The 1,096,974-nt window shown below is 40.3% G+C and overlaps 1 protein-coding gene and 3 pseudogenes across 3 annotated transcripts; 2 read left to right on the top strand and 2 right to left on the bottom strand.

Moving 5' to 3' along the window:
• Positions 1–2,662: 2,662 nt before the first annotated feature.
• LOC109454877 (large ribosomal subunit protein P1) lies at positions 2,663–3,006 on the bottom strand (annotated as a pseudogene).
• A 150,776-nt stretch (positions 3,007–153,782) lies between these two features.
• Positions 153,783–980,230, bottom strand: CTNND2 (catenin delta 2). 3 transcript variants are annotated; one of them, XM_074329071.1, is made up of 23 exons: positions 979,990–980,168; positions 846,871–847,007; positions 680,957–681,069; positions 545,103–545,137; positions 544,603–544,719; positions 528,961–529,133; positions 515,064–515,625; positions 494,587–494,781; positions 484,110–484,365; positions 392,062–392,194; positions 356,595–356,808; positions 317,380–317,563; positions 283,236–283,353; positions 277,634–277,819; positions 264,571–264,744; positions 254,859–254,933; positions 253,631–253,781; positions 200,987–201,197; positions 195,897–195,981; positions 170,406–170,532; positions 166,577–166,708; positions 160,644–160,717; positions 153,783–154,949 (listed from the first exon to the last, which is right to left on the bottom strand). In XM_074329071.1, the coding sequence occupies exons 1-23, from the start codon at positions 980,024–980,026 to the stop codon at positions 154,689–154,691; spliced, it is 3,750 nt and encodes a 1,249-aa protein (XP_074185172.1). In that variant the 5' UTR covers positions 980,027–980,168; the 3' UTR covers positions 153,783–154,688. The 3 variants fall into 3 exon arrangements, with proteins under 3 accessions (XP_074185172.1, XP_074185173.1, XP_074185174.1); XM_074329072.1 differs by lacking the exon at positions 254,859–254,933 and having other exon boundaries at positions 979,990–980,230; XM_074329073.1 differs by lacking the exons at positions 846,871–847,007; positions 979,990–980,168 and adding an exon at positions 707,607–707,627.
• On the top strand, positions 686,770–688,402 carry LOC109454875 (pre-mRNA-splicing factor SLU7; annotated as a pseudogene).
• A 76,594-nt stretch (positions 980,231–1,056,824) lies between the features above and the next one.
• Positions 1,056,825–1,058,434, top strand: LOC109435514 (uncharacterized; annotated as a pseudogene).
• The last annotated feature ends 38,540 nt before the right edge of the window (positions 1,058,435–1,096,974 follow it).

Below are 1,096,974 nucleotides of genomic sequence, written 5' to 3'. Positions count from 1 at the left end.
TATTTCTTTCTCTTGCCTGATTATTCTGGCTAGAACTTCCAATACTATGTTGAATACAGTGGTGAGAGGGGACATTCTTGTCTTGTTGCTGATCTTAGAGGAAAACTTTCCAGTTTTTCACCATTAAGTATGATATTAGCTGAGGGATTGTCATGAATGGCCTGTATTATGTTGAGGTATTTTCCTTCTATACCCATTTTATTGAGTGTTATAATAATAAATGGATAGTGTATCTTGTCAAATGCTTTTCCTGCATCTATTGATATGATCATATGATTTTTATCCTTTATTTTGTTTATGTGGTGTATCACATTGATGGATTTATATATGTTGAACAATCCTTGTGCCCCTGGAATGAACCCCACCTGATTATGATGTATAATTTTTTTAATGTATTATTGCATTCGATTTGCTAGTATTTTGTTTAGGATTTTTGCATCTGTATTCATCAGAGATATTGGTCTGCAGTTTTTTTCAGGTGTGTGTGTGTGTGTGTGTGTGTGTGTGTGTGTGTGTGTGTTATCCTTTCTGGGTTTTGATATCAGGTTAATGTTGGCCTCATAAAGTGAGTTAGGGAGTATTGTCTCTTCTTCAATCTTTTGGAAGAGTTTGAGAAGGATAGGTATTAAATCGTCTTTGAATGTTTGGTAGAATTCACTAGTGAAGCCATCTGGTTCCGGACTTTTACTTTTTGGAAAGTTTTTGATAATTGTTTCAATTTCCTTACTGTTGATTGGTCTAATTAGATTTTCTAATTCTTCTTGATTCAGCCTAGGAAGGTTGTATATTTCTAAGAACTTGTCCATTTTTCTAGGTTATTGAATTTGGTGGCATATATTCTTTCATAATATTCTTGCATAATCCTTTGTATTTCTGTGGTATCATCATAACTTCTCTTCTTTCACTTCTGATTTTGTTTGAGTCTTTTCTCTGTTTTCCTTAGTGAGTCTAGCCAAGGATTTGTCAATTTTATTAATCTTTTCAAAGAACCAGCTCTATGTTGCATTAATTTTTTTCTATTGTATTTTTGTTCTCTATTCCATTTAATTCCCTGCAGCAGTTTTCGAATTCCTGATATCTCCTTATTTTTTTCACATGATCACTTAGAAAATGATGTTGTGTGTTGGATGCATTGGCTGACGCATTTTAAGAGACGCTGTACATAATGGCATGAATGATTAAAAATTGTGTTCACTGCAGAAAGGATCATTAGCTGATTTTATAACACTATGAGGGCTAATATTTAGCTCATTGATTTATGAACAGCACATCAATGTCCCTTTTAAAAATTTAATCTTTGAAAATTAATTTTTGATTACAGTTGAGGGGGAGACATTGACTGATTATGTGTGTTCATGTGCTGTGATCACAGATAACTCCCTGTATGGTCTCAGGAGACCAGGCAGGAGCCTGAATAAGACTCACGCGCAAGGCGTGAGAAAGGCCTGGAGACGGCTGTGCCTCGTCCCTGGGGCCAGTTGCAGTTCTCCTAGGGCTGCGGACCTTGCCCACTATAGCCTTCCTCTGAAAAGGAAGGAAATCTGCATTTGGGGCACAGTGGGTTTAAATGTTTGGATTTCTGAAATATAGTGTTAATAATGCAATAAAAGGTAAGCTCTAAGAGCCTTCAGCCCATTGTTTGGAATAATATGTTTCCCTGGTTATGTGGATAAATTATGAGTGAAAAAAATCCCATCATACTTCTTCTTTTCTGGTTTTAGTGACATATAATTGACATACAGTGCTGTATACGTTTAATGTGTATGGCATCGCGATTTGACTTACAGAGATCGTAAAGTGATGACCACAATGTTTAGTTAACATCCGTCGTCTCATATAGATTAAAAAAAAAAAGTTTGCCTTGTAATAAGATCTCTAGAATCTACTCTCTCAACAACTTTCAGATATATCATAGAGCAGTGTTAAGTATCGTCTCCAGAGTGGAATGTCTGTCAAACTTCTTTGTGACTTGCCTGACTCTGTCCAGGCACCCAGACTTGAAAAATCTTCTTGACCAAACCTCTTCCTCTACCTTCACTTCAGGGTTAGTAGTTATCATTATGAGCTTTTTCTTTCATTCGTTTACCTGTGTCTCCCAAGCAGATGGAGTTTTCATGGTCAGCCCAATATTCTTTTGTTGTGTCATTAACCAAAAGTAATGAATGGCACCTCTGTTCTAGGTGATTAGGTAGAAATTCATCATTAAGTTGGCAAAGGAAAGATTTCAGGGAATTTCAGATCTTACTGCCTTCATCCCATTGATTCAATAGTCATGGAATTTATAATACGATTACCGGCCACAGGAGAATTCACAATCATACATTCCCTACTTGGATAGTGATTGTTAATGTGGACTCAATATAATTCACACATATTTCTGATAAAGCATTTTATACATGTGTCACCTGAATGCCTTTGTCAGAAATAGTATCATACTAGCTCACCTGTATCTTTTTTGCTAATTTTGGTTTTATTCTGAAACAGAACATAGACAATTCTCTACTGCTGGTTTGGCAAGCTACAACCTGTGAGCCAGATCTTGCTCAGTGTCTGTTTGTGTAAATAAAGTTTTATTGGAACTCGGCTATGCCCATTTGTTCACGTATGATGTATTTATTTGTTTCAGAGTTCAGCTTTTTATTGAACATGTTACAAAAGAGGTTTAGTCAAAAAAATCAAAGCCCATGTCATCCTCAGACTCCTCAGATTCTTCTTAGTTTGCTTCCCCTTCTTCTCCTCAGCTGGGGCAGCAGTGGTGGAAGGAGCAGGACTTCCTGCTGGGGCAGCGCTAGCTGCTGGGGTAGGTCCACCAGCCCCCACATTGCAGAGGAGGCTCCCGAGGTTGACATTGGCCAGAGCCCTTGCAAACAAGCCTGTCCCGAAAGGTTCAACATTTACACCGGCTGCTTTAATGAGGGCATTGATCTTATCCTCCGTGACCAACACCTCATCGTCATGTAGGACGAGGGCTGAGTAGATGCAGGCGAGCTCTCAGATGGAGGCCATGGTGCAGGCGAGTGCTGGGCGAGCGCTGCTGGGTGCTGGTCGCCCAATGCGGCCTTGGCTTCTTCGGAAGGACCAAGCACTTTACCGGCAGCTAAGGAAAACTGTGCACATATTACTTAGTGCTGCTTTTCTGCTACAATAGCCAGGCTGAGTCATGGTGAAAGGGGTCGTATGGACTTCAAAACCCAAACTGCCTGGTCCTTGGCAGCAAGTTTGCTGACCCCTGTTGACTACGTCACTTAATGTCATCAGCAGAAGCAGCACCTCAGGGTTGGGCATAGCCGTCTTTATGATGCTAAATCTGGTGGAGGATGTGTTCTTTCGCAGTTCAGCTTTGCTGGAGATGTATGTCAGGAAAGAAGTGGAAGCAGAGCGCCTTGTATTCAGAGACTGTTTCACCTAATGGACCACTTTAGGATTCTCTAGGGTTTGTTTTTAACCCTTTATTTTCTTATGTGCATACAAACATGATATAGATGGGTGCTTCCAGAGAGTGCCATCTTTCCTATTGGTGACATGAGCTGTGAACAGTTTGTAGTAGAATGTCCTAGGGAGACACGGCCATGTTGAAACTTTACTTTGATTCAGAATATGGGAGGCAGCCTTGCAGAGAACACCTCCACACCCCATCTTCTTTGTCATCATGTCCTTGTAGACTCCCCCACTCTTGGGTGTGGACTAGATCTAGTGACTGGCTCCTTATGGACAGAATATGGCAAATGTGATGGATGTCACTCCTGAGAACAGGTTGTAAAAAGCCTGTGACTTCTGTCTCCGGTGGTCTCTCCCTCTCTCTTGCTGTCTTGTTTGCCACTGGCTGCAAATGTGAAACTCCCCTGTGAAGAGACCCACATGGTGAGAGAGAGCCCTGCCAACAGCCATGTGAGTGAACTTGGAAGCTGATCCACACCCCAAACCCTCAAGTGGAGCTTTCAGTTCCCAGCCCTGCCAAACAGCTTGAGTGTAACATCTTGACAGCCTTTGGGCCAGAGGCACCCAGCTATACCAACCCTGGATTCCTAACTCACAGAGACTGTGAGATCATAAATATGTGTGGTTTTAAGCCGTGACATTTTGGGGGGTAATTTGTTATGCAGCTGTAGGTAACTATTACACAGGAACAAAAGCCAGAGCTGAATTAGGAAATGATATGGCTTTCAGGTTGATATAACTTGTTCACTTTGCTTTATTTAAGTTAAATGAAATTGGAACTTATTACACAGGTAAATTAGTGCTCTTTTGAAGTATACTGTTATTTTATGTGAGTTCAAATGTCCCCACTTATTTTCAAACATGAACAGGGCCTCTCTGTCCTCTCACAGGTTAGCATACTGCTATGGGGCTGGGCAGGATGTCTCAGGTGGGTCTCCACCTACCTTTATACCTTTATGCATAGACATAATATCACAGCATCATATGGGGCATTCTATATCTATATCTATATCTACATCTACATCTACATCTACATCTACATCTACATCTACACCTACACCTACACCTACACCTACATCTACATCTACATCTACATCTATATCTATACCGGGGGTGCCAAAAAAAATGTATACAAGTGGACACTTTGGTTGATGTTGCTCAAGCAGTAGTTCACCGTAATCAGAAGTGTCTGGACGCTGATGGTCACCACTCTGAGCACCTCTTGTAGTTGCAGAAGTCACACATTACTTGTATTCATCCTTCGTTATCGGTATATATTGAGTATTTACAATTTTAATATAGTTTTCCTTTCTTAAAATGTGTATACATTTTTTTTTGGCACCCCCTGTGTATACACACATGCACATGAGGTCGGGTAATTAAGTTCGGGAACTCAATTATCACAACCCCTCTCCCATCCTAGAAAAAGTGCAACATACCTCATGGCTGAATATCACTATGGTCACCTTCGAAGTACTCCCCTTGGGAAGCTATGCTCCAATGCCAACACCTAGTCTACCCTTCAAAGCAATTTTGGAACTCTTTTTCTGGAACGGCTATCAGAGCTGTTGTCGTATTACCCTTGATGTCCTGAATGTCATCAAAATGTCTTCCTTTCAATATTTCCTTTATCTTCAGGTAAAGTCATTGGGGGCCAAATCAGGTGAGTAGGGAGGATGTTCTAATTCAGTTATTTGTTTACTGGCTAAAAATTCCCTCACAGACAGTGCTGTGTGAGCTGGTGCATTATTGTGATGCAAGAGCCATGAATTGTTGGCAAAAAGTTCAGGTTGTCTAACTTTTTCATGCAGCCTTTTCAGCACTTCCAAATAGTAAACTTGGTTAACTGTTTGTCCAGTTGGTACAAATTCATAATGAATAATCCTTCTGATATAAAAAAAGGTTAGCAACATTGTTGCAACATGTTCGTGAACTTAATTTGTGTGTGTGTGTTTTGCCTTCTATGGCATATTTTATAATTTAAAAACCACAGAAAAGTACAAAAATAATATAACAAACACCCACACACCCAGGATTCTCAATTGTTAACAATTTATCCACCGACCTTGAATTTGTGTTTTTAAAAGTGATAAAAGCAATTAAGTCAAAGTACCCTTTGTCCACCCATCCTCAATCCTGTTCCCCTCCTTACCACCCAGACGTCAACACTGTTATGAATTTAGTATTCATGTTTTACTACAATTTACATACATTTATGTCTTTGTAAGCAATAAAGTATTGCATTGTACACTTGTAAATTTTACAGATGCAGGTTCAGACTGTACATACATAATATACATATATGTTTAGAATATATATTATTTTGCAACTTGCTTTCTTCTTTCAAATACTCATGGCACATAGATCCAGTTCATTTCCTTCAGCTGCTGTGTAGGATTTGATTGTAGGGCTGCAGCTCCTTTTATTTATCTGTTCACAATTGAAGGACCTTCCCACGTTACCTAATTTCACATTATGACAATACTGCAGTGAATACCTTAGTGCATTCTCCTTGTGCACATGTGGGAGGATTTCCGTAGGGAAATAACTGGAAGCAAAATTACTGGGTAATATTATAAATACAGCTTTGATATTATGAAGTAGTGCCAAAACGTTCTCCAAGGTGGCTGTGTCACTTTACACTTTCGCCAGTGGTGCATGAGGGTATCTGCTGTCCATATGTCCTGTATCAGGAGACTTAACATGTTTGCTGATGTTATGGATGTGTAATGGTTTTTTATTGTTATATTTTCTTGATATTTAGCGAGGCTGAATATCTTTTCATTTAATTTTCCTTTTCTGTAATAGTCCATTCACATACTTGGCTTTTTTCTCTGTTGAGTTTTGTTTGTTATTTTCTTTCTTTCCTTTTTTTTTTTTTGACATTCAATATTATTTTATATTCATTTCAGGTGTACAGATAGTGATTAAACATTTATATAATTTAAGAAGTGATCCTCTGACTAGCCTAGTACCCACCAGGAACTATGCATAGTTATTACCATATTATTGACTGTATTCCTTATGCTTTACTTTACATCCCCATGACTATTTTGTAACTACTACTTTGTACTTCTTAATCCCTTCACCTTGTTCACCCTGCTTCCCAAACCCCCTCCCACCTATCACCCCAACAAGTCTAGTGCCCACCCTGACACTATACGTAGTTATTACAATATTATTGACTATATTCCCTATGCTATACTTTACATCCTGATGACTACTTTATAACAACCAATTTAACCAATTTGTACTTCTTAATCCCTTCCCATTTTTCACTCACCCACTACCCCTCTCCCATCTGGCAACCATCAAAATATTCTTTGTATCTGCGATTTTGTTTCTGTTTTGTTTGTTTGTTTATTTTGTTCTTTAGATTCCACATATAAGCGAAATCATATTACATCTGTCTTTCTCTGTCTGACATACTCCACTGAACACAGCGCCCTCCAGGTCCATCCATGCTGCTGCAGTAGCAAGAACACATTTTCTTTCCTGGCTGAGCAATATTTCACTGTATATACATGTATGTACCATCCACTCTTTATCCATCCTTCCATCAACGGACACCCAGGCTGCCTCCACATCTTGGCCATTGTAAACAATGTTGCAATGAACATATGGATGCACATGTCCCCTTGAAGCAGCATTTTGGGTTTCTTCAGGTAAATAGGTTTCTTCGGAAATGGGATTACTGGGTCCTTCTTTGTCTCTTGTTATAGACTTTGTTTTAGTCTATTTTGTCTGATATAAGTATTGCTACTCCAGAATTTTTTTTGTTTGTTTCCATTTTCATGAGATAACATTTTCCATCCCTTTACTTTCAATAGTGTGTGTCTTTCAACCTGAAGTGAGTCTCTCGTAAGAGTACATAGGGTTTTGTTTTCTTATCTATTCAGCCACCCTATGTTTTTGACTGGAGCATTTAATCCACTTACAGTGAAAGTAATTATTGATAGATATGTAGTCATTGCCATTTTATTATTTAGATTTTTGATCTTTTTTCTTTTTCCATCTTAAAGAGTCCCTCTAACATTCCTTGTAACACTGGTTTGGTGGTGATGAACTCCATTAGCTTTTTCTTGTCTGGGAAACTCTTTATTTGTCCTTTGATTTTAAGTAATAGCTTTGCTGGGTACAGTACCCTAGATTGTGGGTCCTTGTTATTCATCACTTTGAATATTTCCTGCCAATCGCTTCTGGCCTGCAAAGTTTCTGTTGATAAATCAGCTGATAGTCTTATGGGAGTTCCCTTGTTAGGTAACTAACTGCTTTTCTCTTGCTGGTTTTTTGATTCTCTCTTTGTCTTTAACCTTTGCCATTTCAATTATAATGTGTCTTGGTATGGGCCTGTTTAGGTTCATCCGTTTTGGGGCTCTCTGCACTTCCTGGGCTTGTATATTTATTTCCTTCACCACCTTAGGAAAGTTTTCAGTCATTATTTCTTCAAATAGGTTCTCAATCCCTTGCTTTCTCTCTTCTCCATCTGGTACCCCTATGATGTGAAGGTTGTTATGCTTGATGGCCTAGAGGTCTCTTAAATTAGCCTCATTTTGGGGGCATTCTTTTTTTTGTGTGTTCTGATTCAGTGTATACTGCTACCTTGTCTTCTAAATCACTGATTCGATCCTCTGCTTCATGTAGTCTGATGGGGATTCCTTCTAGTGCATTCTTCATTTCAGTTATTGTATGCTTCACTTCTAATTGGCTCATTTTTATGGTTTCTATGTCCTTTTTAAGGCTTGCTATCTCTTTCTTGAAGTTTTCACTAAGTTCCTTGAGCACGCTTATAATCAATTATTTTAAACTCTGTCTCTGGTAGGCTGCTTGCCTCCATTTTGTTTAGTTCTTTTTCTGCATTTTCTCCCATTCTTTCATTTGGGATGCCTTTCTTTGTTTCCTCATTTTGGCTGCCTCTCTGTGTTTGTTTCTATGTATTAGGTAGGGCTGCTATGTCTCCCAGTCTTGGCTGGGTGGCCTTATGTAATAGGGGTCCTGTGGGGCCCAGTGGCACAGTCTTCTTGGTCACCTGCTCCAGGTGCTCCAGGAGTGTTCCTTGTGTGGGTTGTGTGTGCCTTCCTCTTATAGTTGAGACTTGGTTGCTGTGGTCAGTGGGTGGTACTGACAGTCAGGCTGACAGGCTGTGGGATTTGGCCATGTCCGCAGCTTCAGCTTATGAGCTTCTGTGTGGTGGGGTGGGGGAGTTCTACAACATGGAGCGAGATTCACCCCTGTGGGCTCTGGTAGCTGTTGAGACTGCCATTTGTGTGTGCTGCTTGTGAGGCTAATTGGGTGGTGCTCTGCTGTGATCTGAAGCCAACCTCCAAACATGTCAGTTCTGGGACCTCTTGGGAGGGGCTCTGGTGCAGGCCCAGGTCAGCCATTGCCTGTGACTGGCTAGGGAGTACCTGAGTGATCCATGGTTGGTCGCTGCCTGTGCTGTACTTGGAGGTGCATGAGAGAGGCCATACTGCAAACTGAGGATGGCTGACACCAGTATTGGGTCTGGGGTATAACTCCACAAAAAGTCAGGATACTCCAAGGCCAGCTGCCACCTGCTGGCTTCCTTAAGTTTCAGCCACTGATAAAGCCTCCTGCTGTATGCAATTTAGCTGAGGTAGGCTCTCAGTGAGTCAATAGGGTGGAGCGAGCGTAGCTCACCAGACCAATCAGATTCAGATTTAACCTGTGGTGGTGGGCTCAACACAGGAAAGACGGCCCCTGCCTGTCAGCTGCATGGAGGGAGGACTCCACACAGGGAGAATGGGGACTGTCCCTCCAGTTCTCACCCTGAAGTTATACAACTGAGTCTCTCCCCATATGTCTGAGAATCCCCAGAGTCACCGTTCTTCTGCCTGAGCCCAGGGTGAGTACCTGCCATTTAAGAGGATGTCTGGGTTTCCTGTAGCCTTCCATCCCACCCTGATGGTCAGAATCCCCAGTATTTTTCACAGTAAGTAGTTGTTGGTGCTCCTCCTCCTGGCACCAGTAGTCTGGGCTCGGGAGCTTGGTGTGGGGGGCTGGGGTCCTTCACTCCTTTGTGGGGAACTTCTGTGGCTAAGATAGCTCTCCTGAATTTCAACTGCCACATGTGGGTGTGGGAACAGACCATTTTGTGTCTCTGCCCCTTCTACCAATCTCAACATGGCTTCTTCTTTGTATCCTTAGTTATAAAACTTCTGTTCACCTAGACTTCAGGTAGTTCCCCAGCCTGATTTTTCTATAATTTAGTGGTAATTTTGATGTGTTCATGAGATGAGGCAATCACAGTGTTTATCTACTCTGCCATCTTGAATCTTCCCTAACTGTTTTTCTTTCGCTGCTTTTAAGATTCTTTCTTTGTCTTTAACCTTTGGCATTTAAATTATGATTTGTTTTGGTGTGGGCCTCTTTGGGTTCATCTTGTTTGGGACTCTATACTTCCTGGACTTGTATGTTTATTTCCTTTGCCATGTTAGGAAAGTTTTCAGTCATTATTTCTTCAAATAGGTTTTCAAGTCCTTGTTCTCTCTCTTCTCCTTCTGGTACCCCTATGTAAATGTTGGTATGTTTGATGTTGTCCCAGAGACCCCTTAAACTATGCTCATTTTTTTGGATTCTTCTTTCTTTTTGCTGTATTGATTCGGTATTTTATGTTACTTTATCTTTTAAATTGATGATTTGATCCCCTTCTTCATCTAATCTACTGTTGATTCCCTCTAATGTATTCTTCATTTCAGTTATTGTAGTCTTTATTTCTTACTGGTTCTTTTTCATGTCTTCTATCTCCATTTTAATGTTTCCTATCTCTTTGTTGAAATTCTCGCTGAGATCACTGAGCATCCTATAACCAGTGTTTGGAACTCTGCATCTGGTATTTTGCTTATCTCCATTTTGTTCAGTTCTTTCTCTGGAGGTTTATTCTGTGCTTTTGTTTGGGACATGTTTCTTTGTCCCCCCTTTTTGGCTGCCTCCCTGTGTTTGTTTCTATGTATTAGGTAGGGCTGCTATGCCTCTCGGTCTTAGTAGAGTGGCCTTATGTAGTAGGTGTCTTGTGGGTCCTAGTGGTGCAGACTCCCTGGTCACCTGCTCCAGGTGCTCCAGGTGTGTCTTGTGTGGGTTGTGTGTGCCCTCCTGTTGTAGTTGAGCCTTGATTGCTATTTTCACATCAGTGGGAGAGATTGACCCTCAGGATGATTGGTTGTGAGGGCTGGTAGTGACTACAGTGGAGGGGCTGCTGTGCAAGGGCTGACCTTACAGAGTAGAGCTCACTTTGGCAGGGCTCTGGTGCCTGCCCAATCTGCCCTTTGGGTGTATTATCCTTGGAGGCATATAGTTGATGCTCCAGCTTGGTCCAAAGCTGGTCACCATGCGTGCCAGCCCTGGGGCCTTTGAGGAGAAGCCCCAACACAGGCCAAGTTTAGCTACAGTCTGTGCCCTGCCCAGGGCCATCTGGTATGAACCACAAAGCAATCCACAAGATGGCTGTCATCCACATTGGGCTTGGAGGTGCCTTGAGAAGCCAATCTGTGAACCAAGGTTGGCTGTCACTGGTGCCAGGCTTAGGGCTGCTCAGCCAGAGGTATGGGACATGCAGAAGCCAGATGCTGCTTGTTTGGGTTTTATGAACCTTTCAGAGATTTTAGTCCACAGCATGAGCTAAAACAGGTTGTTTATACAGAAAAGTAACTGGAAGCAGCTTGAGTGCCACCAAAAGTTGGTGGGGTGGGGTCTGAGGGAATAACTAGGGTGAGGCAGATGAAAAGTGATAACCAATCTGATGGAGACTCAGATATGGCATGGAGGGCGGGGAAGGGCTCAACAAAGAAACAATAGCTTCCACCAGCACCTCCCTCTGGGAGAAAGCTGCCCTTCCTGCCCTCGTTCTCCAGCCAGACAATTCAGTTCCTCCCCACATGTTCCTGGTGTCTTTTGAGCTGCTGCCCCAGCGTTGGAATTCAGAGCCGGCGAGTCAGTCAGCAAATAAGTTCATATGTGTATGTGGGCTCTTTAAGAGGAGCTCCCAGGAGTGCAGACACCCTCTGTCTCACTCAGCCACAATCTCTGCTGGTCATCACAGCCAGAAGTTACATGGACTTCTCTCCCTGGCACTGAAACCCCGGGCTGGGGAGCCTACTGTGGGGCTGGGAACCCTCACTCCTCCAAGGAGGACCTCCACAGCCAAGATATCCCTCCCTATTTTTAGTGGTCACACATGGGTGTTGGGTCATGCTCTGCCTACAAGTCGCCAGGTGGCTTCTTCTGTATGTCCTTAGTTGTAGGGCTTCAGTTCAGCTAGACTTCAGGCGATTCTCAGTGATGGTTGTTCTGTAGTTTAGTTTTAATTGATGTGGTCCTGAGAGGAAGTGAGCACAGCATTTAGCTACTCCACCATCTTGACCGGAAATACTGTTTGCTTTTTTCTTATTGCGTTGTGGAAATTTTTTATATCAGTGGTTTTTTTGGTCTGTTATATGTCTTGTAAATATCTTTTCTCAGACTGCTACCTATCATAAATTTGTGTATGACGCTTTTATTTTATAGAAGTTTTAAGTTTAATAAAGTCAAACAAATTTTTTATGATTTGGGCTTTTTGTAATTGAGCTGTTGTTTCTTTATGTGGACTTCTCTCCCTGGCACTGAAAATGAAAAGATGTCATATCACAAGTATAAGTCTGGAGTTGTAATAATTCACACTCATGCTATAGCTGCTCCCAGGACCGGCATCAGCCTGGCAGAGGGGCTGTGAGCAGTGGGTACTAAAAGGCTGCAGGTGCCCCAGCATTACCCCAGCCAGATCCTGTTCAGCCCTGCTGCCCTTCAGGCCCCAGCAGCTACTCAGGTGGCCAGCTGAGTCAGGTGAAGCTTCATGGCCATCAGATGAAAGCTGTGAGGGCAGCACGAAGCAGGGCTCTGCTGCCACTGTGCTGCTGCGGCTTCCTGGGTCTAGATGGAGGACAATTTTGATAAAGCCATATCAATTCAACTTGTATTCTTTATCTTTCTTCTCTCATGTACATTTGTGGAGTCTTGACATGAAGATACTCTCTAAATAAGGATATATGCTTAGAATGACACAGACATGGACACAAAAAGACACAGATACACACCTTTTTTTTCTCATGTGCTGCTTCATGTGGACAGTAAAGCACTGGAAAATACTTTGAAGCTTGTCCATCTGGTGCCTCTACACCAACCATCCACTTGGTGTAACTTGGGGCAGTTTTTAAATGCAAATTTGGGATCCTGTCCTGAACTAATTGAATCAGTCTCTGGCAGTGGGACCCAAGAGCCTGTATTTATAACAGATGATAGTTTGGTGATGACCGGCTTCACACCCAACAAGTGGCCACCATGTGTTTGTCGAGAGGGGAGCTGTATTAGTCTGGTAGGACCATCGTAACAAAGTACCACAGACTGGGTGGCTTCAACCACAGAAATTTATTCTCTCACAGTTCTGGAGGCCAGAAGTCCAAGGTTAAGGAGTTGCAGGATAGGTTTCTTCTGAGAGATCTTAGGGAGGGAATCTGTTCCAGGCCTCTCTCCTTGGTTTGTAGATAGATGGCTATATTCTGTGTTATTCACATCGTCTTTCCTACAAGTGTGTCTGTGTCCAAATTTCTCCTTTTTCTAAGGACACTAGTCATTTTGGATTGGAGCCCACCTGAATGACCTAATTTTAACTTGATTAGCTCTATATAGACTCTGTCTCTAAATAAGGCCACATTCTGAGGTACTGGGGGTTGGGATTCCAACATATCTGTTTTAGGGGACACAATTTAACCCATAACAGAAACCTTTAGGTGACAATGTCATGAGAATTCTGTACTAATAAAATGATCATAGCTGTTTATTGAGTACTCACTGTCTGTGCTCAGTGCTTCAGATGTATTATTTAGTTGTAACCGTCACAGCAACCTTTGAAGAAGTTATTATTATGCTCTCCAATTTTGACATGATAATAAAACTGAGGTTTAAAAAGTTAGGTAACTTTCCCAAGACCTCACAACTACTAGATGGCAGGGAAGGGCTTCAGTCCAGGTTGGAATGATTCCAGACGCCATACTTTCCCCCATTGCACATTCAATTATCAGAGGGTTCTAATTGTTGCAAAAGCCCCTTTTATGAGTATAGTCAGTGTTTGCCTCCCTATCTCATTGGTCTAACGTTTTTGTCCTTGTGTAGCCAGAGTGACTGTGTTCCTTTCTCATGTGAGATGCTTGTAGAAGGCCCTTTCAAGCTTTCCCTTTTCCAGGGTACACACCCCTGTTCTTTCCTGGAGTGACAGAACCCGAGTGCTCTGGCCACAGTGGCGCCATCTTCTTAGAGGATCTGTTTGCTGATGAGCACAATAAGGTGTCTTCCCCAGTGCAGACTGGGACTGGGTTTGGACACCATCCTGCTCCAAATGTGCGGACTTATGATGCTCATAGGAAACAAAAATCTCCCAGCTACCTGAACACGGGTCTCATCGACCCATAGCACAGTTTCTGCTCTTTCCACATATATGTATATTGGAACATAAGCTAAATGCTGTATGTCAGAATTCTACTAATACTTGATTTCAACCTAAAAAACATATTCCTACTACCTACACCAGGGTAAAGTTATAAGCGGAAGCATGTAAGCCCTAGCATTCCAGGGAGTGTGAGGGACCTACTGTTGGGACCCTTTCCAGGATTTCCAGCTCACTGGGCTGTGTTAACCCCAAACTCTCCTCTTATTTAGGTGAGCTAGCCAGCAGCTGGGGTTTGTCATTGATGTGTGTTTGTTTTTCCCCATCCCCTGAGTGACAGCGAGGCTCCAGTGTATCTGAAACCTGGAAGGACTTGCCTTGTCTCTACTTTACTATCTTACTTTAGTTTATGCAGTTGCCCTTTAGGTCACTTTAGAATTCCAGAAATGATTATTCTCCAAAATCCGTGGTTTCGCGTTTGGCCTGATGACCTATTAAAGTTACTGACATCACCAAAAGGTGCATGGTCACATAGCCTTGCTGGTTTCAGCATCTGTTATGGGACAAGTGTCCAGCTGCTAAGCCCTCCATCCTTCCCATTCTCCCTCCCTCTCTTCCTCCTTCCCAAACAGTCATGAGCTCTGGCTCCAGGCATTATTCTAGTTCCTGGGGACCCTGGATTTTGAACAAGGTAGACAAGTTTCCTGCTTTTGGACATTCTAATGCTTGATCGACAGTACAAGTAAATCATTGAAGTATGTTCAGGTTGTAATAACTGCAATAATGGAAATAAAACAAGCTAAAGAGGTGTGTGTGTGTGTGTTTTGTATGTGTATCTCCTCCCCCCAACACTGTTAAACTTTCCAGTTTCTAATTCATACTTCCTTAGCAGAGCTACATTCTTTTGGCACACTTGACATTAGTACGAGGTCACCTGTATCACCCCCCCTTCATTTGTTAGGTGAGGTTCTGCAAAGTGAATTTTGAATGTACCCCAACTGTGGAGTTAAAATGATTAACTATTCACTTAGCCAACTTAAGCTTACAAGTGGTTCTTGCCAGTGTTCTCACTGTGCCGCACATGACTGTGGACATCAGATGTGAAACGACCTTGTGAACCACCTCCATTTTGAGTCGATGGAAGCAAAGCAGAACCCAGGAGAAATTGTAGAGTCGAGCAAGATGATCTTTGTTTCCTGTTCCTTGGCCCTTTCATCTCCTCAGCAATACCTCTTCCTCTTTTCAGCCCTCTTCCTCTTGGATCTTCTCCAAATAGCAATCCAAGAGAAGAGGGGCTATCATTTTTTTGTGGTTAGATGGACAGCTGGATGACGGTACTAGGCCTGGGACCTGTACCCAGGAGTAGAGATAGTACATTTTTCTGGTGCCCTGGCAGCCAGGGATGGGATCCATATCAGAATATACACTGTCTTTCTGGAGGGGGTGGGCAGAGGGCCTGCAAACCCAGGGAAGGGCCCCTTGCTTTCCCGAGGCTCAGCAGGATAGAGCTGATGGCCACATTGAATGTCCCAGACCCCCTACAATGAGCTATAATTCCCGCAGGGTGTGCTTCTTTTTGTTGTTGTTGTTGTTTTGTTTTCAACATTTTAGGCAATCAGTCTCATATTTTGAGTGGAAGGCCCTGGTCTCCTTAAACAGTATTTCAGATATCAGCACACTAAACTGCCTGTCTCCTGGGCCGTGGGGTGCAGGTCTGGTGCTGCTCTGAGCTCAGCCTCCGTCCCGTACACTCTGAAATCCTTCTCTGGGTTGGAGCTGTCCTCAAGGCCACTTTCCCACCTGTACCCGAGCGCCCCCTGGATGGGGAATCAGGCTACCTTGCCACCATCGCTGCTGCTTCCAGGCTGCTGACCGCGTGGCCCTAAGCATGGGCTGGGTCAGCTGGGCTCCCCCTGCTACAGCCCCAGAATGGAAGTCCACCACTTCCTTGCAGGTCTGTTCTGTGAGGTGGCCGCCTCCTTCCTGTCTTTCCCCATTGGCTCTCTCCCTTTGTTGCTTTCACAGAATCTGGGGCTTCCTGCCCTCACCCTTTCCCTTCCTTTAGCCTCTCTTGTCCCCTCCCTCTGTGCTAAGGTTTCCAACTCTGCTGAGCTCATTCCTATGAACTTCTGACCAGGCCTCTGCCTGGTTCTTCCATCTACCCTGCGGCAGAGGCACCAGGAGCCCATCATTCCTGCTGCTTTGGACTTTTGGCCAAAACCAGAAGCAGAAAGCAGGAAGCAGGAAGCAGGAAGCGGGAAGCAGGAAGCAGTTGTTAGTGTTGCTTCAGGTGACCTTCCTGGGGCCCAGGTAACTTCAGCCTGGCCTTGGCCAGTGAGATTAGGCATGCAGAGAATCTGCCCTTGAGGCTAATGGTAGAGAACACGATGCTGATTTCAGCTACTAGAGAAATAGCAATGTGAGATAAGAAAAATATTGGGAGCTATTGTAGAAATAATTCCGATAATGGTTATTTGAATGAGCTACTTTTCATACATGCCTACTTGTCATGGGGTAAATAAACACTTAGGCACATTAAAAAAAATGTCTACTTAACTTTGAGGCAAGTTTTCTTCAATTACAAAGTCAAATCTGGCTTACTTCTCCCACTTTGCTGGTATGTTGCTTAGTGGCATGGTATAAAAAGCAAATAGAAAGACATCAGCCGGTAATGAACACGGAGTGAGCACCCCATCGTGGACATTTTATCAAATAGGCTACTTGTGTTTCCTCTTTTCCATAATTGATGCGTCATGAAAAAATTGAATGCAAATTAAAATGTCCCATCATATAGTATTTCAAATGCACTTCAAGATCGATCTCTAAAGCATGCATTCCCAAAGGGGATGATATTGTACTCAAGGGGGTGAAAAAATCATACTCTTTTATACATCATTCATACAGCTTTTTATGTATAAAGCACAGCTATCGCATAACACATAAATAGATATACAGTTTGTCTTTGACATTAAAATTTCATTGGGGAGTGATTGGGACATAAATGTCTAGAAAGGCTCACTGGTGGGGGGCAATGATGAAAAAAAAGGTCGAGAAACACCACTCTAAATGGATACTTGGTGAAGATCCTCTATTTTAAAGTATTACCTCCTAATTAAATTTTAAAATAGGAATCTAGATTTTTATATCTCAAGATTGCTTAAAGTAAGATGGATCTATATGAAGTCCATTACTGCTAGAAGGCAACATTCATCCATCTTAGCCGTTGCACGGAGGCCCCCAAGAGAATCTTCCAGTCGGGAAATCTGTTTCGTGCTGTTTTATAATAATAAGGCTGCTTATTGTCCACAGCTCGTGGAAGCAGTCTCATGATTATTTTATGGTCAGATCTCTTTGGAAACAATAGTACCAATAATTACCACACCATATTTCAAAAAACCAAGACTCCATTGATTGTAAGATGTGCCATTAAAATTTGACAAAATGCTCGGATGCCATAGACTATCAGATGCTGTGAAGACGTGTTAAAATGTGGGAAAATGTGCATCTTAGGATCAACGAAATGTGGAAATAATAACCAGACAACCATTGAGCCTTGACCACGTGGCTGGTTTATCTTATTGAATACTTTCAAATGTGATGCCGTGTTACATACGGTGACACTTACTATTTCCATTTTCAAATGAGGACAACTGAAAGGAGGAGAGGTTAAGTAACTTGCCAAAGATTGCACAGCTCCAAAATGGCGGCGGAAGGAGTCAGCTGGAGGAGCCCGGGATCGTCACGTCTCAGCCTGCTAGTGAATATGAAGCTGTATCTTTTTCTACTCCTGTCCTAACCCCTGGTTACCTGGAAAAGCAGATTCCCCTCAGCTCGTTAAACATACGAGTTTCTAGAAAGTGAACCAAATGGAGTGCTTGTATCTTCCAGATTCATGAGAAGGAAGTTATTTTTTTAAAGGAATGCTTTGGAAAGAATGCCCTCCTGACCTGGTGAAAAGATAATTGGTCTTGGAGCCAGAGGATTTGGGTTTGGTCCTGACCCCTCCACATTCCTGTGGTGAGAATGTAGCCAGAAGTTCACTTTTCTGAGTCCAGGTGTCTGTGTGAGTCCTGAAGCCTGTGCCATATAAATCCATGTCCTCATAGTCACACAGCTTCATTAATAAACTCCTGCAGGAGAAGATCTTAAACCCACACTTCTGACAGCTTTATAGCTTTCTGCTTGGAGGCTACTGTCAGGGGAGGGTGCTCTCTTTTTATCTCTTTCTTGCCTTGGTTCCTGTTGCTGTTCTGTAAAGGATCTTTCCTATCCTGAGCATAGTTCATTGGGCTGGGATACTCTCTTAATGGTGTGGAGATAACCAAGTGTAGAGTTTATATTGGAATTGAAGATTTTGCCTCCCTCAAGAATATTATAATCTTAACTTATTGTTTGAGGCTCCATTGCCTTTGGATAAATACAAAAATGTGCTTTCTCTTCCCTTATTCCAGTGGGCACTTTTTCAAATGGACTGTAACGACACTTTCTCTGTTTGTGTTGGGAGTCATCTCAGGTTTACATTCAGAAAACCTAATAAAATGTGAGCTGCAAACAACTGGGCGAAAGCACAGGAATGAAAAGCAGTTGTTTGATGAGGATTTTGCAGAACAGTCGTACCAGGCTGTGGCTTGCAGAGGACTTAGAGGAAGGGAAGTTTCTTCCGCCTGCCCCAGCCGTCATTCCCAAGGGTTCAATGACTCTTCATCCCTCGCGCAAAACGATCACACACACACACACACACACACACACACACACACACACACACACAGCAGAAAAATCCTTCCCCACTGACCTCACTTAGATTGGTGTGTGTTTTTAGTAAGTTCTCCTTCTTTTCTGACTTAGTGGGACATAAAGCTGTTCAAAATTATTTTAAACCAAACTCAACCAAAACGAACAAAAATTTTATGAGATGATGTCTCCCAGTAATATTTATTCTGTCAATTTCTGGACAAAAAAATTCTACATTTGTTAACTACCCATTTTGCCAAAAGTCAGAAGGAAGTTTCTTCTTCCTAAGGTTTCTCCTGGTTTTAGTTTACTTGTGTAAATACCGTCAACTGAACACATCAGCTTTGACCAGGACCAGGGATGGATGGTGTTCCGTTCTGTTTCTTGTTGGGGTTTGGAGTCATGGTGTTTTGACCAGGAAAGCCATCCTGTGAGTCACACGGCTTGTGACTCCTCAGGCCCGAGCCGCTGGGGCTCTCAGCAGAGTTGATCATTGGCATCTCTTCCCAACTTCTCATTCAGTGACATCATATTGGTGGCCTGACATCGGCTTGAAATGAGGACGTAGTAGTATTTGCACCACAGAAGTTAGTAAATCCTACAAATCAGGGCCTCTGCACCAACTCTAACCTGGAGAGCTCGTTGTTAAACATTTACAGCCCTCCAGTGCCACGGTCAAATCTCAAACCCTATAAGTGATGCAAACCCTATAAGACGCATAGTAAATGTTGGGTAGAAAGTCACCATCCAGGCACTGGGGCTGGGGCTTCACCAACAGATGAGTAAATGGGACATTCCCACCGCCACCGTCACTGCCATCACTCAGCTGGGCGTTGTAGCTCTACCTGTGTGTGTGTGTGTGTGTGTGTACCTCTGTATGCGTGCACGTGTGTGTGTGCACTGTGTGTGCACAGACGCCCTGAAGCTCCCGCTGCAAGTGCCCACAGCAGCCCCTGCCCTCCCGCACAGCTTCTCTTTTCTGCTCATATGTCTTTGCCTCTCACTGAGCCCGCCACATGCAGCTGGGCATTTGTTAGCTGGGGCAAATGGCCCAACAGCTGCTCAGAGCCGTGCGTGGTTGGGTGAGAGCGGGGAATGGCTCTCCAGCAGAATACAAAGATCAGAACTGTCGCATCCCTCCCTGCCTCTTGTCCCCTGCCTCTTCCTGTCCATTAAACCTAACATTTGGGAACTTTCAAGAGGAAAAGATGCCCCGACTCAGAGGCTTTCGGGGACTGAGGATGGAGGGTGAGCTGACGTTGCCTGTCCGCCTGGCAGTGGGGGGAGTTTGTGAACTGGTCGCATGTTACGGACTCAGGGCCTCTCCAATCCTCCTGGAGGGCCTCCTCTTCCTCACCAGTGAAAACTTGGACCGCCCGCAGGGACCTGAACTCTCAGTTTTTGTCTGGCCTCTGTGGCTACTGCTTAGGCTATTGGGGTGCAGGCCCGAGTCACCACCCCGAGTGAGAGAAGTGGGCAGGAGCCTGGCCTCTTCCTTTGCCCTGAGGCTGGGCTGCTCCAGCCTCACCTGTGTTGACTCCCATTGCCTACAATCTTATACATGATGCCGCTTTAAACCTCACCAGGATCCACCGGGGCAGGCCCCTCATAGTCCCTTCTCACTGCTGGGGACATTGAGGTCCCCATGACATGAAGTAACTTGCCCCAAATCTCACAGCCAGCAAGTGGCAGAATCAGAAGCCAAAGTTCCAGGTTCTCTGCCACACCTGTATTCTGTTGAGGGACTCGAGCAACTTTTTAGTTTACTTGCCAGTTTCTGTGATCCAGAACCTGACTCTTTCCTTGACTAATTTTGTATCTCCAGTGTAACCAGAGGTATGCTACCTGGCCAGGCCAGGGGAGGATCTTGCTGCAGAACCTATTGTTGCAGGGCTGCTGGGCTGTGGGGCCTTTACTGTCGCTGCACTGTCTGCCCCCAACTTTGCTGGATCTGGGAGATGGCCCCTGTTCAGACTCAGCCGGCAAAGCTGGAGGTTGGTGTTCACCTTGGACCCAGCTCCTTGTTCTCCTTGAGGGGTAACTAAAGCCAAGAGAGAGTGCAGGTTTGTAGAGCGTGGACTTCAGGCTCAATCGGGCCAGCTCAGGTCTGTCCTGTGTCCCCTCCTCCACCTGAGGGTGCAGACTGTGTTCTGCTGGGGATGGTGGGTGCATGAGAACCCCTGAAAGGTGACAGGAGATCATTGCCTGGGGTCACCAGGAGGAGCTGCAGAAGAAGCAGAGGGCACGCCTGAGGAGAGATGTGAAAATGTCCTGGGTACACAGTGGGCCCCGTGGGACCATACTAAGTGTGGGCATCGATGCAGTGACTGGAAAACCCGTGACTGCTGAAGCTGGGGTCTCTCATCCTCCCCACAGACCCCAGACCTCACAGAACTATCTCAGGTCTAGCGGGAGGTTTTCCTCTCTGAGGTAAATGCCCTGGGCAGGGCAGGTGCTCAAGCTGTGTGATAACGAATGGGCAAAGCAGAGAGGCCTAAACAAGGGCATCACGGGCGACTCATGAGAGGCTGTCTTTGCTGTCTTCCTTCTCAGCGCTGGCTTCTTCGATGAGTTGAACCTCAGCAATGATCAGATAGGCCTCAGTTATATTCCTTTTCTTAATGGGAACTGCTTGTTTGTCTGAGCATGACTGTTGTTTTGCTGCCTGCCAGTAAAAGGGAATATGCTCGAAGTTTACAAGTTGATGAATTTCATAAATTTTTGATTTTTACCAGGGGTCCTGGGCTGACTCCACGTCTCCCTCCTAGAGGTAGTTGTTCTAATGGTAGCAGTTCTGCTTAATCATAAAAATATTCTTCATATTAGAACAAGGGCCTTGATGTGATTGGACTCACTGAGAGATGTCTGTTTTGGTCCCACTTCTTTAGTTAGAGCAAGTCTGGTCTTTAGCGCTCTGTAAAAAAAATTTGACGATTAGTATTTAGATAATTACAAAAATGTTTTCAGAGTAATATATTTCAGATATTGTATTTTTCTTTTTCTTTTTTAAATTTATTTTTAAAATTTATTGGGGTTACAATTGTTAGTAAAATTACATAGATTTCAGGGTGTACAATTCTGTATTACATCATCTATAAATCCCATTGTGTGTTCACCACCCAGAGTCAGTAGATATTGTATTTTTCTAACAGTTCATTTTAGTTTTGAATAGAAGGATGGCAAGCCTTAAAATATTCTCCAGCTCAGAAGGGCCTGGTTGGAATTACTGATGTTCCCTTTGTGTAACAGAAATTATAGAAGAACAATTTTTTCTTTGCTTCTGCAGGAGAGGTGTTCTTGTGCAATACAACTCAGATGAACCTGGCATCTGCTCTCTCAATCAGTGTTCTCAGAAGTATGCTGAATAAAACCCAATAACAAATCTCAGGATTTTCCTTAGGTGTTGTGGGGTCCCCCACAACAAAGTGGGTAAAGCCCTCTTCACATGGTGAGTATGAGCTACATCTGAATGTGGAGAGTGTTCCAACCTCCTCAAATGGCATTGTCCCATGTGGTGCTAACAGCCTTGACCTTGATGGAAGCCATTGACCAAAACCATTGTTCTTGGTCTGCTCTTTCATTTTTTCAGGTGTTTGGACTGCTATCCTCTCTCATGCAAAAATATCCCCTTGATCTCATAATCATCAAAGAAGTCTCAAATGATGCTTTTCTAGTGGTCCTACTCAGTGAGCATTCACAAGTCGTAGGACCAACCTGTAATTATTTTCCACGTGGTAGGACTAAGACAATCTTACTAATTGTTTTCTCTCAGTCCTCAAAATTCAACACATTTAAGGGGCCCCCATTCTCCATCCCTCCTTCTTTCCAAGTCCTTTATGACATGACATTGCAGGTCTGCTTACCAAGAGGTGACACCTATTTCCCCACCCCTTGGTGTGGGCTGCCCTTGTGACTTGCATTGGCCCAAAGAATGCCACAGAGGTGAGAGTGTGGCACGTCTGAATCTAGGCCTCCAGAAATCTCATGCATTTCTGCTGTCTCTCATGTTTCTCTGCTTTGCCATGAGAACATGCTTAGGCTAGCCTGTTTGAGGATGAAAGACCATAGGCATTATAGTCAAGTTGTCCCAGCTAAGGCAATCCTATCCCAGCTAAGATGGCAATCGCAGCCACCCTGCCCGCTGATCGCAGACACACGAGAATGACAGGCCGAGAATACCCAAGCCCAGTCCCGATCATCTCAGCTTACTCAGATATGATAAATCGTTGTGGTTTTAAAGCATTTTGGGGCGTTTTGTCACTCATCAATAGCTAACTGATACACTTGGAGCATGATAAGTGGTAAACGTAGCTAGTACTTTTAGTTTTCTGTTCAGTTCATCAAATAAGTCCTGTTTGCACCATCATGAGCCCCCCTTTCTGTGTGTCTCCCCTCTCCAGTCCCCACCTGCCTCTGCTCTCTGAACTAAGCATATGCTTCATAGGTAATGAACTTCCTCCACTCTTTGCCTTTTATCCCTCCCATTATAGAGTTCAAGAAAAAACAAACCAAAGGGGTTCTTCCTAGTGGAAGAAAGAGCAGAGGGTATCAAATATTTGAAACCACATTAAATGTACACAACGAATACAGAGAAAGAGGCGACTCAATTCCAGGCACTGCTGTTTGGCATCGATTTGACCTCCTTCTACTTCTTTTAAGCAGAGACGTGCACATCCATCCTCATCGCACAGAAAGTGCCGAGCACAGAGCAAGACTGTGTAAGTGTGTGTGAGATAAAATTGAATCAGATGGAGAGAAACTCTGTTTAACTCTGGATTTGATTTCTACTTGAGCTGACTATCTGATGTTTGACCTTGGCCCAACCAGTCGTCTTCTCTAAATGTGTTTCTTCTTCTGTAACATAGGAATAATATTGTCTGCTCTACTTATCTCCTACATCATTGCAAGGACAAAATTAGATGGCATGTGTGGAAATGCTTTGTAAACTATGCAGAGCTATGCAGTGCAATGGAAGGCATTGTTACGACTATTTCAAGTCTAGGGGGAGATTGGATCTGGGGAGAATGGCAGATGGCTCAGGGTGGCGAGGTGGGGAGGCTGACTTGTTTCTTTACCAGCAGATAAAGTAGGAACAGCATTGTGACTCATATCAGAAAAGAAACCTGACAAATGCAAAGAAAATAGTCTGGAGAAAGCTGATGAGCCCACAGTTGGAATTCTGCACTGGGGTTTAGAAACACAAGTGCCAGGATGCTGAAAACATTGGAAGGCATCCAGGGAAAAGCGATACGTGTCACTCCAAAACAGAAGGCCCAGCTTGGGAAAGAGTCCATGTGAAATGTGCGGGCTTTGGCTACCAGGAAATTGTACTTGTTCTCCCAGGGTCTTCCAAGGGGAAGATACTTCAGCGATAAGTAACATGTTCTGGTGTGGAGAGTGCTGGGGTACAGGGTTTTGCACAGGGACCTCGAAACTTTACCCTGTTTCTGGGTGAAGAAAATAGTGAGAGATTCACCAGAGGAGCTAAACTTTTCAGAACCAGAAAGAGTTTATACCGATTAGGATGCTTTTGGCTGCAAATAACAGATAAGCTAACAAGGTTAAGGTCATTCATCACCCCCTTAGCAAGAAGGCCTGAGGTGGGCCAGTTCCAGGATTGGTTAAATCAGTAGCTTAGACCGATCAAGATTCATCTTGGGACTAGAGAGAGAGCCTGGTCCCCAGAAGCACAAGGCCTTCCAACCCCTGAACACAGTTGGAATTCTGTTGTCAACTAAGGACTGGAAGAGCTGTCAAAGCATCAACCAAGAGCAGCTGCATCACTGTGGTCCATGTGACTCATAGCCCCAGGCTCCTCGAAATGTGATATATAAAAGATAGGATGTTGTCAGTGCCCTGATAATAGCTAGCATGTATCGGGCAGGGACTCTGCACTAGATAGGGTGCCAAGCACTTTCTAGGTATCATCTAATTCAATCATCTCAGCAGCCTGAAGCCCCCTTGTAATGAGCTATTTGGGGTAAAGAGAGAGAGACCTTTAGTAATTGAATCTTCTTGGAAGAGTCCAAGGTTAATCCTTCTTATATCAAATTGCTCTCTCTAAATAACTGTTTTGCCATGGTTCTGGTGAATTTCAGCTTCTTCTTTTTCTAGTGGTTGACCTCACCTTTGGCCGCTGTGATTTCTTCCCTGGGTTGTTTTCTCAGGTGGTGTCCTCAACATATATGCCCAGAGGTAAGAGAGATAGAGAGAGAAAGAGAGAGAGAGAGAGAGAGAGAGAGAGAGAGAGAGAGAGAGTCCAAAAAATATGAAAGCCAGCCCAGAAAGGAAAGCCTTTGAAATTTCATAATTATTTATTATTGTTTTTGATTTTTTGAATTGGCACACATGTTTTTAAAAATACAAGCAATACAAAAGTACTATTAACAAGAAATTTTCCCTCCATCTTAGTCCATTTCCAAATCATCTCTCCCACAATTCCATTCCATTCTTTTCCTTCCTTCCTTCCTTCCTTCCTTCCTTCCTTCCTTCCTTCCTTCCTTCCTTCCTTCCTATTAATTGGTGAGCTATTATATGCATTATTTTTAAAATTTATTTATTATGTTTTTTATTGGGGGAAGGGGAACAGGACTTTATTGGGGAACAGTGTGTACTTCCAGGACTTTTTTTTCAAGTCAAGTTGTTGTCCTTTCAATCTTAGTTTTGGAGGGTGCCATTCAGCTTCAAGTTGTTGTCCTTTCAGTCTTAGTTGTGGAGGGTGCAGCTCAGCTCCAGGTCCAGTTGCCATTGCTAGTTGCAGGGAGTGCAGCCCACCATCCCTTGTGGGAGTCGAACAGGCAACCTTGTGGTTGAGAGCCCACTGGCCCATGTAGGAATTGAACCGGCAGCCTTCGGAGTTAGGAGCATGGAGCTCTAACCGCCTGAGCCACCAGGCCGGCCCTATTATATGCATTCTTGATTGTCATGCTCTCCAACTGTAAAATTCTTCAGACGGGGCTACAGCTCATTCATCTTTCAATCTTCAATAGAGGATGGGTAGACAAGCGGCCTATTTTCAACATGATGGGAGTGGAATTAAAATGACAGGCTAGGTTGAAAAATGGGATAAAAAATAGGGCAAAAATGAAAACAATGTCCATAAAAAAATAAGAAACAGGAGAGATAGATTAAAATAGTGTCAGTTCTGGGATGACCCAGAGGAAGATGTGAAACCCTGGCCGAGTGAAACCCTGAATAGAAGACTTAACTACTTCCTCTGCTATTACAGCTATATTTTAAACTATACAAGGTCTGACAATTAAGTTCATGAACTTGTTGCAATGATGTTGCTAACCTTTCTTGATATCAGAGGAATTATTCATGAATTTGTACCAACTGGACAAACAGTTAACCAAGTTTACTATTTGGAAGTGCTGAAAAGGCTGCGTGAAAAAGTTAGACCTGAACTTTTTGTCAACAATTTGTGGCTCTTACATCATGACAATGCACTAGCTCACATGGCACGGTCTGTAAGGGAGTTTTTAGCCAGTAAACAAATAATTGTATTGGAACACCCTCCCTACTCACCTGATCAGGCCCCAATAACTTCTTTCTTTACCTGAAGACAAAGGAAATATTGAAAGGAAGACATTGTGATGACATTCAGGACATCAAGGATAAACAACCACAGCTCTGATGGCCATTCCAGAAAAAGAGTTACAAAATTGCTTTGAAGTGTGGACTAGGTGCTGGCATTGGTGCATAGCTTCCCAAGGGGAATACTTCAAAGGTGACCGTAGTGATATTCAGCAATGAGGTATGTAGCACTTTTTCTAGGACGAGTTTGTGAACATAATTGCCAGACCTGGTAGGCTACTTAAGATAGAATATTGGATGAATATTCTGGAACGTTTTCTGGAAGGAAAACATTTCATCCCTGGAGATGACGCCACAGAAGCTTTGCCTTGGAATTGCTGGCCAACCAGGGGCTTCTGACGTCCTTTTACTTTTCAATTTAGTTGCCTTTGTGATGCTTTGGTAGAGGGTAAGCAGCAGAGTTCAGCAGGGAGCAAGCTTCCAGGCACAAATATATACCTTTAAAACAATCTGCTGTGCAAACATGTGGAAATCATTAATAAATTGTCCATGTGGATTTGCCTGGATGTGCTGAAACATGATAAAAGACAAAGTGATTTTTATAATCTCTCCCTTTCCATCTACCCTCTGGGCTGTCATCAGGGTGAACCCAATCAGAGGTAAAAAATAGAAAACCCCGAAACACAAAAATGCTATCTCTCCCCTCAACTGCCTGCAAAAAAAAAAAAAAAAAAAAAACCAACCAAACAAACAAAAAAACCGAAAACACCCCTGCCTTTCTTCTCATTACTGCAAGAGAGAACTGAGAGATTTCACATTAGCCACATGAAATTGTGAAATCGAGTGGTGAATCAGGGATTTTCCCTCTAGTGAATTAAGGTGGTAAGGTTTTCTTCTCCCTTTCATTCTTTCCCCCTTCATCTGTCACATTAGGGAGGTTCTCTGACAAGGACTTGAATAGGTTCTGCTTTGTTCCCCAGTCATCCTCAGGGCACTGGCCCATTAACAGGCATAGAGAAGCTGTATAAAAGGGGAAGGAGCCATCAGCAGTATAAACATTCACTGGGGACTAAAACATGTGGTGTCTCTGGGGCTCCACCTTGCCGCACAGTGGACAGGAGGGGACTTCATGTCCCTGGAGCCTGCCTGATGGTGTTGCATGTCTGGGGTGCTCCAGTGTCCCAGCTGTCAAAGCTATGAGCTCTCAGGGAAGAGGTACAGCAGGAGACATAGGGATGGGGCTGGAGTCAGGCCCTGCCTCTGTGCTGTGAAGGGGTGGTGGGGACCCAAAAGGTCTCTAGGCGCCCAGAGACTCTCTTACTCAGGTGTGGACTGTCTTAAGTTGAGATCCCCAGAAGCAGAGCCTAAGAGGGCTCCCTTGTGCAAGGGCTTTATTGAAGAAGTGCTCTCAGGACGAGGGAGGGAGGGGTCAGGAGAGGTTGGGGCAGGGGTGTTTGTGGTGGGGAGTTAGCAGGGATTGGGCTCTGCTGGAGACCAGCTTCAGTCCCATCTCTCTGAGAGCTCTGGAGCATGAGTCATACCACACAGTTGGTCCCTTTTGAATCAAGAAGGCTGGCCTTTTGTATTTCCATGTTTGGTCATTGATCACTGGCCCTGGGGGTGCAGTAGGGATGGGGAAACTCCCATTAGGACACGAAGAATGCTCAGGAGAAGGGGGCAGTAGTGAGTTACCAGCTTTACATTACCCCGCCTTATCCGAGGCGGAGATGGTCGAAGATCCACAGTGGATGTCTGAAACCATGGAACGTGCCAAACCCTATATATACTGTATATATGGATACCTGTATATATATACATACCATATATACATACCTGTATATATGGATATATGATAAAGTCTAACTGATGCACAGTAAGAAGGTAACAACAATAACTAGTAACAAAATAGAACAATTATAACAATATTCTGTAATAAAAATTCCGTGAATGTGGTCTCTCTTTCTCTCTCTGATAGCTGATCTGATAACCAAGGGCTAGTAAGTGACCAGCTGGCAGGGAGCTCAGACATCATGGATACACCGGACAAACAGATGAGTCACATCCCAGGTGCGATAGAGCAAAATGGCACGAGATTTCATCATGCTACTCAGAACATCACACCATTTAAAACTTATGAATGATTTATTTCTGGAATTTTCCATTTAATATTTTCAGACTGAGATTGACCGTGGGTAACTGAAACTGAGGAAAGTGAAACTGTGGATAAGGGGGGGACCACTGTATTAAGTGCTCAAGCCGTCGTAATAAAGTACCACAGACTAGGGGCTTAAACAACAGAAATTTATCGTCTCACAGTTCTGGTGGCCAGAAGTCCAAGATCAAGGTGACAGCGGGTCAGTTCCTTCAGAGGGTGTGAGGAGGGATGTGTTCCAGGCCTCTCTCCCTGGCTTGTAGGTGGTCGTCTTTGCCGTGTGTCCTCACTGCCTTCCCTCTGTGTGTGTCTGCGTCCACATTTCCCCTTTTTGTAAGGACAGCAGTCATGTTGGATTAGGGCCACCCTGATGACCTTATTTTAACTTGATTAGCTCTGTAAAGACCCTATTTCCAATAAAGTTACAGTATCAGTCACTGGGGTTAGGATTTCAACATATACATTTTGGGGGGTGAGGGGAAGCACAGTTCAACCCACTACACCAGCAGACATTTTTTCAGCAGCTGGGGGATGAGTGCCCCCCAGCAGGTGAAGAGGTGGCAGGCAGCAAGCACCAGCCTTCACTCTACATAGAACCAGAACAGCAAGCACCGGAGTTGGGTCATTTTAGTGGTAACCATTGGTTTTCTCTGGCATCTTTTTTTCAAATGCAGCAGCCTCTTGGGTGGACAATTTGAAAAAAGCGCTACGAATGCCTGTTAAACACTAAACCTTAGCACAGATTAGTTTTGGGAAAAGCACGTCTCTCCACAAAGACACCGTATGACTGAGAAGAAGAATGGAAAAACTGGGGAGAAGGCGAACGTGAGAGGAAAGGGAAAGCTTTTCTGACTTCCCCAAGGCTGCCTCAAGCTCGTTCAGGGAGAAGGGGCGGGTGGGGGAGAGAGGCAGCCCAGGGCTCCCTGGGACAAACGGCAGGGTGCGCTCCCACTTGGATCAGAAGGAAGCATAAACATTGAGGTTTAGGGAGAAGCAATGTCGCTGTGGAAATGAAAAGGTGGAAAATTTAGCAGCAACGTGAGCCGCGGAAATGGAAACGGTACCCCTCTACCGGGGTCTGAGGAATGAAGCACTGGGGTTCTCCCTCCATTTCATGTTCGAATGGAGGGGAACTGAAGCCCTCTCCTGGATTCTACCTGTTCTTCTCCGCCTCCCCTCCCCTCGCTCAGCCTACTGGCCTCTGTCCAGGAATCTCAGCCCCTGGGGTACGTGACTACTGAAGATTTAGAGACTCACTCAAAGCCAGTCACATGTTCTGGAAGGATTTGCACAGGAGAAAGTTTGTAAAAGTGGGACCCCGGGAACTGAAGCGATTTCTGAGGTTCTCAGGGAAGTCCTTGGGACAAATAGGTTTTTCACAAACCCTTGTTTCACCCTGAGGAGGGAGAAACTGTTTCCCTCTTCATTAAGAATAAAATGAAACAGTGATTGTGTGGGGACAGAGTCCCAGAGAGCAGTTTCCAGGGTGTTGGCCTCACGGGGAAAGGTGCTGGCTCGGGTATTAGATGGCCATCAGCTGTGACTCGTTGGCCATCAGCTGTTACTGGTTAGCCATTGGCCACTGATATAACTGCCATGGCTACGTTGGTGGGTGGGTGGGTTGGTGGGCAGAGAAGCGGATGGTGGATTGTGCATCCTGTGGAGCCTGCTTCCTGTGTCTCCAACGCAGCCGCCAGCGAGAATATAGTGGTATGAACCCCCCCCCCCCATGGCTCCGTGGGTGTTCCTTTTTGGCTTCACCATGTCCTGCGTTCTTACGCGGGGAGCGGGAGCTGAGATCCTGCATGACAGATTGTTTCTGATTGATGACACTTTAGTCTTGGGGTTTTCATTCTTGCAGAGTAAAGACACCCTTCGGGGGCAGCTTTATCTGTTCCTATTTTGTGAAAAGGAGGCCTCAGTGGTTGGGGAATACGGGCTCAGGAGGCTGGAAAGGCAAGCTAAGAATGAATGGAAAAGGAATGATGTAATATATTGCTTTAGTTTATTGCTTTAGAAAGCTGACTTTAGAGCAACTCTAATTACTGGCTACCAGTGGGTATTTAAAATAGATAAAAACATAGGCTGTGTATTATATATTATACATCATCACAGCTGAACAGAAATACCAGAAATGGCTTAACAGGGTCAAACACCCAGTGAGCGCTCCTTTCCCCTGATTGTCTTATACATGTTATATTTTGTGGAGTTTTTGTTCCTCTCTGTTTGTTTGCATCAGAATGCAAACAAAACCCCTGCAGGGGCATTGGGTGACATCTCTCTTATGTCTGCCTTGATCCCCTGGTTTGCCCTGCAATTGTTTGCTGACTGGGTGTTTATCCTGTAGAGTTTCTAGCAGCCTGGCTTTTGCTGATTATTCTTCGTTGGGACATTTAACCTGTCCCTCTGTCTGCTGTCCTTTCTATAAGTGATAGGTAGATGGATGATCAGATCCAGATTTGTTTTATTTGGGAAGGCTGCTCCTTGTGTGCTGGGGTAAGCTTTCTTCCACCAGAAGTATACACAGGTCGCCTGGCTCTCTTTGTGGTATAAAACGTTACGAATGAGCATGTTTTTCTTTGTTTGGTTTTCTTTTATAACTCTTTATAAACATAAAAACACTTCAAAGTTTGAGGGCTGTACAAAAACAATCCCCAATTGACTAAATACATTAATTCATTAGAGATTGAAAAATTTATTAGCTGTATTATTTCTATAAAGACAGTTTCCCCTTATCACCTATTTAATTACCCTGAGGGACAGTTCATTTAGAAAAGGCAAGATAAGTGTTTGAATTTTTCTCTTTACCAACTGATTTTAATAATAGAGTTGGTTCCCAGACATTCACCAAAGATAATCAAGATACTTTTTCTTTTCAGTATCATTATGAATTTATGGATTTAACCATATTTGACATGTTTCAATCCAACGCATTTATCATTTGTATTGAGGGTTGATTTGCCATCTTTGACCAGGCTGGTCTCTGAAGTTTTTAAAGAAGTTTTATTGCTATATGTGATTCACATACCATAAAATTCACCCATTTTCCATGGGTGAATTTCCATACAAGTCACTCCCAATTTTCCTCCACCTACCTCCTTCCTCCCCACATCCCCCTCCCCCCAGACCTAGGTGACTCCTAGTTGATTTTCTGTCTCCATAGATAAGCCTATTCTGGACAATCCTTATAAATGGAATTGTGCAATATGTGGTCTTTTGTGTCTGCCTTGCTTCAGTTAGCTAAATGTTTTCAAAGGTCATCCACGTTGTAGTAGGTATCAGTACTTCGTTTCTTTTTATTGTCAAATGATATCCTATTCTATAGGTATAACACATTTTATTTATCCATCAGTTGATGGACATTTGGGTTGTTTCCACTTGGATCTCAAGTTATTTTGATGGAACCCTAGCGATCTTTGATAGCTTTCTCGCTCTCTGGTATGATAAGATGTTCAGAATCATTGCATACATTTCTGCCTCAGACCAGTAAGAGCTTGTTTTCCTAGCAATGACTCCCTTTAGAGAAAAAAGGATGTCAAGACCACAATTTGGGTGCTAGGGATTCTCATTGCTACTGGGCTAGTCATTGACTCTAGGAGTTGGAGTTGACAGCTCAGATATTTTCTGTTGTTTATTTGTTCATTTATTTGCTGTTTAAGATAAACTCTACCCAGAGTTCATCCTGAAACTTCCAATTCAAAATTAGGGCTGTAGTATTTTTTTAAAAGATTTTTATTAAACTATAGCTAACACACAATATTATATTAGTTTCAGGGGTACACCATAGTTATTCAACATTTATGTACCTAAAGCAGTGATCACCATGATAAGTCCAGCAACCATCTGACACTGTATCCTGCTATCACAAGATTATTGACTGTGTTCCCTATGCTGTACATTACATTCCCATGACTTATTTGTTTTATACCTGGGAATTTGGACCTCTTATTCTCCTTCACCTTCCTCCCGTGTTTTAATTTTTCAATTACAGTTGACATTCAATATTATTTTATATTAATTTCAGGTCTGTAGCATAGTGGTTCGATGCTTATATAATTTAAGAAGTGAGCCCCCTGACATTTTAATTATGATGTGTCTTGGTGTTGGCCTCTTTGGGTTCATCTTATTGGAGATTCTCTTTGCTTTCTGGTTTTGTGCATCTATTTTCTTTGCCAGGTTAGGGAAGTTTTCAGTCATTATTTCTTCAAATAAGTTATTAATTCCTTGTTCTCTCTCTTCTCCTTCTGATACCCCTATATTGCGAATATTGGTACACTTGATATTATCCCAGAAGCCCTTTAAACTCTCCTCAGTTTTTGGATTCTTTTTTCTTTTTGCTGTTCTGACCTGGGGTTTTCTGCTGCCTTATCTTGTAAATCGATGATTCAATCCCCTGTTTCATCTAATCCATTGTTGATTCCCGCTAATGTATTCTTCATTTCCATTATTGTATTCTTTATTTCTGACCAGTTCTTTTTATGTTTTTTATCTCCATTTTTATGTTTGCTATCTCTTTGTTGAAGTTCTCCCTGAGATCATTGAGCATCCTTACAACCTGTGTTTGGAACTTTGCATCTGGTAGATTGCTTGTCTCCATTTCGTTTAGTTCTTTTTCTGGAGCTTTGTTCTGTTCTTTTATTTGGGACATGTTTCTTTGTCTCCCCATTTTAGCTGCCTCCCTGTATTTGTTTCTATGTATTAGATAGAGCTGCTATGTCTCTCAATCTTAGTAGAGTGACCTTATGTAGCAGGTGTCCTGTGGGACCCAGTGGTGCATGCAGGAACAGGGAGGGCGCAACAAGAAACAGTGGCTTCCGCCAGCTCCTTCGTTCAGGAGATAGCTGCCCCCCCCACCAGCCCTCACCCTGATGCTAGACAACTCAGTTCCTGCCCATAAGTCCCTGGAAACTTTTGAGCTGCTGCCCCAGCGCTGGAGTTCAGAATGAGTGAATAAGTCCATGTGCCAGCCCTATAAGAGGAGCAAGTGGGAGTGCAGCCATTCTGGCTCATTCAGCCACAATCTGCTGATTTTCACAGCCAGAAATTATGTGGACTCTTCTCCCTGTCACTGGAACCCTGGGCTGGGGAGCCTGGTTTGGGGCTGGGACCTCTTGCTCCTTGGGGGTGAGAGTTAACCTCTGCAGCTGAGCTATCCCTCCTGACTTTTAATGGCCACACACAGGTGTGGGATCAGCCATTCTGAGTCTCTGCCCCCACCAGTCTCCAGGTGGCTTCTTCTGTATATCCTTAGTTGTAGGGCTTAGTTCAGCTAGACTTCAGATGATTCTCAATAATGGTTGTTCTGTGGTTTAGGTGTAATTAATGTGATCCTGAGAAGAGGTGAGCACTGTGTTTACCTAGTCTGCCAACTTGATGAAAAATCAGGGCCATAGTGTTTTTACGTAGGCTCATCAGTCTTACATTTGTATTTTTTCTTCTATGCTAAAATTCCAGGTTCTCAGTGACACCAACACAATTACTCATTTGCATTATCCCATCAAACACACACACTTACAAGTTTTAAATCACAATATCAACTTTGGCAGAAGGAATATATTTACTGAAAACAATTTAAGATTTGCTTAAAGTTATAATATTTTTACCTTAGAGAGTTGTCACTAGAAGTGTATAGTCAGAAATGTGTTAGTTCCTTTATGTGAAGTTATCAACTGGATACCATTTTAAGTCCATTTAGTTCACTTTATTTTTGACTTTTAGGAATTATTTATTTAAATTAATTTTGTTTTATAACTATGTTCTAAGATTAATTGTACAAAATAAGATTTATTCAAAGAAGTCTAGCTTCTATCTATATCCCCTCTCTTCCATTCCTTCTTTCTATAGGCAACCAATTAAAAATTAAAACTTTTTTCTATTTTTAAAAAAATTTAAGCAAATTTCCATATATTTTTACCCCCACCCCCCTTTTTTAGCCTACCATATTTACTATTCTTTACCTTGCTTTTTCCATTTGGCCATAAATCCTAGCAATCATTTCGTAATGGAAGTCTTCCTCATTTTTTTTCATAGCTGCTCAGTAACTGAGTACTTTGTAGATGTACCTAAGTTAATTAATCTTGTACCTAATTGATGGACATTTGGGTTGTCCCAAGTTTTGTGTAACCTTACAAATAGTGCTGTAATAAACAGCCTTTTTGATACAGGTGTTCACATTTTTTTGCCAGTGTATCATTGGCTTAGGTCCTAGAGGTGGGATAGGTAGGCTAAAGGAAAAACACATATTGTCAAATTTTGGATTTTTTGACAATTCATTAATTCATTAGGGGTTGCAAAATGATGATAATTAAATTATATCATTCTTTATTTATTAACTAGAACAGTTCTGTAAAGACAAAGTTCCCTTTATTACCTCTTTGATTATACTGAAGGATGGTCCATTTAAGAAAGGCAGGATAAATGCTTGATTCCATCTTTTTACTAACTGATATTCATAATCATGAATTAGTTCTTAGGAATCTTTCAGGGGTGACTAATGGAGACTTTTTTTTTTTTTTTGCCTGTATCATTATGAACATATATATATATATATATATATATATATTTTGACTTTTTTTTTAATTAGTTTCAGGTGCACAAGACAAAGTACTACTTAGACGTTTATCTTTTATATCCCTCACATTGTGTGAACCCCCCTCCCCCCCATTATGAACATATTGATTTAACCATATTTGATGTGTTTCAATTGAGTGATATCTTAGTGTAATTTTAATTTTAATTTGTGTTTCCCTTATTATGAACGAGCTTGAGCATGTTTTCATTTGTTCAGGAGTCAGTCAGCCACCCCCCCCCAATATACTATCTACTATTATGTCTAGATTACTTTTTTGGTAGAGTTGTTGACTTTTTTCTTCTTTATATTTAGAACCTCTTTATAATTAGGCTCATCAACTGTCTGATGCATGCATTTTTTTCTTAGTGTGTTGTCTTTTTACTTTGCTTACACTTTTTTTTTGAAATAAAAATGTATTTTTGTAATCAAATTAATTAATCTTTTCATTTATTGCTTTGAGATTTCAAGTCATAATTAGGAACGCTTTATTCAGTCTGAGGTTAAAAAGGAATTCACTCATATTTTCTTCTAGCACTTATGTTTGTTTTGTTTTTAACATTTAATTATATACCATTTGCATTTATCCTGGTATGCAGAATGGGTAAAGATTCAATTTTATTGTTTTATGGTTAAGCGATTATCTCAACACCACCTATGAAAAAGTCAATCTTCTTCCCACTGACTTAAGATGTTGTTTATTGTGCACCAAATTTTCATATCCATGTGAGCTTGTTTCTGGATTTTCTATTCTTCATCATCTTCATCTACTCAAGCATCAGTATAAAAACTTCTAAATCATAGAAGCTTCATGATGTGTTTTAACATCTGGTCGATCCAACCACTTTCCTCTCCTCCAGTCCTGCTTTTTTTTTTTTTCCCCCAAGGTGTTTTTCTTGCTTGTTTCTTATGGTAAATGAGCTGTATAATCAACCTCTCTGGCCTAGAGGACAAAACCTGACAAGTTTTAAAATTTAGATCACATTGAATTTATATATTAGCTTTATGAGAACTGATACATTTTTGATATCCAAGAATGTGGAATACCTTCCCATTTGTTCAAGTCTACCGTTACATTTTTCAGGAGTGTTTTATCATTTTTTTCATATGGTTTTCAGACACTCCTTTGTAAGACTTATGCCTAAGTGTTTTCTTCTCTTTCATCTTGCTATCACACATGTGATCGTCTTTTATATCTTCTTACTAGTTTGTGTTTATAATATGTAATGGGCATTTATTTTTCTTTGTTAATTAAAAAAATTGCTACAGAGCCTCTGGGAATGCTCGTCCGGCATAGATCCCTCCTACATCTTTCTACCATTTTGGGCTTCTTTTGTAGCTGCTCTTTACTCTGTGGCCTGTGTCTCCTTTTTCTTTTACTGCTTCTTTTTCTTTCCTTTTCTTTTTTATAGAGGGGGAGTTTATACTTTTTTCCCTTTTTAAATTTCATTGGTAAGAAAATTAGAGTATGCTTAGAACTAAGGAAAAAAACCAATACAGGAAATGGAATCTTAAAAATATGAAAACATTTCATTATACATGTTTATGGTTTTGTTCCTAGAAAACTGATTTTTGTGTATAATGTGAAGCACAAAGTACCTCGCTTAGCTTATCCTGATAATCTTAGGTAATAAGAATAATTGTGAAAAATCCCCATGTAGTGGGCAGCTTCGATGTGCCAGTACTGTGCTAGAAACTCAACCATTCATTCAACAAATATTTATTGAGCTCCAGGTACCACTGAAAGTGCTGTGGATAAAGCCTATGAATTCTCAGTTTTTCACTGAGCTTGCATTCTAGGAGGAAGGCAGAACATAAATGAAGTAAATCAACAAAATGTAAAGGATATATCTCAGCTCTACTTCTCTAGAAAGTAGAGGGTGGGGCCAGAGTTGGGAGAGTGTTCTTGTATGGACATTGGCTTTTACTTGGCATGAGATGGGAAATCATTGGAGGGAGGTGTTGGAACAGAAGAGCAACATAACCTATGTTGTCACAGGATCATGACAGCCCTGCAAAGTCAGTAATTCAGGCTCCAGAAATGGAGTGATTTCCCAGTGGTCACACAAAGAGAAGGTGGTGGAGCCAGAAGTTGAAGCCAGGTCCTGTTACTCTAAAGTCCTTGCTCTGTCTACTAGGGGTATTTCCTACCAAATATTGGCCAAGTTTCTATTCTATGTGTTTCTTTTATGCTTCCTTTCAGGCCTGTACATTTCTGCTTGATGGGTAGTTATGCTGTGTTAGGTCTGTATTATTTCACTCATTTCAAAAATATTTATTCACTCCTTGCTGTGTGCACGGCACCAGAAATTGTACTGTGTGAGGGGTTTGAAGTGGAAAACGGGGTCTCTACTCTCAAGAAATTTGTAGACAATCTGTAAAGAGAAGACAGGATTTGTGTTTAAATTATTTAAATCTGAGGAAATTTACTTTTGGGGCAGGGGTTCTTACTTGTTTCTTTAACCACCTAAAAGAAAATTGCTACTTCTTTTTAAAGAACAGCCCCATCTGAGAACTGGAAGCAGACGAAATGGGATTTCCTCTTCCATTTTATGGATTTTGACTTCCAGATTGACTATTCAGTTAGCACGTTAAAAGATGACTCCCTCCCTCCCCAACCTTAAGCCTTGCTAACCCAACCTGTGATCAGAAAATCCAGCTGTGCACTCGCTATTTCTTGCCTCATTGCCAGGAATAAAGAATCAGCAATCTCTGCTCAACTGACTGTTGCCAGGGACACCTGAGGCAAAGTAAAAACCAGCTCAGCAGTTTTGTTGCAGCTGAGCTGCTGTGACAAAGTGTTAGTAAAAACAAGCCAATTCCTGGGCTTCCTCTACCTCATATCCATGATTGGGGGTGGGAGGCTTCTGGGGTACTGGACAGAAATGTTCAGTATTAGAATCTGCCCTCTCGCTTTGATTAGGAGATGTGACAAGACTAAATGGAGAGTGTTGAATCAAATGACTGTTGTGTTTACCTTCGGCCACTGCATCAGGTATTTTCAGGACTTGAGTCCATCCGTTGTACCCTTGGCCTTCCAGCTGGAGACTCAGAAAGACATCACATTCTAGTAGGAGAACCGCTCTGGTTGTAAACTGAAAACACAAGGCTTTGGGGTCTACCTCTGCTGCAATCTGTTTATGCACTGTGTGATCTCCAAGAAATGATTCATGAAGTCGTCTTTCATTTTCTAAATAACCCACACAAGCTTTATGATGTGTTTTAACATCTGGTCGATCCAACCACTTTCCTCTCCTCCATTCCTGCTTTTTTTTTTTTTCCCCCCCAAGGTGTTTTTCTTGCTTGTTTCTTATGGTAAATGAACTATATAATCAACCTCTCTGGCCTAGAGGACAAAACCTGACAAGTTTTAAAATTTAGATCACATTGAATTTATATATTAGCTTTATGAGAACTGATACATTTTTGATATCCAAGAATGTGGAATATCTTCCCATTTGTTCAAGTCTACCGTTACATTTTTCAGGAGTGTTTTATCATTTTTTTCATATGGTTTTCAGACACTCCTTTGTAAGACTTATGCCTAAGTGTTTTCTTCTCTTTCTTCTTGCTATCACAAATGTGATCGTCTTTTATATCTTCTTACTAGTTTGTGTTTATAATATGTAATGGGCATTTATTTTTCTTTGTTAATTAAAAAAGTTGCTACAGAGCCTCTGGGAATGCTCGTCCGGCATAGATCCCTCCTACATCTTTCTGCCATTTTGGGCTTCTTTTGTAGCTGCTCTTTACTCTGTGGCCTGTCTCCTTTTTCTTTTACTGCTTCTTCTTCTTTCCTTTTCTTTTTTATAGAGGGGGAGTTTATACTTTTCTCCCTTTTTAAATTTCATTGGTAAGAAAATTAGAGTATGCTTAGAACTAAGGAAAAAAAACCAATCCAGGAAATGGAATCTTAAAAATGTGAAAACATTTCATTATACATGTTTATGGTTTTGTTCCTAGAAAACTGATTTTTGTGTATAACGTGAAGCACAAAGTACCTCGCTTAGCTTATCCTGATAATCTTAGGTAATAAGAATAATTGTGAAAAATCCCCATGTAGTGGGCAGCTTCGATGTGCCAGTACTGTGCTAGAAACTCAACCATTCATTCAACAAATATTTATTGAGCTCCAGGTACCATTGAAAGTGCTGTGGATACAGCCTATGAATTCTCAGTTTTTCACTGAGCTTGCATTCTAGGAGGAAGGCAGAACATAAATGAAGTAAATCAGCAAAATATAAAGGATATGTCTCAGCTCTACTTCTCTAGAAAGTAGAGGGTGGAGCCAGAGTTGGGAGAGTGTTCTTGTATGGACATTGGCTTTTACTTGGCATGAGATGGGAAATCATTGGAGGGAGGTGTTGGAACAGAAGAGCAACATAACCTATGTTGTCACAGGATCATGACAGCCCTGCAAAGTCAGTAATTCAGGCTCCAGAAATGGAGTAATTTCCCAATGGTCACCCAAAGAGAAAGTGATGGAGCCAGCATTTGAAACCAGGTCCTCTTACTCTAATGTCCTTGCTCTGTCTACTAGGGGTATTTCCTACCAAATATTTGCCAAGTTTCTATTCTATGTGTTTCTTTTATGCTTCCTTTCAGGCCTGTACATTTCTGCTTGATGGGTAGTTATGCTGTGTTAGGTCTGTATTATTTCACTCATTTCAAAAATATTTATTCACTCCTTGCTGTGTGCACGGCACCAGAAATTGTACTGTGTGGGGGGTTTGAAGTGGAAAATGGGGTCTCTACTCTCAAGAAGTTTGTAGACAATCTGTAAAGAGAAGACAGGCTTTGTGTTTAAATTATTTAAATCTGAGGAAATTTACTTTTGGGGCAGGGGTTCTTACTTGTTTCTTTAACCACCTAAAAGAAAATTGCTACTTCTTTTTAAAGAACAGCCCCATTTGAGAACTGGAAGCAGACGAAATGGGATTTCCTCTTCCATTTTATGGATTTTGACTTCCAGATTGACTATTCAGTTAGCATGTTAAAAGATGACTCCCTCCCTCCCCAACCTTAAGCCTTGCTAACCCAACCTGTGATCAGAAAATCCAGCTGTGCACTCGCTATTTCTTGCCTCATTGCCAGGAATAAAGAATCAGCAATCTCTGCTCAACTGACTGTTGCCAGGGACACCTGAGGCAAAGTAAAAACCAGCTCAGCAGTTTTGTTGCAGCTGAGCTGCTGTGACAAAGTGTTAGTAAAAACAAGCCAATTCCTGGGCTTCCTCTACCTCATATCCATGATTGGGGGTGGGAGGCTTCTGGGGTACTGGACAGAAACGTTCAGTATTAGAATCTGCCCTCTCGCTTTGATTAGGAGATGTGACAAAGCTAAATGGAGAGTGTTGAATCAAATGATTGTTGTGTTTACCTTCGGCCACTGCATCAGGTATTTTCAGGACTTGAGTCCATCCGTTGTACCCTTGGCCTTCCGGCTAGAGACTCAGAAAGACATCACATTCTAGTAGGAGAACCGCTCTGGTTGTAAACTGAAAACACAAGGCTTTGGGGTCTACCTCTGCTGCAATGATTCATGAAGTCATCTTTCGTTTTCTAAATAACCCACACAAGCTTTATTTGGATCTTGTAGGGTTTACCATGGGAAGCCAACAGAGCAGTACCTGGGCTTTGTAGCTCTTAAAATATCCCAATTTAGAAAGCTCATCTATAGTCTGCTTGAGTTTGCCTCCCTGCGCTATGTGAACATGCACAATCTCTCTGGCTTTACAAATTAGAATAAATGCATGACCCATACCAGAAATAAACAATAGCCTCCATTTTAGCTAACTTGTTCTCAGATAATTCATCCTGTTAAGACAGTGGGTCTCCACACTGGTACAGGGAGAGTTTGAAATATCATGTTTTGCATTCTACCATCTCTAAAATCAGATGTGTCTTATAATTGTGTCTTAGATTTCAAGAAATAGAGTGACCATTGGGCTGGAATGCAGGAGTCTTAGTGCTGAACAGTTGGCCCGCCATGGCCACGTCTGTTTCAGCTGGCAGTTCCCACTCTTCCTGGTCTCGTGCCTTACACACACAAAGTAAACTCTCAAGTATTTGTTATTAAAGACAAATATTGACGAAATAGAGCTGAAGAATACTGAATGACCAATAACTTTAGTGATAGTGTTAGCTAATTTAATCAGTTAAGATGGAGGGCCCTCTTCAGATTAGATTTCTAGTCTCATTTGAATAATTTTACTCATATGCAGTTATTCATGTACTATCCACTTAAGGTCTCTGCATTGAACAGTGAATAAGATATATCCATGAAAATGTTTCCAAGTTCCCTTAATTCTGAAAGTTTTGGAGTTATCATCATGGAGCTTTCAGGGATTCCCAGGTGTGATGACCCCTGAGAAGTCGGTGGGTTTCCAGGACCACGCAATAGTGAGAAGGTACATTAGTCTCTATCAAACCCAAGGATGGAGATGACTTCTAGGGTCTTTAGGTGGTCTCCCCAAACAGATATTTTGTTGAGTGCCTCCCATGGGTACTCATAATACAGTGGTGAGCAAGACAGATGAAGTCTCTGCTCTGATGGAAGTGAAGTTCTAGAATGCTGGCATAATGCATGTAGAAACATCAGTGCAATGCCCAGCATTTAGTAGGTGTGCCATCAACGTTAGTTTCCTTTCTTTTCTGGTAGAGTTCACAAACGAGACATGGCGGTGAGACCCTGTATCTTCCCCACCACAGTCTTCGCTAGCCTTTCAATCCCCTGGTATTGTTTGCTTGCAGCAAGACTTTTGCCTTAGTATATTAGAAAAGGACATGTGGGAACCTGGCTGAAAGAAGCTGCAGCAGGCGTCCTTATATATTAGAGTCCAAGAAAGTGTTCCCAATCCTTTAAAAAAGCCATTACTTGGCTCACTGCAAGCTAATTGCATTTGTTCAGTCATTGTGAGAATGGATGCAGATGGCATGAGGAAGCTAAGAAATACCCTACTGTTCAATCAGAAATAAAGCCACTTGCTCAAGATACACTCTTGCCCAGGAAGAGGTTTTACCAAGAAGTGGGAAATTGCTCGGTAAATTTCTCTGTTCTGCTGAAGTAACTTTTTAAATTAATTTTACTGACCTACTCCTCCTTTAACACCAAAGGTGTGAAGCTGAAGCTGTAGAGAATTGGGCTTGTTGACAGTACCTTCCAGAGTCACAAAGTAAAGATGAGTGAGGTTAATGTGTTCCGTCTTTCAGTCTGGGACAAAACTTTGTTGTGTTAGAATCTGCGACATTGATAGTGAGCTGCAGTGACGCAATTCTGTTTTATTAACTTATTATTTCTATGTTGGTGTGATAAGAGCTTATTTTTTAAATAAAATGTCATGATGGGATTAATAACCAAAAGATGAGAATCAAATTTTAATGGGAAGAAGCATACAACATTATGATAAAATATCTGAGATCTCTCTATTTAAAGGAGAGGGATTATAACTCTAGCATAAAGCCATCCTATCTATTGGTTTGATTAAATGATGCCATATTGTTCTCTTTTCATTAGTAATTACATGTAGAGGTGTAGTGTCATTTAGTAACTTTCTTCCAAGTGGCAGAACTTCTAATTGGTTTCAGAGTTTAGGGAGAGATGTTAATGCTGATTATTAGAGGAGTAAATGTTCTAGAAAACTGTTGTCCACTAACCTTGCCGTACCTACGGAAACTTATCAGTAGCCTAAAGAAAAATGTCCTAATATTATCGCCTCATCTTGCCCAATATCTGAGACATACAGGCTTATGAAGCTTATCAGGGAGGGTGGGGTTAACACCATGCATTTGGGAAGGGATAATACAGAGTGGTTTTTCTTTCCGCAAAGAAAAACTCAGCCCAACCCACCAGTTGGCTGGTCAACCACAGCTCCGACTAGCTGTGTAACATTGAGTCAACCCATGTGGTTGACCAGTCAGCCAACTGGTTGACCAGCCAGCACTGCTTCTACCTCTTTGAGAGAATATTATAGTCACTCCTCTTAAATATCCTGCAGGACGTGTGAGGAAACAACACTTGGATATCTTATTAACTCCTAAGTTTGTTTGTGAGACAGGTTTTATGAACTACTTATTTCATCACCAATGGTTTGGTTTCCAGTTCCAAATGGAAAGTAAGGCAGATGTCAGCTTCTCTGTTAGAATCAGGGGATACATTAGTTCTCACAGCTTCTTTAAGGTGCCAAGGTCTTCAATTAACAACAAAATGCTCTACTGGGAATAATGCTGTGATAAAGATGGGAGTGCAGGTGTGTCTTCAGTATACTGTTTTCATTTCCTTTTATATATCAATATATACCCAGAAGTGGGATTACTGGACCATTAGTACTTCTGCTCTTAATTTTTTGAGGGCAACATGCATGGTCTTAGAGGATATTATGCTAAGCGAAATAAGTCAGTCAGAGAAAGAGAAATACTCTATGGTATCACTTATATGTGGAATCTGAAAAAGCCAAACTCATAGAAACAGAGAGTAGATTGGTGTTTACCAGGGGCTGGAGGGCGGGGAAATGGGGAATTGTTAGTCAAAAAGTACAAACTTCCAGTTAGAAGATGAATGTTCTGGGGATCAAATGCATAGCATGGGAGTTATAGATAGCGATACTGTACTGTATACTTGAAAGTTGCTAAGAGAGTAAGTAGAGCTTAAAAGTTCTCACCACGAAAAAGAAGTGATAATTATGTGACATCATAGAAGTGTTAGGTAAGGCTCCAGTCGTCATCATACTGCAATATATACGTGTATCAAATCAACACATTGCTTACCTTAAACTTACACAACATTATGTGTCAATTATAGCTCAGTAAAGTTGGAAAAGGAAAGGAAAAAAGACTACTACAACTTATTGCAGCATCCGAAAGCATCGCGGCTAAGGCTTCTGTGGCTTGGATAAGTAACTGTTCTGGTTTGCCTAGGATTGAGGAAACCGGAACTTTCCAGTGCTAAACCTGGAAAGTTCTGGACATACTGGAACAAGTTCCTCACCCATCTGTGGCAGGAAGGAAGTCTATACGTTGCATAGCTGAAATCACTCACACGCACACACACACACAAACGCACACACAATATCTGATTCGTTGGTCTGACCTTTGATAGCCACCTTACTAGCATCCGGGATACTTGGTCACAAAGAGATAAAAAGATTATAAAATACTTTGGCTAAAATCTTATTTAAAGTTTGCAAATATATAAATATGTGCTCTCTGCCTCATAATTTGAAAATGGTTTTATACTGTTGACCACACAAGACATACAGCACCGAAGGTTCTGAAGTAAAAGGGAGATTTTATCATAATTTATCCTTTTTAGAGTTTTAATGATTCAGGAAAGGGCAATGACAGACTCCAAATCACAGCGCGTCGAAAAATCCTTTCTTCCCGGGTAGCATAATCCACCTGTTTTTAAACTGCAAGAGAGCAGCTGACACTTTATTAAGCTATCGTTTGACTTAAATTACAGTTATCTAAAGTGACAGCTCCCCTCCACTCCTGCTTTGCGAAGTGCACTAACCATAGCTGCTTATCTGGGAGATGGCACGCGGCTGTCCCTCCCCTTGATTAATACATGGAGTCAATATTTTTGCTTTATTTTAATGCATCACAGCGTGTGGCTGCATCTCTTGGACATTCACTTTCTCGTTCTCTCTCTTTTCACTTTTTTCCTGCTATAGGGTGGATACACTGAACTTCTACTTCTAGAGGGAGGAAGAAACCCATGTTTGGAGGAAGTTCCGCTTGCTGGTTATTTGAAAATGACTGTTAATCATAGCCTGTCGACATATTTGTCGTTGCAGATCTCAAAATGGTAAGGGCAAGGAAATCTAGATTTGATTATTTCACTCTTTAGTGAAGGTTGCACTCTTTAGTAAAGAAAATTTCTTCCTGAAATTTCAGCTCCATTCTTTTTTCTGACTTTTTGGTTTTGCTGTACATTAATCAACCTAGATCTGGGCCATGAACTTGTATGCCCCTTCTCTCCTGCCTATGTGGATGACCATTTCACACACAGTGAGAGGTGCTTTAAATGTGGTGGTGTGGCTGAGCCGCTGCATCTAAAAGGAACGTCTGTTAGGAACAGTTTTCATCAGATTCTAGAGTTGGGGGTCTCCATTCCATGCTCTTGGTACTTACTTGAGTGTTTTATTTTATGGATCTTATATTTTCTCAGTTTACCTTCAGCCATTGTATTCAGAAAAAAAAAAAAAAAAAAAGAGAGAGACATAAAATAAAGTGGAGTGGCCTTGGGAGAATCCTAGACAATTAGCATTCTGCATCTCTAAATGTTTGGGGTCTTCTCTTTCTCTCGTGACTCATGATCCATGTGGTTTAGGAACCCTAAGCCACGAGATTAGCTTGAAACAGATCGCTGGACAGTGAGCCTTTGGGATACTCAGCGGAAGCAAATGCTAACCCACTGTGTAGGGACATTTCCACCACCCAGTGAACATGAGCACACAATGAAGTGAAATGCAAAACACAGGGAAACGATCTACACTGGTACGTGCACTTGGCCTTACCCTGCTTGGGACTTGGAGAGCTGATTTTATCTGAACAGCATGTATTTCTTTAAAAATACAAAGTTTTTAACCCATATTTTAAAAAGTATTGCATCTCTCCTATTTTCTCTTTCTCCTTCTGAAACTATTTTTCAGTCACACGTCGGACCTTCTCCTTTTATCCTACATGATTCCTCATGTGCTTTCATCTGTGTGTGTATATATACACGGACACATATGCGTGCACAGACACATATGTGCATACATGTAGTTTTAAATTTATTCTCATCAAAGTAATACATACGCAAAGTTTGTCAGCCATGTGTTTGGAGAAGACTTTTGACAAGCTAGAATAGTCCTTGTCTCACACTACGTTCCAACTCCTAAACGTGCCATTTTGACTCTTTCATTTGTTTCTTCTAATATTTACCTCTGTTTTTCTACAATATGCTGATACTATTATTGGATTTTCAGGTTTCGATGTCATCAACTGATTTCTTACTATAGCAGATGAGGATTTAGCTCTTTTATACCTTCTTTGATATGCTCTCCTTCCTTCCATTATCTTTCAACCTTGTCATGGAAGTTTTTGTTTCTACTTTCTTATTTTTATTTTCTAAAAGATTATTTTTGTTCCCCAGTTGTTTCTTTATTAATTGTCTTCTGCTTTTGTATAGTGTACCATGTTTCCCTGAAAATAAGAGCTAGCCAGACAATCAGCTCTAATGCATCTTTTGGAGCAAAAATTAATATAAGACCAGGTATAATATAATATAATATAGTATAATAACATAATATAATATAATATAATATAATATAATATAATATAATATAATATAATATGATATAATATCAGGTCTTATATTAATTTTTTCTTCAAAAGATGCATTAGAGGTGATTGTCTGGCTAGCTCTTATTTTCGGGAAAACACGGTATGTGCTGTCTTCTCTTATAACTTGCTTCTTTTTCTGTTTCTTTTGCTTCTATGTGTTGCTTCTGTTTCCTCAGAGTTTCTTCTCTTTTCTGTTTTCTTTTCTTTTTGACACACAAGTTTCCAATCAACTTTTTAATCGCCACTCTTCACAATGAACCTAGCCAAAAATTGCTAACAGTGGAGGGAAATATTTTATATAAAAAGAATAGAAGTTTTCTCCTGAGTTGCCCATTTTTCCGAGGGGACAGCTGAGAGGGAAACTTTGGCTGCCAATATTCTTAATCAAATACAGGAGGGGGACAGGAGCTCATCCTGCAGTGTGTATTATTTCACTTATTCCCTCAGTTTTTAGCATGGTCCTTGCCCCAAGCTTAGCAGGGTTTTGCTGAATCCAGAGTCCATCTGGTTCAACTTCTCCAGAGCATTTTCTGCTAGGAATGAGAGGGGAACTGATCCAAGCTTTACTCATTTATTATTTCAGCCAGTTCTGTTTTGAATTCTACATGTACCCCTGCTCTCAGATGTACCAGTGTAAATCAGCTTGCTGAAGGTTTTGCCTTGTTGACTTAGTTTTGAGCTTCCTCTGGGTGAAACATTTGTTACTAACATTTTATTCCCACATCTCCTCTCCCATTCTGGTTGTTCTTTTGGATTTCTGCCTTCTTTTTACCCCTATCCTTTTGACGGAATTTTCAGGAAGAAGGGGTGATAAATATTTATGCTAAAGCTGCCATATTGACTAGAACCCCCCACCCCCTCTTTTTAAAATACTTCTTTATCTCTCTGTGTTCCATTCTGGATAATTTGTTCAGATCTATTCCCTCACTTGGCTAATTTTCTCTTCAATTTTTCTAATCTGTTGTTTATCTCAGTTTTGAATTTTATTGGACACATTTTTCTCTTTTAGATGTTCTATTTCACCTGTTAGAAAAATCTTCCTCTTTTCCCCATGTTTTCTTGTTCTTTCGTTATGATTATTTTCTTTTATCTCTATGTTATCATTTTGAACAGATGTACTTTGTAGACTGTTCCAGACTTTTCTAGTCTCTCAAGTCCTAGACTATGCTCCTTCTGTTTTCTTTCTTTTCCTCTGTTTTTCTGATCCCTGAATCACCATTATGGTGAGTCATTTCCTCTTCTGTGTTTTGATTTTTGAAAATAAGCTCATCTTTAGTGGAGATTTCTTTCTTTCTGTGGGAGGCCCATGTGACCTGAGTTATTAGAAGGGCTCTGACTGAGGGTTTTTGCATTTGCTCCTGCTGGTAACCCCAGGGAGTTACTTGTTTGGAATTCTGTTGCTGTTTTTGAGATTTATTTTTTTTTCTCTCTCTCTGCATATATTTCTTTAATTCCCCTTCACCTTTTCCCCACTTTTTAAATTTTTCAATTACTTCAATATTATTTTACACTAATTTCAGGTGTACAGCATATTGGTTAGACATTTATATAATTTAAGAAGTGATCCCTGACTAGTCTAGTACTCACCTGCCACTATGCATAGTTTTCACCATATCACTGACTGTATTCCACATATAAGTGAAATCACGTTGTATCTGTCTTTCTCTGTCTGATATACTCCACTCAGCACAACACCCTCCAGATCCATCTATGCCACCGCAGATGGCAAGAACCCATTCCCTTCTATGGCTGAGTAATATTCCATTGTATATATGTACCACCTCCTCTTTACCCATTCATCTATCGATGAACACCCAGGCTGCCTCTACATCTTGGCCATTGTAAACAGTGCTGCAATGAACATATGGATGCACATGTCCCCTTGAAGTAGAGTTTTGGGTTTCTTCGGATAAATACCCTGAATTGGGATTACTGGGTCCTTCTTTGTCTCTTGTTATAGCCTTTGTTTTAAAGTCTATTTTGTATGGTATAAATATTGCTACCTAAGATTTTTGTTTCTTTGTTTCCATTTTCATAAAATATCTTTTTCCATCCCTTTACTTTCAGTTTGTGTGTCTTTCAGTCTAAAGTAAGTCTTTTGTAGTCAGTATATATAAGGGTTTTGTTTTATCTATTTAGCCCTCCTATGTCTTTTGATTGGAGCATGTAATCCATTTATATTGAAAATAATTGTTGATAGGTATGTATCTATTGCAATTTTATTACTCATAATTTTGATTTCCCTGTCCCGGCTCCCCCACCCCCACACCTTAAAGAAGTCTCTGTAACATTCCTTGTAATACTGGTTTGGTGGTGATGAACTCTTTAGCTTTTTCTTATCTGGGAAACTCTTTATCTGTCCTTCAATTTTAAATGATGGCCTGGCTGGGTAGAGTACCCTTGGTTATAGGTTCTTGCTTTTCATCACATTGAATATTTTGTTTGCCAGTCCTTCTGGCCTCAAAGTTTTTGTTGAAAAATCAGCTGACAATCTTATGGGGCTTCCAAAAAAGTTACTAGTTGCCTTTCTTTTGTTACTTTTAGGTTTCTCTCTTTGTCTTTAACCTTTGCCATTTAAATTATAATGTGTCTTGGTGTGGGCCTGTTTGGGTTCATCCTGTTTGGGACTCTGCACTTCCTGGACTTTATGTCTATTTTCTTTGCCAGGTTAGCAAATTTTTCAGTCATTATTTCTTCGAATGGTTCTCAGTCTCTTGCTTTCTCTCTTCCCCTTTCGATACCACTATGATGCAAATGCTGTTATGCTTGATGTTGTCCCAGAGGTCTCTAAAACTATCCTCATTTTTAAAAATTATTTTCTTTTTGCTGTTCTGATTGGGTGGTTTTTGCTATCTTGTTTTCCAAATCACTGATTCGATCCTCTGCTTCATCTAGTCTGCTGGTGATTCCTTTTAGTGCAGTCTTCATTTAAGTTGTACTCTTTACTTATGACTGGTTCTTTTTTATAGTTTTTATGTCCTTCTTTATGCTTGCTATGTCTCTGTTGAAGTTCTCACTAAGTTCCTTGAGCATCCTTATAACCTTTGTTTTATTTTTTCCCCAGTTTTTGTAAGAGTTTATTTGAGCCAAACAGAGGATATACCTGGAAGCAAGATCTCAACAGATGAGAAAAATGGTTCCCATAACCGTTGTTTTGAACTATGTCTCTGGTAGGTTGCTTGCCTTCATTTTGTTTAGTTCTTTTTCTGGAGTGTTCTCCTGTGCTTTCATTTGGGATGTGTTTCTTTGTTTCCTCATTTTGGCTGCCTTTCTATGTTTGTTTCTATGTATTAGGTAGATCTGCTATGTCTCTCAGTCTTATGCAGTAGTCTTATGTAGTAGGTGCCCTGTGGGGCCCTGGCACAGTCTCTCTGGTCACCTGCTCCAGGTGCTTCAGGAGTGTCTTTTTTGTGAGTTTTGTGTGCCCTCCTCCTGTTTTAGTTGAACTTTGATTGCTATTAGCACATCAGTGGATGGGATTGACCCTCAGGCTAATTGGCTGTGGGGTTTGGCCATACCCACAGCTTACGGGCTGCTGTGCAGGGTGCTTACCCCACGGAGCCGCACTTGCCTCAGCAGGCTCTGGTGCCTATTGGGACCACTCTTTGTGTGGCTGCTTGTGGGGCTAATTGGTGTCTGCTGTGTTCTGAGTCCAGTTTCCAAGTATGTTGGTTCTGGAGCCTTTTGGGCAGGGCTCTGGTGTAGACCCAGGTCACCCACTGCCTGTGACCAGTAAGGGACTACCTGCTGGGATCTACAAAGAGCTTCACAGTTGTTTACTGCCTGTGGTAAACCTGAAGGAACATAGGAGAGGCCATTCTGTGAACTGAGGGTGCCTGCTACCAGTACCGGGTCTGGGGAAGCTCTGCAAATTGCCAGGATACCCTGAGCCCTTCTGCCACCTGCCATCTCCCTTAAGGATCAGCCACTGATAAAGCCTCATGCAATATGGAGTTGGGTGAGGCATGGTCTCAAGGGGTTACTAGAGTGGGAAGAGGTGTGGTCACCAAGATAATGTAGAATCTGGTTTGGTGCCAATGCTGAGCCTGGAGCTACTCAGCAAAATCTTACAGCACACTGAGGCCAGTCACTTCTTGCTTGGGGCCCGTGGACTCTGATAGTTTTCCAAGAAATAGTGCAATGTGGGTGAGGCTGGCTGCTCACTGAGAAAGTGCCTCCAGTGTTGGGGTAACTGAATAGGGTGGGGTCCCAGGGAATCAGCAGGGTGAAGCAACGGAGCTCACCAGACCAATGAGATTCAGATTTGTTCATGTGAGGGAGGGCTCAACATAGGAAAGATGGCACCTGCCTGCCAGCTGCACAGGAGAAGGACCCCACATGGGTAAAATGACAACTGTCCTCCAGCCCTCACTCTGAAGCCACCACCTCAGTCTGTCCCCTGTATGCCTCTGATGCCCCCCCCCCCCACATCACTGTCCCTCCACCAGAGCCCAGGGTGAGTTCCTGCAAGTGAGTTTGTGCATGGATGCTTTAAGAGGATATCTGGGTTTCCTGTAGACTTCCATCCCACCCAGATGGTTAGAATCCCCACTGGTTTTCACAGACAGATGTAGTGGGGGCTCCTCTTCCCAGAACCAGTACTCCGGGCTGGGGAGCCTGGTGTGGGGCTGAGGTCCCTCACTCCTCTGGGAGGCCTCCATGGCCGAGATATCCTCCTGGTTCTCAACCACCACACAGAGGTTTGGGGCCTGCCCGTTTCACATCTTCACCCCTCCTATCAGTGTTGATGTGGCTTTTTCTTTATATCCTTAGTTATGAAACATCTGTTCAGCTAGACTTCTGATGGTTTTCCAGGTTGATTGTTCTATAATTTAGTTGCAATCTTAATGTGTTCACAGAAGGAGGCAGGCACAGTGTTTACCTATGCTTCCATCTTGAACTTCTCTTAAGATTTCTATATTTTTGACAGTATAAATTTAGACTCCACATCTATGCTAATACAAAATTACTGTTTTGACTTCTCATTGGAGAATAATATTATTTTTCACCCAGATCTCCAGGCAGAGCTAAGCCTTTTTTTCCGCTTTCTCTGGCCAGTAAGAAGATATTTCTTATTGCTCGTTGTGCTGGGTTTTCAGCTATGGGCTTTTAGCTTTAACTCTCCACTTTGTACACTCTGTTTTCTGATGTCAGGGCTGGTGTTCTGCCTACCACATTTCCCCTGTGCCACCTGGCTCTCTTTCAGCATTTGCCAATAGGGGGCTCAGAGTGACAATGGAAAGCAGCTGGAGAGTGAAGAGACTTACCACTTCCTGTTTGCTCACTATTCCTGAGGCATCACCTTGGCGATTGTTTGTCATACCAGTGATGGCAATGGTTCTAGTTTCCAGCTTCTTTTTACACCACCAGTGACAGCCTCACCCCCAGATACCAATATAAGCTGGGAAGTGCTCATTCCTTAGAGCTCTGTGTCTTTGGTCTGCAAAGATCCACTCCCCTAAGGTTCTATGTCCCAATAACCCTATTCCTGGGCAAAAACATATGGGTCCAGACCAAAACCATGTATTAAGAGGCTTTTAAGATGGCTCCCAATCATTTTTGTCACCTGGTAGTCATGCCCTTGTGTCATTCCCACCCCTTGGGTATGAGCTAAACCTCACAAACAAACAGAATGCAGCAAAAACGATGTGAGGCCCCTTCTGAGATTGGTTACAGAAAGATTCTGGCTTCCATCTTTCTTGCCCTCTTTCACTCTCATGCTTTGTTGGAAGCTGGCTGCTATGTTGTGAATTGTCCTATGGGGTGATCCAATGGTGAGGAGCTGAGAGAGACCTCTGGTCAATACTCAACAATGAACTAATGTCCTTAGGCTAACAACTCATGTGGAATTGAATCCTTTCAGCAGCCACATGGGCGAGCTTGGAAGCAGATCCACCCCCACTTGACACGTTGATTGCAGCCTTGTGAGGTACCTTGAGTTAGAGGGCTCAGCTAAGTCACACACAGATGCTTGACCCACAGAGATTGTGAGATACTAAATATTTGTTGTTTTAAGCTGAGAAGTGTGGGGGCAATTTGTTATACCACAATAGGTAACTAATACTACTATACTTCTAATGACAGAATACCTTTTTGATGGGGCAGAAGATTTCCAAAGAGGCTGCCTTGATGTGGAGCTAGCAGGGTCCAAGATCTCTGTCTCTAGTTCCCAAGGGTCTAATACTTCACCGCCTTTCCAACATGGGCATTAAAACCGTGGCCCTGAGCTGTTAGGGCTCATGTCCATTTCATGGCATCATCTCCTTGTGAGATGGCTTCATCTCCTCTTAGTTTCCAGCTGCATCAGAAAATTCCCCTTACTTTTGAACTTGACTATGTACTTTTAATCTTTCTGTAAATATTTACCCAGGATTTCTCTGCATTTGAGGAAGAAGCAGACATCTCCATCAGGCCAGATCTCCTCACTGCCAGAAATCTGAAGTTAAGCAGAAGACTCTGGATGTTCATCCATAACATCAGTGAGTCTCTGTATTTTAATTCTCAATATTTAGACAGACTGATCTTTACTAGTTGTTAAAACACAAATTCTAGTTCATAATATGAATGATCTCCCAGAAAAAATGCCATTAGGACAATCTGGTGGCTTAATTGCTTCCTCCCTGATGACTTATGAGTTGGAACAGCTGGGAAAGTACGGTAACAAAACAAATACTTGAAGGCCAGTGATAAAAAATGTTAGTAATTAGTAACAGCTAGAAGCAAAGTTAATTCTCAGTGGGCCCATAATGTCAGCTATTTAATGCAAATTAACAAATGGCATTTTAATGTAAAGGAATTGAAAGCTAATATTCCAATTTTCCAAGTAAGATCAACATTTCAAGAAATAATAATGTGTTGGAGGAAGGAATTCAGAACTAGAGAGATCACTTTATTTCAGAGATAAGTGAAATGCTATGTGAAGCTTTTATTTGTGGATCCAAAATTAGACCAAATTAGAGTTAGGTGCCACATAAAAATGAAAGTTGCAAGCAATAGGTGATCACAAAATGATAAAATTGGTCTTCTAACAGCAGATAATGAGGCAATCTCTTATTTATTAAAAGGATTATGAAGGATAATTCTGAATTAAAATGGTGTTGTGTTATTGGATCTTGTGCTTTAGGTAAAAGTTTAACAAATGAATAATGAAATAGCATTTCAATTTCTGGCACTGGGTTGCTCTAGATAAATAATTTTTCCCTTGAAATATTAAAAAACACACCCCTGTAATTAGATTGTAGCCTCGCTGTGACCAGGAGTGACATTACTTTTGTGGCTGGTTTATATAAGATGTTGAGAAGAAAACCATTCAAGCTGATAACTTCCATTTGTGAAGTACCCTGCTGTTGACAAACACATTCCCACACTTTCTGCCATTTGATCCTTAAAACAAGCCTGTGTGGTGGGTATTATTAGCCTCATTTGATAGATGAGGGAATTGGGAAATTATAACTTGCCTGGGGTCATATAATTTGTGAGTACAGAATTCCTCTCTGGACCTCAAGTGGATTACCACATACGAGTACAGAGTGATTTCAGGTGTCCCATTCATTCCATTCCTTCAGGTGTGTCTATGCGTTTTGATCTTTGTAATGGCTGGAAAAGTCAAGTGAGTGCTCTCTCGTAGTCATTCTTCAATGTTTGCAAGTGTGTTGGATTCTCCAGCTGTTCTAGAATTTGTTTACAGTTTTTTATTTGAGTTTGTTCTTTATCATACCAAATTCTAATGCAACTTAAGTGGCAGTGGACTGTAAACACCTTCTTCTGTGGCAAGTTCTATACTGTTCTTGTCTGCATATTATTTTGTCACTCCAATTAAGAGAAGAAAAAAAATTTCTTGAAGTATACTGTAGGGACAGAGTCCCAGAGAGCAGTTTCCAGGCTCTCATGTGGAAAGGTGCTGGCTCAGGTAGTAGATGGCCATCAGCTATAACCAGTTAGCCATTAGCCACTAATATAACTGCCATGGCTACAATGGCAAGGGGGTTGGTCGGTTGGCAGAGAAGTGGACGGCGGATTGCGGATCGTGTGGCTCCTGCTTCCTGTGTATCCAACCCAGCCGCCAGAGAGAATATAGTGGTATTGACTCTATGTCCATGACTCCCCTATCCATGGCTCCGTGGGTGTTCCTTTTTGGCCTCACCATATCCTGCGTTCTTGTGTGGGAAGCGGGACCAGAGACCCGGCATTACATATACTTTGCATACAGAAAAAATCCATGCAATAAATTTTCAACAATGGAATACGCCAATGTATACAGGGCCCTGGGAAAGAAACAGGAAATTTCCAGTACTCTCCAGAAGCCCCCTCATGTCCCCTGTCAGTTACCAATCTTCCAAAAAGTGGTCGCTGGCCTGACTTCTAATGGCATAGGTTGGCTCTGCCTGTTTTCATACTTTATATAAATGAAATCTCTGTGTCTGGCTTCTCTTCCTCAACAGTATGTTTGGGAGGCTCATCTATGTTGTAGAATGTTCGTTTTCAATGCTGCATAGTATTCCATGGTATAGACTTTATTATCTTATTACAATATTATTATATATAAAATAATATATTGTAATGGAGTCAACAACTAATAGAATACAAAAATATTCTAGAATATCTGTATTTATCTATTCTATAGTTAACAGGCATTTGGGTGGTTTCCAGTTTTTTAGCTATAGTAACAGTCCTCATCTGAACATTCTAGAACAGGTCTTTTGATGAACATAAGCACAGCTTTTTGGGTAAATGTGGCCCAATTTTTGGATCCTGACATTCTTCCACTGGCAGAAATAAAAACACATAAAGAGTATAAATTTTCATTTATATATTTTATGTTAATAATATAAATCTTAATTTTTAGAAAATCAAGATCTCTGATAGCAAACATACCTTATTCATTTGGACTTTATCAGTTTAACATTTGTTATCTTTCAGACTGGAACTCAACTGATATTTCTTTCATTTAGCAAACATTTTCTTCAAAGGTAATGTCAATTAATATTTCAATATGAGGGGTACATTTCTTTTTTTCCCCCTCTTTCTTCCACCTCCCCCCCACTCCGGTTCAAGCTGCTGTTTCTGTCTAGTTGTGTAGGACACAACTCCCTGGCCCATGCTGGTATTATATGCCTTGCACTTCCACTGGCTGAGGCAGTCGGCTGCCAGTCCTTGGTTGGCCGCTCATGGCAGCTCACTGGCAGCTCTTGCTGGCTGCCGGCCACTCATGCTGGCCACCGGCCGCTCTTGGCAGCACACGGTAACCCATGGAAGCTTAAGCCAACCTCTGGCTGCTCACAGCAGCCCAGCTCCAGGGAGAGCCATTGTTCACAATCTTACCTGTAGAGAGCACAGCTCACTGGCCCATGTGGAAATCGAACAGGCGACGTCTGTGTTAGGAGCTCGGCGCTCCAATCACCTGAGCTACAGGTCTGGCCCTGAGGGGTACATTTCAAATTTAAGATTTAGCCATCAAACATTTTAGAAACAACATTTATATGTATAACTCAGAAGGTAATTGTAAATAGATCTTATCTAGAAATAAAAACAAGATATCCCAGGAAATTTCCTATACTAATAAACCTTGTTAGCAGATCTGAGTTGCTAATACTTTAATATAATGAACTTCTTCTATAAGTGATTCTACACTCTGTCATTTCAAATAATTTGACTTAGATGTGGCACTGGATTAATAAATCTAGTTTGCATGTAAGCCCAGGACACTTACCAGCACAGAGACATTCCCTCTCCCCCACCCCCCTTTAATCAAGAAGGACACAGGTAACAAAGTCCTTGGCGTATTTACACACTCATGGAGCAATTTGTGCATGGAAGCCCCAGTATAAGCTGTAAAATGCTCCGTCAGGAGTAGTTGTTACGTGATCACGACATTCAGATCCTCTCCCCTCCTCCCACCTCATTCTTTTCTAAATGTTTCTTCTGCAGAGTTACAAACGTGGAGTTTGATCATTTCCAACCTTTTCTCCCTACACGCTCTACTTCCATTTTATTTTCCCCCCTTCTTTAGTGTCCAGCCCCTTGGCTCACCAGAGTTCTTTTTTGACTAAGCTAGCCAGGCTTTCTTCAAAGGAATTCTGTCACCTCTTCAGAACAAAGCTTCTGTCCATCTGCTAAGCAATGAATCCGGAGGAGTGCTAATTGTGGAAAGTATTTGCTGCCCTGGGAAGGAGAAAAGGAGCATCAAAGCTGCTCTCAGAGGTGGAGGGTGTGGCTGGGGGCAGAGGACATCAGGGAAGGTATTTCTAGATGAAGTGATCTTTAGACTAAACCTGAAGGGTGGGGTTTGTGTGCGGTGGTGATGGGCATGTGTGTGGTGATGGGTATGTGTGTGGTGGTGATGGGTATGTGTGTGGTGATGGGTATGTGTGTGGTGATGGGTATGTGTGTGGTGATGGGTATGTGTGCGGTGATGGGTATGTGTGGTGATGGGTATGTGTGTGGTGATGGGTATGTGTGTGGTGATGGGTATGTGTGTGGTGATGGGCATGTGTGTGGTGATGGGTATGTGTGTGGTGATGGGTATGTGTGCGGTGGTGATGGGTATGTGTGTGGTGATGGGTATGTGTGCGGTGATAGGTATGTGTGTGGTGGTGATGGGCATGTGTGTGGTGATGGGTATGTGTGTGGTGGTGATGGGTATGTGTGTGGTGATGGGCATGTGTGTGGTGATGGGTATGTGTGTGGTGATGGGTATGTGTGTGGTGATGGGTATGTGTGGTGGTGATGGGTATGTGTGTGGTGATGGGCATGTGTGTGGTGATGGGTATGTGTGTGGTGATGGGTATGTGTGTGGTGATGGGTATGTGTGTGGTGATGGGTATGTGTGTGGTGATGGGTATGTGTGTGGTGATGGGTATGTGTGTGGTGATGGGTATGTGTGTGGTGATGGGTATGTGTGTGTGGTGATGGGTATGTGTGTGTGGTGATGGGTATGTGTGCGGTGGTGATGGGTATGTGTGTGGTGATGGGTATGTGTGCGGTGGTGATGGGTATGTGTGTGGTGATGGGTATGTGTGTGGTGATGGGTATGTGTGTGGTGATGGGTATGTGTGTGTGGTGATGGGTATGTGTGTGTGGTGATGGGTATGTGTGTGGTGATGGGTATGTGTGTGGTGATGGGTATGTGTGTGGTGATGGGTATGTGTGTGTGGTGATGGGTATGTGTGTGGTGATGGGTATGTGTGTGGTGATGGGTATGTGTGTGGTGATGAGTATGTGTGTGTGGTGATGCGTATGTGTGTGTGGTGGTGGGTATGTTGTGGTGATGGGTATGTGTGTGGTGATGGGTATGTGTGTGGTGATGGGTATGTGTGTGGTGATGGGTATGTGTGTGGTGATGGGTATGTGTGTGTGGTGATGGGTATGTGTGTGGTGATGGGTATGTGTGTGGTGATGGGTATGTGTGTGTGGTGATGGGTATGTGTGTGGTGATGGGTATGTGTGTGTGGTGATGGGTATGTGTGTGGTGATGGGTATGTGTGTGGTGATGGGTATGTGTGTGTGGTGATGGGTATGTGTGTGGTGATGGGTATGTGTGTGGTGATGGGTATGTGTGTGGTGATGCGTATGTGTGTGGTGGTGATGGGTATGTGTGTGGTGGTGATGGGTATGTGTGTGGTGATGGGTATGTGTGTGGTGATGGGTATGTGTGCGGTGGTGATGGGTATGTGTGGTGGTGATGGGTATGTGTGTGGTGGTGATGGGTGTGTGTGTGGTGATGGGTATGTGTGTGGTGATGGGTATGTGTGTGGTGGTGATGGGTATGTGTGTGGTGGTGATGGGTATGTGTGTGGTGATGGGTATGTGTGTGGTGATGGGTATGTGTGTGGTGGTGATGGGTATGTGTGTGGTGGTGATGGGTATGTGTGTGGTGATGGGTATGTGTGTGGTGTGTGTGTGTGGTGATGGGTATGTGTGTGTGGTGATGGGTATGTGTGTGTGGTGTGTGTGTGGTGGTGATGGTGTGTGTGGTGATGGGTATGTGTGTGGTGATGGGTATGTGTGTGGTGATGGGTATGTGTGTGGTGATGGGTATGTGTGTGGTGGTGATGGGTATGTGTGTGTGGTGATGGTGTGTGTGTGGTGATGGGTGTGTGTGTGGTGATGGGTATGTGTGTGGTGATGGGTGTGTGTGGTGATGGGTATGTGTGTGGTGATGGGTATGTGTGTGGTGATGGGTATGTGTGTGGTGATGGGTATGTGTGTGGTGATGGGTATGTGTGTGGTGGTGATGTGTGTGTGGTGATGGGTATGTGTGTGTGGTGATGGGTATGTGTGTGGTGATGGGTGTGTGTGTGTGTGTGGTGATGGGTATGTGTGTGTGGTGATGGGTATGTGTGTGGTGATGGGTATGTGTGTGGTGATGGGTATGTGTGTGGTGGTGATGGGTATGTGTGTGGTGTGTGTGTGTGGTGATGGGTATGTGTGTGGTGATGGGTATGTGTGTGGTGATGGGTATGTGTGTGGTGATGGGTATGTGTGTGTGGTGATGGGTATGTGTGTGGTGATGGGTATGTGTGTGGTGATGGGTATGTGTGTGGTGATGGGTATGTGTGCGGTGGTGATGGGTATGTGTGTGGTGATGGGTATGTGTGTGGTGATGGGTATGTGTGTGGTGGTGATGGGTATGTGTGTGGTGATGGGTATGTGTGTGGTGATGGGTATGTGTGCGGTGGTGATGGGTATGTGTGTGGTGATGGGTATGTGTGTGGTGGTGGGTATGTGTGTGGTGGTGATGGTTATGTGTGTGGTGGTGGGTATGTGTGTGGTGGTGATGGTTATGTGTGTGGTGGTGGGTATGTGTGTGGTGGTGATGGGTATGTGTGTGGTGGTGGGTATGTGTGTGGTGGTGGGGTATGACTTAGCCAGTGTGTTTGAGGCATAAAGAGATGTGTTCAGGACACTTCAGATGAACCCAAAGCAGTGATTCTCCCTTTGGCTGCATATTGGAAGGACCTGGTACTGCAATGATCTCTTGCCACAGTAACAATGTATAACAAATAACCACGCAGCTACACCGGTGCAGAGCAATGAGTGTCTGTTGCCATGCATCTAAGGTGGTTGGAGAGGTGATTCTGTGAGATACAGATTTGGTAAAATTAGTCGTATTCTCATAAGCCCATGTTCCCGACCAGGGAACACAAACCTTAGAGGAGGCCCAGCAGCGGAGAAGGCTGGACTCCTATACATCTCAGAGCAAAGCCTGACTCCCCACATCCGAGATGCATGGTCCTGGGCAGGGTTGTTATATACTTCTTCATCTGTAAAATGCAAATAATAATAACACCCACCTCATAGAGTTGTTTTGAAGGTAAAATTGAGGTAGTACATGAAAAAGCTGGGCATAGTGCCTGGTACATAGTTAGCTTTCAGCCGGTGGAGGCTGGTTCTATATCCCGAGTTGGACAGTGAAATTCTTAATGACTCTTTATTATGTGTATATCTTACATTCTTTAAATAATTGGTCATTTAGAACAATACCAATAACATTTATATAGTGCATTAAAATTCATAAAATGCTATCACATACCTTCTTTGATCAACACAATAATCTGGGTATTAAATAAGGATGAGAAAATTGAGGTTCAGAAATATTAAAAATTTTACATAAGGTTATCCAGCTAATATAACTCACAGATGGGCTTCATCTCCTGGCTGGGTTATAATCATCACGCTCCAGATGTTCACACTGGAAGTTTAGAAAGTGAGGGCCCAGAAATGCACACACCCAAAATTCCCCACAGAAGAGTGTGGGGTGTAGGATCAGACAAGCTGGAGTGTCGGCCCTGGCTGCCCCATCAGAGTCTGGGAGACTCAAGGGGAATAATAGATGGAAAATCCTTTTCTACATTGCAATGTGCCCGGTATATTAGTTATAAGAATCCTATTTTGTTCAGGAGAGTCTTGGCCTACTGTGATGACATGGCTTACATAGCAACTTTTAACTCAAAGTTTTGCAAAGGAGTTTTAAAATTTCATGTGTAGGGGCTGGCCCGGTGGCTCAGGCGGTTAGAGCTCCATGCTCCTAACTCCGAAGGCTGCCGGTTTGATTCCCACATGGGCCAGTGGGCTCTCAACCACAAGGTTGCCAGTTCAATTTCTCAAGGTGCGCAAGGGATGGTGGGCAGCGCCCCCTGCAACTAACAACGGCAACTGGACCCGGAGCTGAGCTGTGCCCTCCACAACTAAGACTGAAAGGACAACAACTTGAAGCTGAACGGCACAACTAAGATTGAAAAGACAACAACTTAACTTGGAAAAAAGTCCTGGAAGTACACACTGTTTCCCAATAAAGTCCTGTTTCCCTTCCCCAATAAAATCTTAAAAAAAAATTTCATGTGTAAAGAAAGGTAGATGTTATTAACGGCAGAAGTGAACAAACATTTGGAATGAGTACTTTTTCTGGCTCAAGTATTTGCCACAGTGATTGTACTTCATGCCTCTTTAGGTTGGGGTCAGGGTAGGCCAATTAAAGACTTGCATTTTGATAGATTTACTTTCTTTCCTGGATTCCCGATAGAAATGGAGTGTGTGTGTGTGTGTGTGTGTGTACACACGTGCACACACATGCACATGTGTTTTTTCCACATCTCTGAAGTCTAACCTCCCTGTCACTAAAGCTCCAGTGTTTCCTGATCTCTCACGTCCCCATTTACCAGCACCAGTCTTCTGTTTCTACCAATGGCTGTAATTTCCTAGTAGAATGCCACTTGTGGCAGTTAAGTTGCAGCACCAGGCAATCTATATGCACTGGGTTTTTGCGTGACAGTCACAACAGCCAACTTTTATTGGGCACTTTGTGCCAAGCGCCGTCCTACACACCTTACACAGAAGAACTCATTTAACCCCCAGAACACTCCATTAGGTAGACAATAATTTGTAAATGGACATGTTCTCACTTCCTGACAATATTTTAAAGGGTGTGCAGCCTTACTATGTTCTTTTGGGGTGGTGGATGGGGAAGCAATGAGTTGAACCTTGGATTTGGTAGGCACAGGATAAGCAGTAAGTGACAAACTTACCAATGGAGAAAACTTTCCCAATTTCACCATCCCTTTTCCTCTACAACTCTTTATTATAAAAATGTTCAAATATACAGAAAAATGGGAAGAATAATATAAGGTCTAAATTCTAAGCTCAAGAATTACATGTATATATGTTTTTGCTGAATCACTTGAAAGTAAGATGATGATACGTTGACATTTCATCCCTAAGATGCAACAAACATCTCCTTAAAATAATGGAAATCTCTTCCATAACCATAACACTGTTGTCACAGCTAAGAAAATTAGCAATAAAATGGAATAGGGCTTATCTTTTCTCTCCATCACTATTTGACCAATCAAAAGGCAATAGAGAAAAACATTTTGAATTTGAATTCTAACAATCTAGTACTCCATATTCTTTGGTTATCTGTAAACGTTATAATTAGTCTTTCTTCTTGCTTGGAAAGCCTTTCTCCTTTGATGGGGAGAGAGACAAGCTTCTAATACTCTGAAGGTTGGAACTTACTCTCTTAATAAGGTAAGTAGGAACATACCAATGGCAGGACTGGGGAAACTAAAACTGAGAGTTATAGGTAAATAGTTTCAGCCTTTGTGGATTAGAACTCTAGATTTCCCCAAAAATCTCCAGTTAAATTTAGGGCTCATTAATAATTCACAGATGCAAACTCCAACCACAGGATTTAACAGTTTAATGAAAAGGAGACTATACCCAGGTCCAGATGTAACAGTTAATAGATGGGACTTCAACCTTCGTTTTCAGGAGTGTGCACTAGCTAAGGTTCCAGTTATAGCTATTAGCTAGTGACAGATTATGGCTTTTTTTTTCCATTCATGAAAGAAATCACCCTGTTTGCTGGCCACAGAAAACTGTAACTTTAAATATCTTGAAAAAAATAATGTGTAAACTTTGCTTCATATTTATTTCCTTCAAGCAGACTAGTGCTTTGAGACTTTTCATGTTAGGTTTGGAATTATGTTTGATCATTCCTGGTTCTTGTGCATAGAGGAACATGTTATGTAACGTCTTACATGAGAATATCTGAATAACCAAGAACATTTTAATAATCAGATTGTGTTAACATTGGAGGCAGTATCCGTTTTTGCTTTCATGGAGAGACTGAAATGTTAATGTGAGAAAGAGGGGTTCCAGAAAGAAATAATGCCAAAAAGCTTCCGTTCAATATAAACTTTAGAGAGCAGCAGCTAGATTTTAAGTGCAGTTCAAATATCCGATGTGAAACCAGGCAGCTATGGATTGAATTGTGTCTCCCTAAAATGATATCTACAAGTCCTAAGCCCCAGTAACTCAGAATGTGATCTTTTTGGGAAAGAGGGTGTTTACAGAGGTAATCAAGTTAAAATGACATTATTAGGGTTGATCCTAATAAAATGGAATTGGTGTCCTTGTAAAAAAGAGGGAATGTGGACACACAGACACATGCACAAGCAGAATACCATGTGAAGATTCAGGCAGAGACCCAGATGATGCATCGACAAGCCAAGAAACACCAAAGATTGCCAGGAAACCACCAGAAGCTCAGAGAGAGGCCTGGAACAGATTCTCTCTCACAGTCTCTCACAGAAGGAACCAGGCCGGCTGACAGACTTTTGGCTCCAGAACTGTGAGGTAATCAACATCAGTTGTCTAAGCTGCCCCGTCTGTGGTCCTCTGTTACTGCAGCCTTAGTTGGCTAATATCACAGGCTAAGTTCTTGAGCTGATGCGTGTGTGTGTGTGATGTCTCCTCAGTGACTAGGTTACAACTAATGTTATTATAAAATTTCCTTCGGAGAACTAAATAGTGTTCCATATATTTACTTAGGAGCCTTTTCCCTTGAGTTCCTTTGGAGTTAAACTGATTGATCATTTTACTTTAAAGTGAATCATGTGGATGTCCAATGAAAATTTAATTAGAGAATACAAGTGATTAGCTATTGACCACTGAAATATCAGCAGTCATGACATTTGTCTCCTTTGGGTGGTGAAATGGAATAGTTTTGGTCTGTTGCACATCGCATCATCTCAGAAACATTCTTGAACCCCAGTATAATCTCTGTGGTGTGGATAAAGCTGACTGTGAACTCCAGAAAACCACAGAGATAGCCAATAAGAGTTCTCCATTTCTCTGGTCATTGTGATTGGCTCAGCAATGAGCATAGGACCCAAGCTAGACCAATCAGAGCATTCCCTAGGAACTTGCCAGCAGGATCAGGAAAAACGTTATTTTTATCAGGCATTAGAAGTCCTAACGTCAGTGCAGACTTCTGTTTTGGGATGGAAGCTTCACTGAAAATGATGGAGCCAAGCTAGGGCAGGAGATGCAGGGTCAGTCAGACTTCTTACTGCCTGATCAAACTCTACCTGATATCAGGTATTCTTTGAACTTTCCACTTACGTGAGCCAAAAACTTCTCTTTTGCGCTTTAAGCCAGTTTGAGTTGGGTATTTGACATTTGTAATAAAGTGTGTCTAATACATCTGCAAAATGTTGTCTTTACTCAGTTTTTGCCCCTTCATGGCCTCTGGAAGTCTTGGGCTATTCCTGTGCTAGACCTTTCTGGAGCATGGTGAGCCCTCAATAAAAGTTGATTGAATTTTTTATCTTTGGTTTATGCTCCAACCAGAAAAAATGGCAGAACTTGTTCTGTGTGATTTCCGAGGCTAGGTCATAAAAAGGATGTGGCTTTCACCTGGCACCATCTCGGATGTTTGCCCTTGGAACCCAGTTACCATTCTGTGAAGAAGACCAAAAAAGAAATGCCTACATGGAGAGGAGATTGGCCTTCAGCTTCCAACCAGCATCACCCACCAGACATGTGAGTGAACAAGTCTTCAGATTGTCTCAACCCCCAGCCTTTGAGATCTCAGACATTGTGGAGCAGAGATGAGTCGTGACCGCTGTGCCTCATCTGACTCACTAAATACATGAGCATAACAAATGGTTGTTTTACACCACTAAGTTTTAGCATAATTTATTACACAGCCATGGTGAGTTCATTTGCAATGTGTCAGAATTCCCTTCCCTGTATGTTTCCAGTCAGGGTGGAAACAAGAGAGATTCTCCTGGGAAGTTCGGAGGGTGGAAATGAAGCGGCAGCCATTTGTATCTGACATGCATTGTTGCTGATCTGTTGGTTCTTTGGCCTGAGGCAGCTCCAGGGCCTGCATCTGCTGTTTTGGACAAGTGTGTTTAGCTCTGTGATGAAGAGCCAGACTTCTTCAGGATACCACTGTCATTAAGGTTAGAGGCAACAAGGACTGACACATGGTGGGATCCAGTTTGTGTTGTGGGTATCAGCTTGTCCTTGCCGCTTTCCAGTTTATAAACATCTTCTCTCCTGACTGCCTGCCCTGTAGACTTCAAGTCCCAGCATCAGACTGTGGGACAACAGCCTTACAGAATTTGCTTACCAAGCTCCCACAATTGCATAAAGTCAAATCCTTGTTGATACTATAAAATGTATTATCCATAATGCACAATATTTAATATTTAATCATATAATAGTATATAAACAATGTAAAAGGTATCATTATATGATACATGACATGATATATAGCATAAGATAAATGGCATATAATATATATTATATATACTCACTGATATATAAATCATATGTGTCTATCTCTTATCTCTCTCTCTCTGTCTTTCCTAGGTTTTGTTTCTTCAATTGAACCTTGACTGATACACCCAGGACTCAATAGACAGGCTTTCTTCTTCTGCTTGCATTTCATCTCCCTCCCATTTGTCACTCAGTGTTGTGTAGCCACTTGCTTCTGGCTGTCATTGCTCACAGCATCTCGCACCTGTTCCCTGTTTACATTTGTGCTGCTGCAGTCCTCACTGATTTGAAAATCTGAATACATTATGATGATGTAAATAACCTTTGAATGCAAGCTGTATCTGAGAAAAACTTTCCTAAGTCTATAAGAATAGACTTATATGCACATTAGACCCGTCATATATTCACATTAAGAAAAAGCTTGCTTCTTTCTCCCCATTCCTTGGATGACTCTTCATCTAACTTTTTAGGCCAAGATGTCTTATGCCATTCAGGCTGCTATAACAAAATACTGTAGACTCTGTGGCTTAAACAATAGATGTTTACTCCTCACAATTCTGAAGCTGGAAAGTCCGAGATCAGGGTGCCAGCGTGGTCACTTCTGGGTGAGGACCCTCTTCCTGACTTGCGGATGGCCGCCTTCTTGCTGTGTCCTCACATGATGGTGAGAGAGGGCTCTGGTCTCTTCCTCTTTGTATAAGGACACTGAGCCCATCATGGGGGCTCCATGACCTCATCTACGTCTAATCACCTCCAAATACCATCACTCTGGGGTTAGGGCTTCACCATGTGAGTGGACACAAACATTCAGGCCACAACACAAGATAAGAAATAAATCCAATTAACCTATGAGGACTTCTGCTGAACGATTTGCAAGTTTACTCACGGTTGAGTGTGTTTAGAATTTGGCAATTGAAAAATGCACTCGGCACACTGGACGTGTCCCGGGAGGAGCAGACTTGAGGGGGACCATCTACAGTTCCCCCACAGTCCCTGGGGCTAGTGGAAGTGGCCCCTCCACCAGTAGTATTTACTTGCACATGGTAGGGATTCTAGTGTGCTAACTGAGAAGCTTCCCCACCAAGAAGGAGGCCAAGGCAGCCAAGGACACTGGTGGGCGATGCTCGTTACTCAGAGTAAGACGTGGCACCCCTTCTGAGAATGATGGCCATGTTCTCGGCTTGGGGAGGTGCCCTCAAAGACAGATGTCTTTCCACAACCAGTACGTTGCAGTCTTAGTCCCAGATGTAGCAAGGTTCCTCAGCGCACTGAGAACATAAAGCAGGTGGAATTAGCCTTTTTACCCGAGGTGCAGGAAAAGCCAGGGAAGGCATCATTGACACATTGGGGTGAATCGCATATGGCATAAATCTGTCTGGCTTTCAGTGCTGCTCCCACACCCTTCTGCTGGACCTGCCCACACCCATGATGGCATTGCAAAAGCCTCTGGAAACAGTTGGATGGACTGTGTATGGACAGATGCCCCAAGCTGGGCCAATAAGATTCTTTTTCCTGGGAGTTTAGATTTCCACTATGTGTGGAAATCTATGTGTGTTACTGGATCAGTGTTATGGACTGAATTGTACCCCCACCCCCACCAAATTCATGTTGAAGCCCCAACCCCAATGTGACTATATTTAGAGATAGGGCCTTTAAGAAGGTGATGAAGGTTAAATGAGGTCATAAGGGTGCGGCCTTAACCCAAGAGTCTTGGTGTCTAATAGGAAGAAGAAAGGACACCAGAGATCTCTGTGCATAAATGCACAGAGAAAAGGCCATGTGAGGACACAGCGAGAAGGTGCTGTCTGTGAGGAAGAAGATCCTTACCAGACACCAGATCTGCTGACGCCTTGATCTTGCAATTCCCAGCTTCCAGAGCTGTGAAAATAAATGTTGTTTATACGCCACCCAATCTATGGGATTTTGTTATAACAGCCCAATCGGACTAACACAGATTAGTTTATACTACTTCTATTGACCACATGAACTAATCCAAAGATTAACTAATCTTTGGAAAACAAATGGAACGCCTTCCAGCCTCAGGAACAGTCTGTCTGCCTTGGAAGGAAAAGCAACTAAACTGTAAACTGTGTACCATAATCAGAGACAGAATACTGGACATGTGTTTTTTCTGCCCCAGCATCTTCTTGCCCTGTGGAAGCACTGCCCCATCATTCTCCCATGATGCATTTTGGAATGTCAAGAAATGCTGAGTAGGCCAATGAGCATCTTCCATCCTTGACCAGAGTGATTGGCTTCCTGATGGTCACAGGGCACAGATACTGCCCATCACAGCTAAGGACATTCAATCCTCAGGCTTTTGTTCTTATCAGGGAAGCATACTTCCTTTTCCTGTTGGCACGTATGTGAAAAGATAACGGAGCTGGAATTTTGGCAGACAATCTGTGAGCACATAGGTCCTGAGCAAGGACTGAACAGCAACGAAACAGAATTGAGAAATCCAGAGACAGAAGCGCCATGCTAATGAAATCAGGTTGAACCTGGATCAAACCATAACTGAAGCCAGGACTCATTCTGGACACTTCAGTTTTGTGAGCAAACAAATTCCTTGTCCTTTTCTTAAGCTGGTTGGAGTTAGGGTTTTTGTCACTTGCAGCAGCAAAAATCAGAACTAATATAATTTCTGGAAGTTGTGTTTGAGGAAAGGTGTCAGGTAATCTATAAGGTGGAGAAGCTGAGTTACAAACAGAGACAGGTTCTAAAACTGCAGTGAACATGCTTTCTCCTTTCTTTGAAATCATTAAACATTTTGCTTCTACAATTGATATGGCATGTATCACGTATTGCCTTGAATTGCAATTACAGTTCTTGTATGGTGGGTACAAATTTCACAACCATAAAACTCTGGTGTGCAGAAATGTAACTTTCTTTATTGTTTTATAATTGAGCTTAATTTAGCTCACAAGCCTTTATTTCTGCTAATGGTGGAGAACTTAATCTTGCTGGTTGCAGGCAGTTCTGTCAGTTCTGGTTTAAAGCTGGGGGAATTTTGAGGAAAAGTACTTAATTAATTCAGGATTCCTAATCCCCTCACCCCTATCTTTTCTGTGTTCTAGTGAGTGTGGCCAGGAAGCAAAATGTCTGGTCTGGGAGCCAACCTCTGACTATGGTGGGACATCTGTTGTTGGTCTCCTGGAGCTGGGCAGTCATTACTGCAGGCTCTGTCTGCACACCCAGCTCTTAGCACAGCTTCTGGAAACTAAGTCATACCCTGTGTCTAGTCCTCAGCTTGGGCTGCCCACAGAGACCCTGATCTCATAGCAGTTGTCTTCCTGGCCAGGTGCACCAGCTCTCAACTCTCAACTTTTGGTGACATCTCACTGCAGCGTCTGGGGACCCTTGAGTCCTCCACATCCTGCAGGAGTGAGGGACACCAGGGAATGGGAACATCTCAGCATCTGGTGTCCCTAAACCAGCTGTGCTCCCCTTTCTGTGTGGCTCAGGATACTTGGGAAGTCAGTTTCCCCCCCAGACTCTCAGACAATCCCCTGTGCTCTGGAGCTGCAAACCTAATGGGGCAGGGGAGTTTGATCTCAAGAGTGGGTTCAGAGCCTCACCCCCCCCACACACCTCCACTACCCGTTGCCCCCACCCCGGAAGGGCTCTTGGTCCTCATGTATGCTGTGGGCCGAGCTCTTTGCTCTGGGTGCCCCAGGCTGGCTCTTGATATTAATTGGAATAATAGCGAAAATCCTGTCCTTTCTCACCAGTCTGGCTCTTAAAACAGAGAATTGTGGTTTCTAAGCCCACACCTCCATTCCTGATTCCTGGAAGTTCAACCCAGAGCCTCGGACGGAGAGCCTGGGACTTGTTCTGGCTGCCTTTTTGGGATCAGATCGTCCCTGAGGCCTGGCCATGTGGTTTTAGTGGAGGAGGTGCTGCAGGGCAAAAAGGAAAACTACAAAGCAGAATTGCTGGAGAGGAAAAGCACTGTGGCCTGTTTCACAGCGGGATCTGGCTGCTCTCCAGCACTGGTGCCGGTCTGGCTCCCTCTGTGGCTGCTGCCTTTGCTGGCCTTTTCACACACTCCCGAGGGCCAAACTCCATCCATGGAGCTGAGAAGCACAACCAGCAAAGGAACTTTCCGGGCTGTGCGAATGCTGTTTTTCATTTGGCCAGCTGGCTCCTGGGTGATCCCTGTGCTTTCAGCCTCCGAGGGTTGGCCTTGGTATTTTCTACCAGCAGCTTCTTTCTCCAGGAACCGACACGGAGCTCCCAGGAGAGTGAGCGTGGAGCGTGGTGATCTCCGTGGTGCTCTGTCCCTCAGTGCTGTGGGTTAAATGGTGTCCCTAGAAGCTCTGTGGATGTCCCAGCCCTTGGTACCTGTGAAGGTGGCTTTGTTTAGAAATAGAGTCCTTGCTGATCTGAGTACTTAAGGATCAGATGGAGGAGCGCCCTGGATTCAATGACCAGTGTCCTTGTAGGAAACAGAGGGGGCATTCGCAGACACAGACGCACGGGGAGGCCGTGTGACAGTGGTGGCAGAGATTGCAGTGATGTGTCTATAAGGCAGGGAATGACAAGGGTTGCTGGGAGCTACCAGAAACGAGGAAGAGGCAGGAAGCATCCTTCCCTAGAGCCTTCACGGGGAACACAGCCCTGTAGACACCTGCATCACGGACTTCTCACCTCCAGAACTGGGAAAGAACGAGTTTCTGTCATTCAAACGACCCAGTTTATGCCACGTGGTTACAGCAGCCCTAGGAAGGGATAGGCCCAGGAACCTCACTCCTGCCCCATTTCCCTCTCCTCAGTCCTCGGGACAGACGTTCCGAGGGCCATGACATGCAGGTATCCAGTGTAGGCTCAGTAGAGGGTGTTCCGGCTCGGCCCCTGCACGGACCTGGTTCCCAGGCTGCTCTGAGTCTGGGCTGCTGATGGCCCAGAGCCACTCACCTCTGAGAATTGCCCTCCTTGGAATGGCAGCTGCTGCACCCAGGTGGCCAGGCAGCACCCTGGTGGGGAGGGCAGCCCACAGCTGCCTGACCGACCTGCTCCCCTGGCCTTGCTGGGACTGGTGCTGTGGTGCTGTTCATCCTCCCGAGCTCCCTGTAGGTCAGGTCCAGGGGCTCGGGTGGGGGACCATGTCCCTGTTTGCTTCTTCACAGGTGCTGCTTCCTCTCTGTCCCCTCCTTTGTGGCTCCCTCTCTGGCTCAGGCTTAGTTTCCCCGGAAGTGGACCGAGACAGCAGATCATGACTCTTCTCCCCGACTCTATCCATCGTCCTGGGTAAGGCGTGGCCTAGGCAGGGATTCCCAACCTTCAGCATGCAGAGGGGCCATCTAGAGAGCTCATTTAAACACAGCCTCCTGGGCCGGACTCCGGAGCTTCTGAGTCAGTGAGTCTGGGTGCAGCTCGAGAATTGGCATTTCCAACAAGCTCACAGGTGCAACTGCTGCTGATCCAAGGACCACACTGTGAGACTCGCTGGCCTAAGTTGTGTGGACTGATGGGATCTTGTGGCGTCTGGCAAGACTGATGGACTGAGAGGACAAGTGTGCCAGGAGAGGTTTGCAGAAATTAATTTCATGCAGGATTTTTGAGGTTAGGCCAAGGGTGGAAAGAGTCTGTGTGATGGGTTGAGGTTTGAAGAAGCCAGACTAGCGTGTCTGCAAAGGTTGGTTCCTGGGCCCAGCCCCTTGGCCTGTGTCTAAGCCAGGAGGGGTGAAGAGCTGGGGGCACAAGCCCCAGGAGCTCTTTACCCAGAGGTCTCTAAGAGGCAGAGGGGTCTCCAAAGCCCTTCTCTTGGGCGCAGGAGACAAAGCCTGACTTAGAAAAGGAGTGAGACATTCTTGTGTGTCTGTGTGTGCCCATGTACATGTGTGCACATATGTGTGTGTGCATGCCTGTATGTGTGTGCACACTTATGCAGGCACAGGTTTGTTGAGTGCTTTTGCTTTATCTGTGCAAAACAGAGCCAGCAGCAATAGCAGCTTCCAACACAAAGGCTGAGATAGCCCCACCCCGACACACACACACACACACACACACACACACACACACTTGTTTCTGTTTGAATTCTTCACTCTCCTGTGCAGCCATCTATTTGTATGAGAGCCCTTGCGTCCTCACTTGCGGTTCCTGGCACTTGGGGGTTTGCTATTTCTAACCTTGCTTCCCTTCCAGCAAAACCCAGTGTTTCACCTTGCTCTGCCTCTGCCGTGTCAATTACACAGACGGAATTTGAATCTCCTCTCTTCTGTTGTTCTCTTCACCTGGGATCATGTTTTGTGGCTATAGATTCCACTTCGCAGAGAGGGCATCAGAATGCTTCTGACTGTGCACAGGCAAACCTGGGCGGGAGCCACCCCCTCCCTGCAGCTGGCAGACACTCTGCGCTGTGCCGTTTGCCAGCAGGTGGCAGGGTGTCCGTCCTTCTCTGTTTTCTAGGGATGCGCCAAGCACCGATCTCGCCCCGTGTGTGGCTTCCTCTCTTATACAAGTTACAGAGAAGGGGCTTTCGGCTCACAGCTGAGTTAATCACGTCCCTATTTCTGGCACATTCTCGTCACTCTGTCTGAGATGCTGCTCCTTCTCCTCCCCGTCTCCCTCTCGTCGTCCTCCATAGGTTGCTACTCTAACCTGTTCAGTAGGTGTTTGTATCTGCAGCAGATGCTAATGCCATACCTGGGCCCATTCTCAGGGCGTGTGCCTGACCCCTACCACTGGTGGTTGCTGACAGCTCCAGCTGCCCCAGCTCTGGGTGGTGACAGTCACATTCCCTGCAGTGAGCCTCCTGGCTGAGAGTTATATGCCCTTGAGGTGGCGGGAGCCCAGCCAATGACTGGCTGATGAAGGGTACAAGAGGCCAACCCCTTGCCTCGAAGTGGGGTCAATCTGGAGGGTGTGCCTTATCCCCCAGAGCCCCCTGGGGATCTTTCTAGACTTTCTCCAAGCACACATCCTTGCTGAGCACCTGCCCTGCCCTGCCCCACTTCCTCACCCCCTTTCTCCTGAAAGCCCTCTCTCAAAGCATCATGTTGTACATCTGAATCTTGTCTCAACCTCTGCTTCTAGAGACCCAAATTAAGATGGTGTTGCATAGAATGTGTGGTGGTGTTTTGGGGTGTGTGTGGTGTGTGTGTATTTTAGCCAACTTGAAGCGTGTTACTCTATGAACTCGCAGCCTTCTCCTCTTTCCATGTAGATCTGTCCATCCAAGATCTGTCCCTCATCTTACCCATCCCTTCACCCGTCTGCTGCTTCTTTGTGCCTTGAGCGTGTTCTGGACTGTGTGCAACCACATTTAACGAGCCACTGCCCTAGTGAGACTTTGATTGCCTCTTCTTCGGCATGGCCACAGGCAAGACCTTAACGGACGTCATGTCCCGTACAAGGCTCCTGTGACTTGTGGTGATTTCTCTGGATGGACAGCCGGGAGTGGCTCCTGAGCCACGTGCAGACTTAGCTTCACGGAGTCCTTCCTCCTTTCTCGCACGAGCTGCGCACACCCAGCAATGTTCCGTCTCCCCACGTCCTCTCCAACTCAGGGAGGGTCTTCCTTTCCACTTTTTGCCATTTTCTGATGTTGGCTTTTCCATCATGGTTTTGTGTTCTTTTCCATTGCTAGTGACTCAATGTTTCTGCATGTACTTGGTTATTGATGTCTCTCCCTTTACCATGGCTGTCTTTTTATTTTTATTTTTTAAAGAACTTCTTTGTTTATTCTAGACATGAATCCCCTTATTTTGTACAGTGAATTATTTTTTTGAGTGGGCCATCTGTCTCTTTTCCTTGTTCATGGCATCCTTCACTGAGCAGAAATCCTTAAGAGCTGCCACCTTACACTCTCATTGTTGTACAGAAATATTGATGAAATAGCTCGTTTATATTTCACTTGCTCTTTATTGCAGTTCTCCAACCAGGATGCAGGCGTGAGTCCATAGGGACCTGGGTTAAGGGACACTAAGAGTTACAGAGACCATTTTCACACAAAATCACACTCACTTTTCATATGAACCCATAAATGCAGCTTTTACACCCTGGCTCTCTATTCCGTGAGCTTGAGTTCCTATTCTGGAGCTTTTGAGTCCCTCATGCATGGAGTCCCCTGGTGGGCCACCCTCCTGGACCCCAGAAGTGCCTTGACTTTACTGAGCTGCATAAAAAATGCATGTTAACATGCCATGCTGGTCCCCGAACTACAACGTAAACATGAGTTTAATTCCTCAGCAGACCCTCCTGAGAGTAACTTTTCATCTTTGTGAGTCTCAATAGGTCCCCAGTCATACACTGTTGCTCTTACAGTAAGCAAAGAATATTATAGCAAATGCCCAGGTGGATACACTGCTGAGCGGCGTGACCTGTATTCCGAGGGCTGGGAAGGAAGCTCTTTCTATTTAGCCCTTTGGGAACTCCTGGTGGGGCCTCAAAAGATGATTGGGTGCATTGGTTGGCTGACGCTCTGAGGAAAGAGAATTGAGAGGATGACCACGGTTTTCTACATGAATGATTGTGAGGGGCCCTCATAGTAGATTCTCAGGATAGTGGAAACAGATACTGGGATCTCTTTTTCTTTGAGCATGTAGTTCTTCTAAGGCTTAAACCTTAGAAGATCCCCAAATGACCCTGAACTCTGTACACCTGAGTTACAGGTTGTAAGGAAAGTCTCTATAACTAGGGTAAGTGGGGTCATGGAGAGGACCCTCCTGCACTTAGTCTTGACAGAAATGGCCAATGAAATGTGATGACTACAACCTATTGATGTGACAGTAGGGCTGCCTTCTCTTTAGTACCATTTCTCTTCCACTTAGCGTGGTGTCTCTGGTTCCATGTTGCCAGCCTCCAACTAATTCGTGTTCCAGCATCTCCTCTTTGCAGTTTGCTGCCCTTGCCTTGTCGTGTACTGATTACTGTGGTGAATCCAAGTAGGTGTCAGCTCTTGTCTTCATACAGTCAAAGTGTGTTTGTTTGATTGAAGTCAGTAGTTTGATTACCCAGATCAGAGTAAGATTCAAGTGCTGCTTGCTAAGGAAGGTCTACACACCCTGGGATGCCCCTTTGGTGCTCAAGGTACATCAGAATGTTCAGTCTCCTTGATTCAAGGTGGAAAGGTGGTAATTGTGTACCAGAATGATAGTCCAAATACTTGGGTACCAGCCTATTCAGTTATGTGGGCATGTTTTATGAGTTTCCTTTCTAAAAATTTTTAAAATTAGTTTCAGGTGTACAAAACAACATAATGATTAGACATTTACACCTCTCACAAAGTGGTAATCCCAACAAGCCTACTACCCATCTGACATTGTACATAGCTATTCCAATACCACTGACCATTATTTCCTATGCTGTATTTTATATCTCATGACTACACACACACACACACAGTTATAGTTGACATTCAGTATTATTTTATATTAGTTTCGGTATATAGCACAGTTGTTAGGCACTGATATAATTTATGAAGTGATCGCCTGATAGCTCTAGTACCAATCTGACACCATACATGGTTTTTACAACATTATTGACTATATTCTCCATACTGTATTTCACATCCCTGTGACTATTTTGTGACTCCCCATTTGTACTTCATAATTCCTTCACCTTTCTCAGCCATCCATCCGACACCCTTCCCATCTAGCAACCATCAGTTTGTTCTCTTTATCTATGAGTCTATATCTGTTTTTGTTTTTTGTTTTTTAAGGATACAGCAGTTTATTTTTTTTTAACATTCAATATTATTTTATATTAATTTCAGGTGTATAGCATAGTGGTTAGATAGACATTTATATAATTTAAGAAGTGACCCACCTGGCACTCTACATAGTTATTACAATATCATTGACTATATTCCCTATGCTTTACTTTATATCCCCATGACTATTTTGTAATTACCAATTTGTACTTCTTAATCCCTTTACCTTTTCTACCCTGCCCCCAGCCCCCTCCCATCTATCACTCCAACAAATCTAGTACACATCTGCCACTGTACATAGTTATTACAATATTATTGACAATGTTCCTTATGCTATACCCTACATCCGTATAATTACTTTTTTTCTTTTTCTTTTTTAATTTATTTTTTAAATTTATTGGGGTGACAATTGTTAGTAAAATTACATAGATTTCAGGGTACAATTCTGTATTACATCATCTATAAATCCCATTGTGTGTTCACCACCCAGAGTCAGTTCTCCTATAATTACTTTTTAACAACAAATTTGTACTTCTTAATCCCTTCCCCCTTTTTTACCCACACCCCCAACCACCCTCTCATCTGGCAACCAACAAAATGTTCTCTGTATCTATGAGTTTGTTTCTGCTTTGTTTGTTCATTTTGTTCTTTAGATTCCACATATAAGTGAAATCACATTGTATCTATCTTTCTCTGACTGATATACTTCACTCAGCACAATACCCTCCAGGTCCATCCATGTCACTGCAGATGGAAAGAACCCATTCCCTTCATGGCCAAGCAATATTCCATTGTATATATGTACTACCTCCTCTTTATATATTCTTCGATAGACACCCAGGCTGCCTCCACATCTTGGCCATTGTAAATAATGCTGCATTGAACATATGGATGCACAGGTTCTCTAGAAGTAGCTTTTTGGGTTTCTTTGCATAAATACCCCAAAATGGGATTACTGGGTCCTTCTTTGTCCCTTGTTATAGCCTTTGTTTTAAAGCCTCTTTTGTATGGTATAAGTATTGCTACTCCAGGTTTTTTGTTTCCATTTTCATGAAATAACTTTTTCCCATCCCTTTATGACTGTGTATGTCTTTCAATCTGACTTTCAATCTGAAGTGAGTCTCTTATAGGCAGCATATATAAGGGTTTTGTTTTCTTATCCATTCAGCCCTCTTATATCTTTTCATTGGAGCATTTAATCCATTTACACTGAAAGTAATTGTTTATAGATATGTAGCTATTGCCATTTTATTATTAATAATTTTGATTTTTCTTTTCATCTTGAAGTCCTTCTAACATTCCTTGTTATAATAGTTTGGTGGTGATGAAGTCCTTTAGCTTTTGCTTGTCTGGGAAACTCTTTATCTGTCCTTCAATTTTAAATGATAACCTTGCTGGGTAGAGTAATCTTGTTTGTAGGTCCTTGCTTCTCATCACGTTGAATATTTGGTGCCAATAATCCCTTCTGGCCTGCAAAGTTTCTGTTGAGAAATCAGCTGACAGTCTTATGGGAGCTCCCTTGTAAGTTACTAGTTGCCTTTCTCCTGCTGCCTTTAGGATCGTCTCTTTGTCTTTAACCTTTGCCATTTTGATTATAACGTGTCTTGGTGTGGGCCTGTTTGGGTTCATCTTGTTTGGGACTCTCTGTACTTCCTGGACTTGTATGTCTATTTCCTTCTTCAGCTTAGGATTTTTCAGTCATTATTTCTTCAAACAGGTTCTCAATCCCTTGCTTTTTTTCTTCTCCTTCAAGTACCCCCATGATGCAAATGTTGTTATGCTAGATATTGTCCAGAGGTCTCTTAAACTATGCTCATTTTTTGTGGATTCCTGTCTTCCAAATCACTGATTCGATCCTCTGTTTCATTTAGTCTGCTGGTGGTTCCTTCTAGTGCATTCTTCATTTCAGTCATTGTACTCTTTACTTCTAACTGGTTATTTTTTATGGTTTCTATGCCCTTTTTTATGCTTGCTATATCTCTATTGAAGTCCTCACTAAGTTCCTTGAGCATCCTTATAACCAGTGTTTTGAATTCTGTACCTGGTAGGTTGCTTGCCTCCATTTCATTTAGTTCTTTTTCCGGAGTTTTCTCCTGGTCTTTCATTTGAGATGTATTTCTTTGTTTCCTCATTTTGGCTGCCTTTCTGTGTTTGTTGCTATGTATTAGGTAGATCTGTTATGGCTCCCAGTTTTGGCTGGGTGGGCTTATGTAGTAGGTGCCCTGGCACAGTTTCCCTGGTCACCTGCTCTGGGTGCTCCAGGAGTATACCTTATGTGGGTTGTCTGTGCCCTCCTGTTATAGTAGAGCCTTGATTGCTATTGGCAAGAGAATGGGTGGGATTGGCCCTTAGGCTGACTGGCTGTGTAGTTTGACCACATCCACAACTTATGGGCTGCTGTGCGGCAGGCTTACCACACTGACTGGGATTTACCTCAGTGGACTCTGGTGTCTATTGAGACTGCCCTTTGTGTGTGTCACATGTGGGGCTAATTGAGCGGTGCTCTGCTGTGTTTTGAAGTCAACCTCCAAGTATGTTGTTTCTGGGGCCTCTTGGGAGGGGCTCCAGTGCAGGGCCAGGTAGCCTACTGCCTGTGATGGCAGGGTACTACCTGGTAGGAGCTACGAAGCAATTCAGTTATTTGCTTCCTGTTCTAAAGTTGGAGGCACGTGGAAAGTCCATGCTGCAAACCAAGGTTGGCTGCCACCAATATCAAGCCTGGGATAGCTCCAGAAAAGCCAGGGCACCCCAAGGCCTGCTGCCACCTGCTTGCTCCCTTAAGGTCCAGCCCCTGATAAAGCCTCTTGCAGTTTGTGAGATGGGTGAGGTAGGGTCTCAGGGAGTCACTAGAGTGGGAAGAGTTGTGGTCACCAGGTTAATGTAGACTCTGGTTTGATGCCAGCACTAAGCCTGCATCAATATTCTCAGAGCACATTGAGGCTAGTTGCTGTCTTCCTGGGGCCCCTGGACTTTGATAGTTTTCCAAAAAAGTGCAACATAGGCAGGACTAGCTGCTCATGGGAAAGTGCCTCCAGTGTTGGGGGAGTTGGTTAGGGCAGTGTCTCAGAGAGTCAGCAGGGTGGGTGGAGCAGTGGTCCTCACCAGGACAATCAGATTCATATTTGTTCATATGGGGGAAGGTCCAGCACAGGAAAGGTGGTGCCCACCTGCTGGCCACGTAGGAGCAGGACTCCACACAGGGAAAATGGCAACTGTCCTCCAGCCATCAGTCCAAAGCCACACACCTCAGACTGTCCCCCACATGCCTCTGACACCCCTGTGTCACTGTCCCTTCACTGGTCCAGGGTGAGTGCCTGCGACTGAGTGAGTCTGTGCACAGGCTGTTTAAGAGGAGGTCTGGGTTTCCTGCAGCCTTCTGTCCCACCTAGATGGTTGGAATCCCACTGTTTTATACAGCTTGATGTGGGGCTCCTCTTCCCAGTACCAGTATTCTGGGCTGGGAAGCCTGGTTGTGGGGCTGGGATCCCTTGCTTCTCTGGTGGGGGGAACCCCAAGGCTGAGGTATCCATCCTGATTCCCAACCACCACATGGATGTTTGAGGTTTGTTCTGTGTCTCTCCCCCTACTCCCAGTCTCGACATGGCTTCTTCTTTATATCTTTAGTTATACAACTTCTGTTTAGCTAGACTTCAGATATTCTATACTCTAGTTGTTCTATAGTCTAGGTTGATTATTCTATAATTTAGTTGTAATTTTAATGTGTTCATGGAAGGAAGTGTTTATGTACAGTGTTTATTCTGCCATCTTGGATCTTTAACGAGTTTCTTAATGAGAATGAGAATTTTTACCCAATTACACTACACACCTCATTTGCTAATCTCAGGAATTTTAATTTACCTTTAGTTTAAATGCATGAAGATTGATAAGAAATAATAGCCTGACAGAACTCTTTTTTTGTTTTACAAAGTCATTCTCATTTTCACTTTTACTCTTATATGTTGTTGTCAACTGACTTGATTCTCCTGCCAGAGTCATGCTAAACAAAGTAAATAAATTTACAGCTGTAACAATCTGGGCTACTGCATGCCTGGCAGTGATGACCATGGGGAAAGGCAAGAACCTAGGGCTTCTTACAGTGGGGTCCTGTACAAAACCCAGGGTTTTGCTAAAATGCAGACTCTTAGGTCCTGGGTCTCCTGAGTTGAGGGTGATGTGGAGATATGCCTTTTAACAAGCATCCCAGGTATAATTTGAGTATAATTAGATTAAAATGCATTACTTATCTACTCTGTTCCAGGTGCTTTCATGTATTATCTCATTTAATTCCATAAACTCCCTGTGTGGGAGGTATTGCTAATCTTAATTTATAGGTCTGGCAATTAAGGTTTATCATCATGAGCTGTCTTAAATCCTAGGTGATTTTACCTTGAAAGAGGTAAAACAGATTTTCAAGTTTATATCTGTCCACCTACAAAGCCCTCAGCCTTAAGAATAAAATCTATAGGAAAGTTGGGAGGAGAAAAGACGCAGTTTGCTCTTTCAAGTCAAGAAGGAGTTTTAGCTGTAATACCAGATGTTAGAGACAGCTTTGTTTCTCTCAGCTGAAAAACTGAGGATTCCCATAGTGAGAATATTTATAGTCTGTATCAGTCAGGACAGGCTCGATTAGTTGCTGTAACAAACACCCTCCAGAATCTTGAAATCATAAAGGTTTATCCCTCACTCATGTTACATATCCACTGTGGGTTTTAGGGGATTCTGCTCAACGTAGTCATCCAGGGACCCAGTCAACACCGCGTTGCTGGTCTGGAAAGTTGTCAGTTGTTGTAAGTGAAAGGAAGAGCACTCAGGAGGGTCTGGAACTGGCAGTCACGTGCTCCTACCCAGAGGTGGCACTTGTCACTTTTCTTCAGAACCTATTAATCTGAACTTACCCAAGTCCACGAGGGGGCCAGGAAGCACAATGAGTACTGAGTTTTTTGGCCTGTGATAAATTGTATAGCAGGTTCCATCTTTGCTACAAATAGAGAGGGGGATAAAAAATATCAGAGCATTGACTGATACTTTGTTTTCATGTTAGGGCCTTTGAGAAAAGCAATATTTAGAGAGAGGTAAGGATACAGCTAACATCTATGTAAATGTTGACAGAAGAAGCAAGTAGTGAATAACACACTGTACGAGGAAAGAGAAAACATGAAGCAGGTCAATTTGAGATTGAGCTTTCTGAGGTGCATGCTGCCCAGAAGCCTTTTTGTGTCAGCATTGTATAGAAAACGTTTTGTGTTCAATTTCCCCAGTGACCTTCCAAGTACATTATCAAGACAATTAAAACCCATATCCCAGAACCACAAAGTTTTCCGTAATTGGGCTAAGGTTAATCAGTGTGAATTGAATGAAACAGCTTGTTCCGGTAAAATCGATTGAAATCTTGATGAGCAAAAATGGAAATTCTGGCCACCAATCTTTACTTCCTTTCCTCTCTGAGATTAAAAAAAAAAAAATACTACTAGAATTCCTGGCAGCTTCCATAAGATGTCAAAGAAATTGATTTGGGTAAAGACCTAGTATTTTTTCCATTTGTTGAACTGTAAACAGATAGCATTTTAACTTATTTTGATACTTGGTATGATTTTCCTTTTAACCAGTCTCTCCCCAAATTTGTACCTATGTGGATTTCATGTGAGAGTGAATCTATAAAATTGACCCAGATTCTCTCTCAGCAGGAGAATTGATCTCTTTTTTCCCCCTACGTGCCTCGTAAAACACATCTGTGAACCTGCTTGATGTAATTGAAAAGAAATTCTTCAAAGACCTGAATTATTTGCTAAATGTGTTTCTCTTTGAACATCAGTGCACTGTACATGTGGGGTGAAAGTGAGAGAATCTTCATGGCCATGACTTTGCTTTAATCTTCGATGTTTTATATTCTTTAGAAAACCCAACATTCTAGAGCATCCCCTCAAATGGATATGATTATGACACAATTATTGTGAAAATAAGAAAAGCCCAGGGTTTTTTCAGAAACTTTTCTTATAAGCTTCTTGATACACAATGTGTTATTCTCTGAATAATGCTCTTTGTTATTTGAAATCAAGTTTTCTTAGGAACTTATTCATAGGGTTCCCTCTGTATCTTCAAAAGAATGACTTGGCAAGCAAGCTTTACTACAGCTGGGAGTCATTTAGTGCCACATTAGTAAATCACAGCTGGTGGGCTAGCTTTCCCCATTGCCTCCCTGGGGATAATTAGGGTCTTGGAGAGATGTATTAATATTGGTTCCCTGGGGTCAAATTTACTAATAGGGAGCCCTGTTGGCTCTTGGGGAAATAATCACTTAATTGTAATGACAACTGCTACTCTAGAAGGATATTCCAGGTAAAGGAAGAGCATAAAAGAAGAGGTTCCCTACTTGGGTTGCCGGTTATTAGAGAATGTGTCACTAACACCTGGGAAGGGTTTTGAAGGATGAGCAGGAGTTCTTCAGGGGGGAGGACCTTTTCCCTGCTCAGTGAGCCCATTGTCAACAATCTGGTACTTCACAGCTATGGCTTATCAGTGAACTTCAGGTGATTGTCCCCTGTCCTCCCTTGTATATAAACAAAGATGGAAGTGCCTGAATGTTTAAGCCACCCTTACCTCCCACAAGAATGGCCCCTAGTACAAAAGCCAATCTTTGCTGAAAGGTGGAGCAAACCCTGAGGTACAGTGTGTACTCCAGAGCCCCCCTTGGAATCAGGCTGCGTCTGATTTTGCACCTGAAATTGCCCCTTTGCTTGGATTCTGCTCCCCTCCCTCTACCCCCCCGCCAATGGGCCCTGCCACCCAGTGATGGGTTTCTGTGGCAGCAAACCTCAGTGAACCACTGTGCCCAAATCCTTGGCTCAGGGCTTATGGGGAGAACCCCGCCTCACAGTGTACATCAGGACAGGCACTCTGGGAGGTGCCGCAGCAGCTGCGTGCTTCAGAAATTGCATATCCTAGGTCAAATGAATTGATACTGCACGTGAAAATACTTTCTAAGGTGTTGTCTTATGTTAGCAATTGTATTATGTTTTCACTTTATAATCGTCTTTCAGGACAGGCCTTGAGAAAACTTTCTCAGCATCACTTTATATCCTCCTCCTGCTCATCGGCTCCCTTAATGACGTTCTCTGTGGCCCCAGTGAGTGGGAAACTGGGGTGGTGCCAATGGAAACAGGTTGCTTAAATCTACATGGCAAATTATGCCTTGACTTGCTTTGATTCGTAGTTTTCATTTGTCCTATTGGAGCTTTTCTGGAGCTTGTATCTTAGTACCTTGTGTTCTATCACAGAGTGCTTTGTTTTATAATCCCACCTCTTAAACCCAGTGAAAAACAATTTCCTCAAAGAAGCTTTTTTCGTTCTGTGAAGATAACAAAAAAGGTGGTAGATAAAAAACTTTTCCTCTCAGACACTTTATCTTTTTGCACTGGTCCTTGGAGATCAGGGGCCAGAATCAGATAGAGCGCCTTTGCTCCTTCTGGAACCTTCCACCACTTATGTAACATCCTGGCTGCTATCGAATGTGGTTGGAGGCTGGCCACTGGCTGGATTTAATGCTTTCCTTCACGGTGGTGCCTTTGCCCAGGCTTAATACGCCATAAAAAATAGATCCGCTGCCAGTGTGACAGCCTCTGCTTCAGAGACGTAAAGTCACTGAGAAAACCTACAACAGACAATTCTCCTTTTATTCCTTGTATTTGGAGGAATGCTCGTCAGAATCAGTGATCCATTTTAGGGGAAAGTGGGTAGACACTTGGGCCCTTTACAGAATTTCCCTGGGTTTAAAATAACAATTGCTCTAAACTTTCCCTCCCTCCCTCTTTCCCTCCCTCCCTTCCTCCTTTCTCTTTTCCTTCTTTTCTCCGTCCCTCCCTCTCTTGAATTTGACTATAGCTTTATCATTTGTTGGAAGTTTAGTGTGAATTCAGAAGTGAACTTACACAAATTCTATAAAAAAAAAATAAAAAATCAATTGGCAGCACAATGTATCAGCTCTTCCATAAAAGCCATTCTGGTCCACTGCTGTGAAAGGCCCACGTTTTCAGGAGAGAACAAGTACTGGCCCTTCACTTGCAAGCTGTCTGACTTTAGGCAAATTTGATCCTACGAGACTCAATTTTCTCAGAGGTGAAAAGGAGATAATCATGCCTCTCGTGCTAGGTGGTGGAAAGGAGAGAGATCAAGCTCTAGCATGGTAACTAGTACATAACAGGGCTTTAATAAATGACAGGCATTATCATCAGACAAAACCTGCATGAACAAAGGTGTTAGGGCTGGGAAGAGGAAAGGAAAGGAAATCTTTTGGAAAAACAGGATTAAAAAATGTAGTCTTGGAAGTGACATTGAAATGGTTTCTTTGAGTCTGTGGCAGAGAGAGAACTGCATGTGTGGATGTGGCTGGGTGGGTGGGAGGGGTGACGCTGACCACAAGAGCCAGGTCAAAGGGTCATGGTTATTCAGATAGACTCTACTATGAAGTGTCAAGAGTTAACAGTTCAGGGGTGTTGGGGAAACACTCCCCCCAATATACATTAGATATCCCATTAGCAATGCCCAGCTGAATTGGACCAGAAGATGGGAGTCAACATTCACAACAACTATGTTTATCTCAACAGCTTTCTCCCCAGGTCAGTTCCTTCTCCTCCTCCTCTTTCTTCTTTATATAAGCCTCTAGTTTGGGGAACTATTAAAAAATAGTTCTCCCTGTCAGAAACAGAGTCAACAAGTGCTCATCAGGGCATGCTAGGCAGACAGTCTTCCAAAGGCCAGGATACGAGTTTTGGAGTTGTTTTATGATCCCGTTCCGTTCTGTCTGCAGTCAGAGACTGTATGTGAAAATGCAGATGATGTCAGCTGGCCGAGTATGGGGACTTAGCGTGAGTCTAAATGTCTTGAGCAAGAGCCATGAAGAGCTGGGGTGATGGAAGGATTCAGGAGGAGGAGCTTTGTTTCACGTGCGGAAGCTGCATTAAAATTAAAACTCTTGCACAAACATTATTGACGCACCTACCTTCTGATCTTCATGGTGGGTGTCATAAGTGAATTACTGGTGGAGTGAGTTTCTTGGCAAGTTTCTCCCTCTTTAACCCTACCTTACATACACACCTTGCTTCCCTTTTATAAAACTCAGCCTTTCCAGAAGGGGATGTCCTGGAAACTCACATGTGCTCATTCCTTAGGGAGGAATTTCAAAATACGAGCGAGAGAGCGAGAGAGCGAGAGAGCGAGAGAGAGAGAGAGAGAGAGAGAGAATACTGAATAACTAATCACAGAGAAAATGGTAAAAATTCACCCCTAGAAAGTCAGCTTTTTAAGCCTCTCTTTTTCCTAAATTCAACTTTTTTAAGAAAAGAGGTTAAAACATGGTACTTTAAAAGGAGAATCTACAAACAAAATTGGGAGAGAAATCCTAGTGTGTTTATGCATGCCCCTCATTGCCCCTGAGAAAATGCTTCGAATAAATGTATGTATTTTGCATCTCTGGATTACTTTACGTAAGGGTCAGTATCACAAACTGGACAGTTATTAGTACTCCTCAAATTGATCTATTCTATAAAATTAAGAGTAATTTTAGGTATGTACAACTGCTTAATTCACACGTATTTGAAGATTTTGCTGGTTACTTCTTGTTGTTACAGCAGAAATGGTAATATTAGGTTGGTGCAAAAGTGATTGCGGTTTTTGCGATTATTTTTAACCTTTTAAACCGCAATTACTTTTGCACCAACCTAATAAAACAAGAAGATCTCAGTTTGAACACAGAGATGATTTTAGTTGGTAGTAAAAAAATAGCCTCATTAAGACCCACATTTGTTAAAGATCTAACCCATCACAGACACTGGCCAAAGTCTGACCTTGAGTCACAGCATGTGTATATTGATTTATGACCCTGTGTTGGATTGTTTCCGGAGCAGAGAAATTCTCTTCAGCAGCAGAATTCAATCTTTGAATCCCAAAACTTTTCCATCCAGAGTCCAGTAAATGTCAGTGGTGAAGGTAATAGGCCTTACAAATATAGTTGCCGTCGTGGCAAATGGGCAGAGTTACCTGGGGAGGTGGGGCCTTGTGAGTTCTCTTTTCATGAGATGCTTGGATTCTTCCCATTGCAAGGCTCGCCGCCATAGCACGTCTAGGAAGGGAGGGTGTTTTTCCTTCCAGCATTTGAAAAGCTTATCTGATGCATTACTTTCTTATGAATAATGGAACAAATGACCACAAGCTTGGTGGCTTACAATGACGCACATTTATTCTCTTAGAGTTCTAGAGGCCAGAGGTCTGAAATGGGTTTCAGCAGGTTGAAATCAACGGTGCGAGGACCACACCCTCTCTGAAGGGGAGAATCTGCTTCTTGGTGTTTTCCAGTGTTTCGGGGCCACCTCTGTCTCCTGTGCCTGTGCCTCCTGGCTCCTTCCTTCATCTTCAAAGTGCATCACACTCCAGCCTGCTTCCGTCGTTACATCGCCTTTTCCTGGACTGTCAGATTTCCCTCTGCCTTCCTCTTACAAAGATACTGGCACTACCTTGAGAGCCCACTCAGCTAATGCAAATAATATCCCCACCTCAAAGTTCTTAGTTTAATCCCATCGGCAAAGTCACTTTTTCCACGGAAGAGGACATTCCAGGTGCTAGGAATTGCGTAACTTTGGGGCCATTTTTCAGCTTATCACATCTTAGAGGCAAATTATTAAATTTGACCAGGGTCACCACCATGTCCTTTTTTAAAAAAAAGTTATTACAGAGCATTTTGCTTTTCATTTAATTAAATCTTTTAAACTAAGAAAATAATACGTTTGTGATAAAAAATTCAAGTACTACAAAAGGTGGGCAAGGAAAAGGGATGAAGCCTTCACTCCAACTGGTTACCTAACGCCAGCCCAGACCCTTCCCCAGAGCTAACCATAGTTAGCTAAGTGTCTTTCCAGAAAATTTCCACACATGAAATACATATTTTTAACATAAATGGAAAACGCTCCACATGTTGTTCCAGTTACTTTGTCTTAGCACTCTTTCCTTATCAACACATCCAATTTTATCTTATTTCTTTTAACTGTTGTGTGGTATTCCATTGAATAGATGTATTATAATTTATTTAAACATTCCTTTTTTAAAACTATAAACATTTAGATCATTTCCAGAATTCTCTTTGCCATTACAATATAATCTACATCTTCATATGTGTATTTCTTTCCTTACATATATCAGTAGTTAGTTTATTGCTAAGTAACATTCCATTGTATCAATATACCACAACTGGCTTATTTTTGCCTCCAGTTGAGAGACGTTTGATTGTTTCCAGTTTTTGGCTATTACGCCTAAAGCTGCTATAAGAATGTGAACATACGTTTTTGCGTGAACATAGTTCGCATAAAAAAGAGAAATCTGTTTTGTAACTACTGGGATTAATTGGAATTGGGGGTCGTGGAGTTTGTGTATGGTCAACTTTAGTAGATCTTGTCCAATGGTTTTAAAAGTCAGTTGCATAAATTTACTCACCCACCAGCACTGTGTGAGAGAGTCCAGTTTTTCCACATTCTTGACAACACAAGACATCACATCTTTTCCCTATTAGCCATGCTGATTGATATGTAACAATATTTCATTGTACTTTCAATGAGCATTTCCCTGATCACTAACGAGTTTGAGTGACTTTGTATTTTCATTGGCCATTTGGTTCTCCTTGTAATGGATGAGTTGCCCGTTCATACCTTTTTCTATTGTTCTGCTGATTTGTCTGTTTTGCTCTTATGGATGTGAAGGAGTTCTTTACATATTCTGGATACGATTTCTTTATTACATGCATTGAACATTATCTTCCTCTCTGTGAGTTCATATTCATTCTCTTACTGGTGCCTTTTAATTAACTAAAGTTGTTAATTTTAATCTATCCCAGTTTATCAAAACTTTTCTTCATGGTCAGTGTGTTTTGTATTATTTTATGAAATCTTTGCCTGTCCCAAAGTCAGACTGATATAGTCTTCTGTGATCTCCTTGACACATAACCATCTGGAATTGGTTTTTGTGTATGATATGAGAGGCTAAGATTCAGTTTTTGAAAATGTAACAATTCTATCGACCCTGAACAATTTATGAAAAGGAACAACTTTTCCTCATGACTCTGTAGTGTCGCCTCTGTCATAAATCAACTGAATGCAAATCTGTAGGTCTGTTTCTGGACCCTCTCTTCTGTTTCGCTAGACGTAATTTGATTTAGAAAAACTAAAGAATTGTGACCTTTCTTTCATCTGAGTGCCTCGGAGCACGTTTGTACCATTAGGATAATTCTGTTTGGGTCAGAACGTGCCCAAAGAGTTATTTTGAGCGCTTGCTTGTTCCGCTCAGTAAGATTAAGTGCTTAAGTTAATCCTAATTAGATTCCCTTATTCTTTTTCTAGGTTGTCAGAGGAAATAAGCCAGTAACAGCTTTGGGGTAGAATGTCCTGTGGGAGGTTCTGCTGGAGAGAAATGAGGGGTGGGCCTCTGTAAGTGATGTAGGATATTTTCTTTGTGCTGGGATCATGTCTCGCGAAACTGAAGAATGGGAGCATGGACCAAGGAGAGGCGAGGAGTTTTAAAAGGGTATTGTTTATTAAAAGTAAAGAGTACAGAGTCGCAGCTCTCGGAAGGAGAGGGGGTCCCGACCAATTTCCTAACATGGGGCAAAGGCTCTGGTTTTTATACCTTCCCTTGCCTGCTTGGGGCTGGGGCCTTCTAATGACATTCTCTCTCAGGTTTGTCCTGTTTGCCCACCTAAAGGGATAGCAAACCCACCCCTATCCCTCAGATCTGTTCCTTTGTCTGGCCAAAAGGGATTTATGAGATAATTTATTAACCTCAAGGTGCATTCTCATGTCTTTGTCCTGGAGTGAAGGAGACATTCCAGAACCTGGAGTTTCAGGATATGGCTGCCTTTTGTTGATTCCACCAGGGACCTTCCTGTCTACCTAATGACATGCTAACCTGTCTCAATCCCCTCTCTGAAGATGAAACCCTAACTGCCGTTAGGGGATATGGGCAACAACCACTCTGGCTACTTCAGGCTGAGGAGGGGCATAGAGAGATAGACTGGCAGCCAGGGCTTGTTCAGAGGTCTGTCTAAGTGTTCCTGGTAGATGGGCAAGTCTTGCCAGTTCATACGTGGCTCCATGTTGAGTACCATTTGTAGCTTAATGGCTTCTAGGTGAGAAGAAATAAACTGAGTGAGTAGGTTTAGGATGCAGGCCCCGAATGAGAGTAGAAGGAGGATTCTTAGAGGGGCTATGAGGGGCCACAGCCATTGTAGGAGTCTGGCTTTAAGGGACGCCCACCTAAAAGGATGCTATTGATGGACGCTATTAATGCATTAGCAGTGTCTAAATGGGTAACTATGGACCCAGTATGATTTATATAAGAGCAGTATTCTTCTTTAAGATAGACACAGGTCCCTCCTGCATAGGAAGTTAACCAATCTAGGGCCCATCTGTTTTGAAGAGCTACCCCTGCTAATGAGTCTACTTGTTGGGCAAGCTGTCGCATTCCGGCAGTGGTTTCTTTTAATGTCTTTGTTAGTTGACAGATAGATGAACAGAAGTTCCACCTAAGGCTGCACCAGATGCTCCCAAAACTCTGGTTAGGAGCAGGATTAAAACCGGCATTACTATAGCCTTTCTCATCCTAGGACGTGATTTTGTTTTAAAGCATGTGGCATATAGCTGGTGCCAGGAGCATCGTCTGCCATAGGAGCTATGAAAACAAGGCTATAGTGGCCTGTCCAGCCAGGGGGTAAAGTAATATAGGCCTTAGTACTGCAGAAAAAAAAAAGACCTTCTTCAGGTATTAAATTAAGATTAAACCCATAGGTGTAAAAGATCTTGGATCTGGCTGACCAAGAGGAGTACGTCCCAGTTAATTTTTGCCAGATTATATCCCAATCTGCCTTGGCTCTTATGGAGAGTGTGGGGAGTAAATTACTGGAAGGGTAGATTTTTAGGGAGAACTGGTGTGCGGAAAGGAGCAGTCCTGAGGCTAGATTGAGCTGAGAGGTATTGCAGAATATATGTGACCATCCTGCCGAACAGGATTGGTTTGAGGTTGTATAAAGGATGCCCTCCCTGGGGTGGGGGATAGAGTGTTCTAAGGAACGTGTGATATCTAGTGCGGTCCCTGTATGCTCTTAGGGTGTGCTGTCGTGAGGAATTCCAACGTTCTTCTATAGAAGTTGGGATGACCTTAAATGTGAACTTACATTGGGAAGGGGGAAGTTGTCCAAGGAATAATTCCAGATGTATGGTCGGGGGAATGTTTTCAAAGCAAAGTGGGAAGGGGGTGGAGGTGTTAAGGCCTAGCCTATCTAGCCAGGCAAAAGCCTGGGTTTCACTGGAACAGGGAGTCTGTTGTTTTTACTTTCCATGTCTTCTTCCCAGGTGGCCAGGAACAGTTTCTCTACATACTCTTTGGGGAAGGGGTGAGTATAAGAGATTGAGGGAGTAACGGTATAATTAGCCTGTAACCAGGTGAGCGTAGAAGCAGGGATAACAGTCCCTAGAGACTCCTTCCCACAGATCCAGCAGTCAGTTAGGTTAAAGGCAGTTTCCATTTGCTGTACCCATTCTAAGACTCCCTCTGTTTGGAGAGTATGTGCTGCCTAGAAGGAGTTAAGGAGATGAGTCATGTAGCCATCTTAAATCTCGGGGGAAATGTGTAGGACTATCAGGGTGAGTCCCAGGAACACAATACAGAATAGCCCCAAGCCGAAGCCTGTCCACAGAGCCCCTGGAAGCAGAGGAGGGGAGTGGGATTTAGAGCCCCACAGAAGAGGGAGGCAGCTAGAAAAAGGAGGAAGGCCAGTAATAGAAAAACTTAACCTCCAATTATTGCCTTCTTGGAGTTAAGCTCCACCATCTGAACACTTACCTGAGCGACACAGAATCAGTTTTAGGTCTCCCAGGGGATGGCTGGAGTATCCAGGGCTCTGATCTGGGGGTGTCCAAGGCTTGACTCGAGAGTGGTGGATCCAGCAGTTGAATTCTGGTACTTTAATTGCAATGAGAGTGGAGAGGATTACCGTGCAGAGGCCTTTCCACGCTGGGTCTAGTGTTGGAGACAAAGAAGGAAGAGATTTAATAAGAACTTCATACCCTGGGTTAAACAGGGGTTTCGATCTGTTTGGGGCTGAGCTTCTGACAATTGTTGGATGGCCTGTTGAAATTGTGATATGTTGGATTAATTCCATAGCTTCATGATTGACTAGGAGGTCATTGGTCAAGAAAGATCTACCATACAGCATTTCAAAAGGGCTCAGGCCACGCTTAATTGGAGTATTTTGAATGCGAAGGAGAGCTATGGGAAGTAAAGTTATCCAATCTTCACTGATTTCTTGTGACAGCTTTCGAAGATGTCTCTTGATGATGTCATTGGTCTTTTCTACCTTGCCTGAGGATTGTGGCCTCCAAGCACAATGGAGGTGATACTTTATTCCCAGGGCTTTGGATACACCCTCAGGGACTGAAGATTTGAAAGAAGACCCTTTGTCACTTTGAAGAGACTTGGGGAGGCCAAATCCAGGTATAATTTCCATAATTAAGGCTTTGACTACTTCTATTGTCTTTTCTGTTCTTCAAGGAAAGGCTTCAACCCAGTGGGTGAAGGTGTCCACTCATACTAGGAGATACTCACATCCTTTGGCCTTAGGCATGTGGGTGAGGTCTAATTGCCAATCTTCTCCTGGGTATTTGCCTTGTCTTTGCACTCCTACGGGTATCTGAGGATGTGGTAGAGGGTTATGCTCATGGAGACTTCACAGGATGTGAGAATATGTTGTATAGTCTTTTGAAGGTCTTTTCCTGTGAATAATTTTTGAGCCATTTGTAAAGTTTTGTCCCTTCTTAAGTGGAAGGTTTTGTGGAAGGTTTTAAGAATTTTCCATTTATTGGCAGCTGGCAAGTGTAAATGACCATCCTCCCCTTGTAACCAACCCATGGGTTGGGCAGTGTAGCCCCTTGTTTTGGCCCAATCTTGTTCTTTTTGAGTTTATTGGGGCTTAATTTGAGTTACAGACTCATCCCAAACTAGAGGAGCTAGTATGGGGTTAAGACCCACTTTGGCAGTGTTTTTAGCTGCTTTGTCTGCTAATCTATCGCCTTCAGAAATGCCATCACTTCCTTTTTGGCGTCCCTTGCAGTGTATGACTGCCGTTTCTTTAGGAGAATGTACTGTCTGTAAGTCGGTTGATCTCCTGGTGATATTTGATGGGTGACCCACTGGTAGTTAGGAAGCATCTTTCTTTCCAAACGCTTCCATGTGCATGTAATACTAACAAGGAGTATTTTGAATCAGTATCTATATTGGCTCTTTTTCCTTTACCCGGCTCTAGTGCTCAGGGGAAAGCTATTAAGTCAACCAGTTGTGCGCTGGCCCCCGAGGGAAGACTTGCATTTTCCAAGATATTATGTAAAGTAACCACAGCATATCCAGCGTATCGTATGCCGTTTTCTATAAAAGAGCTCTCATTAGTGAAGAGCGTCCGAACTGAGTTGTCTAGCAGTGTTTCTTGTAAATCAATTCTAGTAGCATAGGTTTGTATTAAAACTTGTTTGCAGTCATGAGTTAATTCTTTTCCCATCTCTGGGAGGAAGGTGGCAGGATTCAGGGTGGAGCAAGTTTGTATTTGGATTACAGGACCTTCTAGAAGGGGGCCTGATACTGCAGGAGGTGGCCATCAGTGAGCCAGTGACTATTATTAGCATTTAAAAGCTCTTGACTGTGGTGTGGGGCGAAAACGATTAAGTCTTGCCCCATTGTGAGCTTGGTGGCTTTGGGAACTAGGAGGGCAGCTGTAGCCATGGCCCGGAAGCAAGCTGGCCAGCCGCATGCCACAAGTCCAGTTCCTTACTTGGATAGCCCACTGGTGGCTGTGAGGGTTCCCTGGGCTGCGTTAGGACTCCTAAAGCCATTCCTTTCCTTTCTGTTACATATAAATGAAAGGATTTTCCTGTGGGCAGGCTTAAAGCTGGGGCACTTAAAAGAGCCTGTTTTAAAAGGTGAAAAACCTGTTCTGTCTCTGGGCTCCAAAGTGACAGGTGGGTATTTGCAGCCTGAGTGTCTTTGATTAGTTGGTAGAGAGGGCAGGCCATTTCTCCATATCCCGGATTCCATAGGCAACAGTAGGCAGTGATGCTGTGGGAGCCCCTTAGTTGTTTAAGGGTCTTAGGTAGGAGATACTTGGAGATGGGACGGATCCTGTCCTGTCCCAGGGCCCTGGTCCCTTTAGAAATAATTAGCCCAAGGTATTTGACAGAAATCTGACACATCTGGGCCTTGGCCTTGGAAACTTCGTAACCGTTAGAGACTAGAAAATTTAAAAGGGCAGTAGTGCCTTGGCTGATGAGGTCTTCAGATGGAGCACACGATAAAAGATCATCAACATACTGTAAAAGAGTACAGCTGTTATAGGAAAACTCTGACAGGCCCTTAGAGATGGCCTGTCCAAAGAGGTGTGGATTATCTCTAAACCCCTGAGGGAGGACGGTCCAAGTGAGCTGTGAAATCTGGCTTTCAGGGTCCTCAAAGACAAAGAGATACTGTGAGTCAGGTGCATGGGTATACAGAAAAAGCATCCTTTAAATCTAACACTGTGAACCATCTGGCACTTTCAGGTATTTGGGCTAAGAGAGTGTAAGGATTTGGAACTATAGGGTGTAGAGGAATAACTGCCTCGTTGATGGCCCGGAGGTCTTGAACTAATCTCCATTCTCCATTGGGTTTGGGAACCCCTAAGATGGGGGTGTTGCAGGGCTGTTGCATTCTCTGAGGAGCCCTTGCCCTTTGAGACAGTTAATGATAGGGATTAGTCCTTTCCGTGCCTTAGGTTTCAGAGGGTATTGTTACCAGCAAGGAAATAAAGTGGGTCCTTAAGATGGATGTGGACTGGAGCTGCCATTAAGACACAACCAGTTGTCCCTTGTGATGCCCAAACATCAGGATTGATGTTGGTTTCTAGTACTGGGAGGCAGCTAGGAGTACTTCCAGGAGCTAGGAGAATAATAGTTCCCATTTCAGTCATAATGTCTCTTCCTAATAGTGGGGTAGGGCTTTCTGGCATGATTAAGAATGAATGGCAGAACATTAGGTCACCCCATATGCAGCCTAAGGGCTGGGAAAAATGTTTAGTAGTTGGCTTGCCCGTGACTCCGCAGATGGTAACATGTCGATTGGAGAGGTCCTTGGATTGGAGAGGAGGACAGAGAATGTGGCTCCCGTGTCTAGAAGGAAATCAACAGGTTTTCCTTCCACTTCTAGGGTTACCCGGGGCTCAGGAATGCCAGTGTCCAGGTGGGACAGGGGAGACACTGGTAGAAGCCCTGAGTCCCATCAGTCCCGAGTGGGAGTCTGACTGGACGAGGCTGGCTTCGGGGGTGGAGGCTTCAGGGACAGTTTGACTTCCAGTGATCCCCTTCACAGATGGGACAGGGCCGCGGAGGTCTCCGGGTTGGCTCTGGTGTCGTGGGCATCCCCTTCACCTGTGCCCGGACTGGACTGTCCACGTCAGTGGCAGTCAGACTTTCCCCGGGCACCCTGTAAGGCAGCTCCTTTTCCTCTCCTTAACCTGGGCTTCCTTTGGACCTGATGGTAAAAGACGGAGTTGGCCACCTTGAGTAACTGGTCCAAGGTGACGTCAGGACCAATAGCCAATTTTTGCAATTTCCTGTGGATGTCTGGGGCAGCCTGGGTTATGAATTTGTCCTTCAAAAGAATTTTCCTTGCAGGGGAGTTTGGCCCTGGGGAGGGCGGGTATTTGATTAGGCCCTTCTGGAGCCCTTCTAAAAAGGCTGAGGGATTTTCTTCTGAATTTTGGCTAATAGTAGATAGCTTTGAATAAGTGATGGGTTTAGCCCTAGTTCTCCTCAATCCCTCTAAAATGCATGCCAGAAAGTGTTTTCTTTGCCAGTTTCCCATGGCTGTATCAGGATCCCACTGTGGGTCTGCAGCGGATGCTGCTTGTCCCGTAGGGAAAGGCTCTTGAGCGGGGTCCTTTCCTGCCTGCCTCTCATGATATACGAAGAACTGTTCATCTTCAAACTTTTTGGCAGCTTGCAAGGCTGCTTGTTTTTCAGAACTCATGAGAGTCTGATTTAAAATTAACATGACATCTCTCCAAGAGAAGTCAAAGATCGGGCTCAGGTTCTGGAAGGCTTCTATATATTTATCAGGGTCATCTGAAATCTTCCCTAGATCTCCCTTTATTTGTCTGAGGTCCTGTAGGGAGAAAGGGACTTGAACTCTGGCAGGCCCAAATTCTCCTGGCATTTCCTGTAAGGGTAGGAGGCGTACTCCAAGCTGGGGACGCTTTTGTACAGGAGTTCATGGATATGGAGGACAATAAGGACTATAAGGAGCCGGGGCAGGAACCGGTTCCAGAGGAAGAGCAGGATATAAAGTTCTGGGATGATCTCTTGACTGGGTGTCTGTTCAAGAGACCTCCTCAGGGGAGGAGGATCCCATTGGAGTCTCCTTAGGAGTTTCCTTAGAAGGGGTCTCCTTAGGAGAAGTCTCCTTAGGAGGAGGAGGACAAGAGACTACAGCCACAAGGGCTGGGTCTATCTTACTCTATTGGCAAAGATCTGTGTTCTCTCTTAGAGCAAAGAAAGCTTATACATAAGGAACTTCTGACCATTTGCCTTTCTGCCTGCAAAATAAATCTAATTGCATGATAGTATTATAGTTAGTACTTCCCTCAGAAGGCCACGTCTCCCCATCTTCCAACTTGCATTGAAACCAAACCTTGGAGCAAAAGAAAACCAGGCGTTGCTTCTTCAAAGCCTGAGGATCAAATTTGTCCCAATGTGTCAAGATGCCATTCAGGAGGGTGAAGGCATGTGAGGGCTGATTGCCCGTCTGAAAGGGAGGAAGAACAGAAAGGCGTCCCTTTGCAATTCATCTCCCACAACTTGGTCTAGGGCGTCCCCAGAAAACTTGGGCCATGGGAACAGCACAACCGGTTCCGGGGAGAGTAGGGAGACATGGTGTGCAGGGGTTAGTCGTGCTTACCTGGGCTGCCCGCCCAGCCCACGCCTCTGGTGGGCACCTACCCAAATCTGTGTGTCCCCACCTGAATGTCCGGGGCTGGCCCACAGGCCGATAAGAGCAGTGGCCAATAATGAGATGCTTTAAAGTCGAGGGGTGTATGACCCGACTCTGGGCGTCTGGAAAATTGATGGTGCGATTGATATAACAGTGGCCTTCTGAATAAACGTGTTTAAGGAGAGAGTATATACTCAAAGCCTGTAAAGAAGGCATATGGCTTAGGCGAGAGGGAGTGGAAGGAGGCCCTGAAGCCCAATATATGAGGGGGGACAAAAAGAGCTAATGGAAGCCCCAAAAAGCTTCTGACAAGGCTGCTTCCTTAAAGGAAAGCAAGCCCAGAATATGCCGGTGCTCCTAAAAAACGTTGCCTGGCTGTGGCTGAGGTGGCCTGGCGGGCAGTGCTCCCGGGAGCTGCTGCGCTCTTGGGTCCCCTCCTCCGGCTGTTGCTGCAGCTGAGCTGAGCTGGGGGCGGAGCCAGGCAGCAGAGAAGCCCTGCGGTCCCCAGAGGAGTACAGTGAGATTGTGGAAGAACAGAGGGGATGAAAAATCAAGTCTCTAGAGAGGCATTATGCCGTACAAACACAGATCTTACTGGTGCTTGGATTTGTCATGAGCCCAGCAGGTCCTAAATGACCTGTTCCAAGACTGGGTTATCCTGCCATGGGAGTTTTCAAGCGGCGGACACCATAATGGCCATTTAACTGTCTGACCCATGCCCGCAAAGGATGGCAAACAAAAGAGGTTTAGGAAAGTGCATGAGAGATTTTTGGGTCCCCTAAAAGTGGCTTACCTCCTGGCTGGCTTGTCAAAATATGTTACTGGAGAGTGTTGAGGAGGTCTCACAGGGAAGGGACCCCCGAGCAACGTCTCAAGAGCTGAGGAGAGATAGTGACAGGATGAAAAGAGCAGCATGGTTGGAGGAGACATCCCACTGGCACCCTGTGGGCAGTCAGGCTGGGAAGGGTCCAGAGAGAACTTTGGGGTCCACTGCAGAGTAGCTATGGCCAGGGTCCCTCAGTTGTCTGCAAAGGCCCACAGTCCTGGCCACGTGCCAGCATTCAGCCTCCTCGCAGAAAGGAAAAAGGCAGCAGAGGAATAGGAGAAAGAAGCAGAGAAGGGAAGGGAGAGCCTCCAAATGGCACCCTTCTGGGCAATTGGGCTGGGGAAAGACCCAGGGAGCCTTTGGAAAATTGCCGTAGAGTAGCTACAGCCAAAATTCTTCAGTTGCTACCGAGGATCGTTCATGCCAACCTTGTGCCATTCTCGGGCTCCCCTCCTTATGAGAGAAAGTGGTTGGACTGTAGCCAACATTTCCCCAGCTCAGTGCCAGAGGGGATTGACCAGAGTCTTTCAGCAAAGCCTTTACCTCCATGGCTTAAGGTTGGCAGCCCCGCTAGTTGCTTTTGAATGGAGGCCCGATATTTGTGTGACAGGAGGAAGAGACAAAAAAAAAATTGATGAAGCCCATAAGCGGGCAAGTAGGAAGGCACAGATAGTATTTACCTCTCCTTCAATCCCGCGACGAGCCCCCAAATGATGTAGGATGTTTTTTTTGTGGCGGGATCGTGTCTGTGAAACCGAAGAATAGAAGCACGGACCAAGGAGAGGCGAGCAGTTTTAAAAGAGGATAGTTTATTAAAAGTAAAGAGTAAAGAGTCACAGCTCTCAGAATGAGAGGGGGTCCCAAACAGGTTGCCCAGTGACTGAGGCAAAAGTTCTTACTTTTATACTTTCCCTTGCCTGCTTGGAAAAGGGGGCTGGCACCTTCTCATGGAATTCTCTGTCAGGTTTGTCCTGTTTGCCCACCTAAAGGGATTAACGAACCCACCCCTATCCCTCAAATCTGCTCCTTTGTCCGGACAAAAGGGATTTATGAGATAATTTATTAACCTCAAGGTGCATTCTCATATCTTTGTCCTGGAGTGAAGGAGGCATTCCAGAACCTGGAGTTTCAGGATATGGCTGCCTTTGTTCATTCCACCAGGGACCTTTCTGTCTACCTAATGACATGCTAACTAACCTGTCTCATAAGTAGCAGTGGCTCCTCCAGGGGGTTTTGGCAAGTTTCCACAGTGTTCTTCTTCCTATCATGTCCTGGCATATTTCTCCCTGGATCAAGAGAATCTGGATGTTTCTCCAATCCATTTTCAAAACACTATCAGCTCATTTTCACCTTGGTTCATTCTGGGTGCTTCTCCCTTGAAAGCCTCTCCTGCTTCTGGTGTCTGCAAGGTTTCCCCCTGGTCTGATATCTGCTAGAATCCTCACCTAATCCTGTCAGCCCTATTGATCTGCTTCCTCTCGGAACCAACCACTGCTGTTATTTTTGAATCACTGTTTTAGCCTTTGTATCATTACTAAATATTTCAAATGTGCTCGTCTTGTCTCTCAAGCTGGAGGCCCACCTCTGCAGGAGGTCAAAGCCCCTCTCTTACTCAGAGCAGTTGCTTGATAAATATTTCATCCTCGATGGAAGGGAGAGTGGGCGTGGAGGCAGCGTAGTGGAGGCAACTGGGAGCGATCTTCTTTGGGACATGAGAAGCAGAGGAAGGCCAGGATCAGAAGCCCTGAACCCATGTTGGGTGCCTGGTGGTCCTATACCCCTAACATTGGAGTCAGATTACTGAGAATTGCCCTAAATCCTCACTTCCTGTTTCTAAGTGTTTGACTCAGAAAAGACCCCAGCTCTCAGATGGCGCAGAGTGGGGCATGAACAGGGTGATGAGAGGGTGACTCGGGTCTGAGTCAGAAGTTCTTTTCGTGTTTTAGTTGAAAATGGAAGCAATGCTGATATTCTCCTCCGATTTGAGAACAAGCTTGCAACCAGGGGACCTGTCAGATAGTGAGGGACAGGCCGACACCACCATCTCCAGGCTGCTCAAAGTTCTGACGTCTGAATAGACGAACCCACATACCTGCTGGACAGGACAGCCTTTAAATAGACATTAAACAGGATCGGTGTCATGTGCCTTCAGTGTAATGTCATGAATGACTGCATGTGCGGCTGATGTGCTAGAAAAAGCTGTTGAGTTTCAGGTAAAGTGAGACAAATATGGAAAGACATTCTGGTTGTTTGGGGATTTTTGTCACTGTTCTTGACAGATGGTTTCCACTTAACTTCCCGAGGTTTCTGGCAGAATGGAAGGAGTGATCTGAGCCTTGAAAAGTTGAGAAAATAACTAGTGCCATCCCAGTCTCCTCTTATTTGGTACTTTCTAACAAGTATAAAAATAAAACCCCTGGGCTGGTTTTCAGGAGCAACTGGAATCATTTGTAGTCACTGGTCTGCTGATGGTGGGTTTGCTGTTTGCTGTGGGGACAGTCCAAAGAACCCATTAATTGTCCCTGTCGCGTATCTTTAGGTCCCAAACAGAAAGGAATGGAAGTGAAGTTATATGGCATAATGCAGTTCTGATAACAAAAACCTCGTCTGAACCTTAAGTTCTCCCAGCATTCTCTGGGTGGAGGGGCATTTCACCCCACAAGGATCCCAGGCTATGCATGGCTTCTTGACCTTTACAGGCCTTGTCAGAACCTTCCATACTTTCCCACTGATGCTGTAAACTCCTTTCCCATCCTGCGCCCCATTAGAAGGCTTATAAATCCTTATCCCTGGCTGTTCAGGGAGCCACTCCTTGGAGAGTGCTCCCACATGCATGGGAAATAAACGTTCTGTTAATCTATGTGTTGTGAATTAATTTGCAGGCCCCTGACAACTTGAATATTAGTTGATAAAAGAAAAGATTTACTCTCAACAGAAGAGAAACCCAATGGGACAGTATTACAATGACAATATGGTAGTGCCCAGGGGTAAAAAAAGCCACAGAATTCATTTGAGTAGTAATGGGAGTGTTTGGCAAATCATCCTTTCTTGTACAAACCCTCATCTCCCATCATCCTTATCCTTTGTTGCAATGGAGCATTCATCACTCTAATTACACCTCCAGCCCTGCTGTTTCTCATATTGGTCCCTCTTCTTCAAAAGGTCCAAAACTTTCTCTCTGCTAAGAGATCTCCTTCTGATAACATTTAAAAGTTGCATCTTGAAGTTTTCTGCATCTGTGTTGCCATCTGCCAGATAGAATTAAGCACTATTGTCTGTGTTCCTTTAACAGTGTAACCATGTAATTGTCCCATCTCTGTGTCCCTACCCACGGCCGTCCATCCATTTAGCCATCTCCCCATTCTTTCATGTATCTGTTCGCCCATCCATTAGCTTACTTTTTTTCATTCATCCAACACTTCTTCTATCTACCCATGGAAGAAATATTTATTTAAAACCCTGTATGTGTCAAATCCTGGATTTGACCTTCATAGGCATCAGATTGATTTCATTCTGGTCCAAGGCCACAGGACAGACAATAAATTCCAGCAAACACCTCGGGAGCATGGCCCCTCATCCCATGTCAGGTTTTACGTGGGACTGAGGGAACCTCTCTTCAGTACCAGCTCTGGTCACGTGTCCTCTTGCCCAGGGGGAAGCTGAGAGAGAAATGTTCAGTTTGAATTTCAGATTAAGAACCTAGGAATTCTGGGTCCCATGAATTCTGGCCTAGAGAATAAGTGCAGTGCAGCCAGGACAAAGCAACCAAAGCGATGGCCATGATATCCACTGATTTCAGCTTCAGGATGGTTATAAATGTGTAGAATCATGTATATCTTACCACTGAAAGATATTCAATTACTTCTTTTAACATCAGAATTGGGGTTTTTATTTTTAAGATTACATTTTTCATAAATAATATGCGACACATAGTAATTTTAAAGATGATAAATCAGCTTCAAATAAAAGATAGTAAACAGGCAATTATAAAGTCCCAAGGAAATGAAAATAAAACGCACAGTGAAAGCTGTCCACGATGAACATAAACCTTTTACTTAAGCTATTATAACTTCTCTTCTTGTATTTGTATTTTAAAGGGGTGTTTTCATTTTCAAGTATCGGCACAGTGAGTATTGATCCTGAGAAGTTCATTATTTACAAAAGACATATTTTGGTCTGCTGGTTGTCATGTGTGCAAAGGAATTGCTGAATTGTCACAACGGCCTGTCAGTGTTCCTTTTTCAAAACAAGTTCATTCCAAGCAGAATTTTTTTTCTTAATCTCACCTTCATTTGATATTGATGTTTTATTTCTTAAACCCAGACCATTTCTGAAAGGATTTGGGCATGGAGAAATTTTCACAAAATTCACAGTGCTAATTTTACAGAAGTTGTTGAGTAAATTTACATGTTGAGAATAAATTGCTGGCTGCATAAGGGCGGACAGGTGTAGTAGAGTTCTCCTGAGAAACAGAAGCCATAGGAGATATAGAGATAGGGTGGGGTGTAGGGGAGGGTCAGGCCTTCATTTGATTGGATGAGGCCCACCCACATGATGGAGGGCAGTGTCCTTTACTCAGTTTACTGATTTAAGTATTAACCTCATCCAAAAACACCCTCACTGAAACATTCAGCATAATGTTTGATCAAATATTTGCACAACCCATGGCCCAGTCAAATTAACAGATAAATTGCCATCATAATGGGGAAGAAAGCCTTCCTGGACCTTACTGAGGTTTGACTTGCGTTCCCTTAGAATGGGAACCTTTAAGAGTACACGACAAGATTTATGTACAGATGAGTGATTGCAGCTCTGTTTTCTAACAGCAGACATTGTTTCCTTCTGTGAGGGAAGAATCTGTTCCAAACCTGCCTCCTTGACTTGTAGATCTCTTTCTTCTTCCTATGTGTCTTCCCGTCATCTTCCCTCTAGATGCATCCATATTTCTCTGTGTCCATATTTCCCTTTTTGTAAGGACATCAGCTAGATTGGATCTCAATTACTTTTTTTTTTTTTTTAGTCTCATGAGCAAATGGACTCTGGTAAGATGGAAGGAGAACAAAAAACTTTAGAAAGTGACACCAAGCTCTGGGACAAGAAAAAAACAAACAAACTCCCAGTTGTTTCTAACTTGCAGTTGTTTCTTGGGTGCCTTCCGCCATGGAGATAAAAAGAGCATGAAATAGTTTTCGACTCTGCTTTAAAGTGCCCTTTATAGGAAGGGGCTCCTGCTGTAACTCAAATTGTGACACTTTAACAACCGGGCTCCTTGTAAAACATTCGCTGGCTCCTGTTAAAACTTGTCAAACCGGAAGTGTCCTGCCTGAAAATAGATCTGTGTGTCTTCCCCAGAATTTCCAAGCCCCCAAGGCAGTTGGATGTCATGGTTGTTATGAATTAAAGGTCCCGTTTTCATCGCAGCAGTTTAAGCCTATATTAACAGACATCAACATTTTCTCTAAAAGGCAGGAATTTTTATTTGTTGAGGAATCAAAGTCTTTTTCTCTGACTCGGGCACCCATTACTTACAGCCCACAAATCAAGTGATGTACAACTCATTTTTCCCTCCTCAATGGAGGTTGAGTCTGACTATTCCATTCATTAAATGTGGAGTGAGAGAAATGCACACTTTATTTTCTTTGTGGCCACAACCTTATTTTCCCTCTTTTGGTCTGAAGAGAACCAATAAAACTTCTATCTTCAAATTTTCAGAGGAGTGCTTTCCATCTAGCTGATTCTTGAATGCTTTCAAATGGAAAAAAGAACTGAAAACAGACTGCTGTTGGGGTGATTTGCAAGCTCTCTGAAATTACTGTTTTTCTGCTTCACAGACTCAGTGATTGGCAGTGCTTCCCCCAGACAGTCGAACAGCTGGCATTGGCCAGAATGATGCTGTGCAGAATTGCTTGAATCTATTCTTTTTCTTAATGTCAGTTACCACTGAATGCAAACTAGAATTAATTTTTCATGGGCTAATGGTCTTGCACAACTACAGGGTACCTGTTGAGTTTGTGGACTTTGCAAATAACATTTACTCTCCTTTTCTTTGCTTTCTTTTTTTTCCTTTTTTTTTTTTTCCTGCCATCCTTGGTCTCTCTCTGGAATTTGAGTTTTTCAGGCTTTTAATCCTTCTTCATATCTGGCTTATTTTGTTAAGAGCAGATCAACTAACCAACTTAGGATACAAGAAAACTTTGTAGATGGGGTCCGGTGGTCATAGTGAGTGACTGGTGCATTGGACTAGAGCCTAAGGCTTTAGCGTAATCCTCTCTGCCCCCTAGCTTTGTCCAGGGTGAGCAGCCCTTGGCCTAAAGCCACTGCATCCCACTGTCCCTCCCTGTAGAACAAGGTTTCTCAACCTCGGCACTATTACTGTTTTGACCTGGATAATTCTTTGTTGTGAAAGGGAACTGTCTGGTTCATTGTAGTATGTTTAGCTGCATCCCTGGCTTTTACCCCTGCTTCTCCATGGTTGACAACAAAAAACGCCTCCAGAAATTGCCAAATGTCCCCTGAATGGGGAGGTGATTGTCCCCCGTTGAGAACCCTGATAGTAGATATTCTACCCCGGTGCTCCTTGAGTGGAAGTTTCCAGAGGAAGTTGGGATGAATGGGGGAAGAGGAAGAGAATGGGGGAGGAAATCAGGAATAAGATGGACTTTGGGGTATTGTAGCCTCTGCTGAGAACCCAGACTAATGAACTCACTGGTTACCAACCCTGGATACATGTTAAAATCACTTGGAGAACTTTAAAAAATATCCACTGCCTGATCCCAGCCCCAAGATCCTGAATTAACTGGTTTGAGGAAAGCACCCTGTGTGATGGTGCCTGCATCGAACAAAGCAGATGCTCAGATATTTCTCAGGCTGAAAAGCTGAATATATTAGATGACTCGGTCACCTAAAGTGTAAATCCCCAAATTCTGGGAATCTAATGTACTTTATGGTAGAGCTAGAGAATTGTAAGGATCAGGAAACCTGAGACAACGAGGATGACAGGGAACCAGGGATGACATTTATGGTCATAAAAATACAAAGAGTACTACTAAGTATTCAATTATACCAGAAAAAAAAAAAAAAGAGGAAAGAAGGAACAGAAGAATCTAAACAGATGGGATAAGCAGAAAGCAGATAGTAAATTGGTAGACCTGAATTCCATCATATCAAAAAGTATACTAAATGTAAATGGACTAAACACTCCAGTTAAGAGACAGAAGTTGTCAGAATGGAAAAAAAAAAATCAAAATCTAACCCCCAAAAAGCAAGATGTACTTTAAATGTAAATATACGAGTATGGATAGGTTGAATGTAAATGGATGTTAGACGTACGGTATAAAACAATATAAGAATACTGGGGCACCTATGTTAATATCAGATAATAGACATCACAACAAAAAGTATTACTAGAGTTAAAGAGGGACATTTTGTAAAGATAAAGGGTCAACTAATTAGGAATGCATATGGCGTAAATCACAGATCTTCAAAATAAAAATGTACATGACTAAATAAAAGCAAAAAATATATCATGGTATTGTAAGATTTATAATGTATGTAAATATAATACATACGACAACTCTAGCATATATGTTGGGGGACAGGGATCATCTCTTTAGACTAGCAGTTTGGATGTATCTTTTTTTAATTGGATAATTGAGTCATTAATCTTGAAAAAATAAATGATTCAGAGTTCATATTTTTAAAAAATATCAGCATAATTTTTATAACACCAAATGCACTGAAATCTCAGTAGTAACTAAACATACCAAGGCTTATTGGAATACCGGAACACCAAATGCCCACTAACTAGCTGTGTGGTTAGGGTAAGGCACTCTGAATTTCTCTGAAATCCACTTTTCTGTGCTATGAGACGATGCACGTATTGCAGGCTTATGACCAGATAAACAACAACGTATGTAAAATATTGGGCAAAGCTCCTGGCTTAAGGGGTACGTTGGGTACTTACATGGCCACTGCTACCGTCTTGAGACAGCGTAGGCTGAAGTGTTCTTCTGGGATGCCGGATGCACAGGGGCCATCGAGGCTGAAAAATTGCAGGCTGGGTAGCATTCTGGGAGGGCTTTGTCACAGAGGCAGGGAAGCAGAACTGAGGTTGGCTGAAGCCGCCTCTGGCAACTCTGGGCTCGTCTTCCCAGAGCTGCTGTGATCAGCGCCATTTCCTGTGCTATAATTTGGTTTGTCAGGGAACCAGCAGCCAAGAACCCAGCCATCTACAATTAAAAGTGAAAAGCAATGTTGACACAGAGGAAGGTCCCCAAATCTTGTACACTAAGGCAATGCTTGCGCTAATATGTTTTGTCATTGTGGATGGGTTTCCTTCTGCTCTGACTTCATCTGCTCAAGAAATGACAGCAGGGTGGCTGGGACAGGGCCCCTCTGAGGTGGTCTGGGAGGCGAGTTGGGGTGCCCTGCTCACGGACTAGCACTGGCTTGTGATTGGCCTATGGCAGACACAGGGATGCTGGGAGGAAAATATTACTGCTGTGGTGGCCAGACTGCCCACAGGCAGGGCTGTAAAGAAGGTGTTGTCTTAGTTGGAACCTACTTTCTTCCTTATTTTGGTGCCCAAGAACCCAAATATCTTCCTTGGTGTCCCTAGACCTCTTCAATGGTTGTCCTGTCACTTATTGGAGCTTCTATTGGGTCTTTCCACCAACTCCTATGGGTGGCACTGTCTTATTCTCCTTTCTTCCATTAAACCTGCACTTAGGACAATTATTCCCTCAGCACAACTCTCCCTCTGTCGTCAATGGTCCCCAATGCTGATGACATAAGGAATGGCCTGGAGAGCTTATTTAAAATACCAGTGCCTGAACCCCAACCCAAAGGGACCTGTTCCCGCAGGCCTGGGAGGTGGCGCTTGGGAGCCAGCGCACTGGCCTGTCTGATTTGTTGTCAGATTTGGGGACCACAACTCTAGCAGCCTGGGAGGTAATCAGCTCTCTGTAGGCAAACCAATCATAGAGAATACACTAGCTAACTCATCAACAACCTTCCTAGAAAACAAAGTCTCCTTGTGCCAGAGAACAAGCTAGAGGACCTTGAGCAGAGGAGCAGATTGGGCCCAGCGACTGTCGTGGCACGTGGAGGGATGTGTGACAGGACAGAAGAACTCCGCTCTCTCACAAGCCATGCCAGTTAGGGGTGTATCTGTGGGGTGTAGATGGTCACGTCGTGGGGACATCACGACCATTTCTGGACGTGATTCTGTGTGCCTGTGTCCACCCTGCTTCCTGTGTGTCCCAGTGCCCTAAGGCAGCAGGAAGTAGAAACTCAGGGGATTTGGGTACCTGCTGGCTATGGCATAGGATGAAGCTCTGCTAATACTTGAGCTGTCCATTTATTTTGGATGGAAATGAGAGTTGAGAGAAACCCCTTTAGGAATAAGTGGGGAAATTCCCATTACTAATATCAATAATGAGTAATAATAGTAAAATCATAATAAAAAACTTAGTGTTTTTTTCACTTCACTTTCTGTACTGAAAATACAATCCACAATGAGGCAGTGAAGTATGATTCTGTTGATCCTAGCAGCCTCCCCAACTCTAAAACCTCGGCCCATCTAGCCAAACACCACCCCAGAAACGCTGTTACTAAACAGTGAATACTGTTGTTGACGTTGCCCATGTGTTCACTTAAACACTGTGTGATTCAGGGCGGCCAGGCCCTATGCTGGTGGCAAAGCCTCGATTACTCATGTCTGCAGCCCAATTCATCTCCATAAACCACAGAAGTGCCTGGGGCTCCACCTCATCGCTCAGGCTGCTCCTGGCACCTGCAAACAAACCACGAGCCCTTTCTTGATTCTATTTTGAAATCCATGTTTACCACAAAATGACACAGAACAGAATATATATTTCTAGACTTCACCTCCTATCACAAAATGAGTAGTTGGAAAAGTGTTTCTGAAGCTGTGGTGTCTGTGACAGGGCAGAGGTGGCATTCAGGCTCGGCAGCAGCCTTATTTCCTTTCCAGGAGGCCATGTAACATACATGACTCTCTCCCTTCCTCAACCAATTTGCCACACTTCCCACACACTGTCTTTTTATTTATTTATTTTAGCCCAAAAGAATACTGTGTTCCCTGCTCTCCTTGTATTCACGTTCAAGGGACAACGTCACGTTGCTGGACAGAAGTGGCTATTAATAAATTCTGCATAACAAGTGCACAGCTCAACCCAAGGCTCCCTCAGGGAAATAGCAGGGATGGAAGAAACAATGCCGTGCTGTGGAGGTTGGGGCAGGGACAGCTCTGCTAACCCACCACATAAACATTAAAAATAAAATTAGAATAGACATCCCATGATTCCTCAGCTGGGCAGAAGCACAATAAATGGAAACTATTATCCCTAAGCTCTAATGGCTTATCTCCAAAGAACGGCCTCCTTCCTCCCATCTGATCGCAACATCCTTCCCAAAGGTTGCCCTGCCCTTGTAGGTGTGGAGGACTGTGACCTGGAGGGCCTCCATTCCTGTCCCTCAGGCCAAGGTGGGCGGTTGGTTGGCCTCCCACTGTTAGGATCAATGATGAGGGTCAGTTCTCAGGGCTCATCCTGGGAACCAGTGCTGGGGAATTCTGGAATAAGCAGGACTGACTGAACTTCCAGCTGGGGTATCTAGCCCCAATTAGTGATGAAGGTTCTGTGATGTTCAGAGCCCAGACCCGGGAGCCAACATATGTAGTTTCAAAGTCCAGCCTACCACTTATGAGCACCTCTAAGCTGCGTAACCCTTGGTGCCTCAATTTGCTCATCTGTAGAATGGGGGTAATGTAGAATCTGCTGCATAGATCTGTTGGGAGGCTTATGGGATTTCACACACATGAAGTCTTAGAACAGTGCTGAGCACAGAGATGTTATGATTGTTAGTTGCTATTATTGTGTTTATCTTTTAGAGACCCTGTACCCATTTCATTAAGAAGCAGTGTGATTTAGCAGAAAGAACTTTGGGGCAGGACACTGGGGTTCCCAACCTTCTGGATCTCACATTGTCCATCTGTAAGCTAGGAGTGATGATGTGTTGTTTTATGATGTGTGGATTACTTTGGATTGCTGGGAAGGTAACATTTGATGTAAGAGGCCCATGGCCTAAGTAGACCTAACAAGGCGTAATTTTTCTACTCTCAGTTTCTGATTCAGCTTTCTTCTTCCTGCCAAGTGCGTCAAATCCAATTCAGGCATCGAACTGGATTGTGAAAGGTCACAGAGGTGTTAACTCATGGGCCTGCACCATCATCCAGCTCACAGGGGCAGCCTGTTTTGGATTATTAGCAATCTCATGAGTTGGTTACAGAATCTCATTTTAAATTTATGTGTTTGACTTGGCATCTCTGCTGTGATATATGTCAAACATCAATTATGTCACGCGTCACCATCTCACAGTGTGCAGTTACCTGCTATTTGTCCATGTATGACAACACACCTCTCCTGTTTGCTGTGGCTGGAAACTTCATCGATTCCAGGAATTTGTAGGGTGTAGGAGAGGCTGGGCTGGGGATGAGACTTGCCCCTTTCCTGGATAAGGGGATGGGTACCATATTTACAGCAGGACCGTTGGCTGAGCTGAGCAACAGGAGAAAGAGAAAAAGGTAACATGCGCTCAGACCTGAGTTTACACGGTGTGTGCACAGGGAAGGAAAGCATGTGAAACTGCTGACCAGCCCAAAGCACACCGCGCCAGCCGTGGGGAGTCGCATTTATTGAGAGGTGGGTTGGTTCAAATTCATCTGGTGAGGATTCCATCCCCCATGAGGGCTGGCATTGTGCCTTCTATCTCTCGTTCAACTGCTGATTCCCTACACGCACTGTGCCCTGGGCTTGTTTTGTTCAAAACACATCTTCCTTTACCCATCAGCAAAATAGAGCAGAGTTGACAAGAAGTTCTGATAATTGCTCCCTAAACAATAAATCGCTCTGCAGCTGAGCTGTGGTAACTCTATGTGTGGCACATGTGTGTTTCAAGGGAACCCTCTCAAGACAAATGCCAAGTGCTATGATCACAGCTAAACAGACACGTGGACAGGCTGTGTCGACCGGTGCCGACTGCCAGGCTGCGGGAACTTTCCCAAATAGCCCCTGGGAGGTTGCTGGAGAGAGAGGGGCCCGGCTCCTCGCTTTGCTGCTGTTGGCCCTTGAGAGAAATGGAAAGAATAAGCACAGGAGAGAGGGTTTTCAGTTTTTACTCATTCATTCATTCACAGATTCATCAGGCCCAGGCTGACATTCGGCCAGCACATGTCTGTATAGGTGGCCAGTGTTTACAGCCAGTGTGTAACTGACTGTTGCTGCCTTTGCTTTACTTGATGTTAATTATTATGAATTTTGCCCCATTAATCAAGTTTAGTTGAGCACCTGCTATTCTCTAAGTACACTGAAAAATATGGAAATAGAAAAATGAATGGCCTTGGTTTTGTCTTCAAGGAATATACAAACTAGAGGGTGAAACATAGCTGCTTAAAGGACAAAACACCACCTAAATTTGATCTAAGTAGAAGTAGCACCAGGGTCCAGTGTTTGAAGAACTGAATGAAGCTTGTAGAGCGGGACACAGTGAGTGGGACATTGAGGAAGGAGAAGGAGACGCAGAATCAGGACAGAGCACGGTCCACTTGGGAAACGGCAGTTGTTGCGTGGATTAGTGTAGGGGGTACCGGAGTGGCGTGAGCTGTGCCTGGGGACCTGGCAGACAACATAACAGAGCTTGAATTGGTTCTTGCAGCTCCCTTGCTAAAAATTTTAAGCATGAGAGTGATGAGATTATATTTACAACATAGATAGTCCTCTCCTGCTCAAGAACAAAATAACACATGGCAAGAGAGGGAAACCAGTTAGAAAACACCATTCATTCATTACACAAATATTGTTTGAATGTCTAACACATGCCATGTGACAGGCTAGGTGCTGGGCATATAGTAGTGACTGAAATAGATTATAATGTGTTATGAGAGTTGGGTTTAAATACATAGACACCAAAGTAAATATATATTTACAAACGGAGGTCAGGGTTATTAATGGAACGCCATGATGCTATATACAAGTATGGGGGGGGGGGCTTCATTTCAGTGGGTGGGCAAGGGAAGCACTCCCTAAGTAGTGCCATTTATTCTGAGACCCAAAGGATGAGTAGGATTCATCCTGGCTCCTCTGCAAAGAAAGACTGGGAGTGGGGAAACCTGCTAGACAGCTGGTTCAGTTGTCCCTGGCAGGGACGAGACGGTGGCCCTGGAAACATGGGGAAGAGAGCTGATTTGAGATGTATTTTGGAGATAAAGTTGGAAGGACTGCTGCAGTCTGGTGAGAAGAGATGAGGCTATGGATCAATTCGGGGGGAGGCTGCATGGATTTGAAAGAAGTTCAGAAAGGAAAACCCATTGGGCTTGGTGATGAATGGTGTGGGGAGTGGGTCAGGCAGGGTAGAGCTTAGGACGATTCCTGCTTTTCTGGCTCAGTAACTGGGATAGACAGGGACACAATGAACCATAAGTGGGGAGGTGAGCAGGGAGCGGATGTTTGCTTCAGTGTCAAGATGTGTCTGAAAGGCTGATAGCACCTTCCAAGAGATATGTCTACCCAATAGGCAGGCAAGGCCTGGGCTGGGAATTGTAGCATCTGGGAACCAAAGTATGAGGGTGAATGAGTTCAACCCGCATATGTGTAAGATTTGGGCAAAACCACTGCTTAGCCAGGCGCCTGAAGTGTGACCTGATCCTATGGTGCTAAGCACTACCCTTTCATCAAGTGTGAAGGGAAGAGCAAGCTAAGAATGGTGGTGAATTAATAACTGCATCGTGATGTCTTTCTTTACTCCACAAGTGACCCAAAGTTAGGGGACAGTCACAATTCAATGCAATTTTATTCTTTTCATGAACAGCCCTCCACTAATTAGCAATGGTTATCTCTGGGGAATGGGATTAGGAACAGATGATTGAAGGAAGAATTTTACTTCTTAGGTAATAAAATTCTGTGTTTTTTAAAAAATTTTTTTGCAGCAACAAAATATTACACATTTCTTATATAAATAGAAAATAAATAGACTGCTTCCAAATGCTTGATTACAATAAGATTGGGCTTCCCTTCATATGTTACATAAAACCTATCTTCCACAAAACTTAAAAGTGTACACTGTCTCAAGATTTTTCATGTAACTAAATCCTTAAGGAAGAACAAAAATGACTGCCCACCACATCAGAGTTTCAGTTCCTGAATTGGCAACTGTAGGTGAGTTCCGGTGAACTGGAGGTGACAGAGAAGAAAGGACCGGGACACAAACATTGCACAGCAGCATTCCAGAGTCTTTTCGCACAGCCAAAGGCTTGTTCAAGGTCATCTGTTCATCCCAGAAACAGACTGAAACATGTTCTCAACACACAGCGGGGGTTCTCGGAAGCCACAGATTGTGAAATTCTCTGGGTGACAATGGATTGAGTAGAAGTAGAGAGGGATAGGAACCTTGCAAAAACTGACCATTGCTGAGGTGCCACCTGGCCTTGGACCCATGATGTCAACTGCACATGGAGGGTGTCTTTGCAAATTGCATTCCCCTGGCTGGCTGTCTCTATGTGCTGAAGTGGCCCATTGAAAAACAAGAAGAGGGCTTATGTCTGTGCGTGCAATGGTTTCTTTCTTAATGAAATGTGGAGACCAGCCAGATCTTTTCATCTTTAATGGAGGATCATTCACTTGTTTATGACGCAGGGAAGCTTACCCACAAGACTCACTTCTCTAACTGCGCTCAAGCTGCTTGTCGGTTTTTTCCTGGGGTCAAGGATTGTTTTGATGATCTCATTCCTTCTACAAACTAAGAGAGACTATTGAAAGATTGTGGCTTATTACAGAGTTCCTTTTGCTAGGGCTGACACTCAGTAACATTCTTAGAGGAAGACAAAATGTGCTAATGAGGTTCTCTAAAGAAGTAAGATAAAAGGAGTTTTTGTAGAAAGGAACTTAAAGAGTTGGGTTTACCATTGAATAAAAGAGAGAAGAGCTGCAGGTGGCGATGAGCCCTGGATTCAACTGGAGTCCAGGATTCTCAGACGTGACTGGTAATTGTGCTCTGTTTTAGTTCAATTGCATATTTTATACCTAAACAAAGAAAAATGAAAGAAGCCACTTTAAAAGTATATCAAGGTAAGAAAAAGGTATTCATTCTAATGAAAGCTGACTTTTCTCTTTGTGACGTCTGGTTGCTCTATGCCATCTTGCTGTATGGGGCCCCACCTACTGGCCTTGTAGGTTCACAGTGGAAGGAGCAATCGATGAATTAAATCTGGCAAAAGAAAGCCCAGGCAATTGGTTAACTAATTTTTCATGCATCTGTGCCTTAGCCATTTGATTGGTCATACCTTAGATGTACACTGGAAAGTTAGCAAATCCCTGCCATCTGTGTGATACTGTGCTGGAAAACCGAAGGAAGAGAGGAAAAATAAATCAAAGAAAATGTCCTCTCCTTCATCTAATACAGAGATAAATTCACTCGAAATGACTTTCAGAGTTTTGTGAAACTATTACAACTGAAAGTGAGCTGCTTAGGAAATGAAGGAGACAAATTTAGAAGACCAGAAAGGGAGTTAATTTGGACGCTGTTTATTTTCTAATTGCTCCAAGCGGTCAAGGGTGGTGTCCTCACTCCTGAGACATGGGCGGGTTGATTGAATCAGGTCAACCAAATGGGTAAGGCATAAATTCCCTTTTTCTCATGATCCTGAATTAGGGCCACCTTGCATGAATGACCTGGAGTCCACAAAAGCTTGCTCAACCACATAGCCTGGTCATAGCCTCAGGGCGAGGTCTTATGTAATGACTAGGTCTCAAGTCACCAGCCTGGGGAAGTACAGGCCCATGTACTGCTGCAAACGCTTACTAGACGTCTCCTGTCTGGCAAGCAATCTATTGGATGCTACAGACTCAGAGCTTCCTGCAGGTACAGGTCTCACTAGACAACATGCTTGAAACCTCACCTGAACCTTCATCCTGTTCAGTTACATGAAAATCCATTTTTCCCCCCAAGAATATCTGGGCAGCCTCAGGAATTTCTTTGATGTTTCCCAGTCTCTCTTGGTTGCCAGGCCAGCCACCACCTAGCTCGGGATTGTCATGCAGTCTGCTCTGTCTATGGTCTACACCGGCTCTTCTGTAAGTTGCCTCCTATAATCCCTGAGAGCTTCCCTCTGGCTGCTTCTGCTTTCCCCTTTTCCTTAGTTTCTCCCACATTGTGATTTTAACCAGCCTTTGCCAAGTTGTGGGTGCCTGGTCACCACACACACACACATACCCTAATAGGTGCACCACTCAACTTTTATTTCCTGCCCCCAGGACCTCTGTCTTCCCAGGTTGGTTCACAGCAGCAACTTCTGCTCCCTTCAAAGGAATCCCCTAGCCCCCAAACCCCCTTACCTGATGGTGCCCTAAAAGAAATTTCATTGAAATGTTATAATTCAGAAATCAGTTGCGTTTGTATATGCCAATAATAAAACATCAGAAGGAGAAATTTAAAAAACAATCCCATTTATCATTGCTCCAAAGACTATAAAATACCTGGGAATAAATTTAACCAAAGAAGTAAAAGATCTGTACTCAGAAAATTATAAGACACTGAAGAAAGAAATGAAAGAAGATACAAATAGATGGAAACACATACCATGCTCATGGATAGGAAGAATTAATATAGTTAAAATGTCCATACTGCCTGAGGCAATATACATATTCAACACAATTCCTATCAAACTACCAATGATGTTTTTCACAAAAATAGAACATATAATCCTAAAATTTATATGGAACCATAAAAGACCCTGGATAGCCTCAGCAATCTTGAGAAATAAGAACAAAGTGGGAGGTATAATAATACCTGACATCAAATTATACTACAAGGCTACAGTAATCAAAGCAGCATGGTGCTGGCATAAAAACAGACACATAGATCAATGGAACAGAATAGAGAGTCCAGAAATAAATCCAGGCCTACATGGTCATGTAATCTATGACAATGGAAGCAAGAATGTACGGTGGGGTAAAGACAGTCTATTCAATAAATGGTGCTGGGAAACCTGGACAGACACATGCAAAAAAATGAAGCTGGACCACCTCCTTATACCACATACAAAAATAAATTCAAAATGGCTTAAAGACTTAAATATAAGATCTGAAACCATAAAATTCCTGGAAGAACATATAGGAAGAAACTTCACAGACATTACCCGGAGTAAGATTTTTACTGATGTATCCCCTTGCATGAGGGAAGAAAGAGAAAAAATAAACATGTGGGATTACATCAAACTAAAAAGTTTTTTCACAGCAAAGGAAACCATCAATAAAACAAAAAGGGATCCTACTGAATGGGAAAAGATATTTGCCAATAATATATCTGATAAGGGATTAATATCACAAATTTATAAAAAACTCACTCAACTCAACTCCAAAAAAACAAACAACCCAATTAAAAAATGGGCAGAGGACATGAAGAGACATTTTTCTAAAAAGGACATACAGATGGCAAACAGACATATGAAGAAATGCTCAACCTCACTAACCATCAGAGAAATGCAAATAAAAACCACAATGAGATACCACCTCACCCCAGTCAAAATGGCTATCATCAATAAATCAACAAACAACAAGTGCTGGCGAGGATGTGGAGAAAAGGGAACCTTCGTACACTGTTGGTGGGATTGCAGATTGGTGCAGCCACTATGGAAAACAGTATGGAGGTATCTCAAAAATCTGAAAATGGAACTACCTCATAATCCAGCAATTCCACTCCTAGGTGTCTATCCAGAGAAATCCAAAATTCTAATTCAAAAACATTTATGCACTCCTATGTTTATTGCAGCACTATACACAATAGCCAAGACATGGAAACAATCGAAATGCCCATCGGTAGATGACTGGATTAAGAAACTGTGGTGCATTTATACAATGGAGTATTACGCAGCCATAAAGAAGAAAGAAATCTTACCATTTGCAACCACATGGATGGACCTAGAGAACATTATGTTAGGTGAAATAAGTCAGACAGAGAAAGACAAATAACATATGATCTCACTTATATGTGGAATCTAAAGAAAAGAATAAGTGAATGAACTAATCAGAAACAGTTTTGGAGACAGAGGAAAAACTGAGGATTGCTAGATGGGAGGGGGGATAACAGGAAAGGTGAGGGGATTAGAAAACAGTCAGTAACCACAAGATGGCCATGGGGTTTTGAAAATTAATTTGGGGAATGTAATCAATAATGTTGTAAAGCTTTTGTAGGATATCCAATGGACACTTGTCCCATTAGGGCGACCACCTCAGGGATGATGTAGATGCCTGATCACTGCACTGTACACCTGAAGCTGAAGCTGAACAATAATGAATATCAACTACAATTTTATGTATATATATAGTTACAAGAAGTGGAGTCAGCATTAGGAATAGAGACAGTGGAAATGTAATGACTCTGTGCGATGTCAGTGGGATAGTGGATGGGGGAGGGGGGTTCACACAGTGTGAGGGATACAAATGATAAACGTCTAAGTATTACTTTGTCTTGTGTACCTGAAACTAATAAAAAAAATAGAATTACAAAAAAAACCCCAAAACACAACAACAAAAACCAAACGATGTATATAAAGCACTTAGAAGAGTGTAGTACATCGTACAAAGCAAGTGCATTATGAATGTCAATTATGGTTTTTAAATGCTCCCTTTTAATTATGATCTCATTTACAATCAATGCATTATCTTGATAAGACAATGAATGTAAAACGGGCCGTCAAATATAATTATGAAAAGTAAAAATGTCATCTAATGAAAAAAACCGCCATTGCATAATTGCCACTATGCTCGTTGGCCGTGAATTGTCCCAAGACAGTGGACCTGACCTGCTGTGGCCTGAATGTGGGACTCACTCCCGCATTCATGAGGTGGTGGGTTTGGCTGCCTGGTGCTCCCGGATGCTGGGTGACAACTCAGTTCTCTCCCCATGTTTCTCTGTTTAAACTACCGTGAAATCTCCGAGCCGTCTGCTGTCGGTGGGGTTTGACCTTCACCCAGCACAGACATAAACACAAGAACAGTTCACAGCCTCACAGCGAGTGGTCCTACATCATCATCATCCAGATACTGATCATATTACTTTTTAAATGATGATAAGCATTTCAGGAACATTCTTGTCCATGGTTACAGGAATTCAGAAAAAAAGCGGGTAATGTTATTTGGAATAACTAGTCAATGCCTTTGAAACACAGCCTAAGAACCAGGCAAAATGCTGGCACCATGCTAAGCCCTTTATAAATAGTATTTCAAAAATGTTCAGAGCCTGCCTATGTGAGGGACATCTTTATGATGTGGAAGCTGAGGGTTAGAGGTTAATTTGCTGAGTTTCAGTGAAGTCATTGGGAGAATCCAGATTCTCTAGGGGCCTGCAAAGCCAGTTGTCACCCTCATTTTAATGCCTCCCCTGGGAAGGACAGGTGGAAGAGTAACACCTCAGGTGGGAACTGAGATGATTCTGGCTTTAAAGACCACGGTTAGTCAGTGCTTCTGCTATTGTTGGTCTTTGCCCACTGGCAGGCAAGTCACTGTGTGACCCGATGTGCTGGTCAGACGAAAAGGTAAGCTCCCCAATTTTAATTCAAACAAAGAGAGAAGAGAAGCTGACGATCTCCTTGCAATTATGAGCACATCCAATATTAATTCAGGCTTAAAGAGGCTCACAGTCAGCATTCCAGAAATACGTGTGGAAAAGTGACGACAATCCTCCTGTTACGTGATGCTGGGGTCCTATTATCATTTCTCGGAATTACTCAAACAACAGGAGAAAGATTTTTGGTGACTATTGACTGGGAACCTTTACAAAATAAGAACAACCATTGCAATGACTGTTTATGTAATTGTTTGAAATGGCAAATTGCATAAGTAAAGGCTTATGTTGTAAAACCATGTGAAGTTGCTTTAAAAAGTTCAGAATTAGTTACAACAATATTTGTCTGCTGTGGCACAGAAAGCCTTCGTTTAGAATTTTCCACAGCTTGACTTTGACCCTCTTGCTAGGAGTGAGATATTGGATTTTATACTTCTCTGCCCCAAACTTTTCCAACCAATAATCTCACTTGACCTCTACTGTCTACTCATGGCAGGAACAAATTCAACATTGCGGGAGAAATATGAGATTTCTTACGGTTACTCTCTTAACATGGTACTGTAGAAAAGATGATTTTTACTTTATCTTTCTCCCCCCCTGAAATCTCTTTGCTACTTCTCCTTTCTTAGCAAGAAGGTAGCTAGTCACTGTAAGGCTCGGTGACTGGCTGAAAATGTCCTATTGAGGTTATCGTAACTCAGATAAAAGACTGGCAATTTCTCCCCACTCTGCTATTTTTAACTTGGGTAATCATAACAGGGAGACTGAAGGAGATCCTTTTGTTTTATTTGGAAAGGGACATCTGAAAAAAAAATCCTCAAATATAATAAAATACACATTGTGTAGGTAGTGGCTGCACATGTCTTCAGTTTACGCAAGAATTATCTTACCTGCAGAGGGAGGAAGAAATGTGCGTGGAAGCTTGTAACTGTGGTGGTTGGAACACAAAACTGCCTTTCGATTTCTTTTCATAAAGATGAAAAGAAAATCAGAGAAAAGGGTAAATTAATAAAAGTGTCGAAGAAGGGACCTCACACCCCACCTCAAAACTCCGTGCTTTCATATCATCAAGGAATTGATAACGCACAGGCTCTATTCTAGAGCAGAAAGAACAAAGCTCTTCTTTCCTGTCTGTTACCACTCTGTCAGTTCCATCCTGTTACCAATGCGGAGCACAAATCAGGAAACTGCACAACTAATGCACTTCCAACGTAGAAGCAAACGTCCTCGGTCACAGTGTCGGCAGGTAAAACATGGCCGTGTGTTTAAAAAAAATATTTCCCACAGATCAGTCTATGTGTCTCTGGGAATGAGAGTGGTTTAATGTGAGAGAATCCCCTAATATAGTGGACCCTTCATAGATTAAATGAGAAAAATTATATGCAGAAAAAAAGATAATTAACACATGTATGAGGCTTCAAATTTTTATTAACATGGACAGCAATATACCTTGTTGTAAGATTCTACAGATGTCCTCTGAAGGTCACTTTTAGTTTTGTGGATCTGTAAAATGTTAGCACTCTTTCCTTACACTCAAAAGGAGTGTTTCCTAAAAGGATTTTATACCGTGATTTGTAATCTAAACTTTAAGTTTAGACCAAGGGTACTTCAAGAGCCCAATATGAATACAAGTTTTAAAATGTTGGCAAGTTCAGTCAGAGGGAAATAAATGGATTTTTTTGGATTCGTTTTCAGTGTAACCTATTTTTCCAGTCTCTAGTGTACAGTGTGATTCATTTCAAAGGGACTCTATTTCAGGCAATGTGGCTTTAAGTAGGACCTACGTAAAATGAAGCTGCTGCATCTAATTCATCATCCAGGAACCCAAACTTTGTAATTATGCAGCCAACCATTTGCAATCAAGACTCAGTTGTGAATCTAAATCGAATGGCTCACTTTCTGCAATTACGTATAACCCTCTCATTGGACAGATCCTAACGGATTTCGGCAGTCCCCATCATGGGCTGTCCTTCAACTTGTGGAGGACACTTCTCTTTGAGATGTGCAGCTGTACCCCCAGTCTCTGCAGTGTGCTTGCTAACTACATCCTGGATAGGGTGGGCCACCCTAGAACTGGAATCATGCTGGGCCTTCTCATCAAGGAGTGAGGATGAGCTCCAACTGGCCCCCCACCATGGGACTTGCAGTACAGACATTATCCAGCTGCTGCTCTTTACGAAGTGCATTCTCAAGAGACCCAGTGTCCTGTGTGGACTGTATTGGAATTGCATACGAGTTGGGTATGAGCAGCGCGGTCGTTGTGGATTGCAGGTTCCTGTTTTCTTTTTTAGTCCATGTTTGGAACTTCAAAAGTAATACATGCTCCTAGTAAAAATTCAAGCAGTGCAGAAGAAAGAGCCTAAAGTCAAATTAAAAAGTGTTCCCGTAGCTCCTTCTAACTCTACCCCGGATGTCATCATCATGAACAATTCAATGAGTTTTTTCCCCATAATCTTTTCTTTCCTTATGAAATATGTACACATTCTTTTTATGTTTACCATATCGTACTAAACACAGTATTCATTAATTTGTTTTCTTCCTTTGACCGTGTCATAGGCGTCTCCTGTGGATTGAGTGGTCGTGTCCTCCTAAAAATCATATGTTGAAGCCCCAACCCCCAGTGTGCTGGTATTTGGACATGAAGTCTTTGGGAGATAATTAGGTTTAGATGAAGTCATGAGGGTGGAGTCCCCAGGATAGGATTGGTGTCTTTATAAGGAAATGGAGGGACCATAGCTTTCTGTTTTCACCATGTGAGGGCACTGAAGGTGGCCGTGTGTGAACCAGAAAGAGGACCTTTACCAAAAGTTGACCCTGCTGGCACCCTGATCTCAGACCTCCAGCCTCCAGAACGATGAGCAATAAGTGTCTGTCGCTCAGCCGCCCTGTCTGCAGTCTCCTGCAGCAGCCTGAGCTGAGCAGACGGCATCCTGGAAATGTGTCGTGCCTTGCTGACAGCATTCCTAACAGTTGCAGAGAAGTCCCTGCCGGAGGTTCCACAGTGGCCTCAGTCACCCAAATTTTGAGGGATATCTTAGCAACTTTCCATTTCAGACAAAGTTGTAACAATTACCTATTTGCTACATTTCTATACAGTGGCTTTTATTTCTAACAGAAAATGTCCAGAAGTGGTAATGCTAGCTCAAAGATATGTGTCTTTTTTTACTTTAAAAACACTTTCATGATCATTTTGAACTTATTTTCTTTTTTGGCAAATATTGTGGACTTGACATGCGCAAAGATGGAAAACTTGAGGACATTTGTGGGACTAGAATCTCTCTCAGCCCAAGCGAATGGATAAACATTTCCATTGGTTTAGAAAATACAAAGCTCTGTAAAGCACGAGTGCCCCTCACATACTTCATAATTTTCTTACCAGATAGTAATTTAGCTGCTAAACTACAGGGGAGTTTCCTGGGAGTTTAGAAAAATAAAGAGAAGTGATGGATTGGTCTGTACTGATAGTGATGATGAAGGTGGCGATGATATTAACAGTCTGGGCTGACTTCATCTGGAAAGCATTGCTACAACCATTTAAGGTTCTTTATGGCTGGCGTTCATGCTGCCTGGTTAGTACCTGTGCTAATCTGGTTGTCAAATATTTTTACTATCATTCCTAAAAAGAATACCTTCCATTTATTTTCATGGAGCACAACTGTCTCCTTTTAAGCTCACAACCCCAGAGGGAAGGTACTGTGACATTTCATAGATAAGGAAACTGAGGCTAGGAGATTGCATAATTGCCTGAGTAAATAATGGGGCAGCCCAGGCTGGCTGAGAACAGGCCGTTGCTTGTTACAGGGGAGCTCCTGGTGGGGCAGTTAGAAAAGACTGCACGGTACAAAGTCAGCAGCAGGAGAGGGAGGGCATCCTGGCTGGGTCTGTGCAAAGCCTCTGAACTGGGGAAGGAGAGTGCTGTCTGGCTTCCATTAGAAGACAAGCATGGGGCTCTTTGGGACTTGGCCTCAAGCTGCTTCCTTAAATTTGTCCCTCACCACTGAGCTGCACATTCTCCATTCCGCCCAGTTGGACAGTAGATTTCATTACTGTACATATACTCTTATACTTTAATGTTATTGGCCACACTGGTCCTCTTTTCAAATTCTTGTCTGCCCATGTCTTAGCGACCCTTCAAAGCACATTTCACAGAGCCCACCCCCATCCTCAGAACCAGAAATGTGAACTCCCTCTAGGAGCCCTGTTGGTCCCGCTCCTAAAGCAGAGTTGCTCTATCTTTATCTTAGACCAGAGTTATCTGTATGGGTGTATTATGGTGTTATTTTATTGTAAGCTCCTGTCTTATTCATCTTTGTTTCACTCGTGGCACGTAGCCCCTGGCACATACTGCATTGTTCACAATATTGACCAATCTGAATATTTCAGAGTAAAAATAATATGTTTTGAGAGGAAATCTTGGACATAAAATAAAGGGGTCAGTCCAGAAAACTTTGGACTTATGCAAATTCCCGATTACCGGGAGTCAGTGATTTTTTATCAAGGTTGATAAATACAAATGTTAGTAAGATAATTACTCTGGTCGTGGTGCTCAGAGTAAATGCAAAAGGAAAATTCTACTGCCTAGAAGGAATGGACTAACCGGGAGACTCACTGTCTTGGAAAGTATTTAGAATAGATACAGCTCAGGCACAGAAATGAGTAGGACTCGGCAGAGGGAGCCTTCGGGGAAGGAGGCTGAGACGCAGAAGTGGGCTGGAAAGAAGAGAGAAGAGGCAACGAGGGCGTGAAGTTATAGCAGACGAAACTGTCCTGGAGAAATTGGGACTGGAGAAAAGAGGGAGCTAGAGAAGTGAACGTCTTCCTAGGTTACTGAAGCCAGTAACCCAGGAAGTAAAATGTTTCTCTGAGTTCTGTGAGCAGCTCTAGCAAGTTACTCAAACCCTAAGAGGGATCGTGGGAACTTCTGAACTGCAGCTGGTTGGTCAGAAGCACAGGTGACAACCAAGACTTGAAATTGGCCTCTGAGGTGCGGAAAGGGGCAATCTTGTGGAGCTGAGCCTTTAACCTGTGGGATCCGATGCTGTCTCCAGGGAGATGGTGTTAGAATTGAGTTACTGTCTTGGTGGTATTGGAAAAACACACATTGGAGTGGGTCAAAAGAGACTTCCCCTAACAAATCCTTGCATGGTACGCCTGTCTGGGCATCAGCTGCTCAGAGGACCTGAGTGTACCGTTCCTTTATTGAGTTTCCCAAGTCTGCATTAACCAGAATGAGCAGGCCTAGTTCCTTCTGCAATTCCTCACATTTATTTCTTATGCATCAGTCATTAATATTTATTTAATCCCCAGCATGCCAGGCATGGTCTGAATGACCTCATTGATTCTTTTCTCCAAGTGTCTTGTATCTTGTCCATATTGCTCCTGAAAGGTACACTTAAAAGTGACCCCAGTTCTCAGGTATCATTTGGACAAGTCGTATCAGGAAAGAATGCTCTCTTTCCTTGACCAGGACACATGGCTTCCATTCAGGCAGGCTGATGCTGTGTTAGTTCTCAAGGAGCTGCCTCTTACCAGGATTTCACTGTGGACTTGAACGTCAGATGTTTCCCGCTACTTAAGTCCCATGGATTCCTGTCTTCTTATTCTGTTTGAATCAGTTGTTCTTTTGGAGCATTGGAGCTCATATTGGCCCAGGTGACAACTCATCCTGTCAGCCCGGCCAGTGGTCTTACCCGGATGTGGTCCCTTTAGCTCTTGTTTTGGATATGGACACGTTTGCTCACAGCCATGGCAAGATAAGTGGGCTTTGTACTTCTGTATCTCTGGGCAGGAAGAGTGAAAAGTAGCTGGTAAGTGGACCTGGAAACACAGTAGAGTTACATCTTTCTCCTGAGTTTTAATTTTCCATGCGAAACTTTGCTTTTTGGTGAACGTAGAGCACATTTAATATGAGCAATTTCTGTGAATTCCACCAGTGACAAAGGGAAGACATGAAGAGAGCCTGCTGACATTTTTTTTAGAGGTAGATGCAACACTGATGAAATGTGTCATTTCACAGATGACAGTCTAACCATGATTGCATGGTTATTTTTAATTCAATACAAATTTAAATTAACTTTTTATCTGCATTAAAAATTCTTATCCATTGCTAAAAACAGTTTCAGGCACCTTAGTTTCAGGTAAAACCAAAGAAAGCTCTCAGATGTAGTAATTTATAGACCTATTCTGTCTCTGGTCCTGGACCTTCAGCAGGATATTAAGAAACAGCAACCGACAAATGGTCAGACAATTCTTCCTTATGACATCGGGAGACGGCACAGCAGGAAGGGCACCAGGCAGCCACGTGATCCTGATCCTGGACAAACCTCCCTGGGCCTCAGTTTCTCCAGGGATTCCCTTGTCTATTTCACTGGGTTATGGTGAGAATCAAGTAACATATTGGGTGTGAAAGTACTTGAGAAACTGCAACCTGCTATTCAAATGTCAAGGATTATTATTTAGAAGTTCCAGGAATATCTAACTTATGCAGAGACTGAACTCCCTCACATGTGATTGAGTGACACTTGAGTTTACAAAAGAGCATTTTAAATGGATGACATGTTCAGCCTCAGTATACGGAAGAAGAAAATTCAAATTGAAGACACAGAAGAGACTAGCAATTAGAAAGAAAAAATTATAAGAATGAGCACTCAGAAACACTTGGCTTACTCAGCTTAGGGTGTCAGAAATCTGAATGTTGGAAAGTGTCTGTGATGATATTTCACTGAGACAGAGGAAGACAATTGGTAGTAGGGACAATGACCAGGCTTGATGTTTCTCTTCCTGATGCTCAAATAGACTTCTATTTTCCCTTCCCTTTGAATTTGGTTGGTTTATCCTCCTCAAAGCTCACTAATTTAGCTTGCTCACTCACTGCTTGTCATTGAAACACCTACACCAACCTTTAACAACTAAAGTACTTGCAAAGGAAAGGACCTGGATGAGAGAGTATAAGACATAGGGTCAACATAAATGAGGAGCTGAAGCCAACCTGGAGAAAATGATCAGAGTGAGATGAGTGATTTGTCCATAGGCCTTTGTTTGTCCACATGGCATGAAGTGATTGAGCATATGTCCCCATACCTTATTCTCTTCAACGAGAGAGACCCCGAGGGTCCACAAGGAGAGAACAGGAAAAGTGTATATCAATCCAAACTGCGAGAGCTGTAATTTAAGTGTGTTTCTCCTCTTTCTTTAACTTCCGGGAGGATGAAAGAAAAGTGGGTCAGGTTGAACAGTAAATATTCTTACAAAGCAAATGTCTTCATCACAACACATATCATATTTTGACAGGTTTTGTAGGCCCCAAGCTATGAGATGGTGCAAGGGCCCCATTTTTTATTCTGTTGACTTTAATTAGTCTCACAAGTTTGACAATTTATTGCTAATATCAGTATTATTTTTTAATGCCAGTATGCTTAGCAGTTAAGAGCCCCCAAACTCACCCAGCTCAACTTCAGAAATTTTAAGAGAAGATACAAACATATATTTTTGTGACAGTTTCTAGTATCTAGTCAGCACTGTGTCCATAATATGATAGACTGGAGCAATAACGTATAAATGGTCCTTTATAAAATGGCTCTTTCAGAAATTCATAAAACATCTGAAAATGAGACAAAAGGCTCAGGCTTTGGAGAAAACGAAAGATGGCTCCAAAGGACGCATTTCAGCATAAGGTGGTGGATTGAAATGAGTGGACCAGAAATTTCTGATCACCTATCCTATTTGTCTGCTAGTTATTTTAATGAATGTTCTTATTTATTTAGATTTCCGGTTTCCTCCCCAATCTGTGTGCTAAAGATCACATTTTGAAAGCAAAGGCCCATGTACAGAGGGTGCAGTGGCAAATGTGGGATCAAGCCACTCTAGTCTTCCCAGCCTTTCTTTTTCCTCAGAGCTCTAGGTCCTAGAGATTTCATGTGACTCACCAATGGCACCCAGACCCCTACCAAATTTGTAGACACATTTGAAGGGTTTTACTTGCCAGAAAGATACTTGATCTTCTAGGCAGCTATTTGGAATCCCAAAAATACACATCCAGAGTCGGCATCAAAGAGCATGGTTGGGTCTGAGAAGACATCATTACAATGTTTGAAATAGCCCTTCCCAAATGTCCCACCCATCTGATGGGGCCAGGGAATTTATGGCTTCAGTATTTTAGTTCTATTTCAGTTCTTGGCTGGCTCCTTTCTTGGGGAAAACTCTGGGGGAGGCAGTCAGTCATTGGCTGATTTTTGTTCTCTCTGTTTTTGAAATACTCTGGCTTTTTTTTTTTTTTCTGCAATCTTCTTTATGTTTTCTCTCCTACCTCTCCGCTCCGCCCCCCCCCCCGCCCCGCCCTGTGAGAGCATTTTTTGTTCTTAATGTTTACCCATGGAACCTTTTTAGACACATGGACTCAATCCATGATTACTTAATACCCACTGTATTTTCCGAAGTGGGGCCGGAGTGTGTGTTCACCTGCCACAACTGTGGTCTGCGGTGTCACCAATACTGCCAATTTATGCTGATCCAGAATGGCATGTAATTCCTACTTAGAACAGGCACCAGTATGGGACACAAATAATATCATTAGGAGGAAAATCCAAAGCAATCAATTTCTTCAGATTGTGTGAAAAAGAATTCATCTTTATCATGTTTTACGTTCATACGTTGTGATGGTAGGGCTGCCATACACAGTGGAAAGAAAGTTTCATAGGCATCTCCTGTTTAGGAAGTAATCTGATTATTGACAAAGATGGCAGCTTGCTGAATGTGGGGTGAGTCTACTAACTTACGTTTGTAAATGTCCACTGGAATCAAATATCCGGGAAGTTCCACTTCCTTTTCCTCTCCTGTGTTTCTTGTTATGTTGTTAATATGCTGCTTTCTGAGTTTACCATTGAGACCTTTTATTTTCTTTTACTCTTTGGTTTCTTTTACTCTGAACAGGGTCTGTCTTTGTGCCCATTTCTGGAAGAAGAGGGATAAACAAACAAAAACATTTGTGACTTGCTTCTTTTGGGACCTCAGAAGATGGAGGGGTCTGTGCTCCTCTGAGGACGAGAGAAGGAATGGGAGAGATAGGATCCTTAGGAAGGGCCATGTCATGGTGTCGGCCATACTTCTGTCACCTGAAAGCTCTTGGTTGGGGCAGCTGGTCAGAGAAAGAGAATTTCTGCACTGCTGTTTGATTTTCCCTCATGAGATGAAACCTGTAGGAAACTGCGTCTATCAATAAACAACAAGGACAGAAACAGGTCTTTTGGATGACGTAATCAGTTGTCAACAGGGTGAGACTGGAGGCCTCTCCCGCTCCCAAGTCTCCTATCTGACTCACCACAGGGCCTGCAAGTATTCTAGTTCTCCCTCTTTTGGGGATAAGTAGTGATTTCCAACCTCTGGCCTGACATTCAAGTCATGTGGCGAGGATTTAAAAACAATACTCATATCTGGGTCTCACCCTGCACCTCTTAAATCAGAATATCTACAGATAGGCAAAATTCTTTAGAGTGCTTCAAATGATTCTAATGTGCAGTCAGGGCTGAGAACTATTGATCTCTTCTGTGAAACAGAAACGTTTTCTGACATGATGTCACTAGAAGTCATGTAGGTTAACAAATTGTACCAAGTTGGAAATGAAGGAATTTTGCAGTTTATGCTAAATTTCCCTAAACCCTGCGAGACTATAACTTACTGTCAATGATAGGTTTTGCCAGTAGATGGACAGTAATTAATTAAAACACTCCAAATCTTGCTATGTTACTTATTGAAAGTCGGATTCAGGAAAAGTTTGCAGTGGCTTATAGTTTCCAGAATAAATGGGCAATTGGATGCACTGCCCATTGTCTCTGAAAGTTAAAAACTATAGGTGGAAAGGAGCTGAAATGGAGATTATGAAAAAGAACTAGTCATGGAAGTGGAGATCTATTTGTGGTCACAACCTGCTAAGACAGTGCTGGAATTAGAGGTGCACATGCCTATATGTGGAATATTCTTTCATATACAATACGAGGCTGCAAAGACCATTCAAGGAGTCATTTATCAGCATCTGGATTTCAGAACTGGATGTGCCTGCATCATCTTCAATGATTTTTTCCCTCAGTTCTAATATCTGTTTGGACTCGGGGCAGCAATGACCAATGAAAAGTCTCTTGGAATTGAGGATCATGAAGTCTGGGGATCAGGTGAAACTTTCCTTATGCTGATGCCGTGTCCACAACCTCTCACTATTTCATTTCCCCTGTTTTTTCTTTGGAGCATAACTCTTTCTGTACTTTATTTAGTAAGAGGAGATGATGAAATGGGTGAACAATATTCTTCCTGCACTTTCATAACCTGATGCTTCATAAATATAATGTAAAGCAAACGTAATAAAAAATATACAAATCAAAGAACAAATAATATATAATATATAATACATAAAACAAAATATTTAAAAATAAAATAAAATTGCTAAATAATAACATATTAGTCCTTTCTTAACTAGTCACTTGTGTTCCAAGGCAGATTTTCTACGGAATTCTTCCTCAGGCCAAGATTCTAATGTACCCAAAGGAGCTAACGTGTTGGTTGTCCTCAAGAGAAAGTGCTTACTGGGAGTACCAGTGAGCCATCCACCTCCAAACATACTTTCTCACCCACATTTGCTGCTCCCTATGCCCAGGCCTTCAGCAGAAGTTGTCTGGAGGGGAACAGAGGCTGTGTGTGTCAAAGTCAGATATTTCAGCTGGAGCTTCTTTTACACATCAAGATTTTTGAGCAAATGCTCTATGCTCTTTTCCCTGGAGAGTGTGAGGACATGACAAAATGTAGAGCAAGTTTATTGGGGTGTTCATTTTGACAGAGGAATATATAATTTTTCTTTTCTAAGCAGCCCTTTGAACTTTCAAGCTTCTGATTACATAAACACAGAAGTACATTATTTCACGTGTTAGGTAAGATGTTTGGTCAAGTCCAAACAAAAACTACCCATATGCAATTTATATATATATTTGTGTGTATGTGTGTGTGTGTGTGTGTGTGTGTGTACACATACAGAGGGTGCCAAAAAAAGTATACACATTTTAAGAAAGGAAAAAACTGTGTTAAAATTACACTGATGGTAACCACTTTGAGCACCTCTTGTAATTGCAGAAGTCAAACGTGACTTGTGTTCATCTTTTGTTATCAGTATATATTGAGTATTACAGTTTTAATAGTTTTTTTCCTTCTTAAAATGTGTATACATATTTTTGGCACTGTGTGTGTGTGTGTATGTGTGTGTGTATTTGAAATTACATATATATATATATATATATATATATATATATATGTATCAGGGGTAATCAATCAAGATTTGAATCAAGAAAAACAGTTTTACTGTTCAGTATTTAGGGGAAAATATACATGCAAGTTTTCCCCAATCTTGGTTGAAATTTGTCTCGATGAGATCACTATAAGAATTCAAGAGTTAGAGTGTTAGATTGTGCTCAATGGAGGCTCCAAGCTCCTACTTTTCAAAGCTTATGAGTAATCACCAAAAAATCATGTTTAAAATATTGGTACCTTACATATTTGATGAGAAACAAGCCTGTTTATGAGAACTAATGGGGGCCGGGTGTATGCATACCGTGACAAGGAGACTCAGTAAGAGCATAGATTAGAGAACCCCATTCCCTGCTTCTCCTGAACCTTTACTAAAGGAGGCCTGCTTCTCTTTGTGGTGGGCATATCTTTAGATTCAAGCACAGAGACAACCCCTAACAATATAAAATTGTCATTCTGAGTTACTTACCCATTCCATCTCCATCTAGTTAATGATCCATTATGAACGTTATAATATAATTTCAGTCATTTCATGTTCTCATATGGTGTGTCTGGTTATACTGGGCCAGTGGCTAACAGTTCTTAATCAGTTCTTACTCACACCTTTTAGCCAAAGATAGGTTTTGATTTTCACCTTGCTTTAGGCTAACATCCTTTTTACTTGTTCAGTTTCCTCTGGTGCTATTAGTTAGTCTAGGTGAGGCTAGGCTGCAGTAACAAATTAACCCGTGAAATCTCACTGCCTGAACAACATCAAGGTTTGTTTCTTGCTCAGGTCAAAGCCATTGGTGATCAAGTGACTCTCTGGGACAGCTTTTCTCTGGATCCTCAGTGACCCAGCTGCTTCCATCTTACAGCTCTGGCCTCCTTGATTGCTGCAGCAGGAGAGGAGCTGGCTGGAGGGTAACCATCCGGCTCTTACATGTGTCCACCCAAAAGTGGAGTTTTTGCTCATAGCCCACCAACCAGATCCAGACACCTGAAGGGCACACGAATGTCCAGTGAGTCACAAGGGTCTCTGCCTGGGTCCCATTCACATTTTGTCATGATCTACTTTAACCCTGGTTTTATATTTTCCCCAACAAGCTAAGCTCATTTTTCTTGTCTTCCTCCCTTCCTCTCTCCTTTTTCTTCCATTCCTTCACTTCCCTTTCTCAGACTTTGCTTGATGCCATTACAGCTCCCTGTTCACAAGGCAGCCTCTACTTTTACGAGGAAAGGCAGCACGGTCAGTTAAGTCCACACTGTTTGACCAGCCTCAACAGGTGAGTCCAGAACAAGTCACATCACCTTTTAAAAATCTGTAGACTTAAACACATTGTTCTCACAGTTGAATTTGCATCAGAATCACCGAGGACGCTTATTCAAGCACAGAATTCTGATTCAGTATGTTTGAGGTGGGGCTGGAGAATTTATTTATTTATTTGTTTGTTTGTTTGTTTAAACTAATTTTTATTTTTCAATTACAGTTGACATACAATATTATATTAATTTCAGGTGTAAAACATAGTGATTAGACATTTATATAATTATGAATTGACCACTCTGATAAATCTAGTACGCATCTGATAACATACACAGTTATTGAAATATTTTTGCCTATATTGCCTATGCTATAGTTTACATCCCCGTGACTATTTTAGCCTCTTACTGCCTTGACATTTTTCACCTCAAGCCTCCCAACCTCCCTTCCATCTAGCAACCAAAATGGTTGTATCTATGAGCGTTTTTCTGTTTTGTTTGTTCATTTATTTTGTTCTTTAGATTTCACATATATGTGAAGTCATATGGCATTTATCTTTTTCTGTCTGACTTACTCTCCTCAGCACAATACCCTCTAGGTCTATCCATGTTGTTGAAGATGGCAAGATTTCATTCTTTTTTATGATTGAGTAGTTTTCCATTGCATATACGTACCATCTCATCATTATCCATTCACCCATTGATGGACACCCAGGCTGCCTCCATATCTTGGCTATTGTAAACAGTGCTGCAATGAACATATGGATGCACATGTCCCTTTGAAGTATTGTTTTAGGTTCCTTTGGATGACTATTCAGAAGTGGGATTCCACGGTCCTTCTTTGTCTTTTGTTAAAGCTGTTGTTTTAAAGTCTATTTTGTCTGATACGAGTATTGTTACCCCAGCTTTTTTTCCCATTTCCATTTGCATGAAATATCTCTCCCCATCTCTTTAATTTCAGTCTGTGTGTGTCTTTCAATTTGAAGTGGGTCTCTTGTAGGCAGCATATGTATGGGTCTTGTTTTCTTATCCACCCTTTGTCTTTTGATTGGAGAATTTAATCCATTTACCTTTAAAATAATTGCTGACAGGTATGTAACTATTGACATTTTATTATTCATATTTTTATGTTTTTTCTTCTTCTTCTTAAAGCAGTTTGTTTAAAATTTATTTATTGTAATACTGATTTGGTGGTGATGAACTCCTTTAGCATTTTCTTGTCTGGGAAGCTCTTTATTTGTCCTTCAATTCTAAATGATCGCTTTGCTGGGTCGAGTAGTCTTGGTTGTAGGTCTTTGGTTTTCATCACTTTGAATATTTCATGCCATTCCCTTCTGGTCTGCAAAGTTTCTGTTAGGACATCAGCTAACAGTCTTATGGGAGCGCCTTTGTAGGTAACTAACTGCTTTTCTCTTGCTGCTGTTAAGATTTTTTTTTTTTCGTCTTTAACCTTTACATTTTAATTATGATGCATCTTGTTATGGGTGTTTTGGGGTTCATCTTGTTTGGGATTCTCTGCATTTCCTGGGGTTGTCTATTTCCTTCACCAGGTTAGGAAAGTTTTCTGTCATTATTTCTTCAAATAGGTTTTCAGTTCCTTGCTATCTCTCTTCTCTTTTTGGTATCCCTATGATGCAAATGTGGTATGTTTGATGTTGTCCCTGAGGCCCCTTAAACTATCCTCTTTTGTTGTTTTTTTTTTGGATTCTTCTTTCTTTTTGTTGTTTTGATTGGGTGTTTTATGCTACCTTATCTTCTAAATCACTGATTCAATACTCTTTTTCATTTAATCTACTGTTGACTCTCTCTAATGGATTCTTTATTTCAATCATTGTATTATTCATTTCTGAGTGATTCTTTGTGTTTTCTATCTCCATTTTTATGCTTTTTAACTCTTTGTTGAAGTTCTTACTGAGATCGTTGAGCATCCATATAACCAGTGTTTTCAACTCTGTATTTGGTAGTTTGCTTGTCTCCATTTTGTTTAGTTCTTTTTCTGGAGCTTTGTTCTGTTCTTTCATTTGGAACATGTTTCTTTGTCTCCCCATTTTGGCTGCTTCCCTGTTTTTGTTTCTTTGTATTAGTTAGAGCTGTTATGGCTCCTGTTCTTAGTAGAGTGGTTTTATGTAGTAGATGTCCTGTGGGGCCCAGTGGTGCAGTCTCCCTTGTCACCTGAGCTTGTGCTCCAGGTGTGTCTCTTATATGGATTGTGTGTGGCCTCCTATTGTAGTTGAACCTTGGTTGCTATTTGCACATCAATGGGAGGAATTGGCCCTCTGGCTGATTGGTTGTGAGGACTGGCTGTGACTACAGTGGAGGAGCTGATGTGCAGGGGCTGACCCTATGGAGCAGGATTCGCTGTAGCAGGGCTCTGGTGCCTGCTGAGTCTGCCCTTTGAGTGTGTCATTTGTGGAGGTGGTTTGGTGGTACTCTGGTATGGTCTGAAGCTGGCCGCTAGGAGTGTTGGTTCTGGGTCCTCTTGGGAGAGGGTCTGTTGCAGGCCAAGATCAGCTGCTTACTGTGTCCTGCTTGGGGCCAGCTGGTATCAGCTACAAAATGATCTGCAGATGGCTGCCACCTGTGCTGGGCTTGGAGGTGCCTGGGAGAGGCTAAGCTGTGAACCGAGGCTGGCTGCCACTAGTTCCAGGCTTGGGGTTGCTTAGCAAGAGGTATGGGGCATGCCAAGACCAGATGCTACTTGTTTGAGGTTTGTGAACCTTTGAGTGATGTTAGGGAATTCCATAACATAAGCCAAGACAGGCCATTTGTATGGAAAAGCCACTGGAAGCAGCTTGGGTGGGCCCATAATTTGGGTGCGGCGGGGTCTCAGAGAATCACCAAGGCAGGGAAAACGGTATTAGTTAGGTTGCTGGAGACTCAGATATGGTGGCTGTTTGTGTCTGCATGCCAGGAGGGTGGAGGGCTCAACAAAGAAACAATGGCTTCTGCCAGTACTTCTTTGTTGTACGAAGCTGCCCTTCCACCCCTCACCCTAAAGCCAGACAACACAGTTCTTCCCCGTATGTCCCTGGCAACTTTCCAGCCCTTTCCCCAATGCTGGAGCTCAGAGTGAGTGAGTGAGTCAGTGAGTAAGTCCGTGTGTGGGCCCTTTAAGAGGAACACCTGGGACTCCAGCCACCATCTGTTTCACCCCACCACAATCTCCACTGGTTTTCACAGCCAGAAGTTGTGGAGACTTTTCTTTCCAGCACTGGGACCCTGGGCTGGGGAGCCTGGTGTGGGTTTGGGAACCCTCTCTTCTCAAGGGAAATCTTCACAGCAAAGGTGTCCCTTCCAATTTTTAACCTCCACACATTGGTGTGAAACCAGCCTAGTTTGCGTCTCTGACCCTCCTGCCAGTCTCAATATGACTTCTGTATGTTCTTAGTTGTAGGACTTCTGTTCAGTTAGACTTCAGGTGATTCTTAATGGTGGTTGTTCTGTAGTTTAGTTGTAATTTTGATGTGGTCATGGGAGGAGGTGAGCACAGCGTTTACCTACTCTGCCATTTTGACCTTAAGATGGAGAATTTATTTTTAAAATAAGTTCCCAGATGGTGTTGATTCTGCTGGTTTGAGGACCACCTTTTGAGAACCACTGACTTAAAGTTCAACCCGCATTTGACAAGCAGGTTGTTTCCATTAACCTGGACTAATTAGTTTTAGAAACCCACATTTTCTCCATGCTATTATAGCACAGTTGGCATAGTGTGGTAGAGAGAGGAAATAAAATTATATTTTGGTGGGAAATATGAGAATGGAGCTATTTATTGTTTGGTCTGTGATGGGATATGTCTTTTCTGGTCCTCGTTTCTCTCCTTACCTCTTTTTCTCTGTCCCAAACTTGGAAAACCCTCTCTTTGATAAGCATCTCCAGTGTGACCACATTTTAGTCTCTGATGGCAGTGTTGAATCAATAGCAAGAGGATTCCTGACAGGAGCAGCAGGGGTGGAGACCGGCATCTGCTGGGGTGGGAGAGAGGGATGAGCTCTCTCTGTCAGTGTGTGATGTGATGTCCTCAGGCTCCCTGCAGACTTTTCAGTACAATCTCTTTGTTCACTAATGCCTCATGCAGTCAATATTCTTTTTGAGGATTGCAAGCACTGATACAGCTCTAGGTAGTCACCAGATGACTCTGAGTGACTCTGGTTCGTGGGGACTTGTCCTGCCTCAGGTGCCCACTTCAGCCAACACTGTAGGCTCAGCAACGTTGGCACCATGGGAGATTCTATATATTGGATTAAATGTCATTCTCATAAAATATTTCCCTTTGTTTATTTCCTATTTGTCCACATTTAAGTTCATTTAACAGACATTTATTGAGAATTTGCTATGCATTGGGTGCTGAAGGAATGATAAAGGTAGCTAAAGCTTGTATTCTTTAGAGCTAAAATGCTGTTGTGTATATTAATCTTTTGGATACAACATAAGATCTGCTTTCAATAAATTATGATGACACAATAAAAATGCCTGACATAATAAAAAGGGGTTTGAGCAAAATGAAAGTACTGAGAGGTGTAGGTGTTAACCTTACCATTAAAGCAGGCTTTTAAATGAACAAAAGATAGTCTTTCAAAATGGCAACATGGATTAGACCTAATACCTCTCATTAATGAGAGGATTCAGAATGAGTGGCTATGTGTTTTTTAATAGACCAGGGAAAATATTCTATTCAGAAAAATGAAGAATTAAAATGACTGACAGCTTGTTTGCCTACTTTTGTCCTTTCCTAAATTTACTTTGTTAAAGAGAAGAGAGTGGTGACGACAACCCACGGAAGTGATGAGTGCAGAGGTCATGAGTTTGCCTTGCGGCTGCCAGGAAAGCTTATGTTTGCATTTGCTGCCATGACCCACAGAAAAGAAAGTGTGTAATTTTATCTTAAAATAGTGTTCAGTTTAAGGTAAGTAAAAAAATTTTTTAAGCATCTCTCTCTTCTGAATACGTTCTGTTTTTGACAAACTCTTCTCAATTTTGTTGTTCAGATGTGCATAGATTACACGGAGCTCCATAAAGTTCCTTGATATTAACTCTTAAACTGAGCCACTCAGGAAAAATAATTCCATGATGAAATGAGGGTAGTGTAGTAAGGATATCTATTCAGTGATATTTAGGATACAAAGACATTTTTTTGGCAATACAAATGCGACAGAACATACCATGGCAACATATTATGATGCTATTTCTGTGTAATTATGATGATGCTGTATTTCGCTTATGCAATCTGCATGAGATGTTGGCTGCAGGCTTGCAGACAGGACCCAGTGAAATGGATATGCCAGGGAGGGCTCTGGAATTGTTTTATTGGCTGGTATTCCCAGAAAAATCTTCATCATAACCAGCTCTGGCAATTTAAGATTCTTTAAGTTCAGAGAAGTCAACTCTGTTGAATATTAAAAAAAGGGGGAACAGAATCAACTCCTTTGTAGAGTGTCTGACTCTCTTATTTACAATGTAGAGGAAGTGCCATTTAGGCATTCTCTGTTGACCTTTAGAATTCTTCCAGCTCCGATAGAGCAGCAAAGAGAATAATTTGTTTGTAGCCAATAAAGAAGGCAATCGGCCACAAGGTTTGCTTTGCTATGTTGTCCCTCGTGTCACATATACCTGCAGTTACACATCAGTGCAGAGGGACAGTAACAGGTTTCTTGTTAGTGTTTGTTTATACCAGCAAAGCAGTCGACACCCCCTGAGAGCCAATGATGTACTAGACGCTGTGCTGGGGTGATTGTGGTGCCAACAAAGACCTCAGCCCTTGCCTTCACGGAATCGACAGAATGATACCACTTATCTTACCTGTTGTGGATTATTAAACAACTTCATGTTGTGATCAGTACCAAGACACCGATCTCTCCTCCTTTGGAGCGGCTGGGTTGGGCATGGAGTGACCAACAGGCAGAGTCTGATCTCTCTAGGCAGAGAAACTTCTGGTAGCCTCTCCTTTCACCTGAATCCATTTATTGCTTGGTGCCATTCAAGTATTATAATTTCTCTGGGTGTCATGACACGATGTTAGGAGACTATGGTGGAGGGTGAATCCCTAGAGAAGATGATGGTTAATCTGAGGTTTCAAGTTCAAGAAAGAGAATTCCAGGTAGAGGCTACAGCATATGAAAAGGATCTGAGACTATGGTGATGCCTAAGGCAACAGTTAGTATTTGGTACAGCTGGAGAGAAGGAGCAGAGGAGAGGAGTGGATGATGGGAAAGTTGCCAGCAAGGGAATTAAGAGCCTTATAAGGTGATTCAACTTCCTCCCAAAGTCTGGGCAGAACCACTGAAGGATCATACCCTGGGCAGCCACTTGGTCTGGTCTGTTACAAGGAGGAGATGGACGATGGGAATAGGCCAGCAAGTGAGCTGAATGAGAGCAATGTGGGAGGGTTGTGCGGGTCAGGGGAGATGTGATACAGGCCTCAACCAAGGCAAAAACCATTGTTAGCTAAAACATCTTTGACAAAGTGCACAGTGAGCTGTCAAAGCCAACTTTCAAATATGTCGGAGGACAATAAATACTATTACAAGACTATCCAAAAAAAAAAAATGCCAGAGGAGATCGCCTGTATGAATTGAAGATAAGATCTGTGACTACCAATTAGGGCAATGGAATGTATTGTTGATTCTTTAATTTCAGGCCGTAAATCATGACATGAAGTTGAGAGTTTAGGCTAAATTTAAAGACATCTTCTTTGTATATAGTGTACATTTTAACAACATAGAATTGGCTCACCTCGGGAGAATGCTTCTGTAGAGCTACTTAGGAACGTCTTCCATAGACATCGCCAGAGGTGGTTAGGACAGTAAAACTCAAAGTACAAAGGAACAGGTGACCTCCCCGTGGCTTGTTTCTGTCTTCAGGGGCTTTATTCTTAGAGTGTGATGGTTAATCTTATAGCTGGGGATTTATTCATCAGCCACCAGCCTCCATGCTGCTTCCCTTTACTCTTTGGTAACCAGTGAGCCTAGTGCGGCAGATTGAAGTTGATAAATCCCCACTGAAATCCTGGACATCGCCGATGTGCGGATGTGTGTAGTGATTTTACATTAAGGCTATTCTAGAACTTTTATGTTTCAGAAGCTAAGGCTTGGGCTGTAATCTATCTGATTCTGAACCACATTACAGTGGAATTTTATTGTGTCCTAGTGAATGTCCCAGATACACAAGAGTGATTGTCCCTAGTTTAGTAGCATTTGGAATTTTTGTGACCAATTATGGTGCCTGAACCAAAGAGGGCTGCACAAGTGGAAATGGTTGGGCTTGACGTTGATCTGAGGAATACTGTTCTATCTGTAAGAATGTTGGAAGGGAGTGTTGGCATGTTCTGCTCTCAAGGTCTTTGGATTCACCTGGAGTCAATTCCTGCCTGCACAGAGGCTAAAATAGGTCTTACTTGAAGAAAAGAGGATGGACTTCATGACTTCTTAGATATTTTCCATTATTCCGTTTCTTCTGAGCCTTTTGTTCAGCCTAACACAGCATCCAATAAAATTAGGTTTTTGAGAATGAGCTTTTGAAATTAATATGTTGGGATATTGCTAGGAGCTTTCAGAATAATGAGATTTTTAAATTCAAGAACAGGAGTGAAACAGTCACCAAGATATTACTTCCAGGTGAAGCCACAGCTCTGGGACAGTTGTTACTCTTCCAGTAACTTGAAGGCAGTTTTAATTATTAACTAATTAGGGGGTGGGAATGGAGACTCGTCATTTACGTTATTCTCCTGGCATATATTGTTCATTATTTTTGGCTTTTGGTGTAGTGATAAAAGATACTTCAGTCATGGTTTAAAGAGGGGGGCTCAGATGTCCTTCTACACCTGTTGTCTCCTTCCCCTTCGTGGCATCAGTTTTCACCTGTGGCCAAAGCTGTCCTGGACCGTCCCTCAAGTGGAGCCAGGACTGGACTGCTGTGCTTTAGAACCCTCAGTCTAGTCTTTGCAGGCTCTTCTTACGTCACTGATCACCCACTAAGGGCATGAGCCAGCAGGCAGTTCTCACTCCTGGGGAGACAAGACGAGATCTGGAGCATCCTTCTCCTCCCCTTCCTCAACTCCTGCCCCCAAGATGAACAGAGGAGAGCAACTGTGTTCTGCAGCTGAAGACTGAGGCCTCCCCTGCCCACCTGTGAGGAGCCAAGGGGTGCTTTGAATTGAAATTAGGTTGGATGTAGAAAAACTATCACAGCTCTTGAACGCCCCTACTTAGGACAAGGTCATCCATCTCTAAGTACTTAGTGGTCTGGTGTGCTGGCTTTGAGATTTCACTAGACCATGGAAGGGCAGACCTTTTGGACTACACTGTCTTTCTAGGTTCTGGAAGAGGCAATGGGATAGGAGGGTGTGGGTGCCTTAGGAGGTTGCAACACAGACTCCTGAGCCCCATGCAGGGGAGACGGGGAGGTCTGGAGGAGGCCCAGAGGCTATGGAGAGAAGATCAAGGCTTCTACAGCAGCCCCCAGGTCGTACAGGGATCATGTATTCTCCTAGAACGGAAGCTCGCCCTATGCCTAACTCAGTGAAAGCCACACAGATGCATCTTGTAAATGAGGATCCAAGAGGATTTGACACAATAGTCAAATGTCTTTGGAACTGTTTTGCTACATCCAACCTCATTTCAATTCAAAGTACAATTTACTTCAAGTGTACTAAGACAGAATTGCTCCTATGAGAATGTTGGCTCACTTACTATTCCTCTCAAGGTAACATTAATGTGGGAAAATTCACAATAATTTACTTCTTCACCCCATCTCCCAACTTTCCAATTTGTATCCAGTGGAAGATGAAATGGAATGAAGACTGAATTAAAGGATAGGTGAGGACAAAAGCCGAGGTTAGAAAGCAGATGGAATGGAAGAGAAGGCAGGTCTTTCTGGGACTGTGGGAGACTGAAGAAGAAGGCTACTGGTTTAAGAGGAACTAAATCGTGGTCTCTTCTGGTCTGTCTTAAAAGAGGTTCAATTTTCATCATAAGTCCTTTTCCTGGTCACCTCTTTAACCCGAAACTCATTTTCGTAGGGTGATATTCTTTTCTTTCTCTTCCTTCCTTCCTTCCTTCCTTCCTTCCTTCCTTCCTTCCTTCCTTCCTTCCTTCCTTCCTTCCTTCCTTCTTGCTTTGTTGCTTTCTTTTTTAAGAGACGCACATAACTCTCCTGTAATGGTTGATACTACAGGAAGGAAACAGGATTGCTAAAGAGCTTTGACTGTTTAATTATCAGGCCACTTCAGGTATTTCAGTGTTTCTATATCAGCAATTCTGAGTACATGTTGCTTTTCTCAACAGAAGCTATTTTTAATTAAGTTAAATTGTCCTCTGTCTCACTGTTGATTTTCAGTTTTTTAATCGTGCAAGACCTTCCTGTAAGCAACTTCAGAATATCCTCTTTTCACATATAAGGTGGCAGTAATTAGGCCCAGATTTGCTGAGCCTGTGGGAATCTTACAACCAAATGATCTTAATGGCATTTTTATGTCTGAACTCTTCCATTCTCATACGTAAGGTTACCAACGGGATAAAAGAAATGGCTTTGACACCCCAGTGGTTATTGGCATTTGGAAAATGCCCCTGAAGGGTGGAAGGTTTGTGAGTTTTTCTTTACTAAATGGGAAACAGTTACACCACTGAACCTGTATCGGTACCCACAGTGCATTAGGGTGTTTTTTTTTTTTTTCCTGTCTTTTCATACTGTAAATACATTGAGATATTCTTGGGTAAATACTTATGTCAGAACAAATAAAGATCTTATGGATGAAAATACCATGTGGATCAGGAAAAAGTAAACAACAAAAAAGGAAAATTTCAATATGGGAGATATTGAAAATATCTCTCCATAATAGGAGAGATGTTGTGTCTTCAGAAAGAGGTCTGTATCCTCCAACTAGTGGCATAGTAGTATTAAGGTTTATTTGAGAAAATTTCACATAGATTTACTTATTACTTTATAGTCTCATAAAACACTCAGTTCATATAATACAGGTTACCATGATTGGTATTACCTCCACATATGATTTCTGATCAATGGTGTGAGTAAAATGGAGAATGAGCCCAAAGCAATTAACCGAAGTATTTAATCATCATTTTTTCAGACCTTTACCCCACTTAAAATCTCTCCTATTTTAGGGGCCCAAGAACTGTCACCTGGCCAATTTCTTTGTCAGATGCGAATCCTATTCCCCCAAGCCTACAAACTTCACTTTGAATTACGTGATAATAACATTCCTTGCTGTTTGGTTCCTTTAATATGTCCAAGTCTTTTCCAAGTGTGAGACAATTTCTCAGCAGAGATACACCTCATAATTTCTGTGTAACCAATACATGATCTCAATAACATTCCCCCACCCCCCAGGAATTACATGCACATTTTTGTGTTGCCACATTTACTGAGCACCCATTCTGTGCCAGGCATTGGGCCGGGTGTAGAATGACTCCCATTACAGCACGGTGGTAGGGCCACCCTCAGTGCTGGGGGTTGCAGAGAAGGGGAGGTTTATAGGGGTTTGGCGGGAACTGAGTCCTTGTGTGCATGGAAGGGATTCATGGCAGAATTTATGGACAGCAGATTCATAGTTGAGTCTGGATCTTGGGGCACAGGTCTTGACTGGAGATCTGGATTTGTGTGTACTCAGCAAACAGTTGATGGTTGAAATCATTGATTTACATGAAAGGAGGACACAGAGGAGGAAGAGGAGAGGTTTGAGAATGATCAGCATTTAGGGGCTGAGTGGAGGAAGAAGAACCCAAGGCAGAACCAGGAAAGGAGTTGTCAGGGAGATGGAGAGAGGACCAGGATAGTTTCCGAATCTTCATATCCCGGATGGATCCCTAAGGAGCTGACGTGTCTCTCCCACTGCTGCCAGTTCCATTTCCTTTCCTCTTGTGAGTCCCTCAAGAACAATGGAACTATTTCCTTTCACTGTACAGAATCCTCAGATTTGGCTGGCATCCTCCGTAGTGACAGACCCTGTCTCTCAGTGACTTAATGAATATGAGGCATCACACATCATTCCGTCTTTTTGTTCTATGCCCTGAAAAAGGGCTACTTTTTAGCCTTGGAATATAATTAAAATTCGCTTCTACTGGAACAAGCTAGTCATACACATTTCTGATCACCAATAAATATTTTTAAAGAATGGAACACAGTTTAGAGAAAATTTGAACATGTAAAAAGACTTGGGTACAGTTAAATATCTTTCCTTGACATATAACTTTTCTCAATCACTGCTCAACAAGATACTGCTTTTCACAGAAGTTTATGAAGAATTAATTTACTCAGATATGATTTTATTCCTTAACACTTGTCTTTTATTGAATGACACTAAGTCAGTTTTTCCAGTTGTCACCTCCCCTGTAAACTTTCTTTTGCACCAATTTTTATCACTTCAGGGGAACTCTGATTACATTGTATTGCAAACTCCTTGAGAAGAGGCACCATTTTTTTTTTTTTTTTAATTTCTTTGTACTTGCCTAACCCTACCTATGGGGAAAAAAATCAATGAAAATATATTAATAAATTGGTAAGTTGATTGGCAACTTATTAGGCAAATGACCAGTTGTCCTCCCAAGATTCCAACTTTTTCTCTGCTAGTTGGTTCATTTTTGAACCCAGCAGAAATATATTAACAAAATTATATGCTAAAATACACTGGTTTATAGGAGAATCTCTTTCCAATAAGAAAGGAGCCTCACACAACTTTTGCTAATTGTTAGAAGGTTTTTCTCTCTCATTGGGTATTTTAAAAAACTGTGTAATGTTGACCTTCATCTTTGAAAGTCACCGTTTTTGGATACGTAGAGGATTAACTGATTGGGAGCTGTCTTATTTCAAAAATAGTTTCATTGTTTTCAGAAAAGTTACCCTCTAAATATATTTAACCTGAACAGAGTGTGAAATAAAATTTGAAACAGATAAAAAAATATTTCCCACTGTTACTTAGTAGTTCAACATCCTCTAGGTAAATTGTTAATTAAAACGGGCATGCAGGGGAGGAGGTCTTGTGGGCCCGATGGGGTGGAGTCTGTATTAGTCTGCTGTTCCTGCTATAACAAATGATCACAAACGTAGTGGCTGAAAACCACAAATTTATGATCTTATAGTTCTGGAGATCGGAAGCCTGTGGTGAGTCTTACAGGGGAGGGACGAAGTGTGTCAGCAGGATTGCGTTGCTTCTGGAGGCTTTAGGGGAGAATGCGTTTCCTTCCCTTTTCTAGCTTGTAGAGGCCAAGTCTATTCTCCATGTTTCTCCTCTTCTGTCTTCTACCCTGCACACGTCCTATTCTTAGTCACTTGAAAAGGATGGATGCAGGAGTAATGATTATATACCTTTAATATATCAAGGGGAATATACAGCCTGTACATGATAACATGAGCTCTCGATTCTGGATGAGCTATGAGACAAGATAGGGGAATATACAAAGGATCCTGGCAGCCTGAAAAATGCCCCGTGGTGCGCTTAGCAGCAGACGTGATAAGTAGCACAGCACCGCATGGGTCTCCACTGCAGTCCCAGAGCAAGTGCATTTTATTGATTTTTATGTTTAAAAGTCTCATCTGTTCAAGTAGCATATTTAGTGTTAAAAGTACAACCGAAATAAGTTAAAACTCCAACAGACCCAAATGAGTCCTGCAACATACTGAAAAAGCTGTAGCAAATGGTGTAAGTGCAAGTTTATTTATAAATTGGTTGACTTCTCAGTTGTCCTTATTTCTCCCATCTTTTAGTAAACAGTGTTAAGTGCTCTGTCCACTTTAAGGACATTCACCACTAAAATTGACAGAAGCTTGAAGCTGGAGAAATTTCTTTCTACAGTGATTATTTACTCATACAATTCATTTAAAAGAATTTCTATTGGAATGCGAAAGACCTCTGTTAATAGACTCCTTTTTAAAAAAGTCATTTAAATCCAAATTGAGAGCTGCTTGTCTCATCGCCAATAAATGTTTAGAGAGCAAGAAAAGCCGCATTCATCTGTTATTCAGATGACGGAACAAAGATTGCTCTGAAGACAGTGTGAAGAGTTTCCCCACTAACCCTTTTCTGCTCTTCCTGACTCTTTGCTCGTCCTAATTCCCACTCTTTTGGTATCTAGTATTATTATGCAGGTCCCAGGCTCTCCAAAGCCCTCTAAGGCAGGGCCTCACCTGGGCTTTCCCTCCCCACCCCTCTACTCCCTTCCAGCATCTTCCATGAAGCTTTGAAGATTTTTTGTTCAGAGCAATGTCATCAAGTTTCTTGAGACTCTGCAGGTCGCCCCGCACGACAATCACTCATCTGAATGCCCGGTTCTTATGAAGGAATTTAACTCTGTTATTCTCTCTGGATGGCTGGAAAGACAATACTTTAACTAGAATTCCTTAGAACACAAGTTTCCTAGCGTGTTGCCACCTGAAACGTACGTTCAGTACCCAAACAAACCTTGGAAATTCATAATGCATGTTGGCATGTGTGCAAACAATACACCCCAAATAACTTACCTGATGTCTGTCGTCAGTATTTCCCATCAGATTGTCCACAGAACCAGGGATGAACTGAGACCCCCCCACCCCCAAAAAGGAATCTTTAAAAATGAGCTGTCTTCCTCGGTGATGAGCAGACTACTAGTAAAACATTTTGGGGAGAATCAGCACAAATGAAGCAGAGAAGTTACTCAGCTGCTATATCAGCTAGGAGGACTTTAATAGCAAATACTGGGAAATGCAACTCAAACTTTGGCAGAAAGCAAATTACAGGTTCATTTACTGAAAAACATAAGAGTAGATCTGCTTCAGGTGGGGCTTGGCCCTTCAATTACAAGTGATAGGAAAGTCAACTCAAACTTAAGCAGAGAAAGGAAAGAAGATGTTCCGAGGATGTGGAGGGAAGGCGACCCTCTGCACATCTGACCATCCACTTTCCACCTCAGAGTGTGGGTCAGAGCTGTCCCTTTCTAGGCTGATTTCCTTAAGGGTTAAGGACATTATCTCAATCTCTCCACAATTTAGCGTAATGCTTGGTGTGGAAAGGCAGGTTAGAAGACCGTTATAGACTGAATTAATTAGTGGGAGGGTAAATCCGGCCGCTGTTCCTCCATCTTGGCCCTCGACACTTACAGTGAGTCCTTTGCATCTGGCTGGGCATGAGGTCGGAACTAAGGAGGCACGTGGAATTGACAGAAGCAGCAGGAGAATCTGATTGGCTACCGAGTTCTGGTTGCTGGATGTCTTCCTCACAGTTTCTCCTGGTTCTCTGATGAAAGGCGATGGGTAAACATAATCTTCATCCCCGAGGAGGTCTTAGTGGGTATTTGTGGTATTGTTAGGACGGTGTTGCTTGGACTTAGTCTCAGCCCAGCCTCCAAGACAGAGCCTGGAACCTTCGGACCCTGACCTGTCTTTGGCGCATCTGTGTGGATACGTGACCTGGGTCCAACCCACCAGGTTCCAAGGATATTTCCTTGGAGGAGGTGAGTGATTTGAGGAGGGAGGTTCTGGGCAGAATTCAATCTCCCAGAGCAGATGGTTGCACAGACCCTCCCGGGTGCAGAAGTGGCATAGGTGGTGACATTGGGCTGTTTCTCTGTGCCCAGAGGCCACGACAGAGCATGAGTTCCTGGTCAGGCTGCCCTGTGGCTGGGATTCAGGCATCGCGCACCCAGCCTTCACCTCAACTCTGCCTCAGTGGCCTCCCTGTAAAGGCGCCTCCTTCTTCCTTATCAGCTGCTCTCACTTGGAAAACTCATGGTCTTGGTTATGTTGTTATGATTGAGCAGCACATTATCATCAAAGATGCACATGAAAAACTGAATCACTTTATGTAACAAAGAAAAGCTAAATTCCAATAGCCTCTTCCAATAGATCAGAGTCCTTGAGTACTGCCATCTGTGTAAGTCATGGACTCATGCCCAAGACCAGAAAGAAGGCACGGCTCATTCCACGTTTTGTCTCCTGCTCTTGGATTAGTTTTTCTGTTTGAAATAAAATCTCCTCTCAGACCACCGGTGTTCCGATAATAAACACTTATTCAAAAAAAAAAAAAGAAAGAAAGAAAGAAAGAAAGAAAGAAAGAAAGAAAGAAAGAAAGAAAGAAAGAAAGAAAGAAAGAAAGAAAGAAAGAAAGAAAGAAAGAAAGAAAGAAAGAAAGAAAGAAAGAAAATCTCCTCTTAGTCCAGTGATTGTTATAGGATATTTTAATGACCTGGGTCAGTGCTATAAGTCATATACTTTCTGAACCAGTTTCCAGGCGTCATCAACATTTGCATGGACAGACATTTGTAACCAAGGCATGGATGTATTCAGCTGACAAATGGCTCGCTCTATTAGGAGATTTAGAAATAGCATCTGGTTTCATTGATTTTATAACTTGTTGTTCCTTTACATTCATAAGCTAAACATGTACCTACCACATTATTCATTCTTTTTTTTTTTTTTTAGAAGATGAGCATACTTGGCACAGTGCAGAGATGAAGGCAATTTTCATGGACAAATGCTCATGCGTTTAGTGTAGTGTGAGTCGTGGTGGCTTCTAGTGGAAATCCGGATAGACGCTTCATTGTGTCACTGAGCCAGGATGCTGGGGGAGAGCCACTTCCAGGAGTCAGCCAGACAAGATGTGGTCACGGAAGATAGGAAATTCTTTTTTAATAAAGTGCCATTAACTTTTTGTCTTTTTAAGAGAAAATAACCTACTACTGGCCTGTAATCGAAAACATATCACTTGGGTTTCTGGTGGGAATTGCTTAGAGTGGAGGTCATACTATCAACGTCTGAATAGTACACTTCACTCATCACCAGGAATTACCCGCTGAGATTTTTATGGACAGCCGAGAAGCTACTTTGTTGCACAAACCTTTGAAAAGGGATGAGAGAAAATGAAAAAATCAACAAGCAAATAAATGGATGGGCTAGGAACATAAGAGTTGAGACATTGAACTAGCTGTTATTTATCCATGCAGGAAATTGAGGGTGTTTTAAAGAGTGTCTAAATTCAAAACCAAGCCACTATAACAAAAAGTGAAAGCTTTGTTGAGCTTTTTGTTGTGTGAGAAGCAAAACTGTAGATATCAGAGAATAAATGCGCTGGAAGGGACCTTAGATGTTCGTCTAGTACAATACCTTCTGTTGCCAGTAGGGGAAACTGGGGTCCTGACAAGAAAGTGGCCTCCTCAAGGCCACTTCTTAGTGAGAGAGTGCAAGGTTAGCAAGCCACCTCATGAAGGACAGAGAACTGTGACAACATTAAGACTGAGACGCTAATACCTGTGATGAGGAAGAATCTGGGAGACATTTGCAAGTCAAGAAGCACCTGGCCCCTCCAGGCTGCAAACAGCAAGTGGAACAGTATTCTCAGCTGGTCAAATTGTTTGACTCTGAAAAGTTGCCTGGGTTTCCATACCCATGAACAGGCGCTCTCCTATTAAACATGGGACCTGATTGAAGCCCTGCAACGTCAGGCTTATTGCATTGACGGGTGCTTCAGTGCTGAATCAAGATTTAAAAAGGCAGAGTGGAAACAGACAAGAGGAAATGCACGTGCAATTGAGAAGGTCGCATGGACACATGCGAGAAGAGAGGACCCTGATAACAGTAACTCATACCTGTGAAAACAAAAACAAACAATCCCCTCACCCCCCAAACAAAAACAACTTAGAGTTTTAGGATTCACAAGAGTGTGATATGACTGTTGGCTAATCCAAAAGAAAACTTAGGCTGAATTAATCAGGCTCGGGGTTCAAGAGACCTAGAGAGAGGAATGCACAGGGTGAATAGATACAAGTTCAATACGAGTGGGAACTTTCTTGCTACTGACTGTATTAGATTGGCGTGTCTTCACTGGAAGTGTGTTTCTGGGACATCTCAGTGAACATCTGTTGGGGATGCTGTAACCTTGATTCTGTAACCTTGATTCTGTTTGGGTCCAGCTCCAGCCCCACTATCACTCAAGTGATAAGTCCAAAGGCCAGGATAACTCTCCAATTCCCATCACATACTGTGTGACCTTGGACGAGTTCTTTAACCTCTCTGAGCCTCTCTTTCCTTGGCTGTAAGAACAAATAATCTAAAATATTTTTTAATATCAGGATTTAAAACAATCAATTTAAGAAATGTGCAGCAAAGCCCCTTGTGTGGTGCTTGGTACATGCTAATTTTTAAAAAGCTTCTGTCTTCAGAACTTTCCATTCCTCCACATGTAATAACTTCTTCAAGGGTGAACATGTGACCCCATAACGACTACCTGAGATGCCCTGAGACTTTTGCTGATGTTTCTTGGAGTTATTCTTGCTTAATGGACTTAAAGCTGGGAAGACAAACTCCCTGGAGACTTGATTACCTCTGAACCTGGATATTAAAGCCAGGACAGCTGGAGACAGAGTTGAGAGAGACGGAGAGAAACAGACCCAGGAGGACTTCATCTGGCCCCGGAATCTAGCCATGCCTGCTGGCTTCTGGACTTTTCATTTACAAGTAAATGAATTCCATTTTGCTAAGTGTAGTCTGGGTTGGGTTTTCAGTCTCATGCAACAAAAGAACTATGACAGATACAGTCCTCGAGACAGACGTTCTCACATCTTTATGGATTTATTATTACTGTTTGATGTGAAGACTCAAGCTAGCAGCCACCGTACTCCTTCCATCTGTGCATCGAGCTATGGAGCCACTAACAACTCTGCTTTCCTGGGCCAGCTCTGCCTGGAGCTCTGTCGTGCTGGGAGGCCTGCAGGGTCTCTTCTCCCGCTCCCCATACAAGAACGCAGGACATGGTGAGGCCAAAAAGGAACACCCACGGAGCCATAGGTAGGGGAGTCATACCACTTTATTCTCTCTGGCGGCACTATACTCTCACTGGAGGCTGGATACACACTGTCCGCAAACCGCCATCCACACTTGCCAACCCAGCCGCCATCTTCTTGCTAGCCCCATTCTTTTTTCTCCTTCTCCTCCTCTCTCTCCCTCGTAGCCACAGCAGTTATATTGTGGCCAATGGCTCACTGGTTACAGCTGACGGCCAACTAGCCACAGCTGATGGCCATGCAATCACAGTTGGCCATTTACTACCTGAGCCAGCACCTGTCTATGTGAGGCCGAGAGCCTGGAAACTACTCTCTGGGGCTCCGCCCCCACACTCCACCCCTACAGGCTCTCGCCTCACAATGAATGCAATATCCTGGACACAGCCAGGCTCTCTGGGCACAGCCAGGGTTTCTCAGGGCACCACCAGTGCTTCTGGGCACAGCCAGACTTCCTGGACTTCTTAGGGTACCACCTGTCTTCCCGGACACAGCCAGGGTTTCTCAGGGCACCACCAGTACTCCTGGGCACTGCCAGACTTCCTGGACTTCTTAGGGTACCACCTGTCTTCCCGGACACAGCCAGGGTTTCTCAGGGCACCACCAGTACTCCTGGGCACAGCCAGACTTCCTGGACTTCTTAGGGTACCACCTGTCTTCCCGGACACAGCCAGGGTTTCTCAGGGCACCACCAGTACTCCTGGGCACTGCCAGACTTCCTGGACTTCTTAGGGTACCACCTGTCTTCCCGGACACAGCCAGGGTTTCTCAGGGCACCACCAGTACTCCTGGGCACTGCCAGACTTCCTGGACTTCTTAGGGTACCACCTGTCTTCCCGGACACAGCCAGGGTTTCTCAGGGCACCACCAGTACTCCTGGGCACAGCCAGACTTCCTGGACTTCTTAGGGTACCACTAGTTTCCCCGGGCACAGCTAGGATTTCTCAGGGCACTGCCACTTTCTCTGGGAACAGCCACACTTCCTGGACACAGCCAGGGCTTCTCAGGGCACCACCACTCTCTGTGGGCACAGCCACACTTCCTGGACACAGCCAGGGCTTCTCAGGGCACCGCCACTCTCTGTGGGCACAGCCACACTTCCTGGACACAGCCAGGGCTCTCAGGGCACCGCCACTCTCTCTGGGAACAGCCCGACTTCCTGGGCACAGCCAGGGTACCTTCAGGGCTCTACTACTCTCTCTGGGAACAGCCCGACTTCCTGGGCACAGCCAGGGTACCTTCAGGGCTCTACTACTCTCTCTGGGAACAGCCCGACTTCCTGGGCACAGCCAGGGTATCTTCAGGGCTCAGCCAGACCTCTCAGCGCACTGCCACTCTCTCTGTGCCTCTCAGGGTACCCTGCTGGAACAACAGCGACTCACAATCAAGGTGCTTACATATTCTCAATGGCGGCCAGTCAAGAGACAAAAGCAAATATCCCCCAGTTCCACTAACAACAGTTCCCAAACAAACAGTCAAGCGGTCCATTAAATTAGGGATGGAAGGCAATTCCCCATAGTCCATAGTCATTCACCAGGGCTGTCCTGGGATGAGGGACGACCTTGACCTCACCCTCATCTCCCACGGAGGACTCAGCAAGCGTTACCTCCTGGGACTATAAGTCCTGCATCCGGGCTGCCTGAGCAGGAACTTCCCCGGCCCACAGGGCTGCAACGACCTTCGCTTTCTCCGGCCTGTGCTGGTTGGGGAACCGTCCACATCTTTCCACCTCTCCACGGGCTCCATCTCTGCAGCAGCTGCATGGCTTTTCCTGTGCTGGTGGGAGAACCGTCCATGTCCTCCCACCCCTCCACAGCGGTCCAGCTCTCCGGCAGCTGCTCCTCCTGGTCTTCCTCAGACTGGGTGTTCACACACCATGTGTCATGCGGGAGACCCTGCTCGCTGCGCCATTTGTCGTGCTGGGAGGCCTGCAGGGTCTCTGCTCCCGCTCCCCATACAAGAACGCAGGATATGGTGAGGCCAAAAAGGAACACCCACGGAGCCATAGGTAGGGGAGTCATACCACTTTATTCTCTCTGGCGGCACTATACTCTCACTGGAGGCTGGATACACACTGTCCGCAAACCGCCATCCACACTTGCCAACCCAGCCGCCATCTTCTTGCTAGCCCCATTCTTTTTTCTCCTTCTCCTCCTCTCTCTCCCTCGTAGCCACAGCAGTTATATTGTGGCCAATGGCTCACTGGTTACAGCTGACGGCCAACTAGCCACAGCTGATGGCCATGCAATCACAGTTGGCCATTTACTACCTGAGCCAGCACCTGTCTATGTGAGGCCGAGAGCCTGGAAACTACTCTCTGGGGCTCCGCCCCCACAAGCTCCGGGCAGCCAACTTTGATATTTGATACATCAAGGGTGTGTTGACTTGAAAAGTTTACTTATTTTTGGCGACTCCCAGCTTAGAGACAGTTCCTTTAAAATCACAGCTGCTTCTTCTTTAGGTCTCCCTCCAGGCGCCAAAAGCCTGATCAGCAATGGATACCTAGAAGGTCTTCAAACTTAATTTAGCATCTGGCCTGAGGAGGTAAATGCCAAATCTGGGTCTCATGAAAAGCAAAAGTTGGAACCCAAACAGAAATGCTGAGAAATGGTTAGTCACAATGTAGATTCATAGGAATATTTCTTTCCTCCTTTACGTTACCTTGCTGCCCTCATCTACTTGCCAATTACATTAACCTTGTCAAAACCTGTGGAAAAACTGGATTAAGGCTGAAGCAATCTGTGGTGCTGTCATTGGAAGAGCTTGTCAAAGTCACTGTCCCATCTGTTTCTGATGACAGCTTGTCTTAAAGACCTCTGGAATTCTTCTCGTGAACTCCGAGGAAAGACACGGTTCTGCTAATTGACTTGAATCTGAAGGTTGGCCCGTCAGAGCTGGAGCAAGAACTTCAGGGTCCAATTGGTTTCTGAGACGTCAGTCATTCAACGCTAGTGTCTCTCCCAGAGTAGCGTCTTCCCTCTGGCAGTGTTGCAGAGTCCCTCTGTAGAAGCAGCAAGCACCACCGTCCAACATTTGGTTCAGATATTGAGGCTGATGACTCTCCATGCACCGGAGAATTAGAGAGAAGGCTTATTACTCACTCAGAGGAAGAGCTGAGCGGGCACAAACAGGGCACAGACAGGTCCAGGTTGACTTGGACAGAGCAGAGGGGGTGGGTTTGGGCCTTTATAAGTGGCTATTGGATGGGACTGCGGAAATCTTCCCAAGCATGGGAGGTTTAAATTTCCACCCTTATCAAACGGGACATGAGCTCAGGGTTCTTCTTATCCATCTGCTCACATGTAGGGCCACAGGGGAGGGGAGGGCGGGACTTAAAAGAAGTCATCAGTGAAAGATCACGAATGAGGTCAGACTCGATTACAATTACATGTACTCTCACGCAAACAAAGGGTATTAGTTTCTCAGGGCTGCTGTAACAAATTACCACAAACTGAGTGCCTTGAAACAATACAGATGTGTTCTGTTGTGCTTCTGGAGGCTAGAAGGCAGACATCCAAGCCTCAGCAGGCTTGGTTCCTTCTGGACCCTCCGAAGGAGAATTTGTTCCATCTCCTCCTGACTTCTGGCAATCGCTTATGGCTGCATCACTCCAGCTTCTGCCTACATCTTCACATGGCCTCTTCTCTGAGTCTCGTTTAAAGGGACATGCTCATTGGGTTTAGGCCGCAGCCTACTTCTGTATGACCTCATCTCAATCCTTTGTTTACATCTACAAAGACGCTATTTCCAAATAAGGTCACATTCTGAGCTTCCAGGTGGCCATGAATTTGGGAGATGCTAGTCAACTCAGTACACAAAGTTAAGGCATTTTTGTTATCATATTAAAAAAAAAAAATCACACTCTTTTTATCCTGTTTATCAGATTGCTGAATTGGTGCACCCCAAGTGGGACTGGAGAGAAACTTCAGTCTCATGGGGTCCCCAGGAAAGGCATGCTCCTTAAAGAGGGCTGAGACCCAGGGGCAGGGTTGGCACAGAGGGGGAGTGGGGAAGGGACAACATAGGGATACCAGGTGCTCAGCCCTTATGTGGGCAGGCAGTGGACATCAGTGACCTCGCTGGCTTGTTTGCTCAATAGAGACATGGGCTGAGTCAGAAAATGCGGTGATGATTGGGGAAGCGTATTGAAGCCCTGCAAGGAAGCTATTGTCTCCTGAACAGCCTTGGGATGAGTGGTCATCAGTGCTTTAAACACAGCTCTCAAGGCAAGTACCCCATCAAGACTACGATTTGATGTTCACTCAATTTTACATTTTTCCAGCTGATTGGCTGCAGTGGTGCCAGTCTTAGATCCCTGTGTTAGTCAGCATGGGCAGTGTAATGAAACCACACAGGCTGGTGGCTTGAACAACAGAAATATATTTGCTCCTAGTTATGGAGGCTGGGATTTCAAGATCCAGGGGCCAGCAGAGCTGGTTTCTTCTGATGCTTCTTTCCTTGGCTTGCAATGACCATCTTCTCCCTGTGTCTTCACATGCTCTGCCCTCTGCGCATGTCTGTGTCCCAGTGTCCTCTTGTTTCAAGGACACCAATCCTACCAGATTGGGGTCCACCCTAATGACCTGATTTAACTTAGTTATCTTATTAACAATCATCTTTAAAACCGGGGTTCAATACGTGAATTTGGGGTGAGGGGATATATTTAACCTCCAAACAATCCATTCCACACTTTGGTGCTGAGTGTACAAAGCGCGTGCTTGTCTCTGTTGACACATTTCTCTCTCTGCAACTTATGACTGTGTTTCAAGGAAGGGCTTAGACGTGAGATGGCAGGGTCATGAAGCAAAGCCAGAATGAGACCTCAAACTCATGGCTCAATGCAGAAGGCCCAAGGCAGGCCCGTGTTCTAGATCTATCCGTGCTCTGGTCTGGGTCGGGCAGGGAGATGTGCGAGGGCATCCCTTGCCCTCTGTTTTCGGAATCCCTCTTCTCCACATCTCCTTTCCCCATTTCTTTCTCACCTGGCTCAACTTGGAGGCAGTCCCCTCCTCTGTCCCCGACGTAGCCTGCAATCCTGTTGCTGTTCTTCCTGCCTCAGATCTCTTGAGCCTCAGGCCCCAAGTCCATCTCTCCTTCCAGGGCCGGTGTGGCTCCTGTCCCCACGGCCAGCACTGCCCTCCACCCCCAGAAAGTACAGTCTCCTTCCCATGGACCTGCCACCTTAGAAAGCTACCAGTGTTTATTAATGGCACTGTTTTCCTTGTTATGTCTGTTTTCCAAGAATTTTTGTATTGTGCCTTTTACAGGGTAACTTCCGCAAATGCTGGTTGAATGAGTGACTGTTAGTGACGTGCATTTGTACATTTATGATGTCATAAGCAGCAGTGTGCTGGTGCAGGCCTTTCTTGCTGGCCTTTGCAAGCGCTGATTATTCCATTTTCAGGAATTTGTAAGCTGGTTGTTAAATGCAGCCATTATCAAGTATGAAATTATATAAACTTACAATTAAATGAATTACAGTGAAAATAAAGGGAATACGTACTCAGAACCCATCACAATCTAATTACTTCACTATGTTTACTATTACTTATGCTCTTGGAGTTACTTGTTTATGTCTATTTTATCTGGAAATAATGTGTTGGTCTGTTACTTCCAACTCTGAATTGGTGATGTGACTTGAAAATGGTATGTACATTAGCAGCACAGAAACTGGCAAATGCAATAAATCAAGAACTTTTTTTCCTTCAGAGTCAGTTAAACATTCACCAGCACATGACTGATCATAAACCTAACCTGATCTTCACAAAAACTGCAAGATAGACCAGAACAGGTATTATTACCCCCAATTTGCCAACAGGGAAAGAGAGATCCAGAAGATACTTAGCTGACCCAGACAGGGCTTCTGAGTCCTACCCCCATGTTTTTTCACCGTTACACATTATTTATTTTGGTCACATCTATGATAATTGAGTTGCTTCTCAATCTTTTGGCTAAGATCAAGTGTAGTCTGATAACTGAGATTAATCAACTAATGAATTCTTGATTTTATTTTTACTTTTTCTACAAAGCATCACTCTTTAGAAAAACAATGACAGAAATACAGGTTAAATTGGGGTTACCAGATAAAATACAGGATGCCCAGTTAAAATTGAATTTCAGAAAACAATGAGAAAAGTTTCTAGCATGAAAATGTTTTAAATAGTGCATGGGACAAATTTATATTTTAAAAAAATATTGGCTGTTTCACTGAAATTTAATTTTAACTGGATGTCTTGCTTTTTTTTAAAATTGAAGTTTATTGGGGTGACAATTATTAGTCAAGTTACATAGGTTTCATGTGTACAATTCTGTAATACATCATCTATAAATCACATTGTGTGTTCACCACCCAGAGTAAATTCTCCTTCCATCACCATATATTTGATCCCCTTTACCCTCATCTATCACCTTCCTCTCCCCTTACCCTCTAGTCTTGCATTTTTATTTGCTGAATCTGGTGACCTTAATTAAATACTATCTATGTTTACATATTAACAAATGGGAAGATTTCTTGCTATAGCCCTATTATATTTTGAAATAGCTGATCTTCTTTATCACTTATTCTAATCAGCTCTATTTTTCAAATTTTACTAGTCAAAGTTATTAATAATTGCAAAAATTGCTTATGATAACCTAGTAACTGGGCTTGTGACTTTGAACTTATGAATGTCTACCTAAACGGGACTCCCAGTGTCCTGACTGTTCAGTTATCTCTAGAACAGTCTAAAACAAAATAGAACCATTTAAAAACATAGTTTTCCTTGTCTGCTGCGCTTGTTTTATAAAATAGTGTAGCTGTGACTTTCTCCTAACAATATGCTCTCAATGCTATGAGCACACTCCGGTAGCAGTTCTGTTATTATTATTATTTTTTGGTAAAGGGTTAAGAATTCTTGGGAAAGTCATCTTCAGAATCTTAGGTCCTGAGTGAACAGAAAATCTGGTTCAGGTGTTTCCTATTTCCTACTCATGAATGTACCTGGATGGGTCAAACAGTCGTTGGCGAACCCATTGTAGCACCTGTCCCTGGATGTCTGGCAATTGGAAGCTGGAGCTATTCATCTGTAGTAATGTTTCATTTGTTACAAATGTTCTTAGATGCTCTTTATCTTCAACAGGAGCCAGGAACCTATGTTGATTAGCTCACCTCAGAAGGTGTGGGGCTAGGGATTGTGGAAATAGAGAAGGCGGTAATTACATAATTTTGTTTCTCCTATGTCTATGTCTGATGCCACAGGCTCCTGGCTGAGTTAGTTCACCCCAGCCTGGCACACTGTGCTCTCAGAGACTCACAGGCAGCAGAGACATCCTTGGTCTTCAAGGGTTGCAAATGTAAGTCATGCATAGACACAAAATCTTGAAGGAAACGTGGAATTCCTGATAGGAGAAGGAATTTTTTTAACACATGCATGAATTTCCCCCTGCACAACTCAAACAAGGGAATGTGTCCTATTGTTTGCTTTTGGAAAAGTTAAAGCAGCTATTGGACAAGACATGTCTATACCACAGTCTCTACCTGGTTGAACTTGACTCTCTCATTCTATGACACTGATGAAATGGAAACATTATGCTTGATGTTACATATTTCTCTCTCTCTATAGGAACTGGAACACTCCTGGGAAGGAACCCAGAAATGTGGAGTCCTATAGTAAACAGTGCAACAGGGTCCAACGTGTAGGTGATTTGTAGGCTGATTCATACGGAAATGTCTGTCTACTGCTGTGTTCTGGAAATTAGCTTGTCATTCATAAAAATATGCATGAACAACAACAAAAAATCTTTTGATTGTTTTTAAATTTGGAGAAGGTAACAGTGATTTTAGACTTTGAGCTGAATTATACTACGTAGAGTGAAGGGGAGCAAGTTTTAAAGGAAGATGGCAGCCAAATTCTTTTGTTATTTAATTTTTTATTTTTTTCCAAGAACAGTTAACATTTACTAGGCACCTATTGGCCTCAGTCACTTGCATCTAAAGAGCAAAGCTAATTTAACCACAGCCCGTGTTCTTTGAAATGGTTAGCCTTATTTCTTAGCTCTGTTAGCCACTATTCTAACATTCGCTTCAAGTTCAATTTTAATAATCTAATCTGTCACTGTCTACTGCTCCCTGCCACATGAACAAAAAAGTTTGGGGAGGAATAAGGCGAGCAGTTTACATTTTCTGTGGATACTTCAAGTAATTGGCCCCAAAGTGAAATTATTGAGTTGGCCATGGTTTATCATGTTCTGAGGGCATAAAAGATGGAGGGAAATGGACCTGTAGAAAGAGTTGGCATTCGAGAATGACTGAATGTGTGGAAAATCCTATAACTTCACTTCAACTGGCCTAATATCCTGAGTCACTAGATGGTCAGAAGAGTAGATAGGGAACGAAGGGAACAAACTGATGTACATTTATACTGAAAACCGAAAACAAAGCTTGTACAGGATGAACAGCAAATGAAACAGCTTCTGTCAAAATAAAATCTCGCACAGGTCATTTTTATACATACATGGACATACGCACACCCACACACACAGACACACGAGCAGGAATGTGTGTTTTGTAAGATAGGTCCTTGGAAATAGACATTCTTAGCAAATATGGATGACAGATCAATTGTAATTTATTTTCTTTTAACACTGTATCATCATAAAGAAAACTGGTATAAATGAAAAAATCTATTTCAAATATCTACATCTAAAATTTTAGGCAGTGAAAAAGCACTTTGTTGACAAGGAGTGTGGAATGATGTATGTTAACTGTCAGAAACTGCTGAATGCCTCGCTTAGTTGCCACAAACAAGTTCACATATCAGAACGAACAATACTGCTAAATATTCCTTTTTATCCCATTTTTTTTGTTTTTGTTAAAACATACTGGGAGAAAGAAAAGAAAAGAAAAACTGGAAATCCATACATCTTTCAAAAGTTTGAGATTGAAGCAATATTTAGAACCATAGATGAGGAAACACTGTGGCATTGGTGTAATATACACAATGCGCTTCTCTTCTTTAATCTGTAATGTACATCAAATACTTTACAACAATGCATTAACAAAAGGCAAGAAACATCTTGCTGTACAGAGGAACCCCAATGCAACCTGAAGCCTAGAATCACAACGGATGAAGAGAGTAAACAAAGCGTGAGAAGCCGTCCCTCTGAAGTGTGTGCCTTTGCTGCCTCTGTGCTTCGAACCTTCGCAACCCACCACCCCAACGGCCGCCTCTGCGGCTTCCAGCCACATTCGATACACACCACACTCAATACTCTACCGCTCGAACTAGAAAGGTGTCACATGTGTCGTATTTAGGATCGCTTTAGCTTTCTATGGACGTCCAAGTTAGCTTTCGATTCATTTAGCTTTCTAAAAGAGCTCTTAATATTTCCGTACATAGCCTTGCTATGGAACAGGCTTTAACAAACTAAAATTTGCAGGGGAGAAAATAAAAAAGCAATGTCTGTGGTATGCATGCACATGCACTGTTCCCGGAGCGCCTCGTGCCACCCGCCCCTCACACCCAGGAGTCGGGGGAGGCGGGGTAGTGGCTGGTTTCATAGTTCAGTTCACTGTAGGGACGGGCAGCCGAGTAGAAGTCGACATAGTTGCCGGTGGACTTGAGTCCCAGGTGCATGGTGTACTCGCTGGCGGGAGGGCGATGGTGGACCTGGTCCTCAAAGAAGGACTCGTCGTAATTTCTCGTGGAATTCTGAAACGGCTGGTAGGTCTCGTAATCTTTTCTGCTGGGCTCCTGTGGGACTGGCTGTGCTGAAACCTGCACAGAGAAGAGGGTCCACCTGGGTTAGTTCGTTTCCCCTGAGTCCAACCTCCTCTGTTGCCAAGGCGCTCAACCCTCCTTCAAAGTCAAGGCTATGAACGTCAGCCTGACGCTTGTCCGAAGGCTGCTAACTGCTGATGGTCATTCGTTCTAAAAACTGGCTTCTGCACCCACATGCTACTATTCTAGATAATTGTTTTTGAAAAATTATTATTGTGGTAAAATATATACAACATAAAATTCACCATTTTAACCGTTTTTAAGTGTATAATTCAGTGGCATTAAGTACATTCACAGTGTTGTGTAATCATCACTGTCCATTTCCACACCCTTCTCATCATCCCAAACAGACACTGTCCCCAATAAGCATAGACTCCCCCTTCCCCCTGCCCCCATGGTACTGCCTGTCTCTATGAATTTGAATATTCTAGGTACCTCACATAAGTGGAGTCATACAGTATTTGTCCTTCTGTGACTGGCTTCTTTCACTTAGCAGAATGTCCTTAAAATTCATCCATGTGACAGGATTTTTTTCTTTTGTCTTTAAGGCTGAATAATATTCCATCGAATGGAGAAACCACATTTTGCTTCTCTATCATCTGTCAGTGAACACTTGGGTTGTTTCCACCTTTTGACTACTGTGAATAATGCTGCAATGCACAGGGGGGTACCAGTATCTGCTTGAGTCCTTGCTTTCAATTTTGTGGGGTTCCTACAAGTGGAAATGCTGGATCTTGTGGTCATTCTATGTTTAACTTCAAGGAATCGTCAAACCGACGGAGCAGCTGCACTGTTTTACTGGATAACTCTTTCAGGAGGTGTACACACCAGAAGCTACGGAACACAAGCAGTTCATGTTCATCTTCCCAGCATTTTCTCTATTCCATCTAGGTGTTGCCATCCCAGACAAAGGGATAGTGAAGATCTATAAGGTCTAACGGTCAGTCAGGCATCTTCCTGCCCGGGGGTGGGCTGTGATCACTACCTGCCTGGAGGAAGGGGCTTCCTGGCAGTAGGGCCATTCCGTTACACCTGCCTAAGTGACCAGGCACCACAGCCTTAGAGAGATACACAGAGAAGCACGTGATGAAAAGGGAACGCACTCCAAATATACTCTGGAGAACCAACACGTTTCTAACTTGATTATGACTTGATGGAACTCAAGAATGCTAGGGTGGGATGATGAAACCTTTGGTTAGTAGGGAGAGGTCGCCAGAAGTGCCGGTCCCCCAGCCCACCTCATCGCGCCCTGTTTGCTGTCTGGTCCTCTGCAGGTTACTGTCTGACGTAGGGGACCTTGAAGGTTAAAGGGATCACAGAAGCCTTGGAGAAATGTGAAGTCAAGAATGGCTCCCTCAGCTTGGCTATAAAGACAGTAAGACAGAGTGTTCATGGACTGACAATTAGCATTTGTGTGTGTGTGGGGCCTACCTATCCTGTTCCCGTCGGGGATCCCTTTCCAAGCACCATGCCCCTGAAATGAGTAGACTTTCTCAAGGAGCGGCGTGAGGACCACAGCTAGTGCACACAGGTACATACAAAGCTCAGCTCAAATGCAATAACCAAGGTGTGAGGTCTGGTGTGAATGATAAAACAGCCTTAAAGAAACAGTTTGATCAGTTTTGAGCCGATTCAGTAATTTCCTATTAATTTAACTAAGGTTCAGCATGGAAACATCCTCCAGAAATTGGTCTTAGTTAATAGATAATGATTTGTAATTAGCACGTTGTGTGTAAATGAATGCTTGTAATGGCCTGTAATTCTCTGAAGTTCGTGAAACTCCCTCTTATATATGTAATTGATTTATATTAGTAATCAACCTGCTCTTCAAAGAAGTGAGCTTAAACACAGCTACCATCCAGGATGTGTCACACGTCTGGTGAGTGGTGGCTGAATGAATGACGTTTCTGTCTACCTGATCCGTAGAGCATAGATGTTTATCAGCCTGAGAGCCTGGCCATCAGAGGGACATTTGGAACGAATCTGCAGCATCTACAATTAAACGTTGCTAAGCCCAGGTCTGCCATGTTACTTGGGCAAACTAAGGGGCCCTTTGCTGTTCTTTGAAGAGCTACACTGAACTTCTCCACTGCAACACCATGCTGTCAACCAAGCATAGAGCGTACAAGGGGTTAGAGTTGGGAGGCTGCGAAAAATTACACAGGGAGGGAACCAGAATGTACTGTGTTTCTATTTCGGTGGGCACTGCATCCAACACTTAACACATTCTTTTTTGTTTAATCTTCCAATACGCATGAACATGTATGTACCATGTTTCCCTGAAAATAAGACCTAGCTGGACAATCAGCTCTAATGCGTCTTTTGGAGCAAAAATTTATATAAGACCCGGTCTTATTTTACTATAATATAAGACCGTGTGTTATATAATTATAATATAATATAATATAATATAATATAATGTTAATATAATATAATTATATAATACTGTGTCTTATATTAATTTTTGCTCCAAAAGATGCATTAGAGCTGATGGTCTGGCTAGGTCTTATTTTTGGAGAAACATAGTATACAGTTAACTATGCTATATTTCTTTGTAAATATGGAATGGACTGGTAGGAACTCAATAGGAATTTTGGGAGTTTAAGTAGTTAAACTTAATGATATCTGTGACCTGTTGACCCCAGACATAAAAACCCAGGGTCACAAACCTTATTTCACACTAACAGGTGTTTCTGCTAGGTGGCCTTAATCTTGGAATTCACTGAAAATGAGAATGGAGTCCCAGGTAGTCACATGGGGAGCGCCATAGCTGAGCAGATGCCCGGCTCCTTTTCCGCTGAGTCATGGAAAGCCTGGTGTGCAGCTTTTGCCCAGGCCCCGACCTCGTTTTGTCATGCATTGGGGCTATTGTCTCCTTCTCAGCTTGCACTGTCCTTTGCCTTATCTCAGAGATCCATCTGAAATCATTTCTTTCAGTGAATCACTTCTTTAAGCTGAGGTGTTGTCCGTCCCGTGTGGTGAAGCTCATGAGGCCCAGCTAGTGACTAAGGACACCAGGAGACTAGAGCGTCCAGCAGAAGACCAGTTTTGACAATGAAACTGAATGGACCCAGAGCACCTCTCCTGGGTAAACTATTCAAGTTGGCTTTTTACCAGCTGAGAGGTTGTGAGGTCACTTTTGGCCAGGAAAGTTCCAAAAATGAAAGCATTCGATCTAGAATGGCTAGTCATGCCCACATGGCCAGAGAATCTGAATCGTGGAGATTCAGATTACAAGGTCATCTCAGAATCATCCAACTGGAAGAGAACCAAATTGTCTCCTCTTTCCAAAGGTTAGGATGGTCATCCTTTATTCAGTTCTCAAGAGGGAAAGCTGCAAGAGCCAACGTTTATTCTAATAACAGTCCAAAATAAGTAGAACACTTTATTCTCTTCCCCCCAAGTTCACTGGGGTGTCATAATGATTTCCTTGGCAATATTTTAAGGGAAAAAACAACTCTCTTTGGTTTACATTTAAAAATGTTTCTTGATATTAGAATGGAGTTAACAATCTAATTGCCTACTTCCCTTTGCTGGACCTGCCAAGGGAATGACGATGGCACTAAACGGTGCCATAGAACTCAGCTCTGCGGTGGCCTGCTGGCAACGTCTCCCTGTGCTGACAAGGGGTGCAGAGCTCGGTACCCATCCCAACTGGGTTCCAGCTGCATTTTCGTGAGACGCTGTGGCCTTGACATTCACACTAAGGCTGAGTCGAGTACCTCCTGGGGTACCATGGGAAAAGGCTACAGCAGGCTGAGCTCACTATCACAGCAGAGATGCCATCTTAGCACATTAAGTCTAATTTGCTTAAATGCTCAGAATGGACTTAGGTGAAAAGAACGTGCCCCGAGAACATTACGGACTGCCCTCTAAATCCAGACTGCAGGCAGTCCTTTGGAATCTCCTGCAGCCAGCCACGCTGTGAGATGCCCAGGACCCCTGGGCCACACCAGGGCGTTTCTTCATTGCCAACAATAGTGGAATTCCATGGGGAGAAAGGCTGGTGTAGAACAAGCTGATTCTGGTCATGAACTTTTCTCGACTTACCTAAACTAAAGACTAATCTTACATTTCTGGGTGCAAATCTGGGTCCTATCACATCTTGATAAGTATCTTTCAGAGCTGGAGATGGTTCACTCATTATAACCGCTACTTGCTAAAAAGGGTTAAATTTCATAAACAGAATTGGCATTTCCAACATATTTTGCTTCTATTTTCCGTTATGTTTGGGCAGGCATGTTGACAATGTGGATAGTTGGAGGCCACCCGTGGTGATTTCTCGTCTAGAGCCCATGCCCCAATTTATTTATTCATTGGCCTCTTTGCTTTTAGCAACAACCAGAACTGAGGGAGGCTGAGTAGATGTGAGCGATATGTCAGGCAGGCTGGAGGGTACAGGCATTGACCAGGGGGTCGCCAGCAACACCAGATGTCTTCAGGAGCAGCTGGATATGGACTGAAAAATCGAGGGCAAAAGGATATCTCCTCTACTCACTCTCACTTCTCCTGTTGATGGTGGACTAAAGAAAACCATAATGTAAGGTCGAGGAGATCGTTTTTGTCTCCTTTACCTTCTTCCCTTGGAAATGGCCCTGCAGGGGACATTCTACCTGCGAGAAGAGGGTCCCTTTCCTTTTCGAAGATGCTGCCCCGCTGGATGTTTAGAAATTTTCAAAAACAAGCCATTGCTCTTCCATGATAATTTCATCTGGATAGTGTGACCAAGCAACAGGTTTCAGGTTTCTCTTTCAGCCTGACTTTCCCGACCTATGGCAGGAATCCAGGCCATCAGCGGGAAGCCAGTCCTGGCAACTGTCACTGGTAGTCAACAGGTATGAGAAATATCAGTCCTTCTGTGATGACCACCAAAGTAGGAAAAAAAATATGAAGCTGTCCATCAAGGAAGGAGCAGAGGCTGTGCCTTTTGGCTTTTAAAGAACCCACAGAACCACGGACAAAATGAGCCTTGGATGAATGTTGGCCGATTAAAACACACACACACACAAACTTAGACTGGTTCTTTAAGTACCTACCATTCCAGCGCGCCTCAAACTTGAACGTGAACAAAAATCACCTAGACACCTTGATAAAATGTGAGTGTGATGCAGAAGACCTCGGAAGGGTTAGGGTTAGGGCCAGAGGAGAATCTCTTCTGCATTTCTAGCAAACTCCTGGTGATGCTGGTGGTTCCCCAACTAGACTTCGAATAGTAAAGCAGTTTAAACTGCATCCTATTTAGTCATTCATATGGAAGTTGATGTATCTATTTTATTTGTAATTACCACACATAATGAATGCTTTCTTCCGAATAAGAGTTGGCTGGGTTACAGGAGGTACTTAAACCTGGTCTAGTACTCAGATAATTTGTCTCGTAACCAGCATCTTCCGCTTGTATAAGCGGGGCTTGCTTTCCTTCTTTAAGTTTTGCATCATCGGAGAAAACTTGCTGTCTACCACAAGACAAGGCGTGTGGTTGTAATAAGTCTGAGAGTGGTGTCAATTTGAGGCCGTTCCGACGACGGCCGCCACCCACATGGATTCCGTGTGACGTGTGAGAGAAGAGCAGCATTCTTTTCTTTTTCAGTTCTGTATGCATGTCCCATTGAAGTTAACTTATTTTTACAATGCCCGGATAATTCCCATGAGTCAGAGGGGAAAATACATACAAACGTTCTGCAGCTCATTTACCTGGTTATGTTTGATGTCTTCTGCGGGCGCACCATATGAATTCCTATACAAAGTTGAAATTCCAGTATTTTGAGCTGAAAGCAAAAGGGAAACACAAGTATTAGCAAAGAAAGCAAGATGTCAAATGGGGACTAACGGTTATTGAGGCAAGTTCTTGCCCTAACAACCTTTCTCGTGGACCATTCCAGGTGGAAGAACTCCTTTGGCCCCGGACACTTAATTTTTGCATATAGATATTAAGAAAGAAGAACAGTCCTTCTCTAAAATTCCCATGGCATGTCAGCCTCTTGCAATAATGTTCAGATTCTAGACAGGGTCAGGGCAGGTGTGACAAACAGATGGTCATTTTGCAAGTTTTATTGCCTTCCTTTCGGGTGAAAACTGGCGGATAATAAAAGCTTGTCACCTGCACTGAAGCATGAAGGAATCTGTATCAGCAGCTTAGTTTTTAGCTGGAGAATGACAAGAATGAAATTTCGAATTCAAGCTCACAGAAGTGCTTGATCATCTTTCAGACAGGTCATTTCTCAATGGCCCGAAGGACAGGCAGGAAGCACCACCTGCTTGCAGCCTGCGCGGCTGGGGTCTGGGTGTCTGTGGCCGTGGAATCCCTTTAGGCACAGAGATAAGAGGCATCCCCCCCCCACACACACACCCCAGTCTAGTGAGCAGCCTGAGGTCTAGTTGAAAGGAAGGAAGGTCTTCTCCAGTTACTTCCACAGGCCTGGGGGGCGGGGGGGGGCCTTTTTGCCCACCTCCTCGGCTGGAACCCTCCAGGCTCGAGCCACAGACCCAGAGGAAGGGCCCAGGGTACCACTCCCCTCATAGCAACTCGAAGATAATGATTAAAGAAAGCTTTGAAAATGTTTGCTGAGTGTCACTGGGGTACAAAACACTCTAGAAATAAAGAAGGGCTTATTTTTTGCTTCCAGTGTCTATGGGATAATGAAATAGGATGACACACTGTCTTTTCTCTCATAGATACAGGCCTCTACAGACACAAAGTCAGGGTAACCTACCATTTCACCCATGATTATTACTAAGAGCCCATAATAGCTGTGCAATAAAACTCCTTTTGGAAATTTTACTTGGGAAGTAAGGGCCGAGAGCCCATTTTCAATTTTAAAGACTACTCAGACTTTCTGGTTGAATACACATCACTCTTGTCTCTATAGTACTGTGAAAACTACCATCTCTTGCCTGGATCACTCCTACAGAATCCTCTCCGACTGCCCAGCTTCCGCTCTGCCCAACCCTGCTCCTTCGTCCATCCTCTTCCCAACAGCTGAGCGAGCATCTTGTTAGACATACTGGATGAGGTCACTCCCGCTGCTTATAGTGCTCAGTGCCCTGTCTGGGATTATGCTCGAAGCCAAGCTCCCCATTATGGTCTACGAGGCTCCAAATGAACCGGCCTCTGCCTAACCTCTGCAGCTTCTGCCCTTCGGGGAGCCACAGCTATGCTGGCCCATGTTCCTTGCTCGAGTTTGCCAGGTTTGTTTTGCTTCAAGGATGTTGCACGGCTGATCCTGCTGCCTGGAACTCGTTATTCCCCGGGACTCTGGGCTGCCTGCTTCTCCTCGCTGGAGGATAGGATTCGGCTCACATGTCTGCACCCTGCCCATGTCAGTTAAAGTAACCCTGCCCACCTGGCACCTTCTATCTCGTGACCTTTCTTTTCTCCGTGATACTCAGCCATGTGTCATTACCTTGTTGGTGAGCTTGTTTATTGTTTACCTTGTGTGTTGCCTACCTTCACCTATGAGAGCAGAAGCTCCATGAGGACAGAGATCGGTCTGTCCTGACACCTTTGCAGGTATCCTGGCATCTGGGACAATGCCTGGCCTCAGTAGATGTTCACAGAATGAGTGTTTTGTTTGCTGAGTGAACGAACGAATGAGTAAACCTTAGAAAATCTTCCTTCAGAGCTATAATGTGCTGAGAGGAAATGTCACTTCATGAACAAGGTGAATTTTTTTTCTGTTAGAATAAAACTCATTTTTATTTGATAGACCAAGCACTGCTATAGCCTTGCCTCCCTCCCTGTCGTGTTTGTGGCTTCTGAGCTAAAGGTGTTTCTACTGGAAGTGCTTTTCTCCTGCTCTTTGGCCACTTCACCTGTTTAGAGGAGTCTGTGTAGCTGAGATTGAACTTCTGGCCTTTGCAGACACACGAAGCAGGTGTCTTTACAGATGCTCTGTCCCTGTATGTCTGAGCTCAGAGCAGACTCACAGCAAAATGCCTTTCTTTTTAAAAGATTTTATTGGTGAAGGGGAACAGTGTGTACTTCCAGGACTTCTTTTTCCAAGTCAAGTTGTCCTTTCGATCTTAGTTGTGGAGGGTGCTGTTCAACTTCAAGTTTTGTCCTTTCAGTCTTAGTTGTGGAGGGCGCAGCTCAGCTCCAGGTCCAGTTGCCGTTGCTAGTTTTAAGGGGCTCAGCCCACCATCCCTTGCGGGAGTTGAATTGGCAACCTTGTGGTTGAGAGGATGCGCTCCAACCAACTGAGCCATCAGGGAGCTCAGTGGCAGCTCAGCTCAAGGTGCCCTGTTCAATCTTAGTGGCAGGGGCGGAGCCCACCATCCCTTGCGGGACTCGAGGAGTTGAAATGGCAACCTTGTGGTTGAGAGCCCACTGACCCATGTGGGAATTGAACCAGCAGCCTTCGGAGTTAGGAGCATGGAGCTCTAACCACCTGAGCCACCGGGCCGGCCCTCTTTTTTTTTATTTTTTTTATAGGCTTCAATTTCCAACTGAATCAACATATTGAAGATTAGAATGGCTTCAAAAGGCATAAGAGAGACACTGACGAAAACAGAACAGACCACTTGATGTAAAGGCATTTGGGAAGCTCAGATGGGAGAACAAAACCCCCAGGTGAATTTTAAAGTCAGGCCGTGTAGGTGCTGGGATCACACAGCTCTCCTGTGATGCGTGCTTCTGAACACGTAATGTTCCTAGGGAATCATGACCGCAAGAAAAAGCTAAAACAATCCTGCATGCCTGAGTGAACAGCTGACTTTGGTTTTCTGAGGGCTCCTCAGTGGCAGGAAACACTAAAGAGAGAAGACATTTTAAGAGACTCCATCTAAGCTAGAAAATGAATCCAGAAAAGGTGGGTGGAGGGAAGCCTGGATTAAAAACCTAAGTGGATCTGAATTTCTAAGATCTAGCAGGTGAGATTATAACCAAGGCAAAGAACTGCTTTCACTTCAAATTTTCCCATATTGCATTTCGAGGATGAAGCTTCCCATGGTTTTCTCACAGCAGAGGGAATGTTTCCTTTGGGGAAAATGGTAGGACATCCTCTGATGCCTTTAGAAACAAAGCAGTGGCAGTTTTTCAGATATTTTTCAATGCACAGAACTTTAAGTGTCCCTGGATTTATTGGTGAATGAGAAAAAGTACTGCTCTTGATGTGGAGGTCATAAGAAATGTGATCTGCAAGTAAGTGATGGGCACTTGATGAAGCGCTGCAGAGCAGAGGTTGGCAATCCATCCTTTCCATTCCTCTGTGAAATGCTGGCTCCCACCCGCTTGGCGGGGGACTTATTCATGCCACCACGGGTCTCACCACCGACACTAACACCCTTATCTCCACCACCTGCACCACCAATACTCCTGCTATCACCACTTCCTCCGTCACCACCACCATCACCACTACCTCCCCCACCACCACCACCTCTACGACCATCACCACCACCTCCTCCATCACCGTCACCATCGTCACCATCACTACCTCCCCCGTCACCACCAGCAATGTGATAATAACAGCTACCTTTTACATAGTCTGTGTTGGCTTAAAGGGAGCCTTCCTGTCTAAACATATTATTCAGTAAAGACCTTACTGTTCTTCTAGGCTTGCCACATGACCGATAGTGTAGTACTGAATGGCATTTTTAAGTAAATAAGAGCAGAGTTGTTTAAGCCTCTAAAGAAGTTTGAAAATTTGCATATATCTCAATACTGGTGTAGTCAGGATCCCTGATATTTTCTAGGGAAACTAAACATCAGAAACATAATAGATTTTATTTTTTACTTTATTATGTGTGCCGGACATGAACATGTACCGTTGGAGCTACTTCAACATAAACACCCCCACATTTCAAAGCTTTCTGGATAGTTCATTCCACTGGGCAAGAAAGGTAAAGTTAAACTTAAATAATAACGTGGTCAATTTCACAATTATTCTTGTAATTATAATCTCAGTTTGTCATCAGACTGCCAGTGATGTACGTACCTAGAGCAATAATAATCACAAAGTGACTGGGTCAGGTGACTTTGGTGTCACTACTACTCTGGAGTAATCAGTACAAATTAGATTGTCCTCTGAATGTACTGACTCTAGGGAACCAGCATCTAAATTCATAATCCCTTTGTTCATGCTTATCTACGACAGGGGCAACACTGATGGGGAAAAAGCAGTGCATGAGAATAATACGTTCTATATAATGAGCTCAGTTCCCCCATTCTTAGTTGTAATTTGTTTTTTTTAAAAAAAATTTATTGGGGTGACAATTGTTAGTAAGTTCCCCCATTCTTGAAACAGTCCAGGAGTAAGGGTGAGACATCCCCTTGTAGGGTCATAGAGGCAGAGTACTAATGTGGGGGTGGGGATCCAAGAGCGTCTGTTTACTATGCTTCTCTTTATGCAGCCATGCAGAGTTAGCACGGAAAACACTGCCTCTGGGGTAAATACATTTACCATTAGAAAAAAGTTTCTCAGGCATCCTGGTCTGGAAGACACCTCAATAAATCATCCAATTTGTCTGTTCTGCCTCTCTGCATGTCTACACCTAAGTAATATTAGAGAAATGTCCCCATGCTTTTCAGGTTCTTCTGCTGAGAGGGTCTCAGTGTCTGTTTAGGGTTGTGTTGTTCACATTCCAGTTTTATGAACGGCGCCATCTGGCCCTGTGCTATCACAGCCCTATTCCTCATGGCCTGTTTTCAGGAAAGACCCATCTCTACACCCATGTGGCAAAGAAGGATGTGGAGTCCCTCATTAGAGATCCTGATGGCTCTGGCAGCTCTCCTTTCCAGGCATAACTCCCAGACTTTCCTTCAGCACCCCCAAGTTCTGCTTCTCGTAGGAGGGGCTAACCGGACAGGGGGAGGTCTGTGGAAAGTCTGAAGGGGACGCCAAGAATGTGAATGACAAGGAGAGTTGTACAGAGTGAAAGGAGAGTTAAGGCCAAGTCTGATTATTAGGCTGGGCAGGGCATGCTGTAGGAATGGTGACTGGAACCAATTTTGGCCTCCAAATAGTCTCAGCTGATGAGAAAGGAGAGACAATGGGTATGATTGGGGTAGTGAAGGAGGAAGAGCATAAAAGATCAATGCCTCCCTAGGGAAGTGTGGTCATGGATTCTAATGTATCTTCTTGGGAGTTTGGTTTCAAGGCCAAAGGAGAAATGCCTCAACAGAAGTTCTGTGGGTTTCCCTTAAATCTTCTTCCTTTGCTCCCCTTCTATCTCTCCTCCTCTCTTTCTATCTCCCCTCCTCCCCTTCTTTTCTTATCCTCTTTCTCGTCCCTCCATTCTAATGGGCAAAGCTTGGCTATACCGCAAACCATCTTGGGTTATGCCAACTAAGAAGAAATTTACAGTGACTTCTCTCTCTAATGTGATAGAATATTATGAGCTGGGCAAGTGAGAGGGAAAGGAGTAGTAAAGAAAAGACTGAGGATAATGTGTGTAGCAGACATCGTCTCTGAGCTATTTTCAGGGATAAGATGCTCAGTTTTTACACCTCCAGCTGAATCTCCTCATCTCCAATTCCTGGGGATCTTCACTGTCAAGCTTTCAAGTTACCTGCTAGCGGCTAAGCCCTGCTGAGCTGTCTAGCATGGCTTGAAGTCTGATATCCCAGCCCTCTGCCCTGTCCCAGGTTAAGTCACCAGTTCCGAGGAGGAAATGCACAAAGCTGAGCTCACCTGTCATGGTGTCTTTCCTGGAAGTGTGTTCTCCTTTAGTTCCGTGGTAAGTGGCATTGCTGCCAGTGGACTCATAGTCTGTTTTCCTTTCTTTGAGGCTGATCATTTCCCGAGGTGAAGCTGGGGCACTTGCTACATAAAGAAATCAAAAGGATGACTTTTTGTGTCTCATTCCAGAACAGGGTTAGCTTTTCACACAAGCAGTTGAGGTCGTAAATACACCTGGCTCAACATATGTCAATATGTGTGCACGGGTCTGTTGATTTTCTTGTTCTTCGGACTCTTGTCTTTACCTAGTCCCTTACCCTGTATCATTTGGTGCTTTGCAGTTAAGGGGACACATAAGTTGGAGGCACGTAATTAAGGACTATTTCGTGGGGCCGTCTTCCTTAGAGAGACATCCTAGAGGGAACATGATTCTCCCCAGGTGTTGAGGACAGTTTTAAGAATGAGATCTGTCTTGGTTTCTTTATTTCTCTTTTCCTTATACTTTCCTTCCTCCCTCTCTCCCTCCCTCTTTCTTCCTTCCTTTTATTAATTAGATGTGTTTTAGAGGAGCTATTACTGATATTGAGGAATCCCTGATGAAAATAAGTGCAGTTTTATTTAAATACCAAGTTATCCAGAAACTGCTTAAAGGAAAGCAGAGGAAACAACTCCCCACACAGGATGATGGGTGGGACAGAAACAATCCAACCTGCAAAGATCGGCCTGCTGGGGTGGGCTGGGGGCAGGCTGGGAGGACAGCACCTTCTTCCTAATGGAGCTTGCGCCAAGCTTTTTTGATGAATGTCCCCAATAATTGCCCTCCCTCACCTCGCACCTCCACCCCTCACTGCCTGTCAGACTGGGGAATGAGCCCTGTCACCCCTTTGTGTCTCCATTTCTACAACGATAGGTTGTGATTATAGGATTTCCTGGGAATTCCATGTTTCTTTAACAAACGGGTCCCAGAACACAGGAAAAGCTGAACTTGGAGGGATAAGAAAGTAAACAAAAAGAGGTTTAGTTTTCTTGAAAGATCAGATGGGTCGGGAAGAACTAAACAGCCCTGTCAATGCAGAGACGTGTTGCAGGAAGTGGAGTAAGACCTGTGTGTGCGGGCAGTGAGGCATCCAGACGGGCACTGCCCCCCACCCTCCGCCCCATGGTTGTCCTTACATTGGTCTCCATACTCAAGATGCCACTCATATCCAGAGCTCAGTTAATTGTATCTAACTCAATATGAGCTCAGCAAAGCACTCTTCTGCCTCAAAGCCTCCCCTAGCTGCTTGTGCTCGAGCTTCAGAAACTCATTGAACCTTGGGACTCACCTGAGAACTTAGGGATTCAGGACCTGACCCTAGATCTTTTGAGTCTGAATCTTCAGGGGATGGGCCTAGGAATCCATATTTAATAAGCAGACGTGGTGATTATTAAGGCTAGGGGAACCCTGGGTTTTAGGACAAAGCCCTCTTTCCTTGCCTAGTGTCTAAGACTTTCCCCAATCAAGCCTCAGTTTACCCTGCAGCTTATTGTACACACTGTCCCTGGGCTCCCTCAGCTCTAGCCCCCTCGGTAAGCCTGAACATACCTCTCTTTTCACTCTCTGAGCCATTTGACTCATTTCATCTAACTTAATATCTTCTATGTGCAAATCTCTACGTTAGGCACTGGGGGACAGAAACATGAATCACTTCACACTTTCTGAACTAGAGGTGTTCACAATCAGGTGAGGAAGTGGACATGAGAATAAACCAGAATAAAAGGCAGGGTGCTCAGTAGACGTCACAGACAAATGCTAGGAAGGGGACTTTGTTCATCTTGTCCTGACATCTGAAACGCCTCCCATCCACTTCTCAAACCTATCAAAATAAAATTGAGGCACACTGCTCAGCTCTTGAAAATCCTCAGAGGTTGCCAATCCTGGTTGCCCATTAGAATTACTTGGAATAGTTTAAAAAATACAAATGCTTGAATCCCACCCAAAATCAGTTGGACCAAAAATCTCTGGGTGTAAATCCAATGGGAAGACAGAGAAACAAAGTCAGCCAGACTCCGTCCAGTTCCTGCGTGTTCTCAGGCCACGCTCTGCTGCGTCCGCTCACCTCCTCGTCCCTCTGCCCTCCTCTTCTGTCTTCTGCGCTCCCTCCTTCTCTCCGGGAGAGTCCCTTTCCTGCCTTTGCTCCTTGGCTCCTAGGTCTTTCTGCATCAAGGCTAGCCTTTTATTAGTCACTGCCAGGCAATCACGAAGGAATGATATTTTAGAGCCCCTTGACCAAAGCTTTTAAAATTAGAATCTACTACTGCACAGATGGTGGGGTTCATTAAACCACATCAAGTGTGTAATTATCTCCTGAGACCTCATGCACCGTGGTCTCTGGTAAACAGGGTGATACTCTGGGGAAAAATCAAATCATGCAAACAAGTGTTTATTAGGTGTCTTGGATGTACGTCGCCTAGGAAATACCAGGCAGCACCTTCCCTAAATGGCGAGAATGCTCACAGCCTGCTAGGGGCTGCTGCTCCTTCTGGCACCATTCCATCTTCCTTACGCTGACTGGTTCTTAGCAATTAGAGCTTTTAAAAAGATACTATCCTTGTGCTTCCCAGACTCAGTGGTCTTTATCTTTTTAAGAATTACAGAAGTCTGATCATAAAAAGCCACATCCGTGCTTCTCAGACAGGTGGAAGTTTCTACAGTCTGCCGGGGTGGGGGTCCTATTCTCTCGTCTAGTGTGGAACTAAACGTTAGAGCGGTGACACCACACTAAAAGCTTTCAAAGGGCAGAGACAGGCTCCTTTATTTCAGTCAAATATTCCCCGTTCATTTCTGAGTTTCCTCATTATCCTGACAGTCAAGTGCGGTGTCAAGTTTTAGGACAAATATCCTTGAGGGCAGAGGGGCCTCTGCTGGGGAATGCTTTCTGCTATGCCCTCTGAGTTCAAGTTTCAGGAAATGTTACTTCCTCAGCAGGGGGAGAACAGCAAAAAGCAAAGAGAAACTTTTCCTAAATAAAACCCAAATAGGGGTGTGTGTGTGTGTGTGTGTGTGCACGCACATTGTTTATCCATCCTTTCTCACAATAAAAACCAAAATGCAGAAATCAAAAGAAGAGTTTTAAAAACTTACACTTTGACTAAAATCACAATAAAACACATGCCAGGTATATACTAAACGATATGCTCATATTTCGCCCTTAATTTTTTCTAATCGTTGGTATCATATGATGTGATTGAAAAGGTGTATAACAATAAAGCATCTTTTCAAGTAAAGAAGAAAAGTTAGTTCAAAATTTAAGCAATGTGACGAAATTAGAAAAAAACAAACTAAACGACTTAAAAGTTATCGTTGGCTGTAATAAGAATTTATCAGTGATTTATCTGCTGGTTTAAAGGCAATAATAAAAAGCTAATCAGATATGGAATGGTAACGACACCCTCAATGACGTAGTTTGAATGTATGTCATCCTAAAGGAAGAAATAGCACATTCTCTCCTCTCCTCTGTTGTCCCAATGAAAATCAATAAAATGCAACTCAAACTATTTTAAGTTGGAAAAACGTCCACGGAAAACCCTGATGTGCGAACACTTGACAGTTTTCTTTATCCTTGTTCCTCCCTGAATGCCCGTCACATGCATTTCGTGTACATGACACCTGTTAGAAACCTGTTAGAGAGATTTGCTCTGAGTCTGTGTGTACGTAACACAAAGTCACCGTTGTTACAAAAAGGAAGCAGATTTATTTGATATTTCTGCAAACGTCGGGATGGGGACCGCTCTCTCTGCGGGGTCAGCTCTGGGGCTGGAGGGAGGGAATCAGGCCTGGTTGGCTCTGGGTGTCTCTTACCTGAGCGGTTGTTGGGAGACACGCGTACAGGGGAGATGGAGGGCGTGCGGGAGGAGGAGTAGGGCCTTTGCCGATCCCTCTCGATGGTTGAAGATGAGGCTACAAAGTGATACTGTGACCATCCATCCTGCAAAGACAGCACGCTCCTATTAAGTGGGGAAGGCAGAGTGATTCGTCGCCTCCTGACATTTCCACGTTCCAAGCATCTGAATTTGCAAAACATTTCAGCAGTCTGTCAAAAGAGATCACGGAGCTGTGTGCCATCGTCAAGGTTAACAGAGATGTGCGTGACTGGAGACCCATCTCCTCTGTCCTCCAGGCAGCCTGACACGGCAGGGCCTGCTTTTAATGCTTGCTCTCCTTCCCAAATGTGGTCTCTTGGCAAACCCGCGTCGGCCAGAAGCTTTTATTTAAATGAAAATATCATGCTCAGAATGTTGGATGACCCTGAAACTGTCTATTCTTTGCCTACCTGGTTCCCACTGTGTCTGGCTCTGGCCCTCTTTTCAACCATCTTCCAAATGTGTTTCCTCTTTTGTTCCCAGGAGCAATGTGTTAGGGATCAGAATACAGAGCTGCGTCCTGCCTTCTGGTTTCTGTCTCTACATTGTTTCCAGCCTCCGCTTGGCCACAATGTCCCATCCCCACCGGCTCAAAGCCTTCAGCACAACTGTGCCTGAGTATTCAGTCTAGACTGGTATGGTCTGTGCTTTGCCCCAGGAATTATAGTTTCCAATTTAGAGCATACTCAAAATTCATGAATCCTCCATTTATTCCTTGCAATATCCAGTTAATACAGGAAAAGCGTATGTGATATTTTTCACTATAAAAACCATATAAATACATTAAGGATCATTTTATGAATTTAGAAGAAGAAAACAAAAATAGCCAATAATCCACCAACCCACCCCCTCCCGCCCCCTCAGAGATCTCCTGATAAGATGTCATAGTATTTCCTTCCACTCCTTTTTCTCTTTTAATTCAAGTTTATTTCTATCAAAGTAATATGTTAAATAGCACAGATAGTAGAACAAAGAAAAGCAGACCCCTACCCCACCCCCACTTCTGTTTCACAGAGCCAATCATTTTCAACTCTTTCAGCTTTTTCTTTTTCTGATAATATTTACACTTTTAAGTGACTCAATGCTCCATAAAGAATCTTCGCAAATATAAATAGAAAAGAGTTAATGAAGAATAAATCTCATACTCATTTCAATATTTGTGTCGTTGTTTATCTATTTCTCATGCCTCCCACTCAATTTGACAGGCAGGATAACCCAGACTAGAAGTACGGCATTTTAAAAGCTATGAACTAGCACATATTGAGTACTTACCACAGGGCAAGATAGTCTCAACAATCCCGTGGGCTGGACACTGTTATTATGTCCGTCTTACACAGGAGGAACCTGAGTCTTAGGCATTTAATAGGCCACCCAGTGCCGAACAGTAACCAAGTAAAGAAACATTAATACTAAGACGTGGCAGACTGGTAAGTGCTTGAAAGGGAACAGGTTTAGGGCTGTGAGGAATGCAGGTGGGAGTGTGAGGTGGCAAGTTTATGGAGTGTGGTTGGCCAAACATTCTGGGAACAGTGAACATGGCAGCAGCGTCCTGGAGAATGCCAAGGAACCAGACACTGAAGCCAGGCTGGGGTTTCCAAGCCAAGAGAAGAGGAGATGAGAAGGCCCTGGGGTGGGGCAGGGCCTGGCTCGTGAGAGCTGTGACTAAAGAGGAGTGAGCAATGGGGGACCAGGAAAACAAGAAGCCTTCTGAATATCTAGGACAGTTTTGAGGGGGAGAAAAGAAACAGGGAGACTGGTGAAGAAGCTATTCCCCTGGAGAGAGGGAGAGATGACCCTGGCTGGGGTGGGGGCTGGTGATGAGCAATGGGCTGATTTGGCATCTGTGGGGAGGATTTGCTGAGGACTTGGCTCCTGGGTGTGGGAGCCCTACCCTGATGCTTCCGATGTAGGTGGCATTTACCGAACCAGGAACACTGGGAGAGACGTGGCTTTAGGAGGTGAAAGCGATACTGCTGTGTGCGACGTGGAGTTAGAGATGCCTGTTGGAAATGGAAGAGACGACGGAGGACAAAACAGAATCTGCAAATCGGGACTTCAGGAGTGATGTCGGGGCTTGAGATAAGATTCTAGAGTTCAGCACGTAGGTATTCTGTAAAGCAAAGAGAACAGATGGCGACCTTGCCCACGAGTGCAAACAGATGACAGCAGAGGACACAGCAGAAAGTGAGCCCTGGGACACTCCGATACTTATTCAGAGGGTTCAAGGAGTAGGAGAAGATTCAAAGGCTACTGAGAAGGAACAGGTGAGGTGGGAAAGAACCAGGGGTGTGTGAGGTCAGGTGAGACGAGGAAAGCCGGTGCATAAAGGGAGGAGGAGAGCAACTGAATAATAAGGACCAAGAACCGACCATTGGGCTCGGGAAGATGGCAGTCGGCACGACCGGAACAAAAGTACTTTCTTTGGTCAGGTTGGTGAATGTCTAGCTCAGACGGGCTCAAAAGATAACGAGACTGGATGACGGGAAATGGTCTGTACATCCTGTGGCATGCAGCATTTTGTGCGGTGATGGGCATGACGTAACACGGCGATAACACTGGTGATTCAGGAGAGGAAGAGAAAAACCGCAGGAGAAAGTTTCTTAAGAAAGAAGGGGTGATAGAGTTCACTGAACAGTGGGGTCATCAAGAGGAAAGAGGAAGAGAAGGAAGAGGAAGGAAAGAAGAGAAGATGTGAAATAATTCTGGAGGTAAATGGAGAGTACGTTGACTCTGGCCAGTTGTCCAGTGGCCAGGAGCCGAGAGGCGAGTTGAGGCAATGAATTCAAAGTGAGAAGACGAATCCAGCCACATTCAGCTGCCCTGGGGCCGGTGTGGAGTAGATGGTATTGGATGGGGGTGATCAGGAAAGTAACTGGAAGGAGACAGGGACAAGGGAGTGTAAAGGAAACATCACGGAGGCCCACGGATTGGAATCGGGCAGAGAGGAAAGTGAAGATATGGGGGAGGAGATGGAGAATGAAAACTAGTCAGTGGATTGGAGCCTTTTAGGATTAAAAGGCTCATAGGCTGTTGGAGTGGGGGGTACTTCACAGACGCCAGGGATTTTCTTGAGGGAAGCGAGAAGAGTAATTTCTAGAAAGAGCTATGAGGCGCAAAGAGGATACCTACCCCCTCCTCCGAGCCTAGGGATGTGGGGTGAGGGGGATGAGGTTGCAGGGGAATGGGCGGGAGTCATGTCCTCAGGGACAGCCTGGTATCAGAGCAAGACAGTAAAACAAAGAAGGGCAGGTAATCATGACAAGAGATCGGGATTTGCTGAAAGCAGACCATGGGCTCCAGGGGGAAAGGAAAGGGAGCTGGGCAGGAGGAAGGCAAAGTTTTGGGGCAGATCACTGCTATTCATAGCCTTCGAATGCCGAGCCCAGAAACAATGGATGCCCAGGAGCTTGGGCATTTGGTGGTTGTAAGGGTGAAATCAATAATGCAGTTAGACTGAGCTAGTTTGCAGCTTGGCTCACCACGTAGCTCACTATCTAGCGACCTGTAATCAGACTTGGTTTGTTTGCAGTTAGACCCATCCTGATATTCAGCTGTGTTCTCTTTGTTTCTGCCCTCACTGATTAACTGAAGAACTCTGTTTGTTCCCTTTCTCAAGGCCACCCATACCCTATTAATGAACAAATCCTAACCTGGAAAAGAGCAGTTTCTTAACTCTTAGGCGCCCGGACACAGGAATGCAATTTACAACTCCCTTGCAGTTTGTACTGGTGACGCACAGTCCCAGGCCTCGATGGCTGAGTCCGGAGAGAACACCGCCTTCAGACAGACCAGACCCCAGGGAGGAGGTCAGCCCTCAGACCTGCCTGACCGGCACCCCCTTCCCTATATAAGAAAAAGGTAACCTGAAGTTAAGTGCAGCTGCGTGTCAGGCTCTGCCCTGGCAAAGGAGTCTGCCAGTAATTCTCTCTTCCTAACTTGAGTAAAACCTTTTCCTTGCCCTCCCACTTTATAGAGTCTGTGAATGCTTTCACCGTTTGTGAACGACCGGGGTTAATTCCACGCCACGACAGTGGTGACTGAGGTGACAGGTAGGAAGGGCGTAAGGTGAAAATACTCCTTAAGGAAAGGTGGGAGCGAGCTACCGTGAGGGGTGGGCGTCAGGGCAGCAGGAGAAAGTGTCTCCACGGGAATCCTGTGTATCTCCCTTAACTCCTCAGAGGGTGGTGGCTGGAGGGAGCAGTCTGACAAAAGCATGTGCAGGATGGAAAGATTTCAAGTGTGTAAACTCACGATGTGGAGTAAAAAATTTGTTTAAAAAAGATATTCCTTCGTTTGGAAGAGAATGCTTTGTTGTTGACAGCACAAATCCTTAAATACGACCAAACAGAGGAAGATCATTTTATGTTTGTCTCACTTGCAACTGAGAAGATGTACTTTGGGGTCCCCAAATAATGTCTCAGGAAATTGCTTTAATCAAAACCTTGGCTTGGTCATGAATAAATAATAATACGCCATATGTCATGAAAGGTGAGCAAGGTACTTCACATGAAGAGTATCGGCTAACATTTGATATATTCTAAGACCAAAGGAGACACTAGACAAAAATAAAGTCCAGGCTTGGTTTTACTTGGTGAGATGGCACTGGATTACTCAGTACCTCTGTCTTATGCAGGTGACTGAAGGTATGTTTTGCTCAGAAGTTCAGATCTCATGCTACTTAGATTACTTTGGGACCATGTAAGTATTTACACCTCTGGAAATGGTAGGGAAGTGCATGTAATAATAAAACTACTTATGAAGCAAAGCACTCTTCTAAGGACACACCAAAAAAGCTTTGAAATCCTTCATAAGACCCCCTCCTGAGAATGCTACCACGACAGAAACATGATCTCGCAGGTAAGTTGTCTATGGGTAACAGGATTGGCAGGTACCAGAGGATGATGACAAGTGTGTCAGAGGCACAGAGAACACCACTCCTGAGTCAGACGCCTCTGCACATGGCCACCGATGGTCTGCATGGGGGCACAGAAGATTTGAAAGGAGGTCAGCGGGGTGTGGGGGAGCTTAGGGAACAAGGCAGAGTGGAAATCCAACTGAGGCTCTTAGTCAGAGCAGTTTCTGGGGCCACAGCTTGGGAGCCCCTGGAGGGTCAAGAAGAGGAGATCTGGTTACTTCTCCATCTCCATCTTCCCTCTCATTCACAGAAGCAGAGGGAAAGGTGGGATGCCCAAAACGAAGAATGTCAACATTGCCTAGAAGAGACCTGCAGTTTCAAGTGGGATGGTATATACTTCCAAACATCATGGAAAACATGTAACACTGGATGCTAGAGGTCAGGGGACAGATCAATCAACCCTCATTTCAGTTATGCTGAATGATTACCTTGAGGATGAATTTCCTGCCCCTCCACATCTTTTATTGCATGAAACTTTTCATCATTCAATTTAAAAAAAAATGTTTTGCTTTCTAAAGAAGAAGGGAAATCAAGATACATTTTCTTCAAGAAAGTTATTGCTAAGCAAACACTTCTTTTATCCACATAGCCATGAAATACTTATCTAGACAGCTTGCAATCAATTTATTATTCATTTACTTCCCACTGTCACTCAGAAAGCCTTGACAGTGGTTTACATAAATGCATACAGGTTGGGCATGTGGCTTTTAAATCGCTATTTGTCTCCTTGATCACTACTTTTTTTTTCTTCGAGTTTTAACTCACTGTAGACCAGAGGCTATGCCTTCAATTCTATTCTTTTGGGTGCTTAACCATAGTTACGCTTTGCATCAGCCCTTTGGCCTCTAGAGATGAGATGAGACAGCTCAGAAGAAAAACAGAATGAAGTGTGGCCATAGTAACTGGGGAAGGGCTCTTAATCCTTAACATTGATGATAAGGAAACTCTTTTAATATCTGTCATTCACCTTCAGCAGAACGACCTAGAAGTTGTGCCCTTCAGCTCAAGACCCAGCCAAGCTGTCAAACATGTGATATGATATCTGTGCCTCAAATTGGTTTTTATTTTTAACACATTAAACTTAAAACTGGAGGTTGTTAAATTGTTCCAAATATATAGAGATAGAAATACAAAAGAGTTCAAAGTCACTGAACTTTAAATTGCCACGAGGAATAATCTGATTTTCTTTATCTTACCCTTTCACTGTCCTTCCGCTGGTTTCAGCTTCTGTGTTAAAGTCCCCGTGTGGTTCTTTATGGCACTGTATTATTCCCCAGAGCCACTCTCATCTGGATTGGTACTTTCAATGGCCCAGAATGCACGAGAATCAAGGTGCTGTTCTTTACAGCCTTAGAGCCTCGGGTCTTCACAGTATGTCTACATGGCCGTCACTCTATTTAGTTCCTACAGATCTTTCCCTTAAGTATTTTGAGGTCCCTGAATTTGTAAGAATCTCCATTGTGCATTTTTGACCATCCTGCAAACAGCTCCAAGAAAACTAGGTTACGGAAGACACGTCTACTAACAGAGTTCAGATGACGGACTAAGAGGATCTCAGGCTGGTCTCCATGAGGTCGGTACAACACACTCGTCCCACAGCTTCTCATTCTGGAAGTTGTGCAAGACCTTCCATTAAGATCAGCACATACACTTGTCAGGTTTCTGTGCAAAGGATGAGCTAGAGCTTGGTGTCAAGGCTGAAAACCACGTACCCCTTGAGGCCCCCTCTCTGCTGAGAGGTGCAATTACAAAGCCGTCGCACTCAGCCCTTATTTCCAGTATACGTTAGTATCGTAATGGTGGGTGAGCTCTGTGAAAGATGCTTTCCCATAAATAAAGGTCAAAATGACTCAATCAGCCTGGGGACTTTTGAAAATAGTAATGCCTGGGCCTCAGGCCCTAAGATTCTGTTTAAACTGTTCTGAGTCGGCCTGGTCATTGGTATTTTTTAAAGTCCCCAGGTGACATTAATAAATGGTAGGTTTGGAACCACTGGCTTGGAGTTTCTATGCAAGGGTGGCAGTCAGTGACTGACAGGGATACAGAATACATTTTAAAGTGCTGCATTCTATGAGGCCCTAAAGCTTTTGACGCCATTTAGGAATGCCAGATAAGACATTCTCAAGGTTGACATCCACATGGACAAAAATAGGTCCTAGCCCTCAGAGCAGAGAGGTGCCCCACACACGCTGAGCCCGGGTCACACCCGATTACCCAGCATTCAGTGGCTATGTGATTCAATTTCACACGTCTACACCTTTGATCAGGCAGCTCTGCGGCCTGGCCTGACACAGCACCTTCCGTTTTCCTACCTGTCCCATCTAACTTATCCTTCCCAGCTTTGTGCTAGGTAAACAGGATGCAAGTAATACGTGTTCATTAAATCACTGTCACTAAAAATACCCCCGAGGTTTGGGGGGAGCTTTTAGCAATGCTCCTCAGCATTGTTTCCTTCCCCCGCTGCAGGCAAAATGCTGTGACATCACACTACAGCTTGCTGCAATCCTGTCTGTCTCCCAAGCTGTGAGGGAGGGCTGCGGCCTTGTGTAATTCTGAAGCCCTGGTCCCTAGCACAGACCTTGCAACAGAGGTGCCTTATATATGCTAGTGGGATTCAATGATTTCATATGACTGCATTCATTATTGTAAAATGAAACGACAATCCGTGTGATGGGCTTTATAGCTAGGTTTTAAGTTCTTATATTTTATTGTTCTATGACAAATGAAGGTTTTCAGAGCCCAGAGCTTTATGTTGGCTTTTATTTTTATTTTTATTTTTTTTTTAAGCTTAGAGCAACCTCATCAGTATTGTCCTCTGCTGTTTGTATATCTGTCTTTTATGATATACTTGCAGGTAGGCTGAGGGCAGTGTTAGTTGAGATAAAATGGTACCAAAAAGAAAAAAAGTGGCCGATGGCTACCTGCTCCATTTTAAATGGTAATTTCTCTCAGCTGCCCATGTTTCAACGTGAGGTATAGAAAATCGCCTCCTCTTTGACCAATCTTGTAATCCTGAAGTATTGTTCAACTTGCAGCGTCTGACCCTGGACTGCTGCTGATTTCATGCACAGCTCTCAGAGCTGCCCGCGCCCCCGTCCCATTGCACTGTTCCTTGCATCCTGCAGTTCAGGAAACATATTGTCATGTGGGGTGACAGGCGGGGTCTCTGCTCCCGCTCCCCACATAAGAATGCAGGACATGGTGAGTCCAAAAAGAAACACCCACGGAGCCATAGGTAGGGAAGTCATACCACTATAGTCTTGCTGGTGGCTGGGTTGGAGACACAGGAAGCAGGAGCCACATGATCCACAACCCGCCGCCTGCTTCTCTGCCAACAAACCAACCCCACTTGCTAGCTGCAACCCGCCCTGCTAACTGCAACCCGCCCTGCTAACTGCAATCCGCCCTGCTAACTGCAATCCGCTCTTACTAGCTCAGCCACCATCTTCTTGCTAGCCCCCATCTACTGCTAGCGTAGCCACGGCAGTTATATTAGTGGCCAATGGCTCACTGGTTACAGCTGACGGCCAACTAGCCACAGCTGACGGCCATCCAATCACAGTTGATGGCCATTTCCTACCTGAGCCAGCACCTTTCCACGTGAGGTTGAGAGCCTGGAAACTGCACTCCTGGCTCTGTCTCCACAACCAGATTAACAGGGAGTGTTGTGATTTCTGACCTCTGGAAGAAGGCACCCCTGAGAGACTAGGCAACAATGGGGTTGAGGGTGACAGAGTTAGTGAAGCTCCACAGCTCTGATGGTAAGTTAAATGGTGATGCTCCTATTTGCAGATCTGTTTCCAAAGCACATTTTAGAAGCTTTATCTTCCGAAATTTGAATTTAGATTTCGCAAATCTTTTCTTAATGACAAGTGGCGTTTCTGACTCAGATGAAAGCTTGAAAAAATAATTAACCTTGAAAATGGAGACCAGTTATTTATTTCTGCTGGGCATATCAGTTAGAACCCAAAATGTATACTAAGACACTGTTGGCCAGTGTATAGTCACTGGCAGTTTCCTCCCTTTCTAAAACAGTTCTGGAACTTCTTTAATCTGATAAGATTTATTCGGCCTCTAAACAAGGATTTCTCAGTAGGCATACAGAGACTATTTGGTTCTGAAGTAACAAATGCATGGTTTTTTGCATTAGCTGTACTTGAAGGCTCTCAGCCCATAAAGGTTGTCAATTCTAATTTGCTTTGAGTGACCTGAGATATAAAGAAAGTGAGGTGAAAATCCTTTGGGCTTTTAGCAACCCAAGTCCATCCACTTCAACTTAGAACACTTATATCTTGTTACTTGCGTTCACTAACAGGACTTACCAGGAACCTATTTTGCAAATGGAAGTTAAGACATGAATTGTTGCCATTCCCTGAAAATGGTACCTGGCTCAGATGTTACTGCTCACTTATGAAAAGCTCGATTGCTCCAAAATTATGCCAGTTTTCCACTCATTTTTAAGTGGAATAAACTTATTAATGTAATCACATGGAGCAGAGAAAGAAAAGATTGCAAATTAGTGATAGTTGTAGGTACATCCTCCTCCTTTCAATAAATGTATTCTATTGTGAACAAAGAAAGGGCCCTGTAATAAATACGACAAGGTCAAGTAACCTCACAGGGTGATCTGATCATAAATTCCTAACTGGGCAGGTCATGGTGGGGAGTCACACCCCAGCCATATAACTTCTTTAGTGAAAGTTTTATCTTTGCCTTAAGCCAGCCCTGTCCATTGTTTCTGTGCATCTAGGTGAACACATCTTTGAAATGCCAGAATAATCCTCTTTTCTAGATCCCTCAGAGGCGTAACCACCCTCAAGGGAGCACAGGATCTTGTTGCCCTTATTCCATCCCTATATACTGTAAATGTCAAACATTTACCATCCTGTAACCCAATCAAAGATCTCCTCACCTTGCTTTCTCTGCCTCCTTAATCGACCACCAATAGGATTTCATGTAACCTTTCTTATGTTCCCTCCCTTTGATTCCAAACGTATTAAAAGAACTGCAAAACTGCCATTCTCTGGAGCATTTTCTCAGTCCGTTGAGATCTTGCTTCTGGGCATGTCCTCAGTTTGGCTCAAATAAACTCTAATAAAATTTTCTATAGGTTTGGATGTTCCTATGTTAACAATATAGAAGAAAACAGTTGTAGAATATTTATAGTCGGTGTGATTGAAGACCAAGCCAAATTTTGCATGTCAATGAAACCTCAGCTCCTCTTGGCTATAACAAAACAAGCTTCCATCTATTTTTAAGACAAACTGTTAAAGATTCATTAAAACTAATTCCATCAACAATTCCAAAAGCTATCAGAGTTAAATATTTAAACTAAATCTGTAAGGGCCAAAAGGGAGTATTTGCAGTTTAATGCAGAAATAAATACCACCTGACATACCAGTTGCTTTTATTAGTTTGTTTCAGCTTTGTGCTTCTAATCAAATTTAATTAAATTGTTCTGGATACTTAAAGTTACAATATATATGAGGATAAGAATCTTCTGCAGTTCCATCTTTTAAAATACTGAGTAAATCCATTTCAGGAATTCAATTTACTACCACTGGCCTAATTCTAAAGAACCAATATTACCGAGAAGATTTGACAAGTTGGACAGAACTTACATAATTTGGTCAAAGAAAGTACCCCATTGTTAATCACCAGTAGTTAATTGGTAGCAGTGCAATGCAGAAAACCTGCTCAGGGAAACTGAAATAAGACCAGATTAGGTCTCTTGTTTTCCCGGCATCACTTTTGAGGGCTTAAAACAAAGATCTGACGTGGATGATCTTTAACAATTTCCTTTTTGTTCCAAGTGGTGCTGCAAAGTTAAATTTGGGGGTGACACTGAGCACAGTCCAGTCTTTAGGTTTACTGATCCGAATGCCTGACTTGCAGTATGAAGTCATTCCAACATTTGAAAAGGCAGCTATTTTACATATATACTCAACAGTGGTCAGTAGGTTCAAAGCGCCGCCTGGATGCTAACTTCAGAGTCTCCATATTCCACCCTGGTTCAAAATGTTTCAGACCATGGAAATGGAAGCAGAGTCAGTGAATGCACCCTCTGCTGAGCCTGAAGTCAGGGGCAGCACTGTGCTAGACACAGGGGGAGAACAGGGAAGGAGATAGGCATGGCTCCTGAGTGGGAGATGAACATTTAAAAATGATCATGTCACATCGCATTTGTAGTAAGAGCCATGAAAGAAGAGCACGGGTTGTCACGAGAGACCTTGACTAGCCCTGGAGAGTTGGAGAGTCAGGGAGGTTTCCTTGAGGAAGTGACAGTTACGCTGAGATGGAAGTAGGCAGGCTTGGTGGGAGTGGAGGGAAGGCGTTCTTGGCTATGGAATCGACCTGCGCCCATGCAGTGCAAAGGCTCTGTGGCTGGCACAGCCTTGTGCCTGTGTGAAAGAGCAAGGATGACCCAGGAGGCCAGAGTGGCTGAGACAACATGATGGGGGGGGGGAGGGTACAGGGAGGTGAGCTTGGAGAGATGGGTAGGGCTTTATCGTGAGAAAAACTGAAGAGTTTCAATCAGGGGACTGACAAAGTGAGATCGGGATTGATAAAAGTGTACTCTGAATACTTAAGGGAAAAGAGCCTGAAGGTGGTAAAGCAGATTCCACAAAGCCAATCAGGCAGCAACTGCACCAGGACTAGGGACAGTTGGGGGTGGTAGATGGATTTGAGAGGTATTTAGAACATAGAACCCAGAGGACTTGGTGCTGAATAGAGTTGAGATAAGGAAGAAGGAGGTATTAATTGGGTACTTCCTGGATTTCGGGGAAGAACAGCTAGGTAGTTGGACGCTCTTCCCGGAGATGGGCAGCAATGGAAGAAGAATAGAGGTGGGGATGATTTCAGGAGCTGCATATTGGACGTGTGAACTCTTAGAGCTTGTGCGCTTAGATGGAGACGGCATGTAGGTCGCAGTGCATGTAAACTGGGAGCTCAGGAGTGAAGACCACATGGAGAATAACTGTGGGAGCCACTGGCTTTCAAGTGCACTTAAAAATCTTGGGAGCAGATGAGATCATCTACACTAGTACAAGGTGTAGGTAAAAAGCAAAGATGCCTCAGGGAAGACCAGGCATCTACAAAAAAAGACTCAGCTGGAGCTATTTGCAAGGTCAGAAAAAAACAAAATAAAAAACAAAAAACCAGAAGAGAGTGGTGCAGAGAATGGGGGGGGGGGGGCAATGTGAGGGAGGAAGAAGTGGCCAGGACTGCTAATTGGCCTCCCAAATCGTTTCCTTTTCTTCCTGGACACGCACCTGGACCACATGTGCAGCCTCCCTTGCAGTTTTATATGGCCATGTGACAAGATCTCACCAAGGGAATGTGAGGTGAAGGGGGTGTGCCAGGTCTTACTGCATGGGGGAGCCACAGGTGGAAGGAATCAGTACCTGAATGCCCACTGGGAGAAGAGCTGACCTGCCCACCAGAACACCTGTACAGGTTGGTTACATGAGCAGAAAAATAGACTCCTACTGAGTTGGATCATAATTGGTTTAGGTTGGCTTGTTACAATTGGGAGCCTTCCCGGACTAGTATGGATAATTCAACTAGTTAAACACTGCAATTAGGAGCGATTTCAATGAAGGTGGAAGGACAGGTGCCCTGTCTCACAGCAGGGGCTCGAAGCTTAAAATGGAAAGTGAGAAAGCAGGCACTTGCACAAACTGCCAACTTTCTAGAAAGTTAACTGTGAAACTTAACTACGAAGTGTGGGAAATGTGAGGGCAGAAAGAAAGGTAGAGGATGGAGGAGGATGGTCGGGAGAGGACATTTCTTTTAAGCTAGAAGCACAAAGAATGTATTTACAGAGGGAGAATGATGGGGGGTGGGGTGGGGAGAGGCTGAAGAAACAAGAGGAAAACCGACACCGTAAAGTTCTGACGCAAAGAAAAAGACTTAACAAGAAACCTGGGTGATAAACAGGGAAAAACATGTATTTCTATTTTAGAATAGAACCCAATAAATATAAGCATAACCTAAAACAACCAAGACATAATGGTTTAAGTGTCATTTTTAAGATGGAGCAAGGGAATCCAATCCGTAGGTAACATTCGCTTCTGTATTCCCAGTGCCTAAAATGAAGCCTAGGATATAGTAGTTACTCAGTAAACAGGAGTTGAATGAATGAATGAATGAAGTAACTAGGCATTTGCTAATAGGCTTAAGGGGATGGTTCTAAGAGGAATCATGTGCTATTACACACAGAGAATGAAAAAATGGGCACATTGTAGTACATACTGGCATAGAGGAAAAGCCAGATTGATGTGTATTATAGTTTACATTTTTGTTGCTACGTATTGTACCAGCGGGTAAATCTGTCACCTGGTGAAATGGTGACTTCCGGTGAGCAGAGCATGACTGGTTCTCAGGGGAGTGCACGGGCACTGTGAGTTCCTCAGGCTTCATCGCGGCATGTGACAGGGCAACAAGGAACGTGCACTGTCCCCACATTCTATGCCGTCCTCACTTCTTCCCTCGGGTTCTGCTAATGCTCGTTATAATTGCTCAGGCTGCAGAAAAGAGTCTGAAACCGTAGAATCCTTCCTCTTTCCCCACTGAGCTGGCCTCCCTGCAAAGGACTAAAGGAGTCGCCAACTTGGGATGGTTTTCAAAATTGAAGCCAACTGGCAATTACTGTAGGAGCATGTTTCAATTACATGGAAGCACCGTGGGCTCTCCCAAGAAAATGGTTCTAAAAACTGGGCACAGCGGTCAAAAGGAGTGCTGGCGTTGGTGCGTATGTAACATGAATGTTGTGGGCATAAGCATCTTGGTAGCCTCTCCCTTCACTCTTCCACTTTGTAATGGAAACTCTGCTTTTAAGGTGGGCCCATTTCTCCGCCTCCCTTACAGGGAGATTTGGCCACATGACTAAGATCTGGAAGTACATCCAAAGGCATACTCCTAAAAGAAAAAGCATGCCCTCGTCTGCCCTTTTCCCTTCCAGTTGTCTGGAATGAAGACAGATGGAGGGCCAATGTGGGGAGTGCAGATGAGGGCAACACTCTAGAGGTGGGAGCACTGAGTGAGTGAGAAGGAGCCAAAACCATGGCCTGGGAAGCGCGGTATCAGACCAGGACACGCAGACTCATGAGGTAGGGTGTGGCTAGCTGAATAACGGCCCCCAAAGATGTCTGTGTCCTAATGCCCAGACCCCGTGAATGCATTACCTTCATAGTAAAAGGGACTTGGCAAATGCCATTAAGTTAAAGATCTCGAAAGGGGGAGATGATTCTGAGTGTCTGAGTGGGTCCAATGTAATCACAAGGGTCCTTACACGGGAGATGCTGGAGGGTTGCGGTCAGAGAAGGTGATGTGCCCGTGCAAGCAGAGAGATTCAAAGATGCTATGCTGCTGGCTTAGAGATGGAGAAAGGAGCCACTGGCCACGGAGAGTGGTACCTTCTAGAAGCTGAAAAAGGCAAGGACATGGATTCTCCAGAGCACTTCTGAAGAGAGCACATGCGTGCCGAGACTTTCCAGTCCAGTGAAACCCATTTTGGACTTCTGATTTGTAGAACTGTAAGATGACAAATTTGTGTTTCTTTTTAAGCGACTACGTTTGTTGTAATTTGTTAATGCAGCAATAAGAAACGAATGCAGAGGGCAATACATTTCTAACCTTTTTTAAACCATGTTTATTTTGGGTTTACTAGACACAGTGGATTCGAACTGTGGACAACTTGTAGGTGCTTAAATACCTGTGATGAGGTACTGCAACTGGGTGTTCATGTGATTTTTCCTTAAATTGTCTCCATTTTGACTAAGGAATAAGGCAGGGAATAAGAGAAGCCCCCTTGTTGCACATTCTCTAAGTAAACTGTTAGACCGTCCCTTCAGAGTTGTGAAGGTGGTGGATAAAACGGAGTTCTGGAGTATTAGCACCCGATCCATCTCCAGAGTCTATAAGATTAGGTTGAGAATTCACTGGAGGGTGCAAGGGGCTGCTGGTGAAAGCCTCCTTGGAAGTGGTCAGTGGGCTGGGCCTTCCCCATCTTCCTGCTCCAGAAGCCAGGGAATGGACAGTTTACTCAGCTTGACTAGACTTTGGGGATTGCAGGACTCGTGTCTTCAGTGACATTAGCAGGATGACACACAGACTCAGTGCCAGATGGAGACTGACCGTGGAACTCAAGAAGCTTAAGCTTCAGGTCTGTCCACTGTATGGGCCCCTACCAAGGCCTGTACTGAATTTTATATTCCTAAAGTGTACTCTTCTTAAACAGGGATTTCAAAATTACCTAAGCTACAGGAGCACAAAATCTGTATGCGCCTGGTCTCCATGCAGTGTACGTAGTAGCAGAAGCTCTGAGTTCAGAGCAGCCAGCTGGAGGAGGCCAGGTTTTGGCCAGGAGTCCTCAGGAGCAAACACATCACTGCCCTCGCTAGAGAAGGTGCTAGCATGAGGGCATCTCCCATAGGCAGAGTGGACCAAATCCAGGCCACAATCCCACTGGCTCTGTTCTCCTCTCCTCTCATCCCCCTTCCCTGCCAGAGCCTGGTGGATGGGGGACACAGGAAGGAACAGCTTCTGAGAGGGGGAAGAGATGGAGATGGGAAGAAACTGACCACGCTCTTTTCTGCCCAAGCCAATGAAGACTTGTAGACGTAACACCATCCCATCTACTGGGATCCACCGAAAAAGGAGGGCTGAGTTTGAGTGAAGGAATAGGGATGGTGGGAGACTTACATTAAATGCAGGGAGTTTTCTAGTTCTTGATCAAACCTGTTCCCCTGCCTTTTGTCTCTGGGGTCTTTTTGTAGGTTTTGATTTAAAACATTATGGGTAAAGCCTAGTGAAAGAGTGAAGGCGCAGAGGAAACGTCTGGTTTGGGCACTGCTCTGTAGGATTTCCCCTGACTTGGGGATCCGTTCCAGTGAGAGCCATAACTTAGTCAGTTCTTATTTAGCAGCTGCCATGTGCATCGATTTCCACTTTTGCCCAATTGATTTTTGCTTCTTTTCCCATTTGTGCCTTTGTTTTTGGACAGATGTCATATGATGGGTGTCTGAGAATTGTCTCCGAGAGGTCAGGGGACCTCATGAAGGAAGACCTTATTTGTCAATACAAATATCAACGAGCAGATGCCTAGATTTATGGAGTCTAGTGTCATAGCTGTGTTTACCCTCAGCCGTTTCGGTTTCTCCCCCAATCTGACATTAAGTGATTTAGAAAAGAAAAAACTTGAGAAGCTGCAATGTAAGTCTTGAGGACACTAGCCTTTGGATTGTTTTCGAATCTGGCCACAAGTCCGATGTTCTTCCAGTTCATTTCTTGGTGAAGAATTTTCTAGCATAGTAGACAGATGAATAAATTCCTGATAAGCAATTTCCTTGATAGAACAACAGCTCTACAGTGAGTAGTTTCGTTTATTTCTACAGAGGATTTACTGCTTTTCTATCACCGTCTTAGACACTCGCAAAGTAAAAATCTATTAATTCCCAAAGTGGCCGCATGCTAAAGCGAGTATTAAAGAATTTCTTGCCCTTCTTACTGTAAGACTTAAAGATCAAAATTTTGAATTTTGACCATGCTGCGCTTTTTATCTCTTGACTACATGTCAAAATATCTTTCCAGTCCTCCTTGGGATTCAGTATTGATGACTAAATGTCCAGCAAGGAAGGGTGATGAAAGGACGTTAAGCACGGGCCCAGGACTTCACTGTGCAGGGAGCAGAACGACAGCCTCGCCAACAAACAAATAGTGGCCGGTCTCCTGAAAGCAGTGAAAGGCAACTCGAAGCCTATGTCCACTCTCTCACCCACTATGATTTGGACATTTGAGAAAGTCTGCAGGCGTCCCTTACCTATCCATAATTACTTATTGATTTCTTGTTTTGTGAGTGCAACGGTGGCAAGAGCGAACGAAATGAATACAATGGCAGTGAGAAGAGAAAGGCCTGTGTGAGACAGGCCGTGAAGGGCACGACTCCACTCCTATCAAAGCTCATTACTCACTGGCTGAATGGTACACGCAACCTGAGAGCCTGTTTCCTGAGAACAAAAGGAAAGACATTGAAAGATTAGTTTTATGCTTGCTTTCTCTCATCCAAACGGCAGCAGTGAATACACTGTCTCTATCTAGAGAAACATGACCTTATTCAGTTTCCAGCACAGGCAGTCTGGCATTGTCAGAGGCACCAGGTCACCGTGTAACATACAGCTATTTCGTGTGGGGGGTGAAGGATGGGGGACCCTGTAGGGATGCAACTGAAAATACACCGGGCCCAGAACATTTGTGTGGGGGAATAAGTCTGGTTCCTAACCCCATTGACTGTCAACAAGAGTTTGACTCTGACATTTGATTTGTCTTTGATTTGATCCCTGCATTTATGAACCAAGATTTTAATTAGTCACAGAGAGGTTGAGTCCATATTCTCTCTGAAGCCCTTTGAAATACTTAGAGCAAAATAATGAGCCTCAATAGCTTAAGTTAAGCAGTGGAAAAACTGTCTTCTCCTACTTGACAATAGGGATTGCCCTGTCCCTTGTGTTAAAAAGTCCCACAGTAACTTTGCAGGGTCTGTTTTAAGGGCCTGGCATGTTTTCTTGGCAAGCAGCCATGGAGAAGCGAATGGCAGGACAGAGGTGGCATCCCTCAGTTTGCACAGCTTCCTTTCAGTACCCAAGGCAGGCTCAGAGGCAGTTTCACCGAGGTGACTTGAGGCTTCCTGTTCCCTCTGTCCATCCCAGGACATATCGGCCTCACAGTGCAAACCAGGTTCATTGTACCTGGAGATCCATGATTTCCTGTGGATCAATTACCCTGAGAACTGCCACAGATCAACTGCCATGATCCCACGGCAGCACACCGATGGCCTGGCATGCCTACTGTGGCTTTCTAAGAACCCCCGGGGTAGCCTGGAGTTGCCAAAGGGCTTTGCTGGAGCTGACGGAAGCTGGGGAATAACACTGAGAGGCTGTGTTGAGCTGGTGTGTTCACTCCAGGAATCTAGAAATGAATCCCACACAAGAGAGATGTCATGGGAGCTGACAGGGAATCTCCTGGCTGGCAACTTGACTTAGGGGTCAACCACAACTGGGCAGGAATTAATCACCAGCCTGTGGAACACTCAGGCGATGCTGCTTGTACTTCTTTAATAAGAGGCTATTTTGTTCCAACATGAGAGCAGACATGAAGATTTTGTTGGCATTTTTAATGATTAAACATCAACATAGTATTGTTAGGCTATAACTGAAGAAAGATTTTGATCCAAAGCCTAAAAATTATGTGCCAAATCTTGTTCAACTCTTGAGTCCAAGTGATAAACAAGCTTACAATTTAAGTCGCTGCTATGTAAACAACACGTGAAAGCCAAATGGGCCCCATAAATTTTAGAATCAAAGCCTGTTACTGAATTTGTGTTCAGGAAGCCCCCCTAAATTGGTCTTGGACCTAACACCTCGTGAAGACCAACAAAACAGTGATCTGTACCAGCTGGGAATGAGATAAACTTCAATTTTCCATGTCATTAAGCTGAGGGTTGTATCTGAAGCCTTCACAGACACTGGGAGTCAAAAAGAGAATTTAGAAGTTTGGGAAACAGAATAATTCAAGTCAACCGAGAACTGCAATTTAAGGAAAAGTAGACCATCTATTGTACATTTGCCAAAGATGTAGGTATGACTTATTTCACTGATTTCATTTCCTTCATTGCTATTTTCTAGCCCATAGTAACGCAGCCTCTTTCAGGCAGTATCTGTGCATTTTATATGATACACCTTTACGGTATCCCTTAAATCCAAATCCTGTTCGCTAGGAGCTGATATTAACTTTAGTCGGAGGCAAGTGTCCCTGCAATTTCTATGAAGAAATGACTTTTCATGTAACTTCATAATGGAAATCCTCCCACAATTAATATTTGAACCAAGAGAGAAGGTGATTTTCTATAAAAATACAAATGAATCTTATCTGGATATTAAATATTATAGCACCTTACACTGCAACATTTTCAGTAATGGGTTCAAGCTATTGATGTTGCTTAAAAGTCATTCTTTAAAAGTTTGAATTAAATTTTGTTTTTATCCATTCCAGGTAATTTGCCCAGCAATTATTTCAGATTTAATAAGGAATGACCTTGATTCAGACCTGGGGGAAAGGGCTAAGAGAGGCTTTTCAGGGGACGTTATATAAAAAATGTGGGAAAAATGAAGAAGATTTAAATGAGCAAGTGGGGTGGAGGGTGGAGTGTAGACTTGTGGAAAGGCTTTGGAGGGTGGGGGGAGAGGCAGGGAGAGGGAGCTGGGAACACAGGAGTTAGATACAGCTGGTGGCCAGTTGTGGGCAGAGAGCACGCTGCTCCTGAGAGGTCTGTCTCAAGGGCGAAGATGTGCTAAGATGTTTGGACTCTGTACTGAGGGCAATGGCAGCCACTGAAAGTGTGGCTCTGCGGAATAATTGAATCAGATTTGCTTTTTAGAAAGTTAACTCTTGCTGCCCTCTGGAGAACAGACTGACAGGAGAAAGCTTAAAGTGGGGGAGCCCAGTTAGGAGTCCATGGCAAGAATTCAGCAGATGGATGACAGCTGTCCATGGCCACGGAAAAAAGTGGATGCAGGCAGAAGTCTGGGGTTGTGTGGTGGATTGGATGCAGATGTGTGAAGGAGAGGAAAGAGCTAGGATGGTTCCTGGATACTGGTGTGGGTGATGGGGGGAGAGCTGTGCTAGTCACAGATCAGAGGATGCAGGAAGAGGGACCCAACCAGGAGAAGTTGGCCTGTTTCAGATCTGATTTGGTTTGAGATGCTGTGGGAATTTGAGTAGGTTATCGAGCAGGTGGTTAGATATATGAAGAGAGGTTGGGGCTACAGAAACAGATTTGGGAAATCACCAAATGCGGTTGGTCACTGAATCCAGGGAAGAGTTATGGACACCCAGGAAGAGGCCATGTGTGAGATGAGAAAGATGTAAACACAGAACCTCGGAACATCAACATTTAAAGAATAAATAAGAAGAGGAGCCTAGAAAGGATGGAGGAGCAGTAACCAGAGAGCCTGAGGGACGGTGATGTCATGGGGGTCACGAGAAGACGATTTTTGTGGGTGATGCTGTTTTATCACAACATTTTCAAGCTAGAGACACATGGCCATGGCAGGCCCTCTACTTGGGGAAACTTGGCAGGCTATTCACTGAGCCAGGGCTTGAACTCACGCCTTCTTCGTCCAACCCCAGAACTCTCCATGGTCCTCCACCCACCATTAGTCTTCAGCATATCTGACCTGCCACACACACAAGATTCAGCACTGAAATGGAATCAAAGCATTCCAACCACTTCTAAAACCATGGCGCTCTCATCGTCATTAACAGCCTTCCTACAAAACCCTAATGTTTGTAATTTGTTTTATTTAAATGCTACTATGCAAGAGTCTTCCCTCTGGGACACTGCTTACAACGCAAACATCCTCAGCAAGCACAGCAGCTGAGGAGAAAGGCACTGTGGGAAGGGGACACTGAGTTAGGCATCTAGGAGCTGGGAGGAGAGAGGGTAGAAAAACCAAGAGGAAAGGGAGCTGTGACGATGTACGTGGAAGCAAATGATGACATGATGGTAATGATGGTGATGATGACAAGGAGAAAATGACATTCTTGGGTCCAAATGTCCAGCTGCCTGTGGACAGGATGGCAAAGAGTGTCCATCAGATAAATGGCGTGAAAAATGTTTTAGAAGAAACAGCAGTAACTCTCATTGGTATATGACTCTCCAGTTTACAAAGCTCTTTGATGATCGTTGTTGAAGACAATCAGCCATCAGGTGAGACAGGTGTTATATGGTTTACTTCATGGGTGAGAAACCCAAGGGACTGAGACACAGAGATGCCATAAAGATATGTGACGGTTATTTGATGCAAGCGTTGAGGAAAGCTCCAGACTCTGGGACACAAAATAGAAGGTATCACAGGGCTGTCCTCCTAAACCTTTAGGGCCCTGCGGGCATGTCCTCCTGTCTGGAAAGGACATTGTGCCAGTGGGAGAACTGCTCTAGGCCATTCCATGAGGTTATTTACTCTTCTGGAGACTGTCAGGAGTGGCTGTTCAGCAGGTTCACGTAACTGGACACAGAACTACCCCAGACATCTCTAAGTGTTGACTGTGAGGCCTGGTGAACCACAGGTCTCCTCACTGCCCACCAGCAGGAGTGGGCCACAGGGCTGCCCAAGATCAATTCTTACAATGGTGGGCAAGGGGGCTCAAGAAACTTGTCCAAGGTCACGCCGCTGGTAAGTGGCAGGCTGTGCCTTTAATCCTAGCCACTTAATTCTAAGTGGTCTGCTCGTCTGTACATCACCAAATAGTATAATGAGCCTCTCAGGCACTAATTTGCTTCCAAGCTTTATTAGTAGTTGGGTGCTCAGCACCAGAGAAGCATAATCTCACTCTCTTTCTTCTGCATCCAGTAAACATGGAGGACTAGATTCATTGTGGGGAGCTACATTGCAGAAGGGATGCTGACGAACTAGCAGGCACGTGGAAAAAAGTGGCAGTAATGGTGAAGCCATGGAAATGCTGATGTATTAAAACTGAGCAGGTCTGGCCTGGCCTGGGAAGGGACAACTTCAGGGAGACAGGATGGCTAGTTTCAAAAACGGGAAGGCTATCAGAGAGGAGAAATTAGACTTTCCAGGTGGTATTGGAGAGCAACATTTGCAGATAAAGAGACTTTTGCTTAATGCAAGTAAGAAGGTCTGAATAATCACAGCCACCATAAAATGGAATAATATGCCTCATTAGGTAGCAATTGCAACTGATATTAAAGGTATTTGAACAAAATGAAATGATGACCAGAGCCGATACTGCCTTTCTTCTTTTAATTAAATAACTCCTGTCCTTCTGCCACTAGGTTTTAGCAGGGATCCTCGTGGCCCATCCTTCGTCACAGCTGGGTCTGGCCATGTGAATGAGTTCTTGATCCTGGGATGTGACCAGCCATTTGGCAACTTTTTTTTATCACTTCCTTAAAAGGACATCACTTGCCCTCTCTTCCCCTCTCTTCCCCTGGGCTGGAATGAGACAGGGAAGGGCCAGGGAGCTTTGGCCACACAGGCAAGGATGGCACCATGGTGCCAGGAAAAGCAACAGGACGGATCCCAGGGACACCCACTGGTCCCTGGCCACCTGCTTAACCAGGTACAGTATCATGAGAGGGAAAGAGACACCTGTGTAGCCTGAGCTTGTTTTTTGAGTTTCTCTACTACAGCGGCTTAGCCTGTGTCCCAACCAATACAATTATTTCTTGGAGAGGTACAGATTATTAAGGCATTACACAAGGGTTTGTAAGCAATGACTTCTATATTCTTTTAATTCTGTCCACTCCCCCACAAATGTACCTGCTTTCTTCCCAAATCAGATGTCCAACAGTCCTCATCAGTCAAACATAAGCACTCCATCATGTCAGTGACCTCATTTTTTTTTGTTTTGTCAAAGTACCAAGTTTCAAAAAAGTCAAAAAATACTTTTGATCTTCTGATTCTCTTTTATCCTCATATCAAGTCTGTTTCTAGGGCTCCTCTTATTTCCCTTTAGGAAACGTCTTCTGCAATGGTATAGATGATAAAGAAGTTTTACAGCTCTATTTGTGGTCAGTGCAACTTAAGGACTGGTTTTAAAAAATGAAGTGGTGTTATTATTTAGCCGGCGTGTGATAATGTACTTTTGTGCTTATGTTCCCTTATGGGAGAAAACCAGAAGTCCAGGCCTCACTAAACTTGAAGGTTTGGATAATGCAAATATGTTTTGGCTCAAAGCGTATCAGGAATCAAACATAATTTTGTATTGGTCAAAACACCCAGCCAGAAGAATATTCTGATTTAGTAAATGTATCTCTAAGTAAAATACAGGAATTGAGGTAGTGAAATGAGATTCTGGCCTCTGTGCCTGGGTTCCAGGAGGACATAAGCCAGTGACAGATGGGCCTTTAATTCTGTACCACAGATATGGCATTTTTATTTCAAATTTCATCTCTCTGAACTTATGATTTTCCTCTTATTCTTAATGCCCTTCCCCCTTTGCTCCTCATTTACACAAACTCATAACTTCTTTAAGACTTTGCTCTATAATTTTCCTACCCTTAATTCATCCCTTAAAATCTGTAGTCTATCATTCCAAACCTAATAAAGCTGCCAATAATTGTTCCATATTTCATTTTTACCTACAGTAGCTGCTTCCTAGGTCTTATGTTTTCTCTGGAACACTCCCTTTTCCAAGGCTACAATAGATGTTTAATAAACAGACTTGAAGCATGGATAATTAAAAGATATGGATCAGTTATTTTTTCCAATGATATGAAAATTATCAATAAAGGACAAAATAGAAATCCATTCCCCGCTGATTAAAAACAATTCACGAGTATGAATGAATTTAGTTTTCTTAGAAATGGACTCTTCAAAAAGAAAAGCTTTTGTGAATTTCAAGCTCTGCCATTAGTAGCACTCATGGTATTGAGCATAAAAGTCCTCATTTTCTTTCACAACTGCCTAATCTGGAAATTATTAAGATCAACTCTTTATCAATCCTTTTTAATCATGGGTCAATTAAAAACATCACCATCAGTTTCTGCAGCGCGTGCTTCTCGAATCTCCTCATATGAAACACAATTTTAAACCATCTTTAGCTTTTAAGTTTTAGCTCTATTAAATTCCTGTCAGCGCATCCTTTTCTTTCCATAGAAGCAGAAAGGCAATTACACTTTTTGAAGTCTACCACCAACATCAAAAAACAAAAAAACAAAAAACAAAAAAAAACTGAGATGGAAAACGCTTACAATTATTCAACAAATGACTTGTAGAGTCTCTCAAAAACGGTTTCCCTTCAAGGCACAGCAGTATGAGAAGGTGTATTTCAGCAAAGAAATGTTCAGGATCCGAGCGAAAGCGGAGTTTATTTGAGGCACTAGTATTTATTTTATGGAGCTTCTGGAGCCACTGATTCAGAATGACCAACTCCTTTCTAATTTATATCGTGTTCCTCTTGTCCCATTGCATGTTTAGTGGAAGGACCCTGCCCTGGGAGCGAGTTCACATGGCTGCTGGAAGGGTCCAAGAAGGAACTAAGTAGGGATGCTGGGATACAAAACATTTCAGATGAAAGGCTTATCTTAACATGCAGAATACTTAGGAGAGGATATAGTTAATCTAGAACTAGAATGCTCTTCTAACACTGAATTTTGCAATCTCTGCTTCAACTTAAACATACATTCTCTTAGTAGGGGATAAGAAAATTTTGCAAGAGAAATATATAGACTAAACTTTATTAACTTGAAGCGCAAAGTAATGAATGCTTAAGGGAAATAAGAAGGCCTTGGGGAAATCTAGAAATAGACCATAACTTAGTGGAACCAATGATTAAATATTTACATTTTCCCATAGGATTAGAAAAGACAGTTTCCCTCTGGCAAGATGGGTTTTGCTTCTTCTGATGTGAGCCTTTTGTTGTTGCCCAACATCTGCACCCCCAGACTGGTAGGCGGGGAGAAAGGCAGCACAGGCTTCAGCTCCCTCTCCTCCTCCAGGCAGGCGGCCCAGGGGCTGCAAGGAGGCAGTTCCGGGCAGTAGCCCATGGAAACCCATGCCTCTCCCCAGCCCTCTGTATGCTTTCTGCATCCTTACAGAGATCACTGATGCTCGCTAACTCAGACCCACCGTGGGCGTACCAATCGCTCGTAGTACCCACATTGGCCGGTCTGGTAACAGCCAAACAACTTCTGGCAAACGCTGTTAGAGAATTCTCCCCTCCTAACCCCAAAAAAAGAATTACACATCCTTTACTTAGCAGCATTTGGGAAGGAGGTGCAGAATCTGTTTCCAGATGGGACATTTTTGTGTTAAGCCTTCATTTTTAAACCATTTTGGGGAGGAAGATGCCTTTGAAATGGCTGCTATAAACTCCTGCCTGTCTGGGGAGGGTGCCCAGCTTCTTGCTCCTGACCTAAGGCCCTGTGAGCAGGAGCATCGCCCTTTCACACCGTCTGCAGTAACCTGGTGGGGCTGGGGCTGGGCACGGGGTCAGGCTGCTGGGGCTCCACTCAGTGTTCCGGGGATGTAACACTTTCCACGTTCCTGAATTGCTTTTTGTATTTCTTTCTGTCTTCTCTCACCACAACTACTTCAATTACTTGTAGACGTTTGTTGGCACTCTTTTTTTTTTTTTGGGGGGGGGTGGCAAAATCCCTCAGTTCATGAATTTTTCGTCTATTGTACAATATGGAAGACCAGGAAAACAACCTTATTTTCTTTCCTGTAAGATGACCTAGGGTAAGGCCCTATGAGTATGGATCTGTCCAACCCAGAAAGTTCATGGGTCTTAGTGTATGTTCAGGGGACACTTAGTGACCCCTTTCTTCTGCTTCTTCGTCAGTTCTCATATGTCAGATGTTTCAATTACTCAGCCTGTTGGACGAGTGCCCTCCACAGCCAAGACACACCTTGTTATGACCACACATTGTATCTTTTGGCCGAGGGCCTGTGAATCGCTCATGGGCCAAGACTGTAAAGCAAACCTTACCTTTTTGTAGAGACCCCTCAGATCTCGGTACTGCCACATGCTGTTTAGGACCTGAGATGCGGCCTTGACCACTTTTGGAGAATGTCTGGTAAAGAAAAGACAGGACATGTAAGATGGTGAGCGGGCAGCTGGCTTCACATTGACATGACATGTCAGCAAACGGCAACAATAAACCTCCTTGTGGCTTTCCAGCTCTGTTCCTGCCAGTCCGGGGAGCACCAGGCAGGGCTCTACCTCACTCTCATTAACACACATTGGGGGGGGTGGTGTGGAGCGACAGGACCGCACCACAGCTGGGCAACGGTGTGCACAATGCAAACAGAACAGCAGTGCATTGAGTCAGAATGCAAATTTAGCATTTGACTCCAAAATGGGACAGAAAGAGGAGAAAAAGAGTGATTAGGAAGAGCCTGATTCAGGGGCTTTCATGGCAGTTGTGCAACCTCTGTGTAATAAGAGGAAAAAGGAGAGTCACTTTCTCAGCTGAAGCACGCGAGCACATACCGTGTTGGCGCTCTGGGCCCGTCTGACTTCACCTGCTACTGACTGGCACTGCAGGCAGACGTGCACACACAGGCTCGTACGTTTACACAAAGGATAGAAAAACTTCTCTTAGTAAAACCCTTCATACAGTTATAGTTCCATCCTTCGGACCATAGTGAGAAAGTAAGGTCACACAAACCTTTGGACTACTCGCTGGTTCTCACCTTTCTTTTGAGTCACGGCTTTGAAATCCCTGTGACACTAGAGCTAAGTATTTCACTTTTGGTTCAGTGTCAATCTGCATCTCAAAACAGACACTAGATCAATAAATCTGTGTTGATGTGATTCCATCAAACTCTTGGAAGTCACTTTGACCAATGTTGAGGGAAACTATTAGCTACCTGCGTAGTCTTTGTCCTAATGGGCTGGTTCCACGAGGCCAGCTGCACAAGTCTAGTGGCTGCCACTGACACTATGCCTACGTTAGGGGCTGGCACACTTTTTCTATCGAGATAAATATTCTTTGCTTTGGGGGGCATACAATCTCGGTCCAGCTGCTCAACTCTGCCAACGTAGCACGAGAGGAGTCATATATAATACATCAATGAATGGATGTGGCTGTGTTCCAATCAAATATTATTTACAAAAGTAGGTGGTGGGCGGGATTTAGCTCACGGGTCATGGGTCATCAACCCTAGTCTATCTAAATGGTGATTCCTAGAGTAGAACAGGACATAACCATTTGTGCAGACTCCAGTATGAAGGCCATCCCTGAAGCTGATCTGTCATGCAGTAGCTCAGAGATGTCCTGAAGAGAATATCTGAATTGAAACCAAAAACGCCTTTGAAATAAAATGGCCTTTGAAATAGACAGTGAACAGATGGTTAGATGGGATCAGGTTGAAGTTCGATTTGATAGCCAGTGTAAATGGATGGTGTGAGGACAGGCCTTTTGTAGTGGACGTATGGGATGCTAATACCTGGTCAAATAAATGTCTACTGTTTTCCTGGGTTGGTCACATGTGCAAATCAGACCAACAAAGTTTAAGGTTTTTTTCCATCCATTTACTCACACTCTTATTATTTACTGGTACAGTAACACTCAATCTTACTATTATTATTACTAAGAAGCAATTCAACTTAGCTGTGTTAGAAAATCTATTAGTTATATCAAGCACTCTTAAAAGAAAAAAATATAGAGTTCTTATAAATTCCAAAATATTTTTCTCTATGAAAGATGAATTATATTTAAGTAACATATGTATTTTCTTTTTAAGAAAATAGACGGTTGCTAAATGATTTCATAATTTATGCTAGTATCTGCTCTAAATGTAATATTAAATTCTTTTGACTTCAAGGGAGAGAATTTTTGATCTTTTTACAGACACAGATACAGGTACCTTTTAGTCTTATATAATCAATGATGAACAAAGATTAAATGCTATGTTTTGCTATATTTTATCATTGTTAGCTATATATTTGTCCATGACAATAGCTGAACCACTCTAGAGGTTCAGGCAGTGATAATGTAGTTGAAACATATTTAGTATGCAAAAATTCCTCTGACAGTGTAAGTTTTTGTTTCTACTTCTTGCTTGGTTACAAAATAGAGTGTAAATATGTGATGACTAGCAGGTTTTAACTTCTCAATTAACATGCCAAATACATTTCAGTGTTATAATAACATGTGAAGGTCAAAGAAACATTGCTTTCTTTTTAGACTTTAATTTCGATCCAACCACTAGATCGGTTCTATAGCAGTGTTTACTTGGAAACTATAACTATTGACTGGGCTTGAACAATTAGGTGTTTCTAATGTGACAAGTGATTATAACCTCAGCCACAATACACAGTTCCCTACTGACAAGTAAGAGTTGAGACTGTTAATGGCTTTTCTGTCTTATGACAAAAGACAGTGACACATTCAATACTAGTTTCTATATGACTGTTAAAATTAGAAAAACAAAAAACCAAAAACAAATGCACTTCTGAAACAGATGGATGCAATGGAATGTCCATAGGGAGTGTTAAAAGAGATGTGAACAGAATAATATAAGTTATCAAGCCTTCAAAATAGTAAATATAAGACTCCTGTAAGTCATTGATGATGGTACAATGTCTGATCTTCACTGGAGTTGTCAGTTAGGGCTGGCTGAAGATTTCAGTTGGTGAAATCACTGTGAGTGTTTAACACGGCCTTTCTAGCAGCAGGACCCCAAAATATCAGGCCCAGTGGCTGTGTTAACAAGACACGGTGCCCTGTGCAGTTCATACAAACTGTGATTGGCACCTGATGGACTGACTTACTAATATCACGACGTGTGTAAGCCTGTGAACATTTAGAAATAACACATATAGATACACAAAATGGAGAATCATACCTAGGCCAAGTTTTTCATCGGTGTTTTCCAAAATTTAAAAATCAGGATTGAACTAATTTCTGTAAATAATTTTTTAAGGACAATTTAAGGAGGACAGATTTGTAAGCATTTTATAAATGAACGAGAGTAAATTGATATCCCTCCCCTTTTCCAATTATAAAATCATCCCAATTCCAAAAATTCTATTTTCAATAAAGAATTTCTATTTTTTTAAAACATGTCTAGAAAGCCATGGGGATCTCACTAACTTACTGTCATAATAGAATTGAATGATAAATGGTGAGTTTTGTGCTAAGATTCAAAGCAATTCTTCTGGATACAATTTAAGAGCGGTGAGAAGTAATAACCAAATTGAAATGTAGGTGGGAGATGAGGATATCTGCAATTATAAAAACATTGTTTTGATCCTCAAATTAGTCACTATATAAAAAAGAGATAAACTAAATGAAAGAATGGATGAAACCGACTAAGCAGGAGAACTATAACTGGGAAGATGCTTGACTCCACTCTGTTCAATACTTCTTATTAAACTCGTAAATTTAGACTGTTAACATTGAAAAAAAAAAAAAAGGAATGATGAAACGGAACAAGTGACTATGCCATAATGAAATTTTCAGTTAATTAAAGGAAATTGATGAGAACACCTGTAGTGAAAGAAACTGCTCACTGACAATAATCAAGAGTGGACCAGACCTAACAAGACCCTTTCCTGGAGTGGCAATGTGGATTTATACCCTTTCATAAATGGTTTTCGCTAATGATTTTTTAATTGGTTTCACCAAATAATTTTCTTTAACCATAGGACTGATAAAAGCATCTTGTTTCTTTAAGGCCCATCTAGTGACGCTGACTACAGAAAAAATACTCACACAGTTGGAAGGAATTAATATATGCTGCCCCCGACCCCCTACCCCCACCAAACTCTCTAGTCTCACAATTCAGAGAGAATACTTTAATATATAAATGTCTTATGATTACAGACAAACATGTCAGGGTGTTTTTTGTGGACTGTGGTTTTCCTGTGTATGTGTTTGCTTACAAAAGCATGAACAGGGTAAGTTCTTAATGCTCACGACACACAAGCATTTCAATGAGAGATGCCTGAGAGATGCTGAAGGTCCACTGAACCTATATATACAAAAGAAAACCACGTGGCTTCCTGCGTATGTAGAGTAGCTTATTGTAAGTACAGCATCATCAGGTATAATTCAAGCCAACCATCTATCTCTTACCATTATTACCTATGTTTAACGGGGCTACTTGATGTAGAAAAGTACTTAAATTCTAATACTGAAATATTGAGTGAACCTATTTGGAGGTCTCAGGGCACTTAAACAGGAGCCCTGAAACTTTGTTTAGAATACAATGGTGATATCCTGAATTAAATGCAATAATCAAAGAATTTCCAGAAAGTCTCAAAGTGCATCCCTCACAGCCTTTGATAACAAAAGAAAGAACATTAGCATTTAGATGTAAAGGAATGGGGGTGGGGAGGGAGTTAACGATGTAAAATCAAGAAATAGACTCTTGATAACAAAAGGTTTACCCTTTTCATCTTATTTGATCCCACGGAGGGACTTTCAGGAGGCGAAATTTAATTAAGGTTAGTGAATGTTCTTGTAAAATTGACAGCTCGCTGATACACTGCCACTCTGGCTCATGAAGATCTTTTTCGCTTGCATACAATAAGGTCCCACAGTTTCTTAAATCCAATTGGGGACATGGCTGTTTGTGGTGGGGAGTCCCTTTTACACGGAGCCTTCACTCTCTTTATTCCATTCGTGTGACAGTCCTCCCTCCTCACCGCCAGCCCCTCTACCTGCAAAATTTCTATTCATCCTTTTAAGATGATCATTTCTTCCAGGATACATATTATGACAGCTTTCCCTCAGTTTTCGATTGGACAGTAGTGTAGGCATAGTGACATGTTAAATTGAATCATGTGCCCCAAATGCACAGCTACTAAGAGAAGGTGCTGCTCTCTCACTATCATGGAGCTCTCTCTGATGCCCTCCCCCTCCCCCGACCTGCCCTACGTGATGACCTGCCATACACTCTGTAAGAAGAGCCAAAGAGCAGCAGGATGTGGGTCCACCATCAACACTGCGACCTGCAACCACAGAGGGACACGCAGTGGTGTGCCCCATAGCTGGGGCCCTCAGGCACACTGAGAACCCATTCTGCCAACATGAGTTCTACGGTGATAGGATGTCACCATCTACTTACTTATCTCCTTTGCTTTTAGAGATGCCGACCAACTTCTCGATGCCACCCGCATCCCGTAAGGCCTTGGCGTTCTCCATGTTCTTGGTGATCACTTCGTGCAGGGTGCAGCAGACGGCTGTCACCGTGTCATCCGACATGGCCTTGCTCGCTGCATTGTTGCTGTTGTTCCCGCCTGGAAGCCTGTGGACCAGGTCTCGCATGGCGTATTTGCCTTGGGGAAAAAAGAAATAAAGGGAAGAGTTGAAACGAGCCCAAAATGGAAGAAGAGGGCAGAGAGAGAGGTGAGGACAGGGGAGAAAAAGAGGCCCCAAGGGGCATATGAATGCAATATTGTCTGTTTCCCATCCCTGAATATTCTCCATTGGGTAACTGTGGACACAGAGAGAAGGCAGTTATTTCCTCACGGTGAACGCATGGGCTTGGGTGCTAGATGGACGCGGGACTGAATCTTTGGGCAACTTGTTTCATTGCCTTTAAACCTCAACTTTTTAAATCTGTAAAGCAAGAACAATCATGGTATATATTTCATGAGGTTGCTGAAAAGATTAAATGAGTGCACGTGCAGAAAGCATTTACCACACAGGGATGACTGAGAACGCAGGACTCAACAGATGCTGACGATCAGTAGGTTCCTTCTGGATATTCACAGCCGTCAAGAGAATATGGTAACACTAACAACCTCAAAAAGGCTCTGATGGGAGTCATGTTGGGACTTGTATTATTTAACAAGCAAGAGTCAAACCACAGATCTATGGAGAGCATCATCATATACGTGACTTCAGAGTTCTGGCCCCTACGAAGCACAGAGAAACATTTACACCGAGGGAGAGAAGCTTTACAAAGAATATATAATTAGGAGTCCTTTGAACTAGAATGACTGGATAATCCACTTGTCTCAATGATGGGATTTTAGCGTAGGGCTCTACCATATCACATTTACTAGTCTGATGTTTTTCTTCGTGTGAAAATCAAATCAAATCCAACCTTGCTTCCTTAATTCACTTTATCATTATTAATCTGGCGACTCCCAATGATAAAGGTCCTGATAGTGACATCTTTATGGAGTACTTTTCGTTTACAAAGCACTTTAGGCATTACTGACAATGAATTCATCCCGCCTGCAGCTTCCAATTATGTTCCATTAATTTACTTCTGGAACTAAGTAAATGAGTGGCTGTGGCAAAGTTGGCTGTTCTTAAATTTTTTCAGGTGGAATTGGCACATATCCAAAGTTAAATCGCTTCTTTGTCTCCCCTCCCGCATTAGACCTATTGAGCTAGCGCCTAAAAACTGAAATATTTTCCCTCCATACATGTCTCCAGAGTATGGCCTTTTCCTTGCTGTTTAACTCTCTGGTTGCTTGGTGCCTGGGGGCAGGAAAAGGAGCCGCTTGGGAGGAGGCAATGACATCTTAATAAACTAAACCCAAGCCCTTGTAACGTGGTATCTGCTCTCATCCTGTGTATAGATGGCTTATTTTAGCCTGGACAAAAAATGCTGATGTCTAAATCACTGAAATAGCAAAGTGTCTTCATTCACTTTGTGACAGCTGAGAAGTGTGTGACAAAAATGGTTTTCCTGAAAACCCCTAAATGTAGCATATTTATTTCCTAATGACAGCACTTCGAATAGTTTGGAAAGATCCTTTGTCTGTGGGCAGCCCTCTGAGCAACTTGCTTTATCTATTGATCATTAAATCGCACTCAGCTCTGGCTCTGGCTCACAGTTTCCTTTGTTGAGCTCAGCCTGCTGGCAACTTGATCAGTCCATTAACCCTCACACGCCCTTGTGGGACAAACCGGGGTTCGTAGATGCTAGAAGATGGATGGGTTCTTTTTGCTTTTTTTAAATAAGGGAAGTGAGGGAGGAAGGAATCAAAAAACGATTTCAATTATTGTGCATACAGGGGCATTCACACTCCTGACGGAGTATGGGAGACTGGTTTGTGACCTTGGACATTGTCAAGGTTGATAGCAAAAACAAGGAGAGAGAGAGAAGATTCCGCTGCAGCGGTTTCTCGTGTTTGTTGTTACTGTCATTTTTTCAAATTACGGCAGATGAATTTGAAGATATAGTTTCATCCTGCACAGCTTTCCAACCAGTGAGCCCTTAACGACATACAAGGCGTCCCTGTAATGTTCAGGGGACAGGGACCACCATGTCCCCCCAGAACAGCCCCGGTGTGCTATACAAACACTATCATTTTCCACGTGCACCACAGCGTGGAAAACAGCAGGAGTCACTGCCATAAACAACCAACCACGACCTGTCAAGGAAACCCATTGGAAAGATTTTATTTCTATTATTTCTAATATAGTTCACTGACATTTTACTAGGCAATTGGAGATTTTTCATTTAGTCTACTTATTAGCTTATTTGGAGGGATACATTTTAGTGTATATTTTGATCAGCTAGTGGAGAAACAAATCAAGTAAAATTATACCAAAGGGGAGAAGACCTCTGTGCAAAATCTGTGAATTCTTTTAAGGGTATACAATTGTTTTAGCCTTTGATTGTGCTGCCGAGAAAAGCTGTCTTCTCACACTGGAACTTGAATCCTATCTTTGTGTAAAATTTGGGGAGCAAGAATAGCTTTTTAGCTTTTTCTTGTGTTTAGCAACTTTGAGGGTAATGGGGGCAGGGAGAAAATAAGGAATATAGAATAATTACAGCCACAAGTGACCTTGTGTGGTATGCTAGTAACAGGGGTTCAGAGAAGGGAGAAATTAGATTCGACATGGGTTGTCATGTCGCTTCCTTGATATAGGAAGTAGACGCCTAGGATTTATTCTATAGGTCAGGGGAGCCATAGAGTATTTTACAAAGGGGATTCTTGTGCAACAAGAAGGAAGTTTTCAGAACAATAAGACTGAAGGTGGGAGAAACAAGTAGTCTTTTTCTTCACAATCAAGCACTCTCTGCGCTTCTATTGAAACCATAAGCATTGCAACCAAGGTAGATTGTGCCTATAATTGTTCTCTGTGCTATATTTTCTTTGTCTCCTAAGTTTATAAACAGAAGAGTGAAAAAGCCACTTTTGTTGCCTAATAAGAGGAATCTTGATGCCCTCCCCTCCCCCATCCCTCACTCAGGCTTTTGGTCTGAGATTTGAGGTCTGAGACTTCTTTGGAGGTGAAAGGAGCCAATTCTCTTCCTATGTCCCATGGATGATGAAGAAAAGTTGCAAGGTGTGTGAGCCAAAGTTGAATGTTCACAGCCAAAGACTATCACACTGGTTTGGTTTTTTTTTTTTTTTTTTTCGGTTTGTTTGGTTCGGTTTCAGACAGAGGAATGGATGGACACAGGTTCTTCTTGGGCCAAGGACGGGAGTGGCTACACCACCAGGTGGATGCTGTCTCTCTAGGAAGCTGGTGGAGGAACTAGTTGGAGCTTCTGTACCAGCCCATCAAGGGCACCTGGAGCTCAGCAGTGCCCCTGAGGTGCTCTGGGACCTGTGTGGATGCGGAGGTCATAAGAGCACAGCCCTCACCCTGCTGTTGAGCCCGCCATGTGGCACAGGAGCTTCCTGTGTTAGAATGAACTGCTGAGGCTCTCAACCACCGCAGACTGAAGACCACGGCCCCTTCCTCTGCACTGAATTTGGTTTAAAAATAAGTAAATGACACAACACAGATCAAAGGTCAAACAGTGATTCATGTTGATGATAACACTGAACAGGTGACTGTAATATTTCAGGAAAAAGACACGTAGCTCAAAGATCTGGCTGTGGGGGGATCGGGGACAGCAGGGCAGCCATGATGAAGACCCCTAAGATGCAACTGACAAGGCTTGGAGTCCAGTAAAATGTTGGGGTTCATGCAGACAAAGAGCATTCAGAAATTTCCAGCTGGGGCAGTGAGATGGATAGTGAAAAACAGGTGAATTCTAAGATTTAATAATAATGGACAAATTGGATTTCTATTTAATTTTTTTCACACAAAGAAGAACATGCACAATTATTACATCATATGGGAGAACTACACAGCAAAATCCCATCGGAGGGAAAAACAAGATATTGAGTTCAAAGACACCTAGGTTTGTGAAAACAAAGTGGATACCTGGCCCTGCCTCTGTTAGGAATCAGTTTGCTTCCCATTATCCACTATCATAGAATCACATGTAACAAAAGAAAAGCACATTTTTCCTGAGATCAAAACAAAACACAAATCCACCACCACCACCAACAAACAGGTCACTCTGTTTTGCTCAAGTTCCCAATAGAAATGAATCCTTGGGCCATTTCTTCTAAGTTATTAGTCTCTAAAGAAAATAACTTCATTCTGACTTGTGCAATACTGATATGAGGGGACTAGTGGACATATCACAATTGTGTTAAAAATAATTACTGTTTGCATCAATGACAGACTAACTGTAACCCTGTAACTTTTGCCGCTGCTTCCTGTGTGTGTGCATGTGCGTGTGTGTGTAAATTGCAAGTAAAAATGATTTTCTCTTTATATGCTTGCTTCTTTCTGGAAGTCTTCTGTTTAGAGTTGGGCACATGAGATGTCTGGATGGACTCAGGAGACCTAACAAGTTGTGTCACCCAAGATGGGCACTCTTTGCTGAGCTCTTGTAGAGACAAGAGCTGGTGGAACTTTCATGATGGGCAAAGGAGTTTCGATCTTGCTGACTGCTTCTGTTTCTGTGTTGTTTGTTTGTTTGTGACCCTGTTTCAATTTCTGTGTCAGAACTAAGCCTGTTTCTGGTATTGATTTGTGCACCGCCAGGAAGTTCCCCCACTGGTGGCAGCAATATTGAGTAGTGGTTTCATGGTCTAACCACATGCGCTCTGTAAGGTGGCAGACAACAGAGAAGTCCCGTGAGCCCTTCCTACACTGATTACGTATTCGAATCTCTTTGGATCACTGATAGAGTCCTCTGTAGAGCTGGTCTTTGTGCTGCACCATTATAAAGTCAAATGTCTCAAACCAACTTTACAGAAAGTATATTTAAAAAAAATGTCAGCAGCCCTGGATCAGAAACACCACTGCTCCTGAATCTCTGAGGTCTTAGTCTCTCTTTAGCTTCCCTGTTTCTGGAGCTGCTAAAAGCGACCTGTGAGTTTTTGCTGAGATACTCTAAATTTACTTTTATCCCTTCAGTTTTTTATTGTGTTAAAATATACTCTATGTAAAATTTACCCTTTATTCATTTTAAGTGTACAATTCAGTGATATTAAGTAAATTCATTTTGTTGTGCAACCATCACCCTATCCATCTCCAGAACTCTTTTCATCTTGCAAAACTGAACTCTAGACCATTAAACATTAGCTCTCCACCTCCTATCCCCTAATAACCAACATTCAGCTTTCTATCTCTATGATTTTGACTACTCTCAGTGCCTCTTCGAAGTGGAATCATACAGTACATGTCTTGATGTGACTTACTTCATTTAGCACAATGTCCGCAAGCTTCATCCATATTGTAACATCAGAATTTGTTTTCTTTTTAAGTCTAAACAATATTCGATTGTGTGCATACACCACACTTTGCTTATCCATTCATCTGCTGGTGGACACTTGGGTTGCCTCCTCATTTTAGCTATTGTAAATAATCCTACTATAAACGTGTGTACAAATGTCCTTTCACTTTCAAACTATATGTCTCTCGCTATAAAGTAAGTCTCCTGAAGAGAGCGTATAGTTGGATCATTTTTTAAAAATTCATTCTGCCAACCTCTGTCATTTGATTGGCGAGTTTAATCCATTTATGTATATTTTAAAATTGGTCTTTTATTAAAGTATAGTTGACATACGTTATTATATTAGTTTCAGGTACACGGCCTAGTGATTTGACGTTTATATATCTTACCATGTGATCGCCACAATAAGGCTAGTAACTACCTGCCACCTTACAAAGCTATTACGACATCATTAACTACATTCCCTGTGCCGTACATTATATCCCCATGACTTTAGTTATAACTGGAAGTTTGTAGCTCTTATCCCCTCTACCTTTGTCATTGCAGTATGATTTATGATAGCCAAGACATGGACACGCCTAGGTGTTCACTGAGAGATGATGGATAAAGAAGATAGGGTATATTACTCAGCGATAAAAAAGAATGAAATCTTGCCATTCACAACAACATGGATGGACCTAGAGGATAAACTGATACGTGAAACAAGTCAGACAGAGAAAGACAAATACTGTGTGAGTTCAGTTATATGTGGAATCTAAAGAAAAAGAACAAAACAACAAAAAAGAAACAGACTCATAGATACAGAGAACAATCCATTTACACTTAAAATAATTACTGATAAGGAAGGACTTACCTGTATTATTTTGCTATTTGTTTTCTATATATACCTTGTAGCTTTTTGTCCCTCATTTCCTGCATTACTGTATCTTTTGTGTTTATTTGATTTTGTAGTGAAATGTTTTAATTCCTTTTTCATTTCCTTTGGTGTGTATTCTATAGCTATTTTCTTTGTGGTTTCCATGGGGATTACATTTAATATTCTAAAGTTATAACACTAATTTAAATTGATCCCAATTTAACTTCAATAACATACAAAAACTGCTCATTATAACTCCATCTCCATCTCTTTCAGTTATGGATGTCACAAAGTTACATGTCTGTATGTTGTGTGTCCAAAAACATAAAACAGTAAATTTTTGTGTGTCCAAAAACATAAAATAATAATTTTTTAAATGCATCAGTCTCTTAAATCATGTAGGAAACAAAAAGTGGAGTTACAAACTGTTCTTAGACTAATATCAGCTCTTATAATTACCCATGTAGTTACTTCTACTGAGATACATATTTCCTTATATGGCTTCTAGTTACTGTCCTTTATTTCAAGCTGCAGGATTCCCTTTACTTGCAGGGACCGTCTAGTGATAACAAACTCTCTTAGCTTTTGTTTGCCTGGGATTGTCTTAATTTCTATTCACTTTTGACAGACAGTTTGGCCCAATATAGGATTCTTTTTCTTTTAGAACTTTGAAACTATTGTCTCCTGGCTTAAAAGTTTCTGATGAGGAATCTTATTGTATGTGATGAGTCACTACTCTTTTGCTGCTTTCAAGATTCATTGTGTTTATCTCTTAGGACAGTTTGATTATCTGTTTTATTGTGGGTCTCTTTGGCTTATTCAACTTGGGGTTTGTTGAGCTTCTTGATTACACTCATATCTCTCATTAAATTAGGGACATATTCAGGCATTATTTCTTCAAGTAATCTCTATGGCCCTTTCTCTCTTCTCCTTCTGGGGCTTTCACTATGTTCATGTTGGTTCGTCTAATAGGGACCCACAGCTCCCTTAGGCTCTGTTCACTTTTCCTCAGTCTTTTTCCTTTCTATTCCTTGGACTTGATCATTTCAGTTGTCCTGTTTTCAAGTTCACTGATTCTTTTGTTCACTCAAATCTGCCTTTGAATCCCTCTATGAATTTTTCATTTCAATCATTGTAATTTTCAGTTCTAGAATTTCTTTTTTGTTTCCTTTTAGGTTTTCTATCTCTTTAGTGATATTTCCATTTTATTCATACATCAATTTTTTGATTTTCTCCATGTTGTCTTTTAGTTCTTTAAGCATCTATAAGAGAATTGTTTTAAATTCTTTGTATAGTAGTTCTGCCATTTAGTCTTTATTTATTTATTTATTTATTTATTTATTTATTTATTTTTGACTTTTTTTTTTTTAAATTTATTGAGGTGACAATTGTTAGTAAAATTACATAGATTTCAGGTGTACAATTCTGTATTACATCATCTATAAATCCCATTTTGTGTTCATCACCCAGAGTCAGTTCTCCTTCCATCACCATATATTCGATCCCCCTTACCCTCATCTCCCACCCCCCACCCCCTGCCCCCCTTACCCTCTGGCAACCACTAAACTATTGTCTGTGTCTATGAGTTTCTGTTTCTCATTTGTTTGTCTTGTTCTTTTGTTGTTTTTGGTTTATATACCACATATCAGTGAAATCACATGGTTCTCTGCTTTTTCTGTCTGACTTATTTCGCTCAGCATTACACTCTCAGGATCCATCCATGTTGTCACGAATGTTCCTATATCATCTTTTCTTACCGCCGAATAGTATTCCATTGTGTATATATACCACAACTTCTTTATCCATTCATCTATCGAAGGACATTTTGGTTGTTTCCATGTCTTGGCCACCGTAAACAAAGCTGCAATGAACCATTTAGTCTTTCTTAGAGACAGTTACTGTTGGTTTAGTTTTTCCTTTGAATGGACCATACTTCCCTGTTTCTTAGTATGCCTTGTAATTTGTTGTTGTTGTTGTTGAAAACTGGACATGGGAATCTAACAATGTAGGAAGTCTGGAAAACAGATTCTTCCCCTTCCCCAGCTTCATGGGTTTTTTTGTTTTTGATTGTTATAGGATGTCTCTGGGCTTAGGACCAGCCTGAGGTGTAAACTTAAGGTCTTCCTGGGTATTTTCTGAACCTGTGCTTTTTTCCTGGGCATGCATGGTGACTTTCTAATTTCCCCAACATATGCATTTGCTTTTGAATGTCCTAGTCTTTAATGTCTGGCTCCCAAAATGGGAAAAAGAGAAAAATGAAGGAAAAGAAGAGCACCAACTCTTGAAGTCCTCTGGAAGTCACTTCAGCTGAAGGGAGAGGGGCTTGCAACAATGGGGGGGGGGGTTATAACAATGGCTGCCTCTGTGTCTGCAACTCCATGGTCAGCAGCAGCAATCAGAATACAGAGCCCCAATATTTGAAGGACAGAGTCCTTATTGCTCACCCTGGTTCCCGTCAGCTGTATGCAAGCTGCTCCATGAACACATAAACACCTGCCTGTCAAAGACTGGGGGTGAGGGATGGGTAGCTGCTACTATGCTAAGAGCCAAAAATGACCGAAAATAACCATAATTGACTGCCAACTTTTCCCCTGAAAGTCGCAAGCCTTCATTAGACCCCAGCATTATAAAATAGTTACATCAGACAGATTCTGCCAATGTGATTGCTATCTGTGTGGGGGGACAGATTCCGGTTTTTTTTCCTCACCTACCATCTTCTCAGATTCCTTTCCCCATGCTAAATTTATTTGTCAAAGATGTAAAAGTGAGGCACAGATTTCCTTGTGATTGTGTGTCTATAGGTAAATGTGAAAGGAACCTTTCCCTCTTCTGCCAAAGAAAGACCGTTGGCCTTTGCAATGTTCTTCTAGTCACTATTGCTCTTTCTACAATGTGGCTAGCACCTTTTCTCACTCCTTTCTCTTTTGGGAAATGTTTGGAAGTTAATGTATCATAAAAATCCGTCACTGTGTACACTTTAAGGACACTGAATGTAAGCAGACAGTTTATCACGGAAGGGCAGAAAACAAACAAACAAAAATCTATATTTTAAAACTAGTGTATGTGTCTTATAGACCAAAGAGGTAAAGCGTTCAGGGTGGCATCGTTTGGTTACTGACAGAGTGAATGCTTGTTTACATGGGACAGCTCTGAAGGAATTATACTCATATCTTGCATCCCCTAATCATTCTTTTTGAAATTGCCTTTCCCAAATCTACACCCCATAGTCAAACTAATAAAACTTTCAAAAGTGTCTTTACATCTAAACCATCTTTGGGGTTTCCCAGCGTGCTAGTGGGTAACATCAAAGAGTTTCCTTCCTCACCTTAGGAAATAAGGAATGCTAGAACTAATGAGGTATGCTTGGCATTCTGCAGGTTTTTATTTGGTTTAATACTAGTGTGATAGCTGTCCTGTCTATCAAGCCCCCAACATAAAAAGACCTGGCAAATGAAAAAAGAGAAGTTCAATCTCCACTTAATTATGACAACTTATGTGACTGTGCTTCAGCAGTTATGAACCTTTCATTTTGCTTAGAAGCACGTTTCCTTTCATGTTAAAGGATGGCACAATCACAGCCAAGTTTTTGTAGAAAAGATTCCATCTCTAGGTCAAAAAGAGCCTTTTCACTTGGTAGTAATCCTAACACGCTCTTTATGGAATAAATTAAAAGACCCTGGAGACTTTTCAGTGACCTCACTGTCCATAATGGGTCATGGTGGTCACCAGCTAACTCCTTGTAAAACTAAACTTGTCTCAATTTTGATATTATTGCTTGTGAGGAGTAAATAATCAGAGCTATTCAGCCTTATCCTCAATAGGTGGTTTCTGATTTTCGCTCATGCTCACATAAATACCCTTGCCAGAGCCACAGATCAGTAATTGGGTCTGTGGAAGAAACTCAAAATAGCCCGATTAAAGAACTCCAACAGGCACTCAAAACTCGATACTACAGAAAATAAGCTCTTGGTTACAGGCATTCCTGTGAAGCTGATATCTTAGATGACCGAGGGGCAGAGTCAGGATTTCCAGAACTCATTCACTTTGAGAAACTGGACTGCTAACTAACCCAAGATCAACAGAATGAGGATGAATTATCTAGACAAAATGAAACAAACTTAATTGTGGTTAACCTTCTCTTTTGAGTTGGGAGTGTTATAAAAGCCTTCTTGCTTCTATTTCCTCTGTCTTTAATGCTTGATTTAATAGGTTATGTTTATAAACATTACTCTTTGGAGTTAACTTGTGTTGGTGTAGCTCCTAGGATTATAATGTTGGTCCTTTGTCCCCTTTCATTTTGTCTTCTGGGATCAGTGACCCAAAACTGTCGGAGTCCCTTTTACCAGGCTTCACCTTCATTACCTGTGACTCAGGAGTTATCCCATCTCTCTTGAGTTCAGGTTTTCAGTGCTCCTGACCATGCTACCTGGAGAGCTGGGGTTCCTTAAGTCACACAGCACAAGCCAACCCAGTGACCTGGGAGGATGCTGTAGATATCTATTGTAACTATGAAATGCACTCGCTTTTTAATGGGCTCGAAAGGCCTAATTAAATTGTATTTGTCTTTACATGTGATATCGATGGCATGGTTATGGATAAAGATATGACTTTTTTCAATTAAGTTCTAATAAAAAGGACATATTGTATTTCGGTCTATGAAAATCTATGGTCAAAGAAAGTAAACAGATTAGTCAAGGCATTTTTTAATATTATTTAACTATTGTCTTAAGTTGTATAGACAAGACCAATCAACATATGTTGCTATATTTACAGGCTTATTATTATGTTAATAATATTAAGATTAATATTATTAATTAAAGATTAATATCATATAGCTCTAGTTTTGATCACCATGCGAAGAGGCCTTTGTGAATCAATCCACACTGCTTGCTGTACCTATGTCTGTACAACTGGTCAAATCAGGTAAACCCTCAAATTAATGGTCACAAATAAGGAAACTGCTAAACCAATATCGGTGGTTACATGTGCATCTGACAGGCCGAGCGTCAGCATCAGGAGGAATCACGAAGGAGACCGTGTCCCTCGTTCTGCCTCTATCACGACTGTGTGCACATCATGTGCTCGTGTCACAGCCCAGAGTCAGGAAAGCAGAACAAAACATAAGATCACCCCAGGAAACACATCAAAGAAAGTAAAAAGCAAAAGAAACACACGATTGTCCTTCCAGCCCTTGTCCCACATAATGAATCTCTGAATCATTCCCTAGGTCATTGCTAACTTGTGAATTGACTTTTCCTCTGACATTTGCGACACTGTTATGTGACGGACAGTATGACTATCTTATGAGAAAACTGCTGTTTGTTGATTTCTTAAGCCTGGGTCCCTTGCAACAATGTGTAAGTAAAAAACCCCTTTCTCTTGATGCTTTCGTCTGCTTGTCTTCCTTTCACAGACTGGAAAATGGGTGTGGTGACCAGTCCCCTGGTCTGATCATGTCAGTCCCTTCTTCCCAGAATGGGACCTGTTCATCTCCACATCTGTCCCTTTGCTCCTGCTGGAGTAGAATAACTATTTAGTGAGACGCACTGATTTTTACAAAATGAACCCTCTTTTATGTATCTGCCAGTGGCTTTAACTGATTAAAGATCTATCTAAATAGAGAGAGAAAGAGAAAAAAAAGGCATAGTAAGAAGGGATGAGCTGGGACCAAGGAATCAGTAGTTGCTGTTGGCAGAGGTTAAGTCAAATTCTAGAAGAAACACTGAATTCCTTATGATTTTTCCTAATTAACTCTGATTAAACAACAACAACAAAAAACAACAAAAAAACAAGTACAGCCTTATAACACGCATAAGAATCTATTTCACACACCAACTTGATAAGCAGTGGGTCTGAGAAAAAGATCCAAACAATAATCAACTCTCCAAACAGAAATAACACAAAGCAGAATCTTACAGGTTTGCAGTAAACAGTAGGCAGTTCTTTGAAGAGTTATTACCTCCAAATAAATAACCTATTCCATCTGCTTGGAAGACAAAAGGAATTGTATTTTTTGGCACCTTGAGATCTTATTCTGAATATATTTCACTGAATTAGATTCTGAGAAATTCTCACACTATTGAAGTTTCAAAACCTAAGGTAATGAGTAGAAATACAGACAAAAAGGTGGCTAAAATATGCATATTTAATTTGTATAAGAATCACTAAAAATAAAAATGGCAGTTAATTAACAGGTTTGCTGAAGCACCTTTGTGAAATAGAAATAAATTGGTTTTGGAGAAGTATTGAAAATGAGGCAACTGATACGATACATTTTAATAGCATTTACATAATTTGATTAAATATTAAGCATGATAGCCAAAAAAAAAAAAAAAAAAATCCCTCAATTCATTGCCTAATTTTAGCAGACATGAAGTAAAGGTGAAAACATAAGCACTGATCCTAGCTTCAGGGGAGAAACTTAGGAAGGTTTTTTTATTTGTAGGTCAAGATTGTTGTCTAACAAAGACCCAAGAACTCTGCTAAGACAAAAATTACAGGAGACAAGCGTGTATCTGAGACAAGACGAGATCAGTATCTAAGTAAAAAGTTTGTTTTCAGGGATAGAACCTGAACTTCGTCCTGATCTGACATTAGCACATTAGGATAACAGTAATAGACTGCTTAATGCAAGTAGCCTAACGATGAATTATAACACTGCGTCCCCTTGTTCTTGCTTTCTCAAATTGATGGGCCTCTCTGCCAAAACAAAAATTAGTCTCAATAAAGGGCACAAAGAGAGAGAATCCGCTATAAGTTTTCGTCACATGCTGCTTGCATAGATTACATGATAGAGTGGTTTAACTTTTTCAAGAGAAGTTACATCTGTTGTTTCAGTTTCTGCGTAGCATCTCCCTATAAAAAAGGCAGGTACAATTGCTGATCTGCATAGAAGACAAATGCAGTCCAAAGAGTTCAATGATGTGTTTAGCTTGCAGAGCTCCCTGGTTCCTGGCTTTGGTACCTTTCTGTGAGTCTCTTGGCCAGAAATAACTCTCTCCAACCCAGCCCCCCTCACTCCCTCCTCTGAGCTCTTTTCACAGGTATAATCTTTACCACGTGTATGACACCTACCCTGTCACTCATTTATTCAGTCATGCTATAGACATTCATTGAAGTTGTGTCTAATTAGCTTATGTATGTAATTGATCTTTCTAACAATAATGTAAACTGAGGACACAATGACATCTGATAACCTTGTGCTTACTGATAAATCAATAAGCAATTTACACGGGCTCTTTGACTACACAATGTAAGAAGATGCAACAATAGCTCTTGTTACCCACCTCTATGACAGACCCCAGGGTGAAACCACTCGGTGAACTTAGTTTAACCTAGACTTTCTCAAATTTATCTGCACAGAGAAACCTTTCTGTGCATGACCCACATTCCCTCCCCAGAGAACTCGGATTCTGAGGGACTTACTCTGGGTAGCTCCGCTGAATAAGGGCAGCTGTGTTCTTGTTATTATGCTCACAGATTGTTTACTGTGTTTCCCTGAAAATAAGACCGAGCTGGACTGTCAGCTCTAATGCGTCTTTTGGAGCAAAAATTAATATAAGACCCAGTATTATATTATATTATACCCGTCTTATATTATATTAAAATAAGACTGGGTCTTAGATTAATTTTTGCTCCAAAAGACGCAACCATTACAACTGATGGTCTGGCTAGGTCTTATTTTTGGGGAAACAGGATATATCATCAAGTACCCACAGAAGTTTAACACCAAATAAGTCTTAATTTCAAAACAGCTTGATTGCGTGTTGATAAAATCAGCACCAAAAGAATTACTCTGATTATGCACAACTAATGGCCAGAGAGAGTGTATGTGCTAAGTGTTGACCGAGGGGAGCAGCTCACTGTAAATACACCGTATTCCTAACGCATCTGTCTTGTTCTCACTTCACACCCCCCACTCCAATACGTTGTTCAGAGGGAACTTCGTAAACCACAGAGAGAAATCTCACAGAAGAAGGATGTATAGTTACTTGCCTGCAATTCCACCTTCTCCTTGTTAACCAGTGAGCTATCTGCACATGGAGGAATTTCCAGCGCTGGCTCTCAAATACAGGAAGTTCACTGATTGAAATTCACTTAATTTTGTGTCCAAGTTAAGTTTCTTCCTAGCACCTACCAGCCGATACAAGCACTGGTTTCTACTAGGCAATTTGAACACTAACTTAAATGACTGACCTGAGTTCTGGATACCAGTGGGTCTTACCTGGCTTCGGGTGACTGGTTCCCCAGGGTCCGAGTTTTGGGTGACTGGCTCCCCAGGAATGTCTGATTTTGCTTATATAAAACCTGTTCGAGGAAGATCTACTTTCACAGCAGGCATAAACCTCAGATGGCAGATAAGTGGAGGCAGCTGGGGGCGGTCTTGACCATCCCTCAATCTATCCTAACACACATCATGGGGCCCTAAGTGACATGCCACAGGGCCTGACCTTGTTCCACGTCTTGTAATGTCCCTGCGTCCCTTATGCTGAGGAGATAATCTTCCCCAGACACAAGAGGATTTAAAGTATTCCTTACTAACAAAAGCAACAATTTGTTTTCTTTTAAAAACAAATCTCATCATTTGTCCTCACTTTGAGATTGATTTTTAATAGTGTTAGTTTTTAAAACTTGATGTCTAGGTCAGAGCTTGCTTTTCAGTTTCTGCCCATAGATTTCCTGATTTTTCCAGAATAAAGAAACATGACATCTTTTGTATTTTTATAGTACACAGAATTCCAGTTTCAAGAGAAAGAACATCAGAACCCAAAGATATGACCAATTATTTTAATAAAAATTGGTTTGTATTTTAGGTATGCTTTTAAATTACCTTGCTAGAGAAAACATGCCTGCTATGAACTGTAAAGCTATCTGGAGCTACATAATATTGCCTGTTGTCTATTAATTAATCAGAGCGGACAGTTCATGTGAAATTGTTGGCATTATTAATCTATCCAAAATTCCAGGGTTTATACTGTAGAGTATGCTGTGAGTGTAAAAGTAAAACTTACATAGTTTATAATTTGATGAGTTTAGGACGGTGAGTGTGCTTGTGCTATACTGAAAAAATAAATAACTATTGTAATTACAGTACTTTTATACAACTGGCAGTGTGGTAGGCTTTTTTACGCCAGAGTCACCACAAACATGAGGCGATAGAAATTGTTCAGCTCCATTATAATCTTATGGGCCCACCGTTGTCTATATGCAGTCCCTCATTGACTGAAAAGTCATTATGCAGTAAATTACTGTATACGGACCATTCACAAGGTGATAGACAGAAAAAGATAAGGCATGAAGATAGAGAAAAAGAGACCAAGTAGTTGTAAAGTCAGAAACGAAAAATGAGCCTAGAAGACCAAAAACAGACCAAAGTTTATTTCTGCTAATCCCACTCAATCAGAATGACTAAATATTAGATTTGACCCCAGATGATGACATATTCATTACAAGCCACAGTTGATACTGCAACATTCTAGGAAAAGAAAAAAAGCTAGATAGTCCTTTGGCAATTTCTTTGTTGTAATGGGATTTTACTTGTGGCAAAGGAGGAAGATGTGAGGCACAGAAGAGATTGCATAGAATATTTAAAAAGCAGGAAAACATATCCACTGAGTTTCTGTACATCAGTTGTTTAAAACCCAAAACCAAGTGGCTGGTGTTTGAGGTTTCTTACCTAAACAGTCACAGTTTTTGAAAACTCTAAGTATCTATTCAGGTCACTTACTATGGAATCCAGGCAGGGGAGAGAGGCCGTCCAGCATACTTGTCTGAGAGTAAAGGGCACATGGGCACCAGCCCTGAGCATTCCAGAAGGCTGTATGGTGGGGGGTCGGGGGGCAGCCTCTGCCCTGCAGGAATCTGATTTTCCTGGTTCTCACTGCAGTGAGGGTTGGCGATGGAAGGTTCATACTCTTGGTAAGGATGACTTCTTAGCAGTGTCACCTTCTAAAACGGAGACACCAAGCGTGCACGGCAAGTCTGCCCTGGCTGTCTGTGGAGGCTGATTCACCGTGATCTAAGAGTGTCACCCAAAAGCATACACGCTGGTCTACGAAGTTTAGTTATTATTATGCGATGATTGTGGTCAGCACCATCAAACCGAAACCCAAACAACCCAAACCATGCATATCCAAACCCAGCATCAAGCAAAAACAATTAAGAATTTTTGTATCAGAGAAATGCTTTCTACATACATCTCATAATCCAGTATGAGCTGTCTCTGCTACTAATTTTCAAAGTCGAAAGAATCTTTGAGTTTGTTTCCAAGAATGTTTGGGCTGTAAGCTTGTTTGAAAGCATGAAGATTCAGTGTTGGTTTGGCCTAACATGATTCTGTTAGCTACACAGAGGTCTCCAGCAACTACTTTCCTTTCTGGGACAAAACACAAAGGTTAAGGTTAAGTACAGGAGCAGAGAGGTGGGCAGGGACTGGAATAAACGGCTATGTTCAAGGCAGGGAAACCATGGCTTGGGAAGGGGCACAGAATCATGTGGCGGTTCTGCTCCTTCCTCAAGGACATCAGACCAGAGAAGAGCTGGGGGTAATCTGGGATGTCAACATGGTGCCCCCACAGCCACCACTGGTGATACTCAGGGTCCCTGCAAGTGGCACTTCTTTCCTTCCTTCTGTGTTAGTTTCCTGTGACTATTGTTAAAAATGACCACAAATCGGGGGGTTTTAAACATGAGGAATTGCCTGTCTCACAGTTCTTGAAGCCAGAGGTCTGAAAGCAAGGTGCCAGCCTCCTTCTGAGGACTCTACGAGAGAAGCCTCTTCCTCTTCTGGTGGCTCCTGGCATTTATTTACTTGTGGCTGCGTCATTCCAATCTCTGCCTTTATCTTCACATGGCCTTGCCCTCTGCGTGTCTGTGTCATCTCATCTTGTCTCCTTGAGGGACACCTGTCATTGGGTTTATGGCGCACCTGGGTAATCTGGGATGGTCTCTTCTCAAGATTCTTAATTACATCTCCAAAGAACCCTTTTGCAAATAAGGCCATGTTCACACATTCCCGGGATTTGAATGTAGACATAGATTGTGCAGGTCCACCATTCAGCTCACTACACTGCCTTCTCTTCTCCCTGTTATTCATTTCCCTTACACAGTGTTCCTCTCCTTTTCTGTCATCTCTCCTTTCCTTCCTCTCCAGTTGGAGACTCAGGACTGTCATCTGTGCAGGTTGTGACTAGAACAATCAAGTGGCTGAGCCCCAACCTATAGTGAGGGGCAGAGTGGCTCCTTGCTTAGCAGTGGATGGGGCTACCTGGGGTGGAATGGGGTGAAAACGGAAATGCTGCTGTTTAATAGGGAGAACTGTGTCCCCAACCTATACCTCCCCAATTCATATGTTGAAGTCCTGGGTCCCATTACCCCACACTGTGGCCTTATTTAGAAACAGGGTCACACTAGAGTAGGGTAGATCCCTAACTCAGTCTGACTGCTGTCCTTACAAAAAGGAGAAATTTGGAAACGGATACACACACAAGGAGAACACCATGTGAAGATGAAGGCAGAGATCAAGGTGATGCTTCTCAGGCCATGGAACAAGTAGCAACAAACCCCCAGAAGCCAGGGAGGAGCCTGGAACAGAAGCTCCCTCACGGCCCTTAGAAGGAACCAACCCTGCCAGCACCTGCTTAGCCTCCAACACTACGAGATAACAAATACCTACAGTTTAATCCAACCAGTTAGTGGTCCTTTCTTATGGCAGCCTTAGCAAACTAATACACTGTAACATTTGGGTTTAGGTCCATGTTTAAAGCAGCTCCTTTGAAGAGGCGACCACAAATACCAGTTAACCATGTTTTGCTTTATTTGACATATTCCCATGTCATCAGTCATATGTAATTACGCGTTATTTGCGGTTTCCCTTTGAGCACACTTGGAAATCTCCTTGAATGACATCTCCACCCTCTAGGTCTTTAACATTTAAGATTAGTGTTGATAATAAAATAAGCCAAAGCAAATAAACGTTACTTAAATAAAAAAATGATGGTTTCCAGATCATAGCATCAGCTGGAATCATCAGTGTCATCACCACAGGAATCGGCTTTGTCCTAGTCTGTTAGAAAGAAAGCTCGCTTTGCAGTCCCTGGAGGCACCTGAGCACAGACCCAGCACTGACGCACGCACGGGAAGCTCAAGGCCAATTTCTAGAAAGTTTTCAACAGCAACATAAAGCCCAGGTGATTTTATGGGGATAATCTCCAACATTACCGAGAATAGAAAGTAAAGTTGAAAGTTTTGTCATAAGGACTTCCTCTCAACCGGGTCTCCTCACAGATTTCAGGAGGGTTCACTCACAGGTCTCACTACTGCTAACACCTCCACGATCACGGACGCGAGTGTGGCACGGGCTGCCTACCTCGGAAATGAAAGGTTACCTGCATGCAGCAGTCTGCATGTTTCAGAGAAGCAGGGAAACTGCCAGGACACACCTCTACCTGTCCAGGAAGATGACGTCACAACCAGGGGCCTGAAGGACTACAGGATATACGTGATCTCACACACTCTACCAAAAAAAGGCTTTTTCGTGTTTCCCAGGTGAAAGGAAGGCATTGTGCTGAGCTCCGGGTTTACAACATGGCAAGCAATGATCCCAGAGAGGGACAGAAAACGTGCATATTCAGGTGTCTGAAGAGCATGGAAAGCATACATAAATACTACGACTTTATTCATGGGGAGGGCAATACAACCAGAGAAATCAATCCATTTCACTGCCTGATTCTGTCGTATAGGTCTGAAGACGCTGTCACAAAGACAAATCAGTTATGTTTACATCCTTGCACAATTAAACTGGGATCATGCACTTGGGTGTGTCCCTCTTCTGCTGACACATCCGTGCCCTCTCCCCCTGCGCCCCATCAGTTAGTTACCAGATAAAACACATGCTCTTTGGGGCCAGACAGGACCCTGCAGGTCTTGTCTAGAGAGCCTGTCTCTTCTCACCCAGTGGCCTTGCTTGGAGTTTTGTGTATATAGCACAGGAACTGGGGCGCTGGGGTTTATCTCTTGTTGTTCTGGCTTCCTCTGTTCACTCCTCTGTCTGGTTAACTCTGACTTCTCCAGGCTCAGCTCAGGGGTCACAGCATTTAGGAAGGAGGTCCTACATGCCGTCCTCCAGAAGCTGCTTTAGCAGCCCCTCTCCACCCAAATCCAGGCATCCCTCCAGCAGCAGGTAACTCCCGTGAGGCAAGAGACACTGGTGCTGAGCACCTGAGCTTCTAGCACCTGGCTAGGACTGGCCTGGATCAAGGTATGCATTCCATAAACACTGCACTAAATGATGCCTCCTCCAATCTCTACATCTAAAAAGTAACCATGAATAAACAAACCAGAACCCCATCCAAACCCAACCACTACAAACACGTCAGCATCCCAAGATAGTATTTAAAACTGAAGCATAAGCTATATTCCCCAAGTGGAGGTAGTTGTTTTCAGAGGTTTGAATGATCTCTAATGCTAGTCAGTCTTAAATTTAATGTTATGTTGTTTTATTTTCACCATAAAAATCTTGCATGCATATATATCTTTCAGAAATGCATTTGGTTGCCTGGGAAACCAGAGGGTCTGTGTGGAGAGAGAGAAATCGTTCAGGGAGAACTGGCCTCAGAAGGCATAGTTACTCAAGCATGGATGAGGGGACACAGTGTGGTCATTTGTAGAGGGGTGGGTCACACCTGAGCTGTTTCCAGCTAATTTCATCGGCTGCCAAGAGCAGTGCTTTGATGGGTTTCCTAGATGTGATGATTTTTCAGAATTATCAGAAAAAGATAGGAAAGAATACAGCTGTTGGGAAGAGATGGGATTTGTCATATTTCCTGGGCTTTCTGGCGAGATGTCTGTACAGGATTTGGAGGAGGTTTCCTCCACTCTGGCACTATCGGCATTTTGGGCTGGATCCTGCTTTGTTGTGGGAGGCTGTCCTGGACACTGTGGGGTGGTTTGCAGCATCCCGGCCTCTACACACCACTCACCAGGAGCAGACCCACCACTCACACCAGGTGTGACGAGGAAAATGGTCTCCACACATTGCCAAATATCCCTGGGGGGCAAAGTGCCCCTTGTTGAAAGCCACTGCCTTAGACATTCACAGACGGGAGAGAGCAGCTGTGTCAGCTCAGGCCGCTATAACAAAATACCACAGCCTAGGTGGCTTAACCAGCAGACATTTGTTTCTTACAGTTCTAGAGGCTGGAAGTCCAAGACCAAAGTGCTGCTATACGAGGTTCCTGGTGTTCCAGGCTCGTAGAGAGTGTGCTCGCCTGGCATTTCCTCAGTGCATGTGTGTGGAGAGAGAACGCTTTCCCTCTTCTTGTTATGAGGGCACTAAAACTGTAACAGCCTCTCACCTCTCACCCGCGTGACACAATCTAAACATAATCACCTCCCAAAGGCCCCACCTCTAAATACCATCACTTTGGGGGTTAGGGCTTCACCAAATGAATATAGGGGGAGGACACAAACATTCACCTCATAACCCCGGGTAACTGTTAGAAATGGGTGAAGGTAAGTCACGTTTTGAAAGTCATGGGATGGTCATATAGAGGAGCTGGAGGGAAGATTCTTTTTACTAAAGTTTCCTCACGTCTACTGTGTCTCCCTTAGCCTTAATAACCTCCGAAGCTTCTGGAACTTCATACCTCTTGGGCTTTGGGAGGCTTTTGTGTGATTAGAGGGGCAGACGAGGGATGTGATTTGGTGTTAACTGACATAATACAAATTGCTTGTCAAATTTCCTCTCTCACTTGTCTGCAGAGTGAAATGGTGGGAACACGCACTCAGAGAAAAATAAATGTCTAAACACGCATTGGCATGGACGGTGTGCTAACGTTCAACCCGACAAATGAAAATGTAAGACTTGTAAAATGTGTTGTGATAACTCCCTTGCTCACCAGTGGCAAGGAAATAGCACCCTCCCCAAGGGGACCCTGGTGGGTCCTTGAATTTATACCACTCAGGTGGCGTGTTTACCATTTACCAATGCATCACAGAGGTATGTGTGTATCCCTTATCTAAAATGCTTCCTGAAATTCCTTCAGGTCTGGAAATCCTTTTTGTTTTCCAGACACCAACTCAGTCCCTTGTGTGTGTTATATGTTCAGTAAAAAAAAAAATTGTTTTCAATACCACTCATGCAAAAGTAACTTAAAGAGTGTTTTTTCCATAAGGAGGAAATAGCTCATCATTTACGTCTCCTGGTAGTCATTTTACTTAAGCACTAAATTTGTAAGCCACAGCTATTTACTCTCTTAGTGAAGATATATACTGTTTTCCACCATGTGGTTACAGGCAACTGTTAACAAAGAATAATGGAGATGTTTCCAGCCCCAGGATCGTAGTAGGGTCTAACAAATGTTCAATGAAAGAGTCTATTTAGCTGAATAAAAGGCCACTTCCATAATCTAGTCTTAGCAATTTGTTATTTAAACAGTTTAGAGTATAGATTCTGAGTGTATTATTTAGTCTATGGAATTTTAATTGGATGCTCTTTGTTCCTTACTCCTTACCAGTCTCTGATATATTTACCTCCTCTTTGAAGCCACACTCAGTTTTCTCCACTCAAGTCTGTTGGTGCACAGACCTTTAGGCCAAGAGTTTATGAACACTTCCTCGAAAGAAACACACCCAGGGTCCAATGGAAAATAGATCAGTGAGACACCAAGTCATGTTGTATCTTTTCCATTGGCCAACTCCCTGCTCTTTACATTTCCACAATGCTTCCCTTACATTTAGTGCCCATTGCTATGGACTGGCATATATATATATATATATATATATATATATATATATATATATATATATATATATATATAATATATATTTTTTAAGTTTATTGGGGTGACAATTGTTAGTAAAATTACATAGATTTCAGGTGTACAATTCTGTAATACATCATCTATAAATCTCATTGTGTGTTCACCACCCAGAGTCAGTTCTCCTTCCATCACCATATATTTGTTCCCCCTTACCCTCATCTACCACCTCCCTCCCCCCTTACCCTCTGGTAACCCTGGCTTACATATTTATCACCAAAGGGAAAAATGTCTACAGTAGATAATCACTACAAAGTCCTTGGTTATGTTTAGTTTTATTACATCTGTAACTAAAAACTAATTTAAAATGAAGTATACATTAGAATCAGAGAGCTGTGTCACAACTTTCACATATGTCTCCATCAGGGGACAATATACAAATGGCCAGATCCTGTATAAAAACAGAACTTTGATCCACAACCTGCAGCAACCTGCCCAGCAAAGCAGTCCTCTATCTACGGTAACCCCAGAAAGCTGGTATGAGTCAGACTTGCAGGAAGCCAAACTGCTCTCTCTTGTGACAATCCATGAAGCTAAACAATAACTTTTGTAACAATTGGCCCCAAGTGGCCAGGACTTGATTAATAACTGGCAGCTTCCCAAATTTAGGCACCAATTTAGGACCAACCAGAGAAAGTCAAATGTATACCCCTACCAATCACACAGGATACCCTGCTTTTAGTTAGCCCTCTGCTGGCCTCCCTAGGCCAAAAGCCTCCAGTCAGGGCCCCCCTGAGCCTTCCCTGTGCCCCACTATGAAGCTTTCCTGCTCCTCTGGCTGCCTACGAGTCTCTGCCAAATACAGGTGATGGTGGCCAACTTCCTTGTTACAGCAAGCTCAGAATATCTTTTGTTTTTCTCATTCAGTTGGTCTTTATTTCTACTCCACTCACCCACCAGCATGAGCGTATGTGTATCTTAATTGCCCAGATTGGCTAGTGGCTTTCCTTGTCAAGGGTCTCAAGGAGGCTCTTTATTAAAAAATGTTGCCATCTCTAGGATGGAGCACATCTGCCCTGTGGCTAAGAGCAGCAGTGGGCACCCATGAGAATTAGAATATGCAGAGAGATATAAGAGCTAATTGAAACTGAAGAGAATTCTGTATGGGGGACAAGCAAGCAGCCAGACTGCGATTTGGTCAGGGCAATGAGCATGTGAAAAATGGAGCGGTGACTCCCTGGTTAATTTCACTAATCTTGGTAGGGAGTGGAGATAAAGTGACAAGGACCTTGGTTCTGACTGACTGGAGTTTTAAGTACACTGTGAACCACTGATCTGATTCAATCTGACATGCATTTGGAACTTTTCTTGGCATGTATCCCTCTAGTAAAAAAGAGGAAATAGAAAAATACAGATACTTGACACTAATAAATAAGTCTGTAGCATATATGAAAATGTTCTAATAACTGAGAAATCAGAATCACAAAAATTCTTTTTATGAGAATTGAGACATTTTCCACCCCTTTTTTAGAATTAGACTTTTTTTAAATATATTTTTTTAGCTATAAAGGTCCTGCAATGTCTGTTCTCTACGAACTTAAAGCATAAAAAGCATTTGCTTGTTCTTTTAACAAATATTTACTGATAGTTTGAGATTTTGTTTACCTTGGACTTATTTAAAAGGCAAATGGGAGTGACTTATGTCCCAAAGCGACTGAGAATAAACTTCAAAATGAATTTTACTTTAAAAATACTCAATTTTTGCTTGTTTCTTCACAACTTAAAGCAGTGTATTTAATAAGCATTGCCACCCCATTGTGTTTATCTTCTGTGAACTCTCATAGCACTTACAGGAAGGGCAGGGACACAAATGTCCGTGACAACGTAAGTGTGGTTTCAAAAGGGCTGGTGCGCTTCTCCAGCGGAATGACCCACTCGCTGAGAACAGAGATCCCTCGTCAGACTTTTCACGGCAATTTGGGAGGGAGTAATTGAGTGTGGGTGGAGAGTGGGGACACTAGAGCCAAAATGCTGCTTGAGTTCAATGAAAATGAATTTTCAGCGATGGATCGCTTTGTATCACCAGGGCCTCTATGTCCTCTCAATGTCATCTGTCTACCTGTCCATGATGAAAAAGAACAATTCTTGAGGTGCAATTCCTTTCAGGCCATGAAGAATTGAAACTGTCCACCCCTACTCCTCACTCTCCACCATCCCTTCAGGGCTTGGACAATAAGGACACAAGACAGCTTCTGTCTTCATTAATGTCACTTCATTATCTCATTGTCCTTATGAACAGCACTTCCTACCCCAAGAGATTCTTGCCGAGTCAAATAACTTGACTGTTCAATACAGAAATTTGTGGAAGACCCATCAAGTCTTCAACAGAAAGCATCAACAGACTGTGTGTGCCCTGTGACTCTCTGAATTCCCATTTCTATCAATTCTGAACTGTGGCAAGTCAGCCCTGAAAGACCCACCTTAACCCACACTTCAAATTCTCAACAAAATCTTATATCACCTCACCCTGTGGCGTGGTACTGTTCATCACCGTGGTGACCAATAAACTCAGCTTTGTTTTAACAACAGGCTGTGTTGAAGATATCTGGGGAGCCAGCATTAGACACCATCAAGGACCATTGATTTTCCACTACAAAATCAAGTATTGATTCAAAATTGTCGGGCAGGAATAATTTTTCCTCTACCCTTCTAGGTTCTTCTGGCTGGTCTAACAATTAAATTAACATAAGAAAGATTAACAGGAGAAAAAAAATTAATTACATACGTACAGGGGCCCCATAAGAATATGAGAAGCACAACCAGCCAGGCAGTTGAGGCTTCCATGTTACCCTTAGATAAAGGAGAAGGGATTAGCAACCTGGGACTTCAAAGAGGAGGAAGACAATTTACAGGAAGATAGAAAAAGTAAATGTTTGGTAAACAAGTGTTTGTCATGCGGTGTAGAGACAAGGGGACACAGAGGACCTGCAGAGCTCCCCCTGGCCCACCATCTCTGACCCATGCTCTTTGTACAATAGTTCTTTCTGGCAATAGCTCTCTTCCTGGACCAGGCCCTCTATCTAAATTCTTTCAGGCGGTAAGGAGGAAGTAAAAGCTCTTCCTGAGTCCTTTGGGCTTCAGTTGTCTTTAGCTCAAAACAATCCATATATCAAAGTGGTACTTTCTGGGGAGACTAGTTCTGAATCCCTTCAAGGGCACATGAGGCAAGAAGCCTTTTGTGCTTGTCTTTCATTAGATATGCTATAAAAATTATTGCTTAATATTTAAGCTTTGTATATTTTAATTAATAAGGCATTCTTTTTGGTCTGGGCCTATAACACTCTTTTTCCATGTGTTGGTTCATTTCTTATTACTTAGACTAAATAAGACTCAAATAGGGTGACGGCTAATTTTAGATTGAGTCAGCAATTTTTAAAGATATGACTGAATGCAGGCAGTTTATTGAAAGTTTCAAAGAGAAATTCGAATAAGAAAAGTATGATAGACGTGACTTGCTGTAAGCTTATTGCCAACCTAATCTGAGGTGACTAATCAATTTGGTCTCATTTGAAGCTTAAACCAAAGGTGCTTTTCTTTTTCCTTTTCTAATAATATCTTTCCAGGCTTTGATGTGTTTGTAAGTGGAGGCAAGCTTATCAGAGAAGTTCTGGGGGGGAGGGGGGGAGGGGGGAATAAAAGCTTAAATAGTGCCATGAGTGAAACAGATGAATTTCAATGTCAGGAAGAGGCTGAGCGCTTTGGTATAAAGCAGAGCATATTCAATACCAAAGAAGGAATTCAACTACACTGGATAATGCACTCAAATCCTTCCCAAAAATCCTCATCTCAAAGGATTTGCCTAAAAATATACTTTTTACCTGAGATTTTTTTACAGTTCACTGGAGACACTGTGCAATGGCCTTTTTCTGGGTGCACCATTTAGACAGTGCAGTGTTTGTGGCACATCAAAGAGAGACACGGTTACCTGGAATGACAGAACCCCATGGAGAGTGGACATGTACCAGGTCACAAATTGTGACCCATATTCATGCATCTGAATTGGTTCCAGGAGAGCTTGTTTTGGTAATTAAAGCCTAGAGTTACCAGCAGTTTTTTCCCCTTAAAATTAAGGAAGAACAAAACAAGCTCTCTCTCTCTCTCTCATCAAACTCTTCAAGTGTGCCGAATACAAAGGTAGGTACTTGGGATCCCAGCTACTCGGGTCATTTGTAGAGAGCTCTTCATTCCCAGTACTTTCCCTCACTGTTCCAGTATTTACCAGTAGGTTTCTTGGAAGAACAGAGGCATGATGCCCAAATATAAAATCATCGTGAAAGGAGTATGTTTCTTACTGGGAAAAATTAGATGTCTGCATAAAAAAAGATTTGTGCCTGCAATAAAGCAAAACATGTGCTTTGGAAAAAAGGTCTCATTACAGTAAGTTTGAGAAAACTTTAAATACTATATTGAAAATTTTTAATCTCTTTCTCACAGAACAGAAGCACTGAATAACCTTTGCCTGGAAACCTCCACTGAACCAAGACACACCTAGGAAGGAGCATAAGCAAGTAAGAAACTTCTAGAATGAGTGTTGCTCCTATTGCTATGATGCACTAGAGCAATGAGAGCAGTGAACATTAACTCAGCGCCTGCCATGTTCCAAGTCCTGTCCTAAGTACTCTCTGTATGTCTTCATTTGTTTCTCAGGGCAGCCCTACGAGGTCAAAACTATTATTCTCTCTATTCCAGACGTGAAAGGAAGGGAAGTAATTTGCTTGAGGGATCCGAGCTAGAAAATGCACACCACCACCCATCACCGAGCCAGAAATAAAAGGCAGCCAAGAGGAAGGATGCTAATAGGAGTATCAGAGATACCAAGGGTGGGGTAAGAAACACCTTTCCTGTTCCCTTTGTCAGTGGTTCCCGCAAACCCGACCTCAGAGTTCAGGTCCGCCAGTATCAACTTTCAGCCCCCAACCCTACAGCTCACCCCTGTCCTTGCATCCCACCCTGTGAATCACATCTCCAGCTTTTCCTCAGAAAGAGCAGTAGCCTTTTGCTGGCACTGTTGCCAGGGCAGGCTTCGAGCATTTTTTCTGTAAAAGTTGAAGGTTTGCTGTACAGTAAACATACTTTAACACCTTCTGGATGACTCAGGGCCTTTGCTGGGGTACCATTTATTTTTCTGTATTATGAAAATGGTCCCATGAAGCCCTGTGTGCCCCACACTACGTGGTCCCAGACAGTTCTATGTTCATATATCTACAAAGAGCAGTTACATTTACATCCTCTAATATTGCCTGTTTATTTCTGGTTTCTTACTTTCAATATACTCTCTAATATTAATTAGTAGACTAGGAATCTTGACACGCTTTCTGAGAACAGTGTGCAGGCTTCATGACAGCTATTTGTCTGGCTGAAGCTTAGTGCTGAGAAGGGTCAGATTTTCCACCTGTGACGTGAATGCTTTTATACTGCAGGCTCAAGGTATAAAAGCACTTTTTTTGTACCACAGGCTTGAGGGATGAAAAAAGTAAAAGGCTCTGAGAATAGGGTTCCAGACATAGGAACTGTGGTCGTAATAAGGCTAATCAAGTCCTCCTGAGATCTCGAAGGCACTCAACAGTATGACATAAAGACAGCTTTAAACTGGGGACGCTGGAGTGTACGTACGGCAGATGCAGAAAAAGCCTTTTCTGAGGTTCCCTTCTCTGACTAAAGCCAGAACTCTCTGAGAAGGAAGATGCCATAAATACTCATTATGGGGAAATGCCAACCAAAAAGGAGCCTGACCATTAGCACTGGGACAGAAACGACATGAATAAACTTTACAGAAGTTGCCATAGCCTCCATTTGTGTCTCCGAGAAGCACTATCCCTCACACTTTACCCTATTAAGCTGGTATATAAACCATTACTCCTAGCTGTTCAGTGAATTACTCGGCTTACTGAGCAACTCATTTACATGTGAATGAACTTTTTCTTCCCTGTTCGTTTGTCTATTTTCAATTAATTGGCACCACCCACTCCCATCACTCCACAACCAGCATCTAAGATGGTAGAGAAAAGTTTTCCTCTCAACAGTATGAAGCCCTGGTGTGCCAAGGCCTGCCCAGCTCAAGGAAGGGAGCGCTGGGTTGTCTGAGAAGTAAGCTGTGCTTGGTGGCATTGGACTAAGTCATCTTTGGCCTTAGGGAGAGAAAAAACATGTAGGGAAGACCAAAGGATAGATTACACTGCGATTGGCCTACACTTGAGATTGTTGGGGATGGTAACGTGTGACAGAAACCAGAGTTGGGGGGTGCTACCATCACATGGCCAGACAGGATGGGCGCAGGGAGGTACCTGTGTGTGCTGAAGACAGGGAAGGTTAACCTACAATACCAAGTGGAGTTTGAGCTGGTTTCCTGGCTGCAGGGAGAAGTGGAGTCCCATGTTCACAGCCCACATGGTAGTATGGAGTCTCAGATACACCAGCTCATGAGGGTTTAGCTCCACGCTGGGACCCTGGACCACCAAGGAAGAGTAGGGGTGTCTCCCACCATTGGGCCTTTCCTAGGTCCACGTTTGAATCAAAATTAAATGTTTGAACAACAGCTTTCATTTCTGAGAATAAGTCCTTCACATCTCCATACTGTTTGTGAATCTTCTTTTGAGAATCTAAAGAAACCCCTGCCATTGAATCACTTGGCATGCCTTAGATACTGTAACCACTCAGTTAATGTTCACTGGCGGAATTCACTGAGAGCATTACTAAAGAAATATTGACAAATAAGATGTAGACTAAATACATTTAAATAAATCTGGGGAAAATTTTTAGTTTTATTCCTATTTTAGTGTATAATACAACCTGATAGAGTTCATATAACTTATTTCCAAATAATGACATCATTTCCCCTCCAAATTGCTTATGTATTTTAAATTCATGGGTTCATTGCACAATCTTAATGGCACTGGACTTGAGTGTTTTGAAGGTGTTAACACCCTTTGTAAATAGTAATATAGAGCTCAGTGAAAAGGGCAGTATGTGTTCATAAAAGGAAATGGCTGACCTCGTAAGAACTAGCACAACACAATGTACTGAGTGTTCAACGTTGACTGTGCATCTGAGTTACCTGCAAAGCTTGGAGACATACAGATGCTCAGGTCCCATGCCAGAGACCCAGACTCAGGAGGCATGGGGTCAGGCCGGGACATGTGTCATTCTGAATAGTTCTGAATAGCATGTTTCACTTCATTGCTGTGTCTGGACTTCCTGTCTTGTGCTATACTGCTGTTGTTTTTTGTCTAGCTACGTAATTATGGCTGTCTTTTAATCTGCATTACAGAAAGTCACATGCCTTTGTCACATCCCTCCTCTACCTCATGCCTCTAAGAACAGGACAGCTGTCCCAGGACTGACTTCTGGGCTATCAATACCAGATAGAGAAGCTAAGAAACTAGAGAAAACAGGCAGCTTACAGGGGGTATATTGATTGTTTAATGGGGTGGGTTGTGTGGATCATCAATACTACAGAGCTGGTCTCAGTTATGACCAAAAACATAAAAAATAAAGTGGGAATTTGAAAGCAGAACCACCATGATTTTCTATTTCATATGAGTCACATAAATCTCAAACAACATCTTGGGACAAAAATCACGTTGCTTATAAAAACTCTGGTGGCATACAAAGAACCAGTTATATATATAAGATTAAGAAAATTCTTTACCCATAGCCAACTAAAATTCAAATGAATGAAGAAAAGTATTCAATTCATAAGAAAAAGTATTACAGAAACTCTTTTTTCAATGTCTGTATCTATATTTATATCTATATCTATATCCATACCTATAAATAGAAATAGAATTATAATTTTGTTGAGCCTTACCTAAGATGGAAATAGGAGAAGGAAGCAAAATATTGTTTCCTGCAAAATAAGGAGAGGTTGACTATAAGATGTCCCTAATGGTCTTCTATCAATTAGATTTATATCTCCTGGAAGCATTTGCCTCACCGCAGGCTATTCTCACTTCTAAATGTTTGACAAAATCTCCTGCCAAGACCTGCACACAGCTGAAAAATAGAAGACAGGTTCACTACTAGAGCAACTGCAAGAATGGTGTCAAGGGGAGGTAGCTACCCCCGCTGTGTTTATAAATGTACTAGCAAAGAAGCATTTCCATTCATTTTCATTATAATAAATCCCACGAATAAATAACCCAGCACTTCATGTACCAACCCCTAAAACAATTTCTGCTGCATAGAAATCTGAACAAGACTAGGTATGCTGTCCTGCTCCCAGGGATTCATCTATTCCCAGAGTCACTATAAGAAGGGATGACTACACACAAACACAAATTACTTGACAGATGAAAATTTCAGTAGTAAAATGTGACCGTGCCAAATAATGAGCCTTAGGAAATAAAAACAAAACAAACAATACCCAACAAAAGTGTCTAGACCAGTGGATAGAAATCCAGACGGCTCATCAGTCTCAATGGACCGACCTTCTCCCCCCAGCCCATATTTCTTTTTTGGGGGGGATCAACAGGTATGATGACGATTCAACTGTACTGTATGAATAAGCTGCTGCTTGCTATACTTAAACAAGTAAGACAAACTTAAAAGTGATTCACAGGGTGACCTAGAGCTAGTCCTAAAATTATTTGAACTTGAGTGGTCTTATGTTTTTCAGTGGCACTCACACAAAGAAACAACATTATCTCTCGTCTGCTTTACTCAAAATGAAAACATAGTAAGAAAATTATGTAACGAACCTATCTTTGGTTAATGAGCCCAGAAATGCTTGTCTACCTGTGGATAGGCATTTTATTTTAAGATGAGGCTTCTGTAGCTGTTTCTGTATTTAGAGAATTAAAATAATTGGACCGTAAGTTTAAGTATCTTTTCTTTCCCCCCCACCAATGAAGCACCGATTAATGCAGTCCTGAGCTTCAAACCAGTATTTCCAACTTCCTACTGGGCATTTCCCCTTTCCTGTCTCATAGACATTTCAAACTTTTAGTCCCAAACCAAACTCTTGATTCTAGCAGCCCATCTCTTCCGTCCTTTTCCTATTTACGGCGTTTTGCAGTCCATCCATCAGCAAGTCCCGCTGGCTGCATCTTCAATACTTCCCTCACTCCTCTGCTACAGCACAGTATGATCTCCTCCCCAGACTCCTGAAAGCAAACCCTCATTGGCCTTTCTGCTCCCTTCCCTACAGTCTAGTCTCCGACCATGAGCCAGAGAGGACTTTAAGTAAACCTCCATCATGCTGCCCCCAGCCAAAGCCTTCAGATTCCTATCCAGGCTTAAAGGCGTCTCTCCAACAGGCTCTCCAACCTTTCCTGTCTCCTTAACTGGCCCTGACACTGACCTTATCACTGTTTCTGCCACATGCCAAGCTCCCTCCTGCCCCGGGGTTTTTGCTCTTGCTTCTCCTTTTCCCCAGAAAGCTCTCTCTCCAGATGGCTTCATGTCTGGCTCTTGTCCATCACTCAGGATGTGCTAGGATGTCATCTCCTCAGAGAGGGCTTTCCCAGCCACCACATTCAATGTTCCCCTCCCCTCATCACTTTCTAAACCCTTCAGCTATTTTATTCATTTCCAAAGCAGAAACTAACTATTGTTTGCTTCCTTTTTGAAACTGTTTCCACCACTAGACCATTACCTCCAGGAAGCAGAAACTTGGATGCTCTCCTGAGATTGGCACATAGTAGGCACTCAGTAAATACAGGTCAAATGAGTAAATGCATGAATGAGATAAATTAATTTCACACCTTGCAAGTTGATAGAAAATTATGCTAAATCCTTAAAATATCAGTTATTTCTTATTACAATATATTGGCAAATGTATTAAACAATCGCATTAGACTTTTATGGCGTGAAAACTGAATAGTGGTGCTTCCAGTCTGAAAGCTGGACTTCTTTATATTTAATTAGTCCCCAGAGAGTTTTAAATACTCGACTCATTGTCCCAATAATGATACTTTATATGTAGATAAGAAATTATGATCTAGTATAAAATTCATACTCTAGTCTTAATTAGCTTCAAATGTAATCCTTAAATTTTGCCTGGTGTTTCTCACTGCGCAGTTGGCTGCTTTGCTCTATGTGGTAATCTCCCTCTGGGGGACTGCCGCTCAAACACGGTACCGGCAGAAATGACTTGTGAGAGCAGAGCTAATCCATCAGAGAAGCGCATTCTTCCTCCATCAGCCCCTGGCATGTGGGAACAACGTGGAGATCATGGCGACAGTCCCTCATGGTCAGGCGACCCTGGGGCAGAGGTCTCCAAACTGGGCTCCCTGGGCTCTGGGGCTACATGTAGACTTTCCAAGGGGATGCAGGGTGTGGGATTTCAGGGGAATCCATTTTCAGATGCACAGTTTCCCTATGTACCCTGACAGTAAAACTGATCTGCTTGAAAACACGTCCACGTGCATGTCCACGGCCTCCCTGCTCGGACAGTACAAGCCAAGCCAAGTCCCTCCCTGCTCCTGCATGGACATGACACTCTGAGTCCAGTCGGAGGGGCCTGCAGACAGTCAGTGTCTGCGCTGAGATGGAAACGAGCCCGAGGATGGGCAGCTCACCTGTTTTTTCCAATAAGGTGGTTTCTAGTACTTTACCTTCTCGAAAGCTGAAGGAGAGCCTAATAAAGGTGTCATTTGGTAGATAATTAAACATAACTCCTGATAATGGATCCCAATGAGATTTGGAAATAAAATGCATAAGAAGTTTAATCAAGCGCCACTGCTAAAGGAAGGAACTTCTGTTCCCTTCACCTTGTATATGTGACTGATGCTTCTCACTATTTAAATCTATAAAACCAAAAAACTGAGGACTGATACAGAGTCCTGCTCAGGCAAGCAATAAGTAATATTCATTTTTGACCATATGAATTGATTGGGATAAAAGGGCTCATCCATCTAAGGAATATATTTCCAATACAATTTTACTGTTTATATTTAAAGTTTTAATCAAGATGGATGACACATATGTTGTTTTGATCAACTGCATCCTACTATTAATTATAGCAATAACTTAATCCATAAGGCAATTTTAAGTTAAAGCCTAATACCATAAAAATATTTAAAAATAAGTTTTTATTAGTATATATCTTGTTTGCAGAAACAATAATCAACAAGAGACGTTTAAGCATAAACTGCATCAATCAGGGTAAAATTCTTGAGGAATGTGGAATGTTCATATATTCAAGAAGTAAAGGAATGATATTACAATTTTGAACATTAATGAAGGACCTGCTCACGTATTATTAAAAATGATGATGGTGGATATTAAACCACCATGGGATTCATATTTCTTAGATATTTTTAAGAGAGGGATGTGCCTGTTTTATTTTTAAAATATCATGCAGGAAACTATGTCCTCGGCAACGATTTAAAAGTATAAGAGGGGGCAAATAGTTGTCCACAACTTTTTTAGAAAGTTCACAAGCAAAGTTAAATAGCAGACCCCTGCTGTCAATAATTCTGGTAATGATTCCCAATCTGATTCTACCAATGAGCCGAGAGAGACCTCCTTCAGGCCCTGCATGGTCAAGGAGATTAGCAGGCAGGGCACAGAGACCAGACCCAGGAAATGCCAGCGGCAGTAAGAAGCAGAACACAATGACTTCAGAACTTCAGGGAACCTTGGGGAAAGAGAAATGGGAGAGCTCTTAGGCTTTCTTTTTTCCCTTTCTTTAAAAATTAGTTTCAGGTGTACAAAACAATGCGTTAGACCAGGGGTGTCCAAACTGTGGCCTGCTGGCCAACTGCAGCCCATGATCCATTGTTAATTGGCCCGTAGCAAATTCCAAAAATATATTTAGTTTACTTAAATAAACCAGGTGAGGCAATACGTACTTCACCTCGAGTGAGTGGCCCAGCTGTTTGTGTATTTTACCGCATATGGCCGTTGGTGAAAAACGTTGAAAAAAGTTTGGACACCCCTGCGTTAGACATTTCAGCTCTTAGGCTTTTATAGGAAGGTCTAAAGGGAAGGCAGGGTGGGTTCAGGCCCCTTTCATTCTCTTTTTTTTCTAAGTAAAGATACCAGCTTATTCTTATGCATATATCTAAGTCTTCTCTTTTCTGCATTTTAAATAACGAATCTCACACGTCTGCAAATTTAAAAAGAACACTGAGCAGAGACTAAGAATTTAGTCACCAGCTAAGTGAGCAGAGAGATTAGATAATACACGTAGTCTGTGAAAGGCCCTGAACCTGGAGATTTTCAAACAAAACGAGGCTGGCTCCTGTCATTCATGGGTGGGAAGTGAGAACAGGAAAACAGGAAAGATGAGAAAAGTCAGCCTTGACCGGAAGCATGGAAATCACCAAAAGATGCGCCTTCATGACAGAAAAGTGCATTCCACACACCACCTCTTCCTCTCTCCAGCTTTCTTCTCTCTAGCATTCCTGGAACTATTAATCTGCTCTCACTGAGGACAAGCCCACAGCTGGCAGCAGCGGACTGACTGCCCCACCTGGTCTACCTGGCTGTCAGGTCCATGAGCTAAAGCCATTCCTCTCTCTCATCAAAGCAAAACAGAAATACAGAACTTCTTCCGAAAAGTTCAGCAGAATACTTAGACAAAATCAGCGAATTAATCCATTTTGGTAAAGGTTGGATACATTTCAATCCCACTGTTCCTTGTTGGACTGGCAGATTTGTCAGTCTAGTTAGACTAACTGGGATTCTAGGCAGCTAATGTTCATTTATTCTGCAGCCAGTTTCAGCCAGACCCTCAGTTTCCTTCCAGTGCCCCTGCGAGCCTATGGTTTACAGATTCACCAGTGGGGACAGTGGTTGTCCTTGGTACTGTCATTGCCACTTCCTCAGCACTACTGTTCCCATCTCAACAGCCCAAATCTACTCTGTTGTTGCCTACAGCCACTAGGAGGGTGTGGGGTGGCCCCTGCAGCCCACTGAGAAACTGAAAACAGGGCTGTTGGAAGTGCTGCCTAAAACCAGTGTGGGAAGAAGACAAAGCATGACTCAGTCAGTCTTCCCTTCCCACTGGCGCCTAATTACCCCAGATGCAATCATGTTTCCACACGTCAGGTCATTCACCCACTTCAGATGGGCTTTGCTGCAAATTGTACTTGATTACCGAATGCTCCCTACTCATTGTTTGTTGCTCACAGATCGTTACTATCCAGTCACACAGTCCCGAGCTCCCCACTTCAAGTATTGATCTAGGGGAGGCCCTCTACTTTGAAACTCATATATCTCCAGGTACTTCTAGTCCTTTGCCTGATGGAAAGTAGGTAACTGAATAATTCCTCTATTTTCCAGTGTAAAGATGCTTTAGAAACCATACTCCTGTTTCTTAATTCAATAACTATCCTTGCCAATACCCTGCCTCTTTTTATCCACTACCTCTTCTTCCCCAGCCTGGACCAATAGAGAGAATAAGTAGAAATGGACTACAATTCCAGTTCTGCTCTTCTGGGTAAGTGAGGTGTCATCGAGAAAGGTGACACTTACACTAGGATATACAGTATCATGTCAACTGAGGAATGTTCGATGCAGCCCAAAGAAGTACTACTTGGGTCTCCCCAGTGTCTGCCATTCCTTGGTTCAGTAGATTAGCATCCTGCCAAAAAGCAAAGTCAAGGTTTGATCCTCCAGGGGACCCATTAGCTTCTCCCAGTAGCTGATGCAGCCTCCAAAGTAAACCCCAGCGACACCTGCACACAACATACACTGTTGGTCAGGGGGTGGCGAGGGGACAGATGGAGGGGCAGCTGAAAAATCCTTCAGACACACACTGCCTAACATCACCTCTGCATATGAAAGAGAACACATTTTAAAAACCATTCAGGCATAAAATATGAGGTAGCAACAAAAAATAGTATAATTAAGAAGTGGTAAGTAGGTTTAGATAAAAAAAGTAGCTCTTGGAAAGGGAATGCTAATACCCTAGTGTTTTCGAAGGATGGTTTAGAGGCAGCAGTACATCTCAAAGCATGAATTTGTATATTTCCTGTTTATTTTCCTTCTCCTTTGCTTGCTCACTAGTACACTGAATTTGTTTCCGTCCTTAACCCAACAGAGACACAATCTCAAAAACGCTATGGGCCTAAGCAGGAGAGGAAACCCCTGGATGTCCCCTGATGAATCCGAGCTTCAGGTTCCAAAGATTCGCTAAGACTGGAGCCCAGGAAAGGCGGTAGTAGGCAGGAGAGCAGCACCTCCAGGCCTCCCATCTCCCTGTGCTGGAAACGTGCGGGCTTCCCGAATGGGGGGGAACTCAAACCCCTGAATGGGAAGGACGGCGTCAGGGGGAGACCCTGTTCCCGTCTGAAGATTTGAGACATTCCCTGCAGCCCTGTCAGCTCTGAGCTTGACTGTCAGTCTTACACTTGCGTTTGATGTTCTCAACAAGCTCTTCTCACTCATCCTTTTGATTAGTCTTTAAACATAACAAAAGGTAAAGTTAGAATCCTTTGCCAAACCGAAGAGGCTCGTGATAGTTAAGTGTGTGTTATGAAAGCTTATACTAAAGCAAGGGACTAATATCCACTTGATAGCCCTACTTTATATACACTTGCAACAATCTATGCTTTGATTTGACTCTAGATATCAATACCATGAGTGGCCATGTCAACTGAAATCGACTATTTCAAAGCAATTACCTATTATGTACAATAATGTAAGGAGGAAGTTTGGGTCAGAATAATTTCTCGAGGAAATTTTTGCATTTGTTCCCATCAAAGAATGGAATGCCTCAGAGAAAAGTACCTAGGTTTAGACTGTAGTCATTATAAAATATTTCCAAATTGGAAGAAAACAGTTTTCTAGGAGGTTAGCAGGCTGTTTTTATTTACAATGGGTCTTAGGAATTCGAAAACAGTCGTTAGGAACTTTGGCTGCGTACATATCACAATTCCTCAGGAAGTCTCCAAACAAATGCTAATACCCGAACGTTGGGGATGGGCTCAGGTAACTCCAGGGTGCCAGCAAGATCAAGAATCACGTTCTAAAAAAGTGCTTTTCACCTGCTTTGGTTTGCATAATACAAATAAGGCACAACATTTTATTTTTAGAGGTGTGGTGGTTGTGGTGTGCTCCAGGTGAGGAGGGAGTGTACGGATCGTTTTCAATTGTCCTAGGTGCCGTGGATAGGTTATAACCAATGCTGAATAATTAGTGAACTCTCTGTATGATGATGGGAATTTGGTTTATGAAACCACAATAGTATGACTTCACCCTATTGCACATTCAAGTAAAACTTAATAAATTTCTACTACCATGTTTTCCCGAAAGTAAGATCTAACCGGAAAATAAGCCCTAGCATGATGACATCCCCTGAATATAAGCCCTAATGCGTCTTTTGGAGCAAAAATAAATGTAAGACCCAGTCTTATTTTTGGGGAAACATGGTAGAAGCCAAAGCAGCTTTGTTCTGGGGGTTCTAGCAGCAAACAAGGAAGATACTTGCCCTGCTCCTGTGGAGCTCAGATTCTAGTAGAACGGTGGCCACGCACACCTACTGTGGCTGTCATCATACTCACACAATGCTAGGCATGGCCATGGCTTTCAAAAGAAACATCAAAAAAGGAAGAAAGATATTCTTGTTTCTAAAGGGCCATCAGCTTGGTGAGGGAGATGACACCACTCCATCAGAAGCCTTAGGGACCAATATGGGTCTGGCTCACAGCGTTCCTTGCGTGCTAAATTTGGAGAGCACATAGATAAAGAAGATGGGTAATGAGAGGGTAGGAAAGGAGGTGAAAGAATAATTGGCGGGGGAGTGGGCAGAATAGCTGAAGTGATCATGTTGGAAAGAGAATGGTAAGAACAGAAACAGTAGGGAGAGTGCCCAATTGGAAGGAAGGCTATGAACTTAGGAATAATAAGTACTGAGGATGGACAGAGAAAGTGAGAGTAAAATTGTCTGGACAATGTAGTGCAGTGATCCAAAGAGGAGGCGGGTGAACGTCCAGCAGAGGGAGAGGGAGAAAGAGAGAGAGGGAGGGAGAGGGAGAGGGAGAGGGAGAGAGAGAGACAGGGAGAGGGAGAGGGAGAGGGAGAGGGAGAGAGTGAGGGAGAGGGAGAGGGAGAGGGAGAGGGAGAGGGAGAGAGTGAGGGAGAGGGAGAGCTCTTAGGATTCAGAAAACTGATGCCTGAGCTGTAATGCACAGAGAAATCTCTGAAATCTGTAGGTGCTCAGCCTCCAAGCCCAACTGTAGGTTAAATACTGATCACAGTCTTGAAACATTTGAATTCAGTGGTAAAACACAAATTTAACTAAAGCTGCTACTAAGCTGAATTTAACTAAAACCCAGTTATAGCTAAAATATGCATTAGATGAACTCAGCTCTCCTCCACCTCAGCAACCAGATAGAATAAATGGGGAGTGTTTTTGGAGGCATGTATTAGCTACTGCAGTCAGTGCTGATGTTTTAATACACAATGTCTGGCATAAATAACAAATCACAAGACATGTAAAGAAGCAGGAAAATGTAACGAAAAATTAAGAGAAAAGATAGTCATATAAGCAAATCTACAAAAAACCCAAATGTTAGAATATACAGATGTGGTTGTTATCTGTGATACACACTAAACTATCTAATGGGAAAATGGACAAGATTCATGAAAAAGAAAGGGGGGACGGACAAATTCAGTAGAGAAATGGAAACTATAAGGAAGAACCAAATAGGAATTCTAGAATTGGAAAATACAAGATCAGAAAGAGGGAGCCTTGAGACAGTGGAGGAGCAAAAGTCAAAGGGAGAAAAGAAGGAAGAAAATCAGGAAAGTTTTATCTTAGAAACCAAGACACATGAAAATGTCAAATGCTGGGTTCGAACAAGGTCGGAAGAGAGACGTGCCTGTTCTAGGAAGCATGGATACTCGTGGGGCCTTAATACACTGTTTTATTGAAAGCAAAGCAGGCAGCAGAGTTTCCGTTGTGTCATTCCCCCCGTGGAAGTGCTACAGGGTCCTTAATGGGAGCCCTGCACAAAGGTCAGGGTGCAACAGTGATGTGGCCATCGGGTGGGGATGCAGAAAGGGTGAGAGGGGCAAAGGGACGCCGGCAGGAAGCTCTGGGTGTGCCCTGCACCTGCCACACTATAGGCTGGAGCTGAAGGTAAAATGCACGTGGATGGAAAAGAGAACTGAAGAACTTCCCTCAACAAGTATCAACAAGACATCATGATGGATTTACTGCATAAGGATAAAGAAAAAGGAAGAAAAGAAAAATCCCAAAGTTTCTTAACTATTTCTATCGTTGAAGAATGAGGGCAAGTAAACACCTAGGGTTTGGGTGAGGATGCGAGGAATAAAGATGATGACTTGCAAGTCCAACCTTTTGAGTCCCAGAGAAAGTGACAGAGTGAAGAGGTCACGTACCGGGGCATGTAGGTGGGGGAGCCCAGGGCAGAGCTTCCAAACTGTTTCGCCAGCATGGCACATATGGAAAACGGTAATATCTGGGAGGTATCTTGGGGTAATCGCCTGATGGGGGCCATGGATCCAGGTGTTTGCACAGACTCACATGGTCCCAGACCTTCCTGAGGGCTGCGGGTATTAGAATTTCAGCACACTGGGGAGTTTCATGGCGCACTGTGTGGGGAACTCTGGTCCAGTGGGGTGAGCTGACGGTCGTCCACTACAGAATCCCCAGTGGTCCAGGCCCTCGGTGGCCCTCCCGAACTGTGGGCCATCTCTCTCACACACTTATATTCCAACATTTTAAGAGTAACTTTTAAGGTCCCTCTTAGAAGAGACCTGCCTTTCACACAGACACTAGGTGGTATCACTCTGTGCAGTTAATATTCAATTAAAAAGTTTAACACCACCATTTCGCATTTCATAGCTATAACGTTCCTTCCTGATGAGTCAGTTAGACTTTCCCAGTCTCAAGGTGAGGCCCACGGGCATATTTTATTTTCTGAGATCTGTCTTTCACGTTGAACATCCTCTAATGTTGACTTGGAATATCAGTGACTGCAATTTGAAAGCAACACACCGTCCATCACTCTGCCCATATCGGCCTGGTTTGCACTGTCTCATGGATCAGCTGCCTATATTAAATAATAAGAATAAAACTTGGGATCCAAAGGATATTATGTGCTTTAGGAAACAAGCTCCTGGTCTTTGATCGTTCCATTCCAAAGCCATTTATTTTATCTGACATTGCTCAAAGACACTAAAACACACAAAACTGAATGGGGAAATCTGATTTTAAACCTGAAAAACAGGCTTTCCTGCTAGTAACTTTTCATGAACTGTCTTGGTTATAAGAGGAGATATCTCTGAGTTTCAACTGTTTCCTGAAAGAACTTTTAGGACATTTTGATGGGGCGCCATCAGGAACTGCCTGATTCTATGCTTCTCTCTCCTTCTACCAAATAGCCCTTTGACCCCAGTCTGGCCACATGAACAGATGGGCTTCTTCCTTTTCTTCTCAAGGCATCTCAAGAAGCAGCTTGCTTCTTCTCCAGGAGCACGGTCTGCTTTTGCTACTCTGCCATTTCATAGACCTGCCTGTGGGTCCCGGCCTCTGGTTGCCCTGAGGTGAGGGGGACGCACCTCCAGGCCTCCGTCCACCTCCTGGGTCCTGGCCTCTGGCTGCCCTGACGTGAGGGGGCCGCACCTCCAGGCCTCCGTCCACCTCCTGGGTCCTGGCCTCTGGCTGCCCTGACGTGAGGGGGCCATACCTCCAGGCCTCCGTCCACTGCCTGGGTCCCGGCCTCTGGTTGCCCTGACGTGAGGGGGCCGCACCTCCAGGCCTCCGTCCACCTCCTGGGTCCTGGCCTCTGGCTGCCCTGATGTAAGGGGGCCACACCTCCAGGTCTCTGTCCACCTCCTGGGTCCTGGCCTGTTGCCTGGGGTTTGCCATGTCCTTCTTCCTGGGATGGCTGCCTCACCTCTCTGCAGTGTCTGTCCTCTTTTCCTCTTACTGCCTCAGGCTCCTCCAAGGACGAACCACAGACCCATTCAATTTATGGTGCCAGCACACACCTCGCCTTTTTTTTTTTTTAGCAGAACCCCTAATTATAGCTGTCCTTGCCTGCTCTATAATTCCTCAAGATCCAGCATAATAAGTACAACCAAACGTAAGCCTAAATAGCTAAAAGGGTATTTATCTTTAAACCTTCAAACTATTTTCTAATCCATTATTTCTAGTATTAGTAAAAAGAGTTTCCTTCCACATGATTCAAACTTGTTTGTTTGGCAAGGGAAGAAAGTAGCAGTCGGCATGTAGAAGGAATACAATTTAAAAACATTATCCTGCTAAAACCCTCTCTACTATTTTTAGTTTCTCAAGATTTGGGGTATTTGGGGACAGCCATTTCATTTCTCATGTGTTCTCTTCTCTAAAGCTTTCCTTTTAAAACTGTTTGGCCAGGCATAAAATGAATGCCTAAACAGTCATATTGAAGTAAGTGGGGTTTTTTATTCTCTCTGTTTTCTTTGAGGTCTTTAAGCAGAGGTCCTGGATTTGAATCAACTGGAAATCTCTCTGTTTTGCCTTTTCCCCACATGGAGTACTCCAATGGGTGAATCATTGTCTCATTTAATAAAATAATTATCGGCTCTTCGATTTATTGGCAATTCCCCTTTCCCAAGGAATTCTTATCTGCCAGACCCAGCCGCCAAAACACCCCAACAGGTGTCTGAATGTAATTAACGAACCCATGGACCCACCGGAAAGGGAGATTAGGTTCTTGGGTTTGGGACACGAGAGCTCCAACACAGGCACTTAATCTGAAGATACTAAGTTTCAGCCAAAGCACACAGCTTTCCCACTGCCTAGGAGTTGGCTTGTGAGATTCAGTTGTTAAGGTGAGCCAGCAAAGAGCACTCTAATAATCCCCTTGTCTGGGAAACCAGGCTTCTTTTTAAAACACTAATTGAAACTGCACGTGCTTGAATTAAAACAACATCTGCCAGGGTTTGAAGAAACATGTTTTGAGAAGCAGAGAAGGCATGTCACTCAAATGCCCTAAACTGATTTCATAAAATGCAGGTTATACGTTGCCAGGAATAAAAGTAACACAGTGCATCCCCAGGTTGTACTGAGGTTTCCAGGGCAGCCATCTTTCCCTGGGCACAGGTGGGGCTGCTTCCCCAGGGTCAAGAAATAGGTATAGAAGGTGCCCACAGTGTGATGAGTGGCCTGGTGGAGATCTGCCCTTCAGGGTGGGGTGCCCTCACGTCAGAGGGCTCTGCCACATACCAGCCACTGGCATGACACGGAAATAATAAAACACATACATGTGTATACTTTAGCGAGTGAGTGTGCCATACGTTTTTAGAGCCCTCTGTTCCCCAGTTTTGCTAGGAGACACTGGGTGCAAAGCGATATTCTGAGTGACCAGAGGATGACCAGGATGTGTTTCCATCCCAGGTGGAGAATGTAGACAAACGCTGAGGCGTGGTTTCCTGAGGAACATATGAAATGCTGCTTCATGGAGATGGAGGCCCAGCTATAGGTATCGGTTTATTCCCCAGAGAACACGCGCTCAGGATTAGACACTGGGTAAAAAGGTATCTCAACGTTTAATGACATCAGTATTTCCGGGTCTAGAATTTCACGGATACATATCTCAAAAACTCAGCTGTGAGATCACTACATAGAAGAGAATGCTTACAAAGCACCATAACATCCAGGATAGTGTGGATATAATGAAGGTTCCCCCTCCAGTCCTTCAAGTGAAAATACATTTCCCATTAAGTGAAGATCTGGCATGGGGTGGGGGGCAGGGAGGAGAGGCGACTATCATTCTGTGGACATTACCTTTTTCTTTATTCAGTCTTCATTTTCACTTAAGGACGGAATGTTTTTAGTTATTTAAGAACATTTTAATTGATGTATTAAACAACATTGCCCTTTAAATATAACCAGCAATCATTGTCTATGAACAGTCTTTAGAGTGACTAGATAAAACCTTTCATCTGAATATTTAAAACAGATTGTGGCAAGAAAGAAAAAGCTGGGGCAGCTGGATGGCTCAGTTGGTTAGAGCGCAAGCTCTGAACAACAGGGTTGTTGGTTCGATTCCCACATGGGCCAGTGAGCTGCGCCCTCCACAATTAGATTGAAGACAATGAGCTGCCACTGAGCTGTTGGAGGGGCGGCTGGATGGCTCAGTTGGTTAGAGTGCAAGCTCTCAACAACAAGGTTGCCGGTTCAGTTCCCACCTGGCATGGTGAGCTGCGCCCCCTGCAACTGAAGATTGAAAACGGTGACTGAATTGGGAGCTGAGCTGTGCCCTCCACAACTAGATTGAAGGACAATGACTTGGAGCTGATGGGCCCTGGAGAAACACACTGTGCCTTAATATTTCCTAACAAAAAAAAAAAAAAAAAGGAAAAGTTGGGAATGCCCTTTACCTGCTCTGGGCTCCTAATTTCCAGAATGAATGAAAGGGATGATATGAAAACCTAGTGAGGGGAGAGGAATACCAATAGATCTACTGCTTAAATAAATCATAGCCAATTCCCAGGTAAGAAACTGCCCTAATTTTGTTCATGATTTCACCAACGTGGGAAAGCTTGAGATGTGCCCTGCTAGGTACACCTGGAAATTTGAGACCACTTTCTCTTCTGTCTCCCCTGGGGGATAGCTATGTTTGGGAGCCAGGGAGGGGTGTGGGGGCAGGGAGGATGCTTCCAGCATCCCAGCCTTGGCTCACCTGCCAGAAAGTGTGGCAAGCCGCCACCACCCAGGGAAGCAAAGGGTGGGGTGGGGGGAGTACTCAGTTAGCTTGCCAACACTACCTGCGCGATGTAACAGCTTGGCCAACCTTTGGCAAAGATCAAGGCACATTCAGAAAGAAAGTGTTACTATTTCCTACGCCACCTCAAACCTCTTCCAAAGCAGCAGCAGAATCAGTGAATGTGACTAGGGGTCACGGATTTCAGGGAACATCTAAGCTGTCTGTCTCTCCTTGACTCCCTGGATAGCAGTGTGATGAGGCTGAAACAGATCTTTACGCCTTCCCGTCTCTAATTGCCAAACCTCCGCTAGATCTGCGAATTAGTTCAGCAAACATGTACTGAGTGCTGTTACAGGCTTAGCAAAATGCTAGGCATCATAGGACTGAAAATAAAGAGGGTACAGTGTCCCTGCTTATTATTTCATTGGGAGAAGGTGAGGTGCGTGCATAAAAGACAATACAAATATAAAACTACACAATGGAAATAGAAGACAAATTAAAAGATTTCTAATCAAGCAGTGCCACCCACCTCCGTTCTGAACTCAGAGAGTAGCCTCATCAGGAAGGCCACCCTGAGTTGGGCTTTGAAGGATGGTTGGAGGTCAGGAAGCACACAGCGATGAAACAGCGTGCCTGGGAGGAAACACTGGGGTGAAGGGGTGTGAAGTGGGAATGGCGGTGCAGACACTGGTGTGGTTCAAGAATTCATGAATAAGCGTCATTGCAGATAAGATGCAGTTTGGGGTGAGCGTGGGCAGGGCCCCTAATGTGACACCACAGTATTCCTTGAACAGATAATCTCAGGTGTTGGGAAACTGACTGCAGTGCCCACATTCTTCTTAGTAACTGTTTTGACAGCCTTTTGATTTTCCATGCTGTCTGCAAATACAACAAAATAAAACAGCACCTATGATACAATTACTCTCTTTAGGATTATTTTGCATGGGTGGGTAGCCATGGGTTGGTGACCACTGCTTGCCAAGTGATAGTTGTCACCTTCCCTTGTCTAGTGTTTACATGTTTTTTAAAAGTATTTAAAAAATTTTGTTGGAGTTTTACTTGTTTGTTGGCAGAGAGGATGGGGATTTGGCTAAAATAAATATCTGCCGTCTTCATCAGGAACAGTCAACCTCCTGAAATGGATGGCATTTTGCTAAACTTATTAAAGGCACACAGTACTGCTTGCTCTTTTCACTGAAGCTAATTATTTCCATTTTTAAAAACCTTCCTGAATGATGAGCTGATACTTTGCTCAGAAGGATAATTAACATTTTTGGAAGGTTGCAAAGCCATGTATGAATGTGCATTAACCTGGACTACGGCGCCACAGCGCTCAGGATACAAAGCTCACTGCCCAGTGGCAGAGACACACACAGGACCAAGGGAAGAGCCCAGATGGGAAGACAGCAGAGGCAGAGTATATGACACTTCTTTTAGTGCTACTATACGATCCTCACTAGAGCTGATGGGGTAGCGTGACTGTTGTTCAGTAGCTCATCTGGAGTTTTCCTGATAATGGAGTCCAAGGGAGATAAACCATTCCTTAACCAGAGTGGGGAAGCCGCTTCTCCCCCACCCCAAAGTAAAGAATGATTTAAAAAGAGATGTAAATTACAGTGAAACCCCAGAACAATGACAGGAAGCACTGCATTCCTTCTGAAATGCTGAGTGACTGCATACATCTGATGAATCTCAGAAGGAAACCAAACTGGCTTTTTGCTGATTGTCTTTCTTAGTATAAAATCCTTTTCTTTAGTTAATGTTTTATTTAACTTGCTTGCTGAATGTTTTGCTGATTTGGAATTCATTTTAGGATGATGGTCAAACAGGAAGAAATTGGTTCAGTTATTCATTTAGCAAATAGTAGGGGGTGCCAAAAAATGTGTACAAGTGGACACTTGGGTCAACGTTGCTCAAGCAGGAGTTTGCCGTCATCAGAAGTGTCTGGATGCTGATGGGAACCACTTTGAGCACCTCTTGAAATTGCAGAAGTCAAACGTGATTTTTGTTATTGGTATATATTGAGTATTACAATTTTCACAGTTTTTTTCCTTTCTTAAAACGTGTATAATTTTTTTGGTACCCTCTGTATTTGTAAAGTCCCTACTATGGGTTAGCTGCTGTTCTACATACATGGGCTCCACAGGGGAACAAAAGAGACAGAATTTCTTGCCTGTAATGAGCTTACATTACAGTGCGGAGAGATGGACAAGAAACAAGATACGTAGTATATTGTATAGTACAAGGTGATCAGCGCTGGGGAGAAAAACAAAGCAGGGGAAGAAAGGACCTGGGGTAGAATTTCAAGAATGGAGGCAAGAAGAGGTTCTAGATAGGAATGGCGGCAGCGAGGTGGTCTTCTTGAGTTCTCCTCCGGAATTTTCCACAAATTCAACATCTATAACCCATCAAAGGACTCTCTGCTCAGCACACAGAACAGGTAAGAGACTCATACAAGGATTACTTGAAGGTGGGCAAATCAGGTAAGCAGGGGAAGAAGGAAGGGTGCAGTGTGGAGACACGGCTTACACCCTGGGCTGCGGAGACGCAGGGGCCCCAGGACGGAACAGAGACCACAAGAGCCAGGAGGTGGGCTCTTTCCCTGCACTCCACAGCTGATGTCTCCTGCCAGAGACAGCAGCACATCTAGCATTTGAGGCAGTAACCTCAGGTGAGACCTCCAGCTGGGCCCTAGGTCAGACAAAGGAAGTAAACACCATACCTGGGCCCCTCCTCCCCACTCTCTCAATCCTACCCCCACCCTTCCAGAGACTTAAACTGGCCCCTGAACTGAGTAGTGTCAGATTACAGAGAAGCAGTAATGCTAAGGATCTGGGAGGACCGCTTTTACAGCTATGACCCAGGGAAGAGGCTGGGAAGATTCCTCCATCCCCAGCCCCCTCCTTTTCTGGCCTGCCTAGGGCAGGGCAATCACAATTGTGGAGACACTCCCAGGGGTCAGCAGTAGGCAGCAGAAGCAGCTCCGGGCTTTCAGCAGCTCAGAAATCTCCTGCCGGCCACACACACACACACACACACACACACACACACACACACACAGAAGTGCCCTAAGACTCAGGAGAACTGGACACAGGGCTGGTGGTGCTACTCTCAGTGCACATATGTGCAGGCAAGGGCAGAAACTGCACTGACTTTGTAGAAACTACCGTCCAGACCCCTCAGCCCCACGCATCTAAATCTGCGTTTCCAACGTCACTCTGGGCACCAGGTGACCGGCTCTGTCTGCACAATACACAAAGGACTCTTTTGTACAGCAGAGGACAACCTGGAGATTACTTGGTGGGCTTAAGCCAAGACTGGCGCTGCTTTTTTTTAATTTGTTTTGTTTTTGTATTCTTGATATTTTTGCTTGTGTTGAGTGTGAGTTATCAGTTGTTTTTACATGTGAGTGTATTTGGTTTTTTCTTTGTTGTTGTTGTTGTGCTTGGTGATTTGCTTTGTTCTGAAATTGCCCTACACCAGGGCCCAGCCCAAAAGGCACAAGATTCAACACACCCAGAGGCCAAATCCAGACCAAACCAGAGTATTACCAGGTTTGACCTACAAGTGACGCACCCAGAGGGAATTCTCTACAGACACAAGAGCGCATAGAGGCCAAGCCTCATGTGAGCAGTCAACCCTCACGCAGCAGATCATCCACTGTGGGCAGAGCCAGGCCTCACAACTAGTCAGCCTAGGAGTCAATCCCACTTACTGACAAGCCAAAAGCAATTAAAGCTCAACTTCAACAACACAATATACACAACACAAAGGTCACCTTTGGAGCACACACACAGGAGCAGAGAAGTGGTACAAGTCAAATATAAAGGACACATACTACATAAGATAACCCAGCAAAAACCAAGAACCCTAGGGGATCTATCTAATACATCGAAACAAACACAGAGAGTCAACCAGAATGGGGAAACAAAGAAACACGTCCCAAATATAAGAACAAAACAAACCTCCAGAATTTGAACCAAATGAAGTAGAGGTAACCAACCTATCAGAGACAGAGTTCAGAACACTGATAATAAGAATGTTTAAGGAGCTTAGAGATGACATAAAGAAGGATGTAGAAATCATGATAAACAACCAGTTAGAACTAAAGAACACAATAACTGAAATAAAGAAACCACTTGAAGGAATTATCAGCAGGTTAGATGAAGCAGAGAATCAAATTAGTGACTTAGAAAACAAGTTAGCGGAGATCACCCGAACAGAACAACAGAAAGAAAAAAGAATAAAAAACAATGAAGATGGTTTAAGAGACCTCTGAGATAACATCAAGAGCAACAACATGCGCATCATAGGAATACCAGAAGGTGAAGAGAGGAAGCAAGGGATTGAGAACATATTTGAAGTAATAATGTCTGAAAACTTCCCTAACCTGATGAAGGAAATCAATACACAAGCCCAGGAAGTGCAGAGAGTTCCAACCAGGATAAACCCAAACAGGCCCACACCAAGACACATTGTAGTTAAAATGGCAAAGGTTAAAGACAAAGAGAGAATCCTAAAAGCAGCAAGAGAAAGACAGCGGGTTACACACAAGGGAAATCCTATGACTATCATATGACTTTTCTACAGAAACTTTGCAGGCCAGAAGAGAATGTAAGAGTAAGATTTTTACTGCTATATCCCCTCGTGCAAGGGAAGTAAGAGAAAAAATAAACATGTGGGGTTACGTAAAACTAAAAAGTTTTTTTCACAGCAAAGGAAACTATCAATAAAACAAAAAGAGAGCCTACTGAATGGGAGAAGATATTTGCCAATGATATATCTGGTAAGGGGTTAATATCCAAAATTTATAAAAAACTCACTCAACTCCAAAAAAACAAACAACCCAATTAAAAACTGGGCAGAGGACATGAAGAGACATTTTTCTAAAAGAGACATACAGATGGCAAACAGACATATGAAAAAATGTTCAACCTCACTAATCATTAGAGAAATGCAAATAAAAACCACAATGAGATACCACCTCACCCTAGTCAAAATGGCTATCACCAATAAATCAATAAACAACAAGTGCTGGCGAGGATGTGGAGAAAAGGGAACCCTAGTGCCCTGTTGGTGGGATTGCAGATTGGTGTAGCCACTATGGAAATCAGTATGGCGGTATCTCAAAAAACTGAAAATGGAACTACCTTATGGCCCAGCAATTCCACTCCTAGGTATCTATCCAGAAAAATCCAAAATTCTAATTCAAAAACAGCATTAGGAATAGAGACAGTGGAAATGTAATGGCTGCATGTGATGTCAGAGGGGTAGTAGATTGGGGGAGGGCTGTTATCACTTTGTGAGGGATATAAATGATAAATGTCTAACTATTACATTGATTTGTACATCTGAAACGAATAGAAAAAAAAGACATTCAAGCCAGAATTCGGGGTTTGGAGAGTTATGACAATGTTCCAGAATAAGATGACAGGACTGTATTTGAATAAATGTAGATTTTTGTACATGAATAAATGAATAAATGTAAAAAAAACAACAAAAAACAAAAGAAAGAAGAGGTTCTACTGGGAAAGTAGCACTTGAGTGAGGACCTGAGTGGAGTGACGGCTGAAGTGCACAGACACTTGGAGGAAGAGGATTCTAGGTAGATAGAGCAGCAAGTTCAAAGGCCCTGAGGCAGGATTGTGGCTCAGGTGATAAGGGAACCAAAGGGACCCTGTGGCCTCAGCAAAGTTAGTGGCAGCAACGGGAGAAAGTGAGGTTGGAGAGGGAACAGAGAGTTATACTGTATAAAGTTGTGTCTGCTTTAGAAGCCTTTGCTTTACCCTGAAAGAGATGAGGTGCTGTCGGAGAGCTTTGAGTGGAGATGTGACATGCTCTAAGGTTTTAACAGGACCACTCTGGCTTCTGCGTCGAGAGTAGACTGTAGGGGGCAAGGGTAGAAGCTGAGAGACCAGGTCTCTGGCCATGAATAACCCAGGTGAGAGATGAGGGGAGTTTAGGGACAAAGTGTCAGATGAGAAGTGTCCGATTCTGGGAAAATACAGAAGGAAGATACATTTGTTGATGGATTGGATATGAAGGGTGTGGAGTCAAAGGGGACTGCAAGGTGGCCGCCTTGGACCACTGCAAGGACAAATTGTCATTTGCTCTTATGGGGAAGACTGGGGAAGGACTGGGTTTAGGGAGAAGATAAGAAACTCAGGGCTGGAGAGGTTATATTTGAATTGTCTGTTAGACATCCACTGGAGATGCTGGACAGACAGCTGGACACAGAAATGTGGGATTCATGACAGAGATATCTACTCGGGAGTTGTCAGAACACCATATTTCTCCACGAAACTATCTGAGGCCAGCAAAGTTTTGAATGAGAGTCAATAGATAAGAAAAGACATAGAAGTTTATTGTATTTTTCATTCTTGGTTCAAAGTCATTGCAACTTTCTTTTCAAGATGTAAAATTCTATACAGCTTTTCCTACAAAAATCACTACTTTGACACAATATTTAATGTAAAAGAGTTAGCAAAGGTCACATTTCCTTTCTCCTAGATAGATTATAATGGTGCATTTTTTTTGTTAAATTCTGCTGTTCTCATTCAAGAAAAAAATTATTGATCCCACAAAGCCTGTGACTTCGATATTTTCACTTCTACTTTTAAATGATTGGCTCCCTCTCTTGTCTGGTGACATGTGGACATAAAGGCTTAATTTAATGGGCAATATGGCGCTCCAAATGTTCCTGCCTCAGACTGAGTACTAGATAACTGGCTTCTGAGAAAGAAGAGAGGCCTGGAAGCTAGAAGACCAATCAATAGTTCCCTATTTTGTTATATTTTAATCCACCCAAAGAAATAAAACATGCAAACTCACAATACCGAGTAGTAAGTATTCAGGCAGTAGACAATTAGTTATTGATTTTTTCCTCCATTTTCTAGAGGAGCAATGGGATTTTTATCAGAAGTCTCAGCTCTGTCCTGTCTGAAACAACTATGTCAGGAAAAGGAAAGAGAACAAGGAGAGTGTATCCTGACCTTTTGAGCTAATGGCCTAGTTTAAATACAACAATCCACACACAACATTTACATTAAATTCAAACTTCATCTAAATATCAAATTCTATTTCTTTCATGCCTTATAGTGTACTGTATGTATAACAAATAGTTGCATTTATCAGACCCAGATTGGAAAGCTGGTTTCCCTGGGAATGAATACGTGGCTGCAGACCTGCGAAAACTTCAGTTTTTATTAGAGGATATTATGGGTACTATGAAATGGCAGGAGGAAAAATGGCTGCTTCCCAGATCACAAAGGGTTTAGTCCACCACGCTCAGGAATCGGAATAGCAAACATGGACCCACGTAGCTATGTAAAATTTGTGTATGATATTTGGGTCCACACCTGGTAGTCCAACTGCCTCAGGAATGGAAATCTCTTGCCCCTTTGTCCACTCTCACCTGCTTTCCCCAGATCCCCAGAGGCCATATAACCTGAACATTTGCCATGGGGGTGGTCCAGCTCCCTGCTGTCTGGCCTCCATTGACATCTATTACCTGCCGGCAGGCTTGCCAGGCTTCTTGCTGCACTGACTGACCAACGACCCTTCTGGAATGATCGCTTGCATCCCAGATGCCTACAGTAGCCGATGGTCTGTGGGGAGGCTTGTGCCTCTCCCCAGGCAGGTTCCTGCGGCTCATCCGTTCTCCAGGCCTCCATCAGCCTTGGCCTGGGCATCTTGCTACATACAGAAGGAGGAACCAGGAGGCCTCTGGGCGGGGTTCCCACCACTGACTCTGCCCCAGGCACTGAGGCCCCTTGACGACCTTGAACCCACTGGCTGCCTTCCAGCTCCCCGTCCAGGGGACTATCTGCAGAGGCTGCTCCATTGACTTGGATGTTCTTCCCCCAGGTATTCACATGGCCCACTCTCACCTCCTTTGGGTCGATGCTCAAATGCTACCTTCCCAACAACTCCTATCTTGACCTTGACCTCCACTGACAATCACAATGCCTTATGCTAAGTGAGAGAGGCCAGACACAAAAGCTCACATATTATGATTTCGTGTATATGAAACTTCCTGAACAGGAAAATCCATAGAAACAGAACACACACTGGTAGCTGCCAGAGGCTGGGAGGAGGGAGAAAAGGGGTGACTCTGTAATGGTACAGGATTTCCCTTCCGGTGATGAAAAGGTTTTGGAACTCTATATAGGTGGTGGTTGTACAATATTGTGAAAATACTAAATGCCACTGAAATAATACACTTGGTTAATTTTATGTTACGTGAATTTCACCTCAATTAAAAAAAATGGGCAACCTCACCAATTACAGTTGCCTTTACCCAGGGCCATTTCTCCCCATGGAACGTTTCTAACACACAATGGGATTCATGTGTGCATTTTCTTTATTGTACTCTCCCCTCTCCCAAGTATTAACTCTGTAATGGCAAGCCTCCCTGCCTGCTTTGCTCCTGGATGTAATCTTTGGGCCTGGAACAGGCCTAGAACAAGGTAGGTCATAGATACATATCTGTTAAATAAATAGATGAATGTGTGACCTCTTTAATATTCATCGATATAAGGTCCTCCCTCTTTCTTGAACACCAAATTAAAGGGAGACAATTCTCTAAAAAACAGGATGCAACAGCCAGTATAGTCTCATCTAAAATAAATCTAAACATTGAGAGGGAGGAGAAGTGGGGTGCATCCCATTACAATCCCAGTGCTCCAGTGCTGAGCACCACGGTCATCTTTAATTTGCAAGGATTAGAAATGGCAACAAACATTGCATTTTTCTCTGAATTCTACAAGACAAATCAGGACCTTGGATTTAAACTAGGAGAACTGGAGAAAATGGGGCCTCTGATAAGTGCACTATTGCTGCATGCACCTCTGTTCTGCGAGTCCATTCCAAAACACGCACCCCGCCGGGAAACATTCGCATGTAACAACGGGGACGCTGTGACTCAGGGAGCACATACCTATGAGCTCCTTATTCCGGACGTCCAGGGCCATGTTGCGGAGCGCGGTGGCCACGGCGCACACCACGCGGTCGTTGTCTATTCGGAGCAGCTCCACGAGGATGGGCAGACCTTTCTCCTTTCGGACGGCCGCTCGGATGTACACTGACCACTGCGAAAGGCCAAAGGCACAGACATTAGAAACGGAGGCGGAAAACCCTATACGCAAGCAGCACGTGCAGGTTTTCAGATGGCTGTTGGCAGGTGCCCAAAAGGTTGAATTATCAAGACCTAGTTGGAGAATGGGTTGAGTAGGTTAGACATGTATTTGCATGTTTTAACGGTTTTTGTTTGTTTGTTTTTTGCTTTCAACATATGATAAAGGTGTAGGGTTAATCAGTCAACCGATCTTTGCTTCTCTGATGCCAGCATTTTCAGCCCTTGAATGGGGAAGCATTTCGTAGCCGTTTGCATGATGTGCATACTGGATGTTTTAAGAGGGGAAGGTTTGGGACAGGAAGGGCTGGCTACTGACATTAAGAGGAATAAAAAAATGAACCCTGGAAAATATAGAGAATGATACAAAGTTGAGTGTGGGTGATGTTTTTTTTTTTTTTAAAGATTGGAATTTGGAGGTGGGGCATAGAGATGCGTTGCTACACATACTGTCCAGCAAGTTGTTTGCTGAATAATAAAGAAGAAATAATTCTTTATTTATCAGAAAAAGGTAGGGGTGAGGAGAGGTAAATATGACATTGAAAATCAAGAGTAAAAATTGTAAATAAAAAAACCTGTTAAGATCAAAATGTATTGTGTCTAGGACCATTATTCAATGTCTGACGTGTAAAATAAGATATAGAATTTGTTTTGGGTGGTTGGTGGCCTTAATGGAACACACCTAATCTTACAATTGAAATATACCTGCAAAATCAGAATGATAAAGCATTCCAATTCATTTAATAGAATGCAGGTAGGCCCAGATTCTTCAGACATTTGCATATATACTTCATACTCTCGTACGGTGTTCCAGAGAAGAGCGTGTGCTATAAAAATCAACCAATATAAGGGTTTAATCTGTTGCAATTTCATTTACAATCTAAGAAAATGACATTGAGGACAGGAAGTTTTGGATTCTGTGACAGAGTTCTCCTGGGGACCACCAAAAGTGGAGCAAAGTCCCCACCCCTCCCCCGCCAGGCCCCTCCATCCCCCTCCCCATTGGGGCAGACACCCCAGAGCTGGCTCTCACCTGTGGCAGGCAGGGAGCCCCCTCTGGCAGTGAACGTAGGGCATACGCCATGCCTGCCACATCCTCAGCCCAGCCCTGCATGAAATATGAGATTAAAAAAACACACAACTTCATCCCATCCTACGTTAGAAGTCACATTCACATAGTTTCTTATCACCATCAGCTCATACTATAAGCTCTTCTCCTGCCCTCACTCTGTGCCCCCAGCTCCAAGAAGTCTGATGTGGTGGGGGGCAGACAGAACTCACTAACGCATCTCTTGACTGCAATGAACTGTTGCACAGCCTTGCTCTCAGGGAGCAAAGGAATGGATGTCCAGGAAGTCTTAGACATGGAACAACATGGGGTTTGGATGCTGCTTTTTGGAACGTGGACGTGTGGATGTGGTGTCCCTTCCCAGGGAGGGAAGTACTCTGTGAAAACAATACAAAACCTCCTTCGTATCCACTGGAAATCGCGTTTGCAATTTGACATGCTGAAACACGATTTTTATCTACCTCCTCCACTATTTATAAACCTCTGGTCTCCAGGGCCCAGAAAAGATGGGAAACCAGAGCTCATGCAGCCCCTTCTGTGTTGGGGGCTTCCGTAAACTAAGGAGGGAAGCTAGAGAAAAGAACTGAAATCAGAGGGTGGGGTCAATGTGTAAAAGTTGTGAGATGAACATCAACAATCGATGTTTGCACGGGGAGATATTCTGGACCTTTTGAGACCATAGGGAATGTTCTTGGGAACGCAGGCAGGCTGATGCATGGGCTCTAATGATGACCTCTGTCCCAGTACCACCTCATTCCAGTCCAGGGTGTAGGTTTGTACATTAGTGATCTCTTCTAATTCCTCAAACCCCTGGGAGGTGGTGTTAATATTCTTATTTTGTAGATGAGGGAATTTAGACACAAAATTGTTAAGTAACCTGCCCACAGGGGTCAGCTGTGCCCCTGAACCCCTGGTCCTGTTATTCAAAGTCCGTTTCTCTTTATGATGCTGACAGCATCCCTTCCTCTGCCATCATTTCATTCTCTCTCCCCTAATCCTTTGAGCTCAGTCTCCCAGCCATTGCTTTTCCCTCCCTTGCATTCTTCCAAATGTCGACAGAGGAGAAGCCTGGCCATATCTGAGGTGAGCCAAGAAGGGATGGCTATGACTTTATCTTCTCAGAAGTCCAGCTGTTATACCCCTCCCATGTTGGATGGAAGGGTGATTTGGTATTTGGAAAACAATGAGAGTCCTTCAGCTTTGCTGGGAAGTGGTTTGAGAGTAAGTAAAAAATGGCAATATATGGCCCAAATGCATATGCATTATAGATACACCTTTTTCATATGAGAAAATGGTCAACAGTGGTATGTTCTGTCTATGTGAAAAGGGATAACAGACTACAAATTTGATCCGATATTACTGATATTGCTGCATGGAAAATAACTTTCATTTTGAAACTTAGTTGTGTATGTGTTTGTACGTGTATGGAAAATTCCCAATCTTAGCTTAGTGTACGACAACTCAGAATAAATTATTTACATTTCACTCAAAAGCTTTTGCCCATTTCCATAAGTTTTCTTGACGTGCAAAGGATATGTGATTGTGATGCTTTTTAAGGAGCAGCCGACCAGTCAACCAGTCTTGGAGTAGGTCATGTGTATCCAATGTGTAATCCAACAAGAAGGAGGAAAAGCCAGCGTAGAGGTGGAAAGGAGAAAGGCATCGTAGAGAGACAGTCACTTGGATGATGATGACAGATGTTGCCCAGGTGTGCTCAACACAGAAACATGAGACTCCTACCGTTTTCCCGAAAGAGACATGCATTGCCTTGGAAGCACAGCAGCCTGTGGTGGTTGGAGAGGTGTGTGGGTTGCCAAGAGTTTTGTAATCAGAAGTGGGAGTGTCACTGGCATCAAAACAGAGGAACACGAGAGAAAAGTATGCCATAACTCACTGAGGTTGAGGTGGAAATCTTAGGGTGGAACTTGACATCTGCAAACAGAATGAGAGCACTGCACCGAGCATGCCAGACTGCAGTGAAGGCACAAATCGGGCAAGGACCAGATGCCTTTGAGAAGAACGGTCCATGTGCCCCACAGAGGATGCCTGATGGTTCAAGAGGAGGAGAAGGAAGAGAAAGAAGAGGAGCAGAAAGGGGCGGGGGAGGATGACAGAGAGGGAGGCGGAGGAGCTGGTCCAGGAGGAAATAGCACAGTCATATGCTATTTCCCTAGTCATATCTCTCCAAATTGTTCCTGGGGAGATGCTGTCCCATTGCAGGTCTTGGAAGACTGATGAGCATTCAATCAAAATGATCTCAGCTGACAGAAACCGAACACTTAAGCCAAGTGCCAGGCCCAGTTCTATTTTTTGATATGTAGTAACTAATTTAATCCTCATCTCAACCCTATGCATAAATACTAGTGTCACTAGTGTCACTCCCGTTTTACAGATGAGAAGAGGGAGGCACAGCAAGGTCCCATGGCCTACACATGCTTGCCCAGACCTTGAATCTAGGGAGCACTGCCCCAGAGTTGGTGTGCTCGACCCTCAATTCTCTTCCGCATCTAAGAGAGACAGTATAAGATATACCTATCTGCAAGCATAGTGATATAATCCCTTATAGTCACCAATTAACCTTGGCCTAATAATTCACATTATTATGTTAGTGTTCCAGTTACCCATCTGGCTTACCTCTAAATGCCTGAGTTAAAGACCCTTTGTGTACTGTCAGTGGAGCTCCTGGACATTTCCATCTAGCCTGGAGAACAACTTGCCCGGGTTTAGCCAACCTGACAAGATAAGGAAAGGATCGCTTTTACTCGTATTTGCATGTGAAGGGACAGCAATTCAAAATAGTGAATGCTGTTCCTTCTCCTCCTCCTGACCCATGGCTCTTCCTGGGAAGTGGCTCCACTGTTATCTAGTCCAACAAGGCGTTGTCGGAATGGGACAGAGAACAAAGCTGCAAACATTTAGTGTTTAAGGCTGGAGAGCGCAGATGCAGGTGAAAGATGGGATATGTTTGAAAGGAGATGAGAATGGCAGAAAATCTGCCTTCTTCCCAGAGTCAACAGAGAGCTTCTGAGCTGGAGAGAGAAAGGATCCGGTTTGGAGAGGAAACACGAGGTGTGAGCATCACGGGAGACTGCCACCGGAAGTGTCCGTGGACAAGATCTCCTCTGTGTGAGGCTGCTGATGAAATCTCCCTTGAAGGTGGAAGAGCGGAGAGTCAGCAGAAGCTCTGCTGTCCGTCCTGGACCTCAGCAGTGTACACCACGCCCCTACCCCATCATGGAGTGAGGACGGCACAGGAGGAATGGCAATATGCTTGCAGGGTGGGCGAGGGCTCCTGCAGCCCCCGTGTGGCACAGGGGAGCCCCTGAGCATTTCTGTGATCTTGAGTGGGTGGGCTAAGTTGGCTGGGGAGGGAAGGCTAAGGACTCATGGCTGCAGAGGGGTTAGCTGGCCAGGAGGCGGGGGATGTATCGGAATGGCGGGCGTGGACAGTGCCTGCCTGAGTTAAGGAGAGGACATGGCAGCATCTCAGGGGAGATCGATTGTGGGGAGAAGCAGGTGTGGGCCTGGAGGGTACCTTGGACCAGAGACAGTCCAGTCACCAATCGTCACACTCCAGCTGATAACCCAACAGGACAAGGAGGCCAGAGAAGATTCCATGGATGCCCAATCCTATCCCCTGCAGGGATATGCCTGGAGACTCCCCAAGTTTAGTATCAACTGCAGGGGGCAGGAGAGGATGAAAACTGACAAACATAAATGCAGCCAAGGTTTAAGCCTGAGGGACTGGGAAATAGCTGAATTTGATTGAGTTTACCTAGAGATGTCTAGATTAAATGTTTTTTTCTTTTCTTTTTTGCATGAGGCAAATTGCGATGAAACTAAATTGCATTACACCAAACAAAGTTACTTGCATAAGAGCTGGTTCCAATAATGTTCCTTGTTCCTTGATGGTTTGGTGATAAAGTGAAGTCAGTAACTTTTTAACCCTTTGAACCCAGCTACCTCATTCTAATGTGGATTCCCAGGAGCTTGACTTTTAAAAATCCCGGCACAGCCTTATATGGGATTAATAGCTATACTATTTCCAAAAATTTCTCCCCTTCTTAAACTAAGGTGACTCTGTTAAGACTGATTTATGTTCCTAAAAGATTAACACTGTAATTTAACTAGCTTTTCCTTCTTGAAATCCTAACGATTTGCTAAATAACTAAGACAGTTACGTACCCCCCAACTCTCAGGCTGTGTCAAGGTTAAGTAATTTTTGATGAAAAAACATGCCTTTAAACACGAACCTTTCTGAACACAGACCATGTTTTTACAAATGTTGTAATACAGGTGCCACCCTTGCTATCAGCACTGACGGTGGTCTTAGGACAAGAAATCGCTACCACGTGTGATTAGGGCCAATGAGTGGGTTTGGCCCCAGATCTTCTCCTGCTTCTTCTCCCTGGGTCGGGCCCTGTGTCAAGCTGGTCATCACGTCCAGCTGAGCGTAGTGTCTCCAAGAGCGTTCTGAGTGGGCAGAGGCCTCAGACAACCTCTGTGTTTATTCTGGCCCAATAGCTAACCCACTCGGCATCACGCTTCATGCCCCGTTTTTATCATAGTCTGTCCGCATTCTGTCTCTTTGTATTTATACCTCATGCTTTGCATCACACCATTAATTAGGACAGAGACAATTCTCTTTGTCTTAGATGTCCCATCATGATTTTTGCTGTCATTGGTTGCAGTCCACTAATCGGCCCTCATCCCTTTGTACATGACACACTGACTGCTAAGCTACGCCAAACTCAGTGTCCTTCTCAAGGCTATTGATCCTGTCGCTAGAGACAAGTCTCAAATTTCCCAGTTCTCTTATGTTTTATTCATTTGGGCCACATGGCAGGAGATTCTGTTTCCGTCTTCACATCTATGTTGCTATCATGTTAGCTCATTAAATATTAAGTATCTCTTTAGTCTATCTTATTTTAAAAATAAATGGGGAAATAATAGAGTCTTTGAGGATAGTCATATTTTAAGGGGGAAATTGATGAATCAAAGATATCTAAAATGTTTGGCTTCATAGCAAGTCCAGATATATTTCTATTGTTCAAACCTTGGGTTTTCACAAAGTTCAATTACAATGGAAATAATCCATAAATGGGAGTTGAAAGAACATTCATTCACATTTTGGAGATCTCCAACCTACTATATCTAATTGTTTTAATATTCTATGACAAAAAAAAAAATCATTGTACTGTAAGTGAGAAAAAGGTAACGGAAATCTAGGCTGGCAATGAAAATCATCTATCACTTTGCTTCTGTGACAATGCTATTATGTTTTTCTGATGCTCATACACCAAGTAATAAGTGTTTTAAAGTTTAAGAAGTATTTAGGGCCGTTACGAAGATTTAGTTTGCTAGTCAATTTGTCACACAGAAAAAGAGTGTGCACGATCTCTCCATAAAGAGAAGTTATTGTTTCAGATGATGAGGTTTATAAAAAGCTGTCTCTATGCAAAATTCTGGTGTTTTACCTTCACATTTCTGCTTTTGTTTGGGTCATAAAAAGTTAAGGACACTAGAAAAAAGCCACTAAATTTCAATAGTTGCTATAAAAACACATCCTGGGAACTCTAGATTTCAGATGGTGACACTGCCCTTATGGAACCCGATGCTGTTGTGTATCCTACATCAGTTTTTTCATTATTCAAGGTTTTTTCCTTGTCCTTTTAAAGTAAGGATTTCTTTGTTTGGTTTTTGTACAAGTTATAAATCCGTTAAAAATTATAACAATTTATCAATGTTCAGCTTAATGAAGATCTTCTCAGATCATCCCTGTGGGTTGTCTGTCTTCCCTTCCCATATATTCCCTTACCATTTAATATGGTAAATTAACAAATTATACAAGACATGACGATAATGTGATTGGCTTTCATGCATGCTTGTGTACTTGTATTTCGATAAGGACATTCATATTTAAATATATGTATTTATAACGACACACAATTATTCCTTTGTGTCCCTTGCTCTGCCTGAAGACCCTCCCATGTATTTAGAGTTACTAGGAAGGCCAGTGCTTCTTGTAATAAGGTTGACATTCTGGGAGTCAAAATTCTACTTTAACCACTGGGATGGAAATCTTTCTAAAATGCTTTCTGTTATTAGAATATATGGAACAGCCAAGACATTGGATGGGCTCTGACAGTTTTTCTTTCTTACAGCCTCCTATGTACTTTGTCTAATTCTTCTGTCTTCTCTCTTTGCCATCACAGGATTTCATCTCCTTTCTTACGGCAGATCTGTATGCCTGCTTATAAGAAGCACTCCTTACATTTTAAAATATATTGCTTGAAATCTGATATGGACTGGGAAATCCAATGGTCATAATTGTTAAACTGTCCAAAATACAGTTTTTGTGATATTGACTTCATCTGCTCCAGACCCTTCTGCCTCTTTTTTAGTAGACTCTATTAGTAACTGAAAAAACTACCAAGTACGTGTCCTCTGAATATGTGGGAATAAGTCTCACACTGCAGATAACTGTGCTGAACTAATGGGCAGGTTTATGCACTGAAATCAGTCAGTAAGATGTTACTGCCAGGAGATATTGATAATTTTTATTATACTTTTATCATTCTTATTTTATAATCAAAAGTAGGAGAGAATTTTTAAATATCAAAATAGTATAAAAAGTTTAATTTTATCATGTTCTCACTCCAGACACCTAAAGACCTGGACATACCTTGGCAGCTCTCCCAGCTGACCTGGTTACGTCTGAGACAGAGCCTGGTAATTTAAACAGGAAGTTCAACACTGCAGGAACTGTGGGAATGGGCAATGCTATCAAAATCTGCAGCCTGGAAAGCACTGATGAGTCTGGAAACTGAAAAGAAAACAATTCTCCCACAACTCCTTTCTATCAATTTTATATCATATTGATTACATGTTGACCTCTGAATCAAACAGCCAAATAAAGAATCATAAAACGTGACCGTCTGAAGATGGCCTGGTCATTATATGTGTTATTAACTGCTTAGTGACTGATAGATGTTCATAAATATGAAAGACTGGTTTTCACAAGAAAGACACGTAGATATAGATGCTAGTTGTAAATGCTTCTGTTTGAGCACTTTTGCTCAGCCAAGCACAGGACTGAACAACGGGGCACAAAGACATAAGTGGGACTTGGCTTCTACCGTTAAAGGGTTTACAGACCAGATTCGTTTCTAGAAGACATTCTTAGTAGCTCACTGAGGACTCGTATAAATAAATGAATAATTGATTTAAATTTACACTGACACTGATTTACAGTGTCATTTACAGTGACACTGATTTTAAATTTTGGCGTTTAGATGTGATGGCACAGTTCTTAGTACATGTCTTTTTACCCCCCATGACTGTTTTTAAGATTTTCTCTTTACCACTGACTTTGAGAAATTTGATTATGATGTACCTTGGTATAGTTTCTTCATGTTTCTTGTGCTTGGGGTCCCTTGAGCTGCTTGGATCTGTGAGTTTAAATTTTTCAACCTTTATTTTTTCAACATTTTTTTTCTGTTTTCTTCCTCCTTTCTTTCTCCTTTGGTTTGGGGTCAGTAATTACACATATATCAGGCCACTGAGCATTTGTTTTCTTTTTTATCTGTGTTTCACTTTATAATTTCCACTGCTATCTTCCAGTTCACTAATCTTTGCTTCTGCAATGTCCAATACTCTGTTAATCCCATTTTTCCATGTATTTTGTTTTGCTTTAAATGTTGTACTTTAACTCTAGAAGCTTTATTTGGATCTTTAATATGTTTTCCATGGTTCTAATTAACTTTGTGAATATGTGGAATATAGAGTTTCACTTGTAAAGCCAAGGTTGTAGTCTTACATTTAAAACCCTCTACAGCTCAAAGATATGTCTCCATTTTGAAATGGTTGTAAGAACCTAAGTATTTCTCAAAGAAAATAATAATTCACTAAAAGTAATATTTTAAGAGGGCACACTTGATTCGCTACCATCTAGATGCTTTGTGCCTCAGGTCAGGCTAAGGCCTGCAGGCCAGAGCCCACCTTCCTATGTCCATCTAGTCAGTCCTCCGAGGCAGGGGAGCTGGGTGGGGACTTGCAGTGTCTAAGTGTTCTTGGCTGTGTATAATGACAACCCTTGGCCAATGACATTCCATCTTTGCATCCAGTGTTGTGACTGATCTCCATGAGGTGACAGGAAGCAGCCACCATCTTCTCTGTTAAAGACGAGACATCTGAGACGTAATGAGGTGCTCTAATTTGCCCAGGGTCACAAAGCTCAAAAGAGGCAGAGGCTAGGTTTGAATTGTGATTTGCGTCAAAGCCGCCTACATTTAGAGGGAGAGAAGATCTAAGGGTTAGTGCAAGGAAGTGATTTCCATTATTATCTCTTTCCTACTCATGCGAGGCTGTACTCTAGAGTTCTGCCTGGCATGACTCTGCTCTCCCTAGTTGGAAGCAAGCGGCAACTTCCCTTCAAGCTTCGCCCAACCTGAATTCTTTCAGTATAGCATTAAGGTGCCTACGAGCCGGGGAGAAAAGGGGCAATACGCACATTCTTAAGACTCTCAAAAGAAGGGGTGGGCCTTCCATGCGTCAATAGGCAGCTCCTGGGAAGTATTGCCAGGGACTGGGCCCCAAGAGCTGGGGTGTCACATCAGAGAAAGAAGGCAGTGCTGCAGCTGAGACTGTCTCAATGGAAACAAAGGATGGAAGAGAGGGGTGGGGAGGGAGGGAGAGAGAGAGAGAGAGAGAGAGAGAGAGAGAACAAGAAGGCCCATGCTGGCAGGTATAATAGGGAGGGAGGGTGCAGTTGCATGACAATGCTGAGGCCTGTTGGTGTGACACCGATGGTATTGAGCTTCTGAGAATTATCTGTAGCCATGTGCCTATATTAACATCGTTTTATAGAAATGAATATTAAAGGAAAGAGTGATTATGTCTATCCCAAGGCTTTGATAGTAAATAAACAGGAAATGGATGGCAGAGGTCCAACTTCCTCCGGTGATGTTTTCCCCATATGCTCTCCATCATCTAAGAGGTTACACTTTTTATGCCATAAGGCAAGTTAGCTTAATGACCAGAGTCAAGAATTCTTTCGGACGGTGAATCCCTTTCTACCCAAAATGAGGGTCATGAAGGTTTCCATGAAAACCAATCAGGAACAGCATGTGTTTATAAGGACTCAGACAAAAATACCTTCTGATCTCCTTCTCAATCATGTATTTGCTTTACTTATTTAGTTTTGCCACAGACAACTAGCAATACTAGTCTCTGTAGGGCCATAATTTAAAAATGCAAGAAATTCTCTTCCTCTGGGGACAGAACCAGCTACAACACTGTAAGGATTCACATGAGTTTTTATTCAAGGTGTTGGGTGTTAGCTCCCTGAGTAGCCAATGGCAGTGCTTTGGAAAGCATCAGCATGTCCCAGTCTCCCCTGAAAACAAAGTAACTCAGCTACACGACTGGAATGGAAAGCACATCACAGTGCCTATACTTACATCTACCCAACTGTGTTTTGTAGGGATCCTCAAGGACCCCTGAACCCTTAAAACAATTGTAAAGGAATACCTAAGTCCAACAGTTCAAGGTAACTGCTATTTCTCTGTGTCCTCAAACACTTCATTAGAACTGCATTTCTCAAAGCTGGACTTCTGTTACTCTCTAACGTCGTGCTTGTCATTCCCGATTTCTTATTGTAACGAACTAGTCATACCTTCCAGCTCCCTGCAGCCAAGTTCTGCAGGGCACCTGCCGCCCCTTCCAGCGTGTCTGCATTTGAGCACTCAGAGAGCAGTGTGAGGTAGGGTTTGACTATTGATGGGTGCCACAGCATCTGGATCCCTTTGGGTGGTTCTGCACAGTCTGGAAGAGGTCCTACTCCATCCCACTGGTGGAAGAAAAAGGAGAGTACACATCTTTAACATCATTACATTTCCCAATAGTGCCGTCTGTAAACATGACAGATGAAAACAAAAGCAGGGTGTCCTGATTTCTGGCGAACATCTACTGCATGGAGGGCACGTCCTAAAGTAGGAGAGCCATTCCCGCCCCCGAGAGCTTGTGCTGGTGGGTGGCGGGGGCGGGAGCATGTACTTAAGTGTACACAAGTGGCAGGAGATTGGATGAGCCCTCTGAGAACGATTCTAGCACAGTGCTACAGGAAGAAAGAAGAGGTGAGGTACTTTTGCTTGGGCAAGATGGAAGAAGCCTCCAGACCAAGGCAGCGTATCTTACAGATAGCACGCTATCATTACTGACATAACTGAGTGGTAACAACCAAATGCCAGGACTTCTTATGCATAGGCGGTAACTGCAGTAAATTCCCATATAACTTGTAAACACATTTGTTTGATTTTGAGTACTATCATTGCATCTATGGGCACCAACCCAATGACAGGAGGGACAAAAGAGAAAATTGCTCTGTTTTATTAGATGCATTCACATAGCTATCGGCACATCTAGATTTTAGAGCAATTCTGATAGTTAAGTTTGCTTTAAATTGAATCTAATGAATAACAGGAGCATGTAGAATTAAAAATTAATTACAAATAATTTTAAAATTATGGGTTATTGCACAAAGGAGTATCAGTGGACCTTTAAAAATGATAGATTTGAAGACCGTGTAGCAACTTGAGCAAACAATTTACAACAAAAGTTAAATGAACAATGCAGGATACAAAGTGGTATGGGTTTGTACTTTATACCATGTAAAATGCATCATAGAAACCATGTAGTGGTAATAAAAACTTACTCATAAAATGTTTATGTCTTTCCTTTTTTCTATATTTCAAATTTTCTGTTCTATTACTCTTATAATTTTAAAAATATTAAAAATTGTAATAATGATTCTGACCTTTGATCATACACAGCCTTTGTCATTTGTGAAAAATAAAGCAATGAGTATAATGAGGGTAGAAATAAAGTACACTATATGTATAGAAAACTATCCCCATATTCACTTCTGAGAAAAATCACAGTAAAACAAAATAATCCATAATATTAGAGTGGGGTACTGAATTATTTAACTGCTTTATTTGTGTTTATTAATGATTTCTTAAAATATACTCTAGATGTCATACTATGCTTTCTCACAGATATTTCATGTACATATATATGTACACATATGTATACATGTATGTATAAATACAAAAACACAACTATGTTTCAGAATATGTGTGAGTTCCTTAGTTTTGAAAATTTTGCTGGAAGAAAATATAGACTTACTTCATATCCGTGTAACATAAAAATGGAAGTGTTGATAGTGAAAATATAAAGTTATTTAACTGTCACAAATCACTTCAAGAATTTCATCATTTATTTTCCAAGAAAAAACTGAAAACTCATGCCTTCTTTGTCTCAGTTAGGACATAGCTTAGTTTAAGTCAAGGCTAAAGCTCAGAGATGAATGACATCCCACGGGTGGATGTTGGGCATCTTATTAAAGGTCATTTTCAACGAGAGCGTCACTCAATTTCAACTTTCTAATGAGAACACTCAAGGTGGGAATGTTCTTTGTTTTTTTTTTTTTAACAAAAGCCACTTCTCAACCATTCAAAGAAGACTTTTCACCTGTACACCCATATCAATGAAACCAACACATTTCCTTTAAATAAATAAAAAAAAGTAAAAGTGAACCAGCCTTGTCATATTGCCCCTGGTTCATTATTTGAGACTGACTCATTCCACTGGATAGAAAGAACACTGTCACCCTGTAGGTTTGTTGACGTCAGTGATGAAACAGGAATAATACTGGCTTCTCAAAGGAAACCAGCTTGGGGTTAGTGTAATGGAAAATGGAAAATTATTACATTAGTTTTTCTTTTTCTTGTTTTCATTTTTTATTTTGTCATCTCCTTAAAACTTTCCAGCTATCATTTTCATATAAAGATGTAATGATATTCAGGAAAATCAGACTATGGAATTTAAAACTCAACCTGGATGAAATTTCCCTCTCATGTAAGAGCTACCATAACACCAGGAGGTGAACAGAAGTTGCATTTGTAGGCTCATTACAAGATGTGACAGCCAAACCATACAAAGAGCAAAAGGCAGCTGTGTTATCGTTTGCTGGGCTTCATCTGTTCTCCTTTTCTAAATTCTGTGCAATAAAACAGGATAAATGGCTACGTCAGTAGACAATTTTATTCTGCGCTGACATGGATCTATGCAGCTCTTAAATACCTTTTATTACAATTCTTTCTTAATGGTTACATACAGAGTCTGAAGGAAATAAAAGGAAAGCTGATGTGATATGGATAATCTTTGATCACAGCTTGAGATGGAGTTCAAAGGGTATTCTCTGCCATTTCAGAACGTTGATGGCAGTCTGGCATGTCAACACCGAAGAAAAAGAACTGCTTAAATCAGTCAATGCATCTAGCCTTTATCTGGGTATTTTATTCAAACTTATACTGAGTTAATAGGGAAAGAAGTGTCAGCTGTCCATTCAAAAATAGATTTTCATCAGCCATAGAAAGAACAGAAGTCTTCAGAGCTGTGCTAACATACTTGATATTATGTTGCCCAGAGTCAACATCCACAGGCATACAAAGCAATGTGACATCAGGATAAGACCGAAGCTGTGAACCGTTTCTGCACATGTAACCTTTACTGCTAACCTTCTAGAACGAGGATCCATGAGAAATTGTGGGATAGGCAATTCTTTTACCAAAGTGGAAATATGTCATTTATAAATTTAAACACAAGACATATCTACCCTAACATTTCTACAAAACCGGCATGTGTGGATGGAAGGCAAGGAGTGGCTAAATGTTTGACACAGTCAAAACACTGGTCATCCAGCTATGGAATTCTCAGAGCACAGGACTAAATTCACGAGCCTTATGCAAACTGTGCTTATTTTGGATGCATCCTGATGGCATATTACCACGATTCTTTAATAGCTTGAAATATGAAAATAACATAAAGAAGCCAAAATCTCAGGAGGGACAACGTTCTATGTAATAAAGACAGGGCGTAACCAAAGAGACAAAGTAATTTTAGGAAACCCACAGGGGCAATGATAGCAGAGTATTTTTTGACTATGTTGTCTACATTATTGGTAAGTTGTGGCAAGATTTACACACACACTCACACATAAACATATAAGTGTGTGTGTGTGTTTATATATCTTCATATATCAGGTTTAAGTTTAAAATCAAGCAGAGATTAGATAAAGGGAAAACAAAAGGAAAAGGAGAAAAGCATTTGTGATCTTAGAAAGTTTTATTCCAGCTTGGGGGACATTTTTAGTGAAACTACCCCTTTCTTCTCCTAGTTTTACTCCTCACACTTAATAGTTAAATAAATGTTCCTCAATTTTGTGCACACTTTTATTTTCATCTGTTATATTTTAACAAATAAAACATGCAAGCATTCTAGAAACTAGCTCGTGATTCTTAAGTTATTACCTAAATGTTTAAATTGTATTTTGTGCAAGTCATTCCTAGGTTATTAGAAAAAAATCAGAGAATATATTTTTCGCTTTAAAGTCCCTCCTATCCATTGTCTTGTTTATATTTAGAATTTTACACATATATTTAGAGGTCATGAAGCTAAGGATTGAGTGGGTTATACCAGAGGTTTTGAGCTTTTTTCTTTTTTCTATGTTAAAGCTCTAATCCCCAATATGATGGTTTTCAGAGGTGATGCTTTTGGGAGGTGATTAGGTTTATGAGACCATAACGGTAGAACCTCCATGAGGGGATTAGTATCCTTGTAAGGAGATGAAGGGGCCAGAGTTTTCAATTTCTGCCATAAAGGAACAGCAAGAAGACGGCCATCTGTAAACCAGGAAGGGGCCCTCACCGGATACCAAATCTGCTGGTCCCTTGATGTTAGACTCCCAGGCTCCAGAACTGTGAGAAACAAATGTCTGCTGTTTGAGCCACCCAGTCTGTGGTATTTTGTTACAGCAGCTTGAGCAGACTAAGGCAGTAATCATTACTAGGGCTAAGAAAACTCGGTGTTAGGATGGCCCTCTAGTTACACCATTGATGTTTTGTCATGGAGCAATCTTGGGGACAGTCTGGGAGCAAAGCAAGGCAAGTGTGTGGCAGGATTATGTTGACAGTAGATCACAGATTGATTTGTCATCCCAAAGAGTGCCACAGTCATCACATAATAGCAATACTTTTCTTTACTGGCTTTAAATGTCTGACTGTATGACTAGTGTAATAAAACAAATCAGTAAACAGTTTATATCACTCACTTTCTAAACTTGTATCAAATTGAAAATATACATGATCTCTCCAAGAAAGTCATGCTCAAACCTTTTTTGGGAATGAAGAGAAAAACATGCTCCCAATTTAGATGCCAAGGGGCTGCTGGAACGTAGACACAATGCTTTGTGATATGGTCCTAGGCTGGCAAGGAGACACGTGCTGGTCTCTGCAAGAAAGTCTGCTTAGGAGGGAAATCACATAGGTGTGGGAATATGCTCAATGTGTTAAAAAAAAAAAAAAAAAAAAGGAAAGATCCTTACTTTGGAATTGCTTTTAATACTTTTGCTTCCCCGTAGGGCTTAAATTCTATTTAAAAGATATCTATCTTAGTCGGTTTGAGGATGGAAGGGTGGAAGCCATTTGCTGCTTCTATGAGGAGAAAGATGTGACTTAGGGATAAAAATCGGAAAGTTTAAAAACCAGAAAGTAAAGATGTCCACACACTTTATAAGACTTTGTAAACGTGGAGTTCTTTCAAGGGTGGCAGCTCAAAAGACAACTCGAAAGATACATTCCTAAAATCCCCTATTGGGTGAGAGGAATTAATAATGAACTTCTATTCCCCCCCTCCGAAGGCAGTTACACCTGCCCCAGTCTCCAGCACACTGGGCTGGGCACCATGGAGATGCCAACAGGACGGGTACACCTAATCGGGAAAAGGCTTGTCCTCTCCCAGATGTCACAGCCATTCACGTCTACGTAAAGAAAAGAGCCTGTTCTGCTGAGCTGTATCCTTGAAACAGAAACAGAAAAGGCCTCCTCCCCAGTGGAAGGCGTCTGTATTGTCTAGATTTCTCTACCGAGGAGGAGGCATTACAGTCATGACACGTGTGCAGCCTTTTATTTGGAAGGGATTTCAGTGACATTAAACAAGAGTCCTGTGATTTTGCAAGATCAAGGGAGTGGATCTGCAGTGACAGGAAACATTCTGATTTTAAAATCCTCCCTCCCAGGTTGAAGTCACACATCACAACATGTCGGAAGAGAAGATGGTTCTAAGAAGGTAAACTGTCAGGAATTTTCTCACGCAGGGCGTAGCTTAATCCCACTGCAGCCAGTACTAAGTACTTGAAAAAGCAATGACCTAAACATGAGTCCATCCGCTATCTGCCATTTTTGCTTGACTTGGCTTGAGCAGCAGAGTTACTAATTAATTTTGTCTTGACAGTGTTTCATTATCACTTCCAGCTTTTTTTTTGGAGGGGGGGAAGGGTGCAGGGGAGGACGATGGGGAATAGAAGTGATGGTTATTAAAAAACTCCAAGCAACTGTAAAAAGCCAGAAGAAAAATGATTCTTGTGTTGATTCTTAGGGATTTTGAAGAAAAGGGCAGTTTGGGTGTCTGAGTTCCCCAGAGAACTATTTAGAAGACATCAGCTAAGGGGGGGCTAAGAGTAGCAAAGGATGCAGGTGAGAGGAGATGGCAAAGGAGCTGCATTTATGTGGCACACATTGTCTCCTGGCTCTCCTTGTAGGAGATAGGAGGGGGTTTGCATTGGCAAGATCAGAAACCTGTATTAAAGCAGAGGCAGGGTATGGCGTTTTCTGAACAAAGCGTCAGAAGCAAAGAGACTCAGCGATACAGGCTGCTGTGCTGTGGACCACAAGACTGTCACTGAGGCCGGTCCATGGCACTGGGCTCAACTGTCCCTTCTCCAAGTCATCAAGATGGAACTGAAATACCACTAATGCTCACCTAGAATTCCATCTGCTCCTAGCTTCCCATCCACCGGGGCCATGACCCCCATTACCTGCCTTTTAAAGGGGGCTTTGTCCTTGGCACGCCAACCCCCTTCAGAGAATCCTGGAGTCTAGTTTGTTTATATCTTTGGTGATATGTCCCTCAAAGACAGTCTAGTACAGTGGACCTTAACTGGAGTGATTTTACCACTCAAGGGACACTTGGCAATATCTGGAGACATTTTTGGTTGTCATAACAGGAAGAGGGGGTGCTACCGGCATCAACTGGGGAGAGGCCAGGGAGGCTGATCAATATCCTGCAATGGCCAGGATAGGCCACACCTCAGAGAATTACCCAGCTCAAAATGTGAGCAGTGCCGATGTTGAGAGCCCTGGTCGAGCAGTACATGACAGAGTGTTTATTAACGGCGTGGAGTCCTGCATGGCAAAACGTAAGTAAAGAAATTACATGAGACACCGAAATAGAGTTTTAAGTCTGTAAACTCATTCTAAGTAGAACAGTAGAAATTTTAGGTGAGGGGACATATTTCATATGAGAAGTGCAGAATAAACAGCGGAATCTCATTCATTCCGTCGCTGTGTAAAAATGTGCAGCCGTGATCTGTGCAGGCTCACACGATCTGTTGTTTTGAGGACATGAAATCCTGTGTCTTGAGTCACCAAGCTCCTGGCATATGGGAAGGTGAAAGCAGAGTGCGACTACATGGCAGCAGGCCGTGAGGAATGAGCAGCCGCTGAAATAAGCAGATGGTGAGAAAGGAAACGGTATTAAGCAGCAAAAGAGAAAGGATGGTTAGTAATAAGAAAATGAAAAATGCCTGGAAGAAAGAAAAACAACTACCCAGTGATATGAGGAAAGACATCAAGAATGTCATGAAAGGCAGAGCCATCAAGTGATAATAAATCAAATCAAAATGTTCTTCCATTCTTGCTGGTGTGAAGCGTGATTGAGATCAATGTTGGCTTATGTATCCAAAGCCTTAGGAACATTCATTTGGTTTGGATCGTCAATTTAAGAATTTATCCTGGAGACGTGATTAAGGATGTAGGTGAGATTTAACTACACAGACGGTTAGTACAGTTTCATCAGTTAGAATATGGAAGCAACCTGACTTTCTGATAATCGGGGCCTGTTCACACATCACAGTAGAGCCTTATTGTGGAATTCGTGGTAGCCCTTCCACATTCTGTTTTGAACAACTATTTGTTGACAAGGAAAGAGGTCATGCTGAGTCCAGGGGTGAACTGTCAGACAACAGTGTGCAGAGTGAGGCAGGGTGGCCACTGCGCCCCTACCTGTCGTCACCTTCAGTGATGTGTCAAGGTGGGCAGCGGGTGGGGGGTATGATGTTTTCTTTCTGTAGCTCATTCATTTATCTTACTCATATGGCATTTATATGTTATGTGCATGTATATACCGGGGGTGGCAAAAAACGTATACAAGTGGACACTTTGATCACCATTACTCAAGCAGTAGTTCGCCATAAGCAGAAGTGTCTGGACACTGATGGGAACCACTCTGAGCTCCTCTTGTAATTGCAGAAGTCAAACGTGACTTGTGTTCATCTTTTGTTATTGGTATATATTGAGTATTATATTTTAAATACAGTTTTCCTTGCTTAAAATGTGTATACATTTTTTGGCACCCTCTGTATATATTTATAATTAACATCAATTTTGTCTGAAATAAAGAGAAACGTTTAAAATTTAAGTAAGTTTAAAATTCTAATCTCCAATGTGGTCATGTGCAATAAAATTCATTTTTGTGCTTTGGGACAATAATCGCTATTTAGTCTCAGTCTCATTTCTAGGCCAGTGGCACCCATCTGACACAGTGGGCCTATGGGAATCTCCTGAAGAAGTGACACCCAATACACAGTCCTGAAAATCCAAGGAAACCTTTTAGGTGATGGGATGTCGTGACGTCAAATCCATCTACATGTGTCATGTGTTAATACCTGCAGAACAAAGCAATGTTTAGCCTGACATGATCAAAAGCACTGCTTCTCCAGGGGCCCTTTGGGACTCACACATATGCAGCTGTTGACGTAAATCGTAAGTTCTTGGATGATGATGAGATAGCATGCTCCTTAGGCCAGTGGTGACTGCAGATCAGAATGTTGACTAATCATGTAATAAATGCAGCACTGGCGTAGGTAGCTGAACAGTTTGCACCATAAATGGAAAGAGAAGGTCTACAGAATACTCTTGACTCACAGCGGCCCTTGGAGGAGAAGTGTCACCACAAAGGAAATGGATGAGGCTGGGACAAGTCACAGCTATGAACATCTATTCATAGCAACAGCAAGAGCTAGAGGCCACAATAAGTCCCAGATTGACTGTCATTCATTCAGCATAGCTGGTGGTGGGCATTGAGCTAGAAGTCAAAGACAGAAAGAAAACCCCCACTCCCATCCTTCTCTTCAGAAAATTCACTCTCTGTGGGGATCGACTGCTGTCATACCTCATAATGTGATGAGCGCTAGAGAAGTTTAAATAAAACCATGTGGGAGAAGGCTAGAGAGTGATTACCTTTTTACTTGAGGGAAGTCTTGAAAGAGTGGAGACGATATTTTGCTTGGTTTTAAAGGATAATTCCCCAAGTAGTGGAAGAAAGAAGTGGGAATTCGAGCCAGAGGAACAGCATGAGCAAAAGCTTGGAGCCTGGCCTGTGGGACGTTAGGATGGACCAGGAAAGTGCTCAGGCAAAAGGCCTTGGAGGTTCTGCCAAGACGTGTCTGCTGTTATCGTGGAAAAAGGAAGGGGGCGTTGAAGATGTAAACAATAGTATAAACAGAACCACTTTACAAAGGAGCCAAAGCTGCCAGGCCAGAGGAACTGCCTTACGTGTCTTATACCTCAAGCCTTGGAAAGTTAAAACAGGGCACAATAACACTTGGACTGGGCCTCGGATAACACTGTGTACCAAAGAACTGTTTGCAAAGATAACAAGAAAGCAGTTATTAGGACTACTGGACTGATGACTGCTGGGCTGAAAATTAAACACATTGTTTAGAATTAACATCATTATGTCATGTTATTTGTACCAGCAGAAATGTCTTCCTCCTACTGATGTAACTGTTCCCCCACCTTTCTCATAAATACCCATTGCCTTGGTCTCCTAATTGGAACATTTGGGCTTCGGCCTGAATCAGTATGTCCCAAATAGCTGTTCTCAAATAAATGCTTGCTGCCTCTCACATTGAAAGGCCTTTATTTTTCAGTTAAATGTTTTACACAGAAGCACTATTGCTTTTGCGTATAAAATATCATGGTGATACAAGTGCAACCTCCTGCTAGTTATGCATTTGGCATCTACAACGTGAGAATGAGTGAAAAGGAGCAACGACACTTAACTCTTAAATGGACCCCATCTCAGTGAACTGTGAAACAAAGATTATCAGGAGAGGCCATCTACCATATAAAAATACTAGACCAGATTCATCCTTGAGTCCTGAAAGGTTTATGTCTTTATCCATGTGGAGATATATATCTATGTATATCCATATGAATTAACAAATTCACAAGGGATATTCAAGCAGAAAAGAGAGGCTTTGAGGTCTCGGGCATCTTCCTTGCTTTTGTTTTTTCTCAGTGGGTATTCTATACCCTGTCAAGTTAAAGCTGTAAACCTAGAACTCTCTAGAAGTTTCTAGGTGAGTTAGAATACTTTGTAGGCTCTGAAGGTGACCTGATATTCTGGTTTTTAACAAAGATGGGGATATCCTAGAGAGAGACCTGGGACACATCCATTTCTTGCTTGCTGCAACCTGTTACTAGGTTGGCCCCTCGTCTCACTTGAGGCAGCCAACCTTTAATTCCTTTTGACTCCTTGGCCCCTTTGCTGAAATGGCAGCATGCTTTCCCGTCGTGCAAACCACTGGAGGAAATCCTCAGGTGAAGCACTTTTTTTCTGTTGAGACCTCAGGTTGTCTCAAATGTCAATCTTCCCGAGCAGGTGGCACCACCTTGACTCAGTTCTCTCCCTAGGACTGGCCACCATGCCAGTAGGCCCAGTGGATTTGACTGTGACCTCCCAACCCTCTCCTTCCTCCTGTCACCTTCTGTCCAGCCTTTACTCTCTTGTGCCCAGGACTTTCAGCTTTGTTTCCCTTCCATCAGTCTTTAAACACCAAAGAGTTTTTACTTTCGACTGTTTATAGATATACTGAACTTGACAATACATATTCACATGGATTTTCAAACAAGCATGATGGCTGTTATCTGTTACACCCTCATAAAGCTTCATGCTTAATTTTCAGGCATTTCAAAATATTTTTATGTTACATAGAGCCCAGTTAAAAGGCCTTTTAAAAAACTATCACTTGGTTGAATCCATAACTTTGAAACTTCTTTGCAGACAATGATATTCTACTATATTTTAACTTACAGTCGCTTCAGCAAAACTTTCTTGAAGAAATCCTTTTTTATTCCTTAATGGATATTGTAAGGAAAAAAAAAATGGGACAAACGAATCTTATACATTTGCATTTAGACTTTGCAAAAATCATAAAATTCTATTAATCACTTGAGCTTACCTATCTCAGGAAAAAGCTAATTGATGCCATAAAATCTGCTTCAAAGGACAGCGTTCTAGGCCTGGAGAATTGCTCACCATAAGGTTTCATGGAGGCAGCAACCCCCTTTCCAGACGGGCTCTATCTTGGGGTAAAGTCCATGGACATTCTCTTCTGATCCCTGACTTCTCTGGACCCAAATAACTCCTAATCTCATCTGCCACTTCACATACTTCAAGCCACATGAGTGCACCTTGGCACAGAGGTGGAGAAAGGGTTCAGGGTTCAGGACAGAATCTTGCTAAATGAGACACCAGTGACAGGTACAGGGGCCACCAGAAAGATGCACTTCAGAATCTGAGCAACAGACAGGACAGAAAACCTTGAAATCAGACTGAATTCGATCTCCATTTAAAGTTTAGTTTAGTCAAAGTGAAAAATCATAAGAAGTCCACGTCCCAAATCTGCCTTCCAAAGTTGCCTGGGCCCATCTGGAGGTTTGGAGTGCTCAGGGGGTGGGTGAGACCCATAGGATGGTGGTCGCCACGCAGGCTGGGAAGGACCGTACTCCTGCCCATATGCTGTTCTTCCTTTCAACCCTTACTGCGCTTGCTCACTTTCCATAATAAAGCAGTGTCAGGACTGGGCCCCATGGCATGTATCATAGTACCGCAAAAGCAAACCGCGAGAAGAACCCATTACACCTTTGTTAGACCACATTTACTTTATTTGATATTGGAAACGTTCATAACCCATAGTGGCCTGGCTTCCTTAAGTACTGGGTAGGAAAACTGAGGCACGTGACATCACTTTGTACAATGCCTGACACATAGTAGATGCTCACTAAACACCTGGTGGCTGACCTCTGCATTCCCCGGGTGGGGCGGCGTTAAGTGGCTGGATTAAGAACCACGGCTTGATCATCTTAAAAGGCCCCTATGATTCAGAGCGAGGACAGATGACACAGAGCACTGACCCATGACAGGGGAAAATGTGGCTGGGAATTTAGTTCTCAGAGTGGAAGGTCATCATCAAAGAGGCAACGCACATGTATCTCCTACACTACAGGCTTGTTTAAGCTGGACCATATAGATCTAGCTGCAAAGTACCCAGAGCAGCCCTCAGGGCCCACAAACAGCTAGAGAACTGGGGCCTACAAAGATGCAAACACTAGTGCATTCAAGTCAAATGTAGGAATTATACTCAAGAATGCATTCCTATTAATCCTTCCTCTTGATAAAATATTCCCTTAGCCCTTACTGTAAGTGACACGATTTCTAAAATAGTTTAAAAATGGTGTGCTGTGATCTATACAGATACTGTGCACATTTATTTTGCATTAAAACCTGGCAGGAGAGTGTGATGTGGGTTCTGTTCCCAGTTATCCAAGCCTGAGGATGGCCAGATCTTGGGTCTGTACAACCCTCAGCAGCTTGGATGGACAGCGTAGTGACCAGGGAAAAGCTGGATGAATGACCATGTCCAGGGGAAGACTGGACCTGTGGCCACAGTGTCCAGGGGAGATGGGAAAACCTGGTGGCAGGGGCCTGTGGCCAGTAGCAAGATGGGTGTTTCTTCATCCTACTCACTTACCTGGGGGGCCTGGTGGGTGAGGGGTTCAGTGTCCCAGAGATGGGGGGGGCGGCTGTTCTGATTCTGCCAGGCTGAGAGTCCCTGCCTATCGGCCTTTATTTCACTACAGAGCACCCTACTTACAGCTACTCGAAGTAAAGACCGTCCTGTTTTGCAGAGGCCTCTCCAGCTGGACAGCTTTCTGAATTCATCAGAATTGCCCCCCCCAAAGCCAAGCCCCTAGTGTCATTCTGTGGGAAGGACTGTCACTCTCAGACTGCCACTCCCATTTCCCACAGTAAGTGCCAAGTCACATGTCCAAGAATTTCAAAATGCGCTATAAACACCCGTGCTGGATTTTCGTGCATGTCTCCTCAGCTTCCTTCCTTAGACCACACCTATCCTGTGTACGTGCACCACCTGGGAGGCACTGTGCCTGGCCTCCACAAGGACCTCAATGGGCGAACAAACACACGGAAGGAGCAACACCTGGCTATGAATCTGTGCGCTGGTACCTTCGCACCTGCCTGGGACCCCAGTGGCTCCTCCTCTTTTTGAAATTTCTTATCTTGGCTCAGCAGGACATGGGGGAGTCATTTAACGTCCCCCTGTCTGAGCTGTGACATTCCCACAGGAAAATGGTACAGACGCATTAGTGATGTTAGTGCACGCTACAAACCCTGTACCTATACTTGCAGATGACATATTCATGTTGCAATGAGGGAAGGGGATAATCGCATGCAACTGCGAGTCGCCACATCACCTGGTCTTGGGATTTCTTTTTCTTCTTCTTCTTGCCCCAGCACCCGGAGCTCTCCGTGTCTTTGCCATTGGCCTCCCCACAGAGCAGCCCGTCCAACTCATCCGTGCCCATGTGCTGTCCCTGAGACGTTTCTGCCGCCAGCCGGTACGAGAGGTTTCTTAAAATGCACACACAGTTTTCAACGGTCTGCAGAACCCCAAAGAAAGGAAACAGAGGAGGAATGAGTAAAAACTAACCAGCACTCCACCCAGAAAAGCAATCAGTTTCCACACACACATTTCTCTTCTGATGCATTTCGCTGTGGGTTCCAAAAAACTCCCTTGGAAGGAATTTAGAGAAGCCTGGAAAGATCTTAAGACCTTTTCTCCCCCAAAGAAACGACTTGACAATAGTTACATCTATAAACAGCTGTCATTGTTGACTGAAATTCGCTTGTGAGTAGGGCAGAACGTACAACCGCATGAGGTCCCAGATGTTGTCCACTTACAGACATCTCCTGCCTGGGGACTGGGGCACAGAATCACCAAGAGCATGGATAAGCAGGTTTCTGTCAGCTCTGGGAATGTGACACTAATATTTACCATCCACCAGGGTACTTTCTGGAAGTAATGGAGCCAGAGGTGGAAACCATGGTTGTCGCAGGTAAGTGAGGTCTGTGGTCGCCTCGGGCCACAAACGTTTCCAAGCTACTGATTTTCTTTGAGCTGGCTGGTGCTCCTATTTTCTTAGCACAGGGGTTCAAAAGCGGTTAAGGACACATGCTGTAGAGCTGGACACCAGTAGACCCCTAGGTCTCTGACTATTGGTTGTGTGACTTGGACAAGGCACCCAACCTGCTCTGTGAGATGGTCATAATTGTACCCATGTTTTAGTTTGCTGTGTGGGTTAGGTGAGCTAGAGTTTGTATGTGTGGTTAGCAGAAAAATGTCCCCCAAGATGTGCACATCTTACTCTCTGGAGCCTGCGAACAAGTTAGGTTAAGTGGTGGGGAGACGGAGGGTGCAGATGGAACTGAGGTCACCTATCAGATGACCTTCAGATGGGGAGGTGATACTGGGTTGTCCAGGTGGGCCCATGTAATCATGAGGCTCCTGTAAGTGGAAGAGGGAGGCAGATGAGCTAGAGAGGAGTTACGTGAGAAGGACGTGACCTGCCATTGATGGCCGTAAAGATAGAGGGCGGGGCCACAAGCCAAAGAATGCAGGCAGCCTCCCGAAGGTGTAAAAGGCAAAGAAACAGCTTCTCCCCTAGAGCCTCCAGAAGGAATGCAACCCTGTTGACATGCTGATTTTAGCCCAATGAGACCCATTTTGGACTTAATAAATTTGTGTTTTTAAGCCATTATGTTGTGGCAATTTCAACAGCAGAAACAGGGAACTAACCTGTTATGTACATACTGGGAAGAGAGCCTGGCACACATTAAAGTCTGCATCAGGGCTCATATCATGAACAGCGGAGGGCAAAGCACCACGTGGATGTCTAGGGCATGTGACCTAGGGCTGGTTGCACTGTGTTTGAGTCCTGCCTCCATTTAATGAGCTGTGACGGTGCTGTGTGCAAAGGTCTAAATCTCCCTGTGACTCTATTTTCTCCCACAGGCCCCACCACCAAATACCATCACACCGGAGATTAGGTTCAATAGATGAAATTTGGGGGCACACATTCAGTCAAGGGCACCAAACTTTTGACTTTTGTTCTGGATTTGAGGAACTGTGGGATGAGAGAAAAAAATACCCATCTAAAAAAAGGATAAAATAATGGTGGAAAACAAACTGAACGGAGGTCAGTTTTATTTTTAAAAGCATGCCAATCATTTTTTCAGGCACCTACTGTGTGGGAGCCACCATTCAAGAACATTGCTCCATTTAACAGATGAAGGAAACGAGATCCGAAGCTGTTGGTAACTCACACCAGATCGTGCCACTAGTCCTGGGTGGGGGCTGCCAGAGTCCAATCCTGCACTGCTTCCTCCCGCCTAAGACTGGAATCAGGTAAAAGGCAGCATATGTCTTTCACTTGACTACAGAGGCAGGAAAATCAACTACAGAAACCCATTTTCAGGATTGATCGCTGAAGCTTTTGCCATTTGAGACCTTTCTTGTCAGCTTTTCAAGGTTTCATGGCTGCTAGTCCCACAGGCTTTGAGTTAACTTGATTTTCTATTTCAAGCATCCTCTCAGCGTCCAAAAAGGCACTAGCATGAAAGCAGGTAAACACAGCACAGTGATGAAAGAGAAAAACCTCCCTCCCAGAAAGGAAGATGCTAGGGTATGAGTCAGAATGATTTTTAGATCAGCGCAAACAAGTTTTTCTTACATCAAAGACTTGGGAGAATAACCTTCTTTCTCATCCTGCTGTTCATCTTCCCCAGGGGCATCTCCATGCCTCTGTTTAATGAACAACACCTGGGGAATACAGCCCCACTTTCGGGAAATGCTTTATAATGTACCTGTGGCTGGGGGATGACTGGGAAGAGGCTGGATAGTGAGAGAGAATGTGGGGATCAGGATGATGAGGAGGGGCAGGAGGAGGTGGTGTTAAGAGAAGACTGGGGGCGAGAGGTCACTGGAAATCTCTCTCTGTTTCTCCCTTTCTCTCTCTCTCCCTCTCTCGTTAAGTTTGGTTTGGGAGAGTTACAAATTCAAGCAAGACAGCCACTAGCCTTCTTTGAGGTGCCAGCAGAAGGCGTGTGGCAGCTGGTGGTGTTGACGTCCACTACTGTTAACAATGCTTTTAGCAGTTCTTGGTCACCAGGGTCACTTTGACTCCTTATTTTCTATTAGAAAGGCCTAATTTGGAAGTGGTCTGGAGACTGCTCTACTGTATGTTATCAAACAAACTATCCCAATTCTAGGCGCCGAGCTGAGAGCTTGCATGAAATACAGGCTCTTTTATTCATTAACTTTGCTGGCCTTAAAGAGGATGTGTACTCATTTTTTTCCCCCTTCTAACTTGTCGCTGTGAAAGCTCAGAAGTGGCAAAATTATGGGACAATAATAATGCGTTAAAACTCAATAGCACATTCTGGCCAGCGAAGCACTGCCGAGCAATTGATCACATCTGGTCTTTTCAACAACTGTGATGATCGTCCTTGTCACAAAGTTGAGGTCCCTCAGGTGTGGTCCTCTAGGGGTGGTGATGGCACATCCACCAGCACATCCTGATGCCAAGTTTGGTGCTCTTGCTACTCGATCAGGAATATCTGTTTATTCAAATCTCAGGTAGTTTAATTGTCCCAATGATTCCAATTTCCTCTTTGGGGCAAAGTGTGGAATTTAAAACAGAGGATCTCAAAGGTCTTCCAAGAGTTTCAGGAGTCCGGTCATCTGATCTACCCGAAAAAAGATGTGTGTGCCTCACGGCACTCTGGTTTCTGGTTGTTTGTTTGTTTTTCAAATTGGGGAATATTGGGGAACATTGTGTTTTCCCAGGATGTCAACTCGTTGTTTTTCAATCTAGTTGTGGAGGGCGCAGCTTAGCTCCAAGCTCAAGTCATTGCTTCTCACTGGCCCATGTGGGAATCGAACCAGTGACCCTGGTATTATGAGCACCACGCTCCAAACACTGAGCCCACCGGCCGCCCACCAGCAGCTCAGCTCCACGCTCAAACTATTGTCTTCAATCCAGCTGTGGAGGGCACAGCTCACTGGCCTGTGTGGGAATCGAACCGGCAACCTTGTTGTTCAGAGCTCACACTGTTACCAACTGAGCCATCCGGCCGCCCCCGGCACTCTGGTTTTGAACCAGGCTCCCGAAGGTGGCCACCCCCACCAGCAACGAGGGCATGGGCCACTTGACCAAGGTGAGAGGCTGTTGGCTTGTGTCCGGCTGTAAGGCTCAGACAGTATTAAAGCTCTTTTAGTCTCCATTACAGGTAGAGGCTCAGTGTCCCTCCCAGTGCCTTAGTCTTTACTGCTCTGAATATGAAGATCTTGGGCATCATGGCTTCAGTGAGTTAGCTCTGGTAGCTCTTTTTAAAAATCACATGTCTATCATGTTGATAGGCACCTGTAAATACTCAAGACGTCTTGACTGGTCATTTCTTTAGGGACTAAATTTTCTTGTCAATAATATTAAAAGGTCTCACATGGCCATTCACGGCAGTTAGAAGAGGGGACAATTAAATCTTTATTACATCATATTTTGTCTTGGAAATTGGTAATGCATACATAGCAAATGGATGGATGCCAACGTAACTGAGGGGCAGTGATAAGAGGACAGTGTTCACAACTGGAGTCAACTAGTACTCAAAGCGTTGGAGTCCCAGAAGGTATCACTGATCCAAAGCTTAGGGAGAAGGGCTCAGGCACCAGCAACTTCCTAAATGTCTCAGTCACTCTCACATGTGGTTAAGTTGAGAAGCGCTAAGCTAAATCACCCCCATCCCCATGCCAGTTAGTACTACATGGATAAAATCCCTCTTCTCCGTTCTTTATCTGACTTTACTTACAACTGAATTACATTATGCCGTATTCGCGGTTAGAGTCCATTTAAAGCTATGTCTACTAAGGTGGGCTTCCAAGCCAAGATGCACATCCAATCACCTGGTGAGTTTTTAAATGTACAAAACTCGGAGACCAGAGTTAGACATTTATATTCAGAGGGTGGTGATGGGGTCCAGGTACATCCGTTTATTAAATGCTCCAGAGGCAAATCTGATGAAGAGACAGTGTTGTAAACCATGGGATTAAGGCTTGTGATTCTCAACCAGGGCCAGTGTTGCTCCCATGAGACCAAATGTTACTGTCCGGAGACATTTCTGTTTGTAACTACTAGTGGGGACGGGGGGAGGAGAGGCCAGGGACACTGCTTAACATGCGACTGCACAGGACAGCCCCCCTCGACACAGGATTGATCAGCCCAAAATATCAATGGTGCGGCTCTTGAGAAACTCTAATTAAGGTATTGCATTTATTACATATATTACTTTCAAAGCATCAGTAAAGTCTGTGTTTATATTAGGATATTATGGAATTACTTTACAAATTTGTATTTAGATTGAATCAAAACAAATCGAAAGACAAAACAAAATAGCTCAAACAGCGGAAAAGCCCACCCAATTCTATTTTGGTTTGTGACTAAAACATTGCGTAGACCTTGCTGATCAGCTGGACAACCTCATTTATTCAGCATTTGGACAGCATTTACTCAGACTTCATCCAGCATTTCTAAAATCGCATTTGATACAATTAACGGTGGTTAAAAAGCTAATCTGTAGGAATACAGGATTATTCAAATCTCGGGTAGTTTTAATGTTTCTTTTTCTTTTGAAAGTGGATTTCATAAAATACAACTAGAAGTTTTTGGATACTGTGGTGTGTAAAAGTGTATGCACCCATCTGCTTTGTTTTGGAACTCCTGTGGTTTGAGTAACTTAAAACAATCTAAATGTTTACTCATTGCTAATCCAGAGTGAAGTGTCTAGTTCTAGGCTAGGATTAGCAGTTCTGTCTAGGAAATGCTGCATTCCTACAAGGAGACCAAGACAGATTTCAGAGTGAGAGGATGAAACACAGCATCAGCTCCCACAGCTGCCAGCCCCTACTGAGCCCCTCAGGCATCTTAAATTCCCTAAAATGTAATCTACGTGAGTACAACAAACCTTGCTATCGATGTCACTGCTCCCCAGTGCAGACTGAATCACGAAGAGCAGGGCATCCGTGAGCCCCTCACATTCCCGCATGCGCCTGCGGGCCTCCTCTCCGGCAGAACTCACATTCCTGCAAGGCAAAAGGACCCGTTAGCAACCTTCAGGCGTTCACAAAAGGAACCTTCTTCCACGCACACCTCCTCTCCTGGTTTTAAGGGAAACACTTTGCGTGCCTTTCCAGAAGGTTTACCAAAAGGATAGTTTTAATGAGTAGGGAGGGCTTCCACAAAGTCAGCGAATTCATCAAACGCATCCTAGAATTGGGAAAGTTACAGATATCTGTAATGCCACTTGGGAAATGGAGGACGCAGAATTCTGGACAGGGGATCAGAGAGGAGCGGAGACTTTCAGAAAGTCTTCAAAGTTTACGTCCTTTTTGATTGACGGAGGAATCAGAAGTTTTTGATTCAAAGGATTCTTTTTCTTTGAGAAGGGTGAAACATTGATCAAAGACAGAGCTTCCAACTTACTGAAATATTTTAGAGATCTAATTTCATCTGCCTCAAAAATGTGCCTTCTATGGTCCCACCACAAATACTGTTCTAGAAATTTATTCTAAGAATGTAGTGAGGGGTTTCAGTGAAAATGCCGCCATGGGGACGTCCAGGGCACCTTTTACAGGTAGGAGTGAACCACACTCCTTCCTTTGCTGGTACCTGCTGAGCTCGCACTCACAGGAGGGGGGCTGTACCATGATGCACAGCTGGGAAGCAGAGAGACCTTCCAGACCTACAAAAAGCACGAGGTATTCTTGGGTGAGGGTGAACCTTTGGGGTGATTTCAGTTACTTCACCACCTGAAAGTATGTTCTTCGTCTCCTAACCACGGCTAGGATTTGGTTCCAGCTGAGAACTTCTGCAGTGACTGACTCACTGACACCACAGCCTATAGGAGGCATGCTGTAGGAGGTGAGTTTATGAGAGAAAGGTACAAAGGGACTGAAAGAATTTAGAAACTGTGGGCAAAGGTGATGGAAAGAGAGAACGGTCTATGTTGGGCAATGGCTCTCAGACTTTGGCTAGCATCAGAATCACCTGTTCATGCAGATTGCTGGGGCCTACCCTGGGGGCTTTGGTGGAGGGGGATAATTTGCATGTTTGAGGTACTGACATTGAGAATTACCTTCTGCGCTGGCTCTAGGGGAGGTTTGATTGGGGAGGGTAGAACTCTTGGCTGACTGCCAGGGCAGCCACCGGAAAGATCCCAAGAACCTGTGGCCTTGGGCACAGCCCGCGGGAGAAATGGCATCTCCATGCCCATGTAATTGACACATCTATTCTTACACGTTCACAACATTCTTCACTGTTACACTTTATTCCATTTTACAGATGAGAAAACTGAGGCTCAGAAAGGTTGTCCAAGGCCACATAGGCAGCAAATGGAGAAGCTGGAACAAACCCAGGTCTGTGAAGGAGAGGAAAGCAAGGGGTTGATGTACAGTATGGATGGACTATATTTTTTTTTTAGGAATTAAAATAAAATAAAAAAGGCCTAATGCTAAAATGTTACTGAACATAAATGTTTTCTTAGAGATCTAAAAAGTTCTGTGTACCATGTTTAAATAGCATCTATCAGCGTTTTAACGTAACACTGGGAAAGGTTATTCAATTCAATTTAGTAATTTTGGCATTTGCTGATCTTAAAATATAAACCAAATTCCTCAGTTCCTTAGATAATAAAACTGGGCAAATATCGACAGCATCTTTATATAAAATGTTATAGATTCCGTCTTGGTGTGGCCAACCACGTCTCTGATAGGATCCTGGGAAGGGGGAAGAACTGAATTTCTGCCAGGGACAGAGTGGACAGAGGCGTACTGGTGTGACTGTGGGCGAGAAGGATGGCTTTCGTAAGAGGGCTCTTTCACATCATTCCTCCTTGAAATGACTTTCACCAGGTTGAGCATTGAGGCTGTCAGAGTAATAGGTCTGTCAAAAAGCCAATCAGATGTCTTTGGCCAGAAGAATCCTAGATGGCAGTGTGTGATTTTGTGTCTTAAGTCTGGTCTCCAAAGAAGTCTGGTCTCCAAAGAGAGAATGATGCGATTTAGACCTGAGCTAGCCCTACGGGTAGCTCGCATGCACCCTGGTCTGAAACCCCAACATTCTTCCCTTACCGATTAATGCTCAGCCTTTCCAAGCTTCCTCAGGGGGGCAGGCTGCCTCCTGACTTACAAATAAACTTTAGAATGATCAGCTTATTCAATGACGGCAAGGCTAACCAATGGGAAAGATCAGCAATTAACAATTTTGTCAACATTTTAAGTCAACATTATAAGTTGTCAACATTATAAGTTGTCAATATTAATATGAGTGTATTTCATTATTCTAGTTTCTGTTCAATTCCAGTCTAGTCTCTTCCCAAATTAAAAAAGTTATTAACTGGTTGCTATATTAAAACGTGTAAGATATTGAAAGATGAGAATGACTAATAAGACAGGGTCCCTGCATGGAAGGAAATGACCAGGACACACACACACACACACACACACACACACACCCTATGATACAGAGGGGAGGAAGGAGTTACCACAGAGTCTGCAGGTAGGATGAAGACCAATACATATTTTTAAGCAGACTGAGATATGCATGTATCTCTTTATTAATGGGTACAGTGCCCAGGAGACTTTGGGGTTGGATTTCCACTTTTAATCAACTATTCCTGAACAAGTGAAACATGTCATGAGTCTCTTTGGTTTTTCACTCTGTAGGAGAGACAGGCTTTCTTTTTCTCCCTTTCCCCCCAAACATAAGAGCTACTATACCATGCATGTTTCACTGTTTAAAACTAGAAAACCCAATAACCTTGTGCGTTGGTGACTGAACAGTCAGTTGTGATTATGGTCCCAAGAAAGTGTTTGACAATGGGCCAATGCCCATCCTGTAAAGTTCTCCCTCCGGCTGTACTTATACCACGTTCTTCCCATTTTAAGAGAGGTGATTTCCATGTCTGGCGAGAAACTGGTGCAGCAAAATTCTATGCATTAACATAACATTAAAACAAATCCTTGTAGGTTATTTATAAAAAGCACAAGGATGGTAAAATATTTATTCCTTAGAAGTAATCTTTATAATCTAGATTGAATTGTCAGTTGATACATAATTTGGGAATTTCTGTTTAAAGAAGATTCTATCTTTTTATCTAATACAGAAAAAAACAGAAAATTTACTTTTATATTTTACGATGAAAAGATAGAATACCTCTGACAATCCCTTTTATTCAAACATAACTAGTTAAACTGCTTTGTTTCCTTTATCACATTCTGTGCTGGTTGACATCTCATTTCTCTAAGCTTCCATCACTCACTGTGCTTATTTAAAATCAATTCAATATTACAGTGAGCTCCAAAGTGGAACTCATACTCTATGTTCAAATGAATGGCTATAGCATTTTACTCGAAAGACTTCATTTTACATGCTTCTACTTCAGACATGGCCAGGATACGGGGGATCAAACCACAGAGAGAACCAAGGGAAGAGATGTTTAGCAATTAATCTATTTGAAATTAGCCTCTCCCTTCTCCACATTCCCATAGCTCTTTGAATCTCCCTTACTGATCACCACTGATTTTGTATTGGAATTATTTAGGCTGTGACCCTATTGCTGCATCGGGACCTTCTGGCAGGCAGAAAGCATGCCCTTGTTATCTGCATACCTGGCATGCACCTGGTTGCCCACCACATCGCAGGTGCTCAGTGCGAGTTGGCTGTTACATGTGCCTCCGGCTCTTCAGCAGACAGGAGTTCACGTGTATGCGGGTCATCACCCATTTACCTCTGTGCTCCACGCTCATTGGATCAGTGTCAGAGGCCTGTTACACCGTTTGAATGCAGGCTTTTTATGCTGTGGTGTATGCTCTGACACTAGAACCCCCAACCTGGATTACCCAAGGCAATCTCAATTTGCAAAGAAAAAAAAAGCAATTGCATACAGCATATAACATGGGGTGTAAACTTGTTTATTATGAGATGTGACTTCCCTATGACTGTTGCTAACAGTAATCACACAGGCTGAGCGCTGGAGAGAAATGCACGATGCTGCCGCCTGGAGCCACCCACGCACAACGTCACGCCCCCCTCAGCCCCAGGCTTGCGGGAAGAGTTTTCTGGTTTAAGGCTGGTTAGCCTTCCTGTGCTGTCACTTACCTCCTCTCCTCCGCCACCTCAGTTCCTTGGCCTTTATGCTGTGACCTCCATGGCGGTCATCTCGTACCAAGCCCACCAGTCCTCTTCAGCAGGGTTCCAGCCCTGCTAAAATTCCTTATGCTCCTTCCTGTTGGCTCAGCCCTGCACATCTCTGGCTGGGGTTCAATGGACCCCTTCATCTCATCTCCCAGTTTATAATCAGCATAGCCAATGTGAGTCTACAGGACCCGGGACTGGTTCCTGAGACTATATACCGGTGTGTGAAGTAGGGTGGGGAGGCCAAAGGGCTTCAAAGAGCAGAGCTGAGACTGTTCCGAGAACGACAGATAGTCCCGAGGCAAAGCTGAGAAATGAAGCCTCAGGCTCAGGAAGGCCCTGATACCAACCCAGCAGGACAGGCGGCGGGGGTGGGGGCGGTAGAATCCACGGAAGATGGCAGCACAGAGCCGGCCAGGAGTGCCAGATCCAGGAGTGCTAGAGTCACAAACCTCCGTACTCCATATAAGAAAAGGCTGTCTGGGGCTCTGAAGATACCCCTCCACCTGGAATACTCTTCCTCTACCTGTAGGCCCACCGACTCTGAGCAGTCATGGCAGCCGAGGGTAACTCGGAGCTCTGGCTCACCCCTTGTCTCCCCTTTGTGGCTCCAGCACAAGCTCCTTTTAGGACATCTGCAACCCCTGATGTCCGCGGCTGGTCCCTCCATGACATCAGGGAGGGGTGGGGAGTAGCATCCTATTTTTCGTCTGTCCCTTGCTCCCCAGTGGACAGCACTTAGTAGGAGCTCAGTGAATTACTGAATGAAACGGCACAATTGTTTTCAGACCTGTCTCCTTCCAGAGCAATGTTCTTAACTGGGATGATTTTGCCAATGTCTGGTGTCTGGGGACATTATGGCTGTCACAACTGTGGAGGGAAGGGGGTATCACCGGCATCTAGTGGATAGAGGCACCCAGGGCTACTGCTTAACAGCCTACAATGCTCAGGACCAGCCCCCCAACAATGAATGGCAGCAGTGTGGAGACTGAGATGCCTGTTCTGCATAGCTGGGCTCCTTGAGGGCTGATTTTGGGGTGTACGCTCCCCCAACATGTGTAGCCCAATGTTTCTGAAGCCTCCGCTGCTCCGAATCATCTTTGGAACTTGGTAGAAATGCAAAGGCCTGGGTCCGCCCCTACTCCTATGAGCCTGGGCCTCGGTTTGCTCAATGAGCTCTCCAGGCAAGGCTGACCCACGCCAGTCGAGAACCACTGTCTCAGCCACGGCAGGAAACTGAAGTGTTTATTGAATGACCATGTAATTGTCCACTGTGAGCTAATGACATAAAGACTCTTCACAATTCTCGTCGTCATCTCTTCCCAACAGGGCAGGGGTCTCGTGGCCTCATACCCCACAGCGAGGCCTTCAGACCCATTGCCAAAGGCTCCTAATAATAGGCTACCTGAGAATGTCTGAAGACAACACTACGTTTGCGACGGGACATCTCAGTAGAATACAAATGTGGGCTGTCTTCATTTCTTGACCATGTGATTCCCTCCTTCGAAACCAATGAAATGAGTAGCTTCTCATAAATTAAATGATCTAAGCATGGAAGTGGGAAATGACGCAATCATGAACAACCCTTTCTCCCATGAAGTATGCTTGGTTTTGCTTTAAACACAGTGAATTTTACAGAGGTCATTCTATCCATGAATATCTAAGTCAGAGGTCAGGAACTTTCTGTAAAGGGCCAGAGAGTAAATATTAATATTTAGGTTTCTGGGGGCCACGTGGAGTCTCTGTCACTGCTCTTCCTCCTTCTTTTAAGGACTTTAAAAAACATAAAACCCACTCTTATCCACGGATGTATAAACACGGGTCACTGGGGGGATTTGGTCTTGGGCCATAGCTTGCCAATCCTTCACCTCCATGCTCATCTGAAGCTGGTTATAAAATTCAGGAGGGGTCACTGAGCCCCTGATGTTTTCCTCAAAGTTTTGTACATTTTAATAGTCCCCCCCCCCCATAGTAAAGGTACAGAACTTTTCTCATATTCTGAGGCCAGGACTCAAAAAAGTCTAAGAATCTCCAATAATATCAGCGCTGTCCTTGGTTTGAGCAGAACATTGCTTCTCTAAATTGGGCTTTGGGAATCAGATGTATTTGTTCCCATGGGCAAACCACAGCTATACCTAAGGAGAGCTGCTTGTCTGTTGGTCCCCACACTGTCCAAAAACCCCGGATCCTTTTCCCCGATGTGGGAAGGTCCTCCTGCTTGGCTTAGTGTGCGTGGTCAGGGGAAAGGGGTCATCTGCCCGGCCAGCTGGGTCAACACAATGACAGCTGTGCAGCCAGGTCCCCTCATTCCAGGTGCAGGAGTCCTGGGGTCCAGGAAGCAGCACGAGCCCTGCCAAGTCTGCCGGCCAAGTCTGCTGACCCTTTCTTCTTCACTCAGATGAGCTGCCACCACAGAAACCACCATGGCTCTTTTTTTTTTTTTTTTTTTTGAAGATTTTAATGGGGAAGGGGAACAGGACTTTATTGGGGAACAGTGTGTACTTCCAGGACTTTTTTCCAAGTCAAGTTGTTGTCCTTTCAATCTTTGTTGTGGAGGGCACAGCTCAGCTCCAGGTCCAATTGTCATTGCCAGTTACAGGGGGGCGCAGCCCACCATCCCTTGCAGGAGTAGAACCAGGCAACCTTGTGGTTGAGAGGACACGCTCCAACCAACTGAGCCATCCGGGAGGCAGCTCAGCTCAAGGTGCCGTGTTCAATCTTAGTTGCAGGGGGTGCTGCCCACCATCCCTGCGGGAGTCGAGGAATTGAACTGGCAACCTTGTGGTTGAGAGGGTGCACTCCAACCGAGCCATCAGCAGCTCAGCTCAAGGAGCTCAGCAGCAGCTCAGCTCAAGGTGCTGTGTTAATCTTAGTTGCAGGGGGCAATGCCCACCATCCATTGCGGGATTCGGGGAGTTGAACCGGCAACCTTGTGGTTGAGAGCCCACTGGCCCATGTGGGAATCGAATCAGCAGCCTTCGGAGTTAGGGGCACGGAGGTCCAACCGCCTGAGCCACCAGGCCGGCCCCAAGGCTCATTTTTTTTATTTGTACCTTTTCTCTGCAGAAAGGGAGCATCTTGTTTCTGTCTGGTCATTCACCAAAGGCGGGTTCCCTTGTGTGGCTGGCAGGGTGCGAGCAGCTGCGGCTGCCTAACTGTGAAGGCACGTGTCTTGTTAGGTCTCTTCGTCTTTAGCGATGGGGATGGTTTGATGTTATGGGATTGTGTGCTAACACAGCCAGGTGCTCGGGGCCTGGCACGGAGTCTCGGCAGTAAAAGTTAACTGCTCCAGCTGCTTCCTGCCCAGAGACGCCCGTCCAAGAGGGAGACAGCCACCCCATGTCATGTGGGGACTCAAGAGTGCGGACAGGAAAAGGGGTGCACACAGGAAAGAATGAAAGGGTTCACAGCAGCACTGACCACTTCTTTTCCTAATCTTCATCGATTTTTAAAAAAAATCCAAAACAAATGTACAAGTATTAAAACAATGGAGGAAATGTTTAAGTAAAAGTGAACATCCTTGCCCTTTCCTTCTCCACTGTCCAAGGAAATCACCGAGACCATCTGGTGTTCAGGATTGTTTTCTACTCATATAAATTGACCATGTAGCTATGTTTTTGGTTTTGACCACAGTGGTCCCTCAGGTAACTTGCTTTTATCCTCCAAAAGTGTATCCCTCTTTTCATGATAGTACCTACAGATCTACCTTACTCATTGAATGACCCTGGGTACTCAAAGTATAAATATATCCTAATTCATAATTTTAAAATTATTATCTTATGAATGGACATCCACTAAGTTTTTTACTGTAAGAAGTAATGTTGAGCTAAAATTTGGAGGAGCTATGGGTTTTGCCAGATGGGCCCCGAGGAACCATTCTAGGAAGAAAGGGTAACAGAGAGAAATCAGTTCCAACCAATACACCAACATCTTATCTGGGCACCTGCTGTGCCCCACACCCAATGCGAAGTCTTGGGATACAATGATAATACCTGGCCCTCGACCCAGGAACTCACAGTAGCAAAGTAAGCAGACATATATTTGATGGGCCTAAATCTGATATCATCAGCAGAAAACTGGCAGTCTGAAAAATCTGGGAATCAATCTCCCTTGGAAGGATGCGTAGATGTGCCTAGAAGAGAAACACGGGCTGAAATGGATGGAAGTTTTACTATTCACCTGCTTTGGTAAAATCTGTGCTTAAGATGTAATTCTGTAAATTTGGACATCAACTATTTTCCTTAACATTAAAAGCACCAAATCGTAAGTTGTGACTTAAGACATATGAACTCAGAGTACAATAACTGTGTTCTTTGCAAGGGAGCATTTCATGGGAATTCAGTGGAAAGTACCCTTGAATTTGAAGGGCAAGGCTTAAACCACACACACAGGCTTGGGGACAGTTCCAAGCGAACAGCCCGTGTAAATACCAACCAGACACACCCATGCAGAGGTGGGGTCTCCAGGCCCTCTGGGCGTTAACAGAGGATAGGATCTGGCAGGGAGAGGCTGCATTCTGCAGCATGGACCAATTCTGGCACACACTTCTCCCTTTTGACTCAGGCCGGCATGCTAAGCCAGCCCCTGGTGTTTGCTAAAACCATGGCGGGCTCATGATTCACCAGGGCAAACCTGGTTGAGGCTCTTTTACCAAAACCGCATTACCTGCGCTAAGTCCTTGACACCTGCTATCTGCCAGGGCCCCAGGTGGGTTGTTCTGAATGCCAGGTGGTGCAGCTGTGCAGGAACGGAGAGATGCACCCTGGTGACATTTGCTCAATAACCAAAAGGGACCAAAGCAAGTCTCCCTCACCTGCCTGTTGAATTAAAGTCATTCAAGAGGCGTTTCCAGTGTCATCCTTTTCTGGTGTCTTACCCAGAGGGCACAGCCAAGATGACAGAGGATAAGGCCCTGGCCTTGAAATGAAAGCAGCGTGCTGAGCTGGATTTCCGAGCTTCCTGGACCAGTGACTGGCTCCCTTTTATTGTCCATTTCTCCCCCTCTGGTACTGGAATGTCTGTAACTGCCATCCTCTGCCTGTCCCACCACCGCATGTTGGGAGCAGTACCTTGTCTCCTTAGTGCCACAGGTCCACAGGTGGAGAAGAATTGTTCCCCGGAGCTGTACTTCATGGATGACATGGCATTTCGTGATAGCCAAGTCAGAACAGTTTCCAGAGGAATAAATTTCCCTACTTCTTTTCTTTTGCTTCTTCCTTTTTTTTTTTTTTAAAGATTAGCACAGTCTTGCTGTTTGGATTCCTGCTGTACAACTTACTGTCTTCTCCCAAGGAAGGTGATTTCTTATAAATCAGGACAGTGATGGTTTGGCAATTACCCTGCTGAGCTGCAGGGACAGAATGCTTCCGTGGCCTGCAGACCGGCTTCCTCGTCGGGCTGCCGAGCTGGCCTCAGAGGGGCGGCCTCTCCGTGGACATCCCCACCCCCACTCATAAACCAGCGGAGAGACACGGATGAGTCCTCTTCCGCTGATTGGTCAGCACTGGCCATTTAAGACGCCTAGACCCGTGCCCTGTGGAGTTACCTCTGCAGCTGCGCCAGAGCAGCCCAGCGTGGAAGCAGACATCCTTGAGTTAAAAGACACTCCATCACTGTCAAAGTACTACCTAGGGTTTTGGCTACACGATTGCAATTAGAATTGATGGACGCCACAGAGTTAACTGCTCTGTGAAATGTCTGCTGAAAGTTTCCCATTGGATTAAATTACAAGGAAATCGCAGGGAAGAAAAGGGTGAATCCTGCGTGGCTAAAACTGTTAGCTGGGAACATAATTGTGCCGCTGGCTCTTTGTGCTCTGCGAACATCCACAGGTGTCCTCTCCTGACTGTAGTACTTGGGAGTAAGCCGTGCTCACAGCATCTCGAGCGCTTAGCTACCAGACCACATCTCCACTCGGCAGTGCCATGGGCCCAACCCCCCGGCCGAGGCCCACCCAGCCTGTATTCCACTAAGAACAATTCTCTCTGCCACATGTGTGCTGGGCTCGTCACTCACTGTGCTGACTCAGAATCAGGGTGCATCTCACACTGGAAACCCCCACATCCAACTTCAGTCCTGCCATCAAGGGGGGGGGGCACCCACCCACTACCGCCACCCCGGCAGCCAGCGCTAACACAGAATAAAACCATTTGCCAGCTACGGCCCCATTACAAATGCAACAGCAGGTAAAAAGAAAAGGTCATGGGTCAAAATGCAAACGAAGTTAAAAAATGAATAAAAACCAGTGTTTTCTTCCTTCTTGGCTAAACCCTAGTATTTCTTATCATCCAGACACATGTTAATGTAAGTCACAAAACCTGAGATGTAAAATACATATAATAAATTAATATGCTAGGAAACACTGCAAAATAGAAATATAATAGTCACTTTACCAGCTTCCAAGAAAATAGGCAACTTCCAAGAAAACAAGCATCATGACTAAATAAAAAAAATGAGCAACCCAGTGCCTTGTATTCTGAGTCCTCTATCTTCTAAGAAGTGGGAGGACAAACCTGACTAATAAAGGGATTACAGGTAATTGACTACTTGTCTAAATGTCAGATTGTGGGTTTGAAGAATTTCAAGATTTGGCCTTATGTCTTGGATTATTAATAGCTATTATTTATTTATTTCATTTATTTAATTTGTCTATCTATATCTATCTATCTATCATTTCTGGGTAACTGAAAATTAATAGCTATTATTAAAACAATACTTCTAACTCTCATTTCAATCCATCACCTAATTCTCCACATGCAGCCACGTAATCTACAATTTATTTACTTGCCGGGACTGTTAACAAACCATACTTTACAGACTTATTAAAGCTAGGAATCAACGTGTTTTTAAAAAAACTCACTTATCTAGGTGATAAGTTTCCTCCAGGTACATTTCTTGTTTTCCTGATTGCTTCGATCACTCAGGGATACCTTACTGGACACCAATGAGAGCGACCAAGAAAGTGTCTTCAGAGGAAAGAACTGCATTTGTGCTGGTGTCCTGTCCCCTCTCCCTCCTTCTACCCCGTTACGCTCTGTGCAATTCCCCAGCCACTCCCAGATGGTTCTGTTCTGGGTGTTCAGTGTAACACTGCTGCCATCAGCACTTCTCCAAGCTGCCTGCTCACAGACCTTGCCCAGCACGAAAGTCTTAAGTGACTAGAATAGGTAGCCACCAGGTGGGGACGAAGAAGAGAAAACCCCTGTCACTCTGCCGCTGGCCCGGCCATCTGCTAGTGATCATCCTACCCTGCTTATGCTTTTTTAAAAAAAAAAAATTGTGGCCAAAGTACTGATAAAAATAGCCCCTGGATCAAAACAGTTTAAGTCTCATGTCCAAATGAGAACTAATGGTGATGGAAGGAGAACTGACTCTGGGTGATGAACACACAATGGGATTTATAGATGATGTAATACAGAATTGTACACCTGAAATCTATGTAATTTTACTAACAATTGTCACCCCAATAAATTTAATAAAATAAAATAAATAAATAAAAAAAAGAAAACACTAAAAAAAAAAAAAAATAAAAAAAAAAAATAAAACCACCTTTCCTATAATCTCTTAGATTACCTCTCTCGCCTAATCTCTTTCTCATGAACTTAGAAATTTTGTTGACTCAATTAGTAGTCTCTTACTTTGGCCGAAGAACATGATAAATGATTAAAACAAAATCCAGATTCCAGTTAATTTGTCCAGAGATTACTGTGTAGTTCTAGCTAGCTGAAACAAAGAAAGCCAATCTTTGGCCAATGATTAATTAAAATGGCCCAGGTGTCTGTGGACTACCCTCCTTTCCTCTTGTTTTAGAATGAAAATATCTAGTGAAGGGGTAGTGAGTGGTGGGTGGGAAGGAGGAGAAACTGTAAGAATATAAATATACTTCGTATACGAAAAAATATACAGAAACCTCAGGAAAATTAAGATCACTTGGCCCTTAAATGTTTTTTTCTGAAAGGGAGAAGAGTACACATGTAATCTTAATTATTAATATATAATTTTACGCTTCTGGTAGAACTTTCTGAAGACTTATTAGAAGAAAGCAGGTCTTGGCTTCTGTGAGAGAAGTGCCAGTGTGGTCTTTGAAGTTTATGCACTGGTCTTAATTGGAATTTGGGCATAATGCTGGAAAAGTCAGCATCAGAGCAGTTTAAAGAGTGTTTTCGCCTTTTAAAATCGAGGTTGCTATAGTACCTAGATTGTTTTACTGGTTGCCTCCATTATTGTTGTAACTGGACTTTTTCTTCTTCACGTGGCAAGGCATAGAGAATTCGAAAGCTGTCCCTTCAAAATTGCTGCCCCCTGGTCATTCGATGAAAGACTAATCTAGGCACTGCTGTGAAGGCGCTTTGCAGACAGGATTACGATAGAGTGAAGATCCTGGATTTTTCTGCTGGGCCCAATGTCATCACATGAGTACAAGAGGAAGGCAGACGTGTCAGTCTAAAAGGCGTGGCTGAAGAGGGAGCAGGGGAGATGAGGAAAGAGGAAGAGAGCCTGATGTTGTTGGCTTTGAGGAGGATGGCCAGGAAACAGCGCGTGGGGGAAGCTTTAATGCCGAGGGCAACGCCAGGCAACAGCCAGCAAGGAAACGAGGCCCTCAGTCTACAACTGCTGGGAACAGAATTTGGCCGACAACCTGAACGAGCCAGGAAGTAGATTCTTCCCAGATCTTCCTGATCAAAGCCCATCGGTAGACACCTTGATTTTGGACTTGCGAAACTTTAAACCAAGACATCAGACCGGACCCCTGGACTTCTAATGTACACGATTCTGAGATACAGAATTTGAATTGTTCAAACCCACGAGGTTTGCGGTCATTTGTTACAGCAGCAGTGAAAACCTACTACATTCACCCAATCCACATAAGACAGAAAAAAGCTTACCATGACATTTTCCATAAAAGTTCACTTTAACATTTCTGCGAAAGTATTTCAAAACTTTCCGCATCTTCATATGGAGGCATTTTAGATGTTCTGACTGGCACGATGTCATTACTAGGACTTTTGGTGCCTTCTGTTGCAGGAATGTTTCTTACCAACTCTAGGTGGCCTAAGAGTGGCTTTTCTTGGTTTACTAGTACGAGATGGCTGGTACTCAACATGAGTATAGGATAAGGGCACCACTGGATGTACAGTTTCCTTTTGCTGCTTTTATTGTGAGTGTAGCAAAGCTTCAAAAATCCAAGAATTATAATGTGCATAGAAAGGTCACATTGCAAAGACACTTGGAGGGGCAACAGAGCCTCACTAAAAACAGGTCACAAGGTGACCGGGAAGAGCTGAGTTTCATGGTTTCTCCTTGTCACGCTAAGTAACTGCTGCAATCAGAGGGATTATCACCTATTATGGGACTTGTGTCACTGTCCTGAGGTTGAGCGAGGGTTAAGGTTTTATTTAAACACTGTACACTTATCCATCTCACTGGCCACTCTGAGAATAACTAGAAAACAAATGAGGAGACGTGCCCTCCACCATGGCCCAGGCCACATATGCCTTTTGGCTTCACTGCTCTTTGTAATGATAATGATTCTCAAAATTCTGGCACAAACTACATAAAATGACTTCATGGCAAAAGTGTCAAGGCACCAATGCACCATAAGAATAATCTAGAAAATATAATCTAGAAATGCAAGGTTTTTCTAACACTCATCTCAATACAATTATGCGTATGTTCAATCCTTTTATATGTGCTAGTAAGCAAAAGTTTTAGAGATCTGTTAACCAGAATAGAAGGAACAATTACAGAAAAGAGAGAGTGGAATGATTCCATTTTTGTACCAAAGGGAAGCAGGAAGAGGATCCTTATATATTATATAAATATACCAGTTAGTAGACCAGTAGATTCAGGGGTCAATGGCTTCATTTAAGTCCAATATTTCCCTAAAATTCTCCAAGAAACACAATATACTATTTTAATTTTAATCACAAATACCATCACAGCATCTGCTAAAAATCAAATGTATAGTGTTAGTTTATTCTAACGCCTAAGAAATGTAGAATTAGTGCAACGTTAGAACAAGTGCCCTGTCCTTTTCTACACAAACAGCTCAGGGATGGTATGACTGACACTCTCCCATCAGCACTGCCCACGCACGGTGAGGAGACGTGTGGTGGGCTGTGGGGTACAAGCAGTTACGAGCCAGGCAGCCACAGCCTCACCCCCACTTTCCATCTGGTCCACCTCACAGTGGGCAGTTGGAGACACTACCTTTAAATTAATGTTGGTTAGCTTTTTTTGTTTGGTTTTAGTTCTGAATTTCCCTCACCATGGAGACCTTAAATTACATTGGGGATGAAAAGAAAGGGAAGAATGAGGATGATCAAGAGACGTGAATAAGGAGGAAATTAAGCGAGCCAAACCAAAAACAAAAAGAGAGAAATAAAAGGGAAATGGAGAAAAAGAAAAGTAGTGCTCATGGAACCTGCAATGGGCTTTCCCCAAAGGCTAACTTGAAACACGTGGGTTAACTTGACGGATGAAGACACCGTCCCTTGCCCTTGACTCGTGCATTTTTCCGCACACAGACATCCAATAGTCAACTCTGAGTCAGCTTCAACTTCAAGGGTGTCCAAACCCTCCTGCCTGGGCACTGCCAGGTCAGTGCTACCCCCATCTCCTGTCTCTAGATGGGTCTGTCTGCTTCTACCCTCGTTCCTCTCACCCCTCACGAAAGCTCCATGATTCTTCTCAAATGCCCATCAGGGCCAGAGTCCTCCATTCCAAGACCTTCCATTTCTCTCAAACTCAATGTCTGGCTCATGGCACATGCCTGGGACATTTTTCCTTCTTTTTCCCTTGACGGACTCCTACTCATCTTTCATGTCTTTTTCACAGAAAGGCTTTCCCTGACCCCCTGAGCAGGTTACATCCCTTTGTTCTATGACCATTCAAGGCTCCTTTCCATAATTCTCACCCCACCTAGGATCCTTCCTGTTTCCTTTCCACCAGCATTCTGCGTGCAGGTCAGAGAGCATCATGCTGCTTTGGGAAGGAGCTAAAGGGGGGGGCAGCTGGCCTGCAAGAGAGTAAGCTGTGGGAAGGCCGGGCAGTCATACAAGCTGACCAAGTGAGGACAAACTCTAATTAGGCTTAGCAGAAACCAGACAGGTGCCCTGCCTGGCCAGCTGTGTCTACACGCAGGAGCCCAGGCTGGCAGCAAGCAGCAGGCAGCCTGTAGTGGTTCCATCTCCATCCAGGGCCAATTTCGGTCTGTGACTAAATACGCATGGCTGCTTGTAATTGATTTCTCTGCCTGTCAAATAGATGATAACTTGCGAGACTGGAAAGCAAGCACAAGGACTAAGCAACGCCAATACTAATGTACTCTGGCCACAGGAAGGAAACAAAATCGAAAGCCAGCAATTGTCCAGCCTCTTACAGCTTTCTCCTTCCCTAACCCTATTCCATAGAAAGTTCAGAGACAGACCGGATAACAGTCTTATCTCAAGCATGTTAAAGGAATTTCATGCAAGAGGCTCTGCAGTTGAAGGCAATGGGGGTTTGTGAAGAGCTGGGACAAAGATATGACCAGTGAGAAGAACACACTAGGAATACTGACGCACCCCTACCTTGGCAGGTTCTGATTTGTGTAATATAATGTTTATGAATATTGACATTCATTTGTAAAGAATAGAAATGTTTTATACTCCAAGACAGTTTAGGGGAGTAGTAAAGCTTTTGTGTCAAATTTCAACTCTGTTATTATCTGCCCGGCCTTGGGCAACACAGTTAACTTCTCTGACCCTCAGTTTTTCCATCTGTAAAGTGGGCTAATGTTTTGGTAGGATAAAATGAGGCAAAGTCTGTGAAGTCTACCAGAGCCAGACCCACAGTCACCTCACTCCTTCTTTCCCCCCTGACATCTTCTCACTTAGGCATAGACGCCTGAGCAAAGGACAGAGGATCTATTTTAACAAAGAGGAAATAAGAACAATACATGGAACGAACCTAGTGCAGTACGTAGAAAGCTATTATACGAATTCATCTAATGCTCCAATAGCTTTTGGGGAAGGTGAAGCTCTTTTCCTCGCTTCCTTTTTCAGGGAAACTTTCCAGAGCATCCCTTCCCCTTCCTAAATGCTTTGTCCCCTGTAACTGTCTGCTCAGGCTGTTGTAAGAGAGTACCACAAACTGAGTGGCTTGAACACAGAAATTTATTCTTTCACAGTTCTGGAGGGCAGAAATCCAAGATCAAGGTGTCGGTAGGGTTGGTTTCCCCTGAGGCTGCGAGGAAGAATCCGTTCTATGCTCTCCCTTAGTTTCTGGTGGTTTGCCACCAGTCTTTGGTGTTCCTTGGCTTGTAGAAGCCTCACCCACCTCTGTCTATTTTCATGTGGCGTTCTCCCTGTGTGTGTCTGTGTCCAAATTTCCACTTTTAATAGGGATACCAGTCGTCTTGAATTAGAGTCCGCCCTAAAGACTTCATGTAAACTAAGTACATCAGCAGTGAATCTATTTCCAAATAAGGTGGCATTCTGAGGTACTGTGGGTTAGGACTTCAATATATAAATTTGGGGGCATGCAGTTTAACCCATAATAGCCCCCAAGAGGCAGAGTGAAGTGTCTGACTGGCAGGTGACAAAACTCTGCCACCTATTGGTTGAAATTTCTCATTTGGTGGACCTAATCCATCAACAGGCCACCCTAGGGCTGTGGGAGGCAGTGATGTTGGGTGGGTTTGTCAGCGCTTCAGATCCTGACTTTTCTCTGGGGCAGTCCCAAGGTCTACACTGGCAAGACAGTGCCATGAAATCCTTAGCCTGCCTTTTGGCTGCAGGTAAGAAGCCATGATCGCCACTTGGTGTTCTCAGCAGTAAATGATCTGGCTTCTGTCCACTGGTTTTCTTTGTCTAATTGTCCAATAGGTTATGAAATTGGGGAAAAAAGGGTTATGTTTATTGGGACCTCACATCCTAACATAAGCCTGCAAGGAGACATCAACAATGGAGGCTCGAGGAGGCTTGTCAAGATTTGAGAAGGTTCGGGAAGTGGCCAGGGGTCCCATTGCCTCTCATCTGCTGCTAGATGGAGACCTGGTTCTCTCTACTCGGATATGTAGGCTGCATCTTCCTCTCGGTGCCCATCTGGTGCCCTCCTGTGTCTGAGGCAAGAGGGGTTGAGTCAGGGTAAAGGTTACTGCAGGCTACCAACTTATGAGATGTCACAACCTTGGGGCTCATCTTTTTGGGCCAAAGAATTAGAAGCAGAGGATGAGGTCTTAGAGAACTGCAGGTATCTTTCAAGTGGCGCAAAGAAGCTATGCTTCTCTCAGGGGACTGCCTCCCCACTCTTTCCCGGAGAGGAGGGCCTCCACCCAAACTAAAATGGCCAAGGTCACCAACAGGTTGTTTCACTGGGATACCTAGCTCATGATGGGGGTCAGATTTTCCCTAGAACAGAGATGTGTGTAGGATCCTACGCCCGAGATGCAGAAGGGGAGCCAGTGCTTGTCCCTAACTCTCCCGTGATCATTCCCAGCAGCTCCCGAGACCTTCATTACAATTGCATGATGGCCGCCTCGGCAGAAAGGCAGTGGTCCAGAGTCAGCAGCCATTAGTTAAAGGGAGCTTCCTGTGGGCCAGGCCCTGTGTCAATCAATTTATGTACATGACCACAGGGTCGACATGAGGGTGACGTAAGCGAGAACTTCGCTCAGTATAAAATTTAAGGGGGTGACAAAAAACTCATTAGTCATTATACATAATACATATTTTTAAGTTGTGTTAAAATACATATAACATACACTTTGCCATCTTTGCCATTTTCAGGGTATAGTTGTTCAGTAGTGTTAAGAACCTTTAATTGTGCTAAATAAAATTTTCATGAAATACTCTTTTCATCAAAGTTAATGGAAGAGTCCATTATGCACAAAATAGCCAAATTTTATATAAAGGCAGTTTCTGGCTCCGCACAGCTCAGTCTCACGTCCTTCACCCTCATCCCAGCCGTGCATCATCATTACCATCACGATGACGCTACCTTAGTCACCCAAGGTCACACAGCTAGTGGGTTTCCAGGCAGATCTGGATTTGAATGTCAGCTCCTGGTGGTTTGGATTTGACACTCACCATGACATCCCATGACAGCATCACACTCAATGACTGTGTGTCTGAAGCTCCTGGTGCGAAGCCTGGGACACAGTCTGGCTCAGCAAACAGACCAGTGCTGTCACAGGTCCCAGCTGCCCCTCTGCCAGCATTCCCTCCTTCTTGTCCCTTCCCTGCCCCTTGAATCCAGCCTGTGACCTGCGGGCACGGCTGTGTCTCTATGGCACTAGGAACATCACGTCTCAGCCTGCTCACCAAGCTTCCACGGTGGCGTACAAAGATAGAGAAACCTCCTCGAAATAACCCTCCCTCCCCCGCACTCGCAGCAATATGCTCCAGTAGACCTTTCCCTCGCAGGGACCACTCAGGTCCCTCCCCACCAGCCATGCCTGGGCCAGCCACACTACGGTGTGGACCAAATCCTTCTGCGTAGACCACACATCTCCTCTGCCCTCCCCTGCAAATGCTCCCTCACCCCAGTGCAGTCTTCTGGGGGCCCTTCAGGTGGGGTCGTGACTCCCTCACTTGGGAGGCCTTCCAGCAATTCTAAGTAGCCTTTTTCTCTGGCACTCAGTACATACATTGTGCCCCAGGGCTCAGACTCCCGTCTACCTTTTAGGCTGTACGTGTCCTATCTTACTCATTGCTGTTTCTCTGGTACCTGGCAGAGTCCTGAGCACATCCTAGAAATTCAATATATGTTTGTGTGGAGTAAGAGTCATCACCCGTTTTATCTAAGCTGTTGATTTAGCACTTTGCCACAGAGGAGACGATGAGATGGTTATGACTGTTCCAATTATTTACAAGCACTGTGTAGTGCTTACAGGCTGAACTCCAGGCAGGAAGGTCATGGGAAAGCATTCTATTTGGATTCTGAGAGCACAGGTTTGAATCCTGGTTCAGTTTCTGCCGTGAGACATAGGACAAACTGCTCAACGTCTCCAAGCTGCAGTTTTTTCTTATTTAAAGCTGGAAAACACGTAATAGCCTGTCCTTTATAAAGGTGTCATGAGAATTAAGTGGTGACTAGAGGTATTCAAGAGTTTCTTGTACACAAAGCACCACAGTGATTTTATTTTTGATTATTTCACTGTGCTGATAAGCCGGCAGCCCAACAGCTTCCCTCCCTTGAGGTGGACGAGGAATTCAGGGTCATAAAAATCAGGGCGGTAGGAGCAAACCCCAAAGACAAAATGTATCAACCAGGCCAGCGAAGACGATGCAACAGAAAGATATTCTGCTGTTTGGTAAAAGCTGACTGATGTGTTGGTTTTACTTCGCAGAAATACCACAAACACCCACGCGGGACAACAAATAGGTGTGTGGCTCTAACCGGGAAATTAACCTCATGCAAAAGCTAGTGATTATACACATAAAGTTACCTCTGCACCTGGGAAGACTTTATGAGTAACCGGCAGAATTAATAATATTTTGGTGAAAACTAGGACAGGACACTTGTTAGCCAGGCAGCAGAGCAGCAAGAGAAGGGCCGTTCACTCACTGATTCACTTAAGAGCTATTTATCAGGGGTCTACCAGATGTAGGGCGGGGAAATCTGTGATGATAAAAGACATGATCCTCGTATAGATAAGAATGCAGCTCCTGGAGCAGCCGGCCTTAAACACACAAGCGCACAGGCAACAACATAAATCCCAATTGTCAGAAGGTCCAGTCAAAAGCCCAGAATGGTTTGAAAGGCATTGGGAAAGGCCTAATTTATAGGGGAAAGGAGGGTGTCCATCCTGGAAGGTCTCCCTGATTGGAGACATTTAAGCTGAGATATAAAAAGGGGAGAAGAAAGTCGTTCAGGCGCTGGGAGTCATTCAAGAAGGTCCTGAGCTAGAAAAGATCTCCGTGTACAGAGCAACAAAAAAGAAGCCAGTACTGCAAACATAGTGAGGCCAGAGGGGCCAGCATCGGGCTGGAGACTCAGAGGGTCCGGCCAGCTTTGTCCACATCGTCCCCGTGAGTTGATCTCAGTCCTCAGAGTTTTAAAATAAAAGCAATTAACGTTCACGTCGTCCCTTTCTTCTAAGGACTCATGCAGAGTGATGTAAAGACAAATGGCCTTCATAATCCAGCAGTTGGAGAGAAAACGTCTCCAAAAAGAAAAGGCAAATATGTGAGTCAAGAGAACAGCCTGGACCAGAAAATGTAATGGAGTTGGACACACATAAAATGGGTAGGGATGGATGGAGGAGAACAATTTCAGAGTTCGGCACAAAGTTATACATAGAGGTACCATATGACCCCGCAGTTCTACTCCTAAGTGTGTAGCCAAAAGAACTGAAAACAGGTATTCAAACTCATACGTGCATGCATGTCAATAGCAGCTTAGTCACAGTAGCCAAAGGACGGAGACAGCCCAAATGTCCATCGATGGATGAATGGATAAACAACGTGTGGTCTATCCACACAGTGGAATGTTATTCCTCTGTAAAAAGGAATGCAGTATTCATCTGTGCTACAACATGAAGCTTGAAAACACTATGCTACATGAAGGAAGCCGGTTACCAAATCCATGAGGACAGAACACAGACTGGTGCTTGCTAGAGTCTGCAGGATGGAGAATGGGGAGTGACTGCCTCACGGGTACGAAGTTGCCTTTGGGGGTGATGAAAATATTTTCTAACTGGGTAGAGGTGGCTGCACTATGCTGTGAATGTAGCACACGCCACTAAATTGGTCACTTTTAAATGGTTAATTTCATGTTTTGTACATTACATCTGAATGTTTTCTAATGAAAGAAAAAAGGGGGTAGAGAAGGAAATGCTGAGGAACTGGGCGATCATGCTGGCGTCCAAATTCAAGGTGCCCACTGGGTAGAGGGATGCGTTTTTGCTGCTGTCAGACCGACCCTCGGGCCAGGTTAATCCGATGTCCCTGGTTCTTGGTGCTTTTCTGCCTTTGGCGACACTTGAATTAAAGCCTTCGGAGTGTAAATATTGTAAAGAAAGAGGAGGAAGCTTAGGCGTCCTGAGACATGAGAGGTTAGAGGCTCTCTTTATGCAACAGTCTTCCTGTCCTGGTGGCCACAGGGGTGCGTGGGACCCCCAGCTTTGCCTTTCTGAGTGGCTGTTCCCTGCAGGCCTCTGTGGGAAGATGCTGTCCCCCCAAGGGGCCTTCTAAGCTCTCAGCGGATCCTGCCTGGGTGCTTGGAGGAAACAGTACTATAATTTGTCTCAACCATCTCCTCTCACATAGGGATGAGCCCTGGAAAATTGTAATAAGCCCCAGTATCAGTTCCTTTGTGAACCTATTACCACAGCTCCTGGCTGTGGACACTGCTCCATCTGACTCAAGAAGCACCGGCCTCTTAATCTATTTCAGCTGCTTAGGAGTGACAGGGGTCAAGGACAAGTGACATTTAATCACGTTTGCTAGCTGGGATGATAGGGCTGCCTGCAGAGGAGAAAAGAGTAAAGTTCCTTTATGTTCCAGGAGGAAAGTTATCAGCACTGCTTTCAACTGTGCTAAGGAGAATCGCTGCCCTTCAGGTCCTGCCAAGATTCGAAGCAAAGGCCTGAAACCAGTTTCCTCCAAAACCTGAGCATTCACGCCATGCGACAGACTATAACCCACGCTTCCTGGCAAACCTTCAAGGGACCTGATGCTTTTTCTTACTTGAAATAATTATTTTTTGCAGTGAGCTTTACTGGCTCCAACCACTTGACCCAAACTTGTACAAAACAGAGAGCTCTTAGAGCAGTAAGTACCAATCATGGTGACAGAGCCTTCATTTAGCAGGACCCTTGTTTGTTTATATAAATTAGTCTGCAATTACCAACTGCATTGTTCATCCAAAATAAGGTCGGGCCAGACGTAATCCCAGGAAGAACAATGGTCTGGACACAAAAGTCCAGACAGGACTATTACAGAGAATAATGGAGGGTGACTCATCAGCTAGCCTCTCCCTGGGTATCGCCACTCACATGCAAGCTTTCCGCTAACATAGCCACTCTCTGGTACTAAGTTACCTTAAGAGACGTGTAATTAGTTGTTAGGATTCATTAGGTCCAGTTAGTACATCCACGGCACAGCATCTTCTTTCCTGGTTGAGTGCTTGGTAATGGGGGATAATGACGTATTTTACCTCTACGGGACAATAGACAATAACGAAGGACACAGGGTTAATTTGAAGTCCTGGCATGTCTGTCCTTTTACTTAGCAGACTGAAAAGCTGAAAATGAATTTATGACACAGGCAGAAAAGCACAGTGTCCTGAAGATCCAGTGTTGAAGGTTGTCAATCCATTAGCACCTGCTATTATTATTGCTGCTTCTTTTGCTTAAACCTTTCAAGAGGCAAGGAAATGTAGACCATGCATGAAATCTGGGCAAGGCTGCTCTCTCTTTGGCTCTTCTCTGCTTAAGGAAAACATGTTACTTGGTATTTCCAGAAGCTTCTGCCAACTTAGTACAAGAACTTTCTAACAAGATCTAAAATAATGACTTTTTTTTTTTACTTTCAGTAGCACCCCCAATTCTGTGTTTTCAGAATGAGCAACTTTCTGAGCTGATGAAGATCTGGTCACCGAGGCCACCAGGAGCTCCAGGATGCAGGGCAGGAAACCAAGGACATTCTCCACTTATCGCACCTACACCTCCTCTTCCTACGACTTTTATGCCACCATAGCTTTCTGTGTTCAAAGACTCCATTTCTCACTCCTCCCTACCATGGCTCCAAAGGGCAATGGAGAGAAACCCAGGGAACCAGACTCCCAGACTGCTCTCACCCACAGCGGTCTGTCGAGTGTCCTGAAGCAAACAGTCGTGGCCATCTCTGCACGCCAGCACGGCAACACGAGGAAGGCACTGACCCAGGAAAGGGGACCCGTGAGACCAGAATGACAAATCGAACCTTTGCCACTCTCTTATTTCAAATATTTGTGGTCAACTAAGGGAGAAATGAAACTTATTTCAAATACTCTTGGTTAATTAAGAACAATTAGACTCAAGGAAAAGGGGGCGGGGGAAACAAGAGAATGAAGACCTGGGCTCTGCACAGTTGGCACCCAGCTCTTCACTCTGCGATCACAAGATGGCAGCCGGAGGCGTGATTTCTGTAATGGTGCCTCTGGAGAACGTGATGCGTGGCTCTCATTGGTTATGTTTGTTTCTCTTTCCTCCAAGAGCAACCATAACTGCAAGTTGGAAGTCTTCATTTAATGTTAATGAATGGGGGCTGGTTTCCACACATACTCGCTTGTTCTTTCATAAGCTATAGTCATCTCCTTGGTTGTTTTGTCCTAACTCTGGTAAATGCTGGCTTTATTTATTTTAGAATAAGTGCTGCTTTGAAAAGGGAAAGGAGAAATGGTGTGGAAATAGATGCGTTAAAATATTGGGGCAGCTTAGTATGTAAGAAATAATTGAAACTGCTTGGCAGGCTCTTTCTTCTTCAATTTGTGATTAACAGACTTGTTTCTTTGCTTTTCCTCCCGGGAAGCTACTTCTGATGCATTGTAAAATAATTTGGGAGGCAACAGAAGGAAAAATTATATTTTTAATATCATGAAGTTATGAAGATTTTAAGAATAAACCATTTCTGACAATTTGCTTTTTATTTATCAGAGAGTTAACACCCTACAAGCCAATGTTTTACAGGGATAAATATTAAACACCACTGTCTACCAATTGGGAATTAGCTTTTTATTTAATCTTTTTTTCAAAGGAAGTAATTTGTTCATACTAACGGACATATTTGAATATTCATATACTAATAGGAAGAATGACTACTATACTGAAAGATAAAATTTAATATTTGCTTGTCTGTTTAAAAGAAGCCCATATTTGCAACCACACTATGGGGTATAGTTTAATACAGATTTTAGTTAGGTCCTGCACAGTTTCACGACTAAGTAGATCAAATTTTGCAAAAAAAAAAAAGATGAAAATGTAAGAAGGAATAGCATGGTAAGGTCTTTTATATTAATCATTTATACTTCAGGTGAATCATTATATTCTCACTTTTTTTTTCTTTTTTTGCTCAGGGAAACAAAATAATGTTTGGAGAGAAATGATCCCAACTACTATTTCGTGGAACATAAATGCCAGGAAGAACTTTGCAAAATTATAGTTAGTTCTCCTGGGGGATAGAAAGGTCTTCCGAAAAAAACTGAAAAATAAGTTTTCTTCTGACTATGCCTAGTAGAATAGAAAAAATGTAAAATCCTGTAGAGATAGAAAGCTTCAGAGCTACAAGATGAAACAGTAAACCAAGTAAAGGTAAAAAGATTGTTATATGTACAGAAAGGATGTATCAGTAAGAGGGAGGTTGGTCAGCCACGAAAATGTTGAATAAAAGAATATTTCCTTCCGAGGCATTATTTGAAAAACACCCTCTGGCTGGTCCTGGCCAGGGGCAGCCTAATGCGACTCAGATGCATCCAGGTGTCTTAACGACATTACGTGGTACTTTCGACCACAAACTCCATGGACTGTGCCTGTTTGCTCTGTATTACGAACTTCATGCCCATCACAGGGCCAAGCACATAATAAGTCATCAAAATAATAGATGTTGAGAGGATGAAACTGTCAGTCAACTAACTTCTTGTTGTTTAGATATCACCAGGCAACTTTCTGATTACAATGTGACTTTTTAGGGGCTAGCCTATAGAGAATGAAAGCGCGGGTGGAAGATTAGGAATGCCCATGAAAATGCACCGAACTCGAGTCTCTCACTGCAGGAGTGTCCCTGCTGACGGTCCCGTTGCTTGTGGTGCACTGAAATCCCTCCCTGTGTTTGCCTTCTTGCTAAGGCCTCATTTCCTACGGAGGCTCCCAGGCGGTGACTGAGCTCAGCAGTGACAAGGCAAGCCCGTTCCTGGGAGATGAGGACGCCTTAGAAGGATCACTTGGCTTCAAGAACTCTCCAATGGTCTTGCTGAACTCCTTTGGAATCTAAGACATTTCCCTCCCTCCCTGTTTCCCTCCCTTCCTTTCTTCCCTTGGGGTCAGACCCACATCATGGTTTGATGGGTCTCCCAGTTCCTCTGGTTTCTTTTCATGTTTCCTCTCAAGTGTTGCCCCTAATTAAATATCTCGCATGGATTGCTAATTCTGTCTTGGTGTCTGTTTCTCACAGGATCTGGACTGAGCCAGCACCCTGTCCTCAGTGTAAATATACACGCGTGTTCTTGGGCTGCTCCTTGTCTCTGTCGAATGAAACATGGAGGAGTGGGAGGAACCCAGCGGTGGCACCATGCACCGTGGCATTTATATCACTCTTCCTTCTCTTACTTGCTGTGTGACTTGGGGCAAGTTACTCTTACTCTTACGAGCATCAGTTTCTTCATCTGTAAAATGGGATGGGAAGTCCTACCTCACTAGATTATTGGAACAATTGCATTAAATAGCATCCATATTAAAGAAGCATAGTATTATAACGCTAAACCAAATGCTAATTTCCTCCTGACAGTACTGTAGTGTATGAGCAGGTAAGGTCAAAGGCTGGGCCATACAACCTGTGGTATTCAAAGGAGGCCTCATTTGGGAATCTCAACTTAGAAAACACGGGCTCAGCTAGCAAACACGCTTACCATTTTCTATATTTTCTTTTGATCTAATCAAAGACATCTAGGCCAAACCTCTCATTTATAGCTGTGAACCTTGAGGCCAAGATAATGCAGCCTCATTTCCCCTCCAGAGGTATCAAAGTTGGGGCTCAAATGCAGATCTCCTGATTCCAAATGAAGGTCGTTTTATATACATTCAATATTTAGGTTTTAAGATGAATATGTGTAGAGATTTTCTAAGAGCCCTCTTTTATCGGTAAATAGTTAGTGCTTTCATCAACGTACAAGACTTTAACATAGTTAACTATGTAAACCGAAATTAAGGAACAAATTTATTGATTTGCCTTCATAATTCTTATGCTGCTATATAGAGAATTTCTTGAAGTTCCTTTGGTGACTACCTTTCCTTGGAGGTAAGAAAAGGAAAGTATCAGCTTATAGAATATTTTTATGATCACTTCCACTGGGAAATAGAGACTGCAAATTAACATTAGCTGAAATTAGGGAATAAGTATCATTTTGGTTTCTATTACGCAACAAATCGAAACATGCTTCATACTGGTCAAACAGGATCTCACAAGAATGTTTGAATGTATTAACATTTATTTCCCAAAGTGAAAATGAACAGTGAAAGCCAACTATTATAGTATTGTTATGGGCTGAAATTATGTCCTTGCCCCGAAGTCGTATGTTGAGGTCTTAAACCCCAGGACCTCAGAACATGACTGTATTTGGAGACAGGGCCTTTAAAAAGGTAATCAAGATAAATGAGGTCTTCAGCATGGGCCCTAACCCAATAGGACTGGTGTCTTTATAAGAAGATGAGATTGGGAAATAGATGCACAGAGGGAAGACCATGCGAGGACGTGGTGAGATGATGGCTGTCTGCAAGCCAATGAGAGAGGACTCTGAGAACCAGCCCTACTGACATCTTGTTCTCAGACATCTGACCACTGGAACTGTGAGACAATACATTTCTGTCTGTGGTACTTTGTTATAACAACCCTAGCAAACGAACACAGTATAAACCACCACCTCCTTCTGACTGGGTGGCAGGAAGTGGGAGAGCAGTGCACCATGGGAAGCTGGAGGCCTTATCCATAGTGGAGCTGCTGAGGTGGGCAGTCCAACCATCTTCTCTGGTAGGTCCTAAGACCCCGTTTCTTCTGCCCACCCTTCCTCCCAGAACTCTGTTTCCTTCCTTTAAAGAGGACCTGCATCGATGAATCATGAGCCCCCAAAACCATTCACTTTGCATCTTATTCGTAGGCACACTGATCAGGAGTGGAGAACTGCTCGGGTGAGAAGCATCCTCTGCTTTAGGACCAGGTGTGGGAAATTGGGGTACGAGTGGGGTGCGTGGGGGGTCTTGTCTGTTCACAGCATCCACGTAGAGGAGGTCAGTCCCTCTGTGGGTGCCTGGGTAAGAGTGTGCCATTCAGCTGCCACACCCAGAGCGCATTATACAAGACTTAACAAACACTATTTGAAAAAGATTCTTCTTAAATGGATAATATTGGCAACCACTGAATGTAACATAGAGATACTAATAATTCCTCTTCTTTCCTGTGGCTCAATGCACAAGAGGACCACATAAACTACATGTCCTTGGGAGCTTTCCAGCCAGAGTGTGATTATCACTAGGGTGACTTTGTGGCAGGGTTTTCTCAAGGTCACTCCAGAATCGGTGGCTCCCGGTGGACAAGCGCTCATCCATTATATGGGTTAAAATGACTAATTGAGGGTGTGAGTTTAATTATACTCATAAGCAGAGGTACAGTGCAGCTGCTGTGACAGGGCTTAATAACATTCTCATGTACACAGAGATAGAAAGTAAATTAGGGTTCTATATTGTTGTCCTCCAGAACAAGATGCTGAAGTGGGAACAGAATAATAGAAATAAATGACTCGATGGCACCAGGAAATGGGCTGGGGAAGTTAGCAAGCCAGCCCTGTGCAAATACTTCAGCTGGAGATGACGGCTGCAGCACGCGTGACTAAATGCAACCCGGCTGTCCGGTAGAGTAGACTGGAGCTGTCTTATGGAGCTGGCAGATTAAAAAGTAGAAAGGATACTCCGTGAGGGCTTCACCTATAGTTCACTCTGAAATGATAATGGCCACGACAGGGATCTTTACAGTATTGATTTGTGGTACTGTAAGTGGGAAACACGGTCATGCTTTACAGGAAACTGAGAAAGCATCCATTCTGGACCCAGCTGCTGGGGCCAGCTTCCTTAAGAGATATATTGTGTCACGTGCTCTGCTTGAGACCTTACAATGACTGCTAGCTGCTGTAGCATCAGACAAATCCATGCTAGTTCAAAGTCAGGAGCAGAAAGTACAAACCGGGTCCACATGTGGGGAGACGCTTGTTTCACAGCCATCAGCCCAGAAGTTGGATTTGAACCCCTTCTGGCTGGGGCAGCCACATCTGGGTTGCAGAGCCCAATCCCGTTATAGGTGATGCTTAGCTTTGCACCTGAGCCACGGAGGGGAACGGCCTTGTGCATAGAGAAAAACAGGCCCCTATCTCGGTCGTCTGTTCCAGTGTGTGGGCACCGTTTGGGGACAGGCAGCTTCTCTGAAGTATTTTTCCCCTTTTTCTCCCTGTGTTGTGCTCTTCCGTGGCTCCTTGGCCCCCTCTGGGGGACTATTTACTAGGGGGACTACATTAGGTTTCTAGGGCTGCCAGAACAAAGTACCACAAACTGGTTGGCTGAAAACAACAGAACTTGATTTCCTCACAGTCCGGAGGCTAGAAGTCAAAATCAAGGTCACCAGGGCCATGTTCCCTCCGACGGCCCAAGGGAAGAATCTGACTTTGCCGAGTTCCTAGAGGTTTTCAACAATCCTGTGTGCTCCTCGGCTCATGGCTGCATCCCTCCAGTCTCAGCCTCTGTCTTCGCGCCCTGCTCTTCTGTGTACCAGTGTACACGTCCTCTTCTTAGAAGGACACCACTCATTAGATTCAGGGCCACCCTACGGCAGCACGACCCCATCTACTTAAATAAATACACCTGCAAACACTTTCAAATAGGGTCATGTTCAGAGGTTCCTGGTGCACATGAATTTGGGGGATACTAGTCAACCCACTACAGTGACCTCAGCTGGTCTATTGGCCAGTGTTCAGGACGTGGTTGGTAAACAAACATTTTGCTTGAAGGTGAGGATTGTTCTGGCCAAAGGTTAGGAAAGTCTCTGGTTACACCTTGTGCAATGAAACAATCATGAGTACAACACTCAGTCTATTTCCATGTCTGAACCACCTGACTTAGGCCACAGGAAAGCAGTTTTCCAGGACACGCCTTCATCACAATGTGAAGAAGAAAAGACAAACCCAGCTTCACGCATGCTCACACCTGATGCTTTTCTAACATTCACCACATTGATTTTTAGGCCACATTTTGAAATGGTTTTTATTAAACATTAAAGCTTCAATCAGGCAGAATTGGAGCAAAAGACAAAACTTAGAAAAGGGGAAGAAATGAGGAAGCTCGAACGCCCACTGTCCCCCCGGCACTGCCTCCTGGAATCCCACTATCCAGCTGCCATCACTTTTATCAACGTGGTCCTCCGACCAAATTTACAAGATTTCTTTTTTACTTTTCTATCCTCTTTCCTCAGTGACAGATAGATATGTTAGGAACAAACACATAGATCTCCTTTTGAAAAATTCCATTTCCTACCTCAAAATGAATTTTAAATGGAAAAGGGCTGGGGCATTAACTTTTTATTTTATATTCCGTATGTGCCTTAATTTTTGCCATGTCAACATGTGACATATCCCCATGAAGATTTACCGTGCCTTTTTAGAGAAGGCGAAGGAAGAGGCTCTTCCCTTTAGAACGTCCCCATGAGTCAGCCCCGTGCTTGAGGTTCCTGGGGGTGGGGTACAACCATGGGTGTTAGTACAACATCTACTGTCAAATGGAAGGCTTGAGAAACTCGACAGAGTCTATTAAGATGCACAAAATTGTGCAAAGATTGCAGTGTTAGTGTCCCAGATTTTAGCTTACTAAGTAAGGCTCAGGTCTTTTTTCTAACTTAAATTTCATTCTGATAAGCTATGGGGCATTTAAAAGTGGAAAAATTTGCATTTATAATATGTTTTTTCATTCTGAAAAGTAAAAAGTTGATCTTCGTGAGAATAGTAATTGCTTAAATTCTTAACCTCAGCTTCCCACCCTGAAACAACACAAACAAGTTTGAATCCTGCAAGGCACAAAAATCATGGGTAATGATGTTTGATAATAATCTGGTAAATTTATTTTTACCTCCCATAAGCTCTTTCTACTGGAGTTGTAAAATATACTGGATTAGGAAATACTGTCCTAGGAAAAGAGTATAATATTCTTTTACATATTATTTTCCTTATATATTCTTGAAACTATAGTTACACAAACAAGTCAAAAATATTAACTCATTTTAAGTCATCAGTAAAAGAATGAAAGAGTCTGAGTGCTGGAAAAATGTTAACTCTATAATTTGGATATGCCTTAAAATATAGTCTTATCTTTAAAAAACAAACAAAAAAAGGCACCCCCTGCTCTGACTGTCTAAATTTAGATTTAAGATGTTGGTAGAGAGACGGGGCAACGTGGTGCCATGACTAACTGTCTAGGCCACCTGTCCACTCCGTACGTGAAGCCTTAGGAGAGAGAGGAGAAGGGAAAGTAAGTGAGGAGGAGGGGGAGGAGGAAGAAGGCAACTAAAGGAAACTAAAGAAAAAGGGATGTCGGGTAAGAGGGTGCTGCTCAGTAAATATCCAGAACCAAATGAAAGGAACCAACACAAAGAAAGTGCTGTCCACTCGTCGGTCAGTTGGTTGTGCTGTTCTATTCATCTCATCTCATGTAACTTTATACTTCCTCTCTGTGGGGTCCAGAGGGAATGGTCTGGATCAGGAGTCAGGATGTGGGTGTAACAATGAGCTTCGTGATTTGCTAACCATGAGCTACTGAATTTATAATAAATACGAGAATAAACAACATACAGATGGTCCTGACTTCTGATGGTTTGATTTTTGACTTTATGATGGTGCAAAAGCTACACGCATGCAGTAGAAATCATACTTCGCATTTTGAATTTTGACCTTTTCCTGGGCTAGCGACAGGCGGTCCAGATACCCTCCCATGATGCTGGGCGGCGGCCACGAGGCACAGCTCCTATACACGCGATCAAGAGGATAAACAACGGATACGCTACAGAGTACTATGCTGCTGGTGGTTTTGGACATTGTGTTTTGTGTGTTTGCATCCCGTAATACCTACAACATGCCATCTGTGTCTCTCGATTCTGGTGCTAGAGAAGGACATCGACTCTTGAGATGAACTCAGAATAACGGCCCAACTGTAGGCAAAGGTAAGTGTTCCGAGCACATTTAAAGTGGGCCAAGCAAGCTATGATGTTTGGTAGGTTCGGCGTATTAAATGGAGAGAGCTATGATTAATTGTTCACAAAACTATAAATCAGTGACACTTAATTGATTGGAACAAAACATCGATATTCACTGTTATCCATAGGAGGTATCTTAAAAGCGAGGCAAACCGGGCGTTCCACGGTAAATTCACAGCTCCACTCTTATTATCACTTCTCCCCACCTGACCCTTCTCTCATCTGCATATTTGCTCCCAGACAGAGCCGACCAGTGTGTTCTCTTGGTCAAAGATTCGCCATAGCTCTCCACTCCTCACAGACTTGGGTCTATTCTCTTTAGCTCTGCTTTGAAGGTCATCCATCACCTGGGATGGAACAACTATGCCAGCTGCATTTCCGGAAGTCTCCTAGGGTTGTAGACTACCTGCAGATCCCGGAATTCCCCCACGGCTGTGTCAGAGCATCCCTGCCACTCATCTGGCCATAACGCTCTCCCACTGTGTTGACTGATGAAGTCCTTTCTCTGCTCAGCCCCAACCTCACCTGATTCTTAGATATTACATGAGGACTTATTGGATGGGTGCCATTTCCTTGCAGTAGATTGAGCTACTGAACGGCAGGGGCTGCCCCGTTAACTTCTACCTCCATGGTTCCTCCCTGGCACACAGCAGGCACTTAGCATATGCTCACAGACAGGACTGCTGAAAGGCAGGGGTAGCATACGAAGTCACTGCTTTAATGTAAATCAAGATGTAGGCTTTGTTGGAGAAATGAAGAACTGAAGAATGTAAATACCTCAATACTAAAATCTAGAATCTTCCATGGTATAAACATTTATGACTATTTTGCTGTGTTGCCAACATTGGTTCTAAGTAAGTGGCAAATAACAGTAGGAATTTATCAAAGCCTTTCAACTGCTGAGTCTTTACTTGATAAATTAATTTTAGCCCCTTCCCAGGGGCTGTTTTCTTCCTCTTTTAGTCCAAGCTGCTCATCAATGTGGAATGATTCATAAACACATTCAAATAAGAGATGAGAATTATATTTCTTTCTGTAGAAGGGCAGAACTTAAATTAAGGTGGCAGTGAAATTTTGCTCTGTCACATGATGAAGTCAGAAAGTGGGAAAAACCCTAAACCTGGTTGGATCTGGACTAATGAAAGTCAATTCAGTTACATGAAACTCTTCCTAAATCAGAAGCCCTCATTTTTTTTTTTTTTTTTTTTTTGGCTTCCTACGATGTGGTTACTCCTCACCAGCAGCAGAGGTCAACCCTCTGTGTGTGCTCTGACCCAACTTTGTTCTACATCACATCCCAGACCCTAAACTCAGCCATGTGACTTACAAAGGGGACCCATGAACCTACACTTGTCTGGCTTCTTCATCTGACTTTTCACCTAATGATGTTGAATGCATGCTCACAATGGCGGTGGTTTATATCCTTATGTCAAACATCATGAATACATAATTATGTTACTGTATTATTCAGAGAGGATTTTAACTGGTGGAGCTCAACAGGTCCTTGTTGACTATATTTCTACAATTGATTCTGAGACACTTCCTTCCATGACCTTTGTTAAGGATCTATGACACTACAAGTCAAGGATGGTAAGCAGGGAAAAACTATTTATAATAGTTGCAAATAACAGAAATAGAAAAATCAGGTATAAAGCGTCCAAAGTGGCTACAGTTTTAGCTTTGGGAAAGTTCTATTTCTGTTGATGGGGCAGGAGGTTTCTGAAAGATAATAGAATTTAAAGGGTTATAAAATGAACAGCTCAATAGGGGGCTTTTGGAGAACTGTACATTTGCCTTATGGTGGAGCCTATCCAGAAAAATCATGTCAAAAGATCAACATTTTGTGACCTTGAGGGAAAGCAAAATCATTAGAGGATTTCCTATTCCTGCCTGTGAATGCACGTCGATATTTATGGAGGCAGGCTCTCTTTACCTCCCTCTACGTACACATATTTCACACAAACACACACTCCCCTCTCAAGGCTGGAGGCAGAGAGCATTGTTATAAATATTCATGAGATAATTATTATTAATATCACTGGGGTGATTTTGTTCCTTCTTAGTAGTGACTGGTGTTTGCACCTAGAAACCAACCAACCGTTGGAGAAATGGCAGCTTTGAGGCAGTCCAGCTGAAACAATGCTCTACACATTTTACTTTTGAAATACAGATTATTTGACTAGATATTTTAAATCACCTTTTGCCCCTGTACCATCATTATGTTTACCCAGCACAGATTTCTCACTCCGGTACACAATACAACAGCCTTGGGAGCACAGTTTCTAGAGTTTGGAAGAACTTGATTATTATGTTCTTTTCTAAGAGCAAAAATTTAAACAAAACAGAAGGGTGATTCTAATACATCTCAAGAGATTTCTAGGAAATGATTTTTGTAAAAAAGCATTGGGAAAGAATTACAAAACATTTGCTACTTTTATTATTAAAAAAACATTTCTTACAATAAGTCTTATTAAAGAGCTATTCTAAGAATTATAGTTATTGCAGTCACACAGCAAATTAAAAAAAAAATAAAAATGCCTACTGGTGTCAATTACCTAGATCCTTATGTATCTGTCGTGGACTCTGCCCCAATCAGTTGGACTGCCTGGTTATTCTGTGTGCATGATATATCATAACATGGGGTATTACTGCGAACTATTGTTTTTAATTATGGAAAACTAATTATTTTTGGTTGAAATGAAAATATTTATTTGCCCAAGACCTAAGAAAACATGTTAAATGAGTTGAAAACTGGTGTAGGTACAAGACAGTGGAAGATGCCTATACTTCTTCAGTACCTCATGAGAAATGTGCTTTGCTAGCTTCTCATACTCCATTGCCATATCAACATTCCTCTTTCCGGAACACTCTGATCCTTCATAAAACAGCAATTAAAGTTACAGAAACAGAGGAAGCTCGTATGACGAAAGCAGGTGGCAATGACAGACGACCCACCTTAGGCATCCCGTGGCATTTCGCAGCACCTGTGAGGAATGCAGCTGTATTTTCCGATCGTCCTGAAGAGGTGAATTTTCCCAGCCCGAGTGGGGGATAATCACTGCGTTGGTCAACACCGCCAAGGTGTCCTGGATGATTGGCATTTTGAGAGCATCACAAGATGAGAGGTTCCAAAGGACTCCTGTAAGAGAGACAAGAGAGCTTTGGGTGGCCATTGTTTTTCCTCATCTCAGAACTACTTTCCCTAATCAGGTTAACAGCATGGGCAGGAGGGATTGAGATAACATCCTAGAGCACCCCCTTAATCTTAGACTATCTCTGTGAACCCATTAAAAGAGTGCTGTGGATATCTGACAAGGGGGCAGAGAGCTGTGACATGATTATCTTTGTTCCACCATGGAGACTAACAAAGGCTGAGAGATCTGACTGAGTTGAGGAAACCAACCAGGCTTCCACTCACTATTAAGACAATGGACCCAAGTACCCAGATTCCAACCAAGACCAAAGAACAGTGAAAGTTATCTGAAATGGACTACGGCATGTTTGTTTCATCCAAGACCTCCATAGGCACATGTGGTCTATCTGATTCACTCAACCTCCACAGCCTCCATAGAGACCCAGCCACCATCACATGTAACCTTATGATAATCCAGCATCAGGTCTGATGTCAAAGGCCTCAAGAAGAAATTTAAATTTACTGTCACTGATGACAGTGTTGTCAGTTTTTCTCTGAAAGTAATGCTCACAGAGCACCTATGGAATGTTCTTCCTTCTATAACAACAAAGAGCAGTAGAAAATGGAGGGCATGTCTGCAAAGGACAGAATGTAACAGTAATTGACGTAGGCAGAGCAAAAGCAAAATTTTTAAGATGGATGTAATATTTTAGGCTTTTAAATATTTTTGAAGAGACTTTACAATAGGATTGATTTTAGAAAAGGTCAGAAGTACTGCATATATGTTATATCACTTGAAAATGCTTTTAAAATAATTATTCTTTTAGTTGTTCAAAACAGGACACATAAAGGTAAAAGAAACAGAATAATATTCTATTTTACTATGAAAGAAAGATTGTATTTTCCTTCAAGACTAACCTAAACAGACATTATCACTGAAGATACAGGGAATAAAATATCATGTATTTTTTTTTTTAGAAACACAATTTCCAATTTACTTGTCTAAAAAGTTTTCATTAACTTTTAAGATGAAATTGTATTTATCTATTGTGTTATGACTAGAATGAACAGAACACACTTATCTCTGAAATTTGTTTTGCTAGTTTCTTGCATTGCCCATATTGAACATATTAATCCAAGTATATTAATAATACTAATCTGAAAGTCGATATTGTTAGATGGCTAATAATTAAAGTAGCTAACAATTTTAAATTAGTTCTATAAATATGTGACTTTAGAGACAAACTCTTCCAACTATTTTTCAAAGTAACATGTACTGGGAATTTTATTTAAGTACATGCAAAGGAAACAAAATATTTTTTGTGCCCTGTATCTACAAATCAATCCTTCAGTACAGGGGTTCGGCTTGTGGGCAATTCCTGCCTGCCTGGTTTTTTGTAAATAAAGTTTTATTGGAACACAGCCATGCTCATTTACATATTGCCTATGGCTTTTGTCCTACAAAGGAAGAGTTGAATAGTCGTGTTAGAGATTGTATGGCCCACAAAGCCTAAAGAATTTATCATCTGGTTCTTTATAGAAAAATTTTGCCCACCTCTGCTCTAGTGCATCAACCATTTCCTACACTTCGGTATTGCATGTTTGCATTGAAATCAGTGTCCTAAATTGACTATACAAAAAATGCTCAATGGTACACAGAAGGTACTCAAAAATACATTCTAGTTTGAACTGATTTCACATACTAGAAATATTACCATACACGTTTATTTTGTTTTAAATGATGTATGAACCTATTTCTTTACTCACCCCATTAAGATACAGTTTACTAAATTTTGGATAATCTATAAATAAATAATCAAAATGATTACCTTCATTTGTGGTCTCACAAAAATATTCTTTTTTTCTAGTAAAATAATTAGTTTTTCCAGTTTTAAAAAGCACATTAAAATGAATTTAATATCTACCCTAGAATTTGAGGATAACTTTGTGAAATGTGACATTAAAGAGTTTGTATCTGTTTTTTTCTAAGTATACAATGCAAACATATAGAAACAAAACATGTTTTTTTCATTCCCAAATCCTGATGTGAAAGTACATGGAAATGACATTTGTAAATGTTCTAAAATATGGTTGACATGTTTTGCCCTAAAATACATTTCCTCTAAAAACTAAACAGTAAAAGAGAGGATTTGCATTTTTTACATGCAACAAATTTAAAAGAATCTAAAGGCATTCTTTGACATCAAAGCAATTTTTACTGTTTTCTAACACACAGAAAAGAGCTTGGAAGAGGGGAAAATCTAAGAAAATGTGAAGGCCTACTCTAATATCTGACAAGAAGTGTGAAGGGAAAGAAGATGTGATCCAAGATAACTTTTTACTGGGCTCTTCTGTCCTTTCCTTTCTCATTAATTCATTAATTAGGACAACCTAATTCAGCATCCTGCATGGACAGACGTTTCTGAGTTCACATTCATTCCACCTTTCGAGGCTGGCTCCATCTGTGCTTCACATTCCAGTGAATTTATCAGCGTACTGACCCATATCTCTGAACTTTCTATCTTAATTTCTATCTGCAGCCCACAGTGCTTCCTGAACTTACGAGAACTACAGTTTGGATGAGGACTTGGCAAAGTGGCTGCAATGTGGCAGAGTTTCATTTGGGGGAATTCAGCAAACCAATGGCAGGAGGCCCTCACAAATGTGAGTTTTGGTTAGATTATCTAGACATGGAGACCAGCCTGAATGGAGAATCAGCAGTCTCTGGGGATATTTGAGATCATATCCTTTCTATCATGTGCTCACTGTTCTTCCCCACAAGGTCCCAGCCATGGAATGCAGATGGGGACGCCATCCGAGTGTTCACAGCATACATGCAACATGCTCTGACACGTGGCAGGTGCTTACCACATGGGTGCTAAATAAATACTGAGTTAGTTACGGGAGGATGTGACCCTTATCTGAGGCTGTGTGCTCCAAGCATCGAACATTCTTTAAGTCTTATAGTGCTAGCAAAACGAAGTAACAATTTCAAAAATTAAAATAGCAGGCACAAGATGTAATGTTACAAATAATAAACCCAAATGAGAATACAAAAATGCCATTTGACTGGGATTATAACCCTGGACTCTACAGAAATTCTACTTTTAGCTAGTAGGGAAAAATTTATATCACTAGAAAACATTAATCAGTTTAGCATTAGAAGGCTTATCTCTAGTGCTTCATTTGGGTAATTTTCCTATATTAATGCCCTCATAACTCTAAATTAGGCAAGGCAATACTGACATTTCAATTCATAGAAAAACTGTGGAATAAATTGAATTCATAGTAGTATTTAGCAGCTATAAAAAGCTACCTCATTTATTCTTACCTGAAAGTGACATAAAAATGTTTTAGTATTTTGGTTGATGGTCACTAGCAACTTTTAATTTACATGATGAAAATACGATAATTCCTTCCAGATTATAATCTCTACTAAAATTGTTTTATAGCATCTTTCCTTTAATTGTATGTATTCAGCAGCTTTCCTTTATCAGTATAAAATTGTATTACTGCTTCCAAATATAATTTTGACAGTAGGTTTAATTGAGAAGATATTTAAATCATTAATTATGTATACTAAATATATTTAAAATATAGTTTTTTTTGTGTTTTTTTTTTAATTTCAGGCACAGGGTGGCTCTTTTCCTTGAGATTATCCATATTCATGAGCAGTAATTGGTTTATTAAAATTTCTTTAATAAAATCTTAATTATTTTCATTGGCTCCTTTACGTTGTTTTAATAGAGGGTGACTGTGAGCTTTTTTTTTTCCTGAAAGAGATGAAGACCTCATAGAAAAATAAATTTAGATTGACAAAAAAAAGTATTTTAATAACTGCAAGTCTTAAATCGTGACAAAATTAACCATTGCCTGTGGCTATGCAACACTTTCCTAGACCTTCTCAGTTGCTTTTCATCCTTAGACCTAACACTAACACTACACCCCTGAACGTGGGTGGGACTCAAAACAAAGAGTTGAATTCATTTTAAGCGAATGCTTTTAAAATTTATTTTAAATGAAATATTAACAATGCATATATGAGGGTTTATTTTAATCAAATCTATCATTTATCTTATTGTGAGAGTGGAAATTTATATACGTGGGGAAGGGAGAGAAAAAGAGAGAAGAATGGGGGCAAATAAGTTTATTTTACAAAAAAAAAGTCAAGGTCAGCCCTGGTTGGGGATGGGAATGGCCTGGGGCCTGAGAGATGCCCATGACCTTCTCCATCCCCTCCATTCACTCCTTGAGTCATGGGTGGGTAGAGGGTGGCTGATCAAAAACTGGAGGCCCACACACCCTGAACTCATGCTCTGCAGGTGTGAGCAGTGTGTGCATGTGTGTACACGTGTAGGAGAATGCACGTAAGCATATGCATGTAAGTGCATGAGTGTGCACACATGGCTATGTGCAAGTATACGTGTGAGTATGTGCGTATGCCAACGTGTACCTGTGTCCACATGCCTGTGTGCATGTGTGTGCATGTGCGTATGCATGAGTACGTGCACTAGTATTGGGGTACATCATATAAACACTCACAACTTGGCCTTGAGAAGCCACATCCTCTAGGCACGACTGTGAATTAGCATTGTTTTGAGAGTCCTTCCAGATGGTATATGCGATAGCCTCAAAAAGATTCATATACCATACTCATTCAATGCTTTGGAAAATAAAAGCATGGATCTTGATTTGATGATAAAGTTTACCAAAATGCTTGCATAAAAATGGGTATTTCAAAGCACATATGAACAAGTGGAACCACACAAAAAGAATTCAAAAGCTTCTGCACAGCAAAAGAAACAATCAACAAAATGAAAAGGTAACATATGGAATGGGAGAAAATATATGCAAACCATAGACTGGATAAAGGGTTAACATCCAAAAGTATAAGGAATTCATACAACTCAACGAAAAAAAAAGAATCCAATTAAAAATGGGCAGAGGATCAGAATAGACAATTTTCCAAAGAAGACATTCACATGGCCAACAGGTACATGTAAAGATGCTCAACATCACTAAACAGGGAAATGCAAATCAAAGCCACGAGATGTCACCTTACACCTGTTAGAATGGCTGTCATCAAGACGAGATAACAAGTGTTGGTGAGGATGTGGAGAAAAAGGGACTGTCAGTAGGAATGTAAATTGGTGCAGCCACTGTGGAAAGCAGTATAGAGATTCCTCAACAATTAAAAATAGAACTACTATATGATCTAGCAAGCCCACTTCTGGGTATACATCCAAAAGAAATTAAAACAGGATATAAAAACGATATCTGCTCTGCTATGTTCATTGCAGCCTTATTTACAACCGCCAAGATATGGAAACAACCTAAATGTCCATCATTGGATGAATGGATAACAAAGATGTGGTCTACGAGTACATTAGAAGTTTAGACCAAGCTGGTATAGATTCGTAGAAGCAAGAGGCCCATGTTCACTTACATTGCTGATTAGTAGTTTAAAAAATGATCTTCACTGTTGTTTTTAGGGGCTGATTAATTTAACTTAAAACGAGGTAATTTTATAGACAAAAGATAACTAACTTTTATTGAAGAATCAAAACTCAGGCATGTCTCTGATCTTTCTTTCCATTCTAAGTTGGAGTCTGCAGATTCTAATTTCTTTAGAATTCTTCTATTAAATGTTTACAATAATGAGATAATAGGCCAGATTCCAGTCATGGGAAACAAGGTTTGTCTCCAATCTGGGCAAGGCAATGAAAGGCAGCTCCCATCTCAGAATGAGGAAGCTCTTCCCATGGTAAATTTTTTTTTTAAAGGTAATTGTACTTAAAAATAATTTGCACACGCAGGGTACCAGAATATGCCACCTGAAAATATGCCTCTGACACATGGATAATGTTAAGCTACAGGCCCAAGCACCAAAGGAGGCAGGACAAACTCTAAAAATAGGGTGCAAGTTGTGCTTTGGTAAAGGAAACTTACATTTGTAGGAGTCTCCCTCTCCTGACTTAAATCTGCACAACCTTGTTTACCATACTTTTTCCAGGTCACCTTCCTACAACTTGCCTCAGATGGTATATAGTGACCAATTCCAGCCACCTCTTTGGGGTACCATTCTTCACTGGGTGCTCCCCTGTGTCGAGGTCTGACAATTAAGTTTGCGAACTTGTTGCAATGATCTTGCTAACCTTTTTTGATATCAGAGGGATTAGTCATTATGAATTTGTACCAACTGGACAAACAGTTAACCAAGTTTACTATTTGGAAGTGCTGAAAAGGTTGCATGAAAAAATTAGACAACCAGAACTTTTCATCAACGATTCATGGCTCTTGCATCACGACAATGCACCAGCTCACATGGCACTGTCTGTGAGGGAGTTTTTAGCCAGTAAACAAATAACTGCATTGAATCACCCTCTCTACTCACCTGATCTGGCCCCCAATGACTTCTTTCTTTACCTGAAGATAAAGGAAATATTGACAGGAAGACATTTTGATGACATTCGGGACATCAAGGGTTAATACAACAGCTCTGATGGCCATTCCAGAAAAAGAGTTCCAAAATTGCTTTGAAGGGTGGACTAGGCACTGGCATCCATGCATAGCTTCCCAAGGGGAGTACTTTGAAGGTGACCATAGAGATATTCAGCGATGAGGAATGTAGTACTTTTTCTAGGATGAGTTCGCAAACTTAATTGTCCAACCTTATATGCGCAATGCACACATGAACAAACTTTTGTTTTTCTCTTGTTAATTTGTCTTTGCCTGACAAATTACAGGACCCAAGCTGGAGAACCTAAGATGGGTGAAGAAAAAGATTTTTTTCCCTCCCCTACAAGATGTCAATGTCTGATAGTAACCATCTGTGAAAGTCATGGGTTCATGTTTGATCACAGCATTTTATAAATGAACCATAGAATTCCGTAGTTCTCAATTCCCAAGAGATCAACAGTTAGGAATATAAAATTGAGTTTGCATAAAACTATTACAACCTTCCTCAATGACCTTAAATGTTCCAGAACTTTGAAAAAATGTCACCAAAGCAATCAGGTTGAGTTTTATAATTTCTGGACACTAGTCTTAGGCCTATTTTCCTAAAAGTGACTGCAGTTAAAGATGATTCCTTTTATCTGACATTGTCATATTCTTATATGTGCTCATAAAAATGATTTCTTATACTTTGGTTGTGTTTCTTGGTAGCTTTGTGCCTCCCAAATTATATGTATTAAATAAAGTAACTTAAGTTTGCCCCTTTCATAAATGATGGGCAGGGGTGGGCCAGCGAGACGGAGAGAGAGAGAGAGAGAGAGAGAGAGAGAGAGAGAGAGAGAGAGAGCGTTAGTTTCAAAGACCAACAGCCCCATTATCTGATAATTTAAAAAAAAGCATGGGAGGTGAAAGTACCATAATTTTTGGCCCTGGACGAAATGATAGTGGGACAGACTAATCTAGCTGCTTGCTCCAAAAAACAACTGCCTCTGAAGTTCAGGCTGTTATTTAATCAGCTTGCTTACCAAAAGTAACAGTTTGCTCATCAAAATGCATTTCAAGAGCACTGCTTCACTGTGCCACCAGTCCAAAGCTAGTTTATCATAAACTCTGTCTCATCCCAATTGTTTCCCAGGTTTTAATACCCACCTTAAAATCACCCAGCCAAGGACCTATGGCCTTATAAATACCCTGCCCACTTTTCCCTTCTGACACTATTAAGACTCTTTCAAGGTAGCGTTCTCCATATTTCCGTAAGTCAAAACCTAGCTTTGCTTGATCAACAGGCTTTTCTGGTGGTTTCTGGGGGAGCTGACAGTTGACAAACCATGAGAATTACTGAAAATGAGTCCACAGTTAACGTCACCTTTGGTAGACACAGAACCTGGCAAGTGTCTGAATCCACAGGGATCCATTAACCATAACCATGACTTTGTGTGAACAATATTGGCTTTTAAGCTGTCTGCAGCTCTAGTGAGTACTAAAACCCAGAAGTTACACAGCCCACAAACTTCTTGAACGGCTCAGGTTGCCACTCCAAACTCTCTGAGGCTAGGGTGAGGGGGCAAATATGAAACTGTGTAACGTTGTAGGAGGCCAGCAATGGCTGTCACCTTGGGGACTTCTTTTCTATACTACAGGTCACACAGCCTCCTCAGTCCTCCTTTGGGAGTCAACATAAGGACCCACACTGAATTTGTGGGAGCATCCTTAGCTAAGAATCCCCGCAAAACTGGGGACACTCTTCTATCCTGGGGCCATTTTAAAGTACAGCCTTGGCTCCCACAGCTCTCAAAGAAAAGCAGCGATGATGAAGACGTGGTGGCAGCTGGGACTCGGAGCCTGAGTTTAATTCAGCGCTCACATAATGAGGATTCAAAAGAGTTTAGCTTTTAGTAGCCCCTCACGCGGTGCTTACTGAGTGGATAAATAACTGAGTGAATAAATCAGTACATGAATGACGTCATTGGGTCACGATGATGCTCAACGACAAAGACCTCAAATTTCCCAGGGCGTGGCTGAGTTGGGCATCTGCAACGTCACCTTGGAAAAAAACAAAAATTGTCCAACATTCGTAATATTGCGGAGTTTCTGTACGATAGGTTCTCTGCTAATTACCTTGCATGTCACGTTCTAACTCATGTAAACCTTCCACCAATTCCATTTTACAGATGAGAAAACTGAGCCACTCATGCAATGGCATTACCCTTATAGGTGAAAAACGAAGGTCAGCCAAGAGTCTGACCATCAGGCATATGGACCGTCAAACAAATGTCAGGCACATAAATTTGCTACTTGAAATTGGAGAGAGGTGATGGGGTGGCAGAGCTTTGAAGCCGAACTGATGAACACAGAGAGTGTTCTGCTTTTCATCTTTTGCCAGTTCCTTTTTAGCCTCAGGTCAGGTACCTTGAAAAATTTCAAGAAGTTATTTGAGTCCATAGAATGAAGAACATTCAATTTTGAAACAACTTTTACAAACGATTTTTCTTGCGAACACTTAATTCTGCTGACCTCTATTAAAAATATACAGCCATCCTCTTGCATGGAAAATACTGAACAAAAAACAGATTGAGATGAAGGGTAATTTTAAAACTAAAACCTTCCTCAATCCACCACACTAATTTTAAAACTAGGTCTTATTTTCAGTTAAATCAAAACCATCTGCTACTGTCGCCCCACCATAGCAATACCAGCGGTAATCATAACCCTCATTTATTGAGCCATTACCATGTCATATACACTGTTTTATTAAATCTCTACCCCAACCCTGGAGAAAGGTACTGCTATTGATTTCATTTTACAGATTCATAACTAAAGATTTAAGAGGTTACAATAGTCTCCCAAGGACAGGTAACAGACAAGAGAGACACGACTGGGCTATAAATACAGGCTCTCACTCTCCAAATTATCTTGCCTCTTAGAGACACTCTATTCAGAGGTTATTTTTCATGGAAAATATGATGACAGCTGGTAAGAACATGAAGACTCAACTATAATTTCTGCTGATCATTCTCAAATTTATATTTCTGAGGTTCGTTTCCATAACTGCAAATTTGAACATTTGTTATTGCAGATATTCCTCCAAACATGATCTTCTCACCCCTCATATTTCCCAAGCTAATCTGCTCTGATTTGGGGAAACTGCCCCTTCCTTGTGCCATTTCCATGGTTTTAATTTTTCAGCCGACATTTTGTGAGTGCCTATGAAAACAAAGAATTGCTAGGCACTCTAGGTAACGCATAGTAAATTAAGCAGGGTCTACTTGGGGACAGAAAGCATGCACTTGTGCAATGAAAAATGAACTTTACACTGTAGGGCTGTATATGATCAAATCCATTAACTGTCAGAGACAGCGTGCCGTAGCAATTCAGGTAACAAAAGGTCACCAGGGGAGGGGATCACAGAAGGCTACATGGGAGAAAGGGGGGCTTTGGTCGGCCCTTGTGGGATGAGAAGAATGGGAATGGGAGTGAGAGAGACAGGCTCACAGATACGAATGGGTAACAGGTGACAGTCTTACTATCCATGGGCCCAGCTGTGTAGTAGAGGCCCACTAAAACGCTAATTGAATAAAAAAAAAATTCTCAATAGTTCAGAGGATACTTATCATTTGGACAATCATCATCTTATACTGGAATGGTAGTTATCCTATCCACCATGGGGACATTAAGAAAAATACCACTGCACTGGCTGCATCTAACGTAATTCTAATGTAATGTAAGTGGTCGAGGGTGGGCCCTGCCACTAGTGTTTGTTTCGTTTTGTTTTGTTTTGAGAGTAGCCAGAGTGAAGAACAAGCAGCAGTTATATCTTAGCCCTGGTGAATTTAACTGACTTCATCATTGTCTGCTTCTACCACTGTTCTTTCTGATGAACACGGAGAAACGATCTGTTCTGACGACAGGAAAGTGATTGGTCAGCTTCATAATTGGAGATCTTTGTCCTTGTATATCATCATGACCCAACAACTTCACTCAATCCTTTATGTGATCATTTATTTGATTAGTCATCCATCCATTAGACAGAATGTTCGTTGTCTGGTGGTACTATTTCAAGCCTTAGAGCGAGTGAGCAACCTATGAGTTCAATTCCAGAAACGTCGGCAATTTTGGTGCAGTTCTCCACAGAGCTGGGGAGACTGCGGTGAGGAAAAACAGCAGAGGTCTCAAATCCCAAGGAGCTTTAGGGGGTCTGATGAGATCAGGATGTCAAAAGCTCCTGTAAAAGTCAAATCTGGAAGAGAGAATGTCCTATTTACTGTGTTTCCCTGAAAATAAGACATAAGCGGAAAATAAGCCCTAGCATGATTTTTCAGGATGCTCATAATATAAAATAAGCCCTACTGTATTTCCCCCAAAATAAGACCGGGTCTTCTATTAAGTTTTGCTCCAAAAGACACATTAGGGCATACATTCAGTGGATGTTATCCTGAAAAATCATACTAGTCCTTATTTTCTGGTTAGGTCTTATTTTTGGGGAAACACGGTAGGCACTGCAAGGAAGGTCTGTATGGCTAGCCTGTGCTTGGGGTGGGGTAATGGGCACTTCTTTCCCACTTAGCTGGATTTTTAGCAAGGACTGTACAGATGAAGTTAGGGCTTCAGGAAGACAGTAGGTTGTACATGTTCTTGTATGCACTAGACTCAAGGGAAACCTTTGTGCTTTTGTTTCAGGGTGTCTAGATAGGAAAACGGATGTTCAGTTATAAACTCAAGGCATTTGGTTTTCAGTTTCCTATCAACCCTGTATCCACCCCACTATAATGTCTACCACCATCTGCAGTCAGGACTCCTGCTGCTTTTCTAAAACAATCAACTGGGCCCTTGTGCTGAATCTTCCGGGCACTCAAGCCCTCCAGCTTGCTGTTGGGTTCAGCCAATGGAGGACTCTGTGGGAGACGAGAGGGCAGGAGGAAAGAGAGCTGGGAGGTTTCTGCTGCCCTCCTCAGTCACGCCCAGAGGGCTGAGACCCTCTGGGGTTAAAGCGCCCCCTCTCCAAGGCTCCTGGGCTCTGGAAATACCGCTTCCTCCCACTGCTTGCACTGATGATAGTCACTAGCTAGCTGCCTGACCACTGGGCTCTGTCCCTTACTCATGTCCACACCTTGGGAAAGAGGCCCTTCATTAGAGTCTCTCCAGAATCTTAGCTGAGTGTGCCTTGTGTCCTGCTGAAACCCTGAGTAGGGTGGGGAAGCAGGGGGCACAGGCTAGAAAGGGCTTCAGAAGCCATGGTTAGAAGCTTCTGTTTTATCCATAGGGCAGTGGGACATCATTAAGCAGGCAACTGTCACAACATGCTTTATAATGTTCCGTCCCTTCCTATGCATCCACAGCACTAAAAAGCCAAGTACAAGAGAAATTCCTCACCCAGCTACAAGGGTAACTTAAAAAAAAAATTTTTTTAATTAAGATGAAATTTACATAACATGCAATTAACCATTTTAAAGTGTACAGATCAGTGGCATCTCGTACGTCCACGAGGAAGTGACCCGTGACCTTTATCTAGTGCCAAAACATTTCCATCACCCCAAAAGGATGGCTAGTGTTTCAAGATGGCATTCTGGAAGCTTTCCACAGAGAATGGGCTGAACTGAGGTAAGAAGGGAACAGAACAGTTAGAAGCCTACTTCAGAATTCCAGGGGAGAAGGTCAGCAGAGATGGAAGGGGTCAAGTCTGATCTACAACGGCTGGCCTGGCAGATGGACTGGATGTAAGGATGGGGTGAAACGAAGACGTTCTGGCCTCGAACAACAGAGGTGAGGAGGACTGGAGGAGAAAGAGGTGTGGAGGGGAATCGTGGGCTGCAGTTTTGGGTATGTTAACTTTGAGATGCCAATCAGACAGCCAGCGGAGATGTCAAGAGGCAGCTGGATGCCCAGCATGAGAGAATAAATTTAGAGTCCTCTGCATTTAGGTGGAATGTAGAGCTGCAGGACAAAATGAAGTCACAGAAACAGAGTTTAAATAAGGATCTGAAAGCCCAGGGCTGGTCTTAAGCACGCCTACATCTAGAGTCTGGTGGTGAAGGCAGTTTAGCATAAATAAAAAAGAAAAGCACTATAAAAAATTTAGCTGCACAAACTGTTAACCTTGGGAAACGTTACTTCTCTGAGCTGATGCCTTCTGTGTTAGTTGCTGAGGGTTTTTGTGGTTTTTTTTCTTTTTCTTTTTTTGAAATATCATAGGTTATCTGAATGTTCAAGCTCTCCTTGCATTATGGGCATTCATGAAAAGCCGAGACGCAACTCTCATCTGTTTTAGGCCCATCAGTGGGTTGATTGAGGACAAATGAAAACGAGTTATTCAGTTGATCATGATGGCATGTATTCAGTGACTACAAGCAGAACAAACGACATGAGGGTATAAAATCACTTCTTTTAGGTATTTCCTGAATCAAGGCAGTAGCGACATAACCAGAGAGTGGCGAAGCATGCATAATGACAAAGCCTCTATTATGATCGGAATGTAAAGTGTAATAGGATTTTCAGAAAACAATTTAGGAAAAGTGACAATCTTGCTTATTAAACGCTATGTGACATTTGGCATTACTCCTTCAGGTAAAATTACAAAATTGATAAAATGACTTTTAGAAATACTGTTGAATAAGCTGAACACATGTAATGCATTTATCTGTTGACTAACCCTTAGGTTAGTATAAAAACTATATTGTTTCCTGAGAATTGAAGGTGACTTTTACTGAGTCTTTATGCCAACACTCTGCAGTCTCAATGCTTTGTCTATTTCAAACCAAATTTTAGAATGCATGTGTTTTCTGACATTAGCAATTTCTCTGTATGAATATATAGAGTATAAAATAAATTCCCTTTTACATTATAGTTCATTTTTATCACATTTTAAGTTCCCCCAAAACACATGTTTTGAATATTTTAAGGTTTTCTAAGATAATAATAGCATTATTTTTTCGGATTATAGAATTAACACATGATAACCTTAAAATTATCAGTCTATTAAAAAGGGACAAAGGATAAAGTGAAAAAAAACACCAAACACCCAGAAATAATCAGATTTGGAGGAAACGCACTTTAGTACATGTCTCTATGCTTATCATCCACTCACACGTGTCACTTGACAGAAATAGAACCACAGCACACACGCTGGCTAACTTGCTTTTTGCATTCAACAGAAGCCGTGGATATATTCTGATAGCAACAAACATCTAGCCGCATCTTCATTTTTAATACCTGGTAGTATTCTACTTGAGGGACTGTTTTCATTCATTCGTGTACTGATGGACATTTAGGTTGTTTCTGTTCCCGCCCCCCCCGACATTGGCTTTTAATGTGTGTCAGAGAATGTTTTAAATGCCTTCCATACACTAATTCGTTTGCTCTTGAAGATTTTTATTAATAGCTCCTCAATTTCAATTCCTCACCATGAATTGCTCGGTAAAGAGTCTGCACATTTTAAATATTGAGGCACATTGCCCAAATGCTTTCCAGGAAGACTGTATTCCTGACACTTTACCAACAGTGCCTGTTCTGCTGCCCCACCCAGGGCAACAAGCCGACAACCATTTCCATCTGTAGAGACCTAATACCAAACACAGTGTCTCCTTCCCACACTGGCATTTCTTGTAGTTAAATTTCTAATGAGTGTATCAGTTGCCTGCATGTTGTTTTCTGAAATGCCAGTTCATTCTTTTTGCTGTTTTATTTCCCAGTTGGGCCATGCATGTGACTAAGCACATAATTAAAGCTACTCAAAGTGGCAATGTTGTGAAGAGCCTGAAGAATTTAGAAAGTATCAGGACTAGTACCGATGTCTACAACCATTATTTATTTTTCCTGTTTCTAATCTTTATTTTTTGTAACCCTTAGTGTACTGACTTCTGCATTTCACTTTTAATCATATCCTTTGATTCATTTGTTTTCTATGACTGATCCTTCTTTTTGAAATCCAGGCAATATTTGTCTGTGCTGTTTCCCACTGACATGATTCTTCCACCTGGTGTCCCGGAAGGAACAAGCTTAAACAATTATAAACAGAACGTGAAGAACGTGCAAAAAGGCTTTGGGAACCTCCTGTAGGCAACAGAAATATACACTGTTGACAGTGGCTGTTAACATTTACCGACTGTTTCAAAGGCAAACTCTTCTCTCTGCTGCCGGAACCTAAGGCCATAGAGCTCCACCCATCCACCTGGGTAATATATCCATTGTATTGGGTTGGCAGGTTGAGGGTGGCTGCGCTGATATGGTTTAAGGGCAGGACGAACATACTCATGGAATGAATGTCTACTTATCTATCTAGTAATTTCTACCCCTTTCTCCACACCACGCTGCTCTGTGAAGCCCAACTTGCAATAATGGGGACTCAGGATCCAGTGGCATCCTAATTGAAATCTATTGCCACGATTATGATTCATTACCTCTAGCTTAAAATACTACATCATTTCTAACTTGAAATACCACAATAACCTAACTGCTCTCACCACCTCTTTTTATGCCAAACCAGGCTATTTATTCCAATCCATCATGTCACTGCTGTCAGATAAATGTTCCCACCCTGCAGTAGAGATTCACGTCACTGCCCTCCTCAACAACCATCTATTTGTCCCCATCACCAACTGATTTAAGAACAAATGACATAATGGAGAACAAATGACATAATAAAAGACCAAGGTAGTAAGATATACTGATATGTTTTCCATACACGTTCCTTATATAAACTCTTAATAAGAGTAAGAATAATGACATTAAAATACAGCCTTTCTGGGGTCTGAGCTAATGAGGGCCAGGTACATATAAACACCTGCAAAGATGGATGGGTATTATATCCATTAGCCAACCTCAACAAATCCCAAAGCACTTAGCTTTTCAGCGAGGACTGTATATGTCGAAGTTAGCGTTTCAAGAAGAGAGTGTGTTTTAGACATTCTGTGCCTTACACTCAAGGGAAATCCTTGTGATTTTGTTTCTAGGTGTCTAGATAGGAAAACTGCTGTTCAATTACAAAATTCATGGTATTTGATTCTGTTTCCTACCAACTCTGTGTCTACAATATGGTGATGTTTAACAAACTCTCTGTAGTCAGGACTCACATTGCTATTTAAAAAAAAACAACAGCAAACAAACAAACAAAAAACCCCCTCAAAACTCTTGGTCTACTCAAGAATCTAAGACATGATTTACTTGAGACTCCAGAGTTTTTAAACATACTATACATACACATATATGTACAAAATACGTGCACTGCAAATGATGAACAATAGCTTTCATGTATCATCTCCTGGAACTGAGATTTTGAGGGGCATCATTTCTTTTGGTGTTGCTCAGAGCTATTAGAGACACAATATGCCTCATAAAACTACATGAAATTTACTATTAAATGGAAATACCTGTATCATCCATTTAAGTTCTGAAAAATACCTTGCAGAAACAACCTTTGTGATTTTTGATACTGAACTGTTCTTTACGGCAATAATTATGCAGCACTGTCAATGATTTCTTTGGGTGAATTATGGTTTGTGATGATATAATCATATCATTAGATAGAAAGCATCCTCGATTCCATGACAGGAAAATATGTATCAATTATTTTAAAAACTATGTTAAGTTGTTTATACCAGATAAATGTATATAAGGTAACACACTAATGTGTGGTAACTACTGGTCTAGTGGTGGTGGTGGTGGTGGCGATGATGATGGTGGTGGTGGAGGTGATGAAGGCAATAAAGTAAAAAAGGAAGAGCTGAAAAAAGACAGAAGGTTGGCCTAGCATTCAAGCTGGGCTTATATTGTTTGAGATGGAAATGAGATCTCTCATTGCCCATTCTAGTCCTTGCTAATGTTCTGGTGTTCTCTATAGAGGCGTTAACATGCTGTCACCAGGAGAACTCAGACACCAAGCTCTCACTAGGAAACCTGAGATGGATGAGCAGTGTGTAATAGCAGCCAGTCTGCCACTGCTCTAGTCCTCCTCCCAGCAAGCTAAACAGAGATCAGAACAGCGGTCCTTAGCTGAGGAGTACATTTGAGGCCTAGGTACCCGGTAGGTAGCGCCATGCTGGGGAACTGGCCAGAGTTTCCAACAGATCCATCCAGGAGGGATTTATTGACACTGGGCTGAGCATCGGGGATACAAAGATGACTACCACACGGTCCCTGCCCTCAAGGAAGATTATGGGTTGGTTAACGTTGACAACAGAGGGAGATAATGCCAAGTATCTGCTTTATAACATGAATGGAAACTCTGTCATATCAACACTGGTGGGGGGAGTACGATTAGTAATGCCTCAGGGCAGAAGACGGTACCGATAAAATGAAGGGAAGGACACATGAGGAAACCCGGAATATATGGGATAAGTCAGTAGAGCCTAGTAGAATTTTACTGTTTTTAAAAGTATGTAAAAACAGTAAAATTAGAAATTTAAAGTATATAGACTTTTGTCATTAAAATTAATTAGACCCAGAGGAATCACAACATTTAATCATTTCAACCTAGAAAAGAATATAATGATTGTTATCACTTCATTGTATATGGAAGACAAACACAACATATAGTGGATCTTGTATTTAAATTTAGCCTTTTGAAAGACGCAAGTCTTAAAAAATAATAAGAGAAAGAAACACTTATGTCTACTGGTCCTTTTGAGACTACATAAGTACAATAGTTCACAGCTCAAAAATTCTTATTTAAAATTATCCCACAGAGACAACTTTACAGTTATTTATTAATTACAAAGTTGGTATGTTGAGTAATAAACAATGGTTCATAGCTTGATTAAATTTGCTCAATTTCAGATGGCCACATTTTCCTGGATGGAAATATTTCCAGATAAATCACATGGACATTTCTCTTTAAAGATAAATGCAGAGCACTGTCCTATATTTCCTAAAGCATAAGTATCATTTAAAAATATGAACTATACCTTTAAATATATGTATTTACATATACATAACACTGATATTCTATAATATGGCCAATTCTTTTCACAAAGGGGTGCTTTGTTATAGGAAATGTGGTTTTAAAAAAATGATATTCTGACCTCTACTTCTGAAAGTTAATAAGTTTCAGGTTTGAGGACATTTCATCTAATTTACACCTTTCCATTAAGGGCCTAAATTATTCCCAGAATAGGAAATATGGATAATGTCTGTCTGTCTGTCTGTCTGTCTGTCTGTCTATCTATCTATCTATCTATCTATCTATCTATCTATCTATCTATCTATCTAATCTATCCATCTATGTAATTGTGTAATTGGCATGGAGAAAGCATGCATTTGTATTCTAAATCGATTCTGTTTAAACAAGGAAGAACTTTGGGTTGAGACATATGAGGCCATCCTTTTAATGTTTCTTTCTTATCCCAACGTGGAGATAATGACAATGACTCACTTTCACTTGCTCTGAATGATGAACTAAGGACGCTGCTCTTTGAGGAAATGACTTACCGCATTGACCTTCATGGAAAGAAGGCTGAGCATAGGGCACTGATTCTGTAACTAGCATAGAAAGTAGGATAATGTGGGCTTAAAATGTAACACATTTATTATGAAGGCGAAATTCTAAATTCATATTTAAAGCATCCGAAGACAAAAGATAACTGTGATTGGTTGAGAACTCACGTTCAAATCTGACACACTGAAGCATAACTGATGTTTGTATGCCTCACATATTGTAGCACCTTTGTATCACGATGCCTGCAAGGAGGTGGCCTGATCTGTGCATGGCCCTCACCCCGAGGCAGGTACCACCAGCCCCTTCCCCATTTCTGCCCCAGGACTCAGCTGGGTAGGACTTTCTTGGTCCTGGCACTCCAGAGCAAACATGGAAATGTGAGCTGGCTCCTCAGAGAACTAAACGGAAATGTGCACACTTGTAAGGATGCAGACTGGCAACTGCCAGAAAGGATTCGTGTGAAGCAGGAGTGCCGGCTCGAAGCCGAGCTGACACTTCTGTCCATGGCTGAGTGCAGAAAAGACCAAACTCCTGGCAGGCTGGACATAGGAGGCGGGCGGAGTCTGTTGGTATGTGGGCCCAGGAGGGTCTAGGGAAGAACTCAAGCCCTGTGCACTGTGGGGACACGGCCTCATCTGGGGAGGTCAGGCGAGCTGGGTGGTGACTGACAGGTGGGGTGGTAAAGCCTCCAAGGAGAGAGCTGTTTTGAGTGAAAACCAGCCATCGCCTACCATGACCAGGATGCAGTGATGGGGAGCGTGGCCTCAGGGACCAGAGTGGGAGCCATTACTTGAATCTGCCCCCAGCCCTGCAAGCAGAAAGGCACCAGGTCAAGATGGAAAAAAGCTATTTTTGTAATGCCAGAGGCATGCACAGCGGTGTGGAGGGAACGCAAAACAAACTGCAATGCAAAGGGCAGCGGGCTGCTCCTCCTATCTGGGCTACAGCTTTGTGGGGGCTTAGGGGGCACTTTGTGCAGGGAGCAGGAGGTGAGACCACGACAACCAGCAGAGCAGAGCACACCATGCCCAGAGGAGCCGGGGTGACCAGCAAGGGGAAACTGCAGAGCCTTGTGGGAGCACTATGGTGGTTACTGCTAAGCCCACTACAGAAAACAGATACACAGAGGAAGCCGGGAAATGCAGATCTAATGCAGAACTGTGCCTGGTAGTGTCAGATAGGACCGTGAGGGCCACAGATATGTGACATACCTGGGGCTCCTCGCATGCGCGTGTGTAAGCATGCCTCTGTATTTCTGTGTGCATGCCTGCATGCACGTCTTTGTGGGCACACCTGCATTGCACGGGCATGTGTGTGTGCGCCTGAGTGTGTGCCTATGTAAGTATGTGCATTCCTGTGTGTGTGTGCACATGCTTGTGTGTGCATGCTAGTGCCTTGTATTTTTTGGAGGAGAGAGATGAATGGGAGACAGCTGGCATTTTAAGTAGATTTTCATTAACTTCAGCCTCTGCCTTCCTCCATCCAAGTCTAGGTAACTTTATTCTTCCACAACCCATAGGTGTTGTCAAAACTCTTACTGTAGATAACTGCCCTCAACTTACCACCTTCAACTCTTGCTGTTGCTGATCTCTCCCAAGGACTCAATAGTACTTGCATAAAACAGATACAGCAAAAGGTACTGCGAAGGGCCGGCCTGGTGGCTCAGGCGGTTGGAGCTCCGTGTTCCTAACTCCGAAGGCTGCTGGTTCGATTCCCACATGGGCCAGTGGGGTCTCAACCACAAGGTTGCCAGTTCAACTCCTCGAGTCCCGCAAGGGATCGTGGGCTCCACCCCCTGCAACTAAGATTGAACACGGCACCTTGAGCTGAGCTGCCTCCCGGATGGCTCAGTTGGTTGGAGCGTGTCCTCTCAACCACAAAGTTGCCGGTTCGACTCCCGCAAGGGATGGTGGGCTGTGCCCCCTGCAACTAGAAACGGCAACTGGACCTGGAGATGAGCTGCGCCCTCCACAACTAAGACTGAAAGGACAACAACTTGACTTGGAAAAAAGTCCTGGAAGTACACACTGTTACCCAATAAAGTTCTGTTCCCCTTCCCCAATAAAATCTTTAAAAGGAAAAAAAAAAAGATACTGCGAACAGTTAGAGGGGGAGACGCAATGCCAAGAGTAGCTATAGGCTGGAGTCCTTGAAAATTTCATGTCAGACAGACTTTCTGTGGCCCAATGATTTTTAAAGATGTAATCTGCATAGATATAGCTGTTTCCATAGCAACTCAAAGAGTGTTATATTACATCACAGCCCTAATGGAAGCTTTAGCTATGCTACCTACAGAGGGTGAGGGGACTCCCTGGAGCTAAAAGCACTTTTAATAAGACCCTGGTGTTTTGGGGGTTCATTAGCAAACTATAACGAGGTATTCCTTTCCTCACTGATTGTGTGGCTTATTTAATCAGGTTTAGGGCTTGCTTTTGGCAGAGTGCTCATCTTGGGATCACGTGATCATTTCTCTCTTTTCAATCCCGTTTTCATCAGGTTCAAGTTCAAAACTACTAGTCATGCTCACTGTGAAGTTTATACATGACAATGAAATTTCACATCTGTGTTTACACACTCCAACAACCAAGTTAGTAATTTGTAGAAAATTATTAAACTGACAAACTGCCTGAAAATTCTAAACAATCCATGGTCATCTCATAACCACAGCTGTCTGTTAAACACAAATTTTCTACTTCCTATTAATTTAACAATGCATTAGGAAGTCTCCTCAAAACGGCATTGAAGGTAAAGCAAATTAACACCATCCTGTGTATAAATGTCCTTAATGCAGGATGCATGTGATTTCGTATGTACCTGTGATTACGCCTATCAGAAGATGCCTCTAGGGCAAAAGCACAGAGGTAAGCATCTCCGTCCACTCTCTGTTTGGGAAAGGTACACCAACGCTGAGGCCCCGCTGCCAAAGCAAAGCAACTATCTTTAGTTTTCTTCTCTCTCTCTCTTTTAACTCTTTTTTTCATTGCTCTGAGCACGCTTAGAACCAATATAAAATTAAACGTCTGCTCCATCGAGACTATAAAACCACTTAAAAAGCCAATAAAGGACTAACACAAAGCAAAAACTCCTGCAGTTAACACCCAACACCTCTTTATATTAATAAAAAATGTTTTCCAACTGTTTGGAATCTGTATTTCTCAGCCTCAGATTTTGTGTATTACTACCACTGGCTAAATTTAGAGGGAAAGAATTTTGAATGGAGAATAATAAAAAGATGGAGGACAATGTTTTTTAATCTGAAAATATAATTCGGGACCAGTTGATTAGCTCAGCTGGTTAGAGTGTGATGCTCGTAACACAAGGGTTGCTGGTTCGATCCCCACATGGGCCTGTGTGCGCTGCACCCTCCACAGAGACACTGGAAACAACTACTTGACTTGGAGCTGATGGGTCCTGGAAAAACACACTTAAAATAAATAAAAGTATATATATATATATATATATATATATATATATATATATATATATATATATATATATATATATAAATAAATAAATACTTAAAATAAATAAAAGTATATATATATATATATATGAAAATAAATAAAAGTATATATATATATATATATATATATATATTCATATATATATATGAAAAACAACGTAAAATGTGAGGCATAGAAGTAGCCTTTTTACTACTGATACTTATGAATGTAAAATATGGTTAAATAGATGGTCATTAACTTAGAATGGGTTTAAGTCCTGATAAACCCCATCCTAAGTTGAAAATATTATAAGTTGAAAGTGCATGTAATACACCTAACCTACCAAACATCACAGCTCAGCCTAGTCTATCTTAAAAGTGCTCAGAACACAATATCCAACAAAACTCTGGCAATACAGTCCACTGTACAGCACCAGTGGCTTACCCTACTGATTGAGTGGCTGCCTGGAGCTGGGGCTCCCTACTGCTGCCCAGCTTCACAAGAGAGTACGGTACCACACATATCACCAGCTCGGGAAAAGATCAAATTCAAACTGTGAAGAACGGTCTCTACTGAATATGTATAGCTTTCATACCATCTTCAAGTCGAAAAATCGTAAGTTGAACACATTGTAAGTTGGGGACCACCTGTATCTGGAAACCAGTCTAGAGCACATGTCCATGTTTCCTTTTAATTATAACTGCAAACTTCTAATAAGTTTCAGAAACTATATTTGTGAACAGAGCAGGTATGCCACTTGCAAATGGAACGGAGATTCTGAATGAAAGTCCACTTTCTCAAAAAACATCTAACGTGCACGAAAGCCAAGTGAAATAAGGCAAGTGGCCTTTTGAGCTAATGTGTATCACTGTGTTACGTTCCAACGGTGTTTGTTGTGGGACAGCTGTACGTGAAGTGCTGAATACTTTTCTGCTCAAGTTTCCATGCTTTAAAAATTGCTATTGGAAAAAGTTTCTAAACTTTTAAGTTAGGCAGCATTTACACAGTAAATTAAGTCTTGCTCTATACTGTGAATTAAGAGAATATGCAAGTATTTTTCTCATCAAAGAGAAGAGTGCTGACCCTGGGAGTGAATCCAGCAATATTTGTGTGAAGCAAATCAAGTTACGTAGAGAACTATAAGCACAATCCTCATGATTCTCTCCTCCCAAAAGGCACTTGGGTTCTAGGCGGATCGTGTTTAGAAAAGGAAAATATGGATGGAGAGAGAAGAGCAGAGTTGTTTTAAGCAGGCAGTGTTAGGCTGTGATGCAAGAAGGTGGAAACAGCAGCTACAGAAAGGCCCTCCTTTGTGGGAAGTGTGTGTCCACGTGTGCACACGCTCAGACATGCGTACACAGGAACGACACAATGAAATTCATTCTTATTAAAGGAGCAGTGATTCTATGAGTATGTGTGGGGACTTTCCACCCACTACTTTCTTGACTCATGTTTTATTTTCTTGCTACCATTATCTGAAAGCCAAACTCATGCCCATCTTTAAAACCCATTGCAAACATTACTTTCTTCATTAAGTCTTTCTTGATCTCCTCGATCGAGAATTCCCTTTTGCCTTCTAAGTTCCTCTGGCTTTTTCTCAGTACTACATTGTAGGACAGTTATCCAGGTAAGGAGGAGCAGAGCTCGCCATCCCTTTGGGGATATCGACTATTTTAAGCTGGTTATTTTTAAGAAAGAAAAGACTCAGAGAGAAACTTTGACCTTCTCCTTAACTGCTAAAAGAATTTACACAGAGGACCTGATCCAGGGAGGGAGCTGTCATCACAGATAACTAGAGTCTAATATGACCTAGTGTGTGACAGACAGGGAGGAACCTAGCAAGACCCCTTTGAGCAAAGTCCCGTCTGCGTCCCTTTGTCAAAGATGGACAAGCAAACATTTATTTACCAAACATTTGCTTTTCCATCTCCATGTGAATTGTGTTCCTGCGCTTTGAAGGCCCAAATCAACCCCTCAACCCCTTCTCCTGAGCTCCAGATGACATATAAGCCTTAACTGCCCAATGCGTCCTCAGGTCTCATATTCTTATGGAACCCCGGCATGTACATCCATATTAAACTTGGTTATTTTCTCCTGTTAATGTCTCATGTTAACTTGATTATTAGCCCAGCCAGAAGAACTTGGAAAGATGGGAGGAAAATGAGTCTTTCCACTCCTACACAGGTGTACCCTCTCCCATACTTGATTGACGACTCCTTGGGGACAGAGCGCATGTCTACCTCAGTTTTATGTTTTATATTGTCCACTCCACCTTGCACATAGTCGTGCTTAGACACATATTGGAGAACATAGGAAAGAAGTGAAGGTGGACAGAAAAGCCAGCTGTAAGCACCGTGTCCTTGTTCCTCTGGGATTACAGGTCTCTATGATACAGGTTCCTGTGTTAAGAAATCATTTCAGAGATTCTTCCTGTGGGCATTGCCCTGGGAGGACACCCAGTTGTTGGCACACAGTTGCTGTGATGGCCAATATACTGTCAATCAGGATGGACAGCCCAGTGGACAAGCAAGTATTAGGTGACAACAGAGTAGCACACACGAAACAAAGCTGAAGCTCTTCCCCCGCCAGGTTGAACTTCATTCTCTATGCGACAACCAGGAAGGAAGTTTGTTTTGAACATTTCATCAGGAATAACAAATAAAAACATCTGTTGGAAAGGAAACCAGGTGTTGGGCAGGAGATGGAGACATTCTTTAATTCTCCCCTCTCCTCCAGCAGCCAGTGGGGATTTCCATGTTGTGTTCGTTAACACTAATGTAATTTTTGTGATAATTGTAGAGCAAATAGAGCAGACTATCAAATATAATTAGAGAAAAGTGTTTCTAATTAACTTGTAACTTGTGAGTCACACAGTAGAGCCACAAATCAGTTATGCATTGTCAGACCTAACAAGTAAAATGCACCATACGTTTCCATCAGGCAAATCAACAAAACAGAACAAAATGCTCTTGGTAATACTGCCCTCTGAACCTTTACAACATCTAGGTATGCGCTGAAACTTAGTTGTAGGTAAGCACAGGTGTGTTTCATGTCACTAGCACCAGTGACCAAGGAGAGGAAGAATGAGGGTGCCCTCACACAGTCAAGGGACATCCGATGACATTCATGCAGGAAGCTCGGATGGGTGCACAGAGGTTCAGATGAAACCCCCAGAGGTTTTGTAGGGAAGCAGAGGTCTGTGGTCGTTGCAAGCCCCACCCCAGTTGACAGCGCCATCATTACCAGTTGCTTACTGCTGGCTGCAAGTGAGGGGATTGTTATGGGCAATTTCTGCTACACTTGTTAAAAGTCAGTCCACTTTTTCTCTCTCACATGAGGAAGTACACTGGGATAAGAGGCAATCACAAATTAAATCTAATTTGCAAAAATTATCCATGTGCCACTTCTCCTTTTTTTAAAATAATTTAGCTACTATTTGCAACAAATTATGTTGGCATCTCTCAAAACACGTCCATGCCTCCTAACCAGCACCACTCGGCTTCTCATCGTGGTCATGTCATCCTGGAGAGAGAGGAGAGTGACGTTCCTCAAACCTGCATGATCATGAGAAATGCCCGAGGGTCTCGGTAAAAACGTGGACTCCCAGGCCATTTCCATAGAGCTGTGGGGCCCAGGACTCTGGATTTGATTGGGAGAATTGGGAAATCGTTGTGTAAAGTGGACAGGCTGTGGGAACAGGACTATGGAATGTACCACACAACAGGTGTGACACTGAGCACCCTCCTTTGATACTGGCCTCGGGGGACCACGGGGCATATTGAGGGCACCCAGCACAACGATGGGTAAGGGGTGGATGTTCAGCAATGGTGGTTAGTCCTTCTTGGGAAACAAGAATACCTTGGTTCTCAGGTTAGGCATGTTGGGGAGCAATATGAAAGTAAAAGACAGGAAATAATGTGACATATCAGCGCTAGAAACACTCGCTGGTGTCCTACTCTGTGGCACATGTAATAAAGATGGGTTACAAGACTCATAAACACAGTCAACAGGCCTGTATCTTACCGTAACATACACTAGCATAAACTACAACTCCTTTAAAAACACTTTATAGCAAATGTCTTGCTCACTGGAACACAGCTGCCACCCTCTTGGTTATTACGAAAAGAGTCATATCCTCGGGAAGAACGATCTGTGACTGGAAGGAGGCTGGCTTTCTGGACACAATGGGACAGAGTGGCATTATGACCCTTAGCACCATGAATGCGTAACCTCCAGACTTCACTTACGGGGGAGAGAAAGAAACTTCCATCGAAGTTAACACACCGTTATTGGGGTCTTTTCATTTCTTTGAGCTGAACTTTCTAATTTCCTTAGTCTGCTTCATTTTTTTGTCATTGCACTTGCCATTCCCTGAAATGACAGGTTTATTGTCTGTCTTGTCCACCATAACACACGCTCCATGATGCAAGGTCTCTGAGTTTTGAGCTTGAAACATTCCATAATGGTTCTGATAATGGATACTGAAATCACACCTAACATGTTGATATCGTTCACTTCTTTTTATATAAATCAACTGAAATCCAAGACCCCTCCCAACTGTGCCCTTTCTTTCTCCGTTCGGCCATCGGGCTTCCTGGAACACAGGCATCCCGTCCTGACCCTTAGGAAGGGTGCTGGACCCTCGGGGTGGGCTATTGCTAGAAGGAACCTGGGCCTTCACCCTGTACCCCAAGCACCTAAACCTCACTGTCACACAGTAGACACTCAACAAACATTTGTTTAATAAATGAATGAATTTGCTCCTCAGCCTACAGCGCTCCTTCAAGCTCTAGGACTAAGAGGTGAGCAAGAAGAATTTAATGGTGTGAATTTCCTAATTTGATTAGACTTGGTCTTGTTGGGAGGAAGTTAGGAATCAGAACCAGTGCTGAGGGTTGTAAGTTTTTGCCCTTTGCATTTGGATATATCTGGACTATCTGCTATAGAGAGAGAACCCTAAAATGGGTAAAATGACAGGAGATAAGAGCAGACAACTCTACACAGAATGTGCGAGATACAAAGCTGGTTAGGAGATGAGTTGGGAATAAGAAGCTGACCAAACACAAACACTTCTCTCTCCTCTCCTTCTGAGATCCATTAGAGTTAACAGCAGTGGGCTGATGGGCCTACTGTTTCCTTCCCGCAAATGGAGCACAATTAATGTAACACAGGCCTCGCCTATCCCCTCACTCATTCTTCCCCTGGGAGGGGTGGGATTTATCTAAGTAATCAGTGGGTACGCATGGCTTGGCTGAGCTCTGTCCTTGCTCTTCTTGGGAATGAGTGGCCCCAGGCAATTGGTCCCCCTGGTCGCTGTGGGAGGAAGGCTGTCCCTGACCCTATTGCCAGTGCATTGGTGGACAAGTCTGCCTATTTCTAGGCAAACTGGCCTCCAACCTGACCTCTACCAACAATGAGTTGCTAATGAGGCTTCCCTCTTTATTTTGTCCAAAACTTGGCTGTGGAAGAGAGGGTACACTAGAGGGTTCTATAAACAATGGCCGGAGGGCCAGCAACTTGCTTTTACGCATAAAGTTTAATTGAAATACAGGCACGCCCATTTGTTTATGTATCGTCGACTACTGCTTTCACCCAACGTAGGTAGAATTGAGTCGTAACAGAGACCTGTGTCCTTCAAGCTAAAGTAGTTACCATCTGACTCATTACAGAAAAATTTTGCCAATTCCTGGTCTGGAATCTGGAGGAATGTTAGAAAAGCATGTTGCTGCGAGAGCAATGCTTTCAGGTTGGAGAGCAAAGGAAAAGGAGAGGGAAGGCAGCTCTCCATTCCAGCAAATACTGCTATCACTACACACGCCAAAAAGCAGAGTGTCCAACTGAAGAAGTAGGTTCAACACATGTAAACTCAGCTGAGCCTTCCCGCAAATTGCGGGGGACCAGTAGAGAGAAATGAAGCACAGCAGCACATCCCATCAGAGCAGTCAGAAGAGATGACAGGAAGATGAGGATCTCAGGGCACTGGCACCACGAAGCAGACATGGTGACCAAAGGAGCACAGAGCAGGGGTGCTCCTGGATGCACGTGTTTCAGCGACCTCAGGAGAGAAGCTTCAGTTCAGGAATCTGCTGAGGTGATTCTGCAGCCTTTGGAGGGATGGTGACCTCATGAATCCATAGTACAAAGCAGAGGCATAGCTGCTGTGGCAGGATGGGTGGTTGTCTGTGTGGGGACAGAGCCCCAGAGAGCAGTTTCCAGGCTCTCGGCCTCACGTGGAAAGGTGCTGGCTCGGGTAGTAGATGGCTGTCGGCTGTGGCTAGTTGACTGTCAATTGTAGCCGGTTAGCCAATTGGCCACTGGGGAGGGGAGTCAGTCGGTTGGCAGAAAAGCGGACAGCAGGTCGCACGTCATGTGAACCCAGCCTCCAGTGAGACTGTAGTGGTATGACTCCCCTATCTATGGCTCCGTGGGTGTTCCTTTCTGGCCTCACCATATCCTGCATTCTTATGTGGGGAGCGGGAGCAGAGACCCCGCAGCCCACCTCACATGACAAATGGCGCAGCGAGCAGGGTATGGTGTCGGCTGAAACTCTCTGGAATGTACTGGAGCAGTTTACACATATAAAAGCTCAGTTTCGTAAGCAGGGTACGGTGCCGGCCAAAACCTACCAAAGCATAGTGGAGCGGTTTGTTCGTGTGAGAGCCCAGCTTCAGGAGGCCCATGAAGAGCAACACCAGGAACGGGAGGCGCGGTCTTCCTGGGAGACTCAAGCCTCCAGCTGGCACATCACCCTCTTGGCCATGGATGGCGTTGCCTTCCTTTTGTTGATCTGCTGCGGCCTTAGGCTCCGAGGGTTGTGGACATCTTCCGCGGAGGCCTCTACCCACTCAGACACCTGGCACAGTGAGCAAGATTCCGACCAGGTAGGAATGGCGTCTGATTCTGGGCAGGAGGATGTGTGGCCCCCACACAGTGTGTGGTGCCCAGTGGCCACTGTTCTCAGGAGTTGGACCCCCAAGGAGAGGTGGGAGGACATGGACGGCTCTCCGGCCAGTGTGGAGAGGGCCCTGCAGGCTCTGGCTGAGCGGTTGCAGGAGGAGGAGAAGACTACAGCCGGTCACGTGGGCTGGATGTTCCTCACGGCTTTGAGTCTCAACTGGAAAATGTGCCTAGTGAAAGCCCAGGTGCCGGACCAGGTGTCCCGGTTGGAGGCGCTGGAAGTTCAGTCCGCCTTTTAGAAGAGGGGCCCCACAGTGGAGACTCTGAGGCAGAGGAGGAGGAAGCGAGTGGAGACAATGTAGCGCCCAACCCTCAAGCCCGGCCAATCTTGAAGCAAAGGGTAAAACGTGAGCAACCTTTGGGCCCCGGGGGCATTGCTGCAGGCAACCCAGCTGTGACTGAGTTCACAACCTACACCTCTTACACTCCCACTGAGTTGCAGGAGCTGAGACCCCGCAGGCTGCCCTGCATGACAGTCTGTTAACAAGCCATAGTGAAAGACCTGTCATCATCACACACACCCTCCATGTGGCACTGTAGAACCAGAAACCCGACTGCCAAAGAGGAAATTAAAACCAAAGGTTTCAAATATGCAAGAAGGGAAGGAAGTCACCTCCAATGAGACCTGGTATAGGGGACAGGTCTGTGCTGTGGCAGTTTAGCTGTACTAGAACTACAACTCCCAGAATTCCATTCCCTGCTGGGTTCCTGGTTAAGGATGTCCTGGGAAAAATCTGCAGGCAACCAGGCAGGGGCCAGGGAAACAGCTGGCCGTGAGCTCTGAAGAACCGGACCTGGGACATCAGGGGTGTGGCAGCGTATGTGCACTTTCGCTGGTTGGCTGCTTCACCTCTGGGTGTGGGACAGCAGTGGGTGCAGCTCCGCCAGCTGCCACCTGTTCTCTTTCAGCTTCCCCAGGACCTGGGTCAGGCACATGCGGAGTGCTGTTGCAAAAGGCGCCAGCTTTTATGTGTCTCTCATGTGGCCAATATGCAGCCAATGAGGGGTAGAAGAAGGTGCCAGGCTGTCCTCATGGGGGCTCCCCCTGCTTCATAGCAGGCTTCTTTTCTTGATCTCTGCCTGCTGACCTACCTCACCTCCAGGCCCAGCACCAGACACAGAGGCAAACCTTCCTCAGACTTCTTCAGCAGCTCCCACTGTGGTGTCAGGTCTCATCCTGATAATAAATCCCCTTTTTCCCTATCGCTCATACTGCTCACACTTCTCAGGTCAAACCCCGGCTGATGCCTGCTGATGGGGTTGCCTCCACTGCCAGCATTGCAAGATGGCAGCAATGTTTACAATTTCACTTTCCCAAAGAGCAGACAATCGGCATGGATGGATTCATTTACCCTTCAACAGGTGAACGCGTAATACCAAAATTCACCTTTTGCTGGGAATTTTTCTCCTGCTTTAATTTAAGTTCACAGATTGTGGACTATGGAAGCCAGGCATCAAATTGATCTCAGCTCACTGGCTAAATCCAAGATCTCCATTTCCTCATCTTCCCTCCAATACTGTGGTTGGCAGAATAATGGTCCTCTATACCAGGTCTCATTGGAGGTGACTTCTTTCCCTTCCTGCATATTTGAAACCTTTGGTTTTAATTTCCTCCACATCCTAATCCCCTGAACCTGTGAATATGTTACCTTATAGGGCAAAAGGGACTTTGAAGATGTGATTAATTTAAGGATCTTGAGATGGGTAGATTATTCTGGAGATTCTCCTGGTTATCCAGGTGGGCCCAATCTAATCATATGGGTCCTTAAGTGCTGAGAACCATTCCTGGCAGCAGTCGGAGGGAAATACAACTATGGAAGACTTATCAGAGATGCAAGGCTGCTGGCTTTGAAGGCAGTGGAAGTGGGTACCAGTGAAGGAATGTGGACAGCCTGTAGAAGCTGAAAAAGGCAAGGATTGCCCCTAAAGCCTCCAGCATGGAGTACAGCTCCGTTCACATCTTAATTTTAGCTCAGTGAGACTTGTATTAGAATTCTAACCTCCACAAATGGAAGACACATTTGTATTGTTTGAAGCAGTTAAATTTGTGGAAATTTGTTGTAGCAGCAACAGGTAACCCATACAGCCTTCACTGAGTGGCTGCCACGGCCTCGGCTAGGACTGGTCTCTGGTACACACCTGTGTTTGGGAAAACTGCTCTTACGGCTTGGGATGGCTTCTTAAGATGATGGGCATGGGCCAGGGTTCACAACCTTGAACAGTGAGAGGAGTGGGAGTTGACAGTGAAATAATGCATCTTCTGAGGCTCTGAAAGTATGGCACCAATTTTAGTGAGGCAACCCCAGTTTTTGAAGAAATCAGGCCTCAAAGAAGTACAGAGAACCCTTCTGGCAGAGACTATGCAGAATAAAAAGTAGGGGAGGATGGCTTTTACACTTCAGTGAACTTAAGAATTGTGGACTTTGAACTTAAACACACAATGGCAAGAAATATTGATTTTCAGACTTTAATTCCTTTGCATTTTAATGTCTTTGGACTTCAACATGAAAGCGGATTTAAACTTTGATTTTTAATTTCTCCTTGGAAGTTTTATATTTGGTGGGGTTTACATTAAAATTCAAAGCATTTCTACATTGCTGGCATTTCATTACTGGTGTGTCTCTATTCATTTGTATCTTTATGATGCTGTTTAATTTTACTGCAGAACCTCTGATATGCTATGCTGGCCAACATGGCTGGACATTGTTTGAGATAAGAAATATATTTGGGATTTCATTTTACATCTTGGGAACACAGTGACCAAGGAGTTGATTTAAATCATGTGCTGTTCTGACCCATTTCAGCACCTCTTGCTTTGAGTTATAAAATGCCCACCAGGACTGCCAGGTCATCACCAAAATGCTCGATGAAAACGGAGGAAAGGCGATCTTTACAAAAAGCTTACTTAGCTCTTGCTTTGGAGAGATGAGCCAGGCCTCTGGATGATATTAATAAATAGGATAAGAGAAAAAAAAAAAAAAACAGGCTGGAAGATGTTAGTGGGGAAAAACGCTACCCCCTCGGTCCAATGTCTCCTTCCATGCAGGGTGTTTAATTAATGTTACACCCCAGACTTGTTTTGAAATAGTAAGCCTATTCTTGGCTAACAGACCTAAAGTAATGCCTTCAACCTGGCTTCTACCAGCAACACAGATAATATTTAGTAATATTTACACTTCGTCTCATCTCTCAAACTGTTCAGCACTCATGCAGGGAAGAAGATGTTCTTTATTAGGGACACAACAGAATAAAGAAGAAAATGGAAGGAGTAATTCAACAGATAAGAAATTTCATCACATTTCTGCAAGATGTAGAACAGATGGAGGTGAGTTGGCGGGTGAAGCTGTGGGGAAACCAGCACAGCACAGGCTATGCACAGAGGGGACCCCACTGTGATGACCCAGTTAGGTGGCTGACTGTCTTGGTGGAACCCCAGGAAAGACTCATGCTCAGAGAAGGCAGGCATATGGGAATAGAGATGAGAAGGGAGGCTACAAAAGGGTGACTGACGGAAGGAAACAGTCGCCTGCCCTCTCATTGTCTATTCCTATCTGGGTGGAGGGAACACCCAGCTGCCAGAGAATTACTGACCCCTCCCCTCCAGGCCAAGCAAATAAACAAAACAAACAACTCAGAAGAATATTCTCCAAAGAAGTTGATTGCACTGGGGGAGAACTACTAAAATGTTACTGTGGATATCTGAGCCTTAGAGCAAAGCCCTCCTCAATGGACTGCCCACCACACAGCTCACTCCTACTTGCTCCCCTGATGTCAAGCTCACAGCTAACCAGTGTCATCAATGTGCACAGAGCTCAGACAGATGCTCTACTTCTGTCTTAAAGGTGAGCAGAGAACTGAGGATCTCTACACATTTAAAGTAAATCTGCAAAATCAATGAGAAAGACTCCTATAAATAAATAGAAAAAGAATGACAATAGCGAAAAGTGAGATGATTCATGATAAAGAGAAAAAAACAACCCTTAGTTCTAAAAAATATCCTTAGAGAAATTCAAGAATAGTTTATATTCAATAAATAAGAATAGAGGTTATTAAAAAGAACACAGAATTCTTAGAATTAAAATCATAATAATAATATTTTCTTCGATCCATGCCCCTAAAAATGCCTCATGGATAGGTTGAAGAAAATGTTGGATATTGGAAAAATCTCTCTAAATGTATGATAAAAAAGCAAATGGGTTCAAATTATATATGAAAATATGAGAGAAAAAAATCCAAGAGATTCAAAATCTGACTGATAATAATTCCAGAAAGAGGACAGAGAAAAATGAATACATTTTAAACAAAATAAGATAATTTTCTGACAACAAAGGTCATGATTCTTTAAATTGGAAGTGTCCAATGCCAAAACATTTTTTAAAAAAGGCACAGACAGACCTACCTATCTCATCACAGGCTTTATAGTATAAAGGATAAAGTTCGATTATAGAAAACAGTCATCAGAACAATAATTTTCTATTCATCCATAGCCAGTAATTATCAAACATGTATGAAGATTTAACATGGACATTTTCAGAATTTTATCTTCTAAGCATCTGTTTCTTTTTTAGGAACTTATATAAGACTAAAGCAAGAAAGAGGAGGGCATTGAATCTAGGTGACAGAAGCTCCAAACCAGAAGAGCTGTTTAGCAGGTATTGAGAGCCATCATTCAAATGTACCCCAAAGAGAGAGGATTCTGATAGTGAGATTTGGAAAACCATGGAATTAATGATGATTGAAATCATGGATAAAGTTGAGTTGGTTACATTGTAGCTGATGGAGGATCCATTCAGATACGATGCTAAAAATGTACCCCTTGGACAAGAACCACCGCATTGGACCCATGGGGGTGTGACTGTAGGTACCACATGGATCTGCTCCTCCATCATAATGTGAAGGCTGGTCTCTGGCTTTCAACTTCCTTTTTTTAAAAAATGGATCTATTTTTTGTTCTCAGTTTCAGGTGTACAAAAACAACATAATGACTAGACGTTTACACCCCTCACAAAGTGATAACCCCAACAAGTCTGCTACTCCCCTGACATCTTACATAGCTATTACCAAACCATTGACTATGTTCCCTAAGCTGTACTCTATATCCCGTGACCATATATATATATATATTTATTTAATTATAGTTGACATTCAACACTATTTTTTATTAGTTTCGGGTGCACAGCACAGGCATCCATACAAGCCATGAAGTGATTCCCCCACGTCCAGCACCACCTGACACAGGTTTACAGCATTACTGACTATATTCCCGCACTACACTTCACGTCCCGGTGACTATCCTGTAACCACCAATTTGTGCCTTCTAATCCTTCCACCTTTCTCACCCATCCCTCAACCTCCCATCCAGCTAGCGGCCGTCAGTCTGCTTTCTGCACATGAAGTCAACCCTGAGAGTGTCAAAGTCAAGTATGATGACACAGGCTGTGAATGAGAAAGGTGAAGACACAGGAGCCCTAAAATATCCTTATCTTACGAAAGGGGTGATAAGACTTAATGTCTGTGTTAGATGGGAGACACAGAGGCTTAACTTTAAAGTTACTGATTAAATTTGCAGATGGACCGATGATAATGAACCCACCATTTTGGTAAGAAGGAGAAGAGACCGGAGTGATGAAAAGGAGAAAACCCTCCTCCATCATAACGGCAAGTCAGTATGAAAAGCTTATGATAACTAATTTAGAGTAAAATAAGCATATTATTTAAAGACATGGAATAACCATGAGAAAACGAAAATAAAAATACACAACAGAAGTTAAAGCTGAATGTCTCTGGGGAATCTGGAAGGACAGATGAGGCAAGAGACTGTTGTTTATAAGCACTTTTATACTACTTTGTTTTTGACCATGTATAGCTATTACTTTGATTGAAAAAATTAAGAGACAATACTTTAAATTATCATCCTTGCTGCTTCCAATCCTTCACAAGTAGTTGCTTTAAGAAGATGCATCAAGAAATCAGGTCAATAGGGTCCTATTTATTTTAAACACAGCAACACTATTAAAACCCTCCTGCGTCCATCTTTATTAGCATTGCTTTCTTTCCCTGACCAACAAATGTGTTTGCTCACCTCTGGGAAAAGGTGAACGCCAGTCTGGATTGGGGTCTGTATTAGTTTCCTGGGGCTGTTACAACGAAGGACCCCAGACTGAGTGATGTAAACAACAGAAACTCAGACACTTATTGTCTCATGCTTCTGGAGGCTAGAAGTCCAAGATCACGGTGTCACCAGGGTTGGATCCTTCCAAGAGCTGGGAGGAGAACCTGTTCCATGCCTCTCTTGAGCTTCTGATAGTTTGCTGGGTCTCTGAGATGCCTTCCTTGCCTTGTAGGACATCACCTTGACCTCTGCCTTCATCTTCACATGGTGTCCCCCGGTGTGCATCTGTGTTCAAATCTCCCCCGTCCATAAGGACACCAGCCTTATCTGATTAAGGGTCCACCCTACCCTAATATCCTAACTTAACTAATTATATATGAGTCACATTTTGAGGGACTACGGGTTAGGACCTCAACATCTGGATTCTGGGGGGCATAGTTCAACTTACAACAGAGCCCTTTGGAGACGAGGCATTAAATCAACTGACCTAATATTTCTAAGTAAAATAGTGAAACTGGGGCCTATCTTCTTAATTAAAAGAAAAGACTCTTTGGGTCTGTGAAGTTTAAGGTCAAAGAATATACTGCTCTTGGAGAAGTAGAACTCTTACAGTTGCTTTCAACTGAAATAAAACTTACTAAGTTTTATAGTTCAATAAAACCTGTTTTATTACAATGTATAAAGCATTCTGAAATCTTTAGTTGAGAATTTCAAAATTTAGGTTGATTATTTCCATATTTACAGAGAGAAAAACTATATTAGTCAAGCCCAAAGGACATGCAGCATTTCTAATCAAAGTTTATTTGCTTTGCAGCATTTCAAATAATGGCTAACAATATAATGGCTTTAACTGGATTTAAATAAAATTCTGATCATCGTCTCACAGTAATTATTGCATAGGAAGAAAATTATTTATTTCAAGGCCTAATGGGCAGTGGCAAAATATATTCTGCTGTGAACAGATACTGCACTGCAAACAGGCAGCTGTGATTTTAAGCATGCATGTTTGTTGAATAAATGCATGTAAATACCTCAAATTTTAACATTTTATAATTGTTTGCCAAGGAATACACAGTAAATAATTTAAAGCTCTGCAAGATCATTTCTTTCTTTTAGTCTTTTATTGCTTACAAGTTGGTACTCTACATCCTTTTGGGTATATAACTTACGTCTAATCTCAAGTAAAAATACAAACACATGTTGTATTTTTAAAAAAATAACTAAAATGGTTCCTTTGAGTATTTGTTTACAAACTATCCTCATTTGTAAATATCTACAGAGGAATTCAAAGGGTATAATGCCCTATAATTTTTTTCAACACACACGTGTGTTCATGCATTTGCTAAGAAGCAGGAAGGAGAAAGTAGCAGAAAAACCCAGGTACGAGGGTGGCTCCTCTAATGTCCTGAGTTGTTATTCCTTGCTGAACTCTGTATAAGTTCCATTGAAGAGTTAGAAGGGAAGTAAAAGCTGTATTTGTTACTTTGAAGTCATTGTTTTATTTAATTCATGCATGAATATCTAACCCATTTCTAAAGATGTCTTGAGGAGGGGCCTTGTGACAACAGAAGTGAAGTGAGCCTTTTTACTTTTACTCTGTTCCACCCTCCAGAGCCATCCACTCCCTTGCTGCTCATCTAGTTAAGTTTCCAAAACGTGGACACGTTTGTCAGGGATATCCCTGTTAATAGTTAGCTGCCAGGAATGCATGAGTGCCACAGCTCAGAGCAGGAACCCGGCCAATCACAGCGGGTGCTGGTGTGGTCGAACAAATGCCAAGCCTGCACAAGCAGATGTCGAAGGCTTAGAACACACCTGGCCCCCTAGAAATTCAAAAACACCTAAGAAATAACAACTGAGGAATGAACTTAGAATGTGGCTGTACACAGAAAGGCTTACTGTAGTAAAAAGAGTTCATCAGACTTGGGCAGAGACAAGAGTCTCCGAGGAGGAGTGGAAAGATAACAACGGATAAAAGAAACGGAGGGTTTGATGACCTTGAGGTTAAATTAGATTACTTGTACTTACATAGTGGATTCCCAAAGCTCTGTAGGAGCCCTAAGATTCCAAACGTTCATAGGTCACTTTGGCAGATGACCATGGGCTGGTGCTGAAGGTGAACAAGACTCTCTAAGGCTCTTTGAGGGGAATACACTTGCTGCATTTTACTTTTGCATCAGGCAGTGGTGTCAGCTCGGGCTAGATCTGCATCACTGAAGCGATGTCTAAACAGAAGGCAGCAGAGCCCTGCGGATTGTCAGGCGCCCTCAGATTTCTGCCAGCACGGATATTTAGAAGGCTTTGTTACTCTGGACTGGGAATGTTCTCGTAGATGCTCACTTCCGACTTCCTTTACTAGAGTGGTAGCTGGACCTACGGGCTTGTTGTTTTTCAATAGTATCCATCATGGCGACTCCAGAAACCATGAGCTTCAGCCCATCAAAACCGTATTACAACATGTTTTTCTTTGAAACAGGTGAAATTTGTGCCTGAAGTTCAGCCAAGCACAGTAAGACTCCATCTCTGGAAAGGCAGAAAACATGCTGAAGTAGCGCCCATTGTCACTCTGAATAGATTTGCCTGCAATGGCTTGGGTGGCATTATGGCAGAAGACAGCACAGCTTCTAAGAGAGGAAGAGGACAGAGTCTCGGCCACCAGCACATGCTGATGAAGAAACAGAGGGTCGGGACATGACAATGGCTACAAACCTTCATTCTTCTCCAAAGGAGCCAAATAAGAGTCATACGTACTCTCTAAGTACTAGCATCAAAGTTTCCCCAGGAAAGAAAGCTCCTGATATTCAGAAGTGACATTCTGCCTCGGATGTTTCCAAAGGAGGCTCACACAGAGATTTCTGATGTCACCCAGCTGCACAGAATGGGTGACACCCAGCCTCTGTCAGAAGCGGCACCAAGTGATAGAGTAACCATCAGTTCCTCGACAGTGGCTTCAAATATCGGAAGCCACCAGGCCTGCTGCAGCAGGTAGTGTCATGGGACAGGGGCAGTGCCGTCATCTCTTTTCTGGTTTCAAGCTATCAATCATCTCAACCCTTTGCATGTGATAAGATGCAATGGAGCTCTGTGCTTCCAGGCAAAGGTTTTTTGTGTTGGAGCAAATCCCAATTTTAGTAAAATCCAATTCTTTCCAGATCATGAAATGAATGCAGAGGTAAACAGCAGAAGGTGTTCCTTTATTTCTGTTGGCCTCATGCATCCATTGGCAAGGTCTTAATGCACAGAAGGCCCACGAGGTTTGTTTTAGATCACACACTGTAGAAATGCCTTTCTCTTGCAGGCATTTCCAATTGAAACACAATCTATGAAAATAAGGATGGGTGTTCATAACCATAAAGGCAGGGTATATTTTCAGTTATTGAATTCACCCCCAAATTATCCTACACATTATAATATGTGCAGAATAATAGTTTTATCTTCCCTGACCCAGGTAACTCTATGTTATTTTAGTGTAAAACATTAATCGAACAACACTGTAACCCTTCACGATGATTGTTTTCCACAAGGACAATTAAAAAACACACACACAATGGGATCTAGTTCTAATTCAGCTAAGAGTGTGACGGAGACATGACAATAACCTTAAAGGGTGTGAACTGATGCTGGGAATCTCGACCCATGATTGAACAAATATTTATGACTCCAGCTTGAGTAATTTATATCCTTAAACAAACAAACTCACAGAGACGCCACTAGCATAGCTACAAGGAAATGTCAGAGTCAAGTCAGGAGGTCAGTGCAATCCTGGGTAATTAAAAGATCATTTTTTGAGATTCAATCTTGCAATCCGCTTGCCAAATACTTGCTTGAATGGGGTGCTGTGATGAACTCTAAATATCACCTAGAACAGCAACGTGTATAATCAAGAAGACTAATCTGAAATCCCACACTGAGGCCACCAACTTTGTTAGCAGTCCAACCAGTAACACCACACATTGAAAAAGTGGGGGGCGAGAGAGAATGGCTCATGTTCACTGTGCCAATGTGTGTTCTAAGAAAGATGCGTGTCAAATGCTTTACGTGCTGTCATTCACTCATCCTTACGGCCTGTGAGGGGTTATTCATCATCATCTCCATTTAAAAAACTCACAAGCTCTGTGCTCGTGGAAAGGCTTTCTCTCATGTTCCCTTTTGGAAAGTTCCTTAGTACATGATACCATTACGTAATACCAACACCATAAATGTTTCATTCGAGAAATTGACTGTTCAGAAAGATAAGCTGTCTGTTGTTAACCACAGTATAACCCAGAATATACACTTTATCGACAGTAACTCAGATAACTTGTCCTTCGATCAGTGATTGTTAACGCCATTCTAACGACGGCCCATGGGTGCTGTAGGGTGCTCAAGTCCTCCTAAATCAAATGACCAAGACCGCAATGCCGTCGTAGGATTTCAGTGAGGGTTATGTTGATTGGATTCTAATGATTTAATTTGTTCAATCCATGTGTGTTACACTCGATATGCTCTTGTTTTGTCATTTGCAACCCCCCGCACCCCGAATTGCCTGGCTTATTGGCCCTCTGAGAGGACTGGACCATCACACTTAGTTAGCACACCTGCTACCATGCCAGAAAGTGGACGGGGATCTTGGGTGTCAGTCATGCTGTTAATAAGGGCTCTAACCTGTGACCAGCTCCCGGATCTCCAGGTCGGTGGTTTTGCGGAGCAACCTCACCAGCGCTGGGATGCCGCCACAGTTTTTCAGGGCGATTTTGTTGTCGTCATTGGCCTTCCCATACACCAAGTTTCTCAACGCCCCACAGGCACTACGGTGGACTTCGGTCATCCGATGGTCCAGCAGGTCCACCAGGAGCTGGATGCCGCCTTGTCTCCTTATCTGAAAGAGCAAAGGACACGCCCTGTGCCTTAAAGAGGAAGCTTTCACTACTTACACCAAAACAGGGTTTCTCACATGAAGCAGCTGCTACAATTAACTGCACCGAACTGCATTAAGGCATAGGCAGGGAAAAAGCACATGGGTGTTCGCCTTGAGATTTTGTTAGCTTTACGGCTTTTCCTATCTCACTGATAAAAACCCAAATGCATTTCCTTTTAAGCTACGGAATTTTGGAGAGGTGCTGTTAACTTCCTAAGGAGTGTCTCAGACATTTCTCTCTATAAAAGTATGCCACACACTCATGGCAGGAAGCAGCTGGAAAGGCAAAAGAATGCTTTTCAGTCCTAAGACTTATTCAGTTTAACAACAAAATCACATTAAATTTCAGTGTTTATTTTACTCAAAGAAAATTTTGGTTTTTCGGTAAGTGAATGAAAAAAACCAAAAACACCTTGCAATATGTTTCTACATGTGTGCTCTTCCTGTCACCCTTTACTTTCTAGATCAACTCCACACAGACATCATTTCATGGAATTTTCACCAGTAAAGCTGTATTTGAATATTTCTGCATTTATATGGAAAAATAACACGATTCTGTCAGTAATATTCTTTTTTTTTTTTTTTTTTTTTTAACTTCAACATCCCTCAGGGATTGAGGAATTATAATTTGGCATGAAAGAATATAATTTGGCACCATCCCTACTTAATTTTCTTATTAAAGAAAACTCATTCATCCCACAGGTGTGCCTGGGCACATGGCTAAGTCCCCTAAATCTTTCAAACATGCTCATACGCCACTTGCTCGATGAGGCTGCTCCAAACACACTATTTAAAAGTGCAACCTGAACCACACCACATCCCCAATCCAGCGCTCTTGTTTTACCTTCACCTGCGATAGAATTCCTCATAGCCCTTGTCGTGGTCTAACTTTATTACGTTTACTGCTATCGTCTGTCTTTCTGCTAGAATGCATGTTCTTGGAGGACAAGTCTCTTTGTTTTATTCACTGATAGACTCCGATCCCCATACTAAGTGCAAAGCTGGGCATGGAGTTCAATGAGCATTTGCTGAGTGAATGGGGAGGGAAGGTGTGTTACTTGTTACAGTACTGTTCCTCAGAGTAGCGAACGTTCACTTTTCAAAACTGAGTAATAGCCTTCTTTAAAAAGAATAAAAGAACTTGTGAGCAGCTAAGACTATCTCTGGGGGTGCAGGGAAGGGCTACAGCAGCTTTCCCCAACCAGTTTACAAATAAAATACGGGCATGCGTCATTCATAGAAGGTGGGCCATGTCACGATTCAGAATACACCTGGAGAAATTAGTTTCATTCAATGACAAAATGAAAACAGAAAAAGCTGAAATCCTCAGAGAACTCATGGACTTTAAGTCCCTAATTTGGAAAATGTGAAATGTGGTGTTTCCCATAGTTTCCCTCCTGTGGGCACAGGATCCCAGAAGGACACTGGTGGGACACGAGGTTAAGCGTATTACCTTCCCCCAGGTACCTGAGTAGCCTGCAGTGGGGAGAGTGCCTGGGGAAGGCAGCTGAAGGGATTACTGGGTCAATTTGAAAAAGCCAGAAAGGACCAGAAACAACTGTTTCCCAACTTACAATTTTACCTAGGACCTGCTTGGCACCTACTCAAGAAAGATGACGTGTGTACCACTACATACATGTGTCTCATACACACATCTGGGTCCTAACCACATTATTATAATACTTCAGAAGGGATATTCCACCTGTATGAACAGGTTAAACAATGAAGATAATTTTCTCTATGTGTGTGTATTTGCATGTGTGTACTTTAAAACTCTCTGGCTTTAATTATTTTAATAATGATGAAACCATTAGGAAAGAAGAAAGCCATTACATTTAACCAATTGGTTATATAGTAAAAGCAGATGGTATAGTAAATCTATCTATTTCATCTATATACCTATATATATTACCTATACTGTATATTATAGTGAGTATTCCGAACTTATGATAATATATTTCCCATTCCTACAACTTAATGAATTATGCTATTAAAGGATTATTTCAAAGCACCGAAAGAGAAAATGAATTCCAAACAAATGCAATATCAATTCTTAGTGGTATAACGAGAACACAATGCTTTCAGTGTGACTCTAAGAAATGCCATCTATCCACGTTTATAATAAAATCTTAAGTTCTATTTCAATCTATTTAGAGAAACACAAATAAGATTTGAAACTTTTTCTTCCGCTCTTATTTTTTGGAGTCACTGGATCACCAGTATTAAAAACTTCTGTTTTCTGGGGATTGAATTTCTTCTAGGAATGTGACAATCCCACTTCAGTCTTCTGAAGCCAAACGTTCATCGGAGCTGATATTTAAACATCTGCAGATGTGAAATGTGACTGTCGGGTCTTAGGTTCTTCCTCCCCCTCCTACCACCTCGCCTCTCCCAACAGGACCAGAGGGCAGCTGTGAGGGGGGCCTGCAATTCTATTGCAGGGTCTTTACAATTGCAGGGCTTCTGTTCTGGGTGGATGTGAAGGGGTCCGAATGCAGTCTTCTTCTCTCCCCCTCCACTTTTCTTCAGGATCCTCCTTCCCTTCAGCTTGTCCTTACACCCATTCATCCCGTTTCTTCTTACATCCAACCTCAAACTCTTATAAGACTCCAAACATACCTAATTTAAACATCAATAACGTACAACTTCTCTTTAACAAACTACCAGGGAAAATTTTATTCTTTGAAATGGCACCTTTTCTTCCTCTCCCACTAAACGGCAAGCAATCCATCTTCCATTTGTCCTTCCAATTGGTCATGTCACACCCAGTAGGCGGGTCCTTGTTTTAGCCACAGCCCCCCTGCCCCCAGGACCATTTCAGACCAGTTTAACCCTCTCCCCTTACTCCCCTGAGGGCCTGGGCTCTGGCTGTTCATGGCAGTTAACTACCCACTGTATTAGTTTGTTAAAGGACATTCTTAATTGACTTATTATCTGGTCAACATGTGGTCAACTTAGCAATAAGTTGATATAACATCTATAGAGTCAGTGAAAGGCATTTAACTCAGAGTTAGGACTTCATAAATTTTATTTAGTAGGTAAACTATATATTATTTAACAGATCATGAGTTCATTCTGGTATATAACTAATGAGAATATACAAAGGATATATTTATTCTAGAATGAACTGTATTGGTCACTTAAAAATAATATCAAAGTGTGCTGCATCAATATTGAACCCATGAGATATTTTGCTAGATCTATTCCCAAGCAAATTTAGTGAATTACTTAATCTATATTTTAAAAACAACAGGAATGCAATGGTTTTTCTTCTAATGGCAACTGAACCACATGCACGCACATACACACACACAAAAATTGAAAAATAATTTTTAAGTGATACTAGTTCTTGGAGAGAAAAAAATATATATATATTTCTGAATATTGAGGGAATTATTAGGCAAAAAAGAGAAAAGGACCATATTTTGATTTTATTAACCAATTAGTTTCTAATAAACAGATGAAAAATGCAACCATTAGCAAAAGCTATAACCAGTAACAAGTTAAATGACACAGAAGGTTCTAGTTGCATGTAGATTTTCCCAGATGCTACTCATGTGACACGATGTAGGATGTGTAGGTGCCATGTCTAGCAGAAATCTTTGGTTTTTGAAACTCATATGGAAAGACAAAGAAGTTTACAAATACATTATTATTGGTACTTGATTTTCCTTATTTTTCCAATCCAGACGTCCCCATGTTCCTAGAATTTCGGCCACCCTGTACAGATTTCCAAATCCAGCTCCCATCCCGTTGAGCAAGCCCTCAGTGGCACCGAAGACCTTCACAGAGGTCACAGAGGTGACTGCATGAGCAGATAACAAAATGAACAGCTGAAAGGGGAGAATCTGAACTTTTTCCTTTTACCATCCTCAACTTAAGAGAAATAGCTTATATTGTACTAGTTATGTATTAGTAATAGCTTCCTGTCCATAACTCTGGTTAAAGAAAACTATTTCCCATGAAATTCTCTGAAATGACCTATTTTACAGCCATTGAAACTTTCAAGTTCTCATCACCCTCACGATCCCATCATCTAAAGAGATAAAAGAGGGGGAAAGTCCTTCATTTTGGTCTGAATGTGAATCATTATTCTCCCCAGTGATGTGTTTTACAAGACGCTTCAAAAGGAACAAAGCCCCTGAAACATGGCACACGACTTACATATTGATAGGTCAGCCGGTAAAGGAACGCGCACTGTCAGGCAAGTTCAGAAAGGTTTATTAAAAGTCCATGGGGCTGCACAAGAGCCGCCACAGCCCCCGAGGGAAGGGTAAAAAGGGTTTTATAGGGGGCGATGTTAATAGGGAAGCATTGTTTGCCTGTGTCTGCAGGTGCAGGCTAACAGACATTTTGTTGTTTTCTTGCAGACATGGCTCTGTCTGCAAGTCAAGATCTCTGAGTCTTCATATTGAGAGACCTATCATTAAGTCAAGGTCTCTACCATTCAGAGACCTAACATATATGGCACAGTCCTTGGCCCTTTCCACTCCCCTCTTGCTAATAGCGATCATGGGCAGTGAAGTTTGAATGGATGAATAGCAGGATTCTCTACAGATAATCTTGCTGTCCATCAGTGAGGCCTGCACAGAGGTCAAAGGGGTCTGAGAGCGTCCATCTGGGGGCCGGGAGCCGACACCCCACAAACCCTGAGCACTCAGAACAGCTACACGCCAAACGTGACATTCATTACTCTGTAAGAGCGCCCAGGAAAGGCTCCTCTTTCCTTTTGGAATAAGAAGAATTTAGAGTGATTCCACAAACCCGTTTCTAAAGACACCCCTCAGACATACTCAAGGTGTTCCAAATAAGTCTAATAGTGTCCATTACCCAGCATTAGGTTTGGACAAGTCCTTGTAGATACAGAATACAAAATCATGAAGTAGGAAGAGAACAAAGAATGGCTCCAATAAAAGCCTCCCTTTCTGTGTTGCAAACTGAACCAAAAGTTTGCTTTCTGTTTCTATACTTAGATATTGAGTGATACTAAAATCCCGTGATTTTCTCTAAGTTACAAACTGTTGTTGGAATCAGACTCGTAAGTATACCTAAGTCATTCCAAGGTCGCATTCAGCTGAAACAGCCCCACACTGCTTTCCTTGAGTTATCTAGAGGCAAACGTCGTGTGTGAGTGCAGGTGGATGCTTCCTGCCAAGACCACGCTCCCAGGTTCAAAGGCTATCTTTAATTTCTCTCTCCCCCTCTCCTACTATCCTTATCTCCTGAAGGTTTGAACACACAGTCTCAAGCAGACACACACTCTATTTGACAGTAGGGAATTTATTCTATTTGACATTTCATGAAAACACATGCAAGGCCTCATTATACTGAGTTATTTACAGCAATAACGTACACTGAGTACTATCGCCTAAAACAATTACCTACTGTCTGCAAAGATGGAGAGTGTTTAAAATATTTAAAGACTTCTCTGGATGTCAGCGCTGACACATTCTCTCTCTCCCACTTCCCCAGACTCTGATCCTTTGTTTTCCAGTGTGACTGACTGGACCGCTGACCAAGGAGGGGCCTTTCTGTGGGACCGGACTACATTGTTTGTCTGGACTCCATCCCACAGTGCCTTTGTTTCTGGTTGTGAGGTCTTGTTCTACAGCTAAGCAGACGATTTGAACGTGTCCTTGAACTTGGTCATTGGAAATCTGTAACTACTACCGTGTTTCCCTGAAAATAAGACATAGCCGGACCATTAGCTCTAGTGCATCTTTTGGAGCAAAAATTAATATAAAACCTGGTCTTATTTTACTATAATATAGGACCGGGTCTTTATAATATAATATAATATAATATAATATAATATAATATAATATAATATAATATAATATAATATATATAATATAATACAATACCAGGTCTTATATAAGACTGGGTCTTTAATATAATATAATATAATATAATATAATATAATATAATATAATATAATATAATATAATATAATATAATATAATATAATATAATATAATACCAGGTATAATAATATAATATAATATAGTATAATATGGTATAATACCAAGTATAATATAATATAATTATATTATATTATAATACAATATTATATACAATTATACAATATAATATACATAATATATACAATTATATAATATTACAATACAATATAATATGATAATACTGGGTCTTATATAAGACCAGGTATAATAGACTATAAAATAAAAAATACCAGGTATAATATAATATAATATAATACCAGGTATAGTATAATACAATATAATATAATATAATATAATATAATATAATATAATATAATATAATACTGGGTCTTATATTAGTTTTTGCTCCAAAAGACGCATTAGAGCTAATGGTCCAGCTAGGTCTTATTTTCAGGGAAACATGGTATGGCACTCAAGCAATTTAACATTAAAATGATCCTCAGTGAAATCCAAAATGAAATGAGGACCAGTTATTATCCTTATTGTTTAACTTTGCTGCGCATGTATCAATACAGTACAACCTAGAACCAAACGAAGGAGCTGTATCTACTGGAAAAAAGACGTATTTATCAAAATCAATTGAAAATCTTTCAGAATTAATAATAATGCAGTAAAATACAAGCTAAAAATTTAAAAAATGAAAAGCTTTCATATAAATATAAATAAATCCATAATTTACTTAGGTAGTAAAAAAGTCAGAATTTTAATAGAAAAATATCTCATTTAAAACAACTTGGTACAAAATACTATGGAAATAAACATTACAAGAATGGAGTAGTTTCTGTGTGATGAAAGTTGCATAAATTTACTGAGGTACATAAAAGCAGACGTGAATAGCTGAGGAGATGTACCACATTCCTGTATGAGAAAACACAGTAATGAAAAGATTTCTGTTGTCCCCTGATTGATTTAAAGATGGAAGCAGTTCTAATTTAAAACCCAACATATTTTAAAATTGTTTATGGACATACTGACTCTAAAGTTCATCTAGGAGAATAAACATGGGGGAAAAATCACAGAAAAAAAATGAAGTATGGAAGGCTCAGGAGATCCTAAAACACCAATAAAAAGAACAATATAACAATGGCTCAAGAATCAACACACAACAATGAAAGAGAATTAAAAACCAGAGAAGATCCCGATATCTACAAGACTGTAGGATATGGTTGTGAAGCAGTGGGAATTAAGTATCTAGAATTAATGAAAACAGGCTCACCATTTGGCAGGGGTGCGGTGGGGGGTGGGGTGGGGTCGCAGGGGATGACATTTGATTTCTTTACATTTCCACAAAATAAATTCCAGATGGATTAGGAACCTAAATGTGAACTAAAACAGACAAACAAAAAAAGTTCTAGGAGAATGAAGTCCTGAATATTTATGTATTACTGGGATAGAAAGACCTACGGTTGATAACAGAGCCAGAAGCCATAATGAAAAAGACTGATTCATACACACATGAGAAACAAATGTTAAGTAGTGAGTAATGAACTGGGGAAATTATTGGCAGTGAACGTGATAGACAAAGAGTTTATGTCCCTACTGAGGAAAGTGAGACACAGACAGATGAGAGGACTGCCAATGTCATAGAGCAGTAGGTGGCAGCGTCAAGACTGAAACCCAGGCTCAGAGTCTGTGCCCTGAACCCCTTCACCACAGTGCCTCATTCTGTAGGTGTTTATCCACAAACAGTACAGACGATGGCTTGCATTTTTAGACACTAGGTAAGTGGTATCACGCTGCCTGTACTTGGCCTCACTTGCTTTCATCACACAACATTACGTTTGTGGTATTTTATCCAAGTCAACAGACAACAACTTTTGTTCATTAGCTTTTACCACTGGGAGGTATTCCTCTGTCGGAATTCTATACCACCATTTCTTTTTCCAGTCTCATCATGTTGATAGATATTTGCTTGTTTCTGGTATTCTGCTTATATGAGCAATGGTGCCATGCACATTTGTGTGCACAGTGGAAGAGTTTCTCTAGGATAGACACTTAGGACTGGTGGGCTCTAGATTTTTGTATATTCAACTACATCATATGGCCCAAAAAGATCGTACTAATTTACTCCCCACTGGAAGAGAGTAAGAGTCTCCTTGACCATACTTAGCATTGTTGATTTCTTCTTTTATTTTTAACCAATCAATTGAATGCAAGACTATGTCTCTTTTTAGTTTTAATTTGCATTTTCCTTGTTACAAGTGAGGTTGAGTCTTTGAGTGAACTCGGTACCAAAGAGATGCATAATCTACTCGAATAAAAGTAGTCTCTCCTGAGCAATATAAACAAAATGAGTCATAAATATAATGAGACAGCTTGTTCATGAATGAAGAGTGGATATTGAAAAGGCTAGGAATTCTCCAAAATATTTATAAATTTCAACATGATTTTAATCAAAATGCAAGAGACTTTTTTTGTCAAACAAGACAAAATGATTCTAATTTCATCTGGAATCTTAAGCAAGCAATATACACTAAGAATATTTTGATAAAGAAAAATACGAGCAGAGAATTACTGCATCCCATATGCAAGTATTACCTAAAGCCTCGATAATTAAAATATTGTGGTAGTGAGGCAGGAGTTGAGATGGCTCAGTGGAAGCCTAGTGTATTTAGGACTTAATGTGTGATAAAAAGAATTACAAACCAATGAGGAAGGGCTGAATTATATGAAAAGCTCTTAAGAAATGACTTTACAGCATGAACATTCCAAGAACTTAGAACCAAAGACAAAGATAATTCAGTGAATATTTGATTTCAAGGATGAGCAGGGAGTCCTGCACACAAACAAGAATAGAAATATTTCTAAAAATAATCACTGTATACAGAGAGAAGGTATTGTTTCAGCTTTAACATCCTAGGTACACTGATTTTAGAAGTTTAAACCTTAAGTATAATACATCTTCGCGGGGATCACTCTGACATACTGAAGTTAGGATAAATCTTCATCTAACACAGGGATCAGACTTTCACTTCCTTTTCTATCTTTCTCTTATCTCCTCCCCACCACCCCCAAACACACACTGAACTCAGCATTCGACACTGAATAGTTTTATACAGAGAATTTCAATCAGGATATAAGATCTACTAAAAACAAATACTCTTCAAATTCTGGTCTTGTTTTTAAAAACAGTCACTCAGTCATCTCCTTTTCGATGAAACCTACTTTTAGATTAATGATTACTAATCTAATGTGTGGGTGGCAAAGCTAAGTGCATATATTGTTCAACATCTCAAAGAAAAATTTAGATGAGCACAGTAAACTTTGAAAACTCAACCCCATAAGGTAGATACATAAGTTAACTATTTGAAAATTATGAAAGCATCTCAGAATGAATACAAGAAGCCCACAGAGACTACCCCAAAGCTCTCATTTTTGTATGGATTGGATGGTCCCTTATTAGACCAGTGTTTGCGGACTGCCTGGTCTGCCCAGGTACTGGGCTCAGAAGTGAGTGAGATGGACTAAGCCCCTGTATCTAGGGAAGAATCAGAAACTAAGACACCAGAAAATAAGCCAACGGACCATTTCAATAGTGAAAAACAGAGGCAGCTTTATTGGGAGGAGGAACTAGCAATTTTCTAGGCATAATTTTGTATTCTGCTCCTTAAACAGAACCTTGCTAAGTTGTATAAACTTAAGCCTGTCAAAACCCGGGCCCTCCCCTGTGATAAGAACCATACAGTAGATACAGCAGGAGAAAAGCATAGCAGGGTGTGGGCAGGTGTTTGGTCAGAGGGCATTTGAACAGAGACCAAATGACATGAAAGGGTGGTAGCAGGTTTCAAGGAAGAGCACGGAAGCTAGTATGGCTGGAGCAGAAGGAAAGAATGATGAGATGAGAGCGGCTGGGAGGCAGGGCAGGGCTGGACCTGGGGGCTGCCAGCCACTGTGAGGGCATCGCGTTTAGTCTGAGGACCGTGGGTCCTTGTTTAAAGACTGCTGAGTGCGCCATGTGGAGGACACACTGTAGGGGCCCAAAGGCAGAAGCAGGGACACCAGTTAGGGGTCACTGAGTCTGTCCAGGTGCCAGAATGTCGGTAGCTTCAGGTCTGACTGATGGGAGTCCCTGTGCTAAGAAATGGTCGAATTCTAAATCTGTGGACTGCAAGAAAGGAATCACGAGTGACTAAGATTTTGGGCCTTTCATTTTTAATAAACAAGTGTGTTGATAATCAACACAATAGTTTTTGGTGGACTGACGGACGGCAAAGTGTTTATGAAAGACATAGCCCCTCATTTAAACTTTTATTTCGTTGGCATTACAAAAACACACATTTAAAAATTGCTCTTCTTCTGTTATTGTAAAACGGAAAACAACATCTTTTTACAATATCAAATTATACTAAATACATACAGAAATAATAGAGATTTTTTTTTATCTTACATAGCTTATGGTTATAACAACTAATGAATATTAAAGTGAACATAATAGATTTCACCAAAAGGAGTATGATTGATATGGATAGGAAACTTTCCTATGCATTTATTTTATTTTTAATTTAAATATCTAAAATTTTAAAACTTAATTGATATCAAATAAGATTTCTATTACACCTACAAAAGCGTGCAGGATCTAAAATTTTCTTAAGTACTTTCTTCTTATACATATATCATTTTTCTTTTTTTCTTTTTTTTAACTTTAGGTTATAAAGTCACCTAAGTGTCCTAAAGATATATATGCTCATACAGCCTTTTGGGGTAGTAATAGTTAGTACTTACTGGACTAAAAACTGGCTGACAAAAGACTTTCAGTTTTGTTCAGTTTGACCGACATTTATTAAGCATTGTTCTCTGTTCCTTGAGGATCTCATGGACTAATAAAGGAGAAACTCACAGGAACTAATAAGATGCTCTGAGGCCCACAGGAAGGTCATAAAACCAACTTCCTTGGGAAGTGGTGTGGGGTAATTATTTCTGGAAAAAATAACAGGGGAACTGATTTTAAGAAGAAAACTGGTGAACCACACAATGTAGAACACGATTAAATACTCAAATGTTTGGGGCATAGTAGGTCCATACTTTTTAATGTGTGTGTGGGGAAAGAGGGGGCATCCGTGTGTCAGACGGTGGTACGTTTTCTTGGCCTTTAAATTTATCCAAAGATTGTGGGAGAGGCATTATTATTATAACCAGATGTGGACACTTCAAGGAGTAGACTGTAAGATTTGTAGGATTTTAAAGAAAAAAACACAGAATTTAAGGGTGTGGTGTTCTGGTAGAAAGCTTCCTTGGCCAACAGCCCCCAATTCCTGCAGCTCCCCTGGATGATGGCTCTGAGAGACGTCAGCAGTGGGAAGTTGGTGAGACTGGGGGGCGAGTGGGGAAAAGAGCCTATCTGCATAGAGCGCCTCCCCGAGGCAGAATGTAGGGAGTGCTGTGGGATGCCAGGAAGAGACTAGATCGGGGCAGGCACTGAACACCACATTGGCAAGGAACTACGTGAGGTGTTAGGACATGGGGACCCATCCATACTTTCTGAGCAGAGGAATGACATGGCAAGTTGTGGCAGTAAGCAAGAGAATTAATCTGAGAGACAGTACCAAAGAAGGCATTATGGGTCATGAAAAGCATACCTTAGATATGAAATATTCTCAACCATTTACCTGGCATGGGAGTTTACAAACAGTATGACATGCATTGTGGGGTTTCCCACCCCTCTCGATAGTTTGTTTAAATTAACTTTGATTGTCTTATTCTGATAGGTCGGTGTTCTGAGACTCAACAAGGTGACTGGAGAAGCCCACTTGGTTTTCCACTTTGTCCATCCACTTAGCTTTGCCTCTAGAATCAGTGGAGGCTGCAGGGCCCCTCAGAAGCTGAACAAAAGGAAAAGCCATAAGTCCCCCCACTCAGGGCTCCCTGGAGCACCCCCAGCACAAGGGTTGAATCCAACTACTGTGACCAGCTCTTTTGGGAATCCACAAACTGGAACATGGCAACCTTACCTTCTCACATGTTTCTTGTGAACACAAAGAAAGCTGTTACCAGTGAAATTGGTGTGCAACACGGCATCTTGAAATATGAGTCATTCACTGATACTACGCAACTGACTAAATATTATGTATTCTTCATTTTTTCCATCAGCCCAAGCAGAGCATTTATATGACACTTGGAACTTCGTATAATAAGAAAACATATTTGTTGGGTACATCTGTGACCTTTGAGATTTAAAAAAATTATGTTCTAAGAATTCCCATCTTTGCTGGTGGGAACGTAAATTGGTGCAGCCACTATGAAAGGCAGTATGGAGGTTCCTCAAAAAGTTAAGAATAGAATTACCATATGACCCAGCAAGTCCTCTTCTGGGTATCTACCCAAAAAATCTGAAAATATTTATCTGTAAAGATAATATGTACCCCTATGTTCACTGCAGCATTATTCATGGTGGCCAAGACATGGAAACAACCGAAGTGTCCTTTGATAGATGATTGGATAAAGAGCAACTGGTACATATACAGAGGGTGCCAAAAATATGTATACACATTTTAAGAAAAGAAAAAACTATTTTTGTAATAATATATACCGATAACAAAAGATGAATACAAGTCATGTTTGACTTCTGCAATTACAAGAGGTACTCAGAGTGGTTACCATTGGCATCCAGACACTTCTGATTATGGCGACCTACTGCTTGAGCATAGATAACATCTCCAAAAATGTGTACACATTTTTTTGGCACCACCAGTGCCATTATTACTCAGCCTTAAGAGAAGATGAAATACTGCCATTTGTGCCAACGTGGATGGATCTTGACAATATTATGCTAAGCGAAATAAGTCAGATGGAAAAAGTCAAGAACCATATGATTTTACTCAAAAGTGGTATATAAAACTGAAAGCAACAAACAAACAAGCCAAACAAAAGCTCACACAGATAACAGTATAGTGGCTACCAGAGGGAAAAGGGGAGGTTGGAGAGGGTAAAGGGACTCAAATATATGGTGATGGAAATAGAGCTGACTTTGGGTGGTAAACACGTAACGCAATACACAGATGATATATTATAAAAGTGCACACTTGAAGCTTATATAATTTTATTACCCAAAGTTACTCCAATAAAGTTAATTAAGATTTAAAAAAGGGAGTTCCATCAATTGCAATGCAGTGCATCCTAAACCTACGTGTTATCTCAACTGAGAAGGAGACTTTATTCTAGACTTTCTCATCATGTGGAGAGCTATCTCAGAAATTCTGACGGCATGACAACGCTCCTAGTAATTTTAGCAAGTTGGTGGTACTAGACCACACCCGTCTATAAAGTTATATACATATACATTATAATATCATACATATGTAGTAATATATAGTAAATATATGTATAAATATAAATTAATTATTTAAAAAAGGCAATTCAGACATGTTTCTTTTTCCTCCCCCTCCCCCCACGAACATGGGATTCATACAGTTCTTTCAATTATTTTATTCCAATTTAAATTTTGTAGCATTAATTTTCTTTTTTCTTGTAACCCATCACTCATGGGTTCAATGGACATGCCCTGTAGGTATTCTACCTCCCAATAAATAAAATAGCCACAGAAACCGAAAAGATTATTTCTTTAAATTAGTAACTTCTCTTTAAAGATTCTTCAGTCCTTGAGTGTAACAGACTGAATGGATGGAACCCCAATTACAAATCATAAAATGCTCTGCTTTTACTCTACTGTCAGATGTCAGCTGTCAGCATTGTTTATCAATAAACTCATTTTAAAAATCTTCAATGTATAAAATCCCAGGTTAAAAAAAAATCAAGTTTCTTATTTTCTGTCTTATTTATTGATTTCTTAATTATGCATTTAAAAGAATACCTGACACATACGTGCCTTGGTTTGCCTTTTTAATTCTTAAGAGTTTTCAGATAAGTTCTTGTCTTGCTGCATAAACCTTTTTCCAGGTCATAAGGACGGTGATGGTTACTCTCAGTGTTTAGGAGACTGACTAATGCAGAAGACTGATACGAAAGCAGGGAGTTAGGGAAGGATTTGTTTTGTGTTTAAGTCCTTCACACAGCGCAGTCAGAATCCTTTTTTTTTAAAATCATACATAATCAGATCATGTGACTCCTGCTCAAAATTCTCAAATGATCCCCATGAGCTTCAGAAGATCATCAACCTTGGCCTTCCATCTCGTGTGACCTGCCCCTGTCTCCTCTTTGCCTCCATCACTCATCATTCTCTCTTTTCCCCTTTTGGCTCCAGTTCCTCTGGGCTTCTGGAAGGTCGTGAGCAGCCCGATGTGTTGTCCTGGATGCCTCAGAGTGGCTTCCTTTCCGTCACTCGGGTGTCCCCTCGACCTGATTAACCATCAGAAATGGCATGCCCACCCAGCATGCTTCCCTTCTCCAGGTTCCTCCTTCGCTCCCATTTACCAGCTGGTGTATTTCAGCTACTTATTGGATGATCCTCTGCCTCACTCCCACCCAGCAGGATGTTAAGTGCTGTGAGGACAGGGATCTTGCCAGATTTGTCCAATGCTGAATCCCCAGCACCGACAGGAGTATCTGGCACACAGCAGGTATTTTGTATTATTTTTTGACAGAATGCCATTTTGATTAAGAACTTTGAAAATTTTAAATCAAGCCAATATTCACATCTACTCTTCAGGGAAAAATGTCATATTCTAAACAAATTAATACTTAAGAACAAAGACTTCTGGTGCCCAAGAAGAGATCTTAGAATATTTAAAACCGTGACTACAATGACACTTGCCCAGCAAACATTATGCACATATTAAAAATGTTCTTCTCATAGCTTTATCTTTTCATGCCATGAAGGGAGATTAATTTTCCCCACAAGTAAAAGCCAACACTATGTAGAAAATCCTTCTGCACTACACACACCTGCATCTTGTTTATAGGAGCCAATGCTGAATATATTAGCTAAGTATAGATATGCAGATGTCTTGTTTTCCTTAATGCAAAAAATATATAAAATCATGTGAACTAGTGTAATAGTCAGGCCCATGGTTGAACATCCCATTTTCATTAGAAGAACTTGGGCTAAATGATGAAGAGACAGACAAAAGTCAGAACAATAAAGAAAGATTATTCACAATTCAAAATCTTCATATTTTGGAATCTAAAGAAAAGAACAAATGAACGAACTAATCAGAAATAGTCTCAGAGACATAGAGGAAAAACTGGCGGTAGCTAGATGGGGGGTGGGGATAAGGGGGAAGGTGGGGGGATTAGAACACAGAGTCGGCAACCACAAGATGGCCATGGGGATACGGAAATCAATTTGGGGAATGTAATCAATAATGTTGTAAAGATTTTGTAGGGTATCTGATGGACAGTTGTCTCCTTAGGGAGACCACCTCAGGGAAGATGTAGATGCCTGATCACTGCACTGTACACCTGAAGCTGAAGCTGAAAAATAATGAATGTCAACTACAATTTTATATACATGTACATATACATATGTATATATATAGTTACAAGAAGTGGAGTACAATGTTAGGAATTGAGACAGTGGAAATGTAATGGCTGTGTGCGGTGTCAGAGGGATAGTGGATGGGCGAGAGGGGTTGTCACTGTGTGAGGGATACAAACGATAAATGTGTATTTTAAAAAAAAAGTAGCAGAAGCTATTTTCATTATAACCTACGTGGAATCATATATCCTTCAATAGCTTTGCTATAAATAAATAATAAATAATAAAACCTAGGACTTGCTATAAAAAAAAAATCTTCACATTTTGCTGTCGTTCTTCCGAGTTTAAGACATGAAAATGGAAAAATCTGAATTGTAAAACATTATCACTGATTGATTCATTTTTTTTTGGAGGGTGTTTATTACAGAAAAGTTAAATCTAGAGACTAGAAGACTAGCAAAAATGGGGGAAACGTTAGCTTTGGAAGCTCTGAGAGATAATATGAAAAATTGTGGGGTATTTATTTATAGAGATATCCATGCTTACAGAGGTGAGGAAACGGCAAATTTGGAAGACAGAATTAGGGAACATATGATTTACTTTGAAAGTTTCCAAGGGGATTTTCATAACTAGAGTTGGCCCTTCCTAGCACATGATCGATGAACTTGATTTCTAAACCATGAGGTCATCAGGATGGAACAAGCTGACCAACCTAGTCCAAGGGAACATGCTGTCTGCAGGCAGACAGAGCCACAGAGCAGGTGGTACATAGCATCCTTCCGTCAAAGGTGCGGCTTCCCAGGGTTCTAAGGGCTAAGAGAGAATTTTCCTTCCTCATACAGGCTGTGTAGGCAGATGAATACCCCCCAAAACCCCGAGGAGGTCCATGTCCTAAACCCAAAACCTGTCGCTATGTATGTTACATGGCAAGGGGGGATTAAGGTTGCTGCTGGAATTAAAGAGGCTAATCAGCTGACCTTAAAATTCAGAGTTGATCCTGGGTGATCTGGGTGGGCCCAAGTGTCACCATAAAGTTCTTTGAAAGATGAAAGAGGAAGAGCAAAAAAATTAGAATCAGAAAGATGGCAATGTGATGACAACTCACCAGCTATCACTGGCTTTGAAGACTGAAGGGGCCGTGAATCAAGGCATGTGGGAAGCCGAGAGACATTGGAAAAGGTGAGGAAACATTCTACCCAGAGCCTCCAGAAAGGAAGTCCTGGATTTCAGCTCAATGAGGCCCGTTTTGGATGGCTGAGCTCCAGAATGATAAGAAAATAACTGAATGTTGTAAGAAGCCACTAAGTTTGTGGTAATGCGTTACAGCTGCAAGGGGAAACTCATACATATGTAGACTCAGTTGATCTATTATCAAGTTACGTGTTCATACTAAATAGCACTCCAAGCTTTGTTGGATAACAAGGCAGCCGCTTGGGTGGGCCCCTCATGGAGCTCAGAGGGCTGCCGTGCCTGCTCATTTCCAGGGCCCACGTTACTGCCTCCATAGTCAGGACCAGCAGATGACCTCCTGCTTTAACCATCAGCTTATTCTTTGGCTGCTGGCTGAGGTGCGTCTACATCGTCTGACCAAACTGAAGTCTGGCTAGGACCAAGGAAGTCTCATTTCACTATCTACTCTGCATAAACAAGTACCAAGGACAGGGCATCACTCTTGGCCTATTTTTTGGCCTCAATGGCTAACCCTTTGGATAATGTCCACCAGTCAGTGTTACAACAATTCTCTTTTCAGATAACTTCAATGAGGAAAGACAGAAAAAGTCTTCCAAATGGGGGAGGTTGCACACTGGATGGTTGACCCTATTTACATGAGTGATGAATGACTCACTGTAACTATTATCTTTTCAAATGATCGTTCAAAAGAATACAACCAGGCCAACTGGCAAGCTACCATGATTCCCTGAAAATAAGACCTAGCTGGACAATCAGCTCTAATGCATCTTTTGGAGCAAAAATTAATATGATCCGGTATTATATTACTGGATCTTATATTAATTTTTGCTCCAAAAGACTCATTAGAACTGATTGTCCAACTAGGTCTTATTTTCAGGGCAACATGGTATGTGCTGGTGCTTTGGGTTTTGTCCTGTTAACATTAACTTTTCTATACACTAGGTTGGAGGGAGGCAGGCAGGCCCCCCTAAAGTGATCCTTCTCCATGGTTTCCATGCTGTTGTCTCCAAGTCATGTTGTTGTCAGAGTTGTTCTGATAAGGATTCATAGGTTGGGCCCATGATTACTCTATAGCAGAGGATGAAGCATCAGAGGAAATACAGCAGGGAACCCACGTTCTGAGACATCATGGATCTAGTGCATACATCTACTATAATCAAACTTAGGGCACGCTTGAGCAAATCGCTGCACTAAATCAGGGAATTTTGAGGTGGATGCTTTCTTATGTCAGTGTTTTCTGACATTCTTCAAGTTATAACAGGAATTTCAGGCCTGAAATGTCCCTCAGGGGAGCAAGCAATCTCTGCGCCTACCCAGGAGCAAGCCACCAATTGCCTTTCCAAAAGAAGTATCTAATGGAATGTGGCAGTCGGCATTAAGGTGGGTGGTCTCTGCTGCCCCTACTAGCTCTTTTCATGAACTCCAGTCTCTTTGGGTGTTTGTCACTTTGGGGAAAGCAGCTTGAGGATCTTGGGCACCCAAGATTATAGTCCATACTCTTATACACTGAAGACTTTAAGAGCTTTTTGCTGTTTGAGACCATCTTCAAAGTGACTTCCTTTCTTTTTCTGTCTTTTTTCCTTTTTCTTTTTCTAATGGAACTTAATATCCCCAAATATGAGATATGATTTCTCTAGGACCTAAGCCAAGGAGTTGTACCAAATATTATGTTTACTACTCATTTTAGGGTAGTATCAGGGAAAAAAATTTCATCAATTGAGACATAACCCTGATTCTTCAAAATTTCCATGTTGGGTCACCCTTTATAATTCTGCAGAATTTACAAGCCAACCCCACCTTGTCATGAGTCACACTAGTTCCAATTCTACCATTGTGTTCTTTTGCAAGCCCATTAATCGTTAATCATCAAAGTTGCATATCAGAGTACCTTTTATCATCAGTACATTTGAGTCCCTTCATAGGAATTTTGGACATGGGTAAGGGAATTAACATGTCTTTATGTAAGCATTGTTAAAATAGATTTTACGGTCTCTCAGGTAAAGACAAACCGAGATTGACTTATTTTCAGAAATTGGGATTGGAAATAAAAGAAACTTTCCCAATCAATCACAGCCCTGAAATTCTTGGTGCCTATCAAGCTTCCTTATTATTTTGAATTATACTGGATAGTGTCAAAGCCATAGGGAGAATTACTCTATTCCAGGGGTGTCCAAACTTTTTTCAACGTTTTTCACCAAGGGCCATAAGCGGTAAAATACACAAACAGCAGGGCCACTCACTCGAGTTGAAGTATGTATTGCCTGACCTGGTTTATTTAAGTAAACTAAATATATTTTTGGAATTTGCTGCAGGCCAATAAAAAATGGATCGCGGGCCGCAGTTGGCCTGTGGGCCGCAGTTTTGATACCCCTGCTCTATTCAGACCACGATAATCTAGAAAGTCAACCTAGAAAAGCTGATAACTTTGGTCAAATGAGTATTTTGAATAAGGAGGTGTTGTGAGCCAGGTGACCAGGCTCTACTGCCTCCTTTGTTCACATAGAGATTACCAGTACCTTCCCAGGAAATTTACTTTGCAGTTTTTTGACAATGTTGGGTCTTGTCTGGCAAGGAGCTCTCACTTAGTTCACACAATCACAACTGGCTTAGGCCACCATTTCCACATGTTCCCCTCATGTGTTATGGGAGCATACACTCACTGTAGTCTGCCCATGTGCTATGTCTGGTCCAGTGGATATGAAAAGTTACCTTCTGTTTTTGGACAGCTACATTTCCATTCTCTCTCTAAACAACCTCAAATTTCTATTATTAGGTTGGTGCAAAAGTACTTGCGGTTTGAAAGGTTAAAAATAATTGCAAAAATCGCAATTACTTTTGTACCAACCTAATAGTACAATGGCCAGGTAAAATTACACTGAGCAAGCCCAGAATTATGGTTTCCCAGCCTCTTGCCAATCAAACAAGCCTCAGCATGTGGCCTCAGCTCTCTGCTGGGAGAGTTCCAAGAGTAACCCAGCCATCCCCACGTGCAGTGGGGTTGTCTGGCTGCTCTTCTTCACCCTGTCACACCATGATTCCTCCTACCTCTCTCTGCTCCTTCCGCCACGGCATGAGTTGAAGCAAAATCTTTTTCCAAGATCACTGCACCTCATTTCTTTCTGAGCACCCTTTAAGGTCTTTTTCAAATCAGTGAAGTTATGCATAAATATGTGAAATTTTCTAGAACCCTGTAGGGGAGGGGAAAACATCAATTTTGATTTTTTAAAATTCCAAGGTATTAAAATATTTCTTACCAGTGGACAAGGACGTATGTGGTAGGCTGAATAGTTCCCCTCCCCCAATGATATCTACATCCAAATCCCTGACACAGCAAAAGGGCCTTCAGTACTGCGATTAGATTAGGAACGAGACGCAAGGTTGTTCTGGATTATCTGGCTGGGCCCAATGTAATCCCAAGGGTTCTTATAAGAGGGAGGCAGGAGGGTTAGAGTCAGAGAAGGAGATCTGGTGATGGAAGCAGAAGCTGGAGTGATGAACTTGGATGATAGAGGAAGACGTCAAGAGCCAAGGAACATGGGAGTATTCTAGAAGCTAGAAAAGGTCAGGAAACAGATTCTCCCCTGGAGCACAGCCTTGCTGACACCGTGACTTTAGCCCAGTGAAACTGCTTTCAGATTTCTGACCTTCATAATGAACTTATGTTGTATTGAGCCACTAAGTTTGTAGTAATTTGTTACAGCAGCAAGAGGAAACTAATATAACCTATATTCAGTTTTCTGACCAACCGTTTTCCATTTCTTTCTTTAATGACCATATAAACACCTCCCTAATCTAATCTGTCCCTGGTGGCCCTGCCCCATCTTCATCCAGCTTTTCCATGGCCTGTGAGTCCTCATTTTCTCATGCCTGTTTGCAACAAAGAATCCACAAGCCCTTTTTATGGTAAGTTAGGCAAGAGTGCCCTAACTTCCTTTGGACATCTTCAATTAATTATAAAATTAAGAAATATGGGGGTTGTCTGAGAGAGGGCTCCCCAAATCATCATACCATCCATTGTTTGAATCCAAAAGAAATTTGGTACAATTTGATTTGGGGTATGGTCACAGATCAATCTAAGTTGGCTTCTGCTCTTGATATTGCCACCCTTCATAGGCAATGATGGGGTTGGAAGTGGGATAGATAATTCTACTCTTTGGGGTAAGCCGTACACACCAAGGTTTTTACCCAGGCCAGAGGGACATAGCTTTGGATTAGAGGCAAAGCATTAGGCTGCATAGTTAACTATCTGCGATGAATTTTTATTCTACAGAAACCCTGATGTCACTATTCTTCACTGGAAACTACCTGGTAATAATTTTTACCATAATCCTTGCCTACATTCATTAGAAAAGCTGTCCAGTTTTTTGTCCTCAAACCTCTTGAGTTCTGTTTCCACAGCCCTCTGGACATACCTAGTAATGACAGATCAGACTAAAGGAAGACAGATCACTCTTTGAAGTACCAAGAGGCAAGTTCACTAATCACATCTCTGCCCCACCTGTTTGCAACATAGAAATTCATCGGCCAAGTTGTTTTCATATTTTTTATAAATCAGATTTTGTTTCCTTGTTAAAAGCTTCAGACAGCTCTGCTTATTTGGTAAGAGTCAATGAATGTAAGCTTTCTCTTTGAATTATAGTTTCTACACAACATATTGGTGCAAGTGATCCAGAATCAAGAGGATAATGGACATATTACACTGAAACAGTTCCTTTCCTTTACTGAGGCAAAATCGGACGATCTCATACTAACAGCCGTCTGGCCACCCAGATGGCATTACAGAATCACCTCCATCCCTTTCAGTTTCCATATGTTTGCTGCAAACCATCTTAACACACAGAGTCTGGGGTCTGTGTATCAGTCCCACTTTGGACACTTATCTGCATGGTTGACATGAACAGTGCTGTGTGTTCCCATGAGACCAAGAGGCTGGGAGCTTAAAACAATCACAGCCTACCCGAGATGAGACATAGCCGGTTTCTCTAAATTGAAGTAGACAGCCAGGGGTTTGAGCCCCGATGGTGCAACTGCTGTTCCTTAGACCTACTTGGGCATGCCAACGGAACTTTGGGGGTGAGAGTTCAGAAATTAGTCTGTAGGGGGACTCAGAGAAAAAAGAGGTTTGGCATTTAGATCTAGTAGCCAAGCCTTAAGGTTTAGGAGGAGGGATAACTCTGGGTAGAGCATGCTTTTGAACTCTTGAGTCTATTAGTCTTCCTTGGAGTCCTATATGGACCCTACAAAATGTGGAGGCCATAAGTAAAATAGGGGATAGCTGCTTTATGCTGTTGTTTTTTTCAATCCATATGAAAAAGAGAAATACTAAATCAGGAGTGGTACAGAGGCATTTTCACATTTTTAAAGTTCTGAAAGATCTATCACATGTGTGGTAAGAGAGATGGTTAATGCAAGGAGATAGCGGTACTCATTAGAGGGGCAAGGGTGCCTGGTAAGGGTGGCAGAGTTTGGTGAAATACAGTAATGGAAAGTGTCAGATGCGCTTGGCAGGCCAAGCTAGGAGGAAGCAATTGGAATAATGGTACCAGCCAAGGTTGGCTCGCTTGTGGTCACCGCCATTGCCTCCTGTGGGCATCAGACACCCTCTCTGGGCAGCCATCAGCAGCGAGACAGGAAGGAAATGGTGCCTCCCATGCCAGTTCTGACAAGCATGTTTCCGAACAGAGACGCCTTCCAGGTGACCACTGGAAATAACGGGGTATGTGGTGAGGAGAAGGGTGACTCTGGAGTATCTTTAACAGCAGAAAGAGGAAATAGCCAGTGAAACATGAATTCAGATACATCTTTTGCTAGAACAATTTTGATGACATTTCAGAGTCTCTGTGGATAGAGAGTTCTTTCTCCTGTGATCTAATTGCAGTGTTTTTAGAATAGGGTAGGATTAGTCTAGCCTGGAAATAAGGGCCCAGTTCTCACTCTCCTTTCCCAGCTCCACCCTGCTTCTCACCAGGAGTCCCCAAAGAGTTCCATCCTGAAAGGAGAATTCTACAAGACAATATGAGGGAAGCTTTCTGTTCAAATGTATAAGCCACAATTTTACCATTTATAGGTGCCATTATTTGTGTCTTCAAGACGTAAGAGAAAAATAGAGGGGTGATATTTATGAGGTATTTTGTTCCTGGCGTGCTCCTTCATGACCTGTGAAGGCTGTAAAAATCTATATAAAACATGAAAATTGAGTATATTTGCATTTATATAAAAAAATAGGGGACAGCCGGGAAGATAGCCCTCTTTTTCCTTAGTGGACAAGGAAAGAGAGACTCTGGCTTAAAGGTTATAGGTGGTGGCAATAGAAAGGACAGTAGTTAAAGCAGAATTAAATGAAGTATCGGGGAGTTGGTGAGGTCTGCAGAGTTTCCTTGGGGTTAAGGGTAATGCAGATAGGAGCTGCCATTCCTCACATCTTTTTATTTTCCATCCTCCTACAATCCAGTTTCGACCTTTATCTCCATGCCTCCTTCATTCAGTCCACACAGTGGAGCCTCAAAACTTACTCACCCCTCCCGAAAATGACACTGTCATTGTCTCCTTGCTCCCTTTCATGTCTCTATTTTCCTTTAGCCTCTGCCCCAGATAGCAGATACCATTTCATTACCTGGGGTTTGTGGTGAGGATGGTCTTTCCTCCCACCCCAAAGCCCACAGGCAAGCGAGGGGGAACACTGCCTTCTAGGCAGGAGAATGCTGGGGACGAGCTCCCAGCATTCTCACTGGGACACTCTTTGTTGTTCCTCATGAATACAAAGAGATTGGATATTATAATATTATTCACCCACTGCTATAGTTTCACCACTGCTATAGTTCAGGGATGTTTTGGTTTAATGAAGCTTTTGTGAGCTGTCCTAGGGAGCCTGGTCTCTTTATATATCACTGTTTCCAGGGAAAATACATTTTAAATCATAAGATTCTCTCTTTCAAATAATCTTTGGAAACTGAAGATAGCCTCTATAGATCCAAAGAAAATACAGAAATCATTCCACACATAAAATTAAATACAAATAAAATAATTAATGCCTACTCAATGTTTTACTTTTTATTCAAGAGGTAAATTAATTAGGAAGGATTATAAATGCAGAAGAGCAATTTGAATTTTGAAGGGCTCTAACAAAATAGATTTTTTATTTCTTTCACTTATATTAGAGGTTTGGTTAAAAAGTGCACTGGAGCCACCAAACAAGAATAGGCATATTCCTATAATGATCACCTACAACGTTTCATGAAACATTGAAAAAACATTTGTAATGATGAAGTGCACCTAATCGGGAAGAGATGTGTCAAAACATCTAAGGGATAGTTTTGGAATAAAGACACATTTCTTCCAATAAGTACGTGATTTTGAATGACAGAAATGTGGCTGAGTTAAGAATCTGCGTACAGTTAAATAAGTCAATTGAGGCTCCAGTGCAAGTCGCAGAGGCGCTGGTCCTCCATGGTATCTGGCTCCCGCGGTGTTAAACATTTCCAAGATGGCGCACGCAAGTACAGAGAGCAAGGTCGCTAACATTTTCGAGTGCCATCAGGCTGAGGAGGTACAAAACTTTGGATTGAGAATAAAATGGGGCAGAAACACTGGAGAAGTTGGGAAAATGGTCAGAGGCTCAAAATGGGTGAGTGCAAGATTATTTACTCAGAGTGGATTAATGAATGAGCCTGCAGACATATGGGAAAGTACAGAACTGCAAGAGAAGTGTACATTATAATTTATGTATGAATGGAACATGAAATGAAGGTTTCCTGGTTGTTTCTATCAGTATTTTGACAGAATGTTCTCTTTAATCTTTGTGCCAGGAAAACATGAAGGCTGTTTGGAAGGGAAAAACCAAAAGGATGATAGATAAACAAGATGCCTCTTCTTTAACTGAACAATTTAGAGATTTCTCACTTGGTCTAATGGTGGTGAGTCAGCGGCAATAAGAAGCCAAGTGTTAGCAAGAGGCCAGGGATCTCTGCCGTCTCTCCTGAAGACTAGAGAACAGGAGGTAACCGGAAATGCTAGCTAAAGAAGCTTAGTTTGGATATGAACTTAGACTATGCCCCTGAAGGAGGGATTAGTTCCTCAGGTATAGCTCTTTTCAGAAATATGACCCAGGCGATCTCATTCAGAAATGTGCCAAGAAAACAGAGCATGGAGGGACTTCACTAGGTTAGACCTGGCTCTCTACCTGTGTGACAAGTGAGATAGGATTGACATTTAGATAGGTCACTTGTATATTTTGTTAATTTTTGGAAAGGATACAAACCATTTCTAGGTTGAGCAGATAAGAAGATAACCCATTAAAACAGAAAGAGAGCATGGCCCAAAGAAGAAATAAAGTTAAAATAACCCAACATGAATTTTAGCAAACCTAGCAAGGAAACATCAAAGAGTTTAGAAAAATGCCTGCCACGTCACTGTTCCCAAGTCAGGACCCTGGTTTTGGGGGCTACTCTCTGACTCATCACTGCTGTGCAAAGAGCCTTTCTGTAGCTGGTCGCCTTAACCAGGCTGGCTACATTTCAACACAACATCAGTCTACTTGCTTAGTTTTCATCCAATTTTGGTTATTAAAATGGTCTCATTCTAGTTACAAAGAACAAAGACTCTCCATCTACAACCTTGGTCCTCACCCCCTTTGTGCATCTGCCAACACCTTACCCTCCTGGAGCTGAGTTCCAGCCCCCTGGCATGCTCTTCCCACCTTCCTCCTTCCTCCTTGTTCTTTCCCCTTTGTTGTGGGAGGGAGAAGAAGAGATGTCTCCTCACACAGAGTAAGGTCCCAAGGCTGTCTCTGTCTGTTGGTTTTGTAGGGGAGCAAGATTTTGCCACCCCAAAATATTCTTATTTTGAATGATTTTGAATTAAAATTACTTGAGCTACAGCTGGTACAAGGACACTCTGACCCTCTCTGTGTCTCCCCAGAGACAGAGGATTCAGGACTGAGAAGGCTGTGTAAAGAAGCTCTGCTTAGTTTCTTCACTAATCAGCACCCAAGCCCAAGTCTCTTTGTCTTGTGAGTTCTTCACAAATGTATTGTTTCTTTATCTAAAATGTATAAAAGCTGCCTGCTTTGATCATTTCTTTTAGGTGCCCCATCTAGGAGACTTCCATACACCCCAAATTAACCTTGATTTTCATCTGGTACTCTGTCTCATGTCAATTTAATTCTTAAGCCAGCCAGAAGAATCTAGAAGGGTAGAAGGAAATTTTTTCCCTCCTTGACAGTTTACCCCACCGTGTGGCCCATGGCTGTAGAAGTGGTGCCACCAGGTGGCTATGGCTCTCTGCTGCCCCCAGCGGGCAGCCTCACTCTGCAGCTCCTGATGCCCTCACCTTGCTTTAGCCTGTGGCCCTGCAGTCCTGCAGGAACATCTCTAAATCCCCTGCACCACCAGTCTCTTCTTTCCTGCCATGGCCCATCTTCCTTGAAGGGACCTCAAACTTGAGGGAATACAACACTTGCTCATTAGGTCTGACTGTAACTCCATGATATCTCTGCCTTGTACTCTGGGAGCACAGGACAAGTCACCAGCTCAGAAGCTGAGCTGTCAGCCAGTCTGGGAAGGAGATGCCAGTCTTCCTTTTTGGCTGTCACCTACAAACTCTGGGGGTCTCCTATTCTTATGACCAGTTTGCCCAGCATGATTTCTTTCTCTCTCCTGGTTCTCTTGTTCAACTTGTCAATGCAAGAGGCCATCAAGTCAGGTCTCCACAGCCTCCAGGGACACTTGAGTCTTCTACCAAGAACTGGGCCCTCTTTAAACTGGATCTTAGTAATGATCAACTTATTTCCTCATGGGGGAGCTATACCTGCTAAAGTCTCTATTCAGTGACACCGGGGAAAGGACAAGGTGCTTACGTGGTGCACCACACAGACCTGTCACGCTGACCTGACCCTCCCAACACTAGGGAGGAGAGGCCTTTCCACAGGAGCCCTCTGTCTCTTTAGCTCCAAACCAGGACTAGCCTCTGGAAGGCTAATGGAGGCTATGATAGGCCCAGGTTTAGGAAGGAGAGAGAAGAGGTAAAGGGGGCAGGAGATGGAGACAGAAGAGCAGAGAGATGTACAAGCAAAATGTGAAGGAAAGGGGTGACAGAGTGTCACCAAGCACCAGGCATCGCTGCTGTTTCATCAGTCCTATTTACTTTAAAGTACAAAGGCCATCATTTGGTGTCTCTGGATGCCTTTATCTTTGCTTCTTTCTCCATATTCGAAAAGACCGTGGTTCTGATTATCCTCCCACAGCACGGGAACAGGGCCACCAAGTTGAAATACACTGCGGTGGAATCATCTTGCCCTCTTTGGTTGTAATTTTTTCCCAGCCTATTAGCAATATTGCCTACTTCTTATCTCCTCCACGGAGGATGACCATGACTCAGGCCCCTGGAAGCACTGCTCCAATAACCCTCAATGCCACCTCTTCCATCACCTTTCATGTCTGAAGGACCAAGCCTTCGCGAAAGTGAAAAAAGAACAAAATGATAGACCCATTTTCTTCATTCATTTAGTTTTGGCTTCCAGCATTGAAGGACCACCTATGACATCTGCCCTGTGTTCATGAAGGTGGCCGTCCCCAGAAGCCTTAACTTCCCCATGGAGCCAACTCCTCCCCAGACCCCCACCCAGACGCGGTCTCCCGACTCCCACCAGCACTGCCGGCCCCTTATTACTCCTCTTCCTTCCGTCCTGATGGAACTTAAACATGACGAGATAACATATTTGGAAACAGATCTCACAGCTCTGTTAGCTAAAGTCACCACCTTCCTTCCTTTTCTTTATGCAGCCCTGTAACTTGTCACCCAGCTGCTTCCTGTGGCACAGACACTACTCCTCTCCCAGTCGCCGACCTCAGAGGAGCCTCGTCAGTCTCCCTCATCTGCCTCCTGGCTCCTGGCCCCTTCTCCACAGTGTTGTTCTGGAAGTTTCTCAGTCAAACCCCCTCCCACTTACTGCGATGCTCTCATTTCCAAGTCTTCCTTACATCAGAGTCATTCCAAATGCTTCCAGGAAATCTCAGAAACTACACACGTTACCCTCAGTTCCCCACACGTTCCCCTCAGAGCCATCGGCCACTTTGTTTTTATCACACTTCCTCCATCACTTCGAGATCACCACAAGAGGCTACCTGAGGTCACCTTCCTGCCTTTTTTGGCTTCTTCCAAGGAGGACACCCTTTCACATTTTCTCAGGCAATCCTACCCACTTCACTTATCCGTTCACTTTCTCCTTCTTGGTGTCTCCTCACTTCCTTCCATACCACCAGTGACCCTCCCTTCTGACCGTTTAATGGATTCCAAAATCTCTCTAAATATTCTTTCTTACAATGTGCTTCTTTCCAAACCACCCTGCCACAAGCAGGCTCCAGACTTCTCTTCTCTGAAGATAAGGCCTTTGGCCTGAAAAGCCTACACGACCCAGCCCTGGACACTTACCTCTCTGATCTCACCTTCGACACCTTTCCCCTCACTTGCCAGGTCCCAGTCACACTCATGGTTACTCCTTGTTATGAGCTGAATTGTGCCCTCCCAGGAGATATACTGAAATTCCAACCTCAAGGCACCTGTGAAGGTGAACTTATTTGGAAACAGGGTCTTCTCAGATGTTCTTAAATTAAGATCAGGTCACTAGGGTGGGCCGTGATCTAAAATGACTGAAGTCCTTATAAGAAGAGGAGAGACACAGACAGGGACGCATGGGCAGGAGCAGGCCATGTGACGTCAGACGCAGACACTGGAGTGACACACCTATAAGCCAAGGATTGAGGGCCACACCAGAAGCTAGGAAGAGGCAAGGTGCATTCTACTAGAGTCTCAGGGGCAGCCTGACCCTGCTGACACCTTGGTCTTGGACTTCCAGCCTCCAGACTTGAGGAAGAGTAAATTTCTATTGTTCCAAAACTCCCAGTCCGATACTTAGTTACTGCAGCCCTAGAAAACTAACACACTCCTGGTGCACAGACAAGCTCAGCCTGGCTTCAGGCTAGTCTGCTCTACGCGTGGGAACAGCCCTCCTCAGAGAGCTAACTCTAAGGTTCTCTCTCACTGCCTTTGGGCTCTGCTCAAACATGGTTTCTCAGAGATGACTTTCCTGACCAACCTTATGTGAAGAGCATTTGGTCCCCAACCCCTACACACTCATCACTCTCTGTCCCCATTACTGTGCTGTGTTTCCGGCATGGCCAGTATCATCACCTGACATATGACAGATGTGTGTCATTCATTCGTTTAGTGTTGCCTCTTCTGTACACAACTGGGTCTAGTTGGTTCACTGCTGTATCATCAGCACCAAGAACAGAGCCTGGGATGTTATGCCTGCTCAATGGATATCTGTGCAATGAATATACTCATTAATTCCACTTGCCCATAATATTAGCATATTAAGCATTTGGGCATGTTTATGTGTGTTTCTATGTTGCACCCATGGGATGGCTCTTTGATTCCAGCGTCCTAGAAGCTTTCATTGAATGTGCTTATTTCAACAGCAGCTCAGCAGAGTCACACACAACACGCTTCCAGTGTGTACTATAGTGATAATAGATTTCGAAACGCGAGTGGTGAGTAAGTAAAGCAGAATACGTACCAACATTCTGTCCCTAACACTATGAGACTGGTTTTACATTTAACTGTTAGGAAGAGATATCCTTAATTTATATTTGGGACAGATGCTGACAATAACCCACATTTCTTAACCAGTCACTCTGGCTGGCAGTCTATGTCTGTTGTCTCTGCGGTGATGTGGATTCTCCTGCTATTTTGTAGTCTAGGAAACTGAGGCTCAGAGGTAAAGAAACTTGCCCAAGATCACGGAGCTAGAAAGTAGTAGAACCAGCCAGGGTTCAAAAGCAGGCAGTCTGGTTGCAGAGCCCGTACTGTAAGCCCCACGGTTTACTGTCTACTGACATCTAGCAACTAATATAGGCTCTTTTTCAAAGACTGATGAACAATTTATGGTGAAGGAAAGAGAAGAAATGGTTCAAAGATAATTAGTTGGAAAGATGGATAGATAGCACCTTCTCTTAAACTATATGAGGTGGAAATAACAAAGAATAGAATAGAAATTACAAAGCACTTTAAGTATAGCAGACAGAACAAGTCTGATTTTTTTTTTTTTAAACATACGAAATGCTCTAAGTCAGTTTGAATACAAATTGTGGGGGACGGGGAAGGTATGCATTTTTTTATACACAGAAGTCAATTTCTATGTTCTAGTTAACACCACCAAAGAAAGATAATGCCAATTTAGAAAAAAATAAATAGGGTAAATGGTACAAATATATTGAAACTATATGGCTATGCATGCACACACACACACACAGACACACACACACACCACACACCACACACACGCACACACACACACAGCGAAACTCTAAAACTGATATCCTTACATCTGATCTCACTTCCGTTAATTCTAAGTGAGTATGGCTTCAGCTATATTTTTCTGGCAACTTCTAATTTAAAATTCTGTGTTGTCATCACAGTAGGAAGCAGGAAGCTTCTGCTGAGTCCACCGGCTGGATTTTAAGCTTCTGTAAGTGCTCTCCCAGGCTGGGGCTCTGTCCTTCCATGGTTCTTAACAAACGGCGTCATACTGCCCTGTTTCCGTACTGTGTCCAGGAGGTTGTGGATTCCTTACAGGGAGGATCTATACGTTATGAATATTTGATTCCCCTACTAACACAAAACAGGTTGTCGATAAACTTGTTTTCCCACTAGGACTGAAAATGCCATTTCTTTAAAAACAAAAAAGGCTTTATTGGATTTGGGATGGGAAGGCAGTTGAGAAGAGGTTTGTTAGGAGTTAGGAAAATAAAATTAGTGTTGGTTTCCTAGAGAAATTGTTCTTATCTTCAAACTGCATAAGTATACTGCATAAGATCTTCAAACACTTTGAACACTTTGGTTGCATATTTGAGAGCTGAAGCTAAGTTTTCATATAAAAATAGGAAATCAGGCCAAAACTTAAGTTAAATCTTCGTTATTGGTGGTCACCAGCCATTTCCATCATAGAGGAGTAAATACAAGTCAGTCCTTCCCACAGGTAACAGCATGCCATGTTACCCCAAAAATAAGATCTAGCCGGACCATCAGCTCTAATGTGTCTTTTGGAGCAAAAATTAATATAAGACCCAGTCTTATTTTACTATAATACCAGGTATAATATAATATAATATAATATGCACCATAATACCGGGTATAATATAATATAATATAATATAATATAATATAATATAATATAATATAATACTGGGTCTAATATAATATAACATAATACTGGGTCTTATATTAAGTTTTGCTCCAAAAGACGCATTAGAACTGATGGTCTGCTAGGTCTTATTTTCGGAGAAACACGGTATAATAAAGTTTGAGTTTTTAAAAAAGGCACGTTATTTTAGTGAATGGCCTTATGTTTGAAAAAACATATTTTAATATTATTTTAAAATTTTAAATTTATAATTTTCATTACATTATTTTAAAACTTTCGTTAAATGTAATTTAGTAATTTATAATGAAATAAATTAAAATATTAAAACATTTTTAGTTTTTAAAAGGAATCCACTCTTGTCATTTGAAAATAGGCAAATACTTTTTAAAATCTAAGTGACATATTATCTTGAATGCCACCAGGTTGCGTACACATGCATATACAGGCTCCAGTTTGTGTATGACTGTCCAGGTGTCACCATGGGGTATCCAGCTGCATGCCTTCTCTAATGTGGGCATTTGAAGAAATGGGGGGAAATGCAGGAGGGAGGAGCATATATAAAATAAAATCACTGCAACCCATGATAGGCAGTTAGGATTACCACCAAATCCACGGAATGTTCTTAATATTCTTAACTGAGGAAGAGTTCCCAGAAAGAGTGAAGAAAGGATATGAAAAATACTAAAAAGTTATCAATATTACGATCTCCTAAAAAATGCCGGTGGTACATACACATGAACAGGTTTTTATGTCTAATAGCTCTAAATTATCGAAAGCTCAATTTATTGTGACAGTGCCACAATTCAGGAGACAGCATAGATGGCAGACGTAGTTCCAATATTACTGACATCCATCCCTGCCAATCACAGCTCTGCCTTTAAAAGTAGGAGGAGCTACCTACATATCAGATGTTCATTAGCTCATAAAAATGAGCTGCACAAACTTGTTGGGCTTGCGACAATGACCCAGACCGCCTTACGTTTCCTCCTTCAACCACACATTTTAATTTTTCCTCACCTGCTTTTCTTCTGATCTTACTCAGTCTGGCTCTTAACTCTTGTCTGTATGATACCTTCCTATCCCAATTTTTGGACACTTGCTGGTCTTCAGAGTATTAACTGAATGGCCTACCCTGGGTCAGGGCACCCAGTGGACGGCACTCTGCCTTAGTCACTTGTGGTTGTCCAGATGACTACATTGGGTCCTCTCCCCTGAGTTCCACCTCCCTGGTGGGAGGGGAACCAAAAGACTGCCTGACTTCCAAGTTCACTAGCCCGGAAATAGGAGTTACAGACAGGGCTTTCCTCTACTGATTTATGGAAGTGAATTCTCAGCTTTGTTCCTGTAAGATCTGGCAGGTATCATTTTGAACTGAATTTCTTGGTTTCATTATATGAAAAGTATACAAAGAGCTATAATAAGGAATAAGAAAGTCATGATTTATGACCCTCCACATATAGGGCATTTAATACTGCCTTTTGCTCAGTGGCCTAGCCATTGTGTGAGCAAAGTCAATACCAATAATGAAATGTAAAAATCAATTGAATAAAATGCAATAGAAAGACTAGGAGACTGAGTAAATTTGGAAAGGCCAGTGCCTGCAAGATTAGTATGTGGCCAACAGGTAATTACAAAAATCAATACCTGGATATGAAAACATGACAGGCAGCCATCTGTCACAAAGAGAGAACTCATTACTAATGATTTGGCTTCTGAGTAAGGATGAGAGAACAAAATAGGTCTAAGCAAAATCCCTATCAGAGGTCACATGTCTGTGTGTATGTGTGGGTATGTATTGTGTGTGTGTGTGTGTGCACACGTGTGTGCTCCCCATGTGACTGAGGAGAGAGAAAGGGAAACTCCAGATGGCTCACGTTGTATTTTATTTAGGCATTTTGCACTTTCTCTACTCCTTTGGCTTTTACTAACTGCGACTTCATTTTGCTAACTTGGTGTCAGGCTGCACCCTACCTTACATCACCCTTTCCTCCTTCTCATCCCAGCCTCCCAGACACCAAGGGGACATTATCTTGAAGTCCTGGCAGTGTTTGGAGCCTGTAGGAGTGAGGCTGAGGACTGACACCCATAATCTGAGCTGGTGCTCTAAGTGCCAACTGTTGGAAGAATTTCTAAGCAGCACCAGGTAATATAGGAAGCCTTGAAAGCACCCACAGCCAAATAAAAAAGTAAACACACGACACACAGACGTACACAGACACACATCAGATAAAATAGTAACGTAAGTTCCTGGCCAAAAAAGAATATGAGTGAATGAATATGTCACTACCAAGCAGTTTGCATACATTAAGTCATTTACTCCCTGCAAAGACTCTACCATGGAGGTATCAGCATCGCTCTTTTCAAAAGGGAAGAGGCTTGCGAGGACAGTCAGCTTGTTCAAGGAGACACAGCTAGTGAGCAGGGAAGTGATGGGAAGATGCATCTGTCTGACACTGATGTGTGTGCCTGTCACCATTTCACTGCATCGCCTCTTGTCTACCCCAGGGCACTGGGGGTGCTTCTGATATGGCCACACACACGTCTATAGCCCGTTGTCAGGCCTCAGTGCTAGGGAGAGGCTTTAAGGCAAGTCCACGGATCACGGAGCAGAGCCAGTCAGACCATGACTTTAAACTTCCTCAGGCATGATGTCTGTACTGCCTCACGGCATGAGTCCCTGTAATAAAGAGTCTGACTCCATCTTTTGAAGTTTGGCTTCTAACAGCTTTTAAGCCTCACCCTCCCTCTGCCCACATCTCAGCAAGCTGATAAGCAAGCTTGGGTGTTTCCTCCCGTGGCATCAGCAGGGAGGTCAAACCCCATAAGTCCCTATCTGCATGTGGGACCTCACTCAGGTCCTACCCCGTAACCACCATGAAATCCAGAAACAGTCTCTTTTCCTGCTGTCTCAAGCCATGTTTGGTCCAGCTTGGGAGCCACCCTGCTGACCCCTCCCTTTCAGGCCCTCTGGTATGTGTGGGAATGGTGTCGTCTTCACATCAGAACCAAATTTTGGGTTGGAGTGCACCCCACCTTTGTAGGGGTAACACCACACTCCTGAACCAACTTTATGCCAATAACACCATGAAATGCTTTTGTGACTTTTGGAGAAACCCTCAAAGTTGTACTCTTCAAATGATGGTATGTAATCCCCTAAGCAGAAATCTGTCCTTCATTTTGAATAGACATTTTGTTTTCCTATTAAAAACAGTGTAATTAAGATAATTTCCATTTGGAACAGGAGCTACTTTAATATATTTTTGGGTCATTTTAAATTTATCTTCAATGGACAGTATTTTTCTATATCTCAACGTTGGTACTGCTGACATTTGGGGCTGGGTAATTCTTTATGGTGGGGCTGCCCTGTGCAGGATAGGACGTCTTCTAGCATTCCTGACCACTACCCACCACAACCCTCTCTAACTGTGACAATTAAAAAAAATCTCCAGATGTGTCAAATGTCCCTTGGGGGCAAAATCACACCTGGTTGAGAACCACTGCTCTATATTTATTACACACACACACACACACACACACACACACACACAAATAATGACTTTTCTGGTAAGAATGATCATGGATCAAGGCCTTTGAGTCCCAGTGGAAGACATAGAAAAAAATGACGAAAATCTGCTAAGCTATATACATCCCAATGCAAGCAAGCAAAGTCTATAATAAATTCCAATTATATCTTCAAATCTCTCCACTCTTAAACTAAATTAGACTTATCCTCAAAGCTGCTTATACGCTATGGCGATGACTCTTTATAGCTTATAAAATCTTAAAAAAAAAAAAGTACGGTTACTCAGCTGCTTATATCCCTTTTAAAAAAATTGGAGTTAGCTATACTGACCACTGTGGTTGTCCAGAAATATCACTCACACAATGCATGCACCTTAAAGTATTCCCAAAACACAAAGCATGTTAACATTCGTTCACAAGAGGGTCACAGACAATAGTCTCTTTAATGGATCACATTCTCCTATATCTATATGATACCCATTGGTACTTCTGTGAATGGCTCAAAATTCTTGGTTATAACACAAAGTTGGTTTATTGCCTAAAGTTTCCATCCTATCAATGAAGGACAGATGACACCATAGATTGACTGCAGTAATCTCGTTGTAACCTGAGGAGACGACATAAGATGCTCTGTTTTCCTCAGGATTTTGAGGCAGAGACAACTCCAGAGATGGAATTGGGAAGACAAAAAGGCAAACACTCAAAGGGCAGCAGCTGACAATCTCGCCTCTGTGACCACTACCACGTATCCTTGGTCCTCTATTCCACAGTATTCAATTATTAAAGGAAAAGAATGTATGGTAAGCACACCGAGTAGTTAGATGGAAAGTGCTATGTTTCAGTCTTAAATATGGATCTCAGTTTTGAAACTTTAGTTTTCTCATGTCTTTCCCCTTGTAACATTACTCTAGAAACCTCAGTGATAACGCATCGGATACTGGTCCTTTGAGAATCGGTGCAGCGCTTACCTCAGCTTTAATTTTATTGTCTCCAAAGCAGAGGTGTTGTAAGTAGGCGGCAGCGTTGGACTGGACCGAAGGGAACTGATGCTGCAGCATCTGAATCACTTCAGGAAGTTCCGGGTCTCTCCATCCAAATTCTCTGAACAAAAGGAAGGCGGGAGAACATGAGAGGCAATCCTGCCACACGGTCAGCGTACCGTTAACTCATTTAGGAAATGCACTCGACAGTTTACATGGGAATATTTCACAAACGATTGTTCTGGTTTTCTTACATGTATCCATTTAGCAAAGGATTTGCAAAGACTCCCTTGAGTAAATGGTTTGTAAGTATATACCATGTGTGCATATGAAGGTCTGACAATTAAGTTCTCGACTTGTTGCAACGCTGTTGCTAATCTTTTTTGGTATCAGAGGGATTATTCATTATGAATTTGTACCAACTGGACAAAGAGTCAACCAAGTTTACTATTTGGAAGTGCTGAAAAGGCTGTGTGAAAAGGTTAGACGACCTGAACTTTTCGCCAACAATTCATGGCTCTTGCATCACGACAATGCACCAGCTCACACGGCACTGCCTGTGAGGGACTTTTGAGTCAGTAAACAAATAAGTGTATTGGAACATCCTCCCTACTCACCTTATCTGGCCCCCAGTGACTTCTTTTCTTACCTGAAGACAAAGGAAATATTGAAAGGAACACATTTTGATGACATTCAGGACCTCAAGGGTAATGTGACGACAGCTCTGATGGCCATTCCAGAAAAAGTTCCAAAATTGCTTTGAAGGGTGGACCAGGTGCTGGCACTGGTGCATAGCTTGCCAAGTGGAGCACTTTGAAGGTGACCTAAGTGATATTCAGCAATGAGGTATGTAGCACTTTTTCTAGGATGAGATCGCGAACTTAATTGTCAGACCTCATATACATATACGAGTATGCATGTGTACATATATAATCTTAAATGCATTAACTAAAGTTATCTGTCTATGAAGATTATGAAACAATGATTGAAAATAACACCTGATTTTATTAATATATGCATTTTTCATTTGGCCTTAAAAGGATAATTTATAAGGTCACATTTATTTTCTCACATTTTGTTTCAACAGTCTGACTCAGGTACAGTATTTAGCTAAATTATCATATAAGAGAAAATAAAGCTGGATGGATCCAACCCAAAATGTCACAATAGCAGTTGATGTCATCATCTTTATTATTTTTATCATTATAATCTCTTCTTTAATAATAGACAGAATCCTTAGATGATTCTCTGGGGATAAAAGCATAGCAACGAGAAGACTCTATAAAGGAAATTAGGTATTTAAAGAGTTAAGATTATCCATACAATGTTAATAAGTGTAATGCCTTCTACATTCTTTTCTTGTATCTTCCTTTTTCCATCTAAGCTACTCCAACAAGCTGGTTGTTTATTTAATTTTAAGAAATACACTTTAAGATATTTAAATCCATTCTAAAACATAAGGTTGATTGTACCATGATGCATATAAATATTCTTTTATGAAGTCAATCAGCTCAAGCAATTACAATCGAGCTGAAAGGACCAACTGCATGGATTCTATTCCTGTAGTGGGAAGCCAATTTTTAACAGAGAAATAAAAAAGCAACAACCTCTGAGACCACAGATAAAAACTTGACCCTACGAGCCATAAGAGCGCACTATTTATCTGAAGGATGGGGAGGAAGAGAAACGCGATGGCTTTGCAACAACCACTCTACTCCTGGAGAAAGAACTCACAAGCATATATCCTATTGACACCAGGTCAGGGCTGTCATCTGAGAAGAAGAGTCATGAAAAATGGGAGAGAGAAAGGAACAGACAAAGGTTAAAAGTTTCCTCGTAGATTCTAACCTGTTCTCTTTATCTTTCCTTTATCACAACTGGTAGCGGTTGTCAAGCAAACCTTGGAGCACGTTGGTGCTTTCTTTAGAGCTACAATATGAAGTAGGATTCCTTTTGAATTGGCTCAGTTTTTATCGGAGAGCTAAAGAATTCAGTTGAATATTCATTGTTTAATAAGTTTACCTAAAATCTTAGGCAGACACAAATTTTCAAAAGGACATATATAATACAGTAACACATTTATTATAAAACATAATTAAGTGATTGCTGATAATAAACAAACTATTGACTTTTTCTTGGCTATGTGATCTAGAAAACAATTATGGATTAAAACACAGGAAGCCAGTTTTTTTTAAATTTAATTTCCTTTTGCTGCATGATTTTAAATCACCTCTACAACATCAAGATAGCACTCACTGTCCCTCTTCTTTTAATAGCAGCCCCCTAAAATTATATTCTTCATACAAATTAAATGGAAATCTACAGAACACCTGTAAATTAAAATGGGAAGTAATATGCAAAGACACTGGATGGCTAAGAGGAATTCAGGTGAGCTTGTGTTATTGGAAAGTGTTCAGTAAAGAATTCATTTCAGCCTGTTTTAGTAACCAGATGTTAACTGTGCCATTAGGCTCATATGGCATATATCAAGAACACCTTTAGAACAAGAGCTCTAGGGGGAAGTCTTACGGACTGTCAGCACACCTGTATGCAAATGCACTTGTGTGGACACACACACACACACACACACACACACACTCCATGCTTTCTATGCATCAATCGGGTAACCCCATGGATTAAACCCTCCAGTGGTGTCCCACTGAGCTTAGAAAAATGCCCAGCTGCCCAGTTTTACTCGGGAGGCCCCACAGCCATGAGTCTTGCCTGCCTCTGAAGGCATCTACTACCAAACTGCCCTGGGCCTCTTACACCAACCTCCCTGACCTGCCTCCTTCCTGTTCCCACCTCAAGATCCTGTACTTCCGGGGAGCCTCACCCCTCAGGTCTTTGCATGGTACTGTCTTGTCTTTGCTAGGTCTCAGTTCCAACATCTCCAAGGGGTCTCCTGCAGCTTCTGGCCAAAGAAGCCCCAGCCCGCAAGTCATTTCTACTTTACTATCCTAGTTTATACACAATACTTATGATTATCTGAAAGTCTCTTCTATTGTTTTTATTATGACTATTTATTGTCTCCCCCACCCCAAGCTCCAGGGGGCAAGGACCTTGCCCACACCAGGAAAGAATGATACCTGGAGCCTCCATGTCCCCCCAATCCTCATTGGATTGCTGGGGCTGGGGGAGGGGAATTATTCTGGGACCAAGTGAAAGAGGGTGAGAGCTCAGAAAGCCAGAAAACAAAAGTGACTCAGCGGTTAACATGACAACTGTCTCCCAGCCTAAACCAGCTCTCCAGGATGGGGTTGGGGGGGATTGTGTGTCTGGGTGCTTTACTTCCGGCTTATTCTAACTGCTGTCCTCCAGGACTCGGCCAAGGCAGCAGCTGCCCTCTGAGGGAATACGCATAGATAGATGCTAGAGGAGCACCTGGCAGAAAGTTTGGGGGAATGGAAATACACAAGTCTCTTTCTCTAGAACCGTTTTACTTCACTTAGGTGAGATTCTGTTTGGGGTTTTGGCTGCTCATGGAGATGGATTCCATAGAAGGAGCTGGGGGCCTAGACGCAATAAAATGTCCGTGTCCTTCAGGACAGAATTCAGTCTATGGTATGGTTTCTTCACATAAGGTCTTCATCCTTACGGACACAGTGGCTTATAAGACAAAAATGTTCTGGAAGAGACAAATATGAGCGCTGACAAGTAAGTTTATGAACTTGTTGCAACGATGTTGCTCACCTTTTTTTTGGTATCAGAGGGATTATTCATCATGACTTTGTACCAACTGGACACACAGTTAACCAAGTTTACTATTTGGAAGTGCTGAAAAGGCTGCATGAAAAAGTCAGATGACCTGAACTTTTGCCAACAATTCATGGCTCTTGCATCACGACAATGCACCAGTTCACAGGGCACTGTCTGTGAGGGAGTTTTTAGCCAGTAAACAAATAACTGTATTGGTACACCCTCCTTACTCACCTGATCTGGCCCCCAATGACTTCTTTCTTTAGCCTAAGATAAAGGAAATATTGAAAGGAAGACATTTAGATGACATTCAGGACATTAATGGTTAATACGACAACAGCTCTGATGGCCATTCCAGAAAAAGAGTTCCAAAATTGCTTTGAAGGGTGGACTAGGTGCTGGCATTGGTGCATAGCTTCCCAAGGGGAGTACTTTGAAGGTGACCATAGTGATATTCAGCAATGAGGTGTGTAGCGCTTTTTCTAGGATGACTTTGCGAACTTAATTGTCAGAGCTCGTACAAGCGAGGGAACAGGAGGTAGGAAGGTATGGGGCTACACGGACGGGTTAACTATTTAGGAAAGGTACGGAAATCAGCTTGGGGTGGTAATCTGTGAAACAGGGAGCTGCGAGGAGGAGCAGTTCCCTGCCTGGGAAAGGGGGACGGGACAGGCGATGGGGCTGGGAACAAGTCTGGGGTAAGATAATGCAGAGCTTTTCATTCAAATACAAAAAGTCTTGGTCTGGTCTGTGGTCAGGGTTGTGCAAAAGAAATCTATGGAAATTTAGATTTGTTTAGGCTTACAAAACAGACAGAAAAAATGAACTTAAGTAAGAGTGAGAGTGCGTCCTCAAAGTCAGTTGTTAAGATTCCCTGATCACACGCTTTTACTCGTTAATCCTTAACTAGCCTCGTGTAGTTTAGTTTTATGCGAAAGAAGAAGGAAACCAGACTCGAGATGTTCGTGAATTTAAGTGGTGGGGCTGAAATTAAACTGTCTGCTTTCGAACAGATAAATTTAACCACATAACTATGCTGCCTGCTGTGCTCATGGTCTTGAAACAATCTCTAAACAGTGATTTGGGGGGACAATGTTTAAAAACTAAATATGTTTCAAACAGTGCTCCTGGGGCCACTTGACAATGCCTGAAGACATTTTTGGTTGTCACAACTGGAAGATGCTATTGGCATCCAGTGGGTAGAGGCCAGGGATGCCGTGATCAACATCTTACAGTGCACGGGACAGTCCTCTACAACACAGAATGACTTGTCCCCAAAATGTCATCAGAGCCGGGGTGCAGAAACCTGGGTCTAAACATGCACCGTATTGGATCACGTTTGTTGAGCAAGCATGTTATGTCTTTTGCTCCTTAATTACTGTAGTGGAAGGGGCACAGATTTGGCATCAGAGTAACTGGGAAAGAATTCAGAACTTGAACATCTGACTTTCTCCCTTTTAGCCAATAATACAGGATAGTCCCTTAGTGTTTGCTGGTCTTGCTTTCCATGGGTCAAATACAGAGAATGACACATATTTTTCATGGGATTCCTTTTTAAATGACACCATAATGTACATGGAAGTCCTTGGTAAACTATTAAGAGCTAGATTTATACTAGTAATTATTATTCTAAGGCTGCTTTAAGGGGTACACACACACACACGTTGTATATATAATGCCATTTAAAAAAATAACCTTTTACTTATTTGTATTCAATTAGACATTATACTGACTCGAAGGAGAGACACTGCTTTAGCTTGCAGTAAAAACTGTGCATTAAAATCTGCCCTTATGACAAGCTTTCCTGTTCCCCATCCCCCTTCAAAGGCCCAGTGGTATCTATGGTGGGCAACGTTCTCTACATGCAGCCAGAATCGGTTCAGATCCTGCCCCACCATGAACTCTCTTGCAGCGTTGGGCTCCTCCTGTCTGTGTTTCGTCTGCTGTAGGATCTCCACTGGCTGGCATGCGAGGTGTTCTCAGAATATACTTTCATTGAGTCCATCTGTCATACTGAGATAATAATTCCTACCTTGGAGTAATATTGGGATGATTAGAAATAATATATATGAACCCCTTAGAGCAATGTCTGGCACGTAGTGGGTATGCTCAAGAAACGTCTGGTATTATATGTCACTAGATGAAGAAGAGGAGAAGAAGAAATGAGAACCATCTATGATCTCCCACAGATGCCAAACTCATAACTCTCATTGGTTACTGGGCTTCACTTTTAAAATGTTAATGGAGCTGGAGAGTATGCAAATGTAACCTTTTCTGCATGAAAACGTGTCAGGAAGACCAACAATATTGTGACTAAATCCTCACTCTTCCACGGACTATCTGAGCTGTTAAAACGACGGTGCTCGGCATAGCGCTAACTAGCAAGCACTTTGAAATGCCTTCCTATGTTATGCTGGCATTGGCACAAAAGAGTTGATGTACTGTCACAACATTTGATCACACTTACTTCTGCACTGCAAAGAGCCCTGGGACAACCAGAGCCTCCAGGAATTCAAAATTTGGTTTTCGGCAAAGCTTTATGTCAGAGGGACAGTGTCACTCTGACGGCTGCATCGGTAATTTCCATTGGGGCACGGCTGTAAGGGTATTTTTAAACCAATTATTTCTAAACTTTTGAACTCTAACAAAAAGTTTTAAAGACCATTTTGATTTTAATTTTAATACCCAGAGCCACGCGGTGGTCTGTTTTGTCTCTGATTTGGTTTTGTTGATAATGCTGGGGAGTGGGGGCTGGGTACAGAGGTGGTGGACTTAAGAAAGTTAGAGAGAGGATTCTTTTTTAAATGACAAAATTGAGATACTTTAATTCTCGTTGATCAATAAGAACTTATTCAGTGATAAACACGTGGATGCGTTAGTGTCTTAATCCTCATTCCTAGAGAGTTTGTAACCAAAACAAAAAGCTGCCCGATATGGTTAACCACATTTGAAAGCATTCTTTGCTATTAGCATATAAACAGTCACACTAGAACTGTGGCTGTCTAGAAAGCAAGCTCAATTGTTTTGGTGTTTAGAAAAAAATGGCTTTCTCCCAGCTTAACATTTTGAGGAGATGGAATTCTCAGAAATGTATCGTGAGCATTAATTCCCTTGCCCAGGACCTGTGGGCCTGTCTCCTTATGGAGCAGCCAGAGTGTCTGTTCCCTGGAGCCAGGCTCAGCGCTCAGGGGGTGGAGGGGCTCTGGGACCACCCATCCAGCAGCTGCTCCCGACTATCCACGAGCCTTTTCTCATCTGAATTCTGGGTTATATGTAAATTATATCTTCTCTCTTTACAAAAGATTGGGGAAACACACAAACCACCTATGATGACAAGATAGAACAGAAATGAAAAATCAAGTACACAAAAGGAAAATTCAAGTATTATGAGCACAAGGTCAGCAGACTTGCTTAATTTGTCTCCAATCTGTGTCTCTCCTTACAAGCAGCCCTGCCAACATAGGAGAAATTAATACAGGAGCGAAGTGGCCATTCCTGTTAGTTAAGGAAAGACAGAATGGCTACTGCTTTGTGTACTGGGAGGTCAGGAAGGGAGAACCTGGGGCTCTCTACACCTGTCCCAATATTCATGGCACGTTTCTGCTTAGGATGTGATGGTAAATTGAATAAGCACCCTCAGAGGGTAGCCAGGTCATAATTTCTGAGACCTGTGAGTGTGACTTCATATGGCAAAATGGACTTTGCACAGAATAAGAAGGCCACATAACACTGAATGTGAGATGCTATGCAGCCATCTTTGAGGGTGGATAAAGGGGCCACAAGCCAATGAATGCAAGGATGCAGCTCTAGAAGCTGGAGAAGATAAGAAGAAGGACTTTTCCCCTAGAACCTCTGCAGTCAGCATGGCCCTATTGACACTGTGATTGTGGTCCAGCGAGCCTGATTTCACACGTCTGGCCTCAGAACTGTAAGATAATGTGTGTTGTTTCAAATCATCAACTTTGTGTTCATTTATTATAAGGAAACAAATGCAGAGGCCCATCTGACCCCAGGATATGGAAGAGACCACCCCACTGGGGCAAGGAGGTGGAAAGACCTGCTTAAGCTATTCCAAGAGGCACCACCTCTAATTCCTGTCTCTGGAAGTCCTCTCAGTGATTTCTGGTAATCTGGTAGACTCCTCGATTATTTATTGACATTTTGCTCATCTCTTTATCTGTTTATTTGTTTGGATTGCAGGTTGTCTGACCTTCAGATTATTTCATGAAGGCCCCATAGCCTTCCCTTCTCACCATGTCCCTGCAGGCTGCCTGGCTGCCTGCTTCACCTTAGGATTCAGCCGCGAACCACTGATGCCTCCAGCTGACGTCCACTGAGTGACCACTGAGCTTCCGGCCACTGAGGCACAGCAATGAACACAGCAAAGGTCCTGTCCTCGGGAAATCAGTTTCTAATGGTAACTGTCAATTCATTATTAAAAGAGCAAAACGTATTATTTGTCAGATAGTGGTAATTGGATATTGGGTTGAATTGTGTCCTCCAAAAATTCATGTCCACAGAGAACCACAGAATGTAACCTTATTTGAAATAAGGTCACTGCAGATGTAATTTAGGATCAAGACAAGATCTTAGTGGATGAAGGTGGGGTGAAACCCAATAAGTGTGTTCTCAGAAGAGACAGAAAATGACATGGAGACACAGAAACAAAGAGGCCACATGTAGATGCAGGTAGACATTGGGGTGATAGGGCCGCAAGTCAAGGAGTGCCAAGAACTGCTGGCTACCAGCAGAAGCAAGGAGATTGGCATGGATGGTCTCTCCTTCAGAACCTTCGGAAGGAATCAACTCCCGATTCCTGGATTTTGGTGTTCCGGTCTCCTGAACTCTTAGAGAATAACACTAGTGTTGTTTAAGCTACTTAGTTTGTGGTACTTTGTTACGGCAGCCACAGGAAACAAATACAAGAGTGATGGGAAAACATAAAGCAGGCAGATATAGGCAATACCAGAGAGTGTGTGTGCATGCACGTGTACGTGTGTGCATGTGTGTGCATGTGTGCACGCGTGTGCAGAGGGTGGGGGTGGGTGGGGAGGTTGCTATTGCAAATGCAGTGGCTGAGGAGGACCTCCCTGAGAAAGTGACCCTGGAGGAGAGAACTAAAGTGGTGCTAAGTAGAGGAAAGTCCCAGAAAGGGAGAACAGTGTCAAGACCCCAAGGCAGGCATGTGCTTGGCATCTCAGACAAGAGGTGAGAAAGCCGGTGGGTGAAGGGGAGTGAGTCCCGAGCACCATGTTGAGAGAGGCAACAGGGGCCCAGGTTATACAGGAGTTGCCAGCCACGGCAGGCTTTTAGCTTCTGCACCGAGAGATACGGGAATCATTGGAATGCCGTGATCTGATTCAGTTTTAAAAAATACATTGATGGTGGCTACATGGATGTATACATCTGTCAAAAGTCAAAAACTGCAGGCCTCAAAAGGTGCATTTATTGTATATAAATTATACCTTAATAAAACTGAGTTTACCAAAAGCTCCCTCTGGCTGCAGTGTTGAGAACAGATGCTAGCGGACAGGATGGAGGCAGGGGACTGGTTCGGAGGCTTCTGCAGGGATTCTGGTGAGAACAGTGGTGGCCCAGCAGAGGGCGCTGAGAAGCAGAGGGAGTTGGGATGAGTTTTGAAGCAGAGCCAGCAAGGACTTCCTGACCTGGTGCTTATGAAGTGTGAGGGAGACAGATGCTCAGTGAATCGCTCTGACAGGCCCCTCTACTGCTCCTCTCCCAGCGCACCCGTTAACTGGTGACTCCTACTGCCTCATCTCTCAGGCCCATCCTGGGGTCAGGGCGTGGGTTGGTCAGACTAGCACCCTCTTTGGGGACTGGCGTCTATTATTTCAGAGTAAGAAGGAACAATTTCAGCTAGCAAGTTTTCTACTGGCTGCTGAACTGGAGAGAAAACAGTCAAATAACGAGAAATTGGTTATTTCTGAACTATTACAGGTACTGGTTGCCTTATATTAATCTCAGCCAAACAATGGACTTCTCTGACTTCAATTTATTAGGAGCTGAGGAGAAAGCTAATGCTAAGTGGGGTGCCAAAATTTATGCTATGATTTATCATTTTTAATTGCATGTACTTTAAGTATCAGTGCATTTCTGCTTCTTTTGAAGGCCCAAGTAGTCTAAAAGGCCATTAGACTACAAAGACTTATCAATTCTATTTAATAATCTATTTGGTATTATTAACTTTAAAATATTATTTGTTTATTAATGCAAGCAGACTTTTTCAATAACAACATACTCCACAATGAAAAATTAATTTCATTCACGTAAGAATTTTGCTGACCTGGAAATTGTAACAGGCTCTGTTTGCTGATAATAGCCCAAGGGAAGAAAAAGACAAGTTATCACCCATCAATTTTAACTTATCAGCTGTAATGACTTCATGGAAAATGTTTATATTGTGTGACTATGTATCCATTTTACAATTAACAGCCATAATGCTTATCACCTAGATCTGCGAACATTGAGTGGGAACAAGAAGGAAGGGATTTGGTGGTGAATATCCAAGATAGGAGTGCGTGGTTCAAGTATGTTTAAGCAAGTTTTTACTTCGTTTATATCAGAATAAGATCAGGATTTTGCCTCAGGAGTAGATTAAAAATTTGAGAAAAAGCCCTGATCACCCTCAAAAGGTTTTAGTTTGTGTGTGTGTATGTGTGTATGTGTGTGTGAATACACACACAAACACAAAAGGGAAAGTAATACTATAATGTTAAATAATGGACTAGAAACATACTGTGTATAAATAATAGAATAGAGCACATTTTCTTATGAATTAGGTATTTTCTTATAAATTTGACAGTTTTCTGTTAAAAACTAAAAATAGTGCTTTTAATGATTCTGTTTCTGAAAACAACTAAACTTCCAGAGAAACCACAATTATATAGGTTGATGCATTCTACACGCAAGAACACTGTCCCTTAAGACGCATGCCAGACTCTGTGTTTCTGGATGTGAGAACATGTCCCACAGTAACTGTCAGGGTAGGGTGTCTTTACAACGTAAGCTGTGAGGGTAGGTTGCTAACCAGAGTCCAGTCTTGGTGACAGCAATTACTTAACAACATCCATGGTTGACATTTTAGTCCTATAAATGTTTTGGAGCATGTTTCAGATACAGGACTTCATCTTTGTCACCGTAGGTCTCCAAAGAATCACAACTCAATTGATTTCAGATAATGATGAATGGAGACACTTCCTTTAAAGAAAGTCTTAATAAAATCTAACAAAATTTGGTGTAGAAAGGTACCAAGGGGGAAAGGTGTTTGGAGTCTTAAAAATGAAGCAATAAATTGTGTGAAAACAGCACCCATGCATTGCTTCCTTCCAGGAGTATTTGAGAGGCCTTTTTATGAATCAGGAAAGTTCTAGGTCCTAGGGATAGGAATACTGATTTCTGACTTCAAACTGCTTATTCTTTAGTGGGGAGAAGACAGACTATATAACTAGGCAGTGGCCATACACTGAGTATGACACATTATTCAAAAAATTGCTAGAGCCGCATATGAAGCTGTGTAATGAGGTTCTTTCCTTCTGGATAATGCTGGATTCAAATCAATATAAAAGATGGCAGAAGTAATTATAACTGTAATAAATAATTATGCCATCATGAATACCCATGACAATGGCTTATAATTTCCAGAATGTTTAATGTATGTATTTTTATTTGATTTTCTTTATATTATAGAGCGGGAAGTCACCTTCCCCAGAATTTCCCATGGTTATTATGTAGACTGGGAAACTCAGGTCAGACACTTTAGTGACCTGACCAAGGTCATAAGTAAATGAGTGCACGGAACCTGGTGGCTAATTGTCAAGGTTCGAAGCTTCTTCAAAGTTACACTTAACCAAGATGTCTCATCCATGTAGCTCTGTAATGCACCCAGTCTCCAGTTCCAAACACTGGATCTTGGCCTTGGATTGAGTGGGCATTAAAGGGGGAGCAGAATTATCTAACAGAAAATGCATGTTATTTAAGAAGAGAACACTTATGGTTTTGTGGATTAATGTCCTGATGGAAATAGGGTCATGTGGTAAAAGAGGGTGATATTCAGGAAGAACAAACTTAAAATAGTAAGTTGCTAGCCGTGCCAATGCAATCAGCCAAGATCACCAGGATCCCATTTGTGGTTGAAGAAAGTTGGGCTCACTGCTCCCAACAAGAAGGAAGAACCCACCTCGTGGGGCCTGGGGTATAGATGACATTAGTAAGATGATATTAGAGTAGATTGGGACTGGGCTGTTAGGTGTTCTGGGGCAGATTCACGGGAGCAGGGCTTCATTTTGGATTGGTTGCTACCAGGATGGGGGGAAAATTCTGTGACTTAGTATCTTCAAGATTTTTATCTGGAAGGAGGGAAGAACAGAGAGAGGTTCAAACCGTGATTGGTGAAGAAATAGCAGTCATTTCAAGTAACCAGGAGAGGTGGCTGTTTTCACCAGTTCTGTGGTTCAGACAACACTCATGTTTTTCTTCTGTGTTCAGACATAATTATGGAGGGGCCTTGATTTGGTCTTGGCCCATACTCATCAAAGTGTGATGCCTGGTGTGATGGTGATAGCCTATGAAAGTGTTTATGCTCAAAAGAAGACCACCAAGACCTGCGTGTGGATGCCTGGCCAGCTCCTGGCTGCCAGGGGCTACTCTTCTCTCTTGGCCACAAGGCCTGGAGCTGCCAGTGAAGAGACCCAGGGGTCATAGAAAGGGAGTGGAGGCATCGAAGGGAAATGGTCCTTTCTGTCTCTGGCTGCCTGTGCAGAAGTGTCATTCTGGGGATCAAAATAGTGTGCCTAAGCTTTGACAACATGTTACCAAAACAACAAGTGAAAAGGAGAGGAGAGGAAAGGGAAGGAAGGGGAGGGTAAGGGAGGGAATGGGAGGGAAGAGGAGAGAAGGGGAGGAAAGGGAAGGCAAGAAACCACTGCCGTCTCCATGAAGCCACATTCAAACTCTTTTTCTGTATGACTGACTGGTTCTTTTGAAATCTACAGACAGCAAGTCTGACGCTTGATTGTAACTACTGACGAAGGACCTCACGGTTATGTCTGTTAGCACCGTCTGTTGTTACCTGAAATGCACTAGGAATGGGAGAAAAGCTTTGGTTTTGCTGTTTAGCTGCTAGAAAAGGAAACAAAAATATCTCTGGACTTTTAGTTAGGTCTGTAGCTACTAGTGCCTACGTCAAAAACCACACCTGTCTAGGTCTATGTTTTCACTTCGCCCTTAAAGGAATTCTAAAGAAGCTATGAATACATTGGGTACATTCTTAATATTAGAGAAAAAGAACTACAGTGCCCAAGTGGCCAGTCACAATTATTTCTCATTACTAGACATTAAATGCAAAACAAAACAAAAAAATTCCATCCGTAGGTATTTTCTGTCATTATGTTACACAGTATTTTTGACACAGAACTTAATTTACCTCCATTTCTGGTATCCGGATGTTTCTAAATATAAAATGTAGAGGAGATATTCACTTTTCATTCTGAATGAAATAACCAACAATGAATATTAGTATTCCTTGCAGATCATGGGTGAAGTGCGTAGGGACAGGCCAGCTGTATACCATTATATTGGAAGATTCCATATCTGTGCAACTGAATACATTAGCCAGCTTCTTTTTAAAGTGCAGTAATTAAGAAAAAGAAGGTATTCATTTCAAGATAATAGTATCCTATTACCTTTAATTTCTACTCATTGATAAAGCCTCAGACTAGGCTTTTATTACCTCTGTTTCACCTAACTCTCTGGAGAATGGCTGCGATTAATTTGAAAATTAATTGAAAAGTTTGCAATGAGTTTAAAGATATTTTCTGTTATTACTGCTATCAATCTTTAAAATTTAAAATGGGGTAGATGGGCAGACAGGGCAGATGGAGTAGGTCTTATTACAGGAAAAAGAGCAAGTGGCCAATAAATATAATTTTATTTATGCAAATAATAAAAGCATACGTTATTTCTTTTATCTTTTGCACTAATTAAGAATTGCAGTTTCCTCATTAAGCTTTTATTTTTTTGTATTTTTTTATTCACTAGAAAACCGCTGTTTTCAGTTCTATCTCCCCAGCAGCCAACTGATGCCCCAAGGACACAAATCACGTGGATCTTTAAGAAGACTAATGTAACATCTAATTGTCTAACAAATTTATTTTTATTTTGTGAGACGTGACTGAACACAGTACATGGGTGGAACTTGACTTTCTGTAACTTCAGAGGTTCCCAGTCTTCAATGGCTCCCGGGGCCCTTTGCGTCTGTCCGTTTTTGACAGGGCCGCTGGGCCCAAAGAAATGCCTGACAGTTCCATTTATTGCATAGTCAGGTCCAAACAACTTAAGAATTATCCATGTCCTAAGAAGTTAGTGCCTTTTGGGCACTGCACAACTTCTCAAACCTTGGAATCAGACACTGCTGTCTTCAGTTCCTCTCATACTGATTTTTACACGGTACTTGCTTTTTTATGATGGAAACCTCTTGCAAAGTTATGACATCATCAAAAGGAATGTGACCCAATTGAATTTTGAAGCGGAACTAACTCGAGCTCATGCTTCTCTTGGTGTCTGACAGATACTGTGGTTCCCTTGAAAACATAAACTATCCTGAGAAGCGCCTGTGAGTTTGCTGTGTCACCCTGAGGCACCTTGGAACACAGAATGGTCCTTCCAATAGCTTTATTTAGACCTACACCTAAATAAAGAATTGAGTGTAACGAACAATTACTGGCAGAAAGGCAGATCACACATATAGGAACAGGAAGTTTATCCTGTAAGATTTAAATTTAGAATTTCAATGAAGTGACATAGTACAAAAGCTCAACAAATATAAACGCTTGTCATTTGGGAAACTACTCTTTGTCATGTAACCCTTTTTCCTTTGGTGAATATTTGGTAAGTATTATTTATGACTTCTAGAGAACTGAAATACAACATTCCTTAATGGTTCTTTATATATTTACAAGATGCTCACGACAGACTTTGGGGAAGACACCAACTTTTAAACTGCCTTCTCTCTGTCTCTCTCTGTCTCTTTTTAACCTTAGCAAGAGTATGTATGGTATAATGAAATCACGAAATCACGCAATGCTCAGGACAAAAATACCACTTAGTGGCAGTGGGATGACAGAAAACACATATTCGGCATGCTCTTCTCCATCTCCAATTACTGTCAAAGTTTTCCTTCTTGCACTTGACATTGAGGGACCTCCTCAGGTCCGTTTCCTGCCCTTTCTCCAGGGTCTTTGTTAAGCTTTGTGGACTCAGACTGTAGAACAAGAAACCACACGAGGGACATGAGAGCCACAGAAAGCAAATGATTTCAGTGACGGGGAAAACATCGCTCTCAGGTGAAAGCAAAAAGCACCTCTTTCCAGATTTGACTGCATTGGAGATATCAGAAACTGCAGTGTTTTTCCCAATGACTTTTTGAGGTGGGGTCTATAACTGTCATTACCATCTAGATGAGGAGACTGAGGTTCAGGTGGTTTAAGTAACTTGCTCAGAGTTGGTGAAAGGAAGCGCCAGGAGTCACCTTGTGTTTCGCTGGGTCCATACCCTGTGCTGGGTCCATACCCTGTGCGGGCTGCATGAAGCACAGCCCATCCCATCCACAGCTGTGGTTCTCAGGGATGGTCAGGAAGCTGGAATTTGGGCACAAAGGAGGCAGTGACTCACAGGTGGTGCAGTGAACATGGTTCCTATTTGTCACGACAGACTCGAGCACACTCCACTTTTCTAGGGCTGTGCAGGGAATGTTTGACTTCCGGTGGAATAAGCACCAGAGGTGCAGGCTGTGCTCAGAGACAAGATCTCAAAGAAGGCTTCTTTCCTCTAGGTCAGAGGCAATGCACATTTCCTCCAGTTCCGAAGAGTGTTTAGATTCTTTCTATGCTCTGATGTAAAAATGAGAAAGCAGAAGATTTGGGGTAGAACGTTTGTTTTGTGTTTTTCACTTCAAGTAGAAGTGTGTAACGTCTCTGAACTATTTCTCTGAGTTGGACAGAGCAGGTATTATCCCCCTTCGCAGATTTGAAAATACTTGTGATTGATTCAAGTATGAAGCCCAATTTGACAGTCCAGATGTAAACCGCAGAAGGCACTGCTCCAGGTGAAAAACACTGACAATTCGGCCGGGTCTCTGCATTTCTCATAGTGCTAAGTGGCTGTCGTTGATACTTAAAAGTTGTATTCTGGATGATGCCAGAGCTAAAAGTTTAGGGATGAGTTTTAAACACCTTCCCTTCATCCCCTATTATGTACGTGTCATGTATGCGTTTTTCTAAAGATGCTTTGACCTATTTATGTTCTAAGTCTCTGCAGCATTTGAGACTTTAAGTTTCCTGCCTATTGTGTCATTTATTACTTCCTTTGTGGTTCAAGAGGCTTGAATGGGGTGGGCTGGGGGAACAAAACTAAACCTTATTCTATGGAAAACACGGGCCATCCCCTTGCAGCACGGATGTCAGGTCTGGGCTGCTGTCCGCTACAGCTGGGCCTCCGGCTAATTCAGAACAGCACTCCCAGCAAGCAGACTTTGTTTGCACTGGTATTACACACAACACCACCGGAACTTGAGGCAGGCAAGCATGAGATAAAGAAACATCTCTGGATCCTAGCCTTTTTCGTGTTTGTTTGGCAACTGGGGAGGTATCAGGTATTTTTGGAAAAAGTCTCTTAGGACGAAAATCACCATAATGTTATAACATGAATAAAAATTCAGTCTTGCCTCCTTTTCTCGGAAGTGCAAAATCCATCAAGTTGCCATGAACATGAAGGTTACCCAACCTGGAAGGATGCTGATGAAAGCCAGCACAGGCATTGTTATCTTAGAAGAACAAAAATGCCCATAAGGGACGATTTCCTCATTAATTGTTGGGAAAAGACATTATTGCAGACAAGAGACTGGTTTTTAAGCTCCTCTCTCTGAACATGCTGCGCGCCGTCACACACAAGAACTGTACATTCAGTTTCCGTAACAGTCCTCTTGCTGGAGCCCTGGCCCTGGCCTCTCTAGCTCATGCTTTGGAAGCTGTGATGTTTCCTGCAGGTGCCCTCACTCCAGGCTGGGAACCCCCTCTCCCCCCCTCCCCGCCCCAGTGTATCCTGCACAACACCGCCACTGCAGTGCTTCTAAAGACAAACCAGACATCTTACTGGTCTTCTAGAAACTCTCCCTGTGTGCTGTTCCCTCACAGGACTTTACTCCAGAATGGCCCCAGGGCCTAGTCTCTGCCTCCTCCCCCACAGGGCCCAGCACTGTCACATCCTCTGCTGCCAACTTGGTCCATTTCCCATCTGCTCAGCAAACGCTATTCTGCTCAAGCATTTAGCACTTGTGGAAGCCCTTTCCTGATGACAAAGAAGTTGGTAACATGCATAGGTGATACTGGTGTGTTAACACAGATACTTAAAATGTCTTCTTAAGATTTGGGACTCAGAAGGTCGCACCTCTCAGAAAAAATACTATCTACTGTAGTTCTTGGCACTCTGAAACTTCCTGGCTTCTCATATGGCAAGCAAGCCGAATATGCTGCCCTTGTACTGAAATTTTACACTTATCTGTGTAATTGGTTAATGATTGTTTTCTCACTAGAGAAAAGTAAACTCCAGTGAGCACGGGTCATGCTATTTTCAACTTATTCTAACACATACTATTACATAGTAGGGACTCCGTGAACAAATGAAACTATCCCAAGGTCAACACATCCCAAAGATAAAAACAGTAACAATGACAGAAAGCATATATATATATGCACATATCATATAAGTGCTAACTTAATAATTACTTGTTCCCTTGCTTATCACACCTCCCTGACCCCATTCATTCATTCACTCATTCATTCACTGAATATTTACTGTTAATGAGGCAGAGTGAATATTGTATAATCATGGCCCCAGGGTGGAGTTAGGAGGGAGAAGACACACGAGTACCTCCCAGTCTCTCAGCTTTGGCACTATGGATGCTTTGGTGTGGCTAATTCTTGGTGGGGAAGGAGGCTTCTCCCATTGTAAGGTGCTTAAAAACATCCCTGGCCTCTACCAACTAGATGCCAACAGCATCAACCTCCAGTTATGACAACCAAAAATGTCTCCAGTTAAGAGCCACTGGTGTGAGGAATATTTCTGACGCCACCAGAGAAAGGTCACAGGACACTAATGGGCTCTGGTCACCTTACCTGGGCCTCCACTTCCTCCTGCTGATAATGTTGCCAAAAGGGAGAGTAGATTTCCTTTATTGGGTTCCAGTAGGGTCTGGTCTAGAATTGTGGGTATGAAGGAAAGAGTGGGAGAGAGTGCACAGTCTCCTCCTGTTCCCTTTGGTTCAGGCACCTAAGTGAGTGAACGAATAGCTGTCAGTCCGGCCTGAGGCGCAGAGAACCACCTGTGACCAGGTGGCAGGTATATTATGGATATTCCAGTTCATCAGCCTCCGTAGTGGCAGCCTCATGGCTGGCAGGCCTTCTAAGGCAGCTCATGCATCCTTTGTGCCTGAAAAAACTGTTGGGTGAATGAATGGCTATTTAACGCAGGTCCCTTACAGGTAGCTTGGCAGTCTGTGTGCATATTTGCAAGGAAAGCTGTCTGGGGTCTCTGTACTACGGAACTCTTCTCATGCATTGTTACATCATCAGCATTCTCCTATTACTCGGCCAGACCTTCTACCATCAAGGAATAGAGCCGGAGCAGCAGTGTTTCCATCGTTACATTCCTGGGGTGAAGAATGCTCTTCAATTGATCTGGTGTCTCAATCTAACACACATTTCATGGAACGTCAGATGCTCTCAGAGCTGCCTCCATAGCACTGTGACGGCAGGAAGCCAGCCTCGTACCTTCGGCCTAATGGGTTTCCTCTAACAAACCCCAGACATCACAGCAGTGCAAAACCCTTCCTATCAGGGAATCCTGCCTACGTTGCATTGTAACAAGGTCCACAGACAAGGAAGGTGGGGCTGGAAAACTGGTGAAACTGAAGGCGTTGGGAAGGGCTGGCTCAGACCCTACTATCCTGACCTTTCTCTCCCCTGAAACATAGCGGGTTCCATCTGGTCACCCCCAAGCCCTTTAAAGCATTAATCTGTCAACCTCGCAAAACAAGTGTATGCTCAGGTACCAGCTGGGTGGGTGAATCACTCAAGGTCATGGAGAAAAATGTGACAAAAGCTGAAAGACTCCATGCTGCAATTCCTTTTCCAGGGCAGGAGAATGTGGTAATCACTCCAGTCTTATTAAAATAAAACGACCCAAACTTGAAAAGTTTCGCTTTTGTCTACTCTCTTCCTGCACAAATTTTTTTTTAATTAATTTTAATTTTAACGAAGAGATTACCAAAAACATTAAGTCGTTTTTTTCATCTTTGCAGTGGAAGGTCATTGCATATGAGATATGAACGCATTCAGTTGGTGCAAAAGTAATTGCGGTTTAAAAGGTTAAAAACAATTGCAAAAACTGCAATAACTTTTGCACCAACATAATAGAAAGACGGAAGATAGTCTCCATGACCAAGAGAAAAAGCAGGCACGCTTCTTACGTTTGGGAAATTCAAAAAGCAATTTAAAAACCCCAAGAATTTTAGGTCATGTTTAATAGCATTCCTATTTTTAGATTTCATAAAATTTTGACCACGGTGCTTTCAGACAAGTTCTGTACATTCTTTTTTCATTCTTTTCTTTTCTTTTCTTACTTCTGATTTGCCTCTGCATAGAAAAGATCAGCCAATGGGGAGGGTTGTGTGTCGGTCTCCTGCTTGTCATCTGTGTCCATTATACGAACCAGTGTATCCTCTTTAAAGACATTTTCTTTGTCATTTGCAGAGGTAGTTTTTATTGTATTTTTAACATCTTACCATTCTCCAACTATGAGTAGCTTCTCCGCCTAGGGAAGTGTTAGGCATGGCCAGAGCAATGCGTCGCGGGAGACCAAAACTGGTCTATTAGAGTTTATTTGGCGTGTTGGAGCTGCGGGAGGTCTGGCTAGAAAAGACCGTAACCTCCAGACATCGTGATGGTTAGTTTTATGCGTCATCTTGGCTAGGCCATAGTACCCAGTGGTTTAATCAAACAAGTTTCCAGGTGTTGCCTTGAAAGTATTTTGTAGCCGTGGTTCACACACATGATCAGCACCTTTAGGTAATGATCACTCTCAACAATGTGGGTGGGCTTCACCTAATCTGCTGATGGTCCATAAAAGTAAAAACAGGTTTCCAAAGAAATTCTATCTCAGAACTGCAGTATCAACTCCTGCCTGAGTGCCCAGCCTTGGGGCCTTCAGATTTCAGAGTTGTGTGACACAATTTCTTAAAATCTCTCTCTCTCACTATGTGTGTATGTGTAATGTACATATGTATATACACACACACACACACACACACCAGATTAAAAGAAAATAAACATGAGAAAATAAGAATCGTCTCTCTTAGATGCCCAGTGGTGGCTACGTGTAGTGTGGCTGGAAGTCAGAGGAGCTGCCAGCTGCTTTCATGCCCTGTCCTCACACCCCTTCCTCACACAGGACATGGACAGTCTCTCCCCGCAATCTGGGCAGAGCTAAGTGATGTGTCTGCACTACCAGATTGCGGCTCTGAGGCCAGGTCACAAGAAGCCCTGCAGTAGCTTCCACCTCTGTCTTTGGGATCTTTACTCCTAGACACTCCCTCATGGCGTGAGTGCTCTGGCCAGCTGGCCGCTCCGACTGAGCTCCCAGTGGGCAGCCAGCATCAGCAATAACCTGTGTGGACTGTGCCATCCTGGTCGCTGAAGGTCGCCACCTGGTCGCCACCCCATAACATGCCTCTTTGGCATAAGGATTATTTTGAACTGATTATTTTTGGGAAACTACAGACACAGGAGAAGCTCTGAAAACAAAGTAGAATTTACCCTTTTGTAAGAAAAATTTATAAAGGAAATCTCCATTTGTAAAGGTGTCTCCCTGCTGTGTATTGGGAAGAGAAGGATGACTCTTATGGCCAAAAAAAAAAGAGTTTCTATGGAAATTAACCTCACATTTGAGATCTTGCTCCCCGGCAATTGTCGTCAGTTTGGCTCCAATAAACTAATAAAAATTCTCTATGGGTTTAGACGTTTCTTATATCCACACTGTAAATTACTAGAAACTCATCAATGGAGAAGGCATGGACTCAAATCTGCCTAACAAGTCTTACTCTTGTTACCATGCTTTTCCTGCTAACTTCCCATAATTGGCCACCTCTCCCCCCACTCCACCCCTGCCATCTTTTGTATCTTTAGCTGAAGATGGTATTTAAGTGGTGGCTTGGGCCATCTCTGGGAGTCAGTCCTTTTCTGGGTGTCTCCCATGTATATATGAGGTATATGAGCACCTGTTATTAAACTTATTTTTCTCTTGTTAACCTGTCTTTTATTACAGTGGGGGTGTGTGTCTCAGCCAAAAAGTCAGAAAGGCAGAGGGGAAATTATTTTTACTCCTCGGCAATGTCCAGCCCTGTGAGACCTGACTGCAGTCTCACTGACCTCTCACCACCTCCTCATGAGGATACAGAAGGGGTTCAGAACAGGCCTCCCCAATATGTGCTACTCGGGCATATGGGTTATCTCCAGCAAGGCAACGGAGACCCTGTGGGCTCAGGAGAAACTTCTGTCCCTCCCTTAACTACTTAAAAGAATTTAAATTAGAGGCCTCACTCACAATATGAGTTATCACCAGCGATAATTTTTTATGACCTACCTGGACGGCAGAGCAAACATCTAACTACTGAACACCTGCTCTTCTTACTGATGTGCAGATTACTCTCCTCCCGCTGAAGCATCAGACCTCTCACCAAGTTCCCTAGCTCAGGATGTCACATATACCTCATGCTACCTTTCTGTCACTGAACCTGTCATGTATGTGGGAGTCTGTAATTCTCCCATATCTCTGAGCTTCCCGCATGTACATATATCATTAAATTTGATTATTTCCTCTTGTTAGTTGGCCTAGGCAGATTTAATTATTAGACCAGCTGAGACAACCAAGAGGGTAGAGGAAAATTTTTCCTCTCCCATAATCCCCAAGTGAGAATTTCCCAGCTAAGCCTGATGTAGAAGAGAACCAAGAATTATGACATTTTGTTGTTTATAATCCACTAAATTTTGAGGTGGTTTGTCATATGGGAATAGCTAACTCCAGCAGGTAGAAATAGCTTTTGTTACATTGTTCTTAAGGAATTTTACATTTGTTTATCTGTTTTGTGAATGAAATGAAGGCACTGTAATAAGTTTAACTGAAAGTACCCTCACAGGGTGATCTGGTCATAAATTCCTAACTGGGCAGGTCGTGGTGGGTAGTCACCCCAGGCCTGTAAAAGGTTTATCTTCTCCTTAAGCCATCCCTGTTCACTGTTCTTGTGGCTCTAGGTTCATACACCTTTGGAACGCCAGGAGTAACCTTCTTTTGCAGACCCCTGAGAGGTGTAACCACCCTCAAGGGAGCAGATAATTTTGTTAACTATTCTGTAATCCAATCATAGAGATGTCCTCTGCTTTGCTTTCTCCCACCTTCATGTAACTAACCATCCTTATGTTCCCTCCTTAATTATAAATGTATAAAAAGAACGCGAAACTGTCCTCTTCCAGAGCATTTAAGGTTTTGCTTCCTGAGCACGTCGTCAGTTTGGCTCAAATAAACACTGATAAAAATTCTCTGCAGGTCTGGGTGTTTCTTACGTTGGCAGTTGCAACCAAGGATACTCTTTACACTACTTAATGAAAACTCCCGTACAGCAAGAATTTTGAAACTATTTAAAGGAGAATGTCATGTGTACAAGCAGTGCCCGATTTTGTTCAATTCTTTCCTACTGGATAGGAATAAAAGATCTGGAAAGAACCATTTTGATCCATCAGCCTATTGTGAAGACCCCAAAAGACAGACAGAATGGATCTAGCTCATCCGTGTCAAGCCTGAGGACTTCACCTCCGATGCTTTGTCACTAGTATATGAAAAAGGGGCAAACACACTGTACTGAATGCATTTTTAATTTTCTGTATATTATGATTCTTTGACGTCTTAGAAAACATCTGTGGCTGGGGACAGACCGTCCCTCCCAGGGGCTGGCCAAATCTGAGACACAGCAAAGGGCCCAGCCTGGAGCATGACTTTGAGGTACCAACTACCCAATCCAGGGCCGCGCCTCCTCGCTCTATCCCTTCACCCCAGAATGCTAGTATTAAGGCAATGTTTGTCTGCACTAATCATCCCAGGGCCAGGTGAAGGCAACGAGGGGCCACCTCTACATGTTAGAGCCCCTGAAATAATTCAAACGAGTCAGTCCGAAGCTGCACCCCGTCCTGCCTTGCCTCTCCCACAGAAACGCCCAAAAGGCTGTGGCCTAAGTGCTCCCCTCCTCCTGCTGTCCTCTTCCTCCTGACCACTCAGGGGTCTGGCATGTGGCCCCACGCGGTGTGCTAGGCTTCTTGTCCCTAGGAGTTGTGAGCCTCTCCTCTTGTGGCCACACCTGACTGACCCTCTCATAAAAGAATACACAACACACACTCTTTTAAGCCACCTGGAAACTGTCCTGAAATGGAGACATTAGAAATGCTACCTAATTTCTCCAACTCATCCATGACTCTCTCTATGGCACTTTGTGATATCAGGCTGTTTCATTACAAGCTGAGATGGCCTTTCCTTGAGTGATGTATTCATGTATATTGCTCCAAGTGCCACAGCTAGGACTGAGGGGTAGAAAATGGAGATGAGAATAAGAAAGCAACAGAGCAGGAACACAAATGTGTTTTCATCAGAAGCACCCTCACTCGTGCAGAGATTAAGTACAAAATGATATATCCTGGTGGTGACACCTCTTTGGAAGGTTTGGCCCATGACATGCTATTAAGTAACAAATGATCACTGTAATACATAAAATCATGACACATATTGTAAAACTGTTACTTCTTCTAATGTATCTAACTTACACCGGAAAAAGGGGCTTGCAAACTGCAGGGTCTCAAGTAAAAATTCCAGTGAGAATATAAAACAATTTTTTTGTAGTATAAACATAGTTTGGAATGTCATGTGATTTGGAATTTTAATGTGTAAGAAGAGGACAGTCAATGATCTGAAAAAAAGAAAGGTGACAAATGAAGGTAGTAATGCTACTGGAAACCATTAGGAAGTAACATTAAATTTAGTGTTACTGGGAAGTATAATAGATGCATTAGTGGGTAAAGAATTAATCCATATAAAGGTGATTAAATTAATTCTGACATATCCCTAATTACAGCTAGCCCAAGAGCAGGACTCCAAGGACTGTACTTGACATTGGCTCACGCATCTTGGATGGATGGGTCAGGCTCCCTATGCAGGTTGATGCAGGCTGGGAATTGACATTTGCAGCATGATACATGCCACAGGCATGCGTGTGCATGTATGTACTTACACTTCACCTTGGCCCAGAAGGGATTTAGGGTGGTTTCCTTCCCTCTAACAAAAAATTAAAAATTAAAATTCAAGGTCTAAATATGGAGGCAAAATGAGCCATTAAGCATTAGAAATGGCCACAGGCGTGTGGCCACTCTGGCCTTTTACGGATCCAGGCTGCGTCTCTTGGTTTTGTCCCAAAGGAAAACAAGGGGGTGGGCAGGAGCCAGTTTATGTTCTGGGAGTTCCTTCCTCCAGGACCTGCTGACAGAATCCTTTATTTGTTATTTGTTGCAAGCTGTCACTGTGCTTGGATTTGGCAAGTTACCCAGTGTCCTCCGGGGCAGTTTGCAATGGAGACTGACAAATACCCAGTTATAAAATCCACCAGCTGAAAAGGCAGTTAACTCTCCCAAGGACAGAGTCACTTAGCATTTTCACTTGGCCTCTGTCTCAAATATTAAAGCAGCCTCTCAGGATCCTGCTGAACTAGCCAAGGGACATTTGTTTCTCCAGCTCTGGAAAGTGAGATGCCCCAAGGGAAAACCACTGAGCTGCGCCCACCCTGAGGAGGGTAAAGAATGTGGGGGGCCTTCCTGCGGGCTTCGGTCTTTCCAACCTACTAGTGTTGGGAAATGGCAGAGAAAGGGAAAGCATGGATTCTAACGGATTTTGTAGCTCTATCTGCACGGGAATGGGCTCCCAATTTTCTTCCCTAGAAGTCAACTTGACGTTGAATTAGTAGGATTATATACCATAAAACAGCTCAGTGACTACACAGACCAGCAATGTTAGATAACTAGTTTAAGTGAAAAATCTTACATCAAAGGTCTAAGTTAACCAAGATAGACATGAAGGTGTGTTAAAACGCAACCCATGTGCTAGTTATTTAAATCATAGGACACGTATGAAAGATGTCAAGAGTTTTGTAGGCATATTTTACACGCACTGGGGATCATTTTCTGGATCCCTCCAACTCCTTTCACTAACATAGGTTTTTAAAAAAACTGTTCCTTGAAAAAAGACTTTCCTGTCAGACAATTTATTTCTGTCTGGCCTGCCATACTCCAGAAGCACTTTCCAACGGCTCTGATAAAAACAACACTCAGAGGTGAAAGAAACCTTGATGGCCACGTAGCCCAACCTTCACCTGCTATGTGGACTTATGCTGTAGGGTAATTTTAAGTGTGTGTGAATGACAAGTGAACACCTCTCCCAGCTGGTGCATGTCCAGTTGAGGATGGACTCTGTTCTGACCTTTCTTTTTACACTGACCCCGCATTTATGTCTCAACCCATTTGACTCTATCCCTGAATTCTGAAGCCTCTCAGATATCTAAGATCTCTTTTCTATGGTGGTCTGTTTAGTATTTAAAATACAGCAATCATGAAGAATGGTTAAACAATGGTATATTCAGAGAGTAGAATATTTAAAGTCAGCAAAATTATGTTTAAACAATATATGTAATAACACAGCAAAATGTTCATGAAAGGATATTTAATGAAAAAAACTAACAAAAAAAAACAAGATACAAATCTATACAGGAATTATGACCACAAGTGTGAGGGTAAGTGTACTGTGTGTGTGTAGGAAGGGGTGGGTGGTGAAGGAGAAGAGAGAAAGAAAGAATGGACAAGAAAACTAAGAGAATTTTAAGACTGGGAGAATAAGTGGCCATGTGATCACTGTTATCACTTTTAAAATACTTCTTTGTATTTTCCAATATGAGCCCTTTCCAAATTCAACCCTTTGCAACTATTCTGTGCCTCTCTGTTCTCACACCCACTCCACGGGCTTCTTATCTACTCTCATCAAATACCCCATCTGGCCTGATTTTGAGTATTTCGCCCTCGCCTCTGAACACACTCCAGTTGTACATGTGCCTCTTTCAGGAACTGCCAACAGATGGACACAGCATCCCAGGACCCCAGAGATGGTGTGACCAGCTCAGGGAGCGTGGATAAGGTCTCCCTGCCCTGGACAGGGTCTTTCCATCCATGCCTCTGAAATCGTGTTCCCTCCAGTGGAATGTCATCTGAAATCTCATGTTTACATTTGAATCAACTAAACATAGATGTTCTTGTAAAAACAGCATTTTGGTCGGTCTTTATTCTTAGTTCTAGTCATCAAAATGACTGACTGACTGAAATATTTGTTTCAATCAGTTGTTTTGATCTAATATACATTACAAAATAAAAGGAGAATTATCAATATTCTAAAGGATAGATAGGTGATATTGTGGTTGAATTGTGTCCCCCCCAAATATATTTGTTGATAAGATTTGTTGAAGTCTTAATCCCAGCACCTGTGAGTGTAAACTTATTTGAATATAGGGTCGTGCAGGTGTGATACACGCATGAGGTCACACTGAATTAGGGTGTCTGGTACCCTTATAACAAGAGAGAAATTGGTACACGGAGGCCAGAGAGAAGACCATGTAAAGACAGACGCAGGGTGATACTGTGTAATCACGGAGGGAAGGACTGGGGTGACGCGTCTACAAGCCCAGGAACGCCAAGGAGCACAACCACCAGAAGCTGGAAGGGGCAGAAAGGATTTTCGCCTCGGAGAAAATATGGCTCTGCTGCCACCTTGATCTCGGACTTCCAGCCTCCAGAACTCCGAGATGATAAATTTCTATTGCTTTAAGTCACGCAAGTTGGCGGTCATCTTTAATGGCTGCTCTAGGAAACTAATGCATTTGGAAAAGTGCCATGACATCGTTTCTTAGAATCAGCATCTGCTTAAATGATACACAAAGCCTTTACTTTGGAAAATATGTTTAAAGAGATGTATTTTAACTGTGATTAACTTGAGGGCTTAATGGTATCAGATCCAATGTCCTCTTTGCAACTAATTTTTCTAATGACGAAGTAAAACTAGATTTAACAAAATAATAATGCTTAAAGTTGTCAACATATATTGAGTGCTTGCAGTGTGCCAAGCATTATGCTAAAACCAAGCAAACATTACATTCTCTGAAATTAGTTGAAAAACCACTGAGCATTACTGTATGTACTCTCTCTGTTTAAAAAAAGGTACTCCTCACTTAGTGGGTTCAGGTGACTTTGGTCAAGGAACACAGGAAACCCACCAACGGATAGGCTTTAGAACTCCTTTGCTGAAAGGATTAAATAACTCACTTTTTCTTCCTGTAACCACGGTCTGATGATGTATCTCTCAGACCCTCTGAACTGATAGCTTTGGAACCAAAGGCATATGGCTACCACTTGAGCTTTTTAAAATTCTAAGTAAAAATAATTTATTTCCCAGAGCATAGCTTTAGTTGCACATGGCAAAATCACTTTGGGATGATGGATCCTTCTTCTCATTTTCACAATTATCATAAATGCATACAAAAGCATAAATGAGAATAAAGAATGAACTCCACAACTATAGTTGGGATAGCACATAAAGCTGCAGTGTCACCACATTTCACTCTCTGCCGTAGTAAATGACACAGACAAATAGAGTTAAATGGGTTAATTAGTCACCAGCGGTTATTTTAATTGTGGAATTGAAAATCAGAGACAAATGCTAGAAGAATTCTCACTACAGGGTTACCGGGGCTTCCATGGGAGAGTTCGCCTGGGACAGTGGCATCTCTAAAACATTGCGTTACTGATTACCTCTCTCCCTCTCTACCTTTCATAATTAGCTGTACACTATTAAGTTAACGCACATTTATCTACAACAATTTAATTCAGAGTGTGAAGACTCTTTCTAGTCTATAATTATACTGCAGCTTAATTAGCATAATTTCCACTGCACATATTTTAATAAAGAAGCTGCCATTATGGGTTGGCTTCCCATGTGGAACTTTTCCAGGGAACATCATAAGGAAAGACAAATGCCTTCTACTCACAAATTGCCACAAATGCACAGAGCTGATCTGAAGCCTACTTTCGACGGATGCCTCTCAAGGAGAGGACCTGCCGGACTCTCCCAAACTGCTATTGTCCACTGAGCGCCTGAGCAACAGCGGGTTCACACTCCATAATTACCAGCCGGGTGATGTCTGATTTGTCAATTGTGGAGCCACGTGGAGATAGGCTTGACCTTATTAGTCTGCAAATGTCTAGTCCAAGGTGTGAAAATGTCCCTACAGTTTATTTTGGATCTGAATGCCCAGGGGATGGCCATTTGAGTACCTCAAATCCAGCAACAACTAGATGTCATCAGTTGTTAACTGGGATCCAGAAAAATGAGACCTTTAAGTGATTTTTATTCACTTGAAGGACCCTAAGCAACTTGGTTCCTTCTCAGCAGCTCCCCTGTGGGAGGCCAATTAACAAGCCAGGGAGTCAGCCCACGTGTCTGGCACTGAAATGGCAAACACCTACTGTGTGATTTAATAGGACTACACACATTTCGCAATTATTACAAATTTGTCTTAATAATAACCGAATTGTCTGATTTAGAGGAAAATCTTCAGTTCTAGCAGCTCATTATATTTTGCATAGGCAGTTAACTATTAAAATGACTTCACAAAAAAGGGTTTGCGAATGCTTTTGGGGTTAACATTTTAACCAACCACTTCTGCTTCCTCTGAATTTGCAACATTGCAAGGGAGGTGACAGTATCATACAGGGGATAAGAAGATAAGCCTTGAGGGGAGAGAGAAAATGTCGCTGTTGTGCAGAAAAAAAATAAGAAAATGATAAAGGAAGCAGTTGGATCAAACCCATAATTGTGAAACCCAAGAAATACTGTTTCTAATGTGAAAGTGCCAATGGCAGAAGGTGTGACCTTGTATGAAGCGGGGTTTTTTAGACATGCCTGACATCAGTGTCATTTCTGGAAAATCCAGATTGTTCCATGAGACACGTAACATGTGTCTGCTGTAGCTCAAATATTTCCATATTTCCTTTCTCAGATGTATGTTAGAAACTTAAAGCATATTAAAAAAAATTCTGAGTGAACTTAAAGAATCATTTCAGTCAGGTACCTGTTTACTTTCTGAATCATCAGAAGTACAACTTAGAAATAACACAACAAATACACGTAAAGCATTATCACACCACTTACACGAAATGGACTCGAAATTATATAATGAAGGCTCATTTCTCAAGGCTCATCACGATTTCGATTTTTTCGTACAGTCACTTTTCAACCACTTAGAGCTCATGTGTCTGTAAATAGTTACTTAAATTTGTCTTTAGTTCACAATTATGGGTAAGTTTCTTTCCTTTTGAAATAGGATTTCCCTAATAGTGAGCAATGAGCATACACAAAAAGTATGTAGTGTCCATACGTTGCACACACTGAATTCAAACTACTACTGCACTAGGGCTGAACGAACAGACACAGATTTGCAAGTTTCATAGAAAGAAGCCAGGGCTCTGGGCTCAACACGGCTACATGTACATGAAGTTCACAATATATGTTTGGCATAAACATTAATACTTACAACAAAGGTGCCTCTTTTTGCAATTGCTGCCAGAGTTCCTCTCTAGACTTGCACTTTGGGACCCTGCAGAGTGATTTTTACAGGAGTAAGCCCTGCCCCTCAGAACAGGCAGGACAGCATCAATATGCACATTCACATCACATAAAGCAAGAAAGTTAGGTGTCCATTTAGGAGCTATATAGAATACAAACATTATACTGGTGGTGGAAAATGGCAGAACACGGAACCTTGGTTGTGTGATATGTCAACTGTGGGAATATTAATCACGTAACACTTATTTTTCAAAAGCGTCCATATTTATGAACCACGGACATTGACGAACATCACATTTCACCACTTCTGAATTCCAAGTTGCAAACAAAAATCATCATGATGAACTTACATGAAATTTGTATCTAAACCCGCAATTTCAAGTTCACTTTATACTAATGTTGGCATTTACTAGAAATTGTTTCTACTAGAAGGACATCCCCAGTGTGGGGTTGTTTGTATTTTTATTTTACTCACAAACAAAAAGTGCAAGCATGGTAGGATTTTCTCTGTATTATTTAGAAAGTTCTAACAAGCAACTATTAACTTATATACCCAGAGACCCACACATTAAATAATGCATTCATATGTAGTTTATATGCATTGGTTATAAGCATTGGTGAAATACCACACATAACGACACAACTTGTCAAGTACCTTGTCGTATTTCAATAAGCCTATTCTTCACAGACATTCAAAAGAAAACAATATGGTAAAAAAAAAAAAAAAAAAAAAAAAAAATTCCAGCCACTGTACTATTTAGACTGTGAGAATTCTCATGCTTTATGCAGTGTCAGATTTCTGGCTGGATTGATTTTTATTCAACAGGGAGACAATAGATTATGTAATGCTCATTAAAAATACAGTATCTCTGCTTCAACACATGGTGCTATTAGAAGCAGTATTAGAGACAATCAAGCTCTCTTCTCCCATTATACTTAGAGAACCAAGCTATTCAGCTTCTGAATCAGAATGCCATCCCTATCTTACCCCTCCCTGCTAGTCTGCTCTCCCTCCCATTCCCTACTCCTTCCTGGTTCATATTGGCACCACCCCAGGGCCCAGAGTGTAACATTATACTTCTAGGCTGTGTCTCTTAATTTTCTCATTGGCCTTATTGGATTATTGCAACCCAATCCTTAGACTTATTATTACAAGGCTACTTAAAATAGCAGATAAGAAACCTACAATAACCAGGAGGTAGAAAAAGCTAACCAAGTAATAGCTGGTTTGTGCAAATGCCATGTGGAATCAAACATAAAAATATTTATCTAAATTAAATTGTATGATGGATTTCCAGGAAGTAATCTACTAATTATTATGCATTGGCACTTGCAATAAAATACAAAATATGTGGGAGAATAAAAGGAACATGTTAACCGCTGCTGTCACTATGATTTCAGTACTACTTTTCAGATTTTTTTTAGTAATGAATGAGCCCCGATATGAAATATTTACACTGCAACTCAGTTCATATCCACCAAAGTACACACATAAATGTATGTATAATTAAGTGGAAAATGCAACCTACATGTCCTAGGTTCTTTTCTGGTCTGTTCTAGTCTACTCTGTTCTAGTCCATTAAATTATGTTTAAAACACTGTTCACGGCCAATAAAAGTATTTTACTACTCACTAAAGGGTCACAATCTGCAATTTAAAAAAATTAATCTCCCTATACCACACATAACGACACAACTTATATACATATACACACATATATACTCACATATATGTATATATTACACATACATTTACACACACGTATGTATATATGTCTATACAAATAGTATGTATTAATATATGACAGCTCAATAATCATGCATACCCATTTGTCACATATAAAGTGTTACATGTAAAATAATAATTGTTTGACAATTTGGGTAATAATTACCTTTAAAGGCTAAAATTACACCAGCGGCAAAAAGAGCTTTCTTTTATGATTTTAATTTTATTTTTAAACTCCTGGTTTATTCAGCATTTCCCTCTGTCCCTTCCTCCACACATATGATGAAGGTGATATTGAGAATATTTCTCACTTCCATCTGGACACTAATTTTAATTCGTAGTGGGTCCCACTGCCCTTACATTCAAATAAAGAGAGAACAGTGGGCTTAAATGATGTGTGGGGACAGAACATGTTGTCCCTTTGAGTAGCTCATGTCATTTGCAAATTTGATGTCAATCATCAAGTACGTCCCTCCCAAGGCTGAATGAGAAATGAATGGGAGGTCGAAATAGAGAGAAAAGACTTCATTCTCAGAGAGGACCATCCCACTTAGAGAAAAGAGAAAACTTTTACTAGGAAGGAGATGATTATATAAAACATAATGCTGGAGTTGTTTTGAGGGTGCAAACTAACATATTATAAAAATATTTTTCTTTATAACTATAATTTTCATTTTCTAATAAAGATATACAGTTACAATTTTTAGAATACCTCTTTCTGACAAATAGAGAATTTAGATTATTTTTCTTTCCTTTTTTATAAGTTTTAAAAATTATTAATCTAACATTTTATTATCTATTTGGCAAAATGGGCTTCTATTTCGCCATCTTGTATCTTCAGTATAGATTATTTTTCCACTCAAATTTGTGAATTCAGAAAACATAGCAATGTGTGATTATTTTCACGAATTATGTCATTTCTTCATCTGATCACTCACCCTCTACTATAGGAAACACCACTCCTTACTCAAATTATTCTATACCCATCAATTATGACATAGTTTATTAGCATCAAATAGCTGGGGGTGTTTGATAATGTTTTTCTTCTGTCAGAATCTAGCAGATTTTTGTTTAACATGTTATTTTGGGAAAGGTAAATTCTTCTCAGTGCATTGTATATATTTTGCATCAGGATCCACAATAAAAATATATCTTAGACTCACACATGCACACAACACATCCGATAACTCTTTTCCAAAACAGGAAGTCAAACTTGCCTTATTATGGAAATTGTGATTATTTTAATCTATTCTATTCTACTCAGTCTTTCAAATGCTGGTCGAAACCCTCTAAACTGATTTTACTACTCATTCATGGGTGGTCCCGAGTTGAAAAACAAACTTGTCCTGGTCTAAGCAGGCAATGGACTCCTGAGTTTCATCTATGAGATAGTCAGAATGCATCTATCTCATAAAACTATCATAGAAATTCATTTTAATCACTTAGACTCAAAGGCCTATCTTATTAAAATGCATTTGGGCAAAGCATCTATTGTTATGTTTCAGAGAAGAATACTAGAATTATACCCATGAGCACATGACGTCAAAACTATGCTAGAGCAGGGTCAGCCCCGGGGCCACCTCCTGTTTTTGTGTGGCCCGTGAGCTAAAAACGGGTTTTAAATGTGAACATTTATAATAGATTTGATGCTAGGGAACAATCACTTTGAACCCCAATTAGGCAAAACATTATCTCCCCCAAATAACCCCGTTCTCACTGACAGACCTGTGTTACAAAACACTATTATTATTATTTTATTATTATAGCTTGGATGTTTTTAATAATAATAATTTTGTGGAAATTTGTTTCCTCTCCTGTTATATGAGTGTCTACATAATATTCTTGATTTGCCTTTTGGCCCGCCGAGCCTAAAATACTTACTCTCTGACCCTTTGCAGAAAGTTTGCTGACGCATGCACAAGAGTGTCATTTTAAAATTGTTATAATCATTAATGTAGACACCTGTCAACTGAGTGGTCTGGCTGCAATCCTAAGCATTGTCTGTGCCCAGGTGAGCACACCGGTGAAACATGCATCAGGTGTGTTACCATGTGCAGGAACCCCATCCTGAGCACCAGGTGCCAAATTGTCCCTTTGGTTTTTAGGGAAGTCAGTTCCTCTGAAAAGGAGTCCCTCCCTGTAGCCAAGGAAACTCAGATGCTTTTGTTAACAATAACTTCACTTTTGTTTCATTAAGAGCCGTGAGCTCAAAGGAAAGCTGGGCTTTTCGTTCAGTAACACTGAGTTTCACTCAATTCCCACGATGTCATGAGAGGGTGCACAGAGCTCCAGTGGGCACGTTCTACTTAATTAGCATCTCAGTAAAATGAGTGGTTCCTGCCGGCCTCACAATGGCAGCTGTACTCTGAATAACTGCCACTGATGGGCCCAGATAAATGGTATTATTGAGCAACCTCATGTCTATTACATTTAAGAAATTCTAGTTTGGTTTTGGGTTGACAGGAAGCAGCATGGTATAGTGCCTTCTGTGCATATTTTCCAGTATAAAATACATATATATATATATATATATAAAATATATAAAAAGAAATATATATATATTTCATTTTACTCTATTCTAAAACATAGTTTCCCTAAAAACATGTTTTGCTCTCTTGGGTATTAAGATTTAAAATTTAGCACTGGAGAAACATAATTTGGATGAATACACAGATTTTTCTGGGGAGTAATTAGGGTTTCTGCTTTTTAGTTTTTACCACGTTTTACACCTTGGCTGCTTCTGCTTCCTTCTCTCCTCCTCTCCACTATCCTAAATGTGTTTGAACGTGGTCCATGGAAAATCTTCAACAACAATCTCTATCACTACCCATCACTCATTCTCAGATGAACTGGGGAGTGAGCCAAGGTGTGCCATCCTGGTATAGTCACTGATGGTGTCACTTATCCTGCAGGCACTATCTTACAACTTTATGAAAATCTTACTTATTTCTCATGTGACATGTATTAATCAAAGCCTAGTGCTTAAGACCTTTGGGTCTATGTATGTGTGGCAATTTGGGCCCTTATTAAATTTTTGTCTGATTATATGCATGTTTTTCCAATAACTAGTAACATTTCCTCACGAAACTACTATCTTATTAACTTCCCATTTCACAGTGAGGCTCATGGGTATAAACGTTAGACAAGCCCAGGGTGGGAAAAACCATGTTCAATATCAAATTGAAAACATATTTTTGGGAGTAATTAGAAAACAAATGTGCAGAAACAAATAAAACAACTTCTACAAAAAGCGAGTTGGTATTAAATGATGAGAACAAAACATGTTAAAAAGTTCCCTAGAAGATTTAGTCAAGGCTATTTAAAGTGGTTACATATGATCTATCTGGAAATAAATTTGAAACTCAAATAATCAAGTCTAATAATTAATGATTATCTTCTCCCTGTGTAATATGTTATAGTTCATTTTTGCTTTTCAACTTCTGATGAAAATATTGTTTTTTATCCAAGGCAAGGTTTTTGTTATTGTTATTGTTGTTGTTGACTAAATAGCTATTTTTCAAGGACAGAGAATGAGGTACGTCTCGAAGTACAGATACGGGAAAGTTCTAAAAAACATTAAATATTTCTTTGTCATCAGCTAATGCACAGTTTAAAAGTCCTTCAAGTGGAAAAAATCAGTACATTTTGGTTTAATGGACAACTGGTGCTTGCGGGGTGTTTTACCACATTTAGCGATCTCATAATGGTGTAGGATTGGAGAGCTGAAAGGGCTGACGCACACACTCTACATAAATAAACATGCGCAGGGTAAGACGAGGGTGGGAGCGGGCGTCCTCAACAGGACATTCTAAGTGTCAGGCCCTGTTACAAGTGCCTCATGCGTAAAGCACTCCGTTGATTCTTCACACAACCCTATGAGCTAGGTGCTAATATCATCCCCACTTTAGAGAGGGGAAACTGAGGCACAAAGTCATGAGTACATGTCCCAAAGTCACACAGCTAGCAAGCAGCAGAGGCAGGACTGAAACCTTGGCACCTTGTGCCAGAGGCGGCGCCCTCACAGTGCTGTGTCTGGATCGGGGCTCAGGACTAACCTCTGGTTGGTGGTACAGTCAGAACAGGCACCCGGCTCTCTGACCCTCCTCCAACTGTCTTCACACTCAAGCCAGCGGATGAGTGCATGGAGATAGGATGGAACTGACGCCCTGGGTTCAAGTCCTGCCTCTGTTGATTCCTAGCTGGGCACAGGGCCATTGTATGTACATCTCCTGCTTCCTGGTAGCTTCAGCATTAAGGCAAGTAAGAGCCAATCCACCCTTCTGAGTTGCTTTGGTAATTAATGATTGGTTCCATTGGTTACAATGAGATTTCAGAACTTTAATCAAGTAGACGCAATTAAACATCATTTCCCGCCCTTACACCACATCTCTCCAGCTGTTCTCTGACCCCTGCTTGTTCATAAACTCCTACTGCTCTATATTCAAGGGAAACAATCATTTGAAACAACCAGCAGTAAAGTTTGACATGACTTTGAATTAATCGGGATTCTATTTTGTGCCCATCCATGGGGAATGCATTGAACAAAATGTATTTCTTCAAAAGACATTTCACTAATTGTGTTTTCTAGTCAATTTAATGTCAGCAAGAGAAACATACAGTTTGAAGATTGCTGAATATCTGGTTTTAATTCCCCATACTATCATTTCTTGCATATGATCTAGAAAATACCATGAAAATACCATTAAAGGATGGTCTTAGATGTTTCTTTGAAACTCAAAACTACTTTATGTATATAATTATTTTAAGCGATGTGACTTTCCAGAACACAAAATAATGATGAACATAAAAATATAAATCATACCTCAAATGACAAGACTATGTGTAGTGGGTTGTGAAACGGCCCCTAAGATGTTCTATGTCCAAGTCCTAACCTCCAGTACCTGTGAACATGACTTACCTAAAACAGGGTCTCTGTGGATGCAATTAAGACAAGATCACAAGACCAAACCATCTGGGAAGATCCTGGGCCCTCAGTCCTATGACTGTTCTCATAAGAGAAAGCAGAGGAAGAGCTGAGGCATGAAGACACCATGTGAAGAGGGAGCAGAGGTCAGAGTGATGCGGCCATGAGGTAAGATACACTTGGAACCACCTGAAGCTGGAGGAGGCGGGAAGGACCCTTCCTAGAGCCTTTCGAGGGGCGTGCAGCCCTTTGGCTACCTTGGTTTTCTCTTCCTGGCCTCCAGAAGGTGAGAGAATAAAATTCTGTTCCCTTAAGCCAGGGATTCTGTGGTAATTTGTTATGCAGCCCTAGGAAACTAACGCACTATGTTTTTGAAGAGGAAAATCCAAATGTAGAGTGACATCCTCTTTAATGTATAGAACAACTTGAAAATCATCCCCTGCCTTTTTCTTCCTTCCTGGATCAGTGAGAGAAAAGATTTGAAAAAGAATCCTAAGAGCAACATCTAAGCATATTAGTACACCTCAAAATAAATTTTAGTTCTATAACATTGCTTAAGAAAATGTGTTTATCACTTTCATTAAGAACAGAAATAATTTTTTTTCCTCATTTTATAATTTCCTTCTTTAAGAAAGAGTAAAGAATTGACTTAGAAAACATTTTGAATTCGTTTGTTAAAAAAATGAAAGAACCGTAGAACAGCTTTAGTTGAAGACACCGCAAGGGCCAATCTGCTTCCATATCATCTGACTTGGGTGAGGGCAATGCCCAAGGATACCCTCCTCCCCAGAAAGCAGGAGTGAAATGGGAAAAGGTGCCTGTGAAAGCTAGTATTCAGGGGAGACTCTGATAAGGAGGTGATATTTGAGAACTGTCATGGCTGCTGTCATGAGAGGAGATGGGCAGGGCCCAGATTGAAGTAGGGAGGCCAGTTAGGAACCTTGAGACACACACACTCAAATCCCTGCGACAAAGGTGGTAAATAAAGCCTTGCGTCTGGAGAGCTCCCAGGGAAATGAATGAAGATGAACAGAGAAGAGGCTCAAGGACTGTGCCTGGGGCATCCTTACCTTGATCATTCCATCTTCTTGGAACACTCTCTTCACGTGGCTTCCGGGGCCCCGCCCTCTCCTGTCACAGGTCCTTTCTCTGTCTCCTTTGCTGGTTCTCTCTCATAGCCTGACTTCTAAATGATGGCAGCCCCAGGGCTCATCCTGGGCTTCCTCTCCTGTTTACCTTCACCTACCCCCATGGAGCTCCCAGATCACTTCATGACTTCAATCAGACCAGGGTACAGACTAAGGTAACAACATAGTTTGTTGTCAAAGCTGGGACACTTCTGAGTCTGAAATGGGTGATGTAAATAATTACAATGAGGGGGTGGAAAGACGTACATGGGATTGTCTGGGGCATATGAGAATGCTGGTGGCTTGATTCTGTAGTATACAAATGCCTCTCCATGTTACACTGCCAACCCAGAACTCCTCCCTGTCTTCCACAGCTGGCTATTGACCCTCAGTGATTCTCCACCTAGATGTCTGTGTGACATTTCAGACTTAACATGACCAAGCTATGACTGTCCTCACCTCCAGAACAGTTCCTCTCATCCTCTTGGCATCTCAGCAAATGAAAACTGCAGTCATGCATGGGCTGAGCCTACAGCCTGCACTGGGATGTCAACAAAGTCTGTCTCCTTTACCTTCAAAATATACCTGCAATCTGACCACTCCTCACGTCTAGCCCTGTACAATGGCCTGAGCCACCATCTCTGCCCCACATTACAACAAGAGCCTCCTCCCTAGTCTCCCTGATTTGAATCTTCCCCGAGTCCACTTTCAAGAAAGCAGCCAGAGCAATCGACGTCAGAGCTAAGTCACATCCTGCCACGCCCATCTCAACCCCTCTGATGCCTCCTCGTCTCAGTCCGAGGAAGTCAAAGTCGGAGCCCTGGCCACACTCAGTTTAAAGGTCTGATGTCTTCACTTACGTAACTTATTTCTGCTTTCCCCACCTCATCTCCACAAGCAGCATTTAATGTGAATTTCAGAATACTTAAAATCCAGCAACATCTTATCACAAGAGGAAATGGACACGGGCTAGCCGCAGGTATTAACACCGTTCTACTAAAAGCAGGCCAGGTGTCAAGGAAGTGGAATAACAGACATCTTAGTTTGCTCAGGCTGCCACAATAAAGTACCACAGACTTGGTGACTTAAACAAGAGACATAATTTGTCACGCTCTGGAGGCTGGGAAGTCCCAGATCAGGTGCTAGCATGATTGGGTTCTGCTGGGAACTCTCTTCTTGATGGTCATCTCTCTGTGTCCTCACATGATGGGGGGACAGAGAGCTCTGACAAGGACACCTGTTCTATCAGATCGGGCAGTACCCTTATAGGAGCGTGTTTAACCTAGTAACCACTTTCAAGGTCCTATCTCCAAATACCGTCACACGGGGGGGGGGGGGGGGTTAGGGCTTCCGCATACATATTTTGGAGACACTGAATCCAGTCCATCACAATACACTGAAGTGTTTACTTGCACACTTTTTTCTCACGCACCCCGCTGCAATCACCGAATGCTTTCACTTGTACCCACTGGTCCTCTTCCTTCCCCCAGTTTCTTCCTGAAGTTTTCATCCTGCTCCAGCCCCAAAGACTCGATTAACCAGCCCTTGCTCCTCCTCCCACAGATGTCTCTCAATTGTGTGTCTTAAGTCCCTGGACACAACAGCGATTAAACAGGGAAGAGATGTGGGTGGTGGTGGGTGGGTAAATGCTCCCTCTTGTCCAAGGTGGAAGCAGGTCACAGCTTGGCATTGCCCAAACAGTGGTGGCAGAAGAAGAAAAAAAGAAATCTGGATGCATCTTCTTTGAAATAGTATCTAACAAGTTAACACATGCAAAATCCTCAGGATAAGTCAGAATTAATGACCATGTAGCTAGTTGACTGCAAAAAAATATTGTACCAAACGTTTTATCTTTTTGGCCTTTTCATAGCAGCTCTTTGCTCCTTGAGGAAATGTTTTCTTCAGCTTTCAGAAATAATTACGCAAACCCAGTAAATTTTGGAGGAGTTAAGTTCAGTGAGTGAAAAGAAAGGTCACGTATGTTTACACTGCTGACTAAAAGCGGTTTGGGTAAGCTGTGTGGCAGGAGAAGTTCATGAAATCCATCAGCTTTTATAAAAGGTTCCTTTGACTAATATTGTTATCCCATGAATGGTGTTAGTGCTACCAAAATCAGACAATCATAGGAAACGGTATCCCATGAAGCAATTAGGAAATGAATGGCCAAAGGCAAACATTCGAAGGACTGTACAGAATGAGGTCAACAGTTGGAGACTGAATCTGTTTTCCTATCACATGTGTTAGTCTGTCAGGGCTGCCCAAATACCACAGACTGGGCAGCTTACACAATAGATATTTGTTGTCTCACAGTTCTGGAGGCTGGAAGCCCAAGACCAAGGTGTTGGCAGGTTTGGCTTCTTCCGAGGCCTCTGTCCCTGGCTTACAGATGGGTGCTTTTTCACTGTGTCCGCACATGGTGTTTCTTCTGTGCATACACACTTGCTGGTGTCTCTTTTGTGTTCAAATCTCCTCTGTGTTTGGACATAGGGTCTTTAAAAGGGTGATTAATTTAAGTAAAGTTATACAGGTGGGTGCTAATCCAATATAACTGCTCTCCTTGGAGGTACTGGGGGTTAAGGCTTGAAAACATGAATTTTTTTTTTTTGGGGGGGGGCATATTTCAGCCCATAACAAAGTACCTAACAAAATACTCCGAAGTTTAGCAGCTTAAAATGACACTCACTTACTTTGCTCCCAAATCTAGTCTGGGAGGCTTCAGAGGGACAGCTCATCCCCGCCTCAGGCTGTATAATGTGGGGGACTCAGCTGTGGCTGGAGAATCCTTTCTCCAGGTGGTTCATTAGGATGGCTGGCAAGCTGGTGCGGATGGCTGTCAGCAGGGTGCTCATTGTGGGTGGAGAGTTACGGACTAGGGGGCTTGGCCCCTATCGGTGTCACCTGCCAACGTTCCTGGGTGCTTGAAAGGTGGCAATTCAAGTCTCCTGCCTGATGTTTCTCACCTTTCTATACCATCCCCCACTAGAGTGGCATGAAAGGGATGCTAAACGTATATTAAATGTTTGGTTTTTGTATTTAATAACATTAATTTTTAGAGTAGTTTTAGGTTCATAGCAAAACTGAGAGGAAGGTACAGACATCCCCATACACCCCAACCCCCACACATGCATGCACAACCTCCCCCACTATCAATGTCCCCCCACCAGCCTGGGACACTTGTTACAACTGATGAAGCTACTATGACAGTCATGACCACCCAAAGTCGAAGTTTACAGTAGGGGTCATTCACTCTTGGTGCTGCATTCCCTGGGTTTGGACAAACGTGTAATGCCGTGTATCCATTATTATGGTACCACTCAGAGTACTTTCACTGCCCTAAAACCACGGTATGTAAGTCTCCAAAGAAGGCATTCATCATAGGGAGACTCAAGAGGGTTGAGCATTGATGAACGCTCCCTCCTAGAAGGAAATATTGGATTTTAGGGAAGGTATGGGCCAGAGGATCATACGTGCTTTCCAAAAGCACTCGTTCACTCTTGGAAAAGCACCTTTTGACAGTGGCTTTTATAAGCTCAAACCCCCATCAGGATGAACGCTGTGGCCTTGGTTCATAGGTGACGAGCAGCAGCAGGAGTTAGATACATGTAGGACCAGTGCGTCTTTCCGTAGGGATAGGAAGTAATATTTACTTAGGCCATCCAGGCGGGTATGTTTATGTCTCTTTTTTGAACCGATTAGTAGTGATAAAAATTAGGCTTTTGTAAGCAAAACCTAAGTCTTGCATTTGATATTTACAGAAAAATTAACCATGAGTACATTTAATACTTACAAAGTATTACTTTTTTTTACCTTTAATTGTTATGCAGTTTTAACACAACCTTAACTAACAACAATTAATGTCCCTGCCATCCACATAATAATGTATCTTCGCGAGAGAACTTTTACTCCTAACTCAGGAAACCCATGGGAAAACTTGCCGAAATAGCACCCTGTCTTGCTGAGGTCTTTTGAAGATGAAAGGGTGATAAATTAAGGCCCAACAAGCTCACCTGCTTTAATCCCCGATAGCTAGTATGAAAATCCTCCACAAATGCTGTTACCTGCACAACTGTCACTCATTCCTTTATGACAGCCCCTATTTACGTAAAAAAAATCTGAGTAATTTTTAACCAGAGTGCTTAATCCATTAGTGAAGTGTTAGAAAAATCCTGTGATTTTCGTAAGATAAAATATGGCTTTTGTTCCCCTCCTATATTGGAATTGAAATAGCTTGCCCGTGCTGAATGTACAAATAAAGAAACTTTGAGTATTGTCTATGGTATAAGGGGTGTTATTAAATCAATGAGGTACATCCCTGTCACTGTGAACACAAAAAGGCAGAAGGGGAGCAAAAACTTTGGAATTCAAAAGAAAGAGGCCAATTGAAAGACATACATCTTAGGTCATTTAGAAATTTCTAGAAAATAGGAAGTAATTAAATCACAGATAAAAATTCCATATTGAGTCCCTTTCTGTAAAACTATGAAAAGTTAATTCCTCAGATTACACTGGGGTGATCTTGAACCTGGCCTCATGGGTCCGTTCACCTCCTCTGCTTAGTGTGGAATTCTTTTTTCTTACCCTGTAGGCTTGTAATGGAGCGTTCAGAGCTTTAGGCTCTTAGGGACTTTCTCTAGAAAACCGTTCCTCCAATAGGAGGTGGTCACTTTACCAGGGAAACCCTGGCAGGTTTCCACTGGTGCAGAGCAGACATAGCAGCTGGACCTGGGCCCACTCCTTGGTGGGTAATGTGGGGTGGGACACATCAGGCATTCTGGTTGTGTGGGATTCTTTAGCACGACGGTGAGCACGTGGCTCAGGACTGGCCGTTCGTATAATTCGATGGAATGCAGGGCCAGCACAGAGCTGTTAGCACAGGGGTGCGGGCAGGGGGGCGGTGACCCGCCGCTCTGAGGTAGACGTCACTATTACAGGCCTGGGTGTCCTCCAGGCTGATACCCTACCTCTCTCGCTCACTCTACTGAGAATTGAGACAAGGTGACAGCAGACACTAGAGATGTGCTTCTTTTGTATCACAAGGGTTTAACCTGACAAAGACGCTCTTTGAGTGAACGTTACTCAAGGGGGCTCCTCTGAAGCCTCTTCTCAACTAGGCCTTGACCCCTCCCCTTGCCAAATCCAGTTTTGGTAAGAATCCTGCTAGGTCAGTTTGGAGAAACCCCCCCCCCCCTTCCCCTGGATTTCTGATCAAATCCTCACCTCCCTCCCTGCCCCCATAGGTGGTGTTTGATCATCCTGGCGGCCTTTAGCAAGAATCCTGCCACGTTGGTTTAGTAAGCGCTGCCCCCCACCCCCACGCCCTAAATGTCTGCTCTTCAGAATTCTCTATCTCCTGATCCCCTCAGTTCGACTTCTTGGCTACAAGTCCGCACCTCTCTTTGTTGTACTCAGAACGGACCCACTTCGACACTGAGGTCTCCTTTCCCCTCCTGCAATTGTTTCTGAACAAAATCTGTTTTTACTGCTTTAACCACAGTCCACATCTGGCTCTCTCTGACAGGCCCCCGTCTAAAGATTTCCTCAATAAGAGCAGAGCACGACCAAAGTTCATGGTGCGTCTGACTCTTACCACAAACTCACCAAATGCCTTTTACCCTGAAACGTGGACCTCCTCCTCACGTCCACCCACTGGATTAGGGAGGAATGCTTTCTATTTGGTGAGTGGTGTTTCAGTTATAGATTGCACATATCTAGCTCCTCTGAACTTCACAACATTCCTTGGAAAAGGGAATGACTATTCTCACTGGCATTGCCTTTTTTTTTTTTTTTTTAATACATATGGCATTAGAAAAAGTTAAGTTGGAAATGAAAATAATACTGAGGTGTAAGATGCCTGTTGGTACTCATGGATTAAATCAGAAGATACGATTTTAGAATTAGTGTGTAACGATTAGAATTGAAAGCCACTAATGTGGAATTTTTCAGTCTGATTCTTTTATCAAATAAAATCTACATTGTTTCTAATGTTCCTTTAGTACAGTTTTGTTTCTTTGCAATCTATTCTTATGAGTGTCATTACTATTTCATTTTAGGGTGATTTGCATCCACCATCCTTGCATTTTAGGAAGTACTGGGAATATTATGGAAATATGAGGGCATTTAGGAACTTAAGGAAATATTGGAATGGAGGTGCTTCAGGAGTTTAAGGAAGAACACACCTTATATTGTTTGTACAATTTAAGTCCACCACCTGCTTTGGGTTTCGAAAGAGAATTTTGGAAGTGGAGACGCTAGTATGACAGCCAAATATATTCATGGAAAGAAGAGCTCCGAGAGAAAGACAAAACACTTGTCTTTGCAAATCAAAGACAAAGACAAGCCTGGTTTAGAGAAGCTACCAAGAGCCACGGACCAGGAAGACGATAACCAGAAACGGACATCTTGCCGGCAGGGGACCAGGACTCTCTGGACCAGGGAGAAGCGTTCTGGAAAAGACTAGAGAGTAAGGATGCTGGTGTGAGGAGTGAGTCCAGATTTTCTGTCCCCTTAAGTTTAAGTTTAGGGACTCCTCTCCTCGTCCTCCCCCCAAAAAGAGGAGGATTTCCCGCTCCCCCCCAAAGAGTAGAGAGGTGGCCACTTTGCAATAGTCTGGCCTGACAGCAGTAGAACTAAATAAAAGAAAGGTACCTCTGGGCAGAGGGGCCTGCGATGAGGCTCCCTCCTCTTGCTCTAGCTCTCTCCTCCCGTCCCCTCCCCACCTGCGTCCTCGTAGCTCCCACAAGCCCTGGGTCTTCCCTGCTACCCACAGGAGTGAGGAAGGTAGTTGAGAATTAAAAGCCAGGGGCGTGTTTCTGGGGTGGAGTGGTGGGGGACCTGCACATAGATGTTGAAGACAATGTGATTTTAAAAATCATTAAAAATACACACCATAATGTAAGTGTATATAAGAGCACAGGTGGATGAAGATTAATAATGATGCCACATTATAAAGGCAGACACAACATTACAAATGAGAGGGACAAATGTGCTGGCAATATAAGGGCTGTTCCAACAACTGATATTCATACGAAGATATAAAACTAGATCCCTACCTCACACTATACACAGCAGTAAGTTCAAGATACATAGAGAACAAATCTCAAGTATTAAATATTAAATGTTTCAATAAGAAAATAAAGGAGAAAGATAATATGAACTTAGCATAGGCAATGGTTTCTTGAACAGGACCTATAAAGAACAAAATTTGAATACATTAAAATTTAAAAGTAAAACATTAAGAGACATGTCACAGACTGGGAGAATACATTAGAATCTAGAAAACATCAAGAATGTATAAATATTTCCTCTGCATATTAACAATGGCTTTCATTTATAGAACTAACCCCATTTACACGTAAGTATTGTACATGTATTAACTTCCTAAGAACTTACGACAATTCTAACAAGGTAGCTAATTATATTAGTCTCATTTGAAAGATTAAAGGAAACTAGAGACAATACGGATTAGATCTGTACAAGATCACATGCCTAGCAATGTGGGTGCTGCACCCAGGCAGCCTGGTTTCAGCACCCTCACTCGTAATGCAATAGTAAAATGGGAAAGGACCCAAACAGGCAAGTCACAGACAGTGAACAAATCTGAACAAACGCTAAACTTCAGGGACAACTGGGGAAATGCAAATCGAAGCAACAGTCCCATCCCGTTGGCAAAGATTTAAAAGGTTGACAATACCAAGAGTTGGCACATATGAGGTGAAATGGTTCACCTGTCGTAAACTGGTGGTGGGAGTGTAAATCGGCACAACTACTTTAGACAACAAATGAAAGGTACCTCTCAAATGTGAAGACACACATCCCCTCTTGCCCAGCAATTTTAATGCCCCACTTGTGTCCAAGGACACATGCACAAGGACAATCATTATGTGCTAACCGTCCACCAAGAAGAGTGTGGAAACCGTCTAAATACCTATCAGTCATAGACCACATACGTACACCATGGTCTGTGTGTGCAACGGAATACTACAAAGCAGAAAACATGCATGAAATCTGCATCCATACAGCCACATGGGTAAATCTCAACCACAGTGTTGAGTTGCAGGTGGATCTATACCTATATCCATATCTATATCTGTATTGTATGATGCTGCTAAGGTTAATTTCATGTGTCAACTTGGCTAGGCCTCGATACTTAGATATTTGGTTCAACACCATTCTAGGTGATTTGGGGGAGGTATTTTCTAGATGAGATTAACATTTAAACTAGATTTTGAGGAAAGCAGATTGCTCCCCATGATGTGTGTGTGTGTGTGTGGGGGGTGTCATCGAATCAACTGAAGGCCTGAATAGAAAAAGACTGACATTTTGGGAGGAGGAGGGAATTCTGCCAGCAGACAGACAGCCTTTGGATTGATACCAAAACTCTTCCCTGGGTCTCCAGCCGCAGGGCAACCCTGCAGATTTTGGACTTGCCAACACTTCACAATTGCATGAGCCAATTTCTGAAAGAAATCTCTCCCTCTTTATTTATACATCCTGTTGGTTCTGTTTCTTGGGAAAAGCCTGATTAATCGAGACGCTGATATCGTAAATGTTTAAAACACACAAAGCAGTTCATGGACACATACATGTGAATAACACCCCCAGAGCAGTGTGAGGTGGCGTCCTGCTCAATTCTCAGTACACATAAGTAGTAGTCCATATACAGCCTTCATCACACTGTAAAGCATGGTTTGAAAAACAGCAGTAACATGCCAAGGTGCTGGGGGACAGACTGAGGCAATTCTGAGAGCTGCGTTTAAAGTGAGTTTCAGTTTTTAAGAAAGTAAATATACCTCATTTTCTAGCAGAAGAAGAAGATGACTTGATTTTCTTCAATTATAATCTGAATCAGTGGACCAGATCTGGAAACTGTACGGAAGTGTTATATCAGAATAAAAACTCTACATCTGTCAGTCGATACAATAAATGCAAATTACCCCTTCTCCCGGGCTGTCGTTTCTGCTATTTTGTAACAGGAAACTATTTATATTCTGATGTGTATTTAATTTACAATGGTTTATTTTTTATTATGAATTAGAGAAAAATATGCTGTATTTGTTTCTGGGCCATGTTAGACATCATTCAGGTATGACACGTAAATAATTCAAACTATTATGCTAGTATAGGCAAATCCATGCCTGCAGGTTATTTCTCTTTGTGCATGAAATATTAGACCAATATTTTAAGGTAATGTGGCATGGGAACCGCCTGCCATATATTTAAAGTCCTATGAGATCATGATTCCAAAAGAAACACAAACACTAAATGACAGTGACATACTGAAAATCATCGACACTCATATCCTTGCTTTTGGACAGAAACAGCTCATGAAATGTTTTCTAGTGTCCCGTCAAGTAATTTCTTTAGCAATGACTTGGGAAAAACAATAGCGAATTAATTTTAACACCATGTCAATTATGTTAATAAAATTCTAATTAAAATCCTTGGGATGTAAATCAGTCTTTCTTTGTGTGTTGTGCGAGTGTTCATGTGTTAATTATGATATAGGCTGCTAGCCATCGTACTTATTAACTTATTAACTTTATCATGAACCTATACGGCGGGCTCGGTGGTACACAGATCTTCTGACATATCTAGTTCTGCCTGCCGTAAGCGCTGGGAAAATTAATGGAGATAGCCCAGTATTTAAGGTACCACAGAGATAAGCTATGGATGCTCATTATGGAAATGAAAGAACCCAGAAGCCAGGCAGGAAGGGACTGAGGGTTAAGAATTAGCTTTTTTAAAGGAGTAGTGAACAGCAGATAGGGCAATTTGGATATAGTTATCATATTTCAGGTTGATTATATGTGACTGTATCATAAAAAAAAAATATTTCTGAAAACCACAGTGACTTCTATGCTATAAGATATAAGGGTTCTTTGGAGGTGTCCAGGGTATTATAACTTCAATTGATGCTATATGTGGAAACTCCAGCAAAGCAATTATGTCCATTTCAATCCCTACTACTTGCCTGGCCTTGTGCTAGGTTCTGGAGTCACCATTAAACAAGACACAGATGCTGACTCAAAGCAGGACGCTGCCTTAAGGGAATTTAGCAGTAAACCAGAAAGTTTAATACAGAGTGCGTTGTGCTGTGATGGGGCACCTCATCCAGGCTGAGAATCAAGGATGGCTTCCTGGAGGAGGTGGTGTTTCAGCACAGTTCTAAGAGGCACGGGGACTGAGAAACAGGGAGGGGAAGGCATTTCACACAGACAACAGCATGCCTCAAAGGTCCTAAATGGGAGAGAGCTTTATTGGGGGAACTGATATGTGTTGTCTGTAGCTGGAACTTAGCCTTTGGGGAGGGCATGGCGTTCATAAAAAAGGAAGCTGGAAAGAGAAGTAGGAACAAGATCACAACTGGGCGTGGAGCCGTCACAACATGGATGGACCTTGTGAGTATCATGCTAAGCGAAGTAAGTCAGGTGGAAATGGTCGAGAACCGTATGATTTCACTTGTATGTGAAATATAAAACAGAAAGCAACAAAAGAACAAGAAAAGCCTCAGAGACACACACAACACAATGCTGGTTACCAGAGGGGAAGGGGGCTGGCTGGAGGTTGAAGGGGATAAAGGGGGGTCAAATATATGGTGACAGGAGACTAGACTCTGGGTGGTGGGCACACAGTGCAGTGTATAGGCGATTGATGCATTACAGAATTGTCCACCTGAAACCTATATAATATTATTAACCAATATCACCTCAATAAATTTAATAAAAAAAGAAAAGAATGAGGATTCTATGTTGAATGTTCTCCTCTTTTATTTGCAAGTGAATTTGCAAGGCAGGAAGGTTGTAGAAAAGTAACAACCTTAGAAAAGTAACACCTGGTTTCAGGCCCCTAAGCTGTCACTCTCACAGTACAGGAAGGGGACAGGATGGGAAGGGGGCCCGGCACCTCCACAAGCAAACCCTTATTTTGATGGCTGGCTATCCATCCAATGGGAAGACAAAGAGCTTATTTCATATCCACAACAGACACCAGTGCAAGACACCAGCTAGTCAGGAGTCCCAGGAGACACAGAGGTTAATGAGGCTGATGGAAACTGCCCTGCTTCTCTACATACATGTGCAATGAGGGACCCGATCTACGTCCAAACATGTGAGCTCCGGAAAACTTTCCTGTAAACACACAGCACACACTTGCCTGTAAATCTGAGAAGTCTGTAATTAGGATTTTGCCACTTCTAAATTCCACCCAGGGAAGAAACAACACGCTGAAACCTAATCAAACGCAGAGAGAGGCATACTCTAAGGCACTAAATTTTCTCTACATTTATGAAAACCCTGTGCCTGAATCCTCATTTTCAGGCAGACAAGCCTGATATATGCGCGCTATGGAGAAGCCCGTCCAAGCACCGGCGTCTTTTGTAGGAGGGGCTGGGGCGCTTGGTGATCAATCTCCCCCGTTATCAGCACATGTAACGTCCAGGCTGCCCTACTACTGGGCTCCTGAAGTGATCAGTTATGAGGAGCCGGGGATGTAAGTGAACTTTTATGTTCGGTATTCTTTAAAGAAAAGTAACTAATTCCAAATGAGATAGGATGGTATTTGTGTGTAGAAGACAAATAATTTTTCACTTGTAAATATAGTTTTCTCCACTACAAAATGCGGATACTCGAGGGATACAATCAGATAAATTAGTCTGGCAGAAGAAGAATAGGCCAAACAGTTTTTTTGTTTTTTTTTTAAATTTATTTTTAAAATTTATTGAGGTGACAATTGTTAGTAAAATTACATAGATTTCAGGTGTACAATTCTGTATTACATCATCTATAAATCCCATTGTGTGTTCACCACCCAGAGTCAGTTCTCCTTCCATCACCATATATTTGATCCCCCTTACCCTCATCTCCCACCCCCCATCCCCCACCCCCCTTACCCTCTGGCAACCACTAAACTATTGTCTGTGTCTATGAGTTTCTGTTTCTCATTTGGGCCAAACAGTTTTTAAAGGAAAGCCGTGGTGGTGGCAGTCGGGGAGAATGGCAAGAGCAGGCTGTGTTAGGACCCCGGATTCTGGATTCTACCCCTGCCTTTGTTATTTCACGAAATGGAAAACGCCCAAATCCAAATTGTGTGACAGACGTTTTGAGTGTCCCAGGGGACACAGCAGGAGCTCTGTAGTGCCTCATGCCCATCTCTAATTTCAGCCGCCTCTGCCGGGACGCATCCCTGGGAGCTCAGACGGACACCTGAGTACTCGCCACGGTCGTGTCTCAATCTGCGGAGGAGCTTTACCGGAAGCATGCCAGCCCACCTGGCTACAGGTACACACAGCTAAGAACTGCAGAGAAGGTAATGCCCCGGGGAACTCGCAACCACAGACGCAGGTGGATAAACAGCCCACGTCCCTGACCGCTAGGGGAGGCATCCCCACGCTTCTTAGGGGCACTGGCAGATCAACCTCTCACCCAGCACCTGTGTCAGTGACCTTGACCATAGGATGATGGACCCCTAGGTTATTTTTCCCTCCTTCCCTGCTTCCCCCACCCTGCTTTCTGGAATCACCTCCAAATACACAACGTGCGCCCAAGTTCTTGTCTCAGGTTCTACTTTTAGGGGTCCAAACTTAGCACAGAGCTAGAAGAGCGACCACCAAATCCAGTGCTGAAGGCTGCATGGTGAAAGGGGGCTGGTTAGAGGGGAGGAGGAGGGACAAGCCCCGCCGAGGAAGCAGTGTGAGTGGTCTGGGGTGGGGAGGCGAGCAATGGGCCTGTGTGGCCAGGAGTCACCTGGACCCAAGCAGCAGCCTGGATGCCTGAGAATCCTGGTGTTTCCCAAGCAGCTGACGGACAGCTGACCTCACTTCTGCCAGGATTCGTAACAGCGCCCTAACCACCATTTCCCCCCCAGTTTTTTTCTTGTACCCCGGTTAGAAATACATTTTATTTGTCAATGAGAGGGCATGTACATGTGTACATGTATCTACGTATATGTATATTTATTAGATATTTATTGGATATATAAATGAGCAAGGTCATACAATTGTATTCTTACTACATGTGATGCAATCTGATGTCTTCTCTCATATTCAATCTCTCTCGCTCTCCTTCTGTCTCCTAACACTCAATTTGTTTTACAAAATTGATTTCATAACCCTTACTAAACTGCAAGCTGCACTTCAAAAATCCCGAGTCTAGACGAGTCTTTCCAGGAACTTGAAGGGACCAGCTCTCTGTGCTTCACTGTCTTATTTGTAAAAGAATGAAGAGGAGACGATATGCTGATGGAAGTTCTTTCTGCCTTTCAAAGAAGTTCATGATCCTATGTCAAATTCACAATAAAATGTCAGATCACATACTGTATAGTCCAATGGTCCCTCACCTAGCTACAGACCTCCTGCCAGTCTCACGCTGACGCCCCCCCTCCCGTAAGTCCCCTCCAGCTTGCCCTCCTCCCGGGCTGTGTCCCCACGCCACTGTACACCTACAGCAGTCTCATCAGATCATGTGCTATCCTTTATCGACATGGCTCAGAGCGCCTCAAGCATGGAACCTGTGTTACTCTTCTTAGTACTCAGAGCACCTGACACAGTCCTTAGCAAAACACAGGGGGTCACCGAATGTCCGTGATAAGAACAAAATATGCTACGTCTTTTAAATTTTCACTCAGATGCTCATAGATGCCCATATTCCTAACCTCAGGCTCTGATGCCATTTCCCAATGAAAGAGCAACTGTTTAGCAGCCCAAACGAAAAGATTTTACACTTTCTAATTAGACTGCATACGGCATCTTCTCTTATCCTATGGCATTTGGCCAAAAGGACACCAGTTGAGCACTGGGGAAGTTACTCACAGTCTACTCACAAGACAGCGAGCCCCCACTCTCCAACCCGTGCCGAGTCTCCAGTACAGATGCATTTTCTGCGGGTCCAATCCCTGGGGTGCTCTTTCGTATCAGTCAGAATCTTCTGGATGCAAGTGACAACAACGCATGGGGAAAAAACAAGCAAGCAAACCACAACGGGGGTTCCCCAGGCCATGGCAGCTTTATCAGCAGCCAGAAATGCTGTGTTTCTGGAGAAGCAGGTACAGAGGAGCCTCGGGGCTCCCCCCCCCAACCCCAGCACTGCTTCTCTCCAGAGACTGTACCTCATCTCTTTAAGGCCACTCTTGGCGTCGGCTCCTTACCCCTCACCACCAGAGACAAATGCACATCACCGTTTTTGGTCCCAAGTCCAAAAGCTGCAGGGAAGGGCTCCCATGGGCTCGGCCTGAGTGAGGCCAGGGAGCTTACTGCCTCCACACCTGTGAGACAGTAAATCTCTATCGCTTACGCCACTCAGTCTGTGGCATTTTGCTCTGTCAGGCCTAGCAGACGAATGCATTACGTACTCGCCAATAGGCTAAAATCCTTTTCAGACGTACAGTCACTGAACGCTCACAGCAGCCACGGAGTCACCTAGAGTGAGGGGTTCGTACAATTATTAGTCCATCTGACAGCTACAGAGACAAAGACCACGGTCACCCAGATAATAAATAGAAGAGCAACCCCAAATGTCTGTGATTCCACAACCCAAAAGCATAACCACTCCACCCCCAGCCACTAGAGGACCTCTCCTGACGTCCTTCCAGGCTGGGACAAGGTCATGCGGGTGGCCCGCACGTAATTCCAGTGTACCGTATTACAGTTTCCACTTAAGATGTTCTTTAAGATCTCCATGGAAATAGAAACTTGAATAAAAGAATTAATTTCATTTTAGACAAGACCGTTCACCAAAAGGTCCCCAAGGGGACATTATTTTTTATCTAATTTATCAGATGTGTTATTTAAAATAAAATGACTCATAAACAATCTAATATGCGTGGCTGCACAGTTTTTACTTTTCTAATGCAAGTGTAATGTTACTATTGCTAAAAGAAATTAAAGTCGTAGCATCATGCTGTGCATAAATAACAAAAATTAAATTTGGAAAACATTTCAAACTTTATATTTATTCTTAATAAGGAGTGTGCAACTGAATGAAAACACAACCAACGACCCGAACATTCCTCGCTATTTCAAAGAATTATGTAAAGTACTGAACACAGAACATAAACGCCTTTCTTTAAGCATTAACCACAGGTAAATGCTACTGAAACAAAAATGTGCTGTTTTTTAAAAAAACGGTATATTCGAGGGCAGCTGTGTGAGTTGTTCTCCTTGTAACTGAAGCAATCATCAAACCAGCACAGACCACGGCTAATCTAGAGTAGTGGTTCCTAAAGTTTGGCCCAGGAACCCCTGGACTCCTTTCAGACACTACAAGGTTAAGACTATTTTCATCAGAGACGATAGGGGCCCTTTCAATTTTGTTGACATTTGCAGTGAAGCTGCAGAAGCAAGGGGGTAAAACTGAAGGTGCCACAGCAGGAATCAAAGATAGTGACATCAAACTTAAATTCTTCACTGTCACACATTCACAGGGGGGAAAAAATCCAGTTCCAATTACAAATGTCCTTGAGGTAGTAAAAATGATTAATTTTTCTAAATCCGAACCCTTGATGTCACATCTTTTTAATATTCTGGGTGATAAAACAGAAAACACACACAAAGCAACTCTGCTTTAGGAGGGTTCTCTCCTGGAAAAGCACTTACTGTGTGCTAAGCTATGGAATGAACTAGGTGCTTTTTTTACGGGACACTAATTTTACTTGAAGGAAAGTCTGACGGACAAGCCATGGTTATTCAGTCTTGGGTATTTGCAGGCATTTTCTCATGGACAACAATGGACAGAGTGAGCATCTCACCTCAAAGGAAACAACTGACAGTTATTTGTTGCCAACGATAAATTTTGAACTGCCATGAAAATAGTGGAATATGGGGAAACTTAGATCGGCCACTTTGAATTTAAAATTTTCCCAGTACTTAAAGACTTTTGGATGAGACAGTTGGGAACACTAACCACTGTGACTTTAAAAAGTGACTATAAAATAAATCGTATAATGAAACATATCAACATGTAGGTTATGTGCATAGAGCACAACATATGCCAACATCACAAATGGGTCAAACATCCATTCAGAGCATTCGAGATCCATTCGAGACAGAGCAATGAATGTTAAGTAACACAGCACAAAAAGCTGACTGCTGTATTTTTAAGTTCCTTATTTCAACTAATATTTAACAAACTATAACTTATAGAGTTTTGGTACAGTATCAAAGAACACCCACAATTATCTAAAAAGCAATGAAAATACTCATCCGTTTTCCAACTATACACTTATAGGAAGCCAGATTTTCTTCATATACTTCACACATAATCGATTACAGACAAAACAAAGAAGCAGATAGGAAAATACACCTGTCTTCTATTTAGCCAGACACCAGTGAGATTTGCAATATTATAAAAGAATGTCTTATTTGGAAAAACATACAGTTATTTTAAATGAAATATTTATATCAATACATAATGGGTTTATTATGACTTTAAAATAAATTCAATGAATTATTTAATGCATTTATTATTCATGGCTATTTAATGAACATATTAAATATTTAAACATTTATCAATTTCAATATCTGATACGGTAAATATTAATAGAAGTAACTCACAGAGACAAAAGCTCTTTGAGTTCATCTATAACTTTTAAGCGTGTCAGGGGAGGGTGGGAGATCAAAAAGTTTGAGAACCACTGTCCCAGAGATTTAGTGGGAGGAATGCGGACAATACAACAAAAGGACAAAGTATGCAGGAGTTTGGGTTTTATCCCAGGATGTAGAAATTTATGCCACCTACCATCATCTAACAAATTTACAAGGGACCACCGTTTTAGTTATTTTCACCTCAAAATTCACAGCTGATAAATGAGACAAGAAGAGACCGTCATCCTAGTGTCAGGAGCCCTTTACACACTGGGCAAGTTAGCTGCTCACGTACAACAGTAGTGAGCACAGCCTTACAGTGGCCCCTTTCTTTCTCCACATGACATCACATATCAAAGTTAGCAAACTTTCCATATGGAACCGTGCCACTGCAACGCTTCCAGGCATCAAAACCTCATGCCTTCACAAAAGGATGACAATCCTTCAAGTATAACAAAATGTTCAGGAAATGAATAACTCTCTTTTGTTCCAATAACTAGATGCTAAAGCTTGGCAATCAATGTATAGTCTGAAGAGTAAAATTCCTTTTTTCCCTAAAGTCTTTATACTTTGCTTTAAAAATGTCTATAATTGGATTGCCTCTCATTTAGTTATGTCTCTCTTCGAGCTAGTTCTGTTAATTCTATGATCTCGGTTTCTGGCGATGGTATTCACAAACATGTTCCTTAAGGGAAATTTTGAAATTGCTCCCGCACTGTCTAATTGTGCTTCGGGGCCTCGGCTGTGACCATGAACCCACACTCCTGCACACACAGTCTGGGTGATGCTGAGCAGTTATGTATTTGTCCGTGCCTCAGTTTCCTCAGCTATGAAATGGGGTTAATGACAGTACTTCACAGGGTTTTGTGAGAATTGAAATGAGTTCTGTTTGGTGAATACTTTAGGACAGTGTCTGGTGTGATAGTCACTTATTACGACACAGTTGATAACCGGACTTACTTGTATCATCTATTACCAGGGTACAGAAACCCTTGTGATGCAAACGGATAAACGCCCACTCTCGCTATGAGTTGAGGAGTCTCTTCAGTGAATCGTGTAATGAGAGGATAAAACGATAACGATGCATGTCAGTCACCTCTCAGGCAACTCATGAGGTTGTCTTTCCACTCGCCTCTTTTCTTCACTTCAGTGAGTATCTATCCGGTCGACCTACCAATTCCTACGGTTTGAACGGACTTCTATTGTTTTGTGTACATTTACCACTTCAATATTCAACTTGTGAAGGTTTCGCTACCACTTGTGTATTTATCATACACAAGCATATGCCAAGCTCTTTTCGTATCTTTTATCTCAACAAGCCAAGACCTCTACACCGTCACCCCCATTTTATGGTTGAAGAAAACGAGGCTTAGGAAGGTGAAATCACAAAGCTCAAAGCGGTAGCATCAAGACAGAACTCAAGCTTTTTGACTCCCAGTTCCACACATGCCAAGAAGGCAGGCTGGCTGCGATGGTATTGCTGAAGATAAATGGTCAGTCCTATTGTCACCTCTCAGGTCTCCCTGTGGGTATTTCTATTCTGTACACGCATCATCATGATAGAAACTTCTAGAGAAGTTATCAGAACTACTAGCAGAATCTGTGGGTGGTCCAGGGTAGAAACACCCATTATGGCCATCCGTGTTTTTCCATGGTATTCCCTCTGTGAACTGTCCTCTGCCGAGATGTGTCTGATTCCTTGCTGAGGATGCTTCCAGAGTAAGGCCTCCATCCATGAAAGACAACTGTGAAGCCACTGGTGTCAGAATGCTGGGAGCGATGGCCAGCCAGGAAGAGTCCTTGGTATCGGCAGACAGCTTGGGTCCTCAAATAATCACTGGTGAGGGGGATTCGGCCAGGGTAGCTACCACCAGTGTGTCCCCGAAGTGGACTAGCAGATAAACAGTGTAGACTCACAAAGTAGCTTCCAAATGTGTGGTTCTAAGACTGTGTGGTGGGGTGTGGACCGGAAGGGTTTCTATCATCATTTAAACAATGTAATATGGACAACTATGACTAGCTTGCTTTTATAGGCCTTCCTCTAACTTTACAATCTTCCCCTTTTTTTACCCCTCTCCAACACCCTCCCCACAATCTTCAACAGTGCTTCTTTCCTGATGACCCATCATTGAGGAGCAGGAATTACAATATTTCCAAATCCCTGCTCTTTGGTCAGCACTACAATGGACAGTTTGCAAGCAGACAGGGAGTGGGCTTAAACAGTTTTGCTTTAATCCTGAAATGCACATTTTCTTATATGAAAATCATAAACTATACGTCTGTCACGAGCATTGGCAGCTTCACCTCTTTTTGCTGAGATCCTACCCCAGGGAAAAAGCAAAGGTTCTGTTCCTTGGAAACGCAATTGCCCTAGATTTTCCCATCATGTCTCCTATGGAAATGACAAGTCTACCCGTGCAGGTTGACCCGTTGCCACTCGGGTATGTCCTATTCAGGGCTGACTGAGGTTGTCCTAAGGAACCTATCGAATGACTGAAGTTGTCCTAAGGAACGCTGGGCCAATCAGAGAAGGGCTGGGACGATGCCGAGTAGAAGTGAGGGCGGCTGGGGGCCAGGTCCCTGAAATGTTTGTAGCTGGAACTTGAACGAGAATTAGACTATCGACAAATCACAAGCCGGCACTAATTCTTTCCTGGGCTTCTGTGCTGACTTTTGCTTTGTAATTAATTGGTGTCTGCGCTCCGTGGTTTTGGATAAAACTCCTCTCCCGAAGACTGGCCATCTCTTCTGCTCTGAGAGGGATGAAGAGAAGGGCGGCTGAATCTCTCCGGGTAAGCAGTGGTCTCCTAGCAGCGGGCTATGCTGTCACCCCTAATCAGAGGGATGATCACGGGCCCAGGGAAAGGTCAAGGGCGTTGGAGAGGGTGTTTGTGGTTCCTACACAACCTGCAGACAGCTGTTCTCATCCTGGGATCCCCTTGGCTGAAATCCTGGAGGCGTGTGTGCTTGTTTCAACAAAGGAAGTCGTTCTCTTATACCCCACAGGTCCCCTCCTTGGGCTACTAATTTACACGGGGCCACAGCAGAGAGAGAGGAATGGCACACACCTTTATTGGAGGCGGTACTAGAGGCTTGCAACAAGTCCCATACATGTGGAATATGGGATCAAGAACGGAGCTCACCAGCTTCTGAATAACATAGCAGAAGGCAGCATGGAAATAAAAAATGAAAGCTCCTCAGGTTCTCTAGTGACGCTGCACCTGCTCTCTAGTGACAGGTAATAGAGAAGAAACCACGCTGAAGCCACCAGGTGGTTACAAACGAAGCCTCTGCTTCCCAGCGTTGCACAGCTGCCTGGAACTCTCAATAGCAGCAGGTGGAAAATGATGCCCTGGGCAAAGGGAGGAGGTCAAAGTGCCCAGCATATGCCACCTGGGCCATGAGGCATCACCTGGCAGGTCTCACAAAGGTAGAAAGGAGGTAAGAAGGCCACTTCCGAGCCCAGAACCCCCGGCCCTTCTCCTCTCTGATGTGCCCCAAAGAGGCGTCCTTGCATGCCCTGACCTGCGGGCACAGCTGGACCCTGAGCCCTGCTTACAATGCCATTAGTCACTCACTCTTCAGCATGTAGAGCCTCAGGTTACGACTGCACTGTGTTTCGTGAGTGTCTTCTCTCTTTAAGCCTGTGAACATCTGCAGCTACAGAGGTTTCTGCCCCAGAAACGTCCATTCTTTTCAGCGCAGTGCTGAGTCTAGCCTCTGACTTGGAGCAGGTTCTCAAAACAACAGCTGACCTGAACTTTCATTTGGTGTTGGAGAGAAAAACTGAGGCCCGGGTGGGCAGAAAGACTGTTACTCTTGGCCTCAGGATAAAGTTAATTGCTAATTATTCAATCTTGTTGGCACACTTTGCCCCTGGAGCCCAGGAGGGGCAGCTCAGCACGGCAGGTAAGAGTGCCAGCTCAGAAAGCCGATGCCCTCACTCAATTCCAGAGCTCTCCCCACGAGTCCCATGGCCCTGGGCAAGTCATCCGTTGACTGGAGCCTGCTTCTGTGAACCATAAAGCATAAAATGAGTCTTTTCGCTGGGTTGTGGGGAGGGCCTAGTGATATAACAGATGCAAACTGCTGACAGGGCTGCCTGGCACAGAGGAAGCCTTCCACGCATGCTGGCCTCCAGTATTGATCTGCTGGCTACAACGCAGTCGTTACCACTGCTTCTTCACTCAGGAGCAGGCTCCAAGACCACATTGCTCTGGGTGCTTCTTAATTTCCAACAGGAGGGAGTGTGAGGCAGTGGGACCTCAACCTGACGCTGCGTTGCATTTCCATTTGGTACAGTAATCAAGGGTTAGTCGGACATCTGGAATGTCGGTGTTCTTTCTAAAATGGATAGTGCGACCTGTTCTACGTGTTGTTGAACGTTTACACTTGTTAAAATACTTTGTGAAATGCTGTACAACAAACAACTTTATCAGCTTTTGGAAAAAAAAATTGGCCTTTCTCACATGTGCATGTGCGTGCACAAACACACACACGTGTCATGCACACCACCACTTTCTTGCCACCACAGGCTGACCTTCCCTCTATTTCCTCAGTGCTGCTCAGCAGTGCATCTCATCCCCAGATAAATCCAGGATTTTGTGGACCTGAAACTTATGTAATAATTTTGGTCCATCTATAAAAAAAATTATGAAGCTGCAAACATAAAATTAGTTTTTGAAGTGACACATCTTTAGCGTGACAACAGTGGGCAGGAGTAGTGGTGGGAGGGAGGGGTCCTTGCAGGGGGGGCCAGGAGTTTCAGCTCTAAAGCTCCCCCTGCTCCCCGTCTTCAACAGGGAGCCCATTCATCACGCGGTTGTTACCCCTTTTCTTCCAACCCCTCCCTGTCCTTTGTCAGCTCTGCTCTCGGTAGGTGAATTTGTCTTCTGACCACTGAGGTCAGAGATCAGTCAGCCTCCCTCCCTCTTTTTCAACACGTTTCATGCCGCCAGCCATTCTCTCCATCGGCCAGATGTCTCTCCATGCTTGCCCGCTAGTCCAAGCTCAGTGAGGATAAGAACTGTGGGAACCCTGTATCCTCAGTTCCCTGCAGCATGCTTGGGCTCGCGTTTGCTGAATGAATGAACGGATGTCTGACTGAGTCTCGGCATCCTGCCCACTGAGCCACCAGTCGGCCTCTTAGAGGCACCTGTGTGGTTGCTCTCCTTGGCTGTCTCCCGCCCTCTCCTCTGCTCCCTTTCATGCACGGCGATGCAGCTCTTACTACAGCGTTCTGAGCTCGTTTCAAACATTAGCTCCTTCATAACCACCCAAAGGGCAGGTCCTCTTATCGTCTCCGTTTGGTGGACGAGGAACCAGCCCACAGAGCATTTAAGTGGATTCCCCAGGATCACTCAGTTAGGAAGCAGCAGAGCCAGGATGAAAACGCCCCATCCAGGTCCCAGGGCAGGCTTTCAGCACGCGTGCTCTGCTCCTCCACTTTGAGAGCCCTAGGCCTTTCAGGCTAATATTGCATTCACCTCTCCAGTGTACTCCCCTCCCGCTGTGACACCTTCCCGACAGCCACTTTCCCAGGTAAGGCTCCATGTACCCCCTTTGGTATTTATCACATTGACTCCTTTATCACATCCTAGTGAATTATTTGTTTATTATTTATTCATCCTCCCCAAGCTCAGTGGCTGTCTCCCACCCTCCCTTCTTTCACAGACACTTTTCAGTGTCTGCCCTGAGTCAGGTACAGACAGCCATGACGGACAGCCACCCCACAGCAACAAGAAGCACACACACCTAATGCAGGTAGACATGACGGTGAGTGTCAAGAGGAAAGGAGAAGGATGCAAGGCGGGATTTTAATAACGAACCGATTTACAGGGGCAGGTGGACGTGAGAGTCAAGAGCACCTTCTGGACAGGAGTAGGGTTGACCAAGTGAGAAAGGTGGAGCATGTCCAAGGCAGAAGGAGGAGCCTGGAGTGGAAACGAGGCTGGTCCTTCCAGGCCCTGAAAGAAGGCGTCTGAGACTGGTTCACAACGAGCAGGATGAAGGGGGATGTGACAAGGATGAGATGCCAGCCAGGCAGCAAGATCAGGCACAATCCTAATACCACTGAGACAGTTTTTGAAGACTTCAGACTTGATCTGCAATGTCATGGGAAGACCATGCAGGGTTGGAGCAGGGGAGTGGCATGCTGAGTTCCATAACCAAAAACAACAAATATTTTGTCTGCTGAGAAGAATGGGTTAGAAGGGAACAGGACCAGAAGTGCAGAGAAGCCAGTTAGGAGGCTGTGACAGTAGTGCAAGCAGGCGGCCACGTGAGCTTAGAGGAGTGACACAGGGGCAGCTGAAGACAAATGCATGGATTCGAGATATAGTTGGAGGGTAGATTTGAACAAACAGTTGTTCTCAATAACTATTTCTATGTAAATTAAAGATGGGTCTCTTTGCCTCACCTCCCCCTTCTTCTATTCATCCTGCTCCTAGATCTCTATTTCTAAAATTAAGTCTAATACCACCCTGCCTGCAAGAAACACACAAGTCTGTTTTGCAGGACGAGTCACAAAACCTCAGCACGCCCCTCCCTCCTGTCTTTCCCGTCACAGCACCCAGCCACAGCAGTGAGGTGGCACACCTCAAATGACCCTCTTTTGCCACCACTGCTCCTCCTCCTTCCATGTCTGTGCGATTACACCCCACCTTTGTCTCCAAATTCTACTCACCCTCCCTCGTGTGGTGAAGTGTCTTATCCGTAGCCTTTCGGATTCCCCACGGTGAATTACTCACTTTTTCTACTCTTTCCTCCCTCAGCATATTTTCTCAATAACATATAAACCGGTTAAGTAAGGCACTAGAACTCATCCCATACAACGAATATGATATGTAATCACATTGTTTCTGTTTTTTTCTGCCTTTGTGTTTTCAACAGATCGGGAGTTGGAGGCTGATTCTATCAATGTTGTTATGGCATCTTTTGGAAAGACTCTTGGGAAAATAGGTTCCTTGGGCCAGTATGGAATGGATCCAGGGATGTCTGTTTTTCTACAGCCATTTTCTAATTGAAATGTACCAGAATCATCATACCATGTACTGGATGAAGAATTAAGCTATTTGTCATTTGGTTGCCTTGGAAACAGAAAGATTTTAGCTTTCTTGATCTGCTATCTTTTTGGAACACACAGGTTCACCCTGGGTCCTGTTATGCAAGCCACAGCTATCTTTAAAATGTTATGGGTGTGCTTTCATAGCCCCACTTTATGCACAGGACTATCTGATGCTTTGAGCTTTTACCAGCTTGCTGAATCAAAATGCCAAAATGCCTCGAAGGTTTGGTTTGCATTGTGCTCAGCTGGAACGGCACCGAGAACCAGGTTTGAGCTTATACAATCCAGTCTTCTGTCCTCAGTGACAGCTACTCTCATCTGCCTCAAAACTTAGGACCGCCCTGTTCAGGGGACCATGTCTTGTTTGTGTATGTCATTCTGGGAGAATGTTCCTGGCCTGAGCGCTGGGCTCAGCTCTGCAGCCAGGAGGCAGAGCTCTAATCACCGTTCTGGGAGGCGCACATTCACGTGACTGCTGCCCCTTCGAGGGGTCCCCTGAGGAGGCCCCCACTTAGTTAAATGAGGCTACTTTGCTCAAAGTGTGATCACAAAGCTTTTTCTTTGAATTGCCTTCAGAGTCATTTATCAGTCCCCAAGGTCAAATTAGTCTTTATGGCTATCGTAATTCTTCCCGCACTCAGATGTGTTTTTATCTCCTCTTTCTCTGCTTTTGATTCAGTAATGAAGTGAGAACAGATCAGAGGTCTATGTCCAAACCACAAAGGTGTATTTGTGCATGTGTGCGTGCGTGCATGCGTGTGTGTGTGTGTGTGTGTTCCCATGTGGTTCTGGGGCACAGAGCAAAGCAAAGGGTCCAATTGGTGGAGGCAACCTGGTGGAAGGAAAGCCTTTGTACTCCCAGCATGAGCAGAACATGTCAGACAGCTTTTGCGCGGACGTGTAAACAAAAACAACATGGGCCGAGAGGCTGAGGGAAGCTCCAATGGCTGAGCACTGCCCATGCTTTTTAATATGTTGTCACTGATAACATTTGTATTATATTCACTCATTGTTTAATGGGATCATTTCATGCTCATTTTCACTGGTTCTCACTAAGTAATTTTCTAAGAAAAAAAAAATTATGGTTCCATAAGAAACATCAGTAGTTTGGTTTAACTACCTAAAAATGTGAGTTACAGAAAAAACTTCAGAATAAAGGAGATTTATTAACTTTAAGTACATTCATTACATTGGACTCAGACTGCTGCCTATTAAAAGCCTTGCTTTAATTCCTATATGCAGAGATGCTGTATAATGAGTGTTTTAAATTATATGCCTAAGTCCCAGTACCCTCTTAGATTCCCATTGTATATACATATTGTTGAAGCAAGCTGTCAATCTATGGCATTTATAAACTCACTCTCTTTTCACATATGGGCTTAGAATCAGGAGTCCGCAAACGTTTCCTGTACAGTGCCAGACAGCAAATATTTCAGGCTTCGTGGGACAGGCTTTCACAATTACTCAGCCCCTCTGTTGGAGTGCAAAAGCCTATATAAACAAAAGAACGTGACTGTGTTACAGTAAAACTTTATTTAAAAAAGCAGGTCGTGGGCCAGCTCTGACCTGCAGGTGGTGGTCTGCCAATCCTGACTTAGGGAATGCAGGCTCCATTCTCCTCAGGCTCCGGTAATCACAAACTCAAAATCAATGTGAAATCTATGTTAATTTTTAAAATAAGTTTTGGTTTCATTTTTTTTTTTTTTAATAAGTGTGGTTTCATTCAAGACAAAAGTAATCAGAAGCAGTTAATGTTGACACAAAGTCAGACAACACACGTAATTGCTCAGACCTTTCCATGGGGATGTAGTGCCGTCTGTATGTATCTGTCTTCATTGATTAACAAATATTGGAGCCCTTCCAATGGGCTGGATCCTGTGCTAGGCAGTGGCTGGGGAGAAATAAACCCCACTAACCACTAACAGGATTCCTGCTCCCCTCGAGTCAGTGACGAGTTCATTACAACGGCAGTGCTGAGCCAGGCTTGGCTCCTAGTAGGTGTTCAAAACCTCTTTGTTGACAGACTGAACTGCTGCATCATATCTGACACATCTAAAGTGAATCCTTATCTTCCCCTCAAACTTCATTTCTCCTTCTGCCTTCACTGCTTCTATTTATAACACTGTTTTCTAAGGTTTAAAACCTCAAAGTCATCTTTTGTGACAGCTCGTGTATCCATCCCTTCACTCCGTCCTACACATTATAATCACTGTGATTTTCCTACAACTCAGTTCTGATTCTGTCAATCCTCGTTCATAACACCTGGAGAGTCGTCCTTTACTTTCCAAAACAAAGGCCACCTGCTCGTCCCTGTGGAAGTCATCCATGGGGTCCAGAGTTACCAGTCATCTTTCTCTGACTTTCCTGTGACTCGTCCCAGCAGGGCCCCCTCTCATCCCTCTGGTATCCTCTGACTGACACACACGCACCCTGTTACGCACACTCAAAGCCTCCCTCACTACCTTAGACAACCTGCTTTTTCCACATACTCTGTATTTTCTAAACGAACTTTTGCGTGGCATTTTATCCTTTCGGAATACCTTTATCTCCATTTCAAAACACCATTAAAATCAATTTAACTCCACCGTCTCTGTGGAGAATTACAGGGCCCTCATCATGCCTGTGGTTTGCAGCTCCCTGTATCCTACTCACATCCCGTGGGAGCAGGCTGAAGTCTAAACATTACTAAATGTGTGTGCAGAAATACGACTGCCTTCTCTTTCCTCTAAATCAATTCTCATTTGTTCCAGAGCTTGTGTTTGCTTGGGCCCAATACGTCCTTCCATCCTGTTCAGAATGTAGTGCTTTTCTACTCAGAGTCAACTCTTACAGACATGTCTCCTCTTCAAGTCAGTCACCAAGAGGAAAATCTTCTCATTGCTCAGCGTGTCTCTCCCCCTCCCCTTCTCCCTGGGTCATCGGCAGGAAGCAGGGCCAGGGTCCCGCTGGCCTCACAGGGGCCCCTGGGCTCCACGGGGCTCAGGTCCAACGGCCATCCAAGGCTCTCAGCCTTCCTGGTCCCGAGACCCTCTTCCAAGTCCTTGATACGCTGGACCCTTCCACAGGGATCCTGTGGAAACATCTGGAATTCCTGCAGGCTGAGGGGAAGTGGAGGCCCCACCAAGCCAAGCTGCCTTCTATTCACCTGCTTGGTGCTGGTTCCTAGGAGCATGGGTCCTCCCAGAATCCAATGGAAGCAGGCACCAACCCTTTTCTGGGGTTCTGAGGTCTCAACTCCTACCTGCCCTGGCTGGATCACGGGGGTAGGACCTGCTGAGAACCTTGCTGGGGTCCCACATAGCAGTATAACCATAACCCAGGCTCATTCCCTCTGAATTTCTTGACTTTCTGATTCCTGCTGGATCTTTCAACTTCTTTCCAAAATTCAGGCATCTGTTCTTGTGTTCTCTCCAGGTTCCCACCTGCTCTCTGGGCAGCCTCCAAGCTGTGGTTTGAGGGCCCCATGAGTCCTCTTCCACCTACATCCCAGTCTGGCTTTTTAGGAATCAAGGAATCTTGCTGATATACCACAATTTGGATGACAATATTTAAAAATGTCTGTTTGACCTTCGAGTTGAGCAAAGATCCTCCTTGGTTGCCCCCTCCAGCTGAAGAAATAAATGCCTTGGGTGTAATGTGGAAGGAAGTAGCCAGGTGTGGCTGGTGGGCTTGCCAGATAAAATGTAAGACGCCCAGTTAAATTTGAATTTCAGATAAATAACTGGTCAATTTTCAGTATAAGTATTTCAAAATATTGCATGGGTATTACTATGCTAAGCATAATCGATTGTCTGACATTTAAATGTAATTGGGTGTCATGTATTTTTGCTTATTAACAAAAATGTTTCTGAATTCTAATTTCCCAGTCATTCTATTAGATTGTGGTTACAATAAGAACACTAGATAAAAAAGGCAACACCAGTAGCTGAGGGCTCACCAGGAATGAAATATATCAGCTTAAAGTTTGCAAAATTATGGTTATCTTCATACTACATTGAAAAATGGAACAGATAATGGGATAATTTCATATGGCAAATTATTTAATAGAGTAGTATTACTTTTTGCTATCATTTTATTAGTTTAAAGAAGATACAATTTAAAGATTAGTGGAGACTTTATTTTATACTCCATTTTTCCAAAATATTGAAGCAATTATAAATAATTCTACACTGTTGACTTCTTTTTGCTGCATTTCCATAACTTTTGTAGTAAAAATTGACAGTAAGGCAATTTTAATTTCAGAATTAGAATTCTCATTGTTAGCACAACCTGGTAGAATACCTAAAAAATTATAATAGTATTTTGTTTAAAATGTGTTTTTGATGTATAAATTAAAAGGATATATTTTTATGTAAAACACAGGAAATTGAGGCACAAGTCGATTTTTGTAACTGGTAATGGAAATACATGTTTCCAACTTCTCAAGAATTCTGTCAGCTAATTAATTTTGCAGAATAAGTTGGAGTTTTGTTATTAAAAACTTTAGTTTTCAGTGTTTAGTTTCATAATGTACTCATTGGTCTAGATTGCTACGCTCTCCTCGGCCATGGAAATGGATGGTTAAAATTCCTTATCTTTGGTTGGTCCTACCCATTAAGGTTTACATTATAAATAATATAATTATATGATATTTATATATAATCTTGGGCTAGAAAACTCAGTTGTCTTATATGTGACAGAAATTAACTGCAGATAATACCTTAAACAGTTACTAAAAATGACAACTTTTAGCCATTACCAAACTGGACAAATGTGTGTCCAGAGATAAAGAGGTGAAAGGCATTTGATCCCATAATTATGATTTTTTTATAGTACTTTTTTAAAATAGGGCTTCTAAATGTTAAAACGGATTCCAGACCTCAACTAAAGCTAAGGAAAAAAAAAAATACTATCCCTGGAATATATAATTAGGTTAATGTTTTTTTAAAAGCTTAAAATTAAAATCAACAGTTCCCATTTAGTGAACATTTATTAGCTGCCAGACATTTCCAAAGATGCATTATCTCTTTTAATCCTTAAAAAAGCTCCATGAAGTGGGTGCTACTATTTTGTCCCCATTTTGCAGATGAAGAAACTGAGACTTAGTGAGGTTTATTACCTAGCCCATGGTTGCACAGGGAACAGGTAGCGAATGAGGATTTGAACCCAATCTCACTCTCAATTTCACAGTTTTACCTGCTGTACCCCATTTCCTACATCGTCCCTTCACTGTAATTTTTTGATGACTCTGGTAGTCCAGTTGGCTAGACAAATAATACTCAGAACGCACTCTTAGGTAGTTAGGTACATTCTTGCACAACTTCTAAATATCATTACTTTTTCCCCACAGCAGATTTCCAATTACCCACCGGGTTGGATCCTGAACATCTTATAAACCTTTATGCATTCCTGTGCTGCACAGCTGATCCTTGAGCAATGTGGGGCTTAGGGGTGCCAATTCCCCACGGGGACGATGATTTGAGTAGAATTTCTGACTGCCCCCAAATTTAACTGCTGATAGCCTACTGTTGACTAGAAGTCTTAGCAATAACACAAACAGTTGATTTACACAGATTGTGTACGCTATATGTATTCTATATGTATTGTTCTTAGAATAAAGTAAGAGAGAAGAATGTTATCAAGAAAATCATAAGAAAAATATAGGTACAGCACTTACTGAAAAAAATCTACCTATAAGTGGACCTGCGCAGTTCAAATTCATGTTGTTCAAGGGTCAACTGCACTTTGTTTTTTTCAAGTATAGTTTTTGAGCTAATTATAAGTACTTTCCCATTATCTTTCAATTTCAATTAATTCCTATTAGCAAAGAGAGTGTCTTCTACGCTAGGTATTTGTAAATTCCAATTATCGCCATTTCTTTACATTCAAATTATGATTGTTTTAGTACACGTGATATGCAGTTTTAAAGCAGGGATTCTCATCCTGGGGATCCCAGGTCCATGGATGGAATTCCCCAGTGCAGGAATAACACTGGAATTATACACGGGATTTTGCCAGCATATCTGAACATATACAAACCTGGTGATAGTAAGATGCTCATAGTTTTCATCAGATTTTTAAAGTGTCCATGACCTCATACGTAGTATCAAATGGATTATGGTATCAAAACATTATCCAGATTTTGATGCTTCTTTGTCCTGAAGCTCTACAGAAGCTGAGCAGGTTCCCCTGGTTAACAGCTGGACTAATCCATTGGACACCTGCCAGGGGGAGGTGCTCAGAGGTGCTCAGGGAACCCTCTGTCACCCGGGAACTTCAGGATCTGAGCTTCATGACCCCTGACTCTGGTAGCCTCAAGGAATCTGAGTCACTCTTTGTGAACACAAAGGAAGGTCCTGTACATGGACCCTCCCCCTTTTCACTGTCTGTCACCTGTGCAGTGCCCCTATATCCTGGCTTACCCTACAAGCCTGCATTCAGAGTCCAGCTGCAATTACCCCCGTTCCTCTGTCTCCCCGTTGTAGTCGTCTGGCAGGACCTCAGCCTGCTGACATCCTGCTGGCTGTCTACTCTGATCCTGACTGAAGACAGACATGAAACCAGGCTGCCCAGTCTCCCGTAATTCACGATCCTGCACCTCCAGTTGGCTCCCAGCCCTGCCCTGAAATCCCACATCTGTTCTCCAGTCCATGCATCCTCCCTGCTCCATCACCCAGCTCCCAAGGCCCCTTGCTCACATTTAGATGAGAACCTGGGCTTTTTTTCAATGAGAAAACCAAAGCAGGTGACCTGTCTTCACCAGACCTTCCAACTCAACTCTGTCCGTACCATCTACTCTGCCTTTCCTTTTATTACAATGGCTACAAGTGTCACCGTTCCCTCTGATCCACTAAATCCATTCCTTCTGTCATATGCAAGAGCCCTACCTCCATTTATCCTCTCCCTCCTGTGCCGCTAATTTTTAATCCTTTTCTGGGGCATTGTCAGCAACACTGAAATACATTGTAAAGTCTCTTATCTGAAATAAAGCAAAGCAAGTAAATACACATACAAATACACACACACACACACACACACACACACACACACAACCTCAAGGTACTGTGCCATTTTCCTTTCTCTGCCCTCATTTAGAGAAAAATTCCTAGAACCGCCTGTAACGATCACAACACCAACGGTAATACGTCAGTAATGATAAACACCTATGTAATGCCAGGCACTGTTTTAACATAATTAGTCCACACAACAAACCTATAATTGTAAATAATAAAGTAGGACCATTATTGTCCTATTTTACACTTGACCAAAACGAGTCACAAAGTGATTAAATGACTCATCCAACAGTCCCACCAGCCAGGAGGACCCAGATGAGCTGAGATTTGAGTCGAGGTAGCTCACACCCTCAACTGAGTACTGCGGTGTCTCTACCTACACTTGATGTCTGCATTTCCTCACCCATATTCCAGTGACTCCAACACATCAGAATTTTGGCCCCACCCGCAAAACTTCCAAACCTCCTGCTGTGAAATTCAACGGTTAATTCTCAGTCTCCATCGTACTGGTCCTGTCAGCCGCACACGGTGCCCAGGGTTACATCCTCTTTCTCTGGCTACTTCCGTGGCTTGCCCTCCAGAACATGGCACTCTCCTGGGTATCCTACTTCTGCACTTTGATATAAAATAGTTCCTCAAAATGGACAAGCCCAAAACTGTTTCCACCATTCCTTCCTCCTGCCTCCCAACCTGTGTGTCTCTTGGGATTTCTCATCTCAGGAACTGGAATCCCTATTCTTCCCAGACACTCAGGACAAAACCACCGCAGTTGTTCTTGCCACCTCCTTTTTTCTAAAAACCACAAATTCAGTCCCTCAGGAAATCCTGTGGGTTCCACCTTCCATATCCTTTAGTTACATATACCAGCCAGGTTTGGGCCTCAGGGCCCTTGCACTTACAGTTCTTTCCAGCTCAGACTCTCCTCCCAGATATCTGCTGGGTGTCACCTGCCTCTTATTCAAATGGCACTTTCCTAGAAAAGGCTTTCCCCCACCACGTCTGTAAAGTAGCACACCTCTTCATTCTTGATTTCCTTATCTTGCTTTTGTTTTCTTCTGAACATTCAATCTGCTTGAGATTATATTTCTCTGTTTAATGTCTCTTCTCTCCCACTACTATGTAAGGTCCAACAGAACAAAAACTGTGTAGATTTTCCAATACCTGGAACAGTGCCAGGTCCACGGTTGATGCCAGTAAGTATTTGTGGAATAAAGAATGTTAAATACCTATGCCATGATTTTGTGTAATCTAGATATTGTTAAGAACACACAAAATAAATATTTGTAAATTAAGATGGATATTCAGTGGACATACTGTCGTGTTTCCCCGAAAATAAGACCTAGCCAGACCATCAGCTCTAATGCGTCTTTTGGAGCAAAAATTAATATAAGACCCGGTTTTATATTATATTATGTAAGACCAAGTCTTATTTTAATATAAGACCCGGTCTTATATTATGTAAGACCCAGTCTTATTTTAATATAATATATTAAAGCATTCGAGCTCCTTGGCCACTGAAATGCCCCATTCACTGCCACCGGCCACTTGTAAGAGAAGCAAGTATCAAACGGAGGTAAATCGATGTTCAAACACAACATTTTGTGTAACTCTTGTTTCTTTAGTTTTGATAAATTCAGTTGACAGGTTTTGGTAGGAAAAGAGTTCTTTGGGAATATTAATATGTTTCACTTTCACTCAAAGAAGTAAAGTTGCTTTAGTTTTTGTTGTGTTTTTTCTTTTATAACTAGGTTTTTAAATCTAAATATTGCTGTCCTCAGACAAACCAGAAACTAAGTTATGGTTTAAAAAAAACAAACCTCTGCGAGTGAGGAAGTAGGACAGAATACTAAACGTTTAATCAGCCCAAGAACTGAAAAGGAAAATTATCATAAAGCGAAACTAAAAACATACTCTTTAATCTTCAGAAATTCTAAGAAGTGACACCAATTCTTAAGACTCAAAAACAGAATTTAACATAGCTTTATGAAACCTATTTTTCAGCTTGGTAAATATGAAGGTATTTTCAAAATCTTATGTAATAAATGATCTCTTCTGTGTTGAAAAAATCACACATATTATCCCTTTTTTCTCAGAAAACCGCAGAGCTTAACAACGCATTCTAAAAATCAGTTTCATCCTCTTACTAAGACATGTAACATACTTGTAAAAGTAAAGTGGTAATGGATCCACTATCAAGCAAGAGAGAATTAAAACAGTTTGAGCTATCAGAAAAACTGACAGAAGAATGGATACGTTACATGGTCATTTTCTGACATTGAAACACTGGAATGGTATTCATTTTTCCATTTTTTGTCACAGGCAGATGTTGTGGACAATAGCAAAGATTATAATGTCAAATCAGCATCACACTCCGTGGATGCCCACTGCGTCCTACACTGCAGATGCCGGCTCGTGGCCCTGGGTTCATCTCCACGCTTTGTCCAGGCGACGGCGGTAACTGGATACAGGTGTGCAGGTTCAAACCACAGGGACAAATAGCTGTGAATTACTGCTAACATTCCACCCTTCATCACTCCTGCCCATATCGCCATTTACAAAAGTCCTGTCTTCACTGTAAAAACCATCTTATATTATGGCCTTATCAACACAAGACATTTTCATAACAATATAATAAAAATGTAAAGTTGGAATTGTGAAACGTTCATGAAAAATGGAAAGTAACACAGTTGAAAGAGAAAACTGGGACATGTGTGAGGGAATAGACTGCCTTGTTCCAAAGACACTGGAGAAACAGATCACATGCGTGCACACACATACACACACACACACAAAATGAACAAGCACGGGGTCAAGATGTGGTCATCTGTCAACAGACTGAACTTTGAACGCTGGCTCACAGCACTGTCCGCTCACATCCGATCTAAGGCAGAGGCCTGCTTCCTAGATTGAGGCCCATTTTCCCCACCCTCCATGTGGCCTTGATTTGAGACACAATAACGAGATCTAACCACGCCATTGCCCAGCTCCAAGCCCTTCTTTCTGAACAATGCAAAGGCGCTCCCCACCTGTCTGTCTCTCTCTGTCTCTCTCTGTCTCTGTCTCTCTGTCTCTCTGTCTCTCTGTCTCACACACACACACACACACACACACACAGTGCCCCCTGGTGGTGCCCTGTGCCCCCATCCCCATCAGATTGTCCCATGCTGGATAACCTTTACTCCCTACAGGCACCACACTTTTCCTTTTGCACAAAACTCATCATGAACCTGACTTAGGATTTGCCTTTTTTCCACGCAGTTTGCTCTGGAAAGCCTTCTCCACCACCCATTCTCATGCAATGCTCCAGCTCAGACTCCCACAGCCTCTGCACTTACTATTTTCATAGCATGTGTTACAGGACTGAAACTGTAGATCTGTCTGCCACTTTCCCTCAGACATCCCAAGGTTTCCTGAAGATGCGGACACAGCTGACTCATCTCTGGAAGGTTAATGTTGTCACATTATTTGCTCCAGAGAATCTGTTGTAATAATGAAGGCACAGTTGCATAATATTGTATAATCAGCATTTATGAATTGCCTCCAAAAAGATTAACCACATAAATGCACTATCTCACATGAGAGTTTCACTAAAGTGTCATTTCTCTCTCTATAAAAACAGCAACGTTACATTGGAATAATTCATGTTTTCAATATTTTGTGGAATTGCTCCGTAACATGTATTTTGAACACCCTCTTGAATGCATTTACTATGTAAGCTCTTTTCATTTTGACAGCTATAGGATAAAAAAAAGTACTTTATTATAAGCAAGAGACATAAAAATGTGCATGGCATTGAACAAAACTTAGATTCAAAGCCAAAATGTGTTGCTACCAAAGCATGGGTGTTCTCTGGCAGGTACCAAGTGCACATGCATGTACTTTCGGAATGCGTTACATGCTTTCGGAACACTCCTGTGTGTACCTACTACGTGTAAGGACACACATGCACTCTGGGAAGCCTGCGGGCATTTTGTTGAGAGACATACGTGTCGAGTTTAGAGGGCAAAAAGTAACATGGTCTTTAGCTGTGTGAACAGATGTGATCATCTGTCAACAACTGTGTCCATTGCACACAGGGGGTGTCCACTGTGCACCTGACACCCCCCCTTTAGGACATGTGATATATTTCTAAGTTTTCCCCACATACTCCAAGTCTTAAATTCAAAGTATCTCAAAAGTCAGTGAGTCACACGATCGATGAAGACACGCTAGTGGAGACAGGTAAGTGGTCACTCCGCCATCCAGAGGGGCTGGCAGTGAGGGGAGTCCCTGCTACCCTTCTCTCCAAGGGCCACCATTCTGAAAGGATGTGGAGCCCATCTGAGCCCCAGAGCTGAAAACAGCACATCCTGACAATTCACTGAGAGCAACGAATAAGGCTCACGGTTGACACTTTCATTTCATGTTCCACCCAAATACAGCAGGCTTTAGTTTCACTTTTTCCTTATCTTTAGGATAGCTTTAAAAGATGTCAGACAACAAAGAAAAATCTCTTCAGAGTCACAGACTTTAAAATCACCACTCAGTTCTTCTCTACTAGAAATAACTGTGTCACAGTGTCTTTTTTGTCAACTTTGACGCTGAGCATGAGCTTCCTCTGGGTCTTTGCAAACCTTTCATGCCTAGGAAACCATGATAAGTTTAGAGAAGAGATGCAGCCTTTCTCTGTATTATTCTACTATTCAAATTACAAATGTCGTCAAATGAAAGATTAATGAAAGTGAAGTAAGAAAGAAGCTATAACATCACCTGTGCCATTGGTAAAGGGACTCAGGCAGTGGCAAGAAATAAGTTCCAAGAGGAGACACTGTTCATCTAAACACATTGTATACTCTTGAATTATCTCACTGGTAATCAACTAGTGTGTTGTGTACAATAACTTAAGAAACTTATTCAAAGGCTTTTTAAAAATAAATGTATGTCACATCTATGAATAGCTCCTAATTTTTAAATTTAATAACATCATTAGAAACCTAAATGACCTCAGCTTGTCATTGCTCAATCTTGGTAAGAATATGATGGTATTTAATGGTTCTTACTTTCTTTTCAATGTGGTGATAAACATTTTTATATAATATTTTCCTGATTATTTTCCCTAAAAAATAGTATCTCAAGCATTTTGATCTCTAGTCTCCAGAATCAAACTCTGTATATATGTGTGTGTGTGTGTGTGTGTGTGTGTGTGTGTGTGTGTGCGAGAGAGAGAGAGAGAGAGAGAGAGAGAGAATGAATATTGGGCATTTGCCAAGGTTTCGCTCCTGTGAAACAGTTTTTTCACTTCAAGATTTCTCAAATTATGTGGGCTCTGTTTTATTTCTCTTTTCTTTCCCTTCTTCCTTCCCTTCTTTAGACAGATCTGCAGGTTTCTGCAGGCCCTCCAGGGGGGGTACAAAGAGAAGCAAAATAGGTCATATTGGAAACTGGAAGAATGACTTGAATTTTCCAGAAGTAAAACGGGGAAAGCGCCTTTCAGTTGAGAAAAGCCCATGTGAAGAGCAGAAAAGGGCAGGGCACTTCCTGCAATGGCAGGATGCTACCGTGTTTCCCCGAAAATAAGACCTAGCCAGACAATCAGCTCTAATGCGTCTTTTGGAGCAAAAATTAATATAAGACCGGGTCTTTTATTATATTATATTGTACCTGATCTTATAGTAAAATAAGACCCGGTCTTATATTAATTTTTGCTCCAAAAGACGCATTAGAGCTGATTGTCTGGCTAGGTCTTATTTTCGGGGAAACACAGCATGTCACCTGGGGGACAGTGGTGAAGACAGGGTGGAGGCTCAATGGGGCACAAAACGGTCAAGAGTCTTTTACTTCAGAGTGTGCAATTGGATTTTATTCTGTAGGCAACAGGGCTCAAGTAGAAGCTACTAAGAAGGGGAGCGACACGATGAAGTTGGTTTTGGAGATGGTGTTTTTGGTGGCTGGGCGAAGGCTGCCTAGAGCTGAGAGAGCTGGCGTCAGTGAGAGCAGGCAAGTGACGACAAGGGTTTGCATTACAGGAAAATCAGGGGGGTGGGGGATGCCCAGATGAGTGGTATTTCAGAGGCAAAATCATGACCAATTTGGTGATCTGTGAAGAAGGGATGACCTAAGGTTTTTAGCTTAAAAGTGGAAGGCTGCACAGAGCATAGACCTGAGGAAGCCGAACAGATGTAGGGGCTTTGGAGATGAAATATATGCTTCTGGGGTCTGGAACAATGATCCAACAGATGAGCATATGGCACTCAGGAGAGGGGCCTGGTGCTGGGGATACAGGCCGGGCAGGTGGGCCGTGGGCAGGTGAGCAGATGGCAGCAGGGAACGGTGACCAGCAAAGAGCAAGGTCCCAGCCAAGGGCAGGATGCCAGCCCCTGGGACTGAACAGGAATCACAGGAGCAGAGTAAGCCCCTTGCCTTAGGGTGTGGAACTGAGGGGCTGTTTCCAAGATGGAGCTCAGGCCCAGGGAAGCATGCCTCCCTCTGGTCACTAGAAGGAGGGGACAAGATGGAAACTGGCAATCTGGAAAGGCCAGGTCCTATGTGACACGTAGACCAGCCTGAGCTTGATGTCGGGCTCTTGGAATATGACTGACACTTCATGCTTTCTGACTGTGGTCTGGATTCACCCCAGTGCATGGAGGGGGCTAAACCTGCTGGTGGGGGAGAAGAAACTCCCCATGAGCTCAGGGAATCCTTTTCTTTCGTTCATAGGCCAAATGCCAAAATATCCACCACCACAACAAAGAATAGTGCCCAAGCCGCTTTATAGGTAATAATGCTACGCAGACTGAAACCCTGCTGTACAATACCAGCATGCAACAGTTCCCTTCATGTCCTAGAACATTCTCTAAGTCACAGCCTCCATATTCTCCAAGCGTTACCGGTGGAAACGGCGCAGGGAAAACCTTCCAGGGCATATATCATAAAGGAATCCCATGCTCTTTTTCATTGTTGAAACTTACCAAAGAGCCTTTCCCATCAATTGCAATGATCTTTGAAAGAAGGCACGTTCCCCACTTGCATGAACAATCTAGGAGGTATTTGAGAATACTTCCCTTTGCTTCTCTCTTTGTAATAATGATGAGAAAACTAAATGGCATCTCTCCTAACAGGGTCGGGGGCACATCAGGTTATTGGCAGGGAAGAATCCGGGCTTTCTTGCAAAGATGAAATACCCCAGGCTTCTCCACCCCAGGGCAGCTTGCCACGGCTGCACAGTGAGCCATTGACTGTGGAGAGGCTACCAGGATGGGAGAAAGTATAGTTGGCCCATTGTTTAAAAGGAACCGCAGACATCCTCATTTGCTGGGTATTAATTCAAAGAAACCGTTTGTTTCGTGGCTAAAATCATTTGCTTCTGAAATTTGCTAAGAAATGGGTGCTGCCGGTTTCTCAGAACACTCAAGGCCCAGTTGAATTTTTCCAGCTTTCAACCTAACACATTATTCTTTTTTTCTAAAGAGTGAAAGCCTTTAAATGAATGGAAATCAAAGTCTGACGCGCAAGAACTAACCCTCGTTGCCTGACCTGGTGTTTAAGGGAAGCTACATTCGGCATTTTCTTTCTTACTTCTGAGAAACTGGTTCTAAGGTCAAGCCTAATGGAAGTCTTAAGAAGTTTGATTTTCCTTTGCAGCCTTAATGAAAGGCTCAGAGCTTGACCCAATAAAATATAGATGATGAAGAGATCTCAGTTGTTGAAGGAACCTCCATGGTTTTTCCCTTTCAAATAACCACATAAAGGAGACTAAAAGACAGTGCCTTGGTGTTTCATTAAAACAATACATAAATACATCCATACATACATAGATGTCCTCCTTTATTTCCTAAGAACATGAAGATATCACTGTTAATGTTTTTCTTTTGGATTGAGTAATCATTATGGTTACTATAGCATACACGTTTTGACACACCATTCTTAAACATAAAACACAATTTTATTGCAAATGCATCCCTTATGAGATGGGTGTGGTAATACATGATAATTACTTTATCTGTCCATGAACGAATGCTATTTTTTGCTAGAATAAGACAGGTCAGTACCAATCTTTCTATATTTGGTTTTTATAGATGCAACTATTAAAAAACTTTGTTCACATAAATGTGCAGTGAGGTTAGGGCTGAGTATGAGGAGGGTCTTTATTTGTAAAGAGGAGGGAGAGAATCTGGGAACGGGAGGTGGAAAGAAGAGAATGGGTGAAGCGCAGATAGATATTGGCGAAGACGAGCGTCTTGAAACTGATCGCCTTGGGATGCTCAGTGACCCTCACCCTGGGGGACATACCCCTCAGCCTGAAAGCCAGTGGCCCAGAATTTACTTTTCTAGATTCCATGTTTCCTGACAACTTAGCCCCAGATTCTTCACTGGGGTGCAAACTCCACAACATTATGTAAGAAATATCAAGGCCTTTTACTAGTGGTGCAAAAGAAAATGGTTGGGCAACACTGACCTTCAGATCAGGGCTTTTAAACTTTAAGGCGAAATGAATCACTGGGCATCTTGTTAAAATGCAGATTCTGGCCAGCACTGGGGTGGGGTCTGGGACCCTGCACTTCTAAAGGGCCCCAAGCCGCAAGGTGAAGCTAAGGCACCCCTTGGGATGCACTTTGGCAGCAGAGAACAGTCTTGTGTCAGTCTCCACACTGGTGAGGTCCTGAGGAGCACACACCTAACCTGTACGCAACACGCACAAGGCACCAGAACAGTCAATACCGAATCAGATCACAGCTCAAAGTGCTAGGTCCATGCTGAGTGGTCTCAGGCTAGGGGGGGATGCAGTGGGCTGAAGTTAATCAGGAAAGACTGAATGTGACCGGGCGTTAAACTGGTCTGAAGGGCAAAGAGAGGGGAAGGAATAAGACTCTGAGCAAGTCTAAGCGATTCTAGCGCGATTAGTTCCGATAAACTCAGCTAGTGGAGAAAGGCTCAATAGGAGAAGAAAGAGACATTAGGAGCATTTGGCTGGGGACAGAAAAGGGGACGGAACTGCTGGTAATCTTTGAAAGACACGTTGAAAATTTTGACGGCTTTTAGGGTTTGATGGTTTTTAACATCGTCTCCTAAAGTAAAATACCTGGATGATAAATAATCAAAGAGAAGTGTTCTCCGAAAAGAGCACTTGAAAACAAACCATGAAGGAATGATTAAGTAACTCGTGGTACATCTATAGTATGGATGGAATGGTTAAATGAATAAAGTCAGTCTATGTATTTTGACAGAAAAGATCGCCCTGTCCTATGACGTGAATAAAAGAAAGTTACAAAGTAATAGAGACACATTATAATTATTGCAAAAATAAAGAGAATAGATACTGGGAGGAATTTTTTTAAAAAAGTAAATTATGTCTTCAAAACCTATACTGCAACATTTTGAAAAATGAGTTTAAATTTTGTTGAGCACATCATCAATTATATTGAACACCTGGGTTCATAAATTCAGGCTTTTGATAAAACTCTAAGACTGCAAAAGTCAAATGATCCTAGTGCGTTATTATGTTGTCAATATCACAACACAATAAAAAGCACAACTGCCAAGGTCAAAGATGATTAACAGCTTAACGTCAGGGGTTGATTTCTAACTTCTGCAATAAACTAGATGTGGTATTCAGCAGAAGTTTCTGCCTCAAGATCGGTGATTTACAGTTCAATGTGCATAGAAATCATCTTAATGTCTTGTTAAAACACAGATTCTCATGCAGTAAGTGCATTTCTATCCAGCACTCAGGTCCCATGCCACACTTTGGATAGCAAGGCTCTAGAGAAGGTGCTAGAAAGTTTAAGTTCTGGTCTTTCTAGTGTTTGTGATTTCTTAAAGTAAAAGATATATTTCGATGTATAATTCAAAATGTGGTAGACTAAGAACATTACTCCAGTGGTTTTAAAAACTGAAGAAATGAGATGGGAAAGACAGCGATTCCTTGTCTTGTAGAAATCATTCCATTTTTATAAATGGGTATATCCAATTTATCAAAGCACTCGTGATTTATTATATTAGGCTGATTTATTCATACAGTTAATGATTTGTGTGTGAAACTAGTAAAAACTACTCTTCCTTTATTTTTGTAATCTCATTTTCTATAACTTATTGCTGTTATGTGCCACTGAGAGAGCTCTGACTCCTGGCGACCCTGTGGATGAGTGACGTCCACCATGTCCTGTCCTCATAGCCCTGCTTGGCTCCTGCAGACTCCTGCCAGTGGCTTCTCTTATGGCGTCAGTCCATCTCATATCTGGTCTTTCTCTTTCCTGCTGCCTGCAGTTTTCCCAGCAGTATTGTCTTTTCCAAAGAACCCTGCCTTCTCATGTCACAAAGCTTTTCAAATTTACAGAGTGATGTATATATGCTGACTTGCATGTTGTATTTTAAACGCTACACAGAATTCATCTTCAGAAAAGGCACAGTTAGATGGGTGACATGACTGGGTACCCTGCCTCCCTTTGGGCCTGCTGAGAGCGGCTGACACACCTCAAAGGCCTCCTTTGAGGACACAAGTGCATAGATTACTGCAGAACCAGCCATAGCTGAATACCACTGGGGTTCCCATTGATGCAGAGACAGCTCTGCCTAGAGGGGTCGCTGATGGGACAGCCTGTCGCGTGAGCTCTGTCCAGCATGTTTTATCCTGAACCCACACTCCCGGCTTCAAACATAGCCCCTTGTATTAGTCAGTCTGCTAGAACTGCCATAACAAAATACCACAGGCTGGAAATTTGTTTTTTCACAGTTCCGGAGGCTGGAAGTCTAAGATTAAGGTGCCAGCAGTTTAGCTTTCTCCCGAGGCCTCTCCCCTTGTCTTGCAGCTGGCCACCTTCTTGTGCCCTCACACGGCCTTTTCTTGTATAAGGATACAGGTGGCACTCGATTAGAGCTTCACCTGACAGTCTCATTTTGACCTAATCACCTCTTTAAAGACCTTCTCTCCAAATACGGTTACATTCTAGGGGACTCGGGCCTGGGCTTGAATCACACAAATTTGTGGGTGGGTGACAGTTCAGCAGCCCTCCCGAGCACATCTGAATTCAAGGCACTGTCGAGTGTCCCACAACGGGAGGGACGCAGAGAGAGAACAAGGCAGAGCGGGGGACAACGTCAGCTCCGGCAGGCAGAGCTGAGAGAGAAGAAGGTGAGAGAAGGAGAGTCAGGGGAAGCAGGGGGCAGGGGCCCAGATACCCCACGCCACAGACGCTCACTTGCCAGCACCATGCCTGGAGTTCCTGCCATGGCCCCAAAGCCGCTTTTGTCCCCAGGACTGTGACCTGGTTTTCAATGAGACCGGCCTGGCTGAGGCAGCTGCAGCAGCTTCCTGTCTGTTTCATTCCCCTCTGGAGACTTACAACGAGCTCCTATTGACTGAGACGCCCAGCGTGCATTTTTATTTCTTGCAATTTGGAAGTGCTCATTGCAGGGAATGAGCTAGTGTGGCATGTTGCATACAAGCGCCTCGGGAGATGGGAAGGGTTTCAGTGGTGCGCACCTTCCATGCAGATGCACACGAGGGTCCTATCCATGTGTGCTTTACCTTCACTTTGTTTAAAGCCACAGTGTAATCACACAAACGCCTTTTTTCCTAATGGATACAAATCAAAACTTATGGTCATCAAGGGTTCAGGTTACTTAAACAGAGCAGGTCCTGTGTGTGTGTGTGTGTGTGTGTGTGTGTGTGTGTGTGTGTGTGTGTAAATGCCAGTGGACACACTGCTTAGCAGACATGTCCAGTATTTTTGTTCCTAATGACCATTTTCCCAATATTAGCAATATTGCCTATTACTTTCAGGCTGATTCACGCTAAATTTCAATCTGCTAATGTTTTGGTAATCTTCAGAACAAAACACAGCACGCATCTTGGAAGGTGCCCTGTGGAAACATTTGTCTCGAAAAGAGCCCATGTTTTATATTTTCTTCGTTACTGCCAGAAGCACTTTTCCTGCAGTATAGATGTTAATTGCCACTTATCTGAAGGAGCTCTTTTCTAATATAACACAGCCTGCCTTGAAATATAGCAGACTTCTTGGTCAAGAGGAGATAGGAACAGGAATTCTGTTGGCTCCTGGGAGAAATGGGATGTGTTTGTTTCCTGTCTGCTTGCTCTGTGTTGGTGGAAGGCTTTCTGATTTAAGGCTTTGCAGGGATGAGTTGCTGCCTTCATCTTCAGCATGAGGGGGGAATTACCCCCTAGAAGTCACAGGACAGAACTTTGGCTCTGAAAGCATAAAGCACAGCAGGAGCATCTGAGGTTTTTAAAATGTAATGATGTGGTAGCTGGTATAATCAGTTACTAAGGGCAATATTTAATAAAACTGTAGCAGACAGTTTCAGTTTAAATTTGATTTATTTTTAAGTTCATATGATTTTAAATGAGATTATTTCCTATTTATTCCTAGTTAATATTCCTACCTCAACTCTCCGATCCAAAAGTTTCTAGGGCCAGAACAGTGCCTGGTGGCTGTTGGGACTCAATAAATAGTTGCTGGATGAAAGAATGAATATATTTAAAACTGATCACCATAAGGCACCATTTCTAAAATAATATTAATACCCATTTTTATTCTACAGAATAATATTGTGCCATCAACTTTAAAAAGCTACTTCCCATTCATTATCTCAACTGAGTCTAACAGATAGCTCATATGTTAGGTAATATAGTATCATTATTTAATCATAAGGAAATGTAAGGGCAAGAGGTTACAGAACTTGCTTAGGTAATATACTGGCAAGTAATAAATGCAAGATGACATTCTGCATGTTCTCCGCAAAAACGGGCTCTGGAACTACCTACAAAGTAGCGAAGATATTGTTTTCCAGGGGTCATGTTCAGGACTCCTGGAGCCACTTCCTTTATCTATTGTTCAGGTGACCCTCAGCGGCTGCTCTTCCATTTGGTCCTGGCTTCCGACTGTAAGAGCAGTTAGTGCCTGCACAGCCTTGGGCTGGCTGTTTTCCTTTTCTCTCCCCTCCTCTCCTCTCCTCTTCTCTTCCCTCTTTGACTTTACTTTATTGAGGCAACGTATACATAAAATTGACCATTTTCACCATTTTTGAAGTGCATAGTTCTGTGGCATTAGTACATTAGCATTTCTGTGCAACCATCAGCACCATCTCTGTCCAGAATTTTTCATGTTTCCAAATGGAAACTCTGGATCCATTAAACACTAACTCCCCATTCCCCACTCCTCCTAGCCCCTGGTTACCAGTATTATAATTTCAGTCTCTAAGTTTTTGACTACTCTGAGTACCTCATGTAATTGGAATCATACAGAATTTGTCCTTTTGTGATTGGCTTAGCATGAGGTCTTCAAGTTTTATCCATGTGGTAGCTTGTGTCAGAATTATCTTCTTCTTTGAGGGTGAGTCATATTCCATTGTGTGTGTATAGACCACGGTTTGTTTATCCATTTGTCTGTCAATGGATGTTTGGGTTGTTTGCGCTTTTTGAGTTTTTTCTTTTAAATAAGAAAAAAAGGAGTTCCACGGGAGATACTGGAAGGAAAGGCGGTAACTTTGGTGAGATGACCAGTGAGATTAGGTGTAACAAATCATCCCACAACTCAGCAGCCAAGACTGCCGTCACCATTTATTATCTCATGGTTTCTTTGCACAGGAATTCAAGACAGAGAATAGCAGGAGAGATTTGTCTCCATTCCACACTGTCTGGGATCAAAGCTAGAAGACCCAAAAGCGTGACTGGCACTGGAGGATTTCCCTGAAAGTGGCTCACAGCTATGGTGGGCACACTGGCCCCTCACGCTGCAGGCCTCTCCCAGGGCTGCACAAGTGCCTTAGGATATGGAACCGGCTTCCCAACCGGTACTGTACTTGTCACACAGGCAGCCCTGACTGAGTGTGGGAGGGGACCACGCAAAGGTGCGACCAGAGTAATATGGAGATTTTTCAGAAATGATTAAGAGTTTAGCATGTTGCTATTGCTTTGAAATATGAAAACATTCAGAAGAAATATAATTCTCGTCATCAATTCATTCAGCAAAGACATTCAAACAGCATACACAGGCAGAGTAAACAGGACAAAAAGCCAGGATTTCCTTTTCATATTCACTGGGACACATGTGAGTACCTTAAGCTAACTGTACATTACTCCTCACTTGTTCAGAGAAGTGATTTCTGCCACACTGTGGATTCTAAGCCAGTGGTTTCCAAACATTTGTCTGAAACCAGATTTGCTTTGTTCACGAGGCCCCTTTGAAGCAACTGAAAAGGCTGTGCTATATTCCAAGGTTATTTCATGTCTGCCTTTCTCAGACATGTGGTTGGAGAAGATCATTTACAAAGGAAAAGGCTGGCCACTCTATGCTGGCACCCCCATGTCTTCTGAAATGGAACTAGTGTTTGAATTCTAAAAACGGAAGCAATCACTGTCTAAGTGTCTAAGCCAATGGGAAGCAGCCTTGCCTGGCCCTGCAGCATCCTTCAGTCAAGAGCAGCTGAGGCCCTCACCTTGCAGGAGGGCTTCTCTGCAAGGTGTCCAGTTAGCACACACAATCAGAGTCTTCCTGGATGGATGGCTTCATCTCTAAAGAGGCCACCAAAACTGGTGGCCCATGGGGCATGTTCTACCATAAAATTTTAAGTGAGGAAACATATTTCATCTCACTCGATGAGCTGTATTTAAGTACGTAAAACATTCTGCATTGCAGGAACTTTCCCCACTGAATTTGCCATTCGATGTCTTCTCTTTCTTCTCCTCCTTCTCTTCCTATTCTTCCTCCTCCTCATTCTCCTACTCTTTTAAAAAAAATCTTTATTACACTTATTGGGGTGACAATGGTTAGTAAAATTACATAGGTTTTAAGTGTACAATTCTGTAAGACATCATCTGTATATTGCATTGTGTGTTCACCACCCAGAGTGAAATCTCCTTATATCACCATATATTTAACCCCCTTTTCCCTCATCTACCACCCATCTCCCGCTTACACTCTGGTAACCTCTATACTGTTGTCTGTCTATGAGTTTGTGCTTGTTTGTTTATGTTGTTTGCTTGTTGCTTTCAGTTTTATATCCCACATATGAGTGAAGTCATATGGTTCTCGACTATTTCTGTCTGACTTATTTCGCTTAGCATGATAATCTCAAGATCCATCCATGTTGTCACAAATGGCACTATTTCATCTTTTCTTATGGTCGAGTAATATTCCATTGTGTATATGTACCACAACTTCTTTATCTAATCATCTATCGACGGACGCTTTGGTTGTTTCCATGTCTTGGCCACCGTGAATAATGCTGCAATGAGCATCAGGGTACATAGGTCTTTACGGATAGACATTTTCAAAATTTTTTGGTAGATACCCAGAAGAGAGATTGCTGATAATTCTGTTCTTAATTTTTTGAAGGTAGTGAGTTATCTCACTTCATTGTTCACAGTCAGTTACAGATGGAACTCCTTCTAGTCTTCTTAATAAGCTCATCTGGACTCTAAAAGACACTTGTTTCAACAATGCAGTTGAGGTAGTTGAACATGACCTTCAATAGATGAAGGAATTTAAATTATTAGACTTCTCAAACTGTAATGTATCATGAGCGATGGGAATTTCAGTTCAAAATGTATTTTTTCTTACTATAAGATGCTAATTTTTGGTCTATAGATGTCAGTCCCTCCAAATTAATGAGCATTATTAGCTGCAAAACGTCCCAAGAAGCAATGGAAATTAATTTCCATTAGTTACAAACTGACAGTCAGCTACCACCTGCCATGTAAGACAACATAAGTTTTGAATGCTCCATTTTTGTCCTCTATTAAATGTTCAAAGTTAGATGGTGAAGAAAAGTGACTTATGACAGCAAGAAAAAATGTTAGAACTGGTTTGTACAAGAAATGACTGAAGGGGATTTCACAATTTTGCGTGTGGTAGAATAAACCAGGGAGGCTCTGAGGATGAGTTCAGTGCGACAAGCTAAACATTAAACAGGCTTTCTATAGTTACAGCAGCGTAAGTTGATGAAGGGGAGGAAGTTGTGATCAAGAACTGGTCAAGTTCTCTGAGAAGCACAGACCACTCGAAGCACCACATGATTTCAAAAGGCTGAGCCTCGCTATGTGGCAGCATGTTATTAATAAATCCATAAACAAACAACGCAAATGAGCTTTTCTGTGTTCTCACAGCTACTGTGACGTATCCATATTTCTATAAGGGAAACAAATCTTGCATTTCTTTAATTTTGTCAATTTATAATTTTAGTCTCTAACATTCTATCAACATAGATTTAAAGAATGGAAATGTTTAGAATGACTTTTTTTTTAAAATGGTAAAACAAAATAAAGCACAGAGGTTGAAAAAGCAGACTGACAGGTAAATAGGGAAGAGGAAAAATCGATACCTTGGTATTGTGTGTCTTTTGTCAAATTAGTCATAGTGAGCTCATGCAAATTTTGTAGGTTTTATGTCTAGATAACTGTGTGCAGAGCTAATAAATAAATAGATTATATATGTATACGAGGTTAGACAATTAAGTTAGCAAACTTTCCACCGAGTAAGTGCATACAAATACATAATCTAAGTATATATACATGTACACATATAATCTAAGTATACATACACACATTATGCATATACAGTCATATAGTCTATGTATTAATAATCTATGACACTTTTCTTGATAAAATCAAATCTAGGGTTGTCACGAGCCCCCTCAAAGAAGACAGTCCTTGAGGACTGACTGACCAAGTGAGCCAATTCTGTCCCCCTGAATCTTCTCAGTGTCCCTTTTACTGGTGAGGGCGTCCATGGACAGGAACGACCTTGGGGAGCAGGGATGCCGCTCTATTTTCACATTGTGAAAAGTTGTCCATTTTCACAATCTTTGGGTTTCAAGAGGGAAGTCAGGGAGGAGGAACACACCGACAGGAAAGAGAGACAGGAGAAGAGAGAAGGGCGGCAATTCTACCCATAGAAATAAAAGTCCTCACACAATGTAAGGCAGAGCTGCTGCTTTCCTCCCTTGGGTCAGCCCTCTCCACGTCTCAGAGTGTACTTTCTTTTACTAATAAAATTCTTGCTATTTATGGCTGCACAAAATTCTGTCTCTGGACTGAATTCATTCCTTCACGAAGATGAAGAATCAAGGTTCAACGTCATTTCCCGGTAATGCTAAGAATCCATTTCTGCTTGGACTGGACGCCCTTCACAGCCCAGGCCCCCATTTCTGCTGCAGTGAGAGTGTGCACCCCAGGGCTGCACAAGGTCATCCTTGGGGTGAGACAGGAGGGCATTTGAATTTCCACTCATTTATTTACCCAGACGATATGAAGGACTGTCTTACTTGCTCTACAGATTGGCATTAGTCCTCTCACTGGGCCCACATTTCAGATGATGGTGTGTCTTTTACCAGAAGCTCCAACATGGTGGGGTTGACATAGGGAAGTGATACCTTTGCCTATTTGGGCACCTCACCTTGGAATCCTTATAGTTGATGCACGTTGATCCTTGGGAACTTTTGGATTATATTATATAGCTTGAAACTAACCCTCATAGGAACAAGATAGTACAAATAATTCAAGCACGTGCAAAGCCAGGAAATGGCCAGACTCACCCATCTATCTAGACCTAGAGCGATGAACACCAGCCTTCTTAGTGATAACATGCTCAGGTCTAACATAGTCAAATGAATTGCTTTTTCTAAAGAAAGGTTTGTATGATTAAAAATGTAAACTGAAATAAAAACTTTTAATTATGTTGTTTTACGTTTACTATACCGTGTTTTCAGTTCTATCGTCAGTATAGATCGTTTTATAGTGTAAATTGTAGCTTAGTACATTAATGCATGTGTAGTTCGTTAAATAGTGTCTCCCCAGAATTCATGTCTATTCAGAAGCTCAGAACGTGACCTTATTTGGAAATAGGTCTTTGCAGATGGAATTAAGATGAGGTCATATTGGATTAGAATGGGTCCTAATACAATGACTGGTGCCCTTCCAGGAAGAGAAGAAAAGACACAGAGACGAAGAGAAAAGGCCAAGTGAAGATGGAGGCACAGGTTGGAGTCATGTAACCATAATCTAAGGAATGACGGAGGCGACCAGGAGCCCAAAGAGGCAGGGAAGAATTCTCACCTAGAACCTTCAGAAGGGATATGGCCCTACATCCACACGTTGACTTTGGACCTACAGAACTGAGAATTTTTGTTGACTTAAGCCACCCAGTTTGTGGTAATTTGTTATGAAAACCTTTGGAAATTAATACACTATGTTTATAATTTATAAATAACAATGTCCACACATGGAGGTGCAAGCTAATGTTTTATTCAGATTGGATGGGTAGAGAGGGACACTGAGAGAAAGTGCCCTCTGTGTGGCCTACATCCTAGCAGAGCCAGGCCTGAGTGTTTCAAACAGGCCCTGCCCCCTCCATTGTCAGCCCTCTTTTCTTTTTTAGCTGTTTTCTCTGCTTAGAAGGCTTTCTCTCTCTCATTTTCTTTCATGTGTAAATATCACCAATTCCTCAAAGTTTGTGCCAACCATTCAATTTCCCCTTAGTATTTCTTTCATCACACCTGTCTTATTTACCCAATGCATTCCAGTCATCTGTGGATATGCCTTTCTCTCTCACACAACTCTGAAGCCTAAAGAATGAAGATATTTTCATGCTGTCATCACACCTACAAAGCCCACCCTAGAATATTCCACAGAAAAGTCACCTAGAACGTACAGGTGGCTCAGACAGACCTGGACGGAAGAGTCCAGAGGAATAAGAGATAACAGGGCCAGCTCTGGTTACGTCTTGATAAAAACCTCGTGGAAGACGTACACGAGTATGCATGCCTTTCAAATTTCCAAGTGACATGGAGAAATAGGTTATAGAAATCATACTGTATGAGAAAATTGGGACCCAGAAAAGATTTCTGTAGTATCCAATAATGGACTCGCCTGACAAGAAGTCAATGCAAAGTTAAAAAAAATAATAATTTAAGATAAGGATAACTGATTCATAGCCTTGCAGAAGTAACATTTGAAAAGACTTGACGTTTTAGTTAATTGCACAGTTAATACTGGTATCAATATTCATAGTTGTTAGACACATGGGATTAGAAGTCAGACTGACTTGGGTTCAATTTCTAGCTCTCCATGCCTCAGTTTTCCCATATGTAAAATGGGTACCATAAAAAATCATATCATAAAGATTGAGGGAGGATTCACCTAAACAATGAATAGAAAAAGTTTAATGCCAAGCATGGAACGTATTACTTAATTGATTTTCATGATCATTGTTATCATTGTCATAAACATTATTCTCATCTTAACTATCAAGAAAACGTACTATAAGCCGTGGTTGCCCAAAGGGAACACTGGTTCTCTTCCTGCACTTCTGGTGATGTGTAAGCACAAGGAGGAAGGAGACTGGCCATGGGAGGACTCCCAGAGGACAGGCCTAGAAATGACAAGTCCTGGAGGGACTGCGGCTGGCATGGGAGCAGGAGGCCTGGGCAGTGGTGTGTGATGCATGGAACAACCGTGTTTAAAGGCTGTCCTTTGAAGAAGGGATGGGTGTTTCTCACGTGATCTCAGAGGTCAGGAACAAGATCAAGGAATGAATTTACAAGAGATGCAGATTTTGTATCAGTATAAATTAGTTTTCAAGGCTTGAGTTATTCAAAGAATTAGTAAAATTCTTCCAGAGATGGTGAGTGGCCCGTTGCTACAGGCATTCAAGCAGAGAATGAATGGCCACTTGTCAGACTGGCTTTTAGCCTAAGTGAATAAATGACTTCCAAGCGCTCTTCATACTCTAAAGGTCTTTAAATTGTGCATGCTTTATTTTCCCCTCTGACATTTCCCAGTTAAATAAACGATTATTGGGCATTTGAAGTGAAAAGCAAAGTCCCCTGATATTCACCACCCAAGAGAACTGGACTACGGAGACTATTATATAACTGTTCCATTGCAAACACTTCAGCCATGGTACTTAAGTTACATAATAATAGTGCTTTAAACTTTAATGAAGATTTCAAAAATAATTTTCAAATCTTTACCTCTTAAAAAGTATTTTTATAGTATGTTTCATTGCTTGAGCATTCAATTCTCTATATGTTACAGGAGTGATTTTTTTTATTGGGTAGGCAAACAATGAAACAAGAGCATTTGGAACACATTCTTACCCTAGGTTTACCTGATGATAAGATATTTACAAGCAGTATTCTTTATTAATATTTAATAAACTATCTGGTAATAAATTTTTTTTAGTGGTATCTTAAAAGGAGCAGATAAAATATAGTAGAAATGCACTAGGTAATTCCTTGAAAGTGCATATTTTTATATTATTGGTCAAAGATCATGTTTGGAACAAAGCATGCTGTACAAATTTGACATCCAACTGAAAGTGCCGTTGCTAATTTGGGTCCAAATTCACCATAAAGATGTGCCATTGTATTTATTTGTCTGTGATGTTGAACAACAAAAATATATATATAGTTTTAATGTAAATTATGCTTACAGTAATTTAGATTCATTAAGTATGTTTGAAAAATTGTTTTGAGAGTGTGTCCATTAAGGATTACAATATCTTGAAAAGGGATCAATCAAACATGATTAAAAGATGCTATTCCTGCTACCACCTACACATTAAGTTATGTCAGTAAGTATCCTAAACTTTTCTTCTTTTGTAGACAAGAACATTTATAGTACCTTTAGCATACTCAGGTATATGAGTATATATATATCCATCTTGCCTCATTTGTCTCTAGTTATCTCACTAATCACATTTTCAAAGTAAGGATGCTATGATTTATCACTCCCAACTTCAGTGGAATGTCTTTCATATAATTTAATTTTAAGACCTATATTTGACCTATATATTTAAAAACAACCGTTTATAAAACTCAGTATTTGGGATAGCATCAAAATATATTAGTCACAACAATTCTTAAGAGATTCACATTTTATGGAAGATAACATGCAATTAACAAATAAAAACTTCTCAGCAAATGTGGTTGTAAAATTATATATATATATACATATATATATATATATATATATATATATATATATATATAAACATTTTCAAAGTGATGGCTGACTTAAAAAAGGAAATTAGACTTTTACTGTCTCTTGTATAAAAGGTTTCTGTGCATTCTTTGTTGGAGTACACAATGAAGGAAATTAAAAGGGAAAAGACCCAAGTTTTGCAACAATCTATACTACTGAACCAAGCAAGCGAGAAATATCCAACCCTTCAGAACCAATCCTTTCGTTTTCATGGCTTAGAGGAATTAGGAGCTAACAGGAAGTCTTCAGTTTCAAGTCTAATAACTGAATGGAGGTTATTTGATTTCAAATTCTTACTTTAAAATGCACAGTTTGCTTGAAAACTTCTCAATTAATAATAACTAAGACTCTTTAATAAAGAAAAGATGCTTGTCTGCAAAAAGAGGGATAAGACAGCTATTAGAAAATAAATGAAAAATAAAACAAAGCCCACACATTCATAAGCAATTATCGGAGAGACTAGGCCTAGTGATGTGCACTGTTTCCTTCATGCTTCCCAGCTCCTACCCACAGGCGCCCCGTACTACCATCCTCTGAAAAATTGTAAGAGATGTGAGTATATTCTTTCCTTTTCCTTATTGTTTTTTTAAGGAAACAAAAACGTTCACACCAGTATGTGCTGCAGTGTCCTAAGAAGTGTGGACGTTAGCCTGTGTACCTACCTGTTGGCAGTGTGATCTTCAATAAGTCATTTAACACTCCAATTGTCCATTTATCTAAGGCACAGCATACGGGGATATCAGCTTCCTCCCACAAAGGAGAATTGCAAGTACATGAAATATGTCAGTAAAAGTGCTTTGAGAAGTGCGCTATGAAGATGTGTGTAATAGTAAAGCGGCTTACATGGCTGGTATTTAATGGTGATTAAAATTTTAAGACAGTCCCTCTAAAAACATATGTATGAAAGCTGAAAGAAGTCTAAAGACTGAAAAAGTTGACATTGTAAGCCATAACGCCAAAGTAAACATATCTGAAGCCTAGGGGTTAAACATATTAGTTCTAGTAATAGTCACTAGGGGAGAATCAAAATTCATTATTGGAAGGAAGATGGAAAAATCTTGATATAAAAGAATTAGAAAAATTGGGCTTGAATGTTAGATTTGGGATGTCTCTCAAATAAATCTGAACACTTTCACAGAGTCCTTTATTTTATAAAGAAAATTCTATAAGCAGAGCCTTATTGTGTTTTATACTCCATCCATTTTGCATGATGCCAGGCTATCTATTATTCCCTTTAAAATGAAGGCACAGCTGGCCACTTCTGGCCCTAGATCTGGTTCTGTTTGTTTTGCTTGTGTAGCTGAGCTTAGAATGCTGGTACAATTTCTTTCCTCAGAATTAACACATATTTAAGGCCAACGCCTAGCATTTTTGAAAATAACACAGTGAATCTGTAATTCATATAATTCTAATCTGCATATAAATTTTACACATACAAAGATTAGTGGCCAACATTCTCTGATTCATTCTAGCATTTTATATTGGTGTTTCTCTTTTTTGGTTTATAGTATGCTCTCAATAAATATAAGTGACATAATCCATAACTTGAAAAGCTGAGAGCTGTGACTATATACTAGAGGAAGAAAAAAGGCTATAAAAGTGACAGTAATACGAAATGGAAAGGATATGCCACTTAGTGAAATAAAATGCATTTAATACACAGTAGAAAATAAAGAGGCTTATCTATAGCTAGAGAAACATAAATTTGGTTTCTTATTAAGCCAAATTCCCCTAATATGAAAATTTAAAACCTTTCCACTGGAGATAAAACACTTATCCTCAGTTTAAATATGCAATGTTAAATAAAGCAATGCCGATTCAATTATATATTTTTCTTTTTAGGATTTCTTAAGAGTTTACTGTTATTCTATTTCTATAAGTTTTCAGTAGCACGTCAAGAAAAATTACTGACAAATAGAGAGTGTTGAGGTGTTATTTGAAGAACATTCTACGTATCTATACATGTGAAGAACACTTAAGGATTTGGGGTGGGTTTAGGACCGAGACTACAGAAATGGCTGTTGAGATGGAAAACCTGGATAAGCAGGACACTGAACAATGTGAATGTAAGCATACTTCTCATTTCTAGTAGCTAATAGTGAGCATTTATTACAATTCACATTTACAATGGCGGTTCTACCTGATAAGAGTATTTAACATGGACCCTCCAAGGCGGGTTGAATTGTGCTAAAGGAATCTCAACGAATACCATAAAATGGTCCCAATCTGCCTTTATGTTTGTAGAAGTGATTTCTTCTTTTAAAACAATCTATGCAAACCCCTCAATGCAGTACTCATGTGCTCTATCAGAGCAAATTCCTGGAAACGAATTTCAAGTACCAGAGTCAAGTCACATGCCCTGCTACAAAGAAATCTGACATATCTATGGTATTCACAGATGCACATATATCTCTCTATATGGGACTCCATCAGCATAAATCACATAACTATGAATAAAACATCATTTCACTCTATAGGAATTCAACTCCGACATCAGAAGTAGAGCGTCACTAAATCCGTTGTCCTTGTTCAAAAAAGAAAGCCCAAAAGAAACACATCTCAATACTAACAATTGCTTCACTGCATTATATTCAAGTTTTTATCATTGCTCAAACAATTTTAACCTCGTGTTTATTTTCAGACACAGAAACATGAAGAGAATATGGATTTTCTGAATGTCAATGTTTAGTACAACCTGTCAGGCGTGCCACGTTACACTCTGGTAAACAGAAACATACATGGCGACAAAGCCTGCTTCTACGGAGACAAGAAAACGCCTAGTCCACAACAGTGGAAGTCAGATGAGATCATCCCCAATCGTCAGTGTCCTCTGCATTAAACAGAGCTGTTCTAGATCTTATCAAATAGCTGAAACGCCAAGCACCTACCGATGTTCCGATCAAAAGATCATCTGTATTATTTGCTGTTGAACCACACAACACAGTAGGGATCCATGACAAACACTCATACTCCAAATCAGACACAAAGGGATAAAACCCAACCAAAGTCAATCCTTTCATACTCAGCCCATAACACGAATGCAATAAAGCAATGCAGGAAAAAAATAACATCATACCAATGTCTGCTTAGAAAACCTCTTCAGACATGTAGGAAAAGGTTTGTACCCACCTGGGGTCTTTCTGAATGCTGTCAATGGACGGGGATCTGGCCAGGGTGCCTTCGGGCGGGAGGGTAGGGCCGGACTTGCTGTATGGAGACTCAACCGAGGGACAATACTGCAGCTGGCGGTAGGGGTCCGCGTAGTTGGAGGAAGGGCCTGCGGCGAAGCTGGCTCTCTGGAAGGGGGCCGCGGCGGTGTTCTGGGGGCCATGCTGGCTGCCTGCTCGCTGCAAGGGGACGGAGTCGACACCAGGGGAAGATGGGGCTAGGACAGGAAAGGAGGGACAAAGCGAAAAATTGAGGACCTACTCACTGAAATGGTTAACCAAGTCTAGGCGGGGGTGGGGGTGGGGGGGCGCGGGGACGAATTACACACATAAAAAATAAAACAAAACAAAACAAGGGTTGGAAAGAATAAAAAAATTACTGGCCATATCTGAACAAATACAGTCCATGTTATCTAGTACAATGATAATTGGCATGCAATTTCAGAAATAAACTTTTCGGCCAGGGGGTAAAATGCATCTGATTTATGATTTACCAACATCCGAGAGAAAGTTTGTTATTCTGAAATGTAAACTGTGTGAAACTAAAACCCAGAAGCTATACAGGGTGTATTTTACAGGGAATCACAGACAGGTAACTGTTGTTCACGCTGAGAAAATTCAGAAAATGTATATTCACGTGATGTTACATGAAGTTTATTACTTTGTTCAAACAAATTGAGTAATGTAGTTAATTTCCTGCATAAAAAGAATAAGTGAGAGGGACTACATATATGGGGGTGCAGTACCGCTCCAGTCCCTGTGGACCTACTCCCTGAAATTTTCACGTGCCTCTTTTGATAAAAGCTGTCATAGTAACAAATGAATCTGGTGAAGGGTAGGTGTGCAGGAGAAAGGGAAGAGCAACCCAACTGGAACAGACAAACTAAGGGGCTGACTTGGCTTTTCCAGAGTATTTTACACCAGTTACTAAAGTTAGCGGGATTATTTCCAAACTGAACTTCAGTCTTTTGTTTCCTGGCCTAGGTTTATTTTCTTTTTTATTTTTTTAGTTCGTTCATGTCATTATATTTGAGATTTTCCTGGATCTCAATAATAGTTGTTGCCTAAGGTGTAGCTGACCTATATGATGAAAATAGCATCTTTCATATTAATAGCATGTGACCAGTTATTAATTGCTGCAACAATTTTCAGCCAGGATCAATTTTAGATGGGATATTTGCTTCCTGGCATTGCAGATCAGAATACATCCAAAATACAGCAATACAGCCAGGGTCTAGTGTCTGGAATGCCCATTTAGATTCGGGGAGCGCTATATGGTCATACGTTCCAGTTATAAATCACCCCCCACAACTTAGACTTCCTGAGTGCTTCTTGGTGGGTGATGCTAGAGCTTCTTTTATCCTGTCTTATATTAAGGGACATATGCCAAACCAAGCACGAAAGAAATTGTCACATTGAGAAAACAACTGTTACAAAAAGTTAAGGAAATTATGTTGAAATGACAAAACAACAACAACAACAAAAAACAAAAAACCACTGCAAAGTGAAACTAGAGGAATATATTCTAATACTGAGAACTGGTTTTAAATTAAGCGTTTAGTGCTTTTCATTTCCAATAAACTTTTAATACTTAATTTTTATAATAACCCAAATTAGGAAAACAGACACCATGACATGATGAAAACTAGAAAAATATTTCAGAAAATCTTTCTAAATTGTGTATATTCCCAGAGGAGCCGTGTTATGAAATGACGAGGCTTGTTCTAATGGATTAAGTTTCCAAACGATCAAATTAGACCAAAAAACATTAAATTCACAACCAGAAAAGCTCTCTTATGTCTTTATGCAATTTCTGGAAGATTTATACTTTCTTGAAAACATTATAAACATGTTTATTTAAAATTCATGCTTTAAACATATATGAACCATGTGTTTTATATTATGGTGACAGGGGTTTCAAATTTAGGCCAGGCATAGCCTTGCTCTTGAAAAAAGAAATGCACAGAGGTAAACAAAATTTCATTTTCTAGAAGAGTTGTGATGAGCTAGCCAGCAAATCGAGGGCAAAAGGGAAAAACTAAGTACACCTGACATTTTTTTCATAAATGCATTTTTTTTTCATCCAGGAAATTAAATATCTAGCTTTAAGCTTACTGAAAATGGTTACTAATATCAGAAAATCCTTTTCTATGCCAAATTACTCACTACTAATACAATAAATACAATGATTAACAGGAAGGGCGGCAAAATGGCACAGATGAGGAAATAGTGTTGAAATCTAAAGAAACATATTTGTTAAAAAAAAATATCTATATATATATATAGATATATAGATATATCTATATATATAGATAGATATATAGATATATAGATATGGTGAGCAACCTGACTAGCCACCCCAACAAAACTCTCAAAGAGAATATAATGAGAGGAATCTAAGAAAAACACTCCCAGTAAATAACAGAAAAAAAATTATGAAGACTGTAAGGCAGATTGTGTCAAAATATGAAACTAAGGTGTGAAATGTGGTTAAGCAGAAAGAGCAAGGCGTGTCAGAACATGAGGAGGAAGAAAAGGGGGAAGGAAGTTTATGAATATTATGAGGCTCATATTTGTATTTTACTTTGGCCTTTTGGGGGGAAATACCATGGCATTTATGCAGAGCGTGGCTTCTGATGTTAGAAAATCGGGCTCACTTTTGGTCACTTCTTGGTGTTGGACAAGTTTACTGAGCTCTCGAAGCTCTAGTTTCCTGACTACAAAGTGAACAACATGGCCTCTTGGGACTGTTGTTAGCTTTAAGCAAAGGGAAAATATTAAATACCCCCTGGCCGAAAAGTTTATTTCTGAAATTGCATGCTAATTATCATTGTACTAGATAACATGGACTGTATTTGTTCAGATATGGCCATTAATTTTTTTATTCTTTCAATATTTAGAAAATGTTAAGCAAATGAGCTATTATAATTATTACCATTAACAAAGCTGAAATCAGCTGATACTAGAAAAGAGGACAGTATATATCACAATGGGGTGAAAGCCTTTCCCACTGGGTATCAGACTTTATACTCTTGTGTGAACTCATAGTTCCTCCGACAACCTAATAAGAGAGCAAACTCCTTAGTCTCGCTTTATAGATGGGAAACTGAGGCACAGAGAGATTATATAATATCCTCGAGTTTGCGCAGCATCTAGGAGAGAAGGAATTCAAACCCTTGCTCTCTGTTTCCAGAGTTTATGCTTATAACTACCGCCTGTAAACTGGATTGGGTTTAAAACTTCAAAGATCCCTATTACTGAATTACATAACATGGTGAAAAAAGTCAGAAAAATGATGAGAGTCTAAAAGTGAGGGAAATGTCTACTTAAGTTATAGAGAAGAAATGGGTTTATAATAGGACTTAATGATCTGACTATTATATTGACAAATATTATTACAAATTGGTGTGTTAACTAATTTATACCATTCCTCATTAAACTGAATATATTAAGATATGCAGAAAAACTACACAAAAAATTTATGCAAAAAACCTTCATTTCTATGAACATCAAAGAACGGAAATACACATATTTATCTTAATATTATTTTAAAGTATATTGAGTCTTAGTGTAATCAGTCATATCAGTATATTAAAAAAACAGAGGTTGGGCTATGAAATCTAAGATGAATAAACAACTTTTAAAAAGATCATATTAAAAAATCAAAATCACATGAGTGGCAGTTGTCAAATGGCCCTTCAGAAGTATCATTCCTGACTCTATAGGTTAAATGTTTTTTAGGTCACAATAAATAGGTAGCTGATGAGCATTTCAAAATATACAATCAGAATTCAAATTGGTACTTCCAAATTGAAGTAAATTAAAGACTGATCAATGCAATGAAATAATGTACAATACCAATCCAAATGGGGAGAAAAATATACTACATTAAAGACTAAGTTATATGTTCGAATAGAAGAAAATGTGTGAGACTCTAACAGACCTCAAACTAACCATGAGTAAAGTAGCAAACGTAATGCATTGTATTTTTAAGCAAGATGTAAAAAAATGACTCCAACACGTAAAGATTAAATTCTCTCTTTTCACCCTGCCTGTGAAGACTCTGGTGGGGCTTATGCAAACCATGGCCTTCCATTTATATGAGTAAGTGGATGCTGGGCACACTAGTAAGATTTCTTCCTTTTAATATAGTATTTTCCTGGATTCCTGTCCTGTCATACATTTTCTCTTAGTTGAGTTTTAGAGCTCAGTTGGCCAAATCACCTGCCTTGTAGGATTACTCTACTCAGTTGAACCTGCTTGTGGCAAACATTTGAAGTGGAAGGTGCTTCATCAGCTCTGTAAACACTCCTCTGTTCGTCGGCTCTGCAAACAGCAACTTCTCTCCTCTATAAGCTCTCAGAACTCAATGAATCATAATGCGGGTCTCTTTGGGGACATTTTAGAAGTAGCCTCTTCAGCAGTGGACTTGATACTTCACCCTATGTCTATGCCGTTCATGAAATTATCTGTTTTCTGTAGAGCTACACAAATAAAGCGCGTGTAAAGGGGGAAAAAACACATGTGCTATGCGTTATATTTGGAAGAGGGGAATGGGGATCCTTTTTAATAAAATATTCTATAGGTACTTTGATGGTGCTAGATCATTACATGCATCATTTATTGACTACGGAAAAAAAGGAGAACAGAATAAAATACAAGACTCTGGCACATGAAGAAACTTAGGGAGGATATACAGTAGGGTTCAACAAAAAGAAGAAAAAAGTTGTTTTGTATTATTTAGCTTTGCTTTTAGGTGTATTTGTATATACAGAAATATGAAATAAGAAAACATTTACATATGTTACAAAAGTATAAATGAAGCATGCCATAAGCTGAGTAAATAACATGAATTCCCTTTGCAAGCTCAGAAAACAAAGATGGCTTAGGTGACAACGGGTCCAAGGGCATGGCCTCCACATTCTTTGAGAGAGTCCAACTCTATTAACTTTAGGAATGAGGAACATTTAGCACCCAACTCCTGTATTTCCAACAGTACTATTATTTAGAACTGAATTGTAAAGGTCTTCCAATTTTCTGCCTTCTGCAAGGCTGATCCATGCTAAACTCAATGGAAAATCATTCAAGGGTAAATCTAACATAATCTTTTATCATTATATATTATCTTTGTGGAGAGAGGCATTTAATGCAGAATTTTTAGTAGTAATCAGGTCATTACGATTGGAGGTGACGTTCATGTTTCTGAATTTGACCACGGAACTGTTCTACTTGCAAACACTGTCCTTCTTTGTTTGTAATTAGGCTTGTTATTTACACCATTTGAGGTGAGCTGATGTCGGTAGCCATGTGGAAACTCTTGGTTTGAAGATGATATTTATCACTGGGTTCATGAAAAATTTCCAATTGGGTAATAATATGTCCCTGACTTTTTTGATAAAAGGGGTAAAAATTTTAACTAAGAATTTATGGAGAATCTAATTTGACTTTCTCTAATGGGAAGCAATGATATTTACACTTTGAAGTAACAGCATTTCATAAGTAATAGAATGCTAATATTCCACATTTTGGTGGGATCAAATAATGATTTTAATTGAAAATATTATTTACATATTATTGAAGAATAATAATAAAATGTCATGCCTATGAAGCTCCTTTGGAATCCTCCTGTGACATTACCAAGCACTGGCTATCACTGCGGAGGATTAAGGGTTTTTTTAAATACTTTCTTCACATGTGCAATATTTTCACCAGATTTTCTTTTTATGTTGCAGTACTTGTCAACCTCATAAAGATATTTAGCATGTTTTCTCCTTGCAACGTATCTACGATAATTCTCTCTTTATTACAAGCTGACACTTTCATCACAGAAAGCTTGTTTTCTCCACTCACTTAGAATCACATTTATCCAAAAGGAAATTCACGTGTCTATCATCGTAGCAGATGTTGGCCATTTTCACTAGTTTAAAAAGATGTGTTTGGGGGGTTGTCAGAGTCAAGTGTTCATGTTAATCAAATGACTCTTAAGTTGATAGTCATTGATGTGTTTTGAGTTTGAAATAAAAATCTGTGTTATTCAGTTTCTGCCTAATAGACTTTACCATAAGCAAATTCACGAGGCTCACGCATTCCTCGTCTGGCTGTATTCATTTCATTGCATAATCTCTGGTTTTGACAAGTCTAAACCCAGATGAAAGGTACATTTTATTCAAACAGACACCCTAGTTAAAAGTGCCTCTTTACATTTTCACTGTGCAAGATACAGCCTCAGAGGTTAGGCTGATCATCCTATAAAAGCAAGTGGGGACACTCACGTCACCCTCCGATTCACCGGCCTGCTTTTTCTGAGGCTGTTCACACAATTCTGTCTCTCTTCCTGGGGAGACGGTATTAAGGGAATCCAGTGTGTTCTGTCTCCCTCTCTCCCAGCTTACTGGCCCCACAAGAAAGGGGTGGCTGTCACGTCTGGTAGAGGATGCTCTCTGGGAAGCCCTGTTGACCAGGGACCAGTGCTGACTCTGGTTTTTACCTGAATCAGGTGAATTTTACCTTCTCTGAGGCTGCCAGATCTCCAGGGCTATGATGCGGGCTGGCTACTGTCTCCAGCCTGCATGTGGGCAGACACTCGACTTTCTCTCTGACTCCCTATTACCATGTTTCCCAGAAAATAAGACCTAGCCGGGCCATCAGCTCTAATGCGTCTTTTGGAGCAAAAATTAATATAAGACTTGGTATTATATTATATTATACCCGGTATATTATATTATATTATATTATATTATATTATATTATATTATATTATATTATATTATATTATAATTAAAATAAGACTGGGTCTCATATTAATTTTTGCTCCAAAAGATGCATTAGAGCTGATGGTCTGGCTAGGTCTTATTTTCGGGCAAACACGGTAAGAGCACCTCTGGGCCCAGGGAAGGGAGAGGGCCGTCTTCAGAGCCCACTCCCTTTTGTTGGGCCTGGGTTGGGAAGAGCTCTGCATTTCTTGTCTTGTAGTGGCTGGGGGGCCTGAGCCCAAAGTGTCAGAGTTAGGTTGTCTTCAATTTTGTCAGAAATATTCATTTAGCTCTAAGATATTGCCTTTCACTACCAGTTCCTTTGCATGTTTATGACTTTCTGTGATACGAAACTGAACATGCTCGTGGACAAGAACAGATTTAAGCTTCTCTGGATCTGCCAGTGCATCTGGCACTCAGAGTGTCTTCAACAGATATTAGTTGGTTAACAGGATACAGGAAACTATGGAGTGCTACAGATAAAAACAAATGTGTATTTATTTTGTTTTTACATTTTTACAAAAGTACAGTCATACAACCGAGATGACTGTTAAGAGCCCATGTTCCAGGGTAAGACTGCCTGAGTGTGAAGGCATAAAGTTTGGCTCCATACAACCTGTGTGACCTTAGGCAAATTACTCAACATCTCTGTGCCTCAGGATTCTGACCTGTAAAGTGAGCATCATAACAGTACCTACATCACAGGGTGGTTCCGGGATTCATAGCATACTCGAAGCATTTAGAACAGTGCCTCCAAGTTGCAATGTGCTACACACTTTTTGTCATCCGGTCTTGCTTGCTTGATACGATGGCACCATGTAGTAATTCCCTAATTGTTTAGGCAAGTCCACTTGTTTTCATTCCCAAGTGCTACCTCCTTGAAGAGGGATGACTGGCCTTCAATTCCCCTGCCTGCCTCCCTCTCTCTGAAGTCTTACCTGGAAATGCTTTAGGCATGAAACTGAAGGAACTCCAGACAGTGAACTGTTACCTAACAGGGCACAGATAAGCCTGGTCGCTCAAGCCACTCAGCCACCAGTCTGAGCCCAAAGCCAGTGGCCCCTGAATACTTCCAGTCTAACGGGCCTCATTAGAACATGTCCTCTTTTGCTAAGGAGGCAGGGTATTTGCTCTGGCCCTGGAAGCCTGTTCAAGGTCTTTGCCAGTGGTCTCCAGTGTGGGGTGTGCAATACAGCAGGGGTGAAAATGTCTCCTTGGATATGGGAAAGCCATCTTACAATGTTTCTTTATATCAACTTTTAATCTTGACTTGTTACTGGATATATTTTACTAATGTATAATATATATATATATATAATTTATAAGTAAAAGACATATCCACATTAAGGTATTTTCTCAGATACATGGGTTCTGACTGAGAAAGTTCCTGGAGTTGCAGGGTTGGCTGGGAAAGTGTAAGGATTTCAAATGAAATTAATTAAGTGTAGAAATAGGGAGTAACCTGGGTAGGTGGTGCAGGGAAGAGAGCCTGTGGCTTTATGCTTAGGAGCTGGAAAGAGGTGGCTTCTTCCCACCTGTCACCCAAAGAGGCCATCCATGCACTTCTGGAAATTTCCATAGTGTTGCATAAATCAGCAAATTTCCTCAAAAGTGCCTCAAGTTCCAAGGTGCAGGCTGCAATGGGGTCTAGGACATCTGGGTGTCACACCCTTAGCAGATCTCTGCCACGGCAGAGATTTTTATTACTGGGAAAAGCCCAGGCAAACAGGTTTCCCCTTTCGAAAGGGCACTTTTAAGTGTCTCTTTGGAGGACACTGCTGCCTTCCCTCCTAGGAGGCAACACAGAAAAACACCGCTTCACCCATTCAGCATGGTTCTCCACTGATGGCTTAGAGCAGGGGTCCACCAACTTTCTCTAAAGGGTGAGAAAGTGGATATTCTCAGCTGTGCCGACCATCTGGTATCTGTCACAACTACTCAACTCGGCCACTGTAATGGGAAAGTAGCCACAGATGAGTGGGTGCGGCTGTATTCCAGTAACTTTATTTACAGACACTGAAATTTGGGTTCCTATAATTTTTACATATCACAAAATAGTATCTATCTTTTGATCATAAATCATTTAAAAATGTAATAATCATTCTTAGCTCACTAGTGCTACTGAAACAGGTGGCTAGCTAGATTTGGCCCATGAGCCACCGTGAGCCAACCCCTGGCTTAGAGAAAACTCTCCAGTTTTGTTTTTTTTTTGAAAAGTGTGAATGCCTTCTGTCTCAATCTGACATAGGTGAAGGAAGTTTTTTTTTATTGTAGCTCATTTTTCATTAACCTGCCAGAAGTTTATTAACAAGATAATTCTAAGAGCATATGAATGTGGAACAGAATCAACAGAATCCCTTTTGTTGTCAGGTTTTAGTCAAATTAGATATTGAACGTTGCTGAGGTTGTTATCTTTGTCTTTTACAAGGGATGCGTGGAAATAAAATTACCTTGGTTAATAATATGCAACAAACTAAATGTTAAAATAGCCCAACCACAGACAGGCGGGGGATCTAAGTAAGGTACTAAATGTGAGAAATTCTGACAGAAGAATAAATGGGTATTCTTTTCCATCTAAGCCAAATACCAAATATATATTATTAGCATTGGATGGCATTTACGATGTCAAAAATAAAATAAAGAGTATTTTGGGCCTCTTTCCCTATGATGCAGTGAATATTGAAATGCAAATATCAATAATCAACTATAAAAGCAACTTAGCTGGCCTGGACTTCCAAACGTGTAATTTAGTATCATAATGCCATTTAACAAAATTGCTACGCGCTACTTCCTGGTAACTAGAAGTTACAACAGTCTGAAGGTGCAAAGCCCTGTGTGCCAAGTCCTAGACCAATCAGAAAGGAACGAGCGAGCACCACTGTCTGCAAATCAGCTACATAATATTTTCTAAGTTTACTTAGCAATGTGACACTTTATAAGTGCAATTCTCAACATTTTCTTAATTATATTGATTTTGTAGTTAAGGTAAGTGTTCTCCAGCACATTTAATCATGACATTTGACCAGTTATTTTGCAAATGGCTACATGTTCTGGCAAAACACTTGTCTTTTTCATGCGGCCTATGGTGATGTTCAATCCAAATTTTTTATTTAATCCAGGAGAGCTACATAGTTGATTGAATCATATACAATGGCCAATATCCTTTAAATAATAATTTTATATGATTCAACCTAACAGTGGGTATGAAATAATACACAAAATATGCCACATTTTTAGTAAGTATGTTTCTTCTCCAAGCTTGCCAAATAAGTTATATAGCATTAAAAAACACTTATCAGAATTGGGCATATGCCTTTTATGTCCTATATAATGACTGTGCTTTCTCAGAGTACTTATATTCATAAAATACATTACTAACATTGTCCAAAATAGTAGTGCCTCCTTCAATTTGCCGGATTGACAAAGTAAATTTACAACCCCCATGGTACTTCTTTCATTTACAATATACTCAGGGAGCTAGCTGGAGTCAGATTTGGTTTCTGTCATCATCACAGACATTAATGATAGAAGCGGGTCTTAATGCTTGTGGGGGGAGAGGACACGGACACACACACACACACACACACACACAAACACACACTCTCCTTTTACAATGGAGCATAGGGAAGTTCCCCACCATAGCCACCCACCTCGGACAGGCCACCGAGCGGGGTCCTGAATACACACCTGTGCTCGTGCGGTAGGTGCCGGTGTGTGCTGGCGGCAGAGGGTCCCCCTGACTCTGGCTGAGACTCCTCATGGGGGGCTTCTGATAGACGCGGTCTTCATAGATGGGGTCTATGTGGTGCTCGGGGGACTGCAGGGCCCGCAGCTCCGGGCCCAGGTGGCCGTGCTGGCTGCTGTACGAGGCCCGGGACCCGGCTGGAATAGAGGAACAGGAGACATAAGGCCCGACCAACACTCACACAGAACTTGTTTTACCAATGATGTACTCGATATATATATATATATATATACATTTTTGACAGAAATGTTGAAAGCTGCAGAAAATACAATAAATAACATGAACTGGCAGCAATACGTCAAGTTAATCAGCTTATCAGCATCACCCAGATGCCTTGATTTGCTCCCAAAGCTGAGCTCCCTGAGGATGATAATGATTCTGAGATCAATCCACGCAGAACAGGGCCAGCCAAACACCGTTTCTCTCAGCCTAATGAATGTCCCTGGCTTCCTCACAAAAGGGACCACGCACACAGTCAAACCTAAACACCTGCTATTATCCCGCAGTTCTTGCACCTTCAGTTTTACAACAGAAATGATGAAAGTGACGAGCAAATGAACAAACCACAACGATGAGCCATCCTGATGTCATTCCTGAAAAGTGAACCGGAGTTTGTTCCCATCAGCAGTTTTTCCCTGGACAATGAATGAACCAACACGTTCAGACTTAAAACAGCCTAAGTCTCCGAGGGAAGCAGGTTCTACAGAAAAGGGTTTTCGAGTTATATTTTCCCTTACTTTTACCCTCCAAATCGAAGCATCAGCATTTAGTCTACCTTCCTGTGAAGAAGGCACAAATGCTGGTGAATAATTGATGTAATTGGTAAATTGAGGCTACACATCACTTGCCTTGTGGTCCTTGTAAATTATGTGTCATTTCGTTGCACTTTATAGAAAGAGGTGTGGCTTTGAAGCAATGCTGTGGACCAGGAAACCTCAGCACATGGGGAAATAATATTTTATGAGTGTAAGAGGTTGAGCTGACACAAGGAAAGGAACCTGTTGGTTGAGAGCTAATATTTCGTTGGAGTCAGAAGTGCCAGAGGAATCACCTCCACTGAGGCAGAGGACAGGTAAGGCCAAGGCCAATGAAGGGCAGGGAGGACCAAGGAGGGAAGGTTACCTAACAATGGTGAGTACAGAACACGACAGAACAAACGGGGCTGAGCTGATTTTAGGAAAGACCCTTCAGCTAAGTCGCCAACACTGATACCCACGTGCCATGCTGGGATTTGACTGTCAGCTGCCTTTGAACAGCCCCTGTTCGGGCTTCTCCATCCCAGCCTGAAGCAACAGGGTGCTGGGAGCCCTCGACTTTGGTGGGTCTGTGGACAGCTTTTCCTGTGCTGCTCATCCAAGGCCGTCCCTGGTGGCCACGTTTAAAGCCCAGATCCTCAAAGCACAATGATTAGGTTCTTTCTTCAGGATCATCTAACCACTAAAGGATTTTAATATTCTTGTCTAGTATATTTGAGACAATGTCATTCAAAAGCGTTGAGATTGCCAACAGATATATGTCTTACTATTTTACACAGGCTGCTTTCAATGTAAATGAACAGAAAACAGGGGATTTTTGAATGACTGGAACAGTGCTGAGAAATCTCTGAATTTGTTAAGAAAAAAATCATGGGATGTTTTGAGGAATGAACAGGCCAGGCAAGTTCTTTACCTTTTCTTTTGCTCGTCATTAAATCAACCCTGATTTAGATAGCACTGAGATGCATGATAGGTCCAAAATAACTGTTTTGCATAATTGGGTTCATTGCATCTGATTTATCACATGCCAACATCACACTGAATATTATTTCATGCTCAGAATTTCCAGGAACATATTTTAAATATGATATTCCTTGAGTTCCTGCCATCAATTCTTCCTACTTCTGGAGGCTTTGATGATATTGCTAAGGACTGACAAATGTAAAAGAAAACCGTCATTACAATCGATGCTGAACAATGTGGGGGTTAGGGGCGCTGACCCCCACAGAGCTGAAAATTCTTGTGTAACGTTTGTCTCCCCCAAAACTTAACTACCAATCACTTACTGTTGATCGGAAGCCTTACCAATAGCATAAACAGTCAATTAACACATTTTATATGCTACATGTATGATATATGGTATTCTTACAATAAAGTAAGCTAGAGAAAAGAAAATGTGATTAACAAAATCATGAGAGAAAATGCATTTACAGTACTGTAATACCATAAGTTTATGTCGCCCACTTACAAGATGAAACACATCTGTGTGTAAGTGTGTATCTAAATGTGGTATAGTGAAATAAAAGTTACCCATTGCTGGTAGATTTAGAATGGTAACTGTATCACCAATCCTTGATTCTAAGCCTCTAAAAACATCTAATGATGAGTAATGAAAGAACCTACGGCTCTTTTAGTGGTGACATGATCTGAAGGCGTGTGTGAAAAGCCTCTTATTTTAAACACTTACTGGGCATTAAGGCATCTTTATTAGAATGCCATGAATCAGATGTTAATGACCGATGGTCCTAGGCAAGGGGCAAGAATCTTACTTAAGGTCTATCTCTGTGGATATCAGACTTTCTAGGTGCTGGTATTAAGAAAAAATACAATTAGTAAAGATTTGAATAGTACACTACACTTTTTTATTATCATGTTCTTGATAAACCTGTGTTTATCAAGCTCACCATGTTTTCTTGTGGACACATTTGTGCAAAACACGTTTGCACAGTTGAGCCCTATGCAAGGCGCTGAATAAGATAAGGCTTTTTAAAAGGAGCATTGTTTATACTGCTTTTTACCCATTAGATCAAGTTTCAATTGCTCACAGGTGGGCACAGTTAATTGGCAAAAGAAACTGAACTACCATGTTTCCCCGAAAATAAGACCGAGTCTTAAACCGTATTTCCCCAAAAATAAGACTGGGTTTTATATTAATTTTTGCTCAAAAAGATGCATTAGGACGTATTTTCAGGGTATGTCTTATTTTTTCATATACAACAATCTACATTTATTCAAATACAGTCACATCATCTTCTTTGGAACATCGTCATAATGTACTAAATGCGTCCGTCTGGCTGACGATCTCAACTGGGGCTTATGTTCGGGGTAGGTCTTATTTTCGGGGAAACATGGAATGAAAAAGAAGAGAGGCAAGGAATCCGAGGTTAAGAGTACAAGTTCTGGAATTCATGCCTTTTACCACTTGTGCTCAAGAAAGAACCTGTCAGAACCATACTAACAAGATCCATTTTATTTTGGGCCATTTGAAGAAACAATTCTCACACAACCTCTTCTGGGAATACGCTCCAAAATTTCATAAGGTGGTGTACACATATGCTGATTCAAAGAACAAAATGCTGGAGAAACTGACTTGGTCCAAAATGCCACAGATGTCCAGGACAGTTATGTTGATGGAGTCTCTCCTTGACCAAGCTAAGGGTGCAGAACTGCAGTGGCAAAGTGCAATGGAAACATGGACGGGCCAACGAGAAGAAGGAAAGCAGACCCCCCAGCCCAGCCTGACTGCAGCAAAGGTTTCCCCACCATTGCAGACAGAGGTTATGTAATATCTGTGTCTGTATGGCGTTTTATGACCATTTTCCACAACAGTGCTTACATCATCCGACACCAACATGGCAATGTTGTCACATGGTTTTACTTTTCCTACCTCTTCTCTTCACAAAACAAAGTTTGGTCTACTGAGCTCAGGAACTGGCAATTTTCACCTGTAAGGTGATTCTGAAATCAATGGGTTTGAAGACTCACGTCTGAAACATGAATGCTTGGCTTACAGTCTAAGAGAGGTTGTGACTCAGGAGGGCCACAGGTTACTGTAATAGCCCCATGGGTCCTCTGTGCCGGCCACGCCTCCTGCAGGCCCAGGAGCCCTAGAGGACGGGGAGAACCTGCAAACTGATGTACTAGAGGGCCCGAGACAGTTGCTGTGCGAGAGCTACCATTTGTCATAAGACCCCAGTCACCTGCTCACTACTGCTAGGGCTAATTCGGATGGATGCTCAGATGGCTCAGAACCCAAGCCACTCCTGGACACTCAGCTGTGGCACTGGTGGTGGGAGGAGAGAGGAAAGGGTTCAGTGCTGTGGCAGAGAGGGAGCTATGGGCTCCAGGGGCTCAGAGGCGTGGGCACACTGGACCCCTGGAGAGTGGGGGGGCACTAGACCTGGGACGTCCCCTGCTTCTTACTTCTGCACCACCATTTACATGAGCAACTCCTATGTAGGAGCTAGAGGGCATGTCTCACCATCAAATTCTGCACACGAACAGTGGCTTGACGAGTGTAGGTGTACAATGCTCAACAGCTTGAAGGCAAAAGAAATAGCATATAAAGTAGGAATTCTACTGCTGTTTCTTGAGTCAATTTTGCCTACACAATCTGCAATAAGAACACAGGATTTGGGCCTCAGATATGTGTCTCACCAGGTGGGTGAATCAGGCAAGTCACTGAAGCTCTCTGAGCCCTTGTTTCCTCGTGCAGAAATACAGACAACAACACGTGCATCCGTACAGCAGGAAATTGTGGGAGGGGAGAGTGATCACGTACGAAAGTGCTCTCCCACTGCTGAAACAACTTAAGGCAGGTATTCGCATGTCAATCAATCTTAGGATCAAGGAGTTATGTCATCTCATGAAAATACGTCTTATGGTTAGAACAAAACAAATGCCTGTTAACATAAACTACCAAAATATCAAAAACAACTTAGAGATTTAATTTTGAAATATTGTAAATGGCAAAATTTTTGATAATTTTGTAAAATATTACAAAATGTAAATCTTACAGTTTTCTTTTCTTAAAAAGAAAATAGCATTGCTTGGTAATGGATAATTGGAAAGCACGCAGGAATGAATGAAGTCCAAAAGGGACAGAAACATTACAATGACGAAGAAAAGGTAGAACCCTTTTTAGAAAGGGATATGGCATAAATTAAACCTGCAAAATGAAGACAGCAAACATTTGCTAATCCGGTAGGAAGCCAGACTGCAGGGAGTTGTGACATGGACAATGACGATGAAGCTGAGAGGGCTACAGCATCCCTCCCTGCCTTGCGTGTCTCGTCCCCACACATTTTCACTGGGTCAGAGAATCCAACAGGTGATAAGCAACATTTATCATTTTTCATCCGACCAGCAGCATGAACCATTTATCGTTTGTAGACTGTTCTGTAAATAAATGCCCACATGTCAGATCTTACATGTATCATTTGTATGTACTAGTTAATCCATATTGATCAATATATTCATTCATTCAACACATATTTATGGAGTGTCTGGGCAAGTTCTACAAGTTGAGGACACTGTGGTGCTTATGACAGGCCGGGTCCCTGGCCTTGGAAACAAGCCAGTCATCACAATCCGGCAGCAACAGAGATAAAGGCACTGCAGGAACATAAAGTAGTACCTATTTCATCCATATTGTGTTTTAAAAGAAATGTCAGTTAGTATATGAACTCTTTGTGAATTCATAATATAATTGATTGCAAGAACCAAACAGTTATTTTCTGTGAAACTCAAAATTTGACAATCACAGTAACTACATTTTTTATCAAAAGGATCTGAAATATTCAGTGGAAGATCACACATAGACTCATAAGAATTGCACGACTGAAGATTCAGCTCAGATATGTGTATGTATTATTTGACTTTTCATTCCTTAGAATATGATTAATTCTCAGATCTCTGTTTATTCTCCAAAGAATCATCTGGGGGTTCTTTGAAATGCTGATTCCTGAATACAGCCCTCCAAAGATTCGGTTCTGTCTGGTGCATCCTAGTAGGGAGTGGCAATCTGCACTTAATGAGCACCCCCAAAACTCACAATTCTAGCTGGATCAGACTGAGAGCCTCCCTGTCCCCCTAGAGAGAGGGGAGACAGACATACTTGAAAGAAAGAAATACCTAATGTATTACCACCCTCAATTTATCATTTCTTGCTTTCTTCAAATAATATTTACTACCAGGATACACCACATTACTGAATAGACTGAAACAAATTCATTCTGTTTTTCATTAGGACCCATTCACAGTCTTTTGTTTCTGTATTATATAATTACCATATCATTGACTATATTCCTTATGCTTTACTTTACATCTCCATGACTACTTTATAACTACGAGTTTATGCTTCTTCATCCCTTTATTTTTTTCACCCTGTCCCCTACACCCTCCCATCTGTCACCCAAATAAATCTAGTACCCATCTAACACCATACATAGTTATTACAATATTACTGACTATATTCCTTACGCTATACCCTACATCCCCATGTCTACTGTGTAACAACCAATTTGTACTTCTTTGAGGTCTGCGTTTTTAACAAGTTTTTGTGCAATGCCTGATTTTCTGTATCAGGTGTGGGTGGGTCATTGCACAGACAACCCTGTATCCTGTGAACTCTTAGGACTTGTTCTAAAAATAACTTCAGTGTACCCACAATCATTCAAGTGAGAGACAGTGCGGACGGAAGCTGGTGAAAGCACACTAAGAAAGACTTGACCCAGGCACCCCAAATCCCTCTCAGCTGAGACTGGGCAGAATAAGCTATTGGCAGGGGGTGGATTCTGAATTGTAATATCTTTGTACAGAAGGGCAGCAGAATTTGACTTCAGGCTTGTTACTAAAGTCTTTTGACAGTAACTTGTAAAAAAGTTTTATCTGCGAATGTCATTTTTGACCTGGGAGGCGCCTCCTATTTAAATGTGCTCCTAACCCCATCTCCTCTCTTCTTTGGCAGCAGCGTCCTGAATGGAACGGACCAGGAGTTTGGCTCACCGATATCTTCTTATTGGTCTAATTAACTGCTGATGCAGAGCGATCTACGATTTGGCGCTTTATTAATCAGTCACTTAGCAGAGTTTTTTAACTGCCACTCTCATATTCTCTCTCCTTTATCAACAGATATTCTCTGTTATCAACAAGGCAGATGACATTCAGTGAGTGTCATTTAATTTTCGACAGCTGCTTCTCAACACACCATCAGTGCAATCCCGGGACAGTACATCTGGAGTCTGGGTTCCAGACGTAATTGCTATGGATCATTATGGATATGTCCATGGAAAGAATCCCGAACAAGGTCTTCCTGACCCATCTTTTTTTGTTATATTGAGATACAAAGCAGGACAGACAGACAGGCGTCGGCTTCAAGGGACCACAGTTTCCATTTTGCTTTCTGGAATGTGGACCTGAAGCTAAGTTTTCATTTTTGTGTATGTGGTTTTCCCCATCAAAGGGCACAGATGAAATTCTCCATGTCTGGACAGGGAGATGGGTTTTATCAGAAAAAACTAGGCTTAAGTAGGCATTTTCCTCCATAAATCGGTTCAAGTATTTTGAAACATCTGTGAACTAAGAGGTTTTGCATCTCGGCACCGTACACACAGGGCTTTTTACTCAGATTGGATTAGATATGTAATAGAGAGGCTGCACAAATTTGCTGTCCTTTCAAAAATTATAGATTTAGCTTCTAAAATGTAAGCTTAAAACACATTCTCTCTTCATAATTTTTCTACAGCTTTATGTTTCGCTGACACTCACGGAGTGGCCTTGGTGATGATTTCAGAAGAAAAAGACAACATCAACCCTCAACATAATTTATGGGGGGGCAAACAGCAAATATACCACTTCATGGATTAGCCGTTCTCTATATTTACATTTTAGAAAGTCTTTATATCAACACTGTATTAAATTTTTATTATTTGACTCAACATCATATTTGGCGCATAAAAAAAGAGTTTTGAGAAGAGAGGAATTATGTGTGTAACAAACAGTTCTGGGAAGGCTAAAATTTTTCCTTGAAATTTTTCTAACCACTTAAAAGCTTTACTATTTATATGTGTGTATTTTAGGATCCAATCAGTGACTGAATTATATTTAAATTATTATTATTGGAATACCAGTGATATTTATTAAAACATGAATTCTCTAATACACTGCACCACTGATGAGACCGATAGAGTTATGATTCTTTCATCCCAGTTTTCATCTGTTGTCTTTATCCAAAGAAGTTACTACTAAGCCAACAGTGGGTATGGTACGGCAGGGAAGTTAGTGATGTCTTTTTAGTACTAACATCGATTTGTGTTGACTCTTCCAATGCAAAACAAACACTACGTATTTGCTACAAGGCTATCAAGGTGAAGGGGCTATTGGTGGCCATGCTAAGAACAACCAGTTGACTCAGCCGTGGAGGGGACTGTGGCGTTATCTGCTTCTAACCAGCGAAGACCTGAACGAATACCTGGGTGCGTGTGTGTGCCAGTGCGTGTAGTGTTTCATTCTAGAGGGAAATGCATACTGACTTCCATTTTCTGCATCAATTATTAAAAAGAAGCTTATCTTGTAAGGGGAATTCTGACTTATTTAACAGGGTGCCAGTCCATTCAAGGAGAGCGAAGACTGAAGCCAGAAACATCGGAAATGCACGTATCATTCGAGGTTTAGGGTGTGTTCCCCCTGTGTAATGACATAGCACTTGTGGGGCCAGGAAGCCAAGTAGGAAAAATCAACACTATGAAATCTGTTTGAAGATATTTACGTAGCAAGCCAGAATTTGAGGGGCTGCTCAAGTCCACTCAGTCAAATCAACAATGGTTTTCTTGGGGTTGCCTTTGCTGCCACGTCTCTCTCCATGGGTTCCGGGGCAGGTCCTCAGTACTCAGACACCATAAAATAGGCGTCATCTGTTGCTATGATCTCTTACTTCTTAGACCCTCTAGAGCTACATGGGGAGAGCTGCTGGCTCCATAGTGAGCCTATGACATTCCAGGACTGCTATGTAGGCCTCTGTTAGCACTGTCACTGAGAAGTAAAAAACACAGGAAGTCACTTTCCAAAGAGCTGGGAAACTCGGAGGTGAGACAGCAGGCATTTTATCTCACAGATTTGCAGTACCCACAGAGTCAAGTCTTTGGTGGCCATTGGTCACTTATTAATGTTTCACTCACTTCGGGGAGAACCTGGTCTCTCTGTGTGCATCCTTCTCTGTGTACTACAGATGACTTCCGGTTATCAATGGAAAACAACTCTTTCACTCACTCGTTACTTTACAATAGTCACTAAAAATACTTGTTGAATATCTGCTAGCAAAGGCGTGGTGAGGGGTTCTGAAACATGCACGAGCCTCAGCTGCCCTTGGGGAGCCCATGTGCCCACTTAGTCAAATGCCTGCCTCTTTTAATGCAGGAAAAATTCAAGGTACTGTCTTCTTTGTATCAGTGTCGGTGCTTTGGGAAGACACAACACAATAAATACCAATAGAGCCACTTGGGATTAGTCCAGGTATTTTAGAGTTTTCACTTTAGTTATTCCACAGCAAATGCAAAGTTATGTGTACATGTCTATGTGTTTGGTTATGGGTATGCATATATACACATACAGATATATGGGGGTGTATATAGTAATCTTTGTCATATACTTAGAATATATAAGTAAAAATTATGTCGTATATAAAATATATACATTCTGTGTAACATGGAGTTAATATATGACAAACACTTTTGTATTAAAAATTACAAAATGCACCTTGGTTAAACAGTGGTGGGAAGGATTCTGATGGAGGCTTAGTTGCAAATTAACTCCACTTTGAGAGATTTCAAGTTATTATTTAAGGTTATTTGTACATTTACTAAAATAGTTGTTCTCTACATAATCCCTACTACTACTCTGATAAAAGTGTTAAAAATGTTTCAAAGCCTCTTACTTATTAAGACAGAGATACCGGGTAACTGTCATCACTGACCTGATGCTGACACTTGAAGTGAGTAGCTGGCAGAGGCCTGTGTGCCCGAATTAACACCTGTGACCTAAGTGTTTAAGCCCTGACAGGAGACCCAGGGATATTTCACCCTCAACACCCCGCTGACTTTAAGTTCAGAAGCGCAGAGGCTGGAGAGTGGGCAAAACCCACGGCATGAGGTCAGACATTGGCCAGCCTTCCCCATTGTGAGGTGCTGGGGACCCAGCCAGGAAGCCACAGTCCGGGCAGCCAACAGATGCAGGGCTGCGTGTGTCTCTGCATCCTTCTTCCCATCTGTCAGTTCCTTCTCTGATTCAATATTATCTGTAAAGGCAGTTTCCCATTGCTTCCTATTTCTACCCGTCATCTGTCCAACCTGCAGCACTACAGAAAGATGACAGATTCTCAGAGTTCAGTGCACAGTACCTGGCCCATTTCTCAACGAAGGGAAAGCCTGTGAGCTGGTTCATTTGTGGGGGCCCCAGAACCGGCCCCATGGTAATCTGTTTCTCTTCATACTTTCACCTACTCTCATCTTTCCTCCAATCTCTAATGTCTCAAATATTCATTCTCATACTCCTGGGATCTTTAACCCCAAGTGAAAAGAAGCTTATAAGACCTTCTAGAGAATTTATTGTTTCAAAGAAAAATCTCAATGCCACTTATTAAAAAAAAAAAACACACAAAAAAACAAGTGGATAGAATCTCTACTCAGGAAGACCGTCACTATCTCCCCAGTGCCTCCTGAATGGGGTCGGCTCTAGAGAGCAGCCCTCAGAACACTGTAGCCTTCACCTCATGTATGACGTGGGTGCCCAGCTCTGCCTTAAACCCACCAGGGCTCACGGCACCGCTGGACACTTGTTCGTAACTAATGTGGAACCCGTCCCTCCTGACCTATACCTGTCTTCTCCTGCTTGCACCTGTCACAGCTGCACTTCGTTAAACCCAAGCTCAAACGTGCCTCTGTCAGGGACCCTTTCCTGAGCCTCCTCAGGACGTGTCCCGCCCTGCCCTTGGTCCTGTCTCATAGCTCATGTCCTAACCACCTGGTGTTACACGCTACTTCTGAACTGATGTCACTCCCACCCTCCTTCCAGTCAAACGAGACCCCTGGAGTCACGACTTTGTCTGAATTCCCAGTAGACCTTGGCTGGTATCAAGATTCTCCATAGTAACCATACTTACAATTTATTGGGCTCTTTCAATGAGTGTGCACAATGATAAATAATTGGTGGGCATGATCTCCATCTCAGATGATCTTTGTAATGACCCTGCATAATTGTTGCTGTCATTACCCCACTATAAGATATACAAACAATCTCAGAGGTGCCCTATTTTGTTCCCTCAACAGGCCAAGAACGTTTTCACCTCAGGACCCTTGCACTGGCTGTTCCCTCTGCCTGGGGCATTCTTCCCCAGAGAACCACAGGCTTGCTCTCTCCTTGCTTCAGGTGCTTGTTCAGTTGACACCTTATCATCGAGAGCTTCTTGGCCACCCGGTGCCTCTGACATCCCTGCTTCCTTTAGTCTCTCTCCCCATGGCTCTTCTCACCATCTAAGCAGATCATTACCTCCGAGAGAACAGGGGCGTAGGCCTCTATTGTTCACAGGTGCATGTCCAGCACCCAGAAGTGTGCCTGGCACAAAATGGGTGTTTAGCAAATATTTGCTGAGTTGAACCCAAATGTCTAACGTCACAGAGCTAGTAAGTAATGGAACCAGGACATGCACCTACATCTGTAAAGCCTTTAAAGCCACGCTCTAAACCACTGCCTTCTATATTTGCAGAACTCAGTGGAATGCAACCACAATTCTTTGCTCTTCATCTACAATGAAATCCATTACTGACTCATTCTTTGAATTGTTCTGTCCTTAGATACTAAAATTACCCAGATTCTTTGGGACTTACAGCAACATTCACGACTATCCACCTTCATGCGCTGAGGCCACCTTTCCTTGCTGGCTAGCCTACTGCCCCACTGACTTCTTTTTCCCGTTGGGACCTCTCTTCATTGCCTTGGGACTTCATTCTAGACGTAGCCATTGCTTTCTGGGTACCATGTTTCCCTTATGTAGCTAGAATACACCCTCAAGTGCTGCAGCTTTCTAGGAAAGGGTGCACAGGAGATAGATTTTATAAATACTTGCAAGTCAGAAGATATGTGGTGCTCCCTTCACAGAGGATGGATAATTTGGCTACGTGCAGATTTTAGGTTGAAAACTATTTTCGCCCAGAATGTTAAGAGGACCACCGGATTGTTCTTTATCATCCAGCATCACTACTGGAAGTCAGGTGGCATAATATTATAATATTATGTTGGTGCTTTAACATTTCATGCCATAGAATATGAATTGTTTTCTATTCCAAGCATAGGGTATTTCCTATGGAGGCATACGTCCCTCAGCTGCAAAGAATCTTTTCTGTAGTAATTCATTGATAATTTGCTTCTCTCCATTCTCTTTCTGGGACTCTAGTAATATGTTAGATGTCCTGGAGTTGTCCTTCAAGGCTCTTACTGTATTATCCTCATGGTTTTTGTCGCTTTCCCTTTATGGTCTATCTTCCAAGTGATTTCTGTGACTGTTTTCCAGACATTCTATCACAGTTTTAATTTAATATATTTTTACGGCTTAGAAAGATTTCCTTGTTCTTTGATCCTTTCATATATCATCCAGTTCTTAATAAACACAAGATCTTCTTTAATCCTTCTCAGTACAAAACCTAAAGTTTTTGCTTCGTTCTTTTAATCTCTTTTATTCTGTAAATTATCACTGTTTCTTCTGAGAGACAGTCAGTTTTCTACTTTTTATGCTACTAATTCTCCCCAATACCTCAGGAATCCTTGCTAATTAATCAAATTTGAGAAAAAACCAGCACCTTCTTCTGCTATAATCTACATAGAAGTGTTTCCCACTGGGTGTCCCTGAATTTGTGACAGGGACAATGGGGCATTCAGGCTGGTAGTTTCCTCTAGAATGAGAAGGTGGGGGTGCAGCCCCAAACCCCTTACCAGGCCATCACCCCACATGTCTGTATGAAATAAACTTTATTGGGGTCACGGGCAGCCGTAACCAAAGTCAAAGCTTCTCAGTTTTTTCAGTTTCTTCAGGGGCACACATCTGTTCCTTACCTTGCAGGGAGGCACTGGTTCCTTGGCACCATGTTGGCAGGAGACAGGGGCTGTGAGTGGGATGAGGCAGCCAACTGAGTTCCAATAGATCCCTTCATCTTTAGCCTCACCTCTCTCCCCAGGCCGCCACCTCTACTCCGACCCTTGAGCCTGTCTAAGAATTCACTGAAGATGGCCAGTCCACCTCTGCAGGGCCGACAGAGCAAATTCTTGGGAAAAACGTCTGCATTTTAATTGTCTGTCACTCCTATCTACTTTGCTTTCTAGGAAATTCCTAAAAAGACTTGCTTGTGGGTGACACCCACCGAGTGGCCTCTGGCCTCCATGTCCTTGTCTTTTTCGTAATTTCATTCTCTGTTGAAATTCTGTACTTTAGTTTTCAGAGGGTCTGAGGTATAGGGGAGGCAGTGAGTGAACAGAGTACGCCATCATGAACTGTTGTCCAAGACACATTTTCATTTTTCAAATTTACATTTTCCCCGTTACATTAAAGCATGATCAAAATCATGAACTTATCAATAACACTGGAAAGGCTTTGACTGAATTCTACGTAAAGAAGCCACTTTCCTACAAAAGAACAAAAAAGACCTGCTTACCCCATTTTAACTAGCAAGGCTGCCATATAGTAGGAAGGGGAAGGAAGGTATAATTTCTGTGAAATAACAAAAAAGAAAGATGTCAGAAATCGCTTTGGGGCCACCTCACATCCCAAATGTTTAGTCCCAGATCCAGCCACTAACGTGCAGTGACAGGATGTGAAAACAGCCTCTCCCTGCTACTGTCTGACCTGGACACAACTGGACAGAAATGAGATACCAACCTAAGTGTGATGAGATACTGCCTAAAGTGACTTTCCAAGGGAATATCTGATGGCTATTTCTGAGAGTCCTGTGTCTCTACGCGATGAAGATTGTTAGACAGGGGTCAGCAAGTGCAAGTTGCTCAAGAGATTTCAGTACACGCACTCCCGGGAGGGAGAGCCTGGAAACAGCGGCTTCCATGGGGCCACTAGGATACAGGCTCTCTGCCATAAAAGGGGTCCCAGAATTCTAGGCGGTAAAAAGCTGACAAAATAGTCACTCTGATGGTGGAAGCAGGACAGGGTCAAATGTGGGAACCGACCTGCATTCCCCAAATTTGTTGGGGTGCAGGATGCCAGGATGCACTGTGCAGAGACCCATATTCTTTTCTGATCTAGAAGACAGCCTGGGCAGGGACATCTGAGGAGGGGGCAGCGGTTGAGGCCTGGCCAGTGGGGAACGCCATGCAGCTTCTGTGGTGGGGAGGGGTCTGGTTTCAAAACCCCTGGACATTCCAGGGGAGAGTCAGCCTTAAGCACCTTTGAAAGGAGATTCAAGTGCTGATTGATTTTACAGGCTGATCACATTCTAATTAGTAAATCTAAACTAGTTTTTTTGTGTAAATCTAAACTAGTTTAATTAGTAAATCTAAACACATATATATATATATATTTTTCATTTTTGTTCTTTTTTTTTTTTTTTTTTTTTTTTTTTACTTAAAGGTGAGCAGAAGGTTCATAAGAACTGATCAAGTGTTTGTCCCCAGGCAGAGACAGATCAACTTCAGGAAATGTAGTTTAAAGGAGCAGAGGCAGCCAGATATCTCATTGCATTGTGAGCGTATCTCAAGTGCTGTGTGTTAAACAAACTGGCTCATTATCTGAGGGCCTTCATGTTTCCTTTGAGAACCTGACATCGGAGATCAAGAAGCTTTTATCTAGGATTAGGCTTTTCTTTTTTTTTTTTTTTCTATTACTTTCTCATAACAGGTGCACCTGGAAGCATTAGCAAGTCAGGGGACGGATCTGAAATCTCCAGATATTCGAAAGTTAGGGTTTATAGTATGTGATCCACTCAAAATGCTGAGTTTTATGTCCATTTGGCAGGAGTACATGCGGAAAAGTCTTGACCAAATTCCTCCCCATATTAGGTCAATTTTATTGCAATCGTTGCTTAAGAATCTACATTTAATCCATCTCATTTTTACCTCAAAATAAGCTTGTGATGTTTGGCTGAACTGTAATACATATGCACAACTCAGATTTCTATTTTTAACAGGATTAATTTTGCTCTAAACCAGAAAATGAAAGGGTCTTGTTATTTTCCTTGCAAAAGTGGAAAAAAAAATTGGTAATGGTAAAGTCATATTAAACACAATGCTGACAAATATTTGAGACACTTTTGCTTTTTTCAAAATCACTAGTCATTTAAATAAGTTGAAAACTTACATTGCATTTCTGCATTCTTGGTGTTTTTCTTCAAGAACACGAAATATGCTACTCCTACCCATATATCATGTATATTTAAGGGTGTAGAGAAGCTGAACTCAAAGTGATCTAGGTTCAAATCACATCCCTGTCTTTTGCAGCGAAGTAACTTTGGGCAAGGAACTTATTGATAAGCCCCTGTTTTCGAATCTGTAGAATGTGGGTAAAAATCTCACCTAACTCATTAAGTTGCTGGAAACTACATGGGGTACAGTTTGCAGAGTGTCTGGCACGAGGCATTGGCATACAGCAAATGCTTTATATTGCTATATGGTTTTTTTCACCTCATTTTATTTATTATGCATAAAACAAATACACTTAACTTTTACATTCCAAACTATAAAACTATGTGTCAGGAGAAAAATGTAAAACCTACCTGTGTCATTTATTTAGCCTTCTACTACCTGGACCATTTATAAGTGATCATTTTTGAATTGTCTCATTTCAAAATAAGCTGGGAAAGTTCTAACAGCTCAATCTGGGAGCAGGGAAGAACTCTTCCGATGGCTTCCTAAGTGTTTGCATGCCTATTTTTTCATGGAGAATCCACCCTCCACACAGCCCGAGGATGAAGTGTCTGGCATGCAAAGATGACCAGGTCACTTCCCGGCTGGATGAAATTACAAGCCCTTCACCTCTCGTCCCCTCCTTATCTCCACCCCACCCTGTCACTCATTTCTGGCTCAAGAAGGCTGAGCGGCAGGTCATCTCTACCACTCCCAACCCACCCCACCTTCACCACCCACCTTCTCTATACTTTTTTGTTCCAATGACCATTTTTCACTAGTTTCGTCTATACAGTATTTCTCAGTTCCATCTACACTGCTTAGCTCTGGAGCCACCACTAAAGAAGCATCTGCAGCACGCATTTGATCCCCACTGTAAGAGATGCCCCGCGAATATGTTCCCATGGTAACCAACCTGTCTCACCCTAGCACTGGGTTTCCAATCGCCTAATCTTCTACCCACTCCCAAGTAGGTCTCCTGAGGGCAAGGACTCATCTCTCTATGCCCAACACAGAAACTGGTGTGTTTTGGGACTCAAAAGACCTGCTTTCTGTCTGAAACTAAAACAAATGACTTCTTATACATCCAAGTCAGCGTGGTAGGTATTATTAAATAATACAAGTTAATTTTCACTGAGACAGCCAGTGCACTAGTATTTTATATACATTTTCTGATTTATGTCAGAAATTATAAGAGTAGACTGATATTATTGTGATCCCCTGAATGAGGGAATATTTTAAGCAGGTGAGTATGCATAAGGCAGCTAATGTTAGGGACCTCCAACAAGGCAGAGCTGAGTCTCCACTCAGATAGCACTCGACAACATAGAGAGATGTGACGAAAAAGAAGAAAGTTCCAGGGGATCTTTGGACTCTGGAAACTTAACCTCTGAGAAATTACACTGTGCTAGGTTTCATGTGAAGTGTGGTGTTTTCCCAGAGGGCCGGAACTCTGAGCTCTGTGGCCAGAGTTTCTAAAGTTTAGCCATGGGGGAAACTCTGGACATGTGTTCCTTACCAAGAGCTCACCGCTAACGACCAGAGATCCTCAGACAGAACTTACACATTTCTGGAAATGTTGGTAGCTAAGCCATTTCTTGAAAACATTTTCAGCCTCTAGTTTTTTCCTTCCATTCTCTCTTGGCTGCCCTTCCCCCAGTAGTATTTTACCAACACCCTTCAGTGAAACTGCTCTTTCAAGGTACTGGTGAGTACACTGTGCTAAACCAATGTCCTTGAACGGTTGCAATTTATTGCTCTCCTACCTTGAGACATGCTGTTCTCCTGGCTTCTAAGAAATGACACTGACCCATACTTTTGGCTTCTGTCTTTCTTTTGCTGCTTCCTTCTCAACTCCCAGAACTCTACATCTGTGGGACACGTCAGGGCTCGGTCCTTGGACCACTTCTCTCCCTACTTCCCAAATAATTTCTTCTAGACTCATGGTCTTAAACACCAGCTGCTGCTGATGACCCCCTAATTTTTATCTCCAGCCTGAGCTTCTCCCCTGAACTGACTTACAGCCCCAGCTCTCTGCTTCACATGTGCATTTTGATTCTGACAGATAACACATGTCCAAAACCAAGATCTTAAAATTTACCAACACTGCACCAAAACCCAACCGACTCCCCCCGCAGCCTGCCCCATCTCAGTCCATGGCGCCTCCATTCTTCTGGTGGTTGGGTCGGTGGCATCCTCTTTTTCTTACCATCATCACCGAGTCTATAGAAAATCCAGTCAGCTCTACCACATATACACGTACCTCCAGAATTACACTACTTTCCGTGATTTCAAGTGCCACCATCCTGGGCCGTGCCGTATCATCCCTTGCTCAGATGACTTCAAGAACCTCCCCACTGGTATTCTTGTTTTGCCTTTGCTTCCTTACAATGTATTCTCCGCACAGCAGCCAGGGAGACCCTGCTACAAACTAAATCATATTGTGTCACGTCCCCGCTGCAGTCCTTACGGCTCCCGGACTTACCACAGCCAGCATCCCCAAGTCCTCATCACGACTTACAAGGCCCCCCTTTCTGGTCACTTCCTGACCTCATGTCATTTCCTTGCCCTCCTCTCTGCTCCTGCCTACCGGTCTCCCAGCTGTTCTACAAACATGGCAGACACATGCCTATTTGCCCTCCTTTGAACTTCCTGTAGCGTCTGTGCAGAACTCGCTTTCCCTAGATATGAATATGGCCTACTCCCTCACTTCCTTCATGGCTGACTCAAAAGTTACCTTCTAGTTAGAGCTTTCCCTGGCCTCTCTACCAAAAATAGTTATCGTGATGATTTCCTGCCTTCTCCATTTGAAATGAGGCCAGGAATATTGGTTGATATTGATTACTACTGTATCCCCAGGGTCTAAATCAGTGTCAGTAAATCAGAGGTGCTTAATAAATAATTATTGAATGAATTAATTCATTAAAAAGGTAAAGTTACTACTAATTCTGTATTCACACATGCTAGTTTTCAGTGGCAAATCTCCAAAATCACAACCCTGAAAAATCCAAAAGCTATTTTTCAGTCTTGATGTTAACTGTGCTTTCAATTAGCAAACCGGATGGCTCCCAACTTTACGATGCCTGGAATGGTATCAAGCACACAGATTTAGGTGTGGAGTCCAAAAGCTCCAATATCCCTGATCTCTCACAAACGGTAGTCTGTTCCCAAGCTTTTCCTGGGCCATAGTTTCCCAATATCCAAATGGGGCATATGATCTTATGCAACCCAACTATTTATGCAGAGTTATAATCTTAAACTCAAAATCTGCCAGCAGCAATTTGCATGAAAAAATTTTTCAAATGAATATTGAAAAGCATGCATTTTAAACAAAGTAATTCAAACATTACAAGTGTTCATTGTAGCTCTAAAATTAAGACTCTTCAACGGCATGTTGATTTTTTTTTTTTTTTTTTTGTCACCAGGTAACAAAAATGAAATATGGTCAAAGAATTTGAGGAACAGATGGAAATGGGGAGGGAAACAAAGGCACAAGAGATTGTGTTGACGGACTGCAGTTCTCTTCTGACTGGCCCACGCCTTCCAGTGCCCCAACACACACAGCCGACATCAAACCCCAGAAACCTTCAGTCCAGATACTAGAGTGAAAGTGGTTTTCACAACCTCTTTCCTTTTACAGCCTCTTCCTACGTTCAGTGACATAAGGAGCTGTGGGGCTCTCTCTGTGCTCCGTTTGCACGCCCCCAACCTCTCCACCAGATCCACACTCCCTATTTTTACTAAAATGATACAGTGGAACAAGAACAAGTTTACCATGTGTAATCAGTGCGACCAAGAGCTGGCAGCTAAGACTCCTGGTTTCTCTCCCCAGGTCTGTGCAGGAAATGAAACGGCCTTTAGCCTAGACTCTCTGTGCCTCCGTTTCCTGTTCTCGATGGTGGCTGGGAAGAGTGTCACAGCTCTTTAGTACCCCGCAAGCTCCACTAGTTCCGCACTACCTGGAATGATCTAATACCTTGTTTTATAAACTTATAAAACAAAGTTGCCATACACGTCTCCTAGCCCTCTCTTCCAGCCACACTGTTCCCTAGTGCCTGCCTTCCAGATATTTTGGTACTGGTGCCAGACTGGCACTAATGACCAGCTACCTCCTAAATTCTATTGAAGACAGTGAGAGGGAATACTATTCTCATTTCAGTAAACATGCTGGGCATGATTTGGGGGTGGCGGAATTCCGGCCTGCACCTTGCTATGTCAACCCAGCCCACACCAGCAATTACTGTGCGGAATTACCGACGCCCTTGGACACCTGCCTCGTGTATGCAACAGGTTCCTATTTGTATCCTATTTCTCTTCACGGTCACCTATGTATGCCAGGAAAGGAAACATGAGTGCAGCGTCTGTTACTAGAGTGACACAATTACCAAATACTTTCATAAGAAGGAAAAAATCGGCAGTAAATCCAGGTTAGTTGTCAGGTGTTTTAGGAAACAACACATTAGTCTTTCAATCATAGTGTTTGTTCAAGCTGAACATACGGGGCTATCCCAGCAGACAGTCACCAGCTCAACCTGGTCTTTGGTGGACAAAACCACCACAGACATTTAACTTCCTCTGCATTGGCAGAGAAAAGCAGGTTTCTTCCCACCCCTACCCTATAAGAGCCTGCAAAAATTTAAGGGATCTCATTATTGGTTACTTTCCCCTCACTGTTAGAATCTGTGTAAATTAAATGGTAGGTATGGGGAGTACTTTACTTCTCCCAGTGACTAAATTTAGACAAAATACAATAAATTCCAGTCATGACAAAGTAGTAAAAATTAAAGGCAATTCATCATTGTTACGTTTTCACTCCTATTCAAATCTATGTAAATTGGATGTCTGCTTTGAGAAAATCCATTACTTTCTTCTACAACTAAGTGTAGATAACTATAGGCGATCATATAAATATTGTGAGTTTCATTTACTTTGCTCTTTTTTCTGTATACAAGCAACAGGTCTATGGAATTCTTTATTAAATTTGACTTAATTTTATGAATGTTAGTCTTCTGATGGGGGGTAGGAATTAAGAGTTTGAGAGATGGCATTACTTTCAAAAAAGAAGCGGCCTCTTTTAGTGCAGCTACTAACATAACCTGGGGACGCCCTGGCATTCTCTATATCCTGCAGGTCCCGGACCCTGGGCCACAGACACGCCCAGCTCGAGTCCTGCTCAAGCCCAGCTGCTGGCCTCCAGCCTGCGCGCCACCCCACAATGTGCCCAGGCGCCCCCCTGGTGGAGCCACGGAAGGTGGGCAGCGAGCGTTTACCTGCCAGGCTGCCCGGCCTCTGGAGGGTGGCGGTGGCATACAGCTCCTGCGAGTGCTTGCTGTACTGCTCCGACGCGTGGACCAGGCGCTTGGTGGGCGACAGGGTGGCGTACGTGCCGATGGTGGAGCTCAGCTGGTGGATGGGCGAGGAGGAGATGGTCGACTGCACGGTGGGGGGCGAGGTCACGCGGATCGGGGACAGGCCGGCCGAGGACACGACGATGTTGATGGGCGAGCTGGTGCTGTAGGACTTGGCCAGGCGGCTGGGCGACTGCTTGGGCGAGGAGCCGCGCGGCGCGGCGTAGGCGGCGCCCTCGGGGGCCGAGCCTCCGCGCTGCAGCTTGGTGGGCGAGCCGCCCTGCGGCGCTGCCAGCGGGGAGCCCCCGCGCGGCGGCGCGGGGAGCGTGGAGCTCGAGTAGTAGAGCGCGGCGGCGGCCGCGGGCGGCGCGTCCGGCAGGTGGAAGGCGCTGCCCAGGCTGGGCGCGAACGGCTCCCGAGGCGGCGGCGGCGGCGGCGGCGCGGGCTCCGGCCCCGGCAGGTGCCCCGAGCGGCCCGTGGTGCCCTGTGCGCGGGAGAGCAGAGAACACGCGCGCTTAGCCGGGGGAAGCTAGGGCCCCGCCCGCCCGGCCCGGACCCCGCCCGGCGAGGGAGGGACACTGGGCGCTCGGCCGCCTCCAGCAGAACCGCGCGTGGGATCGAGACGCACACGCCCCTCGAGCTTCTCCCGCAGGTGCTTCTCCCACAGAAAGAAAAACCAACTAGCCAAGGCCGGCTGACAGCGGGTTTGGCATCACGTGTGGCGGACGGGGCAGTATTCTAGTTACACAGCTAAGATGTTTCTGGAATAGCAAAGGCGTCGCATCAGTAAAGTTTTAAAAAGGCCACCCGACAGGGCCACCGTGATCGACTGGAGGGCAATCGCGATCAGTTAGTTTTAATGCGAGATTCTGGCGTTAAACTCATTTCCTCCACCAACCCCAAGTTAATTCACTGGATACAGTGTCTGCCTCCCGAACTGGCTAAGTTGTGTACGTGTCTGGAGACATCAAGACTGAACCAGAATGCACCTACTTGGCAGGATTTATTCTGCTGCCATTGTCGCATTGATTCTTCTTTATGGGCAAGAAAAGTTAAAAAAAAGGAGAAATAGTAAGTTGGAATAAAAACGCTTGGTCTTTCAGTATTTTTTTTAGAGCAATTCTAGAGAAACCAGAGCAACTGTAAATGAAAAGACAAAAAAAGCCTCCCTTTCCTAGATTTTAAGCCTGGCCTCTAAATCTTTCAGCATCTACTCCTTACCCCTCCCCCGCGACCCCCACTCGCTTTTAAGAGCCCCCTGCAGCTGTGTCTTTAAGTTGAAAGCCAGTTGCCTCTCATTTATTTACAAGAACACAAAAGACAACAAGGGCTGGGGTGGAGACAGTTGGAGGGGAGAACACTTTCCTTGAATCTTGTCCAGAGACAAATTTGCATTCGAATGAAAACACTACGTTGTTAAGCACTTCTGGGCAGGAGGTCTGGGATCTTCCAGGCTTTCCCCGAAGAGCAGAAAGGTTTTTGAGAGCAGTCGGGTGTGAAAAGGGGGTAGGACTGTCCTCAGAGAGAGAAGCTGGGAAGGAAGACTTTGAAATTCGGGATGGGAATTGGGAGGGGAGGAGGAAGCTGGGGAGATGAAGGGAAGGGGGAGCCAGAGAGCCGGAACAGATGCTGCCCATTAAAAGTTTCAATTACGCCTCTCCACCGGGTCTGGAATGGCGATCGGCAAATAACAGACTGGGCACTTCCATAGGCACATACACAGCATTCCGGTTCATGTGAAAATCTGAGGGAGTTAATTGAGCAACATGAAAATCTCCATAAAGAGCAGCCTGGAAATAAAGGGAAAGAGTTTGCTGAAAGACGTGTGTGTGTGTGTGTGTGTGTGTGTGTGTGTGTGTGTGTGTGTGTGTGTGTGTGTGTGTGTGTCTATATCTATCCACTGACACGTATTCTCTCCTTGACCAAACTCCAGTCAGGCCCCTCTGGACTCTTTTCTCCCCTAGGCCCTGATTTTTGGGGCTCTGTGTTCATCTCTACATTGTCCGGTTTTAGCAAGAATCCGGCTAAGTCCGCTTAGCTAGCTCCCCCCACTCTCCATGTCTGATCGCCCCCTATATCTGACCATGTTCCTCTTCCTCCACCATCTCCTAGATGGTGTCTCATCACCCTGGCCTGCCTTCAGCGAGAATCCTTTTAGATCATTTTAGCCAGAAATCCTTACCCCTGACGTTTCCTCTTAGTAATATACTGCCCACTGACCCCTCCCTGGTCCTCGGCTATGAGTTCACACTTTTCCTTGCTGTATTCTACACTGAGCCCAGTTCTATACTGAGGTCTCTTTTCTCCTATTGCAATCGTTTTTGTTTTTTTTTCTGAATAAAATCTGTATTTACCACTTTACTGTTCAGTTGTGGTTTTTCTTTAACACCACAGAGCAATTATTTTGAGTGTAGCAGTAGGAGGGAAAGTAAACGAAATCTCCATGATTTGTTCAATGATGTGTCTCCAGAAACCAGAGCAAAGCTTGATTCATCGCAGAGATGTCACCCATGTTTACAGAATGAATGAAAAGATGGTTAATAAAGGTGGTCTCAAGGCTTTGCAATGTGGAAGATGGTGGATGAACCGTGCAGAACTGCTGTGAATACCCTAAACCCCAGAGATATATTCCAGCATCATCCAGAGTCATGGGGGTGCTTAGATCCAGTTTTTGCTTTTCTCCTGGAAGAAGTTCTGAGCAAGACATGTACAGACTAAGCTTCTCAAACCTGGCTGCCTGATATAATCGCCAGGGAGCTTTTGAAATAAAATCTCGGTGCCTGTGCTGTACACGAGCCATTTAACTCAGAATCTCTGGAGGTGGGACACAGCCACCAGGCTTTTTGGAAGCTCACCAGGTGATTCCATGTGCAACGGAAGGCACAAACAAGTGATCTCGAGCACGGTCATTTTCCAGCCTTCGTGGGTCCCTGCTCTAGCAGCCAGTATGCACATTAGCACCAGTGTCACCCACCTTTACTGGGTCCGAAACTTGGAGGGAGAGGCCCAGGGATCTGTGTTTTAACAAGTTCTCTAGGTGATTATAGTGCTCACTAAAATGTGCAAGCCACTGACTGACAAGAGATTCTGACTCAGGAGCCCGAGTGGGCCTGGGAGGCTGCATTTCTAACTATCTCCTAGGGGTCTGAGAACCACTGCTAAGGTGCAAACAGTCAGTGCTTCCCCCACTTTCTTCCGAAGTGCTCCTGGGGCCTGAGAGATGGAATAGACTTCCACATGAATTTTTGTACCGTCTTCCCATAGGAGCATAAGAAGGAGAAAGAAACCCCCAGGCTGTCAGGAGACCCCCTGCTTACAACAGAACAAATACCTTTTGTTACGTCTTGAATATATGATGTTCATAATAACCCTAGAAGACATTAGTGATGTTATTACCAGGTAGCATGACTTCTAATAAAATAAATGCTTAAGTACTTAAAAGAAGTACTAGAGTTTACCAAGGTTATGTAGTATTCTAATATTTAAATATTTGAATGACACGGACGCGAGGGAAACCTTGAACACATTTTGCAAATACTTTATTTTCCTTTTAATCTGTTGGACTGTCAAGGCCCAGGAATGCTAACTCCGCTGAATATTATTGCCTAAGAAGGTTTCCTAAACAGCCCCCACACCTGTAGAAGTTTCGAGAACTGCCACACTAGCTCAAGCTATTCTAATAGGCAACATACAGCAATCAATTAAAAAAATGTTTCTAAATATTTTAATATGTTGGTGAAATGTTGCCAATAACTTCTACACGTGGAAAAGAAACAGAAACATAATAACATTTGATTTACTCTTGAAGACTGATACAGTATGCTGGAAATGTTTAATATCTTCACTGTCCAATGTGGTAGCCACCAGACACATAGATTAGATATATGCACCAGATTTTACCACAGATTTAATGTAATTTATTGGAATTAAGTTAATTTTTAAGTAGGCAAATGTGGTTAGTGGCCCCCTTACTGCACTGTATGGTTGTATAACCTCTAGAAGAGATTTCTTTATTGACGGTGAGATGCTTAAAAGAAAAATGATATAAAAATATTTAGATATATTTGGAGACTATTGGGCCCCAATACTGTCCTGTATCACGGTATGGGCCACTGACAGGGACAATAAATAATCCAGGGGTGTAATACTCCATTCCGGTGGCCCACGGAGTAACAAGTGTCTAAGAATGGTTCTTTGGCTAAACTGAGAAATCTGTTTTTAGCATCAGTTGGACAAAAACAGTGATCTTTCTGGAGACTGTTTCCACTCTGGTGTTTATGTTTTGTTCCATTGTGTAATTTCATTCAGCAGCTCTTGGCCAGTTAGGACAACAAAAGGCTGCACTTCAAGTTTACTGCACAATGAGTGGGATGGTTTATGACTACCTAAGTCACTGGATTACAAGTAATATAAACACAGTTCAACATATATAGAATTGCATCCACTTTACTGTTACGGAAGCTCCATTTTAACTTAAAAGTATGTGAACACTATAAAATTGTAAATCTAATATTAAAACTAGAATTCTAAAACTTAAAAAAAATAAATGACTACTCCATGCTTCCTCCTTAATGATATTTGGGAATGTGTGTGTACAAGCAATGAAAATTGAAATATATATGTATATTTTTATTGATGATGACACCCTTAAAAGAAAAATAATGATATAAAAATTTTTAGATATATTTGGAGAATACTGGGCCCCAATACTGTCCCGCATCACACTATGGGCTACTGACAGGGACAGTTCCTGTGGTGTCTGCATGTTTAGCTCTTTGAATCAGTCTCAACCCATCTGTGTGACATTGACAAGAAGCAGACCATTGCCAGGTAGTTGCTCTGACTGAATGGCTTTGACAGGCAGAGTTTGGGGCACATTAAATGTCATTCCTTTCTTGCTTCCCATTATGGAAAATTCATCAAGAGAAAAACGAAATATTACTTCTAATTTCTATGGACATTTTATTTAGATTATACCTTAAGTAAAAAAAAAAAAAATGTAGGAATTTGTTTTTCATGGGATATGAGCAATACACATAACCCAACAAAGCTCTTACAAATGAACTTACTATCTGCAGTATAGTTTACATATAAGTTTCAGATGGACCAGATTTTGGATATCCTACAGTTGTGATTTTTTATATTATATGTTTGCAAGAGTTTGCGTGTGCATACGTGGTACACTGAGGCTTCCTGTGTAACTGTGGAGTGCACTTACACCTATTTTATAGAAGTATTTAAGGGGAGGGTGTATTTTCAACATGTAGTGGAAATAATATAGAAATGGGAATTTAGATAACATATACATTATTGCCATTAACTAACAACACTCAAGTTCCATGCATTAATTTGCTCATTAAGTCAATAAACCATTAACAAGAGCCTTGTATATTCTGTGAACAAATGAGGAGTTTGTTCGTGAAGGTCTCCCTGCAAGCCTCGTCCATGGAGTATTTCACCTTGACATTGCTTTGGACATCTGCCATTGTTCTATTTTTGTTTGTACAGAGTACTACCTGGCTCACAATTATGACACCATTCTTTTCTGGAAGTTTGAGCCCCTGAAAATATGACGCTCATGGACCAGAGCATGACATCAGCCTCAATATAGAACTGAGTTGTGTCCAGATCCCTTCCCGCTGTATCTTCTGTAAATGCGGGGTAGGGATGGCACGGGGGAAGAGGGGAAAACATTCTCTGAACTTGGAAACTTACGTAATCATTCTTTGGGGACTGGAAGTACAAAAATCCCACACCAACACGCACTGCTTACAGCCAGGTAACAAGAGACCTGACAACCTGGACTGTAAGGACTCTTGACCTCAAATCATGAGAACGCAGTGTCAATGAGAAAAACCATGTTTTCAAAAGCAGGTCCATGGTTTATGAGCAGACTTTGTGAAGATGCATTTAGACCTGCCAAGAGTCCTAGAATTGTCAGTGGGGCCCTTAACTCTGGGTCAGAAGGAATATTTGCCCAGAATGCTGGGCAGCCAGGCCCACAGCATCAGGAACAGGGAACTGGAGTCCCTGTGGCTTCCCAGAGGGAGCTTAATGGCTTGGGGTAAGCAGTTTGTCTCCCATCAGCCGTACTCATCACTTGTCATTTTCTGGGATGACCATCAGACTGGTGAACCTACTAATTCCCAGTGTCTCCCCTTTGCAGACAATCCTGGTTGTGGTGACTAAAGTCACCATGGGGAGTCCTGCTCCTGGGCAAAAACAATGTCATGAGAAGCAAAGCTAGCTGGTACGTTTCAAAGGAAGTCAGAGCATCAGGGCCAAGGCCACAGAAGAGCCACAGCATACGAACATGAACATGACGTTGGGTTTGGTGAGGAAGCAGTTCGGGCTGGTGTCTGAGGGAAGGCGAAAGCAGAGAGGGTTAAGTAGTGACCAGACAGACAAGAAAATAGTAGCAATGATCCGGAAGACTGCTCTTTCTAGGAGTGAGGAAGCCTGAATAACTTTTAAATACTAAAAAATAGAACATGGTTTAAGACGATATGTTTTAAAACATCCATTTCTAAACCAGAACTATCTAATAACATGATTTAGTAATATCAGCTACATGTGCTGATTACAAATTCTGAGAATTTGTTGAACTCTCCTAGGCTAAGTCTGCCTAGGGTGCCAGGCTTGCTTACAAATATGGACAAAGACAACTACTCTCACAAGTTGGAAACAAGAAATCACTAACTCTAAAATGTAAACAGTTTTACGTAGGTATTAAATAAAATGTTCCTGCAACATAATGAAATTAAAATGAATCTACACACTCAAGTAAATTCTGTGCCCTTGAACTTACTCTGTGGGGTGAAAGAAATGTGCTTGAACACTACTACCATTGCTCCCCAAATTTTGATCACTTCTCTTTTGAAAACTGTCTTCAGAAAGAATGCCACTCTTTAAAATATTTCCCCAGGTAGAAAATCCTGGTACTGTGTAAAACGTTAGATTTTGGAAATAGCCAAGTAAAATCATCAAGTGCCTTGTCTAGCGATTCCCCTGAGGAGTGTTGGTTGTGGTAAAAACTAATATGAAATATAAAGTACAAAGACAGCATCTGTGCACAGTTCACACCCCCTCTGGAGTCATCACTGCTGAGATGAGGAAAGAAGGGCTGGGTTTACCTGGTGGGACATCACACTAACAGTGAAAGGTAGTGCCCAGAGCAAAAAAGTAAGCTCAAGTATCTGAAAATCTAAGGCACTTGGAAGGAATTCCTTCCTCAGATGAGAATATCTCAATTTGAAGGACCATGAGATAATAATGGAGACCACCCTCACTGCTTTCTCTTTGCATGAGGGTCCCAATATTATGAAGGGGGTGGGGGGGAAGAAAAAGAAGTGGGAGGAGGAAGGAGAGAGAGAGAGAGAAAGACAGAGATCTTGCAAACCATATTGTCTCTGTCAATGCAGATAGAAGGAGACGGTAATGGAACCATTTTCCCAGGGCTAAAGAGCCACTAGTACAAACAGCATAGTATGAAGCTTTGCATCTTGGGTACTGGTCTTTCCTTCCCTCAGACATCCTTTGCGTAGAAGTACAATTAGGGTCATTATCAATAAATATTCTGAAAGTATTTAATATGCCATTAATAGGGTCTATCAATGTCAAAAAAACAGAGAAGGAAAAATAAAACAATGACATAAGTGTGTTACGTAAATTGATCTTAAAGAATATTTAAGGAGGGATTTCTTGATGGCAACTCTTTCTTAAAAACATGAGCTTTGGCAGAAGTATACTACACAAAACTTCTTTCAGTAAGAGACTCATTTAGTATGACTTCAATAACCCAAATATTTGCTCAGAAGAGCAAATGTTATAGTAAAAGGCATACACACCCTCCCTGCCATGAGAAATGTTTCAGTTATTAAAGCCAGATTAAATATATTTGTACTGGAAAGAGAAAATGGAGGCAGCAGATTTTAAAGTAGAACAATGAGAAAGGATTTCCAATAAGTAATCATCTGAAAACGCTCTTAAAAAAAAATAAGCTGCCAGTTTCCCACAAATATGCCAAGAAAAGTATACAAAATGACATGATTTCTCCTCTAAATGCCCTACGATGTATATTGTACAGTAGAGTCTACACAAACAGACCTCTGCAATGTTGTGTTTCCCAAGTTCATTAGTGACTTTTCTCATTACAAGTAAACAAGGCCACCCATAGTTAAGCAAACTGTAGCGATGTCACACTGGTTGTCTGTAGAACCCTTATCATCCAACCATCAGTAAATAGGTGTTTATTGGGGATTTGCTTCTCCCTTGCACCTGTGGGTCTCTGTGTCTGCCAAGCCATCATCCATAGCTTTCTCCAACTCCTTGACCTCCACATCTATAGCATGCGAGAGTATACCCACCAGCCATGTTCCAAACTCAACAAACACATCGGCCTCTGGCAGAAGTAAGGAGACGGCATATTTATGATTACGATATCATGTAAATGAGGACTTTTAAGACGTAAAAGTCAGTGCAACATTAAATAGATAGGCCAGATCAAAAAGAATTTGGACATTTTACTTCTTGAAAACCTTATTGCTTTTCTAGTCTCCACTATTGTTCAGTTTTATTTTATGGAATGATCATACAATCTTTAATTTCCTGCAGCAAGCATGCTTTTCCCTACAATTATGAACATACACATGCTTACTTCTGTTCTGCTGGAGAACATGAAAGTGGTTTCAAAATCTTTAGGTTTCTGTACTACTTTGCCAGTGCTCTTTACCCAGATGTATATTTTCTTATTTTTTGCATATTTTTTCTTTGAGGGATGAAATGCTTGGTGAGACTACTTGATGCTTGAACATGGGGGGGAAAACATTTTTTGAGTGACTTCTCTGTGCCAGAAGTTTGATGTTCAGCATTTCACACAATCCAGAGGAAATTGTATCTGAGTGGAAGCAGACAAAGCCGGAGGAGAGCCAGTTTCCTTAAGTGTCTCATCCCCCACAGCCTTTGCAGTCTCATTGTAGAGAATGAGGATGGGTCTGGAGGCACCTGGGAAACCTTAGGTGAACCCTGGGCCAGTTACTGGGGACGTAGGGATTCATGGTGTAGGTTTCTGCTCTTGCAACAAGGCAACCTGATGGAAAGAAACAGATTTATATGCCACTGACTGTAGGGTATTATTATATGTGATGTGACAGAATGAGGCTTTCAACACATACATCAGGTCATTTTGTGCCTCTGCGGACAATTCTCTACCAGCTTCTCATTTCACTCTGAGTAAAAGACAATGACTGACGGGGTCTCCAGTCCCCTCACAACTCCTCCAGCCACTCTAACCACTTCAACCTCCTTGCTGTTCCTTCAGTGTGCTAGGCCACCTCATCTGGGAGCCACACATTTGCTGTCCCCCTGGAAGCCATACCGCTGCCTCCCTCTTCTCCTTCCCATTTTGTCCAAATGTCACTTTCTCCACAAGGCCCCGCTGTGTCACACCCCATCCTGTACTTTGCATCCCGCTTACCCTCTTCTGCATTTATTTCCTCCTCACAGAGATCATCACCTTCTGACAAACTTTGCGATTTACTCATTCATTGTGCTAATTTTCTCAATTCCCATGGCTGCTTCTAGAATGTACATTCCTCAACAACAAGAACTGTGTTTATTTTCATTCCTCCTCCATCCCAAGCAGAAGCATCAGCTCATGCCATACAGGAGGCACACGATAAACACCTTGAATGCATAAAGAATAACCCAGAGAGACACAAGCATAACGGGAAAAGCAGTTGTGTTGACTGGGGCGCCTCACAAGAGCCACGCAAAGGCCAGCTGGCTTAGAGGGGGAAAGGAGGGGCTTTGGGGTAACCTACACACCCTGTTTAGAGGCTGGGCAGGGAGCCTGCAGGGTAGTTGAGCAGCAAAAAGAGTGACTAAATTGACTCACGTTCCTTCTGGGAAAGGCCTTGGGGTCCTGTGCAAGGGTCGTACAGTCTCTCTCCTCATGAACTCATCCTGGAGCTTGAGGAGAACGACTTCCAAGGATCTTAGTTAGGGCAACACCAGAGAACTAATATTTGATGGCAAGTATTATGACTCATGGTTTTATTCAGACTGATTCACGGGGCAACGCCGGCTCTGCGCGTCTCACCAGGAGGGCCTGGCGTCAAGCCTGGTTGGGATCAGTCAAACATTGACTGTGTGAATCAACTGGAGTCTTTTAAAAACTGAAATTAGAATCTGTGAACACTGATGACACTGCTTCAAAATTGCATCCCAATGTGATTTATGAGCGAGAATAGAAAACCATTTTGCTTTACAGTTACACATTTTCTTTCAGACCAAAAACTGAAATGGTTTTCTGGTAATTGGTTATTGACCTTATCAACTTGGTCTGGCATGTGTCAGCCAGAATTTGAAGTGTACTAGCCCTTTTCAGTACTTTATGTGTCCAGGATCTTCAAAAAATTCATCTGGCCTAGAAGGAATGAACACTGATACCACTCAGAATGTTGAAAAGAATGGAGCCAAGGGCTCCACAAAACCACTGGAGTCCAGGGGTTCTGAAGAAAACCTGAACCAAGGAGCTGTGATTGGAATGGTAGGTGGCCTACTTTCAAGCTCAATGCTGAGGAAAAACACTGGTTTACTTGGTCAGCATTTCTTTGACATTATTTTGAAGTCACAGGTCCTATAAGATGCTCAATAAAACACACCTTTCAGGCCACAGCACACTAAAGCTGAAAGGAAATCACGGTAGAGACATCTGCAAAGTAGCTAAAGGATTCAGATACACCAACTGCCTCACTCCTGTTAATGGAGTGGATCAGAACACCCCCCTGGTCGGAGGATTCAGACTTCATGCTACTTACTTGCCTGCCAAGTGAGCCTGCCAGCAACCTTTGCCTCCAAATGATCACCTTGAACATGCACACTTCAAGACGCCTTCAAACGATAACCCCAATGACCGCAAATACAGAGCTCTGCTATCTTTACAACTTAGTTACACTTTCTGATCAACCTTTAAAGCAGACTTTTAATGTGAGGCCCAATCTTGTCATTTTAGGGCTTTTACTGTTTTACTCCCATGGCAGTTAGTGGATGACAGAATTAACCCCAGCAAGTGGGAGGGACTCCGCCAACATGGCAGTAGCTACATCACCACATTGCTTGTCCACATGTGTACACCCCCCAATAGGTTCAAGCTGGAGACTTATTTAATTGACATGCTCAATATATAAATAAAACCTATGAAATGCTCCCTCTTGGAATGATTAGACATCAATTCAGCCACGATTCTGTTCCCATCCTTACTGCTGCTGCCTTAAAATGATGCGTGACTACTTCTCTAAATGTGATTAGCTTGAGTTTTCGAATCTTTAAAACACAGATAGTAGTACAGCCTGTTGTGGGGATTAAATAGGAGGATGGGTGTAAAACAGATTAAGATTACTTCTGGGTGCTCAGTAAATGGTAACTTAATTTTATAAGCGAGCTATGATTTAACAGCTAGTTATTATACAGCAATGTGTGAAAGGCTTACAAGGTGCTCAACAAGATAAGTTGATAAATTGGAATTTTTATTCCATGTTGATAGTTCCATTTCCTATGATGCTCAGCTAGGGGAATACTAATTTTCTTTTTTGGTTGACTCAATGTTTTCAGCTCAAATGACAGAGGTCTTCGATATTTATGAGAAAAACTAAGCACAGGTAAAAAATGAGTTCAAGATAAAAATAAAAGAAGGTAGAACTTTACTGTTTTCCCAGCTACATGTCTTAAAAGTTTTAGAAACTAGTAAAAGCTAAATTCATAGCTTTCATAGGTTAATTTGAGTAAAAACGGTGCCACATTTCTGAATGTGGCTTCTCAGACCTAGAAGTATGGCTGGATATAAGGGTTAAAAAAAGGGCTGTGGCCCACTTGTTTACTTCCAAAGAATTTATATATGTAATCTGTACCTAGATAAAGAAATCACATAACTTCCATTTCATCTTTGAATAAAATAAAATTATATTTAAAAATTCTAATATTTTCTTTGCCAATAACATTACCCAATATTTCAAATACTATATAACACTTGTATGCTATGAAACAATAAGGACTATTTTGTGTATATGGTAAATAAATGTGTATCTATATATATAAAATAATTTTTCTAATAAATTAAAACCCATTTTTAGATAGTCCCTCATGCATCCTCTCACTTTTTTGTAAGGGAGGTAGAACAGACCAGCGCTTTTAAAGAGCTGGGAAATGCCCTGTTCCAGGGTGAGCCTCAGTGGCCCTCCCGTAAAACCTTGACTCAACGACGTCAAGGTCCTTCCCCTCCTGAGCACCACCATTTCTCCATCCAAATGGAGACACCCCCTGAGCTGTGGTCACACCTGGAGCCTCCAGGGGGACAGGCCCTTCTTCTCAGTGGGACATTGATTTGTCACTCCCTTTTATTCACAAACACTATAGCTTGTCATCATGAGGTCAAAGTCACAAAGCCATGAGTAGACAGGGTGTTGCTTAAAGAAAGCAATCATATTTTCAAACTATTGCTGGGATAGTAATTTAATAACCGAAATGCATGGGACTTTTCAGCTTTAGCTTCATTTTTTGCCCGTGTCACTTAAAACAGGCCCCTCATGGTGACTCTGACCCTAATGTGGCTTGTCCCCTATCCATCTGCAGACCTTTCTTTGGGCCACGTGATGGCTTGGAGCTGCTAGATTAAGAGGAAAAGGGCCCTACCCTCAAGTACCTTTCAGTTCAGTTGGAAAGACTCATGGATGAATATTAACGATAAAGGGTGACAAACCGGCTTCGGTTGTTACAGGAGCCAGTGGTGGGTGGTGTGGCAGAGGTATTGCCCAGTAAATGCAGAAAGCATGAAATCAACTCGTTAGCTGAACGGGTTGCTTTTGGGGCTGTGGGTTCTTCATTCCAAGAGCAAAAGTGGAGATTAAAAGGGCCTTATGCTGCTGAAAATAACCTTAAAATAGCTTAAAAAGAGATGGTCCTCCAATATATTAATTCTGTTGGGTTGACTGAATATAGCCTGAACCCTAAAATTATCAAAACCAAAATATTATTTATTATCTATCTGTCTATCATCTATCTGTCTGTCTGTCTGTCTATCTATCTATCTATCTATCTATGTATCTATCTATCTATCATCTATCTATGTATCTATCATCTATCTATCTATTATCTATGTTTACGCATCACCTATCTCTCTACCACAACATTTACATCTTTTGTGGAAAAAACATTCAGATTAGTAGCCACTTCTAATGGCTATTAATCTGTAGCTGATTTGAATGACAGCTAATACATCCGTGCAGTGAGACTATAAACACCAGTGCACACCTTAAAGAAACAACTAAGGGCACATTTCAAAATCAAACTCAACATAGTATCACTATTCCTAAACTAGTTCCAATTACCTCTAGAATAGTTCTACATACTTGCTGCTGCATTTACATTATATTCTTTTATATGATTAACCCCTCCCAAATATTTTTATGCTTTTTTTAGGAGGAAAAAAAATGTTCTAGGTGCATGCATAAAATGAAGATGTATGCCAGATTTCTAGCTCATGCACACACAGAAATAGTAATCCACATATTCACACAGATAAATGTGCACAATATAAATATAGCATGGGCAACTCACAGATATTTCTAAAGAAAACCTGTTTACAATTCAGCCTAACTCCATAATGGTAATTTATTATTCATTTCCTTCACTGACAGCACTGGGGCATCTTTCGTAAGTTGTGGGACATGCCGGATCCCTCTGACCATCTCAGAGCCCTGCTCCCCGCCTGTTTCCTGAGCCCACGGACCAGCACAGCAGAGGGCCCAGTTCCCACACATACCTGACTGAAGCTCTGGCCAGCCCCTCGGGCTTGTGTGCTGCGGGCCGGGAGCTGCGCCGGGGCTGGCTCACCCAGGGCCAGGGTCTGGTTGCTATGGTAGCTGGCTGGATACTGGAAGGACCCTTCAGGTTTGGAATTGAGCTGAAGTGCACTCTGGGAGAGCAGGCTGGGCCCTGCATTGAAAGTCATTTAGAGCAGTTAAGTGACAGCCTCAGTGAAGCAGAAATGACATGTATTATTTATTGAGAGTAGCCTAGAATTATCACACACACACGATTCCAGCCATTTATGCTTTGAATTCTGAGAACTAAAATGACCATATAATTTGACTCCAGCTCCTAAATGAGATTTTTTTGAGGGGAGGTTTAGAAGTTCTCCAAAGAGTAGATATTTTCAAATGATCTCATCCTGACCTACATACGGACATTTCTTGTGAGACAAATTAGTTAATCAAGCAGTTATTTTTGGACCAGACAATATCAGAAACATTCGAAATAATGTAAAAATCTACCTTATAGTGCATGTTAATTGTGTTAATATAATTGTGGTTCATACTTAATTATTAGGATGTGAGAACACTCAAAACATTCCAATCAGTTACCAACTCTATTGTATAGTGATGTAATACATCAATGCCTGAAGGGTTGAGTGTTTAAAATATTAACAGCTCTTCCTGCATTGTAGAATTCACCCTGATTTCACATGATCTCTGAGGGCTAGTAATCTGCCACCACAGCAGAGCACAGTAGAAAAGGGCGTGCTCTGTTAAAAAGGGTGCCACTAAATGGCTGGTAGTGCAAGCAATGGAGAAGTGAGAATCACTTCCTGGCCTTATTGTTTAATTATACTTTGCATAAGAAACTGTTTTATTTTCTCGCATTCTATGTATGTGAAACCCTGGAAAGAGTTCGTCCATTTTCTTTGCAAGCAAATTTTCTTTAATTAAATTTCATCCTCACTTTGGAAATGAAAAGAAGTATAAGGAGTGTAAGTGTACTTGCCATTTTCCATTGTGTGCTGGAGAAGGGACGGAGTATGTAGAGGGAGTTGGGGGAGGAGGACCTGGCGACACAAGTTTTCTCACGTTGTCTTAACTGCAGTACAGAGTTACTTCTTTTTCGATGGAAGGTAATTATATACACATTGACTATGGCATAATCATGCCATAGTGACAGCCTCAGTGAAGCAGAACTCCCTCTTTGGCTGTTTTAAACAATAGTATCATTTTTGGTAAGTGTAAGTAAATTTCATGCTCCTTATTTCTTTCTTTTTTAAGAAAAGAACATGGCTTTATGTTTCAAATGAAACTGCAGAGTTGATGTGACGTAAGCCTTATTTTGCATAGAAGTACAGTAGTACCTTGGTTTTCGAACATCTCCGTTGACGAACATTTCGGTTTACGAACGCCGTACACCCAGAAATAAGTGCTTTGGTTTTTGAACACGCCTCGGAAGTCGAACATGTCGCGTGGCTTCCGCTGAGTGCAAGATCCTGAGGCCTAGCTGTTGGCTGTTTTCAAACGTTTCAGAACTCAAATGGTCTTCAGGAACGGATTATGTTCGAAAACCAAAGTACCACCGTAATGTGTCCGCTCTTAAAAAGCATTGATTGGTTCACATAATTTTTGCCATTTAAGATCTTCCCCATCCCTCTGATTCTCTGATGGAACTTCTAAACAATGTGAAAATATTTCATCCTTGAATATTGACTAATAAGCCAATTAACTAAAAGAAATAAGACTTGGTATTTTGGAATCTCTACAGTTTCTGGAAAAAAAGTCAAGCAACAAAATAAAAATGTTTCCCTTCAGCCTTAATTTCAATATGAAGGGCAAAACAAAAGTACAATTGTAATCCTTTTTCTTTTAATTTAGGATACAGAGTCTCAAGAAAACAGTATATACCAGATGGTGAAGTTTGCAATAGCCTGCAAAACAATCATTTAACCCATAGTGACGGTATTATAGGTCTAATCACCAGATATATGATGTCTCTATGGAGAGTGCATATTCTGAGGGTTTCATTCTAGATGCCAGGAACAGACTGTCCCCACTGCTGGAAATCGCCAGGCATGGAGACAGAGTTGAGAGGCCCAGCGGATGGGCAGCTGAGATATAGAAGAGCTTCTAGAAGGGAAGGGGGCGCTGATGAGGGCAGAGACAGATGGGGAATAACTGCAAGGAAGAGGAGAAAGAGGTAGGTACTGGGAGAACAGTGCGATTTATGGCCAATGGCTTTCCCCTTGGTCCCCTACCCTCCTGAAAGGTGACAGCTCAATGCAGGAGAGTGAGCAATGGAGGAAGAACAAAGGCCCTTCTTGGCTGGTGGTCACCATTCTATTCAAGAATGTGTGGCCGCCCACTGAGACTGACTTGGGCTATTTCTCTCAGGGCACTCTGCCCAAGTCCTGGCCACATCCCCTCCCCCACGACAATCCATCTCCAGGGCAATGAAAGTTGAAACAGATACAACAGTGCGTGGTCCTTTGGAAATGCCAATAAAATGGAATGAGATCTTGAATCTCATAGAAACAGTTTAACATAATCTATAAAACAAGAGTTGCATGTCCTAGCTATTTGCCTTTTAAAGAGATTGCGTGACTTTACTGTGATGAACTTTATTACAGATGTAGTTAGCAAGGTAATCAATTTTATAAATTCTGAATAGATTTATAAAATTTCCTTCAGAAATCTACAAATGCTCTCTGTGTAGGACCTTAAGGTGAAGATTTAAAGTCCTTTTTCAAAGGGATTTCAATTAAAAATACGATTTATGTTCTCCTGAAATACACGTCATGAAATAATCTGATCTGCTCATCTTTTATAGACTCAGTCATGCATTTGATCACTACTCAACAAAAACAAAGCAAGATTCTCTATCTCATTACTTTGTTCGCACATCTCAAGCATGCAACCTAGATGTACTCTGACAAAGGTAATTGCAACAATGAGCAATATATCATCATTTTACAACATTGACACATCACCTGGCAAAGACCAGTCAGGACAGTAGCCAAAACACTGTGTGCATTTTAGAATGATTTTTCCATTGCTCACTAGGTTTCAAATCAACAGCATTTAGTCATTCCAATTTTAGAAAGTACAGCTATATGAAAATATGGAAAAGGTTCAAATTATAGAACAATGCTTAATTACTTATAATAGAAGTAAAATTTATATATGACTAGCACTTAATTAGCTTTATTTACATTACTGTGCATCGAGATAGAAAATACCAATTTTCCAGAGACTTCAAAAGCATTTATAGATTTGCGCTTTAAGTCCTGATTTTTTTTTTCCTTCTCCAAAAAGTCTTGTTTGAACTATTGGTGAAACTGGGCTGCAGTCCTGAGGATACAAAGTATACCTAGTGGGCGATGGAGGCAATGTGATTTTGGGGTGGTGGGAGGAAAGGAAGAGGAAGACTTGAAATGCCAACTAGGGAAGTGGAATCTTGCTTTCAGGACAGATAACTGCTTCAGAAGGAACTTCAACCGAGGAACAATGGATCACAATATCCTCTTAGGTCACAGAGTGTATCTTCTGACACACTCTGGCATGCATACTTCCAAGATACTGACCCAAGGGTCACAGCAGCTTCTTTGACCATTCTGAAGCTTCTCCATCATGAGACAAAGCTGAGCTCAAGTATCTACTCAAATGACTCAGGCCTGGAGGCCAGGAAGAGGAGGTGAAACCATTTTCTAATAAATTGGTAAAACTCAAAAGAGTATGTGTCATTGACACACTAGTTCCAACTGGACAGAGGGGAGAAATTCCAAGGGAACTACAGAGATAAGGGACATGGGACCTGCCATCGATCCTGGAAAGACACCTGGAGCAAAGCTTCTTGAATGCAATACCAGTATCTCAATAAGTTTTCAAATATATTGAATTGACTAGAGGCCACATAGCAACCTGTGAGAAAAATCACCCTTGTATCTTTTTCCTTATACTTAGAAGTATAAATAGAGGCATGGGGAGGTTACGAGGGCAGCCAGTGTCATGCAGTTGGTAAATGAAGATGAGACTTGGATGCTCGTTTTCTATCTCCAAGTCCAGGAGCTGTTTTCATTTAACATCAAAGCACACTTTAGGTCATATACACATATGGACGTTTTAAAGTTGAAAAATTCTTCCCTAAGTAGAAGTCAATTGGATTGTGGCACTTCCCCAAGGAACCTCTCCTTGGAGACCCCAGGCATTGGTTGGCGGAAGCTTGTGGCCCACCATCACTGCGATCAACCTCAGCAGGTGGGAAGGCTGCCATGTTAATTTTCTGTGTAAAAATTCAGACTCACTTATAGGTCATATTATCACACACACACTGAAATGTATAGACATTTCTTAAATGAACCAGATATTCTAGTTTTCATGATCATATGTATTCATTTTGTTTGCACAGGTTCAAAGAGCCTTTGTTTGGAATTGCTCATTCTTGACTGCTTTTAGCTGAACACCAGCCCCAGAATCCAGTAAGCCTTAATTAAACTACATACTTTGTAATAACACAAAAAGGGCCACTGGCTTGCAACATGGCATTCCCAAGTCATGATTTAGGTCATAATCTTGCCCCTGGAGTGGGTGGGTGTGTGTTGGGAAAAAAATCCAGGATTAGAATTCAGCAGTCCTGGGCTCTGGTCCACCTTCAGTTTATGAAAGCACAGGTGATATGAAGATGATGGTGATAATGATGGTGGTGATGGTGGTGATGATGGTGATGGTGATGATGATGGTGATGACAGTGATGACGATGATGATGGTGGTGGTGATGGTGATGATGATAATGGTTGTGATGGTGATGATGGTCATGATGATGGTGATGATGGTGGTGATGGTGATGATGGTGATGATAATGGTTGTGATGGTGATGGTGATGATGGTGATTATGATGATGATGATGGTGATGACAGTGATGATGATGGTGGTGATGATGATGGTGATGATGGTGATGGTGAGCATGGTGATAATGCTGCTGCTGCTGCTGCTGATGATGATGATGATGGTGCTGGTGATAATGGTGTTGATGGTGATGATGGTGATGATGGTGATGATGGTGATGACAGTCATGATGATGATGGTGGTGATGGTGATGGTGATGGTGATGATGGTGATGATAATGGTAATGATGGTGATAGTGATGCTGATCATGATGATAATGGTGATGATGATGATGATGGTGATGATGATAGTGATGATGATGGTGATGACGAAGCTAGTAATACCAGCTAACCTGTACTGAGCACTTACTATATTCTAGGGACTGTCCTGGGCAGTTTACATCTATTAACCCACGACATCTTAGCAAGACTCCAATCAGGAGTTCTATCATCCTGATTTATGTTGACAGAGCTGAAGTTCCCACTAACTGAAACCACACAGTTGGTGGCTGGCCTGGGTGCAAGCAAGATAGTCTGGCTTCAGAGTGTGTGTTCTTAATCACACTTCATTATTCTATCTCTACAAATTTTAATCTCGGCAAATTTGAGCACCTAACAAGATAATGGATGTGCAAGTGCTTGGAAAAATATCAACTGCTATACAAATGTCAGCTATTAGTATTATTATCTAATTATCTAACTACATAGCCACATGGTCTGACAACAATAAAACCTTGATTGGCATTCATTTGTCCTGAAAACCTTATTACAGTACTGTCCCATATATCACTTAGTGTTTTCTTTCAACACCCTGTGAGCTTCATTTTACAAATGAGACATTCAAGGCATAGATCATTACAGTGGTCTGTTTGAAATTAAAAGCAAAACCAAATAGAATTGAGTGTCAGAGTGTTATCCTAGCCTGAAATTCCTCTCTGTCAACCTCAAAACTCATTCTTAAACTTATGAAGTGTTGCTTAAATGCCACCTCCTCCATGCAGCCTGTACTGATGCCTGATTGTCCAGGCAAAATTAACCCTACCCCACCCTGCCACCTTAACCCTCCAAATAGAACCGACTCGGAGGAATTTTAATTGTTTAACAGCAGGACTTTGGGACAGTATTACACATCTAAAAGGAGGGGAGTAGGATAAGAGCAGAGAGTCTGAAGCCTTATGGTGAAGGCAGCAGGACGCTGTGTTGAGATGCTGGGGCGACAAGACCAGGGCTTTCCTGCAGTGCAGAGAAAGGAAGGCAGTAATTGAAGAAGTCTTAACTGGGATAGTGGCTGCAGCAGGGCAGGAGAGAAAGGTGCACATTTAAGAGACATTTTAAAAGACAAGTTCATGGGGGCTTAGTGACTAAGTGCACAGGAAGCGAAGGAAAGCCAACAATGACTGGACACGCTTCACCTGACCACTGGAAGGATAAGACTACCACCGGCATGCCATTGGGTGCCTGGGAGTTTCCCATAGGAAGACTGGGAGTTTCCCACAGGTGGACTGGGTCCTTCCCAGGACCCAGCAAACAGGCCTGACTATCATCATCACCAAACACCTTCTGTTTCTACAAGTTTTAAGGTGATTTACTGGGAGTTGCTAATTCTTGTCTGCTTTAGTTGAACATCTGTCCCAGACCATAACAAATATTTTTTAAATGAGTGTGGAAAAGCAGAAACTCTCACCATGGGGCATTTCCAAGAGAAAGATTGGCAGGGGATGTGTGTGTGTGTGTGTGTGTGTGTGCGCGCGCGCTGGGGACTCAGTGTTTTGGAGAAGGACGGGCTTAATTTTTAAATTACAGAATTGGAGGAGATGGTGGGAACATATGTATGTAGTTAGAAAGGGACTCTGGGCTCGATTTTAATACTGGCTCTAACATAACCCGACAAACTTAACCTTTCTAGGTCTTAAATAAATCCCAAGATCAAAGTTTGATTATACAGAGGTTGCCAAAAAAATGTATACACATTTTAAGAAAGGAAAACTGTATTAAAATTGTGATTCTATATATCGATAATAAAAGATAAATACAAGTTATATTTGACTTCTGCAATTACACGAGGTGCTCAAAATGGTTACCATCAGTGTAAGTTTAATACAGTTTTTTTTCCTCCTTAAAATGTGTATATTTTTTTTGGCATCCTCTGTATGCACTGGAAATCTTGGGGAAAGGATGTGGCTGTCAACATCATCAGTAGTGGAAGCTGAAGGTATAAGAACCAAACAAGGTCTTCAAGGGGTAATTAAGTTACCAATTTAATTCCAAAGGATCATTTTATCATGAAAATAAAAGTGTTATTAACAAGAATGCACTAAAATAGACAGCTACTAGAACTAAGCAATGTCTCCAATGGGTCCTCAGTGAATGTTTTGTGAGGCTGCTAAATCTGAACAATCAGAGGAATAATAAACACACAAACTGAGATAGATGCATTGAGGACTGGAAGCCTGACAGCCGCAGCTTTGCTTCTATTTACATTTGTCAGGAAGTTGAGAAACATTCTTTACTTACTCTTAGGTTAAATTGATTCTTTCAAAATGATATAAGATCTTATCTTTATGTAGACCATGAAAACTAATGCCAGCACAATTCACACATATCTGTAACTGACAGAGAATTTGCATTTATTTCCACTTTTCTGATATCCAATTTTTGTGGAAGGTTAAGAATGACATGAAGGTTAAGTATTATTTTATTTTAAATGAGAGTAAATTCTTAGAGCAAAATCAGATAAAGAGAAAGGGGAAACCTTTTTATAGAAAATATTAAGAAAGAACAAAGGAAAAGAGGTGGTGGAAATTATATATATATGTATATATATACATATATATACACACACACATATATATATGGTATACACACACACGGATTGTTATAAATTACAAAATCAATGAGAAAACTGACAATTATTTGTAAAATTATTGGATTGATTTAAATCAAGCTCAAAGCACTTTAGTCATGTCTAACTATAAAGTTAACTTTATAGCGTAAAAATACCGACTTTTGTTTAAATTGCCCCACTAATCAGTTTCATTTATAGCAGCAGTTTCTTCTTCACGGGTTGTGCATGAACTTGCCAATTTACAAACTTACTTGGAATAAGCAGTAGGTAGTGGTGATAAACTGGTTGTTTTCCCCTAATCTTCATTAATAACATAAAAGCTCACATGTATGAGTTTTGCCGAGGATTTCCCTGAAAACGGCGGTTCAGTCTGTCTACCATGCCCCCAAAAGCTTGTGATTCAAGGAAGCTTAGAGTGATGTGCTTGTTCGATGGCAGGTGTGTTTTTAAACTTCATTTCTAAGTCTCCATCTCCTGAATGTTGGTTTCATCTGGTCAGCGGCTTTCAGTGCGTAATGTTTTATGTAAAAATGAACACTGTAATGGTCCCAGGAATAGAGAAGTACTCATTAAGTTTTTAACCTGGTGTAGAGTCCATCAATGTTATTGGCTTAATTAGGATGCTTTTCCAAGTTTGAGTGCACAGGGAATACTGTACACTAGGCGAGAGCTGTTTCTTTACATCTGAATGCAATGGAAGGAAATGAGCAAAATGACACGGATCACAAAAAATAAACTTCAAATGTAGAACTTTAGTTTCAAATGTACAGCTCAGGAACGTTTTGTGCATGGCATTTTACATGATGCTATAATCACAGAATGGTATGTTTTGTAGTTCACTCCCATCTCCAAGTATTTCCTTGCAAAGGTTTATCTTCAGGTTATTTACGACTTAAACAATTAATGTAGTACAAACACAGGAAAAGCATTATATTTCTTTATAAATTAATAGTCAAAAGATAATAGACTTGTGTTTCTCATTATCAATAATTGTGAAAAGAAATGAAAATGAATACAAATCAGTTTAGAAGAAAACAAAATTTAAAAGCTAAATCCTGAAAACACTATAATTTATTTATGAAATTATACTGGCTTAAAGAACCCGTTTTTGACTTGCCAGAGTCTGTGAAGACTCTTCCTTAGAAATCTGTGTGGCTGGCATGTGCATTTTACTCAGGGCCTTGATTCTGGGTGGTGAGCACACAATGTAATATACAGATGATGTATTATAGAAATATACACTTGAAACCTATGGCTTTTTACTAACCACTGTCACCCCAATAAATTTAATTAAAAAAGAAGAATCTTCTCAGAGGACTTCTTGACCCTTTGATCATTTTCTTAAAACTACAGCAGTTCTCAAACTTTTTAATGTCATAACCCTTTCACATTCTTAAAAATTTCTGAGGACCCCAAGAGCTTTTATTTATATGCGTGCTATAGAATGCTATTTACTGGATTAAAGCTGGGAAATGTTTAAAACAGGATACTTCAAACTAGGGTTTCCAGGTGGGAATCCCCGCCTGTTTTCAGGAACTCTTTTCGCTTTCCCATTCCCGAATCCCAAGAAAAGTTGGTCGGGAAATTGGGAAAATTGGTTTCTGGAACCCAGTAATACCACAATGGGAAATAAACGTTCTGCTCACAATGTATCTCTTACACATTTTTCCTATTTATCGCCAGGGTTTCCGGGTGGGAATTTCCGCCCATTCTCGGGAAATTTTTTCAGTTTTCCGTTCCTGAATCCCAAGAAAAGTTGGTTGGGAAATCGGGAAAACTGGCTCCTTGAACCCAGGAGGCTGGTAGTATCGGCCGTCACTTTTGTGGAAACGATTCATCGTGGAGAACAGAAAACAGTTTATATCTCGGGATTTGGGAATGGGAAAGCGAAAGGAATTCCTGAGAACAGGCGGGAATTCCTGTGCATAAACCCAACTTCAAACACGTTCCATGAATCATAAAGCAAAGATACTATCATGTGATGTAGCCGCTGGAAATGTCCCCTGAACTCTCGCTGTGTGAGAATAAGCAAGGAAAGGCAAGTAACACTGAGGACTATGTGAAAACCAGTGCCTTCGCAGAGCCCTGAAAGGGTCTCGGGGACCCCCGGGATTCCGAAGCCCATTTTGAGAAACCGTTTACTGGCTTTGTCATTGCTTGTAGCGATTATCTACCTGACCTTGTAATATTTAGACTGATTAATTACAACCCTTTGTGACTAGACTATAAATGCCACAAGGACAGAGACTGTCTGCTGGTGTTAATAAGTGCTGAATACATACATTTAAAAAATGAATGACTAGAACACTTACCTGTGCCTATAGTTATGCAATTAAAACCCAGTATATTAAGATTTGATTGTATCAGTTGCTTTTGAAGTGACTTACTGATTGATTGGTGGCAGTTCTCATGTTCCAACTTCTGGGGGACTCCCACAAGACATCTCCATAAGGTACTACCAGGAGACCCCTTCCTTCTGCTGTCCTTCAGGAAAAGGCTGTTATTCTGACTCTGTTTTTTTTTTTTTTTCTTTCTTTACTTTTTCTTATGCTCATGCCAGTTCTGAAACTGTCCTTGCTTTCACCAGCTTACACTTGATCCTCATATTAAAGTTTTGGTTATCTATGGTGCTTTGATGGTTTCCCAATTATAATTATATTTTTAGTAGAAATTTTTACCAGTCTCCAACTTTGTACTTGAGCCGAGGAGACCCTGGTAACACAGGTCAGAGTGATGTTTTTAATGACAACTACATGGTTCTCTCTCACTTAGGGAATCGATAAGGGCCATTTGGTACTTTATGCCTTTGCCGATCCCTCAATTTCTAGATTTGCCTGAGCTGGTGACCTCTTTAGAGAAGATATAACATGCTTCTTAAACGTCTATGTGATAGAAGGAAATCAAAGATAAAGAAATTAAACATTAGCTGAAAAATAGGTAGAGATAGTACCTGGAAGGAAAGATAACTGCAGTACCCTAGAGAATGGTACTATGCCCTGTGTGACATCTGGGTGTCACACCTTCCATTTCTGCCACTGCTAATGTCCCCTTGCCTCTACGACACCAAAGGCAGTGGGGGAAGTGGGTGTGAGTGATTTGGGAGAGAAAACAAATGGATGCATTTAGTATCTAAAGACAATTTTAGACTTGGAACCATGAGATACTTCTGGAAAGGGGACTAACTCATTTGTGTTTCAGAACTTGGACCAAAAGGCATATGATGAAGAGATTTCACAGGGAATTAGTAATCTGAAGATGAACTCAACTAACTTGAATAAATTCATTTCCAGGAAATGACTTGGGGTCTCCAGCGTTCAGGTGACAGTCCTTAATCACTGGTGGAGTGAGGGGACCAGGAGGACTTGAATTCCAGTCTTCTGGCCCCACGGGCACGATGGGCTACCTTGTACCCTCACCTGAGGCTCTCCACCGTCTCCACCTAAGTAAGGACCTGGTTGCCACCATAATAAAGTCTAAAATCAAGCAAACCAGTCCTCTTTCCCTGAGCATGACATCAATATTGTGCGTCACTCGATTGATATATTTCTCATTTTCATTTGTTTATTCTAAAAACCTGACATTCCTAAACCACTTCTGCATCCTTTGGTGCCACACTTCCCAGGGATTATGAAAATATTCACGTCACAAGGATGTCTCTCACCTTTCTTATTACTGTGTTGCAATACATGGAATTATATTTTAAAGAATTTTAACCATCTGATCTTTCAACTATCCTCTCGCCATACAGAATTAAGTGTATTCACAGTAACTAAATGATAATGACTAACTATAAATCAATAGCAAATAATATATCCACCTCTGTCAAACTACATATGATTATTCCATATGGATTCCACCTGTTCAGAATGGTATCTAATATGATTGATTCTTGACTTTTACAAATATATTCTGATTTTAAAACTCAGAATAAGAGAACATTCCTTTCTTTGCCATAACATTCAGGATATATGAAGCTCCTAAGATTTTCTTCCTAATATTTTCTAGAATACGGTGGAACTTCAATTTGTCAATATACTACAGAAAGAAATAAGTACTGTTTCAAAATATAATATTTAAACAAATTAATCCCTATAAACATATGTTCTTTTCTCTCAAGTTGTCCATTCTATTTCTGATTTTGACTTACAAATATTTTTGTTAATTTTTGGCTAAGATATAATCACCTTATCTCTGTGTTTATATCTCCACGGATGTGTGGATTAAATATGGTCCCCAGCAGTTTGGGTCAAGCTGTACATTTTGTGAGACACTAATGGCCCCAAGCATCTGACAGTAACTTTTTTTCCCCCATCAAAACAACAGTATTCTCCTAGTGACTCTGTGACACGTATTTGTTAGAATTGAAATTACACAGCCGGCAGTCATGAAATAGTGGCGGGTGGCAAAGGTTGTATACATTATTTAAATATTGTTTAGGATAGCGTTTTCTAAAAAAAAGTGCCAGCTGTTAGAAAACTCTGGTAACTGTATGACACTCTAATCAGTGCAGTAGAGGAGTTACTGCCAGTCTCAGGCTCAAGAAGGTGGGTTCACTCAGCTTCACATTTTATTTTAATCAGACCTTGGAAAGAAAAATGACAAAAGCTTTTAAACACAACAAATTAAATTCTGCGTGCTTAGGGTTTGAGATTACATGCCATTTTGAACTTTTGCAAGCTAGTTTTAGACTGTATGTAGTGTTGTTTTAGTTTCTTTGGAATTAGCACTAAGAGACTGGCTCTCAAGGGCAGCGTGCCAGGTCCAATTTAGTGCTGGTTGTTTCATGTCTGTTCTAGCTAATGATCCATTGATTGAATAATCACAAAATCAAGGGACTATCAGAATCTGATGGGTTTGTGCTCATGACATAAAATGTGTCAACGAGTCACTAGATGTCTATGTGTTAAGTTTATATACCAAGAATATAAACACAGGAGGTTGTTCTAGTATTTAGTGGAATGCTGTGCTGGTTGTTCTCTTTGCTCCCTGTAGTCATTCTCCACCCTTTTCCCAACATAGGCGGTATCACAAGGGTCCCTTGGCATTTGTTTTATGAATGGATCTGGCCAGTGGGGGGCAGAGGAGGACCCAAGAAGAGGAGGAGAGAGAGAGAGGATAGGATATTTATTCCTGCCATGCCTCTTGACTCTGCTGGTCCTAGTCCCTACACGTTTCTTTCAGGACTCAGGGTAGCAAGGCTTCTGTCTGTTGCTACTCCCTCCACCTCAGCAGCCAGTGTTTGTTCCCTTAATCTTGCCCACTCCTTTATAAGTAGGAACTGAATTAAATTCTCTTCAGTTAAACTCTTTTGAGTAGAATCTATTTCCATCTGAACCCTGCTACAGATAGAAGTAGGAATTGGGATTTTTATTTTATAAGTACTTAAAATTAGCAATAATTGATCCCTCAAATGAGAGTTACATACTCCACATTTAAAAATTAATTTCCTAAGTTTTACTCAATTAATGCAGTCTCAAACTTACTCCAAAAATATTAAGAACAAATAAGTGTTTCTTAAGAATTACAATATTTCACATTTCACTGTGGTTCAAATACTTAGGCATAAAATTTTGGGGTGGTATTTTCATTACTATTTTTTTTCTTTTTGAGGTGTGTGTGTGTGTGTGTGTGTGTGTGTGTGTGTGTGTGTGTGTGGTGTTGTTTGTTTTGCTTTATTTCCTTCCCTATCTTCAAACAAGGAAGCTTGCAGGCTTACAGAAAGAACAATTAACTAAAATCCTAGGAGTCTTCAGACAGATAATTCAGTACATAATAACATAACTAACCTTTCTGAAAAACAAAACTTCAGTTGTTAACAATTTTGATTCAGTGGATATCAAAAGTCTGTTTCTTAATATCATTATATTTTTTATTATTTTTTATTATTTACTTTTAATTTTACTGGATTATATCAAAGACTGTGGCCTTCCTATACATTTTAATTTTTAGGATTGTCTTTATCATGTACCTGATCAATTTTTGTAAATATTCCTTGGACATATATAACAAATGTATATTATCATTCAACAAATGTAACTTTAAATTAATTTCATACATTAATTTGTTAATTATGTATTCCAACTTTCTGTGCCTTTTTGTTCTAGTGCTAGTCTGATTCTGATAAATGTGCAATGAAATATTCACAATAGTCATCAACCTCTTTCATTTTAAAGTATTTTTTTGTTTTGATAGCCAGATGCTATGTTGTTTGGTACATACATGTTCATTAGACTTTAGTATGAGTTTATCACATCTTTACAAGTTATTTTCACTATATAATTCTTCTTTGACCTAGCTTGGTGCTTCTGCAGGAAATTCTACTTCATCTCACATTTTCTTCCCAACCCCACTCTGTGTTTTTGTATTTGCTGTCAATACTATGTCTACTCCTTTAATTTCAATATTTACTTCATTACTATTAGTGTCTTGGGAGGGAGACACTAATAGGAGACACTTGTCTCATAAATATCATATCACTGTTTTGTCTTTGTTTATTACAAATTTGAATTTTCATTCTTTCCAAAGAGGAATCCAGTGCTTACATGTAGTGCTACATTGATAGAGTTGATGCACCTCTTTTGAATTGGTTTTTCTCTTTTTACTCTCCCGTTTTTTCTATACCTTCCAGGTATTAAAAGTTATCCCTTATCTTAAACTCATAATAAAATGTCTGTCTATTATTATGTTGAAAAATGAGATATCCAACATTGTTCTCCCTCCCAAGACAAATTATTTTATCTCTGCTTTATTGCTCTCTAATGGAGTACATGTACCTCAAATATTAATTAACTACAGTTGTAACTACAACTACTGCTACAAGAGAAATATATTTATTGACTCAGAGAAAAGACAATCCTACATTTTATGTAACAATCCTGCATTTAAAAATATAAAATACTGAGAACAAGAATAATACAAATCATGCGTCTTACTTCAGCAGTGTTATCGAAGAGATGCATATGGGTTTAAATAAATCTGAGTATGCATGACGGTGTTATCCTAAGGATAGTGGTATTATAAAGATTATAGAGAAAATAAACTAATATGTAAATTAAATGGTTTCAAGATCAGTACACTATTATATTCTTATGTCTTCCTTTTCTAAAGCAAAGCTTGATGAGCATTCAAGGAAATTATTTTTGTTTAAATCAAGGAATAAAATGCTCCACTGATTTCTAATGTAGAAATTATCAAGGTAGCATGTTTTAATGGTCTAATTTTTTTTTGGTTTTCGTGGGATTTTATTAAAATAAGTCAAGAAAATTATATGATTTATTAAAATGAGGCTTGTTTCAACTCACAGCACTTTTATTTCTAAGTCCCAACCACTCTGGTTGAAAATATGTAATTAAATGGAGGTAAAGAAACCTTTAAATACTCTATTGAGATGAACATTGCAATGTAAGATAGCTAAATATAGAAATGTAAGAAGTTATTGCATAATACTATAGCATAGCATTGAATAGTTCTGCCTATATTACATGAATCTTTTTTTCTATTCTGTTGTATTATTTCTATACTGTTCAAAATCTCTACCAACAATCATCTCTATGAGTAAAGCATTGTCAATTCATTTTAAAGCAGACACTGTGTTTATTAAACACATATATGATGAGTTCATGCAATGTGCTGGTCTAGATGCCAAGAAGAGTATCATATTAGTGAGAATCACCAATTATAACTGGTGAAAAATTTAGATGCTAATTAGTGGCTTAAGAGAGTTTCTAATCTAACGTGGGCGGGGATGAGGTAACGTAGGAAGGAAGGTGAAGACAGTGGAGTGAAATGGATAGAACAAGTATAAACCTATCTCGAAGTTCTATTATATATGTCTCATGATATTAATTATATTAGAAAAAATAATGGCATAGCACTGTTATGTTTTCATCGCCTTCAAGCATAATGGTCATTTGACTTACTTTCACTTGTTGAATAATCCTGTGGGTCCAGTATTCCTGATTCCTGCAGTGATCTAATACAGGAGTCCACCAGCTCAAGGCCTGTTGTGAGCTCATCTTCGATATCCTTCTGACCATCTGAAACACAATGCATTAAAGTGATAAACGACACTTGAAATGTTCATATTAAAGCTCAAGTCTAGCACTTAAAAATCAAGTGTACCCTAACCAAAGGTATTACCACTATGGTGTTCTCATTGGGTATCACACTATTCCTCGGTCAACCAGTCTGAAAAGTTAGGAACAGCCAATGCCACGTGTCCATGAAGAACATAAAGTGACAAGGGAACTGGGAAAATTTAATTCCCATGAAACTGTGAGCTCTCTTAACACCCTCATTTAATTTTAGTCTCAGGGTATTGTCATCTTCATTTTTATAAGTCTCTTTCTAAAGTTCACAAGAAAATTAATCAACAGATGCATGTAGAAGTAAATGTGTGTATCAAGAAGCTGTCCTTTACCTTGTGATTGCCAGTGAAACTGCTCTTCTGCTGAACTGTAAAAAAGAGAACACATAGGTATAATGCATCAGTTAGAGGCACAAGGATACTGAGGCTATAAGACACAAAGGCACATTAGGGCAATGATGGTGGCTCCAGGGGACCTCCCTTTACTTCTTACTGAGAAAAGGGACCCCATTTTGGCACAATCTTAACTTTAATCCATTTGCTGTATATACCCCTTTTGATGCACAGGTATTAGCATGTTAAAATGGACATTGTCCAGTAATTTTCAGAACAGCTCAGTTTTTACAAAGCCTGCCCTACAATAGTTTTCACATCCATTTAGTTCTACCCAATTTTAGTTCTTTTAAAATATAAGTCTGAACAATTTTAGTTCTTTTAAAATATAAGTCTGAATACTCATGTAGACTTTGTCAGGTAGTCTAAGAAAGAAATAAGTTTCTTCTTTTTCATTACAAAGAAGATGAAATAAACCTATGCCTTCTTCTAGACATATCACATGAGCAGTTCCTTTCAGTTCATTATTATAGCTTAAATTAAGTAATTTAAAAATTATAACACTTTTACTACCAGTTGATTATACAGGTCCCAAACTCTCACTTGACAAATTCATCTTATAAAATGACACCAATAGAAAGGCTTGTTCATATACAGGGCATGTCAAAGATATTGTACAGAGTGCATCTATGCAGGCAGCATAGATTCATTTTAAATGATTTATTAAATATATAAATACATTTAAAATGTCTAAATATAAACAACTCTCGTTATATAGGCACAATTTCTGACATGCCTCCTTTTACATGTCAATAATTGAGAAATCTAGATGCTAATTACCAACAGGCATCGTTTTGAGAATGATTTTCTCCACGACTTTCACCACATCTTTTACTCTGCTCAAGCGGCGTCTATGAATAGCTCATCAGTTTCACAACAGCAAGTGGATTTTAGAACTTTAATCTGTAACTTGGAGATGGCTTCTGAATACATTTGCTGGGGTGGAAAAGGGAATTCTGGTATAAATCAGTGTTCCGAAAAGCCATGAGTGATATAAATGAATACAAGAGTAATCCCTCAGGAGACATATGACTTTTATAGGGTATCTTTTTCTGCAGCCAATCCATTTTTGCAAACCGGAAAATGGTTTTACGATGATGTGAGCTATAGACAGTAGATACGTGAAATAACATTACGAATTCAGTCCAATGTAACTTTTCTTTGCATCAAAAAGATGTGATGTTATATAGCAGTAACATCTAACTACAAAGCTTAACACCTACAATAGAAATGTAATCCTATAATCCATATTTTCAAACTTGTATACCCACTAATATAGAAGTAGAAAATGCTTTCATATTTGTAGTATATTTGTAGGTGGGATGATAGCCCTCTCCTCAAAAAGATGTATCCACATGAAATTCCTAGACATTGAGAATCCTTACAGGAAAAAGGGTTTTGTACATGTAATTATGTTAAAGATACTCAGATGAGATAGTCCTAAATCCAATGACACGTGTCCTTATAAGAGAAGAGGAGAGACACAGAGGAGCAGGCCATGTAAAGATGGAAGCAGAGACTGGAGTGATACAGCCAAGAGCCAAAGAACACCTGGAGCCATCAGCACCTGGAAGAGGTAAGGAAGGATCCTCCCCTCAAGCCTTCATAGGGATCATAGTCCTGCCAACAAACCTTGATTTTGAACTTCTGGCCCCCCAAACTGTGAAATAATACCTTTCTTTTGTTTTAGGACACTCAATTATGGTAGTTTGCTATGGCAGCCCCAGGAAACTGATACAATATTTTTCTGATACAATAAAACTGTTCTGTTTCATCCTGCATGATTTACTATTATCTCGATGCTGCCGCATTCTTTCTACTAGTACAGCCCTTGACTAAGTACTTACTGTATACCGGGGCCCTGCTAATTCCCAACAACCACAAATCTCTTTTGGTAGATGGGGAATTACAGGCTTATTGATACTAAATAACTTGATCACACAGATCAGAAGGAACTCTGCGGGGTTTAAACGAATCTGCCCAACTCCACAGGTCATATTCCTAACTCATAATCTAAAGCCTTGGAGGGAAACACACATTACTACTTCCTACCTGAAGCACTGAGAGTGAACACGTCACTGGAAGCGTCTCCCAGTCTCTCAGGGCTCATCAAAGTCCTGCCCTGCTCCCCCTGCAGGCCCATTGGAGACCACACTTTCCTGCCGCCCCCTTGCATGGACATGGGGGTCATTGAAAGCCTGTGAGAGGAAAGGACAAATGCCACTTTCTGTCCCAAGCACGGAAGGGCTGGTGTAAGATTCTCAGGCTCTCATTGCTTCTTAAGCCCTGTGTTGAGATGTGTCCCTGAGTAACCATGTGGAGGGAAGAGTCCTGACAAACATGGAAGACACAGCATGAGTGAGAAAGAAATCACTGTTGTGTTAAAACCCGGCCATTGGAGGAATGTTTGTTTCTGTAAAATAAACGTCACAGTAAATAACTCAGAAATGTGTCATTATTTGAGTTCATACGCATTTCCTGCCCTTCTCTCTTCATTTCCACAGCATGGTGCTGGCAGGTGTCTTGGTCACTGTGGCACAATTCAGGTGGCATTACACCTTCTCTCCATCCTCTGTCATATGGCCCCTCATCTACCATAATGGGTGATTTCACGTGTAGGACTACACATAGCACTGTTGCATAATATTTACTTTTTGTTCATCTCTTTCAAAACGGCTTCTATTTTATGATGCAACCGGAGCAAGAAGAAACATTTTTTTGTGTTTTTTTTTTACAATTGAAAAAAATTCGATAGGCAGTGAGCATGAAACTATCTTGTCAAAGCAGAGATGCCTTCTTTTTGGGCACACACAGAGAATTAATCACTTAAATGGTTTCCTGATTCCTGTAGCACAGTTAAGATGCATTAAAAGTACAAATGATCACAGAAAACAGAAGTCCCAGGAGAAACCTAGTTTGGATTTTATTTCCTTTGATTGCACACTTTACTCTGTCTGTTAGGGGATTCTATGCAATTGCATATTTTAGGCACTTGATTTCTTCTCTTAAAAATTGCTGTAAGGTGGATGATTTTTAAGAAAGCAAACAGACTGTTTATTCATTCAATAAACATGGATCATGCCTGTGTGTCTGACACTCTTATTTCCGGTGTTTAGGAATTACTCGTGGTGAGCTTTCTCCCAGTTATGCAATTCAATTTAACATAATATAAAAGTCATCTGCAAAGCTGCTGTAACTATTAATACGTGCATGTTCAATTTCAGGAAATAAAGTTGTTTTTCACTTCCGATATGCTATTTCTTAAAATAGAAATCACCCTAATGAAAAATATAAATATTACATCATTCCATATGTATTTAACAAGAACTATGTATAAGTTCCAGAATCCCAATATTGTAAGAAAAATACACAACGAAGACCATCATAAGTAACACTTAACCTTTAAACATATCCCTAAATATGTACATAAGCCATTGATGCTAGGAAAGAGCTGTAAAAACAATATATTCAAAGCACTAATTTTATAGCTAACATTTATATAGCTCTCACTTTACACCCAGCAATCGTCTAACTGATTTATAGTAAAACTTCATACTAAAACTTTTAAGGGAAGTAATACTTTCCCATTTTACAGATAATGAAACTGAGGTAAAAAGGTGTTAAGGAATTTGCTGGAGGTCCCACAGCCAGGAAGAAGTAGAGCCAGGTTTATGATCCTGGATATCTGCTTCTAGAGGCCACATTCTGAACTGCCATTCAATTCACACATCTGACTGCATCGAAATTAAACTCCTATGTGATAAAAACAAAAACAGAAATATTAGGTTGGTGCAAAAGTAATTGCGGTTTAAAAGGTCAAAAATAATTTCAAAAATCGAAATGACGTTTGTACCAACCTAATACCATAAACTAAGTTCACAAACAAGCCCCATCCTGGGAGAAGATCTCTGCAATGCATATAATTTACAAAGGGTGAGTTTCCAGAACATATAAATAACTCCTACAAATCAAGAAAATAGAGATTAAAAAATCAAATAGAAGTCAACAAATATATGTACAGCTCAGGCATAGCAGAAAGTCAAGAATGTATGGCTACTGAACACATTAAAAGATACTCAACCCCGGTAGGAATTGGAGCAATGAAAATAGGCAGAAGATATCTCTGTATACACCACAGGCTTTGAAACAATTAGAAAGTCTGACAGTACGCAGTGTTGGGGAGGAGATGGGAAAACAAGAATTCTCATACATTGACCGTGTGTGAATCAGTTAGTAAAGCAGTTTGGTGAGCTATGAAGTGATACCTGGTAGTGTTCTACGTGGAAATACCCAGTCACCCAGCAGTTCTGCTTCTAGTTAGAGCCCCAGGGAACCCATGCACCTGTGCCCAGGAGAATTCATGTACCTGTACAGGACCGTTGATGTATACATGTCCACAGTAGCAAAACAATGGAAGCAACCCAAGTGATCCGCAATCGCAGAATGGATAATCATAGGAGTATAATTATATATCATATGTGACACACATATGGATTAAATACTGTTTATCAGTTAAAAGAAATTAGCCAGATCCATACGTATCAACAGGGGTAGTTCTCGAAAACAAAATATAGAGTGGAAAATGAAAATTGCACATAAGAAATATATTGTACAATCCAAATAATGGAAATTTTAAAAACATTGACTAAACAACACTTTATACAAACACACACACACACACACACACACACACACGGTGCCAAAATAATGTATACTCATTTTAAAAAAGGAAAAAACTGTATTAAAATTGTAATACAATGAATGACATTAGCATTCATTTGATTAATGCCATCTTTTGAGAGAACATCATACTACACATTGTTACCGGAATTCAATTCAACTTCGAAAAGTAATACTTAGATAACATCTCTTAAAATGTGTACATTTTTTGGCACCCCCAATATATCTACATCTATATCTATATCTATATCTATATCTATATCTATATCTATATCTATATCTATATCTATATCTATATCTATATCTATATCTATATCTATATCTATATCTATATCTATATCTATATCTATATCTATATCTATATCTATATCTATATCTATATACATAAAAGTTCAGGGAGTTTTCTTAAAGTCAGGAAAAGGCACAATTACTACAGTTATTCTGTTATGAACTTGCTCAAATATATTTTCTTATTTCCTTTTTCAACTTTCTGATGCCCAAAGCATCAGTTGTAACACTGCACCATACGGCGAATCATTGTTCACAATACCTTTCAAAATGAAATAAAGTTAAGGAACTGTGAGTTTTTTGTTAGTTTGCTTTCACGTTAAGCAATGTACCTGAAACATAAGCCAGAGAATCTACTGTGCAACAAATTGCTTCAGTACAGACGTTTGATCCTACCTACGGGAACAAAGGGCCTTACAGTTACAATGTCCACATGACCTCAAAGTGTATTCTGACATAAAGTATTTTTTAGTGTATGTCTTTGCTTGTAGCCACATCACAAGAATAGGTATTGGATGCAAAATAAAATGACCTTGGTCAAAAGTCCTAAATACTGTGGAAATGTAACATATTCAGTAAAAATGGTGAGAAGTGGTGCCCCATGGGGCTTTGCTACAGGCTGCTATCACCCCTGTACATGAGCACACGGTATCCAGTCCTTATTAGTGTAGGTCAGTGAGTGACCCTGCTTCTTCCAGAACTTTCTGAGGACCTGATTTCCCTTCAGCCTACTTACTGCCTGTGGTCTCTCTATATGCCTGTGCTATATTCTCAAATGAATGCTCTAATATTTCTGCCACCACATTCGAATGCTTTTTTATTAGAATATACATCTTTCTGCTTTGACTATTTTCATCAAAAGTATAATGTTACAGCCATTATAGAAATGTTTACAGGGCTGAACGGGAAGCTGGAGTATGAAACCCCTAAACTAGGAGAACGTGGCCAAGCATGTGGGCTCGAAAGCCAGACTGTGCTCCATCACTTCCAATCCAGGACCCTTTGGAAAGCTCTTTAAACTCTTTCGTCCTAAATGAAGACATTTGGAGGCTTAAATAAATTAGCTCATATCAAGGGACTTCCACATGAGGTGATCAGCGCTTGACACGCCTTGACCAAATACAGAATTGCTGCCTATCTTCTTACATTGTTAAAATGGTTTATGTGGCTTATAGATTGTGGCTTATTCTAATCTATTTCATCCCTTGGAGTCCCCTGCAGGCCATTGCGGGAGGGTTAAATGGGGAGAGACGTGGGAAAATGGGAACAGTGAACCTTAAGAAAATACCCAGGCATGGGGGTTTCAGGCTAGGCTGTCGGTCACAACCAGTCCAGGAGAAAACAGTAAAATAAAGTCACCACACACTCGTGATGAGTACTCACTGTGACTTTTGATACACAGAACAGAGAGCCCAGAGCTAGCTCCCCATCACTTCGTGTCCAGTAGGGGCCTGGGTAAGAAAGCTCACAGAACTGGAGGATCATTGCATGAAGAGGAATGTTCAAGGCACTACCTCATGCAGGGCCATGGGACTCTAAGCCTCAGTTTCCCCATTTTATAAACAGGAAGATTACTAGAATTTCCCCCAGAGATCTGAGGAAGTTAGGTGTGTAATGTATGTAAACCCATTCAACAGTGCTGGGAACATAGGAGGAATTAAAGAAAAGAAAGTAAGCTATGCTTATCCCACGCAGGCAAACAGAGGCCTGAGAGAGTACAGCCAGCTCGTAGAACTGAAAGCCCAGTAGGTTAATAACAGAATTCAACCTGTCTATGTTTGGGGGCCAACAAAGATGTTATAGGCTTTCCAGAATTTAAATTATCTTACCCCCCCCCCCCACATACATACACACACACTAAACTGGGAAAGTAAAAAAGGCAGTCTGTGATTTCCAAAGAAAGATGATTTGCTTTTAAACCATACGTTTTCCATCCATGGCTGGCCAGGAAGCTTCTCCTGCCAGCTGCTACTGTTCTTGCCTTCCTATAACCTTAAAGACCACCTACTATTTTCAAAACCTTGGAAGAAAATAAATCAGGCCCAAATTGCCAGTATTAATTTCCTTTTCAGTTTGAGGCAGAGGAAATTCATATTCTAAACTAATTTTGTTGCTGCTGGTGACTGACAAATCTTCCAGGCAATGGATACCCCAAAAAGGTTGTGGCTCCCACAGCTGGGACACGCATGGTCCCAGCGTTCACACCGGGACCACCATACGGTCAGGCATGTGAGCTGGCCAGCTAGAGCTACACGGGGAGAATGGACATGAATTCTGTCCTGTTTGGGTTTCTTCCAAACACAGACTCCAGTCTCTAGCAAAGACAAAGAACCAGCCAAAGTGTCCAATAGATGATTGGATAAAGAAGATGTGGTATATATACAACATGGAATACTACTCTGCCGTAAGGAAAGATGAAATAATGCCATTTGCGATATCATGGATGGATCTTGAGATTATCATGGTAAGGGAAATAAGTCAGACAGAAAAAGTCAAGAACCATATCACGTCACTGATATGTGTGATATAAAACTGAAAGCAACCAAGGAACAAGACAAACAAAGAAATAAAAACTCATAGACACAGACAACAGTTTAATAGTTACCAGAGAGTAAGGGGGTAAAGGGGATCAAATATACGGTGATGGAAGATTTGACTTTGGGTGGGGAGCACACGATATGATATATAGATGATGTATTATAGAACTATACACTTGAAACTTACGTCATTTTACTAACCACTATCACCCCAATAAATTTTATTTAAAAAGAAAGTTTTAAAGGAAAAGAAAAAGAATTAGGGCTGGACTCAATCACCCTAAATGTGCTGTCTACACAAAACCATGGGAAAGACATGCACTCAAGGTTCTCTTCTTCAAAGGCTTCTATAGTTTTGGACTTGATTGTTCTTACGAGAGACATATTATACATAAAATTCAGTATCAGGAGAAGGAACAAATGGTGAATATAAACTAGAAAATTCTCACGTTTTATCTACCTCCATAGTTTTCTGGGAGACTTCTCAAGGATGGCCTAGGTATTACTTTTTTTAACGCGTATACTAGCACACCAGAACTTTACAGTCGTTGAAGCAACATTTCTGACTGCCAGAAACATTAGACAATCAAGTACCGTAATCTCTTGGTGAGCATCGTGTGAATGGGACTGTGGTGATTTACAATTGCAGATGATCAGGGTTACTGGTCATCAGTTGGCTCTGAGAGTGTATAATATTCTGAAAGGCCTTCCAACGATCAAAAATTGAATAGTGTGTGTGGTTTATGTGCTAATGCATTCCACACTGTTACATTAATAATCTCCACTGCTCTTCACTGTAAGTCACTGTTAGACCCTCGATTAACCTGAAGGGTTGACATGGCCCCTGAGGTGGGAAGAGCGTTTATTGTACGTTGCAGTTTGATAATTCATGAGTGACTTGTTAGGCAGGAGAGGGGAGCTGGTCTGTGTGCCGACAGAGGTGGCACGTGTATCATGCTTGTCATATGTTCCAGACTTCAGTCTTTTATACTCGGTGTCCCAGTCCTCTCAGTGATGGCCGCTCCTTAACCTTGGAGACCTCTCTGGGCAAAAGGAGATGTCAAGTTTATATTTTCCCAACTTCTTGTGATTGTGTGTGTGTGAGTGTGTGTGTGAATATACGCGAGTGTACCTCACTCTTCTGTTCCTCTAAAACACAGATTTGTTCACAGCTTTTCTCTCACCTGCTCTTGTTTCATAAGTGCGTTGTCTATGACAGCACACCCTATGATACGTCAAACTCTGAGTTTTCAATTTGACTGAAATTGATATGATTTTATTAATAGAAGTGAAACAAACACCTCTTAGATATTGAATAGAAATTTATGCAAATAACCATTGCCTGCTTCACAGGAAAGAGAAAACTGGATCTTTTGTTTTGTGACTGAACATCAATGGGTGAATTATAAAAAATAAATTTCAAATTTCCATGCCCTTACACAGCAGAAACCACATACTATTCATAAATAACTCTCATAGTATTACAGATCTTTACTTTCTTATGAGCAATAGTTTTTTGTTTGTTTGTTTGTTTTAACAACTTGAAGGCTTAGTTTAAATGTTTCATGGGTGCACAAATGTCCATAGCAATCTATTCATAATTGCAAAACTAGAAACAACCAAATGCTTCACAACAGGTGAATGGTTAAATAAGCTGATGCATCCATACCAAGGAGATGTATGCAGCAACAGAAAGACATAGATTACTGATCAATGTAACAAGCAATGACTTGGAGGGATCTCAAGGGAATTATCCTGAGTGCAAAAGACAAATGATGTTCTTGCGATAACAAAATTATAGAACTGGAGAATAGGATAGTGGTTGCCAGGGCTTCGGGAGGGGATGGGTGTGGGCGTGGCTACAGAGGCGTGGCAGGAGGGCATCATGGTGATGGAAGAGTCCTGCATCCTGACTGTGGCAGTGGGTCTACAAAGCTCCTTAGGTGATAAAATTGCTCAGAACTAAACGCACACACATGCGCGCACACACACATACACAATCACACACACACAAATGGGTACATGTAAAACTGGGGACATCTGTGGAGTGTACCAATGTCAATTTCCTGGCTGTGATACTGTGCTATATAGTTATACCCGATGTTTCCTTTGGCACAAATTGAGAGGAGTTACAAGGGACTTCTCTAAGTAGTTCATTCTGCATCTTCCTATGAATCTCTAATGGTTTGACCAAAAAAGCTAAAACAAAATAGTAAGGTACAGTTTGGTATGCTTTGTTTTCTTTTCCCTGAACTGGTTTTACTATATGCAACGTGCTACTCAATTGCTGTCATGTAATCATTAAAATACTGGGAATAGTGGAGTAAAAAGAAATGAAGGAAGGAAGGAAGGAAGGGAGAAGGAAGGGGAATAAACAAAGAAAGAACCCAGTGCTCCTTTTTGCTCTTCATTCTTTGTGGTCAGAGTTCAGGTGACGTTGGCCTGGGCTCATCGCTGCTTTGTTCTGTCAGTGAAGGCATTAGCCCTGGACCATAATGCACCTATCACACTGCCCACTGCCAATCAGATGCAAGAAATCCTGTGACTTCTGAATGAACACTCATCCGTTCCATCTATGCTCACCAGACCCCTGTATTCATTTGCCTTGTCATATATTTTCAGGGAAAATTAAAAATGGTATTTTGGCCTATAGGACCAGAATGAAGTACCAGTCTTAATGCATTCTCTGTGAGTCCAAGAGACCTCGTGCGATGTAACTCATTGGCCCTCTGGAAGTGTGTTCACCTAAGTCAGGCTGTGTGTGTCGCCTGGCATGTGCGCTCCTGCTCCTGACACTAATTTGCAGGGAAGCCAGACTGCTTCCGTGACTCCCTCCCCACTATCCTGACTCCTAGAACTGGTCTACCTGATTCCGTCTGTTGGTTTCTTTTCATATTTATCGCGGTGGAAAAACTATCACATTAAAAATATCACTTTCTTTCCAACATTTAATATGTGATATCTGAAGCTGATGAGCTGATCAGACTCCTAATATTCTCCCCATCTTACCATCACATGGTGACTGTGTGTCCTGAAGTTCTCCTTTTCTGAAAGAATGAAGATTTGAACGTGAGGTCTCACTAAGCAACGGTACTGTCAGCAAAATGTATTAAAAAATCATTTAAAAATTTCTTGAATTGAAATATCTACTAATATTTCAAAGAGATTTAAAGCAGATCTCCCCAAAATCACTTTTGAGATCCTAAGCATTTGCCTCTCCATCCTCCACGGTAGATGTCCTTAAACCCCACTCCCTTTAATTCATGTGGCAACTCTGCCCGTGCATGTAGATTCTCTCCTTGACCAAATTTCCGTTACGCTCTTCTGAGCTCTTCTTTTGACTAGACCCAATTTTGGGCCCCCAGGTCCTTCCTTGCAGAGTCCAATTTTAGCAAATCTCCTGCTAGGTCAGTGCCAGCAGCATCTCCCACACTTCATATCTGATCACCCTCAATATCTAATCCTGTTCCTCATCCTGTGCCATCCCCCAGCTGATGTCTCATCACCCTGGCTTGTCTTCAGCAAGGATACCATCAGGTTGGTTTAGCCCAAATGTCCCCTTACTTCTCATGCTTCTTCTTAGCAATTCCCATCCACAGACCCCATGCGGCTCCTTGGCTATAAATCCCCACTTTTCCTTGTTGTATTCGGAGTTGAGCCCAGTCTCTCTCCCCCATTACAAAACCCTGTTGTAGCAGTCCCCTTGGATAAAGTCAGCTTGACCATTCCCAAACAAGTATCATTAAATAAGTTTTTAACACCAGGTGCTGGAGAGGACCATGGACAGGGAGTCACATGCCCTCTCCATCCTCAGTCTCCTCCTATGGACTGAGATAACATTATCAGGGTGGGCTTCATGGGAGTGAGATTGGTGCCGTTGCCCCAAATTAAAACTGCCCCACACTCAGAGGGCTTCAAGTTTGGTTTAATGCTTTACTGTTGCCATCTTGAAACTCTTACTAATTTTATCTTTGAACTTGTGTTTTGCAAGTGAAATCCAATGGGACAACGAAAGGCCAGCATGAGTGGAGAAGAGACGCACAACATGCAAATTCTCTGTGGCCTCATTCACATATAACATTTGCCATGCCCTACAGGACCCATGACACGTGGGGGGAGTTGAGTAGGACTCAAAGCGAGTACAAGGTAGGCACGTAATGTTTATGACTTCCCTTCATGCCAGAATTTGCTTTGAATGAAGATGGCGATGATGGTCTAAAAAACATGAACGGCATCCTATCACATCCTGTCTTACTCATGTTCCTACTGTACGTTAGCCGACTACTTATGACGAAAATGATGACCTAGAAGAAAAGGACAAGATATGACAATGCACAGTTCCATTTCCTTTCAGTCCTTCTTTATTGTCCATAAGAGAATGTTGGTAGAATATGGGCATATTGAGACACGCAATAAAATCAATTGAGCTAGATTTGTGCAGTGTTTTCAGTGTTCTGGTAAGAAGGGAATACATATGCATATATGGGCTATGGAATATGAATTGCATATTTTCAGTGATTCTGTGTACGAGTAAATGCTTCTATATTTGCATTTAAATCTGGTCTTGCACAGTATAAAGACAAATGTTAAAATTCATATTAATAATTTAAAATTTTAATTTTCACTTAGAATGACATTATATGGTAAATATAAAACATCATTACAAGTCGAGAGAGAGAGACCATGAAAGAAAGGGCAAAGTGTTCATATCTTTTGAGTACTATTAATGCATTTCTACCCTGACAGGAATTTGTTTTGAACAAGTTCCATACTTTCATTTTGTACTGGGCATTGCAGATTAAGTAGGTGGCTCTGAACATGAGTGATCTCAGGTTGCCATTGTGGGGGTTCAATGATAATGTACATGAAGGTCTCAGGCACATAGTACAAACCAGTTCTTCCTCATTCACAGCCTCTCTCCTATTCTCCATGCCTACCATCGTTTCTTGCTCCAGTCAATTATCCTCCATGTCAATGAAATCAAACTCTTCAAGCAGAAATCTGATCACGGAAATCTCCAGATCAAAAGTCTTCGGTGGCTTCCTGTTGTGTGTGGGATCAAACCCAGCTCCTCTGCACAGCTTGCCTGCCCTGTGAGGACCCCCTGACCCACCTTGAGGACCCAGTCTCAGCCACCTGCCTTATACATCAAGGGTGATGGAAACTCTACATCCTCTGAGATCCAAGAGCAGTGTTATCGTTGATCAAAACATGTGATGATGATTTGATTTTTAATATTTCTATTTGCGAGACTGTGAGCTCCTTGGGGACAGAGAGCAAACAGGCTTCATCTTTATATTCCACAGTAGGAAACTGTGTGCCTAGGGGTCCCACAGCATTTGTTCATGGAGATCAACGTAGTTATTAGCACGAGGCAGGATTTCCAGCTCAGATTTCAAGCTATTTATTTTGCTGAATTTTGTTTTCCTTCGAATTGCACTGTGACAAAGAGGGACAATATACTTTTACTGCACTTCTGTCATAAAGCATCACTGGAATAAGTAAGTCACCTGCTGAGTGAACGTTTTGATTTATACAGCCTCAATTGGAATAGAAACATTCACTAATCAGCCGCTAAGCTATCAGTTCCTCTCTCTATCACATACTTCAAGAGCACATATTATTTTATGGTGCACCACGACAAATCCTTGTATAAAAACAATGAAACCTTAATTTATATTTTTACACATCTAAGTTTACATAGTACCATTTCTGAAAAAGTCAGTATATATTACCTTGATTCAAGAGAAGGCCACAGTAGGCAAATTATTTCTCTGGGTCCCTCCCCCAGAGAGAGGAGGAGGGAGGGTAGTATCCACGTGTAAAAGGAAATGACACCCTTTTCAAATAACAGTACTTTTTATGCCACTATACGGTAATCTCTTTTTTTCCCAATTGTTAAATTCTGCTTGTCCTGTAGACTTGAAGAAACTAATTTTCCTCCCCTTAATTAAGCCCGTTCACTCAAGCTTCCTGTTAAATGAAACATTATTTTCACTTATAAATGTTCCATGATGTGTTCCTACTGGTTTCTAATTGAGGACAATTATATGAAGATAAATCAGAACTCATCAGTGGCAGTTGTCATTAGCATGTCCCCGATCGGTTTCTGACGGCTACATGTTGGTTTAAGGCAATAGGGCAAAACAGGACCCCAGGGGCAGACTTGATGCAGAAGCTCAGGCAATTCCCAGGCCGCCAGGACATCCTTCATTTTTAATTTGTTGGTTTAATCTGGCTAGAGAAGGACTCACGAAATCTTCATCACCTGATGTGCTTAATGGTCTAAATGAAACGAGTCGGTGCTGTTGCTTTAGTTCCTGTTGGACCATTTCTAAGTCATAAAAGCCCCGATAAAGTACTCTAATGAGCCCTTGTCACCAAAAATGTACCATGGAAACTAGACTTTGGCATTTGTATAGATTTCCCCAAAGTATCTAAAAAGTAAAATGCTACCAGAGCCATTGTTAAGAAGTTAATCACATCCCTCAAATCAGGTCATCCTCAACCTAGGAGAAAATGATACCCAAAGTGGAGGGGAGCTGTTCTTCTTTTCCTATTCAGAACGAGAAAACCAGGAAACAAAACGTGATTTTGGGTTTGTTTCAGTTGTAAGGGGAGGGGTTGATCTGCATTTCCACTAATGGAAAATAAAGTGACTATGTTTTCACTATTATGAGATACTATTAAAAAACACATGAAAAGGAGCGAATTGTTCAAATGGGGTTTAAAATAGAATAAACTGATTCCTCCAGAGTAAGGGAAGACATGCTTCCTTTGCTCTTTTGTATAAATGGTTAACCGTTTAAAAATAAGAGTGTCAGTATGGACACTTCGAATTTTTTCAAAAAGAGGTTTAAAGTTAAAACAAGAATACAAATCATACTTCCTGTTCTTGTTTTCTTTGGCCTTCAAAATATAGCAAAATACTAAAAAATCAACCCCCTCCTTCCCCGCTTAGAATTTTCCATAGCTAATGCACTACCCTGGGAAATGAATTGATTTTGCCCCATAGTGACTAGACAAGCTAGACGCAGAATATAACTTTGGTAAACTGATAAAAACGTGTTTCTTTATTTTGCCATCATCTGTTTAGACCTCCTTCCCCTTAACATAGTCATATAAGCGTGTGTGGGCGTATACACACACACACACACACCCCACATACCATCACCACCATGACCAACAGCACAACATTCTTTTTGTTCTCATTTGGAAGTTGAGATAGTAATTTGTGTTGGGAAATAGAGAATAGAAATGTCCAGTATTTAGCTTTAGGGATAACAGAAGGAAAATCACTGTTGTATAAAGTAAATAAAAGGGTCATACTTTCTACCTCCCTCCCCTTCTTCCTCCTGTTCAGAGAGTCAGTCGAGAACTCCAGCCTGTCATGCTGTACATTTGGGCTGTGTCTCCAAGGGGCTGGACAGTGTAATGTGCCTGGGTCCCTGAAGGCTATCATCACTATCTGAAAAAATAAAAATAAACATGTCCTACCTGTTGAGAATAGGTCAGTAGAACTGCCTTCATATAAAACGAAATAGTGTTCTTTACTGAGGTTATGTCATTGAGTAGAGGATTTGTATGGAATTTCTTCTACTTTTTCCTGAGTTCTCTTTGGTGGAGGGCGTTGCCTGCTCTAAGCCTGTGTTTTGCAAGTTGAGGTGAAAGGTGACACAGCTCTCGGAAGGGAATTCAGCTAAAACCACCATAAGTCCACAGAGAGATGACAAGCCAACCCATCGCTTGTGGATTAATACCCCACAGCTCCAATTCAGCAGCTAATTCTGGCTAGTCCGGCCATTTAAACTAGGCAGACTGAGGTCAGGCATGTGCGTGACGAATTAACGTTAGCCACAAATTCTTGCCATTTCATCACGTAAGAAGTGATGTCCATTTCCCTCCCTGCATTTGAATCTACCTGGCCATGACCTGCTTAGACCACTAAAATGCAGCAGACGGGATGCTTTGCAGCCTTCTAACATCTTGAGGCTGGGCCTCCAGAAACCTCCAGCTGTAGATTCTTCCAGAACAGAATGCTTCTTTTTGGAAGCCAGCCTCTATGTGGGACGTTGGACTACTCGGTGGCAAGGACACTGTGAGGAACGCATACTAGCCATGCGGAGAGAGAGGGGTGACATGACAAAGGTGGGTGCCAGACGGAAGCCTCCTAGACCTTTCTCCTGAGCCCAGTCGGGAGAGGTGTGGCCTGCCAGTGCCACATGCGATAGAAAAACCGCCAGATGAACTCTGCCTGGATTCTTGAGCCCTGGGAACCTGAGCAGGTAACAGTGCTGTTAAAGCCGTGCAGGTTTGCCTCGTTTGTTAGAGGTAATAGAAAACCCAAACAATGTGCATGACATAGGATCCTAGCCAGGCAGCAACTGCAGAGGAAGCTGGTCTGGTGACTGACTGTTACTGTACAAGGGATAATGTACTTCTGCATTTTGTTTTGAAAACAAAAAAATTCTTGCAGAAATACAGCACTGAACATTTAACTGTCTGCTTCATTATATCCTGAGTAAATATATCATTTTTTAAATTCTTCAATGAATTAAAGGGAATACACTAGAGGTACTGCATACTATAAGTTTCTGGGGTAGAGTTTTTTGGTTGTTTTTTTTTTGAAAGAAAATCACTTTAGGAAAATCACCTTGAGAAAAATACAGTTGGAAATGGAAATAATGTATAAAACTATAAATTAATAGTGGGTAATATAGAAAGAATTACAAGTCAGCATAAACTGGGCATATGATGACATGAACTGAAAAGAAAAATAAAGTGAACTTCAGCAGGAAGATGCCCAGGCAGAAATGTGGTTTGAATTAGACCTTGAAAGAAAAAATGGGATAAAATTGAATAGCAGACTGGAGGGGAATTCCATGGGAGTATTGACATGGCATATTTCTACTATGACCTGAAGATGAAGGAAAAATAAAAATCAATAACTTATTTAACTCAGTTTAACACTTCTAGACAACACCCTAGCTGAGCTCTGCAGAATGTAATTCAGCCTGAGAAATATTTCTCCCAATGTTCTGGTGGGAAAAGGAAGGTCTGAGAGTGGGGAGTGGCAATTTCAACTGAGCAGTGATATGTGGGATCTATCAGAAGGAGAGAGTCTGTGAGAGTATAAACCAAATAAAGTGGTAAGCAAAAACCAGGCCAAATCAACAAAAATCCCCCAAATTCTAAACCAACCAACCAATTAACCAACCAACCAACCAAAAACCACAAAGAAATGAAGAACTATTACTGCACCTTACTTTCAAGTTATTACTATAATGTGTGTGTGTGTGTGTGTGTGTGTGTGTGTGTGTGTGCGTTTGTGTGTTTTGCAACAGCAAACATCGTAGGTGTTTCTAAAGGAAGAAAGAGTGTTGAAATTAGCTATGTAATGAAATCTTATAGGCAAAACTGCTGTCAAACAAACAGAAAGTATGTGTGTGTTTTCTCCACATTGTTTTTCCTATGAGTTTTATTTTATGACTACCATACTAGTAGTAAACATCTATGTTAAAAATCTACAATAAAAGAAAAGTGCTCCATATCATTGGTCATCAGGGAAATGCAAATGAAAACCAAAGTGAGATGCTGCATCATACTCACCCGAATGCCTATTCTTACACTGCTGACCCTACCAAATGTTGGCAAGGCTGAGAAGAAGCCGAAACTCTGGCACATTCTGCGGGAGTGGAACATTGTACAACTGCTGTGGCGGAAGGTCAGACGGTTTCTGACAAACCAGACACACCCCTAGTCAGTGATCCAGTGATTCCAATCTTCAATATTTTCTCGAGAATTACAAAACATACATATACAAAAATAAAAAAATAAAAAAGACTTGTGCAAGAGTGTTCTTGACTGCTTTATTTATAAAAGCCCCAAACTAGAAAAAGCTCAAGTGTTCAACAGTCAGATAATAAATAAATAAATGATGTGTGGTAGATCTATATAAGGAAAGCAGCTAAGCAATGAAAAGGAAAGAACTACTGACACATCCCCCAGCATGGACGAATCCAAAAATTTCATGCTCAGTGGAAGAAAACACCTTGCTGAATAACACACACTCTTGGTTCCACTTAATATGGAATCTATATTAGAAAAAACCAACCAAACAAACAAAAACCCTAGAGTATTAGTTGCTTTCTTTTGGGAGTAGGGTGGGATTGGCTGGGAAAAGACATGAATTAACTTCTTGGGGTGATTATTCCATATCGTTACAGAGGTTCATGTTACATATTTGTGTTCATTTGTTAAAACTTAATGAATGGTAGAATCAGGAGTTGTGCCTTTCCTTGTATGTGAAATTGTACTTCAAAGAAAAAAATAGGAACTAGAGATAAATACTGAACTCAGTTATTGATATGTATGATGAAGTATTCTGGGGGGGGAAGTGTACTTATATCTGTGATTTTTTTGAAATGCCTCAACAAAAAAACTTTTGTTATGTAACTGATAGCGTTTGAACAGAGAAGCCGATATATATGTGATGCATACATATGTGATACACCAAGTCCATCAAACTTAGTGGTAGGATGTAGGTGGTAGGTATTCAGATATTCACTGTAAAATTCTTTCCATTTTGCTGTATGTGTAATTGTTTAAAAAATTAAATGTGGGAAAATAATTGTCTATAGTATCAGCGATTGGGAAAATGATGAGTCCTATATTCCTGGCTCAAACATGTTTAGCCCATCTGAAAGAGCAAGCAAATTCCCCAAGTAAAGAGATTACATAATCTAATCTAACGGGACTACTGTGTATAAAACATAACATTCACAACTGGAACATACACACAGACAATAATTGACCAGGTGCTTGACAGTTTTTCTCCAATACTAATCCAAAATAAAACATTGTATTTTATAACAGAAATATATGAGAAATTCAGTGTCATGAGAGGAATGTCTATTTTGGCTGATGTTCTATTTAGGGGCTAGCAAGCTTTTCCTGAAGAGCCAGGGGTTTAGGCTTTGTGAGCGACAAGGTCTCTATTGGAGTTACTCTGCCCTGGTGTTGAAGTGCAGAAGCCGCCATAGACAACACCTAAATGAATGGACGGGCCGTGTTTCCATAAAGCTTTATTAACAAAAGCAGGCAGCAGGTGGGATTTGGCCCTCAGGCTGTAATTTGCCTACTCTTCTCTGTATATGAGAATATTCATAATTGACTTACCCTGCAACATCACATCAAAGATTTTATAGTATTTATAATGTGAATATTGGTTGCAGCTGTTACATTCAACTAGTATGTCGATCTCATTTTTTCAAATCTTGCAATTCAATTGACTTTAGGGACACAGTTCGTATTAACTGAAGACTTCTTTTAAGAATGTTTTTCTGGTTGGGGTTTGCTTTAGAGCCTTGCTCTTGCTTTCAAAATCACTGGGTGTCTGTGAGTTTTCAGTTTAGTGGCTACCAGAAGGTAAGTGGGTAGGGGGGTGGTAGATGAAGGTAAAAAGAACCAAATATATGGTGATGGAAAAAGAACTGACTCTGGGTGGTGAACACACAATGTGATATATAGATGAAGTATTACAGAATTGCACACCTGAAATCTATGTAACTTTACTAACAATTGTCACCCCAATAAACTTTAATTAAAAAAAAATTTTTAAACATCACTGGGTGTTAAATGTTCACATTTCCTGGATCCTTGCGGATGTACTAATGGGAACTTCAGTATAATGATGAGGATGAAATAATAGTTTTAAACATAAGTAAGAGATTGTTGAGAGGACTGGACTAGGAGAAAGAAGAACTAGCAGGTGAGAGTTAACTGCCTTCCAACACATGAAGGGCTTCTCCATGCAGGTGTGGGACACACCCTCTTCACTGAGCTCCCAGTATGTGCTGGTGAGGTGGGAGAACCAGCCACCGCCAAGAAAGAGTTCCTGCCCCTCAGGAGCTTACACTGTTGGTGAACTTGTGGGACAGGATCAGTGGACGACAGGTGAAAGGCAGAATAATTCACCCCTTTGTTATAAAGACCTTTCCCTAATTAGAGCTACCTGGGTTTAATCTTATCCTAGGAGACAGAGGAAGCTCACCAGCCCTGGAAGTAATCAAAGAGAAGTGAATGATATCGTCAGGTATGTTTATGGGAGCAAGACCTCAGCTTGAAGGACTAAATCCAGAATCTGATGCATAACGTCGCAATTTACAAATATGATTTGTTACTAGGAGAGAGAATATCAGATTATACAGATTATAGTAGGCAACAGGGCCTTGTCAATCATTGGGCACAATATTTTAAAATATTTTTACCTGTTCCTACTTTTTCTTTATCTAGAATTCAGCAGACTGCAATGGTCTGCGCCTTTCCAAAGATGCTCATTAAATTTTTCTTAGGTTTTGATTAATTTATAAAAATAAGAAAACATTTGTAAACCATCCATCCTTTCATCTCACATCAGGGATTTAAACATAAGCTCTTTTATTTAGAAAATGGAATTTAACAAAATTTCACTCATTATTTTTGCTGACACTTTCAAAATTGCTTTTCACTGATGGTTTTCAAGCTCTTTTGGTTCTCTAATATTGAGTTCCCTAATATGAATTGAAAGATAAAAATAATGGAAATTAAATAACTAGAGCACCACAATGAATTAACATTATTGTATTTTATTTATTAGCTCATCAGTCATGACTTAAAATGTTAACTTACAAATGGAAATGATAGATACCTACAATGTGGGATAGCCTACTTCCCTGAAGACATGCATGTATGCAGCCATACATTTTCCTAATATTTTGAAATAGACTCACCACTTTGTAAGAAACGGTCTAGAGTACCAACGGGAAATACTGAAGCACTGTACAAACCTAATCATGCACTTGCCAATCTATGAGAAGGCAAAGCTGATTATTATTTTGTATCTGAGCCCTTTGAATAGCGAGCAAACCAAACTGCTTCCTTATTATTATTGTCATTTTTAATTGAACTCTGAGTTTTAGGAGCCCTGTATATTCATGCACACATTCTCATTTCCTTGTATAAGAAATCAAGTTGGATTTAAGATTCACACCATCCCCCTGGGAGAGGGAACAAATATGAGTTCAGATCACGGAGCATCATCTCAATGTGCCCAATCTGTGCCAGGGATTGGAGGGAAGAGATGACACACAGCACCCCTGCTCTCCGGGGTGCGGGGTTCAGCAGTTAGGGCAGGCTGGTGGAAGGAAGCAAGTCTAAGCTCTGGCGGCATGGGAAGCACAGGGGTGGGCAGGACGGCGTGTGAAGGAGAAAACGGCAGAAATGCCGAAGGAGAGATGGTGTGAGAGATGTTTGATAAGCAAATAGTGGGAGTGTGATTACAGCTGGGACTGGGTGCAGGGAGGGAAAGCGTTCAGTCTGAGTAAAGAGGTGTGTGACTGAAGGGTAAGTCTGGGGCTCAGACAATATCCAGGTATGCCAGGAGCAAAGGAGGAAGAGGAGGGCTGTAGTAGGAGAAACCCCAGATGTCAATACTTGCCATTTATTCTGGAAGGACCTGGGGGCCACTGGAGTTTTCTGAGCAATAGAATGGCCTGATCAAAGAAGGTGGTGGGAAGAATTTCCCACACTCACCTTCACACAAGCATCACTAGCTGAGGGGTGGCTGGGCTTCTTCTGAGGTGGCGGGTTTCCGAATTAGCACCTGTGTGGCTCCCTGCAGCTTCAGTACAGGCTATTACATGGTATGTCAACTCAACAACCTCAGTGTGTGTGTGAAGTGTGTATAGCAACATGACGCAAGACCCCACAGTCCTACCGTAACTGACGCTAAGAGTTTTGGTTAAGAGGATCTCAAAGGTACACAAAACAGCCATGCACTTATTGTTGGATTGGACATACAAAGTGGGGGAACAGGGTCTTCATCTTCAAAGCACTTTCAGTGCGGTGAAGGCAGTCTCATAGAGAATATACAACTATGAATAAGTGTTCGACTATGACTTTTTCATTTCATTCATTCATTCATTCATTCATTCAATAAACAAATATGTATGAGTGTCCACAAGGTACCAGGTGCTCTTTTGGAGGCTGGGGACTCAATGGCCAGTGTACAAGGTCGCACCACTGTGAATACAGAGTCCACATGGACATGTAAGGTGAGCTGTCTGGGAAAAGTTCCAGGAGGTCTTAGGGCATTTCCAAATTCTTATATATGAACTACATGGTGCTGAGAAAAACACATGGTCCCATATTAAAACTGTACCTACATTCATAGTCACACTTGATAAAGGGTTCTGAGTTACTAGATTCCAGGAATGTAAGAAGAAGCAAATTACTAAGAATAAATGTGATAGTTAATCTGAGTGGTCTATGGTTTATCGAGAGAGGATATTTGGATGGGCTCACACACAAGGTAAACAAGGTCTTTGCATTATCATCAGTGTCCTTATTTTTCAGCCCATTTGAGATCATGTGACTTAATCAGTATTTAGGAAAAAGAAATTATTTAGTTCTTTCCAAAAGACACACTTCAATTTTAGAAGAGACACAGTTCATAGTCCTGCTTAAGGAATTTGCTTCTGTTATGGAAAGTCTAATCTACTTCTCTTTATTCTTTATTCCTTCCCCTGGATCACATGAACACAGCTGCTAAAAAGTGGCTACATCTAAACGTTACACATGTTCAATGACATAATACAGCTTCTCGTGAAATATCTAGCGTTGATTTTGAGATGTAAATCACGCCACCACGATTGGGGAGTACCCACAACTAGCAGCAGATACACCTTTCTCCACATATGGAATTTACCTGGCAGCCAGGGCAGCCAGCTCAATAATGAGGTCTCAATCGCCCTGCTGGCCAAGCCTGGGGCCCAAGGCATGGGTTCTCGGGTCTCTGCCACCAGCCCCACCTGTTCACACTGCTAAACTAGACGGTCAGGCCATACACTTTTCCCAGTTGCCATCCAGGATGCTTGAATGGGCATCAAATCATTCCTTAGGGACAGGCCTGGACTGCACAGAGGAGCACTTAGGAATGGTGGGGGAGGGATGGGGGTGGGGGAGAGAGGGTCCAAATAGACTGTAATAGTTGCAAAGAGCAGATTTCCTGTCCCTGAGTTAGCCAGAAGCTCTGTGGCACCCTAATTAGCCAAAAACAGGAACCCAAACACTCATTTGCTTTTATTTTTTAAATTTCTTGTGAATGGGCTCCATGGAGGAGGATGTGATAAACAAAAGAGATTAGTTCCCCCCATGAATAGTTTTATGGTCCAAACTGGGCCATTTTTTGAGAAAGGCTAGAGGGGCCTCTATCAATAATTATACCTGGACAGCATGTATAAACCAGACTGTTGTGGAAAAACAAGGAATAGGGTCTTCTCCCTGTAATTCACCTGATATTCAAAGACTCCATTTTTAACATTCAAGTAAATACATTATTTAGATGAGTGGCTCAATCTAACATATTTCCCTTCACCTCTACATGGTCTCATACATTTTAATCTACACTAAAGTTTCTCAATGGAGAAAATTGGTTTACTGCATCAAAATTCTCCGTGATCAATGCTTCATGTTATCTCAAACTTAAAATTATGTAGGTTTTTATTCACGCTCACTTTCTACTTTCCCAGAGAGCTGGCAGTGTAAGGCTTTACCGGTGATGTGTGATGATCCTAGTGTGTAGGTTTTTAAATTTATTTAATAAGATAGGCAATTTACCTTGAGGACATTGCAATTCCTATAAAAATCTCGGAGCAAATAAAACGTATTTCCAAAATTCTTATGTACTATTATTGGATGAGAACGTTGACTATACAGAATCCCCTAGTGAGACATAACTGGGACACAATCTAGTCTTACAGTCAGAAACTGAGAAGACTAAAGTGTATTTTGACTTGTAACTACTACTTGGAAATGTCACCATACCAGCGGTATAAAATAAATGTGCCAATATTCACTGCTAAAATGATGTTAGAGGGCCAATAAGTGTATTTTTACATATGTATGATAAAGTAAGTATATGTTGGGAAATTATAATATACAAACAGATATATTCCCTCCCCAAATTACAACTGAACTTTAGATAGTATGATTACAATTATTCCCGAAGCTCTAATATCTATAAACTTGTCAAACTGTATTTTAACTTTTATATGCTGAACATATTCATATGCAAACTTAAGTATAATGTAAATATAATCATGTAGAGAATATATATTTGTTGATGCCTAATTGTCTCTCATGAAAAGATATAAACTAGATAGAAAATATCCATGGTTGCCAGAAAGAGTTTTGAATTTAGAAGGAAACGTTTGTTTCTTTTTTTATCTAAAGAGCTGAAAACATAATGTATTATAATTACAGTGAATTTTTTTTTAAGGAAAATAGTTTTGCTGTGAGGCAAAATTAAAAAAATACTACATCCGGATTGTGTCTGCTAATTAATTTTGTTTGTTAATAAAATGTGTCATAGAGTTAATAACAAACAAGTGATACTTCAGAATTGTTCTTACGACTGTGTGATGTTGTAATGTATAATTTCACTTGTATAGAGCAGAGTTGACATAAACGTAAAAACTCTCATCAAGCCATTTTATTATCGAGCCCATTATATTTATAATTTAAAAAAGGAAAACTGTTCCGACCTCCAATGAGGAATGGGAGCCAGCTCTCACTGCACTCGGGTTGCTGCTAGGCAGCGTCTCAGCCCCATTACCATGTCTGGGGAAAGTACATCAATCAAACTGTCTTCTCCCTTAATCATCAGTTAATGTGACTATTAACCAGATATTTTCTCCAATATGTGCTTCCATTAGCATAATTCTGGGCCCTAATTACCTTATGCTTTTTTCATCTTTAAATTTCTGACATAAAAATTGCAGTAGCGAATAGGCCTGCATGGCTTTCTAATCTTGTTTTTTTCCTAAACTTGTCCAGGATGACTTTTTTTTTCCTGCCCCTCAATCTGTTTTCTCTTGATGACGTTCAAGATTTTTTAAAAAATAAAAGTAATCTTTCCATCACCATATATTGGATCTCTTTTACCCTCATCTACCACTCCCCTTCCCCCTTCCCCTCTGGTAACCCGTAAACTGTTGTCTATGTCTATGAGTTTTTTTTCTTCATTTGTTTGTCTTGTTCTTTTGCTGTTTTCAGTTTCATATACCACATATCAGTGAAATCATATGACTCTCGACTTTTTCTGTCTGATTTATTTCGCTCAGCGTGATAATCTCAAGATCCATCCATGTTGTCGCAAACGGCGCTATTTCATCTTTTCTTATGGCAGAATAGTATACCATTGTGTATATATAGCACACCTTCTTTATCCAATTATGTATCGAAGGACACTTTGATTGTTTCCATGTCTTGGCCACCATAAGCAAAGCTGCAAATATATGGTGATGGAAAGAGAACTGACTCTGGGTGGTGAACACACAGTGTGATATATAGATGATGTAATACAGAATTGTACACCTGAAACCTATGTAACTCTACTAACAATTGTCACCCCAATAAATTTCAATAAAAAAATGAAAAAATAAAAAATCATTGACGTGAAAAAAATAAAAGTAATTCATATTATAGTGAAAATTTAGAAATTCAGTAAAGTTAAAAAATTAAAATTACTTCCAATCCTGTAAGAGACAATGATTGTAAATTTTTCATTTATTTTTCTTCCCCTATTACCCATTAACATATTTATTTTTAATTTCATTGTTTTATAAAATTAAATTCATACTTTTTTCATTTTCCACTGTTTTGGAAGCATTTCTCCCAGTCTTTTATTCTTTGAAAAAATAATTCATAATGGCTACACACCAGTCCACTATGGATGTACTACAATTTAAAGTTACCTCACTTTTGATCATTTTGTTTATTTCCAATTTCTTTTGGTTACATATTTATTTAAATAAATGCCATATATATGTATACATACATATATATCAGTAAATATGTATAAATATATGTATTCTTGTAATAAGTATCTTTATAAAACTCTGGTTGTTTTCTTTGAACAGATTTTTAGAGGTGGCATTGCCAGGACAAACAATGAAGCTATTATAGTGTTCTTGATTAATTTTACAAGTTCCTTTCCAAAAAATACTGTTTATAGTCTGACAAAAGTTGAAGTATAAGTAATATAAGGCTTTTAAAAAAATCATCTGAATTTAATATTAAGATTTAATTACAGCCACGTGCAAACTAAATTCTCAATAAATCAACTTTCTAATTGGATAGGATACATGAATACATAAGATCTATAAGTTACATACAGATTAAATCCAAACAGATTAGAATGTTGGAAAAACACTCTGCCCTTTATAAAATACACAATAAATCTATTTTTTGTCACTCCTATTTTCCTCAACAGAACTATAAGTGATTCTCCTAAATATTATAATGTATAATTAGCTTAATTTGTTTTGTTCTGATCAATTTCAACCTAATTAAGCAAGAGAGAGCAACTGTATTTTGCAGTGGGGTAGTTTATCCTTCTTTATCATCATGCTTACAGGTGAACATTTGACATAGTGCCATTAATTGTTCAAACTTTTATGTTTTTCTAATTACAGTATCTCAAATTTAAATCTAGATTTTTATGAGGGTGAAAAATACCTCATCAATCTCATCTTTTATTTAACAGTAGCTCAATTTTTAATGTTATTTTAATGAAGAGCTATCCATGCCACACTCCACTATAGCTTCTAAGAGATAACCATGAAAAAGGTACTATATACCTACCAAACTGGTACATTATATATAGATACTAGTACTTCTGTTTAACAGAATGTGGAAACAGAACATTTGCATGTTATTAAAATAGTTTGCGTATTAATACTTTTTCTTGAACTCATTTTTTTAGTAAAAAAAGTATGTAGATATAGACACATACTTAATAGATTGACACATTAGAATCCCTGTGCCTAGACAGAGTTGTCTAGTTTGTTGTAGATTTGGCTTAGTACCTCAGATCATGACAAATACAGCTAACACTGAAACTGAACAAGTAAGCAGAGGAAATCAACTGTGTTAATCCTAATTGGAAATAACTGACACAATAACTAAAATAAATTATTCATTCACCCTTGATAGAAGAAAGAGAGTTAGTTGGACAAAGCTTCTAGATTTCCTTATTGTGAGTACTGAATAGTTTTGGGAAATGGGTTTCGATTGCTGAAGGCTTTCTCAGTGCTCAAGGGGTGAACCCAGGGTAAATTCAGAAGCACTGTGTTCTGGCTTTGAACCTTAAATCATTTCTGAAGTTTAAGGAAAGAAAGCGACTTGAATCAACAGGATACTGAGGGAGTAAATACATCTTATGAGATTACAGTCATGATATGCCCTATGAAGTAAGTGATCAAAGAGCATATTGGTTTATATCAGCATTTTACTGTAAGTACACCTGAAGACAAGCATTAATATCACCCAATGAAAATACAATGGTACTATGGCATTGGTATACAATGCAGGCCACTTTTATTATAACAGTAACTCTACACTTTGACCTTTCAGTCTCCACACACACACATACACACACCCTCACACACACATCACACGTACGTTTCTGTCTTTATATAAGCATGTGCAGATACCTATAGATTAATTTAAGTTCTCTAGTTAAAAATTCTCTTCCAATTTTTTATTTTTATTTTCCTCCTTATTTTGATGTTCTAGTTTCTTATCTTTACATTCCCTTAAGTTATATACCATTACTTTAAAAAAAAAAAAAAGAAAAAAGAAAAGAAAAAAAAAACCTAAACCACACAATATTTACCAATACTATAAACAATGAGAAAAGTGTACTATAGAAGAAATATTTTTCCTTTGGAAATCACATAAAATCAGGTTGAAATTCAATCTGTTTTTTCTCAACAGTGTAAAACTTGAGTAAGATTTTAAAATACCATGTGAGTTTCAAGACAGCATTACAATACCAACCTTTTTGGGTGGGCATAACAAAAAGGACTCATTGGATAAACATTAGTTTCCTTCCACTTAATCCATTTATTCCAAAGTGACACCAACTGTTTATTGGCTGCTTAACAATGGCAAGATTTCATTTACATAAATGGATAAATAAATAAAGTGATTAATTACTCTCCATTGGTACTCAGAATATTGGCTTTGTTTCACTCAGTTCAGAAACAGTAACTAGAAAAAGCTAACTGATTGTAAGAGAAACCTATGCTTTGTCGCACTAGCATTCCATTGTCCCTGTATTTGAAAGCAGATTAATTGATCAACTGTTTCAAATGAATAGTGAATTCATGGCAGAATTCAGCATCTTTAGGCTTTGTCAGCGAACACAGGAGACCACAGTATCCCAGCCAAACACCACATTGTTACTGGCCATTGTGATGCCAACGAGATTTGGATCAGCTCTTCATCAAGAAGCCAGTGTCTCCCAACTAACATGGACAAATAGCAGGTGGCCTTATAGTGGCCCGAGCCATCTGAGGAACCACAGGATGGAGGCAGGGGGTGCACATTCATAGGATAAAGACAGCATGAAGCACAGTGAAGCAGACTCTCAACGCACCTGGTCCCTAATGACTCTGCTGATTGGCGATTCAAGAGAAATGAGAGACTAAATTAATTTGTTCCATTGGCTTCTCTGTCATTGCATCTGAAAGCTTCCTGGCTGATATGATATTATTCTCTTTGAGATGTCCCTTAGTTCTACATAACATTATATTATTAGTGCTAGTTACCTGTTACCTGTCTCTTCACAAGAATATACTCTCCTCGAGAGTGAAGATGGTTTCTATCTCATTCACTCCTGCAGGACCAATATCTGCCATGTGTCTGGCACACAGACACCCAATAAACGTTGACAGAACATAAGATAACTTTCAATGAACCCACTGAATATAATGTCATTCCAAGGAATTCACCATCTTTACAGGTGCCAGAGAGTATGATCTGCTACAGTTTTATTCCGAGAGATTTGGAAAGCGGTCTTCCTTTTTTAGAATTAGCATTAGGCCGAGTGATAAAAAAGCCCTTCTCAAACTTAGCGAAGTGCTGGGCTGTCTACACTAAACTATGTCTTCTCATGGCCACATTCCTTGCTTTCTGCATGTAGATCCTGGCTTCAAATGCTCTCCCAATATATATGTCATTTTTATAAAATGGGTGGCTTCTTACATTTCTGTGACATGGCTTGTGAGTTTCACTAGCAAGATCCTTTCCTATACATGTCCAACCTGGGTCAGTCAAGGTGCTGTTGGCAAGTTCTACCATAAAATCCATAGACAGCATTATTGCACAGATCACCCTAAGCATTTCTAGGATTAGAGTGCTTGGCTGTATGTCATGCTCTGCAACAGAGCAGTCATGCCCCCCAGTGATGGTGTCAAGGGGAAAACTTAAAGCTCTTAGACATGACTAACACTGCTGGAGAGAGCTGTCTTGTCAGTTCTCACATCCATCCGCCTAATATGTTAGCAGTTAGCACAGGGAAGCAAAGCCAGCAGGTCCCCAGGTTTGCCTCCCTGACATCCAGCGCACAGCAGGCTTCTTCACAGGACCACATATTATCAAAGCTCCAAGGTAAAAGAGGAGTTTCTGGAAAAAGACTGCTTTCAAACTTAAAAATATGTCCCAAAGCAGCCACTTTACGGACTTTTTTTCTTTTCATGTTTTTGGACCAAAAAAAAAGAAAAGTGTTCAATCATTTAACAATATTACAGAGTGAATTTTGTTTAGGTTATCTCCTTTTTTCTGATGATCAAATCTGTATTTTCTTGTTGAAATTTTAGGGACAATAAATTTATATTTAAAATAAAAATTAATCACATTCTACAACCAAGAGATATAAATATAACATTATATTGACACACAACTTAAGCAGAGATATCATGCTTTTCACGTGTGTATTATATTGTCTCTTAACATCATTGTCAGTAGTTTTCCTAACCATCATGTTAAAAATTAATGGTTGCATACTGCTGTAACCAATTGATGCACTGTGATTTCTTAACTATTCGTCTTTTACTGGAGTTTTCTTTGTTTTTCATTAAATTATATCTAAACTTTTGTGCATAGTCTTTTTAAAAAATTTCCTTAGGATTGATTTCTGCAAATGTAATTAAATAGTCAGTGGCTGTAACCACTTTTAAGGGTGCCATACATATTGCCACTTTTTAAAAGAAAAATGGGGACAATCTTCTCTCTCTGCCTGCAGTTTATGGGTGTTATGGGGGGGAATCACTGCCCCCAAGCTAGCATTGAGTATTACAAAATATGTATTTCTTAATTTTGTAGGTACAAGTGGTATATCTTCATGTCTCAGTCTGCTGGGGCTGCTAACACAGAATATCATAGAACTGGTTGACTATAAACTATAGAATTTTTTCCTCACAGTTCTGGAGGCTGGAAATCAGAGGTCAGGGTGCCAGCTCAGTCTGGTTCTGGTGAAATTCCCTCTTCTTGCGTGCAGAGGGCCATTTTCTTCTACCCTCACATGACACAGAGAGGGCTGGAGAGCTCTCTGAGGTTCCTTGTATAAGGCCACTAATCCCATTCATGAGGGCTCCACCCTCATGGTACCTCAAAGGCGTCGATTTGGAAGTCAGGATTTCAATCTCTAAATTTTGGGGGGACATACACATTCAGTCTATGACAACTCTTTTAATTTCGGTTTCTTTCATTTTTAACAAGTTTGATTCCACTTTTATATAACTTGTCAATATTTACTCTTTTCTTGGTAATTATGCAAGTATGTTTATGTCCTATGCACACTTTTCTGTTAGAATTTTTGTATTTTCTGTTCTTATTGGTAAGTCCTCTTTCCTAATTAATCATACTAATAATCCATTACCCTCATTTCAAATGTCTAGCTTCTCTTTTAATACACTATTCTCATTGCAACAAGTTGTCACATGGGGTAGACATAAGGCAGATAGGAGTAGTCCTCAATACAAAGAGTCCTTTATTGTTGCACAAGTTCTGTGGTTTATAGAAACTTTAAAAAAAGGAAAAAAATATTAACTTTAGACCAGAGTTTCCTATATAATACAGGTTAGGTACTATCCATTTCTGAATTACAAATGTACCTTAAGCGTGATAACCACAGTTTTGAAGTATGTAAGCTCTCACCCTGATCAATACAGAAAAGGGGCTTTGTAGCTCATCTAATACAAAAGCCACATTTAACATAAGATTTGCAGGCTGGAGGCCTTTTATTCTCCCATCACCCTACTTTAGTTGCAGAGTCATGGCTAGAATTTAGACACAGGCCAAAAACAGCATAATTCTTCTCCCCCAAACTCTATGCGTCAAAGACAACATACATGCCCTATATTCTTTGAAAATTTTCCGTCGAAACTATCAGAGAGATGGTAATATTACAATAACATCTGACTAAAATGCCAAATCCTAATGGTACATTATTTATTATACAAAACATTTTCGACATTATTTTTTATTTATAAACTTCACACATTAAAGATGTAATGTGTTTGCCTAAGTCCTATAATATGCCTATTTTAAATTCAAAAAGAAAACTGATTAAGTCTCATTCAGACCAAACAATACATGTGAATAACATAGCCTTTCATTTAAAAAAATAAACATAATGTCATATCCTATTTAGCATTATCACACAGTTATTTATACCCAAATAAATACAACCGGCAACCACAGCACTCCAAAGATTGCTTTCCTCTGTTGTTTGCCTCAATAGTGATAATTTCCATGGTGATTACAAGGATAATCCCAGACATAATTGTACATTTAAAGCTAAATGTGCTTCAGGAAGAAACTTTAAAAATAATGGATTTACTTGTTTGAATGATGCTACATGTTTGCACGCCTAAGACCTATTACATCCCCCTGGGCTAAGTACTCGATACTGGCATAAACAGGATGAAAAGCCAGGCTATAGAACATCAATAAAAAGAGCAAATGGAATTTAATATTTGCTTTTTTGTCTCCTAGTCTTTCAGCTATTATGGCTGATACACTTTTATTGCAAGGCTCTGAATTAATGAAGAGAATATATTGGTAAACAGAAATGCATTTCATGCTCTGCCAAGGGAAACTGAGTTGCTATGGAGAAATATACCCCAAAATAAAAATAAAATTGTATGGTTTTTCTAAACAACAAAAAAGAAAAATCCCCAAACAAAAAATGAATGTGATTTAAACCTTTTTAAAATGCCAGGAAGTTTCAAGATTTTCAGAAATGCAAATATTTTAGGTCATATAATTTAAACTACAGAATTTGATGACAGAATTTCAACAAATATTTATGTGACTGGAAAACTGATGTATAGGCAGAAGCTGGGAAATCGTTATGAAGTTGCTCCCTGCCACAGGAAATTCACTTTCTACAGCTCAGATCAGCTAAAACTTAAAGAGCTGTGTTTGGGTTTCGTTAATGATGCCATTAGACAACAATATCTAATATATATTTTTCAAAAAGGCAAAATACAACCAGATGCTGACTGACGTGAGATTTATTTAGGGTTGTATTCATTCTACCTGTTTATTTCACTGTAGTGTGTTATTCTAAGAAACATTTTGACTCGTATCCAGTAACTCATATAGTATTGGCTGGTTTCAGGAAAAATAAAAACAAACAAAAAGAACTTGACACAAAAATGTAAACTTCTTTTGAAGTAGTTCACATAAATGGAAATTTGAAGAATTTTGCCATTTGAAACACATTGAATATGTAAATATACTGTATTTTGTTGTGTATAATGCGTGTCCACATTTTTGGCCCAAACTTTCAGGGAAAAAAAATCTTTCGTTTTAATTTTTAAATTCAAACTTTTATTTGTTTACATTTAGGTCCTTGATTTTTGTGTTATAAAGGAATTTTAGCATTCATTTTTTATCATATTATGGTACAATAAATTTTATGTACTGGTAACAAATTTACGATATTTAAGCATCATAGAAGGCCAAGAACGCTTCGTGGTTTCAAGTTCATTGTAACTTCAACAAAACCAATGATCATATTCCAGGGCATTATTTTGCATAAGGATATCATTATTGATTTCTAGAGTTCACTTTTAATTCATAAGCATAAATAAAAGAATTAAAAACACTTGTATGGATACAGAATTAGTACTACCATATATAATGTGCATTCTTATTTTTCCCTCACAAGTTTGGGCAAAAAAGTGTGCATTATACACAGCAACATACGGTGTTTGCTTGACGTGCCCGTGTTTGAACTCCATCATAATATGTGTCTATTATACTGATCAACTTTAAGGTGAAGAAATTCCTGGAGGAAAATCTTACATTCTACTCATCAACAGCTGAGCCCCTGTGTGTTTCAGGTGCTTTATATAAACAATAGAGACCCAGTCAAGTACCCTAAAAGGCTAGTGGCATCATTTAGGGAAACGAAGTGCCTCGCCAAGGCCACAGAGCTAGACAGTGGCAAAGGCAGCTGGAGTTAAAACCCAGATCTCAGTGACTTCAAATCTTGTGCTCTCTCTACTATGCCTCCCTCCTAAAACACCACTTCTTACTCATAACAGACACAACTACTCTGCTAATAAATATTTGACACCATCTTCAGTTCACGTGCCAATGTCGGTGATAGTATCTATCAGAGGCTGACTCCTGATGCCAAAACCTTGTTATCAAGACTGACATCAGCAGCTACAGCACTATAAGCTGCCCACAATGTTCTACAAAACTTTCTAACTCCCTTTGGACAAAGGACACTGTGAGAATGTGAAACTGTCATTTCTAGATTTATTGAGACTTCATCACAATTTCTTTACCATCGTCCTGCAATGCTCTGATCACTGGAAAAATCTGTCACGGCTTATTGTAATTCATGGAGTTTGAACCGAAAGAAGTAGACTCAGAATGTCAGGGATCTGGAGAATTATTTATGACAAGTAGGAAGAGTTTTCCATCGATGCGAGCTCTTTCCTGGTTCTAGTATACTGAAGGAACGTATAACCCGGTAACACCAGCAATGCCACACCCCTTCCCGCACAAAAAGAAAACCTCATTAAAAACAAACTCAAAATGCATTTGTGTAATTAGGCATTTTGTTTTACATTAGGTAAAGATATAACATGATTCCTTTTTTTCTTTCACACGTACTTTTCCTTTTGAAGATCATTCGTTTCTGCTAGATTTATATTACCCTGCTTGAAAGTCATTAAATAGATGATGAAATGTAACTTTTTAATAAATAGAAATAGGATTGTTTTATGGAGAATTGAGACTCATTCTCTTATGGAGTACTGTTACAAATCAAAATTTACCTTATCAACATTAGCACATTATAGGCTTTAACCTATTTAAAAGGAGCTATAGAATGAACTATTTAGCGGCAAATTATGTACTTTCTTCCTCTCTATGTGGGTTTTCCTATATTTTCTAAAACACTTCTCAGATGACATTAGGATCCTACCTATAAAAATATAATAAATAAATGAAATAAGATTAACATAGTATTTATTTTGGTTTTATATGTTCTAAATCAATTTCATTTATATTAAAATCAAATGCATTCTTTGTTTAGAAAATCTTCTGATATCTCCAAGTTCTGTACTCAACATATAATGTAACAGAATGTCTATAACAGAAAGTTTTGGGAATCTTTTAGATTCTTTCTTACAAATACCTAGCAATTTTCTGAGTATTTGGAAACTGAATGCTGGTAAATAATTTAATTCCCGTTTCTTCATCATGACATTGAAGTTGGAAGTACTTAACTTTTGCGAAGTCTAAACTGGATAGGATAGGCACTAACCCCTCCCTCCCTTCCTCCCTCCCTCCCTCCCTCCCTCCCTCCCTCTCCTCCTTCCTTCCTTCCTTCCTTCCTTCCTTCCTTCCTTCCTTCCTTCCTTCCTTCCTTCCTTCCTTCCCTCCTTTCTTTCTTTCTTTTGGCTTAGGAAGAATACTTGGTGCCAAGTTCTTTGAAGCATCCAAATATTGGTAGTACCGTGTTTCCCCGAAAATAAGACCTAGACAGACAATCACCTTTAATGTGTCTTTTTGGAGCAAAAATTAATATAAACCCTGGTCTAATTTTACTATAAGACCAGGTCTAATATAATATAATATAATATAATATAATATAATATAATGTAATGTAATGTAATGTAATGTAATGTAATGTAATATAATACTGGGTCTTATATTAATTTTTGCTCCAAAAGACTCATTAGAGCTGATTGTCCGGTTAGGTCTTATTTTCGGGGAAATGGTAGAAAAGCCAAGTGAAAAGACTGAAAAGTGAAACTGAAGTGGATTTAAAAGGTGCTTTATTCAGATGAAGAAGTGAGGGAAGAGAGAGTCAGTATTATGTTTCCTCTTCATTTCCAAGGTGAAACCTGGTGCAAAGAACCCTTTGTTTTGCAGGTCTAGTGATAATAATACTGTTTTCTGGACTCCCTTCTAATTTTCTGCTAGCTCACTTTATCACAGGGTACGTGCGCTATGACTGTGATCCTCCCATTGTTAGTGGAAATAATTTATCCAAACCATGTATGTTTGTGTGAAGCACACTGCCTGCCACGGAGGTGGACTGTCCCTAGGCTCTCACGATGAGACATTGAACTTGATTTAGTTTTCCAAGTATCCTCCAGGAATTTCAAATTAAATAGCAAGAGGTGACCTTTAAAGTCTCTTCTTAGGCGATAGCTTAGAAAGTTCTGGGAATCACTGCCCCCTCCTTCCTCCTTTTCACTTTTCAGTTTTTGATGCGTTGGTTTAAAAATCAATCATTCTGTCATTCCAAAAGTGATCCTACATTTCTAACAGGAGAGGAAATAAGGGCACGACAAAAAAATGACTTTTTACTTTAAATAATAGTAACTAATGCTTATCAAGGAAGGTTTGTTCTGCTCAGAATGAAAGTGCTCACATATAATATGACTTTAGTATTTTGCTTTCCACCCAGACCAAGGCTGCTTGCTTAGGCACCTTTGAGAAACAACACAAAATTATTAATACTCATGCTATTAGATTCTGTCAGCATAAATCTTCCCCATTGGCAATGGGATATGTATGTATGTATGTATGTATGTATGTATGTATGTATCTATCTATCTGGGGAAAATGAAACCTCTCAGATGCCAGGAGAATGAATGCTAATATAATTAATACAATTAAAGGCGATGGGACTTTTTAAATCCACTATTAGGAATTAGTCTTTGCACAATACAGCATCCACAAGACAGCAAATTATATTTCAGTCTTTACCCACTTGGGCAAATATGCACTTATTAGCATCACTCATTTAGAATCTAATTCAATCATTTGAGCAATAGATTTTAATGGGTCTTCTACTTCTTGATGTGTCCCAAGGGAAGAAGGCTTGTGTTTGGTTTTTCCCCTGCTTCAAGGACACAGCCTTGGTTCTCCTCCCAGTGTGTGTAAAGTATGCCTGCTCTGCACGCTTGCTGTGCAAAGTAGGGCGTGATGAGCAAGTACTAGGCACTCACTTCAGGGGACTTCTCCAGCATTACTTCGTCGTCTATTTATAGCAACTGGCGTTTATGCAGATTTATGGTCTCACACCAGCATCTAGACACGGGTGTTGTGACCCAGCAGAGAGCCTTATTCCACGTGAGTAGAGAACATTCTTCTTGTTTACCTAGGTGCATACTTGCACATTTCAACCCCAACACCTGGGGTGCGGGGCAGCCTCAAATATGTTCTGTTAATTAAAAATTTTATCATAAATTTTCTTTTTCAAAACAATTATGCAGAGCAAAGGTCTAGAAACTATTTTCTACAGATAGTCTCAGAACCTCAAATATGCTAGAAGCTGAATTACTATATATATCAGCTCGACAATGGAGAAACAATATTAATTCACCACCTTATATTTGCATGACAATTGACATGTCATCACATTAATTCGTATGACACCCTCGGTGGTATTATTCACATTTTTAAGATCAAAAGTGGTAACATCTTTGTTCCAGGTCACAGAGCTAGTCAGTGGTGGTGCTAGCACTCTTGATCCCACATTAGCATGCTTTCCACTTATTTTTATAAGAAATTGCACACTCATTGAGTCTTCACTGGGACAGAACAGGTGATGTACCTGCGGCCCCTAAGAGTCATACTTGATGGTCCCCAAATGCAGGCATTGGGGCCACCTCTTATTCATGCACAGGATTCTCTTTATAACATCCCTCAGAACAGATTCTTATCACCACTCTGGATGACTCCAAGACCCAAAAACATGGCCCTCCAGCTGCATGCCCTGTTTCCTGGGATGTCTGTTTCCATCCCAATTCAGCTGCCTACTGGAGTCCCCCGTTATCTCTCTGATTGTAGCCCCTTATGTTCCTAATTCCCTTAAAAACTTAACAATCACGTTAACTGATGAGACGCAAAAGAGCACAGTGTCACTTACACACACTTTGGAATCTGACCCCTGGGCTTCAACCAACTTCTAGTTCTGTATTTTCCTAGCTGAGCAAGTTTTTGTGTCATGATAAGAGTACGGACTTAAAACAGGTGTTAAGATTTAAAGACTTAATAATACATGTAAAGAGCCAAGCATCTTACTAAGCCCTTTGACCTTTGACCCCTTCACTCTCTCCAGTCTTCCCCAATGCATATACTCTGGAAAATCTGAGAATTTGCTGACTTCAAACCTCTGAAACGAGACTGTGGGTTTGAGAGGGAATGAGAGAGCATCTCTGTGGAATCCCAATGGGGAGGTTCTGAGAGCTGTTCCACATTCTAACAGGGAGGGGCGCATGGAGTGTGGGGGTCATACATCCAGGGATAGGAGCGAAGTCCCAACCGCAGGTGGACTCTGAGTGAATGAGTAAACTTGGAATACCGTGATCCGGAAAATAGACACAGGGATGAGCTGTTCTCAAGTGCATTTCCACACAAGCGTCACGGCCGGGGGACTTCCAGGCCAGTATGTGAAGGGGAAATTCCCTTAATGAAAACTTCAGTCTCTGAACAGACACAGGTGAAAAGGCTGGGAAGGGAGCCAGAGAGAGAGCCAACCCTGCCTCTCTAGCTCATTATTCCTATGACTGAACCCGGGAGTAGTATCCCGTAGGATACCAACAGTGGCCCCCGGACACAGCCATATGCATCAGGGAAATGCTCCCGGCCCTGCTTTCCCCTTGGAGAATCACAGGCACATTACACACTCAGGTTTCTTAGAATTCCGGCTGCGAGCCAGTGGGCTGAACTGTTTCACGCCGGTTTTCCTGCTCCTAACTTTCCCTTGCCTTATTTTTATCTTAACTTCACCTAAGTCCAGGAGATCAGACGTGAGATTTTCACAGCAGAGGGGATAAAGTAAAGAATGTGATCTAAGACCATGTTAAAAATAGTGCCAGAGCGCACAATGCCCGGAACTTCAGCTCTGCAGAGATCATTTGGATTTAGTGGTTCACGTGCAGACTGGAAACGCGCTGGGTTCCCTGATCCCTAAAACTAGCTCTTCCCCCAAATGCCTAGAGGCTGAACCCCCTAGGCTGCTCCATCTCACTATGTTTATCTGTAAAGTAGAGCTGATAGTGCTGGTCTGACAAAGAAGTGTTATAAAGAAGAAATAAATAAATAAGGTGAAAATGAAATGAGACAACGCATGGAAAGTGCTTCGCAGAGGGCTTGATGCAGGCAAAAGAGGATACAGCACATTTTGTTTTTTTCATTGTTATTTTACTAGTTTCCAGAGTTAAAAAGTTTAAACTAGTACAACGATGCTGTTGGTGATAAAAAGAACTCTGTCTTCAAAATGATCAGAGTCCGAGATGTGCAGTTAAATCTTATCTCTGAAAACAGCGCTTCAGTCTCAAATTTGCCACTTTATATAGAGAAGTAGCACCTTAGATACAAAAACTGCACCATTACAAGTCCCACTTAGCAACAGTCGATGGGAAAGTACTGTTCTGTCTTACTAACTACAGGAGTTTGAGAGAGAAAGATATTCATTTATTTTGTACTTTCTAAAAGCCAATTAGAGAAAAACAATAAAGTGATAGAATTAAAGGTGTCTGACTTTCATGTGCTTCCTCAGCACGCACTGCTAAATAACCCTGCTCTCAACATGGACAATGTTTCCAGAAAGTTCTTTTATTTCTCTATCAGACAAGAAAAGCACCTCTCCACATAGCACAAATACCAAAACTTGCAGGAAGATATTGAAAGATGCTTCATTTAAAACTTCAAACAAATGACAATAAAACCTTTCTACTATAACTTCTAACCTACATGGAAGGAGTGAGGCGTACACTCGCCGGAGGCCATTTAGTCAATATTGTACTTCTGTTTAATATTTTATGATTTTACATAGATGTTTAGGTCAACACTATGTTGCAAGCACCTACAAATGAATTCAGATTCTACATTCTTTTCCTCACCTCTCACAAACCTTGTGGTTTGTGTACTGATAAAGGGTCTGAGGGTTCATACCTGAAGCAATACGATAAAATGATATTCGTATATTGCAAAGTTCATTCTTAGAATTTTGATGAAGCTGAACCTTTTTCGAACAATAACATTTACTATCATTTTGACAAGATCACCCAACTGGATTGGACAGAACTATTGGGCCTTTTGGAGAACAGATTTAATGGTCTTGCTTCTAGTACATTCTGCCACCGGCAGTCCATTCTACAATACAGTCAGAAAGCACCTTCAACATAGGTGAGACCTTGGCATCCCTCACCCGACGCCTGCTGAAGGCTTCACATCTTACTCAGGACACAGCCTATCTCAGGAAACAACCAACTAAGACAGAACAGAAAATGGATGACCCAAGAAAGAGATTTGAGGGAGGAAATGCAAAGAATAAAGTTTGTCAGCTATTTCCTTAATTGTCCAGACAATTTCTGCATTTGCTTTACATCCTAATAACCTAAATGTTGAGACACTAGATTTCACTTGTATTGTAATATTCAGAAACGTGTTTGTGTATAAGAACCCAAAACAAGCACTTTCTCCTATTTTCTACTATGTTGTCTCTGTTAATTGATAAATGTTCTACCCCCACAGGTGGCCGCTCTGCATTTGTCTACCTGTTCCTGGGTCTGGCCCTCACTCAGGCCACTACAGCCAGGCTGGTCTCCTTCAAGTTCCCCAGGGCTTTTGCACTTGCTACTCCTGGTTCTTTTCCCTCAGACAAGGCTCAGTCCCTCTCTTCTTCCTTTATGGCTCTGCTCAAATATCATTTTACTTCAGCCGACCCTTCTCTGTAAAGTGGCACTCCCTTCACTCTTTCCCCCTTGTTCTTCTTCATTGTTCTTTATGAAGTTTCTCTTTTCCCTCAGGAGGTATGAACTTCAAGAAGGCGGGAACTTTATTTATATTGTTTACTGATTAATTTAAACCCCCCTAGAAGTTTGTGGAATAACTATGTATTGGGTGAATATACATAAATAAGGGAAGCGTTTTCAAATCTCATCTGAACGTGAACTTGGATATGCATACAGAGTGCAGAAGGCACAACTGTCCCAGGCTCGGGCCAAAACAAACTCTTTTATAAGCACCCAAGACTAAATGTAAAAATACACCCAAGGAGTGAGAAACAGGCCAGGTGGCAGTAGGTCCATGAAGACTCAGAGTCAAGAGATGGCTCCGGAACTTGTCAGCTGCTAGCGTGAGGTGTGTCTCTAGGTCATCTAGCTTCAAGAACTCTGTGGTTGCCTTTTTCGTAGAAGGGCTACACAGAGGAAGCAGGTCCAGTCACTGTAGAATCTGTGAGCCCTGCCGCTCAATGTGCTTGGCCAAACTCATCCTGAGAATATTCTAGCTCTAATAATCAAGTATTAATAAAACCACTGAATTTCAAAGCTGGAATGGATTTTTGCAGAGTTGAGCCCACATTATTTGTAAATGAGGAAAGAATTGAGTGATGTCTTTTAAAAAAAATCAAATGTTTGCTTTCCAAGTTTGGGGAAACGATTTTCCAAGAAATAATTTTAGATTAGAACGAAAGAAGGACGGAGTTCTTGCTTCCGAGAGATGCTCTGTAGATTCTACATACATTCTGGGTAAGGCTTAAAAGTTTACATAAGACTAAAGTGATATTAGAATCGCTGTTTCACTGTTACTTGACACTCAGGTTATATTGAGTCCTATGGTCTAAACCAAATGAACGAAAGATGACAGAGGAAAACGAGGGTAGGAAGTGACTGACACTGCAGGTGGGAAACCAGGCCACGGTGCTGTGTCAGTCCATTCGGACTGCTGTGACAAAAATACCCACAGATAGTGTGGCTTACAAACAATGGAAATGTGTTTATCACAGTTTGTGGAGGCTGGGAGTCTGAGACCAGGTTGACAGCGTGGTTGGCTGAGGAACCTCTTCCAGGTCACAGACTTCCCCTTGTATTCACACATGGCAGACGGGCCAGGGAACTCGCTGACGTCTCTTTTATAGGAGCACTAACTCCACCCTTAAGACCTAATCCCCTCCCTGAATCCTCACCTCCTAACAGGATCACCTTGGGGCTAGGATTTCAACATAGGAATTGTGGGGGACACAACACTCAGACCATAGCAGCTGGTTTTGAAGCCTCTGCAGAGACTCACGGAGATTTGTCCTCACTGATGAATAATCACCCTTTTCCTCACTATAACTACTGATACCTGAAGGCACTTCTCCAAGTTGTGTCCACTCGTACCGAACAGAGGGCATCATTTCTGACCGAGAACCAAGAGCTCAGGACTAGAGAGACCATAGTTCTACTTGCAAAGTCTAGGTTATCTGTATTTCACTTCAACGGCCTCTCCGGCAGAGGCATCAACTGGTGATCTGCTTCCCTTTCTTCAGGCATGGCCTGGCTTCTCAGCATTTGCTTTGGACTGGATCTAATGCAAAGCACTGCTATCTGCCTGACATCTCTCAACTTGACTCCTGGCCTTGGTGCTTCCTGACTTCATTGCCCATTTCCCGGCATGGCAGTGGGCAATTTCATCATTTGTGGCCCCAGGCTCTAATCTTCGGATATCCTAGATGCATTTATGAAAGAAATATTATACTTATTTCTTTCAGAATAATAAGCTAGTTATTGAAATAGGCTATGATGAGGAAAATGTCAACAGAAACTGAAGCAAAAAATTAAGACAAAAAGTAAAGTTAGAAATATATATGGGAAATAAACTCCATTAATGGGATTTTGGAAAGCAACTAACTTTTATGTCATGTAGGGTTTTATTGAAATAATTACAGATGTCAACAAAGAAATGAGCCACTACAATTCCAATCTATGTGTTTCTTAACGTTGGTCTGTAACAGATAAACGACCACAGTGCAAAGAAACAAGCAAAAGGACGACAAAATTAACCATCCAGAAACTGCTTCTGTCTCATGTGGACCTTGCATGGATGCCCTCCTCTGCATCGGCAGATTCCTCAGTCTTGAGACTGAGTGCAGACTATCCATCAATCTTAGTCCTGCATTTAAACCTCATTAAAAATCTGTTTGCCATCCCTCTCCAAGATTAATCGCACAAGCCCAACATAATAGCTTTGCCAATTTAAATGTTCCCCTGCTTTAACATTTCATTTCAAGTGTACTGTAATTATATTATATTGCTTCTGGCCAAGTTAGAAAATGTAATCAAATAATAATCTTTGTTTTGGTATATGGAACACTATTACGGCTATTCCTCTTGTTAATTATGCACAAAACTTGAAAATATACTTGTAAAACTATCTATCTATCTATCTATCTATCTATCTATCTATCTATCCATCCATTCATCCCTTAAATTGTACAGTTATATAAATATCCATAAATCTACAAACTCATCATTTACTCTTTGATTGTTTTTGGCTTTTTGTACAACCACTTTCTACCTTACACTTGTATTTTTAGTAATAAATTGACACCAGAGATCTCAGTCATTGCCTGCTCAGGCTTGTAAATAGGTGCATAATAGTTCCCAGTTTTGTGTTTTAAAGAATCACTTGTGGTTATTCAATCCGAGTGAGTTAGAGATGGAAAAACTTCCAGCCTAATTTTCTGCTCCCCCAACTTCTGACGTTGCCAGGATTAAGTCAGAACACAGACCCAACCCCATCATTGTTGTAGATACTTGAGAAAGCATACATCGATTTTTAGGATCCCTTTTCTTTCTTTGACAAGCAAACAGCACACACGGAATTAATTTTTGTATTTTTGTTTGTAACAAATTGGAAAGAACTGGGCAAAGAAGGCAGGTATTTATGAAGAGCAGGTCCAGCTAAGCTTTGGCAGCCAGGAAAGTGTTCCTTATAAATCTGATTTTATTTGTAAATGAGAGACAGATTTCTAGTTTTCTTTTCCATTCTCAACTGATTGGTGAGGCAAACTTTACAGAGATCACCAAATTAATGGTTAGAAGCAATTTTAATTAATTATTTTCAGTTAACGTTTGTTAACTAGTGGTGACCCAGAACTAAAATTCACTTTTGAGACTACATGTAAGTAAATGACGAAGAAACTAAATTGTAAATGTGTTGGATTTTTCATTCATTTGTTCACTCATTCATTCATTCATTCATTCAGCCATCCGATATTTATTGATTCCCTACAACATGCCTAGGCCTCTTGAGGTTATTGAGAAATTCAGCAGTTAAACAATCAAAAATCCCTTCTACTGTAGTTGAGAATGAAAGTACACAAAATAAAAAAAGTAAACAAATACATCGTATGTAAGAAGGTGATAAAAACGGAAATGGGGATATACAGTGTCAAAGGTTCAGCTCTAAATAAAGTTTAGGGAGGTCTTCACTGAGCAGGCGATGAGCGGCAAGCAAGTGATGAAATGTGACAAGTGAGTGCCAGGCAGCAGGAAGAGCATCTTCAACGTCCCCAAGGGGAGAGAGCATCCCAAAGGAAGTGTGCCCGCAGCCCCGGGAGGGCATGCCTGGGAAGAAGAGCTGCGTCACTGCAGGGACTGTCACAGGGACTCTGAGCACCCTGAAAGGCCACAGGACTTATCTGAACTACGGGGTGAAAGCCTCAGACGTAGGCTTGTAAGGATCACACTCACTCTCATGCTGCGAACAGACTGTGGGAACAGAAGCTGGCAGGACAGTGATTGGCAAGGCAATCATTCAAGTTCAACAGGGCAGGGGGCCAGGCGGGCAAGGAGGTGGGGAGAAGTGGGTGACGGACGGAAGGTGACTACTCCTACTGGGGAAAATATGGGGTTGAAAAGAGCCAAGACTGACTGAGATGCTTTATTAAGTAAAATTCTACTAATATTCAATCATGGATTTGATGTAGGTGTTCAGTCATTTTGACCATATTTACTAACAATTCCTAACAACATGAAAGAGGAAATACTTTCTGTAGTTGCCTTGAGTACCGGTCGAGATCCCAAAATGATCTCTCCTTGCATGCCTTGTTTTTCCTCGTGGAAAGAATATTTCTCTCTTCTCCCCGCCCCAATATTGTCTTTAGACTTCATAATCATCCTAACTGCTTGTCTTTCAGAAAACACATTTTCCTTAAATAACTATGTTCAAAATGACTAAAATAGTCTATAATTTCACCTACTTACTGTTCACATTATTATTAAGCTGCATAACGTTTTCTATTAAGCTGTAGTAAAATATTTTCTGAAAAAACCGTCTATTTTCTGGAAACAGTACAAAATATCCCAAACTAGACAGTTCTCTTCCTGCATGCTCTTCCAATCTGTGCTTCTACTTACACACAGTGAGTACCTTTAAAGGGTTGCTCTCAACTAACTATGGATGGGTATGCGTGTTTGAGCAAATGGTCAGAACACCTGAAACATAATCATCGTGCAGCAACTGTCGGCCTGGTGTCCTCACCATTTGAAATGCAAAGTGTAAGCAGACAAACCACTGTGAGACCACTTTTCTGTCATCTTATTTTTGCCAAACTGACTCAAGTGAAGATCACTTTTGACTGTGCAGTTCCTGATCTGTAATTATTTCAGCAGCCGCTCGTGAAAAGCTTAGCTACCACACAGCATCTGCTTCTCCTTCCAAAATGGTTCAGACCCTGAAAATATTAAAACCAATTAAAGCAATTAAATAAATTTAGCAGGCTGGTCTGCTTTAGCCTCTCCCAAAACACTGGCGAGAAGAGGACCAAACCCATCTGGAGTTTGTTGTTATTTCTTGGAATTTCATTATAAAAATGTGGGTGCTGCCACAGCAGATGGAGGCTTATTCACAGCCTGTGCAGTCAAGGGCAATAGTCAACTGCCGTCCATGGGCGCAGATGGTCACTTTGGGATAACCTCCCCTAACGGCAGACTTTGTGGAAACAGATTAGGGATACAACAAAAAATGGACTTGATGGAATTTTTCTTTTCTAACTTAAAAAGGTAAAACAGTTTTTGAAAGGAGGCTGTTCTGTCCTCCAGCCATTCACCTGGAAGGTAGTTCCTTTGGAAGAGTTATAGATTACCCCTGAGCTCTAGACCATTTCTTGGTATCCTGAAGCTCAGCTGTCAGGTTACTAATGAGATCCTTCAGAGCCACTGTCTTTGGAAAAAATATGACAAAACGGACCAGCTATAGTATATTCCAAATTCTAGAATCAAATCAACACTAGACTATGATGCATCACATTTAGAGAAAAGTCAACAGACTTAAGAGTAAAAACATACTAAGAATGGTAAGGAAATTTGATCTTTCTCTTCCTTTTCCAAAGTGCTAAACATTGTCAGCTACCCTTTTCCAATCTGATTTGAAGCCCTGAAAAGAATCATGTATCTAAAAAGGACAATCAATAAATTACTTGCTGAAAGGCATATCTATCCCCAGACCCTGAGACCGTGGCAAGATGGCAGCATTTCCAAGGCCCCTATAGCAGTGATTCTGTGAGACCATGAGTATAATAGTGATGGGAGCCTTTTCATCCTCTCGCCCTGCCTCTTATCACCCCATCACTTCCTTGGGAGTAAACCATTTTTGAGGGAAATGATATTCTACATGATGGTCGGGTTCCTACACACACATACACTGCAGCAGACATGTTGTACAGGTAGAATCAATCATGAAAGAAAACTGTACTCTGTCAATCCAGGGGGCGGGGTTAGACACAGCAACAGAGCCCAGGACAGGGTCCCACTGCCCAGGCCTGAGATGATGTGGCTCACATGGTAACTCACTGGGGCCATAAAGAGAGCACAGGCGGAAGCTGGTCTGCGAGGCTGGTGGCCATGGTATCGCCTGTAGGTCTGCCCATGGCCCCGACGTGCAGAAAGTGTCTATGGAGCCAGAACAGGCTGTGGACTCCATCCAAGGGTCAGAAGAGTTTGTTTCTGTTTTGTTTGTTTATTTATTTGGTTCTTTAGGTTCCACATATATGTGAAATCATATGGCATTTGTCTTTCTCTGTCTGACTTACTCCACTCAGCATAATGCCCTCTAGGTTCATCAATGTTATTGCAGATTTCATTCTTTTTATGGCTGAGTAATATTCCATTGTACATATGGACCACCTCTCTTTATCCATTCTTCCATTTATGGACACCCAGGTTGCCTCTGTATCTTGACTCACAGATAATAGAGAACATTTTGATGGTTGCCAGATAGGACAGGGTTTAGGGGGATGGGTGAAAAATGGGAAGGGATTAGAAAGTACAAATTGGTAATTACAAAATAGTCACGGGGATGTAAAGTACAGCATAGGGAATATAGTCAGTAATATTGTAATAACTGTGTATCATGCCAGGTGTGTACTAGGCCTATCAGGGTCATTGCTTTGCATGTTATATAAATGTCTAATCACTATGTTGTACGCCTGAAATGAATATAATATTGTATGCCACCTGTAATTGAAATATAAAACAATTATTATAAAAAGAAGGAAAAAAGAGGGTTAGAAGGGCTAGACTCCCCAGACTTGGGTGCCCTGACCCAGGACAGAACAGGGCGGCTAGCCATGCGATCTCATCCTCCTTCACACTCCCCACCTGCCTCTTCCCGTGTGGTTTCCCCTTGGCCTGGCTTCATTTGGAGTGGGCCGGCCCTGAGATGCCCCTCTCTGCTTCTCCCTTGTTGGGGCCATGTTCAAGTACTTGTCCAAGGCTGAGGAGGGTTCTGACATTCATGAGGGTCTCTGGGCTGAGTGATTACTATGTCAGTTCCTGTTCTCTTAGTTGGGCTGGTGCAGGACCCTACCCAGAATATTCATGAGGGCAAATAATCATTAGCATGTTTTGGCCTTTGAGATATAATTTGGTTTGTTTTCTCTCTGTGTGTATGTATGTATAAAAATAAATAAGAAGGATAAACAAACAAGTACATTTTTGCTAGATTTAAAAAAAAGAAACGTATTTGGGCTCCTGGGGGTATCTTTGTACTTACAGAAGTTTTAATGTTATTTAAGCAGCAATTATTGGGAATTTAGTCTTAGTGAATTCTGACCGATAACTTGTACTGTGCAATTAACATTCCATTTTATATACATGTAGGAATACTTAAAAATTTTAATAGGTGTCTCTAAGCATCTGACACATACACAGTACTTTTATGGGCATAGAGACAAATAAGAACAACTTCCGGCCTTTCAATTTAGTTCATAAAAAGAATGGGTGAAATAATGTGCCAGCTTTTAGTTATACGCTGCTATTCTTCCTCTTTTAACTCAAGTGCTCGAAAGTTTCTCCTCTTCCTCCTCCTCTTTCTCCTTCTGCTTCTATTAATTAAAATTAGAGTTACTGTCTCAGTGTAAAATGCCAAGCTGGAATCATTACTTGAATCTACCAAGAAATGGCAAAGGCAGCAGGAAGAATGAGGTGTAACTCGAGGCACAACTAACCATAAACGAGGACTGAACTGTTGTGATATGTCCAGGGTGCCAGGTACCCTGCGGTCAAGGTGGTTCCCCGCCCACGAAGAGGGAATCATAGCAGCTTACAGGTAACAGGAGTCTCTGTAATCATAGTTCCGAAGCATCAATCAGGTCTTCTCGCCAATGGAGATGACGGTGAGAGGAGAAAAGGGATCTTTCTCACTGTGTGAGCATGAAATAGGAAATCATTATGATGAGTAATAAATCCACTATGACACTTTAGGTGACAAAAGGGGACTCTGAGGTACTTTTCCATCAAAACAAACTCAGTCAGGATAAAAAGATGGGGAGGGAATGAAGCCATCTCAATGGTTCCATGGTTCCAGGTCGTGAATCACAGGAAGTCATGACATATCAAAAGAACAGCAAGTTTTCAGATCACGCTCTAGACACAAGAAGCCTGTCAGCCATTCTTGGCTGCTATCCTAAAATGTCCAAGGAGTGTAAGGACAATGCTTGGGTTACTCAGACATTCCCGTGAGGCGTTAATTTCAGTGACCATACTTGTCCATTTCCAGAAATTCTATTTGGTCCTTGATCAAATTTTATAGTCTCTTATTGTATTGTTTCTTTCAGCTTGTTCTGGTAACTCAGATTCCTGGATTGCTAATCATTCTTTTCGTTGCAACTTCTGACTCGTTCATCATGACTCATTTGTTTTTGTTACTTGACATTTTAAACTCCGAGCTCCTTTCAGTAGGGTTTTCTCTTATTTTCTGTGGGGTTCTTGCATGATCTGCTTTGTGGAAGAGCCCTCCTGAGAAGTGTTACATTTACCTTGCTGGGGTCCTAAGGGTTTCCAGGCCAGTCTTCACTTTAACCTTTACAGTTAAAGTTTCTACCCAGTACGAGATTTCATATGTTCTATAAATTCAGACCCTGCCTTCAAACATGTCTGGGTTTCTCAACGAAGAACATTTTCCTCACCCAAGGCTCCTGAGTGGGCAAACAGCTCTGTTGATACCAAATCAGTGGTCATGAGTTTCTAGCTCCTTCTGCAGTTGGGGCTGCTGCCCTTTCAGTCTCCAGGCATTGTGCAGAGATGCTCTTCTATCTCCTTCCCCATCTAGCCTACAATGATGTCCTTCCACCTGGGTGGGCATCTAAGCTGTTCGGGCTGCTATAAAAAAGTACCACAGACTGGGTGGTTTATAACCAACAGAAATCTATTTCTCACAGTTCTGGGGGCTGGAAGTCTGAGATCAGGTGTCAGTATGACCGGATTCTAGTGAGGGCCCTCTTCCTGGCTTGCGGATGGCTGCCTTCCCATTGTGTCCTCACATGGCAGAGGGCTGAGGGATCTCTCTGGGGTCTCTTTTATAAGGGGACCAATCCCACGCATGACTGCTCCACCCTTATGACCTAATCACCTCCCAAAGACCCCACTGCCAAATACCACCCACTTTGGAGATTAGGAGATTTAATGAAACACGAATTGGGGGGACACAAACATTCAGTTGATAGTGGTGGGCCTTTAGCATCTGGTCCTCTTTTCTCTTGAACTATATCTGGATCTTAAACTCATACCCTTGAGTTTAAGTTGCATCCTTTGATTTCTCCAATTCTGGTACCTGGAGATATCCCTATATTTCCCCGAAGATAAGCTATGTATTACATTTTTGCTTATATTTTATTGATGATTCTAAGAGTTTATTGTATGTGCAAAGAAGACCTGTCAACATCAGCTTGGGCAGCCATGCTGGTGGAAGGCGAATAAACCAAGATTTAAGTAAGAACACTCAACCTAGGATCCTAGTTCACTTCCAGGCAGAAGGTGTAAAGCTGCTGCACTTATTGGAGCAACAGGACACTGAAACCTAGACTCACGTTCAGAGAAGTAGTCAATCAACTGATACCGCTCATTACAAACTGATATTACCACATCATGGAGGCTGACAAAAGAGAGCCTTGAAGTATTTTCTGGTAAGACCAGAAAACCCACAGCCACACATTGAAGGGTCAGCTCCACGAAAAATTCTCCACCTTTGTACATTTCCACTCATGACTTTCTCAGCAGATTTTTTCCTTAGTGTTTAAAATACTTAATTAGACCATATCCCTTTCTTTTGTAAATTTTTCCCAACATTCCATTTTCAACTTGAAAACCATTACTTTTGCCTCCGTTTAGCACCTCAGCCCATTTAATCAGGGATTAAGTGCTATTAGTTCTAATGCTTTATCCTCTGGCCTCCTGCCTCCTATTCATTCTCACTGTTAGTGCCTTGGTTCAGGCACTCAGCTTGTCTCCTCTGGCTTTTTAAGTCCTCTTCCTGATCTATGGCTCTTTTTATACATGGACTTTCACAGGCAACTAGAATTCATACTTTACAAGTGAATCTTTCAGAGGCTCCCGAAGACCATCAAAATACATTCCAAATTGCTTAGTACAGCACATAATAATTCTGTTTCCCTACTCTGCTCTTGCCTCCACTTATTTATTGGAAGATATATTTACAATAGTTTTAGCTTAACAGAAAAATTGAGAAAAGAGTGTAGAGTTTACCCATGTAACCCATTTCCACTTTCCCCTTATTAACATTTTATATTAATGGCATATTTATGACATTTATTAAACTAATGTGGATATGCTATCATCAGTGTATCATAAAACCCATCATTTATTCAGATTTCCTAAGTTTTTATCGAATGTCCTTTTTCTGTCCCTGGAACCCATCCAGTGGGATTCCCCATTACATTTGTTGCCATGGCTCCTTAGGCTCCTCTTGGCTCTGACAGTTTCTCTGTAACAATGAACTCAGGAGCATTGGCAGAGCAGACAGAAAATGCAAGGACTTTGATCTCAGACATCTGGGTTAAATCTTCACCACTTATTAGCTGCACGGCCACCAACAAGTTACGGAACCCATCAGAGTCTCCTCTGCTTATGGGCCAAAGCAAGACAACAGGGTTGACTACCATCTATTGCATATCTTCAATCTTGGCTACCTGAAGTAGCCAAGGTGATTACTTTCATTTTATAGACAAAAACGTGAAGCTTGTTCAAACTTGCATAGCTAATAAGTAAGCTGGAGCACAGGGATGTACAGACAAAAGCTGCATTTCTACTATTACGTTATCTTCTCTTATTGGGGGGCAGGGAGAAACTTGGGGAAGTCTATGAGGTGTCTGTTTCCATGGTCACTAACTTATGTGCCCAACTCCTGAACTATTCTGGAGTAGACAGCAGTGTATTTCATAAGCTCAGCTTATGCAGTGGCTTTGTGACAGCATAGGTAAAACATTCTACGTGAGAAATAGGAAATTCATTGTCTTTATCTGAACAAAAGCATAAAAACAATTATAGTTCCCTGGTACTTGTGGGCTGACATCTTTTGCAAAGCCCTGTGCTAAGCACTTGGATTCCTTAGCTCATTAAAGGATCATGTCATTCGGGCGTGGTCGATACTTATATCCCCAGTAACTGGGATTCGGCTGGGTTAAAATCTCCCCCATTTACAGGAGTGAGGGCAGAGACGGGCTTCAGCTCAGATTTCTGTCTCTAAATCCTTCTATTCCAACTACTATTTGATACGAAGTCTATAATTTACGTGTGTTTCCTAGCTTTCAATTTAGTTTTCTTACTTTCTTTTTATGTCATTTTAATACATATTTTCTAGTCTAAGAAATGAAATTTAACACATTTGAATGTTTTTCTACTAAAATAAAAAGTTTCTTCCATTTATTTTTTTTCAACAAAGAGAAACAAGGACTGATTATATTCAGATTGTTTCCTACTATCCTTAGAACAGTTACTGATGTTATCAATGTCTGTAAATAACCAATTCCAGGAAAAAAAATATTCCTTTAGATAAAAGTATTCGCCAACAGTAAGTGCTAAATAAATTGAGAGTACATGCTACTAATTAGTATGTCCCTCTCTATTTGACAGACACATATTGACTGTGACTTTTAAAAGCTCAGACAGATCATTCTATAAAGGCCAGAAAGTGGTCCATTAACTATCGTGCCAAAATCATTCTGAGAAAAATTGATATGGGAACTTCCTATCACTGTAAAGATTTAGTTTCCAAGTAGGAGTTACCAAGGCCAAAGGAAAAAAAATGTCACTGTCAAGAAGAATAGAAATTAGGTGGAATTTAACATTAGTTCCCAAAGTAAAGCCACGAGGTACTGGAATATGGTACCATTTACATATTAAAATTGGTACGGTGAATAAATCAATATCTGATTGCATTTTGCCCATAATATGGGCTGGCAAGGCCACTTGGCCTTCCTGTTACCATAAGTAAACAATTCAGCCTTTAATTTACCTTCAGGAACAAACATTGTAATATCCAAAGACATCCCCAAAATTTGCTTAATTTGTTGCTTTCAAAATTATATTCTGAAGAAGCAACAGATGTCAGTATGTGAGCCTCTTTTTATATGAGCACTTATTCAGCCTATTTTCTTTTTTTCCTTTATGGGTAGATTCTCATTTAATCTTCATGATTGCTGAAACACACTGAACTTAATAGAACCCTTTCTAACATGTTAATTCTTACTTTACAGGTGATGGGATAACCAGCGCTATGTTTCCGTGGAATTCTCTCAGGCTCAGCCATTGCTTTGAATAACACGCCTGGCACCAGGACCAATCAACTTAGCATCTGGCTTTTACAGCGGAAGGAAAATTTTACCTCTCATTACTGTTTTTCTAAATTTGTTTAGCTTCGCCCATTGATTCTTAATCTAATTTTAGATTACTTTTTCTTTCCTATATTCTTGTTTCATCCCTATTGAGTTTTTTTTTTTTGTTTGTTTTTTTTTAACTGAAACGTTATTCAATCTATAAATGTATTTTGGAAGAAGTTACAGCTTTTCAATGTTAGGTATTTACATAAAGTCTCTTAATTGATTATACTTTTATCATTTCTGTGTTCCTGCATTTAGATTCCAAGCACTTTTGGTTGAAATAACTTCCAAGAACATTACAGTTTTGCTGCTACTAAATTTGAGATCTTGTACTGTTACATTTTCTAACAGGTTCTTAGATAGTTTGGGGTGCTATTGATTTCTATATTATAGTTTATTTTCTAATTTGGAAAGATGTACCATATGAAAGTGTTAGACTAACCAGCAATTATGTGACATCAAGTTCAGTAGAGAGAGCAAAGTGGATAAAATGAAATGTTTCCTAGGCTCACCTAAGATGAGAGACCTTTATTGATTAAATTTTAGCTATGTCACATGTACTCAAAAATCAGTGGCCGGTCAAAAATCTAAAGGAGAAAATACAAAACGAATTGCCAGACATTAAGAGCTAAAGTAATGGATTCATTATATAGCCATATCCTTTGAGTACTTAAGGAGAACAAATGACAATTACATTCTCAAAGATTCTCAAAGCACCCAACAGAGGCAAGCCAATGGTGGGGGAAGGGGAGGAGAACAAATGCAAAATCAATAAGAAGCAATAGTGAATGTGGCATCTTCTAGCTGGATCCTGGCATTGACTGTCCATATCGTTCAATGTAAATAATAAGCTTTCCCTCTACCAAGTAATAAAGGTATAAGAAACACCGAGCATCCCAAGGGCATCCATTCATTTGAGAAGGGAATATGGATTCTGGATGGGGCAGCACTGCCATGGCTTCCAGAGCAGGAGGGAGCCCACGCAGGTTTGCTCTCACTGCTGTGGACGAGAACTCACTGGTGAGCTCAACAGCAGTAATGAGAGGTAAAATTTTCCTCCCATTATAAAAGCCAAGCGCTACACTGATTGGATCTGCATGGTACTGGGGCCAGGCATGTTATTCAACGCAATGGCTGAGCCTGAGAGAATTCCATGGAAACATAGTGCTGGTTATCCCATCACCTGTAAAGTAAGAATTGATACGTCAGAAAGTTCTGTTAAGTTCAGTGTGTTTCAGCAATCATGAAGATTAAATGAGAATCTACCCTTAAAAGAAACAGGCTGAAGAAGTCCTCATATAAAAAGAGAGGCTCACGTACTGACATCTGTTGCTTCTTCAGAACATAATTTTGAAAGCAACAAATTAAGCAAATTTTGGGGATGTCTTTGGATATTACAATGTTTGTTCCTGAAGGTAAATTAAAGGCTGAATTGTTTATATATGGTAACAGGCAGGCCAAGTGGCCTTGCCAGCCTATAGCATTGGGCAAAACCCTAAGGGTGCAAAGGGGTCACATCAGTCCTGGTAAAACTCAGTGACAAGTCTGAATGGCCCCCTGACTCCTCCTATTTTTAAGCTCCTGCATGAGCATATGACCAAGTCTGGCTGGAATTAAAGGGCGCTTTGGTCCTTGCCAAGCAGCAAATGAGAGTCCTAAGAACAGCATTTAAGCTGTTTTGAGCAGAGGGCACACAAAGGAGAGGTATCTGTGTTGGTTTACATAGAAAAAAACACACCACAAAAAACTCTGAACCTTGGTAACTGCAGATTTTTGCATGTGAAATTAGGGGAAAAGATCCAAACGAACATAGTTTGTATGGTAAAGATTTAATTAATTATTTAGATAATTATTATTAAACAATTCAATTAATTATTAGCCCCTACTCCATGTGTTGGGGAAGATTGTGTGCCCTCCTCTCCTTCTCCCCTAAAAAAGTAAGACTTATCAAGGAACTTCCAATCTATTCAAGGGGAACATAAATTCACTTAAAGATTATAATAAAAAAAATTTTTAACAGTAAGAATTAGAAGAGCCCAAAGGGAAGTGAGAAAAGCAGTTGCCCTACTCCCCCAGCCAACAAGTAGGTGGTGGTGCCTCTGGGAGGTAACCAGGATTAGATGAAATCATGAGGGTGGAGCCCAATGAATGGGATTAGTGCCCTTATAAGAGGTTTAGAGCTTTTGCTTTCTCTCTCTCTCTCCCACACATCAGCAGTCTGCAACCCTGAAGGGGGGCCTCACCAGAATCCGACCATGCCTGCATCCTGATCTTGGACTTGTTGCCTCTAGAACTGTGAGAAATACATCTCTGTTGTTCATAATCCACTCACTCTATGGTATTTTTGTTATAGCAACCCAAATAGACTAAGACAGAAATTGGTCAAGATGTAAGAATCAAAAAAGCACTTTCGAGGAAGTAGTATTTGACCCTGGCCTTGACCTTTAGCTTTCAAAAGACAGAGGTAGGGGTTAGAGGTTTTCTTGGAGGGCAAATCAGAGAGACACTGTCAAGACAGAAGTGGCCCTGGTATGTGTCTGCTCAAAAATCATAATTTGGATTGAAGTATGATTGTGTATATTGGATGGGAAAAAATATTTTCTTTCTTAAAATATCTTTGAAGACCAAGATAGCTGCACTTTCTTGCTCTTGATGTCATTATATGTATGCAACCTGAACCCCTTGGGCCGAGGCCCATTAAGTCAGCAAGTTGCCTACGTCTGTTTCCCAGCTCTTGTCTTCATTCCCACAAATTACCTTGCATGGTGCCCTTGAAGTGTCCTCAGAGTGTGCATTGTGTACACCTGTCCCTCACTAGCTTTGCATGTTAGAGACACGCTTCTGTGACACCTTGTTGTCACGCATTTTTGCAAAACTGAGTTGTGATAAGCAAAGCTGAGCTGCCTCCATGGGGAGAATTTGCTGAACCTCCAACCTGACTTCTATGGAAAGCCTTGAAATAGAGTTCATAAATTAAACAAGTGTCAGGTATCACCACCATTTTCTCTCCATATAACAAACGAGGCAATTTGGCTCACGAGCTTTATTTCACATGTATCGCCTGTGAGCCACACTGGATATTGGTAGAAAGTAAAAGAATGTAGAATTGATGGCAGTTTGTTGTTTCCATATTTTGCCCAGTAAGACCCAGAGGTTAAATGACTTGGCAAAGGTTGCTCAAGAAGCCATATTGCCAAAAGTTAAATTTAGGGTTCCAGATATTCAAGGAGCAGAGCAGTGGATGACTAAGTCTTACAGTCTTCTTGCCATTCTAGAACCGAAAATTGAACAACTAATATTATAGTATAAAAATTTCCAGTACGTCATTTTGAATCAGTTTGGGCTCAATAGAATTTATTATGTGTCTTATTTGGGTATGCAAAACATTTGCTTAGACTTGCTTTCAAGGAATTTAAGGGAGCCACACCTATAAAGAGTAAACTCTACTCAAGATAGAAGGAATGTCCAAACTTTGATGTGTTAAGGTTTCCAATGCTAGTGAGGTAAACTGAGAACCCGAGACGCAGAGATCTGAATAGTGGATATTATGATGTGCTGAAGTGTCACGTGACATCAGAGTTGAGGCTGACACAGTGAAACCTTTATATTCTTCTCCTTCTATATTTAAAGGCACGGCTGCTTTGGGCATTTTATGTCCTACATTCACATAAAGAAAAAGAAATAGATGACTTCATGTTGTTAAGCCTGGACAGACTCAAACCAGAAGATTCGGGGAAACTAATTAACTTGGAAAATCCACTTAAGGACTTGTAACTCTATCAATAGTCTTACATTAGTAATGACTTTTCAGAATTTCAGGATGTCTTTAAATTCCCACTTGTCCATTCTGAGCTCAGCTATAATTGCCAATAAGAGTCATTACTTGGATGATTTACTAGGTGCCAGGCAACATGCCATGTGAGTTATGTGCCAATTCATTCAAACGTGTCAATAACAAATGCAAGATAGGTATGCTTATTTATGCTTTTCAGGAGAGGCACTGGAGGGCCCAGATGGGAAAGGAAAGTTCCCAGTGATCCCACTGCCAGATGAAACAAAACAACACAAAGCTGATTCTATACCATCTTCACATATGAAAAACCCCACATACCCACACACCCAGCAACATTCCCCATGCAGCTTCCCACAAGTTTCTTCTTCTGTAAATAATAACATTAATTTCCTACCCAGTAAGAGGAATATACCCAGGAGGTGCTTTTCTGGGTAGAGCAAGAACTATTTAAAAGCTCATGTGTTTACTGTTAGAATTAAATTAATACATAACCCCAAACACATTAAAATGTAAAGTGCTATATGAATGTAAAGTTTCCACACTCTTTATAGTTAAAAATAACAGTATGCAATTGTGTACTGTTGAAGTAATAGTTGTGTTATTAGTTATTTCTGTGCTTGCCTTTTCTTGTTAACTAAACTGTAACATTGTATAGGAATGGAATGGGTCCTACCCTGTTTCCCTGTAAATAAGACCTAGCCAGACAATCAGCTCCAATGCGTCTTTTGGAGCAAAAATTAATATAAGACCTGGTATTATATAAGATCTGGTATTATATTATATTATATTATATTATATTATATTATATTATGCCCGGTCTTATATTATATTATATTATATTATATTATATTATATTATATTATATTATAAAGACCTGGTCTTATTTTACTATTAATTTTTGCTCCAACAGATGCATTAGAGCTGATTATCAAGCTAGGTCTTATTTCCGGGGAAACATGGTATTAATGTTGGGTCCTATTAATAGTTAATGTTGAGGGGCCTCAGCTGAAACGTCCCTCTTTTTATATAAGGGTATCATTTTAACACAGAACATTGGGGGGTTCATATTTAAGAATATTTGACTAAGGAAATAACTGGCCTTCAGTCACGCTTTTTCTGCCTTGACTGGAATAAGTTGAATGTCAGGAAGAATGAGACTGTTGCATGACTATTTTGTGGCATCAGTCTCATAGCTTCAAGAGTAGATCTTTGCTATCTCATTGTTTTATTAGCAGGTTGTGATTTACACCCATACAGTTATCATGATAATTATTAATAACTCTCACTAACCATGATTAACTTTCAACTCTATGGGACCTATTTTGTTGAAAGGTAAATTTTTATTTATTTACTTATTTATTAAAAAACTTAACTATATGAGGGTAATCTTGGAGTAGTCTCACACCTGTTAGGAAGGCAGACTCAACTCAAGGACAAATGTTTATGAGTTCACTACACGTTGCCTATTTTGACACTACCACAAAACCACAGTTTATAAGTTTATCCTTCTACTATGTTTACAATGGTCTATGAGAAATTTCTTCTTATTGGGTCATGGCTTTCGCTTTTCCTTAGAAAATTTGGTGGGGCCAAAACATTGGTGTAAATGGTGAACCACTGTCAATGAACTCTTGGACTCTTGTGATGTCTCCCTGATTTTGAAGGACGTAAGATCAAGCAAACATACGTGACTGATGCCAACAGTGGGACGTTACCTTAATTCATCTAGTTTCGGGTGACAGAATTTTACCTCAAATTTACTCAACAAAACAAGACTTTGGTAAAGATTAACGTGTCTGTTGTCCACAAGTCCACTAGAATTATTGTTCATTACCTGTTTACACTAGACTTTCACACTGGACTTTCTCTCTCATATGTATGGATGGAGGTATGTATGGCCGTGTGTGTGCATAGTTTTTCTTCCAGTTCATAGAAGACTGAAATTTATTTTGAATTTTCCCACAAAGTTTATCAATTTGTATCCATTTTATCATGGACACACTGACTTTTCTGTGCTTAGGGGAACCTCTGAATTTATCTATGTTACCAAAGCAGTTTCTGTAACACAGCTGATGGAACGTAAGTCCTGCTTTCACCCTTGGCTTTGAAATTGCCTGTGTCCCTTGTACTTTCATAAACTGCTTTCATTTCCTGTGTGAGACCCGTGAAACACAGTGGTGTGGCTCTTAGAAGATGGAGTTACTGGAGCAGTGGCTTTTCAGCCTTTTAAGCACCGTGTCTTTGGAGCACTTTGTCAAAACACAGCATACCGGCCACATCTGTTTATTCATTCAAAGCAGAGAAAACAGCCTTTCTTTTAAGATCTTCTTAAGTCTGGCATATTGCTGCTGCCTGATCTCTTCCCAAAGGTGTGTGCCACTGTGCCCTTTCCGGAGCTGAACATGCCATTGGCTTATGCCAATTATGCATTATACTCCAGTCCTTTGAAATCTGCACTGGTCTTGGAGTTCTCCTGCTCCCTGAAAGCAGTGCTAATCATCACCACTGCAATTAACTGTGAACTTGGAACTGCCTATCACAGTCGATCTGCTAAGTGTAAACCTGAACATGAAGAAATAAACCCATGCGTGATTGGATCGAAGGTTAGAAGTTGCTGGAGGGAGATGCCACGCTTCACGTCTCCCTCACTTACAATGTCGCCGTTGTCATAACAAGTTTAGTAACCTTGCTTAGCATTTAAAAAAGCCTGGAGGATAGTCTACTATGCTACACACCAGAGGCGGAGACACACTTGGAATCTGAATTCACGAATTCCACCCTGGGCAACTTGGGCAGGGCAATCCGCTCTCATTTAAGATGTCCACCAGCAAAGCACAGGCCACATTATGTTTGTATGTCCTACGCTTTCGTTTTAAGGAACTGATTATGGAACTTACTTCTCCCACATGCCAGTCCCATGCTGTAAGGCAGGTGCTTAGATGAAGATCACTGAAAACTCCCTTCAGACTCCCAGTGTACATATTATGTCTAATGCCTATTCAGTAATAGTCCTTCATTCTGACAGAACTACTTTAGACATGTTTCTGTTAACTAAACCCAAAATAAAATGGACCATTTCTATAATTCAAAAATATATGTGTATATATGTATGTGTGTTTGTACGTATATATACTTCGATATGTTATAGCTGTAAAAACTTGGAAAATACCAAGTTACCCAGTGCCTCATGCAGGTCAGTAGAGTTCCGCGGTGTGTGGGGTGGGCTGTCTCGAAACCGGGTGGGAGGGGCTGGGGTTGATGTCAGGGGAGGTCCCCACACAGGCCGAAGCCAGAGACCCTAGGAAGGCAGGTAAAGGACCAGGGCTGTTCCCCACCCCCGCCTCCACAACCTGCCCATAGTCAATAGCGTGTGAAATAAATGTTGTGGGCAGCCAACCAGCAGGGCTGTGCTGAGACACTGTGCAGCCTGAGGCCAAAGGAGAAATGGGTCCCCCCTCATCAAGATACACTGTCATATTCTGAACGAGTGGAAAAAGTTAACAAAAGTCCTATAATCAAAACGCACGACTTTAAGCCCCAGGCTGCCCAACCTTTTGCAGGCCATGCTCAACTCTCAGAAAGCCACCCCGGTGGCCAGCGTGGCCACCTGGAAAGATCATGGGAACGTAAAGGTGCGCATTTATGCCGGCTTGTGAAATGCACACCTGCCTGTCTTTATGTGAAATCTCTGTATCTTATTCATCCTGGGTTGTTTACCTTAATTAGGATTTAAAAAAGAAAAAAATATTGCCTTAAAGAATTTGTCTTGATTAACTGTGATATTTGGCTCCCCCTTAAGTTTCAAGCTTTTGGGGAGTTCCTTACCTGCCTTATCCGAATCCTGGCTCTGTCAGCCGGCATTAAGAAAATAGTAATAATAAAATAAGGGACCACAATGGGAAGTATCTGGGTACCTCAAACATAGGAGGCCGAGGCCTATTTGGAATAGTCATATCTGTGCAGTCTGGGTTGGGTTACAAAATGTATTACTTGCTGCAGTCAGAGACAAGAAGTTAGAAAATCACTGACTGAGGGAGACCAAAATCAGATACAGGAATCACTGATAGGAGCAGCCTGTGCAAGCCTCAGAATGCACTGTGGGGAAGGGTGTTCTTTCTGTCTTTTTCTTTTTTTCTTTTTTTAGTTTCAGGTGTGCAAAGCAACATAATGATTAGACATTTAGACACCTCATGAAGTGATAACCCCACCACTCTACTACCCATTGGGTACTGTACATAGCTATTACAGTACCATTGACTATATACCCTCTGCCGTGCTTTACATCCTGTGACTGTGTGTGTGTGTGTGTGTGTGTGTGTGTGTGTGTATGTAATAGTTGACATTCCCTATAATTTTATATTAGTTTCAGGTGTGCAGGGCAGTGGTTAGGCATTTACATAATTTATGAAGTGATCCCCTGATAAGTCTAGTATCCATCTGACACTATGCATAGTTTTGCAATGTTATTGACTATATTCCCCATACTGTATTTCATATCCCTGTGACTATTTTGTGACTACCAATTTCACCTTTCTCACCCATCCCCTTAACCACCCCCCCATCTAACAATCATTAGTTTGTTCTCTGTATCTATGAGACTATTTCTATTTTGTTTGTTCATTTATTCTGTTCTTTAGATCCCACATATAAGTGAGATCATATTATGCTGTTTCTTTCTGAATTCCTTTGCAGGCTTTTGTCTGTAAAGGGTAAAGAACAGCACGTAGCTTCAGGGCTTGGAGGAAGTGCCTGACCCCAGTGCCATTGCTTTGCCCGGTCTGAGGAACACGTCTCTGTACTAGTTCAAAAGGGATTGTGAAGTCTAACCCTTTCCCATCATTGAAACCCAGATTTGTACATGAACTTGGTATGCTCTGGCCTCTATGCCACTGACCTCAATACAGCAGGAATTGGCATTGTGTGGTTTCCCAGGGCCCTTCCTCTGCACACTGCTATACATCACATGTTTCTGGCAGGTCCTCAGTCTGGGGTTTGTATCCCCAAACATTATATCTCTGTGTATAGGAGGTGGAGAGCATGGCCCCTTTGTGAAAGGTTCCACCCATTCTCCACACATAACATGTGAATGATAAGAATTCTGAGCACTGTCCCCAAGAATATTCCACATTCAGTGAACAGAAACCTTCCTGAGTGAATTCATTTATTCACTTGTAAAGCAAGGAATTACTGAGTGCCTTTTAAGTGTCAGACACTGTCCTAGGTGTTGGGAAAGAAGCAGTGACTAAAAGGATGAAAATCCCTGCATTCAAGGTGCTAACATTTGGGGGCTGGAGGGAGGTGCCAATAAGCAGATAACTAAGTAAAATAGAAAGTGAGTTACAGAAAAAGAATGCTGGGGTGAGGGGTAGAGACTGCCTGGGGTGAGGGGATAGCATTTTAGGTTGGTCACATACACAAAAAAATATCTGAGAAGGTACCATTTGAACAAAGACTTGAAGGAAACAAGGGACTGAATGGAAAACTAGGGGTTAGGGGGAAATTTCTAGCAAATGTGAAGCCCCTCATGCTGGAGCTTAACTGGAAGACTCATTATTGGCATAGAGACCAAAGGGCTGGAAAAAAAAGGGTGTAGGGTGCCGTGGGCAGGGGTGGGGTGGAAGGAAGGGGGTCATGGGGAGAGGGAGAAGGCAGACTGTACGCAGAGTCTTTAAGGCCACCGTAGCTTTGAGTTTTTCTTGAGATGGGAAACCATAGAGAGGTGTGAGCCAGAGGGGTGAAATCTTTGGACTTCTCTTTACAGGTTCCCTCTGGCTGCTACTGTGACGAATATGCAGGGGAACAAAGTTGGAAATAGGTGGAGGACAATGGTGGCTGGGACAAAGGCAGCAGCAGATGCAGAAGGAATTGCCTGAATTCTGGATAATTTTTGAAGTTAGAGTCAATGGGTCTAATGAATTGGATACTCCATGAGATAAAAAGTGATAGTTAAAGACAACCCCTGAGTTTTCATATCTGAGTAGCTGCTATTTTCTGACTTGGAGGAGATGGCGCAAAAAGTGCAGGTTTGGGATAGGTGAGACTGAAAGTTAACTTTTGGGCTGGAGCATTCGAGGTGCCTATCAGACATCCAAGCGCCACGAGAGTTAGGAGCTTGAAGTTCAAGGAATATGTAGTGTGAGGGAGAATTCTGGGCTATTTGGCGTTCAAGGGAGAATTCTGAGCTGGAGATAGATATTTGGCAGTTGGCAGAGAACAGATGGCATTTAAAGTTGGAGTAGACCCAACTGGCAGACTTGGTTCATTGTGCTCTTCAGTGTCTTAAAAGTGGGAATTTGTATGCTGTTAGATGAAGCATGTAACTTCTGATTTTCTCCACTGGCCATCACTCTCTTTGCCTTACGGCTGTCGCACCTCACTCATGTGTGACGTCTGGGGCTCCCCATAAGAGTAGGGATCTTGTTCTTTATGGTTGAGTGATGCATGTTCTTGGCATGGAGTCAATTCTCTTCAAACATCTGACAAACAAATGAATGACTTCTGGTACGGAAAACTGAAAGAGCTCAACAAAGCTTCAAGGAAAGTCAACTCCTGGGAATACACTGGAAGATTACGAAGTGAGGCAAGAAACAGGCTTGGAAGAAAGAAATGTCTCAGAATGGACCTTTCACTCTAGGCAGACCTCAGGGAAGGAAACCTGGATTGTTAGTATGAGTGATTCAAGAGGGAAAACTTGAGAGTGACAATTAAAAATAGGCAAAGAACCAGAGATCAAAATCACTCTGGGTCAATATGGTGGCACAAATTTGTTGGTGTCACCAACTGGCTTGTCCCAGTCAGGTTTTCTCCGGTAGCATCTCAATCACACTCTCCATGTTCTAGTAGCCAAGCTGAGGACCACTCCACATTCCACAAATGCACCAAGTTCTTTCACGCCTCCTTGGCTTTGATTGAGCTCTTCTCCATGCTCTTCCTCTGCTGTTCAGCCTGTGGAGTGTCACTCAACATTCAAAACTCTCACCAAAACTTTTGCTTCTGTGATAACATCTCCCATCACTACTTCAAACAAACTTTAGATTTTGTCACATGGTGTTGTGCAGAGTTGATTTCAGGTCTGACTTGGTCATTTGGCGCATGAACACCAAAGTATACACAGTATACCATACAAAGGTACAATGATTAGCTAAGAACTAGTAAATGTGAGCTGCTTTCGATGCATCACAGGATCTAGAAACAGAAAGTTGGCAAATAAGAAAGGGTCAGTCTCCTAAGGGAATGTGTTATGACCAAAGGAAACAAAGTTGGAAAAGCAACATCTACACTCTGCAGAGAATAGCCCATGGGTCCATAACGTGCTGGGATGACATGTCACCCAAGACCAACTATTTCCTGTCCCCATGTTTGAGTTGGTTTTGTTTCTGAATTTCTTGTTCACAATACAATCTTTTGATTGCATACCTGACACCGTAAAATGTTCACCTTTGACTGAGGATAAGTATTTGATGACAAATATTCTCTCCATTTCTAAAATGCATTTAAAGTATTTGGTCTATGGTTTAAACATTAGTCTTCTTGTTTTGGTTAGTACAGTGGAGTTCATTACCACCTACTGATGTTTAACAAATGGATAAAATTTACTATATCAGCAAAATTAATCACCACAACCAGAGAAAGAAGTGAGAATGAAAAGAATAAGAAAGTTCTGAAATTCAATTAATCAGACAACATTTTGCATGACTCCTCAGGAGGTTACAAGTTTGAGGGGATTCAAAACAAACATAGAATGTTCGTGTGTCTTATAATGTAATTGAGAACATTAAAACTGATGGATATGGAACAGCACGTTGGACCACTCCTGTCTTACGGGGTGTGTTACCAAAGCGATATATGAGAGCAAGTCACAAATCATGTATTATTATTATCTTCACCCCAGAAACCATGAAATGGTCATTTAGAGGGACTAGGGAAACTGCACAAGGTCAAACTGGAAGTCAAAGGCAGACCGGACGTTTAAACCCAAATTCGCCTCCGGACTCTGTTCTCACTCATTACCTTCCAGTTTACTGAGGAAATTCCATGTTCCAGGCAGTTTAGTTATCCATCATGACTCTACACATTGTATTCTGTTATTTTAACTATTCCAGAGAATAGAGAATGATAGAAAGTTTCTGTATGTATTTTACAGAACAAGCGTGAACTTATAAACACAAGACAAATGAAAACTCTGTCACTTATGAAATGCAAAGATTCTAGTGAAAATATCAGGAAACCAAATGGAGAGGTTTATCAAATAAAGAGCACAATGTATACTGGGGACATGCTCATAAAGTTGGTGACCTTGACCTTCACCAGGGATACCCCGCCCCGTCTGGTAGGGCCTACCAATGCTTCCTGAACGAGGTGTAATAGGAAAAATTCAAAACCCTCACTATTCACAGCTGATATGATCATATACCTAGGAGAGTCAAAAGAATCAACTGAAAAAATTAATAACCACCCCTCCAAAACAAATCAGTTTAATGGCAGTTATATAATATATACCAAAAACCAATAGCTTTTCTGTATGTTGGCAAAAACCACAACATAACGTGTAACATTATTGAGGGGGGGGGAATTCACCTTTTTATAATTCATCAATTTATAAAGTGTCTAGAAATAGATTACACAGAAAAGTGAGAAAAATATAAACTTATAAAATTCATTAAGGAGCAAAAACAAAAAGGAACTATTTCATGCAACTAGGAAAACATTGTATTTCTAGATGGGAAGAGATCATATTTTTTGAAATGCCACTTCTTACCAGAATAAATACATCTTGAATGAAATCCCCCCAAAATGTATTTGCATTCTTTCATCACTTGAAATATCAAGTATATTTATCTAAAAAATACCTACTGAAAACCAATAAACTCAGTTTTGAAAAAGACGACCTATCGGTTATCAAAAAATACTCCAAAATGACAATAATTAAATTCACTTGTGACTAGTACAGATATAGACAAATATGTCAATGAGCGCATAACTGAGTGTCCAGAAGAACCCAAAGTATAAATAATGTTACTTGCAAAATAGTAATATTTAGAAAATAATGTGTTAGACAAGTTACACATTTATTTTACAAAAATCATGGGCCCTTGTCTCATAAGATATCTAAAATATATCCCACCTAGACTGACATTTGAAACGAACCAAACCGCAAACAAGAAAAGAAATAACTGAAAATAGTTGAAGTCATATGAAGCCATTAGTTTTATTTTATAATCTTGTATTAAGGAAGATCTTCCTAATCAAGAAGCAAAAGCACAGGTTATAAAGAAGAGTAAATCAAATTAAATTTTCGGTAAGTCTAAGGATTCCACAAACAATTTAAAAAACAAGACTGTAAAATATTTTTACAATGTATATAAAGGGTTAAAGATGTATATAAAGCAAAGGAAATCATCAACAGAATGAAAAGGAAACCTGGTAAATGAGAGGAAATATTTGCAAATCATACATCTGGTAAAAGGTTAATATCTAATATATATACAGAAGTTATACAATTCTACAGCAATGAAACAATCTGATCAAAAAATGGGCAGAGGATCCGAACAGACATTTTCCAGAGAAGACATAACAGATGGCTGACAGGTGCATGAAAAGATGCTCAACATCACTAACCATCAGAAAAATGCAAATAAAAACCACAGTGAGATATGACCTCACACCTGTCAGAATGGCTGTCATCAACAAGACAAGAAATAGCAAGTGACAGCGAGGATGTGGAGAAAAGGGAGGCCTCTGGCGCAATTGGTGGGAACGTTAATTGGTGCAGCCACAATGGAAGTATGGAGGTGCCTAAAAAAAGTAAAAGTAGAACTTCCACATGATCCAGCAATTTCACTTCTGGGTATTTATCCAAAGAAAATAAGAACACTAACTCGAAAAGACAGCTACATCCCCATGTTCATCGCAGCATTTCTTACAGTAAACAAGATATGGAAACAACCTACTAAGTGCCTATTGACGATAAATGGATAAATTTGGTATAGATATACAATGGAATACTATTCAGCCATAAAAAAATGAAATCTTGCCATTTGTGAATAACATGGATCGATCTTGATGGCATTATGGTAAATGAAATAAGTCAGAGAAAGATAAATACCATATGACCTCTGTTATAAAACAAAACAAACAAAAAACAAGCTCATACATACAGAAAACAGATTGGTGGTTGCCAGAGTCAGGGAGTGGGGGGTAGAGGGAGAAATGGGTAAAGGGGGTCAAAAGGTAAAAAAGAAAAAAAGACATTAAAAAAGTTAATAAAAAATAGTATGAAAGAAGCCCAGTCAATGGGAAAGAAAAAGACAAATGCCCAATAAAAAATAGTCGAAATATATGACCGGGCAACTCACTAAAGGAGAAAAAATAGAAATTGCTTACAACCAGAAGGAAACATGCTAAATCTCAGCAGTAACGAGGGAAATGCAAATCTTTCTGAGACATCACTGATGATTATATCCAGTGTTTATCTGTGTGGTGGGGGTGGGGCGGATACTCTCACACACAGTACTGGTCTAAGTTGACAAAACCTTTCAGGAAATCAATTTGTCAGTAACTACTGAAACACAAAGTGTGCATATGCTTTGATCCAGAAATTTTTATCAAGAAATAAAGAAGGTAGGAAGTTGGAAGGAAGATAGAAAATGAGGACAGAAGGGCGGGAGGGAGAAAGGGAAGGAGGAAGGGAAACAGGGAAGGAGGGAAAGAGGGAGTGAGGGAAGGAGGGAACAAAAGGAAAAGGAAGGAGAGAGGAAGGAAGGAGAGCAAAGAAGACAGGGGAAAAGGCAGAGGAAGGAGGAGAAAAAGGAGCAGGAGCAGATAAAGGATGGATTTCTTGAGAAAAAGGCAATTCAACAACCATCGCCAGTTTATCTCCAGTGATATGAAACAAATGATCTGCATAGTAGTATTACAATATGAAAGTATCGTCTTTTCATGTCTAACTTGAGAAAATCCTACCAAGGCTGTATACCAAATAATTTAAAATGTAATATAAAAAATCAACTGCTGATGAGCTATGTTTTCCCTACTTGCTACTATTAATAGTTCTAAATATAGTTTATAATACCCATAGTTTATCTGGAAGCAGTTGACAGACATAGTAATAACTCAAAGCTTTGCACAATATGTAAAATTGTTCAATTATTTTAATGTCCATACTTATGTTCACATAGAAACAATTCTTCACTTGGTTCAGTGAAAATATAAAACAAGTAAAATATTTTTATTCATCTGTATGTTTATAATAAGATTTTATTTTCTTCATTGAAATATCCATTACTGAACACAGAATAAAGGATATAAATGGTCATGTAAGAAATAATTTGAAATAGATAAACTGAGAAAAAACATTTATTTGAAATTTTTCTTACCTATACTATTTGTTTTTATTTTGTAAAATGTAAAATTAGGTTTCTCTTGCTTGTTCTGCACTTTAGAGTTTGCTTTTATAACACCCTCACACACAGACAGTTATTTTTAAGCAATGGAAATTCTCAGTATGTTTTCTTCTTTTTTCAGAAATCAGCTACTATTTTTACTGCAACTTAAAAATCTTACGACATGGTTATTTCCTTATAACCTTTTCTTTCCTACAGCATATGATCTTTAAAAAAGCTGGTTATCTCAGAAAACACTCAGCTGTTGAATATTTCTTAAATTTCAATCAATTTAGTTGGCCATCTTAGAATCACCCATTATTTATATAATTTCTTTCAGTGGCTTTATACTATTTCATCATTTTTACAGTTAGTATACATTTTAAGCAACACGATCCATGAAACTGTGGATCAGACGTGTTCTTTATGTTTCCTAAGTACCCACTGAAATAAATATATAACTGTTAAAATGAAAATGTTCAACCATGAGCCACCAGCAACCATCCCACCTGGTACAACCTTACTTCCCCCACTTAGAAAGTGCTGCCTGAGATGAGGGCGTTTCTGTATCATGAATTCTACAGTGAACATGTTAACTAAAAATATGATTTTCCTACAGATCTTAAAGTTTTTGAAATTGTCATTGATTTGACCCTTTCCTTATTTGAATTCAGCTTCTTAAGCAGCTTAGATAGAAATATATCAACCTGTGATTGACATATATATATATATATATATATATATATATATATATATATGTATATATGTATGTATATATGTATATATTTAAATTACCACACAATGAATTACCATACAATGACACTGGTATTTTCCTTGTGGTGTACAATTTTGTGAATTTTAACACACACATAGATTCATGTGACCAGTAGCACAATCAGGATACAGAAAGAACAGATCCATCACCATAAAAACCTTCATGAAATCCCTTTGGACACCCCTCACCCACCGATAGCCCCAGGCAATCCCTGATGTGTATTCCTTCTTTATGACTTTGGCTTGAGGAATGTCATGGTCTTTTTCATTCAGCAAATGTCTTTGGAGCCCCTGAAGTTGTTACACGTATCAATGGCTTGTTCCTTTATACTGCTGAGTAATATTCCGAGCTGTGGTTCTACCAGTTAAACATTCGCCTGTTGAAAGACATCCTGGTGTTTCCCACTGTTGACTGTCACAGATACAGTTAGTAAGAACATGCAAATGCAGTTTGGGTGTACACATAAGTTTCCATTTCTCTAGGGTAAATACCCAGAAGTTTGATTCTGGGTCATATGGTAAGTAGTTTTGTTTAGTTTATAAGAAAATGCCAAACTGTTTTCCAGAGTCTAGCATTTTATATTTCTTTCAGCAGTCTATATGAGTCCCAGTTCCTCTGGATTCTCACCAAAACCCAGCATTGTCAGGGTTGTTCAAAATGTGTTTGTTACTAAATTGTAGCCATTCTGATAAGCGCGCCTTTGTATCACATGATGGTTTTCATTTGCATTTGCCCAGTGGTTAATGACGTTGCACATCTTTCCAAGTGTTTATTTTATTTGCCATTCTTCTATCTTTTTTGGCGAAGTGTCTGTTCACATCCTCCGTGTACCCTTTCATTCAAAACTACAGAGATACGTCTTCATCACTTTTCTAGATAAAATTTGTAGGCTATAAAAATAAATATACCTGGATTAGGCAATCCGTCTGAGTTTCTTATGCTGGCAATTCATTTTCCTTTTATAAATTCAATAAATGGGCTCTGAAAATCATTGAATAGGAATACACATGTGAAAAGAGGAGCTTTTCAACATACTGCTTGACTTTCTTCAAGTGCAACGAGAACAGAAGGAGTTGGGAGATGCATTCTTGACTAACATAACCAAGTATACAAAGAACAAAGTTAATGAGTAAAAACGCAGTCAGTGACTGGCACGCAGCTGCCCACAGAACTTTCACATTCGCATGTTACTCTCTATGCTTACTCATTGAGGTGTCCTGACACACATTCAATTGTCATCCATTTTATTTCTAGTTGTTTACTTTTTAATCTAGATTTGTTATTAGGAAAGCATTTTTGTCATCTGCAGGCACAGCTGTGCATGAATGACAATTTAGTGAATGCATATGAGGTAGGTTCTACAAATTTCACTGTAGGTTTATTGAGTTTATTTCAATGCCTCCTGACTCCACCTGCTCTAGCAATGGCTCAGATTCATATTCTAGAGAGTGCTTCCCAGCCAGCCCAGTCTCATTCTCAGTACATGCTGAACATTCCTCACATGAATTCATGCTAATGGGGGTGAGCAAACCTCAAAATAAAGCAAAACCTAAACCTTAGCTCAGTCTCCCATTCTATCTTTATTGTGTTAACCTTTCACTTTTTGTTACAGAGAAGTTTCACTAACATTTTAAAAAACTCCAGTCTATGAGATTTTCAAAGTTTCCATATAAAAAAATAATGACGCACGAATTTTTGAAGCCAGATATTAACAAAGAAAGAGAAAATGTTTCACAATTACGTTTTATCTATTAAAAATGATAATGTATTTTGAGAAATATGTTGTTTTATCCTTCATGTGTTATTCATAAAACATAAACATTTAAACAAAGTACAAATTTAGCTTCCATAGCTTTCATTTCTTTTATTGCTTTGGAAACTTAGTGCACATCTATCATACATTTTCTCTTGGATAAACAGGACCTAGGCACTAACTGAAAGATCTAAAAGACCCACAAAATGCCAGATGAATTTAATAAAGATTACTTACAAGTCCCAAGCCTTTTCATTTTGATTTCATATTCCCAACTTTTGTGCCTGACAACAAATGTTGGCTTTAGGAAACAAAATAGAGCATATGTGTGTATGGACACACACTCTGTATTTTAATTTTGTTTTTTCATTGCTTAGATAATCTGCAAACGCACATTCTCAAATGTTAATAGATATATCCGGATGCATGACAACAATTAATCATGTCTTGAATAATTTCTAGTCAACTCGCTCCTTGAAGTAAAATATGCAGAAGAGGACACATTAAAATAAAAACATGAGAGACTGTTTATGATGGAAATTGCAACAATTTTTAAGAAATCAAAAAATAAGATGCCTATGACTATTAATTTTCAGATTTTTGAAAAGGTAGAAAGAGTCAATTTTTAGAAGTCCTGATTGAGGTTCCCCCCCTTCCCCCGCGACAGTACTACACGGTTCTGTTCTGAGTGTGATTGCTACCTAGAAGCCACCTGTCCCCAGCGTTGCCTGGAAAGGTGGGAAGTCTCTTTCACTTTCATGACAGGAGTTGGAATGTGTAATGGCATGGATCGTTCATTATAACAAGTGCAAACAGTTAAGTAACACTTACTGGGCACCAGGCACTGCTCTTGGTGCTTTCCGTAAGTGACCTCAGTCGGTCTCTCAGCCAGACCAGGAGGTAGACTCATTATTCACATCCTTCCCCATTAGGGATGAGCAGACACACGGAAGCTGAGTCGTTATTCAGGTCCCCCGAGCTAGGAAGAGGCAGAGCTGGGATTCCAACGCAGGCAGTATGGCTTCAGAGTCCACCATCTTAACATCACCCTGCCTCCTCGGGAGACAGAAATGCACGGCAGCCTCCTAAGAACAGATGCTGCTGCCACATTTAGGCTCCGGAAAGACTGAAGCCTCCCCAAACAGGCATCGCATTTAACATCCCTCTCTTTGCAAGCGCTCTGCTTCCCCATCGGAGTAGGGGACCCATGAAGCACTCACTGATGCCCAAATGGAAAGATGCTAAAGTGACAAGTCTGGTTCCCAAGCAGATACCCAGTCAATGTTTTAAGTAACATGTTTTAGACAGAACCCAGCGGCTCTGCAACCACTCATGAATTCTTCCTAATTACCACTGAGCACTTGGCACTCGCGACACTCTGTTGTCACCAAAACACTGTATTTCATGCATGCGAACTTGCTTAGCAAAAATATTTTCCAAAAGAACAAGGACAGCTGTCAAAAAATGATCATACCCTTTGAATCATGAAATAAGCTGTTGGGTATCTTCATTTGTGAAATGGAAACTGGATACAGCACGTGAATATTTACCTCAAATCCCATAATACATGAGTACTATCCTGTACATACTTGTATCTATACATCACTGTTCAATGTGAGCAGAACACACTTGCCAGCATCATTTCACACGCAGTCTACAACTCCCATGGCAATTAGGTAAACAAGGGCTCTTACTTCCTTTTTCTCAGGAAAGGTCTTCAAGGCTTGAAGAAGTTTAAACCTTAAGCTAGTCTTACTGACATATGATGAACTAGCTTGAAGACTAATATAATTCCCTTTACAGAAGGCTGTCCATTCTTCATTTCTTGATGTCTTGGTGCTAGGAATGTCTTGTTGAATGGTTTGGGTGTATCTTACACATAACTATAAGAATGTGTAAATATCAGAAAATGTCTATATGTATATATATACGTATGCTTATATATATATATATATATATATATATATATATATATATATATATGCTTTCTGTGAATTGATTTTCATATATCCATTTCTATGTCTCTATATCTATATCTATATCTATATCTGTATCTGTATCTGTATCTGTATCTATATCTTCTTTTTCTTACTAGCCATTTTTTGTGAAAAAATTGACTAATATATAAAAAGAAACATACATTTTATTGATATAATTAAAATTACTGGGTTTGAATTAATAACCTCCTTGGCTTTGAACCGATTGTTTGGATGATCACAACCTGACCTGACATTTGGAAAACCAAGGGGTAAGGCCTTGAACTATAGCCGTGCCTTTCAATCTGAGGTCTGCAGAATCCCTGGGTTTTAAGTCTAGAGGTGCCTGGGGTGCATGGGAAGGAGGTGCGATTCTAGTCTCCTCACCTATTAAGCAACTTAAAACTCCACCATCTGGGCTGAGTTATACTCGTAGACTGGACTTTGCAGGAAGATTTTACCTGAAATTTGCCATCAAAACATATGTGAAAATCTCTGATCTTTAAACAGATGTGAAACCTCTGATCTTTAAGGCTCCTTATAACTGTACATTTTTGTCATTTAATTCCTTAAAAGACATATTAAGGTTAAAATTTATTGAGATCTTATAAAGAATGGCATCTTCACTCTCTATGTATCTGTGCAAAATACAGAAAAGTATCATATGGCTGCGTTGTGGAACTGAAAATCGAGCTGTCTAGAAGTCATATATACCTATCTAAGATGTATACACACACACACACACACACACACACACACACACACGTATATATATTAAGGTAAGGCTAGGTAAGGCTGCTGCCTTGCCTAGCTTAATTTAGAGTAACTATAAGCACTCAACAGTAATGAAATTCCATTAAACATAATGCCAGTCTTCAGACTTTATTTCATCTGAGTCAATGAGGTTTTATTTCAGAAGAGCAAACTATTATTTTAAGAAAAAATCTGAATTTGGCTTTTCTAATTTTCTCTATAAGTCTTCAGTATATAAAAATGTTAAAGATCTGAAAAATGTTAATCGAGGATAAATATAAATTGGCACTTGGAATCTTTTAGATCTATAAATGTCTGAATTATTAAAAACCAATTTTAACATACATAACATTGAAAAGGTATCAAATATTGCAGTGATTAAATTTACATGAAAAAATTTGCTAGAATTTATTCTTTAAAATATTTAGATTTTAAAGACTGTTAATTCAGTGCCCATCCTTCAGGAATAAAAGATCTAATTGAGGTCCTTAAGAATATATTAGTTTTCATCATACTCTCACAAGCAAGATGCTATAGCTTCCAGTAGATAATGAACACAGCCAGTGCTAGTGATTAAGTGACTCTGAATATTTTCCGACTCTGAAGGAGTGAGTTTGTTTCTACATCATCAAACGTGATGGACCATTTGGCTAAAGAGAAAGATAAGTCTCATCCTTCATTGGACGCAAACCTTTTTTGAAGCTCCACTATCAATCTTATCACGGTACTCACCTTATTTGCAAAGAAAGGGAGCTGTCTGATCTATAAGTGCCTATTATAACATGGCTCAAAGATGTGTGAGTGGCACTTGAAAAAAAAATGTTGATGTCAAATAAATATAAATAATTTCCAAAGAGATGCTGCCACCTTTTGGTTGTTCTTCCATGAAACACTCACACGCATTCCTGAAAGCTTGCAAAGTCATGAGAAATGCCCAGCGAAACGACTGTGAACATACCAGAGTCGTAAGCAATTCCATTATATTAGTATTTCTTATGTAGATGGCTCCCACTATTTTTGATAGGTTTCGGAAAGACTCATTGATGTGAAGTAATTTTTCCAAATGTTAATATAGCAATAGAAGAGACCCATTTCAGAAATGGAGAAATGTTCTCTGTTTTATTGAGGTCAGGCATATTAATGCTATGTCTATGATACCAATTGAGGCAATAAAAAGTGCTATTTATTGTATTGAACAAAAGGCAAGAAAAGGTTACTTATGCATTTTGCTAGACTTCATGTTTCATTTCATCATTGATTATTTCTCATATTTGTGATTTTTTTTTTTTTTACTAATCCCACTTTCTAAATATAGTAGGGGTAGTTTTTTTCTCTCTGCTTTTCTTATAAGTTCTTTAATTTTTTTTCATTCCTAAGGATATAATTTGCATTGGTGTTGAAGGAACAGATGTCCCTAAGGAAATAATTTACCTACTAAAGCTACTGCAGTTGCTGCCTGATCAATAATTATAGTAAGAGCAGGCCCCATGATTTTTTAACAATTTCATTTAACTGATGCTGACTCTAAACTGGAAACCTTTCTTGAGTCAAATGATATCTTTATTACTCACCAAAAGATTTTAACAGATTGGAATATTAACCATGGTATACTAAGTGCCAATTATTCCACTTTAAAAACTTTGAAAACTTTTAAGACAGTTGTCTTAAGGACTACTGAGTAGCACTGCTGAGCTTTACAGGATCTCTCCCATTCTTTTAAAATACTTATACCAACCAATGATTTCACATGCCAAGGATTTAAAGAGTATCCAAAATGCACCTGCAATGTGAAGAAACAGTGCCCAACGATGTGAGCCATGGGCTAATTCCTAAAGATTTAAGGAAACTGAGGTTTAATTCAGGTTTTTACACTAGCGTTAACCTTGAACTGCCCTTCAGTGCGCAGTCCAGATATAAGCTGAGACCATCACTCCACTGTGAGGTCTGCAACACCATGCGTGGAGCCTTTCATTGCACGTGGGTGAGTAGACACCCAGACCCTCACTGGATGTCGCGTATTCCAGGAGCAGGGCAGAGCTTAAACATCCGGCCCTGGGGCGTCTTTCTTCCCACGGCTGCCTTTCTCCCACCCCTTGCAGACCAAGTCATGCAGCTCAGCCCTCAGGTGACCTTTGCAACAGAAACTCACCCAAGTTCTGACTCTAGCTTCCTTTGCAGAGACCTCAAGAGGGTGGGGACATGCAGAGCCATTCCCCAGCTCCCTCTCTGCCCACCACGAATCCTTACACCAACTCCACAGAGCCTTAGACCAATGGCCCGAAAGATGGTTCTTCCCCAGGAGGAACTGTGCGGCCAGCAGTGTCTCAGGTGATTCCCTGTGATAGCATTACAGTTCCTCTCCTCTCCTCACTGCATAGCCTGCCTCATGGCCCCTCCTTATTCACTCACTTACTCAGCATCGTTTATCACGACTATTCAGAACGGGCAGCTTACTATGCAACTGTGGTGCTGCAATAGCTGACACAGAGTTTTAACAGTAAAGAATGTTCTCATTACCCTTCCCCCCAAATAAACATGCGCACATACACTTCACGGGCTCTCTCTCTCTCTCTCTCTCTCTCTCTCTCTCTCTCTCTCTCTGCTCTGGCTCATCACCAGACTTGGCTAGGAGCCTAAGCGTCATGTGAACGCCGATTCTTAACTCAAATGACACTAGATCATGGCTAGTGACGTCATGACTTAGCAATTGAATTAAATCAGGCTGCTACCAACTACTATACTGCTTTAGGCTTCATTATAAAGCCATTATACAGAATAGTTCAGATTTTCTGCAAAATTATTTTGTTAAAAAGAATAGGATATCAGTAAAATGCAATGGCACAAGAGAAATACGTAGAGCACTTAATGTATACACAATCTCAGTTTGCAACTTAGGGAAATTCAGGTGTGTTTTTTTCCTAGCACATTTCTTTCCTTACAGCCAATAAGATGCTAGCACTTAAAGTGATTACCCTGCTCCTCTGTGTATAGCTAGGGGTTTTATCCTTTCTACTTTTTAATTTTTTTTAAAATTTTTTTTTTGTAGCAGATCTTTTAATAGTAAGGTTTCACTGCGTAGACTCCGGGATGACATTGAAAGGCATCTAAGACAGAAAATTACATTGATGTGTCAGCCATTGTGTTAATGGCTGAGCTCGTCTAATATCTACATGTGACTTTTAAAAAAATCTATCTGATGGCTCTTAAACATTCTTTTATCCTAAGAATTTAAATGTATTTAAATGTGGAGTTCATGAAATCTTTTCCACTGTGCGGGGAGTTCTTAAAATAGGACAATTAAATTTCTTGGTCTTAGATATATAGGTTTATAGGATTTTTGAACTGAAATAGGTTGCGGAACTCCTGTAATCCAGTATCACTCAAATTTTGAGGGTCATCAATGCCTTTGAGAATCTAGTGAGACCTACGTAATACCTCCCCAGAAAAAAATTCAAATCAAAATTTGGTATACACATACAGGAAGTTCCAATCGTTTTGGAACCCAGCTATGGATGGATACCTTATGAGTTCATGGTCTCCAGAATAAGGGCGCTGAGCTTGTTCACGTTCTAGATGAAAATCACAATTCCTATCCTATCCATGTAATCCTCGTTGCTCTACAGGCTCTGGGGCAGAAGAAAGCACAGTGAGAGGCCAGGCTATTGCAGTCTTACTGTTCATCAACTTGCTCCTGGTTTATTCCAAACATTCATAAGTACTCGTATGTAGGACGACGTTTACTAAGCTTCAACATATCCATTACAGGCTTTCAATAACTGTTAACACTTTGGCCACCTTGTTTCATCTACCCCCCATAGCACTTTTTTGGCAGAAGCATTTTAAAACAGATCCAAGGCATTCTACCACTTTATGCACGAAAACTGCAGTGTGCATCCCTAAAGGCCAAGGACATGCCATTATCCCAATTAGTAGGAATGCCCAGGCCAACGAATAAAAATCCCTCATATCATCTACCAAATTCATATTAAAATTTCTCTTAAGATTTTTTTTACAGTTGGTTTGCTTAAATCAAGATTCAAAAATTTGCATATGTAATTTGCTTATTATCTCTTATGTCATTTCTATTTAATAGTTCCTCCCTGAATTCTTATTATTGATTTGTTTTAAAAAGGAGTTTTGTTTTTGTTTTTTTTCTTGAAGAAAAAAATATCTCTTACATTCTGGATTTGGCCAATAATTTCATTGCATTATCACTGAATTTGTTCTTCTATCTTATGATGCCCTAAAACCTGGAAATTAGAGATAGGTAACCTTTAGTTTTTGCTCTATTATGTTGAATGTAAAAAGGGACGGAGGGTCCATGAGAATCCCCTCCCTCCATTGGAGAGCAAAGCCAATGGAAGGCTTGTTTTTGTTTTTCAATACCATCTTCCCTCATCTCTTATGTGACACGAGTCCCTGAATGACTTCTAAGGAACAGGCCTTTCCTGATAAAAAGGGACTCTCCTTTTCCTGCATATGTCCTGAAGAGCAGGTAAGTTGTAATAAAGTAGATTCCAAATCTTACACTGAGACAATATGCATGGAAGCTTCTGGCACAATTCTTAACAAATGGCAAGGTCTTAAATGTTGGTTGAAGTGGAATAGAAATACGCCTCATTTATCACTTAAAATAAGTGTATCAGTTGTTAAAGTAATCAGTTTCTGGATAGAGGTAAACCAAAGCCTCTACAACTCATCACAATAAAAGCCACAAGATTCTCTGTATTGGCAATGGGATAAGAATACTCCAACCTACTTACTGTCACAGACAAACTCAGCTTCTGGAGAATTCTGTGCTTATCTGATACTCAAAACCTGGTCATCAAAAACAACAATCTCAAAAATACCCAGTCAAAAGGCTGAAGACTCAGAATACAATTTAGGAAGGTGAAATAAGTAGTCAGTTCCCATCTGATGGCTGCAGGAAAAATGACTACTGTATATAATTATCACCAGCCTGTCACTGCACACATTGACCAGCTCGTTACTCCAATAGCTCCATATCCTAAAATATATACTGAGCACCAGACTGTGAAAGCATGCGATGTTAAGTGCATCTCAGAGTAGATTATGCTCTTATCTGAAGAATATAAATAGAATTGATTTTCTTTTGTACTCTCTCAGGTAGAGTCAAATCTGTATATCGGAGAAAACTAAAGATTATTATTATTACTTATATAGACAAAACCTAATGAACCCTGATGTAAAGATTGCATTAGGCAGAACATAACCATGTCAGCCGCCAGCACTGCTTAATTTGCAATTAATCAACAACTGCCTTGTAATATTTCCATTATTGAATTTTCTTGTTGTTTAACTTTTTGTGCTTCTCAAGCATATTTTGAAACTCCTAGAAAGCAGACGACTCCAGCAGAGTCACTTAAGGAAGACAGAGGTTACCTGATCATTCCTCCTGCCATTAAACAACTTGTTAAAACACTGTGGTTACAAGCTCAGCTAACACCAAAGAAAAGGATGAAAAGGCACTGCTCTTGTCCTCAACAGACTTCCTTCTTTGAACCTCTTGTCATCCCATTCCTGAGAGCTGAGGAGAAGCCTGACAGCTTCATGTGCTCCAAGAAGAAGGTGGAAGCCTCCAAGATGGACTCTGTCCAGGTAAGACCCCTACTGTCCCAGAATGAGAATGACACTCTAGAACTCCGTGGTCCTGGAGAGAGAGGTTCCAGCCCTTGCCAATGGAAAGTGACTGTCCTTTTTGTTGTTGTTGTTGTTGTTCTTTAAATTCTATATACAAGTGAGATCATATGGTATTTGTCTTTCTCAGTCTGACTTATTTCTCTTAGCATAATGTTCTCAAGGTCCGTCCACGATGTTGCAAATAGCCACGTAATATTCCACTGTATATATGTACATCTTTATCCAATCATTTATTGATGGGGTACCCCTGAAACTAAGATAATATTCAATGTCAACTGTAACTGAAAAAAGAAGAAATAAAAAAAGTGACTGAGTGACTGTACAGCTTCTCACTTGAACAAGGGCCACCTCAGCACGCCAAAAGCAGAAGCTACTGCAACCCTGCCTCCGAACACTGAGAGGACCTTCTAACACAATCTGGAAGTCACTATTACACTCCTACGCTCAATCCAACTCGACAAATAGTTATTATGTAACTACTACAGGCCGGGCATGTTTCTAGGAACTGGCCACACGGTGCTGAACAAACTGATCCCTTTCTTCAAAGAAACTAAACTCAAGGCGTCTAGTGGGGGGGACAGAATCTTCCATGACCCAAATGCATGATTAGCTGTAGCTGGTGGTGGCTTTGAGTTGGGAGATGGAAGACTAGTCAAGGGATTCATTACAACTGTGCTGGTTGTGGGACCTAAACAATGGTTAGGCTGGTTACTTAGCTACTGTGGAAAGTGGTAGAGACCACTCATGACTGACTTACTTATAAATCAAAAGTTACGTGTGTATACAGTGAGACTCTTAAAGAAACTGGGCTTCCATTCTTACATTCCACACACTCTACTCCAGCTATCCCTGCTTCACCCCTATTTTCTTGAAAACACTATGGGGTAACCTCTGTGTGTTCTTTATCCCTGCTCATATCAGTCATCACAAAAAGCCCAGGCCCCCATCAGCTCCTAGACCATCATCCTCTCAGAGTTTTATATAGCTGCTTGTTTAAGTCCATCTTCCAGCTTCACCAACTCCTGGAACCTTTCTACCACGTTCTCTTCCATGGTGTCTTCATGGAAAGGTGGGAAAGAAGCTCTCAATCCCAAAGCAGGAAATCATGGCAAAAGAGAGGAAATACAGGTAGAGATTTCATGGTCAGGAATAGAGGCAAAGCATATTTCACACAAAGGAAATACAATGAATAGAGTACTGGTAACACAAATATGTGTATAAGGGTATGATTTGTATTTTTGCATCAAACATGACCTCGAATGAAAGTTTTAATAACGCCCATAGTTAGAGTATAAAAATTTTGTAGTCATCCAGATAATTATATTCACATCAGAAACAGTCTCAATGAATGAAACCATATGTGGCCACCGAACTAAGCCTAAAAGTTGCTGCGGGGGAATATATGCGACTTCCCAGGGGTCAGCTGGCACCGCCCCTCAGCAATCACACATGTGTCACACAAGGAGAACACAGTTTACAAGCTCCTGTATCAGCCACTGTCTGAACAGGTAAGGATATAATTTCATCATCACTAAGTGGCAAGTCTTAGTTTCCCAGCATACACCACTCTGAGGAAAACAAACCATAAGCTCTTTACTTCTGGGCTCTTACGCTTAGCTTGGGCACACGGCCCTCAATGGAAAGCTTAGTTGTCTAGGTGGCCCCAAAACATCCAAAGTGACTTCTCTGAAGTTTTCATTATATGACTTTCAACTTTGGCTTTCACTTTTATTTTGGACAAATTTCATAAACTGCCTACCAGGTGGTGCTAGGTTTTCAAAAATAAGCAGGTAAATAAGGAAATGCATCGTTATTAAGGATTCAAATGGTATAAGGAGGTGGTCTGCGGTATTGTTTGTATTCAGAAGCACCTGGTCTGTGCAGGTTTATCAATCTCATGCAAAGGTGGCTTTACTCAAAAGTGTCACCCAAAACTCTAGGCAAGCCAAAAGAGTTGAAGATCTAAACGTGTGTTGCAATTAGATTGGGCATTATTTCTCTTTCTATAAACTGCCATATCCATGCGAGTCCCCTCCACCTATACAACGCCTGTATATGCCATATGACGATAATTTATGAAACAAATAAGGATGACCGTGAGTAAGTTTTGGTCACTCTCTGTAATTTTTACACGTGAATATGATAACTACAAAAATACGAAGCATTTGATTCTCTCCCATCACAACCCCCAAACATCTCTGTGGGGCCATTTCTACTCCGTGGATAAAACCATGGGCAGATGGTCTTGTCTCCTCCCCCCTCCTCCTTCCTTCTTTTTCTCATTCCTATTCTTATACTTTTATACTTATTATCCTTATGTTGATTATTCAGATCATAATTTTGGAAGCCCTTCGGTCACTATTACTCATAAAAGCAAGATAATATGAGTAATTAAGATGTCCAGTCTCTTTTAAAAGTCAAAATTCGTATATATAAAAAAATTTCATTAAGACTCTTCCCCAGTTAGTACATGTTTCAGTTGGGAATCCCTTGGTAGTAAAGTGGAGGGGTGTTTGAGCTCTCACCAATTTCCTCGCCTTGCTTTTCCTTCCATTCACATGCCGAGTTTGTCAGCTGGGACTTCCCACTCCTTCATGGTCAAGGTGGTGGGGGGTGAGTGTTGGGGATGGGAGAGCCTGAGTTGAGGAGCAGGGTCATGGCCCGGCCTTGATGCCCTCTGATGTGGGCAGCTACTGCGAGCTGACTCTTTCCCCTGTGGAAAGATGTCCCACAGGGCACATGTGAAGGCCAGTGTCTGGACATGGGGCCTGAGCAACCCTTCTCAGCTGTTCCTCTGCTAAGACCCACCCAAAGTCCTGTGTTAACGCCTGGTAGAAACCCTGCACCCATCTTTGCTACGGTTTCCTGCCCCTGGCAGGTCTCTTGAGTGGGTTTCTTTCTCAAATGATCCACCAAGACTTTCACTCACAGAGTCCAAATCTGGCCCTCCTTTTGCTCAGTGGTCCAAAGGACCATTTTCTCTCCCACGGCCCTCCACCAGTTTCCCTTGGGAGGCTGGCACAGACTTGTGTCATAGTATAAACATGTGAAATATTTCTATAAAAGAGAGCTGATGTTTCTATAAAAGCTAGGTTGAATGCTCTAGAAAGAGTATTATCAAAAATTGTTGAATTACTTATGAGAAAAAAATGGCATAAGATGGAAAGAATAGTAAAATTATTTAAACATCAGTCAAGAAGGTCTCTATATTCCAACTGCTTCACAAGTAACTCTAGGTTTCCTTCTCTTTAAAGAAGCCAGAATTGGGATTAGGGGTACGGTTTTATAGGATGATGGTGAGGAAATGAAATCAGTAGGCCTACATGCGAAGAAAAGACCCAGCTCCTCAGCAAAAGATTGCAAATAAATCAACATTTAACATAGTTTATGTTAAAATGCTTAATGTATGAATGTATCATTATTGTGATTTTCTGTTCGAACCAGTTTTTTCCATCACCTGACCCTCTACCCACCATTGCTGACTTTGTGAGAACAGAGGGCTTCCATTTTGCCATATTGTCTCCTCTTCTCAGGTTGTGGAGTCAGAAAACAAAAAGGAAAACCACAAAAGCTCTGACAGAAGACAAAAACCAAAACCTTCTCAACCTGGCTTCTCCTTTAAACCATCCTCCCATATCTGTGTATTGTTCATGCTCAAAACTCTCAAAATATTAATCTCCTTCACCTCTACCTTTACACTTGTCAATCCCTCAAAAATTCACAACAGGCTGGTTTCCATGCAGGTAATTCATTACCCCAAATTATACAAGTCCACAGCTCCTCACAATCTTCTCTCATCAAGTTATTTTGCTGAGAACTGATTCGGGCGCCCACCCTTTTCCCTTGGTTCCCATAGCAACTGGGTTGGGTTTTCTTCCTGTTTCTCCAACTACTTATTTTTTCTCTTTGCCCAACCCAAGATCCCACATTTTACCTTATTCTCTTGTGCTTGCTCTCAACTCCTTGATTCACTGCTTTTTCAACTCATATTTCTAGGGTGGTGCCAATGGTGTCTGGGTGCCCACAGCTCAGAGCAGTGAACTTGGCCACTGGCAGGGGCTCAGTGAAGGCACTGAATAAATGACTAACTTCCAAAGTAACACTGTTAACCTTGACTTCTCCCCAGGTTCCAAATCTCCATATCTGGGGACTATCCAAGGACAGTGGCCAGTAAGAGGGCGACAGACTTTGGCTCCAATGCTAGCAAGTTGTGACGTAGGAAGTTAATGAAGACTCTGTTCATTTATCTAGGGCACAGACATGATCATGAAATATCAGTGATGATAATAAAATGATAAACATATAACAACATGCTGCATGTCCAGGGCTTAGCCAAGTCCCAGAACACAGCAAGACCTCCGTAAATGGCAGCTTCATTTAACTGCTTGCTAGGTATCGCCTCACTGATGTCACTTCAAGTTTATCCAAAACTTCATCCATCACCATAAGCTCAAAAAGTGTTTCTCCTCCTCTGAACCCTACTTCAGTAACAAACTTCCCAGAGCTTTAGTCACAGAGAGTAGTAATCAATGTCTGAGTCATTTTTATTTCCTTCTCAACCCTCACACCCAATCAGTTGCCAAATCCTGCTACCCCCCACCCCACCAAAATCTACAAATTAAATCTTAAAGCTGAGCTGTGTTCTTCCTTTTCACACAGCCACCATCCTACTTTGGGCCCTCCTCATCTTTCATCTGGACCCCTGCAGTAGGCCCTCACCGAGATCTTGTACAGGGATTGCCTTTCAGAATACTAGCCCAGAATAGTTCCCCTTTGCTTCTAAGACACCTGTATATATACAGTTGCCAATTATGTTCCTAATAATAAGTCTTTAAATGGCTGAGAAACTTTCAATGGCTCTTTACCACTTGAAGAATCAATCCAAACTTCTGAGCACTGAGTGAGCTGACCCCAACCCACCTTTCCTGTCCTCCCAGGTATAGGCAGGCACCTGTGATTCCCTAGATGTGCCACTTTTTCACATTTCCAGTATTACTTTCATTGTATTCCTTTGGTGAAGAAGAGACTTTGCTTCCATTTATGACCAAAAATGTCTTACCTGTATTTTAAGATCCATCACTAACTGATGCTCTCCTTTAATAAACTTTTTAGGAATTAAGATTTGCCTTCTCCATCTTTCCATGATATTTCCTCAAAACTGTCATAAAACACATATTTACCATCTTTAATAATAAGTTACATACATATATGTGTATACACATACACACACACATATATCTAATCTATGTCTCTCTCTTCTAATAGACTATATGTTCACTGAGGATTTTACTTAACTTGATTTTCCTTAATACAGTGGTGCATGGGTTAAAAAAAACCAGAATGAATAAAAGTATGAATGTATTCTACAATATATAAATCTACTTGTGAGTAATGGTATTTTGAAATGCATTGTAAAGTATGTGGCAGGAAACACCTTTTTCTGAACCATATAAAATAAATCCTGAAACTTCTTAGCTAACACTGGTTTGTTTATTATCTATTATAAATTTCTCGCAATCTAAATAAACTTTTTGATTGAAATAGCAAGATCAGACTTCATCTGCGTCTGCCTTAGGCTCACTCTGTCCTAGATTCTTCAAAGGATGCCATGTAAAATATCCTGGTGCCTAATGATTCTGTGTTTCTCTATCTCTCTTCTTTGAGCATCCACTGTCCTAGGACTTTCAATCCGACTGGGTTGATGATAGTCTCTCCCTCTCTCCTTCAGGCAGACTCTAGAGACGGCTCCCCCTGGCACTTTTATTCGAAATTTCCTTTAGATGTATCCCATTTCTTCCACATACCACATTCCTAGGAGAAGCAAACTGGGCCACCCCAAATTTCCAGGGAACAAATTCTCCCCTGAAACTTCATACCCTTCCCTTAACATATGCCTGTTAATCTGATGTAAGTCTCTGGCGAGAGACTCAACAGCCTGGTGCGAGGGAATAATCGCCTTTTCATACACAACAAGGGACAACTGGGTCTGAAGGCGAGTCTCAGAAGAAAAAAAATAATCAATGTTTAGGTTATTTGCTTATGAAAAACCCAGTAGAAAAGAAGCATCAAACATCTCATTAAACAGAGTCCTATCATTTGTGTCCAAGGCTCAGTAAACACCCAATAGCTTCTTAGAGTAAAAGGATCTATACGGTGTTTAGATTCTCTATTTTGACATGTTCCCTTTATGCACACCAATGTACCATGACGACAGAGGGCGGGGGTCCTGCCCACAATCTGGATTTGCCCAGAGCACATACTCCTGGGCCTTTACAGAGTAACAGAAGCCTGGAGGCAAGAGGAGTCAAAAGGCAAGTGAAGGGGTTCCCAATGCGCCTCCCCACAATGCGCCACTTTAACATGCAGACTGTTTTAAGCTGAACGCAGACTCAAGAAAAACTTTTACCTCTCCCTTAACTACCTTAAAACATTTAGAAGGGGATGTGGGGGGTGGGGGTCGGGCCCAGAAAGAGAGCTACTACCAAGAGATAACTTTTAGCTGCATGACCTATCTGTATGGGAAGATACAGATAGGAAGACAAAGATCTAATTACATCTGTTCTGATTGTCCTGTGAATCACTGTCATACAGGATGTCATGCATGGTCTCTAGTCCCACTCCCCACATAAGAACGCAGGACATGGCGAGGCCAAAAAGGAACACCACGGAACCACAGATAGGGGAGTTATATCACTACATTCTCACTGGCGGCTGGGCTGGAGACACAGGAAGTAGGAGGCACACGATCTGCAATCCACATTCTGCCGCTTGCTAGCTCAGCCACCATCTTCTTGCTAGCCCCCATTTTGCTGCTAGCGTAGCCACGGCAGTTATATTAGTGGCCAATGGCTCACTTGTTATAGCTGACGACCAACTAGCCACAGCTGGTGGCCATCCGATCACAGTTGATGGCCATTTACTACCTGAGCCAGCACCTTTCCACATGAGGCCAAGAGCCTGGAAACTGCACTCCTGGCTCTGTCCCTACAATCACCCTTCTCCCTTTTGAAGCCTTAGGCCCCTATCCCATTCCTTTGCTCAAAATGGCATGTGAGCCTTGATTGCCTGGTTTGTCTTCATTGTCTTTGTGGGTCCCAATCATAATTAAATCATAATTAAATTTGATTTTCACCTGTTAATCTGTTATGTTAATTTAATTATTAGACCAGCCAGAAGAACCTAGGAGGGCAGAGGAGAATTTTTCCTGCCCGTCACAAGTAATGCAATACACATTCTGCAGCCCTGGAATGGGGATCCCACTCAGTAACTCTGAGTGGGCTGATCTCTAGCAAATTTGGACAGGTAAGTCTTATGCCAGGATCTCTGGACAAATAAAGTGGTGGCATTTTACTTTGTCAGTATTAGCAACCAAGGAAGGTGACATTATTTACTACATCTCTTTGTCTTCAGGTCCTTTATGTTACGGCTGTAAGGATTTACAATTATCTTTAAGTACATAAAATAATATTCTACTATCTCTGAGGAATTATTCTAAGACAATAATTCAGCTACTGGCAAAAGAGGATCTCTCCTCAGGCCAGGAAAATTTTGCTTATTTTCTGTTTTTAGGGACAAAACTAGGAGTCTGTTTTGTAGCCAAAATTCTTTCTTCCACGTAGGCATTTAAATGCAAAGCTTTAGGCTGGAGTGGGACCTGACTTTTTTCCTTGAATTTATGCTCATGGTCTGCTAAGCAAACAATTGCCTTGAGACTTCAGGTTGAAACAACAGATGTGTAAGAGAGGAAGGCTTTTCCCTTCTGTGTTTGACACAACAATGCAAAGGAGAAAACTGGTTTTCTACAGTGGAATGCCAAACACCATATATCAACACAGTATCAAACGAAATTATCTCTTTTATGTTGCACTCTGAAAAGGTTTTAACATTCAGGTGGAGAAAAAAAAACAACACTTAAAAGAATTAGAAAAAAATTAATGTAACATGAAAAAATTCTCCATGAGGCGGCAGTTTCCAAGTCATCATAAAACTGCAGAACAGGTAATAGTAATGTGATAATTGAAGGGAATTACTAAGAAATAACATGAAGTTGGGGTGACTTCAATAGGATATTTACACAACTTGCCTTTGACATAGGGACCTTATTGATACCTTTTGATGTTTTTAAGACAAAAACCCATCCACTATTTTAAAATCCAAAAGAATACCGCAAAGGTCAAATAACTAAGCGTTAATAAAAGAGATCGCATTTGCAGTAATTCCAGTCTGGCATTCCGGTGGTTTCCCTAAGGCATTACATTGGTGAAGAGATTCGAGTTTTATTGGCTAAAGGGAACAATTCTCTGTAAATACAGGCATTTATACTTATAAAAGGTGCATAGAAAACAGAGAGAAGATGACAGAAATTATGCATATGGAACTATAAAAAAAGCTATTCAAAAAGCCATCCTGTAGAAGGTTTTCTTACACTTACCTAATATGAAACGGCTTTGCATCTCCCTTCATTCTCCCATCTAACAGACTTTTGCGGGAAAATAGAAAAGAAAGAAAATAATGGAAAAAGGTAAGAAAAGGATGAGGGTTAGGAATGAATCATGCAAGAGGAGCTGTAAAGCAGGAGACTGAATATTTATAATAATGGGATAGAGAAACTGAGCCCTAGGGGAAAGAGGGCACAGAAGAGTTTGAAAGTAAAATCAAAGATAAATGAAAAAGGACTGAGTGTTTTGCTGGTTTATTGTCTTTTATAAATGTACAACTGATATAGAAGCTCTGAAGTCGGTAAAGTCTTGAATGCACATCTACCATATTTCCCTGAAAATAAGACCAAGTCTTATATTAATTTTTGCTCCAAAAGATGCATTAGGACGTATTGTCACGGATGTCTTATTTTTTCATGTACAACAGTCTATATTTATTCAAATACAGTCATGTCTTCTTGTGGAACATCGTCATAACGTACTAAATGCGTCCGTCTGGCTGACAATCTTAACTGGGGCTTATTTTCGGAGTAGGTCTTATTTTCGGGGAAACACAATAGTAGATCCTTTACATTTCTCTAGGCAGAAATCCATTTAAAATTTACCACAGACAGTTATTCCCAATAGACATTACTGGGGAGCGTGTTTAAATGTCTTACCTTCTCTGGAGTGGGTTCCCCTCCCTACAAGGCAGAAATCCTTGTGGTAACTTTTAGAAACAGAATGAAAGTATCACAAGACATGAAAAAGAGAATTGAAAAAAAAAAAAAAAAAAGTTGTGTGTTTTGCCCTAAGAATAAAATCCTCCCTACTTAAGTGCGGTCTTTGATCCCAACAATATGGGGATCACCTAAGAGCTTGTTAAAACTGCTCAGTCTGAGCCCCACCCTCAGACTACTCAGTCTAAATCTGTATTTAGCAAGATCCCCCATATCTGTGATCATTTGTTTGAGAAGCACTAACCTAAATAACCATGATAGGAGATAAATTGAGTTTGTTTAGGTATCATTTCTGACAACTTTACCTTGTGGTTATGTTTGGGTAATTCAATAACCTACATTTGTACTTTTCTATTAATTATCACCAGGACTCCCTAAATCATACATATTCTTGACTGGCATCAAAAATTATGTAAGAAACAGAATTCGAAGTAATTAAAACGTAAGTAGACTCATTAAAATGAATTTGAATAGAAACTCTGTATCTAACTTTCCTCAGTGTATCATGAAACAGGTACACGTCGCAAAGTTTCTACATGACAAAACAGGAAACTTTGATAATGTGTTCCCATGTCCAAGAATTTGAACTTTGTGATAATAAGGCTCTTGCACAGTAAAATCTCTGGCTTTTCCCACTGTCTTGCTGAGAGCTGATTGGAGCCATTCTTTAAAGGAATCATTATTCTCAGCATTTCTATCATGTTTTCTCAGAAAATGGTAAAGTTCATTTCACTTTCCTTAGAAAAAAATATCTAACATTTAATGAGTCGCAGACGTTATCATTCTATTTGGTTTCTATCTGTAGTCGGCAAAGATCAAAACCAAAGTTTTAACCTGGGATGTGTTGGGAAATTAGAATAATTGTTCCAGAGCCATGGCTGTAGGGAAGATTAAAGATGGCAGATATCCTACACTAGTACCAAGATTGTTTCAAGAAGGAAGGGTAAGTTGGCAATGGTTAGTGAGCAGGGAGCCAAGACAGAAACCCAAGAGACCTAACTTCAAGGACTTCTCATTCCATTCAGTTTTCCTCCAATTTAAAGGGTGATGAGCAAGCCCATTTGGGGACATTTGGGAGGGGGATCATCCAATTTCTTAGAAACATAGTGAAAACTTGCATCTTGTCCCAAGTAATTATTTCATCTTTCATTTTGCTCTTTTCTATTAATTTCCCCTTTATATGCCAACCACTGAGCTTGAGGCTGGAATACTGATAAGAAAATACATCTTAAGAAATCCTCTCCCGTTTTAAATTCTGGGCCCCATGGGCTGCTGTCCTAGGTCACGTGTATTCTCATTCTACAGAATTTTCCTGAGGGTATCATATTCCACCTCCATCCTGCTAACACTCAGCTTTTTATTCAAGATTTCATTTCTCTTCTGAGCTGCAGATTCATATTTCTGACTGCCTCTGGACCTTACCAAAAACTTGTTTTGAAGTGAGCTCCAAATCATCAGGATAAACCTACTTTGCATTCTCATGAAGCAGATTTTCTTTCTGAATTACATTCTCATTTAATGGGACAAAGGTACTTTCATCCATTCAAATATAAACCCACAAGTATGCTGGGTTATCTCACCTCCCACTTATTCCCCAGTCAGGACCTGCGCAGTTGCATAGGGTCTCGCACTTAGAAGATGCCTGTGTTTGGTTTAATGCTCTGTTGTTGTTGTCTTAAAATTCTTAATAATGGTGGAACTAAAGCCCCCACATTTTTATTCTGAATTGAGCCCTATGAATTATATGACGAGTCTTGTCCCCAAATCCTATGAATTCTGCCCTTTGCCTTACCTCTCTGTAATCTGGCCCTACACATCACTGCCAGAATTATTTTCCTAAATCAAATCTAGGCAGTTAGCATCTACAATAAATTATTTTTTTGAAAGGGTAAAATGTTGCTATCCATTTCCCAAAGAGTAAATTTAAAACAAGTGTCTTTGGCCTTGACTGCAATGAATTTGCCAGCCTAAATTCCCACGCATCTTTAGGTCTTCCCATCCTGGCTTTCATGCATTTGTGTCACCACCACACGAACCTGAAGTCACTTCCTCCTTTCTACATCTGACACGCTCCACTCATGCTTCAAGATTCCATCTTCCTAACGTGGTGCATGGCCCTTCCTCACCTTTCATCCCCCTCTCCCCATAGGCCCCACACTCAGGTGAGCAGTACTGCCTGGGAGGTGATTACCCGCAGATTTACACAGGCCTCCAAGGTGATAAGGACTGACTCTCTTCCAGTCCATGATTTCTTCTGGAAGCAAGGCTGGTGACGAGAAAGGATGAGGTAACTTGGACATGGAATGCATTACACTGGCTACCACCAAAGCCAGCAGGAGAAAGAACACAGGCTCCCAAACCACACGTTCTCTCAAGTACACAGGTCCAAACAGGTATTTTCATACCAATCCCAAATCATTCCTTTCTTCACTTCATTCCTTCTCTGTGGCAAAAAACTCTCCCATACGTCTTTCCAGATATTCCTGAAGGTGGCACTAACTTATCCACTTCTAATCACAGCCTACTTCATTTTCATGGCTGTTTTGCTTCCCAAAGCCATTAGTCTGCCTAGGAAGCCCCGTAGCCAGGCATCCAGGAGTGGGCTATGGGCCACGTGCACACCCCTGTCAAGAAGAATGTAGTCCTACTAGGTCATACTCCAGCTGTGTGCACGACTCTTCTCATCACTTCCATGGGCTACAGGACTGTCAGCAGTCAAAATTCCCTCTCCTCCGTTTCTTTTCTCTCCGCAAGGAATAGGGACCTGACCACACGCTCCTCAATGCGTGACCAAGCACCATGCTTGCTCCCCAAACTAGTCCCAACGACCACACAGTGCTATCCTTGACAGCAGGGGCCTATTGCTATTTCCGAATCTTCTCACATCTCTTTCATAAGAGAGGAGGTAAAATATTTGGTCCGTGTGATGGAGAAGATTAGCATTTACTTACATTCTCATGTTCCTCTCCTCACTGAACTTCACACAACTTTTTCGCATCTCACCATTTGACTTTAAAACGCATGGTATTCACTATTAAATTAAAAACCATCTCTGTTAGCGAAAAGATAGAAGATGAGTGAAAATGTGAAACTTAAGATCAACAAATATGTGTAAGTGATTTAACTATCTTTTTGAATTTGATTTTCTAGCAATTCAGTTCTATAGTTTTAAAACAATCTCTTCAAGCATGTCTTAATTTCCACATGTGCCTAACTACGAGTTGAACCATTTACAGTGGTACCTTGGTTTTCAAACGTAATCCATTCAGGAAGATGGTTTGAGTTCTGAAATACTGCAGAATGGCCGACAGCTAGGCCTCAGGATCTTGCACTCAGCAGAAGCCGCGTGACATGCTTGACTTCCAAGGCAGGTTCAAAAACTGAAGCATTTACTTCTAGGTTTACGGCGTTCGTAAACTGAAATGTTCATCAAGGGAGATTTTCGAAAACCTAGGTACTACTATATATTAACTCCACACTATCTATTGCACTTGGCCCAGAGATACATTATTCAATAATCTAAAGGGGAGAGAGAGAGAGATGAATAGATATGTTGTAAGACAATAGAAAGTACGCATCAGTATTAGGCACACTAAAGAAAAACATGCCTTTGACCCAGCAATTCCATTTTCACGTATTAATAGTAAAAAAATAATTTAAGATACAAGTTAGTATTTAGCTGTAAGGTTTGATTGATGTATATTAAAAGATTTGAGATAAAACCTACTACCTGGCTATAAAAGCAAGATAATCCAGCCTTTTCAATTGATGTTGTATAAATATTTCTTGTTCTGGAAAGAAGACAGTTTATGTTCTTTCCCTGACAGCTGGCTGTATTCACTTGATGACTTCTGATTTACAAATATGTCTAATAAGAGAATGAATATAACACAAATATTTAAAAATGATTTTCCTCTATATAATTGTACAATGAATTTCAAGGATGATCAACTGTCAAGCTTCTTTTACTGTGTCCTTTAAACTGTCTACAATATAAATTTTTTCCTCATCGTTAAATGTTACAGTCTGACCTCAAAAAGCAATGCTGCCTGGATGTGCGGTGAGGTGACAGTTACGCACAGGAGTTGGCATTTAAGGCAAATGCACAGGAAATATTAAAACAGACCCCTAATGTACCCATTTGCTTAGACTCTGAGTTTACCTCCTCATAAGATGTAAACACCTATGCACACACACACCCCTCAAAAAATCATACGCAGTGGTATTTCTATAGGATACAGTAACATAATTTTTGCATTGCAGTAATGAAAATAGTGTGTTCTAATGTCTGTGACGCATATGAGAATGTGAAAAGAAATCAATCAAATTTCCTTGAAGGCAAACAAACAAACAAGCCAAAACCATGCATCCCAGTAATTCACACCAACACCACCAGTTCCCTAACGAAAGGGGCTGCTTTTCTTTGCTAAAGTGTTTTGGTCATCACCCTTTGAAAGTGTATTTTCTCAGCATGGGGAATACAGCAGTGATTTGCTCAAATATTAGTCCATTTATTTTCCCCATATAATAAAAGTGACACTGGAAGTTTAATGATGTGAAACCCTGCAGACAAAATGAAGCTACTAGCCTCTTTCTGCTGACAAAACCACAGTGATGCAATGTGAAAATTTTAAAAAGAGGAATAGAGTCTCAGATGAGATAGAGTTTCTGATGTATTTTAACCAGCAGGGGCTCCACTTTATTAAGTAACACACAGAGTTCATGTGGTTATTAAATTTATGGCTAAGAGGGTTCAGCATATTACAAGCAAGGGGCAAACTAGGTTGAGTTATACTATATTACATACCATAATGTACCCTTGAATTACATTTTATTCGGTAATCCTGGACATTAAAGCAAACCAGAAATATGTAATTACGTAATTTTACAACACTACGAAGTACGTCTTTTTATGAATGTAGTACCTCACTGGGCTTTAAAATAACAAACTCATGTTTGAATTTCAGCAGAAATGCATGTGTTAATTACATGGAAAAACTAAATATTCAAAGATACAGTTTTTTCTTAAAAGGCTCTAAATAGTTATAGCATACATAATAAACTTTTTAATACAAAACATGTTAATAGTTGAAGTCAGGTCAAAAATATTAACTTATGAACTAAAGTGATTTTATTATTATTAAACAAGAAAGTGAATAAGATTACTAAAGATTATTATTAAACAAGTAACTGAATTTTCAAAGTCACCAACAATATTATCTCATTATAAGTAATCACATCTTAAAACAAATCATAATCCCTAAAATCAGGAACAGGACAGGGATATCCACTGTTGTCACTTCTACTCAACATGGAAATGGAGGTCCTGGCCAGAGAAATTTGGCAAGAAAAAGAAATAAAAGGCAACCAGACTGGAAAGGAAGAAATAAGACTTTCTCTATTCACAGATATGATCTTACATAAAGGAAACTGTAAATATTCATAAAACAACTTTTAATCAAGTTCAGCAGGGTTACAGGACACAAAGTCAATATACGAAAATCATTTACATTTCTACTCACTAGCAGTGGGCAATCTGACAGTAAAATTAAGAACAAATACCACTTATAATAGCATCAAAATTTAAAACACGTAGGGATAAATTTAGCAAAGGAAGTACAAAATTTACACTGTGAAAATGAAAAAAAAAACTATTGAAAGAAATCAAAGAAGATCTATATAAATGTAAAGGCATTCCATGGTTACAGACTGAAAATTTTAATATTGTGAAGATGGCAATACTACCCAAATTAATCTATGGATGCAATACAAGCTCTATCAACATCTCAGCTGTTTTTTTCACTTTGCGGAAATTGACAAACTTATCCCAAAATTCATATGAAAATGCAAGGACATGGAATAGTCAAACAAGCTTGAAAAGGAAGAACAAGTGTGGAGAACTCACACTTCCCAGTTACAAAACTTACTAAAAGGCTACAGTAATCATGAGAGTGCCATAATGGCATAAGTGTTGATGTGTAGATCAATGGAATAGAATTGAAAATCCAGAAATAAATCCTTAGATTTATAGGCAACTGATTTCTATAACGGTGACAAGACAATTTACTGAGGAAACAGCAGTCTTTTCAACAACTGGATAACAACATGCAAAAGAATGAAGTTGGATTTTGAACCTTATAACATATACAAAACCTAATTCAGAATAGATCCCAGACCTATACAGGAGAGCTACAACTATAAAACTCTTAGAAGAAAATGCAGGAATAAATCTTCATGACCTTGGGGTAAGCAATGGTTTCTTAGATACAACACCAAGCACAGAAGCAACAAAAAACAAAATTAGATAAATTAGACTTCATCAGAATTAAAAATATTTGTACTTCACAGGAAGCCACTAAGAATGTGAAAAGACAAACCACAGAATGGGGGGGAGCATCTGTAACCTAACATAAGACAACCTGATTCAAAAACGGGCCCAGGATCTGAGCAGACATTTCTACCAAGAAGATACATAAATGGTGGAAAAGGTGCTCAAATCAATAGTCATTTGGGAAATGCAAATCAAAACCACAGTGAGATCCTGCTTCACACCAACTAGGATGGCTAAAAATAAAATAAAAACACAAATAGCAACAAGTGTTGAGAAATCTGAACCTTCATTCATTGATGCTGGACATGCAAAAGGTGCTATCTCAGCAAAGGAAACCATCAACAAAACAAAAAGACAATATACTGAATGGGAGAAGATATTCACCAACGATACATCTGATAAGGGGTTAATATCCAAAATTTATAAAGAACTTATATAACTGAACACCAAAAACAACAACAACAACAAAAACAATCAATTTAAAAAATGGGCAGAGGACCTGAATAGACATTTCTCCAAAGAGGACATAAACATGGCCAATACAGATATGAAAAGATGCTCAACATCACTAATCATCAGAGAAACGCAAATTAAAACCACAACGAGATATGACTTTACATCTGTCAGAATGACCATCATCAGTAAATCAACAAACAAGTGTTGGCGAGGATGTGAAGAAAAGGGAGCCCCGTGCACTGTTGGTGGGATTGCAATTGGTGCAGCCACTATGGAAAACAGTATGGAGGTTCCTCAAATATTTAAATTAGAACTATCTTATGAGCTGGAAATTCCACTTCTGAGTATTTATCTGAAGAAATCCAAAATGTTAATTTGAAAAGGTATATGCACCCCTATGTTCACTGCAGCATTATTTACAAGATATGGAAGCAACCCAAGTGCCCATTAATAGACGACTGGATAAAGAAGTGGTACATATATACGATGGATTATTACTAGGCCATACAAAAGAATGAAATCATATATTTACGACAACATAGGTGGACTTAGAGGGTATTATGCTAAGTTAAATAAGTCAGACAGAGAATGACAAATACCCTATGATCTCACTTATATGTGGAATCTAAAGAACAAAATAACAACAACGAAAAAACACCCAAACAGAAACAGATTCATAGCTACAGAGAAAAAACTGATGGTTACCAAATTGGAGGGGTTTAGGGGGCTAGGTGGAAAAGTAAAGGGGTTAAGAAGCACAAATTGGTGGATAGAAAATAGTCACTAGACTAGTCAGGGAGATCACCTCATAGATTACATAAATGTCTAACCACTGTGCAGTACACCTGAAACCAATATAAAATAATATTGAATGTCAACTATACCCGAACAATAAAAGAAAAGAAAAAAATTACATCTTGACAGAGTATAATGAACAAAAAAAGTTAAAGAAGCACATTTGCGAGCAGAGAGTCTGGCATGAGTGTTCTTGCAGTGATGTAGGGTTACATTACAGGCAGACCTCGGTCATACTGTGGGTTTGGTTCCATACCACCCTAATAAAGCAAGGCTTTTGTTTTTAAATTAAAGTTTATTGGGGTGACAATTGTTAGTAAAGTTACATAGGCTTCAGGTGTACAATTCTGTAATACATTATCTATGTCTCACATTGTGTATTCACTACCCAGAGTCAGTTCTCTTTCCATCACCATATATTAGACCCCATTTACCCTCTTCTAGAGCCCCCCCTTCCCCTTTACCCTCTGGTAACCCCTAAACTATTGTCTATGTCTATGAGTTTTTGTTCCTTCATTTGTTTGTCTTGATCTTTTATTGTTTTCAGTTTTATACACCAGATATCAGTGAAATCACATGGTTTTCTACTTTTTCTGTGTGACATATTTCACTTAGCATTATAATCTCAAGATTCATCCATGTTGTCACAAACGGTACTATTTCATTTTTTGTTACCGCCGAAAACAAGTCTTGCTATTAAAGAGTAATACAGAAATAATTGAATGAATGAATGAATGAATGAATGAATGAATGAAATGGTGCCATCATTTTCGAAAACAGTCTGGCAGTTCCTCAAATTATTAAAGGTAGAATAACTGAGTGACCCAGTAATTCCATTCTTCTACTCCTACGTACACACTCCAGATAACGAACGCAAACCTCCACATAAAAACTTGTACATAAATGCTCTTGTAGCATTTTCATAATAGTCAAAAAGTGGAAACAAACCATCATCAACTGATGATTGGATACACAGTACTTAGTATATCCATCCACACAATGGAATGTGACTCAGGCATGAACAGGAAAGCAGTGTCTATAGGTTACAAAATGAATGAACCTTGAAAATATGCTAAGTTAAAGAAGCCAGTTACAAAAGTTCACACATATGATTCCATTTACATGAAAGGTCCAGAAGAGGAAAATATTATACATTAATATTATACATATAAATATTATAGACAAAAAGTAGATTAGTGGCTGGTGGGGTTAAGAGGAGAGAGACTGGAGACAATAGGTAATGGTTATAGGATTTCTTCTGGGGTTAATGAAAATGTCCTAATATTAGAGAGTGGTGATAATTGCATAACCGTGTATGTACTAAAACTCACTGAAGTGTACATTTTACAGCGTGCCTTTTATTGCATGTGAACTTAATGTCAACAAAGCTGTTATTAAAAAACCATCGTTACAGCCACAGAGCTACGTCCTTTCTGGCATGGAAGAAGGTGTACCTATAGCTAAAATACTCTCTTCCGCTCATTGAATAGCTGCACAGATCGAGTCACAGATGTTTTGGCTGCCATTAGAAAGCATCTAGCATGAAGACCAACTACTTGCACAGTGGTGTGAGCTGTGTTTGACATGTTACTGCTCTGATGGTATCGATCTGATTATTCTGATGTTTCACTAGGTAGGAAAGTAACGTGCTGACCATCAGAAGACCCTGCTTTTAATCATCTGTCTACTTCCAAATGATCACACCAAGTACTGTCAGCCTTTCCACGTAGAAAGTGGGGATTTTCTTTTACCACTCCAACCTCAAAATGATGATATGAGTTTAGAACCAGAACTACTTTGAGACATTGCCTTCTCATGTAAGTACAGTAAATGTAGTTGGTAACAGAGATAATTATGGCGGTTGTAGACGTGAACACTGTTCCTACCACCTAAAATGAAACTTGCATATGAAATATATATTTTGTGGGCAAGCATATTATAATAATTACTCTCCAATATCAAAGAGAATTTCAATATTCCAGATATCAGGAAGCTCTAGTTTCTGAACAAGCAACACTTGACTTTTGTGTATGAATCCCATATGAGATATGTGAAGTTCTCACTAAGTACCCAGCACAAAATACACTCAGATCCTGAAGTTATCCTTTTATTTCTTTAATCACTGGCTTAGTTTGACTTCCATAATTTTATATCTACTAACTACTTTAAGACATGCAGTTATTAATACATGTAAGAAGAAATATAAAAAAGTCAAGACTTCATATCCCCACTGAAACTAAATCACTTCCACATAAAATCACAACGTAATTCTAAATATGTCTAAATTCTTTCCTCTAGGATAGGGCAACATTAATTTAAGTGATAATGGTACTCAAGTAATTTTAAGATAATATAAATTTATTCCCCCCAAAATCCCCTGGTTCTTCTTTTTTTGTTTTTCTATGCCCTCTCTATATTCTCAAACACACATACAAATCAAACTATAAAGGGTGCCAAAAAAAATGTATACACATTTTAAGAAAGGAAAAAAAAAAAACTATTAAAATTGTTATACGCAATATATACCAATAACAAAAGATGAACACATGTCATGTGTATACATTTTTTTGGCACCACCAGTATATTGAAAGAAAAAGTCATTGTATCTAGCCCTGTGTGTCTGTCCTTAATAGGTATTGCTAAAATCATTATGCAGATGAAGTAACTGAGCCTCAGTAAGAGAATTTCTAAACAGGTATTTTGACTATATTAAGTCTATTTATTGCAGTCGGCTAGGTGCTGAGCTCTGTAATGTTAAGCAACCAGTCCATTGTACCGTGGTTCGCTAACACTGGAACCAGAATTCAGCTCAGCCTAATTTTATAGGCCACACAATTGCTTGTTACAATCTCACCAGCAACCCTTTACTGCTTCTTTTTAAAGCAAACATATCAAAAAAAAGCTTCCAGTTCCTTGGGTACCATTCATCTACTTTAATTAAATTTTCATGCCCACCATTTCACTGACATTGATCTGGCCAACGTCATCAGTGGCTCCCACGGTAGCACATCCAAGGGTTACTGGTCTTGATTCATCTTACCCATCTTCTACACAGCTCTGAACGTGCCTGGCAGCCTCCTCTATGAAAACCTCTCTTCTTGGCCACTGTGACTTACAGGCTTGTATGGCTCACTTTTCGTTCTCCTTTGTGGGCTCTTTCCTGCTGCCCAAGTGCTAGACACTAGGGCACTTCAGTCCTGGACCACTGGCACCGTGACTTCAGCGTCTGCACTTTCTGAGGTAGACATGGATGCTGTTTGATAGTATCTGTATTTTATTTCCTTGTTTATTGATTTATTGTCTCCCCACACTAACATGTAAGCTTCACGAGCCATGACACACCGGAAATATTTAATAAGTGTTTCCTGGATCCAAGAATGGTTGGGTGGATGGAGAGATGGGTAAATGGACGGATGGATGGATGGATGGGAGGGAGGGAGGGAGGGAAAAAAGGAGGGAGGGAAGGAGGAAGGTACCGGTGCAAACTTTAATCCCTTCTTCCTGGGAAAACTGTCTTTATTTATAAGGAATGACTATAGCATATTGCTACTTTGGGGCTCTCTTTTCTGACAAAGCTTGGGGTGGCTGTGTCATCAGTTTGCGTCTCACTGCATCCCACATCCTAAACTAGTCTGCATGGGAATTGTTGACTCCAAGCATTACCATTACCCTGCCTCACTGAATCGTAAGACAAACCTAGACTAAAGCGAAGGACGAGGTCCATCTGTGATACCTACTATGAGTATAAATCTTCCACTGGGGAACTAAATCATGCTGGTTGTAGCCACCCTTTCAGTAGCAGGGATCCCCAAAATCACAGAGGCAGAGTGAGGCTTGCACTAGGCCTAAACTGACTAGGCCCGTAGTAGGAGGATCCCTTTTACAGGTGTTTCTGAGAAGCCTCCAGTTTAGCACCAGGTCTTGATTTCAGTCATAACAAGGGGTCACCATAGGACTCTCCAAGGCCTTCTTTAATTTCCCTTGAGTCCTGTCTGATGCTATCTACACTGACCTTCACATGTGGCCCTCCTAGTTTCGACCGCCTTCGTCCAGTGCCAACTCATAAACCACCATGCCTCCTGCTTGCCCCAGTGAGATGGGCATCCCCCATCTCCATCTCCAGCTGATCTTCAGCAGCTATTGTGGGGAAGCTGTTATTTCATCTACCATATGCCAGAGCTCAGCACCTAGCAGTCTGCAATAAATAGACTTAATATAGTCAGAATTCCTGTTTGGAAGAAATGCTAATGATGATAACAATTTACATTTCACAATGGAAAAGTGTGATTATATGAACCTAAAGAAACAAATGGAAATAAATTATTACTTTGCGCTACTCGTTTTGTAGTTTGCTTAATGCAATTTTCATTGTTTTCCGATTTTCTGTATTTTGCATTTTAGTTCATGGAAATGTACAGGAGGAATTTGAATATTTAAGCAGATGATGTACTTATGAGTACTTAGAAATTTAACAAACATTTATATCAAAGGAAAATTGAACATTCCAGAAAAAAGACAGTGTATTACAGAGTTTTATTTATTTATTTGTTTATTTATTTATTTATTTATTTATTTATTTATTTAAGTGGCCATACATTTTTAAATGCTATTTATCTTTCAGTAGCTCTTTCAATTCTCTCCCCCTGCGCCCCCACCACCACTAGCAATTGCATTGTCAAATGAATGATATCTTATCATCAAGGAACATATCAGAGGATTCTTTAACTGAGCCTTCCTTGATTGTTCTTGAGCGATCTATTTAATTTATCGAAGCCACTGTTTCCTCATCACAGTTCTTAAAAAGGAATAATAATAGCTCTTCCTCTACAGAGTTGTTCTGAAGAGTGAATGAAATAATCCAGGTAAAATATTTCCCACAATGCTTGGCTCATGGTAAGTACTCAATGCAAGTTTGCCAATCATCAGACTCACTTCCATCATCATTAAACAAATGTATAATCAACACTTACTTTGAATATTCTTAGCATTCTTCAAAATAGTCTGCATTACATTATTAGCATGCTGGTCCTAACACAGTATCCGTCAGAAATTAAGCATTTAATAAATGTGTATTGAGTGTCGGTCACGTATTATCCCATTTTGTAATTCCTCTGAGGCAAAGATCATGTAGCATCCATCCAGGCTGGACGTCATCGCATTAGGGACAGCAAACACCACAGATGCTCCTTGGAAAATGGCTCATAGCCAATGATAACTTCCATTAGATGATGCAGCAGCTATGGATTCATTACAATGACAACTGACACTGAATCCACTCCCAATAAGAATTACAAACTCTCCTTTCATGACCTTTACTGAAAACTGATTACATGTATAAAGAACACTGCTGTACCCTAGAGTGTCTGTCCAACTGGAGGAGACCAGCTTCCCATGGCAATGATAAAGCACAGGGAGGAAAGGGATCCATCTCAAATCAACCAGGTACACTGCTTATTAGCTACTGAGTCTGGCATGAAAGAGTGGGAGAATCAAAAATATTAAGTAAGAGATAGATAGGTAAATGTTAAACAGAGGAACTGACTTAACATTGTCACTTAAACAGATTTTTAAGTCTGTGCATGTTGGAATAAAGATCGTACATTTTGCATGATCAATGTGATAAAGGTACAATTTATTATTCAACCTCTGTACTGTGGTGGACAGAGCCCTGGACTGGAAGGCCCAGGAATTCTGCTGCATAGTCTTGACTTTGTGATTATTGGACAAGTTATCCAGGACTTAGTTTTCCTCTGAAACCTGTCAGTTCTCTTCCAGTTGTAAAACTCTAAGTTTCCAATAATAACCCCATCATCATAATCTGGTGTTTTGTTAGAATCATCTTCCGGAAGCAGTGCCAGAGAATACAATCAACTCTATTTTCCATGTTAGAACTCAACATTCTACCCTGGCTATATCTGCAGGAAGACAATATCAAATCAGCGCTCACAATGTGAATTTGCTGTGGCCAGCCAACTCTTCCTCCATGTAAATGAAACTCGCGCACGCAGTCCAAAGATATCATAAACCAGAATTTCCCATTCGTTCTCATCACAGCCGACTCAACGACAAGATGGCTGACGGGGCCATAGCAGGGACCGGATCTCATCATTCAGGACAAATTAAATCCTGTTATTCCATATAGACACACAGGCACTATGCTTGGATGATAAAAGAGGAGACATCTATTTTTGGACATGAGGAAAATTTAACGCGATACGTACTGTCTCTATAAGCTACACATACACATATATTTTTGACAGTAGCACACATATATTTTAATTACTTCTAAAATCAAGTTTCCGTGGAAACCTAGGGCATTTTCAACAAACATTGTCTAACATTTCCACTATCAAACAGTTATAGAGGAGATGTTTGGCATGATTCCATGCAACGTTCTGGCTTTCCCATGTCATTTGCTACTAAATATATAGATTTTTTTTTAAACTCCATAACTGGTATTAATTTCACACTTAATCCACAAATATTGGCCCTGTTCAAAGTTTCATATACAACACAAGCATGAAGAATAACAAGCAGGTTTTCTCTAAGACTTGTTCCAGCACTGAGGCTAATCATTCTATAGTATCTGTAGTAATATGCAGGTGTGTAGTCCTGGTATTTTCAAATCACATAAGATTTTGTTTTAAGATTCTTATGGTTTCCAATGTGGAGTTATTTCTATGCCTTTAAAAAATAATTTCCCAGTAGACATAGATGCATAGATTTGCATAACCATCAAGTCCCTCAACATCAACATCGAGAACAAAGCCCTTTAATCCTGTATATATATTTGTTGACTCTATAGCAAGATAATGCCAACCCTACAAAGGGGCATCTCTCAGGTGTGTCCGCAGGTTTAGTGGTTCAGGTGCAGGGTACCACAGCCTGAAGTCCACATCTCCTGAGAGAGAAACTTTGGGTAAATACACAACAGTGACAATCCCAGGTCATCATCAAGTAAAATATAATGAGAAGAAAGCACTGGTCCATTCACTGCTGTCTGAAAAGATCCAATGCACAGAGGGCTTCCAGCGTCGGTGTGTTCTCTCTCTCTCTCTCTCTCTCTCTCTCTCTCTCTCTCTCTCTCTCTCTTTCTGAAATGCCTCCTCTTCACATATTCAAATCCTGCCCAACCTTCTCAGCCACGTCCACTCACTCCTGGCCTTGAGTGGCCCTTCTGGGACACGATCAGCACTGCTGTCCTCTCTTCACTGTGAATGGAGACACAGATCGCCTGCATCTCTCATTTCCCTTTTCACGAGCACCACCTGAGCGCAAGCCCTGCCTCCACCCACAGCCCTGGGTCCTGGTGCTTTATCTATGTTATTGTCACAGTGATTCTTCAGCTAATGAATCCCCTGGTTATACAAGTTCAACCATGTTTAAAAAGTGATCCTCATAAATCATAATGGGCAGAAATGCTTGTTCAGGAAAAAAAATCGTTAAAGGGCCAGATCCTTTTGGAACTGTCTTGGTTGAAGGCAAGATGACCAACAGGAGAAGCTGTCCAGCTGGAATCTCGGATTCTTTCACTGTCCTGGCATACCAGCCCTCTGGTCCCCCACCCTCGGTCTCCACTTTCCCACACCCCCTTTTCCTGATTCCCTCTCCAGTTCAGCACTCAGTCACAACGCCTGACCTTTTACCTCCTAATAAAACAGAGTCATTTTAATGGTTTCCTTGACTTATTACCCCCGACTTCAACACAAACACATCAAAACATTAAACCAAAAGTATTCTTGTTATACGTTGCAAAATGAAAAGCTTTTGTTCTTTGGCTAACAGAGTTTCAAGCATCAGTAAACAGAGGATTTTTATTGTTGTTTTGGTCTAGAAGGACCAGGGAAGGGACACTCACATCCTTGTCGCATTAATGGTGGGCCCGCGGAGGGCACCAACAGTGACATGCCTTGCATTGAGAACCCTATTTTCATACATTGTTTTCCCCCAACAAAGTCCTCTCCAAATGGACTTTAGGCAATTTGAAGATTGGTACCAGAGGAGAATGGGGGTGGATAGCTTCTGTCTGTTCCTTAACAAGTTCCTCTCTCTAAAAAAAGTCCACCTTTTCTTCTTTCAACAAAGCACCTACACATTTCAATAAAAGTATTGCTCATAACAAAATAAATGAAGAATGAACATTCTCCAGAGGCAAGAGACACTAGAACTTGTGTCATACATCAAATTATGTTTGCATAATCATTTCGCGAAATGTATCTTTGTTTCCCATCATGCAAAGGAAGCAGAGATTTTTTTTTAAAGACTATAATGTTGTCTTTTTACCAGAATCCTTTACGTGCTATGCTCATTGATTCATAGCTTCCTCACATTGTCAAGATTCTTTGTATGATGTCATATGACACAATAATTTTTTTTTTCCACTTTGTAATGTTTATTTTCTTAGAATGACTACTGCACTGGAAGAAGATTAATATTCTTTTTTTTTTAATTTATTGGGGTGACAATTGTTAGTAAAATTACACAGATTTCAGGTGTACAATTCTGTATTATATCATCTATAAATCCCATTGTGTGTTCACCACCCAGAGTCAGTTCTCCTTCCATCACCATATATTTGATCGCCCTTACCCTCATCTCCCACCCCCCACCCCCTTACCCTCTGGTAACCACTAAACTATTGTCTGATGACACAGGAATTTAAGAATATTTAATTTTAACTGATTTAGAAAAGCAGACTGGCTAAAAAGGCTGAAAGTAGTTTTTGTGTTTACTATAATATGACCTTTCCCCGGAGAAAATGAGCAGTGTTCCCATGGTACTGACTTCCCATGAGAGATACACTATCAAGGGCTTTAGGGATTATTAGTTGTGGCCAAACGTCCATGCTGCAGTTACGTATCAAAGGAGAGTTTTCTTTGTTAGTCCAACTCATAGCACTCAGAGAACAATTATCAACAGGAAATGGTTACTGAATGATCAGTTATCAATCATTGCTGAATTATCAGCAGGAAACGCATCTCTGGCTATCCCACCAGGAGGCTCTTACCTACACATGTGATGTTTCCAAGCTAACCTTACTGGCTGCACAAATGGATACACTGCCGTTTTATGCTATGAATCACATTTTCACATTAAAAACATATAATCCTCTCTGATTTTCTGAAGAATTTAGGAAGGTTCCATTTCAATATTTTGATTTAAGATCTCAGTATTCCATCACCTACCTGTGAGGCACCAGAAAAATCAAAAGCTGAAGAAAGAACAGTGCTGACATGCACAATTCTCAAACGGATGAGCCAACACTATAAGCAGTGCACGCTGCCTTGATGCTCAGGCCTCACTTCTAGGTACTCGACACACAGGCTGCACAAGCCTGGGTCCTCAGGTAAAACCAACCAGCCAACACTTACGTAGAGCTTGCCTTATGCTGGTTTTCCTCTAAACAGGTCTATACACTTCAGATACACTAACATTTAATTCTCACAACAGCCCTGCTCATTAGGGACTGCCATTATCTCCCATTCACACATAATAAAACTAAGGTGCAAAGTTAAACACAGAGTTCCATTTGAATCAGCCATTTCCTCTTCCGGATACATCCCCAAAAGAACTGAAAGCAGGGACTTAAACTGATACTTGTACACTCACGTTCACAGCAGCATTATATACAGTGGCCAGGAGGTAGAAACAAACCAAGTGTCCATTGATGGATGAATGGAAAATCAAAATGTGGCCTATCCACGCAATGGAATATTGCTCAGCCATAAAAACGAATGAAATTCTGATGTATGCTACAACATGGAGGAACCTTGAAGACATGCTCTGTGAAACAAGTCAGACACAGAAGGAAGATTAATATGTAATTGCATTTACGTGAGGTACCTACGCAGAAGAGAAATTCATAGAGATAGAAAGTAGAATAGTGGTTAGTAGAGATTGAGGGAGGGGGGTAAAGAGTTATTGTTTAATAAGCACAGAGTTTCAGTTCTGGAAGATGAAAGAGTTCTCAAAATACCTAGATAGTAGTGATGGTTGCAAAACATTGTGAATGTACTTAATGGCACTGAATTGTACACTTAAAATGGTAAATTTTGTTTTCTATATTTTACCACAGTAAAAAAAAAAAGTAAAAAGAAAACTAAGATACAAAGAAGTGGAATGTCACATTCCACATCACTGAGCGTGATGTGGCAGAACTCGGCCTAGAGCTCAGACAGTCTGATGCCAGAGGCCGCACCCTTAACTGTGTGCCAGCAGGACTCACACACCTGCCCCTACATCTGCCATCGGTGCTCATTGTGGGAATGAGCCGAGATTCGCGTGCACAAGGCACATCGTGACTGACTACCATTCACACTGGCACACCCACCAAGCCTCGACTAGATCCTGGTGAGGCCACCTGCAAGCCAGCCCATAGCTCCCTTCTTCCTTCCAACACACGTCCAGGTGTGGAGGAGACTCTGCGCCTCCCCACACACCCTAACTCTGCTACTCCCTTTACCACCTCCCTTTATCTCCAGGTTCTGAAGATCTCCCTTCCTAGTTCCTGCATGTTTCACTAGAAGCACAGAGGGAGCGAATGGCTCTCCCACCAACATCTCCTTCTAGAACATTCCAGTATGTATCTCTGGGACTTTATATTATCTGTTCCTCTAGTGAGTTTCTCACCAAGAACTCTGTCACTGAATGACACTTTTCTAAGTTACTATGTCACTATATTTAACATTTCATATAAACCTGTCTTCTAAATTTTACTGTATACTCTTAAAGAAGAGAGGGTGATCTTAGCTTTATTTTTCTCTCGGCACTGAACAGAGAACGGCTGATACAGAGAAGCACAATAAACATTTGAATGATGAATGTCTTCCTAATGGGTACCCTAGGGTGTCCTCCAGATAATGACAAAAGTTTATGATTTGGACACCGAGATGCATGATGATGCTAGAGCGTTTTTCTGAACAGATTTCTGTAGAAAAATAAATAAACTAGAATAATGTAACACAACAATATTAACAGGTTCAATTAAAACAACAACAACAACAACCTCATACAGTATGAGCACACATATAAAGAGAGGCACATTTAAAAGCTCCCAGAGGAGTTAGCAATCGATGCCATTTCACCATCAGTCTTTAAGCTCAGGAATCTCATACATGGAGGTTCAAAAAGAATAAACATATTGTTACTCCTGCAATTCTACTTGGTGTCAAATGACAACATTATCTCTCAAGAAGGCATCATGATACATTTAAGCCAAGCGTGCCTTGGGCTGCATGCACAGAGGGCTTCTAGAACACTCTATTCTAGGAGCCTCAAAGGCACGCTCTTAAAGAATGGCTGGCCAGCTTTTCATTTGTATACGTCCTCTGGGTTCATCAGGTAAAACCAGCAAACAACCCACAAAGCAAAGCATTTTTCTTCCCAATGGTTCACTTAAAAAGTGAAGTTTCTTATTACACATATTCAGGAGCTAGTCCTCCAGCTCACTGGAGATGTTAGAAAGACAAAGTAACTGAAATATATCAGAAGGTCTGGGGCGGCCCTGACTGGGATGGGAAACAGGTCTCCAGGAAACCACCAAACGGGTGGTGCAGGATCTGGGGCTGGTGACTAAGGACTTCTGAGTGCTCGGGACGCTGTGTCCCAAATGTGTACTCCTCACTGATACCAAACCCCTCCCAATCCAGCCTGAGCCTGTGCCAGGCAAGCTGGGCAAGGAGAACCGAGCATGCTGGCCATTTGCAGCCGGACATCTGGGGTCGTCGGGACCAGGACCACACAGGAAGTAAGCCTGCTGGACAGAAGGCTCTCGGGCATGGCAGGTATGTCTTTGAATTAGTCCCTATCTGCCCTGACTTCGGGGGCGACATAAAGCTTCTGGTTGTCAGCAGAAGCAAGGTGTCCCCAGTGGCCGTTTGGACTGAGCAGAGCTGTTAGGAGTTGGCAGCTTCTGTCTTTGGCTTCAGGGGACACACCCCAGTTTCTGATCCTCTGACAGGAGCTAGCAGGCATGTAATGTCATCCGTGGGGTGATGAAAATATTTGGGAAGAGAAACCCCAGAATTACACTGTGCTAACCTGGCCAGGTGGGTGCTTGCAGTACATGGCAATGCAGAAAACAAGATGTTCGGCCATGTCTGTGGTCACTGGAAATCAGGCCTTGACCCAAAGGAAGTACTGTTTCCATCCTACTACAGGGTTTCCCTAAGTGAAAGTGGGAATGTTAATAATGTATGCTATCAAGTGAGGGGTCAGGGCTTAGCTCAAATGTTCTATCAGGTTTGCAAAAAGATCTTTTTTAAATGGAGATGTTGTCATGTTTTGGATTGCTAGTAGCTGATTTATTTAATTTCTGTTAAAAAATCAAATGCTCTGTAAAGCCAGAGTCTTCTTTCCACGAACTGCATGTTATTTGTAGATATTTAGAGAAAGGAGACAAGAGAGAAAGGAAATTTTTCTATAATTCATAAATAAGAAATACATACTATGGTTCTACATAACTTGAGTCAGCTTTGATCTATTTTTAACTCTGCTTTGGTGCTCAAGAAAAACTCACAGGGAAAAAAAGAGGATTCGATAAAAAGCAATATCCTCACGGGAGTAAAATCAAATAAAGCTTAGCTTGAAAACTGGTTTTGCAGTCTCCAAAATACAAAGCATGCGATGGATTTACTATATCTTTAGCCAAACCATGAATATGAATGGGGACTAGAGTTAACCCAAGGTTATGCAGGCAGTTTAAGCTTTATTCAGAGCAAAATTTCAGATAGATTGAGAAATATTTTCATAGAAAAGGGCTGGAATGAGATCAACAGTATTTTCAAGCAATCTAAAATCATGAATTTGAAAGATCTTTTTTTGGTTTATCACCTTAAAAATGACTCCGAACAATAAGCATGTAGGTATCTAGAAGAGCAATACCAAAATCCTTTTGTACTGATGACTCCATCATTCCTATATTATTTAGAAATAGTAATTTATCCTGAAATAGTAATTTATGACTACATGTCATAAGCTAACTTTTTAAAGCTGTACTTTTTCCTGAGCTTTAAGCTATAGTGTACCCTATAGGTAGCTTAGTTTTGGATTCCAAAACGTTACTCTCAAACGAGCATCCTGGATTGTTCTTGAGTACAACAGTTCTTTTGCTTTTAACTTTCTTTGTGCCCACCTCCAAGTTTTCATCACAAAAAGCAGTCAGTGCAATTATACCTGGGAAGCAAGTGTGAATGAGGATTCTAGAATGGTTCATAATATCTAAGTACATAATGAATATATCAATGGAAAGATTATTTTGGTAAGTATCAGTACCCCCAGAGGGTTAGAAATGGCTGAGAGAGATGAATAACCCTGTCTCTACAACCACCATCTTGTTTAAGAGTCCAGTTTTACACCCAATTTGGACTCTTGTCCAAGTATTCATCATCCGGCAGACACAAAAGTCACACAGCCTGTGTTAGTGGCTGGGGGGAGTCCGTTGGGGCCAGAACTATCCAGCAGAGAGGAGAGGTTCACTCCAGAATGGACACAGCAGTGTTTCCCTGGTGGGAATGGCCAATCTCCAAGTCAGTCCAGGAACTGAGTTCTCTGGCGCTGTGGAGATGTGGGACACAAAGGGCTTCAGACCTCAAGCCCTGAGCACTGCACTCAAGGAGGCAGAGCACTGTCCAGAATCTGACACCCCAGTCACACAAGGGGGGTTAGGCCCCTGCCCACACTTCGAACCACATCTATGTCCTCACACTGCTCCTCACATCCATGACCACATGTCGCCAGCATCCCTCCTGCGTTAGCAAAACTCACTGGTATGGGTCTTGGTACCCACTTTTGAAGGGCTTGGCAACCATTCCTCAATTATAGAATCCTGATTTTGGTTCTCAATGTCTAATTATCCATCCCTCGCCTGATCAATAATGTTAACTTGCAAACAGACACATATAAGCACTCTGTTTACACTGAAGTATCTTTAAAATAAATTATACACAAACAACATAACACGTGGTTTTCTCTCCTGCAAAGAAGAACCTCCTGCAGATGGAACCATTGTTATCGCATATGCCACTGGTGGGAGAGGAGGGGAAGAAAACATCGGTACCTTATTAAAACCGCTCATTCTGAACCGATGAAAAGGTTTAATCCAGTGTGGTCAGGCTAGGGGGGATCACACAACTATCCAAAAAAGCAAGGTTAGACCAGTAACGGGAACAGGGTCATGGCAACATGGCAACTGTTGGAACAATGCAACTAAGAGGGGACTAAATCAATCAATCAAAACTATGTAGCTGACAGATGAGGAAGTGGGGGACATCAGGGGACTGTGGCCCTGGGGTGAATTAAAAAGTTAGAGTGAGCCACTGCCATGGGGATTAATTACCATAAGATAGGAAATATTAGTTACTCAAATGGGACAAGTCAAAAAGGAATAAAAACTACCTAAACATAATACTCATCGTTTTGAGCTATGCTTTTCCAGGCTTCTTATCTATGAATTTTCTACAGTTGATATACTGTACAAAGAAATTTCCAGTCTGCTGTTTTCATCAAAGATTACAATAAATGCCATTTAACACTGATTTCGAACATTGGTTGGTCTGGTAAATAAAGTCCAGTAACATTATTACAAGCCACACCCCTACAGTGGATGCTGTGACACGCTGCCCAGTTCCCATCAGGGAGGAAGCACCTATTCCCCCAGCTGCTGGAAGAGAAGCCTCCAGACAACACCCAGCTGTCAGCCCCTTGCAGAGTGATTCAGCGGAAGAGTCAGTGTCCCTGGAACAGCCTATATCCCATGGCTCGTTGACTTTGAGGATACATAGGCTGAGCCCCCATGCCCCAAGCAAGCCCGACGGCTCCCCGTAGGTGGACTGGCACCTCTGCTGGGAGGACACTACAGCTCAGCCTCTCCCTGCCCCAGTCCTCTATCCTTCCCTTCTTCCGTGCTGACCCCAAGAGCACCCCAAAAACCTCCTGCATGCTACTCTTCATATCAGAGTATGCTTCTCAGGCGACCCGACCTGAAAAACTAGCACTTATTAGATAAATAAGATATTTAATCTCCAACTGGTTTTTTTAAAGACAGAATTGTACAAGACAGTTTCAATTTCAAAATTTTAAAATATTCTCTTTGTCAAAAGGATGTAAAGGTCTTTGAACTATACAGCACATTTTTATTAAGCTAGTGAGCATCGAGTGTAGGGCCTTGCCAGGGGCTGAAAACACATGAATAAAACAAGCATAGTCCTTGATGTGTAAAATCTATGAAGATTACTGGGGTGTGTGCACGCATGATGTGTGGTGTGTAGCGTGTGTGTGTGTTGTGTGCATGTGGGTGACTTGGGGTGAACAGTCTACAGAGAACAGAACTATTTAAAATATGGTATGAAATTGGTGAAATTAATAGGAAATAAGAAAAACACTGTGTCTAAAAATATTTTGTTCTACCATTTCCAATTATTTCTATAGGCACAAAACAGAAAAAAGAATCAAGATAGGCTTGGAGAAAATGAACATCTGCTAGCTCAGGAAATAAACTTTAAGCAATATTTCACAGAATAAATTTTTACGTTATCAAAAAGCGTCGCAAGATTTCCTTTCCCTCCCCCATGGTGTCCTAGTTGTTTCTGCACTGACAGGAGAGAAGGGAGGGAGGGTGATAGAAAAGCATTTGAAGTAGTCATTTTGCATAAAAGGATCTGTGATTCCAAGGAAAAGAGGAAATTATGTGAGCAATTAATGCCTCTTTATGAAATGATAAGGCAATTAGTGGAAACTTTAACACCAGCCACTAGTGTTCACTTGAAGTGGCAGCCCCAGGGGCTGAGAAGGCGAAAAGTGGAAATGTGAGTTCACAGAGTTCCTGGGAGCCAAGAGGAGTCAAGGAGAGCTCACATCGCCATGCACAAGAGGTCAGCCATCTTCTCTGAAAATATTGAATTTACATTAATTCTTGCATCAAATATAAGACTTTGAATGCCTAAATAGATAAGCATTTTTCGTAGGAAACAAGATCGGCTGTGCTTATATTTCTGAGTCATCCGTTAACGGCCCTCAACAACCCTGTAAAACAAATCCTACTGAGGAAAGGTCCCTGAAATACTAAGGGGACTTGACCTCACGACTCCTTCCCCCTGGGGTGAAGCTTGGTGGCCCACAGACGCCCCAGGGAGGAAATGCTTTCCCCGCAGACTCCAGTGGCCATCATGAGAAAAGCTGCCGACATCTCGGGCAGGGAGTTCTCTTTGGCCTAGACCACACCGCAGAGGACCAGCTGCGTGTCTGCCAAGCTCCCAGGTGCTGACTTCCTAGGCCTGGCCCCTCCCTATGAGAAGCCAGGGTCTAGTGGGCTACACTGCAGGGGTGGGGGGGCGGAAGCTTGTACCTCACGGTGGGCGCTCCCTCATTGGAACTGCTGGCCAGAAGGGACACATCCACAGCACAGCACGCTGTAGGCTTTTCTACAGCCGTGTCCTCTCCAAGATCATCTTATGCAGACAGTTCTTCCCCTTAGCCCCCTCCTGGCCCCCAACCTCAAAAATCAGCACCCATCCCTTTCTTCTCAAGTGGCAGGAATATAAAATCAGCCTTTCCCCCTCCATGTTTGTATTGTTTCTATTTTGTAAACCATTTCACCTTCCTTAATTAATTTGATAAATTGCAGTAAAATTGAAAACTCCCCGGTTGTTGCGTATAACCATGGATTCCCACGGTTTCCCCAGCTTCTTGCAGGCACCGGAGTCCCAGTTCCTTGGAGGGAAACTTGGGGGCAGTGTAGTCCATAAGCATAGGAGGCAGAGACCCTAGGCTGGTCGTTTGCCTTGGGATCCAGCGACATGCACTTAAAATCTGAGTCTCAGGGTCCTTGTCTGAAACTGGGGGTGATGCCTCCCTCTTTGGAGAGTTGTTATCAGAATAAAATGCATTGGAACATGGGGACCTGTTGCAGAGCTAAATACATGTATGCTAAGAAACACATAAGCTAGCTTTTTGTCTGACAACCCATTCTCTCTGCTCTACCTTTGTTATTAGAACACTTAAAAAATAAAAACTACATTTCTTGCTTAAGGAACATTAGTTAATCTTCACCAATCTAAAATACAAAAGGAATTCTCATAAAATGATTTCAGTTTCTCACGTTACTTAACTACACTGCCTCGTCGAAGAAACAGCCAGCAATATGCTATACAGTGTGTGTCAAAATACCCCAAATAATGTATAACACCGTCTTGTGTGTATGTTGGCATTATGGTATATTTTCTTCTCCAATTTGTTTGTTTCCTATATGTAATTTTTCTCCATGAGCAGTATCGTGCTGCGTGGGTGACTTCTTGCCCTGCTTTCTTTACTCTCCATTATAACATGAGCATTTTTTACAAGAATAATCTTGTGAGAGGCAGTTTTTTGCTTTGCTTATTCCTGAGTACTTATAGACTGAAAAAAACTAAAAGCACTGCTGCGCCTTTAATCTTACAGAATATTATCCAAAGATATGGTACTTCTATCCTTGAAACATCTCACAAAAATGGAATTGGTGAAACACAAAACATGTGCAGCGGGAAAGTTACACACTTAGTAAAATACATGAAAGGGCTGACTTACAGACATCTTTGTCCTGATGTTACAAGAATGAGCTCTGGACCTCCATTCCTCGGGTCAGATCTCAGGGCTACCATTTACATGTTGGGTGACTTAGAAAATATTCTCAACTCTGTCCCCTTCCATTTCCCCATCTGGGCTAAACCCAGAAGCTCCCCGATGGGCCTGTTATAAGAATTAAATGCAATTCTGTAGTAAAATGCTTAGAAGAGCCCTTGATCCATAGCAAGCACTCAATCAATACAAGCTTTTATTATTTCAAAATGCATTTAATAATTTAGAGCAGTGGTTCTCAAAGAGTGGTCCCCGGACCGGCAATATCAACACTACCCAAGAACCTAGAAATACAAGTTCTTGGGCTTGATCCAAGATCAACTACATCAGAAACTGGACGGGGGCAAAGAGGGGGCAGCAGCTGGTCCTTAATAAGCTTTTCAGTTCATTCTGATGCACTCTCAAGTTTGCAAACCACTGGGACACATGCAGAATATGCCAATAACCCCTGTTATAGATGTGCATTCCCAGTGGTTTTCTGGTTTTGTCTTACGTATTAATTAATTTGACATGGTGAGGGAAACGTTGGTTAACAGCTATGAAGCACTACTTAGAGATAACCCAGATATCTTTGACTTCATGATATTCATGACACTCAGGTGTTCTGAAACAAAATCCCTCCTCGGGTTAATAAACTATCTGAAGAATAATGTTGAGATTATCCATTTTGTTATAACTCTATACGAAATTAAGAGCAAATATTGACATTAAAATCTTTAATCAAAAAACATTATGGGATTGAATAGAATTTATGTACACTGTACAATCCACAGATTTGAAAATCCATTCATTCTCAGTATTGTATGACTCTTTTGAGTTGGGCTTTAGTATCCTATCGACAGAGTACACTGAGTAAACTGAGCAAATAGTTACTTTAAAAATGCTATTTCCTTTTTATTCCATGTTTTTGTGGAGAAGGAAAAGGAAAGACCAAATGATGAAGATACGCTTAAGTTGGGTGAATGGGCACTCTTGTGGGGTGTCATTCAAAAGGAAGTAAACGTCCCAGGAGCAAGAAGAAGGGTGGGATAGATCCTTAAAGCATGGCATTAGCTTTAGTAAACAGGATTATGAAAAGCCTACCTTAATATTATAAAAATGAAGTAAAAACAAACTGTTCAAAATATATATTCATAAGCTTTTATAAATACCTCTTCTTTATATTATCTGGTAAGATAATACAGTAAAATGTGGAACGGTAAGTGCTACTTTTGAGCTCATCAATCACCAATTTAAGACTCACTACATTCTCCCACATTTCTAGACTATTCTGAAGCAACTCGAGAGCCCATTCACCATTGGGTGAAATCACTAGGGAGTGAATCTGAAGAAACTCTTCCAGCATGAGCACCATTTTGGAGCAGATTACACGTGCTCATACGAATCATCCAAATTCCAAATAGCAAAGTAACAGCGTGTCCATAAAACCAGTTCATTTCCTGGGACTGGCAGACTGACCAAAGGCTCAAATTCCATAAGAATTAAATAGACTCAGTGTCCAATTTTTTTTGAATAGTTTAGAAGTCTCCCAGCAGAAGAGTGGGTGAAAGGAAGAAAAATGCATGGATCTTTGCAGATGACTCAGCAGAGCATACACATTTATGCTGATTGTGTAATAATTTTCTGCCAACAAACGCTGCTCATCCAAAGGAAGCATAGCTGTAACGTGCACTCATTTTAACACTTTTATCAACCTAATAGTTTTCTCATTGGACCAATGGCCACTATCCTTAATAGTATTCTTAGCACATCAAAGTAAGGAATGTTACAAAAATAGGGCAAAGAGCCTTATTATAATAATTGTCTTCCTGATCTTAGTTTCAAAGATTAATCCCTATTGTAATACTGCAGCTTCTGCTATTTTCATAACAATTTCTGGATAGTAAGAAACCCAGTAATGTTGCAGTTGAGCAACTGTATCTTGGAAGTTCCACTGTTGCTCAATGACATTCTAATGGAGATATACATGCCTAATGAAGAAAAATGTAAGTAATCTATGTCTTAGTGCCTTATTAGTTATTTTTTGTGAAGAGCTCGTTCCTAATCACTCTGGCTGGGAACACTTAGGCCTAAGCATTCTGTTTTGTAGAGCTCTCCAGCAATTCGCAGGATGTTGTTTTTAACGCCAAAGTTCTCATAAACAATTCTCCATAGTCTTCCGGTAAGCTAGTAAGATTTTTCACCTGGCTGTCTGTAATAAGCATGAAATGGAATCCACAAAAACCATAAATAATTCTTATAAAAATGATGTGTAGCATGTACACTTAATTTTTTAAATCACTATGTTATTGTTATTAAGATTAATTAACTTCAATAAATCAACAAACAACAAGTGTTGGTGAGGATGTGGAGAAAAGGGAACCCTTATGTATTGTGGATGGGAGGGCAAATTGGTGCAGCCACTATGAAAAACAGTATGGAGGTTCCTCAAAACATTAAAAATGGAACTACCTTATGATCCAGCAATTCCACTCCTGGGTATTCATCTGAAGAAATCCAAAACACTAACTCGAAAAGATCTATGCACCCCTATGTTCACTGCAGCATTATTTACAATAGCCAAGATATGGAAGCCACCCAAGTGTTCATCAGTGGATGGTAGGATAAAGACATATGGTACATTTATACAATGCAATATTACTCAGCCATAAAAATATAATGAAATCTTACCATTTGCAATAGCATGGACCTAGAGGGTAGGTATTATGCTAAGCGAAATAAGACAGAAGAGAGAGACAAACACCATATGATCTCACTTATGTGTGGACTCTAAAGGACAAAATTAACTTGAACAACAAAAAAAGAGAAACAGACTCATAGACACAGAGAACAAGCTGAGGGAACTTGGGGGGTTGGGTGAAGGGATTAAATAGTACAAATTGGTAGTTACAAAATAGTCATGAGGATGTAGGTAGGGTACAGCATAGGAAATGTAGTCAATAATATGGTAATAATTATGTATAGTGCCAGGTGGGTACGATACATCGGGGGAATCACTTCTAAAATTATAGAAATGTCTAACCACTATGCTGCACACCTGAAACTAATGTAAAATAACATTAAATGTCAAGTATAATTGAAAAAAAAATTTAAAGTATTGCTATTAAGATCAATTTACTGTTTCCTAGCTTTGTGGTGTATACGTCAATCAATTCAACTTACAAGTGCTCAATGCTCCTTTGCGTGCTATGCTCAGACTGTGGAGGGATTCTAAGATAGACATGTCAAGGTCACTGCTTGGCACATCCCATGGTGGATGTGAGACACAAGATTCCGCCAACATTGTGTGCACGTGAAGACTGTTCTTTGACCTGGAATGGACTCTGGCTGACTACAGAGAGCATCCACATTTGAGTTCGTACCCCTTCCAGTGCCTGGTGTCTTGGGAAAGAGCTCACCCATCTCTGAGGCCCAGGCCCAGCCCTTGCTCTGCAGTATTGGTCAGTTCAGTACGTTTTTCCCACAGCCCCTGAAGCTTCAGCCCTAATGATACATTGTTGCACCTGTCTTCTGATCACCTATTTTAATTTGTCATTTACAGGTGGCTTAGTGATACTGGAGTCACCCCATGTTGCTGCTGTTTGGGAAACCATCAGTACAGATCTATGGTTTAGTCGAGGAAGCCATTCAGTTGTAAGGACTGCCTCGTAACACTGATGCAATTAGCAGGTCACGGGTGTGCCAACAGCCAGTGGAATTCACAGCCCTTTTCCATTCAATGGTATCTCATCAATATCACAAGGACTCTCATGCACTGTCATGTGTCATGTGCTTGTCTCTCTACTGGGATTGCCCTCCCTCACAGATTGAACCATAAGAAAGTGCTACAGCTATAGGTCAAACGGGTGGTTATTACAAATTTCGTAAATTTGACCTAATAGTGCTACAAATCTATACCCGGAAGAACATGTCTCCAGTTGAAGATGAACTGCACTCATACCTTGGGTCTCGCTGCTCCTTCAGCTGCAAGAAACCTCCGCCTCCGCCAAAGTCCCTCTTTGGGGCATTTCAAGTTGCCAGCACAGGCCTTTACGACACGCACCTCACCATTAGGCTGTGGAGGACAGGCCCTCCTGAGGCTGTGCCCCGTCCCCTTCACCTTTATATATTACAGATCCCCTTGCTCCTTGTAAGTCAGTGCTGAATAATTATTTGCAGAGTCACTGGGAACCCCAAAGGAGAGAAAACAGTCATTACCCGAGCCTACCGTCGCAATGCCCAAGTTCACATCCCAATGTAATTCTTTCCTACTGGTTTACCTACCTGAGAATGGAAACAACAGTTTACCTCAGAGAATTAAATAACTTAACGCATCAAAAAGTGCCTAGAACAGGCAAAAGTTCAATGGATATCAGCTACTATTATTATTTCAAAATGGCAAATGCTACACACTAGTCCCTGTAGACTCAGGGTCCAGCCTTTCTACAGAGATATGGAGGACTAGACTGTAAAATACATAGCTGTTGGTCTGACCCAAAGCCCAGTGTTCACAGCAGTGGACGTCATCAGTGAAGGATAGAGAATGTTCTAGAACTCTGAGCAGAGGCTGAGCCCCTGGTGCACGGAGGTCTCACCTGGGGCACCTTAAAGCCAAGGGTCCCTAGGCTCCTCCTCAGACACTGAAATCAGTCTCTGAAGTTGAGGCCCTGGCATCGGTGTTTTCTGTTCCCCGGATGATTCTAACAGCAGAGGCAGGCTTGAGGAACCCTAATGTAAAACACTCCTGGGCCACACTTAACTATTGCTTATCATAGTTTGGTACTAGTTTCTGGGATAGTGGTAAATAAAAAAAAAGTCATTTAAAGTAAAAGTTCTATTCCAAGGCTGCCCCACCCCAATCAGGAAAGTATCACCATTTCTGTCACTTTGATTTCCTCAAATTGTGGCCACCACCATAAAAGGACATCAAAGAATAGAAACCATTTTCCAAATTAAACCTAGTGACAAGAGTTTAAGGATCAGGGAAAAAGTGCAATGGACTTTATAGCCTTAGAGAATTACAAACATGCATGCATTTTTCTATAAAGGGCTATGGATAAGGGACAGGAAATAGTTTTCTTATCTTTGATAAGGGAACATTTGGATATGACACCTACACTGAATTGATTCTGTTATTTGACGATAATAGACTTTTCTCAGGAGCATGAATGCAAATGCATATCAGGCCCCAGCAGTTGAGCTCCTTATGAGACAAATCTCCACATCCTCACAGCCATATTTTTCTACATTTTTTTCATTGTTGGGCCCCTGAAGGAGTCTTTTTATACCCCCCCAACCAAAACCCACGCCCCATGCGATTTTAACAACATAGGTCTTCTATATACCTGTTTATGTATGTAGCGTATGGAGGACCACAGAACACTATAATTACTAAGGTTTTTTTTCTCCCTCCCCACAAAAACATAAGTTTTGCCCACATGGGGACATCACTGCCCCCTGTTGAGAATGTTTGCTGAATTTAAAGGGCTCTATCAGCCAAGAGCATGAACTGTGAGGGGATGCTTCAGAGGAAACCCAAGATGATACTCTCAACTCTTAGAATCAGTAAATATTCACAATCAATAATGAATTGTGTCCAATTCTAACCGTTCCCTCTTATCATGCTGCAGAGACCTACTGTCTGCTGAAAACAATCTTCTTTGGAGAGATACGTAAATAGTGGATAATTGTACCATGTTTCCCCGAAAATAAGACCTAGCTGGATAATCAGCTCTAATGTGTCTTTTGGAGTAAAAATTAATATAAAACCTGGTTTTATTTTACTATAATATAAGACTGTGTCTAATATAATATAATATATAATATAATATAATATAATATAATATAATATAATCTTATATAACAAATATCGGGCCTTATATTAATTTTTTGCTCCAAAAGACACATTAGAGCTGATTGTCCAGTGAGGTCTCATTTTTGGGAGAACACGGTACAAGAATGACTCTGCTTATTCATTCTTTCAAATGTCCTTTCAACAACCCAGATTTTTCTGCACGTTTTTTGAGTAAACGCTCATAAGAGTAATTCTGAGTATTAACTTTGCTTAGTATTAAAATAAACATTTTGATGGCTACAGCTGCCAACATAGGTTGGTGATATATAGAAGCCAGTAATGCAAAATATTTTAATAGTATCCATAAAAACTTTCATTTACATTGTACTTTACCATTTAAAAGTATCTTTGCATACATTATCTTATTTAAATAATAGGAATGTAGTAAAATGATTTTACAGTTAATAATAAACTTAAGAAAGCATATAATCCAGTGAAGTTATTAAAATGATGGTTTTGAAAGAAAGGAAAAGGTCACTCTACAATTCTTAACTCAGGCAATGTCTCAGTAAACTTACAAAAGACAGTGGCTTCCATTTTTACTCTTTAATTGGGTGCAAATCAAAACCCCATGCTGCTTCTGGAATAGCACAAAACCTTAATAAAGCATTACCGTACTTTCGATTTACGTGGGTCTGCAAAACCTACGACAATGAGAGAGAGAGGCTATTCATTTCGGGTGGGGCCACAGGTTCTCCTTGAACTTCATTTCTGAACTCTAGGACTTTCATTTACTAACATTGGGTTTTGCATAAAAATTTCATGATAAATAAGATATGTACTTGTGTGGCATCCACAGAACGAACCCAATAAATAAACTGTGCTTCCTTCCTCTAACTGCGTCCTGGGGCTATCCGCCGGTACAGCAAGGAGTGGAATGAACTTTTTCAATTGAGAGAGGTCAGTCAACTGTAGTCAAAACTCACTGAATTCTTTTCAGGTCTAACTTTGAAAACTATTCAAAGACAGCCAAATGGGCTGGTCCTCTTATCATTTTCTATGTAGATTAAGTGTGCAAACATTTCAAGCTCATAAAAGTGTTGAAAGATAACAGGAATTGATCAGAAAAGTGATGAGCCGTGCTTTCCACTCAAGGTAAGTGTTCTCCACATACATAGGCATTCCATGACGTCAGGAGGATGTAGCAGGACATTGCGGTTCAGGTCAGAAGACATGTAATTTCTAACTGAATACTTAGAAATAAAAACAGCCCTATATTACTTGTACATTTCATGTTTGCTACAACTCGATAGTTTGAGGGTTTATTCTTGTCTTGCTTTGTTTTATTTTCTTGTGTTTTGCTCATTTATTGAATTGAATGCACAAATTGTGCTACATCCATACAAGGGAATACTACTCACACACAAAAAGGAATGAACTATCAAAACCTGTAACAAGTAAAATTTAATAGTTCTTTGTAATGAAACACTTAGAGAATTAGCAATGAAAAGGAATGGCTTTAACTAGATAAAATGAATCTATAAAAATCTATATTAATCATAGAGTGATCAAGCATTCCTACTTGTAGATATATACTCAACAGAAATGCAAACATATATGTGGATAAAAACTTGTACATGAATGTTCATAGAAGCACTATTTATAATAGCTCAAAATAGGAAACAATCTAAATGACCAATAATTGATTAATGAATAAAGTGTGCTATATCCATACAGCAGAATCAAAAGAAATTAAGTTCTAATATCTAGTACAACATGGATGAACTTGCAAAATATTCTGCTAAGTAAAAGGAGACAATCATAAAAGACATCATATTGCATAATTCCATTTATATGCAATGTCTAGAACATTTCTATGGGGCTGGGAAGTTTGTGGAGCTTCTTTCTGGGGTAATGAAATATTCTAAAATTGACTGTGGCAATAGTTGCAAACCTGTATAAATATACGAAAACCATTAAATTTTATACTTTAAAGGAGTGAATTGAGTGGTATGTGAATTATATTTCAAAAAGTTGTTACTAAAAATAGTCCTACGGCAGTTGTTATAGTGATAAAAAGTAAAGAAATCCCGTTACATTAAAAAAAAAAATTTGCCTACTCTCCCCCACTTCTTACCAGTACAAAAAGAAAACAAAACAAAATGAAAGTTAAAAGATTTTCAGGGGCCGGCCCGCTGGCTCAGGCGGTTGGAGCTCCATGCTCCTAACTCCAATTTCGCACATGGGCCACTGGGCTCTCAACCACAAGGTTGCCAGTTCAATTCCTCAAGTCCCTCAAGGGATGGTGGGCTCCGCCCCCTGCAACTCAGATTGAACACAGCACATTGAGCTGAGCTGCCTTTTGGATGGCTCAGTTGGTTGGAGCGCATCCTCTCAACAACAGGGTTGCCGGTTTGACTCCCGCAAGGGATGGTGAGCTGTGTCCCCTGCAACTAGCAACGGCAACTGGACCTGGAGTTGAGCTGCGCCCTCCACAACTAAGACTGAAAGGACAACAACTTGAAGTGAACGGCACCCTCCACAGCTAAGATTGAAAGGACAACAACTTGTCTTGGAAAAAAGTCCTGGAAGTGCACACTGTTCCACAATAGAGTCCTGTTCCCCTTCCCCAATAAAATCTTAAAAAAAAAAAAAAAAAAAAAGATTTTCAAAGAAGACAAAAATACAGTAATCTTCACAGGTTACTCACTAGAAACGCTATAGGAATATACAAATTACAGAAGCAATGAAAGAGATTAGTAAGTTTAAAAAAGATTAGTAAGTATAAAAAAGAAATTCTTAGCAGATGCACCTTATAAAAAAGAGAACACTTGCAAGAGCAATAAATCTCTAAGGAGCCTACGAACAAACGAAACAAAGAACGGTGCAAGGCCTTTAAGAAGAAAGATATAAACTTCATAGAAAGACATTAAATAAAATGCACTGACATCAAGTTCCTGTAGGAAGACTCAAAATAATAAAGCTGTAATTCTCCTCTGATTTCCCAGAAGTAGACCACATATGTGAAAACTTGACACATGACATTATAGCTTATGGGACAACTGGCAATCTTTTCATCAGCTGGTATTGAGACAATCACTTATTTACATGGAAACGAAGAAAACTGAGTCTCTACCTTTTGCCAGGTCAAAAAGAATCAATTACAAATGACTTAAAGACTTTAACGTAAAAATATATAACTTTGCAATTATTAAATGAAAACATAGGAAATTGTTTTAACATTGTTCTTGTAGATAAGGTTTCTTAAACAAGATTCCAAACGCATGAATCCTAAAGAAAATAGACTGATCAACCTATCAACACTAAAATAAGAACTTCTGTTCATCAGTGGACACCTAAAGAAAATGAAAAAAACACTAACCGGGTAAATAGGGTTGTAATACATTCAGTTATCAGAAGATTAGTATCCGAATATATCAAGAATTAAAATAACTAAGAAAAAGGGAAACCACCGATAGAAAATGTACAAAAGACAAAAATAGGCATTTAATGGAAGAATAAAGCTGACTATTTGATAAATGTATAAAAAACTCTCTTCGTACAGAAGTCAGGGAGATGCAAACCCACCAGATTTGCAACAACAGCACCGACAAACACTTGGAAAATAGAAAGTTTGCTGAGTGTACGGAGCAATGGATTATCGATTACTAATGTAAATTTGCATGGCTACTTTGGCCTTATAAAGAGAAGCTGAAGCTGTTCAGATCCTACAAGCCAGCCATTGCTCTTCTGTGCACGCCCAAGAGACACACCTGCACACTCATCTTGGGAGTACTGCATAACCATGTCTCAAGCCATATGTTTCTAAAAGGAAAACCTGCAAATTCTGCAAATGTTCCTCTCAGGAGAAAAGATAAATGCATGTGGACATATTCACATGATGAAGTAGGCGGTATTAGCAAAAAAAAAAAAGCATGAAATACAAGCATCCATAGGAACATGGAAAAATCTGAAAAACATAGTTGAGTAAAAAAGAAAAAAAAAAAACATGTTGCAAAGAATATAATTATGTAAGATTCCAAAACGAGCCACCCAAATCGCATTTTGCATATTTGGAAGTGTACAGGTGGAAATATGAAATAATTCAAGGGAAAAAATAAACACAAAATCCAGGAGAGTTTATCTCTGACTTAAAGATAGAATGAGAGAAGGGCACAGAGTTTCCAACTACTGATAAAATTCTGTTTCCTCAGTAGGGCTGTCATATTTTTTTTAAACCATGCATATAAAAATACCACCTATTCTCCACTGTAAATGAGTACATCATATACTCTGTGTTAGCAATATGCAACTGTCTTAAAATACAAGATTCATTTCTGAAAATTATGTTTGCATAGCATAACCTTAATAAAAATCCTCTTTACTTCATTACTGAAGCCCTATTAATAAACGATAACATTTTAAAAATAGGCCATCGTATTTTAATAGAATACTTTTATTTGGAAGTTTCTTATTCAATCATTGTATCCAGTTAGCATCTCAGAGTTTTATTTGGTTTTGTATTTTTTTGACTGAAAATGAAGGAATTCTCCCTGGGAATAACAATGCAAGTTAAATCTTCTATGAAAAATGGTGAATTCAATCCCATGGCAGAAACACTGCCATCTCCTTTATATCTTATTTCTTAAAATTCCCTTATTTTGAAGTTTTTAGTATTTCTTTATAAACTTTCAAACATTTTATGGATCTTGATTTCTTCATTAGTTTATTATTCTTTTATTCTGACTCCATGAGTTGCACACGAAACTAAGTTCTGATGAATTTTCTCCCTCTGGAGTGCTAGTTCATTAGCCAAATATAATAAGTGTTTGAAATGGTCAGGTTTAAGCTTAAAATACACGTCTGTATGCCCACTCCAAAGGGTACATTAAATAGAATCGAGCTAATTTAATTCTCTCTCTTGAAGTTTGATCCCGCGTTTGCTGTGTCATTTTAGCATTAAGTGGTCGACCACGCATGTGAAGGTTAGCCTAATTATAACATTTTGGTATAGAGACTAAGGAGAGCAGTTTCAACAAGGGAAAAATGCTGTATCATCCCTATTAAGTCAAGTCACATGCTTAAGGCAGCGTTAAGACTGCAGGTACATGAGGGCAAGAAACTTGCTTTCCTCTTCCAGAGAGGTACTCCTAGTGTCTACCACATACACATAGTAGGTCCATGATCTATATGTGTTGAATGAATGAATGAATGAATGAATGAATGAGTGGATAAATGACATCTCATATTCCTTCCAGTCATAGGGGAGGATTTCACAAACCCATATTCCTACAGATTTGCCCTTGTTTTGTTGACTTGAGCAACCCATCCACAAGGCTATGGGTGATGCCTGTCTGAACTAGGAACCAGACAGGCAGACTTCAGCTTTTAGACACAAGTCCCAAAGGAACACCATTAGCTCCCACAATCCCTCAAGGACACTGAGGCTTTAAAAGAATGCTAACAATTGCAATGGTTAGGTAACACTGAGAGTTTTCTCTATTCCCACCTTCATCTCTTTGGCAAAAATCTTTTCCAGTACCAGGTTATAAAGGCATCAAATGAAATTAATTAATAGGACATAAATGCTCAAAATTACAGTGACCTTGAGGCAAAGACAATATTCATGGTGATGAGACAGTGTCCTAAACAGTGTGATGTTTTCGTGTATTATGGCTATATTACTACATACGTGTTACTTGCACACTAATTAAGGGCACCACTTTGCTGCACTCTTCCCTGGCAGAGAATGGCAACACTTAAAATAGCCTATCTTCAGGTAATTTGAGTTCATCGTAATCACCCACTAAATAAAAGAAAAAGGGGAAGGTATAAATAAATAATATCTCTCTGTGAAGATGAGGGCATCACCTACCTACTTGTGCATGTGACAAGTAAATTGTAACTGTAATAGTCATGGCAATTCGTTAATTAAGAAGAGGACCAACCCACATACTCATACATTGAGTATTTTCTCAGTGACGAACACTATATATTTTTAAAACACATTTGATCCTTACAACAAACTTCTAAATATTATTCTCCTCAATTTTCAGACAGATAAATGAAGTTTCTAGAGGATGAGATTTTTCCCAGTGTCACATAGCAAGCAATAAGTGGAACTGAGATTCAAACCCCAAACCCAGAGGTTCCAAACTCCATTATCCTATGCCACCCTGTGCTACCTCCTAAAAGTACAGTTTCAGTGGACATTTATAATGTGACAAGCAATATGTGAGTCCCAAAAGACAGAATGAAACTCTTTTACCTTAAGTGAGGAAAGTTGCAATAACAGTGAATTCTCAACAGGTGGATGCCAGCATTTACACATTAGAGAGTGAAAGTTAATTGCTAAATTTTGAGTAAAGTTGGCAGTCAATCCCTTGGATAGATCTGTTCAATAGAATCTTGCTGAGAGTTACATTCTCAAATAAGTGCCTAAGACTAAGCAACAATGTGTGACAATTTTTAAACTTCCTCAGCTCTTGAGGTACTAAACAAACAGATGTTTGAGAAGCCGGGCTCATGAATGGAGCTTTACTATCAACAAATTAGACAACATCTTTGCTGCCTGCTGCTAACACAGCAATCTTTTAAATCTGAAATTCTATGACAGTTCCTCCTGGATAAAAGAGAATTAGAACACATTCACCCACAGAAAGTTAAAGGCAAAGGTTCCTTGTTGAAAATGGGCAATGCTTGGGTAGATGCTAAGCTCACAGGGTGGACCTAGCCTGCTGAATGCTTAAATTCCTTTTTTTTTTTTTTTTTTAAATAAATCATTTTGCAATCTGACACTGTCTGTTTGGACAAGAGTGAGTCTCCCCAGACCCTCCCAATTCTAACTCTGAAGCCACTGTGTGCACTTGCAACCCTGGCTGAAGTTTTCTGACCTACCCCCTGGACAAGAGCTACGATCTCTGACTCGTGCTGCTGTCACCAGCGTCTGTAAGTTTCAATCCATTCTCCATGCAACTGGTGGAACCAAAGCTGATCTCATCACCCACTTGGGTAAAACCATCTTCCACATTCTATTACTCCCTCAACAAAACCCAAAGACTCGAGGTCTCTAGCCTGACCAATATGGTCGCCGACAGAACGGTCATGTCTGTTGACTTCCTTCCCCAGGGCCAGCCTACTTCATGGGCTCCCTATTCCAACCACACTGACTCCAAATTGACCCCTGCCTTTCTGACTTTGGAATCTGAGCAGCACCTTTACCCCATTTCATTCCCTGCCAATGCTGACATCCTCGACACACAATTATCCCTTTGTGAAACCATCCTAGCACCACGTCCTGTCTTTCATGTATTTTATCATGTTTCTCATGCTTAGATGACTCTCTCTGTATTTGATAGTAAACCCCTGGAGGCCATAATCACCTTTGAAGCACAAGGGGTGCTTACTAACACGTTGGGTCCTTAGAAGTACTTCATAAACATTTTCTTTTTTAATGGAACCAATAATTATTTCTTAAGGGACCACTCAATGTGATTTCTCAGTATGAAACACTGTTCCATTTCCTTACCTTTATCCCAGGATTTAACCAAACTATAAAAACATCTAGACCATCTGAGATAGTTTAAAACATACTTACGAACTTCTTACACACTGTGTTTTCCCAAATTTAAAGTCCATGCCTTGATCTAACTGGAGAGTCCCACCAAAAAAACTATTCACACACATATATAGATATTCATCGGTCTTCCTCTGAAGCATCAAATCTATTTGGATGCATCTTGCTATCCTCATTACTTAATTACTTTGACTTGTTGCTTAAGTTCAAATTATGTCCCCATAGTCAAACATTCAGATGTGACTTACTGCCTGTAATGGCAGGTTTGAATGAGACGAAAAGCACAAGAATAGAGAGTGGAAACAAACCTAGACACTCATGATTTCCTTTTTTGCTGGTGAGGAAACGGAGGCCCAGAAACCCCAAATAACTTGCCCCCAGTCACACCCTGAGTGAGCTGGTGCCAACGCCATGGTCACCTTACAGTATTCTTCCTGCTCTGATGTGAATTTTCTACATCAATAATTTGAACACACAATGTTTGTGGTGTCCAGCAAGCTGTCGTCATCCGAATGGGGACGACTGACATTCTTTCTTCTTAGTGAGTCAAATGCTCATTATTATTTTGTCCACTGAAATACCACTGGTTACCAATCCTCTGAAATAAGTATAAACAAACTAACAAATATAAATATAACTAACTGGGTAAAAGCTTCTGGACCCACAGCATCCGAGCAAAGTCTGCATGGGCATGGGGGACACACAAATGACTTCTTCAAAGACACCTCTACTTCTCATTATATGTATACATTTTACAACTGGAGAGAGTAATGAGCAGACATCTTTTGGTCAATGTATTCACTGCTTGCTGTTCTCTCTTTGAAAAATAACTATTCAAAGAGTCATTGGCTTCTATATCTTAATTTATTAAGCATTTCCTGGCATACATATGTCACCCCTGCAGTACTGCACATTTTTTTTACAACCACACGATATCGAAAGTTCCATCCCCAGCTCCAGCAGTGGGTCCAGAAACATATTAAGTTGCACTGTGTGAAAGGGAAACTGATTTGAGCTTTCTTCCATTTCATCGTGTCAATTTCTGTGTGGTTGTTAGTCTATGTTATGACGGACACAAACACGGTGCTATCCTGATACATCGTTTTAGCCCATGGTGAGATGAACTATTTTACAATCTTTTGTAGAAAAGTTAGGAAGGAGACTCCAATGAAAAAATTACCTGTATGTTTTCCAAGAATAAAAAAAAATGAATGTGATTTACTACTAACACTGGGCAAGATGGTTTGAGATGCTTTACCTACATTTCTCATTTAATCTTTATAAAATTATAGAAGAACAATATCCCCATTTATGTAGACGAGAAAAATGAAATTCAGAGAAATTAGCAAAGCTAGTCAATACCATAAAAATACAATATATTTAGTGCTAGTTTATGGAACTGCAAATTTCACCTTTCAGATCTATAAGTTTAAAAAATAATGCTATAAGGATGAGAGAAAATATGAAATAAAAATTTTCCGTTTTCTACCAATCAGAATACTAAATTTCAAAATATTAGAGTTACTTTTCCTAAAACATCTGTGTTACAATGCAAAATCTCTAAGTAAAATTTGGTGTATTGGTTATTGTTAGACGTAAAAGTAATATTAGTTTATTGATGTCATTTTGGAAAGAAGTCATGCTTCAAAATTGATACAAAAGTATTAAGATATAGTAGTTGAAATAAAACATATATCAAATGATTATAGGTATTAAGCATTCAACCCTTTTTAGGACCTACATCAAATCCTCAAGACAATTGACTATTCATTATCTCGCAGAAATCTAGAACGATGTATTTAATATGTGCTACGAAGAGAATGCTTCTGTCCTCCCAAAATTCACACGTCTAATGGCCAATGTGAGGGCATTAGGAGGTGGGGCTTCTGGGAGGTGTTCGGTCAGAAGGATGGAACACTCAGAAATGGGATTAGTGCCCTTATGAAAGAACCCCACAGTGCCCTCTGGCCCCTTCCACTATGTGAGCATACATTGCCAAGACTACGAATCAGGAAGCAAGCTCTCAACAGACATCAAAATTGCCTGCACCTTGACCTTGGACTTCCCAGCCTCCAGAAATGTGAGAAATAAATTTATGGTGTTTATAAGTCACCCAATCTATGGTATTCTTTTATAGCAGCCTTAACAGACTAAGACAATAGGATAACTAGTATTATATAGATAGAAGTATTAGTATAATTTGTCCATTGGCAATTTACAAGAGAATATTAACAGTTATTCCGAATGTATTTAAAAGCAATGATAATATATACTATTAATATTCTTTACCTCATTTGTGTAAAACCAAATCTCAGAAACATTCAGATAAAGAATTTCAAAATACTATACTCATTGGGGTAGGGGTGGGGTGGGGGAACAGAAACAGAAAATGCTTCTATTCCTAGAATGAAAATGGATGGGAGACATTTCAATGGTTATTTACAACACAACTCAAGAGAGCATTTAAGACTGAATAAGATATTTTAACATGTGTACTTGGGGGATAGATACTGGGGTTCAAAAGTCATTGTCTGGTCTCTAGCTGATGGATGTCAGAAATGTGGATTTCCATCTCTGAATCTTAGTGTTCTTATCTACAAAATGAAACAAGACTTAACTCATAGAGTTGCCTAGGAGTAAACAGCATGATCTGTATTAGCCAGTTAATATTGTGACAGAACTACAATAATTGCTCAACGTACTACATTGTAATTATTAAAACCCATCACTATTAGTACTAGTGTTATCACTATGGCCATCGTCTTCTTAAGATCAGAGTGAAAGTATGAGACTAGGTCAACCACCGTTCCACACATACAGACAGTACATCAAACCAACTGGATCTGGAATCCAGGGTACTATTTTAACATGGAAACTAACTAGAATGAAAAGTGCAATGTAATATTCTGACCTGGTTTGGCCAGAATAATATATACTATTTGATTTTTATTATTTATTATATAACATATGTATCATATATAGAAGATATATTCTGGACTAGAGAGAGATGGAAATATTTATAGATTAATAAAACTAGTGAATTTTCCAAAACAATAGCAATGAGAATAATAACAATAATAAAAGTACTATACACTCACTCATTCATTTAGTCATTCAGCATTGATTGAACAGTTATCATGTGCTGATCATTGCTTTGACATATACTTCTAGTTCCTTGAGGAATTAGAGGCTCCTGGTGGAGACAGCACCCACTTCTCATGGCTGAGAAGGCTCAGCAAAGTCTCCCTGTAAGTGAGGAGAGGGCAGCTGCTTCAATCTACATCGTAAATTTTGCTGCAGGATTAGGAAAGGACACTACAGTATTATAGAGATGGCTCAGCATCTAGGCAAGACGGGAAAGGCTCAGAGGGCTGACGACTGGGAGAGAAAAAGAAGGCTAGAGCACTAAGTGCTTCTGAGTTAAACAAGCAACAGCTGTGAATGTCGCTCCTCTTTCTAAAAGATAAAGAGATCTGCATGGGGACCTGCGCGCAAATATGATGGTGCTGGGAAGCCTGGAGCTGAAACTTGAGCACCAGAGAATATTCTAAAATATTCCTCCTCATTTACATAGGAGGCAAAAACTGTAATAGGAAATCCTATAAGAATCATCTCAGCATTAAAAGCAAGCTACAAAAAGAGAGAGAGAGAGAGAAAATGGGGAAAGATGGTCATACAAGGGTTAAGACAATAAGAACAGGGGTTCATGAAGGGACTTAAGAAACTCAAGAATATTTGTGAGGGAGGTTTTTTTGCTCTGGAATTGAGATTGGAAGGAAACAAGAAAAATGTTTTTCTTAAAAAGAAAACCGGCAATGCAGAAAACAATGCCAAAATATATCTGTCGTCCTTATATTTTGTTCTTTTTCCCCCGATTTTATAATGAAGCAGTCATTCTAAAAGACTTCAAAAATACTACTGGAATGTTAATTCTGAATACCAATTCAATAAACTAAATGTCTCGTTTAAATAAATCAGTATGACTTTGTTGAAAGAGTCATAATTTAGCCACATGAGAAATGGTCATAGGAACCAACAGCTATTCTCTAATTTTAAAGTTAAAAATTATTTAATGGAAAAAAAATCCCAAAATAAATCAACTAAAAGTAATTCAAAAGCCATCTTTTAAAAAAAAATGTTTTTCTACTGGCAAACATGTATTCACTGGTGATAGGATCTCGAATTCTACGACTACGAGTGATTTTTAACCCTTGGCGAGATAACTGTGTTTACAAATGTGTGTATGTGTAGAAAAGCTACATAAAAATTATTTTAAAAATTAAAAGTAATTATTTTATTATATAAGATAGTTGGTTTCCAAAATGAAATATTTTGGCAAATCTATTCCTTCTTTATTTAAAAAGAATAAGTGTCACTATCTAATTGTTTAAGTATCATATCCTACGAGATAATTAAAAAACGCTCAAAATGTCTGACTATATGGGAAACCATTATATTCATATATGACTTTTTTCCCTTAAGAAAGTTGTGATCATGCTTTTAGATATATACATTTCATTCTAACATAAAGTAAATGACCACTTGACTTGGGCTTCTTTACCACTAACTAATTTAACCAGAAATCAGCATTTTCTGTAAATTCTTATCTGTAAAATAAGCCTGAGTTCTTTGCAGATGTGGAAAAGATGTGTAGACTGTTTATAGAATTGTTGGCATTTGGACTCCCAGAAGTTAGCTAATCAAGAGAATGACCTTTGATAACATTTATAACATTAATTCCTTTTGTATCCCACTCTAGAAAATATGGCAGATTTTCATGTGACAATGTGTTTTCAAGAAACTCAATAGTTCATCTATGGGAAAGAAAGAGCATCTTCTCATGTGGAGCAAGCAATTATATATATATAACATTTTGTCTTTTTAAATATGTGTAACTCCAGTCAGAGTCTTGGGTATCTACATTATAAAAATGGTGAGGCTAAAAATGGTTGCTTGATTTAGTTGTCCTTATGTTGCATTAAGCAATGACTCCTGTCCACATCCAAATACTTCCACTTCTTAGAATCAAAACTACAGGTTATTTTAATCTGTGAACCCAAAGGCATGAGGATATGCAGGAAAAACAAAATTTTTAAACTTTTGAATGGAATACAGAGGGTTACAGAATCAAATTTATTTTCTCTAAACAACTTCCATAATTCAGCTTGCTCTAATGTATCTCTAATACAACCAACTGAAAAGCATTGTATTCGTTTTCTATTACTGCATAACGGAATAGCTTAAAACAACAATTTTTTTTTTTTTTTTTTTTTTTTTAAGCTAACAGTGTTGTGCGTTTCGTAAAGGCATAGCATAAATGGGTGGGTTCCCTGTTCAGGGTCTTTTAAGGTTATTATCAGCGTTTCTGCTGGGCTACTTTCCTTTCTGGAGGTTCTGGGGAATAATGTACTTCCAGATTCAGTCAGCCTGTGAGATTAATTCAGTTCCTTATGGTTGTAGAACTGAGGTCCTCTTCTCCTTGCTGGCTGCAAATGGGGGATCATTCTGAGTCTCCAGAAGCTACGTGTACCGCAACCCACACAGCCCCCTCTACCTTTAAAGCCAGCAAGGGGGAATTTAGTATGTGTAAAATCTCTGTAGAACGACGTTCTTTGTCTCTGAGCTCTACACCATCATCATCATCACCAGCAGCGACATCCAGTCTTCCAAGAGTGGTCTAACTGTGATTAGAATTCAGTTTCTCTCCCATTATGTTCCTGGCCCATGGAGATCAAGGGGCGTGGGAAGACATCGATTTTGGTGTCCTGAACTTTTCAGGAGCACTTAAGAAAACCCACACATCCTTTGACTGAAGGTTAAAACATTCTGTGGCAGGGAACTCCTAGACGGGTCATCAGCGTCTCATCCCCAAAACGTTGTTACGTTCTAACGACTCACAAGGAAGGGACACCTGGCCCAGTCTGGACTGGTCGAGAAGGCATTCAGAAGAGTGTGAGCTCTCAGCCAAGTGTCTGGTTCCATAGGAGGAGGGGCCCAGGCAAAGCGGGGAAAAGTTCTAGATGCAAAGGACCATTGGGTCACAGTCCCAGAGATGGGAAACAGGGGTGTATTTATGGAATTGCCAAAGTAGGCAAGGTCCGTCACAGACATGGTTCTGATTTCTGGATTAAGCAGACCAATCTCACCACATAGAGGACAGATTTGTGCAGACCGCAGGCAGAGGGATGAGTCAGAATGCCGTACAGGGGTCTGCGGAGAGCATGACAGGGGCATGGGCAAGGGTAGGTTCTCGGACCATGGGATGTACAAAAACCGTGCAAAGCCCAAGCCGGGGAGAAGACTGGAAGGCTCATAGGGCTACCAGACCAAGACCTCCTTGACTAGACTTGGCCTGAGGGGTGGGCATGAGCCAAGGAATGGCAACAGGCCACAGGTGGGCAGTGGGCTATGAGCAAGAGGGATTTCTTTGATGATGACCCTAAATAAAGGGCATAGCCTGGTTAAATAATGTTCCTGCCTCAGGTCTGGATGGTTCTGAGGAATCCAGGACAAGGTATGGAACCAAACTAGTTGTAGGACAGCTCGGAAAGGTTTGGCCTGGAAACAGGAAGGAAATAAGAAAGATGGTGAACTGCAGCTGCAACGAGAAAAGCAGTGATTCCTCTGTACAAGAACGGTAACAGTCAGACCACCACTAAATGATCCGAATTCCGGAAGCTACAATACACATTCAGGCGTTTAGAAAAGTGTGTGAAGCGTTTAAGAAGTCACAGTGGTCATACGTGCAGTTGCTAGATACTTGGATGCAGAAGCTGATACGCTGCAGCAACAGAAATCCCAGCTCCTCTCTTCTCCAAATTCTCAGTGCTCTCATTTATGGTCTGCTTGACTATTATACAGTTCACTTTTAGAAATGCATGCTAATAACATTTTTTTTCAATATGTGACTACCAAGAAAGAGGTCTCAGGAATCAGCTGCAGCTATTTCTTATTACCAATAAAGGCAGAGGAAAACCAAACTATATTTATCAGTCATTTTCACCATTTATATAAAAAGTCTGAAAAATACTCGACTTTGCTTCATTTCCTCTAAAAAACTCTCTCACCCTGCCTAACATCCTAAATTATCTAAATTACCATAGACTTCTTTACCTGTTCTCCTTTTTCAAAAATTGTTTATATTCTATTAGTTTTTATGTTTAAATATCCTTTTGATGTGCTACCTAGATTAGTCTGTCACCCTTAATAAAGACTTGAATTTTCAAAGGTGCATTTCTGAAGCTGAGCAAACTAGGTTATGTGAGAAGCAAAAAACAAAACAAAACAAAAAACACAATAAAAAACAGTGGATGTTATGTATTGGATTTTCTCCAGTGAAATATCAGTAAATTGCTTGTATTATTCAAATGAAGATTCACATATTAGAGATTTCCAAAATACAAAATAATTAAGCTTGATGGAGACTGCTATTATAGAGGTATATGGCAAGGGGAAATAATTAGGCAATGTCGCCTGTACTTCACATTATTATTTAATACACATTTAACACAGAATCATTAATTATGTGTCATGAGCTGTGAACTAGGGATACAAGATACAGTGTTAAGAACCAAACACTATCATCGGATGATTTTTCTATCTACTTTCGTAGCTCACTGATCTGTTCAAGACACTTTGGACTTACCGTGTTTACCCGAAAATAAGACCTAGCTGGATCATCAGTGCTAATGCGTCTTTTGGAGCAAAAATTAATATAAGACCCAGTTTTATTTTACTATAATATAATACCAGGCATAATATAATATCATATCATATCATATCATATCATATAATACGAGGTATAATACCAGGTATAATATAATACCAGATATAATATAATAATATAATATAATATAAGACTGGGTCTTATATTAAGTTTTGCTCCAAAAGATCCTTTAGAACTAATGGTCCGGCTACGTCTTATTTTCAGGGAAGCACGGTATAAAAATAAATTGACTCAATCAAATCAGATGTGGAAGGAGGAAAGCTTTCTGAGACTTTAAAAGGTAATCTCATAGATGCAACATCAGTAACGTAGCCAGTCCTATGATAACTAAACTGGTTTCTTTGACTTTCAGGAACGATATGGTCTCTCTCTCTGTTGAACTTCTCCTCTGTTCACACAGATTCCTCCACGAGCACACAATCCACATGGCTACCATCCCCTCGTGCCAACCATTAGATGTCACAGATTTGGGGTCACTTATTTCAGATTCTCAAGAGTAAGAGCCCAATCCATATCTTATTGGCCAGTCATTGGACGAATCACCATTGGGTCAAATATCCATTTCTGATCCAATGAGAAGCTGGGAATTGAGGCCCAAGACATAACACGGTCCCCGAGACCTGCTCCTACCAAGGACTTGCAGTGGACAAAAAAAAATGTACAGCATCCTAAAATATCACACAGAAAGATTTCATATATGAACTGAAAACAGGGAAATGATTGGTCAAAAAGCAAAATAGATGTCAATTCCGTGTTGTTTATGAACCTAAAAAAACCCAACTAGCTTAGCTTTTGAGGTGTTCAACAATAACAAAAATTTCTTCAAATATGTACATGAAGTAATACAAAATACACCCTTCTAAATATTATGTTTTACCTTCATTGGACTCTCCACCTTCAACCAGTCAACCTTCTAAACACAATTTCAAGTGGACTCAATTCACTTTTCCTTTTTCTTGTCCATTCTGATTCCATTAATTTGGGTGTTCAGACAAGTTAGTGATGAGTTTAAGAGATAACAGTTTAGCTACTTGCAGCTTCTTATAGCCGAGGTACTTGGAGACAGAAGTGGATATGTTTCCACATACTCCAAACAAGTCGTTGTAATTGAAAAAGATATTGCATCCAAGTAACCTAGCCTAACAATAAAGTTGCCATGATTTCTGTTTAAAGGTTTGCCACTGTTCCACAAAGAAAAGAACAATGTTAAAAGACGAATGTAATGGTAGGGTTCCTCCAAAAGGAAACATTCCAATCACAACTTTACTCTTATAATAAATATTTTAAAGTGATGGATGCAATGATCATTCTTTTGTGGCAGCAAGTAAGCTAAAGGTCCACCAAATCCTGCTTCCTGAGCAGATAGGCTGTGGACCCCTGGTTTAGGAATCCCTGCCCTACTCCCATCATAAGAGGCCATGTGACTGGTTCTCACCAATGGACTGTGAGTGTCATGATGCATTTGATGGTGCAATTGACAATGAGGCCACAGGGGATAGCAGGGTTCTCGAGAGAGAAGTTGGGTGCTTACTGCATGGAGGGGAAGCATGCAAGTAGCCCCCTAACTAGCATATGCCATTTCTATCTGTTGCATGAGTAAGAAACAAACTACTAATGTGTTAAGTCAGTGTAATGTTGCAGTTTATTTGCAACAGTAACTATCATTTTCTCGATTAAGACAGTTCCCCAAACATGTAGTGGCAAAAGCACAACATAGAACAAGATGACAGGAAAGTACAATGCATTTCTGAGAAGTGGAAGTTGTCTCACACAGCTTTATGTTTCTTTCACACCCACACACCCACACTTCATACACACATTCACGCACACATACTTCCATTTTTAAATATGAAAACATGGTTCTAAAGTGGATAGTTTATTCTGTGGTCAAGGGACGGTATTTTGCTTTGTTTTTAAACATTTCATAATCTCAAACCAACCTCTAATTGAACAATCAGTCTATCTATTCTATCTATGGATTTGGAACATTTTTACACATGGGAATCACATGTGTGGTTGATACACGAGGAGCAATTTTAGAATTTAGCATCAGATATTAGCAAACATTATAAGATACACGAAAACACTCTCTCTTTCATTTCCAAAACCTGCAACTCTGGATCATTTAGAAAAAAAGAACCAAATTGGAGACCATGATATGGCATCTCCTGCTTGCCAGCAAGTTGACTGACTGTAGAAGCCGCCTTTGTATAAAATTATACATAATTTACATTCGGGACAGGCACTAATTGTGTTAACAGTTTGAAGTACAAATCAGGCCATTCCGGACACCTCCTGAGCATCGTAAATCAGATTGGTTACAATTCCTTTCCAACATCTGACATCCAACATCGAATGTTCTAGTTCCACGGCCAGGTTTGGAAGGAGAAGATAAACAGCACCGTTTCCTCCCCCTGGCGGTGCCAAGCACAGCAGGGAGGGCAGGGCCCACATACCTGATACTGCTCATGCTGCCGGTCTCGGACCCCAGCTTGCATCGCTCCAGCTGGCTCGCTACGATCTGGCGTTCTGCCTCCAGCTCTCGGGTCAGTCTCTCAAACTGTAATTCCTGGAAAAAAAAACAAACAAAAAAACACCCAGAAGATTAATTCTATCATCTCTATGAGAAGTGGAATTCCAATCAAAATGACAGGATGGTCGAGGGGCACATCTGATTTCCCTATGTGTCAAGCTTGAGAAGCGAGGGACATTGCGGTGGAATCCAAGAGGGGTGTGAAGTCCAGACAGACCTGAGGGTATGTCACAGTCCTGGGACCTACCCGCTGCAGGGCTGTGTGTCACTCATGGAATCTAAATACCGGTTTCATCATCTACCGTTATAAAATGGGTTTACAATACTTATTTCAGAAGGTTGAGGAGGACTAAAGGAAATATTTTCCATGAAAAATTAGTCTGTGGTACGTTTGGAAGATGGCCAGCACCCAACAGATATTAACACGCTTGTCCAAAAGTATAAAATTTAATAAAGACATAATTCATTCTTGTATCATTTCGAGGATTGTGTTTATTCCCTACTGGTCTTTCAGCTGCCTCTAGATACTAATTTGGTCCTCATGCTATTTATATAGCGTAGACTGGAGAAAATAATGTTTAAAAATATGCGTCTTTATGCTTCACATTTTAGTAAAACAGCAATGAAACGGATTCTCTGCACTCTAGTTACTAAGGGAATAACCTTTAAATTTTTCTGTCACCTTTAAAAACAGCCAATTAAACCAATAAAGAATGTTTCTACACAGTGGCCTGAAATCCACTGTTAAAGGATTAATTTTAATGAAAAATGATTCAATCAGTACGCCAAGGATCTTAGCTGTTCCAACTACTAGATTTTTGCACCATAATTTGGTCTTTATATTTTACTTCCCCTTACACCTAAGTTTTTAAATAAATATAATTATATCCAATCGTGTGTTTTAACTAAAAAATTCAGGAAACATTTTTACAATGTCACAGTTAGCTTTTTTTCTTTTTTTAAACTATCTTCAGAGTTATCTTTGGGGAATGGAAAAACAAGAATGCTGAAAAATGCTGAAATATGAGTTGAGGTCAGTTTTGGAAAATGAAATCTCCCAACATTGCAAGGATTTGTCTTCCCAGAAAAGATGAGTTAATTTTACTTGCTAACCTGGGACACTCTTGGGTGAGACCTTTGAAAAGTAGGATCGAGTGTGTCCTCTACATGTATTAAAAATACCCTTGCTCTTTCCCATGTGAGCAGATTTTTTTTTTTTTTTTTTAATGTTGACATTATTTAGGGCGTCTAAGCAAGCGTGAGCTCAACGTTTCCCTTCAGGGGACTAAAGCTGATGGACTATGTTGTGGTTTGAGATCAAACTTTTATTCTTTTATATTCTGAAGGACAGCAAACACTATTTGTAAGAAATGCATACCAAGACCTCTGCTGAACATATTGTGTACAGGTAAGGCTCCCTTCTCTCTTCAGGTGCTACTGCTTTCAGCAGGCAGTTCCTCTCCACAAAAACTGCAAATTCTAGAAGATTTTTCATTTCCAAGCTTTATACTGTGTTTTATTTTCAATCTATCTATACAACAAGAAACCAACTCATACCTTTCAGTTGATCACAACTTAAAAACCTAATACCTGCAGATTATACAAAAATCCTCACAGGTACATGGATATTCATTATTTGTGTTATGTAAAGGACTTAAACTTGCTGCATGTCTGCATATGTTACAACAGTCCAATATGGTGAGACCATGCAGCAATGTGAGTCAGAATTCATGATCCTTCTTGGGTTCGTTCGGGCTAGCATTTTGGGTGTGTTGGCTGAACACTGTGTGGCCTCACTGTAATTTTTCTTCACTTCAGTCTCATGGGAGGGAGATGACAGGAGACATGTTTTCATTCACAAGTTGCCTTTCCAGCACAATTCCCAGAGCTCCTCGTCCTTTTGTGTAGACCTGTATTTCCATCTGGCATCATTTTCCTTCTGTCGGAAAGACTTCATTTAATATGTCTCCTAATATGGTTCTTTGGGTGATGAATCCTTTCAATTTTCCACTTGCCTCCTGAGAGTCTTTATTTTGCCCTCATTTTTGAAAGACATTTTTGCTCCACTGCCCTCACACTTGCATTGTTTCTGACCCCAAATCCACGGTATTTCGTATCTCTGTCTCTTTGTACATAGTGTCTTTTTTCTCTGACTCTCTTAAGATTTTCTCTTTATCACTGGTGCTGAACAACTTGATTTTCACATTCTTAGGGGTGGTTTTCTTCATGTTTCTTATGCTTGGTGTTCATTGGGCTTCTTCGATTTGTCGATTTATAATTTCCTTCAAATCTTGAAAAGTTTCCCCCATTAATTCTTCAAAAAATGTTTTTTTCTCTTACCTACTATCTGCTCTTCTTCAGTGACAATGAAGTGTATATGAATACACTTGGAATTGTCTCACAGCTTATGGATTCTTCTCCCGTTAAAAAAAAATATTTTTTTTTCTCTTCGCGTTTCATTTCAGATAGTTTCTATTGGTGTCTTAGAGTTGACCAATCTTTTTTTTTTTGCAATGTCTAATTCCTTCAATCCCACTGAGTTTATTTTTACTCAGACATGATGAATCAAACACCTCCAGAAGTTTCATTTGGGCCTTCTTTATGTCTTCCAGGTCTCCACTGAACTTTTTGAACATATGGAATACATATATAAAAACTGTTTTAATGTCCGATTAGTTAATTCTAGCATCTGTGTCTGTTTCAACTGATTGATTTTTCTCCCTAGTAGGGACCCTATGTCTACTTCTCCACACGTGCTATGACCTTTGAATATAAACCATTTGGAATTTTCCCTTACTGTGTTCTGGGCATCTTCATATTCCGACAAATATTTAACGCTCTCTTCTGAGCACAGTTAAGTTACATGGAAGCAGTATGATACATATGAGTCTTACATTTATTTGTTAGGGGTAACAGAACGGCATTTAGTATAGAGCTAATTACACTGCCTATGCAGACCCCCGTGAATGATGGGGTTTCCCAGCGTGGCTAGTGGGTTCAGGCACACACTCCCAGTCCTGGTGAAAGCATCCGGTGCTATTTCCTCCCATCCTTTCAGATGGTTCTTGGCCTGCCCCCTGGTGTTTTCCTTACATACACAGGCTGCTTAGTTCTCCGCTGAATAGTAGACGGTGACCCTTTGCAGATCTCAAGGGTTCTCTTTTGAAGCAGCAATTCCCTTTCTTCTATTTTGCCCAGCAAATGCTAGCCACCTTTACCTTCCTGGACTATCAGTGTTCTCTCCCCAACTTAGGGAGTCCTCTGGGCTCTGCCTGGGTCCCCCTTTTCTACTGCCTTGGGGAAACTCAGTCAAAGCAGTAAGCTGGGGCAATTGTAGGGCTCACCTGATTTGTTCCACGGCTCTTAGGAATTACTGCCCCTCATTGCCTACAGTTCAGTGTCTTGAAAACTGGTGTTTCATATTTTTTGTCTGTATGACTTTTTGTTGTAATTTCAGGTGGAAGGCATTTTCAGGTCCTGTTACTCTGTCTTTGCCGAAAGCTAGAAGGTTTTTAAGAATTAGCAATGTTTCCCCCATGCTTGATTTTTAAATGCATGTTTTCCACCGTATTTAAAAATTCACACTAAATGAACTACTAAACAGCTGGGCACTTAAGTTTTTACACCAAAATAATAATAGTAACAATAATACACTCTAAAAAAAATAGAGGCACTTTTGGGTTGTTTCTTTTATTTGCCTGATGACTTTTTAATTGAATTGACATTTTCTTTATTAAGGAAATTGAATCAGTTTGTTGCCTTTTAAAAATGCCCATTCAATAAATGTGTCCTTTGCCATCGCATACATGAAACAAGTCAGTAATTAAGGGAATTGTCCCTCTGTGCTTCACTAAGGAGTGCATAGTAAATGTCAGTCCTCAAGAAGCAAGGAAATTTCTCTTCTTCACCTAAAATTGTCTACTTTATTAACATAATAACACAAGATATAATAAAATTGGGTGCTAAAATGTTTATCGAGCACTTACTATTGAGTGCTTAATTACTAGGACAGTGTATACGGCAGAACCTTTTCCTGCTGGGCTGCTTGCTGTGTCAGGTATTGAGAGTGGTCCTGGCACATAATAGGTGCTTAATAAATAGCTGTTAAGTAAATGTAAGTGCACTGAGCTACTGTAAGTGCTTTGCATGTATTATCTTGTGTAAACACGAAACTATTTCCTAGCGCCTGTTTTTTCCTCATTTTACTAAAATGTTAAAGTAATTAAGGTGAAAAGGATTAGCTTTAACCAGAAGAGAAATTCTTCTTTCAAAAGCAAGAAAGAGGATGAGCTCAAGGATGACGTCTTAGGAGATCTCGACAAGGAGAAGGGGGCTGTTGAAGGAACTAATTAATATTAGATGAACTAAATGTTCCCAACACTTTTAATTCTTTTCTTTTAGAGACCACGGCGGTCCATCAATGTAGAGGACACACGATGCCAATGTAAGCTGTCATTCATGTTCACAATAAGACTCATTATTTCAATACACTGATGTCTATGAACTCTGGAGACCGGCTCCTGAAGCGCCTTACTGCACTGTCACTCAGACTACTGTCATCACTGCCTCCCTTACCCCCATCCAAGGGCCTGCGGCTCAGAAGGAGGGCTGTTTGCACCACAGCACAGTATTGGGGTTGGGAACTCCAAGAACTTCAGGGGACCCTGGTGTGACATTGTGCTTGGAATTGATAACGGACATTCGAACTGGTAACCAGAAGAGCTGAAACTGCTGTTCTCCAACTTGGGGTACTCCTGTGACCTTATGGCCTCAAGAGTGTTGTCTGGGACACCGTCACAACAGTGAACGAGCTTCCCTTCTACTGGGGACACTTAAACTGCAGTGTGGGTGAGAAATGGCATTTCTCCAGTTCTAACTTGTCTGATGTTTGGATGGAAGAAAGGCCTCCCAGGACTGAATAATTTCCTGGATTTCTTAGCGACGTTGAGGTGGAGGAGCACTCAAGAAGGGATGTTCCGAATAAGGCCAGGTGGGTACCTAAGAAATCCACTGGAAACATAAAAGTATGGGAATATATTCAGAAAAACTTGTAATACTGGTTGTAAGTGAATATGTGATATTATATTATTTCAGTGAAGGTGAGACTAAAAAAAAGATGAGAAAAAGAGTGAAGAAAGATTTTTGAAAGTTATCTGGATTTGGTAGGTAGAAGGATAAAGGGAAGCCAGCAAAATAAATAGAACAATAATCACGGGGCAGAAGACACCAGTAGGACTTTCTCCTGGGCAGTTTCAGTGGAGAAGTAGTAATACCAATCAGGCTATCAAATGTGACATGATACGAAAAGCACAGGAAACAAACACACAAATAGGACTCCATGGAACTGAAAAGCCTCCTTTCCTTTCAGCAAAGGAAACAGCCAACAGAGTGAAAAGGCAACCTATGGAATGGGAGGAAATGTTTAAAGTAATTAATTTCCAAAATACATAAGAAACTTATACAATTCCATAGTGAGTAACACCACCACCACCACCAACAACAAGAAAATGCGCAAAGTACTTGAATAAACTTTTCTCCAAAGAAGATATACAAGTGGTCAACAGGTATAGAAAAAGATGCTCAACATCACTAATCATCAAGGAAATGGAAATCAAAACCACAATGAGCTATCACCTCACACCTGTTAGGATGGCTATCATCGAAAACCAAGACAGGAAGTAAACATTGATGGATTGGCTTTGTTTCTGTCCAATTGTTTGGGGTCTCCAGACAACCATGTCAGCTGCAGCTGTGGATGCAGTTAATACTGCCCCCCTGCTGGGGTCCAAAGAAATGAGTTTGGAGAAAACAAAGAAGATGACCAGAAAGGATGGAGAAAGAACTAGAAGAACAGCGAAAACTGGGTAATGTTCCTGCAGAAGTTGATGAAGAAGGAAGCGACATCAACAATCGTATCCCTCAGTGTATTTCTTCAGTGCTATGGTATATCAATACATCAAAAAGACCTACTTTAAAGCACTCGAGACCACAGCGGCAGTAAGTACAGCTTATCTGGAGAATGAATGGTACACGAGGGGTTTGAAAGAGGATTCTATAACTACTAAGGACTGCAAAGGAGCATGGGAAAATTGTGGGGCCATGACACATACAAAGAAAGACTGCTTTGAGGGACCTAAGCGAGCTGGAGCAAAATTTCCAGGAACTGATATCACTCCAGATGAACATGTCCAACCTCAGCCAGTGTTTGATGATGACGGGAAGAGGGATCGGAGGAATGGCTGCAATCCAGAGGAACACATGAATGTTCTCGAAGAATATGCTAAAGTTGATCTGGCAAAACAAATGCTGAAAGCCCAGAAGCACCGAGAAGAATTAGCCTCAGCAAAATCAGTGGAACAGTTTAATTCTCTAAAACACCAGTGGGGAGAAGAGGAACCAAATTCTCAGAAGGAAGAAGATCACAGCAGTGAAGACAAGGATACAGATAAATATGCAGATGATACTGACATACTGGACAGAACTTTGACTTTAAGAGACAGGTTACTGTTCGGAATCTCAGGATTCGAGAAGCTATTACAAAATATTTGCAGAATTTAGATCCAAATTCTGCTTACTCTGATCCCAAAACTAGAGCGATGAGAGAATCCCTGAGCCAGTGCAGGAAAGAATGTAGACGAAGTGAGCTATGCGGGAGATAACTTTGTTTGATGTAGGGGTGACACCACTTCAATGTCTCAGATACAGTTGTTTGCATGGGAATCCTATGACAAGGGATCTGAAGTTCATCTGCAGGCCAGTCTTACAAAACTAGAGCTATGGTAGAAGTCCTTCAAGGTCAAAAAGAAAAACTTCAAAGAACAGCAGAAAGAAAGCATCCTGGAAAATATGGCGGCCAAGAACATGTGGGTGCCCCTCCACCTGAACTGCTTTTAGCTCAGATGGAAGATTGTGTGGAGCGCTCACATGCTTCTCTGGGGACCTTACTGGAAAGAAGGCCAACGGGGATACAAATGCTGTCACTCTTTGTTCAAGTCTTCCTACTGTACTGGAGAAGATGGGAAGGAGAGCGCTAATTCAGAGGAATGTATTGTAAAAAATAACTGGAGAAGAATCTGTGCAAATACCTCAAACCCTCATGGAGATGCATCAGGAATAATTAAAAGAGGAGAAAAAGAAGCAGCAGCAGTAACAGAAGAGCAGGTTAGGTGATGACAAGGAAACATGAAACACTGAAAAAGGCGCCAAACAAGGAGGCACACCTTCATTGTGTCAAGGAACTCATGCAGATTGATGAGGAAGCAACCGTGTAATGGCACACATGAAACTAGTGAACCCACTGAGGAGAAATGGAGGCCTAGGGAATGAAACGTCAGATGACCCCATGGCCTCTTTCCTTGGACAGGAGTGACTAGTAACAGACGGTCACCCAAGATAAACACAGTGAGGTTCTATTCTTCCCAGCTTCTTGCTGATGACTGTAGGTGGAAAAATCAGTGTCCACTCATCTCACTGCCTGACTTTAGTAAAGCTTCCAGAAGTCTTAAAAAAATCCCAAAAGATAACAAGTTTGGCCAGGATGTGGAGAAACCGGAAACCTTGTGCAATGGTGCTGGAAATGTAAAATGGCGCAATCAATGTGGAAAACTGTGTGGAGATTCCTTAAAAAATTAACACTGGAACTACCACATGACCCAGCAATTGCATTCCTTGGTAAATATCCAAAAGAATTGAAATCAGGGTCTAGATGAGATGTCTGTACCCCCATGTTCACTGCAGCATTATTCACAATAGACAAGACATTTTCAGCCAAGTATTTAAGATACCCAACAGACAACTGGATGAATAAACACACACACACACACACACACACACACACACACACACACACAGATGTTATATTATTCAGCCTTAGAAAAGAAGGAAATTGTATACTTGTGACAACATGGATGGATCTTGAGAGTGTAATGCTGAGCGAAATAAGTCAGACAGAAAAAGCAGAGAACCATGTGATTTCACTGATATGTGGTATATAAACCAAAAACAACAAAAGAACAAGACAAACAAATGAGAAACAGAAACTCATAGACACAGACAATAGTTTAGTGGTTACCAGAGGGTATGTCTCTTCTGTTTGAATTTCCTCTTCTTTCTTTCAAATCAGTGCTTGTCTGATCATTATATATAGATATTATATACACACATATATAATGGTACATATATATATATATATATAATGGTACATATATATATATATATATATATATATATATACACACACACATATATATATATATATATATATACATATATATAATAAGTAAATAAATATATAAAATTTTGTATATAACAGCCATTATATCTCCGACGGCAGAAGGGAAAGTATTCTCATTTCAGTTTTTGAATCAAATTGTACATGCACAAATTGAAATGGGTCAACTAGTTCTCAAGTTTATTTGACAACAGCAGCACACCCTACCTTCCCATTTTCTCTTCTTCAGAGGCCAGTGCTTTTAACTCCATTTTCTGATGTGCGTTTTCATATCTGTATTAACTTTCTAATATTATCGTTCCTTGACTTTTTAGTTGTAGGCCTCATCCACTGAATTTCCCCCATGGAACATGAGGATTTAGCTCTATGTCCCCACCTTCTATCGTGCATGTACAGATTTCCCATCTTCCCCTGTCTCTCCCGTATAGTTAAGCTGTAATTTTAGGTAGAACAGTACTATGATGAACAGGCTTCGTAGGATGCTTTCTGAACATCCATATACAACATTTTGTTTTCCCGAAGTGAATAGCTTGCCTTTTAAAAATTATTGTTCACTTGTTCAGTTGTTTATATACTAATCATGAATCCAAACAAAAACCCTCTATTTGAATACATTTCTCTCAGTCTCATCAAACACTGGAAATACATCAATTTCATCTATTGAGGAAATCTCTTCTGGTGCCTCCCAATCTGCTCTGATCTGGCCTCTTTGCATGGTTTCCATCCTGTCCTGGGACCTCCCTTCCCCTCCATGCTCCTCTGTCCCTCTTTTATGTGGCTTTCCTCTTTCCTGGACCTGCTGCCTTCTTTGTCTTTCAACATTGTTTTCTTTTCTGGTGAAAAATGTCTTTTCAGAGACAGAGTGAATGGGGGGCAGTTTTTTGAGGCCCTGCGTGTCTGATACGATTTTCTTCCACTCTCACACAGTTCTAGGGCTGAGTGTCGAGGGCGAGAATTCTAGGTTGGAAATAAACTCCCTCAGAGCTTTGAGATACTGCTTTGAGATCTTTTGCCTTCCAGTGTTACTGTTGAAAAGTGTGAACCATTCTGAGCTTTTATGATATTTGTATGAAATCTGCTTTTACTTTCTCCTAGAAAACTTGGTTGTGTCTTGTTGTGGACCCCAGTGTTCTAAAACTCAATTGTGATGTGCCTTGATATAAATCTATTTTTAGACATTTCTGGACATTTAGTGGGACCTTCCAATATAGAAATTTATGCTGTTCAATCCTAGGCAATTCTATCATAAAGAAAATTTATGCTTTTCTCCCCTTTCTTTTAAAATTTTTTCTTGCTGTTGTTTTTATTTTAACTCATCATTCAGGTGTGAAAATCTACGTCAGTTCTCTAAGTTTCTTCTTTTAATCATTTTTCTCTTCTAGTTTTCAATCTCTTTACCTTTTGCTTTACTTTCTGGAAAGTTTCCTCCATTTAATCATATAGGTCTCTAACAAGTCTTTTATTGCTGTTTTTCTTTTAATTTCTAAGACCTGTTTTTCTTTTTTCCTCTGAATATTTCTTTTAGTTATTTAGTTAGTTATTTTGTGGATGTGAAATCATCTCTTTTCTCCCTCAAATGATATTAATGCTTATGTTTCCTTCTCTTAGCGTAGTTTCTATTTTGTAATGATTTGATTTGTTTTCGAATCTATCTTTCGTGTTACAGGCTTTTAAAAACATCTCAGGTTCCCGGGCAGTCTGCTCCTGTTTGAGTGGGGGGCGGGGGGGTTGGAGAGAGGTCAGACTCTTGACATGAGTGGGGCTTCTTAGCTGCACTCGACAGGAGAAGCACTAGGTGTGTTCATGCAGAACTGCCAGAGAACATTCTCCTCAGCTCCATCTCTGAGCGTGAACATTTGGCAGCTTCTGTTCTGAAAACTGTGTCGGGTAGAGGCTGGGGGCAGGGTGAAGGGCAGGAGCTCAGACTATAGTAAGTAAAACTTCATTTTTTTCCCACTCTTCATTTGCAGTGCCCCACTTTAAACACTCTCCCTTGTGGCCCTGGAGTTGAGAGACTCTAATTTCATCTTCCCCAGAGAATAAACCTTGAGCTTTCACCAGGGTGGAGAAGGAACAGTCACCAGCTCCGTACAGTGGGGTCGAGGATTTGGGGCTTGAACTGATATTTAAACAGATTTCAGTTAACCTCCTGCTTCCAGTTGTATTTCATGCCTCACGTCCCCACTCCTACAAATGTTTGGAAATTGCCGTTATACATTGGCCTATGCGTACTGCTTGGAGTTTTCTCTTTGCGTAGTGCTTGGAAGTCCCCTTTCTTGGGTGTCATATGTTGATGACTACTTTAGCTTCCATATTTTATCACTTCAAAGACTGATCCAACTCTAAGATTTTATTTTATCAGTTTACTGTCTGGGTTTACTGTCTCTTGAATTGGGATGACTTACATTTGATGGCATGTGAAAGTTTAAAAGTAGAAAAAGTTGAGAACCACACGACTTCACTCATATGTGGGATATCAAACTGAAAGCAACAAAAGAATAAGATGAACAAATGCAGACACAAAAACTCATAGACTCAGACAATAGTTTAGTGGTTACCAGAGGGTAAGGGGGGAGGGGGGTTGTAGATGAGGGTAAAGGGGATCAAATATATGGTGATAGAAGGAGAACTGACTCTGGGTGGTAAACATACAATGTGATATATAGATGATGCACTGCAGAATTGTACACCTGAAACCTATGTAACTTGACCAACCACTGTGACCCAAAAAAAAACTTTAATGTTGCTTTCTTCACAGGACACAAGTAACTCTAATAGTTGATGGGATATCACTCTTGATGAAATAGAATTCTTTATTCACCCATTCTCTAGGTTTAGGGGGTTATCCCTTTTAAACAGTCTCATTGCCATTCTGGTGAGAGAGCAGGGGTTAATGCAAGGGTCCAATTCACCTTCTTTATTTAGAGGTCAGGTCATTTTCTAAGAGAACTTGGAAACCTCAGGTAAAGGAGCACATGCCTGAGTAAGAGTGAACCTAAAATGCCTTTGGCCTCTGCACCATCTGCAGAATGCCCTGCGCTAGAAAACTCTAATTTCCACAGGTGGGTCCTGCTACTTTCGCTCCAAGCAAAACCATATGCCACACCCGGTACCATGACACAGTCCTTGGAAGCAGCAATGCCAACACAATCAAGCCAGTTCTATGTAAAACAAGAGAACAGAAGATCATTTCTGCTATTTATCTTCAGGTGCTAAGATTTAATGATATCAGGGAATCTGACTTAGTGACTGTTTGCTGCAATACTGGAGCAAAATCACTGTTCAAGTGTTTTTGAAATATTTTATTAGAAAGTGAACTATGGTCATTGTCTGCACAAACGTTGTACTCAGATGTTCTTCTGCCTGGGAGAGGATCAGAGTCTAGGACTGTGGTTCTCTATCTTCTGGCTTCTGTCTCTGCAGGAGAGATGAAAGACCAGTTTTCCACTTTGTAGAGATGGGTTTTGCTCCCTAGTATCCTGCATCTTTCCATTTATCAAGGATTTGCTTCATCAAGTGATCCTGAGTGACCTTTTTCCTCACATCACTTTTCATTCCCATTTAACATGAATGACTTGACTTCAAAACCACAAACTCCTGGTAGTGCTAATTCCATCCCACTGAGATACACTGCGAAGCCAAATCTAGAGGGAAGGTGGCACAAATGACCCAGTAATAATATGGAACCACACAAAATGTCCAACAGATCTGGAAAGAACAAGCCATGATGTCAAAATGGAATGGAACAAATCAATGTCAACTGTGGAACTGTGCAGACCTCATTGAAGAGTCAAAAACAACGGCAAAGAGCTGTCTGTGAAAGTTCACAAAACTGACAGATACATGTTTTAAACAACCACAATGCCATCCTGGGTCACCAAGCAAGACACAGAAGACAGGAAGCAGCACCGTAAGGCGGACTCATGGATCCCGTTCCAGAATAGTTTCCATAAAATAAAAATAGAATAAACCAACTCCTTTAATGTGTAGGATTCCATCTTCTCTGTTCTGCCATTTTTGTCTTGCTAAATGCCATTATTCAAATAAAGCCCATTTACTATAGTTTACTCAATTCATCTAAATGTAATAAAGACTCCACGGAGTAAAACAGCCCACATTTCCTGTTAAAGATCATGTAAAATCCCACCATGTTTGATTAAAAAAATAAAAATAGTGATGCTACTATATTGGTGACTCTTAACTGCATCATGATAATCTCTAGAGTGTCTTTTAATGCTTAGTGCATAACCCAGAACTATGGAATAAAATGTATAGGTAAAGGGGCCCTAATATCCACATTTTGGAAAATGTATACTAGTGGTTTTCATGCACATACCTGCCTGGGAATGACTATTTATTGACAACAATACAGAATAACGTAATCACTATTGGAAGTATTCACTTCCCATGTATCGTACATACTCTGCTATGTGCTTTACATGCATTGACTTATCCATGCCTCACACTGTCCCAATAAGGTAGGCATTTTATTGTCTGAGATAGCTCAAACTTCAAGATGTTGAGTAGATTCCTCAATGATTAGCTAACACTAGAACTAGGAGGTCTAACACAAACGAACTCTTCAGAACCCCAATACCTCAAAACTCTAGGAGTATTTATTATCACTGTTTTAAGAGAGGCTATAGAACCAGGAACAATACAGCAAAAATAATAACACAAATTTCCTTAATAAGGGACAACTACAGCTTACCATTTCACACTCCATTTTATTTTAGTATCCCTTGCCTTCCTAGAAATTAAATATTGGAATTATTATGTTCAACCATAGGAAGAATTATACTCACTGTACTGTTCAAGTTCACCCTACAAGTGAAATATCCCTTTCTAATAATGGCCCTTAATTTGAAAAGGGCCACTGCCAAACTCAGATACAGCGGTACCTCAGTTTTCAAACGTAATCCGTTCCGGGAGACCGTTCAAGTTCTGAAACATTTGAAAACAGAGGCACGTTTCTTAATAGACAGTAATGCAAAATGGATTAATCCATTCCAGACCTGTAAAATCAACCCCTAAAACTGCAAATTTAGCGTGAATTTTACTATCTAATGATACCATAAACCCATAAAATTTACGGCATTCGTAAACAGAAATGTTCGTCCATGGAGACATTCGAAAACCGAGGGACCACTGTATATGCCATGGAGGCGATGAGGGTGGTGAGGCATTATGCTCCAACGTCCTTGCCTATGCTTACTACAGGAAACATGCTCTATCTGGGTAATAAGGCATTTGGCAAGAGGAAACTCCAAAATTCCCAAAGAATTCTCTCATTAGATCCTTGGAAATCAAAAATTGTCCCCAACAGTATGGTGATGTTTCTGCTTAATTTACGCTCTTTTCACATTGCTGCTCTTCAGTACTACAGATTTCTCTGGTACATAAATGAAATGAGAAATGAACACCACATCCATACTATGTGTAACCATGGGTGGAGATTGAGCCATCCCTGCTTACTTGTCTGGCAGCAAACCACAAGTTGCAATTACTTTTGGAGTTATTATTAAGTTTGATTAGACGGCAAGGGCAATGCTATGTTTTTCATCCAAATCTGTAGTACCAAAAAATATTTATGGAATGAATAAATAAGATAACAGCAGGGCAACATATATTATGTGCAAGGCATTCTGCAAGGCACTGAATGACACAGGTAGGAAAACATGGGTACAAAATTAGTTCAGGTATGAATCCTGCGATGGTTAATTTTATGTGTCAACTTGACTGGGCTAATAGATGCCCAGATAGCAGGTAAAACATTATTTCTGGGTGCGTCTGTGAGGATGTTTCAAGAAGAGATTAACATTTGAATCAGTTGACTGAGTGAAGAAGACCACCCTTTCCAAAGCTGGTGGGCATCATCCAGATCCCGAAGAGCCTGAATAGAACAAAAGGCAGAGGAATGGCAAACTGCTCTCTCTGTTAACCTGACACAGGCACGTCCGCCTGCCTTCAGGCATCAGCACTCATGGTTCTCCGGGCCTTCTCACTCAGACCGGGACTCACACTATTGGCAGCCTAGTTCTCAGGTCTTTGAGTTTGGCCTGGAACTACACCAGCAGCTTTCCTGGGCCTCCGGCTTGCATATGGCAGGTTGTGGGACTTGTCGCCCTCCATCATTGCCTGACCCCATCCCTCATCATAAAATCTCTTTCTATATATTTCTGTATACCTTATCAATTCTTTTTTTCTGGAGAACCCTGACTAGTACAGATCCAGAAGACAGTTTTTAAGTGTAGTAAAAAAGTGGAAATCAGTGCATCATTAATTAGAATACAAAGTAAAATGTAAAGTTGTGATGAGAGAGATATAAATGAATTTGAAAGATGACATCCAATTAGGGAAGAAAAAAGGGGCTGAGGAGAAGGAAGAAATCAAAGACAATGGCACATGCAGAGGGGTGCATTTGAGATGTACAACGAGCATTTACTATGTGACCAGGTAAAAGGGTGGAGGAAAATCATTGCTGACAAAAGAAACATCATGAGTTAAGGCACAGAATTAGGCAACTACAGAATGTGTGCATGTGTTGCAGGGAGTAATTAGAGTTCGATTTGTTTGGAGTATAAAACCAGATTGAGTATCAAGTGAATTAGATCAAAAGATTTGACTTACGTAAAAGCTAACAACAATCTGACTTTCCTCATTTATTTAATATGATACACCATTTCATCTATTTCCATACTCTAAGTAAGAAACTCTTTGAAATTGTATTGAAGTCATTCGTTTCCTTGACAAGAAAACACTTAATAAAATCTAAGAGTTTTTTGACATCTGAAGGTCAATAAGTAACACAGAACGTGTACTACATTACAAGGATATTGCGCAGCAAGGGTATTAGTTTCCTTGTCCCTAAATGTCCCTGTCAACTGCAAAGCTTTTTCATAATTAGCTGGACACAGTGAAGTCCTCTGGCTTTGTGGACACAGACAGCTATTGGCTCCTACAATCGAAGAAAGAGTCTCATTTCTCCTCCACTTCATTGACATTGTTGACATTTCCTCCTGGTGATTTTTTGCATGCGTATCTTGCAGAGCTCCCATTCCTCATTGCCTCCAGAGTGGTTGCTAATTGCTACTGTCACATCTACTGCTGATTGAGGGGGCTGAGGTTACCACAGACCTCACATCAGGTAAGAGGGAGTTATTATTATAATCGCACCCTAAAATAAGAGTATAGTGCTTTTACTGCTTGTCTAATAACAGCTGTATTATTATTCTAATTATTTTATCTTCAAATGACCCAGTAGAAGATTTAGGATAGGAAATACAATCCAGTTGTGTAAAGAGGAGGGAACTGGCCATCAGAGAGGTTAAGTGAATAACTCAAGATTACTCAGCTAGTGGTGGAGTGGAAGCAATTACACAATGACAGCCCTGCCAACGTGCTTCCCTATTCTTGACAATATATGCAAATGTACACATGCAAATATTCTTATGTTAACTTCTTTAAATCCAAATGCGACAAGAGGATTTTCTTTCAATTTTCATTTCTTATAATACTACATATTCAATTAAAAAACACCTTTTACTGAAGTAGCTTCACGACTTGAACATTTCAGTGTGATGTATTCTCAGATCGACTTCAAAAGAATGAATTGAATTTAAACCTATCTTCAATCTGTGATGGTTTTAGTTTCCTTTCATTTTTCCCTCCCTCTTTGAAATTCCTCTGCTGAGAATGAATAACGCACAGCCTAACAAGGGTTTTATCCATATTTGCGTCTCAATAATCAAACAAGAACTTGTAGGACTATACCACTGTTGTAATAGTTTATATGTCGGAGCAAAATGAACTGTGAGCAATAAATTCCTTCTATAGGCACCATCCTTCCCCATCTCCCCAATATGGAGAAGTGTCTTAATGGATGTGTATTATCAAGTTTGCAGGGTTATTTTCAGTCATAAAGAATAGTGTACCAGATGTTCCTGGTACACTGAATTTGTCACACTGTAGACAGGCTAATATCATTACGTGAGACCACAGGGGAAAAAATAAAAGCTTCACATTTAATCTGTATTAACTACCAGGAGACCCATCAAGGCAGTTGGGCTAGCTCATGATACGGCAGCTTCTAGCAAATTAGCAGCCCATAACAACTTAGTTATAATGAGCTGCAAGATCTTACACCAGAAGCTCGACTCCATTAACGTGAATTCTAGTACATGACTTCATGCGCAGAGTATAACCTTAACATCTGTCTGTGCTTAGCCGATATTTTGTTTATGCCTTCTTAGGAACAACTGAATTATCCCCATGTCCCCTGAAACGAGGGGCTGTAATTTCCATCAACGGCACTTTTACCTGGTACACAGGGCAGAGCTGGTTGACATCAGCCCGCCTTGGCTGCAGAGCTGGACAGCAAGCAGCTCATGATTCCAGCAGCTGTTTTGTACATATTAGCCCAATTTTCTCCCAAACAATTTTCCTTTGCTATTCAAGTGGGAAAAGCAATAATCTAATCAGAAATTAAACGGGCAACAAGGCATGCATATCTAATAAATACTGCAAAACTTGTATTTAGTTAAACTAAATGACTTAAATCGCATCCTACAAAACTCAGCATGGACAATCTTTCCATTTTAATAAACTTAGGCCATTTTTTGTCCTTTGTAAAAGTAATGTCCTCTTTCTCTTCCTGTGGTAGAGTGGAGACTCTTAGGGATTTGGGAGAAATAATAATAATATCACTATAATAATTATTATTATTTCTGTTTTACACATGAGGAAACAAGAGAAATAGATTGCCCACAGTTAACTTGTTGCTAAGTTAAAGGGACAGTCAATGTATAGTTTAAGGTATTTCTATGGAGTTTTAGGTACAGGGTGAATAAATATTTATGTGACTAACTTCCCTATTATTGTTTTTTCTTAAACAGCAGGTGTACATGAATCACTTGGGCAGTTTTCAAAATCCACACCCCTCTTCCTACCCCAGAAACCTTACCTGCAAACAGTGGGTGCTGCAAATATCATGATGAGCTGTGCAGATTTTTACACCTCCAAACTGCAGCTAGTTCTAATCATTCCAGATATAACACCTTTCCAGTCTCAGAACTTCCTGTGTGGATGGGAGCTGGTAGATCACTTAATTCACCATCCATCCTTCTGGAAGGGTCCGCCTTCTAACATGCCCCACCTGAGAGCCAGCAGGGACAGCGGCTCACACTCAGAGCCACACCATTCGTGAAACGTCTCTCTGGTCTTCGAAACCATAATATGCCTTCTTATAAAAAGCCAATAATTGCTTCTGCTTCTGACTTCTGTTCTAGTTCTGTCTTCTGACTCACCAAAGCATTACAATGATGTTGTCAATGATATGATACCCCCCTGATATGTGAAAATCACATCTTCTTTTCTAGGATGTCAACAGGGGCAGTTCAGAAGTCTCAGCTTTGTTTTGAGAGGTTTCCTCATTCTGGCCACACCTCTGCATTACCTCTCATTTGTGGATGCCATCCCCCACCCCCACCCCAACTTCAAAATACCAAACATTTCATACAGTATTCCAAACACAGTCTGCAAAGCATCGAGTACTTAAGCATGATTTGTCTTGTAGCACCGAAATTGACCTTCCATTAATGCAAGCTAAGATTACATTAGCTTTCTTAACCTTGTCAAACAGTTGCCTTACACGAAACTTGAATTCCAGTAAACCTTTAGTAGTTTTTCCCTCTAGGGCTGCTAATCCGTGCTTCCATACACGCTATACCTGTGTAGTTAATATCGCTGGCCGTATAGACAAAGCTGGACACGGGTCCCAAAGTTTTACCTTTATGTTTTTAACCTCCAATTTATTTCAGCATTTTAGCTTCTTTTGGGACTTAATTCTTTATTAAACATATGAAATTTCCTTATTTGAAGACATTAGCCCAGTCTTTGATTACAGTTTTGAATAGAAAGTGCCTAGCTTAAGGCTTCTCTACCACACTCTTTTTCATGTTTCTAATGATTTACGAAATAGTGGATCCAGAGAGAAATAGAGGAACAGAAACACATGCCAAAAGCATGTCACCAGCATGCAAAGGTCAGCATAAGCTTCGGATTGTCTTCTCAGACCTCGATGGAATGAACCATGAAGGCAACACTGTCTTACTGGCCCCCTATAGGGTGCTTCTTATGCACTCGTTGGCTAATGAAAAATCATTCACGACTGTATGATCGTCTTGGTCAGTGACCCCTAAGTCTGCTTATGATCAAGACAGAATCATACAAGGACAGTGGCTGAGTTTAATAAATGTACCTGTTTCTCACATCTCAGGTTTTGAATTTGAATTTGTTAACTTCCCTACACTGTGCTCAGCTATGCTGCTCAGTTGGAGCAACAATTCTCTCTGAAATGGGGTGCTCGGGACAATCCACTGGGGCAGGGGAAGTAAAGGTTGGATTTATGCTTACATTTATTGCTTCCATTGATTAAAAATGAGATTTTTATTATATTTTTTAAAATATAAACTTTGATATGGTGGTATATTTATATCATGCACAAATAAATAAATAAGCACATAATAGATATTCTTGCTAAAGAGACTTTTACTGATCCAGGAATGAAATTAGTGGAGGCTGGGAACCCCTGGCTGGACACCAAGGAGCCAGGTGAGACCTCACCTTAGCCAACCTGCTCTACTCCACAGCTAACTGGTGTACCCCTAACTTGCACTGGGGAGCCCCAATAGAAGAAATAATAAAATCCCATGCATTTGGAAGGAATCAGAGAGGTAACACCTTTAATTTTGCAGGTACGGAAACTGAGGGGCAGAAGGATTAAGTGACAAGACTGAGCTGCTTCCAAGCCGTTAGGGGACATTCCAGGGAAAAGAACATGAAATGAAGTGACCTTAATACCAGGACTGAATCTGACTGTGCTCCATTGCTCATTCTCAGAATAAATTAGCCCAATGAGGACATTAACCAGCAAACAAAAAACGAAAGCCAAAAACAACAACAAAGAAAGGAAAGACAGAGGAGGGATGAGAAGGCCACAGCTTCCGCTGACCACCTTTCTGGTGACAGCACTTGGCACAGGGACGTGACACAGCAGTGGACTAAGTGGCAACTGCCTTCCTCAGGGGAACACGGTCTTCTAACTTTAAGCCCCTTTCGAATTCTGCCTTCAAAAGTTGTGTATGTCCACGCTGTTCAGAGATGGATAACACATTACTGAAAAGTACGTAAAGGTTTACAGTGCAGGCACATCCACTCAAAACGGAGTTCTATATATGAAAGAGGACGTTACTATATACTTTTAAAATGACATGACTTTGCCCCTGCATCACAATGAGGAGAATGTCACTGTGCTTATGGGGAGAAAGTAATGCACAAAGCATGTCCCCATTTTCTTAAAATCCTACAGTGGAGTACACTGGGGCCAACATATAAAACTAAGCCTCTGACCTGCAGCCCCCCACCACCACTTTCCTCCCCCCCACCCCACACCGCAGCTAAGGGACCTATTTTATACCTGGTTAAATACACTAAGAATTTTGCCTCCAATAAAAACTCATATATTCTCAAGGTTTCCCTAAGACGTCAATGTTACTGAGAAACGAGGATAATAAGAAAGTTGTCTGGCTTCCTCTTAAAAATGAAAGAGTAGGTTTTACGAAACACTGATAGTGACAAATCAGTTGGGTCTCATTAGGATGGGTGTAGCCTCTGTGTCACCATAACGCCTTCTCCTCCCAGATTGTTGTTGTTTTGAAAGGAGGAATAGCGAGAGTAATAATACTCATTGACTTCACATTCTTACTAGAATGACAGCTCCATGAAGGCAGTGGCTTTGCAGCTCTTTAATCCTGGCTCTTACAACAGACTAAGTGGAAGCTCAGTAATTTGTGTTGAAATGATAACTGTGGTATGCCATTTAATTTAAAACATCCTAATAGATCTTTGGAAATAAGAGCATCCACAGGCTTATTGAATAGAGTGAAAATGATACTCAAGGCTGTACAACAAAACAAGCAACACAAGGGCTGCCAATGAAAGCAGTGAGGAGAGAATGAAGAAGTGGACTGAGGGACAGGATCTACAAGATCAGGCCTGGACGCCCCGTCTAGCATTAGCCCTCGCAGCACTGAATGGCCCATCTCGCATCCAGGCTGACAGTCCTTTCCCTCCGTTTGCCTATCTCCTCCTCACTCTTACGCTCACACATACACATACAGCATTTCAGAGAGTAGGTCTGGAAGCATAAGATTTGGATTAATCACATGCCGTGGACCCCTCACTCTCTTATCACCTTGAACCTGACATTTGCATGAGTCTCCAATGTGGCAGATCGGACTGCTCCAATCTCTCTCCTGCTCCTAATTCTCTGCAGAGAACTCTCAGATCACCCTTGGACTTGTCCTTCCACCTCCCTCACAGCCCGTTTCTGCACCTGTCTATTCAGAGAGTTGGTTTTCAAAAGCTCATGGGTCTAGCAATCCTCTAGAGAACCCATGAAAGAAGCAGATGGTCCAAGCCCAGCCTTTGAGACACTGAGAAGGAAGTTGCATTAATAGCCGTTGTTCAAGCTGAGTCTGCTATGGGTATCCCGTGACAGCCCATCACCAAGCGATGAGCTCCAGGCCCTGCAGGGTTCCAAACAGGGACTCGCTGACTAGTGGGTGAAACAGTTTATAGTAAAAGGAAGGACAGCCTGGAGCAACTGGCTGGAGGTGAAGAGTAAAGAAATACAGGGAGATGTCTGCAGCGGGGGAATGGGGGGAGAGCCATGAACAGGCAAAAATCTACCATCATTTTCCAAAACCTAAGTGAGATAGTAGTTAAGCTGGACAGTGCTGGTGAAGAGAAGGCTGAAGGGGAGTGAGCCGTGGAGCTAAGCAGACATGGGTTCAAATAACCTCTCGCACTAATTGTATCTCTGCGACCTTAGACATACTACCTAATGAAATAATTACTCAGCTTAATGTTTCTCATCTCTTGTACAGAGATATTATCTGACCCAGAGGCCTCTGTGAGGATTTAATGGGATGTAAGTAAATAATCGGGAGCACACTAAATTTGCTCAGTAAGTGTAACCATTATGATTTCCAAGAAATAACTAAATAAAAAGATCAGATTTACAAGGCTTTAAGTGAAAAAACGTGAAGTTCCTATTTAATTCTATAGACTCTGAGATGACATACGCCCCGACATGGAAAATGTATGACAGTTGGCCAATCGGTGTATACTACGTTTGCCACGTATATGCTGGAATTCCCAGAGTCCACAAACTAACCATCAGCTCCAGAGCAGCAGCTCCCTGTGCTGCAAACTACCCTGGAAGGAGCAGGGCCAAAGGGCCCCACACCCCAGGGCCTGCGAGCATGCAGACACAGCCCCACAGCTGAGTCAGAGGTCCCGTCTTTAAGGCTTGTGCATCTCCGTCTCTGCAGTTACAGTTTCTAATTTCTGGCAGAACACTCCATGATAATGTGGGTGCACGTAATCCCCAACCTCAGCACCTAAATTTAATTACCTTTAACATTTCAACGCTGAATATAGTATCTCTCGCAGAAACTCTATTAATGCTGATGCAAATTACCAGAAATCGGTTCAAGAAGGGCACAAGGGCTTGAAATGAACTGAGCAGCTGAAATTCACGAAGAAGGGACACGAGGACATGGAGGTTATTTATGCAAGGAGTGCCTCTCGCTGGAGGAGCGTGGATTCACAAGTTACACTATGCTTGAAACGGTAGCTGAGGTTTATGGAATGCAGAAAAGCTCTTCTAATCTCTCTGCCTCATAATGAAACAACCAGACAGTTCACCAACACTTAAAATAAGCTTTTTCATCTTTAAAAACCGACTAGTACCTTTGGAAGCCTGGGACTAACCAACTGGGTACTGTTATTCCTGGAGGAAGCAACCCACACATCTTTGAAAAATATTTACACACTGGAGAGGGTCACTATGTAATTAGCTACATTGTAGCGTTTATTACATTTCTGAACCTGGAAGAGTTTATTTTTAAAACCACATGTGCTGAGTTTAATTAAACTTGTCAAATGCATGATGAACTTGATGCCATAGAGCCCAGAGATCTGACCCATAAATGACGAAAATATACCCACTGTTATGCTTTCCAGGTAAGCCAGCATTAGACATGGCCAAAGAACACGAGACACCATTTTGGACATGATTAATAATTATCAGTAATTCCTAGGATCCTAAGAATGTATTCCGTTTTTGTTTTTCTGTAGAAATTTAACAGAATTGCTTACTAAATATGATCATTTAAACAATCCAGACCATTATATTGCTTTTCTCATATTAACAGACGCTAGACACAGGCAGAAATACATGATTCATAGTTTAGAGATTGCACATCCTTTGTTGTGTGTTCTTCATAAAAATACTTTGGAGAATATGCAGATAAATCACAGAAACTTAGGGAGAGCTAGGATGCTACAGGAAAAGTCACAGCTTTCATGGTGGAGGCAACAGACAGCTACAGAAGCCGCAGGCATCGTTCAAGTCTCCATCGCTAGAGAGTGACAAAAGAGAGAAGACACTGGGGTCCTCTCCCAAGGGCCCACCTGATGCCATAGACTGCACCACAGACGGGAAATACTCAGCTCCCATTCTGCGATGAGAAGCGAGACTTAGCCAAGAGTGTTGGTGCATAAAGATTAAGGATCTGCCTGTGTTTGATCACTTGCTCTTACACTTAAGCTAGAATAATGGGTTTCAAGTGATAACTATGAATATTCACTACTTTGTCTTCTTTAAATCTGGAAAAAAAAAAACCTCCTAAGTAGAACAGTGTATAGTATTTGGTGCCACATCTTCATTTGTTCATTTCACAACTAAGGCAGGTATGAGTCTAGGTAATGGGGCTACATTACTGCAAAAAATCAGAGGAAAACCCCTGCCCTCGTGAAGTTTACATTCCAGAGGAGAACATAGACGCTGAACAAAATGGACCTATCTGTGGAAAAGGCAATGGAGGAAAATAATGCAGGAAAAGACAGGGCAGGCAACTAAAGTAGGGTTGTCAAGAATGGACTCATTGACGAGGTGATATCTGAGCAAAGATGAGAAATAAATGAGCGAGTGAGACATGTATACACATATCTGGGGTGGGATGGGGGAGCAGAGGTAATGATTTAAGCAGAGGAAAATGGCTAATGCAAAAGCCGCGTGCTGGGAGCATGTTCTAGAAGCAAGGAGTGCTTTCCACTGGAGCAAAGTGAGTGAGCGGGAAAGAAGACTCTTAGGAGATGTGGGACAGGCAGGGTGATGGGCAGCAGACTGGGAAGGGGACGTCTTCTGACCTTTACTCTGCAGAGAGAAGTAACATAATAGAATTCACTTTTTCATAGGATTTCTCTGGCGACTACCTGGAAGTAATCTTTATAGTTACTCATTGACAGTTATTTTGTGCAAGTCTTATTCTTTGATGCATATTAAAATGCACTTAATATCTGTGCATCCTGGGTTGGTAGGCTCATATAAACACATTTTAATGCAGTGTAAAAACTACAGCACTTTTTTGGGCTCTCCTTGGCCAGGCCTCCACTAGGGCAATTATTTTACTACCATGTTTCCCTCAAAACAAGACCTAACCGGAAAATAAGCCCTAGGATGATTTTTCAGAATGACATCCCCTGAACATAAGCCCTAATGCGTCTTTTGGAGCAAACCTTAATATAAGACCTGGTCTTATTTTCTGGGAAACATGGTATGTTACAGTTCCTAGTTCTCACATCCGCAACCCCACCAGATTTTTCAGTTCTTGGACCCTAGGGAATACCTCTTTCCATTGTTCTACATAGCACCTCATACCACGCTTACCCCATAGGAGGGATTCAACAAAGACTTGCCAAACATAAGGTAATGCAAAATACAAGAATTATCAACTATAAAACAGAACTCTAAATCAGAATTCGCAAGTCAGTAAGCTACTTGTAGCAACGCAAACACAAATATTTGTCCCTAAACCATTCCAACTAGAACTTTTGGTCGGACTTCTGAGCTCTAATTCTACAACGTGACAATATAATCAGCTGAGGTGGAACAAATCTGGGATGGTCTTGGCAAATATATTTTTCAAACAATTGAAACTAATTTTCTTAATTGTGTGCATAAAACTTATGAGTAAAATAGTAAAATGCCAGACAGGATTTTGCAACTAGCGATTTGGAAACCCTCAGAGTGTACATTCTTTTCATCACATTTTGTTGGACTCTGTTTATGTTTTAGAATGCCACCTGAAGGATCTATTTAATATGTCCATGGATGTACCTGCATGATATAAATACGTGGATTAAAAAAAAAAAAAAAAGGACACTTCAAATACTCTAAATTGCTTTACCATATGAAATATTTGTATCTGGCAATGGCAGGTAATCATACCATCTAGATACCTTGCTTCCCCGAAAATAAGACTTAGCCGGACCATCAGCTCTAATGCGTCAGCTCTCGTGGAGCAAAAATTAATATAAGACCCAGTCTTATAATATATTATATTAGACCCAGTATTGTATTGTATTGTATTGTATTATATTACATTACATTATATTATATATTACACCCAGTATTATATTATATTATATTATATTATATTATATTATATTATATTATATTATATTATATTATATTATACTGGGTCTTATATTCAAATAAGATGGGGTCTTATATTAATTTTTGCTCCAAAAGACTCATTAGAGCTGATGGTCCAGCTGGGTTTTATTTTCAGGGAAACACGGTAGTTAACCTTTCATATTTTTTTGAAGTTCTTTCTTTGGATCACATGCATTATAATGTGCCCTAGAGTTTGAAGATGTCGTGTCACTTGAACCCATTACATTGATGTTCCACCACGCATGAGTGCCTAGACACTCTATTCCTTAAGTAAGGCTTCACAGTCGTTTACCTGTATACTTAGGCAGTATTCTTAAATAATGGTCAATGTATGGAAAACACTTTCAACGGTCAAAGTCTTCTTAAAGCACTATGTTCAATCTATACTATTGAGGTTTACTTTCATTCCTTAAACATGAAAAAGATTTCTTAGCCTTAATATGATTAACATAAACTTTAACTTCTAATTCATTGAAATGGAATATTTACTAAGAGGTACTCTCAGAATATAAGCGAGCCTTCCGTTGTTAGCATCTTTAAAATAAAACATATATACATTAGGCAATTAAAATACTAAAATGTGTGACAATATATTTCTGATAAAAATAAATCATTTATGTCAATATGGTCATTATTTGTACTTAGTAACTGAGTTACAATGTCATTCAAATTTCAAATAATACTATTTAAGTACAAATCTTATCTTGTGATTGTCATAATTAAGTTGAAAATCATTCACTGTCCCTTTCATCCATTTGGAAATACTCGAAAGATAAGAACCTAAAGCTTTTCGGAGGCATTCCATTTTAATTACAATTTTACAATGTACACCTATCTTATAAATACATAACAAATGAATATACAGTTCCCATAGATTGTCATCTCTAAGTCACCAGCTTTCTGAAATCAGTTCATTTTTTAAATCTTTTCAGCATCACAAATATTTTCCTTAACTCTAGTGGCTACACAGGTGATATCTATGCAGTCATTATAAATTTTGGTCAATGATTCTCTCAATGAATTATCTGAATAAAAGAAATCTTAAAACACTTTCTATAATTATGAGACATGTGCATCCCATTTACACCTGTACCATTTAGAATGATCAAAACATGTAATTATTGCATTCTATTTCTAATATAAAGCTCCTCATTGAGAATCAAATAATCTCTGTAGGAAACGGAAGTCAATGCAACAAGTTAGCTGTCCAATGTTGAATTTTTAGGGACTTTACACAATGACACTAGTTGGGTGATTTTTATGACTTTCCTCTCAATGAATACTTTCTTTCTGGGTGAAATTATTCATTTAATTGTGTACTGAAGGAGGAAAAAAGGGCCACAGTTTCCAAATTAACTTTGAATAACTTAATTCTCACTTAGTTATAAATGTCTATTTACATGGATAATCATAACCTTCATGAAATCTAAAGGAAGGATGCATCTATGACACACCAAGTTTTACTAAAAACAGAAACTAAGCAGTTACAATGGTTAGTTGGTTGGGAAATGGCACATCGATCCTCACAACTGCTTTCTGTTTAATTCAGTTATTCGGCATTTAAAATTTCAACGTTAATACACTGAGGAAACTGACCACCAAAAGCCGAGAAAATAAACCCTACCCACATTTTCTACACATAATTCCCAACCTGCAGTTGTACAACTTTAACTGAAATCACCACAAGAACATTAATAATGAAAGCACTGGAAAAAAAACAAAACAAAAAGCATTTAGTTTTCACTGGCTCTCTTTTACCTTTGGAAACAAACGGTCCTTAAATACTTCAAAACTGTAGTCTACGCAAACAAGTCCACTAGTCACAAAGATGAGGGGAGACTTGCAAGGGGTGCGGGCGGTTCCAGGCTTCTCCCACCTGCTCCTCTCTCCCCGAACCGGGGCCTCAGGGACCCCAGAGGAGCTCAAGAAATCACTAATGGACTGGAAGAACAGCCTTGAAAAAGTCAGGACGCCAAATTATCCTAGTTTAATTTCTGCTTTCACTCACAGTTTAAGAGAAAGCGAAGCAAGACGCTTCAGAGATACCACAAGCCTAGTGGCTGCCTTCTTCAGAGAGAAAAGAATTGAGTTCAGCCAGGCACAAAGGTCTCCATGGCAACAGTGAATTTAGACCCCCATCGGCATTATTTATGCAACATTTCATCACAAAAGGACCCTCCCACAAGCCTGCTTTGCAAATTCTACTTTTCTAATCTTCCATTCCTTTGCCCCGAATTTGTATCTGGATCTTTAGCTCTCTGTACCTTATAATTTGAAAAAAAAATCCCACAGAATCCTAAAATTATTCTGAAACTGAATTTAGACTGTGTTTCCTTGGTGAATTCAAAGGCAAAAGATAGATTCAAAACTGTGTACAGTTCATATGCAAAGCCAGGCTAGTTTTCCTGTGACAAACACAAGTTTATTCAAATTATTAATTTTCTTTTGAAATGAGATTGTAATTCAAATGAAGTATAAAATGTGGCAAAATGTAACCAACCCAGAAGGCTCACAGAAAAGAGAACTTGTTGAGATAATGATTTTGAAGCTAACTTTTCTACACGGATATCCACCGAACCCACGCCCAGCAATGACTGCATGTCAGATAACACCTGTGAGGTTTTTCTTCACCTGATTCTTTCTCTCTTTTAGCCAGGAGTTCTAAAAACATAAATTCAGCAAAGAATTTCAGACATTTTTTTATTGAAATGTGTACTAAATGGATCCCAGGTCCATGTTTTGTAATTAAATGCCCTGGAGCAAGTTTTTAACACAGAGATAACCCTCCAAAGTAATTAGGTTACTAAGTATAAATAAGATGATAACTCACAGAAGAAACATTTTCTTCAATTCTCAAACAATCTACAGCTATCACTGTTACCACAGCATCTGACATGTTGAAACACTACTAGTCCTCCTTTGAAAAGGATCACATTTAGTATTAGCTCAAATAAGAACTGTGCGAGTTGACTTTCAAAAATTGAGCTTTGATTATTTTTAAAACAATACCGGCTTTAATCAAACACTGAAACAGTACATGTTTTTTAGGAAGAGTAGTTCTTATTCCACACCGTCCCAACCAGTCCCGCTCTCCTCCAATACCTGCAGATTTCAGTCATGCTTCTTGCTCTATGTCCTCATCGACTCTACATGGTCTTGAAGAGAATTCTGTGTGAAAGGCTTGTGGGTGTCTGCATTTCCTTCAGTGCATACTTGGTAAGACTTTGTGTTGCCTGCAGGATAGGCAAACACCCCATTTCATAAGCCCAGGATACGATATTCACCTGGAATGGGTGCAGCTCATGGAGCATCCTGAAGCACAGCTGACCTGCATTCTCCATGAGGACGCCCCTGGGGTTGAACAACTCACGGCCCCACTTGGACAGTTACACAATATGTGTGACTAAATCATTCAGACACCACTGACACCGAAAATTGAAAAAATGAATTGAAGAGTCAGGCTGGAATGACTCTCTTTTAGGAAAATAACTTTCCCGGGTGAAGACACCCACCACTCAGACTTGACATCCCAGTTCTCTCTCTTCCACACCTAATGCCTTCTTTTTGGTTGCTTTTATGTCTTTTCCCCCACTCTGTTCTGTTTTGTTTTCTCATCCCAGTGCTTTCTATGTCTCCATTATCTATTCTTGATGCTTCTAATATCTTAATGATGCTTCTTGATGCTTCATTATTTCAGCAATGGCTTTATTTGGTCCAATTTTCCCATGAGCACTGCAGCTCATTGTTAGTCCTTTTATGTCTTCTTTGTCTTATCATCATCTCTTTGATTCCTTTTTTTTTTTTTTTTCATTATTTTAAATGTCTTTAGGCTATAAAAAGGAATACGGCTAACTTCCTCTCATGTTACTTGGGGGTAATTTTATTTTTCTGGAGTTATACTACTCTGCCTTTTGTATATTATTGTTGTGTTACTTTCTCTTCTTTCTGATTTGTTTCTTTTTTTATTATTGTGTCAATACACTATCTTATATTTAAACAATTTGGTTTATCACTTAATTTTAAATTATGACGACTTTACCTTGGCTCAACTTTTGCTTAATGACAGATTGAGGAGGAGAGGGAAGTGACAACTGAAAATGCAGTCCTGTAAAACCCCTCTGGATATCATTCTCTCTTGTAGGAGCTTGTCCTCACAGGGCTTCCCGTATCCTCTGGGTCCCCTCATGTCTTCAGAGCAAAGTGTTCCAGTGAAGGATTGGGAGTCATGGCCCTTCCTTCCTCCCTTGCCTTCTTCCTTCCTTCTTTTTTTTAAAATGAAATCTGCACACTGTATGATATCTATAAAGTGATGTCTAAACTCTGTACACCTCCTTTTCATGAATTTGTGGCTGATTCTGTTCCTAGGATTATTGTAAATGAAATTGTATTTCTAATTTATTGCATTTTTGGTTCATTTTCACATTTCTGTTAAAAAAGCAGAATGAACTGAACATTGTGTGATATCCATAGTATTTTACATTACATTTGCAAGAGGCATAAATACTTGTTTTTCATAAAATTAAACAGTCATTAGCCATTTAAAAACAATCTTTTCAAACAAGGCACAGAGAGGAATCCCTTTGATTTGATAATGAAAAAATGACCTAAAAGTTATCATCAGAGTTAAATATTCAAAATTTCTCCTTAGATATGAATGAGATGCCATTCACTCACTAGGTAACATGTACTGATAAAGTAAAAGCAAAAATCCAATGTACAAAAACCAGTTATCAGCACAAAGAAATTAAAACAATAATAGTGTAGTGTTTCTAGCTATCATAGAAAAACACCCAATACCCAGGATTAAGTCTGTGAGGGTTGGAAGACCTCATCACATACTACACAACACTACTGAAAATATAGCAGACCTAAATTATTAGAGGGAAACTCCGTGCTTATGGATTGGTGGATTTCATATTGTGAGGATTTCAATCTCCTTGGATTAATTCATCAATTTAACACAATCCTGATCCAATCCATTTACGTGAAAATGTGAAGGGCCAAGAAGATCAAGTAGTCTTGAAGGAAAGAAACAAATGTGGAAGACTGGGTTTACCAGGTAAGAAAGCCGTGACAAAGCTGCAGTTATTAAGCCTATGCGGTGCCCATAGAAGGGGAGAGACATAGAACACTGCACAGGAGAGAACCCAGACATCAAGCCACACATGTACCTAATTTATGAGAACAGTGACACTGCTACACCGTGGGAAAGATGACACTTTCGCCTGGGTATCTAAAAGGTGAAAAAATGCACCTGGACTCCCATCTCAAAAAACACACAAAAATCAATTCTATATGGAATGTCAGTCCAGATGTGAAAGATTAAACAACCAAGCACTGAAAGTAGCCAAGGCTTTCTTAAGCAAGGTGCAGAAAGTGCTAACCATACAAGGAATTTAAAAAGTATAAATTGGTCCATGTTAAAATTGGGAAATTCTGTTTATCAAGAAACAAAAATGAAGGGATGCTAATGGAAGAAAACATTCGCACTCTGTGTGTGTGTGTGTGTGTGTGTGTGTGTGTGTGTGACTATGTCTGTTAGGTTGGTGCAAAAGTAATTGTGGTTTAAAAGGTTAAAAATAACTGCACAAACCGCAATTACTTTCACACCAAACTAATATATCTCTATATCAACAAGTCTGAAATACAGTATATGTACAAATATGATAGGCAATTCAATAGAAAAAAAGGTCAAAATACTTGATAAGCACCTCACAGAAGAGGATATCCACATAGCCAATGAACAAATGCAAAGATAATCAACTTCACTACTAATAAGGAAATATGCAAATTCAAATATTCATATGATGCCATTATATACACACCAGAATGGTCAAAATGATTTAAAAAAAAAAAAGATAGGAGAAAAAATGACAAATATTGGCAAGTATTCGGTGTTATCAGAACTTTCATAAACTGTGAGCGGGAATGTACCATGGTAAAAGAAATTTGATGCTTGTCAATCTCTCTGAAAGCTCGTTATATGCATACTCTATGTCTCAGCACTTCTGCTCCTAGACATACACTCAACAGAACTGTGCCATAATCACACCAGGAGAATCTACTATGAGGCTTATACCAGTGATATTCATATCAGCCGCTGGTGCCTGGGTTTTGTCCCATGAAATATTCTATTTCTCTCTCTTTACATGGGCACGGAAATGCCCAGTGATGAGAATGGATACAGTATGGTATATGTGTCCTATGAAATACTATTGAGCAAAGAAAATAAACGTATAACCAAATGCAATATGATGGCTGAGTCTTACACACATAAGTTTGAGCAAGCTACACATGCATTTTTCTGTATGTATGTTATACTTAAATAAAATCTCTTAAATAATTTGCAGTCCCAGATTTTTGGAAGTTATAACAGACATGCATGAAAACAGGAAGATCACTTATCTACTAATGCTCCTGAATTTAAAAAAAAAAAAAAATATATATATATATATATATATATATATATGTATATACCATTTTAATTTCAGAGGTTTCCAGCAATATCCTCACCAATTTTGTTTTAAAAGAAAATAAAGAATTTTTCAGTCTTATAAAATAAAAGTAGAACTAAAAAATAAAGAGATCACTATTTTGTGCGGCATTATAAATTCTAAAATAATTCCCTACATTGTGGTTCTTTTGGACAAATAATTCAATTTTGTGGAGAAAATGTATAAAAAGAAACAAACTAAATTTTAATGCACTGGCCACTTTAATCTACTAATAGTGACAGCAAGGTAAAAGAATAAATAACACTAATACAGGAAAGCGTTAACATTATAAATAAGTGACCAACTTTGGAATGATTTCCAAATAAGTTTAATGTTTAAAGTTTGTTTATTCATTTTTTTTTTTTTTTTACTTTAAAAAAACAATCTTTAGAAGCCACTTTTTAAAGACTTTACTCTCTCCTGAAATTTTGGCTTTTCATTTTATAAGAATCAGCATTCCCATGTAAAACTCTGTAATTCCATTTATTTGTCCAGACTCTAAGGTATACAATTATAAATGATTGACAGCCAAATTACTGAGTCTGCCTTTCAAGGGGCACGGGTGAAGCTCCACTGCAAAGATTCTTTGGCAATTAAATAGTTGCAGGGAGTAATACTTTTAGGGCCAGCTCAGCTTTTCATTTGTAGTCCGTAGCTCTCTCTGCTGTCTATGGCCAGAATGGATTGTAGGATGTGGGAGAGAAAAGGAGTAAAAAGGAAGAGGAAGGAAGTCCAACAAACAAGGCTGGACTTTTGCCCAGGGCTCCTGTAGTGACAGCCACTCAGATAAAACTGAAACCCCTGCGCTGCCTGCTGCTGAGCATGACCTTGTGTCTCACATCTCAGAAATAGGACACCTGGTACTTAGGGGCTGCATATACACCTCACACACCAGCATGCATTCTTGAATCAGTGTAAATTTGAACCCCGTAACTAGTAGTGTAGGCTATACTAAATTTGTTTAATAAAATATATTTTCATTATCATTTGCCCTATCAGGATATAAACTTCTCACCTGGAACTTTTCACAATGGGCAAGTCACACAGCTTCCTTCACTTTGTGCCGTAAATTAAAGCTCATGCAATGACAAACTAACGCCAAAGGATTTCAGAGGTAGTGCTCTATGCTGGCATGAAATTAATTTCACTCTATTCAGGCATCCTTGGTTTCTTGAATAAGGTGTGTAGTTGACCGTCCCGTAACAGTTCAGCAAACTCCTTGGCATTCCTGATGTTGTAAATTATCAATCAGTGAAATTCGCATGAATTTGTGTTTTGGGCATAAACAAAGCCAGAAGGCAGGAATCCCCAGTTACTGAATATTTGAATGAGATGAGGGCAAGACAGAATTTAGGACACGATTCGTAAAACGCATTAGTTAATCAGAAGTTGAAACAAGTACTCTATGGAATACTACTAAAATACCACAATGAGCCAGTTTTGTTATGAATATATGCACTTTCCAAATAATATTCATCATAACAAATTCAGCATTCTCATTTTAAAAGCTGTCTCTCTCACTGTCCTTCACCTCTCTCTCTCTCTCTCTCTCTCTCTTTTTCTCTCTCACATACACACATACACACACACACACACACACACACACACACACACACATAGAGATCTTGGCAGAAATGTTTAATTACAGAGGAGAGGTTCCTTATAGAAGAACTCAGATGTATATCAGATATCATATTTTACCTTTTTCCATATTTCAAGCCCACACTGAAGGTACTATCTACTAAGAAATAACTCATTTTATCTGGCTACTAAGAATATTGCATCCTAATCCCCCAGTATTAAGAGTAGCATTTGTTTCAGTGTTTTGCATAATTAGCTCATGTCTTTGATATTCTTTAACATTTATGTAAAGTGGTGATCATGAATAATACTCTGTCAAAACAGAGTGGGCCCTGTTTCTTTGGCCGGACTTAGGTATTATGTCATCGCCCTCGCCTGAGACACCTAAGGAATACCAATAAGAAAACGCACATGACTAAGCATTTTAAGTTCTTCCCACAATGTGTTTGGCGAAACCACTAGCCAAAGAGAATACTTTAAAAATATTTCTTTGCAAAAAAAAAACCCCAAAACTGAGTTTTGAAGAAATCACAGGGGTCCATTTAAAACAATCATGAGTACATTCTTAAAAACACGATATCTTTCAATACATCCAAGCGTAACTACATACATATTTTGGTATATTTACTTCCAGTAGTATAGGGATTCCTTGGGTAGTATCACAGTTTCTTACATTTAGCCTGGCACGTTCTGTCCTCTTTTAAGATTTAACCTGTGTCTCTCGGGAAGTGAAAGCATAGAGGACTGTGGCCACTGGAGCTCTGTCATGGAGGTGGGGATTATGGCTCGATATGGCCGACATTTCTATAAGCCTAGGATTGTGGTGTTTTCTTTGTGCATTTTGTTTGCTTGTCAGCATTTTTAAAAGTTGATAGCAGCATTTAAAATTTGGTCAGCAATCTTCCATGAATCACAGTATATTTGTTCCGTTTCTTCTTGAATACCTGAGGACAATTTCCAAGTTTGTTCTTTGTCCTGAGCTGGGGTTGGAGGTGTCTGGAGCAGGGGAGGGAGCTACCTAAACAAGCCCAAACTGATCTTTAATCAAAGCACTTTAATTTGTAACATTGTAGATTATGCAAATGTGAATCACACACACCAGGTTCAGCGCCTTATCATTTGTCAAAATATTATATTCTCTTCTGACAATTTTGAAGACTTCTCTACAAGGCATTCAGAATACAACTCTCTGAGTATTTCCCAAATATGGTCTCCAGAAGATGGCAGCCTTTAAGTTGGTCCTAGAATTGATGTTGCCTATTTTAAATCAGATACCTATGGACTATACTTCCAGTTCTTTCAATCTCCTAAATATGGAGGTTGCTCTCTTCAAACTGCAGTCCATCTGGAATGAAATGTTTCCCTGGCATTTTCACAATTTCTCATGCCATCTGATGGACTGCATGAAAATTTAAGGCTCATTTAGCTCTGTAGTTTTATGCTCTGTTCCCTACTTTTTCTCCAAAGTTCACAGTTTGGCCTCTGCCAATAATGTGATTTCCTTAATTCACAATCGAGCACTCTGGACTGGGGAATATGAAAAAAATAATGAGGCTAAGAAGAGGAGGCATTGTATTGGGTAGGTAACTCACTACCGGATAACGGGGAGAACTCACTTGCCCCACCCTGATATTGCCTCTGTCCACATCCACATGTGAGAAGGAACAGTTGTCTTTTCTGTTGTACTAAAACAGCAGCTGAAGCATGGTTTCTGCACATATCCAAATGGAGCAAGTTATTATCTCGTGGAGCGATGAGGAAAGAGATTCAGAGATTAAATAATTTGCCCCAAATCGCATGGATTTTAAGTAGTGAAACCTGTATTTGAAGTTAAGCACTTTGACTTCAGAAATTATGTTCTGAACCAGTAGAGATACCTTCTCATAATTACTTAGGAGGTTTTAAGTTCGTCTCCCAGGAGTCATGCCTAAGCATCACACAAACATCATGTTCTTATGGGGTTTGCGTAGCAACGGAGAGTCAGATTATCCACCCCGCCCCCGCCCTCCGCCCTGCCACCCCACCAAGGACAAAAGTTCCGATGAGGAGAAATTCCAGCCCTAAGAATCAGCCAGGTTCCGAGGGGAGCCAGCACCCCAAAGCTGCTCCCCATCCAACCTACCTACTATGTAATCCTTCACCAACTATGGTTTTGCGTACCATTTGAAAGGTCATTTAAAGCCGATATCGCATACAAAAAGTTTGAAAATCCTTTATCTGCTTACATTTGGATGATTTGGTTGCACTTCCTTCAATAAAAGGAAACACATATCACTTTCTACTTCACTAAAGCCTCCTATGGGAAGGTTTACAAATGGAGGACATGGCTGTTACTTTTACTATCTTTTAATATGTAGACGGAGGACCAAAAGCTGAAAAGAAAAAAAAAAAAAACACCTATCTTCAGTCACCATGACAATTTATGAGAAGTACAGGACTTAACCAAAACATTTCATCAGTAAGTGACAGGGTAAAACATTAATATTCATTAAAGTTAATATCCATTAAGGACTGGCTCATAAAAATCAAAGTACAGTGTCTATAACAACAACAATTATGCACAGGATAATCTGCTTTAGATCATGATGCCGTAACAATATGTCCTGAAAAACTCAGAGAAATAAAAAACACTAAAGGAGAAAAGTGAACTAACATAGTAAGTTTTATCTCAGATGGATATTTCACTATGTCTTTTTGGAAACTTGTGTCTTCTAAAACTTTTTGGTAAAAGTTCAACAATATATTTTGTTATAGTTATTCACTAACATTTTTGGAGGTTTATTTTTTTCATTAACACCATTTGTAAATGAAATTTTGAACATGCCAACAGTTGTTTTTATGAAATATAGTATTTCCCCCCAAATATGGCATCCATGGATGACAAAAACTTTCAGTCTTTGTTGTCTGTTTGTTTTTGCTTTTTGTTTTATTTTTGCTAGTTCCTAAAATCCAAAAGTTTGGAAATTCTACTGATCTATGAGGATGTGGATCAAGAGTCTGATTTATCCCTGGGCATGCGATGAATCAGGGCAACAGAAAAGGGATTAATGAACCACAGTTCAGACTTTCCATTGGGGTTCATACGTAAGTCACAAAGGTTATTATTTTGATGAGAAATGGCCATTGGAAATGGCTATCCAATTTCTTGAAGGTCTTACTGCATATCTAGAAACCTCAAAGGTACACGTTTCTTCTGATATTCTGATGACATCCTATTGCCATCAAATTGATACTTGAGTTACATGCTGAGGAATTTCAATGCTAAGAAGTATCTAAAAAATGCATCAATGTACCTACTTTCAGGAAATCCCAAATATGGGGACCATGAATATTTGTTATCCAATTCTGAAGCACAGATATAAATATGAACCTCAGCGTAAATGACCCACAATTAAAACATGCAACTCAAACTTCCACTTTTCCATCAATCATCAATGTTTCCCACATCTGATATTGTTAAATGTCCAAGACAATCAATGAGGTGTTCATCTACTAAGAGGATTACACATCTCCATTAATATATCAATATGTGACCACATTGATTTTTGTATTAGTATGTGAAAAGCATTTGCTGATATTTAAATTCTAAGCAATATTTGTGGCACCCAAAAGCTATAAAAATATCTATGTATAACACATACCAAATATTTTCTACAAATATATTAAGGACATTGTATATTTGATTTTTCTAAATTGAAAAAATTTGTCAACAATTGAACCAATATACATGCACATCTTTCTTTAAAAATGAAGACTAGCACAGGAAATTGTATCTAGAATTTTTGGACAGAGCATTTCCAGATAATGATGTTGGTAATGAAAGGTTTGATCTGGAAAGAACTGTCTGCAATTAACTCAGTAGTAATAGCACAGAAGTCAAAGGTAATGAGAGTATTGGTGATAAAAATGCAATAGGAACAATACTGTGAAGGCATCCCTGAGTGCCTGTCTCCTTGTGAGACTGAAAACACACAAATAGCTGATTTAATAAAAAGAATATAAAGAGTTCTAAATCTAACAAATACTGTAATTCAACTTGCGTAAAGTAGCAAGGACATTTCTTTATGAGTGTGTCCTTAAAGATAGAGTACACTAGAGAGAGTGTACTAAGGTAGAGTACACTATCTTAGTAATACTCTATATGGATGTAGAAATATTTTACAATATCTCATCTGTGAAATGAAAGAATGAGGAATATGTGAATATGTATTTGGATTGATATATGTATGAACAAGAACACACATACATACATTTCACATGTGTATAATGTTGAGCAACACATTATGTGACAACTAAAGGAAAGTTAGTCTCACAAATATTTTGCTTCTTTTTCCATGTCATAATTTTTACCGTTTTTTTCTGTTTGTGACCTAATTGAATGGTCATATCCACTCTCCCCCATCTTTCCAACTCCTTGTTACAATGCTATAGGAAATAGCATATTGCTATTTATGAATTTTCTCTTGTGCAGAAAATTTCTCTGAATGGAAATGACATACAGTAAGCCATAAATAATTGGAACAGATTTAATTCAGGTCATTAAAAGTAAAATTTAGATTTCTGAATTCTAATGTGGCCTGTTTGAAAATCATTGTGAGTTCATTGAAATTATTTCATTAGATTTAATTGTTAATATGTAATTGTTCACTTCTCACAACTCATTAACATTTTAATAACTCATACTTTTCTAAATGAGAAAATACATCACAATAACCACATAAATATATTTACTGCTTTATAGTTGAAAAAATGGTTTTACATAAATTACCACTTTTGATCTTCTTAATATTCATTCAACTCGATATTAATATCTAAAACCAGAAAGATATTATGAATTTAATAACAGAAAATGAATTTATATCAAAATTCTTATTTGGGAATTTAAATTACCAACCTAATTACAAAAATTACTCAGGCAGACTTTTAAATGTACTGAAGTCATGCTTATTAAAGGAAACAGTGCTGTTTCAAAACCATTCACCTGAACCCTTTAACCACCACTCTCCCCACCCAACTCTCTAAGAAGTTTTGCCAAGTGAGAAAACGTGACCCCTCCCTCCTCTCCTTCCTTCCCAAGGCTCAAGCAGGCAGGGACGCTCCTACAAGGGGGTGGTAATTAAGTCCCTTGTCTAATAAAGGGATGTAAAGCACTGTGAGATTCAGTGTCTCTGATTATGGTAATTAATGATAGAATTTCTTTTTCATCTATTTGATTATTGTAAAATATGCCATCATAATTTTTAACATGGCAAATGGCTCATAACAATACATTAGTATCACCACTTCAATATTAATATTATCGCAATTAGAAGATTATTGGAGAAAAACATTAGAATTTTTTTTTTTTTTTTCACTGCTGGTACCAACAGTAACTCCATGGTTTTGTCATCTGGGAAGCTGTGAGAATCCAAAGCAACATAAATGAGTATCACTTTTCAGGCAAGTTCCCAATCAACACATGTCAGTGTGCAGATAAGCATGATGGCATTAGACAGCACTATTCAAACACTTTCTTGGCAGCCACAGCAAGAAACAAGGGCACTCACTGCTCTCTGGCCATGGCAATCAGAGCATCTCATCCAGTGTCTGTCCAGATGGAAAATGTCATGCTGAGCCAGCGTGGCGGCGGGGTGGGGTGGGGGGAGTAGGGGGGCACTAATGAAATAACCTTACAACACTCACGTTTAAAAAGACAGAAACCAAGGCAGTTTCACTTTCTCTTTCAATAGTATCCCCCCAAATCAACAATCTAGAATACTGCTTTTCATTTTTCAAACTAATATTATGGATGTGTAAGGCTAGATTGAAGCAACCTTTGTTCTAGAATTCTCTGGTGCCAGTGGTAGCCTAAAATCAGTGAGGGCATTAATCCTGTCCATTACAACACTGAGAGGATTTATTAAACTATATCGATACATATAACATACATTAATCATTTTGTAATTTGAAAGTAAAAATGCCCCTTGGGCTTTTCTCTACCCTACTATTAAGAAGCATTTAGGGGTTACGTCACAACACGCTATCTTAACAGAACAAACGTTGACACTTAATGCCTTTACCTTCAAAATGCAACATGTACTCACCATCAGCATCTCAGTATAAATGCCATACCTTCATAAATCTACTGAACAAGCTTTCATCTGCATTCTGTATATTAAAAGGGTGACCACCTATTTTTGCAATATGAAAGTTGTCAATTTTAGTTTCCAAAAGAGATTCTAAGTATATGCATTTAACACAAACTGTACCATGACACAAACACAGTTCGTTTTTATGTACATTAGGTTGTTGCAAAAGTAATTGCGGTTTTTGCAATTATGTTTAACCTGTTAAACTGCAATTGCTTTTGCACCAACCTAATAATTTGAAATGTCATGGTTGCAGCAGCTGATGGTTTTCAACTTTATGATCCCTTGTTGGTGTTATGCTCAGTACTTCACGGGCTGCGTTAGAACTTTTGAAAAACCCTGCCTGTTGTTAGGGAACCAAGATTTCCCCACCAATACATGACTTTGAAAGTAAAATAGACCAGAGGCCCCAAAGGAATCCAGAGTAAATGGCTAATCAGAGGTGCTGCATTCTGCTTTATAATCATAGTATTTTAACGTAAAATGCAAAATCCAGGAAGATTATTTTCCCTAAAAATAAAAACCTATGCAGATGGGCAGAGGGTAAGTTAATGACAGATGATCAATATTACAGAAAAGTCTATTACATAGCACAACAAATTATTACTTTGAGAAGTCTCTTGTTTTGATTTGCATTCATTCATTCATTCATTCACTCATTTATTTTTAAAAAAAAATTATTCAATGCCTATTTTGCTCCAGGCACTATTCTGAAAGGTGGTAGAAAAGATTGCACTAAGTGTTTCCTTCACATAGCGTACAGTCCACCTTTATTTTAAATATATTCAGCATCTGATGTCTGTTCCATAATCATTTAGAAACTCAGTTTTATCTCTTTTAAATAAATCAACTTAGTTATTCTTACAGTGACTTAAAGCATTTAGTCATGGGCTGACAGGTGAATCAGTATTTTCCTTGTATTGATAAATGTACAGTAGTAGAGCATATTCTGACACTTCAAAGGTACCTGTTACTTTACCATCACACATAGGGATGGGAATAAGAACACAGAAGGTTAACACTTAGCATGTTTGACGAGCATACACGTTTATAGGTTGGTTCTCTTTTTACTGTTCAACTCTCAGTTGCTGGGATGGGGCCTATGTGGCGTCAGAGTTTGGAATGAAGATAGTATTTCATTTAAGCAGGATTCGGGTGAGGCGATTTGTGCCCCAGGTCTTCTTAGCTACACTGAGGTTTTGGGCTAGACATAGATGAACAGAGAATGTCTTCAGGATTTGTTCATTAATGATATCTAAGAAACATGAGGAATGTCAGGAAAGAAAGGACATTACACACTTTTATGGGATGAACTGTATTCCCCACAAAAGACAATCTGGCACCCTAATCCCCAGATCATGTGAACCTGGCCATAATGGGAGACAGAGTCTTTAGAGATATAATCATTTTTTTTTAAATCAAAGTTAATTGGGGTGACAATTGTTAGTAAAATTACCAGGTTTCAGGTGTACAATTCTGTATTACATCATCTATATATCTATCACATTGTGTGTTCACCACCCAGAGCCAGTTCTCCTTCCATCACCATATATTTGATCCCTTTACCCTCATCTACCACCCTCCTTCCCCCTTACCCTCTGGTAACCACTAAACTATTGTCTGAGTCTATGAGTTTCTGTTTCTTCATTTGTTTGTCTTGTTCTTTTGTTGTCTTCAGTTTTATAAACCACATATCAGTGAAATCATATGGTTCTTGACTTTTTCTGTCCATTTATTTCGTTCAGCTTAATAATCTCAAGGTCCATCTATGTCGCAAATGGTACTATTTCATCTTTTCTTATGGCAGAATAGTATTTTACTGTGTATATATACCACAACTTTTTTATCCAATCATCTATCGAAGGCCATTTTGGTTGTTTCCATGTTTTGGCCACCATAAATAAAGCTGTAATGAACATTGGAGCACATATATCTTTACAGATAAATGTTTTCAGATTTTTTGGGTAGATATCCAAGAGAGGGATCGCTGGGTCATATGGTCAAGATGATACACCATATAAACAAAATAAAGGACAAAAATCATATGATATATCAGTAGATGCAGAAAAAGCATTTGACAAGATGCAACATCCATTTATAATTAAAACACTTAATAAAATGGGTATAGAAGGAAAATACCTTAACATAATAAAGGCCATATATGACAAACCCTCAGCTAATATCATAATTAACAGTGAAAATCTGAAGCCCTTTGCTCTACGTTCAGGAACACGACAGGGCTGTCCCCTATCACCACTGCTTTTCAATGTAGTGTTGGAAGTCCTTGCCAGAGCAATCAGGTGAGAGTAAGAAATAAAAGGCATCCAAATTGGGAATGAAGAAGTTAAACTGTCACTCTTGGCAGATGACATGATGCTATATATAGAAAACCCTAAAGACCACCAAAAAGCTACTAGAAACAATAAACAAATACAGTAAAGTAGCAAACTACAAAATCAACATGAAAAGTCCATTGCCTTCCTATGTACTAACAATTAAATCTCAGAAAAAGAAATTAAAAAAAAAAATCCTTTTGCAATTGCAACAAAAAGAATAACATAACTAGGAAGAAACTTAACCAAGGATGTGAAAGACCTATACACTGAAAACTGTAAGACATTTTTAAAAGAAATTGAAGAAGACACAAAGAAATGGAAAGATATTCCCTGTTCATGGATTGGAAAAATCAACATAGTTAAAATGTCCATATTACCCAAAGCAATATACAGATTTAATGCAATCCCCATCAAAATCCCAATGGCATTGTTTAAAGAAATAGAGCGAAAAATCATCAGATTTGTATGGAACCACAAAAGACCCCAAGTAGCCAAAGCAATCTTAAGAAAAAAAGAACGATGCTGGAGGTATCACACTCCCTGACTTCAGCTTGTACTACAGGGCTACAATAATCAAAACAGCATGGTATTGGCAGAAAAACAGACATACATACCAATGAAATAGAATTGAGAACCCAGAAATAACCCCACATAAATATGGACAGATAATTTTCAACAAAGAAGCCAAAAACATACAATGGAGAAAAGACAGCCTTCTTCAACAAATGGTGCTGGGAGAATTGGAAAGCCACGTATAATCAATTTTAAATGTGGTCTTTAGGGTGGTCCCTAATGCAAAACGACTGGTGGCTTTATAAAAAGGGAACATCGGACAGACACATGCACAAAGGGAAAACATCAGCGAAGATGAAGGCAGAGATCAAGGTGATGCGTCACAAACCAAGGAACACCAAGGATTTCCAGCTTCACCAGAAGCCAGAGGAGAGCCTGGAAGAGCCTCAGGAGGAACTACACCTGGATCTTTGATTTCTAGCCTCCAGAAATGAGAAACGATAAAGTGCCATTGTCTAAACCACCCATATTATGGCATTTGTTACAGTGACTGTCACTAGTTCACACTCTTAATATTTTGACATTATCCCTGAGGCAGCTGCACAGAAATATTTTGAGCAATCCAGTCTCCATAGCTGGCATATATAATATTATCAGCCATTTAAAATAAATAAAATAGGTGAAACTATGGCAAGGAAATTGATCCATTAAAATAATTGCAGCAGTAATGATATAATTTTAATTATGCAGTTTTTGTAAGTAACAGCAAACATATTATCAAGCATAAATTCACTTAGAAGTTAAAGTTTCTTTTAATAGCTGATATAAAAATCTATCGCAATTCAATTGACGCAAATTACTATTATTTGAATATTAACCCTCCATGAAAATGTATAGAAAGCTGCTCAACAGTCTTAGTTATGAACCCACTTCTCCATGATATTTCTTGTGTTTATTCAAATACTGTTTTAACTAAGACCTGTTAAAAATGTCGAAACTGTCAACATCCCAAGTGGAAGAAACTCAAAACTTGAGTTGAGTACCTATGACCACAGCAAGTATGAAATGCCCCACACTTTAAAAGGAGCATGGCTGGGGCCGGCCCGGTGGCTCTGGTGGTTGCAGCGCCATGCTTCAAGCTGAGGTCGCTGGTTCAATTCCCACATGGGCCAGTGAGCTGCGCTCTCTATAGCTAAGATTGTGAACAATGGCTCTCCCTGGAGCTGGGCTGCCGTGAGCAGCCGGAGATCAGCGTGAGCTGCTGTGTGTTGCCGTGGGCTACCATGTGCCACTATGGGTGGCCGGCAGCCAGCCTGAGTGGCCGGCAGTCATCATGAGTGGCCAGCAGCTGGCGAGAGCTGCCATGAGCTGCTGTGAGTGGCCGACCAGTGACCAACTGCCTCCAGGGGAAGCACAAAGCTCATAATACCAGCATGGGCCAGGGAGCTGTGTCCTACACAACTAGACTGAGAAACAATGGCTTGAACTGGAGTGGGGGGAAGGCGGAAGAAGGGGGGGAAAAAGGAGCATGCCTTTGGCTATAAGCAGAAATTTGCACAGTAGTTCCTCCTTTATCTTCAGTGTCACTTTCCGTGGTTTCAGTTATCTGGGGTCAACAACGAGTCAAAAAATTAAATGGAAAATTCCAGAAATAAACAACATATCAATTTTAAATTGCATGCATTCTGGGTAGTGTGATGAAACCTCACACCATCCTGCTCTATCCTGCCCGGGACATGAATCACCCCTCTGAACAGCACATTCGAGCTGAACATATTATATAATATAATAATATATTTTGACAGAAAGAGAGAGAGAAAAAAAGAGACCACATTCACATAACTTTTATTACATTATATTGTTATAATTGTTGTATTTTAAGTTATTGCTGTTAATCTCTTACTGTGTCTAATTTGCAAATTAAATTTTATCATAGGTATATACTGTGTTTCCCTGAAAATAAGACCTAGCTGGACAATCAGCTCTAATGTGTCTTTTGGAGCAAAAATTAATATAAGACCCACTATTATACTATATTATATTATATTATATTATATTATATTATATTATATTATATTATATTATACTATATTATATGATACCCAGTCTTATAGTAAAATAAGACCAGGTCTTACATTAATTTTTGCTCCAAAAGGCGTATTAGAGCTGATTGTCCAGCTAGGTCTTATTTTCAGGGAAACACGGTATGTATAGGAAAAAACATAATATATATAGGATTAGGTACTATTGGAGGTTTCAGGTATCCACTGGGGGTCTTGGAACATATCTCCCACAGATAAGGGGGGACTACTGTACATAATTAGGTCTCATGCAAGGAATGTACTTAAGGTTGACACTATGCACCATTAGAGATTCTTAAGTTCATTAACAACTGTAAGAAAAGGATCCTGGAAAAAAATACTCTTATAAAATATTGCACTTATAAGCTTTTATCAACAATTTGCAACATATCTAGAAATAGAAGCTGCCAACTTAGAGTATTGTGTTAAATGTTATGTGATCCCACCTGGAGCAATTAAAGATATAAAGTTTTGTTAAATTCTGAAAAACATTGATTCACAGAAACCCAGAAAACGCATAACTAGAAGGAGAAATTAATATGGTGTTATCTGGTCCAGGCCAAGGCATTAACCATCATCTATGCTCTGATGATTCTCAATGCTTTCATCCTAGCTCTGCCCTCCCCAGTGAGCTCCAAACACGTCTAGTCAACTATTTCCCATTTCCACTGATATTTATTTCCAGACTTTTCTAAGTTCACATACCCAGAATAGAATTTGTCTTTTCTCCCATTATCCCTATCCCATCACCCCCAACCTTTTTTCATCTCTGTAAATAGAACCACCATCAGTCCTTGGGGACAAAAACACAGAAGAGATTGTAGACCAGCTTTTTCCTTATATCCCACGAAAAAGACATCAGAAATTGTTTTGGTTGGTTTTGCTCCCCTGTAAACTACATCCTGAACTCCTCCCCTTCACATCATCCTTACTGATGTCAACTAGTCCATCATCTCCACTCTGAATCTCTGCAAATCATCTTACTTGATTTCCCATTTCCTGCTTCTGCCATCCCCCACCACCTCCAGAGTCCTTATTTTCTACAGAGCAGCCAGATAATTTTTCAAATTGTAATTACATCACTTCATTCCTTTGCTGAAAACATTCACATGGCTTCCCATGAAATCATCATCTCACCATCATCATCATCACCATCACATCACCATGATTACCATCATCACCTCCATCAACATGACCATCATCACTACCATCAGCATCACCATCATTATCACTATCATCACCAACACCATCATCATCTCACCATCACCCTCATCACCAGCACCATCACCATGATTACCATCATCACCACCATCAACATCACCATCATCATCACCATTATCACTACCATCAACATCACCATCAGCATCACCATCATTATCACCATCATCACCAACACCATCATCATGATCATCACCATCATTATCACCACCATCATCATCATCATTTTATTCGTAAGGTACCTGGATTTGATCACTGCTTACTTCTCTGACTTCAGCCACTTTTGCATTTCCCACTTTCACTAAGCTCCAAACATATAGCACTCTTCTTCCTCACTCCTGAAGTAGTTCCTTTAGCCTGGACCTGTCTTTCCCCAGACTCTCACCTGGCTGCCTCCGGCTCTTCCTCTGAGCCTTAGCATAGATATTGCTTATCCAGAGAAGCCTTCGCTCAGCTAATCTTGCCCAACTCCCCCACTCACTCCCCTACTCACTCCCCCACTCAGTTTCTTTGCCCCATGCATTTATTTTCTCCACACCACTGAACTACCTCAAACTATATGTATTGCTTATTCATTTTTTATCTTTGGTTGTTATTTTTGCATACATATTTGTTTGTCTCCTTCAGTAAGTCAATATGGTTTAGTTTCTATTTAAACTTAGTTTTTGGTCCAGAAGAAACTGATAATGTCCAACACTAACCAGTGATATGAGAGAAAGGAATGCCTTGTCTGTCAATCTAACTGTGTTCAAGTCCTGGGAAGATGTATCCAGACAAAGTCTGGCCTGGACACAGGTGTCCTCAGGTTGAAGCCAACTGCCAAGGGGAGGCTTCAACCTGGGAGAACCCCTCCTCTATCCCCAGGGTTGGGATCTTAACCTCACAACTCAGGGATAATAAATTTTCTCCACTTGGCCAGACTCTATTAGCCTTCTTCATTATAGTTTCTAACTAACAAAATCACTTGAGAATCTTTTAACCTACACAATGACCTCCTTTAAACATAAGGAGAAATTTAGAACTGATTTATTTGACAGCAGTTTGGTTTGAGCCCTAGTATTTGTTATGTTGATATATGGTAACGATATAAATGCCCAAGACAGAGAGTTTTACGACCAGTTCCAAACACAAAGTTTGACTTCAGATCCCCATACACTGAGTTCCCTCTAAATGCACAGATAAAGTCACAAGGCCATGCCACTGGAGTAGAACTGTGGAACTGAGTAATGCCTGGCCAGCCCGGGGAAGGAATGACCTTCTTAAATGGACCCCAAGCGAAAACCCAGTGCCCTATTAGTTTAAGAAGGACAAACACTTGTTTGTACCATCAAGGAAATGGCATTCAAAAGCTTCGTCTTGCTTTATGCACTGTATTTTAAAATGCTAAAGATTTCAAGCTGCTTTGCTGAAAAGATGTTGAAGAATTTATTTCTAAGAATTGCTGAACATTCCAAAATACTTTAAAAGATAAGCCTGTGATAATCTGATCTGATATTCACCACAACCCCTGAAGGCATGTGAGAGAACAATAGTATTCCCATTTCAGAGGTGAGAAACTGAGGCCTAGAGAAGTGACCTGAGTCTTCCAGGTTTAAAAACCACTACATTTTTATTTATTTATTAAATTTATTGAGGTGGCAATTGTTAGTAAAATTACATAGATTTCAGGTGTACAATTCTGTATTACATCATCTATAAATCCCATTGTGTGTTCATCACCCAGAGTCAGTTCTCCTTCCATCACCATATATTCGATCCCCCTTACCCTCATCTCCCACCCCCCCCCCTGCCCCCCTTACCCTCTGGCAACCACCAAACCGTTGTCTGTGTCTATGAGTTTCTGTTTCTCATTTGTTTGTCTTGTTCTTTTGTTGCTTTTGGTTTATATACCACATATCAGTGAAATCACATCATTCTCTGCTTTTTCTGTCTGACTTATTTCGCTCAGCATTACACTCTCAAGATCCATCCATGTTGTCACAAATGTTCCTATATCATCTTTTCTTACCGCCGAATAGTATTCCATTGTGTATATATACCACAACTTCTTCATCCATTCATCTATCGAAGGACATTTTGGTTGTTTCCATGTCTTGGCCACCATAAACATAAGACCTGACACAATAAACTGCATAGAAGAAAACATAGGTACTAAACTTATGGATCTTGGGTTCAAAGAGCATTTTATGAATTTGACTCCAAAGGCAATGGAAGTAAAAGCTAAAATAAACGAATGGGACTATATGAAACTTAAAAGCTTCTGCACAGCAAAAGAAACCATTGACAAAATAAAGAGGCCACCAACTGAATGGGAGAAGATTTTTGCAAACAGTGCCTCCAATAAGGGGCTAGTATCCAGAATATACAAGGAACTCATGCAACTCAACAACAAAAAAACAAACAACCCAATTGAAAAATGGGCAGAGGACTTGAAGAGACATTTCTCCAAAGAGGACAGACAAATGGCAAATAGACATATGAAAAAATGCTCAACATCACTAATCATCAGAGAAATGCAAATAAAAACCACAATGAGATATCACCTCACCACAGTCAGAATGGCGATCATCAACAAGACAAATAAAAACCACTACATTTTAACGCTAGAGGGTTGTCTTGAATTTTATTCTCAGCCCAGGGAAGCCACCTTCCAATCATCCATGTTTCTTCCTTTGCTTATCATAGCAAACCCTGTTTCTTCCTTTGTTTATAAAAGCAAACACTGATGGTCCATCACTTATAAGCAATGGAATATTATCATGATGATATCCAAGTCAATCATAGAAAAAATATGTTGATACAAAAATACCATGCAGAGTTCTGTTTATCTCAAAGAAGTGCGATGCATTCATATTTCTAATATGAATAACATATTGCAGATTTGGTTTCCCTGTTGCCTTGTTGAACTTCAGCTGCATACATGTTGAGAGAAAAAACACTATTGTAAGCTGTCAAAGGAAGTTCTTGTCTGCTAAAACAAGAAGACACTTGACTTAAAGCAGATAGATTAGAGATAGATTGTAACATAGAAACAAAAGTCAGGCTCTAAGTTAGTAGAAAAATTCCCTCTAACAGCAAAAGCTCTCAATTCTCCAAGTAAAATTTGCAACTATTTCATTTGAAGCAGGATTTACGACCATCATTGTTTCTCTGCCCTTAATCAGGGGTTCTATGTGCCTTGAGTCTACGTTTATCAGGATGCGACAATAAAGGTCTTCTTAAGCCCAGAAGTGATGAGTGGGACCCCTCGACCAGGTCTTTCTTCCTGCAGCCTGCTCAGCACACAGGACCTGAATGCCCAGCTTGTCTCTACGAAGACAGCATCGTGTACACACCGACACTCAGCCCTGCTCTGCAGGCCTTTGCAGGTGTGGCTCCTTCAGCTGAAATCCCCTACCCTTCACCGCTGCCCCTTGCCAGTCTGGCACATCATCGCTCATCCCTAGTTCAAAGGTAGCTGCCATCGGAAGCCTTCCTTCTCCTCCCAAGGAGGCAGATCACCAAGTGCCCACATGCACCCGGCAGATGTCTTTCTGCCACTCTCACTCCAGTATGTGATAAACATTCGTCTCTGACCTCCAGCCCTCTCCAGACTCTGAGCTCGTGGAGGGCCAGCATTGTATAACATCTTGTTCCTAATTGTGTTCCTAATACAAATTAGTGATCCAGGAATATTTCATATTAAAATGAAGACATCACAGGGGCGGTCAGATGGCTCAGTTGGTTAGAGCGCGAGCTCTGAACAACAGGGATTGCCGGTTCGATTCCCACATGGGCCAGTGAGCTGTGCCCTCCACAACTAGATTGAAGACAATGAGCTGCCACTGAATTTCCAGAGGCGTGGCTCGATGGCTCAGTTGGTTAGAGCATAAGCTCTCAACAACAAGGTCACCGGTTCAATTCCCACCTGGGATGGTTGTCTGCGCCCCTTGCAATTAAAGATTGAAAACGGAGCCTGGACTTGGAGCTGAGTTGCGCCCCCCACAACTCGATCGAAGGATAATGACTTGGAGCTGATGGGCCCTGGAGAAACACACTGCTCCCCAATATTCCCCAATACAATTAAATTAAAAAAATCAAAACATCACATCTTTTTCATTTCTATTGACATAAATCCCTATATTAGGTATTCATCAAACCTAGACTGAAGGGGAAAGTCACAAAAGGTGAAGGACAGAGGGCTTTAACTCTAACAATGTGCATGTATACATGAGCGTGTCTCATAGGAAATTCCAAATACCGGAGAGTGGGCCCTCTGTTCTATCACTTCAGTGGGGCTGACTTTGGATATTAAGAGATGTGATTTTACAAAAGGAACATTTGAAAGTAAAAATTTGTGTTTGATTATAATCCCTATGATTCAGTATATTCTTTTCATCCCTCTGAATTGGAAGTTATGCCTTTACGGAAAATAAAAAATATCAGCAATAGTAATTATCTTTTAAAAATATTATTAAATGATTCAGTATCCCTGAGACATACTTAAATTAGTAATGGCTGACATGAGCCGACTTATGCCAAGATACACTGAATCCTGGCTGTACGCCTTCCTATTTTTTCAAGGTACATCATACAGTAATTGAAATGTAAAGGAAAACAATGCATAAAAAGCATGGCTTTAAAAAGGTTATATTGCTTAATAAAACTAAGATGCTACCTACTTATAAAAATAAAAACAAATATCCCAAACTGTCAGTAGTCTCTAAGCATCAGTTAATAATAGCTTACATTACTTCCGATATTTAATAGGGTCATGTCCTGTGGCATCAGCGTCTTGATACCACACGCTTCTTCTCCTTTGAACTAAATAATGCTGTCAGTGAGATACATGTGGAGTGTGGTACCATCTGCTTCCTTGTGACATTTTCTAATAAATTTTTGCCAATGTTGAGATTTCTTAATCAAAATGTATTTTGCTTTGGAGTTGTTTTCATTTTAGTATCAGGCAATCATATAGCAATCATCCTGTTTAAAGTAGTTTGTATAAGAAATGAAATTATGGATTGATTTGCTTCTTTACCACAATTGTGTAGACATATGTGTGTATACGTTTACGAGACATGTTGAAGCTTAAATTAAAATAATCTTTTTAAAGTCCTTCTTGTTAAATCTTCTTAAGACATTTATGAAAGTTGCAAGCAAATCCTGATACTTTCTTCAAAATCAGAAAATATCACCAAAAGCACTAAGGCAAACAAAACCCAGGAGATGAACCATTGCTAGGAGCAAGGAGCTAGCCACACCTGAGGTCCAATCAGAACATTTAAAAAACATCATAATTGACATGTCCTGAATTTAATCTTTATGTATTAATTTGATTTTTTGTGCTTCAGGCAATTTATTGTCAGGGTTTAATTAAATATTAGTGCGACACATTTCCCAGAGTTAACCATATATGAATAGCCCATGGAATTAGGCTGTTTGTCTACTGAAATTTCAGCTTCTATGTCACCTCTTTCCCATCAGCTCCCGTATTCTTCACAGCCTAGGTAGGGCTGGAACTATGAGTAGGCCTTAATCTGCATTTCCAAAATAGTGCATATCTCTAGTTTAATGCATATCTGTAGTTTAATATCAACTGACCAGAGTATTATAACTTTTGCGACTCTGTCTCTTCCTCTGATTCAACAAAATCCCGTTTGCAGATTTATCAACTCCTTTGTCTTGTTCATTTTTGCATCCACAGTGACATGCCAGATTGCACTGAAAATGTACACGTATTTGTGTAGAGAGAAACAAATGCATGCCGGGTGAAAGTCTGACTGGTTTGATAAAAAATTTGGATAATTTCTTGCTTGACAATAGACCTTCTTCCTATAATTTGGTGTTTAAAGAATGTAATTACTTTGAAGGTAACTTGCTTCTTATTGAAAGTACAATTATATTTCTGATTACTTGCCTGCCATTCACATTTTTAGAGAACTTATACTGATTGCCTATAATGTAGGCACTATCTTTAACAATTTAAATAAAATACCTTTAATTCCGAAATTCATCATGATGTTTGGGAAGGTTAAAAACTCTGCCTGAGGAATGACTTCTGATAAGCTGGAAGGAACAAGATTTCAAACACGAATGTTCTGTTGACTCTAAAGCCTTATCTTCCCTCAGTACCAAACATCGCCACCCTTTTTCCCACCGGATGAATTATTTCCACTTCAGTCTACCAAGATTAAGAAACCCAAGCGAGGCAGAAAATGTGAACGCACAGAATCTCTTCTTATTGCTGACGGGAATACAACTTATATAACCCCTCTGGAAAACAATTTGGCCTCAACTCACTAAGATGAACTTTGATTCCTGGGTATATAGGGAAGAGAAACTCTGGGAAAATGTAAAGCCAGAGACATGTCAGTACTGTTCATGGCAGTACCGTTCCTAACAGCCAACAACCCAAATGCTCATCAAGGGAAAATGAGTGAATGGTGGTACAGCCACAGGATGAAATATCCTAGAGCAGTAAATTCAACGAACTACACCTAGGAATAGCATACAGGCATCTACATCTGTGCTTCTTCATTTTGTGGGACAGCATAACATGGGGCTGAGAGTCCAGCTGGGGGGAACCAGACCAGCTCTAGTGCTAATATCAGGGTGACCTTGGGAAATGCCGTAAAAATTCTCTTTGTTTCTTAGTTTCCTCATCTCCAGAGTGAGGACAATGGTCCTACCACATAAGTTGATTGTGAGAATTAATGTACATATTCTCCAAATAATCCAAAAAACCAGAGAAGTTGAAGACAGGACAGTAAGGAGAAACCATATGTTCTGACTGCTTTCCAGTTTTCTTTCTAGTATGCCATATACATGCAGTTTATATAAATATATCAGTTAATACAATAGCTGTGCAAGCTATTTATGAGACTGTTGAGCTCCTGTCGTGTGACTGGGGACTGTGTGGCTGGTGGTGAGATGTACCAACATCTTGAAAGTAGGAGAGAGTCAGTGGATGGCTCCAGAAGGAACTTCTGAGGCAACAAACCCAGCCGTTCAAAGGCCCTGAGACGGGACTGTGTCTGAGGAGGTTAAGAAGTACCTCTAGTCTCTTCAAGGCCTAACCGTCTCCCCCAACCTTCATCCCTTCCAACCTCACCTCTACTTTCAATAGATGATGAACTCCTAGCGGCCATGTCTTACTACCCCACACTTCCAAATCCATCTGGGCCTTCAGAAGGGCTCCCCTGCTTTCCTCCTGCAGCCAAGACACATCCCTCTACCTGAGCTCACGCTCACATTTCTGCCAGCCTCCTCCATCCAAGGCTTGGCTTGCTGAGTTAACTCTGATCTTTTCTTTCATATTTAATCTCATTCTCTCCCCATTCTCTCACTACAAAAATGCTCACTTTTTACAGTTTTCTTCAATCTTTTTGTGAAGACACTTTCTACCATGACTTTTTGTCAAGCTTCTCATATTTCCTTCTATCCCTCTCACCCATCCATATCTTAGTCCACTGCAAAAGAGTTTCTATCATCACGGCTCTACAGAAACGCTTTGTCAAACATGGACCAGGGTTTCTAATTCCTAAGTGATCTACCTTCCTCAGACACTTAACTTTACATCTGTAGTATCTGACTGTTGGCGACCTATCCTTTACACACTTGACATATTTGGCCTTGATGTTAATTCTATCAGAACTTCTACCTCCACGCTGTTTCTTTTTGCAAATCTTTTTGTCCCCCCTCACTCCCGTCTAAACAGCCATTTTCCAAGGTTCTGCCTACAAAGATTGATTCTTCTTCACACATTTTCTACCATTTTCCTGTCTGTTCCCATCATCCGTCATATTTATGCGTATCAGCCTTTTGGTCCTCTCTCATCCCAGATTTTCTAGAAAGTAGCAGGAGTACATTTTCAATTGTCCATTACTTCCATGGATAGCGAGTGCTTACTAAAAATCATGTCCATAACAACATCCTTACACAAATGCTATTTCTAGGTTCAACGTCTTGGTTTATAACATTACATTCTTCCTGTCGTCCAGGCTCATAGCCGAAAGGTTAGCTTTGGCTCGTCTTGCTCATTTGCCTCCTACATTTATTTCCAAGTTCAAGAGTGTCTATCAAATATGATCCCTCATTTACCTCTAGTGACGTCATCACCAATTCATTATTTCTCACCCTTGGAGAGTAATCCCTGGGCATTTCTCTGGAGCGAGGTCCCTGGCACCATTTCATTCTCACCTCATCTAACACCCACAAAGCACTTGATATTGTCATCCCTAAGCTTGATTCATGTTTTGCCTTCTAGTCTGCCTTTTTTTTTTAAGCTCATCCACCATTCATTTAGCATTTATGGAATAGGTATATGGTACCGCATCTTGAGGATAAGAATTTTGCTCATGTAATCCCTCAACAAACACTTACTGAGCAGCTTTTATTCTAGGGTTTTTGTTAGGTCAGAAACACATTAATATGAATATGAATAAAATATGGCTCATGACCTTCATTCCTGTGCAATACTGCTATGCTGAGGTATATAAGCCACTTCTGGAAATGTCTTCTAGGGAACAATATTTCCAGAAGTGTTAGGGAAAAATAATTCTGGCACACACTGAGTCCAAGTTAAACAAGGGCCTTCATTACATGATTCTCAGAGCTATTAATATGTTGTCAGACACTGTAAATCTTCTGAAAAGGAGGTATATAAAACCACTAATTTACATCAGACAAAGGTTTCTGTCCCTTGGCACACGGAAACAACTGAGACTGGTAAAGTAGTATGGTTACCCCCATTTTATGGATGGGGAAACTAATGTTAGTGCATCTTAAATAATTATAGTTACAGACTACACAGTGATGGCTTCTAAGTTGCTAAAAGTTTTTCTCCTACATTCTGTACATATTAGCACTCTGACAACCTGCTCTAAATTTTCACCTTCCTTCCTGCCCTCCTCTGCTTACATCTTACATTATCTGACCACACCAGGTACTTGAGTTTTCATGTTCATGTCATATCATTTGAAAAATGTTAAAGCATGCTTTCCACCAATCATAGGTCCACAATGCCTCCCAGTTTGGACCTAGATGTGTTTCTCAATTCAGAATTTTTGAAAACAAAGATATTACTATACATATCCTGTGGGATCAAGAGGAAGCACCCAGAATCAACACATTAAAGTTTCTACAAAAATATGTGTGATTATTCATATTTCCTGACATTTATAATACTATACATAGCCTCGTGTCAGCTCTTCCTTGTCACGTTTAGACTCAAAAAGCAAAAAGCGTTTGGTCACTTCTCTCCTTAACACCTTGCTGACAATACACTGCTAATTCTTCCTGGGAAACATGTTCATAACACAACATAGGTCATATCTATAGTCACTTCTCCCCTCACAGATGTTGGAATTAAATCATAATAAACGCACTTTGGTGAAAAACTACTGACACCTCTCACCTTTTCCCTACTTCTGACTAGCTGATATATTAACAAGAACTAATTCTCATTCAGTTGCATACTTTACATTAAATATATTTTTTTTTCATAATCAAATCCTTATAGCCTATTCCAATTAAAAGAAACACTGTGACTACCACCCAACAGTCTTTCAGGAATGAGATGAGCCTCTACATTTGGCATCAACTGCATTCTCATTTGATCAGTACATTATTTTATCTCTCAAAAGTTCTATATTTTTTTGGCTAAAAAATAAAATAAATTCTAATAAACTTACTTATTAACCTGGAAACTATGTTCCCTTCTGATTGTTTTATGTAAATTATGTAATTTTTGGAGACGTATGAATCTAAATAAGAGTTTTGAAAAATTCATAGACAATCATTTTAAAAAGTAAGTATCTTCTTTCTGGGGTTTTCTGGTGTATGATTTTCATTTGTAAGCACTACAAACTTAACGATCTTAAAAATGAAAACAATTCAAAATGTATTGTCAATATGTTTCCCTTTCTTTGTCTTGCCCTGTGTGTGGTCAGAAAATAGTCCATTTGTGGTCCTGGTGAGTTTTTTATTACTTAGTCTTTTTTAATCCCAAGTGCAAAAGTCTCTGCTGATCAGAATCACTCTGTCCTCTGGACGTGGGTCATAATTAATATATTTTAATTTTCTGAACTTGTTTCCATGACGGCAGAGTTTAGATAAACATTCCAAACAGAAGGTGTAAGCATTTTGGCTTAGGCCAGTATATACACATGACATAATCAAAATACTAATGCTGTACAAGTAGCTGAGAATCTCTAATTCCCTCACTTATCTCAGCTGGAGTCATAACCCTTCTCCATTAACTACTGGTGCCATCTGTTGGTACATAAGGAATGGGCATCCAAATTGGACGGTATTTGGATATTTCAATGAAGAAAACATCATGACGCTATTATCTGAATTTTGAAGTTATCATCACACGATACTTCTCAATTTTTTACATTTCTATAGTATCTTACAAGACAATCACACTATCTTGTGACTCATTTCTTGTTGGTACACTCCAGTTGGTGGCACAGCTCACTTCTAGTTTATATTAATTTAAATTTGAAGCCAAACATTAAGCTTTATATTTGTTTTTTAATATACTTTCAAGAAATGTTTAAAACAATGTACCAAATGCATTTTAATATCAATAACAAGAAAATTTTAACCATGAATAGTTTGCATTACTAGATTTTAAAAATCTCATAAATCTTAAAAAACAACAACTGCAAACAGTAGCTTCTATCATTACTTTTGTTATTCTTCCCAAGAGTATTATGTTTTATGAGCGTATTAATCATGCCTTTACATTTTCTGTAATTTGGACACTTTGACATCTTGGGCTCTTGCTGACTTTGGAGAGACTGCCCCCCTCCCCTGCCAGGGCAGCCAATTCCCAGTGATCATAAATGACAGCATGTCCCTGCTATGCAAACTCACCAATCCAGAGCCCACACAGCCCACCACCTCCTTCACTAGGCTCTCACACTCAGGGCGGACATTTCCTTCCCTTAATCAATCCAGAGCCAAGAACCAGATGATTTGGGGCAGCCTCTACCCCTCAGGGCCCACTGATATTATTCTAGAAGCTTCCTAGAAGCTAGGCAATCCTAACCTGCTTATTCGGCCTCTCCTGTTCCTGAACAGTGAGACACAACAAGAGGTCCTGCATGTATTTAGCCCCCACCCCCAGCTCCCTCTGACCGGGGACTGAGCCTGGCTTCCCCCTGAAGGGCCCTGCATGGTGTGACACACCCCACCACTCCCCAGTGTGAGTACTATCTTTTCAATGACCTTCTCATCTGTTGGCCTCACATGCCTGAATAATAATCAAAGTTACATTTGGGCCAAGGTCTTATTATCTGTTTCTGACTAAGTCCCTATGCAGTGACCTGTGACATCCTGGCCCCTCTGTATCTGGAGCTTTGAGTTCTTCCTAGTTCCAGGCCCAAGAGTCGGCTGACACTTAGCCCAGTGTCTCCGACACCTACTGCCAACATTTCTCAGTACTCACCCCAACAGGGCCCTGACCCAGCTGTTTATGGCTACAGGAAACATGACTTGTCAGTCAACATTCGTCTGCTTGACACTGTGTGTCTTGTACCAGAGATCAAATCCAGTTCTAGGTCCTGCTTCATCACTACTCAGTCTTTATCAAGGTGCCGAGGATGCATCACTGCATGTGTGTATGCGACACACACTCTTACGTAAGTACACTCACACACATCGTTCTAAACAGTTCTACTGTATGTGAGTGTATAAAATCAATAGTAAGGGAATTCGGTAAAATAAGCATCAGATTTTGTACCGCCATATTTGTACTTCTCAGAAAATAATTTCGAAAAACCTATAAATGTATCTATATATACATATATACACACACACATTGGTGGATAGTTTGCTAATTATATTATGTAATGGAAAACACTCTGTTAAATACATATTTCATGTTGATTATATTAATCATTATATTTTGCTTGAAAGTAGGTTTGAATTCTAAAATAAATGTAAATGTTTTACTTTTTCAGCAGCCTGCCTACTGATTTCAATATTGAGAATTAATGTGCAATTTGTCCAAAAATTTTATTTATTTTTTTATCGAGATTTTTGTTTGGTAAAAGGTTTCCTTGAATTTGGAATTTAGATTATTTTGCTGAGGAAAAAAAACAGAACTGTACATAGCACACTTTTGTAGTTTACATAAATATGCGTAAATAATGTAGAAAAATAATACATGCCTTTCAAACACAACAGAGTACAGTTTATTTTATTTAGATATATAGAGATAATGTATCAACACACACCTAGCCTCCTTCATGCAACCAAACAGAACGTACTAGAAAGTCTGACTCAGAACAGGATGCAGCTTGACCACGATCCTTCAGCACTGATGTTTTGGAAAATTCTAAAATTGCTCTGTGATGTTTCCCATCTCCCAAGGATCTAGACTATTTCCTAATAGTAAGGATTGCTTCATTAAATACATGAAAGTTGGCCCGCCATAGTTGGCTTGTTCCATAAGCGGCCTATAAACAACTTCCCTTCCCTTATCCCAAAGCATTTTTTGACTTGTGCATATAATCTACAAATAAAAATATACCATTTTTAAAATGAAATACTCATCATTTCAAAACAAAAATAAATTCAAATTCATTTAATGGAGCGTTTACTATCCTATAACCTCTGGGCCCCAAATACAGGATTTAAATCATAATGTTCACTTAGTGAAAAGAACAGCACCTGTGCTTTCTTGTGTGTTTACCAATAATTACCTAACATAAAATTTGGTGAAGAATCATTTAACTTGTTCCTCAAGCTTCCAATATAGTTTCAAATTATGATTTTATAAAAGGAATTTATATTGAAAAGATTCTATTTCCCAAGCAAAGATTACCTCAAATGAAGAACAAAAATTAAATGAGCTTGTTTTTCTTGCCAATATGAAGCATGATGAATAGACTATCGATTGAGGGTCAAAGACTAGCCGGCTTAATATAAAACATCAATAGAAAGCACATATACCTAACAAATTTTGCAGTAAACACAATAATGATAATATACAAGATAATTTTGACTATTTTCTTGTAAAGAGTCCCTATCAGAAATAGCGATCTCAATTATGTTCATGTCAGCTCATGAATTGAAAGGTTTTTGATGATTGGTTTTATTCCAACCATCCTAAATGGCACAACTGATTAGATTGATCATGCAGTTAAAGTGTCTAAAACGACAATACTGACAGCTCTGTCCAGTGCTTTTTAGGAACACATGCCCATGACAGAGGCAAAATCGTCCTCACAAAGGCAGGGATCCGAAAGCTTCCCCAACTTTATACAACAATATCTTCTTACGTATTTATTTATGTCATGTCTATACTTCAAACTGGACCTGAGACTTTTATGTCAAGGGAGAAAAAAACAAAACAAAAAACCCTAAAGGGATAAAGTGCAAACTAGCAAATGACACTACTATCTTTCACATTAACTTCCGAATGATTAAAACGACCATTTTACTTCAAAACATGTAAGAGTCCCACTTCTTCAAACCTTTTGTTTGGTTGTCGATATTCTTAGTCTACTATGACCGTTTCCTTCAAAGAGACATTAATGAAATGACAGGCTTCTTTGGGCACCATCAGGAGAGCATTTAGTGGTAAACTGCTCCCAGTGGATGAGAATGAGACACTTACTTGTCCTGCTGGTCTTTGAAAATTTTCCTGTGGAAATATTCCTTCCTCCATACAATGTGTGAGCCTTTTAACCTCCAGGCAGACTGCTCTGTATTTTATAGGGGAAAATGTCAAATCAGAAGAAGCATGCATTCATGAATCTGCACTAGGTTATTTTTATTTCCTTACAGGCTGGTAAAGAAGTGGAAAACTAAAGGCATGCAACTTGTCATCCAGAGTCAAGGGCTTTAGAATAGATTTCACTGGATGCTCAGAGCAGGTCTATTGTTCTCTCTGTTTACAAAGAGGCTAAAGGCCAAAAAGTCTACTTGTCTTTGTTTTTAATTCATTACTCAATACTTTTAAACCTCTACAATGTGTTTGGCACAATGCTATGTGAAGGGCATACAAAACAAGACAGAAAAAAATGGTCCCTGCCTCATTGAAGCTTACATTTCATTAGAAGAGGAAAAAAAAAAAAAAAACCCACAATAAAACAACAATTAAATACAGTTTAAAAATGACACATTGGAATAATCTGCATGGAGCAAGTCATTCAGTCACTGTGATCTAGAAGATAAACATCTAGTCTAGGAAAGCCTTTTGAGGAGTTAGGACTTAGCTGAGATTTAAAAGCGAACAAAGGGAAAATATTATATTGCTTAATCCCACCAGTTTAGAATTGGATGACTTCTCGATGTAAAATTTTGTTTACTTATGAAAATGAGAGAGAGAGAGAGAGAGAGAAGGGATAGTATGGAAATATGCATGAGATTTATAATAGGAATTTGATTCAGAAATGAATTCAAACAAACCAAAAACCCTTGAATTTCAGGAGATTGAAAGAAAATACAATGACAAGTAACAAAAAGTACATTTCTTTAGAATATAGTCTTGTGATAAATTAGGTAGGAATGGTACAAAGAATTACTATGTTAGCAATTCTTAGGATAAAAAATATATTATTTCTTGACCAAGACTGAACACTCAGAAATATGAGAAATCTCAGGCCATCTCCTTTATTCCAAAGAAATAGCTCACACCAACTAGCTCATTGAGAGGAAAAAGGCACAAATGTGAAATGTATCTACAGAAGAGTGAAAATATGGAATAACGCTGCTGTTTCCATTTGCATAAGATAACATGGAATTGCTTTTAAGACTTGGTGACAATTTTGTCATTTTACTCACTGACAATAATCAGTCAAGATATACTCTGTAGGATGCATTTTGTTAAAGAGATTTAATTTCAGATGTGATTTTGTTAAACAAATGTATTTTTCAAATATAAAATTAAAAGGAGCCTTGAAAGAAATAGAGCAGTAATATTCAGAAAAATATGTACTTATTAAGAGCAATTCTTTTTTTAAAAAAAGTGGTTTTGTAATTTTGGTTTATAAACATTAGAAAAAGAAAACAAAACAAGATGATTCTTCTGAAGTTAAGGAAAATTAACTACGGGAACTTCCATAATGACACCTTGTTACTCTTTCCAAAATTGGATATGTTCCAAATTTGTACAAAGAAAAAATTCCCAAATAAAATTCAACAATACAACTACCACTGTTAGAACTGTATCTATCAATGGCACATTCATTCAACAGATACCTATTTAGAGTCTACTGTATGCCAGGTCATATACTTAAAGCTGCATGCAATCTACTGCAAGTTGTAATTTATATTTTAGAAGCTACTAGCTGTAAAACAAAAATAAACAAAAATCCAGCAATAACAATAACAAAAAACTAAAATTACAATAAACATCAACAAAAACATTGCAAATAACATACAGAATAGTGACCACATGGCTGAAATTATTAGAGCATAAAAATAGATAAGAATATTTAATCAATGACACTTTACAAAAAGCTCTGAATCAGTACGCCCTTCATTTCTTGCTTTTAGTTTTCACAGGGAAGGGACTTTGTCCTCAAAAATTAATTCCACCAACTTTTTTGTTAGAATGACCGGGGAAAAACATTTTGTCTAAAACTAGTAATGGAATGTCACAATACATGGTCGATTACTTTTGAACAAAAGATCAACCCAATTCAATAGGGAAAGAATAATGTTTTTAACAAATGGTGCTGGAACAATTAGGGAACCATATGTAAAAATGAAAAAAATAATGATACATCTCTACCCTACCGTTATTTTATACCATTACAAAAAACTAACTTTAAGTGAATTATAGACTTAAACATAGAATCTAAACCTATGAAGCTTCAACAAGAGAAAATCTTTGTGATCATGAGTTAGACAAAAATTTCTTTAAAATGACATGTACACATGAACTACATAATAAAAATATGCACATATTAAAATTCATCAAAATTATAAACTTTTGCTCTTTAAAAGACAGTTAAAAAAATGAAAACAAGGGCTACAAACAGGAAGAACATACTTGCAAAACACTCATCTGACACAGGATTTGTTTGCAGAATATATGAAGAACTCTTATGAAGAACACATAATAATAATAATTAATAATAATAAGAAAACAAACAACTTAATTAAAAAGATGGGCAAATAATTTAAACGAGTGCTTCAAAAAATAAGATAAACAGATGATAAATATGCACATAAAAAAGTTCACAGACTAGTTAGTCATTGGAGAAATATAAATTAAAAACACAAGGAGATACCACAACAACCCCTACAAATGCTAAAATGGAAAAGACTGATAATACCAATTGTTGGTGAGGATGAAGGTAATTGAAGTCCCACTCCCCACCCCTGCCAGGGGGAAACAAAAGGGGAGAGCCACTTTGGAAAGCAGTTTGGTGGTGTCCTTAAAAAAAAACCTAGGTTTGGCATATGACCCAATGTTGCTACCTGTAGGCATCCACCCAAGTGAATGAACACATGTCTGTACTAAGACTTGTTCAGAACAGCTTTATTCATAATCACAACAATGGAAATAAATGGTGATTGGATAAACAAATAATAAACTACTATTCAAGAATTAAAAAGGAATACATCACTGAAACACTCCGTAACATGGATGAACTTCAAAAGTATTATGCTAACTGAAAGAAATCATATGCAAAAGACTGAATATTCTGTCTATATGAAATTCTAGGAAAGACACAACTACAGTGAAGGAAAATAGATCAATGGGTGCCAGGCCTCAGGGGCTGCTGGGAAGGGGGCATTGATATGAAGGGGCACGAGGGAACATTCAGGGTGATGGGAAAGCTTCCTATCATGACTGAACACATTTGTCAAACTCACAGAATTATACCCTTAAAAGTGGTCAGTTTTATGATTTGTCAATTATTCCTCAATAAAGCCAACAAAAAGATTCAATAGCATTGGAGTTCGCTACAGAGATCAGATCCAGACTATACATTAAACTTGAACTTGAAAATGACAAGCATATTCTTTTCCCTCCAAATATATATTCCAGAGGAGTACAAGGAATGCAGTATAATGTACTCTGAGTGAAACACTGTCACTTGTGTGAACATAAAGATGATCACCCAAATTCTCGTAGCACATATATTTCCTTTGTGGATGTATCTTCGAGTTAGTCAGCTACCACCGCAGGAAGGAGGACAATATGAAAAGTTAATGCAGCGGCTTTCAGCAATAGGATCCATGTGGGGAAAATAAAAAATACTAGGAGGATTATGAATCAGTCCCCTGGAAGTACTGAGCCTGATTCATAGTCTAGCCAGAGCACAAAAAGAGATGAATCTGAGTATGCTGGCCACCTGGGAAGCAATGAGATTCCTGCCCAGACAGGGTGAAGGTCAGCAGCACGGTTACAGGCGAGCACATGAAAGGTGCAAATCTGTGGGAGGGTGGGGATAAACACTGAGAAGGTAAGAAGACTGGTGAGGTAAACTCATGAATGAGATTGCTAAAACCTTTAAAAAAGGACCAGTCTCTGGCTGGTATTGGTGCCCCTCTCTTGATGGGTCTGCCTGAAGCACTGGCATCTCTAGGTTTCTATCTTTAGAGTTCAAGGTCTTGGTTATGACAGACATGACAGGAAGAACACCCCTCATCTATGCTGGAAACAGTCAGTCTATGTTTCTCCACCTCTCTTCATTTGAGGAAGGATCCATGGCAGGAATCAACAAGCCATCCTAAGTAACTTCTGAAGTAAGAGAAACTAACCCCTTTGGGGGATTTTCTGCTACCAGCCCACTTCTTTGAGCATTTCATTTGAATGACACTTAAAATCCTAGATAAAATACAAAAATGCATAGTGGTCAAAATGGATCTCACGGATATCCAACCATGAATGAACGGCATGTAACCCCTAGGCCAGTCTGTGATGCCCCCACCCCACCACCATATACACGATTTTTACTTTTGTTATAGAAACACTTACAAGAATGTCAGTTATCTTGGACCAATCCTACAAATGATGCTTAGAGTCAGACACTTACAGTAAGAATTAATGGGTGATATCAACTTCAAAAAAAAAAAAAAATGTAAGTGCAAAACCAAAACCTAGTAAGACAGAATAACATGAAATGAAATGACCAAACACTCTAAATTAAAAAAAAATAATAAAACAATAAAAAATTCTGCCGATGAGCACAGAGTGGTATCATCAGCCTCTTTCAAAGACTGAGCACAAAGTACTAGATACAGCAGTACTAGATACCCCTACTTATCTGCAGATTCCTTTTCCGTGGTTTCATTTGCCTGCAGTCAACCTCGGTCTACATTAAATGAAAAATTCCATAAGTTGACAATTCGTAAATTTCCAATTGGACATTGTTCTGAGTATTGTGCTGAAATCTCTCACCCTCTGATTCTATCTGCCTGGCACGTGAACCATCCCTTTGCCCAGTGTCTCTGCACTGTATACACTACCCGCCCATTAGTTATAGTAGGCAGCTCAGTCGCCATGTTGCAGTGTGTGTCCAACTAATCTTTATTTTACTTAATAATGGTCCCAAAGCAGAAGAGTAGTGACGCTGGCAATTTAGTTATGCCAAAAAGAAGTAAAGTATATGCATGTATAGGAAAATAAAAACATATACAAGGTTGGACAATTAAGTTTGCGAACTCTTGCTAGGAAAAGTGCTACATACCTCATTGCTGAATATCACCATGGTCACCTTCAAAGTACTCCCCTTGGGAAGCTATGCACTGACGCCAGCACCGACTCCAACCTTCAAAGCAGTTTTGGAACTTTTTTTGGAATGGCCATCAGAGCTGTCATCGTATTACCATTGATGCCCTGAATGTCATCAAAATGTCTTCCTTTCAATATTTCTTTTATCTTCGGGTAAAGAAAGAAGTCATTGGGGCCCAGATCAGGTGAGTAGGATGGGAGTTCCAATACAGTTATTTGTTTACTGGCTAAAAACTCCCTCACAGACAGTGCTGTGTGAGCTGGTGCATTGCTGTGATGCAAGAGCCATGAATTGTTGGCAAAAAGTTCAGGTTGTCTAACTTTTTCATGCAGCCTTTTCAGCACTTCCAAATAGTAAACTTGGTTACCTGTTTGTCCAGTTGGTACAAATTCATAATGAATAATCCCTCTGATAAAAAAAAAAAAAAAGGTAGCAACATCGTTGCAACAAGTACATGAATTTAATTGTCAGACCCTGTAGATAGGTGCATAGGTAGATAGATAGGTAAACACAGGGGAGTTGGTCTTATCTGCAGCTTTAGGCATCCATTCGGGGTCTTGGAACATGTCCCACGTGTATAACAGGGGACTACTGTATATCTGATACCTAATGTGAAATAAACCTGGAGGCCAAAATGAAAATATAACCCAACTGAAATCTAAGAACTCATTAGTTATGAAGCAAGTGCAGCAAAAGGACACTTTTCTTTCACCCAAGACTTTTGTTACATGGTGATACCAACTTGTCTGCTTCCCCTCAAATAGCAGTGTTTCCCTCTTAGTTCATTTGATTTTATATTTCAGACTGATTGCTTGCTATAGCCTCCTGATTACCCCATTTAAAGTTTTTAATTGCATTGTCTTAAAAGTGAACATTGTGTGATGTTTAGTAATGAGGTAAAAACTAAAATATAAGCTTACAGGTAAGACATTTACATAATTCATTGAGATTATATAAAACACCACCGTATTAGAAACATACACTAATTACATTTGCTAATTACAAAATTATATTCCATCAACCACCACCAGCTGAAGAGTTGGGGTATTTAATTCACTTAACAAGTTGTTAAATGGTTGGGGCTTGGAATGTGTTTTCCATTCTGCTAGGCTCTCTGACTTTGTCTGTGGTGGCTGCCACTGTGTAATGAGTGTGCTCTCTTTAGAGTAGCAAAAACAGCACGTTTAACACTATATCAGGTATAGGAAGCTATGAAAACGCATATCAAACCCACAAAAATACACTGCTTCATGCTTTTTTACCAAGTGAAGTGTTTATTCTCGACTATGCACTAAGCTTTACATGCAAATAGGAAAGTAAGAGTTTTACATACACAGACACACAGCCAACACTGAAGAACCTGTTGGTGTTTTTTAATCTAAGTTTCAAATACCTTCTAAAATTGTTTTTCTCTCTCCTTAGTTGGTGGGCTGGAAGGTCTTTCACTATTTCTGCTAAGCCAGGGAACTGTTTCATCTATTTTAGCTGCCGGGTAGAGGATAGATGGTAAATAAAATCTGAGTTAATTTGCAGAGGTGTTCGGAGAGTATTTGAAAAATTACTGTCGATCACGAGGCTCTAAAATTGGGTCACGAAGAGCAAGTCCCAGGAGACAGATATTTTGTCTTTTGGATGGATGTATTAGCACTGTGAGAACTAGGAGATTCTGTGAAAACAACGCTTCTGGACTTCAGTCAAGCATCTGAGAAAGACGCTCATAGTACAGTTGTCCCCCCTTATCCATGTGTAGGTAGTACCAAACTCTACATAGTATGTTTTTGTTCTCTACACATACATATACTTTATGGTTTCTCTTTGGCATATCCAAATTGCCAGCATCACTACTCCGGTGCTTTGGGGACATTATTAAGTAAAATAAGGGTGAGTGGAACACAAGCACTGCAAAATGAAAAAAGTTTACTAGAAGTAAGAATAGATAGAGGCAGATCTTTAATGTCAACACAGAAATAGTACTTACTATTTCAAAAGGGAGTTATCTTACAGCACCAAACTGACTTCTAAAATGTGTGATTGGGATAAGGGTAGATATTATTTGGATGACAAAAAGAATTCAATGAGTTTTCACCGTGCTGGAACAAAGGGTTAAATCCTAAAAGATGAAATTTAATCAAGACAAATTTAAAAAAATCCCAATTTCAGGTAAAGATATTTTCTAGCCCAAGATCAATACTTTGAAAATTAATACCATAACATGCATAAAAGATTGTAAATTAATAGGAAATATTTATTGAGAATTTATTCTGCATTAGTTTAAGTGCTAAGCATTTTTCACGTCTCATTTAGCTCAATCCTCATTAACAGTACAAGGTAGTGATATCAGAATCTTCAAGTAAACGATGAGGCCACTGAAAACTGGGAGGCTTACGTAACCTGCCCAAGGTCATACAAATAACATGTGACACTACATGGAGTGAGACCTTGGGTCTAAAATATGCTCTTGAGCATCATGCTTCACTGATTCCCAAGGAGGTGTAGGTACGACTTGTTCCTTAAAAATATCAGTAAGACTTTACGCTGCATTAGTAGATTTGTTATGTCCAGACTATGTGGGTTGATTGTTCTTCACCAGTTTTTCAACTTTTTATAAATTTATGGTTGTTCAAATTACATCATCTCCTCGGTAGTAAAGGATTAAAAAAGAAAAAGGAATTACAACTTTTGAGAAGACTTGGAAAGACCTGGACACTATCTTGAAATATCTGGAGAAATGTCATTTGCAAAACTGATCTTTTACTTTTCGGCGTGGCTCCAGAAGATGGGGCAAGAATGCATGGGAAAAACTATTTAGCAATTACAAGTGTCCAAAAACAGAACAGGCTAATTTGTGAGATGGGAAATTCCTACACACATAAGAGTGTCATTTGAAAGGTGGATGACACAAGTTCAGGGATCTGGACCTGGTAACCACAAAGTTTCCTTCCCACTCTAAGCATCTATAATTCTGTATTTATCAATGACTTAGTTAGCAGAACAAATTAAAACGTGAAAGCTATGATTTGAAAACTAAGTTCCATGTCAGTCTTTTTGAAAAATGCATATTAAGCATCTCTTTGAATTACAAAACATTAGTGACTGTGTTTCCCCAAAACTAAGACCCAGCTGGACCATCTAATGCGTATTTTGGAGAAAAAATTAATATAAGACCCGGTATTATTTTACTATAATATAAGACTGAGTCTTATATAAACTAACATAAGACCAGGTCTTATATTAATTTTTGCTCTGAAAGACGCATTACAGCTGATTGTCCGGCTAGGTCTTATTTTCGGGGAAACACAGTATATCCTTAAGAATAAATTTTACATAGGGAGAAAAAAACAGCCTCCTATGTCTAAACATTATAGTACAGTTTATTGAAATACTTCTTTGTGAGATCTTGGGGGGAGAACGGTACATCATTTTTGGTACATATCAATCATTATTTCAATAATGTTATATGTAATATCACAGATAATACTGGTAACATAATTATGCCAGCTTTCCCCTTGGACAAAATAGAGTCTCTTTAGATATTTTAGAAAAAACCTATTGTAATTTACAGAAATGTAAAATATTTTACTTAGGGGCATTAAAAATAACTGATTCATTGTCACAATTTTAAAATGAGACACTACACACTCCCCGAAATGGCTGTAATAAAGACAGATAATAACAAATGTTGTCTAGGATGTGGGAAAAGTGTAATACCCATACATTGCTAGTGGAAATGTGAAATGATATATATAGACACTTTGGAAAACAGTTTAGCACTTACTTAAAAGTTAACTATAGACTCACAATACACAGAAAGGGGAATCCTTGTGCTCTGTTGGTGGGACTGCAAATTGGTACAGCCACCATGGAAAACAGTATGAAGGTTCCTCAAAAAATTAAAAATAGAACTATCTTATGACCCAGCAATTCCACTCTTGCGTATTTATCCAAAGAAATCGAAAACACTAATTCAAAAAGATATATGCACCCTATGTTCACAGCAGCAGTATTTACAATAGCCAAGATATGGAAACAACCAAAATGCCCATCAGTAGACCATTGGATAAAGAAATTGTTGTAGATTTATACAATGGAATATTATTCTGCCACAAAAAAGAGTGGAATCTTACCTTTTGCAACAACATGGATGGACCTAGAGGATATTATACTAAGTGATATAAGTCAGAGTGAGAAAGACAAATACCATATGATCTCACTTATATGTGGAATCTAAAGAACAAAATAAATGAACAAATAAAACAGAAACAGACCTATAGATACAAAGAACAAAATGATGGTTGCTAGACGGGAGGGGGGTTCAGGGGATGGGTTAGAAAGATGAAGGAATTAAGAAGTGAAAATTGGTAGTTAAAAAAGAGTAATGGGGATGTGAAATACAGTATGGGGAATATAGTCAACAATATTGTAAAAACTATGTATGGTGTCAGATGGGTACTACACTTATTGGGGGGATCACTTCACAAATTATATAAATGTCTAACTACTACATGGTACATCTGAAAGTAATATAAAATAATATTGAATGTCAATTATAATTTAAAAGCAGTCATGGGGATATATAGTCCAACATAGTGAATATAGCGAAAATATTCTAATAACTATGTACACTGTCAGATGGGTACTAGACTTACTGTGGTTATTACTGTGTAAGGTATATGAATATCTAATCATTATGTTACTTTGTACACCTTAAACTAATAAAAAACAAAAAATAAATTTAAAAAAGGAATATACTCCTATGTATCTATCAACGAAAAATGAAAATTTATGTCCACACAAAGATATGCATGCAAATATTCAAGGAAGCATTTCTCATAATAGCTCAAAACTAAAAACAATACAAATGCTCACCTGCAGGCAAATGAGGGAAAAAAAAGTGGAATATCCAAACAATGGAACACTACTCAGCAATGAAAAGGAATGAACTACTAATACATGCTACAACACGGATGACTCACAAAAGCATCATGATGAATCAAAGAAGCCAGACGCAAAATATTACATATCATTTGTGCCATTTTTTATGAAATGTTTAGAAAAGGCAAAGTTATGGAATTAGAAAGCAGATTAGCAGTTGCCTAAAGCCGAGGTTGGTAACAGGGACTAAACAGAAAAGTGTTTGAGGGAATTTTCAGGGTAACAAAAATTCTAAAACTGGACTGTGGTAGGGAAGCTCTTCCAAGAATAGAGGCCTGAGGAGCTCCAGGGACTCTTTGCCCAATGAAATAAACATAACTGGTATCAATTATTAAACAATGAAAACAACCATTTAAAGTTTCTGGAAATTCTCTCAAGGGCATGTAGCAAATGAAGAAACCTATACTCAAGATAATTGACTAAATCTCAGTAAGAAGAGAGTCTCTGGCATTTAAACCATAGTACACTCCCTTCCTTGCTAATAAATGTGATGGAAGCCCTACTCTGAGTGGCTTGGACATGAAGACAGGGCTCCCACTCTCATCACCTACAAGTCTAGGGCTATGGTTTCTTCCAACAGGGGCAAACTGCCAGCATTACTTATCCCCTGCAGCTCCATGTTGCAGAAGCTTGATTTCAGACAAGGGTGACTAAGAGGTCTGGGGCACTCTTCCATCACCCAGCCCTATTTATAGGTTGGACACTCCATCCCAGCTACAGCATGCTGACAATGTTTGGCTCTGATTGCTCTTCCCCAGCTTGCTTATAAGGAAGAGGCTCCATGTAGGGAGAGGCAAGCTGAGAAGACCAGGAGTTACCATCCCAGCTCAGTGCCCTGTTCATAGAGCAAGAATGTCACTCCAAAAGAAATAGGTCACTGCCCCGGCCCTCACCTCCATAGCAGTGGTGCAGAAGGTCTACACAGGGAAGAGGCAAGATGTAAGAACAGAGAGCTCCAGTGTTCTCCCTAATGGGACTGACTATATTAAAACAGAGCATGGGGAAGTTCAAGCCTAAGGTTTTATTGAAAATAATGAAGATCTTGGTGGTGAACAATTAAAAGAAGGCTGCAGCTCCTTGATAGCAATAAATGAAGTGACAGACCAACTAGAAGTTTACCAGAGACAACCCAGGAAAAGAGACAACTATGAAGAGACCTCCTGCGATCAAAGAAAGGGACAGTTAAAGACAGTCTGGTGATGTCAACCATGGGGCAAGAAGGGTATTAAGGGAGACCATGCACACGACTAAGGATGCAGCCTCTGAGGAGTGACATCAGATGCTATACAAGGAAAATAAACTTCACTGAACTAGTCTAGCCAAGTTACTACAGAAATAAAACAAGCAAACAAAAGAAACCACACGTGTGCATGGAAGGAGGGATCAGTATCCTGAATTGCTGCAATATATTATTCAAGATGTCAAATTTTCAACAACAAAAAGAAGTTATTAGACTTACAAGGAGACAGAAAAGCATAACTCACATGAAGGACAATTAGAAACAGACATTAGACACAGATGTTGAAGGGGCCCAGATGGTAGATTTAGATTTCAGAGCAGCAGTTTTAAATATGTTCAAAGAACTAAAGAAAGACAATGCTTAAAAAATAAAAGTATGAACAATGACTAATCAAATAGAGAATATCAATAGGTAGAAAACACCAAAAAGAACAAAATTGAAATTCTGGAGTTGAAAAGTACAACTGAAATGAAAAATTCACTAGAGGGGATCCATAGTAGATCTGAGCTGGCAGAAGAAAGATACAATGAACTTGAAGATAGGCTAACAGAGATCATGCAACCTGAAGATCAGAGAGGAAAAAAAAGAATGAAGAAAACTGAACGGAGTCTCAGAGAAATGTGGCACACTGTTATCCATTCCATCATAAATGTAGAGAGAGTACCCGAAGGACAGGAGAGAAAGAAAAAGAAAAATGTCAAATAAATAATGATTGCAACTTCCGAAATTCAATGGAAAACATTAATTTACACATCCCATAAGCTCAATAAACTTCAAATAGGAGAAACACAAAGAGATTCACACCCAGCGACATCATTGTTAACATATTCAAAGAAAAGACAATAGGAAATCTTGAAAGCAGCAAGAGAAAAATGACGCCTTACTTACGACGGAACACAAATAACATTAACAGTTGATTCTCACCAGAAACAATGCAGGCAAGAAGGAAAGTGGGATGAAATATCTATAGTAATGAAAGAAAAGTAAACTGTCAACCAACAATCTTATATTCACCAAAATTCTTTCAAAAGTGAAGGTGAAATCAATACATTCTCAAATAAGCAAAAACTGAGAGTTTTATTGCTAACACATGCATCTTACAAAAAATATTAAGTCAGTTTCTTCAGGCTGAAAGTACGTGACAGAGACATTAATTCAAATCAATATTTAAAAAAAAACGTGCACTAGTCAAGGTAATTATGATTATTTCTTCCCCTTTCTTTTAACCTTAAAAGCAATTACATAAACAATATGTATATCATTGTAACATTGTTCCTATAGCATATATAAATATGTTTTACAAAAACAGCACAAAGGAAGTAGATGGAAGGAAAGCATTATTAAACCATGATACCAGGTGGTAAATAGAATATTCATAAACAAATGAAAAGAACCAGAAATGGCATTTTTAAAAAAAGGTAATATAACAAATTTCATAATATATTCTTGCTTTCCTTTCTTCTGTTTCTTTTAAAGATATAAAGTTATATAGAGTATACTTATAACAATATATTATTGACTTTGTAATGTAATAATGATAGATAAAATGCATATAACAATAATAGCACAAAAAATTGGAAGAAGGAAATGAGCTTTATAAGAATAACCTTTTTATAGCTCATTGGAATTAAGTTATTCCAAATCTGATAAGCTAATATGTGTATTAGGCCCTAAAGCAACCACTACGAAAATTACTTTTTAAAAAATGTAGAAAAAAATCATTGAAAGAATTATAGAAACCATTTACTTAATGCAAGTGAAAACAAGAAAGATAGAGGAACAAAAAAAGACAAGAAACATAAAAACAAAAAGAAAAATTGGTAGACATAAATCCAACCGTAACAAACAGTAAATGTGTAAGAATTAAACAAGCCAATCAAATGGCAGAGACTGTTACATGGAACAAACAAACAAAACAAAACCAAAACCCCAAAATCCAACTATATGCTGTCTATATATGCTGTCTAGAGAAGCCAACCTTTGGATTCAAAATATAAACAGATTCAAAGCAAAGGGATGGGAAAAGATATACAGTACAAAGAGAAAAATAAAGAAAGAAAACTGAGTGACTATCCAACATCCATGTTAAAATGGACTTTAAACAACAAATGTTACTAGAGATAAAGAGGGACATTATTCTTGACAGAAGGGTCAAACTATCTGGAAGATGTAAAATTTCCAAGTATACATGCAACTAATTTATAGACCCCAAAGTACACAAAGGAAAAACTGAAAGAATTGAAGGGACACAGACAATTCTGTAATAATAGTTGGAGATTTCAATATCCTATTCACAGTAAAGATAGAATAATTGGATAGAAATACAACTCAATGGAATAGAATTGAAAATTGGAAATATACCTGCACATTTACGGTAAGCACTGGAATTCTTTATTACCTGTTTTTCTGTTAGGTACAAATGTTGCTTAAGAATTTCAGCCTGATTCTAGAACTTGCTAATTATGCTAGGTTATTAAAAACAGTGTCTTTCAGCTTAACGCTTTATTCTATCCATTTTTCAAAAATCTTCATTTGGAATCAATAACTTCTGTCTAACAAGGACGTGATTTCAGGGCCCAGTGATTTTGTATAAACAGGAATGTGGTCCATCTTCTCATACCTGATCTTTCTCCTCGAGTGTTGACCAGAGATGGGGGAAGGTGTTTGTTTATGAGACTATCACTGAAAGTGGGTAATTGTAAATGCATGAACAACTTCACCATGGTAGGGACTGATGGATATACAGACGGTGCCAAAAAAATGTATACACATTTTAAGAAAGGAAAACGGTATTAAAATTGTAATACTCAAGATAACAAAAGATGAAAACAAATCACGTTTGACTTCTGCAATTACAAGAGGTGCTCAAAGTGGTTACCATCAGCATCCAGACACTTCGGATTACGGTGAACTACTGCTTGAGCAATGCTGACCAAAGTGTCCACTTGTATACATCTTTTTGGCACCCCCAGTATATGGATAGATCGCGTGTGCTGGTTATCATGGCACATCCAGCAACTTGGGACAGGTCTTTGTGCAAGGTGGTGGAGGCTGAGTGCTCATATGGGACATGCTTCCAGGTAGCACCCACTGGGAGTGCCTTGTGAAATCTGCTTATGTTTTTAGCCCAAAACCTGCAGACAGAATCTGGCTCATGCTCTGCTGCACGCAAGTCTGCCCTAGGCTTTGGAAGCCCCCAATTCCATCTATTCTCCTTTCCACAACTCTTGGGAATTTGTCCACAGTGGGATCAATGTTTTTTACCTTTAAGGAACCACACACTCACCAGGAGAGGATTTTATCCTTTCTTTATCTGGTTGTAAAGAGCATCATATGTTTTTCCAATATTCTTTTCAGCCCCAGTGGAACCAGAGCAGGGCCATAGGCTCAGTTCCGTGGGGATGTAAAGGGCACAGATAGTCTCCTATCTTTCTCCTCTGCACCCCAATCCTTTGCACCATTGGTGTGGTTTTTCCTCTAGCTCTTCTACTGGAGGGAGGAGAGATGACAAACCATGGGTCTTTCACAAGAGAACCTGAGTTCTTGCTAGGCGGCCGTTTCTGTGCACTCTGACTCTGAATTTGGAAGACAGATCAGGAAAGTTGAATATTTTACTGGTTTAGGTAAGTGATCATTGGACACAAGGTAGGATGAAATGGCCCAGAATGTACGTGAAGAGTGATAGGAATATTCAGGATAGAATTCCACTGTAATTCTTATGGGAAAGATGAAAGAAAATGAGCCAACGATGGAAATGAGAAGAATCTGAGACACGAGACAGAAGAAGTTTGGTGCTGGACAGTCGGCGTAGGAACCAGTTCCTAAGTGAGCAGCCCACAGTAACAGATGCTGGGAATACGTCAAGTGGGTTAAGAAAAAAAGGAGGCTATTATTTTTGCAGCCTGGAGCCCAGGAGCCTTGAGAGCAATTTTAATATCATCTTGTGAGCAGAAGATACAGTCAAGAGGTTGAAAGACAAATAGAAAACGAGGAATTGGAAGCAGAGAGTATACAGCACCCCTTCAAGACACTTGGTGGACAAGACAAGGGCAGGATGACTTGAAAAAGAAGAAAAAAAGCAATGATTTGTCCCCCCTGTAAATTTAGGATGAAGGGAATGATTTGGACATGTTTGCAGGCCAAGAACATGGAGCAGTGGGAAGAGTTACCGAAAAAGTGAGAAAGAGAACAGGTTAGGAAGTGAGATTTAGAAGGAGATGGAACGGAAAGGAATGCGGGGGGATGTGGTTAAACGTCAAAAGGTTATCTTCAGAAAAAAGAAGCACCGTCCCCGAGACAGGGGTGAAGATAAGACAGACAGTGAGATGGTGGAGTCCTACGTCAGCTCCTGAGTATGAGGGACACAAAGAAGAGGAGGAAGCTTGAGGAAGGGGAGAAGGAAGCAGGAGGGGGAAACGGAGCTCCTAGGAAGTGTTCGCATGATTTCCTGGAATAATCTCACAGGAGCTTTGAGAGATCTGGTGAGATCGGAAAGGATCAAAATTCGTAATTGCTGAAAGGATGTTAGGGATAATACAGTTCTATCACTAACTTCTAGAGCTCTCTAAATGGCTCCAGGCTCTTTTCCAGAATCACCACCACATCTCAACCACATCGCAACACACTAATATGCACGTCTTATTTCTAACATTGACTTTTTTCTTTCTTTGTTTTCATGACTATACTTCAGTAAATCAGTTCCTTACATCTCTTATAGGGAGAGTATCATTTATTTCTTATAATGCAGACAGGCCCTTGTCTGCAGACCCTTTTCAGTCTTCCCTTGCAGACATACTGCCGAGGACCTGAAGCCTCTGTGGGTTCCACCAGCAGCTCAGCTCCCACACACACACACCCCGCCCCCCATTCTCCTTGCCAGCTTCTTTATGCATGTTTGTCTTGCCTCTACTTTACATTGTAAATCAAGATCTTCCATTAACTTTCAGTAATCTAGAAACATGTTCAAATTCCTCATATTTTCCAACCCTCCCAGCACCAATAGCTTAATCTCCACTCATTTATAATTCTACCATCGGTTTAATGGAGTTTTGGGGAGGGGTGTGAAATAAAAATGAGAAAAACCTGCCACTTAAACAAGCATGACAAATGATCCTTTGAAATAGATGCCATTTAGCATGTATATTATACTTCCAGTGGCAATTACACACACACACACACACGTATGCACACACAGAAAATCAACCTGTTTATAAGTTGACTACAGAGCACATTATAGTTGTAACTACTGCTAATCTCAAATCTAGTCTTAACCAGGATCATTCTACAGGAAACATCAGCTTTGTCTTCCCCTTCCTCCCATTCTGGGATAAAATATCTTATTAAAGTTGTAAGTGATTTTGTGAAGGAGTATAGTGATTTGACAAATCCATCCAGATCTCAGTTATAGCAGAGATTCCATATCGCCAGTAATTATGGAATAAAACTTACTAGAAACAAAATATAGACTTGAGGTGGGAGAAGTTGTACAAATAACTAATATACACTAATAACAGGCAGTTATAACAGTGAGTATCTATTCAATGAGTATCTCTACTCCTTCTCGATTATCTCCCATCCTCTAGTTCAACTTGGCAAGCAGGCTACCTCCACTGCCTGAAAAAGTGGAACGCTGTTAATCAAAAGAAATCAGGTCCAATGTTCAAGTCTGGAAGACACTTCTGAAACATTATAAAGTGTGTCATCTTGACAACCAGCTGGAGTGCAACCATTTGGAGCAGATCTATTTATCAATACACACAGAGAGCAAGCTTCAGACTTGCACACTGGTGTTGAATGGAGCATGAAAAAAGAGCAGAGAGACCACATAAATATTAAACAATGACCTTCCGTTTCGAAGGTGGAGGCAATTCCTCACGTGGGCTTTTATGATTTAGAATTTATTTCTCTGCGTTCCAAGGTGCAGGCAGATTGTACTAGGAATAAATAATATCATGATCTAGAAAACTAGGGTGAAAAAACAAAAGGTTACTAGTAGAAAAAGGAGTCAGTACCACAATTAGATGGCAATTTTGGAATGACAAGACGACCATTTCATTTAGCAGCTGTAAAATTTTCAAAGGAAAATAACACCTTCAAAATACAATCACACCCTTGGAAAATATTTATTTAATGTTTTCTATTTCTAAATACCCACTGAGTTTTGTTTAAATAATAGAAGGAAAATGTATGCTTCCAAGAAGACTGAGTCCTTGCCAATGAACCATTTTGATAGAACACACAATTCAGGGGTACAGACATGTATTAAAAGGATGTCTTGCTAACAGCTCCCTTGAAAATGAGTACAAATGCCCAAAACCTGTTGAAAAGTTGGCTTTTGCTCAAATACAATGTACTTTAGAAATATTTTCATCTCGAGGATTTGCAAATCAATACACTTTGTGCATAATTTTCTCCCAGTTCCCTTGACTGCAAAATTTTATATGACAAGTTACTCTTATGTGAATTACCTATTTGTTTATCAAAATCTCTTAGTATAAAATCCCATCTCTTTGGCCTCAGAACAATGCTACTAAAAATTGGACTGACACACACAGAGATTTCTGTAGTATCAATTTCTGACTCACATAAATGTCTCAGACCTCATTTTGACAATTATGGTAATGACCTTTACAATTTGTTAACATAAATGATATACCTTTCAAACAAGACCATTGATCTATTCACCAAATAACTGTTTGTAAAATACATATACATATTTATGTTCTTTAATGATTATTTATGATTCATTTTTGCAAACCCATTTTGGTTTCTCCTCCCTGCATTCAAAATCCACTATAGAATTACCGAAACATGTTATCTTGAAATTGGAAGAGACCTTAGAGATCATCTACTCTAAAGCTTTCACTTAAAGGTAAGTCCATTGGGGCCCAGAGAAGTAACACAAATTGGATATAGGTTTAATCTGCTTACGAAAAGTAATACCTTGTAACAAGTCAAATGTAAAATTTAATGTAAAGAACTCGTCTCCAAAGTCTTTGCTTTTAATGATAATAGCCTCTTTTTTAAAAAAGTCACTTGAATTAGTTTCAGATTTACTAAAGTTTTGTTAATACACTCTTAGAACTTTAGATTAGTTTAGCCAGAGGAGGGGGTAGCATTTTCCCGTTACCAACTGCCCCTCTGGGAGAGTAATGGCTGGTGACCAACATGGCTGAAGCATGTCTCTTCTTCCCAGAGCTGTACTGCATATGCCTCTAGACAGTGCTCCATTCCCAAACATTCTGCCCCTGGTTTTCTCGCTAGAGAATTCAGCTCCTCAGAAAGCTAGCAACACTTATTTTTGGTATTTTATTTTATGTTTTCTGATTTTTTTATGCCTTACGTCTACTTTTACTTAAAAAAAAAAAAAAAAAAAGAAAATCAGCAAGAAGCCTTAGCATTAGTCTGAGAAATAACTGATATTCCAGTGACAGACTGGATATCTTAATTTTTGTTAGCTCTGCACAAGCTCTTTCTACATTCTCCAAAGCCAATTTCACTCTCTGGTTCTAGTAAGTCCCTTTGAACCATAAACATGTTGCCTGGAAAAAAAGTTGGTAAGTGCACACCAATGACCCCTACAATTGAATGGAACCATGGTCACACACTACTTTCTTTCCAGGAACCTCAATGTTGGAACAGGCTATTTTCTTATTGCTTTTTAAGAAAAGAAAATATTTCCATGATTCATGACAATTTAAATACCCTTCTGGTTTTGGCCAATCGTTTCCATTGGAACTGAGAAGGACTAGTTGAGGAATTCAAGCGATAACGCATTTCAATACAAAACAGTGATTTTCAAAAGAGAGTGATTCTATCTCCAAGGGACATTGGACAATGTCTGGAGACAGTTTGGCTGTCCAAACCAGGGCGAGGAGGTGCTGCCAAGTGCCATACAGTCAGCTAGTGGGTAGAGGCCAGCAATGCTACCGAAATCCTACAGTGCACCAGACACCACACACAACAAAGAATTACCCAGCGTCAAATGTCGATAGCACCAAGAGCGAGAACCCTGATCTAAATTCTTGCTCCTCAGTGTGCTGTCTTCTTCCTGGCAGGTGTTGGCTTCCTCTAGGAGCTTGTTAGAAACTTGAGCCCCATCACCAACCTATGGAATCCATCTATGTTAGCAAGATGGCCAGGTGATACATGTGGGTGGTCAAGTTTGAGAAGAACTGGCTATACAACACTTAGGCGGTCCTAAGTGATCTTAGGGATCATTTGTCTTACAGCCCAAAAGAATCCCATTAACGTGAATGATGGGCTCATGTTACGGCAGCTTGTCTCTAATACAATATCACTGTTATCACCACTAGTTCCACTAGATGTTGGTAATTGGCACATACAAAAATTCCATTGCTCAGGAATATGGAAAATTATATGCAGAGCAAACTAAATGCTGGGACCTCCAATAGGCTAACACACATTAAAAATCTCCCAGAAAGGGCTATTACATGTACCATTTCCCCAAATTATTTAACTATAGGATCTATTTTTCCTCAGAGCATTCAATAAGCCTGAGGTCTCAGGGAACACATTTTCCTTTTCTCAGCGTGGAAACTAGAGGAACTGGTGACAGTTCAGATTGCTCTCAACAGGTCCTGAATTAGTTACTACGAAAGGTACGTGTTGCTTCAACAAAATGCAAAACCCAAGGCCGGTCTTGAGGATGAACGTCGAATGGAATCCCCCAGAACCTCAACAAGAGAAACCCTTTAGCAAGTCCAAGCCTGAACAGAATTTTGCAGATGGAACTTCTTACGTATAAAAATCCAGAAAAATCTCTTGGGCACTGTTGCATGTTGAAAGGAAAAAGTTTTGACTAGGAGAGGAAGTCTCCTCATTTAGAAATCATATTAAAAAGACACATGCGTTCCTCACATCGCCGGACTGCTTTAGTGATAGAACACTTTCTTCAGTATGTAAAAGGAAAAATATCATTTAACAAGCAATTCTTGGGAACAAACTGCAAAATAGAAGGGAAAAAAAACAGAAGTGATTCAATGTCAGTGTAGACTTTATTATGCACATAAATTACATGGAGTCACAGACTATCTCTTTTCATCATTAATTATATTAAGGATTATTTATGATTCACTTAATGAACAGAATCGCCATGATGTGGACAGCTTTGCAAAACCGTGAACATTTTCTTTGCAATTAACAATTCCTTAGGGTTACCACAGACTGAGTTTAAATCCCTGGCACTTAATTTTGATATGTAGATATCTATAAATAGATATAGTATTACACAGTCATGAAAAAAATGTGGACCTTTACAACTGTGACTAATAATTAAGAGACAGGATTTGGAGTCACACATATCTGGGTTCAAACCGTACAGCCCCCATTTTCACTGCCTGCAAATTCCCCATGCCCAGCATCCCCAGAAACATAAAGGAAATGGTTGCATCTTACTCTTCAAACACTTGTGCGGAATGTGGCATGAGAGACATGACAGGTGAAAAACAGCACAGGCTCTGGTACATAATAAGGAATCACTCTGCCGGCAATTACCATTGTTATATTTAATATTTACGTTTTTAAGGCTGCCTCGCTACTCAGATATCCCTGGGTGAAAAGCAGTCATTTTAGTTTATCAAAGCCATTCTCTTGCACAGAGCTTCTGAAGAAATAATGAGCCCAATCCCCTCTGCCAATCAATGGTGTGATAAAGGAATAATGGGCCCAATCAATTCTGCTGATCAATGGAACGATGAATGCCAGAGCTACGTAGCATTAAGAGCATAGCTTAAAAGTACTTAACTTTCACGGAGTGTACCATTCATTCAGGAGAAAAAAAATCCAAAAAAAAAGAAAAAGAAAAAATCAAGGGTTTACTATGAGACACATGGTAATAAGTTCAAGGTGTCAGGAAGAGGTTTTTCTAAAGGTTGCCATGCATGTATTCAGGGCCCCTCTACGTGTAAGATTTTGGAAAAGGTAAGTCATTTTATGATTCCATGTGAAATGACTGTTTCTGTCACAGGATAGAAACATCAGGTCGGCACCCTTTAATTCACTCAGTCCTTTTGCTCTAAGGTGTGCAATGCAAGAGTTAAATGTGTACCCTGGAGACATTACTGGTCTAGGAACAAGACCAAGTGCCCCCGATTTCAGTTCCACCACGACTGCGCATATCCTATTAGAAAAGTCCTTTAATCTATTTCAGCATCTATTTCCTTCTGAGAAGAGTAAGAGGAAATCTTTTTTTTTTTTTTTTTTGCCTTGCTCACAAGGTTATTGAAAGAGTTCATTTAGGTAATATAAAACAATTTATATGCTTAAAAATGACAAAGCTGTTCATTGATTGCATTCCACTCCCAATAGCCTTTTCTTTATGGTGCATAACATAATCACATCTTTCTCCCACAAGGCGTAGGGTAATTGTTTGTTGTTCTCAGTGATTATTAAATTGCATGAGCTTGACAAGGAAAATCAGGGAAATTGCTTCTTAAACGTGAAAAGAAGACACAAAGTTTTGAAAACTCTGCACCCCAATTACACGTAGTAAAAACCTAGGTGTAGCTAGTCAACAAATACCAACTGAAACAAAGAATGATTTAACACGTGTCAGGTACCACCTAGGTGTATGGACTGTATCAGTGATGAAGACACATAGAAATCACTGCCCTCATGGAATGTAGATTCTACCAGCAGGAGGCAGCAAATAAATAATGATTATTTTCATGAATCAACAACTTAGGATATATATTCTGTTGGAAGCTGCAAATTGCGTATTTTGAAAAGGAAGAGTAGAATGTGACAGGGAGGAAGGCTGCAAACAGAAGGAGGTGTCCTTGAGAAGGTGACACTGAGCAGCTCTGAAAGAGGTGAGGCAGCCAGCCACCTGGGCGTTGAGGGCTGAGCTATCCAGGCAGAGGAGGGAGCAGAGCAAAGGACCTGAGGTGGAGCTAAACTGGGGGAGCTGGGCGATGTGAGGGAGGGGCTGGGTGCTGACAGGAGGCCAGCGATCACTGCCTTGTGCTAAAGGAAGAGGGAGCAGGATGCCCAAGGGTGGGACATTGGGGGCAGAGCACGTGGGTGAGGCAATAAGGTGGGCACTAGGCCCATGGAGAATTTAAGGATAATAATAAAACCAAGTAGAAACCCCTCCGCTTTTCTTTCACATCATGTGCCAGCAACTCTCAGCCACGTCACAGATAAAATACTCCTGGACCTCGAACTTTTCTGATGCTCTAAGTTCTAAATAATCGCTGTGCTTACTGTGAAATTTTAATTGTATGTGATATACATATAATACCACTTCCCGCTATACAGTCAGTCTTAAACCTGCGGACTCAGCTACTTGCAGTCATTTCAAGAGGAAGTCTGCAGCAGTCCAGCTTGTTTGAACTTGAAGTCTGTGTGCCTGATACCGTGTACTGCAGAGTCCTGCCTTCCGATTCAAAGTCAGAATAGTGCAGCGACGATAATGCAGAGAAACAGGTCTTGAGTTACATTCTACGCCAGCACCTGGCATTTGATTTCTGTTTCAAATTGAAAACAGCAAAATAGATTGCAAACAGTACAATGTAATGTTTTGTGTGGGTACATGTGTGTACAAATTTTAGCCCATACATGTAGTATTTTACTTGTTTTCAATTACAACTTGAGAATCAAAAAACAAATTGTTTTTCATCTTTTATAATGATAACTTCTTTTTAATTTTTTTTTTCAGTTACAGTTGACATTCAATACTATTATATGTTAGTTTCAGGGGTACACTATAGTGGTTAGACGTTTATATAATTTATACAGTGATCCCCCTGACTAGCCTAGTACCCACCTGGCACTACACATAGTTATTACCATATCATTGACTATATTCCTGATGCTGTGCTTACCTCACCATGACTATTTTGTATCTACTGATATATATTTCTTAATCCCTTCACCTTTTTCACCCAGCTCCCCATTGTAATGTTATTACTCATTACTGTGAGATACCAGAAAGTAATGTTTTTTACTATTAATATGTTGTCCCCCAAAATGCATTAATGTACTAAGAACTATTAAGCCATTACTTATTTCCTTTTTGTACTGTAATATCTGATTTTTTTAATCAGCCTGAAGATACATACAAAGTAAAATCAACGAAAGAATTCATTTTTACCTTTTCTCCAGGTCATTATCATTCAATTTCATAATTATTACTGAATATAACTGTTTGTATAGATGAGGGAATGTTACAAAATGACCCATTCTGCTGTCAAATGCACAAGGTAGGCCAAGGATCCGGCAAACCCTTGATTTTGCTTCTTCAATATTCAGGTCACGAAGCACAATTAAATCACTTAGTCTGGAGGCTGATTTTATTACTTTGGCCGTTCTTCTCCATAGTGGGAAAGTTTCATTAATAGCTGAATCAATAAATAGATCAATAAGAAAAAGTGAAAACCACCTACATAATAGGATTTGAAAGGCTGATAGGAATATGTCATGTCATGTACGGGACAAAGATACTTAAGTGTCACTTTATGCAATATATAGGGAAATAAATTCATTCATTCCTTGCTTTCAACATCTAGAAAATGTATTCGGCAAACAATTGTGATAATTATTTCTAACTACAGTAATAAGTAAAAATGTATGAATGACACCCAGGAGAGTATTTTTTTTTAATTCTGCTGGTTTTATAAAAGCATAGAAGAGCTCAGTCCTGACTACGTATCATATTACTGTCTTGGCCCCCTCATGCATACAGTTAGACCATCAATGCCTGTCACCTATAAGCCAAACAGAGGCGAAATAATAAAAGAAAACCTCACTTTCATGGATACTTTTAGTCAAGTAGAGATATGAGAGAAGTAATTTAGTTTGATGTTAGAAATCCAGATGTGTTCTATAACCAAGTAGCAGACTCTTAATTTTTTTCTGATATACGAACTTCAGGCTATAACGATTCCGCTCACATATTTACTATAGTATGACTCAGCAGAATATGGAACAGGTGCATATAACACCAAACTATATGCCAGAAACGTTGCTCATCTTCATAGGATGTTTTCAAAGCAGAGATATTAAAATAATTTTTTAGACATTTATGCTAAATTAAGTCATATATTAACAATTCTTTATTAACATATTTAAATATGTCAATAATTATTATAGTCATTCAAAAACTGGGACGCTCTTTTGGTGCAATAATTAAGAAAGAGTTAGCACTTCCAGAAACGTTTTCTGTATTATTCATGCACTGTAGTTGTTTCCCTTTCTAAAAACAAAAATAAAAATTTCTTGTCCTTACTGATCATCTAAGTATCACCCCCTTACTGTAAAATATTCAGAAAAATAAACAATATTCAGAAGAAAATAATCATATGTCGGTGAAAAATAACAGTAGACAACCTCATCTATATATGTGTTTATTTATTTATTTATTTATTTTTTAATTTATTGGGGTGACAATTGTTAGTAAAATTACATAGATTTCAGGTGTACAATTCTGTATTACATCATCTATAAATCCCATTGTGTGTTCACCACCCAGAGTCAATTCTCCTTCCATCACCATATATTTGATCCCCCTTACCCTCATCTCCCACCCCCCACCCCCCTTACCCTCTGGTAACCACTAAACTATTGTCTGTGTCTATGAGTTTTTGTTTCTCATTTGTTTGTCTTGTTCTTCTGTTGTTTTTGGTTTATATACCACATATCAGTGAAATCATATGATTCTCTGCTTTTTCTGATTGACTTATTTCGCTTAGCATTATACTCTCAAGATCCATCCATGTTGTCACAAATGTTCCTATATCATCTTTTCTTACCGCCGAATAGTATTCCATTGTGTATATATACCACCACTTCTTTATCCATTCATCTATCGAAGGACATTTTGGTTGTTTCCATGTCTTGGCCACCGTAAACAAAGCTGCAATGAACATTGGAGCACACGTGTCTTTACGTATAAATGTTTTCAGATTTTTTGGGTAGATACCCAGGAGAGGGATTGCTGGGTCATATGGTAATTCTAGTCGTAATTTTTTGAGGAACCTCCACACTGCCTTCCATAATGGCTGCACCAGTCTGCATTCCCACCAACAGTGTATGAGGGTTCCTTTTTCTCCACAGCCTCTCCAACACTTTTTACTATTTGTCTTGTTGATGATAGCCATTCTGACTGGGGTGAGGTGATATCTCATTGTGGTTTTTATTTGCATTTCTCTGATGATTAGTGATGTTGAGCATTTTTTCATATGTCTATTTGCCATTTGTATGTCCTCTTTGGAGAAATGTCTCCTCAGGTCCTCTAGCCATTTTTCAATTGGGTTGTTTGTTTTTTTGTTGTTGAGTTTCATGAGTTCCTTATATTTTGAATATTAGCCCCTTATTGGAGGCACTGTTTGCAAAAATCTTCTCCCATTCAGTTGGGTGCCTCGTTATTTTATCGATGGTTTCTTTTGCTGTGCAGAAGCTTTTAAGTTTCAGAGTCCCATTCATTTATTTCAGCTTATACTTCCATTGCCTTTGGAGTCAAATTCATAAAATGCTCTTTGAATCCAAGGTCTATTAGTTTAGTACCTATGTTTTCTTCTATGCTGTTTATTGTGTCAGGTCTTATGCTTAACTCTTTGATCCATTTTGAATTAATTTTGGTACATGGTGACAGATAGCAGTCCAGTTTCATTCTTTTGCACGTGGCTATCCAATTCTCCCAGCACCATTTATTGAAGAGGCTGTCTTTCCTCCATTGTGTGTTTTTAGTTCTTTGTCAAAAATTATCTGTCCATATTTAAGTGGTTTTATTTCTGGGTTCTCAATTCTATTCCATTGGTCTATGTGTCTGTTTTTCTGCCAATACCATGCTGTTTTGATTATTGTAGCCCTGTAGTACAAGCTAAAGTCAGGGAGTGTGATACCTCCAGTATTGTTCTTTTTTCTTAAGATTGCTTTGGCTATTCGGGGTCTTTTGTGGTCCCATATGAATCTGATGATTTTTTGTTCTATTTCTTTAAAAAGTGCCATTGAGATTTTGATGGGGATTACATTAAATCTGTATACTGCTTTAGGCAATACAGCCATTTTAACTATGTTGATTCTTCCAATCCATGAGCATGGAATGTCTTTTCCATTTCTTTGTGTCTTCCTCAATTTCTTTCAAAAATTTCTTATAGTTTTCAGCATATAGGTCTGTCACATCCTTGGTTAAGTTTAATCCTAGATATTTTATTCTTTTTGTAGCAATTGCAAAATAAATTGTGTTTTTTATTTTATTTATTTTTCTGAGATTTCATTGTTAGTATATAGGAATGCAGTTGTCTTTTTTGTACATTGATTTTGTAGCCAACAACTTTACTGTATTCATTTATTGTTTCTAATAGTTTTTTGGTGGAGTCTTTAGGGTGTTATCTATATAGCATCATGTCATATGCAAAAATTGACAATTCAACTTCTTCATTCCCAATTTGGATGCTTTTCTTTCTTTCTTTCTCTCACCTGGTTGCTCTGGCAAGGACTTCTAGCACTATGTTGAAAAGCAGAGGTGATAAGGGACAGCCCTGTCGTGTTCCTGAACGCAGAGCAAAGGGCTTCAGTTTTTCACTCTTACTTGTGATATTAGCTGAGGGTTTGTCATATATGGCCTTTGTTATGTTAAGGTATTTTCTTCCTATACCTATTTTATTAAGAGTTTTTAATCATACATTAATGTCATATCTGGTCAAATGCTTTTTCTGCATCAATTGATAATCATATGATTTTTGTCCTTTATTTTGTTTATGTGATGTATCACATTGATGGATTTGTATACGTTGAACCATCCTTGTGCCCCGGGGATGAACCCCACTTGGTCGTGATGAATAGTCTTTTTATTGCATTGTTGCATTTGATTTGCTTGAATTTTGTTTAGAATTTTTGCATCTGTATTCCTCAGAGATATTGGTCTGTAGCTTTCTTTTTATGTGTTATCCTTACCAGATTTTGGTATCAGGTTTAATGTTGACCTAATAAAATGAGTTAGGGAGTACTGTCTCTTCTTCAATTTTTGGAAGACTTTGAGTAGGATAGGTATTAAATCCTCTTTGAAAGTTTGGTAGAATTCACTAGTGAAGCCATCTGGTCCTGGACTTTTGCTTTTGGGAAGGTTTTGAATGACTGATTCAATTTCCTTACTGGTAATCAGTCTATTTAGATTTTCCAATTCTTCATGATTCAGCCTAGGAAGGCTACATGTTTCTAAGAACTTGTCCATTTCTTCTAGGTTATTGAATTTGGTGACATATAGTCCTTCATAGTATTCTTAGATGATCCTTTGTATTTCTGTGGCATCCGTGATAACTTCTGATTTTGCTTATTAGTGTCTTTTCTCTTTTTATTTTAGTGAGATTAGCCAAGGGTTTGTCAATTTTGTTAATCTTTTCAAAGAACCAGCTCTTTGTCAATTAATTTTTTCTATTGTCTTTTTGTTCACTATTTCATTTAATTCTGCTCTGATTTTCATTATTTCCTTTGAATTATATACTTTCATTATTTTTTTTCATTATATACTTTGAAAAGTCCTCCCATGATTATTTCCCTCACATTTATTTAGATTTATTTATCATATTTAAATCTTTAAACTATCTGGAATTTGTTTTCCTACACTGTGAGGAGGTATATATATATACTGGGGGTGCCAAAAAAATGTATACACACGACTTGTAGTCATCATTTGTTATTGGTATATATTGAATATTAAAATTTTAATACTGTTGTTTCCTTTCTTAAAATGTGTATGCATTTTTTGGGCACTCTTTGTAGATATATTTCCAGGTGGTTCATTATCCTACATTATTGAATGACCTCTTGAAATACTCTCCATGATCTAAAACTTCAGCTCTACTAAGCAGTGAAGTCTCCGGGTGCCTGGGAGAAGGGTGTGGACTCTAGAACCAGCGGCCCAGTTTCAATCCCATGCCAACACCCAGTAGACCATTGAAGGGTCACTTAACCTCCTGGAGCCTCTGTAATTCAGGGGTAACCACAGTCACAATCTTTCAGGGTGGTGGCTAATTTCTGTGAACGATACTTAAAGAAGCACTGAAAACAGAGCAGGCATTCATATGCTACTTGGTACGACTGCTGTCGTCTGTTTTTATATGTTGTCTTCAGCTCCACTGACCTTTTCATTGTCGAACCCATGCCCACTGTGCTAAGTGCTGTGGAGGATAACACATTTTCATGTTGTGGAGAAGAATCCCCCTGAGTCACCACCCATCCCCTTAACCCACTCCACTCCTCTTTCTCTTTAAAAAGGTCACATTTCTATTTTTATGCAATTTATTTAGTAATATTCTTTACCCCCAAATATTAATAATAACAGCCAACTATTACGTAAGGATTGCTTTCTATGGGTCAGGCACGGTGTTAAAAGCTTATTGACAAGGGTAATTAATTTAATTATATGAGGTGAGGAGGATGAAGCCCCGAATCATTAAGTTAGGGACCCAGGTTGTTTGCTTCTAAAACTTGTTTTCTATATGACTCCAATGTGTCATGTTAAAAACCTCATGTTGAAATTGGGCTCAGATTTGGAATACATATATAGATTTATCTGGGGAGAACCGAGAGTGCTGAATACAGTTTTTCTTTTTAATATGATTATTCGTCATCCAATTATTTGTTTATATTTTTCATTAAAATTCTACATTGTTAATACAACTAATATTTATAGAGTACTATATTGTAGTCACCATTTAATGCTTTACAAATATTAACTAATTTAATTATCACCGTAACTCTATAACATTGAAATTGTTATTATTATTTTCATTTCGCACTTAGAGAACTAAGGCATAGAGATGTCTCTTTAAATTTTAAATGACTTCACATAACATAGCAAATGAGTAGCAAACTGGTGTTTTTATTGTACTTTCTTGGCTTCAGAACCCATGCCTTTTGGTCACAAACCTCTCAGACTACCTCCCTAGTCATGAAGTACATTTCTACCTGTTCATATATTATTGGTGTCTGTGAATGGGAACTTTTTCTCCTGTTTCTACCTTGTTATTGCTAGTCTACAGGAACGTGTTGGTTTTGATCTATTATCTTGCTACTCTGTTGAAACGTTATAAATTCCAACTGTTTATCTGTTGATTATCCTGGATTATTTAGGAAGATCATCAAAATAAATCATGTTTTGTTTCTCATTATCCAAAATTTATTATTTTACATTCTTTTTAAAAAATGTTTTGGTTAGAACTTCTGGAACAATTTTAAATAAATAGATTTTGCATTAGACATACTGATCTCACATTCCACTTGAGAGGAATGCCTCTCGTTTATCACTAGCAAGAGAGTGTCCTATTCATTTTTGTTTTTGTTGTCTAGGTAGGTACTGTCTAACCTCTCAAGGAAACACTGAGCATTGAGATTCTGACACTTAGTCAGTCACTGGTTATCATTTCCTGGATCTTTTATTACTGAAGAGTGTCAGAGACCTTCCACATCCTGCAGAGCAAGGCTACACGTTCAGTTGAGAAGACAGCTCTGTATCACCCAGCAGAACTCTGCTTTCCACAATATGGCTCTACGATTGTTACTGGTAAACAAATAGGAGACATGCGAGGAGGGGGTTCTTCTTCCTGTTATAATGAATCTTCCCAAGTTCATTTAAAAGCATTCCCTAATGAATTATATCAATGGGTAACTTTTAAGAAAGACATGCATTGTTCAGCTCAAGGTCATGTGTTTTTTTTATTGAAATACGTCTCAGTCCAAATGGCAGAGAGCTTTGTTCTATCCATTGATTGTTTTCATTCAGAGCTTAGGAATCAAATGAGATCAACCCAAGTGGGCTGGAAGCAGCCCAAAGTAACTTTCATACATTTCATGTATGGTTACCCAAGAAGTAAATATTACACACACTTGTGGGTTCAGTAATTGAAATGGCCACTTATGTGGCTCCAAGGCTTCCGAGTTTCTGGGTTTTTTCTTTCGATGATGACACACACTCATTTGGTTTTTACTATGTGAGGTACTAAATCAACAATCTTTGACTCATTTCCTTAACGGAATTGTAAAGGTTGTGCCTGCCGCAGGTTACTCTTCGATGTAGTTAAAAATAAATCACTTTAGTTTTAAGGTAACTGAATAATTCTATGCCAAGTCTTTTTTCAGGATTTTAGAACTGAGGTGTAATAACACAAAAAGGTGAACACCTACAAATTGGCATGAGAGTACAAATTGCCGCCAGAGAAGACCAACATATCAAGCAAGATGAATCGAGATCTTTTAAACCTCTATTTATTACACTTTTTCAGTTTTAATTCACATATGCATTACGCAGAAATAAAATCAATAAGTGGTTTTACGTCTCTGCTCTTTCCATAATTCTGTTTGCAATGTCACCCTTTGCAATGATCTTATAAAACATTCAAGAAAGTAAGAGCAGCGTGGGCCATTAGAGACTTTCCGTCGAAGCTTGCTCTATAAAACCGCTACGTTTCATCAGCCCGCATCATCTCTGCTTCTCCACAACACTCTGCTGAGCTTCGCCAGAGAAAAATCCCTTCCTGACGTGGCCTGCACCGATCACACAGCCTCATTGTTAGGCTTCAGAGTATTTGTTGAAGGTGCTTGGTTTTCCAGATTCTCTGTGCCAATCACCACAGAGGTTATTCCAAACCCATATCATGCTGTCACCACCCACAAACCCACTAGCTGCCCATCTCAAGAGATAAGTTTTGCTCCTACTGACCATTTCACTGTGGGAGCCCCATAAGATAAACCATTAGCATCTTTGAATTAACTATACAAGCTCAATAATAATGACAAAAGGAAGGGAATAATACAATAGTACATTCCAAGGATTCTGAGATGCATGCTTTTTCACAATTATCATCTCTGAAATCAGCTTTTACAGTCCTTTATAGCCAGAATGTGGTCGCGGCACAGTTCTCAAGCCCTGCACATGTGGGAAACTGGCCTCTCTGTGATTCACTCAAAAAACTCTGGAAGGACTTTGAGGAGGGAATATCAATTCTGGCTGTTGTTTGGCAATCTTCCAGTGACATATTCTGGTGAGATCAAGAAAATGAAACTGTGTCACCAGTGCTTGGAAGATAATCACAGAGAAAACTGTGAACCACTTCTTACAAAGTGCTGGACCCTGAAACACTCTGATGTCACCTAGGATGGTAGCGTGGGAAAAAATAGATGCTGATGGCAGAGCATCAAAACTGAATCAGAAGAGAAAGACTGGAGTATACTTAAGCAGCTTACTGAACTTGTAATTTTTTTTAAGAATGTACAATAATAATATGTGACAAAGAAAATTGTTGTTTACTTTTATTACTGAAGTAAAAATTTTATTTAAAAAAAGACTGCATTCATCTATTTCATTTATTAGTTATACAACAAATATTTTTTTCTGAATATCTATATCCACAAATTACAGTAAACTTCCTCTTCAAGTTTTATAAAGATTGTGAAACTTGGGTTATTATATCTTTTTCACCAAGTGAGAATAACACGTCTTTACTGAAAATACCTCGTATGTACATGAACATGAGTTCATATTGACACACGTCTTCACTACATGAGCGTGGTCCAAGAAACCTCCCATTGCTGATGACAAAGAATATAATCGCTGGAGGCAGAGGTCAGGACCAAGCATTAAGGAAAGCTGGTCTGAACATCAGCGATATTACAGCAGCTTGAGTTCATCTGCCATCCCAAAGTGGATCAGAAGGAGTCAAGTTAAATTACTGACAACCGACAAATAAACAGAATCCATTATTGGAAAGCCCGTATTTCCTGTCTCCCTCTACTGTTCTGTATCGCTGTGTACTCAGTGGGCAACTCACTAAACTGAAGAACCTGACATCCCTCATCTTTGTCAAGGCCCTAACACAGTACAGTATACGTCTCCAAGTCCCTTGAGCCCTCTGGCTCTGCACACTCCGCATAGAAGCGCTCCATAAATGACGATGGATTGCAGGCGGGAGGAACTGACAAATGAGTGAATTAAAAATGCACTCTGTGCAATATGAATGCATTTCCTGACAATTAGCATTACTGGCTGCTAAAATGTGCTTCAAGAAAAGTTACAGAACATGAAATTTTTTAAGTCCAGGACCTGTGTAATAAAAACAAGTCACATTTTTATTTAGTATCCAAAGACTAAGTGACAAGAATTTAGAGAGCTATCATATAATGAATTAAATATTATCATAAAATGGTAAGTATAACCAGACAACATTTAGGAATCATTTACTATTTTAATAAAATGTTTAAAAACTCATTTCAGTCAATTGTGCACACAGAGCAGGCTGTTTTCTTACAACTACTTTTAGTGTGGTACAGGCTGTTAGAATGGATCCTTAATTCCTGTAGAAGAATAAGCTTAGCTGTAGACTAGCGATATCCAGGCATAATTCTCATATTTTCTTCTACTTAGTACATTGTAGAGTTAGCAGGTACATTAATGCAAGAGCACCAGCTGATAAATGGCTCTGCAGCCAGGACTGGAACAGGAAACATGGGGCAAGGGCTTGCGATGCCTGCTAAATAGCTTCTCCCACACAGTTGCAGTGGCCTCTCCAAAATACCAGGCTTAGGAATGTGAAGGCCAAATGCAATTTTGCTCCTAACAACGCTTTCCTGTGTTAGGGCTTGACGTTTGAGTGTTTTTCTCTCTCGCTTGCTCTCTCCTAATATTTGTTTCTTCTCATTTTGAAATAATGGCTGTCTGATACTGTAATTTTTGCCTTGTTTGTTGTTCCAGTTTCAACTCTCTCCCTAGGGTTCAGCTGTACTGGAACTGAACTAAATTGTTCAGTTCTCTGAATGTATCACACTTGGTTTTCCTTTGGGGCCTTTCCACGTATCCTCCTCTTGCTAGAAACATCGCTCTTGCAGGTCTCAGCTTGAGTCATATGTAACTGCCATTTCTGCAGGTCAAAAATGGTGGCATCTCAGCAATATAGCAAGGTTGTAAGGTTCCCCAAAGAGTCTTTCTACAAGTCTCTATCTAAAGGTCCCTCCCTCTGGGGCATTTTCCTTGTCCACTTCAGAGCAGCATTTGGTACTTGTCTGAATTTCTGTGAAGTTACTTATTCAGTTTTTTTGATTTGAACATTGACTGGGAGATCCTTGAAGTTATGAGCCACAATTTGTCGTGCGTCATGGTGGTCCTCAATGCCCGGGAGCATTTCAGGGAGGTGCGAGGTTATACTTGTTAAATGAATGTTGAGGATTAAATTCTAAGAATAGATTCACTCAGGGAACAACATCATTCAAAACAAAAAGAGCCTTGATGACCAAGACAGTATCTGTTATTCTTAGATTTTAGATTTCTTAGATTTCACAGCATAATGCCTGGTTCAATCAATTTTTCTTGAATGAACAGGTATATTATTTGCCTTTGGCTGTGCACATTTGTTTCTACAGGTAAATCATTTACAAAAATAGCTACAAGGCACAATATTTCCTGGTCGTTGCTATATGAATGCCATCTATATCTAGGGTAATTCCTAGAGAAACCATCTGAAATGGGTTTGGAAGACTGGTAAGATTTAAATAGGAGAAAATAAATTAGAAAGAATAAAGTAAACAAAAAAACAGAAGACAGGGAGAGTTCAGAGGTATTTTCTCTTATTCTTTGTTTTTCCCAGTTCAAATTGAACTTATTATAGTTAATATTTTTGAAAATTTGAGGGAAAATGTGCCTAAGTAAAATAGCTGTCATAAGTATATAATTTGATAAGCTGCACACACACACACACACACACACACACACACACACACACACACAGGTAATTCACACCTCAGTGAAGATATAGAACATTTCCATAACCTCTCAAAGTACCCTCACAGTCCTTTGTGCTCAGTGCTCAACCACTATCTGAATCTGTCACCAGTTTTGCTTGTTCTTGAAACAAGGATGGGAGCTGGTTGCCAGAAAGACCAAGCCTCCATTTAGATGCTTGGAATTTTAGCTCCAGCCCCCAGCCTGGGGAAGGGGAGGAAGAGGTGACCAGTAGCCAATTATTCACTCAATCAATCCTATGCCACGAAACCTCCAGAAAACCGTCTAAGCCCCTAAAAGCTGTGGTTCAGAGTGTCTGAGTGGGTGAACACACTGAGGAATTGGGAGAGCGGTGCACCCAGAGAACAGGACGCTCTTTGCTCCCCCCTTCCCCCATATCCTTCCCTATTCATCTCTTCCATTTGGCTCTTCCTGACTTGTATCCGTTTTAATCAACCTGTAACAGAAAGTAAAGTATGTTCCTGATTTCTTTGAGTCATTCTACTCGAGCCTTTTGGGGTCTCCTGATACGCATGAGCACCAAGCCCTCAGCCCAGTTCCCAGCGACCACCCCGCACCAATGTGACATTGGCTTTGTCTCTGATAATTGGCTGTTCACGTTTCAGGTTCTTCAGCCGCACCAAACTCTGACATCTGCTCCTTAACCTACGGAAATCTCCACGTCCCTTCCCTGTGTCAGGTTTGGGAAACTGCCCCAAGGCCCAGAGCTCGACTCCTTATATGCTCTGTTCTCTGAAGAACAGACGCCTGCACAACCTGTTCTCCAATGTCTAAAAACCAATGCCTCGTATATTCAGTATTACAGGTGCTTACGCCGTAAGCATCTGTCTTCTACCAATGACTTCTTTACGGCCAGGAGCAGAATTCCAGTCAAATACGCGCTAAGAATAATTGTTACTATTGCAACAACAGTATTTAACTAACATTAATGGACATCTACAGGTGAACAGTAAACACTAAACAGTTAGAATCCTGGGTACTTGTACTGAAGTGGCGAAAAGATAGACGGAATCAGATTTTGGACTTCGTTGCTGCAAATGAAGAGTCTTTACAAGGCCGGCAAAGAGGAAGCTCTGAAGAATTCTGAACTGACAGGATGAGATCAGAATTTGTGCTGAGGAGCTGAACCTTGCTACCCTGTAGCAGGTGACTGGGAATGACCTGAAATCTGCACAGAGACACTAGTCCAGATGCAGATACCTCAGGGGGAAGGTCATGAAGGAGGACAGAGGCTGTGAGAAACTGAATGCAAGGAGAGGTGCAAGCTACCCTGTGAAGGTCTATTTCTGGATAGCGTGGTGCAAGAAAGTCTAAGTTAAAGAACAACCAACGGTCTGGATACTGCCTAAGTTGGGGATAGGGAAGGCCAATCACTAGTAATAAAGGATTTGGGGAGACTAGCTGATTTCAGGAACAATTATATTACTTACTCTACCATTGTGAGTGTGAGGGCTGGTAAGAGAGAAGATGCTGGAAGAGGAGACACCCAGGTGGCAATGGCCAGCAGACGGCTGAAAATATGGGTCTAGAGCCTCTAGACTGGGCTGAATCCCACAGAGAAATTGGAGAATATTTGTATATACGAGGTCAGACAATTAAGTTTGCGAACTTGTTGCAATGATGTTGCTATCCTTTTTTTGATATCAGAGGGATTATTCGTTATGAATTTGTACCAACTGGACAAACAGTTTACCAAGTTTACTATTTGGAAGTGCTGAAAAGGTTGCATGAGAAAGTTAGACGACCTGAACTTTTTGCCAACAACAATTCATGGCTCTTGCATCACAACAATGCACCAGCTCACACAGCACTGTCTGTGAGGGAGTTTTTAGCCAGGAAACAAATAACTGTATTGGAACACTTTCCCTACTCACCTGATCTGGCCCCCAATGACTTCTTTCTTTACCTAAAGATAAAGGAAATATTGAAAGGAAGACATTTTGATGATGTAGCTTCCCAAGGGGAGTACTTCGAAGGTGACAGTAGTGATATTCAGCAGTGAGGTATGTAGCACTTTTTTCAGGATGAGTTCACAACCTCGTATGCAGGAGACCAGTGAGTTATACAAGAAATGAAAAGGGTTGTTAATATAAATAGAATTTGGGGGAAAAAAACCAAATTAATTGGAAAAGAGAAGATGGTGATATTTACATTGTTTCAATTATTTCCACATTGTCTGGGACCATTAAATATTTGTATGTTTAAAGTCTTAATCTAATTTGTGTTTTCCTGTGAGTGTGTGTGTGTATGTGTGTGAGTGTGTGTGTCCCAAGTCTACATACTAAACCTTAAAACTATTTCGGCAAAAATGACACAAAATTATCCAGGTGATAATGAAGTAAAATAAGGTTCAAGCACACAAATCTATGTAGGATGAATATCATTAAAAGCAAAATGTAATTTAAAAATCTTGAAAAATAAAACAAATGCAAAATTTTAAAGAAGAATGTTAGTGGTATTTGAAAATGTGGCTGAATATCTGAAACAAGGGTCATTAACATGTTTAGATTAGAGAATTCTCCTAGATTAGAGACTTATTCAAGTAATGCTTATTGACTAGCAACAATAATTTTCCCATGAACCACAGAAAATAAGAGCAAAACATAAAAAAGAGAAGACAGCCTAGTTTATCTGAAAAATAAACTCTTAGGGATAGAAATACAAAAGAATGATGCTGGTTTTGTTTGTTTGTTTTACTAAACCCAAAGAAGCAATTATTACAAATTTAGTAGAATGAGTTTTCAAAAATAAATCAATTATAATTATAGTAAGGAGGTAAACATGAGAAGGAGCCTCTAGATTTGAAAAGAGTACTGGAGAAAGGCAAGAAACTCTACTTTGGAACATAATTCTTAAGATATTACTTGGAAGACATCTTGGCGCTCACTCATTCTAGAGATGAAAAACTGAGGTTCAGAAAACTTAGGAGATTTTGTAAAAGTTTACACTGAAAAAAGTAGCAGAACCAGAACTACAATTCTCACTTTTTGGTAACTATGTCCTGGAACTCTTTAGAAAGTTAGTTCCTGATTTGTTAACTGAAAGCACTGGTTTTTGTGGAATCAATCTCCTGAGTATCTCTTGAATTGTCAATCTTTTTGAATCTTGTGAATTTCTTTAATGTGATATTTTCAGCAATTTGTATATCTCAAAATTTGTTTTCCTGAATAAAACATTTTGAAAGTATGTATTGTTAAAAATATGTAGGAAAAAAAGAGTTTCATAAAACTACATATGTAAAGCTGCTGGCAAATTTTATCTTTGCTAAGCCATTGAGACAGCCACTTATTGTAGGTACTAAAAATGGAAAGAGAACAATTTTCCCTCTCTTTAGAAAGCAATTACAGTTTTCTGATTGGAAAGTCCAAATAAGAAAAAAAAAAGATTTCTAGCTTAGAAATGGAAATATATACTTTTTCTTTTCTTATTACCTTTTGGAGACAGAAATAAGTTCAAAGTGAGGAGTAAATTCTTATGATTGATGTAAATAATAAGAAAAGCAAATCCAGGCTTTAATTTACTTCATTCTACAAACTTAAACATGATTACTAGACAGTTGCTTAGACAAAAGCCGCCACCATACAAATAAAGTAACCAAAATATTTCCAGTCTGCACTCCCTCGAGAAGAAAAGCACCAGAGAATTATGTCAAAACCAGGACTGCATTAGGTAATGAGTTAAAGGAATTTGTGGGAGTGAGGAAGGCACCAAATGGTTCCTAGCTATTTTTTTTAAGTTTATTGGGGTGACAATTGTTAGCAAAGTTACATAGGTTTCAGGTGTACAATTCTGTATTACATCACCTATATATACCACATTGTGTGTTCACGATCCAGAGTCAGTTCTCTTTCAGTCACCATCTATTTGATCCCCTTTATCTTCATCTACCACATCCCCTCACCTTAGTTTTAAGATTGTAATTTTAAAGAAATACCTTGAATCTGGATCTTACAGAAAGCAAGACTGACACACAATACCCAGTAAGTCACTGCAGATCACCTTCCATGAATTTGGACTTTTTGGAAATAAAATGACCCTGGCATTGTAGAAAATACATCTGCATAATTTATTTGAAATATAGCCTTTTAATAAAATTAAATTATTCTAATGTTCTCCACTTGTATATAGACTGATCTATAGAGCAAAGAGAATCCCATTTTCCCATTGCAGAGGAAATAGTCAACCGTGAACTTGACTTTCCATTCCTATCTGCAATCAATATTTTAGCATATACAGCCTGTCAATACATGCAATGGAAAATAGAGTTAAATGATGAAGGTGATTAATGAGAAGTACGGCGATATTCCTGGAAGAAAAGACATCGCTTCCTGGCAAATCAAATGGTTTTTTTCTTTATAATAATAACTAGAAAAACCATGAACTATGAGCTATTCCTAATACAATGAATTAGTATTATGTGTATGTTTAAAACGTATGTGTTTTCAATTAACACAGGAGAAAACTCCTTCTTGACCAATTACTATTCTAAAATGCTATATTCTGCTGCAGTAATACAAATGGTAGACAATTACAGCCAAATTTTAAACTCGCACAAAGTCTTAAAACACCTATTCAATTCAAATACTCTCCCTAAATGTATGATTATTTCTAACACAATAATCCAGAAAGAAGTCAGAATTTGACCTAGGAAGGATAAGAATATAATTATAAGATGTTAGATATGCATAATAACAATGTTTAAAGACATTGCTTATTTTTGCTACCGCATTCATGGATGCTAGCATTAAGTAACTTAAGTTATGATGTCCTTGAATTATATTAGTTTGCAGAATTAATTTTAATAATGGTCAAAGGGATTTGACTGGAAACACTCCAAAGTAACATTTCTCAGTGAGCCAAGAAGGTAGACACCATATCAAGACCAGATACTACTCCATCTTCAAATTCCATTAGCTGCCAACATATTTCAGAGGTACAGAAAATTTAATGAAAAAGGTTCAGTCTCGAAATTCACTCAGACCTGAATGCCTCAGTTGGAGCTGCTAATGGAAATGCTGTTCCATAACAACAGAAATCAGTTGCTAACACTGATATCTTTCTTCAAAATGTCAGCTGTCTATCAAACACTGGGGCACACACCGTATTATTATTAAAACAGCATTTGAAAAAAAAAACCAGCACTCTGTGTGTGCTCTACTTTCACAAACATAAAAATAGAATTCTCAGGACTGATTGCATTAAGGAGACTTTAAAAAATTGAAATAGACACCTCGCTTTAAATTCCATCACATAAACTCATGAACGTAGGCAAATAATTTATCACAGAAAAGCATTGGCTCTTTTCTTGAGTCTCAGATGGCAAAGATAGTTTTTCTCCAAATTATCAGCTCTAATTCATTTGACTTGCTCCTTCCCCCCTCCTCCTCCACCCCACATGGATACTTATCGGGGAAAGCTGGAATTGATGACTTACTTCCATTCGCTATAGCATGAACTGCTGCAATTGATCTTGGTCAGGGAATGAAGTATGAAGTGTGTAATTGTAGAACGAAAGCAAATTAATTGCATTGTGAAAGTATCACTTTGAAGGCAGAGCCCCAGTTAAAGGAATGGCTCCTGTAGATGAGAAATCATTGAAATGTTTATATTTGGTGTCACCTGGTTTTCCAGTACGCAAGGTGCTGATCCTCTTTAGATGATAAGCGTGGCGATGGATTGGAAGTTAATGTCCCCAAACAGGGTTCCCCTGAATAAGTAAAGTCCTGGTTGAGTTTATAGATCACTGGGGCTGTATTTCTGACTGGCGCACAGTGGATGGACGTCAGTCTAGAGCACAGTAGTGAACTTGTAGCTCACAGGTGTGGTGCTGATACACAGGACAGCAGGGAACTTTACCTGGGAGTCTCAGTTCTACTACTTAGCAACCATGAGATACTGAGCAAGGTATCCAACTCGCTGCTTCATTGCTAGAATTGGGAAAGGACGCCTACACTAGAGAATGGTGGTACAGGCTGATAGAAATTGCTCTGCAAAGCATCGGGTTCTAGCAAAAAGCTGGTTCCTTGATAAAACAGTATTCCTAAGACCTGTGTATAATCCTTATTACATTTCCACAAACACAATGTTGCTGTCTTCAGGGATTTCACTTGAGGGGAAAATAGACTAAGTGATGAAAGGACTTCCTCTCTTTCCAGGGGTTATAATTTGGTTTTATATTTTAATGTTATATGGGATATTACATCAAGCACAGCTATTTCCTGGATAGTTTTAACGTTCCATAATGGCAGATTTACATAATTTCACATATGTTAAATACAAGTTTCAACTTCTTCTATCTTAATATTGATGTAGAATTGAGAACTGAGTAAGATGTGCATTCAGGGACCAGCTAAGCGACAGGTGAGGACTCAGCAGTTACTCCGCTCAGCTTTACATGCCTCACCTGGCATGAATCCCATGGCTTTTGTTCTTCCAAATGGACCAGTTACCCTCTTCCTTCACAGGTGCAGTGTCATGCTTAACATGTGACAGCTAAAATATATCAGATGAAAACAAAATGCAGACTAGTTTTCTTAGATAATCACTTAGGAATCATAGGCATTATGAGTAAGAAATATAACCAGTTTCCAAAGATCTGAGCTTGCAACCATAAAATTATTAAATTTACTTCAAACAAACTGAATCTTTATTATAGAACGATGGGGAAAAAAAAACAAACAAAAAAAAACAAGATTTAGTCCTAAGCAAGATTTAGGGAGTTAAAGGCATATACACAAATTGTAACCTGAGATAAAATCATAGTCTCCAGGTCCAGTTGCACAGTTTGTGCACTGCCAAAAAAGAAAATGGAGGAAGAGGTAATTAGCGGCTGAAATCTGACCCTCACTACACTGGTTAAGCTATGCACCCTAGTCTAGGGCTATGTCTTCTTAGAAGGAGCATCCCAAGTCAGCAGGCTTGTATCAGCCCAGAGGGGAAACCAAACCTTAGAAACCCAGAATGGAATAGGTACTTTAAGAAAATGACAAAGACTAAGAAAGAAAGGAATTGCTTTTGACCAGAAAGAGCAACACATCCATCAGAGAGGAATTCTTTTTTAAAAAAAGCTTTCATAGATGGGATCATTTCAATAGTCAGAAATTGCAGAACAAAACGTTTTTCCATGATTAAGTTGGAGGAATATGTTTGGGTAAAAATAAAACATCACTGTAATATGAACATAAAATGGAACTAACTGTGCCTCATCACTGTCATTGCCCTCTTTTTGCATCTGAGCAGTAGAGGCAGAGCCTGTCACGTGGCCATTTCTGGACTGTACAAAAGCCGAAAAGCACAGGAGTGTCTTAACTACTCTTTTGTGATGCAAAGTGAACAATTTCTTCAACACTTCAAATACAGAGACTCTGATTTCTATGAAACTGATCAAAAGTCTATAGGTTTGGGAAGCAAATAATGCTGAATCTCCTCTAATGTTTCAGTTGATCACTTCAGTGCTGGTGGGTTATACAATCAGGAAATACAGGATCTTCATTTGGGGAAAGATCACTCCTTCTGAATTTTCCAGAAAGTCAGTAACTAAGTGGGATCAATAAGATTTCCCTACCCAAAGAGGGACAGCAGGAGGGAAGAAGCAACTTGATGTTGATTTTTACTGCCTGTACTTATCTCTCCATATATTTACCTCTCCATCTATTTATAAAGTTCTCCATAGATAGATAGATAATAGATAGATAGATAGATAGATATTACTGTAGTACAAATGCATGTTTGTGGTTTTTGCAATCTTTTTTTTTTGTTTATGAAAAGCTGCTTCAAACATTGAACAAAGACTTATTTCAAATTGCAGTAAATAATTATGCAGATGACTTGGTTTTTATGAGTTAAAATTAACTTGGGATGTTGTTGCTTTACTTTTGGGAATTCAGTCTAATCTTCTTTATCTCATATTTTAAAATCCTATTATGAAGACAGTGTTTTATTGTCCTGGAAGTTTTGCAATGGCCTCAAGCCAAAAGCATCAAGGATTCCAGCTGATATTAGTATGCTGATTTACTTATCCAATATCACGAATTTAGCTGATGTTTACAGTAAAAGAGAAGTGATACTTTAGGGAGGACTTTATTTATAACTTCCGATAAGAGAGAATATGGAATACAAAAGTTAAAAAAAAAAAAAAAAAGCATGTAATTTGATGTTAGCTGGAGGCTCTGTTATTGATTAACACACATCCCAAATGAAAAGCACAGAAAAGGGCAGTGAACTGTCCCAGGTGTTGGCTGGGGGGCGAGGTTTGTGACTTGTGCATTTATTTTCCCAAGACCATAGTTAGGACCAGATCTAGAGAAGATCAATTCACTTTTAACCATATTGGCCAGAGCTAGGCACATTCATCCCCATTAAAAAAATAAAAATAAAAATTATATATATATATATATATATATATATATATATATATATATATATATATATATATATATATATATGTATATATGTGTGTGTGTGTGTGTGTGTATATATATATATTTGCCATAATTATTCACCAAGTTTAGGAAATAGATATAAATATTTAATTACCAGAAAACGTTATCCATAAATTAAAATGAGCCAATATGGGTGACTTTTGGTCCCAAACAACTATACAATTTGGTTACTTTAGGTGGTGACTCTTTGAGTACTGTTTGAATGACAAATATAAGATACACCAATAGACTTTAAAGTGCAATAATATGTAGAGCATTTTTCTTAATGAAATTATCCACTGGCTTTCAACATGATGGCAAGTATAAAAGAGTCTGTTTGATAAAACATGTACCAAATTTCATCAAGTGCTTTAAAAGCTACCTAGGAAAGGCAGAATTTTTTTAGTTGATTCAAATATTCAAAGTAATCTTGTGGATGGAACTATTCTGTAAGACACAGAACTAAAGAAAGTATCGCATTTGCTAGGAAAAAGGGGGAGGGGAGGAAGAGGTGGAGGAGGAGAAAGGAGGGAGAGTGGGAGGGGAGAAGCAGAAGGAGAAGAAGGAGAGCACTTAGTCGGCCACACTCTGACTTGAAAGGGGGAAATAAAGCAATTGGGTGAAATAAAATGTAGCCTTTTGTTAGCCCATTTGTGAAATACCCACTGACATGGCCGACAGAGACTAATCTAAATAGAACCTATGTTTATCAGCCAAGCTCAGACATTTTGAATCTAAGTGAAGATGGAGGCTGGTCAGAAGGGGCACTGAGAAGAGGGAGAAAACAGAGCCGTCAAAGAGAACCTGGAGAGGCCGATTCTTGTTCCTCTCACAACTCCATTTTTTCTCTCCATCTTTGGACAACCACACCCCTCTCCAATTTTTTTCTCTGTTTTTTTCCCTTTCCTTTCTCCCCTGCATTTTGCCTTTGCCAGTTCTTCAAATGATAGGTGACTCTGAAGAGATTTTTCACGTAGTAACAATCAAAACTTTCCCTTCTGAATGAAACCCTCATAAATTTACTAAATATACATTTTTGAAAGAATGCAAGTGCTCCACATACATCACATTTTTCAGTTGTGTGCATATAATCTTTGTTTTTCTCCTTTGTCTCTCAGGTACAAAGGTAACTTTATATAGCAGCTTGCTTTCTAAAGAGACAGGTCTTATGTGGCAAGATGGGGCAAGAAAGTCTACATTATGGTTTAATATTGTTACCATCGTTGTGTTACTTTCAACTGGGTCAGAATGACAGAGAAAAGAGGTGGGAAATTCTTAGAGAGTCATAAAACATGGCAGTGAAATAAATGTTCCACACATCCCCAGCCCTGTCAATCCTGGGCACTTAGAGCCCCATTTACGGGGGAGAGACATTAAGGAGAAGTGCGGGTGAAATTCAGTGATTAAATACAATAGGGAGGACCTCACAGACTGAAAATGCATGAGTACTTACGAGTGATATACACCTCCAAGTTTCAGGACAGCAATTAGAATACGAAACTGTCTAACAGTCCTTGGATGATCACAAAAGTGAAAGCACACAAGATGGACATCTTTCAAATCTCTCAGCTCTGTCTTTTCAACACCTGACAAAACTTTTCATCCCAAATGAGCGTGTGCCATATTTTACCATTCTTTCACAGAGTTTTCATCTCAAGGTTAAAAGCCTACTGAGCCACTCCTCTGTAGTGCAGATACATTTTATTTTATGTTCTATTAAGGTTTTCAATTATTCTTCTTGACTTCAGATTCTTAATGCCAGAATGTATCTCATGAAATGTACTACTCCAATTAATACTGACTCTGTTTCCCTTTTGTATAAATTAATATATTACCAGTAAACGATATTAAGTTTACCAAACATTTAACTTACTCAAAATTATCTCATCTTCTCTAAAAGGTAATCCAAAACTTAGTTCTCAATTAGTTGCTTCCGCTGTAAACCAATCTTCATTTCTCTACTGGCTCTTCTAATGGATTCTATGCTTACTTTTTGGTTCTAAGTGGTTTTCCAGTAAGGCAACACCAGACAGACTATTCTAGTGATTGCCATTCCCTAGAAACAGAGGTTAATATGAAGATATATTAAAAGGCAGAAAAGGAGATGGCTTTGCGTAGAACTATTTAAAACTCTGATTTATAATAATGTATTTAAGGAATGTGGGCAGTTCAAAAATGTACACGTGGTCTTATGTTAAACACATGTATTCAAGGGTGTTCTTTTCCGGTTGCTGTTATTCAACAGTGTGCAGACGAACATACAAGTAAGTTCTGTTTTAACCATAGGTGTGTGTAGTTTCCTCACAGATTTTGTCGGTGCTCATTTAATGACAGTACTGACATTTCTAGCAAGGAGTCCAGATTTGTGGCAAAGGTCAAGTTAATCTGATGCAGGACGTTTCAAGCAAAACATGGCAGGGGGCTTACTGATGTTGGAAGTGTACTTTTGTCCTTATTTGCTGTCCTTTCAAAATATTATTCTGATCCAACATCTCATAAGTAGGTAGTAAACAAAAAAGGGGGAAAGATTCCTTCATCATACAGGACAAACATCCGCTCTACCACAGACCTTCGGATCATAACCAATATCAGCCCAGCACAGTGACAAAAAGCTTGCACTGACAGTAAGTGTGTGTGTGTGTGTGTGTGTGTGTGTGTGCAGTCAAATTCCCTCCCCTATCAGAAAAAATAACCTGGGTAGGTATTTTAAAAAACTAATGTATCAGATCAGTCTTCTGGATGCCAACTTGAAGTTACCTCTTATTCTGATAGAAATGAGCTTTTGTTTACCAATCAAATCGCTACAGTTTAACAAATCCAATACCCATCAGGAAGAGACTGGGTTTCCTGAGCGGCAGCTTCAGAACTTCAGAACTGTATTTTCCACTAACAGAAGTGGCTAGAGCTACGGTCCCACTTAGTCCAGATTTAAAATAAAACTCCCCACGCAAGGAACCTTCATCTGGACAACTCAGGTGGCTACCATGTAGACGGTGGAGACTTTGCGAGATTTCAAGTGAAATTAGGAGGATTAGTTAACGCGACAACCATCAGCCTCGGTTTGGAAATTAAACATTGTTAAGGCAAAGCCCTCTAACACTGTTCACAGTTGATATTAGCAATGGATTAAGCTTAACATGAGTTTTTACATCCACTGAACAAATTAATTGGCCTAAATAATGCAAGTCATGCAGATCATGAGCAGAGTTAAGGCTAGTCTTCCTTTTGTAAAAAGTAGCAGACACCATTTTGGGTACTGTGTTAAGATGATGGCAAGTTATTGCTTAATTTAAGGGGGAAAAAAAGGAAAATGTGCTGGCTTAAATAAGTGAGAAGTCCAGAGTATGTGAGTTTCCGGCATAGCTGCCTCCAGGAACCAAGGAGCGAGGGGTCTGTGATCCTCCTTCCCCCACCCCTCACTACAATTCCTTTTTCGACTGCCCTGTGCTTGATCACACTGACAGATACACATACTCTACATAATAGCAAGATGGACACCCAGGGATCTGGCGTTACATCGTTCTGAAAGTTTGTGATCCCAGAGGAAGAGAGGGACTCTTCCACCATTCAAGCTGCTATACAAAATACCACAGACTGGGTGGCTTAGCAACAAAACTAATATGTTCTTCCAGTTCTGGAGGCTGGGAGGTCCATGATCAAAGTGCTGGCAGATCCAGTCTGGTGAGGACTGAGTCCTAGTTGACAGGGTCACAGGTAGCAGCCTTCTCACTGTGTCCTCACATGGTGGAGAGGTGAGCGCTCTCACTGAGGATTGTTTATAAGGGTACTAATCCCATTCATGAGGGCTCCACCTTCATGGCCCAATAACCTACAAAAGACCCCAGGTCCAAATAGGATATCATTGAAGATTAGGTTTCAACATATCAGTTTTGGAGAGGACACACATCTTTACTTTATAGCAGAGGCACGGTGGTTTCCAGGCATCCTTCTATCCGTACTCCATGGAGGGACTCTGATTGGCCGTTTCTGGAATGATGCCCATCCAGGAACCAATCACTGTGATCAGAAGGATCAGGTCCCGGTTGGTTAGTCATGAGTCACATCCCTATTCTTTAGGACTAGAATCAATCACCCCAATGGAACCATGTGGAATGAGTAGTTAGCAAAGTACAAAGGCTGCACACACACCATGTTTCTATTACAGACACATTATTTTTCAATCCATTCAAATAGTATTTATTGAGTACCAACTATGGGCCAGGCCTGTGCTAATCCCTGCAAAGCCAGCAAGAGGGGATTAAAATTGATGCAGCTTTTCCTTCCAATCACAATTTAAGGGCTGTAATTAACTCAAGTCCTATCATCCAGTAAGTCGTACCAGTAACCAGTAACGAAGACATACCATCTTTAGGTCCATTATATTGGACCCTATTATTAGCAAGTATCGCCAAACAAAGTCTGTAATAAAGTCAAGGACTTTTCATTCACACTGGATATCACTTTCTTGGGTGCTAATATCTACAACCCAAAGCTTTGGGGCTGGACTGGAATAAGTGCTCCATCGGCTATGACAAGATGGGCAAACTCGCTGCCCCCTTTCCTTCCCCGTGCCCATCAGCCTCTGTACTTTCTGCACCCAGATGTGTTCAAGACTCCCCTCAAGACACGCTACCTCTTCCAACATGCCAACACATAGATAAGGAAACCAGCTCCACAAAATCCATCTCTCTGAAGCTGGTGTCATATTTCTTTCAATCTTGCCTTCATTGTCAAATATTTTGAACCAACAATGAATATTCATTGTTTTCAAGATCTCGCCTGTCTTTACCCTGATTTCATTTCCCTAGCTAGTCACTGAAATTCCCCGCTCTATAATCACTGATAACCTTCTTATCACCTTATCTTGCACCATGTCTGTGGTCTGTGGCATTGGTACCGTTGAACAGCTTTTTGAAACTCTCCATTCTCATCTTTTTGATGAACCGATATCTTTGTATTATTCTTAGTTGACTATTCTTTCTATACCGCCTTCATTTGTTCCTCTTCCTCACCTTTTTCCTAAATATCACCACACCCTGAACAGACACTGTTGGCAGCCGACTAGACACCCATTCCTCCCCAGGACCAGGGTTTTGGTGGAGAGTTTACCTCCCATCCACGTGGTCAGTGTATCCCTGAGGGGTAGTCAGAAAAGTAGGAGGAGACCATGAAGGGTCTACCAAGCAAATCATGGTCATTCTGGCCACTTTGACAGTGCCTGGTTCAGGAACACACCCGTTTGAAACTTGAGGGCAGATATCAGAGGAGTGGGCAGTGTTTGATGCTAAGAATCATGCCTCTGAAGATCCCGCCACTTATCTGTCTGGAAGTTGTCACATCTAGGCATACTTGAGCCTGCCTCCTACCTGCCTGAGTACTGAGTCTACAAGCAAGGGAGAGCAGGGCTAACAGAAGCGTGAGATGCAAGGCTTAGGAGCCAGCCTATCTCTATAGTTCTTGCTTTGGGGAATAACAGGTCATCTTATTGTTTAAACCAGTTTGTGGTGAGATTTATATTTTTTGCATCCTAAAGCATCCCTTAACTTGTCCTAAAGCCTTAGGCTGTTATCTCCTTTGCTCAGCCTCGTCTCCTTCCAGGGTTTCAAAGATTAACCCTCTGGATGCAGGGTCTCCAGGCTGTGGCTTTCTGAACAGGAGTCACCCTTTGTTACCCACAGTCGGAAATCTGCACTTGCATGTCCCGTTCACAGGGCAAATTCAGCCACTGCTCACTGTCATAACCCCACACTTGCCTTTGACGCCCTCATTTCTCCTACAGAAATCCCTGTTTGGTGAAAACATCAATCCCGGTGTTCTCCTGACCTTCCATTGCATTGCATGGCTCCCTTAATGCTCTCTTGATGTTCCCTTGATGCTCTCAACACGTCCCTTTGGTTTTCATTCCCTCTTCAACACCCTGAGTCACGGCCCAGTTATGTCTAACCTGGACTCCTAAGACACCTACCTTGTTTTTTGCCTCCAGCGCTTCTCTAACCAAATGCACACTGTACAATGAATCGAGGTTTCCTTTCTGAAGCAGAGCTCCGTCACCTCACTCACTGATCACAAACGCCAGAGAGTTCTCAGGGACGACCGAACGATGTGAACAACCGGAGAGCAGTCAGGCAAGATCCTGTGTCATCCATCCCAAACTCAGGTCGCATTGTTTAATTTTGGTTCAACACTCAAGGCAAACTGGACCTTTTCCAAATACACTTCCTACTTCTTGTTCTCCTTTTCTGATACAAGCTGATTCTATTGCCTGAACTTTCCTCACATCATCTTTGAGCATCAAAACAGCACGTGTCCTTCCATAGCCCCTTAAATTGCAAATGTTCCATAAAGACTAGTCTTTGATCTTTCTAACAGGATATTGTCATTCCTTCCTTTTGTACCAGAACAGCACATTCTTTGTACTTCACTTATGACCCATTTATCTTGTCTTATAATTGTGTGTGTGTGTATTTTACTTATTAAAATCTTTAACAGCAAAACTATCTTATCTCTACAGATCCTATCACCACTGGAATTTTGCCTCACTTGATGCATTAGTTGCTATCACTGCTGTAACAAGTTATTAATACCACAGACATAGTGGTGTAGCATACTGCAAGTTCTGGAGGTCATAAATCCAAAATCAGTCCCACTGAGCTAATGTCAAAGTATGAGCAGGCATGTTTCCTTCTAGAGGCTCTAAAGGAGACTGTTTCCTTCCCTTTGCTTGTTTCTAGGGTTGCCTGCATTCCTTCACTGTGGACAACTCCCTCCATCATTACAGTCAGCAGTGTCACATCTTCCTTCCAACATCACCTTGCCTTCTTCTGTTGTCAGCTCTCCCCTTGCTCCCTCTTCTAAGGAGACTTACTGATAATTCAAATAATCCCAAAGAATCTCTCCCTCAAGAGCCTTGACTTACACCTTTACAGTTCCTTTGGCCATATAAGGTGATATTCACGCTTCTGAGGATTAAGGTGTGGATATCTTCGGAGTTGGGGGGATTCATTATTCAGTTTATGACACTTGACAATGATTTGCTGACTTCTACTTAATAATATTTACAACACGCCCTGTATTGTGCACTGTTAAAACTGGGCATTGGTTCAGTGCTGGACCAGAAAGACCAGGTCCCCCCTCATTTATCTTGCATTTTGGGTAAGAAAGACAGAAATTAAACAGCTACATGATAATTCATTAAATTGTGATGAATATACTTAAATACACATACCAGGTTAATAAAAGAATATAATTCAAGTTCATGATTTATGCTTGGAGGTTAGAGAAAATATATATTTTTTTCTCTTGCGTAAGTGATGTTGGAAGCGTAACATGACAGAACCATTAGAATTAACTAGGAAAAAGGGGATGGGAGTGGGAGAGTGAGGAAGAATGTTCCAGACAAAGGAAACAGACTAAGAAAAAAACCTGTGATGTAAAGACCACGGTACGCTGAGAAATAGTGAGGAGGTCAGGGTGGAAAAAACGCGAGTGCAGCATGACATAAATTTGATGAGTCAAGGCAGGAATTAGATGATACAGGGCACCAGACTTACACCAAAGAGATGGTTCTTTATCCCTTTAGCAGTGTTTTTTAAGCAGAGATATTTTGCCACAACCCCTTTTATCCCCCATTCCCCAAACCCCCGCCCATCCCGGACATTTGGTATGGAAAGGAGACATTTTTAGTGGCCACAACTGCAGAGATGGGGGTGCTACTGACATCTAGTGATTAGAGACCAGGGATGATGCTAAACATCTTACAACACACAGGATGATCTCCACCATAAAGAGCTGTCAGGCCGGAATGGCAATAATGCTGAGGTTGAGAAACCTGCCTGAAGACAATGGGAAGATCTAGAACGGTCTTAAGCAGGAAGCACCATGTTAAAACATGCACAATATGTACTTCAAACAACCAAAATACTGAAGCTCCTACTAGGAAAATGAATAGGAGAGTAAGAGTGGATGCAGAGATATCAAACAGGGAACTAACTGCTCCAGGAGGACAGGACAGAAATGACGGTGCAGATACATGGAAGGGCTGTAGAGGTTGACAGCATCGGCATATTCAAGAAATGCCACGGAGCCAAAACCAACAGTCTTGTTCATAATTGCCCATGGGGAGCAACAACTGTGAAGCTTCCAAGAATGACTTCCATGCTTTTAGCTTTGCGACTGGGTAGGTAGAGATACCTTTCACCAATATGTGAAATGCTCAAGGAAGCCAACTTTTGGGGAGGAAAACCATATATTCAGTTGTGGACATGTGGAGTTCATGGTGCCTATGAGTCAGAAAAAGGGAGCTGTAGAGGAAGTAGGAAAGGCTGGGCTGTTGATGTAATTTAGCCATGTCAGCAGGTACATGAATGAGCTCATCTAGGAAGCACAGGACGAGATGCGAAGAAAGGCTCCAGTTGAGCCCCATTCTAGTCCACATTTAAACGTTGGGTAGGGCAGAACAAGCTGGCAAAGAAAGTAGAAGGAATAGCCAGAGGGGTGAGAGGAAACCCAGGGAAAAATAGTATTTTTGACTCAACAAGGAAAGTATTTCAATAAGGATGGAGTGTTCAATGGTATAGAATAGAGTCTGGAGATCAATAGCCAAGAAGAATTCAAATGCATGAAACTAAATGATTGTAGATGAAAGACTTCAGATCTTAATAAAAACTTCACTTTTTTAAAGTCAAAGCTTGTGTCCACACTGACATATGAGTCCCAATTTTTCAGGTTACCATTTCCCTTCTTGATTTGGCTTCTCCCCTGCCCAGCTTCACTGCGATATAATTGAGTTATCACATTGTGTAAGTTTAAGGTGTACAGCATGTTGATCTGGTTATGTATCATGAAAGGATTACCACCATAGCATTAGCTAACATCTGTATCACATCACATAATTTCCACTTCCTTTTTGGGGTGAGAACATTTAACATCTACTCTCTTGGCATCTTTCAAATATATATTACGGTAGAATTAACTATAAGCGCCATGCTACACATTTGATCCCCAGAACGTATCCATCGTCTCACTGGAAGTTTGTCCTCTTTGACCAACATCTCACATTATCACTCACCTGCGGGTCCCAGCACCACCCTTCCAGTCTGTGTTTCTGTGAGTTCAGCTGTTGTAGATTCCACAGCTAAGTGATACCATCCACTATTGATCTGGCTTCTTAAACAAACCTAAGCTTGCTGCCTATGCCACAGTTTCTACCTTGTACCTGCTAACGGACTAAGAAACCCTGGCCCTTGAGGAAACAAAACATTCTCTTTCCATTGCCACCAGGGAAAGTTAACGGCAGGGGAATAATTGCAACAGAAAGTATAAAGACTAATTTATTTGTACAAGCCAACACTTTTTATTACTACACAGTCATCTTAATTATAGAGTCATTTATCACAGGTAATTACCAGTGATCACTCCATGGAGATGCATGTTATAATTTTGTGCTTAATTCCTTAAAACAAATCAGCTGCGCCCATCAGAAAGGCTGATCTCGCCAGCTACCTGCAAGGTCACTAATTACCTGTTAGGAAAATCTACTGACCTATCAGGAAAGGGTTAATTTTTCTCAGCAGCATCCCCTGGCCACCCTTTGATGTAATTATCACAATATTGTAGGAAACACAGAAGCTGCCCTCATAGAAAGGCTGGAGCAGCTTGCTGTCCTTCTGTGCAGGTAAGTGTGAGGCATGTTTTCCCCCAGGTACTTGGGAACAGCACAAAGCCCTATCTGTAACTTCCTGCCATTAAGTCACGGCGCAGAGCCATGTAGCAGCTGAATCCTCCTGCTTTCTCTAGAGAAGATGTGAAGAGACTGTACTGCAGTCTAACATGTGGCAGTTTCATATTCTCTTCCTAGGCACACAGGTCTTGAGTCCTCCCTGTACCTGGGCACCTGCACTGGGCTGCGGACATTGACCTGAAACCTGAAGTACGATGACAGAGACAGGTCTGGCTGCCGAGGACTGCCCTTTCGCCCTCATGGACAATATTCCACAGGGGAGCCAAACACCATTTACTCAGATCCATTGGCATGTATGCTAATGACATCTGGATACATGCAGGAAAATGTGGACATGTCTGCTCTGGATGGCAAATGTGTTCAAAATAAAAAGACTTCCTGGAATCTACACTGGAAGAACATTCCTATGTGTAAACTTGGAGAAAACAATAAGGGTCCTCCTTTAATTTTTCTAAATAATCCTTTTGCTGTATTTATAAAGGCTAACAATCATGGCGCTATATAAATCCTAACATATTTCACGACAAACAGAAGGCGAACAGTTAAGGGGACAGGTACTGTACTCGATGGCAGCACTGAAATGATGGAAGACCTAAAGTGCATCAAGAACTGTGTTCGTTGCCGGTCATACAAAAAGCCCTTATTCTTGGAAGGAAACGCCACAGAGAATGAGTCCAAGAAGCTACATATGTGAGCGTGTGGTCTGCTGGGCAGAACGGAATTAAAGATGAACAGCATAAGGTGCCAGACGGGCACTGGACTTATCAGGGGGCTCACTTCTCAGGCTGTGTGGATGCCTGACTGCCTGACCACTGTGCTGTGTCCCGGAAGCTGAAGGAGAATAATATTGAGTGTCAACTATAATTACATACACGGGGGGGGCGGGGCAAAAAATGTGTACAAGTGGACGCTTTGGTCAGCGTGGCTCAAGCAGCAGTGCACCGTAATCCGAAGTGTCTGGACGCTGATGGGAACCACTTTGAGCACCTCTTGTAATTGCGGAAGTGAAATGTGACTTGTGTTCATCTTTTGTTATTGGTATATATTGAGTATTACAATTTTAATACAGTTTTCTTAAAATTTTTTTGGCATTCTCTCTCTCTCTATATATCTCTCTCTCTATATATATATATATATATATATATATATATATATATACACACACATATGTGCATATATGTATATATAGCGACAGGATGTGGAGTACAGCATAAGGAATAGAATCAGTGCTATTGTAACAGCTGTATATGATGTCAGAGGGGTAGTAGCTTGGGAGACGGGGGTTATCACTTTGTGAGGGGTATAAAAGTCTAACTATTATATTGCTTTGTACACATGAAACTAATAAAGAAAAAACATAACAACAGCGAAAACAAACCTGTCACTTCAAAAATCACAGAAATAAACATGAATGAGGAGGAAAAGAAAGTGAGACGGCATTAGAATTCACAAACTAAATGCGTGGAAATTATAATTACATAATGATGATTATTCAATTTCTGGGACATTATTTGTTTGCCAACCATGAAGTGATTTACAATGCCACCTGTACTTTCTTAAGGTTCAGTCTGTACTGCTAACTTATCCTACGTGTATGGGTTAGCGCTCTAGTTTCTAACATACCATACTTACTATTCTCAGAAATCTACAGACTCTGGACACTTAGATATTCCTTAAAATGCCATGCGTTAACCAGAACAATAAGCTTCCATGTCAGAATGTAAACTCTAATGAGGTGATAAAAACTTCACCAAAACAATCTGAAGTATTCTCAGCATTGCACAATTTATCAAAAAACAGCAGGAAATGAACAGGTTTCATTTGCTCTTAACATTTACTTTCTCCTAAATCACATATTTAAACCTTGATTAATAATCCATGCTAAATCAGCAATAGAGTGCTAATAATCCAGTATAAAGATGACGATTTTTGTCCCAAATCCCTATTTATTTTTTTCAACGGTTCATAGCACAACCTAAGTGAATGCTCTCATCATGTTGAAGACACCTATGCACTTACGTGGTACTTTGCCAATAATTAGTATTTTTCATTTCCTTTCTACAAGACTGCTCTTTATAAAGTGCTCAGAGAGACAATGAATGTGTATCTTCTCAAACTTTTAATGAAAGGCATATATGTGCCAGGAAGTGGAAATGTCACGGGTAAAATGGTCCAGGGGACAGAAGACCCTACTCAGCAACAATGAGTTTCCAACCGCTCTCCTTCAAAAAGCCACGTGAAATCTCAGAAGGAAAACTAGAAAGCTCTGCTGAAACCCCACAGAGAAAGAACACATAGAGCTCCAGGCAGCATGGGGTGTATTTCCATCATGATTGAGGGATAGATTCTAGGTCAAAGCTCCACGTCACTAGATCCTGCCTTTATCTTTATTTCTTCATGTGTAACAGGAAGGGTTTGGAAGAAATCAATTCTGAGCTCTCCAGGGTACTAAAATGTTATGACAGTAAAAGTGCTAGGATTGCATGGTTTCAAGGAAGACAGAGGCATTGTTAAAATGTTTCTGCAGTTGCACCACCTCTGGGAGAAAGGATAGTCAAAGAAATATCGCCTTTGTTCGTTCGTTTTTGTTTGATTGTTTCACATTGACCCGCATCCAGCACAATGAGTATGGCCAAGGAATGGTAGGCTTTTCTGGTAATTTTGCTTTCAGAAAGAAATTGTCACCTTAGAGTCTGTGCTTGATGCCAACGGAACTTTAATTCTTAGGCAGGTAGGAGTGCTCCCCCAATCCCCAGAAAGGTCCTTCTCAAGAGTTTTACGTGAATCATCTCATTTAACTGCTTTAAGGACAGCAAGATTTTCCCCATTTCTGAAACTCCTTGAACCTCCTTCTTTAGGATACTTCCTACTGTCTATAGTCAGACAAGTGGGAACAAACTATATCCACTCCCTCTCCTTTCTTCCCTGTTAAATGATGACCTCCTCGTTATTCTCATGAACGCATCATTACACTGATATTTTGTAGCCTATTCACTTCATCTTAGTAGTGATGGAACCTAACGAAAGTGCCATTTTGTGCGTCTAAAAGAGTCTAATACCAGCAATTCCATGAGGTTCAGCACAGTTGGATTATTATTTTTAGAAAAGTAGATTACAAAAACCAGAGGATAGAGTACAGCAATAGCAATACTATTCTGACCGCAAGACATTCTTCTTCATTTATACTTGCAGTGTATGTACGATGCTGAGGAGCCTAACAACTAAGGGAGTCTTGGGGACCAAAGTGACCCAAAGAACTGGTTCATTTTCTTTAAATATGGAAGCAAAATGGCAGCCACCATAATAAGCCCCTGGAAAGTTCACAGTCTCATCTCTTACGACTATCTTACAACAAATTTATAATTACTTGAACTTTCTGGGTATCCGAGTGCCAGGTAATATTTCATTGCAGGTAAACCATCAAACTAGGATCATAACAGCCTGCTAGTTGCTGCAACATGGATTTCAGGTTTCAGTGTAAGAATTAATTCAAATAAAACAATTTCTTCTAACTATGGCTTACTTTACCAAAGATTATATTCTTAAACTCAACCTTTTACTTCTTAGTATGGAAATTCTACAGACAGCAAGCTTTGCATGCAGACACTGAAGGTTTTTCTAGGTGACATTACATAAATAAATAATACAGTAATTGTCTTAATGATAATATCAATCCTATTAAAATTTGCAATTTGATGAACACTTTCAATATTATTGATCTCTGTTCCGAGAAAACTCTATAACCATCATCTCATGTAACTCTGACATATCAAACCTACATGGGTGAGTAATATTCCACTGTATATATGTATCACATCTTCTTTATCCAATCATCTATCGAAGGACACTTTAGTTGTTACTCGGCCATAAGAAAAGATGAAATACTGCCATTGGCAATACTATGGATAGACTTTTTAGATTATCATACTCAGTGAAGTAAGTCAGACAGGAAAAATGAGAACCATGTGATTCACTCATACACGGGGTATAAACCTGAAAGTCACAAATGAATAAGACAAACAAACAAGCAAAATCTCATAGTGACAGACAACAATTTAGTGATTACCAGAGGGTAATAGGGGAGGAGGATGGTAGAAGAGGGTGAAAGGGGTCAAATATATGGTGATGGAAAGAGAACTGACTCTGGGTGGGGAGCACACAATGCCATATACAGATGATTTATTATAGAACTGTACACTTAAACCTATATCATTTTATTAACCAATGTCACCCCAATAAATTTAATTTTGAAAACCTACATGGGAGTTATTTTTTGTAGTTTAGAAATGACTTAATGAAGATCAGAGGTGATTATCCTGAAATCGCCACATTCCCTAAAAAAAGTCCCCTCACATTCAAGTCCATTATGTAAACAAGCTTAACAAATACCACAACAACAACTCGCATGAAACATTGCACTTTTGAGAAGTCTCCTGTAGTACAAAAGATAAAGTCTATAGTGAGAGACCACGGATAGCTTTGCCGGACATAGCGAGAGAGCCTGCCCACAGCAGGACAGCCTCATAGTCAGGAAGCTTTCATTCCCGGGCAGAGCTAGGAAGACAGTCTTTTGGAGGAGTGAGCTGTTAGTTGGTGGGGGAGTGGTACAGGGGAACATGGGCTATTAAATGATACAGTAATAATGATAATACTGCTACTAATGCATAAACTGTGTTTGTTGGGTCTCTTGCCATATTCAGAGGGCTCTCCAAGGAGCATCTGCAAGCTCCAGATGGGGCTCCCAGAGCCAGTATCCCTGGCCCCTCCCCGAGAGACAGGTCTTGCTATGAACTGTGTGAGGGAGTTACATGCCTACGCTAGCACATTAGCATATTGAACAATATGGTTTATAAGGGGCAGTAACATGTATATATGTAGTATTATTTAATAATACGCATTACACAAGTTATAGCAATATATTTTAATATAAAGAAAAGTAGAAAATGTAGTTAAGAAGATACGAAAATGGAACTTTCCACCTCCTGTTGCTCCTAGAAATGTGCCATCCAAGTCTCTCTCTCTCTCTCTCTCTCTCTCTCTCTCTCTCTCTCTCTCACACACACACACACACACACACACACACCTTCCACATCTACTTTAACTACAGTTCAGTCCCTTTTGCCTTTCCAAAGTCTTTTGAAATTACCCCCTTGCCATTTCTACTGCCATTCACCTAGTTAAGTTCTTTGTCAATTTTTGGCCTCGGCTACTCTAATCACCTCTGAACTAGCTTCCCAAACACAACACTGGTTCCTTCCAATGTACAATTCATACCACAACCAGAGTGGTCACCCTAAAACACAGTCTCATCATGTCACCTCCTGCTTAGCATTCTTCAATAACTGTCACATATAAAAATCAAAGAGCATCACAAAGCCAACGCGGCATTTACCAGTGGTCTCCTTCCTGCATCATGGTCCCAATTCCTGCTACTCCCTACCCGCAGCCATCACACCATCACAGGAAGCTATTCCCAGTGTCCCAAATACACCATGTTCTCTTTCTTGTCTAAATTCCAGGGTCACAATTAAGCTTGGGGGCTCTATCAGCAATCTACCAAGATTCAAAACCTACCACTCAGTGGCTGAGGCTGGGAAAGCTACGACACCTCCTGAAGCTGTGGTTTCTGCTGTAACGTGGAGGAGGTGGTTGGCCCTAACTCAAAGCATGGCTGTAAGGTCAGGTGAGATCATGCACGTGAAGCTTCATATAAACTCTTGGCTCATGAGCCAGTAACACGTGCAGGGCCCTATGAGAGAGCTAAGAATGCATTATACTCAACAGAACATGGGGAGAGAGGAGCCCCAGCCCTCACACAGCACATAGTGCACTGGAGGTAGACACTTTAAAACATTGGTGAATATAGTGTACAGTGTGCTGAAGGTAGAAACTCCTAGGAAGAAAACTAAAGCAGGGCTGGCCAGGGTGTCACATATTAGTGGGTGGACAGGAAAGAACTTATGATAGTGACAAAGTGGCATTTCACCTGAGACACACAGGAGGTGAGATGGGGAAGCGTGTGGACATGTGGGGGAGAACATTCAGGGAGAGAGAAGTGCACTGAAGAGGGACTGTGACTGGTGAGTTTGGGGACCAGCTAGGACACCAGTGAGGCTGAAGCCAAGTTTGCCTGGGTGCGTGTCAGAATGAACTGGGGGAGAAAAGCAGATTGCGCTGTGTTTGGGGGGCATTTAAGGACGTTGGTGTTTACTTCCCTGCTGGCTTATTATCACCTATTCATCTTTCTGTGAAATTGTACCCAAATTCCAAGCTGGATCGAAGCCCTTTGTTTCTGCCCCCACAGGGCTGCGTATTGGCACTTATTACACCAGGGCACTTAATACAGCAGCCCTCCCAACCCCCGACTGACCTGGGCTCAGGTATTCATCTCAGTATCCCAGTGACTGGTGGGGTGCTCAGCATGCAGAAACGGTTCAGTAAAAAATGGATGAATAAATGTTGAAGAAACAAAGGAAAAACAAGCAATGCACTTTCAGAAGGCCAACAAAAAGTGTCGATGCCATAGTGAGCTGAGGACACTACCGTACATGGGATTGTGAGACTAGGGATGGACAATATGCAGACCTCTTCCACTGATGTCAGGCTGGAATTTTCAGCAGTGTCAGCAATCAGGTTCAGAGATGCTAGACTCCTTTGCTCAGATTATGTGTATCCCACTTCATTTTCAAAATTCTTGCGTGCATTATCTGTCTCCAAAATAACCTTTGCTTTTCAGATTTCAGTATCTCCCTTTTCCAAATAAGGACACTGAGGCCCAGAATGACAAGCGGCTAGGGGCCGACTCAGCCTGAGAGCGCAGGAACCCACGTCCTGTGAGAATGTATGCAACAGTGTCACCTCTTCCCACATACAGACATGGTGGGGCATCCACACCAGAAGGGCTGCAGCAGAGTGAGCTGGGTGGGGAGCAGAACACTGAACAACAGACTGAGACAATGAAGCATGCTTGGAAGTCAGGGCAGAGAACACAGCAGGGAATAGCTCCCTTCTATACACTGCAATCACAGGAGTGACTCTTCTGATGAATGACACAGTGAGGACCACAAAACAAGAGGTGCTGCCAAGAGCGGCCGCGGTGATCTCAATGAGCAGTCTTTACACCAAAGGCCCTACCGATGGTGTCTTTTCTCCATATCGTTGTTTTACTATATTGTCATTTCGCCAGATTCTAATGCTAACACAGCATTACCATCTGATAGATGACGCAGAGCAGCTGCAGCACCAATCACAGACTAATGCAAAGTGGGCTTGGACCCAGGACAGAGTCTGCAGTTACGCCAGATGAGATCTCAGACATGCTTATTTTAATCCTGGGACTCAGTTTTCTAAATGGGGCCGACAATGTCTATGTTAAAGATTTGTTACAGGACAAATAATACAGGAGCATATTTACAATGATGAAGGGCTCTATGCAAGTCAGAGCTAATAAAAATCTCTCCTTGTATATTTGTGGATGAATTATGTTGCCTTAAAATTATGTGGCATTTTATTAAGATGGTATTATAACTATAAAATATGTATTAAATAGTTTCTCTACCCTGTAAATAACTATTAGCACCTAAAAACAGAATCATACTCCATACCCATTCATATCTTAATGTCACTTTTGAGTGAAACAATCAATTTGTGAATGCCACTGTAAAGAAGATTGAGACGTACTTTTCTCCCCACATATGTATACTGTGCCAGTTTCAAGTAGCTAATGATCATGTATTGTAGAAAGAGTCCAATAGGTCCTTTCTTCAGCAATGCCAGTGGCATATTTTATTATGATGGTATTGTGACATCTGACAAAAGGACCTGTAAGAGTCTGTGATTATAAAGAAATAGGATTCAGTTACATCAAACTATCTGGAAAGCTAAAGTAAGAAAATTCACTTCCTCCACAGTAATATGAGGGTGACTGAGCCTATCATTTCTTTTCAATAGGGTAATGGTAATACAGTGAAAGTTACTTTGTCATAGAAGCATTATAATCCGGGGCCTGGAGTCTAGGATAGCAAGTGAAAAATGTGAATGAGTCGCCATTCTTCTTACTCCCTACACACAATTATGAATGGTTAGCACTAGCCAAACATCAGGGTACATCTGCCTTGTTCTTTTAAAAATAATAAGCTGAGTGTAAGTTTTAAGAGATTATTGTTCCAAGTTTGGCAATTTTCAAATTGCCTCAATTGTAAAATGACTTAAATGGAAGTGACACAGTTAAAGAAAATTCTGCCAGCAGTGAGCTGGAAGAGAACGGCATCTGATGTATCAGCCCACGGGTACACGACTGCAAAACCATGTAACTGTTCACAAATATTTACGCAGCAATGCAGCAGCTTAAAGGTTCAACTAAACAGGAAAACAACAACAACAAAAATCTGTCAAACAATATTACAAACAAACAAGGAAGCATATTTAGTAAAAACTGCTTGGTCCTCAACTGCTGCTTCATTTTTACCGTAACTCTGAGAAGTGAAACAAAGTGAAGAGGCACAAACGATTCCACAGCTCTTCTATGCACTCAGCCAAGTGGGGGCTTTGCCTTAAGAAATCCATGCTCTCCGCAATACACCCCTTGTGAAAAACAGTAGACTTGATCATTTAATTGATATAAAACATTGCTGTATGTTCTATGCATTAATATAAAATTATTAACTCCACGTAGGTGAATTGCAGCAGACTAACCTGAAAACATGTTGAAAAGGAAAAAGTAAAACTTTAGTTAAGAAAATGTAATGATCTTGTGACAGCTGAATTGTTTTGATTGTTTTTCAATCCATCAGACAGTGAGTCTCCACAAGATAAGGACGAAGAAATGTGAATAAATATCTTGAAAGAAATGATATGTTGGGTTAATGGATCACAGAAAGTGGTATTTAGTGTGAGTTTTGAAAATGATAGTTTCCCCAAACACACAAGCACTCAACAAAAGCGTCAATGTTTTAAAAAGTGACTTTCATGTAAAACATACACAGTTCAGATACAAATCTTATTGTTTTTAAAGGAAACTTTGCATAATAAATTGAAGTAACAAATATTTTGGTTCCCAACTATGCAACTATATTTTCACAATGTGCTCAGGGCCATTTTCTGCTCTCTGTTAACATCTGCATTTAAGAGATTCTCTGTCATCTAAAGTTTTATGTAGCTAATAATCAAAAAGTATGTGGTTGAAACTTTGGTTTAAAGAAGTTTACCTAATTTCTCAAAACATCATAAATATATTTTCTGAATGACAGTGCAATTATTAAAACACCATGTTTTCGCAGATGAATATTTAATGATTTCAAAACATGGCTGCAACATATTTTTGAATTTTAATCTTGGCTAAAGCTGAGCATGTAATTACTAGGGATTTTAATTTCGTCCCTTTTACTCCCCTTTTTTTCTAAAATTTGCACCAAAACATTAACTACTTTTTAATATAATGGAAATCTAGTTTCCCTGAAAATAAGACCTACATGGACAATCAGCTCTAATGCATTTTTGGAGCAAAAATTAATATAAGACCCGGTATTATATTATATTATGTTATATCTGGTATTAAAGTATAGTATATTATAGTATAGTATAGTATAGTGTACATATGACCCGGTCTTATAGTAAAATAAGATTGGGTCTTATATTAATTTTTGCTCCAAAAGACACATTAGAGCTGATTGTCTGGCTAGGTCTTATTTTCGGGGAAACATGGTATGATTCCTAAGTCGTCTTAAAAATATAAAACTCACACTGAAGAATACTGGTAAAGTGTGTTAAAATGAAACTAGCCAGAAGCACGATGACACTGGTTGCCACACATATCCAGCTTTACTGAAATTTCATTGCCTAGACCTTATCTTAGCCGGTAGCCAACGAACCAAATGTTGGTTGGCGAGAGGACCAAAGAACTGAGGAGGGTCCTGATGACATGAACGGCTCCTGAGGAGGTTGGAGGCACGTGGGAGGGAGAAGACCATGAAGCTGAGATGATAAATGCCATTTGGTAAAATCTGGAAAACCTGACATGTTGAAAAAAGATTTTTTGAAAGTTTAACTGTGAGAGGTTGGATAAAATCTCTTCTTATCTCCCCTAAAACTTTAGTTAAAAAAAAATCTCCATTCCCTCTTCAAGTTTAATCCTAAGAATGTCTGGGAAATCCTAAGAATGTCTGTTTCCATATATTGCTACATATAAATTCAGAGTCTGGAAACCAAGAGCATTTCAAAAAGTTAACTCCAATTTCCAAAGAAGAGCAAGATGATAAAGAATTCAACAAAGGCAAAACAAAATTGGTACTGGGACATAAAATTCACCCAGATTATTGAATCTGAAGAACTGCTATCCTGCAGCACTTACTACATGAAACCTAAATCTCCAACAGTCATGTGGATTTTCTACAACCATATTTTCAGCATGTGATTTTAAGGAATTGAAAAATAAATGGTGACAATAGAACAGTATTTAAGACTGGCTGTAAATCAAGTCAACTTGGGTTTGAAACCCAGCTTTGCAAGACACTGTTTTATCTTGTGACTTAAATTCTTTGCATTAGAGTTTACTTTATTTAAGATGTGGCTAAAAATACCTGCTCCCTAACATGGTGGGAAGGACGGTCTGACACACATGAAGTGCTTGGCACAGCCCTTAGAAATCCATTAGTCTAAACTGCAATGGAAGTTCAATGAGGGCGGTGCCTTTTGATCACTGCTGTACATTTAGCACAAAGAAATGCTCAATAAATATTTGTAAATGAATGAATAACTCTTATTACCAATAATTACTCTAAGAATTTCCCCTAAAGTACCAGCCTAAACACAATACAGTAGATTCTCATTATTAATGGTACTGTACGTTCCACAAAGTCAAAGGGAGCCCTGAATTAATGAAAAATGAAGCCCTGGTCCGAGGGGGAGGAACGGGGGAGGCTTCTGGGGGCCTCCAGTCACACTTTCATCAACGTCTCAGTATATAACCTTGTTTCATGTGTGCTTCTCTTTAAAGACACTTGGTTAATACATAGTTTTGATTCTTTAGCATTGAACTCATGGCTAACTGGACTACAGCTCAAGCCCGAACGAAGCTTACCTAACACATTATATCGTCCTTAAGGCACATCGTAGCTTCCTTTTACGTGAGCACACAACACTTCAGCACTATGCCCGGGGGCATTTCAAAGAGCAAAAGCACCAAAAAGAAAGCACAAAAGTGAAAAAAAGAAAAAAAAGGTTACGAAGCAGACTGCACAGAGGACACTGGTTTACAGGGTGAGAGCTGGAATCAGAACTAGGGGTCAGAAGGTAGAGCACCTTGTTTGATTTCAGCTGGAAACGTGAGCATTAGGTGACTCATTTTTTCACCACTCTGCAAATCCCATGAATGACTACAGAAGAAATATGAATATTGACTTTGGGGTTCCCAATAAACTTTAGCAAGTAGACAAATTTGCAAATGAGGATTGTCTGTATACCTAACACCTTCTAATTCTGTATATTGCCCCCCGCCCTGCATCCCTCCGCTCGCTCAGCAATACCTTGAATACTACTTTTCAAGCAGCAGATACCCAATCAGCGCTTGCTGAATAGGAAAATCAATAAGTGTTTGGGAAACTTTCAGTCCAAACACTTGGACTGAAATACACAACAGGACTTGGAATCTGACAACTCTGCTTGTCATCTTAAGTATGTACCGTAGAGGAGTCTCCAAAAAAGATCATATACAGCAAGTCATTTTGAAAGATGTTATGGTCTTAAATAAACATTATTGGGTTGTGAAACACTTAGAAGACACTGGCATATCTTAGATGAGGCTGAGGACACAGCAAGTTGATAGAAAATCAGTAGCTGCAGCCCGGGAGTACAGGAGGTTAAAATCATAAAGAGGTCACATCAGCCCGGAAGAAGAGGGATCCACAAAGGAGGAGTCAGTTTATATAATATGGTATTCAAAATGCCGATCCTGTCATATCCTGTCACATCACTTTTCAAGACAAGTGTCTAGCAACTGGCCTTAGAGGAAATTAATACCCCATCATAATCCATCCACGCTATTGTTTAGTGGCAAGCAATGAGGGGAGCATTTCTTTTGTCTAGACAGCTCTGGGTCCTGTGTACTGGGTTAGGATTTATCATGCCATTGAAGTCAAGTTTAGAATTATTCTCATTAGAATTGTTAAGAACTAGGGACAAAACACCCACCATTTCTCTTGTCCTCTTTTATAATGGAATGGATAAACAATAAGTGATCAAGAGATGTTTTCCTATTTATGTATTAGAACAATGCTCTCTTATATCTTGAGAATAATGGAATCTTTTGATGCCACAACAATGGCACATCCCATTCGCGTTTACTTCACTAATGAAGAAGACTACGCCAACTTCCTTTTACTTAGCTTTAGCATGAGTTTGATGTTCTATATTATTATGTGGTATTGCTATTTTAAAACTGATACAAGCTCATTTAGAATAAATATAGGTTTGTTTAGGCAATGTAGAAATGTAAGTATTATTATCCATAATTTCTTAATGAGTTTCATTTCTTTCTCATTATAAAACATGTAATATTACATATACAGATATTAAATATTAAAATTGTTATATTTTAATTTAGTCTTGCATTATTTTAATCATTTATACATAAGTATTGTTCAGTGTCATGAAACAATCTTACAAGACAGATCACATGACCCGGGACGGCTGAATTATTTAAGCCTTTGCCACATTATAAAGATTTTGATACTTTTTATGGCTCTCTATAATTTACTTTAAAATATTCAGCATGGAGAATGTAATATTACCCACACTTTACTTTAAGCTGGGAGCAACAAGCTCTTTCCATGAAGGGACAAATAGTAAATATTTTCAGATTTGTGGGTCTCAACTACTCCCTCACAGCAATGCCCAAGCTGTGATCTGTTTGTAAACATATGTAGTATATAAACAAAGGGCATGTTGTATTCCAAAAAAACTTTACTGATGCTGAAATTTGAATTTCACATAATTTTCACATGTCAGACTATTGTATTTTTTTTTTTGTATTTTCCAATTACTTAAAAAATGTGAAAATCATTCTTAACTCCTAGGCCTCAGAAAGACAGACGGCAGGCTGGAGTTGGCCGGCGGGCTGTACTTGGAAGCCCTGTTCTAAGACATACTAAGATGTCTGGTCAGTTGGCCTAGTGTGGATTTCATGCACCAGCCGGCTGGTCAACGCCCTCTCCAATTGGAAGCCCCTTCCTCCCTTGGCTACTGCTAGAGTTTCAGCTACCTTTATATCTGATCAACAGCACATATTTTTAATAATTTGCATCATAATACACTTTCATGGGGGAAATTACTGGCTTGTTAGCATAACAGATGTTAGAAAGGAGCTGTCATTGTTAAAATTAGTGGCATTTGGTGCCAGCTTTTAACCCTTTCTTAGGCATTGAGGTTGACCTCATGCAGATCCTATGAGAGGTTCGAGGCACTCTGGGAACATGGATGGGAAATTATATATATATATACACACACACACACACACACACACACACACACACACATACATACCAACCAGTACGAAGGATGAGCATTGAACAACCCACAGGGTCGTGCCAGCGCCTAACTGCTGAGACTAGCTCAGCCTGGAAAGGTTCTCTTTGACTTGATGAACTCTTTTGCAACTGCTTGAGGATCAATGTTTGCCTTACAAATAGCTGCAGGTGTGGCAGAATTTGTTCTGGAACCGCTTTCACTTTTAGCTGTTATGTAGAGGTTGTTGGGAAGTGCCTATTTTATGTTCCAGGAATTGCTGGGGACACAGTGATAAAGGGGGAAAAAAGGCAGATATAAAAAAAAGGTCCTATGACAGTATTATTATAGAAGAGAGAATAAAAAATAAGCAATTAAGATGTATTAAACCTTCTTTTCTATCATAACAACAATGCACTGCAATCATCACTAACATAAGGATTTCTTTGTACCAGGCACTGTCCTCAATGCGTGACATATAGTAACCCATTCAAAACCCCAACTGAATCAGGTAAATTATCCCCGATATTATTATCTCCATCTTTCAGATGAGGAAACACAGGGACAGAAGGATGAGGAAACTCTGTGTGTAATACAACCTTAAAGTGATGCTTTTGGATCTTAACCCAGGTAATCTGAGGCCAGTCTGTGCCCTTAACCACTGGACTTCAGATGTGGTGCAGAAACTTTGGGGTGGGGAATGGGGGTTACTTAGGTGGGCTGTCAGAGAATGCCTGTCTCAGCAGGGATAATTTAAATTGAAGCCTGAAGGATGGGTAAAAAGTATCCATGAAAAAAGGCAGGCATCCCACACAGAGCAGGTGCTAACCCACAAGGACTTCCAGTATGTACTGAAAAGGAGGGGTGAAAGGGGACATGTTTGCCTTGTTCCGGTTCTTAGTGAGGTAGCTGCCAGCCTCTCACCATTAAGTAGGATGTGAGCTGTAGGGTTTGTAGGTAGTTGTACTGCTTTGAGGAAGTGCCCTCCTATTCCTAGTTTACCGGTAGTGCTTATCATGAACGGGTGTTGGGTTTTAGCAAATGCTTCTTCTGCATCTGTTGATATGATCATGTGATTTTTCTTTTTTTGTCTGTTTATGTAACCAATTACATTGATTTTCAAATGGTGAACCAGCCTATATATCTGGGATGAATCCCACTGGGTCGTGGTGGGTAATTCTTGACACACTTTTTTGGATTCATTTTGCTAATAGTTTGTTGAGGATTTCTGCACCTGTGTTCACCGGAGAGAATGTTCCATAGTTTTCTTTTCTTGTAAAATCTTTGTCTGGTGGCAGTATTTTAGTAATGGTGGCCTCACAGAATGAGTTAGGAAGTAGTCCCCCTGAGTCTATCCTCTGAAAGAGATTGCAGAGAGTTGGTAAAATTTCTTCCTTAAATGTTCGGTGGAATTCACCAGTGAAGTCATCTGGGCCTGGTGTTTTCTGTTTTGGAAGGTTATTAATTATTGATTTCATTCTTTCATAGGTATATGTCTATTCAAATCACCTTTTTCTTCTTGATTGAGTTTTGGCAGATTGTGTCTTTCAAGAAATTAGTCCATTTTCTATAAGCTATCAAATTTGTGGACAGTTGTTCAGAGTATTCCATTATTATCCTTCTAATTTCCATGGGATCTATACTGAAGTCCCCTCCTTCATTTCTGATATTAGTAATTTGTGTTGTCTCCCTTTTTTTCTTAGTTATCCTGGCTAAGTCATATCAATTTTGTTGATCTTTTTAAAGAACCAGTTTTTTGTTTTATTGATTTTTCTCTATTGATTTCCTGTTTTTAATTTCATTGATTTCTGCTCTAATTCTTATTATTTTCTTCTACTTACTTGATTTAATTTCCTCTCTTTTTATAGTTTCCTAAGCTGGAAATTGAGATTATTGATTTTGGATCTTTCTCCTTTTTAATATATTCATTCAACACCATAAATTGCCCTCAGTCCCCATTTTCAGTGCATTTCACTAATTTCGATACACTGTTTTCATTTTTATTTAGTTAAAATATTTTTAAATGTCTCTTGAGATTTCTTCAATTCATGCATTATTTAGAAATATATAATTATTCTTTTAAAAAGAGAGAAAACTTTTTAAAATTGCCACACATTTTGTCAATATTTATCAAGTGAATATCTGTGGAATAGCTTTGTTGCACTCAATCTTAATATTAAATATTGAGACAATATGGTCAGGTTCACGTTTCAGAAACATCACTCAATCATTGTGTGAATAGGCTGGACTAGATAGAGGCCAAGAGCCCACCGGGAGACATAGTGGAGATGGGGACTCATAACAGCGAAATCACTGAACTAGCTAGAGGCAGGGACGGAGTGGGGCAGGTGTTAAAGAGGTACCATGTGTCCCTGAAAATAAGACCTAGGAGGACCATCAGCTCTAATGCGTCTTTTGGAGCCAAAATTAATATAAGACCAGGTATAATATAATATAACATAATATAATATAATAAATATAATATAATATAATATAATACCGGGTCTTATATAAGACAGGGTCTTACATTAATTTTGCTCTAAAAGACGCATTAGAGCTGATGGTCCGGCTGGGCCTTATATTTGGGGAAATACGGTAAGAGAAGAAGCAGGGTGTGGTAGTCAATTGGCTGAAGGAAGGAGTGTGGCAAGGCCTTGGGGCTTTTGTTGGGAATTGGTAGGATGATTGATTCATCTGAGGACTTAGCGTGAGGATGACCAGAGGAGAAGGTTGGAGACAAAGGAAAAATGAGGTTGGTTATGGGTGTGTTACATTTATGTTGTCTTTGGGGCACAGTAGAGTGAAATAGTCTAAATGAGTGAGGAAAGTACTGGGTGAAACTTTTGCAAATTTTCAGCAATGTAACAGGGGGAAGGATATCATTCCTGAAAGACGCAGTGAGAGGGACATAAAAGGGCCAAGATGAAAGCCCTGTTTATTGAAAAAAACAAGAAAAGAAGGAAGAACCTCCACAAAATACTTTGGCCCACTTCTCCTTCCTCTTACTGCTATCTCATTCAGTTCTTGCCTCATGGACATATGTGCAGTCCATGGCTTCTTTCCAAAACAAAAACATCTGCTTAAGCGAAATTTTAATTAACTCTTTGTGAAGTTAGAAATGCTAAGGGTGAGCGTGAAATGAATACAATGCACCAGACTATAATCAGATTCCTAAAGATTGGGGTCCCTCTTTGGTTTGGGCTGATTTTTTCATAGCAGAGGAAGTTGGGTGTTTTGTGGAAATTCCATTTTACTGATCTTGGGGGCTTTGTCCAGATCACTTACATGTTGGATTTAAAAGTGTGAGAGAGTGTGAGAGTGTGTGTGTGTGTGTGTGTGTGTGTGTGTGTTTAACATCATATCAATACGTACTGAAAGTTAATGTTTGATTCAAAGATTTACTTATTGAAGGTGATGGCCCCTGACCTGAAGAAGCTTACAGTTTCCTGTAGGACGAATGACTTAAAGAATCAAACCCCTATTTGGTTTTACTAAGTATGATTGGCAAATAACCCATGGTGAAAATTTGTCACACAGTGTCACACATTTGTAAGCTTTTAGTCTGCACTGTACAGTTGTATTTTGTGTCTTTCTCTTGCACTGGCATTCTTTTTTGTTACTTGTCCACTTACCAGGGACAAAGGTCAACAGAGATACCAGTTGAGTAGAAGATTATTGTCAGTGCTCAGGAATGTCTAGGATATGCAACAGTGCTGAAAAAGAGAAAAGACCCTGAAATGAGAGTCCCACTGAAAAACTGAGCTAAAGAGAAAGACCTTTTTAAAACAAGTGGTCTACTTGAATTTAGAGGACTGTGGCTACAATGTAACCTTACTCTGCTGAGAAAATACTTAAGAAGTTGGTGAAGACCAAATCTGTGTGAATTCAAAAGTACTCTAAAAAGATTATCTTTGTTTCATTGATATTACATGTAATCACATGGCAGTTGTTTTATTTAAAAAAAATGTTCATTTGGTTAAATATTCTGGGATCACCTAAGACATTCTGTGGTCTAATTGAATTGTCAAAATTATGAAAATGGGCTTTTAAGATAATCATGGGCCACAAGTGGAGATTTTTCCTCTTTATTGAAGGTACAACAGGCTTTCTGAGTGTCCGTTCTTGCTTTAATAAGACTTAAGTCCCTGTGAGGAAATATCCTCAGAGGAGCCCCAGCCTGACTACACCATCAGCTAGGAACCTTCCAAGTACAGAATTCAATCATCGGCTATCAGTGACTATGGCTGCATTTCCTCCAGTCTGCTGGATAGACACAGGGACCTGAGCTGAATGCTCAGGATAAAAGCGTGTGCAGTATAAATAAATTCCAACGGAACTTAAATGACAGTCTAATGATAATAACAAATTCAGTCAATAGACATCTTGGACAATGTGATTATACAAACATCTCAAACAATTTCTATACACTCAATATTTGTATTTCTTTTACTTTGATCTAGACTGCTGAAATTATATTAAGAGATATAAAATTATTATTGATGATTTTGATATGTGATTATGCATGGGATGACAATGTATGATGACACAATTTTATCAACCTCATTTACTATGACATGGGTATTTAAACTCACACACACAAAAAACATACTTATACATGCATATAAGAATGAAAGTTTAAGTAAAAGAATTATGACCCCTTGTAAAGCATATAAGCCCCCTCTAGCATAAGTACAGTATTGCTGTTATAAAGTCTTGAAAAATGTATGACCCTAAGTATTTGTCATATGCATAATTTTCCATCTGTGACACAAAAATAATACTGAGTAAATATTTCACAATTTTATCAGTCAAAGTAGGTTGCGTGGGTTACGCTGCAGTAAAAACACCCTAGAAATCTTAATGGCTTAGTTCAAGAAGAGTTTAATGAGAACTAATTTTGCTGTACCCTCTCACTCTGTCTCTGAGTTTGACCATGCAACTGGTAATGGCAAAATGACACAAGCAAACACATGGAAAACATCTGCACAGTTGGGTTTGTCCCCTGTCTCATGCCCAAACCACTGCTATGAGAATATGCAAGGACAGGCCTAGGGGAAGATGAATCGCAGTGAGCAGAACCTGGGTGCCCAGACGTCGAGCTGATGTGCAGCTGACCCCAGACAGATGAGGGGGTACAGCCCAAATCAGCAGAACTGAGCAAAGCCCCCCAGTGCTATGAGCAACTGGTGCTTCCTGCCGTACACCACGCAAGTCTGATGGCTGTTTCACAGCATGATTTTGGTAAAGGGAAACTCATAGCTATCAGTCCTTTACCATATGATTGTAGCTCCCAGTTTTATTATCCTGTTTGTTTGTTTGTTTTAAATTTGACTAGGGAACAGTGTGTTTCCCCAGGGCCCATCAGCTCCAAGTCATTGTCCTTCAATCTAGTAGCGGAGGGCGCAGCTCAGATCCAAGTCCAGTCACTGTTTTCAATCTTAGTTGCAGGGGGCGCAGCCCACCAGGCCATGCAGGAATTGAAACGGCAACCTTGTTGTTGAGAGCTTGTGCTCAAACCAACTGAGCCATCCAGCCACACTTATTTCCCTGCTTTGATGGACACTATTTAAAATCAATTTCAAGCTCAGATCTACACGTCAGTTTCCCCAATCCACAGCCCACGAGTTCCGTGGGGCACATAAAGGACGCACTCAGGAAGTACTTGGTTTATTGGGTTCCCTGCCAGCAAGATGCCACATGTTCAGACCAGTCATTCTCCTTGACCTCATTCTGGTCTTCTTCCATATCACTTAACGCTTCTATGCACCTACTGACATCACCTTCTCTTCCTCTTCCTACGCACAGTCGCTGACACAACTACCTATATGTCACCAGCCTGGAAGGACAGGGACAGTGACAGTCACACTGTATCCTGGGGGTGAAAATCTGAGAAGATGTTGCCTGGCTTTTCTGCCAAGGGATGAATATAACCTCTTCATACAGGGAGGGCTTCACTTGGACACTTTGCAAAAATAATCAGGTTGTTCACTCAGATTCTCTCTCTGTCCTTGGAGGTACTGAGTCCCCTTTTCTTGGAATGCTTCCTTCCATTCCTCTTTGCTCTAATCTCTGCAGATGCAAACCAATCCTGACTTGCAGACCCCTTGAGCCAGAGAACCAGGCTTCCTACTTAACTTGGAGGAAAGGCCAGGTGCCCGATGTCAAGTTTAGTAACCAAGTTTCCTGATTCAGACACTCCAGTTACCCTCAAAACACAACAGCAGAATATTCTAGAATGAAGCACTCAGGGGCCATAAGAACACGTCCCTGCAGGATCAGACAGATAGTACAGCTGAGTGCAATGGGCTGGCTGGGGCTACAGATACACAGAACCTGCCGCTACATCCAAAGGGGTTTAGAGCTATTCTACTCTAATCAATACTTCCCAAGAAGACTGTAGTTTCAATCTTCCAAATTTTCAAAAGAAATAAAACATATTTAGCAACGAACTTAACATAGTTAGCAACTAATTTTTAAAAAAATCTTAACATGGTCCAAACAAATATATATCTAGGCTACCATTTTGCTCCCTCTGATTCAGGTGATGACAAGTAACTATACAGGTGTGATCTATGTGGTGGAATTTTCCAGTGGGAAGATAGTGTTTTTACAACTAGGAAACCTGAGTAGTACCTGAACCATGCTACGTATTGAGAAATATTATCCAGGACAGAGAAAGTTAAAAGAATCATTTCTTGTCTGAGGGGTTTTCATGGAATCTTTACATAGAGTCTTAGTACCATGTTTCCCTGAAAATAAGGCCTAGCCAGATAATCAGCTCTAATGCATCTTTTGGAGCAAAAATTAATATAAAACCTGGTGTTATTTTACTATAATATAAGACCCAATCTTAATATAATATAATATAATATAATATAATATAATATAATATAATATAATATAATACTGGGTCTTATATTAATTTTTGCTCCAAAAGACGCATTAGAGCTGATTGTCTGGCTAGGTCTTATTTTTGGGGAAACAGTGTACGTGTACTGAAATCATCATCTCAAAGCATCATTAGTTCAGAATCCTACAATCTTTGCATCTTTCATGAGGAGCCTATAAAAGAAGAAAGGGAATGACTCTTGAATAAAAACGTTGAGTGTGCTGTTTTAATAGCACTGACTAGAAGACTAGATGTCGTCGAAGCCCTTTGTAATTAATTATCTAAGAACCGTCAGTGGTGCTCATGCTATCCATCTTGTTCGGGCTTGACCTCAAAGGACCACCTACAAAGGTGCAAAGACAGCTCACACTTCAGAACAATTCCACGTGTGGCCTTAGCCGACATTCACTCCATGAAGATTAATTAAGAAGTCTTCTCAGAATAGCGATGCCTACCTAATGAGAACCAAAGTGACACATACCATTTTTCACATGGGGCAGGAAACAGATGACAGAAAGTAGCAGCTGTTAACTTTCACATGGGCCTGATGAAAATATGAGCGAGATCCTCTCAGCTCTCATGTGGTCAAGTGCTGAAGGCACCTCAGACCCATGGACAGACCCTGGACCCAAACCCTGTGCATCAGGGATGCAGCTAAACTTCCGGTTTCTAGATGACAACAAACATTAATGGAGGTCACTTTGGTTTGTTTGGAACTGAATGTGCTGGCCCTCGAGGAGTCCATTTACATCAGCTCTAATGGATGCATCCTAACCTTAAACCCATAAAACAAATGCACTTAAAGCTCACATCTAAATGAATATACATTCAGCTTGTTCCTCTGAAAGACTTCCTCGACCTTAATTATGCGATAGCTGTTGCAGTTTAGTCATGGCTCATACTTAGGAAAGGGAAAGAGCTGTCTAAGAAAAGAATGTTTGCTTACCCCTGTCCCTGAAACCTGCTGGGATGAAGGAAAATAATGAATACAATCGCATCTAAGAAAAATGGAAAATATCTACAACACAAACGAGAACCCAGTGAAACTCAATTGAGGATAAGCAAAGCCACTGTGTTTCTCTCCAGAGCTCGAGCCGAAGGCCAATTTCTCTGGAATTAAGTGAGAGATTCCTCAATGTCTCAACTAATGATCTATTTCTGAACAATTAAACTAGAGAAACTGTGTGGAGATGAAGCCAGAGGGTACAGAAAGAAAACCGCTACAAGCACTTGAAGGCCAACATTTGTCAGTGATACAGGGATAAACTGTCTCCAAAAAGCCCATCAAACACCTGTGAGGGACAAACAGCACATTGACCCACCGTGCCAGTGTGGCCGGCTCGTTTGCTCTAACCCAAGGATGCGACAGACTGTGTATGGAGAACAGAATGCCTCTGAGCAGTGACCAGCCACAGCGTCCTCCCCCACCTAGCTCCACACGTGAGCCCATCCTGGGCCAGACCACTACTCAAAGAAGAATAAGAAGAATAACTATTAGAAAAAGAAAAGATAAAAGTAACATAAAATGGAAAAAGCAAAAGGCAGATGAGGGAAGTAATTCAATAAGCTGCAAAAGCATATACAGAATTAAATCCCATCTACATAAAAATATATGTATAAGTAGGCATATAAATAAAATGATATTTGGGATGAGACATCAGAAAAATGTAACCAGTAGATATCTCTGGTGAGAGCTAGAAGAAGGAACATGAAACTTCTACTCTTTTCTTTATTCATATATGTATACTTTGATTCTCTTGAAATATCATTTTTAAAGAAATCTGAGTGGAGCTTGTCTCTGGAGAGAATGGGTATCTTTCCAAGGACATACTGCGATGTGGTGTCAAATTTGAATCTGTCCCCTCTCCACCCCTGCCAAACCCTCATCCTCACATTCTCAGCACTTGCCAGGCCCCTCCCACTTCCCTTCCCCATTTCCCACCTGCTTCCACCAAGCCTGGAACTGCTCCCCTACACTAACCAGCAGGTTCCCCTATAACCTCCTGCTGACTAGTGGACAGCCATTAGGTTGCCCCCTATATGTCTGTCTCCTGGCGTCATCCTTCCCTCTTGAACGTGGGCAGGACCTGTGACTGGCTTCCAATCAACCTTCTTCTAACCAGCAAAGTGAAGGGATGTCAGACCTGTGATTACACTACATCGTCTAAGACTCTATCCTGCTAGCAGACTCACTGGCTGGCTAGGTCAGCAGTCACTTTGGGAAGGCCCACATGGCTGAACTGTGTGCCACGTTCAGGAACCACAGCACAGGCAGCCTCTAAGAGCTGACAGCAGCCTCCAACCTCTACCCAGCAGGTACCCTGCACCCTCAGACCTGCAGGTGCAGGGAATGAATTCTGCCAGTAGCTGAATGAATATGGAGGCAGATTCCTCCTCAGGTAGCCTTCAAATGAGAACCCAGCCCAGCCCACACCTTGACTGCAGACATCTGGATTCTGAGCAGAAGCCCCAGCTAAGTGCTGCCTGGACTTCAGACCCACAGACATTGTGAAATAACAAATGTGTGTTGTTTTAGGCCAAAAACAAAACCATTTCCCTTGGTGTGATCTGAACCATGGCAGGTGTGAGAGGGGAAGACTTATCAAGACCACTATTCTCCAAACATTTTTCTAAAAGTCAAGTTCATTGAGGCAAAATTTACATTCAGTCAAAATTACCCTTTTTAGGTACAATGTTGAACAACTTTTAACAAATGTCTACATTCGTGTAAGCACCAACACAAACAAGATATAGAACAGTCATATCACCCCAAAAAGTGTCCTCTTACCCCTTTGTCTTCAGGCCCCTGCCCCAGTCCCCAGGCATCCAGGGACATGGCATCTGTCTATAGTTTTATCTTTTCATGGTTGCCTTGTAAGTGGAATCACATATTATGTATCCCCTGTTTGTCTTTTTTCACTTAACGTACTGCTTATGAGATTCATCAGGTGTCACATGTATGAGTAACTACGTCCATTTTATTTCTCAACGTGCTCACCAGGAGAGCCACTACAGTGAAGAGCTGAAAATTAGGCGTTCCATCACTGCGAGTTTTGACAATTTGAAACTTCAGAAACTGAGGAGGACTTGGAGAGCTGTCCTCATCTTGATATGCAGGAAGCTAATGCTGTTCTTATGCAAAGTCAGCCCATTTCCATTCAGAGGCAGAATGGTGACACCCCTTCCCCACCCCCTGCCCCTCATTCCTGTCTTCTTTTTTTTATTTAATTTTTTAAAAAAAATTATTGGGGGTGACAATTGTTAGTAAAATTACATAGATTTCAGGTGTACAATTCTGTATTACGTCATCTATAAATCCCATTGTGTGTTCATCACCCAGAGTCAGTTCTCCTTCCATCACCATATATTTGATCCCCCTTACCCTCATCTCCCACCCCTCACCCCCCTTACCCTCTGGTAACCACTAAACTATTGTTGGTGTCTATGAGTTCCTGTTTTTCATTTGTTTGTCTTTCCTGTCTTCTTTATCTCATCCAAGTGATCCAGCTGGTGAAAACCTCAAACAAATCTAGAAGTTGAAATGAAAAGAAGTCTGGAAAAAGTACTTTTACCTTTCCTGCATTTGCAGTCAACAAAGATACTTCAGAAAAAGGTTACAACAGATGGTGAGTGACAATCCACCATGCCCCAAAGCATGATCAAAGGACATGTGACTGTCACAAAATATAGCAAATGTTAAAAGTTCAATTATTTTCTTAGATAAAACCTAAATATAAATAGAAATTTTAATGTTTTCTTCCTATGGTCTCTGTTATGGAAATCACATTTTATAAACCAATATTTTAGAATACCAACACTTGTGATTACAAAATCCATAAGTTAAAAAATTCCCCTGCCCCCTCGAAAAAGAGGAAAAGCTTCAAAACAGCCTTGAAGGTCTTCAAATGCCACCACCTTAGATAACTCTGTTTGACTTTCATTAACTAGTTGGAGCCTGCATTTCTACATCTTAAAAGTAAAAAGAGAGTTAAATATTTCTAAGAACTTTTCAACTATACATTTCTGTATTTACCTAATTCTAGGACATTAATTATTACACTAAATGGTAACTAATATATGTTCAGAGCAAATATATTAACATGCTTTAAAATATGTTTTAAAAGGTGTGTTTTTTAAACCTGTGTGTTACATGCCATTGCATTGGCTCCGACTCCCGGCGACCCTATGGATGAGTGATGTCCACCATGTCCTGTCCTCACAGCCCTGCTCAGCTCCTGTGGACTCCCGCCTGTGACTTCTCTTACGGCGTCAGTCATCTGATATTTTCTTCCTGTTTCCTGCTGCCTGCTATGTCCCCCAGCATTACTGTCTTTTCCAAAGAACCCCACCTTCTCGTGATGTGCCCGAAGTAGGACCGCTGCAGTGTTGTCATTTTTGCCTCCAGGATGCTTCAGGCAGAATTTGCTCTGGGACCCACTTGTCCGTCTTCCTGGCGGCCCAGGGCACCCGCAGAGCCCTCCTCCCACATATTTCCAATGATTCCATTTCTTCCTGTCAGCCTTCCTGTCGGTACACAGTGATTGGGAATACGGGGGTGTGGGTGACCTTAGCCTTGGGCTCTGGTGACACCTCTTTTCTCTTGGCGATCTTTCCTGATCCTCCCATTGCTGCCCTTCTGAGTCTCAGCCTTCTCTTGATTTCGGGGCTGCGGTCTCCATTTGGATTGATGACTGAACCAAGGTGAGCCAAATCCTGAACAAGTTCAATGTCTCCCTTGTCTGTCGTAAAGTCGTGTGGTTCTTCATAGTCGTGATTTTCATCCTGATGTTCAGTTGCAGCCCTGCTTTGGCACTTTCTTCCTTCACTTTCATCAGCAGTGGTTTCAGATCATTGCTACTTTCAGCCAGTAAGATGGTGTCATCTGCATATCTGAAGTTATTGATATTTTTTCCACCAATGTTCACTGCTCCTTCCTCTAAGTCTAGCCCAGCTTTTCATATAATATGTTCTGTGTACAGATTAAACAAATGGGGAGAGAGAATGCACCTTGTCTGACACCTGTGCCCACAGGAAACCATTCTGTCCATTTTCTGTCCTGCCAGTGGCTTCCTGTCCGCAGTACAGGTCACACTTCAGGACGATCAGATGCTGAGGCACGCGCATGTCCGTCAGGGCAACTCAGGGCTCTTCGTGGTCCACACAGCCAGGGCTCCACTGCCGTCTGTGAAACACAGACTGGCCTGAAAGTCTCTGGAGCCCTCCAACATCCAGCGAATGCTCAGTTAGGTCTCGAGTGCCTCTTCTCTGACTCCAGCCTGAACATCAGTGTTTCTTGCTCTACATCCACACAAGTCTTCGTTGCATCACCTCGAGCATCACCTTACCTGTGTGGGAACTTAGAGCAGCGATTCTTAGTTACACTGCTCGTCGGCATCTGCTTCCTGGAAGACTGGGATGTATATTGAACGTTTCCAGTCCATAGACCATTGTTTGGTTTTCATGTTGACGTATTCTTATTAGGATTTTGACAGGTTCAGTCTCTGTGGCTTGAAACAATTCTGTCGGTATCCCATCTATCCCTGGTGATTTATTTCTTCCTAATACTTTCAGGGCTGCATTCACTGCACTTTCTAGAATCACAGGTTCTTCCTCATAGGAACCTTCTTCAAAGGTATCTGTCATCCTGAAATGGTAGCTCATATACGTTCAGAGGAAATATATTAACGTGATTAAAAATATGTTTTTAAAGGTGATTTTTTTAAACTTAAGGAATACTTGAGTAAATTCATCAGTGGTAAAATATGAAAATATCCAGTGCGTAGTAATCAGCTGTATTTCAGATCTAGAATAATATAAAACGTGTCTCAGCTTATTAATGAAAGCCATTAAACATTACTATAGGAGGCTGATAAAACTCCCACTGTGAAAGGCTTTAAGTTAGAAAAGATTACATCCTTGTGCAAGGGGTTAATTATGGTTCTCTCCAGACATTAGAGAGATTCGAGTATTTCTAATAGTTATAACACTAACAATAACTCTTCTATTTACATGTTATTGAATCTGCCAAGATGTCCATCAGAACAGTCTGAACAAGAACATCTAAAAAGTAGAGGTTTACTTTTCTTGCATTGAGTTGAGGTGTTTAGGCCAGGACTTCTGTGGTGCATGCAGTTCAAGGATGCTAAGACCCAGGCTCCATCTTTCCTGACGCTTCCTTGTCTTGGGTGTGTTGCTGGCCAGCTCCACACCACGAGCTGTTGTAGCAGTTCCAGGCAGCAGTCCACTTTGGAGGCTGAGATAATGGGGAAGTATAGTGCACTGACCATTTTCAGGAAAGCAAGAACTGTCTCAAAAATCTCCATTGGTTTCTGCTTTTCTTTGTCAGATCTGTGACTCAGAGCACACCTGGCTACAGAAGCAGCAGGAAGATAAAATTCAGCTCTCCCATTTTTAGAGCAGAGTAGTTGGTTGAACTTGGCCAATCTGCAGTGCCTGGCAGAGATTTACAAGTTCAAAGTGCTTTTGTAGCCATTATTCTTTAAGGACATTAGCAGCTAGAGTTAACTCTCAGGCCAGGTTACAGAGAGAGAGGTGTGAACAATCTCTTATTCAGTGATTACTCATTCTGGGAAAATTCTCAACTTCACTGTGACATGATATGTGTGTTTCTTAGTATAATTTAATCACATAAAAGCTTCTCTTTTCTCTGCTCTGTTAAGATACTTGTCAAAATGTCAGATAAAATACGGTGATGAACTAATACTGTATTCTAAAATTGTATACAATAATGCCAAGCACTTTCTGAGTTATTTTAATTTATTTTTTTCCTACTTACTCAAAACATACAGCGAACTGTAGAAACAATGGGCAACATTAAAAGTTATGCAGGAAGCAAAAGGTGTGGCACAGAGAGAATTGCTCCGATCTTTTTTGAAATGGTAGACAAAGTATTCAGATGGTGTAAAAAGAATGCAAATGATGCTCTCAGTGAGAACAAGATTGGGCTCTTTTTCATAAAGAAAGGTTTTGTAAAGAGCAATGTTTTAATATTAAACTCATGTTTTGTTAGCTAAAACATCCTATAGTGAAACTGTCCTCTAAGTATATTTTAAAAATAGAAAATATGCCCATTTAAAGAAAATTACATGGAGATACTCTAAAAATCTTATGGGTAGATTACTACCAAGAGGTAGTTATTCAGGAAACTGCCTGTAGTGTTGCACTTAAAAATCCACAAATACTATGTATTCTTCGATAGATGGAGTATAAGAACATTTTCATTTTATAGATTTATCGAAACCCATAGGAACCTCTCAATTTAGTTAGAGAAGAAATATATAGGTATGTTTAATACGAGTTAGAAAGTACCAAGAATCTCAAGACAGGTGCAGGGAAAGGAGAGATGACTTCCTTGGGGACCTACAGGTAGCCAAGAACAATTAATACGGATTTCAATCTGCCTCATTTTGTCTCCTTTTCCTAAATCACGTGAAGGTTTTGTCTAAAACGATATACTGACTGCTGCCTGTAACTGTCAACATCCAACTAGTGACAAAATTCCGTCACCTTCAGCTGTCTCGTATCCCTCTCTGTCCCCAGGCTTCCTCCTTGGGTTACGCTATCGTTTTCTCTCACCCTGAGTTTTGCAAAAGCTCCTAACTTCTCAATTTGATTCTCAAAAACGCCATAAGGGTCATTTTTCCCTAAAGGGTTATCGGATGAGAGCATCCCCCTGCTTTGAAACACAACCAGCTCTACCATAACCACCACCACTTTCACTGTCTACAGAACAAAAAACTCCTTGCATTTCAACACACGGTCTTTCACTATCACTAGGGAAATGGCCTAGGTTTCAAGTTTAAGTCATAGAGAGGATGGCCCGGAAAACTCAGATACAAAATGAATGGATAATGGTCCCAAGTCCTATTCCTGGGTAATTTCATCTCGGTGCCCATGCCTGCTGTGACACCAGGCAACACTGCAGTGGCATCGCCTGGTCCCCGAATTTCCCTGACACCTACAGTGAACTCCCCAGCTGTGCCTGTTGGCAACTTCAGAGGAAATGCTGTCTGGGGAATACAGACTTCGTCCTTAGATCACCAGTCGGTGACTCACCTAGATGGCTCTAGTCTAGAGGGGAGACACTGCAGCCTTAATTAGCCAGTGACAAGAAGAGAACGTTATCTGGGGAAACTTTCATAGTCAACCAACTTCGGAATAGTACCCATCGGTGACACATACAGCTTTATTGTAACAGATTCACTTACAGGTAAAAGTAATAAACCTTCTCTCCAACAGTACAGTTGGAATCATTTCTTTCATTTCAGCAAATCCATACAGAAGAAAACTCAATCTATATCATCTGGACAGTGACTAGAAGGGAGACAAATTAGGGGGGCACCTCAGCTACTTTGTTCCTGGTCTTCTTTTACTGTATGGCTTCTACTAGCTCTTTAAGACCCAGAGTCCATGATGGTGCTTTGTTTCCCTTATATATCGGGGCTAAGAGTAACCATTTCCCTTTCTATGTGGTCATGCAGCACATTTGTCATACTTTTTATCCTACAATGTTGTCAGTCATTACATTCTTTCCAGCTCTACTATTTAAACGTCCTGAAACAGCACAATTTTTCATTAATCTTTCCAGTTCTGGCATAAATGTTTGTTGACTGTATGAATCTACATAGAGTCAAATGAACAGATGAATGAATTTTCTCAAAATCATATTGTATACCTAATTTGCTGTTCCTTTTCCTATATGATGCAAATGATATCATTTAGCATGTCTCTTACAAGGTTTCTCAATAGATGTTCTCAAAACTCCAGCCCAATAAATCTGAAAAGATATAGGGGTTAAGTCTAATTTTAACTGAGTGCAGTCTTCAATAGTTCTAAGGAGTTTATTCTCCAGATTTAAGACATGAATCCAAGGCTGTGTCTATAGGATAAACTACATATTTCTTGGGAGTTAAAGAAAAAGAAAAGTGGAGTTTGTGGTTGCATAGTTGTGGAAAATCCTAAAATAGTTCTCCTGCAAACTGATCTCAGATATAGCAAAAACAACATGAAGATTGGCTTATGAATGGAAATCCTCAAGGGTAGATCTGGGAAGAAGAAATTGATGAAGATCAATCATGAACTTGAACCCTATGTATCTAGTCCCACTAAATACCTTAGGCTGCTCCCTCCTCCAGCAGCTACAGCTGAAGTTCAGGGCAGCAACCACCACAGTAGCTTTGCCAATACACAGGACGAGGTCAGTGCTGACCTAACTATCAGCATTCAAGTTTTTGCTAAATTACTCTTTTATTCTTTGTCACAGCCAAACAAAATACAATGCAATCTGATTCCTTGCCTGTTAACTTTAAACAAATGTACAAAGGAAAACAACTTTTGATCACCTGTTACTCCGTATTATGGAGACAGATACCACTCAAATGTCTTTCCTCCTGACTTAGTTCTCAAAGGGGTATCAACGAGGTTCACTTTCTTCTCACCAGTGACTTCTTCTACTTTGATGACATTGGTTTTACTTTAATTGACCTAGTCCTAATTCTAACGTGTAGGACTTTTATTACATGCCACTTACATATGAAAAAGTATTTGTCCATTTCAATTGGTTTAATACCATGCTATAGTACATAAATGTTCAGGTTTCACTATGGCCTTTTAAGTACAAAAATAAATAGATATTCTCAGGCTAATGTCACATAAAAATGATAGCTAATATGTACTGTGTGTTTACTACATGCCGTGCACTATTTTAAGCTCTTTACATATATTAAGTTTGAAATTTTCACAACCCTATGAGGTAGATAATATTAACCGTCGTTTAATAGATAAGGAAATTGAAGCATAGAGAGGTTAAACAATGTAATACAATATAGTTTACAATACTTTCAGTTATAGATAACCTTCACATCTTAAGCCTTCATGCTTTGTTTGCCACATACTAGCCAGATGGCATTAGGCAGGTTCACTCATCTCATTAAACCTCAGTTTACTCATGTTTCAGAAGGGCATTGCGAATGTATATGCGTCTACGTGAGGGGGGTTAATAAGATAAAGTCTGTGGCCTGACTCAAAATAAGTCCCCAGTGATTTTCAGTTAATATTATCGTTACTAGGAATTCTAACGTGACTTCTGATCTTGGATCTGGGGCTTATAATTTGTGTAATGTTGGAGAAGACACTTATGCCCTATATTTCCCCAGTTTCTTTACCTATGGAGTGAAATTAGCTGAATTTCCCCCGCAAATCACATCATGCAGTGCAAGATCAAGTCGAACAATGTTTGCAGAAGTAGTCGGTAAACTGGAAAGAACTATACATATAAAGCTTTCACTTTAAGAGTCAAATGGAGAAAATTGCTTTGACCTGTTATTCTGTAATTACCACTTCAGAAATTTTCAGGGACCCAGAGATCACACAGCTAAATGTGTTCACTACGTTTGTTCATGATTAGTAAAATACAAAAAACCACTTTCAGGATTATATTTAACAAGGCAACTCTTAGAAATTTTCTTGGGATACAATCACGTCTATCCAAAGTTTCATAGCCCTTGCTGCTATAAATACAGATGAGACTCACTAAATGTGGTAATCTCACTAACAACACCAAGGCACCAAGAAAATGTTGAAACATTTTTAGTGTTTGTTCTTAATTCACAAAACATACAAAGCAATGTTAAGATAAAAATAATTTTATGAAGATAATTAAAATAAAAATATCACAGTGCTAATAAAGGTCAAATTCTAATTAAATGTAAATTCTCTTATGTATTTGAAACTCATTTTCCAATGATGCTGAGTCAATGGGTATAATTTAAATAATGTTTTTATAAATTTCAGATACAAGTTTACTCTTTTATATATAGCAAACACAGAGTAAAGCAATACTAAACAGTCCTTAATTCTAGAAACTGGAATTTAGGAACATTCCCAAATCACTATACTGGATGGTTTAAAAACACACACACACATTAGTTTCAGAAGGAAAGTTTATATAAGGGGGCAATGGTACTGAAGAGCATCATATGAAAGAAGGGTTATTTTTTATGATAAATTCTTCTAAATGAACCTAGGGGTCATGCTGAAGATAAATAAAAATAAAATTATAATCCCATTCACTGCAAAAATGGTATAAACATACTGTTGCAAAGTGGGCAAAATAAGGATGAGATGAGAACTTCAGATATTTATTTCTTCCTATGAGATAATAATATTGTCTGTGAACAGACAGACATAGCAAATATAGTTAGCATTTTATTTTCTTACTACAGGATGAGAGAAATGTACGTGAACAGGCTATTTCATCAACAGCATTTGCTTGTACTGCTATTTTTAGTACTGTTATTATTATTATCAATATTATTATCATTATTATTATTATAAAGGCTGCAATAAATCTTATTTATTCTCCATGGAAACACTTAGCACCCAGCTCCACAGAAATGCAAATATGCACAAACACAGGACAGTTCCTTCCCTAGGACTTTCAAAGGGAAGAGAAGACTATACCAACAGCCTCAATGTCACTGGGATATTTAAAAATCAACCCCATTATCAACAGGGAGAAATAAAATTTACATAGAGCTGCAATTCTGAATCTTTCTTAGGGTACAAAACTACGAGAAAATGTGTGATGGATTTGAAGACTAAGCTAAATGGTCTGAAATACAATAAAATTCGAACTTGCCTTTGTGACCTACATACTCCTAGGGGTGTGTCAGGGGACAACGGATACCCTGAGGATTTCATGTTACATCCATCCATGTCAGGTCTACAGCAAGCCTACAGCTCTAACAGCAGCTTAAGTATTAGTTTAATAGTAAATTACCCTCTACATTTAATTGTGTTGCATGGGGAGTATGTGTTTGCTGTGATTGATGGTTGAATTTATTTTTAAAGAGGACTTCAAAGATTTTTCTTGCAATTGTATCTGAAAACAAAGTTAATGAATTCAATGGAAGGAGTGAGTCTGTGGAGCTAAAATTCGTAGAGAACGAAAAAGGAAATCTCCAGGAAAAAACTGAGTGGAGTTGAAGAGTGACATCATAGGAATGGCGGCAGCGAGGTGGTCTTCTTGATTTCTCCACCAGAACTTACCATAAATTGAACATCTATAACCCATCAAAGTACTCTCCGCTCATCACAAAGGACAGTTAAGAGACTCATACGAGGATTACTTGAAGGTGGGCAAACAGGTGAGCAGAGGAAGAAGGAAGGGAGCGGAATGGAGACACAGCCTGCATCCCTGGCTGTGGAGACGCAAGGGCCCCAGGGCAGAACAGAGATCACAAGAGCCAGGAGGTGGGCTCTTTCACTCCTTTCTCTCCTGATGAGCGTCCCAAAGCTCATCTCTCCTGCCGAGAGAGCAGCATATCCAGCATCCAACATTTCAGGCAGTAACCTCAGCTGAGACCTCCAACTGGGCCCTAGGTCAGACAAAGAAGTACATGCCATACCTGGGGCCCCTCCCATGACTCTCCCACAGCAATCCTACCCCTGTCCTTCCAGAGACTCAAGCTGGACCCTGAACTGAGGACTAGTGAAAGATTACAGAGGAGCCATATCGCTAAGGATCCAGAAAGACACGGTTTGCAGCTGTGACCTGGGGAAGAGGCTGTGAAGAGTGTAACACTGCTGGACTGGGAGAGAGAAGACTCCTCCATCCCCAGTTCCCAACTTTTCTGGCCTGCATAGGGCAGGGCAATTACAGCTGCTGAGACACACCCTACAGGGGTCAGCAGCCGGTGGCAGACAGCTCTGGGCCTTCAGCAGCTCAGAAATCTCACGCCCTCCATACATCCCCAACGGAAGAAGTGCCCTAAGACTCAGGAGACCTGGGCACAAGGCTGTCTGTGGTACTCACAGTGCGCATATGTGCGAGTGAGAGCAGAAACTGCACTGACTTTGTAAAAATTACCATCCACAACCCATAGCCCCACTCATCTAATACTGCAGTGCCAGGGTCACTCTAGATGCCAGGTCGCTGGCTCTGCCTCCACAAGACGCAGAGGAGTCTTTGGTACAGCAGAAGATAACATGGAGATTACTTGATGGGCTTATGCCAAGACGGGTGCTTTTTTTCTTTTTTCTTTTTTTGTATTTTTGATATTTTTGCATGTGTTGAGTGTGGGTTATTGGTTCTTTATACATGTGAGTGTATTTGATTCTTTCTTTGTTGTTCTTGTTGTTGCTGTGCTTGGTGATTTGCTTTGTTCTGGAATTGTCCTACACTAGGGCTCAGCCCAAGAGACCCAAGATTCAACATACCCAGAGGCCATTGCGAGACCAAACCGGATTTGACCTACAAGTGACACACCCAGAGGGAATTCTCTACAGACACAAGAGCCCATAGAGGCCAAGCTCATTTGAGCAGTCAGCCCTAATGTAGCAGATCATCCACTGTGTGCATAACCAAGTCTCACAACTAGTAGGCATAGGAGTCAATCCCACCTACTGACAAGCCAAAAACAATTAAAGCTCAACTTTAACAGGAAAATAAACAAAACATAAGGGTCACCTTTGGAGCACAAGAACAGGAGAATAGGGAAGTGGTGCAAGTCAAATATAAAGGACACATACTACATAAGATCACCCAGAAAAAACCAAGAACCCTAGGGGATCTACCTAATACATCGAAGCAAACACAGAGAGTCAGCCAGAATGGGGAGACAAAGAAACATGTCCCAAATAAAAGAACAGAAGAACCTCCAAAATTAGAACAAAATGAAATAGAGGTAACCAAACTATCAGAGACAAAGTTCAGAACACTGATGATAAGAATGTTTAAGGAGCTTAGTGAAGACCTAAGGAAGGATAGAGAAATCATAAAGAACAACCAGTTAGAACTGAAGAACACAATAACTGAAATAAAGAACATATTTGAAGGAATTACCAGTAGGTTAAATGAGGCAGAGGAATGAATCAGTGACTTAGAAGACAAGTTAGCAGAGATCACCCAAGTGGAACAACAAAAAGAAAAAAAAAACAATGAAAATGGTTTAAGAGACCTCTGGGATAACACCAAGTGCAAAAACATGCACATCATAGGAATACCACAAGGTGAAGAGAGGAAGCAAGGAATCGAGAACATATTTGAAGGAATAATGACCGAAAACTTGCCTAACCTGGTGAAGGAAACCGACATACAAGCTCAGGAAGTGCAGAGAGTTCCAATCAGAATAAACTCAAACAGCTGCACACCAAGACACATTATAGTTAAAATGGCAAAGGTTAAAGACTAAGAGAGAATCCTAAAAGCAGCAAGAGAAAGACAGCAGGTTACATACAAGGGAGCTCCCATAAGACTATCAAATGTCTTTTCTACAAAAACTTTGCAGGCCAGAAGGGAGTGGCAGGAGGTACTCAAAGTGATGAAAAACAAAGGCCAACAACCTAGATTGCTTTATCTAGCAAGGCTATCATTTAAAATTGAAGGAGGTATAAAGAGCTACTCAGAAAAGAATAAGCTAAAGGAATTCATTACCTCCAAGCCAGCACTGCAGGAAATATTGAGAGGGCTTCTGTAAGCAGAAGAAAGATGAAAACAATCTAACTAAAAACAGCAAAATGGCAATAACATGTGCCTGTCAATAATCACTTTAAATGTAAATGGATTAAATGCTCCAATCAAAAAACAGGGTGGCTGAGTGGAAAAGAAAACAAGACCCTTGCATATGCTGTATACAAGAGACTCACCTGAGATATAAAAGATACATGCAGGCTGAAAGTGAAGAGTTGGAGTAAGATATTTCATGCAAATGGAAATGACAAAAAAGATGTGGTAGCAATACTTACGTCTGACAAAATAGACTTTAACATGAAGAATATATTAAATGACAAAGATGGGCACTACATAATAATAAAGGGATCAATCCAACATGAAAACATAACCCTGGTAAACATCTATGTACCCAACATAGGAGCACCTAAATATATAAAACAGATACTGACTGACATAAAGACAGAAATCAACAGTAACACTATCATAGTAGGGAACTTCAACACACCTCTGACAACAAGAGACAGGTCTTCCAGACAGAAAATCAATATGGAAACAATAGCCTTAAATAACACATTGGATCAGTTGGATTTAATCGATATTTTCAGAGCATTTCACCCCAAAGCTACAGAATACATGTTCTTCTCAAGTGCACATGGAACATTTTCCAAGATAGACCACATGTTAGGCCACAAAACTAGTCTCGATAAATTTAAGAAAATTGAAATCATACCAATTGTCTTTTCTGACCACAGTGCTACGAAATTAGAACCGAACTACAGGGAAAAAACTGGAAGACACACAAATACATGGAGGCTGAGTAACACGTTACTAAATAATGAATAGGTCAACAATGAGATCAAGGAAGAAATCAAAAGATATCTCGAGACAAACGAAAATGAAAACACAACAACCCAATATGTATGGGATGCAGTAAAAGCAGTCTGAAGAAGGAAATTCATAGGAATGCACACCATACATATTGAGTTGTTGTGTTTTCATTTTTGTTTGTCTCAAGATATCTTTTACGGTGGGGTAAAGACAGCTATACAATAAATGGTGCTGGGAAACCTGGACAGACACACGCAAAACAGTGAAGGTGGACTGTCTCCTTACACGATATACAAGAATAAATTCAAAATGGATTAAAGACTTAAATGTAAGATCTGAAACCATAAAATTCCTAGAAGAAAATATAGGAAAAAGTTTACCGACATTAACCGGAGTACTATTTTTACTGATATATCCCCTCGGGCAAGGGAAGTAAGACAAAAAATAAACATATGGGATTACGTCAAACTAAAAACTTTTTTCAGAGCAAAGGAAACCATCAATAAAACAAAAAGAGAGCCTACTGAATGGGAGAAGATATTTGTCAATGGTATATCTGATACGGGGTTAATATCCAAAATTTATAAAAAACTCAATTCAACTCCAAAAAAACAATAACCCAATTAAAAAATAGGCAGAGGACATGAACAGACATTTTTCTAAAGAGGATATACAGATTGCAAACCCACATGTGGAAAAATGCTCAACCTCACTAATCATTAGAGAAATGTAAATAAAAACCACAATGAGATACCACCTTACCCTAGTCAAAATGGCTATCATCAATAAACCAACAAACAACAAGTGCTGGTGAGGATGTGGAGAAAAGGGAATCCTTGTGCACTGTTGGTGGGATTGCAGATTGGTGCAGCCACTATGGAAATCAGTATGGAGGTATCTCAAAAAATTGAAAGTGGAACTACCTTATGACCCTGCAATTCCACTCCTAGGTATCTATCCAGAGAAATCCAAAACACTAATTCAAAAAAATTTATGCACCCCGATGTTATTGCAGCACTATACACAATAGCCAAGACATGCCCATTGGTAGACGAGTGGATTAAGAAACTCTGGTACATTTATACAATGGAATATTATGCAGTGATAAAGAAGAATGAAATCTTAAACATTTGCAACGATATGGATGGACCTAGAGAACATTATGCTAAGTGAAATAAGTCAGATAGAGACAGACAAACACCATATGATCTCACTTATATATGCAATCTAAAGAAAAGAATAAATGAATGAACTAATCAGAAATAGTCTTAGAAATATAGAGGAAAAACTGAGGGTTGCTAGATGGGAGGAGGGTAGGGATGAGGGAGAAGGCGAGGGGATTAGAAAGCAGTCAGTAACCACAAGATTGCCATGGGGTTACGAAAGTCAGTTTGGGGAATATTATCAATAATGTTGCTAAGACTTTGTAGGGTATCCGATGGACACTTATCTTATTAGGGAGACCACTTCAGGGATAATGTAGATGCCTGATCACTGCGCTGCACACCTGAAGTTTAAACTGAATAATAACGAAATGTGACCTATAATTTTATATGTATATAAAATTATATATATACAACTATAAATATATAAAACTATATATATAGTGTAGTACAGCATTATGAATAGAGACAGTGGAAATGTAACAGCTGTATGTGATGTCAGAGGGGTAGTAGATTGGGGGAAGGCTGTTATCACTTTGTGAGGGGTATAAATGATAAATGTCTATTACATAGTTTTGCATACTGCAACTAATTTAAAAATATAAAAGAATTCAATGTAAAAAAAAAAAATTGTCTGTGGAGTTGATCTTCCAGATAGAGAAACAAATGCCTCAACAAATCTTGAAAGTTTTTATCTTTCCAGGGATAATGACATTTTTTGTTGTTGTTAGGAGAAACTCTGTATTTTTCTAAAGATCATTGCCTGCATTTCTCTATTATCTTATTCAGTACAGTTACAGAGCATAACATTTGTGACTTGGCCATGTATTTCACTGATACATGTTTATAGAGTAGTGTGGAAGCAAACTTACTTTAAAAGCAAGAAAATTCAGGTTTGAATTCTGCTCTGAAATTTGACAGGCCCTAAGCAAGTTGCATAATCTCTCTGTCTTAGCTTCATTTTAACATGAGGATAATACAACATTCCTCATATGTCACTTGAATTGTGGTACATAATTCTTACCTGTTAATATGATGATTATCATTATTAAAGACAATAGCAGTAGCTTTGTAAAAATGAAGTATCTTAACACGTTGCGTACGGATCACGAGAATCTTCGTTTTTTCTGAGCCATGCGTTAAGGACGGATAACGAGAATTCTTGTTTTTACTGTTGACTCTTTTTACTTTGCATATTTTATTGAATTATTTGTAGAATAATTATTTATAGAATAATTTATAGAATAATTTATTTGTAGAATCTATTATTTATAGAAAAATAATAAATGACATAGAAGCATTTACGCTTTAAAGAGAAGAGTGCATTTAAAGTAGTTTCTTTTAAAAACCTGCTGGAACAGAGGGGTATGAGGGATTTAAACCCCGCTGTACGCAACGTGTTAAGCTTTCAGGAGAGAGGATTTCTGTCTTAGACTGAATTTCCCTCCGCTGTCCTAAATCCAGGAAGACTACTTTAAAAAAGAAAAAAAAAATGCCCCAATTTAATATGAAGTACTCTTTGGGCAAAAGTTTATTTCTATGGTCACTATAGATGTGACCTGTACGATCATGTACAAACTCTGCATTTACTCACTTTACATAAGAATATCACGAGACACTGCCAAAGCCTTTACAGAAATCACAAAGCATTACATCTTCAGATTGTCACTACTTGTATCTATAAAGTAATCTAAAAAAGAAAAAAAAAATCAAGGCAGGTTGTAAGGGCTCCTCCTCCATGAACCTAATCAGCTCCTTGAGATGACATTTTTATGTGTTCAAAAATAATTGACTTAATAGTGAATTCTAGAACTCTCGTTAGTCAATCAAGTCTTTTCACATTGTCAACTACAGAAGGTTGTCCCAATCACAGACAAATGTGGAAAGCATATTTCTCTCTCTGCTCTTTAGGAATTCAGTTCTTACTGGTTTTGCCAGGACTCAATATTCTGGAATGCTTCACCTGATAAATAGCTTTTTTATAGCATCTTCTATGTGTCTTAAAATAGGAAAGTCATGAGTCCGCACTTAAAAAGCAGGGTTAACATCAAGTTTCCATGGGTAACATCAAGTCCCAATACACAATTTAGCTAGGAATCATTTGGTTGTAAGGGACAGATGCTCAATTTGAACTAGTTTAAGCAAAAAACAACAATGACAAAAAAACAAACAACAACAAAAAAGAATTTATTGTAAGGATACTGGGATATCGCTGAATCTCTCAAAAAGTTGAACCAACTACTCTAGATTGTTTTACAGGGCAGAAAACAAGGCCTCCAATTATCCAAGCATGTTATGTTGGACCATCAGACTCCACTCAATATATACTGCTGGGACTAAAAGTCTCAGAGAAATGTGCCGTAGTGTTCACCACTCTGAGGCCATCAATTCTTTGTGGCTAGCACAAGTCCTGGGTCTCTGGAACTATACATAGAGTAAGGCTATAGGGTGAGCCTGGCAGCCACCCCTAAGGGGTCTCGTCTCTTGGGACACTTCTGGATTCCTTCATGCCAGCCCTGCAGTGACACTGCATTATTATGAAGCCATAATGCTTAAAAATGAAAATCCTAGCAACAAAAAGAGCAGCAATTTTGTTATAGACACAGCTAACTAAATAGTTTAAATAATGGAATCATAAATGAGGGACATTAAGAAGGTGACAATTCAGTTTTCTCTGTCATCAATTCCTTTATATGCACAGTGTCAACGAGGGAAAATTCAAGCAAATACTCAGGGATATCACATTATTGTAAATAACATTTATTTGTGGTAAATTATTTTTAAAATAAATGTGAGGTATTATTGCTGTTGAAATATTCACATCATGTCCTCGACTCTATCTAAATATATTAAATTTCATTTACTTATATTTTCTCTACATGTAATTCCTAAGTTATTTATTTCATTATTCATTCATTCATTCAACCTAAAATTGAATGATCATCAGTTAGGAAATTGGAAAGTATGGGAGTCTTGATACTAGGAATTTTGTCGTTAGAGATTTTTGAAAAAGGTATAAAATGAGTTGCACTATTCTTACTATACTATTAACACGTTCTTAAATATTCCAACAATTTGAATGAAATGAGTGGATTCATTTCACTTACACAGAACAGTTCAATAGCAGTAAACATCAGAATTCCTGGAATAGATTTTACACAATCAATTCAATCTTGGTGGTGAAGAATGAAATTTATCACTATTGATACTCATATTATTAATTAACAAATTAATGTCAATTTTCTTCATTGCAACCACTGTGCAAAGAGCAGCTTCCGTATTCCAGGCCCTATGAGATGCCCTTGCTATAGTATGCAAAAGGAGGACGCATCAAAGGGACACAGGAGCTCTTTCCACAGCATAATTCGAATGACCTGTAAAGTTCTTAGAACTTCCTGAGTCTCCTCTCACACTTTGTGAGAATCACAATTGGCCTAAGAGTTCTGGAAACCCCGAGCCCTCGTGTCCTTCTAGCCATCTCTGACTCTGAGCTCCCTCTTCTGTAGAAACAATCTCCCTCTTCTCTCAAATACACCTGTCCAATGTGAAGACCAAGATGAGAACCCAACTTACTTTATTTGATTCCCCTCACCCCTCCACCCAGACTTCTTGATATCAGACATTGGCATGTTCTGGGACTCGCCTACACACTGGTATTTGTAAGGTAATATTTAAATATATATATTTTTAAATATGATCAATCTGCCATAGGATTTTTTTGGTGTGTATCCTTTGGCTCAGTTCTAGCAGTTCATTTCAAAAAGTTACCTCAGCCCACTTGGATGGGTACAAAAAAAAAAAAAAAAAAAAAACACAGACAATAACAAGTATTGGCAAGGATGTGAGGAAATTGGAACTCCCAGAGACGCAGCCTCTTTGAAAAACAGTTTGGCAGTTCCTCAAAACGTGAAGCCCAAAATGATCATATGACTCAGCATCTCTACTCCCAGATATTTACCCCAGGGAAATAAAAACGTATATCCACACGAAAACCTGTACACACCTATTCAGAACATTATTCCCAATAGCCAAAACGAAGAAACAACCCAAAAGCATCAACAGCTGAACAGATAAATGAAACATAATGGAATATTATTTGAAAATAAAAAGGAATGAAATAATGATGCATAATACAACATAGATATACCCCCTGAAACATTATGGTAAGTGAAACAAGCCATTTACAAAAGACCATATATTTATGATTTCACTTATATGAAATGGCTACAGTAGGAAAATCTATAGAGACAGAAAGTACTGGGGGTGCTAAAAAATATATATACTCATGACTTACATTCAGATTTTGTTATAGGTATATATTATTACAATTTTAATACAGTTTTTTTTCCATTTTTAAAATGTGTAGACATTATTTTTGGCACCCAGCTGTTTCCTAGGGTTGTGGTTTTTGGAGAGAGTAGAGAGTGACAGTTAAAGGGCACAGGGTTTTGTTTTGCAGGGACAAAAGTGTTTCAAAATTAGATTGTGGTGATGGTTGCACAACTCTGGGAATATACCGAAAACCCCTGAAATGGGTGAACTGTATGGTAGGTGAGTTGTATTTGAATAATCTGTTTTTTGAAAAGTGACCTCAGATGTATAGAATCATAAGACTTAGGAGTAGAGAAAACTATAGGGATGGTCTAATACAATTGCTTTCTACAAGCATGCAAAAATGAATACATTGGTTATCTACTGCTGTAGATAACTACCTCAAAACCTACTGGCTTAAAACTCCAATAATTGTTTGTTTTGGTCATCAATCTACAAATAACTGTGGGGCCTAACTGCCTTTGCTCCATATGACACCAGCTGGGATCGCTTGACTAGGGGTCAGCTGACGATGGCTCACTGAAAAGAATGGCGAGTTGGTACTGGTGTTGGCTAGGGGCACAGAAGATGCTCTCCACTCATGGACTGAGAGTCTTTCCACAAAGCCCTTGTTACAAGCTGCTTGAGCATTTTTACTTCATGGTGGCTGGCTTCTAAGAATGAGCATAAGAGAACCAGATAGAAGGTGTACTGCCCTTGATGCCCGAGTCTTAAACTTGACATGGTGCCATTTCCGCCCTAGTCTGAAGCTACCTAAAGCAAAGGAGAGGGAATACAGAGCCATCTATGAATGAGAGAGTGTCAGACTGCATCATGAGAAGGTCACGAGAGATGGGAAATAACGTTGTGGTCACTTGCTAATAACACAATACGCCACAGTCTTCCAGGAAATAAATTATCAAAACACCTGCTTTAATTCAATTCACCATGCGGTGACATTTATATTGGATCCACAGTTTTAACAAAAACAACCTGTTCACTTCTGGTGTTGACATGAAATGTAGTCACATTTTACGTTTTAGTGGTGTAATTTTCAATGTTTGATGTTTTAAGACACCATCTTCACTTTGTAGAGTTTTCTCCTAAGAAAACACTGCAGAATAAACCCTCAAATGAGCTGGGGACATAACATAGGATTTGCTACAATAGGGCTTGTAATTATTCAACAGAAATACAGCATTTTTATAGGAAGATTATATTTCCTGTAGCTTGTAGAAAAGACTGAAATAATTCTTGTATACAGTAATCGAGAAATCAGCTTTCTTTCTGTCTAGAATCTTTTACATAAATATACTCAAGATGTATCTCGTTATTTAAAAACAGTCAATGACAACAACACAACCCCACACATATATGACACATACAGCATGCCTCAATTAAACAAACATACAAATAAATAACAACTACAAAAAGGCTTACTTCAAAATCTGTAATAATTAAATTTTAATATGACAATATTAAGAGTTTCATACGGTAAGAATATGTGAAAAATATCCCCAACACAAAGGAAATGCAAGATAAGCAAATACTAAGCTAATAGCCGGACTGCTCTACACCTCTACATTCTGCGGAAAAGTATGTTTTCAAAGAACAGTTAAATGTTATAGAAAAATATATTCAACAAATACTTGGCATAACTGAATACAAATATAAAGGATTGGGCATTTGTGTGTTTTTATGTGAAGCTGATGATTCACGTATTAATATGGTAAGTTTTCTTTTTTTCTTTTAGCTGAAATAAGGCACACAGTCTAGTTTGAGGAAAAAAAGATACTTGCCAATGTATTTTATCAGTGAAGGATACGTTTAAGTTTATGTACCTCACTTTAAGCTGAAAAATACCTCATTCCAACCAATTAAATGAGTTTCGATTCAAGTTGTTTACAGAGGAAATTGCAATTCGGGGGCCTGGGATTCATCAAAGTAAATGGGCTAATTCTGAAATGATAGGAAGGGTGCTTAGAGGTAAAGACACATGCAGTATGACCATTAAAATAAGCGTAAAAGGATATGATCAATGTAGTAATGGAAGTGAGACCCTCGTGCCACACAAGTAAACTCAGGTTTTTGTTTGTTCATTTTTTTTTAAATCACAATTAAGCAAAGCACTTACTTTTGATCTACACTAGAACAGGAAAACACAGTAAGTTAAATCCTGAACTCATATCCTCAACATAAATATACGGCACATGCCCTCTGTGTGGAGCACCGCTTTGGGGGCTGGCAACAGGAGAGAAAGGAGGGGAGACCTGGACACACCCCTATTCCATAAATTAATAAAGTTAGGGTTTTTTCGGAAAAAATTATTGTTATTATTAATTATTATTGCTAGCAATAATAGTGTTATATACCTCGTACTACAACGCTTCACTTATATGAAATCAAGTGACAACCGTGTGGGAAAGGTCTTCAGTATCGGATTTCCACACAATCCAGAAAAGCATCCAGTATGATCATTTCTCTTCCCAGGTCCCCATAACGATGGAGTCATCATATAACACCGTCATTAAAGCTGTGTTGTTGGAAAGCGTTCCAGTGGAGAGCTGAGACGCTTTCCTTATATAACGGAAGTTCCAAAAATAGGAAGAGTTTACAGTCCCTATTACTAATTTTAAGAATAAGTTGCCTCTGGCCTTTGACAGGATGTCTATTGCAGGCAATTTCAGGTCTCCAACAAGTACCTGGAGTGTGTGGTAGTATTTATTGAAAGTGTCTGTGTGAGCTAACGGTGCTCCGTACTAAGCTATCCTATTTGCGTGTGGGCTTCTCTGCTGAGGTGGTGGCTGGGAGAACAGGTCAACAGGGCTATAATTCTACTTCAAAACCTTCAGATCTACTCAGGTTTAAGCATCCTGGGTTCTACTTCTCAGAACAGAAGACATGCCAGTCTCAAATGTGCATGGAATTGTTTGTACTTGCCCAAACTAACTCTGGAATAATCTTGGATTGACTTTTACGCAATTCTGGTTTTCAATTTTGAACATAATTTTTTCATTCAGGAGACCTTCCAGGAAGCATTTAAGCTGCAAATGCATCTCCAGATAACTGAAATTCTTGACTTGGTGAATGGAGCTATTTAGTATTGGCTACTTACATGCTGAAGAATAACTGTCAAATGTGATTTTTTTTTTTCAGGTCTTGTTTATATTGAGTCCTTTCTCCTAGTAATTAGGCAAGAGGTCCAGCTGCGTCCAGAGGCCATGAGTAGAATGTGAAATTCAGAACTTGTCATTAGTTAAAAAGGAGGGTGCTGATCTTCCTTTTTCTGTGGAAACAGACCTTACAGGAGGCTCATCTGGGGCCCTAGGCATGAACTTGCACGTTCCTTTAATGACTGCAACTGAGTGACAGCAACTTGAGCATGATCGATGGGCTGCCTCAGGCATGTTTACCTGTGTTGCTGATACATGCGAGAGATAAGTTCTCTCAAAGCCATTGACGCTCAGAAACAGGAATGTTCGACAAAACGAAGTTGTGGTATTTAACCCACAGTCATCCCTTCCTATGGCATCTTCTCTACAAACATTAACGAACAATGTGGTGTATAAGTTCCTTGAATTCTTTGTGTTTGGACTCTCATTAATGATTCCTTCAGACTCCAAAAATACACGGCAGATCAAATTGACGGAAAGTTACACACCTCCCTTTTCCTAGTTAAAAAAGAGCTAGATGAACAGCGGCACCATTTAACCTGAAATCAGCATAACCTTGGTCAGAAAGAAATTTTTCAATTGGGAAAAATATTATATGACAAATATATTGTAAACCCATTATTATACCTAAATTATGAGACAGTGCAGTGTAATGAAAAGAGCACTGGGTTCAGAGTAAAACCATCGAACTCTTCATTTCAATTGTGCAGCAATTTCTTGCATGGCTTTCAGTAGGTAAACAAATTAATTTTTTTAAATTACCAGTTTCATTGGTCATAAATAGAAAATATTAAACAAAAGTCAGCATTTAATTATGTATCTCATGAAATGTTTTGCATGCCGATTTTAAAGAAATACATGTTTTCTATATTATGTGTACATAAATTTAAAAAAATTATCTATCCTTTTTAAAAATTATTTTTGCTATTTTGAGATACTGTTTAACATTGTTTCCTTGCACTGTGATAATTTCTGTGTTTCTCTTGACTATTCCTACAACATTTGGTTCAGTTTTTCTGAATTTTGAACATGTTTTCTCCATTTACTCCTTCTAGAATATTCTATTTGTTAATTTCCTACTCTATGCAAACCCTGTACAAGTCACTGACTGTTAACACCCAGGAGCTCTTACTTCGCATGTCCTGCCTGTGGCTCATACCAGTAATTAAGTATGTCACATTTTCCCAGTGAGTTTGTAAGGGTCTTTAAGCTCTTTCTTCAAAACTTTGCTCCAGGCAGCTTCTGTCAAAGTAGACCCAATGATTTATGTACCAGGAAGTATGACATGTCATTTTTTTTTTTTCCATTCTGAGAAAATCAAATCAACCTGAGATCAACAAGCATGGAAAGTTAAATAAAATTATAATATTAAATATTTCACAGTGACTCTATAATACATAGCCATTAGAAAAATGTTTTAAAATAATATTTAACGATATCAAAATATTTTTGATATGTTAAGTACACAAAGAAGTGTAAATATTTATAAAGAAAAATAAAACATAGTATATAAATAATTATATATTCATATAAAAATCTTATAAGGAAATCACAAATCTTTGCAACAATCTGTAGTTGCAGTATTATTGTAAATAAAATTTTTACCTTCATTCCTTTCTGAGTTTTTAAACTTTTCTATGAAATTTTCTATGAATATGCATGAATTATTTTATAACGGAAAATTCATAAAAATTATTAAAATATCACATTTAAAATATTCAATGCAATTTCATATTATAAATATTTGACAATGAATTTTAATGATAAATATAAAAGAGGCATTAGAAATGCACTCTCATGTCATGTAACAAAACCCCATATAGTAAAATCTTATCTTCTAATTTAGCATATAAAAGCTTACCACATTTTTATTTTTCCCATTACATTCTCTAGTCTCCTAAAAACATGACAAGTAATACCTTCAAAGGGGACAGGACAGACAGCAAGCAAATGAATTAATTCTTAGAAGAGAATTTGTGGTGATTAAAAAGATGGATAAGTGCATCTGTGTTTTGAGAAGCGTCACAAACTAAAATTTTAAGGGACAAATTAAATTTTAGGGGAAAAGTCAAAATATCTTATAGGCAAGAATACGATACTCATAAGGGATCAAGGGCGGTGGGGAGGAAGGAGATGACCTATTTATCACATTTCCAGAATTATTCACTCATGACTAGAACTGCTAGCATTAATTCCCAAGATCTTATACAAGTGGTTTATAATCCTCATTTCTCCTTGATCTCTAGTTTCAAACATCTTTTTGTGTGATGCCAAAGATCCACAAAGAAAAAGAGCCACTTCAAACCCAGCAATTCCCATCAGTCTTTCCTTCCTACTTGGAACTCCAGAACGCTACAGAAACCGCTTGTTTTCTTCCTTTTCCCTGATGGACGTCTGCAAACCCAATCTGTTCAGTCTGTCCACATGGGCTCCCCATCCGCTGTGCACGATCTTCACAGGCTTTCTGATCTTTGTTGACTCTGTGCTCTGAACTACCACTGACAGGACCCAGTTTCGCAGCTTCCAGCTGTATTTCTAGCTTGTGCTTTCACATCTCTCTCCATCGTGAAACACACAATGACTGATTTTAATATAGTCTACGTTCCAGTGACGATAATTAGGGGCGATATGTCTTTTTAAATATTTTCAATGTACATCTGGCTTGAAACAATAAATTCAAAAATCATCCATCAAGTAACTCTCATTCTAATTTTGACATATGGGTAAAGTTCAACTTGTGGCATTATGATATGTGCAAGTCTTTCCTTCTTTGACTAAATGAATATAAAGTTCATTAGTCTTTGAAGATAATCCTTCTCTATCTTCCTGACGTCTCCTAAAAGTGTTTTAATTTTCTTTTTTTCGTGGGTGATGACTTTGTCATTACTTTCATAAAGTGCTTTCCAAAACATAGTTTGGAAACTGATTAACAGTCATAGGTCATTTTCCACATTTTGTAATCAGAAACTATTGCTACACAATTATAGTAACATTAATGTCCTTTCCAATAATATTCTTGCTACATAGAGCTAATGTATTTTAAAAATTAAAAGCGTAGGAGATAAATAAAAATAGAGGCATGCTATCCTCACATGAATCAATGTAAAAGATCAAGATTTCATGTAAGATGCAAATTTTTAAATGCTTAGTGCCTTCATATGACACAATATATGTAAAGTACAATCGTTCTGTCAATAGTGGGAGTTCAAAAATGCCATTACTCCTAATTTCCTATATTAAGCATAATAAATGCTTAAAAGCAAGAGACTTCTGTATATTACATAGAAATCATCAATATTCTAAATAATGAAACTAAAAATGTATTTTAAAATCAAGGATAAGCTTTATAATTCTTGTGGAATTTAAACAAGAGAAATTACTATAGCAATAGAGTGGGATTATAAATGCTGTCAATTTTAAGGAATGTTTTTACCAATATAAATAATTTGGAGTTTCATCATTTATGGACTAGAGAGTTTTCTTAAAATTTCATGTGCAATTTTTAAGTAGTTCATGGCTCTTTATATATGTTTGTTATGTTTATTTTTAACTCCATTATTCACTACTTGAAGGCAGACTCTAAATCCATGTGTCACTAACAGGAAGAATAGTTCCAGGCATAGAGTAGACACTTGATAAACACTACTGAATAAATGCAATGGAATGACACATTCGCATATACTGCTATAGACCTAGAAAATTTCTACTTAATCTAGTCATTATTAAATGTAGTACTTGGCTGGTAGAATTATTATAAAAAAAAAATTTACCTGAGCCATAATGACTTACATAGATCAATAAACTATATGAGCTCTAACGATTTAAAAAACACCCTAGTAATTTTTTCTAGCTTATATAAGAAGACCCTTTAGATACCAAATCTGGAACCATGTGATGATCACATGAAACACTGATCAAATTAAGAGAAGGGAATATTATTTTGAAATAATTTTTTATTTCAAAATAAAATTATATTTTAGGAAAGGCATGGTTTCCTTAAGAACAAAGTAACACACATATCTATTTAAGATAAAATACAAAGAACAATGATTACATGGCATGAGTGAATGTAAATTCTTATCTAATAGTATAGACCAACATTATAACAGTTTGAAAAAAAATAGAAACACACCAATGAAGATCAGAATGACTACTGTCCAGCAAATTGCAAGCAAACGTGTTGTACTTCTCAGAATCACGAGGCCACCTGAGGTCCCTCCTCTCCACTAATGGGTGCTTTGAGCTGCTGCTCACTTTTTCTCATCACCACTGCTGTCATCATTCTCACACCAGCTTTCACAGACTCCACGACAGGCTTGCTCTCTCATTTCTTGTCTTCATCTCATTTCCCAGAGTCCTAACCCCGGTCTTGACATTAACAGTAATTACTTTTATATTCTTGATTTCAAGCACATGGTTCTGAAGCTGTGACCATCTATACATACTCACTCTGTGAATCCACTGGCCCTACCAAATTCTCTGTCTTTACCCCTTTTCATTCATCGTCAACTCCGAGATCCATCATTATAATCACTCTCTTGCATCCTCATCTCCAAAGCCTCCCCTTCTCCACCTTGGCTCGGTTCAACATTCCACAGACTCCAAACAGCCTCCAGGTCAAAACAAGCTGACTGTGCCTATCTGATGACAGCAGAAGAGAAATATCACACATTTCCATCACCAAGCCATCAGCCTGCCTGCTCTCCTGCTCTCACGGATGAATTGTCTTCATTCCAGAACACTTCCCTTCACTGGTGTAGTGGATCCTCTTCACTCTTACCTACTCAGTGGTTTCTCCCCTGAAATTAGCCCCCCTCTCCCAAGAACCATTAATTTCTCTTCTTACTGGTCACTGTGATCATCGTGGGACTATCTCCCATCCTTAACAACAATCCCTCCACCTGCCTCAACCCTTTAGCCTCCCCATCAGTTTGCCTTCCTCTGACAAATGGTATCAAGCGCCTCTCTCAGTTATCTATCCAGATGACATGGCCTCCATCCACCTCCTCTTCTGGTGAGGACATTCCTTACAGGAGATGAGATGGGGACTGGGTAGCTCTCTCTGAAAGCCCCATGGGAGCAGAGACTTAACTGCTGGAAATGAGATGTGTCTGAAACACAGAAAATTAGCCACAGAGTGTAGTGTAAATCGTGGCTCTACTTATATTGACATAAAAGTGTAAACTCATCCGTTAGAAAGCAATCAAGATAGGAAGTTAGAACAAAGGGGGGGCGGGAATCAATGAACACCTTTTCATCGAGTAGCCCATACATAGCTGGTGTATTCAAGGATACTAAGTCTCAGTTTACAAATACCTTAGTCATGCCATACAATGCTACCTCGGATGCATTTCATGACGCGGGGTTTAGCATTACTTACATTTTATTGTACACGTATGGTTATAAACTACAATTTATTTCTACGCAATGTAGCTGCCTGCCTAAGAACTTCTTTTCTAAGTCTCATTAACCACTTTGTCCAGTGAATTCTGTCAGACTGAGTTTGCGCTATATACACACTTCTTTTTATTACCCTTTACCTATATAAGGTCTTGGTATGTTTAATGAATGAGCAAATCAATTATGTAACCTGCTACCTGGCAGTCAGCTCAGAATATATGTCTGCTATGACAAAAGATGACTCCCGTCCTTCAGAATTGACCTCCAAGGAGACAAGAATAGAGTAGCATAAAGTGCGATGCCAAAAAGTTTTTACTTGACATTCCCGAAAATAATAAATAGGATTTTTCACTCATGAAAGTTAGTTCTCAGTACCTAAAGAGGACCAGGCAGACAATATTCTTTAAGTGAACAGATTTATAAATACATTACACATGTAATATTAAGACTTGTAGAAGGTATTAACTTGGAAAGTCCTTAATCTCAGCTAATGTTTTGTGTTTTTTTTAATTGTTTGACTTGGCTTTAACTCCAAAGATGATGTATATAGCCAAGAAAAAGAGAAGAAGGAAGCTTAAGAATAATTTAGGACAATTCCCCAGAGAAGGAGGAGATTGGTTCTTTGCATCAGGCCCTATCAATGAAGTCCATGGTCTTTGCTGCTTGTTGATTTTTGCCTTCAAAAGGGCAGACAGCACACAGGGACCTGACATCTAACCCTCTGAGTCAAGTTGCTGTCTCAGCTTCCCCCTCTCATTACTCATCTGCCACAAAGAATCTCACCTTTGCTGAACAAAAATGAACTAAGAGTTTAATTATTAGGAAAAAAAAACCCAAAACTCTTCACATATGTTTTTATTAAATTCTCATCAAAGGTCTGGAGAGGCCATTTTACTTCCAGGAATTTATTTTTGCTTTAAGCAGCTTCTCCACTCAACTGCAACATCACTATTTCAGCGGAAGGAATATTTCCTGTTATCCAACTAATATTTATTCCAGTCTCCCAATTATTTTTCCCATTTTTGATGCTCTTCCCAAGTCTCTATGTCCTCTGTCCACACCCACCTCCATCTAGTTGAAAATACATGGTGACCAATGCTAAGAATTTAACTGATTTCTTTCTACACTTTTGTAGAAGCTCATAAACATGTACAAACAAAAAACATATTTACTGTTTTATTTTTTAAAAACAGGATAACACAATATTATGCTATTTCATTCCTAAAATCCTCACGAATTTTTTTCAGTTTAGGAATATGTCTCCAACTCATTTTTATTAATAACCACATAGAAAGGATATATATTTTATATGAAGGATTTTACATAAAAGATGTATCATTTTTCTCTTCATCAATCGATGTTTTATTTTTTTCTATTCCCAATGATTTTGCAAGAAACACTCATATACAGAAAAATTTTATGTTCTAGGTCACTGATTTCTATAGATCATATGTCTAAGCATGACTAATCAAAGGCTGTTGAACATTTCAGATGCCAATTCATAGCAACATACCATTTCTCAAAAAGATGACAGCAATGTATATTCTAATTTAAAATGAAAAATAATACGAATTTTCTCAAATCTTCCTGAACCCTTATCTAGTTTACGATATGTACTATTTTTTATTAGTTTCAGACATACAACAGCCATTACATTTCCACTGTCTCTATTCCTTATGCTGTACTCCGCTTCTTGTGGATAAACACACACACACACACACACACACACACACACAATTATAGGTGACATTCATTACTGTTTAGCTTCAGGTGTACAGTGCAGTGATCAGGCATCTACACCATCCCTGAAGTGGTCTCCCTAATAAAACAAGTGTCCGTCGGATACCCTACAAAATCTTTACAACATTGATTACATTCCCCAAACTGCCTTTCGTATCCCCACGGTAATCTTGTGGTTACTGATTGTGCTTTCTAATCCCCTCACCTTCCCTCTTATCCCTACCCTCCTTCCATCTAGCAACGCTCAGTTTTTCTTCTATATCTCTGATACTGTTTCTGATTAGATCGTTCGTTTATTCTTTTCTTTACATTGCACATATAAGTGAGATCATATGGTATTTGTCTTTCTCTGTCTGACTTATTTCACTCAAAATAATGTTCCCCAGGTCCATCCATATCGTTGCAAATGGTAAGATTTCATCCTTCTTTATGGCTACATAATATTCCATTGTATAAATGTACCACAGTTTCTTAATGCAGTCGTCTACTGATGGGCATTTTGGTTATTTCCATGTCTTGGCTATTGTGTATAGGGGTGCATAAATTTTTTCGAATTAGTGTTTTGGATTTCTCTGGATAGATACCTAACGCTGGGTCATAAGGTAGTTCCATTTTCAGTTTTTTGAGATACCTCCATACTGATTTCCATAGTGGCTGCACCAATCTGAAATCCCACCAACAGTGCACAAGGGTTCCCTTTTCTCCACATCCTCACCAGCACTTGTTGTTTGTTGATTTACTGATGATAGCCATTTTTACTGGGGTGAGGTGGTATCTCATTATGATTTTTATTTACATTTCTCTAATGATTAGTGAGGTTGAGCATTTTTTCATATGCCTATTTGCCATCTGTATGTCCTCTTTAGAAAAATGTCTCTTCATGTCCTCTGCCCATTTTTTAATTGGGTTGTTTGGTTTTTTTTGGAGATGAGTTGAGTGAGTTTTTTCCTATAAATTTTGGATATTAACCCCGTATTAGATATACCATTGACAAATATCTTCTCCTATTCAGTAGGATCCCTTTTTGTTTTATTGATGGTTTCCTTTGATTTGAAAAAACTTTTTAGATTGATGTAATCCCATATGTTATTTTTTCCTCTTACTTCCCTTGCCTGAGGGGATGTATCAGTAAAAATATTACTCTGGGTAATGTCTGTGAACTTTCTTCTTATATTTTCTTCTAGAAATTTTATGGTTTCCGATCTTACATTTAAGTCTTTAATCATATTGCCTCTCATATTTTTTGCCTAGTTTTCTGTTTTCTTATTTCGCTTTTTCTCAGCAACATTGGGATGTCTTAGTATATTAGTGATATAAACACTTTATCATATTTGTGGCATATATTTTCTCTTGGCCTATTCTTCTACTTTTTTATGTTGAATTTTTCCTTGTTATCATTGTTGGTATTCACACTGCCAGCTTGCATCAAGCATTCATGTACAATTTCTGAGTTTCCTGTTATGCTTAAAAGTCTACCCTACCTGTAATTTATGTGAATATTTGTCCAATGTATCCTCTCATATGTTAACACTAATTTTTACAGTTATATTGCCTTTGAGATTTATTTCCGTATATATTTTGAGTTAAGGGCTTTAATTTTCTTCCAGATGGTTAGCTAGTTATGTTAACACCCTTTAAATCACTACTGTATACCAAACTGAAATAATTTAAATACATGTAATGCATGTTCTGAGCCCTCAGTGATATCCTACAAAGAGATCATTCTTTCTATATTGGGGCAAGTGGACACTACTGTGATAACTATGTTTGGTAAAGCAAAATCTCTCCATCAAAATTTTCCTTGCAAGTCTTACATGTCTATGCTTCCACGTGATCTTTAAAATAGTTTGATGCAGTTTGCCAAAGAAACAATCAGCCACAGCTTCCTAATTCCAACAGTAATACTGTTACGATATCAAGCTTTTCTACACAGGAACGTGGCATGTATCACAATCCTGTGTAGAAAAGCTTGATATCTGAACTACTTTATGTCATTTGACAAAATGTTCTAGTTTTCATCGGACTGGTCTTCTAGTTTTCTTGTTAAATTTATGCCTTGTGTTCTATATTTTGTCACTACTCTAAATACAATGGCCTAGCAAGGTTTCCAAATCATACCAGAAGAAGAAACCATGACATAACCAACTAATCAAAGCAGTCTAGAGTATGGGGAATGGCATGAACCTTTCTCTCCTTTTCCATCAATCCTTAAAAATAATCAGAAAAGTCTTTCGGGTTAGCATTTGGAAGCAAACTAATCAAGCCACACAGACTATGTATTCCTGAAGCCAATCTCCTGCTTCCTGACCATGTTCACAAACTAGATTATCCAGTCAAGCTCGTCAGCATTCCTTAGCAGCACACCTCCTGATCTGATGACACACTTGACTACTAGTACCATTGAGCCCTTCTGTTAATGGGTCTTCCCTCAGCACCTCTACTGATAGCCTAACCATCTAGATGGTTTCCTACTTTTACCCAAATCAGTCCCCACTTATTAAATAAAATCAGTGTCCTCTAGGAAAACCAGAGTCTTTCTTTTTATCTGAGTAGAGTAACTATCCTTCATTGTCCCCTTTTGACTATTGCTCTGTTGAGATGTTCCTGGAATTAAGTCCACTCTCACTTTCTTTTGTTGCTAATTCAATATCCTCATATCATAGAACCCAAACACCGGGTGCTTTTTCAGTTTTTTAAACAACTACTGATTTATATTCTAGGGCATACTAAATGAAGAAGTGAGTAAAAAAAATATTGATTTTTTCCAGCTTGCTATAATTATTTACTACCTTTTGTTTACAAGAAAAATTACTTTTCAGCTACAATTTGTTTACATCTAAGACTTCAGATTTTATTTACTTTCCATTTTCATGGCCAAGTAATGATGGAGAAAGAATCATTCAAAATGTGGATTAAATGTAAATGGAAAATTCTGTAATGCATTTTTCCAGATGTATCTTAGAAACACCAGGAAGGCCAATTTGCCATGACCCAACATGATATTCATCTGCTGTCACACATACTCATTTTTTAACCTACTGGATATATTTTGACAGTTTATTAGACTTTTTAGTTTCTAAAAACCAATTGTTTCACTTCATGCATTTAATAGTATCAAAAGTCAGGTCCATCACTAAATCTGCTCAAACTTCACCTATAGGTATTTTAACTATAAAGGTTTTTCGTGTTTTGCTTTTGTCCTATGGAATATTCTTTCAAGAAAAATCTGCCTAAATTATGAAGAAAAATAGGTAGTCAAAAGCAATTGTAATTGTATCTTAATAATAATTTGATAATGAAGACCAACATTCTATTAGTAAATCATGATTTTTTTCCCAACATAATGTCATCATCATTGTTCATCGCTAAAGAGCAATTTTTTCAACGCCCACGTAAGTATGTCACAAAAGTGGAAAGTTTCTACCTGTTCTTTGACGGAGGCAAGGATGGCAGAGGTGGTTTCTGTCTCCGAGCCATCGCCATTGGAGGTGGTTAGGCCAGGACTCGGGGTGCTGGTCTTCTCTGAGGCTGATGAAGGCTGGTCTGGGACAGGCATAGCTCCTGCAATGCAAGAGGATGTGTCAGTGCAATCGGATGCTGTCATTGCAAACAGACAACAGCTACCAGGCGATACTAAGCAGTACACTGTCAAACCGGAAGTTAGGAAGTGCAGAGAAAGCACGTGCCATAATGGCAGAAAGGGAAAGCATACAGAAGAAGGCTTTCTCCTACAGCCACCTCAAACAAATCCCAGAATACACTACCAACTTTGTGTTTTGTCACTGACGGAAATGGAGGAAGAAATGACGAGAAGGAAAAGGGAAGTGAGAGAATGAGCAAAGAACAAAAGTATTGAGTTGAAAAAGAAGCCAGTCGAACCACCATTTCATACCTCTTTTGGTAAATTTATTACTTGTGTTTTGGTATATTTTCATCTCAAAGGAAAACCTATTAGATTCCCCTTTCTACGGAAATCACACAAAATTAATGGTCAATAATTTATATATAATTAACAAATTAACATAAGAAGCTCAGTTGGTTTTTTAAAATATAGTAAATGACCAGCCCTCTCCACAAATTTTTTCCGAGCTGTCACTCTGTGCCCCACAGCAGACAAAAGCGCCTTAAAGCTGGCAAGGCACATTTGCCACAGTTTATTTTGTCTGAGTTCAGTTATGAAAGAAAGAAGAAACTCATAACTTCATCCTGATTCATAAACGGACACACGCACAGGTGAAAAACAGGATTCCCAAAAGTTACTTTGTTCCATTGTATTTGTCTTTCTCTAACAAATAAGACCAAAGTATTTGTTACATATATTATCTAGCCATGCACATCAGCAGAGGGAATAATAATTAACTGAGGGCAATTTCTACCAAGGCACTGCAAAATCACGATTCATATAAAAGGCTGGGAGTAAAGGCTAGTTTCTTGCCTAAAGCTATCGTATTGCATATGCCTCTAGGAACCAGTGATGTGTGACTGTTGAAAGGTATTTCCTATTATTACATTGTATCTGTGTATCCTGGGTTTTACACTAAGTGACAAGATTTTCATAGGAGCCATAGCACTATGTTATTAGCTAAATTTAGTTAATAATTTAAGGATATGTGAACCCAAAAGCACTCCATTACAGAATTTTCCTTAAAATATATAAGAAAAAGGGGTAATGTAATTTGCTCATTGGCTATTCCCACTTAGTTTTGATTTGATTTGATATTTTAGATAAATCCTTTATAATATTATCAATGAGGATTAGACTAGTATTGGAAAAATAAATCTTTTACAAACAGAATACCTGGGAGGGTTTGGGGAAATAATATCATTAAGCAGAATTTGAGCAACGAGTGAGGACCAAACTAAATATAATTTGGCAAAATACCAACATGGCAAATAGTTGAAAGTATTTTAGGTGATGGATACGAACTGGATGAAAGAAACAGATTTAAGTAATTATGGTGGTGGGTTCAGGAAGACAATAATAAAGTATATTTGTGTGTTCAACTTGCTTTCATACGTGGTTTTCTTACCTGATCAAATGCCATAGTTATAAGGATGTAGATAAAAACAGTGCCCAGGTAAAATCACCTGAAAGCCATGCCCTTCTAGTTAGGAGAGGTTTGGGAGATGGGGAAGGGGGCAGGAGCAGAAAGTAAGAAGAAAGAAAACTGGCAGCTCTTGCAAAGTCACCACCTGGGGTCAGTGGGAGATCCACCCTGGACCTTGCATCTGCACGTGTATCTATGTCAGTGGCTTCCAAAGGGGACTCTCTATAAGGACAGCCTGAAGCTGAGAAAGGAGGAGTCTTACATGTTTTAAATTATGATTTTAACGTTTGTGTTTCCTAAATTTACTTGGCCTGTGTGAATTCAGGCCCTGGGCCAGTATTATCAACATATTTTTTTTAAAAAGAAATTAGTCAAAGTAACAGACGTGGGCCTAGAACTCACACTTTCTTCCTTTTGATTCCTATTTTTGTGTTCTCTGATGTGTCAGCCTATTTCCCATAACCTGTGCTGATGCCTAAAAGCTCGTCTACACACCGATTTATACAACATGTTAACTCTTAAAAGTACGACAGTAACTTGTCATAGTAAAATGTGGGATTTGCTAGGCAATGAATCGAGGTATGTTCTTAGGCACTTGACAAGTCTGACCCACAGAATATAAGGAATAGTTTAGTCTGTTTATCAGCCCCTCCCCCTCCACTCTTTCTCCTTATAGCAACAACAGAAAGAGAAGAGAAATTCCCAAGGCTTAGCCTCCTATACACAGCTACTGCGACCCAAGGCGACCTCTATGCCTGAATAAAAATGGCTTGGAAATTTTCCATGGTTCCTAATTTCTAACATCCACATTTAACTGAAGCATTGCTCCTCACTGTATGGATGGTGAAGACTGTCCACTTCCACGGCCAGTCTCCTTATCTCAGAGCACAGGGAAGAGAAGGGCTGTGCCAGAACCAAGCCATGGGTCGCCTGACGGAAGTATATGGAGCCTTAAGTCTTCTGACTTTAACAGCCTATGGTTAAGTACTTTAGTTCCTTAGATCTAATCCTAAAAATTAGTAGTTAATCTGCTAAATCTGAAAAATGTGAAGAATGTATGGAGACAAAAAGAAAAAAACAAAGAAAGAGCCAAATTCAGCAATTCTGCCATCCCAGATAAGTGTATTTGCTTTGACTGGTATTTAGTACAGGCCTTTCTGATCTATCTATCTATCTATATGCATATATAAATAATATCTATCTATATGCATATATATAATAATTAACTGAGGGCAATGTCTATCTATATGCATATATATAATAATTATATGTATCTATATATATCAGGAAAAATATATATCAGAAATATATATATATATCAGAAATATATATATAATATATATATAAAACAAAAACGTATATTTTTTTCCTGAACTCATTCTGCAGAATGAGTTTCATAGGGAGTATTAATAATGTAATGGCTTTGATTTTTTAAAATGTTTTACTCAGCTTCGTATCATGAACCATTTCTTATGTCAACAAAAATTATTCAACAGTCGAATAATGTAACAAATGCGTTGTATTCAACCATTGTAGGCATCACAGTTTACCGATCTTTTTTGGCAATTCTTGTCCCATTTTTTACATTTATAACATGCTTAACAGATAAATTCCTAGAAGTGGTCTGGGCAGAATGAGGAACTTGTGTGTATTTCAGGCTTTTGGGAGGCAAAACAAACAATCCTGCACCTGGCTGGTCCTACACAGCTGCCCACCAGCAGTGTCCTGGGAAGCTCCAGTCCTCACACTTGTAACGACACCCGCCTTTGTTACCCTCTCCTGCTTTCACCAACTGGATACAGAAAACTTCATCCCTTTGATTACGTTTTTATTTGACGACGAGTGCATCGGACATTTTCCCACAGATGTATTCACCTTGCGAACAGCACCGCTTCAGATCCTGATATACTCACTGTGTAAGAAGTCTTTCCGTCTAGAGACAAATGGTAATCTCCAAATACCCAAACTGCATTTTAGACAGACCCATCTTCAACATGAGAGAAAGAGAAAAATGATGGAAGCCTAGTATCAAATTTTGTGGGGATTAATTCTCTAGCAGAATGTGGTACAAAACAGTTCTGTCTAGAAAATACAGAACAGCCCATCTAGCAGTTCCTGGGCCCGAATCACGTGTTTTGGGCAGAACTGCTGCCTCCCCTCCCCACCCCAAATAAGTATGTTGGAGCCCTAAACCCCTGTCATGCGGGATGGCCTACGGGCGGAGTCTCTGCTCACGCTCCCCACACAAGAACGCAGGATGTGGTGAGGCCAAAAAGGAACATCCACGGAGCCATAGACAGGGGAGTCACACCACTATAGTCTCATTGAAGGCTGGATTCACATGACGTGCAACCTGCTATCTGCTTTTCTGCCAACCGACCGACTCTACTTGCTAGCTGCAATCCGCTGTGCTAACTGCAATCCACTCTTACTAGCTCAGCCACCATCTTCTTGCTAGCCCCCATTTTCTGCTAGTGTAGCCACAGCAGTTATATTAGTGGCCAATGGCTCACTGGTTACAGCTGACGGCCAACTAGCCACAGCTGATGACCATCCAATCACAGTTGATGGCCATTTACTACCTGAGCCAGCACCTTTCCACGTGAGGCTGAGAGCCTGGAAACTGCACTCCTGGCTCTGTCCCTAAACTCCACCCCTACAGGGTCTTGCCTCACAATCTACACGACAAGCGTCTTCCATGAGGGGCCCTGTGCAAGGCGCCTGGAGGTGAATGCAATATCCTGGACACAGCTAGGCTCTCTGGACACAGACAGGGTTTCCCAGGGCACCACCAGTCCTTCTGGGCATGGCCAGACTTACTGGGCTTCTTAGGGTACCACTAGTTTCTCCGGGCACAGCCAGGGCTCTCAGGGCACTGTCACTCTCTCTCTAACTGGGCCTCTCAGGGTACCGTGCTGGAACAACAGCAGCTCACAGTCAAGGTGCTTACATATTCTTGATGGCGGCCGGTCAAAACGCAAAAGCAAATATCTCCCAGTTCCACTACATGGTGGTATGTTTCCAAGCAAACAGTCAAGCGGTCCATTAAATTAGGAATAGAAGGCAATTCCCCATAGTCCATAGTCATTCGCCAGGGCTGTCCTGGGGGTGAGGGATGGCCTTGACCTCACCCTCAGCTCCCACAGAGGACTCAGCAAGCGTTTCCTCCTGGGACTACAAATCCTGCATCCGAGCTGCCTCAGCAAGAACTTCCCAGCCCACAGGGCTGCAATGACCTTCGCTTTCTCTGGTCTATGCTGGTTGGAGAACCATCCACGTCCTCCCACCCCTCCACGGAGGTCCAGCTCTCCGGCAGCTGCTCCTCCTGGTCTTCCTGGGACTGAGTGTTCGTAAGCACAAACTGCTCCACCGCCCTTCAGAGAGCTTTGGCCGGCACCGTACCCTACTTACGAAACTGAACTTTTATACGTACAAACTGCTCCATTACCTTCCAGAGAGTTTTAGCCGACACCACACCCTGATCGCTGCACCATGTGTCATGCGGGAGACCCTGCTCGCTCCTCCATTTGTTGTGCGGGGAGTCACACGGCATCTCTGCTCGCGCTCCCCACACAAGAACGCAGGATGTGGTGAGGCCAAAAAGGAACACCCACGGAGCCATAGGCAGGGGAGTCATACCACTATATTCTCACTGAAGGCTGGATTCACACGACGTGCGACCTGCTGCCCGCTTTTCCGCCAACCGACCGACTCTACTTGCTAACTGCAATCCGCTCTTACTAGCTCAGCCACCATCTTCTTGCTAGCCCCCATTTGCTGCTAGCGTAGCCACAGCAGTTATATTAGTGGCCAGTGGCTCACTGGTTACAGCTGACGGCCAACTAGCCACAGCTGATGGCCATCCAATCACAGCTGATGGCCATTTGCTACCTGAGCCAGCACCTTTCCACATGAGGCCAAGAGCCTGGAAACTGCACTCCTGGCTCTGTCCCCACACCCCCATACGACTATATTTGTAGATGGCACCTTTAGGTAGGTAATGAAGTTAAATGAGGTCACAAGGGTAGGGTCCTAATCGCACAGAACTGTTGTCCATATAACAAGAGGGGGAGAGCAGAGCTTTTCCTCTCTACCCTGAGCACACAGAGAAAAGGTAGCTGCCAGAGAGAAGGCTGTCACCAGAAATGTGCCTGGCTGGTACACTCATTGACCTTAGACTTCTGACCCCCAGAATGGTGAGCAAACACATTTCTGTTGTTTAAGCTGCCCAGTCTGTGACATCTTATTACAGAAGCCCGAGCCGACTACCTCAAGTAGGGTTAGATTGTTCTCAGATTTTTCCTCTAATTCCCCCAGGTGGTGGAATGAGAGGTGTGGGAGGTGAGGACAGGAGCAGGGCTGTATTATTCAATACAGCTCGCTGTTGACACCTTCATCCGAAATGAACTGCAGGTGTTAGGAAAAAGCATGTGCTGCTCAAAACAGCACACCTGGATAAACCAGAGCTTACAAAGGAAGTGCCCTGCTGGGGTGAAATACACCTGGAGGACCGAACACTATGTCCAGACCATCCATAGTATTAATTCTACCATTCCCATAGATGATATAATACGAGACTCAGAAAAACTGGCTGGGATGACAATAACAGCAAAGGCAGATGGCACCCATATACCAAGCCACCTTTTCCGTGTGAACCTTTAAATCCATAGGTAGTGAGATTTCAGGAGGGTCCAAATGGGTAGTCTGCACTCGTATTTCCCAAACATGAGTCACTATGAATTTCCATAACACTTGGTAGTACATTAAAAACTTATTTTGGAATGCCAAACTCTCTTGCTCTCAATTCAAGGACCACACTCAGTGTTCTATTTTCGGACCTCCATCACACAGAAAGAAAACAACATTCTTATGTTATATTTTATCACTCAAACTTGTTTCTTCTTTAGCCACTTCTGTCCAGTGACTGATGACTTTGGCATCAAGACAGAGCCAACTTCAACAAAATAACTGGTGAACTCTGGTGTCATACAATCATCCCACTCAGTGACCCACTCAACATTCGGTGCCACTGTCACTTGATCTCCTCCTCTTCGATTGAAGAATAAACTGCTTTGGCCATGATATGGTCTTTGATCCTTTGAGCAGCCCACCCCTAATCTGAAACCAGTGGCCTCTTATTCTTTCAACTCTCCTCTCATTCTGTCACTGTCAGGGGCCTCAAGCTCTGTTGTCATAGAGACCTGTTTCTTTTCCCTCCAGGATTAGCAGGTCCTACCCTGCTTCAAATTCCAGAATCTCTAAATCCATCATGCGGTGGGACTCAACAGATAGTTTCTTAACTAGACTTGCACTGTCCAATATGGTAGCCCCTAGCAACATGAGGCTATGTAAATTTTAATAAGATTAAAAAGTCAGTTCATGAGTAGCACTATGCATATTTCAAGGGCCCAAAACCCATATGTGGTCAGTGGCTACTGTACTGAACAGTGAGAATGTAGCTTTCCATCACTTCAGAAAGTTCTATTGATGGCCTTGATCTATAACCAATAGTCAAATCTTTGATGTAATCTTTCATCTTCCACTTTAATCCTGGGCAGGAGAGATTGTGAGAACAGGTCAGACGATGAATATAATTTGAAGGGAGACTGTGAAGATTGCATCTGGTATCCGAGACAAGAGAAAGGAATCTAGATGATTTCAGGGTTTAGTCTGAGTGTCCAGCCATCAGCCAAGATATCAACACTGTAGGTGGAACAGATTTGGGGCAGGGGAAAGTGACCTGGCTTGTAAACCTACAACCCAACATGTATCTACCTCTGTGACTTATCTATGCGGCGAACTTCTGCCAATAGCAGCTGTAGCCAGAAACTACACTGATGTGAAGGGGGATGCAAAGATTCAGGATTTCTAAATGCTGCTTGTCAGATGTATTTTCCCCCTTTTCATTTTCTTCCGTCAGGTCCCTTTGTATCTTTTACTTTACAGTTGCTAGATACTTCTAGAACTCTTCTCTTCTTCACTTATCTTTAGCTGATAGTTTCAGTCCGAGATCTCTGATGGTAATTTCCTGGGTATCCTGTCCCTCACACCAAACCGACAAGCAAATCCTGTGTGTGGTCGTGCCTAGCTTTATTTCCTTCTCTCATGTGTCCCATCCTCTTCAAGACAGCCCCTTCTCTGTTCTCCATCCTACGTTCTAAAACACAAACATATTAGCACAATAGACTCCCTTTTAGATCATTAGATCTCACTTTCATAATTTGTCATCACCTTACACCTAAGAGAATAATGACATCGGCCATTAAAATACACCAAGTGTTATCATTTATATATCTATGTATATCTGAAATTTCATATTACATTTAATTTTAAAATTGAACATAATTTAACATGTTGGATTTTTATAACCTTGTATTCCACAGGCAACATTTAAAAGGCCACAATTACATAAAATTGAAAAATTACCATAAACATTATATTAATATTAGGGTGCAGAGACTGTGTAGTTTAGTATAAATTGGTAAGATAAACAACAATACTGAACACCTCATCTGTATAATCACTGTAGGCACCTAAACTGCAATTCTGTATTGTAACTAGTGTGTCACTAACCAAGAGAAATACCATAGCATCATTCTCTCTCAGATGCCCTCTGCCCACATAAAAATACATCCACCCATGTTTCTACTTTTCAAATAAAATTAACAATTACAGCTTGTCCTAATAACATAAACAATAATTAATAGCTGTCAAAACTAAATACAATTAGGGCAGAAACTCAACCTGTCCTGGTCTATGTTCCATTTCCCACACCTGGCTGACTGTCTAATACATAGCAGCCAATTAATAAGTATTTGTTGCGGTAATGTAGGGACTGTTAGTGTAAAATCAATAATGGCTGCTTAGTAGAGCATCTAACGTAAGTAAAGTGGGCTTTACATTTGGAACATTTCTCTAAATGGTGTTTTAAATGACACTTTTTTATTTCAACTCAAGATGCTGCTTTTTTGAAATCCTACAACTAGTGTAAGGCTTTTGCCTCAGTCCATTGGTTGTTTGTTGGCTTCTAAGGTAGAACCATCAATCAATTAGGCTCCCGGGCTTCTGGGACATGATACTTGCAACTTGCAAACAGAATCTGGCAATATTTCTGGGGAGCGCCATATGAGGATGGGACGAGGAGGCACTGAGCTCTACTCGGAACATGCAACTACAAAGGCGCTAGCAGGCAAAGCCCAGAGGTGGAGAAACGTCCACTTCTCCCTGATAAGGGGAGGGTGAGGTATGATAAATTATTCATGGAGTCAGACACACAAGGTCACGTGTTGCTGTGGTGGAAGATACGACGGCAGGGTGGCGAGCTTTGGGGTCTTGAGTGCTGAGTTCACATGTCAAACACAGAGGGTGGCTGTTCCACTGTGTGTCCAGAGAAGTGGGAACGGTGGGAAGGTGAACCTAACATGGAGGGACAGGAAATCCATTCTATGTCCTTGTCTGAGCTATTAATCGTTGAAGAGGGAGGAACCGACCTAAATACCACCACAGACTTAAGGCCTTCCTGAATTGTTATTCCTACTCACGTAAACTCCACGCTCACGTCCTGCTGTTCCTCCCCTCGCACCTTACACACGAGATACGCCAAGCTTCAGGTACTTCCAAATACATCTTACTGAATCAAACTTTCACACACAGATAGCCCATCCTGTATGCTTTTATGACTGGCAAGGCTCATTTGGCTGTCACACTCTGTTCCTCTTTCAAAGTCCCACACGTGCATTTTCTGAACAATTCTACAGTATAAATCACATCCTCTCTCACTGTTACCTTTGTAACTTGAAACTTCCTCAAGCATTGCAAGCTGTAACGATCTTACCTCTTCTGGAGTTTTTAAAATCTTTTAATGTTTCTAAAATTAAGATGCTTCTTAAGGTGACTGTTCATGCCCTTTTTCTTTAAGCCATTTGGGATGGATTTTCTGTCACTTGCAACTAAAAGTGTTATTTAATCAATGGTATACCACCCAACACCTTAGATTTATGGAAATGCCATATATTTTACACTATATGTCTCCTAATTAGTTCATGAGTTCTTTGAACACAGAAATCGTCTTATCCATATCTATAACCTCCGTGCCTAGAGTAATGCCTGGTAAAGACTTGGAATCATTAAATGCTTATAAGTTATCGTGAAAGAATATTTATAATTCATCATCAACTCTATTAAAAATTATCAAGGAATTTTATACTTACAACATGAATGTCCCATAAATCTTCCCAAGTTTATAAAATAGAAATATTCAAGTTAATGAGTTTGGGCAATACATAATGTTAAAGTAGCCAAACCATACATATTTCTACTAATCACACCTGTGTCTACATTTACAGTGGGAATATATCAATGAAATTAATGAATATGATAATTATAATAATACACAATTTCAGGGCTCATCTTTACTAAACAAAAGGCAGTGACACACTTCTGGAATCAATAACCATCCGAGGTCCCCCAGATCCCACAAAAGTTTCAATAGCTGATTGCATACGTTTAGTAAGCTATAGGGACATTTCTTCTTATGCCAGAGAAATAACATGTCTCAGATGCTGCAATTAGAAATCCACCACAATAATAGGAAGTTGAACAGAAGTTGACATGGGCTTAATACCAGAAATGTTTACTTTTTCTGAATAGGAGAGGAAGATGTGATACATTCTATAATAAAGAGGCTGAGTTACAGTAGATTGACTGTGCTTTTGGCTGGAACTTCAAAAAAGCATTCTTAGCACAGCCTCCAATAGAGTCCATGTCACACACAGAGACTGCCCAGGACAGAATGTCACTGCCAAATATCCCAAGCGCGGGAGTCTCCCTTCCCACAACTTCTAAAGACTTGCCATCCATCTCCCACATCGTGTCTGTAAAATGCTGAACAACAGCTTCTAAGATTATAAATGAAAAGTGACCTGTCTTCCCAAATAGACTCCCTAATAATATTTTAAACAAATATTCAGTTTTCCTCTATGCAATCAAAACAAGACAAAAAAACAAAACAAAAAAAACAAAACAAAACAAAAACACCTACACACTGGCCTGGACCATGTTCTCACTGCATAGTACTTGAAAGTGCCCACTCAAATTATGGCAATTTGTCCTTCACATTGATTCTAAGTATGTGTCGGCCACTTTACAATCTCTCAAGATACTACAGGTCAACCACACTTCCCCCCCATCCCCAGAATTACTATCAATGGGCCGTCAAGGACAAAATCACATACAGTAAATAAATATATCTATTCCTTAGCCAATGTTTAACCTATCACAGCAGGGAAATTGTCAGTGTTCCCAATTTAATCGTAGAACAGAGTTTCAACACTCCTAAACAATTTTAGTTGCTATAACTGACTTGAAAATTTTTAGAATAAACATCTCTACTAGCCTAAAAACAAAAATACAACACAAATTGAATAGAGCCATAAGAATTTTTGATAGTTGCCAAGACATATTAATATTTTTTACCCACAGACAAGAAATTTAGAAATTTTAACTGATACAATTAGTGTATTACAACTCACAATTTCTTTGCTTACAGAGTTAAATCTAAATTATACATGTATGAGAGGTTTTACTGTGCTTGCAAAGGTTATATAGCAAAGTGCTTCCCAGCTTTTTGTATGTATAGTTATTAAATGTTACACTTTGTGGGTTTAAATATTCTGGTATGTGACCAATAAATAATTTTAAATGGATGAATGATTGGATATTATGAAAAGAAAGTATCAATCCCTAACTCTTGTTTTGCCAATTTCTTTTCTGTTTTCTAGTCTGTGTTTCTGTGAGTTTGCCTTTTTTAGATTCCACATATAAGTAAGATCATACAGAATTTGTCTTTCTCTATCTGACTTACTTCACTTAGCATAATGCCTGAAAAGTCCACTCATGTTGTCACAAATAGCAGGATTCTCTTCTTTCTCGTAGTAGAAACAATATTACAGGTGTGTGTGTGTGTGTGTGTGTGTGTGTGTGTGTGTGTGTGTGTGTGTGTCAGGGTGCCAAAAAAATGTATACAAGTGGACACTTTGGCACTTTGGTCAACGTTGCTCAAGCAGTAGTTCGCCGTAATTAGAAGTGTCTGGATCCTGATGGTAACCACTTTGAGCACCTCTTGTAATTGCAGAAGTCAAATGTGACTTGTATTCATCTTTTGTTATCAGTACATATTATTATTAGGTTGATGCAAAAGCAATTGTTGTTTAAAAGGTTAAAAATAATTGCAAAAACCACAATTACTTTTGCACCAACATAATACAATTTTAATACAGTTTTTTCCCTTCTTAAAGTGTGCATACATTTTTTTGCACCCTCTATATAATATATAGCGTATCTTCTTTGCCCATTAATCCATCGATGGACACTTAGGTTGTTTCCATATCTTGTGTACAGTGGATAATGTTGCAATAAACATGTGAGTACAGATTACCTCTTAAGAATTTGTTTTCATTTCTTTTGTATACATACCCAGAAGTGAGACTGCTGGATCACACAGCAGTTCTATTTTTAATTTTCTGAGCAACCTCCATATGGTTTTCCACAGTGGCTGCACCAAATAACATTCCCAAAAACAGTGTACAAGGGTTCCCTTTTCTCCACATATCCTCGCCAAAACTTATCTCTTGCTTTTTTGATGATAGTCATTCTGACAGGTGTGAAGTGATATGTCACTATGGTTTTGATTTGCATTTCTTTGATGAGTATGTTGCACACCTTTTCAAGTACCTGTTGGCTACTTATATATCTCCTTTAGACAAATTTCTGTCAGTGCCTCTACCCATAAAATGACATTTTAAAATATATAATACATCAGACAAAAAGCTGATTCCAACCATAGAGAAAAACGAGTCATCTTTCCCTCTATAACTTTTCAAGTGAGCATTATTATGTTTCTCTTACAGCACATTATCCATTTTACTGTGATTACAGATAAAAATCTTCTGACCCTCACATCAAATGTTGTAAAGCAATTATTAATAACTTCATTTCACAAATGGAGAATGATGAAACTCAGAAAATAATACAGAACAACTGTAGTCTCAGAAGTCAGAAGTTAACAGAGGTCAAGGATTTTAACCCAAATATCTGACATATTTTCATATATCATTTCGCTTAGATTTCGTTTGAATGTAAATAGTTCATTGTTTTCGCTGTTGCTGTTGTTTTTACATTACAACTCTGATTACAAAACAATACTCATCACTTTCAGGGGAGATTTTTTTTTTTTTTGTAATTTTAGATAAATCTAGTTCTTCAAGATAGAATGACATCTTTTTAAACCATCATGATGCCAACATTTTTTAATGTGTTAGGAAGTCCATCATCTTCTACGAGACCAAACTTGTTCAAATCGCCAAAGGCATATTTCAGCAAAGCTGTTTGAAAAGAAATTTTTCTATATGTTTGCAGTTATTCAATCATATATTAAATCTCAGATATGAGAAACAGATTTGCTTATATCATCTTCCTGGTCTAAAAATCATAATATTTAACGTTTAAAAAATTAATTTATACAATTTTTCCACTATATTTTTAAAAACAATTTGTTTTACAATAAAATTATTTTATGTGGGAAAAAGTATCTTTCCAGCATTAGGTTTCCCACTTTTTCCTTTCTTCTTTCTCCTTTTTCTAAATATTTATAATAACGCTCATGATCAGCAGATACCAATCTCTAATACACACATTATTCCTGAATTAAATGGCAAATATTTTAATGTTTAGTTGTTATAAAATTAGTAAATTATAACAGTTCAAACACATTTAAAAATTAAAGAAAATAAGCCTAACCTTATAAAAAGAAATTGTGGCTTTATATCCAGACAGAAAAACAAAACTTCTCCAATTAGGAAGGAAGCACATACTTTCTATTTGGCAATATTTTGGTCTTATTATTGGTCTTCCTAGAGGAACAGATCCAAGACTAAACTTGGTGATAATCTACCTTTCTATGCCTCTATTTTGTTGACAAACTTTCACTACTTCCAAAGATGACTGATAAAATTTCAATCACGGATGATTTTTTTAAAGTAAAAAACAAAACAAAACAAAACAAAACTTATTAACCTGTACGGGTTATTAAAAGCATAGTAGCAAACACTTGAGATTGAATTTCTTTCATACAAATGTCCAACGGTCTTAAGGAACTACCCAAAGATAAATCATGACATTCAAAATCTCGTTTATGTAAACACTGTAGGTATGTACACTTTGGTTAGAAAAACCTTACACATTCAACTACAAAAATTTTCTCTTCTATTTGTCTTTTCTACAATCACGGTTTATTATCAATTAATTTCTATATTTCTTAGATGAAAAAGCAATAAACAACACCAATCAGTGTCATACCAGTCCTTGCAAGTATACAAAAGAAATGATCTATAAATGGATGCTTGTGCAAATGAGGAAATAGCTATGAAGTTATCTTTAAAACTTTAAGTTACAATTTAAAAATTAGTTTTATAAGACAATATGAGAATAATATCAACGAGTACTTACTATGCACAAGGCCTTCATCTAAGTGCTTCGCCAGTATTGATCCAATCAGTACACATACCCTATGTTGCCTTTCTCTTATTACCCTCATATGCCAGATGATGAAACTGGGGTCCCGAGACATGAACCTTCCTACGGTAACACCAAGGAAAGGCCACTGTGTGAAGCCACACAGCCTATGGGCTCAGGCACTAGCGGGTGCTGTTAACCTGTAGAATGCCTCAGTATTGATATCAATTTAGAAAATCGTTCATTAAGTTAAAAATAACTCACTGACCACAGAGGGTGCCAGGTCTAGTACTAGGCATTGAATACTGGGCACAAAAGATAAATAGGGTATGGTCTCCTCTCACTTAGGAGGTGCTCCATGGGAAAAGAATGAATATGGGGAGTGGATCTAAAGTGTGGATCTTTGTTGTAAATAAGGTAAAGGGAATCAAGTACATGGTGATGGAAGGAGAACTGACTCTGGTGGTGAGCACACAATGTGAGATACAGATGATGTGTTATAGAATTATATGCTTGAAACCTATGTAATTTTACCAACCACTATCACCCCAATAAATTTAACAAGAATTTTTAAAAATAAAACAACAGTATTTAAAAAAAATAAAAAAGAGGGCATGTCTCCAGAGGATTTATTAGTTTGGCTTCCCAGTGCCTAGCACAATGACCAGCATATATTCTAGAAGCTCTTTTAACTGTCTTCATTTTGTAACCCTTGCTGACTGGGCTGCACTGCCCCTATGGTCAGCCGTCCACTCCACAGCAGCCTGGGGCCCTCCTGCCCTCACTAGTTACACAACAGCTTTCCAGAAGCTAGCTGTGTTAGGGCCAAATACAGTCATTCCATTTTAACCTATAATTACATTATTTAATTAAACATAAGTAAACCAATGAGATATAATTACATCAAGAACCAGAGTTTTTGTTTCTTTATGAATGCTTTGGGGGAACTCCTTGAAGATAACCCAGTTAAAAATGTTGTGGATTTAATTATAGATAATTGTAAAAGGCTAGGGAAAAATTATAAAAACCTAAAAGGATTCTTCCTTCAAAATGCTTCTCAAGTGTCTCAGATTCCTTCCTCACTTTAAAGAAATGGAAATTGGAAACCTGAAAGGATACAACGAGGGGAAGCCAGGACCAGGGAGCAGTCTGCAAGAATGTTTATTTACTACTCTTAGTGGCAGACTCATCTTTTAAAAAAATGGCTGAAAAAAATAGCTTAGGTCCTGTAAGATTAGTGAACACAGGTAAAATTAAGTTGAAATCAAATGATTATGCATTTTTTTATGTATTTTTAATGACTTCCTAATTTTAAATGACTTTGCTTTACTGACTGGGCCCAAACTTTTGGTTAAGGGAGTTTTGTTTTTGTTTTCTGTTGTTTATTTTACTAGCCAGTGTCTCAATACTTATATATTGAATGAATGAATGAATGAATAGTAAGTGATTTGTAAGCTTTAACCTATTCTGTTATGTAATTACTTAGTTGGTCTTTTCATTGTATGAGCATTTGTTTTTCCTGGAATCATTGACTTACCAGATCAATTAGTCATTTATTAACTTAATTAAGAAACAAGTGGCTACTGGTACTTGTTGATGTCAATAATTCCACCCAAGGAAACAATGCCAGGTTTTGAAAGAACCTTTTGTTTCACACAGATTCTGCCTCTGTTCCCCTGTGACTTGATGTCAGTACATGGCATCCGCATGAGGCAATGCCGTCTGCTAGAGCACTTTTACGAAGCAGTAATTACTCTGAGAACGATGCTAAATTTAAATTGCTCAAGTGACTGAATTTCAATTTAGAATAACAAATTTACACATTATCTTATTGAAAAATCATTATCTAATTTCTGTATACCACACATATAATTTGTACAATTGAGAAAAAATGTCTCCTCAGTTAACTTTGTTTTTTTTAAATCTCTGAACTTTGAACACAGGACTAAAGTTTCATTGATATTCTGAATGAATTGAACAAATAATAAGGTGAAGAATGTAATCATAAATTAACTTGTACATTTTATTTTCAAGATCATATAGTCATAATTCAATCATATATATAATAGTCATAATTTAATCACTGTATAGGTACCTAAAGAAAACTGAATAAAGTCATGAATTGTAATTGTATATATTTAAATTTGTATCATACTACAGATACATCATTAAATTCAACTTATTAGAGTCATTCTGCTTTGTCTGCATAAGACCTCATCTAGTTGCCATTTAAGTATGACAGAATCTAAAACCAAAGTCTCCAACGTTCATGATTTTATACCCTTCCCTGCTCCAAAGAATGTGTAGTTTGTATTGGTCAGCCAGAAAGCTTCTTACAATTGATAGTTACAAAATAGTCACAGGGATGTAAAGTACAGCGTAAGGAATATAGTCAATAATACGGTAACAATGATATATGGTGCCCAGTGGATACCAGACTAATCAGGGGGCTCACTTCATAAATTATGTAAATGTATAACAACTATGCTATACAGCTAAATATAAAATAATATTGAATGTCAACTGTATTTGAAAAAATAAAATATATACAACAAAAATAACTTTCAATTAAAAAATTTAAACATTAACATAATAGAAAAATTTGGAAAACCAGACATTATCATGATTAGAAAAATGTGGGAACTGAAAATTGAAAAATCAAAGTACTGAATCATATATAGAGTAAGCAGTACTGGCTGAATTAGTAAGAAGAAAAACTGTTATCCACATAAATATGTGATTTCTAGTATGCTTACATTTTAGTTATATGGAGGATAAACTGAACCATTAAATATGAAAAATGTATTGGTTGGTATAACTAGGTGAAATCTCAATTTAATTCCATCAAGCCTGAAGTCTCCTACGGTACAATAGTGACATCCATTCTCTGTGTTTCTTCTTGGCACAGAAGCACAGGAGCAGCCCTTGAAGGGAGCAAGGATTCTTTGTAGATATATTTTATAAATGGGAGGGTAATGAGGCATAAAGGAATGAAGTAACATTTCAAGGTCATAGCCTGTGTCTTTAACAGAGCAGAGAATAAAACCATAAGTTTTGGCCATTAGATACATACTGTAATGTCTAGAGCAAGTTTCTAATCTTTCACAATGAACCAAAAGGAAGAGCCTGGCACTGGACAGCCCACTTATGTGTAATGGGAAACACTTGCTTATGCAAGACATGAAATGATCCAAAAAAGAATTATTTCAAAAAAGTAAATGGAAGATTAAATAAAGGTGTATTATAATATACAAATGAGAGCTTGCTTTAAGATAAATGAGTGTTCAAACATATTTCCCCTTTGCTTGCTTTGTTTCATATACTTTGCAATGACCTTGTGAGCTTAATCTAGGGGGATCATGAATTAGGATTTTAGCTGTCTTGGAACAACAGCTCCATGCTGTTGCAGGAGCAACTCCATGCGGGACGTACATCTTCTGTAGGGGCTAGTCAACCCCAAACATTGACCTGTATCCTGTTTTCTCCTGCTTCTCTGTGGGTTTTAATTTGGAATCAGATATTTGACTTTGCAATAGAAACAGAATTCATCCATTAAATCCTGCCTGACCAATTAATACAGAGCACAGAAACCCTTTCCACTTGCTGTTAGTAAAGACTTGTAAAAGGCAATAAAAATGGGAGAAGCACACTTTTACTCAGAGCTATTACATTCTCTCCAGGTACCCAAGCCAACTCAATCCTATGAAAACAAGTAAACTGACTAACAATCCCATATTCCATTTCATTGTAGTATGATGATCTATTCTGTGGTTCAACTGACGAGGGCAACTCTTTTGTAGAAGAAACGCTGACTTGGCTTTAATTGTCTGCCAAACTTAGCCAGTTGGCATCACAAGAGCATCCAAAGTGAGTGATAATGAAGAGGGCCTGGCTTACCTAAATGCTATTTTAGACATTTCATATTGGCAAATTCAGCTAATTTCAGACGTCCTCACCACGAGGAAAATCATCTTTAGAATGCACTTTTTAGTGCTAAAAATAGACAACGTGAACTTGAAGACGTGCAGTAGAAATCTGTTGTTTTTATCTGATCTATAGCCCTTCTCCCTGCTTTTGTTTGTTGAACCTTGGCTTTCCTGGAGGAACTTATCCATCTTAGGGTGCATAACGTTTCTTGGGCTCACAATCCAGTGTTCCTATCTGTGGCGGCAGAATAATGGCTCCCATAGATGTCCAGGTTCCAATCCCTGGAACTTAGATGATTTGTTACACGGAAAAGGGGGGTGGGTGCAGATGGTCCTCAACTGGGAAGAGTATCATAGATCATCCAGGTGGGCCCAATGTAATCACAAGGGCCCTCATCAGCGGGAGATGAAGGCAAGAGGGTCAGAGTCAGAGAAGGAAATATGACAGCAGAAGGAGAATGATGCAGGTTCTGGCTTTGAAGATGAAAGGGGTCCAGGAGCCAAGGAATGTGGGCGGCCTCTAGAAGCTGGACAAGGTCATAGGTTCATCTCTAGAGCCCATGCAGAAGCAATGCGGCTCCATCAGCCCCTTGATCTTAGCCTAGAGAGACCACTCTCAGACTCCTGACCACCAGAAATACAAAACAATAAAGGTGTGTGGTTTCCAACCACTAAACATGTGTTAATTTGTTAGAGCACAAACAGGAAACTAACATGCCATGGCTTCCTGGCCAATTGTGGGCATGTCTCTAATGGAATGCATTCCCTCTGGGATATGAACTTCAAGGAAAGCAACATAAGGACAGACAACAGTTTAATTTGATTCTGCCCCGGGGGACCCCTCACAGTCACTGTCTGCCAGTCCCTGCAGCTTATATCCCTGCAGTTCTCCTGGTTCCTGCCCTTCTTAAAACCTGGCTTTTGGAATTTCCATTTCTTTCATGAGCATCTCCTCTTGTTCCAACACATACCTTTCCCCCTTAAGCAAGTCAGTGGTTCTTTGACTTGTAACGAGTGACCCTGACTGACACAGTTCACTCAGTCAGCTACTTATCTTGGCTGTAGAGATACCACTGGTTCATTATGCTGTTAAGATTTTATTTTCCAAGGGTCAGACATGGTGCTAGGTTCTGAGAGTCAAGAAATTAATAAGAAAAGCAGTTTCTACTACAAAGTGCTTACAATCTAATAGCCAGGATTGCAAGTCCAATTCATGGAATAAAAGTTATACTGATAACCAAGAAAAATATGTAGATAAAAAGCAAGAATATCTTCTAACTGGAAGAAACTCAGACTGTATATTTGTCATGATTTTGTTGGCCATGGGTCACCGCAAATATTGTTAATATCTATCCTCAACAAGTGAGTCATTAAATATCTCTTCCGTTGTCCCCTTCCTTCCTTCCTTCCTTCCTTCCTTCCTTCCTTCCTTCCTTCCTTCTTTCCTTTCTTCCATCTACTTGCACAACAGGTATTCATGAAGCCCCTGTCTTATACCCTGAGTACGGGGAATACCAGGCAGAGAGGCAACGTCAAAGGATAGTGGAGTTCTGTGGTCCTGGGCCAGGGGTGGGGGGTCAGGGGGGCAGGAGGAATAAGGAAGGAGTCAGTCGCTGCAGTGAGACAAATGTTCTGACAGGCCAAGGTCAGGGGCATGCCTGGTGAACCTGATGCTGAGGTAAGTCCTGTGAGACAGGAAGAAATCAGGCGGGAGGAGGGAGAGTGGAAGGAAGGAATCCCCAGGGACAGGGAGCACGTGTGCTGGACTGAGGCCGTACTGCATACAGCAAGGCTGCTAAGGATCAGAAACGGGGAGCAAAGGCCTGAAGCAAAGAATCTTACAAGATGTAACTGGAAAGAAAGGGTGGTCCCGGCCAGAGAGGGTCTGGTGTCCTCACTTCTGAATTTGCACCCTTTAGATAGCTTGCAGAACTTGGCAATGAAGTAAAAGATTTCAGACATGGGGTAATGACCTTCAAGATCAGTTTTTAACATTTTGAAATTTTCATTCTAAATGTAGCCTGAAATTTTAAAAATGGTGTAGCTCAGTGAGAAGGCTGTTGTGGTCATCCAGGTGTGCAAAGGGCTGAGGTGAGGAGGTGGAGAGAAGGGAAAAGGTGAGAGACGCTGGGCGTCAACATCAAGAAGCTGATTTGATGGACAGGGGATTGTCAAAGTGACTCAGAACCACTTAGGGTCAAATCATGACTTAAATAATTTACTAATACTAAGTTCCTAAAATACTTATTAAATATTTCAATTAAAAACAATTACTGAAATAATAAAATGTTATTTGTTCATTGCATCTGAATAGATCCATTATCATTATGGATTCTGCATGATTTCTAAATAACTAGAGTCACCATAGAAACAGAAAACAAAGGCTTGAGTTTTCTAAAAGACAGACTATGAAACTAGCACTATGAAATTTAATTTTGGGAATTCCCATGGCATATAAATCAGACGCTTTAACCATTTCACTCCTGTAATCAGAACTCAAGTTATATATGACCATCATTTTTCCATTAAATTTACATTGGACAATGAAATCACATTCCAGTAATAAATTCCTCGCATATACTTGTGTATCCAGCATGTCATTGGCTGGCTGAGTGAATGCCCATCCCACAGGTACTAAGTGATAATGTAAGTTACACTGACATTAGTGTTGGTGGCTCAGAGCCATCTGATGTTCAGAATGGGCAGCCTGGGGGGACACTTAATGGACCCTCAGTTCAGGCCAGTGTATGGTTGGGAGCCCGGTGCATGTCATGGAGGGGCGCTGTTTAGTCCTGTCACACAGAACTGATGTGCTGTAAATTCTATTTCTCTTCTCCTCTCCTTGCATTTAAAGTAAGGTAACGTAAAATCTCAAACCTACCCTGTATTTTGGGGCAACGTTTCTGAGTCAGAGGTAGTCACAGAAATATGTAGCAGAAGGCAGGAGAACCGAGTAACTGACCAATCTCTGTAACACGCTTCTGTGCCCAGGTGGGTGGTGTTTCACTGTGAGCCTAACTCAGCCCCAGGGCTGCCCTGTCACACAACTCTAGGGGGTACCATCCACAATGTTATCTGGGTACTCACTGAAGGATATGGTCAGTACACCAGCATGGGCTATCACCCGGTAGCGAATGGAATTAGCATTATAACAAGGTCGTAAACACATTTGAGGAGCACAGATATAGATAAATATCACCCCTGTATATGGCAGCCCCATTACCACCACTAATTCAATACTGCTTTGATGGCAGAAAAACAGTGGCCTACAGTGTTTTAACTATTAAGGTGCCATATGACTGCAGATGTGAGTGTGCGTGTGTGTGTTTGTGTGTCTGTGCCCTGAGTCCATCTCTCTGTCTGTTCATATACACCCACTGACCTTTTCCAATCCCACTTCTGGAAAAACAGAGCTCATGCCTGAGCACCTCTGTCTCTAAGACAAAAGAGCACGGAGCAAATGCTACACTCAAGAAATGATTTAAGTAAGCCACAAACAAGAATTACATTCCCTCCTCAGAATGAGTCAGATAAATGCCCGTTTTCATCTCACTGTCTTTCAGTAAACCTCCAGCATAATGTTTCTAGCCACCCTGTAAGTATATTGACAAGGATTCCTGGAGGATGCTGATCAAGGCAGACTGCCATAAGGCACGATTCTCACCGAGCGTGTGGTGGTTTTGCACTGACTGGGTGTGGGTGAGCCCTTTTGAGGGCGTGGAGGCAGCATGGAGCCAGCGCGTCCCTCCGCGAACATTTACTTGTCAATTAAGAAAATGTTTCAATAATGTTTCACTAAATTCTTAACTAATACACAAAAAATCTAGGTTGAAATGACAGACTCCTTCATTTCTAGTAATAATGCAAAATGGGAGTTGAGATGCCATACCAAGTTTGTTTGTTTTTTCGAACTCCAGTACTAAGCATGAAAAAGGTCATGCATAAAGCTTCATGAAACTGAATGAACCAGGTTTTCTGTGGTCTCTCAATTAGACTATATCTTTCTAATAACCACCATACTGTATGTATCATGGACATCTTATACTAAATCACGGGCTGTGAGGGCCACCCAGAACCCAAAGAGCCTCCTTCCCAATGAAATGTTAGTAAAGAGCCAAGGCAGGCATCTGGGACCCTAAGAATTTCTGACGTTGACATAACCAGCACGTGACTGAGCCAGACCCAGAATCCAGCCTGCCTGGCTGGGCATTTTGTGTTCTCAGAAGCATATGCCCCTGCATCTCGCAAACACACACTATCTTAGCTGATTGACCAAAAAACCTGCAGTCATTTCTGAGGACAAATCAATGCCAGAGACAAATCAGTGAGATGCTCCCCAAAGAAAGGACTGCCCCTAAAGACGCTGAGTCCCCTGTCTTCAGAACCCTGGGTCCATCCTCTGCCTCTCAGACATTTGGAGAATTCAGTGATGGAATAGTGCATGGAGTTATTCTGCCCAGATTTATGTTTCTGGAGGAAAGAGCTCACTCAGCTAACATAATAAAGTCAATATCTCTTAAAAGGGAAAGAAGAATGTTTCATTATTCTGTGACTCCCATACATGATATAATGGATGGCTTTTCACTCAGAATCAAATCAGTAGGTCTCAAACTTCGATACACAGCAGAATGCCCTGGGGACCTTGGTAAAAATGTAGAATTCTAGGCAGCACACCAGGAAATCTGATTTGTAAGTTCTGGAACTCCTTCAGGGGTCCAGATGTGTCACTTCAGGGAACACCTGCGCTGCACCTCGCTTTGAAAATACAGACACAGAAACTGCAAGGAGGCCGTTGCTGTCGTCCTTTCATGTGGGACAGTGGGCGGGGCCTCCAGAGGGTCTCCCTACAGGGGATGCCACCTGATCCCAACAATGTGAACAGAAAATGACGAGGACGTCATACTTAATTTTATAATGAACCACTATAACATCATACCTATAGAAGCCAATCCTTTCACATTTACGGCTACAAAACTAAATCCTTAAAAAATACGTTAGTTTAATATGGTCTTTGTTTGAATAATTCACACAATGCACTTAAAGTGTATATTATTCATAAATAATGAAATGCAGCATCCTTCTAGAGCTTAAAAATGGCAACTCACTTCACTAATCATTTTATTGCCATTGACCTATAGCACTTAAGTAGATATTTGATGCCTAGAATCTGAATTACATCCATAAAGACTTAATACCAAATGAAATGGTACCTCGATACGTGCATAGTGGACAGCACATATGTATAAATGCTCACACATAAAACACATGCCCCAGGATAAGGAATCCAATGGCAAGCATTACCTTATAAATGATAGTTAATTATATTTTCAAATTCCAGGAAAAAGATGATTTGGCCATTCATAAATATGTATAATTTTTCTGTACCAACACTGTTGACACATAATTTGTTTTCCAACCCCACTGATTTTCTCCAGGCAGATGTATCATTTTCCAATTATGAAATTAAACATTCGATTTGAAAATACGTTGCAGTCTAATTCCAGGTTTAATAACTTCCTTATATATTGTCAGGACTATATTCTGCTAGAATTTTGGGGAAAATTATGAAAGTCTAAATAGCTAATAAATTGACAAGGAGGTAATCAGCCTATTCAAGTCCACTGCCATGACGGGTTTAATTGGTAAGAATTGCCTAGGCTGTTAGCTTTGGGAGAGTCTTGGCCACAGTCACATATTAGAGAGGAAGAAACAGAGATGTCCTGGAGCTCAGGAGACCTCACCAGCATCCCAGACTTAGATAGAGAAGAAGCACTGAAACCAGGTCTCCATATTTTTCAAAACTCAGAACTGGTACTCATGGAATCTGATCCAATGCATTATTCTAATCGTAATCTGAATCCCCAGTACAGGACTAATGCTACATAAAGGAAACAGAATCAGCATGCATAAGGATCTTGAAATACTACTCGTGAGGATTCAGAGTTACTTTGCTAAGTGTTATGCAAAAAAAAAAAAAAAAAGAAAAAAGAAAAAAGAAAAGAAAAGAAAAACAGACTTCAATATGGTGGATACATTTTTAATTTGGTTGAATTTTTCCCAGTATATTCAGGGAACTACTCATGCATGCACTGTGAGCCACAGGGAAGGAGGGAGCTGACATGTGTTTATACCATGCTGCATTCCTCCCCGAGAGCCGTGGTTCAGCATGGGCATCTGACAAAGTGAGTCTGACCTGGGGCTGTTGGATTTGGGGCCCGGGGCAAACCCATTTTTTGTTTTATAATTACCACAATGGTAAGATGTAAAGTTTGAGGGTAGTGAGTACCTGTGTTTCCCTTCATGTAGACCAGAAAAGCAGAGGGAAGGGAGATGGGGGGTGGGCAGTGAGAGAAGCGGGGAGAGAGAGAGGGAGAGGGAGACGGAGAGAAGGGAAGGGAAGAGGTGAACACAGCGAGTACCCAAAATGGATGGTGGCGGTAACCAGTTGTCAATTATTTCCTGAGCCTCAGCCATATTCCTCTTGGGTTATGGGAGACACAACTGTATCCTTATAAAACAAAATAGAAACCACTGCTTTTCTTAAATGTGTATGACTTGGATCCTGTCTGAATTAAATATTCCTACTAACATATGCATAAAATCTCTCTATATGAATATGTATGTGAAATCACATATGCACATTTATACATGAAATTTAAAACTTTACAGTATAAAAAGGAAAGGGATCCAAATTTTTTACCATCCTGGAAATACGTACATTTTTCATAGATCCACCTCTTTGGCATTATTTCTAGAATTTGATATAAATTTTCTTAAATTAAAATTCATTCTATTAAAGCAGGACTATGGTAGAAATCAGAAAATACAGATAAGCAACATCATTTTAAAAAGAATAGAGTTAAATACCTAAAATACCACCATTTAGAGAAAACCAGTATCAAAATATTAATATGTATGATATTGTTAGCAGACACATACTTACAAACAAAACTCTATGTCACATTGTAACATGGAGTCTTCAATTAATATCTTCTCCTGACCCCGTTCTATATTAGCAGTCATTTATGCAGTGTTATTTCAATGACTTCATCATATCTAATTAGCTGATGCATTGTAATTTACTCACTCCATCTGCTGTTTTGAATACATATCTTGTCTCCAATGTTCCACTCTTTAAAGAGGTTGCAACAGGAAACTGCTTCCTTGTCCATTTTCTTAAATAAATTCTTTGGGGTGGGATTATTGCTTCAAGTCCTGTACCATTTTAGGGCTTTTGAAACATATTGAAAAATTTCACTCCAGGCAGATTGCTCAATTTATGGGCTCAGTGAGTACATCAGAATGCTATGCTGGATACCAGGATTTTTTGGTCAAGTTTACTGATCTGAAGGACAAACAGTTACCTCATAGTTTTGGTTATGAGGGAAAGTGAATATTCTCCCCCTCTTGACCATTTTTATTTCTTACTTTACAATTTTCACATTCATGGTCTTTGCCCATTTACCTACCACGGCAATAGTGATGTTCTTAATAGATTGGTCCTTATATAAGTGGGAGATTAACTCTCTAACCAGCATATGTATATACCCAGTACGTTTTTTTTCTTGCTTGGAATATATGGTACATTTCACAATGATTTTGCTGTTTAGAAATTTGATGCTTTAATTGTGATTCAATCTTTATTTCCTTTTCCTTACTATTTCTGCTTTTGATTTTCTGATATTTTATAAATACTGACATTTTCTCTTAATTATTCCTGAAGTTTTAGTTTTAGACTTAAAAATTATACCTCTATTGAATTCATGTTGATAAAGTGTATAAAGTCAAGTGCTAGGTCTTTTGGTCTCTGGTTTACTGGTGGTATTTATAATAATAATAATAACAATATAAAATTTAGATAAGAGTTCTTAACCTGGGGTCCAAGGGCTTACAGTGGACATGGAATATTTTAAATTGTCTCTGAAAAGTTGGATGGAGACAGAAAAAGTCGAGAACCATATGATTTCACTGGTATGTGGTATATAAAACTGAAAACAACAAAGGGACAAGGCAAACACATGAAGAAACAAAAACTCATAATCACAGACAATAGTTTAGTGGTTACCAGAGAGTAAGTGGGGAGAGGGAGGTGGTAGATGAGGGTGAAGGGAATCAAATATATGGTGATGAAAGGAAAACTGATTCTGGGTGGTGAACACACAATGGGATTTATAGATGATGTATTACAGAATTGTACACCTGAAATCTATGTAACTTTACTAACAATTGTCACCCCAATAAACTTTAATTAAAAAAAGAAAAAGTTGAATGCCTATGCCTCTGTGAATTTTACTAATAAGTCTCAATGCTTATATAAAATTCTCAAAGAGGTATGTGAACTCTAAATGGTAAAGAACTTTGCATTGAAGAGTAAAATATAGATTAAGCTCACGGTCGTCCTTATCTTTAAAAACGTAGTAAGTGTTTTTAATTTCAGAAGAGCAGACATAGTCATCTGAACTTCTGGCCACTGAATCCTTTGTTCTAATGAAATTTCACACCAAACCCTACAGATAACAGCAACATTCTATCAAAGCAGGACTCGGAGCCAGAAAATCTGGAGCAGAATTTGAAATTATTGTATGAGAATATGGTTCAAGGGGGTAAAATATGTGTCATACGAATTCATCTTCCACCTCTTCAAATATAAGTTCTCAAAATGACTCATCAAAACTCAAATTTGTGATGGTTACAGAATCTGAAGAAAATTATGTAGTGGACTAGTTATGGGACATGCACCCTCCACCCAAAGAGCTGAGTACAAGGTGACCCAAATCATCATCCTGTGTCAGACTGTCTGGCATAGTACAACTCTGGATTGACGGTATCACACAGGGAGCTTTTTGTGCTGCACGGTGATTGCCCACCATGAAATCAATCTCAAATACTAGTGGATGCCACTAAACACCCTAACTTCCTCCCAATAATCTGCTAGGGTTCACTCACCCATTTCGGAAAGAAACAGGAAAAAAGGCATCCACATGTAAATTTAGCCATGTCTATAAGCCCACACAAAGGTATTTTTCAAGCTGTTAAATTCAGTTATTTTTAGCTTTCCTATTTTGTGCAATACTAATTATATTACTCAGTTAATTTTTCTTTAATGAATAATATAGCCAATTAATTGGGAAATTACTGTGATGCAGATTTAGTTATGCCAAGCTTAGCCCAGATGCTATTATATTTAAGGACAGAACTCTGATAATTTTATTTTTGCTTTACAACTAATTTCCATATATCAAACCTAAGAAAATAGCATATGAAAAACATGCAAATTTATACTCAATCAATTCTAAAATGGATTCATCACGTAGAAGCCATTAAATTCTTTTTTTCCTTTAATATTAAGAGAATGAACAACAGGGTTGATCTGTAAACATTATCTTTTAACATTTGCACTTGCTGTTCAGAAAAATTTGGGGAGGAGATAAAATAGTGAACACATTATCAAGCAATCTGTAGGATGGAACCTGGTTATCAAATAATGTTGAACTGAAGGAAATTCAAGTAGTAGTTTAAAAGAAAAAAAACCTTGACTAAACCTTAACATTACTGTGTCATTTATAATTCAATAAATACACAGATAGTTCACTGGAATAGATTTCAAGCCTAATCAATTTGCTTATTTGTTGACAGAGAACAAAACAATACTGGCTTTTGTCTGAGATACCGGTTTTTATGTTAGCCGTGTTGATTATTAGAGTCTCTTAAATTCTCATTGCAAAATGGAAATAAAATATATCTCAGTCTTGATGGAAGAAGCGTATTTTTTCAACTGTAGAATACTACTCAGTTTTGTGTTACCTCATTGATACTATTTAATTAGGACAATTTTCTTCAAGGATTCAAATTAAAATGGCTGTGGTCCAAACACCCAACCAAATGTGCAGTATAGCTAACGGGGCATTTCTGAATAAAGAGAAGACAGTACTTAACAACTATCTTGAAATGCCGGTGATTTTCTACCTCTAACACTGTCACCAGCTCCTTACTTCTTACGTCCAAACCTATCCTAAGTCCTTCTGTCCCTCAAAACACATATCTGGTCTGCCTTTTAAGCAGTAGTGAGAAAAGCTTATCATCAAAGGCAGAGAAATAAAGGGGATGGGGAGAACATGTGCCTTCTGCCACAAGCCACGAGCCAATCTGTAGTACCACGTATCTCTTTCAAAAAGGGTGGGCAGAAGCACAGTTTTTACCACATTGCCTTTTCAGGATATGCCACCGTTCTGACTTCACGTAAGAAAACATGATAAAAATACAGTGGTAAGGTAAACAATAGAGAAAAAGTAATATCCTACATTGCTGGAGAACAGGAAAGAACTTGGCTGTCTGAGTAGGAGAAAACTGGACGTAAAAGTCTCCTCTGCCATGTATGAGCAGGAGGACCTCAGAAAAGTCATGTAACTTAAGTATCCATTTCCTCGTGTCAAATTGAGATAACACTAAACACTCTCCTGAGATGAGGGGAGATAAGCATGGGAGGGTTAGAGCTTCACACCACTGAACATTCAATAACTGTCCCTTGTGCCTCCATTGTATGGTCCCCAATTCTCTTGCTATTTGATTTATCACTTTCTTGCAGAGAATATCTCCCTGCAGAGGATTTACAGCTTGTGACATTCCACCTAATAAGTTGACATGGGTAATATCACAAGGAGAGCTTGCCCCTGCCCTTCCTACAGAATTTCACGGGGGGCTATGGGTTGCTCTCATGAGTGCTGCTGCTTGCGGAGCAGGCCAAGGGGCAAATCATGTGAGAAGCCCTGGTTTCTGGAAGGGTCTAGGAAGGAAGCATGTCCCTGTAACCATGGTGTGCTGGCTTGAATACTGTTCCCCAAAATGTGAGTCCACCCGGAACCTGTGAATAAGACCTTATTTGAAAATGGTGTCTTTGCAGATGTAATCAAATTAAGATGAGGTCATTTTGGATTAGAGTGGGAGCTAATCCAATGACTTTTATCCTTATGAGAAGAGGGAAATTTAGGCACAAACACACATGGAAGGAAGCTGAGTGTGTGATGATGGAAGAGCAGATTGGCATATACTGCCACAAGCCAAGGAATGCCAAGACTGCCGGCAGTTAGAAGAAGTAAGGAAGGACTTTCCTTGGAGCTTCAGGAGGGAGCTTGGCTGGCCCTTCCGACATGTTGATTTAGGAGAATACATTTCTGTTGTTTTAAGCTATCCAGTTTGTGCTAATTTGTTACAGCAGCCTTAGGAATCTAAAACCCCTGGGGAGCAGGAGGGCACCTGAATCTTAGTTTTGCTGTGGTCATGGGGATGCAGAGCAGAGGGTTTGGGGAGCAGAGGGCAAAAACATCCAACTTGGCAGCCAGTAAGAAAGGCAAAGGATGTTGAAAACACTGGGACTTCGAATTGTCAACTTACGTAGGCTCTCTACCAATAATTCATTTTAAAGACTATTTTCTGTTAATTTAATGCCCAATCATAAGCCTCTGCTGAGAATGCTAGTGTTTCTGTAAGGCTAGAGATAGGGAAAAGTAACAGATGTAATCTATGAGACTCTAAAATAGGTACCATTATTTGAATACGTACCATATGCTGGGCTCATTGCATATATTATTTTTATCCACAGAATCAGAAATGTAATATCGAAAATGCCAATGATTTTATAGACAGGAAAACTGAGACTTAGAAAGATTAACATACTCAGCCTCACAAATAGCTGATGAATGACTGATCTAGGATTTCAACACAAAATATATCTGATTATAGCTATTAGTTGATTTATCCCAAGGAGATAGTCCCAAAGTAATCATATAGTAGCAAACAAAAACAGCATATACCTTTTTAAAAATGACATAATTTTGCACACCAGAGAATACAAATATTTTTAAACATTCTGTAGTTACAAGTCCTTAATAATTATGATCAAAATAATTGAGAATAGGAAGCATCCCATAATAAATAATTAGGTAAGATATACTACTGGCTATCAATGCTTTTAATAAAAGCAGCACGTAAAACCAGGTTTTTCAAAAAGGATCATCTAGGGGATGACTACTTGTTAAACAGTATTCGATTTCATTAAGAAAAATCTCAACAAAAATGCAATACCCATAACATATGGGTGTGCTGTAATTTTGTCATTTCAAAACAAATCATTGAATAAGCACATCCTCACTTTCAATTCCTTTGTTTTAATATACTCAATGAATTGTTTAAATAAATTACCATAATTGATCTTCACATGAGCAAAATGTCAAGAAACATCTCTTGGCATGTGAATTTGCCTTTCAGCTACAAATGAATCACCTTCCTCTCAATAAACAGGGTCTTTGTACACAATTACTTTAACAATAGCCATCTATCATCCATCCAGAGATGGCGTATTGCCCATCAGTTCATTGACTACTGATTACAAAACACCTGAGTCAAGTTTACCTTGGCATTTCATATGTCAACATTCAATACACTGAGTTTGCTGGAAGCAATGTCTTCATCCCAATTTCCCATTCATACATTTAACTCCAGCTACTGAGGCTGACTTAATTCATGTTTCCAGCCTTGAATCAAGTTGAGACCAGGAAAACGGAGTTGGTTGATTGGCTTGGCTTGGGGTAAAGCTTAGCTCCTGAATTTTGGACAGAGGCCACCATAAAAACTGGGAAGGGCAGGTATCTCTAAAAAGTTTTAAGAAGTGTGCCTGAAGTTGAGAACTGGATGCTTAGTGGGAAAAATCAGCAGGCATCATTGACAGCATAATTATCCTACATCCAACATTTTTACTTCTCAAATATCAGTCAGGTCACAATTCACCTGAAAAATGTGGTAAAAAACAAGAATGCTCTCCAACACTTGTTACTATTTGTCTTGTTGATGATAGCCATTCTAACTGGGGAGAGGTGATATCGCATTGTGGTTTTTATTTGCATTTCTCTGATGACTAGTGATGTTGAGCATCTTTTCATATGTCTATTGGCCATCTGTATGTCCTCTTTGGAGAAATGTCACTTCAGGTCCTCTGCCCATTTTTCAATTGGGTTGTTTGATTTTTTGTTGTTGAGTTATCTGAGTGGAACCCTCATACACTGTTGGTGGGAATGCAGATTGGTGCAGCTGCCATGGAAGACAGTGTTGAGGTTCCTCAAAAACTTAAGCATAGAATTACCATATGACCCAGCAATTCCTCTCCTGGGTATCTACCCCAAAATGTGAAAACATTTATCCATAAAAATGTATGTGCTCCGATGTTCACTGCAGCTTTATTTACAGTGGTCAAAACATGGAAACAACCAAAGTGTCCTTCAATAGATGACTGGATAAACATGTGGTACATATACGCAATGGAATACTATTCAGCCATAAGAAAAGATGAAATAGTGCCATTTGTGAGAACATGGATGGATCTTGAGATTATTAGGCTAAGTGAAATAAGTCAGACAGAAAAAGTCAAGACCCATATAATTTCACTGATATGAGGGATATAAAACTGAAAACAACAAAAGAACAAGACAAACAAATAAAGAAACAAAAACTCATAGACAGACAATAGTTTAGTGGATACCAGGAGGTAAAGGGGGAGGGGCGTGGTAGACGAGGGTAAAGGGGATCAAATATATGGTGATGGAAGGAGAACTGACTCTGGGTGGTGAACACACAATGTGATATATAGATGATGTATTACAAAATTGTACTCCTGAAACCTATGTAATTTTATTAACCATTGTCACCCCAATAAATTTTAATTAAAAAAAAAGGAATGCTCAGGCCCTGGCCCTTTCAAAGGCAACAGCCACCACCCCACCCCACCTCCCAGTGTGTTTTTATTTGCTGTTCTAGGTGATTCTGTTACACCAAAGCATTTGAGAACCACTGATCTAGGCAATAAACTTGTAGGTTTCAGCACCTGGTTTTTGGTTCTAAGACGGCCCAGAATAAAAGAATTTCAGAGCCCAAAGATCTTAACACAGTTCTCTGTATGCCAGTCCACACACTGTCAGTACCAACCACCTGTCACCTGTGTCTTTCAATTTTAGAATCAAAATCTCTAGAACCAAGGATGTGAATTGTCAGTGAGTCATCCGGGTGATTCTGAGCAGCCAAGCCAGCCAGGGTATCAAGGTCAACATCCACAGAGAATAGTCATGTGGACAGTACACAACCTTAATGTGTGTGATGGGCATGGCAGGTTATCTCTGTGGTCTTTCTTCTGAAACCCATAACCTCAGTCTAACCATGAGAAAACCATTAGACAACAGAATAAATGAGCAAGCTAATCAGACACAGTCTCAAAGATATAGAGAAAAAATTGAGGGGTGCTAGATAGGAGGGGGATGAGGGAGAGGGTGAGGGGACTACACCGCACAATCAGTAACCACAACTTTGCCACGGGGATATGAAGGACAGTTTGGGGAATATAATCAATAGTGTTGTAAAGATTTTGTAGGGTATCCGATGGACACTTGTCTTATCAGGGAGACCACCTCAGGGATGATGTAGATGCCTGATCACTGCACTGTACACCTGAAGCTGAAGCTGAATAATAATGAATGTCAACTATAATTTTATACATATATAGTTACAAGAGGTGGAGTCAGCATTAGGAATAGAGACAGTGGAAATGTAACAGCTGTATGCGATGTCAGAGGGGTAGTAGATTGGGGGAGGGGGGTTATCACTTTGTGAGGGATATAAATGATAAATGTCTAACTATTACATTGTTTTGTACACCTGAAACTAATAATAATAAAAGATAAATTAAAAAATAAACCAATACTTAACATGCCTGTACAAAAAAAAAATCAATGTAATGTGGTATTTCGGATGGAATACTGGAACAGGAAAGCAACATCAGGAAAGAACTAAGGAAATACAAATAAACTATGGACTTAGTAATGATGTAATAATATTGGTTCATTAATTGTGAGAAATGTACTATAGGAGCGTAAGATGTTAATAATAGGGAAAATTAGGTGTGGGGATATGGGAATTTTCTGAACTATCTTCACAATAATTCTGTAAATCTAAAATTGTTCTAAAATAAGAAAGTTTACTATAAAGTGCCAAAAAATATTAAAGCAAAACAAACAAAAAAAACCTGACAAAAATTGACATACCCCTTAATTTATTTTTTCAAATGTAGAACTATGTATACTCAATCTCCCACCTTTTTATAGCAAAAATAAGACCTTTTTGGTTCTGGGCCTCAGATCTGAAGGGGACAGCATCCTCATGCATGATATGTGACACTTGGTACATCCTTTATGACCTCATGTTTCAGTTAATTGAAAGAGGAGGCAATTAAAAAACAAAACCACGGTAGTTACAAGAGTCACGGGGATGAAAAGTACTTATACAGTATGAAGAATATAATCAATAATACTGTAAGAACTATGCAGTGTCAGATGGGTACTAGACTTATTGGGGGTATCATTTCATAAATTATATAAATGTCTAACCACTATGCTGTGACCTGAAGCTAATATAAAATAATATTGAATGTCAACTATAATTTTAAAAAATGGGGATATAATGGACAGCATATAATTTTAAAAAAAACGGGGCTATAATTGACTGTAGGGAATATAGTCAATAATATTGCAGTAACTGTCCAGTGTCAGATGGGTAATAGATTTATAGGGGTGATCATTTTGTGAGGTATATAAATGTCTAATCACTATATTGTTTTGTACACCTGAAACTAAGTCCAAAAAACTATGCCGTAGATTGAGTGCAGACCAATTTTGTATGTTTATGATTTTTTTTACTTTTTGGTGCTTTCTCACACATCGTAATCCAACAGCTAACTTTTTATTCTGACCTTCCAGCATTTATTGTAGTAGCTTTCTCTGCAACAATAGCAGCCTTGCACTGGGCCCTCCCATTCCATTCATTTAGATGCTATTTAGCTAAAATTACCTATTTATGACAATACAACAGACACGAACAGATGTAGAAACAAGCCCTCTTGACTCCAATTCACCTGGTGGGGGGAGAATCGTAGGCTGCCTCGGAAAAAGAATGCCCAGCAAGCTCAGAATGTAACGTGGATTATGACATCGGTTATAACATCAGTTATGAGCTGGTGGACCCCGCACATCACTTCGATGGAGGTCAGCTGTTATCACAGCTTCTCCTGGACTTAAAATATCTCCCTTGGTTATATGAACAGTCGCCACTTGTTGATGTATAAATATCAAATGGTTTTATTTTTTCTAGTAACTTCTACCTGCTGCGATTTGTCAGTCTTCCCTTTCCTGCTGGGTGACTAGTTTCCTTAAACACAACTCGTCCAATTTATTAAATTTTCAGTGATTTGGTTACAAAACAGTCTCATTTCACTTACCAGGATTTAATGTTCCGTCCCTGTTGAAGAAAAAAGCTCCGGCCTTTCCAATTTCGCATTGCTGTTTTCCTCTACATCATACTTAGTCTATAAATTCCCTATATTAATCATTTTCCAACTATTGAGAGTTATTAACCAATATTAACTCACTACTGTGCACCGAGTGTTTGATACAACCTTAACAGCTAGTATCGGAAATCAGTCATAGAACGAAGCGCTTTGGAGATGGGCTACTAACGTCTCCCCCAGTTTTCTCAAGGTAGCAGGAGAACTCCCTCTCCCTCTCTCCTCCCCCATAGAAGAAGATGTGACATGCTGGTAAGAGAGAACACGGTGTTTGATCTTCGGCCCCTCCCTGGTTCTCAGTCCCCAGACATGGTGGGGACTTGCCCCTGCAGCATGAACAGCCTCTCTGGCTGGACAGTGCGGTGCTCTGGGCAGTGATGGATGGATGTCCTGCAGCTTTCACCCTCAGCAACTGTGCTCCATAGAGTATCTCCAGTGTGCCCAGCTCACTGCTGCGCACCTGCCCTGCCCCCCTTACCCTACTTAACCAGTGCGTCCATTCTGGAAGCACTGAGGGTGTACCAGGCGTGCCCTAAGGCGGAGCCCTGGGCACAGGGCCAACTCCCAGACCACAGTGGCTGCTATTTCGTTCTCAGTAAATCTGAGCCACTTGTACAGCTGTCATAATTGGATTTTAGAGAAGTAAAGTGTAAGACAGCCCTCTCAGAAGGGAATTCTTCAATTTGCATATTTCCTGGAGACTTCTTTCTGTTACTCTATTAATTTATTAACACTTTTTAAAGTGATGCAGCTTCCGATGGTGCTCTCTGATAAATCATTGAGGAGGTTATAAATAAAGCATTACACCTAAATCCCATGGTACCTAGCCCAGAAAAGTAAATGCTACTGATTTTCCAGAAAGATGCTATGAAAATAAGTGATGCTGAAAATTCACTTCTTTCCTACAGTTAGGGAGCACTGGAGCAAAAGGACAGATGAGATATTTTCTGATGCTAGCCAGAACAAAAATGAAATGACAAAGATGGTGTGAAACTATCTTAGGATCAATTTCAAAGTTCTCACAGTGTGCGAGCTAATACACTGAGCTCATGATTCCCAGTGATATTTTAGGGTTCACCCACATTTTTATCTTTTATTGCACAAGAGTGTCATTTTCTGTAAGTATTAGAATTGAGTTCGGGGCCAGAAGTCAGATCAGGAAAATGTTGGAGGAAGGGAATCTTTACCTCCCTAATGCTCCACCATGATGCAAAATGGCATAAGCAATAAAGTCACATCATAGGAACAACGTATATGTACTCAGAGCTGAAATCCACTCTGCATCTGTGATATGTTCTGTCTGGAATGATCCCATAGCCCTGATGTAGGATTTCTGGACTATGCTAGAGTGGTCGGCAAGTTATTAAAGAGCCTGACATTTCTTTTAATGAAAGTCATTATTAATATGAACACATTTTCTTAACTTAAACAATAGTATTTTTACACAATGTTCTAGTTACATAGAGCCAAGCAAAATTGCTATGCATGTGTACACCTAGATTGAAACGTCTGTTCATAATCAAGACCAATGAAATGTTTCCAACTGCATTACCAACTCAGAAAAAGATTGGAGAGTGAACGCAAATCATAGTTAAAATAAATGCAACAGTACTAATAACTGTAATTCATGATTTATTAAACCCTATATTTCAGCTACTTTTCTAGGGACTTGTTTATATGCCACCATTTAGCCACCATGTTACCCAGTTATCACTCTCTAATCTTATCTACAGTCGAACTAATTATGTAGAATATTTGTAAAGTTTATTTTCTGTTTCTTAGTAGGCTAGATCTCAATCTTTTTAAGATTTTAATTAACAGAAAGGATTATTGACACTCCATCTGAAATTTTTACACTATACATTAGAAATAATTGGACTTTGCACAAATTCCCATCACTTCCTATAGGGCTCTTGGTTTTGTGTGTGTGTGTGTGTGTGTGTGTGTGTGTGTGTGTGTGTGTATGCTTGAACAATATGGGTTCTAGATTTAAGAAGAGTTAGGAAGGGTTATTTCTAGGAAGCTCATTTTATACAGCTATTTTTGTAGTTTAAATAAGAAACACGGAAGCAAATTCTAAACTACAGCTGTGTTTAGTTGGGGGAATATTTCTACTTCCTATTGTGAATATGTTTAATTTTTAATGTACTTTTACATGGAAATGTAAAGAAATTAATATATATTGACAGAGATCTATAAATTTGTTATTCATTTCCCAACAAATACACAGTAGATATTCACCTGTAGAACACTGCTCCCTTCAAGTATACTGCTTTTGGAGAATATATGCTGAAAAGCCAATATTTCTCTTGCTCACACCCCATTTAAATATATTTCCAAGAGATTTCAGAGCTGAAGTCATGACATGAATGGCCACATCTAATTTTTAACTCTAGTTGGTTTTGCTTAGCTTGATCATTGTCCTTTTCAAACAACTTAAATTTTAAACAACTTAGCACGGCATTCAGAACTTTCACGGTCTAGCTATTAAAGTTCTGCCTGCACATTAAATCAACCTACTAACGTTATGCTCAAGACAACGCTAAGGACCCTTACGTACTCTGTTCACACCAACATAAGGACTGCCTTCAGCTCCAGCAAAGAGCAAGACCGGAGCAATTAACTTAAGATGCAATGAATACCTACATTCAGGTATTCAGATAGACAGTGGTCAGCGCAGGAAGGCTTTGCAACATCAAAGGAGCATTAAATGCAAACGCCCTATAGACAAACTCCTCAGCTCCTCAGAATTCACTCACGTTGTAAAAAAACACCCAGTGCCTGGACCCCCAACCTGAAGTCTGTGATTCAGTACTCTTAGGGTTGGGTACCAGACAATTTTGATGCACAGCCAGGGCTGAGAACCATGAGGTTATAATTTAGTGATAAAAACTCCCTAAAAACCAAGAAATTTCATCAGCTGCTGAGCAGCTTTCTATCAGAACAAAGCAAACTGTGGCTATTTCCCTGCAAAACTATACTGGTTTTTACGTCCCTGTCTTTGCTTGTTCCTAGAATGTTGTTTGCACCTGACTAATCTTCCTTCTCCTGGCAGCTTTCCTTGATTTCTTTCTCCTCCCGGCTAGTCAGATAAGCTGTATGGTCCCTAATGTCTCCCCATCACTATGATCCCTGGTTCTAGTTAACTGTTTCCGCCCTGATTCCTAGTTCTTTGAGGGAAGAAACTATATTTTGTTGATTTCCAGTACCCAAGAGTTGTTTATGTTTGAAAATTTGAAACAAAACAAACTTCATGAAATTAACGATTCCTGCATCCTACGGCACCTGCGCAGGAAACGGGATGCTCTGCAGCCCTGACCGGTCACCATGGCGGCTGTCAATGAGTCCATGACTGCACTGGTGCACAGGAGAGCAATGTCTTCTCAACAACTCCCATAAAGTCAGTCAGAGTGTGAGAAGCATAAGTAGGCAGGCAAGGAAAGGAAAAGGAAGCTTTTGGAAAACAGGAGAGAATGGTTAGGAATCAGCATTGAAAAAGGTAACAGAGAGAAAGCTCAGCTGCAAAGAAGGAAACCGTGAAGCAGTCAGGGGTGGGGTACTCCGTTTTGCACATGCTTGATTAGCTACATCTGTAATTGACTGACGTTAATTAGTATTAAGGCACATTTTTTTAACTTAAGGTAGTAGTGTTTTTATTTCCACTCCTGTCATCTAATTGTCCAGTTGTTTTATATTTACAGTTTTGAACACAAAGATTCAAATTCCAATAAAATTGTTTGTTTGAATAATCAAAAATGTTTAGGACATTCATTTTTTATGTTTTGTTAAGTGAGCAAATATGAAAAAAAATACAGGATGACTTACATGATTTTAGCAACAAAATCACATAGCGCTCCTTCGAACAATTCCAAACTCTTTCAAACATTCCAAATGCTCTTTCCAGAGCGTAACGCTTTTATGAAAGCAGTTAAGTCACTCTTCACTCTTAAAGGCCACCTTGAAATACGCACTTTGTAAAATGTGTTTGCTTTTTAAATATGTTTTCAAATATGTAGCATGTTGCTGATAGCCAGCTGTCATCACAGAAAAATTCAGGAAAATCTGGAACAGTTGTTTGTGTGGTAAATTTGAAGTTTGCAACTTCTTAAGTCAGCAAGAGTTTAACCTGTGAAAATGTATCTGATACATATTTTTTTTACCCCTCTCATCATGACAGTTTCATCAAAATTTCTGTGACATTAAGAGAACATGTTCCAGGAAACTATGTAAACTGAGTAAACTGAGGGCAATGAACAATCACGGAGGCACACTATCGCATCACTGAATTCCAACTCTTCCCTCCGTTCATTGTTGGACTACAAATACAGAGGGTGCCAAAAAAATGTATACATATATTAAGAAAGACAAAAACTATATTAAAATTGGAATACTCAATATATACCCATAACAAAAGATGAATACAAGTCACGTGTGACTTCTGCAATGACAAGAGGTGCTCAAAGTGGTTACCGTCAGTGTCCAGACATTTCTGATTATGGCAAACTATTGCTTGAGCAACGCTGACCAAAATGTCCACTTGAAAACACTTTTTGGCACCTCCAGTATATGACCACCTGATGTACAGAACAAGCAAAGGCCCCTGTTTCATTCAGTCCAAATTAAAACTACTGAAGTTCCATTTTCCCTTGTTTTGGGGAATAAAAATTGCACATTTAAGCAGCCAATCTAATGTGTTATCCAAGAGCCCAGCATGTACTCCATCGCGTGGACCTACCCCAACTTGTGTTCCCTTGGTAGTAGCTGTTATATCTGGTCTACACTGGCTGGTCACTGGCAGCAAGGCTTTTGTTGTTCATTTTAATTTACATACACAACATGCTCTACTTTCTCCTTTGTAACAGATGGAATAACTTCAGGTAAGACTCAAATCTTACCTGAACCACTTACATAAAAGGGTATTTTCCATGTCCCGTTCTGTAGCTTGCTTTGTTCACAATATATCTTGGCATGGCCAGCCATGTAGATGCTCCCTTATTTCCTTCACTGTAGAATAGTGTTCCATGGCATGGCTTTATCATCCCTTATTATTTCCCTAATAATGACCTTCACAGTGCATGTCAGATTTTGGCATGCGATAGGATGATCTGAAGAGGCTACTGTACCACTCACGGCCCATTGGGTATGCCCAAGGGGGTGGGGGGAAAGGGGCGGAAACACTGGGTTTCTAACCAATCCCAGTGATGCTGCTGCTGCCAGAATGGGGGTGCACTTTTAGAATCACTGACCTAGGGAAGAGACAAAGACATAAATTACTGGAGGATGAGCAATGCAGATGTGAAATTTAAAATAATACTGCCAAAGTGCCCTCCCAAGCAGCCGTTCTGCACTCAGTCCTCGAGTTCCCATAACTGTAGCTAATCTTTACATCACCCAACGTATTAATGATTGTCAACTCAATGGCTGAAAAACTGTATGTCTTTCTCATTTCATTTTCTGAAAGCAAGCCAGTTTGAGTCATTTCTGCTTCCTTTCCTCTTCATATTTTATGTGTTATTGGCATATGTGACTTTTGAACTTTAATTCATGGCAGTTCTTTTTATATTCATGGCATTCATTCTTTGCTTTTATAAGTATGTATTCCCATCAGTCCCTTGGCTTTTTTTTTTTTTAAATTAAGTATTTACTTTTTTTAGAGCGGTTTAAGGTTCACAGCAAAAGAGAAGGGACGGTACAGAGATTTCCCATACACCTCTTGCCCTACACACTCACACCCTCCTAAATTATCAACATCCCACCAGAGTGAAGCATTTGTTACAACTGATGAACCCACATCGGCACATCATCACCCAAAGTCCCTGGTTCACTCTTGGTGGTGGTACATTCTGTGGGTTTGGACACATGTACAATGACGTGTCCCCCTAATTATGATTATGGCATCATACAGCATAGTTTCACACCCCTAAGAATACTCTGTGTTCCTATTCATCTCCCGCTCCCCCACCCCCATCAACACCTGGCAAACACTAATTTTATTACTCTCTCCATAGTTTCACCTTTTCCAACATGTCATGTAGTTGGAATCATACAGTGTGTTGCCTTTTCAGTGTTGCTTCTTTCACTTAGGAATATGCATTTAAGGTTCCTCCTTGCCTTTTTATGACTTAGGCAATTTCTTTTGAGCACTGAATAATATTCCATTGTCTGGATGTACCACAGGCTATCCATTTACCCACTGAAGACATTTTGGATACTTCCAAGTTTGGGCAATTATAATTAAAGCTACTATAATTGTCTGTATGCAGGCTTTTGTGTGGGCATAAGCGTTCAGCTCCTTTGGGTAAACACCAAGAAGCACAGCTGCTGGATCGAATGATAAGAGGATGCTTAGTTTTGCAAGAAACTGCCAAACGTCTTCCAACATGGCTGCACCATTTTGCATTCCCGCCAGGAATAACAGAGGCTTAATGTGGCTCCCAGGATTTAGTGTTAGTCGTATCATGGACTTTTGCCACTCTAATAAATGTGGTCTGCTATCTCCCTGTTGTTTCAATATGCATGTCCCTTGACATTTAAGCTTTGTTACGAAGATTTTTTTCTTTTTTCCTCTTAGAAAATTCAAGGACTGATATGGTCAAATTTCTGAATACTTCATTTTCTTGTCCATTTCATGTTTTATGTCCGTAAGGGATGCAAAGTTAAAAAAGACTTCTATAACTTTTCCTAATATTTTTATATTCTTAAAACATTCAGGCCGTTAATCAACCTAGAATTTCTTTGTTTATAATGTGCAGATAGAAATCATTTTTATTTCATTTTTCCATACAGCCAGCCAGTGATAACAACATTCAGACAACTGCACTGACTGAAAAAGCCTCTTCTCTCTCTCCCTTCCATAAATGAAATTCTCATATATGTAGGAATCTATTTCTAGCCCTTATATATATAATTGTTTTAAGTGCTTAATAAGGTGATTCATGTAAAAAGAAACAAATACAGTGCCCATGCGTACTTTTGTCACATTATCATTATGATTGTTTGTTAATTGTGTTGGATTGTTTTGCTCATTTATATTTACATGTGGTTTTTTGAATCAATGTTTACCACTTCTGAAAAATCTTATTGGAGTTTTTGAATGGAAGAGCATTAAATTTGTGTATTAGTAGGAATTCTCTCCGTCATATGCAAAGTTTCTACCATGAGCCTTCCATTCATGAATTAGTTTGTATCTCATTTTCTGTGATCTTCTTCATGGGCTTCTATAAAATTTTATTATATTGTCCCCCAAACTTTTGTGTATTTTTATCGGGATTTTACCTATGTATCTTATCACTTTATTGTTCTTATGAATGGGATTGCATTTCCTTTTATATTTTCTAGTTATTTATGGCTGGTGTATAGGAAAGCTATTGATCTTTGCATTTCGAGATTGTATCTTAATCGGCTCACTTTATTAGGCATAATAATTTGTCAGTTATTGCCTTGTGCTTTTTGCATACTTGTATATGATATAAAGCCTATACAGAATGGCATGTCTCTTCTTGCTTTCCCACCCTTTTATCCCCTTTGTTTACAACTGCCTAGTATCTCAAGTATAAAATTGAATATTACAGGTAATATAAGACATAATATTCCAGATTTTAATAGATGTCCTTCTAATATGGCATTTTTATGATAAATATAATATTTCTGATTGGTTACTCTTTAACAAGTTAAAGAATACCCCTTCCATGTTATTCTGCTAGGGGAATTATTTTTAAATTATGATTGGGTATGATACTTTATCCAATGTATTCTGTACATTTGTGGAGATGACCAGGGGTTTTTATTCAATTAAAATTAAAATAGTAGATTTCATTAATCAGTTTTCTAATGTGGAGCCACCCTGCATATCTGATATAAAACTCATTTTTCTTTGATTATTTTACACTTATATAATTGAATTTTATTAGTGCTTTTTTCGCGAATGCTTAAAAGTGAAGTTGACTTATAATTTCTTTTCCTGTTTTCCATTTCTGGTTTGGGTATTGGGGTCCTATATTGCTTATATAAAATTCAATTTCTCGAAAATAATCTTCCCGTGGATAAGCAACTCAAATTACATCGTGTCAATGGCCTGTCAGCCTTTGCATGGACTCCCACCCAGATTATGCTTCACCCATGTAGTGCCCACCATATGCTGTCACTGCTTGTTCACAGAATATTTTAATAAGCAGTCTGGGCGCCCTCTGGTTTGAGTGGCAGTGTCATACAGGTGCAGAATGAGTACCAGCTATGGAGTCGGCTGGTGGCCTGTTTGGACCCATTACTGTGTAAATTGAGACCTGTGTTCTCCATCTCGGTAAAATGGATATGATACCTACACTGCCTGCTGCTATAAGCACGGAATAAGTTAATGCTCATAGAGTATCTGGTATATACAAAGTTTTCTATGAATAGTGATGGTGATGATTTTTCTGGACATAAACGTGTTGTTTTGTTGTTGTTGTTGTTGTTTTTCAGTGTCAGCCTTGGTCTCTGTCTGTCGAGTGATGCACAGGAATTACACTGGAAATGCACAAATATCACTTAGGAAAAAAATGGTTCCCTGGTAGTCTTATGAGAATAAACTGGTGCCAGAAATTAGACAGAGCTCCTGAGATAGTCTGACAGGAGAGGGAATGAATGAAAACCATGTCGTAGGGTTAGCAGCCCAGGTAGGCAATTGTCTGGGTTGAACTGTGTTCCCTCAAAAGACATGTTGATGGCCTCCCCTCCCTCACCTGCAGAACCTGTGAATGTGACTTTACTTGGAAATACGATCTTTGCAGGTATTACAATTAGTTAAGATGAGGTCCCACTGGAGTAGGGTAGGCTCTTAATCCGCTATGACGGGTGTTCTTCTACAAGAAGGAAAGACAGTATGGAGACACTAGCACACAGGCAGCATGCCAGGTGATGAGAGAGGCAGAGGTTGGCGGGATAGAGATGCATCTACAAGCGAAGGAAAGCCTGGGGCTTCCAGAAGCTGGAAGAGACAAGGAAGGATCCTCCCTTAGAAACTTCGAAGGGAACGTGGCTCTGCCAACATATTATTTCAGACTTGGAGCCTCCAGAACTCTAAGACCAAACATTTCAGTTGTTTTAGGTAAACCACCCAGTTAGAGTGACTTATGTTATGGCAGCCCTACCGGGGTCTTGTGAAATAGAACCAGGGAATGGCTTGGAGGTTCAGGCCATCAAGGGAGTGAACCAAGAGGAAGATAGTGCCGTGCCAGCGATGAGAGAATGTTGATATTAAGTTAAATGTTGTCTGAGCTGGGGCAAAAATAGGAACATGTCCTGAGCTGTGCACCAATCAGAGCAAATAGGAGGAATTGCTGAAAGGGGCAGAGAATACGGCCATTTACACCATGGTGACTAACTTTGCTAAAGCGTTCCTAACATTATGTTAGATGCTCATTCATTCATTGGGTAATAGGTGGAATTTTAACTGCTAGAATATATTTGATAATGTGCTTAGCAAACGTTGCCATAGAAACACAATTTCTTGGGGTACAGTGACACGAGGCAGGTCATAATCTCCAATGTAATTGCATCACAAAGATGAAAAAGAATCTTGGGCACTGAGACTCTTTCTTGACTTGCAACTCACACTTGTGTTGTCAATTTGTCCATGCCAAACTTTTGAATCCATAACCTTTGTTGGACAGTACGGCCAATCTCAACCTTTGGGATTTAATCTTCCTCACCACTCCCTATTTTCTGATTGATGACAAAAGCTAAGGTGATCATTACTATACCTGATCAGATACTCTAGGCATGCATTCTGGTTTCACTGTGGTCAAACAGGATCAAAGAGGTGGATGTCATGCCAACAGAGTGGGTAACTGCATTTAGCATTCTACAAATAGAATTAATTGACTTGCTCTCCAAATCATATGATGGAGCTATTCTAAATCTGGGAATGAAACCAGAATTTCTCACCACTAATTCTCTTCTCCCTTCTCCAGACCAGGCAGTCTCAAATTTTTTATTATCTGATGATTATCAGTTTAAATGAGAGAACGCCTGCCAAACTCAATGCTCTAATTACATAGTTAGGGAGGACTAATAATTCTTGCAATGTTCTACCCTCAAAAATTATCAGGGAATGCTGATTGATTTCAATGTCAAGGCCCAATTTTCCTTAAAACGTATATGCACATATTTTTAATTGTTTAAATATGTGTATATTTAAAAAATCCATCATTGATGATTCTTAGCACAAATCTGCTACTATCAGTTTTCAATCTTATGTTTTGCTTTCTACTTTCAAATAATTCAAAAGTATTGTTAAACTCCATGCATAAATGAATATTTTATTGTCCCATGATCTGCTACTATAAGAGAAAGAAAAAAGTCCTGAGACACGTCTTCCCTGTATCATTTTGTGCAAGCGTGAAAGCTTTCGGAAACTTAAATATGATCACAGCAGGGGTCTAAGAGGAAGCACAGCAAGGCCAGTGAATTTAGTGTTCGAGATATTATTCATGCTTCACATGGCTTTTTGTAAAATTCTCACTTCTTGTTGCCTAGAATTTTGCTTATTCTTTCTTTTAATTATCAAATTCCATGGTTACTTCCACCAATAAAACAGCAATGTCCTCTTAAAAGAAACATACCCCAGCAGCGCACAATGCTCCCATTCTGCTTCCATTTCCTCATCCCCTGAGGGAAGCTTCACTGCCAGAGCCCATTCACAGCCAATACACTCTTGCCAACAGACTTGAAATGATGAACTAACTCAGGGATAAAACGCAAAAGCTAAATTTGTTGAGGAAAATGAAAGTCCCCATTTACTGAACCCTTTAATACATATCATGGTTAACCTGTAATGTGGTTTTCAAAAAATATATATAAATGCTTTGGATAATTAAAATGTATCACAGAACTCATAGACACAGACAATAGTTTAGTGGTTACCAGAGGGTAAGGGGGGAGGGGGGTGGTAGGTGAGGGTAAAAGGGATCAAATATATGGTGATGGAAGGAGAACTGACTCTGGGTGGTGAACACACAAGGTGATATACAGATGATGTATTACAGAATTGTACACCTGAAATCTATGTTAACTTCGCTAACAATAGTCACCCTAATAAACTTGAATTTAAAAAAAAAAATTCATCTTATGCAACCAATATAATTTTTTCACACAGACATTAAGTTATTGATATGAATGTCAAGAGATAGAAAATCAGTTGAATATTTTGTTATTGGTTTATGGGGCCTCCGATACTCACACCAAACATACACTTTTCACATGGGCCCATTGAAATCAACCTTTTGGGGGGCCCATATCTGGTTTCCTGCACCCCCCTGCTGCTCTCAGTACTCCCTTTCTCAGCGAATGGCAATTCAATTTTTCTAGTCGTCCAGACCAAAAAACCTGGGCTCATTCTTGACTCTTTTTTAATTTTCACAGTAGAATTAGTTATGGGTTAAATTGGGTCTCCCAAATTCGTATGTTGAGGTCTTAACCGTTATCTCACAATGTGGCCTCATTTGGAAATTCAGCCATGGCAGGTGTAATTAGTGAAGATGAAGTCCTATTGAAGCAGGGTGAGCCCCCAAATCAATATAATGGTGGTCCTTATCAGATGGGACACTGGACACAGACATGCACACAGCGAGAATGCCATGTGAAGGTCACAATCACAGTGCCACCAGCCGAGGAACTACCAGATGCTGGCGAGAGGCCAGGAACACATCCTTCCCTCATGCCTCAAAGGGAGCACGGCCCTAGTGCTAACACCTGGATTTCGGACTTCCAGCCTCCAGAACTGGGAGAGAATAAACCTCTGTTGTTCGAAGCCACCTACTTTGTGGTATTTTGTTACAGCAACCCTAGCAATCTAATAGAGTATTCAATCCATTGGCCAATCCTATTGGCTCTCTATACCTATGAAATTACTTGCAAATATTTCTCACGCTAGAGTTATTCCTAGATTTTACTTTCTGTGAGGGGGTTTTTGTAGAAATAGTACTAGTTTCACTCCAATATTCATGGCACAGAGTTGTTTTAAATTGACGGATAAGAAATACTATTAAATGTGTAAAGTTTGGTGTTCTGCTGTTTCCTCCACCCTGACTGGCTGATGACAGGGAAGCCTATCTACCTGTTGCAGGTAAACGCACCAACTGTCCCAGCTGGAGGAGGCTGGGCTCTCAAAAGTCCAACTCGAGATTCTAGTCGTCTTTATTCACAGTCAAGCTTTCAATATTAATTCCATTTCACAACGGGTTTTACTCCTGGAAGAGGGACGAGCAAACAAGCCAAATGAAGTCACTGGGCACTATGATTTCTCAATGTATTTGAATACATGCATTGGGTGAACTTTTTCTATTGGTCTGTTGAAAATTCAGTAAGTGAGCTAGAAAAAAACAAACCTTAGAAAAAACAGCTTGGGAACCTGAAACGCAACAGCCACTGGTACAAGGCACTGTAATTAGGCATTAAATTGTGCACACAGATGCTGCATGCTGGAAGAGATCAAAGGAACCTTGGACCAGTGAGGGCTGGAGTCTGGCTGTGTATGTGTTTCTCTGTTTGGTTGTTTGTCATCTGCGGACTCGTCTCTGTATGGGATACTATTTGAAAAGTATTTAGAATTAACTTACACTAAGAAAGCATACATAAACAGCTTTGTCCACAAGGAATGCAGATTTTTTAACAGGACTGACACATGATAACTTGTAAACCAGTAGGGAGAACAAGAATTATAAGTGCCAGTCATTTACACAATTAGTTATTATACCATTTTTTCTCCAGTGGATGAGTGATTGACAGGAAACAAAATAAATACATAGGACCCAAGCAGATGGGTTTTCCCCATTTGCACAGCTCCAAGTTCTTCTGGGGAAGGCATACCTACATGGATGTTCTTTTGCATCAGAAATGCAAACTTTTGTATTCATTATTAGGAGACTCAACACAGGAAAACACATGTTATTAGCCACACAGAAAACAAATTTACTATTATTGTCTTTCCAAACACTTTTATTTCTACGTACCAGTCTTATATTTTATATTTTCATTTATATATATACATTTTTTTTTATTTTTATTTTTTTTTTTAAGGAAGGCACAGCTCACAGTGGCTCATGCGGGGATCGAACTGGCAACTTCAGTGCTACCAGCACCATGCTCTATCCAACTGAGCTAACCAGCTACTCCTACTTTCTCATATATTTTTGACTTGTCTTTTGTTACAATCTCAAGCAATTGGGTGAAAAAATGAAAACAATATAATATTGTTCAGGATAATAAATATCCATTTCTTTTGTTATTAACTCATTCAATTTTGAGACGTATATGGAGTAAGCCTACTGTGCTAGACAACATACGAGAGACTGTCAATACAGTGGTCCCAGACAAACAATGCCCACACTGTAGGGGACTAGACAGATGTAATGAGTGACAAGTTCAACTTTACTTCGAAATCCAAGGAAAGTCTCTGAATGAAGTGACATTTAAGCTGAGCACTGAAGAAAAAAGAAGAGTCTCCAAACTAATAGGTGAGGGTACAAATCACAGAGAAGGAATACATAAAAATCTGGAGGCAATTGTCACCATGCTTCAAGGAGATGCAATTTCATCCTACGAACAATGAGAAACCACTGGAGAGTTGAAGAGAACTGACATAGCCAAGTCTGACTGAGGGCTCTGTGACTCCAGGTTTAATGGGTGACAGAAGGTAGGGGTGAAACCAGATAATGGAGATCACTAAGGAGGTGGCTTCAATGATGTAGGTTAGGAGTGGAACGGCAAGGACAGAAGGAGCCACCGGCAGGGTGGAGAGAATGAGTGATCTGAGACAGATTCAGAATATCAGTGGCAATACAACGATGGCTGATGGCACGTGATGGCTGAGGAAAGAGGCAAATATGTGTCAGGAAGGAGAATATGATTTCTTAAAATCCAAAAGGTTAGTCCTTTCTGAGAAGTAACCATTCCACACGGAAGGTTTGATGTTTCTACCCTGCCCTGCTAGTTTTCTGTTGCTGATGGGAAAATTACCACAGACTGAGTGGCTTAAAACAACATGAAGCTATTATACGACAGTGTTTTCGGTGAGAAGTCCTGCGCAGGTCTCAGCAGCTAAATCAGGTATCAGTGAGGCAGCGTTCCTTTCTGGAAGTTCTAGAGGGCCATCCAGCTCCCTGCCTTCTCCACCTCCTACAAGCCGCGTATGTTCCTTCACTCGTGGCCCCTTCCTTCGTCTTCAAAGTCAGAAATGGCAGATGGAGACCTCCTCTGATGTTTCTTCCACTGTCACCTCTTTCTGTGACCACAGCCAGGTAAGGTTCTCAGCTTTCAGGCAGTCCTGTGATTACACTGGGCCACCAGGTTCCTCGGCCCCTCTCGTGGTCTGTTCTTTCTCTCAAGGTCAGCATTGAGACCTTGGGAATAACATTATTCCCATCAGCCACCCTGACCTCCTGGGCAATGTAACATCACATATTCACAATTTCCTGGGATTAGGACACGAACATTCTCCTGCCATCCATATACGTGACACGTCTGCCTGTACATCCTAGTTCCCATCCAGTCCAATTCTTTTCTTGGAAATTATTTTTGCACTGTTTTGTTCTGAACAGAACGTACCATGGGCAATGGTCATCTCTTTCAGTTTGACGGAGAAGCTTTTATTTGCAGTAATATTTCAGCATAATGTCCACCAAAACTAATTTCCAAATAACATGTGGTTTGTCCGTCTGTATCCACAGTGGGGCCAAAACCCCGTCTCCTCCTGTGAACTGCTTAATTTACTTCTTACAGTTTTCTTCATGAGCACATTTTAAAAACATTGTAAAGCATAACCATTTGCCAATATGCGAGGTAATGGGCCAACCATTTATAAAAAATGAAACAAGGTATTTAAAATCATATGGATTAGGGCTCTTTGTAAAATGTTTTAGTTCTTCAAATAGTGAAGTGTCACAAAATTCATACGAAAATTCAACATTAATTTACACAATTGCTTATATTTTTGTAACAAAACAGCTCAGTGGAAAAACAAATTGATGCTAAATTTTAATAGTTATACAAATTGGTGAAAGGACCTAGCAAAAAGAGTAGATTTAGAGCTACTTTGGTTGGTGAGGCTTAAAAAGCAAAACATCAGAGAGAGCAGTATGCAAATATTACTGTTTTTGTCTTTGACTTAGCACAAGACTAAGGATATTTACAGAACTAACCTAACGTCTGCACACACTGGATTGTGTTGATATTTACCTCATTACTAATAGTCGTCAGAAAAGCAAACAAACCGGAAAAAGAGCCATTAAGGATCCTAAAAATGGCAAATTAAACCGGAGAAAAGATGTTTTTAAAATGTAGATTTATTTTGCAAATATATTTCTTTAATGAGTTCTCTGGATGAAACAACAGTGAAAAGACATTAAAGAGTCTCCTCCAGTCACCATAGCTGAATAAATGATCACTGGTCATTTCCGTGCACGTGGCCTAACAGCAGACACAGGGCATTAACGACACTCTGTAGTCCTGTCACCTTCACAGCCATGACCTTGGCCATGTCTCAGCGTAAGCTGCATAATGGTCCTGGTCCCTGGCATGGCTAACAAAATGGGGCAGGATAGGAGGGACTCATTTTTCCTTCATTGTGAAAGTAGCTCAAGATTTAGATTTTCACAGCATGATTATCATAGAAACAACTGATGACCAAAGATAAAAATGCATAAATATTTTATGTAATCACTTATGAATTCCTACCCTAAATTAACGGTTCAGTATGAAATGTTATTCTCAAATAACTTATCTCTAAACTCATGTCTCCACATTATTTACCTGAATAATTTAAATTTAAATGCATGTAATTATATTTCTGTATGTGTAATTTTTATACAAGAACAATTACGAGAATAATAAACTGTTTTAAAATGTGCTGGGCAATAAATATTTGCAAGTACCCTAAAAATGTATGATTATGTGATTTTTAGATTTAAATCATATTTTCCTGTATCTATATAATATTTTAAGTTTATAGTAGAGTTACCAGACTTTACTTATTAAAAGATAGTGCCATGAGTTGCCTTTCTTCCTCAGTAACCACGTAATAATGCAGTGTTTTTTTTCCTGTATGTTTATCAGTAATTTTTATTAAAGACTTTGGATATAGTTTAAATATGCCACGGAGAAAAAGTGAAAAGAGAAATGTTTTTATACCTTTCTTCAAACCAAGATATTAATTTACTTCTCTAATTATTTTACATGCTATTTTTTTTTACTGGAACTATTTTCTCATATGTTAGAATCTTTCTGTTTTGTGATAACCACTGATGTGTGTGTGTGTGTGTTTGTGTGAGTGTGTGTGTGTGTGTGTGTGAAGTAACACCACATACTTTAATGAAATTTTCTATAAATATAGTAGGACAAGTATTTGGCAGAAAGTTTTGCTTTAAAAGGTTTTGCATTAAAATGCATAAATATATTCTATGCAGCATACAAAATATGGTATAAATCATGGTTAGAAAACGTTTGTACCTCATGGTGTAAATTATCATTATTTATTATTTTTATTTTCTTTTTATTTATTAAATTTATTGTGGTGACACTGGTGAGTAAAATCATATACTTTTCAAGTGCACAATTCTGTAATACACCATCTACATATTGCACTGTGTGTTCACTACCCAGAGTCAGTCTCCTTCCGTCGACATGTATTGTCCCTCTTTTACCTCCTACCGTCTCCACGCCCCACTTAGCCTCCAGTAACCACTAAACTGTCATCTGTGTCTATGAGTTTTTGTTTCTTTGTTTGTCTTGTTCCTTTGTTGCTTTCGGTTTTATATCCCATGTATGAGTGAAGTCATATGGTTCTTCACTTTTTCTGTCTGAGTTATTTCACTTAGTATGATATTCTCAAGATCCATCTATGTTGTAGCAAATGGCAATATTTCATCTTTTCTTATGGCCAAGTAATAGTCCGTTGTGTATATGTACCACATATTCTTTATCGAATCATCTATCGAAGGACATTTTGGTTGTTTCCATGTCTTGGCCACTGTGAATAATGCTATAATAAACATCGGGATACATATATCTTTACAAATAAATGTTTTCTGATTTTTGTGTAGATACCCAGAGGAGGGATTGCTGAGTCATATGGCAATTCTAATCTTAATTTTTTGAGGAACTTCCACACTGCCTTCCATAATGGCTGCACCAGTCTGCATTCCCACCAACAGTGTATGAGGGTTCCTTTTTCTCCACAACCTCTCGAACACTTATTATTTGTCTTGTTGATGATAGGCATTTTAACAGGTTTGAGGTGGTATCTCATTGTGGTTTTGATTTGCATTTCCCTAATAGTAAAGTTGAGCATTTTTTCATATAGATCATTATTTGAATCTGCAGAATTTAAGGCAGGTAACAGGAAGTTCCACTCATAGGTAATAGTGTCTCAGAAATCTGAAATAACAGATGCAAAATCCCGCTTTTTCAATATTTTCCTTGCTGAGTATTCTTTGAGTAAGTTAACCTCTACAAACCTAAATTTACTACTTTGTAAAATCTTCAATGTAGTACTAGTATTTATTTGTAACTTCGAATAATGTAAAACCATTCCAAGGAAAATTTCTAGGTAATATGAATTATGTCCTATACCATCCTAATATAGTCAATTAAATAGAAAATTATGTTTACAATTTAATATTTTCATGAAACAACGCATCTTAAATGTGTACACTAATTAGAATATCACTAACAAATATGGACAACAGAACATTGTATGTAGATTAAAATGGCAAATCAATAGGCTAGAATATAATAAATGATTTACCCAGAACTGTCTGGATAAGCAATTTATTTTAAAGTATAGAATTTTATAGAATAACTCAGAGGAAGAGATCAAATTTTTAAAAAGACTTTGCTTTGGTAAAATCCATCACAAATAGGCTTCGAAGTATGATAGATATTCTTGATAAACTAGACAATATATTTTCAAACTGGCTTATATTTTAGAAATACATTGCCACAGAAAACTAATCTTATCCTCAAAAAAGTTGTTGTAAAAGCAATATATTCTTAAACCAGTGAAACCAAACTTTCTCCTAAAACATCAGCAGCAGAACTCAAATATACTTTTGCTAGCTTCCCTACCTGTACTGTACTTTTAACATTGTTTCCTGAGGAACTTAGCATTATACACATTGAAACTATTATTGTCCATTTCAAGTTGTTCACATTATTAGTAAATACACAATTCTTCCTTAAGAAACAAGACTTGTTTCTTCAACACAATTCATGTTTTAAAATTTAAATATGCAGGGACTCCATTTTGGATCACTGCTAAACAGTACTTATAATTTTTATATTATTGAGGATAATTCACTAGCAACCACAATAACTAGTTCCTGAATTAACCATATGCGTGCTGCAAGTTAATCATGTTCCAAGGAATTCAAAGATAGACGAACCCATGTCGTTTGGAGTAGAAATGGTCCCCACAATAGAGATGGGTCTGATTCAGAACCTTCATTCACTCACTCAAGAAATATCTCCTGAACACAATATTCTACCTTTTTGTCAAGGCACATAAGAGGAACACAATACATGTGGGATAAGTACAAATGGCATAGATCACCAGAAAAACATTACCGAATAACGAAAATAATTAATACACAGATGTAAAATAATTAATACAATTTCTTAGTTTTTTTTTTTTTAATGTAGATCACATGTCTTACCAATTACTTCATATTTTAGTCTCTATTATGAATGGGTCACCTTTCCTTCTTCCAGCAGTTAACACCTCTACTAATTCACCATATGACTTTATAGTTGATTATGCAAAAGAACTTGTATGTTTGTCTTACGCCATTATCAAATCCTTGTGGTTTACAATATTAAATCGTAAACATAATTTTCTGTGTAATGGAATATATTAGGATAATATAGTCCACAATTCACATTAGCTAGACATTTTCCTTGGGATGACTGCACATTATTCACCAAACCTTGGTAGTTAATATGGGCTGTTGTAACAAAATACCACGCCCCGAGCAGCATAAACAACTAACAATTATTTGGAGGTTGGAAGTCCACGATCAAGGTGCCAGCAGCCCTGGTGTCTGCTGAGAGCCCACTTCCTGACCTGTCGGTGGCCGTCTTCTGGTTATATCATTATATGACAGACAGCAGATAGCTGCATGCTCCCCCCTGACTCTCGTACGGGCACAAATCCCATTCGCAGGGCTCTGCCTCAGGACGTCATCGAATCCTAATACCGACCAAAGGCCTGACCGCCTGATACCATCCCAATGGGGGGACTAGGGTTTCAACATACGGATTTGGGGATGACACAAACATTCAGTTCCCAACAGTAACACACTGAATTTTCACCTTTTTTTTCTTACAGTGAGACTGACGTACTGTTGAGCATTACTATTTAAGATACTGCTGAATTATAGTTTTGTTTGGTTTTTTAAGTATTTCACTTGTTCCCCCAGGTGCTTACATAATGAATAATGAATGATATCCTTACAAAAATTGTCTGGATCACTAATTGTCATCATTCGTACATTTCCATAGTAACACCACACAGCCTTCCATTCAAAAACAGGAGCTGTTCTGAATCTGTGGAGGAACATTTACATGAATTTTTCATCTTATAACAGCAATTTATTTCAGTAAAATAATATTGGAATATATGCGTATACACATACACGTGCGCGCGCGCGCGCGCGCGCACACACACACACACACACACACACACACACACGAAAGGGTTAACCCTTTCTACTAATCAACAGCCACATGAAGAGATACATAGGAGGTCTGACAGTTAAGTTCGCGAACTTGCCACTGTGCACTTACATTGGCAGTGCTGTGCAAACAGCCCGGTAAGGCTTCATAACGTTGGTATATCAGTGTCTCACAACTGTGATCGTGTCGACGTGTGGCAGTGTCTTGCTGAGTGACATTCATTATTGTTGTTGCATGTGTTGTGTGCCATTGAGAGAATGTCTGAGGTTGAATTAGAGCAATGAACAAACATTAAATTTCTTGTTAAACTTGGCAAAACTGGCAGTAAAGTCAGGGACATGTTAGTCCAAGTTTATGGGGATAATGCCAAGAAAAAAACAGCCGTGTACAAATGGATTTTTCTGAGGGGAGAGAATGCGTCACTGATGAAGAGAGGTCAAGGCAGCCAGTTAATAAGCAGAACTGATGAAAACATTGCAAAAATTCATCAAATTGTGTGTCAAAATCATCGGCTGTGAGAAACATAGCAGACCAAGTAAACATCGGTAGAGAAAAGCAAGGAAAATCTTAATTGAAAATCTTGGCACGAGAAAGGTGTGTGCAAAAATGGTCCTGAAGGAGCTCTTGCATCACAACAATGCACCAGCTCACACGGCACTATCTGTGAGGGAGTTTTTAGCCAGTAAACAAACAACTGTATTGGAACACCCTCCCAAGTCACCTGATCTGGCCCCCAATGACTTCTTTCTGTACCCGAAGATAAAGGAAACACTGAAAGGAAGACATTTGGATGACATTTAGGACATCAAGGGTAATATGACAAGAGCTCTAATGGCCATTCCAGAAAAAGAGCTCCAACATTGCTTTGAAGGGTGGACTAGGCACTGGCATCAGTGCATAGTTTCCCAAGGGGGGTACTTCGAAGGTGACTGTAGTGATATTCAATGATGAAACATGTAGCATGCATTTTTTCTAGGATGAGTTTGTGAACTTAATTGTCCAACCTTGTATATGTTTATACGTGTGTGTGTGTGTGTATATATATATACACATATATAACATATTATTACTTATGTACAAGGTATTATTTAGTAAACATTTATGTTTTAAGTTACATGTATAGATAAATGTTCCAATACAGTTATAGATATATGTGTATATATATAGTTATATATGTATAGATGTGTATATATACATATATGTATATGTGTATGTGTGTATATATATGTATATATATTTCACCTTCAGTTAATAGGGGAAATATCCAAAAGTATTGATTTATACGTTTTCAATTTATACCATACATCTATATTCCCCTAATGGTTATAATCTTTTTCATAATTCTTTTTATTGGTTTGCATTCTTTATATTTTTCTTGAGAGTCTATAATGTTTCTCAGGGTGAAACCTTAGCTCCTCCTTCTAATTTGGAAATATTTTGCTATTTCGTATGTGACGTACTATATCCTTTCACTCTGGAAACTAGCATACCCAGGTGGGACATACGTGCTTTCACTTGTCGGTCTTGTATCATCTTTTTAAAGTTTTAAGTCTAGAGTTGCATCATGACTTTATCTTCTACCTCATTGATTTAATTTCCTATTCTGTGTCTCTGTCTTTAATTTCTAGTGTAGCTTAAAAACACTGTGATGTTTTTAATCATATAGTTTTGGTTTACTGCATGGTTTATTCTTTTTATCTCTTAGAGTGAAGATTTGGATTGTTTTTGCTGGTTTCTAACGTTTGTTTTGCAGAATTTTATGGCTTAAAGTTAATCTAGTATTACTGTTACTACTTTTTATCCCCTTTGAGGTATGGATGTGTTTTCAGAACATTTAATCATCCAATATTGCTTTTTATGAACTTCTGCTTTCCCTTTTAAGTTACATTATCTTCAATGCACTTATTTTCTTTCAGGCAATTTATTGCCATTTATGTAGAATTTAATGGAAAAACACGAGATGTTATTGTACTTCCACTAAGAAATACCACCCCCTTCTCTGTGCAAATCTGTACTTGGATAAAGAAGGGGCTGTTTAATGTTTTATAGGGGTTAGCAATCATTCATAATGAAACAATGTTCTGACATATAGATAGTAATAGATCTATTTGTCACCCTTAAATTGTACCAGGCATGGTCTAGTTCGCAGATGAAGAAAATTAGGCTGGAGAAGCTTATGTAATCCAATCAAAGTGCTAGAATGAAAAACAGCAAAGCAGGAATTTAGACTCACATAAAACAAACAAACAAACAAACAAACAAAAAACCTGGCATGATTATTTTACTACAGTGAACTCCCTCTTAAATTATTTCTGGGAGGAACCGATTAGGGTGGTACAGTTGTCATTACAGAATCTTGGACTGGCTGCCTACTCAGCTACTCAGCTTGGTCCATTGAACTAATTTCTCTTAACCTCAGTAATACTTTTCCCCAAGTTTGAGTGATAATATTAACTTCATGGGTCATTAAGATGACCAAATGAAATAAAGTATGTGAAAAAGCCGAATACACAAGACTTGTTGAATAAATGTTGAACGGAATTTAAGCCTTCAATTAATTACTCACGTTACAAAGTATCAGTTTGGTGTTCACTATGCAGCCACCTATTAGCAGATATGGAACTCTTGAGAGGAACTGAAGGCAGAGATATGGTATTTCATGAAGCTCTCTGGGATCCTAGCACTGGATACTATGTTTGTGATTGAAAATGCTTAGTGACATAAAACACCCAGAGACACATTCTTCAGAATTCAATACAGATATGATATACTCAGGATTGTCATGGTACTACATAATACATGTAAAGGATGTTATTGGGCCTGATTATCTAATTAGTAGAATGAAAAAGGACCAACTGACCAACATCAATTCCTTCACTGAGTCATCCACGTGTCAGACACTTGTAGTGGTCAGTCCTATGACGGTATGTGCCAGACACTCTCCTGGGTACCCAGGTGACAGATGAGAAAGAGACATAACCATCAGTCCGCTAAAGAAGCCTTCATACCTAACAGTATGTTCATCTGACCCTTTTGAATATATGAAGACACGATTGATAAAAATGGAATCAACTGAGAGAATCAAGCAGAAACAGTTCCTTTCAGCAGAATACGAGCATTTTGCCATGGTGTCTTCAGCTAATAGGAAACCTGATTATTCTTATTTAAAATTAAGTGTTATAGTTAAATCCCAAAAATAAAGTGGCAGACACTTTACAGGATTTAGAAATCATAACAGCCATTTGGAATTCCCTTTTCATGCTTTGGTGAGTTTTGGAAAATGCTGCTAACTAGTAGTAACATACAAATGACCAAAAGAGGAGCTGCACACAGTGTCGTGACGATGTCTCACGACGGTGTCCTTTCCGTCTTTCAGTGCTAAATGAAAGAAGGTATTTAAGAAGCTAATTTCCTACAGAAATAATATAGGGTTTGGGCACGTTTAGGGGTGTTCTTCCATGATGATCTTTCACAATTTTATCTTCCAAATAAATGCATTCTTTTGTTGTTGTTCCCTGAATGAAACAGCCCACTGGCAGAATGTCTTGGTAGCTAAGCATGGAGCTTTTGTTTAAGCTTGCACAGTGGTTTTGTTTTCTGAGTCAATACACAAACAAATGTAACAATAAGCAAACTCTTACCAACCAGGGTGAGTAACAGTGACGGGCTGCGTTTACTAAGCACAAAGCACTGAATTGATGATACAGTTGCTTGGGGAATCTCTTCTAACTCTCACATCTGTTTTTGGCTGTGTGTTTAATGACAAAACCTGGGCTTTTGTTCAGTGGTGAATTTCAGTAGGCACAGAGATGCCTGAAGTCAGTGCTGGCTTTTTCTTATATATGACAATTCAGTAATTATAGTTTCCATTTTGGGGATGCTTCTGGGGGGACATTGTATCTAACAGCATTTGAAATGAGAATGGCTGGCACATTCCAGGTACATAACTGAGGACTCTCCATAGGCAGCAATTGGTTTCTTTGTTTGTTTGTTTGTTTGTTTTGTGTGTGTTTTGTGTGTGTTTTTTTTGCATCTACTTAAATACCCTTAGCTATATTGTTTACTTGGAATTGGAACTTTTATTCTGAGAGTATAAAACCAGGACTTTTCTATTGTCAAAGTTAAAAGTAATACTACAATAGCAAATCGTTAAACAATAATCAGTTATTTTGAGTTGAACATAGTGACTTAAATAACAAAAATACATTTTATAATGAATTTTGAAAAAAAAATAAGCAATTTCATGATTATAGGATACGCATTTTTCAACACCCACAGAAATTTACAGCACAAAGAGTGAAGCTCATCATATGCAAATTAAAAAAATAATTTAGGCGATCGAGGAATCTGGGGATGGAATGCAGACTGTGACAAAGCAATCTGTGTTACAAACATATGAAATAATCTCACCAAAGTGGGTCGGGGAAATAGATGGTGACCTGAAAGACTTTGGAAGTGAGTGAAGTCTGCAAGACTACCGGCAACATACACTATTCTTAAGCACTGCAATCTAGTAGATGTTGTTTTTCGCAGGGTACAGGTTAACAACTCTGCTCTTGCTAGACATGTAAATTGCAACTAAACAATTAAGTAAATGGACGGGAGAAGGTCTGAACCAGAGTTCTCATGTTTGGAGTAGAAAGTTACATAAACAAGAGGAAGAGGCTAGAATGATCCAGGTGGTAAAGGACCAGAGTTGGGGACATCAAGTAAACTCACGGAGAACTTCAAATTGATACAGATGGTTACAGATAGAAACATTTATAGAGAGTTGTATATACTCAGGCTAATACACATGGTTACTTATATAGAGTTGCATACATGTATACTCAGGCTAATATGCACACGTTTCCTTGCTCTGTCAGCTGAGAGACCCTAAAAGCAAGGGCACCCCAACAGCAATGCGCACACCTCGTACCCTTGGTGTCTAACATCATTCTCCTCAATAAAAGGAACCTGAGCTCTTTAAAGAAATGGCTGATTTTAGAATGAATGCAGAGAAAATACAAGGTGAGTAGTGCCAGAAAGTAAAGAAGGACTAACACAACGACAACAACAATATCGGGCATATGACAGAGGGATGCAGGGCCCCCTATGACCAAAGCTGGAACCATTTGCGCAACAAAGTAAAATAACATTGGATTATAACCCTAAGTATGAACTATACATCCACGTGCTCATACACATATAAGTAAATCACTGAATGGTTACAAGAGGGACGAAAGGCAAATCTCCCTTTCAGATTTCCAAGCAATCCCTATAGGTACGCCAGCCTCGGAAAGAACGTGAGCCCCCTCCTTCAGTGTGGGCTGCACACAGTGATGGCGGAGGACAGAGCGGAGAACTTCACGGAGGAGGAGGGCAACAGACGCCACCTCAGCCAGGTGCTCAGGCCACATCGCCAATGGGAAGTCACATTCACACGTACACTGACGCTAGCCTACGCACCAGGAACATATCCGACAAATCCCAGTAGGGGGGCAATACACCTGACCAGTGTGCCTAAAAACTAACTGTCAGCATCAACCAAAACAAGAGAAGTCTGAGAAATGCCCATGGCCCAGAGGAGCCTAAACGTGACGTGGGATCTTGGATGTGATCCTGGAATAGAAAAGCGCATTAGGTAAAACCTAAGGAACTCTGAATAAAGACTTCAGTTACTACTGTGGCACTACTGACTCTTTGATTGTAATAAATATGCCCTATTCACACAAGATATGCATAATAGGGTGATATGGAAACTCTGTACCATCTTCTCAACTTTTCTAAAGCTATGAAATTTCTCTTTAAAAATCTGTATTTTTAAATAACATTACATCTCTAACAATTTATAGCAAAGAAAAGCAATAGGAACGGATAACCAGAGTTTACATTATACTCTGAATACAGAATGACTACCTAAAGGGCTTTGTAGAATTGAAGATATCTAATATCCAAATTACATTTCGTAAGGTACAAAATATTCCATCAAAATGTGGTAGACAAGCTTCTATTACTCCTGTTTATTCACCTCCAGGGTTCATGTCCTGAGTCTGCCATTTACTACTAGCGATGCATCTTGGGTAAGCTGTTGACACTCTGGGTCTGGTTGTGTCACCTCTAACAAGGAGAGTACAAAAGCACTTATCTTATGGGACACTGGGGAAATTAAAGGCATGAACATGTATAAATCACGTCAGAGGACACCTGTCATAACAAACATAAATATTAACTACCATTGTGATTTTGTTTATTATCATGAAAAATTGTACTTAAAAGAGATAATCAGTAATTATTCTAATTCCATTTGTACTAAGTAAACTGTGGGGGGGGAGGGGCTGTGTGTGTGTATGTGGGGGGATTTGCTAGGAGAGACAACACACTGCTAGGAGCAATGACCTTTGAATAGATGGTCACAGGTGATTTTATTTTTCTTTATGCTTTTCTGTATTTCTCAAATTGTTAATGAATATGTATTAACTTGAGATAAAATATTAAAATCCTGAATCAATGTGATGTATTAGGCTAATGCTTATATCACCTCTTTTTACATTTTATATTATTAAGATAATACATATGTCTACCCAGAAAATTGGAAAACACCGATCCGTAAAGATATATGTACCCCGATGTTCATTGCAGCATTATTCACGGTGGCCAAGACATGGAAAAAAACAAAGTGTCCTTTGATAGATGATTGGATACAGAAGAGGTGGTACATATACACAATGGAATATTACTGGGCCATAAGAAGAGATGAAATACTACCATTTGTGACAACATGGATGGATCCTAAGACTATCATGCTAAGTGAAATAAATCAGACAGAAAAAGTCAAGAACCATATGACCTCATTCACATGTGGAACATAAAATTGAAAGCAACAAATGAACAAGGCAAACAAACAAAAATTCATAGACACAGACAACAATATAGTGGTTACCAGAGGGAAAGGTGGGAGAGGTAAAAAAGGGTAAAGAGGCTCAAACATATGGTGACAGAAGTAGATCTGACTTTGGGTGGCAAAAACACAAGGCAATATATAGAAGATGTGTTACAGAATTGTACACTTAAGACCTACATAATTTTACTAACCATTGTCACCCCAATAAATGTTATAAAAAAAAGATAATACATGCACATACTTAAATAGTTCAGGAGGATTTCTGTTGAAAAGCACCTCTTTCATTCCTCATATTCTTCCATATTCATTGCCTTATTAAGTGCTGGTGACTTTAACATTTCCCTATTTTTGCTTCTCCCAGTGGTTATTTCCACATCTCTAAATAATGTACAAAAAACGCTTGTACCAAACTAGACATTGTCCTTTGACTTCCTACTTCAATAGACGACAATTTAGCTCATTCAATCCATCTGTACTATCAGCTGTTTCCCAATTTTTGGTACTTATCAACTCCTTGCATTGGTTGGTTTTTTGAATTTAAATTATATTCATAAGCCTCTATTCCTTTTGCCATTAATGCCCTGTCCCCAGTACTCCTAAAGCAAAAGTGGTACCAAGGTCACCAAGTTCAGAGAAAGGGGCATGTATAATGCACAGTTCAGAGCTGCTATCTATGGTGGAGTTCATTGCCAATCTAGGAAAATACAGACTGAACGTCTAGTATAACTTCAGAATTGTTAACTGTGTGATCATTAAAGGTTTGGGTTTGCAAAGCCAATTGTGAAACACTACACATTTCGCCTTGGGACTCTGTCTGCCATTTGCATGCATCAAGACCCCAGAACGGACGCATAGTGCTTCTGTGTGTTCCCACAGGCTTACTCAATGCAAAGGAAATGCAGGCCATGGTTTTCTGTGACATATATATTAAAACAGCATTACTATTAGAGCTGCCAAGCCTAGAAATTAACTTACATTATTCGTGACTGTGTTTCAGTAAGTCATGCGCTGTTTGCTAAGGTGGTTGTCACCCTTATTTTTCATTTTGGTACAAAGAAAAATTGGAAATATTCCATGAGGAATAGTGGCTCCTTACAACAGAAATCCTCATCAGGTGGAGGGTAGCGTGAGTTACTGGAATTTGGATGGGATACCATGAGCACTGTAGTTTGAAAATACGTCCCACTTCTCTACCCAAAGGGACCTTCTTCCTCTCCCCTACTCTGCCACACCACGTTAAACATCACAGATTTAAAATGTAATGTTCAGACTTACAGTCACTGCAGCAGAACTAAACATACTTCAGTGACTTACTGCCAGATATGTAATGAACACCCACCACCTGGCAGGCCACGTGCCAGGAGCTAAGAGGCCTCCCTCAACAATATGGATGGAAAACGCTATGCTCACAGAGTGTTGGTCTAGAAGGGGTACAGAGATATAAACAGGCAATAACAACGCAGCACAATAAGTGCTAAGATCCATCATTACTTAAACCAACCCTAACTTTCACTGGGAATTCTTTAATTTAGAATCATATCCTCCCAGGGCTTTTCGGTAGCTCTGAGCCTCCAAGCCATTTCATGCCAACTGTTCCGCTTTTCATAGCTGCCAGAACTTCATCTCTGCTACAACCAGACAGATTCTATTTTGATATTTGCCCCCCTCTAGTTAGTCCATCCACCACGTTAGACTCACCTGCACCTGGTTTCCTTCATCTATTGCAGGTACCAACACCAACTTGTGAAATATCAGTCACAATCCTTCCCTGCAAGTCAGCGCCATGAACCAACTTTCCCCTAACCACGGCAACAAGGCAACATGTCTCTATGCCTGATCACGACCCCCTCATTTTCTTAGTAAAAAACAATCATCAGCCTTCATCTTTTTAAGGCTCCTCAGCTGGTTATCTGAATCCTTGGAATTGTATGTGTTTCCACTTTAAAATTCTTTTGGATTTAGAAAGAGTCATCTACCATTTTTACTTAACGCTCCCAGTAGCGTCTGAAGTAGTACTTACAGTCAAACATTTTGATACTTCTGAGGCAAAAATATGAATATTGCCATTAAGCGGCATATTCCATAACTACACACAAAAGTCTGACAATTAAGTTTGCAAACTTGTTGCAATGAGGTTGCTAACCTTTTTTTCGATATCAGAGTGATTATTCATGATGAATTTGTACCAACTGGACAGTTAACCAAGTTTACTATTTGGAAGTGCTGGAAAGGCTGCATGAAAAAGTTAGATGACCTGAACTTTTCCCCCACAATTCATGGCTCTTGCATCACGACAATGCACCAGCTCACACGGCACTGTCTATGAGGGAGTTTTGAGCCAGTAAACAAATACTGGAATACTCTCCCTACTCATGTGATCTGGCCCCCAATGACTTCTTTCTTTACCCAAAAAATAAAGAGAGTATTGAAAGAAGACATTTGGATGACATTCAGGACATCAAGGGTAATACAACAATAGTTCTGATGGCCATTCCAGTAAAAGAGTTCCCAAATTACTTTGAAGGGTGGCCTAAGCGCTGGCATCATTGCGTAGCTTCCCAAGGGGAGTACTTTGAAGGTGACCGTAGTGATATTCAGCAATGAAGTATGTCGCACTTTTTCTAGGATGAGTTTGCGAACTTAATTGCCAGACCTCATACTATGGGCCAGTCCAGGTCACATTTTGTCCCCAGTGACTTTTCCATGATTGTATGAAACAGCTGTTGGTTTTCAGAGCCTTTTGCATAACAAAATTGCAGGTTAGGTATTGAGGATTTGCACATGTCACATTATTTGGTCCCTGAACAATCCTCTAAACACGTTAACTCTGATATCGAGATTTCTTCTTTAAAATAATTTTACCCTTCTCTAGTTATTTATTCGAATCCATCAGAACATGGACCCAGGAGAACATGGTTTAAAAACCTTTCAGCAGAATTGATTTGTACTGAAATACACAATACATTTTCATCACAAAATTCATGTGACCAGAAGATCAGTAGTTATAAACAAATTTCATTATATGTTTTTACAAAAGATGTTGAAAGTGGAAATGAGAGTATTGACAACTACGGGTAAAACATCCAAGAAGATACTAAGATGTCAACTTCATCCAGCAATGGCATGAGTCCAATACAAAGGGAAAGCTGCCAGAAGTGTCACCACTGAGACGGCTTGGGGATACTTCAATCTGTGGCCATCAGGGAAAGAGGATTCCCAGAATTTAACTCCCTAGGAATGATGCAGGCTGAGCACTGAACTCAATTTTAAATGTTTATGGAAAACTTGAAAGCAGAAACTTCTCTGTGGCGAGCATGGGGAATCTGGGTGTTGCACACGATCAGGTTTTTAACTATGACATCCTTGTTTTCAGCTTCTTTAAGGACGAATGAATCCTAATGGAACTATTTATTCTAGCATCCCATGTAATTGCATCACTTTAAAAGGGATGTAAAGCCATACATAAGCCAACAGACCAAAGAAGAAAAATTGTGAGGGACTCTCACAGTTTCCGAGCCCCAAATTTTAAATGTATACGTGGGTCCAAAGAAATTGACAAGATTCAAACTGAATCATCTTCTCTTAGGCTATCTATTGAGAAGGTTGTATCATAAATCAAGGAACATGCTCATAATTTCAATACTTAACCCTGAATTTACTCACCTCCATCGAACACCCTAAAAGCATGAATCTAACATATGATAAAAAAGAGTGACCATGGTAAAAACGTTTATGTTGTGACAGGGAAAGGATGAACAGAGGCAGGTGGGACTCACACATCTCCAACATCAGGTGACACTTCCTCACTGTCACTAAATACTGATGTGTCACCGATGCACAGTGATGACGTGAAGCTCCATTCTAGACCGGGATACAGGAATGGGTCACGGCTCACAGGAGGCTCACAATTCAGTTGCGGAGAAACAGAAAACAACTGTAAACAACAATTAACAGTATCTTTTGTCAAATGCATGGTCCAATCAATAATAGCGTGTGAGGGTGGACCCTGGAGCCCTCTGGTACAAAGTCGGTACATGAGGAGGGAGATTTGCCCCAGCTCTCAATGGGAGAGTAGAACTTAAGACACTTACCAGCTATAAACATTGGCCTGAATGACCCAGTAAACGTACCACAGAAAGTGTCAGTCTCTTAAGCAAAAGCTTGGAACCTGATAATACCCTACTTTTTAAATACTGAGAAAGCCATGTGTTCAGAGAGACGTGGCATCCTAAATATAAGAACTGGATAGAAGACCATATGCACCCATGTTGAACTGCATATTCTTGAATATATGAAATATTTGCATACAATATGCTACGTTTTACAGAGAAAATCCCTACCTGGTATCTAGTGCAGTCGTTTTAAATGGCATTATGCATTTGCTAAAGATGCCATCTGAGCTATCATGTTAATTGGAGTTAAATTGCTAAGATTATGATATAAGCTTAAAAGGCAATTGACAATAAGTGTGACACTGATGGTGAAAACGAAGAAAGGCCTCCATTAAGGATGGCTGTGGAACTGGGGAAGATATTCATAATCTTTTCAAAGATTTACTATAACAAATTAATTTTTCAGCTTAATCTTAAAAAGCTATCTGATAAATTATAAGAAATGTCAAACAATTGCCTCAAGCAGTGTTTTGAAAATTAAATGTGCATTGCATTAAATTTTAAATGTGGATTACTACTTTTAACAAATGTTGATTTCTAAATTAAAAATGAGCATATTTTCCACTTACTATAAAATATATTTTGCAATTACATCAATTGTGTTGTGTCAGAAAATTCATTAACGTGAAAAACAACTTTGCTTCTAATGATTATTACAAGGCATAGTTATAATTTGTACAACAACCAAATTACTGCTGTGTGTGAGTGTATGTGTGTGTATACAGGTATGTCATGAATTAAAATGGAAAGCGATGGACTTCTTACATCAGCTAATTATTGTCCTAGCACCTTAAATGTGAATTGAAAATCCTCGGGTAAGTTAGTCAATGCCTGCAGTCAGTACTTACGGACCTATTTTTTAAGGAAAGGTATACTTTGTGATATACAATGGTGAACATGGTTCTTTCATCTATATCCGTAATATCGTATTTTACACAGAAAAATCTCAATTTTATTGTAGTTGTTGTTATGAGTTAGATATGTCCATTATACTTTAAGCCATAATCTTAAAAATGAAAAGTTTGCATTCAAGAAACATTACTAGACATACATGAGAATTGCCCATTCAGTCAACAAGTATTTCCCGTATTTCCTAGGAGCCAGGTGCTTGTGGGGTCTGAAAGAGACACTGAGGAAAGTGCGCCTGACGGGGTTGTCCTGATCATCACTGGTACAAACCTCCTCCCAGTTTGCAGCTAAACTAAAATCTGACCTTGGCCTTCCAACCCCAAATGCCATGCTCTCTCCACAGCCCTACATGGCTGCTTAATTGAGAAAGTATTCCACACTGAGAAGGTGTTTCAATACTGCCTGGGGAACGTGAAACAACTCCAGCGCTCAGCTTCATGGGTCAGTGTCATTGCTGATAGGATTTGGCGATTGCTTTGCCACACTCATTTCCCTGATGGAGTGCACGTATGTTATACAACTAACTGGTCCTAGATTCGATTTTTTAGAAGACTGTCACGAAATAAGATGATATAAATAACACAAATAAATCTAACAGGTCGTCAGAAGTTCTCTTTGCATATGTCAAGATGTAAATGACAAGAGATTCCATTTTGTGTATTTAAAGCCAGATACACCCAATTTCAATTAGTATTACACAGGGTCCAATGCAGACCCGAGTTTTATACTCATGCAATGCTTAAGTGCTAAAAGGTGATTTAAGCTTGTATTTTCCTTTCTGCATTTAAAGATAAAGGGAAACACTATTCAGGAGTTCTCCATTTCAGTAATGGGAGGATCTGTTCAGAAAAATCATACGCTATTGAGTTGCACTGTCACGCCATAATTTAAGGCTTGGTAGCCCAGACAGGTAAGCTGTCTGTTACACACTGAACGTTTGTGTCTATCCCCACCCCTCCTTCCGAATTCATGTGTTGAAGCCCTAACCCTGGTGTGGTTGTCTGTGGAGGAAAATGGGAATAAAAGTTAAATAAGATCATAAGAATGGGGCCTGGTGACGATACAGCAAGAAGGTGGCCATCTGGAAGGAAGGAAGAGAGCCCTCACCAGAAACTGAGTTGGCCAGAACTTTGACCTTGAACTTCTCACCTCTAGAACTGTGACAAAACAAATCTCTGTTGTTTAAGCTACCCAGTACGTGGTATTTTGTTATGGCGGCCTGAGCTGACTTACAGACTGCCCTTGGCTGGAGAGAGGAAAGTTGGCAACGTCTTAGCTTGGGAACAGCATCAAACATGGCATCCTAAGAAAGATATGTGAGTGCTTTTCCAGTCAGTACGCTCTTTAAACATGTTTATTAAAAAGCCATCCTCATAAACTTCAAATACTGCTGTGACATAAGGATACATGGTAATATATTCATCAGGTATTCATTAAACACCTACCAAATGAAATAGTTCTTCCAATTCAATGTCCAAACAGTCCAAAATTACTGCCCTCATAGAGCGTATCTTCTAGAGAGGAGAAATAAGTACTAAACACAGGAATAAAATCAGTACATGACAGATGTCCGGTCACATAGGGGAACTCAAACAGAAAAAGTGAATTGGAATTTGTGGGCAAAAATGTTTCTCTTTTAAATGGAGTGGATCAAGAAAGACGTCATCCCTGAGAACACGGACATGAATAAAGATGAGAAGACACCGCAGGGGAGGAAATCAAATTAATTACATTAATTACAAACATGTATCAGTATCATTACTCTGTATTTGCATTCCTTGCTATTCTAGCCTTTTTTTTATTCTTAGGTTTTATTAGAATATTTTTTTTTAATTCTGTGAAAAATATATTCTTTAGTTAAGAGGTCAGCTTGACAATAGGTCCAAATGCCTTCTCTCTTTTTATAATTGTAAGTCCAGAAACTATTCTGGGACTGGCATGATATGGCTCCTATTTATCCGTCCAGCTTCCTATTTTACATTCTCTTCCAGAGCAGACACTGTGCTGTTCTCCCCAGCATTTATTCCTTTTCTAGCCCGTTTTTCGGTAGCCATGGTTTTGCATTGAATGACTTGATCACCTCATTGAAACAAAGTTTGGGATAGGGATGGTGGGTATCCCAGATCTAAGCGAATCCAGCAAGTTGTTCCACTGACCTCAGTGAAGCATTCAGATGTGGGCAAAACCTCAGACAGGAAAAGAAGAGCAAAGTTGAGCACTTTTGTTTAGTGAAGAAGAGGAGCCCTTTCTCCGGATGATGTATTTGGAAATGTGAGACCCACAACTGTTGCCGCCTTGGTTGTATGATACAGGAAGACAGCCTGGAAACAAGCTGCTGCCTCTTAGGCAAGAACAAGGCAACCACACAGACGTGTCATGGAGCCATGATGAAACTAAACCAGAAGCTCACAATACCAGTAGACTTTTCAGATAGGTTAAACAAAAAATGCCCATGATTATTTCATTCTGGTGGTTTGTTTGTTTTTTCCTGCTTTATGGGACCAAAGCAATCTGAACTATCACCTCCCCACGTACACACACACGTACATGCTTCTCAGATACACACCTTCATGAAGCCATGTAATTCGGCATTTTTTAAATCTTATTTGTAATATATTCTTCCAGAATAGAGTGAAATAGCATAGTTCTGCCTCAGCCATCCAAACTCTGGAATGTCTTCAGTGTCCTCATGAGGTGTTCTCTGTTCATTTTTCATTTTAATAGGTCAAGTAATTCTCTCCACACCCACCCGTTACAGAAGTTCTGTTCTTAGTTGGGTCTTGTATGAACTGACATGTATTTCCAAATATTTTCCTATCAACTGATATTTCTGGTGATACATGTGTTTCCTTTTATGTCATCATCCACTTTCTAAAATAGTCCACATCTGTTCTAGAACGAACATTTTTCAGAAGTATTTTAATTGAAATGTTAACGAGGCTTTAAAATGAAGTTGTAAGTTTCATGCTTTACCACAAGTCGTTGGTGGACACACTTACTGCTCCAGGTGAATCATGTAAGAATTTGCATAATTATTTCAAAAGTATAACCTATTACAGCAACCATAAAATTGCTAATAGAACTAGCCATCATTTTAATTTTTGGATTTTTAAAATTTATGCTTGCTTACTTATTTATGCTTGACATATATTTTTATCGTGGACACATTTTATTTTATGTATCTTTTTTTCCCCCAGTATATGTCATTTTAACAATGAGGAAAAGACAAATACTTTAAAGTTCAATTGGGTGGTACTTCAAACCTTTGAAATGATGCCAATGCAGATTTTAAGGAGTATTAAATGTGTCTATACTTCGAAACAGAACGCACTTTTTTGTACCTACAGTGCAAAAAAGGAATCTCATATACAAGATACCTTGACATTTCAGAACACTGAGTTCCCACTGGACACGCATTTAATTAAAGGATTCGGAAGACAACAGCAGCTCACGCCTGTGTGTGTGTGTGGGGGGGGTATCACTGATGGATGTATTAACACAGTAATAAATTGCTCATTTAAATAGTTCTATGACAGTAAGGCAGATCTGTCCCAAATGTACCTTAAAGTTTGCAAGCAAGAGTGACAGCAGGTGGACTGATGGGATGGAGAGCTGCACAGTACACTGGAAAAGCCAGGTGAATGGCACTAGGCCAGTTGCAAAGTGAGGACTCCAGAGCAAATGAAGAGCCACGCGGTTAAGGCTGAGCTACTCTGCATCGTACCCACGCTGAAGTTTTAATGGGCAAACGTCAGGGATCTTCCTAGAAATGCCCTTGTCTCACTCTGCAAAGGACTCCCCAATGTCACCAACAGAGAGAGCTTTCTGCACTTGATCAAAATGAAATAAGACATCAAATAAAAGTACAGCAGAAATAGCACTGTCATTCTAGTTGCAAAATTACAATATAGATTTATATTAACGATTTCTAAACAAGGTAAGTGAGCTGGTATTTCTGTTACTGTGATGAACTGGAGCTAAGTTATAATTGACCAGGACCAGTTTAATAGATTCATGTTATAAAAGATGAACACTATTTGAAGGACTTATTTTTAAGCTCTCCTCTCATTTTGTAGGATTCTCATTAATGAGAATTTTGTGGATGCCAGGATCCTACTTACTAAAGGAGTTATATCTACAAATTATATCGAAAAACCAAAATCTCTGTAAAATGAAGGTTCACTAAGACAGGACAGATTTTGCTAATGAGTGATATACAGCCGGATGTAGAAATGACATGAAGATCACCAAGAATGAAATGAAAATGAAGATAAATTTAATTCAAAAGCACAGAGAAATGTGAAGATTGTACCAATAAATTAAAATTTAATGTTACTTAAAATCAACATTCATGCAGAACTTGAACCTGTATTATTTCACTTACTCCTCACATTGAACTTGGAGGAAATACTGTCAATACCTATTATACTTACATAATTATGCCGAAAAGAGCAAATGCTTAAATGAAAGATATCACATGACAAATTCTGTTTTAAGCAAGTGACAGCTATTAACCAATTTTGTCTTATACAATCGTGATGAGACTCAAGCTGAGTTCTTCTCCTTATAAATCAGGTGTTCTTTCTGCTGCAGAATGAACAATAGCTGGGTCACAATCCCAATTTTTTAATCTAAGTCTGTTAAAAGGTAAACACTCATCTCACATAAAAGCAGCGGTAGTGATACATTTGGTCAGATGAAGTATACCACTCGGGTCTGTAAATTACGTGCCATTTGATATAAGGTCTCCTGTCACCGGGACACTCACTAAGATATTCTATTTCTGTTAAACAAGTTGCATAAATTCCTCAAAACTTCATGCATTTCATGACATGGGTTTTAAAGGATGCTCACTCTTAGCTTGCACTTGCAGTAAATGCCAGGTTCACTTCATTCCACAGATTAATAACTGACAGTAGTATGGCAGCCCCAGGGTTTATCACAGAACAGAAATTATCCTCAGTGGTAAAGTAAGCTTACAGAGGGATTACAGTCCACAAATTAAACATCATTTATTGGTCAAACTCCTAATTCGTGGTATTCTCTTACAATATCTTCCACATATTATAATAATAAAACTTCTATTTATATCTTTAATACACAGGGATTTTTTTGTAGATATTATACTTACGGCCAGTTGTCCACATACCAATCTCTGTTTTTTTTCCACACTGATTTTTTTTTAACATATATCACATGTAAACCAAGGTCTAAAATTCAGTTGTGGGAACTTACTGAATGGAACGCTTGTTGATCCAAGCCATTTTATGTAAATTTCACCCAAGAAAGAAACATAAAGAAATACTGAGTTCTAGCTGATGTTATGCATCCAGTATTAAGCACTCAAGGACAAGTGTTTAACTATATAGTGAACTTAGTGTACTTTATGTCTACAACTTACCTTTTTATTGCAAATTATTATTTGACTTTGTCTCCATGCATGGTACCAAATTTTAGAAAGATGGTTATGTCTAAGTTAAACTTTATCTTTTTCTATATATGCCTCCATTTTTGTGGTGAGAACAATTCAGATGTACTCTCCTAGCAAAGTTCAAGTATGTATTATTAACTATAATCACTACACTGTACACTAGATCTCCAGGTCTCATGCAACTTATAACTGAAAGTCTGTACCCTCTGACCAACATATCTTGATGTCCCCCTCCCCCGAGCCTCCAGCAACCACTCTTCTGTTCTCAGTGTCTATGAGTTCATTTTTTTTAGATTCCACATATAAGTGAGATCATGCAGTATTCGTCTTTCTGTGTCTGGCTTCTTCCACTTGGCATAATGTTCTCTAGGTTCATCCATGTTGTCACATATAACAGCATTTACTTATTTTTAAAAGACTGAATTTTCCATTGTGTGTGTACGTGGTGTATGGGGTGTGTGTGTGGGTACATGTGTATGTGTCACATTTTATTTTATCCATTCACCTGTTGATGACCACTTAGGTTGTTTCTTTATCTTGGCTTTTGTGAACAATGCTGCAATGAACAGAAGAGTGAAGATATCTCTTCAAGATCCTGATTTCATTTCCTTTGGGTAGATACCCAGAAGAGAGATTGCTGAATCACATGGGGCCTCTATTTTTAGTTTTCTGAGGAACCTCCAGTTTTCCACAGTGGCTGTACCAATTTATAATCCCATCAACAGTGTACAAGGGTTTCCTTTTCTCCACACTTTGACCAACTTTTATTTTTTTACTTTTTGATAATAGCCATCTTAACAGATGTGAAGTGATATGTCATCATGGTTTTCATTTGCATTCACCTGACAATTAGGGATGTTGAGCATCTTTTCATGTACCTGTTGGCCACCTGTATGTCTTCTTTGCAAAAATGTCTATTCAGGTCCTTTGTCCACTTATAATAAGGTTGTTATTTTGCTGTTGGGCCTTATATATTTTGGCCATTAGCCCCTATCAGGTATGTGGTTTCCAAATATTTTCTCCCATTCCATAGGTTGCCATTTCATTTTGTTGATTGTTTGCTCTTTGCTGAGCAGGAACTTATTAGTTTGATGTAGTTCCACTTGTTCATTTTTGCTTTCATTGTCAGTGCTTTTGATATCAAATACAAAAAGTTATTGCCAAGATCAATGTTAAGGAGCTTTTTCTCTGTGTTTTCTTCTAGATTTATGGTTTCAGTCCTTACATTTAAGTCTTAAACCCATTTTGAGTGGATCTTTTTGGATGGCATAAGATTCCACTTTCATTCTTTACCATGTAGATATCCTGTTTTTCCCAACACCTTTTATTGATGAGACAGTCCTTTCCCCATTGTGTATTCTTTGTGCCTTTATTAAATGTTAGTTGACTTTATACATGTGGGTTTATTCTTGGGCTCTCTAATCTGTTCAATTTGTCTGTTTGCCTGTTTGTATGCCAGTATCATATTGTTTGGATTCCCATAGCTTTGTAATATAGTAATAATTAGAAATCAGGTAGTATGTCTCTATCTTTTTTCTTCTCTCTTAAGATTGCTTTGACTGTTCAGAGTCTTTTGTGTTTTTCATGAATTTCAGGATTGTTTTCCTCTGTCTGAAAAATGCAACTGAAATTTTGGTAGGGATTGCATTAAATTTGCAGATCACTGTGGATAGTGTAGGCACTTGGGATATTATGACCACAGCAATTGATCTATGGAAGCTTCTCAGTAAAAAAGGGCTCCTTTGTAATCCACAATTCAGTAACTGATTAACAGTCAATCATTTCTATTCTATTTTCACTTAAATACCACTTTAAATAAACCATCTTACCAGCCAAAGTGTCCCATAATAAGCAAACAACTTTAGTTTACTAATGATGAGTTAACAGTTTTTCATCAGTAGAACAGGATTCCTCATTCTTTAAGTAATGATGTATGCATATTACTAATAAAACCTATTTATGTGACATTTAATGTGTGCCAGTACGATAAGTGCTTTGTTTTATTTTCTTATGTAAACTATAAAAACGATCAAATCGGATGGCATAGGAATCTCCATTTGAAAAACAAGAAATGAGTCTTAGAGATATGTAATGAAGGGTAGGGAAAGAATTTGAATAAAATCGTACCCTGACCTCTATGTAACACCTCTTACGTTAGGTTCCTAATAACTATCTTAGCCTGTATTTCTAACATGTTTGGGAGGACTGTCATACATTATGATACAATTTGAACCCAGAAGAAATTTGGTTGAGAAGAAATTTTGGTGACATGGTAAAAAAAATAATAATCAGTATATGAGTTTCAAATTCTTCAATGGAGCAATGCGGGGATAAAGAATTTCCATAGTCTAACATAAGCTTCAAACAATACCTGGTTTGTGGGACAAATGATTATTTCAATGTAGTAGGCAGCCTCTCAGATAGAAGCCAACGACCCCCCACTCCCACCCTAGTATTCATGGCCTTGTGTAATTCCTTCCCCATGAATAGCTTCCCTCTAACCAGTAACAAGCAACATTGATGGGATGTCATTTCCATAATTCAGTTCAAAACTGTGAGTTCATATTGCTAGTAGACTCTTTCTATTGCTTCTTTGCTTGCACACTGTGATGAAGCAAGCTGCCATACCGGAGAGGCAAATGTGGCAAGAAACTGAGGAAAGCTGCTAGCCAGAAGCCAGTGAGGATGTGAAGAGCTCAGTCTGATTACGTGCAAGGAACTCAATGCTACTAACAGTGACTGAATGAGCATGGAAGGATCCTTCCCCAGTCAAACCTTCAGATGACACTTCAGAACTTGATTCGGGCCTTGGGAGAGACTATAAAACAAAGGACTCAATTTGCCCACAGGAATCATGAGATGATAAATGTATATTGCTTTAAACAGAAACAAACTCATAGATACAGGGAACAAACTGATGGTCACCAGATGGGAGGGGGGTTGGAAAGACGGGTAAAAATGGTGAAAGGGTTTAAGAAGTACAAATTGCCAGTTACAAAAATAGTCATGGGGATGTAAAGTAAAGCATAGAGAATACAGTCAATAATATTGTAATAACTATATATGATATCAGATGGTTTCTAAACTTTTGAATTCATCAGTAATATAACTCTCCTCACTATGTGTACCTGAAAATAATATTTTATGTCAACTGTAACTGAAAAATAAATTTTAAAAACATAACTAAAAAAATAAGATTCCTCACAAATAATAAATAAAATATTTTTTGAATTAATGTATAATGCTTTAAGCTGCTAAGGTTAGCAGTTTTGTTTTACAAACCAATAGACAATGATACATTTAATACTGCTATGCTAATTTGATTCAATTATTCTAAGCATTGATAATTTCCATTTAATTCTAATTTCCTCGAATCCATATTTTGAGCATAATTTTAACACATGTCAAAAATTTAAATATATATATGTGTATTGAACTAAAATAATGAGAATTATGTTCAGAAGTAAAATATTAATTAAAATGAGAAGGATTAAAAAGCTACATATGGTGAAGATTTCAAACACTGACACTTACTGCCCTCCCTGAAGAAGATGAAAAGATCAAATTAAAGATAACCGCTAAGGATGCATGCAATTTTTTCTAATTACTGTGTTTTGGAGTTTTGGCTCAGTAACATTAGAATCAGTAACATTAGTCAATCAGGAATTTTATTGACTCAATTTTGTTCTCAAATATTTTCAAAGAAAATATCTCGTTATTTATTTATTTATTTTGGCTTGGTTCTATAAGCATTATAGCCACAGTTACAAAAACACACCAGTGGCCTGCCCACATTATTATCAATCACGGAGGCTGTCTTCATACTCAAGGAAAATAATGATTAAAGAGTAAGTATCAGTCATTACAAGTTAAATCTTTAGTAGCAATTATCACTGACATTCAGGGAATGCTTACATGAAAAATATAGGAGCAGCCAGTTAGCTCAGTTGGTTAGAGCACGGTGCTCTTAACAACAAGGTTACCGGTTCGATCCCCTCATGGGCCACTGTGAGCTGTGCCCTCCACGACTAAATTGAAACAACTACCTGACTTGGAGCTGATGGGTCCTGGGAAAACACACTTAAATAAATAAAAGTTTTTAAAAAAGTATAGTACACAACGTGGGGGCACTTCTAATCAATAAACTCCAAAGATTATACAGCTACACTCTGTCACCAGCATCCTCATCGCAATCTCATTATTAGTATCATGCATTAGTGTGAGCATAAAGTTAAATAATTTAAGTAGAATAAAGGTAGGTGTTGCTCTCTTAAGCACTTTTCTCTACATATATATGCACATATATATTTGCAATGAACAGTTGGAAATTGAAATAAAACAATTCTATTTATAGTATCAAAGCATACGAAATATGTAGGAATAACTGTCATAAAATAACTTCAAGTCTCATGCATTGAAAATTATAAAGCAATGATGTGAGAAATTAAAGGAAAGGTATGTGTTGTTTTTTTTCATGGATTGATAGACTCAATATTATTGAGATGTGTCCAAATTAATCTTTAAACTCAGTGTAATCCTTACCAAAATTTCAGCAGTCATTTCTGTAGAATAGACAGGTTGATACTAAATTTTGCGTGGTAAAGAAAGGATCAAGAATAATGGAATATGTTTTTTCAAAAAAAAAAAAAAAAAGAATAAAGTTGGAGGACCTACACTACCTCAGTAAAACCCAGCATGATGCTAGAGTAATCAAGGCAGTGATTTTTTGACATAAGAAAGGACATACGGAATGAGGGGACAGAAGAGAATTCAGAAATACGCTCACATACATATGGAGGGTCAACCACTTTTTGACAATGAGCCAACATAATCTATTGGAGTTAGGGAAGCCTTCCCAACAACCAGTGTCAGAACTGGACATATTTTTGGAAACATGTATGAAAAGATCCTCACCCCTCATCAAAAAATCAACTCAAAAGACCAATGTGTAAAAATTCTAGAAGAAAACAAGACAGAAAGTCTTCATGGCCGTGAGTTATGCAAAGGTTTCATATAGATGGCACAAAATGTATGAGTCACCTAATAGAGGCATTGAAAACAGAACTTCACTAAAATATAAAAGTTCTCCTCTTTGAAATGTACTGTCAAGGAAATGACACGATAAGCTACAGATTGGGCGAAGATAAGTTCAAAACACCTATTTGATAAAAAGAGGGATTGGCTTTCCATTTTACATACCACATATGAGCTAAGTCACATAGTTCTTGACTGTTTCTGTCTTGCTTATTTCGCTTCACTTGATAATCTCAAGAGCCAACTGACTCTGGGTGGTGAACACACACTGCAACATATACGTGTAGATGGTGTATTACAGTACCGCACACTTGAAACCTATATAGTTTTACTGATCAGTGTCACCTCTAAAAATAAAAAAAGAGGACTCTGGAGAACAAAATGAAAGCACACCCCCAAAGACAAAGAGGTAACACTCACTACTTGCACCATCAAACTGTTTGCAAAAATAAGACAGCCCCTTTAGTAAACTTATGCATTTGAAAAAAAAATGCTTTACAAAATGATATCATGATCTTTCCCCCTGCTTCTCTCTCTCCCACTCCACCCATGTTTACTTTCTGTAACACCTGCAAGCACTCGCAAATAGAGAATTTTCCGACGCATTCTAATTTGCCTTCCCTAGATAACATGAGAAGCCAAAACACCTAATTGTACAGTGTTGACTTCTGAACGTAAGATAAAAGGTGATCTGAACACTCCCAGTTAAATGGAATACACGGGCACCTGCACCCTGCAGAGGCCTGCGCTGGATACAATTATGAGTGATCTTATATTACATTATAGAGGACTAAATTCTGACTCCCACAGAGGAGGAAACAAGAACTACAAAGACAAGTATTAACAGCATGACCTCCCAAATCTCCTACCATGTTTCCCTGAAAACAAGACCGGGTCTGGTATTAATTTTTGCTCCAAAAGACGCATTAGAGCTTATGTTCACAGGACGCCATCCTGAAAAATCATGCGAAAGCTTATTTTCTTGTTGGGTCTTATCTTCAGGGAAATATGGTAATTGCACGGGTCTTTCAATGTGCCCCCTTTCAAGGTGAGATCCCTCATAGGAAACATAGGGCTAATGAACATTTTAAAGTGGATGAATGAGGAAAGAAAGAGAACAAAATGTGCTGAGTGCCTTCTCGATACGAGGCTCTGTCTCGGCTTCTCCCACCCAATGTACATACAGAGCCTTGCTCATCCAGACACCCTCCCCCCCACACCCCAACCTACTCGTTCCCAAGTGAAGCTCCAGCACTCACAGAATCTACTCAACATATACTATGCACTAAACATAATAAATGGCAATTTAATAATGGTAATTGATAATAATAAAAAGATAACACCACCACTGGAAGATAAATTAATTCACCTGTTTAAACCAATTCATTTCCAACCAATTGTTCTGACAGGATATCTAATAGGGGCTCGTTTAAATTAAGTTAATGCAATATTTAAGATAGGAATCAGAGAAGAAAGCTTGTATACTTCTGTGGAAGGAAAATGCAAACCAGCTGCTAGAATTTCTGCATCATGTCCTCTTTGTATTGTCCCTCCTGATGAGTGTAGAATTTTTATATAATTATTTGCTGTGTAATACAGTGCAGTTCATGCCACAGATCAAGCCTAGAAAACAGCACATACCATCTTCTATACATGGAGCATGTGATCATCTCAGAAATGTTATGATGTGTTTCATCATAAAGTGTTATGATCTGTAGATGATACTGACAGTAAAATTTTCTATTTTAAAAGTAATGTATCATTTTCATCAACTGTAATTCAACTATAAATATATATACATACTTGTATGTGTGTATATGCATATATACATAATTCCTGGAATATATTTATAGGAGTATACGTACACACACATATGTATATCTTTGTTTGTATCTATCTATATATCTAGCTAGCTAGCTAGCTAGCTATGATATACTATTTTGGTGCGTCCAGAGAAGTTTGAATGTTCATTATTGTGCGTTTCCCCCCTAAGCATCTTTAACCTCTCTACAGAATAAATTTTTGTGTAGCTTTTACCATCAATCCATCTTCCCCCTTACTTTTGAAAAAATTTATTTTTGAAATTCATCCACCGTAAAATTAACTTTCTATGTGCCATGCTATACATGTTAACGTGTATACATTCTATACATGTATAAGTGTGTGTAACCACTACCACAATAACTACAGAGAACATATCCTTGCCTAAACACCACCTAAATGAAACCATACAACATGAAACCTTTTGGAATTGGCTTCTTCCTAAAATGCTTTGTAAAGTGTAAAATATACACTGAGGACATTACTGCCAGTGGTCAAATCTGAGGAACAGAATGGTAAGCCCTCATAACTTCAGTGCTTTTAGGGAATCGTTAACAAATGCTGTATTTTCACCAGCACATGATAAGGCAGCAGATACTAGTCAAAGGCAGGAGAGATGAGACACCGTAAGAGGAGGCACAGCCCAGCTGTTGGGTTTTCAATCCCTGGCTCTGCATGCGTTCCTCAGCTTTTTCTTTTTTTTTTAAATTAAAAGATGTTATATTTTAGAGCAGTTTTAGGTTTGCAGAAATTATGCAGAAAGCACAATTATGCTTCCCTCCCCGCGGCACACAGTTTCCTCTATTATTAATATTTTGCATCAGTGCAGTACATTTTTTACCACTGATGAACCACTATTAATAGGTTATTAGTAACTAACGTCCATAGTTTACATTAGAGTTCATTCTTTGTTTTGTATATTTCTACAAACAGAAATATGCAGAACTACATTCAAGGTTGTGACAAAGGTATTACATTACCTATCCACCCTGACAGTATCACACAGGATAGTGTCACTTCTCTAAAATACCTGTGTTCCACCTGTTCATCCCCATCTCCTCTCCCCAAATCCTGGCAACTTCTGATATTTTTAGTGTCTCTATAGCTTTACCTTTTCCAGAATGCCATATTGTTGGAATCCTACACAAATATAGCTTTTTCACTGACTTCTTTCTCTTAGCAACATGCATTTTTATTTCCTCTGTCTTTTTATGGTTGGTAGTTCCTTTTTTAAAATTTTTTTTTTTTATTAGTTTCAGGTACACAAGACAAAGTAACACTTAGACGTTTATCATTTATATCCCTCACACTGTGTGAACCCCCCTCCCCCATCCACTATCCCTCTGACATCTCACACAGCCATTACATTTCCACTGTCTCTATTCCTAATGCTGTACTCCGCTTCTTGTAACCATATACATACATATATATATATATATATATACATATACATGCATATATATATATTTATATAAAATTATAGTTGGCATTCATTATTGTTCAGCTTCAGGTGTACAGTGCAGTGATCAGGCATGTTCCTCAGCTTTTTGACTCTGAGTCCCTCTGAGGACCAATCCGATCCTTTAGACAAGAGGTTTGAAGCTTTGGTTTTTGCTATGCCCAGCTCAAAGACTTTTTGAACAAAAGTATTCAATCTGTGTTTCCAGCTCAAAGACTCGAGAACATGATCTAGAGTGAGAATATACATAATTTCTGGTCACAAATATCCAAAGTAGTTGGTCATTGGATTTCTGTGTCACAGTCTGAGAAGAAATCAATTCTGAGAACAATCAAATATATATACCTTTGCTCTTCCCAACGTTCCCAACCCCTTTCCTCTCCTCCATCATAATAGCCACTACCTTGTGACACAGTCTCGTGACCTGGAGCAAGGAGGACCACCAGGCACCAGTCATCAGCTGTCCTGAGCAGTCTCAGTGTTCTGGGCAAACAATTACACACAGCTTCTGTACTGAAAATACCACTCATGTTCCTTGTACTTTCTCCCCTTTGTACCATCATATTCCATTCTCAGAGACCCTGTCCTTCCCAATATCCGAGACACAGCCTCCCAGCTCCCACATTGTCCTCTTCCCATACAGGCATTTCCTGAGTCTCCACGATTCATGCCTTTTGCTTCCACTGAACACGACATTTCCTGGGATTTACTTGTGCTTCTTGGAATTCCATTCCTTCCAGCGCCACAGTTTTAGATTCTGATGCACGTGCACAGCTGAAAGATATTGCTGTGCATTTGGCGGTAACATGACTGAGCTGTCCCAGGAAGGTTCAGTTTTGAGTAACTTACTACTTAAGTTCCACATTCTAGAATCGAAGTCAGGCCCTAGAACAGATTCACCCAAATCATGCATCATTCCATGAAGCCTGTCTTGTTGTTTGTTTTTTGTTTTTATTTGTAATATTCTTTGCTAGGATATGAGAGTATCAATATTAAATACTATATTGCATTCATTTATGAGACACGGATCCATGCTGTTTAGGATAAAGAGTCTTCAGAATTAACATCCGAGGTGAGGTTTCAATGTGAAGTAGGCACAAGGGGAAATGACAGATTTAATAGGTCATGTTGGTACATAGTGTATTCAACCTTAAAACAAGAAACACCCCAAACCTGTCTGTCTGTCCATGTGTTATGGATTACAGCGATTTAGGAATGTACATACCTATCCTACCAGGTAGCCACTAACAAACTTTCAAAATATGTTCCAATGTAACAGAGAAACTGACTACATAAAATATTTAAATTAGGATATTTTCATGTTAATGGTATTAATATAACAAATTTTATTTTAAACACCACACAGAGTGCCTGAAATACATTATTTCAAGGTTCATCCATGTTATTGAGAATGGCAAGAATTCATTATTTTTTATGGTGGATAATATTCCCTCATATTTATATGTACCACATTTTCTTGATCCATTCATCCACTGATGAACGCTTAGGTTGGTTCCACAGCTTGGCTACTGTGAATAATGCTGCAATGAACATGGGGGTGCGTGTATCTTTTCAAATTAGCATTTTCAAATTCTTCAGATAAATACCCAGAAGTGGGATTGCTGGATCATATGGTGGTTCTTCTTTTACTTTTTGAGAAAACACCCTACTGTTTTCTTTAGTGGCTGCACCAACTTACATTCCCACCAACAGTGCACAAGGGTTCCCTTTCTCCACATTCGCAACATTTATTTCCTGTCTTTTTGATAAAAACCATCCTAAAAGGTGTAAGGTAATACTTCATTGTGGTTTTGACTGCATTTTCCTGATGATTAGCGATGTTGAGCATCTTTTCATGTACCTGTTGGTGATCTGTATATCCTCTTTAGAAAAATATTTATTCATATCTTCTACCCATTTTTAACTGGATTTTGTTTTCTTTTGTTGCTATTGAGTTTAATGAGTTCTTTATATGTTTTGGATATGAACCCCTTATCAGTATATTATTTACAAATAATTTATCCCATTCTATAGGTTACCTTTTCATGTTGTTGATAATTTCCTTTGAGGTGCATAAGCTATTTAGTTTGATTAGTCCCACTTGTTTGTTTTTTATTTGTTGTCTTTGCTTTGGAGTCAAAAAAAAAACATTGCCAAGACCGACATCAAAGAGCTTACTGCCTATGTTTTCTTCTAGGAGTTTTACAGATTCAGGTATTACATTCAAGTCTTTAATCCACATTGATTTTTGTGTCTGGTGTAAAATAGTGATCTTGTTTCATTCTTTTGTACGTGGCTGTCCAGTTTTCCCAACACTATTTATTGAAGAGATACAATAGACACGATATTTCTGAACCGACAAAGAATTTTCAGGATTCCAAATTAGCTTATCTTGTTAGTCAGACAGAGATGTCTAATTAGGTGAACTACTTACTGTGCAAATTCTCATAAAGTAAAAAACTACTAATTCATAAAATCAATTTCAATGCAGAAACCCTGACTTTTTTTTTTAATGACATGAAGGATGATACTGAGTAAATGGTATCAGGAGTATAGATTACATAAAAGGAGGAGGAGATTCTGAATATATCATTGAAGAACTAGGATACACAGTAATCTCTTAAGCCCCATTTAATAGGCTGAATCTAGTAAGATGTACCAGTAACAGATGGAAAATTCTATACTAGGAATTATAAAACCAACCGAACAAGAATAGCCTGGAGAGGATTGGTAGCAACACATATGAAGAAAATCTCATTAGGCATTTGAGCAGTGATAAGTATAAGTTGGAATAACTGATAATAAAAGGTTCCCTCAAACAGTCACCCTAGGCTCTTGCTTTCCAAAGTGCGATCTTTGGACTAGTTATATCATCACTACTTGGTAGCTTGCTAGAAATGCAGAACCTTAGATCTACTGCAGACATTCACAATCATACTCTGCAGGTTAAAAAGATTCCCAGGTGATTTTTATGCACATCAAAGTTTGGGAGTGACCACCCAGGCTCTTAACCAGGTCAGACCAGGTAAAGCTCTAGTCTCACCTAGATTGACCACACCTGCAGTGCAGAAGTATCCATAATCACACCTTAATTAGACATTCATCAGTTAGACCATGACAGAGGACACCTCCAAATCTATGAAGATGATTCAAAGGCACTGAGGTGTTTAGTTCAGAATGCGCTATTCAACACAGGGTAGCGACTAGCCAGCAACAGGCAAATACTTAGCACTCAAAATGAGGCCAGTCCAAATTAAGATGCTCTGTAAGTGTAAAATACACCCTGACTACAAACACTTAGTAAGCAAAAAAAAAAAAAGAATGTGAAGTATTGCTTTAATAATTTTTATATTGAAAATGTTGAAATAATATGTTACACATGTTGGTTTAACTCAAATACAGTACTAAAATTAATCTCACCTCTTTCTGTTTGCATCTTTTAACATGATTACTGGGAAAAAAAATAAATGGCCTGTGTGGCTCCCATTTTATTTCTACTAGATAGTGCTGCTTTAGAGACAACCGGGAGTAGGCCTGGTGGTTCTTTTCGAATATATGGAGCACCATTATTTGGAAGAATTATTAACCCGGCTCAGTTCTGAACCAAGGAATGGAACCAGGCCTTAACGTTGTTATATGATCGAGGGCAGGTAAAGAATCTTCTCTTGTTTTGCAGGGAATGTCATCACTCCCCCAGATTCATCACTGAATCTGAGAGTCATGAAAAGGTTGCGTGTCTTGTCTTACAAAAGAATCTGAAAATATGGCAATGAAAAAGAAACAAGAAAACGTTAACGACCTATCGAAAAACATTGCAGCTCCCAATGCATTCTCTCTTTTCCTCCAGAGAAGGATTATAACTCATTTCGTTTTCTGTTTAGAGAAAAGTCCAGGCAGACAACAGTGTGACAGAAAAACTGACATTCATGCTTGCAGATGAACATTTTCCTGAAGGTGCCACTTACCCTTGCTAAACGTCCTCATGGATATATTACACATCATCTATGAGAATAAATACTGCCGCGCTGAGACCATGAAGCTTCCTAGCCAGCCTGCTTCTGTATTGCAGGAGGAAAAAAATAAGTCAATAAAGCCTGTGTTTTTCCATAAACCCAATCTCAACAAAATATAATCAAGCCTCACAAGAGAGTTTAGCTGGTAATGTCTATCTCACCACTAGGACACTGAAGATAACACCAATGAAAAGAACTATCTTATCTTGATTTGATTATAAAATGTTGGCTCCTACTTCACTAGTTCGAAGGAGTTCATCTTCTAGATGCCCATTAAACATGCTAAATGATTATTTATGGTCTTAAAAGACTGACTCTGACCCCATTTGGATCAATGGAATCTCAAAAAGTATATTTGTTCAAGGGTTGTTTGTTTGGTTTTCATAGAACCAGGCTTTTAACGGAAAGTAAAAGAATACATGATATGATCTGGAACAGAGAATCTTAAGAGAAGTTTGATCTATCTTCAAATTATGAAATATCAGTAGCCCAAACTGGTTCAAACACTGCTGTGTGATTTAGAATTCAATTTGAGTCCTAGTTCCCATCATGGTCAAGTTACTGAGATTTTAAGTTACTTCAGCGATTAATGAGGGCATTGGCTATTGAACTACCATTCGTCCCGGCTCTAGCTTCCCATATTGCATAGTGCTATATAAGTGGAAGGGAAAAAAGCAGAACTTTCTATTTCACCAAACAAAATCCATCTTTACCCAAATGAAACCTACATGATAGTTAAAAAGGAACATCCTTATAGAAGTATTTTAATACATATTTCTAAGAAGGGTATGTAACAGCTCCCAAAGACTTTTTTAAATGTATAAAGCCATCTATCTGGAAAGCATTATGACAACTTCTAAGTAAGGGCTAGACAGGCTGAAATACACACACATACAGACACACACACACATGCACACACCATCCATTGACAGGTTTTGAAATCTAATAATGCAACTCCTGAAGCAAATTAGGATTTGCATTTGTAGATTCCCATTAAAATAAAAGCAATTTCCCAGCTATAATTATTTCACTCATTCTGCAAATTGGGAAAACTGTTATAGCAGAAAGTAGCATAGCCTAGAATGTCTATACCACTTTGATTTTAATTGTAAAACTGATGGATTTATGGAGCACCTGTTTACTTTAATCTCATCTTTTAGTGATGCCATGTTTATCCTGTTGCCAGACTTTTGATGCATTGATAGCTTTTAAAAAAAATTTCAATAACTAGGCCCTTTTTTTTTTATTAACCACTATATTCACCCAGGAAGCTACTTTTATACTACGAAGCCTTAGGTATGGTAAGTCTTGTTGCTGTGCTTAACCAAGATTCACGGACAGTGTCTGAGTCAAATTTGCATGTTACCAGGCGTGCTATAAAGAACAACAAGAAGGAGAAGATCCGGGAATTCTCCTCTAACTAACTGGGTACACAGGGAGCTATGGCCGTAGTGAGCAGGAGCTGGAATGTGTCCTGAAATGGGTCACCTAATGTGACATGGCAAAGGACTTAAGTCTCCAGTGGCTTGACGGACGAGGTCTGACCAGGGAGCCATAGCTGTGCTAGGAGAGCAGCTTTTTGTCATCAACTTTTAGTACATGGAATATCCAGGGATGTCAACACAGGTGTTACCACCATTATGGGTATGACCTGCCAGTCAGATATATAAAATCAGGGCCTTACCATGTCTTTTTAAAAATAATTTCTGTATTGCTTATACCCAATAACTTCTGTATCACTTATCCCTAGCACAATGCTACCATTTAGTAGCTACATAATAAATATTTGTTAAATGAATAAATAATCCTCATCCACCCCATGGTGGCTATTAGGGATTGAATTGCATCTCCCCCAAAATTTCAGTGTTGAAGACTTAACCTTCAGAATCTCAGAATGTGGCTTATTTGGAAATAGCGTCTTTGCAGATGTAACCAATTCAGATGAGGTTCTACTGGAGTAGAGTGACACTCTAATCCCATGTGAGTGGTGTCCTTCACAAAGGAACGGTATTTGAAGAGACAGCATGCACATAGGGAGACGCCATGAGAACATGAAAACAGAGGCTGGGGTGACAGAGAAGCAGCCAAAGATTCCAGCAGCCACAGAAACTGGAGAGGTGTGCAACAGATTCTGCCTCACAGCCCTCAGTGAGACACCTTAATCTTGCACTTCTGGCCTCCAGAAGTTGGAGATAACCAATTTATATGAGTTAAGCTGCCCAGTCTCTGGTAGCTTGTTACACCAAACCTAGCAAATTAAAATAGTAATCAAGAACGCTAAGTGAAATAAGTCTGACTGAGAAACATAAACATCATACAATCTCATTTACACGTGGAATCCCAAGAACAAAATAAAAGGACAAACAAAACAGAAACAGACTCAGAGATACAGAGAACAAACTGATGGTTGCCGGGGCAGAGGAGGGGGGAGCTGGGTGACAAAGGCGAAGGGATTAAGAAGTACAAATTGGTAGTTACAAAATAGTCCTGGGGATGTAAAGTAAAGCATAAGGAATATGGTTAATAATGTTGCAAAAACTACCTATAATGCCAGGTGGGTACTAGTCTAATCCGGGGGAATCACTGCATAAATTATATAAATATCTAAACACTACGCTGTACACCTCAAACTAACTGAAAATAATATTGAACGTCAACTGGAAATGCAAAAATAACTAAATATTTTTTAAGAGACAATCTATGACTTGATATTTATAAACAAAAATGAAAAGTTTAAATTCAAATAAAATCAACAGTCTATCAAAACTAAGAAAAGATTTTTCAAGGGGTGTTTTTGACTATAGGTAATGTTTAGATCCACAAAAAGTTACCCTAGTCTGCATTTAGAAAAGCATAAACACATCAACTAAATTCAACCAGATCATCTAAAATACAAGCCCTTTGAAACAAAGAATCTTTCATTGAAATACTCATGCGTCCCCAGTGCCTAAAATACAGCCTAGCTCATCAGGGCCATCAGCCATAATGATTTTTTGGAAGAATGAATGAAGAATGAATGGGCAATACAGAGAAGTATAATTCACAATACAGAAGCATACTAGTGAACATGCTTAATAAAAATGTTAACAACTAAAAATTCAAACCAGAAATAGGTTTACATAAAAAGCAATTGTTTAAACAAAAAAGCAATTATTTCATTACCTCTATTTGAGGAATTTTGCTATTAAAAAAAAAAAATCAAATATATGTCAGTCACTAAAAAAAGAAATCCTAGTGGGAAAATTAGAAATATGCCATATGTCATCAGCTTGAGAAAATTACCAGTACAATGACATTTCAGCATTTCAAATTACCATTTATCAAATTGTTGCCTTGTGCTGTACAGACAGCAGAGTTCCTGTTTTTTTAAGGGGTGACTGGAAATAAACAATATGGCAATAGATACCGAAATGTTTAAATGAAAAGCATAACTATGCCAACGTATCTACAGATATCTACCTTAATGAGTTATTTGTGGGTTAGACTGTCACATAGTATATTAAAAAATATTTTAATAACAATAGTAATAATGATACAAGCTGGCCATTGCTTACAATTCTGCCAAGTTATTTATGCTTTTCTTAAATATATTTTAAGATACCAGTGAGAATCTTACAGTAATGAGGACTTTTGCATACTTCTACACATTATTTTCACAGATTTTATTCTGTGCAAGGCAAATTTTGCCCTCTGTTCTTTCTACTTTTAATTTCTTTTGGTCCAAAATGAATGGCAAACTATTTACCAAATTGCTTCCTTGTGATCAAACACTGCTAGGTTCTATGGGAGAAAATAGCAAAGCCTATTCTAAAAGGGTGCACCTACCATGAAAAAAAAAAGGACATCCACTTTCAAATTACATTTATTGTAACGTTACCTTAGCCTAGACAAACATTCAACCAAGTTAAAAGTCCTTAAGTGTACAGCAATGACACACCTAGATAAAATTTAAAGTTATGAAATAAACTATTATAAAAGAAATAAAATTTAAATTCACAGCATTGATATAGCGTGTTTGAGGACACTGCTTAGGAAAATCAATTACCACCCACACCATGAACTGAGAGGAATGACCAACTGGTAGAATGTAAATCTTTTTGAATTTGCTGTGTCATAGGATGACTCAGTTTTCCTCCTACTGTATTCACATAGTGCCAAACTTGACTTCCTACAGGAAGCCTTCACTTTGCATAAACCCTCATGGATGGACTAAGCCCAACCTTGTTCTTCTCGACACCTAATGTAATTGATACAAACACGGTATGAATTCCTGCTCCACCCACTCCTGCATGGCTTCCCCGACACCACTTCAGCAGGACGGCTTCTGCTGGCGACGCTTCAGGGCCGTCTCTAAACCTCTCTCACACATTGTCATCCTCTCCCTGCCTTCCCGGGCATCTGCAGACGTCCACGCTTGAAACACCTTCTCCTGGGCTTCAGGGCCATGCCTCATCCTACTGGTTTTCCTCATCCCTCCTCTCTGGCCCAGTCATCCTTCCCTAGCTGACCTTTGGGTGCTGAAAGCTGTCAGTCCTACCCCACACCACGCTTTATACTCTGCTCAGGCCACGGCTTCCATACTCTAAGTTTCTGTTACCAACTGCTTCCATACCTGTGTCTCCACCTGTAATGAATCCAGGCACTGCAGGGGGCATATGGCACATGGGGTATACATGTCACAGGAGCAGAATTGTGACCCAAGTCTGCTCTGTCAGACTGTTTCATCCTCTGGGCCAGGATCATTCCAGGCAACTTCAACTGGACCAATCAGAGTTCACCTTCCGTCTTTTGGATCCATCGGGACTAAACGTCCACCTAGGATTTGTTCAACTCTTGGAATAGAAAGTTGGAATTCCCATGGGCATATTGACAGTGTGTGAAAAGGGCCTGCTGAAGATAATGAGGAAGAAAGCAGAACAAAGAGATGGGAAGAGAGAGACGTGTCGTGAGTCGTCGAACGTCTTCACCTAGACAAAGCTTTTAGGATTCTCACTTCAGAGACAAGAAACACCATCACTTTCCCATTAAGCCAGGTTAAGTTGGTCTCCTGAGATTGGCAAAGGGAGTCCCAACGAATCAGAAATCCAGCCCTGGCAGTCAGCACATGACCAGGGAGGCAGAGCTGATTCATCTGGGGGAAGGCCTTACATACTAAAGATGACTTGTCCTGGCTGGAAAGGAAGGTGTCACTCTCTGTGAGCCAGGCAGCCCTGAAGCTCCGGTCTGGGACTGGAGGTCCGGACAACTTGATGAGGCATGCCACATGCTTCCCACAGCCTTTGGTAAAGTCCTCCTGGGACGGGCAATCTTAGGCCCAGACGGGTACAATGGGAAACAGAGAGAGAAGGAAATCAACGTATGACCCCAGGGCCTTGCTCCACGCATGGCCAGCAACCCAGCCGGGCCAAGTCATAAACCCTGGGCCTTGCAGAGCTGGAAAAGCCAAATCTGGGCCCGTGTCACAATTCTTTCTCTCCAGAACTCTGGCTACAAGACATGCACTTTAAGATACACGAAGCAGCTGGGGGGAAAGGAGATAGGGCCAAAGATGAGCTAAGGTGCTAATACCGAGTTCCCATTTAAACTCTAAATTCAAAGACCAGAGAATATCAACATGAAAGGTGTTTCACGCCACTTTGACAAAAAGTCTCAGGAAATGAGAAACATGAGTAGAAAGAGTAGGCTTACATTTTTTTGTCAAATAAAAAATGAAGAACATACTTTGTTTTGTCCAGACAAATATATTTTTAGGTATGAAATTCAAAGGCAGTAGATTGGAAATAAATTAGCTACTAACAATCAACTTCTCATTTGTATAGAAAACACGGACTCATTCACATTACTGATACCAAATATACAGCTTTATGCCCTGTATGATACTAGTATGATTGATTCCTACTATACATTGAATACATGATTAAATTGACAGAAAAAAATGGGTTGGAGATTTTTAAAGACCAATATTATTCATGTAAAAACATGTTTTTCTAAAAATAGTGGTCACTCTTCTGTTGATTTATTTTCAAATCCATTGTACAGAGAGCACTGATAAAGTAAATAGCACCTGGGGTACAAATCCAAGGTCACAGTATTCCATTCACACACACTGGCATCTCACTAATGGAGAACCAAAGTTTCTACTTGAAATAGTTATAATAACCCTCTGTACTATCTTCAACAAACTTCCTTAAACAGCTTAAACAGACTCTTTATTGATAAAGTAAATAAATACCTGATGCTCCCTCATTTGCTGTGGTTAATTTCAAGTGTCAAATTGAAATTACAATTTCAAAAGGACACAGTGTCCAGTTCTTTGGTCAAGCACTGGAGTAGGTGTTGTTGCTGTGACGTGTTGGTGGACGTGACCACCATCTACAATCAGCAGACTTGGGGTGAAGCAGGTGACCTCCATAGTGTGGTGGGCCTCATCCAATCAGGGGAAGGCCTTAAGAGAAAAGACAGAGGCATCCCAAAGGAGGCATTCTGCTTCAGGACTACAACACAGAAACCCTGCCTTAGAACCCGGCCTATGCACTTGCAATGCGGATTTTGGACTTAAGGCTGCAATGACTATTGTCTGAAGGTTTGCATCCTCCCAAAATTCATATGTTGAATTCCTAACCTACAATATGATGGGATGAAGAGGTGGGTCTCTGGAAGATAATTAGGTTCATGAGTGAAAGCAATGCCCTTCCTTATAAAAGGGGCCTGAGAGAGTTCTCCTGCCACTTACACCATGGGAAGGTACAGCCAGAAGTCGGCAAGTCTGGGACTGGGGACGGGGCCGTTATCCAACCACGCTGCTGCCTTGATCTTGGACTTCCAGCCTCCAGAACTGTGAGAAATACATTTCTGTTGTTTATAAACTGTGCAGTCTGCAGGCTGCGGTATTTTGTGATAGCAGCCGGAATGGACTAAGAAGGCAGCATCAACTCTTACCTACATTTCAAGTCTGCAGGCCTGCCCTCCAGAGTTCAGACTTGTTAGTCCCCACAGTCTTGTGAGCCAATTCCTCAAAGTACATTCTCATATTCGCTCTCTATACATAGATAGAGATATATAGAGATATACATGTATGTACACACACACACGCACCCTACTGGATCTGTTACTCAGAAGAACCCTAATACATTTACCAATGACAATGGACATCTTTTAAGATAAAATACAGCAGACTTGCTGTACAGATGGTTTATCATGGAGTGGGTTTCATTTATTTGAATAATATTTATATGCCACCAAAAAGATCCTGGCCTAAAGTCTACCTTTCAGGAGAAGAAAAGTCTTTGCGCGATGGAAAGAAATGGTGCTATTTTCTTAGCTGTAGTTATTTCTTATAGGAATTTCCTGACTCCATGCTGGGGCCTGATGGGAACGTGTTCCCCCCAGCAGCAGCCAACCAACGGGAGCCGCGGGCTCCCCACTGCCTTGCTAATCAACACGCGGCCTGTTAGGTGACCTCTTTTAAAGTCGTTCACCAGAGTCTATCCAGGACCTTGTCACAGAAGTGCTGTATTCTGTGCATGGTACTGAATTCTGTGCAGGGTACTGAATCTGCTAGAAATCGTGTTTCTAATTCCGGGATTTCACTTGGCCTGTGTGTTGCTGCCAAGTCTCCATCCTGGCAATGGACAATTCCATGTGTGATTCTGGTAAACACATATGTTTCATAAGGTGCTGAGAGTAAAAGGAATCTCAAAAATCTAAGTCTTGAGATCCAAAAACCCAGCCAGAAAAGCTATTTACATTTTAACCAGCAGTAGACAAACTGGTTAGGACAGAGGGCAATTGAATGCACTCCATGCTTTCCAGAAATGATGATTGAAAGATTTCCAGTGAGTACGATTTCTCCTCCAAAAACCCTGGTGTGTTTGGTCCTAGCTCACATAGCCACGTGATGTCTTTCCCTCTCCATCTGTTTTCCCTCCCTACATGAAGAATTAGCTTCTATATCTTAACCTTGCTTCCTCCTTAACTATATCCAATGTTATTCACTGTTTAGTCCCCCTCGCCCTTACCTTTCTGATGCATTACCTTTCAGTTATTAACTTCCTGTTTCTCAGTGGCCACGAGGACCAATGGCTCTGCCCTCAGCCCAAGAATGTCAACTGACCTCACAAGGCTCATAAGAAAGCATTCATTAGAATCGACGGTGATTTTTAAAAGTCCAGAAGAAGTTAAAGAACAGAGTACATTCTTCAAATTAGAAAAAAAAATGGCATCTTTGTTCAATAATGATAGACAAAACTTGGTCGGTATTATTCTGAACCATTACTTTCCTATCTCGACACTAAGTGATGGTCTAATGGCAATAAAGAACAATGGCAAGAATCGGTAGAGAACTGAGAAAAGATATTGTGAGAAAATTTATTTGAGTAAACATGGGGCACGTCCTTGCATATAATAGCATCATGCAAAGGAAACCACGGACACCTCCCTTTCCTGAAAAGCAACTGTGACAATATCACTCGTCAGGGAAACTGCCCTCGGGCGATACGAATAGTAGCAAGTACACAAATACACATTTAGTGAGAAGACATTGTACATTTCTATCTTAAAACCTCAAAAAAATTATTAAAATGGGGTTCGAAAACAGTCTTTCCTAGATCTTGGAATTACAGTGACCCTTTGGAAATAGCGCACGGTAATACACCTGAAATGTAGGCAGGTAAGAAATGCAATGGAGGGCTAAAACACATGTATTAGAATCTCTGGTTCCCAGAAGACCCAATTAATTATTCCTCAGAAGGTAAAGAGGCTGCTGGAAATGAACATAAGAAACGGATGTGATAATGGGTCTGCCCTTCAGGTGTGCACGTTCCTGGCTGGAAGTCCCCCGGATCTGAGGCACTCATTCTGCTGTGTCTCTCCTCGCTCCTCCTCTGTTTTTGTCTTAGCTGTTTCTTTCTCTCTATTGCTCTTTTTGAAGCTCCCCCAAAGAATCGAAGCAGGGAAACCTAACCAAAGCAGCTCACAACTGGAGACTGAGTTAACGTCCGCTAAAAATCCACTTGTTCCCCAACCCCTCCCGAGTCCCCCATTCTATGGAAAACTCTCCGTTCAGTTTTCCTCCCATTAGCCCACCACACGTGCTTTTGATAGGTCTCCCCGTGGCCATGCGTGTGCTGAACCAGGGCCAGTTCTCAAGCCTGCCTTCCGTGAGCTCCTGCCGCCTTGCAGTTTTCATTGCAACCAAGGTCTTGGCGAATCCTGTTTGGCTCATGGGCACCATACTCGGCGGGTTTTCATGCTACTTCACTGCCACTCCTCTCCCTGACTCCCGGTCACTCCTGCACCAGGGCTGCATGGTCCTGTGTCCTATTGTCTGCTAACACTCACTTCCCTGCGATCTCATCTAGTCTGGCGGTGTGAAACATCAGGCACAGGCTGCGGATCTCCAGGCACTGCATCCAGCCTGGGCCCACACTCCTCGCCCCCTGCTACTCCACACTGACATCCGGATGCCCTGGGGGCCTTTTGGACTCAAAATGGATCTTAAGTTTGTCCACTGCTCAAACCTGCTCTACCTACATTCTCCTCCCCATCTGGTGCCAACTCCATCCTTCATAGTCACATGAGCCAAAATCTTGGGACTCATTCTCGACTCAGCTTGTGTTCTCCTGCCCTACACACAACCCATCAGGATATTCAATCACCTCTACTGCCCACATACACCCAGCATTCGGTCACCTGTGGCCACCTCCACTGTTCTCTCTCCTAGTCTGAACCCCATCTTCACTCACGTGACTTATGACACCAGCTCCTAACTACTTTCCGTGCTCCCACCATTGCTACCCAAGAGTCTATTCTTAACAGAGCCCCCAGATGGACAGAAGTTTGCATCAGACCACCACTCCTTAGCGCAGCGCTCTGAATGGTCCACAAGGCCCTGGAAAACCAGGCTGAGCATCGGTTCTCTGATACAGTCTCCTATGCTTCTCCCCAAAGCCATGGTGTCCTCACAAATCTTAAACCCCAGTCCCATGTGTGGCCCTCTGTCCTGCTGCTCTCTGTGCCTGGACAGGTGTCCCAGACAGGTTCACGGCCCACTCTGTCCTCTCCTTTACTTCTTGCTTAAGTGTCACTGCCACGTAACTACCCCGTGTAAAAGTCAGCGACACCCCCTGCCTGCTCTCCTTTCTCCCTTGCCTCGTTCTACTTTTCTTGTTTCCCATAGCATTTGGAGGCTTCCAACGTGTAATACGGTTTACTCAATTGTGTTGACTGCTGACTGTCAGTCTCCCACCATCACAGTGTAAACTCCTCAGTAAGAGTCTCTGTGTTGTGTTCACTAATATGTTCCAAGCACCCAGAAGAGTGCCTGGTTCAGTAAACATTTGTTGAATAGATGAATACTCTAAAACCTAACTTAAAAATGGTACTCAATATTTGAAAAATCTCCCCTAAATCTCACAAAAGGTGTATACTTCAAATTAATATAAATTGCTAATATGGAGGGAAGTCAACACTGAATTGAGAATTTGAAACCTCGAGCTGAGCCTGGATTCTGCTGTCATGATTTTGCTTTGAAGAATGTCTTTAACCTCCCTGAGTCTCTGTCCCTTCTCTATTAAATAAGGATAAAGTTTCCCAGTTTTTGTTGCTACTTTTATGTTGAAGACCAAGTATGATGATGTATGTGAAACCCTAAATTCAAAAGTGGAAGATCATATGATAAGAGGGGCCCCTCTTCCCTCTGGAACTGGGCCATCTGCCATGTGCTGTCGTTTTTGATAAAGCAAGAGATAAAAATATACTGCAACTATAATGTGCAGCCACACTCACAGACCAAAATAAATGTGACTAAGACAGCTCCTTAGAGAGTCACGATTACTTGGGTTTTCCCATTCACACATAAAAGCCCTGTGATGCCCAGAGGGCAGCCTCAAACCAGGAATTAACGGGAGATGCCAAGAGGATTTTTGGATAAGCCATCAAGGCAAAGGTTGAAATAAGGACAACAGCAGCTCTTTGGACCCAGAGAGAGACCAGAGCAGGAGGTGAGGAGCCCGGGTTCGACCCTTGGATCACCTCCTTTCACCTCCTTGTATATGGCCTCAGACCCAGCGCCTAACACCCACCCCCTCACGTGCAAAACAGAGTCCACCCCTAGGATTATCGTGAGGATTAAATGAGCTCCCACCTGTGAAGCTCACAGAGGATCTGCGCTCAACAGAAATTCTTTTAGGCAACCAAGCGTGGGGAAACAGACAAAAGCAAAGTTCAACCTATGCATCTCGCAGGTTAAAGAATTTTTCCTGCAGGTTAGGTAAAGGCCAGTGGAGAGGACGTGGGAAGTGCCTTCTCATTAGGTGGGAAAACAAAGAAAACCTAAAGCCAAAGGGTTGTATGAAATACACGGGACTTAACGTGATGTTTAACTCTGATGCTAACATCCACCAAATAAGCTCTCTCTGACTCAGCAACTTTAGCACTGAGTCAGTACCCAGAGATTTTTGGTCACCCCAAAATGGAGGGTCTCTTAGTGGGGTTCTGGAGCAGTAGCACCCACGTCACCTGGCAACCAGTCAGACACGCACATCCCTGGGCCTCAGCCAGACCAATGATCGGAAGCTGTGGACCTGGGACTCAGCCCCCTGAATTATAAGAAGCCTCCAAATGCTGGGGACATGGGGCAAAGTCTAAGAACCACTGCCCTCAGCCATCAACTCCCAAGAGAAAAGATGTGGATGGAAACTCGAATTTGACTCCTTACTGTATTAGCTCAGTGACTAGTTTATAGCATTCGGTTGCAAGAAAATGTCTTCAGAATACAATGAGTGAAGACAGTATTCACTGGCAAACTGTACTGAGTTTGGCAGAACACAGAATCTTCAACTCACAGACAACTACCCAAAAATAACTATTAATATGTGTCAGCCACCATACTATGAACTGGGAGAAACCATACAAATAAAACACGGGCCTTGTCCCCTGAGAGGTTATAATATGACAAGGTATTCAGACCTGGAAAGACTGAAAAAACACAAAGCCAAACATAGCTCCTGCTGTCACCACCAAGAAGAAGCTAAGTAAAGTTCTGGAAGATCCAATATGCAAAGAATGACGGGAACAGCAGTAGGTCAGGCATGGCCAGAAGGCAGGAGGTCACAGGATGTTGCTAGGGAGGAGGCTGGACATGCAATTGGGACACGAGTGTCACCTTGAAGAGTTTGGTCTTATTACTTCTTCGGTGCAAAGCTGTAGAAGGTTTTAGAGAAAGGCTGTGTTTCTCTGGATCCGCCAATCTCAGCTCAGGATGATAGTTTAGGAGCAATTTGAGATTCAGGGAGGAAAGAGGCGCGGTAGAGACTGGAAGACTACATAACTGTGCAGAAAAGAGGAATGCTGGGCATCAGATGGAAGTAAGTGCGGTTAGAACAAAATATGAAGGTCGTTAGTGACTAGATCTGCAGGATGAACTACTGGGAGAGTCAAATATGGTCCCAGGTTTCAAACTACACAGAACACCAAAATATGCATCTTCCATCGGTATGTATATGGCATGGGGTAGGATGCATTTACTGATCATGTGGCTGAAACAAAAGCCAAATCGTGGCACTTTTAGAGTGTCAAACCAAAATGGAAACATGACTATGGAAATCCCTTTGATATTATGTAAGACTGTGTATTCCTGAATTAATCGAATTCCCAAACAAACCCCTATATAGTTAAAATCAGTCAGTGATAAAGACATATATATCAATGTCTAATTAGTTGTTTGGGGAATGTGTGTTTTAAAAATTCCACATCCTTCATTAGCTATCTGAACGTAAAAACTACTCCTATGCCACGGACATCAGGACTAGATGCCTAAATTCTAAAGTTCACTCTCAATATTAAAAACATCTCTTTTCACATTTCAATGTTCTTTCTTCTCACATGATTAATTTAAATCTTATATAAGAAAACAGATAGAGAAAAGTGGCTCCCTGCAGAGGAAACCTTTGTATAAGGCACAGATGCTAAGGACACCCCAGTTGTATCACGCTATGAAGTTCTGGCAGTCATTTGCAAAGGAACATGTGGCAGGTGCAAAGGCACTGAGGCAGACACACCTAATCTGTTCGAGAAACAAGGAAATGCCAAGTGTGGCTGGGGCATAGCAGTCAGGGGAGCATGTCTTCTGGACCATATAAAGATGCTCTTCCAGCCTGGAATGGCTGGGGAGGATGCCGAGCATGAGAATGACTAGCCTTTCCCAAAGAGTTTATACTTGTGTGCTATGAGCAATGCAAATGTTGTCATCTGGACCCAGAATAAAGTACAAACCCCTTGACTCACATCTTTGATCTTTGGAGTTAATAAGCATAAGAGCTAATAACATACATTAAGTCTGGGTTACCCTACTATTTGAAAAACAAGGCTCAGTGATGGCTCCAGCTTCACAGCTAAGACTTAGAGGATCTGTGCGTCTGCAAAGCTAATCCCTATTGGAATTCACCCTGATCCTACACAACGGCATCTCCTTCGGGACTGTCTGTTGAGACTCAGCCCAAGCTCCACCCTATACAGAACCTTCGCTTTCCTTTAACACTGCTGTCTCTTTCCTACAAATGACTGACACTGTTCCCTTCTGTGCCCCACATATTATACTTCACACCTAGTGCCTGAGACTGCACTTCGCACTGTCTCCATCCGACCTAAGTTCCACACGCACACCTTCATATAGCAGCAAGTTGGGAAAAACAACACAGCAGCGCTAATGATACTGAACACACCTTTCCATCAATCACCGGACCCAATCATCACGAAATAGAATACACTGCCAGTTCTTAGACTCTGAGGTCTTGCGTGATTGGCTCTCGCTGAATCTTGACACGGACCTGGAGGGTCTCCACTGGTCACCATGCTGCTTCTCGCTGTCCTTTCAATTCAGAGACGGGTCCAAGTTTCTTATCCCAATATCTTTCCACACCTTCTGTCCAGAACTCTCAGTTTCCAATTCTCACCCTTGATAGTTAGTGTCCGTCCTTTATAACCATTTAGGTGTCAGTTACTCATGTACATCCCACACATCAGCCTCTGTCACAATATCCTCTCGCCAGGCATCCTGATTTTTGCCCACTTAGCCTTTTTCTCAGCAGCACATCTGCTCTGCCCCCCCATAACACCAAACACCATAAGGGCTGATAGCACATCTATTTTTTATTAAGGGTTCTGATCCCAATACGTACTCTTACCACCGCAAAAGGACAGTGTAGATACGGCTAAAAACAGACAAGCAGATTATTTGCCACATATGCAAAGAACTGTCACAATAAAAAACAACAACAACAATCTAGTTTGAATTGTTGCTCTATTTTTACACCAATGTCAGTCACACCTTGGTTCATCAAATAAAGTCACAATCAACCTGGTCAAATCTTTAAAATATTGATGGTTCAGTCAGATCATGCTACAATAAAAAATGTAAAAACTCAACAACTTTATTGGACAGTAAATTTGAAGTACAAATTCATTCAGATACTGGACTCCGCTTTTTAAATCCTCGGTTTTTAATCTGCCAGGAGATGCCAGAGGAGCTGTGATGCCATCAGGGTTTCAGCACTTCCACTTCACTTTCCCATGAAAATAGCAAGTGCAGAAGTACTGAGAATGGAAAAAAAAAAAAAGATGCTTCTTGCAAACGATTTTGGCTCTAAAGCTTATTTTTTTAAGCGGTTTTCTTACTCTATTATACTTGCTCACTCACACTGGAATTAACTAGCAAGTGACATCATTACATATTATAGAGTATTACAGTGCATTCAAATCCTTAGAGAATATGGATGTGTAAATGGTATATTTGTAATAATACACAAAGTTGTTCCTTTTTATTTTAAAATAGGGATGTTTTGCAACCAAGGCTTATTGGCTATAAAAATACTGCAATCTCGTTTTCAATTCTTCTGCTGAGAAGCATTATGTACGAGTATTCCAAGCAAATCAGCTGTCACACTTCTCTCTACGCAACGACTTTCTGTGGACTTACTAATGATTGACAGCTGGTCAATTCTACAATCACATTTAGTGGACAACTCCCTTCTTAGTAAATCTGAGAGCACTGTTGTGAATGTTATTGTTTTGATAATGTATTTTGTAACATTTCAAAAGTTACATGATCCGTAATGCTTACGCGATTTATAACAAATTCTCTATTAGAGCTAAGTACTTCTAAGCTCATCTGTAAATTTTACGGTTTTAGCATCTTAATTGGGTTTCTGGTAATTATAGCTGAAATTCTATAATGCACATAAGATGTATTCCAGTTACAAACAGGAAAAAATGACAACATACACATAACTTTACGACTTGTAACAATTATATTTTATGGATGCCAGAGGTGGGTTGGTTGTTAATTTTTTAAACAAATGCTATCATTTACCTTAGGACACATTTATAAGGAAGCTAAACCATGCGATTTAGATACCACCTAGAACTTTCCATTTGCTTTAGTTCAAGACCTCAGCTACAGTGATGCAGCATTTAAATATAACAGATCTGGAGGAAGACTGGCAAATCCCCATTGCTTTAAGATCTCACAGGAAACGTTACCTCTCAATAAGCACTGTAAGTACAAAGCACGGCACAGAGACTGCCTCTGTTGTTTCTAACACCGCTGCTGAATTTTCCTGCAAATCCTCTAAAACATGATCTATTCTCTCACCATCTCTACACCATTGTCCAAAACAACATCTCTTGTCTGGATCCCTACAAGAGCCTCTCGAATGAGCTCCTGCTTCCACCGTGGCCCACACACAATTTGTCAGAGCAACCAGAGAATTCTTGTATAATGTAAGTGGGATCAGTCACATCTTAAAACTCTGCAGAATGGAGGCCAAAGTGCCCTCACCGTGGTCTATAGTCGCTGGATGTGTCCTCTCATTACTACTCTGACATCATGACGGTGTCTCCCAGGACCCCTGTGCTCCCATCACAATGGGCCTCCTTGTTATTCCTTGCGTATATTATGAGTTCTCACACCTACTGGCCGTGGGGACTGTCTCCTTGCTCTCCGTCCAGATACCCACAACGCTCAAGCCCCATCTCCTCGAAACTTTAGTTCAAATGACACCACCTCAGTGTAGCCTACCTGACCACCCCATTTAGGATTTCAAATACTGCAGCCTGTTTTCATATTGGTCCCGCCAACCTTGCTCTATGCTTTCCCATAGTATTTATCACTTTCTACTCTAATGGGGTGAAATTGAATTACATGGAAAATAAAAATCAAAACGTCTTCCAACTGCTGATTTAACCAAATATCCACATTTATATCATATAATTAGGGACCAACTCTTATGAACCTTTTCTTATAGTACCTTGTCTTATGTTCTAATCAATAGAAGCTAGTGAATATGAAGGTACTGGCAACAAGAGTTATGTTTGCTGTACGACCTTAAGGACAGTTGGTCAAAGTTTGAGGAAGTTTCCTTTCAAATCATGGAATCCATCCAAATTCTCACTGATATGATATTTTTGTACATTAAAGGCACTAGGGTTTAGAAATAAACTTATATTTCATCTATTCAAAGAGCTCACTCCAAAGTGTGTTTGTACATCACTAGAAAATGAAAAAAAAATGCATTTCTTAGCATTAGTACTAACAGAAGTTTTAGTGTGATACCTTAAAATCCTAAAAAGTTGACAGTTGAAGAGTTACTAAAAAAAAAAAAAAAAAAAAACTACTACCACTTCATCTTTCTCACGCCCCACCTTCCCCTCTAAACGGAATCATTTTATCCTAATTAACAGCACACTGTTTCCTGGTTATACTTCAATCTATTTCCCTGACACAAAGCCAACTCTCCTGTTTTTAGCCTCCGACCATTCGAAAACTGCTTTGTATTTATTGTCAATCCATTTTTGAACACAAATAAGGTGATACAAATGCAGGCGAAATTAAATCGAATATCAAATCCAATGTGAATGAAATCGAGTGAATATATCACCAGGAGACACAAGACAAAAATAAAGTCTTCTGCATCCCATTCAATAGAAAAATCAGAGCGAAAATAAAATAGAGAGAGCAGTTAGACTTCAAAACTCAGCGATGCAGCTCAGATAAGATTTGGAGGCTCTGCACTGTACCGCTCCCCATTTTAGCAAAGCAACCTGTTCACCTCGATGTTCTCATATTGCATTTAACCCTTAAACGTACATGAAAACATACATGTGTTTAAATCATGTCTTCCTACTAAAGTTGAAAGCTTTCATGAAATTAAAGAGAACAAATCATACACTAATGTTCAGAGGTATTCTCGGTGGTACCCAGCAGACGGTTATGCAAATAGATATTCAGTAATAAAATCTCTGATGGCCAAACAATTGCTGTTTCTTAGTGTAAATGATATATCCTGAAAAATATTACCTTTTAGAACCTGAGAGCTATAGATCTCGAAAGATTTTATCAATGGGAATAAATAAATTCTAGGGCCAGACATAAGGCAACAGGATCCCACACACACTAGATGCCCTAGCTCGCAAACCAATTATCTTTGACCAGTCAAAGCATTACATGGAAAATGCTACCAGGGCAATGACATTATTAACTTGCAGCAGCAAATCCAATCATTAGGACTATAGGTACTTGCTTACCTGTCACATGAGCAAAACAGGAGGGGAGAGAAGGTCGTTCTTCTTTGTGCTGATTTTTATGAAAATACGTAATAAAATCAGAGTACTGGAAGCTCAACTTAACCATTGCAAGGTAAAAATCAAAGTGCTGCATGTACACAAGCAGCATTGAATTGTAATCATCAGTCACACTTTGCTTCTGCTATCAAAGCACCACTTCTGTTCAGACTAAATTTGAGAATATCATAATCACATTTTTGAAAGCAACACATTATGTAGAACCGACACACAATGAAGAATGGTCTGATTCACAGATAGCTGAGACAAAGGGATGGTTTTACACCTCCCAATTCTAGAATTCCCCCCGACATGCCCTATGAAACAGGGACGCAGCTATTCGAGATCGGCAGAAGTACGCCCAGGGCTACCATCCACTCAGCTAAGGTCTAATTTGTGGTCCACCTAAAACAGAACTGTCGCTTCTTTCCATGGTGTGAGCCTTCTCTCCTGGGTCACCATAACTGGCCTGTCTTCATCAATCACAGGAAGACACTTCTCCCAAATGAGAAGTGGGGCTCCAAGGCTGACCCAGCGACGCCACCAGAGAGAGCCTTTGGTGACATCCAATTTGAGACAAAGCAGTTTAGTTCACAGAGGCAAATCATCATTTGATTTTAAAGGAAGACCAACCATGCCGCTCTTCTTAGAAATATTTTCACAGTTATTTCGTAGAAATCATTAGTGTACCGCCCAGAAACTGGAAGGTGTACCAAACAGGCCAGACATCGCACTGTGGATATTTTCAAATCCTCTGAACATGGTTCATGAAAAACAAATAGAAAATTTCACGACCAAGAAAAGTGGAAAGTTGTTCCAAAGTGTCACCTTTCTTCTCAGGAATGATGGCTTAGTTTCCTGGTCCCAGTGCCTGCGTGGCTGTCTGCGGGCCTAAGCTGGCACGCAGGCAGACTCTCGCAGTTCCACCACGTGGCCACAGAGCAGTCAGCAGAGCTTCTCAACCATGGACCGAGAACATTATGGGTCAGATAACTCTCTGTTGTGGGGCTCTCCTGTGCATTGAAGGATCTTAGAAGCGTCCGTCGATTCTACAAACTAGATGCCAATAGCAACACCCACCCTCGTCCCCTAGTTGGGATGAGCAAAATGTCTCCACACAGTGCCACATGTCCCCTGGAGGCAAAATCATCCTCAAATGAGAAGCACCAGTCTACGGCGAATCACGAACCTGTCTAGTCCCAGTTGTTGATCATCTGGAAAATGGGCTAATACGAGATGGAGAAAAGCATGTTCATGAAGGATCCTTTCAGGATGAATATTATGCTGAAGATCCTGTTTTTGTTTGGTTTTGGTTTTGGTTTTGGATCCCATCTGTTAGTGAGACAAAGAGATGCCAAGGGGTGTGAGGTGAGAAGAACTGTCTGGTGAGAAAGGAGGGGAATTTACCAAAAACTCCAGAGAGAAAGGTGCAGAGAGAGCTGGTACGATCATCAACTTCTTTAGCTTTTAATATACTGAATAAACTCCTGATATAACTGAGATAAGCAGTTTACTAATAGAGACCAGCAAAGGAGTTAGATGTTCAGTTCCAGGCTGAATGAGTATGGGAGGCAGAACGATACCCCTCAGATGTCCACATCCTAACCCCGGGAACTTCTGAACAGTTTATGTTACACACGAAAGGGAGTTAAGGTTTCAGACAGAATTCAAGTTGCTAAACAGCTGACCTTGAAATAGGGAGATTATCCTGGATTATCCCAACAAACTCACAAGGGTCCTGATAAGTGAACAAAGGAGGCAGAAGAGGAGGTGAAGCAGTGGGTTGTGAGAAGGGGCCAACCAGCTGTCACTGGCCTTGCAGAGGGAGGAAGCAGCCAGGAGCCAAAGAATGCAGAAGCCTCCAGAATCTGGAAGAGGTGAGAAATGGATTCTCCCCTAGAGCCTCCAGAAAGGAGCGCAGCCCTGCTGGCACCTTGATTTTAGCCAAGTGAGCCCACGTTGACTTCTAACCTAAAGAACTGTAAGACAATATATCTGTGTTATTTCAGCCACTACAGTGATGGTCAATAGAAAACTAATACGGTCAGTTATAACTAATACAGCATGTGAGGGCACAGGGCCTGGCTTCAGGAAAGCCTGAGCAAGTGAACTATGAGGAACTGTGCAGTGGGAGATGTGCATATCTCAGTGGTCGTGTCAATGGAGTACGAGCAAAGTGAACCACCTATGAAAATCAGGAAGCCCTAGCTGACATCTATGACACAGGAAATTTAAAAAGAACTCCATCTCACAGACTCCTTGGGAGAACTGAAGGAGACTTTGTATCTGAAGTGTGTGGCACAGAGGCTGGCACATCCTAAGTACTAAATAAAGGTTTATCCTGGATATTGTACTGCGTTTTCCTTGGGAACAAATAAAAAAGCTTTTGCCATAAAGGAATAATCTCTCCTGTGCTGGTCTGATAACAAGCCGCACTTCTGCTCATGCAAAATGTACAGGGAGAGAGAGAAATCACGTGCCATTAGAATCCTTAGAATGATCGATCACTTCGCGCCACTGCGTGTGGTCCCGATCAATACTGATTCCAGTCATCATGAACTCACTGCCTCCCTAACACCTTATCAGGAGCAGAGGATAAGCTGTAACAATTTTTCTGGCTATCTGCAAGCACATCTATCATTGTGACAAATGCATGACACAGCATTACATTTTCTCCACCCAGTCTCCTTGGAACATCACAAGTCTATATGTAATGATACCACATGACTCGGAGTCAAGCTTGCAGGTTAATGCCTTCTGCGCTGCCGAGTGACGGCCTAGCCTAGGAGATCCAGCGGGTTGGTTGATGCAAAGCTATGCTGAAGCCAGGGGGGAGTGGCAACAAGTTGAGTTATTCCAGAGAAGCATGAACTAGCTTGAAGCGTCAGGGATAATTTTGGATCATGTTAATTCAAGCCAGGAAAATTGCCCTTTGCACAGGCTTTGGACTGATTTCAGAAAAAAAAAAGTCCAATAATGATTGGAGGCAAGAAATAATTGCTGTTTTTGTTTTTATTTATGGGAAGAAAATACAAAATCACTGAAAACATTACAGACGAAGAAGAACATCTCAGATTATTATAATCAGCCAATCAGAATTTGAATGAGTCGTTTAAGATTTTTCTCTCTGTCCTCCATGAAGATGGTAGGTTCTGTGCCGTTAACAGGATGCTCTGGCAGAAAACGTAGGGGCTACTATTTGAGAGAGAAACAGTCCTCGCTTTTAGAATTATTGTGCATTAGAGATGAGAGTAACTTGGAAGACTGGTTACTTTTTCCCTTAGTGACAGCCAGGGAGACTCTCATTCATTCATTCATTCAACAGTAAAATCTATGCTCTACAAGGCCTGTGCAGGTCTCAAGTAATCAGACATGGACCCCTGAATTACCCAGCAAATCAGTGGTAAAACTGTTCCTAAGCCAAGAACTTTCATAGATCAATCTATACATCTATTAAAATGCCAACATATGCATAACTAAAGAAAATAATCTATTTATAACTTCTAAGGATATATGCAAAACAGAAGTAGACTCTCAGCAGCGCTGGGCATCTGAAATTTCTCCTCACGCCCTGATCTAACCCACATCAGGGTATTTCCCCGACCATCACAGAGCCGCTGTGCCCTCTTGAATCAACCAAGAAAAACCAACAGTGCAGAAGTTCGAGCAGCTCGAGCAGAGTACCAGGATGGAGAAGGCTCTGATATTTACGATCACGTGTGACCTCTGGCAAGACACTTGACCATTCTTATCCTCAGCTTTCTCATCTATATTATAGGCCTGTCTCCATTCTCACAGGATTCTTGGGGCAGTTTTATTGGGTTTTACTTTTAAAATTCTGATACCTTCACATTTCTAAGAAATGATTAGTGTGAACCTCTATCTTGGCTGAATTGTCACCATAAAAGGGAAAGCGGATCCTACGATTCATGCCAAGACTTGGCATGCTGCTATGTCCTCCATCACAAAGAAGTTGGCTCAGAGGAGAGAGCGGATGCAGGTACAAACTCTCCGATCTAAATCTAGGCTAGGTGCCGACTGCAGGCTCCGCTGGTAGGATGTGAAGGGTGTGTGGCAGGTGTCTCTGGCCTAGGTCACAGTCACTGTCCCTTCTGATCACATCGGCCACAAAAGGACCTGGGCTGGACTGCTTGTCAGGACAGCCTTCGTGTGTTCCCATGTGGTCCAATTTTGGTGAATTCCACCTCAGGTCCATCTCACATGGGTAACATGAATACTAGGAGAGTACCAGATTGAGTGTCACATTACCGTTACCTTCAAATGAGGGATGAAACCCATATAAGCGAAATGAGTCAAACTAATGGCCTTTGATGTTTAAATGACAGGGTATTTAAATGACAGAATCAAGATGATCGTAGAATCCATCTGCTTTTTTAAAGTGCCCAACTCAACAATAAAGTTAAAAAATGGGCAAAGGACTTGAACAGACACTTCTCCAAAGAAGATCTACAAATCGCAAACAAGCACATGCAAAGGTGCTCAGTGTCATTAGCCATTAGAGAAATGCAAGTAAAACCACTTCATACCCAGTAGTATGGCTATGATTAAGAAATGGATAAAAGCAAGTTTTGGTGAGAATGTGGAGAAACTGTTAACTCTCATGCATTATTGGTGGGAATGTAAACTGGTGTAGCAACTGTGGACAACAGTACAGTGGTTCCTCCAAAAGCTAAGGAGAACTACCACGTGGCCCAGCAATTTCATTCCTAGATATACACCCCCAAAAAACCTGAAAGTAGGGAGTCAAAAAGATGCTTATATAAGCAGCATTATTCACAATAGCCAAATGTGGAAACAAGTCAAGCGTCCACTAACACATGAATGTATAAACAAATTGTGGTATAACATAACAATGGAACATTCAGCCATAAAAAGAGATGAAATTCCGATACATGCCATTAAATATGGATAAACCAGGAAAGCATCATGTGAAGTGAAACATGTCAGACACAAAAGAGCAAGCATTGTATGATTCCCTTTATAGGAGGTACCTAAAACAGCCAAACTCATTCAGACAGGTAAGTACAACGATGCTTGCCAGGGGCTGGGAGGACAGAAGAATGAGGGCTTACAGGTTAATGAGTACAGAGGTTCTATCTGCAATGATGGAAATGTTCTGGAAAGGGATAGTGTTGACAGTTCACAATGATATGAGTGCATGTAATACCACTTCACTAAACACTTAAAATGGTTTAAAAGGTAGACGTTCTATTAGATGTATTTTGCCACAATAAAAAAGTATTTTCAAAAAGCATTTTGCCCAAGAGGTGTACCAGCGCTGTGAAGAGACAAGCCAGGGCCAAATACAAGCATACTCTCTTTTCCAGTGCCTAAATAGGGGCACTGACGCATAAGAAACAAAATGAGAAAAAAAAATTAAGGGAGCAGGAAATGGGTTTGATTCCCCTGACAGCAGCTAATCGGCATTAGGATGAAAACGTCAAATGCCTGTGATTTAAGAATGCTGGGGAGACCCTGATGGAGCACGACAGAGGGCCAGAAGGACGGCCCCCCACAACCAGGAGTTATCCAGCTCACAATGCCAACCGTGCCAAGATAGGAAGACTCTGCTCCACGTGAAAGCTGGCCCTGCTCAATGGTGGGTCTAGACATTAAAATGGAAAGAAAATGCACTCATGACCCAGCTGTGCAGGCAGAAAAGTGGAGACCCAGATCTGCTAACCAAGAACACGCTATCGATCGTCAAGTTCCTGGACTTAAATGAACCTGATGATAAACAAAAAGTTCTCTTAGCTCAAGTCCCTGTAAAAAGGAAATGCTGAAAAGGCATCAAGTACTGGACTGGCTTTTACAAGGCAGAGGAAGAAGATCTGGCCTCTCCACATCTCTCTGAGAGGTACAAAATGTTCCCTTGTCTATTGCTATGCACTCCTCTGCTGACTCAATCCAGTCTTGGGGAGCTGGGACAAGAACTGGCGGGAAAATGGAGGTCAGTGCCAGAGGGGATCTTCCACAAATTCCATGTCAGGTACAGAGATTAAATTTACTACTGACTGATCAAGACGTAAGTTTGTCACATTGGCTTATGGAAAATTCACCTTTAGGGGAGATTCTGGAATGAGGCTTCCGTGTAAGCCACCGACAATGGACTCAATGTTTGTGTCCCAACCCCCAAATGCATATGTTGAAATCCTAACAGCCAATGTGACGGTATTTGGAGGAAGGGACTTTGGGAGGGGATTAGGTCATGAGGGTAGACTCCTTGCCCATTCTGCCATGTGAGGACACAGGAAGAACATGGTAGTCTATGAGTCTGAAAATTGGCTCTCATCAGACATTGCATCTGCTGGCGCCTTCATCTACGACCCAGCCTCTAGAACTGTGAAAATAAATGGTGGTTGCATAAGCCACTCAGTCTATGGTGATTTGCTATAGCAACCCAAAGTAAGACACCGTCACTTGTGTTCATATGGCTTGGTCTGCAGAAGACACTGTCATAGAGGCAGACATGTGGCTTAACCTCTTTATGCCTCAATCTCATCTGCAAATGCATAAAAATGGTCCCCACCTCACAGGTTGCCAGAGGGACTCAAAGAGCTAATTATGTAAAGGACTCAAAACTAATACCCAGCACATCAAAAGTGCTACATCTGTATTGATGAAATAAAGACTCTAAATAGTACCTAATCTTAGAGGCATTCAACCCCACCAGTTGAAAGAAGGAAGCTGAGGCCCAGAAAAGTTCAACATAATGCCCAATTTCCTATGGACTATCTGAGACCAACCTGAAAATGGAAATGCTGGGTAGGCAGAATCTGAACTCGCTATGACATTCAAAGTTTTCTTGCCAAAAAGAAAAAATATTTTGAAGACTTGGGGTGAGGAAATATTTTAGCATTGAAAATGTTATTCACTGTGTATAAAAAATATTGATACTGCATGTAATATATAAGCAGAGGTAAGCCCACAGTAATTTGAAATCATTAATCAATGTCAAAGGAATATTTCTAAAGTTTACGGCCAAATCATAGTCTTTACTCTCCAACCCACAAATAGAGTGGATGGGACACTAGATAATAATAGGAATAAGTCATTCGATTGTAGTGTTGGTTTCCTGATTGGTGACATTTACACTTAAAATATTGAAGTAGCTCATTCTCTGTATTAATATAAAACAAATCTACAAAATGCATTTAATGCATGTTTCTTTCATGGATTCCCTCCTTTCTGTTTACCATTTAATTTCTTTCAAAACTATTAGGTTTATAACAATCTGTATTTAAAAAAAAAAAAAGATCGTGAAATCTATAGAAACTGAACTGACAGTTTACCAAGTTCTCATAAACTGAACCTAAGAGACTTCCTGGCATCCTCTAGAGGCTTGACTTGTGTCTCTGTATCATCTCCATGGAATATTTGGTTCCTCTTGTGAGGTTAGTAACGTCTTACCAATTTAAAATGAAACAAGTCTTCACAGCTTCTGAGACCTGCGATCAGATAAGAACAAGAGACAACTGCTATAGTAAGTGTTTTCACTGGCAAATTTCCTGTTCTATCCTTGTGAAGTAGAAACAGTAGGTAAAGCAGTAGTATAATGTGCTTTGATAAATTCTGGATATTTCCTGCAGGAAACCTATTCATTCTAAATAGTTATTCAATAGTCTCTTGTACATCTGTCCAAAACTCCTAGGCAATAACAAAAAAAGCAAAAGGTAATTCCAAGATGTTCCCAGTGTGCAAAGCAGAGCACATCCGTGCACAATTAAAACAATACAATCACAATATAAACAATAAAACAATAAATATCACGATACTACCTGAAGTGACCTGACACATTAAAATAGAAACAGTTACTCTAAACCATGACCATCTTTTCCAAACCAAACAACTAGCAGATGGTGAACAACAGTGCACCTGCTCCCAGGTCCACGGTGTGGACAGAGACGTGTCCTGGGAGTGCTGACGTGTCTTCTCAAAGTCATCTCACTAATCCCTGCATTTTTATCTTCCAAGGTGAACTGGGTCACAAGAAGGTTTTATTGTCTGGCTATGAGTTTACCAGTTTATCATGAAGGTAAAATCAAAACAAACATTGCATGTAAATCACCTCTCCATTCTGAACCAAAGTAGATGAAATTAAAAACATAGCATCCCCTCAATTGCTGGCAGAGCTGGCTGTCAGTTCTAGTCCCTTGAAAGAATGCAAAGACCATATTGTGCATATGATTCTGCATATATATAGATGTAAATATATATGTGATATGTAATTATATTAAATATATACATATATATATATATAAAACAAATTGTATGTATAACCTTTCAACAAGGTGACTTGGGTCACAAATTCATTTCACAGAGAAGAGCTCCATTCCAAAAAGTCTGTAAGTTTAATACTTAACCATAGAGCTAAAATCAACATAATCATATTCCTTCAACAAACTGAGTCTCCATGTACATGCGTTTGTACATACACACACATATACATAATTTAAAAGCACATAAATTTTTAAAGATAACTTTACATAGAAAGTAAAGCTGAGAGAAATGGTTCGAGACTGTGGTTTGGATAAAAGACTATCTTAAAAACACACCCCACATTCATAAGCATTTAATGAATGTGTGGATCGAAACAAGTATTCAAAGCAAGCATTGTTTTGCTTTGTAATTTTGCCATTTTAATTGGCATTTAATTATAAACATTTTCTAAAGTTTATTATGATGTCTCAAAGTTAACTTTGAAAAGTCACTTGAATTATCACTATAAATCAATCATGAAAGCAATATGCCATATTTAACATGCTGATATTTGATTGAGAAAACATGCTGATTTCTCTTCACAGTTTTGATAGTTAATCCTAAAATTCCTTTGGGATTTGTATGTAAACATTCATATTGTCTACAAATATTTTCTAAATATTTTCCTTCTTTTCCAGTTCTATGCTTCTTCTGTCTTTTCTTGTCTTATTGTGATGGCTGAGATCAAAGAAGTGGTGAGAACACATATTCTTTTGTTTTCACGATTAAAATGGCACTATAAACCTAGCTATTCAGTATTACTTAAGCGTATTCTCTTTAATACTTAGTTTACTAAGAACGGGCCTCTCCTTCTGGAAAATCCAGGCCTGGGGTTCTGGTGACACTGCCTCCTCTTATCTCTTGAAGCTATCATTTCGCAGTTCCAACAGTACTGATATTCTGGAGCCACATTAATTCTTTGTTGTCCCTGAGACACTTCTCTGTCTGATTTCTCAGCTTTTCTCCCAACTACATAACCAATGCCCTACGTTAAATCCCCTCTGCTGTAAATGATCACTCTGTGACTGAGAAAACAGGTTTCTGTTACTAGATCATACTCGGGTTCTTAGGCAGGACTGTAGGACGCTTACTTATAATAGCTGACTTTATCTGCTTCCTTTCATTTCACTCCATTGCCTTTTTTCCCTAATTTCATGAGATAAACACTTAGCTCATTAATTATCGATTACTCTTCTTTTCCAATCTATGCATTAGATGCTAAATATTGGTCTCTCTGTACTACACTAGATGTAGTCTCTGGGTTTTGCCATTTGCTCTTTTGACTGGTATTCAGTTATAAACATTTTCTAAAATACATTACGCTGTCTCAAATTTAACTTTCAAAAGTAATTCTAAATTATCATTATAAATCAAGCATATAAGAAATTAGCCACATTTAATTTGCAAAAGAGGCATTTTACAAAAGATAAGGAAGTGATTTTAACTGTCCATATCGCCGATAACTGAGTATGCTTAGAAATAATCCCCAATGTTTAAAGTATACATTATTAAGAAGTTTTTAGTTCATATGACTGCCCAATCCACAGCTAGAAAATAAGAAGTTTGAAAAAAATTTTCTTCACTTTCAATAAAAATTATCATCATCATAGGAAAGAAAAATACAATCTCAAATTATAAACATAAAATTCTATGTAACTATATATAAATCCACCTAATAACTACAAATGTATAAGCACCAAAGAGTAGCATGCAAAATTTTGAGACTTTCTATATGGCAGAATCAAATAAGTAAATCTTATCTATAAGAAAAGAAATGCAGAACACAATTTTCTTCTATTCAAATTTTCCTCTTTTAAAAATGCTTTATAGAATAGTGTAACAATTTTATATGCACACACGCGTGCGTGCGCACACACACACAGAGGCAAAAGGAACAGAAATTTTGGGAGCAAATAATACTAAAAAATGAAATTATATCTTTTCTGAATTGTTTTTCATTTTGTTCTTGGAAAACTACATCAGTGTATATTAACAAACATGGTATAACAGAGTTATTTAAAAAAAAAAAACACCTCTATTATATATTTAGCACATTGTCCTTAGTTCTGTTCCCTGAACAATTTCTTCTCTGTCTTCTTTGCTCTCTCTCCTAACCAATAGTGTTATTTCTTGTAAAAGTTCACTCACTTGTCTCTGAGATGAGCTCCCCAGACAGACAGAAGGTCAAGTCCAAGTTAGGCAGGGTTCAGGGGAGCCAAAAACAAACAGCGTTTGTACTTCTGTTCATTCCCATCTCCGGGCTAAGTCAATGCTTAGAGAACACAGGAGATGTAAATGTTTGGAAGCGTTCCATCACCCAGATCTCAGACTGCTGTGCAGTGACATCAGAAAACTCCTCTAAAGCTTGGACACCTGCGACAGTGACTGGACCTTATTACCCAACCCTGAGCCGAGTTTCTCGCTTTAGATCCACAGACCACGAAACACGGCGTCGGTGTTTTCTTCACGTTATTATTTCCTAAGAGCCATGGCAGTTCCCGCATGGAAGCAGCCTGCCAGCACCGACTCTCTTCTGCAGCCCCCAGGAGAGAACAGCGTGGCCCCAGGGGGCAGGCGGCACGTGGGCGTCGGAGGACCACTGGTGCGAGGTGCGAGGAGAGATGCGGCCTCAGGGGAGGCTCACCGCTCGCCTGGGTGTCTCAGATTAATAACATTTTTCATTTCTGTCCCAGCAATTACACTGGAAGCTTTGTCCAGGGCCCTTCCAGGCCTCCTCGCGCTTTGATTGCCTCTGCCAGCTCCAGCCGGCCCGCGCAGAACTGCCTGCAGAGCAGCCTGCGGTTTCCATGGAGACGGCGCCTGCGGAGGGGACCAGGAGGCGCTGCCAAGTGGAGCAGCCCAACCTGACTGCACCACCACCAGCTCCGGAGGTCCTGGGGACAGACGCATTAGAGCAGGTCCGGATGGCCAAGGAAATGATGGGACAGCGGGACGGGGCGGAAAACAAAGCAGATTCGAAAGAGAGGCTTTTAAAACTGGCAGGGTCTCTGGATGAATTGCTCTGCTTCTACCAAAAGGAAATGTAAAACTCAGGTCTTCAAGTTCATTTAAACAACGGTGTATGTGCATGCATAAGCATGTGTGCATATACAGGAAAAATCTGATCGGTCTTCTCTTAACATCTGGGAACAGCATTTCTGGTAACGTTCATTTTCATGGAAATAGCAAAAGCCAGCAAGACGCCTTTGAAGTGTGCAACCATTTTATTTGAGCATGTTATCATAATATTTATTCCCATCATGACTCATGCTTTATTCTGTGCCATTAATGAGACTTTGATACTCATTTCTTCCTACATTTATATGAAATCCTCATTCATTATATGTGCAAGAATTCTGAAACAAGTTTTGTTTTACTAATAAAAACTGTAGGCTCACGAAGAGTAACTCCTAGAGTTAAAATATATTTGTAAGCTGTCCAACTCTCAAAGTTTCCACCAACATTTCTTTGTCTGGGATGTGGTTAGAGCTGCACAGCAGTGCGGCTGGTCTCCTCGTCCTCCAGACACATGGTAGTACTGGGCTTCCCTCTCCCTTGAAAGTTGAGCATCGCCACGTAATTCACTCTGCCTGATGGAACAGGATTGAGTGACAGATGACCCAACTTCCACTTCCCTTTCAGTAACTCAGTGATCACAAAGAATGCGCTCAGATGTAGGAGCCATTAGCCTGGGTGGGTCCCGGAGTGACCAGGATCATCCAAGTCTCCATTCTCACCTTCCACAGAGCCGTGCTGAAGACTTACCGACTTCTACCCTTTTAAGCTGCTCAAATGTGGGGGCTGTTTGTTAAAGCAGCATGACCTAGCGTATCCTAAAGGATATACAACCACCTTGTTCCATCATAAAACACTATAAGACATTATGCTCAATTGTATGAGATACCCGGAGAAGGACAACACATTCTCCCTTCAAGGTCACAGTCTGACAAGTGAGCAGCTAATAAACATAAAAGGCAGTATGTGCAATACTCCACAGTGACTGGAAAACAAAATTTCTGTCAGCGCTCACTTTGGGCTGAGGTTAAGATGGCAAGGCTTAGTGCAAGGAAGTGGCATTGAAGAGAGTGATGTTGAAGAATTATTAAACCAAGAGAAGGCCCTCTAACACAAATAAGGTGTGACAGCCTATGGCATACCATAGAGGCTCAACAACTATTAAGTTTGTTATTATTACTAAAGCGAGACAACTGCAGGCCCTGTAGTGTCCAAGAGACTGCTTAGTTAGGTCCAGTAGAATGTGAATTGCAGAAAAACAGAGACTTTTTGAGCACAACATGTCCCCTGCAATATATGGGACATACCTATGCTGAAACAAACAAGTATTGTTTGTCTGTCACTTGAATTTAACTAGGTGTCCTATATTTTCACTTGCGAAATTTAGCAACCAGGGGTACATCCTGGGTACTGCATGGGTGGTGGCAGTTGGCTAGTGGTGAGGCGTTAAAAGTTTTCAGTAAGATGATTCATAAAATAAAAACTCATTACATGGATGGAAGTACAGATTCCCACTTATATGGTTAAAATATTTTCAAAACAGATGATGGCAATGCCCTTTACTTCTATAAATGTCACACACTAAACAAAATGTATTGAGAAACTTCACAAATTTTGAATTATTCATATCGTATGATTGTAAGCCATCATCAAAGTACAACAACACACAAAAAAAATGAGTTTTCTTTTTTATTGCTTCTTTTTCTTTTTTTTTCTTTTCTTTTTTTTTTTTTTTTGGTAAGTTTGAGAGACTATTCTTCCTTCCTTTACCTTAAACATAAATCCAGGACATGGATGCTGATTTACTATTTATTAATTAACAAATCAATTTGAATAACAATTCTATAATATTAGGACACTGTCCAAGCTTATTAAAATCAAACAAAAATGTCCTTTCCTTTACGGAGATCTTTAAAAACTTTCAGCATGCATTTTAAAACATTTTAGAGTTAAATTTAGATTTAAAAAATAAATTACCTTTTTCTTTTATGATAGTTTTAGGTTTACAGAAAAATTGTAAAGATGGTACAGAGAATTCCCATTTACCCCACACCTGATTTCCCTTATTACAAACATCTTACATTAGTATGATACATTTGTTACAATCAATGGTTTCTCCCATGACCCAGTACTGATACATTATTATTAACTAAAGTCCATACTTTATTCAGATTTACTTATTCCCTAAAATATTTTTCCTGTTCTAGGACCCCATCCAGGATACCACAGTACATTTAGTCCTCATGTTTCCTGGGGCTCCTCTTAGCTCTGATAATTTCTCAGATTTTCCTTTTTTTCATGACCTTGAAAGTTCTGAGGCTTGCTGATCAGATATTTTGTAGAATGTCCCTCATTTAATATTTGCCTGATGTTTTTCTCATGACTGACTAGGTTCTAAGTTTTTGGGAGGAAGCCATAAAAGTCAACTGCCATTCTCAACACATCACATCAAGGGTATAAACTAGTTTTTTTTTTTTTTAATTGACAATTTTTATGAATTGCTTATTAATATTCTTGGAAATCAAATTACAGTTTAATACCCCCAATTTAGTATTAACAGCATATTCAGTCTAAAGTAAACATTTGGTCACGACTCAGGGGCTTCAATCATATAAATGAATGGCATTCTAATATGGGTTCAAATATCATTTAGAACAGGGGTGTCCAAACTTTTTTCAACGTTTTTTACCAAGGGCCATATGCGGTAAAATACACAAACAGCCGGGCCACTCACTCGAGGTGAAGTACATATTGCCTCACCTGGTTTATTTAAGTAAACTAAATATATTTTTGGAATTCGCTGCGGGCCAATTAAAAATGGATTGCAGGCCACAGTTGGCCCACGGGCCACAGTTTGGACACCCCTGATTTAGAATGATCATATGACATTTTAAAGTACAAAAACAAAAAAAAAATCGATGAAACGCAGAAAAAAGTCTCATGAAAATATTAGAACATTACATTCATTTGTCCTTTAAATAAATTCAGTGTAGCTTAAAGACCAAAATTATAACCCTATAGCTATACTAAGAACAGGTAAGACAGAATCTCTGATAAAGACAAAAACAGTAGCTACCTATGACACAGAGTAACAGCTACCTAGCACCCCACTCCCCGGGACCAACATACCAGCTGACAGCTTAAGTTTCTCGGAGGCTTAAGTTAATTCTTTCCAGTCTTGACAACTCTAAACCAATCAAGGTTTCTCCCATGACCCAACAGTTGGCACATCCCCCTTAATACTTGAAAACGCAAGAGAATTTGAATCTCTTATTTGTTATTAACCCAATAAATGGCGAATTTCAGGGGGGAAATATATGTGTTATTTTGCAATAATTAATTAGCTCCTCAGCTAATGAGATGAACAATTAAGGTTAAATTGCCATTTTGTAGGTCAAAGGCAGTTGCTGTTAGCAATTTCATATGGTCCTAACCAATTCTCAACAACAGAGATTTAGGCGTAGATCTGTATTTTCCAACTTCCCAGAATGACTGGTAAATATAAGCCTTTTCAAGGAATGTGCTACCCTTGGTTAACAGTCACATGAGAGTCCCGTTTCTTTCTCTGTACAAGACTCAAAGCCAAAAGCTAAAATTGGTAGATATCAATGATGAATGTAAACAGTGCAGATGGATATTGTGGGAAGGGGCCAAAATGTCACCTTCCACCCAGCTCAGGAGGTTACCAGCATCTGGACGTGTATAGAGATGACACATTTTCTTTTACAAACCCCCAGACTGCTTGCTCTCCAAGACTAAACAGTGTCAGTGATTTTAAGGCATAAAAATGCAAAGTGAAAGATGCAGAAATATGTAGCCAATATAGTGCTCTGAGAGAGACAACTGAATCAAATTATTGCTTGAGTGGGCAGCAACAATTTAAACATCAAAGGGAACCACCTTAACATATTCATTAAGTAAGAGGAACTGCCCTAATCTAATGACACTAGTTCAATAACTTCAAGAATTTTCTATGTGCAGGCTTTATATGTAACTATAAAATTTGACTAAAGGCATAGCTAATTTAAATAAAAAGGGGATTTTTGTAATAGCAGAGTCCAAACATGATATATGAAAGTTTATAAAAGCAAATATTTCTTTTCCTGTTAACATTAACTTTTCCTGTATGAGATGAAATAAAGTTAAACATGTAATTACTAAAATACCATTCTTGAAGTCACATTAATTGGCTTCTGATATTTTATTACCGTGTTTCCCCGAAAATAAGACCTAGTTGGACCATCAGCTCTAATGCGTCTTTTGGAGCAAAAATTACTATAAGACCCAGTCTTATTTTTATGTAAGACTGGGTCTTATATAACATAATATAATGTAATATAATACCAGGTCATATATAAGACTGGGTCTTTATATAATGTAATGTAATGTAACGTAACATAACATAACAAACATAACATAACATAATATAATATAATACCGGGTTTTATATAAGACCGGGTATAATATAATATAATATAATATAATATTAATATGATACTGGGTCTTTATTAATTTTTGCTCCAAAAGACGCATTAGAGCTGATGGTCCGGCTAGGTCTTATTTTCGGGGAAACACAGTATGCAGTACTTTAAAAAAATCCGTATCACTGACACATTAACATTTATTCTTTATAAAACAAATAACAAAATTTCCAACATACAGCATTCAAGGTCTTATGCCTAGAGTCACATTTAGACAATTTTGTAGTGTAGTAATTTCAAATAATTAACTTTTCTTTCAATCGGCAATGTTCCAAATCATAGATAGCATCTTCAATTTAAACATAATGGGAAACATAATATACATGCACCGTGGGAAAATCTATCTACTGATAATTACATGTTCATTTTTTCCCAATTTTCCTTATACTCATCAATACCTTCTCTTAAGATATTATCTTGATAAAAACAAATATTCAGAAAGTTCTCATTGAAATCAACATTCCCCTGTGTTTCACAGTCCACTACTTTTCTTTGCGATAATAATTATTATTCCATGAAAACATAAACTTTGACAGGTCTATTTTTTGTTCTAAAAGTAAGTTTAATATCCTCTTGCAGCAAAATTCCTGGTATATTTGTATTCCATTTACTCCGAGATTAAACTGCCTTTGAAAAACAAGCTGCAATACTTGAGCAAGCTAGGAAATCACATGACAACTGAGCCGATGGGTGGAAGCACTATATTAGATCTGGACATGGAAATGTAGCAGCTTGTTAGCTAATCATCGCATTGATCTCTGACGTTCACTCAGTGACAGAGTATCTGTCTTCTGCCTTCCTATTTCAACATATTCGGTGATACGATTCAATGATTACTATATATTAAAAATTCATCCTGCATAGACATCTGCTTAGAAGCCAGGTCTGCATTAATGCTCTTGAGTTTCTGTTTACACTGCATCAGGAAAGGATGAAATTTACAGTCATTTTAATGACCAACCTTCATGGAGGTTGCATTCTAATGAGGGCAGACATGAGAATAAACTTGCAAACCAATAAATAAATGGGATCATGTCCAGTTCTCATATTTTGTGGAGAAGATAAAACAGGGTAATTATTAGGCAAGAAACCAAGAGGGGATCGACTTTAGCCAGATGAGTAGGACAGAGAAAAACAGCCAAAGGGGCTGCAGCCTAATAAACTAGGGGGAGAAAGGGCGCAGATACTGTGTTTGCCCAAAAATAAGACCTAGCCGCACCATCAGCTCTAATGCATCTTTTGGAGCAAAAATTAATATAAGACTCAGTATTATGTATTATATTATACTCAGTCTTATATTATAGTAAAATAAGACTGGGTCTTATATTAATTTTTGCTCCAAAAGATGCATTAGAGCTGATGGTCCGGCGAGGTGTAATTTTCGGGGGAACACGGTAAACACAGGTAGAGGTTGAACTTTTTTCTCTTTGTCACTATCAGGGTTCTAAGCAAAGTCAAGATGTGAATGGATTTAAAGAGAGCCCTCTGGCTGCTGTGGAATGAGCTGTAGGGAAGCAGAGGGAAAGCAGGATGGCCAGCCAGCAGCCTGTTGTAGAAATCCTGGTGAGAGATGATGGCAACTCAGACCAGCATTGTGAGAGTGAAGGTGGTAAGAAGTGGGAGCTTCAACCAAGATGAGAAACATCAGTGTAATTTTGAAAAATACTTATTAAAAAAACAAACAAACAAACAAAAAACCACCTCAGAATACCATATGTTAGTAATTATAGAAATGTGTACCTAGATAGTCATTCTATCTAGCATGTTGTTCTATGGGTCACATTCTGTATTTTCTAAATCAAAGTGAAACATCTAAAATGAAATGAAGAATAATTTTAAATACTTTAAAGAATGACCCCCATTACTGATCAGTAATTCTCATGCATTTAAGAACTAATTAATATCAAAGACCCCAAACCTGCGACCTTCCTTGACATTGGGACCTTGCTGGTTTTGCCCCATGGTCTCTGTTATGGATGGGATGTTTTTGATACCCTCCCCTTACAAAAAAAAAAAAAAAAAAAAAAGTCTATGTTGAAGCTGCAACCCCTAATGTATAGTATCTGGAATTGGGTCCTGTGGAGGTCATTAGGGTTAGATTATGTCAGGAGATAAGGCTTTCATGAGGGGATCTGTGGTCTTCTAAGAGGAAGAGAGAGAGATGCATGTACCAAGGGAAGGCCATTAAGGACACAGAAAGAGGGCGGCCGTCTGCAAGACAAGAAAGGAGCCCTCACCAGGAACTAAATCAGCAGATACCTTGATCTTCGACTTCCCAGCCCCAAGAACTGTGAAAAATAAGTGTATGTGTTAAAGCCACTCAGTCTATGGTGTTTTGTATGGCAGCCTGAGCTGACTGAGTCTTTTACAGTGTTTTCGTTGAGTGAAACCAAAGTTAGGTTGCAGCATCTCAACAGACAAGCCATGGGACGTGCTTCTCTCATTTCTGGGACTGAGGGGAATGTGGCACGTTCTTACATTTGGATTTGGGTAGCATTTATGCCACTCTGCACGCTACTCAATTATCTATTCAGTTCTACAGAGCAGTCTATAGACCTGCTGTCACAATGTTCTATCATCTTCTCCTGCTGATTCACACACGCCTTCACGCGTTCTTCTGACATAATGATATTCTCTGTAACATCACATCTCTGCACATCACAACACCTGAAACCTCACTCTGCATCTGTATTTTTGAGCTTATTATGCATAGGCAGCTTAGCTTCTTGATATGATGGCGGCAAATTTTTCCACGTGCCAAGAGAATCACTGCAAAGTGCTGAGTACCACGTGCATGTACAGGGATAACCCACCTGCCCCAACTGCCCTCCTCAGTGCCTTGTAATGGACAGAGGAGCAGCCATACCTGTTGCCAAATGACTGGCGATATCTATTTTCAAAGACACATCAGCAGTAACCATATAGTACCAATGCTCTACTGATACAAAAACTGTTCAGCAGAAAAATTAAATTATGCCTATAGTTATGGGCACTGATTTAATGTAATACATGGCATACATATTGAAAAATGGTAATGTACAAATATGAAATAGAATTTTACCTCAGAGTCCACAAAGGAATTCACCCTAAAAAGTAAGAAGAAGAAAGGCGATAGGCACCAAACACAGCTGTGTAAGCATAAAGGACATTGACAGAAACTGTAAAAACAGCTGAGTTCAAGAGCATTGTCTTCAGGTCAAAACTGAAAAACTCATCTAGCCACCAAGTCCTGGACCCGCCACATGTCACTTAACTAGAATGATTAATAACTGCAAGGAACAGTGTGTTTATTTAAACTCAGGTGAGTATCACCTAAGGAGTTTCGGAGAATAACCGAACACGACAAAAGCTACTCTGAGTTCAAAAATCTGTTACTCTTCACTTTCAAAATTCCGATCCTCTCTTTGAAAACATAAAATATAGGACAGCGCTCGCAACGACTAACATGCTATAAAATTCAAAAGAATAACTTCGCTTATTTTTCCTCCCACACCCTGTTCAACTCCAGATAGCACTTTATCAGTCTGTCACCCTGTTGTCCCACATGCAGCTGTGTGTCACCTGCCATTCGGTAGGTATAACTGCACTACTGTTAAATGCATAACCTGTCATGCCACCAGGAAGAAGCCATATATACTCATGTTATTACACTGGGTAAATTGTTTACATTTAATACTGAAAGAGCTTGAGTCCTAGCAGCAATTAACACATTGTTTTAAATTTAATTTTATTTTTTTATATTAGTTTCAGGTGTACAAAACAACATAATGACTAGACATTTACACCCTTCACAAAGTGATTTACACCCTCCTCCAAGTCTACTACTACTATTACCCCTCTGACATCGTATATAGCTGTTACTATACCATTGATTATATTGGTACCCCTGATAAGTCTAGTACCCATCTGACACCCTATATAATCTATACAACATTATTGATTAAACAAAACAATTAGAAAGTACAAACTAATGCACTTTAATAGAACTGACACATAGGAGAATGGGAAGAATTTTAGGGATGTGATGGGAAATAAGGCTGCATGGCCACCTGAGTTTGAAATCCTAGTTTGAGAAGGATAGACATATGCATCCTTCAACTACGGGAAATGGCTAAACCACTTCGAGGGGAGCAGGATTATGTGGCCATGGAGTAGCATGTGGTTTGCTACTATTTATAAGGTACTGCTACTTCAGAACTGATATTCAGCTCAGTGTATTGACTAAGTGTATTGATCAATGATCAATCAATCAACTAGCCCATTAAAAAAGTCCTGTTACCAAAACAAGTTCAAGTCACCTGCTCCTTCTCACTTAAAATTTTTGCAATTCTTTTACCAGGTGGTAACCAAACTCCCACCCCCTCTATCAGAGCTCACCCGACCATACTCAGGCATCTGTGCCCACAGTCTGTATTTGCAGAAGGAGAAGGGATGTCACCCATCACCCAAGCAAGTGTCAGTTTCTCCAAGCAAGCGCCATATTCTTGCCCCATTCTCTCACTCTCTCCTTCTCTCTCCAGTTCACATGTGCAAGCTAAGATCTATCCAACTGTAGAAACAGGAAACATGGATGCACTCTACAATTTATCATGTGACCTGCCCTCAGCTTCAGAAAGAAGACTTTCGATTTATACAAGAAAAGGATCTGAAACTGCTACAAGTGGAGAGTAAAACCATGATTAGCATCTCCTCTTAGTGCCTAAAACTTTGCTCCTCACTAAGAAACAACACTCAATATGGGATATTAACTTCCCTTCTGTACTTCCTTCAAAAATTTTGACAATAGGGAAGAAATTCAAGTTGCTATTTCCTACATGATTTACACGATTTATTCCTATTAGCAGGCTACAGTTAGAGTGGTAAGAATTCTCTGAAATTCTGTTCAAAGTATTTAAGGAAACATGCTCAAAAAATGGAAGCCAGCGATGGTTCACACTTCTAAAACTGTTCTGATAAAGCCTTTTGGGCGCCAGACTCCACAGCCCACTAGGAGAGAAAATAATATTCTGGGGACATTTGTACCATCTTAAACCTCGGAGGAATAATAGGGTTTCATTCTACTCCCTTTTTAAGCAGCAAATATTTGTGCAGAAACAAACAAACAAACAAAACAGAGGGAAGTTTTTTGAGCCAATTTGGTATGATATAATTTTTGAAATGGTATAGAAATAATAGGAATTCCTTCCACGGATGGATAAAGGAGAATTCTTCCTTTTGGTGATACTCAATGGCTTGTCTTTATAACCATTGGACATTTTACAACCACATTAGTATTGGAGGCCAGAGATTTAGTTTTACAGACAAGAAAAATCTACGATTCTAACTCAAAAACAAAACAAAATGCTATTTTTGAAGCACATCAAAAGTTCCAGGGAATATATTTTATACGTAAATGCTTGTTATGATTATGCCTCACAAAGTATTGGAGTATTGGAGACGAATGTGAATTATCATTTCTCATTCATAGAAAAAAGTGTGAATTTTGATCCCAATGAACAAAAGACAAAACAGATACAGACGCAAGGTCACAAAGAGAAAGCCAGTACCAAGCATGGTTTGGATCGCATAACTCAGAATCCTAACTAACCCCACGTTCCCTCCACAGCACCACAGAGCCCAGAACCCCAAACAAACCAAAAGCAAACAAACAAATCTTAGTTCCTGAATCATTGACACTGAAAACAAAAGCACACATGTAGCTCACAATGTGTTTACCATGTGCCAATTCTTGTCCTAGGATTTTATTATGATCAATGATAAAAAGGGGCAGCTTACCAATATGGGTGGGGGTGGGGAGAAGCATGGTCCTATGTGGTTATGTACATTGTATATATGACATATATATATGACATATATATATATATGCACATGTGTATATGATATAGAAAAGCATATACTGCCTAAGAACGGCTTCCCAATTTACTCTTCCCAGTGAACTTGAAACACGCAGACAAGGTAAGGCACAACCGGAGGCCACACTGCAAAGTGACAATAGAAGACAAAAAGAGCTTCCACCTGTGAGCCCAGGACTGTTTCAAACACCTGGCCTTTCACACAGAGGTCCCTGAGCCTGCCCAGGTGAGTAATTATGCATCATGTGGGGAAAGCAAAGGCCAGAATTCCAGAAAAGGGTATGTCTTTTCATTATTTAACCGTGCAAACAGCTAAGGTGTTTGAGGTTCACTAACAGACTAGATTATCTGCCATGTATTTAGTCCATAGGCTCTTCATTTGCCCTCACACTAACCTGAAGACACGGGAATTACTGCTTCCCCTCTATCAACAAGGACACTCAGTAGTAACTTATCCACTTGCTGAAAGGAAATGGAAAAGTTGAGATGCAACTATGAAGCTATTCCCTCCATCGCTTGCCCCATTGCTGTGTTTACCTCTGAGACACGAAATCAGGGAGCAACGGAATGCTCCCTTAAAGAAGAATGCCCTAGGAAAAGGGTATACATCTAACTACAAGCTTTAGAACTATGCCTTAAAAAGAAGAACAAAATAAGGAATGGATAAAATATGGTAAAGGCTAATAAAATTACTATAGACAAGTAATACAAATCAGTAACAAGGCAAAAAGAAAAAAAAAACAGTTGAGAAATGTGCAAAAGACAATTCACAAAAGAATTAGGAGTGCATCATAAACTTATGTAATATTTAACCTCAGTCATATTCAAAGAGAAGTAAATTAAATCACAGGAAAACACAATTTTCCCTCTACCTAATTAAAATTTGTTGTTTTGAATTTTTTTTTCTTGTAATTATAATACCCGGTGTTGTTGAAATCATGGGGAAACTGGCACACTCCTGAATTTCTGAAAGAAACATAAATTATATATTCTTTCTGGAGGACAATTTGACAACATATGTCAACAGTGTTGAAAACATCAAGTTCTAGGACTTAATCTAGAGAAAATAACCTCACGAAAACTATTTAGCTTTAATCACACCATCATATATACTGCCAGAAAATGAAAGTGCCATCAATCTCCAAAAATAGCAAGTCATTTAAGTAAATGTTATATAAAGGCATGAAAAACAGACACTAAAAATGAATACCAATTAAAAGCCCCCTTACACGTGAAACAGTAACAAAACAGAATATGAGAAATCTTCTAAATTAAAAAATGCATATGGGTTAGCATTTCCGCTAAAAATAGTCATTTCTGGTGCTTGAGTTCATGCATGAACTTTAGCTTCTTTTTTATCATTTCCATATTTTCAAACTTTTAATGAGCATGCATTACTTCTGAAAAGAAATACATTTTTTGAAAAAGAATGTTTCACTAACGTGCTGTAGAGTTCTCAAGACACCAACTTGCTAAACTTTCTCAAATTTAAAAACAGATAAAATCTACATATTGCACTGATTAGAGTACGAGTAATACACATATATTGCACATGAAGAATGATGCCTTTCAGTCAGGCGTCCAGATAATTAATGCAATTTATATCAAAGCAAATATATTAATATTCTTCTCATGTAAAGGCATGCTTTTTTTCCTGTGTAATGATGCAATATATATCCAACTACAATATATTTGGTGGAAAGAGAATATATAAAGAACAAAACACAGCCTCTGTTAAACGCTGCGCTCTCGTATCTGTGTGGGTGCGTGTGTGAGTACGTACGAGTATTCTGAGCATCAGTCAGTATAGTTTTCTGCCTTGACTTTCTTCTTACCCTTCAGTACCACGAATACTTCCTATATAATGGATTATTCTTTGAGAGGATACCTCATAGCTGCATAACCGTCCTCTGGATAGAGGTGCCATGACATATCTATGCATCTTCTTTGGGCTTCACATGTTTCTTTCCAACGCAACTCCAGCCAGTGTCACCGCTACGCTGGAAGCGCCAGCCTATCTGTACCACCTTTCACGATTTCTGCCTCTGAAACTGTTCACGTGATGCCCACTGAACTTGTGTGCTTTTCTGGAGAACTCATCCACCTCCTCATCCAGTGACTCCAAGAAAATATGCCGAGCACCAGCGAGGATTGTATTAGAGACGAGAGACGGAATCTGGGCTCTTTTATACTTGGGAGACTTGGTTTGCTGCCAAAGAAGTTGCTCTTCCCAGAAATTAAATTATTCTGTGTTACTGAAGGTAATAATTGCTCTGTTACTCTAATGTTTGAAAGTCCAAATAAAATATTTGAGAGGGAAGAATAAAATTTATTTTAAGAAGTGATCCTTTTTTTAGGTTGAGTAGTCATGCTCGGAGTCAAATAAAACATCGTGTCTATTTGGAAATTCAGTTTTTTCTTCCTTATTGACTGTCTGTGATTGCTCCTATTAAAAGTTAAAACATTAAATGACAGCCAAACTCTAATTATCTACACTGCGATAGAAAGTGCTATGGATAAAAGGTAGCATGGATCAGTATTTATATATGGTTTGGGAAGTCAGATTTTGACTCTGTTCTTTTTATGCTCAATTCTCACCACTTCCAAAGCTATCCAATTACAGGCAGTCAAAATCTAACATGAGGAGTAGGGGAAAAACACTGAGAGTGAGTTATTTTAAAGTTGGTAATATATAAATCAGCTGAATTTTATGGACCATATTCTCTATAAATCAGCCAGGGCATTAGACACTCCCCTGATAATTCCTGATATAGTGTCAAAATTCTATTAAACATTTAAAGAGCTCAAGTACTAAGCAAAATACTGCACAAGCTACTATATCCAGAATTCCACAACCAGAATTCTTTATAAACCATGTCAATGAGGGACATTTCTTCCCTACTCACGATGCTTCCTTCCAGGTGAAGAGAACTTAATGAATGTAACACCTGTGGCCTCTCTCCAGTCTTCCACTTTCCCTGCCTCTGAAGAATTAAGGAAACAGCTCAGCTTGATCTTCCTTCTTCCACTGGAGATCTCCCTGCCCGTAGAGAGCAGTGCTTGGGCTCTGGGTTTCAGGGGCATCTCTGTCCCTGAGGGAAGCAGGGAGGGGAAGAAGGCCAAGATCCTGGGATGCCATTGGCATCACACCAAGCTGTATTTAATCAAAACTGACATTTCACTCATGGTGGCCACTCCTTTATACTTGTTTTCTTCCTATATCCCAACTTGTTTAGAACCTGGAAGGGTTGGTAGAGGTGATATTTACTCGGATCTTTAAAGATACCAACAATCTACGTTTCTGTATCTTTTATAACTTAAGCTAAATATAGACCTTTCTGCTGTTTATGTTGTTGTGTATTTAAATGAGAAAAGATTACAATAAGTATTATAAGATTATGAAGTGGCTCCTAAACCAAAATAATGAATTATATAAAACCTGTATAGCAAATTCATTTTTCTTAATTCATATCTATTGGATCAAATTTCTAAGGCTAGTTATAATAATCACAGTAAGCAAAAACATTACTGAGGAAACTCTAAACTTTACCTCTGCAGGATAAAGGTATTTACTAATTTTAATGATAGAATTAACTATTTCTATCATCTAATGTTATAAACTAAACAGCCCATTTACTAATATGTTCCGTATCATTCAAAACTTGTAGAAATCGTAACGCTTACATTCATATAACCAAACATAATTGGCTCACCTGCCCACTTCATCCAAAATCCAGAAAGGTCTTTTATTAGACCATGTATTTTACTCTTGTAACATATAATTGGCAGTTCCCACAACAACACATAAATTTGAATATAAATAACCGTATTTATTGTCAAAATGTTTTTCAGTTGAAGATAAATGAGTCTGCTATTATACAGGTCACATTCTGTAACAACTTCTAAGATACGGCCAAGCATTATTATCATTAAAATTAAGTCGCTGAAGATCAGAGAATTACTTTGCTGGAGCTGGGCATAAGCAAACTCAGAGGAGTTGGGTACTTCACTGAGGCTACCAAGAGTGCAATGACAAGTAGAAATGACCATTTTATTATCTAAGAGGTAACGATGCACACTTTTATTTTGTTTCAAGAATTTGATTTTAGTAGGAGGTGGGGTGGAGAGGTATGTGGTGTGGCGGGTGTTGTCTTTATGGAATAAATTTAGGTATTTTATGGTTTCTTTTCTTTGTCACATTATATTATGATGGGCCTCATGCTCTGTGCTACTAAATAGCAAATGTTTAACAGTTGATCTTACCAAGAGTGATGCTTATTAAACTGTCTATAATATTCTTCATACAATATTAATCTTTGTAGAAAATTTAATCTTAATATAAGATTAAGATTGATTTATTATATTATTATAAGATAATAATATAATGCTATTAACAGTACCAAAGTTCTGCCATTTCTGACTATTAGATTAGAATCTTCTTTTAATAATGGTGCTGGGAGATATAATTTACTTCTCTTTTAGCTAACTATTATATATTTTAGTACATAAAACACTGTTATGCTACAGAGTAGACTATTTGATATATTTTCTATGCTAATCTACATAATAAATATTACAATACAGGTAAGGTGAGAATAAATCCATTTGTCAGAAGGCAGTGGCCTATATACATATTTTTATGATAAATAAAGGGAGCATAGTATCCATCTTAATATGTAGATATATCGCTTGTGTTTCTACAAATGTTTACAATTTACAAGTCATTTATGTACTTACGCATTCAAGTACTTTATCCTGAAACCAATCTGTTGAGGTATTCTTTCTTGTCATACCCATTTTACAGCTGAAAACACTAAGCTAAAATCTGAAAATCACAGAAACAGCCAAGAACTAAGCTAAGAGGAGACAGAGCTAGGATCCACCCAAAACTGGTACTCTCTCCACCTCTCGGCACCTATCTGAAACAGAATCCAAAAAAGCATTAAACTAGAATATATATCTGTCATGCAGGGCGGCCTGCGGAGTCTCAGCTCCTGCTCCCCACATAGGAACGCAGGATATGATGAGGCCAAAAAGGAACGCCCACGGAGCCATAGGTAGGGGAGTCATACCACTATATTCTCGCTGGCGGCTGGGTTGGAGACACCGGAGGCAGGAGCCACAGAATCTGCAACCCACACTCCACCACACTCCGTTGTGCTAACTGCAATCTGCTCCTGCTCGCTCAGCCACCATCTTCTTGCTAGACCCCATTTCCTGCTAGCGTAGCCACAGCAGTTATATTAGTGGTCAATGGCTCACTGGTTACAGCTGATGGCCAACTAGCCACAGTTGATGGCCATTTACTACCTGAGTCAGCACCTTTCTATGTGAGGCCAGAGAGCCTGGAAACTGCACTCCTGGCTCTGCCTCCACAATATCCATATACACATACACACACACACACACAAAACAGGGATGCCAAAAATGCATACAAGTGTACACTTTGGTCAACGTTGCTCCAGCAGTAGTTCACCATAATCAGAAGTGTCTGGACACTGATGGTAAAGACTTTGAGCACCTCTTGTAATAGCAGAAGTCAAACGTGACTTGTATTCATCTTCTGTTATCGGTATATATTATTACAATTTTAATACAGTTTTCCTTTCTTAAAATGTGTATACATTTTTTTGTCACCCTCTATGTGTATGTATGTGTGCACGCGTGTGTGTATATATATATTCTCATATATTAATTTATTCATTGTAGGGCAGAACTCAACTTATTCTCTAGAAATACATTTGTGATCTGAAATGATAATTGTGGGGACAGAGCCAGGAGCGCAGTTTCCAGGCTCTCGCCCTCATGTGGAAAGGTGCTCACTCAGGTAGTAAATGGCCATCAACTGTGACTGGATGGCCATTAGCTGTGGCTAGTTGGTCGTCAGCTATAACAAGTGAGCCATTGGCCACTAATATAACTGCCGTGGCTACGCTAGCAGCAAAATGGGGGCTAGCAAGAAGATGGTGGCTGAGCTAGCAAGAGCGGATTGCAGTTAGCACAGCGGATTGCAGCTAGCAAGTGAGATTGGGTGGCAGAGACAAGTGGACGGCAGCTTGTGGATAGTGTGGCTCCTGCTTCCTGTGTCTCCATCCCAGCCACCAGCGCCAGGGAGAATATAGTGGTATGATTCCCCTATCTATGGCTCCGTGGGTGTTTCTTTTTGGCCTCACCATGTCCTGCGTTCTTATGTGGGGAGCGGGAGCTGAGACCCCGCATGAGTCCCTGCATGACAACAATTAATGGAATAAGTTTCAATATACATAATTCCTTTTACAGATAACTTTTCAGGAGTCTGGCCAAAGGATACAGGTGGCTATTTGTCTAAGATGGAAAGCTTCTGGGAAGCATTGTTTCACTTATTTAGCCATTATTCCCAATTTGTCAAAAACTAATTGATACAGAGTATAACTTCAATATTCTAATACAGCTAAGACATTTCCTACAAATCAATTAACCATGATATGGAGCTTGAAATTACACTTAGCTGCTATGTGATCAAAAGATAAACAACTGGAGGTGTCATAACTGCACATTTTTGTTATGAGTCTCAACATTTTTCATGGACTAAAGGCATAATATGATAAAATACTTCCATGAGTTTCCTGTGTTGGAGGTACTGTTTCTGAATATAATTGGATTCATTAAACCCAACCAGGCAGTTTATTTAATCAGTAGTCTAGATTGGCAGACAATGTGATAGAAACTATTTATCTATGACATGTTTAATATTTGACATTAATATAAAAAGCTGTTGCTTTGGCATAAAATCAGATAAACTTGAAGACAGCAACAAGTATCATGAACTATTCCCACTCAAATTAATTTTTCACCCACATCCACATAACACTTATCACAAAGCCATTAAAGAACTGTGGCCCCGAGGACACCTCTGGAATATGGATAATGAAAACCATTATGGAAACCAACTGAAAAATTTGGATTGAAAGTGTATTTCTGACTTGTAAATCAGCCGGCAAAGACCCATGGTATGAAATCTTCTACAGAAGAACTGGATTTTAAAATATCTGCCCGTTTTATTTTGGTATTTGTCCACTCTCTGAATTACGGTATTCAAGTTTAAGTACTGTCAACTAGGTGGCATCTTTTAAAAATAAAAATCTTATTGAAACTTTTAGGAAAAGTGATACTAACCTAACATCAACAATTTCCCACTAAAGAAGTGAAAATAACATTCACACAGAGAAGCAACCATAAATGGGTGTTCCTATCTCCTGTTGATAATCATGAGACAAAGAAAAAAGAACACTTTTCGCAACAGTTCCTATTTTAGTTCAACTGTCTTGTTATAACCAGATATATTGGCCCATACAAAGTATACCAGACTTTATGGACAAGTTACAACAAATTATTTCAAATGTAACTTGGACGTTTTCTTACATAAGGACAATCTGATGAAAACTTTGATGAAATTACTCTGGAGAACTCGTCACCAATTCCACATCAATGCACACCATATAAAAGAGAACTTTGGGAAGGCACAGCAGTAACTAATAGGTTCCGTAACTGTCAGGAAGAGCACTGCATATTCAGTTCTATGTCAAAAGTAATGTTGTGTCTGAGAATTGTATAACTTCATTTTGAATTTTAAAGATCATTATGAAAGTGATACCATCCTTAGAAATTATTTAAGAAAACTATAAATTGCATTTTCCAACTAATATCACTTGAATTTCATTTTCTCTCTCTGATGAACCATTTTACTGGGAGAAAGAATTGCCCTGTATTCTATTGAAAGATGTGAAATTGATGGAACTGCTGTTATTTGACAGTGCACGACTTTTATTACAATGAAAATATTAGTGATATCTATAGTGATTAGGTTACACAACTATGCAAACATACACCAAATTAAATAACCCCTTCCACAAGACTGACAATTTCATTAGAGCCACAACCTCATGTACTTATTAAAATTGCCATTCAATCAGGTGCTATCATTTTCAGTCCACAGCATGACATAAAATTCACATATACAATACATGTAGTTCTTCCCGTGCCTCTCAGCTGCTCTCCGCCTGCACACAGGCACAGAACAATATCTAGTAGCCCTTTCAGAATCATGTTTAAAACCGAAACAGTACACGCACAAGGAAAAGTGAAAAGAGAAATGAACGTCTACTTCACATGTTGCTTGTTTTTCAAAGAAATTTTATATTAAAACAATGCAATAAGCATGATAGTGGGTTCAAAGTGCTCCTGGAAAGTTCTCTGAATGAGAATAAGGTGAAACAAAAGCAATACAGGTGAAACTCATCCCACTCTTCAGTTTGCTGGAGCTGCAGAGACCCTCCTGGTCTTTCTGCAATGCTGAGACTTGTTAGCTGTATAATTACAGGCCTCCCAAATTTCAACATCTGACTCCAAACGCAGTCTCTTCCTTCAAGCTCAGAGATTTGGAAACTCGCAGACCAATAAGGATGCCACTGACCATTTTCCCCCAAAACAGTGCAAATGGATTCTGCATGTAGTAAAGAGATTTTAAAGCAGTTTAAAGACTCTGGTTCAGATTTGAGGCTGCCCGCCCCTCTGTCATACTCCTCATAGAGCGAGCCCCCAGAATCATGGGGTTTCATCCCTGTAATTTGATATGAGTCATATCAAAGACTTCCTGGGATTCTAGAAGTGGTACAGCTCCAAGCCTTTCAATCTGGTAGGTGAATTACTAACAGCAAAAAGATGAACTGAACTGCCATCAGCAGCCTGAGCTACTGAAGTGGGGACACACGATGAGGTAACTCAGGTAGTTTCAGCACCTCCCTATTTCAATGGAAGTCCTTGCAGAAAATTCCCAGCGTTTTAAATCTGTCACATAGTTGCTAAAAGTGAAAATCTATACATGTCAGGCCAAATACCATGGTTACAATCTATCCCTTTTCTAAACCAAGGTATTTACTTGATGACATTAGGCATGCATGTTAATGACACCTTTCAGAGCCAAAGCGTATCAGATCAGTTCAACTGAAGCACACGGGGGGAGTGGGGGGATCACCCTGGAACCACAACCTGCCCCTCTTTCCTTTTTCCACACCCTTCACTGCCCTCACATTGACAGCGAACCACAACTTTAGGCGTTTTGGAAGTAACTGTTCTTTGTGGGACACACACACACACTCACACACACACCAACAATCCCTAGGACTGTTTTCCTACCACACAGACCAGGAAGGCTGCACCACTTCTCTAACGACTAAATTCTGAACGTAGTGGCTCCAATCAGCTGAGAAGCAATCGATGGAAACACATTACACACCAGAAGAAGAGGAAGGTCGGCAAAAAAGAAAAGCAGCTTTCCTTTCGGCCATTAATTAGCGATCACCCGAACATCGCATCGCATCTCCCGTACATATTCACAGCTTTCCAAACCTGGAATTCAGGAGGCGCTTCCCAGAGCCTCGCAGTCTATTGTCAGGACGCAGAAGCCCCCGAAACCTGTGAATTGAGCTGAAAATGCTTGCTCGGAAACCGCTAAATATAGACCAAAGGGGCTCTGGGTCTGGCAAGCAGCGGGAGCCTGAAGAAATGGCCATGGATGCATATGACTAAGTATTTCCATTTTGTTTTAGCCAAACATCGTAATGACATTGAACATAAGGGCAAAAGACTGGAGGGAAGTCCTCCCCACCCCCACCCCGTCTTCTCCTGTATATTGAGGGGCGTCATAAACGCAACGAGTATGTTCTTGAGGGTGGCGGGGAGCAGTATTGTTGGTGTTGCCCTATATACGCCTCCTCCGGGGGTGACGGGTGGCGGGGAGGGGGAGCACGCAGAGAAGCCACTTGGTAACCGCTCCAAGAGAGGTACTGACCCCGGCCCGCATTCGGTCAGACCGTCTTCCGAGAGGAGAGCGGGCGCGACCGCGGTCCTCCCCGGGCTGGCTGGACCATGCAGCAGGCGCCGCCGCCAGCCGCCTGGCAGCCGAGGACCAACCCCCACCGGCGGCGAGGAGGAGGATGCGCCCGGCCCCGGCAGCCGGCGCAGGCAACTTACCGAACGGCGCGGCGCCCGATTGCTTCCTCGCGAACATGCACCCGCCGCCAGCGACAGCTCCTCGGTCCGGGAAAAGGCGTGCGCGCCGCCGCCCGGCTTCAGGGCAAGGTCCTGACCTTGCCCAACTGCAGCATCTTCCGCTTTTGTTGTCTGAGCGCGGCCGCGGGACAAGTGATGCTGGCGGGGCGAAAGGGCGAGCGCCGCGGGGGAGAGGCGGCTCCCGACGCGAGTGCGCGGCGCCCGGCCCGGCGGCCCCTCCGAGCGCGGCGAGCGCAGCGCCCCCTGCACGGCTCCGCAGGCTCCGCGGACTCGGGGCTCCTCCGGGCTCCTCCCGGCTCCGGGCGCCGCCGCCGCCGCCGCCTCTGCCGCCGCCCGAGCTGGAATAGCCGCCTCGCCCGCTGCTCCGCTCGGCCGCCTGCCGCCGCGGGCGCGAGCCTGGGGCCGCCGCGGCGCCCGGCGCCGAGCGCTCCCGTGCTGCGCCCCGCGCGCGGCCCGCGCCACCTGTGCCGCTGCCGAGGGCGACGCTCCTCCCGCGGCGTGCGGCAGCCTCAGCCTCCACCTATGCCTCGGCGGCCGGCTCGGGCGCCCGGCGAGTGAGGAAGCGTCCGCCCCGCCGCCCAAACCTGCCCTGGGCGCCGAGCATGCCCAGTGCCGCCGCGAGAGCGCGGCGCTTCGCCGTGCGCATTCCACTTCTCCTGGTTTTCGCGGCAGCAGCAGCAACAGCAGCAGCAGCAGGAGAGAGGGGAGGAGGCTGCGGGTTGGGAGAGGGCCGAGCATCCTTGGGAACGCACACCCTGGCCCTGAGATGGGTGGATGCTCGGGAACCAGGAGAGAGCTGGAAGAGACCCGAGGAGGGCCTGGAACCCCGCGTTGAGCGGTTCTCAAAAGGCCGGTTCCCTCATTCACGTGCATGATGCTGACAGTTAATTGTGGTGGGGCAGCTGTCAGCCTGCAAACAAAGGGGCCAGGGCCGAGGGTGTTCTAGAATGGCTTCTGTGTGCGTCGGGGCCAGGGAGGGGGCAGGCTAACTGTGCATGCTGCTGGGGGGAGGTGCATGTTCTTGAGTTCTGTGGTTCTAGAGCAAAGCAGCACTATATCCGTGGTCTTCCCCACAGCGCACGTCCAATTTCACAGTCACCTCCAATGCTTAGATCAAACATACTTTTCCAGGATGGACAGTCTTTCCCCTTAAGCAAATTCCCTCTGGTTTTGAACCTGGAATGGATGTAAATTTCCTGCAAGAAAGACCCTTGTCCGGTCTGGAACTGGACTACATTGCAATAATAAGTTCCCCTTCCTCCTTTTTCTTCCTCTTTCTTCCTTCTGCTCCTCTGCCACCTTCTCTTTCTCCTCCACTTTTCCGTCTCCCGGGCTAAAATGGCAACTGTTACCTGTTCCTTCCCTGTAGCCTTCTTATCCAGCCTGCAGATTTTGTTTTTCTATCACCCCATGGTCTGACAGCTCATCGACTCCTTCGGGACGTCTCTACGCCTCTCTTGCTGTGAAATACAACGAGTAGAATCACTGCAGTGAACGGTGGATGTCTCGTTACAAAACAAGACCCACGCCATGAAACATCTCTGGGCCTTGATTCATACATGTACCTGTTTCGGAAGTCATGGTGGCCCTCACCCCTCCTGCATTTACAAGACATGGGCAGGCTGAGTGCACCACCCCTCCCCAGAGCTGGTTTCTGAGACCCAGATAGGCATGACAGAATCCGGGAAATTATAATCACTGGGATTTGGGGACTGAGAGTCTCAGCACTAAAGTGCTTCTCTTGTGTCAGAAAACATTATCCAACAAAGTCAAACGACTTGAATATTTGTCCAGAGCTATTCTTTATTATACTTTGGAGTAAGTTGAAATAAAATTTGAAGAAAGAACAAAGGAGAAAAGTTTTAGGTTAAATGGGTAGAAATAAAAGCAAGGAACTGCCGGTTATGCAAGGACTTTGACGGCAAAGCAAATGCTCAGTCTTTTCTCCGCCCCCAGCCTGGCTCCAAGTTTGAAGCTGATTCCATATTGAGGAAGGACGCTGCAGGACCATTTTTTTCCAGCACATGTTGAACTATACTTTTTATTTTAGTTGTCAGAAAAGCAGTTCAATTACTATGGAGTACTTGGTACAAGACCAATTAGCAGCACTATATCCATTAGGCCACGTTACATTTGAAAGGATTTTCTCTCTGTTCCCACCTTAGCTGTGCTCAGATTTTTTTTTTTTTAACCTGTACTTCTCTTTGCATCTTTTAACTCAAGTCATGGGGACGTGAGGGGAGGGAGGGTTGAGGGGAGGTCAGTTACATTTTGCATTAAATTTGAAATAGGTACATAGATACTATCCACAGAAAATAAATCTGTTTTATGCCTATATAGATCTACATTAAGAAATACTTTTCTAAAGTTTTCTTAGAGTTATTTTTGAGATGAGCAATGGCAAACCCTATTTTCTAATTATAATCCTTGGAAATGAGCCATAGGCAGTCCCCACAGACTTCTTTAGAGGGTGGGTAAGGTGGGTATGTAAGGAAACCAGTCATGCCCTGGACTCCTTTGATTTAATTTGCTGTGTGCCTGATTTCAGTGGGACATTTGTGATGCCTATTCTTCTAAAATAATTTGTAACTTAAGATACTATTATTAAATGCACAATTAGATAATATTGAAAAACACAGTTAAAAGACCATGTGTGGCATTAGATCTTGGAATGACTCACTGCTGCCATCTTTTGCCTCCTGCTTCTGATAGTGTCTGTAAAAGGAAATATTCTGAATTCCCCAGTTCACTAGGAGACCAGAAAAGTAATAGCTTAATATTTTCAAATTTCAGCAACACTGAATGAAGAAACTTTATAGTTTCTTCTGTTTATGTATCAATAGAGTTCTGAGATACAGAAATCACATCTAACATACTGAGTCTTGTAGCTCTTATGTTTTCAAATCACTTTTCAAAATCTGAAGCAAATACATTTTTATGTGGAAGTTTTATTTAATTATAGAAATAAATCCTAATAATTAAAAATATTTTCATAAATCCATGTATCATATTTTATAGTTCAAAATATGCCAATTTTAGGAGAGTGACACCCTGGTTTTACTTAATTTAAATATAGCACTGTATCTTATTGTTGAGGTTCAAATGGAAGGTAATATCCATGTAATGTTTAAAGTGAATTACCCATTGATAAACAAATGGGAATTTCTCAAGTTGGGAAATTAAAATATATCAGTGGTTCTTGTTGCTGTCCAGCACTTAAACAAGGAAAGTAATCACACTCCTTTAAAATTTACATTTTAAATTTTAAATCAAAATCTCTCAAATGGTAACTCAGTAGTGTCATAATAACTATAAATATATATATATATATATATATATATATATATATATATATATATGGAGGATTAAACACTGTTACTAGTTGTAAAATTTATGCATGTGTTACTGGAAAATGTTACTCTCTATTTAAAGACTCTTGAAATAGTTAAATAATTTGAATTAACCATTTTAGTTAAGATCAATGTGTGGGTCATTTCACTATTGGATTCAAAACTTCACACTTTCACACAAACTAGCTTTTACTGTAGCTACTACTCAAATGATGGTATCGTTCATTTATTTATTCATTCATTCACCAACAAATGCTCATTGAGCTTCTACTATGGTTCAGGAAAAATTTGGAGACTCAATAGTGAGCAATAGACAAAAAGACAAAAATCCCTATTCTCATGAAGTTTAAATATAAACTGGGGTTCTTGGGTGACGGAACAAAAGGGAGTACACTGAAGAGGTCACCACACTCAGTTTCCCTCATTTCCTTCTAAGCTTCTATGTGCTGTAGGATGCCGATGATTCTTTTATTTAAGCCCTCCCCTTCCACGTTTTCTCATTTTTTTTTTTTTTTTGCCTCTTCAAAGTCTTTTGGTGTAGTTTAATGCCAGGACATAGGGAGCATGGTGAAGAAATAGGACCGGAAGTGCTGAAGCACAGCAAGGAGAGGGATACAGGAAGTGTGTTCGGTAATGGGTGAGGTTCTTGGAGATGCAATGGAACCAGGAGTGGACTCAATGGAGGAATCAGAGAGCAGTGGGGTATCTAGTGAAGGCCCCCAGCATGAATCAAAAGTCACAACGTGATACTAAAACGTCTAACTTCCATGTAGGCTGCTCAGGCATAGAGAAGTTGCGGCATCATTGATCAGAATTGGACAGTGGGTCAGAAGTCTCGGTTGCCAGGCGTTGACAAATTACATATACATATAAAGAAGACATCAAATAATGGAGTGGAAAGCTTGGCACAGAATCTTAATAACTGGCATTGGCTGGAGGAGAAATAAACTCTATGCTCTGATTGATCCGTGCTTATAGATTTAATGGGCTTCTAGAGATGAAGGGACTGATCCCCCAAATTGACTGGCTTGATGTCTACAGACAAGAATTGGAAGGAGCAACTGAGTCAGATGAGATCCAAAGACTGAAATAAGAGAGTTTTCATCAAGGTTCATCCAGGTTTTCTAGTTAAATTTTAAAGCAGAGTTGATTTAGTATAAAAATTTCATCAAACAAATTTCAGTCTTTACACCAAACATCTAGGTCCATGGTTCTTAAGGGAAGCATTACTTCCTCCCCAAGAAGTATTTTAGAAATGTGGGAGAAGGTATTTTCTTATGGCCCCTAGGATTCACTGGCCACAAGCCACACATTCTAAACATTCCACAGTATATGGGACAATCCCACAGGAAGAATTACCTGTATCCTTCATGACTTTCCAGGATTCCACCAATCCCATGGGTGTTGAGAACCTATTCACAAGTATTTAAGCACACAACATTACTCCATTTTATGTATACGCAAGAAGCATTTTTTGCAGTTTTCATATACATTGAATTCTGCAGGAATGCCACTAAGATATAAACTATGTAAGGATTTAACATTGTTCAGAAATTGACCAAGGTTTGTTCATAAGATTAAGAGTAACATCACCAGTGATACACAACCCATCAAAAGAACACAAACCTGTGTCAGTTTGTTTTTATAGCCACAACCTTGGGGTGATGTTACGTATAGGGGCAAGTGTCTGATAATTTGGTGAGACCACCTCACCTAGTTGTGACCAAGTGTTTACAGAAAGAAAGACATACTATTTTAAATGACTCTCCTCTTATTTCTTCTTTATATTTATGCTGAGGTATTGCGAAGGTCCTTAAAAATAAGTTAATGTTTGTGAATTTCTTTCCAGGATAGCAAAGTGAGCATTACACAGTATTTGTTGTAGAAATGGGGCCTTGGGTTCCAACAGGTTTGAGAATGAAACCTACATTATTAATTTAAGAAAATTAATGGCATCTATATTCATGTATACTGCAGCTCCAGGAAGGCAAGCTGTATTCGCTAATGAGTTTTTAGCCCACCACTGATCTTTTAGAACCAGGTAGTCTGTAAAAATAATAATTGATTTATCACGTATGCAGGCCTCAAAATTGGCCTGCATGCATAGAAAGAATTTAAAAACCAAAGCTGATGTTTCCTCAGTCCTATAGCCTGAGATTTGGCTTCTTCCCCAATCCTAAATACTTGTCCATATCACCATCTTACGGTGGTATCTTGCTTTAGAACTTTGATTTGGCCTTTTAGATTCACGTATCCTCTACTTTTTCAGTGCACTGTTCTGATGAAGCCAAAACATTCTGATTAAGCCCAAATCACTGCTGGTTGCCTCCCCATCTTCCTTTTGCACAGGACCCAAATGTTGTTCAGAGCAGCACGTGACCACCTATAAGACCACACTTCCCTGCCTCTCTTGCTGCTACACATTATCAGTCAGTAACACAAGCATGAGAGTCTGATGAGTGTTCACAGAGCAGTTTGTGTGAAAGGGGAGCTCCCAGTGCTGCTTATTCCTTTTTCTTATAGTCTGAATGCAGAATACACGCTGGACTAGGACCTGCCACATTGCAACAGTGATTGTCCATGCAAATGAGACCCATAGAACAAAGGTGGCTGAGCTTAAGATAGAAGAAGCTCAAGATTCTGAAATTTCTCTGGAACCACTGTGCCAGCTTGGGACTTCTGCTCCCTGAGCTGCTTCTTATGGGAGCAGCATTAACCTTTATGTGGTTAAGTCACAGTAGCTGGTTTCTGTTATGTGCAGCCAAATGTAATTTCTCTCCTCTGCTTACTACAGCTGTGTCACTTGTCTTTCCTTTGCAATATATGTTCTATGAATTATTATTATTATTTTTTAATTCAATGAAGTGAGTACATGAATATGGCCTGAAATCACATATACTAGAAGATACCTCAGTGACATGAGATTTTTGTACTAACCGGGAAATGAAATCATGTTCAAAGTCTCACAGAATGAATCCACCCTACATCCCTCTCTGATTTTTAAACTGTTTCCCAAAATGAATAACTCATTTTTCCATTACTGGTCTCCCTCATGTTTTCTGCCCATTCCAGCATTATTCTCAATGTTGTAAACAGTGCCCAATCTGAAATCAATTTTCCCATTAAAATCCTCGAAGCTCCCATTTTATTACGTGTAAAATAAACAACATCTTGCCTCTTATATTGTTGTGAGAATTAAGTGAATGAATCAATTTATGGAAAACAAATGGTACAATGTCTGGCACACAGTGAGCAACTAATAAATGATGGCTAATAGTAGTGATGGCATTAAAATGCCCCTTTATTCTGCTGGTTTAGCCCTGCTACCAAAGCAAACTTATCAGACTGCACGCACCTTATTGAATCATCAAAACTGAGGCAATGCCACCTTGTCCATGAATACTTTTCATGTTCATTTTTTCATAATAAACATTAACTGAATTTCTTCCATGTGCAGATAATGGTATCTTGCAGACTAATGAGGAGAGTTGACACTGAGCTTCATTTTGTAAACTGGTTGTGTTTATTGCTTTCACTGAATTTTTAGGAATTTAAAAATGCATAGCGTCCAGACCAGAAAGTGGCTTCCTTATTTGTTACATTGCATGATGGTATACGTTATCTTTGTCTGCTTTAATTGGTCAATCCATACAAGTTATCACTTTAGTTTAACTGTTAATAATATTATCAAATAGTTCCCATATTCTCTAAGATTGGGTCTGTATGTGGAGAATATGTGCTAGTTAGATTTTACATTTCTTGCAGTCAGATTCATTTTATTTTATATAGATGTTTCATCCTTGAAGAATTGTCAGGGATAAGAACTTCTTGGTGAAAGTTCCAAATAATTGAACATTAATTTTGTGTAACTATTTTGTTGAACGTTTGCTTTTGCATATTATTAAAGAAATTCTCATCACAAATAAATTAGAAAATTCAGAAAGTTATGGGAAAAATCATATTCTCATGACCCAGAACTAAAACATTTTAGTTTGTGATCCATAATGTGTATCTTCTCATTCAGTTAAAATTCTACTTCTGTAATTTTCCCATTCCATTAATGTTTATGACTACACATTCCTAGTCTAAGGGTAGATCATTCTCAACATAGCCAATTTTCTGTTTATGCATTTTGGTTGTTATTATTACATGAGTTCTCCAATGATAGTAAAGCTTCAGTTAAGATTGTTTTCTCAAATTGTTTGAAATGATAACACCTCAGTTGAAAAATAGACCAAACTTCTATTTCCAGGTAAGTTGAAATCACTTGGGGCAGCCCGATGTTTCTACTGAAATTAATTAGAATGCTTGAATAAAAAACAAAAACATTTTTTGAAGTATTAGAATCTACTGAAGCACAAAATGACCAGAAGAGCCAAAATCCTACACAGAGGAGAATGTGGAAGTTGAACTGAAGCTGTAAATCTGCCTTTTCCCTGGGAAACGGTGCCATTCTGGATGCAATGAAAAAGGCTGAATTTTGAGACTTTCCCTGGGCAAAGGGCCACTGTTTGAGACACAGGTGCCAGTAGAGGTTTTGCTGATCTCATAGGGCTTCAAATTAAAATCTGGTCAAGATCCCAGTGAGAAGGGAGAAACAGAACTCAGGTTGAAAAATGGATGGATTCCCCTTCAAAACTTTTACTAATTTCTGAAACTGTACAGGACTAAAAAGTTAAGCAAAAAGTTTCTGAAAATCAGAATATAATTTTAATAGTCTTGCTGTGCAGAAGAGAAAAGCCTTTGCATTCAGTACCTTCCTGAGATAACGGCCTCGGGAAACACATGAGGTTCTCAGTTAAAAGCCCTAGGGTGTTGCTCTCTGAGAGCTGTGGAACTCAGAAGAAGATGGATATTTATTAGTACTATCACCTCAGCTCAATTCAGCTAAGTCCCTGATTGTATTAGAGGTGACTAGGTCATCCATCTGCCTAACAGAGGAAAGAGTGAACTCTTTCAGGCAAACTTCCACAATTATTTACTATAGAGTGTCCAGCATTCATTAACGTTTATTAATGTAAGAATAGAAACAAATGTCCAATAACAAATCAACAAATATATAATAGAAATAGACCCACAGGTGATCCATATATTAGCATTAGCAGACAAGATATTTAAAATAACTGATCAATATGTTCAAATAATATAGGAATATAGGAAAAGAATGGGGAAAAAATATGAAAAAATGGGAAATTCACCAGAAAATTGAAATCTATATGAAACAACCTGCTGGGAATTTGAGAACTTAAAACTAGAAAAACTGAAATTAATTTCAATAAATTTTATTTAACTCATTATGCAAAAAATATTATCAAGTGCTCATTAACATTTGACAAAATCAACCATATACTGGACTATAAAGCAAGTCACAAGTTTGAAATGATTGAAATCATTCATAATATATCCTCAGACAACAGTGAAATTAAGTTAGAAATTAATTACTAAGAAGACATAGAAAACAACAACAAAAAAGTTCTTCCTGTTAGGAACTTGATCCATACTCCTTCAATATAAATCTTCTTAAGAAAGTTGAGTTATTTTCACATGGAAGACAACATATGTATATCAAAACCAGTGAGATGCAACTAAAATAGTGTTTATAGTATCTATAAAATTTGTTATGCCATGTACAAAATATATAACTGCAACAAGTTGTAGACACTGGACAGCAGCCAATGTGAGGCTGCTATCATTCATAAAGAGGAGGCATGCAAAGGATGCCCTACTTATACAAGACTCTCTTCCAAGAAAAATATTCCGGGGCGTGGTGCATTCATACAGAACACAAGCAAGAGAGGTAGTTTCAATGGACCAAGAAAGCAGAGATTGATTTGAATGTGGTGTGACTAAGGTGGCTGTGATTTAGGAGAGAGGGAGCTGGAGAAGGAGGAAGCATGGGGAAGAAAATCTAGAAGTTTCCATAGAGATCCTTCTTGAGAGTGGAACAAGACTCCATGAAGCCAAGTAGAGGGCAATTGCTGGGAAGCAATGAGCTGAGCAGCGGTTCCAGAACTTGTTCAGTGCTATGGAGACTAGTGATCAGCCCCAACCAGAGAGGAGAACCATCATAAACAAGTCAAAGATTGAACTGAGATATCAGAAAGGCAATCTGAGAAGCGTGTGTGGACTGAATTGTGTTCCTTCAAAATTCATTTGTTGAAACCCTAACCCGCAGTGTGACTGTATTTAAAAATAGGACCTTTCAAGAAGTAATTAAGGTTAAGTGAGGTCATAAGGAGGGGCCTATTCTAACAGGGCTGGTGTCCTTATAAGAAGAGGAAAAGAAACCAGTTATGTGCACACAGAGAAAAGGCCATGTGAGGACACAGCGAGAGGCAGCTGTCTGCAAGCCAAGGAGAGAGGCCTCAGAGAAACCCACCCTTCTAACACCTTGATCTCAGACTTCCACCCTCCAGAACTGTGAGAATATAAATTTCTGGGGGGTTTTTTGCTACCAAGTCTGTGTGATTTTGTTATTGCAGCCCTAGCGAACTGATACAAAAAATAAGGCTAGCTACGCTTTAGGACTGAGGGCTACAACCTAGAAGTATAGGGAAAAACTGTAACAGACCTCTTTGAAGAAAACCTAAAACCAGATCAATATATTCCATTGGTAGTTTACTGTCTGCCAACATAAAAATCAATACTTTTGAGGAAAAATAACATAACCCAGTGCCTCTTCAAAATATTACCTAAAATTTTTAAGATACATTAAAAAAATGCATTAGGTATGAAAAGACAAAAGAAAAATAACCACACAAAGAAAGAAGGAAAGGGGCTTATACAAAAATTGTTGCAAACTAAAGACTAGAAAAAAACTCTTAAAAGCAGATAGAGATTGACAACACACTAGACAGAGGAAAAGAACAATTGGGAAAATCATAAATTTCTCAAAAATGGTCACAGAAGCATAAAACAATGGAGCCAAAACTTTAAAACACAGGAAGGAAAGAAAATCAACCCAGAATTTGAAATCCATTGAAAATATCCTTCAGGCATGATGGCAAAATAAAGGTATCTTCAAATGAAAGAAAGCAAGTAGAATTAATTGCTAACATCTTGCTCTAATAGAAAAGCCAAAGGAACTTCTTTAGGTGATAGGCACCTAAAAACCAGAGAAAAACTTGGAATGTTAGAGAGTAAGGAAGAACAACAGAAATAGTGCATATCTAGGTAGATACAAAAGATTATATTCTTCTCTTAAGTTTGGTTAGATACAGTATATATAACTGTTAAAAACAAAAAGTTTAACATTTTGCTGGTGTGGTTTTTGATATATCTAGTTATAACACATTTAGCAACTATAACATATGTCAGTTGCCAGTAAGTTAAAGGTACTTACGTAGTTGGAAGTCTTCATTGAAGGGGGGCATTATTTCCTTGAGCAACATGCAATAAAAACAATACAAGGAGATACTGCTAGAGAAATAGTAGACAAATTAAAATAGAATATTGAAAATATTCAAGTAATCCAAAGCAAGGCAGGCAAGGCAAAACAGAGGAAGTAAAAAGAAGGGACAAACAGAAAAATGAATTGGTGGATCTAAATCCAGCCTTATTAATAATTATGTTAAATGTTAATAATTTAAACAATCCATTAACAGATACTGACAGATTGAATAACAGGGAAGATTCTACCATAATGTTACCCTACTGGAGGCTAAATACAAATGCACAAATATATTGAAAGTAAAGAATGGAAAACGGTCTACCAAGCAAAAATAAGCCAAAGAATGCTAGAGTGTTTATATTACTATCAGATAAAATGAACTTCAAGACAAAGAGAATTTAAATAAAGTGGGACATGTCATAGTGATAAAAATATTAATATTGAATGAATGATGTGTCTTTTGTAAAATTGATGAAGGATGAAATTTCGAAGAGAGAGTAGGAAAGGAAACTTCTGGTTTCACAGACATGTCATGGGGGATATAAATTTTAGGAAAGAAGCATGTATGAAGGTTGGTCATATGGTAAGTGACACCCTTAACCTGAATGTGCCGTAGTAGAGTATTATGTGCTACCAGGAGTGAAAGTGTCCCAAGTGGAGACGACTGGTTACCTAGGGAGCTTCACGGCCGTTTGCAGGTCCCAATTCCTAAACTGGTTGGTGGGTAAATGCATGTTTACTATTTTACTCTTTTTAATTTATAAATAAGCTGTTATCTTGATTTAATCTTAAACTTACTGTGTGTGGTTTAAAATACTTAAATATAACTATGTAAAAATACATAAATTATGAAAAATGTAGCCATAGAAATAAGTTTAGTAGTAATAGACATAATTTCAACAGCTTTGCAATGTCAATATTCCGCCATCAAGTTTGCTAAGTCTTCTCCACTTACCATATTCAGTGTTGGTTAGAACGGAGAAATGCACATCATCATAAGCGTTTTAGTGGTTAGTTTGTGATATATGTCAAGATTCTGAAAAACATTCAAAACTTACTCTCCTTTATGTAAAATGCTTCTGAAAGCCTCATTTTCTCTTTTATTAAGGAGATCATGGGAAATACAATTAAACCTTTCTCTGGTACCCCAGAGCAATAATATAAATGTTAATGCACTCAGATACTGTGATAATCTCAGGTGTCATTCCAGTGTCTCTTGCGCCATAATAAATGACCCTGGTCTCTGAATATTTAGCGATCACCAAGCACGAGCTTATCTATATAGGTTCCTTGAGTGCCCGTGCTTTCAGGATACACATACACACACACACACACACACACACACACACACGCACGCACGCACGCAAGTGCTGGAGGTCAAGGTTCCTTTTTTTCTGGAACACAGTCCCTGCACTGGTAGAAGTCCAGGAGACTTCCTTAAGCCCCGTCTATCTTTATTTTTACAGGACATGTAATAAACTATTTTGCAGAACACTTCTAGATGAAAAAGAATGAAAAATACTGAGCAGTATAACTCTGTGAAATGGATTTCTAGGGTCATGTAAGGGATAGATGTTAACATGAAAGGAGTCCTCTTAATAGTTTGTAGGTGGCTTTCCTGTGTTTTGTACTGTTGGCTGATAAATGTAAATGAAGGCACAGAGAGCCTAATATCAGGTTGGACAGGCAAGAGAAGAGAAGCAAAGAACTGAAAGACAACCTAAAGCCTCCAAACAGATTTCAGGAGATGAGACAATGGTCTAACATGAACAGAATGAGACATGGTGGAGAGAGGCATGACATCCTTGCCTTAAAACGATGGCATGAACAAGTCCAGCCTGAGAGGCCATAGGTTCTAGATGGTGATCCCCTGTACCAGGTCTGTATTGGCTGCTCCCCAAGCTTGGGAACCGCAGTGTTTATGTGCTACTTCACTGGATCTGTTTATGGACATTTCCTTCCAAGTGTCTTCAAGGGAAGACTGGGTCTCCTAACTACTGAGAGTTGCTAATTGTGTTCAGAGGTGAGCATTAGTGACACCGGCTAATCTGATTCCATACCCACCAGGACAGCTATCTTCATCCTAGTATCACTGGATATGAAAATAGGCACCAGTTACAGTCTGTTATGCCCTCTGATACCAGTTGGAACCCCATTGAGAGTCACTCTAGTTCTGACTCTCGACACTGCCACTCTGAGCTGCCACTAAAATTCAAGCCCTCTGGGTCTCTGTTTCTCATTAATTGTCACCCTCTCACCATTCTATGTTCTCCCCTGGAATTCTTGACTTACCACAATTAAACTCTCCTAAATTAATTTTAATTAGCTTTAATATTATTACTAAAATGCAGGAATTTGTATGAGCGATTTTTAAGAGATTTGTTTTCAGGTTGATATGTATCTATCAAATTCAACTTTCATGATTCTCACACTTTCCATATGATGTATAAAGCATAAATTAATCTCTTTTATCTACACTGTTTCACTATCAATATGCAAACATCCTGCAAAAAAAAAGTTAATTTCAACTTTAATAGATAAATGTATAGTAGCTGTTGCTCTACATCAGGAATATTCATCCAAATCGTGCTTATTTAATTTAGTCTGCTTTGTTTATAGCTACAATCTGTTCTAATTCCCAGCAAAAATTAACAATAGGCAATTCAAATGCCTTTTATTTAGAAACATATATTACATGTATTTCTGTATTAAATGTGGTCATAAATTTGATTTCCCTAATATATTAAAATGTTTTCAGATTAGATTTTAAATTTTGAGTGAATGTACTTAATACACGAAATACCCAAGACACGGTGAGAAGACTGCCATGTTGGTATAAACCAAGAAGAGGGCTCTCACCAAGACAAAAACCATGCTGGCACCCTGACCTTGCACTTGCAGCCTAAAGAACTGTGAGAAATAAATGTTTATTGTTTAAGCCACCCAGACGATGATAATTTGTGATAGTAGCCCAACCGAAGACAGTGGCCACGTTACCTCTGCACTTGTGTGGTAGCAGTAGATTAAAGCTCAAAACTCTTCCTTTTATCAGGAAACAACATAACCCAAACTGACCAAATGTGGGCAAAAGTAGAAGTGGTGGCAGTGATGCTGGAATCATCCTCGGGGCAGGAAGGTGATCCTACTTCAATACCTTACAATGTTTGCAGTCACGGTCAGCGGCTGGTGGTAATATGGGGAGGTGTTTTGCTGGGAAAGAATTCTCCAGGAAGCCTTACATTTTTTAGCACAGTCAAGGCTTTCTCAGGGAAAGTTAAAGGATGATTGAATAGAAAACATGCCTTGGAAGTTAGAGACTTTGTATTGCCCTGGAGTTCTTTGCTTACATTCCATGTTAGAGACCATCTCGTCTAGAACCTGTTTGTTCACATTCCAGAGCCTAAGTCGGCCTCCCTCTCTGCCTCTCTCTCTGAACAGAAGATGTCCTAGGATAGCCACTCTGCATATGAGGTGTGATCAAAACTACGGTGAACGTTTAAAATAAAATAAAATAAAATAAATTATTACAGTGAAAGACACATTGACATTAATCCTCCTCAAAATACTCCCCCTCACTTGAAACACTTATCCCATCGTTCTTGCCACTTTCTGAAGCAGTCCTGGAAGTCCTCTTTCGTGAGTGTCTTTACTTCATCCTCCATCATGACAATGCTCCGGGTCACAAATTGCTTCTGGTACAGCAGTTTCTGTCACATAAAAACATTACGGTGTGTCCTCATCCACCTTATTCACTGGATCTGGCACCATGCGACTTCTGGCACTTCCCCAAAGTCAAAAGGAGATGAAAGGAAACACTTTGAATCAATTCAGGACATCGAGGCAGCCACGATTGCACAACTAAAGACAGACTTCCAGAACTGCTTCAGAAAATGGCAAGAATGATGGGATAAGTGTGTTTGAAGGGAGGGGAAGTATTTTGAGAGGGATTAATGGCAATGTGTTTTCACTGTAATATATATTTTTTTATTTAAACATTCACCATATTGTTTGGTCACAACTTGTATATATTCTGAGTTTTATAACTTTGAGTTTCCGCATGTTGGTGATATAAGCCAATGTCTACAGCCCCAGGGGGATTTGGACATGAGGAACCAGCACTGTGATTGCTCTGTTTTATCACTCAGAGACGTTGTATTTCTTGTCAAAATAATTAAACATAGATATAAAAGCATAACAAATGCATGTGGTGATTTATCTGAATTAAAATGTCTCTAAAGCATCAATCTTTGAAACTTGAAGGTAATTCAGTTGAGCAAATCTGGATGGACAGTGCTGAAGGGTCACTGAGGACCATTCTCAATGCGAGGTATTTATATTAATTGTACCTGGGGCATAAGTCTGTGATTAGTAAGGTCTATAATCAATGTTGGTTCTTTTTCCACCTATGCTTTTTTTGGATCAAGGCCAAAATTCTTTTTTTTTTTCCTTTTGACAAAATATTTCTTGATGTCTTCAGGAAAATTCTGAATTTTAATAAATTAAACATTTTAAGTGAATACAGAGAGAGAGAGAGAGAGAGAGAGAGAGAGAGAGCCAAAAGATGTATACACATTTTAAGAAAGGAAAATTGTATTAAAATTGAAATGCTCAATATATACCGATAACAAAAAATGAATACAAGTCACGTTTGACTTCTGCAATTACAAGAGGTGCTCAAAGTGGTTACCATCAGCGTCCAGACACTTCTGATGACGGCGAACTACTGCTGGAGCAACGTTGACCAAAGTGTCCACTTGTATACGTTTTTTGGCCATATACATATGTTTCCAGATTTTTAGTAATATGCCCCATGTATCTGTGTTTGTGTTCCAGACTTTTCAGAAGCTCTAGAACGCAATAAGCTGCCTACCTTTGCTTGTTGAGTGAAGGAAATCAGGAATTGGTATACAGCATCGCAAACTGTGAGTGAGGGGTTCAACACTCAGGATAACTAGGCATGTAGGTGGTGTGTCTTTTCACCGTCACGCTGAGTAGGACTTTGAAACATGGATGTGTTGGTTTGTTGCTTGTTTTTCGTTTCTCTTTTAGCCTTGAAAAATTAAAGTCTGGCTTTTCTAGAGTTGAAAACCAAAACGAAACAGAACAAAACAAACAAACACACCTGTGCGGTCTCTAGTAACCATCAACTCTCCTCACACTTTCTTCTACAAAATTCTTTGAAAAAACATCATCTCCACACCTTAGTCATAACGCTGCTATAGCATACAGACTGTTTATAAGACCAGCTTCTTATAAGACTGACTAGGAGGTGAATTGGTTCCGATGCTTTGCACTGGGTGGGGTTGGTTTCACGGCCATGTTTATGGCTATGAGCACATCACTAATGGGACCAGGGCCTGAGGATGTGCACATTGTTTTAAAGATATTGGGGTCAGCAAACTGTTGACAAAGCTTCTGTTTACGAGCAAAGGGGAGTGTATTTGTGAGACTCCTAGTTGTGCTAACATCAGAGGATAAACTTGTAATTCTTGTAGGAGTATTATCTGGAAGCCTGACCCCGAGTGTACGTGCAGTTTCTAACACTGATTCTTTACGATTGTGAGCATCGCTTTTGCAGGCTTCGCCAATATGAAATATGAGCCCCCTGTCTTGAAATATTATGTGCAGTTAGAGTAAACACCATATGGGTTATCAAGATGAGTTAGAAGGTCAAAGTGTTGTTCCTCTTATATAATCCTGGAAGTTAAATTTTCCTTTGAGCTAACACGTTCTTCCAATATTTTTGTCAAAACTCATATACCTGTAGGCCCCAAATTAATTTTACTAAATATAAATTATACCTCAATAGAAAATAAAATACAGTTAAATGTGTCGAGAAAATATCAACATTAACATTGTATTAATAAAATCACGGCTTATCTATGTAAGGATTTCCTAATATGTATTATGTTCCTGCCTATTCCCATTGTGTGATATAGTCACTAATCTCCTAATGGCAAAAGTCACTGGCCCTAACCCTGTCAAGACGGCGACGCCTCAGAGTGGGTGGAATAGTGTCCTCCGAATAATCATATCCACCTAGAACCTCAGAACGTGAACTTATTTGGAAATGGAGACTTGGCAGATGTAAGCAAAAGATGAGATGAAGTTATCCTGGGCTAGGTTGGGCCCTAAGTCCAATGATTTGTCCTCTTCTAAAGAAGAGGAAAGGACATGCAGACACACACAAAGAAGAAGAGCTTGGGAGGATGGAGGCAGAGACCAGAGCAAGGCAGCTAGAAGCCAAGGGTTGCATGGGACCATCAGAAGGTAGAAGATGCAAGGAGAGATTCTTCCTCAGAGCCTTAGGAAGGAGCAGAGTCCTACTGACACCTTCCTTTCAGATTTAGACTCCAGAACGGGGATAGAATAAATTTCTGTTGTTTTTAAGCTGCCGCAGCCACCACCTCCACCACCACAACCACCATGTGGTAATTTGTTATGGTAAACCTAGGGAAAAAATGCACTTCTTTTCTTGCCCAAAGGACCTGGGGGAAAGTGACAACTGGCTGTGTTCCCTCGTAGAAGTGTTCCTCCTTTGGGGGGACAGACCTCTAAACCTATAGAACCCAGCATCACAGGGACAGAAAGCACAACTTGTAAAACGAGACTATCCTGTTCTTAACCTTTGATTCCTGACCCCTGTATTATTCTTCTCAGGGACACAGCAATATATAACATAAAGGCTTTCAACTCCAAGTATACACTGTGTTCTGGAAGAATACCACCCATCCTTGGGGAATACCACCTCTGAGCTGGCACTCCAGCTGTGCCTCCACCAAGACACTAATCACTCTGTCTTACTAGCCACCTATGGGTAATTAAGGTTAAATTAGGTGTCCTAAGGGCAAGGCCCTGATCTGATGGCATTGGTGTCCTTACCAGAGGAGGAAGAGACACCAGAGAATCTCTTTCTCTCTCTCTCTCTCTCTCTCTCTCTCTCTCTCTCTCATGCACACCTACAAATGAACACAAAATAGGTGATGGAAACACAACACGAGAAGGTGGGCAACTGTAAGCCAGGAAGACAGCTGTCATCAGAAACAGATTCCTCTGGGCCATGGTCATGGACTTCTAGTTTCTAGAACTGTGAGAAGATACATTTTTGTTGTCTAAACCACCTAGTCAGTGGTCCTTTGTTATGGCAGCCCAAGTTACTACAGGTTCCTTTTCAGGCTCGACAGAATAACTGGGCAATTAACTAATTATCTTTCATTTATGGGAGAAATATGTGTTTTTCTTTTTTCAAGTATAATTTTCTTATATTTAGAATTCATGAGTTCCATTCATACATTGTGGAACAATAACTAGAAAAACATGAATTGGAGGTTGAAACAAGAAAGTAGACTGGAAGTAGGTGGTGAACAGAAACAGGGTTTCACATCACACCACAGGAGAGAGGAAGCAAAATTGAAAACGTCAGTTACTTGGATTTGCATTTTCAACTAACAGGTAAGTGAAAGGATTTTAAAAAGAAGTGTATCATTTAAAAACCTGCCTATTGTTGCTGGAAATTCCCATTGAATGGCATTGTTATATAATGTATTTATTGATCTGTTATCTGAAGTAGTGAATTTATTAACACACTAACTCACCTCACTAACTCCTCAGCCGTCATCTCACCACTTTCCATTCTCCAGGTATACCTCGTTCTCAGCTTGGCAAGCAGTGATGGATTAACTGACGTGTAGGTGTGTTCTCCTTCCCTCAAGTTTTGCTTCATCATGCCCACTCTGGACTTAATGGAATCTGTTGTTACCCCAGTTCTTCCTGCACAGTTGATGAGCAGGCTGGTCTTCCTCATCCAATGCATCTTGTGAGCAGGAATGGACTGTGAGCTAAAGAAAACACAGTATAATTGTTGATTAATACCAAAGCATACATAATATAAGGTACTGAGGAAGACTTCAATGTCACAAAGTTATTTTCATTAGAATAAGTAATAAATGGACTTTAGAGTTGGGATATTGTGTAGGTGACCGAGTCAAGTTAGGATTTGTGCTTTTAACTTCATATTTTAAAAAATATCACAAACTATAAATGCCATGTTTATATGTGTATTTTGTGGGTAAAGAAACACAAAATACATTTGTTTTTAAAGTATAAGACTATGTTTATGCTTAATTTCCATTGAGTGATTTTATTTGCTATTCCTTTCATCTGATTAACAAACAACCCATCACACCTAAGGTACCACACAACCCTACACACACAGAATACACTCACTCACTCACTCACTCACTCACTCACTCACTCACGCATACATTTCTTGTGTACAATATGTGATAACAGAGTTACCTTATGATCTTTTAAAAGCAATTCAACCCCCAGGCCTAGGACTCCAGATAAGAAAACCAGCTCTTAAGTATCCAAAAGAAGTGAAAATATATGTCCACACAAAAACCTGTGTACAAATATTTATAGCAGCATTATTCACAATAGCTAAAAAGTGGGAACAACCAGAATGTCTATCAGCTGACAAAATACAGGATACACAACAGAATGAGACTCAGCAAGTAAAACAAATAAGATACCGATACCTGCTACCCATGAATGAAGCATGAAAACCTGTGAAGTGAAACAAGCCAGACACAAAACACCACATGTTGTATGTTTCCATGCATTTCAAATGGGGAGAAGAGCCAAGTCTATTGAGACAGAAAGTAGATTGGTGATTACCTAAGTCTGGGAGCTTGGGGGCCGGAAAGAGTAACAGAGAGTGACGATAAAGAGTTTCCTTGTGGGGTGATGGAATTCTCTGAATATACTGAAAACCAATGAACCATATACTTTAAATTTGTATATTTTATGGTTTGTCAATTATATCTCAACAAAGCTTTTTTTTTTTTTTTTAAAGTACAACGTCCAGGCTGCAACAGTAATTTCAACAGGCCTGTATTAAAACAGAGTTGGCATCTATGGCCTAGGTAACTGTGATTTCTGTAAATCACCCCTTCCCTTCCTCATGTCTGCATTTCCTACTAAGCATCTTCTTCCCAATGAACTTTAACAAATACAGACGGAAGGTGCACCTCGATCTGTGCTCAAGGTGCGTCCCCATGGGCAAGAGGCAGCCGGCAATGATTAATCAATACAAGCCCGTGAGAAGGAGAACACAAGGTGATCCATACAGAAGTTATGTAGCAAATTTATAGCTTTATATCAAGTATCGTTTAAAATGGTTTCCATATGCTCTTTTCACTGTGGTTCATAGTTCTCTTGGACAATGAGAGGACAACGAGGCGATTTATAATTAAAAGAAAAATTCTGTTCCTACGTCAGCGGATGTCACAGCACACTTGTAGGAAGTTAGTATTAAAATTAAAGTATATTTTGTGTTTCATATGGAACAAGTGCTATTTAAAGCAAATTATGAGTATTAACACTCTATGGTTAAAAGAATAAAATTGGTTTTCCTCCTTGGGTGTAGTGTAGCATAATCAGAAATTATCTTGTGCCTTTGCTATATTTATAAAGCTATATTATAGATGTTTGTACAAATAGAAAGGGTTTGCCACTAGGAAGTAACTTTAGAAATTACCTATTTTAGTATAGTTTTTTGTTTTGTTTTGTTTTTAAATAATGAGGAATAGGAGTGAATTTCAGAAAGAGGTGAAGGCCCAGGGTCATAAGAACTAAGTAAGTGGTAAAAAGAGTACAAATGCCAGTTTCCTTAATCCCATTCTATCAGGATACTTTATTTTACACCAAAATGAGCTATCTGCAAAGAGATGACAGGTAGTCTAATTCTGTATGAGTCTCTTAATACCTGTGGGTGACAAACTTATTCAAAGTGTATCTACCCTTTCTAAGGTTTATAATACCTATGTTTTTTTGAGTGAAGCTCAAATTGAATTATACAGGTAAATGTGCTTCACAGTAGATATATCAGGTATTACCCTTAGTTCTAATTGCCCAGGTTAAAATCTGGGCTCAGCTATATAGGCCACCAGCATGACCTCAGGCAACTAACAAAAATCTTGCTGGACCTCAGTTTCCTCATTTTTCCACTAAGGATAACAATAGTGCTGACCTGATTGCCTCATGCTATGAGGATTCAGTGACAGTGGAACAGTGCTGTATATTAAGTACTCGTTAAGTGGTTTTAAAAGTTATCACTAATATCATTACCATCATTTATCAAGGAATTATTTACCCAATCCTAAAGTGTTTATTGGCGTCTCTAGCCTTTCTATATAAATTGGCTTGGGAGTAAAGGTTTCAAAATGCTCAGAACTTGTGGGAATCTGAAAGATCATACTTCACATTCATGTATTTGAACTTGATCTTGATATAAAATGAAAATTAGGTTAGATCGCATTTAGTAATTAAAAAAATATTGAGTGAGGGAATACATTTAAAATGGACTTAAATATGCTTTTGGGTTACATTAAAAAAAAAAAATCCAACCAGTAAAAGAAAAGCCTTTGAGTATCAACATTGTTTCTATTAGTATAAGTTACCACAGAAAGTAACATAATCAAAAGGAACACTTGGAACAAATTATAAATGAGTTAGTATTGTCCTTCTGCTCTTAATTCTATAGGAAATGTGATTACTGAAAGCAAAGCAAATATTTGACACAGACTTTTGTTATTAACATGAATACTAAACCACGGTTTATAAAGCTGTGACAGTTATTAAATTGATTTTTTTCACATGAAATTATTTTCAGCTTTTATTCAGTTTTATGGTTTTAATATACATTGAAAAAGGTAGTCATAATAATTGAAAATGGGCACTAAGTGACCCAGTATTTTTCATGAGATTTTTTACAGTCTTGAATACCAGCGAACAATAAATGAAAAAATAGGAAAAAATCTACACTTCCATAATGCCCACTGGATAACTACCAAATCTCAAGCTTATTTTAATAAATACAATTTTAATATTAACATGATAATTCTGTTATAAACCGATATTTAAAGGTGATTTATTGGTAAAAATACAATAGTTTTCAAATATCATTATGCTAGATTTATTGGGCAGAAGTGTGTCTGACTCCAGCTTATCTTTACGACTAATTAGTCCATATTCACCTGAGAGTAATTTTTCCTTTTATATTATCTTCCTGTGCTGATTGAGGTCCTGGCTCTTTTGAAATCCTTGATATAAAGCTTCCCCTTTTCCTGTATAAACCAGGAAGATTATGTTAGCTGCAAACTCCTAATTAATGGATCAGCAGTGAGCATTCCCAGTGGCCAAGTGATAGAAAGTTCATAAGAAAACGTGCCGGTAGCATAGAATGGGAGTGGTGTTGTTTTGGCTTGGTCCATCATATGTGTTGTCTTAGGGCCTATTTGCCCCAAGATCTTTATTTCACAGGTGAACAACAACAGCAACAAAACAAACAAACAAAACGAAAAAAACTAGAGGCCCTGGCATAGAAGGAATTTGCCCAAGAAGGAGGAACTCTGGGGTCCTGTAGGATTTTTCTTATATATACTATCATCTTTTGAAAGTCCAAGATCTATCATTAGAATAAATTTTGGAGAAGCACACAGAGGTCAAGCCACTAGCTGTTTTAATTTCCTAATAGGAGAAACATTATTGAAACAAAGGAAATGAATGTGACATTAATTTTTATATTATATGATATAAATTAGATATGATATCATATATATGATATAAATTGTACAAATGTAATAAAATATATAAAAAGAAACACATTGTACACAATTATAATTTTCATATTATTTGTATATTGTAAAATATTAGGCATCCAGGCAGAATAATGACTCCTGTAGTAGCAAGCACACTGCTGCATAGAACCAATGCACACAGAAGATGCAATCAATCATTATCTTCACGGGGACTCAGATTAGCATGGAATTAAACCAAATTGGATTGCTAAATCAAATAATTTAGTTTTAAAATGACAAGTTTTTCATGTTGCTAAAAAGTTAAAAATATTTTTTAAAAGAATCAGTTATTTGCAGCCAAATGAGCGATGTCTGAAGTGAGTGATACAAAAGCATAAAATAAAAGGAGGGGAAACTTTGTGATTTAGAGTTCTAGTGCAAAAGGAGGAGAGTAATAGTACTTATCTCATAGGGTTCTGTAGGAAGATGTGAACACACACACACACACACACACTTATAGTGCTTCTGGCAATTCCGAGAATGTGCTTTGTATTAATCTGCTTGGGCCCCCGAAACAAAATACCACAGATTGGGTGGCTTAAACACCAGCATTTTATTTCTCACAGTTTTGGAGCTCGAAGTCTGAGATGGAGACGTTGGAAAGTTCCAGTTCTCCTGAGGCCTCTCCTTGGCTCGCAGAATCCCGACTATTCTTTCCCGTGTCCTCCTATGGCTATTCCTCTGTGTGTGTGTGTCCCCAGTGCCTCTTACAAGGACACCAGGTGGGTGGGGAGAGGGCCCCTTCCTAATGGCCTCCCTCTAACTTAATCATCTCTAAAGACCCTATCTTGAAAGATGACAATCTAAGGTCCTGGGAGTTGGGATTTCAACATGGATTCTGGGGGGGCATGGAGGGGGGCACACAATATGGTCCATAACACACCTTTTGAATCTTCTGCCTTGTGGAGTGTAACTGGCCAAAGGTCCAAGCTGCCCGTCACACTCTAAAATCAAAAATGCACTCACTCAGGCCAGCGGCAGGGAACTCTCAGCCAATAGCTGAGTGTGACAGGACACTCAAGGCCATTGATTCAAATCCTGAGGACTCTCCTTCACTTTACTGAAATTTTCTTAGAACCGCACTCATTACTGCAATTAATCTAAGTTCCTTCCTTCCTCCCTCTCTTCCTCTTTTCCTTCTTTCCTTTCTTCCTTCATTCCTTCCTGACCAGTAGCAGCACCTGAGACTTCTCCCAGCCTTCTCTAGTTTTAGTCCCATTTTCCTGCACAGGTGTTTCCCACAATAAATTCCTTTCATGTCTAATCCCATTTTGGCACCTGCTTCTCAGACGGCCCGGAGTTTCTCAGTGCATGCAATAGTGACTGGCCCATGATGTATATTCTCATTTTGCAGAGACTTAAAGTTAGAGAGAGAGGTGGGAAAACTACGGTGAAAACGGGAAAGGCTGCAGCTGTGCTCTGATTGGAGGTACAGGCATGGTAATGCTGGAGGTGAGCTAACTGAAGTGATTGCTCCTGAGTTAGAAGTGAGTTGGAATATAGGGAGCTGGCAGTTAGGGAACAATCCTGACTATTCTGGGCTGGTGGCTTCAGAGGTTATGATCTGGCTTTCTGGGCTGGTAGCTGCAGAGGCTGTGGGTCAGAGCTCTATTGTTATATATGGTCTAGTGTTGTCTGTTTGTATTCAAATATCCATTTGTACATTCAAATCACATCCCCCCACTCCCCACCTTTCCATTACTCTTTTGCTTGCAAGAAATTGACCCATTCAGGGAAGGGAAATACCTAGATCTTTACTGCTTGGGGTGTCCATTTGTCTCCTTAGTTAACTGTATTTTGAAATACTTCTGACGTTTTTGTTGTTGTATTATCTTGGTGATCATCTGGCAAGAAAGCAGCCACACAGAATAATTTAAGCTTCTGGGATAAAATGCAACAGACAAGCATCATGACCACTGTGACAAAAACAAAAACAAACCCCATTCCCTCTAAGATGCTTTAGAACCAGTAGCCCTAGTTGCCCAACCCAGGTCAAAAGAACAAACCCCATAGGACGTGAGGACCAACCTTAGAGAGCCAAAGAGCTTTTTCTTTAAGGCGATGTATATAGCCTATTACACCTCTCCTGTTTCATTGATCCAAATGCAACAATAGCATTAGCAATGCACAGACACCCCCATGACTAGCCAGTAAGAAATCTAGAGCAATATAATTGTCCACCATGACTTTTGCCAACAAATTGAGACTGATTTATATTCCACCTCAGGCAAAAGTGTTCTCATTAAAAGCTTTTGCCAGAGTTAGTAATAAGTTTCTTGTAGTCTTTTCTATTTGTATCACCTCACTCCCCCATCGGGAACACTTTTCTGATTGTACACATAACCAGTGTGTCAGTATGTCTCTGTCATGCGGGAGACCCTGCTCACTGCGCCATTTTTCAGGCGGGGCGGACTGCGGGGTCTCTGCTCCCGCTCCCCACACAAGAACGCAGGATATGGTGAGGCCAAAAAGGAACACCCATGGAGCCATAGGTTGGGGAGTCATACCACTATGGTCTCACTGGAGGCTGGGCCCACCGGACGCGCGACCTGCCGTCCGCCTTTCCGCCAACTAACTGACGACTCTCCTCCACTCTCCTCGACTCTCTTCCTCTACTCTCTTCCGCTCTCCTCGGCTCCTCGGCCGCAGCAGTCCTCGGCCGCAGCAGTTATACTAGCGGCCAATCGGCTAACCGGCCACAGCCGACAGCCGTCGGCCATCCACCACCCAAGCCAGCACCTTTCCACGTGAGGTCGAGAGCCTGTAAACTACTTTCTGGGGATCTGTCCCCACAGTCTCCCACATAAAGTGTCTAAATAATCAAGCAGAGCCTTATTTTGGAGCTTATGTCTGAGTTGGAATCTCCAGCCATGGTGTGGGGACAGAGTCCCAGAGAGCAGTTTCCAGGCTCTCGGCCTCACGTGGAAAGGTGCTGGCTCGGGTAGTAGATGGTCATCAGCTGTGACTGGTTGGCCATCAGCTGTAACCAGTTAGCCAATTAGCCACTGATACAACTGCCGTGACTGTGTTGGTTGTTTGGTGGGTAGAGAAGTGGATGGTGGATTGTGGATTGTGTGGCTCCTGCTTCCTGTGTCTCCAACCCAGCCGCCAGCAAGAATAAAGTGGTATGACTCCCCTATCTATAGCTCCATGGGTGATCCTTTTTGTCCTCACCATATCCTGTGTTCTTGTGCAGGGAGTGGGAGCTGAGTGCCTGCATGACACGTGGTTATTTATGGGATTAGTGTCTTGGTGTACAGGCAAATCTTGACATACTATTCTAAAATGCAGGGGCTTTAGTTTGAGGTGAATAGTTCCTGGTGTCCTGGACACAACAGAAATAGTTACCGTTAGGGGCACATGGAGAGAACAATGTTTATTACATGAGGTCAGAACCAAAGCCTTACATTAACTGGGTTATATGTTTGGATCTCTATTAGAGTCTTTTAGATGGCAAGTAATCAGCTCCTTTTCCTCTGAAGGGTGTTGAATTCAAATTTAGGATTACTTACAGTCTAATGGATAGTGATAATTGGCTCCTTTTCTGGTTATAAATGGATTCATTCACGGCCTTTTGCCCATGGAGGTGTGTGTCAGCTATAATTCCTTATGGTCTCTTGGATGAGGCCAGAATAGCCCAAATCATGGAGGTCTGTCTGGTCACCCAGCAGTCAGTAAGAAAGAAGGCAGTGGATCTTTGAGAGTCTTCATGTAGGATCTCCTTTTGAAATAGTCCTCAACTCATGTGGAATTCTGAATTGATTTTTTAACTGTGAAATGTGAACCTAAATATTGACTCCCTGGTATTTCACTGCTCTATTTGTTGTTAACAGTTTGTGCCTGATAAGATACAAAAACTAAAACATATTCAAATCCCCTGGTGAATGATTACAGATAAAAATCCATCTGTAGGTGTTCGAAGGTCTCTTTCAATAAGGTTCAAGAGCAGTTTTTCTCTGATGTCTCTTTTAATACATAAAATCTCTGGTTGAGGATTATAAAGAGACTCTTTAGAAAGACGTTATGGGAAGAAGTGACTATAGTTCAGAATTCCTTGCAACATTTTGCCACGTATTCATGCAGCAGGGGAGAGCATAGTAAGGAAGTGAAATCCCGGAAGGCAAGAGTCTTCCAGTTACCAATTCACAGGCAGATAGCAGATATGGCTCCAAGGAAAGGAGTCATATGCCGTAGTGGGTATTCCTTTGGACAAGGAGGCTCCGGGGCTTCTGTAAGCTTTGCTGATTCTAATGTAAGGATGTCAGTGGTTCTTTCAACTTTGCCAGAAGACTGTAGGAAATGAGGACAATGTAGTTTCTGAGTAAGTGGTTATGCCTTAGAGAGTTCTTTTATAACGGGTCCTGTAAGCTTTGTCTCACTCACTTGATCTAAAAGTTGGTATTTTCCCTAGTTGGAAACAAAACCACCAACTTTTTAGTAACTGTAATTGCTGTAGATTTCCAGAAATGAAATTCTTCAATCCATTACTTCCTGAAAGTGAATATATAATTACTAAAACATATTCAATTCCCATAAAGAAAAGAACCTGAATAAAATCCATCTGAAAGTGTTCAAAGGGATGTCGAACCTTTGGTCCCTGGCCACGTGCAACCTATACCGTTCTGTTGTTGACAGTTGACACATGCTATGAAATAACCTCAGCTGTCTTTTTTAAGTTTCTCCACTAATTTGCATTTAAGATTGTATTCAATTTGTCTGTACCATGATAAGAGATTTAGCAAATATCCATTCGAAATCATCTTGTACCACCAAGGGTCTGTATCAGGAGTGCCCGAGAGTTTCTGAGTGAAAGGTACAACCAGGGTGCTCAATTCTACCTTTTCAAAATCAGGGACTAAAGGTTGTATTTTATAACGATCTCTTTAAATCCCTCCTGCCATTTATTCTTTAAAGGTTTAGATAGGATCCTAACTTTGGTTAAGACTACTTGTTTAGCTTTATGATGTTCTAGAGAATTTCTTTTAGTTACTCAGTTATCTCTTTACATGAGCCTAAAGCCTTATAATAGCCATCTGTCTAGAGGCAGAAGTACATCTAAAAGTTCCTTAACTTGCAAGCCATTTTTATTTTCAATGGGGGCTCTTACTAATGAGAAATCCCTTTGTTTCCAAAGCAACCCAATGTTATGTACTACCCCCAAAGTATACGTGCTGTCAGTATATATATGCACTCTCCGGACTGGCTAGATGGAAAGTTCTAGCAAGGGCAGTAAGTTCAACCATCAGGGCTGATCTGACCTCAGGTAGAGGACTGTATTCTAAAGGAGAGCTTAAATTAGCAATAACATATCCTGTTTAATAACCTTCCGTTTCTGTTTTGAGGTCTGATGCATCAACAAATAATATTAGGTCAGAGTTCTCCATGCGGTTCTCTAATACATGTGAGTGAGGGACCAAACGTCCCCTAACACATATAATTCTGAGGTTCCCTTCTTCAAATAAGGGCTTGAGAGTGACAGGACTTAGGGTGTTGTAGCAGTGAGTAGTAATGCGAGAAGGAGAGGGGGAACAGAACCTCACAGAGGTAATTAGCTGGCTTAGAAGTGTGTGTGTTCTGACTGAGAACCAAGAGATCAAGTGTGGTGCCTAGAATTAGTTCAGTAGAAGTACTGGCCAGCTTTTCAGTGGTAGCTATTGCCCTGAGACAAGGGGCACAAGGCTTTGCAACTGGGGCAAACAGGAGGCTGTAGTAAGTGAATTTCGCCCATCTAAAGGGCAAAAGGGCTTGTCCATATTGCTCATGCACAAACAGACCAAAAAGCGTTTGGTAGTTAAGGAAGCTTTTGAAGAAACTCCTTTGGGTTCCAGAAGACCTGGTCACATTTGGGTTCCCAGAGCAGAGGGTGTTACTGAGGACTTAGTTATTTCATAAAGGGGTGTCGCAGTCTCAGCAAAACTTGGCCCCCATTGTCTGTAACACCCACTTAAACCTAGAATCTTCTCAATTGTCATTTTGTAGAACTTCTAGGATATGTGTGGATAGTCTTTAATCTATCAAGAAAGAATTTTTTTCTCCATAGATAAATCACGGCCTCCATGATGGACTGTGTTTTGGTAAAATTGTAATTTATCTTCTGCAGCTTTATGTCTCTTTTCTTCCAAGGCTGAGAGAAAGTAAATGGAATCCTTTCCATAAGGTTCCTTGTTCTCTCAGCACCTTAGGAGATTATCTACATACTATGTCAGAACTGACTCTCAAAGGAAATTTAGATATCTAAGTCTTGGTTGTGGACCTGGAAAAAATAGGAGGGGTCTTCAGGGAACCCCTGGAACGTACTGTTGTTCTCCCCAGGTGGAAGCCTAAAGGTTTTGACTGTCTAGACTTACTGACAAAGGCATACTCCACTACAAGGAAGCAAGTGGCTCTGAGGGAATTGATGACAGGATGATGTTTGGGATAGAGACTCCCAGAAATTGAGGGATAATAATTTCCTTGATGGCCCTGACTGAACAAATAAATAGCTGCAGCCTTGTTTTTATCTTGGCAGGACAATATTTCAGTATCCCTTCTGCTAAAATATGTACGAACATCCTGAGAATAGCTGAGAAACCCAACACAAAGAGAGCCGAGTTCAGACCTGGTGCTGATATCCCAAGATGATACAAGCTTGTCCGCCATGAGCAGCAAGGTACATGATGACTCCATGGGTTCTGCACCTGCTTGAAGGCTGGGGACCAAGGATGAACAGTGCAGATGGTTCCTCCAGGAAAACTCTGGAAATAAATGAAGCCCATCCAAATCAGAAAAACAGAAGCTATTTATTCAGCCTTTGCTGAAGCCGAGGGAGTCAGCCACCATCCCTTGCACGTGGCAAAGACTCCAGGCAGGCAGAGGAGTGGAAAAGGTGTTTATTACAAAAGAGGACGGCTTCAGGTGGGCTCGAAGGGGAGGCTGCTGGCCTGAGGGAGCTGGATACAGGTGAACTAGAAGTGAGGAATTCTCCAGGACTGCTTTTGCAGACATACTTGGCTTTCTCTAGTTAGTACTGAGTAGGAAGCAGGGGTCAAGATTAGGAAGGCTGGTAATTATTGACCAAATCTTCATCTTTCTGGCTCTGTGCTACAGAGGCTGGTGTTTGGCTTCCTGAGCTGCTTGCTGCAGAGTTTATGACTCAGATTGCTGTTGTCAAACATGGTGAGGCCATTGTCTGTTTGTATACTTAGTCTCTCAGTCATCACCATGAGTAATATCACGGGCAAGATATCATGTTGCAAAGAAAGTAGTTCGTTGCAAAGATCCAAGCAAATATTGGAGTAGAAACTTCTGGAACACATAATCCCCTCCTCTTAATTTGCCCTATAACAACATACATAAAATTCCTGGTGCAGATTTTGAAATGACTAAATATCATAAATATCTTTTGAAAGCCTGCCTACAAAAATCTCTCCAAAGTGAATACTGTGGGTCTCTGCCATCCAGGAATTCAGCCCAGAGGCAACCATAACTTTCTGTAAATATACTCAAAAGGAAGGGTGTCATTGGCTCACTTTGTCTTTCTTTCTATACATTTCTCTAGAAGTTTTATTATATCATGATTTCACATAGCTCTGTGTGGATTTTAAATTCCTGCTATAGTTTGCAATGCAAATGTATGCTTGCCTCCAAAACTTTGGATATATGTCTTACTAACCTTCCTTCTTCAGTGACCCATCTGAAATTGCCATCTTTTCCAGACTAGGAGTTTTTTCTTCTGTCCTATTCCTTTACCCACAAACTTTTCAGTTATTCAGTTCCCCAAATGTGAGCATACCATTGATTCCTACTGCTACCTCGTCAATCAGTGCCTGGGTGCAGCTCAACCTATTTTTAAAATTTATTTTGAATCTATGTGTGTCTTCCTCTTTACTTACTTCCACTGACATATCCCTAATTTAGGTTCTCATTAAATTGTACAAAGGACAATGCTTTCCTACGTTCCAACCATTCTCAGTCTGATTCAACGTAACCATTGCTGTCAGGTTAATTTTCCTTAAGGCTATACCTGGCCATTTAACTCTCTTTTTGAACGTTTCACTTTTTCCTTTTATTTTACAGAGGAAAGCCCAAACTTCCCGCCACGTGGTACACTGTACACTTCGCCCTCATCTTCTGATACTCCCTTTTCCTTATTTACGAGCTCCTCTAACTCTTAATCTGGGCTCTTTTGTTACTCTATATGCTTAGTTCCATGTCAAATTTATTTGTGTGCCTGTCCAATCTTTCAGGTTGAACAGAAAGATTTAGGAGTAGCATGCCCATGTCTGACTCATTTTTTATTTGCTGGATTTAGAATGCTTGATGGCATCTATTAAAGAATAGAAATTGAATAATTGAGTCAATAAACAAATATTTACATAGAAGTCATAAGACATGTGATCATAATGCCAAAATGGAAAGTGATAAATGTTAGGATCTTGGTAAAATGATATGCTCTAGTATCATAGTGGTTAACGTCTATAGTGAAGATATTGGAAAGAGTTTGGATCTGAGTGATTCTTGAATTAATTATAGGAGTTTCTACACTGGAATAAGAAAAAACACCATGCAAGTGAGATGAAATAACTTCAGAAATGTTTTTACTATCACTTATAGCTAGCATCTTAATCTAGTTAGATAACAGAGATTCTTAAGTATTTACAGTTTGAACAAACTCTAAATTAAGTGGTACAATAATTTGAACATGTGATTCAAATTTAAATATTTTGCATTAAAAGTGAGACACATTAGTAATGTATGTTGTAAAAATGAACTAATTCTGCAGTGCCAGAAAGAAAATAAAGCAAGATTTAAGACGTGTTTCTTCCTGACCTGAGTTCCAGAATAGAGTAAAAATTTGTTTACTGTGGAAAGTATGATAAGAATGAACTTTTAAGATATCACTTTAGTCTGTCTGATGAGATCTGTGTTTTACTTTGGCATAAACAAAATACATATGTAATGTCGGCCCCACCTTCTTTCTTCTTGAATTTAGTAAGAAGGAAATGATCCAAAGGGTTCTTTAACTAAACCTTGATTAACCAGAATATTCCTTCACAAAATGAATAGACAAGCTTGATAGGAAAATAAGAATGTTTAGCCTTCCTAACAACACTCGTTTTCCCTTGAATGCTAGAAACCTTTGTTGCCGTGCCCTGTAATGATTTTTAACAAAGCTGGCTCGAGGGAGCGATGAGAGCCAGTGGATCAATATCTGGAGAGGAAGTTCTTGGGTAAAAACAAAATGCATAGTTGTGATATCTCAGATTGTTTTCCCATCTTGGGAATTTTTAACTAGTGGAATCACATTCCAGGAAATGTGGAAATGGCTATGACTCACATGAACTCTGCCGGCATTTTCCCAGGTGGCTCCATTTATTTTATGAGAATTTAGTCACTTGTCCTAGAGATAAGAAGTGGTTCTAAGCCATGAGGCTTCAAGTCATTCCTACTTTGTCCCAGGAAGGGCAAGTAGCGCAGCATATCAGGAAGACAGAGCAATCTTTGGCTTCTGTCAGAACCAAAGGCTACCATGTTATTTTCCACCAGACACCTATTGGCTTGTATTGTAGAATTGTAGCTATGCATCATGCATCCTTCCTAAGATTAATGTCGCCATGGTTTTTCATAATAGCCTGGAACCGAGAAGCATACAGGTCTTAGGGATGCCCTTCTACCCTGCCCTGGATCAGAAATTTATGCATTGGCATAAATTTGACTTGCTCAGATATTGTTGAGATTCTCCCATAAAGGATAAGAATCAGATGAAATGTTCCTTTTTATTAAATGTTCCCTGGCTACTCCAGCCAGGAGTGATTTAAGTGGCTATAACTGTCCATCGTGGTTATCCCCACTCATAGGACATTAATCACATGTCACCTTGAAGTCATTACCTGTTGGACCTCCTTACTAAATCTCTTGGCCGGTAGAGTTCCACCTTTAACTTTGAGATGATGGCAGCGCCAGCACACAATAATGCTTTGCACATGATAAGCACTTCCTCTGTTTCTGTGTATGAATCGCCAAATCTTAATTCTTGTGATTTCTCTTACAATGTTCCAAATACTACTTATACTAATAAAATCAGTATAAGTTAGTTCATATATTTTGCAGTGTGTATTTTCAGTATCATTTCATTAATTTTACATATATACTTGACTGTACTGAGGCAACGTGTCTTGAGTGCTCTATCTTTATTTCATGAATGGCCATTACTGAGTTGCCTTTACATTTTGATGGCTGTTCCCTTAAGGCTGACGTGCTGGGAGCTCATGTGTTTAAGGAGATCCAAGATCATGAACAATCCTCAGAGGGAAAATGGATAATGGACCCATAATTGCAACAGATTGTAAAAGTAGATTTTTACCCTTTCATGAGCTAAAAGGGACTGTTGTTTAATTGCTGTAAATGTGTTCTATCCCTTTGGGAATTAGATGCAGAAGACATTGGAGCATTACACCTGGGAATCTAAGTATGGTTTTGTACTGATTGCCAATTATTATTTTTAGATCTTTGTAACCTCTTGTCATCACGTGCTACTTTATGAATACTCTGATAATATCATGAAACTCCCATTAATTCCATTAATCTTATGCTGCTATTCATGAAAGGGGTCAGTGGGTTAGTGCACTTAGAGTTTATTTTAAAGATAGGTTACATAGTCTGGTATGCATAAAAAGGAGTTACAAAATAAATTGATGAGACAGAAGCAATGTTTATTTTAATGGTCTTTGTATCCATTATTGTATGCAACCTAAACAAAATAATGGCATTATCCATTTAAAGTAAATTTGGTAAATGAGGTTCTTGCATAGTGGAGATGTTAAACAAACAAACAAAAAATTATGGACAGGTACACTATCTTATAGGTAGCTTAGAATTAAATTTCTTTATGGGAGATCTAAGTTGTAATTCCTATCTGAGTCTTTAGTTATTGTTGACTCTTTCCTGCAATTTCTCCCTGTCATAGTTTTTCCCATCTCTGACATTAGACATTTCCATTTCAAGGATGCTTGTGAAGTGCTTTGAAGCAAAACAAACACAAAAGGTAAATAAGGTGAAACAAATTATTATGACTGGTCTTATTAACATTTATCAACTGATACCAAAATAGCAAGTATTTCATTGGTAACATCTACTTTCATTGGTAACATCTACTCTCATTGAACAATAAAGCGAACATTATACTAGAAATGTGTTATATTTCAGTCCATTAGTAGCTATATGTGTATATGTTAAAGTCATGTGATGTCTCTATGCTTCAGTTTTCCAAACAATAAAATGATGGTATTAGGGCAGCATTTTGAGGGTATCATTTCTATCCACAAATCTTTAAGTATGGTATTTGGGTGTGAATGTGTTTTAATCATAAACAAAGCTATAGCAAACAATTTAACTAGGTTGCATCATTAGCTAAAAGGACATTTCTAAACAACAACCAAAAAAGAGCAAAAATATCCCAAAAAACAACAATCTGCTATTTAAATAAACCAGTAAAAAAAATTTGAAACAAACATCAGACAAAATTTTGTCTTTGGAGTTAAAAACATTTCCTGTTTCAGCACCATTTTTGAAATATCAGAAACATTTCAGTTGGCATCTTTTCTCAAAAGTTAATCATATATTTCATATATGGCTCTGGGTTCAGTTCCATTGTATTATTTCCTTTTAACAGAGATCATGGAATTTAAAAATTTTCCCCACAGAATTATTGAAGGAGAAATTCCAATACTGACAATGTTTACATGTTTTTATAAAGGAAAATATCAGACTTAGATAATTCACAGAAAATCAAACAATCCCAATCCATGATTTTTGTGAATAGTGTAAATTTTATGAGGAATGAGAGTCTAAATCACACAAAATTTACAGGAGAAACACGTCACTTTTGTTCTACATGGAAATCAGAATTTGCTTTATCCTGGCGGTTTCACCTTTGGCATCTGATTAGGTGGGAAAATGCCTTTCATTTAGCCCTCCTCCTTTCTTAATAAGGGACCATGTGGTGCTGTATGCTGAATTTTATTGCTAGAAAAGCGGGAAATTGCTTAAAAATGGTCCTGAGACAGAAATGTCAGACACTTGGAAGCCTGCTGCTATCTGGTACTCAGACGAAATTCTCTCACATGAAATCCTGCACGGGGACTTTTTTAAAATAGCTTTTCCTCTATTGCCACTGCTCAAAGGAAGGAAACAAATATATAAATCTCACACTCAAGCTCTCTCAATAGAAGAACAACACTCTACCACCTCCATTTCATTTCTTTCCACAGAGGAAACATGAGGGAAAACACTAAAAATCTAAGTTTTATACTCTTGTGGATAGTACCTCCCCCCACCCCTGCCCAAAGAAAATCTTTCTTTGAAGATTTGCTTTACAAGTATCTTGTGAGAAGTATGTTTCCAAGGTTTGGATGTGAATAAAATTATTGAGAAAATTAACTGTGTACTTGAAGTCATGGTGGCTTTTACACTTAAAGTCCTTTTCAGAAGATTGGCTTAGAATGTGTACTTCTGAAGAGAGAAGAATATTTCTCATTATAGCCTCCCTAGAGAAAACCATGGATTTAGGCTGGTTTCTCACAGAGGACAAAAGATCCATTAACTCGTGATCACGGAAGCCCCATAAGTTTTGGAAAGCTAATGTAGGCACGCTCCTTTCTGTTTTTCAAGAAATTGATTCCTGTTTTTTAGTTGTAACAAGGGAACTCTTAATTTCCATAGACTGCCTACCCAAAAGAATTACACAGCATGGATGCAAAAGCTGGAAAGTTGTCACAGGAATTTGAACATCAGTATTGTGTGTTAGGACATGGGCAGCATGTCACTTTATCCCAGAAAGCTAACCATAGTAAAATTTTAGTTATCATTTTGGCATGTTTTATAGGTCTTCTGCTTTAACATTTTTTCTATGTGGAATTTTTATTTTATTTTATTATTTTATGTGTACCGTATTTCACTTGCACCAGCAATATATGAATGTGCCTATGTATCTAGAATATTGCCCACAGACTCTGTTGTCAGACTTTTGGGTTTTTGCTGGTAGGTGAGAAATGGTTTTTGATATAGTTTTTTTTTTTTTTTTTTTTTTTTTAATTCCCATCCCCATCCCTCTCCCCTTTGGCAACAATACATTTTTACTTTAATATTATAAAAATGTCAACTTATTAAAAGTATCTCTTTCTGTAATATCATCAAAGCACGATCTATCATTACTTTAAGTTTTAAAATATGTGAGGAATCTTCTCTCTACAGAGCTTAATTTCTCTTTACTTTATAATCTCTCAACTTCCATCTCAGCTGATCCATCAAAATGATATATGTGTTTACTTCTATACCGGTCTCTATACTGTTGTTATGCAAAATGCTGTCTTCTTAAAATATCTGTCCTTAGGTTTATTATACCATTTGATTTGATCATGTGACAGAATATCATGTTTAATGATTAGAATTTTTAAGGTCTTTGTAAATAATGTGACAGCTTTAGTTTGTTTTCTGATTTTTTTTTTTTTTTAAATTCCAGGCTTATTTTAATATAATTCTGCATGGATATGAGGGGAGTAAGGAATGGTCCATGAGATAATACATTAGTAACTCAGACAAATCCACATTCTGTATAGACAGCATGAATGAAACTTTTCATTCACATTCTTCATGTGGAGATTCATGGAAAACTCTTCATAAGATTCTTCAAGACTAAAGATTAAAAAATCTCAAGATTCATTTTTTTCAGAATCATATATAGGCTTAATATTCCACCACCTTTTAATATATTTTTCATCTACTTGTGATTGTTTTTCACTAATTTTCTAGAAACCTGTAAGCTTCCCTTTGAATGAGTTCCATATAATTTTGATGTTGGCACACCATGCCAACTCCATTAGATTCTGCTACACTTGGCGGCTGGGGGGATGGGAGTTGGGATTCACCATTTTTAGATTCCTGGCGTAGGAATGCTTTGAATTTTAAGATTTATGATTCATTAAAATATTTTTGAATATTTTCTTTCTGCTGTCAAAAACATCACACGTAACAAATAGATCACAGGTATCATCTCAAGAGGATATTGTTCACTTATTTCTTTTCTTGAGAACCCAACATTTTCTCTAAATTAAACGTCAAACTAGAGTAAATGTAAATTGACCAGAATTATTTGTGAAGTACGCAAATTTTATGTGTACTTAGCTTTCACTATGATTTCACTATGAAGAAAAAAAGTAAATTATTTAAGAAGTTTTATTTTTCATGGCTTCAAAAAACTAAAATTCACATGATTAGAAAAACTGAACATGAGAAAATTGGAAATGCCATGATATCATTTGTAAATTTTTGAGCAAGAGCTCTTGTACAAACTGGCATAGTATTATTTAGGGTGCAAGCTCATTAAGTCACTACTAGGGAAAGATGACACAGGAGTCTTAAAAAGCAATTTGTGTAAATATAAAAGTCATCATTCAAACTCTTTCTTGAATATTTGTTATTCCAAATGTCTTTTGAAGGAGTCTTTTCAGAGCTTTCTCATTTTTTGAGAGATTTCTTTGTTCAAAAAGCTTAACTGGGGTAAGGGTAAAGAACTAATTTGTTCTTTTCTAGAAACAAGAAAATTGCTCTAACTATAAATGACTATTCTTTTCAAAGACATTCAATAGTGGTTTGAAATAATTCGAAAATATCCTGCCGTACCACACATTAAATTTTCATGCTCTCTTAGTGTAAAGAGCTGTGTTAGTATTCGGTTGTGTGAAAAAATGCATGTACATACAAACTGTTTTCTAGTTTACATTATGTTTTAGTCTAAAATCAATAATTTTGCTTTTGATACGATTGCAAGAATGTCAACCTGTAAAAACCCACCTCCAACAGAAGAGTTCTTGGATTTTCATTAGGACAGTTAATGGACTATTAAAACCTGGACGCTTCACTGGCCTAAAAGTACGTATTATTGTTTTTTTTTCTTTGTAGTTCATTTATTTCCATTGTTAGTGTTCATTATTATTTATTATTAGCCAGTTAACTAGTGTATGCATTTATCTTTAGTGAATTTGGAGGAGAAATTTTGTAAGAGTCGGCAGAAACAGCAGCTGAGGAGCAAGACTCTCAGGAGAGACCCCTGGTGAATGGTTTGCAGACCTCAGCACATCCTGTTGGTGAAGGGGACTCCTGGGATTTCACCCATCCTTAATCACCTCCAAAGCCTTCTGGTAGCTGAGCTCGGTGCTCTGAATATCTTAGTCATCTGAGGGGAAAAAAGTGAACGTGGACGGCAATCTTAGGATTGACTTTATTCTACACTGATTTATTTATTTATTTGTTTGTTTGTTTCATTATTATTTTTTATTTTAGATACCTTAATCTTACACTAAATTATTTTAGCCCAAGCTGACTTTGGACCAAAGAATATCACAGTTCTGTGTCCAGGTTCATGAGTTTTTCTTGCAATAAAGTATCATTATACAAATAAACACATCTTGGTTTCGATGATGTGTAATCTAGTAAATATTTAAACAAGTAATTAAATGTAAAAATCAATGGTGATTTAAAATGTATTTTTGAAGGTATACTGGGCAGAGGTGGAGAATTTCTTATTTAATTTCAGCAGGAAGTACTCCAAAAATATTTGCTGACTTGGAGTGACATTACCCACCCCAAGTAGTGTTCCTTTAAAAAGGCCACCTTTGAACCCTGTGCTTTTAATCCAATAGTTAAACCTCTCTTTATATGCTTTCTGTGCAAATGGTCTCTGAAGCCTAAGTACGTATTTAGGACTTGGGAAGTTTTGCTCATTAAGTGTGGAATTCAATTTGGAGACAGGAGTTCAGAGGGAAGCTTCTGAAGCCCTACAGGAAACCTATGGTTTGGGAGCTTTGTTAAAACACACACACACACACACACACACACACACACACACACACACACACAGAGGAATCGTGGCCCCTGCATTGTCTGCTGGAGGTAAACCCAGCATCCCTAGAGTAGCCATTCTGATCTGGGAATATTCAGAAATGTGAGTCTTGAGGGCAACTTTTGAAAGAGGGTTTTTGGAGCTCTCTCATGTTTTGAGAGATTTATTCAAAAAACTTAGCTGTGATATCAGCTTGTATTAGCAACTGAAATCAGGGTCAGTGAGGTTGCCTGTTAGCAGAAAGCATTTTACAGACTCTTTGGGCTGCTTTTGAAGTCATTTTTCCATGCTACCTGTAGATTAAATAACAGGTTTCATATAAATCTATGTATTAAATATATATTAGACAATACATTATTTAACTAGTTACTGTGGGAATACTACTATTTTCAATCTTAGAACAACCTTGATTTTCGAAGAACAATCAACACGCTTACAATGTTTGGGTGTTAGCACCAAAAGATACTTAGGGTGGACAGTGTGATTTTTAAGTACATATCTTCTGATGCTAAGAACACATACTAGAGTAATCTAAATTTGAATGTTATAGTTATTTTTATATTTGGATGTTACAATTTCTTCCATGGAAATTTTATACATCATTTGTTAAGATTTACACTTAGGTACTTTCTATTTTATGTTGCTATTGACACGGGATTTTTATTTTATTGAGTGGACGTTCCAATTGTTACAGACATTTCATCAAAAGCTACCTTTTGTACATACTAATCTTGCAACCAGCAACATCAAAATACGTGATGAATTTTGTTCTAGTGTTCTCCTAATACAGTTTGTCTCTACTACTCTCCTAAATGAAGATATTTTCTCTTAACAAGGATATTTTCTCTTCCAATCTCAAATATTATCATTTTCTGTGTTATTGTACAGGATAGTGTTTGTCGTGTTTTATGTTTTTAGAGCAATCACCTTTGTTTTTGTTCTTGACTTTAAAATACATACTTCAAATGTTTTCCCATTTAGTATGGTGTTGGCTGTTGATTTTTAATGAATACACTTATCATGGTAAGGAGTTTTCTTAATGTCTTCATTTGCAACGTATTATAAATGTATTGTGTTGAATATTTCAAGTAATTTTCCCACCTCTCCTGGGGGTTTTATTGTTATTACTTTCATGAGATTTTCCTATTTAGTGTGTTACTCTGATGAATTGTGTTATTAGATATGAATGTAGTCCAAGAAAAGAAGAGGTCTTCTTTGGCTCCCTGTGGACTGCAGTAAGCCTCCGTGTGTGTGTGTGTGTGTGTGTGTGTGTGTGTGTGTGTGTGTGTGTGTCGCGATGGAGCCTTACTCCTCTTCCGCTAATCCAAATTGTCAGCCACAGAAACCCAGCTTGCCTCTCCACACAGCTACGTCAACAGCCGTTTCTGTTGTTGTAAGCGTGAATTATCTGTTTGTTTCTCAGTCAACTCCTCACTCCCCAGCCCCTGTTTAGTCAGTCAGTTACTACCTTACTACCGAGACCACCTGGCTAAGGGCTTTGTTCCAGGTTTAACTGACACAGAAGCTGAGAGGTGAAGAAGTCAGCCTGGTCTGCTGGCGTGCTCGCTTACCCTATTCCCATCGGGCCCTAGGAAGACTTCTTCAAAATTAAAAATTAATAGTGTTTCCTAGCTACGTTGACTATAGGATTTCCTTTTCCTCTTCTATTCTGCAAGCTCTTTATTGCTTTCCTTTGTTTCAGAGGGAAGCGTTGAAATGTCTTTACTTACAAAATTAATCAGAAGTTCTTAACAATTGGTGAAGAGGTCACAGTTGTATGCTGGAGATAAATAGGTCTAAAACATTAACAATCTAAGAGCAATTTACACAACAATTTTTTTTTTTACATATTAGAAACTATATAACATGCTTAGTAAATAATTAGTGTTGAGGGAATATTCAGTTGAACATTATTGGCCACAAGTTTTAAAGAGAATCAAAACAATTTGAATTAATAAACTGTTTTCAGAGACGCTACTGTAAATGGTACTTGAATAAATTTGGATTAATACATAGTTTATTGCAAAAGATAAAAGTGAATATATATTATCAAAATTATTTAAAATCTTTTCACAATTATTTTAAATTGAGAATAAATGAGATAAAATAGAATGTAACAGTACATTCATAACTTGTCTGTTTTTAAAGGTTCTCAGCTGGAGAAAAATTTTGCGTAAAAATGAATCATACCTTGAGTCTCACACATACCTGATTTAGATGATATTTACATGAAACTTCGGATTTTAGACTTGGTGCTGGAATGACTCAAGAACCATAGCAAACATTTGTTCAGATTTTCACCACTCCACTAAGATATCATTCTTTGAACATTCTTTCACTCTTCTTTCTGAAAGCATTTCCCCATCTACATTTAACATCTGAAAATTTCATCATTTGAAGTTTTGGTGAAAGAGGGTGTCTGATTCTGTTCTTTATTATTTCTATGGATTCTCCTTACTGGCTTATTTCATTTTGTTGTTTTAGTTTTTTATTGTGATCTTGTGTTCAGTGGGGTTTCATCCCCTGTGGCCGGACTTAGTGGTGTCCCTCCAAGGATTCGTGTGGCTCTCCCAGCACTTGGGGGCATTGCTAACCTGCATCAGGTGTTCAAATTGTTACGAGAGGGTGTGGAAGTCTCAGAGAAGACTCTATTTTGTTTTTCTACCTAGAGTTAGAAAAATGTCTTATCTCCCTTTTGGAAAAGTTAACTTCTTTCTTTTTCTAAATGCCCTCCTTTCACTGAAGGTACAGTTCCCTAGCAGAATGAACTTTCCATGGTGTTATATTTCCAAGTTCTCATTTTGTGTGTTCATGGATATGGCACCTACATTCTCAGGCAATTTGAATTCCAGCCTTTAAATTATGAAGTCACAAAGTGGCAACAGTGACATCACTCTCGGGTTTCCACTTCTTGTGTCCAGTCCCCTATGAATTTGGGATACATATTAGTTCTACTTCTTCAGCTATGCAGTTAACATCATGTTTGAATATATCACCCAGCATTTCAGGAAAGGATTTTCTGAATATGTGACTGGCTGCATTGCTAGAAATAAGAGTTTTATGTTACATTCATGTAGAAAGCATTTTTTACATTACAACGTTAGAGCCTACTGAAATTAAAAGTTAGTTTTAAATCAGTCTCAACACAATATGAAGAAAATGCTTTAAAATAGATTTACTGTTAATCGAGTAATATTTTTTTGTAAAGGTGCCTGTGTGTTAGTTTTGTGGTCACCTTATTACCTGTTACATATTAATTACCAAATAAATTTTTGAAAATGTTATCCATAGAATAAAGTAAAAGATAGTCATTGCATAAACTTTGGAAATTATATTAAAAATTAATAAATTAATTTTAAAAGTATCTGTATATTGCTTAACTGTATGTTGTTTTATATTTTGACTCTTTTGCTAAATATTTTACCACAGGTACAAATCAATCATTCATTTTACGCATTAATTGAATCTGTGCCCCTTAGTTGCTGAGAATATTCTATAAATGAAATAAAAATTTTATCTAATTAAAATCTCTACTTAGTGTTATGCTTTGCAGTGGGTTGAGCCCAGAGTTGATGTCTGGGCTGGAATTGTCCAGAAGAAGGAAGAGTTTCAGACACTCTTTTGTTTATTTATTGTTACAGTGTTACTGGAAATAGATTTTTTAAACATATACCATCCTATACTTCCTTCTGTAGCTATATCCACTAGACACATGCCAGATTTCAATGTTTAGTATTATAAAAAGTGCTGTTTATTTTTATAAGAACCCTTATGAGAATACCATGCATAAAATATAAAAGGATAGAGAGCATGATTTTAATTATTACTTTAAAAAGCAATACCTATATTTTAGAATTGATAAATAAATAATAAATTGACAGTTAAAAGTATAGCATTTCTCCAGTTTTTAAGTATTATATGGATTATTGCCCAAAGGCCTAGATTACAACTACCAACGTTGGTTAAACACGTTATATTTAACAAATGTTTTAACCTAAGACTGAAAGAAAAAACTAGCTAAAAGGAATTTATCCAAATGAGACTCTATATTTCACTAGCACAAGTCAAGTCTTATATCACTTTTAACGTCAGATCGTTTAAAATGTCCAAAATAATAAACTCCATTCTTGCACTTTACTCTGAATATAAAGATTTAATTCTATGGGGCGTCTCATTAGTCTCTTGTCTTTGATAAACAGGAGTGAGTACTGGCCCCTTCAGACACAGAGGTGGTGGTGGGGAGTGGGAGAAGGTGTTTCAGGGTGCGGGACTAGGGAAGGGAGAAGTGCTTTCACAGGGGTGCCCCACGGAGCGGAGGAGGGGAGGCCAAGGCACTTCTGAGGTGCAGCTGGTCCTGGGCCATGTACATTCTGAGCACAAGAGGGCTTCCAAGAAGATGAACGAGAAGGACATCAGTAGGACACCTGCCATGTTCAGAGGGCACAACCTGGGCTGGTGCCTGCCTCTGCCCCTCACGCTCCCCCCTTCCCTGCTGGCATCCCCTCACAAGGAAGTCACAGGCACTTTAGGAAGTAAGGAGGAGAGGGAAATGAATGAGCTTTGGAGCTTTTGGAGAGGGCAGGGTGACCACAGCACGCAGGCCGACTCCGAAGGCTGAAGCGGACCTGGGCTGGGAGAGAGAGGGCGTTCTAATACAGATGGGAAAACTGGGGAACTAGCTCAGGATGATTTTGGATTGGGGATTTTAATTCAGAAAGAACAGTGTCACTGGTCTGAAAATGACCTGATGCCTTTTCATGACTTGTGAATAACTGGAAGGTATAAAGAACTGTTCAAATTTCATTCCAAGATTGGGAAAGAAACAGCCCACATTATAGGTTGAAGGGACACTAAAAAGCAAACAATGAAAGTGTTACTGGTGGCACATACTGAGTAAAGCTTTATCAATAGTTAATAGATTCTTCTGCATTGAACTTGAAGATCTAATAGATGTACAGCTCTTTCTCGTTAAAAAAAAAACAAAAACAAAATATCTGCATGATATTATATGAGGTATCACAGATTATTTAATAGATTTGTTTTTACCTTTAGTATACAAACATGCCACAGTTGTTTGACTAATTTGCTCAATGATTCATTAATTTCATAAAAATATTGAACACTGGTTCTAGGACTTCGGTAGGGAATAAACAGAAAATCCCTTTGCTCATGGAATTTCTGCTCTCAGGAAAACACCCTTAGGGTCCTGCTGAGAGCAGAAAATATTGTAAATTTCTAGCAAAGAAATTATTGAGAGAAAGAGTGTATGCTTTTAAAACTTTACTAGATGCTGCTAGATTGTCCTCCAAAATGGTCACCCTGTTGACAAATGCATCTGTCGTATAAGGGATTGCATATTTCCCAGCACCTCACCCATATTGTGATCTATACAAGTGTTTTAACCTTGGCCAATTTGATTCCTAAAACTAGCCTGTCAATGTTATTTTAATTTGTGTTTCTTAACTACGAGTGAATTTGGACATCATTTCATGGATTTATTTGCCATGGTTGTTCTGTGATATTCCTATTCATAGCTTTGGCCTTATATTTTCTATTGTGCTCATCTTTTTTGTTCGTTTTTTTTTTTTTCTAGTCTTTCATTAGAGTTCTTATTTATTTTCCATATTCTCTGTGTTCATTCCCAATTCTTTGTCCGACTCTGAAAGGCCTTCTGACCTCGCATTTTAAATGCTTCTTACAATTATAGTTAATTTTATAAATTTACATCCTGTAGTAACTAATCTTTTCCCCTTTCTAAACAGCAAGTGCACTTTCTAAACCCCATGAAGTAATTTCTCCCACTGATTTGAATGGCCTATTTTATCACATTTTTAATTTTCATTTGTGTTCAAGTTTGTAAGAACAATTTCATTGTTCTTTCTGCTTATTCTTACCTAGTTCCAAATGTAATTACACTGCAGCCTCATAGTGAGATGTAGACATTTCATGAGTTAATACACTGACATTTTGGGTTTCTTTGTTAGAAGAGGACCAGCCTAGCCTTCCCTGATTAATATAGCTACTTATTTTATTTCCCCCTCTCTCCTTCACAACTTGCTTTCCCTAGACCAGATACCTAGAAATGGGACTGCTGGATCAAAAGTATGTATATTTTAGGCTCTACATTTTGCTAGAATACTTTGAAACAAAAGGTATAGATATTCACAGTCACAAAATCAACAAACACCCCAGTATAAAATGTGGTTCATCCACTCTGAACTATTAAAGAACCTACAAAAAGGAAAGGTTTAGACTAGGAGTGTTCAAAAAATGTTTTGTCTCATGTTTACTTCATACTTTGCAAATGATTGACAACCCCAAGAGCTTTTACTTAAAAGGATTATACCTGTCAATACTTACCAATCAATATTGAGAAAATGTCAAAATCATTATGAATTAATTCATCTAAAAATAAGTCCACTCCATGTTAAGATTAAATAATACTTTTACAGAAAACAATGATGCTTTCCAAAATGAAAAATCACAGCAAGAGTGGGATTGTTTTTATTTTGAAATCTCTGTAGTGACTGCCTTGATAGAAGATACCTGGATTGTCATAGCTGCTTCTGTATTTTATCTGCTGTGATATCACACATTATATAGCTCCTGGAAAACTTTTACTATGTACTTGTGCGAGAATTAGGGTGCGGAAAATGACTAAAGACCTAGGATTATCATGAAATATTTTTGACCTTGCTGGTAACCACCCACAAAACTTAGAGAACTACTGATTTAGGTTATTAGCTACAAATCTGGGGGAAGGGACAGACTGCAATAAATAAGGAAGCAATTCTCAGAGATTTAAAAAATTAAATATATATTTATTTATATGGTGTATTGACTGTATTGTCATGTGTATATATGTGCATTCATGCATATATGTAGAGATATACATATACGCATGTCTGTCACAGTAATACATACTGTTAAATACACTATTAAAAATCTAAAAAGACAGAACTACTACACAAATGCTAATATTTGTATAAGATGGCTTTAGAATCTCCAAAGAATGTCTAGGGAGAATATTCTCAGAAGGCTAACACAGATTACCTGGGTATATTCTTTTTTGTTGCCACATAGCAAATTACCACAAACTAAGTGGCTTAAAGTAACACCCATTTATCATCTCCGAGTCTGTAAGTCAGAAGTCTGGCACAGTGTGAGTTGGTTCTCCGCTGTGGGTATCTCAAGGTTGAAATCAAAGTGTTGGCTGCGTTAAATTTTCATCTGGAGGCTCTGGGAAGTATCAGCGTCGATGCTTGTTGTTGTTGGAAGAATTCATTTCCTCGTGGCTGTAAAAGAGAGATCCACACGCTCTTGCTGGCTGAGCCTGGGGCTCCTCGCAGCTCCCAGTGGCTATATTCTCTCCTTCCACGTGGTCTCTTCCATCTTCAAAGTCAACAATAAATCATCTCCCTTGCTCTGAATCACCTTCAAACTTCTGCTCCCTCTGACTTCCTCTTCTGCCATGAAAGGTCTCGTGTGATTCAGGTAGATCCACACAGATAATCTCCCTTTCTTCTGGTCAATTCTCTTATGGAATGTAACATAATCACTAGATTGGCATCTCATCACTTTCACAAGTTCTACCCACACTCAAAGAGGAGGAGGTTATATGGCCAGAGTCATTGGGGTCATTTCAGTCTTTGCCACATAACCACATGGCAAATCAATGGGAATCAGTTATTAAATGTGATGTGGTAGGCAGCCCCTGAGATGGCCCAGAGAGCTCCATCACCTAATATTATGTCCTCATGTAATCTTCTTCCTTCAAGTGTGAGCTGGCCCTAGCCACTCACTTCTAATAATTAGAATATGGAAGAAAGGATGGTGCTACTTCTGAGATTAGGTTCTAAGGAGACACTTTGCACACCCTCTCTTGCTCATTTACTTACTCACTCTGATGGAAGGCAGTTGCCATGGTGTGAGCTCCCCTATGTAGTGTCCCACAGCCAAGGAGAGAGATCTCTAGTCAAAAGCCAGTGACAAATTAAGACATTTAGTCCAAGACCCAAAGGAAAATGAATCTTGCCTGCAACTATGTGACTGAGTTTAGGAGTGGACCCTGCCCCAGCTGAGCCTTCAGATGAGACTGCAGCCATAGTTGACACCTTGAGTGCAGGCTTGTGAAGAAACCTGACCCAGGGGCACCCAGGCAGCCTGTGCCCAGATTCCTGACCCATAGAACCTGTGCTGTACGTTGCATTTTTTGTTTTTCGGCTGCTAAGGTTTATAGTAATTTGTTATGCAGCAATCAATTACTAACATAAATGATAAGAAAATAAAATAACTACCAAACGGAATAATATTTGTGGTGTATCATTAAGTACAAATGTGGGCTGTGACATTTAACTTATATTATGGAATACTGAATAAGAATTTGTACAGTGACTCAAAATTCACATGGACAATGGACATTAAAAAAATATATTCTGTGAAAAAGATTCTGTTTCTATGGTGGGAAATGGTGTAGAAACACTGGTCCCTGTTCCACTGTTTCAATTGGACTGAATATCATGAACTCATCTACATAGTGGCTAGCGAGTGTTGGCAATGCAGAACCCCAAGAAGGAACTGGCTGCCCCAAGCCTGAAATAGGACATGCAGCTGGAATGCAGATGTCAGTACAGAAGATAAGAAAATGCCTGTAGGGTGGAGATGGGACTTGGGATGAGGGAAGTGGCAGGAATTTAGTACTTGGAAAACAGAGATAAGTGTACCTACTGTGTTTAGTTATGGGCAATTGACAATCTGAACATAAAGGATAGCTATTCTCTATTAAGAAAATCTACAAATTTTATTTCCTGACAATGTTGAACCAAAGTGATTGAATAATTCAGTCATGAATTTCTCTTCAGGTTCATTAGCATTGAATTAACACAAAAAGCTACACGGTATCTTTGTATACATTTCCTAAGTCTTCTCAAAAATGCTGAGGGGAGGGTTTTTGTTTTCTGTTTTGCTTTACAATTTCGTATTGTGTGGTGAAATCTAGAATTAAATAACTAACTTGAGATTGGATTTAATAAAAACCAAGAGTAGCAGAGTTTCAGATATACTCGATTGTGTGTTAGAAAATTTTATTTTATTGGCTTCTGTACATCTCTATCTTATGAAACTTGACTTTTTAAAAATTAAACTCAGATTCCAAACTATGAGACTATACACAGCATATTTTCTTTCTCTGCTTCTTTGCTTCTATTACTCCCCAAGGCCATCTTAGTCTCTTCCCCAGTAAGCCAACTTCCACTGCTGGCCAAAATAGGATAGATCAAAATTTACCATCTTTCTGTGCTATTGCTTAGCTTCATTGCTCTATTCATTTTTACAAGCCCCCCCAACCCCCCCTTCCTTTTTATATTTTTATACTTCTCTTCTCCAGAGGCCACTTTTTCTCTTTTCTGTCGTGCACTGTTCTTTTTTTCAATTGGGAGTAACACAGAACTTTAATATATATACTAAGTGTTGCCAGTGGCCTTTACTAATTTCTGCAAACCATCCATTGGTTGTCACCTCTGTATCATTGTCTCCTGGACAGTGAGGTCTTTGACTGATGCGCTCTCTGAGAATAGTCAGAGTTCGGTGGTTTAATTGGATTGTGGCATTCTTCTGAGAGTCCCCTCTTAGCTTCTTATAAATTGAGAGTTACAATATTTCTAGGATTTTAAACCATTAGAGTTGGACATCATTTTGTATTTCCTTACCTAAGGTCTGTCTGATGACTGCTTTCCTTATATTCTTATTTTCTCATAACGCATGTACTCTTCCCCACGATTTCATGTGGGGTCTGCGTATCCTTTAATACTCATTAGGTCTGATGATTTTAGATATGGAGATGATCTGAAATAGTTGGTGCCACATGTGTGGAAAGACATTGATGCTTGTAGTGAAGATCATTAAATGCTAAGAAATCACAAGAAGAAGTTTGGGGAGAAATTTCCAAGAAAATGCACTGATATCACGGAGGTAAGCTGATTTATTTTATCTTTGTTACAATGCATTTCCAAATGATTCCCCATCTTCCACCCAAGCATGATAATAAACATGTATTTTAAGCTTTGAAAGGACGATGAATTGATGATGATTGTAGATTTATTCAATTGCATGAACAGATTATATAGGCTTTGGGAATTCCAATGAACAAAATAACATCTTTAATTTATTGTTGGACTACAGGTCTAACGCTTCCATTTTGCAAATAACTGGCCTGTGACTATGGAAAGAGGAAACCTGGAAAGAGTAACAGATAATTATATTTTGCCAAATGTGCTTTGGGATGCAAGTATAATTCTTATGATTGATTCAAGCTATGGCTTACTAAAAAATGTTGGATTTTCATGTTTATTTCCCTTCTTTTTCTTATCCAGATCAAGCGCAGGGCCGCACCCCTATTTATGCTGATTTAAACTGCATGTGGAAGTCACAGTTCTATGTTGGCAGAATTTGACTATATTACATAATGCCTTAAGAGTTATAAGTGTCAATACAGAAAATGGCACCATATTATGAAAGGAAACTGAAAAATGGCACATGACAACCTGGTTAGGGCAACTAGAGTGGAGCAGCTCCTGATAAGCCTTGGAAAGTGGTGGAGAAGTGACAGGCAGAGAGAGCAAATACATACATAATACATACATATATATATATATATATATATATATATATATATATTCATGGTTCAGACCTTCTGTTATTTATATGGGAAAGTAAAATCAAAGTGATGTGTGTGCAAGTTTTTATGAACGTAGTAATCCTTATGGAAAAATAATATGGAAAGTAAAACTTGAAAAGAAAACTTTAAGGTAAAGATATAAATAAATGGTATTGTTTTCAGATCAACTGAAGAGGAATGTGGTTCCTAGTTTAGTCAAATTGGGAACTGAATAATTAAAATTCCACAACGGATCATAAATTAGAAGTATGATTTCTACTAGTTTATTTTTATGTAAATCTAATCATCATAATGACAACTTGACTCATAATGTATGTCAAAATACAGAAAAACAACAGGATATATTTTTAGGGGGAACATCTTTCCCACCATTAATATGAAGAGGACAATAGCCAGTGGATAATTGGCAGACTTTTTTTCATTATTTGTATATTTCATGTGTTGCCTTAAGCAAGAGGACTTCCTTTGGAGCAGAAGGCCATTGGCAACTCAGAATACAGGAAAAAAAACAAACAAAATAAGGGAAGCAAGTAAACAAAACTTCTGGGATTTACCGAAGGACTTTATATCTTTGGTTCTATAGAGGAAATGTGCTTTTTATTTTATTTATTTTTTTACTTGGGCTGAACTGTGAAATTAGAAGTAGGATGACTGCTGAAAAACAAGTATGGTATTCCATAGGACCAATTTTGCATACATATCCTTGTGCCAATGAGCAAACAACGCAATCCAAAGAAAAGCTCAGCTATGGAGAATAACTGTTACGGGATGAAAGAAGTAGTTGAGTGAATTTCTATATGGAAGTTTCATCCAATAGCCAAATTCTAAAAGCAAAAGTATGAAAAGAAAAGAAAAAGAAAAAAAAAAAAAAGTGTGAAAAGCAGATAGTAGAGTTTAAATTTAGGCTCCAGACAATGAGAAGCAATTAATACTTTTTATATAGAGAAATGATGCCATCAGTAATATGTTTCATATTAATTGTGAATACAAGTGGGTTCTCAATATCATAATGATGACCTCATGGAATGTCACAAGTAATTTGTTATTAGTAACATATGAAGCAATAACATTTTCAAGAAATATTTTAATAAATCGGTGGAATCAAGAGCATTCCTAAACTTTGGTGACATTTATTGAAGGGGCAAGACAAACATGGAATTTTAGCCTTTGTGTAATTTCACAAAATTCATATGAATTCATAGAATTGTGCAGCGCAGGTTAACATTCCATATTATTTGTTCTGCAGAAAAAGTTTAGAGCTCACTCGTCAACAGGTGTAGGAAATCTTACCTAAAGAAGCGTGATTGATAGCATGTTACAATTATCCACCAACGAGGTTTTGAGAGTCAAGGAGGGGGGAACTTGGGTGAGATTAGAGAAGGGACGTATCAAAGGGAAAATAGAGGCTTTGGTATTTCTGGGAGATAGATTTGAGGAGGAGGAAGAGATGGGTTTCTGCTTTTAAAGGAAAGGAGATGGTTCTGTCCTGTCCTTTGCTCCCTCCTGTGTGGTGACATGTAGACATGCTATGAGCAACCTCGAATCATGTGGATGACCCTAAAGATGGCAGAGCCTCCTTTGGTGAGAAGGAGCCAGGGTCCTTTGCTGACCTGATAAAGAAATTGTATGTTGCCCTGAACCTTAACTTTCATGTAGAGCAGATAAATGTCTACCTAGTTTAAATCATTGCTAGTTTGGGGTTCTGTTATCATAGTATCTGAACCTATACCTTAACTACCCTGGCATTTATATATTAAACAATTCCAGGATTTTGTCCTTTCTAATATTTAAGGCTTTCCTGAGGACCCAGGTTATAGAGAGAAAGCTTTCATCCAGATGTAGGCAGCTTTATTGTTCTCTTATTGCTGATATCATGGTGACATCAGGCAAGACTATAGAGGAAAGCCAGAGGAAAAGACAAAAAAATCCTTTGAAAGTTCAACTCCCTCTTCAAACTACAGTTTGGTAGCTTTTTAAATTTATTTTTATTTTTTTATTTTATTTTTGTAAGTGGATTACGGATCCATGAGATTGGCTCAGCTTCCCAAGACAGATACTAACACTAAAAAGAGCAGAAGAGCAGACATGTAGGGACGAGCCCTTCAGAATCCACAGAATATTTAGACAGAAAACATAGAAAAGCAAATTTAAAAGCAAGACATTATAAAAAATCCAGAAACAATAAAAATTAAGACCAGTTCAGTAAAATAGTATTCAGTAAGAGTTAATTGTGCACAAAGGAACACTTCGTGGCCTGGGAGTCTTCAAATCCAAAACTGAGCTGAAGCTCAGAGGTGTGACATCATAGGGAGGTTTATAGACTGAAAATGAGGAAGTTGTTGCACCTTTGCCATTATCGGCTGTTACAGTGGGAGTTTCCAGATGGCAGGGGATTGGTTAAAAGTGATTATTTTAAACCATGTGAGTTCTTTTATGATTATCAGAGTCATTTACAAGAAATAATCTAAGTTAAGCTGGTTTGGTCTGCTTGAGGGATTTTCAAGCCTGGTCTGCATTTTATGTGTTTTAACAAGGTGTATTGGTGAGCTCTGGTCTTGCACAATCAGGGGAGAACATTGGAGAATGAGTAGCACAGACACAAAGAGAAATAAATGGAAAAGAGATATAAACAGGCAATACAGTTAATGAAATATCATGATTTTGTAAAAATGATTACTCTACATAAAATTAAGGATGGTTAGTCCAGATCTTGGCTTCTAAAGATCGTTCTTCAATACCAGAGAGAAGAGCTTTCTGGAGATTGGAGATTTGGGGTTGAAGCAGGAGAAATATAAGATGATCCTGGAGTGTCTTGTGGAAGCAGACAGTAAAAAAAATGCTTTAAAAAAGAAAAAAAATGTAAACAAAGATAAAACAAAGGTAGGCATGTCCAAGAGATAGGATGAAAACCTGGAAAAATTGTCAATGGCTGAATCGGGAACAATTTGAGTAACAAAATAGGTAAGGATAGTACTATGATTTTAAACCCCCAAATAAAATAAATATCCATGAGTCTATACTGATATACATTAGTGATTGAATGAATAAAGAAATTAACAGGACAGAAGAAAGAGCTTTTCCTTACAAAATAATTCTTCAATAAATGTAGAATAAGAGAAACAGAAATCATCATTAGAACATCAAAATAATAACTGTGGCAGTCAGGATACACTGATGCATGTTGACATTATTAGATTAAATTTTAAGGAGAAACAGAATATTTGTCTAGTCTCAAAGAGTATTTTCCCTAAATAGTTATTAACTACTATCTTGGTTTTAATATGTGTTATAGATACTTTGATACACCTCCTTTCAGGAGGTAGAGCTTAGTTACTCTCCCCATGAGTGTAGGCTGGGCTTAGTGATATATGAATATCACTGCCAATGAATAAAGCATAGAAAGGAAAAATACTAATTTTACAGGAGAACTGGCAGACACTACCTTTGCCAAGTGATCAATGTTAACTAATCTACAGAAATAAGATGTAACCCCATATGATGTGATGAGAAGAATATAGCACTTCTGTAGTATTCTTTCCCAACATTTATAACCTCAGTCTCAGTATGAGGAAACATCTGGAAAAAAAAAAAAAAAAGAAAAGAAAGCAGGACATTTTTACAAAATACTTGATCAGTACCCTTCAAAGGAGTCGAGGTTATGAAAGACCAAGGAAAGACTCAAGAACTGTCAAAGACTGGAGAAGACCAAGAAGAAATGACAACTGAATGTAATGTAATAGCCTGCCTTGAATTCTGGAACAGAAAAAGACCATTTGTGGAAAACCTGGGGGAATCTGAATAAGGTTAATGATTTAGTTAAGAATCTTGTGTCAATGTTTATTTCTTACTTTTAATAACTGTAGCATAAGTGTAAGCTGTTACATGACTGGAATCTGAGTAAAGGGTATATAGACAATCTCTATCTTTGCAACTTTTTTGTAAGTCTAAAATTATTTCAAGTTAAAAGTTAAAAACAAATTAAAATAAACATATTTTCTAAAATACTTATTGAACTAGAGTGAAGTGCATAGTCTTTCCTCACTGTATGAATCTTTGATTCTCACCTATAAATTGCATGTGAGGAGGCAGTGGAATAGAATAGAAAAAAATGGATAACCCAAATTATGCAATGAGATAACGTAATGATTGAGTCCAGGACTTAATATAGTACCTAATTAAAGTATGTATAGGAGACAAGGAAAAGACAAAGGATATTTAGAAAAGACAAATCGTATCCTGAATGGATAATAATGAGTGGTTAGAGGCCAAACAATAATTAAATGAAGGCAATAGCATTTTAATCAAATTCTGAATTTGACAGATACTGTGTTTTTACATTCCAAGGTGAAACATTAACAGAGGGGTTGTTATATTTGAACATGTGTACTAAGGGACATGCTAGTGTAGGTACATCATGCAGAGAGTAAAATTTAAGAGATAGGGAAGAAATGGAATTCGAGATGAAAGCATAGCAGAGTAATTTCTGGAGGGGAATTGTTTTCATTTTCATTCATGATGGCGTCATGGAAGGCTCTGCAGACAGTAATAGCATACCTCAACCTCCAAAGTTTATCTTCTGCTCTGTAGACAGCAGCCATGAATACCACTGCCGTGACACTGAGTACTGAGTTGAAACTTCTGACTTTATCACAGCGTTCAGAGACTACTGCTAGGCTGAACTGCTGTCCACAATACTTCATTCTTCCCTTTGTCTTTTTCCATGTCACTTTAATGTTCCTCCCATTAGAGGTAGAGATACCATATTCCCTTTTTAAGACCTTCTCTGGCCAACTAAAGGTTAGAAAATATTACATGAGCAAAGGCTGGACATGTGCTTTGTACCCTGGGCTCACGTTCCTGCGATGGTCATGCCAAGAACATGCCCCACCTGGTCGCCTGGTCCCAAAGGATGAACAACATGGAACAGAGACAGCCTCCCCTTAAAGCCAAGCCCGGAGGAGCCAGACAACATCATCTCAAGCCCAGCTGGCTGGCACACATAAATGAGAGCATTGTTACTGTAGAACTTCTGGAGTTTTGTGGTAGTTTGTGATGCAGCTTTACTGTGGTCATAGGTGACTGATAACAGTAAGTTAGAAATGGTTTGCTTGCTATAATTTTGGCTTGGGTTCAATAAAAAAGACACTAGACCTCAATGTGTATAAGATACAAAGCACCATAGGGAGATATTCTTATTATTTAAAAAAGCCCAAACATGTCTCAGGAATCTTGAACACATTCACACACACACACACACACACACACACACACACACACACACACATTTAAAGTGGCGGAGAGTGGGGGGTTTATAACAAGATCTTAGGAAGAACCTGTGCCATGAGCCCCACTACCCTTCTCCTTGCAGTTCTCTCTCCTCAAACCTCGTTAGGCAGTTTTGCAAGGGGCTAATTAAAGTGATATATGGTGTACGATGATATCTAAGGTTCTATAAAGTAGTCTCCTGTTTTACAGAGGACTCTGACAACACACTCAGGCTGAAGGCTAGACTGTAGAGGGTTGTGGGAAGACCTCTAGATAGCCCCTGGAATCACTTGGAATAAAAATGAAACCACCCAGGTCAAGAGATCTTCTGGGGTCTGCATGGACCACGGGCTGAGGGTGGATGTGAGAAGGAGGAGACTGCTCTAAACACAGCCTACCCCCGGCTTTTCTTAAGAGTTTCAGCCTGAAGTCTGGCTGATTTCTGGAGTGGGTGGGACAGGATATAATGCTTCCCGGTATCACTTGTTCATTATTATTTTGGAATGAATCTTATAGTTACTGAATAGAGGCTATCAATGATGGAAAGTGACACAGAATGGTCTGTTCCCCAACAATGAATATCATTGCCATAGGGCCCAGCTGAGTTTTCATCCATGAGCAGAAGGAAACACTATACATGCCTATGTTTTAAACGGGCAGTGGAAAAGAAAAAGTAAACAAAACAACACAAAGCATGTGTTTTTATGATTGTATCCGTCATTTTGCTTGTTCAACCTGCTGATTATTTATCTCCAGCTGAATCACGCAAGTCCCAATATTATTACCAATTGCGTTGGATTTTGTTGAGTTTGTATTCAAATCAGCTTGACGTTGCTTCTGACTATTTCCAAAATAAAAATTCAAAAAGTTCTTCAATGCTTTTTGGATTAATTTTGCTATTAATTTTCATTTTTCACTTGAGAGTAGATAAGATTCACTTCTTCAACATCAAATATTAATATTGGAAATTACATTTATAACTAAGTGAAAGTAGTGCGATTCTATCTATAAATTCACTAAGAATAGTCTTTTAAAGGTATATAACATAGTTTCCTATGTTATTGCATACGTCCAACTGAATATTTTTAGTGTATTATTCCCAAATAAAACAACCATGGAAAAAAAATCCATCTTGTTTCTTGAAGATTTGACATTTCAGGTAAAAATTGGAATTTTCACTTACATTGGAATAATTCAATATATTAGTTCATTTCTCTTGCCATATCAAAGTAAATGTTTCACATTTTTACACTAAACAATGCTCATAGCATTCTTTCTTTAAAAATATCTGTTAGATATGTTTTTGAAAGTTAAGAGTATTCAGTCAGTTATTTATATGCCATTTATTTTATTTTTTTAAAGAATATTAGAGGACTTTCGAAAAAAATCTGTTGACTTACTTAGCCAGTGCAAACAACATGCTTTAGCAAATATTGAATGAAAAGTTAGTGGTTAAATGTAATGAATTTATATAGATTGATCACACATTCTTTTTAATATAAAAATAAAAGAAACATAACCATTTTTACAATATTAAAAAATTTTTATTCCATGTAACAAGGGTGCCTTTGCTGATGAGTCTTGCATGCATATATATATATATATATATATATATATATATATATATATAATAAAATATGTAAAATACCATAGTTTGTATTAACATGTAACATACTGAATACAAACTATGGTATTTTACATATTTTATGTACAGGTCTGAGAAACAATAAATATTTCGAATATCCTAAAGTAGATAAAAATGAATGCACTGGAATAATGACATTTTTGGAAGCGACCAAGGGAACTTAGTGCTCATTTAGTGCATTTAAATGTTTTAAATTTTACTGATAAGAATATTTAATTCTGCAAGAAGAAAAAAAGATGAAGTAGAAGAGACAATTTTAAGGTCCTATTGAAAGATTACATATAAAGAACTTGGCCTTGTATGCTATGTCTTTTTTCATTATACTATTCAGTAGTGCCTAACATACTAATTATTCCCAAGAGTAATTTTTTAAAAAGAGGATGAATATGATAGTTTATAAAATACTTGAGCTGACTCTACCATCAAGTAAATAATTTATTATCAGTAAAAATAATTGGATAGATATCAGCTTGAAATAACAGCTCGTTTTAAACATCCATTATATTTAAGCTTTATTACTTAAATAAAGATGCATACACAAATTGTACATAAGTACATGAATGTATGATAAAATATTCCACTGTTTCTTTTGCATGCATTATTAAATACCAACAATTATTCATATTCATTGCTAAATATTATCCATGAATTCTTAAGAAATAAAAGAAATACACTTTTCTCTTTATATTAGCAAAGAATAGAACTAGCTATGTTCCTGAAAAAAATAATATGTATAATTCTGGTATCAGATGGTATCAAGAAAGTTTTGGGGTGGCCAGGTGGTTCAGTTGGTTAGAGCCTTTGAACTCTCCCCTGGAATTTACAACAAATTGAAAAACTATAACTCCACAAAGGACTTCCTGCATAGCAGACAGGCAAAACTAAGAGGTGCACTGCTGAAATCGTCGAAAGGTGGGCAAATTGTGCAAACAGGGGAGGAGGGAAGGGAGAAGTGCAGAGATGGGGCCGGTGGGCGCAGGACACAGACCGAGCATATTCTCTTATCACAAGGCTTTGAAATTGGAATACGAGGCGGCACCTTGACCCAGGCGAACTGTTCACAGAGAAGAAGCCTGCCTTCCAGGGAATCCCCCCATTGTATGAGAAGCCAGAATAGTGCAGAGAAAACATAGCACTACAGTGTGAGAGAAGAAAAGGCTGCATTCAGAGAGAAAATAAAACATTATACAAACACCTACTGGAAAACAAAAGAAAGACCTCTTTCTAGCAACCTGTTGCAGAACCCACTCCTGTAGATGTCTAGGAAGAGAAATAATAAATCATTAACTGCCATGAATAACCAAGGCAACAAGATAGCTCAGAAAGAAAATGAAAAGTCTCCAGAAAATGAACTTAAAGGTATGGAAATATGTGCCTTAAATGACAGAGAATTCAAGATTGCAGTTCTGAAAAAACTCAACGAGATGAAAGAAAACACAGAACAGGCAGTTTAATGCACTCACAAACACAATCAAAGAACAAAATGAACGTTTTACTGAAGAGATTGAAATTTTAAAAAAGAAACAAACAGAATTTCTGGAGACTAAGCATTCAATAAAAGAAATGGAGAATGAAATAGCCAGCTTAGGCAGTAGAGTTGACCAGATGGAGGAAAGAATCAGTGACATTGAAGATAGAAATCTGAAATGACACGGATAGAAGAAGAAAAGGACTTGAGACTTAAAAAAAAAAAAATGAAAGAACTTTACAAGAACTTTCTGACTCCATCAGAAAGAGCAATATAAGAATAATGGGCCTACCAGAAGGAAAAGAAAGAGAGAAGGGAACAAAGAATATATTTCAACAAATAGTCGATGAGAGCTTCCGAAAATTGCAGAAAGAACTGGATCCTTGAATCCAAAAGCAGATAGCACACCTAATTACCCCAATCACAACAGGCCTTCTCCACGGCACGTTGCATTGAAGCTGTCAAAAAATCAACGACAAAGAACGAATCCTTAAGGCAGCCAGGGAAAAGAGGATGGTAACCTACAAGGGAAAGCCCATTAGAACATGATCAGATTTTTCAGCAGAAATTCTACAATCCAGGAGGGAGTGGAACCAAATATTCAAACTATTGAAAGAGAGAAATTATGAGCAAAGAATAATATATCCAGCGAAGACATCCTTTAGATATGAAGAGGAATAAAGACCTTTCCAGACATACAGAAGCTGGGGGAATTTTCTAACATATGACCTGCACTGCAAGAAATAGTGAAGGAGGCCTGTTCGAACAGCATCAATAGGGATAATTTGTGGCAACGAAAACATAAAAGGGGGGAGAGTAAAGCCCTGAACGGAAATATGGGAATGGAGAAAGTAAGTGTGCTGAAGAAAATGGAATACTCTAAATATCAAACTTTCTTTTACATAAACTTAAGGGTAACCACTCAAAAAAATCCAGAACTGAAATATATAATGTAATAAAAGAAGAAACAGAGGGAAATATCATAGAGTACCACCACACAGAAATAATAGACAACAATGAAAAGGCAAAGAAGCGATGGAGACACAGTCTTGCCAGTAAACTAAAGATAGAATGATAGAAAATCCTCACATATCAATAATCAACCTAAATGTAAATAGACTGAACTCACCAACAAAAAGGCACATAGTAGTAGATTGCATCAAAAAACTAAACCAACCATATGCTGCCTCCAAGAGACACATCTCAGCTACAAGGATAAACATAGACTCAAAGTGAAAGGGTGGAAAATGACACTCTAGGCAAATGGTACCCAGAGAAAATCAGGCATAGCCATACTGATATCAGATGAAACAGACTTCAGGATAAAAAAGGTAACAAGAGAGAAAGATGGACATTTCATAATGGTAAAGGGGACTATACAACAAGAAGACATAACAGTCATCAATATTTATGCCCCAATCAGAGAGCACCGAAATATACCACGCAACTACTAACAGAACTAAAGGGAGAAATTGACCAAAACACAGTTATACTAGGGGACTTAAATACATCATTAACAGCTATGGATAGATCATCCAAATGGAAAATAAATAACGAAATAGCAGCCCTAAATGACACATTAGATGAAATGGACATAATTGACATACATAGAGCACTTCATCCTAAAACATCAGACTATATAATTTTTTCTAATGTACGTGGACCACTCAGAAGGATAGACCACATATTGGGACATAAAATCAGCCTCAGCAAATTTAACAAGATTGAAATCATACCAAGCATATTCTCTGATCACAAGGTGTTGAAATTGTATATCAACTGCAAAAAGAAAGCAGAAAAAACCCACAAATACGTGGAGATTAAACAACATACTTTGAAAGAACGACCAGGTAAAAGAAGAAATAAGAGGAGAGATCAAAAGATACATAGAAACAAAGGAGAATGAAAATACATCCTCCCAAAATTTTGGGGATGCAGCGAAAGCAGTTTAAAAGGGAAATTTATATCATTACAGGCCTATCTCAAGAAACAAGAAAAATCCCAAATAAATAACCTCATGTTACACCTTAAAGAACTAGAAAAAGAAGAACAAGTGAAACCCAAGGTCAGCAGAGGAAAGGAAATAACAAAAATCAGAGCAGAACTAAATGAACTAGAGAACAAAAAGACAATAGAAAAAAATTAATGTGACAAAGAGCTGGTTCTTTGAAAAGATTAACAAAACTGACAAACCCTTGGCTAATCTCACTAAAATAAAAAGAGAAAAGACACTAATAAGCAAAATTGGAAATGAAAGAGGGGAAGTTATCACGGATGCCACAGAAATACAAAGGATCATCTGAGAATACTATGAAGGACTATATGTCACCAAATTCAATAACCTAGAAGAAATGGACATGTTCTTAGAAACATGTAGCCTTCGAAGGCTGAATCATGAAGAATTGGAAAATCTAAATAGACTGATTACCAGTAAGGAAATTGAATCAGTAGAAACCTTCACAAAAGCAAAAGTCCGGGACCAGATGGCTTCACTAGTGAATTCTACCAAACTTTCAAAGAGGATTTAATACCTGTCCTACTCAAAGTCTTCCAAAAAATTGAGGAAGAGACAGTACTCCCTACCTCATTTTATGAGGTCAACATTACCCTGATACCAAAATCTGGTAAGGATAACACATAAAAAGAAAACTACAGACCAATATCTCTGAGGAATACAGATGCAAAAGTCCTAAACAAAATTCAAGCAAATCAAATGCAACAATGCATTAAAAAGACTGTTCATCACGACCAAGTGGGGTTCATCCCCGGGGCACAAGGATGGTTCAACGTATGCAAATCCATCAATGTGATACATCACATAAATAAAATAGAGGACAAAAATCATATGATTATCAATTGATGCAGAAAAAGCGTTTGACAAGATATGACATTAATTTATGATTAAAAACTCTTAATAAAATAGGTATGGGAGGAAAATACCTTAACATAATAAAGGCCATATATGACAAACCTTCAGCTAATATCACAATTAACAGTGAAAAACTGAAGCTCTTTGCTCTACGTTCAGGAACACGACAGGGCTGCCCCTTATCACCTCTGCTTTTCAACATAGTGTTAGAAGTCCTCGCCAGAGCAACCAGGTGAGAGAAAGAAATAAAAGCATCCAAATTGGGAATGAAGAAGGTGAATTGTCACTTTTTGCAGATGACGTGATGCTATATATAGAAAACCCTAAAGACTCCACCAAAAAGCTATTAGAAACAATCAACGAATACAGTAAAGTTGCTGGCTACAAAATCAATGTACAAAAAAGTCAATTGCATTCCTATATACTAACAATGAAATCTCAGAAAAATAAATAAAATACAAAACACAATTTCTTTTGCAATTGCTACAAAAAGAATAAAATACCTAGGATTAAACTTAACCAAGGATGTGAAGGACCTATAGGCTGAAAACTATAAGACATTTTTGAAAGAAATTGAAGAAGACACAAAGAAATGGAAAGACATTCCATGCTCATGGATTGGAAGAATCAACATAGTTAAAATGGTCGTATTACCTAAAGCAGTATACAGATTTAATGTAATCCCCATCAAAATGCCAATGGCACTTTTTAAAGAAATAGAACAAAAAATCATCAGATTTGTATGGAACCACAAAAGACCCTGAATAGCCGAAGCAATTCTAAGAAAAAAGAACAATACTGGAGATATCACACTCCCTGACTTTGGCTTGTACTACAGAGCTACAATAATCAAAACAGCATGGTATTGGCAGAAAAACAGACACATACACCAATGGAATAGAATTGAGAACACAGAAATAAAAATCCATAAATATGGACAGATAATTTTTGACAAAGAAGCAAAAAACATACAATGGAGAAAAGACAGCCTCTTCAATAAATGGTGCTGGGAGAATTGGAAAGCCATGTGCAAAAGAATGAAACTGGACTGCTATCTGTCACCATGTACCAAAATTAATTCAAAATGGATCAAAGATCTAAGCATAAGACCTGAAACAATAAACTGCATAGAAGAAAACATAGGTACTAAACTTATGGACCTTGGGTTCAAAGAGCATTTTATGAATTTGACTCCAAAGGCAAGGGAAGTAAAAGCTGAAATAAATGAATGGGACTATATCAAATTTAAAAGCTTCTACACAGCAAAAGAAACTATTGACAAAATAAAGAGGCAACCAACTGAAAGGGAGAAGATTTTTGCAAACAGTGCCTCTGGTAAGGGGCTAATATCCAAAATATACAAGGAACTCATACAACTCCACAACAACAAAAAACAAATAACCCAAATGAAAAATGGGCAGAGGACCTGAAGAGACATTTCTCCAAAGAGGACATACAAAAGGTGAATAGACATATGAAAAATGCTCAACATTACTGATCATCAGAGAAATGCAAATAAAAACCACAATGAGACATCATCTCACCCCAGTTAGAATGGCTATCATCAACAAGACAAATAGTAACAAGTGTTGGAGAGGCTGTGGAGAAAAAGGAACCCTCATACACTGTTGGTGGGAATGCAGATTGGTGCAGCCATTATGGAAGGCAGTGTGGAGGTTCCTCAAAAAATTACAAATAGAATTACTATATGACCCAGCAATCCCTCTCCTGGGTATCTACCCAAAAATTCTGAGAACATTTATCCATAAAGACACGTGCGCTCCAATGTTTATTGCAGCTTTATTTATGGTGGCCAAGACATGGAAACAACCAAAATGTCCTTCATAAGATGAATGGATAAAGAAGCTGTGGTATATACACACAATGGAATACTATTCGGGGGGTAAGAAAAGATGAAATAGGCACCATTTGTGACAACATGGATGGATCTTGAGATTATAATGCTAAGCAAAATAAGTCAGACAGAAAAAGTAGAGAACCATATGATTTCACTGATATGTGGTATATAAACCGAAAATAACAGAAGAACAAGACAAGAAACTGAAAGAACAAAAACTCATAGACATAGACAATAGTTTAGGGGTTACTAGAGGGTACTGGGGGGAGGGGGGTGTTGGGCTCTAGAAGAGGGTAAATGGGGTCTAATATATGGTGATGGAAAGAGAACTGACTCGATGGTGAACACACAATGTGAGATATAATGTTTTACAGAACTGTACACCTGAAGTCTATGTAACTTTACTAACAATTGTTGCCCCAATAAACTTTAATTTAAAGAAAAAAATAGAAGCATGTTGCCTTATGTCACATTTTGAAGGTATTCTGTGCTTAATCATTTTATTTATATTCTTGGAACGCATTACTGCTAAAAAGTTTTTTGGCAGGAAATTACTGAGTCCTTTCTTTTCAAAGAAAGATATTGAATCATTTACTTTAAGAACATTGAATTCTGAAAGTTCAGCATCATTTCAGATTTCTTTGAAAATCAATGTAAGTACTAATAGTATTTCTAAGAACCCTTTAAGTTAATGGACATATTAAAATATCTGTTTAAATTTCAAAATTGGATGGTAAAATAAAGTGCAGTAATTTGCCCATGTCAGTTTTCCTTACTCATTTCCTTCCTCTCTTTTTTCTCATTTTATAAACCTGCAATACAGATGTATTGCTAATCAAATGCTCTCAAAGTTCCCAGTGATACATTTCTTCTTCCTTCTTCCCTGACTCCAAGAAAAACACATATTTTTATGGATTTTTAAATTCCAAAATGGGACCAAAAAGAAGCAAGATGTGTCAAAATTGTTTTGCCAATTCCAGAGTCATGTCTTTTGGAACTTAAAAAGATATATTTCCTCCATGGATTTAATATAATAACTAATTACTTCAGATAAGTATTGTCTGTGTCTAATTAAATCCAGAAAATATATTGTTGGTTGGCAATAGAGTGGGTATTGTTAGTCTTTCTGTTTTTCCTTTCTTCTTCCTTCCTTCCTCCCTCCCCTCTTCCTCTTTTCCTTCCTTCCTTCCTCCCGCTTTCCCTCCCTCCCTCTCTCCTTTCCTTCCTTCCTTTTTTCCTTTCACTTTTGGTTTTGTTTTGATCCTAGTAAATTGACTAATGTTCAGGTGATGTCACAAAAAGAGCATAGGTTCTGTGGGGTCCTCCTAGAGGAAATATGTGAATAATACAGAAAAAATACACTGAAAAATGCCCAAATCACGAAAGGATATGGCTGAAACACAGTTTCTAATTCAGTCGTTTGGAGTGGGGCTAGAGGGTCTGCATTCTAAGTTCCAGGTGATGTGGGTACTACTGGTCCCCATTTGAGAGGGCAGGCCATGCAAGGTGGGACGTCGAACCAGATCCCTCTAAGGCTGGGATTCTTAATCAGTAAAAAGAATATGTGTCATACGCTTCTTTGACAAGTTTATGAAGCCTATGGACTTTTCTCAAAATAATGTAACAAAATTCACAAAATGAATAAGATTACAAAATGAGCATTTATAAATACCAGTAGCAAACTATTATAAAACAGCGCTTCACTATTAACACATTATATATTATGGCTTCCTGTTGAGTCTAATAACTTTATAATTTCAAAATGATGACATTTTGAGATGTCTGAAGTCCATAGTAGGATACGACAAGATCTGTGACTTCTATATGTGACAGTCACGGGTATTATTGGTACCATTGTTTTTTGTTGCCTGTGTTCATAATTGAAGGAAGTGGCAAATTTTAGTTAGTGGTTAATGAAAATAAAGATGTTAATTTCTTTTAACATGCTCCAAGTTCCTTTACAGCAATGAAATATCAGGACTTGGAATAAACACAAACTTCTGATTGTCTACATAATAGTTTGTAAATTACTAAATACAGAAGGTAAAGCTCAGTTTATTTATACCATTTCATCTATGGCCTTTCACTTTTGCCATTCTACTTTTTCATAATTTATTTTAGTAAATTTTTATTGAATATATGACTGCATAAATTTTTAAATATAAGTGTCACACTGTGGTAACCACAATATGAAGGAATCAAAACATACATGACTTTTAAAAACTTTTAGTGGTAATTCACATTTAAAAGAACTATTTATTAAAAAACTAGTGATACGTTTATATGTTTTAATTGCTGTTGTGCATATTATTAACAACAAAATCAATACTAATAAAAATGCAAAATAAAGTAAATGAAGTACAAAGATTACAAATGACAGTACTCTGCCTCTGCCTGGTGGGGAGTGACGTGCAGTCTACAGCTGACCTTCACACGTGACCTCATTTGATTCTCAACCACACAGGAAAGTAGGAGGGGCATGACTTACTGGTCGTGACCCCATCTAACAAATGAGAGAATTCAAATTTGCCTATTTGGTAACTAACTCACATATGTAGCTATGGGGTCAGGGCCCCAGTCCAGGACATTTTTATACATCTATTTATTTAGCACCTATTTTTTCATTAACCACAGTAATAAAAGACAGATAAGAAAGGGGTCTTGCCCTCAGGGGGCCCTTTTCTGGTGGAGCAGAACAGAACTTGATCACTACCGCACATATTGATATGTTTATCAGGTGCCACCCCTAACCCGCCTGCTGGAGGAGTGGAGGCGTCACACACAAAGGCTCTAAATCACCTAGAATAGGGTAGAGCTGGTGTGTTGGGAATCCACTTTATAGTTAATTTTTAAACCATATCCTTGTGCTAATCTCCTTCATCCTGAAGTAAACCATTCTTCAGCACCAGCAGAACAAAATGTCCTAGAATAAGAATCAACCTGAGAATAGAAGCATTTTGAGAATTTAGAGTTCTGTTTATTTAGATTTTCTTTAATGTCATTGGATAAAGTTTTATCACCTTCATCGAGTTCTTGCCTATCTTTTATTAAATTTATTCTTAGTCTCCTAGGTCTTTGATATTATTAAGTATAATATATGCTATAATATACACAATTTTTAATCAGGAAGAAAGTTTATTTTTTCCTGGAAGGTATTTTTGGTTTTGGTGTGTTTTCTTTTTCATCATAAAAGGATTTCTATTTGGCAATTTCTGGTGTGAAAAAAATAATGGAGTAATGTTTAAAATTCTAAGGGGAAGAAAGTACGATCCCCCAAAATATTTTATCCAGAGAAGACAAATGAAAGATGGGCATTTTTATTTTACTTGAGCCAAGATAGTAGTCAAATATAATGTCTGCACTAAGTAGATGCTTTGAAGCAAACTATCAATGGACACTCAATGGCACAACAAACAGGAGCGAAAGAAAGGAAGGAAGGAAGGAAGGAAGGAAGGAAGGAAGGAAGGAAGGAAGGAAGGAAGGAAGGAAGGAAGGAAGGAGGGAAGGAGGGAAGGAGGGAAGGAGGGAAGGAGGGAAGGAGGGAGGGAGGGAGGGAGGGAGGGAGGGAGGGAGGGAGGGAGGGAGGAAGGAAGGAAGAACATTAACTATAATAACAACAACAATAAAATTCTGTTCTAACATCCACCAATCAAAAGTTATTTTAAAAAGTCCAGAGTCAATAAAACATGGTGGAAGCATCACTAAATTTATTTAACTATATACAAAAATTAAACAGCTATAAAAATTATAGCTTCAGAGGAGAATTTAAACCTTGGCAGTGAATGCATTTTCTAAGCTGTATGTCCCATGATTTTTATATAATGCACTCATGTTTAAAACATCCCATTTATCTCTGAGCATATTGATAAATCATCCCAAAGACAATCCCAATCTATTTCATCGTTTGTTTAGTTCCAGCAATGCAGTTATCTGTGTTGAATTTTATTTACAATTTAAAAAGATGAAGTGGAAATCTATTTTAATCTTCTATCTTATGCTAGCTAAAAAAAAGTGCAGTGAGCAAATCATCCTTGTATAAAACATTCTAATAAATCAAACCGAGCGGAATCTGTCCAACTTTAATAAACAAAAACTAGAATTTGCATGATTATAAAGGATGTCTATGTGATAATTAGCATTTTATAATCAGCACAGAAGAAGCTTTCCTTTTTCTTTCTGTTGAAATGTATACTGTTAATATTTTTCCTTTGTTACTCTTATCAGTAATCCAGATTACTGATAATGAGAGGAAAATGAAATGATATTTCTTTAAAATGGGTAATATCATTTTATCATTTAAAGTTTGGACATCATTTAAAAGTTTCAATTTCTTTCACTTGACTTTGATTCACTCATCTTCAGAAACAGGCTATTTATTTTAGTTCAAAAAGTGCTATTTCTAAAACGGACAATTCAATAAATGGAAAGATAAGGAAACCCCACTCCGTTTCTAAAAATTTAGCAGCAATAATATGCTTTCCATTCTAGTTTCTAAGAAATTAGTATGTCTTCAAATTGCCTTTGAAAAATTTATGCAGCATTACGTATTTTTTATTTATTCTTAAAAAAGATTTTAAATTGAAAGTAACCCTCATGTCACAGGCAGATTTTACTATTTTTAAAAATGATAGCTATTTTAAGATATAATACATATACCATTAATTAAGCCTTTTAAAATTGAAAACTTGGTGGGTGATTTTTTTTTTTTTTTGGATATGCACAGACTACTGCTCTCTGAATTCAGAACATTCTCAACACCTCAAAGAAATTTGATACTCACTAGTAGTCACTCTCCACCTCCCATTACCGTCAATCCTTCACCACCATTAATCTATATTCTGTCTTAAAGATGTGCCATCTTTGTACATGTTCTGTAAAAGGACGTCTAATAATGACCAATGATATAACACAAAAATAAGAATAAACTGAAAATAACGATCTGCTGAAAATAAAAAATAAAAAGTCATGGGAATGTAAAGGACAGCACAGGGAATATATAGTCAATAATATTGTAATAACTACATATGTACAGTGTCAGATGGGTAATACACATATTGGGGTTATCACTATTTGAGGTGTGCAGATATCTAATCACTATGTTGTGTATGCCTGAAACTAATTTGAAAAAGAATAAAAAAGGAATCATTCATTATGTGGTCTTTCACGAGTGTCTTCTTTCACATAGCATAGTGTTTCTAAGGTCCATCTACGGTGTAGCATGTATCAGTATTTCATTCTTTTTATTGCCAAATAATATTCCACTGGATGGATGTTTTGTTTATCCATTTTTCAATTGACAGACATTTAAGTTTTTATGTTTTGGTCTGTTATAAATAATGCTGCTATGCACGAGTGTATACATGTTTTCACCTGGACATATGTGTTACATTCTCTTGGCTGTATACCTGGGATGGGATTGCTGCTTCATGTAACTGCGGTTAACATTTTTAGAAACCACAAAAGTGTTTCCCCAAACAACTGCATTTTACATTCCCATCAGCAATGTATGAGCCTTCTAACATCTCTTCAGGCTGTCAACACTTAACTATTGTCTGCTTTTTATTTTATTCAAATTTTGACCTTTCCAGGGCTAGTGATATTCTCTCCTGATGCTGGACAGTGAAAGCGAGATGTTTTTGTCCAACTGCAGGTTAATGTAAGTGTTCCCATCGTGTTTAAGGCAGGTTAGGCTAAGTGAGGATGTCTGGAGGGTTAGGTGTATTAAAACTATTTTCAACTTATGATGGGTTTATTGGGATGTAAACCCACTATAAGTAGAGGGGGATCACAATATTCTATTATTATGTGGTTGTCTTTTCACTTCTTTGATGATGTGCATACAAAATGTTTTTAATTTGATGAAGTCTAATTTACATTTTGGTGGCCTATCTAAGAAACTTTGACTAAATCAAGGTCACAAAAATTAATTGTTATGATTTCATAGTTTAATCATTTTAGCTTTTATATATATAGACTGATGATCCATTTTGAATTTTATGATCAGCCTGTCAATTTTATGCAAAAGAGCCAGCCAGAATTTTGACAAACATTATTTTGAATCGGTAGGTCAATTTGGGAAGAATTGCCATCTTTTTTTGCATATTTATTGGGAATAAACTTTTTTGTTGCGTCTAGCAGTAGTGTGTTTATGCCTTTTACCATTGTTTTTCTCTATTATTTGCTTGTGTTTTTCTTAATAATTTGCAAGATTTTTAAATATTCTGAATACCAGTTATCTGTGTTTAAAATGTCACCTCCTAGAGTGTGGCTTTTTTTCTTTTTCTTTTTTACAGTGTTCCAAGTTGAGAAAACCTTTTTAAAGATCAATGTAGTCAAAATGTATTGTTATTTTACTTTGTGGTTAATGTTTGTCAGTATCATTTAAAAAATCTTAACCAGTGAACATAAAACACCTTCCTATATTCTGTCCGATAAAATCTGCATTTCATCTTCTAACATTTAAACATAATCCAACTGATCTTAATTATTTATCTATTTATTTTTTTATATTTTTTTAATTTATTGGGGTGACAATTGTTAGTAAAATTACATAGATTTCAGGTGTACAATTCTGTATTACATCATCTATAAATCCCATTGTGTGTTCACCACCCAGAGTCAGTTCTCCTTCCATCACCACATATTTGATCCCCCTTACCCTCATCGCCCACCCCCCACCCCCCTTACCCTCTAGTAACCACTAAACTATTTTCTGTGTCTATGAGTTTTTGTTTCTCATTTGTTTGTCTTGTTCTTTTGTTGTTTTTGGTTTATATACCACATATCAGTGAAATCATATGGTTCTCTGCTTTTTCTGTCTGACTTATTTCACTTAGCATTATACTCTGAAGATCCATCCATGTTGTTACAAATGTTCCTGTCTCATCTTTTCTTACCGCCGAACAGTATTCCTTGGTGTATATATACCACAACTTCTTTATCCATTCATCTATCGAAGGGCATTTTGGTAGTTTCCATGTCTTGGCCACCGTAAACAAAGCTTTAATGAACATTGGAGCACACGTGTCTTTATGTATAAATGTTTTCAGATTTTTTGGGTAGATACCCAGGAGAGGGATTGCTGGGTCATATGGTAATTCTATTCATAATTTTTTGAGGAACCTCCACACTGCCTTCTATAGAGGCTGCACCAGTCTGCATTTCCACCAACAGTGTATGAGGGTTCCTTTTTCTCCACAGCCTCTCCAACACTTGTTACTATTTGTCTTTTTGATGATAGCCATTCTGACTGGGGTGAGGTGATATCTCATTGTGGTTTTGATTTGCATTTCTCTGATGATTAGTGATGTTGAGCATTTTTTCATATGTCTATTTGCCATTTGTATGTTCTCTTTGGAGAAATGTCTCTTCAGGTCCTCTGCCCATTTTTCAATTGGGTTGTTTGTTTTTTTGTTGTTGAGTTGCATGAGTTCCTTGTATATTTTGGATATTAGCCCCTTATTGGAGGCACTGTTTGCAAAAATCTTCTCCCATTCAGTTGGTTGCCTCTTTATTTTGTCGATGGTTTCTTTTGCAGTGTAGAAGCTTTTAAGTTTCATATGGTGCCATTCGTTTATTTTAGCTTTTACTTCCATTGCCTTTGGAGTCAAATTCATAAAATGCTCTTTGAACCCAAGGTCCATAAGTTTAGTACCTATGTTTTCTTCTATGCAGTTTATTGTGTCAGGTCTTATGCTTAAGTCTTTGATCCATTTTGATCTTAATTTTTATCTGTAGAATAGAAAGGGTTCCATGTTGATTTTTGTTCTATGTGGAGGGCAAATCATCCTAGCACTATCCCTTGTATAGTCTTTCATGTACTCATGTATTTGTAATGCTGGATCTTTCTTATAGTTTCTGTATTTCATGTTTTCTTTCTGTATTCTATGTTGTTATTTGTTTATCCCTGAACCACAGATTTATAGTGTATTTTAGTACCTGACTGGCAAACCCACTTATCTCACTTTCCCAAGGAGTATCAAGGCCATTTGTGAGCTTTTGCACATTCATACTCATTTTAGAAATATCTCTTCAAACTTTAGTCTAGACTTGAGTTGAAATTGCTTTCAACCCACAGATCAGAATGGTTAATGGTTAACACATTATTTGAGCTTTATTTAAAAAATCGGAATCTAACCTCTGATCATAAAGAACTTCTCTTTTTGGTTTTTTAAAAATTATGATATAGAATCCTTGGTCAACTTCCATTTTATTTCTTCCTATGAACACTATTTTTGTTGCTATGCATAAAGGGCATTCTTAAGTAGATTCTCTGTTTATTACTTTGTAGAAAAATATCATTTTTCTATTGATATTCTATCCATTCATCATTAATCATAATACTTGGTGGATAGGTTCTCTTGCATTTTTTATGTAGGGAGTCATTTTATCTGCAAATAAAACAGTTTTGTTTTTCCTTTTCCAGTCTTTGCCTTTTTAATTTTATTTTTCCTGCAGTTTATTGGTTGGAAGAAATCAGATTGCTTATGCTATAAACTTTATCACAATCTGAGTTTGCCTGTGGTTTTTGTGTGGTTTCTCGTCTATATCTTGAAATTTTTATCCCAAGATCAGTAGTTAGCTCTAGAGCCTTGACCAGAAACCACTCTGTGAGTGTACCCCCATCTTAAGCATAGGGTTACACCCCGAAGAGGACATGAGAAGGCTAAAGGATAATTGGCAACCCTGGTAGGAAAAGTATGGATCCCACTTTCAAGGAAAGTAATCATGCTATCTTGGATAATTTTTTAAAAACATTATAATATAAAATCATTTAAAATTATATAAGATAAATAAAATAAATTTAACTATCAGTGGGCAGATTTGCTTCACTTACAGTCCAATTCTTTACCCAAGTACACAAGCCAGGACTGTCTCTGTCTAGCGTTATCATAGGATGATTTGAGAGAAGTTGTAATTGTGGATGGCTGTCGAAGACCACATTGACTTTACCTCTCAAGAATTCGTGATTAATTAAGTCAGGTCACCTGAGCATTGCATCACGGGACCCTTTGGTTCTGGACGCTTGCAGGACTGGAGCTGCACTGGGGCCATGTTCCATGGACTCTCATGAAGAGCTGCAGCAGGAAACAGCATTGTATATGAACTTGCTGAATAATGGGCAGAAAAGCACATCGTTTCCCTCTGCATGTCCGATGTGTTATATCACACAGAATATCCCAGGAGCAGTTTTGCTGCTTGAGGATGGTTTGTCTTCAATGACAATGAGAATTAAACAAGTAACCATCCGCGGCAATCTTTCATTGTGCAGTCAGGAAGCTCAGAACCAACATCTGGACCTTTTTTGGACTTTCGTCCTTTCCGTCCTCGCTTATTAACATTTAACCTCTCCCTCCCCTCCCCCCCCCACCATCATAGTTACAGCTGGTTATTTTAATGCATACTTTCATTGTAGCATTGAAGTTAGAATTATACTTTACCTTTTAATTCTTAACAGCCATAGCTCAGGTGACTGCATATATTCATAGCATAAGGCTCCAGAGTCACCAAACAGAACTGTCATATGATCCAAGCCAGAGATATTACATATCTCTGCAATGTCAGTTCTTTTATGTCTTTCTCCAAAAAAAAAGAAAATATATTGTACCTATAAACCCCTGCCTCCATATGCTTCTTAATGTGATCCCATTTCTGGAGAAACGGGTGATTTTAAATTTTGCCTTACAACGTACATGTATGCAGAAAACCACATGCTAGTCCCTGCTGTTTTATGCGTCCCTAAATTCATTTACCCTCCACCCATACTTCAAAATTCAGATAAAACCTGAGATTTAACTCAGCTGGCCAAGGAAAAATAATGACTGACTTCTCTGAGGTCCAATATTATTTATTAACTGAATCATAGGTCTTAGCATGCATTCATCATAGCAGAAACCTCCCTTTTGAGTGGCTGCCTGTCAAACAGTTGTTAGTTTTGTTACTAATGTTTCTTTACATATATTTATCTCCCTTTATTACCTGTGCAGGAAAGAGTTAACATAACAGGACTGAACTTCCGAAGGTCTTGTTTCCAGGGCTGGCCTCGGGGAACCTGGCTCTCAGAATGGTCTCTCCTCTTCTGACTGATAAGTTTGTTTTACGTGCCTGGTTTGTTTGTAGAAACAATGTGATTTATGGTACACACATGGGCAGAGGGTGCATACAGAACCAGCTCCTGAAAAATCCTTGCACTCTGATCCTGGAACTGGCTTTCTGGGTGAAAACAATGTGCTCATGTTGGTGCATTTTCGCTGTTGGTGTGACCCCTTTCAGGCTGGAGGGGAGAGTGCATAGTGAACCTGTGTAGCATTTCTCCAGGCTCTATTTGATGTATCTGTTGGTTCGCAACCCCCCAGAGCTTCCTGTTGACATCTGAAACTGTGCTGTATGTGGAGGGTACGGAGAGACCGAAGGAAGAGGCAGAGCACTCCGAACTGGTAGGGGGCAGGTTTAATAAGCAGGTTAATTTACTTGTGAGGCTTGTCTTGGGGGCCACAAGACAAGTAGATCTCTGCTTCCAACCCCCAGAATCTTAAAAGTTTATACAGAGACCTTAGTTGGGTTCAGTCACGTATACTGTCCAAGTGGTCTCCACAACACCTTGCTCTCTTGAGGCTGTGTCCGTGAAAAGGGCCCCCACTGTGGGGGCGGCAGGCAGATTGCCCATTGCTGGGACAGGGGAGGGGCTGAGGAGCCTCCAACTTCCTGGGTCCAGCTCGCGGGTCACCTGCTGGCCATGTCTTCTCAATGACTTCCTCCAACAGTGTCTTTATTTTGCAATTGCCGTTGTGCATTCTTTTCATGGTAATGAACTATAACCATGAGTACAAAGGACAACAGTCCCGTGACTTGTTCTAGTGAATGACCCAACATGAGGTTGATCTCTGAGACCCTCGAGCACCACATGACATGCAGTTAAAATGACAGCCAAGCTGAAAACTAGGTACGGTACCATCTCAGGATGACAAAAATTGGACGGGAGTGGGACATTATGACCCTTCTTTGTGTGGATGAATGGTCACAAAGCATCATGGAGAAAGCTAAGTGTGGAGCAAGGCAGAAGACAAACCAGTGCTAATCCTTTTGGGACCCCAAAAGCTCAGGACTGGCAAGCGCCAGAAACCAGGGCAGCACTGTGACCAGTACCAGGGGGAGAGACTGCAGTCAGGAAGTCTAGCCCACAGGTCCTCCGCCCAGTCATTTCACGAGCAGCAGAGATCAGGTGCCTTCCTTAGGGATAAAAAAGAAAAAGGAATATCTCCAGACAGACACACCCATAGTTTCGGTGACCCCGCAACTTTGCGATTGTGTCCCTGTTAGTGTGCCCGTTGGCGAATCCCCCTGCCCCCCCAGTCACCACGAGTTTCTGAGCAGCATTTGACCCCTCCCTTTATAGTATATGTGACTTCCTAATCCGGGCATATCAGACTTCTGAGCAAAATATATCACATGAGGGATCTGTATAAAAACCACATCGTTTTTAAAACTTGACCCTTCCAGTTTCTATTAAATTCTCTCCTCCTCCGACATGGCAGACAGAAGCCCCGGGCAGCCGTTGTATGCGCTGAACTCAGCCCTATGCAGAGCTGACCGGGCTGCGCTCAGCCAAATAGAGAATTTCTCCTCAGGCATCTGGTTCATTGGCGTCTCTAAGTTTGGCAGTGGAGAGAACATTTGTTTCTCTATTCCATATGGCAGGGGGGTGGGAAAAAGCAAGCCCTGATGAAGAAGATGAAATATGTGAAACTGAGATGACCCGAGTGGAGAGGAGGAAAATCAGAGAGGATCCCACAGCCTGTTATCAGTTCCTTCCAGAGGCAGGGTCGGCTGCCTCCCCCGTCCCCCCCCCCCCCCCCCCCCAGTCCTGGAGGCTCCTGGTCTCCGCTCCATGTGTCCCTCTGTTAGGCTAGCTCAGTGGGAGGACTGAACTCCTCACATACTGCCTTGCTTTGGTTCTCAAATGGGTATAATTAGATTTAATTTCAGACACACACATGGGAAGTGCAGGCTTTTATTTTAAAGTGATAGGAATCTAGCACATTGCTACCTACTCAGCAGGTTCTCTGTGTCTCTATCGCTCCACATGTAGAACATGTGAAACACATCATAACAACATACAGTAATATATAATATTATATGTAATACTATATCATATATAATATGTCATATATTACATGTCGTATAATCTATATTAAAAATCTACATTTTCTCTTTTGTTGGCCTCAGTCTCCCTGTCTAGCCTCGGAGGGTCTGTCTCATAGGTCATGATCTCTATCCCCGAAGCCTGGATCCAAGGCAACATCAACGATTATTTTGTGCTCTCACATTATTCACAGCCTTTGTCCCACACCACTGTCCACTTGAGCCCCACATGTCCACTCGGACCTATTGGACACACAGCACCCTGACCTGCGGCCAGTCTCAGCCACGGGCCTTCTTCTGCTCTTTACAGAGTCTGGTTACCCACTGAACTTGACACGGCCTCAGCCCCCTCGCTCCACATTAACTCTCTGCCTCTCAGTCTTCTCTCTGATTGTACCCAGGTTGGCTCCTCTGGATCAATGCTTCGCACCCTCGAACTCAGCTCTGAGTTTTCCTGGACTCAGCTACAGCCCTGCTCCTCCTCCTCCCGCAGCCTCTGTCAGCTGAGTCTCAGCGCCACCGTTAGAACCCCGAGCACTTTCTCTTCCTTACAACTGACCAGCAAAACCAGCGCCGCGCCGCACGCAAGAATAATGTGAAGGTGGAAGGTCCTTGCGACGGTATTTGTTTGGGATGGCGTAACGTGTACCACTGGCGTGTATTGTGACACAAGCTTTAAAAATTCACCTCACATTGTACAAAGTCAATCTTTCAGGAACATTTAGCCTGGAGAGTGATGAAACATAAGTAATGGTCAGTTTAGATGATAAAATATGAAAATTTTGCCAAAAAAGAAGAAAAAAAGTATATCTTTAACAAGTCAGATAATATTCGCAAAGATAAAACGTATTCCCAGCATAAGATGTTAATTTTGGCTCCTATTTACAGCGAGAAATAAAATAAATTTGACATATCTTTTTTCCTCCCTTAGGCAGTGTTGCTTGTTCCCTAGTGCCCTGCTCTCATCCAGGTATTTTAAAAATGACATTTGTATTTAAGTTTCTTGTGCACAAGTATATAAATAAGGTGAGCTTTCTAGTGCATAGGACATCATCTCCCCCCCACCCTTTCCAACTGCAGTTACAGCACTGACTCCTTTATAATCTCTAGGCATCTCGTGCATCTTACAAATTCTTAACATTACAGCAAGAAACCTTGCAGAGACTTTTGCCAAAACCCAAAATACTTTATTAATAGGGTTTGAAAAATTATATCTAGACTGGACATTCAATTCATTCAATTAAAATTAGTGAATATCCATGGGGCTGCTAGTTCAGTGTTGAGTTCTTTCCAATCTATCTCCAACCAAAAGTGAGATAGGACAGGAGAGTGTCTCGTTTTGGGACAAAGCCTCTGTCATAACCAGCAAATGGTTGTGGAACTCTCACTCACTGCCAGTGATGACTCAGTACCATTTCCCACTAGGCCCCACTATCCTTCCTTGGAATTGGTAAAATTAAGTAACCATTTCTTGGCGATAGCTCTGACACATAGGATGGTATATGTCAGGTGCCATGATGCATATTCCTCTTGCAGATAATGAAATACTTCTGGGCTGGCTAGAAATATTTATTTGAAATTGTGGAAAATATGTGTTTGGGAAAAAAATGTTAAAAGGATGGATCAGAGAATGGAATTTGGGAATATTTTGTATTGCTCTTTTTGATATTCTTTAGAATTTAATCCTCATCATTTAAAAATTATTTCTATGGTTCTCACTGAAGACATAGTTGTACTAAAAAAAAATTGAAGGAAATAATTTAATTTTGACTATTAAGAATGTAACACCATTACAGTCTTACATGTTATTGTAACGTAATAATATTACAGTTATTGAATCCTTAGCTCTCTAAATCATAATGATTTTCTACTCTCACTTGGCAACAATATCTATGTGGATTTCAAGGGGATATAAATACAATTTTAAAACAGGAAAAAATGTATACTATGGCACCCTCCCTTACTGTGCTATAGACAACTTAGACAATAGGGTGTGTCTTACGTATGTTTTTCATTACCCTATGGTTCCTATTTTAATAATTTGCTTCTGGATATTGGCCATTCAATTGCCACTCAAATACATAAAATGAAAAGAATGAGTCAGACATCATCATTACAGCTATGGATTAAAGCACACAGAAGCAAATGTATTCCCATCCCTGAAATTCTGAATGTTACAAACTGAAGATGCATCGAGATAGACACCGTGGACTCTGTCTAGTCCTGAAGCTGACCCTACCAGCACAATGGAATCATTATCACTGCAGATGGGAGACGCCACTTATCACATTAGGCTAGGATTCCTTCTATTCTGAAAAAACATCTAGACATTATTTTTAGCTTATATGATACATAACTTGCAAAGAGAAGTACTTGGACATCTACCAAATGAAAAATGTAAGCATAACTATGGAAACAGTTTCTGCTTCTGAAGAAGAAAGGCGTATCATCAAAATTAAATGGAATTACATGGTTTTAACTAATTATGATTTAGTGAGTAGGAGCAGTTTTGGGACAAGGGCATTTTACTTTGCTTTCCTTTAACATATGGTGAACAATATACTACAAATTCTTTTATTTCAAGATAAAAAAATATTTTAATGCAATATTTAAAAAATGGAAATTAGTGTCTGTCAGGCTTCACTCGAGGACAGCAATGGTTCCTGTCCCTCCAGCTCCGACGCTGAGGCCACACAATTCAGTCCTTCCCCAAATGTCCCTAGGCCTTCCAAACTGCTACTCCTCTACCAGAGACCAGATCGGAAGGAATGGAATATACCAGAGCGTCGTTCTCCAATCCAAGGACCCTTATCATTCATTAGAGCAGTAATCAAAAGATCTCCTCAGACTTCTATTCAGAGTGAGCTTCATCAGGATAGCAGGTGCCCAGAGATCACCATTGTGGTAGCTGAGCCTCTGAGGCCAGCCTCGTGCTTTCCCGGAGCCCCAGCCACAGGACGCAGCTCTCCCCCACCCCCTACAGCAGGCCCAATTAGCGACTTCCTGTTGAGCCCCGACCATCTTATGAACAAGTTATAAAAGAAATCAACCAAGTTCAAGTTAATACTACAAATGATAATAATGCTGCTGCCAGTCCAAGGCACACTATGACTGTTGCAACTCAGACTGACGTTTCAGAAGAAATAGACAACACTACAGGCACCTCTCGAACCTCTTCAGCCTCCCCAGTGATCTCAGCCAGGGATCTTCCCACAAACATGCCACCTTTAATAGTCTTTGACATTTCTGAAGAGTAGAATTGTCCAGAAAACTCCAGTGCTACAAGATATCCAGTGCCAAAACCAAGATCAAAAAGCAATCTCAGAGCAGTAGCCAGAGAAACTCACTTTAAGAACAGAATCAACAGAAAATCGGCCCAGCAGCCACAGAAGATGAGCCATCCCCAAGCCGGCCCTCTCTGTTAGACAGTACCAACAACTAGCTAGTCAGGCAGTGATGGCCATTATGAACACAGAACAAAGGCAAAATAGTGTTGTTTGAAGGATCAAAGCATTTGATAGACAAATACAGAAACCTCAGGACTGCCCCAGAAACCAGAGATTGCTCCCTGCACACTCCCCCCAAGGTCTGCTGTTTCCTCAGGGAAACCCTGCATGGCTCCCAAACCAGCTGCCAGCAGAACTTCTGGAGAATTGGACTCCTGGAATGAAAACAGACTCAAGGTGGCCTCTACAGAAAGGTTCACCCCACACTTTCCATGGAAAGAAACATCCAAGTAACCAAACCTGAACTGCCAAAGAAACCAAATCCTGGCCTTGTGTGAAATGTTAATCCTGAGATTCTGGGAGGAGAGACTGTGACTGAGAGCCTTGATGACAGGAAGATTGTTCCAACTCCTGCGCCTCGGCCTTTGCTGCAGAAGAAATCAGCTTCCTCAGAAAACCCCACCTACCCTGCAGCTTTGCTGAAACCAGCCGCTGTTCCTTTCCAACTCTCAGTGGTGTCCCAAACCAAAGCATTCATGTCACTGGGCAAAGAACACTCAGCCACCCCCCACCCCCCAGGTTCAGGTCTGCAAAGTAAGTTGCTGGGGACATGGACCTCCTCTGTTTTGATGATGAGAGGCTCCAGAAAGCCCGCCTCTTCTCCCTACTGAAAAGCCTACTGGAAACACTTATGGTCCAGTACCTGGAAAACTCAGTTATGTTGACAGATCTAGAAACTTGAAATCCGACCATGTTTGTCAAATAGGAGGATCTGCGTGAGGACCCTCAAGGCTGTCACCAAGGGAAACAGGCTTTGTGAGCTGCCCTCCTGAGTTCCAGGATGACTTGAACAAAAAGCTGTGATGCAGACAGGTCCAGTGGCATAGTAGATAAACACTGGGCCTGCTTCCTTCCGTGAACACATTCAAGTTACAACTAAATTATAGAACAATCAACCTGGAAAACCATCTGAAGTCTGGCTGAACAGAACTTTTATAACTAAGGATATAAAGAGGCAACATTGAGACTGGTAGGAGGGGTGGAGGCCCGTAACGTACTCTAAACCTCTCTGTGGTTGTTGAGAACTAAGGGATATCTTGGCCATATAGGTTGCACCTGGAGGAGTGAGGGGTCCCAGACGCACACCAGGCTCCCCAGCCAGGAATGCTGGTGGTGGGAAGAGGAGCCCTCCCACAATATCTGGCTGTGAAAAACAGTGGGGATTCCAACCATCTGAGAGGGACAGAGGCTGCGGGAAACCCAGACGGCCTCTTAAACGGCCCACGCACAGATTCGCTCGCTTGCAGGCACTCACCTTGGCTCCGATGGAAGAACAGTGGCTCGGGAGGTGTTGGAGAGACATGCTTGGGGGCAGACTGAGGTGTGTGGCTTCGGGGGCGAACTGGGGGACAGTTGGCATTTTCCCTGTGTGAGGTCCTCCTCCCATGCAGCCAGCAAGCGGGCGCCATCTTTCCCTTGTTGAGCCCGCCCCCACCACAGCCAAATCTGAATCTGATTGGCCTGGTGAGCTCTGCTCGATCCTGCTGACTCACGGGGACCCCGCCCCACCCAACTCTTCCAAGGCTGGTGGCACTTTCTCCAGCAGTCAGCCCCACCCGCATTGCACTCTTTGTTGAAAACCTATCAGAATCTGGCAGCCCCCTAGTGGGCAGCAACTAGCCTCAGTGTGCTCTGAGACTTTTGCTGAGTAGCTCCAGGCTCAGCAGTGGCACCAAACCAGAATTTACATTAATCTGGTGACCATAATTCTTCCCACTCTAAGGACTCCCTAAGGCCTTGCCTCCCCCAACTTGCATGACACTCAAAGCTCTATCAACAGCTTTACCTTAAGGGGGCCAGCAAGTGGCAGCAGGCCTCAGTGTGTCCTGGCTTATTGCAGAGCTATGCCAGGCTTAGTACTGGTGGCAGCCACCCTTGGTTCATAGTGTGGACTTTCCCACATGCCTCCAGGTTTAGCACAGGCAGCAAACAACTGCAGATCTCTATGTAGCTCCTACTAAGTAGTCCCCAAACAGTTACAGGCAGTGGGTGACCTGGGCCTGCACCAGAGCCCCTCCCATGAGGCCCCAGAACCAGCATACTGGAAGGTTGGCTTCAGACCACAGCAGAGCACTGCCCAATTAGTCCCACAAGTGGCACACCCAAAAAGTGGTCCCAACAAGCACCAGAGCCCACTGGGGTGACTCACACTCAGTGGGGTAAGCCCCCCCACAGTAGCCCATAAGCTATGGACATAGCCAAACCCCATAACCAGTCAGCCTGAGGGTAAATTCTACCAACTGATGTGCCAATAGCAATCAAACCTCAACTATAACAGGAGGGCACACACAACCCACACACGGGACTCCTAGAGCACCCAAAGCAGGTAAACAGGAAGACTGTGCCATTGGGCCCCACAGGGCAGCTACTACATAAAACCACCCATCCAAGACTGGGAGACATAGCAGATCTACCTAATACATAGAAACAAACACAGAAAGGCAGTCAAAATGAGGAAACAAAGAAGTGTGTCCCAAGTGAAAAAAAATCCAGAGAGAAATTCAGAAAAAGAAGTAAACAAAATGGAGGCAAGCAGCCTACCAGACGCAGAATTCAAAACAATGATTATAAGGATGCACAAGGAACTTAGTGAGGACTTCAACTAAGAGGCAGCAAGCATAAAAAAGGACCCAGAAACCATAAAAGAACCAGGCAGAAGTGAAGAATACAATAAGTGAAATGAAGAATGCACTACAAGGAATCACCAGCAGGCTTGATGAAGCAGAGGATCGAATCAACAATTTGGAAGACAAGGTAGCAGAAAACACCCAATCAGAACAATAAAAAGAAAAAAGAATGAGGAGAGTTTAAGAGACATCTGGGAAACATCAAGTGTAACAACATTTACATCATAGGGGTGTCAGAAGGAAAAGAGAGAAAGCAAGGGATTGAGAAGATATTTGAAGAAATAATGACTGAGAACTTTCCTAACCTGGTGAAAGAAATAGACATACAAGTCCACGAAGCACTGAGAGTCCCAAACAAGATGAACCCAAACAGGCCCACACCAAGACACCCCATAATTAGAATGGCAAAGGTTAAAGAGAAAAAGAGAATGCTAACAGAATCAAGAGAAAGACAACTAGTCACTTATTAGGGAGCTCACATAAAATTGTCAGCTGATTTCTCAACAGAAAGTGTGCAGGCCAGAAGGGATTGTCACAAAGTATTCAATGTGATGAAAAACAAGGACCTACAACCAAGCCTACTACACCCAGTAAGGTTATCATTTAAAATCAAAGGACAGATGACGAGCTTCCCAGAAAAAAAAGCTAAAGAAGTTCATCACCACCAAATCAGTATTACAAGGAATGTTAGAGCGACTTCTTTAAGATGAAAAAAAAAAATCAAAATGATGAATAATGAAATGGCAATAGCTACACATCTATCAACAATTACTTTCAATGAAAATGGATTAAGTGCTCTGATCAAAAGACATAGGCTGGCTGAATGAATAAGAAAACCCTTACGCTGCCTACAAGAGACTCACTTCAGATTGAAAGACACACAGACAGAAAGTAAAGGGACAGAAAAAGACATTTCATGAAAATGGAAACAAAAGAAACACAAAAAGCTGGGGTAGCAATACTTACAAGAGACAAAATAGACTTTAAAACAAAAGCTATAAGAAGAGACAATGAAGGGCCCAGTAATCCCACTTCAGGGTATTTATCTGAAGAAACCTACTTTGAGGGGATGTGTGCATCCACATACTAATTGCAGCGTTGTTTACAATGGCCAAGAGGGAGAGGCAGCCTGGGTGTCAGTTGTTGGATAAATGGATAATATATACAACGAAATATTGCTTGGCTGGGAAAGGGAATAGGTTCTTCTCATTCTTCTTTTTAATAAAAATCTTAAAAATAAACACACAATAAACCCTCAAAATAAACAAACAATAAACCCCAAAACTGAAATTAATGCATAAAGACCTAAAGTAAACAAAATATCATTGTCTTGAGTAAAGATAGGATCAGCAACAATGCTGCGGTAAGCCATTGGGGAACCTCAGGAAAAAGGAAAAAGGAAAAATCAAATACAGATCCTTAGTCTGGGTTTGACTAGATAAGAATATTTTGTTTTAATTTTTTTTTCATATTTTAGTTATTCTTTATTTTTAAAGATTTTTATTAAACTATAGTTAACATATAATATTATATCAGTTTCAGGGGTACGCCATAATTATTCAACATTTATAGACCTAAAGAAGTGATCACCATGATAAGTACAGCAACTATCTGACACCGTACTATGTTATCAAAATATTATTGACTCTATTCCCTATTTTGTATATTACATCCCCATGACTTACTTGTTTGATACCTGGACATTTAAACCTCTTACTCTCCTTAAACTTCCCCCCTTTTAAATTTTTTCAATTATAGTTGATATATAATATTATTTTATATTAATTTCAGGTGTACAGCATATGGTTAGACATTCCTATAATTTAAGAAGTGATCCCCATGACTAGTCTAGTACCCACCTGGAACTATACATGGTTATTACCATATCACTGACTACATTTCCAACGCCTTACTTTACACCTCTATGACACCCCTGTCCTAATAGTGCTTGGTTACCTGGAACAAAACATTGATTTCTCTGTCTCCGGGTTTCCTTATCTTAACAAGTAGAAGTTGAACTAGCTGACTTTCCATGGATTGCATTCTATGATTTTTTTATTCTATCTTATTCAGGTATGATCACAATATTATTTACAATTAGTTAAACATACCTTGAAATATTTAAATAAACACCTAATTAGCTGTCTGAGGGAATGGCCATGATTTCACAGTAGCAAGGATCCTCTAGCAAGCATTCTATCATCATCTTTCTTTTATAATTACCCTCTGCTACCCCCTTCTCTAATATATATGAACCAAATGACGGTCCCAAATCACCTCTTACTTTTCAAGGAGCAACTTTCAATGTACTTTCTGTTCCCGACGCTGTTTTGAAAATTCTCCAGAGAACGTACCTTTATTTTTGCCACATTGTTATTCCCCCTCAGTTGCCGTACTCTTCTACCTCTCCGTGGCATTTGATGCTGTTATACACAGCATCCATTAGAGGCTTTGAAGTACCTCATTATTTCTCAGCTTCTTTACCTGCTTCCTACTTTCTAACCATAAAGCAGTCCCATAATATCTTTTGCTTTTTAAAATGAGACACAATAATCCAAAGTCTTGCAGAACTGAATGCCTGCTTCTCTGCTTAAACTGCTTACACCTCCCAACTTCATTTATCCAGCAATATTTACCAAGTATCTACCATGAGTGTGACATTGTGCGAGAATCCTAGGCATAATGAGAAAATAGACACCCGCCCTGATTTTCATGTGTGAAAAGACATTTCTAGTCTTTTCCATCCCGGTGGGAAAGACATATTCATAGACATAACAGTCATATGATACATGCTTACAGATAGGTCCTCCTAAGGGAAGGGTCTCAGTTTTATGACAGCCCATCTGAAAGCAGCCTGACCCAGAGGCAGGGGGATGCCATTCCAGGTTAAGCAAACAGGATGTGAGAAGGACCCGTGGCAGGAAGTAGCACGGTGTGTTTTAGGAACTGACAAAAGAGAATTTGTAGGTATGAAAGAGGGAAAACTATAAGATATGTGTGCATTAAATTATGCTCTGAGAGATTTATTAGGCAGCACGACTTATTGTGGAGTTGATGGGAGAACCAAGTGTCTATTGAGAGAACAATTCCAACATCAGGTCTTTTAAGTTACCATTGGCTCTGCATTTCCTCATCGGAGTAGATAATACGGTTCTCCCATACCCCCATTTATTCTTAGGAATATGGGCCATTAGAAGGACAGATAAGTCACCACCACTTATAAAATAAAGGCAAAGCCTTTGGCGTGGCAATTCCACAAGTTTCAAGTTTTTCTATCATCTATCTATTATCTATCTATCATCTATCTAATCTATCAAAATGTTAGTGCGATCTGTATGCGTATTTAGGAGGTTGAGTAATCCTTGATTAAGTAAGTAGATGAATCAACCGATGGACAGATACATTAGGTATTGCCAATATCCTCACAACTACTAATAATGTTTGTTTAAGCATAGAAATAGTCTTTTCTGATTCTCTGAGGAAGACAGATCTGAATGGGCATTTGGAAGGCACAGGGAGGCCCTGGTTGTCTGGAGGGAGGGATACTGAAAGGAGCTTAACGGCCCTTCCACAGGGTTTCTCTGCAGTGGTTGCCAGCGAGGCTTTCGCTGTTGATGATGCTTGCCAGTAATGAGCTTCGATAGGGACCTAAGTTTGGAGTTTGCACATTTCCATTCCTTTCTTCAGAGACTATAGGTTTCAGTCATCTCTGTCCTTAGTTCTTGAAGGAACCAACTCCTAAGTCGCAGATATATACAGTAATTCTGGATATAAATCCTTGTAATATTGACCAAGATTTTCTTATCAGTAAAATGGCAGTAACAAAATTTTCCTTGAGTGAAAATATGAACCTCACATATTTATAAAATAATATTTACCTTAAAAGGGTAAATGTAATTCAAGAGTCTTGTACTTTGAACGTATACACAACATCATTAGTTTTGAACCACTAAATCCAACAGCATTCAGGCAAAATTCTGAAACATGTAAACATGATTTTCACACACACACACGTGCACACACACACACACACACACACACACACACACACACACAGTGACAACGGTGCTGTAAATAATGGCCTGTTCTCTACAAGCCAATGTAATCTTTTCATTCAAAAAAATCTTTCTAAACCATTTCCCCCAGATAATGGAGTATGCAAAGGAGCTTTTCGTATGCCAGTTTAATTCCTGTATATATTCCCAATTAATTACAGATCTTAATGTTTATAAAGCTGTGTAGCACTTGCAAAGTGTTTTCACACTTATACGTTTAATATCTCATTTCAAATTTAAAACACTCCTTGGTAAGATAGGTGGGTATTATAATTCTAATTTGAGGGATGAAGAAGGGATTCAAGGAAGTCAATAATTTGCCCAACATCCAATAAAAAGTGATTTGCAGAGCTCGGGAGAGTCATCAGCGTTTACCACACAACAAACACAGCGTGGGCATGAACACAGGTACTCCATAGACCTTTGCCTATAATGCCAGCATCACTCGTCCAAGGAAAGTCATGTTGCCACCAATGAACTGATGCAAGAACTGAGGTTAACCCAGCTAAGCGGCAGAGCTTAGAACTAAACTAAGAGGCTCACACTGTGCCCCAAAACAGGTTTCCTTCATTCGCATTCGCTCCTTTTCTCCTCGTTTAATAGTTATATCAATGCATTTTTTATGATAGCAGAATACTTTGTATTCATATTTTTCAGGTCAAATGATTAAATGTAATTTACAGTTGGTTCCTGGAGATTCCTGTAGACAGTATGTTTTTTTTAGTAACTATTTTGAATAATAATTTTCTGTCAAATTACCAATTTCTTCTCCTCCCTGCAGAGCACTTTAATAGGAGAGCCAGGATATGGCAATGTCGATTTAGGTGCTGTATTAAAACTAGTTGGAAATGTTTCACTCATACTCATATTTATTTAAATGTTTTTATAGGCATTCTTCTTAGTTGAGGTTTAAATATTGGACTAGAAAAGAAATCCCATGGAAGTTTCATTGTCATCATCATCAGCAGCAGCAAATATTCATTTCTAAGCACTTTACTAAATAAAGAAGATAAAATTCCTTCTTCCTAAAAGTCTGAAAAGAGGTCAGCCTAAAGACTAAACATGAAGTCATTTCCAATAATCAATTATGTTCACAAGTAAAAAATAAAATAAGTTTTAAGCCGAGGATTCCAATAAAGATACATGGTGGAAATGTTTCAAGGTAAACACTGTATTCCAGACGAAGTGTACAAAGCTCTATAATTGACGAATCAGCACAGTAATTTCTAGGAGCTGGTTTCATATGTATATAGAGTAAAAAACAAATGAAATTAGACGTTATAGAAAATAATAGATTTTGTTTTCCCCCTGAAGATCAGACACACATATTGCAGCTCCTGGTTTTTTAAAGTAAGGTATTCAAATGCTAAAAAAATAAATATGTCATTATTTCTGTATCTTTGAGAAGGAGGTTTATTATAAAATATTCCTTCAGTTTTTGGTTTTAGGATGCTGATGTCATCATAGGCTATATAGCGAAGTACACTATATAAGGATCACGAATTTGGGATTTTTGATTTAGAAGGAGGAATCACTTCCTGTAGAAAGCCAGCTGGAGTAAAAGCTTCAATAGCTAGAACTGACATCATAGCAAATTATGATGTCATTCAGAATGTTAGCCTTCCAGGTCTTTATCTGAATTCTAGTAAGCAGGAAGAAAACCAAAGGCAATTTCCAATATTCTGGTACTGTTGGCTATTAATTTTGAAAAACTCGCCAATGTATAACTCTCATGGACACACCTATTTGACCCATTATTTGAAAACCCTTCTATAACTCATATTAAACGTAGTGTTATCAGTGCTCCCCAGGCTTGTAGTTGTTGCTTAGTTATGTGCACATTATAATTCTTCATATCTCCGTTGCCACTTAAATCCTTTGGATTTGTTTCCATGTTTCAAGCAGCAAAATGAAGTTATTCCAGGCGCAGGAGTTAATGGGGTCATTCATTCATGCTCTCTGGAAGAACTTAGTAATATATTGGTTTCCATATGTAGCACTGCCCTCTACTGGGGAAAGAAAAATCTGATGTTATTAATGGATTTCTAACTACTTAAGAGTAGCTTGGGAGAGAATATATGAAAAAATTAATTCAAATTTAACTACCCTGACTTTTTTTTTTGAAGTGGAAGGAACTGAGGAATCTGATCATAAAATATGAGAAGCGTTGACTTCTTCCTGTCCACATTTTTACTTCTTTATCTTCTTGTTTTAACAAATACATTCTTTGGTTTGAACGTGAGACTCTTAGATCCTTTTGGGCTTAAACGTAGAAGAGAGAACTGGTACCTTGTATTATAAACTAGAGAAGTGGTAATAAGATTGAAGTCAGTTTGGCATTAATTTCAAGAATTTTTCATTTGAGATGGTGCTCAAGAGGCAGATAGAAAACAATAATATCTTTTATTTTAGTGGTAATTTTATTTTGTTCATAACTTTAGTTATATTCATGATCAGCTTATATTTGGACGGTGATAGAACATTGTTTGTTTTTAGGTATACCTTCTGTAAGATATCAGGGAGAGCCTGTGAGGTGTATTTCTTCTCTTGTTCTCCTTACTCTGCTTCAATGTAGGGCAGAGCTTTTAGGAATTAACACCACACCAGATTATGTTAGTTACCTCTTAATCCAAAAGACAATTGTTCAGTACCAATATCAGTGTGCTCATAAGTATAAACTCTAAGTAATAGTGAATAATCATTGAAAACTGTGATGAGTTTCACCAGTAAATTAAAAACAAAGATTTGGAACAAACTGGGAGAAGACACAGTGTTGAAGGGTGGCATATGACATTTATGAAAAACTATTTTTCTACATAGTTTGCATGACCTAAAATCTAATGCAATTCACATCTTTATTAATCTTGAATGTCGTATTAATATCTGTTTGTCTCAACCAAACTTTTAGAAGATACAGAATGGCTGTAATTCTATATCTTATTCCCTTACAGGTACCTATGATGATATTCTATGATACTTTATAGGTACCCAACAAAATTTTAAAGTTCTAAGGTAGAACTGACATCCTTTGGTGAAAACGGAAGACACGACATAGGTATTCTCCAACTAGGAGCAAAGGGGTCCCTGATGGAATGGCCAAGATTCTTCTCTGAAAATAGTTTTTGTTGACTTCTTTTTTGATTAAATAAATTCTCTAACCTGGAAGTGGAAGCTCATAGGTGGCTTTCGAGAGAATTTTTCCTTGCAAGAATATTTTACCAAGAACTTTTTTGAATAATGTCAATCCAATAAAGGTCTACTGTAAGTAAAGCTGTATTCATAAAACTTCCAAAGAGATTGGACTATTCATTGTATCAGTTTCTTTTAAAAAATCATATAGCTGGTAGGGATGTGGTGGAAATGCTTTAAATTTTTACCTGGAGAAAAGTACTATCTACTGAGCTATCCTGAGGCTATTGAATGAGATAAAAATCAACAGGAAATTTAAAGGAGAGAATATAAGATGGCTAATGAACATATGAAAGATTCTCGAATGCACAGGTAGTCATGGAGATGCAACTATAGGAAATAGCATTTCATATTTATCATACTGGCAAAAAATTAAAAAGAGATAATATAAACAATCAGTGAGGATGTGGAACCATGGGAATGACTGGAAATGTGAATTGCATTGTGGAAATTTTAATGTAAATTGGGATACAATTTCTTGTTTATTTTTGTCGCATTCAATATCCCCTGGAAAGCTCAGTAGATAGTATTTTTCTCCAGGTAAAAATTTAAAGCATTTCTGCCCCACTGCTGACAGTCACATGGCTTTTAAAAGAAACTGATACAATAAATTGTCCAATCGTTTGGTGAGAGGGTAAAAAACAAGTAACCTCATCATTCCACTCCCCCATCTAATATTTCTTTCAGAGGGGCATCCTCCCTGAACACCCCACAATAGGTGTGCCTCCCCCCCTTTTATGAACATTTAGGACCCCAGGAACTTTTTCAACCTAGTTGTTACAACATGCAATTTTTTATTCATTTGTGTGACTGTTTTACTATGTTTTCTGACTCCCTACAAAAAGTTCATGAGTATGAAAAGTCTCATTGAGAGATTTGCTTTGTGTGTTAACACCATCAAATCACAGATAATGTCTTGTAGTCCTCCACAATACTTCCTCAGTTTATTTTTTTCCCCCTGCTTTTTGCTTTTAAAAATATTTGTGAAAGCTCTAGGAACTGGTGTACTCCCGAGAAAAGATGAAGAAGTATTGATTTTGCTGTGCTTAATTTAGAAGAAAAGTAAATTATTCAAGTGAAAGTGTCTTGGAAATATAACTAGGACAAAAGTTATTTTGTCTCAGTTCAAGGGCAGTTCCTGTACTCTGTGCTGCCTGGTTTACTAGATGGGGCACACAATGTAAAAGCACAGGCACAGAAGTATCTTTTAATCTTATTTATTTAATTGTAAAAAGCAGAGTTACTGCAGCAAATGCTTTGGGTGCAAATTGCAACTTTTTTTGGGGGAGGGGGTCCACTGTTTAATTCAGCCTCTTGGTAAGAAAAATAACCAATTAACAAACAGAAAAAAATGCTGTAAGGAAGGTCACAGAAGTGCAAATTATTTTATGTTCAAGACTGATATAATTTGCGGCTGATAGTTGATAAAAATATTCATCTTTCACTTTTTGAAAGAAATCATGAATTTTATAAGATATTCATTATAAATAACTAGAAAGAGGAGCAATTTTTTAAACGACGGTTGTCCTGTAAGAAAACATGAAAGTATCACTCTTTGGAGGACAATGAGATGCCTCTTTAAACTCCTGCGTTTTGAATTTTCATTGCATGGGTTTCTGTTGGCACAGAGAAATGACAGTGAAATCCAACTCGAATATATTTGTGTAATTTTTTATGGCAAGCAATATATGAATTGCAATGCACTGATGTATTTATCTTTTCTCCTAAATTCTCAGTAAGTTCTTTACTCTCCATCTATATATTTAAAAATTCATTGTTCAATCCAGCTATATATTCCTAGAAATTATCTTTGTACATAAGAAATATTCAGTAATATTCTTGAATAAATGAATATCTACAACTGCCATGATAATGTGCTGATTTAGATGAGAAAAAGGAATACTGATTCCATATTAACAGGAAATCTCATGAATAAACTTGTAATCTATAAGATTGAGCTCTCTAAGTTTAAATTATATATGTGAATAATTATCATCCCAAACTCTTAAAATTAATCATATCAATTCTTCTCAGAAGTAACATATCATTATTATCATTAAGAGATCCTACCAAAATAATAGCTTCCAAAGTTGTAATTTGTGTTTTAATGTGTTATATGAATAAAGGATAGTAGAAATCATTCCATTTTTTGAATAGAAAAATAGTGCAGGCAATATAAGATAGTGTGTGTTAGGGCACCTGAGTGTTGTGTAGTAGCTCGCATTCAGCAGCCTGTCTGGAATCCAATGCTGGTAAACATAATTATGTGACTTCAGACAAACAAATTAAACTTCACTTCTCATCTGAAAAGAGGGGGTATTGCTTACTTCACAGCATCATTGTGAATTCGAATGTCAAGTGCTTAGAGCAGCAACTAGCAAATGATACATGTTATATATGTTATCAATAATAATAATAATAATAATAATAATTAATAATAATATCATTACCATTACTGGAATAGCACACTGACTTACCGATAGTTAGAATTTAGCATTAATTGGCTTAATAGGCACTTGTTTGTGGCAGATATGTCTAGCTTGTATAAATAACACTTTATTGCTTTATTAACTAAATATAAATTATGAAGAATGGATCTCAGGGTTTTCATTACATCATTTAAGGTTCTAATTAATGAAAGTTGTTTTGTAGCTTTAGGTAGCCATTTCAAGCATCTGAATTTTTATTGCTGTTTTTCTCCTTTTTCTGTTCAGTGCATTTCAAGATTTCTGAGCTCTCACTAGTAATGTTTCATGGGCCGCCATTATTATTGAGATTGTCCACTGCCAAACGGAGAATCTAGAAGTACCAACTACTTGTTCACAATTAAGATTAAAAAAATTAACTTTCCTGTAAACTTATAAAGTACAATTAAACTGTTAAACATGGACCTGGACAGAAATTGGAGAACATAAATACTAAGGTTGACATTGTATAAAAACCTCATATGGAATCATACATTAAATTATATTTATTCACATAGCAATGATTATCAATTTGAGCTTTTTAAAATGTATTACCCTTATTTGTATCAAATATAAATTTTATCCATTCTAAAGAATAAAAATAAAAGATTTCTAAGAACCATGAGTCTAACATTTATTACATATACTTAGGGAAATGTAAAGGATGAGATGTCTCTGTGCCATGCAAGCACATACTAGGTATCTTTCTCCTTTCATGAGGCAGATGTTCGTTGCCATAGTGAATGAGAAAGCCTCTCCCCTGGGGTTCAATGCACAGGCCCTGCTCAGGTCTGAATCTGGATTTCAGGATCCTGGAATCCCCACTGCTCTGTACAGAGTCTGCACCCAGAACACTCAACAGTCATGTTCTTACTTTGTCTTCTTTTCACATTTCCAACATTTCCTTCCCTTTTTCATTCCTTCTCTTTGTTTCTTGTCTTGTTTCTTGGTAAATTGCAATTGTCTTTGTAGTCATAATATTTTGAAACTTAGGACGTATGGTTGGTTGATTATATAAGTCCATGAGATGCTCTCTCCTCAGCTGGCAGAGGCCAGGGAACTGGACTTATGGCTGAAAGGCCTGTGTAGTGAGGAACTCACCGGGAATGAGTTACCTTGGCTTGATGGCAGCTGTTAGCCAAAAAGGTGGTCTCCTGGAAAGAAGATGCTTTAGCTATTGTTAAAGCAGAATAGAGGAATAAGGAAAGGGGTGAGTGCTGTATCTTCCTCCTTTTATCTTCACATAATTTAATTGTTCTGAAGCATAGATAGTACAGGTGAGTTTCAATTTGAGACCTCACGTATGGGATTTTTGGAGGAAAGTAGGTTGAGTGTGCGGAACCTGATAAAAAGAGACCAAAGGGGTTTGTAAAAAGCTGCAGTAGATATATAGATGGGTATAAGGTTGCATGGTTTCCCAGTGATCATACAATAACATCTATGTCTACTTGGAACAGTCCAGCAGTTTCTATCGCTGGACAGTGGTATCAACAGTATTTCCTGCTCTCACTCTTCATATTGTCTTAATTTTCTGCTATCACCTGCAGAAGACACAGGGAGAGTCTTTCTACTCTTCTCCCTGTATCTTTTCCACTACCTCCAGCCATACCTGACAATTTACTAACACTGGCCATACCATACCAAGCCACTTCACCATTTTTTTTTTTAATCTCAAAACGTTCTGCCGTTCCATCTCTATCTTGATAGCAAGAGAAGCTCAGATCATGCTTCACCACAAATGCACCTTCATCTATAGTCGTTTTACATCCCAATAGCCAGAATTAAAATCTGTCCTCTGCTGGCCCAGCACATTTCCTGGTGCTTCGTTCTACTTAGAAGCCGTGAGTCATGATGTCTGCCTGCCGTTCATGTTTCTTTTATTTTTTTCCGTTCATGTTTCTTGATAGGAAATTATGCTGTTCTGTTCTTTTCTTTTCTTTTCTCTTTATCCTAATATTGTAGATTTCATAAAATATTAGCACAATATTTTCTTGATACCAATTCATCTGAAAGACTTAAATTCCCCCCACCCCACCAAAAAAGAGAATAATTAGTTTTGAAGTGGAAAATAAACATGTGGCTTTGTGAAGTTGTTATAAAAATCAATATTAATAAATCAAATGTAGCAATCGAAGGCATGTTCTCCCAAGCAATTGAACAATAATTCTCTACCTTTATTTTTCCAAGTCGTTCTCTACTACCCAGAATTGGAGAGCCTATAAAATTTAGGTCAATTTACCTTCTGCTCAGCAGGAATACAGTTGCAAAGTTCAGTAACTTGCAGAACAAACGCACTTTCACATTTTCTTTAGGAATCCCTTGATTATAAACTTCTGTACTTAGCAAATTATGGGTGGAATCTCATTTTCTTTTGGTGTGGTTTGACTATTTCTTTTGCTTTACCATCTCTTTTCAAAACTGTTGTTTTTAGAAACAAAGGTTATATACATTTTTATAAATAACATTACGAATTTAAAGGATGTCTAATCAAGTAGCTGCTACTTACAAAAATGAGAAAACACAAGTGCATCTTAGAATAGTATTATTTACAACTTCATTATTATTAAATCACTTTTATTCATTTAGACACCTCACATTTTCATTTAGCTACTTCCAGAAATGTGTTTTATCATTCAAACCATACAGTATGGAATTATTGTTCCAGTTTATCACATTTTCTCACACAGAAGGAAACATTTCAATATGTTTGAATTATAGCTATTTTCATGTGTCCATTTATAAAATTAAAATGTTCATGAAAGTCAAAACTGTTATATGCTAAAATGGAATCTGATTTATTTTTTCTGGTAATAAAATGCTAGTATTCAATAATGTTTTTGTCAATAATGTTAATTATTTTATACTAAACTGACTTTCTTATATGAAAAATAAGAACTCAGTTTAAAAAATAACAAAGCACTTATTGATATAGAGGGGCTGCTTGGATAGTTTAATTTCACAGCTTGTTTTAAAAATGTCAGTGGGTAAAAGGTACAACATGCAAAAGATGTGGCTTTTATTTTTGAACAAGGATGTGACAAATTACATGACCTGCTGTGTCTTAGTCTTTTGGGAGACCATCCATTATGTACCATCAATAATTTTGACACCTTTGGGCGTGTAACTTTTCTCCTGAAATTGGAAGTATGTTGAAAGTATTCTAAACTACAAATGTCATACAAGTTATTATTTGGCTATTTCACAAAGATAAATTGATTAAAAGAATAATATATGGAATAAAGACAGTTTCACTTTAAACTTAAAAAAAACTGGGTAAGTATACATGTGTTATTACGGCGTTCTGTAAAGTCTCATTTATTTAGAGGACATATAATTAAAAATCCCAGAGATCAGAAGGTTTTATCAAACCAAAGTAATATTGTTTTTGAATTAACACCTCTTTCTACTTAATGTATTACTTCATAAATTGAATAATCTGAATGAGTACTTAAGTACTTGATTTAGTCTTAAGGAATAACTTACACAACAATATATGCTATTGCGTTTTCTAAAGGAAATCATGCATTTTACCACAAAAATTTCCAATACAGAGTCACAAGCATGCAATTAAGCCCAGATTCAAAATAACTGCTGATTATAGAATTTCATAAATTTTAAAAATTAGAATAATTAAGAAAATAATTCTATGAGATGTAATTCCCTATGTATAATTGTTTTCCTGAAAACACACCAGAATTAACCACCTGTTCACAAACGTTCTGAGCCTCTAGTATAGAATCCATTAAAGTGGTTCCAGTTCCAATGCAACCCCACCACAGGGATCCACCCTCTTGAATACGTTAGTTGTCACACTCCTCACTCCTGAAGACCTCTGTAAGCACAGAATGGGCGATACCATGTCAACCTGAACAAAACAAGAACCAGTTCAAGAAGCAAAAGCATTTAGTTGGGATCTAAGAATCTGCAATTCTGGATATATGTATTTAGTTAGAAATCCCAGTATGCCTTGCTTACAGAAGAGGGAATCAGGGATTTTTATGGGGAAAAAAAGAGGATGAAGATGGATGAGGATGAAGAGGAAGAACTCTTTTTAAGAAGAGTTCTTTGGTGGTGATAAGCAAAACTAGCTTTGCTTTGCATTGATTGATCAGGGGGAAGTGGTCACTAGAAAGCATTCATTTTTATCAGTTCCTTTAACAGGAAGTTCACATTCTAGCTGATTTCTTAGAATGTTGGTACATTGCCCAGTTCAAAGATTGTGGCAGAGAGGGAGCTAGGCAAGAGTGAGCTCTCTAATTCTACAGAGAAGGTCGGAAGCACTAACTGAACTGAAAGTCTCCTCGTCCTACGTTGGGTGGTGCAAAGCAGGCAGACTTTTTTGCTCTGTGCCAGTTATCTTTGCCTAAGTTTTACGTGTGGTGAGGAGTGTGTAGTCTCTCAGATGAGAGGGAGAAAACTCCTCAGAGAAGGTGGCTGTCACTTCAGGGGAATAAGCTAACCAGTTCCCTCTGGTAAGATGCTGAAGGCTGGGGTTGAGCAGGTTGGGTGAGTTGGGCTGGGAACACAGGATGTGTCACTGTATACATAAGTTTACATAGAAAATACACATATTCAGTTGAACACATTTCATTAACTATATATACATATGTGTAATTGAGAAGCCAATGTGGTTATATGAAATTTCCTAGGAAATGAAAAATAAAAGCAGAAATTAAAAAAAGAATTCATAGTTTAGACTTTGGATTAGCTAGACTATTTGAATTTCATCACAACCTCAGTGCTAAACCTTGATGTCAAGATACTACATCCTGTAGGCAATCAATTTAAGGCCCTAAAAAGCACCAATTAAGTTTAAAATGATAAGGATCAGTCGCTGCTGTGAGTATGACTGTATGCTCAGCTCTGGGATCCTCCAGGCGAGTCACTAAACCTGAGGGGTTGGCCTTGGAGGCCCTGGGCACAGCATAAAATAACTTTTTATCTTAATAGGAGTGTGGTTTATACAAATGTATTAATTGGTCAAGACTGATTAAATGGCACACTTAAGATCTGTCTATTATACTCAGTAAAATTACCAAGTGGAGAAAATGATCACTAAAAAAATATAAAATTATTTGAATGTTCATTTCTAGTTGCGTGCTCCATCAAAGAAGTACTATGATGACATGACACAAAGGACAGTGCAACTGGTAAGAATTACAAAGACAGATTATTCTGTCTCCTGTAGACTACAGTAAATAGCTCTAGAAGGGACCGCTGCTGTTTTTGAACCCACCCAAGCAATGGAAATGAGGACATTCTAGTAGTCCTGATAGACTTACCCTTCTACTTGATCCTGCGATTATTTAGGGAGACACTTAGCATTAGTTTGAATAAAGGGTACTTTCAAACTTTTAATTTTTGATTTTTTTTTTTTTTTTTTTTTTTTGGTAGGCGGAGGAGGGAAAGACATGTCAGATTTGATTCCTATATTTTGTACCAGTTTTTCAGCCACCTGATGGTGGGCATTTCATGATTTCTCAGCGTGTTGTCCTCAGTATGCCAACCCTTTAAATGGGCAGGGCATTGGTTTCACAGGAGGCGCTATTTAGCTTCACTATGTGAGATTCTTCTTTCCAAAAACCAAATGAAACTAAGATCAATGAATATTCTGTGATAGGTTGCACAATTTTTTTCTTCTACTAGATATTTCAGTGGGTTGTAGGGGAGAGGAGAAGTTTTATCATCGAAGAAAACAGGAGTCTTTACTGCAGCAATTCTCAGAGACATTACTGTGTTAGTATGAAATGTGACCATTCAAGACAGAGAAAAGAATTTAGTGTTTAGAAAACCTCATTTGTGGATAAAACATCTTTTTTTTCCCCCCCCAGGAAATATTTCTCAAGTACAGAGTTATGGGGGCCTTTTTTGGACTATTTTTTTTCTTGAGGAAGAGATAACTCATTCCTAAAGGGAAAAATAATTGTCTTTATTTCTGATTTTATTAATACTCAAAACCTAAAATACACAGTGTACATTTAAATAAAAAGTTATATACTGAATTTAACAGTCACACAATAAAATTAGCATGCAAAATGTAGTGTAATTTCACATATTAAAAAATTAGAAAATTGAGTTAGCACTAACTTTTAAGTAAAGCAAGGCACTTGAGAGTCTACATTTAAACACGTACTCGATTTCCCATTTCACTGACTTTCCCTCGGTTTAGGAGAGAAGGGGAGATGTAGGCTTTGGTAGTGCTAAAATCTTCTCATTGGCACGAATAATTCAATGAGGAATTTGCAGGTGTCAGATGGGTAGCAATAAGGATATCTTCTCCTGCTGTGTTTGCTTAATTAGGTTTGGTATATCCAGATGTTATCTACTGGTATGTAACAAGTTTTACACAATATTGAGGAAGAACATGAATTTTACAGCATTCTTTAACTAATGTATTTAATTTAAACCACATCCCATCGTATCTGCCCCTACCCCACCAAAATGTTACACAGAACATTGTGTTTCAATATTTTACCAAATGGAAAACTCTAGAACCCAATAATTTTGTATAAAGCAGCAGAAAAAATTGATTAGTCCAAGAACTAGCTCATCATCCACTGTATCAATGGATGTTTGAAAGAAGCCTCATAAAAATACAGTTAGTGTTGTATATTAGACAAGCAGAATAAATCAAGAGGAAAATAAATTTTTATTCCTCAGAAAGCATCAAAAGTAAGAGATGACAGTCTAGATTAGAAATGTAATAGCTTAGAGATGTCCTGCAAAGTAATGGCTCTAAACCGTCATGTCTTAACATCGTATTTTTAAATTCTTAGGAACTTTTGTGATCCCATGATGAAAGGAAATGGACCACATTACTTTTAAGTAAATTGCTTATTTTATGATGCAGTATATATTTTGAGCATAGTAATATCACAAATCTATTTTAATAATCATATTCATATAATTCCTAATATTTCAAAGATGTATAGTTTCATATTTTATTACTACCTTTTAACTTTCGACAGATAACATTACATAAATTTTCATGCAAGCTAGAGCTGTGGATTTCCAGGGATTTGTGGAATGATTAATGGTAATGAAAGGAAGAATTGATGTGTAGAATTATCAAAATGTACCAATTTGGAGCTAACAGAAAACCATGCAATCTGTAATACATACATACCATGCTTTCCATTCAATTTACTAATTCTTTCTAGAGACATGCTGTCTGTATAACACAAGACCTTGGCTTCATGTTTAAGGCATCGAAATGCCTGAAACTGATGATATAGACACTTTGCCTACGGAATGTTTAGCTCCACTTCATAATTATTAAGAAGTGATTAAGCAATTTAACAATTATGGAAATTAAGCTCTCTTAATGATGAGACAGGTGATGGATGATTTTGGGTGACAGACTCATTGTATTACTGCCTAGTGTATAACTGCTTGTAGACAGGCACAAATTTGTAACATGATACTCATCAGTTCTTCAAGCAATAGATTTCTGCAGTTGGTTAGACATAAATTGAAACCCATGTGAGAAGGTAGACACAAACTCTCTTGGATTCTCAATATGGAGATCAGCTTGTATTCTTTTATTAATTGTGGGAGAGATTCTTTGATTCAACATTTCATTTATTTGGTAAGTTTCAGTGATATCTATAGGTCTAGGGTAGCTTTTCTGCTACTTGGTGAAAACATCTATACTACCCACCGGAAATTAAGTCTTGAAGGTAGTCAGTGCATCAGCAAACTTACAAGATTACAACTCCTCAATAACTAAACCAGAATTCCCTTCTAATACCTATGAGGAGTATTAATTCAGTCAGAACACCCTACCCTAAAGACGGGAAACTATGTTTGGAATTACTCTATATCCTATTAATTAGCTATAGTATGTGGCCTTCGGTACATAAAAATCTTTTTAAAGAATGATATAATTAGATAAGTGTGTTTGTGTCTAAACAAGGAGTTAAGAAATATATCAATCATCTAAAGTCAGCTAAGTGGTTTATAACAGTGATAAAACATCTTTACTCAAAATCTATGTAGCTATCCTCATCAGGGACAGTGACACATTGAAATGTCCAGTCCACAGAAGTGTCGTTGTGCATATTCATACTCGGATGAAACAGATGATTCAAGAGCCAACTCCTCTGTAAAGGTGCATTTTTTCTGTGCGCTCACATATTGTGTGATGTAAAATTTAAAATATAGGACTGGTTACAGCAACTATTGATTATTGGTTTGGCTGTTTTCCTCCACAATTGCATTGTGAATTATTTGAGAGAAAGACTGACTTTTAATGTTTTTTGTTGTTGTTGTTGTCTGTTTGCTATGTTTTTGATTTCTGCAATGAACATAGTACCTGGCACAATTCAATGTAAATAAGCAAAATGAAAAGATGGATGGATAGTGATAAAAGGGTCAATTGTCAATAGCAATGATAAATGTGTAAGCACCTATACCAAAATTTTAAAAAAATGTATAGCAAAATCAACAGGATTGAAGGAGGAAATTGATGACAGATTGAAAATTACTTGGCATAATATTAGCATATTGAACCCAGCAATATGTAAAAAAGTTAATAACCTCATGACCAAGTAAGTATGGTGTATCATAGGAACACAAATTTGATTTAATATTTGAAAGTCAGTCAATGCAATTTACCTTGTTAAGGGAATAAAGGAGAAAAAGTATAAAATCATTTCCATAATGTACAAAAAAGCATTTGAAAAAATCTCATATATATTTATAGTAATAAAACTATCAGTATGTTAGTAATAGAAGAAAACTTCCTATATATTGTAAAGTGCGTCATCAGAAACCCTAACATCTAACGATTAACAATGGTGAAATATTTACCATTTGCTCTTAGGATCAGGAAAAAGGTAAATCCTTCCTCTTACCGCTTATGGTCAATATTGTACTGGGGTCTTAGCCATTGCAATAAGTCAAATAAAAGAAATAAAAAGAATAATCGAAAAGGATGAAGTAAAACTGTTTAGTTGCAAATGACACAATTGTTTATGTAGAAATTTCTCAGGAACCTACACAATAATTATTATAACTAAGTTAATTTAATAAAGTTGCAGGATACAAAGCTAGTATACAAAAATTAAAAAAATATGAATTACCAGCAAAAAATTAGAAAATAAAGTGAAATAAGCTGTTGCAAATGCAATAGTATCAAAAACGTAAATTACTTAAGGAATAAATTTAACAATAAAGCACAAGACCTCTGCGATAAAAGTAATATAGTGCAGCTGTTAGGATTTTAGAAAGACCTAAATAAATAAATAAACGATGTTCACAGGTCAGAAGACTCAATGTTGCTAAGATGTCACTTGTCTACAGTTTGACTGTTAGATTCAATGCAATCTCAATTATAATAGCAGCCGGCCTCTAAAAAATATTGATAAACTAATTCTCAAGTTAATATGGAAGTGCAAAGGAGCACTTTCATACCAAAGCAATCTTAAAAAAAATAAATAACAGAGTTGAAGGACTTACACTATCAGAAGTCATGCTTACTTTGAAGCTGAAGTAATCAAGACTCTTTTACTGAAATAATAACTGAGAAACAAGTGAAATAAAAAAGAGAACTCAGAAATACATTGATCTATAAGGTCATTTTCAAAAAAATGATACAAAAAAAGATACCAAAGCAATTCAATGGGGGGATGAAATCTATTAAATAAATTTTGTTGGATAACCATACCAAAAAAATAAACATTAAACCCTACCTCACACAAGAAACAAAAACTACATAAATAATAATCGTTTCAGATGGTTCTTAAATCTAAATATGCAAGCTAAAATCAGAAAGCTTTAAAATAATAAATGAGACTTCATCAATATTATTACTATTTGTTCTACAAAAGATACTTTTAGGAAAAGAATTAAGCGAGACACAAAGAAAAAAGCTACAAATCATATCTGAGACAAGGAACTGGTATCCAGATTTATAAAGAATGCTACAACCCAACAAAGTGGGAACAAGACAAAAACAAAAATAAAAAATAGAATAAAACACTTAAAACATTTTTACAGAATATTTCAGAAAAAGATTTAAAGATTTTACAAATACCATCAATTAATAGAAAATAAATACATAAAGAAATGCTCAAAATCTTTAGTCATCAGGGAACTGAAAATTAAAACAAAGATTTGATACCAACCAGAATTTGTTAAATTCAAAACACTGATAACACCAAATGTTGTCTAGATTGTGATGCAACTGGAAAGCTCATATATTGTTGGTTGGAATGAAAAATGATACAATCACTTTGGAATATAACTGGAAGCTTTTTATAAATCAAAAAATGTACTTACCTTTTTAGATTTTCATCTAAGTGAAAATAAGACATGTTCACACACAAAAAAAATGTACAAATTTTGTAACAACTCTACTCATACTAAACAAAACTAGAAACATTCCAGGATAAACAAAGTGTGCTATATTCATATGATGAAATATTACTCTGCAATAAAAAGAGAACAAATTTCTAACACATGCCACAACCTGGCTGTATCTACAAAATATTTTGCTGAAAATATTACACACAAGGAAATATTCTATCAGATTGCATTCGTATTGCAGTTTTAAAACTGGCAAAATGAATCTGTGATGTAAAAACAATTTGAAACAGTGGTTAATCTGGGGTGGGGTGGGGGAGAAGATTGATTTGGAAGAGGTATGTGACTCTAATAGTCTATGTCCTGATAGGAGTTTTGTTATACAGGTTTATCAAAAGTCAGGGAATGAACAACTGAGATTTTTGCATGTCATTGAATGTAGGTTTTTCATTCACATGAGGGCTGGGGTGGGGGGAGAAACACTCTGTAAATGAATAAAAAAACTGCAAGTCAGTTATCAATTGCCTTACCTATAACATGCTAAACTAATAACTTCCACTCCTGAACACTAATAAAAATGTATAACACCAGGAAAGGTGAAATTTTTCCCCTAGATTGAAACCACTGTTTATGACTTTCTTAACCTCTCCTTCAGAAACTGCCTTTGCTTTCCCTCCACCCAGGAGGGCGGGGAGAACTAAGAAAAAAGCAGAACACTCCAAATTGGTAGGTGGGAGGCGTAATAAGCAAGGGAACTTACTTTCCTTAAGAGGCTGATTGCAAGACCATAGTTTCCCACACCAACACACCAAATCTTAAAAGTTTACACATACAGGGGCCTTAACTGCATTCAGTTATGCACACAGAGGGGCTTAACAGGGTTCAGTCCACACCCTCTGTTTAGATAGTCTCACCCCCACATTGTTATCTCAAGGCTGGGCCTCTGGGCCACTTCAAGCACTGATAAGGCAAACTGAGCACACATTACAAGCATGGGGCTGTGAGTGGGCAGCCTTTAAGGGCCAGGATCCCGCGTATGGGTCAAACCTGCAGTCATGTCTTCTTGGTGGTCTTCCCCAAACGTGATACAACAATGAATAAGATATAGTCCTGCTCTCAGTATGTCCCAATGTATACATTAGAACCACTCACCTATTTTCCTAGGCTAAGCTTTATTCCTTACTGGCTTTCTCCTCTTGGACCCAGCACCCCTGGATTCTAACCCTGTGTCTTTCTGCCTGGCATCGTGGTCTAATCCGTACTGCTGATTCTGGTGATGTGATCATGCTGGCACCCACTGCTGGAGGTGTACACCTCACCTGCATATTTAAGTGTTGCCCATTTACGTCATAGGATGCTCTTATACTTTAGGTTCTGTCTGCCTGTTAAGTTTGCTTCCCAGCCTCATTCCACGTCACATGTTCCAGGTTGGTTGGTGGAAGATGGAACAGCGTCTTGTCACCACCCTTTGAATGTAGAATAAAGACAAATTGTCTAGAAGGAAAGTCTCCTGCCTGAATGTTTAAGCCTTCTGAAATAGTCAGTTCAATTCCTAGGTTTAACCTATACATGATTCCCTCTGGAAATTCCCCCTGGGAAAAGATTGTGCCACTCAGGAAGAGAAATGCTCCTCTTTTGTGGTTTCCTTTGAGAGAAGATTAGCATTTCTCTATTATTTAAATTTTAAATGGGCTTCCTTAAGGTTGTTGATAACATCCTAGATTAGAATTCTCACAAAGGTGGTGTGCGCATGAATTTTACCAGACCAATGAGGTCTCAGATTTGGCTTGTGGGGGTGGGTTCAACACAGGAAAGATGGCGCCTGCCTGTAGACTACAAGTGAGGCAGACTCCACACAGGGACAATGGTGGCTGTCCCTCTAGCCCTTGCCTTGAAGTCATACAACTCATTCTTTCCCTGTATGTCTCTGGCGCCTCTCCATTCGCTGCCTGTAATGCAGGGTCTCTGGTCCCGCTCCCCACACAAGAACGCAGGATATGGTGAGGCTGAAAAGGAACACGCACGGAGCCATAGACAGGGGAGTCATAGCATTATAGTCTCACTGCTGGCTGGGCTGGAGACACAGGAAGCAATAGCCACATGATGCACAACATTCTGTCTGCTTCTCTGCCAACCAAACAACCTCCTTGCCAGTGTAGCCATGGCAGTTATATTTGTGGCTAATGGCTAACCAGTAACAGCTGATGGCCAACCAGCCACAGTGGATGGCCATCTGATTACAGCTGATGGCCATCTACTACCTGAGCCAGCACCTTTCCATGTGAGGCTGAGAGCCTGGAAACTGCTCTCTGGGACTCTGTTCCCACACTGTCTCTCTGCCGGAGCCCACGGTGAGTGCTTGCCGGTGAGTAAGTCTGCGTGCCTGCCCTTTAAGAGGATGTCTTGGTTTTCAGCCTCCATCCATATCAGGGACGGACTGAATCCTCTCTGATTTTCACTGTCAGATGTTGTGGGGACTCCTTTTCCCGGCACAGGTCCCTTTCACTCTTCAGGGAAGGGGGGACCTCCACCTCTGAGGTGTCCCTCCTCGGTTTTGCGGTCAGTCCATTTCACATCTCTGAACTTTCTAACAGTCTCCATGTGGCCTCATCTTTATATATTTAGTTGTATGAGTTCTGTTCAGATAGTCTTCAGTTGGTTCTCGAGGTTGATCTTTAATTTAGTTGTAATTTTATTGTGCTCATGGGAGGCGACAGGCATAGCCCTCTTGGACCTTCCCCCTATGTATTATCTATCTATCTATCTATCTATCTATCTATCTATCTATCTATCTATCTATCTATCATCTATCTACCTATCTATCTCTATCTATTTATCTATCTATCTGTCTATCCACTATTTGTTGTTTCCAAGAGAATGGCAGCTCTTTGACTGAAGAGACTTTGTCTCTTGTTCAGAACTGTATCCATACCTCCTAGAAGAATACTTGGTATCTAAGTGAAGCTAAATAAAATTTGTTCAGTGGATGCATGTTAAATGGATGATAGTTCACTTTCCTACATCTTCATCACAATGAACAATGTGTTATTCTCAACTCTTCATTTTGTGAAACACTATCAATAATGTTGGAGTAGCTGATATGGAGAGTTAAACACAACTGGTATATTAAAAAAAAAAACATATGTAAAAGGCAACACAATGTTTCTGAAAGTTAATAAATGTGGCATATGCCATAAATATCAAACTCTATTAGTATATATTTCTTGCTCTATCATAACTTTAACAACATGACCGAACCTCTCATCCATCATAAAAACACAGCTAACTCTAATTATCCAAGATGATGAGATATGAGAGTTGAATGAATTGAAATTCACAAGTGATTCTCTAGTCCCATTTTGGTTGGTATATTAAATGTCTCTACCTCATAACCTTTAACTAGAGCTGCTGGCAGCACAAAACTGTCCCCATCTCTTTAAGCCACTTTATCCTTGAGGAGCTGAGAAAGTATGAAATGTCTAAATGGCAAACAGGATGAAGAAGTGTAACAAGGGCATTTTGGATCCACAGAAAATCCCTAAATAGTTAAATATGCACTTGAATGAAAAAAAATGCATGCCATAACACTGTATTTTCAACTACATTGTATTTCCAAAGGTTTGCTACAGATCTTAGCATTCTCTTTATCATTCAATGTTTTCATACTGTTTTTTTTCCTACCAGTTAGATGGGAAATAGAATTATAGATACACTTAGAGAGGAAAAAAGTGACTACTGCTTTATTTAAGGAGACTTAGGAAAAATCTCATACCAGAGATGGTACAGAGCAAGATTATGAAGGAATAATAAAATATGTATCAGTCAAAAAATTGTGGATTCACTGCCCCAAAATATGGGGTCTCACATATGTGTAAAATTAAAGAAACATTAAATAGTAAGGTATGTTCTTATCTTATTGATAATAAAAAGTCTAAGGATGTTTCTAGAATACAGGTCCAAGCTGGAGAATGGTTTCATTAGTTGCACTGCACAAATTAGGTTTTAATAGACTTGGTTTGGTTTTTGTTCTCAGGCTAGAAAGCCACATCTCGAATGCTCACGTTCTCACAATTTCTTCTTTATCCCTTTTTCCTTTTGAAACTCTTTCATTATATTATTATATTTACGTTGTTATCTTATATACTTTCTATCTTATATTCATAAATCTACTTTCTATCTTATATTCATAATTCTCCGAGTGGTGCCTAAATGTTATATTTAAATAGACCTGATTTGCTATCAGTTAATGAAAACACATTTATATTTATTCATTGGGAAATATTGTCCTTAATTGTTTTATGCAAAATCACTCACAGGAACCATAGTTCCTGAGTTAATATGGACCTAGAAATATCTGCCCTTTTGCCGAATACTTTGTTTTCTAGCTCTAATTTAGAAATATAGAAAATCCACGAAACATAATTTTTTCACTAAAGTCATTCAGGTAATTACTGTTTTGTACTGTTGGGTAATGGTGCATAGACGCTTGGAACCAGTCTGACTTTTACTCCTTTGCAGATGATGGAATTTTATTTGTTTTTATTTTCTTGCTTTGAGATTCATAATGATTTTTATTTTACTTTTGACATGTGGTGATTATCATAAGATGTGACTCAGTATAGATAGCTGTGCATTTATTATGTGAGGGATGTTGGGTTATCTTTCAATCTGCAGAGTCAAGACTTCTTTTATTTTAAAAAAAGTTCCTCTGAGTTATATCTTTTTGTCTCATTTATTTTCTTTTCATTAAGGACGTCATTAAGCATATGTTGAATCTCTTCTATTTGTGTTTCTTTGTATTTCATACACGTTCTTATTCTCTTCTGCTTTGTCTTCTTTAAAAATGAAGGACCCATTGTCCTTGTCACTGCTTCCAATGTGGTCAAGTTTTCTATTTTGATGAGAATTCTGTCCTGAGGTGTGCCTGCTGATTTAAAAAATCCCTTTATATTGTTTTATAATTTCCTACTTAAGTCTTTGTTTTGTGCTCTATTTACAGAGGTCATTTTTATTATATTTTCTGACTCCATAAGGAATTGATTCGTCACTCTATTTGGCTCCCTGACAAAGTGTGTTTTTTCCTTACAATGATTTTTTTTTCTGCTCACTATCAATTTCTTTTTCCTTATAGCATATTTAAAGAGCTTCAAGTCTCTTTCCTGCTCCATTATTTGTATGTGAAAGAAAGGATTTCTTTGTGGAACATTTATTTAAAGAATATTAATTCACAGGCACGCCTGCAGGAAGCTCCCACACCGTTCATTAAAACCCAGATAGTGTGTGTGTGTGTGTGTGTGTGTGTGTGTGTGTGTGTGTGTGTCTGTGTGTGTGTGTAGGGCAGGGGGAGGGAGAGATAACAGAGAGGCAGAGATATTTGTCTGCTGTGTTCATTCATGTCACCCAAAAGACTAATTCTGGGCACAGGATGCACATTCAGACAGGTGTGGATTAAGTGGACAGGGAAGTGAGTTAGCTTTGCCAATCTCAGCTGACCAAGAAGGGCAGAGCGGTGCTGTGCACCACCACCTGGGGGCTTCCTTGCCCTGTGTTTTGCAAAGTTGGCTTGCCAGGAGATTTCTAGGCTCACACTGACCTCCCTAAATATGCCGCGCTATCCCACACGGTTCAAGAGTAGGTCACATAGCATTCTCTGTGTCCACATCCTGTTTCAAACTACAGGTCTTTGCTTTTGCCCCTCAGATGAGGAGGGCGCCACCTACTGGGGAGCGCTCTAAGCTTTTGCTGGTTCTGTGAGCGAGGGGTCCTCTCTTTTGTCTTCTACTCCTCGCCTGTATTTTCAATGACCTTGGCAGGCCTTCTACACAGATATTACAGTGTTTGATTATACATTTCCCTCTTTTTTATTCCCTTATGGTTTTCATTGCTTGCAGACAGGAGAAGGGTAAATGTATTTTCTTAAGGTTATAACAACACCTCTCTCTTCTGCATTCTTTTTGGCATGTATTTTTATCATTTGAAAATGGCTTTGGTTTATGTGGTTGTACTTCCCAGTTTTATAGGGATTAGAAACATAAATCCTATTGTGTATATTGATAAAAGAGGAATGGCCTCAATAAATAAATACTTTAATCTAGATATTTTCAGCAAGACTGTATTAAAATCAACTAACCCCAAAGTAACAGCCATGTAAAAGTTGTCCCACATGTCTTACTTTACATCTAGTCTAAGCACATTTGTACAGTTGTCAAGTAAATTACATTTGGAGCTAGAGTGAACAAAATCTCAACGTAAATGAGATCATTAAGGAGATTTTTCTAGTACCAGGTCTCTCGACAGGTAACACTTTCTGGAAAGTTTTCCAGGCCCAAATGTTCTAAGTAGTGATATCAGGTGTGAAACCATAGGGATTTCAGTCATTTGTTTAGTTTGTATGGATCCAGAAAGGTCATGCTGCTAGCCCACTACTTGAGAAGGATAGAGAATCATCTTCTCACCTGAAAATCATGGTTACGGTTGTTAATTATTATTGGAATAATTCCAACCATATTGACTATACTTCTTAGTGACATTTGATATATGAGGAATTGTCCTTAACCAGCAATACTCGTGGTCTTTACTTCATGCCCTTGAATGAGAACACGCATTTTATCCTGTACTCTAACTTCTATCAAAGTTTATTAAAAAATATTGGGCTGGCTGTGTGTGAGTATCTGAGAAAGCATTTAGCAAAAATAAGTCAGATTATGAAGAGCCATGCATAATAGTTAGAGGTTATTTTCTTAGGATAATAGACTATTAATAATAGTTTGAAGCTCGTCTCTCAAATGATGGATTGGCATCTTAGAAATGGGTCGAAATGAAAGCGGTTTGTAGGATGCATTTAAGTATAGTGAAGATAATGAAGGTTAGAGGCTACTGAGATCATGCAGAAAACACATACTATGGTTCTGAATTAAGTAGTGGCAGTCGTGATAATGAAGAAAAAAATAATAGAGGTGATATATTAGATAAGAAGGAAAATGCAAAAACTTTGGTGATTAAGTGAACAAAGGAGGTTAGTTAAAAGGTGAAGACTTTAGAATGACTTCCAAGTTTCTGGCTTTAGTTACTAAAAAAATATAGTGATACCACCACCAGCAGCTGCAACATGGGAGAAGGGTGGTGAACTCAGATTTAGGCTTGTTAAGTTTGTGTTGCCAATGGAACCCTGGGGTGAGACTTCACCAACCAGGCAAACACGGATCTGGGGCTCTGGGAAATGTCAGGAAAAACTTGGAGATGGATCCCTTGGGAGTCAGTGAGAACCCAGGGTGGCCTGCAGAGAGTGAGAAGAAAAGGGTCTAACGACAGAACTTAAAGGAACCTAAATATCTTGAGGGAAAAAATGTTCTTACTTGATATTACTATTTTCTAAAATAAAAATTTAAAAATATGCCTACTAGTTACTAAAATTTGACCTCATTTAGTCTACAAGCAAGTAAATGTGGTAAAATTGGTTTATAAATACTCATCAATGCAATTCATTTTTCAGAGGATGGTATGTCAGTTGGATACAGCCTGTCTGACAAACATTGGGAAAGAGATGAGTATTTTTGGTAGAGGGAAGAAGGAGAGCAAATAAACACAGACAGATAGCTATTGGGAATTGTCCCAGTAGGAGGATCAATATTTCAATGGCTTGTAGGTTTGCTAGAACACATAGGAGGGAAAAAGAGATAAAGATGGCAAAAGAGATTTGGATGAGCCAGTGGAACTTGAACTTTGTTATTTAGACATTAGTTACACAATAAAGATATTTTGCTAAATATGATCAATTGAGATAATTGCATAACTTATCTTGACAGTTCATCTAACCATTGTTTCACAGGCAGCAGCAGAAAACTCTTTTTAGCATACAATTCATTTTGATTTTAGTACCACTATTTAAAAATCTTGGAACTGAATTATAATCTAAATTCACTTACCTAGAAATCTTATTTTGGCCAATATCATCATATCTATATTCAAAGGAGAATTCTAAATTAAGTTTTATTCCCTACAGATTGATTGGTTTAGAATGGTGGATGATATTCTCAAGACCATTGAAGCATCTCAAAAGCAATTTAGGACATTTAACACACTGACGTTTTATAACACAAAATAAAATACATCTTGGCTAGTTATTCACTGTTTAACATTGAAATGTTGTGTCACTTTTATGAACTCCTTACTCATTGTGTTTTAAAAATGCAATTCTGTGTGAGCGTATTTTAATAAAATGCTTATGTACTGTATTTGTGGAAAGAATAATCAGATTTCAAAAGGTGTCACCTTTCCGTTCTTGAAGCATTGAAATGGGAGGTGTGATAGCATCAGTTTTTATGGCACCAAAGGCTCTTTTTATCTATATGTTATCACTGCAGTTCTATAACTAGGCCATGTGAGAAAGCGTGTCATTTTAGCACAAAATATTAGACAGACAGTGTATTTGTTTGCACAGTAAATCTTACATGATATGGAACAAAGCCCAAGGCACAACACTTTTGAGAAAAGGTAAATGGAACTAAATTAATGAAGTGTACTAAATGGATGTGAATGTACATTCTGAGTAGCATTAACATTTTATTTTAGATAATATCTATGAAGTAAATGGAAAAAATATAAAATATTTAGAATTTTTTATTAAGCAGCTTGTTACTTAACGGTATGTAATACAAACTTTGTTATAGCATACCATATGTATATTCAAAATAAGAAGGACAAAAATGTAAATAATTCTGATATTTTTCAAAAGTTGACTTTGGGTGGTGAATGTACAATGTTATATATAGATGATGTATTATAGAAATGTACACTTAAAACTTATATAATTTTACTAACCAAGGTCACCCCAACAAATTTAATTAAAAACAACAATGATACATTGGCATGATATTCTCAAGATGATGGTGTCCTATAGGGTAAAACTATGCATGCATAAATTAATTTATTTTCATAAAACATTTCTTAATAACGCTTCAGAAAAATACAAACATTTCCATTAAGGTCAGAAACAGAAACTGGTGCTTGATATCTAAAATTATTAGTAGTGTTTAATAATACTGGGGTGCCAAAAAAAATGTATACACACATGACTTATATTCATCTTTTGTTGTCGGTATATATTTAGTATTACAACTTTAACACAGTTTTTTCCCTTCTTAAAATGTGTATACATATTTTGGTACCCTCTGTATTTTAATTTTACATTATTAAATATTAAGCTATTATTTAACATTATTATTAAAATATTAGACAAGAAAGTTAGAAAAATATATGAGGTAAAATATTACAGTGGAGTTATAAGTAATATGAAATCAAGAAAGTCATAAAAATCAAGAAAATCTACAAAACACTAATAATAACTTCAATAAGTATATGGACACAAAATAACAAACAAAAATCATTAATATTTTATTCCAGAAATAACCAATTAGCAAATGCAGTAATGTTTTACTTTTTAAGCCTTTTCTCAAGAGCAACAAATACTGGGCGGTCTCTCAAAATATGTGTAAAACATGTGCATGGGCTGTATGCTGAAAATACATAGTGTTATTGAACACTTTAAACAAGCTGTACCATTTTAAAGATGTAAAGTCCCTATAAAAGGTCTATAAATTAAATTCAATTTTCAGTCACATAACAATAGGACTTTTTGTGGGATTCTAACGTTAAACTGATTCTAATGTTCATTAGAAATAGTCAAGAATTTGAGAATGTGGACGCACTGGAGGTTGTCATTTCAAATTTCAAGGCATACTGCAAAGCTGTAATGGCTGAACTTATGCATTTTCCAAAAAAGGTACAGACAAATGTAGCAACCAAACATAAACTAGACAAAAATCCATGTGCACATGTAAACTTCTCATATGACAGTGGTAGTTTTACAAATCAGATGGAAAAGAACATCTGTTCAACAACTGGTATTGGAATAATTTGCAATGTATCTGGGAAATATTAAAGTAGATTTCTACCTTACCATTTCTACCATATTCACAAAGAAGTTCCAAATAAAACAATATATAACATTTAATATTTCTCAAAGAAAATATAGAATATTTATTTTAATCTCAAGGCTGGAAAAGATGACCTAAACATTGCATATGAGGCACAAACATTAAAGGAGAAGTTTGATATATTTGAGTTGAACCAAACAGAACTACTGCGTGTAATATTGATCATAAAATTGTTTGTGATAGCTACAAACTAGAAATAGACTAAATGACCGTTCATATGGAAGAAGCGACTTTGTGAATCAATACTTGTATTTGTTGCAATTTATATCCCCCCATTTTATTACAGATTGATTTAGCTATACCTTAGCTATCTCAGTCCTTAGACAATTATTATAATATTGAATATTAATGATCACGGTAGAAATTATGTGTATATACATGTATGATACCATATATAACATACATAAGGATAGTCTGTTTCTTCTCAAGCTTAAACGAAATGTATTTAGATAATATATTTTATCTTCAGTCTAAAATCTGATTCCTCAGTGAGACGTTTTTATAGCTGCTAAGAATAGCCAACATTAAATTGTGTGAACTACAGTTTTCATCTTTCAAGGTCATACTCATAATAGAAATATTAATTAATAGTTAGCACTAAGTACTTTACTAACAATTAATTTAAAGCTCTCAAGAACCATGGGGATCCTAATTTCTATAGGATAAAGGGAAGGTGGGCCCTAGGTGAAGGAAATTAGGTCAAGGTACATCTCTTCACATACATTAGCGATATTCACCAACATAAGTTGGGGAAATAAAAGAGGGAAGACGTAGTAAATTCAGCTCATCTTTATTGTGAAGTTATTGACTTTGAGAGAAAAAATACCCTATTTTCCTTTTCTAAAATTAAGGCGCAAAAAAATTAAACTTTAAAAAGTGTGAAATTTAGCTGTTCGAGGTGATTCACTGAAGGAAAGGCATAGTAGGCATCTACTTATAACACTGTAGGAATTTTTAATTATGTGGCATGTACATTTTATTTCAAGATTGTTCCATATTTTATTTGTTAAACTGGAGACAAATAGAATTTGTCTTTCTATTTTTTGAAGCACAATCTGTCATTATTAATACTTTTTGATAATGGTTGTTTAGAATATTCAGATCATTGTGGTACCTTTGCTATGATATAAATTCCACACTTTTCAGTTGTAATTTGGAACATTCTGGTATTTGCAACTAGTTAAAACTAGACATTTAATAATATAAATGCAGGCAAGAAATGACTCACCGTCATTTGTCTCTAAATTAATGTCATGCTTACAAAATTTGTTAAAATTGTGTTCCTGGGGAAAATGCTAATTGTGAAAAACTGTATTTATTATCCTTTAATTTTTATTTTTTTTTAACTTTAAGTGATCCATTTTTCCCTTTGATTATATAATTGAAATATATGTCTATTTCATCATTGTTAATGGAACCGCACGTTTTATATTGTTAATGCACAGAAATGAATTCACCGAACATTTTGGATGGATTCACCCCAAAATTAACATGGCATATGGATAGCATGAGAATCATGCATCTCTGCTTAATCAATAAAGCGAGTTGTCTACTGTCCTGATAGAAAAAGGAGTTCTCTGAGGATTTGGATGCCTAGAGTCATTAAAGAAGGCATCGTGTTTTTTTTTTTGAAAGAGTCAGGTGATTGTATTTTTGGAAGATTCCAATTTAATTAGTTGCATAATCAAGAGCATCTCTTTCTTCCTCCCTCACTCCTTTCCTTCCTTTCCCTCACTCTTCTCTTCTTCCTTCTCATCCTCCTTCTTCCTCTTTCTCCTCTTGTTCTCCTTTTAAACATCTGTGTTGAGTTGATCAGCCCCCACTTGCACCACACGTGGTTGTTTGCAGTTGCTGTAATACATCCCTGCAAAGATAGCTTCAGAAAGTACTGTATACAGTCTTCAGCTGTAAATGTGAACCTCTTATCTAACTGGGGAAAAGTTCAATGTATCTTGCTAAAGCTGTGCCTATGTAAGTAAGTAAAGAGGTGTAGCAAATTTAGACAAAATAGCTATTATTGAAAAGAAATTATTTTTCTCTTGAATAATCATTTATAGTTACCAAAAACCTTACTTTGCTACATGATTTCTCAACTATTCAAATACTTACTTCACTTTATAGTATATAAGTATATGGAATAAATATCTTTTACCTAGCACCAATTCAATCAAATATAATTAGTGGATATTTTAATTTAAAAAATGAAGTAATCAGGCTTTTTCCATTGATCTGTTTACCCAAAAGCCTAGTTTATTCTCCATCTTTGTTATCGTTTGGCTATTCTGACCAGCATTGAAGGCTTATTGTTTCAATAAAGAATGGTTATATGCCAATAATGAGTCATTACGGAATAGCTTCAAGGATCAATGTTACCATTCTCTTAATGTAATTTAAATGTCTCTCCCAAGAGCTTGTCTAGGAAAAGATTCACAAATAAATTATCTACTGTTTTCTGGCAAAACTTGTGTCTAGTGATGGTGTCAGTTCAATAAATTATTGACATAAACCTAAGGTAAGATTTTTCGAACATTACCAATGCTATTGAGGGTGGATGGGGACAGAGAGGGTTCAACATCCTACTAATCTAGAGATTTCTAGAGAGGGAATTCTAACTGTGTTTTCTAACCTGTACATCAGGAATAATCCCAGCATTTCTGTGGTAGACAATAATATGCCCAGTATAGCCACATCCTAATCCCTGGAACTTGTTACCTTATATCACAAAAGGGACTTTGTAGATGTGATTATCTTAAGATGGGATGGTTATCCTGGATGATACAAGTGGACTCTAAATGCAATCACAAACATCCTTAAAAAGAGAGAGGCAGAGGGAGATTTGACTACTGTGGAGGAGACGGCCACGTGACTTCTGAAACAGAGGTTGTAGTGATGCAGCCAGGAGCCAAGGGATGTGGACAACCTCCAGAAATGGAAGAAGCCAGGAAAAGATTCTTCTCTAGAGCCTCTAGACAGAACAAGCCTTGCGAAGACCTGGACTTTACCCCAGTGAAACAGATTGCAGCCTCTGGCTTCGGGAACTGTAAGACAATAAGTGTGTGTGTGTTAAGCCACCAAGTTTGTGGTAATCTGTTAAAACACCTACAGGGAACTAGTATAACTTCCTTCTAAAACCCTCTTCTGTTAAAAATAGACATACGCCACTCTAAGCCAGTGCATAGACTTGTCTCTACTCATTTGTCTACGCTTTATTTATTTTGATAATTTTTGGTTTAGTGCTTCTTTGTTAAGTGCACTTAGATTTTTTAAACTTGCATTTATTTCCTTTGTAATTTTCACTGAGCAATCATCATCATTTCTTTATCTACATGCAATGCTAACATCTCACCTGGTTTTAAGCACAATTTATTTTCTAAATGCCTCTGTACAGTTAAAATTATTTTAATAATGTATTTATAACTAAGACATTTGACTCCATAATAATGAAACCTCTCCCGCTTTGCAGAGAGAATATTTAAAAATCCAGAGAGATGTCTTTGCTTTAAAATCTGCTTGACATTTCACTATCTATATTTGATTGGGTAAATTTTGTGAAATTGAGAAAAATACAAGTCTTGTAAACCCAACGTACCTTTATGGTAGCAGATTGCACAGTAAATCTCTGATCACACTTGTGACAGAAAATTCAGTGTACGTACATAAAAACATTCATAAAACAATTGAATAATTATGCAGAGCATAGAAATGTGCATGAATCAGTCTAAAAGTAAATAGCCTTGTTTTATAAACATTACTGACTAGTCATGGAAAAGAATGTCAGACGGCCTCAATTTAATTCCAGCTGAATTGAGTACCTCAGTGTCTGAGCTGCAGCTTCTACCTATGAAGGGAAGACTGAGCTCTATTATTCCTCTTGGCTGTAAAGATTCTGTGTATTTTATGGTCAAATTAATGGAGAAAAAAAATTATTTTTGTGATTGTTACCTCTAAACTCTGGTGCTAGCCATGTAAAGCTGGTTTGAATCAGCAAAGGTCTGTTTATCTGGTTCCACAACCAAAAAATACAGCTGGCCTGTTATTGTCAGAAACATGGGTTAACAGTGTCTTTCTTTATATGACACATCTAGTTGGTTATTCTTAAAGATGTTTAATGTTTCCTTAAGTTACACTAGAAATAGAAGCAAATCCTTCTAAATGGGATGTCTACATAAATAACTTGCAATTATAATTGTTATTATAAGAACAACACATTTACTCTTAATGACCCATGAGTGATCCCATGAGGTTATGGAGACCATTATGATTTACTCACGTACCGTGCAGAAATGGAGGATCAATGGCAAGTTACCTGGCCTGTTATATGATCGTTAGTGTTTTCAGCCCCTAGGTAAAATCCAAGCGAGCTTCGTGTGTGCATATGTTTCTTTATGTATGTGTGTGTGCACGTATGTGTGCTTGCAGGGAATAGAAGGCAGAGGTGGGGATAGTTGTCTATAAAAGGATGTATGGGAAACTGGCCTCGGATCCAACAATATATGCCAGGAACTCTGACCTACATTTTCTCTTAGAATTATGTATTGGATTTCATTTCTGATTACATGAGCATTTCAAGTCAAAGTAACATTTTTCTTGGGATTTCATACACATAATGCGTGTTAATATTTTCACAGAATTTTAAGAGATGGGTTAGGCAGAGGACCAGGGAGGGTGAAAGGACAGAGAGAAGAGTTTTTAGAGTGCATTTGATTTCAGTGATTAAGAAAACCCAAAAAGATAAGCTCCTGAGATCTCTCCCACACGAGACTATGAGAGAGGGCAATTAAGGCGGGCCCTTTATTGTACCACTAGTAATGCCGCCCCTGCATGTTCACTGTCTCTGGTGGAATCAGGTCTCCAGAAAAGTGAAAAGGGTCTTGCACCAACAGTGTACAAGAGTTTTCTTTTCTCCACATCCTCCACACATATTTAATCTGTAAAATGGGGATATAGGAGTACCTACCTCAACAAAGTCATGACCAAGTTTGTTCTCATATGGAAAGCACTTAGAACAGTGTCTGTATCATCTTTGTTAAATAAACATAAATAAAATGCATTGGGGGGAAATGTGATTCCAAATTCAAATATCGGTGTAAAGAGGAATCAACCAGGACTCTCCTTGTCACGTGAAAGTAACTGCAGTCTCCAGACTGTCCCAAATGTACTCACTTTCCTTAGATCTTCCATCTTCCTGAGAGTTACTGGAGCCCAGAGAAATTGGGATTGAAGCTCAGGAACAGGATATGTTCCCTAGGTTAGTTTTAATTTTTCCAAGATTCTTAAAATGGCACCTTTCCTCCATTCTTGCCAAAACAAAAAGAAATAGTAGATAAGAGAATTAAGAAAGAAATGATAAATCAAAAATGAAATAACGTGGGTCGGTGCTACCACAATTCCTTTATTCCCAAATTCTTTCCATATTTCTATTAGAAGTGAAGATTTCATTTTAAATTGAATGCTTAGGGTTAAGTACAATCAATAAAGAACTTAAGAGTGCAGAAAACTTAAATTACCAATATTCTCTGAGAAATAAAATTCATCACTGTGTCTAACCTAGAGTGGAATTTGTTTGCTTAGAAAGTATCAAAAAAATATAAATTATGAAGATCCATTTCACAGAGACTTATATTGATCTCATTTTCAAAAATTCAAAGATCCTTGGAGGCAAAACACAAGGTAAAAAGTTCTCAAAATACAGGCACGAAATGAGCTATGGTGACTTTAGAAGGTATATAATCTTACAAGTGTTAAGGGCATATATGTCTACAAAGAAAACCTTAAGATCACATTCAGTCATTAAAAAAATATAGCACACCGAGTCATTTGGGTTTTCCCCTAGTATTTGCTATTCAGCACAGTTATGTGTCACATGTCCTTTTTCTAACCTCAATGCTCACTCCTCATTACTTATGCATTCACACACTTTGATCTGTTTATTTGTATGACCCAGAGTAAGTTTCACTATTCCAGGCTTATTATAGGGCAAAATGATTTATAGTTGATTAGAGTCTTTTATTTACTAAGTGTAATTCCTCCACCAGCTCCATCTGCAAAGAAACATTTATGGGGAGCGGGACTTAAAAAGGGGGACAAGGTTGAGGAAGTGAGTAAGATATATTTGATGGTGCTAAATAAATAATCAGGGCATGAAAGCATTGCTCCTATAGGAGGCAAGTGAAGACTAGTCTAATTGCTGACTGTTAGGTTTGCCTGTGATTTGGCTGAATTTCTCTGTTTTCAGCAGATTATGTTTGAGTTAACAGCTTGTTGATATTGATAAGCTGTACTTATTGGGTGCTTTAAAGTTCTCATTTTGAAAGCTCCTTTTATTTTCTTTACAGAAAGTTCACTGTGTCCTGATGATAAGAGTAGGAAGCAGGGGCTCAGAAAACATGGGTTGCAGTGTTGGCTGGGCCACTTATCAACTTGGGGACATTAGCCTGCTAAACACATATTTCCTTGAGTATCAAATGGTGGCAATAAGATCTCCTCTTGGAGATGCGTAGGAATTAAGTGAGAAAAACATTATGTGAAATGTGTAGACAGTGCAGAGATGCAGACCACACCTTAGCAGAGGAAATTACACCTTGTCATGATTATGTGGTTTTTGCAAAGTTGCACAGGGGATGA

Source organism: Rhinolophus sinicus, linkage group LG03 (assembly GCF_036562045.2).
Source record: "Rhinolophus sinicus isolate RSC01 linkage group LG03, ASM3656204v1, whole genome shotgun sequence".
NCBI classification, from domain to species: domain Eukaryota; kingdom Metazoa; phylum Chordata; class Mammalia; order Chiroptera; family Rhinolophidae; genus Rhinolophus; species Rhinolophus sinicus.
This window is presented reverse-complemented; position numbering and strand designations above follow the sequence as displayed.

Excerpts from the sequence above, each read along its gene's own strand:
- CTNND2 (XM_074329071.1), bottom strand. The coding sequence starts at position 980,026 with ATGTTCGCGAGGAAGCAATCGGGCGCCGCGCCGTTCG. Across the intron at positions 166,709-170,405 it reads GTCTCCCAACAACCGCTCAG|CAAGTGCCCCAGCTTCACCT; the intron begins GTAAGAGACACC and ends TTCTTTATGTAG. Across the intron at positions 154,950-160,643 it reads AAGACATCAAACATAACCAG|GTTTCAGCACAGCCAGTCCC; the intron begins GTAAATGAGCTG and ends TTCTCTGTGCAG.